Source organism: Carcharodon carcharias, chromosome 1 (genome assembly GCF_017639515.1).
Source record: "Carcharodon carcharias isolate sCarCar2 chromosome 1, sCarCar2.pri, whole genome shotgun sequence".
NCBI lineage: Eukaryota > Metazoa > Chordata > Chondrichthyes > Lamniformes > Lamnidae > Carcharodon > Carcharodon carcharias.
Window position 1 is genome coordinate 78,580,850 of NC_054467.1, and position 1,153,433 is coordinate 79,734,282.

The window sequence follows — 1,153,433 nt, forward strand, 5'->3', positions numbered from 1 at the left end:
TTTGTGGTTATTCTTGTTATCGAGAGGCTAGGGGTTGGCTATCTACGAATGGCTGACTGAGGACACATGGGCAGTATTTTGAGGTCATCGGGCGAGCACGGTGGGCGGGCCTGGGAGCAGCAAGGAAACGTCCGCTGCCTGTGATTGGCCCCCGGCTGCGATGTCACACTGGCCGTGAAGGTCGGGAAGGGCCAAGTTGGGGCAAGGGCCTGTTGGCCGCCTGGTCCGAGGGTGGCCCGGTGGCCAGTTTAAAAATTGCCCAGGCAGCCCCTGGAAGGCTGCCAGGGAAGAACATCCCTTCTGTGTTGTCAATATTGAAGTTATGAAGTCGAGTGACACGGCAGGCAGGAGGGCAGGTCAGGTAGGTACTCGGCCCCTCCGCTTTTTGGTTGAGTGCCTCGCTGTCCTCCTGGTGGAGATGGCTGCCAGGAGGGACTCCCTTGTCCCCAGAGACTGGAGGAGGAAGCCACTGCACCTCACCAAGAGGGCATGGGAGGAGATGGCAGCACTGATGAGCAGCCATGACGTGGTGCGGCGCACATGGGTGCAGTGCCAGAAGCACTTCAATGACCTGCTGTGCTCAGGAAGGGGGAGTGCCGTGTTTACATGGGTCTGTGTGCAAAAGTGTTAAGAAGTGGCCGTCCCCCCCGTGGACCTCAGGGGTACTAGAGTCTGATAGCCAACTGTCAATAATGCCGGAGCTGACCATGGGGTTGAGCCCTGGTTGCTTGGACTTGAGTGCCTTGCACCTCGAGGGTCACAACTCAAATGTGCCCTGTGAGGTGCTCCTCAGCTGTGGTTGGTCCAGCAATGATGCTACAGGTAGAGAGTGAACTAATCAATGCCCCTCTGTCCTTTCAGGAGAAGATGAGCCATAACCAGGCAAAGAAAGCACTTACAAGCAGAGGCCCGCCCAACCTCCTGCGATCTCAAGAGCCAGCACGCTCCCCATGCAACTGGGCATGGAGAGGTTTGGGTGTCAGATGAAGCTAAGAGTGCAGTGCACAGAGGTGCAAACATTCTTGTGCCGTCTCTTCAATAATGTGAGCCTCAAATCTGGAGTCCCCATTGATCATTGGAAGATGAGGGCACTGTGCTATTAATCTCCATTGTCTCACCAGGGTGCCTGGCATGAACAGTGACAGTGTGATAACGTTAACCCTTTTGGGTTCGCCAGCATGTGTTTGCTCTGTGGACCCCGAAGGGCCATCCCTGACGCTGGAGGACCACTGGGCTTCACTTGCAATTGCGTCACACCTGCTCTCTGAACCAGGCACCAACGCAGATAGCAGCACCTCGGTGGGAATTAGATTGGCAGCTAGTGTCCCGGGTCCCAGCAGTGAGGGCACTTCACTCTCGCTTGAGGTGCAGGTGGAGGCACCTGGGTAATAGCAGTCGGAGGACTGCTGGGGACCAGAACGATGCTCAGTCGAAGGCAGATAATGAGTCTCTAGAGTTGTCTATCAGGCGGCAGATGCTGGATGTCCAGCGAGATGTATGGGAGTATCTGGCAGAGATCCATGAGGGTCTGCATGTCATGGTCTCCATAATGGAGGAGTCCATGCGGAAAATGAGCACTGCGTTGACCCTGATGGCCGAGTGCACTGCCTCCAGCATTGAGAGAGAGTGGAAACTCTCATGGACAGGCAGTTCCAGGGACAGGATGAGGGGTTCCTGGGGTTGCACCCGGACCTGCAAGCTCACATACGGGCAATGACCTCAGGTGGGCAGTGTCATGTGGGAGCTGGATGACACACCCAGTAGGTGCCTGTCAATGGTGAGCAGGAAGGTCCAGAGCGACCTTATGTTGGCTCACGGGCTGTTTGTCATCTCTGCAGGCTCCTGTCAGGGCACTCTGGATGATGGCAGCAGCTCCTCCGCTCCTCTGCCAGTGACCATGGCATCTGGGAGGCTGCAGTGACTGGAGAGATGCCACCCATGGTACTGGCTGCTCCCTCCCAGGCAGTGCCAGCACAGGCTCTACTGACCAGAGGTTGACCACCAAGATCATCAAAGTCAAGAAGACAACAGAGTCTGAGATAAAAGCAAAACACTCCAGATGCTGGAAATCTGAAACAGAAACAAAAATTACTGGAAAAACTCAGCAGGTCTGACAGCATCTGTGGGGAGGAAGGCAGAGTTAATGTTTCGAGTCAGTATGACTCTTCATCAGAAGCGCCTGTTCTGATGAAGAGTCATACTGACTCGAAACATTAACTCTGTCTTCCTCCCCACAGATGCTGTCAGACCTGCTGAGTTTTTCCAGCAATTTTTGTGTTTGTTTAAGACAGCAGAGTCAGCAGGCTGTCTCCAATGCCGGTGTCAGCGAAGGGGCGCGGGGTGGACACCAAGACATAGCACTTAGAAACAAAAGTTAAGTGCACCATGAGCACAAGAGAGACAGTTCACGGGTAAAAAATTTTATGTTCATTTATGCTTGCTATATCTATACTAGCCTGGGAAAGAAGACCAGAGAAGTTTATGTAAATTGTTTGTGATTGTCCACATGAGATAAACTTTGTTTTTGTTGTCATGGCCTGAGTAAGCTTCACCTTTTTGTTTTATTGGTGTAGGGTATGTCATTGTGTAACGCTGGGTTTAGGTGGCTCTGAACTTTATTGCACAGGCACTGAGTGTTCCTTGTGTTCAAATGAAAGGGTCCTTTCAGACATCCAGGATGGAGGTGGCAGCCCTGGCATGCGGTTGAGGCTGATATTTGGTAGCTTAGCTGAAGGAGCATTGGATCAAGGTGTCCCTGCCTCCCTGAAGGTTACCAAGGTCTGTCTCCACATTCTCAGCGTTCTCCTCACCGTGCTCTTCTTCTGACTCACTACTGGTTTCATCATCTGTTGCCTGTGCAGCTTCCCCCTCGCCAATGCCAGATTGTGGAGGGTGCAGCATGCAGCCACTATCAGTGACACCTGCTCTGGGGGGTATTGTAGTGTACCCCCTGAATGGTCCTGGCATCGGAAATGCATCTTGAGAAGACCGATGGTTCTCATTACCACCGCCCTTGTAGAGGCATGACTCGTATTGTAACGCTTCTCTGCCTCTGTTTTTGGGTGGCAGAGAGGCGTCATGAGCCACCTCTTCACCAATTAGCCCTTGTCACCCAGCAGCCACCCACCCAGCTGGGCTGGAGCACTGAAGAGCCCCAGCACCTGGGAGTGTCTAAGGATATACGTGTCATTGGGAGCTGCCAGGACACCTTGAAGAGACTTGCAGAATCTGCATCCTGTGGTCACATACTATCTGCACGTTCATGGAGTGGAAGCCCTTTCTGTTGACGAAGGCACCGGACTCACCTGCTGGCGCCTTGATGGCCACATGTGTACAGTCTATAGCACCCTGGACATGGAGGAACTTAACAATTGCTGCAAAGCCTCTGGCTCACTCAGCCTGGCTGGCATCATCCATATGGTAAAGAATAAAGGTCAGTAACCACTTGAACAGAGCTTCTGCCACCAGCTTGATGCAAATGTGGACAGCTGATTGGGAGACTCCACACAGATCCCCCACTGGCCCCTGCAAAAAGCCTCTGCCATAGAAGTCGAGGGCCACCGTGACCTTCAGAGCCACTGGTACGGGGTGTCCACCCACACACTCGGAACTAATCTCAGGCCCAATCATCTGACAAATGGAGGTCACAGTCTCCCATGAGAGATGGAGCCTCCTTCAGCATTACACCATGGACATTTTGAGGTAGCTCCTCAATATGTTGCCTGTAAACTCTGGCAGCAGGATAGTGGCATCTTCTGCGTTCCCTTCCACCTTGGACTACCTGCTGGCCCTGTGCCCCTTGTGCCTGCGTCTCTCCTCCCACAGGTCCCTCCCCTGTAAGCTGCATTGGGACAGCTGGCCTCCTCTCCCTTCTGCCCCTCTCTTCCTCTTCAGAGGAGGTGCCGCCAGTGTAGACCACAACCCCCATTAACAGGGTAACAGAAGGCTGTCTGATACCTGGAAAGGCCCACACAGTCTGAATTTTCCAGGTGCCTTGGAGACACAAGGAGTCCTGAAATGAAGCCCGGAAATGCTAAGAATGAAAGCCGAGCAGAGATGAAGTTGCCAAATACCAATATGTCACAAGCGACAAACTATGTACCAAACTCCCACTACTGACACTGGCAATGTGGCTGACCCCTTTTATCCTGCCCGTGGATAAGATTTTTGAAAATGTTGATTGGCTGCCTCTCCGTTTTGCCCATGTGACAGCTGTGAAACCACATGGGCAACGAAAAATCGCCATCAATTGGCTTGTTAATGGCCTTAAGTGGCCTCTTAATTAATGGCGGGCACGGCTCTGGCACCCACTCATACCTGCCGACCAAAATATCACGCGAGTGCACAATGATGTTGGGACGCTCACCTGACATAATCCATGCTGATTTACAGCCAATCGGGTCAGGCGCGTACCTGCCCGGGGGACATAAAATTCTGCCCATCGAAATATTTTTCACTCACAATGCCAATTTGGGTGAAATAACAGAAAGCACTTGCATTTATATAGCACGATTCACAGCCTCAGATCATCCCACAATGTGCAAGAGCTACTGAAGTGCTTTTGAAATGTTGTCACTGTTGTAAATTGATGGCAGCCAAACACCAGTCAAGGTCTGTGACTGGATGCCTAAAAAGAAATTAGGCCATTTAAGTAAGTAAATTAGTCTAACAGCTGTTGAAGGGCCTCTTGCTGAAATTAGTTAATGATGAGGGGGCAGATGGCAGGCCTCAGGATTCTTTAATGGCTCCCGGAGCCATCAAGGAAAAATTAAAATTCACTTATTCAAACAAAAACAGATTTCTAGGAAACTGGGCAGCACCCCTCTGATTTCATAGTATTTACAATTATTCCCCATTGTTAGCCCGTTCTAATCCTTCCTCTCGAGACTTTCTGGGAGCTGCTATTGATGAGGCAGGCAACCCTGACGTTGATCACTTTGTTTAGGAGAGCTGCTTACGGAGGCATGACTGGTGCTGGTGACTCTGGGTGAACTGTTGACAAGGTCGAAGGACTGAGTTCCATTGATCCTCAAGCATCAGGCACACGTTTGTTGCACAGCATTGACTCTGGGCTGCAAACGTACTCAGGCCAACATTTATCTCATGATATGCAACTTCAAGTGTTAACAGTTAGTTTTATTTTATCATTACTTTACGTTGGTGACACAACAAAATTAAATTGTGGGGGAGGCAGTTGTGTACTGGTAATGTTACTGGACTAGCAATCCAGAGGCCCAGGCTGATGTTCTGGGGTCATGGGTTCAAATCTGACCTTGACAGCTGTTGAAATTTAATTTCAATTAATGAATCTCAAATTAGAAGCTAGTTACAGTTATGGTGACCATGAAACCATTGCCAATTGTTGTAAAAACCCACCTGGTTCACTCATGTCTTTTAGGAAAGGAAATCCACTCTCCTTACCTGGCCTGGCCTACATGTGACTCCAGACCCACAACAATGTGGTTGATCTTAAATGCCCTCTGAAATGGCCTGGCCGAGTCCTAAAGGAGATAACTACTAGATTGGGTCTGCACCAGGTGATAAGGGAACCAACAAGAAGGAAAAACCTATGTGCTCTCATCCCTACCAATCTACCTTTCGCAGAAGGATCTGTCCATGTCAGTATTAGCAGGAGTGACCACCGCACAGTCCTTGTGGAAACAAAGACCCATCTTGACAATAACAATACCCTCCATCATGTTGTGTGGCACTACCACCATGCTACATGAGATAGAATTCAACAAATCTAGCAGCTCAAGACTGGGCATCCATGAGGTGCTATGGGCCATCAGTAGCAACAGAATTGTACACAACCACAATCTGTAACCTCATGGCCTGGCATATTTCCCAATCTACCATTACCACCACACCAGAGGACCAACCCTGGTTCAAAGAAGAGTACAGAGTGGTGTGCAGGAACAGCACCAGGCATATCTAAAAATGAGGTGGTCAACCTGGTGAAGCTACAACACAGGACTACTTGCATGTCAAACGTGCAAGTATGCAATAGACAGAGCAGCATGCAATGGACAGAGCTAAGTAATCCCATAACCAACGGATCAGATCCAAGCTCTGCGGTCCTGCCTCATTCAATCATGAATGGTGGTGGACAATTAAACAAATCACTGGAGGAGAAGACTCCACAAATAGCCCCATCCTCAATGATGGGGGAACCCAGAACATCAGCACAAAAGATAAGGCTTAAGAATTTGCAACAATCTTCAGCTAGAAGTGCCGAATGGATGATCCACCTCGGCCTCCTCCAGAGGTCCCCAGCATCACAGATGCCAGTCTTCAGCCAATTCGATTCACACCACATGATATCAAGAAAAAGCTGAAGGCACTGGATACTGCAAAGGATATGGGCCCTGACAACATTCCTGTAATAGTGCTGAAGGCTTGCGCTCCAGAACTTGCCATGCCCCTTGCCAAGCTGTTCCGGTAGAGCTACAATAGTGGCAACTACCTGGCAATGTAGAAAAGCAGGACACATTCAGCCCTGATAATTACCACTCCATCAGTCTACTATCCATCATCAGTAAAGTAATGGAAAGGATCATCAACAGTGCTATCAAGTGGCACTTACTCAGCAATAGCCTGCTTACTGATGCCCAGTTTGTGTTCCACCAGGGCCACTCAGCTCCTGACCTCTGCAGCCTTGGTCCAAACATGGACAAAAGAGCTGAACTCAAGAGATGAGTTGAGAGTCAATCATCTCAGTTCCAGGACATCACTACAGGAGTTGCTCAGGATAGTGTCCTTGGCCAAATCAAATCCAGCTGTTTCATCAGTGACCTTCCCACCATGATAAGGCCAGAAGTGGGGATGTTCGCTGATTATTGCAAATGTTCAGCACCATTTATGACTCCTCAGATGCTGAAGCAGTCCACGTCCATGTGCACCAAGACCTGGATAACATTCAGACTTGGGCTCATAAGCAGCAATTTACATTTACGCCACGCAAGTGCCAGGCAATGACAATCCCCAACACGAGAGACTCTAACCATCTACCCTTGACATTCAATGTCATTACCATTGCTGAAACCCCCATTATGAACATTCTGGGGGCTTACCATTGATTAGAAACTGAATGGGACCAGCCACATAAATACCATGGCTACAATGGCAGGTCGGAGGTTGCGAATGTTGTGAGCAGTACCTCTCCTCCTGACTCCCCAAAGCCTGTCCACCACCTACAGGGCACAAGTCAGGATTGGGATGGCTTACTCTCCACTTGCCTGGATGAGTTTAGTTCCAACAAAACTCAAGAAGCTCAATAACATCCAGGACAAAGCAGCCTGCTTGATTGGCACTCCATCCACCACCTTCAACATTCACTCCTCCACCAATGCACAACTGCAGTAGTGTGTATTACCCACAAGATGCACTGCATCAACTCACCAAGTCTCCTGCGACAGCATCTTCCGTACCTACGATCTCTACCACATAGAAGGACAAGAGCAGCAGATGCATGGGAACATCACCACCTGCATGTTCCCCTCCAAATCACATACCATCCAGACTTAGAGCTATATCATCGTTCTTTCACTGTCGCTGAGTCAAAATCCTAGAAATCCCTTCCTAAAAGCACTGTCAGTGTACACCACAGCATTTCAAAAAGCTGGCTCACCATCAACTTCTCAAGGGCAATTGCAAATGGGAAATAAATGCAGGCCTTGCCAGCGATGCCTACATCCCATGAAAGAATAAAATAAAACATTTAAAGCCGTTCAATGCTTTGATATTTAGGTCCCAGTTTGGTAAATCTAACTCTACAAACTTTAGGTTAACACAAGAACTCTCCGCGATCCTTGGAGATGAGCAAAAAATAACCAATAAATGGAAGACTGAGCATTATAATTTTATTATCCTCAATCCCACAGCTAGTATTCTTATATTGACTATATTCACGCTGCCTCAAAGCCAAGCTTTTCTTAAAAATATGTCAGAGCAGAATATTAGACAGATATTGATTGTACATCATAAATCTAAGCTCATGTAGGCTGCTGGCAACTGAATGATGCATATTTTATGGTGCTGTGATAGAATTGCTAAAATATAATAAGTATTTTTTTCTTTCAGTTTATTCTCTCAGGGAGGAGAACAATGTATTGCTACATATCACTATGAGGAGACTATGACTGAATTGCAGGTCATTTTATAAGATACAGGAAAGCTGTAAATTCACTGCTTTAGAAAGAAAAATATTTTGGTAGCACTCAAAATGATTTTGCAGAGATTGGGTTAAGCAAGGTGTCAGCTATCATATTGGCACAGGCAATATAGAGAAGTCTGAGGCTGTAACAAGTATGTAATAACGGCAGATTTGAACTATTTAAGGTGAACCGCAATGAAAGAAAAACTTGTGGTGAACTTGCGGAGAGGGTTCTTGGAAGCTATTGATGATAATGTTTGATAAGCAAGGAATACAAGTGCTATGTTTGGTTCTGGGTAACAAAGCATGACAAGTATATGGTCTGAAGAAGGGATTGTTCTTTAAAAATAGCCACCATACTTAATTATGTTCAGATTGAAATTAAAGAAAAAGGGTCAAAGCGTTGGCACTGAAATTTCAGTAGGTTAAAGGGGGGGAATCTAGCCAAGAATGAATGGCTGAAAAAAAAAATGGTAGATCTAACAAATACATCAGCAGTAAAAGATATTTAATCATGAGATGAGTCATGCGTGGGTTAAATACATTCTCATTATGGGTAATGGAAGTACATCAGAATGGATATAGATAAATAGAGAGAAAAAAATTAGGCTTATAAAAGAGGCAAATGCTAATTAAAAAAGAAATAATATAGAAGAAATCAGAAATATTAAATGAAAGGAAAAGAGGAGGTGAGGAAGGATAAAAGGTTGCATCAAAGAATACTGGTAGAAAAGACATAAAGATAAAGATACATAGCTAGGGCTTTGAAAAGCACATAAAAAACAAAAGGATAATCAAAAAAGGGGTGGAATAACTAAAATTCTAGGAGGGGGTGTGTACGTTGGAGTTGCAAATGAGAAAACTGTTTCATACATATTTGTCTTTTATTTTTAGAGAGAAGTAAAAATTGGGTTGTAGTAGCACCTGAGCACTGTGTGGAAAGACCAATTCTAGAAATTAATAATTATAAAGGAACTGGGGCAGATCTTCCTTTATTGGTGTTAAATAATTTATCTTATGATGCTAAGTAATTGCTTGGGTGGCACATCATTGAAAATTTGGAAGGGAGGATCACATAATGCCAATAAAACATAATATTTGGCAGGATGTAAATAACACAGGCTGCAAAATATCTGACTCATATAAACATTTTGGATTTTGGATGGTGTTGCCACCCAAACCATTCAATGAGATTACTATCTCAAAACATGTAATAGCTTATATATTAATTCCTCTGCATCATCCTTTCATAATATATGGAAACTGTGGTACCCAGAAGTATATATCATAAATCCGATGCACGAGATATCCCATTAAAAGAACTTGATGAGATGATATGCCTTGGAATTGTGGCTCAAACAGTTCATAACTGTCACAAGAGCACTCAACTCCGTGTTATTGATGCATGACATTACACACACAGATTACTGATTATGATATAATAAATTGAAGTGTATTGAATAATAATACAGCTAATTATGTAAATAAAACACTGTGGATGTATTATTCAAAATATGATAAATGAAATAATATTCGATTTTGGACCTCTCACTGGTAAGAAGGGGTGTGACTAACATTTCCTAATATTCTGTTGGCAATGTGACAGGATTATTTTTTTTCTTTTGGGAATATTTGAACTGATAACGTTTAGAAAAACTAGCAGAATTTTGACCAGTTATAAAAGTCATAATTATAAAGTGAAAACAAATCATTTTACTTTAGAATTTAACAACTAAGAAATGCTTCATCATCTCGAGAATTCAACAGTCTATTTAGAACTGAACTTTACTCTGCTTACACATTGATATGCAAGTCAAATTCTTCATTTTAAAATTGTTAAAGTGTCATAACATCTGTAATTCTTAGTTACAGATATTAATCGCCAACATTTTTCCCAGTGATCTGCTTCAATTTTGTAGTAATTTATTTATAAGCACTGCACAAATCTAATTTGTGTTGAAATCAATTCACTTGTTTTATTGATATTGTAAAGTCCCATCCATTACCCTAATTAAATTTTGATTAAGGCTAACTTACTTTTTGATGTAGTATTTATTCTTCAAACTCTATTGTAATCATGTCTTGCAGGTATTCTGAAATTCAAAAGGAAGAATCAAGGATAATGCTATTTGTTGCCAGATTTTTGTACAGGATATAGCCTATGTGATTTAGAGGAAATGAAACATTATTTTGTGGGGAGATGGTCCCTTTGAGAATTAGGTTTCTCTGAAAGGGGACTTATGGTAAAACACTTGGCTTCCAGTAAATGATCATGTGACTAAGTTGCCTAAGAAATAAATAATAGAGAAAAAAAGTGCTAACATAAGTAGATTTAGGGTGTGAATCCATGTACCAGCAGGGTTTTAAGTTTGGAGTTTTAGAATAAGCTAGCTAAGAGAAAACATCTCCCTCAAACAAAGTTCAGTTGTAAACTTGAGAGTTGCCTGAGGAAGGGCTACACTGCTAGGAGCACTGTCTTTTGGATGAGATGTTAAATGAGCCCTTGCCAGCCCTGTCAGGTGGATGTAAAAAATTTAGAAGCGCAAAGGAGTTCTTCTGGTGCCTTGGCCAAAATTTATCCCATGTACAGGCATGACTAAAACCAATCATCTGGTTGTTTACATTGTTGCTGTTTGTGGGACCTAGTTGTGTGCAAAATAGACTTGCTGTTTGCCAACATAACATCAGCTTCAAAAACATTTCAATGACAATGAAGTGCTTCGGGCTATTTGAGGTTGTTCATGGTGCGATGTAAATGGAAATTCTTTACATATTTAATGGAAAAATGGACGTTCTTTTCCTATAGTATTAAATAGATGTTCTATGTTCACAAATTTCTATTTGTCATTCTTTTCCTTAAATCATGCAAATTCATATTTATCTCAGTTAAACTTCATTTTGGACATAGCCAGCTACCATTATATGCTGTTCCTACCACCTGGGTTTGGAGGTCTACTCTGTATATCAATGACCCAAAACTCGAGACTTCACCCAACACAACTGCACTTTATTATTTGAATCCTGTTACAGACAGTTCAATAAAAATTATACTAGTGACTACTCACCTGTGCTTTAGTTGCTTGGTTTCCCTGAGAAACAGACAGGATTGGGTGGTTGACCCATCCTTGTCCATTCTCTGTTCAGATAGCTGACCAGGCTATCCCCTTCCTTGGCCAGCTGCAGTGATGGCCTCGAGCTTAATGAACACTGTGCTTAAATAGTTCTCTGCTTCCCATTTTGTCATGTACACACTTGCTGATTGGCTCATTTCTCTGATAGCAACAGTCCAAGATTGGCTCATTTTCACCCCTTGGCAACCCTCCCTAGAGCAGGAAGGCCCTGACAGCAAGTTTGGCCAATCTCCTCCTAGATCTTTGAAGAAGAGTCATATGGACTCGAAATGTTAACTCTGTTCCTGTCTCCACAGATGCTGTCAGACCTGTTGAGTTTTTCCAGAATTTTCTGTTTGTATTTCAGATTTCCAGCATCCACAGTATTTTGCTTTTATCTCTTCCTGGGTCTGCTTGCTTCAGCAGCTCCCCCATCTGTCCCCAGTTCCACCAAGCAACCTTTGCATAAGGGTGATCACAAACTGCCGAGTTTCTACTTATTCTAAACAAACAGCAATCATCAGTTGCATTACATTAAGACATTACCTTTTGACCTCACTTTGAGTTTTGAGCAAACAACTTTACACAATATTTGTAATCAAAAAGGGGGAAACTGGGGGAAAAGATATGTTGCCTGTCCTTTATCCAGTCACCTTCCTAATATTAGCATAAACATGAACACAGCATAAAGATTCTCTGTTAACTCATTTGCAGGAGTTAGCCTATGTTAGCCTTATAAATAATGTTAAACATTAATAATAATGTTAAGCCGTAATTGTAAACTTAGCTTTTCCCTTTATCCATAAAAAGTTTCCACAATGTAATGACCCTTTTATTATACTCGAAATGCAACAGTTGCCCACACATTTTGATTTGTCGGTGCCCTGTCATCACCTGCATTCATTGGCATCGTTTGCCATACCTGCAATTTGTCACGATAAATGTTGTACTCTTCACCTCATTACCTATGTCCAAATCTTTATATACATTGGGGTGCTTTTTGCAAATAAATGATTCATGCATCAAGCTTTGTGCAAAAATTAAGGATGCCTATTCAAGAGGTTGATCACAGAAATCAGAATACTTTGTGTGATTTTCAATCTTTAAATCTTTATGAGTGAAATATCTCACAGGGCTCACTGATCGCTGCAGTTGAACTCTAGTTATGTGAAGCATTGCACAAGGACTGCTAATTTATAAAATCTAGGTAGATAGAAGATATGTCCTCTGGTGGAAGGGTCCAAAACAAGGGGGCATAATTTTAAGATTAGAGCTACGTCATTCACACAAAAGGTAGTGGATATCTGATATTCTTTCCCAGATCAATTGAAAATTTCAAACTGAAATGATAGGCTTTGTTAGGTAAGGGTACGAAGTATTACACCAACAAGGCGGGTAGATGGAGTTAGGATGCAGGTCAGCCAAGATGTAACTGAATGGGCTGAACCAGCTTGAGGAGCTAAATGGCCTACTCTTGTTCCTCTGTTTCTATGAGGATTTTTAGGCCGGTTTGCGGGCGTGATCAGCGGGCCCAGGAGTGGCCAGGGAATGGACTGTCAACCGCGATTTCACGCTGGCTGGACAATTAACGGCCAACCAGCGTGAAGCATGCACTGAAATGCTCAGCACTGCCAGGTAGGGGGCAGGAGGAGGGTGGGCGCTGACGTAAGTGCGGGCGCGGGTGTGGGCGAGCGCTGAATGAAAGCTCCCTGAAGGCAGAGAGCTGCCTCAGGCAGCTGAGGACTTCAAAACAATTAAATAAAGATTTTAAAATCCAGACAAAATGTCCACACATCGGGATCAGTCACCTGAACATACACATTATGAAAATTCTGCCCATACATTTTTTTTTTCTAAATTTAATAATGGAAACCTCATCCTGCCCTTGAATGGGGTTTCATCAAATATGCAAAGTCTGCCTGGCAGATCTGCCAACCGTAAGGTTGGATGGACCACGAAAAATTGGGGACAATTGGAACCTTAACAACTTTAATCGCCTTCTTAATTGTCGGTGGGCGCGCTTCCAACACATGCGCGCGCCAGCAGACCGAAATATCGTGCGAGTGCAGAATGACATCGGGACGCTTGCCCGACATCATCACGTGCGATTTCACATCCGATTGGGTGGGGCACGCACATAAAATCCTGCCCTACATGTCTCAGTGAATGAAAAACCCCATCACAGGTTCCCTAGGGCACACATTTAAGCACATCTTGCCAATCAAAGGATCAGTTATTACATCAGGAGTTTTAATCTGCCAAGTGGGTGAGTTTCTGTGTCAGCAGCAGGTTAAAAACATTTAAAACTCCTGGCCAAAAAGGAAGTCTGCAGAAAGCTGCTGATTTCCACCTTTAACCCCTGTGGGATGGTCTGTACTTTTAATTAAGAATTCTGACTTTAACTCTGAATGCACAAATTTCTCAGGTTTCCTAGGTCACACCAAAATCACAGAATCACCACACATTGTGCGTAAAATAGAACGCGATGACGTTGGGCGAGCATTCCGATGTCATTACGTACTCGTGCGATATTTCAGTCGGTGGGTACAAGCAGATGCCGGAGCCGTGCCCACCATTAATTAAGAGACCATTTTAGGCCAATAAAAGCCAATTGACAGTGCGTTTTTTTGTTGCCAATGTGACTTCGCGCTCGTCGCATGGGCAAAATGGGCAGGCGGCCAGCCAACAATTTCAAAAACCTCATCCACGGGCCAGATAAAGGGGTCAGCAGCATTGCCAGTGTCATAGTGGGAGATTGGTACATAGTTTGCTGCTGGTTGCTTATTGGTACTTGACAGCTTCATCCCTGTTCCAGGCTTCATTGTTAGCCTTCCTGGGCTTCATTTCAAGACTCACTGGTGTCTCCAAAGGCCCTCAAACCCTTCCAGGTATCAGACAGCCTTCTGTAACCCTGGTAATGGGGATTGTGCTCTCTGCTGGTGGCACCTCCTCTGAAGAAGAAGAGAGGGGCAGAAGGAAGAGGAGGCCAGGTGCCCCATTGCAGCTTCCAGGGACAAGAGGCACAGGCACATGGAGCACAGGGCCAGCAGTAAGTCCAAGGTGGAAGGGGCCGAAGAAAATGCCACCATCCTGCTGCCAGGGTTTACAGGTGGCGATGCAGATACCTCAATATGTCTGAGGTGCAATGCCAAAGGAGGATCCACTGCTCAAGGGAGACAGTGACCTCGATTTGCCAGATGATTGGGCCTGAGGTCACCTCTAACTGTGTGAGTGGACACCCCATGCCAGTGGCTCTGAAGGTCACAATGGCCCTCAACTTCTATGCCTCCGGGTCTTTCCAGGAGTCAGTGGGGGATCTTTGTGGAGTCTCCCAATCAGTTGCCCAGTTACGTCAAAATGGTGACAGAAGCTCTGTTCAGGCAGGTACTGACATTTATTCTTTACTGTACAGACGAGGCCAGCCAGGCTGAGTGTGCCAGAGGCTTTGTCGTGATTGCTGGGTTCCCCCGCATCCAGGGTGCAATCGACTGTACGCATGTGGCCATCAAGGCACCAGCAGGTCAGCCTTCATCAACAGGAAGGGCTTCCACTTCCTGAACGTGCAGATACTGTGTCACCAAAGGATGCTGATTCTGCAAGTCTGCGCAAGGTATCCTGGCAGCTCCCACGACGTGTACATCCTCAGACATTCCCGGGTGCCGAAGCGCTTCAGTGCTCCAGCTCAACTGGATGCTGAGTGAAAAGGGCTATCAATTGAAAAGGAAGGTCATGATGCCTCTCCACTACCCTAGAACAGAGGCAGAATGGTGTTACAATACGAGCTATGCCTCCACATGGGCAGTGATAGAGAGGTCTTCTCAAGATGCGCTTCCGATACCTGGACTGTTCAGGGGGAGCACTATAATACCCCAGAGTGGGTATCACTGATAATGGTTGTATGCTGGGCTCTCCACAATCTGGTACTGGCAAGGGGGGACCCACTGGAGGAAGAGGATGTTGACACAGCTGCACAGGCAACAGATAATGAGTCCAGTAGTGAGTCAGCAGAGGAGCACGGTGAGGAGAACGCTGAGGGTGTGGAGCCAGACCTCGGTAACCTCCAGGGAGGCAGGGACACCAGGGAGGCACAAAAATGCAAGATTCTGCCAAGAAGCAGGAAACAACTCCTGTTAGCTGGAAAATTAGAAGAAATGACTTAGCAGCGAAAACAAAATAATTTCAACAGAGGTGGAAACATACAGTCTTACAATGATTGGCAGATTTAAAAAATCAAATGTTATTATTGTCAGAGAAATTGTCAGAGGAATTTCCATACAGTAACTGGGGAACATACTTTCAGTTATCTGAATAATGTGGAACATCAATTAAATTTGGAAGAAACAACTGCCCAATTAAAAACATATACAAGTGAAGAAATTCAAGTCAGAGGCACAATTCGAGTAATTGTCCATTATGGGAGCCAATCGGCACGCTTCATGGTGGTAGCAGGTGAGGGGCCAAGCCTCCTGGGGAGAAACTGGCTAAAGGAGATTAAGTTAGATTTGGTTGAAAATTTCCAGTTGAGAGCAAGTGGGTTACCAGAGCTACTTTGAAAGTGCACCACAGCCTTCAAGGATGAACTGGGGAAGATCCAGGGCAACAGGCAAAAATTCATATGGGTCCAGAGGCAACCTCCGATTCATGAAGGCGAGACCTGTACCTTACGCGCTGTGAGAAAATGTCGACACTGAACCAAACAGACTTGAGAAACTGGGCATTATATAATCTGTTCAGTTCTCAGAATGAGCAGCACCCTTTGTCCCCATCCTTAAACATGACAAAAGTGACCAAATTTGTGGAGACTACAAACTGACAGTTAACAAAGTAGCTAAGCTAGGCAGGCACCCCATTCCAAAAATCGAAGACCTGTATATCAAGCTGGCAGGAGGGACAACGCACAGAAAGCTTGACATGAGTCACGCTTATCAACAACTATAGTTGGATAATGGCTCCCAGGAATTAGAGGGGAAGGTAGAAAGGAGTCAGTGAAGCCAGATAACTAGACACAACTGGCATAGCTGTGAGAGAAAATTTACTTTGGGGGGGGCGGTATACATGAAGAACTTCAGGGAAAGACCAAAGTGGTTACCGGGTGAAGTAAGTGAAGTGATTGGACCTCTATTTTACCACACAGAAGTGGAAAGCCGAGCCATACGGAGACATGTGGATCATCTAAGGAAGAGAGAAATAAATCACCAAGAATTCATTCCACCAGTGATCATGGCCGGCCTGTGTTTCCTGTTGAGAATACTCAGCTCAGGACAATGAGGAGGCAGTGCACTCGGCCATGAGGGTCACTGCACTGCACACACTCGTACGGACTCCTCCATAATCCCTCGTGGATCTCTGCTAGATCATCCCACGCATCTCGCTGGTTATCCAGCATCTGCCACCTAATGGACAACTCCAGAGGCTCATCATCTGCCTTCGACTCAGCATCACCCTGGTCTCCAGCAGTCTTCCGACTGCCGGCGCCCTGGGCACTCTCTGCCTCCACCTGCACCTCAAGCGAGTGTGAAGTGCCCTCACCATTGTGCACCGCCATTCTAGCCAAAGATCTAATGCCCATCAAGGTTTTGGTATCTGTACTGGTGCCTGGCTCAGAAGTGGGTGTGATGCAGGTGCATCTGGAGCCTGGCAGACCTCTGGGGTCAGGTGTTCAGTGTTCAGGGTCCTGTGACTGGGTGTGTGGTGGAAAACGTAAGGGAAAACAATGACATGTCATTAGTTTAAGTCATCACACTGTGCATGCCAGGCACCCTGGTGAGACAATGGAGATCTGCATCATGGTGCCATCACATTTCTGTGATCAATGGGGAACCCAGTTTTGAGCTCCCATCAACGATGAGGCTATACAAGAATGTTTGCGGCATCTGAAACTCTCACCTTTGTGCACTGCACTCTTACCTTCATCTGACAGCCCAGCCTCTCTGCGGCTGGTTGACCGATGTGTGCGGGGCCTTTCCAAGTCCAAGGTGTCCTGCTGTATCTGGAAAGGATTAGAAAGTTAGCTGGGCCTCCGCCGGTCCACAACCTTTCAATGCTGTTATGTGAAGTCTTCTCCTGAAAGGACAGAGGAGCATTGATTAGTCCACTCTCTACCTGCAGCGCCGTTGCAGCCTGGCCAATCCCAGCTGAGGAACGCATTGCAGGGCACATCTGAGTCATGGCCCATGAGGCGCAAGGCACTCAAGTCCAAGCAGCCAGGGCTGACCTCCTTGGGGTCATTGACAGTTGGCACGGACTCAAACACCCCTGAGCTCCACAGTGGTTCAGCCTAACTTTAACACTTCACCACACTGAACCACATCAAAACGGTACTCACCCTTCCTGAGCACAACAGCTCATTAAACCTCTTGCGGCACTGGACTCAGGTGCGCCGCACAACATCATGGCTGCTGACTAATGCTGCCACCTCCTCCCAAGCTCTTTTCGTTAGGTGCGGTGGCCTCCTCCTTCCATCCCTGAGGACAAGGGTGTCCCTCGTGGCAGCCACCTCCTCCAGGAGGACCGCGAGGCACTCATCTGAAAACTGGGGGATCGAGTGCCCACCTGACCTGCCCTCCCACCTGGTGTCTGCAGCCGCATTACTCTCCATAATTTATACTCACCTGCTGTCAACACTAGAGTTCTCCTCGTTGCCAACAGCCTTCCAGGGCCTGACTGTGCTGGTTTTAAACTGGCCGCAGGGTTGCCAAGGAGCCGATGGCCAACAGGACCCCGCCCGCCGTTTGCCAACCATTGGATGGCTGCCGTTTACACTCGGCGTGCTTTAATTGGCCCACCAGCGTGAAATCGCAGTCAGGGGCCAATTGTGGGTGGCGACCCGTGTCCCGGCTGCTCCCAGGCCGGTCGACTACACCAGCCAGCCTACCTCAAAATTCTGCCCACTGAATTTTAATGGCACTGAAGGAGGCCATTTAGCCTATTGTGTCTGCACCAGCTCTCAAAATGAACATTATGACCTTGTGCTATTGCCCTGCCTTTTCCCCACACCATTGCACATTGTTTCTATTCAAATAAACACCTAATGCCCTCTTGAATGCCTTGATTGAATCTGCCTCCACCACATTTCCAGGCAGTGCGTTCCGGACCTGAACCACTTGTGTGAAAAATGTTTTCTCATGTCACATTTGTTTCTTTTGCAAATCACTTTAAATCTGTGCCCTCTCATTCTTGATCCTTTAATGAACGGGAACAGCTTCTCCCTATCTACTCTGTCCAGCCCCCTTATGGTTTTGAACAATGTTAAACACTGGGCAGAATTATCCAGATCCCTGCCGACAGGTTTACAGGCGGGGAGGTGTGAGTCCATAAAATTCCCCGTATGTCCAACCCACCACCCTCCCTCCTGCTCTGACCTGTCCGGGGATGGGCAACGCCGAGGGCCACCCACCCTTGCCCCAACTGATTTTGAATGACCACTTAAGGGTTGTTTCTTGCCTGGAGCAATTTTTAGGAGCAGAAAGGAAGCCCGAAAAATCTCCCTGCTTAGGCCTCAGGTGGGAAGTGGGGTGGGGAAGGATGGGGAGTCACCTCCATCAAAGGCCTCCTTTCATCATCAGGTGCCCCCACACAAGATCTGAGATCCCCGCAGGTATTCCCTCCACCAACACCCCCCTCCCCCTTTTCCAAATGGACCACTTAGACATGCATCCCTAGTGGCCGGCAAGGTCACTACAGCCCAGTGTTAATAAATTTTCAACTTCCTCCATTCCCTATCTCCCGACTCAATTCTTCTCCCTGGCAACAGTCTAAGATTAATCCAGTCTTTACAACCTTGCCCTTCGCAACATTTGATCCTGACATGAGCTTCCAAATTCATATTTGTGCCATCGCTAAGATTGCCTATTTCCATCTCCATAACATCACCTGATTTCACCCTGTCTCGGCTCATCTGCTGCTGAAACCCTCATCCGTGCCTTCATGCCCACCTTACCTCTGGACTAGACTATTCCGATGTACTCCTGGCTAGTCTCCAACGTTCCACCCTCCATAAACTTGGGGCCATCCAAAACATTGTTGCTCATGTCTTAACTCAGTCCAAGTTCCCCTATAGCCCCTGTGCTCATTGTCCTAGATTGGCTCCCAGTCGAGCAATGCTTTGACTTTAAAATCTTCGTCTTTGTCTTTAAATCCCTCCTTGGCCTTGTCCCTCCCTAAATCTGTAATTGCCAGCCCCACAATGCTCTGGGATTTCAGTGGTCCACTAATCCTGGCTCCTGGTGCCTTCCCAATTGCAACATCTCCACCAATGTTGACCATGCTATCAGTTGCCTCAGCCTCAAGCTGAGGAATTTCACCTCTCTGCCTCTCTAGCTTGCCTTCCTTCCTTAGGTTACTCCTTAAAACCCACCTCTTTGATCAAGCTTTGGGTCACTCAGTCTAGCATCTCCTTCTGTGGCTTGGTGTCATACTTTGTTTCATAATTCTCCCATGAAGCATCTTGGGGCATTTCATTATGTTAAAGGCACTTTATAAATATAAGGTGCCTCAATAAGCAGCTGGTGTTGGATCAGGCTGTGTCTGGTCAGCTCCTCAGCTTTGTCAGTCTGCCCTGTGAACCTGGGTGCTGGGTGATGGGGTGTGAGATGAAGGAAGTGATAGCTCGTCTGGATAAAGGTGAGTCTTAATTGAATTGGATGAGCATCAGAGTCACAGAAACCGGATATGTATGAGATTGTCCCAAGTCTCCCTTCCACATCTCTCAATGTCTCTTGCCTTTGGTGCAAAGGATTCCTCATTCTGTGCTGCCTGCTCATCCTCTCTACGTTCTCCTCATCAGATGAGAGTGGTGATCAATGATGTCCTCATTTATTTAGGGCCTCTCCCCACTGTAGTGCGAGGTTGTGCAGAACATAGCAGACTACCGCCATGGTACAAGAAACCATCACTAAGGGATAATGCAGCACTCCACTGGATTGGTTTAGGTACCGGAATCTCATCTTCAGAAGCCCCATGGCCTGTTCCATGCTTGCACAGGTGGACCCATGGCAAGTGCAATGCAATGAACATGGCATTGGTCAACACTTTAATGCATCAATAGGCCACACTCTTGGAGATCCCACACATGTCCCCATTGGATCCCTGGAAACAGCTGGATGATCTTCAGAGTCATGGGTATTGGGCGCCCATCAAATCCCTTGGCACTCAGCTCATCCCAAAGGATGGTGCAGAGATCAGTGGGGCCTCCATACTGAGCCTCAGTCTGCACTGCTACTTCTGCTCCGACATCTGCAGAGGGTTGAAATCCTTGAAAGTTGATAAGTCACCAGGGCCAGATGGATTGTTTCCGAGGCTGCTGAAAGAAGTCAGGGAGGAAATAGCAGATGCTCGGAGGATGATTTTCCAATCTTCACTCGATACGGGGGGAAGGACCGGAGGACTGGAGAAATGCAAACATAGTTCCATTGTTTAAAAAGGGATCAAAGGAAATGCCAAACAATTATAAGCCAGTTAGTCTTACATCAGTGGGGAGCAAATTAGTAGAATCAATCCTGAGAGATAGAATTAACTGTCATGTGGAAAGGCATGGACTAGTCAGGGATGGTCCGCATGGATTTGTTAAAGGAAGGTCTTGCCTCACAAATTTGATTGAATTCTTTGAGGAAATGATAAGAAGGGTTGATGAAGGTAATGCAGTGGATGTTGTGTACATGGATTTTAGCAAGGCATTTGACAAGGTCCCACATGGCAGATTGGTCAGGAAAGTAAAAACCCATGGGATTCAGGGTAATGTGGCAAACTGGATAAAAGGTTGGCTTTGTAACAGGAAACAAAGGGTAATGGTCGATGGATGCCCTTGCGAATGGAAAGTTGTCTCAAGTGGTGTTCCACAGGGCTCGGTGCTGGGACCCTTGCCGTTTGTGTTATATATTAATAATTTGGACGTGAATGTGGGGGGCACGATTGGGAAATTTGCAGATGACACAAAGATTGGCTGAGTAATGGATAGTGTAGGGGATAGTCATGATCTCCAAAATGATATAGATGGGTTGGTGGAGTGGGCGGTAAAGTGGCAGATGGATTTTAACATAGAGAAGTGTGAGGTCATATATTTAGGGAGGTCAAACAGTTACAGGGACTACACAATAAATGGGAATATACTAAGAGGGGTATATGAAGTGAGAGATCTTGGTGTACAAGTACACAGGTCCCTGAAGGCAGCAGTTCAAGTAGACAAGGTTGTAAAGAAGGCATATGGAATGCTCTCCTTCATTGGCAGAGGTATAGAATATAAAAGTAAGGATAGAATGTTGGGATTGTATAAAACACTGGTGAGGCCACAGCTGGAGTATTGTGTGCAGTTCTGGTCACCACATTACAGGAGGACGTAATAGCTCTGGAGAGAGTGCAGAGGAGGTTTACAAGAATGTTGCCAGGGTTAGAAAAGTGTAGCTACAAGGAGAGATTGAATAGGTTGAGGTTATTTTCCTTAGAACAAAGAAAGCTGAGAGGTGACTTGATTGAGGTGTACAAAATAATGAGGGGAATAGATAGAGTGAACAGGATAAAATTGTTTCCCTTGGGGGAAAATTTTAGAACCAGGAGACATAGATTCAAGGTAAGTGGCAGTAGGTATAGGGGGGACGTGAGGAAGAACTTCTTTACAGAGAGGGTAGTGGGTGTCTAGAATCCACTGCCCGAGTTGGTAGTAGAGGCAGAAACTCTAAACTCTTTTAAAAAGTATCTGGATCTGCACCTTGATTGCTGTAAGCTGCAGGGCTATGGGCCAGGTGCAGGAAGGTGGGATTAGAAAGGGCACCTGGGTGCCCTCAGGCTGGCATGGACAAGATGGGCCGAATGGCATCCTTCTATACTGTAACTTTTCTATGGTTCTATGGTTGAACCATATTTAGTAGAATCTGTCCCAGGAATAGGCCCTTCTTTGCAGAGGAGGCTGTTGGCACACTCCTTTGAGCCCTTCTCTGGCTTGCCCACCAGGAAGCTGGCCTTCTTGCTGTTCTTGCTGAGGACCCGTGTTATCTGGTCCTCACTCCCTCTGTGCTACCCCTCCTCCTCCTCCTCAGGGGCATGCCATGAAGATTGGGTGGATCAGTCCCATGCCGGCTAAGTTTTTCCTCCTGCATGTACTCGGCAGCCCATCTCCTCCAAGACCCTTCCCTTGATATTTCCTGGGACCGCTGCTTCTCTGTGAACCTCACAGAATGACCACTGTTTGGTTGAGTGTTCGGGACCTAGATGGGGTTCTTTGGGGTTTGTCTACTTTCCTTAAGCTGCTCAAGACTGTAGTTTGTTAAAATCATTATCATTTATTTACAGCTTTATGTATATTTTAGGAACTCTGCACCTCCCTCCAGATCTGTCATTTTGTCATGAGTCATTACATCATAGTTACATCAGCATTAGATGTTTCTGACATTAAGGAGATATCTACATGCCATTATCCCAACTATATACATTCTCTTACATATCCCCTCAAAGTCTTAGACTTCACAGGGTTAGTCTCTGAGGTACCTTGACCAACCTCCCTGATCTTATTCTGATCTCTTTCTGAAGTCAAGGACATTCTGCACTCTCTCTTCATGCAATATGAGTGTCTTTCTCCTGGGTGGCTGTAGAGCTTTGTCTTGTTTCTTGTTCCTTATCTTCTTCCAGATCTGAATAGTAAGCCCAAGTTTCTATTAGCTTCCTTTCCAAGGATATTAAGGCGCTTTGGTTTCTCCTTATATTTCCCTCAACCTTATCAGATTTCAGTTGTGGAACTCTTTTTATTACTGTGCCTTCTTTTTGTTGATCTAGTCTTCGTGCTCTCTCCCTGGGCTTCAGCACTGATGGGTTTTGTGCTCTGTGCCTGAAGTTGAAGTTATGAACTTGTTTGTGTCTCTGTCCTTCCTCATGCTTTTTAACTCTCTCATGGTCATTCAAGGTGATATTTGGTTCTAGTTTCTGTTGCAGAACTTGAAGTCATGTTTTCAGTCATCTTCCAATTAACAACTCTGATGCCGAAAATCCATTGTCATCTTTTGGAAAAAATAACATCTATGGTTTTGCCAAATACTGTTTCATCAGGGTGAGGGCTCTTTAATTGGATAAGTCAGTCATTATCATCACAGGCCAAGCTTCACCCTCATAACTGACCACCGCAGTAAGATCAGATATCACAATAGGTTTGTAAAGTGGGTAAACTTTAGGAAGAAGGCAGCACAACTAGTTTAAAAAGAAAAAAAAGAAAGCCTTACATTTATATGGTGTCTATTTATATAGAGATATATTACACATGATGTCCCAAAGCACATTACATCCACTAAAGTACTTTTGAATTGTAGTCACTGATGTAGTATAAGAAAAGTAAAGTTTAAGTGAAGGAAATGGAGCAGCACCGACTGTGAATAGCTGACTTATCAATCTTACAGTGAATACAGTCAGGTAGAATTTCTGAACGGCTTTGCTTTGTGAAGGGAACATGAACAATGGAAAAACCTTTAACTAGCTGCTTCCACAGTAGTTTGCAGATATTGAAATGTGTGTCTTGTATCATTATTTGTGAAAGCCACAGTGAGCAAGATGAGCATTTTAACACTGTAATCTCAAAGCACAGTAGAGGGTTGGATTGGTTGAATTTGCTGTCATTAGTGGAGCTTCCATTGGGGTTGCACATAAAGCTGTCTTGCGCCTGAAGCCTGGTTACTGATGGCTAATTAGCCCCACTCTCAGGTTCCTCCCTGCCAAGGTTCTGCCAGACTGTGAGTTTGGTAGTCACTCCTTATTCTGTAAATGTATGCAACTGCTAAACATTATTGCCACAACTCCAAGGCATTGTGCTGAAGAGTTTGGGGGGAGGGCAATCATTATATATCCTTACTGCCTCTGCCCTAAAGACCCAGACAGATATTTACCTCTGCAAGTTGTGGGTACATTACAGAATTTAACTGAACCGCTGTTCTTTCTCTTGTGCAGGCTCCAACAACATGTTTCAAACTTGTAGATTTAAGTTAACTGATAAAAGAAGCAATGGAGACAGGAGGAGAAAGCTTTTCATGCAGTGAGTGGTTAAGAACTGGAGTGCACTGACTGAGAGTGTGATGGAGGCAGGTTCAATCAAGGCTTTCAAAAGTGACTTGGATTATTATCTGAAAAGGAAGAATAAGGCTATGGAGAAAAGGCAAGGGAGTGGCACTAGGTGAATTGCTCATTCAGAGAGTTGGCACAGAAATGACAGGCTGAATGGCCTTGTGTGTGTGACCACTCTGTGATTCTGATGTGGAACTCAGCAGGAACTGAATTCAGCCCCATCTAAGGCCTGATCAACAGGCTCCCTGCCTCACTATCATCATCTCAGTAGTTGGTCTTGACTAATGGTATCCAACTGGGAGAATGCCCTAGAGCACTCAGCTCTACTGTGCTCAAAACCTAAGTAAAATAATCACTATTTCAGAAGGACACTGGAGCATTGAAATCATTTTCCACCAAGAGAAAGGGTCAAGTAAAAGGAAAGCAATCCCATCACTGCCACCATCCACACACCATGTTCTCTATAACCACATGGAAACCTGTTGTTGCATACTAATTCAGCAAACTACTGGGGCCTAAATGAAGTCCTGGATTTGCCAAACACTTTCATTCAGGTAAGACTCCCTTACATGGATGAGTCACACTGTGACACCACTGGACAAGCCTTGCCCTCATAATCCACATCAGTGAGGTTAGACATCAAAATCGTTTATATACTGGATACATTTCAGGCAGGAGGCTACACAACCAGTTTAAGAGACTGAAAGGGAGATTCTCTGGCTGTAACAAACTGGTAGATCTATCTAGGAATGAATGCAGTCAAGAGGAGACCTGAATGGCTTTGCTTTATGAAGGGATTGTGAACAATGGAAATATTTCTAGCCAGCTGGTGCTCGGAAGGTGGTTGTTTTAGTTAATTTATATTGGGAGGGTTTAAGAATTCAGTAAAGGAGGACCACACAATTGCTATGGAAAGAAAGAGAAAAGAGACAGCCTATATGAGAACCTGAATTGAATAAATAATTTTGGATCTAAATGCTGATTAGCATTATCTGAACTTGCTTGGAGGTGCCAAAAGGGCAACCTGCAAAATTAGCACTTAAGTATTCATGGAATAGTATATGTAGGTACTTTGCACTGACGGTTATGGGGAGAAGGCAGGAGAATGGTGTTGAGAAACTTATCAGCCATGATTGAATAGCAGAGCAGACCCGATGGGCCGAATGGCCTAATTTCTGCTCCATGTCTAATGGTCTTACAGTCTTATGATGTGGAGTGAGCGGTCTAACACATAGGTCAGAATTTTGATGTCGGCGGGCGGGTGCAGTTGGCGGGCCCGGGAAAGATGAGCCTCTGGGGTCATCTGTTAGGCAGCAGATGCTGGATGTCCAGTGAGATGTCCAGGAGGATCTGGTGGAGACCCATGAGGGTCTGTGTGCCATGGTCTCTGTTGTGGAGGAGTCCATGCGGAGCGTGAGCACTGTGTTGACCCTCATGGGTGAGCGCACTGCCTCGTCCATTGAAAGACTGGCTACTCTCATGGAGGGGCTGCTCCAGGAACAGAATCAGGGCTTCCTGGTGTTGCGTTTGGACCTGCAAGCCCTCACACAGGTACTGACCTCAGATGATTCTGAAGGAGATAGCTGAAGAGATAGTGGAGGCATTAGTGGTAATATTTCAGGAATCACTGGAGTCAGGGAGGGTCCCAGAGGACTGGAAAATCGCTAATGTAACCCCCCTGTTTAAGAAGGGAGTGAGGCAAAAGATGGAAAATTATAGGTCGATTAGCCTGACGTCGGTCGTTGGTAAGATTTTAGAGTCCATTATTAAGGCTGAGATTTCAGAATACTTGGAAGTGCATGATAAAATAGGGCAAAGTTAGCATGGTTTCATCAAGGGGAGGTCATGCCTGACAAATCTGTTAGAATTCTTTGAGGAGGTAACGAGTAGGTTAGACAAAGGAGAGCCAATGGATGTTATCTACTTGGACTTCCAGAAGGCCTTTGACAAGGTGCCGTACAGGAGGCTGCTCAGTAAGATAAGAGCCCATGGTGTTAGAGGCAAGGTATTATCATGAATAGAAGATTGGCTGTCTGGCAGGAGGCAGAGAGTGGGGATAAGGGGGTCCTTCTCAGGATGGCGGCCGGTGACTAGTGGAGTTCCGCAGGGGTCAGTGTTGGGACCACAACTTTTCACTTTATACATTAATGATCTAGATGAAGGAACTGAGGGCATCCTGGCTAAGTTTGCAGATGATACAAAAATAGGTGGAGGGACAGGCAGTATTGAGGAGGTGGGGAGGCTGCAGAAGGATTTGGACAGGTTAGGAGAATGTGCAACAAAGTGGCAGATGGAATACAACGTGGGGAAGTGTGAGGTCATGCACTCTGGTAGCAAGAATAGAGGCATAGACTATTTTCTAAATGGGGAGAGAATTCAGAAATCTGGAGTGCAAAGGGACTTGGGAGTCCTAGTCCAGGATTCTCTTAAGGTTAACTTGCAGGTTGTGTCGGTAATTAGGAAGGCAAATGCAATGTTGGCATTTATTTCAAAAGGACTAGAATATAAAAGCAGGGATGTGCTGCTGAGGCTTTATAAGGCTCTGATCAGACCACATTTAGAATATTGTGAGCAATTCTGGGCCCCGTATCTCAGGAAGGATGTGTTGGCCCTGGAGAGGATCCAGAAGAGGTTCACGAGAATGATCCCATTGAGCCCAGAAAAGAGCCGGGAGCATAGAAGTTGAGGGCCACTGTGACCTTCAGAGCCCCTGGCATGGGGGTGCCCACTCACACAGTTGGAGCTGATCTCAGGTCCAATCACCTGACAATTGGAGGTCACAGTCTCCCTTGAGAGGCAGAGCCTCATTCCGCATTGTACATCAGACATATTCAGGTAGCTTCTTCACCACCTGTAAACCCTGACAGCAGGATAGTGGCATCTTCTGCGGCCCCTTATGCATTGGACTGCCAACTGGCTCTGCGTCCCCTGTGCCTGTTCCTCACCTCCCACAGGACGCTCCCCTGGAAGCTGCATGGCCTCCTCTCCCTTCTGCCACTCTCTTCCTCCTCAGAGGAGGCACCTCCAGCAGAGACCACAATTCCCATTACAGGAGTAACAGAAAACTGTCTGATACCAGAAAGAGTCCACATGGTCTGAATTCTCCGGGATCCTTGGTGACACCAATGAGTCCTGAAATGGAGCCTGGAAATGCTAAGAATGAAGTCCCAAACAGAGAAGAAGCTGTCATATATCAATAAGTCACCAGCAACAAACTATCTCCCAAACTCCCGACTACTCACACTGGCAGTGCTGTTGACCCTTTTTATCCCGCCCATGGATGAGGTTTCTGAAATTGTCGGCTGACCACCTGCCCGTTCTGCCTATGTGACAACCGCAAAATTGCACGGGCAATGAAAAATTGGCATCAATTGACTTTTTAATTGTCTTAAGTAGCCTCTTAATGGCGGGAGCAGCTCCGGCACTCGCATGCCACCACCAAGCGAAATATCGCGCAAGCGCGCTTATTTTAAGCTTGACACTGTCAGGCGCGTGCCTGTGCACTGAACAAAAATTCTGCCCATAGTTTTGAAATTTTGCGCAGATGAAAAGGCTCTCTGTCTGTGCGGACATTATGACAGAGGCCCAAAGCTGGAAATCCTAACCCTGAACCCAGCCTCCGCCATTTTCACGGGAGCTGCGGGGTATGTGAGTGGGTTACAAATTGCATATCCATGGTTCATGAAGGCAGCTGCCCATATAAATCGGCAACTACCTCCAATGATGCGTGATTTTGGTGAGATAGTTGTGCGAAACCCACAATGTGCAAATTAGATCTGGTAAGATCAGGTCTGAACCATGTTGATTTGTTTGGACGGCCAGGCTGTCCCTTTTGATATGGTCCCAGGACCCCTTTGGGAGAGGTAAGGCTCCATTTTGGATTGTTAAAATTAGACATAATCGTGCCTACCAAGTGCATAAACCCATTGGAACTTTCAAGCTTTCAAAGAACTGTCAAAACTCATTGGAACTGTCAAAATTGCAAGGGATTTAACCCTGCTGGGCTTTAAATTTAAAAAATGTGTGGAGTTTAAAGAAAACGCACTGCCTAATATTTCACTGTCTATTGATCATAGCCTGAGCACCAGCATTATAAGATTTGTGCTACATGACAGATTTTACAACCTAACGTTATCATTGTGGGCTGCCTGTTAAGTGAGCAGTTTGACAACTGCAAGTGATTACAAAATAAAAATGTTTGTTTTTATAAGAGATTAGTTGAAGGAATTTCAATGTATTGAATGGTTGTTATCAATGTGTGCCTTTTTAAATAGTGACATTATCAACAGACACAACTTTTTTTTTTAATGTCGGCATGGGCCCTGAGGTTTGCCCATGGTAGATACTAGGTGAGTTGGCATGGAGGAGGCAAGGGCAAAGGATGGTGGATGTGGTTCAGGAGTTGTCACTAAGTTGGCACAGGGGTTATAAAGGGCCATGGGGATGAGTGGGCATGGATTGACATGGAGGTAGGTTTGAGGGGCCTTGGGGAGATTGGTAGAGGGGCATATGGTGGCACAGGGTGTATGAGGAGCCAATGGGGTGGGTAGAGGGGCATGGGATGGTGTAGGAGCACGAGGGGCATAGGATAGTATAGAGGATATGAGGAGCCATGGGGATTGGATAGAGGGACATGGGGTTAAGATGGGCCATGGGGGTGGGTAGGAGGGCATGGGGTGGCATGGGAGTATGAGGGACCCTGTGGGTGGGTGGATTGGCATGGATGGGTCATGGATAGTGTGTGGGGGGTCACAGGTGAGGCTGGAGGAATTTTGTGGTTTTCATAATTTTAAAAAATAATTTCAACAAAGTGCAGGAGCACAGAGGCAGACCTTCTGCCCAGCCCGCCTCGGCAGCTGGCAGCCTCCCTACTCATTCCGGGGGCACTGCAACACCACCACACACCAGCCCATCTCCCATCCCACTGCAGTAACAGGGATCTGGACCTCTTTTTCCTGATAAAAGCAAAAATCTGTAGATGCTAGAAATCCAAAACAAAAACAAAAGTACCTGGAAAAACTCAGCAGGTCTGGCAGCGTCTGCGGAGAGGAGCACAGTTAACATTTCAAGTCCGAATGACCCTTCAGCGGAACTAAGTAAAAATAGAAGAGAGGTGAAATATAAGCTGGTTTAAGAGGGGGCGGGGGGGGTGGCGGGGGTGGGACAAGTAGCGCTGGATAGAGGGCCAGTGATAGGTGGAGATAACCAAAAGATGTCACAGACAAAAGGACAAAGAGGTGTTGAAGGTGGTGATATTATCTAAGGAATGTGCTAATTAAGGGTAGAAAGTAGGACAAGCAAGATACAGATAGCCCTAGTGGGGGTGGTGTGGAGTGAAGGAATCAAAAAAGGTAGAGATAAAACAATGGATGGGAATACATTTAAAATAATGGAAATAGGTGTGAAAAGAAAAATCTATATAAATTATTGGAAAAAAAGGGGGGTGGAATCGGAAAGGGGGTGGGGATGGAGGAGAGAGTTCATGATCTAAAATTGTTGAATTCAATATTCAGTCCGGAAGGCTGTAAAGTGCCTAGTCGGAAGAAGAGTTGCTGTTCCTCCAGTTTGTGTTGAGCTTCACTGGAACAATGCAGCAGGCCAAGGACGGACATGTGGGCATGAGAGCAAGGTGGAGTGTTGAAATGGCAAACGACAGGGAGGTCTGGGTAATGCTTGCAGACAGACCGAAGCTGTTCTGCAAAGCAGTCACCCAGTCTGCGTTTAGTCTCTCCAATGTAGAGGAAACCGCACTGGGAGCAACAAATGCAGTAGACTAAATTGAGGGAAGTGCAAGTGAAATGCTGCTTCACTTGAAAGGAGTGTTTGGGCCCTTGGACGGTGAGGAGAGAGGAAGAAAAGGGGCAGGTGTTGCACCTTCTTCGGTTGCATGGGAAGGTGCCGTGGGAGGGGGTTGAGGTGTCGGGGGTGATGGAGGAATGGACCAGGGTGTCACGGAGGGAACGATCCCTGCGGAATGCCACCAAGGGTGTGAAGGGAAGATGTGTTTGGTGGTGGCATCATGCTGGAGTTGGCGGAAATGGCAGAGAATGATCCTTTGAATGCGGAGGCTGGCGGAGTGATAAGTGAGGACAAGGGGGACCCTATCATGGTTCTGGGAGGGAGTGGAAGATGTGAGGGCAGATGCGCAGGAAATGGGCTGGACACGGTTGAGGGCCCTGTAAACCACCGTGGGTGGAAAACCTTGGTTAAGGAAGAAGGAAGACATGTCAGAGGAACAGTTTTTGAAGGTAGCATCATCAGAACAGATGCGACAGAGGCGAAGGAACTGAGAGAATGGGATGGAGTCCTTACAGGAAGTGGGGTGTGAGGAGCTGTAGTCGAGGTAACTGTGGGAGTCGGTAGGCCTGTAATGGATATTGGTGGACAGTCTATCACTAGAAATTGAGACAGAGAGGTCAAGGAAGGGAAGGGAAGTGTCAGAGATGGATCATGTGAAAATGATGGAGGGGTGGAAATTGGAAGCAAAATTAATAAATTTTTCCAGGTCCAGATGAGAGCATGAAGCAGCACCAAAGTAATCATTGACGTACCGCAGAAGGAGTTGTGGAGGGGGCCGGAGTAGGACTGGAACAATTAATGTTCCACATACCCTATAAAGAGACAGGCATAGCTGGTGCCCATGCGGGTACCCATAGCCACACGAGTTTAAGGAGAAATTGTTCAGTGTGAGAACAAGTTCAGCCAGACAGAGGAGAGTAGTGGTGGATGGGGATTGTTCGGGCCTCTGTTCAAGGAAGAAGCGGAGAGCCCTCAGATCATCCTGGCGGGGGATGGAGGTGTAGAGGGATTGGACGTCCATGGTGAAGAGGAGGAGGTTGGGGCCAGGGAACTGGAAATTGTTGATATGATGTAGGGTGTCAGAGGAATCATGGATGTAGTTGGGAAGGGACTGGACAAGGGGAGAGAGAATGGAGTCAAGATAGCAAGAAATGAGTTCCGTGGGGCAGGAACAGGCTGACACAATCGGTCTGCCGGGACAGTCCTGTTTGTGGATTTTGGGTAGGAAGTAGAAACGGGCCGTTCGAGGTTGGGAGACTATCAGGTTGGAAGCTGTGGAAGGAAGATCTCCTGAGGAGATGAGGTCAGTAACAGTCCTGGAAACAATGGCTTGATGTTCAGTAGTGGGGTCATGGTCCAGGGGGAGGTAGGAGGAAGTGTCCGCGAGTTGACGCTCAGCCTCTGCGAGGTAGAGGTCAGTGCGCCAGACAACAACAGCACTACCCTTGTCAGCGGGTTTGATGACAATGTCAGGGTTGGACCTGAGAGAACGGAGTGCAGCAAGTTCAGAGAGAGACAGGTTAGAGTGGGTGAGAGGAGCAGAGAAATTGAGACGACTAATGTCACACCGACAGTTCTCAATGAAAAGATCAAGAGAAGGTAATAATCCAGAGGGAGGAGTCCAGGTGGAGGGAGAACATTGGAGGTGGGTAAAAGGATCCGTTGAACGGGGAGAGGACTCCTGCCCAAAGAAGTGAGCATGGAGACAAAGGTGGCAGAAGAAGAGTTCAGCATCATGCCGAGCCAGAAATCCATTGAGATGAGGGCATAAGGGTATGAAACTAAGTCCTTTGCTAAGCACTGAACATTCAGCGTCGGAGAGGGGAAGGTCTTTTTCCTGAGTTGGGTTGGTGTCCCATCTAAATCCGGGCCACAGTGGCACATTGCAGGATGGCTCAGGGACCAAGCGAGAGGGTGCATAAGTTCCCTGATGCAGAACTGAAGTGGAGAAGGTCCAGAAAAGGAGAGGTGTCTTATATCCATATGGGGGGGTGGTGGGGGACCTCAGCATCCTCACCCTCCTGTTCCTCTCTCCTTTTATTTATTCATTCACGGGATGTGGGCTTTGCTGGCTGGGCCAGCATTTATTGCCCATCCCTAGTTGCCCTTGTGAAGGTGGTGGTGAGCTGCCTTCTTGAACCACTGTAGTCCATTTGATGTAGGTACACCCATGGTCCTGTTAGGAAAAGCATTCCAGGATTTTGACCCAGCGACAGTGAAGGAACGACAATATATTTCCAATTCAGGATGGTGAGTGACTTGGAGGGGAACTTCCAGGTGGTGATGTTCCCATCTATGTGTTTCCCTTGTTCTTCTAGATGGTAGTAGTCATGGGCTTGGAAGGTGCTGTTGAAGGTGCCTTGCTGAATTCCTGCAGTACATCTTGTATATGGTGCACACTGCTACCACTGTATGTTGGTGGTGAAGGGAGTGAATGTTTGTGGATGTGGTGCCAATCAAGCAGGCTGCTTTGTCTTGGATGGTGTCAAGCTTCTTGAGTGTTGTGGGAGCTGCACTCATCTAGGCAAGTGGGGAGTATTCCATCACACTCTTGATTTGTGCATTGTAGATGGTGGACAGGCTTTGGGGAGACAGGAGTTGAATTACGATTTCTAGCCTCTGACCTGCTCTTGTTGCCACAGTATTTATATGGCTAGTCCAGCTCAGTTTCTGGTCAATGGTAACCCCCCAGGATGTTGATATTGGGGGTTCAGTGATGATAATGTCATTGAACATCAAGGGGTAGCGGTTGGATTCTCTCTTGGAACTGGTCATTGCCTGGCACTTGTGTGGCACAAATGTTACTTGCCACTTGCCAGCCCAAGCCTGGATATAGTCCAGGTCCTGCTGCATTTGGACATGGACTGCTTCAGTATCTGTGGAGTAGCGAATGGTGCTGAACATTGTGCAATCATCAGCGAACATTCCCACTTCTGACCTTATGATAGAAGGAAGGTCATTGATGAAGCAGCTGAAGATGGTTGGGCCGAGGACACTACCCTGAGGAAGTCCTGCAGTGATGTCCTGGAGCTGAGATGATTGACCTCCAACAACCACAACAATCTTCCTTTGTGCTAGGTATGACTTCCAACCAGTGAGTTGGAGTTTACCCCCGATTCCCATTGGCTCCAATTTCGCTAGAGCTCCTTGATGTCACACTCAGTCAAATGCTGCCTTGATGTCACGGGCAGTCACTGTCACCTCACCTCGGGAGTTCATTTCTTTGTCCACATTTGAACCAAGGCTGTACTGAGGTCAGGAGCTGAGTGGCCCTGGTGGAGGTCAAACTGGGCATCAGTGAGCAGGTTATTGTCAAGCATGCGCAGCTTGATAGCACTATTCAAGACCCCTTCCATTACTTTACTGATGATTGAAAGTAGACTGATGGGGTAGTAATTGGTTGGGTTGTATTTGTCCTGCTTTTTGTGTACAGGACATATCTGGGCAATTTTCCACATAGCCGTGTAGATGCCAGTGTTGTAGTTGTACTGGAACAGCTTGCCTAGGGGCATGACACGTTCTGGAGCACAAGTCATCAGTACAATTGTCGGAATGCTATCAGGGCCCATAGCCTTTGCAGTATCCAGTGCCTTCAGCCGTTTCTTGATATCACGTGGAGTGAATCAAATTGACTGAAGACTGGCATCTGTGATGCTGGGGACCTTCGGAGGAGGCCAAGATGGATCATCGACTCGGCACTTCTGGCTGATGATTGTAGCAAATGCTTCAGCCTTATCTTTTGCACTGATGTGCTGGGCTCCTCCATCACTGAGGATGTGGATATTTGTGGAGCCTCCCCCTCCTATTAGTTGTTTAATTATCCACCACCATTCATGACTGGATGTGGCAGGACTGTAGAGTTTACATCTGATCCGTTGGTTGTAGAATTGCTTGGCTCTGACTTTCATTTGCTGCTTTCACTGTTTGGCATGCAAGTAGTGCCGTGTTGTAGCTTCACCAGGTTGACACCTCATTTTTAGGTATGCCTGGTGCTGCTCCTGGCATATCGTCCTGCTCTCTTCATTGAACCAGGATTGATCCCCTGGCTTGGTGGTAATGGTGAAATGGGGGATATGCCAGGTCATCTGTTGGAATACAATTCTGCTGCCTTATTGATGCCCAGTTTTGAGTTGTGAGATCTGTTCAAAATCTATCCATTTAGCACAGTGGTGTGCCACACAATGGAGGGTATCCTCAATGCGAAGGCAGGACTTCATCTCCACAAGGACTGTGTGGTGCTTACTCCTAACAATACTGTCATGGTCAGATGCATCTGAGACAGGTAGATTGGCAAGGACAAAATCAACAAGTTTTTTCCTTCTTGTTAGTTCCCTCACCACCTGCCACTATGTCCTTTAGGACTGGGTCAGCTCAGTCAGTAGTGGTGCTACCGAGCCACTCTTGGTGATGCACATTGAAGTCCCCCACCCAGAGTACATTCTCTGTCCTTGCCACCTTCAGTTCTTCCTCTAAGTGGTGTTCAACATGGAGGAGCACTGATTCATCAGCTGAGGGGGTTGAGGGGGTGGTGTTGGTAGATGTTAATCAATTACTTATGGGTAAATGGGTCAACAACTTCAGACAAGGAGCAGGACCCAGGAGAGGGATATACAAAACATTGGGCCTCTTAAGGAGGCTGAGCTCCAACAGATAATATCCATGCATCTGATTGATTGCTTCATGACTCTAGCAGCTCCTTAATTCCCTGAGTGCTGGGACAGTGCAGGAACATTGGAAACAAGGCACCTGTCAATAAAATGGGTTTTCAATCACTCTGACCCAATTAGATCAAGGTGGAATTGACTACAAAGCCACGAATTCCACAAGCCTCCAGTCTGATGATAGGTCAATATGGGTGGGGATGGTTCAATGAGATGCAGAAGTCCAGCCAGGACTTCCAATTAGACTCCTACTGTTAGTACAATTTCTCCCTTAGTTCGAGCATCCTGATTTGTAAGGTAAGGCAAATAGCTGTGTATAGAAAAAATAGATTTCAATAGCAGGAAGAGCAAAATAAACATTTGGCTTCTTGCTGATAAATATTATAACGAGGGTCAAGACCTCAATATAATAGTTGTCAAGTAATTAAATTAAGAAGTTTTACATGAACAGCTCTGTCCTGAATTTTCCATCACTCAGCTCATAATGGGAACATTTGAGCTGCACTTCAGAGCATAACTTTCAAAACTGGGGTACATGGATCCTAGGAAGTGAGGAGTCCCAAAGAGTCCAGGCTGGATGTTATCAGGTTTCTGTTTCAATTGAGCTCACTATGCACTGAAAACACAAACGGCTAAATTTTCAACTTGCCGCCTGGGCATAAAACTGGTGATGTGGATTGGCAAATAAAAATTGGTGATTTTCATAATGGCCAGACGATCTAATGGTAGAGTTACACTGGGCGTCCAAGTGAAATTCTAAAATCCCACATCTTGCTCTGTGCTAATAAAAAGCGGGTTTTCTGCAGTGATAGCAATATCGGGTAGCTAATGCTATCAATTAGGAGTGAGGACAGGAGTCCCTGTGAAGATGTCAATATTTGCAGAGTCGGCCCTATACGGGAAGCTTTGAAAGCTGCTGTTTTAAGCTGCTGCAGTTATTCCAGTGTCTGAGCATCCACCCTGCAGCACTTAAATATCTTTTTCTGGGATTGGGTGTCTGAAGGAAAGTATAAGCTTGTTTGAAATCCTAGTGTCAGTCTCCAAAGCTTTTAATGGAGCTGTTCCAGGTACTTTCTGATTAGCAATGCCACAGAAAGTCCTTCCACATTCAACCAGGTGAGGTCTCTATCAGAGGTAGAGATCAGAGTTTTAAAAAGTGTTGCTCATATTTTTGTAACTATCATTTTTTCAACAAATGGGAAAGAACTTTGAATAAAAATTACTTTCTTCAAACGCTCCTTCCTTTTTAAGCAGAATGGATTAATAGCGTGTGGCTGCTAATACTGATTTCTCCTATTTAAGGCTGGGACAGAGAGGTTTTTGGTCTCTCAGGGAATCAAGGGATTTGGGGAGTAGGTGGGAAAGTGGAGCTGAAGCCCAAGATCAGCCACGATTGCATAGAATGGCAGAGCAGGTTTGACAGGCCAAATGGTCTACTCCTGCTCCTATCTCGTGTTCTTGCATTGTGATATTGTGAGGTAATAGTGAAGGAATTAAATATGGATGTTGGGATTATTGTAACCCTGACATGCTGATTTATTGGAAGACTTAGTTAATTTTCACACACATGCTACAATGTTAAATGCAGACATGATAAATGATGAAAAATAATTGTAAAGATGCAGTTGATGATGGGTTTAATGATGATGTCCATCGTATTTTGTTAAGAATGTTAAAAACAAACCATATTCATGGTATTTTAACTAAAACAATGAGTTTAATTTAAAATAAAAACAAACACTGCAGATGCTGGAAATCTGAAGTCAAAACGGAAGGTGCTGGAAAAGCTCAGCAGTTCTGGCAGCATCTATGAGTTAGGTTTCAAGTCCAATATGACTTTTCTTCAAAACTGAAGAAGAGAATGAGTTTAATCTTTTGTATCTGATTTTACACAGATCGGAATGAGGGACTATGCAATTGTTAAATTCAATGCAGAACTCTGCAAATTAAATTAAATGGTTATAAATTAATCGACATCTCTGTATTACAGTCTGTTGGAAATAAAAGGCAGAATCTTCCCAGGTTTGCACTAAGTGCGGTAGCGGGTGGGTCCCGACCCACAAACCAATGTCGGCTTATCACGCCGTACTGTCCCAAACCTGCTGTATTAAGTATGCAGTCCTAGGAAACATGCCGTTTCCAAGGTAGGCGAGCTTATATTCACCTGCCACAACATCACCTCACCGCTTCATCATGCCAAGTGCCACATTTAAAGGGCAGCCATACGCACACCTCTCAGTGCTTTCAGCCCAGGACTGTTGTACCAAAGACATGGCCCCGAAAGGCAAGAAGAATGCAGCCCCCAGGTGGAGGCCTGGCAGGATGTCCTCTAAACCCGCTCTGGCTGCAGGATTGGCAGCAACATCATTAAACCATTTGGGAGGTGGTGGCAGTGATGGTCACTGCCAAGGCCCTACAAAAGAGGACAGCCACCCAGTACTAAAAGAGGATGAATGGTCGCTTCTGTTCCGCCAGGGTAAGTCACTCTCACACTCACAAACCCATCTCACATCCACAGGGTCCTCGCACACTGCCTGTTCAAGGGACATCACCATTCACTCTCTCTCACGTCACCATTTTCCTCACATGCCAGGTATACTTATCATCTGGACTGGCCAGTGTCCTGCTTACACTCTAACCATCTCTATTCATGCAGAACAAGCTGGCCCACAACAACAGAGGTCACAGACTGGCGGAGGAATGCCTGTGAGTGATGTGTCCTGTTTTACAGGCCACTGACATGTACTAATTATCAAGTTTGCTTCTGCAGGCAGACCTGGGAATCTGTCAACAGAGTTCACAACCCAGGGCCTCCACCAAGCCCTGAATAAACCTCTGAAGAAAAATACTTAAAGTCCCTTCACAGCGCTCACCCACACCCTCCACCAGCGCAGAGGCACACGCCTCGATGGGACCTAGTTTTAGAGTAGCCTCAGGACCACAATCTGGTGAGCACATCACACTTTCTGATCTACAGCAGGTGGCGGCAGGGACTTCCCAGGTGTCCAGCACTCGGAAGACTGTTGGAGGCCAGAGATTTGCTGAGTCTGAGTCAGATGAGAAGCTTCTGAACTCGGTCATGTCACAGTTGCTGGAGCTGCAAAGGCAAGCTAGGGAACATCTGGAAGGGATGTCCGCTGCACTTCTCAGATTGCAAGGCATGATGGAGGAATCTGTCCCCCTTCAGATTGAGGTGATAGTGCCAGCATGCCAACGCATCGAAGTCAACACTGGTAGGATGGTGGTTGCTATGGAGACCTTGGTCTAGGACATCGCTCCTGCACTGCTGCAGGGGCTGAGCTCCATCGTTGATGCCATAGTTGGCCTCCAACAGTGTGTATGCAAGAGGGGTGCTGGGTAGCTCCATCTCACTCCAGCTTCCCCTTCTCTTCAAGAAATCAGCTGGGGCCCCCCTGGACACCCAGAGGGTTGAGGATCAGCAGGTGTACCTCCAAAGACCATCCATAAAGATGACTCCGAGAGTGTCCAGCCCATCCAAATCTCCTTTTCCTGCAACCTCAGCAGCTACAGCTCCACAAGCCGAGGAGGGTGCCACTACCACACAGCAGGACCCCGAAAGCAGCCTAGAGACCTCCAGTTCTTGGCCCTCCAGAAGACGCCTTTCAAGGCAATCACAAACAGGGCAAAGCAGCCAGCAGGCTGCCTCCACCACCACTGTGGATGTCTAGGGAGCACCAGGACATAGAGGCAGGGTTAGGAAAGTTAAGAAGATGTAGTTGCACAGCCTGGACACGGGTGTTAATCCCTTGTACATAATGCTCACTACTGTAAATGAACTCCCAAGAATGTCTCCCTGCCTATGGCTCCATGTTCTGATGAGCAGTGTTCTTGTTACTCAGACGTGAAACCTTTTTGTACAAGATAAAGGCAGGTCCTGGGCCTCTTCCCTGTGCTTCATGCAGCCTTCAGACCAAAGTCATGGTCCAACCTCAAACTCCCTGGACATATGCCTGCACCTCAAAGATGCTGGTCATTGCTGGCAGAATGTCGTGGGCAGGCGTCACAGAGTTCCATCATTCTATCTGTGTGCTCTCAGTACCTTTAAGGTGGGGCTGGCCTCCTTCTCTTCAGCACCTGTGACCAGAGACGCTGTGCTCCTGAAGGGGTCAGGTGCTGAAGGCTGACAAAGGATCAGATGCTTTTAAAGTTTCATGGCTGCATCTCTATGATATGACTCTGATCACACAATTCAAGTGAGCTGCCCCAGCCAGACAGGAGTCAAACATTCACAGAGGCTATGTGAAGATCTATGGAATATCCTCACTGCATGTAGTCATCATCCTCCTGCAATGGAGCAACAATTATGGTTCTACTGCATCTCAATGACAGGAGCATTATCACAGAGGGTATTTGCACTGCCATAAGCCAGACTGGAGTCAAGAATTCATAGATCCAATGTGAGGATGCATAGTCTCTCCTCTCTGCATGTCGTCATCATCCCCCACAAATCTAGCAACTGTGAGGGCTTCCTGAGCATGCCTGCCTTGCCTGGCCAGTGCTATGGCTTTATACACTTCATCATTGCCTTCGAGGACCTCCTCACCCTCATCACCATTAACATCCTCCTCATTGGAGGAGACCTCCAGCTCCTGCATCTTCTCTTCAGCCAGCAGCTCTCCCCATTGCAACACCAGTTTGCAGGGCACAGCGGGCAACAACAATGTGTCACACCCTCTGTGGGCTGTATTGCAGGGCTCCACTAGGCTGGTCCGGGCACCAGAATCTCATTTTCAGCATCCCGATGGTTTGCTCCACCAAGTTGCGAATTGCAGCATCAGCCTTGTTATACCTTCGGTCTGCTGCAGCCAGAGGCCACTGCACAGGTGTCATCAGCCATGGCATCTGTGGGCAGTCCTTGTCCCTGAGGAGCCAACACTGCAGCCTCTGTGGACCCTGGAAGACCTGCAGGACGCATTTGTGGTGGTTGCTCACTAGCTGCAATTCAGCGAATGGAAACCCTTGCAGTTGACATAGTTGAACCCTTGTTGTGACGGAGATCTGAGCGCCACATGAGTGCAGTCGATCGCATCCTGCACCTGTGGGAAACCCGAGATCTGGGCAAGAACTCTGAAAGGAACCACTGGCATGGAAATTGAGCGCCGCGGTCACTTTCATGGCCCCTGGCTGTGGATCCCTTCATGCCCCTGTGGCACCAAATCCTGCAGTAGCTGGCAGATGTGACCAACCAATTCCATGGACACTGGTTGTCGGTCATCTGAAGGAATGAAAGGTGACGTCTATAGACCCTGGGTTTAGCTAAGCACCGTCCAGCGACAGCTCACTGTGGCTTTGCGGAGCATGTGCAGGAGCATCCAGGTAGTTTATAACCACAAGACGCAGATCCTGCAAGTCTGCAAGGTAACCTGGCAGCTCCTATGACACTTATTTCTTGAGACAGTCCCAGGTGCTGAGGTTCTTCAGTGCTCCAGCCCGACAGGTGCTGGGTGACAAGGGGTATTCCTTGAAAAGCTAGCTTATGACGCCTCTCCACCATCCAAGAACAGAGGCAGAGCAGTGTTACAATATGAGTCACAGCTCCACAAGGGCAGTGGTAGAGAGGACCATAGTCTTCTCAAGATGTGCTTCCGATGCCTGGACCATGTGGGGAGCACTACATAACCTGCCCCCCCACCCCGAGAATGGCTGTCACTGATTGTGGTTGCAATGCTGTGCTCTCCACAATCTGGTACTGGCAAGGAGAGACCCACTGGAGGAGGTGGATTAAAACGCAGCTCCAAAGGCCACAAAGGATGAATCCAGTGGTGAGTTAGAAGAGGAGCATGGTGAGGAGAATGCTGAGGGCATAGAAGCAGAACTCTGTAACTTCCAGGGAGGCAGGGACACCAGGGATGCCTTGATGCAATGCTCCTTCAGCTAGGCTGCCAAAGATACACTTCCACCTCATGCCAGGGCTGCTGCCTCCATCGTGGATGTCTGAAATGACCCTTTTAATTGAACCCAAAGTTCACTCAGTGCCTGTGTAATAAAGTCTAGAGCCACTCAAGTCCAGCATTACATACTGGTGTAACCCTACACCAAAAAAAAGGCAAAGCATACTCAGGCCAAAAGCGCAACCCCAGGAACTCCTGTTTCTGTTTCTGGAGCTACCTCTCTATGGGAGTTAGTACTCTTTCAATGGAGGAGGCAGTGTGCTCACCCATGAGGGTCAACACAGTGCTTAAGCTCCGCATGGACTCTTCCACAACAGAGACCAAGGCACGCATACCCTCATGAATCTCCACCAGTTTCTCCAGCACATCCTGCTGGACATCCAGCATCTGCTGCCTAATCAGCACCATCCTGGTCTTCAGCAGTCCTCCGACTGCGGGCATCCTGGGCACTCTCTGCCTCTGCCTGCACCTCAAGTGGGTGTGTTGCGCCCTCACTGCTGTGCACCGACATTCTAGCCACCAATCTAACATCCACTGAGGTGTTGGTATTTGTGCTGGTGCCTGGTTCAGAGAGCAGGTGCAGCTGAAGCCCGGCGGTCTCTGGCACCAGGGCTCTTCGGGATCCTGCAAACTAGTACCTGCTGGCAAACCTAAGGGAGAACAACAACATGTCATTAGTTTAAGTTACTGTGCATGCCAGGTGCCCTGGTGAGACAATGGAGATCTGCATCACGGTGCCATCGTCTGTCAATGATCAACGGGGCTCTCATCAGAGGACAGTTCACAAGAATGTTTGCACAATCCAAAACTCTCACCTCTCTATGCACTGCACACTTACCTTCGTCAGAGACCACTGCCTCTCCACAACTGGCTGAACGAGGTAGATGGCAGCTCTCCACTCCAAGGCATCTAGTTCAAATCTTGTCAATATTAGGAGGTTTTGGGGGCCCCTGCCTGTCTGTGACCTCTCTGTTGTTATGGCTCATCTTTTCCTGAAAGGACAGAGGAGCATTGATTAGTCCACCCTCTACCTGCAGCTCCATTGCAGCCTGGCCAACCCCACCTGAGAAACACCGGGAGGGCACATCCGAGTCGTGGCCCTCAAGTTATGAGACACTCAGGCCAAGCAGCCAGGGCCCACCCATTTGGCCAGCCCTGGCATCATTAACAGTTGGCACTCAGATTCTAATACTGCTGAGCTCCACGGGCGCATGGCCAGCCCTTAACACTTCTCCTCTCTGATCCATGCCAACACGGTACTCCCCTTGCTGTGTGCAGCAGGTCATTGAACCTTTAGCGGCACTGCACCCATGTGCGCCTCACAATGCACAATGATGCTGACATCAGCTGCCACCTCCTCCCAAGCCTTTTTTGTCAAGTTCAGTGGCCGCCTCCTCCCGTCCCTAGGATTGAGGGTGTCCTGCCTGACACCCACCTCCTCCATGAGTACCAAGAGGCACTCGTCTGAAATATGGAGGACTGAGTGCCCACCCAACCTGTCCTCCCACCTGATGTCTCCAGCTGCTGTTGAGGCCATAGCTCCAGTTTCCAGACCGCTGGATATGGTTCTGCCCAGCAGCCTTCAGGGAGCTGCCTCTACCATTTTTAAAAAGCCCGCCAGGTTGCCATTCGACCGGGTGCCTGACAGGCCCCTCCCCCTGCCCAGCCTTTCCTAACGATTGGAAAGATGTGTTTCACTCTGGATGGGCCTTAAATTGGCCAGCCAACGTGAAATTGCGGTAGTGGGCCAATTGCAGTCGGGCACCTGTTTCCCAACCGCTCCCAGGCTTGTCGGGCATACAAGCCCACCAAGGGGAAAATTCAGGCCATTGTTTCAATAACCAGCACTTTGCATTTTAATGTTTTTTATTTAAACAGTTATGGATTTTGATGGGTCTTTGAATTATAGGAAATGTCTCTTTCTTCACAATCCTCTGATGGTGGTTTGTTTGCTTTTCACCTTCATCTTAGAAGGTGGCTTTGCATTTTTAAGTAGTTTGCTCTGTCTCATTCAAATTGTAAAATTTCCAGTCAGTTGAAAGTTGAAAAGTTATATTTTCAAAAACAAATGGGCATAGCCTCATGACACTACAAAGGTAGGCAATGTAGATGGCATCACACTTTAAGAAGGATATACTGGCCTTGGAAGCAGTGCAGAGTGACTTTTGCCAGAATGATTCCTGGATTTCAAGAGTTAAATTACAAGGACAGAATACACAAACTAGGGTTGCATCCCTTGGAATTTAGAAAGTTAAGACATGATTTGGTCTAAGTTTCAAGATATTAAGGTGAACTGATAGGGTAGCTGTAGTAGATTTGGTTTTATTTCGTGTGTAATTTAACTTTAAGAATAATACTTGTTAGGCAAGATCACATGATCTGTAGTAACCAATAGAAGGGCTGACAGGCAACCTCAGCAGTCAGTGTAGAGATAGAGTTGGAGTTGAAAGCACACTTGTCATTGCTGCTGAGTATATTGTAAATAAACTTAATGTTTCCATCCAGGAAGTGTTTGCAGATCAACTCTATCACTAATAGCTCAACTCGGCCACCCTACAACAAACTGGCAATAAGGATAAAACAGCATTGAACAGAAGAAACCAAGTTAAAAAAAATCAGTACTGTACCTCACCCAGTGATCATAAGTAGCAATCTCCTTTAGAATTGAATAAATTATCACCTCTCAAAATGCTGCAATTTGGGAGAATTGACCCTTTTCAACCAGCCACAGACAATTGGTCTCAATACATAGAATCCCTCACGCGCTTTTTTCAAGTGAACAAGATTACCAGGAAAGAGAAGAGGCAAGCAATCCTCTTGAGTACTTGTGGGAGCAAAACCTACAGCTTGATTTGAAGTTTGATGGCACTCAGCGCCCCAGATTTGAAAAATTTTGAAGAATTGGTGAACCTCGTGAAGAGTCATTTTCAATCAATACCCCCAGTCACAATACAGAGGTTCAGGTTTAATTAAAGAAGTAGAGACCCAGGTGAGACAATTGCATGCTATGTGGCAAATTTGAAACAGCTAACAGAACATTGTGAGTTCGGTACGACTCTGAACCACATACTCAAAGATTGTTTAGTGTGTGATGTGAAAGAGGACTCTATTCAGAAAAGATTATTGTCCGAAGCAAATCTGAAGTTCAAGAAGGTGCTGGAGATAGCGCTGGCCATGAAAAGCACAGTAAGAGATCCAAAAGCAACACAGGGTGCGCAAAATGGCGCCGTCCTTCACATCATGCAGGAAACCTCATCCGAAAGAGATGTGAAAAAGCAAGACTCCACCGAGAAGCGGGAAACAACTCCTTCTCGCCAAAGAATAAAAAAAAAACATAGCAGCAAAATCAAAGAATAATTTTAATAGAGATGGAAACAATCGGTTTTTTAGCGATTGGCAGTCTAAACAAATTAAGTGCTATTATTGTCACAGAAATGGACATATAATGAGGCAGTGCATGGAAGGATTCAAGCAGGCTTGTAAACAAAAGAAGCCGCCCAATGAAATCTACAGTGTAGAAGAGTCTGAAACAACAAATTCAGACATTTACTCATTGTTTAATCTGAAAGTTGAAAAGGCAGAACCAATATGAGCCACAGTGAATGTAAATGGCAAACCTGTTAAAATGGAAGCGGACACGGGAGCTTCCACTACTGTAATTGGGGAACATACCTTCAGATACCTGAATAATGGTGAACTTCAATTAAGTTTAGAAGAAACAGCCACCAAGCTAAAAACATATAGGGGTGAAGACATTCAAGTAAAAGGCACAAGCAGAGTAAGTGTCCACTATGGAAACCAATTGGCAAAGCCACCCTTGATGGTGATAGCAGGTGAAGGACCAAACCTCCTGGGGTGAAGTGGTTAAAGGAGATTAAGTTAGAATGGTTTGAAATTTTCCAGTTGAGAGCAAGTGAGCTACCAGAGCTACTTAGAGGATGAACTGGGGAAAATCCAGGGCCTGCAGGCCAAGATTCATGTGGATCTGGAAGCAACCCCTAGCTTCATGAAGGCAAGACCGGTGCCATATGCCTTGCGAGAAAAAGTCGGCATTGAACTGAACAGACTAGAGAAACTGGGTGTTATACAATTTGTTCAGTTCTCAAAATAGGCAGCACCCATGGTCCCTGTCCTTAAACATGACTATAGTGTCTGAATTTGTGGAGACTGCAAACTGACAGTTAATGAAGAAGCTAAGCTAGACAGGCACCCCATTCCAAAAGTCGAAGACCTGTATATCAAGCTGGCAGGAGGGACAATGTTCACAAAGCTTGACATGAGTCATGCTTATCAACAACTAGAGTTGGATAATGCCTCCCAGGAATTTGTCACAATTAATACCTTCAGAGGGTTGTACCAATATACACAATTGTCTTTCAGTGTCACTTTCGCTTGTGCTATCTTTCAGAGAACAATGGAAAGCTTACTGCAGGGTTTGCCCCAGGTTGCAGTCTATTTAGACAATGCATTGGTGACAAGATTCACCGAAAAAGAGCATTTGGCAAACTTAGAAGAAGTCTTAAAACTTGCAAGCTGAAGTGCGTCCAAAAAAAAGTGCATGTTCCAAGCGAGGAAGGTAATCTATTTGGGTCGCCGGGTAGATTCACAGGGCCTCCACCTGGTTGAGGAAAAAGAGAGCCATAAGAGAGGCACCTGTGCCAAAGAACACCTCAGAGCTCAAATCATTCCTCAGAATGATCAACTATTATGGGTGGTTCTTACTCAATTTCTCTACATTGCTGGCCCTCCCGCGTTCTCCACTCAAAAAGAACCAATGTCGGCCTTGTGGGGCACCCCAGAAAGAAGCTTGCATAAATGTGAAAAAATTGTTGCACTCGCCCAATTTATTATTGCATTATGACCAGACGAAAGAAATGGTGCTGACATGTGATGCATCTCCCTACGGAGTGGGAGCAGCGCTCTCTCATTGGATTGACGATGGCATGGAATAGCCAATAGGTTATGTATCAGGAATGCTCACCATAGTGGGATACTTGCAGATAGAAAAAAAAGGCCTGTCCATCATCTTTGGTGTCAAGAAGTTTCACTGGGTCGCCATTTCTCAATCGTTTCATACCACAAGCCATTGCTAGGATTCTTTAGTGAGGACAAAGCTATGCCACCCATAGCCTCAGCAAGAATACAACAATGGGTCTTAATTAAAGCAGCATACAAATAGAGTTTTGTACATAGGCTTGGCAATCAAATCACAAACTCCAATGTCCTTAATTGTTTGTCTTCACGCAAAAATGATGAACATGTCCCAGTTCCACAGGAACATGTTTTACTGTTAAATTTCTTAGATTCCTCGCTAGTATGTGCTCGACAGATCAGAGACTGGACAAGCTGGGACCCAGTCCTGTCTCAGAATAAATTCTATATGGTTGATCACAGGAGCCCATATCAGATAAAATGAAACTGTATTTCAATAGAAGAAATGAAATAACCAGCCAGGATGGCATCTTACTGTGGGGAGCATGAGTGATAGTTCCTCCAAAGGCCTAACATATGAGGAATGTTTGAGGACCCTGGGTCTATACTTGATGGAGTTTAGAAGGATGAGGGGGGATCTGATTGAAACTTACAGAATACTGAAAGGCCTGGGTAGAGTGGATGTGGGGAAGATGTTTCCATTAGTAGGAGAGACTAGGACCCGAGGGCACAGCCTCAGAGTAAAGGGAAGACCTTTTAGAACAAAGATGAGGAGAAACTTCTTTAGCCAGAGAGTGGTGAATCTATGGAATTCATTGCCACAGAAGCTGTGGAGGCCAGATCATTGAGTGTATTTAAGACCGAGATAGATAGGTTCTTGATTGGTAAGGGGAATCAAAGGTTACGGGGAGAAGGCTTGAGGATGGGGTTGAGAAACTTATCAGCCATGATTGAATGGCGGAGCAGACTCGATGAGCCGAATGGCCTATTTTCTGCTCCTATGTCTTATTACTTATGGTCTAAGGGGAAGGGACCCACTTTTAATTGAACTACACAGTGCCCATCCAGGAATTTCCCGAATGAAGACCATAGAACACAGTTCTTTATAGTGGCCTGGGATGGATGGCAAAATAGAGAGTTTAGTAAAGCACTGTGTGCTATGTCAGCAACTGCAAAAGTTGCCAGTGACAGCTCTGTTATATGCATGGGATTGGCCAAGTAGACCCTGGGTGCAGTTACACATTCACTACGTTGAACCTTTCCTGGGAACAATTGTTTCTGCTCATTGTTGAAGCCCATTCAAAATGGTTGGACATATAAAAGGTGAAGTCACCAATGTCAGTCGCTATAATTGAGAAACTACGCCAGTGTTTTGCCATTCAGGATTAACAGAAGCAATCATTTCTGATAACAGCACAGCATTTACGAGTGCTGAGTTTCAACAGTTTGTCAGCCTCAATCGTATCATTCATGTGTAAACTGCACCGTACCATCCTCCTTCAAACAGACTGGCCAAAAGGACGGTTCAAATGTTCAAAGAAGGTATGAGAAAGCTAACTAGCAATTCCTTGGCAACCAAACTAGCACGCTTTCTTTTTCATTACAGGACTAGCCCCCAACAACAGGTGTCACACCTGCGGAGTTATTGCTGAAACACCATCTCAGGATGAGATTGAGATTAATAATGCTGAATTTAGAGGGGAAGGTAGAAAGGAGTCAGTGAAGCCAAAAAGCTATACACGACTGGCATAGTCGTGAGAGGAAATTTACTGTGGGAGAAACGTTATACATGAAGAACTTCAGGGAAGGACCAAAGTGGTTACCGGGTGAAATAAGTGCAGTGACTGGACCTCTATGTGGATGAGGAAGGCCGTATCATCTGTAAAGATGTGGACCATTTAAGGAAGAGAGAAATAAATCACCAAGATTTGGTTCCACCAGTGATCATGACCAGGTCTACATTCCTGTTGAGGATGCTCACCTGACATGGCTGACGTTTCAGTAAGTTTGGAGGATGCAGAACTGCAAGTGCCCACCGAAGCATGTGATGTTCAGGCAACTCCGGAAAAGGAGGTTCCTGACAAAGAATCTGGAGTTGTGGAGCTGCAACATTCCACATGGATCAGGAAACCACCTGAAAGACTGAACTTATAAATTGCTTACCCAGTGTAAATATTATGTTGTCTTGTACTTGTAAATATATGTATAGCCAAGTTAAAGGGGTAGGAATGTAGTAATTATGGTTTTATTTAGTATGTGATGTATCTTTAAGAATAATACTTGCAGGCAAGATCACATGATCTATAGTAACCAATAGGAGAGTAGCGCAGGCTGCCTCAGCAGTCAGTGTAGAGGTGGAGTTGGAGTTGAAAGCACACGTGTAGTTGCTGCTGAGTATATTGTAAATAAACTTAATGTTTCCACCCAAGAAGTGTTTGCAAATCAACTCTATTACTAATAGTACAACTCAGCCACCCTATAACAGTAACTACTTCTGTAGGATATATATCCTTCCTAAGGAGTGGTCCCCAGAACTGTTTACAGAGCTCTAGTTATGGTCTAACATGCATTTTGTATGGCTGGAGCATAACTTCTGTCTTCTTGTATACTAATCCTCTAGATATTGTCATGACTCACCGGGGATAGTGTGCTGCATTATCAAGCCCCACTGCTTCCTAAGCTGTGACAAATGTGAAAAGTTTGATCAACCCACCTAATTGTTTAATTTAGGTTAATAGAAAGCAGGCACCAGGTTTGTAAACTTAATAATTAAATAACTGTTTATTAAAAAAATTGTCTTTAACCAGTGGCAAAAGAAATAAATATGAACTGCTAATTTATAACTCTATAACCTAAACTCTACCCCTTCTCAAATCCCTATACACACACATACAAAGCACATAAGACACACACAAACATGAATTTTAAGAGTGCGGACAAAACAGTTCAATGGCTCCAATTCTGGAGTACAGGATTTGATGGGTTGATTTTGATCGATACCTACCAAATTCTTTTCAGTTCCTTTAAGAGGCAGTCTTCCAGCACTTTTGGTCGTTAGCTTGCTGGTTGAGCACTTGCCTTTCAATGTCTCTGACAGCGATTTTCCCCTTTGCCTCTTGACAGGGGTTTTCAGAGAGAGAACTGGTTATAGAGTTTTGAGGAGAAAAAGCTAGCTAGCTATTATTGTGGAATTACTGGGATCTTTCATGCACAGGAGCAAGAGGTTTTAGGTTTTTTTCCTTTCAGACTAGGAGCAATACTGCTGCACTGCTCTCACACAAACCTTGGTCACCTGGTCTGGAGACAAGTAAAACGTTGTTGCCAGCCACTTTCTCTTTAGACCAGACTCCTTCTCAGCACCATCCTGTCTTTCGTGGCACACTCTGTCCCAGGACAGCAACATTGTCCATATCCCACACACTGTTACAGTGGACATGTCCTTCAAGCTGCAGCTTTTGTAATTTTAATCCACATGACGTCGATCGCATCCCGATGTTATTCTACATTTCGCTTGGCAGGCTCACGCAAAAGTTGGAAGCACCCACTGACAATTAAGAGGTGCTTTTGACTCCGATTTTTCATTGCCTGTCCAATCTTACAGCTGGCAGACAGGTCAATCAGCCAGGCGGCCTTTACATTTTTCATCAAACCTCATCCAAGGGCAGGATGAAATTTCCGTGATGAAGTAAAATGAAAATTAATTTCTGCAGACAGCATTTTAATCAGCTCTATTTTCAGGTGATTGATTATGATGCATGGGCACATTTTTTCAGCTTTTAAAACCTTTAGCTTTTTCAAGTCTCCAGCTCCCTGCCTTCAGGAAGCTTTCTCACAGTGCTCACTCACAACAAATGCCATTTTCCCAGCCCCCACCCCAGCAGCGCTGAGCATTTCAGCGCACACTTCAAGCTAGCTGGCTGGGTTTTTTTTGATCATGGGATGTGGGCATCAGTGGGCTAGGCCAGCATTTACTGCACATGTTCAGAGGGCATTTTTTAAGAGGCAACCACATTGCTGTGGGTCTGGCCAGACCAAGTATGGGTGATAGATTTCCTTCCCGAAAGGTGGGCTTTTACAACAGTCAACATGGTTTTGTGGCCATCATTAGACTTTTAATTACTGATTTTTATTTAATTCAAATTCCATCATCTGCTGTGGCGGGATTCAAACCCAGGTCCCCAGAGCAGTACCCTGAGTCCCTGGATAATTAGTCCAGCGACAGTACCACTACGCCATCATGACCCCCAAGCCAACCAGCGTGAAATCATGGTCAGGGGCCAATTGCGGTCAGCGGTCTGTTTCCTGACCGCCCCCGGGCCCACTGATCAGGCGTGCCCACCAAAGGTAAAATTCTGGTCTATCATTGAGAGTGAGAAAACGTGCATCCTGCCATGTGAAGAATCCTTGTAATCTATTGTACTTGTAATATTATCAGCTTGTGTCAACAAAGTGGAAAACACATCAAAGGCACAATCTGTTGTTACAACCTCTCAAAACCGTCATTTTCAGTTGAATGGAATGCCTACTGTGCTGAAACCCATTAGCACTTGGAATTCAGCTAAGCTTTCATAATGGCCACAGCTGTCCAAACAGATTGGTGTCTGGGAAAGAAAGAACAGAAGGTGCTTGTTTTAATTTCAAAGCCTAGCGCCTGTCATCAATGCTCAGGCGTGGATGATTAGTTTTATGCCAAGTGTCATGAGCAGATTTTTTTTTCATGAATCAGTCATTTAAGTCACAGTAAAAAAGATGACATCACAGGCTGACAGGACATTTTATAACATTTTTCACTGCAATATGATGGTCTCTCTCCATTGGACAAGTACTGCAATGCATGTGCAAAATTATACAATGCTGATCAATGTAAGGGTCAACTATTCTTTACAGGTCAGATCCCCATGTTGAATCACTGTATTAAGCACATCTTCATTAAAATACAGCACCTAATAGTGACATTTGAAGGTGTCAAAACATTTTATACTTACTTACCTTTCACAGTGTTACTAACTCCTCAACAGACTTTCCATTTCCTTCACGAATTCTGAAATCTGGGTTTTTAATGGGTTTCCAAAGCTCCGCATCACAAGCCAAAAATGGTAGCTGGAGGGAATCTGATTTTCATCCCCCATTTAAAAAGAAAATCCTTTGTAAACTAGGTGTTCATGACCCACAAAAGACCAAAGGAAAATAACGTGGGGTTGGGAATGCAGAGGAATTTTTAATTTTCTCCAAAAAAATCAAATTGCAGCCATTCATGCACTAAAATACATCTCCGCACCCAGGCAAAAAAATGGCCCCAAAACTCTTTAACCTGGTTATACTTCTGGTTTGTGTTGATGCAAAGTGCTTTTGGATGCATGCTGTTGCAAAATTCGTATAACTTGGACAATGTTGACATTTTGATCTGCATTAAGCCTCCAAACTAGTGACCTCCACCATGTAGAATGACAAGGGAAGGGGCAGTAGATGCAAGGGAACATCACCTCCTAGTTTCAATTCAAGTTACACAGCGTACTGCCTTGAGCATATGTTGCCACATGTACTGCAGCAGTTCAAAAAGAAGGCCCACCAACACCATCTCAGGGGCAACTAGGCATGGGCAATAAATACTGGCCCACCCAGCGAAGGCCACATGCCATCAATGAATGAATGCAATAACAAAATTCTGAGTAGGAGGGGTGGGGGGGGACACCAACCTAACTGCTGTACTAAGTGACCCATGCCAACACGGCACTCACCCTTCCCAATCGCAAGAGGTCATTGAACCGCTTGCTGCACTAAGCCTAAGTGTGTCTCACCACAGTGTGGGAGCTGACCCTTTCTGACACTTCATCCCAGGCAAATTTTAACATGTGTTGGGGGCCCTCCTCCTCCTCTTGTCCCTTGGCACAAGTATGTCGCGGCATATTGCCATCTCCTCAAGGAGTGCAGTGAGGCACTCATCTGAAAATCTCGGGGCACAATGCCCCACCAACCTGCCCTCCTGCTTGGCCTGCTCTTCGAGACCATTGTCTGACATCCTCTTGTGTGACATCTGTGGCACCCTTTGGAAAGCTGCCTGTGCCGTTCTTAAATAGGCCGCCAGGTCGCCATTGGACCCAGCGGTCATTGGACCGCCGCTGCCGCCCACCCCTTCCTGCTATTCTCGGGAGCTGTGATTCACACAGGGCAGGCCTTAATTGGCCTGCCCGCTTAAAATGGCGGTGCGGAACCGATCATGGGCAGCGATCGGCTCCACGTCCGCCCCCACCCGAACAGCCCGCCCACTACAGGAAAAATTCACCCTTGGTCTTGCCAGAGATGCTCACAACAAGAGAAAGAATATTAGTTTTTTTAAGGGATTCAAAGTAATTAATAATAATTAATAGTTCTTAGATAATGGCAAGAGAACCAGGGGAAGTTGAGGAGAAATGGTTTAATGTGGCAAATTTTGATGCATGATTTTACAATTAAAAAGAGATTTTACCCACATCCAGGAAACAGTTTCACACCTCTCAGGGCAGTGAGATAACAGGCTAGTCAGATGTCTCCTAACTGACAGTTTGACCAATATTTCGAAGCCAGTTATTGCTGCCGTGTACATTTATTCAAGCATATACATTGTGGATTTTGTTCCTTAGTCAAATAGCAAACCTGGTGATGTAGTTCAGGTCTGTCAACTCTGCCTATTCCATATCTGCTTTGGCAAAACAAACAAAAAGTAAAGCAAAATGTTTTATATAGCATGTGAGTTTTTCAGATTACTAAAAAAGTTATCAATATTATGTAACAGCAATAAAACCCATCAGTGTAATTGGTTACAGGAGTCCTTTATTATTGCAAACTATACATACAGTTAAAAAAAATGTAGCATAGCTTTTCATTTTATAATGCAAATTCAGTCTATTAGGAAAAATTAATGAAAATGAGTCATATATTTTATGATTTTCCTTTAGTCCAGATTTCAGGAGATACATTTAAGAACTGACAATCATAGGTTCCAAATAAACAGCACACAATGTAATGTTATGTTAGTAACTACAAACAACATTGATTTTAGTTGACAAAGGACTTAAAAGACTCAACTGTAATATGCATCAAGGCGGTGGAATTTTAACATGTCTATACAATCAATTAACATGCTAACATAAATACAGGGCAATTTAGTCTATAGCAAAATTGTTAAGTGCTACTGCTACACGTTACTGGTATATATTTATTTTCCATAGGATGACTGCCATAACTATTGAAAAATTATTTAAAATTATTTTTCTCTTACCCCATGTTTGCAGCTGCAGTACTTATGCCGTGATCAGTGTGCTTAAATATACCTGAACTCCTACATTTCATACACAAAGAAAAAATATGTCTATTTTTAAGTTGAAAGGCACATCGTAATGTGACTTCTATTCATTTTTAAATTGGTAATTAAAATTACATATACCTTTAAAATTGGAAGAAAAAAAGAAAAAAAAACACTCAGGTAGTCAAGGCATCCACATTCTTTAGCATTGTTTACATAGAGATATGGCAAAAATATTTTGTTGCCATAATCTTCTCTGTCTAAAAATTTTAACTGCTGCAAATTCCACCATAATAATGTTCATTTGTAAAAATTAACTAATTATTAACAAATGATTTTTTGTTTATATATTGATGACATAAGTACATTTTAGCCTTTGTCATCTTAATAACCAAGAGTTTTAAAAAAAAAGGCAAACCAAAACTGTGATTAGTGGTTTCAAGGTCAACAACAATGAGCAGTGCACACAAGTTATTTGTGGAGGAGCAGCCTAGATTTACTGCATCACTGAGACAATGTACAATGACAGAACACAATTTAAAGGAAACTATTTTTCAAAACATAATTGAGGTTTTCTCATGTGTTCTAGTATTGTATTTCTCTTAATTGGTTTGGATTATAATTTGTAATTTATGTTTTCAAAATGACAGAGTTAAGATGTACTGCAACAATTTTTAAATGGATGTAGACCTATTTCTGGAGTAACCATGTTTGAGGGTATAATTGTACAAAATATACACGTTGAGTGAATATCTTTTGCCATTTTAATGTGTCTAGTAACTCATGAGATTTCACTATAGAAACGTGCAAAATATTAAAGTTCATGACATTTCCAGACTACCATATGTAGCCACCCACATCATATTCATCATCATCATCTTCATCATCTTCATTGTCAACTTCATCATCTTCTTCCTCGTCATTGGTATCTTCCTCATCGTCTTCATCATCTGACCATTCATGGAAGTCACCACTGCCAAAGTCACCTGAAATCTCTATATCACCACCTAGAAAATAAACCACCAACAAAATATTTACTTGTGAAAACATTTGTCCTAGTCAGACAACAATGTTTCATGTATGAAGTGCAATTCTAATCTAATTCCAAAAAAGGCAGAATTAAAGACATGCATGTAGCATTTGGAACAAGGTAGGTGAACTTGTGGCACAAATATAAGTAAATGGGTATGACCTAACCGCCATCACGGAGATGTGGCTGCAGGGTGACCAAGGCTGGGAACTGAATATTCAAGGATATTTGACATTTAGAAAGAACAGGTAAAAAGGAAAAGGAGGTGAGGTAATGCTGATAATCAGGGATGAGACCAGTACATTAGTGACAGAGGATCTGAGATTGGAAGAACAACATGTCGAATCTGTTTGGGTGGAGCTAAGAATGAACAAGGGGCAGAAAGTATTGGTAGGACTTGTTCATAGGCCACAAAAGAGTAGTGGTGTTGTAGGGCACAGTGTAAATCAGGAAATTAGCTGTGCATGTAACAAGGGTAATATAGTAATCATAGGTAACTTCAATCTACATATAGGCAAGGTAAATCTAAAGAGCACTATTGCTGTCAAGGACAAATTCCTGGAATGTGTACAAGATGGTTTTCTTGTGCAGTATGTTGAGGAACCAATTACAGAACAGGCTATTTTAGATCTAGTATTATGCAATGAGGAAAGACTAATTAGTAACCTTGTAAAAGAATGGGGAAGATTGACCATAATATGATGGAATTTTCCATTAAGTTTGAAAACTACGTAGTTCAATCCGAAACTAGGGTCTTGACTCTAAACAAAGGAAACTACTAAGATATGAGGGGCAAATTGGCTGTGGTGGATTGGGAAAATAGAGTAAAAGGTATGATGGTAGATAGGCAATGGCTAGCATTTAAAGAATTAATACATAGTTTATAACGAATATACATTCTTTTAAGGCACAAAAATCCAACTGGAAATGGGAGTCAATCGTGGCTAATTAAAGTTAAAGGTTGTATTAGATCAAAAGAAGAGGCTTATAAAGTTGACAAAAAAAGTAGTAAGCCTGAGGATTCGGAGCATTTTAGAATTCAGCAAAAGAGGACCATGGAACTAATAAAGAAAGGGAGAATAGAATATGAACGTAATCTAGCAAGAAACTGTAAAAGTTTCTGTAACTATGTAAAAAGGAAAAAAATAGCAAGGAGAAATGTGGGTCCATGTGGGCAGAGACAGGGGAATTTATAATGGGGAATAGGGAAATGGCAGAGAAGCTCAATAATTACTTCGTGTCTGTCTCCAAGGAGCAAGTTACACCAACAGACACTAAGCATAATAGAAAACCAAAGGACAAGTGAGGATGTGGAACTGAAAGAAATTAGTATTAGTAAAAAAGTATTAGGACTGAAAGTTAATAAATCATCAGGACCTGGTGATCTACATCCCAGAGTGTTGAAAGAGGTGGCTATAGAAATAATGGATGCAATGGTGGTCATCTTTCCAAATTATACAAATCCTGGAATGGACCCTGCAGATTGGAAAGTTGAAATTTTAACCCCACTATTTAAGAAAAGAGGGAGAGAGAAAACATGGATTGACAGATCTGTTAGCCTGAAGTCAGTAGTAGGGAAAATGCTAGAATCTAATATAAAGGATGTGATAACTGGACACTTTGAAAATAACGATCCCATTGGGTAGAGTCAACTTGGATTTATGAAAGGAAAATCATGTTTGGCAAACTTGCTGGAGTTTTTTTGAGGATATTATTAGCAGAATGGATAAGGGGAACCGGTATAGGTGGTGCATTTGGATATTCAGAAGGCTTTGGGAAAGGTCCCATATAGGAGATTAGTAAATAAAATTAGAGCAAATGGGATAGAGGGGGTATCATAATGGCATGGATTGAGGATTAGTTAACAGACAGAAAACATACAGCAGGAATAAATGGGTCATTCTCAGGTGGGCAGGCTGTAACTAGTGGGGTACCGCAAGGAATAGTACTTGGGCCCCAGTTGTCACAATCAATATCAATGATTTGGATGTGGAGACCAAATGCAATATTTTTAAGTTTGTGCATTATACAAAACTAGGGAGGAATGTGTGCTATGAGGATGACGCAAAGATGCTTCAATGGGATTTGGACAGGCTTAGTAAGTGGGCATGAAGATGTGGGCAGATGGAATATAATGTGGATAAGTGTGAGGTTATTCACTTTGGTAAGAGGAATCGAGGTGCAAAGTATTTCTTAAATGGTGAGAGAGTGGGAAGTGTCGATGTCCAAAGGGACCTGGGTGTCCTTTTTCATAAGTCACTGAATACTAACATGCGGATGCAGCAGGTAATTAGGAAGGCAAATGGTATGTTGGTCTTTATCACAAGAGGATTTGAGTATAGGAGTGAATATATCTTGCTTCAATTGTATAGAACCTTGGTTAGACAGTACTTGGAGTATTGTGTACACTTGTGTTGGTCCCCTTGCCTATGGAAGGATATACTTGCCATAGAGGGAGTGGAATTTCACCAGATTAATTCCTGGGATGTGGGACTGTCCTATAAGGAGAGTTTGAGGACGCTGGATCTTTATTCTTTAGGGTTTAGAAGACTTAGAAATTATCTCATTGAAACTTACAAATTTCTTACAGGGTTCAACATGGTAGATGAAGGAAGGATGTTTCTCCTGGTGGGGGTGGGGGGGGAGGTCTTGAACCAGGGGACAGAATAAGTCTCAGAGTAAGGGGCAACCATTTGGGACTGAGATGAGGAAGAATTTCTTCACTTAGAAGGTAATGAATCTTTGGAATTCTCTACCCCAGAGGGCTGTGGAAGCTCACTCATTATGTATGTTTAAGGCAAAAATTGATAGATTTCTAGATATTAATGACATCAAGGGATATGGGGATAGCATGGTGAAGTGGTTTTGAAGTAGAGAGTCAGCCATGATCTAGTTAAATGGTGGTGAAGACTCGAGGGGCTGAATGGCTTATTCCTGCTCCTATATTCCTAATCACCTGTCAGGTTCATTATGAATGTAATTGTAGTTTTAAGTAAAAGAATTATCTGTTATACTTTACACATCTTAAAGAGAGACTGGGGAGCGGATCTCTCCCCACTTGCTTAGTGAGTAAATAAATTATATATTGCAGTATTGAACCATTAGGATTCTCTGCTGGTTTCAGGTTGCGGTGAATTAGTTTTTGGCAATAATGTGTGTGCTACAATTGGCTTCCGTGGTCCAGGCAATAGAGGTGAAAACAAAAATGCCACGATTCCCATTTAATTCACTGTTTCTGAAAAGACAATAGATGTTATTTCAAGTGTTTCTATAGCACTACAGGAAAGTGTGAACATAAGAACATAAGAAATGGGAGCAGGAGTAGGCCATGCGGCCCCTCAAGCCTGCCCCACCATTCAATAAGATCCTGGTCGATCTGCCCCAGGCCTCAACTCTTCTTTCGTGCCAGTTCCTCATAGTCCTCAACTCCATGATATTTCAAAAATCTATCAACCTCCTCTTTAAATACTTTCAGTGATCTAGCCTCCACAACTCTCTGGGGTAGAGAATTCAGGCATTCACTACCCTTGGAGAGAAGAAATTCCTTCACATCTCAGTTTTAAATGAGTGTCTCCTTATTCTGTAACTATGCGCCCTAGATTGAGATTCCCCCACCAGTGGAAACATCTTCTCAACATCTCACAAAGTGAAAGCAAGGAGTGTGGAACATGGCTTAAGAATGAATCTGAAGAAGACCAAGACAATGGTGATAAGCAGAGACTAACCCTGGAATTGAAGATTGAAGTAAATGGACAAGCCCTGGAAGAAATGAAAAGGTTCACATACCTTGGGTGGATTATCACAAATGATGGGAGATGTGATTGTGAGATCCAAAGGACAACTGAGATAGCCAAGATTAGCTTTGTCAGAATGAAGGATGTATTATTATCAAAGAAACTGAACTTGAACCTTAGAAAAACAATGCTGAGCTACTACATTTTGTCATCTATCTTATATGCCTCGGAGACTTGGCCAACAAACAAAGAGATTATTTATAAGTTGAATGCATTTGAGATGTGGACACATAGGAGAGTGTTCTGTATATCCTACACAGGCTAATGAAGAAGTTCTAGAAATGGCTAGAGAAAAGAGGAAATTAGAGCATAACATAAAAGAGAGAAAGATACAATGTTTTGGTCACATCATTTGAATAGCAGTAGACAGAGACAAATATTGGAAGTGAAGATTGACAGCAAATGTTGGAGAGGGAAGCAGAGGAGGAAATGGATGATGGATATAATGGACTGAATGCAGTTGACCTATGTGGAATGTGTAAGGGGAGCACAGGACAGGCAGAGGTGGAGATCCATGGCAGTGAACCTTCTGAGAAGAAGATTACATTAACAAACAGCAGATTTAAGCTGTTGTGAATGATGCTCAAGCAATGAGAAGTGAGCACTGGTGAACAGTAAATAACCAAAACTGAGGAAGCCATAGATCACTGACAGTAAGATGCAACAAGTTGAAGAAAATGAATTAGAAGTTATGGCCCACATAACTATTTATTCACTGCGTTATATGTATATTTTAATCAGAGTCTCTGGATAGCGTCTTTCATTCTTCCGGAGTGTAAAATCACTTTGCTTTTGATATTAGTTGCAGGCTCTCTGGTGTATTTTGGTGAATTTACCTTTTTGCAGCAATCTACTGGCTGTAAAGTGCTGTGTTCCTGGAGCCATGCACATTTAATTCTGCTAAAACAGTCAATTAATCTTTTTATTGGCCTTAACGTACAGTATGGTTTGAACAAACTGCACTCCAGATCATATTAATCTACATTTTGGTTTTCATTGTATGTTTTATCTAAGAAGTTTCATATCTGTTTGACATTCTCTAAACTAAATTAAGTAACTAAGATGCAACTTAAAAGAGATTTTGACAAAATCGTACATCAATGAATAAAAATAGAACTTTTTTCGTAATTTGCAATTTCAAAACAATTTCATAAAACTAGGACTGCTAAATTGAGAACTTCTGCATCACCAAAATGGAATAATAGCTCAGTATCAGATAATGGAAATGTTAGTTGATGCTTTAATTAAGTAAACATGTGATTTACAGGCCTTTGGATTTTGCATGTTTTTTAAATATGAGACTAAAAATATGTGACCAGAAGTATTGTTTTGGTTTTAGTGCATACCACAATCTGGTGATCCACTTGATCTAGATCCTCTCATTTCATTCCCATAGCGATCGACGCACCAGCATTGTCCCACACTGCCATGACACTGGGTCGCTTTATAATAACCATCTTCATCACAGGTTGGAAGAAAAATTCCTGAAGTAACCAAATACATGTCATGACGTATGCATGAGAACATTGGAACTAATAGTGCTCTGATTGCAGCAGATGATATATCTTGTGTCCCTTCTACCTGATCCCTGCTCAAAAAAGAAAGTCAGCCGTGGGAGCCTGGAATCATCTTGGATGCTCTCTGGTGAAAAGGTAATTCAATTATAAACCAAATAAATTTCAAGACACCTGCAATAAGAGGTTGCTGCAAACATTCCCTCAGTATTTACTATTGGGAGCACTTTAAAAATCTGTAAGCAGCTTTCTTTTTAATATGATATTTGAGTGTTATTTACTAATATAAAAGATAATAATAACCATTGGACTCAACAATTCTGGCATTAACTCTAGCATTAGTGCCTTGCCATGGAAGGAGTGAGGTAATTGACTAAATGGCTACAAAATTTTCTGGTGGTTCCCAAGTGTCCAATCTTCTAAAATAACCCACAATAAGGTCAACCAAGTCTCTCAGCCTTCATTTAATATTTGCCTTGACATGACTGCCAGCAGAACATTTGAATAGTTAATCTGGTGGTTGCTACTAGTAGTGCAAAGTATGCAAAGTACCCATGGAGCAAATTTATCCCCGTCAGTAACCCATTACGATCTCTTGAAAAGAAAACCCTGAAAATTGCTGTGACTTTAGCACATTCATTTCACATATCTTTCTCTGCTACTTTAATGGATGTGTTAAAATATTTAAACTAAACAGGTTAAATATTTTGTAAAAGAAAAGAAAGGAAATTGATAAAAACATATTGAGAGTTGAGGAAATAATGTTGTTCATCATAATCTCCAGGCTTGTCATCATTTCTGCAATCCAGGTTGTGGGGGCGGGTGGGGTTTTTGGGGGGGGTGTTGTGGTGGTGGGTGGGTAGAGGTTAGAAAATTTGAATCTGACAATATTGAAATTAGAGGACAATGTTGGAACATAAACAGGAAAATATATACTTTTGTGGTACTATTCCACTACTGTTAATTTATTTTTTGCCCTCAGTACCATTACTAGCACCAATAGGTATCCTAATGACAATTGTTCCAACTGACATGTAAGTAATGGATAGCATACATGGTCACAAGGCAGGTTGCATGATCCATATCCTGCGCCTAACCCACACAGCCAGTTTCCTCTAGAGGAGGAACCTTCACATTGCTAATCTGTCAAAACAGAGGGTTGGTTACTTCTGTGTGCGGATGTGGGTGTGTAAGTTTGGTTGTGCACGCATGAATAGTTAGGAACAGAATATTGTTCATGCAGCCTGCCTTGCCTGGCATCTCTCCATATTCCATCCTTTTCTTCCATGCATGCCACCACCACTGGTCCCACCCTCTGGAAACAGCATCTGGGTGCAAAGTGAATTCCCATCAACCACCAGATTATATTGCATCAATCAGTGGTCAACAGTTATTTAACTCAATTTTTAAAAAACATGGCTGAATAAAACGAAGAGTTACCATTGATTCAATACAAGCAATTGAAACATGTTCAAATAAATAAAATCACAGAATCATAGAATTACAGAATTGTTATGGTGCAGAAAGAGGCCATTCAGCCCATTGTGTCTGCACTGGCTCTCCGAATGAGCACTATGACTTAATGCCATTCTCCTTCCTTTTCCCCATACCCCTGCACATTGTTTCTATTCAAATAATCATATATTGCCCTCCTGAATGCCTCAGGTGAAGCTGCACACTTCCACGCAGCGCATTCCAGACTCGACCCACTCACTGTGTGAAAAAGTTTTTTCTCACAATGCATTTGCTTTTTTTGCAAATCACTTTAAATCTGTGCCCTCTCATTCTAGATCTTTTTATGAGCGAGGACAGTTTCTCCCTATCTACTCTATTCAGCTCCCTCATTATTTTGAACACCTCTTAGCCTTCTCCCGTCCAAGGAGAACAGTCCAAACCTCCCCAATCTATCTTCACAGCTGAAGTTTCTCACCCCGGAATCATTTTTGTAAACATCTTCTGCACTGTCTCTAATGTGTTTACATACTCCCTATAGTGCAGCGCCCAGAACTGTACACAATGCTCCAGCTGAGGTCTTATACAAGCTCAGCCTAACCACCTTACTCTTGAACTCCATGCCTCTATTAATAAAGCCCAGGATACTATATTCTTTATTAACTGCTCTCTCCACCTGTCCTGTCACCTTTAATGATCTAAGCACACATACACCCAGGTCCCTCTGCTCCTGCACCCTCTTAAGAGTTATATCCCTTATTTTATATTGTCTCCCCATGTTCTTGCAACCAAATAGCATCATCTCACGCTTCTCCACACTGCACTTCATCTGCCACCTATCTGCCCACTCCACCAATGTGTTTATGTCCTTTTGAAGTTCTATACTGTCCTCCTCACAGTTTACAATGCTTCCAAGTTTTGTGTCATCCACAATGATCATTAATATATATCAGGAAAAGCAAGGGTCCAGCAAATATCTCTTCTAAATGTTAACATAAAAGTACTATTGAAACAAAAATACTAATATGTGTGCCACATAAATATGCACTTAATATTTAAATAAAATGCATAATGCAACCATTTAAAATTCGCAACAAATAACTAATATTTTGTTTTTCTACGTTAGCTTCTCTGACAAGCATAAATACATTATCTGTTCAACATATTAGAAAAGACTAAAATAATTAGTATGATATTAAACATACCCTATCACAATTGGTAAATTATCACAAGAAGGTTTGTTGATTTATTTATTTTCACATTATTTCCACTTTTGAATGAACAGCTTGTTCAAAAGAATAATCTAGAGCTCACCAAGCAGCTTCTTTCCCCGTTGTTGTCTTTGAATATTGCTCAGTTCCATCTGGCAGGGCGGGTCTGAAATGAATTCAACATGTTATCTGAAAAGGTTTCCAGATGATCAAAGATAAAAGTGCTCAGCTGCATCCATCAGATGCATATGATGTAAAAATTCCAAAACATTTACACTTACTGATCATTCTGCACTGCGGTAAAATTAACATATTTGTTTATGAAATGAAAACCTGAGATGATGGTGGTATTTTGTGCAGAACAAGATTTTTCTTTAATTATAGTATTAGCAGGGTATTTGGCTTTAGTGGGAATAATGTAGGAATGCCTTTTTGTGTGAAGCGGCACTATGCAGGCTAGGTTGATTACCTGGGAGCAGACAGCACCGTGGGCCATTACCAATACGCATTCCCCGTTGATATCATTAAGGAAGCCCTCATGGTCCATGTGCATTCCTCATTGATACAACTGAGAAATCAAGCAGAGACTGCACAGATAGTAGACTGTGCAGCACCATTTTACACAAGCAAATTTTTTCAACAACAACCTATATTTACATAGTGCCTTAAATGTAATGAAAAGTCCAAAACCACTTCACAGGAGCATTATAAAACAAAGTGTGACAATTGAGCCATGTAAGGAGAATAGGGGCAGATGACCAAAATCTTGTCTAAGGTTTTAAGGAGTGTCGTACCCCAAGGTAATTTGAATTCCTGCTGATTGTATGAGCTGGACAATCCACCATGATACTGTGATGGCAGTTAGGCTGTTTTTGCATCTACAGAGGAACTAGTTATTTACCTTGTCAAAGTTTGCAGGGTTGGGGGAGTTCCTCTGTGAGTGGATATTTCATGGCACATCCCCCTCAAAAGCCCTGGGAACATTAATGATAACTATCCAGTTTACTGGAGAGATGTATGCTGCCCCTCACCCACTTCTACCAACGAAGAGCAATCTGAAAGCCACCACAGGCACCTCACAAAGGTTGATTAGCTTATTAAAGTCCCTTTACCAAAATTTGGTTGGCCTCTGATTTTTGAGATATTGATCTGGGCTCCCAACTAGGACTGTCCAGGTATGTATTGTGAGATCAGGTGTACATGCACTTAATGTACACCAAGTGCTAACTGGGTACCTAGAAGAGGAAACCACCCCAGCAGAGGGTGTTCCATTCCCTGGACCAGCCCCTTCATGTTGATAGAATGGTAAGCCAAGCAGAAAGGCCCCATTTCACTATGCCAATAGAAAAGGCTTTAAAAGATAAGGACCTGGTTCCCAGTCAGTCTGGAACATCTCCACTGGACATATATCAGGAGATTGCTGAAACACCCATGCAATTTTAGGACCTATCTCTTTCATCAAGCAAGATTATTAAGCACACATTCTAAAGATTGACAGACTTTTCTTTTGCATTGATGGCCTTACCGACTAAGATTATGGGCCTGAACTTCCTCAGAGTGGCAATCTGACACTGATTGTCACTCCACTCCGTTTCTTACCCGAAATCCTGTCTTGCCCGACCTTTCTTCGCAGGCCAGGAGAGATCCAAGCAGGGCAGCGTGTCCCCGGGGCCTAGCATCAAGTGCAGTTCTGTTGAAGGGAAGAAAGCCATGCCTGCTTTTTAATGGCACTAGCTCCCATAAAGCAGGGAATTTAAAGTTCCAGTAAAGTTTAAAGGTACTTGACAGGCCAAGGAGAAGCAAAGTACATAAGGTAATTGGGTAGCATTTGGGGGCTTGGGGTGGGGGAGGGTTGGGCCTCGGGGGATGGTGGGTGGAGAGCTGGGGCCTCAGTTGCGGTGGGGTGTTGTCAGGCCTCGGGGGGTGTTGGGGGGTTGGGGGCTGAACCTCGGGGATGGAGTGGGGGGCTTGGGCCTCGGGGGGTTGGGGGGCAGCGGTGTCAGGCCTCGGGGGAGTATGGGGGTTTGGCAGGGGTATGTGAGTTGGTGGGGGGGAGGGGGGGCAGCGGTTGGTGTGAGTCTGTGCAATTGTTACCCAGAAGTTAGAAGAGGTTTTAATTCTTCTAACTATTTCTGTGTAACTATTCGGAATGTAACCCATTCGGAACCATATGTAGTTTGCAATTTAAGTCGCATCTTTGGATGGTTCCCAGGCAGGGCAATTGCCCAGGAGAAGTTTGCACTTCCAGACAATAGCCATGCAAACCTTACCTGGGAACTTCTAAAGGGAATTGCAGCCCTGAGCTTGGAAGTTAAGACCATAAATTATGATAAAAGAAGGATTATCTAAAGGTTTCAATTTGTTCATGTTGACAGTATTAAATGCTGAGTTCATCCAAAATGGATGGCTCTGAAGAAGAGTCATACGGACTCAAAACGTTAACTCTGTCTTTCTCTCTACAGATGCTGCCAGATTTGCTGAGTTTTTCCAGCACTTTTTGTTTTTGTTTCAGATTTCCAGCATCTGCAGTATTTTGCCTTTATCCAAAATTTACATGTGGCTTTAGGGATAAAAACCCTCCTGATGCTTTTCGATTTTTGTGCTCATCTTTGATAATTCTTTGCACAAATTCACCATATTATGTGCCGGGTTTTTATTTCTTCACATGAAGTACCTGTGAAGACCTGAGAGAATCAAATGAAAATACTGTGAAGCAGCACCACAATGCTTATAAAGTGCTTATAAAGCATTAGCTTCAGTTGGCCAAAACCAATTTGTAAGATAAATACAGATCACATCAAAGAACTTGCAACTTGAAGAGGCAAGTAAGCAACAGATGGTGTTGCTCATTTATAGCTAAAATGTTTTCCAATTTAAAAACTGCACTCAAAAGCTAGATAAGAACAAATAACAGCATCATTAAATTGTTTATTATATCATGGAAAGCAAATTCAAGTCTCTATAAATAGATAGAATATGAGGAATATATTGAAAGAAACTCTATAAATCATATAGGTCTCCACTTTACTTTCTGATCAAATCTCACAGGGAAAATTTCAGTTCAAAAATACATTTAAGATGTCCTTATGCAACCAATAATATTAAAAGAAGGCTTTATGACTTTCTGTGATGCCGGGTGAATTTTTTTAGAGTTTTTTTAACACTGTTTTTGTTGAACATTGAATAAAGTTTCAGAACCTGTAACTTATACTCAGATCCAAACCTAGAACCCAGGTCTGAGCAGGCACCAGCTCTTCTTGATAAACTATCCAACTTACGGGGTGGAATTTTCCTAAATTTGCACAAGTGTGGTAATGGGTGGGTAAAATGGCGTGTTGCCCGCCAACAGTGATGGTGGGTTTTCACGCCACATCGCCCCGAGTCCGCCTCATTATTTATGCACTCCCCGGAAACATGCCGTTTCCATGGTGGGCAGACTCCTCATTCGCCTGCCCGACATCACCCCGCCGCTGCATCACGCCAGGCGCCATGTTTAAAGACCAGCCGCAAGCACAGCGCTCATTGCTTCCAGCTCATCACTGCTGCCCAGGAGACATGGCCCTCAAAGACAAGAGGACTGCAGCCCCCCCGGTTGAATGACGGGTTCCTTGAGCGACTGCTGGATGCCGTGGGGGCCTGCAGGGATGTCCGGTACCCCCACTCTGGTCGCAGGATGGGCAGCAACCTGCCCAATCCGGCTTGGGAGGCGGTGGTAGAGATGGTCAGCACCAACACCCTTCAGAGGAGGACAACTACCCAGTGCTGCAAGAGGATGAATGATCTCTGTTCCACCAGGGCAAGTCATTCTTTTCATCACTCTCAACACGCACACTCACAAACCCAGCACACATCCACAAGGCCGTCACTTTCACAGTCACTTTCATAGCCAGCATCAGTGGATGCCCTCCATGTGCCCGGGGAGCCAAATCCTGCAGTAGCTGGCAGGTGTAACTGACCAGTTCCCTAGACATTCGCAGTCTTCGGCGACACTGGTCCTCAGTCACCTGCAGAAATGAAAAGCGATTACTATAAACCCTGGGTGTCGCTAGGCACCAGCCTGTGATGCTGAGGCTCTTGGGTGGTATGTGCGGGAGCCCCAGCTGCCCCCTCTTCTTGAGGTTGCTGCTCCTTCCTCTGCACAGCCAGGAGCCTCAGTCGCTCACTCTCTTCTCCGTCTTCTTAACACTCTGTACACCATTAAGCATACAGCTAGTTCACCAGGCTCCATGATCCTGATGTACTCCTCCTGCAGGATGAAAGAGAGAGAAACGTGGGTTAGCATGGGTGTCCTAACAACCTGTCCTGGTTAAGTATGATGGCTCCTTAACGCTTCCCGGAGAGTGCTGGCCACCATTTTGATGGCCAGAGATTAGTGCGCTGCATGGCTTCCCTGTTAGCTTGAACCATGGGCGAGACTGGTACAAACTGGGATGCTGACATTGCAAGGGGTTGTGAGCGCCTCCAGCAGTGACTGCTCCATGGCCAGCTTTAGCGAGGGGACTGTACAACACGTGCAATCCACTAAAGCACTCACAAATTTGCAGTCTGTCCCGTGTGGTGGGGGTGGGTGGGCTGGACCGATGGGGAGGAGGGGGGGCTCTGGAAAACTTTTGGCACTTTGATGCCTCTGCATTGCTTGAGTGGGCAGATAAGCTAGGAGCTTGACCCCTATCATATCAATGTGGCTGTGCCTGAACTGTCTCAGTTGCAGAGGAATGCTCACTTTCTACAGGTTTCCCAATTGTGTGGCCACTTCCCTCTCCCACCATCCCCCACAACCTCGTATGCTTGTGCGCTATATTCAATGGCAGTGCTGCCTTTTCCCCCCACCCTGCCACCAGTCATCTCAACGGCATGGCTGCACATGGCCCGCTCCCCCTCGCCCTCAAAAGTCGCCTCCGAGGCCAGGGCGGCACTTAACCCCGACACCCCTGAAGCCTACAAAGCAACAGGCGACCCTGGCGAGCTCTGCAGAACGTTGCTGCGCACTCACCTCCAGTTCACCCAAAGTGCAGGCCACCAAGTGCACATTGCCTTTGTGCTGTTGTGAAACACGTTGGCATGCTTTTCCACTGTAGACAGAAGATCCAGCAGGGGTGCAAGAGCCCGGTGGGATGGCTTGATAATGATATGCTGATGTATTACAATGAGGCTCCTGACGACCGATGGCGGGAAACGTGGCCCGCCGTTGGCGGGCTGAGTGGACAATCGTGATCTGCCTCCCACCGCCATGAAACCGATTGTGCCATATTGCCCACTCACACCACCTTATCACGCCCGCCAGCAGGGGGTACAGAGGATTCCACCCATTCTGTGGAAAAGGTGTCAGTAATAGAGCTCTGTCAACTGGTAAAACTTTATTAAGTTGGAATACAGTGACAGGAACTGGAATAGTGGTTAACTGTCAAACGGTAATAGAGGTGACTTTTTTAAAATTTAAAAATATCATTTAAATTGTGGTGCAATAGGTTAAAACATTGACCTTTCACCTCCAGGGATTTGGTGGAAAGCAGCACTCTGATCCGTTGAAAGTTTTTTTCTCTGTTGGCTTTAAAGTTCTGATCAGAAATTGTGTTATCCAGAATAAGGGAAGAGCTGGTGCTGTGTTCAACAATGCCAGAGCCTACAGTGGGAAGAGTTATAGTAAAGACATCTGAGGGGAGATTTTCCTGGGTCTTTACTCAAGTTGCCGGACCTCATGCTTGCAGTCAGTATGGGGTAGCTGTATGGGTCAGTGTGCACACCTCTAAAGAAATCTGTCTCACTTTCCTTTCAAAAATTTAAATGAAAGGAAAATCAAGTGAGCTCTGAAACAGACGTGCTCCGACCTGATAATGTGCTGCTATTCATTGTGCCCGGGCAATAAGGTGTCCTTGGGAAGCAGCTCAAGAAAGTGCCTTCTTGGAATTGGATTCAATTTAAAATGGAACATTTTTTCCCTGTGTGCAAGATTTGAATGGGATGGCACATTGCAATTCAGATCAATTCAATTACAGCTTCTTCCAAATAAACATTTCCTCTAGTTGCGTGCCTTTTATTTAAAAACCCTAGTATTCTTCTCATTCTTAGCAACTACTAATGGTGGTGGACAATTAAACGACTCACTGGAGGAGTAGGCTTCACAAATATCCCCATCCTCAATGATCCAGGAGCACAGCAAATCAGTGCAAAAGACAAGGCTGAAGCATTTGCAAACATCTTCAGCCAGAAGTGCTACGTGGTTGATTCATCTTGGCCTCCTCCTGAGGTCTCCCACAACAAGGCAGCATTTGACCGAGTATGACATCAAGGAGCCCTAGCAAAACTAGGTCAGTGGGAATCAGGGGGAAAACTCTCTGCTAGTTGGAGTCATAACTAGCACAAAGGAAGATGGTTGTGATTGTTGGAAGTCAATCATCTCAGCTCCAGGGCATCACTGCAGGAGTTCCTCAGGGTAATGTCCTAGGCCCAACCATATTCAGCTGCTTCATCAATGACCTTTCTTCCATCATAAGGTCGGAAGTGGGAATGTTCGCTGATGATTGCACAATGTTCAGCACCATTCGCGACTTAGGTACTGACACAGTTCATTTCCAAATGCAGCAAGACCTGGACAATATCTAGGATTGGGCTGACAAGTGGCAAGTAACATTTGCACCACACAAGTGTCAGGCAATGACAATCTCCAACAAGAGAGAATCCAACCATTGCCCCTTGATGTTCACTGGCATTACCATCACTGAATCCCCCACTGTCAACATCCTGGAGGTTACCATTGACCAGAAACTGAACTGGACTAGCCATATAAATACTGTGGCTACAAGAGCAGGTCAGAGGCTAGGAATCATGTGACAAGTAACTCACCTCCTGACTCCCCAAAGCCTGTCCACTACCTACAAGGCACAAATCAGGAGTGTGATAGAATACCCCCACTTCCTGGATGAGTACAGCTCCCACAACACTGAAGAAGCTGGACACCATCCAGGACAAAGCAGTCCACTTGATTGGCACCACATCCACAAACATTCGCTCCCTCCACCACCAATGCACAGTAGCAGCAGTGTGTACCATCTACAAGGTGCACTGCAGGAATTCTCCAAGGCTCCGCAGACAGCACCTTCGAAACCCTTGAGTACTAACATCTGGAAGGACAAGGGCAGCAGATAGATGGGAACACCACCACCTAAAAGTTCCCCTCCAAGTCACTCACCATCCTGACTTGGAAATATATCGCCGTCCCTTCACTGTTGCTGGGTCAAAGTCCTAGAAATCCCTTCCCAACAGCACTGTGGGTGTACCTACACCACATGGATTGCAGCAATTCAAGAAGGCAGCATGCCACCATCTCCTCAAGGGCAACTAGCGATGGGTAATAAATGCTGGCCTAGCCAGCAAGCCCATGTCCCATGAGGGAATAAAAAAAGCATTTGCAACAATCTTTAGCCACAAGTGCCAGGTGGATGATCCACCTTGGCCTTCTCTGGGGGTCTTCAGCATCACAGATGCCAGTCTTCAGCCAATTCAATTCATTCCACGTGATATCAAGAAATGGCTGATGGCAATGGATACTGCAAAGTTTACGGGCCCTGACAATATTCTGGCAATAGTACTGAAGACTTGTGTTCCAGAACTTGCCGTGCCCCTAGCCAAGCTGTTCCAGTACAGCGACAACACTGGCTTCTACCCAGCAATGTGGAAAATTGCACCAGCATGTCCTGTAAACAAAAAGCAGGACAAATCCAACCCGGCCAATTACCGCCCCATCAGTCTACTCTTGATCATCAGTAAAGTGATGGGAGGGGTCATCAACAGTGCCATTAAGTGCCAATTGCTTAGCATTTATTATTAGCAATAACCTGCTCACTGATGCTCAGTTTGGGTTCTGCCAGGGCCACTCAGTTCTTGACCTTATTACAGCCTTGGTCTAAACATGGACAAAAGAGCTGAACTCCCGAGGTGAAGTGAGAGTGACTGCCCTTGACATCAAGTAAGCATTTGACTGACTGTGGCAAGGAACCCTAGCAAAACTCGAGTCAATGGGAATCAGGGGGGAAACTCTCCGCTGGTTGGAGTCATACCTAACACAAAGGAAGATGGTTGTGGTTGTTGGAGGTCAATCATCTCAGTCCCGGGACATTGCTGCTGGTGTTCCTCAGGGTAGTGTCCTAGGGCCAACCATCTTCAGCTGATTCCTCAACGATCTTCCTTCCATCATAAGGTCAGAAGTGAGGATGTTCACTGATGATTGCACATTGTGGCACAATGTTCAGTGCCATTCCAGACTCCTCCAATACTGAAGCAGTCCGTGCCCATATGTCGCAACATGTGGAAAACATTCAGACTTGGGCTGATAAGTTGCAAGTTACATTTGCACCATATACATGTTAGGCAATGACCACGTCCAACAATAGAAAGAATCTAACCATCTTCCCTTGACCTTCAATGGCAGTATCAATGCTGAATCCCCATACTTTGACCAGAAACTGAACCGGACAGCCATATAAATACTGTGGCTACAAGAGTAAGTCAATGGCTGTGAATTCTGCAGCGAGGAACTCAGCTTCTGACACCACAAATCCTGTCCACCATCTACAAGGCACAAGTCAGGAGTGGGATGGAATACTCTCAACTTGCTTGGATGATTGCAGCTCCAACAACATTCAAGTAGCTTGACACTATGCAGAACAAAGCTTGATTGATACCCCATCCACCACCTTCAACATTTATTCCCTTCACCACTGATGCACTGTGGCAACAGTGTGTACCATCTACAAGATGCCCGGTTGTAACTCACTAAGACTCCTTCAACAGCACCTTCAAACCTGCAACCTCTACCATCTAGAAGGACAAGGAAAGCAGATGCATGGGAACACCACCACAAGTTCTCCTCCAAGTCACAGACCATCCTAACCTAGAACTACATTGCTTTTCCTTCACTGTCGCTGGGTCAAAATATTAGAACTCTCTTCCTAACAGCACTGTGGGTGTATCTACAGTGGTTCAAGAAGGTGCCTCACCACCACTTTCTCATGGACAATTAATCACAGAATCACAGCGCAGAAGAGGTCCTTCGGCCCATCGAGTCTGAACAACACATGAGAAACACATGACCTACCTACCTAATCCCATTTACCAGCACTTGGCCCATAGCCTTGAATGTTATGACATGCCAAGTTCTCATCCAGGTACTTTTAAAGGGTGTGAGGCAATCCACCTCCACCACCCTCCCAGGCAGTGCATTCCAGACTATCACCACCCTCTGGGTAACAAAGTTTTTCCTTACATCCCCACTAAACTTCCTGTCCCTCACCTTGAACTTATGCCACTTTGTGACAGACCCTTCAACTAAAGGGAACAGCTGATTCCTATTCACCCTGTCCACGCCCCTCATAATCTTGTACACCTCGATCAAGTCGCCCCTCAGTCTTCTCTGCTCCAACGAAAACAATCCAAGTCTATCTAACTTCTTTTCATAACTTAAATGTTTCATCCCAGGCAACATCCTGGTGAATCTCCTCTGCACCCCCTCCAGTGCAATCACATCCTTCCTATAATGTGGCGGCCAGAACTGCACACAATACTCCAGCTGTGGCCTCACCAAAGTTCTATACAACTCCAACATGACCTCCCCACTTTTGTAATCTATGTCTGATTGATAAAGGCAAGTGTCCCAAATGCCTTTCTCATCACCCCACTCACCTGCCCCTCTGCCTTCAGAGATCTATGGACACACACGTCAAGGTCCCTTTGTTCCTCAGAACTTCCTAGTGCCATGCCATTCATTGAATACTTCTTTGTCAAATTACTCCTTCCAAAGTGTATCACTTCACACTTTTCAGGGTATAATTCCATCTGGCACTTATCTGCCCATTTGACCATCCTGTCTATACCTTCCTATAACTCTTTCAAATACAAACACGTTTCCATCTGTTCCTATTCGGATGAAGTTACATTGTTTCATAGTTTGCCATTGTGAGATTTGAATTCTTGATCTTGGGGTTACAAGCCCAGTACCATAACCACTTGGCTATCATACCAGAACAGCCCAAGACACTCAACTTCACTGTTAACCACCCGGCCAATCTTTGTGTCATCTGCAAACTTACTAATCCAACCCCCCACATCGTCATTTATGTTGTTTATAAAGGGATTGACAATTAGGGATTGGCAATAAATGCTGGCCTTGCCTGTGAATCTCACATCCATGAAAAGAATAAAAAAATATTATTTTCATCTATCTCTCTTTAACCTTCAATTGTAGCAGTGGGGTCATTCAGTGTCAGTTATCTGTCTCTTGCTAATTCTGTTTGCCCTTTTGGATTTCTCCTTCAAGAATCCAAGGTTTTGGAGTCACTTTCAGGGTCTGAATGCACTCACATGAAATAGACAAAATTTTAGTAGCACACTTGCGTTCACTTAATTATTCAGTGTTTAATTCCTTACTTAAGTGGGAGAATCTTGGGATTAATTTTCTTTTTTGAGTAGTTTGTAACTATTAAAACAAGGATTCCATAATCTCAAAATAGCTTAATTGATAATAGATTGTGGTCTGGTGGTTAAGAAAAAGAATACAAAAGCTGTGTTATTTTTATAAAGCTGCTTTAATGAAATTGGAATTATTAAAAAAACATTAAAATGCTGTACTTAAAAAAAATAGAACGTTGAGGAGCAATTACCCTGACAGATAATATTTTCCCTTGCATGTCTCAGATGTTGTGGTTTCTTTCTTTTAGAATGATTAGCTTAAAAGGTACTCTCGCTTATAAAAGTCCTACATAGAATACTATGTAATGTAGTAAACAACCATTTTGACACTGACTAAAATCCAGACTGATCAAAATGCCATCGGCCATTTCTCCACATAGAATCATTTGAGGCAGTGACTTGTATTATCGCCATTCAGCATTACTATGGCCTAGTGAATGGGAAGTTCAATTTTAAAGGCACCACTAATCAATCACCAGGCAATTGATTGCAATCCCACAGCACTGAATGTTCTCATTTTTAATTTAAACAAAGACACCTATCAGTAGCTGTCCAAAACTAATTTTGCAGTTCTGTTCTCACCCCATATCCCTGCATCTTCCTCATCAAATCTTTATTCATTTGGCTTTAAAATATTTAACTGTATCTGTCTCAACTACTCCTGTTGGCAGAATTTTCCCTGCCTTAATGATTCTCTACATAAACAGATTTCTCCTAGTCTCTATACTGAAAATGTTAAAGTAATGACCCTTTGTTGCCAACTCTTCAACCAGAGTAAACAGATTTTTCCTATTCACCCTATCAAAGTCCTTCATAAATTACCAACAGGCCAAAGTCAGTGAGGTAAATGATTGGAAATCCATTATTTTAAAATAGATGAACTGCCTGTGGAGGTACAGCAAGTACTGACATCCTACACAAGAAATTTTGCAAGGTACACTCATGCATAGTGTGCATTTCAGGCTCGAATATAGGCCTAAAGTAAATTCCACCATGTAGTATTTAAATCTTTTCTTGCAATTGTAGTTTTCCATTCTTAAAATCCCAATGAATCTATGCTCTTTATTCTTAATGGCATTAATGCTTTTCTGAGCGGCCCAAAGCTGCACACAGCACTCTATGATGTCGCCATTGCTGTGCACAAATTTATCATGAACTTTTTGGTGATACAGGCAACTAACTTCAGCTGCTTCATCATTGACCTTCCCTCCATTATAAAGTATGAGGCTGAAATTTGCTTTTGATTTCACAGTGTTGAATTCCATTCACAACTCCTCTGATAATAAAGCAGCCCCTGCCAGCCTCTAGGAGGATCCAGATAATACCCAGGCTAGAGCTGATAGGTGACAGGTAATGATCATCTGCAACATGAGAGTACCTACTATCTCCCTTTGGCACCACCATTGCTGAGTCTCCCATCATTAACACCTTGGGGTTACCTTTGACCAGATGCTTAACCAACACTGAGCTACAAGAGCAGGCCAGAACTGTATATTCTGTTGTATGATTGTTTGGTGTCTCACTAAGACATCTGGAGGCTTGTATGGATTGAACATAAACCATTTATTGGTAATGCATACTATATACATCTCCAAGGTACAGCCCTGCATGGTTGCTGTCACCATGCTGGCTCCTTCCAGGCTCTACTGCTGTACACAGTCTACTATCATGTGACTCTCTACATCATAGCGTGGGCAGTACTGTTCTCCAGTCCCACATTAACACTTGTTCTACCCAAACACTCCTGTACTACACCTCCCCCAATTGCTTACCCAAATATATTTACAAACAATCTTCTTTACTTTCTACGCCTTCTAGCCTACCCCCCCAGTGCCCATACCCAACCTCAAGTCTCTGACTTTATAAATTCAGATGGTCTGGCAGCTTGACAATTCTTCCAGATCTCATTCTGTCAAGTTTGGAGGAATAGTAGTCTCAGTTGCTTTGGGGTGAACTTTCAGTTTGGCATTTCTGGCACTTGGCTACCTCCATTTGATTCGATTTTTGCGCAACTTCGAGTTGTATTTGTCCTTATCGATAGCTCGTCTACTTTGTTTGGATACCCTGGGTTTGTCCCATTTTTGCTCAAGGAAATATTCACTCCATTCATTTCTAGAGTGGACTCTGATTTTTTTTTCCGCAGCATCTGCCAAGTTCTTCCTGGAAGTTGATGTCTCAAAAATGGGACCTTCAGTTCTACTTGTTTCACAATTTCAGACAAATATTTGCTTAGTCTCTTATTTTCTAATCCTCTGTCAAGCTTATGAATCTATTCATTCAGCTCAGCAATTACTCTGGTGAGTTCAATTGCCTTTGTTTCATAATTTTCTGCGGACTCTTTATACAACTTTAACAACTTCACTTGGGAATTCAGACTCTTTCCAGAGTCTTTCTTTCAAGGTCACTGACTGCTCTTTGGACTCTTTCAGTTCATTTGGTACATCCTCAATGTTTTTCTTAGAATTTTCCTGCACTGCTTTTAAAGTCTAGATTTACTCTTCCACACACACATCTCATCCTTCATGTTCTGCTTCAAGTGTTCTACTTCTTGTGACTAACACTCCAGTACTCTCCTCAGTTCCTGTTTTTTATTAGCAAACTCATTTTTCTTTTGTGAAAGTTGGTTCTCTGCACTGAACAGTTTTTCCTTAGCAGAGCCTAATTCCTCTGTGCTATTCTTCAAGATCACATTCTCTAATTTTAATTCTGCTAAGTGATTCTGGGGCTCTTCATGCTGTGTTGTGAGAATTTCTATTTTCTCTTGGAACTGCTCAACTTTTTCTTGATATTCTAGGTTCTTGATTTTCATTTCAGCCATTTCATTTTTCAACAACTCAATGGTTTTCAGTAAGTTTGAGGCATCCAGTGCCTTTTTGTCTAGTTCCTTGAGCTTCAGCATCAAGTATATATTTTTCGATCTTATTTTGTCTTTTCTTTCTCTGTTTGCAGCAGAACTTTGTCCTTCTTCATTTTGGTTTCAGTGTTGGCCAGGTCTGTCTCTGGTGAAGTCTTAACTTGTTTCAGTTCTGTAATCATGATACTCATGGCTTCATTATCTGTTCACAGTTTGGAAAGGTCTAAAGCCTTTGCTTTCAATGCCTCCTCTTTTCCATTCAGCTGGTTCTTCAGCTCTTCATTCTCTTTCTTGACTCTCTTGGCATCCTCTTAGAATCTTGAACATTGCTGAGTCTTCTCTGCCACCTGGTTCTTCAGTTCATTCAGAGTGACATTAAAATAATTTTGCTTCTCTTCGTAATTTTCATGAGGAACAAACTTTGACCTGAGGGATCCTTGTAGTATATGAAGGTCCTTCAACAGGTTTTCATTTCCTTTGTGAAGCTCAATTGCTTCATTTTGAGTTTTTTTGTAATTCAACAGGGTCTCCTTGACTTTTTTATGCTGTTCTTACCTTCTGCTGTTCAAGACGGTCTTTATTTCTTCATGTTGTTGAAGGGTTATGTATGCCTTTTACATTTGATTTTAAAGGACAATCAGTTGTTCTTTCAACTGGTTATTTTCATGTTGACCTCTTGCCAACTCAATCTGCACTTCAGTGCATTGTTTTGTTGTTACTGATAATACCAACAAAGATTTTCTGAAGCAACATTCAACATATTTTATTAACTCCTCATGTTTCTCCAGGGGCATGTATTGATTCTTCAGAGTCTTTCAGGACAGTGACTTATTTGAGTGCCATTTCTGCCTGCTATTGTGCCTGGCTGTACTTCTGGCTGAGTTCTTCCAACTCAGCTTTGATACATTTTCCAGTGGAACAACTTCATTTCCTCTTTGCAGGTTTTTTTTTGTTTTCTTGGATCACCTCAGAAAGCTTTCCTTCATTTACAGCCATCTGCTCATTTCACACTGCCAGTAGCTATTGCAGTTTGGGTAATGTGTCAGCATTTTCAAAAAATATATATTTTTAAGCCTTTCAGCTGTTTCTCAGCCTCTTCTTTCCTTTGCACTGAACTCTTTTGGCTTGAGCAGTTCATTGCACTAATATGGTCTGCAGCCATCTTGTGGTTTGCTTAGGTATTGTCTCCCTCCGCCTGGGGTCTCCTCTCTCCTTGCTCTGGGGTCTTCTTGCTCCTTCGGTGCTTTGTTGGGGATGTTCTAGACCTTTTCTTAAGGTCTGCACCCACCAGAACTTGGAGTTTAAAATTATAATCAAAGCCTTTTAATACCTCACCAAATATGGGTCAAGATTCATCCAAATCCTGTTTTAGGATTACTTCATTGACAAATACACCAAACAAGTGCAAAAACGTATTAATTTAGACTTCTTCTGATCTTTGGCATAATCCTGATGTACTCCTCTAATCTAAAATATTTCTTCTCCAAGACACCCAATTTTGGATCAGGTTTGGCCCCTATCCTTAGCCTAAATTGGCCTGGTAGTTTTAATTTACTATCGATGGCCATTTTTTCATTATAAGTGAGCACCTCTATTTTTTTTCTTCTTTTTCAAGATGGCTCCATAGCTGCCATTTTTTTCTTTTCTATGTTCTTCCTATGCCTATCAGACCTTGGCAGGTCCCCCCCTCCCCCTTCCGCCCCCCCCTCCCTTGCATTTACGGTGCCATCTTCTTAAACTTAATAACTCTGCAGGAAACCTTCAAACAAGAGGCCTGGGCCATCTGGTGGATTTTTAAATCTGAGAAAATATACAGGGAGGTGATATTCAGCTCTGTCTGCCATTTTAAAATCTTTGGTCATTCAATCGAGCTCAGCCGCCATATGTTATAGCATTGACTGTGGACCCGTTGATGCAGCATGGTATGCTAATGCTGACCCTAAGTGTTGCCTTTTTTAAAAGGTAATTTCTGCCTTTTTACTGTGTTTTGCTCACCATTTTTGTGATCTGGCTAGGTCCCTTGACTCTGTTCACTCAAGTTCTTCTTTTCATCTGCACAGTGGATTCTTCTTCTGCCTTTCTGTCATTTTTCCTTTTTTTGAATTTTGCTCATCATTTTGTGATCTGGCTAGGTCCCTCGACTCTGCGTTCAATCAGGTCTGGTTTTTCATCTACAGAGTTGATTCTTCTGTTGCCTTTCAGCTTTTTTTTTCCTTTTTGAATTTTGCTCAGCCTTTTGTGTTCTAGTTAGTTCCCATGACTCTGCATTCGATCAGGTCAAGCAATGGACCTCCACTTGCACTGGTGGAGTCCTTCAGCCTCCATGTCTGCCATGGAGCTTCTTTTTAGGAAATCTCCAACTTTGTCTTCAATTCAGGTGCACTTCTCTCAGATCCGGCTTCAGTTTCTTTACTTGTTCATGCTTGAGATTGTGGATTCCTTCTCCAGCTTCTCTTGGATTTTGGGGTCCATCCCAATGCTACCATAATGTTGTAGGGTTGTTTGGTGTCTCACCAAGAGGCCTGGAGGCTTGTATGGTTGAACATAAACCATTTACTGGTAGCCCATAATAATATACATCTTTGAGGTACAGCCCTGCATGGGTGCTGTCTCCATGCTGGCTCCTTCCAGGCTCTACTACACACTATCTACTATCATGTGACTCTCTACATCATACTGTGGGCGGTACTATTCCCCAGTCCTACAATAACCCTTGCTCTGCCTGAACACCCTTACGCCACATATTATGCGGCGAGGGCTCAATTCTTGATTTGTCAAAGCCTATTCTACAAGGTTCAGGAATGCAATGGACATGCTCACAACATAGCATCAGAGAAAAACTGAGATAGTACCAGTGCACTGAAGCACAGTCCTGAAGCTCAGCAGTTTAACAGTGGCAGGAAGATGGACATGATAGGCTGCAGCTGGATACCTTAAACTTCTTGACACCGAGGGACAGCCAAAGCATACAGTGTCATCCAGCAGAGCAGCACAGTTCTGATGGCACAGGAGATCAAATCTGAGCAGAGTTTGAAATGTTAAAAAGAGCAGAACAAGTAGGGTTGAGCAATGTGCAATGTGCTCTGTAAAGTTGGTTTCAAATTGTAGTTTGAATCTATAGAGCAAGCTGAATGCTACCCACTGGTAGCAGCAAGCGCTCTTATAAGTACTGGAGGGACAAAAAACTGGAGGGGAAGAGGAAAGGATGACAATGAATAGAATTACAGAGAAGAGAAGCATAGTTGGGAACTGCCAGCCTGGGACCCATCTTCTTTCATCATTCGCTATGACCTGCTCTCCACCCTAGTGTTTGCCTGCATACAAAACAGGAACTCATCATTGCCCACGTGCAGTAAATGGCACATATTTGTACTCAAATATGAAATTATACTAATATTTATGACCACCTATATTCTTGTCATGTTTTATTTTACAGATGCCACATTCCCTAAGCTAGAGGCACAGAGCTATATCTAAGGTTCCTAAAAGAGAACATTAAGGAGCTGTGTAGAATGCTCGACATGGATCTAAGGCCTTCCTAAAAGAACCCAAATATCCTCTAAGTCAAAATGAAGGTCACAGTAACCCTTGAATTCTATGCATTTAGATTCTTTCATGTGGCTACACATTTTGGGCACATTATCAACGTATCCAAATGTATGACACTTGTCCCTTTGCATAGCACAAATATGTAGCTGGAATGTTACAGGAACATTATTCAAAAGAACATCAGAATGCATTGGTGCCAAATTGTTTGCCTTAATGGAGGTGTTTGCTTTGATAGGATGGCTGACTTTTTCCAGAGTATGGGGTGCTATAGTGGCAAAGAGGTATCTTCATTGACATGGCATTATACATGAATAGAAAGGGATTCTGTTGCATCAATGGTTAGCTTGTTTGCTATTACCAGCATCACATCATGTATATAAATGGCAATTACTCTGGCAGTTGTCATGATCCTTTTGTTCTATTGCCAGTCATAAGTCAGGGCTCTGCTTATACATCTGGTTGCTTGTTGGACAGACATGAGCACCACTGACTACAACACTGAACATGTGACACCCTCATCTGAATAACTCACTTCTATGCTATTCTACATAAAGACTGATATCCAAGCAGTTGGAAATTATGGATTGTATCAAAAAATACTGCATCATTTATTAGTGCTATTATCCACCACGCTGCTCCTCCTCGTGCCTTCAAATGGCCTATTTTATCTCCTAACCTCACGCTCCTTTCTTGATGCCCGTCTATGTCAAGATGGAGAGAACTGGCTGGCTGCTCCCATCATGACAAGCTTCTCACTGACCACTAGTCCTCATGAGGACTGGCTTCTGGCCAGGTCCTTTGTAAAATTACTCTCTTCATGAAAACTCTGCATAGACATGAAGAAGATCACGCATATCTGAAAGTCCTGAGAGGCATCCGTATCACTTGGCAGCTTGCCCCCTTATCCATAACTAGATTCTTGATAGGTACCCACAATGGTTCAACGGTTTCGTTTGATACCTCATTGATCAAAACAATTAATTGCACATTCCACCTGGTTGCCTGAGGTTACTAGTTTAGAGGCATGGAATGCCAGGCAACCGCTCACATCAGATCCAACACTTTCTCTATCAAGGGCATCCCCCAAGGCCTACCTGCACTGCCATAGCCTGTAAGGTGGCCTGAAGTGATTGGAAGCTATCTCTAACATCGGTGAAAACATCATCCGTAGTTTCTCTGACATGCCCTAAAAATTTTTGTACATCATTTATTATAGGAGGTTGACCACAAAGTTTCTACGTGTGCTTAGTTAACATCTTCCCTTAAAAAAGCAGAGTTAGTACAATCAATGTTCACTGACTCCTCAGTTACAGGTGAAAATTGATGACCCTCTGATCCTCATCCAAGGCCTCCTCCTCTTCCAGAATGTCCCCATGTTGAAATCTAATGCTCTATGATTTTCCCTGCAAAATTCCTTGACTAGAGCTGTCTGGGGCTGTTGTGTGTTCTGATCTATGTCAGGGCCTGTTATGTTGGACTTGTTTCAGAAGGGTGTCAAGTAGTTGATAGTGTTTTAGCCCTACAGTCCGGATTTTCTTCAGCATTCAAGAGTTCTATGGCAAAACAATGTCACACTGAAATTATTGTACTGCATGAGTACAAGGAGTATAAGCAGTCACTAAATAATAATTAATGCTTAGAATTCTGTTGAGGGCTTCTTGGCTTTAGACTTTCTGATGACCAGGTTTATTTAAAATAGGACATCTCGTCCTCCGGTGTCATGGCACACACCTCATTTCTCCTCCATTAATGCCTCCATGACAGGTCTCCACAGGATCTGAATTACTTCCTTTATGTAGGGGAGGAATCTAGATCTCATGAAAACCTGCTTCCCCAGCCTTCTAATCTCTTGCAGTGAGAGTACTCTTCTTCTCACAGGAGAGAGCAAATGTTATTAGAGGCAAAAAAAAGTACAACAGAGCACAGGTCAATAGCGATGGTTATGCTGATACTGTGGTTACAAGAGGTTGTTTCAATCAGTAAAGCAAGAGCATCTGCAATAAGCCTGTAGCTTGTGGTCATTCTAATGAGACTAATGGTACAAATGTTACTGTATTAAGCAAAACGTGTGAGAACAGTGAAGGCTCACTTAAAGTTTTCAGTTGTTCTGTGTTAATATTCCAGCTATATGCATGCAATGGTGCTCAGATGCCTCCTGGCAAAAAAGCAGGTGTGAAACCTACCTTGGGACCTATCTGTCAGTTCATTAAATTTCTTGGAGAAGGTATTACCAACATCCAGTGCAAAAATCATCCACTTTGCTGCTGCCACCAACTAAGCTCCCTGTTCCCACTTACCTCAGGTAAACTTTCCTTTCTTATGAAATCTGGCAGCAATTATGTCTGCAAAATTGGCAGACTTTCTTATTCCTCTCTTTTGACCTTCTCCACCCATGCCTTTGACTGCTCTTGTTCTTCTGCTTGCTATCTTTTAAAGTATTTCTCCGGTGATGAATTCCTGCCTCCCTCAATATTCCTGGCCACTACCTGGATGTCCACCAATGAAGGGGCGGTATAGTGGTATTGTCACCGGACTAGCAATCCAGAGACACTGGGGGCCCAGGTTCAAATCCCATCATGTCAAATGGTGAAATTTGAATTGAATAGAAATCTGGAATTAAAGCCATTGCTAATTGTTATAAAAATCCATCTGGCTCACTAATGGCTCTTACCTGGTCGGGCTGACATGTGACCAGAAATGTGGTTGGCTCTTAAGCACCCTCTGAATGGCTGAACAAGGCACCCAGTTGTATCAAACCTCTAAAAGGAATGAAGCTGGACAGACCACCCAGGATCAACCTAGGCACTGGAAACAAAAATGATAACAGCCCTGTCAACCCTACAAAGTCATCCTTAATAACAGCTGGGGGCTGGTGCCAAGGGAGAGCTATCTAACCGACTAGTCAAGCAACTGCCTGATATAGTCACACTCGCATGACTATACCTTACAAATAATGTCCCAGACACCATCATCATGTCCTGTCCCACCTGCAGGGCAGAACCAACTGAGGTAATGGCACACTGGTAAACACTCAGGATGGAGTTGCCCTGGGAGTCTTCAAGATTGACTCCAGAAGTCTCATGGCATCAGGTCAAACATGGGCAAGGAAACCTCCTGCAGATTACCACGTACTGCACCCCCTCAGCTGATGAATCAGTGCTCCTCCATGTTGAACACCACTTAGAGGTGGCAAGGAGCAGAATGTACCCTGGTTGGGGCACTTCAATGTCCAACACCAAGAGTGGCTCAGCGGTACCACTACAGGCCAAGCTGGCCAAATCCTAAAGGACATAGCTGCTAGATTGGGTCTGAGGTGAGGGAACCAATAAAATGGAAAAACATAAGATAAAAACATAAAATGTTAGAAAAACTCAGCAGGTCTGGCAGCAGCTGTTATTAAGGATGACTTTGCAGGGCTGATATTGTTTTTATTTCCAGTGTCTAGGTCGATCCTGGGTGGTCTGTCCAGCTTCATTTCTTTTAGAGGTTTGGTACAACTGGGTGGCTTGCTCAGCCACTCTGAGGAAGCTTAAGAACCAACCACATTGCTGGTCACATGTCAGCCAGACCAGGTAAGAGCTATTAGTGAGCCAGATGGATTTTTACAACAATTAGCAATGGCTTTAATTCTAGATTTCTATTCAATTCAAATTTCACCATCTGCCGTGATGGGATTCGAACCTGAGCCCCTAGTGTGTCTCAATTGCTGCCAGAGAAACACAGAGTTTGCATTTTGAGTCCATATGCCTCTTCTTCAGAGATTTTTCTTTTATCAGAGGAAAAAACATACTTTTGCCTCATCCTCACCAAGCTGCCTGTCGCAGATGCATCTGTCCATGACAGCATCAGTAGGAACAATCACCTCACAGTCCTTGTGGAGATAAGTCCCGTCTTCATGAAGAGGATATCCTCCATTCTGTTATGTGGAACTACCACCATGCTAAGTGAGATAGATTTCATGACAGATCTAGAAACTCAACAATCATGAGATGTTGTGGGCCATCAGCAGTAGCAGAATTGTACCCAACTACAATCTGTAACTTCACTGCCCGGCAGTTCCCCACTCTACCATTACCACCAAGCCAGGGGATCAACCTTGGTTCAATGAAGTGTGCTGGAGGACGCCAGGAGCAGCAGCAGGCATATCTAAAAATGAGGTGTCAACCTGCTGAAGCTACAACAAAGGAGTACTTACCTGCCAACAGCATAAGTAGCAAGTCATAGACAGAGCTAAGTGATTTCACAACCAATTGATCAGATCTAAGTTCTGCAGTGTTGCCATATGCAGTCTTAAATGATGGTGGACAATTAAACAACTAATTGGAGGAGGATGCTCCACAAATATCCCCATCCTCACTGTTGGGGGAGCCTTGCATATCAATGCAAAAGACAAGGCTGAAGCATTTGCAACAATCTTCAGCCAGAAGTGCCAAGTGGATGACCCATCTTAGCCTCCTCCGTAGGACACCAGCATCACAGATGCCAGTCTTCAGCCAATTCGATTCACTCCACATGATATCAAGAAGTGGCTGAAGGCACTGGACACTGCAAAAGCTATGGGCCCTGACAATATTCTGGCAATAGTACTGAAGACTTATGCTCCAGATCTTGCCGAGTCTCTAGCCAAGCTGTTCCAGCACAGCTACAGCACTGACATCTACACAACGATGTGGAAAATTGCACAGGTATATCCTGTACATAAAAAGCAGGACAAATCCAGCCTGGCCAATTACCACCCCATTATTCTACTCTCAATCATCAGGAAAGTGATGAAAAGTGTCATCAACAGTGCTATCAAGCGGCACTTGCTTAGCAATAAGCTGCTCACTGACAATCAGTTTGGGTTCCGCCAGGACCACTCAGCTCCTAATCTCATTACAGCCTTGGTTCAAGTATGGATAAAAGAGTTGAACTCCAGAGGTGAGGTGAGAGTGATTGCCCTTTACATCAAGGCAGCATTTGACCGTGTGTGGCATCAAGTGGCCCTAGCAATACTGGAGTCAATGGGAATCAGGGAGAAAGCTCTCTGCCAATTGGAGTCATACCTAGCACAAAGGAAGATGGTTGGGCTTGTTGGAGGATCAATCATCTCAGTCCCAGGACATCACTGCAGGAGTTCCTCAAGGTGGTGTCCTTGGCCCAATCATCTTCAGCTACTTCATCAATGACCTTCCTTCCATCATAAGGTCAGAAGTGGGGATATTCGCTGATGATTACACAATGTTCAGCACCATTCGTGACTTCTCAGATACTGAATCAGTCCGTGCACAAATGCAGCAAGGCTTGGACAATATCTAGGCTTGGGATGACGAGTGGGAAGTAACATTCACGCCACACAAATGCGAGGCTATGACCATTTCCAACAAGAGAGAATCTAACCATCTCCCCTTTACATTCAATGGTATTACCATTGCTGAATCCCCCACTATCAACATCCTGGGGGATTACCATTGATCATGAACTGTACTGGACTCGCCATATAAACACTGTGGCTACAACAGCAGGTCAGAGGCTAGGAATCCTGCGTCGAGTAGCTCACCTCCTAACTCTGCAAAGCCTGTCCACCATCTACAAGGCACAAGTCAGGAGTGTGATGGAATACTCCCCACTTGCCTGGATGAGTGCAGCGCAACAGTTGACAGTAGCCAGGACAAACCAGTCCGCTTGATTGGCACCCCATTCACACACATTCACTCCCTCCACCACCGACGCACAGTGGCAGCAATGTGTGCTATCTACAAGATGTACTACAGGAACTCACCAAGCCTCCTTAGACTGTACCTTCCAAACCCACTATCATTACCATCTAGAAGGACAAGGGCATCAGACACATGGGAACACCACCACCTGGAAGTTCTCCTCCAAGCCACTCACCACCCTGATTTGGAAATATATTGCCGTTCCTTCACTGTCACTGGGTCAAAATCCTGGAACTCCCTCCCTGACAGCACTGTGGGTTTACTTATACCACATGGACTGCAGCGTTTCAAGAAAGCAGCTCACCACCACCTTCTCAAGGGAAATTAGGGATAGGCAATAAGTGCTGGCCTAGCCAGCGATGCCCACATCCCATGAATCAGTAAAAAAATATGCTAATCAGCTAAAACACATCATCAGCCACTTTGATTTTTGGCAGGAAAAATTAACTATCCACTTGAGATAAGCCAGTGCATGTCTGGTTTACAGCTACAGTACATCAATTAAAAGGAAAAAGTATTTTAACACATGGATGTATTTCTTGAAAAGTTATTGCATCACAAGAACACATCCTATTAAATGTTCAATTGAAGTAACCAGACTGTACCACATCACCTTTTCAGATTGTTTTGTAAATAATTAATTCACCCATAATCTTATCAGAGGAAGTTGTTTTTATATCAAAGTTGAAACCTGGGCAAGAATATTACAGAACTACACATAATAACTCACTTTGCTTAGTCTTACTAAATGGTATTGGAATGAATTATGTAATTCAAAAGTTAACTGTATTCAGTGTTTGTTGAGAAAACTGATTATTCCCTTCTGAGGAATCAGTGAAAAGGAAAATCTGGTGGGGTACACAATCGGCAGCCATCTGCTGCCACCCATTTTTCATCCCCACAAGTTGAAAGTTCTACCTTTCTAGTACTGAATGTATTATTTAACATTTCTCATATACTGCCTGTTCCCAAAACAGTTTTATGCAAAAATGTACTAAATCTGTATGCAAAGTGCACGAGTGATAGATATTATCCATTGCCCGAAGCACCATCAGATGTACTGGAATCCTATGTTGTACAGAGTGATGATTTATAATAAAATGGAGAATTATTTGAAAATAGAAAGCACTGTAAATGCTCAAAAGGTGTGGCAGATCTGTGGAGAATAAGATGCTAGTCAGCCAGGTTTTCAGAAATATTCCTTAGGGTGCATGTAGGTAAAGATAGACACAGTTCATGTCCAAGCATCTTATGCATCCATGTAAGCAAAATTTCATCTTTAGAGTTTTTTGTGAAAAACAAAAGATTCCCCAGACAATGCTAGGAATGCAAAACGCACTATAGTATAATTGAATTTAATTTCAGTCATGCAATGTTTGCTATTTTCAATTAATTTTAATTTTGTTGTGTAATGGTAAATAGGCATTGGGATTTTAATTTCATGGATGTTTGTCATTCACAATAGGAGCCAATTAAAATACTGATGTAAACAAAGTATTTATAGCAGCTAACACATATTCAAACAGAAGAAAGATAATTAGACCTTAATTTAAGTGCTGAATTTGAAAAATATCACTGGTATCAAGCAGATTTTTCAGGTATAGTCAGTGGCATTTTCCACTGTGGAAAATTATATTCTGCAATAAACTTATAAATAATACAATGTGGGTAACTTTGTGAGGCTCTGCTTGCAGTGAAGCCTTACGAGGCAAAAATATTGTAGGTTCATCTCCGATCTGCAACTCAATCTAGCAAGGCTACACACTGGGACCAAAGCCTTCCAAAGTTGCCACCAATATATTATGAACCTTATGATCCCTCACCTTGATTTCTCTGAAAGCAGAAGCACCACTCATTGTTGGAAATGAGACCATCTCTATACGTATCACATGAGTTGAAAAATGGTTTCATACACTGGTCATGGTTGTCAAAATAAATGCTTCCCAGCTCTGACTGATCAAGAAGCAGGTCATAGTTTGTGTCCAGTCTGTTAAACATCCATCCAAGTGAGTCCTTACAAATGGGTAGAATGCTGGTGTCAAATCCTAAGGAACAGCAGGGAAAATAGCAAGTGACTTTTTAAAAATAGAATAAAACATATTATTTATCAGTTAATGATATAATGTGAATTATTCACATTAGTGACAATTGCATGGAAGTTGACATTGTCCAATTCATACCCAGTAGTATGTTACATAGTAATAATGCAACAATGGGATTCAACCAAGATCAAAAACCATAACAGCTAAAAGAACTGAAAAACAACATAACCTTGGGTATGCCACAGGAGATGCATTGAAATTTTATTCTACATTACTCAAATTGGAGTAATATGGATCCATAATTTGCTTTCAAAATAATGGCATGACTAATTGTGCTCACTATTATTTATGTACAAATGCTATGGTAATTTCAGACAAGGACAGAATAAAAGCTGTTGTCCAGGTTGTGCCGCTGTGCTGTTAGCTTCCTGAAAATAGTTTCTCATTGTCTGGTTCACGGTGAAACGGCATTAATTTCCTATATTTGTGCAACAGATACAAACTAAGCTGGCTGCAGAAAGTTAGGTCTTGTCCATTTTAGTCCAAGTGCGTTTTACCAATTTGATGTGTTAATTGATACCAATCAACCTTAATGGCACTGAAAATTAATTACTACAAGTGTGGAGTCCAAAATTTTAACAATGTAAAATGTATTTGTTTAAAAGCTTTTCTTTCTTGCTCTTCTAATCCAGTCTCTCTTTCCCCCTCTTCATTCTCTTGGTTTGAGATTAAATTCAGCCGCTCTAATTTTTACTTCCTTCTGAGTCTGAGTGCTCTTCATTTCAGAATCCTTCAATCTGATTGGTTAAATTGCTTACCATGTTCACTTAGCTCCCAGATGGCCAGTTTCCTTTGCTGCATTGCTATCAGTTCGTACATGCAGCAACTTGCCATGCAAAAAAGTTAAAAATCAAAAGATGCAAGGGCAAGTTTAACTAACAGCAGATGCCATTAGATGTCCTGTCATGTAAATTATGTCCCATGAAACTTACCTTTAGGAGTGAGTAATAATGGCCCAGAATTTTCTGGCGTCAGGCATCTTGCGACCTTACATCAATTAATGCCAGTCCTAAATTTCTGCAACAAGTTTAACTTGTTTTTACAATGCATATATAGCAATTTCTTGAAACAGACAAACAGGCTGAAAACGAGCTCTGGTTTTTGTAAGGCTAGTGGCATAGCAGTGCAAATCATCCAGCAATTTGAGGTGATTTGGAACTTGCACTGTATTTTTTCCTCACCACGAACTGCTGGGTGATTTACGCATGAGGACATGTGTGCATTTAACCCGCCATTATCTTTCTCACTAAAATTCTGGATCAATATATTTGTGCGTATGTTTGGGAGATCAAGGCCATATAATTACCTTTATTTTAATTTTTTAAAAATAACTTAGTCATTATGTCTCAAAATCTCACAGGAATTCAACAATTTGCTACACCTGGGAGGGTGGAGACTGCTTTGTACTGATTGATTGTTGCACATCCTTATTTTTATCTGTGCCTGTTATTATCCCAGTGTGATTTAAGTAGGTTCCATCAACCTTGTGAAAATGACCTAGATATTGTTCATGATTTTAACTGAATCAATTTGAACTGTGATTTGTAGTCCCACAGCAATACATACCATAAATTGCAGCCTATAAGTTGACCCTCTGTAAAAGACGAGCCCATTTTTCCAGCCCCAAAATCATGTTTCTGCATATGCTTGGTATATAAATTGATCCCCCTTTTCAGCCACAACATGCTATACTCTCATTAATAGTCAGCCTCAATTCTTCTCAAAAATTCATGTTTTACTTACTGGTGCTTTATAATTGGACAAAAGGGTTCAAGCAGGCGATATGGGCTGTTGCAAAGGTACCCAAGAGTTTAAGAAGTGCCCACTCTTTGCGTTGGAAGCAGATGACATTTCAAAATGGTGATTACTCACACCCAAAACAGCGTTTTATGCTTACACTCGGCATATAAGTCAACCTCCCTCTTTGGGGGGATTTTTCAAGGCTTCAGAGGTCATCTTATATGCCAATACCTATGGTAACAGGGTACTTTTGTACCTGTCCATGTGAAAGGAAGCCTATTATCAAATACCTTCCAGCAGAATAGGTTTAATGGGTGATTTTATGATCAGATCTTCCTAGTGGAGAGTGGCATTTGCAGGTAACACCTTGGGAAATTAGAAGCATTAGGAACTTTAATGGATGGAAAATCATGGGCTACATGCTTGCGATTTCCTGTGATGTGCTTACTGGGAGTGCCAGTCATCACTGGGAGTCCTGTATCACAAAATTATCGCTTTAGTAACATCTCAGCTTGCCCCCAATTCATTCTATGTCCTGTGCGGGATGAAACTGACTTCAGTGCAGAATTGTTATTAAATTATAGGATACCGTGCTGTAACAATGAAGTGCCTTACATATACATTAACATGGAAAAGCAGGCAAATATCTTCAAACAAGTTGATACAGCACCAATAAATAAACTCAGAAAAGAACACAACTTAAAAATAGCTGCCCTAGCGGGAATAGTGTGGATGATGGGAGAGGGCATGCATGATGACCGTGAGGTGGAAGGCTTCATTCCTGCACTGCCTCCCTCAAGCCCTATGTCCACCATTTTGTGCAGTCCACTTACCACAGGCAGGTGGAGATCTACTGAAAGTATGAACATCAAGAACCAATGATGTTATTGAATCCAAACAAAATTTGGCTTAAAATTGAGGGAGGCCTGCACGTGGTACCAAACTCACCTGTATCATCTAACAGGAGGCAGCAGAGTGGTGAGAAGAGGTTAAAGTAAGTAGATACTTTTAAAATGTGTGAGGATTCCTTTGGAGCAGGAAGAAGTTGAAGCAGAATCCTTGGGCCTTCTCAAACCCAGCCTTCCATCTCCTTTCCAATGCCGGTAGCTCTTCCCTCCCCACCAAGCTCTAGCCTTATGCCAAGGAATGTTCCCTTAGGCCCCGATGGTCTTAGTCTCCCACTCTCGGTTCCTGCCCACTGACACCTGCTTAATTTTTGCTGGCTTCGGGCTTGAGACAGTGCAAACAAAATTAAATAAGGCCCAGAAGTCAAAACGACCCCCACCCCTGCACTCCACTCAACCCAAAGGCACCCAGAGTTAAAATTGGAGCTTTATAAGTTAAATTCCTTTTTACTGCATTGGCTTTAAGCATTTTTATTTCTGATTTGGAATAATACAAATTTAGTCTGTGAAATGCAGTTTCTTCTTCACCCTACTCTGAGCTATCTCACACTTCTCACAATTAATAGCTAAATCCTTCCTATGGATTTGGATGGATAACGAGTTAAATATGGCAGACACATTTGTCTAGGCAGGAAATATGAAGAAATAGAGAGAGGTAGAAATAAAAAAAAAGGATTTGCATTTATGTAGCTCTTTTCATGACCACTGGATGTCTCAAAGCACTTTACATCCAATGAAGTACTTATTGAAGTGTAATTACTGTTGTTATGTAGGAAACAGAGCAGCCAATATGTGCTCAGCAAGCTCCCACAAACAGCAATGTGACTGTTTTTTGTGATGCTGATTTTGGGATAAATACTTGCCAGGAAAATAGGGATAGCTCCCTGCTCTTCTTTGAAATGGTGCCATAGGATGTTCTGCATCCACCTAAGCAGGCAATTGAGGCCTCGGTTTAAAGTCTCATCCAAAAGAAGCACCACTGACAGTGCAGTACTCCCCAGTACCGCACTGGAGTGTCAGCCCTGACTTTTGTGCTCAAGTACTGGAATAGGTCAGGAGCTGGCGGAGGTGGTCAGCTCCATAAATGCTGTCCATCGAACAGGGACCCAGTGCCGCAAGCGCTTCAATGATTTGTTGCGCTCTGGAAGGGTGAGTACCATGTTGGCCTTGGCCATTTAACCCATCAGGCCTTTGAGGCCCGCACCCCACCCCCCACCCTACGTCAAAGTGTCGTTACTGCATTGGGCATTTGGCACACGTTGGGTGGGCAAACAGATAGTGACCATGCTTACATCAGCCTTAGTGGTTGAGGAGAAGATGGGTTCTCCCCACAGCATATGTTGGTGTTTGTCGCATTTGAGTAGTCTGGGGGCAACCTGCAGGGGAGGCAGCTAGCCACATACTCAGAACTCCAACACATGTATTATTAGTGGTGATGAGATAGTGGAAGGGGAACCTCAAGGTGTCGTGGCCAAGAGCAATCTGCTGGCCTCGGCACCACACCTAGTTACGCCTCCTTGCCATGGGCATTAAGACCCGTGCGTTATTCAAAGTGATGGACGCCAAATGTGTCCAAGGTGGCCGGTTAGGAGCAGTTGTACTATCTTCTGGTGACTGATCACCAGTAGTGCAGACAGGAGCCGCTGGATGCCTCAGATGGGCCACTGTGGTTGGGATGCGGCATGCACGTGGAGAGTGCATGGGTGATCAGCCCCAATAAATGATGTTCTCTATTCTGCAGGTAGAAAATGCGCACAACACCCAAGAGAATTTGCGCACTGGTGGTGGCCAGGCCATGCTACACACACTGACCCACTTCGAAGAATAGGCCACGGAGCTAGAAATGAGGCAAGCAGCCAGGTCGGTAGGTGTCGGAGAGGCTGGGGTGCAGTGGCCAGGTACTTGAGGCCCACAGTTCCATCCACTCTGTCTTCCCACCATCCAAAGCACTGATGGTTGCTGCAATCGTTAATGCAGCAATACTGCTCATTCACAGACTGATACAGTCAGATGTGTGGGTTATACACAAAGGTCCCACGGCCCCTTGAGGATGTGAGTCTCTAGCACCTTCCAAAGTCGCCTTATCCCATTTCTGACCACTATCCCCATGGCCTAACATGCCAGGGTATCGCTGCTGCATATCCAAAGACTTATTGCATCTTAGGAGGGTTTGTACCTCCACCACCCTTTCAGCCAGTGCGTCCCACATTACTCTGTCCAAAAGGTCCTCAGCACCTCACCTGTCAACCTCATGGCACTCAACTTAAATAAATGCCACCATGTTAGTCATCCCTCCGCCAAGGGGAAATGTTGCCTTCTGTCCACCCGGTCTATGTCCCTCATAACGGTATGAAGGTCAATAATGTGACCTGTCAATCTCCTGTGCTACATGGCAAATGTCACAAGTGTTTGCAATGTTTCCTCATCACTCCAACTCTCCAGGCCAGCATGCATCCTGGTCAGGAACCTCTGCACTCTCCCCACTCCAATGCCATCCCTCCCATGAAGCACAGGTCACAACTGAACGCAGAAGTATAGCTGTGGCCTCGACAGCGTTTTCTGCATTTGCAACATGACCTCCCTTTTCCTACATTCTATTCCTTGGCTAATAAAGGCAGATCTGGCTTTTACCTTGTTAAACGCCTTATGTTCCTGTTCTGCTACCTTAACGGGTCTGCTCAGCAAGGTCCCTGTAATCGCCGTGACTTCCCACAGTCCTACCATTACTCATGTATTCCCGTACCTTATTTGTCTTGCACAAGTGTATAACCTCACACTTATCCACATTACATTCCATGTGGCATTCCTTAGGCCATCTGACCAGCCTGTCTGTATGTGCATGTAATGTTTGGGCCTCTTCTTGACTATTTACCACCCCACCAATGTTCGTCTCCTTAGGTTCTTGAAGGTTGAGCGCATTATGAGCCTGGGGAGGAAAGGGTTGAATGGTGTTACTGACTGAACGCTAACTGAACCACTGTCCTTGTTGTTAATTTCAGCATCACCACCGCATGGCCGCCAGGAGGACATCCAGAGACCCCTTCTACACCTGAGGGGCGTCAATTGGCATGAACGTCACATCATTTCAACGAGCCAGGCACCAGTGCAGTGACTACCACATTGGTGGGGAATATAACGTTGGCTACTGTCCCGAGGCACAGCGGAGAGGGCACTTCACAATCGCGGGAGGAGATGGCATGGACAGAGAGTGCCAATGGCACCGGCAGCTGGAGGACTGCAGGCAACCAGGCACATGCTAAGTTGGGCCATGATGATGTGCCTCTGGAGATGTCCACCATGCAGCAGCTGCAGGACAAGCAGCCGGGTGCGCGGGAGCATCTGGCAGTGTTGCATGCGAATGTGCTTCACTTGGTCTCTGTGGTGGAGGAATCCAGGCAGAGTGTCAGTGAAGGCATGAACCTCAGGACAGAGTGTCAGGCTTCCTCCATTGAGAGATTGGCGACTCTCATGGAGAGGGGCTTCCAATGGATTGATCAGCATCTGATGGGGTTACGCTCGGACTTGCAAGCCCTCACAGCGCTAATGGGCACAGGTATTCATTCGCAATGTGGGAGATGTTCTGTGCACCAAGTGTCCCTGCTCAGTACCCATCCATCTGCGGTGAGTAGGGAGGTCCAATGTGACCTCACGTCAGCGCAGCAGCTGCCTGTCATCTCAGTGAGCTCCTCTCAGGGCGCTCTGGATGAGGGCAGCAGCTCCTCCGCCCCTCTGCCAGTGACCATTGTATCTGTTGAGGCTGCAACAACTGGGGAGGTGCCAGCTCTGGAACTGGCCACTCCATCCCAGGAGGGGCCAGCACAGGCTCCACGGGCCAGAGAACGTCCACCAAGGTCATCGAGGCCAACAGGACAGCAGAGTCAGCAGGCTGTCTCACAAGCCACTCTGAGCGATGGGGTGGCACCAAGATGAGGCGCCCGCAAAGGTAAGCATAAGGCACGTTAGGCACTCCATGGGTTTCACACTGGTGTTTTTCTGTTGGCCCTAGATTAGGGAACTTATTTTTGTCAATGTCAGAGCAATGTTTTGTTATGTTTTTGGTGGCACCATCTGATGGATGGGAATAAAGTCCACATTTGTTACCATGGCTGAGGGTGTCTCCTTTGTGCTGCATTTGTCTGTTTCATGAGTTCACAGACATATCATGAGTGTTTGAGTGGACAGATGTTTATGTACTAAGCCCTTAGTTGCAGCTGATGAAGTGGAAGATGGAGCACTTAAGTGCCGCGTATGGAAGCGTCAGGCAATGCTGGTCCTGCAGATCCATGTGTGTGCAGCTAGCTGAAGGTTCATTGGATTAAAGTGTCCCGGATGTCCCTGCCTCCTTGGTGTAGTTGCGGGTCGGCGTGCTGCCCCTCATCATTGCCCTGTGTTTCCTCATCCTCTGAGCCACTGCTGGATTCATCATGTGCAGCCGCATCCACTGCGTCGAGGTCTTCATCGTCAACTGCGTCCCCCCTTTCCAGTGCAAGATTCTGCAGAGTGCAGCATGCAACCACTATCACAGAGATGCAATCTGGGGGGGTACTGGAGTGCGCCCCCTGAGTGGTCCAGGCATCGGAAGCACATCTTGAGAAGACCGATGGCTCTCTCCACCACAGCCCTTTTGGAGCCCTGGCTCCTATTGTACTGCTGCCCAGCCTCTGTTCTTGGATGGCGTAGTGGCGTCATGAGCCACCTTCACAGGGGATAACCCTTGTCACCTTCCAGCTATCATTCTAGCCGAGTCAGAGCACTGAAGAGCCCCAGCACCTGGGAGTGTCTGAGGATGTAGGTGTCATGGGAGCTGCCTGGGTAACTTGCACAAACGTGCAGAATCTGCATCCTGTGATCACACACTATCTGCACGTTCATGGAGTGGAAGCCCTTCCTGTTGACAAAGGCACCGGGCTCACCTGCTGGCGCCTTGATGGCCACATGTTTGCAGTCTATAGCACCCTGGACACGGGGGAAGCCAGCAATGTCTACGAAGCCTCTGGCTCGCTGTGCCTGACTTGCCTGGTCGCAGCTGAAGTGGATGAAGGTCAATGCACATCTGAACAGAGTGTCAGTAACCTGCTTGACACAAGTGTGGACAGCTGATTGGGAGACACCGCAAAGATTACCCACTGAGCCCTGGAAGGAGCCAGGGGCATAGAAGTGGAGGGCAACTTTGACCTTCAGAGCTGCTGGCATGGGGTGTCCACCCACACAGTTAGGGGAGATCTCAGGGCCAACCAATTGACAGATGTGGTTGATTGTTTCCTTTGACAGTCGGAGCCTCCTTCAGCACTGCACCTCAGTCATATTGAGGTAGCTGCTTCGCTGTCCGTATACCCTGGCAGCAGGATAGCGGCGTCTTCTGTGGCCCCTTCCACCTTGGAAAACCTCTTGGCTCTGCACCCCTTGTGCCTGTCCTCCCAAAGTTGGCTGCCCTGAAGGCTGATTGTCCAATCCTGGCCTCCTCCTTATACTAGCCCTCCCTTCGTCCTCAGAGGAGCTGCCTCCAATGGAGATGACAGAACCCACACTCAGGCTAAATGGAGGCCTCTGGAAAGCTGCAGGCCCGATAAAGATTACTGTCTGCAGACTGGTGAGCTGAAGCTTCAAAGTACAGAGAAAACTGCTAGAAATCGATCTGAAGTGCTACTGATCACACAGGCAAGTTTAAAACACTTGCTGCAATAAATACCTCACATAAAACATTGACAGCTCCACTGAGCACACATATCCCTCCCGTGGATGAGTTTTGTTGAAAAGTCACTTACCCATCTGCCCGTTGTGCCCATGCGCCAAGCTGAAGATCGCACAGGCTCAAAATCAGCATCGATTGCCGAGTTAAGGGCTTTAACAAGCCCTTTAATTAATGCCGGGCACGCGTCGCACTTCAGTGCACGCCCACCCAGCTAAATATCGCGATGGCACTCGGTGACGTCGGGACACTCGCCCGATGTCAGCGCGCGACATTTTAAACACTGACGTGCGGGGCCTGCCTCCCACACGTCACCCAGAAATTTCTGCACACAGTGTTTCCTGATGTCAGGATGGGCTGTTGAGAAACCTGTGGAACCTACCTTAGTCACATCTGTCATTAATTGTGCAGTGTGGTGTGTTCAGCCTCAGGTTGCCTGTTAATTCACATGTACCTCATATTAACCCTGAATGTTAGAGTATAAAATAGATATTGTAAATGGTTTTATCTTTCTGACCTTGTGTGGTAAAGTTTATTTTTGTTTGTTCAAACCCCGTGGAATTTTGTGGCTTTATTTTCTTAGCAGGTGTTTTGAATCTCAAACTTTGTCTACTTTAAACAAAACATTATTGGTCCCTAACCGGATCTTACCAAAAACTTAGGGATCTGGTCCAGGATCATAACATTTGTAACAGCAGTTTAATAGCACATGATTACAATTAGGTTAGGGTTGTGAACATCTTAATTATGAGGTTATTAGGAACCCAGAATTAAAACAAGAAATCTAAAAACTGCATATCTTACATTGTTTGTTCCTTCTGAGGAGATTTTTTAGCAAAGGGCGTCTGCGTGAAATGGAACTGAACACGTTTCAACTTAGTTTGAGAGCAGACCAGATTGGAAATAAAAAAATTCTCAAGAATTCCCAGCACAGTTGTAATAGGCTGTGAAGCCAAACAAAAGTTTGAAACTAGTGTCAGCATACAGGAAGCCACTGATTACTGCTCAAAAGTTGCACTATTAGTTTTAAATTAGTAATTGTACTTCAAATCAATTTGCCCTCTCAAACAAGCCTGAATGGGAAGGTGGTGTGCCCAGGTTAGTGTGAAGAGTCGGCACTGTTTAGGGTAAAGGACAAACAGGATTACAAATCAGGCAGATGTCATCTTGCTACAGAATCAGGACTGCACCATGTGGAAATAGAACTCAGCATTTTATAAAATTAAACTGCACAGACATCAACAGTGATGGAGATCTGTAAATACTCCAGTATTTTCAGTAGATATCTCATGGGACAATATTAATTTTATCCTAAATGATTAAGGTGGTGTTCCCTGAAGCAGGAGGTTCAAGCTGCTCTGTAAAAGATGCAGTCTTTGTTTCATGTTGTGTACCTGGCTCAAGCTTTTCATATCCAATTGATTAATATGCTACAGTTAGATAGAAGGAGGGATATCTTCATTAGTTAGAATTTAATGAGAAGTTCTGCTTTCCAGGTATTAGTTTTACTTGTTAACCTTCATTCAGCATAATTTGTGAGCACAATATATCCTGACACCCAGGACTGTTTCGGTAACAGTTAGGTGTACTTGCCTAACAAAGCATGACTGGCTAAAACCTTTGACTGTGCTGAAACACCATGCAGAAGCGACATTAACTGCAATATTTAAGTGGACTATTCACATTATCACAGAATAAGCAGACATTTGGATTCTGCCAGCAGTAGAAGAGGGCCAGAAAATATTATCCAAACACATCAATTACATCCCTAATGCGCACAATCACAGAGTGAAAGCAGGTGAGTTTGCACCTCTTATCTGTACACTACTGATGCCCAATCTAAGGTGTTTTTAAGGAAGCCTATAGGATTAAGGCACCTTCATAAAGTTCAGATAACATCAGTGGATAGAAAGACACTCTCAAAAGTATACACACCAACCCGCCTAATTTTCCTGTATGTGGTCTATTAACCCAGCTGCAAGACCGGGTAAGTCTCCTCCATACTTTGTAAAGAGAAAAACACCAACATCATTCATCCTCCATCTCTACCTTTATTTGATTCCCTTCCACAAACAGCATTCACCTTCCCTCCCATCCCACAGCAGCAAAGGAATCAACAGGTCAATGGGGTATTTGAGTTTTCATATGAATCCTTTCAGCAACCCTATATTTATTCAGCTTTTTTCGAAAGATAGGGAATCTATTCCACTTCAATTGCTTTCTTCAGGAGTTTATTATATTTGTCATAAAAGTTTTTCCTAATCTCATTATTAAAACTTCCAATTTTTAAACTATTGTCCTCCAATTCTGGGTGTGTGGTCTAAGTCTATTTATGTGACTGAGTGACAGTAAAGAAATGACAATAAAGTTCCAAAATCAGGATGATGTGTGATTTGGAGGCAAACTTGCAGATGGTGGTGTTCCCACACATCTGCTGTCCTTGTACTAGGTGGTGGAGATTGTGGTTTTGAAAAATGCTGTCGAAGGAGCCTTGACAAGTCACTGCAGTGCACCTTGTAGATATATTAGAGACAGAGCCCACTGTTACTTATGCAATGCTATATGATGGTGGAGACTTACTAGAAACATGAGTGGTGCCTAACTGTTCATGTGCTTTGCTACACATGGGGGAGAATCTTTGGCTCAGCGAGCAGGAGGCAGGACCTGCTTGCCAAGGCAGAAAATGATGCGGGGTGATGTCAGGTGTGTGTCCCGGCATCACCGCACGTCATTTAGATTTTCAGTTTGGCGGGCGCATAGCCGAGTTGTCTGTGTGCTCGCTGAACTCTCAAAGGTCTATTAAGGCCATTTAACTAACAATTAAAATAGTTAATGGAGCTGCCTGTCCAACCTTAAGGTTGGCGGGCAGGCAGAGTCCAGACATCCTTCGCATTTTTCATGGAACCTCATCCACGGGCAGGTTGAGGTTTCTTGAATGATTTTAAATTTTCTCAAAATTTTTATTGAAATTAATGCACGTGTCCCAGCTCATGTGACAGTTTCACATGAGGGGACATGTCATAAAATTTTTTCAACACTTTATTGAACTGTTAAAGCTTGAAACTAATCTCCTTGAGGCATTTCTGTGCCTCAGGGAGATTTCTGTGTTCTTTCACGCGCATGCACAAAAGAGTGCACTCCTGACTCAGGGAAACCACCACCACCCCCCGACCGCACAGGGAGCGCACGTAAAATGGCAGTGCAGACCCAATCAGTGGCGCCGATCAGGTCCGCGCCCGCCTGCCCCTGCCGCAGCATACCGTGCCCCCCCCACCCCGGCCCCCAGACAGGATGGGGGGGGCGGAATTCTACCCATGCTAATGCTGGAGGGCATGTCCTCACAATGTCCACTAATCTCTCTGAACAGGTAACAATTATAATATCTCTGACCCCTTCCACTATTGCTGTCTATAAATAGTTACCAAGCAAGATGAAGTAGTCCTTGCCTGTTTGGTGCTATCTATTCATAGCATTTACTACTGCTTTCTGTATGGCATATACAGAAGCAACTGACTGCTCAAACGGTCCAAGTATTCTCATTCCTGTTGGAAAGCAAATCTTTACTGTCAGTAAAATAAGGCAACTTAGCAGGGGTATGTAACACACACTCAGCCTCACACTTCCAAAACACTTATCAAAGCCCACCTCCAACATCGGCACCCTGTCCTTCACTGTGTGCTTCCTTATTCATATCACTATACAAATGTTGCAAAGTGTCTATATCTGTCCTGATGCTTGCTTCAAGTTGGCGCGCTGGTGATTGATGCCCTTCAGGTGCATACTTCTGACCAGTTGGTTCTCCTTGTTCTGTGAAGAGGGAAAATGGAATATTTTGAGTACATATTCACATATATCAATTTTGGTATTGCATTAATGCAATACATACAAGTGCATCGTCAACTTGGTCAGGCACAATGCCTAAGACAGTCTGCCCTCCTCTTATTTCCCCAATCCTCCATTCCTACAAAGTTAACTTTCTCTCGTTGTGAATCCCGAGGAACTTGAACAATGGGAGGGTCCTGACGCTGGTCTGGATACATTAAGGGAGGTCACAGATACAGGAAAGTGGACATTTCAAAGCCGATAGAGATGGCTGGCCATTGTTACTTTTTTAGCTAAGGAAGCAAATAGGATTAAGGCACCTTCATGAGGGACATAAAGAGGTGGAATTTTCTGAGACTTCATGACATTGAAGAGGTTTCACACACACACACTGACTGAATTATTGGAAAATCATGAGTGCTATGCCCACAAATGCTTTGAACATGGCCAGAATTTTTCGCTTGGTGTGTGGGCACATGCCCGACATGCTTGAGTGTAAAATAGTGCGTGATGACATCGGGTGAGCGTCCCAACGTCATCGCGCACTCACGCGATATTTCATGTGGTGGGCACGAGCAGGAGTTGGAGCTGCGCCCGCCATCAATTACAAAGCCAGTTAAGGCCATTAAAAAGGCAATTAAGCTGAATTTTATGTTGCCTGTGTGATTTTGCACTCGTCGCACGAGCAAAACAAGCAGGCAGGCAGCCAACAATTTCAAAAACCTCAATCAAGGGTGGGGTAAAAAGAGTCAGCAGCACTGCCAGTGTGAGTAGTGAGGAGTTTTGGAGATAGTTCGCTGCTGGTTGCTTATTGGCACGTGGCAGCTTCATCTCTGCTCGGGGCTTCATTCTTAGCATTTCCAGGCTTCATTTCAGGACTTATTAGTGTCTGCAAGGCCCCCAGAGGATTCAGACTGTGTGGAGCCTTCCAGGTATTAGACAGCCTTCCGCTAACCTGGTAATGGAGATTGTGGTCTCCGCTGGTGGCACCTTCTCTGAGGAGGAAGAGAGGGGCAGAAGGGAGAGGAGGCCACGTGTCCCAATTCAACATCCCGGGGAGGAGAAGCTCTGGCACATGGTGCAGGGCCAGCTGGCAGTCCAAGGCAGAAGGGGCTGCAGAAGGTGCACTATCCTGCTGCCAGGGTTTACAGGCGGCGTTGCAGCTATCTCAATATGTCTGATGTACAATGCCAAAGGAGGCTCCACCTCTGAAGGGGGACCGTGACTTTCATTTGTCAGATGATTGGGCCTGACATCAGCTCCAACTGTGTGGGTGGACATCCCATGCCTGTGGCTCTGAAGGTCAGAGTGGCCCTCAACTTCTATGCCTCCGGCTCTTTCCAGGGGTCAGTGGGGGATCTGTGTGGAGTCTCCCAATCAGCTGTTCACAGTTGGGTCAAGCTGGTGACAGAAGCTCTGTTCAGGCAGGTACTGACCTTTACTGTATGGACAAGGTTGAGCGAGCCACAGGGTTTGCCACGATTGCTGGGTTCCTCCGTGTCCAGGGTGCAATCGGCTGCACACATGTGGCTATCAAGGCGCCAGTGGGTCAGCCAGGTGCCTTCGTCAACAGGAAGGACGTCCACTCCATGAACATGCAGATAGTGTGTGACCACAGGATGCAGATTCTACAAGTCTGTGCAAGGTACCCTGGCAGCTCCCATGACGCTTACATCCTGAGATGCTCCCAGGTGCTAAGGCTCTTCAGTGCTCCAGCCTGACTGGATAGACGGCTGCTGGGTGGCAAGGGCTATCCGTTGAAGAGGTGGCACATGATGCCTCTCCACCACCCAAGAACAGAGTTAGAGCAGCGTTACAATACGAGACATGCCTCCAAAAGGGCGATGGTAGAGAGGACCATAGGTCTTCTCAGATGTGTTTCTAATGCCTGGACTGTTCAGGATGCACACTACAATACCGCCCAGAGCGGGTGTCATTGACAGTGGTTGCATGCTGCACTCTCCAAAATCGGCCCTGGCAAGGGGGGACCCACTGGAGGAAGAGGATCTCGACGCAGCTGCACAGGCCACAGAGGATGAATCCAGCGATGAGTTAGAAGAGGAGCACAATGAGGAGAATGCTGAGGGCATGGAGGCAGACCTCTATAACCTCCAGGGAGGCAGGGACACCAGGGATGCCTTCAGCTAGGCTACTAAAGATATGCTTCTACCTCATGCTAGGGCAACCGCCTGCATCCCAGATATCTGAAGTGACCCTTTCACATGGGACCAAAGTCCACTCAGTGCCTGTGCAATAAAGTACCGAGCCACTCACGTCCAGCATTACATACTGGCCTGCCCTGCACCAGAAAGAAAAAAGACGAACATACTCAGGCCATCAGAACCAAAGCAAATTTAATGTTATTGTCACATTGAAAGCATAATGACATTATCATTGGTATTGAGCGGTGTTGATGTCCACACCAGCAGACATGTAAACCAAAAATAAATTAACAAAAAATTACCCATGAACTGTCCCTCTTGTGCTCATGGTGCCTTTAATTTAAGGTTCATAATGCTATGTCTTGGTGGCCCCCCTCTCCCCCGCCACCCCCCGTCTCTCACTGGCACCGGTAGTGGAGATAGTCTGTTGTCTTGATGGTCTTGATGACTTTAGCGGTTGTCCTCTGGCCTGTGGAGCCTGTGCTAGTCTCACCTGGGAGGAACAGGCCAGTGCCACAGCTGGCATCTCCCCAGTCATTGCAGCCTTATCAGGTGCGACAGTCACGGGCGGAGAGGCGGCGGAGCTGCTGCCTTCATCCAAAGCGCTCTGAGAGGAGGCCACAGAGATGACAAGCAGGTCGTGCGCCAATGTGAGGTTGCTCTGGACCTCTCTGCTCACCACTGATGTACAGGCACCTAGCCTGGTATCTGCACTGGTGCCTGGTTCAGAGAGCAGTGTGACGTAGGCACAAATGAAGCTCAGTGGTCCTCCGGCATGAGAGGTGGCTCTTTGGGGTCCAGAGAGTGAGTGCATGCTGGCGAATCTAAAGGGAGAACAAGGACACGTCATTAGCCAAAGTCATCACTCAGTCACTGTGCATGCCAGGCACCCTGGTGAGCCTGGGTACCTCTTCCATCTCCCACATTGACACTGGCCACCTGAGCTCAGTGCCTGTGTGAGGGCTTGCAGGTCCAAGTGCAACCCCAGGAACCCCTGATTCAGTCCCTGGAGCTGCCTCTCCATGAGAGTTGCCACTCTCTCAATGGCGAAGGCAGTGCACTCGGCTTTGACGGTCAACGCAGTGCTCATGCTCCGCATGGACTCCTCCACAACAGACAACCTGGCACACAGATCCCCATGGATCTCTGCAAGATCCTCCCGCACATCCCACTGGACGTCCAGCATCTGCCGCCTAATGGACGACTCCAGGGATTCATCATCTGCCTTTGGCTGAGTATCGTCCTGTTCCCCAGCAGTCCGCTGACTGCCGGCACCCTGGGCACTCTCTGCCTCTACCTGCACCTCAAGTGAGCATGAAGTGCACCAAATGAGCACCAATGCGCACCGAAATTCTAGCCACCAATCTAATGCCCACTGAAGTGCTGGTGTCTGCGCTGGTGCCTGGTTCAGAGAGCGGGTGTGACGCAGGTGCAAATGAAGCCCAGTGGTCCTCCGGCGTCAGGTGTGGCCCTCCAGGGTCCAGAGAGTGAGTGCGTGCTGGCGAATCTAAAAGGGAGAACAAGGACACGTCATTAGCTAAGTCATCACACTGTCACTGTGCATGCCGGGCACCCTGGTGAGACAATGGAGATCTGCATCATGGTGCCATCATCTTTCAATGATCAACGGGGACTCCAAGTTTGAGGCTCCCATCAATGAAGAGTCTGCACTAGAATGGTGGCACAATCCAAAACTCTCACCTCTGTGCACTGTGCTCTTACCTTCATTTGGCATCCGCCTGTCCATGACCACTCCAATTGGTTATGACTTGTCTTCTCCTGAAAGGACAGAGGAGCATTGATTAGTCCAATCTCTACCTGCAGCGTCATTGCAGCCTGGCCAACCCCAGCTGAAGAAAACATCGCAGGGCACATCCAAGTTGTGGCCCTTGAGCTGCAAGGCACTCAGTCCAAGCAGCCAGGGCACACCCCCTTGGCCAGCTCCAGCATCACTAACAATTGACGCTCAGACTCTAGTGCCCCTGAGGTCCAGGGGAGGACCACTACACCTTAACACTTCCGCACCCATGCCAACATAGTATTCACCCTTCCTGAAGGCAGGAGATCTTTGAACCCCTTTTGGCACTGCATCCTTATGCACCGCAACACGTCATGGTTGCTAACCAGTACTACAACCTCCTCCCATGATGTGTGTGCGAGGTGCGGTGACTTCCTCCTCCCACCTCTGGGGACAGGGGTATCCCTCCTGGCAGCCACCTTCTCCAGGAGGACTGTGAGGCATCTGAAAAGAGGGGGACTGAGTGCCCACCCGACCTACCCTCCCTCTGCCGTGTCCAGCCGCACTCGACTCCATAACTTCAATATTGACAATGCAGAAGGGATGTTTTTCCATGGCAGCCTTCAAGTGGCTGCCTGGGCCATTTTTAAACAGGCCACCAGTTGCCATTGGGCCTGGCGGCCAACAGGCACCCACCCCCGCCCGCCCCTTCCTGGCCAGTGAGGAGCCTGCCAGCATGAAATTGCGGTTGGGGGCCAATCGCAGGCAGCAGGCTGTTTCCCGGCCGCCCACGGGTCCACTGACTGCGTCCTCCCGCCGACCTCAAAATTCAGCTCCATGATTTTCTAATAGGTTGCAAGGGAGGCCTAACCAGCAGTATGAAGCCTTGAAAAGCTTCTTTCATGGATGTTTATGACTGTAAAAGATAAATGTAGTAAATTAAGATAATAAGCACGTACACCACATTCACTTACAGAATGGATACAGAGAGTATGTTTCCTCCTGTGTGGAACAGCATAGCAAGAAGCCATCAATATAAGATAGTCACCAAAAAATCCAATCTGGAATTCAGAAGAAACTTCTTCATCTAAAGAGTGGTAAGAATATGGAACTCGCTACCAAGGGGAGTCATTGAAGCAAATATTATAGTTCCATTTAAGGGGAAATTAGACAAGCATATGAGGTTGTAAGTAAGCCTGGGCTACTAGATTTTAGTGAGACTCAACCATTTTTAGATTAATTTCATGTTACATTCATTGTAACAAGCTAACAAGGTCAAACGCCATTTTGTATTAACATTGAGATAAGAAGCCATTTTGTATTATGTACTTTATTATCACTCATGTGTATTAATTAAGGGTAATTACATAATTAGGACCCAGCCAGAAACAGATGATTGACCAAATAGTGTACCTCAATTAAATTGTAATTGAAGAAATAGTAATTAATCAAGTAGTTATGTTAAAGCTGGATTTAAAAGTTTATGTTTAAACGCTATTTTAATATGTCTGCTTTTGATGAGTATCAATCAGATATGTTGTGCTATGCTCAGCAAAAGCCATGACCAAATGGACAACAGACAACTGCAAAGTCAGATAACAAAAGACACTGCAGACAAAACATTGTCCTTTCAAGAGATGATGTATGTAGGTACTCAAACTCCCATTAAAAAAACATTTAAATTAACCAATTATGAAATTACACAGACATGCTCTAAGATGAAGTATTGATAATTTAGGGGATAAAACTAAAGGCTTTGAACAACATCTTTGCTAGCTACTCACGTACTATGTGTTCCTGAGGCAGAATTTGAAAGGATTACTGTCAACAAAGGAACAGGACGACAACCATACTCTTCAGCGACCTGATTACTCGTTTGAAGCTGTAACTCTATTTGTATTGTTAAGTATACTTTTTTCCTTTTTAAAATAAACATTCTCTTTTAATTTACTGCTCGAGAGTGCATCTTACCTTATGGTTATGTCTTGTTTAAACATAAACATTTAATTGATTTTATCGGGTTATTCTGAAGTCAGATAGTTGCATTATTAAGAATTACGATAAATTAAAATAATCATACATGAAAAAATCCTACAAGGGAGAAGGGAATAGATGGTTATGATGGTTGATTTAGATGAGAAAAGATGAAAGGATGCTTGAGTGGAACAAAAACTTGGCTTGGACTGGTTGAATTGAATGGCCTGTTTCTGTGCTGAATATCCCAAGTAATCCGCTGTAAAAACACAACATAATTACTTCGCAGCTGATGTACCTTGTGTCCTTCATTCATTTGTATTTCTTTTTATTTCTATTTCATTCATTTCTCTAGAAGTGACTATTCCAACACACTCAGAATCACAGAATTGTTACGACGCAGAAGGAGGCAATTCGGCTTATTGTGTCTGCACCTGCTCTCCAAATGAGCATTATGACTTAGTGCCATTCACCTGCCTTTTCCCTCGTACCCTTGCACATTGTTTCTATTCAAAATAATTATCCAATGCCCTCTTGAATGCCTTGATTGAGCTTGTCTCCACCACACTTCCAGGCAGTGCATTCCAGACTCCAACCACTCGCTGAGTTTTCCTCATGCCACATTTGCTTCTTTTGCAAATCACTTTAAATCTGTGCCCTCTCATTCTAGATCCTTTTACGAGCAGGAACTGTTTCTCCCCTCCTACTCTATTCAGCCCTTTCATGATTTTGAACACCTCTATCAAATCTCCTCGTAGCCTTCTCTTCTTGAAGGAGAATAGTCCCAATCTCTCCAATCTACCTTCATCACTGAAGCTTCTCATCCCTGGAACCATTGTTGTAAACCCCTCCTGCACTCTCTCCTATGCATTCACATCCTTCCTATAGTATACTCCAGAACTATACTGAGATCTAACTAGTTTCTTATATAAGTTCAACATAACCTACACTGGGTAAGCTACACTCATTCTACTTTTCACTGACCTTCAGATTAGATATGATAAATATTACTTCATTGTGGAATAAGACAATCTGATTAGACACCTGAGACTTAATTCTCTGTGTGAATACTGTTCTTTTCATGTATATAATAGTGGTGATTTTATGAAAATTGTGAGCGACAAAGTTTGGAAATTTCCCCCAATATCTTTTGTACTCTATGCCCCTATTGATAAAGTCCAGCCCACACTGGGTAAGCTACACTCATTCTACTTTTCACTGACCTTCAGATTAGATATGATAAATATTACTTCATTGTGGAATAAGACAATCTGATTAGACACCTGAGACTTAATTCTCTGCGTGAATACTGTTCTTTTCATGTATATAATAGGGGTGATTTTATGAAAATTGTGAGCGACAAAGTTTGGAAATTTCCCCCAATATCTTTATTTAGATTTAATGTCATCTCTATGTAAGTCCTTCAATTCTATATTACAACAAACTACTTTCATACCTGGAAATTTATTAATTTCTCTGTGTGGATATATAAATACTTGGGAGTAGAGCTTCTGTTCATTTATGCCAGTAATATCAGTGCAACCCAGGTAGAATCAGCTGAACCAGTACAAATGATCGGGAAATTTTAAAAATAAATAAGTTAGGCATCAATACACTTATCTTCATGTTTTCCACTATCTTTTACATTGGTTCAAGATTTAATCAGCCTAAATCAGGTCCCACCCACAAAACTTGCCATGTATCAGGTCAAAAATGTAAGATGCAATGTGTGCTGTTTCAGGAAAGCTCTTCAAATTGTGCTCATTGTTTTGTTTAAACGCAAGGACATTAGTTGGCATATTTTAAAAGATCTTTAATTTCAAAAAGTATCTAATTTGCTAAGATACTGATAGGTTTACATCAACCAAACTATTAAATGGTTCAATATATAATTTTTAAGTCATTTTCTCTGATTTTTAACCAGGTTACCCACATTCTGAAGGACAGTTTTTAATAAAACTGCACCAGATTCCATTCTTAAATACATCAAGGAATACTTGCTAATGAAAAAAAAAAGACTTATATTTGATTATGCTGCCTGATCACTCTAGTTCAGGGCAGATTTTGTATTTCTGTTTATACAAATGAATTTTAGCAGAAACTTGAATTGTAACCTAGCCTTGTATTTTGCCAATTGCCAACAGAAGCTCTACCTTTTGTTGTTAATGATATATTTTTCATCTAGATCTTCTACAACTTGCCCTTAAATTTATCTCCCTAACTAGAAAAAAAGAATAACTTTCATTTACATAGACACTCTCAAGTGCTCAGGGCATTTAAAAATGCTACACAGCCAATGAATTACTTCTTAAATAACAGTCAGTTGTTTGTTGACAGCAAATATTCACATAGCAAGTTCCTTCTCTTAACAGTGAAATAAATTAACATATAAGCCACAGAATTCAGTAATGTCACACTCATATCTTCAGTATTATGGGTTCCCTTTCAGGTCCAAAATGACATCCGCATGATGCACACACACCTCTGGTACTGGCCATGCATGACCCCATATTGATAGGAGCATTAGCCGGAGTGTAGGGAGCATTTGCCAAAATAATGCAGAGTCCAGGGAAGGCTGTGTCATCACACTGATTTGATTTCACTGGTGCCATTTTTGAGCCAAACATCTGAATGCTTCTCTTCACATCGTACAACTGAATATGAAGTCAACAGCAGGAAGGATCCCTCACCAGCTGCACTTAAAGGATCATCAACTACTTTCAGGTTAGTTGCTGAGTTTGTAGAAGTATTTGGTGGTTTGCATTGTTATTTAAAGTGTTGAAGTCTTCAGGAATTTGGAGGGGGTGGGGAACAGTCGGTGGTAGGAAGAAACAGCTTTCAGGAGGAAGCTGTAAGTACCCAGGGAGCAACAGTCTAATCTCAACCTTAGTGAAGAGCAGTGCATTAGATGCTTTTGCTTTACTAGGGAGATGCTCACTGAAATATGTTACATCTAGCAGCCCAAAATGCAGCTTTAAAGCAAGGTGAGGATGGCATTGACAGTGGCTATGAAGGTGACAGTGGCCAGGTATTTGGCTCCTTCCAGACTGGAGCCAACAATATTTACAACATCTCCCAATTTGTCATTCTCTGTTGAGTAAAGGAGGTCACTGATGCTCTGTATACAAAGAGTGCTGAATATATTTTGTTTGTTTTTTGCCAGTGAGAAGCAGGTGGAGAAAGTATGCAGCTTTGTTAGGGTTGCAGTGTGCCATTGATGCACACATGTTGCTTTGTCAGCATTTGTGGAGCGAGAAACAGTGTTATTGAGTCTGTATGACTCCTCCCCCAGTGCTGAACAGAGGTAGAAAAGTGATGGATTCTATACGTTGAAGAAAGGGAGGAGCAGGTGGACCAAAATAGAAGATCAGGGATAGGTGGGAGTTCAAGAGAGATTTGACAAAGATATTATGGACACAAGGCAAAGGGAGTGTTAATGGTAGTGTTAAAGACTAAAGTAGGTGCTAATAGTGACATAAAGGTTGGACAGCAGAATGTGGTAAAAGCAGAGCTCTCTGAAAGCAAAACATAAGAACAAGTTACAAGAGGTCTTGTGGGGGGAGGGGGTAAAAAGATAGAAAATATTATAAAATGGAGGGCATAGTTCATGGTCTGAAGTTGTTGAACTTAATGTTAAGTACCGAAGGCTGTAAAGTGCCTAATCAGACAATGAGGTGCTGTTCCTTCAGTTTGCTTTGGGCTTCACTGGAACATTGGAGCAGGCCAAGGACGGACATGTAGACATGAGACCAAGTTGGTGAATTTAAATGGCAAGCAACAGGAAGGCTTGGGACATGCTTGCGGACAGAACATAGGTGTTCTGCAAAGTGGTCAAACAGTCTGCGTTTAGTCTCCCTGGTATAGAGGAGGCTGCATTATAAGCAGCAAATACAGTAGACTAAATTGAAGGAGGTGCAAGTAAATTGCTGCTTCACCTGAAAGGAATGTTTGGGACCTACGGAATGCTTACAGGAAAAGTGAGGGAAAGGTATGTTTGGTGGTGGCATCACGCTGAAGGAAGTGGAAATGGCGGAGAGTGATCCTTTGAATGCTGAGGCTGGTGGGGTGAAGGGTGAGGACAAGGGGGACCCTATCATGTTTCTGGGGGGGAGGGGAAGTGGTACGGGAGATGGGTCTGACATGGTTGAGGGACCTGTCAACCACCATAGGGGGGAAACCACAGCTCAGGAAAAAGGGAGACGTGTCAGAAGAACTGTTTTGGAAGGTAGCATCATCAGGACAGATGCAACGGAGGCAGAGAAACTGGAAGAATGGGATGGAGTCCTTATAGGAAGCAGGGTGTGAGGAACTATAGTCGAGGTAACTGTGGGAGTCAAGAGACTTGGATTAAATATTTAGACAGTTTATCCCCAGAAATGAAGACAGAGAGATCAAGGAAGGGAAGGGAAGTTTCAGAGATGAACCATGTGAAGGTGAGTGAGGGATGGAAACTGGAAGTAAAATTGATAAAGTTTTCCAGGTCCAGATGAGAGCATGAAGCAGCACCAATACAATCAGCAGTACACCGGAAAAAGAATAAGCAGAGCGGGCTTGAGTAGATCTGGAATGTAGAACATTCCACATACCCCACAAAAGGACAGGCGTAACTGAGGGCCCATGTGGGTACTCATGGCCACATCTTTTATTTGGAGGCAGTGAGACAAGTTCAAGGAGAAATTATTCAATGAGAGAACAAGTTCAGCCAGGCAGGGGAGGGTGGTGTGGATGGGGATTGTTCATGGCTCATGACTCTGATGCACAGCTTATAAAAACATGGGCAGTATGCATATCGCAAAAACCATGCTGCCACACAAAATATCATTGAGCAGACAACAGGCTGGACTACTCTGGGAGAGTCCTGAAGTATTCACTAGAGTGTGTGTCATGATTCCTCGTCCTCTGCTGCATTCTGCACAACCTCACCATCTTGAGGACACAGCCATTGTCACCAGGTGTAAGGCAAGCAGCTGAGCAAGAGCAGGATGAGGAGGATGGTGGAGGAGGCAACCAATACATTCTCTTTCTGGTTGAGTTGTCAATAATCTGCTCATCTGATTGCGGTACCGGTGACTGCAACCCAATTACACATACACCAACAATCCCACACTTTACATTCCCTCTTTTACTGAACAAAACAGTATTCATTTGGCTATAATGTTGAAATAAATGCTACCACAAAATAAACATTTTGAACCTACTTTATCAATCAAAACATCAACACTATATTAGATCAAGTAAACTTTTGCATTCCCTTAGTGCCTGTCTTTTGTTTGTCTTTTCTTGTCTTAGTGTTCCTACAAAGTGTTACCCCAGTGCTGAAGCATAGCTGGTGCAAGGTTGGTGACATTCAGTGGCGGAGACTACAGATGTCCTTGCAAGACAACCTCTAGCGGCTCTGGGCCCTAAGCACCTGGCTTCAGATTGCACCAGCGGCAGCAGTCTAGGCTGGTTGGCTGACAAACAACAGGTGGAATGGCAGTAGTGGGAGAATGAATGCTGTCATCCTGAGGGAGGACAATAGTTTTGTGCTCCACCAAGCCATTCCCAACAGGGCTGCACCTCAGCAGTCCTAGAAATGTGTTGAAGGACAAATTGCTGAGTTGCTGTGAGACTCTGCAAGCTCATCTGAGCACTGAGATTTACAGCTATGATGGCAGGAGTCAGTGCCTGTATGACAGAAGTCTTCCACAGCAGCAGCCATCTGGGATGCCGGCTTATGCTGAAATGAAAGCTGAGAAATCAGGTATCTAATGCTGCTGCATGGTTGGGCCCACATGTAAGCTAATGGAGCAGGCCACCACCTCCATGTTGGAAAAGATGGATGGGAAAAAATAGTTCAGAGCAGTACTCTTATTTCCCAGTTTTTACTGGTGTTCTATTTTAAGGTATACAACACCAGTTCGGACCAGTATCCTTATTTCCCAGTTTTTACTGTTTTTCATTCTGGGAGATGTACAAAGCTCTTTGCCGAGTTAGTGCTGGACTCCTCCATGCTCCTTGACAGTGTACACAGGCTTTCTAATGCATCAAGAATTTCACTGTTCATACCCATCAGCAATTTTTGTAGGTTTTCTCATTGAAGTCTTCATTTGAGTCTTCTGCAGCAGAACTCTTGTGAGGCCTTGCCCCCTGGTAAGCTGGAGAAGGCCACACGTGCCTGTTGTCTCACCAATGTACAGGTCCACCTCTTAAGCTATCCTCTAAAGTATGTACAGTGTCAATATATGAGCTGGTGGCTGTGAGTGTGAGAGTGAGTTTGGCTGTTTTTTCCTCAACAGCGTCTTCCTGCTCTGTCATTTCCTGCTCCTGGCCAGGTTGCAGTTCTTGGGTGCACAAGGGTAGGGTTGTGGTGAGAGGACTGGTGCAGATAAAGGACAAGCAACCACTATTAATAGTTCTAAACTAAAAGAGATTCTGCGATAAGGGCGATGAAAGAGGATTAGGCATAAGCATAATGTTATCTTGGACAGTTTCAGCTCTGTGGCTGGTCACAGCCTCAGTCATGGTGATTCCAGTGATGGTGAGCATTGGCTCTACCATGGGAGTAAGGACACGCAAACACAGCTGTCCATTCCTGGTTAGCTCCTGATGTCTTTAGTTGTGTACCACTTTGTCCTGCAAGAGAAAGGGAAGTGTTCCAGTGAGTGTTGTGCAATGTGTTTGGGTGATGTGGCTATCATAATTGAATAGTTGGCAATGCTTGCAAGCTCTGAGATATGGGTGTGAGGTTTGCAGCATTGTTAAGTGTATGTGGGTGCGGTGAGGCACATGAATGTTCGGTTGAAGTTATGATTGATTGATTGAGATTGGGATGTTGGTAGGAAATGACATTTGAGGATATGTTTACTGACCTTGACCACTTGTGTGAGGTTATTGAACATTTTGCAGTACTGCATCCAGGGGCTACACCCTTCGCATTGACCGCCACAGCTATCTGCCTTCTCAGAGTTTGTCTGGATGGCCCCCTAGTCCATTGTGGATAGGTGACATTTCTCTTCCTCTGGAAATTCCTGACCAAGACCTCCAGGGGAAAATGTTAGAGTTTGCTCTCTGCTATGTTGTGTCATCATTCAGGTATTCTAGCCACATTCTCTTCTGCAACCAGCTCCATCCAAAATGCACCTCTCCTTTCAATATGGCTATATGGCTTAAATTAGTGCAGGCTAGGTTTAAATGCTTCTATCCTCTCGTAAATTTTTTCCCTTGCTTAGGAGTGCAGTCACTTTGCCATGTTTTTACTGTGGGCTTCATGCAAAAATTATGTAAATGAATAGGCAGCACCAAGTTTGCATGCTGCCTGCATCAAATTCAACAGGCAAGGGTTAATTGCATAATGCCATCTCCTTGCTCTTTTTCAGATCTTGAATGTTGCATCTATAATATTTTTTGTGTTAGTTAAGGGATAAATGTTGACAAGAACACAAGAAAAACACTCTTGCTCTTTTAAGTAATAATTGTAGGATGTTTAATGTCCACTGTTCATCATTATTGTGTCAAAATCCTAGAACTCCCTCCTGAACAGCATCCTAACCATGTAGATTACATCAGTTTGCGAAGAAGCTCTAGCACTACTTTCGCAAGGGAAAATAGGGGTAGGCCATAGATGCTGGCCTTGCTAATGATGCCCACAACTCAAAGGACATCCGTTGCAGGTAGGGGCCCTGCACATTTCTGCTGGAAATTGGGCCTGGGACACAATTGCTCAAAAGTTATCATACAGCGCTCATTTCTCATCCAGTGAATGGGTGCAATATGGCCCAATTGTCCCTGCGAGAGATCAAAGGGTACTGATAGAATCATATTTTAAGATAGTTCTGCAAATAGAAAAGGTCAAAAAGGTTAAAAGAAAATTGTGTTTTAAATATGGAAACACAGAATGCAAAAGTAAGGGAGCAACGGTGAATTTGTGAAATACAGTAATTAGATTGCAGATGGGAGTAATGTATGCAGGTTTTGATACTCCATTTTAGGAAAGGTAGAGCTATGGAAAGGGCATTACAAAAATTCACTAGAATTATACAAGAGTGAGGGGTTATCGTTATGAAAAAGGGTTATTTTTTTTCTTTACTGGAACAGAGCACATTGAGGAGGATTTTGCAGAGGTTTTCAAGATTTTTGAAATATTTTGAGTCGGGTATGCACTGAAAGGAAGTTTTAGACATAATGGGCAGTAACCTCTGACTAGCGTCAGGAAGTGCTGACCCACAGAAGTTAGAAGAAATAAATACCTACTTACCTGGTCTTGAAAATAACATTCGCCGGAGCTGTTTGGGACCTGCATTGAAAGGCTCCTCGCAGGCCCCAGGGAAGTCTAGCTCCAGTGTATTCAAGGAGGCCACGCCCCCTTATTTACAGCATGTACTGCTGTAAAGCAGGTATATTTAAAGGGCCAAGGAGGTTGACAGGCCAGGGGAAGGTAAGTGTCTAAGGTAAGTGCATAGGATTTGGGGGTGTCCAGGGGTTTGTGGGGCTGGTCCAATGGGGGGGTCCAGAGTTTGTAGTCTGGGGGAGGGGATCCGAGGTCGGGGGGTGGTAGGGGGGATGGGAGGTCCAAGGTTGGTGGGGGGCGTCCAAGCTCGGGGAGGGTTGCCTGAGATTGGGGAGGGGTCCGAGGTTGGGCTGATGTCTGAGGTTAGGAGGGGGTTAGGGGGGTCCAAGGTGAATGGGTTCTGAGGCTGGGGTGGTTGGGGGGGGGGGGGGTATCCAAGCTTGGAGGGGGCAGGGTCTGAGGTCGGAAGGGGTCCGGAGGGGGGAGGAGGTGTCCCATGGGAGAGGGGGAATCGGGGTGTGGGGTGTTCCTTGGGGTCAGTCTGGGTCTTTACCATAGCTACTCAGAAGTTAAAAGAGGTTTTAATTCTTCCAACTTTTTCTGGGTAACTGTAGGTATAACTCTGGCAGAACCATCCCAAGTTTGCATTTTAAATTGCATTTTCGGATGGTTCCCAGTGCAGTGCAGAGGAAGTGTGCACTTCTGGGAAATTGCTATGCAAACCCTTACCATAGGAATTCCCCAGCGCATCTTTCGGGTAACCCCCCAAATCTGATGTTGGGGAGTGTGGAAGTTACGGGCCAGTGACAAATCAGTACCAAGAGGCAGAGGTAGGATTATCATTGGAATTACAAAGGGAAGTGGATTGTCTTTATACAGAAATGTACAATAATATGGAATTCAACACAAGTGGTTTTTGAGATAGAGACAATTAAAGAATTTAAGAGTGAATTTAATAAGTCTTTGAAAAGACAGAATAAAAATTGATATGAGGAAAGAGTGGGAAATAGGATTAATGCAGATGGCTGTCGCTGAAGAAGTAGCGCCAGCGCAGGTACAATGAAGCAAATGCACTTCAATTTATTGGAGTAGTGTCAAATATAATCAACTGGAAATTGATTTATCGAATGTGGATGATGTCCTAGTCAACGAGTGTGGAGAAAGGCTGGAAGATGCCATTGCAGACCATGATTAGAATCTAGTGAGACTGCTGGAGAATGCTCGACACGTGAACCTGAATCTGAAGAAGAAAAAAATGCAGTTGAAGATGACTGAAGGCAAGTACATAGGTCATGTACTAACAACTAGAGGACTTTGCCCTGATCTTGATAAGGTATGAGCTGTAACAAAGATGCAGCAAGCAACAGATGTGAAGGCAGTGCAATGCTTTTTTGGATTTGTGAACCATCTAGATGGAGTTCTTGCCCAATCTGTTGTCAGTGTATGAACCTCTACACAAGCTCACTGCAAAGGATGTGCAATGGTAATGGGGCACAGGACAAGAAGCAGTTTTTAATCATGTCAAACAACTAGTGATGACAATGCCAGTGCTGGGGTAATGGCGTCAACAATGAAGTCATCCTGCAATGTGATGCTAGTGACTTGAAGCAACCCTCATGCAGTAAGGACAGCCAGTTGCATTTGCACCCAGAGGGTTAATGTAAACTGAACAATGTTATGCACAGGTCAAGAGAGAGTGCCAGGCTATTGTCTTTGCTTGTAAGCACTTCAACCAGTAATTCTTTGTAAGAGAGTAAAATGATGGTAGAGTCTGACCACAAGCTACTTCAAAACATCTTTCTCAAACTAACTCTATCTGCTCCAAAGAGTGTGCAAAGAATGTTACTTTGTTTGCAGAGATATCACTTGGAAGTGAAGTACAGGCAAGGGAACATAGGAATATAGGACTTAGGAGCTGGAGTAGGCCATTCAGCCCTTCCAGCCTGCCCCATCATTCAATTAGATCATGGCTGATCTGGTTATGGTCTCAACTCCCTTTTCCTGTCTGCCCCCATAACACTTGAGTCCCTTGTCTATCAAAAATATATCTAACTCTGCCTTGAATTAATTCAATGACTCAGCCTCCACTGTTTTTTGTGGAAGAGAATTCCACATACTAATGACCCTCTGAGAGAAAAAAATATATTAATATTTCCATCTTAAAAGGAAGACCTCTTTTCTTAAACTGTGTCCCCGATTTCTGGTCTCCTCAACAAGTGGAAATATTCTTCTGGTATCTCCCCAACACTTCCCCTCCGGACCTTACAAGTTTCCATAAGATGACCGCCCATTCTTCTATCCTCCAAGGGTATAGGCAGAACTTGTTCAACCTTTCTTTAATAAGATAAACTCTTCACCCAAGGGAGCAGATGTACATCGCCAACATGCTGTTGACAGCTGTGCTCCCTTTGTTTTAGCATCATCAGCTTCCTTCAAAGTGTGAAATCTCACAGATTTAACAAGAAGCAAAGGCATGACATACTCTGGAAGTCATCAACTCAGCAGAGATATTCAATCTGACAGACAAGCATAACTTCTCAGATCATGCAAAATATGCAATGAGATGCAACTTTTCAAGTGCTACAGGAAGTTGTGATGAAAGCATGGCCTGAAACCATTGAGAACTTACTTGTTGCTGTAAGAGAGTATTGGGTATACAAACATGAAATAACCACCCAAGGTGACATCTTGATCTTATACAAAGGGACTAGAGTCAATATTCCTAAAGAAATGAGAAAAGAGATGCTGAAGCACATCCATGCAAGCTATCATTGAATCAAGTCTAGTCTGAGGAAGGCAAGAGAATTGCTCCACTGGCCAAACATGAGCAATGAGATTAAGAGCCACATGGGGCAGTGCAGTGCTTGCAATGGACATAATGCTGAGCAAGCTAAAGAGCCTCTCGTGACATTCCAGACAGATCAAGGATGAAGCTTGGAGAAGATTTCTTCACTCTCACTGGAAGTGATAATCTTGTCACCATCAACTATTATTCAGATTACTGTGAGTTAGATCAGCTGACATCAACGGCTACAGGGAAATCACGGAACATCTTCAATCGTCACGGCATTTCTGGCATTGAGGATCAATATGCCTCAGTTCATGAGTGAGGAATTCAAATACTTCATGGATGGTTGGGAAATTCAGCACTACAAATCATTTCCACACTATCTGAGGCAGAGGTGAAAATTTCCAAAAGGTTCATCAAAAAATCTACTAGATTTAGCACAAATGTGTACAAAACAATCTTAGATTCCAGAAGCACACCTACTAAAAGCATGGATAGTCACCCAGTCCAGTAATTAATGTTATGCCACACTCAGAATACTCTTCCAACAACTAAAACACTATTGAAGCCAGAAGCAGTAACAACAGTGAGTGACAAGATCAAAGTGAAATGACAGGAAGTCAAATTTCACTTTGATAAAGCTGCCAAATTGCTGCCAAAGCTGAGGGTTGGAGAGCAGAAGCATTCATCACACTCAAGAAAATCAAACTATTTGATAATTTGGGGCTTGTATGGAGAAGTTGTCACCTTGATCATACAATGTGAAAGAGAACGACCAGATCTATTGTTACAATAGCAAACATCCTCTCTCAACCGGAGAAGCTGCTCCTTCTAGCAAACAGCTGATGAAACACATCTGATTTTGCCAACTAAACATGAAACTGAATGACTATCAGTTGCAGAGGTCATTTGTACTTGAACAAGCACAGCAAATCAGAATCAACATCTATCATGACAACAACATTGCCCAGAGAACCAACACCAGCAACATCATCCAAGGAAACAACAGACATTAGATAAGCAACCAACAATAACTTGTAATTGTACCATAAAACAATCAGCATGCTTTAAGGATTGTGTGTGAAAATCTTGGATAGGGACTGACAAAATGGAAAAGACAAGAAAGAAGGATTATTTTTTCACTCATGTGATTATTTTCTTTATGGACTTGTATCTGAGGAAAGGACTGTTATATCTGTGAACAAACTAAATCAGCTCATTTTCAAGCCAGTCAAAATGAAGATACTAAAAACATTTAAAATTGAATTTGAAAAGGAAAATGACTCCGGGACTCTGTAAAAACAATCACAATGAATGGACTCAGTGCCTTTTCATTTCAAATATTTGTTTGTCATTGCATGGGGAAAAAAATCTTGTCAATGTGAAAGTCAAAATGGCAGAGACATACAAACATACGGACGTATGAACAAGGAGCAGGAGTACACCATTCGAGCCTGCTCTGCCACTTAATAATGTTTGACAGAAACCTCAAAGCTGCATCCCACCTACTCCAAATAACCTATCACCCCCTTGTTTACCAAAAATTTATCTACCTCTGCCTTAAAAATATTCAAAGACTCTGCTTTCACCACCTTTTCAGGAAGAGATTTCACTGAGAGAAAAAAATTTGCCTCGTCTCTATTTTAAATGGATGATCCCTTATTTTTAAACAGTGACCTCTAGTTCTAGATTGTCCCACAAGAGGAAACATCTTCTCCACATCTACCCTGTCAAGACTCCTCAGGATCTCATTATGTTTCAGTCAACTCATCTCTTACTCGTCTAAACTCCAGCAGATACAAGCCTACCCTGTCCACCCTTTCCTCCTCAGGCAACACGTCAATTCCAAGTATTAGTCTGGTAAACCTTCTCTGAACTGCTTCCAATGCATTTACATCCTTCCTTAAATAAGGTAATCAATACTGTATACAGTACTCCAGATGTGGTCTCACTAGTGCTCTATATAACTGAAGCATAACCTCCCTACTTATGTATTCAATTCCCCTCGCAATAAATGATAATATTCTATTAGCTTTCCTAATTACTTGCTGTACCTGCGTGCTAGCCTTTTGTGATTTATGCACCAAGACACCCAGATCGCTCTGAATCTTAGAGCTCTGCAATCTCTCACCACTTAGATAATATACTTCTCTTTTATTCTTTCTGCCAAAATGGACAGTTTCACATTTTCCAACATTATACTCCATTTGCCAGATCTTTTCCCACTCACTTAACCTATTTATATCTTTTTGTATCCTCCTTATGTCCTCTTCACAACTTACTTTTCTACCTATCTTTATGTCATCAGCAAAGTTAGCAACCATCCCATCCATCCCTTCACCCAAGTCATTTATATAAATTGTAAACAGTTGAGGTCCCAGCACTGATCCCTGTGGCACACCACTCATTATATCTTGCCAACCTGAAAAAGACCCATTTATGTCTTCTCTGCTTCCTGTTAGTCAGCCAACCTTCTATCCATGCCATTATGTTATCCCCTACACCATGAGCTTTTATTTTCCACAATAACCTTTGATGCGGCACTTTATCAAATGCCTTCTGGAAATCTAAGTATAGTTCATCCACCAGTTCCCCTTTATCCACAGCACATGTTACTTCCTCAAAGAACTTCAATAAGTTGGTTAAACATGATTTCCCTTTCACAAAACCATGTTGACTCTGCCTGATTACCTTGAACTTATCCAAGTGCACTGCTATAGATTCTTTACTAATAGCTTCTAACATTTTCTCTATGACAGACGTTAAGCTAACTGGCCTGTAGTTTCTCGCTTGCTGGGCGAATCACCTGTGCCCACTAGCATCGACCATGCTTGATGGCGTGAACAAACAATATTGCGAGAAGGCCAAAAATCAGTTTCACGTTGCAAACGTCCAGTCAGTCTATTTACAGCAGGCCATGTTTCCTGCCATCGGACGTTGGGAACCTCACTGTAATACATCTGCATATCATTATAAGGCTAGCCTACTGGACTCAACCACCCCCCGCCCCCCCCCACCCAGCCACACTGGATTGTTCACCCCAACCATGCCAATGTGTTTCACAACAGTGTATAAAAGATGTGCATTTGAGGGGAACTTGGAGGTGAGTGCAAAGTAACGTCGTGTAGCGCTCGCAAGGGACGCCTGTTGGACTTCGAGGTTGAGGCGCGTTTGAGGGTGGGGTCAAAGGCTGCCCTGTGGTTGAGATGACTTTGGAGGGGGAGAGCCAAAGGCTGCGCTGCGGTGACTTTGGGGAAGGGGAGCAAAGGCTGCCCTGCGGTTGAATGTAGCTCACAAGTACTTGCGAGGTGGGAGTTGGGGGGTTGGTGGGGGCAGTGGGCGAGGGAAATGGCCACACATTAGTGAAACCTTGCATAAAGTGACCATTCCTCTGTAGCTGAGACAGTTCAAGTGCAGTCACATTGATATGATTGGAATCTGGCCACCGGCTTCTCTGTCCGCTCAAGCAATACAAAGGCATCAAAGTGCCACCAAGTGCTCCAGAGCTTTTCACCCCTTGAACACAGACTGCAAACTAATGTGCATTTTAGTGGATTACAGTTGGATGATTTGGCATGATGTACAATCTCCTTGAAGCTGGCCGTGCAGCAGTCACTGGTGGAGTAACTCACAGCCTCTTGTGATTTCACCATCCCGGTTTGAACCAGTATTTCACATGGTTCAAGCTAACAGTACAGCCTTGAAATATGGGATTTGAGAAAGCCTCTGCCTGAGCTGAGAGCACAGCCTGCAGTCCAATGGGCAAAGCTGCCTCCAATCGGTCAGGTGGAGTGGGGTGGAGAAGGTGGGGCTTCGAGCAGCACACTTTTCTCTGGCCATCTAAGTGGTGGCCCGCACTCTCCAGGATGCGTTAAGGGGTCTTCAGAATTAACTAAGAGAGGTTCTTAGTACACCCAAGCTAACCCAAGCATCTCTCTCTCTTTCATCCTGCTGGAGGAGTACATCAGGATCATGGAACCTGTTGAACTAGCTGTGTGCCTCGTGGTGTACAGAGCGCGAAGATGATGGAGAAGAGAGCAACTGAGGAGCCTGGCTGTGCAGAGGGAAGACCAGCATCCTCTAGAAGAAGGGGCGGCTGGGGCTCCCGCACATGCCGCCGAAGAGCTACAGCGAGTTGTCACTGATCGGTGCCTAGCTAGACCCAGGGTCTATTGGCACCACCTTTCATTCTTACAGGTGACTGAGGCCCAGTGTCGCTGAAGACTGCGCATGTTGAGGGAACTGGTTGGTCACATCTGCCAGCTACTGCAGGATTTGGCACCACATGGAATTGGAGGGCATCCACTGCCAGTGGCTGTGAAAGTGACAGCAGCGCTCAATTTCCATGCCAGTGGCTCCTTTCAGGGCTCCACAGGTGACCATTGTGGAATATCACAAGCCTCAACCCACAAATGCATCCATGTGGTCACAGATGCCATCTTCGCAAAGGCACACAACCTGTGCACTCCGCCTGGGACCAGAAGAGCCAAGATGCAAGTGCAATTGGATTTTCCCAGATACGGGTTTCCCACAGGTGCAGGGTGTCATCAACTGCACTCATATGGTGCTAAGATCTCTGTCGCAACATGTAGTCAACTATGTATAGCTGGTGTGCGACCACCAGAAATGCATCCTGTAGGTCTGCGCATGGTTTCCAGGGAGTGTGTACAGCTCCTACATTCTCAGGTGGTCACAGATCCCTGACATCTTTCAGGGTCCACGGAGGCTGCAGGGATAGGTCCTTGGGGACAAGGGCTACCCGCAGAGGACGTGGCTGATGACACCTGTACAGCAGCCTCAGGCTTGAGCAGAGCGAAGGTATAACGGCGCTCATGCTGCAACTCGCAACTTGGTGAAGCAAACCATCGGGATGCTGAAAATGAGGTTCCAGTGCTGGCAGGTCTGTTGGAGCCCTACAAAACAGTCCACATTGGGGTGTCACACATCGTCATCACCTGTTGTGCCCTTTACAACCTGGCGCTGCAATGGGGATAGGAACTGCTGTGGAGGAGAAGCAGAAGGAGGTATCCTCTGAATAGGACGACTTTAATGGTGATGAGGGTGAGAAGGTCCTTGAAGGCGACAATGATGGCGATGAGGCCCTTGCACTGGCCAGGTGAGGCAGGCGCACTTGGGGGGCCCTTATTGCTGCTAGATTTGTAGAGGATGATGACAACATGCAGTGAGGAGACCCCATAGATCCTCACATTGCATTTATGAATGTTTGACTCCTCATGGCAGCGTGCATATCCTCTGTGATAATGCTCCTGTCATGGAGACACAGTGGAGGCCCTAATAATTGCTTGATTGCAGAAGGATGAGAGTGGCATCCATTGACGACACTCCATACATCTTTCCACAGCCTCTGAGTATGTCTGACTCCTGTCTGGTCAAGGGCCGCTCACTTGTGCTCTGTGATCAGGGTCATATCACAGAGATGCAACCATGAAACTTTAAAAGCATCTTCCTTTGTCCACCTTCAGCACCTGAGCCCTTCAGGACCACAATATCACTGGTCACAGATGCTGAAGAGATAGGGGCCAGCCCCACCAGCTGAGAGCACACAGAGAGAATGATGGAACTATGTGGCGTCTGCCCACGACATTCTGGCAGCAATGACAATCACTGTTGAGGTTCAGGCATCAGTAATGTGTCCAGGGAGTGTGAGCGATGTCTTACCAGTATTGACCTTGTTGCATCGGCATGTCAGCGCTATCACCTCAGCCTGAAGGCGGACGTACTCCTCCATTGTGCTTGAAATCTGAGGACTGAAGCGGACATCCCTTGCTGATGTTCCCGAGCTTGCCTTTGCAGCTCCAGCGACTGTGACATGACCGAATCCAGAGGCTCATCATCTGGCTTGGACTTAACAAATTTCTGGCCTCCAATAGTATCCCAAGTGCCAGACATCTGGGAAGTCCCTGCCGCCGCCTGCTGTGGATCAGAAAGTGCGATTTGCTCACCAGACTGTGATCCCAAGGCTACTCTAAAGCTAGATCCCACCATGGTGCATCTGCGCATACACAGTAAACAGTACTGCCAGGGCAGATGATAAGTATGCCTGGCATGTGTGTGTGATGAGTGGTCCCATGGATGGGATGAGGACAATGAAGGTGTGTGTGAGAGAGTAAATGGTGATGTCCCTTCAACAAGCAGTGATTGAACGCCCTGTGGATGTGAGATGGGTTTATGAGTGTGAGAGTTGCGGCTGATGAGAAGAGTGACTTACCCTGGTGGAATAGAGAAAATCATTCATCCTCTTGAGGCAGTGGCTGGCCACCACTGCTACTACCTCCCAAGCCAGATTGGGATGTTGCTGCCCATCCTGTGGCCAGAATGGGGGTAGAGGACATCACAGCGAGTCTCCATAGCATCCAAAAGGTGTTTGAGGGACGCATCATTGAACCTGGGGGTTGCAGTCCTTTGTCTTTCAGGGCCATGTCTTCTTTGCAGCAGTCGTGGCTGGAAGCACTGAGAGGTGTGCGTGCGGCTGCACTTTAAGTATGGTGCTCGGCGTGATGAAGCAGCAGGATGATGGCATGGTGGGCGGGTGAGAGCCCGCCTGTCATGGAAACGGCGTGTTTCCTGGGAATGCATAATTAATGCGGCATGTTTGAGACGATACAGCATGAAAAGCCACCATTGCAGCTGGCAGGTAAAACGTTTTACCTGCCTACTACTGCACTTAGTGCAAATCTGGGATAATTCCACACTCTGTCTCCCTCCCTTTTTGAATAATGGAGTTACATTTGCTATCTTCCAGCCTAATGGGACCTTCCCCGAATCTAGGCAGTTTTGGAAAATTAAAACCAATGCATCAACTATCTCACCAGACACTTGTTTTAAGACCCTAGAATGAAGTCCATCAGGATCTGGGCACCTGTCAGCCTGCAGCTCCAACAACTTACTCAGTACCACTTCTCTGGTGATTGTAATAATTCCAGAATTCCTCCCTCCCTTCCATTTCCTGATTTGTCGCTGTTTCTGGGATGTAACTTGTATCCTCTATAGTGAAGAATGATGCAAAATAACTGTTCAATTCATCTGCCATTTCCTTGTTTTCCATTATCAATTCTCCAGAATCATTTTCTGTGGACCAGTGCTCACTTTGTTAACTCTTTTCTTTCTTATATATTTATAGAAACTCTTACCCACACCCACCTGTTTTTATATTTCTGGCTAGCTTTCTCTCGTGCTCTATTTTTTCCCTCCTTTTTAATCTTTCCATCATCCTATGCTGTTCCTTATCTTTTGTCCAATCTTCTGGCCTTCCACTTATCGTTGCACAATTATATGCTTTTCTTTAAGTTTGATACTATCTTTAACCTGTGTCTGCCCCTTGGACTTTTTCTTACTCATTGGAATGTACTTATTCTGTGTATTCTGAAATATCCCCTTAAATGTTTGCCATTGCATTTCTCTTGACCTATGTCTTAAGTTAATTTGCCAATTTACTTTAGCCAGCTCTGCTTTCATGCCCTCATAATTGCCCTTATTTAAGTTTAAAAACATAGTCCTCTCTCCCTCAAACTGAATGTAAAATTCAATCATGTTATGGTCAATGCTACCTAGGGGCACCTTCGCTATTAAGTCATTAATTAATTCTATTTTGTTGCACAATACCAGGTCTAGTTTAACCTGCTCTCTGTTTGGCTCCAGAGCATGCTGTTCTAAGAAACTTTCCCAGAAACATTCTATGAACTGCTCATCTAGGCTACCTTTGCCCATCTGAATTTTCCAGCCTACATGTAGATTAAAATCTCCCATGATTATCGCCATGCCTTTCTGACAAGCTCCCATTATTTCTTCCTTTAAGCTTCATCCTACCAGGTGGTTATTATTATGGGGCCTGTACACAACTTCCACAAGTGACTTTTTGCCTTTATCATTCCTCATCTCTACACAAACCATTCTCACATCCTGGTTTCCTGAATGTAGGTAATCGTTCTCTATTCTGCTAATAGCATTAGTTACCGGCAGAGCCACCCCTCCACATTTCCATCACTTCTTGACCTTCCTACGTTTCAGATACCCTTTAATATTCAGGTCCCAATCCATGTCCTCCTACAGCCATGTCTCCGTAATGGCTATCAAACTGTACTTATTTATTTTTATTTGCACTCTCAGTTCATCTCTTTTGTTTTGAATGCTTTGTGCATTCAGATACAGAGTCTTTAGTTTTATCTTTATATTATTTTTATAACCTCTAGTCTCATCTGTTGATTTACTGTTAGAGAGAAGGACTTGTCTAGTTAAAAAATATCAAAACATATTAAATGTTATTATTTTGTGTGTAAAAAATATGGGATTGTATATCACAGAAAGTTACAAAATTTAAATTGCAACCAAAGTAACACTCAACTAAAGTGGATTAGTTTGCAAACAATTTTGCATGCATTTTTGTCTGTCAAAAGGGGGATGTTTGGATGGATACCTCTGCACAATTTGACTTGCAATACACGTGTAGTGAGAGGCTTATATATGGTTTGACCTCTAATGTCAATGTAGGCAAATAAAGGCTCTCGCCAATCATACACACACTGTTATGAAAGAGCACTTTTTGCAGATGGCACTTTTGAGAAAACCTCTTCAGATTATGCACTGCCCGCTTATTAGCATGGAGGTGCTGTGTAGCCGGCACCCTTTCCCCAGCTCAGGGAGGCAAGAGTACAATTTCTAAATATAGGCCTTAAAAATGTGGTTACTGCACCTTAATGCTGCAATGGTACTTTCTGTGGGTCCCAAAGAAGGTCGTCTGGAGAGCAGCTTTGATGGAATAAAAGTACACATTGATGCAGACAGGAATGCTTCCTTTACTGAGAGAGTTCTGGAATTCAGGGTGAAGCAAGTAGAAAAAAGATGTGCCATCTTTTGGCACCCTCCTCAACAAGATGTAGTCAAGGGTCCATGTAAAGTAGTGAGTGCAACTGTTCAGAATCCAATTTCCCAGTTAAGGTAAAACAAAACATTCAAGGTGCACTCAAATATATCAGTGTTCTCTATTTTCAAGGCTATAAAATCCATCTGGTTCAATAATGTCCTTTAGGGAAGGAAATCTGCCATCCTTGGCTGGTCTGGCCTACATGTGACTCCAGACCCAGAGCAATGTGGTTGACTCTTAAATGACAAACACCCCTACTGCCTAAATTGGCCTAGCAAGCCACTCAATTGTATCAAGTCGCTACAAAGTCTAAAAGGAATGAGGAAATAGACCGGGCAGTCTACCCAGCATCAACCTAGGCACCAGAAATGATAATGGCATGTCCAGCCCTGTCGACCCTGCAAAGTCCTCCTAACTAACATCTATGAGCTTGTGCCAAAGGTTGGAGAGCTGTCTCACAGACTAATCACACAACAGTCTGACATAGTCACACTCACAGAATCATACCTTACACACAATGTCCCAGACAACATCATCACAATCCGTAAGTATGGCCTACCAAAAGGACAGACCCACAGAGATGGTGGCACAGTGGTATACAGTTGGGTGGGAGTTGTCCTGTGAGCTGTCCTGGGAGCACTCAACATTGAGTCCCAACCATAGCTGTTGGACTGGGTCTGCAGCAGGAGTGAGGGAACCAACAAGAGGGAAAAACCTACTTGACCTCATTCTCACCAAGCTCCCTGTCACAGGCGCACCTGTTCATGACAGCATTGGTATGAGTGGCACTATCACCATGCTAAATGGGATAGATCTCGAACAGGCCTAGCAACTCAAATATGGGCATCCATGAGCTGCTGTGGGCTATCAGCAGTAGCAGAGTTGTATTCAACCACAATCTGTAACCTCATGGCCCAGCATATCCCCCACACTGCCATTACCATCAAGCCAGGGTGATTAACCCTGGTTCAATGAAGAATGCAGGAGGGCATGCCAGGAGCAGCACCAGGAATACCTAAAAATGAGGTGTCAACCTGGTGAAATACAATACAGGACTACTTGCACGCCAAGCGACAAAAGCAGCATATGATAGACTAAGATAAGCTATTCCACAACTAACAGATTAGACCTAAGCTCTGAAGGCCTGCCACATCCAGTTGTGAATGGTGGTGGAAAATTAAACAACTCATTGGAGGAGGATGCTCCACAAATATCTCCATCCTCAATGGTGGGGGAGCTCAGCACATTAGTGCTAAAGACAAGGCTGAAGCATTTGCAACAACCTTCAGTCAGAAGTGCAGAGTGGATGATCAATCTTGGCCTCCTTCTGAGGTCTCCAGCATCACAGATGTCAGCCTTCAGCCAATTCAATTCACTCCATGTGATATCAAGAAACAGCTGAAGGCACTGGATGCTGCAAATGTTATGGTCCCTGACAATATTCCAGCAATAGTATTGAAGACTTGTGCTCCAGAATTAGCCACAGCCCTACCAAACTGTTCCAGTTACAACATGGTATCTACCCAGCAATGTGGAAAATTGCCTAGATATGTCCCATCCACAAAAAGCAGGACAAAATCCAATCCAGCCTACTCTCGATCATCAGCGAAGTGATGGAAGCTGTCGTCGACAGTGCTATCAAGTAGTGTTTACTCAGCAATAACCTGCTCACTGACATTCAGTTTGGATTCCGCCAGGGCCATTCAGCTCCACACCTCATTACAGCCTTAGCCCTAACATGGACAGAACTGCTGAACTCAAGAGGTGAGGTGACAGTAACTGCCCTTGACATCAAGGCAGCATTTGACTGAGTGTGGCATCAAGGAGCCCTAACAAAACTGAAGTCAATGGGAATCATGTGGAAAATTCTCCGCTAGTTTGAGTCACACATGGAATGAAGGAAGATGGTTGTGGTTGTTGAAGTTCAATCATCTCAGTTCCGGGGCAGTGCTGCAGGAGTTCCTCAGGGTAGTGTCTCAGACCCAACCAGCTTCATCAATACCTTCCTTCCATTAGAGGTCAGAAATGGGGGTGTTCGCTAATAATTGTACAATGTTCATCACCATCCATGACTTCTCAGGTACTGAAGCAGTCTGTGTCCATATTCAGAAAGACCTGGACAATGTTCAGGTTTGGGCCGATAAGAGGCAGGTTATATTCGTGTCACACAAGTGTCAGGCAATAATCATCTCCAACAAGAGAGAATCCAACCATCTCCCCTTGACATTCAAGGGCATTACCATTGCTGAATCCCCCACTATCAACATCCTGGGGGGTTACCATTGATCAGAAGCTGAACTGGAATAGCCATATATATACTGTGGCAACAACAGCAGGTTAGAGGCTGGGAATCCTGTGGAGAGCAACTCACCTCCTGACTCCCCAAAGCTTGTCCATCGTCTACAAGACACAAATCAGGAGTGTGATGAAATACTCTCCATTTCCCTGGATGGGTGCAGCTCCAACAACACTCAAGAAGCTTGACACCATCCAAGACAAAGCAGAGTGCTTGGCTGGCATCCCATCTACCTCCTCAAACATTGACTCCCTCTACAACTGACAAACAGTGGCAGCAGTGTGTACCATCTACAAGATGCACTGCAATAACTCACCAAGGGTCCTTCAACAGCATCTTCCAGACCCACAACCTCTACCAGCTAGAAGGAGAAGAGCAGCCAATCCATGGGTACACCATCACCACCGCGCTATACACCATCCTGACTTGGAACAATATTGTCGTTCCTTCACTGTCACTGGGTCAAATCCTGGAAATCTTTTCCTAACAGCACTGTGGGTGTACCTACACCACATGGAGTGCAGCAGTTCAAGAAGGCAGCTCACCACCACCTTCTCAAGGACAATTAGGGATGGGCAATAAATGCTGGCCTAGCCAGCGACATACACAGCCTATGAAAGAATACATAAAAAAATACAACACATACAAGTTTTACCTTCATCAGCTTCATATGTAACTGAGATGCATTGTTATTTATTTTTGCAAACCCCTTTCATCGAATCCTTTCACTGTCTGGTAGGTTTCATCTTTTGCGCAGTGAAATCTGATCCTGAAATGGTTCTCCAGTCCAATGTTTATAGCTTTGTTTTTGTCCTGCTCCTTGAGGGGTGCTGCTAAATCATGCAATGTCTCTTACACTTATTCATCTTTGGCCCTTCCTGCTTCTCCATTTTAAAAAAGTTGACAAAGTCCCTAAAGGAATGCCCATCATGCAAGTCATGGCTCCTTGGTAAGGAAAGGTGCCTGAAAGTCCAAGAGTGGAGATGTCAAAGTCCTAAACAAACATCTTCAAATGACTACTCCTCTCCATGTTAAAAAATTGCACCCAAAGATTCTAAGAGTTTAGCAAGTGAACAAGAGCTAGCGTAACAAAGAACAAGTAAAATGTCCACCAGAAATAGATATGAAGACAAGGAATAAAGCTAAACATTCAAGTGTAGGTGGTGGTGGATTGCCTGCCATTAACCACCCCACCCAATTATTTTTTTCCACAGAGAAAACTTAGACACCATATATAACAGATGGGTGAAAGTTAAAAACCTACAATTAGTTCACTTTTAAGATGTGTGGAATTATTGGGTGGGCTGCATGACCTGCTGCTCCACCTTTTCCTTGATGCATCAGCTGGCACTGTACCCCATAAAACAAAGTAGTGCAATTGCTGGAGGCCTGGATGCTTCCCTAGAATACAAAACAGTCTCATGATGCTCATGCCATGAGGCAGCAGAAGCCTCTTGTGCCCCTAATACAATATCTGAACTGGGAACCCAGGAGGGATTACATTCTAGACTTTCTGCTCCTTCTGCACAGAGTCTGTGCAGGCAGCATACTGGGTGAAATTTCAGATCCAAAAAGCAAAATGGGATGGTATTGGAAGGCACTTGGTGTGGTGGCACTCATCTTCTTTTGATGTGATGTTTATGTTTAATCCTCCTGTTGGTGGTGAAATATAAATAGGATTGTTTCACCAATAGAAAATAATGGTGAATCACTGCTCATGTAGAGCTTTGAGTAATTGGAACATACATTAGGAATTCAGCTATGGATACTCGTTGCCAGCATATCATTTTCCATCTACAAATAGTCACACCCTTGTTCCAACTTCAGATTTCAGGAAAAGTTAGGGTCTGAAATTCTTGTGGCCAAGAAGAGTGTGTGCATTCTTTGACTGATGAGAAAATTCAGGATGGATCAAATTCTGCTGGGTTTGTGTCCCAATCACATATCATCGTGAATTCTAAACAGGGAGTGGTGAATCATCTGGCTGTTGTGCTTGGGGATGCAGCCAGGCTATCCTAGGATTTGCACCCAATATACCCTTAAAAAGAAAGAAAGAAAGGTAGAACTCATACTTATAATGTGCCTTTAACAGCTCAGGATGTCCCCAATTGCTTTGCAGCCAATTTTGAGTGTTATTGTTCTTGCAGTGTAGGCACACACAACAGGCACTTTTCACACACCAAGATTATACAAACAGCAATAAATTAAATGATCATATAATCTGTTTTAATTGTGTTGTTTGAGGGATAAATATTGTGAAGGACATGAGGTGAACTTGCCTGTTCTTCTTCAAATAGTACGATGGGATCTTGTATATTCACCTGTGAGGACAGACATGGCCTCGGTTTAATGGCTCATCTAGCATTTACAACTATGTTTGATTGGGAGATTGCCTGGCCTCTTGGGATTTTACCTCCCAAGCCTCATAGTGAGGAGGGATAGTTTGATGACCCCCTTAGCCCCAGTCCGCATGACCTCCCCTAAGGAATTCAAGTCTCTGGAATGGGACATGAACCCATGATGTTCTGACTCAGAGATGAGACGACTATGACTGAGCCAAGGATGGCACAACAGGCCACAAATGAGTGCTTTCAACTGAGAGCTGGTATGACTTCCACTGAGGACTTTAGGATGATTCTAAAAGATTCTAAGAGATAAGTAGTCAATCTGGGAATTAATTAACATTATTTTAAAGAAGTTCTGCTATGTTCTACTGCGGGGGGTCCCTTTGCTCATAAACCGGTTGCATGCTTATCTATCAGCGGGTGAGTTGATAACAATATACTGCAGACGCAGGGACCAATATGAAACGAAGCACAAGCTACTTATTTACAGAAAACAGAGCATTAACATGATGTGTGCTTCTCCAACCAGGCCCTACTCAAGACTAACTTAATATTTAGCCCATGCTACACAGCTATTGGGTCATATAGTCACATGGTCAATCTGCTTACATTCATTTAAAAGTGTATTACACCTCAGATTACCACATTCCTCCACCTTTACCTCCTAGTTCAACAATATGAAGGGCAACATGTCAGGCAGGTTCTAAGAATCAGGATGTCAGGCAAGGCTAAATTCAACATGGAATGATCAGCTGCTGGTCTTGTAAGAAAAACTTTTGGGGCCTTGTTAGTAATTCTGCTTTTCTTTCTCTATGTCTTCTTTTGATGGGTTTCCTTCTTGGCAGCGCTGACTTTAATCTCGGCTTCCTTTTCAATTTCCCTATTGGCCAGACTAGGCTCACGTATAAGCTCAATTTGACTGAACTCAGTGGTTGAATCTTCCAGCATTTCCTCATCTGTCATCTCCTTTGAAAACTCAGGGGTCTCTATTTTTGGCTTCCATGTAGCTGATTCTTCAGCTCTTCCATTTCTTTTTGATATTTGTTAGTTGCTTCCTGGAGAATTAAGTATTGTGCTTTCTCGGCTAATTGATCCTTCACCTTAGCCAGAGATATGCCGAATTTTTCCTTTTCTTCTCACACCTTTTTAGTGGTAAAATTGGGATCTGAGGGAATCTTGCAATATGCAAACGTCCTTCAGCGGGTTTTCTTTTTCTTTTTGGAGGATACTGACTTCGACTCGAGCTCTGTCCTGAAGCATCAGATCTACGAGTTCCTTTTGTTGAGTCTTTACATGCTCCTTTTTCCAAACAGCAACATTTCCTGCTTCTGATTGAGATCTCAGTAATCTCTCAAGATTGATGTCTCATTAGGGGTAAATTAACAGATTGGCTTCTATATTGTACTGGAACCTTGCATATACCTCTTCACCAGTATACATCTTTAATTTAGCATCTGAATTTTCCAACTTTAGTGAGTGGCCTCCTCTATTCAGATACTTAAACATGTGTTCCCCTATAACTGTTGTGGATGCACCTACATCCATCTCCATTTGGATGGTTTTTCTGTTGACTTCTACTGTCAAGTAGATTGGCTCTGATATTCCCATTTTTAAGTTATGTAGTGACTAAATATCTGACTCTGTTTCTTCTCGTTCTCCATTATATGAATTTCATGATTTTTACCTTTTTGTTTGAAAATTTTGCCTCAGTCTGTCTTTACAATACCGCATAATGTGCCCATTGCAATGACAGGAGAAACACTTGGTTCTTTTAAATTGTCATTCATTTGCAGGCTGTCTGTTCCAATTTTGCTATTATTAATTTGGTTTTTATCCATTGCTTTTTGCTGGTCTGTTAATGGTGGCTGTTGCCTGCCTTTCCATGGAGCTCTACACTTCCGCGCTATTTCTAGCCAGTGCCTCCCTCTCAACACGAAGAATGGCACCATTCTGTGCTCCCTTGATTTCCTTCTGAGTCTCTGACGGCGCTTCTCATTTCGAGCGCCAACTCCAGCACCATGCTGAAGTCTAAATTTGTCTAACAACAACCTTTTTTGAATGGCGTCTTCGTTAATTCCACACACTAATTGGTCTCTTAACATGTTGTTAATCGACATCCCAAACTCACAGCGCTCTGTCAGTTGTTTTAAGGCTGCTACACAGCAAGCGACTGTCTCTCCAGAGGCGGGACACCTCAAATTGAATTGAAAATGCTGCGTTGTTACCGAGGATTTCGGCAGAAAACGGCTTTTCACAAGATTCACCAACTCATCAGCTCTTGGAATCTGGGATGTTGGGTGCCTTTAGACTACAAATTAGGCCGTATGTTTTGCTGCCACATGTCGATAAGAGGATCATCCGCCTCTTCTCCTTCCCCAATATGTCATTGGCCAAAAAGAAAAACACGAGGCGCTCAATATAATATGACTAGTCAACGATGGTCTGACCAAACGGTTTGATGCGGCCAAATTGTGGCATACCGGAGGGAGATAACTTCGACGACTATGGTGAGGGCTGTACTTACAATCAGTCTGCAAGGCACGGCTGATTCACTTCAGTTGAGTTTTCACGGTTTTCCTTGATGTCGTCGGCTGGTCGTGGTTTTTCCTCGTCGCCATTTGTTATGTTTTGACGAAGGAGTCGCTTTGCTCGTGACCGGTTGTATGTTTATCTGTCGGCAGGAGTGTTGATTATATTGCCGACACAGAGACCAATATGAAACGAAGCACGTGCTATTTATTTACACAGACAACAGAGCACTAACATGATGTGTGCTTCTCCAAATAGACCCTACTCAAGACTAACTTAACATTGTAACCCGGGCTACACAACTATTGGGTCATACAGTCACGTGGTCAATCTGCTCAAATTCTCTTAAAGGTGTATTACACTTCCGATTACCACAAGTACAAGATTTTAAATGCACACATGTGCGACAGCAGGAGACTGGGTAATGGGAGTTCGGGAAAGAAAACGACAACTGGGGAATGGCAGTTTAAGCACTAGATAGATATTGGAAATTGGTTAACAATAGCCTAAAGAATTTATATATGAAATTTTGACTCTGTCAGTGTCACAAACGTACATTCTTGTGATATGAAATCATCTGAGAGAGGAGAACATTTTGAAGAGTTAATTTGTTCAAAAATTAAATGCTCATTTGGCAGGTGGTTAAATGTAGCATTTCTAATTATTGTACAATGTGTTTTGTTTTCCAATTATTAGAAAGGTAGAAAGTTCAATTAAAAAAATGGAGACACTCACTAACTCTGTCCTTGCCTTGTCTCTGAAGCCCATGAGCCTTTTTGTTGTGGTTTCCATTTTCGTGGAGCACTTTGAACCAGTCCTTTAGTCTTGATACAACTTCTCTGAACTCCCTGTCACTGCATTCTGCTAAAGAAACAGGATCAGATATTAAAAATGTGACCAAATAATGATTTACACATATCAAATTATACAGGTTTGCGTTCATTGCACCAAATTCAAAACATCTTGCACTGTTTATCCTCCTAAAAGATGCAACAATTTTGAAAATATACATCAACTCTTCACAAACTGATCAACTGAGGATAAAAAATGGGTTGATTAAAAATGTTGGTTTTCTTCTTGCCCTCCTGATATTGTACTGCTCTCAAGTTTTAGGTTTTAGCTGAGAACTGATAGGCTGAGGCAACCAGGCTTGAGTGTCAAGCAGCTTTGAGAATTAAACACGTGACTCCCTGGGTAGGAGCAAATGAAGTGTAAGACCATCTATTTGTTTTATATATACATACTTTCAAATTGAAATGCACAGCCTCATTCATAAAGAGAGGAGAGGTCATCACCCCCATTAACTATTATAGGTGTGCAAGTACATTTGTAATTTTGGCAATTATCCCCATTACTCACAACACTTGCAACAATAAAGATGTTCACAGTAAAGTAAAGCATTTGATTTTAATGCTAACCCTCTGAGATTCTCTTCTTGCTCTTTAGGTATCATGCCCTGAAAGGGTGTTGGTGACCATGGACTTCTATGATTGGTCCGTGGTTATGCCTGGCAAGTTATTGCAGTGGTTTGCTGTTGCCTTTTGCAAATGGCTTACCAGGGAACTCTCCCACTCTTACCTCCTGCCATAGGCATATCAGAAGGATTTACAGGTTGATAATTAACCCATTTAGTCACGTTTGGAATGCATCTTCTATGGCCAACAAGTCCTGGCAGAGGTTGGGATGCTACCTAGAGGACAGTGTGAGAGAAGGACCCTGGGACAGACAATCAGCAGCACCAAAGGAGAGTGTGAGAGGAGGACCCCGAGCCATGCAGTCAGCAGCACCTAGCACTTAACATCGCAGGAGAAACATAAGTTCATTGGTTGGTGAGAAACTGCTGTTAGGGAGTGTCATCAAGTAGCTGAGAATTAGATAAACACATTCCTTTTAACATAAGGGGCTACTTACGTTTAAGTAAGAGATACAAGCAATAGGAAATAAAGTTAAGTTGAGGCTAGCTAAAATAAAGTTACATAACTAAACAAAAGTAAAATAAAGTTAACGCAAGGGAAGTAAATTGAAGCCATGGCAGGACAGCTTGATCATATGGAATGCATGTTTTGTAATATGCGGGAAGTCACGGATGCTACCGGTGCCCTAGATGACTGCTTGTGCAGGAAGAGTCACCAGCTGCAGAAACTTGAGCTCAGTGCTCAAGCAGCGGCTGCAGTCACTGTGGTGCATCTGTGAGGCTGAGAGCTACATGAATAGCATGTTCAGAAGGGTGGTCACACTGCAGCTTAGGAGCCTGGAAGCAGAAAGGGAATGGGTGAATGCCAGGCAGTCATGAAAATTAGGCAGATGGTGCAGGAATGCCCTGGGATCCCATTCACCAATTGGTTTTCTGTTTTGGATACCGGTGAGGGTGTTGGTTCCTCAGCGGAGTGCAGTTAGAGCCAAGTTTGTGGCACCACAGGCAGCTCTGCTGCACAGGATGGGAGAAAGAAGAGGGGAAGAGCAGTAGTAATAGGCGATTCGTTAGTTAGGAGAACAAACAGGCCTTTCTGCGGCCATAGATGTGACTCCAGGACGGTATGTTGCCTCCCTGATGCCAGGGTCAAGGATGTCATAGAGCAGCTGCAGGACATTCTTCAGCGAGAGGTTGATCAGCCAGAGGTTGTAAACTATGTACCAATAACCTAGGTTGGAAAGGGGATGAGGCCCTAAAAGAATACTTTCGGGAGCTAGGAAGGAGATTGAAAAGCAGGATCTCTAAAGCAGTAATCTCAGGGGCAAAATGTTCCCCCCATTGGGGGAATGCGGGACCGGGTGTGCCTTCAATTGGCATTTTACGTGGGCGTGCCAATTAAGGCTGTGTGCTCCCTGTGCGGGCGGGTGGGGGGGTGGGGGGGCAGATTCCCTCAGCCAGGAGTGCGCTCTTTCATGTATGCGCATGAAAGAGTGTACATATCTCCCTGAGGTTACGTGCTGCCTCAGGGAGATCGGCTCCAATTTAAAACTTTAAATAAAGAGGTTTAAAACATTTCCCTGACACAGTCACATAAGTTGGGACATGTCCATAACTTTTACTGAAAGATGTGATTAAAATTTAAAGACCCTCATGAAACCTCATCCCACCTGTGGATGAGGATTCATGCTTTTTCTAAAGCCTGCCAGGGCTTAAAGTTGGACGGGCAGGTCCATTAGTGACCTTAATTAGTTTTTCAATGGTCTCAATAAGCCGTTGACAGGTCGGCAGGCGCGCAGCTAACTTGGCTGCCCCTCCGTCGACCTGAAAATGGAAATGTCGCAGGGTGATGTTGGGAGTTCCACCTGACATCATCCCACGTCATTTTACGTGTCGGCGAGTGGGCCCCGCCCCCGCTCGCTGACCGGAAGATCCTGCCCCAGGATTATTCCCAGTCCCACATGCATGTGAGTATAGAAATAGGAGAATTGAGTGATTAAACACGTAAAGCTGGTGTAGGAGGGAGGGCTAAAGACTTCTGAAGCTTTGGGACCAGTTTTGGGGAAGGGATGACCTGTACAAGCCAGACAGTCTACACCTGAATAGGACTGGGATGAATATCCTCGCATGGAGATTTGCTAGTGCTGTTGGTGAAAGGGGGTGGCGGTTAAACTAGATTGGCAGGGAAATGGGAACCTGAGGGCAAAGTCAGAGCAGGGATCGGAAGATGGAGAATTTGTGAGTGACTCTGAAAGACAGAAGCAACACCAGTTAAAAAGTGTATAGCAAAGGAATTTGGCAGTGTTAAAAGGTTTATATGTAAACGAAAGGAGCATGGTAAATAAAGCAGATGAGCTGAGAGCACAGATGGACAGCATGATATCATCGCTATAATGGAAACTTGGCTTGGGGGGGCAAAAATGGCAGCTCAGCATCCCTGAATATGGAGTTTTCAGGCACGATAGGGAGGGGGATAAAAAAAGTGGGGATGTAGCATTGTTGGTTAAAGAATCAATTACAGCTGTGAGGAGGAATGAGATACTAAATGAAGCATCAAATAATGCCAAAAGGGTTGAGCTCAGAAATAAAAGAAGAGGCAGCCACACTGCGAAGAGTGTACTATAGACCCCCCAAATAGTGGAAGGGAGTTAGAAGAGCAAATACGTAGACAGATTTCTGAGTGCAAAAACAATAGGGCAGTAATCGTTGGGGACTTCAGCTACCCTAATCGCAATTGGGATACAAACAGTGTGAAGAGCACAGAGGTGCAAAATTCTTGAACTGCATTCAAGAGAACTTTTTTTGGCCAGCACATAACAAGCCCAATGAGAGGGGGCGTAATTCCAGATTTAGTCTTAGGAAATGAAGCTGAGCAAGTGGATGAAGTAGCAGTGGGGGATCATTTTGGAGGCAGTGACCATAACATAGTTAGAGTTAGCATCATTATGGAAAAGGACAAAGATAGAATAGGAGTAAAAGTTCTAAATTGGGGAAGACAAATTTTACAAAGCTGACAGGTGAGCTAGCGAGAGTACTGTGGATACAGCTATTAGAAGGAAAAACTGTGTCAAATCAGTGGGAGGTATTCAAAGGTGAGATTCCACAGACACAGTGTAAACATGTCCCCACAAAGATAAAGGGTGGTACTGCCAAATATAGAGCCCCCTGGTTATCCAGAAGCATACAGGCCAAGGTAAAGCAGAAAAAAAAGCTTTTGACAGTCACGAAAGACTTAAGAAAGACTTAGAAAGCCTAGAGGAGTATAGAAAGTACAGGGGTGAAGTAAAAATGGAAATTAGGAAAGCAAAGAGAGGGTACAAAAAATATTGGTCGGTAAAATCAAAGAAAATCTTAATATGTTTCACCAGTACTTTAAGAGCATGAAAATAACTAACAAAAAGGTAGGGCCTATCAGAGATGTACATGGTAACTTGTGGGTTGCAGAAGATGTTGGCAGGGTTCTCAATGAGTACTTTGTCTCTGTATTCACTAAGGAGAGTGATGATGCAGAAATTCTTGTTAAAGAGGAGGAATGTGAAATATTAGATACAATAATCATAGTGAGAGAGGAAGTATTGGAGAGACTGGCATCCTTGAAGGTAGATAAATCACCAAGACCAGGGCCTGAATCTTCTGGTCGGTGTGCGGGGTTGGATCCCGCACGCCGATGTATAAAATGACATGCGGTGACGTCGGGCATGCATCCCGACATCACCGCCTTCAATCCGATCTTCAGTTCGATGGGCACGCACTGGAGTTAGCTGTGCACCCTCAGAACTGTCAAAGGCCTATTAAGGGCATTAATCAACTAATTGAGGCACCTGTCAGGACTGCCCGTCCAACCTCAAGGCTGGCTGGCAGGCGAAGAGCCCAGGCGGCCTTCGCATTTTTCATGGAACCTCATCCATGGGCGGGATGAGGTTTCATGAAGGCTTTATTAATTAAATAAAATACTTCATGTAAATTGATAAACATGTCCCACCTCATGTCACATGAGGGGACCTATCTGAATAATTTTTAAAATTCTTTTTTTCAATTTTTCACAATTAAGTTAATTTTCCTGAGGCAGCTCTGTGCCTCAGGGAGATTTCTGCGCTCTTTCGCGCACATGTGCGAATGAGCACAGGCCCCGACTCTCCCTCCTCCCCCCACCCACACAGGTAGCACTAAGTGCTTCCGGGTGCACGTCATGCTGGGCAGACCTTAATTGGCCCGCCCACGTAAAATGACTGCACCCGCTTGACGGGGAGAAAATTCTCCCCCAGATGAATCGTTTCTCAGGCTGTTGAAGGAAGCCAGGAAATAGTGGTTGCTCTGAGGGTCATTTTCCAATTCTCACTAGATACAGGTGAAGTCCCAGAGGATTGGAGGTCTGCAAATATTGTACCATTATTGAAAAAAATATGGGAGAGTTAGGCCAGAAAATGATATGCCGGTCAGCCTGACTTCAGTGGTGGGCAAACTATTGGAAATAATTCTGAGAGACAGGATAAACTGTCACTTAGAAAGGCACGGATTGATCAGGGATAGTCAGCATGGTTTCGTTTGGGGAAGATTGTGCCTTATTGATTTAATAGAATTTTTTGAGGAAGTAACAAGGAGGATTGATGAGGGTAGTACAGTGGATGTTGTCTATATGGATTTCAATAAGGTATTTAACAAGGTCCCACATGGTAGGCTAATCAGGAAATTGAGATCTCATGGGATACAGGGGAAGGTGGCAGGTTGGATCCAAAATTGGCTCAGTCACAGTAAACAAAGTGTAATGGTTAATGGATGCATTTGCGAATGAAAAATACTTTCCAGTGGTGTTCCACAGGGCTCAGTGTTGCTGCCCTTGTTGTTTGTTTTATATATTAATGACTTAGACTTAAATAATTGAGATATTTGCAGATGACACAAAAATTGGCTGTGTAGTTGATATTGAAGAAGGTAACTATCAACTCCAGAATGATATCAATGGATTGGTTTAGCGGGTGGAGAAGTGGAAAATGTAATTCAATTCGAAAAAGTATGAGTTAACGCATTTGGGGAGGGCAAACAAAGCAAGGGACTATTCAATAAACAGGAGGTTACTAAGAGGGGTTGAAGTAGTGAGATACCTTGGAGGGTATGTCCACAGGCCCTTGAAGGTGGCAGGACAGGTGGACAAGGTGGTCAAGAAAGCATAAGGAATGCTTTCCTTTATTGGGGGAGGTATTGAATACAAAAGCAGGGATGTAATAATGGAACTGTATAAAATGCTGGTTAGGCCGCTGCCGGAATTTTGTGTACAATCTGGTCACTACATTACAGGAAGGACATAACTGCTCTGGAGAGAGTGCAAAGGAGATTTACAAGAATGTTGCGGCTATGAGGAGAGATCAATTAGGCTAGGGTTGTTCTCCTTAGGACAGAGGAGGATAAGGGGTGACCATGAGGTGTACAAAATTGAGGGGCCTAGATAGGGTTGACAGGAAAGACTTGTTTCCCCTAGCTGAGGGATCAATTACCAGAGGCATAGATTTAAGGGGGGAAGATTTATACAGTCAGCGAGTAGAGGTGGGGATCACTCGCCAACGCGTAAAATGACGCATCTGGCAGGTGTCCTGACCTCACCACGCGTCATTTAGATTTTCAGTTCGGTGGGCACTGTCACAGGAGGGGATATATCTTAAAATATTTTCAATTCTTTATTTAAACGTTTGAACCTGAAACAAATCTCCCTGAAGCACCTCTGCTTCAGGGGGATTTCTGCGCTCTTTCACAAGTGCAGGCCCGGACTCAGGGAATCCCCCCTACCCGCACAGGGAGCACTCAGCGCTTCCGGGTGAGCATCATCCTGGGTGGGTCTTAATTGGCCCGCCCACATAAAATGGCAGCGCACACCTGATTGGGTTCACGCTTGTTCCTGCCCGTCCCTGCACAACCCCACTGATGGGGGGGAAAATTCAGCCCAAGGTGATTGATAGATGGATTAGAGGGGACATGAGGAAAAACTTTTTCAGCCAGAGGGTGGTGGGTGTCTGGAATTCACTGCCTAAATTGGTGGCTGAGGCTGAAACGCTCAACTCATTTAAAAGGTACCTGGATCTGCATCCGGAGTGCTGTAACCTGCAAGGCTACAGGTCAGGTGCTGGAAAATGGGATTAAAACGAGTGGCTAGTTTCTGTTTTCTCATTTTTGGTCGGCAGAGACACAATGGGCTGAATGGCCTCTTTCTGCACCGTAACTTTTCTATGGTTCTACCACTGCGCCATAAGACCTCCCTCCCCCTGAGATCACTTAACTGTTTAATTAAAATACCAATGATCTCAAGTGTTCATTGTGAGCTGGAGTTATGAACAAGGATGTTCTAGAAAAACAGGATTTGTTTTGGTTAGTGCCTTTGTAGCCCATGAATTACTTTTGTAGAGTATTATTTACTGTTATGTAGACAAATTTGGCAGTAAAGTCCCAGAAACTGCAATAAGATCAATGAACAGTGCTGTGGAATATTTCACGTTCACCTTTCTCAACAAATATTTTATGAAGGCTTGAGTTTAACAACTCATCTGAAAGAAGAATCTTCAATAGTGTATCACTCCATCATTATTATATAGAGACGTTAGTCTAGATTATATGTTCAGCCTTCAGTTTAGACAGCATACTGAACAGGGATCCTTGGTTAAGGGATTTTCAGGGGAAATAGAAAAGTTGCCTAATAATTTTTCCCAATACTTCTTACATCTGGAAGCTAATTTCACCATCTTTGAAATGTATTCCCATGCATTCCTCGTCTTTGCTTATGTGTAACCCTGCTTTGCTCAACATATATTTCATCACAAAAGCCCATTAACAATATCCAATAGAAGTCTGAATTTTTTATTTTGGAAATAGTCATCTTCTTCTAGAATTGCTTAATCAATTGCTTAACAGGACAGAAGATTTGGAGATTTAGAATGAACAAGTAGCTTCTTGGGTGATTGTGAAACAGATGGCCAGTCATCTGGGTTCTCCAGCTGTGCTCCATTTGTTTCTATGGAAATAGTTCCCAGATTGCCTCATTATGAATGTTTGGCTGAGCTCCAAGACACTCAGATGCATTAGCTCAGTAGGGGTTATGATTTTACAACTGAGTGGAATTTACTTTGCATGATTGGCATGTACACATGGTTATTTTGTTGTGATCTCTTTTGTCAATGTCAGAATGTTATTTGGACAAGATTAAGAGGTGTGAAGTGATTAAAGCTTCTGTTATTGATACTATAATTGCCCTGTCTGATTGACACTTGTATAGGGTTGTAGGAACAGCAGCTTTTTTCAAAGAAGATATCTGATTGCTGTTTTTGTCCCTCAACATTTGAAACTCTTGCCATTGTTATTATAGGGTTTGCTGATAATGTACATAGTTCATATTTGGTGAATTTGCATTGAAGGGCCATAGGGGCCATGATGGCAGCATGGAGGCATAGGGTGCATGGACAAGACCTGTTGAACTTACCTTGCAAAAAATTCCCAAATATAGAGCATGGAATCAGCCCAACTCCACAAAAATCCAGCCTATTATGATTCTTATCAGTTTTCCAACTACATAACCTACTTTCATATCTATACAGTACAAACGCTACACTTTATACTTCACTGAGGTTTAAAGCTTTAAGCAATATGTTGGTGATGGTGTTGATGTGTTCAATTAGATGAACAGCTGAGTTAATTAGTGAACAATTGAGTTTCAAAAACATCAAGATATTACACTACAGCTTGTGTATGCCCACTCTCAACTCCCTGCTGTCTGGAAGAAGCTGCAAGCTCTACTCGCCATTGTCTTTGAACTAATATAATCCAGCACCCTGGATAACCCTGCATTTTTAACACTGGAAAGTGTTCATAGGGTTCATACAAAGAGTTGTAGCCAGGTTTAAAGATGTGAGCAAGGATCATCGTGTATGAGGAAGAGCAGTCATCCAGTTTCTGTTTTAGCAGTGTAAGTCTTTTAGTAGTAATCCAACTTTTAGCATAATGACTGTCAGTTTGCATTTTCCATGATGAATTAAGCATGGCTTGAATGAATTAGCACACAGCAACTAAAACACTAATTAAAACAATTATTGGGGACTTAACTAAGCTAACCAGCTATTTCCCACATTAAATAACTACATTAAATAAATGATGTGCTATCCACAGAATATAACCACAAATGTATTTGCCAACCTCTCTGGGCTAATCCATGAGAAGCTGAAGCCAACTTTCTCTGCTATAGAAAAGCCACACTATTCCACCTCACAGCATTGATACAAATCTGCAAACCTCAGCAGATCAAAATTCAAGCTACTACATTAATTGTGGAAACTAGATAAATAATATTTGTACTGAACAACAGGGACTGAATTTCCCTGGTCCTACAGAAATGGATATGGAGGTGGTTCCGGCAGCAAAATTGGAGATCATCGGATCAGGTCAGCTTCTTGACATGATCCCATCTGGTAGGGGCTGGTTGCTAATTAGAATCAATTGATTGTCCACTTGGGACAAATTAGTGACAATGCTGGGATCTTCCCGACAGCGGATGGGCCCCCACTGAGGCTGAAGCATGGCAGTTGCCTGGAAGTCGTCACCCACCAGCAGGCCGTGGAGCCTTTGATGTCTCTTTTAAGTTCCTCTTCTTTGGAGCCAGAGGCATTAAAGGGCCATAGGCGTGGCTGCAAGCCATCCAGTGAAGAGTTTCTCCTCCACAATAATAGTCTGGCAGCTGTGGCCATGGTTATTTTTACAATTCTTTTATAATTCTTTTGTAACTCCTCTATCTTGTGTCCTGCCAGTTTCCTTGTCAACTCGTTGTCCTTAAGTAGATGAGGTCCTGGAGCTGGCTTCTTAATTGGGCACCGCTAAGGTGTTCATAAGTGACATCGTGCCTTGACCATTATCAGGTTCCCAACCTAGAATTGAGGTCGACTTTGGGATCATGAATCAACTGGGAAACTGTAGCCCTTGGGGTGGGAGTTTATGTGGTGCCGTGCCCCCCCTCCCCACCTGCTAAAATGTCAGAGCTTACCTACGATGCCAATGGTTGCCCTGCAACAATTAAAAGCTTGGAGTAGCATTAATTGCTGAAAGCCCAGACTTATGCCACTTTCTCAGGAGGAAGTCCTACCGTAGAGATCTGTAGCCAAACAGATGGCCGGCAGCCTCCCGTCCCAACAGCACCAGCTGGGAACAGGCAATCCCAGCATGTTGCAGAGCACAGGAATGTCCAGTGTCAGGGGTCTCAGAGAAGGATTTGGGGGACTGAGTTCAAGAGGCCAGGGGAAGCGCTAAAGTGGGGGAATGATCTTGGTGGTGGTGCCTCTGAAGGGCCTGGGTTTGCACAAAAGAGGCTGTCCCCACTCCTTGACCGATAGCAGCAGATGCAGCTAAAGCTGCCAGGCTTCCCATATGACGTGGACACAACCTTTGTTTCTTTACAATACCGACTCCAATCTTTTTGGCTGTGCATCATGAAATCTTTTGTTATTTAATCTCTCCTGCCCTCTGCCTTATCACACACTTTCTCCTACCTGGGTGCCACTGCCAGGAAGGCAGGTGCCCATCACAGAACACTTCACTTCGGCAAGCTGCCTGTGGATGCACAACCAGCAACTCCAGCTCCCACCAAATATACTTGTCCTTTTAGGTGGTAGACATTGCAGCTTTGGGAGGTGCCATTGAAGAAGCCTTGGCAAGTTCCTGCAGTGTATCTTCCAGAAAGTACAAACTACAACAACGGTTTGCTAGTGGTGAAGGAACTTAATGCTTATGGTAGCGGATGAAATGCCCATTAAGGGTGCCATTAATTGGCCACTGAAGGGCCACAATGGGCCCAATGGTGGGTGAACTGCCTGTCCCTCTCACTTACTGTAAAATTTCAGACAGGCAGACAAGCAGTGGGAAGGCCACCTGCTGGATTTTATGTGCCCCCTTGCTTTCAAAGCCCTTAATGAGGGAAACGTTAAACCCAGCCCTTGCACTCTTGTTTGGTTCAATTGGGCTGAAAACCGATAACTAATATGTGTGCCACAGAACTATCAGACAATGACCATCTCCAACACGAGAAAGTCTAACTGCCTCCCCTTGACATTAAATGTTTTTTCCATTTGTTTAATCACTAATCATTAACATCCTGGTGGTGGTGGTGGGGGTGGTGGTGGTGAGTGGGTGGCACTATTAATCAGAAACTTAACCGGATCAGGCACAAGAATAGAGTGGTTACAAGAGTAGGTCAGAGGCTGGGTTTTCTCTTGCGAGTGACTCACTTCCTGACTCCTAAAGCCTGTTCACTATCTACAAGGAACCAGTCAGGAGTGCAACAGAATACACTCTACTCGTCTAGATGAATACAAGTCCCACAACACTCAAGAAGCTATGTGCATAAATCATTGAAGGAAGCAGGAGAGGTTGAGAGCAGGGTTAATAAAGTATAGAATATCCTAGGTTTTATTAATAGGAGCATAGAGTACAAAAAATAAGGATGTGATGTTAAACTTGCATAGAAAACTGGTTCAGCCTCAAATGGAGCATTGCATCCAGTGCTGGGCAACATGCTTCAGGAAGGATGTGAAGGCATTAGGGGGAGGACAGAAAAGATTCATGAGAAAATAGGTGGGAAAGTAAATTGCAAGGAAGAAATAAGAAATTTACAAATGGATATGGAAAGGTTAAGTGAATGGGCCAAAATTTGGCAGATGGAGTTTAACGTGGATAAGTGTGATGTTTTCCTTTTTGGTCAGAAGAATAAAAAGGCAACTTAATATTTAAATGGAGAGAAACTTGAGAATGCTTCAGTGCAGAGGGATCTGGGTGTCCTCATGCATGAATCGCTGTAAGTTAGTATGCAGGTACAGCAGGTAATAAGGAAGGCAAATGGAATTTTGGCATTTATTGCTAAAAGAAGAGAGTATAAAAATAGGGAAGTGTTGTTGTAACTATACAAGGCATTGGTGAGACTGCACCCAGAATACTGTGCACAGTTTTGGTCCCATACTTGAGGAAGGATGTAGTTGCACTGGAGGCGGTTCAGAGGAGGTTCACTAGATTGATTCCAGAAATACAGGGCTTGTCTTATGAGGAGAGATTGAACAGTTTAGGTCTATACTCGCTAGAGTTTAGAAGGATGAGAGGAGATCTAATTGAGGTATACAATATGCTAAAGGGGGTAGACAAAGTAGATGTGGAGTGGATGTTTCCCCTTCTGGGGCATTCTAGAACGATAGGCCATAGTTTTAGGCTAAAGGGCGGTAGATTTAAATCAGAGATGAGGAGGAATTACTTTTCTCAAAGGATCGTGAATTTGTGGAATTCACTACCTCAGAATGCAATGGATGCCAGGACGCTGAATAAATGTGAGGAGAAGATAGACAGATTTTTAATTAGTAATGGGTTGAAAGGTTATGGGGAGAGTGCGGGAAATTGGAATTGAGGCTAAAATTAGATCAGCCATTATCGTAATGAATGGCGGGGCAGGTTCGGGGAGCTGAATTGCCTACTCCTGCTCCTAGTTCTTATGTTCCTATATTAATGGTTCCCAGAACCATGATAGGGTGAAAAGTGAGGACAAGGGGAACCCTATCAGCCTCCGCATTCAAAGGATCATCCTTCAACATTTCCGCCAACTCTGGCATGATGCTGCCATACCAAACACATCGTCCCCTCACCCCGTCAGCATTCCATAGGGACCGTTCCCTCCGTGACATCCTGGTCCACTCCTCCATCATCCCCAACTCCTTATCACCTTCCCATGGCACCTCCCCATGCAATCGCAGAAGGTGCAACACCTGTCCCTTTATCTCCTCCCTCCTCACTGTCCAATGCCCAAAACAATCCTTTCAGGTGAAGCAGTGCTTCACTTGCACCTCCTTCAATTTGGTCCACTGCATTCGCTGTTCTCGATGTGGTCTGCTCTACGTTGGGGAGACTAAACACAGTCTGGGTGGCCGCTTTACGGAATACCTTCACTCAATCTGCAAGCATGACCCAGACCTTTCTGTCACTTGCCATTTCAACATGCCATTCTGATATCATACCCACATGTCCATCCTTCGCCAGCTGCAATGTTCCAGTGAAGCCCAACGCAAACTGGAGGAACAGCACTTCACCTTCTGATTAGGCACTTTACAGCCTTCTGGAATTAACACTGAGTTCAGCAACTTCAGACCGTGAACTCTCTCCTCTATCTTCACCCCTTTTTTTAATCCAATTTGAAAAAATGTTTTTTTTTTAAGATTTATTTTTTTATCCTTTTTCCTCAGCCATGCTCCTTTCCCCTGCTGCCACACAGAACCATATGTTACTTGTTTTTATACTTTGCTTTTACAGAGTGCTGACCCTTGATCTGCTATTAACAGATTCTGCCATCTTACCTTTATGCCACTATCAGCACCTTCTTTAGTTTTTAGCACCAGTATTAACACTCCTTTTGAACTGTGTCCATGACCAACTTTGTCAAATCTCTCCTGAGCTCCCAACCATCCCTAACCTTCTATTTTGCTCCACCTGCTCCAACTCCAGTAAACAATATAAAATCCATCATATTTCCTCTTTTCTGAAGAAGAGTCATACAGGCTCGAAATGTTAACACTGTTTTTCTCTCCACAGATGCTGCGAGTCCTGTTGAATTTTTCCAGGTTTTTCTGTTATTAACCCTTATCATCTGCCTTGGCGCACTTCTTGCTCACACTCTCTCCATTTGTCTTCATGCAGGCTAAGCTTACCCACAATAAAAGGAAGAGGTCCCAGACCAGTGGCAGGATGCCAGATATCAGGGCCCTCGCTGAGTATGAGGAGCATGCAGTACACCTGGCTGGAAAAGGCTGGGACTGTGCTTGCAGCAATGGTGAGGTTGGCGGTGCATCCCAAGTGAGGACCCTGTGCCAGCTGATCCTTCAGACAGGGAGACTGTGAGTGCAATATTATGTCTTGGCGTCTATTGCCATGCACTAATTATCTCTACTCTCTTTCATAGGAACAGGCGCACCAGGGACACTGGGAGCCAGCCTCTCATATGCAGCCCCGAAGACACCTCAGATGAGAATCTTCAGGAGCCACTTGTGGAAGGCCTGTCATTGCGCTCCCCACACTCTCCACCAGTGCAGAGACAGTGGGAGTTAGATCTAGAGCAGGCTTGATGTCACCATCTGGTGAGCACAGCCCAGATTCTGGTTCACAGCATACAGAGGCAGGGGTATCCAAGGTCACTAACACTCAGGGAACTGCTGGAAGCCAGGATTCTGCTGAGTCCCAGTCAGACGGCATGCCTGTGGACTAGGTTTTAATGCAGATATTGAAGCTGCAGCGGCAGATACAGGAATATCAGGCAGGGTTATCAGCTGCATCCCACAGATTGCAATGTATGATGGAAGAGTCCAATTGCGTTCAGTCTGAGGTAATAGCGCTGGCCTGCCAGCACACCGAAGTCAACACTGGTAAGATGGCGGCCACCACGGAGACCTTAGTCCAGGACATTGTGCTTGTGCTGCTGCAGGAGCTGTATTCCATCATTGTAGGCATTCATGCCATCCAGCAGTGGCTATGCGAGAGGGGGCCAGGACATCTAAATATCATTCCAGATGCCCCTTCTCCTCAAGGAGTCAGCCATGGGCCTTCGCACACCCATATAGATGATGAAAAGCTGGACACCCAGGGTCATCCCCACATGTGACTCCGGGAGTGTCCAGCTGATCCCAATCCCTTCTTCCTGTGACCCCATCACCTCCAGCTCCACAGGCTGAGAAGGGTGCACCCCTCACAGCAGGAGATCCAAAGACGGGGCCCTCCAAGTCTTGGCCTTCCAGAGGAGGCCTGCCAAGGTCATCATGAGACAACAGGGCGTAGCAGTCTGCAGGCTGTCTCCACCTCCATTGGGGATGCACCAAGACGTAGCAGTAGGGTTAGAAAGATCAAGAAATATTAGGAACACAATAGTGGCATGGATGTTGACCACATGTATATACATTCCATCAATCTAAACAGAATTGCTCCCATTCCACATCTCCTCTTATGTATGTCACTATGCCAAGTTATGTTGTGCTTGATCAGATGTCACACCATGTTCCTCCCCCCACCTAGTGCAGATTTCGCATCATGTGCCTCTGGTTGATGTTCTGTGCAGCCAAATCATCACAGTGTGTGTACCTCTTCAGTTCATTACCAACATCAGTGAAGTCTCACCCTCAAATTAAAGCGTGCTTGTGCAAGGCATTGCGTCAACATTCTTTGCAGATTCAAGTGATGTCCATTCTTGGCTGTGTAAGAGGGAGGCTCATGTAATCCCCCAGCTCGTCTTGCATTGTGGAAAGGTGAAGGTGTAGTGTAGAAGGAGAGATGTAGAAGCGCATGAAGAAGGATAATCTTTCCTTGAACACCAGTTCTCAGTCATCCATGAGGACTTCCTATCTATAAGCCCATACTTAGAGGTCGTTTGCGCTCCTGCCAGCTTTGCGTGTTGTTGACCCTATGAGTGTACACATGCTAAGCTGACCAATAAGTGTGTGCACCTTCCCACCTCAATGTGTCGGTGCTCTGTCCCTTACTGGCATAATTTTGTCCTGGCGCTCAAAGCTACAGCTTTAACCGTTTTGCACCTTGGAATTTTCTGCATAGCACACAGGAGGCTATCAACAAAAAGAAAGGATGCAGTGCTGGTGCATTCATTCTGTTTAGCCTCTCCTCCCCTAAATACTCGCTGAGCTCAGTAATGCTACATCCATATAGAGATGTGGTGCAGGCAATGGAAGCATTGAGAATGGTCTCAATGCTCATATAGTAGCTTGATGGGAAGACAATGCTCAAGGCAGAAATGGATTAGGAGCTAGGGTGTAATGCAGCTGATGTGTGCTCTTTATTATCAACAATGTGGCACCTTGAGGGCTCCAGGGCGTGTCTGCAATTTTGGCGTCGCAAGGTCCAAGGCTGACCATTATGAGAAAATGATGGTGTTGAAAGGGAGGCTTTTTCATGTCCGCAGGGCAAATGTGTGAAGATGGGCATCATGAGGTGATCTATATAAAAACAAAAAAACTGCGGATGCTGGAAATCCAAAACAAAAATAGAATTACCTGGAAAAACCCAGCAGGTCTGGCAGCATTGGCGGAGAAGAAAAGAGTTGATGTTTCGAGTCCTCATGACCCTTCAACAGAACTAGGAGTTCTGGAATCAGAATTCAGAACTAGGAGAACTAGGAATCCTAGTTCTGTTGAAGGGTCATGAGGACTCGAAACGTCAACTCTTTTCTTTTTCGCCGATGCTGCCAGATCTGCTGAGTTTTTCCAGGTAATTCTGTTTTTGATGTGGTGATCTATGTCCATTGAAAGGTCAGGCTAGCTGGAGCTTTGCGTCCCTAACTGAGAGTGGAGGATCTCAATGTAATGGTGATTAAGGTAATGCTGAGGACTGCGTGCTTTGAACAAGAGTTAACACCTGGCCCAAGTCTAGACTTGCAGTATCATTATCAAAGTGACACATAAGGCATTTTTCTATTGCTGAGGATGGATCTCCTTGAGGCGCTTTGTCAGGCTGAAGGTACACTGCCATGAGTCCATTGAGGACAACAGTGCAACTCCTGCCTCTTGTAGGCTGCCTTAGCAACTGGGATGTTGGGGAGATGCTTGACGAGGCAGTACCTTCTGTCATATGATGCCAGAATGTCCTCATCTCAGCAAGGACACATGCACCTGAGGCTTCATCACCCTTCAAAGGAAGAGGACATGGTGAAGAGAATGTTTAATTACTCAATCTCAGAGTGAAGAGGATTATTGAGAAGACTAGCCATGCTGGTGGTGATGTGGGCCCATCATAGAGGACACTGGTCCAATAGGGTAAGCACTGCTACTCATCATCATCCTCCTGGAATCTGGAGGCTTATGCTATGGTTTCTTCCCCTGCAGCCTCGGTTTCCTCAACCTCACCACCCTCGTCCCTCTTGATGTCTTCCTCAAAGGAGAATATGTGCTGCTCCTCCATCTTGTCATCTGACAAAACCTCCCCCCTTTGCAGTGCCAGGTTGTGCAGGGTGCAGCAAACCACAATGATCTGTGAGACCCCCTGGGGAGCGTACTTGAGTGCTCTGCCAGATCTGCTGAGGCACTGGAATGGCATCTTCAACATGCCAATTGTCTACTCTACCAATGTTCGTGTGGCGGAATGAGCATCATTGTACTTTCTCTCAGCTGGAGGTTGTGGCCGTGGGAAGGATGTCATTAGCCAAGTCCTTTGTGGTCAGACTTTGTCACCGAGGAGCCAACCCTGGATGTTGTGTGGTCCCTTGAAGATGTCCAGGATCTGCGATCCAATCAGGATGTAGGAGTCGCTGTGGCTTCCCAGGTATCTTGCACAAACTTGCATGGCATGTTTCTGATGGTCGCAGACCAGCTGCATGTTGAGCAAGTGGAAGCCTTTCCTAAACAAAAACAGAATTTCACCCCTTTCTTGGATTCACTCAAGTTCTGTCGAAGGGTCATGAGGACTCGAAACGTCAACTCTTTTCTTCTCCGCCGATGCTGCCAGACCTGCTGAGTTTTTCCAGGTAATTCTGTTTTTGTTTTGGATTTCCAGCATCCACAGTTTTTTTGTTTTTATTTTTATATATATATATATGGAAGCCTTTCCTATTGCTGTATTGCATTGCCTGTGTCAAGGAGCTCTTATAGCCACATGAGTGCAGTCGATGGTACTCTGACCTGTTGAAATCTGGAAATAGCAGCTAAGCCCAGTGCTCTGGCTGCCTGGCTAGTTTGATCTCTAGCGAAGTCCACATAATTGTGGGCTTTGACAAAGAGGGCCTCCGTCACCTCCTGTATGCACTTGTGGGTGGAAGCTTGAGAGATCCCCAGCAGATCCCTGGAAAGAGACACTCGTGTAGAAGTTAAGAGCAGTGGTGACTTTCAGAGCCATTGGCAAAGGATGTCCTCCCAGTCTCTGCGGTGTCAACTCATGAAGAATGTGGCAGGTCAGACCAGCTTCGACTCTCCCTGTGTGACCATGGAAATCCCTCCTATCATCCTGGAGGAGCATAAAGTTCAGGATTCCCTATACCTATTACTCTTAGTTCTCTCTTTGTAATCCTTGATCCCATTGTAATTGCGGTTCATAATCCTGTGTTATCCTTGAGTCATTTGAGGTGGATGTGCCTATGGCCCAAGTAGACATTATCTCTTCCACCTTGAGGCCTACTATACCATTACATATAGACATTCCCCTGCCCGACATGCCCGCTCCCTCTCTGGACTGGGACAAGGACTGTCTTTGGAAGATCAGCAATGTAAGCTGAGACACTTCTTCACTCTGCAATCCTCCCACTCTGGCCCCAACTTGTTTATGTCCTTCTGTAAAAGAGTCTCTCCCAATTCTGGTCCAGAGGATGTTCCTCCACCACCTCACCCCAGTCACATGTCTGGGTACATCATTCCCCTGTGTACCCCATCACCCTCCTAGTCGTGTGTCTGAGTGCAACTTTCTCCAATCTTCCCCCTCCCTCCAGTCAAGCCCTTGCCCTCCAGTCACTTCCCTTGCTTCTGTCTTGTCTTCCCCCACCCCTACAGTTGTGCCCTTTCCTTCCAGCCCCTTCCCTTGCCTCTGTCTTGTCTTCCACCACATCCCACCCCCAAGTTAAGCCCTTGCCATGCAGTGCATGACAACCCACTCCTACCTTGCCGATGTTCTGGTATGTAGAGTCTTGCCTCTGTAAGCACCCCTTGAAAGCAAAGTGGTGCTGCCTATGAAGCTGGTGCGGAGTCCAAGGTGCTATGAGCACTACGTGATGCAACGTAGGTGAACAAACCTCAAAGTCACAAGTGAAGTGGAGGTCATCAGGTGCATGCTGGTTGTGAATCATGCCGGTCTTACTAAATGCCGGTGTGGCCTTTTCATCCAGCATGGGGGCGTGATTCTGGCGAGCTGCCTTGATGATGAGCATTCATGATATTGCAATGTATATTATGGTGTTCCTGGCAGGAAAGTGCACTGCCATTGAGGGCAGGAGTGGCTGATAGCAACCAATTTTTATGCAACAGGAAACATACATTTTGGCTCCCATGATATTTTCCCCTCCCACCTGCCATCGCGCCAGCCATGAGCAGGTCCAGAAAATCCCAGCTACTATCTTTAACTTCCTTAGTTAGCCATGGATGATGCACCCTTCTCACAGAGTCTTTCTTTCTCACTGAAATGTATTTTTGCTGAGTGTTTTAAAATATCTCCTTAAATGTTTGCCACTGTGTCTCTACTGATATATCCCTTAATCTAATTTCCCAGTTCGCTTTAGCCAACTGTCTTCATACCCTTATAATTGCCTTTATTTAAGCTTAAAACATTAGTGGGGAGCCACTCTTCTCTCCCTGAATGCAAAATTCAAACATTTTATGATCACTGCTACCTGGGGCTCCTTTGCTATGTGGTCATTAATTAATCCTGTCTCATTGCACATTAGCCTGCTCTCTGGTTGGCTCTAGAACGTCCCAAAAATGCTCCATGAACTCATCTACCAGGCTACCTTGGCCAATGTGATTCATCCAACTGTATGTAGCTAAAACCACCCATGATTATTGCTGCACCTTTCTTACAAGCCCTTATTATTTCTTCCTGTACACCCTGTCTTGCAGTGCAGTTACTATTAGGGGGCCTATAAACTATTCCCACAAAGGTCTTCTTACCTTTGCTATTTCTTATCACTAACCAAACTGATTATGCATCTTGATCTATAGAACTAAGGTCATCTCTCATTATTGTACTAATGTCATCCTTAATTAACAGAGCTACCCAACCACCTTTTCTGAGCTTCCTGACCTTCTGAGACGTCATGTACCCTTGAATATTCAGGTCCCAGCCTTTGTCATCTTGCAGCTATGTATTTGTAACGGCTATCAGATCATACATGTTATTTCTATTTGAACCGACAATTCATCCATCTTGTTACAAAAGCAATGCACATTCAGGCACAGAGCCTTTAATACTGTCTTCTTACTAATTTTGCAACCTCTAGCCAAATTTGCTATACAGCTTAAGTATGTATGCTCTGTCCCTTCCTGCTATGCTCATTACTCTTATTGCTACCTTGCTCTCCTGTCTTGTCCTTTCCCTGTAACTTGTCACAATTTCCTCACTTGATCCCTCATCCTACTATTTAGTTTAAAACCCTCTTGACTGCCCTAGTTATATGACACACCAAAATACATGTCCCAGCACTATTCAGGTGAAGACTGTCCAAACGGTACAGCTCTCACTTTCCCCAGTAATGGTGCCAGTGCCCCATGATTTGAAAACCATTTCTCCCACACTAATCTTTCAGCTGCGCATTCAACTCTCTAATCTTAATTACTCCATGCCAATTTGCTCATGGTTCAGGTAACCTTTGATGTTCTGTTTTTTTAATTTAACCCCTAGCTGCTCATGCTCCCTAAGCAGAGCCTCGTTCCTAGTCCAATCTATGTCATTGGTGTCTACATGGACCATGACAATTGGATCCTCCCCCTCCCACTGCAAGTTTCTTTTCAGCTCAGAGCAGATGTCCTGAACCCCGGCACTGGACAGGAAACACAGCCTTCTGGACTCTCACTCTTGGCTACAGAGAACTCTGTCTATCCACCTGACTATACTGTTCCCAACTACCAGTACACTCTTATTAAACCCCCCCCCACCCCCGCTTGAATAGCTTCCTGTACCATGGTGCTATGGTCAGTTTGCTCACCCACCCTGCAGCCCCAGCTTTCGTCCATAAATGCTGCAATTGTCGTCCATAAATGCTGCAAGTGCCTTGAACCTCTTGGACAATTGTAAAGGCTGAGTCTCCTCCACCTCTACCTTCTTGATTTCCATGCCTGCCTCACTCACAGTCACACCCTCTTATCCCTGACCATGGAACAAATCAGAAGACCCTAGCCAAAGGATGTGACTGCCTCCTGGAACAAAATGCCCAGGTAACTTTCCTCCTTCCTGATGCATCAGGAAACACAAAACACTTGTTCAATCATAGCAAAAGCCAGAAAAAAATAATTAATCAGAAACTGAATGTAATTGATGATCCCTTTAAATAGTGCTGGTGAGGGGTTCTACCTGCTATTAATGCATGTTCCACTGTTCAAGTTTAAGCAAGAACATCAGCTGGAGCATTGAGCCCCAAAATGACAATGCTTGAATCAAATCAGCATTACATGTGCAGTGTCATCCGCCTGCTCTGTGTATTTCTGGTGGATGCTCACTGTGCACAGCTCTAATGCCCTCACCAAAACATCATCCAGTACAACTCGCACTAGAAGTGTGCACATGCACCTTTTGGATCAGTAATACCACCCAAAGTGCCCCAAAAAACAGGATTGCGCATCTGAATTTTGCAGCATACATCCACAGACTATTTCAAATCTTTCAAAATTGACCATTAAATTTCTATTCTACCTCACGTTCATAAACAAAGTGAGTAGAACTAGCAATATAAGCTGATTTTCACTATGATCAACTTGGCAGTGTTTGTAGTTAAACTAGTGAAGATAGAATGATCTTGTATTCCATGAAAAATCAAATTTCAGTTTGCTTTAATACACCGTTCTCTCACATACACAAGGAAAGTAGGCAAGATTAAAGTAATGCTTCACATTGATCAAACCAGGTTTCCTATTTCCTATTTAAGAGGTAATCTGTCAGTTTGAATTACTAGGAATTGCTATCAAGATGTAACAAAAAGCCTGACCAGCATCAACGTGCACTAGAAAGTAACTCAATTTGAAAATTGTGACAGGGCTGCTGATATTTTTTAAAATTGGGATGCCAAGAAAATTACAGAATGGGAAATGAGTAGGCATATCAGTCTATTCAGTTACTGTGGAGCAGATTCCCAAAATTCTGTCTAAAATGAAGAATACACACTATCCAGAGATTCAATTATCTACCCTACTATGTAAGTGAGGGGTATGCTGTTGTAAAGAATACAATGAATGAAGCTGGATTTAGTTGGGAGGACAGTTGGAGAGCTTCAAGATCAGAGGAACTGCTCGTATTGCTACAACAAATGGAAACCCAGTAACAGTAAAATGTATTCTTTTAGATGCCTGATCTTCTGCCCACACACCGCCCCCCCCCCCCCCCCCCCACCCCCCGCCCGCTGGGCTGGGCATACTGTGTGTGTGGAGAGGGGTGGGAATGACGGCGGTGGGGGGGGGTGGTGGGGTGCGGTGGAATATGACAGGTGGTTAGCCCACCACCTTCCCACCCACCCCGATCCAGTCCCCATAATATGTTTGGGCGGAGGTGGTGGGGAGGGGGAGGGGTTGGCGAGATGGGTTAGATGCCCATTAGGCCAATGAGGTCCTTAAGGGGTCAATTAATGGTCACTTAAGGACGTTAATTGCCTCCATTGCCATAATAGGCACTGGAAGACAGGCAAGAATGGAATGGTCGTTTCTTTCACCGAAATTTGTGAAAAGGCAGGAAGGAAAGGCGAGGGTACATTGTGCATATCGGGAGGTGTCCTGTGCATATCAGAACACCTCCCCTAAGATCATATCCCCCTATTGGTGGCTCCACACGGCCTCCAAAGCCCACCCCCCCACCACCTGTGCCTGATCCCTCCCCTCCTAAACAGATCTGACTTACCAATCTCCGATGCACATGACACTTCTTTGTTGGCCTCCATGCAGTCCAAGCAGTGCTCAATACTCTCTTCTGGCGCTGCTGGTCTGTTAGAGATGCCAACCAATCAGATTCGCTGACAGTCCTCGAGGATGGGACTTGCTACCACTGAGAGGTCAAATTCCAATCCTCAGCTTGTTAAGGCCACCTTCATCATATTATCACTGTAGGGTGGCCTTTTTTAAAGTTGGTCGTTTTGCAGCTGATTTCTCTTCCAGGGGGTCAAGCAATATGCACCTCCCCACCTCCCTCCCCGCCACTCATCACCCCACCCTCTGCACCCCCACAACGCCTGTAAAAGCACAGGTTACTTCACAAATATTTCTTTCTCTCAGTTTCTCACATTCCATGCAAATACACTTCGGAACTGCATGACAATGTTTAGTGCAAGCGCGAAGAATATGTAACACTGATTCTTCGGAAATGCAACCTGATTTTATAGGTACTAGGTTGGCAGAGCTTTTTTGAAGCCCGTGCTTTGCAATGAGCTAGTTAATGGTCTAGATGCAGTTTTTCTGTTTGCTATTTCATAGTCATTAGCTCATTTAAAATAAATTGACTGACAAATAGAAAACAGAATATGCAAACCAATGGGCCGAAAAGCCACTCCCATGCACTGGCTACAGAGATACACATTGGGTGCAGCTGTCTCAAAACACTGGGATGTTTGTCAGTGCATTTGATATTTGGTAGCTATAAATTTTTTGAAGATGTTATATTGTGGGTGCAGAAGACATTGCAGCTGCCTTCTTATATTATTCATTTGGAGCATTCCCTGGAATTACAATGAGTTACATCCTTGGCATTAGACTAGCTCTCTGTACCTTTAAAAGTTGGGACAAACCAAACTCTCAGCAACTGCAAGTGTACCATTAAAACAATTCCACTGATGTTTTGATGGAATTGGTCCTCATTTATTTTTTGGCCATTTTTGCTTTCTTGGCATTACATCATTCCACGTTACATTGGATTGATTGTTTATTTGTTGCTTTCTTCTTAGTTAAACTATGATGCTAGATTCCAAGAATTCAAAGGACTTTGTCTGGCACAGAATTTCTTGCTTTCCATCTGTACATAACATTCCCCTGTCTTATCTTCACACAAAGCACAGCAAAAATTAAGCATTTTCAAACATTGCGCCAACAAGAAGTGTAGCCGTCACTTTCAGAAACTGCATTAGATTTCTGCATTAGATCGGCCGACAGCTCTCGAGGGTGCAACTTCCTTCCACTGAGAGGTGGAAGTCCAATTTTCAGATTGTTAAGGCCACCCACATTTTATTATTGCTGCAGGAAGGCTTTTGCTGCTGCCCAGGAAATCCCAGGATCTGTCCTCATTTAAATGCAGTTGGTGTGCAATCCACACAGCATGTGTCACCGAAATTGTGCTGGGAGCACACAAGCTGCGCTTAAATTGGTGGACTGTAGAAAACTTGGAGAAGTCTCTCTGTGCACCATCAGTGAAAAAGGCATTAGTATTGCCAATATACCAGGAGCAGACTATCAATTTGCCATTTGTTAAAGATGGCATAAATTCCACAATTAAAATTGGCAGAGGGGTGGTGGTATCCAATCCAAGGGGGGTATTGTCACTGGACTAGTATTCCAGAGACCACGGGCAGTGATCTGGGGGCCTGGGTTTGAATCCCGCCATGGCAGATGGTGAAATATGAATCAATAAAAATCTGAAATTAAAAGTCTGATGATGACCACAAAACCATTGCTGATTGTCATATTTTTTAAAAAAACTCATCTGGTTCACTAATGTTATCCCCACCTGGTCTGGCCTAGCTTACATGTGACTCCAGACCCACAGCAATTCTTGTTGACTCTTAAAATGACCTCTGAAAAAGGGCAATTAGGGATGGGCATTTAATTTTGGCCTATCCCATGAACAAATAAAAAAAAATCCCATCATTCATTTGTTATAAAAGGGTGCATAAAAACTGGAGCTGAACTTAGATCTGCAGTGCTTGTGTCTCTTTTCAGCAACAAAACATTGCAAAATGCAATCCACTAGGTGGCCACTCCTTCGGCATATGCACCAAAAAATATGTATCTGAATGGCCTGGCAGACACACGTCAGCTGATTGCAAATTCAGAATCCATTATGGAGCCATAACAGGTCCAAAAACCGGCTAAAAAGGCAAATGACCATCAGTCCCAAGTCAGCAAGTGTGGGTCATTTAAAATTTGGATCATTTTCTTCTTTGGTCTCTTGCTTCCCTCCTCGGTGCCATTGCTTTTATTTCAATGATCCTGTCTCTCAAGTTTTGGGATGAAATCATGATCAGGTGAGAGTAGCAAGTAGAAGTTCTGCCCTGTCACATTTCTAGTGGTGCAATTGCACTGCTAAATTTCTCTCCTATGTAGCACAGGGTAGAATTTTGCATTAATCCAGGTATACTGCATTATTGCTGGGATGGATTGTTCTCTTCAAACTTTATTCACAATATTGGCACAGAAAAGATATTTGGGCCCACCAATTCTACTGCTTTCATAGACTGTATCTTGGACTCTACGTCATTTAATTAGTGTCCTGATGGAAACTATTCGCTTGACTCCTAATGTTAATCAAGTAAAGGTCTAGAGTATCTATGTGCTCCTACATCTCCAGTGAGCAGCTCTTCCTAGTTGCTTTCAAAATATTGCATTTCCCTGGCACAGGAGCAAAGAAGCCCACTATATTCCATGGAGAATTTAATTATCTCCCCAGAATACTTATTTATATAAACATTTGTAACCAGATATTCATTTTTTTCAGGAATGAATTAACAGTCTACTAACTGATTTTACTCTCTTCAGGGAAATAAAATACAGAGCTTTCTTTGAATTATTATTGTCCTTAGCTACTATAGTCATATTAAGTTATTGGCAGCTTTTTTTATCCAAAGGTATTAAGAGAAAAGATAGATATATGGAGTTGGATCATGGCAGATCATCCATGATCTCAGACTCAAGGGGCTAAAAGGTCTACTCCTGTTCCTACGTCCTATAAGTATAACCGTTGACAAAAGCTCAAGGGTTGTCTTTATAGGATTTGTGCTGTATGAGTGATTTCGCAACCTGACAATATCATGCCTGTCACTTCACAGTTTGATTGACAGCTCCAAGTGGTTATAAAGACTCTGAACCAGGGCCATGATTACCAATGCATATTGTTATATGTGATTAAGTACTTGAAGGAAACATTTCTTTTTATAAGGGAATAAGTAGTTGAAGAGAATTAAATGTAGTGAGTGGGCTTTCATTAGTGAGGGTGTTTTCATCAAAGAGCGAAGTCATCAATAGACACTTTAAACTTTATTTTGTCTCAGCATGGGTTTTGGGGTTTGCCCATGGTTGATGCCGGGTGAGTTGGCACAGAATGTATAAAGGGTTGTGGGTGTGGACATGGGTTGGCATGAGTTGGCACTAAGTTGGCATGGAGCAATAAAGGGAAATAGGGGGTGGGTATAGGAGCATGAGTTGGCATGGTCAGTATGAAGAGCTAATGAGGGGTGGGTAGAGGCATGAGGTGGCATGGTGGGCCATGAGTGTGTGGGGTGTGAGGGCTAGAGGGCTGTATTTTGTTTTATTTTTTTCTTACAAATCCTGGAGCACCAAGTCTGGTCTTTCACACAGCCCACCTCCGCACCTTCTGGGGCAGCAGGACTGACTGCAACTCCCCCATCCTTAGAACCAGAACAAAAATTAGATAATTTAGGGCACTTTCTCCGGAGTTGGGTTTGTGGAGTGGGGAATTCTCAAGACCCTTTGGGAGTGAAAATCCAAGCCTGTGTTACAGCAGACCGTTGTATTTGAATGCTCTGCAAATCATAGTGTAGGTAGATCAGTGCTAGTGAATAGATGTTTTTTTTGTCACTCAGATGTACAGGGTATTAACATCAAGCACTTCTAGTTCAGTTATAGTACCATAATTGCAGAGTAAAATCCCCTTTGCTCTACTCCAGCAACATGACTCAGCACAGTGTCAGGAGGGCAGGCTACTGCACCAGCCCTATTTATTGCTATTTCCCTGAGCAATTCTTATGGGTAACTTAATTTAAATTGCCAATTTAGGATCTATTTTGTATTGCGCAGCTTATGCCCAGAAGGACTGGTTTCGGTCTGCAGACAGGCTGGGCTGGATTAATATCCAGATCACAGAGATGAGAAAGGTTAGTATCTGAGGCATTGTACCACCCAATTCTTATAGTTAGTTTTTTTTTAGTTTTTTTGTTCTAGCTGAGTCTATGATTCTGATAAGATACTGATATAAAGTCAAATCATTGTACAAGAATGTGTAATAAAACAATTTAACATAAACTGTAAAGTAAATGGAACTAAAGTAATTCAGAACCAAACCGTTACTGTATCTGATGAACTGATAAATGAAGCTTTAATGGGAAAAGACAAACATGAAAGATTGTTGTGGCTCAGGCCTAATAGAAAATATGCATAACAAATCAAAAGCTTCCCACACAAACTTGACAGGAAGTGCTTAAGATCAGACCTTATGCTAGCTCAAACTATCCTTAATATTACATTTAATTGTTTAGCCATTAGCAGAATTAGGTAACAGCAGAGTGGAGCTGACAGCTTCATGGCTACCTTATCTTTTTTCATCATTGAAAATAAAATGTACTGCAATTTGAAAATGTAATCAAATGTTCCAGATTTCAGTTCTACTTACAAAGTCAGATTTATTTTGTGATTGCCCTTTAGCCTCTGTAGAGATGCTACACTACAAGAATTATAGTACTTTAACTCAGTAGTAAAAAACTTAACATAATAATATTATACATTGTATTTCAGGTAAGTATGTGACTGATTTTCTACAATTACTTGTACGCTTAACAAAAATTAGAAAGATTTACAATTATATAGAATTGTTCATCACCTTAAGATGCACCAAAGTACATTACAGACAGTTAATTACTTTTAAAATGTAGGATCCGACAATATCTCAGACTCTTGGGCACGTTCGGAGAGTGGGGGTTCTTACTTACGAACTTATGAATTAGGAACAGGATTAGGACATTCGGCCCTTCGAGCCTGCTCCACCATTTGATAAGATCATGACTGATCTGATTGTGGCCTCAACTCTACTTTCCTTTCTAACCCTTATACCCTTTGACACCCTTGTCAATCAAGAATCTATCGAACTCACCTTAAAAATATTCAATGGCCTTGCCTCCACTGCTCTCTAGGGAAGCAAATTTCACAGACTAACTACGTTCTGAAAGAAACTCTCATTTCCACCTAAAAAGGAAGACCCATTTTTTAAAACTGTGTCCCCTAGTTCTAGTCTCTCTCATAAGGGGAAACATGATTCGAGCATCCACCTTGTCCAAGTCCCCTCAAGATCTTAGATGTTTCAATAAGATCACCTCTCATTTTTATAAACTCCAATGAATACAGGCCCAGTCTGTCTAACCTTTCCTCATAAGGTAACCACTTCATCCCAGCTTGCATACTTGCACTTTGGTGAGACTCATGCTTACCGTGCACCAGTGCAGACACTCGTACTGCAGTTAATTTTCACCTGGTGACTCACAGTTCAAAAGTGAACAACAGCAAATGGTGAGGGAAGGAACAGCACTGGAGAGTGTGCATTTGAAGGTTCAGCCCTCTTCAAACTCTATTCAATTGGGCACAAATGCTGTACCCCAGGGGGCTAGTGATCAAAAGGATAATTATTGATGGGAAGCAGAAAATGTGATATACTGGCAGGACTTCCATGCACATTTTTCATGATTGCATATGGATTGGAGCAGTCCAGCTGAAGCAAGAGGTATGTTGATGTTGCAGGGCATTGCGAGGGTGTCTTATCCATGAATAGATTAACCAACTTCATGGAACATCATTTGTAGCAATCAAATATGTCCATGCAGGCTTTGAGCACTGGCCATGCACACACTGGATGCCAACATGACTGGTGCCTTAAATAGGATGACAGACATCTTACCCTAGGATTACAATGAGTCACTGATTTGCGACAAGCTACTCTCCAGCACTGTGGTAGGAGTGAAATGCGGCTGGGCCATGAGAGACAAGATGGTGAAAGAAAATTTGGAAGTGGGAATTCCACTCTTAAGTGCGCCGATATCTGTTCCCTCCCCTCTCCCTAGCACTGTTGCCTCATGTCCCAAAGCCTGAGTCGGCCCCTGCACAGGTGCTGATGGAGCAATCTTTGGTGGGGCTCTCCATGGCTCTACAAGCCAGGGAATGTCAGCCAAGAACATGTCAATGTCAGAGCGGTGATCTGAGCAGCCTGAATCTACCTTGCTGAAAGCATAGGGTTTGCACCACTTATGAGCAGTCAGAAAAGGAAAAGGAAAGCTTTGTAGTCGCACAAAATTATGCACATGGGTGTTTGAGAAAATGTTAAGGTTCTGTTGTTTCGCACAAACACAAGGTTTATTACTTTGTACCATTTTCCCTTGTTGACTCTTGAGGCCAAGAAGACATGAATTGATGGAGGTCAATAGGAGGATGATCGGTTACAGGACTGCTAGTGTCAATGGAATTGAGTGGGGTTGGGTGGCGGGGTGCAGTATGTTGAAAAGAAAGAGATTGGTTGTGCTGGAGAAGCTGAGGTTGGGGAGCTGAGTTTGTTCTTTGTCCTTTGGGAAGAGAAGATTCGGGGACATCTTAAAGGGGAGAGAGAGGTAGAAGGGAGGAAATTTGGGGGAGGAATTCCAAAAAGAAAGAGAATTTTAAAATTGAGGTGTTGCCAGATCATGAGCTAGTATAGGTCAGTGAGCACAAGGATGGTAGGTGAAAATGGTTTGATGCACATCAGGATACAGAGAACACCGTTTGGGACAATTTCAAGTTTATGTAGGTTGGAAGATGGAAAGCTGGCCAGGAGAGAATTGCCAAGTCTAGAGGTAACAAAGGCATGGATGAAATTTACAGCAGCAGATGAGCTGAGGCAGGAGCAGATCTGGGCAATGTTAGAGGTTGAAATATGCACTCTTAATGAAGGAGCAGATATGTGCTCAGAAGCTCATCATGTGATCAAATGTGATAAGAAGGTTCTGAACAATCTGGTTCAGCCTCAGACAATTGCTATGGAGAAGGATAGAGTTTGAGGCAGAGACTGAAGGCAATGGGTTTGGTCTTCTCAATATTTAGTTGGAAGAAATCTTTGCTCATCCACTACTGGATATCGGACAAACAGAGTAACAAATCAGACAGTGGAGAGAGAGAATTGGTGGTGAGGTAGAGCTGGGTCTCTTCAGCAACGTCCCACGCAATGCACTGTGATAATGAATAGAAAATCTGTTTTTAGTGATGTTGTTTGAGAGGTAAATATTGGCCAGAGCATCAGTGAGAACACCCTTGCTCTCCTTCGAAATTGTACCACTTGATCTCTTACATCTACCTGCGAGGTTAGATTGGGTCTCAGTTTAGTGTTTCAAATGAAAGACAGCACCTCTGACAATTAAACAGTCCCTCACTACAGCACTAGTGTGTCAGCTTATGTTGTGTGCTCAAATCTCTGGAGTAGTGCTTAAAGCTACAATCTTCTGATTCAGAGACAGAAGTGTTATCATTGAGCCTGTGCTACCTTATGTAAATTTAAGTTTCTTATAAAGAAGATAAATTTAAACAGAATAAGAATGGGGTTCATGACAGTTCTGGTGAAAGGTCATTGGTCAGAAACTTCAGCCTGGGAGTAAGTTTCAAGCCAGGGCGGGTGGCTGTTATCAGGTCAGGAAATCTAGAAGGATGGGTCTCCTGAAGGACATGTAGAATTTAACTGCAGGGCTCCTTTAAGTCAGTTTCCTGTCTATGGGCAACCTGACTGACTGGCAGGAGGCCTTTGGGCAGGAAGTCTACATCACAGGAAAGAAATCTATGTCAGCAGGTAAGTTTGTTGTTAATTAGCAAATTAATGAACCTAATTAACAATCTTTTCTTAATTTTTTATCATAAGGTGTGAATATTTTCAAAATAATGTCTCCAATTGGCATTATGTGGTTGAACATTTTGGTTCAAACTCATTAGAAATATCACTTACATTCTCTGCAGTATAAATACGGAAAAGAGAAATTGCCCAGATGTGTGTCATGAACAAATATTATTTTCTGAACCTAAAGCAGAAGTGATCATAGGGGAGGGGTGCGTGATTGGGAGAATTCTGGTTGCAGGGAAAAGAGGGTTCCTGATGCTGGCCCAGGAGGTCTGATAGTTGTTGGGGTGGAGAGCAGGCAGATTATCGATTAATTGGTTGTGGGGATGGCAGAGGGGGTGTGGAGGGAGAGTTTACTGTGTAGCTTGTTAGGCAGGAGGCAAACATTTCTGCTTCTACTGGCCCACAAACTACTGCAAAGTCTGTCACCTCATGACATCAGCCCCTCTGTCTTCTTTCAAGCTGCCAAGATTCCAGAGCGCCGGGAAATTTGGCTGCTTGTGGTTAACTAGAGAATGACTGCTAAAGATACGCAGCCTCACTATAATATTCACATAAACACACTCCCTGCAAGTGGATTGACTCCTAATACCTATTGTGTTAAAACAGGAAATGACAGGTTTCATTCTTGTTCAAGACTTTTGGCGTTTTCAATTCTGACCACACCCAACCACATTTGGGAGTTAAAATTCAGTCTTTTAACAGTATTTCTCTCTCTACAGATGTTGCTTGATCCATTGAGTGTTCCCAGCAATTTTTGTTTTATTTCAGATCTCCAGCATCCACAATATTTTGCGATTATCATGGAATTCGACTGATCCCATCAGCCTGTGCTACATTTGCAAACAGGTTCAAAGTGAAATGTTAATGGGCTAACCCAATGGACTATCAAGCTCCCATCATAAATATTAATTTCAATATTAAAACTGCATTGCAGATGAACATAGTGATGTCATATGTAAATTGTATTTGTAGTTTAAGCAATTAGCTTGTGCACTGAATGATCATGCAATTAAAATATGGGAACCTTTGTTTGTCAAGTGTATCTTTTAATGAAAGAAAATGTTTACTTTTTGTTGAAATATACAATTTTTCAGTGCATATTCCCAATTTCACTACTGCAAATTATGTTCACTTAATTGTCTCAGCCAGTGTATCATGTCCAGAACCTTTCAGAATCTAACTATATAAGAAATAGGAGATGTAGAAGATCATTTGGCCCTTCAAGCCTGCTCTGCTATTCAATATGATCATGACTGATCATCTACCTTGATTCCACCTTCCTGCACTATCCCCATATCCTTTGATGTCCTTACTATGCAAAAATCTATTGATCCATGTCCAGAATATGTTCAACGACTGAACATCCACAGCTCTCTGAGGTTGAAAATTCCAAAGATCCACAATCCTTTGAGTGAAGAAATTTATCATCTCAGCCCTAAATGGTCAACTCTTTAAGTGTTACCCCTAACTCTAAACTCCCAACCAGAGGAAACAAAATACCAGCAACTACCCTGTCAAATTTTATATGTTTCCATGAGATCATCACTCATTCTCTTAAATTTCATGGAATATAGTTCCATCTAATCAATCTCTCCTAACATAATTCCTTCAACCCAGGATTCAGACTTGTGAGCCTTTGTTGCTCTCCCTCCAAGCCCAGTATATGCTGCCTTAGGTCTGGAAACCAAAACTATACACAGTACTTCATAAAGGCCTTATATGATTGCAGTAAAACTTTTTTACTCTAATACTCTAATTCCTTTCTAATAATGGCTAACATGCCATTTACTTTCCTAGTTGTACCTGAATGTTAACTTTCTGTGACTCAGGTACAAGGACGCCCAGTTCCCACTGAATACCAACATTTCTCAGTTTCTTACCATCTAAAAAAGAACTTTGTTTCTAATTTTTCTTCCAAAGTGTATTACTTCACACTTACCCATATTATACTCCATCTCCCATGTTCTTGCCCACTCAATCTAATGTACTCAATGCCATCCAATGCAGTCTCTTTGTGTCCTCCTCACAGTGACTTTCCCACCTAACTTTGTACCATTAGCGAAAGTGGATATATTAGACTCAGTCTCCTCACTGAAATCATTGATATAGATTGTAAATAGCTGAGGTCCAAGCATTGATCCTTGCAATACTCTACTAGTTACAACCTGTAAACCCAAAAAAGGCCTATTTATTCCTAGCTCTGCTTTCTGTACAAAAACCAATCCTTAAGCCATGTTAATGTATTATCCCAATCCTATAAGACCTAATTCGGTTCAATAACTTCTTTTGTGGTATCTTATTGAATGCTTTTTGAAAATCCAAATACGCTACATCTATTGATTCCTCCTTATCTATCCTACTTGTTACATCTTCAAAAACGCTAAAGATTTGCCAAACACAGTTTTCCCTTTCATAAAAGCATATTGACTCATCCTAACTGTATTATGAATGTTCCTGAACGTTCCATGACCACATATCTATTCCAGCATTTTTACTCCAGTGATGTCAGGCTAATAGGTTATAGTTCTGTTTTACAAACATACGGACTAGGAGCAGAAGTAGGCCATTCGGCTGGAGCCTTCTCCACCAGTCATTAAGTTCATGGTTTGTGTTTGAAATTCCACATTCCCATCCACGCCCAACAAGCTTTGATTCTTTTGCCTAACAAGAATCTATCTATCTCCGCCTTAAACATGTTCAATGACCTCACCTCCACCACCTTTGGAGGCAGAGTTCCAAAGTCACACAATACTTAGAGAAAAGAAATTCTACTTATCTCTGACTTAAAAGAGCAACTCTTAATTTTAAAATAGTGCCCCCTAGTTCTGGACTCACCCACAAGAGAAAACATCTTTTCCATGTCCACCTTATCAACATTCCTCAGGATCTTATATGCTTCAATCAAGTCACCTGTCACTCTTCTAAATTCCAGTGGAAACAAGTCCAGTCTGTCTAACCTTTTCTCGTAAGGCAACCCGCTCATTCTAGATATCAATCTTGTAAATCTCCTATGAACCGCCTCCAATGAATTTATATCCTTCCTGAAATAAGGAGACCAAAACTGCACACAATATTCGAGATGGGGTTTCACCAATGCCCTGTATAACTGAAGCATAGCATCCTTACCTTTACGTTCAATTTCTCTCATAATAAAGGTTTCATTCTATTAGCCTTCTTAATTACTTGCTGTACCTGCATACTAGGTTTTTGTGACTCATGCACTAGAACATCTAGATCTCTCTGCACCTCAGAATTCTGCAGCCATTCTCTGTTTAAGTTATACTCTGCTTTTTATTCTTCCTGCCAAAGTGAGCTTCATATTTTCCCACATTATACTCCATCTGCCATTTTTTGCCTACTCACTCAACCCATCTATATCCATCTGCCCTTTTCACACATACTTTCCTACCTATCTTTGTGTCATCTGCTAATTTAGCTATCATGCCTTCCCTCCCCTCATTTAAGTCATTGAGATAAATAGTAAAACGTTGAGGCCTCAGCACAGACCTCTGTGGTACAACACTTGCCACATCCCGCCAATCAGAAAAGACTCATTTATGCATACTCTCTGTTTTCTGCCAGCCAGCCAATCTCCTATCCATTCTAATATGTTACCCCTATGCCATGAGTTTTTATTTTCTGCAATAACCTTTGATGTGGCACCTTATCAAATGCCTTCTGGAAATCCAAGTGCAGCACATCGACGGGCTCCCCTTTATCCATACCGTATGTTACTCCTTCAAAGAACTCCAATAAATTGGTTAAACATGATTTCCCTTTCACAAAACCACACTGACTCTTCCCAATTGCTTTGAGTTTCTCTAAGTGCCCAGCTATACCCTCCTTAATGATCGATTCTAGCACCTTCTCCATGGCAGATGTTAAGCTAACAGGCCTATAGTTTCCTGTTTTCGCTCTCTCTCCGTAATTGAATACTGAGGTTATATTTGCTCCTTTCCAATCCACGGGGCAGTGGTATAGTGGTATTGTTGCTGAACTTGTAATCCAAAGACCCAGGGTAATACTCTGGGGACCTTGGTTCAAATTCCACTATGGTAGATGGTGATATTTGAATTCAATAAAAATCTGGAATTAAAAGTCTAATGATGACTATGAAATGATTGCTGTGAAAATGCATCTGGTTCACTTAATGTCCTTACCTGGTCTGGCCTACCTGTGACTCCAGAACCTCCAGAATGTGTGGTTGACACTTAAATGCCTCCTAAACAAGGGTAATTAGGGATGGGCAATAAGTGCTGGCTTAGTCAGTGATGCCCACAGATGAATAAAAAATTTGAGGGCATTCTATAATGTGTTTTCTACATTGCACTTCGGAAGTACTCTATTGGAGTGCTGTAAAGCACTTTGGGATTTTTTTTTAGAAGATCAACACAAATGCATCCACTATTTCTGTTTCTATGATGAGGGTTCAGGAGCAGGTGCGTGAGGCTCGCCGCCATTTTACATAGGTGGGCATCTGCCAGGAAGCTCTATGCGCTCCCAGTGCGGGCGGGGTGGGGGGGGGGCTGTGGGGAGCTGGATTCCCTTAGCCAAGACTGTGCTCTTTTGCACATGTGCATGAAAGAGCGCATTCATCTCCCTGAGGCTAAGTACTGCCTCAGGGAGATCGGCGCCAAATTTAAAAATGAGAAATAAAATTTCCCTGACATGACCCCTCATTATCACGTGAGTTGGGGCATGTCCATCACTTTCAATCAAACTCTTATTAAATTTTTAAAAACCTACTTTCCACCTATGGATGAGGCTTCCTGCTTTTTCTGAAGCCTGCCAGGGCTCCCGGCCTGCCCGCCAATCTTAAGGTTGGACAGGCAGGTCCATTAACTAATTAAATTAGTTTTTAAATGGCCTCAGTTGGCCGTTGACAGGTCGGTGGGTGCACAGCGGATTCGGCTGTGCCCCCGCCGACCTGAAAATTGAAATGATGTGGGGTGACATTGGGAGTTCCGCCCGACATCACCCCATGTCATTTTATGCGTCGGCGAGCGGGCCCACCCGGCTTGCCAACCTCAATATCCTGGTCTATGTAAGATACAGCCTATCAGGTCTAGTGGATTTGTCAGTTTGAAATCCATTACTTTCCAGCACTATTTTATTTTACTGGTAATATCCTTACGTTTCTCATCTCTACTGGACCTTTGATTTCCTTCTATTCCCAGAATGTTTTTGTGTCTTCTGTCAAGAAAACAGATACAAAGGCCAGGATTTTTTGCAGTGTTGTGAAGAATCCGCACTTTATCTAAAATGATCTGGGATGGGTCCAGAAGTCCCACCCCCATTTCCAACAGATCCTATTTTTGCCAAGGGTCATGTAAAGGGGGAAAGGATGTGATTCACACATGGGGGAAACTTAAACACAGCAGGGCTATTTGAACTAATGCTGAGTTCAAACAAAACCCACTTTTGCTGGAGCATGGTCCATTTCCCACAGTATGTGACTTACGATTTTTAAGAATAGATGTGAAAGCATGCACAAGGTGGATAAGTTCTGGGGAATTGTCAAGCTGTAAAGTTATTTAAATACCCTGCTCTTTAAATTTTGAGCAAAAAACAGCCTGCTGTCTTTGAGTTGAAAAAAAAAGTGCTTGCAATTTCAATAGCTGTTTGTTGACATACACCTGAGGGCTGTCATTATAGTATTATTACTGCATGACTGCTTTCACAACCTCTTATCACAGTGATGGGCCTGTAATTTCACAGTTTGGTCAATAGCTCCAAGAGGCTATTCAAGAATCAGTTGTCTTTCATGTGGGTCTATCAATATAAATAATTGTTTTTATAAAGCTTTTATAAGTATTTGATGGGATTTAAATGCATTGAATGGACTTTTATCAATGAGAGTGATTTTTTATATAGTGAAGTCTGTAATAGATGTTTAGACCTTCATTTTATTTCATCTCAGCATGGTTCCTGAGGTCTGTCCATCGTGGATACTGGGAGAGTTGACATGGAGGGTGTAAAAAAAAAGGGTAGTGGGTGGAGGGGAGAGGGGGGTGGGGACTCGGATTGGTATGTGTCACCACAGGGGCTGTAGGGGTCATGGGGGTGGGTGGAGGGGCATAGGTTGGCATGGAGGGTTGGATGAGGGCATGAATTGCACAGATAGGGCATGGGGAGTGGGTTGGGGGGGGGGGTGGAGGTGGGGGGTGTGAGGAGTGAGAGCTAGAGGGCCTAACTACTTTATTACAACTGGGACCAAGTCCCAAAGCACCAAGACGAGGCTTTTAAACAGCCTGCCTTGGCACTTGGTAGCCCCTGTGGCTGCCTCTGAACTGTCTCCGGGGGTGGTAGGCATGACTTCAGGATGTATCTGCCCCCCACCACCCCCCCCACCCTGAATGGCAATCAGGCTGTTTCGCCCGAGTCAGGTGTGCCAAGCTGGAATTTTTCCCAACTCTGCGTACGCACTTAGGAAGAGAAAGCCCGGGCCAAAATATTATTTTAGTATTTCTACTATTCCCTTATTCCCCTTATAATTTCTCCTATCTCTGCCTGTAAGGCACCCATGTTTACTTTCTCAAATCTGACCTTTCATTCTGTTCTCTTTATAAAAGAAATTCTCTCTCTTACAATGCTGTACTGTGAAGTCTGCTTTTTCTCATTGTCCTTTTTAAAAATCATATCAGTAGCCAAACAGCAAGACCTCAGTTACTCAGTGATTCTAAAAATAAATCATAAAAATGAAAGGCTGATTAGGATGGGCATTGCTAATATTACTCCACTTCGGTGAGAAACAGAATCATGCTGAACTCTTTCTCCTTATCACAGAATTAAGTTGAGGGATCGAAAGCTATCATTGACCAAATCAACTGCATTATCCTGACAGCAGGAAAATGGTTATCAGAAAAATTGCCTCTGGAGACGGTTGGTATTGATGTTTGATTGTAATGTCTTTCTGTATAAAATGTGTTATTCAGGCTTGTCAAGGAAATTAGGAGGTCAATAACATACAGAGAAGGATCATGCCGATTTGGTGTTAGTGACCCCAGCATTGGACACATCAAAGACACACCCAGCCCAGTCGACCCTGCAAAGTCTTCTTCACTAATATCTGGGACCTTGTGTTATAACTGGGAAAGCTGACCCACAGGCTGGTCAAGTAACAGCCTGATATAACCATATTCACTGAATCACACTTAATATCCCAGACTCCTCCATCAGCATCCCTGGCTATGTCCTTTTCCCTTCGGCAGGACAGGCCCATTAGAGCACGGCAGTATGTAGTTTTGAGGGAGTGGACCTGGGAGCCCTTAACATTGACTCCGGACTCCATGAAGTCCCATGGCATCAGGTCAAACATGGGCATGGAAAAGTCCTGCGGTTATCACCTATTGCTCTCCCTGTGCTGATGAACCATACCCCTCCATGTTGGAAATGACGAGTGTGGTCCTCGATGTCCATCATCAAAAGTGGCTTGGTACCACCACTACTGACTGAATCGGCAGAGGTCTGAAGGGTATTGCTGCCAGTCTTGGCTTGTGGCAGGTGGTGAGGGAATCAACACAAGGGAGAAACCTATTTTATCTCATTCTCACTAATCGACCTGACAGGGATCCATCTGTACATAAGAATACTGGTAGGACCACTACACTTCACCTTCCGTCATGCATGTAGCACTACCACTGTATTAAATGTGATAGATACAGCAGATGTGAATCCAGCAGCTCAAAACTGGGCATTAATGAGGCACTGTGGAGCAACAGCAGATTTGTATTTAACCACAAACTGAAACCTCATGGCCCAGCATATTCCTCACTTTGCCATTGCAAACGAGCCTTGGTTCAACAAGGAATTCAGAACAGCATGCCAGGAACAGCACCTGATGTGAAAATCTGTTAAAGTTATAACCCTGAAGTGCATGGTTGCACTTAAATAGTGGAAGAAGCATGCTACAGGAGAGAGCTAAGAGATCCCAAAACCAACGAATCAGATCAAAGTTCTGTACTCCTACCACATGCAGTTATGGCAATTAAACAATCAATGGAAGGAAGAGGCTCCATGAATATCCCCATCCTCAATGATGGCAGAGCCCAACAATGAGTACGAAACACAAAGCATTAGCAACCATCCTCAGCCGTAAGTGCCGAGTGAATGATTAATCTTTGTCTCCTCCTAGGCCCAACACACATTTAGCTCCTTCATTAATGACTCCCTTCCATAATAATGTCAGAAGTGGAGGTGTTCACTATGAATGCATGCTGCTCAGTTCCATTAACAACTGCTTGCATAATGAAGCAGTTGGTGCTGCATGCAGCAAGAGCTGGACAACATTCAGTCTTGGTGGGATAATTGGCAAGTAACGTTCATGCTAGTCAAGTACCAGGCAACAACTATCTGTAAAAATAAAAGCTCTAACTGCTTCCTCCTAACATTCTACAGAATTATTTTTGTTGAATTCCCCCACTATCAACATTGACTAGAAATTTAACTGGGCGAGCGCATAAAGACTGCAAATACAAGATAAGTTCAGAGGTTGGGTTCTCTGTGGAAAGTGACTTACTTTTTTACTCCCCAAAGCCTTTCCACCATCTACAAGGTATAAACCAGGAGTGTGAGAGAGCACTTGTCTGGATGAATACAGTTCCAACAACATTCAAGAACCTTGACGTAATCCAAGAAAAAACAGCTCACTTGACTGTTACCCTATCCACCAGCTTAAGCACTCTCTCCTTCCACCACTGATAAACCATGGTTGTAGCTTGTAACATCTACAAAATGCATGGCAGCAATTCATCAAGGTGTTTTCAATATTGATAGTACCTCCCAAGAACAAGGTCAGCAGGTGCATGGGAACATCATCGCCTGCAAGTTCTCCGTCAGTCACACATCATCCTGAATTGGAATCTTATCATTGTTTCTGCATCATCATTGGGTCAAAATCCGGGATCCCGCTATATAAGAGCACTGTGGAAGTACCTTCACCGTATAGGCCACATTGCTCAAGATGGCAGATCAGCACCATCCCTTTCTCAAAGTCGATTAGAGATGGGCAATAAATTCTGGCCTTGCCAACAATGCCCATATCCCATGAATCACTAGAAAAAATATTCTACATCATGAGGGGGTTAACTGTCCCAACTCCTCCCTATTCCACTTTGCTTTCATGATTTCCTTGATGTGGAACCACCCCAACTTTGTCTTAATGTTGAAAGATGACAATTACTTAGCTCATTGCCTCCAAATTGGCTTTTACTCCACCTCTTTTAAGAGTTGTCTAACAGTATGAGCAGACCAATTCATCATTCATATGTATGTGAAAGCTATTTCGACAATAAATGTTATTTTGGGGAAACTGGACAATGGTGCTGAATCCTGAGAAGGGATCTCCACATTATTCGAGGAATAGTTCCAGCACAATGTTGGTGTGAGCTTAGCTAGCAGTGACAGGAGGTAGGAGCTATATTACTAATGGACAAAAATGATGCAAATAGTCAAAGGCTATTGGTGTGGCATTAATGATGGATGTGGAATCATACTGGCCCGTATTATATCTCCAAGTAAGGAATTCTAGTCATGAACTTCAAAAGGACATAGACATATTGATGGATTGGGCAGACAAGTGGCAGGTGGAATTCAATGCAGAGAAGTATGTGTTGATCCATTTTGGCAGGAAGAGTATGGTGAGACAATATAAAGGGAGAGACTCTAAAGGAGATGCAGGAACAGACGGACCTCGGTGTATATGTACATAGGTCATTGAAGATGGCAGATAATGTTGCGAGAGCAGTTAATAAAGCATATACTATCTTAAGCTTTATTAATAGGGGCATTGAGTGAAAGAGTAAGGAGGTCATGTTGAACTTGTATAAGACACTAGTTGGGCCTCATCTGAAGTTCTGGGTGCCATACTTGAGGAAAGATGTGAAGGCATTGGAGATAATACAGAGAAGACTCAAAAGAATGATTCCATGGATAAAGAACTGTAGCTATGAGGATAGATTGGAGAAGTTGGGTCCCTTTTTATTGGAGAAAAGAAAGCTGAGAGGAGACTTGATAGAGGTATTCAAGATCCTGAGGGGTACGGACAGGATAAATAGTGAGAAACTGTTCGCACTCAAGAGAGCATCAAGAACTAGAGGGCACATATTCAAAATAATTGGCAAAAGGAGTAAATGTGATGTGAGGGAAAAATTTTTCATCCAGAGGGTGGTTGGAGTCTGGAACGAACTTCCTGAAAGGGTGGTGGAGGAAAGTTTGATTGAGGCATTCAAGAGGGAATTGGATTGTTACCGGAAAATAAATAATGTGCAAGGTTACGAAGATAAGGCAGGGGAGTGGGCCTAGGTGGAATGCTCTTTCTGAGAGCCAGTGCAGACTCACTGGGCTGAATGGCCTCCTTCTGCACTGTGAAGATTCTGAGATTCTGGTTCCCCTGAAGAAAAAATAAAGAGCAGCCATTTAGAACTAAGAGCAGTAATAGTGGCTGGTGAAGAAGTACGGTGATTGTTAACTATACTTGACATTAATTTGGGGTTTTAAGAAGTAAAAATGTTGGGACTATTAAAATTAATGATTTTTTTTCTTATTTCAGTCTGCAATGAAGATTTTACAGGCCAAAAATACCTATAGGGAAGGTAGTTTTTGCAAAGAGGGTGGCAACAAGTAGTTTTTTATTTGTGGAAAATTGACCAGATAGACACAGAATATAAAACATGAAGTTTTGAACTAATATAGCTGGGGCGAAGAGATTTTGACTATCTAATCTGTGTGATGTCACTTTGGTGCAGCAGAGAACTCAGTTTGATTAACACTAAACTTTTTAATGTTCAGCCCTGTATGTGTGTCAATGAATGTGATTCCTACAAGTTGGATTTTTTTTACTGGATACAAATATATGACCTTGCAAGTATACATTTTATTAAAATGTAAATTAACACATGTTGCACCAACATCAACTTGACAGACATTTTAAACCTACGATTGTGAGGCATGCTCTTTGCCTTTTTGTATCTGTGCTTTCTGTAATCTTGCTGACCAAGGGTAAGATCCCTTATTTGTTTTGTTTTGTAGACATTTTTACAGGGAATTGCAGATGACACTATAAAAATACTGAAAAATCCTATAATTTCCTGTATTAAAAATTTATTTGGCCATCATAAACAAGTGGGTTACATTATAAAGGGGCAGAATTGAAAATATGATCCTTAAGACAAGTATAAACATCCCAAAATGCCTTGTGATAAAACAGAATATTAATTATTCTGTCAACATAATACTACGCTAGTGTCAAGACTGGAGATGGGAGGGAGAGGATGAACATACCCGTGCTCTCCTGACATACTAGTTCAGAAATTTTCCGGGGCTTCTCTACCACAGTCTACCGCAAGCCTACCTTCACTGGTCATATATGCGTTGGGATTCTTACAGTTCCAGATGCCGTAAGCTGGTCTTATCAGCAACCTTGTAAATAGGGCCCGAGCCATTTGCTCATCATGCAAGCTTGATGTTGAAATAGGGCGCATCAAAGACATTTTGCAGAATAATGGCTACACTGCTCATATCATTTTGCATTGTATATCATGCAAACTCATGAATGGGCCCAAGGCCGTCACTCTTGGCCCCGAAAAGTGTCCAGTCTATCTCAGATTACCCTGGAAGGGCATGGTATCTCAAAAATTTGAGCAACAGATGAAGCTAGTTGTTTCACACTGCTACTTGCAGTAGCAACACGAGTGATATTCGCCACTAACGGGATGCTGCGGTCAAGCCAAAAAGACGTTCTGCCTATCACATGAATGAGTAATGTGGTATATGAATTTCAGTGCCTGTGTGATGCTAGGTACGTAAGTCGTACATCCCAAAGACTGGCGGATTGTATCCACTGTTTGCAACAAGCAGGTACAGACCATACCCAACCAGCCTGTGTTTGCAAAACTCAAATATGGTGCCCAACATTAGGTCTGATTCTGCGATTGGACAACATTTGCTGAATAATCCTCAGTGTGCAAAGAATTCCACTGAAACCAATTTAAGATTGTCAGTTGGATTTGCAGTGTGGCGCATTTGCGTGTACTGGAAACTACATATATTAATACACAGGACCATGTTTTTTGCAGGCAGGAAGAACATGTACACACATTACGCCTGTTTCAGGTGAACAAAATAAATGACAACCATTTGCTGACTCATTCCTCAGGGCAATGCCTTAACCAATCAGGGTTAAGTTGTCTGGATTAAATTTCAAACAATGCTTGGCAGTTAACTGTCATTCACTATCACTGATGCATTCCCTATGGCAATGCAACTTGTCAACCAATCAGCATTTCCTTCACATACGCTATAAATTGGTTTTTTCCCCTTATGTTGGTATTCTTCTGATGAGTGCAAGATGAAAAGCTTAGACATGTCTCTTTTTTCAGCAATACTCAAGTTCTGTACTACCAAATGACTATTTGAAATTGAAGAGCTGCAGCCATGCCTGGATAAGAGACTGCTGCTTAGAACACTTCTTCTGAGAGTGTGCTCTTACTGTTTGACAGATGATTTGTAATTTCTTGGAAGTCAGTTCATCTGTCCTGGACATTTCACACCTGGATCTGCACTTCCCTGTTGTCAGCCTTCAGTGTGGCATTGGAGCAGCTTATTCAGCTCAGTCATGAAACCCTAATGGGGAACAAGAGAAACAGCACCACCAACTCCAACAATATCAGGAGGAGAAGCCACAGCACCAGCAACATCAACTTGCTTCTCCTCAGTCACATGTCACTCCAGAGGATAGAGGAGATGGGCACAGATATCCAACTCCAAGGAGCCAAGACCCCCAACACAAGATCTAAAGGCAGAGAATCAGCTCTCTCAACATGTGTTGGCACCAGTGCCTCAGGAGGCTTAGGCCTTCATAGCACATCGTATCTGACATCTGCAGCCCCGTCTAACAAAGACCTCCATCCCAATTGACCAGGTGGGTACACATTGCCAATGTTCATCATGGTGGTCATCATCTTCCCCCACTTCCTCCTGCACCCTGTTCTCTGCCTCTCCTTGGGGTTCTGCGCTTTTCCTTCTGTAAAGAAAGAAAGGAGAGTTATGTGTGTGAGAAATTGCTTGTGTGGAGGGGGGGCGGGGAAGGGCAACATTTGAGGAGAGTATGTATGAGGCATGGGTGTGAGATGGCAGAAAGGTGAGGATGAGTATGAACGTTGGCTATTCACATGGGAATATGAGGAGGTGCCTGGAGACATAGGAATGAGTGAAGCTATAAGGTGTGTTGCTCTGAGGAGTATCATGCAGGAGAAGTCAGCGTGTAGGACTTAACACCTGGAAATTATATGCCACTCACCTTTCCTGCCTTCCTGAGGTCCTTGAACCTCTTGGTGCACTATCTGCATGTCTGAGGGACCACAGTCCTACTGCTCATTTTCTCTGTCACTTCCATCCACACCTGCTTGGTTTGAGAAGTCAGTCACTTCCTTACGTGCTTAGCAAACATCACCTCACTTTTGTCTCTCAGATCCTGCAGCACAAACACCAGATCCAAGATCCAATTCGGCCTTCCATTTCTCTTCTATTCCTGTTGTTGCTGCAGCCACAGAAATTGGTGTTTAGTTCATTCTGACTCCCGCTAGGGTCCCTTCAGGAAGCCTTCCTTTGAGAGATCCAGCACGTTAACTGTCCACTGACTGCGATTAGTCAGGAAACCCAGAAGCGGAATGCCAACACCTTGGTGGTTAATGTGCCACTGCATAGCCTGCTGCTGAATCAAATGAGTCCCCAAACCACCACCTGTCACCACACTGTCTGTTAAGATAAAATTCCATCAAAACCTCTGCATTGTGTAATTTGATCTGGTTATTATCAGGCAGGCTCCAAACCTTATGGGGCTAATTCTATTGTTTGCAGAGAACAGATAGGGCTCATGCTCTCTGCACTCAGAGAACACAAAACACTCACATGTCTGAGTTCAGAGAGCATACAGTGCTCATACTGATTTTAGAAAATGCTTAGCAGTCACATTCTTGATTTCAGAGAGTGCGCAGTCCTCATAGTCCCAAGTTCAGGAAGTGTGCAACATTTACACTCTTCAGTTCAGAGAGTACACAGTGCTCACTCTACAGAGATCAGAGAGCAGACAGGGCTAAAATAACACTCCCAGGTTACAACTCACACTACTGAGTCCAGAGAATGCACACTGTTGCACAATACTGATCTATCTTGGCTTCCTCCAGAGGTCCCTAGCATCACTGATACCAGTCTTCAGCTAATTCGATTCACTGCATGTGATATCAGGAGACGGCTGAAGGCACTGGATACTGCAAAGGCTATGGGCCCTAACAATAGTTAGGCAATAGTGCTGAAGATTTGCGCTCCAGAAAAATCCAGACCCCTAGCTAAGCTGTTCCAGTTCAGCTACAACACTGTCATCTACCCAGCAATTTGGAAAATTGCCCAGCTATGTCCTGTCCACAAAAAGGACAAAGCCAATCAGCCAATTCCGCCCCATCAGCCTACCTCTTGATAATCAGCAAAGTAATGGAAGGTATTGTCGACAGTGCTATTAAGTGGTACATATACGGCAAAGACCAACTCACTCACTAATGCTCAGTTTGGGTTCTGCCAGGGCCACTCAGCCTCTGACCACATTACAGCCTTTGTGCGAACATGGACAAAATAGCTGAACTCAAGAGGTGAAGTGAGAGTGACTGCCCTTGACATCAAGGAAGCATTTGACCGAGTGTGGCATGAAGGAGCCCTAGCAAAACTGGAGTCAATGGGAATCGGGGGAAAACTTTCCACTGGTTGGAGTCTTACCTAGCAGAAAGGAAGATGGTTGTGGTTGTTGGAGGTCAATAATCTTAGTCCCATGGCATCGCTGCAGGAGTTCCACAGGGTATCGTCATAGGCCCAACCATCTTCAGCTGCTTCATAAATGAACTTCCTTCCTTCATAAGGTCAGGAGTGGGGATGTTCGGTGATGATTATACAATGTTTAACACTTGTAACTCCCCAGATACAGAAGCAGTCTGTGATCATATACAGAAAGACCTGGACAACATTCAGGCTTGGGCTTACAAGTGGCAAGTAACATTTGTGCCACACAAGTGCAGGGCAATTACCATTTCCAGCAAGAGAGAATCTAACCATCTCCCCTTCACATTCAAAGGCATTATTGTCACTGAATTACCCACTAGCAACATCCTGGGGGTTACCATCGACCAGAAACTGACCTGGACTAGCCATATAAATACTGTGCCTACAAGAGAAGATCAGAGGCTAGGAATTCTGTTGCAAGTAACTCATCTGCTGCCACCCCAAAACTTGTCCACCATCTAAAAGGCACAAGTCAGGAATGTGATGGAATACTCTCCACTCATCATCTGGAAGTGCAGCTCCAACAAAACTCAAAAAGCTTGACACCATCCAGGACAAAGCAGCCTGCTTGATTGGCACCCTATCCGCCACGTTAAACATTCACTCCTTCCACTACTGACCCACAGTGGCAACAGTGTGTACCAACTATAAGATGCACTGCAGTAACTCACCAAAACTCCTTCAACCCGTGGTCTCAACTGCCAAATTGCCACCACCTGTAAGTTCCCGTCCAAACCTCACACAATCCTGACTTGGAATTACATTGCCATTCCTTCACTGTTGCTCGGGTAAAATTATGGAACTCCCTTCCTAACAGAACTGTGGGTGCACCCATACCACATGGACTGCAGAGGCTTAAGAAGGCTGCTCACCATCAGCTCCTTGAGGGCAATTAGGGATGGGCAATAAAAGCTGGCCTACCCAGTGATTTCCACATCCTGTGAACAAATAAAAAAATTACTCTGTTCTTACACTCTATCTTATTACTCAGATGGACTGTTCATATTGAGCTGCAAAAGTACATGACACCATCAGAAATTGTGCCAAAACAAATTTTAAAAGCATTGTTATCTTCTGTTTAAAAAAGTTAATAGATTTCTTATAAGGAACATGCTGGATTCTGAATAATTTGTATTTATTATATAGAACACTCTTTGCACACCTAGCTCTTAGCACTAATTCATCTTTATTATTCTAATTTCACATCAATAACAACTTTAAAGTGACTAGTTTCTACTGACTGAGAACAGCCAATAATGATTGTGGTGGATGATTCATTAGTAGCTCTTTGTCACTGAAATAACATACAATGCTGTTTCAAGTCAAATAAATTTCTTAATTTTTTTTTACTTCACCTCATAAGACTATTCATAAAAAGAGCCAAACAACAGAAAAAACCTGTTTTCACAAAATCTATTATAAAACACAAAAAAATTCCCACGTTCTTGACGTTATTGCACTGGAACTAACAGTATGACAATATGGTCGAGAAACAAAAGGGCAGTGTTTAACTGTCCTTCCTAGAAAAAAATAATTGTTCCACTAGGTAACACACAGGTGGTCTAAAGAAACCAGACCAGCAGGTAAAATTTGATGGAACTGTGGGAGAAGGGGAATTCATGGGCTAAATTATAGCAGTAAATATTACCATTGCTGGCACAGATTCATATTTAGGAATGTATATCAGGAATTGAGGTACAGAGGTCAGAAGGCCAAAGACTCACCCCTGCATGATCTGTTAAAATTACACTGTTTGACAATCTCACTTACCTTAGCGGTAGAATATTTAGTGTGCAAAATGGAAAATTCATACTTGTATCACATGGGTTGTCATGGGTCCTAAGATTATACCCAACTTTACCTCGCCCGTGCCTTTCTTGAACCCTCTACATTGTTTGCCTGATATCCAATAATAGATAAGCAACAAACTCCTTTAAATAGCTATTGGGAAGACTGAAGCTGTTGATTTTGGTCCCAGCAATTTCATTGCTCACCCTGGCTACAGTCTGAGACTGAACCAAACCTTTTGAAACCTTTGCACCTTATTTGGCCTACAGTTGAGAATCCCAACCATGTAATCTCTATCATCAAACCCACCTACTGCCACCTTTGTAGCATTGCATGCCTTCACTCCTGTTCCAGGTCATCTGGGGCTAAAACTCTCATCCAAGCTTTGTTACTGCTAGACTCAACTATTACAAAATTCTTCAGACCAGCTTCCCACATTGCACCACCTGTAAACTTGAGCCCATCCGGAACTCTGGTACCTGTAACCTAATTCACACCAAGCCTCGTGCATCCATCACTCGTGTTCGCTGACCTACATTGGCTCCAGGTCTGGCAATGCCTTGGTTTTAAAATTCTTATTGTTGTAAAAATACCTCTATGACCTCTGCTTACCCAATCTTTGTAACATCCTCCATTCTACAATCCTTTGAGATCTCTGTGCTCATTCTCTTTAGTGCAGTCCTGATTTAATTGCTCCATCATTTGTGGCTGTGTCTTCAATTATCTAGGCCCTATGCTCTAGAATTTTCTCCTTAAGCCTCTCCACCTCTCCATTTCTCTCTCCTGTTTAAGATACGCCTTAAACCTACCACTTTGGCACCTTTCAGCCAATGACCCAGACCCCTCAACTCTCATCCCTGGGTATGTCCAGTCCCACTCACCTGACAGACCCATCAGATGTGGAAGTATAGTGGCTTACAGTCAGAAGGGAGTGGCCTAGTAAATGACTCAGTTCTAGCAAATCACTTTGAAAAAGGCTAATAGAATAAAATTGGATGGACCATCTGGCATCAATCTAGGAACCAGAAACAAACAAAGGGTGGTTGATCCTGCAAAGTTCTCCTTACTAATATCTAGGACTTGTGCTAAAATTTGGAGAGCTGTCCCATAGATGAGTCAAGCATTAGCCTGACACAGTCATCCTCACAGAATTATACCTTACAGCCAATCCCCTGAGTCCTTCACTTACATCCCTAGGTATGCCCTGTCTCATTTGCAGGGCAGGCCTACCAGAGGTAGTGGCAAAGTAGTGCATAGTCAGGAAGGAATGGATCTAGGAGTCCTCAAGATTGACTTTAGACCTGAAGAAGTCTCTTGTCATCAGGTCAAACATGGACAAAGAAAATGCCCATTGATTACCACTCACTGCCCTACTTCAGCTGATGAATCAACATTCCTCCATGTTGAACACCAATTGGAAGAAGCATTGAGGGTATCAAGGTCACAGAATGCCCTCTGGATAGGGGACTTCAATGTCCATCACCAAAAGTGTTCGGTAGCACCACTATTGACTGAGCTGGCTGAGTCCTGAAGGACACACTCAGGTATATGCTCGAGTAATAGTCGATCTCATGTAAAAACTGACCTCTGATGTCGGCCAAAAAAATCCTTAATTTTTCACATACCTTCACATTCTCCTGACGTCATTGTCTTTGATGGTTTTTGCAGACAGACTGACTCCACTCCAATGAATTGGAATGTGGAACATATAGTAATGCAAATTGGGGTTAGTCATTTGGGGTGTGAGTTCAAATCACTTTAAGCTTTGTGTTTTAAAAAGTCTGTTTTCCAGCCAATGCATTAAAAATCATTATTTGGCATAAAGCACACTCTCATGACAGAAGTATGAATGGTAGCATAGACCCTCTAGGCCTAAGGGCCTGTTTCACTGCTGTTGACTCTGTGCAAGGCTTTTCATCACCTGTCTTAATATCTCCTTATGTGCTTTGATGTCACATTTTGTTTGGTGAACTTTTCTTTGAAGTGTCATATGTTATTTTACTATGTTCAAGGTACCATGAAAATGCAGTGTCGCTGTTGACAAAAACATTTTCTCAATTACAAGAGCCTGCTGCTTGCCACAGATTATTGCCTGCCCAACATTCTACCAGTAAATAAGAAAACAGAAACTGATTCAAATAGAAGAATGCTATGTTTTATACATATGGTAGATGCTATGAATTTGCACTTCCAACAGAGAGGCTGGAATTTTTCAGACCTGTTGGCATCAGGTGTCATGGTGGGCAGGGGGGCACAATATGGCAAGAAGGCCAAAAAGCGGTTTCACACCAGCGTGAAAGTACAGCGGGATTATCCTATAGTGTCTGCCATGATGGAACACCACTCCTGCAGCAGGCTGGCACGAATCCGCTCTGCGTATCGCAAATGGGATGCAAAGTAAGGCTAGACTAAGATCATACCCCCACGTCAGACTTATTGTTACACTGGCAGGAAAACATGCCGAACCAGAACAAGTCTGGACAAGTGTGATGTCCAGAAGTTGGGACTTACTGTTAGGGCCTTGCTCAGATCGTGGACATCTGAGGAGCAGAAGATGCTGGAGCCCTAAGCCTACAGGAATCTGGAGGAAAATGTGCATCATATGCTGGGTAGATTCTCATGGAAACAGCTCCACCCTGAAGCAGCTTTTGGAAGGTGAGAGGTCTCCAATGATGGCTCGGGTCTTGGCCATGGGCTGCTACAGATGATCGGTGAGGGGGTGGAGAGAGGAAGGTCCAGCTATGAGTGGGAGAAGATGGTGTACGGTGGCGGGGAGAGGGGGTGTTTTGGGATGGGAGAATGAAGGTGTCAGGAGGGGGTGAAGTTGCGGGTGGTACAAAGGTGTCAGGTGGGATGAGGTTCGGAGGGGGAGGAGGGAGCATGGGGGGAGGAGAGTGTAATGGGGGAGAATGTGGCAACTGGGAAGGTGGTTGTAAAGGGGGGAGGAAGGTGTAAGGCAAGGAGCTCAAAGAGGGCAAGGACTTTAGAGGGAGGAAGGACTTCGGGGGGATGAAGGAATTTAGGGAAAGGAAGGACTTTGGTGAGGAGGAAGGTGTCTGGAGGAGGAAAGAGTTCAGAGGGAGGAAAGAGTAAGAATGGAGGAGAAAGTAAGGGTGGAGGAGGGAGTAGGAGCAGGATGTCCAGGTGAACGTGCAAGGGAACGTCTGTGGAGTCAATGACTGTCTCCTGGGGAGCGAACTGAGGATGTGCTTGGTAGGAGGCAGTGTGAGCCAGAAAAGTGGGAGGGTGAGGGTGAAATGGTATTGGTAGAAGGGACGGAGAAGGAGGTTTTTTTGGGATTCAGAGGCAGGCATGGACCTTGGGGGTGGGAAGGAGGTTGGGGAGGTCAATGCGGATGTAGGTAGGATTCTCAGGAAGTTAGGGAATGCGCACGTTCACCTGGACATCTGGAAAGAAAAGGGTCCTCCTTGACAGTAGGGAGGAATAAGGAGACGCCGGGGGGTCAACAGTGATGGGGGAGAGGACATGGGTGACTGGGGGAGGGAAAAGGAAGGTGGAGTTGAGCAGAAACGTGATGACTACCGTTTTTCTCAAATCGGAAGTGAGTGGAGCCTCGTGTTGGATGGGCACAGGTGCTGCATAGGTGTGTGATCAGTGGGTGGGCAGAGGGGCAGGTCAGCTCAGATGGACAACTGAAAGAGAACCTCAGCAGGCAGCATTGAAAATGCCCAGGCCATTGAGATGAGTCTGATGGAGGAAGGCTCTGCGTGCGTGGGAGAATGCTTGCACCAGGCTCGAAAAGGCCCTGCCACACACATACTTCTCCGTCCAGAAACACTTGTGGTCCGGCTACATGCAGCTGAACTGCTAGTGCTGGGAGGGGGTTTGCAGTGGGAGGACTCGCGAAGCCTGTCAATGAAGCTGAAAGACACCATTACACATTATTCAGTGAAAGTGAATGTATTTTCAGGTTATAAAGTGACAAAATATGTTCTCACATGCAAACATTTGTGATCAGAGATTCTAAACTTTTCTGGGCCTACCACTTCTTCTAGGTGCTGCCCTGACATCTGCAGGAGGGGTAGAGACAGCCTCTGCAATGCTTGGCCCTGTTGCCTCTGATGACTTTGGCGTGTCTCCTTTGGAGAGTTGAGGCCTTGAGGTCTTGGTTTGGCTGTCCTTCTGTAGTCCAGCTGCTCCCTCTGTGGTGCCAGAGGACAAGGTTGAGAGGGGTCACAGACAAAGGGGACGAGGAGGGAAAGGACAGACTCTGAAATTCCTGAGTGGATGGCACAGGGGTGTCCAGCTGCTACTCCTCCTCCTGCCTGGGGCCTGAGGCCCTCAGCCTGACTCCTTGGGAAGGAGGAGCACCTGGAGGGATGTAGAGGTGCCCCCTTTCCCTCTTGCGTTGCTACTGCAGGAACTCACCCACAGCTACTGCAATGGAGTGCAAGATTGCGCGCATCTCTGCATTCTGCTGGACCAGGGTCTCCATGGCGTCCGCCATCTTTCCCATGAAGACTTCCATGCACATACATGCGGGCACCACTTCATCAGAGAGCAGACAGACACACCCCTCTGACTCACATGCCACTCTGTTGAGGACTTCCAACAGCTCTGCGTGATATTTCCCCACTTTCTGCTGATTCTCCAGATCAGTTGGAAGACTGAATCCAGATCTCGTCATATGACTCAGATGTCATAGATGCCTGTTCTCCAGCAGTCCTCCAAGTGCTGGGGAGCTCAGCTGACCCTGTCCCCTACTGCTGTGGACACCTGTCTGTGCGGTGACCACCAGATTGTGAACCCGAGCTTGCTCTAGATCTAGGTCCCACCAAGGTCTGTGTCTCTGCACTGGTGGAAGGTATGGGTAAGCATCGTGACGGATCTTCCAGGCTGCTTATTTCCAGCTCTTCAATGGAGGAACTGTCCTCTTCGCTGGAGGTGAGGACATAGATGGAATTGAGAGACTGGCTGGCTGAGGGTGTCAGTCACTTGGCAGAGCTCCTTGGCAGAGTGAACCAAAGCAGAGATAATTAGTGCATGGCAGCAGAGTCAAAAGCAGGAGAGAGAGCACTGACAGTTGCGTTGAGAGAGGGATGATGTGGTGCAGGATCCTCACATGGTAATTCGCTGCTGACCTCACTGTTGCCACAGGCACAGTCCACGACCTCACCAGTCAGTGCGATGGCACGCTCCTCAAAGTGAGTGAGGGGTCAAATGTGGGCCACTCCATCCCCAGTCTGGGATCCCTCTCTGCTGTTGTGAACCAGCTTCTCCTGCATGAAAACAGATGGAGAGAGTGTGAGCAGAATACACGGCACTGCGTGGAATGTTTGTGTGGTGAGTGGGGCCATGGACGGCATGGGGACATGAGCTCCAGAGGATATGACACTGATGTAGATGTGAGGGTGCGTGTGAGAAATAGTAGTGTTGTCCCTTGAGATGTGAGATCCCTGCGGATGTGTGATGGGTTTGTGAGTGTGTGAGTTGAGAGTGATGAGGTTGTTGACTTGCCCCGGCTGAACGAATGACAGCATTCACCCTCTTCCTGCACTGGATAGCTGACCTCCTCTGTGCTCCACTGCTAGCGCCTCCCAGGCCCAACTGGTGACTCTGATGGACCTCCTGTGGCCAGAGCAGGGGTAGAGGACCTTGTAGCAGACTTCCACTGCACCCAGCAGGCACCCCAGAGAGGCATCACTAAATTTGGGGGCTGCCATTTTCTTTGTTATCGGGGCCATCTGCTGACTGGAGCAGTCCTGGTCTGAGGACATGAAGTAGGCTGCGCCCTGGTGTACTTTAAATATGGCACCTGGAGTGAGCAAGCGCTGAGGCCATGGCGTGGTGGGCTAATCCAAGCCTACTCATCAGCAATCTGGCGTATTCTCCTTGAATGCATAATTCATGAGGCAGGATGTACTGGGAATGGGGTGATACGGCACGAAAAGCCGCCATTACGGCTGGTTGGTAAAACATCCCTTTTCCCACCCACTACTGCACTTTGTGAAAATCTGGGATGATTCTGCCCAGAGTTTTCTGAAGATTTTACTATGGATGGAAAATACTGTAGGATCTGCTGCCCTTTGTGCCAGAATTTCCAGTGTTGTCTCCCAGCATGTGCATCTCCTCAAGACTACAAACTCAAATGCAGTGTAAAACATGCTGGTTTGTGTTCCAAGGGAGGAAGAACAGTCAAATTTTGCTCCTGCAGTTTACGGGCTAATCGTCCAGTTGGTACAAACTGACGCAGAACAGACATATGGGGACCATAAAAGTGGCCTCTGGCCCATTTTTTCCGATTCCTACTTGAACCTTGGGGCAGAAATTTTTAGGTTGGTGTGCGGACGTGTGCCTGATCCGAATGGATGCAAAATTGCACGAGATAACGTCAGGCAAGTGTCCCAATGTCGCCCCGTGCTCGCACAATAAATGAGGCCAATTAGTGTAATTAAAGTTGCAACTGTCTCCAATTTTTCGTGGTCCGTCCAATCTTACAGTTGGTGGACCGGCGAATCAGCCAGGTGGACTTTGCATTTTCCAAGAAATCTCATTCAAGGGCAGGATGAGGTTTCCATTATTAAATAAAATAATAAAAATCTATGGACAGTGCTTCTATCATGTGTATGTTCAGGTGACTGACTGTGATGCGTGGACATTTTTTTCCTGATTTTAAGAACTTTATTTATTGGTTTTAACATCTGCAGCTCCTTGAGGCAGCTCTCTGCCTTCAGGGAGCTTTCATTCCGAGCTCGCCCACGCTCACGTCAGCGCCCACCCTCCTCCTGCCCCCAACCCGGCAGTTCTGAGCATTTCAACATGTGCTTCAAACTGGCTGGCCGTTAATTGGTTAGCCAGCGTGCAATCACGGTCGAGGGCCGATCGTGGTTGGCGGTCTGTTTCCCAGCCGATCCCGCGCACACTGATTGCGCCTGCCCGCTGACCTAAAAACCCTGCCCTTGAAGCTTTTATCAAGCCTTTTAAGTTAATGTAAAATGCACTTGAACAAACATAAATGAGAGAATGATTTCAGTCGGAAATCATACGTGAATTAGATTTAAGTGAATTTCAGGTGCAAATTGTGCACTGTACCATTTTTGCCAGAAGTAACATAATTTAATATTAACCCTGAAATTTGCAATGAAATTAGCGGGGAGGTTATTGGCATGCCCCGTCATGAAGAAGGAAATCTGATAGCAGCTTCTAGAGTATGCACATCCACACAGGAAAATTTAGAAGTTGTTATTCTTCCTCAGGGCTTGCAGATTCAGTCCTTGCCAATAAATTTGGCATGGAATTGACTACAACAGCATAAACATGGGGTACTTGCCCACTATTGCTGCATTAAAATGGCTGAAAAGGTTTAGGCTAATGCATTCAGGACTTGCAAAATTGCTTTTCCAAGTGTGGGGTGTCATTAGCATTGGAAACTTCTTTCTTTCTTTATCCCATCTGTATTTCCCAATCTTTATATCACTTGTTGTGCATCATCGAAATCTAATTTATTTTTCCTGCTTTACAATTCCTGGTTTGGTCTCTGCTTGTCTCAGTGATGATACTTCAATCTGATTGGTTGCAGAGCATTGCTATTGCTTACCATGTTCATAGATGCCACATATCCCCTGTGAACGGTGTAGTGCTAGAAAAGTGCTGGAATAGAGGAAATTTCTGCTAGCAAGCCAGCAAAGTATCTGTGGGCCATTGTCAGTGAGGTGAATAGCAAACGCTATTCCTTCACTACAGAGAGAAAAATCCAAGCCAATATTGTCAGTATGTTACCACATTTTTAAGGATTGTACTTCCTTTCTTAAGGCAGACACAAACACACAAGTGCCTGATTTGTAATACTGCTGGCTTCCAAACTGAAATGAATTCCCAGCTGCATGCCTCACAAAACTACCTAAAAGCTTGAAATAAATTTTGGTACCACTCTGTTAAACTGCAGGGACACTTTCCTATACATGTCTTAAAAAGAAAAAAAAAGTGTTAGGTTTTGACGAAGAGTCCTCACCTGAAACATCAGCTTGTCTATTCTATCCCGAGACACTGACTGACCTGCTGAGTATTTTCAATTTCAATGTTAAATCTTGGTTGGCTATTCAGCAATATGAGTAACTAGGAATCATGGGGGCATTTCATTTTCTAGCTGAGGTAGGCTATAAAGAAGGGTGAGGTCTCAAATAACATCTGAAAAATAATTACATTTGCTGAACATAATGCTGAAAAAATAAATAGGAGTTATTTCATAAGTTTTTATGCTTTAAAATAACACTAAATGACAGCAGTTTGATTCCCTTAGTACTTAGCTAAACGTAATGAATTTTCTACTCCAGTTAACCTGTGGTATGGCATAATTAATATAAAAGCCCTAGATATCATATCAGGAAACTGCAGCTGCTTTTTCATCCTGCCGCAAAATTAATGTTCCATACACCAGACTTCTCCTGATTAATGTCTCAGAAAATATGGAATGATTTCACTTAAACTGCTTTTTTAATAAAATATATCTAATCTGATTTTTCTGTGTAGAAATTTGAAACCAATGGATGCTGATTGATGAACTGTGTATATGAATGTAAACTTCTAATTCTGTAAATTCATGAATACTGCTAACATTTTAGCATCTTCTTTATCCAAATTAAAATATATATCTTGTGCTCATTGAGAACATATATTATGAACATGTAAGCTGCACCTTGTGTTTAACTTTAATGAAATGTGCTTGAACAATGTCAACTGTTCATTGAATTTTAATGGCAGCAATTCCCCCCCAAAAATTGAAAACATTCATGTATTTGTGAGAATTTTTTGTATAATGTTTTGCTATTTATCTGCTTCAATACTTTTATGTGAATACTGACGAACGTTGTGCACAAAATCTATTCATTGCACATCCAAAATATCCATGTATCTTCAACACACATAATGAATCCATGGAAACACTATATGTAGAGAACTGAATGTTTCCAAATGAAGTTGACAACAATGAAGGCCCGAACAAAGAAATCACAATTTTTGTTAGTCCTTTAAGGGCTCAGCAGGAGCTCTGCAATAAAAAAAGATTTCTCACTTTGGGATGAAGTAATCCTCACTTGTCTGAAGAAACATTTTACATCACATAGCACTGTTTTAGTGCCAAACCATTACTTAAAACAGAAGTTATGTACCAGCCTCTTTAAAGATTTTTATGAAGTGTATCTAGGCAGTTCTTTCAATATAGCTGGTGACTGTCTTCAGCTCACTTCACAAACCATGTTCTTTTCTCATGCTACTCAGCTTTGCTGTGTACAAAGTTATACCTCAGTGCTTAATATTTGTACTTCTAACAAATGCATAAACAATACCAAAAGGTAACCTACCTCCCATCCTTTTAGAAACTGGGAGAAATGATTAATCTCTTTATAATCTGAAACCAAATGAAAACTTCAGTAGAACTATAAGATTCTTTTTTTCCCTGATAGCAGTATAAAAATACAAAATAGACAAAATGCCCCTTGGGCTTTGGTTACTATACCAACTATATTAAAAATTCAGTGCAGCCACATGCACTTACTCTATTATCTAATTTCAGATGTGCAGCAGGTCAGAGAGTAGAGGGAAGTAGGATGCCAGTATTTGAAAGTATCCTCGTGAGCAGAATAAATATTATTCTACCAGATGCAACTAAAGTACTTTTCTTCAATTTTCACATAATGGTCCATGTTTACAAAAGCATTATCTTCGTATGAGAGGATCAGGTCTGCAATTTTAATGGATCGCCTAGGATTTAACTGAAGAGAAAAAAGGAGTCTACCAACCTTCGGCTCTCTGATCGAAGACAGGTGAACACATTAATATCTAAATACTGAGTATGGATAACTCTCCATTAAGTGGGCAATCTCTTGGGAGAATAGCTTTTAAGGTAACCTGTAAAGGGGTCATCAATCAGATGGATTATCTCTTGCAAGTCTCAGACAAATTCTTCATCTTAACTAGTAAGAATGGAAAATCAATTTAAGTGGCTACTTTACAATTTGCCCCTTTGAAGGATGACATCTTACTGAGTTTTCTGATGAATATTATCTTGTGTAGATTTGAAACAGTGCAGTTGAACTATCAGCCTACATATCAGCTGGAAGAAAAAATAAAGCTGAAACTCAGGGAGCATCAAGGGTGGGAATTTAGAAAGATGCAGTGTTCCAACTTCATCCCTGAATATCTTGCCTCTAGGCATTACGGGCAGAATCTTGCCCTTGTCAGGTGGCCTCAGTGGGGGTGGTCGGGAAGCCAACCACCGCCTGCAATTGAGGCTGGAAGGCGATTTCACACTGGTGGGCCTATTAAGGCCCGCATAACTGAAACGCGAGCTGCAGCGCTGCCTGTGCGGGTGGGAGGTGGGGCATTGGCGACGGAGTGAGTGGGGACAGCCCGACCTCCACGCATGCGCACGAATGACCGCTTGAAAATCTCTGAGGCACAGAGCTGCCTCAGGGAGATGAAGCATTTTCAAAAAAAAATAAAAGAAATGAATAATGTAATAAAACATGTCTCCTCATGTGACTTTGTCACATAAGCAGGGATGTGTTACTAATTAAATTTTAAAAGTGCTATTTTATTCTTATTTGCTTTAGGAAACCACCACCCGCCCGTGGATGAGGTTTCCCAAAAAGTGCAAAGGCCGCTTGGCCTTTTCACTGCCCTCCAAGCGTAAGGTTGGACGGGCTGGAAAAATATCAGTCAAATGTCTTTTTAATGGCCTTAACAGGCCTTTTAATTGTTGGTGGGCACGCTGCCAATTCCTGTGCATGCCCACCAACCGAAATATCGCACGGCTGCGTGTTGATGGCGGGACGTTCGCCCAACCTCAATGTGCAAGTAGGCCGGGCGCATGCCCACCAGCCGAGCTAAAAATTTTGCCCTAAGTTGACAAGAACTAGGACAAACTATCATTGGTAAACAGTGGCTATTTGAGGAAGTTTCTGCATGTTCTCGGATTCCCATATTTGGGAAATTTATGTCTGAATGCTCAGGCTGAATTTTTGGCTTGGTGGGCGGGCATCCTGGAGCGGCTAAGAAACAGGCCCCTGACCACGATCTGCCGACAACTGCAATTTCACACTAGCTGGCCAATTAAGGCCTGTCCAGCTTGAAACGCGGCTTCCCAATGGTTGGGTGCGAGGGCCTGCCGAATGCCGGGTCCAATAGTGACCTGGTGGCCGGGTTATAAACGGCACAGGCAGCCCCTTGAAGGCTGCCAGTGGAGAAGCATATAGTCTGCATTGTGGAGACGAGTTTTAACGCCTCGGTAGTGGGTGGAGATGCCAGGTGGGAGGGCAAGTCGGCTGGGCACTTGACCCCCTCGAGGTTTTCGGACGAGTGCCTCGTAGTCCGCCTGGAGGAGGTGGCTGCCAGGAGGGTCACCCTTGTATCAAGGGAGGGAAGGAGGAAGCCACTACACCTGACGATTAAAGCGTGGGAGGAGGTAGCAGCTCAGGTCAGTAGCTATGACATTGTGCGACGCACATGTGTGCAGTGCCATAAGAGATTCAATGACCTGCTGCACTCAAGAAGGGTGAGTACCATGTTGGCATGGATCAGTGTGGTGAAAGCGTTAAGGGCTGGCCTTTCCCACCATGGAGCTCAGGGGTGTTAGCGTCTGAGTGCCAACTGTCAATTATGCCGAAGCTGGCCAAGGGGGTGAGCCCTGGTGGCTTGGACTGATTGCTTTGTGGCTCGAGGTCCATGAATCAGGAGTGCCCTGCAAGGTGTTCCTCAGATGGGGTCGGCCAGGCTGCAATGGCACTGCAGGTACAGAGTGGACTAATCAATGTCCCTGTCCTTTCGGGAGAAGACAAGCCATAACCAATTGGAGAGGTTACGGACAGGCGGAAGCCCGCTCAACTTGCTGCTGCGAACCAGGTTCAAGCAGGACGCTCTGGAGCTGGAGAGCCAGCACGCTCCCCATTAAACTGGCTGTGGAGAGACTGTGGTAAGAGTGCAGTGCACAGAGGTGATTGTGCAACCATTCTAGTGCAGTCTCTTAATTGCCTCAAGCCTGGAGTCCCCATTGACCATTGAAAGACAACGGCACCATGATGCAGATCTCCATTGTCTCACCAGGATTCCCTGGCATGCACAGTGACAGTGTGATGACTTTAACTAATGATATCTCCCATTTAGGTTCACCAGTAGGCGTTCGCTCTATGGACTCTGAAGGGCCACCCCAGACACCAGAGGACCACCAGGTACCATTTTCATCTGCGTCACACCCACACTCTGAGCCAGATAGTAGCGCAGACACCAGCACCTAGGTGGGTGTTAGATCATCAGCTACATTGTTGGTGCACATTGGTGAGGGCACTTCACACTCGCTTGAGATGCAGGTGGAAGTAGAGAGTGCCCAGGACACTGGCACTCGGAGGACTGCGGGAGACCAGGATGATGCTGGGTCAAAGGCAGATGATGAGCCTCTGAGCTCATTCATTAGGTGGCAGACGCTAGATGTCCAGCGAGATGTGTGGGAGGATCTGGTGGGGATCCATGAAGGTATGGGTGCCATGGTCTTTGTTGTGGAGGAGTACATGCGGAGCATAAGCATTGCGTTGATCTTCATGGGTGAGCGTACTGCCTCCTCCATTGAGAGAGTGGTGACTCTCATGGAGAGGTAGCTCCAGGGACAGAATCAGGGGTTGCACTTGGACCTGCAAGCCCTCACACAGGCACTGATGTCAGGTGGTCAATGCCAGTGTGGTAGATGGATGAGGCACTCAATATCCCAGCTAGGTGCCCGTCCATCAATGGTAAGCAGGGAAGTCCAAAGCAACCTCATGTTGGCGCACGACCTGCTTGTCTTCTCTGCGAGCTCCTCTCAGGATGTTCTGGATGACAACAGCAACTCTTCCACCCCCCTGCCAGTGACTGTGGCATCTGATGAGGCTGCAATGACTGGGGAGATGCCAGCCATGGCACTGGCCGCTTCCTCCCAGCCGGAGCCAGCACAGGCTCCACTGACCAGAGGATGACCGCCAAGGTCATCAAGACCAACAAGACACCAGAGTGAGCAGGATGTCTCCAATGCCGCTGCCAGTGAGGGGGGAGCACCTAGACATAGCACTTGGAAACGTAAGTAAAGGCACCATAAGCACAAGATGGACAGTTCACTGGTGATCTTCTGTTTAGTTATGTTTGGTTTATATGTCTACTGGTGTGGACTTCAATGCCAGTAATGGTCATGTTAATGTGATTTGAACGTGACAATAATATTCGATTTGTTTTTGTTGTGATGGCCTGGGAATGCTTCACCGTTCATTTTTGGTACAGGGGATGCCATTATGTAATGCTGGATGTGAGTGGCTCTAAACTTTATTGCACAGGCACTGAGTGGACTTTGGGTTCACATGACAGGGACATTTGGACATCCTGGATGGAGGTGGCAGCCCTGGCATTATGTGAGGGCGGATCTTTGGTAGCTTAGCTGAAGGAGCATTGGATCAAGGCAGGTGTCCCTGCCTCCCTGAAGGTTACAGAGGTCTGGCTCCATGCACTCAGCGATCTCCTCATCATACTCCTCTCCTGACTCACGACTGGATTCATCATCAGTGGAGCTGCAGCAAGATCCTCTTCCTCCAGTGGGTCTCCCCTTGCCAGTGCCAGATTGTGGAGAGTGCAGCATGCAACCACGATCAGTGACACCTGCCCTGGGGGCTATTGTAGTGCTCCCTCTGAATGGTCCAGGCATCAGAAGCGCATCTTCCAAAGACCTATGATCCTCTCTACTACCCTTGTGGAGGCATGACTCCTATTATACATTATACCGCTGCTCTGTCTCTGTTCTCAGGTGGCAGAGAGATGTCATTAGCCATCTTTTCAAGGGATAGTCCTTGTCACCCTGCAGCCATCTATCCAGTCGGGCTGGAGCACTGAAAAGCCTTGGCACCTGGGAGTGACTGAGGATGTGGGCATCATGGGAACTACCTGGGTACCTTGCACAGACTTGCTGAATATGAGTCTTGTGGTCACACACTATCTGCATGTTCAGGGAGTGGAATCCCTTCCTATTGACGAAGGCATCCAGCTGACCTGCTGACCCCTTGATGGCCACATGTGTGCAGTCAATGGCACCCTGCATGCGGGGGAACCCAACAATTGCTACGAAGCCTCTGGCTCGCTCAGCCTGGCTGGCCTCGTCTGTACATAAGTGAATAAATGTCATTGCCCATCTGAACAGAATTTCTGTCACCAGCTTGGCGCAACTCTGGACAACTGATTGGAAGACTCCACATGGATCGCCCACTGACCCCTGGAAAGTGCCAGAGCCATAGAAGTTGAGGGCCACTGTGACCTTTAGAGCCTCTGGCATGGGCTGTCCACCCACACAGTTAGTGGTGATCTCAGGCCCAATCACCTCACAAATAGAGGTCACAGTCTACCTGGAGAGGCAGAGCCTCCTTCGGCATTGCAACTCAGACACATTGAGGTAGCTGCATTGTCACCTGTAATGCCTGGCAGCAGGATAGTGGCATCTTCTGTGGCCCCTTCCTCCTTGGATTACCTGCTGGCCCTGCGCCCCTAGTGCCTGTGCCTCTCTTCCCACAGATCACTCCTCTGGAAGCTGCATTGTGACACCTGGCCTCCTTTCCCTTCTGCCCCTCTATTCCTCCTCAGAGGAGGTGCCAGCAGCAGAGACCACAATCCCCATTACCAGGGTAACAGAAGGCTGTCTGATACCTGGAAGGGTCCACATGGTCAAAGTCCTCCGGAATTCTTGGAGACACCAATGCATCCTCACTTGCAGCCTGGAAATGCTAACAATGAAATCCTGAACAGAAATGAAGCTGCCAAGTGCCAGTAAGCAACCAGCAGCTAACTATCTCCAAAACTCCTCACTACTCACAATGGCAAGGCTGTAGACCCTCTTTATCCCACCCTTGGATGAGGTTTTGCAAAATGTTGGCTGCCGGCTTGCCCATTTTGTCCGTGCGACAAGTGCGAGATCGCACAGGTAATGTTATATCTTGGTCAACTGCCTTTTTAATGGCCTTAAATGGCCTTTTAATTGATGGTGAACGCAGCTTCAACAACGCGCTCACTCGGCGGGCATGCACCGATAATTAAAAGGCCTATTAAGCTAACAAGCTAATTAAAATTAAATTTATGCAGCCCATTCAAACTTACGGTTGGTGGGCAGGCGAAAAGGCCAAGCAGCCTTTACGTTTTTTAGGAAACCTCATCCATGAGCGGAATGAGGTATCCTAAAGCAAATAAACATTAAATAAAAATTTTATTTTGGAATTAAAAACATGTCCCATCTTTATTAATTTTTTTAATAAGCACTTCAATCTCCCTGAAATTGAAGCGCTCTTTCGCACACATGTGCGAACTGCCCGCCAAGCCCGCCCGACAAGGGAAAAATTCTGGCCAAAGTAAATCAGACAGGAAAGAATGAGGCTAAAATTAAATATAGCTGAATGTCCAATTTTCCCTCTAACTGAATTCTCAGCTGATGGGAAAATAATTTGGGTCTTGAAAGCCACATGGGCTACAGCGGTTCAAGAAGGCAGCTCACCACCACCTTCTCAAGGGCGTGGGAATGGGCAATAGGGATAGACAATAAATGTTGGCCTAGCCAGTGACACCCACATCCTATGAACAAATAAAAAAAAGGTGTGCCTCCTGGCATAAATATTAACGTATACCAACCAGAAACCTCTGTTTCTAACCCTGGTGGACTTTCTTGGAATGGATCAACATTTCTGCATTCCCCTGGCAAAGATTTCCATATCTAAAGCACTTAATTGCCCACTGGAAAGGCCAGGCAAGAGTGTCAGCTGGAGTAGTGCTGTTGGGTCTCACCCTGGAACTATGCCAGTGGGCCTCTACAGTGAAAAATATATTTTTTAAACTCATTAATTTATTTTGTGGAGGGTGCATATTCCATGTCACAAATCCAGCTTTCTTTGGCTGGTAGGTAAGCATGCTTTTAGCAGCACTGTGCTGGATCTCCCAGAGGAATGGGAAAGTGATAACTCATGATCAAGCAGTCCTTTTACTCACCGGTCTTACATGGGTGGCAATGTTTGGGATGAGCAAAGCCTCCATCTCCAACACATCAATCCAGAATTCTCAATTTAAGGTCAGTGACCAGCTTATTCCTTGGTGTCCTTTCAGCTTACAGGAAATGCCTTAGGACATCTTCCAAAGCTATTGGGAAGCAGTGTGTGTGGAAATCAATGAAACATTTCTGTAATCCACTTTAATATTTTAGTGAAGTATTCAGGGATTTCTAAATTTGTCAATTTTCCATAATTAAATTAGACAATTTCTTCAGAGTTCATTCTGCACCACTGCTCTAACTTCACTGCAAGTGTGGCAGAAACCCCACAGACATGCACTCCCAGCAAAGTTACAGTGGTGAAGTTGAAGCAGTCTGAGGAAATTCCCAGCCCAAGCGTTTTTTAAACCAAGAAAGGCCAACATTATTGTTAGGACTCTTAATATATAATAAAAACAGAAGTCCTGATCTTATGCTACCATTTGTGAAAGCATTAGACACTTTGCAAATTGGAACAAGTTAGGAAAAAACAGAATTTTTATTGGCTGAAACTGTCTGTAAAACTGCAAGTCTATAGTTGTAAGGCCGATGTGGTCACATCTGTCAATCTTTGATATAGTTTTACAAAGCAAGCCAGTAGAAGGCTACTAAAAACTACACTTGTTATTGGCTTTTGGATTAGACGTGACTGAAGATCAAATAATCATGTGCTGCTTAAGAAAAAATTAATTGATTATTTTTTGTTCAGTTAATTAAATAATATGTAATATAATAGTGGTCCTTTGGCTGGAATTATAGCAGCAACATGGTAGACAAGTTGCTGATTATTATCTCCGAGCTCTCTCCAGTTTACCAGTGTAGCAGTTGAGTTCATAACTAATTGAATTTTTTTATATTCACTCACGGGAAGTGGGCTTCGCTGGCTGGGTCAGTATTTATTGCCCCTCCCTAGTTGCCCTTGAGAAGGTGGTGGCGAGCTGCCTTCTTGAACCGCTGCAGTCCCTGTGGTGTAGGCACACCCACAGTGCTGTTAAGGAAGGGAGTCCCATGATTTTGGCCCAGTGACAGTGAAGGAATGGCAATATATTTCCAAGTCAGGATAGTGAGTGACTTGGCCTAAATGGCTGTAGATTGTAGAGACCTTAAACAGAACAAAACAGTGTAACTCCTGCTAACTGGTAAATGAGTGGCCTGAAGATATACTCATAACGTATTTGGTTAAATTTGCAACTGATCCCAAGCCAGAGGATTGTAGACTCGTAGGAGGCAAACAAAATCTTGCATTGCGTTTGCACCTGAGCTGGTAAGCGATAAACTAAGTTCATCATAGACAAATATTTACACAGAGTGATGAAAACAAGGAACATGCTACCACATGGAGTGGTTGAGGCGATTAGCATAAATGCACTTAAGGGGAAGCTAGATAAGTACATGAGAAAGGAATAGAAGGGTGTGTTGTTTGGATGCGATGATGTAAGGTGGGTGGAGCATGAACATCAGCATCGACATGTCTGACTGAATGGCCTATTTCTATGTAATAAATTCTACATAATTCTATATAAAAATGTGAAGTTCTGAATACTGATAGTGAAAGCAGAACTCCATATGTAGGGTAGAATTGCCAAGATTGATGTAGAAAGAAGAATACTAGTTGACTCCATCACTCACCATTAGAATTGTTGGCCGGAATTTTTTGGACTCTCCTGCCGGCAGGATCTTCCGGTCCTGCTGAAGTCAACGGACATTTGACTGGCTCACCACATCTGCTGTGGGTGAACCCAGTGCGGTGGGGCTTGAAAATCCTGGCCATTAAATCTTACAGCACAGGAGTAGGCTGCTCAGCCCAGCCTGCCTGTGCTGGGTCTTTAAAAGAGCTGTCTAATTTAGTCCCATGACCCAGCTCTTTCCCTAGAACCCTACAGATGAGTCTTACTCAAGTACATGTCAAATTGCCTTTTGAAAGTTCCTATGGATTCTGATTTCATCACACTTTAAATGTGTTCCAGGTCTTAACAAGCCTCTGCATGAAGAAGTTTCTCCTCATTTTCCCTTTATTGCTTTAGCCAATGATTTTAAATCTATGAACTTTGGTTATATAATTATATATAATTAAATTATATATAATTTTGTTATATATTTGGTTATAACAAATGGTTATAAATGAACCATTTATTAAAGGAATTGATTTCTCCCTACTTGCTCTGTGAACACCCCTGCAACTGTTAAATGTAGTTCAGTGGCAATAAATGAAGCAAATAGGATGCTGGGTAATATTATCAAACTAATTGAGATGAAACTCTTAGAGTCATGTGAAGTCTTACAGTCTGCTGATTGAATCTATCAGGCTCTAAAGACAGAGAAGAGCAGAACAGCAAGGCTGATTCCTTTCAACGGAAAAGTATGAAGAACTTGATAAACCATAACAAAAACAGAATTATCTGGAAAAACTCAGCAGGTCTGGCAGCATCGGCGGAGAAGAAAAGAGTTGACGTTTCGAGTCCTCATGACCCTTCGACAGAACTTGAGTTCGAGTCCAAGAAAGAGTTGAAATATAAGCTGGTTTAAGGTGTGTGTGTGGGGGGCGGAGAGATAGAGAGAGAGAGAGGTTGGGGGGGGGGGGGTGATGTGTGGTTGTAAGGACAAACAAGCAGTGATAGAAGCAGATCATCAAACGATGTCAACGACAATAGTACAATAGAACACATAGGTGTTAAAGTTAAAGTTGGTGATATTATCTAAACGAATGTGCTAATTAAGAATGGATGGTAGGGCACTCAAGGTATAGCTCTAGTGGGTTTTTTTTTATATAATGGAAATAGGTGGGAAAAGGAAAATCTTTATAATTTATTGGAAAAAAAAGGAAGGGGGAAACAGAAAGGGGGTGGGGATGGGGGAGGGAGCTCACAACCTAAAGTTGTTGAATTCAATATTCAGTCCGGAAGGCTGTAAAGTCCCTAGTCGGAAGATGAGGTGTTGTTCCTCCAGTTTACGTTGGGCTTCACTGGAACAATGCAGCAAGCCAAGGACAGACATGTGGGCAAGAGAGCAGGGTGGAGTGTTAAAATGGCAAGCAACAGGGAGGTTTGGGGCATTCTTGCGGACAGACCGCAGGTGTTCTGCAAAGCGGTCGCCCAGTTTACGTTTGGTCTCTCCAATGTAGAGGAGACCACATTGGGAGCATGATAAACCATGGCTCTTGACCTTTCAAAAGATAATTTCAGAAGAGACCCTAGAGTGGCTTTAAAAGATAGAGAAATTAAATCCAAAATACTACTTTTATATCCACTAGGAAAGCAGGGCTGTAAAGGTTAAACTTATTTACTCAAAGAGTGATCCAAAGCTGGAAATGGTTGCCAGAAAGGATGGTTGAAACCAGGACTTTGTTAAGATTCTGTAAGGATTTGTAACTGGAACAATGGGATCGTATGAACTGAAGGACCTTATGCAACCAAATTTATCTTTCAATCTTGTGGTTAATTGGAATAAATCAGTTTCCATTGATTACTGCATAATAGACAATAAACCTAAAGTGGTTTCAGAGAATATTTTGTAAATGTGTAGATTAGTTGATATCACGGATTGCATTACTTGTTCTAATAACTCTCCCATTAAAAAACAACTACATAAAATGTGAAGTTCTCCTTTGTTTTCTAAATTACCACTCTTTTTATCCATTTCTAAAACATTGGTGAAAATAAGTGAAGCAAAACAATAATCATCTACCTCAGAGAATTACATTAAAACTTAGGATAAAATATATACAAATAAGAATTAAACTATTAGTGTTGCTTCTCAATATGGCGTAGATGAAAACTTAGGAGAGAATTACAGTACTTGCTTAGAATGCAAATCTTTACTGAGAAAAACCTGATAATGATGAAACTAAAAATGATCTTGTTGGCGTGTACTAAAATGTGATTACTCACACACTACTTTCATTCTCCATAGGTTTTGATTTAATATTAATGTCCTGCTACTAAATCAAGATAGTGGAAAAAAGTATTGTCTGTAATTGCTCTGTGATTATTCTGCACAGCTTTAAAAATTCATGGAAGAACAAAGACAGATTAAGCCTTCATTGACTAAATCAACAGTTTGCCGGGTAGCTGACAGCATTTGATGGAAGGCACAATGCAGTAAGAGAACAATAAATATTTCATCCTTTCTATTTTACTTTTTTAGTACTTTTTCCTGAAAGCACTTCTAAAAACACTCAAAACATGCCCCTTTTACAAAATGCTCGTTGTAATTCTCAGAACGCTTCTGCTAAACAAGTACAGGAAGAAAAATGTCCAAATTTGCACATGAAACCAAAACAAGAGAAACAATAAATACTCAGTAACGGAAGAACAATGCCAGCCCTTTCATAACGATTTAAGGGGTGAACTTGCTGTCCTGGTTAAACAGATTACGGAAGTGACTGGCTGCAGGCACAAAGCAGGCCAACTGTGCAATGAACTGACCGCCTGCAATTTTTTCAGGGTCAGCTCATTTACATAATAAATAATAGCCTCCTGTGTAGTTTTGGTCATGCGTGGAGAGCTAGCCTAATGAGGAGAATGCTAAATCAAGCTGCAAGTCAAAGTTAAATGTGTATGTTCACTTAAAGGTACATGGTAATACTGGGATGGGGAGGAAAAATTCCTAAGAGTGTGCAGGAACAGATCAAAATGCAATCAATTCTTTGGTAAGCTTTTTCAAATGGAAAGGGAGGACAGAGGAAAATAGCTCCCAGGTGATAATTAAGTCAAAGAAAATCCAATCTGGCATCATGATATGGAGTCTTCAGAGCAGTAAATGGCTGTTTCAGCATCCAATCCCATTTTCAATGGCTGATGAAGTAGAGATGTGGTTGCTTGTGTTAAGGATTGTTTGACACTCCACAATATCCTCCAAAGCAGAAAGTAATGCACCGTGCCTAACAGGTTGTGGTGGCTAAACTTAATCCTGTTTACATTATCTGGAGGGCTTGGGGACAGACTCAGGAGAAGATGGAACCTTGCAAATCAAAATTAGCCAAGTTACCACTAAATGGGTAAGGGGCCCAAGATTAGATTAACATAACAGGTTGCCTGCCAACCTTATCCACATTTACTGGTCATCGATGTGAAGCCATCCCACCAACACTTTAATTGCATCCATTCTCATACAAAAGTAGGGTGCATAATTAAGAGAGAAGTACAAGATATCACAACCAAACTGTATGGAGCACCATCTGGCACACAGGTTGGGTACATACCTGTGACTCTGCAAGTGTTACTTCAACTTACAAAATTGCAAGGATAATTTTCTGCTTCGGGAATGAGATGGCAAAAATTGAAAGGCACGATCCTGACTTAAAATGGTTCATAAATCATGAACCCTTCACTCACTCAGACAAAGTCAACCATGATGTCCATTTCAGATCTGTCGATATCAACGTGCAGTCGTGCGATAGTTCGGTTGGCGGGGGCGTGCTGGAGCTGGCAGCGTGCCCACCGACAATTAAAAGGCCTGTTAAGGCCATTAAGTAATCAAGTAAGTAAAATTTTTTGCTGCCCATCCAACCTAATGGTTGGTGGGCAGGCAAAAAGGCCAAGTGGCCTTTGCATTTTTTTGGAAACCTCATCCACGGGCAGGATGGGGTTTCTAAAAGCAAACAAAGATAGAATAAAAGTTTTAAAATTGAATTAATAACATGTCCCTGCTCATGTGAGAGAGTTATATGAGGGGACATGTTTTATTACATTTTTATTTTCTTTGTTTTTTTTAACAATGTTTCATCTCTCTGGGGCAGCTCTGTGCCTCAGGGAGATTCTGAAGCACTTGTTTTTGGTATAAAATTAGTCTTTGCTAGTTGCATGAAACGGGGAGATAGAAAATTAATTATTATCTCATTGGAAAAGAGAATTGGGTACGATGTAAAACGGGTCATTCATTATGCCTGTTTCATGTTATTAGCAAAGACCGATTTCACTCACTAAGATAAATGGAAGTGGTACATTTAGCTTAACACTAAAGAAATCAAACAATTTTGAAAAAGTAAATCTTTAGCTGCAATAAAAATGCAAATAACGTACATCGATATGTTTACAGAAGGTTTGAGTACAAATCAATACACGTATGGTTGCTGCAGAGAGCTTTGCTCATACACCATGTAGTATCACAGGACTACTTGTGTGCCAAACAGCATAAGCAGCAAGTAATAGACAGAGCTAAGTAATTCAACAACCAATGGATCAGATCTAAGCTCTTCAGTCCTGCCACATCCAATCATGAATAGTGATGGACAATTAAATAACTCACTGGAGGAAGAGGCTCCGCAAATATCCCCATCCTCAATGATGGTGGAGCCCAGCACATCAGTGCAAAAGATAAGGTTAAAGCATTTGCAACAATCTTCAGCCGGAAGTGTCAAGTGAATGATCCATCACGGCCTGCTTTGGAGGTGCCCAGCATCACAGATGCCAGTCTTCAGTCAATTTGATTCATTCCATGTGATATCAAGAAATGGCTGAAGGCACTAGACACTGCAAATGCTATGGGTTCTGACAATATTCCAGCAATAGTACTGAAGACTTGTGCTGCAGCACTGCTGCACCCTAACCAATCTGTTCCAATACAGGTACTACACTGGCTTCTACCCGGCAATGTGGAAAATTACACCGGTATGTCCTGTACACAAAAAGCTGGGCAAATTTAAACCGGCCAATTATTGCCCCATCAGTTTACTCTTGATCATCAGTAAAGTGATGGAAGAAGTCATCAACAGTGCTATCAAGTAGCACCTGCTTAGAAAAAACCGGCTTGATACTGAGTTTGGATTCTGCCAGGATCACTCAGCTCCTGACCTCATTGCAGCCTTGGTTCAAACATGGACCAAAGAGCTGAACTCCCGAGGTGAGGCGAAAGTGACTGCCCTTGACATCAAGGCAGCATTTGACCGAGTGTGGCATCAGCAAAACTGGAGTCAATGCGAATCAACGGGAAAACTCTCGCTGGTTGGAGTTATACCTAGCACAAAGGAAGATGGTAGTGGTTATTGAAGCTCAGTTCCAGGACATCAGAGCAGGAGTTCCTCAGGGTAGTGCCCACAGCCCAACTATGTTCATTTGCTTCATCAATGACCTTCCTTCCATCATAAGATCAGAAGTGGGGGTGTTCGCTGATGATTGCACAATGCTCAACAACATTCGTGACTCCTCAGATACTGAAGCAGTCCAGGTCCAAATGCAGCAAGACCTGGACAATATCCAGGCTTAGGCTGACAAGTGGCAAGTAACATTCTCTCCATACAAGTGTCAGGCAACGACCATCTTCAACAAGATAGGCAGAATTTTTTCCTTGATGGGTGGGTGGGCCTGACTGACTCAGCGGCAGACGGGCAGTCGATTGCCGCCACCAAAACAGGCTGCATCCAGCGGGTTAGCGACTCCTGTAGAGAACAGGAAAATAGTTGCGGGGGCAGGTGGCTTCAGACCACCGGTTCCAATGGGGAACCGGCAGTCCATATAAAGAGTGCAGGCAGCTTGCTTGAGGCAGTGCACCATGGCCACTAAGGGAGCGAGGGAGGGTGCTGTGGTTCCACAGGAGCATGAGCAAGAGGAGGGAGGCAGGCTGCAGGAGAGGCCAGCGGGCAGCCACTGTGCCCCTCGATTCTCAAATGCATGCCTTGCTGTCCTCCTGCAAGAGGTGTCCAGCTGTCGGGATGTGTTGTATCCGGAGGATGGGAGAAGGAGGGCCCCCTATGTCACCAGCCAGGCGTGGGAGGAGGTTGGTGACGCTGAGAGCGCCCACGATGATGTGCGGTGCACAAGCACCCAGTGCCACAAAAGATTCACTGATATGCTGCGCACTGGAAGGGTGAGTACCATGCCGGCCTTGGCCATTTTACCCAGAAGGTAGCCTTAACATTTGAGCCACCGCCCCCCCCCCCCACCATATTGATGGTGATGATCTTCTTATCGTGTCTACAGACAGTCTATACAAGGCCCAGCCAGAACTGGACACATTTTTGCGCCTTGTTGCTGAATGCGGCAAGATCTGCAACAGTGCAGGGTACCTCTAGTGATAGGCATTGCCGGAGATGTTGTTGCATAGTCTATGGCTCAGTTCCACATTCACAAGGTGCCAGGCAGATTGTATATCCCCATTTGCTTAGTGACACCTTTGAACGACCTACACCAGTCCTAAGACTGTTATGGCACTTCCAGGTTGCCCAGTTGCAAGTAACTCCTGGGGGAAGGCTTTCATCTGGTAGAATTTCCATCGTTGGGGGTTGTTCGAGATTGGCGAGCCAGTCTTTCCACAAGGTGATGTGGGCTTCAGATGGGGTTGATTGTAATGGAACAATGCTGTTCATGAAGCTCTTCCTTGATTTTAGGCGGCTGGGTGGAGGTGTATGACCATGGTGCCTCTCATCTGATGTTTGACGGATTCGCCTTTTCTTGCTGTCTACCGTTCTTCTTATATCAGGAGGAGCAATACCCGCCAGGGATGGTGGAAGGGGAGCCTCAAGGTGTTGTGGCCAAGTGCCATCTGCTGGCATTGGCGCCGCACCTAGTTGCGCCTCCTTGTCATGGGTGCTAAGACTCGTGTGCTTTTCAAAGTGATGGATACCAAATGTGTGCAAAGTGGCCGTTGGGGGAGGGGATTGGGACCAGCCATACTATCTTCTTGGGGCTGATCACCAGTAGTGTGGAGAGGAGCAGCTGGAGGCCTCAGATGGGCCACTGTGGTTGGGATGAGGCGTACGCGTGCAGAGTACATGAGCAATCAGCCCCAATAAATCCTCTTCTCTGGTCTGCAGGCAAAATGTCAACACAATCTGAGGGAGCACCAGAGGACTGGAGGTGGGCATGCCCTGCTCCAGCGCCTCACAACATTTGAGGAGCAGGCCATGGAGCTGGGGAGGAGGCAGGAGGCCAGGGTGGCAGGTGGTGGCGAGGCTGGGTGCAGCAGCCAGGTATTTGAGGTCCACAGTCCCATCCACGCTGTCTGCCCAACATCCAAACCACTGTTCGTTGCTGCAATCGTTAATGCTGTAACACTGCTCATTCACAGACTGAGACATTCTGATGTGTGGGTCACACAGAAGGGACCCTCGTCCCCTTGAGGAATCACGTCTCCACCACCTTCCAAAGTCACCTTATCCCATTTGTGACCACTATCCCCATGGCCTAACATGCCATGGCATCGCTGTGGCACATCCAGAGACTTACTGCATCTTAGGAGGGTTTGTACCTCCACCACCCTTTCAGCCAGTGCGCCCCACATTACTCTGTCCAAAAGGTCCTCAGCACCTCACCTGTCAACCTCATGGCACTCAACTTAAATAAATGCCACCATGTTAGTCATCCCTCCACTAAGGGGAAATGTTGTCTTCTGCCCACCTGCTCTATGCCCCTCCTAACAGAATGAAAGTCAATAATATGACCTGTCAATCTCCTGTGATCCACGGCAAATGTCGCTATTGTTTGTGATGTTTCCTCAGCACCGCAACTCTCCAGGCCAGCATGCATCCAGGTCAGGTACCTCTGCACTCTCCCCACTCCAATGGTACATAACATGCCATGTGGCATTCCTGAAGCCATCTGACCAGCCTGTCTGCATGCGTGTCTAATGGTTAGGGCTGCTCTTGACTCTTTTCCACCCCAGCAATGTTCATCTCCTTAGGGTCTTGAAGGGTGAGCGACTTATGAGGCTGGGGGGGAAAGGGATGAAAGGTTTAATTGACTGTACACTAACTGATTGTCCTTGTTGTTACTTTCAGCATCACCACCACATAGCCACGCCCATAGACACCGCAGCCCCCCTCCCCACCTGAGACCCAACACGTGCAACTTGAGGCACATCATTTCAGCCAACCAGGCACCAACGCAGACACGAACACCTCCGTGGGGAATTTACCATCGGCTAGTGTCCCGGGTCACAGTGGAGAGGGCGCATCACGATTGCTGGAGGAGATGGTAGGGACAGAGAGTGCTGATGGTGCCAGCAGCAGCCGGAGGGCTGCAGGGGGTGAGGCACATGCTGAGTCCGGCACTGATGACGTATCACTGGAGTTGTTACCAACGCAGCAGCTGTAGAACAAGCGGCAGGAGGCGCGTTTGCATCTGGCGGGGTTGCATGAGGGTATGCTTCAGTTGGTCTCTGAGATGGAGGAGTCCAGACAAAGTGCACGTGAAGGCATGAACCTCAGGGCAGAGCTTCACGCTTCCTCCACTAAGAGACTGGCGACTGTCATGGAGAGGAGGTTCAATTGAATGGAAAATCTTCTGATTGGGTTATGGTTTGACCTGCAAGCCCTCATAGCGGTACTGGCCATGGGTGGTCATTCCCTATGCGGGAGATGTGGTGGGCACCAAGCGCATCTGCAGTGAGCAGGTAGGTCGAAAGGGACCTGCCTGTCATCGCTGCAAACTCCTCTCAGGGCTCTCCGGATAAGGGCAGCAGCTCCTCTGCCCCTCTGCCAGTCAATATTGCTTCCACTGAGGCTGCGACAACTGGGGAGGTGCCAGCTCTGGAACTGGCCACTCCCTCACAGGCGGGCCATCACAGGCTCCATGGGCCAGAGGAAGTCTGCCAAGGTCATCAACGCCAACGGGACAGCAGAGTCAGGAGGTTGTTTCACAAGCCACTCTGACCGATGAGGCAGCACCTAGACGTAGCACCCGCAAACGTAAGCATAATCCGCGTTAGGCACGCCACGGGTATTTCACTGGTGATTTTGTGTTGGCCTTAGAATAGGGAACAAAATTCTTATTGCAATGGAAAAGTCTGTGTTAATTTTTTGACATAATAAAGTCCACTTTTCTGACCATGGCTGAGGGTGTTTCCTTTGTGCTGCATTTTTCTTTTTCACAGACATATCATGCGTGTCTGAGTGGACATTGATGTTTCTGTACTAAGCCCTTAGTTGCAGCTGATAAGGTGGAAGATGTAGCACCTAAGTGCCACGTGTGGCAGTGCCAGGCAATGCTGTTCCTGCTGATCCATGTGTGTGGAGCTAGCTGAAGGTTCTTTGGATTAAATTGTCCCAGGTGTCCCTGCCTCCTTGGTGTAATAGCAGGTCAGTGTGCTGCCCCTCATCATTGTTCTGTGCTTCCTCATCCTCTGAACCACTGCTGGATTCATCATGTGCAGCCTCATCTAGGGTGTTAAGATCTTCATCAACTGCATCCCCCCTTTCCAGCGCAAGATTGTCCAGAGTGCAGCAGACTACCACTATTACAGAGATGCAATCTGGAAGGGTACTGGAGTGCGCCCCCCGAGCGGTCCAGGCAACAGAAGCACATCTTGAGAAGACCGATGGCTCTCTCCACCACAGTCCTTGTGGTGCCCTGGCTCCTATTGTATCGATGCTCAGCTTCTGTTCTTGGATGGCAGAGTGGTGTCATGAGCCACCTTCACGGGGGATAGCCCTTGTCACTCAGCAGCCATCCATCCAGCTGAGCCGGAGCACTGAAGAGCCCCGGCTCCTGGGAGTATCTGAGGATGTAGGTGTCGTGGGAGCTGCCTGGGTACCTTGCACAGACTTGCAGAATCTGCATCCTGTGATCACACACTATCTGCACGATCATGGAGTGGAAGCCCTTCCGGTTGACAAAGGCACCGGGCTCACCTGCTGGCGCCTTGATGGCCACATGTGTACAGTCTATTGCACCCTGGACACGGGGGAAGCCAGCAATCACCACGAAGCCTCTGGCTTGCTGTGCCTGACTTGCCTGGTCACAGAGGAAGTGGATGAAGGTCAATACCCCTCTGAACAGAGCATCTATAACGTGCTTGACACAAGTATGTGTAAGCTGTTTGGGAAACATCACAAAGATCACCCACCGAGCCCTGGAAGGAGCCAAAGGCATAGAAGTGGAGGGCAACTGTGAGCTTCAGAGCTGCTGGCATCGGGTGTCCACCCACACAGTTAGGGGATATCTCAGGGCCAATCATCGGACAGATATAGTTGATTGTCTCCATTGAGAGTTGGAGCCTCCTTTGGCACTGCACCTCAGTCATATTAAGGTAGCTGCTTCACTACCTGTATACCCTGGCAGCAGAATAGTGGCGTCTTGTGCGGCCCCTTGCACCTTGGACAACCTCTTGGCCCTGTGCCCCTTGTGCCTGCGCCTGGCCTCCCAAAGGTGGCTCCCCTGGAGGCTGATTGTCCAGTCCCGGCCTCCTCCTTATTCTATCCCTCCCTTCCTCCTCAGAGGAGCTGCCTCCAGTGGAGATGTCAGAAACCGTACCCCCAGGCTAAATGGAGGCCTCCGGAAAGCTGCAGGCCCGAGATAGATTACTGTCTGCAGACTGGTTTCAAAGTATACAAAAAGCTCTTGGAAATCAATGTGAACTGCTATCAAACAGGCAACTTTAAAACACTTTCTGCAATTAAAACTTCATGGAAAACATGAACAACCCTCTGAGTCCACATATCCTGCTCGTGCATGAGTTTTATTAAAAAATCTCCTACTCGCCTGCCCGTTGGGCCCATGTCCCAGCCCGAAGTTCGCACTGGCCCCTCAAACTCCTGGACAATTGGCAAGTTAAGGGCCTTAATGAGGCCTTCAATTAATGGCGGGCAAGTGTCCCGTTGCTGAGAGCACCCGCCGACCAAAATATCGCGATGCCACACGCTAACGTCGGGATGCTCGCGTGACATTTTAAGCACTGACGTGTAGGCTCCGCCACCTGCATGTCAGCCAGAAAATTCTGCCCAATCTAACCATCGCCCCTTGACATTCAATGGCATTACCATCGCTGAATCCTACACTATTAGCATCCTGGGGGTTACCATTGAACAGAATTTAGCATTATATTTACTATTGTAATGATTTAAGTTTAATTAAAAAGGGAATCAAATGTATTTTTTAAATTTTTCTTGGGATTTGACTCAGACTCAGAAGATTTCTGGCCTCTAGCAGTCCTCCAAATGCCAGAAACCTGGGAAGTCCCTGTCTCTTGCTGCTGTGGATCAGACAGTGCTGTGTGCTCACCAGATTGTGACCCTAAGGCTACTCTACAACTAGGTCCCACCAAGGCATGTGTCTCTGCACTGATGGGGGGTGTGGGTGAGCGCTGTGACAGGTCTTCAATTTGGGTGCCATTAGATTCCTCTTCCAAGGTGTCTTTTGGGGGTGGAGGTGACCTGGCTTGTGGACCCCTCAGCTGCTTCCTAGATGTGCCTGTGGAAGCAAGGAGAGATAATTAGTGCATGGCAGGGGATTGCGGAACGGGGGAACTCAGTCACAGCATGGTTGTCTGATGAATGTTGCACTGCTGGATCCTCACTTGGTTAAGTGCTACCCATCTCACCATCAGCACAGGAATGGTCCAGATCATCATTAGCCAGCTGCATGGTTCTATTTTCAAACTCTGTGAGGACCTTGATGTCAGGCATTCTTCCACCAATCTGTGACCCCCTCCCTTTTGTCGTATGCCAGATAACCCTGCTTGAATACAGATGGAGAGAATGCAAGCAGGACACCTGCCAGGCCAGATGAGAAGGATTCAGCAGGTCTAGCAGCATCTAGAGAGAGAAGCAGAGTTAACGTTTCGAGTCCATATGACCCTTCTTCAGAGCTGAAAAGAGAAAGAGCTCTCTGCCTCTCTCCCTGTGTCTCTCTCTTTCTGTGCTGCTAGACCTGCTGAGCTCTTCCAGCATTTTCTGTTTTTATTTCAGGTTTACAGCATACACAGTGCTTTGCTTTTATCAGATGAGAAGGATGCCTAGCATATGTAGGTGGTGAGTGGTGCCATGGACAAGATGAGGGCATGATCCACAGAGCAGATGAAGGTGTGTGTGAGAGAGTGAATGGTGATATCCCTTGAACTGGCAGTGAGTGAGATCCCTGTAATGGGTTGGTGAGTGTGGAGTTAAGAGTGATGAGAAGAGTGACTTATCCTGGTGGAATGGAGATCATTCATCCTCTTTCGGCACTGGGTGGCTGTCCTCATTTGCAGGGCATTGGTGCTGACCACCGTTGCCACCACCTCCCATGTTTGATTGGTAGCCTTGCTTGCTGGTTTTTGCCCAGAGCAGAGGTAAGGGACTTTGTGGTGGGCCTCCACCGCACCCAGTAAGCGCTTGAGGGAGGCGTCACTAAATTGGGGGTAGCATGTCCAAGTAAAATGCCCAAGTAAATAAATCCCTTTGGCAGGCATGACATTCCTGCAGCCTTTGATCCCTCAGAGAGTGTGAGCTCTGTGCAGGGGCACCCTTAAATATGGTGCTCGGATTACTGAAGGCCTGAGGTCACAGCGAAGCGGGTGAATCAGAGGCCGCCTCACCAGCAATCCAATGTGAAACCTGTGCCTCTGCCTTTTTTAAACAAAGTGCCACACGATACAATGGAAAAAGCCGCCATTGCCATCGGTGGGTCCAACGTTGCTTTCCCCACTCGATATCAGACTTTGTCGATTTCTGGAATGATTCCGCCCAAAGTGTCACCTTGATGCCCTGAATGAGGCTGCACATGATGAAGCCAGCAGTGGCTTGGCCTCCTCCTGAGGTGCCCAGCACCACAGGTGCCAATCTTCAGCCAATTTGATTCACACATCAAGAATGGCTGAAGGCACTGGACTCAGCAAGGCTGTGGGCCCTGACAACATTCCGGCAATAGTACTGAAGACTTGTGCTTCAGAACTAGATGCACCCCTAGCCAAGCTGTTCAGTATAGCTACAGTGTATTCATCCAACAATGTGTAAAATTTCCAGGTATGCCCTGACCACAAAAACAGGGCAAATCTAATCCAGCCAATTACCACACCATCAGCCTTCTCTCCATCATCATCAAAGTGATGGATGGTGTCATTGACAGTGCACGGTTATGGGGAAAGGGCAGAAGAATGGAACTAATTGGACAGTTCTTTCAAAAAGCTAGCACAGGCACAAGTCAAATGGTATCTTTCTGTGCTATATCATTCCATAATTCTATAAAACAACTGGAAAGAAAGCGGCCCACTACCACATTCTCAGGGCAACCAGGGATGGCTAATTAATAGTGGCCTTGCCAACGTTGGCTGCTTCTCGAGAATTAATATAAAAAGCGAATGCCCAAGTAAATATACAAATGCTACTGGATCTCTTGTAATGTTGCTCACAGTAAATCAGAATGTATCATTCATCTCACCTGTCGTTCATCTTTGTGTTGCAATTTAGCTTTGTGCCTCACTCCTCTTGTTTATCTCTTTCTTCCTGTTCTCTTATGCTTCTGGCTCACTTTTACTCTTTTGTGGTTTATGTTCAATTAACTTCTGTTTTTGTGTCCTTTTTCTCATTTTATGTTAAGTCAGAGATAATGGGTGATGGGGAAGGGTGCTATCAAATGCTGCAAGCTACATTCTCCACATTTTCTATGGAAAATATGGTCTGGAATCCTTGGTGGCTAATTTAGCACTTCTAGTTCCCTTTCCCTTATTCTTCTTGCTTGCTTCTGGCTCTCTCAATCTCAAACCATCTGCCAACTTATCCCATTCCGAATCCTTAATACGGAGTATTTCCATCCTTCTACAATCAATCATTTCTAGTACCTCTCTATGTATTCCCCATTATACTACATTGTCGTTTGCTGTATGTTGCTTCTGCAATACTTTCTGTTACTTGCCATTTCTGTATTTTCTTTCGTAACTAATTCATTTATCATGAACCATCATAGCTGCAAGTTAGAGGCTTTCTTCCCCTCTCTTATTGCATAACCCTCTTCCTTGTTTTTATCTCACTTGACCCTATCACGTGCTGTAAACACTAGATTTTTTTACCCACTCAGTTTAGCTCCGATTTGATTACTCCTCATCCCTTGTCCTTCTAACACCACCCCTTTTGTGAGAATTCCCACCCCAATAAATCTCATATGGTCCAACACCAATATGGTTTTAACTCACTGCCACTTGTATCCTTTCCTCCTCCTGTCAGCTGCAACTACCTCAATGACACACTCTGCAGCCCTACACCCCCAACACCATAGACACCTTAAATCCATAACCATCCCATTCCCTCCACAGCAAAATGCCTGGTAACGATGTTTCTAAAGATTAACTATAGAAATGGCATTATTTAAAGGGCCACAGTATTATAAATAGAACATTGTAAATTCTTTGGACAAAATTGTTGATTCACAAGTTTATTTCTTGAAAGCTGTGAAGACTGAATCGGTCATGAGGAAAGGTGAACAGTCAGCTAGATATATGAAAGACGAGTAGGCCAAGAGACATGGAGAGGCTTAACCCGAGGCTGGAACAGGCCATCAGGGGCATGCACGCTTGCCTGGTGCTGAAAATAACCATATTTCACAGGGAGTATAGAACCGAGTAGGCACATTCCACAAGGACTTAAATTTAAAGTGCGCTGTGCCAAAAAAAAGAGATTAAATGGCAGGCCAAGTTGAGAGACAGCTGGGAGGATCAGTAAATTCTCACGTAGTGACCAATTAACTCTACATACAGAATTGCCTTTGCAAATATTTACAAAGGTAGTTTTAATTTCACAAGTTTCCACAAAGCATTACAAAAAATATTGGATGCAGGCAATAAAAATGAGTGCACTGACTTACGAGATTTTTAGTGATATATAAATATACATGCTGTGACATTGTGCATGAAAAGTCAGAGGCTATGCTGTTCCAAAGGAAGGAGGGGAGAGCTCATGGGGTGTGAAAGTGGGGGTATATATGCCCATTGAAAACATTTAGAAAGAAACTTGGGGCAGAGTTTTACATCCCGCAAGCGCCCAACCCGATCAGGAGTAAAATAACCTGACTTCATTGCACAATATTTGGGTTGGGTTGTATGAGAGTCGGCAGCACACCTGCTGACAATTAAGAAGCCTATTAAGGCCATTAATCAATTAATTAAATGCTATTTTTTGCTGCCTGTCCAACCTTACGGTTGATAGGTGGGCAAATCGGCCAGGCGGCCTTTGCATTTTTGAAGAAACCTCATCCAAGAGCAGGATGAGCGTTCCGACATTAACTTAAAAATAAATGTTTTGACAGAATTTTTATTATATCTATGTTCATGTGAGTGAATCCTACATGGGGACATTTTTTTCAAATTTTCCACATCTTTATTTAAGTGTTTTATATTCTTCAGCTCCCTGAGGCCGTTAATAGGCAGCCAGTGTGAAATAGCAGTCGGGGGCCAATCGCGGTTGGTAGAAGGATTCCCGGCTGCTCCTGGACCTGCCCGCTGCGCTTACCCGATGACCCGAAAATCCGGCCCCTGGAAGAGATCTACATGTTTGACATTTCAAGTAGCCTTATTGTGTTTCCTTTTTAATGTTCTTTGCTTATAGCAATGGATGACAGCAACAGCTGTAAAACAATACTTACATTTTCAAAAAAAAAAGCATTTTTTGTCGAACCTTTTCGTCTTGCGGTCATCAGCACAATTCGCAAGAATACCAAATGTAAAGGGAACAACAATTTATACTTTATGGGAAGAGAGTGCTGATTGATTGACAAGTGGACTCTGATTGGTAGAGGCATTGCCATGCAGAATGCACCAGTGATGGTGACTGACAGTTAACTGACAAGAATTGTTTGAAAATTTAAACCAGACAGCTTAACACTGATTGGTCAAGGCATTGTCCTGAGGAATGAACCAGCGAATTACTGTCACTTATTTTGTTTAGCTCGAATAGGTGCAATGTGTGTACATGTTCTTTCTGTCTGCAAAGAACAGGACCTGTGTATTAATATCTGTAGCTTCCAGTACACTCAAATGCATCACACTGAAAGCTTGACTGACAATCTTAAATTGGCTGTCAGTGTAACTTTTAGCCCATTGAGGATCACTTAGCAAATGTTGTCCAATTGCAGAATCAGATCTAATGTTGGACACTTGTTTTGAACTTTGCAAGCACAGGCTGATAGGGTATGGTCTGTACCTTGCCCGTTGCAAACATGGGACTTGCTGTTTAATACAATCCACCAATTTTTGCAACATACGGCCTGCATATCTAGCATCACACTGGCACTGAAATTCACATACCACACCACTCATTTGTGTGATAGGCAGAACATCTTTTTGGCTTGACAGCAGCATCCTGTTAGTGGCAAATGTCACTCATGTTATCAGTGCATTTTCTTTTAATATTCATTAATGGGATGTGGGCTTTGCTGGCTGGGCCACCATTTATTGCCCATCCCTAATTGCCCTTGAGAAGATGGTGGTGAGCTGCCTTCTTGAACCGTTGCATTCTATATGGTGTAGGCACACCCACAGTGATGTTAGGGAGGGAGTTCCATGATTTTGATCCAGCAACAGTGAAGAAACGGCAATATATTTCCAAGTCAGGATGGTAAGTGGCTTGGAGGGGAACTTGCAGGTGGTGCTATTCCCATCTATCTTCTGCCCATGTCCTTCTAGATGGTAGTGGAAGTGGGTTTGGAAGATGCTGTCGAAGGATCCTTGGTAAATTCCTGCAGTGCATTTTGTAGATGCTACACGCTGCTGCTACTACGCAGGGAATTAATATTTGTGGATGTGGTGCCAATCAAATGGGCTGTTTTGTCCTGGATGGTGTCAAACTTCTTGAGTGTTTCTGGAGCTGCATTTATCCAGGCAAGTGGGGAGTATTCCATCACACTCCTGACTTGTACCTTGTAGATAGTGGACAGACTTTGAGGAGTCAGGAAGTGAGTTACTTGTTGCACGATTCCTAGACTCTGACCTGCTCTTATAGCCACAGTATTTATTTGGCTAGTCCAGTTCAGGTCAATGGTAACCCCCAGGATGTTGATAGTCGGGGATTCAGTGATGGTAATGCAATTGAACATCTAGGGGCGATGGTGGGATTCTCTCTTGTTGAAGATGGACATTGCCTGGCACTTGTGTGGTGCAAATGTTACTTGCCACTTGGCAGTCCAAGCCAATTTTTGCTAGGGCTCCAGTTTTGCTAGGGCTCCTTGATGCCATACCTGGTCAAATGCTGCCTTGATGTCAAGGGAAGTCACTCTCACCTCACCTTGGGAATTAAGCTCTTTTGCCCATGTTCAAACCAAGGCTGTAATGAGGTCAGGAGCTGGGTGGCCCAGGCGGAACCCAAACTGGGCGTCAGTGAACAGGTTATTGCTAAGCAAGTGTTGCTTGATTAGCACTGTTGATGACTCCTTCCATTACTTTACTTATGATTGAAAGTGACCTGATGGGAGTAATTGGCTGGGTTGGATTTGTCCTGCTTTGTGTGTACAGGACATACCTGAGCAATTTTCCATATAACCGGGTAGATGCCAGTGTTGTACTGAAAGAGCTTGGCTAGGGGTGAGGCAAGTTCTGGAGCACAAGTCTTCAGTTCTATTGCAGGAATGTTGTCAGGTCCCATAGCCTTTGCAGTATCCAGTACCTTCAGCAGTTTCTTGATATCACGTGGAGTGAATTGAATTGGCTAAAGACTGGCATCTGTGATGCTGGGGACCTCCAAAGGGTGTCGAGATGGATCATCCACTCGGCACTTCTGGCTGAAGATTGTAGCAAATGCTTCAGCCTTATCTTTTGCATTGATGTGCTGGGCTCCTCCATCATTGAGGATGGGGATATTTGTGGAGCCTCCTCCTCCAGTGAATTGTTTAATTGTCCACCACCATTCATGACTGGATGTGGCAGGACTGTGGAGCTCAGATCTGATCTGTTGGTTGTGGGATCGCTTAGCCCTGTCTATTACTTGCTGCTTATGCTGTTTGGCACCCAGAGAGTCCTGCGTTATAGCTTTACCAGTTTGACACCTCATCTTTAGGTATGCCCTCCTGCAATCTTCATTGATAATAGAATGCTAGTCAATTGGATTGGCTGGCAGCTCCTGAGGGTGGGACTTCCTCCCCAATGAGGGGCGGAAGTCCCACACTGCCCCAATTTAGCCCACTTGCAGCATGTTATTGCTGTGGGGTGTGCTGGCCAGCAGCTGGTCGGCTCCGAGCTTACTTTGCTTCCGGTGGGGAAGGGGGGGGCGGGGCAATCCGCTTGCGCCCTTCTCCCCTCCCAGCCACCCTCCATCATAATATCCACTGAGAAAAGATTCACCATGTGGATTTGCAGCAAACAGCCATTATTGAGCTAAGTTTATTTACACCTCCCCAGCAGGGAGGGCAGTATAACAAAATGCTCAGCTCTTACAATATACTACACTCTCTCCCCACTTAAGAAAACAACTTATACATTGAAATGTAAAATGTTACATACACATAATTCGCCAGAATATACTATGACAAAACAACTATCAACTATACCTGAAATTTAGCAGGTTGGGTTGCAAACTTATTGCTACTATAATTACAGCTAAAACATATATGACCAATATTACCAGAGTAAGTTAAACATAAAAAATGTCCTTAACACCAGTACATAATTACTTCATGTCAAATAATGATATTTATGTTAATGAAAAGAACAGCTTATTTCTTCTATTTTCCGACATATTTTTAATTAACTTATCTGATTTCTTTCTCTTTTTGTTTGGCTATCTTCTCCAAGTTCTGTTTCCAATAGCATGACCTGCCAATTTACAATATTTAATACCGTACTTTCAAAGTCAACACCCATCTCTGAAACTGTGCTGCTGCTAGGGATGGAACCCCTTATTCAAATCAAGCTTTATGACTGTAAGGGCTCAGTGGTGTGTTAACAGTGTGAATTTCCTGCCATACAGGTAGTTGTGCGAATATATAACACCATATATAATCTCTAATACCTCTTTCTCAACTAGTGAATAATCTTACTCTAACTTCATTAAAATATGTGAAGTATGACACAGGGTTCTCCACACCATCTTCCATTATGTGAAAAAACACCACACCTAACCCGTTTGGTGAGGCACTGAAAACAATTGCTTCTTGAGATCATAGTGGGTCAAAACAGCATCACTAGTCAGTACTTTCTTCACTTCTTCAAATGCTTTCCAACACTCCACGGACCACTTCCAATCTGTTCCATCTTTGAAGCAGTTGATACAGTGGAATGAATGTGTCAGCTAAATTAGTTGCTTTCAAAATCCCCTCAACCTTCTCCTGCATTGGGTGGATACCTTCACCATCTATTTGGTGACTCAGGTAAATTACGCTTGACACCAAGAAGCAACACTTGGACTTTTTAGCTTTGATGCCATACTCTTGAAGTTGATCTAGAACTTCATTCAACCTTACAATGTGCTCTTGCTCTGTCTTACTGCTAATTAGAATGTCACCCATGAAGCACACTCCTCTCATCCCACTTAGTACCTGATCCATGATGCTCTGGAACACTGTGGGAACAGCAAACACCCAAAATGGTAATTTTTCTTTCTGGTACAGCCCTTCATGCATATGAATGACAAACAATTTCTTGCTCTTGTCAGTTAATTCTAGTTGTAAATATGCCTTTGATAAATCTCTTATTGAATACATTACCATTGGCTAAATTAGAAAACAAATTTTCACTGGTAGGCAGTGGGTAAGTATCAATCTTTACCATCTTATTTGCTATTTATTCATAATCTCCACTAATCTGAACAGATCTGTCTGCTTTTTGAACTACCACAATGGATACAGCCCAGTTACTGCTCCTAGCTGTGCATAAGGCACTGGCCTAGCCTTACAAAATATCAGCTGTATATTGTCATTTATCTTGATATGCCTTGTGATGCCTAATTTTAGAATTTCATTCACCTTGCTGAAAGACCATTTTGCGCTCTCTTAGCACTTTCTCTCTTAGCACTTTTCGGATGTAGTCTTACTGATCCCTACTGTAAATAACTTGGCACAGTTTAACCGTTTCTTTTTAATTCAATCCCTTCCCATTAGAGAGACTTTATCCCCTCCTACTACGATCAATGGTAAATAATAGGATGAATCATTATATTCCAACCTAACATTAACTTGACCTAACAATGGGATACTGTTATTGGAATAACTAGTCAGTTTTACACCAGTTTTGCATAGGGGAACGTGACATAGGGACTTTTTGTACTGTCCTTCCAAGATAACAGACATTGCTATAGCTGAATCAACAATGAAAATAAGTTGTGAATCTCTGACTTTCATTTGTATTGTAGGCCTTGGAATGATATCTTCAGCCCAATTACTGTCATCTTCCATGTGCTGTTTTTCTTGCTTTCTGATTGACTACTCCACTTACCTTCCTGCTTGATCACATCAACTTCTGTTTCTATATCAATCATATGCACATTCGAGGACTTCCAGGCTCCTGGACCAGCTTTATATCTACCACAACCTCAACTGGTGCATGGCTGTGACTCCATGCTTGGCTGTGACATGGAGCATTACTGTTTCTTCTACTCCTGCATGCTATCTGCATGTGACCAACTTTCCCACAGGAATAGCACTTTGACCAAAAATGGGAGTATTTAAATGGTTGGTGGCTACCATGGCAATGGTAGCATCTAAATTCCTGACTCAGATTGTGAACTTGGCTGCCTTGGCCTGGATCCTGCTGATATCTCGTGGACCTCCCCTGCCAGCTCAGGAAACAGATTCCCTTGCAATCAGCAACTATCTCTTCCTGCCGTTTCCATGACTGTGGTCTCATTGATGGGCTCCTTCCACATCAGCTTATTTGCCTTTGTTCTAAAGCTTGGCTTGGATTTTATTGTTCTTTTGGCCTTCCAAAAACATGTTTCTTAGATCGATTTCTAAGTTTGCGCCATATCCACAGTGGTGAGAGAGTTTCTTTAAATCAGGAATTTAATCTGCAACAGTCTCACTTGCCAACTGGTTCTTTTGATAGAATGCAACTCTCAGTGCAATTTCATTCCTGGTTGCACCATAATGTTACTCCAGAATCTCATTAATTTCAGAATATTTCATCGTACTGTGATCTCTTGGACAACCTGGTTAGACGCTACATGGAAAGCATCTGGCCCCATCATGGTGAGGGTAACATTTGCTTTATCCGCATCTATTTTATTCGCTTTCAGATAAATGTTAAACCTTTGTTCATAATTACAGCAGTCCTCTCTGTTCGGGTTGTACTCCCCCATTGTCCCTGAATATGCCTTTTTTGCCGTTTTTTTCCAATTCATACCATGCTGATTGCTAAGCTGTACCTGAACATGGTAAGCACATGCAGCAATCTTTTAACTGCTCACACTTCCTCAAACCCAACTTCAGGAGTTCCAGAAAGTGTGTCACAATGTTCTTTAGTCATTAATTTCTCAAATGAAATGTAGAAAAGAATTCCATCCCATGCTCAGGACCATCTTTCTCAAATCCCTTTTTTGTTCATTGGGCCGAGTTATCTTTCTTGAATCCTTTCCTTGTTGCCATCCTTCTGTGTACATTACACTGAGAGAAGATTCATCATGTGGATTCACAGCAAGCAGCCATTATTGAACTAATTTTATTTACACCTCCCCAACACAGAGGGAAAGGGAAGAGGGCAGTAGAATAAAATGTTCAACTCTTACAATATACTGCACATAGGATCTTTAACACTCATTTCAACCATTGCAATGGGTTGACAGGACCTGGGTATATTGTTTGATATAAAAATACAGTACTCCTGCAATCCTGAATTGAATTGAATAAATGTCCATACCTTGGAGTGGGATTTGAACCACATTAGGTATTGGAGAATCCAAGAGGAAGTGTAAGTGGTGGTGCTCTCTGAACAGATTTTACTGGCCTCACATAAGTTAGTTGAAAGGCAGTGCATCATGCAAAAGAAACTCAGAAAAAACGTCCAGGCTGATCTATGGGTGGAATTATCGCAGATTTGCACAAAGAGCAGTAGCAGGCAGGAAAAAAGTCATTTTACCCGACAGCCGCAAAGACGGGTTTGCGTTCCGTATCATCCCATTCCCGCCTCATTAACTATGCAGCCACAGGAAACACGCCATTTCACTGGCAGTTGGCCTCTGATTTGCCTGCCATGCTGTTACCTTGCCATTTCTTCATGCCAGGTGCCATATTTAAACTGTAGCTGCACGTACACTTCTCAACGCTTGCAGCTCAGGACTGCTCTGGTGAAGTCATAGCCCCAAAAACCAAGATGAGTGCAGCCTCCTATTCAGTGATGCATTCTCATGGACGCCTTCTGGACACTGCGGAGGTCCACCGCAATATCTTCTACCCCTGCCCTGGCTGCAGAGGCCCATCAGTCTCACCACTCCAGATTGGGAAGCAGTAGCAGAGATGGTCAGTGTCAATGCTGCACACAACAGGTCAGCCATCTGGTGCAGAAAACGGATGAATGATCTCATTCATGCCACTAGGGTAAAGCCACCATCTTATCACTCTAAATGCACACACTCACAAGGCCATCACACATTCAATAGCATCTCACTCACTGTCAGCTCAAGGGACATTACCACTCATTCTCTCACACATGCCTTTACATCTCCATCTGACCTCATTTCCTCTGGAGACTGCCTCCTCAGCCCTCACCATCTTGAGGCACCTTGCACAGATCAACATGTGGCCGCTGAGATAACCCCCTTCCCCAGTACAGCCCTCGGCCTGCAGCCTCTTCCTTTGCCTGAGGCCACTTCTCCCCCTTCCTCAAGCAAGCCCTAGCCCTGCAGCTGTTGAAAAGCTGCCCCTACCTCAGGGCTGGTCTGGTAGGTAGAGACCTGCCCATGAGTCTCCCCCTAAAAGTGATGCAGTGCTGCCTGCGCAGCCTGTCGCTGATGACCACGAGTACTGTCTGCAGCAACATAGGCAACCAAACCTCAAAGTCCCAAGTGAAGTACAGGTTGCCAGGTGCACATCGTTTATGTACAGTTGTGAAAACATCAACGTGCCAGATAATCCAGCATGGGAGGTTGATTCCGGCGAGCAGAGCTTATAATATGATGCTAAAGTATTGTTGAAATTAGGTTCCTTGGCCTGAATTTTGCTCTCAGGAGTGGAAGGGAAACCTTCCCCTGACCTCAATTTCATACTGGCTGGCCAATTAATCGCCAGCCCGTGTGAAATGTGCCTGGAGAAAGGCCCAGCACTGCCAGAGGGGGACAGGAAGAGGGCAGGAGCCGACGTCACTGTGGGTGCGGGTAAGCACTTCCACTCAACTCCCTGAAAGCATACAGATGCCTCAGAGAGCTGCAGACCCCCAACTAACAAAGGAAAGCACAAAAATGCTGCAAAAAATATCCATGCAACACAATCAAGCACCTGAAAGCATACTTCATGAAGTAAAAGTCCCCAGATATTTCTTTTTATTTTAAATTCCAACGGAGATTTCATCCCACCCTTGGATGAGGTTTCATCGCAAATGTAAAGCCCGCCTGGCCAATTGGCCTGTCTCCCAACTGTAAGTTTGGGTGGGCCACGAAAAATTGCTTACAATTGGGCAATAATGAGCTTCATTGCCCGATTAATTGTCGGCAGATACTCTTCCGACTTTTGTGCATGCGCACCCACCGAGCGAAATATTGTCCAAGTGTTCGGTGATGTCAGGACACTCGTCCAATGTCATCTCACGCAATTTTATGCCCATTCGGGTTGGGTGTGCACCCACTTGCAGGACGTAAAATTCTGGCCCCAATGAGCAGCAGCAGGAAACGTGGCCCGCCATTGACGGGTGGAGCGAATGATTGCAAACTGGTTTCATAACGGCGTGAAAGTGATTTTTGATCTTCTCGCCATATTGTCTCCCTCCGCCTGCCATGAAGCCCCACGCCAACAGGGCCAGAAAATTTCAGTCAGTGTCATGATTTCCAGTGATTGAAAATCATTCTATGATTCCAAATAGGGCTGTGCGCAATTGCCCTTTCTAGGTACGGTTCTACTGTTGACAAATCTTGTGCATTAATGGAGCTTAAAAGGAATTATTTCAACTTCTTCCCTAACAATGGTCAAACAAAAGCAATGAAGACCATTTTCCAGTCTCTGTGGTTGATCTCCAATTGTAAATAATTTCATGGTTTTATAGCTAATTGAACACCAATAAGTTAATCCTGCAATCTATCCAGTTGTCTGGCTTTTTGAAACCACATTAAAAAAAATGAGCAATTTCACCTCAGGCACCATGATATGCTAAAGATATACAGATATGTTTCCTAAATGCAAACACTGATGCTTGACATGATTCTGTACTTTGTAGACACACTAATGTTTCATTGGCTTCTTGTTTATAGAATGATAGACTAATTTTTGAATCAATTAAGAACAATTTCTTTGAATTTAGCTTGGATTCTGAAATTCACAACTAACTGATTCAACCATAATTGGACATAACGTTAGTCTAATGTTCCAATAGAAATATTTAACACCTCCACAATGCAAGGAAAAAGCTCTGCCTATGTATCTTCATTTAAGCGTAACTAGATATAAAACTGCACTGATGTATTATTTTGCCGCAACAAATTCTTGAGTGGAGATCATGCAAAGCTGGACAATATACTTTCAATAATACAAAAGCAAATTATTGTAGAGCTGGAAATCTGAAATAAAAACAGAAAATGCTGGGAATACTCAGCCAGTCTGGCAGCTTCAGTGAAGAGAGAAACAGAGTTAATGTTTCAGGTTGGTGATTTTTCTGGATCCTGTTTTGGTGAAAGCTCATCAACGTCAAATGTTAATACCTACTGAAGGAGCTTGATTGGAATCTTCAGATTGGTTTTCAGATTTCTGGAAGTGGAGGAGGAAAGCTTAGTTGCCAATGTAGGCAGCCTCCCAGCAGCAGATAGGGAGGCCAGCATTCCAGGCAGGCTTAGAGGCTCTCCCATCCAGCCTCAGAATAGCAGCAGCTGCAGCCTGCCCTGTAAAGGGGATCCCCAACAAAGGTTGCAAAGGCCATTTTCAATTTAAAGTTTGAATAAGTCAAAGAGAGGATGCCTCCCTTTTGAAATGCCCGCTCCCTCACTTGCATTAACTAGCATCATGTTGCTGCTTTAAAGTTGGAAAGCTTCTAATTAGTCCACAGCTTCAAGAGCCTGCCCGCCATCCTTAACTGGATGGTGAGTTCACCCTTTGGCCTCTAATTGGCAGCTCTGGGGAAAAAATCACATGATTGCTTCTCACACAGTGGGGGTGATTTTATGGAGCCCACAAGAGCAGAAATTGTGGCATTTGGGGGTGACTTAATTAGGTATCCCAATGGCAGGTTGCGATGCAGAGATAAAATCAGCGGCTTGTCAAGCCTCATGCCGGCCTGTGTTGAGTTCCTTGCAACACATTTGCATGCCAGGGATACTCATTAGCATAATACTTAAAAAATTACCTCCTACCTTCAAGATAAAGTCAGCAGTGCACGAGAATCTTGTGGCATGCACCAGCCGGCTTTGTGCATCTGTATGTAAGATCAGCGCTCTTCCTTATTTAACTCTATGGCACAAGTGACGGAAGCAGGCAAATGGCAGCTTTCATGGAAGGGAGGACCAACTGAGCTTACAAGTTCAGCCATGTTCTACAGAGTGGCAAGTACAACACGGGACATTGACATGAACATTCAATAAAGAGTGAACAAAAAGAAACACCACACTACTTCTTCCACAATAATGGAAATGTCCCTCACTCCCCTAACAATCAAGACATGACAAACATGAAGTGTTTACATTTAGCTGTCTGTGTTTGGTCTCAACAAATAACAATAATGTTCATATGGATAAGATGAAAACAATGTAATATGGGTCAGGATTTTGCATTGGTCAGGCGGGCTTGGTGGGGACAGGCACAGGTGGTGGGGAACCTAACCACCACCCACAATCAGCTCCGCACCACCATTTTAAGCAGGCAGGCCAATTAGGGCCCACCCGCATAATACGCGACTCCGGCATCAGCGTGAAGGGGCGGGAGCTCAATATCCGCCGGGTCCAATGGCAGCCAATTCAAAAGTGGCCGCAGCAGCCATGCGAAGGTGCCAGTGACTCGGAGGACCCTAGTTATGGAGAACATCAGTGCTGAACACGGCAAGTGGCAGGGCAGGTCAGCGGGGCAGTCGGCCCCACGTTTTTCTGACAAGTGTCTCGCTGCCCTCCTGGAGGAGGAGGCGGTACGCAGAGATATACTTGGCCTCAGGGGAGGGAGGAGGAGACCCCCTCCACCTCACCAAAAATGCCTGGGAGGAGGTGGCATCCAGGGTGAGCCCCCATGATGTGGTGAGGTGCACATCGGTGCAGTGCTGTAAGCGGTTCAATGACATCCTGCGATCGGGAAGGGTGAGTACCGTGTTGCAATAGGTCACTTAGCACAGCAGTTAGGAGGGAGCGGTCAGTACCATGGCTGGCATTTCCCTAATCATTGCAGCCTCATCAGATGCCACGGTCACTGGCAGAGGGGCGGAGGAGCTGCTGCCCTCATGTGGAGTGCCCTGAGAGGAGCCCACAGAGACGACAAGCAGCTCGTGCGCCATTGATGGATGGGCACCGAGCTGGGATAATCCAATCCATCTCCCACACTGATAGTGACCACCTGAGGTTATTTCCAGTGTGAGGGCTTGGAGGTCCGAGCGCATCCCCAAGAAGCCCTGATTCAGCTCCTGGAGCAGTCTCTCCATGAGAGTCGCCACTCTCTCCATGAAGGGGGCAGTGTGCTTGGCCATGAGGGTCATTGCATTGTTCATGCTCTGCATGGACTCCTCCACAACGGACAACATGGCACACATTCTCTCATGTATCTTCACCAGATCCATCGCCCCTCCACCCCCCGGACCTCAGAGTTCGTAAAGTGTGAGTGGCAAATGTCAATGAGGCTTCATCTGGGCAAGGGGGTGAGCCCTGGCTGCTTGGAATGAGTGTCTTGCAGCTCCAAGGTCATGAATAGGCTGAGCCCTGCAAGGTATTCCTCAGGCGGGGTTGGCCAGGCTACAATGGTAATGCAGATAGAGGGTGGACTAATCAATGCTCCTCTCTCCTTTCAGGAGAAGACATCCCACAAAACTGCTGAGAGGTTGTGGACTGGCGGAGAGCCGCCCCACCTTCTAATCTTGAACAGGAGGTACTGGAGCTGGAGAGGCGTCATGTTCCTAGGTCAGCTGGCCGTGGTGAGGTTGGTGTGCCCCGGGGAGGTAAGAGTGCAGTGCACTTAGATCAGAATGTCTATAATAGCAACCATTCCACTGTTGTCTCTATATTGATGTGAGCCTCGAACATGGAATCCCCATTGATAATGGAAAGATGGGGGCACCCTGATCCGGGTGCCAGGCATGCACAGTATCAGCGTAACAACTTCAACTAATGACATATCCTTGTTCTTCCTTTCAGACTCACCAAAAGCCCATTGGGGTCAGGAGCCTGAAGACCGGCCCCTCAACCCAGAGGACACAGATGATAGAAACTACCCTCTCAGCCAGGCAGGCACCAGCGCAGATACCAGCACCTTGTTGGGCATTGGATTGTTGGATAGTATCACGGTGCACAATGGTGACATCACTTTACACTTGCTTGAGGTGCAGGTGGAGGCAAAGAGTGCCCAGGGCACCGGCAGTCAAAGGGCTGTTAGGGAACAAGAAAAATGCACAGTCAGTGGCTGATGATGTGCCTCTGGGGTCGTCCCTACAGCAGATGCTGGACATCCAGCAGGGTGTTTAGGTGGATCTGGCGGAGATACAAGAGGGAATGTGTGCCATGTTGTCCGCTGTGGAGGAGTCCATGCGGAGCATGAACAATGCAATGACCCTCATGGCCAAGCACACTGCCCCCTCCATGGAAAGAGTGGTGACTCTCGTGGAGAGACTGCTCCAGGAGCTGAATCAGGGCTTCCTGGGGATGCGCTCGGATCTCCAAGCCCTCACACTGGCAATAACCTCAGGTGGTCACTATCAGTGTGGGAGATGGATTGGATTATCCCAGCTCGGTGCCCACCTATCAATGGCGCATGAGCTGCTTGTTGTCTCTGCGAGCTCCTCTCAAGGCACTCCGGATGAGGGCAGCAGCTCCTCCACCCCTCTGCCAGTGACCGTGTCATCTGATGAAGCTGCAACGACTAGGGAAATGCCAGCCATGGCACTGGCCGCTCCCTCCCATGCGGGGCGAGCACAGGCTCTACGGGCCAGAGGACACCTGCCAAGGTCATCAGAGTGAGCAGGCTGTCTCCAATGCCCGTGCCAGCGAGGGGGAACACCTAGACATAGCACCCACAGATGAAAACTTAAAGCACCTTAAGCATAGCACGGGCTTATCACTGGTGATATTTTTTCCCCCCACTTTTACATTAATTATTATTTGGTGTGATGGATAACACCTTTTAATTTAATTTGTATTATGTATGCCAGGCACCACATCATTAAAAGTGTTTGTGTTAAACAAGCCTCTGGGTGTTTCATTTGTTCTGCCGGTGCAGGGTAATACACGATGTTATGAGTGATTTGTTTGTCATTGAACCTTATTGAAATGGTACATACTGCATGTTGTTCACCAAGCAAATATTCCAACAGATATTGAGTATGGAGCCTGCAGCCCTGGCATATGGTGGTGGTTCATCTTTGGTAGGCTAGCTGATGGATCAAAGCCTCCCGGGTGTCCCTGCCGCCATGGAGGTTTCCCAGGTCAGCGTCTATCCCCTCAGCATTCTCCTGAGCATGCTCGTCCTCGGGTTCACTGCTGGACTCATCATCTGCTGCCAGAGCAGCTACGTCAGCATCTTCTTCCTCCACTGCGTCCCCCCTTTCCAGCGCTAGATTGTGGAGAGCTCAGCATGCAACCCCTATCAGTGACATATGATCTGGGGTGTATTGCAGTGCACCTCCTGAATGGTCCAGGCATCAGAAGCGTATCTAGAGGAGGCCAATGGTTCTCTCTACCACCCTTGTGAAGGCGTGGCTCCTATTGTACCGCTGCTCAGCCTCTGTCCTTGGATGGCGGAGAGGCATCATGAGCCTTTTGAGGGGATAGCTTGTCACCCAGCAGCCATCCATCAAACTGGGCTAGAGCACTGAAAAGCCTCAGCACCTGGGAGTGTCTCAGGATGTAAGTGTCATGGGAGCTGCCTGGGTACCTTGCAGAGACTTGCAGAATCTGCATCCTGTGATCACACACTATCTGCACGTTCATGGAGTGGAAACCCTTTCTGTTGACGAAGGCACCGGGCTCACCTGCTGGCGCCTTGACGGCTACATGTGAGGAGTCTATTGCACCTGGACACGGGGGAACCCAGCAATCGAGCCTCTGGCTCGCTCTGCCTGGCTGGCCTCGTCCGTGCAGTAGTGAATGAAAGTCAATGCATGCCTGAACAGAGCGCTTGTCACCAGCTTGACACAACTGTGGATAGCTGATTGGGAGACTCCACAAACACACCAACCCCTGGAAAGAGCCAGAGGCATAGAAGTTGAAGGCTACTGTGACCTTCAGTGCCACTGGCATGGGGTGTCCACCTACCCTGTTGGAGCTGATCTCAGGGCCGATCATCTGACAGATGGAGGTCACGCTCTCCCTCGAGAGGCAGACCCTCCTTTGGCACTGCACCTCAGACATATTGAGGTAGCTGCATCAGCGCCTGTAAATCTTGGCAGCAGGATAGTGGCATCTTCTGCAGCCCCTTCCGTCTTGCACTTCCTGTTGGCCCTGCGCTCCTTGTGCCTGCGCTTGTCCTCCCACAGGTGGCTCCTCTGGAGGCTGAATATGGACTCCTGGCCTCCTCCCCCTTCTGGCCCTCTCTTCTTCCTCAGCGGAGGTGCCTCCAGCGGAGACCACAATCCTCATTCCCAGGGAAGGCTGTCTGATACCTGGAAAGCTCCAAGTGTTATGACTCCTCTGGAGTCCTAAACTGAAGCCTGTTTTTCTGACAAAGCAGTTCTGAGGTGAATGAAGTTGTCCTGTTCACACAAGCAAGCAGCAGTAAGTTATAAGCTAAAGTACTAACAACTTACATTAGCAAGATCACTCACCCCTCTTATCCCGCCCGTGGATGAGGTTTCTAAAAATGTGGCCTACCCACTTGCCCGTTGCGCCCCTGTGATGCCCTGAAAATCGCACGGGTTGTGTAAAATCAAAGACAATTGGTGCCTCAAGAACCTTAACTGGCCAGTTAATTAATGGCGGGCGCACCTCCGTCATCATTGTGTGCCATCCTACCAAAATATCGCGAGGGTCTGCAGGGACGTCAGGATGCACACCCGACTTCATCGTACGTCATTTTACGTTCCAGTGTGTCAAGCCTGCACACCGAATGTAAAATCCTGCCCATGAAGTATTTATAAGTGAGATTTAACTTTGTGCTCTCAAGTTTTGTGTTAATGGCAATGGAGTTGGGCAAATTTTTGGCACAGCCTCCTTGTTTGATCAGGAGTCTGGCTTATAGCCCACCTTGGCTGCAGCATTGTCAGCTGGCAGTGGGTTTCACCACTGAAAAGCATACCCTACCACCTGATCCCATGGACAGCACTTTACATTTTATTTGTAATCACGTGGTAAATGGGAAAAAGCAAGAGAGTGGAAGTGGTGCACACTTCTGGTTATGCCATCAAGAACGGCACACTATTGACAAAAGCCCTGCCCGCCACCCACCAACCTCCACTGAGCCAAACAGTGGACTTCAGAAGGGAAACTCCTGCCCAATAAAGGTGATATTAGGAGGGTAACTAAAAGCTTTGTCAACAAGATGGGTTTTAAGGAGAAAAGGTGAAGAGGCTTAGGGGAGTGAATTCCAGAGCACAGGGCCAAGACAGGTGAAAACAGGGCCACCAAAGATAGGGCACAAAGACTGGGGCTTGTACAAGAGGCTAGAGGCTAGTTTTCAGGTTGGAGATGATTACAGACATAGGAAGTGATGAGACCAAGGAGGAACTTGATCAAAAAAATTACAATTTTAGGGCAGTATTTTCCCACCCTGCCTGCTGCAAAGGTTGTCCAGTCCTCCTGAAAAACAATGGGCTTTTGGCTGGGCAGCAGCAGGTCTGGCCACAACGGGGCTGGAAAATCCTGGCCTTAGTTGGAGAACTAGGAGTTAACCTAAGTCAGCAAGCAGAGGGATAGTAGATGAGCAGGACCTGGTGCTAGGATAGTATCCAGCCAGCAGTTTTGGATGAGCTGAACTTTAGGAAGTGTGAAGAATTGAAGGCTGGCAAGAGGAGCATTGGAATTGTAGGGTCTGGAGGTGGCAAAGAAGTCGATGGGTAGAGATGGGCAATGTCACAGAGTTGGTAGTAGATGGTTCCTGTAATGGAAAGTATATTGGATCAGAAGTTCACCTTGGGGTAAATCAGATGTCAAGGTTGTAAACAGTCCGCTTCAGCCTGAAACAATGGGAAGTGGAATGGAATTGGTGATCAGGATAGTGTTTGTGGAGAGATTTGAAGCCGTGGGTTTGATCCTCAATGGCTAACTGGAGTAAATTGTAGCTTATTCAGGGTCTGATGTTGGACAAAAAGGCTTTTCTGCGTAGTGGCTCATGCAAAACTCATTAAAGCGCAGTGAGTTGACAGCCTACAATTTTCCATAGTCAGCTCATTTGAATAATTATTCATAGCTGCCTGTGCAGCTTTAGTTTTGTGCAGAGAGCTAGCCTAATGACGGATATATAAAATTTCAACGGATATGGGAATTAAAGGTGAAATGCTGCATGTGGAAGCAAACATTGTTCCAACCTTTATAAAGTTGAAAAATAAATTGAAAATATTTGTCAGACTTAGTTGATGAGGACAGATAATGCTAATCCTAAAATTATTTGAGGATCCTGGAGTAGTGAACATTTTCTGCAGAATGAGGCTTGACAGCGTATTAAATGGTCCAGCTTTATCAGGTGACGATGAATGGACAGGACACTTGTGCACCAGATAGGTTCAAGTCTGCACCCTTTGAAATTGAGGGAGCAACGCTGAGGGAATGAAAAGAGTAGAGGGCTTGCTGGATGCGAAGCATGAGGAATAGCAATGAAGGAATGGTTGTTCAAATGTCAGCTGCAAGTAAGTATCAAAATGAATGGAAGGCCAAAGTTGAGGGGGTTGGAAGAATGGAAGTGCAGTTTAAGTGACCTGAGGGAGAAGTGGTAAACTGTCATAAGATGGCTGAGGAGGACTGCCCCATATAGTACTTCAGAATATCCTTGTGAGCAGTTTACCATTCCTAGAAACAGGTGATGATCAGGAAAGTGCTATACACCTAACATGCACAAGCTGGGAACAGACATAAAAAAAACACACTTTATAGAATCAGGCAGGGTAAAACTAACTGAAATACTGTATGCTTGGATAAAAAGAAGATTGCATTTACAAAGTGCCTTTCATATGCACCAGATATCCCAAAGCACTTAATATCTATTAAATGGTTTTGAAATGTAGTCACTGCAGTAAAATAAATACACAGCAGCTAATTTGTGCACAGCAATTTCCCACAAGTAACAATGTGAAAACAACTAGATCTACTTTTTGTGATGATGATTGAGGGATAAATATTGACCAGGACACCAATGATAGCTCCCTGGCACTTTAAATTAGGGCCACGAGATCTTCTACATCCACCTGAGTTGATAGACGAGGCCTGGATTTAACATCGCATCTGAAAGACAGCACATCTGACAGTGCAGCAATCCCTCTGTATCGCATTGGACTGTCAGCCTTGATTTCTGTGCTTAAGTTATGTAGAAATGGGGGTTGGGGGGGAGGAATCTTCTAGTCCTGCCAGCAGTATCAGTGGGTTCTTGTCTTCCTTCCTCCTTTCTTCTTAATCATTTGGAGGAATGGATATAAAAATAGGGAAGTCTTGCTAAAACTATACAAGACACTAGTCAGACTACACCAAGAACACTGTGAACAGTTCTGGTCCCCTTATCTGAGGGAAGATATACTAGCATTAGAGGCAGCCCAGAGAAGGTTCATTAGGTTGATTCTGGGTAAGGAGGGATTTTCTTTTGAGGAGAAATTGAGTAGGTTGGGCCTGTACTCTTTGGAGTGTAGAAGAATGAGAGGTGACCTTACTGAAACATAAAAGATTCTTAGGGGGCTTGACAGGGTAGATGCTGAGAGGTTGCTTCCCCTTGTGGGAGAGTCTAGGACCAGATGACATAATCTCAGAGTAAGGGGTGGCCCATTTAAAACAGAGATGAGGAAGAATTTCTTCTCTCAGAGGGTAGTGAATCTGTGGAATTCTTTACTGCACAGGGCTGTAGAGGCTGGGTCGTTAAGTATATTCAAGGTGGAGATAGACAGATCTTTTAATCAGTGACGGAATCAAGGGTTATGGGGAAAGACAGGAAAGTGGAGTTGAGGATTATCAGATCAGCCATGATCTCATTGAACGGTGGAGCAGACTCAATGGGCCGAATGACCTACTTCTGCTCTTATGTCTTATGGTCTAAATTCCTGAAACTCTCTGGAGGTGAATTGGGTTCCATTTTCAGGAACACCTTATTCAGCACAGACAACTTGTACTGCGGTGTTGAATGTTATAGCTCTCAAATCTTTCATATTTCCGATCAATGGGAACTTTGAGTAAGAGCTTGCCACTATAAGATAGCATTCTTGGTTGTATGTGAACAAATCAGCTCCCACAGTATGCCATAGTCTAGGTGGTACTTCAGTGGACATCATCTCTTCTTCATATTGTGTATTTCTATGCTTCTGGCATCTCCTCATGCAGACATCATTCTTTCAATGTCTTTGTAGATGCCTATCCAGTTTCAGTTGTGTTATGTTTACTAGGTGATGGATCTTTACACATAAATCTTTTAACTAATGTTTATCATATGGTGACATATGAGGTTGGCCATCTGCTAGCACCATTTCTCTTCCCGGTCTGCATTTCAGAGTGAAATCATAACTAAGAAGCCTCAAGAGTTACCTCTGTAGTCTTGCTGGTTTTTCTTGTAGATCTGCTTTAGTGGACAATGGTCACTCACATCTATGAACTTTCTTCCACAGAGATATAAATGAATTTCTCAAATCCAGACATAACTGCCAACAACTCTCTTTCTATGTTGGCATTTCTGGTCTCAGCTGATGTTAGAACTTTACATGCGAATGCTATTGGTTTTTGTTCTCATACCGGAGTCGCTCCCAGTCCATTTTGAGCAGCATCTACTTGCAAAGTGATAGGTTTCTTTCTGTTGTGGTACAGGGCGAGTAGCTGAAAACTGAACACATCCAAAAGTCGCACTTTTTTTGAACCTCTTTGACCTTTAAAGCAGGAAGTCTGTGACCGGAGCCGACACAACACAAACCGACACAAACCTTACCAACAGCACCTGAACTTTAGTGCGGCAAATCTCTGATCTGACACAAACCTCACTGACCACACCTGACCTTTAACGCCAGAAGTCTAGTTGTTTGTCTGCACTGTTAACCTTGCGAACCCTCTTCTACAAGCAGAATTGTAGATGAACCACAGGTGGGAATTTAACACAGGTACCCTAAATTTATTAGTCAGTTCAGACTCTGGCTAGCTTAAGCTTCGGTCATTGTAATGTAAGTAGGCCTTTGCCTACATGTGGTATCGAAAACAAAAATGATCTGAGATCCGAAAAGCAGTCAGACCTCAGGGTTTCGGATTAAGGTACGTGACCTATACAACAGTTTTGTCTCCTTGCATACTCCATCTTTGAGTTTGCTGAAACTCCTCTCATGTGATACTGGTACACCGCATCTTCTCTCATCAGCTTGTAGGCTTGCTGTGTGTTCTAACATCTGAGGCATGAAAGAACTCATGTACTTGTTCAAGCCAAGGAAACTTCTCAGCTCTTTCTTGTCTCTTGAAGCTTCCAACTAAGAGATAGCTGTGACTTTTTTCATGATTTGGCTTGATTCCATCAGGTGTGTGCACCATTCCACAGAACTGGCATTCTGGCACCATCACAATGCATTTATCTGGATTTAGCCTAATTCCAGCCTTCTCTCCATGACTTTGTACAGATGGTAGTCATGTCTTTTTTATCTGTACCGTAGATCTGGATATCATCAGCTATGCTGACAGCTCCTTTGCGTCCCTTGTATGTCTCATCTATTTTCTGCTGGAACACATCCTGGTTTATTTTAAGGCCAAAAAGTAGATATAGGTATTTGTACGGTCCAAAGGGTATGCTGAATGTTGTCAACAGCAAAGATTCCTCATCAGGCTTCAAGTTCCAGTAGCCACTTCTGGGATCAAGCTTGCTGAAGACTTTTGCCTTTGCCAGTGTCGTGTGATCTCTTTGAGTGTTGGAATAAGGAATGTTCCTTTTTGCTGCTTAAGGTCATTGGGATCCAGGCAAATTCATAGCTGTGAGAGATCAAACAACGGTGAATTTCCCCCAATCTCTAGGATCTGACACTCCGGCAGTCATTTTCTTTTATTCCATATCATGGAGCTCTCTTTCAGACTTTCCTTTTATTTCTATTGCTCCTTGATATGGGGATGGATCATTGGTTTCTTCTCTGGATCAATGGTGATGTGAAACTAAAAATCTTCAAAGCATTCAGCTGTCTCATTAAAACGCGCTGGATACATTTTACCAGATCTTCCTTGCTTATGATTGGAAAACACTTTTTAATGGGTGTACTACCATCAACCTTCAGTGTTGCTTCTTTCTTCTCATGATTTATTGAGATCAGCTGCAGCTCTTCACAACTGCTCAAATCAAGGATAGCAGGACCATCTGATTCAGTGACAGAGAACAGTTGACGTCTTTTCCTTTGTGTGTCACTTTGATTTCTGGCATACCTAGCTGTCGAATCTCAGTAACACCACACACCTTCAGCATGACATTGTTTGATTTCAAAGTATCTTTCATTGGGTGACCATTTTTTTTCATATCTTCAGGAACGAGCTTCTGGTTTGGAATTGTGGGATGATGTTACTCGGTATCAAGTTTCAGCTGCAAATTTATCATTGTGGGCTTATTTCTCACCTTTCTCCTGATCTGAATGATTATGCAAATTCCCTTTCTCTAGAAACGGTCGCATCCTGACAATTTCCTGTAGGTGTATGGTTCCAAGGACTATGCGGATATAGTGGAAGAATGGGACTGAATGGATGGCTCCACACAGAACTGACATTGACTTAATGGGACAAAAAGCCTCCTTTTGTGCAGTGAATAACTCTATGGCCCAGATTTTCCGGTCTTCAGATAGTCAGAGACCGGACATACCTCAAAGATACATGTCAGGACCCCTTGAAAGACCTGACTTGCACACATCTCCGGTATTTAGGAGGGAAGTGTAAACTTCTGATTCCTGATTTTATCCTGCCCAGATTGCTTCTTGACTGGACAGAATGGTGGAGACTTTGGCTATCTGTGCTCTACTTAGCCTGGTTTTTACACAGATTTACTTAGAAATTTTCATAGCAGGTTTAAAGTCAGTGTAACTCAAAGTAAATCAGCTTTCTTTTTATTCATTCATGGGATGTGGGCATTGCTGACTAGGCCAGCATTTATTGCCCATCCTCAATTGCCCTTGAGAAGATGGAGGTGAGCTGCCTTCTCGATCCACTGCAGTCCATATGGTGTAGGTACACCCACAGTGCTGTTATAGAGGAAGTTCCAGGGTTTTGACCCAGTGACAGTGAAGAAACGACAATATATTTCCAAGTCAGGCTTGGAGGGAAACTTCCAGGTGGTGGTGTTCCCACGTGTCTGCTGCCCTTGTCCTTCGAGGTGGTAGTGGTTGTGGGTTTAGAAGGTTCTGTCTCAGCAGCCTTGTTTAGTTCCTGCAGTGCATCTTGTAGATGATACATACTGCTGCCACTGTGCGTCAGTGGTGGAGGGAGTGAATATTTGTGGATAGGATGCCAATCAGGCAGGCTGCTTTGTCCTGGAAGGTGTCAAGCATCTTGAGTGTTGTTGGAGCTGCACTCATCCAGGCAAGTGGAGAGTATTCCATCACACTCTTTACATGTGCTTTGTAGATGGTGGACAGGCTTTGGGGAGTCAGGAGGTAAATTACTCACCTCAGGATTCCTAGCCTCTGACCTGCACTTGTAGCCACGGTATTTATATGGCTAGTCCAGTTCAGTTTCTGGTCAATGGTAACTCCCAGGATATTAATAGTGGGGGATTCAGCAATGGTAATGTCATTCAAGGTCAAGGAGTGATGGTTAGATTCTCTCTTGTTGGAGATGGTCATTGCCTGGCACTTGTGTGGCACAAATGTCACTTGCCACTTGTCAGCTCCAGCCTGGATATTGTCCAAGTTTTGCTGCATTTGGACATGGGCAAGCTTCAGTTTCTGAAGAGTCGCAAATGGTACTGAAAATTGTGCAATCATCAGCGAAATTCCCACTTCTGACCATATGATAGAAGGAAAGTCATTGATTAAGCTGCTGAAGGTGGTTGGGCTGAGGACACTACCCTGAGGAACTCCTGTGGTAATGTCCTGGAACTGAGATGATTGACTCCAACAACCACAACCATCTTCTTTTGTGCTACGTTTGACTCCAACCAGCAGAGAGTTTTCCCCCTGATTAGCATTGACTCCAGTTTTGCTACAGCTCCTTGCTGCCACACGAGGTCAAATGCTGCCTTGATGTCAAGGCCAGTCACTCTCACCTCTTCTCTGGAATTCAGCCCTTTTGCCCATGTTTGAACCTAGGCTGTAATGAGGTCAGGAGCTTGAGTGATCCTGGCGGAACCCAAACTGAGTGTCAGTGAGCAGGTTATTTCTAAGCAAGATGCACTGCAGAAACTCACCAAGCCACCTTAGACAGCACCTTCCAAAACAACAAGCATTACCATCTAAAGGACAGGAGCAACAGACACATGGGGACATCGCCACCTGGAAGATCCCCTTCAAGCCACCCACCATCCTGCCTTGGAAATATATTGCCGTTCCTTCACTGTTGCTTTGTCAAAATCCTGGAACTCCCTCTGTAACAGCACTGTGGGTGTTCTTACACCACATGGACTGCAGCAGTTCAAAAGGAAGCTCACCATCACCTTCTTAAGAGCAATTAGGGATGGGCAATAAATGCTGGCCTAATTAGTGATGTCCACATCCCATGAATGAACAAAACAAAAGTGCCACTTGATAGCACTGTTGATGACCCCACCCATCACTTTACTAATGATCGAAAGTAGACTGCAGGGGCTGTAATTGGCCGGGTTGGATTTCTCCTGCTTTTTGTGTACAGGACATACCTGGGCAATTTTTCACATTTCTGGGTAGATGCCAGTATTGTTGGAACAACATATGTAGGGGTGTGGCAAGTTCTGGAGCACACATCTTCAGTACCATCACTGAAATGTTGTCAGGGCCCATAGCTTTTGCATTATCCATTACCCTCAGCTGTGTACTGATATCACGTGGTTGAATCGAATTGACTGAGGACAAAGAACTCCAGCAGCCACAGCAGTGATCATCATCCCCCACCCCCCAACAACGTTCACCGCCACCAGACAGTGCTCAACCCTACACTGCTGCCAGACAGTGCTCGCCCCCTCCTCGCTGTGGGAAAGTATTCACCCCCTCCCTGCCTCTGGACAGTGCTCACCCCATTCCTGCTCACTGGACAGTGCTCACCTCTCCCTTTCTCTGGACAGTGCTCACCAACTCCTTGTTGCGGGAGAGTGCTTACCGTCTCCCTGCCTCTGGACCGTGCTCACCACCTCCCCGCGCACAGGACAATGCTCACTCTCACCCATGCACTGGATAGTGTTCACCCTTACCCCATGCAGTGGACAGTGCTCACCCCCTCCCTGCTGCTGGACAGTGCTCACCCCGTCCCCGCACACAGGACAGTGCTCACTCTCACCCTGTACGCTGGACAGTGCTCACTCTCACCCCATGTACTGGACAGTGTTCATCTCCTCCCCACTCGCCGGACAGTGGTCACCCCCTCCCCACTCGCCAAACAGTGCTCACCCCCTTCTGACTCGCTGAATAGTACTCACCCCTACCCCATGCATTGGACAGTGCTCGTCACCCCCTCCCCACTCGCTGGATAGTGCTCACCCTTACCCCATGCAGCAGACAGTGCTCACCCCCTCCCTACTCGCTGGACAGTGCTCACCCCCACCCCGTGCACCAGACAGTGCTCAGCCCCACCCTGCACAATGGACAGTGCTCACCCCCTCCCCACTCGTTGGAGAGTGCTCATCCCTACCCCGTGCACCAAACAGTGCTGATCCACTCCCCACGCTCCGGTCAGTGCTCATCCCGTCGCCGCTCAGCAGGCAGTGCTTGTCCCCTTCCCGCGCACTAATGTTATTGCTATAATGGAAACTTGTTTTAATGAGGGGCAAAAATGGGAACTCAACATCCCTGGATATAGAGTTTTCAGGCAGGATAGGGAGATGGGATAAAAAAGGTGGGTGGTAGCATTATTGGTTAAAGAATCAATTACAGTTGTGAGAAAGGATAAGATACCAAATGAAGCACCAAATGAGACCAGGCCATAAGGGTTGAGCTCAGAAATAAAAAGGAGGCAGCCACATTGCTAGGAGTGTACTATAGACCCCCAAATAGTGGAAGAGTGTTAGAAGTGCAAGTACGTAAGCAGATTTCTGAGTGCAAAAACAATTGGGCAGTAATAGTTGGGGTCATCAACTACCCTAACATCAACTGGGATACAAACAGTATGAAGGGCATAGTGAGCGCAAAATTCTTGAACTGCATTTAAGTAAACCTTTTTAGCCAGCACATAACAAGCCCAATGAGACGGTGTTCAATTCTAGATTTAGTCTTAGGAAAAGAAGCTGGACAAGTGGATGAAGTAGCAGTGGGGGCCATTTTGAAGATAGTGACCTTAATATAGTTAGATTTAACATAAATATGGAAAAGGGCAAAGATAGAACAGGAGCGAAAGTTCTAAATTGGGGGAAGCTCAGAGGTGAGCTGGTGAGAGTGGACTGGATACAGCTATTAGAAGGGAAAACAGTGTCAAATCAGTGGGAGGTTTTTAAAAGCGAGATTCTATGGGCAGAGTGTAGACATGTCCCCACAAAAAAAGGGTGGTACTGCCAAATCTAGAGCCCTCAGTTATCCAGAAGCATACAGGCCAAGATAAAGCAGAAAAAGAAACCTTATGCCAGTCACAAAAGACAATACTGTAGAAAGCCTAGAGGAGTATAGAAAGTACAGGGGTGAAGCAAAAATGGAAATAAGGAAAGCAAAGAGAGGATACAAAAAATATTGGCAGGTAAAATCAAAGAAAACCCAAAGGTATTTTACCAGCACATTAAGAGCAAGAGAATAACTAAGGAAAAGGTAGAGCCTATCAGAGATGTACATGGTAAGTTGTGCATTGATGAAGATATGAGCAGGGTTCTCAATGAGTACTTTGTCGCTGTCTTCACTAAGGAGAGGGAGGCTGAAGACAGTCTAGTTAATGGGGAGCAGTGTGAAATATTAGATACAATAAGCATAGTGAGAGAGGAAGTACTGGAGTGACAGACATCCTTGAAGGTGGATAAGTCACCAGGGTCAGAGGGATTATATCCCAGGCTGTTAAAGAAAGCCAGGGTGGAAATAGCGGATGCTCTGAAGATCATTGCCAATCCTCATTTAATATAGGTGAGGTACCAGAGAATTGAAGGTCTAGAAATGTTATACCATTATTTAAAAAGGGTTCAAAGGATAGGCCATAAAATTATAGACGAGTCAGTCTGCCTTCAGTGGTGGGCAAATTATTGGAATCAATTCTGAGGCTGTCACTTAGAAAGGCACGGGCTGATCAGGACAATTAGCATGGTTTTGTTAGGGGAAGATGGTGCCTTGCTAACTTAGTAGAATTTTTTGAGTAAGTAGCAAGGAGGATTGATGGGTAGTGTAGTGGATGTTATCTACATGGGTCTTAGTATAGCATTTGACAAGGTCCCACATGGCAGACTGTCCAGAAAAGTAAGATCCCATGGGATACAGGGGAAGGTGGCAAGTTGGATCCAAGACTGGCTCAGCAACAGGAAACAAAGGGTCATGGTCAATGGATGTTTTTGTGAATTGAAAACGGTTTCTACGTGGTGTTCCACAGGGCTCAGTGTTGGGGTCCTTGCTGTTTGTTGTATACATTAATGATTTGGACATAAATGTGGGAGGTATGTTTGGGAAATTTTCAGATGACACAAACATTGGCTGATAAAAACAAAAAACTGCGGATGCTGGAAATCCAAAACAAAAACAGAATTTCATGGAAAAACTGAGCAGGTCTGGCAGCATCGGCAGAGAAGAAAAGAGTTGATGTTTCGAGTCCTCATGACCCTTCAACAGAACTGAGTGAATATTAGGAGAGGGGTGAAATATAAGCTGGTTTAAGGTCGTGGGGGGGGGGGTGGGAAATGGGGGGGTTGGTGTGGTTGTAGGGACTAGCAAGCAGTGATAGGAGCAGATAATCAAAAGATGTCACAGACAAAAGAACAAAGAGGTGTTGAAGGTGGTGATGTTATCTAAACGAATGTGCTAATTAAGAATGGATGGCAGGGCACTCAAGGTACAGCTCTAGTGGGGGTGGGGTGGAAAGACTAACGGGGCATAAAAGATTTAAAAATAGTGGAAATAGGTGGGAAAAGAAAAATCTAAATAAATTATTGGAAAATTCCGCTTTGCAGAACACCTGCAATCTGTCTGCAAGAAAGACCCAAACCTCCCTGCCGCTTGCCATTTTAACACTCCACCCTGCTCTCTTGCACACATGTCTGTCCTTGGCTTGCTGCATTGTTCCAATGAAGCCCAACGCAAACTGGAAGAACAACACCTCATCTTCCACCTAGGCACTTTATAGCCTTCAGGACTGAATATTGAATTCAACAACTTTAGATCTTGAACTCCCTCCTCCATCCCCACCCCCTTTCCGTTTCTTCCCCCTTCCTTTTGTTTTTTTCTAATAATTTATATAGAATTTTCTTTTCCCATCTATTTCCATTATTTTTAAATCTTTTATGCCCTGTTATTCTTTCCACCCCACCCCCACTAGAGCTGTACCTTGAGTGTCCTGCCATCCATTCTTAATTAGCACATTCGTTTAGATAATATCACCACCTTCAACACCTCTGTGTTCTTTTGTCTGTGACATCTTTTGATTATCTGCTGCTATCACTGCTTGCTTGTCCCTACAACCACACTCGCCCCCCACTTCTCTTCCCCACCTGCCGCCCTCCCACCCCCCCCCCCCAGCTTATATTTCATCCCTCTCCAAAAATTGGCTGTGTAGTTGGTGGTGAAAAGGATAGCTGTTGTTTCCAGAATAACATCAATGGTTTGGTTGAGTGGGCAGAAAAGTGGAAAATGGAATTCAATCTGGAACAGTGTGAGGAAATGCATTTGGGGAGGGCAAACAAAGCAAGGGAATACTCAGTAAAGGGGAGGATAATGAGAGAGGTTGAGGAAGTGAGAAAACTTGGAGTGCATGTCTACAGGTCCCTGAAGATGGCAGGGCAGGTGGATAAGGTGGTAAAGGGAGCATATGGAATGCTTTCCTTTATTAGGCGAGGTATTGAATACAAAATCAGGGATGTAATGATGGAATTGTATAAAACGCTGGTTAGGAATTTTGTGTACAGTTCTGGTCGTCACATTACAGGAAGGACATAATTGCGCTGGAGCAAGTGCAGAGGAGATTTACAAGAATGTTGCCAGGGCATGAAAATTGCAGCTATGAGGAGAAATTGGATAGGCTAGGGTTGTTTTCCTGAGAACTGAGGCAGCCGAGGGGGTGACCTAATTGAGGTGTACAAAATTACGAGGGGGAAAGATAGAGTAGACAGGAAAGACCTGTTTCCCCGAACTGAGGAGGTCAATTACCAGGGGGCATAGATTTAAGGTAATTGGTAGAAGGATTAGAGGGGACATGAGGAAAAATTTCTTCATGCAGAGGGTGGTAGGCGTCTGGAATTCACTGCCTAAATCGGTGGTTGAGGCTGAAACATTCAACTCATTTAAGAGGAACTCGGGTCTGCATCAGGAGCGCTGTAACCTGCAAGGCTACGAACCAGGTGCTGGAAAGTGGGATTAAAATGAGCAGCTACTTTCTTTTTCATCTTTTTCTGGGCAGCATAGACATGATAGGTGAATGGCCTCTTTCTGTACTGTAACTTTTCTATAATTCTAGTGCTCATCCACTCTCCCCACGCCAGACAGTGCTTGCCCGCTTCTTGTCGCCGAACCGTGCTCACCCCCTCCCCACCGCTGGACTGTGCTCACCCACTCCCCACGCTCTGGGCAGTGCTCACCCCCTCCCCATGTGCTAAGCACTGTTGGGAGTGAAGAAGGGGGCTGAACATTGTCGGGGTGAGGGAGGGATTGTGAACACTGTCGTGGGCAAGGGAGATGTTGAACACTGTCTGGGGTGAGAAATGGGTTGAACATTGTCAGAGTGAAGGAGGCGGGTGAACACTGTTATTGGGGTGAGGTATGTAATTTCAGAGGTTGACAGCTCCAGGCAATTTTGAACCCACGAGTTTTTCCCAAGTATTTTAATTTAGAAAAGCCAGCCATGGGATATTTAATCATTGTAAATACTGAAAATCACATTTTCTACTGTAGAACAGAGCTGGAAATTACACAATGAACACAAGCTTTGCAACATTTAAACTTTTACTTGCCACAAAATGGCAGCTAGTGCCATAAAAAGGGGGTGTGGTTCGGCCTCTCTTGTGCTGCACCGAGGCCTGCCTGTTTTTTTACAAGCAGCTAGCGTTGGAAGTCTGGCCTCAAAAAATGCTGGCAGGTTAAGTGTGTTTTTTTTTCTGTGATTCACATTGGTCAAAACTGTTCTGATGCTAATTAGAAGACTTGGGCCATTTTCTATCACGTCCTCAAACTCATTGACACCTTCCAGGGTATAGGTGATTTGGTTTCTTTTCTTTCTCATTTGTCCTGTTTTCCCATCTCTGGTAACTCCTTTACCATCATTTTTCTTTATTCTGCACATCTTTTCCCAGTGATTGGGCCTTTCACAAGCTCTGCAGTTTGCACTGTAGACAGGCGCTTCCTTCTGTCTGCAAACTAATGTGGACATCTACAGCTCTTACACATCCTTCTCTCTGTCTGGTGTGCGTTCTTTTCATTCCGTTTCACTGCATCAACCCTGCTGCCTTTCCTTTGACTGAACTGAAGCTCGCCATTTGGGTAGTCAGCATCTTCATCTATCTACTTGTGACTTCATGTGCTCTGTCAGCATCAGCTGCCTGTGCTATTGTGAACTTGTTATTTTCCAATCAGAACTTTTTGTACAGCAGGGTGTGCAGACCCTCAAATGAGCAGATCTATCAGCCTTTCATCTATTTCCTTGAATTCACACTTGCCAGCTACGTTTCTCAATCTCATTAAGAAATGGTCAACGGGCTCACTTGGCCCCTGCCTCAGGCTCTGAGATTCATTTTGGTGGATTCAACTGTTTGACTTAGCTGATATGTGCTAAGTTTCTCAAAAATGCTGTGGAGGGGTTTTTACTGTCGACCTCACTCATTACCCAGGTATTGAAAAGGCCTAACCATTTCTCACCAACTTCACACAAGGAATAGCTGGCCATTTCCTCTTCACTATTGCATTTTCAAAAACTACTGAATGTTAATTTGTACTTTTGTTTCAATTCTCAAATGCCTCCATACATCATCAGCCTTCCAATCATCCTGGGCTGGAGCTGTGTGTTCATTACTGTGATAGCAGCTGGCTCGCTTTCAGATGATTCAGTCGTTTTTTTTTTCTCTCTCACCAGCATTGATTTGAGTTGATTTTTTTCTCAATCTAATTCAGCGAAGAGATTTTGTTATTTTGTTTATAATGTTTGGGTTTTGATTAAAAACACCTGCTGTTATGTTATGTCTTGTGTATCCCAGAAGTTCGAAATAAACACACCTGAAGATACAAATACAGGAGCTTTTCCAGATCTCTCCATGTGCTGTGGGATGATATAATGTTACTTTGTACACAGGCTGTAGTGCAATTGTGAGTGGTGGCACTCTGACTACATACGTACACATGAACAATATAGTTCCTAAAGCATTTTGGAATGATATAACAAGTAAGTTTCTAAACTACCAGAATATTTCTTGATAATAGATTGAAGGCAATAGCTACAGTCAATTTATATTCTTTATATAAAACTCAAAACAAAAGACAATGGCACTTCTATATAATGAAAAACTATTTGTTAAGTCTACCTTTTTAATTTTATTCCAAAATTAGATTTCACTACATAAACATTTTGAATGAAATGATTTCTTTTTTTAAATTAGTTCTGTTAATTGTGCCTTAATTTGTTAATCTGTACCAGGAGGAAATCAAATTTATTGAATGTACTAAATCAATTTAAGGCTTTCTTCAATAATTTGATATGGAAGAATACTGTGGATCACTGATAAGTTTAATGCGAAAGAATATGGCAGCAGACAAAGAATTTGCCTCATATAGTGGATATTCTATTGGCATTGCACACATTTTGAAAAACAATTCTATTCAAAGCATGTTTGCTTGCTGATTTGTTACTATATAATTTTCAAAATTAAACTTTGCCATCCACCAAATATGTAAGGCATCATTTTAACACCAGCGAGAGGTAAGCAGCACTCAGGTACTGAGGCTGGGATTTTCCAGCACCCACATGGCAGCTCCTGCCACTGTGGATGCAGCAAGCCAACCAAAAGTCCATTGGTTTCAGTGGGACTGCAAGATTCCGCCAGCGGGAGGCGTTGGAAATTCCATCCTGAGTATTTGGGGTGTGGTTTTCTTCATATTCTTTTTTGGGATGTGGACGTCGCTGGCAAGGGCAGCATTTATTGTCTATCCCTAGATTACCAGAGAAGGAGTTGTCAGCTTTCTTCTTGAAGGGTTTGATACAACTGAGTGACTTGCTAGGTTATTTCAAGGGTAGTTGGTGTGAGGAGTCCCAAAAAGACCAAACTGGATAAGGATGGCAGGTTTTATTCTCTAAAGGACATTAGTGAACCTGGTTGAGCTTTTATGGTAATTAAACTAAAATCTTCATAGTCATGTTTATTGGTGTAAGTCATTGCTCAGTGATAACACTCTCATGTAGGGCCAGATGTCATAGGTTTAAGCCCCACTCCGAAGAACTGATCGCTAAACCTAGGCTGACACTTCAGTGGATTACTGAGGGAGTACCATACAGTCCGAGATGCCATTTTTCAGATGAGACCTTGAACTGAATCCCTGCCTGCCCTCTCAGGTGAACATATAATATTCCATGGCACTATTTTGAAGAAGAACATGTGGGGTGTCCCAGTGTCCTGGCCAATATTTATCCCTTAACCAGCATAGTTTTTATTTGTGGGACCTTGTGTGCAGATTGGTGCCACAGTTCTGTACAGTATTAGTGAATGCACTTCAAATGCACTTTACTGTGTATAAAATAATTTTGGGAAGAAATATTTATCATTAAATAAAAACATTAAAACTGATCTGGTCATTGATCTCATTGTTGTTTCGGTGTGTATAAATTGGTTGCCATGTTTCCCTAAACAACAGTGACTGCGCTTTGAAAAAATAAACTTAATTAAGTATAAAGCACTTTGTAATCATTGTGGTTCTGAAAGGTATTGTATAAATGTGAATTCTTCCTTTTGCAGTAAAGTTTACATATAGATAGCGCATTCTTTTGTCAAAAACTTTAGTTGCTTGTCTGATTTAGATAAAGATCAGATTGTGGCCTCGATCCAAAAGTTTTTTACAATTTGGAAATATATATGTTGGACAGTGGTGAAAAATTCATATCACACCATTACATTTCTGTTGTTAATCTTTTTTTTAAACTGTTAATGTCTTTGAAATACTGATGAGTGTGATTGTGGACATTTACATCAAGAAATCGAGGTGGGCCAGGAGCGGCCAGGAAAACAGTCCGCTATCTGCGATTGGCCTCTGGCCATGATTTCACGCTGGCGGGCCAATTAAGGCCCACTCAGCATGAAACACGACTCCACACTGGTCAGGAAGGACAGAGTGGGGTTTGTGGAGGGGGGGGGCCTGTTGGCCGCCAGGTCCAATGGACACCCGGCGGCCGGTTTAAAAGCAACCCACGCAGCTCCTGGAAGGCTGCCGTGGAAGGATGTCTCCTCTACGTTCCCAAACTGAAGTTATGGATTTGAGTGCGGCTGGACATGGCAGGCGGGGTGAGGGGGCAGGTCGGTGCAATGAGTGCCTCACTATTCCTCTTGGAGGAGGTGACTGCCAGGAGAGACATCCTTGTCCTGAGAGATGGGAGGAGGAGGCCACCACACCTCACAAAGAGTGCATGGGAGGGCGTGGCAGCAATGGTGAGCAGCCATGATGTGCAGCGCACATGGGTGCAGTGCCGGAAGTGCTTCAATGACCTGCTGCGCTCAGCAAGGGTGAGTACCATGTTGGCATGGCTCAGTGTGCAGAAGTGTTAAGGTGTGGCCGCCACCCCCGTGGACTTCAGGGGTGCTAGAGTCTGAGTGTCAAATGTCAATGACGCCAGAGCTGGCCGAGAGTCCTGGCTGTTTGGACTGAGTGCCTTGCAGCTTGAGGGCTCCAACTCGGATGTGCCCAGGGAGGTGTTCCTCAGCTAGGGTTGGTTCCAATGGTGCTGTAAATAGAGAGTGGACTAATCAATGCTCCTCTGTCCTTTCAGGAAAATACAAGCCATTACCAGGCAGAGAGGGCATGGACAGGTTGAGGGCAGCCAAAACTCCTGCTGCTCAGCAGATTTGAGCAAGATGCCCTAGAGCTCAAGAGCCAGCACGCTCCCCGTGCAACTGAGTTTGAAGAGGCGGGGGGCCAGAGGAAGATAAGAGCGCAGTACACAGAGGTGAGAGTTTCAGATTGTGCAACCATTCCAGTGTAGTCTCTTCATTGATGGAAGCCTCAAACCTGGAGTCCCCATTGATTATTGGAAGATGATGGCACCGGGATGCAGGTCTCCATTGTCTCCCCAGGGTTACCTGGCATGCACAGTGTGATGACTTTAACTAATGACATGTCTTCATTCTCCCTTTTAGGTTCACCAGCAAGCGTTTGCTCTGATGACCCCAAAGGACCACCTCTGAAATTGGAGGAACACCGAGCTTCTGTTGCACCATTGTCATAGCCGGGCTCTGAAGCAGGCGCCAGTGCAGATACCAGCACCTTGGTGGGCATTAGTTTTGTGGCTAGAATTTTGGTGCACTTTGGTAAGGGCATTTCCCACTTGCTTGAGATGCAGGCTGAGGCAGAGAGTCCCCAGGACGCTGACAGTCAGAAGACTGCTGGGAACCGGGATTACGCTCAGTCAAATGCTGATTATGAGCCCATGGAGTCATCCATTAGGTGGCTGATGCTGGATGTCCAGCGAGATTTGCAGGAGGATCTGGAAGAGATCCATGTGGTCTCCATTGTGGAGGAGTCCATGCAGAACATCAGCACTGCATTGACCCTCATGGTCGAACGCACTGCATCCTCCATTGTGAGAGTGACGATTCTTGTGGAGAGGCAGCTCCAGGAACAGAATCAGGGGTTCCTGGGGTTGTGCTTGGACCTGCAAGCCCTCTCTAAGGCACTGACCTCAGGTGGTCATTGCCAGTGTGGGAGGTGGATGAGGCACCAAAATCTCAACTAGGTGCCCCTCCATCAATGGTGAGCAGGGAAGTCCAGAGCGACCTCCATTGAGCACAAGCTGCCTGCCATCTCTGCAGGTTCCTGTCAGGGCGCTCTGGATCACGGCAGCAGCTCATCTGCCCCTCTGCCAGTGACCATGGCATCTGATGAGGCTGCAATGACTGGGGAGATGCCAGCCATGGCCCTGGGCCCTCACTCCTAGGTGGGGCCAGCACAGGCTGCACTGGCCAAAGGACGACCGCCGAGGTCATCAAGGCCAACAAGATAGAAAAGTCAGCAGGTTGTCTCCAATGCCGGTGCCAACGAGTTGGCAGGAGGGTGGGGGGGGGGTGCTCACCAAGAGGTAGCACTTGCAAGTGTAAGTTGAAGGCACCATGAGCATGAGAGGGACAGGTCACGGGTGATTTTATGTTCATTTATGTTTACTTTATCGATACTGGTCTGGGAGTTAAGACCAGAGAACGTTATGTAAATAGTTTGGAATTGTCAAAATGGGATGAATTTTACTTTTGTTGTCATGACCTGAGTATTTGGTGCATGGTATGCTAGTATGTAATGCTGGACGTAAGTGGCTGTGAACTTTATTGCACAAGCACTGAGTGTTCTTTGTTTTGAAATGAAAGGGTCATTTCAGACATCCGGGATGGAGGAGACAGCTCTGACATGCAGTTGTAGCTGACCTTTGGTAGCCTAAGTAGCCTAACTGAAGGGGCAATGGACCAAGGCGTCCCTGGTGTCCCTGCATCCCTGGAGGTTACCAAAGACTGCCTTCATGCCCTCAGCGTTCTCCTCACTGTGCTCCTCTTCTGACTCACTACTAGACTCATCATCTGTGGCTTGTGCAGCTGTGTCAAAATCCTCTTCCTCCAGTGGGTCCCCCCTTGCTAGTGACAGATAGTGGACAGCACAACATACAACCGCGATCAGTGGCACCTGCTCTGGGGGGTATTGTAGTGCACCCCCTGAATTGTCCAGGCATTGGAAGCACACCTTAAGAAGACCTATGGTCCTCTCTATCACCGCCCTTGTGGAAGCATGACTCGTAACGCTTCATTGCCTCTGTTCTTGGGTAGCAGGGAGGCGTCATGAGCCACCTCTGAAGGTACTCTTCAATGGATAGCCCTAGTCACCCAGCAGCCATCCATCCAATTGGGCTGGAGCACTGAAGAGCCTCGGCACTTGGGAGTCTCTGAGGATGTACACGTTACGAGAGCTGCCAAGGTACTTTGCACAGACTCACAGAATCTGCATCCTGTGGTCACACACTATCTGCAAGTTCATCAAGTGGAAGCCTCTCCTGTTGACAAAAGTACCCGGCTAACCTGCTGGCATCTTTATGGCCACATGTGTGCAGTCGATGGGACCCTGGATATGGGGGAACCCAACAATCACTGCAAAGCCAGGGTGGGCTTGCCGTACAGTAAAGATAAAAGATCAGTACCCACCTGATCAGAGCTTCTTTCACCAGCTTGATGCAACTATGGACAGCTGATCAGAAGACTCCACACAGATTCCCCCTCTGAGCCCTGGAAAGAGCCGGAGGCACAGAAGTTGAGGGCTGCTGTGACCTTCAGAGCCACTGGCATGTGTCCACCCACACAGTTGCAGCTGATCTCAGGCCTAATCAAATGGAGGTCACAGTCTCCCTTGACAGGCCAAACATCCTTCAGCATTGCACCTCAGACATATTGAGGTAGCTGCATCGCTACCTGTAAATCTGGGCAGCAGGAAAGTGTCATCTTCTGCGACCCCTTCTTCCTTGGATTTCCTGCTGGCCCTGTGCCCCTTGTGCCTGCGCCACTCCTCCCACAGGTCCCTCCCCTGGAAGCTGCATTGGGACACTTGGCCTCCTCTCCCTTCTGTTCCTCTCTTCCTCCTCAGAGGAATGCCACCAGCAGAGACCACAATCCTCGTTACCAGGCTAAGGGAAGGCTGTCTGATATGTGGAAGGGGCCACACAGTCTGAATCCTCTGGGGGCCTTGCAGATACCATGGAGTCCTGAAATGAAGCTGGAAATGCAAAGAATGAAGCCCTGAACAGAGATGAAGTACAATAAGTCACCAGCAGTGAACTATCTACCAAATTCCTCACTACTCACACTGGCAATGCTGCTGACCCTTTTTATCCTGCCTTTGGATCAGGTTTCTGAAAACGTTGGCTGGCCACCTGCCCGTTTTGCCCATGCAACGAGCGTGAAATCGCATGGGCAATGAAAAATAGTTGTCAATTGGATGGTTAATGGCCTTAAGTGGCCTGTTGATTATTGACGGGTGTGGCTCTGGCACCCGTGTGTGCCTGCCGAGCGAAATATTGTGCAAGTGCGTGATGACATTGGGATACTCGTCCGATGTCATTGCGTGCTATTTTACTCCCATTCAGGTTGGGAGCATGCCTGCCCATAAGACCATAAGGCCTAGAAGCAGGGGTAGGCCATTCGGCCCATTGAGTCTGCTCTGCCATTCAATGAGATCATGGCTGATCTGATAATCTTCAACTCCACTTTCCTGCCTTTTCCCCATAACTTTTTATTCCCTTACTGATTAAAAATCCGTCTATCTCAGCCTTGAATATACTTAATGACCCAGCCTCTACAGCCCTCTGTAGTTAAGAATTTTACAGATTGGCACCCTCTGAGAGAAGAAATTCCTCCTCATCTCTGCCTTAAATGGGCGACCCCCTACTCTGAGATTATGCCCTCTGGAACTAGACTCCCTACAAGGGAAAACAGCCTCTCAGCATCTACCCTGTCAAGCCCCCTAAGAATCTAAATGTTTCAATGAGGTCGTCTCTCATCCTTCTAAACTCAAATGAGTACAGGCCCAACCAACTCAGCCTCTCACAAAATCCCTCCATACCCGGGGTCAACCTAGTGAACCTTCTCTGGATGGCCTCCAATGCCAGTCCATCTTTCCCTAGATAAGGGGACCAAAACTGTTCACAGTATTCTAGGTGTGGTATAACTAGTGCCTTCTATAGTTTTAGCAAGACTTCCCTATTTTTATACTCCATTCCCTTTGAAATAAAGGCCAACATTCCATTTGCCTTCCCATTTACCTGTTGAACCTGTATGCTAGCTTTTTGGGATTCATGTACGAGAACCCCAAAATCCCCTTGCTGCAGCTTTTTCTCCATTAAATAATATTCAGTTCTTCTATTGTTCTTGCCAAACTGCATAGCCTCACATTTTCCCACACTATTTTCCATCTGCCAAGTTTTTGCCCACTTACTTATCTGTCTATATCCCTCTGTAGACTCTTTGTGTCACCCTCATCACTTGCCTTCCTACCTATTTTTGTGTCATCCGCAAACTTGGTGATAGTACATTCATTTCCCTCATCCAAGTCATTAATATATATTGTAACTAATTGAGGCCCCAGCACTGATCTCTGTGGCGCTCCACTACTTACAGGTTGCCATCTTGAAAATGCCTCCCTTATCCCAAATCTCTGTCTGCTATTAGTTAGCCAATCCTCTATCCATGCAACACCATGGGCTTTTATCTTATTAAGTAGTGTGTGTGGTAACTTACTGAACATCTTTTGGAAATCCAAATATATTACATCTACCGGTTCCCCCTTATCTATCTTGCTTGTTACCTCCTCAAAAAATTCTACTAAATTTGACAGGCATGATTTCCCCTTCATGAAGCCATGCTGACTCTGCTTGATTATATTACGCACGTCTAAATGCTCTGCTATTACATCCTTTATAATAGACTCTAAAATGTTCCCAATGACAGATGTTAAGCTAACTGGCCTATAGTTACTTTTTTTTTTGTCTCCCTCCCTTTTTGAATAAGGGTGTTACTTTGGCAGTTTTCCAATCCTCTGGGATTTTTCAAGAATCTAAGCATTCTTGGAAGATTACCACCCACTATTTCTGCAGCTACTTCCTTTAATATCCTAGGATGCAACTCATCAGGTCCAGGGGACTTATTGGCTTTTAGCCCCATTAGTTTCCCTAGTATTATTTCTCCAGTGGTAGTTACTGAATTTATTTCCTCCCACTCCACCCCCTTTTGCCCCTTGATTATTTAGTATTTTTGGAATGCTATTAGTGCCTCCTACCGTGAAGACAGATTCAAAGTATTTATTCAACTCCTCTGCCATTTCCTGGTTCCCCAGTATTAATTCTGCAGCCTCATTCTCTAATGGGCCTATGTTCACTTTGGCCTCGCTCTTCCTTTTCATATATTTAAAAAGCTCTTACTGCCCGTTTTTATATTGCTTGCTAGTTTACCCTCAAAGTTTATTTTTTCCCTCTTTATTATTTTTGTGGCAATCTTCAGTTGGTTTTTAAAACTTTCCCTATCCTCTGGCTTACCACTAATCTTTGCCATATTGTATGTTTTTTTTCTTTCAATTTGATACACTCCTTAACTTCTTTGGTTAACCATGGTTGGTTTATCCTCGAGGGAAAAATTCTTCCCATAATGTATTAAAAGTCAGCCTTTGAATCAATGCTCTAGTTCTTCTGAAAATTGTTGTTTTTGTCAGAACTGGGGGTTCAGTAGCATTGCATATTAAAACATTAATCTCAAATGAATGGTTTTTCAGAGGACGAAAAGACTGAAATCACCAGCAGAAACAAAAGCTTCTATTATTGTTTTCAAAAATACTCATGAACACAATCAGAATCCTTTTATAGGAAGCAAATTGATGATTAAAGGCCTTTTCACTGAATATATGTCATACATTATGATTTTTGTGTTTGCCAATCATGGTGCTAAACACTAATATCTATTCATAAATAAAGTAATCACTTTGATGAGTAAACTTTTGACCTCTATGGCAATATTTCTCTTTGCAGAGATAAGTAATTGGTAACATAAATTTAAATTTCTCTTTGCAGAGATAAGTAATTGGTAACATAAATTTAATCAAAACAAACAACTTATATTAATCTGGCACCTTTAACATAATAAACATCCCAAGGCGCTCCACAGAAACGTTATAAAACAAAATTACACCAGTTCACATAAGCAGGTCTTAGGTCAGGTGACCAAAAGCTTGCTCAGAGAGTTGCTCTTAAGGCATTGCTTCACAAACTATTTTCCAATGTGACCCCATTTTAACATCTGCAAATTAAAATGACCCCAGATGCCAGCCAAAACAAAACACCAACAAAGGAGGATAATAACATTCAGTATATAATTATTAAAGTTCACAGATTACAGATCATCATGTAATAATAAATGTGAAAATCTGTGTTTTATAGAATGTTGCAAAAAGGTTCACATTTTATGAACTGGTGTAGATTTCAGTCATGTTTGCCATATTCCCTGGTGACAGAAGACTCAGTGAAGCCCCTCTCCCTCCCATCCCTGCAAGACACATTGATGTCAACCCCTCTCCGCCTTCTGACACACACACCAGCCACTCTTCTCAAATTCGCTCCTCATACTCACTCACTCAGCAGCTCCTCATCTTAAACCCACTCCCTCCACTCACTCACTCGGCAGTCCCTCTTGCCAATCCCCCTCGCTCCACTGACTCAGCTGGCAGTCCATCTTGCCAAACACACTCCCCCACTCAGCAGCCCCTCTTCTCAACTCCCCTCCCTCCCACACACACACACACACACACACGCACAACAGCCCCTCTTCCCAATCCCTCTCCCCCAAAAGGTTTGTGACCCACAGTTTGGGAACCCCTGATTTAAGGAGTGCCTTGAAGAAGGAAAGTGAGTTAGATACATGTAGGGAGGAAATTCTAGAGTTTGAGGCCTAGACAACTGAAGGTACAGCCAGTGATTAAAATTAAGGATGCTCAAGAGGCCAGAGTTGGATGAGTGCAGGTATTTTGGAGGGTTGGAGGGCTGGACGAAGTTACAGATATCCAGTAAATGCAGTAAATAGTTGACTACAGCTGAAGATAATTGTCAATACTACAGTATGTACCACTGTGAAGAGAGTGTATACAGAAGGTGCAGCTGCACGGTCATTGCAAGGACTACTTTATAATCAGCCTATGAAAATTGACAGGAAAAGTACATTGTTGAATTATTTCTATTTTAGTGAAATGTTTTAGTTATCGCTTCAATATCAGTCAGAATTTTTTAAAAGCATCATCTGTTCAGTTGCTGTTTGAAAGATATTCAAAGTAACTGCAAGCAGGGCATCTCAACGTTGAAAATATTGTTGCATTTTTAATGATTTCTTGTACAAGATGTTTCCATTCAGATACGTGTTTGCTGAAGTCAGCCGAGGTAATTCTATTTCATTTCTTGACTGTCAATGAGCAGTGAAGAAAGATTCAATTACCTCTAGAGGAAAGACTCTAACATAATTTTTGATGTGTAGATACATCTACTGTCTGGTTATTTAAATTACAATATTGTGTACTGACTATTGAGGTGTTTGTTCACTTGTTTTTACCCCAGATAAAAATTGATATAGTATCAACATGCTTCTAATGATTTTGATTTCAAGTGCAATTAATGATTAGATGCTGTGACTGTACTTCAGAAATGGGCCCCAAAATTAGCTCTGTCATAGGATTCTAACTTACTCCCATCTTCTTATGTTACAATTTATATGATTGTTTGTTCGTACTAGCATATTTCTTGTTATAATGTACAAATACTTAGTTTCGAAAATGTGCTTTAGTGAGGTTAAGCTATCATTTAAAATCTATGCTTAAAGTATACTTGATTTTACTGTAGATTATTTGAATGTTCCATAGTATGATCCAAGCATCATGTTGATGAAAATGTGTTCAAGTACTTTTTTCATTAGCTGTGAGGGCCATCACTGGAATATGCATGATTTATGTGCCTTTGAATTCTGTAAATGAACCATAGTTATACATTGAAGCAATAAAACATGCTCTATTAGTTACGTCCAATTGAACTTACAAATTTTCCACCTGGCTCCATTGTTTAAGCCTGCAGCTGCACTTATCTATCATTGGTAGATAAGAGTCATAAACTTTTCAGTTATGTACAATGGCATTACCATCAAGCATTTGCAACCACCTTCAGCCAGAGGTGCTGTATGAATGATCTGTCTTGACCTCCTCCTAAGGTCCCTGGCATCGCAGGTTCCAATCTTCAGCTAATTCAGTTCACTCCACATGAAATCAAGGGACAACCAAATTCTCTGGATACAGTAAAGGCTATTGGCCTTGAGAACATCCTTGCTGTTAAGTACTGCAGACTTGTGCTCCAGAACTAGCTGTGCCCCTAGGCAAGGTGTTCTAGTACAGTTACAATGCTGGCATCTACCTGACTATATGGAAAATGCAGATTAAGCTCCAAGCATCAAGGGAGGAGCCCAGCCAATTTAAAAAAGAAGTGGCAGTAAGGGAGAAACCCTAGTCAGTGCAGAGCATCAACGGAGGGGTCCAGCCATTTTAAAAAAGGACAGGCAGTACCCAAGTCAGTGCAGAGCATAAAGGAAGGAGCACAGCCAGTAGGAAGAATGAGTGGCAACCAAGAAGAAACCCAAGTCAGTGCAGAGCATAAAGGAAGGAGACCAGCCAGTAGGAAGAATGAGTGGCAACCAAGAAGAAACCCAAGTCAGTGCAGAGCATAAAGGGAGGAGACCAGCTAGTTGAAAAAGGAGCAGCAGTGAGGGAGAAACCCCAGTTAGCGCAAAGCATCAAGGGAGGAGCAAAGCCAGTTTAAGAAGAAGTGACAGCATGGATCACTGAGGAAAGAGCCCTGCCAGTTTAAAAAAAGCAATGTTTAAAATAGTTCCTCATCAAGTCACACACCAATCTGACTTGGACATGTACCGCTGTTCTTTCATCATTTCTGGATTAAAATCCTGGAACTCCTTTACTAGCAATGTTGCAGGAGCACCTTCATCATATAGATTGCAATGGTTCAAGAAGTTGTCTCACCACCACCTTCAGGAGAACAACTAGGAATGGCCAAAAAATGCTGACCTTATTGCTGATTGAATAGAAACAAAATGTTTTCTATAATATGTACAGCAGAGTAACAACTTATCTAGGCAAGTGTTTATATTCCATATGAGCCTCCTCTTACTCGTTTAATTACTGCTTCACATCCTGCTCGTCTATTGCTGTTTCTATTATGCAAGCATCAAGCTTCACCTTACACACCATCTTCTTCAAACACTCCATATGACAGTTTATTGCACATTCTCTCTCCCCTCCTAAATTCTTCATTTGTTCTGTTAATGGCTTTTTTTAAAAAAAAGAACAATTTTCTCCATGTCCAACCTATCAAAACCATTCTTAATTTTAATAGACCTCTACTAAGCTACCTTTTGGTTATGTCTTTTTCAAAAAGAACTCTAGCCTGCTCAATTTTTCCTGATAGTTGCATCTTCTCAATTCTCATAACATATCTGTAACTCTTTTCAGCACTTCTTCCAGAGCTTTAATGCTTTTTTTGTCATTTGAAGATGAGAAATATGCACAGCACTCCAAGTCTAGTCTAGCTAAGGTTCTATATAAATGTCATATTCCTTCCCTTTTTTGATATTTTATCCTTCTAGAATTGAACCCAGTACTTTGCAAAGTTTATGGCCTTATCAACTTGCATTGCTACTTTAACAAATTTGGAGGAATATAATGTTGGAAAATTTTAGGGCTTGAAAAAAGTTCAGAGATAAGGAGGAGACTATGATGGAATTTAAACTTGCAGATGAGAATTTAAGATTTTAGTCTTGGGGGATTGGGAGCCAATATTCATCAGTGAACAAAAATTAGTAGAACATGGAGCAGGCTAGAATACTGGCAGCAGAATTCTGGCTGAAGCTGATGTAAATGTAAAGTGGAAAATGGGAAAGTTGACTAGCAGAGCATTGGAATAGTCTAGTGGCTGAGGGTTTCAGAAAGATGGGTTGAGATGGATGACATTAAGAGGTGCAACGAGTTGATCTTTGGATGGAGAGGATATGGCAGTTTAGTCCAACATGAAAAGGGGGTGGAATTGGTAGCAATTGTAAGGAGTTTGTGGGAGGGGCAGAAGGCAATTGCTTTTTTCTTTTGAATGCTTGACTGGAAGAAATTGTGGTTTATTCAGGACCAGATGTTGGACAAGCCATCTAACAACCCAGAGGCAAGGGAGGTGGTTGAAATATTCTGTGGAAAAAGGCTAGCATTACGCATTGGCTGACACAATGGGAATGATTCTCATGTGGATCCTAAATTTGTGGGTGTGACATGTGTGGTGCCTAATCAGAAGAGTCGGCTGAGGGCCTATAGCATTTTGATCTAAATCTTTGTTAGCAAGTCATAGGTTAGTTGCTTGTGTGAAATGCACTTGCTAGTAGGTAAATTGTTGATCTGAAAGTGGGAAATTGGTTGTGATGATTGGATTTGAAGGCCCTGCAGCAGCACCTTGAAATTGGAATAGTGGAAGCATTGGGACCAAACAGTACAGACAGCAGCAAGTACCTTAAAGACTTTCAGGATCCAGACAACTAATTGAAAGCAACAGATATGAACCATGGCTCAACAATACAAATCGTGGACTCCTTTGGAGGATGCATACCCAATTGTTCGATTCACCAAATACTGCAGGAACGCAGACCACAAAGTGTTGTCAGCAACCTGCTGGACTTTTTTGCTGACACATGACCAAAACAGTTGTGAACTATACATACTAATAGGGCATACAACTCCAACAGCTCCAAACATTCCTGACAACTCTCTGAATTTTAGGTTGACATCCAGCAGGTTACTTGCATTTGATGGGTATGGGTTCCTTTCTCACCTTATGGGTTGTGGAGCCAATTAACTGCTCTACTGTACAGAACTAATCATTCCATTATCTCGTATAAAGATAATTATGGCAAGAATGCCCATGTTTCACACTTTGCCAATGTGCACATAGCCCTTCACCCTTTCAATTTACAACATGTCAAAACTTTTCACTATCTCCATGACAAGATGGCACCTAATAAAATGAAGTAAATGCGAACTGAAGAACAGCTTAGAAATTACAAATTCTCAATTTCCTTGGAAGATGTCACATTAATTAATCTGGTCTGTTAGATCATCAAGGTGATAGGAGTAAGTGAAGCTGGTAGCTTCCCCAAGCTGTGAGGAAGCACCATGCACTTCCATGTCTCACCCATCCTTTTCCCATTATCAGGTAGACATATATACAACCACATAAACAAACATCCTGTTATTATCTTGTGCGTGAATTCAGTTGGCGGGTGTCTGTTGAAGATAACATTGTAACTTAGTCATTTTTTTCTATCCTTGTAGTTATAGAATATCAGGGCACAGGATACAATTCACATTCAAGTCAAATAACACAGTTGAGGATGAGCAATAATGGTGGCAGAGCAAAGGCAAGGTTCTGCAAGTTACCAGGAAGAATGCTTGAATTTTGTGAAATATAACAGTGCTTCTATTGCTAGAGTGTAGGAAAGTAGATTAAATAGTTTGCAAATAGCTGACCAATGGAACAGTCAACTGTTCCACATATCTGTGGGCAAAATACTGGCCAGGATTTTACAGCCCCTCCCGCCCAGCGGGATATTATGGTCCCGCTGAACTCAATGGAGACTTAAATGGCATACTGCATCTGGCAGGGGGAGACACGCTGGGGCGGAGCCATAAAATCTGGGCCAATAACTGAAAATTGAGCTGGGACTTGTTTCAGACTCACAGAAGGTGATGCCCAACACAGACGGTGATGCCCGACACGTTGGGTATACAGGTTCCAAATTTAGGGTTTAAATAAGTTTCCACTGACCTCTTTTCTATTCCTTAATCATCTTGTTTGTCTGTCGAGGCAAAGAGGGATATATTAATCATCTGAGTTGTTTGATTGCCCCAGTAGGTACATAGGTGACTGCTAAGGCTGATCAGAAGACTTTGCCCTGAAGACTTTGCTGGAAATAGGACAAAATCCTGCAGACTTTTGAATTTTGGACAAGTTACTAGCTCAGGATTTTCTCTCCTCCAGCTTCCTCTCTGCCTTTGATATGCAATTGTTTTTGAAGCAGACTACACCAATTTTTATTTGTGCTAGATACAGTGATGTTGGACTAAAAGTCAATATCAAAATACCCATGGGTCAAACCTAGGTTCAAGCTCTCCATAGAAGATTCACTTTGGTAAGTGCATGTCAGGCATTCAGGTTATATGACCAGTCCAACTCAGTTGTGACAATCTCAGTATGCTGTGGATGCTTGGCATGCCAGTTTGGGTGAGACCTCCGTGTCTGGTATTTTATCCTGCCATGTGATCTTCAGAAGTTTCTAGATGCAGTTCAAGTGAAGGTGGTTGAGCTTCTTGGCATGAACCTAGTACACAGTTGAAGTACTGAGTGTGGACAGGACTATTTCCCCATAAACCTTCAGTTTGGCATACAGACTTATTCCTCTTCGTTCCAAAATTAATGTTCGAAGTCTGCTGAAGGCTATATGTTGGCAATTCTTGAATATGTCTCATCATCAATATACACTATCACAAAACTATAATAAGTTTCATAATATTATTGTGCTTTGTTGTAAAATAGGTTTATGGGTGTAGATGCTTCTGTCTGAGTGATTTAATTAAATTAGAATCATATAGCCTGCAAGCTTGAAATTATGAAAAGTTAGGGGTAAAAGGCATTTGAAATGCTAATGAGTATATATGGATGAGATCTGAGCATGTAGGGTGTGAAGGAAATTTGTATTTTTAAATAATTAAAGGAGCTGTTTTGATTTCAAAGAGATGGTAGGATCTTTACAACTGGCAAGATAAGCAAGGCCAAGTGGTGTGTTTATTTTTCCCAAAAGGAAAGAGGTCATATTGGCAATATGAAAGTTTCTTATATTATGGGAAAAGTAAATTTACAAAGACATATGGAACAATGGAATTTACAAATTAAAGAGAGGGAAACATATATGAAGGGGAATGGAAGACCATGTTGGGGGTGTTTCCAGTGAATGTATTATTAATGAGGCGGGACCATGTAAGATCTAACAGGATTGTGTGAAACAGCCTTGGGGAAGTCTCCGAGCATTTTTGCAAAAGTCTTCTGCGTCCATTAACTAAAGTTGGAGAAAAATGATTGCAATTCCACTGTCTAGTGAGTGCTGTGGTAACTTGCTGGCTATTTTTTTTAAATCCAAAATCCATTTTGGATTGTTGCCTTAAAGGGGGTGTGTAGTTGGGAGTTAGATTAATTAAGAATTTTAGGACTTGTTATAGTATTAAGTAACTGTAATCTTATGTATGTGCTTGAAATCTTTTCTTTTGTTAACAAATATTTTAATTTAATTTTTTAAATCTCTAAAGTGGACTCATTACTTCTGAATTCAATGCACACATCTCATAATAAATACAAATTACAAAACCATTGAGATAGCTTGACCAAGTTTCCCTTGTACATTTGGTCCTCCTGGCACACATCACCTGCCACATCATAACTACATAGCTTGGGAGACTGTGCTACCTAGGTAAGTGAACTTGTCGACTGCTGACAGGTCCTGGTCATGGACCTTGGGCTTGACAAAGGGTTTCCTGGAGCAGGCTGATATATTACTTCAGTTTTCTTCATGCTTATCCTAAGGCTGAATGCATTGGAGAACTACTTTGCATTACATTGCATATCCTGGCAGCACAAAGACAAACATCGGCAAACAGGAAATTGCGCAGCATGGCTTTGGAGACCTTGGTCTTTTTCGGGTCCCATCTCAGATTGAGCAGCTTCCTGTTCATGCAATACCTGATCTCGATGCCAGGATCACTATCATAGAAGGCATCAGAAAGCATTGTGGAGAAAAAATGCCGAAGAGGATTAGCGCTGGCCAACACTCGAACAAACAAATAAAAGCCCCACGTTTGCACAAAGTGCGGTAGTGAGCGGGAAAAGGGATGTTTTACCTGCCGGCCGCAATGGTGGGTTTTTATGCTGTATCATCCCATTTCAAGCCTGTCCTGCCTCATTAATATTGCATTCACTGGAAACAGTCTGGATCGCTGGCAGGTGGGCTCGGGCTTACCCGCCACGTGGCCGCGGCGCTTCCTTGCTCCAGAGCACATGCCTGCTTCATGTCTTCAGACCAGGACTGCTCCTGGTGACAGATGGCCCCAAAAGCAAAGAAGATGGTAGCCCCCAAATTTAGTGGTGCCCCTTTGGGGCACCTGATGGATGCAGTGGAAGGCTACTGCGATGTCCTTTATCCTCGCGCTGGCTGCAGGAGGTCTACCAGAAACACTAATCTGGCCTGGGAGGCGGTGGCAGCGGTGGTCAGCACCACTGGATCACAGAGGGGGTCAGCCATCCAGTGCAGGAAGAGGATGAATGTTCTCATCCATTCTACCAGGGTAATTCAACCACCTTATCACTCTCAACTCACACACTCACAAATCCATCACACATCCACAGGTATCTCACACCTCAACACCACTAACTCTCACACAACCTCACATCTCTATCAGGCTCATATCCTCTGGAGCTCGGGTCCTCATCCCGTCTGTGGCTCCACTCACCACACAAACATTCCATGCAGTGCCATGCATCCTGCTCACACTTCCTCCATCTGATATCATGCAGGAGAAGCTGGCTCACAACAGCAAGGAGAGGTCACAGACCAAGGGTGGAGTGGCCCACGTTTTAGGCCCCTCATTCACATTGAGGAGCGTGCCATCGTACTGACTGGTGAGGATGTAGACTGTGCCTGCAGCGATGGCAAGGGTGGTGGCAAACACCCACGTGAGGATCCTACACCCCATCATCTCTCTCTCAACACAACTGTGAGTGCACACTCCCCTGCTTTTGACTCTGCTGCCATGCACTAATTATCACTACTTTGTTTCATAGGGACTTCTGTGAAGTGACCAATGCCCTCAGCCAGCCAGTCCTTTAGCCCATTCACGTGCTTACCTCTAGCCAAGAGGACACCTCCTCCATTGAAGAGCTGGAAATAAGCAGCCTGGAAGACCCGTCACAGCGCTTACCCACACCCTCCGCTAACATGCTCCTCGGTGGGACCTAGCTGTACAGCAGGCTTGGGTTCACAATCTGGTGGATGTCTGCAGGAGAAGGCAGGTTCAACCGAGCTCCCCAGCATTTGGAGAATTAGTGGGGAAGAGGCATCTGTGAGGTCCAAGTCAGATGACTAGCCTCTGGATTCAGCCTTCCAACTCATCCTGGAGAGTTAGCAGAAGCCGGGGGAACATCAGACAAAGCTGTTGGAACCCCACAACAGAGTGGCACATGACTCAGAGGAGTGTGTCAGCCTATTCACTGATGAAGTGCTGCCCACATGTGTGCGCATGGAAGTCTCCATGGGAAGGATGGCGGATGCCATGGAGACCCTGGTAAAGGAGAACCCAGTGATGTGTACAGACCTGCACTCCATCGCGGTAGCCATGGGTGAGTTTCTGCAGTGGCAACATGAGGAGAAAATGACGCACCTCGATGTCCCTCCAGGTGATCTTTCCTCTCAGTGAATCAAGCCGGGGCCCTCGGGCACCCAAAAGGAGAAGCAGCGGCAACTGTTCACTCCTGCATCATCCACTCAGGAATCTCAGATGCTGTATTCTCCCTCTAAGTCCCCTTTGCCCATGACCCCCTAAACATCATCCCCATCACTGCAGGGGGAGCAGCTGGCCCACAGGAGGTCAGCCAAAGCAAGCCAGGAACCTCAAGGCCACGGCTCTCCAGAGGACACATGCCAAAGTCATCAGGTACAACAGAGCCAACCATTGCACAGGCTGTCTCCACCCTCACTGAGGATGTCAGGGCAGCACGTAGTAGTTGTTTTAGACATTGAAAAGTTAAGAAATTCTGATCATAAGGGGTTGCACGGATGAACACATTTTGTGATTTTATAATCTGAAAATACGTTCACTTTCACTGAATAATGTGTAATGGTGTCTTTCAGCTTCATTCAAAGGCAACGCATGTACTCCCACGACTTTGCCCCCCCACCCCCCACCCACCCACCCAACCATCCACCCACTAGCAGTTCAGCTGCACGCAGCTGATGAAGAGTGATTCTGGAGGGACAAGTATGCGTGTGTGGTAGGGCCTTTCAGAGCCTCTTGCAAGCACTCTCCCACGCACATGGATCTTTCATCCATCACACTCATCTCATTGTCCTGAGCATTTTGAGTGCTGCCTGCTGGGGTTCTATTTCAGTTATCCATCTGAACTGACCTGCATCTCCATCCACCCACTGATTGCATTCCCATGATGCACCTGTTCCCATCCAACATAAGGCTCCGCTCACTTCTGATTTCAACAGCTATGGTTGTCGAATTTCTAATCAGTTCACCCATCCTTTCCCCTCCCCCAGTTACCCATCTCTTTTTTCCATCACTGTTGACCCGCTTGCATCACCTACCGCCTCCCCACCATCACCTACCAACCCAAACCCTAGTCTTTCTAGGATATTCAGGTAAACATGCATGTTTCTTGCCTTCCTGAGAATCCCAGCCCCATCCCCAACCTTCTCCTTCCCACTGCAGGATCTGTGTCTGCCTCTGAGTCCTCACCAACCATCCTCACCTTCCCTGCCAACGCTACCATCACACCCTCACCCTCCCACTCTTCAGGCTCCCTCTGTCCCCTCTCATACTCATCATTCCCTCCGACCACACACCCCTCAGTTTGCTCCTCAGAAGACAGTCAATGACTCCACAGACCCCTTCCTTACATATTCACCAGGGCATCCCCCCTTACTCCCTCCTCCACCCTTACTCCCTCCTCTACCCTTACTCCTTCCTCCTCTCAGAACCCTGGGCTCCTTCCCCCCTTCGGACTCCTTCCCCGCTCTGAACTCCTTCCCTTACACCGTCATCCCACCTCACATTTATTTCCCAAACTGCCACATTCTCTCGATGACACCTTCCTTGCCCCCTACACTCCTCCCCCTCCCAACCTCACTCCCCAAGACACCTTCCTCCTCACCTTCCCAAATTCAACCCCCCCTCCCCCAACACCTTAATCCCCCTCCCAACCTCATCCCCCAGTACACCTTCCTTTCCCAGTCAAACCTTCCTCTACCAACCATCACCCTCAGGTGCACCTTCCTCTTCTGTTCACAGCTGGACCTTCCTCTCACCCCCATTGCTGATTATCTGTAGCAGCCCATGGCCAAGACTGCGAAGTTCCGAAGCAGACCCAAGACATCAATGGAAACCTCCCACCTTCCGTGAACTGCTTCGTGACAAACCCATTTCCATGAGAATCCAACCAGCATGTGAAGCACGTGTTCCTCCAGAGTCCAGTAGCTGTAGGGCTCCTGCATCTTCTGCTCTTCTGATGTCTACGATCTGAGCAAGGCCCTGACGGTAAGTCCCGACTTCTGGGTATCACACTTGTGCAGACTTGTTCTGGGCTGACATGTTTTCCCGCCAACGTAACGGTAAATCTGGTGTGGGGGGACGATTCTGGTCAGGCCTTTGTACGCCATTAGCGGGGTGCAAAGCGGGTTCACGCCGCCACCTGCAGGATTGGTGTTCCACCATGGCAGACACCAGATAATCCTGCTGTGCTTTCATGCTGGTGTGAAACTGATTTTTGGCCTCTTTACCATATTGCTCCCCGCCCCCCCCACCATCTGCCCCCATGACACCTGACACCAATGGGGCTGGAAATTTCCAGCCTTTGTCTGTCACAATTTCAGGACATCACAAAGTACTGCGCAGCCAATGAGGTACTTTTTAAATATAAGAACTTCTATATTGTAGGTCACAGCTCAATGGACAGATAAAGGGGGTTAAATTCGACAGCCATTGAAAACGGATGCAGACATCATGATGCACAATTAACCCTCAGCTGTTGATTACAATGCAAGCAACATGCCAACTTTCTGTTGCCTATTGATTGGAATGATCTCTGCAACCAGTCAGTCTAAGCATGCTATTCATTGGCTGAGCACATCAGTAGGGGGCCAATATGGCCAGCATCACTTAAAACTAGTCTGCACAATTTAAAGCTTCAAAATAGCAAATCATGTGCTGGCTCTTCAATAAAGCAATCCAAAACTACTCCCACTGACCTGTTCTCTTGTCATTGCTTCACAGCTTCCTCTGCTTCCAATACTTATCCAACTTCCTCTTGTAATGTGCAATGTTCTCTGCTGCTTTTTGTGATAAAGCATTCCATGCTCTAATAACCCTCTGTGTACTGAAATTTTTCCCCATTCCCTTGGTTATCTTTTTAAACTAATGGCTCAATGCCTGTGTCTTGCCAGCCAAAGGAAATAATTTTTTTTATTCACCCTATTGAAACTTAATAATTTTAAATATCTCTAAATTTCCAGTGGAAAGCCTTCTCTATTCAATTCTCCTTCCATTAATTTAGGAATGGAACAAAATTGGGATTGTTCTGTTAGGAGCATGCGATCTTCTGCACCTAATCAGCCTCTTGGTCCTCTGCCCAGGCAATACTCAGGCATTAAATGATGAAAGCCTATCCCAATGTATTCCCAAGATTAAGCATCAAATAAAAAAGAACGCCTAATCTTACAAAACTGTTCATGTGACAAATTAGCCTCTGAGCGAAGTCTAGGTCCTGTAATATTTTGCAATGTATTTTTGCTGTCAGCAAGTGCCTCTCTGGTATTTTTAAAGCATTCAATCTTACCCAAGTTGACAGTGTAGCATAACTAAACCAGCCAAATAGAGATTAGTTTGAATTTATGGAATGAGTTTTATATCAAACTCCAGTCACAACATTATGTCAGTTATGTCAAAATTCTGTAGGTATACATTAACAAGATACCTTGCTTATCATCCTTCAGTTTGTCAGGGATCTATTCCTTTTATACTTGTGTTTGGTAATGAAATCAAATACTTGTTTCTATATTTATACTTTAGTAAAACCCTGGAGCACTTACCTTTCTTAGTTCATCAGAGATCAGGATTAAATTTCATCCGATTAGAGTTGTTCATTTATGACTAGTTCATTTTCGACAACTTGTTATTTCAACAATACAAAATCTTATTCTGATTTAAACTGACAAATTTTCAAATAAACAGCTAGACAAACTATGTTTTCATTAAAATATGTACAAAATTGACTGCCCAATGTAAACTGTTGTGCCTGACAGCTACAGGGAGATAGACATTATTGTCTGTAATCATCAGTGATTCTCTGCAAAAAAAGCAGTGGAATCCCCAAAGCAGTTTAAATGACTGAAGTCTTCCAGTGACATACTTTCTCTGTGGACTCCTTATAACAAGGATTGGGGGAGCCCCATGGAAATTAAATGCCGATCTATGTAATCACATTGGGTCTGTGCCAAATGTTGTGACAAAATTCCACCCCCTACCCCCAACCCCATGGTAGTTATTTAGGACTACTGTTTCTTTTTACTATAGCGACCTGGAAATTTCCTTGTTGGGTCTAAGCTCCAGGCATCCCTATTCATGCAAGTGCTGCCAGTCCCAATTCAGTGTTAATAAATTCACCATTGCTTCCAGTTGTGCAAACCAGGCATGTCAGTTTCTTTGTCTTTCTGAAGAATAGGACACCTATATCAGTGTTGTCCAACAAAATTCAAAGTCTCGCCAATGTGACATCATTTCGATTTCATACATTAATTTTAGTGTAAAATGCCTTACTTCCAGGCAAATACACCTCATGTGTATATACTTAAACATCTATCACTAAGTGCGAAAAAGCATGAAACCCAACAAATGCAGTTTTTCGGGGTTTTCTTTGTCCAGCCATTGCAAGCGGTACTTTGATTTCATCAGTGATTATTGAAAATATTATACTGCATAATGACATGCATCGAACTTGCCCCTGCTCTCCATCCAGAATGGGGTTGAATGCTGCTGGCCTTTTACCATAATGTGCTCGGTTGGCCTTGCTTTCATCTTCTGCTGTCCTAGGATGGTAATGCCAATTGATTGAGTTGACCATGGTGCCAGCTCCTCTCTCCATACAATTGTGAACTTTCACTCATGTTACACACTAGCTTAGCAGTAACAAAGAGACACTTGCATGCTCTGTTTATTGGCTTACTACTTTATCTAATGCACAAAAACGTTTTATTGATCCATGCACTGTGCAAACGTGAGTATTGAGATCATATACCCAAGGGTGGTGTCTTCCTCTTTTTTATATATTTAGTAATAAAAAAGTTAACTATATACACCTGGATTCCAAATTATCCACATGCAACTAAAAGCTAATGTATTGAATATTTTGTACAAATGTAGTTACCGCTGAAGTGCCAGCGCCAGTAATCTACTCCTAAGGAATATATGACTAGTATTTATCAACAAACATAACATGACAAGAAGAAACTTCTAAGAAGTTACTTTAATGTACAACATTTTTGGTATTCTCCAACCTGTTGCTTGTAATAGGGATCCACTGTCAATGCTGTGTGGAGATTAAAAAGACCAACCAAATAACTAAGTGGAGAGGACAACTTACAAAGTGCAGCAAGATTCAGCAGAAAGATGGACAACACTCAGGACGGAAAGTTCCATTAATGAGACTTAGTGCGGTGATAGATGGTTTCGGTAACGCCCACCCCACTGGCTGGAATGGGGAGAAATCTTGCCCGATTCCACGCTTGGAGGGTCATTAATTATGCAAAGGCACATATCGGTCTGAATCACTTGGCGGCTTGGGAGCTGATTTGTCCGCTAGCCATCAGGTGGCGTGTTTGAAGGTCCGGATCCCATAACTAATGGGCCGGTCCAACACACAATCTCGCTCTCTCCAGCCCACCAGAGATGTCTTGCAGTCAGAAGACGGTGGCCAAGAGCCTCAAGAAGAAGCAGCACCCCGCTTCACCCAGCAGGCACTCCAGGCCTTGATCAGAGGGGTGCAGGTCCACTATCCCAGGAAAGACTGCAGGAAGCACAGCAGCCTTACCTCTCTGGCCTGGGAGGCCGTTGTGGAGAAGGTCAGTGCTTCTGGCAACTGTGCCTCAAATGCTATCCAGTGCAGAAAGAGGATGAATGGTCTCATCTGCTCCGCCAGGGTAAGTCATCCTTCAACACCCTCCAATATAAAACTCTCATCATGGCATCATGCACTCAAATGACTACTCTCTTCAGGAGTTTCACACAACCGTTAGTGGGGGACACACTCATTCTCTTACTGAGTCTTTCACATCCCATCTATCATGTTGCTCACACTCCATCCTCTGGCCCTTCTCGGGAGGGATCACCACACACGGGGGACATGCATCTCACTCAACCTCTGCTCCATCTCTTCTCATCAAATGCCTTTCTTTCTTCTTCATACAGGCCAAGATGGTGCACAACAGGGACAAGAGAGCGCAGACTTGGGGAGGAATGGCCAACATCACTGCCCTCAGTAAGTTTGAGCAGGCTGCATCCGAGCTGACAGGGGAGGACAGGGATCGCTCCTGTGGGGAATGGGAGATCGGCCTCTCCCACCAACCTAGTATGGATCACAGTTCCATCACTTCATCAAATCCTGACATTCACAGTGAGTCACTAGCAATCTTATCAAGCTCATGCTCATTAACAAACTCTATTTTCTATTTTTTAGATACTTGCAGATTTAGGCCCTCAAACCAGTCCAGAACCTCCGCGAGCCCCCAGGCTATATCCAAAGAGGAAGTTCTGGAAGAACTCAAGCACTCAAGCACCATCCACCAGCTCAGAGACACACACATCGGTGGCGAACAGCTGAAGATTAGGTTCTGACTCACTCTCTGGGGAATGCCTCACTGACGCGGCCCCGCAGCTGTCAGAGGCAGAGACAACCCAGGTCTCCAGCACTCAGAGTGCTGCTGGAGACCAGTCACCCGCTCAGTTTGGGTCAGATGATGAGCCTCTGGAAGCGGTCGCCAACTCAATACTGGAGATACAACGACAGGCGGCGGAACATCAGGCAGAGATTCGACATTCGCTCAGCAGACTAGAGAAAACGATTGAGGAGTCCATCCATGTTCTGTCTGATGTTGTGGCTCCGACAGGCAAGTGCCTCAAGGTCACTATGGGAAGGCTGGCAGCCATCATAGAGTTCTTGGTCCAGCAGGTCTTGCTGGATTTGCGCTCGGCCCTGCATTCCATGGCCACACACCCTTGTGAGCACCATCTGGATGTAGGCGACATGGAAACGAAGCACCTTGACCTCCCTCCAGGTGCACCATCTCCTTCAGAAGTCAGGGCGGGGCCATCGGGAATCCACAGGGAGGATTAGCATCAGCCAGATACCCCGGGGGCTTCATCTCAGGACATTCCAAGGGTGTACAGCGGCTCATAGCCCCCTCTCCCTGTGCTTTATCCACTCCAGCTTCTGCCCCTGAGCATTATCAGGCTGGAGCCCTCCAGGCCTTGGGCGAGAAGAGGAAGTCTGCCAAGTTCATCACAGGCATCAGTATGTAGCAGTCAGCAGGCTGCCTCCTCCTCTGCTGTGGGCGTCAGGGCTTCACCCAGGCGTAGCGGTAGAGTTAGGAAGGTTAAGAAGAGAGTCATATTTGGGACATGGGTGTGCTGTACTTATAAATAAATTGCACTTTTGCAAATACATTTGATGGTTATTTGAATGTTCTTGGCAACTGAAGGTGTTGTGATTTTGTACTTTGGAACCATCCTATTTCGAGGTTTAGCCTTCCTCCCACTTAGTGATAGTGGCCCACTGTGAGATTCACATTCCTGTGATGTCAACCTCAGTTGAACTCATCTCCGCACCCTTGTGTGGTGTCAGGGAGATGTGTTTAAATCTTTATTGGAAATGTGCGATGTAAGCGTTTCTAACCCTTCTTCCTCAAGGAACACCATTGGGTGAGGGCAGCTCATCCGCATTGATATTCTAACTGCATTTGTGTCTCCTCAGTGGTAGTGTCAGAAGAAAAGAAATGCACGGGAGGAGGAGAGCCCTAGACATGCCCACATCTCAGTCACAGTGGTGTTTACATCATTAGATGATGGCGAGAACTTCAAGTCTTCTGTTGCATTGCTTTTGTTCCAAAGTGGATTCTCAGTTCCCAGAGTGAGCACACTCACAGAGCCCCACAGGCCAAAGCAAAGATCATGGCCTGGCGATTCACAAGGCCAGAACGTGCAAGTGTGAATGATGGACTCGTTCTCACTGCAAGTGGGTGGACATCTCCTGAAATGAAAGAAGATGTCACTGAGGGCTAAGAGATATGTGGCCATTTTCTCTCACTTAACTTTACTATTCCTGGAAGCTTTCAGCAATTAATGCATCACGGGCACATCTCCTCTCCTCCACAGCGAGATCATGTTCATACTGACCCTCAGCAGCCTCCTGAGGTTCCTGAGCTCCAGAACGCCATACTCCAACGAACTCTCATCCTCCTCCAGCGCATCTTTTGGCAGGGGGGTCACCTCTTTGCATAGCCAGATTGTGAAGGGCACAACACACTGCGATGATGCGGGAAGCCCTGTCGGGAGTGTATTGGAGTGAGTCACCTGAAGGGTCCAAGCATCTGAAACGCATTTCCAGAAGCCCTATGGTCTGCTCTATAAGGGAGCGTGTAGAGCGGTGAGCAGTGTTGTAGCTCTCCTCAAAAGGGCTCTGAAGGCGATGCACCGGTGTCATCAGCCACGTTTTGGTGGGTACCCATTATCCCCGAGCAGCCATTTCTGCACATGTAATGGCCCCTCAAAAATCTCTGGCACCTGGGAGTGACTCAGGATGTAGGTGACATGGCAACTCCCAGGATACAGTGCACAAGTGTGCAGTATGTGCTTCTGGTGATCACACACCAGTTGTACATGGATAGAATGATAGCCTTTGCGATTTATAAACATTAGGGCTTGTTGCCATGGAGCCCATGTGGGTGCAGTCTATTGCACCCTGCTCTCTTGGGAAGCCTGATATGACGGGTGAAACCAGTAAATCTTACAGCCTGGCTATCTTCGTCCAAAGCAAACCTGACATAATGATGGACCTTCCTGAAAAGGGCATCTGTTACCTCCTTTATGCATCAATGTGCTGCTGACTGAGAGATGGCATACAGGTCACCTGTTGATCCTTGGAATGAACCATAGGCCAAGCAACTGAGTCACCTTCAAAGCCACTGGCAGGGGATATCCCCCAACTCGTAGTAACAGGTCTTCATGAAGAATGTGGCATATGTGATGTACCAGAGCTCGGGACATGTGCAGACATGTACAGCATTGCCTCTCACTCATCTATAGATAGGAGACTCTTCTATGATAAACCCTAAGTCTGGCGAGTCGTCCAATGTCTGGGTCTCTCCTTGTGACCTTCTGTTCATGCTCTGGCTCCGCTTGACCATGCCCCTCCTGCTGGAGCTCCACACAGAATTGCCTCTCCCTCCTTGGCCTCTGCCATTGCATTAGGACCCTGACAAAGGCAGCATTGAGCCCTGGATCCATATCTGCTTTGCCTTCTCTCTGAAAGGAAACATTGAAGACATTAATGATTCATGAGACGAGAAAATGAAGCTCAGGAGATGATACGTCTGGAGACTGTAAATGTCCATAGTTTTTCGAGCCCTACTTGCATGGTGGCTGATGCTGCCTCGTCCCTGAGACATTAGCATACACATCGAGGTGACCAAGATGGCATTGCAGATATGTAACATCTTGAGTCTTGCGTGGGATGCTAAAGTTTAATTGAGATAATTGACCCAACCTAGCTCTGTGCTCCAATCTCTGATGTGGCATATTAATGACCAATCAGTTGCTCACGATCAATGAATAGATGCCCTTTGGCCCATTAGTAGTGTCAAGTCTGGTGAACATGTGACAGGCCTTCATTGATGGATTGCCATATATGATACAGTTGTGCCTCCTTCACAATTGCCTGCATTTACAAATTCTACATTCCTATGTGTTATTCTTGAGATGTAGCGGCTGCATCTTTAACAGTGCTAATGGAACCATTGGCTTTCAGTGGCTTTCGTCGTAAGGAGGACTTACTCCTTTCTTTCTAAGTAGACTCCTGCTCACTCCTGCAGCAACAAGAGGTTAGAGAGCGACCCCAGAAAGGCCCCCTCATGTTCACCCTTCCCTCTAACTGCCAATCCACAACCTTTGCTCCCCATTGCTCCCCTCGTGTTTGTCAACCCCACTCTCACCTCACAGCTTACTCCCAGTTGAAGTGTTTCTGAAAGTGGAGGCCTGCATGAGTGCCACAGCACAGTGGTGTTCTTCAGGACAATGTAGGCAAAGAGCAGGAGCGGACCAACCCTACAGCCCCAGCAGTGCGGCCTTCATTGCAAGAAGACCGGTGCAGCACTATGGCAGGCAGGCTATGTATGTTCCACTCACCTTGAAGTTACCAGTGAACTGAGGTCTGACTTGTGCATGCGGCCTCTTTTCAAAGAGGTTTGAGGCCAACGTAATTTCCTGCTGGCGTGATGCAAGATTGGAAGGCCTGATGAGATTCCGGCAAGCAGCTCTTTTAATGAGAGTTCATGAGATGTTACGCCACTAGTCAACGGGATAACCAACCCGCCAATGGGAGAATTGCAAGCTGTTTTTACGCTGACAGATTTCCAACTTTTTACCTGCCATTGGATTTTCTGCACCTGCCCACCACGAAACCCGCAGTGAGCAGGATGAGAAAATTCCACCCTCAGTCTTCAATTTTCTTCTTGCACTACTGAAATATACAGTTATGGGGCCCCAACATGCCTGGGTTGGTAAATTCCAGAGGAGCTTGATGGGTGGGAGGGAAATATAGACTGGATCCCAGCTCCTCTGGGATTCTGTCACATTTTTACTGGACCTCATAATTCCAATTTCACTGGGTGGGAAAAGTTTTGTCCCTGTCCATCAAAATGCCAAGTCTGCATGAGTCCCAATTTTCCCTAGAAAATTCTTCCCTTTCACCCTTAAGATGCCTTTGTGAAGAGTGAATGTCTCCTCTAATTGAGGAGTTGAGAAAAAAAGTTCTGCCCTGTAGAGAACTACAGCTGGGGTGGTCACTACAAATGCATCCTTGCAGGCATCAGGAGGTCATGCCACCCATGTAAATGACCCCATCCTTGGAATTTTGGAATGGGGTCTTCAGGCTTGGTGAAGGGTGGGTAGGGCATGGCCCACGAATTTCCAGATTGGAGTATCCTTCATCTATGCTCAGAGCTACATTCAGAGGCAAGAACCATCAATTTATACTTGTGGACTGTTTAACTTAATGAACAAAAAAAAAACACTGGTGATGCAAACACACAAAGGTGACCATTTACTAACGTTCCATGCTCTTGCTATCACACCGGACATTTGGTGCAAAACTGAATGAGCACCTTGTACTCTGCTCTCCTTGTCACCTCTCAAGAACAGAATAAAAAAAAGTAGAAAACAATGATTTTAAAAAACTGTGCTGCAGACTTGCTGTTTTTCTGCCAAGTGGAGTAACATGCAAAATGGATTCCATTGGAGCCACTTAAAAGGTCAGTAGGACAAAAGCAAGAGGGAAGCTAATATTAAGTTGCTGTTGAAAATTTATGTTGACACTTGTAGCAGGCTGTGTTACTGAGATTTGTACAGATACACAATTTAGGCACAGTGACATTTTCAATTCTGCATATACGTACCATATAATGCTATGACACAGCTGTTAATGTTACTTTAATTCCTAGTTGTTTTCCTATACCAGCCCATCATATGCACAATTTGACAGTACTTTGAATAAAATATTTTTTTTTTTGGCAAGGGACACTTCCACTGCGGTAATATAAAGTTGTAGCCAGGAATTGAAAAGCGTATAAATATTTCATTGCATTTACAGGTTAAAAGTTGCAGCTAATTGTCTCCCATGGGTATACTATACAACATTTTTGTCCTAGAAAAAGATGATTGATGTGTAACAATGCACAATTTTATTGATCTCAAATTATTGCCTTTTACTTACTATAGCAAATAAAAATTTAAAAATGTTTCATAATAGTTACATAATAGGTGAGTTGAGAGTGACTGCCCTTGATATCAAGGCAGCATTTGACCGAGTGCGACATCAAGGAGCCCTAGCAAAATTGGAGTCAATGGGAATCTTGAGGAAAACTCTCATGTCTAGCACAAAGAAAAATTGTTGCTGTTGTTGGAGGTCTATCTTCTCAGTTGCAGGGCATCACTGCAGGAGGTCCTCAGGGTAGTGTCCTAGGCCCAACTATCTTCAGCTGCTTCATCAATGACCTTCCTTCCATCATAAGGTCAGAAGTGGGAATGTTAGCTGAAGATTGCACAATATTCCGCACTATTTGTGACTCCTCAGACACTGAAGCAGTCCATGTCCAAATGCAGCAAGACCGGGACAATATCCAGGTTTGGACTGACAACTGCTAAGTGACATTCATGCCACACAAGTGATAGGCAATGACCATTTCCAACAGGAGAGAATCTAACCTGCACCCCTTGACATTTAATGGCTTTACCATCGCTGAATCCCCCACTAGCAACATCCTGGAGGTTACCATTGACCAGAAACTGAACTGGACTAACCACTTAAATACTGTGGTCAAAAGAGCAGGTCAGAGGCTCGGAATCCTGTGAAGAGTAACTCAACTCCTGACTCCCCAAAGACTGTCCATCTACAAGGCACAAGTCAGGACTGTGATGGAATACTCCCCACTTGCCTGGAGGACAACAACACTCAAGAGGCTTAACACTATCCAAAGCAGTCCACTTGATTGGCACCCCATCTACAAACATTAACTGCCTCTACCACCGACGCACAGTGCAACAGTGTGTACTATCTACAAGATGCACTGCAGGAACCCTCACCAAGGCTCCTTAGACAAGACCACTACCATCTAGAAGGTCAAAGCCAGCAGATACATATGAACACCACCAATTGGAAGTTCCCCTCCAAGCCACTGACTATCTTAACTTGTAAATATATCACCGTTCCTTCACTGTGGCTGGGTCAAAATCCTGGAACTCCCACCCTAACAGCAATGTGGTGTACCTACACCACATGGACTGCAGCGGTTCAAGAAGGCAGCTCACCGCCACCTTCTGAAGGGCAATAAGGGATGGGCAATAAATGCTGGCCCAGCCAGTGACATTCACATTCCATAAATGAATAAAAACAAGTTCACCTTATTTTACAATCCATATAATTTTAGATATTGTTAACACCGCATTTAAAACATGCATTTTATGATAGAAATGTTATTTACCTATCATTGTTTTCAGAGGATGAATGTACAAAAAATAAACTGAAAATTACAAGTCCTGCAGTGTAAAAACTATTGAACACTTGAGGTTCATTTCTGATCAGTTTGCAATTTATCAGGTAGGATTCAAATGCATATCCACTTAATAACTGTAAATCATTTACATTGTTCATTTAAGTGTTGTAAATTGAGTATGCTCAATTTACAAAGCAAAATTACATCAAGTACACACAGCACTGTAACTGTTTTAAATTATAATGAAGATGACAATTTCACAACTATATTGTAAAAATATGTATCAAATTTGCTGAATGTGTACTGAACCTATTGCCAGTCAATATTTCTCTCTAAATGCTGCACTTCATAACATTTGCTCCATGTTTGGGCACACAATACTGTTTGATGTATAACTATCTCAGCCAGAAAAGTTAATTGGAAGTTCTATTGCAGCCTGATCCTGCAGTACCCACCATAGATGCCAGTCTTCCTCCAATTCAATTCACTCCATGTAATATTAAGAAATGGCTGAGTGCACTGGTTATAGCAAAGGTTATGGGCCCTGATAACGTCCTGTACTCCAGAACAAGCAATGCCTCTAACCGAGGTGTATCAGTACAGCTGCACTACTGACATCAACCCAACAAATTGGAAAATTGCCCAGGTACACCCTATCCACAAAAAGCAGGACAAATCCAATCAGTCAATCTACCTTCATTGTCATTAGCCATCTATCATGCTACACTTACTCAGCAATGATCTGCTTATCGATGTTCAGTTTGCGTAACGATAGTATCGTATGGCTACAAGACTTTTGTACATCCTTCTTCCAAGCATGTACAAAAGAGCTGAATTTTAGAGATGAGAACGATTACCTTTGACATCAAAACAACATTTGACTGAGTGTGACATCAAGGAGCCCTAGTAAAATAGTAACCACGGAGAAAAGTTTATTTTGGATGGAGTCATATCCAACACAAAGGAAGATGTGGTTGTGTAGGCTAAACATCTCAGCTTAAGACATTTTAACAGAAGTTCTGCAGGGCTCTGTCCTAGGTTCAACCATCTTTAGCTGTTTTCTCAATTACCTTCATCATAAGATTAGAAGTGTGGATTCTCACTGGTGATTGAACACGGTTCAGTTCTATGTGCAACTCCTCAGATAATGCAGCAATCGGTGCCTGCATGCAGCAAGATCTGGACAAGTGGCAAGTAACATTCAGGGCCTACAACCATCTCCAATAACAGAGAACCTAATCTTCTCTCCTCCAGGTTCAATGGCATTACCATTGCTGAATAGCCCCACCATCCGGGATGCTGCCATTGACCAGAAACTTAACTAGACTAGCCACATAAATATGGTGGCTACAAGAGTAGGTCAGATGCTGGGAGTTCTATGGTAAATGACTCACTTCCAGACTCCTCAAAGTCTGTCCACCATCTATAAGGCACAAGGCAGGAGTCTGATGGAATACACCCCACTTGCCTGGGGAGTGCAACTCCAACAACACTCAAGAAGCTTGGCACCATCCAGGACCTGGCTGCCTATTTGAGAAGCTCCACATCCCCACCTTAAATATTCACTCCCTTCAGCACCAGTATACTATGGCTGCAGTGCGTACTAACTACATGATATACTGCAGCAACTCACAAAGGCTTGTTTAACAGCATTTTCCAAAACCGCAACCTCTACCACTCAGAAAATCAAGGGTAGCAGACTCATAGGAACCCCACCACTTGCAAGTTTCCCTCCAAGTCATGCACTATCCTGTGTTGAAAATATTTCATTCATTGTTTCTTCATTGTTGCTTGGTCAAAATTCTGGATCTCCTTCTCTAGCAGCACTATGGGTGGACTGACACCACACGGATTGCAACGGTTCAAAAAGGCAGCTCACCACCGTGTTCTCAAGACCAATATATGATGGCCTTGCCAGTAAAGCCCATATCCCATGAACAAATGAAGTAATTTTTTTTTAATTTTGCGTTGCAACATTTCTAATCAATTGATTGTTGTTCTCTTTCATCAACTATCAAGTTATCAGTTGCAAACATACTGAGCCAAAGCTGACAAATGACCTAAAAATGCTGACAACCCCAAAACAGACCCAATAATTCGGCTTACAGTACATAAAGAAAGGGGATTAGATTGAAGCTGCAGTATGACATGCTCTTGTGATAGCTGAAGTTGTAGGTAATCCTAACATTAAACAGTTTTACGTAAGGGACAAAAAATGAAAGTATGCAAAAAGAAACACTGTTTGCAGCTGTTGTGATGTTAGATATCGTTGAAGGGTGGGGGGGGTGGTGACAATGCAAGAACTGCAGGCATGAACTTTGTTTCCCAGCAGAACTGAGGGTAAAAATCACTCCTCCTCCTCCCGGCCAATAACTTTTTGGTTTTCCTACATATTTTTGACATTTTGAAAATGTTGTGTCACATTGGCTCAGCTAGTAGCAAGTTTACTCCATGTCAGAAGGATGGAGTTCAAGTCATTTGAGTAGTTAGCTGTGAGCACTTCTTCAACATTGCAGTAAACAATGTGGTTGGAAGTGTTGTCTTTATGATGAGATACTAAACTGAGGCCCATCCACCTCTTCAGGCGGATGCAGTAGATTCCATGAATATTTTCACAAGAAAATCAAGGCATCTGGTGCCGTGGCCAAGATTCCTTCCTGAACCAACTTCAACAAAAACAGATTAACTGGTCATTCATCCCATTTGCTGTTTGTATCATCTTTCTGATAATTGTAAATTAATGGTGTTTAATTGTATGCAGGTGATGGGTATGAACTAGAAATTCTCCTTTAAATAGGAACAGGCTGAAACTGGTTGGTGAACCTCTGCAGCTTCAGACGAAGCTTGGGCATCTCCTGGCAAGCTAGAGTGCCAAATATGAAAGTACACTAGCATGCTTGCTCTCGAGTCAGCATTGACTCAGTTGCCATAAAAATACGTTTTATGGCGAGCTTACTGTCAGCCCGAGACCAACAGGTTGCCCACTTCTGCAATACAAGGACGTCCGTAAGCAAAATCTCAAGTTAACTGGGATCAGAGTATGCATGGGAAATCCATGCTGCTGACCAGGGTGCTTGGAGACAATTGGTCAGGTAGGGCATGGAGAAAGCAAAAGACAAAAGAAATGACCAGGTAACAAAAAAGAGAGCCCGTTGAAAGAAAAGACATTAGTTGACCCAGGGCCAATGCTATTCAGCTGTGCCAGCTAGAGAAGGAACTGCCATTCCCTTATTAACCTCTACAGTCACAATAGACGATGTTCAGTCCAGAAGTGACATATATCTTGGGCACAGTCCATCATCGCCTGAGATGGATAGATGCCATGACATGTTTGCAGTGTGTATCTGTGTAAATAAAAGCTTATAAAAGTTCCAGTTCTGCCCGTCACCACCTAGATTTCTGTAATAGAACATGGTAGCAAAAGATTGGTTGCTTATAGTTGAAGGTTGGAAACTTAACAAAAACAATTGCACACAGAAAACTAAAATCCCAGTGGTCATTGGGTAAACTACAGAAAGTAGGTGTAAATTGCTGGGGTATGATTACCCTCTGACGTTCTGAGTCTGAACCATATAACCAGTGGAAGAATGAAATGGACAGGTGAATATTGGTTACATCCCTGCCAAAGAGAAAAAAAAGTAAGGCCTTGACATTGTCACTTCCCACAAGAAGTGAAATCAGAAGTCTAGTATTTTGTGAGCTGATGCACTGTTTTGTTGAAAAAGTTCTACTACTGAATAATTACAATGTGGAATTTGTGACCAATATTTGCATAATTGAAGCGAATAGCATAGATACATTTGAGGGGAAAGAACATGAAGGAAAAGGAATAAAAGGATACTTGATAGAGTTTGATGAAATAGGGTGGGAGGAGGCTCATATGGAACATAAATACCAGCATTGATCGGTTGGGCTGAGCAGCCTCTTTCTGTGGTGTTAATTCCAAATACTAACAAATCGGACATTCCATGGTGACACAAAGAATAAAAGACTCAATAATTGCCAGATTTTGAAATAGCCTAGATGCTGGATGCAAGTGTCAACACAATGAGAGGATTAAAGACTGGCAGAATGAAAGTGAAATCAGCTTTTATTGCACAAGGCAAAAATAGAGAGAGTAAGCCATTTTGTAAGCAGTGGTGTAGTCTCTAGTTAGACACCTATGCCGTTGACTCAACCTACAATGAAAAAGGCAAAAGTGAAATTTGGGACAGAGCATGATGAGGAAATTATTTTTTGAAAGTCAACGGATCTGCAGTTTATTTAGTCAGAGCATTATTGTCTCCCCTTTACAAAACCTGATATTTCTCATCAGAATGTTAGATAAGTACAGCAGCAGATGATAAGAATTAGAGAAAAAATATTACACAGACAATTTGTTCGCCCTATGTGTCCAAGGTTAAAACTCCTGCTAAAAGGTACAGGTGTAGCTGATGACATGTAAATGAGGCTAATAGAAGAAATTGGTGACAACAATAAAATTTATAAAAAGTATCAAGCCGTCCATTGGTACATGACTTTAATGTGCTAGAAGACAGATAAATATTTTTATTCTGTAGATTTTGTAGATATGACTACCAGACTTAGTCCTTTTACAATATTAGTTAATAAGAACAAAAGGATTATTAGATATAAAGTCATGGAGAAATGAATAGGAATTGGACTTGGGACATCAGCAATGTTTCTGTCAGATATGTGGGGAATTTGCCAATGACAAGTTCAGAGACACGTGTGGAAACATGAACATCAAGGTCATGAATACCACCACTGAAAGTCCTTTCAGCAATCTACTCTGTGAAAGGAATCAGGCTATGGTTGATGAAATGTTGCATAAAATTTCAGCTGATCAACCAGACTGCAAATTGATAACTGCCCTGGCATAGGCTGTTCATTCACAGAATTCACTCTAGGTAATTGGAGGATATTGTCCCTATCAATTAGTCAATGGATGAAATCCCAAACTGTCTTCTGGTTCTGCACGATAGTCTGACAATTAGTTCCAACTTTTCTGCATATTTGAATGCTTTACAAGCAGGGAGATAGGCTTTCATCAAGGCTGAGACCTCTGAGAAAATTCAGATGGAGCACTGAGGCATTGTATAAGGCCATCTGGGATAAGGGATTAATTCAGGAAATTTGACATACTAAAGAATGGAAAGGCCCTAGTAGAGTAATAGGCTTTGATGGTAAGTCAGTGCTTATCAAACTTGGTAATCAAACTGTTAAGGCTCATTGCTGACAATTAATCAGAATTAATTACAACATCTCGAACTCTTTAGCAGCTGATAGAAGTTAGCAGCACATTTTGTACTCTAAAGTTTGTGTGTTTTGTGATGACGGTCCTGAGGAATGGAATACGGTTAATCAAGGACTGGATAGTGGTAATGTGAGTGATCATGACACACATGACAGAGTTATCGCATCCACAGGCCAATTTCCCAGAGTGTATATTCTGGTGGCATAAAATCTGGAAGGGTTCGAATGAATGGAGGTTTGTGACAATTGTGGGATGTGCATGAAAAGCTACTGATAAGCTAAAATGTTGTTGAATATCCAGAATGATGGGCATGAAGCAAGGTACACAGACTGGTAAAAAGGATGGAACATTGGAAAGTAAGAAGGCGCAGTTCAAGTACTGATAGTGATTCTGGAAGTGACTCACATGTCAGAAAATGATCACGAACTAGAGAAAGAACCTCCAATTTTGAAAGAGAGAGATCTCAAAGTAGTAGATCCAACAGACTGAAAAGTGCAGGTAAAGGACATAGCTTAAATAGATAAGCCAATGAAATAAAGGCCACAGAAAAGACTTGGAACAGAACTAGAAGCAAAAATCCCTGTGATTGTGAAGCTTCGTTAGCAAAATAATTAAATAATAAGAGAGACAAAGCAAGAGGAATTAGATAGTTGGAAAGAGTTTGGAGTTTATTCTAAGGTACTAGGTAAGGACCAATGAGCTTTATCACATGTGAATTTGTAATGAAAAAGTCCTTGCAAATAGGAATTGGAGGACTAAAGTGAGGCAAATTGCCAAGGGTTTTGAAGAGTGATAGATGTTACACTGGATTCTTCCACAGCTGGCAAAGTAATCTCAAATATCTTTTTTTAGTTGTTTTGGCCACATATTCATGGGACTGTAGGTCAATTGACATAAAAGCCACTTTTGTAAAGTGATAGTTATATTTCTGAAAATGCCCAAAGGCACACTAAGTGCAGAAGGAATACTATGAAAAGTTAAAAAATGCATCTAAGGCCTATTTTCCGATGAGAACTAAAAATAGATCCTGCAATATTTTATTGGTATCATAGAGGAAAACTTTCAGGCATCTTCATGGTGCATACTGATAATTTCTTATGGGATGGTACTGTGGAATTTGAGAAATGTATGATTAATAAGATTAGAGTAGAATTTAAATTTGGAGTCAGGGTTGTGTGGCTTTCAAATATTTAGGTTTCGATATTAAGCAAGGAGATCTGGAATAACTTTAAATCAACAATTCTATTTAGAGAATGTTACTCCTATCCATATGAATTATATATATTAAGTCATCACAGAAGGTGATAAAATATCCAAAGAGGATAAAGAGCAATTGCAAAGTTTGATTGGTCACTTGAACTGGTTAGGCATTCAAACTAGGCTGAATGGTAGATTTGATGTATTGGAGTTAAGCACTACAATGAAACATCCTAAAGTAGAGGGCTTTGAAGAAGGGTCATAAGGACTCAAAATGTTAACCTTGTTTTTTTTTCTCTCTCCACAAATGCTGACAGACCTGCTGAGTTTTTCCAGCATTTTCTGTTTTTGTTTCAGGTTTCCAGTATCCGTAATATTTTGCATTTACCCTAATGTAGAAAATGGTTTAAGAGCAAATAAACCATTATGAAAGTTAAATATGGAAAAATGCATCCTTGGGTGACCCAAAGAGCATAAAACGAGTCATTTTTAGCAATGCTTTATATGCCAATCTTCCTGTTGGATATACTAATGCAACTGGTTTCAAAATATTTCTGATGGGTGAGAATGGGAAATATTGTCCTTTAGCTTGAAAAGTTAAGGAAATAAAAATGGTGGTTAAAAGTATTCTAGCTGGTGAAACTGGATGTTGTGGAGGTAGTGGGTATGGGATTCTATTTGTAAAACATTTTAAGTAATATTTTGTATGCTGGCCATACTGAAGATAGTACGCCAATTGAATGTTATGTAGACAAATTGTCCCTTGTGTGATAACGTCCACTCTACGTAAAATATGAGTGAGAAAAGGTTGCAGATTGACCTTGCTGGCTTGAAATGAATGCTGGAAAGAAAGGAAATCTCCAAAATTAAATGGCTGGGTGCAAGGCATCAATTGCCTGATTGTTTTACAAAGAAGAAATGCATGTGCAAAGAAATTGTTACGGTTCCTAGAAGAAAGGTGTCTCACAATATAGTGCTTTGTGGTTGTACATATAAACTCTAATTTTTATTTAAAGAGACAAAAGGGAATCTGTTAATTGTATATTAATTGTATTTAAGTGTAGGAAGATGGTGAGCATTATTTGGGGATTCACTTGTGTTCCTATGGATAGGAACAGACTAAAAGTGGTTGAAAAGCAGAACATTGAGGATGCTGGAAATCTGAAACAAAAACAGGAAATGCTGGAAACACGCAGCATCCGCGGGGAGAAAATAGAGCCAATGCTTTAAGATGATGACCCTTTTCCAGAACCAAATCTGAAAATCTGGTGAATGAATGATTTTTTAAAAATAAAATGATAGTCTTTTCAAACATTTTCTGATTTTAAAATCTTAAGACATGAATCTAGATTAATTTTTGATTTGACAAAATAAAATAATTTTACTTCTTTTATTCATTCGTGGGATGTGAGCATTGCTGGCTAGACCAGTATTTATTGCCTATCCCTAAATGACCTCAAGAAGGTAATGGTGAGCTGCCTTCTTGAACGCTGCAGTCCAGATGGTGTAAGAACACCAACAAAGCTCTTAAGGAGGAAGTTCCACAACACTGCCCTAGTGATAATGAAGGAGTAGCAATATAATTCCAAGTCAGCATGGAGTGTGCCTTGGAGGGGAACCTGAGATGGTGGTATTTCAATGCATCTGTTGTCCCAGTTCTTCTAGGTGGTAGGAGTCATGGGTTTAGAAGCTGCTGTTGAAGGAGGCTTGGCGAGGTGCTGCAGTGCATCTTATAGATGGTACACACTGATGCCACCCTGTGCTGGTGATGGAGGGAGTAAATGTTCAAGGTAATAGATGGGGTCCCAATCAAGTGGGTTCTTTTTCCTATATGGTGTCAAGCTTCTTGGATGTTGTTGGAGCTTCACTCATCTATTATTGATGATTGTGGACATATAAAAATATAAAGAACTTGCTTTATGCAGCATCTTTCTTGACCTCAGCAAATTGCAAACTATTTCACAGCCAATGAAGCGCTATTGAAGTGTAGTCACTGTTCACAAACAATGCAGTTAATTTGTGCATAGTAAGGATCTATAAACAGCCTTGACCTTGTCAAAATAGTTGTTTTGGAAATAAAAAAAATAATCATTAAAAAAAGATAGTGAACAACAACATGGCTTGGAGGAGTATGGACAAGGAACTGAATGTTGCATTCTCACGTGAATATACCTTCTGCATAGGGTTTGCAATCATTAATATCAGTTTTCACATATCATTTTGGGTATTTGAGACAAATATTGACTCTCCTGCTGTCAATTGCATGGTAACAAAAGGATTTCCCCAATGGGCGCACTACCAAATAAATAGCTATCAAAGTCATAGAACATAATCAAGAACTGCACTCACATAAAACTGCACAACAGTTTGCAACACACATCACAGTTGTGTACTGTAAGAACATTTTAAATATAGCAACCTCAGCAGAATTAAGCAAAACATATCATTACATCAATCCAACACCCTGTTTTATTTTCAAACTCTAGCAATTTTGCAAGTGTAGTGTCAGCAATAAATAAGACCAGTTAATGGATTCACTCACAGAACGGTCTACTTATCTTAAAGAGTGAGTTCAAGTAGACTTGAAGAAGAAAAAAACCTTAAGTTGGGCTGCCCCAGAATGTTTCTTTAACAAAAGTTATTAAAAGTTACATTTGAGCAACTTGTTTGTTATTTATATATAACTTATTTGGGGAGAAGTGCTATATAACTATTCTTTAACTGCAGCTCAAAAAATTCACCAATTAATCTTAAAACCTTTTCGGACAAGTTCACATGCAACAAAAGCAGGAGAAAAATCTAACTGAATAGTTCTGAGAACCTCTAGCCCCACTCTCCAACTGAACTGAATCATTGATACAGAAAACCTCCAATTGTTTAACACCAACGAACTGACTGCTAGCTGATGTCACTGAGTGGCTGAAGGGCATTCTTCTGGGGGAGGGTGATCAGCTAGAGGTTGAAGTACACATTGGTACCAATGATTTAGGTAGGAAGGGCGATGTGATGCTGCGATCAGAATTTAGGGAGCTAGGTGGAAAATTGGCAAGCAGGGCCTTAAATGTAGTAATTTCGGATTACTCCCAGTCCCACGTAGAGGTGAGTACAGAAATAGGAGGATAAGGCAAATGAATGCATGGTTGGAAAGATGGTGCAGGAAGGAGGGCTTCAGATTCCAACGACACTGGGACTGGCTTTGGGGGAGATGGCACCTGTACAAGCCAGACGGGTTGCACCTGGACAGAACCAGGAGTGAGTTCCTTGCAGGACGTTTTGCTAGTGCTGTTGGGAGGGCTTTAAACTAACTCGGCAGGGGTGTGGAAACCAGGAGATAATGTTAGAGAGGAATAGCAGGGTGCACAAAATACTGGGAAAGACAGAAAGTACTAGTATAGAGAATAGTAAGTTAATAGGTGGAGTTGGACTAAGGGAGTAAGTCATGGAGTCTAAATCACAGTTACCTTGCATGTATGTGAATGCACAGAGTATAGTAAATAATATTGGGCAGTTACAAGTGCAGATTGCCACATGGAAATATGATGTGGTGATAACAGATATCTGGCTCAAGGGCGGGCAGGTCTGAGTGTTAAATGTTCTGGGTACAAAATGTTCAGAAAAATAGGAAAGGAAGAAAAGGAGGGGGGTTGGCAGTATTAGTTAAGGAAAACATTGCAGTGCTGGAGAAAGAGGAAGTCCCAGAGGGTTCAAGGACAGAATCAATTTGGCTACAGCTGTGGAACAAAAAGGGTGCAATTACATCTCTCGGTGTAAGCTATAGACTGCCAACTAGTGGGAAGGATGTAGAGGAATAAATCTGCAGGGGAATTACAAAGAGATGCAGACATTATAGAGGAGTTATAATAGGGGACTTTAATTACTCGAATGTAGACTGGGACAGTGGTAGTGTAACGGGCAGAGAGGGGCATGACTTCCTAGATTGTGTTCAGGAGAATTTTCTACAGCAGTATGTGTTCCATCCAACAAGATGTTGGACCTGGTTCTTGGAAATGAGGTAGGTCAAGTACATCAAGTGCCAGTGGAGGAACACTTAGGACACAGTGAACATTGTATCATAAGGTTTAGGATGATGATAGAAAAGGACAATATGCAATCCAGAGTAAGAATAATTAACTTGGGGAGAGCCCACTTCAATGGGACAAGAACGAAGATAGGCCAGATAGACTGGAACCAAAGATTGGCAGGAAAAACTGTAGCTGAACAATTGGCTACCTTCAAAGAAGAAATGGTTTGGGCACAAAAGGGAAAGGTAGGGCAAACAAATCCAGAGCTCCCTGGATGAAAAAATGAGATAGAAATTAAGATAAAGAATAGAAAGTGTGCTTATGACAGATGTCAGGTGGAAAATACAACTGAGAACCAAGCAGAATACAGAAGGATCAGAGGGGAGGTGAAAAAGCATATAAGAGAAGCAAAGAGGGGTTATGAGAAAAGACTGGCAGCCAACATAAAGGGAAATCCAGAAGTCTTCTTTCGGCACACAAATAGTAAGGGGGTGATAAAGGAGGAGGTGGGCTGATTAGGGACCAAAAAGGGGATTTACACGTGGAGGCAGGGGGCATGGCTGATGTGTTAAATGAATACTTTGCATCTGTCTTTACCAAGAAAACAGATGCTACTAAGGCCACGGTGACAGAGGAGGAAATTCTGTCACTTGAAGGGCTCAAAATTGATAAGTAGCAAGTGTTGGATAAACTGTCGGTACTTAAAGTTAACAAGGCATCAGGACTGGATATCCAAGGATACTGAAGGAAGTAAGAGAGGAAATTGCATGGGCAGTGGCCATAATCTTTCAGTCTTCCCTCGACTCAGGGGAAGTGCCAGAGGGCTGGAGAATTGTAACCATTATGCCCTTGTTCAAAAAAGGTTGTAAGAATAGGCCCAGCAATTACAGACCAGACAGTTTAACTTCAGTGGTGGGGAAGCTTCTTGAAACAATTATTCGGGATAGAATTAATGGTCACATTGAAAAATATGGGTTGATTAAGAAGAGCCAGCATGGATTTCTAAGGGGGAAATTGTGCTTAACTAACTTGCTGGAGTTTTTTGAAAAGGTAACAGAAAGGTTTGATGAGTGTAATGCTGTTGATGTGGTGTACATGGGTTTTCAATAGGCATTTGATACCATGCATCACAGCAGACTTGTGAGGAAAGTTGTAGGTTATGGAATAAAAGGGACAGTAGCAACGTGGATACAAAATTGGCTGAATAATAGGAAACCGAGGGTAATAGTGAATGGATATTTTTTGGGCTGGAGGAAGGTTTGTAGTGGAGTTCCTCAGGGGCGTGTATTGGAACCCTTGCTTTTCCTGATATATATTAATGATCTAGATCTTTGTGCGCAGAGGACAATTTCAAAGTTTGTGGATGATACGAAACTTGGAAGCATTGTAAACTGTAAGGAGGACAGTACAGAACCTCAAAAGGACATAGATAAGTTGGTGGAGTGCGCAAATAGGTGGCATGCGGAGAAGTGTGAGGTGTTGCATTTTGGTAGGAAGAACATGGAGACACAATACAAGATAAGGGGTACAATTCTTAAGGGGATGTAGGAGCAGAGGGACCTGGGTGTGTATGTGCTTAGATCATTGAAGGTGGCAGCACAGGTGGAGAGAGCAGTTAATAAAGCATACAGTGTCCTGGGTATTATTAATAGTGGCATAGAGTACAAGAGCAGGGAGGTTATGCTGAGCTTATATAAGACACTGGTTAGACTTCAGCTGGAGCATTGTGTACAGTTCTGGGTGCCACACTATAGGAAGGATATGAATGCATTGGACAAAGTGCAGAAGAGGTTTACAAGGATGGTTCCAGAGATGAGAAACTTCAGTTATGAAGATAGATTGAAGAGTTTGGGACTGTTTTCCTTGCAAAGGATAAGGCTAAGAGGAGATTTGATGGAGGTGTTCAAAATCATGAGGCAGTTGGATAGGGTAGATAGGGAGAAACTGTTCCCACTTGTAAAAGGATTGAGAATGAGAGGGCACAGATTTAATGTGATTTGCAAAAGAAGCAAATGTGATGTGTGAAAAAACCTTTTCACACAACAAGTGGTTTAGATCTGGAATGCACTGCCTAGAAGTGTGGTGGAGGTAGGTTCAATCAAGACATTCAAAAGGGCATTAGATGGTTATTTGAATAGAAATTATGTGCAAGGGTCTAGGTAAAAAGTAGGAGAATGGCACTAAGTCATTATGCTCATTCGGAGAGCCAGTGCAGACATGATCGGCTGAATGGCCCCCTTCTGCACCATAACATTCTTGATTCTGTGATTAAAGGCAGCTAGGAGAGAAAATCAGTAAACAAGTTGACAAAGACTGAGGGTGGGAGCCTTTGTGGACAGTCCCAACAATCAATGGGGGATTGGGTGGATACTAGAGGTGGAGAGAAGTTGAGAGGAAGAGGATCCATGGTGTAAGGTCAGCAATGAGAACTGGAGGGAAAGATTGCTGATTGCAGCAGAGAAGAAAGTCTGCAATTGGCACAGAGGAAGCCGATGGCTTTCCTGAGGGATGGTGGGGGTACTCCTGCTCCTCCTAGCCAAAATGCAGTGCTAGATATAGCAGTTACCTTGTGGAGCTGGCAATCCCCATCTCCGCTTTGCTGCCAGCTTTCCCGGCCCCTGGGTAGCCCATACAACAGTTGTAAAAGTTAATATAGGCTACCAATTGCATAGTGGGATACTAGTTTAAAACTGTTAATGCTGTCCCACCTCTCCATAGCAAGACATCTGATGTCTCGGCATCCCACTGCCATAAAATAGCTAGTGTGCACATGTGCTGTAAGTTAGGGAGGCATCCTTACATCTAAGTCTATATCACTGCCCTAATGACCCTCTTGTTTTCTGTTCACAGACAAAATCTCCTCCTATTTTTAAAAAAAGTCACCATGATACAGTTAAAATCATATTCATTTAACTTACAGATTATTAGCTAAAATGAAGTCCATTGTTTGGTTGCTGCAAAAAGGGTCTTTAAAATAAATAAAACTTGTGACATATAATTTTAGCTTCCTGGAGAATAACGGCTTGTGAGTCCTTTTTTCCGATTCCTCCACACAGTAAGATTCCATTTATTGTTATCAAACTGAATGCATGGCACTCTCTCATAGTTAAGGTAAAGGAAATAAAACATGAGACAATATTTTCAACATTATTGTTCTAACGTATCTAGTAATGGTTCATGAGTGATTTATTTTTTAATTAACTATGAATGGTTAGACACATCGGGGAGAAATTTGAGTATATCCATTTTAGGGCAAGATACAATCCCTACATCTGGGTCATGAGACCTGTGTCAGCCCAATATTGGCAGTGGGCCTCATTTCCATCAAGCCAGCATATCACATACAGCCAGCTGGTGAAAAGTCATTGAAGATCGGTTAATTTAAAATGTATGGGAAAACAAAGTGCATGGCGTGAGATTAGTGGGGCAAAAGAAGTGATAATTGGGAGAGCGAGTGGCTGCTCACATTCATTAAATGTGGGATTGGGATTCTAAGGCTGGAAAAAGCACACTGAATGTATGAGTGTTCCAGTTCAATGACTATTCCATTGGCACATAATGTGTTGAGTATAAAAAAGTTACCATGAGGAGACAAAAAAATCAAATATGTTGAGAGCTCAACCCTTAAGCCGAACAGTTGAGAGCAGCCTGCCCACAGCACTAGCTTCACCCCTGCAAGCCCACTGAAACCGCTCGCAAAAATCCCAAGGAACCCTGAACACAGTAAAGTCTATTCACTTCATGCTCTCCATCACTACTGCTACCAGCCGGTGGACTGCACCAGATCCAGCTGACAGTCACCACAGCAACCACAGGGCCCACACAGAAGCTGCAGAGACAGCACGACAGCTGGGGCTGGTGCTGGCTGCCTCAGGCCAGCCTTGCAGTTTGGGCCTCAGACAGGTATTAAGCCCCTAATGCTAACAAACTAATGCCTGTTTCTGGGGTAGGCAATGCATGGTTGGAAATGTACATTCACTTCCTATCCACCACTTTGGGGGTTTAGTAAGTCAGTTAGTGCCTGGAAAATGCTGTGCAACTAAATTCATATCCTTTTGAGACATTCTTCTAAGTCACATCTTACAACAATGTAAATTTGAGCACAAATGTTTAGCTATTAATGGTTTTCTAGGATTCCAATTTTGAATGTACATTACATAAATTCTTAATCTCCATTACAGAAATCTGTCAAGAAATCGAGACGCTTATTATGTTGAGGCTTTGGAGACTGCATTTCCAATACGCGTGTAAAATAAATGCTATTTGCAAAGATTAGCAGTGACACTGAGATTATTTCTACCTCTCCACTGACTCATGACTTTTGGTATTCAAACAATATAACATTTTTTCACCTTTTATTCCCAGTAGACTGCAAGGTCACTGATTTTGTTTGACCCGATAATCTGTTAGAGAGAGATTACTTTACATTCTCAGTGCATTCACACTCAACAGAATCTGCATGTTAACGCTCCTTATTTAAAAGCTTCAATTTTTCCTATTACTTCTACACATTTTTTTAAATGAAGATTTTTAATGAAGATGAAGAATCTTGCTTTATCATCAAATTAATAACACCCCTTCCAGCATAGCTTTTAGTTAAAAATTATGAGCTGCATCACCAACAAAAGACACAAACAATTATTTTAACCAAAAATCAATGTGTTGACAGCTAAAACTGAGCTTAAAGTTTGTAGGGATGAAAGAACTGAACAAACAGGGAAATGCTAAATACATAGACTGGGACCAAGCGATCTGAAAATCATATTTATCTGTAACTGCCTAAAATGAAAAACCATTATGTAATTCTGACAAATAAGATTTACCAATGCAGTAGCCCCTTGCAATAACACATAAGGGAGCTCAAATTATTTTCAGCTCTGCAAGCAATTCACCTAATTCACTGTTCAATAAGTGAAAGGTTTCTAAACACCTGACTAAGGCCAGTGCAATTTTTAAAAAATATTGTACTGAAATATTGGACCCAATTTCTGTTGTTGCAGTTTTTTTTATTGTTCCAGCTGAATCTGACTCTGCGTTATGGGAAACTCATTGCTTCTTATCCCCAATCAATTTTTTAAACAAATATGCTCAGATATGTTTGTGTTTAGGTGAAATGAAAGAAACAGAAATGTGCTTCATCACACTCCATCCCCAATCTTTTTCCTTACTCTTTACTTCATCCTATTCCCAAACTCTCTCATCAGCTGAATCATCCAAGTTCCATTTCCAATTTCACTTCTCATTTCCCCACCTCCTTTTCCTGCTTTTCTCCATTCCATCTCTATCAGCTAAATTGTCTGCAACTGCTTAATGATTGGCCTAGTTGCTTCTGCTCCTCTAACCTTAGGAGAGTGCTTGCTTGTCCCTTGTCACAATAAAGATATCATCACATCATTAGTTAATAAACATGAAGAAGCAGGACAAAGAGAAACCACATATACGAAGAAAAGCCTAACAGTATAATAGGAACCAATTCCATAGGTGCCCATTGGTTGGTGTCCATTATTGGGCAGATCTTAGGTCTGCTGATTACCCAAAGTGCAATGCATTTCACAACACAATAGGCTAGTGCCAGAGGAGCACTTTCCAAACTCATACTACATGTCCTACTTTCAAAATGAGGTGGAAACATTGTTTAATTTTAACTTCATTTACCAGAAATGGCAAATTTATTTAAATCACCTATTTTACTCATAACCTGGTCATAATGCCAGGAAAGTACTGCTAGCTGAAAATGCCTATTCAAATGCCCAGTCAGCTATTTTGGGATTCCAATCTTGGGAGAAGTGTTCAATTTTTCTGAGGCAAATTTAATTTGTTGCCAGTGGCACATATTTTGATTTTTTTTACCCTAGCACATTTGTCTGTTTGTTACTGAAATTTTAACTATCAGTTCTGTGTTGTTTGCTCAATGCTATCTAATGCAGTTTTGCTGCAGTTCTAACCATGATATGCGATAGGAATATCATTATACTTGCTGGTTGTAGGGGACAGAAAAGGATCAGAGGAGTCCTGGAAGGGAGCTAAGTTTATACTTTGGCAGACCATGTTACACCTGCTTTTATTCAACTGTATACCTCATAGCCCATGGAGCATCTATCTTGACATATTATTGGCCATGAATATTTGCAATTAAGGAGGCAGTAGCAGAAATATATTTTCTCCTTGAGCTAGATCTTCAGATCAATTTCAGACAAGGATAGATCTGTTAATGGTTGCAAAGTACTTTGAACTTCTATACTACTGGTTCCTTCAAACAACAGCAGGTTGTCAAATATCTGTCAAACCACACAACCAGTATTATACCAATGCATCAAGTAGGTGATAAATTTATTCTTTGCCAAGGAAAACTCCTTTATTACTTTCCCCAGATATCCACCACACCAGAAATAAGATGAATTCCTGCACATTTAACATGTCAGATTTCCTCAAAATGCAGGTGGCATCTACAGTCCATGCCCTTCAATTTTACTATTTACACAAACATTAAGTTTGTCTGTGGCTACTGGTACTGAGTGAAGCATTTGCATATTTGCTACCTTGGTAGCAGCCATGATTCCTTTATTTTAGAATAATTGATGCTGCACCATTATTTTAAAAACCAGGGAGCAGCTCAGAGATTATACTTAACCTCTTCAGGAATCAGCCTCGAATATGGGCAGTACAAAATATTAAAATGAGGCACACCCTACATCTATGGTCATTAGGACAATGAAAAAAATGCTTTGATGGCTTAACAGATCGAAATGTTTTACAGTATGTCCCAGTGAAAACCTTCACAATATTAAGGTCTGTTGCTTTTTTGCATTCCACAGACATTGCCATGAGACAAGTGAAAGAGACGTCCAGCTCTAGCCTATGACACCACCAGGAGCCTGGTATACTAAACCTCATGTTTATAGGACTTGCTAATTGACACAAGCTGAATGAGTGGAGTTCAATTTATGCCCACCTGACATCATGGATCAAATTTTTAAAAGCCTACAAAGGCAGGATTAGAGGTGGACAGATCCGCAATTTTCCATCACTGGTATGCTGGTTTGCTGGTCTGGTCCTGCCTCAGGGCCATTTTTGAAGGATCTGGTTGTGGCAATGGCAGGGAGGGGGAAGTTGGGGGTTAGAACACTTAATTAGTCACCTCCTCACTTTCTGGGTGCTGAAACTGGCACGTGTGGATTCCCAGCCTGCATTTTCTCCCAAGGGCAGGGTCGGAATGCACAATCAAAAAAATCAGCCCTTATCTTTTTGGGGTCAGCCTTAATATAATATTTAAGGCAAGTACTTGTTGTCAGAAATAACCTGTGGCTGGGAACTCACCTACTGGGAGACAGGAAATAGTTTATTCCAGGTTTGAAGCAATTTGAAAAAACAGAATAATCGGAATTATTATTGCTGCAACAAGGTTCAGGGAAGATGTCTGGCAGTCCTGCCATGGAATACAGGGCCTCCAGTTTGCAGATACAAGAAAAGGAGCACTACTCCTATTAGAGTGCAGTGAGTTGCAACTATTCTGCATTTGATGGCTTAGGCCAATTACTAAAAAGATTTAAATTAAATAAATAGATGCATGGACCAATTTCACAATTGATAATGCTACATTTAATTACAACACCATCACAAATTAAAAAAAGTCTTCCAACCGTGGCTAGAGCAATAGATTTTAGGACAGAAATTACTCAGCTATTCCAGCAGCATTTCTTGTATACCAGTATGATTGTAAACATCACTGGGACTTTTACACACCAGATTTTCATGGAGGTTTCCTGTGGCCAAGTTTAGGTGCACAACCTCTGCCTGTTTTGCATTGGGTCAATAAGATCAGAGAGTTGAATGGGTGGCCCACAGATTGGTGTGGGAGAAATAGGTTTCAATTCATGGGGCATGGGCACCAGTGCTGGGGAAAGAGAGAGCTGGGATAGCCTTCACCTGAACCTAGCTGAGACCAGTGTCCTAGCAAATTGTATAACAAGGGCTGTAGAAAGGGCTTTAAGCTAAATAGTCGTGGGAGGGTGGAGGGACTCAGGTGTGAGGAGATTTGAAAAGTTTAAGCAAATAGACAAGGCAATAGTGCAGGATAATCAGGGTAATGATACTGGTAATGATAACCAGAGTGCGACAGTAAAGGACAGAACATACAAACATAAGAGTGCACCAGCAAAGAAGGTCAGAGTAGGGAAACAACAGTAAAAAGACAGAACTAAAGGCTATTTAACTGAGTGCTTGCAGCTTGCATAAAAAAGGTAGCTGAATTGATAGCACAAATAGAAACAAATAAGTATGATATGAAAGTCATTACAGAGACATGGTTGCAAGGTGACCAAGGCTGGGATCTAAATATTCAAGGATATCCGACATTTTTGAAGGACAGGAGGAAAAGGCAAAGTGATGGTGTCGCTATGTTCATGAAGGAAGAGATCAGTACAAAAGTGAGAAATGATCTTTGAGTTCTTTGAGGAAGTAACAAACAACATGGATAATGGGGAACCTGTGGATGTGCTATACTTAGATTTCCAGAAGGCATTTGACAAGGTGCCTCATCAAAGGTTACTGTGCAAAATAAGAGCTTATGGCATGGGGGGTGGGGGTATCATATTAGCATGGATAGGGGATTGGTTAGCTAACAGGAAAAATAGACTAGGCATAAATGTGTCATTTTCAGGTTGGCAAGATGTGACAAGTGGACTGCCGTAGGGATGAGTGCTGGGATCTCAACTTTTCACAATCTATATCAATAACTTGAAGGAAGGAGCCAAATGAATGGGCGCTAATTTGCTGATGACATAAATATAGGTGGGAAAGTAAATTGTGACGAGGAAATAAGGGGTCTACAAAGGGATATAGATAGGTTCAGTGAGTGGGCAAAAATTTGGCAAATGGAATATTATGTGGCAAAATGAGAACTTATCCACATTGGCAGGAAGAATGGAAAAGCAGCATATTATCTAAATGGAAAGAGATTGCCGAACTCTGAGGTACAGAAGGACCTGGGTGTTCTGGAACATGAATCATAAAAGATTGGTATGCAGATGATTAGGAAGGCAAATGGAACATTGCAGTTTATTGCAAGGGGAATAGAATATAAAAAGTAGGGATGTTTTGCTACAGTTGTATAGGGTATTTGTGAGACCACATCTGGAGTAGTGCGTGCAGTTTTGGTTTCCTTATTTAAGAAAGGATATAAATACATTAGGGGCAGTTAGCCAGTTTGCTTTTGGCTGCTCTCCAAATTTCCTGTCCCACTCACGACAATGTCTGCTGCTGGCATGACCGAGTCTTGCTCAAAGAACCTGAGAGGTAAGAAAAATTAAGTGAATGAACAAAAATTTGGCAGATGGAATATAATGTGGGAAAATGTGAGGGTGTCCACTTAGGAAGGAAGAATAGAAAAACAGAGTGTCACTTAAATTGAGAGAGACTGCAGAATGCTACACTACAGAGGGACCTTAGTGTCCTTGTACATGAATCACAAAATGTCAGCATGCAGGTACAGAAAATAATTAAGGAGGCAAATGGAATGTTGGCCTTTATTGCAAGGGGAAGGGGTTATAATAGTGAAGTCTTGCTACAACTGTACCAGAGTGGTGAGACCACACCAAGGGCAGAATTTTACGCCTTACTGGCAGGCGCGCAACCGAAATTATGCAAGGTGACATCGGGCGAGCGTCCTGACATCATCGCTCATTCGCATGATATTTCGCTCAGCAGGTGCACGTAAAAGTTGGAAATGCACTCACTGACAATTAAGAGGGCAATTAAGCCCGTTAACGGCGCAATTGCCTGCAATTTTTCGTGGCCTGATTCAGCCAGGTGGCCTTTGCATTTTTCATCAAAACTCATCCAAGGGTGGGATGAAATCTCCGTTAGGAAATAAAATAAAAATAAATATCTGGGGACAGCATTTTTATGAGGTATACTCTGAGGTGCTTGATTGTGATGCATGGATTTTTTTTTTTGCAGCTTTTTACACCATTACGTAATTATTTGCAGGTCTGCAGCTCCGTGAGGGAGCTGTCTGCCTTCAGGGAACTCTCTCGCAGCACTCACCTGTGCCTGTGGTGACTTCATCACTTGCCCTTTTCCTGCAACCACCCCGGCACCACTGAGCTTTTCAGCGTGCGCTTCACGCCGGCTGGCCGTTAATTGGCCAGCCAGCGTGAAATCATAGTTGGGGGCCGATCGCGGTCGGCAGTCCATTACCCGGCCACTCCTGGGCCCACTGATCGTGCACACCTGGGAAGTATAAAATTCAGGCCCTAGAGTACTATATGCAGTTTTGGTGACCTTACTTAAAGAGGGGCATACTTGTATTGGAGGCAGTTCAGAGAAGATTCATTAGGCTGATTCCTGGGAACAAGTGGCTGCCTTGTGAGGAAATATTGCCCAGTTTGAGCCTATACTCATTGGAGTTTAGAGGGATGAGAGATAATCTTATTGGAACATTTAAGATTCTGAGGGAGCTTGACAGGGTAGATATGGAGATGATGCTTCCCCTCGTGGGGATATCTAGAACTGGGGGCATAGTATCAAAATAAGAGGTCTCCCATTTAAAATGGAGATGAGGAGGAATTTCTTCTCTCAAAGGGTCATTAGTGTTTGGAACTCTCTCCCCCAGAGAGAGGTGGAGGTGGGGTCATTGCATATATTCAAGGCTGAGTTCGAGAGATTTTTGATTGGCAAGGAAGACAAAAGTTATGGGGGAACAGGCAGGAAAGTGGAGTTAAGTCCACATCAGATCAGCTATGATCTTATTGATTGGTGGAGCAGAATTGAGGGGCTGAATGTTCTATTCCTGCTCCCATTTCTTATGTTCTTAAAAGGAGGGGAAATTATGCCTGAGTTGTCAGTCAATTAAAAGATTAAATCATAGTGGCTAATTGACAAAGTCAAATCTGAATACCAATTCTGTTCAATGCAGGAAAACACTTTACCCATTGGATAATGTACTGTAATGCATCTGAATGCTTTTCCACTTTCACAATGCTGGCTAATTTAATGGTCACTTACCTTTTAAGAACAAAGCCCTATTGCTATCACTGTATTAAAAACATATGTAACTTACCATACAGCATTACACTGCGACATGTTAAATTGTCAACACTCTTTGAACTTATCTGTCAAAAGGTTCCTGACTCCTAACTAGGGTTTCCCCATGGTTCACAACAACTCTGAGTTGTCATGGACCATGTCACCTTTAGGAGCCGGCCTGACTCCATAAAAATTGTGGGGTCTAAAATATTCACCCAGCGATGGAGCCGACAAGAGCGGAAATGCTGTGTGCAGTCTTGTGAACCACCTCCTCTCCCGCACTGATCAAAATAGGCAGCTCTGGTTATGGGGTCAAGACCTCCACATGCCTCCATTTCTGCTCACCTGACATCTGTTTGTCCTGCATTGGGATAGGAAACTCCAAACCGAAGTCTACTTCTTTCGTTTTTACATAAGGAACTGTCCTTTGAAGCTCCATTAATACTGAAATCATTCTGAAACAAATTGACTGAAATGGTAGAATCTTGAAAAAACACAACACTTAAATGCATTATAAATAACATGCATATATGTTGTATTTCCAACACAAAGGAAATAAGACATATATGGCATTATCATTCTTCACCCTTATATTCCAACACCTTCACTAAACCAAGGAGTACAAAACTCATTCTGCAAAATGTCAATTTAAAAAGCCAGTAAAATATTAAGACTTACCTTTCTTTTCATCTTTTCCTTCAACTGATGATTTATCTGAGGTACAAGGGCACCGTCCTTCACATTTGACTGAGATCTGCTTGCCTGAAACACATGCCTGATATTCCAGTTTGCACTATGAGAAAGGGAAAGGATTAAACAAACAATCATTTAAACAGAAATGAACTATTCAATAAAATACAGATTACAGATAATCCCCTATTTTTGTAAATTATACTGGGATAAATATGAAAACAAATACAACAGCCACAGATTATTTCAGCAGTATTAAGGTGCTGTGTGCGCCTGCAAACAAGTGAGTTATATCTCAGTAAGCAATACAAGGGCAATTCATTCATATCATCTTCTGACACTTCAGGAATGTCACTTAGGGTTTTTAATTACCCTGCAAATCAGTCACTCTTTGAAGTAGATCTTGATGTGCAATACTGTAAAATTGGTTATTGTGAATCAGTAGCTTTTACTTTTTCTCAGATTTAATTTAAAAATTGGGAGCCGTGTAAAAGAGCTGTCAACCCACTATCACCCATTTCGCCTTGGGTTCGGGGACTAGATGGGGTTTCTTTAGGGTTTTCCTGTAACTTTAAGATTGCCGCCATGAACTGCTATTTGTAAAAAACATTCTTGTTTATTTACAGATCTAAATTCACCTCAACACTTTACATTAGATTGTACTTCTGCTTCCCACCAGATCTCAGTCTCTTAGTCACTTAATCATCTGGCATTGTATCATAGTTACATCATTAGTTACATCCGTGTAGGTGCCCTTGATGTTAACCCTTTAGTCTACATTCCACCCCCCCCCCCCCGCCCCCCCAGCCAAGTCTTTATCCCAGCTAACTACACACTCCTACATCTCCCCCAAAGTCTCAGACTTCACAAAGTTAGTGTCTGTGGTGCCTTGACTAATCTCCCTGATCGGGTCCTGATTTCAGTTCGAGGTTGAACTGCACTCTCTAGTTGTTCGATAGGAGATCCTGTCTTTCAGGTTCCTTGTCACCATCCAGTATGCCCAAGTTTCTATTGGTTTCCTTCCCAATTATATCAAGGGTCTTCGGTTCCTTCTGATATTTCCCTGGTCCATCACAATTCTATAAGATCTTGGTTGTGAAGCTCTTTCCATTACAATGCCTTCTTTCTGTTGATCTTGTATCCACACTCTCTTCCCAGGCTACAGCACTTTCAAGTCTTGTGCTCTGTGCCTGAAATTGAAATTACAAGCTTGACTGTCTCTTTGTTGCTCCTTACGCTTCCTAACTTTCCCATGATCATCTGAGGTAATATTAGGTTGTAGTGTTTGTTGTCGAGCTGGGAGTTGTGTTCACAGCCATCTTCCCATTAATAGTTCTGATGGCAAGAACCTGTTTTTTAAGCAGTGAGGTTCTGTAGTTAAGAAGGGCTAAGTTAATAACTGTTCATTTTTATCAATTCCTTGATTGTTCAAACTCCTCTTTGTGCTCCTCCATTTGACTGAGGATATCTAGGTGAACTAATCAGATGCATTAAACCACACAAGTTGTAGGACGCTCGCTAGCAAATGAGGGCCATTGTCTGACACCACAACATCCAGGCTGCCATGTGCCGCAAAGATTTTTGGAATAGAATCAACGACGATGATGAAAACTTTACCTTTGAACTCAAATAAATCCATTCCCAGGCGCTCCAATGGCCTTGAAGGAAAAGTGGAACGTGACTGTGGTTCGCTCTGCTGTTGACTATTCACTGCACACGTAAGGCAACTTGAGATTAACTCTTCAACAGAGTGACTGATGCTTGACCACCAAACCGACGGTTGGGCTCTTGCTCTGCATTTTGCTATACCCAAGTGACCTTGATGGATTAATTGTAGAATGTCTAGTTGAAGCAATTTTGGGATAACTAGTCTATCGTTAAAAACTAAGAAATCATCAATAATTGTGAGATGTTTCCTCTGTTCGATGTATTGGCAATGTATTGGGTTGTTAGGAGTATACTCTATTTTGATGCAATCGTCATCCCGCTGTTTGCTTGCTTAATTTCTTGTAATCTCTTCTCAGTGGTTGGTAAGTATTTTGTGATCAGCAAAGTATATGTTTTCACTTCCTCAATAAAATTTAAATCTTCCAGCTTGACTCCTTCCAATTGTATTCTTGACAATGCATCCATTGTCATCTGGTACTTCCCTTGAATGTATTTAGTAACTGAATCGTATCTCATGAGTATCAGCCCAAAATGTTGAATTCTAGATAGCAATTTTGAAATTTACTTTAGGTTTAGAAGAGTAACCAAAGGTTTGTGGTCAGTCTCAATTTTGAACCTTAATCCCAAGATCCAATTAAAGAATTTCCCACAGGCCAATGTGGCTGCTAATGTTTCTTTCTCAATGGCTGCACACCTTCTCTATATGTGTCTATGGGAGATCTTGAGATGTAATAAACTGGTCTTCTTTGTCCATCTTTTTGTCCATCTTGAAACAGCACTACGCCCAAGCCTGCAGATGATGTGTCCGCTGCTACAATTGATGGCAACACTGGATCGTAGTGCGCTAGGATTTCTGGTGAAATTGAGTTTTTCAATCTTGTCAAAATGATTTTGTCGGTCCATGTTACAGCACCACTGATGACGTTCTCTCAACAGCTATCATAATGGCTCATTTTTTTCTGCCAAGTTTGGTAGGAACTTGCCTACTTGGTTGACCAGCTGAAGGAATCTTCATAATTCTGTGATGTTTTTAGGCTGTGTAAATTCTCTAATGACCTTGGTTTTCTGCAGGTCAACCATAATTGCTGAAGCTTGCACAACATGCCCTATGACTTTTATATTAGGCCTTGGAAATTCACATTTGTTGTTTAACATCAAACCTGCTTCTTGGAGGACTTTGAGGACTGCTCTAACTTGCCAGTCATGTTCTTCCCTTGATGAACTGGGTTGGGAGGTCAGGGGAGCATCCAAGCTACTGAAACATACCAGACCCTCATATATACAGTCTTTTTATAAATAAAGTTTTGGAAACGTTTGTATTGTTTCCCTTGTATAAGGAGCTGAACAAGGCTTGTAAATGAGGTCTCATGGGGGGAGGGGGATGGTGGTGGGGATCTGATTGGCCATTGCGGTATGGGGTAGATAAATACCCGAGATATAACCATAGTAGCACAAGTGCTGGCAGGCCTATAACAACGGGCTGTCCTGCCACAGATCTTGCAAACTTCAGTGTAGTCAGAAATGCAGAACATAGCCAGGCATGACTGGAATGTAATTGCTGGGTCACAGCTTGCAGGTTTTCAAGTTCATGATTTTTATTCATAGTTTTCTTTAATTACTTTTTCAGTCTTGCACCATTCATTTTGTTATCATGCTCAGATGACACAAAACTAGTTTTTGTGTCCTTATTCTTATGATTGGAGATCCTGCTATATATAAACTATAAAAATTTATCTGGGTCTGCAACTGAAACCTGTCCAATTATAAAAGACAGCTTCTTCTATGAAGAAAAATTGCAGCTATGATAGTTTTAATATGGGCTTCGAACTCAAGAAACTAACGTGAACTCAGATCCCCAGTGTAAAAATGAGGGTCAAGATACTGCTGCCAATCTACTGCTATTACTGCAATTAACATAGTTTTCTATAGAAAATAACCCTGAGGATGTTTAAATCAACTAATGCACTTTACTGCAAACACTGCTACTAAACTATTGTTCAGTTGACCAACATTGTGACAATAAAGCTAAATACAACACTCCGTTCCGATCTTGGAATCAAGAATTTAGAAAAATAGCACATGCTCTTGTCAGTCTGAACAATAAAATCAGTTGTGTGCCAGATAGAGAACTGAAAAAATGTTGTGCAGTGAACTATGATCCAGTGAAAGTCTTACAGAAGCAATGAAAATAGATTTTTACAAATCAAACTCCAAAAATAGGGAAAAATCTTATGTTCTTAGGGTGTGAGTGTTAGTCGAACCATTTCTGTGTCCTGTCCCCGCTCTGAATCTCAGGATGCCTAGCTTGGAAACCTTCCTGAAGACAGTCAATTAAGAGCCATCTCTGGGAGATGGTGGGTGGATCCCGACACCGTGGGTCCAATCAGAGTGCTTGCAGTCTTGGAAAAATGTCAACCGCAATAGCAGAAATGGACGCTGCCAACCTCGGAAGGGTAATGCGAGGACAACCCCATCTTGAGGCACACTCTGAAACAGGTATTGAATAAAATAATCAGTGTTCACAGCTGCCAGGCTACCCCTGTGGAAGACGACAGGATGGCCAATGGCCACAGTTGGAGCCCGCTGATGGCTGCGGCTCTGGTTGGGGGAGTTAAAACAGGAAGCCTCATGGGCTTCCCAGGTCAGCCACTGGCATGTTGCCCCCAGGCACCTGTCACGCATGGCTTTCAGTTGGAGGCCCTTTTGCTACTAGGATGTCCCAGTGGCATCTCCAATCTGCATTTAATTCCACAGATTGGCTACCTGCTACTGCCTGGTGGATAGACATACCTGGGCAATTTTTCACATTGTCAGGTAGATGTTGTAGCTGTACTGGAAAAGTTTGGCAATGGACACAGCTAGTTCTGGATCACAAGTCTTCCACACGACAGCTGGGGAGTTGTCAGGACCCATGGACTTTAGGGATACAGCAAAGGCTATCAAATGGGGACACATCCTAAAGGGGTGTCAGTCAAAATTACTGTTCTAAAGTGAGGCCCTGAGCGGTATTTTATCCATGGTGTGCTGTTCCTGATGGCAGAACCGGAACTGGGTGGCACTTCTGCTCTTTTCCTTTTTGCTGATTCTCATGCAATTCTAATTAAAATCACATGGAGGGGGAAGTTTTTCGTTGGTGAAACCCGCCTTTAGCTCACAATGCAGCAGGTATGGATGGGCTATAAAAGAGCAATGTGGACAAACAATGAGACTCTGCATCACGGCCACAATTTTGCTGCCAGGCGCCAGTGCCTGTCTTCTACGATGCTTTCCCTGGATGGCTGCATCCTGACTAGCCTCCCTCTCTGATGCTGCCTGTTGCTGGCATTGCAACCTCTGTTGTTGATTGGTAAGGCCTCTCCTTTCTCACATCTTCAGCTCCAGCTCCCAAGGTTGCAGGGGGTTTGGGTATATGAGACCCATAGGTACTCCAGCAGCTTAAATGCATGGAGAAGGCAGACAGTATTATGAAAACATATGTGTCCATGCATTTCACCCATAGAACTGATGACAGTGAACTTTTCAGCTCCTTCCATTGTCCATAATTAAAACTCCACCCAGCACACTGAGCTCCTTCCACTTCAATCTCCAATCCTGGTACCGCATGTGCTTCTGGAGAAATTACACAAGTTTTGCGATAGAACCCATCCACCCACCTCTTGTCACTCTCACGCTTGTCCCCATTGCCCTTGACCGTCCCAATCGCTCTGTGAGCCTTCAATCTCCCCCAATTTCCTTGCACCCTGTCACCCTCCAATGTGAAATGCTCTCTCTCCACCGAGCTTACACCCATCCTTGTCAACATTCCCCTTCTGATCTTATACCAGCCCCCGAACATCTTTAGAGCTTTTGTTAGATCCCATGACCTAACCTATGAGACCATCAAGTATCCTAACTTCAGATGGACCTACTCCGCTACCAAATTAACCTCCCCACTGTGACTCTCTGAATGTTTCCTCTGCCAGTAAATGGCCTTAGATGGACCACATGTGTACAGTACTGACACTGCCCTTTAGGCCTCTCATTTTCTAAACATGGCTGACTGTCTGAAACCATTCCACCACCCCTACCACCATATCCAGGACGTCTGGTCCTTCCCACTTCACTCTTCCATGCCCCGACCACACCCTCTGTACTCCCTTTGATTCCTCTTCCAGCCGTCAATGCCCCCAGCCCCACTCCATAGCACCATCCCCCCCAACTCCTCCACTCACACCAACTTACCCTCGTCAGTTCCAAGCCTCCAATCCAAGCTGCTATTCTCCTGTACCCCTACCTTGTGCCACAGGGTTCAACAAAGCAAACTGCGGAACTGCAGATACAACTACACAAAGCCGACTGTTGTACACCACCTTTAAACGAACATGAGCTGTTTGCCATAATATTCCTGGTGCCACTAACTTAATCTTGAAGGAATCACTTAATTACAAAGGGTTTTAATATAAAGAGTATTCATGCAAATGTACTACAAGTAGGAACCTGCCATGGGACAGAATGAGGCCCAACCCACTACCCATGACACACCATTGACTTAATTTCTGCATCTCAGCCTGCCATCAGGAGACCAAAATTTTGGCTCCCACCTAATTAAGTCACACTGTCCATCACATTTCCAACTCTTGCAGACCTGATAAAACTTTCCACAACATCTCTTTACTGTATGAGCATGAGGCTTCCAGTATCCACCTGGCTAAGCTGCCCACTATGCTAATGTAAAAAGATGACATGTTGTATCATCAGGTATCACAAAGAGGTAACCTTTCACAGTAATGTGGTGTTTAATATTGGACCAGACTATCCTACATTTCTGCAGCTAATTATCACTATAATTCACTATTGTGGAGACTAGTTCCATGTAGGGAGCCCGATGCTGCAAATACAATGATACATGCAGCCTTTGGAGCTAACCATTAACAAGGTCAATCTAGAATTCCAGAAATAGTCTGGTATTAAAACGTGCAACAGAGGAAATCCAGACAAATTATAAATTATAAGTAGACCTGTTTGAATTTGAGGTGGAGTACCTGTCTGAACGATATTATTACATAGCTTTTGACTTTGTTAATTCAACTTAGTTCTGGACCATTTTTGTTCATATTTTCAGAATCAGTAGCAAAAAATATTTGACATTGTGAATTTTTTGACTGAGATGGATTCTGCTACTCAGAGAAAACAACTAAGTAAATTGTAAATTTAGTAAAATTTAGTTGATTTGATACTCTAAATAAACATAGTATAAAGCTGGCACAGAGTGCTTTGTCAGATCAAGGGTGATCAGTTTCCCAGTTTTCTTTTTCTTAAGTATGGGTAGCTCTTCAAGCATTTCCATAATTACTGAGGCCTTTCAATAATATTAAAAGCATCATAACTCACTTACTGAGATTATTATACTATTCTCATATAAACTATCAAGTTCTCATAATCCATTATGAAGAGATTGGTGATTTATTGGGACAAACGTTCAATTGCGATGGACCATAGCACTAAAAGAATGTCTGTGACATGGGGGAGAATTTTCTCTTCATCAGGGGGACTGAACTGGAGTGGGTGTGTACCCGATCGCTGCCCGCGATTCGCTGCGAGCCACCATTTTATCAGGGCGGGGCCATTAAGGCCAGCTGAGCCCAGAAGCACTGAGGGCGCCCTGTGCGGGCGGGTTGGGGGCGGGGGTGCAGGCTGAGTCGGGGCCTGCATGGAACTGCCTCAGGGAGATTAGGTTGGTAATGAAAAATTGAAATAGAGAAAAAAAAAATCAGACATGCCCCTTCATGAGACAATGTCACATGAGTTGGGACATGTCAATGAATTTTAATAAAATTTTTTATTACATTTAAAAACCCTCATGAAATCTCATCCCACCTGTGGATGAGGTTCCATGAAAAATGCAAAGGCCGCCTGGGCTTTTCACCTGCCCGTCAACCTTAAGGTTGGACAGGCAGTCCTGCTAATTATTTTAATTGGTATTTAAATGGCCTTAATAGGCCTTTGACAGACCGGCAGCGTGCAGTTGGCTCCAGCGCACGCCTGCCGAACTGAAGATCTGAATGACTCGTGGTGACGTCAGGACGCGACCAGAAGATTTAGGCCATGATGTACAATGTAACCAATTGGTCACTATGTTTATAAAATGTCAAAAGGTTCTAATTATAAAATGACACTTATAAGCTAAACTTAACTACATGATAGAAATATATATATTTTTATAAATGAGAATCAGTTTCCATACTGCAAAATTTGAATTTCTATTCTGTGGGTGTTCCATTTGGCTTGCAGATTATAATGTATATGTTATTTAGAATTTATTAATATTCTTTTCCTTCATGATTGCAGATCTAAAGACTTTAATGAAATAGCCAAGTCCATTATTTCAAATTAGTTTTAACAATTATAAAACAAAATCATGTTTGCTAATTCAAGACTATATGGCTGCTAGCTGACTAATAAGCTACAGGGGGAGAATATCCACTAGTTTGGACTAGTATCATCAGAAAATCTGTAAAAGCAAGCAAAAGGCTTAACATTGAGTTCAACAACTTCAGACCATGAACTCTCTCCTCTAACCTCACCCCTTTTTTAAATATTCATTTTTTATTTTTATCCACTTATTTTTTATTTTTATTTATTTTAATCTTTATTCATTGTTTACCCAATCTTTTATCTTATTTTCAATCTTTTTTCCCCACCACTGTCCCCTCTCTCAGCCCACCCCCAGAAGGGCCATCTGTCACTTGTTCATGTTGTTCTTTTCAAGTTCTTTCCCTTGTCCCGCTATTATCACATTCTGCTTTCTTACCTTAATGCCACTATTAGCACCTCCTTTAGCCTTTACCACTACCATTAACACCCCCTTTGTCCTTTTGTTCATGACATCTTTGTCAATCTCTCCTTTGTCCCCACCTAATTGCAGCCTACCCAGCTTCACCTGCTCCAGCCCCCTTAAACAGTATAACTTTCATCACACTTTTACTTCTCTTTAGCTCTGAAGAGTCATACGGACTCAAAACGTTAACTCTGTTTTTCTCTCCACAGATGCTGTTAGAGCTGCTGAGTTTTTCCAGCATTTTCTGTTTTTGTTGCTGTAATTCTTTAATATGATTGGCAGTTCAGCCTACTAGATTACTTCTCAGTTCCTGGATACCAGGGTTCCCCTTGCTGATGGCGTAGAGAGTGAAGTTAGGGCAATCAAAGCTAAGGAGCTTTGTGGGCAGCTTTCTTTAAAGTCAATGGTAAGCTGACCAATAAATCTGAGCCATTGAGAATGCAGAGTTTCTGCCATTTGTGCCTGTTCAAGGAGTTTCTTCAAACTGACCTCTTTTCTTAGGTATACAAGGTACGAGTAGGCAAGTTTTCAAAGATTTAGACATTAAAAATATTTAATTCACTCAAAAACTGCTCATTGCACATCAATGAAATGATTCAGCATAATCTTTAAGTTATTTTTCAGTGAGTTAAAATCAGATTACCCACAGGTGGTGGAGTAGCCACTTGCTAAAAATGCTTTTTGGTAATAAACTCATTTTCAGCTGAATTAATAAAACTGTATCAGTTACCACTCTCAAATATATCAATGAATATTTTTTAATGTAAAAGAAATGAAATAAATGATTATATTCCATTACACTTAGTGATTGTGTTAATTCATGGAAGATTTTAAGATTGGTGATTATATGCATCAGTTTGGATGGAAACTTGAACTATTGGGCTGGATTTAATGCAATCTGTGGCGGCTTGGCCCACTTAATTACAGGAGAGCCTTCCCACAATGCAAAACCTTCCGTGGTTAAGTTGGAGGTGGGAACAAGCCCATGGAGGAAATTTGCCCACTCGTGGAAGGTTGTCAATTAGGCTCACTATTGAGCCAATTGACACTAATTATCCCTGAGTCCACTGTAAATTAGTGGTGTTTGGCCTAAATATCCAAGTGGTTATGGCACTGGGTTTGTAACCCCAAGATCAAGAGTTCAAATCTCACAATGGCAAACTATGAAACAATGTAACTTTATAGGCTTGGCCTAAATAGCCAAGTGGTTATGGTACTGGGTTTGTAACCCCAAGATCAAGAGTTCAAATCTCACAATGGCAAAACTATGAAACAATGTAACTTCATCTGAAACAGATGGAAACAGGTTTACTCAAAAGAGTATCAAGAGTTCAAATCTCACAATGGCAAACTATGAAACAATGTAACTTCATCTGAAACAGATGGAAAACGGGTTTGTACTCGAAAGAGTGAAAATAAATCAAGAGTTCAAATCTCACAATGGCAAACTATGAAACAATGTAACTTCATCTGAAACAGATGGAAAACGGGTTTGTACTCGAAAGAGTTACTGGGTTTGTAACCCCAAGATCAAGAGTTCAAATCTCACAATGGCAAAACTATGAAACAATGTAACTTCATCTGAAACAGATGGAAACAGGTTTACTCAAAAGAGTATCAAGAGTTCAAATCTCACAATGGCAAACTATGAAACAATGTAACTTCATCTGAAACAGATGGAAAACGGGTTTGTACTCGAAAGAGTTACAATAAATCAAGAGTTCAAATCTCACAATGGCAAACCATGAAACAATGTAACTTCATCTGAAACAGATGGAAATGGGGTTGTACGCGAAAGAGTAGCTTGGTCTAAATAGCCAAGTGGTTATGGTACTGGGCTTGTAACCCCAAGATCAAGAGTTCAAATCTCACAATGGCAAACTATGAAACAATGTAAATTAGTGGTGGCTCTGGGATTACATGTGAGGGACATGACCTTCTCTTGCCACAGGAAGCAGCCCAGCAAACTCTATCAGGTATGCCTGCAGCCATTTGTGGGATGATTCCTTTTGCGCTTGGCCTAAATAGCCAAGTGGTTATGGTACTGGGTTTGTAACCCCAAGATCAAGAGTTCAAATCTCACAATGGCAAACTATGAAACAATGTAACTTCATCTGAAACAGATGGAAACAGGTTTACTCAAAAGAGTATCAAGAGTTCAAATCTCACAATGGCAAACTATGAAACAATGTAACGTCATCTGAAACAGATGGAAATGGGTTTGTACGCGAAAGAGTAGCTTGGTCTAAATAGCCAAGTGGTTATGGTACTGGGCTTGTAACCCCAAGATGAAGAGTTCAAATCTCACAATGGCAAACTATGAAACAATGTAACGTCATCTGAAACAGATGGAAATGGGTTTGTATGCGAAAGAGTTAGCTTGACCTAAATAGCCAAGTGGTTATGGTACTGGGTTTGTAACCCCAAGATCAAGAGTTCAAATCTCACAATGGCAAACTATGAAACAATGTAAATTAGTGGTGGCTCTGGGATTACATGTGAGGGACATGACCTTCTCTTGCCACAGGAAGCAGCCCAGCAAACTCTATCAGGTATGCCTGCAGCCATTTGTGGGATGATTCCTTTTTTCGAAGAGGTTTAGTGCCGATCAAGGCTGGGGAATGGCTACTAAAAGCCCTGCTCTTGCATCTGACCCTCTGCCCCTTCTATCCTACAGCTCCCATCTCCCTCATTCACCTGAGGCCTGGGTCCCTCGACGATCTTAGGCCGCTCCCTGGGTGCATTAGCTGCCTTTGATTGGCCAGTAGCTCTCAGTGGGAGGGAGTCCCACCTCAAGCATCACGAATCTCGGAGAAGACCTGGTCAGTTCAGTGCCAGACAGCCACTTAATCCCACCAGTTCTCCAACTGGTGGACTGAATCAGCATCAATTGCATTAAATTCCACCCATTATTTCACATTGAAAAAGACAACCTAATATTTGCGCACAGTTTTCCGATTCTGCCCAAAATGGAAACTCTACCCCAGAATGAATAAGTATGGCAGTTACCAATCACCCTCACTCCTTAATTATCATTATCTACCTTATGGGTAGAATTTTGGCCTTGTTGGGCAGGCTCGGCAGGGGCAAGCGGCAGCGACTACGAAGTGGACCATCACCCACCAAGCGTGAACGCCGGCTGCAGAATGCTCGAGAAGGGGCGGGTGTGGGCAGGGCCCTGTCGGCCACAGGATCCAATGGTGACCTGGGGGGCTGCCCGTGTTGGAATTGCTGCAAAATCACGGCTACAAACACAGGTGTAGATGGCAGGGGGGAGGTGAGGTTGGCTGGGCGCTCGGTGCACCCCATTTTTCGGATGAGTGCCTTGCTGCGCTCCTGGAGGAGATGGCTGCCAGATAGGACACCCTTGTCCCCAGAAATGGGAGGAGGAGGCCACCGCACTTCACAAAGAGTACATGGGAGGAGGTGGCAGCCCCAGTGCGCAGCCATGACAAGGTGTGGCGCACCTGGGTGCAATGCCAGAAGAGGTTTAATGACCTGCTGTGCTCAGGAAGGGTAAGTACCGTGCTGGCATGGGTCAGTGAGTTGAAGTGTTTTGGGCTGGCCGTCAGGGGAGCTCAGGGGTGTTAGAGTCTGAGTGCCAACTGTCAATGATACAGGAGCTGACCAAGGAAGTGAGCACTGGCTGCTTTGACTGAGTGCTTTCTGCCTCGAGGGTCACGATTTAGATGTGCCCCAAAAGGTGCTCCTCAGGTGGGGTTGGCCAGGTTGCAATGGCGCTGCAGATAGAGATTGGACTAATCAAAGCTCGTCTGTCCTTTCAGGAGAAATCATCACATAACAATGTTGAGATGTCACGGACTGGCGGAGGTCCCCAATACCATTTCATCCTCTCCAGATATGAGTAGAACACCTTGAAGCTCGAGAGGCACCCTGCCATGTAGAGGCTGGGATGTCAGACTAAGGTAAGAGTGTAGTGCACTGAGTTGAGAGTTTGGGATGGTGCAAACAACCTTGTGCAGTCTCATCATTGATGGGAGCATCTAGACTGGATTCACCATTGATCGTTGAAAGATAATGGCACCATGAATTACACCTCCATTGTCTCACCAGGATGCCTGGCATGCACAGTGACAGTGTGATGACTTTATCTAATGACATGTCCTTGTTCTCCCTCAGATCTGTTACCAAGCAGGCAAGCACAGGACCTCCAGGAGCTACCCATGACACCGGAAGACCACCATGGTCCCTAAGTACCTCCGTAACACCCACTCTCTGAAGCAGGCATCAGCGCAGATACCAGCACCTCGGTGGGCGTTAGATTGGTGGCTAGCATCTCGGTACACATTAATGAGGGCACTTCACACCTACTTGAGTTGCAGGCAGAGGCTGAGACTGCCCAGGGAAATGGCAGTCAGAGGACTGCTAGAGACCAGGATGATGCTCAGTCAAAGGCAGATGATGAGCATCTGGAGTCATCCATTAGGCAGAAGATGCTGGATGTCCAGCGGGGTGTGCAGGAGAATCTGGTGGTGATCCATGAGGGTACGTGTGCCATGGTCTCTGTTGTGGTGGAGTGCCTGAAGAGCATGAGCACTGCATTGACCTTCATGGCCAAGTGCACTGCCTCCTCCATCCAGAGGGTGGCAGCTCTCATGAGAGGCTGGTCCAGGAACAAAATCAGCGGTTCCTGGGGTTGCGCTTGGACCTGCAAGCCCTCACACAGGCATTGACCTCAGGTGGTGAGTGTCCATGTGTGAGATGGATGAGGCACCCAGTATCCCAGCTGAGTGCCCGTCCTCAAATGACAAGCAGGGAGGGCCACAACGACCTCACGTTGGCGCATAAGCTGCTTATCATCTCTGTGGGCTCCTCTCAGGGTGCTCTGGATGATGGCAGCAGCTCCTCCACCTCTCTCCCAGTGACCGTGGCATCTGATGACTGAGGAGATGCCACTGGCTGCTCCCACCCAGGCAGGGCCAGCACAGGTCCACAGGCCAGATGATGACTGCCAAGATCATCGAGGCCAACAGGACACCAGAATCAGCAGGCTGTCTCCAATGCCAGTGCCAGTGAGGGGGGAGCACCTAGACGTAGCACCCGTAAACTTAAGTTTAAAGCACCATAACCACAACAGGGACTGGTCAAGTGTGATCTTTTGTTCCATCATTTTTTTTCTCCTTTTTTTAATGGTGTGAACATCAACACTTGATATTGTTCTCTTCATAAGCTGAGAGTGCCAACATTATATTACACTTGCTTTCATGTTATTGGCCTGAGTATGCTTCATTTGTTTTGTAGGTGCAGGGTACGCCAGTATGAAATGCTGGACGTGGGTGGCTCTAAACTTTATTGCACAGGCACTGAGTGTATCTTGGGGGCAAAGGAAAGGGTCATTTCTAAGATCCAAGATGGTGGTGGCAGCCCTGGCATAAGATGGTAGCGCTTATTTGGCAGCCTAGCGGAAGGTGCGTTGGATCAAGGCGCCCTGGTGTCCTTGCCTCCCTGGAGGCTACCGAGGTCTGGCTCCATGCATTCAGCATTCTCCTCACCATGCTCATCTTTGGACTCACTACTAGACCCATCATTTCTGGACTGCGAGCTGCGTCAACATCCTCTTCCTCCAGTGAGTACTCCCTTGCCAGTGCCAGATTGTGGAGAGTGCCACAAGCAACCACTATCAGTGACTCCCGCTCTGGGGTGTATTGCAGTGCATCCCCTGAACGATCCAGGCATTGGAAACACATCTTGAGAAAACCTATGGTTCTCTCTACCACTGCCCTTGTGGAGCCATGGTCCCTGTTGTACTGCTGCTCTGCCTCTGTTCTTGGGTGGTGGAGAGGTGTCATGAGTGACCTTTGCTAGGGACAGCCCTTGTCACCCAGCAGCCATCCATCCAGTCGGGCTGGAGCACTGAAGAGCCTCGGCACCTGGGAATGTCTGAGGATGTCATGGGAGCTGCCAGGGTACCTTGCATGGACTTGCAGAATCCGCACCTTGTGGTCACAGACTATCTGCACATTCATGGAGTGGAATCCCTTCTTGTTAACGAAGGCGCCCGGCTGATCTGCTGGTGCCTTGATGGCCACATGTGTGCAGTCGATGGCACCCTGGACGCGGGGGAACCCAGCAACCACTGCAAAGCCTTTGGCTCACTCAGCCTGGTTGGCCTCATCTGTATGGAAATGAAGGAAAGTCAGTACCCGCCTGAACAGAGCTTCTGTCACCAGCTTGATGCAAATGTGGACAGCTGATTGGGAGACTCCACACAGATCTCCCAGTGACCCCTAGAAAGAGCCATTGGCATAGAAGTTGAAGGCCACTGTGACCTTCAGAGCCACTGGCATGGGGTGTCCACCCACACAATCGAAGCTGATCTCAGGCCCAATCATCTGACAAATGGAGGTTACTGTCTCCCTTAAGAGGTGGAGCCTCCTTCAGCATAGTACCTCGGACTTATTGATGAAGCTGCATCGCCTCCTGTAAACCCTGGTAGCAGGATAGTGGCATCATCTGTGGCACCTTACGCCTTGGGCTACCTTCTGCCCCTCCCTTGATCCAGCACTTCTCCTCCCACAGGTCCCTCCCCTGGAAGTTGCATTGGGACACCTGGCCTCATCTCCCTTCTGCCCCACTTTTCCTCCTCAGAGGAGGTGCCTCCAACAGAGAGCACAATATCCAGTACGAGGATAACAGAAGGTTGTCTGATACCTGGAACGGTCCACACGGTCCAAATTGTCAAGGGGCCTCAGAGACAGCAATGAGTCCTGAAATGAAGTGTGGCAATGCTAAGGATGAAGCCCCGAACAGAGATGAAGCAGCCAAGTGCCGATAAGCCAGCAGCAACAAACTATCTCCAAAAACCCTCATTAGCCTCAATGGCAATACTGCTGACTTTTTTATCCCACCCGTGGATGTGGTTTTGCAAATTTTGGGCTGCCTACTTACCTATTTTGCCTGTGCAATGAGTGAAAAATCACATGGGCAACATTAAATTGGCGTCAATTGGGTTCTTAAGGACCTTAACTGGCCTTTTAATTAATGGCGGGCACAGCTCTGACTCCCGTGTGCACCCGCCAACTGAAATAGCACACAAGTGCGCAATGACATTGGGATGCTTGCCCGACGTCATCACGTGTCATTTTACGCTCATTGAGGTCAGGCACGCCCCCGCCCGACGAGCGGAAAATTCTGCTCTTATGTTGGAGACTGCTTTTCATACTTGAAAGATTATTATTAGAAACGTATTCAAGAGAAACTTCTGTGTGTACACATTTGAAAATGAAGTATGATTCAAACCTTTAATAGTAATTTAATTCTGAAAGCATATCTGCTCCAATTTAAATTTCTTAAAAGACTGGTTATACTGGTAAACCGAGACAGGGTGAAAAAAATAATCACTCTGTGGGGTGGCTCCACTGATGCACCACACCCAGAACTTCAGCTATTTTCCAGGAGGTGTGATGTACGGTGTGTAACACAACTGCCCAAATATTGGCACGTATGTTATAATGCACAGCAAATAATGGCGAGTAAATCATATAATTTGTCTGATTTGCATTTCAGCAAGGCTCAACACAAGGGAGATCTGTGCAGCCAGGTTTCCAGCATGCATGAGGGCTGTGTGAGATTGTCGTGGGGTTACATGATAAAATTTCCTCATGGAATTGATGCTGGGGAAAGTGTCAAATTTCAAAGCTGGTCATTTTTTAAAAAAAAACCTCATAAATCATGGCAAGATGCTGCAGCCATACAGCAACATTACAACTGTTTCTGACATGTGGTGCAAGTATTGAAATAGCCCCAACCCTGTGATATATGCCACAGGAGCAACCATGGAGCAGGCAAATGTTGCATCCCACCTCTGCTCTGTCTCATTATGGCAACATAGGAATTTCTAGACTCCCATTTCCTGTTGATTGCAATCAGGGAGATGAGCTTACAATGTGACTTTCCTGTTGCAGTTCAAACTTGAAAGGTGATTTATCAATCTGTTGAGGCTTTACGGTAGAAAATGGAATGAAAATGGGCAGTGGTGCAAAAAAATCACAGAGAGTAATCTACTGCCCTGATTCATCTGTCATTGTGGCTGTCGAAGGCCTGAAGGTTTGACAAGGCCTTTGAAATAGGTGCCCCCCTGAATCTGACGACTAGGCATTTAAATCAGAGTCCTATGTCACAAAGCCCAAGTGACATTTTAGCTCTCAGTTGGGCATGTTTTGCCTAGTATCATCTGACAGCCCAGCTGCAGTGGGATGCAAAGGTAAACTCTTATCTATTTTCGTAGAGCCAGAATAAAAGTGTGTGCACCTTGGGGTTCAACAAGCATAAACTGGGCTACTGCCAGATCTTGCCCTTGCCTCTCAGGAGCATAGCCCTACACTCAATATTTGCTCTACTTGGTTTGCAGCCCAGAGCAAACCTTCAACATTACTTTGTCATCCATTTGCATGACTTAGTGGCATCATTGGATCTCCTGTTCGAGCTTCTGTTGGGAACATGACCCTTCTCATGCACTAATTATTTGTGGGTAGTGACATGAGAATCCCATCAAGTAGGTTCTTGTGGAGCTTGATTGTCTGGCATCCCTCTGTTGCTCTTCCTCTTCTTGCAAGCAAATAGGTGGGGACTCCCACTTGGAAACCCACTAATGTGAATAATGCTGCTGAGGGAGAAAATAAATGAAAAACTGGCACAACGGTTTACAAGAGTTTAAGTACCTGCAAGAAAAACATGAAAATATTTTAAGAAAAATGGTCAGGAAAAAACTGAAATATTAACATTAGCTATCCGTGTCCTTTAAAACAGCTATTGGTATATCTGACTCTCCAACAAGTATGGATGCTCATTTCAACTGAACAACAGGAGATGGGCATGCAGGAGAGATGCAAATGCGTATGTTAATAAAGGGTCTGCCTACCTATCCGAGATGGGTTTCCAATGATCAGACTGCAGAAACAGAATGCTGACCCTTTTTTAACTACTGGAATGCCAAATAGCACTGTTGCAATGGTTTGTCAGCAGCAAAACATACACGAATAAAAGGATTACTTAGCTTAAGTATCAAGTACAAATGTTTTCTGTTAACTTCAGAGTATTTGACATACGCAACAGAGTAATACACTGACAATGACACATGCTTGCTATATTGTAAAACATTGCAAAGACAGTGATTGTAACTTCCTTGGAGTGGCAGTCAGCGTTGGATTGCCACTCCCTGCCCAATTACTGAAGTCAATTTTTTTCTGATGCTATCTCGCACGACTTTCTGAATCAGGCTGGGTGAGATCTAGACAGTGCAGCGCTTCCTTGGGGCCCAGCGTCCAAGTCCAGCTCTGTTGAAGTGAAGGGGGCCATGACCATTTTTTACGCTACTAGCTGCCGTGAACTAGCTAAGTTAAAGGTCCATTGAAATTTAAAGGTCCTTAACAGGCCAGGGAGAAAGTAAGTGTCTAAGGTAAGTGGATAGAATTTGGGGGGTGGGGGGAATCAGAGGCGGAAGTGGAGGGATCAGAGGTCAAGGGGGTGATCGGGGAGGATTGGAGTTTGGGTGGGTGGTCGGGGATTGCCAGGGGTTGGCTTGGGGACGGGGGTCAGGTCTCAGGCCTTGGTGCAGAGGTTTGTGTCTTGGGCCTGGGGGGATGACAGGGTGGCATCCTGGGCCTCAGGGGTGGGGTTCTTGGGCTTCTGGGGGGTCTAGGGCCTCAGGGGAGACACTGGGTCTTGGGGGGGAGGGTTGGATCTCCCGGGAGGGAATGGGGTCTCGGCCCTCGGCGGGAGGGTCAGGTCTTGGGCCTTGGGGGTGGGTCTTGGGCCTCGGGGGCGGAGGTCAGGTTGCGGGCCTCAGGGGGGTTGGGGGTCGGGTCTCAGGACAGGCCTTGGTGGGGGAGTAGTTCGGGTCTCGAGTTTAATTGGGCCTGTTGGGGTATTGAGGGAGAAGAGTCCCCATGGAGGTGGGAGAGGAATCCCATGGTGGGTGGGTAGTCAGGGGTTGTGGTGAGTCCCCTAGGGGATTGGGAGGAGGTGGACATCCCCTGGGTGGGGGGAGACCCCTGTGGAGTCAGGGGTGATCTCTATTAATGTTTATAGGAGTGAGTCCTATGTGGTGATTTTTCTTCCCCAATCTTCAAAAGCTTTATTTTTGATTTTAAAATTATTCAGCTCCCTGAGGCAGCTCGCTGCCTTTGGGGAGCTTTCAGTACGCACACCCCTGTGCATGTGCAGACTTTTGTACTTGCCCTCCTCCCGCCCCCAGCCCGACGTCATCACGCGCTATCTTAAGCCCGACGGGTCGGGTACTTGCCCATGGGATGTAAAATTCTGCCCTCTGTACTTCAACGTCTCTTCCCCAATTGCAGAAACATTTGCCTTTTGAAAAACTTTAATAAGGCACTTGTGTAAAATATAATCATATTGTACTGTCATAAATTATTTTAATGTGTAAATGACAATAATAGTACTTCTTATTCTGGGGCCTCTGTGGCAGGTTGGTTTCGGACCCTTGTTCTTTCATGTTTGAAAGCTCAATCTGAATTCAGACCAAACTGATAGAGTAAAAAGTTCCTGTTAGCTCTTAAAATTCTGGCATGAAGTGAGTTTAGGCACACTCAAACTGGTTCTTAATGGATATAAGTTCACACAAAACTGCCAATGTTGCTCATTGGACATAAGTATAAGAAATATAAGAAAAGGTAATTTTTTGAGTTGAACTAACATAGGTTGTGAAGGCAAAAAAAACTTTCATCTCTACCTTATTGACAAGTGTTTGATCCTGAAAAGGAATTTTCAATGTGGAAATTATTTGTATATATTTAAATATTTACTGTACGCTTCTGGCTATTAAATTAAGGTGCTATATGATTTTTAATTTTAAAAGAAATCAAATTAGTACTTACCATGGTATAGAATTTCTGTTCTAGGGAACAGAACAGTTGTTTCCCTTTGCTCAGAATACAGAACTTTCTATCAATTAGTTTACCACATAAGTAGGAGCCCTTTACTGATATCCTATTTTTCTTAAGCTGGGACATTGACAGAATACTCAAATATATACATGAATAGACAGGGTAGTACAGCCTCTCTTTTACTTGTGGCATCAGTTTTCGACAGGCCAACGACTTCAGGTAATTTCTGCCTCCCTGCAATGACCAACCCGGCTCTAGAATGCTGTTAGTGTCTCAATTCAGCCACATCTCTTTGCTCTCATTTTACTTTTCTCCTGCAAAGGAAAGCAAAGTATCTGCACTAGAATATATGACCAGCTCAGTGTTCATAGGATTAATAAAGGGGTTGCATTATTACAAAAAAATATGCATGGGGCAGAATTCTACAGCTCCGTTGCAGCGGGCACGGGGACCATTGACTTCAGTGGGACCCAAAAATCCCACTGGTGGGAGGGGTCGTAAAATTCCACTCATGAATATGTTAACAACAAATGTGTTAATATATTCATACAAAACTCCACTGCCCATTAAAGTGGCAGTTCAAGGTTCTTGCAAAGAATGAAATCAAGAAGACTGTGATGTCCTTATTTTGTTATAGGGAAGATGTAGGCAGGATAAATGGCAAGTAGGGATGCATATTTTCAGCTTAGCAGAAAGAAGAAAGGAAAGTTCAGAGAAGTGGTGACCATAGCACTGTCTATAAAGTAGAAAGGGGCAAGGAATTTTGTTTGGAGAGAAGCTTGTCATATCCCCAAGCAACATTGACTGAAGTTATGCTAAACTATTTTTAAATAGTTTAAGGGGTCAAGTATCCCAGCAATGCTTTGTTTTAACATATTAGCCAGAGAGCAAATGTGGAGAAAAGGGGAAGTTGTGCCTTGACTCTGTTTGCAAACAAGGGGAGTTTGGAAGCTAACAGACAGAATGTTGAAATTTCAAAACTATGATAAACACCCAGATCAAGAGATGCATCACAACTGGATAAGGGACCAGTTGCAAGTATCACCAAAATACTTCAGTAACAGATTGCCTTAGTAGTTCCTCAATGTTGTCAGAAATATGGAGGCCAGCAAAATTTTAAGTAAATCGAGACAATTCAACGCATTTGAATGCAATTAAAATATATAGTTGGTCAGAACTGGAGATCACAGTCATAGGGCAGAATCATCCCAGATTTGCAACAAGTGCGGTAGCAGGTGGATAAAATGATGTTTTATCACATGCTGTGATGGCGGCTTTTCATGCCGTATTGCCCCAATCCCGCCACATTATTTATGCATTCCCGGGAAACACGCTGTTTTGATGGCGGGCAGGCTCTCATTCACCCACCTGCTATCACCTTGCCACTTCATCACGCCGGTGCCATAGTTAAACTCCAGCCGTGCACACATATTTCAGTGCTTCCAGCCCGTGATGACTGCAGGGAAGATGATCACGAAAGACGGCAGCCCCCAGGTTTAATGACGCGTCATTGGAACATCTTGTTAACATATTCAGAACGGATGTCTTGGAGTCCTGCTACGATGCCGCAGAATGGGCAGCGGCATTACCAACCAGGCTTGGGGGTCGGTGGTCAACGCCAATGCCCTTCAAAAGAGCACAGCCACCCAGTACCGCTACAGGATGAATGGTTTCATCCATTCCACCTGGTTAATTCACTCTTCTCATCACTTTCAAATCACATACCATCACATATCCACAGGATCTCACACCTTAAGGGACAACACCACTAACTCTCACACACACCCTCACATCTCCATCTGGCTCACACTCTCTTGAGCTCACATCCTCATCCTGTCCATGACTCCGCTCACCACACAAACATTCCACGCAGTGCCATGTGTCCTGCTCACACTCTCTGTCTGTTTTCATGCAGGAGAAGCCTGCTCACATCAGCAGGGAGAGGTCCTAGACTGGGGTGGAGTGGCCTACATTAGGCTCCTCACTCACTTTGAGGAGCGTGCCATTGTGCTGACTGGTGAGGATGTGGACTGTGCCTACACCGACGGTGAGGTCAGTGGCGAACACCACTTGAGGATTCTGCACCATATCATCCCTCTCTCAATGCAACTGAGAGTGCTCTCCCTCTCCTGCTTTTGACTTTGCTGCCACGCACTACTTATCTCTACTTTGGTTCACAGGGAGCTCTGCCAAGGAACCAACACCATCAGCCAGCCAGTTCCTCAGATCCATCCACGTCCTTATCTGCAGCCAAGAGGACACCTCCTCCAGTGAAGAGGTGGAAATAAGCAGCCTGGAAGACCTGTAACTGCAGAGGGAGCAGGTGAATGATTCTGGAGGGAAAGGTGTGGGGGGGTGGTGGTGGTGTGTGTGTGTGTGTGTGTGTGTGTGTGTGTGTCGGAGCCTTGTGCAAGCACTCATGCATGCAGATCATTCACGTTTCACATTCATCTCAATGTCCTGAACATTTGAATTCTGCCAGCTGAGCTTCACTTTCAGTTGCTCATCTGAGTTGATCTGCTTCTCTGTCCACCCACTGATCACATGCCCATGCAGCACCTGATCATGCCCACCATGAATCTCATTTCACCTTCGATTTGGACAGCATGGTGCTAATTTGGTTTACTTTTGCTCCTCTATCCCTTACCCTCCCCCGTCACCCATTTCCTTTTCCCCATCACAGTCGACTCCCCCCACAGTGTCACCTTCCACCTCCCCTCCGTCACCTACCAGCTACACCCTTTTCCTTCTGAGACAGCTGGTGAACGTGCATGTCCCCTTAGTTCCCGAAAATCCTACCCCCATCCACCTCCCCGACCTCCTCCTACCCACCCCCAGGGTCCATGTGCGCGTCCGGGTCCCCATAACCACCCTCGCTGTCCCTTCTATAGCTACCGTTGAACGCTCAACCTCCCACCCTACCGCCTCACTCTGCCCTTGGTCATTCTCATCCTTCCTCCATACCACACTCACCCACAGTTCGCTCCCCATGAGATCCCTCATATGCATATTCACCTCCACATCCCCGCTCCCTCCACACCTCTTCCCCTCCCTCTACATTCCCTCCCCACTCCGCACCCTTCCCCCCACCCCCCCCACCCCCAGAACTCCTTCCCCATCGGAACTTCATTCCCCCCCTCAGTCCTCCCACCCACCCCGGACTTCACCCCTGCTTAGTCCCTCCACCTTCTTGACTCCTTCTTGCACCCTTATGTCTTCAGAAACCATTAGTCCCTGCCCCCTCCCGATTCGTTCCTCCAGCCTTACCTCTTCCTCCAGACTCACTTTTTCCTCCAGCCTCACACCTACCCCCTTCCTGACTTCTTCCTCCACTCCTACCTCTTCCTCAACCCTTACACCCTCCCCTCTCCACATCCCTTCCTCCCCCTGGACACCCTCCTCTCTCCGTACCCTTTCCTCCCTCACTGGACACCCTCCTCTCTGCACTCCTTCCCTTGCACCTTCCACTCCCCTTACTCCTACCTCCCTAGTTGAGGTCTTCTCCCCCATTACACCCTCCTCCCCACCAAACTGCGCCCCCCAATCCTGACACCTTTGTTCTCCTCTCACCATCCTGCCACATTCATTCCCCTCCTCCCAACCTCTTCCTCTCCTAGCCAATCCTGGCCCTTCTTCTCCTACAACTTCGACCATCACCTGTTGTGAGCAACAATGGTGACTATCCAACTTCTGTGAGCTGCTTCACAGCACAGCCATGTCCATGAGGTTCTACCCAGCATGCCATGGACCTTCCTCCAGTGTGCCTTTGCTGTCAGGCTCCAGCATCTTCTGCTCCTTGGATTATCCTCAATGTGAGCAAGGCCCTGGTGGGTAAATCCTGACTTCTGCATGTCACACTTGTCAAGACGTGTTCTATACCAGTGCGCTTTCCCGCTGACATGGGCGGATGATCCAACAGCGGGGAGATGATTCTGGTGGACTGACCTAATAATGATACACTGATGTATTGTAATGAGGTTCCCAATGTCCAATGGCAGACTGAGCAAGCGGTCGCGAACTAGTTTCACGCTATTGTGAAACTGATCATGCCATTTTGTCTGCTCATGCCACTGAACACGTCTGAAGCCAGCGGGCACGGAAAATCCTGGCTATAGAGTCATTACGCACAGAAGGATACCATTTGGCCCATCGAGCTCATGCCCGCATTCATCTTAGTATTCTACATTTATTGTGCATTCCCATCCTTGTTTGCCCTCTCCAAATGAATACCTCATACTTCTCTGGAATGAATGCCATTTGCCACGTTTCTGCCCACCTGACCAGTCCATTGATACTTTGCTATTGCATTACTTCTAAATCATGTCCATTTTTAAGTCTAAATCTCTAAATCATTGATATATACCACAAAAAGCAAGGGTCCCATTTCTGATCCCTGTGGAATCCACACTGGAAACAGCCTTTCAGTAACAACAACACCCAATAATCAGTAGCTTTGCTTCCTGGCAGTGAGCTAATTTCAAATCAAGAAAGGAAGGGGAGAGAAAAGAGCGAACCATAGGCCAGTTAGCCATTGATAGTTGGGAAAATGCTAGAATCTGGCACTTGGTAACAAAGAACTAAGAGAATCGTAATATGATTAGGCAGAGTCAACACAGATTTATGAAAGGGGTATCATGTTTGGCAAAGCTGTCCACAGTTTTTTAATACTGTATCTGGCAGGTTAGATAAGGGGGAACCAGTTGGTGTTGTGTATTTGGATTTTCATAAAGTGTAGGTAAGGTGCCACACAATATTACACCAAACCAAAACTCATGGAACTGGGGGCAACACAACCATAGATTGAGAAATGGTCAATGGACAGAGCAGGAATAATTGGGTCACCTTCTGGCCAGCTGTCTACAAACAGTGGACCGCTACAAGGGCCAGCGCCTGGGCCTCAGCCACCCACAATCCACTACAATGACTCAGAGTAGGAAGTGATGTAAAAAGCTCAAGCATGGCGTCAGCTTGGTGGGATACTGGTTCAGTACAGGCAACACAAGGTAGCCAAACATTAGAGTGCACAGTCAGATGGTAGTCCATGAAGCTACAAGTCTTGTTAGCTTAGACTTCATGGAGGAAATCGACTTTATTAATTTCTCATTATTTACTGTAACAGTGTAGAAACGTTGCAAGAGAACAATGTTATTATTGTTTAAAAGTATTTGGGTTTGAATAACACAGAGGTTTTTGTTGCAGGACTAACAGTCCATTGTTGTGGCCATTCAATGGAAAATCTGGTAACATTGGCATTGTCTGGGTGCGCTTGAATTAAAAGTGAAAAAATAAAAGTTGTAGAGAGATGACAGGTTCTGACTTGAAAATTCAGGGGTTTTTAGTTATGACTAAGTTATAAATAGTAATTGATCCATCAGATGGCCATGTCATGAATGCTCATTAAAAGAGCTGCTTGCCGGAATCTCGTCAGGCCTTCCAATCTTGCATCACCCCAGCGGTAAATTACGTCAGCCTCAAGCCCATTTGAAAAAGAATTGTGTGCACAAGCCTGACCTCAGTTTGCTTGTAACTTCAAGGTGAGTGGAACATACATAGTCTACCTGCTACAGCACTGCTGCCGGTCTCGTTGCGATGAACGCCATACTGCTGGGGCTGCAGAGTTGTTCTACTCCTGCTCTTTGCCTACATTGTTCTGAAGAACAACACTGCTGTGGTACTCATGCAGGTCCCCGCTTTCAGAAACACTTCAACTGGGGGTGGGCAGTGCGGTGAAGATGGAGTTGATGAACATGAGTGGGGCAATCATGCAAGTAGGTCAGGAAAACTATGGACCCTTACAGTTGACGAATGTGTCATCCTCTGAGCTTCACTTTCTTGCCCCTTGAATCATCAATGTCTTCAATGCTTCCTTTCAGAGAGAAGGCAAAATCACATAGGGATTCAGGGCTCCGCCAGGTGATTCAGACTGATACACGCCTTTGCATAATTAATGACACTCCAAGCACGGAATCGGGCATGAGTGCCTGCGGGGCGGGCACTGCTGAAACTACCCGCCACTGCACTTAGTCTCAAAAATGGAAAATTCCACCCTTTGAGTCATGTTTTTGGTCTGGAACTGATTTAAATTGGGTTCATGACCTGGGATTAATATTCCAAAATCTGGCACTTATAACCTATTACATGGATCAATATTTTTAAGGTTCATGAAAGTCTGAATACGGTTGTTGAGAATGTTCATTTTAATTTAAGATCTTGCAGCCAGAATTGTGGAAAATATTGTAATGTGCATTGCAATTTAAAGGCACAGGTGTAGATTTATTTTGACCTGAAGTTAAATTGAGCAACTCTGAAAAGCAGAGGAAGTTTGCTTTAAAAAAGATTCTGCCTTGAAGACTTAAATGTTCCAGCTGTTGAGAGGTCTGGTATTAGATCATTTGAACTTTTCAGGGGCCCTTGTTTTAATTGGATTACAGCAAAAACTGCAATTGCCTTATGTAGTTTAAGTTTAAAATGTGATATCTCATTTTATCGTAATTCAAACGTTTACAAAACACTTTTCTTATTTCGGTTACTGGAAGTCCGAGACCTGCTACTGTCATTTACTCCTCCCCCACTCTTTGACAAGCAAAAGGTTACTTAGAATTAAAGAGGACTTAACTCTGTGGGTGGTAAAACACTGCATTCGGTTGGGCCAATCTAGTAGATTCTGGCATATATTGAGAGGAGGCAACAATCCATAAGGGTGGTCAAAGACCATATGACATAGGACCAGAAGTATGCCATTTGGCCCATTGAGTCTGCTCTGCCATTCAATGAGATCATGGCTGATCTGATAATCCTCAATTCCACTTTCCTGGCTTGCCCCATGACCTTTGATTCCCTTGCTCATTAAAAATCTGTCTATCTCAGCCTTGAATATACTTAACGACCCAGCCTCTACAGTCCCCTGCGGTAAAGAATTAATAGATTCACTACCCTTTGAGAAAAGAAAATCCTCCTCATCCCTGTCTTAAATGGGCGACCCCTTTCTCTGAGATTATGTCCTCTGCTTCTAGATTCTCCCACAAGTGGGAAACAACCTCTCAGCATCTAACACAAAAACAAAAACAGAATTACCTGGAAAAACTCAGCAGGTCTGATAGCATCGGCGGAGAAGAAAAGAGTTGACGTTTCGAGTCCTCATGACCCTTCGACTGAACTTGAGTTCGAGTCCAAGAAAGAGTTGAAATATAAGCTGGTTTAAGGTGTGTGTGTGGGGGGCGGAGAGAGAGAGAGAGAGAGAGGTGGGGTGGGGGTGTGGTTGTAGGGACAAACAAGCAGTGATAGAAGCAGATCATCAAAAGATGTCAACAACAATAATACAAAAGAACACATAGGTGTTAAAGTTAAAGTTGGTGATATTATCTAAACGAATGTGCTAATTAAGAATGGATGGTAGGGCACTCAAGGTATAGCTCTAGCGGGGGTGGGGAGAGCATAAAAGATGTAAAATAAATAAATAAATAAATAAATAAATAAATGTTTTTTTTTCCTTTTTCTCTTTTTATAATGGAAATAGGTGGGAAAAGGAAAATCTATATAATTTATTGGAAAAAAAAAGAAAAGGAAGGGGGAAACAGAAAGGGGGTGGGGATGGGGGAGGGAGCTCACGACCTAAAGTTGTTGAATCCAGTATTCAGTCTGGATGGCTGTAAAGTGCCTAGTCGGAAGAGGAGGTGTTGTTCCTCCAGTTTGCGTTGGGCTTCACTGAAACAATGCAGCAAGTCAAGGACAGACATGTGGGCAAGAGAGCAGGGTGGAGTGTTAAAATGGCAAGCGACAGGGAGGTTTGGGTCATTCTTGCGGACAGACCGCAGGTGTTCTGCAAAGCGGTCGCCCAGTTTATGTTTGGTCTCTCCAATGTAGAGGAGGCCACATTGGGAGCAACGAATGCAGTAGACTAAGTTGGGGGAAATGCAAGTGAAATGCTGCTTCACTTGAAAGGAATGTTTGGGTCCTTGGACAGTGAGGAGAGAGGAAGTGAAGGGGCAGGTATTGCATCTTTTGCGTGGGCATAGGGTGGTGCCATAGGAGGGGGTTGAGGAGTAGGGGGTGATGGAGGAGTGGACCAGGGTGTCCCGGAGGGAGCGATCCCTACGGAATGCCGATAGGGGGGGTGAAGGGAAGATGTGTTTGGTGGTGGCATCATGCTGGAGTTGGCGGAAATGGCGGAGGATGATCCTTTGAATGCGGAGGCTGGTGGGGTGATAAGTGAGGACAAGGGGGACCCTATCATGTTTCTGGGAGGGAGGAGAAGTCGTGAGGGCGGATGCGCGGGAGATGGGCCGGACACGGTTGAGGGCCCTGTCAACGACCGTGGGTGGAAAACCTCGGTTAAGGAAGAAGGAGGACATGTCAGAGGAACTGTTTTTGAAGGTAGCATCATCGGAACAGATGCGACGGAGGCGAAGGAACTGAGAGAATGGGGTGGAGTCCTTACAGGAAGCGGGGTGTGAGGAGCTGTAGTCGAGATAGCTGTGGGAGTCGGTGGGTTTGTAATGGATATTGGTGGACAGTCTATCACCAGAGATTGAGACAGAGAGGTCAAGGAAGGGAAGGGAAGTGTCAGAGATGGACCACGTGAAAATGATGGAGGGGTGGAGATTGGAAGCAAAATTAATAAATTTTTCCAAGTCCCGACGAGAGCATGAAGTGGCACCGAAGTAATCATCGATGTACCGGAGAAAGAGTTGTGGAAGGGGGTCGGAGTAGGACTGGAACAAGGAATGTTCCACATACCCCATAAAGAGACAGGCATAGCTGGGCCCATGCGGGTACCCATAGCCACACCTTTTATTTGGAGGAAGTGAGAGGAGTTTAAGGAGAAATTGTTCAGCGTGAGAACAAGTTCAGTCAGACGGAGGAGAGTAGTGGTGGATGGGGATTGTTCGGGCCTCTGTTCGAGGAAGAAGCTAAGGGCCCTCAGACCATCCTGGTGGGGGATGGAGGTGTAGAGGGATTGGACGTTCATGGTGAAGAGGAAGCGGTTGGGGCCAGGGAACTGGAAATTGTTGATGTGACGTAAGGTGTCAGAGGAATCACGGATGTAGGTGGGAAGGGACTGGACAAGGGGAGAGAGAAGGGAGTCAAGATAACGAGAAGTGAGTTCTGTGGGGCAGGAGCAAGCTGAGACGATCTTTCAAGTGAAGCAGCATTTCGCTTGCATTTCCCCCAACTTAGTCTACTGCATTCGTTGCTCCCAATGTGGTCTCCTCTACATTGGAGAGACCAAACGTAAACTGGGCGACCGCTTTGCAGAACACCTGCGGTCTGTCCGCAAGAATGACCCAAACCTCCATGTCGCTTGCCATTTTAACACTCCACCCTGCTCTCTTGCCCACATGTCTGTCCTTAGCTTGCTGCATTGTTCCAGTGAAGCCCAACGCAAACTGGGGGAACAACACCTCATCTTCCGACTAGGCACTTTACAGCCATCCGGACTGAATATTGAATTCAACAACTTTAGGTCGTGAGCTCCCTCCCCCATCCCCACCCCCTTTCTGTTTCCCCCTTCCTTTTCTTTTTTTTTCCAATAAATTATATAGATTTTCCTTTTCCCACCTATTTCCATTATAAAAAGAGAAAAAGGAAAAAAAAAAATTATTTATTTATTTTTTTTTTACATCTTTTATGCTCTCCCCACCCCCATTAGAGCTACACCTTGAGTGCCCTACCATCCATTCTTAATTAGCACATTCGTTTAGATAATATCACCAACTTTAACTTTAACACCTATGTGTTCTTTTGTATTATTGTTGTTGACATCTTTTGATGATCTGCTTCTATCACTGCTTGTTTGTCCCTACAACCACACCACCACCCCACCGCTCTCTCTCTCTCTCTCTCCGCCCCCCACACACACACCTTAAACCAGCTTATATTTCAACTCTTTCTTGGACTCGAACTCAAGTTCAGTCGAAGGGTCATGAGGACTCGAAACGTCAACTCTTTTCTTCTCCGCCGATGCTGCCAGACCTGCAGAGTTTTTCCAGGTAATTCTGTTTCTGTTTTTGTTTTGGATTTCCAGCATCCGCAGTTTTTTTGTTTTTATCTCTCAGCATCTACCCTGTCAAGCCCCCTAAGAATCTTACATGTTTCAATAAGGTCACCTCTCATTCTTCTAAACTCCAATGAGTAGAGGCTCAATCTGCTCAACCTCTCCTCATGAGAAAATCCCTTCATACCCGGGATCAACCTAGTGAACCTTCTCTGAACTGCTTCCAATGCCAGTATATATTTCCTTAGATAAGGGACTCAAAACTCGTCACAGTACTTTATATGTGGTCTAACTAGTGCCTTGTAAATTTTTAGCAAGACTTCCCTATTTTTATACACCATTCCCTTTGAAATAAAGGCCAACATTCCATTTGCCTTCCCTATTACCTACTGAACTTGTATGCTAGCTTTTTGTGATTCATGCACGAGGGCCCCCAAATCCCTCTGTGCTGCAGCTTTCTGCAGTCTTTCTCCATTTAAATAATATTCAGCTCCTCTATTCTTCCTGTAAAAATGCACAACCTCACACTTTTCCAACATTATATTCCGTCTGCCAAGTTTTTGCCCGCTCACTTAATTTGTCTATATCCCTCTGTAGACTCTTTGAGCAGAATTTTCCATGCAGACTGGCAGCGGATGTGATAGGTGGATTGAGTGGACAATACGGCGTGATCAGTTTCATGATGGCGGGAAGGCAGGTTTGTGATTGTTCGCCCAGCCTGCCAACAGCAGGCCGCATTTCCCACCACTGGTCATTGGGAACCTCATTGTAATACATCAGCATATCATTATCAGGCCATCCTGCCAGACCCTTGCACCCCCACTGGATCGTCCATCCATGTCAACAGGATAGCACACTGACATGTTTCACAACAACGGCCTACACTTATGGTGAACTGGAGTGAGTGCACAGTGATATTCTGCAGAGCTTGTCAGGGTCGCCTGTTGCTTTGCAGGCTTCAGGGGTGCCAGGGGGTCGGGTTCAGTGCCACCCTGTCTGACTGGTGGCGTTGGTTTGGGGGGGGGGCGGTGTGGAATCAGGGCGCAAGTGCATCTCTGCTTCTTTTCAGGGTGAGGGGGAGTGGGGGCAAGTGCAGCCTTGCCGTTGAATATAGCGCACAAGCATTCGGGGTGGAGGGCGTGGGTGAGTGCTGTGACAGGAGTTCAGGGATAGTGCTTCCAGCTTCCTCTTCAGAGGTTTATTTGTGGCTTGATTGGAGGCTCTGGGTCATGGACTCTGTTGCGTGTTTGGCAGATGTGCCTGCGAAAGCAAGGGGAGATAATTAGTGCACGGCAGTGGCTTGTGAAAGAGGACACATCGCTCACAGCATGGTTGTCTGATGGATGTGGCACTGCTGGAACCTCACTTGGTAGAGCAATGCTGACCTCACCGTCAGCACGGGACCAGTCCCAGTCATCGTTGGCCAGCTGGACGGCTCTGTTTTCAAAGTCTGCGAGGACTTGATTTCGGGCATTCCACCACTGGTCTGCGACCTCTCTCTCTTGTTGTGTGCCAGCTTGTCCTGTGTGGGTAGAGATGGAGAAAGTGTAAGCAGGATGCCTGCCAGGCCAGATGACAAGTGTGCCTGGCCTCTGTGGGTGGTGAGTGGTCCCATGGATGGGATGAGGACAATAACGTTGTGTGTGCAAGAGTGAATGGTGATGTCCTTGAACCGGCAGAGATTGCGGGCCCTGTGGATGTGTGATGGATTTATCAGTGTGTGAGTTGAGAGATGAGATGAGTGAATTACCTTGGCGGAAGCGAGGAGAATGTTCATTCTCTTGTGGCACTGGGGGCTGTCCTCTTTTGCAGGGCATTGGCATTGTCCACCACTGCCACAGCCTCTCAAGCCAGGTGAATGCTGTTGCTGCCCATCCTGCGGCCAAAGCAGGGGCAGAGTACATTCCAGGGGGCCTCCATGGCATCCAAACACCGCTAGAGAGACACATCGCTGAACCGGGGGGTTGCAGTCTTCTTCAGTTTCAGGGCCATGTCTTCCATGCGGCAGTGGTGAGCTAGAAGCATTGAATGTGTGCTTCTAGCTGGACTTTAAACATGGCGCCCGGCGTGATGCAGCGGCAGGGTAATGGCAGGCGGGCGAATGAAAGCCCACCCGCCAATGGAAGCGGAGTGTTTCCTGGAAGTGCATAAATAATAAGGCAGGTTCGGGATGATATGGCGTGAAAACTCGCCATCGTGGCCAGCAGGTAAAGCGTTGTTTTACCCTCCGCTACCGTATTTAGTGCAAATTTGGGAAAATTCCGCCCTTTGTGTTATCCTCACCACTTGCCTTGCCACCTATTTTTGTGTCATCTGCAAACTTGCTTCCCTCATCAAGTCATTAATATATATTGGAAATAATTGTGGCCCCAGCACTGATCCCTGTGGCACTCCAATAGTTACAGGTTGCCATCCTGAAAATATCCCCCCTATCCCAACTCTGTCTTCTATTTGTTAGGCAATCCTCTATCCATGTTAATATGCTACCCCCAACAGCATGGGCTCTTATCTTAGTAAGTAGCCTTATGTGTGGTACCTTATTGAATGCCTTTTGGAAATCCAAATATATTATATCTACTGGGTCCCCTTTATCTATCCTGCTTGTTACTTCCTCAAAGAATTCTAATAAATTTGTTGTGCATGACTTCCTCTTAATGAAGCCATGCTGACTCTGCTTGACTAGATTATGTATTTCTAAATGCTCTAAATTACATCCTATATAACAGACTCTAACATTTTCCCAATGACAGATGTTAAGCTAACTGGCTGTCTGGCCCATCTCCCACGCATCCGCCCTCACGCCTTCTCCTCCCTCCCAGAAACATGATAGGGTCCCCCTTGTCCTCACTTATCACCCCACCAGCCTCCACATTCAAAGGATCATCCTCCGCCATTTCCGCCAACTCCAGCATGATGCTACTACCAAACACATCTTCCCTTCACCCCCCTGGCGGCATTCCATAAGGATCGTTCCCTCCAGGACACCCTGGTCCACTCCTCCATCACCCCCTACTCCTCAACACCCTCCCACGGAACCTCCCCATACAAATGCAGAAGATGCAACACCTGCCCCTTCACTTTCTCTCTCCTCCCCGTCCAAGGGCCCAAACACTCCTTTCAAGTGAAACAGCATTTCACTTGCACTTCCCTCAACTTAGTCTACTGCATTCGTTGCTCCCAATGCAGTTTCCTCTACATTGGAGAGACCAAATGCAGACTGGGTGACCGCTTTGCAGAACATCTGCGGTCTGTCCGCAAGCATTACCCAGACCTCCTGGTCGCTTGCCATTTCAACACTCCACCCTGCTCTCTTGCTCACATGTCTGCCCTTGGTTTGCTGCATTGTTTCAGTGAAGCTCAACGCAAACTGGAGGAACAGCACCTCATCTTCCGACTAGGCACTTTACAGCCTTGCGGACTGAATATTGAATTCAACAATTTTAGATCTTGAATTCTCTGCTCCATCCCCACCCCCTTTCTGTTTCTTCCCCCTCCTTTTTGTTTTTTTTCCAATAATTTATATAGATTTTTCTTTTCCCACCTATTTCCATTATTTTAAATGTATTTCCACCCATCGTTTATCTATACCTTTTATGCCCTTTTAGTCTTATTTCACCCCACCCCCACTAGAGCTATCTGTACCTTGCTTGTCCTGCTCTCCACTCTTAATTAGCACATTCCTTTAGATAATATCACCACCTTCAACACCTCTTTGTTCTTTTGTCTGTGACATCTTTTGGTTATCTCCTCCTATCACTGGCTGCTTGTCCCAACAACCACGCCCTTCCCCCACCCCACCCCCACCCCCACCACCTTAAACTAACTTATATTTCACCCCTTTCCTATTTTGCTTAGTTCTGTTGAAGGGTCATGAGGACTCGAAACGTCAGCTGTGCTCTTCTCCGCCAATGCTGCTGAGTTTTTCCAGGTATTTCTGTTTCTGTTTTTGTTATAGTTACCTGTTTATTGTCTCCCTCCCTTTTTGAATACGGGTTTTACATTGACAGTTTTCCAATCACAGAATCACAGAATGCAGAAGAGGCCCTTTGGCCCATTGAGTCTGCACCGACACGTGAGAAACACTTGACCGGCTGACCTAATCCCATTTACCAGCGCTTGGCCCATAGCCTTGAATATTATGATGTGCCAAGTGCTCATCCAGGTACGTTTTAAAGGATGTGAGGCAACCCACCTCCACCACCCTCCCAGGCAACGCATTCCAGACCGTCACCACCCTCTGGGTAAAAAAGATTTTCTTCACATTCCCTCTAATCCTCCTGCCCCTCACCTTGAACTTGTGTCCCCTCGTGACTGACCCTTCAACTAAGGGGAACAGCTGCTCCCTATCCACCCTGTCCATAGTCCTCATAATCTTGTACACCTCAATCAGGTCGCCCCTCAGTCTTCTCTGCTCCAAAGAAAACAACCCAGCTCTATCCAACCTCTCTTCATAGCTTAAGTGGTTCATCCCAGGCAACATCCTGGTGAATCTCCTCTGCACCCCCTCCAGTGCAATCACATTCTTCCTATAATGTGGCAACCTGAACTGCACACAGTGCACCAGCTGTGGCCTCACCAAGGTTCTATACTACTCCAACATGACCTCCCTACTTTCGTAATCTATGCCTTGATTGATAAAGGCAAGTGTTCTATATGCCTTTATCACCACCCCACTAACATATCCTTCCAACTTCAGAGATCTATGGATACACACACCAAGGTCCCTTCATTCCTCAGAACTTGCTAGTGTCATGCCGTTCATTAAATACTTCTTTGTCAAATTACTCCTTCCAAAGTGTATCACCTCATACCTTTCAGGGTTAAATTCCATCTGCCACTTATCTGCCCATTTGACCATCCTGTCTATATCTTCCTGTAGCCCAAGACACTCAACCTCATTGTTAACCACCTGGCCAAGCTTTGTGTCATCCACAAACATACTAATCCTACCCCACACATAGTCATCTATGTCATTTATATAAATGACGAATAATAGGGGACCCAGCACAGATCCCTGTGGTACGCCACTGGACACTGGCTTTCAGTCACTAAAGCAGCCTTCAGTCATCACCTTCTGTCTCCTACAACTAAGCGAATTTTGAATCCACCTTATCAAATTACCCTGTATCTCATGTACATTTGCCGTCTGAATAAGTCTCCCATGTGGGACCTTGTCAAAGGCTTTGCTGAAATCCATATAAACTACATCAACTGCACTACCCTCATCTACACACCTGATCACCTCCTCAAAAACTTCAATCAAATTTGTTTGGCATGACCTCCCTCTGACAAAGCCACGTTGACTATCCCTGATCAAACCTTGCCTCTCCAAGTGGAGGTAGATTCTCTTTTTCGGAAATGTCTCCAACGGTTTCTCTACCGTTGACGTGAGACTCACTGGTCTGTAGTTCCTTGGCTTATCTCTTCAATCCTTCTTAAATAGCGGAACCACATTAGCTGTGCTCCAGTCCTCTGGCACCTCCCCCGTGGCCAGAGAGGAATTAAAAATTTGGGTTAGAGCCCCTGCAATCTCCTCCCTTGCCTCCCTCAGCAGTCTGGGACACAAATCATCCAGACCCGGAGATTTGTCCACTTTTAAGCCTCTGGGACTTATCCAATATCAAAGGATTCGTGGAAGATTACTAGCAGTGCGTCCACTATCTCTAAGCTACTTCCTTTAACATCCTATGATGCAACTCATCAGGTCCAGGGGTCTTCTCGGCCTTTAGTCCCACTAGTTTCCCTAGTACTTTTTCTCTAGTGATAGTTATTGTATTTTATCCCTTCCCCCCACCCCACTTTTACCCCTTGAATATTTAGTATTTTTGGAATGCCATTAGTGTCTCATACCATGAATTCCGATGCAAAGTATTTATTCAACTCCTCTGCCATTTCCTGGTTCACCATTATTATTTCCCCAGCTTCATTCTCTAAGGGGTCTATGTTCACTTTGGCCCTCTCTTCCTTCTTATATATTTAGAGAAGCTCTTACTGTCCATTTTTATAATACTAACTAGTTTACCCTCAAAGTTTACTTTCTCCCACTTTATTATATTTTCATCATCTTTTGTTGGTTTTTAAAACTTTTCCAATCCTCTGACTTACCACTAATCTTTGCCACATTGTATGTTTTCTCACTCAATTTGATACTGTCCTTAACTTCCTTGGTTAACCATGGTTGCTTTATCCCCTTCCTAGAATCCTCTTTCCTCACTGGGGTATATAGTCATGAACTATTTTCTTAAATATCTGCCACTGTTCATCAACCGGCTTTTCTGCTAAACTCCTTTCCCAGCCCACTCCATCCAATTCTGCCCTCACGCCTTTGTAATTACCATTATTTAAGTTTAGCACAGTTGTTTCCGACCCAAGTTTCTCACTCTCAAACTGAATGCTAAATTCTACCATGTTATGGTCAGTTTCCTAGGGAGACTTTAACTCAGGGATCATTCATTAAACCTGCCTCACTACATATTATCAGATCCAAACTAGCCTGATCCCTGGTTGGATCCACAACATATTGTTCTAGGAAACTGTCCCAAATATATTCTATGTATTCTTGCTCATGGCCGCCTCTGTCAATTTGATTTTCCCAATCTACATGAAGATTAAAGTCACCCATGATTAATGTACTGCCTTTAATTTTTGCATGCCCTCATTATCTTCTGATTTATTCTCTGTCCTACAGTATAGCTCCTGTTAGGGAGCCTATAGTCTACTCATACCAGTGTCTTCTTCCCCTTATTATTTCTTATCTCCATCCATATGGATTCTACATCTTCTGATTCAAGATAATTTCTTGCTAACGTACTTATTCCATCTCGTACTAACAAAGCTACCCCACCACCCTTTCCTTCCTGTCTGTCCTTTCAAAAAATTAGACACCCCTGAATATTTACTTCCCAACTTTGATCTCCTTGTAATCATGTCTCTGTAATGGCTATAAGATTATACCCATTAACCTCTATTTTGGCCATTAATTCATTAATTTGTTCCGAATAGTATGTGCATTTAAGTAAAGAGCCATTAATTTGTCTTATAATGATTTTTTTCCTCCATTGACCCTATTTGCTGCTTTTATGTTTGTACACTCTGTCCTTTCCTGTCACACTCTGGGTATCATTACCTAAATAGCTGCCCTGCAATGCTGCCATATCCTTTTGCTTTGTAAGCCTACGCATGCCCTCTCCAGAACTTTCCCCCCACCGCCCTCCCCTATTTAGTTTAATGCCCTCTCTACAGTGCTAGTTATTCAATTCACCAGGACATTGATCCCAACACAATTCAAGTGAAGCCCGTCCAACCAGAATAGTTCCCTTCTACACCAGTACTGGTGTCAGTGGCCCATGAACTGAAACACATTCCTCCCACACCAATCTTTGAGCCACGCGTTTAAATCCTTGACATGATTTACCCTATGCCAGTTTGCCTGTGGTTCAGGTAGTAATCCCAAGATTATTACCTTGAAGGATCTGCTTTTTAATTTAGCTCCTAACTGTTCAAATTCTTTCAGGAGAATCTCCTTTCTAGTCCTATCAATGTCATTGGTACCAACATGGATGATGAGAACTGGATCCCTCCTCTCCCACTCCAAGTTTCTCTCCAGCCCCAAGATTTTGTCCTTCACCCGGGCACCAGGCAGGCAACACAACTTTCGGGGCTCATGCTCATGGCTGCAGAGGACAGTATCTATCACCCTAATTATGCTGTCCCCCACCACTACTATATTTCTATTTCCTCCCCCCACTTGAATGGCTCCCTGTATCATGGTGCCATGTTTAGCTTGCTCATCCTCTCGGCAGTCCCTGCTCTCGTTCACACAGCTTGCAAGAACCTCATAACTATTGGACAATTGCAGGAACCGAGGCTCCTCAAATGCAACCTCCTGGGTCCCCAAACCTGCCTCACCCACAATCATACCCTCCTGTCCGTGATCATAAACTAAATTTGAATGACCTAATCTGAGTGGTGTGACCGCCTCCTGGGGCAAAGTGTCCAGGTAACTTTCCCCCTCCCTGTTGTGGTGCAATGCCTGCAGCTCAGACTCCAGCTCCTTAACTTGGATCCGAAGTTCCTAGAGCTGCAAATACTTATACAGATGTGTTCACTCTGGATCACTCTGATCTAGTTACACCCACATGCTGCAGCAGCAACACATCACCCATCCTGCCATCATTGTTGTATTTTATTTTATTTATTAATTAATTACTCTAGTATCCCTGCTCTTTACACTTGAAGAATCCCCCGCTCTTTACATTTTACTGTAATTATTATTTTTGCACACCAGTATTGATCTTATACTTAACGAGCTATTTTTAAGAAAAAAAGAGAAAAAAAGACTAGAAACCTAAACACAAACTAAATACTTTACTTTTACTTTAAAAAGACTAGAAATACTCACCAATCCTACTCACCAATCAGCTGCCTTTCCTGCACTCAACTGCTGGTCTCACTGCAGGTAGGCCTCTCTATCCACGCCTTTTATCCTCACCTGCTCACCTCTCATTCAAAATATACTATTTTGAGCCTTAGGAATAGAATAAACCTTAATCACTTACCAGATACTCACCAATTAACCAGCTTCTTCTCCTGAAGCAGAGTAAGAATCAATTCTTGGAGGCTGAAAAAGTTTAGGGAAAACCAACCAAACACCTCTTTCTCCTCTTCCGCTTAACTCCCTGAAGCACTCAACTCTGGCGCTCTATTATAAGTCGCACATCAAACGCGGGATTAGAAGCTTCTTATTCAGCTTTGGGGCCTACACACCTCATGCCAGCTACAGCATCAGCACTGCGCATCCTGTAAAGCCCCTTCTAAAATCATCTCCAGGTCAGTGAGAATGGCAAGACAGATCAGTTAGCCAAGAAACTCAGGATTGCCCTAGAATTTTGGGAAGCACTCATAGCCTTGCATAGTCAGACAAAAAAAGCTCATGTAAAAACTTGCAGGAATGCAGGGTGAGAACACTTGGATTCAGTCAGTCCAGGTGGCCATCTTAAATGAGGGCTTATGGCCCAAAGGTGCAGTTAACATTGACGAACAGGATAATGTTCTGTTATTATAGAACCGGAATATTGCTGAGAAGAGAGACATGTTGCTGAAGCCTTCTGTTTTATATTCGTCAGGGCAAACACAAAAATACCAAATTTTAAACGATCACAACAATTTGTACTTCAGGAGAAAAGGCCACAGATTGCTTGACATGTTCACTCTCATTGGCCAAGGCATTGCAATGGGGGAAACATCAGGGAAATATTGGCTTTCCAAGCCCATGGGTAATTCAAAAAAGTTGCAAGGTTTGCACAAATTCCAGGAACAGGTCCCTGCACATGAACGTATGTCTCTTCTAGCCTGTGTAAGTGAGCCACATTATGAGCTTGACTGATTATCTTAAATTGGTTGTTCGTGTAACTATCAGCACACTCAGGATTGTTCAGCAATCCCAGTTAATGAATCACATCTAACAGTAGACATATTGTTTCGGGTTTTGCAAGCGTGGCCTGGTTGAGTACGGTCTGTACTCTGCCTATTACAAACCAGCGAAGGAAGATGATATTTGACTCAATCAGCCAATTGTTGGGACTTACCGCCTACACACCTACATTGCACCGGTACTGAAGTCATACATGATGTTGCTCAATTGTGTGGTAGGCAGAATGTCTTTTTGGACTGACGGCAGCATTCTCGTAGTGGAAAATACCATTTGTGTTGCCACTGCAAAGTAGCAACGTGAAATGACTTCCTTGAACTATTGCTCAAACATTTGAGCTACTTTGCCTTTCCATGGTAATTTGAGGTAGGCCAGGCACTCTTCAGGTTGTCTTTGGCCCATTTGCAAGTTTGCTGCCAAACATGTAGTGAATTGTCTGATCATGTACTCTCTAAAAGCAAAGAGTTTATTTTGGCGCATGGCGTCAACATTAGTGTTCTTACGTTCCATATCAAATGGGAAGAGGTATTTTCTGTGTTTGAACTCATTTATTCTCAGTGATCCTGCCACAAACCAGTGTCCAATGAAGACATTAAGTCCTTGAAAGCATGACTAACTGATCTAGCACACACATATTGTGGAATACCTAATAACTTGTTCACATGCAGAACAAATGTCTGGTGGCATTGCAAGGCCTCAGAGCTAATGTAGATATACAGAGTCGTGAGCCTGACAAAGGGACTGGAGTAGTCTTTCTAAACAAGTACAAATATGTTTGCAAAATGCATGCCGTTCTTAATTATGGTTCCAAACTCGTATCCATTTAATCTGCTTCCATGGCGGCACAGCCTTGCTCAAAAGCAAGCAACGAAAATGTTTAGATAAAAGCAAAATACGGTGGATGCTGGAAATTTGAAATAAAAACAGAAAATACTAGAATGTGTGGAAAGAGAAACAGATTTTTGAGTACTTATGACCTTACTTCAAGCTCTATTTTTCCAGCATTTTCTGTTTTTACTACAAAAACATTTGTTAGACTTGTGTAAGTGTAATTAGCTCCCTTGTGACACATGTGATAGGAGTCATCATTATGGCTCACTACGTTCATGCATATATGGACTGCCAAACAACACAAAAACAATGTCCCATTATGCCTGATTTTCTCAATGACCAGCTCTGCCAGCATGAATTGGCCAAACAGTTGAGTGAATTACTACAGCCAGTTCTTGGTGAATTTTCTACGTACACACTGAAGGATTCCATCACCTTCACAAAGACTATACGTGACCTACATATGGACAGCAATGCCTTATCTATGTACTCGTTCAACATTATGAGCTTATTTACGAAGGGAGATGTATTGCCGGTTTCTGAATCTGTATTCATTGATCTTATAAATGTCACACAGTTGAGTTCAGTTTCAATGACACCATGCATGTCCAAATAGATAGTGTAGCATAAGGATCCACTTCAGGTCTAGGCGTTCATTGGTTTCCACACTAAATGCGTTTTTGATGGAATGAGCCCTAACCTCCCAACCCGATGCATATTTCCGATACATAGATAATACCTTCATGATCTTTGAATCTGCAGCTGTGTGTAAGGATTTCCTTGCGCACCATAAGATGCTTCAACCCACCTTCAAATGCACTTTTGAGATTGAGCAGCCTAACGCATTTCCTTTCCTCAACATGCCAGTTAAGAAAGCCGCTGGTATCTTCTCCAATATTGTCCACCACTTAGCTACCTTCACCAGTCAATATACATGTTGGGATTCCTACAGCTCCCTACTGTAACATTGTCTTTATCAGCAATCTTGTAAATAGGGCCTTAGCCATTCGCTCACCTTGCAAGCTTTACAGAAAAATAGACTAAATCAAAACTATCATGTGGGACATTAGCTATCCTGCAGGATCACTGTTTGCTGTGCATCATGAAAACTCACAAATGGGCCAAAGGCTGCCACGTTTGGACCTGAAAAGTTCCCGGTCTATCTCAAATTATCCTGGAAAAGCAAAGTACCTAAAAAATTTGAACAACAGGTTAAGGAAGCAATTTCACACTGCTACTATGCAGTGGCTACAGGAGTGATATTTTTCACTAACCGGGCGCTGCCATCAGTTCAAAAAGGTGTTCTATCTACCACACAATCGAGCAACATCATGCGACGGTGTAGCGCCAGGTATGTAGGCCATACATCCCAGCGATTGGCTAATCAAATCAAATCAGCGTGTTCCTTCCATTGTTCATAATAGGCAGTTTACAGACTGTGAAATAGATTGGGACCTGCACATTGAAGGATACATGACAATTAGGAAGGACAGGTAGCTAGGAAAAGTTGTAGTGGTGGCTCTGTTAATTATTTATGGTATTAGGACAATAGAGAGGGATGACCTAAGTTCAGGAAACCAAGATGTAGAAGTGGTTTGGGTAGAGATAAGAAATGATAAAGGCAAGAAGTAATTTGTTGGAGTGGTGTACAAGCCCCCTCCTAACAGTATCCACATGGTAGGACAAGTATAAAGGAAGAAGGAATGGGAGCTTGTGAGAAAGGTATGGTGATCATAATTGGGGATTTCAATCCATATATAGACTGGAAAAATAAGTTGGCAAAGGAAGCCTAGATGAGGAATTGCTAGAATGTTTTTGGGATTGTTTTTTAGAAGAGTATGTTCTGGTGCCAAGCAGAGAACAGGCTAGACTAGACCTGGTATTGTGCAATGAGATAGGATTAATTAACGAACACACAATGAAGGAGCCCTTTGGTAGCAGTGCTCATAATACGATTGAATTTTACATTCAGTTTGAGAGAGAAAAGAGGGGGGTCTAAAACTAGTATTTCAAACTCAAATTAATTAGCAATTATGAGGGCATGAAAGTATAGCTAGCTAAAATGAACTGGCAAAGTAGGTCAGGGGATAGGTCAATAGAGGCACGGTGACAGACATCTAAGGGGATATTTCGAAATACACAGAATAGATACATTACGACGAGAAAGAAAAATTCCAGGATTAACTGAAAAATTTAAAGATAGTATCAAACTTAAAGAAAAAGCATATAATTGCACAAAGGTGGGTGGCAGGTCAGAAGATTGGACAGAATGGGCCATAACTTCTGAGCTCCAGGGCAATCTAACTGGGAGCCGCACCCCAAAGATGAACTGGGGAACCACCCCCCACCGCTCCACGCCCGGAAGTTCCAAGATAAGGATTGCATGGCTGTTGCTCAGGAAGTGGAAATTTTCAATGGGCAATTGCCCTGCTCGGGAACCATCCAAAAATGCAATTTAAATTGTGAACTTCAAATTGTTCCAACTATCTTACATCAATAGTTACCCAGAAAAAGTTAGAAGAATTCAAACCACTTCTAGCTTCTGGATAACTGTTGTACCAAAGCCACACTGACCCCGTAACATGGGTCTCCCCATCAACCTCCTCACGGGCCCCCCTCACCCCTAAACTCCAGGGGACTCCAGCCCCCAATCCCTGGCTACCCACCCTACTGTCCCACCCCCACCCACAACTGCTAGATCCTCCCCACCCTCCCACCTCCCCAAATTCTAAGCATCTGACAAATCTACTTTCTCCCTGGCTTGAGAGTGGCTGTACCTATAAGCTTACTTAGCTAATGCTGCAAAAAAGGGGACAGGCTTCTTTCTGTCCGGCTCTTCAGCGCTTGACTGAAGGCCTAAGGAGCACCCAGCCCTGCACAAGTCTTGCGTGGCCTGAGTCCAAAGGTCAGGTGAGACAAGATCGAGAAGATTACCAGGTAAGAAAGTAAGAGTGGGGTGGCGATCCAACTCCACGGAATATCTGGCCCAATATAAAAAACAGCAAAGAGTGACTAAAAGACTAATATGGAGGGAGAAATTAGAGTACAAGAGGAAACTAGCTAGAAATATAAAGGCAGATAGAAAGAGCTCCTATAGATCTTTAAAAAAGAAAATAGTTAACAAAGTGAGCGTTGGTCCCATAGAAAGTGAGTCTGGGGAATTAATAAAGGAAAATAAGCAGTAGGCAAATGAATTGAACAGCTATTTTGCATCAATCTTCACTGTAGAGGATGCAATTAACATCTCAGAAATAGCTGTAAATCAGGAAATGGAAGGGAGGGATGAACTCAAGGAAATTATAATCACCATGGCACTGAGCAAATTGTTGGAGCTGCGGGCTGACAAGTCCCTGGGCCCTAATGGACATCATCCTAGGGTCTTCAAAGAAGTGGCTAGTGAGATGGCTGGTGCGTTGACTTTAAATTTCCAAAATTCCCTAGATTTGGGAAGGTTCCATTAGATTGGAATGTAACTCCTTTATACAAAAAGAGAGAGGCAGAAAGCACAAAACTAGGGGCGAGATAGCTCACCATCTGTCATAGGGAAAATGTTAGAAGCTATTATTAAACATGTTACAGCAGGGCACTTAGAAAAATTCAAGTTAATCAGCAGGCAGAGTCAACATGATTTTGTGAAAGGGAAATTATGTTTAACCAATTTATTGGAGTTCTTTGAAGAAGTATCATAGTCTGTGGATAAAGGAGAACCAGTGGATATACTGTACTTAGATTTCCAGAAGGCATTTGATAAGGTGCCACATCAGAGGTTATTGCGGAAAATAAAAGCTCATAGTGTAGGGGATAACATATTAGCATGGATAGAAGATTGCTAGCTAACAGGAAATAGAGGAGGCGTAAATGAGTCATTTTCTGGTTAGCAAGATGTAACCAGTGGTATGCCACAGGGTTCAGTGCTGGGGCCTCAGCTTTTTACAATTTATATAAATGACTTGGAAGAAGGGACCGAAGGCATGGGAGCTAGTTTTCCCGTTGACTATTTGGGGGCAGGGCCCACTCACCGACGGGAAAATGACGTGGGATGACGTCGGGAGGAACCCCCGACTTCATCCAGGTCCATTTAAATATTGAGGAAGGCGGGCGGACAGCAAAATCCGCTGTCCGCCTGCCGACCTGTCAATGGCCAATTAAGGCCATTGACAGGATAATTAAGATAATCAAAGACCCTGCCCGTCCAACCTTAAGGCTGGCGGGCAGGCCAGGAGCCCCAGCGGGCTTCTGATAATACATGAAACCTCATCCACTGGCGGGTGAGGTTTCATATACGTTTTTAAAAACTTAAATAAGGTTAATGTGCTTCTTATTAACATGTCCCATCTCATGTGACATTGTCACATAAGGGGGACATGTTAATAATTTTTATATTTCTCTATTTTTCAAGTTTTTTTACACAGTCAGTAATCTCCCTGAGACAGATTTTGCATGCTTGAAAGAGCACACTTTGACAGATGGCGAATCCTTCTCCCCCCCTGCACAGGAAGTGCCCGCCCATCAAGGGAAAAAATTTGGCCATGGTTGCTAAATTTGCTGATGGCATAAAGATAGGTAGGACAGTAAGTTCTGAAGAGGACATAAGGAGGCTACAAAGGGATATAGATAGGTTAAGTAGATTAACAAAAACCTGGCAATGTAGGAAAATGTGTAATTGTCCATTTTGGAAGGAAGAATAAAAAAGCAGCATATTATCTAAATGGTGAGCGATTTCAAAGCTTTGAGATGGAAAGGGATCTGGGTGTCCTAATGCATGAATTACAAAATGTTAGTATGCAGGTACAGTAATTAGGGAAGTTAATAGAATGTTATAATTTATTGCAAGGGGAATTGAATACCAAAGTAGGAAGATTATGCTTCAGTTATACAAGGCAATTAATGAGACTGCATCTGGAGTACTGTGTACAGTATTCATCAACTTATTTATGGAAGGACGTAAATGCCTTGGATGCAGTTCAGTGAAGATTTACCGGACTAATACCTGGAATGGGCTTTCCTGTTATAAGGAAAAGTTGGTCTGACTAGGTTTGTATCCACTGGAGTTTAGAAGAGTAAGAGGCAACTTGATTGAAACATATGCTGAAGGGTCTTGACAGGATGGATGTAGGAGGGATGCTTCCTCTTGTGGGAGAATCTAGAACTAGGGGTTACAATTCAAAAATAAGGGGAAACTCATTTAAGACAGGAATGAGGGGAAATGTTTTCTCTCCAAAAGGTCGTGAGTCTTTGGAGCTCCCTTCTTCAAAAGGCATGGAAGCAGAGACTCTAAATACTTTTAAGGCAGAGGTAGATAGATTCTTGATAAGCAAGGGGGTGAATTGTTATCAAGGGTAGGTGGGAATGTGGGGTTGAGGTTACAATCAGATCAGCCATGATCTTGTTGAATGGCAGAGCAGGCTCAAGGGGCCAAATGGCCTACTCCTGCACCAAATTCGCATGTTCATATATATGTTAGTATGTACTCAACCAGCCCACGCAGATAGAATCCAAAACAAGATGTCTCCTGTTGGATGTGATTCTATGATTGGGCAGCACGTGCTGAACAAACTTGTGTGTGCTAATAGCTACACTAACAACTAATTTAATATAATCAGTTGAGCTTGTAACATGGCTCATTTACTCTTGCTAGGAGTGACATGCATTCATATGTAGGGACCCTTTCTCCGTAAACAAAAGGTATTTATTTAAGCCTGGACTTTTTTTGAATTACCAGAGCTTGGGGAGCCCTTAGGTCTCCATTGCTTACTCCAAGGCAATGCCTTGGCCAACCAGAGTCAACTTGCTAACCAATCAGCATGTTTTCTCCTGCAGTATAAATTATTGTGATCGTTTGAAATTTGGAATTCTTACTTTTGTCCAGAGGGCAAGACGAAAAGCTTCGGCACCACACATTTCGGGGGCTAAGAACCACTCTCTGTTCTCAGCAATATAACTTGTTTTATCAATTATCATTAAAACTATCTCACATATGCCCAGTATGATCCTGGACCCAAAGTTAAAACAATCCATGTCCCAGCGTCCATGGAGAAATGTACACATTGATTACATGGACCTGTTTCAAAGAACTCAAGGTTAACCAGTACATCTTGGTTAGAACTGACCTTTTCCAAATGGACCAAATAACAATCATCAGAAATTGTAAATTGATTTGAGAGAAAAATAACAAATTTGGTGAAATAAAGAAGGAGAAAGGGAAAGATTTGGCTCCTTTTCTATGGTCACAGGCTTTTCAGGAGCTATTTTGCTTTCAGTGTACGGCATTGTTATGAACAGAGGAGGAGAGATAAACTGAAACTCGAGTACTTTCCCTTACTGTCCATATTCGGTGTTGCTTTGGAGAAGAAGATATGTGTTGTTCTTAGTCCCTAAAGTGTGTGGTCAATTTATAAATACCAGCAGCAAGCTTTTGTGTGTTTAAATGAAAAGGATTATTATTCACATATTCAACCGTAAAGTCTAAATGCTACATTAATCACTCCCACACAATACCCAGGTCTTTCTGGGTCTACAGATAGAAACTTATTTCAAGCTGGTTTCAGTCACTTGCCCAATATTGGTATTGTCCATCTGGAATGGCTTAGCTAAAAGCTATTGCTGTGTACTGGAGATAATGTATGAGTTCTTTACACTTACTCAGGATGAATTGGTTCCTGCATAGCTCTCATTGTTAGGGTTCCCATTTGGAGACATGGAGTCCAAGCTTATGTTTTGGGAAAATACGGCATGCGAGCAGACTTAAAAGTTGGAACCGTGTTATGTTAATCTCAATTAAAGATGTATTTAAAGTTATTAATGACCACACTGACTGTCATAATATGTTCTGAAGTCAGTTATACATGTCTAGAATCAGGGTCACACCATTGAGGGTTCCATTTTTTCATGGGTAAGCTTGTTAAGGCAGGTATCAAAGCTACAGCTGAGCCCAGAGTCTCAGCTTAGGGGTTAGTACTTCAGTAACTGCAGAGAGTGCTTATTTAAATGAGCAGACTATCCATTCAAAAAGCATATGAAGTAGAGGCCTTTTGTTGGTTGCAGAGTGCTCTGCTGAGTGCTAGAGTTTGTTCCTGCCTATCTTCCAAGGCTATAAAGTTTCTGAGACATATGGGCATTGTAGTCTCAATTGGAGACATAATCTCCAGCAATGAGGAGAGGAGGATGAAGAGGAGGAGGAAGTGAGACAGAAGGGCAGAGCAGGAGGTACAGAATGCACTGCTGTTGCGTAAATGGGACAGAGCTACGCTAGACCCTGAGGGTTAAGAGACACTCAGAGATCCTCAGCAGAGGTGCAGGAGGTCTTATGCAGCCCTTAAGGTCTACAGGCAGAAATTGAGTTATCTGCAATTGTCAGAGACTCAGTGCAGGAGAAGACTCAGGCTATCAAGTGCCACAGTCACATCACTCTGTGATATGCTCGCAAGGGAGATCTCCTCCAACTGCATAGGGGGACACCTAATGCTGCAACTTTGAAGGTTACTGACACGTTCAACTTCTTTGTGACAGGCTCCTTTCTGGCAGCCTGTGGAGACTGAAGTTGCAACATACAGCCTGCTGCACACGACTGCATAATGGTTTTCACTGAAACAATGTTCAGAAGGGCAGGAAATTACATCTACTGCACACAGAGTGTCCAATGTCAATGGGATAGAGCCCGAGGTGATTGCAGATTTCCCGAGTGCAGGGAGCCAATGGTTGCACTCACATTGTCATAAAGGTTGCTGTTGCACAGCCTTGCACCTTCACCAACAGGAAGGGCTTCCACTCATTGAGCGTCCAGCTGATCATCATCGGCGGATCATGCAGGTAAGTGCCAGGTATCTGGGCATCAGCCACAACTCTTTCATCCTGCGCAACTCAGAGGTGAAGGACCTATTTAGTGGCCCTGATTCCTTGGATGGATGGCTTATAGGTGACAAGGGTTATCAACTGAAGAGATGGGTACTGGTGCCTGCGAGGGTGTCCAGAACTGAGGAGGAAGGGGGTTACAAAGAGAGTCATGGAAGCACCAGGGCCATTGTTGAGCAGACCATCAGGGTCCTGAAGTTGAGATTCAGATCCATGGACTGATCTGAAGGGGCATTGCAGTTTTCCCCCTCATGGATGTCCCTAATGGTTGTGGTGTGATGCGCCCCACATAACCTCCCGAGGATGAGGTGAGGGAACACGGCGACGTTCAGACGTTCAGATGGAAGACCCTGGCCACGACTGCATGGATGGCTGTGGCACCAGTGATGCCCTAATAAGGCAGAGGTTTCAATAGTCTCTAATGCCCCTGCATCAGAGATGCGCAATGGCCACCATTTGTTATGATTGAGTCCTGTAACTGTCATATCCACACACCATCCATTTCCCAACATGAACACAAGAGTTCTTCAGCCCTGCATCCACAATATCAAGCCTCCCTCAACCTCTCAGACATAAGTGCGACAGTCATAGCACTTATTTAAAACATCAGCATGAGGGTCTGTGAGATGTGTATTTACAAATGAGAAAGGGTTCTTAAAAGCAAACAAAAGGAGCTCATCCATGTGTTCCTCTTGGTGACTAATGTGGATCTTTTTAGCATGTTGCCAGGTGCTCCGACGCAGTGCTTTTCCCTCACTTGCTGCTGCACTGGAGAGATGAAGGCTGATCTGCTACCTCCCTTGCCCTTGATTAACTCGGTGGGTGTCCTCTGTGTGGCTGCAGCCTGCCACTTTAGAAGGCTCTTGCTGAGACTCATGTAAATCCTCTGTCACCATGGCATTGCACAAGGACTGTGCCAATGGTGGATGGACGAAGGGGATGCTGCCCCCATCAGAAGTGCCCTGAGAGGTGCTTCCAGATGGAGGCAGCAGCTGCTCATCTTCCGGCACAAGGACTGGCTGGTCCACTCTACCAATCAATGAAGCCCTAGGAGCTGGATCTGTGTCCATGCTCCTAGTTGCCCTGTCGCCCTGGCATTTGTGAACACACCCTGCAGCACACTGGCCCAATATTGCACATACTGAGGCCTTACTCACCCTGGCCACCCTCATTAGGACATTCAACCTTTTCTGGCATTGGGACCATGTCCTTCTGACCAGCCCAACATTGATGACCTCCTCACCCACCTCCTCCCATGCTGCATGTATTTAGCTGGGTTTCCTCCTCTTGCCAGGGATGGGCATCAGTTGTTCATGCCTGGCGGAGACTACCTACAGGAGGGGTCTGTGGGAGTTCTCTTTGAACCTAGGGGATAGTTTGACACCACTCCCCCACTTCTCCCCTCGCTCCAATGGCGTTGCCACCTCTGTTGGGAAAGGTAACAACTGTACACTCCTCCAAGCAACAAAGTGGAAAACTTGTTCTGGATTAAAAAGAATACACCCTCTGAGCAGTGCCAAGGTTTGGAGACAGCAGAATTCTGAATATAATGCAATAATCTTAGAAGTCATGTGACACCATCCAGAATAAAGCAGTCCGCTTGATTGGCATCCCACCCACAAATATTCACTCGCTCCACCACTGATGCACCGTGGCAGCAAGGTGTACCATCTACAAGGTGCACTGCAGGAACTCACCAAGGCTCCTTAGACAGCACTTTCCAACCCCACAACTGCTACGATCTAGAAGGACAAGGCCAGCAGGCACATGGGAACACCCTCCAAGTGTCCTTCCAAGTCACCCACCATCCTGATTTGGAAATATATCGCCATTCCTTCACTGTCACTGCATCAAAATGCTGGAACTCCCTCCCTAACAGCACTGTGGGTGTACCGACACTACATGAAACGCAGAGGTTCAAGAACATAAGAACATAAGACATAGGAGCAGAAATTAGGCCATTTGTCCCATCGCGTCTGCTCCGCCATTCAATCATGGCTGATAAGTTTCTCAACCCCATTCTCCCGCCTTCTCCCTGTAACCTTTGATCCCCTTACCAATCAAGAACCTATCTATCTCGGTCTTAAATACACTCAATGATCTGGCCTCCACAGCCTTCCTTGGTGATGAATTCCATAGATTCACCACTCTCTGGCTAAAGAAGTTTCTCCTCATCTCTGTTCTAAAAGGTCTTCCCTTTACTCTGAGGCTGTGCCCTCGGGTCCTAGTCTCTCCTACTAATGGAAACATCTTCCCCATATCCACTCTACCCAGGCCTTTCAGTATTCTGTAAGTTTCAATCAGATCCCCCCTCATCCTTCTAAACTCCAAGAAAGCAGCTCACCACCACCTTCTGAGGGGCAATTAGGAATGGGCAATAAATGCTGACCTAGTTAGCGGCACCCATAATCCCATGAATGAGTAAAAAAAAAGCCTGCAAACTGCTTAATGACAAATTATCTAGAGAGGCTTAACGTGATCCTACGTTTCCTGGGTCCCCTGACACTGTCCCATCCCGTGCCGGGGGCTCTTTAAAGTACTGGCCTGAACCTCATTCTGGGTCACAGCCTACAATCTTGGTGGCTGGGCATCTTACCCTCTAGCATCAATTGGGCGGGATGAAGGCCTTAAAACCCCCTTAGCTTGATTAGCCCTAATCAACGTACTATCGGGCATGTTCCAAAGGCAGGCCCGGAAGTTGAAAAACTGCTGACTTCCTGATACAGATCTCACCCTCAGTGCCCCAGCGTATTATTTCACCCCAAGTATTCGTTTTGATATGTATGTTCCGGGGGAGGGCCCCACTCAGTGTGATGCAATTAGGAAATTTCGGAAGCTTCAGATTGCCTGTATGGAGGTTGGAAAGGTCACCTGACCCATGACGGCCATCAATAGTTCGTCAATGTCAATTTTAAGTAAAAGAAAGATCCAGAAGCTTCTCTGTGGACAAAAAGTCCAAGTTTAAAGCTATTAATATTACATGCCTTTATTGGGAATAACAGGCATCTTTTAAAAAGCTGGTGCTGAATGCCCTCCATTTCAATGCGTAACAATATTACAAAGATTTAGTTTAACTGTGAGGACTATTTCTTTTCTTCAGTTATATTCAGTATTTTGACAGCCATTTGAAAAGGAGTTTAATGAAAGAACAAAAAGAACAATGACGTAATTTGCTGGGTTTTTGCATGTATGTGCCATTTTAATGATTTTCTGTATTGTATTTAATTAAATATTTGTCAGAATATAAATACAAATTAACTAATCTCTTAAATGGTAAAAACTCAAATTTCATGGCAGCCACAGTGAAGGTCTGGTCATTGTAAATTATGTGACAATCTTGTGTCTAGAGCTGGAGCCCATGACATTAAAAACTAGCATTTTCCAATTTCTTAATTAGCATATCAAATTGTTAGATACTGTGATCTCTATGGCAACAATCTTGAAACAACGTGTAATTGGGATTTTAGCTGATGAATTAGTTCCTAAGCTTTAAAGGCATAGAAATAAAGAACAAAACTTGATTTTTTTTTGCATCTTTTAGTACATGAAAGCACACGTTTGGAGTTGATGTTGTAAATATGGACTGAAAATGATAATGGGCCGTTAACTTCCTTGGAATGGCAATCAGTGTTGGAGGTGGGGGAATTGAGGTTCAGAGATCCAGGGGCCTGTCAGTCCTTCTGGGAGTGGTAGACCTTGTGGAGGGGTGTTGGGGTGGTCGGTCCTTGGCGGATGGGGGTCTTGGGGTAAGGTGGGTGGGGCTGGCTGGTCCTTGGGGAGGGGTGGGATGGAGTGGGGTGGGTGGACCTCAAAGTAGGGCAGTGGGGTCGGTCGGACCTCAGGGGAGTGGGGAGTGAGTGAGTCCTCTGCGGTGGGAGGATGTGTGGGACCTTGGGGGACAGGTTAGACCTCAGACAGGGGCTGCAGACCTCAATGGGAGGAGTAGAGTGAGTTGAACCTCAGTGGGGCAGGATACCAGGGTTGGGGGGATTGGGGGGGGGGGGGGGGGGGGGGGGGGGGGGGGGGGTCATGTTGGGTTTTGGGGGGTGGTCGCGTCTGGAGGGGCTTGGATCAGGCCGAGTCATGGGGAGGGGTGCCAGGGCGGGTCTTGGATTGAAAGATGGGCCCTTGCCTCCCCTCCCCCTGGGGAGAGGGGGGTAGAAGAGGGTGGTAGAAACCCCATGCGGGTGGGAGAATCTCATTGGTCACTGTGGCACAGAATACCATGGGGTAGCGGTTAGTTGGGGGGTGGCGCCGTTCCCTGAGGGAATCGGGGGTGTGGGGTGTGTCCCATGGCAGAGGGTGGGGTGTGGGGGGGGGGGGCGGGGTCGGTCTGGATCTTTACAACAGTTACCTAAAAGTTAGAAGAGATTTTAACTCTTCTGAGTATCTGTTGGTGTAACACAGTCAGAACCATCCAAAGTTTGAGATTTAAATTGTATTTTCAGATGGTTCCCAGTGCAGGGCAATTGTCCAGTAGAAGTTTGCACTTCTGGGTAACTGCCATGCAAACCTTACCTGTGAAGTTCCGAGAGCGGTTCCCAGCACATCTTTGAGGTACCCTCCCAATGCAATGCTCGGGAGCTCGCAAGTTACGGCCCATTAATATAACTGATCAATTTCCAACCACTTAATATGACCATAGTTATACTTCCTATGCTGTGAGATTGTCCACAAGGCATGATATATTAAGTCAAATTGGCCACTGTTGAATTCGCCAGCTTGATTTTTGATGGAACACAAGAGTTAAGGGGGTTAAAATTGGAAGGTTTGTGCTGCATTCCTAATGCAGGAAACAGGCAATAAATTGATTAAGAGCCTGTAATTATAAGAAGTCAGGTATGGGGTCTGTTCATATTGCAAACATTCAAAATGTACAAATACCTTTGCTAATCAAAACAGTGGCAGGAAGAACCTCATTAAAGGGATCTTGTAACTTCTTCTGATTTCATGGTTATCATTACATTCAGGAGAGCGAAGTGTTTTGAAACAGTGTGAAGGAGACTCTTAGGTGATGCTTATCAACCATGTGGAATGTTAGGCCTCTTTGGGAGTTTCATAACAGTCAAAACTGGCAATTTGAAACAGTTCATACCGACTTTGACATGAAGGGTGACATCACCTTTGACGCTCACAAAGCTGGCAATGCAGGGAATAACCAATTCCTGATCGCCAGTTTCTGAACACATGTACAGAGGGGCATAATAAGGGCATACTTTCCTTTGTTCCTCACTGTACAGCGGACATTGGCCAATGTTATGACATAGCAGTTGGTGAAAGCTGAGTTGTTTAAACTCTAGATGGAAACTTGAACAACGACCATAACCTATATTTTCAATTGGTATGTTTGAAATGCAGCTCTGAATTCAGGAATAAGACCACTAAGCCTCAAGAGATTTTTTTTATATAAAACTAAATTAAACATTTATTAATATAACAACTAATTAAACACATACACATGTCTACAAATTACTACCTTAATAAATTTTAAACAAGTCCCCAAATTAATCACTCCCAGGAAAATCTCCACCAAGGCAACAGTAGCCCATAGAATTTAAACAGACACCAGGCAAAGCACATTTGACCTTACAAATTCAAAATAAGGTTCCTTGCAATTTGGTTCCTTTGTAGACACAGTTGTAGGCAAATAGGCTGGTTAGATCTTAAATGCCTCTGACTTACACACACAAACTCCTTTCTGTTTATACCTAGCTTTTCCTTTGAAAGTAAATTTTCATGGTATCCTAGGCTTTTAACATCACATCTTCTAACAATAACATTTTCATCCCACTAATTTTATTAGCAATGTAAACACATTGCTTGGTATCTCCCAGCTAGGTGCAATATTTTACTCCCACTCTTGAATGCTTTATTCAACTAAATATAAATTTACACTTCACCTTCTATCCTCCTTACTGTTTACCCAACTAACGTCTAAAACTACTATATCAAAGCACTCAGACTAGCTGTCTTTAATCCAATTAGGAGACACACAGACACATAGATAGACACAAACCCCAATACAATTCCATTTTAAAAATAATTTCCAATAACATTATAGGCATTAACATCTCTTCAAGACAACCAACTTTTCAGAAGTTACCTCTTTTCCCTGGGTGTGTGATTAATGCTTCAGGTATGAAGAGAGTCTAGCGGGGACCAACTGGGCTGGGTAAGAGGAAAGCTTGTGAGTATCATTCAGGGGATGAGTAACCCTTTAGTCTACTGGTTCAGTTAAAACAGTCAGCTGGAGGAAAAGTGCCAGTTTCTACGGTTGAGTTAACGACAGAGTGCCTGGGTGAAAGAGACCAGTCTTTCTTTGGATTAAAGAGACTGAAGGGCAAGGATGGGGCCTGCGTGGGCGATTCAGCTTTGTGGATATCATCCAGACAAGCAGATGCGTAAAACTTTGATCTCACAGTTTAAAGTAAGACAGATGGTTGTCCTGTGGACAGGGTGGATTCAGCTTCTGTGGGGTATTTATAAAATGAGAACATAATTGTAAATTTTGTTTTTCATTGATAGGTTCTGCATAATGTTATGTGCATTTTCATCAGCCATTTGTGTGCTATTCATATCCTTGAAATTTTGAAACATAGTTCAAGAAACTTTAGTTTGAGATTGTTATAATCCTTTGCCTGTGTTATTATTTATTTTGTTCAAGTCTGAATCCTCGTAACAATTCATGTGTTACAATGACTTGCTATAAACATACAAATTGTTACACCTTTCCATTGACAGCTGTTTTAATTCACCACATAGCAGCTTTATATATTGCTCAATGTGAATATATATTGCTCTTCATTAAATAGTAATTTTCTTAATTTGAATGGACATTTCCCCACGGTGAGAGAAGGAAATCATGAATTGATAAACTAATCCCTTTGGCTCTCAAGAAGAGCCATAATGGGTTCAGTGTTTTTCTTTTCTATTAAACAAGAGACCACGGTTATCCAGATCTTATGAATGCTGACCACACAGCAAAAGATCTAGTAGCTTTAGATTTTACCTGTAGACATCAAGAGCTGGATTTTTCCACGGGCTTCAGAAATTGGCTCGACCTTAACCCATTCAGAGTCAAAGTGCTCAAATATGAGGAGGTATAGCAGTTGTCCACAGACGAAACTGCAAGTATGTTTGTTCCTAATGTAGCCACTAGCATCTAGAAGGCAAGGGCATCAGATAGATGGGGATATCACCTCCTGGAAATTCCCCTCCAAGCCACTCACCATCCTGACTTGGAAATATATCACCGTCCCTTCACTGTTGCTGGGTCAAAATCCTGGAACTCCCTTCCTAACAGCACAGTGGGTGCACCTACACCACATGGACTGCAATGGGTCAAGAAGGCATCGCACCACCACCTTCTCAAGGACAACTAGGGATGGGCAATAAATGCCGACCCAGCCAGCAAAGCCCACGTCCCATGAATGAATAAAAAAAACATTTTTTTCCTGAAATTTGAAATGTGTGGCTTTATCAAGCACTCCAATAGGGAAAATTCACCTGATGTTTAAGAGGATAATCAAATTTTTATTGCAAGATAGCAGTGCAGTCATGCCCTCCCAATGCTTTATAATAAAGAAAGTAAGTTTTAGGGCACTAAAATTAGACTGGACAAACCCTGTCAGTTCAACAATACTGCTGTTTGGATTTGGGATAATTTTGATATGATAAAATGGATTCAAGCACAATACAATGGGTTATTTTGGGAAATAAATTAGTCCAAGTAGAAGCTTGATTAAGTGAAATAAACAAAATGTGTCAATAATTTGGACCAAGTGGGTACATTTGATCCATGTTTTAAAGATGATATTTTAGTGGACAGTAAAGTTCCTTCAGGGTTCATGAATGAGATGATAATGGTAAATACAGTGTAAAATTGATTTGATTAATGACACAAGATAGAAGCAGGAAAATGAGATCACCAATTGGGAACATGCATAGGTGAATTGGAATAAATCACCTGGGCACAATTCATCAAAATATATCAATCTGGGAGCAAACTACACACATTCTAGTGAAAGTCAAGAAAGTGTCGGTGAGAGTAGTTAATTGTGAAAGTATTTGTGTATTCGCCTGTAATAGGAAAACTGCATTTGATACCCTGGATAATTGCCAAGATAGCAGGGCTACGCAACAGGAGATGAGCGAAGATCACATGACTACCCACTGCCAGAGTCTGTTGATAGGACAATGTGATGGCCCAAGAATGGTTTGTTTGTGTGTGAATGTATGTGCACTTTCACAAGTCTGAGTTATAGTGTGTGTTAACTAGCACACAGAATAACATTGTTAAAATGCACTGAAGACCAAGCCTCAGGTATCCCTGGTTACTTCAAACAGGACAACGTAAGATGGTTAATATGCAATAAGAGAGTGAGAACACTTTAAAATTAAGGCACTGACACATGCTCCGTTTGGGGAACTGACTAACTAATCAATCAGGACAGAGTTAAACACACTGACACCTGTCAGAGGCATAGGAATCAAAGTAAATCGGGTCATTGAACTTGGATTCACAAAATTCAAGGTTGGATTCTAAGCGTTAACAATGAAATGGGGCAACTGAGGGCTAGGGAGTAGTAATACTTGCCAAGGGTTATCCACATGATGGTTAAGGGTAAAGCGAGAAATGAAACAAGTTCATGACTTGTTGATAATATAGTATACTGTAGCTTTCCGTCCCTCTCAGTCTGCATTTGGTGTGAAGTATTGGTCAAATAAAACTTAGACCAGTTATCATTATGTATTGCTTAGATGAGCCTGTACAAATTAAGGAAGAAAACAAGGAATTATGTCAGAAAAAAGCTCTCTCATATTTGGGGTAAAGGGTTACCAATGGATCATAATCAACAAATGCAAAACGGCTAAAGGAACTGTTAAAGCAATACATTTAAGTGTTCTGATGTAAATATAATATTAACCAACTGCAAACTTCCAGATGATCCAAAAGAAAGCCAGAAAGAAAGTTAATGGGTCAAGTGAAAATTAACCAAAAGTGGTCCAACCAAGTGCAATAAGGAGGTAATGGTAGCATTTTTTAAAGTGGTTAAATGGTTAGGTATCCCAGCATGCTATGTTTTAACATTTTAGCCAGAGAGCAACTGTGGAGAAAATATGAGCACATATAATTTCGAAGCTACAAGACAGGGAATGCTGAAATTTCAAAAACCTCAGGTTAAGAGATGGTGCAAGAGGGGCTAGTTGTTAGAGGACAACAATATACCACAGTAACTGAAAGTACTGAAATACTACTAAGAACTATGGAGGCCTGCAAGGCCACATGCAGATTAAGGCTGGTTTATGCATCGGTGAGTACCTTAAACAAAGGTCAGGGTTGGAAATAAAGAGATTAGTATATTTCTCAAACAGCTCAAGTGTGTCATCAGCTGGGTGGAATACTTTGAGAGTACATGCAGCCCAAGGTAGCCAAATAACATAATGATAGAATATGTTCCTTCTAAAAGTTAAAGTGCCCTTGTGGGCTGTTGTGAGTCTTTTCACGTTAATGGTAGCCCATGAAACTGCAAGTCTTATCAGCTCCAGCTTTATGGAGGAAGCAAGTTGTATTAATTCATCATTTAATGTAATACTGCAGAACATCTGTATAAGAACAATACCGTTATTACTAAATGTATATTAAATATTTTATTTGAAACCACTTGGGCCTGAATTACACAGAGGCTATTGTTGCAGGACTAACAACCCCCAACAACACTCGAGAAGCTTGACACCATCCAGGACAAAGCAACCCACTTGATTGGCACCCCATCCTCAAACATTCACACCCTTCATCAACGATGCACAGTGGCAGCAGTGAGCACCATCTACAAGATGCACTGCAGGAATTCACCAAGGCTCCTTAGACAGCACCTTCCAAACCCACGACCGCCACCATCTAGAAGGATAAGACCAGCAGACATATGGGAATATGATTACCTGGAAGTTCCCCTCCAAGCCACTCACCATCTTGACTAGGAAATAAATTGCCGTTCCTTCACTGTCGCTGAGTCAAAATCCTGGAACTCTCTCCCTAATAGCAACATAGGTGTATCAACACCACAGGGAGTGCAGCAGTTCAAGAAGACAGCTCACCACCACCTTCTCAAGGGAAATTAGGGATGGGCAATAAATGCTGGCCTAGCTAGCAAAGCCCACATCCCATGAATGAATAAAAAAAAACCTTCTTTGCAACCGTAACCATGGAAAATCCACTAACATTGAATTATCTGGTGGGCTTGAGTTAAAGGTTTAAAAATAACAAATGTTGCATTTTTTTTAAATACAATTATCCTATCATTTTTTTTTTACAAATGCATCCTGAATTGAGGTTGACACGTGCACTCCCACATAATTAAAACTTTTTTAATATAAAGATGAAGAAAAAATTCTTTGTTAAAGTAAAATGAGTAAGCATCTGTTTTCCTTGTAAATATATCCTTACCGGAGAAGAGTAGACATGGCCATCCGTTCCACATATAGGATGAGGATGAACTACTGGACATGGTTTGCAGTTTGATCCTTTCCATTGCTTGTGCGCCAGGTCTGTTTCTTTCATGCTACACCAAATATAAGTGTAAAAATTGTTATTTTCTTCTGCTGTCAAAATATTCCAGATGAGTAATATACTATAATGTTGAAGCATAACATAATTTTCATTATACAACAAAAAAAATAAAGCCGTTGAAGCTTGTGACTCTTGTAGCTAACCTCCATTTTAATAAAAAAATGACATTCTGATTATTGCTAATATTCATTATTTTTATTACCATGCCTAGCAGATTATTTTGACCATTTATTACTGTTAGTACAGAACCTTTTCCTAATATTCGTTTCAAATTTAGTTTTCAGCGTTGCTAGGAGCAGACTTCACAGATGGGTGGTTAATTCAAGGACAAGGCTTTGAAAGCAAGGCCTAGTTATTTTGACACAACCTCCCTCCTTCAGTGTGGTTGTCCCACCCCTGGTGAGAAGGGGAAAGAAAACCACTGCAGTAGTAGAATGGCTCCCAGGGATGTAGTACAAAAGGTGATATCTTCAGAACAGCAACTGATAGAGATAGATTAACAAAAGATGTGAGACGTATCCATATAATCAAGGATGCAAGTGGAATAACTTTAGTGAAAGAGGATGAAATCAAAGACAGATGGGGCCATTACTTTAATTGACTTATGAATGAAGAAAACCTAAGAAAAAAGTTAGAAGAGGTTGCTGCAAAGCAAGGAATGACAACTAGCATCAATCAGGAAGAAATCAGAACCGCACTGAAAGGAATGAAAAATAGCAAAGCAGTAGGGCTGGGTGAGGTAGCAGCTGAAGCATGGACCTCCCTAGGTGAATATGGGGTCCAGGTCCTGAACAAGCTACTCACACTGTGTTATGATAAGACAGAAAATCCCAAAGGCATGGAGGCAAAGTGTTTTGGTGCCAGTACTCAAAGGAAAGGGAGACATCCAAGATTGCAAAAAATACCGAGCAATTAAACTCCTCCCAAATATCTTCAAGGTATGGGAGAGAGTAATGAACAAGTGACTGATAAAAATAATGAAAATCCACAAAGGTCAGGTTGGATTCATGCTTGGAAAAAGCATCACATATACCACTTTTATTTTGAGACAAGCGATGAAGAATAATCGGAAAAGCCAGTGCAACGTGAAGATTGTATTCATCGATCTAGAGAAGGCTTAAGACAGATGCCTCAGGGATGAAGTCTGGAGATGTGCTAGAATTCGTAGAATCCCTGAGAAGTACATACACTATTAAAGCACATGCACAGGAAGTGCTAGACAAAAGTAAGAAGCAGTGTGGGGAACAGTGAAAGTTTTGAAGCCAAAGTTGGACTGTGCAAGGATCGGAACTGAGCCCCTTCCTCTTAAAGATTTTCATGGATGTTCTTGAGTGAGCAAATGTGACAAGAAGTGCTATGGTCAAGGATGTTTGCAGATGAATTGAGCTATATGATCGGGCTGATGAGAACATGACTGGTTGTAATTTTCAAAAACCCCTGCATTCTGGAAAAGTCTCAGTGGATTTGAAAGTTGCAAATGTAAGATCACTATTCAAAGTGGAGGGAGATAGAAAGCAGGAAACTATCAGCCAGTTAACATAACATCTATCATTGAGAAAATGCTAGATTCCATTATTAAGGTGGTAGTAGCAGGACATTTAGAAAATCATAATACAATCAGGCAGAGTGAATATGGTTTTGTGAAAGGGGAATTGTATTTGATAAATTTATTAAAGTTCTTTGAGGGATTAACAAGCAGGCTGCATAAAGAGGAACCAATAGACATTGACCCAGTTTTTTGTAAAGTTGGAAGGGCTTTGTGCCCTAGCCAAAATGACAATAGATCTGAGAATCTGGAGGTCCTGCCCCTGAACTTGGTATCCACCATTTTCGTTGAGGGGAAGAACAGGAATGAGAGATACCTCACACATCCACAGTTCACGGAGCCTGCTGCACATTCATAAATGCAACTGCCTTCAAACAGAAGCAATTTTGGTCATCCAGGTTTCTGAAACATGACTCAAGGACTTTAGACATTTGAGCAAAGGATCTAAACATACCGGAGTTATTTGGAGAGGTAAGGTACCCCTTTGGGAGAGGTCCAGTACCCCTTTGGGATTGTTAAAAGCATACATGAATGTCTGCGTAAAATGTGGGTATGGTCTTTGGAACTGTTATACTGTCAAGTCACTTAAATCTCCCACCCTTTAAATGCAGCCAGTCTCCAGCTGAAAAGAAATTAGTGTTTGCAATTTCAATGTATATTTGCTGACATAAGTTTAAGGGCTATTGTTAGTGCTCCTTAAAAACTTTCACAACCTATTGTTATCACAGTAGGGGGGGTGCTGTAAGTTCACAGTTTGATTGGCAGCTCAGTGTAGATACAAAGGGATTAGCTGTCTTTGACTCCTTCCAAGGTTCTGCTGGAGACATATGCAGGATTCCACAATCTTCTACTCACAAGTGTATCACCTAGGTGACTGATACCATGTTGGGGTAGCCACTTACATCTGCTTGGCCACTGATAAGGCAATTCAAACACAAAAGGCTCTCACATTTGCTATAGTGGCTAGATTCCCATGGGTACTGAGAGTCATAGACTGCATACATGTTGTACTCAAGGCTCCATCAGCTCATCCAGTACTATTTATCAATTGGAAGGGATTCCCTCCATTAATGTTCAGCTGGTAGATGACAACTGAAAGATATTCACACACATTCAAGATATCCTGGAAGCTCCAAGCAGAGTCAGTGGGTGGAAACAAAAGCTATCCTCTGAGGACATGGTTGATAACACTTGTGAGGATCCCTGCCATTGATGTAGAAGAATGTTACAACCAGGGTCACATAAGCGGAAGAACACTAGTTAAAAGTACCACTGGCTTTCTGAAACGAGATTTCAGAGATTTGAGGCTGCCATTCAGTTGTACCAGCAAGAGTGTCCTGAATGGTTGTGATCTGCTGTGCCTTACATAACATCACGCTGCAGAGTGAACTGGAGTTGCAGGAAGAGGAAGGTTAAAATCATTCAGCATCCTCAGTGAAGCAAGAGGAGGAACAGCTGATGTGGCCAGGGTGTCTTCAGCTAGTCACTTACCTGCCGGAGATGCTCGTGGTGGACTCATCCAAGCAGAATTCAGGTAACCTGACTGTATGAAGCCATACAACACAATAATGGTGAACCCAATTACCTCCCCTCCCATTTCTGAACAAAACATCATTCCCACACTTGGAAGTTTCTCCATCTCATCCACAACCTTTGCTCCTCTTCTACTTTAGTCATAACATTTTCCTGAAAGCTAATGCCCATTTGGAAGATGGCAGCAAAGAACTGAGATAAATGGACAATGAAAACTTAAAATAAAGTGCACAATTCATTTATATTTTACAATAAATTAACACAATGATATTTTCATAACCACGCATTGAATCCCTGCCTGCAACTAAGAAATCTTTCCTTTCCCGAATAATTCTAAGTGGTGCTACCCCTATGGCTTCAACAGTTAGAGGCAGGCTGCTTGTTCCCCTACTTTGATGACTGAAATGCCTGTGGTGTCCATCTTCCATGTTTGGAGACCTTGAGGACACTACCAAAGACTGGCCCCAAGTTCACCTGTGCAGGGGCAGGCTCGATAATCGGGGAAGGACTAGCTCTATCTGATGGGCAGGGAGCAAGAGATTAATCCCCACTTCCATGTGCCCTTTCTCTCTCGTCTCTGTCATTTTCCACCTGCATTTTCCTGATAGCTAAGAGCTGAAGAGCACTTTGTTGCACTTCAGTGAGGTGCTGAAGAGACAAGGTGAGGCTTTGCTCCATCTGGTTTAAACTGGCAGGCTGAGTGTGCAGGCCAATAATCTGGACCAGTTTATACTTGGTTGCCTGCAGTGATGGGCTCCTCCAATCTCTCGCCAATAATCCACAGTGACTCTGGCTTCCCACAGCCTTCCCATATCTCGTTTCCATCTTGTGGTTGCTGAAGCCTCAAAAACCACCAGAGAATTCAGCCACGCTTACCCCTGCCCAGGTGCCCTTAATTAGAAATGATTCCATTGATAGTTGAAGGTTATCTTCACGCCTGCACCTTGTGATTGCTCAAGAAACCCAGAGGTGAGATGCTAATGACATGGCTAAGATAAAGAGCCATAATAAAGCTCACAGCTACAACAAGCAGGTTCTCAATCCTTTGTGGGACACCGTGCTGCAAGTGGGTCAGCTCCATTATAATACTGAATTAAGGATTTGTATCTATTCTTTATTATCAATTTGTCAAATACTAAGATTGCTAGAATAGTTTTAAAATAATATATAGATTGTTATTAGTGACTTTTTTTAGCGAAAATGTAACTTTGTTAAAAAAAATTTGATTCCCAAAATGGAGAACAGCTCCAAAAAACACTTACAAAAAGTCCATTATGTGCCCTTTTGTGTTGGAGGAACTGGCACCTTTAGCATAACTGCAGTTGATACTTGCAGCTGCAGCAGTTTGAAAGGTCATTCTTTGTTTTTTTTGGTTAAACTAGTGATCATCACTTGAGTTTATGCATATGCTTGGGGCAACCCTGAGATCAGTGGATCTCCTAACTAAAATGTTAATACAGCCAGCCAAAGAATAATTGAAAAGTACTGTTCCATTGCTCATTGAAGAATTGGTGATTTGCATGAGCGGACATTTCTGGGTCTACTTGTCCTTTATACACTGCTAACACTTGACTGTTCAACATGCTTTAGTACACATGTTGCTTTTGCATGGCTAATGCATATTAATATGCCATCCCTTAGAACTTGGTCAGAAAATTGCAATTTCATACTTGAATGTAAGCTGGGCTCACTGACACATGGTATTGCAACCAAGTCCACATGTGCCATAGAAATGAAAGATTGCATCTACTTACCTTTTCAGAGCATGGGATGCTAAAAGAGACAATGGCCTAGGACTGTGGATCTCCAGATGATCATACCCTGGAGGTACCCCCAGGATGTGCTCTGAGACCCCTGAGAAGTCCCGACAACTGACTACGTGGGAATTGTCCAGGATATTTAGATTTCCAATGGGCAATTCCCGTGCATCCGGAAACCTCCAAAAAAGTCTCCAACTCTGAGTTAGAGTCAGAGGCATCAGATGCTTCCAACTTGCTTACCTGAATAGCTACCCAGGAAATTTTAGACAGGAAAAAAAAAGTTCTAACCCCCTGGGTAAGTGTACATAATCACACACACACTGATCCCCCTGACTCCCCACTGATGCTCCAACCCTATTGACCCCCAACTAACCCCTGACTACCCCCCTGAAAACCTAACGTGCCCATGACCCCGACCCCCCCCCCCCCCCAACTCACCCCCGGCAAGCACACCCCAGTTCAGAAACCCGAGTCAGAAATGTGGACCATCAGTGCAAGGTAAGAAAATAGGAGCGGAGTGGCAATCCGACAATGATTGCCATTACTCAGAAGTTTTGGTCCAATAATAGATGGTCGGCAGTTGTGTGTTTTGAGGGATTGAAAAGACAAAGTGAGAAAGAGAAGTTAGAATTATAGAATGGTTACACACAGAATGAGGTCACTTGTCCCATTCTGTCCATGCTGGCTCTCTGCAAGGGCAACTCAGTTAGTTGCGTTTCCTCATCCTTTCACAGTAGCTTTACAGATCTTTTTTCTTCACGTGCTTATCTAATTCCCTTTTGAAAGCCATGATTGAATCTGCTTCCACCATACTTTCAGGCAGTGCACTCCAGATCCTAACCATTAAAAGAAAACTTTCCTCATGTCATCATCAGTTCTTTTGCCATTCACCTTAAACTGGTGTTCTCTGGTGCTCAAACCTTCTACCAATAGGAACAGATTCTATCTATTCTGTCTAGACCCCTCCTGATTTTGAATACTTCTATCAAACCTCCTCTCACCCTTCCCTAAGAACAACCCGTGTCACTCATCTCTCCAGGTAATTGAAATTATTATATATTGCCTTGCCTCATTTTCCCTACAAAATGTACCACTTCACACTCTTTTTTGCGTCAAATTTAATCTGCCATGTGTTTGCCCTTTCTACCTTCCAACTATGTCCTCCTGAAGTCTATCACTAACCTCCTCATAGTTCATAATACTTCCAAGTTTTGTCATCTGCAAATTTTGAAATTGTGGCCTGTACACCTAAGTCTAGGTTATTAATATATATCAACAAAACCAGTGGTCCTAGCACACTAGTAAACCTCACTGTACACCTTCCTCCAGTCCAAAAAACAACCATTCACCTCTACTATAATAAAAGCAAAAAACTGTGGATGCTGGAAATCCAAAACAAAAACAAAAATACCCGGAAAAACTCAGCAGGTCTGACAGCATCTGCAGGGAGGAACACAGTTAATGTTTCGAGTTTGTATGACTCTTCAACAGAACTAAGTAAAAATAGAAAAGGGGTGAAATATAAGCTGGTTTAAGGGTGGGGTGGGGGGGGGTGGGACAAATAGAGCTGGATAGAGGGCCAGTGATAGGTGGAGATAACCAAAAGATGTCATAGACAAAAGGACAAAGAGGTGTTGAAGCTGGTGATATTATCTAAGGAATGTGATAATAAAGGTACAGGTAGCCCTAGTGGGGGTGGGGTGGGGGGGGGGGGTGGGGGGAAGGGATTGAAATAGGCTAAAAGGCAAAGCTAAAACAATGGATGGAAATACATTTAAAAATAATGTAAATAGGTGGGAAAAGGAAAGTGAAGCTCAACGCAAACTGGAGGAACAGCACCTCATCTTCCGACTAAGCACTTTACTTCCAGATTGAATATTGAGTTCAACAATTTTAGATCATGAACTCTCTCCTCCTTCCCCACCCCCTTTCGGATCCCCCTTTTTTTCCAATAATTTATATCGCTTTTTCTTTTCCCACCTATTTCCATTATTTTTAAATGTATTTACATCCATTGTTTGAATTCTCTTATCCGATCAAAAACTCAATCAAACTAGTTAATCACAATTTGCCTTTTACAAATCTGTGCTGGTTTTCCTTCATTGATCCACACTTGCCAAAAGGCTGTTAACTTAGGGCTAGACTTCTCTTTCAAAATGTTTTCCCAGCCGAGGTTAAACTGACTGCCTTGTAGCTACTGGGTTTATCCTTACACTCTTTATATATAAAAAAAACAAGGATGTCACATTTGCAATTCTCCAGTCCTCTGAAGCCATCCTGTACCTAAGGAGATTTGGAAGACTATGGTCAGTTCCTTCACAATTTCCTCTCTTACTTTCCTCCATATCCTATGATGTATCCCATCTAGTTCTGGTGAATTATCAACTTTAAATATAGCCACTTTCTAATACCTCTTCTATTTTATTACTGTTTTAGCCCATCCCGTGTCTCAAGTATCTCCTCTTTCACTATGACTTTTGCAGCATCTTTATCCTTGGTAAAAACAGATGTTATATTATAGTTCTATTGTTACAATATTTTTTCTTGATTCATTGGAAATCCTTCAGGAAGCACAATAGAACATATTGAATATAGGGCAAAACATTGATTGGTGATCTGGGAATAATGAAATTCAGGATCTTCTGATGACAATTTGCAATTTAAAAAATGGCACTAGTGCTTAGCCTAACTCTTGCCCAGAGATCAACATGAACTTTTCTGTCTTTGGACAAGTGGGTAACACATTGCTTTTGCCTGAATGGCTGTCTTATCTTTTCAAATGAGTCATTGTTTTGTACATAGGAACACAGAAGAACAAAAGCAGACTATTCAGTTCCTTAGGCATGTTTTGTCACTGAATAACATCATAGATGATTTGTACCACAACTCCATTTAACCATTTTTTTCCCATTTCCTTTGATAACCTAACAGAATTCCAACAATCTCAAATTTGAATTATTGAACTGAAGTAGCTTCAAAATCATTTTAAAGGAGATCTCCATATTTCCACTATCCTTTCAAAGAGCTTCCTGTCATCAACCCTGGATAGACAAGCTCTAATTTTAAGATTATCCCCCTTGTTCTGGACTCCCCCACCAGAGGAAATTGTGTCCCTCTACCTTATCAAATCCTATAATCATCTTGAAAACCTCAATTAGATCATTCCTTAATCTTCTATACTCGACTGAATAAAAGCCTAGTCTACGCAACCTGTCCTCAAAATTTAACTCTTGTAGTCCCAGTATCATTATCATGAATTCCAACATATCCTTCCATTCTACCTATCCTTCCTGAGGTGCAGTGCCCAGAACAGAACACAGTACTCCAGATGTAGTCTAACCAGAGTTTTATAGAACCTAAACACAATTTCTAATTCTTTGTATTTAATTCCCTTTGAAATAAAGGCTAACATTCCATTAGCATTTTTAATTATTTTGTCGACTAGCGGTTAATAATTTATGTATGTGGACCCCTAGATCTCTCTGCTCTTCCATAGTTCTTAATTTCTTAGCATTTGCAAAATATTCTGATCTATCCATTCGAGATCCAAAATGGACAATTGTACATTTTCCCGTATTGAATTCCATCTGCTACAGTTTTGCCCACTCAACCAATCATTGTACTTTTGCAACTTTCTTCTCCCATCTTCCTATGTCACCTAACTCAGTATTATCAGCAAACTGGATATACAGCTTTCTATTCTTTAATCTAAACCATTGATAAATATAGTGTAAAGCTGAAGTTCCTGTTCCAACCCAATCGCTGAGGGACAACACAAGTCACGTCCTGTTAGTTGAATTACACACCTATTTTCCGCACTCTCTGTCTCTTTCCCCCTAACCAATTCTTTACACATTTCACTAGGTTGCCTCCAATTCATTGCATTTTCATTTTTGCTAACAATCAATTGCACAAAAGCTTAACAAATGCCTCTTGGAAGTCCATTAAATATCATCTATTAACATCACCTTACCTGCCATGGTATTTCAATCTTCAAAAAATTAAACTAGGTTCATTAGTTACAACTTAACTTTTACAAATCCTTGTTGGTTCTTTCTAATCAGTTCATATTTATCCAAGTGTTCAGTCACGCTGCTTCTAATAACAGATTCTAGTAATTGCCCCTCAACAAACATTAAGTCTATAGGTCTGGTAATAGGGTTCCATCATTTTCTGTATTCTCTTTCCCAGCCTTCTTGAATAATCATGTGATGCAACAAAAATGCTCCTTCATTTGTCAAAAAGTTAGGGTCATGTAGCTACCAAACACAGCAACCACTTAAAATTTCAAAAAAGACAGCCAAGGTGACTGGGTCAAAATGCAGCAAATAAACTGACAGCAGAGGTCACAATGGGATAAAAGCACAAGGCATAAAAGGGGGCTGGTGACGGTAAAAAAAAAAGTGAGACAGGGAGACTGAAAGGATAGAAATAGGGAACCAGGAAAGGAAAGAGGGATACACATCCTCAGTCAGAGTTTGCATTGTAATATGGACAGAGAGCAAGCAAGCACAGAGCAACATCAGAAAACCAACTAATTGTCATAGGTTTGTATGTGTTGTTACATTATCGCACAGGTTTGACTACTTAAAATGCATAAAAGAGAATTTTTTTGAAGTATGAGGTAGGTAAAAAGAATTTAAGAACCAGTGAAAAATAAAGTCTGGTAACTAACTAACTGAGATTATTTGGTGGACAAGAGGAAGTAACCACTTCCATTAAGGAAGAGAGGTTTTTAATGATTGACTAAAAATACAAGACCTGGTTAATTATTACAACTATTGTCTGAGGCGAAACATCTAAAAGGTGGCTGGACCCATTTAATTACATTAAGGTAAATATGAAAATGTTACAGTGACATTATGAATTTTTTAATCAGTAGGAGAATTCCTGAATTAGGAAAGTTTTGGAAGTTCTTGCGTAAAACACCTGCAATTTCTTCACATACTTTTAATAGTGTGGTGGAAACCATCAAGTCCTAGATTTTTGCAAGCTTTTACACTCATTACTTTTCCATGGGCAGAATTTCATGTCCCGCGGGTAGGCGGGCGCGTGCCCGACCCGATTGGGCGTAAAATAGCACGCGATATTTTGGTCAGCGGGTGCACGCATAAGTTGGCGGCGTGCCCGCCAACAATTAAGAGGCCTATTAAGGCCATTAATTAATTAATTAAAAGCTTTTTTTCACTGCTCGTCCAACCTAATGGTTGGCGGCTAGGCGAATTGGCCAGCCAAACCTTTGCATTTTTGAGGAAACCTCATCCACGGGCAGGATGAGGTTTCCAACATTAATCTTTTAAAAATTAAAAACGTTTTGACAGAATTTCTACTATGCCTTTGTTCATGTGAGTGAGTCCTATGTGGGGATATGTTTTCCACATTTTCAAAATCTTTATTCTTGACTTAGAAGTTCTTCAGCTCCCTGAGGCAGTTGCCTGCCTTCAGGGAGCTTTCAGTGCACTCCCCTGCGCCTTTGCAGACTTTTGCGCTCATACTCCTTCCACTCCCACCCCAGCAGCGCTGAGCTTCTCAGCACGTCATTCACACTGGCCGTTAACTGACCAGCCAGCGTGAAATCGCGGTTGGGAGCCAATCGTCGGCAGTGGCCTGTTTCCCGGCCGCTCCCGGGCCACCCGCTGCGCCCACCCAATAACCCGAAAATCCTGCCCTATTACTTTACATGACTTGCATTGACCTAACACACTCCTTCCCTTGAATTAGTTTTCCACGTATACCTGGTATTTTATTGTCTTCATGTACTGTTTACTAAGTCTGCTATTTCCTCATTTTCAATTATATCACCTGTGCCAGTCTTTAAGGAGCTCATATTATCTTTAGTTATCCTCTTTCTCCAGGTGCTTTTGAAAACCTTTGGCATTAACATTGACATTCCATTAAGTTTTTCCTCATTCTCCTTTAGTAACTCAAAGGCCAAATTTTACAACACCTCCAAGAAGGGGGCCTGCAGGCAATGGGGGAATAAAATCTGGTGAGATGGTGGTGGGGAGGCAGTCCCAGCAGTGGTCACTGCTCCCAATTGTGCTACTAGGGCTGAAGGGCTGCTGGTGCTCTGATTGGGCAGCAGCTCTTGGAGGTGGGATATTCTGCCTCAATGGGGCAGAAGCCATGAACCTAGGCAACTAATTGCCCGAACCATGTAAATTAGCATTGTGGCTTTCAAGGCCTGCAGAGGCAGGCACATCTCCCCAACTTCCTGGCCTGTGGGCATGGCTATTACCTCCATGTTAAATGCTGGCTATTGTATCCTTTTGCTATTCTTTATATCTCTCTCCATAGGCAGAATCTTCACTACTCTTTAAATTTATATCAGACGATTCTTCTAGTTTTAGACTACCTATCACCGCTTTTGAAGACCAATGTTGTTTAATTACACAAGTAGAGCTCTTCTACTTTAGGAGTTTGTATAGGTCTTGTATTATATCAACTACTACTTTGAACATGTCCATTGTCTATGTGTAACTGTACCGGTCAACAGTTTTGCCCGGTCTACAGTGGTCAATTTCTGTCTTCTTCCTTCAATGTCAGTTTTTCTTAAATCCAATACCTTGGTTTTTAACTCACCCTTCTCCCCCTCAAACCTATCAAATTCGGTCATGTTGTGGTCACTGTTAGCTTGATGTTCCCTTAGATTGTTTACTAATTCCTGCTCATTACTCAACACTAAATCTAGTCTGTCCTGCCCTCTTGTTCTCACCCTAGATTTTTTTGTCAGTATGTAGGAACAGTTCACTTCACTGAAAACTGCTTATGGCTTTTACAGGCTTTTGGGTGGAGACTTGCTGATATTGGGCACAACATTCTCTACAGGGCATCTGTTACCCCTGTAGGCATGGCTCTTCAATTAATCAGTTTGAAGCATCTCACTTGAGACATGCAAACTAGGATGTATAAATTAGATTTAAATCATGTACAGGAAGTGAAATAAAGATTGGAGAACAAAGATAGTATTAAGAGAGATAAAACAGAGAAAAAAGCATAAAAAATTATTCTCTTTTTGAAATCTCCAATACTTGTTAAATTCTGAAGACTCGAATAGAACATAAACATCAGCATGGACTCACTGAGCTGAATGGTCTGTTTCTGTGTAATATCTTCTATGAATGATACTCATAACTTGTAAAATTAAATTTACAGTGCCAGAGAGGTTGTTTGACAATAATGACTTATCACACTGCTAAAAATTCACTTACACTTGCTGTATCATCCTTAACATTTTCTGCCATGTTTTATAGGTGGATTACAAGCTTCACATTCATTGATTTCAATACACAGTCTATCAGCAAGGTATTGTTATTGTGCAGCCTGTGGAGGTGCAGTGCAACTTTAACAGGAACTTGCAGACTTCTGTGTTAAACTGCACAAGTAAGCACCCCGGAGGTGTTGCCAATTTACCGAATAATATGGTGCGTGGAGAGGATTTGGATGAAGGGAGATATAAAAACTCAAAGAGAAAGGTCAGTGCAGTGAGCTGCGTAAAGACAAGCAGAATGGGACAGAGGCAGAATCTTCTGGGCCCACCTGCAGATGGAGGATTGGCAGGAAGGGAAGTTAATTTGGCAGGAGGCCAAAAATCATTTTCCTGACAGCTGGATGAACTTTTGCAATTAAGTTCTCGGGACTTAAAAGGCGGGTTGAGCTTCCTGATGAATAGTGTTGGGAAACTCTTTTGCATGCATTGGCAGGTCATGCAGCTCATTGAAAGGCCAGCTCAGCAGAATTAAGTACTCCCCCAAATTAAATTCTCTGCCAGCGAGAAATTAGAATGTTCACATTTATGACTGCATATAGGTGGGGTACACCTGGCGAGGTAGACCTCTTCCATGATTACCAGTGAGTAGTTGCTCCATTGTCCTCTTTGGGATGTCTGTAAATGCCAGTCTATGCTTGAGAGTGGGTGGTGGCAGTGCAAATTGTGTTGGGGATGACCAAGGGAGGCAGGCTTAGTAAAGAAGGGTGGAGCAGTGGCCTGGCAAGGAAGGCAGTGTCAGTGCAGGCTGTCTGGGGAGGATCAGTGCAGGCTGTCTGGGGAGGGTCAGTGCAGACTGTCTTGGGAGGGTCAGTGCAAGCTAACCTGCTCAAGCGAGCACTGGTCATGCTTTTGGTTGGGAGGGGCTTTCTGGGTAGTGATTGTGGCAGATGAAGTGTCTAAAGGGTGGGGCTGTGGATTTGAATTTCGGTCCTAAGGGTTAAGATTAGGGTACTGGGAGGAAGAGGGTGTAGTGACATTGATGGGGGAATTGGTTCTGGTACGGTGGGAGTAGAAGGGTCATGGTCAGGTACTGTAGGGTTTCATCGGAGCAGTCATGAAAATTCAGGTTAACAGTTGCTTCAAGGATGGGAGGGGCCAGGGTCAGAAAGGGCATGTGCACTTGGATGGTTAAGGGTTCAAGGGGAGTAAGCAGCGATAAAGACATAAAGCAATATAGGATCAAGGGTAACAGAGGGAGGTGCAAGGCGAACAGGTGAAGATAAAGGATATTATGGTGTTGAAGGAAAATAGGGCGAACTTGGTGGGTGACTGGGGTGTGGTAGAAAGTGCAGGATCTTCATTGATATGAGATGCGCAGCATTGTTTTACTCGTAATGTCGCAATGCAGTCCCATGGCGAGAGCCAGGAGTCAAAGTGGGTAGAGGGTCTTCAGCAGTAGGTGAAGATACTGGTGTGCTTAGGGGGCCAACTAAAGGGGAACCTTAATAACTATTAGTCAACTGGATGTAAAACTATGCACAAGTGTGTTCTCATCTCTATGGTCAAACCCCCAAGACTGCAGCATTCCTCCATAACTCGTGGTCTCATTGCAGCATAATTTCAGCAAGGTCTGCAGCAGCAGTGAAGCTTGAGCTGAAGGCTACCTCCTCTTGACCAAGGCAAGACAGCTGGAGTGGGCAAAGGAAGTGGAGCTCCATGGGGCCCAGGTGGGGGGTGGCCCCAATGTGCCAGGTTAGAACCGTGAGACATCCATGTAGATAATAATGGTGCATTATGGGGTGGGTGTTATGATGGCAAGGAAAGTATCTAAAAATGTGTCTCAAGGGTTTTGGAGGGAAGCTCAATAGAGTCTGAGGGAGGGTGCACAGACGTAGCTGGTTCAGACATCCATGCACATGGATGTGTGCACTCAAGGTGCATTCATTAGTGTCCTCCAGTATGGGCTTCACCATGCTGAGTGTGTGTTTGGTTGGGGGCGAGAGGGGGGGTGCGGTGGGGGAATGGGTAGAATGATGCTAGGTACAGGCCTTGCCATTAGCTCAGTTGATCAGGGATGGAGGGAAAGTTTAAAACAATGTGATTACTACATGGGTGTTACAGACAGAGGGGGGGATGGGTTAATTTAAACAGCAATAATTTCTCCTCTCACCCTCCATCCATAAACAGAAAGGTATTTGGATTTGTGTTCCTCTTTATTAGTGGTGTGATCCAATTGTCTATTAATAATCCTATAACAAACTTGAGATAAGTTGAACTGAAAAGGGTTAGTTTATTTCCACAATCTCAAAATGGGCAAGAGGGTTTGCAGCATTCCCCCTTGTATTTAGATGGTAAAGAGAGAGAGAGAGAAAAGAGAGATTTACAGTGCAGGGATGACAGAGAAAAGAAATATTGTTTCATGGCAGGGGGGAGGGGGTTGTGGTTCCACAGTACAGAATCAAAGTCCAATGAGGTATTCCTTCATGGAGGTCGATGGATTGAAAAGCAATGCTGGATAATTCACTTTTCCGGTGATGTTGACTTCATACAATGTGATAGCCATGCAGAGATTAATCAGTCTCATAGGTGATGGTACAGACATCCAGCAGAAGCAGGGTAGATGGGGCCAGGTGTCCAACCTCGGCCATAGCTCCTTTGGTGTAGCCTGCTAGTCAGATGTTAAACAGCAGACTGAAATAAGCAGGACACTAAGGCGCCATTAACTTGTTCAACAAACCAGAGGATTAGGTCATGTGACACTACCTCACCGCAAGGTCTTTAACAAAGGATGTTTATCCAAGGTCTGAAATTTGGCTTGGTCTTCAGGACTGCCATCATGGGTTAAAATGAACGTTTGAGAGGCTATTGTCTTAGTAGATGTTCTGTCTCCGCTGGCAAGCCTGGGTTATCAAATACAAAAGGCTTTCAAAGTTGGGTTGTGCAGTCAGCAGGCGGTCGTTAGTAGCTCCTCAGAGATAACAAGGTGTGAATTTCTCTGAAACTTCATTGTGGCTTCTTTTGTTCAGGTGTCACAGACAGAGACTGTTTCAAGCATCTTAAAAAGTCATTCTTCAGTTTTTAAAATTTTAGAAATAGCGATGAGCATATCTAAATATATTTTATAAAAATGTACAGAGTGAGGTCTTAGTCCCTCACATGGGTCACTGCAATGAGCTCACAGAGCACCTCAGAGATCCCGGATGATGGTTGGAGGCAACCTTTTGTTAGCCATGATGCAACTGAGGAAGAACTGGCATCAGCTGGCCCAGCATCAGGAACAGCAAAGGCCAGAACAACAGGAGTCAGCGGCTGCTGAGGCTGCTCAAAAGGCATTCTCAGAGGGGTCTTAATCAGTTAACCAGTATCTGGTGGGTGGCCAGATTCGTATCAAGGCCATAATTTCAACACTGATGCCCAAGGACGCCACATACACAGTTCAGGATCCTTATACCTTGAACAATGGTTGATGTGAGACAATAAATGGTGATTGAATTGGCCCACATCATCCATGGGTGCTTGGGAATGAAGTGTACACCATCATTTCAGCAACTAGCAGCATAATGACAATACAACAAGAATAGACATGGTGCAATTAAACATATGTTTACAATTGTGATTGACATTTACACTGATTATACACCTGTGCCACCTTTATGTCCTTAATGTTTCCTTATCTTTCTTTTCCTAACACGACACCTAGGTACAGCACCAACATGCACAGCTGAGGTGGAGGCAGCCTGCTGACTGCTATGCTCTGCTGACTGAGATGACTTTGGCGGGCGTCATCTGGTGGCTCGAGACCTAGAATCCCCCGACTGGCTAAACGTCTTCTGCAAAGTGCAGGTGGACCCTCATCAGCCTGACCTGCTGGAGGTGATGGAGTCATTAGCAGAGGGGAGGTGGAGTGCCAGAGCACCCTTGAAGTGTACTGGGATGAACCCCAGGATACCTTGCTGGTGTTTGTCCTCCCTGTCGGTGTGCAATGGCAACTCTCTGATTCCCTGAGGAACAGGGGCACTCTGAGGGAGGTCAAGGTGCACTGTCCCCCTCTCACCTAGCCACTGCTACACTGAAACCATGGCTAGAATGACGGAGTACATCTCTGACAGCCACTGGACAGTTCTGCTGGACCTGCGTCTCCAAGGCGGCCACTACTCTTTCCAGGGCAACAGCCAAGCGCAATCATGCCGGAGCCATGTCAGCAGACAGAATGTAGGCGGACTCCACCAGCCATCTGTCCAGTCTGCTTACTGCATCTGGTACCTCTGCCTGAAGTTCCCCTGTCTGTCTCTGCATCTCTTATGGCCGAGTGCAGAGGCTTGTCATTTGTGTGGGGCGCAGCGGGGACCTAGTCTCCTGCAGTCCTCTTAGTATCAGAAGTCTTGGTTGTCACTTCTTCCGCCAGCTGTGGACCTGTGTCAGTGAAGTGCTCAGCAGATTGTGACCCCCCAGCCTACTCTAGAATGTGCACCACCCCCTCCCTCACCACCCCGAGGTGAATGTCTCTGCACTGGTGGAGGGTGCAGGTGAATGTTGTTATGGTGCATCCTCTGAGGATTGAGAGCCATCATCCTCATTTCTGCTCCGGCCACCCAACTTAGACTCCAGAACAGAAGATATTGCCCAGAGATCAGCAAATAAAGTAATTACAAGGGACAGAAGCAGAAAAATGAAATTTAGGGTGCTTTATTTGGATGCATGAAGCACCTGCAATAAAATAGATGAACAAGTAGCATAACTAGAGGTAAACAGTTTGGGTTTAATCACCATTACAGAGACATGGTTGCAATATGATCAAGGTTGAGAAGTAAATATTCCAAGATGCACAATATGTTAGAAACGTAGACAAAATGGCAAGAGAGAAGGTCTAGCCTTGATAAGAAAGGATAACATAAGGGCAATAGTGAGAAAGGATCTGGCCTCAGAAGATCATGAAGTAGCATCAGTATGGGTGGAAATCAGGAATAACAGGAGTTAGATAATACTGGTAGGAGTAATTTATAGGCCCCTTAACAGTAGTTATCCTATTAGACAGAACTTTAAACAAGTAATTATTGGAACTTGTAACAAAGGTGACGTAATAATTGTGAGGAAATTTAATCTTCATGCAGACTGGGATACTCAAATTGGCAAGACCGGTTTGGAAAATGAGGTTGTGAGTGTTTGTGTGATTGTTTCCTGGAGCAATATATTGTGGAACTGATTTAAGGATAAAGTTGTCTTAGATCGAGTACTGAGGCAGGGTTAATTAGTACAATCATATGAAAATATCCACTGGGAAATACTGATCATAATACCATTGAATTCCATGTTAAGTTTAAAAGTGACATATTCCAACAAACAAGAATCTTAAACTTAAACAAAGCCAATTACATTGGTTTCAGGGGAGAACTGACTGAAGTTGATTAAGTAACTAGACTAAAACGTATGGTAGTAAATGAATAGTGGGAACCATTTAAAGAAAGAATTCAAAATGTTCAACAAAAATACATTCCATTGAAAAAAATAATAACCCAGCAAGAGCGAGCCATCCGTGGCTCATTCAGGAAGTTAAGGAGAGTATTAGATTAAAAGAAGAGGCAAAGAACAATAACGAGTCTGAAGATTGGGAGTGTTTCAGCAACCAGCAAAGGGCCACCAAAAAGTTGATAAAAAGGGGGGAAAAAAGCATAAGAGAGTAAACTAGCCGGAAATATAAAAACAGATTGTATAAGCTTTCATTCATAGATAAAAGGAGAGTAGCTAAAAGAAACTTTGTTAGAAACAGAGACAGGAGAATTTATCAATGAAAATGAGGAAACGGCAGAGGTATTAAACAAATCTTTTGTATTTGTCTTCACAGTAGGAGACACAAGTTGCATACCAGAAATACAGGTTTGCCTTATGGGCTAGAAAGTATGAGGAAATTAAGATAAGTAATATCAGCAAAGAAAAAGTATTGGAGAAATTTAAGGGACCAAAATCCGACAAGTTCCCGGGACCTGATTGCCCACGTACTGGGGTTCTAAAAGAGATAGCTGCAGAGCTAGTGGATGCACTAGCCATGATTTTCCAAAAGTCCTCAGCTTTGCGCATGGACCCATCAGTTTGGAAGTTGGCAAATGTAACACTGCTTTTCAAGAAAGGAGGAAGAGTGAAGTCAGAGAACTATAGACCCGTTAGCCAAGCATCGGTCATTGGGAAGATGCTGGAACCTATTATTACGGAAATCTTAACAATGCAAAAGTATAGTATGATTCGAACAAGTCAACATTGTCTTACTAAAGAGAAATGCTGTTTGACAAATTATTAGGTTTTTGAGGATGTAACTAATAGGGCAGATAAAGAACCAGGTGATGTAGTTTAGATGGATATTATGTATATATGTATTTCCAAAAGGCATTCGATAAAGTACTACACAAAAAGGTTCACAGAGAAGGTAGGGACGCATGGGGGTAATATATTAGCATTGATAGATGATTGCTTAATGGACAAGAGGCAAAGAGTGGAGATAAATAGGGCATTCTCAGGTTGGCAGGCTGTGACTAGTGGAATGCCGTGAAGATCAGTGCTGTGGCCCCAGCTATTTACAATTTATAGTTTGCTGATGCTACAATGCTAGGTCAAAAGGTAAGATGTGGGGAGGACATAGAGTGGCTGCAAAGTTTATATTGACAAATTAAGTGAGTGAGCAACACGATGGCATATAATGGACAATAATGTGGGGAAGTGTGAAGTTATTTAATTAGGGATGGGCAATAAGTGCTGGCCTATCCAGCGATGACCACATCCCATGATTTAATTTTAAAAAAGAATGCCGGCGAGGCAGTGGGCCGTATGGTTTACTTCTGCTCCTATTTCTCATGTTTATGTGTTCTTGTTGGCTTCACCATTATTCTTAATGTAATCAGGGCCAAAGCTCCAAAAATGTTTCTAATTCACTGCGTTTGGAACTGGAGCTGTTCTGCTTTTCCTTGTTGGTGAAAGTTCATGTTACCCATTCTAACCATTATGCTTTTTCAATGGGCTTCGTAGATCTGCATGTTTACTTTGCCTGTCACTTCATCAGGGCTATCAGGAAGCCCATAGATTCTTATGATCTTATGAGATCCCACAAGTTCATTAATTTTGCTGTTAGCAGAAAGTGGACTGTGACAGTAATCAGGCTGAAGTGGAGTGAATGTAAATATCTAAAATGTCAGAGATCACAGTCTTGGATTAGCTTTGAGCAATGCCACAGAAGACTAAGCAATGATTAAGGATTTTATCATACTCCGGTACATGAAATACAGAGGTATGATTTTTCTGTTTGCCTAATATAGAAAGAAATAAAACATCTGTTGAAGGTGCTTAAATATATTACTGATAACTTTATATGTTTGAAATTCACATGCCATTGTAGAATATTTACAGTTACAAAATCTGATGCCCCGAATAGTTCTCAGCAAAATCTGTTTTCAAAAACACCAGTGGGTGATGAAACCATGTTGGCAATTTTATGGAAAACGAAGTGCAGAACTGAATTTTAAAGCAACTAAGCAGAAACTTCAATTTTAAAAATACTTCAACACGATAGTTCCAAGCTGACCTATTTTCAACTCAGTAGTCTGATTCTGATCCTATGTACTTGTCAGACAATGTAAGTGGAGTTTTAAAACAGCAGCCATATACAACATGCTTTGTCCCAAATGCATTTGTACACAGTGCCATTTTAACTCTTGGGAGCATCAAGGCTACCCACCACACATAGCCTAGGTCTTCATTAATAATGAAATGTTGACATCTGCCATCATTCAGACTCTGCACTATTTTAAGTGGGGATTATAGCAGAGTGTCAAGGTCACCAAGGAAAGCTGACAGCAGATACGTCCAGGGTCAGAAGAGCCCTGGATATATTTGTTTTAACCTTTTTTTTAGTAAATCAGGAGTGTTCTTCTCAGGCCTACAATAAAACTTTGGGTCCCTTTCTCAGGGCTTCCCCTCCACTCATGGACTGTCATTCCCATTGTGGCCTAAAAGTTAAAACTGCCTCATGCAGGTGCTGTCATGGGAACTTCCTTCCTGCTCGAGTCCCCACAAATCACAGTTCTACCACAACTGAAACCCAGGATGATACTTGAAATTTAGTTAAAATTTGAAGAAACATTGAAGGTTATTGAAATGGGTGACAAGACAGTTTAAAGACAAAGAGCACCCCATTTTAAATCCCCTGCTTCAAGCACCACTGGTGATTCAAAAGGATAATAAGATCTTTTTTCTCAAAGTCATCTTTCTAAACAAAAAAGTAATAGTGTCTCCATTTCTTAATTTATGTATTAATAATGTCATAACCAAGATAACAATATAAGCTGCAGATTTCTCTTTAAGATTATAGATTTACCTTTCAAGTGGCAATCTCAAGCTTATTTAACTAAATGAAGAACGTCTCCAGTATTAGCATAAATCTCAACTAATTCAGACATCCATGCAGCTGTTCTGAGAACTTAGAGGATTGAAACGTCATTGTTAATTCCTTTCAATGTTTCATTTTAACAAGTTCAAAAGCAGCTACATCAAATGAAGTTAAGTGGATTAGGCCAACAGAATCTTCTAAAGATATGGTGGGGTGGGAGAAAGAGAGAAAACTGAAAAGGTAAAACTTCCTAACTGCAACAGTGTGGAAAGAGTTTGCTGTGAACGTTTGAGTTATTGATGAGCTTTGAGAGGGACTGCTGAGCTTTGCTATGGATTCATTGCTTCCAATAAGCTTCCAATCAGTGGAGGCAAATATCCTGAAGGTATATGAAGGTCAAGTAGAACATCAATCCATTTAGTTACATGACATCAATATATGCTGCTGCAAATGGTAGTGTATGTATAAGCAAGATTTCACAATTTTCTCCTTTCTCCATTTACTTGTGTTATTGGTTTATTAAAAATATGTTATGAATGACATTTAACACAGGAGGGGAACCAGGATGCAGAGGCTGAGGGCAGCAAATCATCTGGTTACTCCAGATTGTAAGGCCCAAGAGATTTTGACTCCTGGGGCAGGATTTTCCCTGTGTGCTTCTAAACCCCCATGAGCTATAACTTTGCCCCCAAACCTGTTGTCTGGCCATTTATCAAATGCCTTTCAAATGTCCATACATACCATGTCAACAGCATTTTTCTCATCAATCTTCTCTGTTACCTCATCAAAAAACTCCAACAAATTAGCTAAACATGATTTGCCCTTAACAAATCCATGATAGCTTTCTTTAATTAACCGGCATTTGCCCAGGTGATTATTAACTCAAGGAATAAAAGGCACAGTGGCAACATGGATACAAAATTGGCTGAGTGACAGGAAACAGAGAGTTAATGGATGTTTTTCAGACTGAAGCAATGTTTGTCGGGGAGTTCCCCAGAAGTCGGTGTTGGGATCCTTGCTCTTCCTAAAACATATTCATGATCCAGGTCTTGGTGTAAATTTCAAAAGGTGACGCTAGACCTGGTATTGTGCAATGAAATGGGATTAATTAATTATCTGATAGTGGAGGTGTCCCCTAGGTAGCAGTGACCATAAAATGCTTGAATTTTACATTCAGTTGAGGGAGAGCGAAGACCGAGACTATGTTTTTAAATTTAAATAAGGTCAATAATGAGGGCATGAAAGTAGAGCTGGCTAAAGTGAATTGGCAAATTAGGTTAAATGATATGTCAACATAGATGCATTTAAGAGGATATTTCAGAGCACACAGAATAGATATATTCCAACGAATAAGCGTGGTTAACTAGAAAGATTAAAGATAGTATCACACTTAAAGAAAAAAATATATAATTGTGCAAAGATAGGTGGAATGCCAGAAAACTGGACAGAATATAAAGAATAGCAAAGGATGACTAAAAGATTAATAAGGAGGGAAAGTTGAAGTACAAGAGAAAGCTAGCCAGAAGTATAAAAACAGATAGTAACAGATTCTAAAAATATTTTAAGAAACGAGTTAACAAAGTGGGTGTTGGTCCTATAGAAATTGAGTCTGGAGAATTAATAATGGAAAACAAGGAAATGGTGAATGAATTAAACAGGTATTTTGCATCAGTCTTCATTATAGAGGATACAAGTAACATCCTAGAAGTAGCTATAAATCAGGAATTGGAATGGAGGGAGGAACTAAGGAAATTTTCAATCACCAAAGAAGTGGTACTGAGTAAATTGTTAGAGCTGCGGGCTTACAAGTGTCCGGGTCTTGAGAAATTCATCCTAGGGTCTTAAAAGTAGCAGCTAGTGAGATAGTTGATGCATTGGTTTTAATTTTCCAGAACTCCTTGGATTTAGGAAAGCTCCCATTAGATTGCAAGATAGCAAATGTAACTCCATTATTCAAAAAGGGAGGGAGACTACAGGCCAGTTAGCTTAACATCTGTCATAGGGAAAATGTTAGCAGCTATCATTAAGGAAGCTATTGCAGGGCACTTGGATAAGTTCAAGGTAATCAGGCAGAGTCAACGTGGTTTTGTGAAAGGGAAATCATGTTTAACCAACTTATTGGAGTTCTTTGAGGGAGTAACATGTGCTGTGAATAAAGGGGAACCAGTGAATGTACGGTACTTAGATTTCCAGAAGGCATTTGATAAAGTGCTACATTAAAGATTATTGCAGAAAATAAAAGCTCATGGCATAGGAGGTAACATATTGGCATGGATAAAAGATTGGCTGGTGAACAGGAAGCAGAGAGTAGGTTGGCAAGATGTAACGGGTGGTGCACCACAGGGCTCAGTGTGGAAACCTCAACTTTTTACAATTTATATAAATGACTTGGATGAAGGGATGGATGGGATGGTTGCCAAATTTGCTTATGACACAACAACAGGTAGGAGAGTAAGTTGTGAAAAGGATATATAAGGAGGCTACAAAAATATATAGATAGGTTCAGTGAGTGGGTAAAGATCTGGCAAATAGAGTATAATGTGGGAAAATGCGAAATTGTCCATTTTGGCACAAAGAATAAGAGAGAGGCATATTATCTAAATGGTGAGAGATTGCAGAGCTCTGAGATACAGGGGGATCTGGGTGTCTTAGTGCATGAATCACAAGAGGCTAGTATGCAGGTACAGCAAGTAATTAGGAAAGCTAATAGAATGTTATCATTTATTGCGAGGGGAATTGAATACAGTAATAGTAGGGAGGTTATGCTTCAATTAAACAGAGTGACCACATCTGGAGTACATTATTGGTCACCTTATTTAAGGAAGGATATAAATGCATTGGAAGCAGTTCAAAGAAGGATTATCAGACTAATACCTAGAATGAGTGGATTTTCTTACGAGGAAAGGGTGGATAAACGAGGCTTGTATCTGCTGGAGTTTAGAAGAGTAAGAGGCAACTTGATTGAAACATATAAAGTCCGGAGGGGACTTGACAGGGTGGATGTGGAGAGGATCTTTCCTCTTGTGGGACAATCTAGAACTAGGGGTCACTGTTTAAAAATAAAGAGTAATCCATTTAAGACGGAGATGAGGCAATTTTTTTTTCTGTCAGATGGTCATAAGTCTTTGGAACTCTCTTTCTAAAAAGGCAATGAAAGCAGAGCCTTTGGCCTGAATTTTATCCTTTGCGGACGCCCGCGATTGGCTGGCCAAAGACCAGTCATGAAATGGGCCCCTACCCACAAATAGCCCCCAACCGCGATTTCACACTGGCTGGCCAATGAAGGACTACCCAGCGTGAAACGCATCTTGCCAATGGTCGGAAAGGGCCGGGTGGGGGCCTGTCAAGCACTGGGTTCAATGGCGATGTGGTTTAAAAATGGCACAGGAAGTTCCTTGAGGGCCTCCAGGGAAGAACATATCTTCAGCATGCCAGGCCTCCCGTCTGGCAGGTTGGGTGGGGACTCGACCCCCCTGCCCGATTTTCGGATGAGTGCTTCGCAGTCCTCCTGGAGAAGGTGGCTGCCAGGAGGAGCACCCTCATCCCCAGAGATAGAAGGTGGAGGCCACCACGCCTGACAAAAAGAGCTTGGGAGGAAGTGGCAGCCCAGGTCAGCAGCCACGACATTGTACGGTGCACATGGGTGCAGTGCCACAAAAGATTTAACCACCTGCTGTGCTTGACAATGGTGAGTACCATGTTGGCATGGATCAGTGTGGTGAATGTCAAAGTCTGGCCATACCCCCATGGAGCTCAGGGATGTTAAGGTCTGAATGCCAACTATCAGTTACACCGGAGCTGGCCAAGGGGGTGAGCCCTAGCTGCTTGGACTGAGTGCCTTGCAGCACATGGGCCACGACTCGGATGTGCACTGCAAAGTGTTCCTCAGGTGGGGCTGGCCAGGCTGCAAAGGCGCTTCAGGTGGAGAGTGGGCTATCAATGCTCCTCTGTCCTTTCAGAAGAAGACAAGCCATAACAACATTGAGAGGTCACGGACAGGCGGAGGCCCCCCAAACCTCCTAATCCTAAGCAGATTTGAGCGGGACACCTTGGAGCTGGAGAGGTACCATGCAACTCATTCAGCCAGCCGTGGAGAGGCTGGGGTATCAGACAAAGGTAGGAGTGCAATGCACAGAGATGAGAGTTTCAGATGGTGAAAACATTCTTGTATAGTCTCTTCATTGGTGAGAGCCTCAAAGCTGAAGTCCCCATTGATCATTGAAATACGATGGCACCATGAAGCAGATCTCCATGGTCTCACCAGGGTGTCTGGCATGTACAGCGACAGTGTGATGAATTAAACTAATAACATGTTGTTATTCTCCCTTAGATTTGTCAGCACACACTCACTTGCTGAAGCACCATGCCTGATGCCAGAGGCCACTGGGCTCCAACTGCACCTGCATCATACCCGATCTCTGAACCAGGCACCGGTGCAGATACCAGCATCTTGGTGGGCGTTAGAGTTTCGGCTAGAATGTTGGAGCACAGCAGTGGGGGCACTTCACACTGACTTAAGGAGCAGGCGAAGGCAGAGAGGGCCCAGGGCAATGGCAGTCCAAGGAGGTCCAGAGCGACCTCACATTGGCACACAAGCTGCCTGTCCTCTCTGCAGGCTCCTCTCAGGGCACTCTGGAAGATGGCAGCAGCTCCTCTGCCCCTCTGCCAGTGACCGTGGCATCTGATGAGGCTGTGATGATTGAGGAAATGCCAGATGTGACACTGGCTGCTCCCTCGCAGGTCGCTCCAGCACAGGCTCCACTGGCCAGAGAACAAATGCCAACGTCACCAAAGACAACAAGACACCAGAGGCTTCTTCCAATGCCAGCTGGAGGGAGGCCAGGCACCAAGACATAGCACTCGCAAACGTAGGCTTAAGGCACCATGAGTATAAGAGACACTGGTCATGAGTGATCTTCTGTTCTGTAATGCTTTGTTTATGTTAACCTTCTCTGGTCTTCATTCCCAGACCAGTAATGTTAATTTGTTTGGGTTGTGAAAATGATATAAATTTTATTTTTGTCATAATGACCCGAGTATGCTTCACCTTTTTCCTTTGGTGCAGGGTACACCAGTATGTAATGTTGGAGTGGCTTTAAACGTTACTGCACAGGAACTGAGTGGACTTTGGGTTCAAATGAAAGGGTCATTCCAGACATCCTGGATGGAGGCAGCAGCCCTGGCATGAGGTAGAAGCAGATCTTTGGCAGCCTAGTTGAAGGAGAGTTGGATCAAGCGACCGTGGTGTCCCTGCCTCCCTGAAGGATACAGAGGTCTGCCTCCATGCCCTCAGTGTTCTCCTCACTGTGCTCCTCTTCTGACTCACTACTAGATTCATCCTCTGTGGCCTGTGGAGCTGCCTCAAGATCCTCTTCCTCCAGTGGGTCCCTCCTTGCCAGTGTCAGATTTCTGAGAGTGCAGCATGCAACCACGATCAGTGACACCCGCTCTGGAGGTTATTGTACTGCTCCTCCTGAATGGTCCAGCCATCGGAAACGCATCTTCAAAAGATCAATGACCCTCCAAAACTGCCCTTGTGGAGGCATGACTCATATTATAACCCTGCTCTGCCTCTGTTCTTGGGTAGCAGAGAGGTGTCATAAGCCACTTTTCCAACGAATAGCCCTTGTCACCCAACAGCCATCCATCCAGTCGGGCTGGAGCACTGAAGAGCCTCGGCACCTGGGAGTGTGTCAGGATATAAGCATCATGATAGCTGCCAGGGTACCTTGCACAGATTTGCAGAATCTGCATCCTGTGGTCACAAACTATCTGGACGGTTATCAAATGGAATCCCTTGCTGTTGATGAAAGCACCCGACGGACCCTCTGGCACCTTGATGGCCACATGTGTGCAGTCAATTGCACCCTGGATGCGGGGGAACCCAGTAATCACTGCAAATCCTCTGGCTCGATCAGCCTGGCTAACCTTGTCCGTATGGAAATGAATAAATGTCATTACCCGCCTGAACAGAGTTTTTGTCACCAGCTTGACGCCACCGTTGGCAGCTGATTGGGACACTCCACACAGATCCCCCACTGACCCCTGGAAAGAGCTGGAGGCATAGAAGTTGAGGCCAATTTGTCACCTTCAGAGCCACTGGCATGGGATATCCACCCACACAGTTTGAGATGATCTCAGGTCCAATCATTTGGCAAATGAATGTCATGGTCTCCCTGCAGAGGCAGAGCCTTCTTTTGGCATTGAACCTTGGACATGTTGAGGTAGCTGCATTGCCGCCTGTAAACCCTGGCAACAGGATAGTGTCGTCTTTTGTGGCCCCTTCTGCCTTGGGCTGCCAGCTGGCCCTGCGCCCCTTGTGCCTGCGCCTCTCCTCCCACAGGTCACTCCCCTCGAAGCTGCATTGGACACCTGGTCTCCTCTCCCTTCTGCCCCTCTCTTCCTCCTCAGAGGAGTTGCCTCCAGCAGAGACCACAATCCGTATTACCAGGGTAACAGAAGGCTGTCTGATACCTGTAGGGGTCCACATGGTCAAAATCCTCCGGCAGCCTTGGAGACACCCATGAATCCTGAAATGAAGCCTAGAAACGCTAAGAATGCAGCTCAGAACTGAGATGAAGCTGTCAAGTTCAAACAAGCAACGTCCTGCAAACTAACTCCTAAACTTCTCACTACTCACACTGTCAATGCTGCTGGCCCTTTTTATCCTGCCCTTGGATGAGGTTTTGCAAAATGTGGGCTGCTCGCCTGCCCGTTTTGCCCACGCGACAAGTGTGAAGTCGTGCGGGCAACATAAATTGGGGTCAGTTGGGTCTTTAATGCCCTAAGTGGCCTTTTAATTGATGGCAGGAGTGGCTCCAAAACCTGCGCACGCCCGCCGAATTGAAGATTGTGCGTGATGACATTGGGATGTTCACCCGACATCTTCTCAAGCTATTTTACACCCGATCTGGTTGGGTGCGCACCCACCCACAAAGCGTAAAATTCTTTGAATAATTTTAAGGGCAAGGTGGATAGATTCTTGGTAAGTGTTATAACACAGCAGTTGGTAAAGGCTGTTATTTGAAATCCTAGAGGGAAACTTTAAGCAACTGTCATAAGCTATATTTTCAAGTGGTATGTTTGAGATGCAGCTCTAAATTCAGGAATGAGACCACCAGTTCTCGAGAGTTTTTTTATATCAAACTACATGAGACATTTATTAATTTACACAAGTTAAACACATGGCTACAAATTATTACTATCATAACTTTTTAACAAATTCCCAAACTAATCTCCATTAAGGCAACAACAACCTATAGGCTTTAAGTAGACACCAGGCAAAGCATTTTCACCTTACAAATTCAAAATGAGGTTCCTTTCACTTTGTTTCCTTTGCGGACAGAGGTAGGCTTACAGCTGCTTTGACGTTACATGCCTCTGCTTGGCACACACAAAACTGCTTTCTGTTATTCCCAGCACATCTCCTTGAATTAAATTTTCATTGTATCACCAGGTCCTTGATCTACATCTCTTCTAACAATAAAACCCCTTTCATAGTACCAATTTTATTAGCAATATAAATATATTGCTTGGTGACCCCTAGCTAGGTGCAAGATTTCACTCTCACTCTTGAATGTTCTATTCAACAAAATACAAATGCACTGTTTACATCTCAAAACTACTATACTTCAAAGCCCCCAGACTAGCTGGCTTTAATCCAATTAAAACACACCCACAGACTAACCTCTATTTAAAAAAATAATTTTCAATAACATTATATACATTAATAGCTTCATGACAGGAAGCAAGGGGGTGATAGGTTATAGGGGGCAGGTGGGATGCAGATTTGAGGTTATTATCAAATCAACCATGATCTTACTAAAAGGCGAGCACGCTTGGGGGGTCGAATGGCCTACTCCTGCTCCTCGTTCATATGCTCGTAAAATTTGTGGATGATACAAAACTTGAGAGGCATGGTGAACTGTGAGGATAATGCAGAACTTCAAAAGGACACAGGTTGATGGAATGGGCAGACAAGTGGCAAATGAAAACTAATGCAGAGAAGTGTGAAATAATTCATTTTGGTAGGATGAACACAGAGAGATGACATATATTAAAGGTTACAATTCTAAAGGGGGTGCAGGAGCAGGGGGACCTGGGTATATATGTACATAAATCATTGCAGGTGGCAGGACAAGTTGAGAGAAAAGTTAATAAAGCATACAGCATCCGAGGCTTTATTGATAGGGGCACAAGGTATAAAAGCAAGTAAATTATGTCAAACTTGTATAGAACTCTGGTTTGGCCTCAACTTGAGCATTAGTCCAGTTATGAGTATCACACTTTAGATATGAAGACAGAAGGTTGAGAGGAGATTTGATAGAGGTATTCAAAATCATGAGGGATCTGGACAGAGTAGATAGGGAAAAAATGTTCCCATTGGTGGAAGGATCAAGAACAAGGGGGCATAGATTTAAGGCATAACTGGCAAAAAAAGCAATGTGACACAAAGAAAAACTTTTTCACACAGCAAGTGGTAAGGGTCTGGAATGCACTGCCTGAGAATGTGCTGGAGGTAGGTTCAATTGAGGCATTAAAGGAGGAATTGGATTGTTATCTGAAAAGGAAGAATGTGAGGGCTCTGGGGAGAATGTGGGAGATGGGGCACTAGGTAAATTGTTCCTACGGAGAGCCAGTGGATTAACAATGGGGGAATTGGCCTTTTCTGTGCAGTAACAATTCTGTGATTCTGTAATTTTGCCTCGATAATAAATTAATACAATTTATATCATAAATTTATATAATTTATTTAACAGAATTCATTAGTTTCATGGAATTTGATTTCAGAATTATTAAGGTATAGAGAAATTTATACTAGATTCTCCCTATTTTTCTTAAAATTTTCACCTATTAACAGGTACAGAAGAAAATTACATAAAACTACAATATTGCCTTGTAAAATGACAATGTAATATTGTTGTCATCCTTCCACCTACGAGAGATGATGGACACATAGCAAACAATCCATTTGGGCCATGGATCTTCATTTGGTGCACCTATGCTGCTGATTATTAGGTCAATCCTTGAGAGGCAGAATCTGCCACAAGTGCAGCCCATGATGCGGCCTCCTGATGTTGTGGATACAAGTTCCACTGCAAGGGTTGACACCTGTTGCCAAGCTGTTGTAGCCACTGAGTCATTGTGGTAGCGCATGCCAGCCCACAGGAGATATCGCCATTTCCCTCTTTTGTCAACCCCCAGGTGCGATAATTGACGTTAGGGTCATCATGTCATAAACAATTGAAAATAAGGCTCTTCATAACCTTAACTGCTGAATATCTTGATTATTCTCTGTACCAGTGAGGATGGTGGGAATTGATGTTCCTGGCTTCCAAAAAAACAATCTTTATTATACTAATAATGGCCACGTGCTTATATGTCCAGTATCTGCATTTCAGACTGATCCGTAGCATTTTAGGGCTGATCCACAAAATAACAGGATAGATCTCCTCTCTCCTTAGCACCATTCCTGTTCATGGCAGCGGTTCCAGTCTGCAAATGCCCTACCTGCAACTTATCAAGAACAGAAATTCCAGCCTGCAGTAAGCAGTGCTTGGGAGCAACAGCACTCAGGTTCTGAGGGATGAAGGGAGGAAATAGAAAATGAATTGCAACACAGAGGAGAAGGAAGAGGAGGAATGTAAGGCGAAGAATCGTGGAGGGTTAACTGAGAGGGACTGGAGATGGAGAGTGTCAGGTTCTAACTTATGCTGAAAGCAGCACGAGTTTGAACAGTGGAGGACAAGCACCAGCTTGCAAACCTGGTCAAGAAAGTAACTTACATTGTCAGGGTCCTATATGCTGGGACAGAATGTGCAAAGGAAGTGCTGAATTAGGAATGCAGACAATGAACCAATTTCTTACTGCCCTACATTCTAACATTTCTATTTTGACTAAGTGCTTCCCTGTATGAGCCTCAAAAGGAACCCAGATTTAATGCAAAACTAAGTAAATACACACTGACAACAATTCAGTTTTATTTGTGCCAGGTTCAGTTCATTTTCCTTTGTCTGCCTATTTGGGTAGGCGTAAAGCCGATCCATGAGAGCAACAGTTCCTAAATAACATACAGTATGTAAGATTTTTTTCTTCAATGTTCTTATGGCTTTGTTAATATGCATAATCATTTTGGGAAAAGAAGTGAACTCTCTATATTTGAGATGATACTAGGTGAAATAAAGCAGGCTCTGGATTATTCTCAGACCTTGGCATAACAATGTGCCAATGATCCAGGATAATATTCTCAGATGGCTCTGTTTTGTGTCTACACATTGCTTTTTTTCTCTTTTTGACCTTGGATGCAACTTCTTTTCTTTGCCCCCGCCCCGTGTCAACCACCATCGCAGCCCTCCACCTCCCACCCCCGCCCCCACCACCCCCCCCACCCCCCCCCCGACCACACAGCCTTTTCAAAGGCTGAAAACAACTGTGACCCTTTCTAAGACTTCAAATAGGATCTAACACTGATCATTAAGTGACCACATGTCTTTAATTCTGAGCTGCAGCCCTTCAAGGGCGGCATGCTCTGTATCAGTGGACCACCCTTCATTGTGTTCCCTTTCTAAGGCTCAAGCTGTACAAGAAACAGTTACGTAACTACTGTGTAACTGAGGCTGAATCATTTTCTCTGGTATTAATTGTTGAACTAACCCTGGAAATTAAAATGGTATGAAACTTAGTTAAATTGGTTAAATTGCACAACTTCTGCCGTTGAGTCAGAAAGTTGTGGATATAATTTCCACTGCAAGGGTTCAGCATGTTTCCAAAGCCAGCACTCCATTCCTGAGCAAGTTGTTGGCATATTGACTAACTAAGATAACCTCTGAAAATAGGTGTGAGGACAGCAATGTGGGATAACCCTGACAATTGTTTCTGATGCAGGAAGCACACCAACTTCATGCTGCCTGCCAATTAACAGGACTGCAGCTTGCAGACAACACTAACCACACTATTCATTCCCAGCTGGGGTCAAAAATAGAGAAGGTAGAATTACTTAAAGCCAGCCTGCACTTCTTAAACAGTAGGTTCATAGTCGCTACAGCAGGTGATGAGTGGAACTTCTTCTGACATGGAAATGGATGTAATAATGGGAGATAGCAGGCTCCAAAATTTTCCAACACTGTACTGGATGCTTTGTTCTAGTGGACGGCCAGGAGGAGAGATGTGCTCTATCCAAATGAAGGCCTCCAAACAAACTCTCTGAAGGTAGTGGGATCAGATAGCTAGGGCAGTCAATACGAGGAACAAGACCCAAGGACCTGGATGCAGTCAGCACAAACCCTACAGCACCTGCCACACAATTCCCTGTAGAGCAACTTTAAACAAGTATAGAAACACCAAATACTTGTACAATGGTAGCAACCAGCAAAAATCAATCAGCAGCTAACTTGAAAGTAATTGATAATCTTTTTTAAATAGCGTTAGTAGGGTTCCTCATTTTGCTGAACATGTGTTCTGCTCTGCGTGGTTGAGAAGGTGTTAGCTTGACTGCTTAGCTCTAAAATAAATGTTCTTACGTGAATTAGTGTTACATGCTTTTTGATGTGATGATCTGCCTACTCCGCATACTTCTGTTGGACGGCTTGGCCTAAATAGCCAAGTGGTTATGGTACTGGGTTTGTAACCCCAAGATCAAGAGTTCCAAATCTCACAATGGCAAACTATGAAACAATGTAACTTCATCTGAAACAGATGGAAACGTGTTTGTACTCGAAAGAGTTACTTCTGTTGGATGTTCACTATTTGCAGATGTGCACTACAACCCTCATCAATGTGGCATTTGGCACAACCTGCACCTGGTGTGCACACACCACAGATGCCATTTTGGACACACAAGGCTATACATTAGCACACAAAAACCAGGCACTATGAATCCAACTTTTGTGCTGGTTAGGTCCCATTCTAACTTAATCTGCCCAGTAGTTGTGACCTGATAATCACACTGCTGCAATTACTGTTCTCACCCCTGTCTGCCAATATTTTTCTTAGGAACTTTATTAAGGTGCCATTGCTCTCACCTGAAGCAGGTGGGAGCCTCACTAAATTATTCAAATTGTATAACACCAACAGGACCCAAGACCATTTTCATAGTAAAAAGCAAAAGTAGCATGCAGTGAGCCATCTTCTGGCTGTCCTTTCCAAATGTCCCTGCTCACATGTGTTCTGTGATCCAACAGGTCAGGTCTCTCTAACTCATTATCTATGGTAGGGTGGAGCATAAAGGATGAAAAGCTGGAGCTTGTCAGAAAGGGACAGTGATAATCAGGGGAGATTTTAATTTACAGATAGACTGGAAAAGTCAGATGGGCAAAGATAGCCTAGATGAGGAGTACATTGAATGTTTTCTGGATAGATTCTCAGAACAGAATGATCTGGAGCCAATCAGAAAGCAGGCTATACTAGACCTGGTATTATGCAATGAGATGGGAGTAGTCAATGATTTCATTGTGAAGCTAGCAGCGACCACAGTATGATTGAACTTTACATTCAGTTTGAGGGAGAGAGGAGTGGGTCCAAGACTATGTTTTTAAACTTAAATAAGGGCAATTACAAGGGCATGAAAGCTGAGCTTGTTAAAATGAATTGGCAAATTAAGTTAAAGTTCTTATTAGGAATGGAATTGGCACTGGTGCTTCTTCTGGAGAGTTGTCCCCTCCATGTCTTGTTTTACTGGTTCCAGGTGATCACATGAAGCTAGATAGAGAGGAAAGGGTAAAGGTCTAGACAGCAGTAGATGATTGTGCCTTTTGTGGGGGCAGTAGCAGTAAGTGAAATGTGAATAGAACAAGGAATGTTGTTAGCATCCCCTTGCAATGAGTGGAGAAAGATGTGGAGTAGAAAAGGGAAGCATTGGAGTATTGGGGGACAGCGGGATGGGTGTGGGGCTCATTCTGTGGCCTAGTGAAATGCAAAGAAAGAGACATCATTCTTACTCTTTCTGTCCAGATGATACTGAAGCACTTGTGACACTGAACCCATATCCTCTGGTGAAACTGCAAATGTTGACATTGCCTGGTGCTTCCCTTCAAGCTTGCTGTAGTGTCTACATTAGCCAATTCCTGCCATCCACAGGAACAATATCTGTTTGCATGCACTCACCTGCACCGCAAACAGCTCCATTTCTGTTCCTGACAGTTTAAATTTTCTTGTCCATGACATCTTTTTTTCCAGAAATGTTTGAGTAGCACCACAGACTTGCATAGAATTGTAGAGTTGAATAAAAGCTTTCAGTAAGATGTGTACTCACTCTTTAAATAGTTGCTTAGCTTGCTGCCCATTGTAGTTGGAAATACATGGTCAATAAAATCTAAATGAAGCACAAATGATGCCACTGGTCAGGCAGCCCAATCATCTCAAAAACTTTCACAGTAAAAATTGACTCTGTCGTCTTTCGGATGAGATGTCAAGCCAAAGCACTGTTTGCCTTCTCAGGAATGTGTAAACCAGTTCATGGCACCATTTGAAGAGTTACATAGGCCTGAATCTTCTGGCTGGCGTGCAGAGGCGGGCCCCACTCACCGACGCATAAAATGATGTGTTGTGATGTTGGGCGTGCGTCCCGACATCACCGTGCGTCATTCCAATCCAGTTGGGCGGAGTTCTTAATGAGATTACCCCCATCCTTTCCTTGTCTGGAGAAAAGAGCCCCTGCCTGTTCAGTCTTTCCTGAAGGCTATAAATCTTCAGCTCTAATTTTTTCTTGCGCCTTCTCCAGTGTCTCTATGTTTTTTTTGTGATTTGGAAACCAGAACTATGCACAATATTATCTGTAGTCTAACAACAGTTCTTTACAAATTTAACACAATCTCTCTTTTTCAATTCCATTCCTCTAGAAATGAATATCACTGCTCTATTTGTATTTTATGGCCTTATTAACCTATGTTACTACTTTAAATGGTCTGTGAATCTTTAACCCCAGGTCCTATCGCTTCTCTACCCCCTTTAGGCTCTTATTTTCCAGGGAATATGTGGCCTTCTTACTCAGACCAAAGTGACCACATCACACACAACTATTCTTAAATGTACTTACTATTTTCAAACCCTTCTTGCATCTGGCCTATATTCTTTTCTCACCCAATACAATCAGGTAAATTTCTGTTTTCACAGCCTAGGTTGTAATCTAGTGGAGCAAACTGTGTGTCTATTGTAAAACCTACTTGATTTGTTTTCCATTGTTTCTACAAAAGATGGACAATACACTCTGCCAGGCGGTGAAGATGAAAATTTACTCCTACCAAAAACAGATTAACTAGCGACATATATACATATACACACAGGGACCCGTTCTCTGCAAACAAAAGGAATATGTTCAAGTCTTGCTGCTTTTTTGAATTACCCACGTGCTTGGGGAGTCCATAGTTCCCTGTTGCTTTCTCCATGAAAACATCTCAGCCAATCAGAGTTGACTTGCCAAACAATCAGCACTTTTTTCTCCTGTAGTATAAATTGTAGTGATTGTTTGAAATTCACTATTCTTGTATTTGTCCTGATGAGTGCAAAACAAAATGTTTTGGCAACATGTTTCTCTTTTCAGCAATATCGAAGTTCTACTGCCAAGTGACAACCAGTTATTAGTTCAAAGGTTCATTTGTTTGTGGCTGGCACATTTGCCTGAAGTGACTACTATATTATTGCACAGTGGGATACCCTGAAGTCAAGAAAGGTGCTATAAAAATTGGGTATTTTTACAAAACAATACCTATATTTTAGAAATAATGAATTGGTTGCAAAATGTTTTTATAACATGGTAAGTAGCTATATAAATATATAAATGCAAGTTCTTGAGAAGTATGTATTTGTGCATGGTCATAGCACTTAAAATAGGGATTTAGTCATACTTAATTTTTCACTGAATACTAAGACTACGCCATTCCTAAGACTTGCAAAACCCCACATACATACCAATCAATCATTACGTCTTTGTTTCTACAGCATTTGCATAATTAGAACTAATTATAGTAATTTCCTGCTCACCATGATCTATTCAAAATTTCAAATGCAAATACCTTGGATGAATGAAGTGTACCCAAAAGTTTACCTGTATGCTCCTATTTTACAAAAAGTTGATTTGAAAGGATAATTGTTAAACATAGCTCATTAATTAATTATCACAATGCTTTCATGTGTAAAATTCCTAGCAGAAAGTTTTATAATTAGAACTGAAAATTATCCTATTATAGGTAAATTGGACAGCTTTGGGAATCATTTAACAAGATTCAGATAACCAAATTATCACTGAAATATAGCTGAAAGTACAATCCTTAGCTACAGATAAAATAAATACACTAGTAAATTTACCAAGGTAATTTTATATATTAAGGTTTCTCTGTTGACGGATGTAAATTTAGCAGTAGTTACCTGCGAAGACGTGGCAGAGAAGTAAGGTTATGAAAAGACTTGCACCTACGTAGCACTTTTCACATCCTCACAACATACTAAAATGCTTCACAGTCAATGAAGTAACCTCGAAATGCAGCAACACAGGCAAAATAGCAGCCAATTTGCAAACAGCAAGGCCCACAGACAGCAATAAGATAAATATCCAGATCACCTGTTTTAGTGATGCTGGCTGAGGGATGAATGCTGGCTAGGACGCTGGGAAAATTTCCCTGCCCCTCTTCAAACAGTGGTGTGGGATATTTTACATGCACCTGAGAGAGCAGATGTAAATAAGTTTTGGTTAAATGTCCCATTAAAAACCTGCATTCCCAACAGTATAACACTCCCTCAGTACTGCCCTGAAATCCCAGTCTGGTTTGTTACTTGAGTGGATACGTGGACACTAGTTCTGACACTGAATTCATTTTATTTTGCAAATGCCAAGCCTTTCCAAATGCAAATTATTTTTCTGAAGAACCTGGAAACTTAGTTTCCAACTTATGCTGGGCTTCTGGTTCCTATTCTTCTATACATTCTCACTCATATTTCCTTTCTCATTCATATTGCTCCCAACAGATTGAAAACATGCTGCTTCTCATTCCCTTACAACATTTGAAGTCCCTCACAATGTAAGAAGTATTTAGATGAGCACCTGAAATGCCATAGCATACAGGGCTACGGGCCAAGTGCTGGGAAATGGGATTAGAATAGATAAGTGCTTGATGGCCGGCATGGACACAATGGGCCGAAGGGCCTGTTTCTGTGCTGTATAACTATATGACTCTATTCAGCTCTTTTGGGGCATAAATCCTGGTCACTTTTCCACTTTTCATTCAATTTAATTTCCCAATCTAATCATGAAGAAAATATTGAAATGCAGCTTGGTGTTTCCAAGTGTAGAGCACAAAAGGAACAAATGAAGAGTGAGACAAAAGTTGGTTTCTGGTAATTTATCCAAACCTATCTATACTGCTCAGACTATAATCCAGATAACTGGGAAAATCTAAAATTCTGTCTCCCTATTACTAATTGCATGCCAGAAATTATACAAGATGTCTACTGTATACTATTTATGCCAAAACCTTTACTGTGTTCTTTGTAAGAATATAGGAACTGAAGAAGTCAATTCAGTTGTTGGAGCCTGCAAAACAGCTTTTGTTCGCCACAACAGCTGTAGCTTTTCAATCTCAATTTCCTGCCCTTATTTACACACTTACAATTCTGTTATAAATAACAAACAATGGAAATCTTCCTTCTCTTGACTTAACAATATAGCCAAAGACTGTAAAACACTTAACAGACTACTATGTTCTGAAAAAGGGTCAACGGACTTGAAATGTCAACTCTGCTTCTCTCTCCATAGATGCTGTCAGATCTGCTGAGTTTTTCCAGCATTTTCTGTTTTTGTAACGGACTACATATTGATTAAAAGCAGACTAGCATGGAAGTTAGCAATCTGAAGATCTACGGCTAATGAAGTCTATTTAAATAATTTGTGAAAAAGGAGGTACAGTGAATCAGAAAACACTAATGACTGAGAAGATAGTTAATTTTATACTGGATATTAGTGGCTTTAATAATATGACTCAAAAATTGTAAAATGCCTGACTTAACCAAATTTATAGCAAAACCTTCACTGAACATAAAGTTGGACACAATTAATTATCTAAAGGCTAATTAAGCAATCATTCATAATTCAATCATGTGTTTATCTTGCTGAATAAATAGGAAATCCAATTTACACATTATGAATGGTTATGTGTCCACTTTCCTTGAACAAGAAAATGGGCTGGATTCCACATCTATTGGTGGATTAGCAGTGGGGTGGGATTGCTCCCTCACCCATGCGTCACTACTGTTAATCCATTGTATTTTCCTGGACTAGTGAATATAATGTAATTTAGGCATGTTTGTGGCAGTAATTTTGCTGCCTATTCATTTACAACCACTAGAAGGAAGGTAAATTCAATGCTGTGCTAACATTTAAAAAGCTGCTACCAAAGAAGCATAAGATTGTTTGCTAGGGAGCAGCAGACATTGCAGCAATAAGTCAGGAAGAACAGCCTCTGGACATCTGGATCATCAGCAGGAAGAGCTCCCAGATTTACAGGTGCTTTGGTGGATATTTTTCCAGCAAAAAAATAAGATCCAGAAGAAAAGTACTCGCAGGAGCTATGGGCAGGAAGCTCCAAGATGTCTAGATTTATACAGGGAAATGGCAGAGGCAGCAAGGTAAACATTTGTCTTAATCCAGGTCTGGACAGTACCTATTGGAGCTGGCCATCCATCCATTATATGAACTGTATCATTTTTATTCCATTGATTTCAAATAATGAAGACTGGGCAGGTTCCATAATGGACAAATGGTCTGTTCTGCCAGATATTGCAGATATCTGAAGATGAAAATGACTGCAACCTTAATTACCCCATGGGTAATGTAGGGCATGGTGTAAATCAGGAAATTAGAGGCGCATGTAACAAGGATGAAACTGTAATCATCGGATACTTCAATCTACATATAGGCCAGGTAAACCTAATTATCACTAACGTTTTGAAGGATGAATTCCTGGAATGTATCTGAGATGGTTTTCTAGAAGAGTATGTTGAGGAACCAACTATTTTTGACTTTGTACTGTACAATGGGAAGGGCTAATTAATAACCTTGTCGTAAAGGGGCCTCTAAGGAAGAGCAACCAGAATATGATAGAATTTTACATTAAGTTCGAAGGTGATGTAGTTCAATCCAAAACTATGGTCTTAAATTTAAACAAAGGAAACTATTAAGGTATGAGGGGCAAATTGTCTGTGGTAGATTGGGAAACCACATTTACCAGTATAACAGTAGACAGGCAATGGCTAGCATTCAAAGAATTAATACATGGCTTACAACAAATTTACATTCCTTCAAGGAGTAAAAACCCAGCAGGAAAGGTGATCCAGCCATGGCTAATAAGAGAAATTAAAGATTGTCTTAAATTGAAGGAAGAGGCTTATAAAGTTGCCAAAAAAAAGTAAGCCTGAGGATTGGGAATATTTTAGAATTCAGTAAAGGAGGACCAAGAAATTGATTTTAAAAAAGGGAAAATAAAGTATGAAAGTAAACTAGCAAAAAACATAAAAAACAGTGTGTAAAAGAGCAACGACAAATGTGGGCCCACTTCAGGCAGAGACAGGAGAATTTATAATGAGGAATAAGGAAACGGCAGAGAAACTATTCAAATACTTTGGGTTGAACTTTCACCTCGGTGTGCAGGTGCATCCCTGACATGCATGAGCATGAAATGGCGCACGATGACGTTGGGCGAGCGTCCCAACGTCATCGCACACTTGCGTGATATTTCGGTCAGCGGGTGCGCACAGGAGTTGGCAATTAAGAGGGCCTTTAAGGACATTAATCGATTAATTAAATATAATTTTTCCCTGCCTGCCCAATCTTACGGTTGGCTTGGGTGAACTAGCCAAGCGGCCTTTTGATTTTTGAGAAACTTCATCCATGGACGGTTTGGGGTTTCTGATGCTAATTAAAAGTAAAATAAAAGTTTTCATAACTCATTTGCAACATGTCCCTGCTCGTGTGTCAGGGTCCTTATTTTTGAAAACTTTATTTTTAATGTGGAAAATCTTCAGTTCCCCGAGGCAGCTCTGTGCCTTCAGGGAGCTTTCTGTGAGCGCATCCATGCACAAGCGCTGACTTCCGCGCTCACCCTCCTCCCCGCCACCCAACATCCCCACCCCCACCAACTTAGGCAGTGCTGAGCGTTTCAGCATGCAATTCACGATGGCTGCCCATTAATTGGACAGCCAACATGAAATTGCGGTCAGGGCCCGATCGAGGGCCGCAGACATTGTGCGGCCACTCCTAGGCCTGCTCACCACACCCGCCCAACGAGAGGGAAATCCTCCCCTTTGTGTCTGCCTTCATGGAATAAGATATAGAAAACCTCCCAGGAATACTAGAGGACCAAGGAACTAGCAAGAATGAGGAACTGAAAGAAATTAGTATTAGTAAAAAACAGTAGTAGTGGAGAAATTAATGGGGCTGAAAGTTGATAAATCCCCGGACCTGATGACATCCCACATTGTTGAGAGAGGTGGCTGTAGAGATAGTGGATGTGTTGGTGGTCATCTTCCAAAATTCTATAGATTTGGGAATGGTTCCTCCAGATTAGAAAGTAGCAAATGTAACCCCACTATTTAAGAAAGGAAGGAGAGAGAAAACGGGGAACTACAGACCTGTTAGCCTAAGATCAGTAATAGAGAAAATGCTAGAATCTATTATAAAGGATGTGGTTACTGGACACTTAGAGCATAATAGCAGGATTGGGCATAGTCAGCATGGCTTTATGGAAGGGAAACCATGTTTGATAAAGCTGGTAAGAGTTTTTTGAGGATGTAGCAGAATAGATAAGGGGAACAAATGGATGTTGTGTATTTAGATTTTCAGAAGGCTTTCAGTAAGGTTGCACACAGGAGGTTAGTAAGCAAAATTAGAGCATATGGGATTGGGGGAAATATACTGGCATGGATTGAGAATTGGTTAACATACAGAAAACAGAGGAGGAATAAACAGGTCATTATCAGGTTGTCAGGCTTTGACTAGTTGGGTATTGCAAGGATCAATGCTTGGGCTCCAGCTATGCACAATGTATATGAATGATTTGGATGTAGACACCAAATGTAATATTTCCAAGCTTGCTGATGACACAAAACTAAGTGGGAATGTGGATTGTGAGGAGGATGCAAAGAGGTTTCAAGGGATTTAGTCAGGCTAAGTGAGTGGGCAAGAACATGGCAGATAGATGAGGGTAAATGTGAAATTATCCACTTTGGTAGCAAAAACAGAAATGCAGATTATTTCTTAAATGGTCAAAGCTTGGGAAGTGTTGATGTCCAAAGAGATCTGGGTGTTCTTGTTCATAAGTCACTGAAAGCTAACATGCAGGTACAGCAAGCAATTAGGTAAGCAAATAGTATGTTGTCCTTTATTGCAAGAGGATTTGAGTACAGCAGTAAAGAAGTCTTGCTGTAATTGAATAGTCTTGGTAAGACCACACCTGGAAAATATGTACAGTTTTGGCCTCCTTAACTAAGGAAGGATACAGTTGACGTAGAGGGAGTGCAACGGAGGTTCAGCAGACTGATCCCTGGGATGGCAGCATTGTTCTATGAGGAGAGATTAAGGAGACTGGGCTTGTATTCTCTAAAGTTTAGAAGAATGAGAGTTGATTTCATTGAATCATACAAAATTCTTACAGGGCTCGACAGGGTAGATACAGGAAGGATGCCACCCCTGGATGGAGGTCTAGAACTAGGGGACAGTCTCAGGATAGGAGGTAGGCCATTTAAGACTGAGATGAGGAGGAATTTCTTCACCCAAAGGTTGGTGAAGCTTTGGAATTCTCTATCCCAGGGGACTGTGGAGGATTAGTCACTGAGTATATTCAAGACAGAAATCAATACATTTCTAGGTATTAAAGATGTCAATGGATATGGGGATAATGCTGGAAAATGGTGTTGAGGTGAAAGATCAGCTATGATCTGATTGAATGATGAGCAGGCTCGAGGGGCCAAATGGCCTACTCCTGGCTCCCAACTCATATGTTCCTAACTGTCTCAGAATACACAAAGTTTAATCAATTAACAAAACTAGCCAAGTGTAGACACTGTTCCCCATTAACATCTATGAACAGTGGCAGATTTAGTTAGCGGGGCCCTGTGCGCAGTTTCATTCTTGCCCTCCGCCCCCTCAGGACTGAACAAAGTAACAAAAAGTATAGCTCCCTCATAAGGACACAGGGCTCTGAGAATGCAGCCATCAGTTTGTCTATTCCGAACAATAATTTGATAGCTTGGAATATGCATCCAACCCAACTTTTAGGTTCAGTTTGTTTTGATGCAAAACCTTTGCCGACTGTCTAGTCTAAGGAGAGAAGAGACCACCAGCATACGCCAGACTCCATATTCATGCGGTATCACTGAAAGTAGACACTGAGAATTCTTCTTAGAGTTAAAAGGCAGGAGAGCAATAGTTCCCTCTCCCACCTAATATCCAGGAGTAGGCTGCATTGCTGCTACTGCAGTCCTAGATTTTACTGCAACGTATAGAGAATTAGGCCTGTCATACTGATCACTCATATTTGGGGACTTTCTTCTGCAATTTCTGTAACCTGTCCAGCTTCCCCTGGCAGCTGGCTTCAACTTCAGTTTCAGACTTGCTATCTGTCCCTCTGCTGTTTGGCTTCTCTGGAATCATGGCTTCAACTGAGCTTTGGTTTGGGACTTGCCATCTGTCCTCCTATGCTGGAACTGCTTCCAACTGAACTCAAACTACTCTATCTCTGTGGGGCCTCCAGTTGCTAGGCAACAGCCCAGTTTTTTTCTACTCTTGTTTTAACTTTCCTAAACCACTAACCCTGACTTGAAAACACAGCTCTCCACTTCAGGAGTCATTAAACTCATTAGAAATGCAGGCATACAAACAGACCTTTAGACCTGCTGTCTCCAATCAAAAATGGAACTAAATCCCAGGTTTCACTGTTTAACCCACAAATTGAAAAAAATATATAAATTGAACTTAAACTTAAAGATATACCTTAGGAAGAGTTTTCCCATCGGCAAGTGGGGGCGAGGCCTGCTCGCTGACACATAAAATGACATGTGGTGACGTCGGGCATGCGTCCAAATGTCACTGTGCATCATTCAGATCCTCAGTTCGGTTGCATGCAGGTTGGCTGCGCACCCACCGAACTGTTAAAGGCCTATTAAGGCCATTTAAAACCTAATTAATTCAATTCAATGAGTTGCCTGTCCAACCTTAAGATTGGCAGGCAGGCGAATAGCCCAGGCAGCCTTCCTATTTTTCATGAAATCTTATCCACGGGCAGGACGAGGTTTCATGAAGTGTTTAAATTTTTATTACATTTTAATACTTTTATTCTTTGACATGTCCCAGCTCATGTGATACTGTAACATGATGAGACATGTTTTAAAAGTGTTATTTCAGTCGGCGGGGCATGCACGGCAATTGGAAGTGGGCCCAATGACAATTAAGCAGGCAATTAAGCCCATTAACGATGCAATTAACGGCAATTTTGCGTGGCCAGTCCACATTTATGGTTAGCGGACGGGCCATTCTCCTAGGCGGCATTCACATTTTTGCTATAAAGCATGTCCATGCAGTACAATCAAGCACCTGAAGGCATATATCATAATCAGATATCTCTTTTTATTTTATTTCCCCACATAGATTTCATCCCGTTTGGTTTGGTTTGAGCAAAAACGTGAATGCCGTCTGGGAGAATGGCCCGTCCGCTAACCGTAAATGTGGACTGGCCACGCAAAATTGCCGTTAATTGCATCGTTAATGGGCTTAATTGCCTGCTTAATTGTCAGTGGGCCCACTTCCAACTGCCGTGCATGCCCCGCCGAGTGAAATATCACACGAGTGAGTGATGACGTCAGGATGCTTGCCTGACATCAGCTCGCGCTGTTTCACGTCCATCCGAGTCGGGCACGCGCCCACCTGTGGGACATAACATTCTGGCTGCAGAATGATAGTTTTAGATTTATACTACTTGCTTTGGGCGCTGAAAACAATCGAGATGGCATTCTGGAGGCGGATGTAGCATTTCAGAATGTTAGAGAGTTCCTAACTTGAACTTGCAATATTTCCTACAATATGACCGTAACCATGCTTCAAATGTGAGTCATGGGCTATTTCGCATTTCTGGAAGGCGTTCAACCATGATCTCAGGAAATAGTGGAACACGTTCGAAAGGTTGAATATCTCATTGCTTCACTATATTTTACAAAGTGTACAAAACGTTGTTCATTTCCAATAGCTTGGTCATGTGATACATGATATACACCAATATTTGCATGTATTGACAGTGGATAATTAACTGGAGTTTCCATACTTGAACTTTGGCCAATGACTTGCACCTGTAGGTCTCAGTTTAGGATAACATTTGTTCACCTGGATGACTTCTCCAGCAAATGCACACACACTTACACATGCAGACACATGCATCTATGAAGGTATGCTCACATATACTCAGATGATCAGCTGACATGTTAGGAATTATCGCTTTGAGATGGTGCAATAATTGGGTAAACAATGGAGGTCCTTAGCTACTCTTTCTGATGTTAATTTCAGTTACTAGAATTGGGTTAAACTATATTTAGTCACGACGATCTATCGAAATTCAATGGCTGTATTTGTCAGTTTCAGTGAAACACACTGCAGGCTTGGTAATTAGACATTAGCTACTTGCGATATGAGGTCACTGCATGGTTCCTTCCTGTGTACATTAGCACCCAACCTCTCACTGCTTGATTTGGACTTCATATTCTCAAACTTCATTTGAAGTTTATAATTAACAGAAATATTTAATATTCAATCTCAAGTTGTACTGAAAATTTGAAATCAGATAGCGAAAGAATTGTAGAAATGCAGATGACTGAATAGATTTTTTAAGGTTAAATTTTGTCCATTGGCTCAGGAAAAATGAGAATTTGTTTTTATATGGCACATTAATCATCTATTCAGAATCATCAGCACATTAATGGACAGTATTGTCAAGAGTGTTATCAAGTGGCACTTGACATCAAGCAGCAATAACCTCCACACTGATGCTCAGATTGGTTCTGCCAGGGTCTCCAACAGCCTAATGGTCCTGCTCATGGTCAAATTGGGTCAACTCCCGTTTTCAGCCCTGGTGGCCGGACTTCACCTTCAGTGAGTAAATTCAACCTTTAGGTTTTAAGGTGTGCTCGAAACAAACACTTTAATGGAACATTTGAAGGACCGCAAGGCTCCAAATTATGCCCATTTGAGGCCTTCATCAGTATAATTGGCTGCCCTCCTTTGTGGAACAGGCAGCTGATCTAATTCCCAGACTGCTCCATGGGAAAAGTTTCCTGGAGGTGAGAATGCATCGTGGAACCGACCTGATGGGCTCCCCAACTATCTTGCCCTTCGCCCACTTCCCCACATCTCCTGCATTTTGGGGCCACCTGTCCTTTGGGGGCCCTGTGCCACTGTACAGTTTGTTTCACAGTAAAGCTGCCACTGTTTATGAATGATACAGGCATGACTCACTGTCTTACATCCCCTGTCCTTTCAGTGTTATCACCTAGTGACAGGAATCTATTACAGGAAGGCCCTGGTACCAGCAATGTGTCATGTTAACTCCAAACCACTGTAAACAGCCATATTGTCTGCCCCAATTGGTTTTTCTATTCTTGAAAGAGAGTTGTTTAACTATGAATGGTAACCAGGAAGACGAGAAGTGTTCATGCCAGTCATATTTAGTTAACTTTGCCCTCTTTCATTGCAATGGAAAAAAATAGAGCATAATGACTGTAACTAAAGGAAAAATAGCAATTTTGAAAATTCAATTGCACAAGAAGTTCTGCAGTCGATGTCAGTTCCCACATTTCACTGCCAACGCCCAGCTCTCTATCTCGCTATCACCTTATTTGACCCCTTCACTGCCTCTGTGGTGTCTGAATGCTTGCCAATACAGGATGAATCTTAATTTCTTCTAATTAAATATTGAAAAGGCCAAAATCATCGTCTTCTGCCCCGACCACAAACTCTGGCCTGGATTTCCGTCATGACGGAGAACTTCTCGTTGTGGCAAAAATCCTGGAAATACCCACAAGTTCTAAGTCCTGCCCCCAAACCAGGCATTTCCTATCTTTGTTGGGGGAGGACTGGCATCAGGCTGGGATTCATGCTCGCACAATTCGTGGAGGCAACTGACCATTTAAATCACCAGCTGCCTCCACTGAAGTGGGATTTTGGAAGACCAGGAGTGTGGAATCTGGAGTGTGCAGATTAGAACAGGAAAGGGGAGGTATGAATTTGTTGGGTTTTTATTTGGATAGCCAGAGTACCCCTTTGGAGAGGTAAGGTGCTCCTTTGGATAAGATCCTGGGATAACTTCGGGAGAGGTAGGGCATCCTTTGGGATTGTTAGAAGTCAACATGATTACACACTTTTTACACAAAAACTCATTGGAGCCGTCAAGCTATTAAAGAACTGTCCAGCTACCACAGATCTGTTAAAAGAGCTGAGTAAAAGTTGAGTATGGTTCCAACAGCACTCAAGAAGATCAACATCATCCAGGATAAAGCAACTCACTTTATTGGCACCCTATCCACCTCCCTAAACATTCACTCCCTTCAAAACTAATGTATTCTGTCTGCAGTACTATCCACCAGCTGCACTACAGCAGCTCACCAAGGCTTTGTCAACAGTATCCCCCAAACCCGCAAACTTAGGACAAGGACAGCTGGTGCATGGGAGCACCATAGCCTTGAAATTTCCCTCCATCTCACACACTACTCTGCCTTAGAATTATATCACTGGGTCAACATATTAGAACTCCCCTACTAACACCACTGCGAGAGTATCTTCACCAGTTCAAAAACCAGATTACCACCACCTTCTCAAGGACAGTTAAGGATGGGCAATAAATGCTGACCTTTCTAATGAAACACACATCCTTTGAATTAATAAGCAAAAAGTCAGAAACAAAATCTTCTGAGATGCCATATGCTTAAAGCCTCTGTCAAAGTCTTGCTTCTTTAATTTCCTCTTCTCTTCATAAATTAGCAAGGAAATTCCATACAAAAATAACTCTCCTGCACTCACTTTAATTGGAAGAGAGGTCTTCAAAGAAGTCCCTGAGCACTAAATAGCAAAAAATGAATGTCCAGGCAAAGTTTCAAATCCAGTTATAGCTTCAAATATATTTACCAAGAAGGCCCAATAACATATCCAGGGATACCTGTGTGCTGCTCACACTGCAATCTTTATAATGGCAGAACTCTCAGAAGCTGGGCTCAGAAAGTAAGTGGCAAAAATCACATGGAGTCCTTTGCCACAGCCACCTGCTACCACTTTGATATGGCAGGGTGGGCTGCAGATGGGTGGTAGTACAGACTGGCAGAGTTTAACTGTTTTGGTGCAAACTATTTTGGACGATTTTGTGACAATGGACCATACCACCTATTTTACTTAGTTTAGCAACCCAAAATCATTAAAAAATCAGTAAGGAGGAAAATCAATCTTGACTCTTAATTAGCCAGTAGCATACAGTTATCACAGCTGCTGCTTACTAGTCCAGCAAAAGTAATGATTATGCTTTGAATGATGACAATATTTATGTATGAGAAGGGAATTTTTCATTATTATTCTATTCTTGTTACCATTATATTAGGGAGGCTCAGAATCTGTACGCAAAATCTGTGGCCACCTTTATAAAATTAGCAGGTTATTGGGCTGAATTCAGAGACCTTCCACCAGGCATAAACAAGGAGGTAACTTCCTGAAAATAGCAGGGAAGAGCATATTGTTCTGTTGCTGCCATTGCTGTGGTCATCTCCATTTTGTTCAGGTGCGTCAGACTGGCAGCCTCGGCAGCCTCATGAAGACAACACATTTGAATATTTAAATTGAGGCCCTTTGATGTCAATAAGATGAAGATGTTATTTTAGGACTAAACTGGGAAGAGCATGTTGAAGCGTAATGGGTGCATTCCATTTTATTTTTGTTGACCCATGAGGAGCCAGAATGTTCTGTTAGGCTCCACAAACTAGCTCTGACTACCCCCGCCCCCCTCCATCTCCAAAATCAGAGGCCCCACGAATGGACTTAGCCTTTTCCAGCTGGATGGCAAGCTGGGCTACCTAACATTGTGACGGCTGAAGCTGTCATAGGGCTCCAGCAGCATTCAATTTCTGCTTACAGTCTGCCGGCCCCAATGTTTGTGAGGCTGGGCCCTCAAAATGGACTGGGCCTCCAACCAGGACAATGCCAGTCTGTTGCACAAAGTCCACTGAAGGTTAAAATCAAACCCAATGTGTCCTTATTCTGGTCATTTAAAAAAACTCTACACATTTTTAGTGCACAAAGAAGCAATTGCTTTCATTAAGCCATAGCATTTTTCAGAAGCCTGCGACTAACCTAATTTTTAAAATTGGTTTACTCTTGCTCTACCAGCATGACAATTCAATATTATATTGTTACATACATTATCTGGTTGATGAGATGAATTTGATTAGCTGGGACCATCAATGGTTGAATTATGGATTGAAACTCTAAAGAATGATTGTTATATGAATTTTTGCTCACGAGCAGGTGGTCATTTTCATCAAAGTACCATCCATTTCTTGGAGTTTATTGGTGCCGGTAGGGAAGACAATGCACAAGCATGTTTCCACTGACATATTAAACAATAAAAATTCAAACTATAAATTTAATAACTTTGAGTTCTTGGTTTTTCAAGGCCAAGAGTGAGAATTATTTGAATAAAGCAGATTGTAAGAGCCTCCACAAGTACGTAAGAAAGGGAGAGATCATCAAAAGTAGAGACCTAGACAGGAAAGATTACAATGGAAAATAAGGAAATGGAAGAAATATTAAACAAATATTTTATATTTGATTTCACAGTAGAAGACTGAAAAATCATACCTGAAATAGTGGGCAACCAAGCATCTAAAGAGAATGGGGAACTTTAAAATAATTAATGCTAACAAAGAAAATGTACCAAAGGACTGGATTTTGCCAGGGGATGGGGCCTGCTTGCTGACTGCAAAATGAAGTGGGATGAAGTTGGGGGGAACCCGCCCCATTTAAATTTTCAGGAAGGCGAGGGCACAGCATGATCAGCTGTCCACCCGCCGACCTGACAATGGCCAAAAATGAATGTCTAGGCAAAGTTTCAAATCCAAGTATAGCTTCAAATATATTTACCAAGAAGACCTGCTCAATAGCATATCCAGGGATATCTGTGTGCTGCTCACACTGCAATCTATATAATGGCAGTGCTCTCAGAAGCTGGGCTCAGAAAGTAAGTGGCAAAAATCACATGGAATCCCTTGCCACACCCACTTGCTACCACTTTGATATGGCAGGGTGGGCTCCAAGTGGGTGGTAGTACAGACTGGCAGAGTTTAACTGCCAACCTTAAGGTTGGTGGGCAGGCCAGGGGCCCCGGTGGGCTTCTGAAAAAACATGAAACCTCATCCACCGGCGGGATGAGATTTCATGTAGGGTTTAAAAAAGTTTATTAAAGTTTCAGTGAAATTTATTGACATGTCTCATCTCGTATGACATTGTCACATGAGGGGGATATGTTAAGGATTTTATTATTTTTCTATTTTTCACGTTTATACATCTGTCAGCGATCTACCTGAGGCAGCACTTAGCCTTGGGGCATGTGCGCTCTTTCGTGCACATGCACGAAAGAGTGCACTCTCGTATTTGGGGAATCCCCCCCGCCCGCACAGGGAGCGCATAGCACTTCCCAGCGGACATCACGCCTTAATTGGTCTGCCCACTTAAAATGGCGGCGGGGCCCACTTCTCCGGCGGGGATCGGCTCCCCTCCCACCAGAGATTGGGTCGGGCCCACCCACCCGACAGGCAGAAAATTCTGCCCAAATAATTCGATGAGATTAAGAACTGATAATTCTTGGACCTGATGGCTTACATCCGGGGTTCTAAAATAGGTGGCTGCAGATATAGTGGATGCATTAGTTGTAAGCCTCCAGAAGACCCCAGATCCTGGACAGACCCTAGTAGATTGAAAATTAACAAATGTAACACTGCTATCCAAGAATGGAGGGAAAGAGGAAACATGGAGCTACAGGCCTGCTAGCCTGTAGTTATTTTCCCTATGGGAAAATTGCAATCCATTATTAAAGAAATAATAACAGGGCACTTAGAAAATCATAATGTGATTAGACAGAATCAACATGGTGTTATGAAAGAAAAGTACATTTGACAAATCTTTTAAAAGCTTTTTGGATATGTAACTAGCAAGATAGAGGGAAAAGATCCAGTGACATATTTGGATTAACAATACATTCAATAGGGTGACACACAAAATCTTGCTAAACAAGATAAGTGCTCATTAAGGTAAAGGGTAATAAATGTTAGCACGGATTGATGATTGGGGACAGAAAAGAGAATGTAGGAATAAACACATCATTTTCAGGTTGCCAGGCTGTTACTGGGTGGCGGGGGTGAGGTGGAGGGGGGGGCACAAAGATCAGTGCAATGGGCCTGATCTATTTACAATCCACGTTAATTATTTAAATGAAAAGATTGAGTATAAAGTATCAAAGTTTGCATTCGATAAAAGAAATAGGTGATGAGGTAAGTAGTAGGGACGATTCAAAAAGTCTGCAAAGAGGTATAGATAGGTTAAGTGAGCAAAAAGGTAGAAGAGGTGTTTATGATGTGGGGAAACTTGATTATTCATTTTGGTCTGAAGCATAGAAAAATAGCATATTTTAAAACAGAAAATTATTTAATCTTGGTGTTGAGAGAGATTTGCATGTCCTTGCACAGGAAGTTAACATATAGGAACAACAAGCAATTTGGAAGGCAAATAGTTTTTGAAAACGGTGTGCTAGCCTTTATTGCAAGGGAGTTGGAATCATTGTTCATTTTTTTGTTTTCACGGTCGCAATCGGGAGTCAGGAATTTTCCCAACTTTGAGATTCTGCCTCTGTCCTGGAAGTTCTCGCCCACCGTATTTTCAATTAAAAGGAGAAGGCACAGTTTGGAACTATTGGTGGTTCTAGCTTTTTTCATCTGATTAACTGAATATAAATTCCCAGAAGGAAAAAATAGTTCAGACCAGTACATTTATTTCCCAGTTTTTACCGGTGTTCCATTTGAAAGTATACAAGATCACTTTGTACCAGTATTCTTATTTCCCAGTTTTTACTGTTTTATCCTTCTGGGTTTCCCAACTGCCTTGGTAGGATTTTAATTTTTGTCTCCAAATCATTAGTCCAGGCCTCTGGATTACTAGTCCAATAGCACAACCAATCTGTTGGGAAACAATGTACTGTCTCTCGGTATGAACACTACCCCTGACACCGAACTCAATCTCCTTGGTCAGGCATTACTGAGCATGTACAGCAGGTTCTCAGCAAGATGAGCTCACTTTGGCAAGGTAATATACCGGTGGCGGTGCCGCTGAAGCATCAGAAAAAACAAAAGTGTGCTGAAGAGAGAGAAGTACCTTTAGTTTCTGACCAGATGTCCCACTAAAAAAATTGTAGTCAAGATTGGGGCCTATTTAAGGCCTCCTCGCAGCAGTTATCACTGCTTCTATGGACCCACCATGACCTACTTGATGATGACCATGGAAAACAGAGGTATTGTGAGTATTCAGGAGGAGAATTCACTCGCGACTTTGTTCCCAGACCCTTGCCATTTACATGCAATAGGATGGAAAAGAGAGACTCACAGTGGTCCTGTAGAGTCATAGAGGTCTACTGCACAGATAAAGGCCCTTCAGCCCTTTGAGTCTGTGCCGGTCAAACAAGTACCTTACTATTCTAATCCCATTTTCCAGCACTACACCCAAAGCCTTGTATGCCATGGCATCGCAAGTGCACATCCAAATACTTCTTAAATGTTATGAGGGTTTCTGCCTCTACCACAATTTCAGGCAGTGAATTCCAGATTCTCACCACCCTCTGGATGAAAAATTTCTTTCTCACATCCCCTCTAAACCTTCTCTCCCTTCCCTTAAATCTATGCCCCCTGGTTATTGATCCCTCCAACATGGGAAAAAGTTCCTCCCTGTCTACCCTATCTAGGGCCCTCATAATCTTATACACCTCAATCATGTCCCCTTCAATCTCCTCTGCTCCAAGGGAAATAACCCCAGTCTATCCAGTCTCTCCACATAACTAAAAGTCTCCAGCCCAGGCAAGTTCCTGGTAGATCTCCTCTGCACTCTCTCCAGTGCAATCACATCCTTCTTATAATGTGGATTCCAGAACTGCACGCAATACGCTAACTGTGGCCTAACCAGCGTTTTATACAGTGTAGGGTGAGAGGGTACAGAGCAGGTTGAATGGTAAGTTGGAAATAGGCCTCACTACTCAAATATCTTCTTATTCCCTGCTGGTATTCTACTTGATATCAGGTTGTGGAGGAAGTATAACTTCAGAACTTTTCCCTCGTCGGACGGGCTCGGCGGGAGCGGTCAGGAAGCTGACCACCGCCTGCGATTTGCTCCACTCTGCAATTTCATGTGGGCGAACCAATTAAGCCCGCCCTGCATGGATCGTGAGCAGCAGCGCTCAGCGCTACTTGTGCAGGCGGGGGGAGAGGAGGGAGAGCGGGCCTGGCGCGCAGTTCTCGCATGTGCGCGAAAGAGCACTTCAATCTCCCTGAGGCATAGAGCTGCCTCAGGGAAATTTAAGCGCTTTTTAAAAAAATTAAAAAATCAGTAAAAATTTTTTAAAAATGACTCCTAATGTAACTCTGTCACATGAACTGGGACATGTTTTTAATTCAAAAATAAAGCTTTTAGTTAATGTTTATTTGCTTTAGGAAACCTCATCCCACTCGTGGATGAGGTTTCCTAAAAAATGTAAAGGCAGCTTGGCCTTTTTGCCTGCCCGCCAACTGTAAGGTTGGATGGGCAGTGTTAATTTGATTTTATTTAGCTTTTTAATGGCCTTAATAGGCCTTTCAATTATCAGCAGGCATGTAGCTGATTCCAGCGCACACCCGCCGAACGAAATATCGCGCATCATATTGCGCTCGGGCGTGTTGGGCACACGCCCACATGCAGAATGTAAAATTCTGCCCCATATGTGTAGCTGATGTGGTGTGCTCAGATGTGAAGGGTCTAAGGCCTACCTGAGCCAGACTAACGTCTGTTACCCCCAAGCTAGGTCCCAAGTTTTGCTTTCCCACCATCCCCCATCGGAATTTAAAGTTAGATGGCAACAGAGCAGCAGAATGTGCTATTAATAAAACATATTTACTAGTTTTTCCGGTTTCATTGTATACCTCATAGGAATATTTTTAACGATGTGAGGATACAGTCATACTTATGAAGGAGTGTATTGTCAGCATTGATTTATAGATCAGTGTTAAGTTTAAAGCCAGAGTAAATATTTTGAAGCTATGAAAAGGGCAGTTAATAGAATTCATTATATCTCTTCACATGAGCAGAAAAAGTACCGAACCAGCTTCAGAATGTTATGTCAATTTGGAATGTGCTGTTAAATGGAATAACAGGGGCAAGGCCTTTGAATGCACAAATCAGATGCACTGAAACGAAGAATGATTTATCTTCGATCCAACTCTAAAAATGGAACAGAATACGAAACATCCCAAAAACAAGTGTGTTTAAAAAAGGCCAATCTGGTTTTCTCAAAGGAATGACAGCGTAAGACAGTCAATAGATCCAATTTATGCTTAGTTGATTAGCACAGCTCAACCCATTCATGAATGCTGTCATCAACATTGCTGATGTGAATAGTAATGTAAGGTTACTAACACAGACAAAGCCAGATCTAACCAATTCAGGTACAGGATTTGCAGTGAATGATAAAAAAATAAAGATATTCTAACTCAAGCAAACATAACGAGGTATATAATGGGCCACTCTGGTGCCAAGACAATGGGATACCTGCTTCCTGGTTGCGCTTCTAGCAAGTTCTTGCCAGGGTCACATTATAATTCCAAATGAACAGATATGTCCATGTTTTACTTCGGCACTGCTATTATAACGGCCCGGATGTTGAGGTCAATAGTGAAAGAAAGATGCACATAGGTCAGGACATCACTGCAGGAAGAACAGAAGAAGAAGAACAGAAGAAATAGGAGCAGGAGTGGGACATTCAGTCCCCCGAGCCTGGCCTGCCATTCAATAAGATCATGGTTGATTTGCCCCAGGCCCCAACTCCTCTTTCGTGCCAGCTCCTTACAACCCTCAACTCCCCGATATTTCAAAAATCTATCTACCTTCTCTTTAAATACCTTCAGTGATCTAGCCTCCACAACTCTTTGGGGTAGAGAATTCGAGGCATTCACTACCCTCAGAGAAGAAATTCCTTCACATCTCAGTTTTAAATGAGTGCCCCCTTATTCTGTAACTATGTTGAGATTCCCCCACTAGTGGAAACATCTTCTCAACATCTATCCTGTCAAGCCATCTCAGAATCTGGTACATTTCAATAAGATCATCCCTCATTCTTCTAAACTCTAATGAATAAAGGCCTAACCTGTTTAGCCATTCTTGATAAGTCAACCCTTTCATCCCAGGAATCAGCCTAGTGAATCTCTTTTGAACTGCCTCCAATGCCAGCACATCCTTTCTTAAATACAAGAACCAAAACTGTACACGGTACTCCAGGTGTGGCCTCACTAACACCCTGTACAGTTGTAACAAGACTTCCCTGTTTTTAAACTCCAACCCCCTAGCAATGCAGACCAAAATTCAGTTTGCCTACTTAATTACTTGCTGCACCTGCAGGTTAACTTTTTGTGTTTCATGCACAAGAACACCCAGATCCCTTTGTACTGCACTCCTTTGGAGTTTGTCTCCATTTAACTAATAGTCTGTCTTCTGATTTTCCTACTAAAGTGCTTGACCTCACACTTTCCTACATTAAACTCCATCTACCAATTTTTTGCCCACTCACCCAACCTGTCTATCTCCCCTTGCAGATTCCTTATGTCCTCATCACAACATGACTTCCTACCCATTTTTGTAGTGTCAGCAAATTTGGATACATTACACTCTGCCCCCTCCTCCAAGTCATTAATATAGATAGTAAATCCTATCCTTGTGGCACTCCACTAGATTTGTCTTTCCAACCTGAAAAAGACCCACTAATCCTGACTCTCTGTCTTCTGTGTGTTAACCAATCCTCAATCCATGCTAATACATTACCCCCAATACCTTGAGCTCTTATCTTGTGCAATAACCTTTTATGTGGCACCTTATTGTGTGCCTTCTGGAATCCAAATACGCTACATCTACCGGTTCCCCTTTATCAACTCTGCTTGTTATATCCTCAAAGAACTCTAGCTAATTTGTCAAACATGATTTCCCTTTCACAAAACCATGTTGACCCTGTTTGACTGTGTTAAGCTTTTCTAAATGTCCTGACATTTCTTCCTTAATAATGGACTCTAGCATTTTGCCAATGACAGATGTTAGGCTGACTGGCCTTTGGTTTCCTGCTTTTTATCCCCCTCCCTTCTTGAACAGGTGAGTCACATTAGCAGTTTTCCAATCCACTTGGACCCTTCCAGAATCCAGTGAGTTCTGGAATATTTCGACCAATGGCTCCACTATCTCTGTAGCCACTTCCTTTAAAACCCTGGATGAAGGCCATCAGGTCCTGGCCACTGTCTGCCTTTAGTCCCATTAATTTATCAGGAGTTCCTCAGGATGGTGTACTAGGCCCAAACATTTTCAGTTCTTCATCAATGACCTTCCTTCCATCATATGGTCAGAAATGAGGATGTTTGCTGATGATTGCACAAAGTTCAACACCATTCACGACTCCACAGATACTGAAGCAGTCCATGTCCAAATGCAGCAAGACCTGGACAATATCCAGGCTTGGACTGATAAGTGCCAGGCAGTGACCATCTCCAACAAGAATCTAACCATTGCCCCTTGACGTTCAATGGCATTACCATTGCTGAATCCCCACTATCAACATCCTTGGGGGGAGGTGGGGGGTGGTTACCATTGACCAGAAACTGAAATGGACTACCATATAAATACGGTGGCTACAAGGACAGGTCAGAAGCTAGGAAATTTGTGGCGAGGAACTCACCTTCTGACTCCCCAAAGCCTGTCCACCATCTACAACGCAAAGTCAGGAGTATAATGGAATACTCTTCACTTGCCTGGATGAGTGCAGCTCTAACAACACGTAAGAAGTTTAACACCATCCAGGATGAAGTAGTCTGCACGATTGACATCTCATCCACAAATAGTGACTCCCTCCACCACCGACGCACAGTAGCAGCAGTGTGTACCATCTACAAGGTGCACTTCAGGAACTCACCAAAGCTCCTTGGATAGCACCTTCCAAACCCATGACAGCTACCACCTAAAAGGACAAGGGCAGCAAATACATGGTAACACCACCACTGGACATTCTCCACCATGCCACTCACCATCTAGACTTGGAAATATATCGCTGTTCCTTCATTATCACTGGGTCAAAATCCTGGAACTCCTTCCCTAACAGCACTGTGGGTGTACCTACACGAAACAGACTGCAGCAGTTCAAGAAGGCAGCTCACCACCACCTTTTCAAGCACAATTAGGGATGGACAATAAATGCTGGCCTAGCCAGTGACACCCACATCCCATGAATGAATTAAAAAATCTTAGAGCTGTCCACAAACTTTTAGTGAGCCTTAGCGCAGATACTTGCAGTTATGAGAGAGCCTTTTCAAGAACACACAAGAGAGGAGTAGAAGGCCATATGGCCCATCAAGCCTGCTTCGCCATTGAATATGATCATGGCTGATCATGAGCCTCAACTCCACTTTCTTACCCATTCCCTGTATCCCTTAATTCCGGGAGAGACCAAAAAATCTGTCTATCCCAGCCTTAAATGTATTCAACAATGGAGCATTGACAACCCGCTGAGGTAGAGAATTCCAAAAATTCAAAATTCTTTCAGTGATGTAATTTCTCCTCATCTCAGTCTTAAATGATCAGCCCATTATCCTGGGACTTTAGCCCCGTGTTTTAGATTCCTTGACCAGTGGAAACAATCTGCCCTATCAAGCCCCTTCAGAATCTAGAATGTTTCAATGTGATCAGCTTTCACCTTTCTAACCTCCAGAGAATGTAGGCCAAATTTACTCAACCTCTCATCATAGGTCAAACCCTTCATCCTAGAGACCAATTTAGCTAACCTTCACTGTACTGCCTCCAATACAAGTATATCCTTAAACATGGGGACCAAAACTGCACACAATATTCCATATGAGGTATCACCAAAGCACTGCACAATTTTAGCAAGACTTCTTTATTCCTGTACTGCAATCCCCTTGCACCAGCAGGCAAAGTATCCTTCAGAGTGCCCAGTCACAGCTGCAGAGAACCATCTATCCCCCCCTGACTATACTGGCTCCTACCACTACCACATTCCTCTTTGCTCCCCCACTTGAATGGTGCCATTGTCAGTCCACTCACCCACCTTCTTCCCCTTATTTGCACAGGTAGCAAGTGCATCATATCTATTAGAGAAAGTCAGGGTAAGGCTCCTTCATCACTACATGTTGCTTCCCCATCCGTGTGAGTCACACTCTCTTGTCCCTGACCATTGACCAACTCAGTTCTACTTAACCTAAAGGGTGTGACTTGCCTTTTGGAACAAAATGTCCAAGGAACTTTCCCTCTCTCTGATGCATTGCAGTGTCTGCAGCTTGGCCGCCAGCTCCATGACTCTGAGCCAAGTTCCTCAAGCCGCAAACACTTACTGCTGACATGTTTGCCCTGGATCACACTGGTGTCCAAGAGCATCCACATTCTACAGTCACAACATATCACCTGCCCTGCCATATTTATTGTGTGCTAATTAATTATTTTTCTTAATAAATTTATAATTAATAAATTCTATTACTTCCAATAAGCTTTACTACTGCTAGTAGATGTTACTACTAATGACAAAACTTTACAATTTCAGATAAAAGCAAAATACTCTTAAGAGTACTGCTCTGAAGAAGAGTCATATGGCCTCGAAACGTACTTCTTTCCAGGTGCTGTTAGACTTGCTGAGTTTTTTCAGCATTTTCTGTTTTTCTTACAATTTCAGGTGTTGTCAAAGAAGCCTTGGTGAGTCGCTGCAGCGCATCTTGTAGATAGTACACACTGCCGCCACTGTGCGCTAGTGCTGGAGGCAGTGAATGTTTAAGGTGGTGTATAGTGTGCCAATCAAGCTGGCTGCTTAGCCCTGAATGGTATTGTGCTTCCTGAGTGTTGCTGAAGCTGCACTCATCCAAGCAAGTGGAGAGTATTCCATCACACTCCTGACTTGTGCCTTTTAAACACAAGAACATAGATGGTGGACAGGCTTTATGGAGTCAGGAGGTGGGTTACTCATCACAGAATTCCCAGCCTCTGACCTATAGCCACAGTATTTGTAGTGGGGGATTCAGCAATGGAATGTTGAAGATGGTTATTGTCTGGCCCTTGTGGGACATGAATCTTACTTGCCACTTATCAGCCCAAGCCTGAATGTTGTCAATTCTGCATATGGACACAGGCTGTTCTCAGTGTCTGAAGAGTTGTAAATGGTGCTGATTATTGTGTAACCATCAGTGAACATCTCTACTTCTGACCTTATAAGGAAGGTCATTGATGAAGCAGCTGAAGATGGTTGGGCCTAGGACACTATCTTGAGAAGCTCCTGCTGTGATGTCCTGGAACTGAGATAATTGACCTCCAACAATCACAGCCATCTTCCTTTGTGCTAAGTATGGTTCCAATTGGTGGAGAGTTTTCCCCCTAATTTTCATAGACTTCAATTTTGCTGTGGATCCTTGATGCCACACTTGTTCAAATGCTGTCTTGATGTCAAGGGCAGTCATACTTACCTCACCTCGAGTTCAGCTCTTTTCCCATGTGTGGGCCGAGGTTGTAATGAGGTCAGGAGTGGAGTGGCCCTGACAGAACCCAAGCTGAATGTCAGTGAGCAGATTATTGTTGAGAACATCGAGGATGATGGTATCTTCCTGCCTTATGCCTCTTCTCAACACGCAGCACATTGTCATCCTGCTTTTTGGCATGATAACCAAGCTGCTGATCGTGTGATCATGGTCCTCTTGCTTTCCCCTCACCCTACTTCCCTCTCAACTACCTTCGCTTTGACTTCCTGCTTTCAGGTACCCAAGAACTGCTGTCTGCCCAGACACAGTATGCAGCCCGAGGGAAAAGAAAGCAACAGCACATCACTGATGAAGAAAGATACAAGGAAGAGAGAGATATAAATGAGACAGAACTAAAACAGTAAAAATAAAATTATTAAAACTCCAGCAGTAACTAAAATCTGAAGGACTGAGACTGCACACATGTCAATGAAATTTTCAGTGGCAGAAAAATTGTTTGGCAATAATTAAGATTGATCACATCTTTAAATATTCACTTGCACCTGAATGCACAAGCCCTAACTTTTCTGGAATGGTTAGTGGGCAATTCAATGTTTTTTAATTTCAAACCTTGTGTCAAAGCTTGTGTCAAAGCTTGTGGAAGAGCAGGGAAAATCACACAGGAACTTCAGATTTTCATATTTAACAGCACATATGCAGATGCTGGAAGCTACTGTATGATTTATTCCACAATAATGGTGAACACTGAGAGTCTCACTGTTATTCTTGGGTGGATGATGACACCCTCTCATAGCCTGTTCATCTCAAAAGACACGGTACTTCCTGTTAAAGCAATTTCCTGGTGAGAGTGATAAATCAAACAAACAAAATTATCCTCTTCAGGAGCAAAAAACAATTAGGTTTAGGCCCAGCCATCTGAATATGCTTTCTTAATGCCTGCTTGCTGCCCCTCACTGAACCCTCGTTGCCTCCAGCTTGCCACCTCTCTCCCTCCTCCTCATCAACCCCTCCTGAGTCCTTGCCACTTCACACTCCACCTCACTTGCCATCCCCTCCTGAGCTCTCACTGCCTCACCCACCACCCCTCTCCTGAACCCTTGCCACCCCTCTCCTGAACTCACTGGCCAGAAATTTCCACCTGTCAGGAGGGTTGTGCAGGGGTGGGTGCGAACCCGATCGGCGTCCCAGATCAGGGACGTGCCGCCATTTTACATGGGCAAGCCAATTAAGGCCCACCCAGCATGACGCTCGCTCGGAAGCACTGAGCACTCCCTGTGCAGGCGCATATGCGCGCAAGAGTACAGAGATCTCCCCGAACCACGGAGGTGCCTCAGGGAGATTTGTTTCAGTGCTAAGGTTTTAAATAAAGGTTTTTAACACTTTTAAAACATGTCTCCTCATGTGACACTATCATAGGAGCTGGGACATGTCAAAGAATAAATGTATAAATTTTTATTAGATTTTAAAACACTTCATGAAACCTCATCCTGCCCATGGATGAGATTACATGAAAAACGCAAAGGCCACCTGGGCTCTTCGCCTGCCCGCCAACCTTAAAGTTGGCCAGGCAGCTCATTACATTGAATTAATTAGGTTTTAAATGGCCTTAATAAGCCTTCGACAGTTCGGCTGCATGCCCGCTCAACTGAAAACCTAAATGACGCACAGTGATGTCAGGACGCCGACCCAACGTCATCGTGCGTCATTTTATGCCTCGGCGAGTGGGCCCTGCCCCCGCTCACCGAGGAGAACATTCTTCCCTCTGTCTCCAGCTCACCAGCCCTCTCCCAAGCCCTTGCCACTCCACTCACTGCCCTGCTCACAATGTTGCTGAAGTTTTCACTATAATAATATATGCAGGAGAGCTAATGACCTCCATTGTTGACAAACTACCACTGATGATCCAGTCGTTGCATCAGCAGTGCAACCAAATGGAATTTGAAAAAAAGACGAGGAAATCTTCCAAAAGTCAATAACGCCAGCATCAAATGGATTCCTTCAAAAATGGTGTCATCAAAAGTTTTTTTTCATTTTTTCCACAGGAAATGGGCATTGCTGGCTAGGCCAGCATTTTTATTGCCCATCTCTAATCTCCCTTAAGAAGGTAGTGCTGAGCCACCTTCTTGAACTGCTGCAGTCCATGTGGTGTAGGTACACCCACAGTGCTGTAAGGAAGTGAGTTCCAGAATGTTATCAAAACTTATTTTTTTCTTTGTTTATGGGATATGAGTGTCACCAGCAAGACCAGCATTTGTTGACCATCCCTAACTGCTTTCAAGAAGGTGATGGTGATCAATTTTTTTGAATCACTACACCCATAATGCTCTTTGGAAGGGAGTTCCAGGTTTTTGTCCCAGCGCTGATGAATGAATGGTAATATTGTTCCAAACATGGATGGTGTGTAACTTAGAGTCAAACTTGCAGGTGCTGGTGTTCCCATGCATCTGATGCCTTTAGCCTTCTAGATCAGGGGTTGGCAACCTATGGCACGCGAGATGATTTTGCATAGCATTCACACTGCTAGTCCAATTAACAGCATGGAAAGTTCTAAAATTAACATTTTGTCATTTACTTATCTCAAGAAAGTATGTTACATTGATAAAAGATGTATCGAATTTAAATAGTAAATGCTTGTGTTCTGTTCATTACTGGTATATTTTAAAATCCCGATTTCCTGCTTACATCAGTATCATATAATGCGGAACAGCACACTGTGTTTGATGCTGTCATGATTTCTGTCATGATGGGTAAATTTGACAAAATGTCAGCTCCTAAGAAATCAAAGTTTGACATCTGTTCATTTTAGCCTTCTTGGACAGACAAACTTGGATTTATTCAAAAGAAGGACCGTGCAGTCTGTGCTTTATGTTATGAAAATGTTGTTTGTCGCACATCAAGTGTTCAATAACGTTTCCAAACAAAGCATGAGAAAAACCTTTCTTGATGAAGTGGAATTATGGACTTCAAAGTTGAGAAATCTGCAGAATGCACCTAAAGATAGCGAGAGAAACCAGGGACCTTTATTCTGGATGTCTCTGCCAGTGAAATTTAACTATTTGAAGAAAATTACATATACAATGCTTTCTGCATTTAGGTCCACATACCTGTATGAACAGGTATTTTCACACATGAAGTCAGTCTTCTGCCTCTCTTGGAGCCAGTTAACTGATCATTCAGACACTTATGTGCAGCTTAAAGTATCCTAGTACACACTGGACATTGGAAAACTCAGCAAGGGCAAGGGTCACACTAAACTGGTAAGATCTGCATTTTTAATTTATTTTTAAATAAAGCTCCTTAAGCATTTTAAAAACCTTATTTACTTCACATACAACAAAGATTAATATGTATAGTGACCTTAAAAATGTTAAACCTTATACTGGCATGCAAAACCTTAAATTAAAATGAATAAAAGAAGATTCAGCACACCACTTCTCAAAGGTTGCCGACCCTGTTCCAGGTGGTTGGAAATGTGAAATCTCAACAGCAGTTGCTTGCCTCCCTGCAACACAGCCATAGTTGAAGCTATTTGTGATGGAAAGTGGTAACACAACCTTTATGTTGGCTAACATGGGAGTTGAAATTTGCCTTCAGCAAAGGCACAAAACAGGCGATAGCAAATCAGCCCTGCACTAAATGCCCTGCCCAATTTTTTCTTTCTATCAAAGTCAATGGAAAAAAAAATTCAAAGTGGGTGAACAAAGAGCTTCAGGCGAGCGCCCAATTGTATGTAAGTCCTCGAAAGTATAATTTTTACTCCAACTCTCTCCATCACGGATATAACAACAGCTTCCATTTATATCTTCCCTTTAACATGGAAGATGTAATTTGAGACTGTCAAGTGGGGTGTATAGCGGATGACCAATTGCTGCAGAAGTTCCTCAGGGCAGTGATTTAGGCCTAACCTTCTTCAGCTGCTTCACCAATGACATTTCCATCATCACAAGATCAGAAGTGGGGATGTTTGCTGATGATTGCTGGGTTCAGTGCCATTCATTACTCCTCAGACACTGAAGCAGTCCATGCCCACATGCAGACCTGTAGAACATTCCGGCTTGGGCGGATAAATAGCAAATAATATTTGGCAACAAAAGCACCAGACAGTCATCTCCAACAAGAAAGATTTCAACGGCATCACCACCATTGAATCCCCTCCCATCAACCTTGTAGTTACAATTGACCTAAGAATTAACTGGACCAACCAAATACCACGGCTACAACAGCAGGTTAGAGACTGGGAATTCTGTGGCAAGTAACTCACCTCTTTACTACCCAAAACCTGTCCACCATCTACAAGGCACAAGTGTGACGGAATAATCCACACTTGCCTTGAAGAGTTCACCTCCAAGAATGCTAAAGAAGCTTGACACCATGCCAGACCATGAAGCCTGCATGATTCACATCTCCCTAAATATTCACTCTCTCCGCCATGGGCATACAGTGAGAGCAGTGCATACCATCCACAAGGTCCACAAGGCACCTTCAGCACATTCAAAACTCACAACCTCTCCTACCTAGAAAAAAAATAGCAGCAGGCACATGAGAATACCACCATCAGAAGGTTCCCTTCCAGGTTACGTACCATCCTGACTTGGAACTACGCCAATGTTCCTTCCTTGTCGCTGGGTCAAAATCGTGGAACACTCTCCCTAGCAACACTGGGTTTATATTCACTATATGGATTGCAGAGGTTCAAGAAGGCAACTCATCACCACCTTCTCAAGAGTAATTAGGGATGAGCAATAAATACTGGCCTAACCACTGACGTTCACATTCTTTGAATAAAAAAAATTCAACAACCAGTTTTGCCACTGGAATCTTACAGTTTAAAAATCCTGTTAAGACTTTGCTCCCTATGATAAAGAGTGAAATTTATTCAATGAACAAAAATCCTGTCTAATTGTTATTTTGCTTTATATATTTAACAACACTAGACAAATTTGGTCATTAAAGAATTGATTATGACTCAGGCATTGGTAATGAAATGCAATGTGACATTAAATCAACAAAGGCAGAATAAGCCTCTGAAGAGTCCACAAGAAAGACTTTGGAAACCTGCCATTTTTCATTATGCACTGAAGGAAGCTGGTAATCCTTGGAATGAATTCAATAGCCATTGAGTTTCAAGTTTTACAGAAACACATACGGATTTGGAGAAACCCATACTGAGATATTAATAAAAATCCTGAAATCCAAATTAGTAAAAGTTAATGTAAATTACTTGGTCATTTTGAAGCTATGCCTTAACTAAGTGATGCTTTCCAGTTGTTTCATTTTTTTGAGCTGTTAGGTTTTTTTTGAGGTTGTGTCAGTTTTCTTGAAGTTGTGAAGGTATGAAGTTGTGTAAGGAACATTGAAAGCTATACAATCAGGGCTATCTCCATGTGGTACTAACTGCTGATTATACTGTGTGGGTTACTTAACCACCAGTTGTAAGTTGAGAAGCAATGAATTGGAAAAGATGTGCTAAGCACTTTGTAACAACCTGTTGGTTAATGTTTGGCTATGACCAAAAAAACCTGTATCTACCAATTTGAAGATAGTGCCTGTAAGGCGTTTTAGAAATCCTGTCAGATTTACAAAACGTTCTGCCAAATTTACAATGGTTTAAAACTCCGTGGAATTTTACAAAACCAATTCTTTGCATAGAATTCTACAGCATGGGAGGTAGCCATTCAGCCCAACATGCTTGTGCTAGAATTCTGAAGGAGCTATCCAATTAGTCCCACTCTTCTGCTCATTCCCCACAGCCGTGCATATTTTTCCCTTTAAGTATTTACCAAATTTCCTTTGGAAAGTCACGATTTAATTTGCTTCCACCATCCTTTCTGACAGTGCATTCCAGATCATCATATATTGGCTACCTCTTGCCCTTTGCCAGTGACCTTCAACTTACTTCCTCTACTTACTCACCCTTCTGCCACTGGAAATAGTTTTTCCTTATTTATTCGAAGAAAATCCTTCATGATTTTGAACCCCTCTATTAAATCTATCCTCAACTTACTCTGCTCTAAGGAGAACAACCTCAGCTCCTTAACTCAATTCACATAACTGAAGTCTTTCATCTTTGCTATCATTCCAGTAAAGCTCTTCTGCGCACTCTCTGAGAATTTAAGATTATTCTTAAAGTGTGGTGCTAGAAATTGAAAGCAATGCTCCAGCGGGACCTAACAAGTATCTTATAAAGATAATAGCACAACTCCCTTGCTTTCGTACTCTATAGGCTGGATTTTTTACTTGGAGGTAAGGAGGCAAGAGTAGTGGGGGTGAGGGGCGCAGTCAATGGACTGAGATCAGGAAACTGGAGAAAGAGATTCCCTCAAACTTTGTGAATTTAATGAAATGACCGGATCAACATCCTTTCTTTCTGTTTGTTGCCTGACATCCAACATAGGAAAGAAATAATTTAATTAATTAATCAAATAAATAAGCAAGATAGACATAGCAAGTCAACTGACGTGCCATAACTACAGCCTGTGCGAGTTTGAGAACAGCATGCGATCCTGGATAACCATAACCATGGAAGTTTCTGCAACTCAAGGAACTTTGGCTCAGAGTTGTTGAGCAAGAGTCAGAGCTGTAGACATTGTAGGGCATCAAGGATGGGGACAGTTACCTGACCACTTTGTTTCAGGAGGCAGTCAGACGTGTCCGTCTATTCAACCAGCCCGTCTATACCTTTATGAAGTCTACCACTATCTTCCTCACAGTTCTCAATACTTCAGAGTTTTGTGTCATCTACAATTTGTGAAACTGTACCCTGTACATCCAAGTCTACATATATGTCAAGGAAAGCAATGATGCTAGTACTGCTGCCTGTGAACCCCACTAAACACCTTCCTCCAATCCAAAAAATAACTGTTCACCACTACTTTGTGGCCAAATTTTACTGGCACACCCTGGGTCCCAGCACTATTTGCTGGCTTATAGTATACATCTGGCAGTGTGATAACTCCTCCACCATTCCATAAGTTCTAATCAAATAGATTTTTATATCATCAAATATCTGTATATCATCCCTTTCTAGTGTTGTAGCATTATATTTCATCAATGCTATTCCTTCATTTTCTTCTCAGGAACATTACGCTCCTATTGTTCCCCTTGTTTAAGCCAAGTTTCTATTATCGCCGCTGAATCATAATTCCTTGTCACTACTTGTGACTGCTGCTCACCAACCATATAAACCACACTCATGTATTTAAGCACATGCACTCTTAACCCATCTAAGTCACCTAGAACTTTCTCTCATCTGATCCCTGAAGTGGTCTTTATTCTAACACTGTTTGTCTCATTCAGTCCTCTGTTCACCTTGTATCTCCTTTTTAATGTATTATGCTAGTGACCCTCCCACCACCAAATTAGTGTAAACACTCCCCACAATTTTGATCCATGTTATTTCCTGAACTATGTTGCATGTACCAGCTGTTTTATGGGCAAGAATCCATTATAAACTATGCTCGTAGTTTAACTAGGACATCTTTTCAAAAGTATTCCCTAGAACTATAATGAATGATTTTTCTGGATAACTTTAATATTAATTGATCTTTGAACAAAAGCTCTGCAAATTGCTAAACTTTTTACATGAGAAAATAATTGGTTGCAATTCAAAGTTCATATATTATTGTCCAAGAAAGGCATTACACCATTCTTCACTGTGAACACTTATTAAGGATGAAGGACAATTATTGCTAGGTTAAAAAAATCTTTGCATCATAATACAAAAAATAAGTTTTAAAAATATCTATTATTGAAAATGTTAGGGCCATTAAATACTGTCTCAGCAATACGAAATATTATACTATGCAGCTCAGCATTCCAGGGGCTGATAGCTGTACTAAATGGTATCCTTGAATTCAGACAGCTATGAAATGTGAGTTAATGACATTTCCCAGGAAGTAATACAAATATTCCCTACTGATTTCCTTTTCGTCCTTCTCTTGTTCTCCTATTCATTCTTCTTTTTCTCTTCCTTCCTCTGTCTTCCTCCTTCTTCCTGCCACCTCACATCCACCTCCTCTTCTCCCCTTCTCTTTATTCCCTTCACTTGTCGACTCTGAAGAGCTTTGCCCGGATAACTTGAAGCACAGAGGGGATGGGCGGGATTATTGGTCAAGATACAGCAGGGAGAGGCAGCATGTGAAGTGTGAGCTTTCTCCATGGATGGGAACAAATAAGTTGTTTCAGGGGCATGTTTTTCTGTTACTTGAGCTGGGTTCCTGCTCTGTGGGATGGCTGCGGGGGAGTGTTTGTTGTGTGAATGGAGAGGTCCAGATAGCATCTTTTCCATTGATAGAATTAGGGGTTTCAATTCCAAGTAAGCAACTGAGTGTTTAGCAGATTAGAAGGATGACAATAAGTGTCCTTGGCTATTCTGGCAAACCTCTGCTGTATCCCCAGTTCAGGATCAGCCTAGAAAATGATTAAAGAAGAAAAAAAAATGTTTTAACCTTTAAATTGAATGGTGACTATAGGTTGAACACTATGGATGAGAAAAGCAACTATTTTATGCGCTGGTTCTCAGTGATCTGAAGTCTGATCAAAATTCGGCCTCAAACTTCATTAGAATTAAACAGGCCCGCTGGCCAGTTTTGTGCAGCCTTCAGGATGCATTTTAAAGGCCACTGGTCAGCCTACTCAAGACCTGGTATAACTGGGTGGAACATGAGCAGCACAAGTTCCAACTGCTAAAAAAATTACAGTTGGGTTCCTACAGCTGGTACTAGGCATTTTGCTGATGCAAATCGGGGTGCTAACACCTATAGAAACAGGAGTAGGTCATCCAACCCTTCGAGCCTTTTCCGCCATTCAATTAGATCATGACTGATCTGCAACTCCATCTACCTACCTTGGTTCCATAACTCTTGTCTAATAAATATCTATCACTTTGAGGAAGAGAGATCCAGATTTCTACTAACTTTAGTGTGTTTCTTGACATCATCACTGAACATCTTAGTTGTAATTCTAAAGCTGCGTCCCTTTACTCTGGACTTCCCCAAAGAAAATAGTTTCTCTCTATCTATGCTACTAAATGCTCACTTTTAAACACTTCAATTTGATCACCTCTTGATATTCTATATTCAAGGGAAAAGAAGCCTAGTCTTTGCCACATGTCCTTATAATTAATTCAACCCTTTTAGCCCTGGTAACATTCTGGTGAATCAGAGCTGCACCCCTCTAAGGCCAAAATATACTTCTTGAGGTGCAGTACCCAGAACTGAATATAGCACTCTAAATGGGGTTTAACCAGAGCTCGGTACCATTCTAACATAAAAGCCATTAGTTTTTTAACCCATTTGAAGCAGGTACTCTAAAAACCAATGGCTTTGAATCTGGCAGCCAATGCACTTCCACAGGAGACTGGGTGAGGAAGGTGACCTGAAATCAGTCTCCCCCAACTGCATTTTACACTCAAAGAAGCAATGGAAGATGTTGAATATCTCCCTAAAGACTGAAAAAAACAACAGGATTTTTTTAAAGGATAAACCTAGATTAGACAAATTTATCTGCAAATTAAGTAAAATGGGAACAGGAAGGTTGGAAATTTTTCATGAGCGGCAAATTGAAAATATCCATGAAGGCAGCTAGGCAGCTAAGCAGCTAGATTGTACAATTACACAAGTTTACATAAGGATTTATATTAGGAGATTAGAATATATAATCAGGAAAAAAATGACATAGAAATGTGAAAACAGGGAGTTAAGCAGACGGGAAGTGCACACAGATACAATATTTTTAATACATTTTTGGATCTACATAAGTGGCACAATCATGAGAAGCTTTAAAGAGAAGCTCTATGCATATTGTGATATGTTGCTAGATTGTTTTTGCTGCCACTGAAATCATATTCTAAGGAAATCACATTCTAAGAAATTGCACATATCAAAGAGGTGGTTTTATTAACAATGTTTCCCAGCTATGAGACATTCCCAGGCAAGATGAAGTGCTTTAAGTCAGTAGCTAGGGAGTCAAAAGAGAGGAAAATACATATTTATGTAGTGTCCTTATTTGGTTCAAAGTGCTACGTGGCCAATAAATTCATTTGGAAAAGTAGTCTCTCTATGTGTGTGGGTTAACACAGTAGCCAATTTGCACACAGGAAGATTCCACAAACAGCAATGAGATACATGGTCAGACAAATGAATCTGGTGTTACTGCTTGCCTGATAAACCTTGGCAAGACACCAAGACATCCTTGCTCTTCTCTGAATCACATCATGGGATCTTTTACAAGCCAGCTAAACAGGTTTGCTTCTCCCAAAAGGTTGCTCTGCCAACAATGCAGAACTCCTCATCATTATATAGATTTCTCATCTTAGATTATGGCCAAAACTTCTCTGAGCTGTTCTCAGGTGTTCTGATTCAGAGTTGAGTATCAAGCTGATAAATGACTTCTCTATTGATTTTTAGCTTCCTGCTTTATGGAAACAACAGGTGGAATTTTCAAACCTGGAAACTAAGTGCAGTGGTGGGTGGGATATTCGGCACATTTCCCACTGAGCAGTGGGTCGGATGAGTCCGTGCGATCTTCTGCTTTGCAGCTCAAAATCATACATCAGCAGGAGCTTGTCAAATCTTATGGTGGGGCAGGGTGGGTAACAGGCACTGTTGCCTCATGGATTCAAAGATCCTAGAGCCATATTTAAACAGCACCCAGACAGACATTCAGTCACTGCAGGCCAGGTGTGTTCTGTCATTCAGGTTCTCCATGGCACCTAAAAGAACCAAACCCTCTGGCTCCATGTTTCAGCAAGGCCTCCCTGGGGCTTCTCCTTCTTGCTGTTCAGAAAAGATAGGAAGTTCTCTTTCCTTAGGATGGGAACAGGAGGATCTCCCACCTGACCACGCCTGACTGGGAGGAGGTCACCGGGGAGGTCGGTCAGCGACCATGGGAAACAAAAAAGGACCACCCTGTACAGCAGAAAAAGGATGAATGATCTGTTCTACTCTTCCAGGGTAAGTGAAATTTCTACTCAGTCCAAACTCACACTCTCATAAGGGCATAAGGCAGTCTAAGGGTTAGATCCCACACAGATGTCAGACACGACCAGCCAGATGGGATATCAGCACTGAAGTCTGCCATGGCTTTTTAATCCCTTACTGAGGAGGGCTCAGCATGCGCAACATACATGCCCGCTTCTGAACTGCTCTTTCATCCATAGTGCTCACAGTAAATCCATCTATCTTTATGCAGGACAAGACCGCCCACAACAAAATGGAGAGAGCATAGACTGGAGGGGTCAGAGTGGGGCGGGGGGGGGGCGCTATCTCTGCCCAAGAGGAAAAGGCCACAGAGCTCGCTGAAGAGGATAGGGATCATTCCTGAGTGGAAGGCAAGATCGGCCTGCCCCAACAAGTCAGTGATGGGTGCATCCATTATACATTGCCCACATACAGACAATGACAGTGAGTGACATGTAATGTTGAAGCCTGTCTAGTCAATCACTAATTATCTCTTCTCTCTATTCCAGTTACCAGCAAGAAAAGGCAAAGGACATCCTTCATCAAGTGCTTCAGCTCCAGACCCCAGACCAGCTCGGGTCAGGATGCAGAACACCCATCTGATGAAGATTCATCACCGTGCTCATCTGCACCCGCATCAGCACAGGTACATGCACTTTGGTGGGACCAAATTAGAACCATAGAAAAGTTACAGCACAGAAGGAGGCCATTCAGCCCATCTTGTCCATGCCAGTCCGAGGACACCCAGGCGCCCTTTCTAATCCCATCTTCCTGCACCTGGCCCATAGATCTGCAGCTTACAGCACTTTAGGTGCAGATCTAAGTACTTTTTAAAAGAGTTTAAAGTTTATGCCTCTACCACCAACTTGGACAGCGAATTCCAGACACCCACTACCCTCTGCGTAAAAAAGTTCTTCCTCATGTCCCCCCTACACCTTCTGCCACGTATCTTGAATCCATGTCCCCTGGTTCTAGAATTCTCCATCAAGGGAAACAATTTTATCCTGTCCACTCTATCTATTCCCCTCATAATTTTGTACACCTCAATCAAGTCACCTCTCAGCCTTCTTTGTTCTAAGGAAAATAACCTCAACCTATCCAATCTCTCCTCGTAGCTACACTTTTCTAACCCTGGCAACATTCTTGTAAACCTCCTCTGCACTCTCTCCAGAGCTATTACGTCCTTCCTGTAATGTGGTGACCAGAACTGCACACAATACTCCAGCTGTGGCCTCACCAGTGTTTTATACAATTCCAACATTATATCCTTACTTTTATGTTCTATGCCTTTGCCAATGAAGGAGAGCATTCCATATGCCTTCTTTACAACCTTGTCTGCCTTCAGGGACCTGTGTACTTGTACGTCAAGACCTCTCACTTCATCTACCCCTCTTAGCATATTCCCATTTGTTTTGTAATCCCTGTAACTGTTTGACATCTCTAAATGTATGACCTCACACTTCTCTATGTTAAAATCCACCTGCCACTTTACCGCCCACTCCACCAACCCATCTATATCGTTTTGGAGATTATGGCTATCCTCAACACTACTCGGCCAATCGTTGTGTCATCTGCAAATTTCCCAATCATGCCCCCCACGTTCACGTCCAAATTGTTAGTATATAACACAAACAGCAAGGGTCCCAACACCGAGCCCTGTGAAACACCACTTGAGACAACTTTCCATTCGCAAGGGCATCCATCGACCATTACCCTTTGTTTCCTGTTACAAAGCCAACCTTTTATCCAGTTTGCCACATTATCCTGAATCCCATGGGCTTTTGCTTTCCTGTCCAATCTGCCATATGGGACCTTGTCAAATGCCTTGCTAAAATCCATGTACACAACATCCACTGCACTACCTTCATCAACCCTTCTTGTCACTTCCTCAAAGAATTGAATCAAATTTGTGAGGCAAGACCTTCCTTTAACAAATCCATGCTGACCATCCCTGACTAGTCCATGACTTTCCATATGACAGTTAATTCAATCTCTCAGGATTGATTCTTCTAATTTGCTCACCACCGATGTAAGACTAACTGGCCTACAATTGTTTGGCATTTCCTTTGATCCCTTTTTAAACAATGGAACTACGTTTGCATTTCCCCAGTCCTCCGGTACCTCCCCTGTATCTAGTGAAGATTGGAAAATCATCCTCAGAGCATCTGCTATCTCCTCCCTGACTTCCTTCAGCAGCCTCGGAAACAATCCATCTGGCCCTGGTGACTTATCAACTTTCAAGGATTTCAACCCTTCGAGTACTTCCTCTCTCTTTGTAACCAACCCATCCAATATCTCGCAGTGTTCCTCCTGGACTACTATATCTACATCCTCCCTTTCCTTTGTAAAAACGGAGACAAAATATTCACTCAAAACCCTTCCCACAGCCCCTGCATCTACACACATTTCCATCTTCATCTCTGATAGGTCCCACTTTTTCCTTAACTAACCTTTTGGCATTCTAGAGTAGGTTCAGGTTCACCTCACAGACAAGTCCATAGCAGGTGGAGGCAGTGACAGCCGAGTTCTCTGACACTGGGAGGACTGCTGGAGACTAGGCCCCTGCTGAGTCTAGGTCTGATAACGAGCCTCTGGAATTGGTCCTGAGAGAAACAGAGATTCAGAGACAGGCAGGGGAATATCTGAGCGAGACATCAGAGGCCGTCACCAGACGACAACCAAAGATGAAGGAGTCTGCCCATGTTCTGTCTGACGTAGTGGCTCTGGCATGCGACTGCATCCAAGTCTCCATGGGAAGGATGACGGCCACCTTGCAGACCCAGGTCCAACAGTTTCTTCTGGATTTGGGCTCAGACGTGTACACCACCGCCTTAGCCATGGGTGCATTCCATCAATGACTAGGCAAGAGGGAAACAGGGCACCTCAACCTCCCTCCAGGTGCCCCTTCTCCTCAAGGAGTCAGGGAGGGACCCTTTGGCACCCAAAAGAAGGAGGAACACCAGCCAGACATCCTGGGAGCCTTCATTCAAGGCACCTCAAGGATGTCACACAGCTCCAAATCCCCTCTGCCAGTGTTCCCATCAATTCCAGAAGGTCAGTCTGAGGAGGGTGCACCTGCCCCAAAGCAGGAGATCCTTAGCAGGACGTGGCCCTCCAGGCCTTGAGCCACCAGAGGATGCCTGCCAAAGTCATCTCAGACAACAGGGCATAGCAATCAGCAGGCTGTCTCTACCTCTGCTGCGGATGCCAGTGCTGCATCTAGATGTAGTGATAGGGTATGAAAAGTTAAGAAGATTTGAATGAAAAATGGTGGCATGGATATTCATGAACTCTTCACTACTGTAAATACATTTTGCATTTATCCCTCTCCAAGTCTCAGGTAGTCAATGGCTAATCAATATGATGTAAGGTCCTGCACTCAATCAAGGGCCAAAAATAGCCCGTAAATAGCTCCCATTTGGATCTCAGTTCCATTAGCTTTCACTCAATTTCAACATTGTGGTTAGCCCTTATTTCCATGTCTGTGACATTAACAAAGGTACTTCATATGTGAGAATGATGGCTGGGCAATACACCTGTGACCCTTGGATCTCAGGCAGACATTATTTGGCCTCAGGGGAATTGCTCATCAAGGTTACTGATTATCCTGATGCAGTCACACTGATGTTATAGTTTGTGGACGTAGTAGTATTTGTTACAAGGGAAATTAGAATCTTTTCTCAAATGTACTTTGCAATAGAATTTATATTATGACAATGAGTTTTTGGGAAAAGTAGTATTCATCATCGAGCACCATAGGCTTTCATGCTTCCCTGCAGCGTGTTTTTATCTCCGCATTTAAGGTCAAGCATTATTAATTTCTTAGTTCCCACTCTCCCCATGCATGACACTGAAAGGTGTAAGTCAGTTCCACTTGGTGGAATATGAAATGTCTGCAAGAGGGGAATGAGTTTGTGATAACAGAGGTGTGCGCTCGGCCTGATGAAGCCAGCTACTTACCTGTGAGGATCGTACATTGCTCCTCAACAGCTGCTTGGTGATGCTTCATGGAATCCTGCTGTAAAGGCACAGAACCAACTCAAGATAAAATTCATTACATGACTGTGCACTCATTGACTTTGGTTATTTAGAAAGGATTGGCGTTTGTGAGATGGACAATGTTGAGAACTGTAATGCTATGAAGGCAATACTTTGGGACATGTCCTGAGTCCTCAGCAGGATTTATGAAGGGAAGAAGTTGTCATTGACTGCTGTGGCAACACTGACTGGGCCACATTTCTCCCAAATGCTAAGGTAATGAAGGGCGTAGAGTTGGCAGGCTTCCGATGAATGCCGGCATGAGTGTTTGTAAATAATCAAATGATGGTCCTGCTGAGCCACTCTCTGTGAGGACAATATGAACATAACTCGCAGCTTCGGATGCATGCTGCAGAGAAACAGGTCACTGAGCCCTGATGTCCGAAGGGAGATTGGGGCTCAGTAGCAAGATGAGGCCTTGGCTTTGTTTACCATGAGAGTTGGATTTTGAAGAGATGTTCAGCCACCTGAAGGCTGCCATGTCCACTGACTTGTTGATGCCATGGTTGAAAGGACTGCATTATGTGTAATTGCTTAAGGAAGTGCACTAATGGAGTTCTAATCACATTCCACAGCAGCCACATGTTCCCAAGGCTACTGTGACTTCCAAGGCTGACCCCATCATTAGGACTGATGGTGACCTATATTAGTTCCGTGATCATTGAGAGATTGATGACCTTTCATGATATGTTGACACTGAGAATGAAAGTTTAGCTGTGCCCCTGTCTCAAAGCCTGAAGACAGCTTTGATTGTGAAAACTTGCCTTCGCCTATTCCTCTTAAAATCTTGTAGCTATGAGGTTGTCATGGGCATATCTGCTGCATTGTGCCTGTACAATGGCATCCTCATGTGGCTCTTCTGAATCCTCGCCCTCTTCAAATTTATCCCCTTTCAATTTCCCCTCATCCAAGGAGATGTCCAACTCCTCACTGTCTCCCTCTGGCAACACTTCCCCCCTTTGCAGCGCCAGGTTATGCAGGACACAGCAAACAATGATGATGTGGGACACTTTCTGTGGTAAGTATTGGAGAGCCCCACCTGACCTGCCCAAACATTGGAAATGCATCTTTAAGAATCCAATTGGTTGCTCTATTAAGAACCTGGCGGAATGTCTTCTCTTCTCAGATGCACTCTGTGGTCGATGAATGGGCATCATTAACTGTGTCTTCAGGAGTATCCTTATCACCAAAGAGCCAATCCTCTAAATGCCAAGGTCCCTCAAATATCTCTGGCACCTGTGAATGACTCAAAATGTAAGAGTTGTGTGACCTCCCTGGTTACCTAGCATAAACATGCTGGATCTACCTTCTGTGATCACAGATTAGCTGGATGTTTAGAGGATGCTGACAGGGAGCTATCAAGGCCAAATGTATGCAGTCGATGGAACCCTGCACTTGCAGGAAGCCTGAGATTGCAGAAAGTCCCACAGCTCTGGCAGCCTAGCTTGCTTCATCCCCATACAACTGCACATAATGGTGAGCTTTACTGAAAAGGGTAGGGCATCTGTCACCTCCCTTATGCATCTGTGTGTTGCCGATTGTGAGATTCCGCAAAGTTTTCCAGTGAAGCCCCAGAAGGATCCATTGGGGAAAAAAGTTCAATGCTACGGTAACCTTCAGAGCAACTGGCATTGGATGCCCTCCAAGTCTGTGTGGCATGAGTTCATCACGAAGAATGTGGCAAATGTAAGCTATCACATCCCTACACAAACAAAGGCACCTGCGGCACTGTCTTTTGCTTAACTCCATGTATGAGCACCATCTTCTGTGGAGCATTGGTCACGTCATACATCGTCATGGCTCCTCCTCGGCAGCACCTGGACTTCTTGGGGCTCCACTGGCTCTTGCTCCTCAAGCCAATGATCTTCCCGGAGCTGTGCCAATCAGTGACGGACCCTTCTTCGCCTCACTCTAATCACAGCTATCAACAAGGTTGCCTGCAACCTGCATTCTCCAATCCTTGTATTTGTGAATGGATACAGCTGAGCAATCAATGGTAGTTCCCCTTGAATGGAATTCCCTCCATATACAAGGCAGGAATCCTGTCTTAAGCCCTTGACTTTCCCTGAGTCTGCACATGGCATACCAAGGCCACCCCTTGCAGGTTGATATCATCCTGGAGGACAACAAATGGCTGAACATTCCCCTCAGACATGACTGCGCATTCAGAATGAGGGTCTTAATTAGGGTCCAAAGACCCGTGTCCTATAACCCACAGTCCTCCAGTGGTCTTGACAATAACTATCGATACCCATCCCTTGCACTTATGTCATGACTGCAAGCATGATGCCTTGAATGCCATGACCAGTACACTTAGGATATTGAGGCTTATAGGGTCCATGCTGCTTCTGAGCAGCAGCTGTGGCCTTTGATTGTTTGACCCTACATCCATTCTCACATGTCTCTATAAAGATCAGATGCCACTTAATACCATATACACTGTAGCGCCTAAACATAATGGATTATCGCCTAAATGTGCAACATTAATGTTGTCTTTGGTGTAATACACCTTTAAGAGAACGTGAGCAGATTGATCACGTGACCGCAAGACTCCATAGCAGTGTAGTGCAGGCGACCATGTTAATGAGAGTCTAGAGTAGGGTCTGCTTGGGGAAGCACAAATTATGTTAGTGCTCTGTTGTCTATGTAAACAAATAGCAAGTGCTTCATTTCATATTGGTCTCTTCACCTGCAATATATTGCAATCGACTCACCTGCTGGCAGATAAGTGTGCAACCAGTTCCCAAGCAAAGCAACCCTGTAGTAGAACATAACAACTGGCGACGAGGCAAAACACGACCAGTCAATCACACCAAGGAAAGCCGTGAAAACTCAACTGAAGTGAATCAGCCGTGCCTGCAGGCCGATTGTAAGTACAGCCCTCACTATGGTCATCAAAGTTATCTCCCTCCAGTATGCCACAATTTGGCCGCATCGAACCATTTGATCAGACCACTGATGACTGTTCACATTATATTGAACGCCTCACGTTTTTTTTTTTGGCCAACGACATATCAGGGGAGGAGAAGACGCAGATGATTCTCTTATTGACACGTGGCAGTAAAACTTATGGTCTAATTCATAGTCTAGTGGCATCCAACACCCCAGATTCCAAGAACTTGATGAGTTGCTGAATCTTGTGAAAAGCCACTTTCAACCGAAACCCTCGGTAACGACACAGTGTTTTAAATTCAATTCGAGGTGTCGTACCCCTGGAGAGACAGTCACTTCCTACCTAGCAGTCTTAAAACAACTGACAGTGCACTGAGAGTTTGGGGCATTAATCAATGACATGTTAAGAGACCTATTAGTGTGTGGGATTAACAAAGACACCTTTCAAAACAAGTTGTTGTCAGAAACAAATTTAGACTTCAGGAAGGCACAGGAATTGGCGTTTTCAATTGAAAGCGCAGTCAGAGACTCAAAAGAAATCAAGGAAGCACAAAATGGCGCCGTTCTTCAGGTCAGGAGGGAGGCACTGGCTATGAATGGTGCAGAAGTGCAAGGCTCCGCAGAAATGTGGGACACAGCCACCATTAACAGACCAGCAAAAAGCATTGGTTTAATGGATAATAATGACATTAATAATAGCAGAATTAAAATCAGACAGCCTTTAAACAAACGACAATTTAAAAGAACCGCGTGTTTCTACTGTCATTGCAATGGGCACATTATGCGATGTTGTAAAGACAGATTGAGGCAATATTTCAAACAAAAAGGCAGAAGTCGTGAATTTATATAATGGAGGAGCCAGAAGAAACAGAGTCAGATAATTACTCACTACACAACTTAAAAATGGGTAAAACAGAGCCAATCGACATGACAGTAGAAGTCAATAGAAAACCCATTCGAATGGAGGTGGTTACAGCCGCATCCACGACAGTTACAGGGGAACATACCTTTAAGTATCTGAATAGAGGAGGCCACTCACTAAAGCTGGAAAACTCAGATGCTAGACTAAAGAGATATACTGGCGAAAACATACGAGTAAAAGGAATATGCAAGGGTCCAGTACAATATAGAAGCCAGTCTGCTAACCTACCCCTGACAGTGGTAACAGGGGAGGGTCCAACTCTACTTGGTCGGAACTGGCTTAAGGAAATAAAGTTGGAGTGGACTGAGATTTTTCAACTCAGAATGAGAAATCTGCAAGAACTATTACAGAAATGTGTCTGTGTTCAGGGAAGAGCTCAGGAAGGTTCAGGCACTGCAAGCTAAAATCCACATGGATGCTGGAGCAACCCCCAGATACTTAAAGGCGAGGCCAGTCCCCTATGCCTTATGAGAAAAAGTACTGGATTGGACAGGCCAGAAAGGTTAGGACTCTTACAACCTGTACAATTTCCCAAATGGGCAGCACCCATAGTTCCAGCACTAAAGCCTGATCAGAGTGTGCGAATATGCGGGGACTACAAGTTGACTGGAGCCAGACTTAATGGGCACCCTGTACCAAAAATTGATGAATTGTACTCCAAGCTGGCCGGGGGAACTGCATATACAAAACTTGACATGAGCCATGCTTATCAGCAAGTCTAGCTAGAAAAGGCCTCTCGGGATTTTGTAACCATCAACATACATAGGGAGTTTATACCAGTATACCAGGTTACCCTTCGGAGTCTCATCAGCTTGTGCCATTTTCCAACGGACCATGGAAAATTTACTCCAAGGTCTACCCCATATGGTGGTTTATCTCGATGATGTCCTAGTAACAGGCCTGATGAAGAACACCTGGCTAACTTGTAAGAGATATTGAAGCATTTTTCACAAGCCGGAGTACACTTGAAAAGGGAAAATTGTATCTTCCAACCAAAAGAAGTGATTTATTTGGCTCATAGGGTTGACTCGCAGTAGAAGACAAGATGAGAACTATTCATAAGGCGCTGGTCCCGAAAAATGCCACAGAACCCAAGTCCTTCTTGGAAATGGTTAATTACTACAGTCATTTTCTCCCAAATTCGTCAACAGTACTGGCTCCATTATACAGGTTACTCAAGAAAAACCACAGGTAGACTTGGCAAGCCCCATAACAACAGCTTTTTATGGTAGTAAAGCAGTTGCTACATTCATCGCCCCTGTAGGTACATTTTGGCCCAAAGAAAGGATTGATTTTAACCTGCGAAGCATCCCCTTACAGAGTAGGGGCAGTACTCTCCCACTGTGGCGGATGGCTCTGAACGGCCCACTGGAACACTCAGTGAGGCAGAACAAAAATATTCACAAATAGAGAAAGCAGGCTTATCCATTGTACTTACATTAAGAAATTCCACCAATACATCCATGGTCACCACTTTGCCATTGTATCCGATCACAAGCCACCAGTAAGCTTGTTTGGGGAAGATAAGGCAATACTCCCAATCACCTCGGCATCCATCCAATGGTGGGCACTGATTCTAGCTGCTTACGAATATATTTTTATCCACCAGCCAGGGAGCCAGGTTGCCAATGCCGACATGCTGAGCTGATTACCTCTAAAGGACAACAATGTGACCGTCCCCGTCCCTCAAGAAATTGTCTTGGGTAACTTTCTGGGTTCATCACCAGTGAATTCCAAGCAGATCAGAGAATGGTCAGACCACGATCCGATATTGTCTCATGTCAGGCAACAAGTCTTGCAGGGATGGTCTAACGAGTCAAAGTCAGATGAAACGGACCCCTATTTTAACAGGAGATACGAGCTCACCTGCTAGGATGGCATCTTACTGTGGGGAGCGAGAGTCATTGTGCCTCCCAGAGGAAGACAACCATTATTGATAGAATTGCATAGCGCACACCCCGGCATTTCCAGAATGAAAATGTTGGTGCGCAGCTACTTATGGTGGTCACTGAAATCGAAAACATGGTCAAAAGCTGCATGCATTGCCAACAGTTGCAGAAACTGTCTCCTTCTGCTCCAGATGTATACGAGGTGAGATCACCCACATCTGCCACCATCATAGACAGATTTCGTCAGAGAGTTTTGCGATACACGGTTTAGCAGAGATAATAGCATCTGATAATGGAATGGCATTTACCAGCGTGGTGTTCCAAAGAGTTACAAATCTCAACACATGTCAAGACCTCACCATACCACCCTGCATCCAATGGGTTGGCCGAGACGGCAGTCCAGACCTTCAAGGCCGGAATGAATAAACTAGCAACAAAGTTATGTTTCCCGCTCAGCTATAGGATGACAGCAATTATGACCACCATATTGCCCCCGCCGGGTTATTAATGGAGAGATGTCTCAGGATACTTTTGAGCCTCATAAGGCTGAATTTAGCGGGGAGGGTAGAGAGAAGTCAGGAGGCCCAGAAAAATGGACACAATTAACACAGTCATGAAAGAAACTTCACTGTAGAAAAGCAGTTTTCTCAAAGAACTTCGGAGATGGGTCTAAATGTCTATCAGGTGAAGTCAGTGCAGTGACAGGACCCCTGTCCTACCATATATAGGTTGAAGGTCGGATAATCAGGAGACATGTAGATCACCTCAAGAAAAGGGAAACAGATCCAAAAGAAAAGGTGCACCAAACATTCACATTGGAGCCTACACCATAGGTAGAAGGAACTCCTCTTGCTTTGGAAGACCTGTAGAACCTGTTTAGCCTGAGAGAGTTGAAGAGGCAAACTTACAGATTCCTACTGGGGAGCCTAATGGACAGATAACTCCTGAGAGGGAGGCCTCTGATTACAACAATTAATAAAGGAGCCAAGTTTGTTCATTGTGCATTAGATCCTCAGCACCAGCTGTGCCAAGACTTGCCGCAGGAAGCAAAACCAGCAAGAGGGGTGGGGGAATGCAGGACAAAGTGGGTGCGGGGGGATGGAACACCAGAGGGGAGGGGTGAGGCACAGGCAGGACGGGGAAGGGCTGGAACATGAGAGTCCAGCACTTAGCTGAGCCATGATCTTCATGGGTTGCGCAGGAAATTTATAGGGTGCCCCGTTATTTGGCCAAAAAAAATTTGGCTGAATTACTCCCACACGCCCAGAGTCCCCTCCCTGGTCGATTTTTCTCTAGCTTGTTTTTCAAACTGCATCATTCTTGGGTGAATGCAAAAATGGTGCTGTTGATTTTCGTGAGTGAGACCAGCTTCCAACCACCCATCACCCACCAAGTTCAAGCCATCTTCCTCCATACTCACCGTCTCGTAATTCCCATTCTTCCTGTCACTATCTAGCCTCCCTGTTCCCCTTGAACCCATCATTGTTCATGTGTTTATTCCTGTCCTCCCTTGTGAACCCTTTACTGTTGACGTGCCCTTGCCATTTATCAACCTGGCCCCTCTCCTTTTCGAGGCCAAATGCACCCTTACCTTCCGGACTTTCCAGCTTGAGACCATCCAATTCCCCACCATGACTTTTCAGCTACCAACTTACAGGGTCCAGATGCCTCCCTTGAAGATTACTGTGTCCTCTGTCTTACAATACCATGACTCGGACTACCAAGGCCAAATGCCTGAGGTGACTGACCATGCTCTACACACCACACTGTGGACAACCATCACAACACAGAGACATCTTCCCCCAGCCAAGACCTGGATCAAGATGACTGCTATGCAGAGCCCTCTAACATGGCCCCTACAGACCTAGGACAGGCTGTCTCTGTCTCCCCCTCCCTCCTCATGATTTCCCCCAGTTGCGCCTCTATCTCACCCCTCCCCTCTCATGTTCCAGCCCTCCCCCATCCTGCCTATGCCTCACCCCTCCCCTCTCGTGTTCCACCCCCAACCCTGCACCCACCTTGTCCTGCCTCCGTCTTGCTCCTCCCTGCTGGTTTTGCCTCCTGTGACAAGTCTTGGCACAGCTTGTACTACAGGCACCTGAAATTTTGCAGTTACGGTCTGAAAAGAAGGTGGAAACAGCGTATACTGGCCTCCAAGTCATGGATGAACTGAAGCTCGCCAGCTGCATACCAATTATAGGCAGTCATAAAACAGACCATTCTAGTTATCCACTGGCAGGGCACTTAATTTGAAGGGAAACATGATTCTGCTGAGTTGGCCTTTTAGAGAGCATTCATGAGACGCAAATAAATGCAAACGTGGTTCCCAACATAGATCAGCGGGAAACTTGGTCCGCCTTTAACCCGCCATCGAAGCCTAGAGGACAAAATTCCAAACTAATTTTCCACTTGCGGGAAACTGACTTTTTCAATCACAGCAAATTTAGTGCTCCAGCCAACCATGGTTCCCGCTGCTGGTGGGAGGGAAAGATTCTGCCAATACCTGGATTGCACTCAGCAGTTCTCCTGAGGTAGATTTGATTGACCATTATGTTGAATATTTAAATGCTGATTTTAAAAATTTTAGTAGAAATCAAACAGGTGGCTAATACAATAATACATCATTTAAGTATATATCCAATAAAGCTAAAACATTGATGTGTACAAGTTACAGTATCTACTAGAACCTAACTAGATGATCTAGCGAACAATACATTAACCAAAAGAGAATGTTAGTAATTGTTTGGAATCTTAGACCCAGATCTTCTGGGTGTCCGAATCATCAGAGGCCAGATGTACCCCTGAAGATATGAGTTAGAGTCGGAGACTTCAGACAGTTCCAATGTACATAATTGGATAGTTACCAGGAAAGGTTAGACAGAAAAATCCTAGTCTAAGTCCTGCTAACTATACAACTGACCCCACTAATCACGCATACTGACCCCTCCAACTCGCCCCTTAACCTTCTGACTCCCACCTTGGCCCCCTAACTACCCCTCTGACGTCTAAGTCCTCCCTGCCTCGACTACCCCAACTCCCTCTCCCCCGACCTCACCACCCAACTCCGACACCCCTCGATTACTCCCAACCTAACTTCACCACCCTACCCATTGCCACCCTATTCAGTTGCCTACCACCTTACCCACCAGTGACTGCACACCCATCAGCAGCCCACCAACTTCCACCCTACCCACCTACCACCCAACTTCCACCCTACCCACCTGCACACTAAATCTCCCAGCTTTTCAGTGTGCTCGTGAACACTTACCAGAATACGGCAGCTAATGCCATAAAAAGGTTCGGTTTATCTTCCCCTGATGATCCAGTGCTATGAAAAAGTAGTTGGATTGAAGGCATGCTCCACATTTCTGAAGAAGCTGGGACTGAAAGTCCCAGCCAGAAATACAGAGCTCTGACATGATGCAGGAAGGTAGAAGTGGTGCGGCAAACCGACAGTGATTGCCGCCCCTCACAGAATTCAGGTCAATATTTTTTCTTAATTATCAATAAAGCCAAATCCTTGTGTTACACTGCAAATAATTTACACAATTCAGAAGCACTCATTATCTGGCGTATTCACTATTAAACACAAAGGACAGAATTTTGCCCTTGGCATGCAGGATTGGCAGGGGCGAGTGGGGGTGGTCAGGAAGCCGACTGCTAGCCAACAATTGACAGCGCTCCGTGATTTTACATGGGCTAGCCAATTAAGGCCTGCCCAGTGTGATATGCAAGTGGCAGCGCTGAGTAGACGAGACCAAGCGTACAATTCGCATATGTGCGAAAAAGAGCACTGAATAATCTCCCTGAGGCAGGCTCTGTGTCTCAGGGTGATGAAGAACATGTTGAAAAAGTTACTAAACAGTACAACAAGTTTGAGTCATATGAGGGGACATGTTTTTAAATTAACGATTAAAGTTTTTATTTCATTTCTAGTTTGATTTTGGAAACCTCATCCCACCCGTGGATGAGCTTTCCAAAAAAATGCAAAGGCTGCTTGGCCTTTTTGCCTGCCTGCCAACCGTTAGGTTGAACGGGCAGTGATAAATTCAGCACAATTGATAACTTAATGGCCTTAACAGGTCTTTTAATTGTTGGCGGGCGCGCTGCTGGCTCCACCGCACACCCACCAACTGAACTATCATGTGACTGTGCGTTGACATCGGCACACTTACCCAACGTCATCGCGCATCATTTCACGCTCAGTCGGGTCGGGCACGCGCCCACCCGCCAAGCTAAAAAATCCTGCCCAAAGTTTTATCGCACAGACCTTCCATGATTATTCTGATAACTGTCCACATACACAAAAAGAATACATACAGCATTGTTCCAAATCATTGTTTCTTTCATCATGTCATTATCTATTTGGAAATTACATCAATTTGATTTAATTTTGACAGGTAATCTAGAAAGTATTATGGTTCTGCAGACAATTACATTTATTCATAGGATTATGGTGATGAAATTTTGTGTCGTTTCTACAGATCTCCCACCATTACTCTGTAGGCAACTTTTGGAACCCATGGAAATAGCAGAAATATGCACAACCCTTATGGAACTTTCATGCCTTCGAATGTATTTAGTAATTTATACAAAATCTTTGAAAATTAAAGAAAGCAGTGCTGAACTCACATAAAATATGCCATTTAAAGAAGCCTCCATTCTATGTTGTATACTATACAAAATTGGAGAGAGTAGATTTTTTGAAAATTGCATAAGATACATAAATGATGCCATATATAAATTTTAATTGCGCAAGATTAACACATCATACAATCCTTTAAATTTTGAAAGGGACTAACAGTAAATAATTCAAGTGAAAGATATAGCAAATGTATCAAATGGAATAGAGTTAAATTAGAACAAAGTGCTTTACCTGTGTGTTAGCCGCCTATGACTAATGCAAACCACTCTATGGTTGTCTTGTGCGATGCACACTTTGTGTCGGCTACATTTCACATTTAGGCAGGGATCTTTGGTAGAATCAAGCCCTAGAGAAAATAATTGGAAAAAAAAACTGAGTACTATGCAAAAGAAATAGAACTGCTGTTACACCTGATCAACAGTTATCATAAATATTAAAACATTAAAACAAGGGAGCATGAAAATCAGTAGTCAGTCCTAGTTCAAAAAATAAAGATAAGGCTAGACATTTATTTCCTTTTTTATACAGAGAGAGGTGGTTACAATGGTGGAATTCTGTACCAGAAATTATTGTTGAAGTGAGTCCATAAATATGTATTAAAATGAATTCAATAATTGCTGGAAAAAAGGAACTCTTGAAACTTTTTTGAAACTATCAAGAAAGTAGGCCTAAATTGGCAACTCGCACAAAGAATAGATGCTCAATATGCCAAATGGCCAGTTTCTGTGCTGTAATGTTTATGACTCCAGATATTTAGGCAAAATAATGTTCGCAAAATGCTCTGCTAACTAAAGATTTGAGCCATTAACAAAGTGGATTGGCTAGCAGAAATACCTTTTATTAAGACTCTATTTTCCCATTTGACCTAGTTTCCCCTTAATGTTTTTTTTGCCCACATGATGCCTAAGTCTGAAATAGTGGACAAATTGCTCTCTGGGGCAGAGAATTCCAAATGTTAATGACCTAAAGAGAGAAAAAGTCCTCCTCATCTATCTTAAATGGAAGACCCGTTATTTTTAAACCGTGACCCTTAGTTTTAGATTCCTCCATGAGGGGAAACACTGTTAGGATCTTGGTAGAGACCAGTAACTGTTTTTTCTTAAATAAATAAGAAATCTGATTCTTTTACTAAAAGAATGAAGCCACAAAATTCCACGATTTAAAAACAAGATATTTTTACTATATAAGAGTTAACAAAGCAAACACTAAATACAATCTATCCTACACTCTAATATCCAGAATTGACATGAGTTAAACATAAATTAAGAGGCAAATTGTGGTCAAATATACACTACAAATTGCATATTAAATGGCAGATACAACTAAAACAGGTCTTACAAATTAGGTCACTAGTCCACCCAGATTTTTGGTGATCACACTTGGTTACAAAGTCCTTCAAAACTCTGTTTTCCTCATGAAGAATTTCAGCTCCAATCCTTCTTGGAGCTAATCTGATCCCTAGCTGACAGCAGTGTACAACCAACCAGAGTTCCATGTGCACAGTCTACACTGCAAATGACACATGTCTGCAGAACCTACTCAGTTTGGTCTGGTTGGGTAGGCCCAACAAGGTTATCTTCAAGAAACAGAAACAACTGTAGCAACATATTCTCAGCTTCTGGATATGGACTCTGCCTTCTTTGGCTTACAAGTTCTGTACCACTGGATTTATCAGCTTCTACTGCTCAGCTTAGACCGATCTGTGTTCTTTAATATCATTTAATGAAATTCAGCTTGCCAGAAGTTTTGATTTCAGAACCTCAATTTGCTTTTGTTTCTTTAGAAACTGGGAGTGTCATTTTCCTTTCTATGTTTGGCTGTTCTATTTCCCCTTCTGTTACCCTTTTCAGTTTAGTTTCCTTTTTAGTTAGGGTCTACCTCAAAAAAGACAAATTAATTTAAAAACACAGATTCCCTCACAACATCCTCTCAGCATCTACCCTGTCAAGCTCCCCCAGAATCTTATGTTTCAATAAGAGCACAAAGAATTAAAGGAAGAAGTAGATAAGTTACAAAAAGAAAGTGATGGCTGGTAGGAGCACTGCTATCCTGCACAATCAGTCATGCTGCAAACAGGAAGTACATAATAGAGTGCATTCTTAGAGGAAAAATATTACAGCAAACATTGGAACAAAGTATTGAGTTACAATCAGAAAATACAAGACTAAGTGGGGAGTTAGAAGATTCAAGGGGGGCTTTGAGGGAATTAGTTCGGCAACAAACTGTTGCCTTCCCTTAAGCAGACCACGCCCCATGTTTAGCTAAAATCTGACAGCTTCAGGCACAAATTGGCCAGCGGCATGTGTTGGTGACTGCTGTATTGAAATCCAGAGCAGGTGACCCCAGCCTTGTTGGGACAACATAGTAGAAAACGCTGCAACCTCTGCTCCACCTCTCCTATGAAACAAGGAAATACCGGTGTGTGTGGTCAACTGAGCCAGGGCCTTAGAGCAGACTAAAGCTAAGACTGAAGAGGAGGTGGATGAATGGTGAAGAAACATCTCCATTCACTACAGTCAGGGAAGAGGAAACCACCAAGACCACCCACAGGTCAATTCCCTGGAGAGGTTAGGGGTCTGAAAGAGGAGTTGGGGGAATAGTATTGGATGGCAAATATGAGGCATGATATTGGGCTACCAGTGTGTGTGCAGTTGTGAAGCATCTAACCTGTGGAAATATATGGTGAACCTCCACTGAAGAACAGGTCACAGACATGCATGAGAGTCCTGGCTGAGAACCCGAACTCTTAAAAAAAATTATGTCACTGAGTTCGTTTATTCAAGTGCAGGGAAGTGTTGACTTTCCTTGATTTCCATCTCTATGAGTTTATACTAAGTTGATTTTTCTGTCCTCTCTTGTCAATGTCTCAATGTTTATCTGCACAAGGTTAAGAGGTGTCAAGTGCTTAAAGCTTCTGTTATTGATACTTCAATTATCTGTTTGACTGACACTTTTATAGGGTGGTAGGAATACCAATTTTTTCAGAAAATTATAAATGACTATTTTTTCTAAGCAGTTTCACACATATCATTGTTACTATAGGGTTCATTCATTCTGTACATTGTGTTTACTGGGTGAATGGGCATGGAGGGTATGAGGGGCTGGGGTGGGTGGGGGCCATGGGGATGAATGGGAGCATAAGTTTGCATTAAGTTAGCATGGAGGGGGCATGGGTAAGAGCTTGGAGTTACATTTCAAAAGATTCTGGAATCCATACTCCTATGAGGGCTGTGACCATAAGTCATGGAGAAGCTGGCCTGGCTCCACAAAAAATTAACAGGGGCTAGGAGATGCCAATCATTGCAATGGAGTAGGTTGGGAGTCCAGGGTGCAGGCTCATGACCCACACCCTTAACTTGCACCAGCAAAAATCAGGGGAGCCTGGAATGGGGTCAGGAATCCTGGAATCAGGTTCTGCCCATTATTTTTAAATGGCTCCAGAGTCCTTCTGACTCCCTGAAAATCTGGCCCTGGGTCTATATAGAATCAAAGAATGGTTACAGCACAGGAGGAGGGCATTAAGTCCTTCAAATTATCTTAGCAGCAATCCGGGTAGTCCCACTGCCCCACCCTTTCCCTGTAGCCTTGCATTTTTTTTCTCATATACTTGCATAATTCCATTTTGAAAGGCTGGATTGAACCTGCCTTGGCCACCTTTTCAGGCAGTGCATTCCAAATCATAATCACATGTTGCACAAGAATTTTTCTCATGTTGTCTTTGGTTCTTTTGCCAATCACCACAGATCTGTGTCCTCTGATTCTCAACCCTTCCGCCAGTGGAAGCAATGTCTTTCTATTTGCTTGGTCTAGAATCCTTATGATGTTAAATACCTTTTTTGATTCTCCTCTCAAGCTTCTCTGCACTAAGGAGAACAACCCTATCTTCTACAATCTAACAGAAGTCCCTCATCCTTGGAACTATTCAAGTAAATCTCTTCCATACCCTTACTAAGACCTTCACATCTTTCCTAAAGGGCAGTGGCCAGAATTGGGCACAATACTCCAGTTGTGGCAAAACAAGCATTTTATACTTGCTTTTATACTCCCAGAGGTGGCCCTATTGTAAAGCCCAGGATCCCATATGTTTTCTAATTACTTTCTCAACTTGCCTTGCCACCTTCAATGATCTCTGTACACATGCCACCACCATTATTCTTTACTCATTCTCTGCTCTTGCACCCCCTTTAGAATTGTACCCATTAATTTATAGTGAATCTCCTTATTCATCCAACCAAAATATATCACTTTGCCTTTTGTTATGACATGGCAGGTGATGTGTGCCGAACAGACCAAATCCAGGAGGGAATCTTGGCCACGCTATCACAATGGTTTTGCAATTTGTATTTATTAGGAGAAGATGTGTGCATTGAATGTAAAGTAATGATTCCACTCCCACTAAGACCTTTAGAAATTTTAAGAATTAAATTAAAATATTTATTAACTAAAGAAAAGATTTCAAACACATACATAAGGGAGAATTTACTCCCCATTGGATGGGATGGGCGGGAGTGGGAGGGGGCGGGCGCGGAGGCAATCCCCGCTATCAATTTTACATGGCTGCGCCAATTAAGGCCCGCCCAGCATGACTAGCGCACAGTGCTACCTGTGCAGGCAGGGGGAGGAGGGAAAGGTGGGGCCTGCGCTCTTTCACGAATGCACGCGAAACAGCACAGAAATCTCCGAGGCATGGAGCTGCCTCAGGGAGATTAAGTTCAATTTGAAAGTTGGAAAAAAAAGTTAAAAATCATTTACACAGGTCCCCTCATGTGACAGCATAACATGAGCTAGGATATGTTTATGAAATGTTTTAAAAATATTTATTAATTAATTATTTAATTAAGCCCTTCATGAAACCTCATCTCACCCGTGGATGAGGTTTCATGAAAAATGTGAAGGCCGCCTGGAATCTCTTCGCCTGTCCGCCAAGGTTGGACAGGCAGCCCTGTCAATTTCGTTAATTGCTGTATTAATGGCCTTAAAAAGCCTTTGACAGTGCGGCGAGCGTGCAGCCGACTCCGGTGTGTGCCCACTGAATGAAAGATCAGAATGACACGCGGTGATGTCGGGACGCACTCCCGACATCATCACGCATCAATTTATGGGTCCTGCGCTCTGACGAGAAAATTCTGCCCATAAGATTATAACTACTTAATCCTATAACAAGTCCTAAAATTCTTAATTAACCTAACTCCATAGTAAACAGCCCCTTTAAGGCAACAGTCCAAAATGGATTTTAAATTTAAAAAGCAAGCCAGCAAGTTACCACAGCACCCACTCAACAATGGATTTCCAAAACCTTTCTCCAACTTTAGTTACTGGACACAGCAGACGTTTGCAAAAATGGCTGGAGGCTTCTTCAAAGCTGTTTCTCACTCCTGGGGCAGAATCTTCTGTTCGGCAAGCGGGGCAGGGCCTGCTCGTCGATGCGTAAAATGACACGGGGTGTTATCGGGCATGCGTCCCAACATCACCCCGTGTCATTTATATTTTCAGGCTGCCGGGCACACAGCCGGCCTATTAAGGCCATTAGAAAACTAACTGAAACTATTTATGGACCTGCCCGTCCAACCTTAAGGTGTGAGTGTAGATGGTTCTGTCTGTGTGATTTAATAGAATTGGATTCAGCTGAAAATGCATGAAACCTCATCCACGGGTGGGATGAGGTTTCATGAGTGATTAAAAATTCTCAGAATATTTCGAAATAAAAGTTATGGACAAGTCCCAACTCATGTGACAATGTTTTGCAATTTGTATTTATTATGTGAAGATGTGTGCATTGAATTCAGTAGTAATGAGTCCACTAAGACCTTTAAAGGTTTTAAAAATTAAAACATTTATTAACAAAATAAAAGATTTCAAGCACATACATAAGATTATAGCTACTTAACATTATATCAAATCCTAAAATTTTTAATTAACCTGACTCTCAACTACACACCCCTTTCAGGCAACAGTCTAAATTTGGTTTTAAATTTAAAAAGCAAGCCAGCAAGTTGTCAAAGCGCCCATTCAACAGTGAAATTCCAAAACATTTCTCCAACGATGCCAAGAGCTCATCAATGTTTACTCATGAGCATTTCAACTACCCTTCAACACTTGACTCCTTTTGATAAATTTCAAGCTTGCAGTCCAGCTGACTCCAGTTCTATTAAATCACACAGACAGAACCATCTACACTCACATCCATAAACCTACTTTACAATAAACCAAATAGTATGAAAATTATTATAGTTTCATGATAATTTCAATGTGTTAACTTTCATTTGCCACACGTCCATCTATTCCACCAACCTGGCCATGCTTTCTTAAAGTTTATCACTATCATTCTCACTGTCTACTACATTTCTAATTTTGCATCATCTGCAAATTTTGAAATATTGCCCTGTACACCCATGTTATTAATGCAAATCACAAAAAGCAATGGCCCTAGTGCCAACCCTTGGTGATCACCATTGCTCCCCAAAAACAAAAATGTAGATAAAAACTGTTTTATAAGTCACAAGTTGTAGGTTTAATGCTATGTTGAATAATTTTTCGAGAATGTTTTTGTGTATTTACTATGTTGCTAAGCTATATATAATTAATATCGGTGACTGAGAAAAAACAACAAGGCTGCCAAAAGCAGTTTGAGCATTGAGTAGTTTAACTGGCTGCCTGTGTAGTGGTTGTTTATTGCTCATTGGTTTTATCGCTAAAACACAGCCAAATAAAGATGGCATGAAAATAATTTTATACAAAATTATCTTTAGGAATGAGAGGCTAGGACCAAGGTATTTTGTGCCCTACAAACAAAAATTACAAAAATTTTCCCAAACTCAGAAATTTTCAATGCCTATGTAAATGTGCCAGATTGTTGGATTTTGCTGCCTCCATTGGGTAGAGATGTCTGTATTAAACACATTTTAGTTTCTCACTATATAATGACGCTTTCACTGTAAAATGTTGGCCTAGATTTTTGCCAGAAATGGGGGGGGAGGGGGGGGGGTGGTGGGCAGAGAGCAATTCCAGTAGACCTCTTCCCACAGGTCACTTCTGGAATTTTTCACCAGAACTGATTGCAACCATTGAATATTTCTGCCCAGCAATGAGTAAACATATTCAAATGATGTGTTAAAAACATGATAATACTACACAATATATTACTTGTTATTTCAACCATAACAATAGTGGACTCTGCCAGCTTGTTCCTGCCATCCAATGTTTCTACGTTAATGGGTTGAAACTCTTCTCTTGCCCCCAATGTCACTATATCAAGCAACTGTGTCATCACCAAATTCATCTTCCCCTCACCGCCCCCATCAGCATTCCATAGGGACCGTTACTCCGTGACATCCTGGTCCACTCCTCTATCACCCCCAACTCCTCATCTGCTTCTCACAGCACCTTCCCATGCAATCGCAGAAAGTGCAATACCTGTCCCTTTACCTCCTCACGGTCCAAGGCCCCAAACACTCCTTTCAGGTGAAGCAAGCATTTCACTTGCACCTCCTTCAATTTGGTCTGCTATATTTGCTGATCGCAATGCGGTCTCCTCTTCATTGCAGAGACTAAATGCAGACTGGGTGACCGCTTTGCAAAACACCTTCCCTCAGTCCACAAGCATGACCCAGACCTTTCTGTCACTTGCCATTTCAACAAACCATCTTGTTCTCATGCCCACATGTCCATCCTTGGCCTGCTGCAATGTTCCAGTGAAGCCCAGCGCAAACGGGAGAAACAGCACCTCATCTTCCAACTAGGCACTTTACAGCCTTCTGGACTGAATATTGAGTTCAACAACTTCAGACCAGGAACTCGCTCCTCCATCTTCACCCCTTTTTAATCCAATTATTTTATTTTTATTTATTATTACTTATTTTTTCTTTCTTTCTTTATTTTTATTTATTTATTCATTTTTTATTTTTTTATCCTTTTTCCTCAACCCCCCACCTCCCCCCACAGGGCCATCTGTCACTTGTTCCTGTATTTTGCTTTCACAGAGCGCTGACCCGTGTGCTGCTATTAACACATTCTGCTCTTACCTTTATGTCGCTCTCAGCGACATAGTCTTTAACACTACCATTAACACTACCTTTGCCCTGTGTCCATGACATCTTTGTCAATCTCTCCTAAACTCCCTGACCTTCTATTTTGCTCCACCTGCTGCACCCACTCTTAAACAGTCTAAAATCCATCACATTTCTACTTCTCTTTAGCTCTGAAGAGGAGTCATATGGACTTGAAACATTAACTTTGTTTCTCTCTCCACGATACTGCCAGACCTGCTGAGCTTTTCTAGCATTTTCTGTTTTCATTGCTTGTCCTTAACATTCTGCTGCAGCATGATTCAATTTACAGCAACGTGTAAATCATTAGAGCTTTTAACAAAAGCGCAAGTTTTCGTGGCACTGAAACTAAATGAGGGTCGAATTGGCTAACTCATGAAGATGGGTGTGGCGATCGCAATACATTAATTTGCTGCTGCCTGCTTTTCAAGTGATGAGTGCAGCTAGCATTCCCCATGCTGTTCAATTGGCTGCACGCATCATAAGGACCCAATATCACAAGCCATTTGTGCTCTTTAATGACAGTCTACACCACTTAAAAGGGAGCTACATTGTGGTTGCAACTGTAAGAAATGGTGTGATCTTTTTGAAAAGTGAATTTGAGCTGTGATACTTTGAGGAATGGCTAGTCATACGAGAGATTAACCACCAAGATCTTCTGACAACACAAATGATAACAGGAAGAAAGGAGAGACATCCTGTATCTGAGGGGTGGGCAAGAAGCCCTCCAGTTAGATATTCACAAAGAAGGCATTGGGAACAAATAGTGGCAGAGGTGGTCAATGCCAAGAGCGTTGCTCCAAGAACATGAATCTAGTACAGGAAAATGGTTAACAATCTGTCACAAATCGTCAAGGTGAGGGAGTTCATCTTCAAGTACCATATCCTACCAAATGCACTATTAGTTTCATCCACCGCTCAATTCTCTACACTCAAATCACCCATCTCTATCAATCAGTACTCAAAATTACCATTCATATGCTTTACCACAACCTCACCTTCATATATTTAGCACTGTTGCCTTGTACCCACAACCCACAACCCACACACTGTGATGTACAGTCAGCAGTACATATCTGGTGCCACTTGTAATTGTACAGGTAGCAACATTAGTTCTTTTCGGCAGATATTGGTACATGTGTTCCAGGTTAAACAGCAACTTTCCTCCACACATACTTCAATCCAAGGTGGTATGTGTAAGTCAAGCAAACTGTTGTCTGCTACTGAACACGTGGCAACACCAATGCCGTCTATGGAGATCACATTAGCAATATTACATCTCTGATGAATATCCCACTATGTCTACAGAAACACTGGGGACTAATCTCATTGGCAACAGTGATGCTCAGTTTCAACTCACCTATAGACCATGACGGGGTGCCCAGTGTTTTGTGCTGTGTGTTCATACAAGTCAATGGAAATTGTGAGGAAATGGCCTCCAGGAGTGGCATGCATGGACTAGCGCAGTCAGTCAGCATTCATATTAGTAGCATTTCTGTGACGTTGTATATCCCCACATAAATAACAGCAGACTGTACCTCTGAAAGCAGAGACTCTACCAAGGAAGACACTTGGCACAGATAAAGGCACATCAGTCTTGATGATAGATTGGGTTTATCTATCTATTGGATCAATGATATTGGGTCTTCTGTATACTTCCAACTAACTAGATAATCAAGTAATCACCCACCAGTGGTAATTCTTCCAACTAGGTGAGCATGTTGTCATGAGCCAAATCTGCAGTCAACATACAGAAACTCGAGTAATTGAACCAAATACTTAAGTAAAAAATTAATTTTCCAAAAGCATTTGGTATGGTCTCACTTAACAGACCTGTTACAAAAATAAAGCTGAACGGTATTTTTGTAGTTGCAGGGATAGAAAGGCGGGACAAAAAACAAAAATAAAAGTAATTGGGATGTTTCTCAGGTTGGCAGGAAATAGATAATGCTGGGTGGCAGATACTGGCATAGGATGCTTTTTGATTTCCATTTATAAAAATAACTTGGATTTAGGCACAAGAGGAATGCCACTGAAGTTTTCTGATGATCCCAATTTAGAGGGATCATCAGACTGAATATTTCAGCAGACCGTAAGTTAACAAAATGAGCAGATATGTGGCAAATGCATTCAATGCAGAGAAATGTGGCAAGTAATTTTAACCTCTTGACTTTCATTATTTGAAATGAATACAGTGGTACAATTTTTGAAAAAGAAACATGTGAGAATGTGTAATTCCAAAAGGCAAGCTTTTTAAAAAGAGTGGCAGAACAGACTGGATGCAGAATGGTGAGGCCTTGAAAATCTCTGGTGGGGGCAAATTCTAGTTTAATTGGCAAGCTATGCCTGTTGCGAACCTTCAAGGTCAGGGAAGTTTGTTTATTTGCCTGCCCTCAGGTCACTAGGGTGCCTGCCTACCAACCTAGAAAAATCTTTCAAGCGTCCCCAGCAGCTACTTTTGCAAGCAAGCCCGTTTTGTGCTTTAGTTAAAAAAAAACAGCTTCTCATCTCCAAGGCTCCAGGCTGGAATCATGACAATATATTTTTTACAGATGCATAAGAAACACTGGGCAAAATTTTTAGCTCGATGGGTGGCCGTGCGCCCTACCCAACTGAGCGTGAAATAACACGCAATGACGTCGGCCAAGCGTGCAAACGTCAACACGCAGTCGTGCGATAGTTTGGTCAGCAGACGTGTGCCAGAGCTGGCAGCACGCTCGCCGACAATTAAAAGGCCTGTTAAGACCATAAAGTTAAAAATTGGCTTTAATTTTTCACTGCCGGTTCAACCTAATGGTTGGCAGGCAGGCGAAAAGGCCAAGCGGTCTTTGCAGTTTTTTGGAAACCTCATCCACAGGTGGGAGGAGATTTCCAAAAGCAAATAAAAATAAAATAAAAACTTTATTTTTTAAATAAAAACATGTCCTGCTGATGTGACATAGTCACATGAGGGGACATCTTTCATTACATTTTCTTGCTCTTAATTATTATTTTTAAAAATTCTTTATCTCCCTGAGGCAGCTCCGTGTCTCAGGGAGATTATTCAGCGCTCTTTCGCGCAAATGCACAAAGTTCACATTAGGCCTGCTCTTCCTCCACCCCCTGCCCGCACAGGCAGTGCTCAGCGCTGCTGCTCGCGTATCACGCATTGTGGGTCTTAATTGGCCCGCCCACATAAAATTGCAGAGCGCTGCCGATCACGGGCAGTGGTCGGCTTCCCGACCGCCCCCGCCCATCCCCGGTGATCCTGCACGCTAAGGGAAAAATTCTGCCCACTCTTCCAGACAGGTTACTTATGTGAATTAAACATGTCACATAATCTCTTTGTGTGCTACATATTCTCTGTAAGTGATTTCATACTTACCTTGCACAGTGTCATTTTCATTGAAGTAAAACTGGTATAAACACCATCAAGAAACAATATCCTGTGAAAAACACGATACCTTTGTACTTTTCCTATGGTGGAAAAATCTGCATCTGAGCCTAAGTATCGTTCCTACATTTTCCACCTTTCTCCCCCACCTCCTCCATCTCGTTTGGGTATGGTACCATGATAATCACGTTACTGGGCAAGTGATCCAAAGGCCTTGATTAATAACGCAGAGAATGTAAATGCAAATCCCACAGACAGTTTTTCAATATAAATTTTAAAATCTGGACATTAAAAATCTGGTGGAATTAAAAGTGCCCATTAAGGACACTTGCCATCTTTTCCCCATTTGGCTTACTTGTTACTTCAGTCCCATTCCAACATGGTAGACTGTTAGTTGCCCTCTGAAGTGCCCTAGCAAGCCACTCATTTGTATCAAAACTGCAACCAATGGTTCGAAGAAGGCCCACCAACACCACCTCAGAACTGGACAATAAATGCTGGCCTTGCCAGTGACACACAAATCCTGAAAATGGATTTGAAAAAACTTATGCTAAACTTGCACAAGTTTTAAATACCTCATGCAAGTATGAATCTGGCCAGAAAGTTATTTGATAGATTATTTGAACAAAAAAATTGAGACCAATTTGTCCATATCTAATGTAGGCAAATGCACATTCCAGCAACTTGACTGGATAGGAATCAGAATTTTTTTTTCTCATTAACACAGGAACACTGATGCCAAATATTTTGTCCAACTGTCAGCATACCATAAATCAACTAACTCAGCACAGGCCAGGAACCATATCTGGGACTTTCCCGGTGGTTCAGTTGTACATTGGAAAGTGTTTTAAATCATTCTATCGCCGTGTTAAAGCTTTAAAGTACAAATCATTCTACTTTATTTAGAAAGAATAAAAATGGCAACGAAATGTAAAAAAAAAGCAGCCAGGGTGAAACTGTTCCATGCCAGCAGTGTAAACCAGTTCAAAGCAAATAGGCTGTCAGCTTTGTACTGCCAAATATTGCCAAGATTTTTAATTTCAAATCAAGGAAAACTGACAGTGAGACCAGGAAATTAGTCTTCAAAAAGAGTGTGAACTATCATTCTGTGAACTTCAGCTGAAAGAAGATCAGGCACGGTGAAATATCACTACTGATTTACTTGAAGCCTGATTTGCGCTGCTGGCATGGACAAGTTTCACCCCGAGTATCTTTCAGACTATTCATTCTAGAATTTAAACAGACCTTAATGTTAATGTCTACTTCCCTTTGAATCCTCTCCATTGAATCAATGGAATGGAAATTGGGCAGATTCTATAATTAGTAGATGATCTGCTCTGCTGGATTACCACCCCTTTAGTGAAGATGAAAGTTGACACCATCAACTTTATAAAATAACCCACAGGATTTCTATTTTTAAAATGTATTGAGGTTCTTGTCTGTCACTTTGTATCAGTAGTGTAAGAGTGAAGTTTAAATCATTGTGCATAGTTTACAAAGTAACAGCTATGACCTTGAGTGTGAAATATTTACGAGCGATGACAACCCTGCAACTTTAGTCAATTAGGTTCTAAATTTTAATTAATATTGTCCATAATTACATACATGGAAATGGCAGATCAAACATTTATTTTGCATATTAAAATTCCTAAGCAAAAAATAAAAAGCAACATAATTTTGTAAAATATAAAATATCATGAGAGGGGTTGTATGCCTCAATTTGGCACTGATGTGAAATAATTATAAAACAATTCTCCCAAAAACACGTTGCCAAATAAATAGAACTTCAAGTTATTTTGTGCTACATTGCGCATCCTAGAAATGTCCCACAGCACATCACATTAGTGAAATTACTTTGAAATGCAATCACAGTTTTGTGGGCAAACAAACAAAAATTATAAGTAAAGGAGAAATGGGCAGTGCTTTTTTTTTATTTTTGTAAACTAATTCCATGACAAAGTGAAAATATATCCCAGAATAAGAAAAGTGGGAAAGAATCGCTCGCCTGCTATGCTCATGGTACAACAATCAGTACAATTCTGAAACTTGGTTTGCACCCAAGTGGACAAAAGAGCTGAACTCTCAAGGTGAGGTGAGAGTGACTGCCCTTGGCATCAAGGCCGCATTTGAACAAGTGTGGCCATCAAGGACCCTAGCAAAACTGGAGTCAATAGGAATCGGGGGAAAACTCTCCGCTGGTTGGAGTCATACCTAGCACAAAGGAAGATGGTTGTGGTTGTTGGAGGTCAATCATCTCAGCTGCAGGGCATCACTGCAGGAGTTCCCCAGGGTAGTGTCCTCGACCCAACCATCTTCAGCTGCTCCATCAATGATCTTCCTTCCATCACAAGGTCAGAAGTGGGGTTGTTCGCTGATGACTGCAAAATGTTCAGCACCATTCTCCACTCCTCAGATGCTGAAGCAATCCATGTCCAAATGCAGCAAGACCTGGACAATATCCAGGCTTGGGCTGACAAGTGGTAAGTAACATTCGCGCTACGCGAGTGTCAGGCAATGTCCAACTTCAACAAGAGAGAATCTAACCATGGCCCCTTGATGTTCAATGGCATTGCCCTCACTGAATCCCCCACTACCAACAGCCTGGGGTTTACCACTGACCAGAAATAGAACAGGGCGAGCCATATAAATACTGTGGCTACAAAAGCAGGTGAGAGGCTAGGAATCCTGCAACAAGTAACCCATCTCCTGACTTGCCAAAGCCTGTCCGCCATCTACAAGGCACAAGTCAGGAGTGTAATGGAATACTCTCCACGTGCCTGGATGAATGTAGCTCCTACAACACTCAAGATGCTTCACAACATCCAGGACAAAGCAGCCCACTTGATTGGTACCACATTCACAAACACTCACTCCTTCCATCACTGACGCACAGTAGCAGCAGTGTGTACCATCTACAAGATGCACTGCAGAAACTCACCAAAGCTCCTTTGACAGCACATTCCAAACTGACGTCCACTACCAGCTAGAAGGACAAGAGCAGCAGATAGATGGGAACACAACCACCTGGAAGTTCCCCTCCAAGTCACTCACCATCCTGGCTTGGAAATATATGTCCGTTCCTGTGTACCTACACCACAGGGACTGCAGTGGTTCAAGAAGGCAGTTCACCACCATCTTCTCAAGGGCAACTAAGATGGGCAATAAATGCTGGCCTAGCCAGTGAAGCCCAGACCCCGTGAATGAATTTTTAAAAAATCCTGCCCAAAATGAAAATCTCCATCTGATAGCTGTATGGATCTATTTAACTCAAGCCATGGGGTTCATATCAGCACTTCAAAATTAACACTAAAATTATGACCAATTGTCAGCCTCACGCAAAGAAGCAATAAATGAGTAAGAATTCCTTAGCGCTAAGCAAAAACATATTTTTAATGTGTTTATGAAGATTTTCTCTATTCATTATTTCCAGAATGCAGTTAAGATTTTACTGGGAATAGCAAGCAAGAAATCTTCACAAATAAATTTACAATTCACTGCATAAAGTAACCAGGGGAATTTTACCAAGGTGGCTTAGAATGAGAAATTAAAACAATTGCACTACTGGAGTGTGAGATGGCCTTCAATAGTTATAATTACAGCATGTTGTTGTAGCAGAAGGAGCTTTATTCTGCATATATGTGACAAAGTTACTTGTGGACACCCAGCCACCAAATGTCAGCTCTGGGGTACTTGGGGGTCTAGGTCTGATCATGGGTTAGTCCATTAAAAATTCAATAACTTATTTTTTTCAATATTTCAGCTCCTTTACAAAAAGGCCCAATGAAGTATACATTCCTGCATCTGGTTTGGGGGAGGGGTGGGCGAAGTGTCTGTTATGATGAGTTTGTCTCAGGATTCATTAGCTTCTTATTCTAGAAGAGATCTTGTTGGAGGTAATAGTCTTTGTTAAAAACATTTATTTACATGTTACTTATTTACAAAGATTAACGCATCGCTAAAGATGCCCTCGGGGATGCTGCTCAGGCACCTTCTCTCAGTGAGTGACATAGCTTCGCAGTGACATAGCTTCTATTGTACATGCTCAGCTGGCAGTGAGTGCGATGCCAGTGAACGTGGGATGGGCTTTTGAGTGTGTGTGTTTAGAGTGATGATATGGTTGCCTTACCCTGGCCACAGAGATTAGATTAATCATCCTCTTTCTGCACTGGATTGCCAACCTCTTCTGTGCAGTGTTGGCACTGGTCACCACTGCCACCACCTCACAAGCTGGAGTGGTGAGATTGCTGGATCTCCTGTGGCCAGAGAGGGGATGGAGGAGATCAGGGTGGGCCTCTGAAAGCCATTTCAGTGACGGGCCAGTGAACCCTTCTTGGCTATCAGCATCATGTCTTCACTGGAGCAGTCCTCAGCTACAAGCATTGAGAAACATGTGGGCAGCTGCAGTTTAGATATGGCACCCAGTGTGAGGAAAGAGAAAGGTAAAAGTGTGATGGGTGATTCAGAGGCAGCCCGCCAGCGAGATGCATGTTTCCTGTGGCTGCATAATTATGAGGCAGGATTGGGACTATACAGCGTGAAAGTCGCCATTACAGCCGATGGGTAAAACGTCCTTTTTCCCGCCCACTACTGCACTTCGTGCAAATCTGGGATGATTATTAGAGTTAACCCGTTACTCTATGGGTGGAATCCTCCCAGATTTGGGAAGCCGACGGAGTCCATGACCCAGACAAGTTCCGACGAAACCTCTGACGAGGAATCTGAAGGCACCCTCCCTGAAGTCCTGTCGCAGTGCTCATACACATCCTCCACCAGCACAGAGACACACATCTCGGTGGGACCTAGCTTTACAGTAGCCTTGGGATCACACTCTGTTGAGCACATTGCACTTTCTGATCCATAGCAGTGGAGGCAGGGCTTCCCAGGTCCCCAGCATTCAGAGGATTGCTGGAAGCCAAAAAGTTGCTGAGTCTGGGTCAGATGACGAGCCTCTAGACTCAATCATGTCACAATTGCTGAAGCTGCAAAGGCAAGCTAGGGAAAAACAGGGAGGAATGTCCACCGAACTCTTCAGATCGCAAAGCACGATGGAGGAGTCCGTCCACCTTCAGGCTGAGGTGATAGCGCTGGCATTGCAACACTGACAAGATGGTGGTTGCCATGGAGACCTTGGTTCAGGACATCACTCTGCACTGCTGCATGGGCTTAACTCCATTGCTGATGCAATAGTTGGCCTCCAACAGTGTGTACGCAAGAGGGGTGCTGGGCAGCTCAATTTCACTCCAGCTACCGCTTCCGCTCATGGACTCAGCCAGGGGCCCTCGGGCACCCATAGGGAGGAGGATCAGCAGGTGCACATCCCAGGGCCATCCACCCAGGTGATTCTGGGAGTGTCCGGCCCATCTGACTCCCCTCTTCCTGTGACCTCCGCACAGGCCAAGGAGGGTGCCACTGCCACACGGCAGGACCCCGAAAGCAGGCCGGGCCCACCAAGTCTCAGCCCTCCAGAGGACACCCGCCAAAGTCATCGCAGACAGGGTATTACAGTCAGCAGGCTGGCTCCACCTCTGTTGTGGATGTCCGGGGAACACCAAGATGTAACGGCAGGGTTAGGAAAGTTAAGGAGAATTAGTTGCACACCCTGGGCATTGGTGTTAATCACTTACACATAATGTTCACAATTGTCAATAAACTCCCAAGAATGTCTCCCTGTCTATGGCTCTTTGTTCTGATGAGCAGTGGTCTTGTCACTTAGTTGTGAAACCTTTCTGCACAAGATAAAAGCAGATGTCTCAATCCAGGGCCTCTCCCTGTGCTCTGTGTCGCCTTCAGACCACAGTGATGGTCCAGCCTCACACTCTCTGGAAACATTACTGATGCCTGCAGCTCGGCAGTGCTGGTCATTGCTGCCAGAATGTAGTGGGCAGGCGCCACAGAGTTCTCTCATATTCTTTGGGTGCTCTCAGCACCTTTAAGGTAGGGGTGGCCCCCATCACAACAGCATCTGCGACCAGTGATTCTATGCACCAGTTCCTGAAGGGCTGAGGTGCTGAAGGTGGACACAGCATTAGATGCATCCAAAGTTTCATGGCTGCATCTCTGAGATGGTCCTGAGCATGGAGCGCAAGCAAGCTGCCCTCGGCCAGACCGGAGTCAGCCATTCTCAGAGGCTATGCGAAAATCTATGGAGTGTCCTCACTGCATGTTGTCACCATCCTCCTGTGATTGAGCAACTATTAGGGCCTCCATTGAATCTCCATGACAGGAGCATTCTCACAGAGGGTATTGGCACTGCGATAAGCCAGACTGGAATCAAACGTTCACAACTGCGATAAGAGGATTTACGAAAACACCTCACTGCATGTCATCATTATCCTCCACAAATCTGGCAGCTATGGGGGCCTCCCAAGTGCGCCTCCCTCGTCTAGCCAGTGTGAGAGCCTCATCCCCATTGTCGTCACCACCGAGGACCCCCTCACCCTCATCCTCGTCAGCGTCCTCCTCATTGGAGGAGACCTCCAGCTCCTCCACCTCCACCTCAGCCAGTTCCTAACCCCATTTCAGTGCCAAGTTATAAAGGGCGCAGCAGGTGATGCTGATGCGTGGCACCCTCTGCGGACTGTATTAAAGGGCTACACCTGGCTGGTCCAGGCACCGGAACCTCATCTTCAGCATCCCGATGGTCTGCTCCACCAAGCTGCAAGCTGTTGCATGAATCTCATTATAGCGTTGCTGTGCTGCAGTCTGAGGCCGCCGTACAGGTGTCATCAGCCACGGCCTCTGCAGGTAGCCCTTGACCCAAGGAGCCAACCCTGCAGCCTCTGTGGACCCTGGAAGACTGCAGGGGTCTGCGAGTGACTCAAAGCGTAGGCATCGTGCACACTCCCTGGAAACTGCGTACACCTGCAGGATGAGTTTCTGGTGGTCACATACCAGTGAGCGGAAGCCCTTGCGGTTAATGAAGTCCACAGAGTGCAGCAATGGAGACCCGAGTGCCACATGAGTCAATCACACTCTGCACCTGTGAGAATCCCAAGATCAGGGTGAATCCAATGGCCCTTGCATCCTGGCTGTCCTGATCCTGGGTGAAATGCACAAAGCTGTGCGCCATAGAGATGGCATCCATGGCCTCATGGATGCATCTGTGGTGGCGGATTGTGAAACCCCACAGAAGTCACCTGTATAGCCCTGAAAGGAGCCACTGGCGTAGAAATTGAGCTACGAACTATGATCCTGACGTATTCCTCTTGCAGCATGAGAGAGATGTGGTTATCATGGCTGTACTTAACACCTTTCTTGTGTGACCGTCCCTTAATAATGCTTCCCAGAGAATGCAGGTCACCCCTCGGATGGCCAGAGATGAGTGCGCTGCATGACTGCCCTGTCAACCTGTGACATGGGGAACACTGGTCCAAATCAAGATGCTGAGATTTCAAGAGACTGTGAGCACCTCTAGTAGTGAATGCTACATGGCCAGCGTTGGCGAGGAGATTGTACAATGTATGCAGTCCAACTGCTCCACAGTCCAATAAATTGGTGGCAGACTTGAAGTGTGTGCCGGGGGTGTGGGGAAGTGGGTGGTGGGGTAAGGTATGGAGTGCTTGGTGCCGCTTTGGTGCCTCTGTGTTGCTTGCATGGGCGGGCAGGCTAGGAGCCTGATACCGATCATATCACTGTGGCTGCACCTGATTTGTCTCAGTTGCAGAGGCATTGTCAGTTTATACAGGTGTCCCTAATGCCTGGCCACTTCCCTCACTTACCCTGCCCCCAACCTGTACATGGGATGCAGCGCCAGGACAGCACTTGACCCCCCCCCCCCTCCCCACTCACCCCTCAGCAGTCGCCTCCGAGGTTGGCGAGCACTTTCCCCTGACACCCCCAGCCCTCAGCAGCCCAGGCATCAGTTTGCACCCCCCCCCACCCCCCAGGCCTGGAAACAACATGCGAGCTGTGGAGAATGCTGTTGTTCACTCACCTAAGTTCCCCCAAAGTAAAGGCCGCCAAGTGCACGTTGCCTGCGCGCTGCTGTGAAACACGTCGGCATGCTTTCCTGCTGACATGGATGGACAACACAGTGAGGTTCCAAGAGCCTGGCGGGATAGCCTTTTAATTATGTGCCAATGTATTACAGTTCATTCCCTGCCGACTGATGGTGGGAAACGCGACCCGCCACTGGCGGGCTGAGCGGACGATCGCAACCTGCCTTCACACTGTCGTGAAGTGGGCCCCACCATGTTTTCCACGCATGCCACCTATCACGCCCACCGCCAGCGGGTTCAGAAACTTCCGCCCTTAGGATTTGCAGCACGTGAATAATGGAGCAGTGCACCATGTTAACTAGATGCCTGCTGCTGAGCTTAGAGTGAAAGGTAACACAGCAGGTTTTCAACGATGAGTTGAGAAGCCTAAATACAATGCGTCAGCTATAGATGTGACAGGAATCACAGAGCAGATGTATGCAGATTTAGAAAGGCAGAGTGCAACTATTGCCACAAGAAATGACACCTGGCTAGGCAGCACAGAACAAAAGATAATCACACAGCAAAGCAGCTTCACCCACATTCCTGATCTCCAGCCTCCCTCTCCAAGCTGCGAAAACTCCAGCCTCCTTCCCCCAGAGGTGAACTCCTGCCTCCCTCCCCCAGTCCTGAACTCCAGCTCCCACCAACTGCTCCAATCTCCAGTCTCCCTCTCCCAGCCCCGATCTCCAGTCTCCCTCTCCCAGCCCCGATCTCCAGTCTCCCTCTCCCAGCCCCGATCTCCAGTCTCCCTCTCCCAGCCCCGATCTCCAGTCTCCCTCTCCCAGCCCCGATCTCCAGTCTCCCTCTCCCAGCCCCGATCTCCAGTCTCCCTCTCCCAGCCCCGATCTCCAGTCTCCCTCTCCCAGCCCCGATCTCCAGTCTCCCTCTCCCAGCCCCGATCTCCAGTCTCCCTCTCCCAGCCCCGATCTCCAGTCTCCCTCTCCCAGCCCCAGACTCCAGCCTCCCTCTCCCAGCCCCGATCTCCAGCCTCCCTCTCCCAGCCCCGATCTCCAGCCTCCCTCTCCCAGCCCCGATCTCCAGCCTCCCTCTCCCAGCCCCGATCTCCAGCCTCCCTCTCCCAGCCCCGATCTCCAGTCTCCCTCGTCGAGTCCCAATCTCCAGCCTCCCTCTCCCAGCCCCAGACTCCAGCCTCCCTCTCCCAGCCCCAGACTCCAGCCTCCCTCTCCCAGCCCCGATCTCCAGTCTCCCTCTCCCAGCCCCGATCTCCAGTCTCCCTCTCCCAGCCCCGATCTCCAGTCTCCCTTTCCCAGCCCCGATCTCCAGCCTCCCTCTCCCAGCCCCAGACTCCAGCCTCCCTCTCCCAGCCCCGATCTCCAGCCTCCCTCTCCCAGCCCCAGACTCCAGCCTCCCTCTCCCAGCCCCGATCTCCAGCCTCCCTCTCCCAGCCCCGATCTCCAGCCTCCCTCTCCCAGCCCCAGACTCCAGCCTCCCTCTCCCAGCCCCGATCTCCAGTCTCCCTCTCCCAGCCCCGATCTCCAGCCTCCCTCTCCCAGCCCCAGACTCCAGCCTCCCTCTCCCAGCCCCGATCTCCAGTCTCCCTCTCCCAGCCCCGATCTCCAGTCTCCCTCTCCCAGCCCCGATCTCCTGTCTCCCTCTCCCAGCCCCGATCTCCAGTCTCCCTCTCCCAGCCCCGATCTCCAGTCTCCCTCTCCCAGCCCCGATCTCCAGCCTCCCTCTCCCAGCCCCAAACTCCAGCCTCCCTCTCCCAGCCCCGATCTCCAGTCTCCCTCTCCCAGCCCCGATCTCCAGTCTCCCTCTCCCAGCCCCGATCTCCAGTCTCCCTCTCCCAGCCCCGATCTCCAGCCTCCCTCTCCCAGCCCCAGACTCCAGCCTCCCTCTCCCAGCCCCGATCTCCAGCCTCCCTCTCCCAGCCCCGATCTCCAGCCTCCCTCGTCGAGTCCCAATCTCCAGCCTCCCTCTCCCAGCCCCAGACTCCAGCCTCCCTCTCCCAGCCCCAGACTCCAGCCTCCCTCTCCCAGCCCCGATCTCCAGTCTCCCTCTCCCAGCCCCAGACTCCAGCCTCCCTCTCCCAGCCCCAGACTCCAGCCTCCCTCTCCCAGCCCCGATCTCCAGTCTCCCTCTCCCAGCCCCGATCTCCAGTCTCCCTCTCCCAGCCCCGATCTCCAGTCTCCCTCTCCCAGCCCCAGACTCCAGCCTCCCTCTCCCAGCCCCAGACTCCAGCCTCCCTCTCCCAGCCCCGATCTCCAGTCTCCCTCTTCAAGACCCGAACTTCAGCTTCCCCACCCAGCCCCAATCTCCAGCTTCCCTCTCCCAGTCCCAAACTCCAGTGTCAACTGACATTGCAGAAGCTGACGCTTGCTGATGCATACTCTCTGTATCATGTGACTGCTGTTAAATCTGAGCCCATTGCAGTGACAGTGCAAGTGAATGGCAAGCAACTACAGATGGCGGTGGACACCAGTGCTTCAGCTACTGTTGTTGGGGAGCACCTGTTCAAGTACCTCAGTGAAGGGAGTCAGTCACTGAAATTGGAGCGCACATCTGCCAAACTGAGAACACACACTGGAGAGCCCATTCATGTCAAAGGTATTGTTGCTGTTCCAGTCTGCTACAAACAGCAGACATCCCAGCTTCCTGTAATTGTCGTTGAGGGGGAAATGCCCAATCTTTTGGGTCGAGATTGGCTGCAAAAAAGTAAAACTAGACTGATCAGAAATATTCTAATTAAAGTCCAATGGAATTCCAGAGATTTTGAAGAAATATGACACTATTTATCAAGATGAATTGTGAAAACTGAAGGGCATGCAAGCTAAAACATACATAGATCCCCAGGCAACACCATGGTACTTCAAGGCCAGGCTAGTGCCTTACTCACTAAAAGAAAAAGTGGAAGCAGGGTTGTATAGGTTGGAAAACTTGGGAATAATTCAGCCTGTCCAGTTTTCTGAGTGGGCTGCACCTATAGTCCCAGTTGTCAAGCTACACCAGACAATATGTCTATGCGATGGCTACAAACTGACAGTCAACAAAGCAGCAAAGTTAGGCAAATACCCCATTCCTAGAATCAATGACCTGTATGCCAAGTTAGCAGAAAGCAAATCATACACAAAGATAGACACCAGTCATGCCTATCAGCAGTTGGAATTGGATAGCATGTCAAGAGAATACGTGACAATTAATATGCACAAAGGCCTCTACCAGTACACCTGATTACCTTTTGCAGTTTCATTTGCCTGTGCCATTTTTCAGTGAACCATGGAGAGTCTCCTGCAGGGACTTCCATGTGTGGTTGTCTACTTAGATGACATCCTCATCAGTGGACTGACCATAGCTGAACATTTAGCCAACCTTGAGGAAGTGCTGAGAAGATTTATGGAAGCAGGTGTGCGTTTGAAGCAAGAAAAACACACATTTCAAGCATTGGAGATAACCTACCTGGGTCACAGAGTGGACACTATGGGGTCACTTCCTGTTGGAGACAAGGTCCAAGCCATTAAAGATGCACCATCATCCTGTAATGTGACCAAGCTTAATTCATTCCTTGGGATGATAAATTATTACAGCCGTTTCTTACCTAATTTGTCCATTGTGCTTGCACCATTCCATCTGTTGCTGAGGAAGAACCACCGCAGGTCATGGGGGGTCACAGCAAGAAAAAGCTTTTGCAGCAGCAAAGAAACTGCTTAATTCATTATGCTTGTTGGTACATTATGACCCAGCTAAAGAGATAGTGCTGACATGTGATGCTTCTCCTATGGCATAGGAGCCATATTGTCACATCAAATGGAGGGTGGGTCAGAAAGGCCCATCAGGTACATTTCAAGAACATTCACCCAAGCTGAAAAGGGCTACTCCCAGCTGGAGGAAGAAGGGCTGACGGTTATGTTTAGTGACAAGAAGTTTCACCAATACCTGTACGGGTGACATTTCGCAACTGTGTCCAACCGTAAGCCACTGACAAGCTTGTTCAGTGAAGGCAAAGCTATTCCACATAAAGCTTCAGCAAGAATCCAGCATTAGGCCCTGATGCTAGCATCTTATGAGTACACGCTCATGTACCACCCTGGCTCGCAAAAGCCAACGCAGACGCACTTAGTCGTCTTCTGTTGCTGGGCAGCCTTGCCAACACACCCATTCCATAAGAGTTAGTGTTGTTGTTAAACCTGTAAACATAAGAGGACAAGTTTTCCATAATTTTCCTTATGTTAAAAATCTTCAGCTCCCTGAAGCAGCTCTGTGCCTTCATGGAGCTTTCAGTGAGCGCACCCCCACGTGTGTGCACACTTCAGGGCTCACGCTCCTCCCCCCGCAGCCCCCCCAACTCTGGCAGTGCTGAGGCTCTGAGCACACACCTTCCATGCCAGCTAGCCGTTAATTGGCCAGGCAGCATGAAATTGCAGTCAGGCCTGATCGCGGGTGGTGGTCGGTTTCGTGGCCACTCCCAGGCCTGTCCGCCATGCTCACCTGACGAGGTAAAAACCCTGCCCCTCCTCCTCCATCAAGTTATTACAGTGATGATATCCTTTGAGCTGGCAGTGAGTGAGATAAATATGTGAGGGCCTTGGTTGTGGGTGAGTTTAGAGTGATGAGATGGTTGCCTTACCCAGGTGTCACGGATGAGATCATTCATCCTCTTTCTGCACTGGATGGCCAACCTCTTCTGTGCAGCGTTGGCACTGACTACCTCTGCCACAGCCTCCCAAGCCAAAGTGGTGACACTGATGGGCCTGCTGTAGCCAGGGCAGGGGTAGAGGACATCATGGCGGGCTTCAATGGTGTCCAGAAGTGGTCCCAGGGATGCATCACTGATTCAGGGGGCTGCAGTCTTCTTGCCTTTCAAAGCCATATCTTCTGTGCAGCAGTCCTGGGCTGGAAGCACTGTGAGGTGTGCAGGCAGCTGTACTTTGCATATGGTGTCTGGCATGAGGAAGTGTCAAGGTGGCGGTGTGACAGGCAAATGAGAGCCCACCTGCCATCAAAATTATGTGTTCCCCGGGAATGCATGATTAATGAGGCAGGGTTGGGACAATACAGTGTGAAAAGTTGCCATTGCAGCCAGCTTGTAAAATGTTCTTTTATCCTCCCGCTTCCGCACTTGGTGCAAATCTGGGATGATTCTGCCTTAGAAGTCTTTATATAGTAGTAAAGTTGACTCATAAGATCAGATTCTTCCCAACTGCACAAGAGCATACCAACATTCGAATACACTGAAGTTAGAGCATAGGACACAGGCCAGCTTGCCCAACCAGTCCATATCACCATTTACCCTACATGTAAGCAAACACATTTATTCACCCTGTTCCAATATCCCTTCAATCCCTTTCCTGCATCCACTTTCCCAATCTAACCTTGACATGGTGTCTGCCTTATTCATTAACTTTGAAAGTAAATTCCACAGCCTTGCAACCCTCATTAATGAAATTTTGTTTTCTTCTCTGTTCTAAAACACTTAGAATTAAACTGTTATCAACAATCCCTCTTTCTAGACCCCTCAACTATTTCTGTCTATCCTGACCCATCCTTTATTAGCAACACTTCTATCATGTGGAGGAGTAGTATCTTGGGGTGGGCCTCTGAGCGGCTCTAATGAGCACAGGGGCCCCAAAGAGATTAAGGTTAACCTGCCAGCTAGATATTTGGCCCTGGACTCCCTCATCACGGGTAAAAATCCCAGCAGCAGTGGGAGGAGAGGGTTTTAATTAGCCCAAGGGTGAGCAGACTGCCCAATGCCTCCCCCACTGCTGGTAAAATTGCAATGGTGCAATGATGTAGGCACAGGTCGGTGGCGGGCACAGTGTCAACCATGGCCCCCAATTTTACAGCCCTCCTGCCTGCCTCCTGCCTCTGGGGAGCTGTAAAATTCTGGCCATGAATATAGTTTACAAACTGAAAAAGTATTTACATTTCAAAGCACTCACGAGAAAAATGCAGGAAGAATGTTTTTGCCTGAACTGATATGCAAATGTTGGCTTTAATTTTAACTCCAAGCCTATTTTCAGCAGGACAAGAAATAAGTTCTAGATATTTCAATTCCAGGGCTGCATGTAAATTCCAGTTGGGAGGTGATGAAACTTGACACCTCTGTGACCAGGTAAGTGATGGGATCAGCTGCTGGGTTGTCCTTCAAGGTCCAATGCAATTCAGGAAGGGAAAGAGCAGACAGGGAAGGCCGGCTTCTCCTGGCCCTACAAGAAAAGTTTAAAAAAAAAGGACAACACGTTTTGGCCAACATTGACTCCTGATTCATTTCCTCATTTGGTTGACAATGGAATATTCACTTTCACTTCCCACATACGCCATCTAGTAAAAATTGCAATCAGGGCCTAATGACATCAAAACCAGACATGCAGATGTTGAAAAGAAGCCCACTGACTTTGTATGGGTAATCTCCTGAGCATGCAGCAAGAATAAGTGAAAATAACAGCGGGTCAGATCCTGGCATTCCAGGACACCTGGGTGATTGTAGCTACCAGATGGTTAGAATTAAAATCACCTCCATCGAAGTACTAACCGCTACATAAATGGAGTTCCTACAATAGTGCAACGTTCCTCAAAAGGGAGATTAAATTATCTGTAAAATAATAATATCGCTCTTCGACTCCTTCTCAGTGGCAACCTAAATTCAGAGAAAAGAAAGCTTTTGTACTGATATTCCCATGGCACTTCTGTATTATATACCATACTAAATTATGTACTATATTTGTGGTAAAGTGGAGTGCAATGTACCTTTAAGAGAATGTAGTTAATTGACCATGTGATTGTATTGACCAATCGCTACACAGCAGGGGTTACTTGGTAACTAAGTCGAGAGCTGGAAGTGATTGAAGATCACACATGGTGTTAGTGCTCTGCTCTTGGTTCCAATAAACTGCCAGTGTTTGTTCAGCTAATCGGTCTCTCTGCCTACATTGTTTCAAGCACCAACTAAAGTGTTAATATCAAGGGCACAGCTAGCGCTCACCGGACAAAGCGAACCAGATAACCAAAAACATAAAAATACAGCACTGTAACAGTTAGGAATTGTCGTCAAATAAAGTGTTAAAATGGCCTAAATGAAGTTAATCCCCACCAAAGACTAGATTAATTTGAAAGTGCAAACCAGTTACATATGGTTCCAGTCGGGTTAAATATATTTAAGGGTCATCAGATGCTTGCTCCAAATGCACCCTGAAGATACAGTCTGAAAATGGCAATTAGCATATAAGTTGATTACAAAGACTTCACTTCATGTCTTCATACATACCAATTAATGGAATTAATCAGGCTTTAGATGTACTAAGCAGATATTAGGAGTCAGTTCAGCCTAGGACATGGTTCTGAAGTATACTATAAAGATATCTTTGTAACATGCTGCTGTGACCTCTGCAATGAAAAAAATCCCAATTGGTTCCAAAGAATTCAGTACCATTGACACAGAGCAGTTTGCAATTTTATTGGAAATTAATCCTTGAAGAAAGCTTTAGTTGAGTTAAAACGGAATTCATTTTGCAGTTGTTGAAAATTTAAAATCACAAGAAGGGACAATTAAGATAATTCCATCCTATTAATAAAGTTACTTGTAAAACAAATGGCAGATATGGAATGATGGTATAAACAGCACTGCCAGAAAAGTAAGGATTAACCATTTTCCTTTGTTATGAGTATCGTGATTAGTTGCTTAAACTGCTACAGGACAAAAGTTGTATCTTCCATTCCAGTACTGTGCACAGAACAACAAAGTTAGTGATTCTGATATTCCTCATCTCTCCTGCATCCAGGCACAACTTGCTGTGGAGTGTATTGGAAAAAGGCAGAATGGAAGCACCTGACCCAATCCATTTTTCCAGATTCAGCTGCTTTACACACTATGGATGTGTTGCTCACCTGTCACTGGGCATGTATCCATTTTTGGGAAAGACAAGGTGCACTATAGCTTATAGGCACACTGACTTAGTGGCTTGCAGCATGACACTTCACATTGTACTGGCTGAATTTCTGTTTGCTCCAATGGATTATACAAAGTTGTCATATAGGTTTCAATCCTTGGCTTTTATGGAGCCTGAAAAGTGATCTTGGAACTTCAAATTTGATCAGCTGAAACTGTTATTGGTCTGTATGGACAGTAGTATTGCAAGTTCCTGGTCTGGTATGCTAGTTGGTACTAATGTACTACTGGAAGAAGCAGGGCTGCTGGAAGGCAGTTTTCCTCCACCCACATGTCCACCAGGTCCCCAGAAGTGTGGCATAAGGAGTCTGGCTGTAGGTGGCAGAAAGACTAAGGGCGGGATTTTGCGGCCCCATCAGCACCGGGCATCATGGCAGGCGGGACTGGAAAATTCAATGTGCAGTCAAACATCACTTTCCTGCTGGCGTGAAAATGGATTGGAATTTTCCACTCTCGAGTTTCATGGCGAGTCGGGTTGCCCACTGTGCCATGTCAGGAACCAAATATGCATGCCTTTGCATCTCATGAATGCTCATTAAAAACCCAGCTCACTGGAATCACGCCCCCACTCCAAAACAGACGGCCACGCCAGCAGCTATTTAGACCGTCATGAATCCCGACCATATATAACAGAAGTGCACCTGGCAACCTGCACTTCACTCACGACTTCAAAGTTTGTGTGCAAAGTGCTTGCCTACTTTTCGTGATGCGTTCGTGGCCACTCCAATTCCATGCCAAGGCTGCACAAGAGCAGTGGGAAAGCAAGGGGGGGGGGGGTGCAGTTTGTAAGGTACATGCTTGACTGGCGGGTGGGGGGTGGGGGTTGACTAGACAGAAGCAAGGAAAGGGTCTGGAAGGCCACATTTGACTGGTTGGAGGGTGAAGGTAAGACAAGACAAAGACAAGGGAAGTGGCTGGAAGGCACACGCTTGACTTTGGGCAGGGAGTGGGCGCTGAGACAAGATAGAGGCAAGTGAAGAGGCACAGGATGGGGGGAGGGGCGATTGCCTGGAGCCTGAAAGGGAAGGGGTGGGCAGAGACACATGACTTGGCGGAAGAAAGGAAGAGGGAGCTTGAATCTGAAGCATCCATGGGATGTGCGAACGATATAATCAGGGCCAGAAAGCAAAGGCAGTCCTGGGGCTATGCACACCATGTTACAAGGCTGTTCCTGGCATGCACGTTCTGGTCCCAGACCTGGGATCGGTAGGGCCTGTCCGTCCTGTGTCAGTCGTGCACAGCATGGGGGTGGAATTTTATCGCCCTGTCATGGCAGGGGTGGGCCATAAAATGTGGTGAGCCATTTAAAAGTCCATTGACTTCGGCGGGACCATAAAATCCCGCCAGTGGGAGGGACCGTAAAATTCCATGCAGGATGTGCATGGAGTGGTCAGACCCTCACACTTAGGTCTGGGGGTTGGTAGCTTAGTATTGGGCCTCTGATGGCACAGTTACAGTCAGGAAAGGCATCTGCAGCCTGCAGCTGGTAACTGAGAGGGGGCCACTTGATGGTCTCTTGGGGAGAGTCTTGGTAGGTCTCTGTGCATAAGGCCTCAAGGTGGGTAGGGGTCAGGTCAATATGGAGTATTGGGATATCAACAGAAAACAGTTCGGAGGGAGGAAAGGGATATATACCACAATTACGATGGGCTCCAGGATTGGGGTGGATGGAGGGCAGGAGAGTAATAGGAGGGAAACTTGCCCATGACGCTCTTCCAGGGCAATAGGTGGGACTTGGATGGTGGCTGGAGGTTGAAAGCTGGTCACATAATAGAACCAGAGCAGCAATATTTTCCCAGATGGTGAAAAATAACCTAGGAAAAGAAATTGCCAGGGGAGGGGTCTGAGGGCTTTTGGGAGAAGTCGACTATTGCACTTTTGGGTCAATCAATGGGGAACCCTAATAATTTCTGCTTCAGGACTTGGAGAGCAAGGCTCAGCTGCAACATGTTAGGAATACTCAAATGCCACCTGAAGTATTTAGGCACCTTAACCCATGGTAAGCATTCGTGTGAGGATCGATAGTGGCTTGGGGTCAAATGTTGATTTGGTTTCAATGGCCATTTGTCCCCCTCATAGGAATGTGCAAAGGTCACAAGGATCCAACTGTAAAGGGGCAACAACTAAAGTTCATATGCAAAAAGCTCCAAAAACCTCCACACATTATATCAGGCTTTATATGCCTAAACGATTACAGTCATTACATTAGTGCAAATTTGGGCTCTTGTCTACTCCAAAGGTGGCAGCCTGACAGTGTCCTGACTGAGGTTCATAGAGCCTCACTGCACTCATATAGATCCAACCCCCTCTGTGAAAGCACTGTCAAGCCTGGGGTTTGTTTGGAGTGGGGAGGAAGGCGGTGGGAGAGAGGGTGGTTAGCTTAAGGCTGGGCGACAGCTGCAAGGGAGGATCTGGGATGAAATGCCTGGAATGAGGCAGCCCAGGGGTTCAAAATGATTCCCTAGCTTGGCTCCTTGGAAGGTGATCAGTGTAGGGTCATGTTCAATCATGTCTCTGTTTAACCTTCCTGCAGAGACAAGGGGGAGTGCACAATGGAAGCAGCAGGCAATGCTGCATTTTCATGGCTCTCATGGAACTGAGGAGAAGAAGAGCCCTTCGCCACCAGGCAGGGCAAAGGGAAGAGCCTCGCCCTGAGGGCCATGGGCCAGCGGGGCACCATGAAGACCCAGAGCTGAGGAGGAGAGACCAATTCCACGGAAGGGTTTGGTGCGACACAGAGTTTACCGATGATGCTTCTCATACTTGTAAATGAATGAGAGATAGTGCCGTAGACTCCTCCACTTGTCAAAGGATATTGTGGCTCATATCTGCCACATTCTTTGGGAGGATCTAATGCCACATGGACTGGGAGGGCTTCAATTGCCAATGGCTCAAAAGGTGACTGCAGCACTCAACATTTTTGTAAGTAGTTCGTTCCAGGGCTCAACTGGGGGCCTCTGCAGAATATCACAATCTTCCACTCCTAAATGCATCCGAGAGGTCACTGATGACCTATTCAATGAGGCACACAATTGCATCCAGTTCTGCCTGGGTGAAGCCAGCCAGGCCACCAGAGCAGTAGATCAGCAGAGGTCTCCGGCTTTCTACAGGTGCAGGGTGCCATCGACTACACATCTGTGGCTTTAAGAGCTCCCTGGTAGCTGTGATTCATCAACAGAAAAGGTTTCCACTCTCTCTCATGCAGCTAATCTGTAACCACCAGAAGCAGATTATCCAAGTCTGTGCGAAAGACCCTGGAAGTTCACGCAACTCTTACATCTTGAGTCACTTGCAGGTGCCATAGACCTTTGAGGGCCTTCAGGACATCCAGGGTTAGCTCCTTCAGAGGAGAGGTACAATATGGCTCATTTTGTGACATGCTCCTTGATTGAGCAGGCCATTGGCATGTTGAAGATGCATTTCTGATGTCTGGACTGGTCTGGCGGCGCGCCCCAGTACTGTCCCCAAAGGGGATCCTGCATCATCGCGGTTTGCTGCACTCTACACATCCTGGCACTCCAAAGTGGGCTGAATTGCCAGATGGAGAGATGGAGGAGCTGCACATCTTCTCCAATGAGACGGATGAGCTCGATAAGGCTGAGCATGTTGAGGCCCCACATGAAGAGTCCATAGCACAGGCTAGACACGGCAGATGTGCCTGTGAAATCATTATCACCACAGTATCCAAGACAATGATGACAAATAACTTCTATGAGCCTCTTTCACCTGTGCAGGCTCGGCATTAACATCGCTTTTGCTATCCTCAGCATCTCAATAAAGATCACCAATCTATGGAGCATGTGGCCTCTCTGCTATGGGGTAAGAACTCCACCAACATGCACTGTGAAAAAATTAGACATGGTGCAGTTTTTCAAGCACTGTGCCAAAATTTCACTGCCTATGGCAGCCCTCAAGAGGCAGGAGCAGCTCTGCAATCCTCAGTGCACTCATGGCAGTATTCTTGGAGCATCGCAAGGTGCCTGAAGGGGAACAATCATCTATCACTGGTTCATGCATGAGCATCTGAGGTCTGCTCTGAATCCGGTCTGTGGCATCTCTCCATAAGCCACCCCTCATGCAGGAATAATGTTCTGGCTTCATCCGCATACTGAGTTCCAGCATGAGATTGTTCTTTAGAATGCAGTGATTTGTCACTCTCAGTCATCGATGTGAGCCTGCAAGTCAGGTCACCTTAGTGTGTACAGACAGAGCTTCAGCAGCACCATTGTCTGATCACTGACAAGCACTCATGACCTTCGTCTGGAGCTTCTCAAGATCATGTCCAGCATTGGCATCTGTGGCCCAGGAAATGTCGACACTGCATTTAGGCATTAATTAGTGACTTTGTAGATAATAAAGAGCACACATCAGATACAATGGAGCTGTGCTCTGATCCCATTTAAGAAATTCACATTTTCACTCCAGCGGTTTCACAGGTAGACACAAGGAAACCTGGCAAGATGTATTGTGCCGATCAGGTAACCATGCCAATTGCCCATTGGAGCCACATCCCCAATTTACTAGTCCAGCATCTGGGGCGTTGACACATACCTCTGATCTAACATAGTTGGTGCTGTGTAGCAGACATTTCAGGAGTCATCAACTGCTAGCTAGATCCGTAGCTCTGCATCATGCAGGTGGAGGATGGAACTACTATAGGAGTGATGTTTAGCTGTGCATGACATGATGCTACAGGCCACGATGAACGCCTAAGATCCCCGACTATAACTTGAAATGTAATCCACTCTCAAGCCTGACAGGCATTACATGGAGGCCATTGAACGATGGACCGAGTTCGATTGACTCCAATGCAGGTCGCCACTGAAACCTCTAAGATCCAAACAGACCAGACTTCATTGCAGCAGCATCAGGAGAAAAAAACAAAACACAAAATTTACTCATGAGGCCACATATTTCTGCTCTGATGCAAATCTAAGAGATGCATTGCCCAACCACTATGTTGATAGAGCAAGAAGCTTTGGTCATATCGTTGCTCTGGACAGCAAAGTGATTCATTGTACTGAGACTGAGTAAGACACCATACACCTGAGGAACACAGTGGGAGATAAGTGAAGTGGAGGGGCAGAGTGGTGAGGGGATGTGGCTGTCACAAGGAAGGCCAGCATTTGCTGCCCATCCCTAATTGATCTTGAGCATTTCAAACTCAATCACATGGCTGTGGGTCTGGAGTCACATGTAGGCCAGACCAGGTAAGTATGGTAGGTTTCCTTCCCTCAAGAACATTAGTGAACCAGATGGGTTTTTATGACAATCAATGGTAGTTTTGTGGTCAACATTACTGACATGAGTTTTCAATCCAAATTAGCTAATTGAATTTAAATTCCACCAGCTATATCATGGTGAGATTTGAAGAGCATTACCCTAGGCCTCTGGGTTATTAGTCTAATGACATTACCACTACACCACCATCTCCCCAAAACACTTGTATGATGTCAGAGCATTAGGTAGAAGGGCTACTCACTAGGTGAGAATTTCAGATATGCAAAATATGTTTAAAGATGTGCAAAGTGTATACAGTGAGTGAACGCCTGTGCCACCTTTGTGCTCTCAATATTTCTTATTTTTTCTTACCCTATACCTATTTCTAGGTGCTTCCCCAACAATCGTAGCAGAGATGGAGGCAGCCGACTGCTATGTCCTGTTGTCTGTGCTAACCTTGGTGGGCATCCTCTGGGGGGCCAAGGCCTGGAGGGCCCAGACCTGCTTTGGGTCCCCTACTGTGGGGCAGATGCACCCTCCTTGGCCTGACCTGCTGGAATTGCTGGGGTCACAGGCTGACGGGACTTGGGGTGACTGGGCAGCCTAGGAGAGTTCTGGGGTGGATTGCCCCTGGTGTCTGGCTGACACTCCTTGTCCCTGCTGGTGCCTGAGGTGCCCTCCCTGACACCTTGAGGAAAAGGGGTTACTGGAGGGAGATCGAGCTGCCCCATCCTCCTCTCTCATAGCCACTGATGGATCCCACTCATAGCTATAGTGATGGGGACAGCAAGTCCTCACGCTTATCTGGCAGAAACTGGGTGTTCTGTTGGACCAAGGCCTGCTTGGCAGACTCCACCTTTCCAATGGTGCCCTTGATACACTAGCATGTGAGCAAAATGACATCAGACCAAATGTGGACGGACTCCTCTTCTGTTCTAGGATGGAATCATCGCAGATTTGCACTATGTGTGGTAGCGGGTGTGAAAAATGTTGTTTTACCCGCCGGCCACAATGGTGGGTTTTCACGCCGTACTGTCCCTTTGCTGATCTGTCCTGCCTCATTAATAATGCATTCATGGGAAATGCTCCGGATCACTGGCGAGTGGGTTAGGATTTGCCTGCCAATGCCAAGCTGTGATCTGAGCACTTCCTTGCTCCAGGCACCATATTTAAAGTGCATTAGAGCGCATACCTACTTCATGCCTTCAAACCAAGGACAGCTCCAGGTGACAGATGGTCGTGAAAACAAAGGGGATGGCAGCCCCCAAATTTAGTAGCACCTCTTTGGGGCACCTGCTGGATGCAGTGGAAGGCCGCCAAGATGTCCGCTACCCCGACTCTGCTGCATGAAGTCCACCAGAGTCATCAATCCAGCTTGGATGCGGCAGTCAGCACCACTGGAGCACAGAGGAGGGCAGCCATCCAGTGAAGGAAGAGGATGAATGCTCTCATCCATTCCGCCAGGGTATGTCAACCACCTCGTTGCTCTCAACTCACACACTCACAATCCCATCACACATCCACAGGGATCTCATACCTCAAGGGACAACACCACTAACTCTCACACACAGCTTCACATCTCATCACATGATGTCATCGGCTGATATCCTCTGGAGCTCGTGTCCTCATCCGTCCATGGCCCATGGCTCCGCTCACCACACAAACATTCCATGCAGTGCCATGGGTCCTGCTCACACTCCCTCTATCTCTATTCATGCAGGAGAAGCTGGCTGACAATAGCAGGGAGAGGTTCCAGACTTGGGATGGAGTGGCACACATTTGGCCCCTCACTCACTTTGAGGAGCATGCCATCGCACTGACTGGCGGGGACCCAAACCGTGCCTGCGGAGATGGTGAGGTTGACGGTGAATACGCATGTGTGGATCCTGCATCACATAATCCCTCTGTCAATGCAACTGTGAGTACTCTCTCTCCTGTATTTGATCCTGCTGCCATGCACTAATTATCTCTACTTTGGTTCATAGTGAGTTCTGCCAAGTGACCGACACCCTCAGTCAGCCAGTCCCTCAGCTACATCCAGGTCCTCACTTACAGCCAAGAGGACACTTCCTCCACTGAAGAGCTGGGAATAAGCAGCCTGGAAGATCCATCACAGTGCTTACCCACACCCTCCACCAGTACAGAGACACACATCTCAGTGGGACCTAGATCTAGAACAGCCTTGGGTTCACAATCTGGTGGTCACCGCATAAACAGAGCAGGTTCAGCCGAGTTTCCTGGCATTCAGAGGACTGATCGGAAAGAGGCATCTGTGAGATCCGAGTCTGATGATGAGCTTCTGGATTCGGCCTTCCAACTTATCGTGGAGAGTCAGCAGAAGTTGGGGGGGTGTGGAACATCACGCAGAGCTGTTGGAAGCCTTCAACAGAGTAGTATGCGAGTCAGAGGAGTGCATCCACCTGCTCTCTGATGAAGTTGTGCCCAAATGTGCAAGTATGGAGGCCTTCATGGGAAGATGACAGACACCATGGAGACCCTGGTCCAGCAGAACTCGGAGATGCACAGAGACCTGCACTCCATCACGGTAGCCATGGGTGAGTTCCTGAAGTGGCAATGCGAGAAGGAAATGGGACACCTCGACATTCTTCCAGGTGCTCCTTCCCCTCAAGGGGTCAGGCCAAGGCCCTTGGGCACCTGGAGGGAAGAGGAGAAGCAGCTGGACACCCCTGGGTCATCCACTCAGGAATCTCAGAGGCTGTCCTGCTCCCTCCGAGTCACTTTTGCCTGTGACTCCCTCAGCCTCATCCTCTGTCGCTGCAGAGGGAGCAGCTGGCTCATAGGAGGACAGTCAAAGCAAGCCGGGGCCCTCAACGCCTCAGCTCTCCAGAGGACGCAAGTTGAAGTCATCAGAGGAAACAGGGCCAATCATTACACAGGCTGTCTCTACACCTGCTACTGACATCAGTGCAGCACCTAGAAGAAGTGGTAGGCCTCGAAAAATTAAGAAATTCTGAACACAAGCGGTTGCACGAGTGAACACATTTTGTCACTTTATTCAGTGAAAGTGGATATATTTTCATATTAAAATATGTAATGTTGCCTTTCATTGACAGGTTTCATGAGTCCTCCGTTGCAGCCCCACACCCCGCATGCAGCTGGACCACGAGTGGTTCTGGGGGGAGAAGTATGTGTGTGTGTGGCAGGTCCTTTCAGAGCCTCGTGCAAGCATTCTCCTACGCACACTGAGCCTTCATCCATCACACTCATCTCATTGTCCCAGCATTTTCAATGCTTCCTGCTGGGGTTCGCTTTCAGTTGCCCATCTGAGCCGACCTGCATCTCCGCCCACCCACTGATCACACTCCCATGCAGCACCTGTGCCCATCCAACACGAGGCTCCGGTCACTTTCAATTTCGACAGCCATGGTAGTCGTTAAGTTTTTGATTAGCTCCCCTGTCCTCTCCCCTTCCCCCATCACCCATGTCCTTTCTCCCATCACTGTCGACTCTCTGGTATCACCTTCCACCTCCCCACCATTACCTATCAACCTGAACCCTTGTCATTCCATGATGTCCAGGTGAACATCCACGTTCCCTGCCTTCCTGAGAATCCCAGCCCGCACCAACACTGACCTCACCGACCTCCTCCTTCCCACCTCCAAGGTCCATGTCTGCCTCCGAGTCCCCACCAACCATCCTCGCCCTCCCTTCTACCGCTACCAACGCACACTCATCCTCCCACCCTTCTGGCTGTTTTTGCACCCTCTCATACTCACCATTCTGTCTTACCATGTCAATCCTCATTTCGCTCAACAAGGGGCAGTCATTGACTCCACAGACCCCTCCCTTCCATGTTCACCTGGACATTCCCCACCCCTTACTCCTTCCTTTACTATTACTCCCTCCTCCACCTGGACACCATCCCCTCTCTGAACACCCTCCTATCCCCCCCGCCCCGACACCATCCCCCCATGACCTCCATCCTCCTGCTGTATACCTTCCTCTCCCTGGCACCTTCCCCGTTCCGAACCCTTTCCCCCTCTGGTCACTTTCCTTCACCCCCTTACATCCACCTTCCCACTTGCCGCATTGTCCCCATTACACCCTTCTCCCCCCTCCCAACCTCACCCCCAACACCTTTGTTGCCCCCCCACCACAACCTTAAATCAACCCCACACTCCCCTCACTACATCTTCTTCTCCCATTCACACCTAGGCCTCCCTTTCCCAACACCCACCCCCACCGGTACACCTTCCTCTCCCACTTGCAGCTGGACCTTCCTCCCCACCCACGTCACCGATCATCTAACAGCCCATGGCCAAGACCGTGATGTTCCGAAGCAGACCCAAAATATCAACGGAGACCTCCCACTTCCCTGAGCTGCTTCATGGCAGAGCCATGTGCATGTGGATCTACCCAGCTTGCAATGCACATATTCCTCCGGGGTCTAGTAGCTTTGGGCTCCAGCATCATCTTCTCCTCGGATGTCCATGATCTGAGCAAGGCCTTAACAGTGAGTCCTGACTTCTGCACATCACACTTGTCCAGATGTGTTCTGGGCCAGATTGCTTTCCCGCTGGAGTAGCGGTAAATCTTGCATGGGGGAGAACGATTCCGGTCAGGCCTTACTTTGCATCCCATTACCGGGACGCAGATTCAGTTCATGCCAGCCTCTAGCGGGATATGTATTCGGCCACAACGGACACCACTGGATGATCCTGCTGTGCTTTACCCCAGCATGAAATCGAATTTTGACTTATTCTCCATATTGTTCCCTCCCCTGCCAGTCAAGACACCGAACGCCAATGGAGCCGGCAAATTCTGGCCAAATCTGCTGATGGCCTCTGACAACCCTACCTACTGTGCCCCTGCCTGTCATTGGAGCTCCACTATCTCTCTGAGGGCCGCTTCCAGAGGCTCATCATTGGTCTCAGACTCAGAAGAAGCCTGGCCTCTAGCTGTCCCCGATTGTCGGTGACCTAGGCTGTCACTGCCTTCGCTTGCTGTGGACCCAAACCTGTTCTGTGCTCACCAATGGTAACTCCAAGCCTGCTCTAAAACTAAGTCACAATGAGTTGTGTGTTCCAGCGCTAGTGGAAGGTGCGTGTGAACACAGTGACAACTTTACATCAAGTGGGTCCTCAGATTTCTCATCTGAGGTGGTATGGGGATGATGAGCTGGCTAGCGATGTGTCTCCTCCCTTTCTTGCTGGTGGGTGTAAGAGAAGAGATAATTAGTGATTGACTGGGTAGTCACATACATTAAAAGACACTCACAGTTTCCATGGGTTGGCAAAGACTAGTGGATGGGCCATCACTGGTTTGTTGGGGGACACCGATCTCGCCTTCGGCAGAGAAACGGTCCCTGCTCTCACCAGCCAGCTCTGCTGACTGCTACTCAAAGGGGCTGAGTGGCCTCAGCTCTAGCATCTCCCCTATGATTCGGTACCTCCCTGTTGTTGCGGGCGATCTTTTCCTGCATAAAGACAGATAGGCAGACTGTGAACAGGAATGATGCCAAAGCAAATGATAAGCTTCCTGCCTTCTGTGGTTTTTTTTATATCTATTCACAGGATGTGGGTGTCACTGGTTAGACCAACATTTATTGCCCATTTCTAATTGCTCTTGATGGTGATGAGCTGTCTTCTTGAATCGCTGCAGTCCATGTGCTGTAGGAATGCTCACAGTGCTGCTAGGAAGGGAGTTCCAGGATTTTGACCTATGCAGCAGTGAAGGAACGGCAATATAGTTCCAAGTCAGGATGGTTTTGAGGCTTGGAGAGGAACATGCAGGTGGTCCTGTTCCCATTTATCTGCTGCCCTTGTCCTTCTAGATGGTGGTGGTCGTGGATTTGGGGTGCTGTCTAAGAAGCCTTAGTGAGTTTCTGCAGTGCATCTTGTAGATGGTGCACACTGCTGCCACTGTGTGTAGTGGAAGGAGTGAACGTTTGTGGATGGGTGCCAATCAAGCAGGCTGCTTTGTTCTGGATGCTATCAAGCTTCTTGAGTGTTTTTGGAGCTGTACTCATCCAGGCAAGTGGGAAGTATTCCAGCACACTCCTGACTTTTGCCTTGTAGAAGGTAGACAGGCTTTGGGGAGTCAGGAGGTGAGTTACTCATCGCAGGATTCCTAGCCTCTGAGTGGACCTGTGTAAGGGCTGAAGACATGGCTTGTGCAGGATGTGACAAAAGATGAAGATGTAAAATTGTATGTGAGAGAAGCAGTGATACTGCCCTTTGTGCTGGTAGTGTGTGAGACCCCTGTGGACTGTACTCTTGCGAACGCCTGATAGCCTTGTGAAAATGAGTTGACTGTGAGAAGGTTAACTGACTGCGGCAAAATAAATGTCATCATTCATCCTCTTCCTGCACTGGATAGTGATCCTCTTGTGAGGAGTGCTGGTACTAACCGCCCTGATGACCTACTCCCAAGCCTTGGTTGAGTTTAGTAGAACTCTGGCTCCCATCACGGGAGTAAAGTATCTCTCGCTGGTCCTTGAATGCCCGGAGGAGTGCCACCACTACATTGTCGCTGAATTGGTCACACAGCATTTGTCTCTTTTCAGAGCCATTACTCACTGTGACAAGTTCTCCGCTGCAGAGAGTGATTGCGTACACAGGTCTTGCAGCATTTGGACATAGAATGCTTCAGTATCTGAGGAGTTGTGAATGGTGCTGAACGTTGTGCAATCATCAGTGAACATCCCTGCTTCTGACCTTACGATGGAAGGGAAGGTCATTGATGAAGCAGCTGAAGATGGCTGGGCCCAGGACGCTACCCTGAGGACCTCCTGCAGTGATATCCTGGAACTGAGATGACTGACCTCCAACAACCACAACCATCTTCCTTTGTATGACTCCAACCAGGGAAAGTTTTCCCCTTGATTCCAATTGACTCCAGTTTTGCTAGGGTTCTTTGATGCCACTCTCTGTCAAATGTGGCCTCGATGTCAAGGGCAGTCACTCTCACCTCAACTTGGGTGTTCAGCTCTTTAGTGCATATTCGAACCAAGGCTGTAATGAGGTCAGGAACTGAGTGGCCCTGGCAGAACCCAAACTGGGCATCAGTGAGCAGATTATTGCTAAGCAAGTGCCACTTGATAGCACTGTTGATGACCCCTTCCATTACTTTACTGATGATGGAGAGTAGACTGATGGGGTGGTAATTGGCCAGGTTGGATTCGTCCTGCTTTTTTGTGTACAGGACAAACCTGGGCAATTTTCCACACAGCCGGGTAGATGCTAGTGTTGTAACTGTACTGGAACAGCTTGGCTAGGGGCTTCAAGTTCGGGAGCACAAATCTTCGGTACTATTGCCAAAATATTGCCAGGGCCCGTAGCCTTTGCCATATCCAGTGCCTTCAGCCATTTCTTGATATCTCATGGAATGAATCGAATTGGCTGAAGACTGGCATCTGTGATGCTGGGGACCTCCGGAGGAGGCCGAGATAGATCATTAACATGGCACTTCTGGCTGAAGATTGTAGCAAATGCTTCAGCCTTATCTTTTGCACTGATGTGCTGATGGTGCTGACAGTACCTGTGTCTCTGTTGTTGAGACAGAGATACTTAGGGGTATTGTACTGTGTGCAGTTTTTGGCTCCAAATTTTCAGAAGGGTCTTAGAATCTTGAAATAAAAGAAATATGGAAAGGACAACACAGGCCATAATCTGCTTCTGAGTACTCGTTTCAGGGACCCATTTTGAAACTTAGACTTAAAGTTTGCATGTTCTAAAAATATTTATTCATGAAAGGCTTTTGTTTAAGCTTAATAAAATCATAATGAAGCTTATAAAGTTTTCAGAAATTAAGCAAAAGGTATTTCTTAAATCGATGTTTAGTTTGATTTTCATTGATAAGAAAGTACTTTTTCATGTTAAATATTAATGAGGAATATATATTTGTAAAGTGGACAGAAATCCTGCAATGCCAGCTGAGCTCACTGGCCAGGTTCCCAATATGCATTCCTGCTGCAAGAAGTTTTATGCAAGAATACAAATTCAAAATGTTTGCAACTATAACACATCAGACACATTAACAGAGAATGTGTTAAACAAATAAAATAAAAGCTGAAGGTGTTCAAAAATTCAGTTTTGCAGCCCTAGTTTCAGAAAACATAACTTTAAACAAAAGTTATTCAATATTCACATTTATTACCTATTAACATAAAAGGGGGATTTTAACACCTAGACAGCAATCTGGCACGACCTGCAGGCTGCGCTCCAGGAAGCGAACCAATCCATTTTAACAACCAGCCTTCATTAATATCTCGCTGTATAGGTATCCAAAGGCAGTGTCCAAAATAAGTGCCCAGGTCACCACCCAAAGCACAAAGTGGCCCCACATATTAAACTTTTTTTCAATGCTTCTAAGCGAGCCCCTTTTGCATGGGAGGAACTTCTACATCCCTCCCACAATTCTTCAAAGGAACTTCCAACTTCTTTGGCAAGCAAGCATTCCTTCAATCCAATGAGGTTACGCAAATTGTGTGATCTTCTCCTGATCCTGTAAACAGCAGTGCTACTCGTATAGTTTGAGGGCTACCGCATCTTGGTACTTATGTCAGAATGAGCTGTTCAATACCCATAGATTTACATGGAATGGGACCAAACTTCAATTTCCAACTGAAAAGTGTATAAACTCATCATAGTCATTAAAAGGCCTGATGCATTTTTAGTTTGGGTACAGTTGAGTGTTGCAGGAGGCCTGTTAGTGTGGGAGGGTGGGAAAGTTCGGTCAGGAGGAAGGAGCTAATCCTATTGGTTGTGGTCAGAACAATTGAAAGTATTTCTGATATTTCACCACATGCTCTCTCACTTTCAACAGCCCCTTCCTTCGACACGTCCCCCACGCTCTCACCCAACACATCCATCCTCACAGCACACTACCTTCCCACATCAACTGGAAAATAACAGACACTTTAGGCTGAATAATATGTTGGGGTGTTGAGGGCGGTTTCGCACCTGGAAGTTGAGGCCTTCCAAGCTCCAGGCCCGTCTTCTAACATGCCCGATAACATGTCAGTTGGTGCTCATTAATTTCCAGGGCAGGTTTGAGGCCTTCATTCTGTCTAATCATGATGGAGGGTGGGATGTAATTTAAAGAGCCCCTAGCACCGGACAGTGTCAACAGACCCAGCAAATGCAGGCTTTGTTCACAGTTTCCAGGTTCATTTAGACTTCAGCTCTTTCCAGGCTTTTAAGGTGAGTATTTATTATTTTGAGTTCTGCTGTCTCCAAATTTTCGTACTGAACAGAGGTGGCATTCTTTTCTAACCTGAACAACTTCTCCAAATCTTTGCATGGAGGAGTTGTCTAGTTGTTGCATTTTCCTCCACAGATGTCTGTGCCATTGCAGCAAGGGAAGAGGCAAAGGAGAAGGGCCAAACCAGCCCCTTGATTCAATGAGGGTTCCCTCAGAGCTCACTTATGCGTAGTCTCCAACCAACATGTGCAGTTAATGTTTAACGGTAGGAAGAGGAGGAGGCTGAGCCAAACATGTGCTGCCTGGGAGGAGGTGGCTGAGGAGGTCAGCAGTGTTGGGTTCATCAGGAGAACATGGTCAAAATGCCAGAAAAGGCTCAATTACCTCATGAGGGTGGCAAAGCTGAGTAAGGCCTCAGTGGATGCAATCTTGTGCCAATGTGCTACAGGGCATGCTCATGAATACAGGAGGAAAATGAGTTTGGCTGGAGCTCCAAGGCAGCATGATGCAACAAGGACATAGCTGTCAGCGATGAAATCATTGTGCTCTTAAAGCTTTGGTCCAGTTGAAAGATGGGGGTTGGCAGAATGCAGATGTGGAATGAGCACAACGTGCAGGCTGCCATGCACTTTGCTAATAAAGGGTTAACAGCATGCCATCAAATAACCTGAAATTGTTAGCGGGTGCACTCTTACACATCTTTTCAACAGAAGCGACCCCATCATGCCTGCAAGTGAGCCCAGACAGGTGGGGTGTTCCAAACATGGTTGCCCTGAGGCCTTTTGCAGAGGAAGTGCTGATGCTGATGGCCACAGAGTCTCCAGGACCATTGGCAGTAATGAGATTGGAGGAAGGCACGGGTCTGGCGAGATGTCAAAAGGCTCAAGCAAATAGAAATAATGATAAGCTATAAGACCTTCGGCACCTCCACTGCGGATATCTGATGCCTTCATGACCCTCACGATCTGGTGCAGCCTCTGGTACCTTCATGCATCACCAATGCACCCTGGTTCTGCCCTTCTTTGTCTCTCTCTTCTCCTCCTCCTCCTCATTGGGGGTTATGTCTCCCATCAAGACTACAATGCCCTTTCCTCTTCGGTACTTAATAGTCCTGGATGACGGCCAAGGACTAAATAGATCACTCAGCAAAGTACTCAGCAGCTGAGAAAAGGCCTCAAATTCATATGATTTTGAAATGGAGGGCAGAATTTTCTGCCTACCAGGCGGGCGGGCTTGACTCAATCTCCAGCAGGCTGGGAGCCGATCCCCGCTGGAGAAGCGGGTTCCCCCCGACATCATCCCATGTCATTTTGCACGTCGGCGAGCGGGCCCCACCCCCTGCTCGCCAACGGCAAAATTCAGCTCGGAAACTCTTCTCCTTGAATTAAGCACTTCCAGCAGTTACAGCTCAGCTAAGCTTACCTGCCCTAACAAGTTTCCCCTTAAAAAAACAGGAGCCACACATGGCGTGAATCTGACCCTATGAGAATATTATTGCTGACACACCATATTATGGCAGTCAATTGGGTTGTTAACGACCTTAAATACTCAGTTAAATGCTCTTAAATAACACAGGCAAGCTCCTGATTTTTAAGGACACCCGCCTGTCATATTATAATAAGCTGGCATGATGACATTGGGAACGCTACTGATGCTGTCACGCCTGATAATACATCTCCAGATGCAGGGAACACTCCTTATTTGGTAGTGTGTTATTCAGCCCTTTTGTTACCTGATTCAATGATTCTTGACTTTCAGTCAAACTGCCTTTCTCCCATCACCATTTTTTAAAATGCCTAAATGATCCTTCTCCTAGGTTGCACACAGCAAGAAGGTTAATCTCCTGGAGATTAATCTTTAACACCTGGAGACTTAAGAATAATTCAGAAGTATTAGCAAGGTACAGAATATCTGCAAAACAGCAATTCTTAAAGGGATGTTACACCCATTTAAATCAAGCTGAATTTCCTTTTGAGTCCCATCTCCTTGCATTAGGAATCCTCTGTGTATATTAACTCCTGTGTTATTAAGTCTGAGAAATCCTAAATTGTGATGCTGTATAATCAAATATTTATTTGTTCCAAGAAGTAGGAATCAAGCAGCATAATAAAAAGAAATAGGGAGCCAAGGGATTACCCTTCTCAAATTTCACAATTCATCATGTTTTTTTTTTAAATGTTTGGCTTCAAATGTATTCAACAGTCTTGTAAAGTAGAGTTTAATATCTCCACAGTCATTCAATAAAATTTAAAGTAGCAAGCCACAAAAACGTATTTGAAGGCAGCACCATGATAACTGTATTAGCCAATCTGCAGAAATAGTATGTGTTCTTGTACAGCCTTTCATCGAAAAGGTGATCACGCAGGTTGATGGTAAAATGACATCCAGTTCCCACTTCCGCAATGAGATGTCAGGTTTCCAAACCTAGAGAGACCTCCTGGAGCTGAAATCCAGCAGCTGCTGCTCCCAGACTGTCAAATTTAACAGCAACAAATCAAGCTGTCAGGAAAAAAACACTGCTAGTTACTCGGTCATAATTAGGATCAGGGCAAGATGCAAAGTAGAATGCCTTGGGAAGCTACCAATATATTTTCTACTGAGCGAAATAGCAAGGGAGTATTTCCAGGAGCTTACATACAAACTATCCAATTTATTGAGTGCTTCCATGCACTAACAGTTTACCTAATGTTATGTGTCGTCTCAAACAGCCGCAGATAAATTTTTTTTAAAAAAACATAGCATGCAACAATTTTACATTGCGTTGGTCAAAGGTGTCAGAATCTTGTGATTAAAATCAGAAAATTAAATTTAAAACTGATGAATATATTCAGGCCAATAATTTTCAAAGTGAATTTCATTAATAATACATCCATAAATAAACCAATGGAGTGGTTCACTTCGAAAGTATACAGACAAGATTTATGGCTTTACGGTAATACAAGTCACAGCATCATAGAATAATGTAGCATACAAAGAGCCCAATTAGCCCATCAGGCCTGCGTCAGTTCTTTAGTAGAGCTACACAATAAATTCCACCCCCTAATCTTTCCCCATTGCCTTTTTTAAAAAAATCAAATTCTCTTTTAAATGTTAGTATTGAATCTGCCCCCATCACCCTTTAGGCAGTGCATTCCAGGTCACAGCGACTCATGTATAAAATGTTTGCTCATGTCATCTCTGGTTCTTTTGCCAATCTAGGCCCTCCAGTTACCAATCTTTCTGCTACTGGGAACAGCTTTGCCATTTTTACTCTATCAAAACCATTCATGATTCTAAACACCTCTATAAACCTGCTCTAAGGAGAGCAATCCAAGCTTCTCCAGTCTCTCCGCATAACCTAAGTCCCTTATGCCTGGTACCAATATAGTGAATCATGAGTATTGCTGAAAAAAGAGACATGCTGTTGAAGCTTCTGTTTTATACTCATCAGGACTGATTCTCAGGCATACCAAATCTCAAAGGGAGCAACAACTTATACTGCATGAGAAGAGAGTGCTATCTCATTGGCAAGTGGACTCTGGTCCTTTGCAAACAGAAAGAATATGTCCACACATTGGACTGTTTTCAAATAAACAAAGCTTGAGGACAGCCACTCCCTGGTTCATTCCACATGGCAATGCCTTGACCAATTACAGTTGACCTGCCTGGTTTGAATTTAAACAAAAGCTTGGCAGTTAACTGTTCCCCGGTGCATTCTCCATGGCAATACCTCTACCAATCAGAGTCCACTTGCCAACTAATTAGCACCCGCTTCTCATGTACTCTAAATTGTTGTTCCCTTTCAGATTTGGTATTCTTGTGAATCTGTCCTGATGAGTGCAAGGCAAAAAGCTCTTTTGTCATCAATACTCTAGTAAGTCTCTTCTACACCCTCTCTTAGGCCTTGACATCCTTCCTAAACCCAGAATTTAACACAATACTCCAGCGGAGGCCTAACTAGTGCTTTGTAAAGTCAGCATAACTTCCATTCCTTTGTACTCTATTATTAAGTCCATGACCCCATATGCTTTAAAACATTCTTCTCAACCTGTTCTGTCACCATTAAATACTTGTGTACATACACTTCTAGGTCTCTGTTCCTGCACATTTTTAACATTGTACCATTTAGTTAATATTGTCTCTCTTCATTCTTCCCAGCAAAATGTATCACTTCACACTTCTCTGCGTTATATTTCAACTGCTATGTATTTCCCTTTTTACCATTCCTCTTAGAGTCTGTTGTAATAAACAATCTCATTGTTTATTACATTTCTGAGTTTCACAGCTTGTACAAACTTTCAACTTATGCCTCAAATACCCAAGTTCAGGCCATTAATATGTAATCGCAGTGCTCCTAATACTGATCCCTGTGGAACATCGCTATATGCTTTCCTCCAGTCTAAAACAACCATTGATCACTACACTCTGTCTGCTATCCTTTAGCCAGGAATCAAGCAACAAAATCAAGGCTGACAGTCCAGAGCACTGTTAGAGGTGCCATATTTTGGATGAGACGTTAAAACCAAGGCCCCACCTCCTCCCTCAGGTGGGAGAAAAAAGACCTCATTGCAACGTTTTGAAGAACAGAGGAGTTCTCCCTAGTATCCTCAATATTTATCCCTCAAACAACCTCAGATCATTATCATGTTGCTCTTTTTGGGAGCTTGCTGTGCACTAACTGGCTGCTGTGTTTCCTACACTGTAACAGCAACTACAGTTAAAAATGTACTTCATTGCCATAAAGCACTTTGAGACATCCGGTGGTCATGAAAGGCACTAAGTAAATCAAAGTTTTTTTCACCAATTTTGCATCTACATTGCCACTGTTGCTTTAATCCCATGGACTTTAATGTGCTAAATCGTCTATTATGTGGTAATTTGTCAATCACCTTTCTAAAATCCATGCACTTCAACTGCAGTACCTTCCATAATACTCTGTTACTTCAAAGAAGTTGGTCAGATTAGTTAAACATAATTTGCCTTTTGCAAATTTTATTTAGTAAGCCATACTTTTCCAAATGCCAATTAATTTTGTCCCCAATTATTATCGTTAAAGTTTGCTCACCACCAACATTAGACTGACTGGCCTGTAGTTGGCAGCTTTATCTTTCCTCCCCTTTTTAAACATGGTGTAACATTCCCAATCTCCCGTCCTCTGGTACTACACCCATTTTCAAGGCAGAACCTCAACAATTTCTACCCTCATTTTCCTCAGTAACCCAGGATGCATGGGGAAGTGGGAAAGAGGAGAAAAAGGGAGAGGGGCATGAGAAAGGGATGAGGATAGAAGGGAAAAGGAGCATGAGGAGACAATGGAGTTGAGAAAAAGAGGTAGGAAAGTGTATGCGGCCAGGAAGAGAGAATGGTGTGGGGAATGTCAAAAGAGTAATCACAGAGAGGGGAGGGGTAAAGGCAGTGGGAAGGGAAAGTGGCAAGAGGAGGTGGGAGTTGAAATAGAGGTTAGGGAAAGATGAAAGGAGGGAAGGGAAAAGGGGGTAGGAGAGTAAGGGAAATGAGGAAAGAGAAAATGTAAGGAGGAAAACTGGAGAAAACATACTTTCACTGAAAAACAAATGCAGACCAATGTATTTTCTCATCATTATCCATTTATATTTTACTTTTTTTATTTTGCATTCTGAGTGCAAACATGCCAACCAAGAAAGCTAGCACTAACTGACCAGCAGTTTCAAAATAGTTGAGCACTCAAAAACCACCTTGAATATCAGTCTTATGACATATGGAGTAGTTACAATGAATTTGGGGATGGGCTTATCACAACATAAACAGCAAATATACCCAAATTCAACTATTATTATTAGTGAGAGAAACAAATAGCTAAATTTTCTACTCACTGACTACAAATGGATGCAAAACCAATTAAGTGCATAACAGCGTAATCTTGAAGCAATGATGAATTTCAAAATCTTAATGGGCATAAAAATCATGCATTTTCCATTCCCTGCTGGGAGCATAAAATTGATCATTCATTTTTTAACAAGCACATTAGATTTTTATCTTTTTATAAGCTGATCAATCTGCTGTGTATTTTAAACTTTTTGTTTTTGAAACATTTAATCAAATCAGACTAGAAATTGTTGCTGGCAAAAACAGCAAACAGACACTCCTCATGTGACATTCTCCTGTCCATTTTTTTTTACATATTCATCTATCTAAAGAAATCATTGATGCCTTGGCAGAGGAATGTTAAGAAAAGCAGTACGTTCAATCCACTAAGATTAACAATAGCAATTTCTAGCCCATTTTGATTTTTTTTAGTCTGTTCTAAAGTTTTACTTTCTTCTTCTGGAAATAAAACTAATACAGGCTGAAATCATTAAAAAATTTAATACATAAAAACATGCTTTGCTGAAACTAAACTTTGCAGGAACTAAATTTTACACTTTCAGGGAACATATCTTGGTTTTGCAAGCTATTATCCTCATATTAACTATTCCTCAGATTTTCCCTTGCAAGTTTGATTACTCTAATATGAACAGTGAAGGCTTTACCTCAATGGCTGCATGGTAACAGATGGATCTCCAACATGCATATATAAGTGAAATGAAATAGTTTTCAAAGTTACAGACCATTATTAGGTGTTACACCTCATCTGTAAACATGTGAATAATCAACACCATGCAGCACAGTAGTACACTGTACTAAAAGTGTTGTTCCACCCATTTGTAGCTTAAATTTCAATCAAGGTCCTAAAACCTGAAGTGCATCTTTAGAAGAAAGAAATTCCATTTGTACAAGCACCCTTTTGACTGTAAAGTTTCCTAAAGTGCCTTACAGCTAGTGATGTACTTTTGAAGTGCAATCACTTTTATAGTTAAATGTAGCAGTCAATTTTTATTCAATGAAACAAATGGCCTCAATTTGTTCTGGTTACATTGGTTTAGGAAGAGATATTGTTCACGATACCAGATGAATTCCTTGCTGTTGTATAAATAGCAACATTAGTTCTTATGCATTCATCTGAAAGGACAAATTGAGCTTTGGTTTAACATCTCAGCTGAAAGACAACACCTCCCACAGTGCAGCACTCCTTCAATACTGCACTGAAGTGTCAGCCTAGATTACATGCTCAAGTCTCTGTAGTGGTAGTTGAAGCCATGACCTTCTGACTCAGATGTGAGAGTGCTACTGTCATGATTCAAGATGGACAGACAGCTCACCCATTTACAGGCCTGTGTGAAGCTGGGTCTCCCAGAACCAGCAAGTTGAAGCAGGGCACCCACAGTTTAGCAGTGGATTTTCCAGGGCCTTGGCCTAAAAATGCCTCGGGACACCTGCCAAGAACAGGCAACTCCACCAGCTCTGCACCAATTTTGGACAGAAGACCATATTCTTTAGCCTTTCATTATAAGCTATGCAAGATGTGCTAATTTCATATAAAATTTGTTCTTTTTTAAGAGCAAACACTAAACAAGCACATCTATAACTGCCATCACACCCTTCTGCCTCACAATCATATGTGGCCAACAGAGGCAGAAAAGAATGTAGAATTAATTGGTACTGATAGCCCCAAACTCCAAACAATTGGATTGTTTCTGACAAGCAGCACTCCTAACCATAAAATGATCAGATTTATTTTGACAGTGTCCAATCCTGTTATCCACTTGATCTGAATGGTTGATTGTGAAAAAATCCAATTCCAGGGCAGAATTTTAACATATGCCTGCTCACAGCAGGGGAGGCTGGCAGCAGGTCAGGAACACGAAAGATCTCGGAGTGGGTTTTGCCAAGTTGCTTTGAACTCAGCCACGGCATTAGCATCCTATTTCCAGATTTCCTGAACAATGCTTACAAGAATTTATTCTTCTATTTAAAAAAAACAGAACAGGACAGCCAGGACTTTTGGAGATTCATGAAACAAGAAGTTGCCAAGTTGGGCTGTGCTGATGGAAGTCGGATCTGGGAGACTCGGGCTGAGGGGGCCAATTTTTGAAGGACACTAGAGTTGCGACCTGGCTTGGAGAGGAGTAACATTGGATTCTTCTTATAATGCTGTATTCTACCAGAAGTGCGGTGCACAGCAAAATGGATTTTAAGACTTTTCTTGATTGTGTTAATTAATGCAAAAGTACCTTTCCTTTAGTTTGATACATTAGTTGTTAAGTAGTGCTTGATTCATTTGATTTTAGTTTGCTTTTTAAAGTAAAAGTCATAAAATATGAAATCTTGTCCTTCGGTTATTTCCATTGGTCACTTGGGAAATTAATCTATTTTTAAAAGTATCAGTCTCTACAGAGATCATAACACCCTCCACAAGTCTTGCCCTTCCAACCTCTTAATATATTCCATTTCTCAATTCTTATAACTCCACTTTTACTACTTGCAGCAGAAGAGAGCACCAAACTCCATGAAGAAGCAGGGTGTTGCGTTTCTATGTTTGCTTTGCACAAACTTACCAACTTACTTTCTCACACACAGGACTGATAAACTAGATGCAGGTTCAACTTATTTGAAGGTATAATACAGGATGGCTCAGCAGACCGATCTATTTTAATGATTCAGCAATTTGCATTCACAAGGATAGCACAGCTGCAATTCCACACACATTACTACTAGCTGTTGGTCACATGCTGATCTACATCCTAGTTACTTGCTTATTTACATATTCCCTTAAAGTGATGTCACAACACCCCATTTTTTCTAAGATAATATTGCACACATTAAGATTAAAAATATATGCACAGTAGGTGGTTGTGAACAATTTACACACAAGATGGAGCTTTGTTTAAGAGTTAAAGAAATAGAGAGTCTGTATTACAGTATGGAAGTCTTGCTATCCTCCCAGATCTCATGATGCTGTACTCCCTGAGATCTAGACTTGCCACTTAAGTGTTCTTGACTTGTCAGTGTGTTGGCACCCTGTGTATTATCGGAGTGTTGACTGTTTTCAAGGTGGTCTTCCACAATTTCACTTTCCAAGTTTACCTCTGAATGTGTTTTAAATGCAACTGGAGTACTGTGTGTTGCACAGTTGTACAATTCCCTTAGCTGGTTTTTGTTTCTCCTTAACATCGCTCCATTCAGTGGTGTGACATCATAGGACCTAGGCTTCTTGCATACCTTGGATATTTCTGCGGGTGATATATCACCCGAACCTTCTGTCCTACACGCAGACTAGGCAGTTTTGCACCTGCATATCGATCAGTGCTGTCTTCATTTTCTCTTGTTTTTTGAGAAGTTTCTCCTGTATCTCTGAGAATTAGGACAGATAACGGCTGGCAAGGTTGTCCTAACCTGCCTTCCGAACATGATTTCCACTGATGGTGGTAAGCCCATGTCTAACGGTGTTGCTCTCAAGTGTAAGTGGCAATATGGAGATCTTGTTTTGTTTCCCTGCACTTCATAATTAATGCATTAACGGTGTGAAACATTTGCTCAGCAAAGACCATTAGATCTGGGATAGTGGGGCGAGGCTGTCACATGGTTTATGTTCCATTTAGCACATATGTGCTTAAAAAGTCTACCAGTGTATTGTGGCCCATTGTCTGGTACGATCTCCTCAGGCGCACTGAACAAACTAAATATCGCACTCATTGTGTCCACCACAGATGCACTTGAGATATCCTTCAATTGTCTGATGATTGGAAACTTTAAAAAGTTGTCACTGACTAGTAGAAAGTTGTCACCACGTATAGTGAATAAACCTGTTGCAATTTTAGACCAAGGGTGTGACGTAACCTTGTGATGGTGTAATAGTTCTTTGTGTTGGTGTGGTTAGTGACTCCAGCAGCTTCGCACATCCTCATTACCTTCTTGATATTGTTGTTCATCCCTGGCCAATACAGTTTCCCTTGCCAGGCACCTTGTTCACTCTATGCCCATATGCCCCTAGTATAACTGTGACAGTATGTCCTGGCAAAGAGCTTCAGGTACAAGCACCTGTTTTCCTTCAAAAATCATGCCACTTGAAATACCTAGTTCATCTTTGTATTGGCCAAAGCTCATCAGGTCGACAGGGTACACTTTCTAAATCGGTGTCTATGGCATTCACCTGTAGGTCTTGCAAAATGTCCACAGTCTTTTTTGGATTTTGTGTGCCTGAAGTAACCATTTTGCCACCAGGTTTCTAACAGGTGTTGAAGTTGTACCCCTGATTTTTATCAGACGTTGTTGTAGTCTCAGTGGTGCACTCATCAGTGGCTTGTGCCAAATCACTTCAATAGTTTGTGTTCACTTTCCACAATTAATCATTTACTGAATAGGTATGTGTGGAATCTTGTGATACCAAATACCAGACCGAATGTCTCATACTCCATATTCAAATAATTGGATTGTGCTTGTGAAAGACTTTTGGAGCCAACTGCAATTGATTTTTTACCTTGTATAATGCATGCTCTTAACCCTTTGTGAGATGCGTCTAAGACTGTCTCTTTTCTTGGGTTGTAGCATTGTAGAACACTTGTCTCTTTTGACTTAAGTGACTCAAACATGTGTTGATGGTCCTCCTGCCATACATATGTGACATCCTTCCCTGAGAGCTCTCTTAGTGATGGTGCTTTATTGGCATAGCTGGGTATATATAGCTCTTAGAAGTCAGAAATCTGACTTTTTCAAATCTACATGTTAAGGTGAGTGAGTCCGCTGCATGGACATTTTTTCCAGAATTTTAAAATCTTTATTCATTGGTTTAAAATACTTCAACTCCATGAAGCAGCTCTCTGCTTTCAGGGAGCTTTCAGTGCCCGCTCCCCTGTGCCTGTGCAGAGTTCAGCGCTGGCCCTCCTCCCACCCGCAGCGCTGAGCTTCTCAGCGTGCCTTTCACACTGGCTGGCTGTTAATTGTCTAGCCAGCGTGAAATCATGGTCAGGCGCCGATTGTGGGTGGCGAGCCATTTCCCGGCTGCTCCTGGGCCTGCCCTTCGAATCCGCCTGATGACCCGAAAATCCTGCCCTTTGTGTGAGGCTTTGATCGCCGTAAAAGCTACAAGCAGCTCTATCCGTTCTGTGGAAGGGTCATGAGGCCTCGAAACGTCAAATCTTTTCTTCTCCACCGATGCTGCCAGACCTGCTGAGCTTTTCCAGGTAATTCTGTTTTTGTTTTGGATTTCCAGCATCCGCAGTTTTTTGTTTTTAAGCAGCACTATTATCCATTCAGGTGGCTCAGCTTCCAAAAAAACATAATCCTTGCCCTTATCAAGGCATCTGCTGACAAACTGATCCATCGATTTTTGAAGCTGCTGTCTGTGGGACACAAGATCCAAACAGTGAATCACTAACCGAAGCTGATCATGGCTTAACAGGGGCCTTCTGATCCTCCTCAGACAGGCCAAAAGTGTTGACTTTATGCAATATCTCATTTGCAATGTCTATCTTTATTTTCAGCAATTTTTTTATCTGGTTTTGTGATGGGTAAATCTAAGAAACATAGTTCCATCCTTTGTTTGAAAAGCCTAAATTTGGTTAGGACATCTGTCACCTTCCAATTCATGCTGAGGAATTTGGTGGTCATTTTCCTGATGTGTAGGGAAATTGTAACCTCTCTCTCCTGTGGAGAGAGTCACTAATGCAGCTGTTGTGTTTTATTTTCTCATCCCTTCTTTTCCGTGGCTGCAGTCCAGGTATTTTCCATTTTACGCGCTTTTGTCTTTTGTGCCAGAATGGTGCCTAAGGATGTCGCAATGGACCTGCAGCTTTTCCCGCCTGATTCAAAACTAACATAAGTTTTTCATAACTAGCATAATACGACTCTAAACTGACTTGTTGCTCCCATCAACCACCAATCCGACTAGTCCACAAATCGGGTACTCACTGTTCTGCAAAGCACTGTCTGCCTTCCAGAGTTTCGATGTACATATAACCTCTATCTTGACTCTGGCTCATCCTGAGGTCTTCAAATTGACATTGCTGCCATCATGTTGTGTTTCTATGTTTGCTGTGCACAAACTTACCAATTCACAAACAGGACTGGTAAACTAGATGTAGGATCAGGTTATTTGAAGATACAGTACAGGATGGCTCAGTAGACACTTCTAATTTATAGATTCAGCAACTATTCTTCATAACAATAGCAATTCTACACATACTGTACATACACTATACTGGCTGCTGGTCACATGCTGCTCTACATCCGGTCTACTTGTTCATTTGTATATTCCTTTAAAATGATATCACCACAGACTCAAAGCCACCTTGACCACTGCACATTGGAAATAACCCAAAATGCAGCATGCCTGTCCATGGGAGATGGAGAGTGGGAGTCTCCCAGATACCTAAGTCAAACCATCTTCAATTGCTCCATCAATGACCTTGCTTCCATCATAAGGTCAGAAGTGGAGCTGTTCACTGGTGATTGTGCAATGTTCAGCACCATTTGCAACTCCTCAGATACTGAAGCAGTCCATGTCCAAATGCAGCAAGACCTGGACAATATCTAGGATTGGGCTGACAAATGGCAAGTAACAGTCATGCCACACAAGTGCCAGGCAATGACCATCTCCAACAAGAGAGAGTCTAACCATCATCCCTTGACATTCAACAGCATTACCGTCATGGAATCCCCTATTATCAAAATCCTAGGGGGCGACCATTAATCTGAAACTAAACTGGGCTAGCCATATAAATACTGTGGCTACAAGAGCATGTCAGAGGCTAGGAATCCTGTGGCAAGTAACCCATCTCCTGACCTCACAAAGCCTGTCCACCATCTACAAGGCACAAGTCAGGAATGTGATGGAATACTCTCCACTTGCCTGGATGAGTACAGCTCCAATGACACTCAAGAAGCTGGACAACATCCAAGACAAAGCAGGCCACTTAATTAGCATCCTCAAATACTCACTCCCTCCACCACTGACGCACTGTGGCAGCAATGTGTACCACATACAAAATGCAGTGCAGAAACTCACCAAGGCTCCTTCAACAGCACCTTCCATGACAATTACCATCTAGAAGGGCAAGGACAGCAGGCACATGGGAACACCACCACCGGCAAGTTCCCCTCCAAGCCACTCACCATCCTGACTTGGAATTATATCACTGTTTCTGCACTGTCAGTAGGTCAAAATCCTGGAACTTTCTCCCTAACAGCACTGTGGGTATATTAACATCGCAATGGACTGCAGCACTTCAAGAAGGCAGCTCACCACCATCTTCTCAAGGGCAATTAGGTATGGGCAATAAATGTTGGCCTAGCTAGCGATGCCCACATCCCATGTTGTCACAGTGAGTTACACAGCACGAGTGAGCAGGAGCAGGTGTTGGAAACAGGAATAGCAGTGGCGAGTTCCTGGCAGAGGGCATAGGATACTCCAAGCTCTGCTCAGTTGGACACAGATGCTGAACCTCAGGGGCATTGACCAGCAACAGAAAATGTGTGGGATTCTTTCAACATTTTTCGAGGCACTCTGCACCACTAGAGAAAGATTGGAAGGGGCAACTAGGTCCATGGAAAGAGTGGCCATATTCCAAGGAGCATCAAGTACAGCAGGCAACTAAGTGCATACTGGCCCTCACCAATGGCCTGCACAGTGATGTGCCAGCTTAAATTAGATGGAGAAAAGCCTTCCCTTGGACATTGTGAACCTCAGTGAAATACAGCAAAGTGCTCTCCAGCTTTTAGCTAGCAGGGAAGTGCAAGCGGGCCATGAGAGGGAAACAGAGAAGGGACACATGGAAGTGGGGGACTTTGCTCATGGAATTCCCACACTTGATCCTTTGCCCTCCCAAACCTTCAGTCACGTGCTAATTTCTGCTCAAATGACCAAAACTGCCCCTGCACAGATGGGGCAGGCTTTGGCCTCAGATGCTACAAAACTCAAGAGGTCACATCAATCACGAGCATTTGAACAGCCAGAGCAGGATACCAAGCAGCCTGTCTCTAGCTCTGCTGAAGACACATGTGTAGCACCATGTAAGAATGGTAGAAAAAGAAAACAAACGATTTGTAGTGGCACAAGAAAATCACTTGGGTATTTTATGTCCGTTAATGTGTTCACTCTATTGTAACAGTTAAGCACCATAAGCTTTGTCTCCATTGTCCAGTCATCTTCATTACTTCCTCTTGGCTACAAAGAGGACATCAACCTTTAGGTAAGTGGTATGATAATATGAAAGAAGTAGAAAACCAGCAGTGGGTGTTAGTGAGGTAGACTGTGGGAAAGCCTTGGGTTGGATTGAGGGAGGTAAAGGGTAGTAGAATCATTATTGATGAGTCACATACTTTCACAGCCTCAGGTTAGCTGTGTCATGCCCATATGTGGCAGTTTGGGGCATCACTAGCAGCTAGGTATGCAACTGGAGAGATACTTTCCACATGAGATTCAGCCTCCTCCTCCTGTTGCCATCCCTTTTCATTCCAAGATGCAGCATAGCCATTGCTTTCATGCGCCTGCAACTCCATTGCACTCTGCTGTGTCATGCTATGCAAGGCACAGCAGACAACTCTCATTCGGGACACTTTTGCTGTTGCATGCTGAAGGCACCCCAAGAACTGTCAAGGCACCTGAACAGCATCTCCAGCAGCCCAATGGCTTATTCAGTGACCACTCTTGTGTTCATGTGGTTTTGTTGTACCTTTCCTGTGCATCATAAGAACATAAGAAATAGGAGCAGGAGTCGGCCATTCCGCTCCTTCAGCCTGCTCAACCATTCAACAACATCATGGCTGATCTGATCATAATCTCAAATCCATTTTAATGCCCTCCAAAATTCTTGACTCCCTTCTATATCAGAAATCTGTCTAATTTAACTTGAATATATTCAATGGCACAGCCTCCACTACTGTCTGGAGTAGAGAATTACAAAGTTTAATGACCCTCTGAGAAAAGAAATTTTTCCTCATCACCATCTTAAATAAGAAATCCCTTATTCTCAAACCCTGGCCCCGGTTCTAGATTCTCCTGAGGAGAAACATCCTCTCAGCATCTAGCTTGTCAAACCCCTAGGACCTTATGTGTTTCAATGAGATCATTTCTCATTCTTCTAAACACCAACTTATATAGACCCAACCTGCTCAATCTTTCCTCACAAAACAACCACTTCCTTCCAGGAAATAACCCGGTGAACCTTCTCTGAACTGCCTACAATGTAAGTGTATCATTCCTTTAATAAGGAGACCAAAACTGTACTCTAGATGTTGTCTCACCAATGCCCTATACAGTTGCAGCAAGACTTCCCTATTTTTATACTCCATCCCCCTTGCAATAAAAGCCAATATTTCATTTGCCTTCCTAATTGCTGGAGCCGCATGCTAACTTTTCGTGGTTCATGTTTGAGGGCACCCAGATATGTCTGTGCACAGCATTCCGCAGTCTCTCTCCAATTACACTACATCTACTGATTCCCCCTTTATCCGTTCAGCTTGTTACATCCTCAAATAACTTTAATAACTCTGTTTGTGCAGCGGCAGGTGGCTGAGAAGGCTGCCACTGCTCCTGCTGGTGTTGATTATCAGAGTTCCAAGGTGGAGCTGCTGTGAAGGTGGGCAGGTGCAAAGTGCAGATCAAAGTGAAAAAAAAGGTCAAAGATAGCAGGAATCACTCCAAAGTGTTAAAAATCACCTCCAAAGTCATGAAAGCACACTCTCAGAAAAATCCTGTGAACAAAAGCCTTAGGCAAAGAAGTAGCTGCCCTGCATAAGTATTTAAACACTTTGTAGCTTGTCAATTTCACAGTTCCATCAATCCCCACTTTGCTCTTGCCTTGTTGACACTGGTGAATTTTACACAGTTCGGGAAACACATGCACTGACAGTTTAAGCCAGAATGCAATGCTAAATCTTCAGGCAATTGTTTCTCAAACATGTTTAAATTGCTGCCCCAGGGGTTTCCCGCATTGTTCCAAAACAAAACTGGTTAAATGCGAAGGTCAACCAATGGGTTCCAACCCACTGGCATTTTGTGTTTTCTTAAATCTCCCCACACAGGCCAAAACCCACCCACCTTTGCAAGATAAAATTTCTTCCCATGGCATCTGCTTAAAACACTAGTATTACCATAAGGAACAGCCAACCTACTATAGCTTAAGACATGCATTTTCCATCCACAAGTCAATACAGAACACAATCAGCATTGATTCCTAAAAAAAGAGTTGAATCTTTCATTTTGAATTAGAAAGCAAGGATAGATTCAAGGAAACCAAACTACAATGTATTATTATGCTATCAGTGCTATTGGGATCAGTGCTATTGGGATCAAATAAAAGATCGACTGTGAAGTAGAAATGGCCACGATAGCAAACATTTATTACAAAATTAAATCAATAATCTGAATTTTGTGTTTACTCAACTTGCTTCAGAAACCAGGGGCAAAATTTTTAGCTTGGCGGGCGCACAACTGACCTGCTGAAGCATAAAATGATGTGCGTTGATGTTGGGTGAGCATCCCATCGTCAACACGCAGTCACGCAATATTTCATTTGGTGATCAGGCGCCAGAGTCAGCAGCGTGCCCACCAACAATTAAAAGGCCTGTTAAGGCCATTAAAGGGTTAAGTGAATAGAATTTTTCGCAGTCCGTGCAACCTAGTGGTTAGCGGGCAGGCGAAAAGGCCAAGAGGCCTTTGAACTTTTTAGGAAATCTCATCCATGGATGAGGTGAGGTTTCCTAAAGCAAATAAAACTAAAATAAAAAATTTAAAATTTTACTAATAACACGTCCCTGCTCATGTGACAGAGTCACATGAGCGGACATGTTTTACTACATTATTTATTTCTTTTTTTATGTAACTTTTCATCTCCCTCAAGACAGTTCTGTGCCTCAGGAAGACTATGAAGCATGCACTCACACGCATACGTGAAGTTCGCACTCACCCCACTCGCCCTCCTCACCCCTGCACACCCCACCTCCCACCCGCCAGCACAGCTGCCACTCACATTTCACATTGGTGGGCCTTAATTGGCCCACCAGCATGAAATTGCCTTCTGACTTTGATCGCCGGTGGTGGTCGGCTTCCCAACTGCCCCTGCCTGCTGGCGCCGAGCCCGCCCGACAAGGGCTATACTCTGCCCCACAGGAAGAAAACATTTATGCGATCTGCTGCAAAAAGCTGCAAAATGCCAAAGTGCTGCTTCATATGCTACCTTCACAAGACATTAAACAACATAAAATCTTGTTTTATGACCTAAATTCTTCTTTATAATGGTCTATTTTTATACAGTACAATATAGAAGCTAAGATATGCTATATGCTTTCAATTAGGCTGGTGACTCAGTGAAGAAGCAATGGAAAACAGGATTTGTAATTGCCCTAGATCACCTCTGGGATTGTTCTGCTGCTCCCTGGCTCAAGCTTTATCAGTACACTTTCAGTGTATCTGTTAGGGCTGTCTTTGATGTCCTCAGAATTCTGAAGCATCGTATCATTGGCACAGCATTATCATTGTGCACTTGTAAAACCTGGAGCACTGCATACTCCTGAAGACACATAGTCAAAGCCTTATTGAAACCATACCTGTCCCTCCAAAAAAATGTAACTGGGAGCTTATTAACTGGGACAGAGATTGCACCATATAGAAGGTAAGTGGCTTTATAGATAATATGGTCCATGTCATGCCCTGGATGGTTTTAATCATCTGGGGAAGAAGGAGAGGAATTTTCTAGCACATTGTTTTTATTGGGCCTGTTTTTCCCTTCATTTTTTTGCCTCCTAGGGTACTACATGTCTGGTAGTGGATAGGGGAGGTGTCAAAGTAGATAGGAAGTGTCTTGTCATGATACTCCAGCAATTGTCACTGTGGGACAAGCTTGGCTGGTCTTTCCATGTCCATTATTTTCATATGTTTTATGAGTTTCACATGAACAAGAAACGATTCAACTTAATAAATGTTCAGGTTACCTGTGACTATCATTATTACACAACACAGGTAGATGTGAACTATCCTGCATAATTCACTGATTAATTCATTTGCAGACACTCAGAAACACATCCTAGTTTCACAAGTGATCCTCTGCAGATGAATGGATCTTAGGAGATCATAGAACCACTTTACATCCTGGCTGATGACACCAGTGTGTAATCACAGAACAGCACTGTAAAGGACATGTAATGAGGCAACTATCTCCAGGAGCTAATTAGAGCACACTATTGAACTGATGAAGCATAAATTCCACTGCTCAACTTGGAATAGTGAGACGCTGTTGTGCAGCTCAGAAAATATGTCTAAAATTATGGTGCAGTGCTAAATCTTTCACAATTTTACCATTTGGAAAATAAGTTACATGCAGCTGGGGCAGAAAAGAGTTCAAGTGGGCGCAACATTGAAGGAAAGTCAGCAGATTTTCTAGCTCCACTTGAACACCATGCATTGAAAATGGCAAAAGGATAATCCAGAAACAATTAACTTGAAATGGATAATTAGGTACAAAGCACAACCAGGTTCATCCTTAACTACTACATTAACCCTACTTAACATCATGACAACATCATCCAGCCACCATCAGTACACATTCAATTGTACACTCAAACGGAGAGATCAAATTTGCATTTAGAAAACCCTAACAAGTACAACAAACAGAAATAGAAAAGCCTGAAAACATTCAACAGTTCAATCAGGAACTACTGAACAACAGGCAAATTAATGTTTCAAGCACTGACCCATTGTTAGAAACTTAGTAGAGACTGTTAAAGCTTTTGGGCGGAACTCTCCGTGCCTGTTAGCGGCAGGCATGATTGGCGGCATGAGCAGACAATATGGTGAGAAGGCCAAAAATCAGTTTCAAAACATTTTGCAACTGTCCACTCTGCCCGTCAATGGCGGGCCACATTTCCCACCGTTGGACATCGGGAACGTCAATGTAATACATCTGCATATCACTATAAGCGCAACTCGCTTATCCACCCCACACTGGATCATCCGAGCATGCTGGTGTAATTGCACGCCAATGTGTTTCATAACAGCATATATAAATTGTGCACCTGCCAAGCTGCACTTTGAGGAGAACTCACAGATGTGTGTACAGTAGTGTTACACAGCGCTCGCGAGGATTGCCTGCTGGACATCAAAGAAGAGTAACCGCACATCAGACGAGGGCAGAAGCAAGTTGCTTTTTCCCAGCTGATTGACAGTGCAGTGCCGGGGCAAGGGCTGCCCAGCTGTTGAGGTGACTTGGAGGCGGGGGCAAGGGCTGAAATGCAGGGAGGGGGCGTTGGTGAAAAAAAAGATCCAAAATAGGATAAAAGGTCGGGATAAAACAAGAATAAAAATGAAAATAAATAAAAATAAGTGGTTAAAAATAAAAAATAAAATACAAAAATTAATATTGACAAAAGGGGATAAGGATGGAGGCAAGTGTTCATGGTTTGAAGCTGTTGAACTCAACGTAAAGTCTGGAAGGTTGTAAAGTGCCTAGTCGGAAAATGAGGTGCTGTTCCTCCAGTTTGCGTTGGGCTTCACTGGGACATTGCAACAGGCCAAGGACAGACATGTGGGCATGAGAGCAGGCTGGTGTGTTGAAATGGGAAGCGACATGGAGGTCTGGGTCATGCTTGCGGATAGACCAAAGGTACCCAGGTACACCCAAGTGTAGAGGAGACCACTTTGGGAGCAGCGAATGCAGTCAACCAAATTGAAGGAGGTGCAAGTTAAGCAGTGCTTCACCTGAAAGGAGCGTTTGGGCCCTTGGATTGTGAGGAGGGAGGAAGTAAAGGGGCAGGTGTTGCACCTTCTGCGATTGCATGAGAAGGTGCTGTAGGAGGGGGATGAGGTGTTGGGGGTAATGGAGGAGTGGACCAGGGTATCCCGGAAAGTACGGTTCCTTATTGGAGTCATGCCTCTAGTTTTTCTGCGCACCCGAGCAACGCAGGGGCATGAAAGTGCCACTAAGTGCTCCAAAGCCTCGGGCACAGTCTGCAAATTAATGTGTGCTTCAGTGGACTGCAGAACAGTTGGACAACTGCATACATTGTGCACCCTCCTTGCAAAAGCTGTCCATGGAGCAGTCACTGGTGGAGGCATCACAGCCCCTTGCGATGCCAGCATCCTGGTTTGGACCAGTCTCCCCCATGGTTCATGCTAATGTGCAGCTTTGCAGAGCGGATCAAGAGAATGTCTGTGCCTGAGCTGAGAGCACAGTGTGCAGTCCAGTGGGTAAAGCTGCCGCCAGTCAGTCAGGTGGAGTGGGGCGGAGGGAGGTGGGGTCTTGGGCAGCCATGCATCACACTAAACTCTGGTCACCCAAGCGATGGCCAGCATTCTCTAGGATGCTTTATGGGGCCTTCAGACTTAACCAAGAGGGGTCCTCAGTACACTCAAGCTAACCCACGCATCTCCCTCTTTCAACCTACCGAAGGAGTACATTGGAGCACGGAGCCTGGTGACCTAGCTGTATGCCTCATGGCTGACAGAGAGCGGAGGTGAAGGAGAAGAGAGCGACAGAGGACCCTGGCTGGGCAGAGAGAGGAGCAGCAGCTTCAGGAAGAAGGGGCTGCTGGGGCTCCAACACACGCCGCTGAAGCGCCACAGCAAGCCATTGCGGGTCAGCGCCTAGCTAGGTCCAGGGTCTATAGATGCCGCCTTCCATTCCTGCAGACGACTGAGAACCACTGTCACCAAAGAATGCACATGTCTAGGAAACTGGTCATTCACATTTGCCAGCTGCTGTAGGGTCTGGCGCCACGGGGACATGGGGGGCATCCACTGCCCATGACAGTGAAAGTGACTGCGGCACTTTACACTCGTGGCTCAATTCAGGGCTCCACAGGTGATCTCTGTGGGATATTGTAAGTATTCATGAGGTCACGGACGCCACCTTCGCAAAGGGGCATAGCTTTGTGCATTTTGCTTGGAACCAAGAAAGCCAGGATGCAAGACCGATGGGGTTTACCCAGATCTCGGTTTTCCAAAGGTGCACGGTGCCATTGACTGCATTCACATGGCTCTCAGATCTCTGTGGCAACAAGTGGTCAGCTATGTCAACCACAAGGGCACATGGTTCCCAGAGAGTGTCCCTGACTCATATATTCTCACTCGGTCTCAGATCCCTGACATCTTCCAGGGTCCAATGAGGCTGCAGGGATGGCTCCTCAGGGACAAGGCCTACCCGCAGAGGATGTGGCTGCTCACACCCGCGCGGCTACCTCAGAGTGCAGCAGAGCGAAGGTACAATAAGGCTCATGTTGCAACTCACAAATTGATAGAGCAAACCATCGAGGTGCTGAAAATGAGGTTCCGGTGCCTGGATCGGTCTGGTGGAGCCCTGCAATATAGTTCACAGAGGGTGTAATGCATCTTCGTCACCTGCTGCGCCCTTCACAACCTGGCAATGCAACAGGGAGAGGAGCTGGCTGAGGAGGAGGTGCAGGAGCTGGATGTCTCCTCTGGTGAGGAGGATGTCGACAGGGCTGAGGGTGAGGAGGTCCTCGAAGGCAAGCATGATGATGATGAGGGCCTCACACTGGCCAAATGAGGCAGGTATGCTTGGGAGGCCCTCATTGCTGCTAAATTTGTGGAGGATGATGACAACATGCAGTGAGGAGACATCATAGATCCTCACATTGCAATTGAAAACGCTTGACTCCAGTCTGGCAGATGGCAGCCCACATACCCTCTGTGATAATGCTCCTGTCATGGAGACGCAGCAGAGAGCCTAATAGTCGCTCAATTCCAAGAGGATGATGGTGACAAGCAGTGAGGACACTCCATAGATCTTCACATTGCCTTTGTGAATGCCTGACTCATGTCTGGCCAAGGGCAGCTCGCTTGCGCTCTATGATCAGGGTCATATCATGGAGGCACAGCCATGTAACTTTAAATGCAGCTGATCCTTTGTCAGTCTTCAGTACCTGACCCCTTCAGGAGCACAACGTCACTGGTCACAGATGCTGACAAGGTGGTGGCCAGCCTGACCTCAAAGATGCTGAGAGCACACAGAGAGAATTACGGAAATCTATGACCCCTGCAGACTACATTCTGGCAGCAATGATCAGCACCATCACTAATGTGTCCAGTTAGTGTGAAGCTGGACCAACACTTTGGTCTGAAGGCTGCACAAATCACGGGGAAGAGGCCCTCAGACTGACACACTTGCCTTTATCTTGTGCACGAACCAAGGTTTCACATCTGTGTGACACAAACATTGTTCATCAGAACAAGGAGCCATGGGCAGGGAGACATTTTTGGGAGTTTATTGACAATAGTGAACTGTGCTGTACGTACAAGTGATTAACACCCATGCCCAAGATGTGCAACTGTATCTTCTTAAACTTCCTAACCCATCCGCTATGTCTTGGTGCTCCACCAATATCCACAGAGGAGGTGGAGGTAGCCTGATGACTGCTACACTCTGCCTGTGGCCACCTTGGCGGGCATCCTCTGGAGGGCCAGAACCTGAAGGGCTCTGGCATGCTTTTGGGGTCCTGCTGTGTGGCAGTGGCACCCTCCACGGCCTGTGGAGGTGGAGCTGCTGGGGTCACAAGAAGTGGGGATTTGAATGAGAAGGGCACTCCCGAAGTCACCTGGGTGGATGGCCCTAGGGTGTGCACAAGTTGATCCTCCTCCCTATGGGTACCCGAGAGCCCCTTGCTGACTCCTTGAAGAGAAGGGGCAGCTAGAGTGACATCTTCAATGAATGTGCCTTCAGATTCTTCTTCAGGGGTTTCTTAGTGGCTTGATTGGAGGCCCTGGGTCTTGGACTCTGTTGGCTGTCTTCCATATGTGCCTTCGAAAACAAGGAGAGATAATTAGTGCCTGACAAAGAGGCTGCGGAACAGGACACATCACTTACAACATCGCTGTCTGATGGATGCTGCACTGCTGGATCCTCACATAGTTGAGCACCACCAACCTCACTGTCAGCACAAGAACGGTCCAGATCCTCGACAGCCAGCTGGATAACTCTCTTTTCAAAGTCTGTAAGGACCTTGGTTTCAGGCATTCCTCCACCAGTCTGTCACCTCTCCCCCTTGCTGTGTACCAGCATGTCTTGCATGAATACAGATGGACAGGGTGTAAGCAGGACGCCTGCCGGGCCAGATGATAAGTATAGCTGGCATATGTGAGTGGTGAGTGGTGCCATGGACGGGATGAGGACAATGAAGTTGTGTGTGAGAGTGTGAATGGTGATGTCCCTTGAACTGGCAGTAAGTGAGATCCCTGCAGATGTGTGATGGGTTTGTGAGTGTGTGAATTGAGAGTGATGAGAAGAGTGACTTACCCTGGCGGAACGGAGATCATCATTCATCCTCTTTCAGCACTAGGTGGCTCTCCTCTTTTGCAGGGTATTGGCACTGACTACTGCTGCCACCACCTTCCATGCTGGATTAGTGATGTTGCTGCCCCTCCTATTGCCATAGCGGGGGTAAAGGACATCACGGTGGGCCTCCACTGCATTCAAAAGGTGCTCGAGGGGGGCATCATTAAACCGGGGGGGCTGCAGTCTTCTTGCCCTTTGAGGCAATGTCTTCTTTGCAGCAGTCCTGGGCTGGAAGCACTGAAGGGTGTGCACACAGCTGCACTTTAAATATTGTGCCCAGCGTAATGAAGAGGCAAGGTGATGGCATGACGGTCAAATGACAGCCCGCCCGCCATTGAAACGGCGTGTTTCCCGGGAATGCATGATTAATGAGGTGGGATTGGGACGATACAGCGTGAAAAGCTGCCATTGTGTCCAACGGGTAAAACGTTCTTTTTCCCGCCCACTTTCACACTTATTGCAAATCTGGGATGATTCCGCCCATTGCTTAAAGATGCTTTTCTTTGAATGATTTACTGTTTCTTCCCTCAGTGATAAAGCATGCTGAACATTTTGTACAATCTAATAAACAACGTTTCTAAATTCATTCATAGGATTAAGAAGAGTTGCGGTTGTTTCCTAAATTTCTCAAGGGCCTAAGATAAGAGGGGTTAGTTATCCCTTCAACAGACTCAGATGAACTCCCTGCAAATGTACAACCCTGCTTAATCTGCTGTGATGGTTACCTTAGCCTGTTTACTTTTAGGGTCAGCAGGAGTTTTTTGAATGAGGCAGCTGAATATCAGGGAAGATGAGCTATTATGAGAAACACTGCTCTCATCTCTATCTCCTCCTTTCATGCCTCTGTTTCTGGGCACTTTCTTGGCACCCTTGGCTATCTGCGTGTGGGAAGACCACAGAGCTTTTGTAAGATTGCTGGAATCACATTATAGTCCTGTCCAGATGACTCACCAGCATTGCAAATGCCCTAAGAAAGGTCTTTCAGAGATTGGAGCCAAAGATGTTCATGCCATCAGGTACAAAACTCCTAAGGGATCCCATCGCCAGATTTGGACCTCTCTCTTAGGAGTAGCTCCTTGTAAGTGCGCTTGGAGGTGGTCTAGAGAAAACTGCAATTCTGTAATCTGATCACAGATCATTACATGGGTGCAGGTAGTGAACTCCTCTATGCTGACTACCATATTGTGCAGGATTTGTTTCACATGCACAATGGACTCTATAATTTGATGGTGATCACCTGACAACCTTCAAATTTCTGGGAGTCCCACTCCTACAATGAAACATCTGTAGAGCAGAACTATTGGTTGCTCATGCTTAAAGGCGTAGACTGCATCCCAAACTCCTTTTAAGAATCTACAGAGATACATTTTGGATCCAATACTTTAACTTGGGAGACAGTTGGAGGCTTTCATAGGTCCCAACGGAACTCTCATCCTCTCAGTGGAATTCTAATAGTAACCTGAAGTTAGAAAGGCACTATTTTGCAGGGGAGCTATCTCCGGTCTGATCATCATCACATGGTTGTTTGCAGGAACTTGCTGTGCACAAATTGGCTGCTGCGTTTCCTACATTACACCAGTGACTTGCACTTAAAGTACTCAACTGGTCATGAAATGAGGTATATAAACGTAAGGCTCAGATTTTTGCCACAGCGGAGAGCCTCTCAGTGCAGAGAGCTGGCCAGTTAGGTCACCAGTTGCCTCCACTGAAGTGGAATTTTAATAGGCCAGGAGTGTGAAACCTGGAGTGTGCAGATTAGACCAGCTAAGAGTTAGTCTGAACTTGGTGGATTTGTTTGGATAGCCAGGAGAGATAAGTCCCAGGACATCTTTGGGGGAGATTAGGCACCCTTTGTGATAGGTAAGACACCGTTTGGGATTGTTAAAAGTAAACAGGATTGTGCATAAAATTCATTGGAATTGTCAAAGAACTGGCAAAGCTGTTAAAGAACTGGCAAAGTATACTGAGTTGGCATGAAGGAGTTAAGGGCAAAAGGTGGTGGGTGGAGCATGGATTGGCATGAGTTGGCATAAGGAGTTATACAGGGAAATAGGAATGTGGGGGGCATAGGGGTATGAAGGGTCATGAGGCAGCATAAACTGGTATTGATGGGACATTTGGAGTGTATGGGGGAGTGAGAGGGGTGAGGGCTGGAGGGCTGCTTTTATTTTTAATCTTCTTAAAATTTAATTCAACAAAGTGTCAGTGCACAGAGGCAGGCCTAGTGCCTAGCCCGCTTCTGCATCCGGCAGTCTCCACACTCATTCCAGGGCGAGGGGGGATGCAGGCCTGACTTCTAATCCAGCTCGCCGCCTCCCCCGGCCCACCCCCCCACCCCACCCCAACAACCCCAGGATAAAAATCAGAACTGTGGGCGGCCATTTAATGGTCAGGTTCACAGAGCCAGGAATTCTGCTGTCTAAATGCACCTGACTCGGGAGTGAAAGTCTGGGCCCACATTTTTCTTTCCAAACATTCAGGAAACAACTGTAAGGCTGTTTATTTAATATCCATTACATTTTATTTACTGAGGAAACACTTATTTCATGCAGCTTTGACAAAATTACTTTGGTAGTGAAGAAACAATTTTTAGTCACATCAGCTGACTCGATATCCAATCAAAATTGGGAGGGGCAGAAAAGCAGACACAGCAAATGGAACAAACACAGAAACACAATGCAGTTCTCTGTTAAAAGTAATCAGATTTAAAGATGAAAATCAAAGTGCCTAATTCGCCGTTACAGTATAACAACTCATTCATTTCCATTCATATAGCACCTTAGGCATAAAAAAGGCTTGAAAACACATTACAGAAGGTGTATGGAAAACTACTTACCGTTTTGGAATATGGTGCACACACAAATGGGAAGGCAAAAATTGTAAGGCTCTGCAGCTGGTGACGAGTTTGTAACTTTGCCCAAGTATGTCAAGAGCAAAGAGACTAAGCTGATTAATCTCTTGTGAATTTTCCTGGTGTAATAGCATTAGCAGACAATTGAAGTTATTAATATTACCACAAATGTACAAACTTTCACAGGAAATGCACTGATTGCCACATGAAGAATCCTAATCCACAATACAAAGAAAGATCTTATATAGCTCTCCCCTCTGCAAAGCAGTAGTTTAGTCAAAAGGTAAAACTAAAGGGGTTGAATGTCCACAGGATTTCTTCCAATCATGTATCATAATCCCAATGACTTGTTACAACCAGTTTAGAAGGGGTGAACTGATTTTTCTCTTTGTCTCACTCCTGGGTTGATTACAACAGTGTTTGAATTTATAAAGGAGGCGATATTGCCAATTCAGTATATATACTTAACTGTGTGTAGCTTGGTTTAAGAATTAAGCTAGCCAGGTTCCTTGAGTAAACAAGTAAAGAGTAAGTTTTATTTTTAAAAATCACTCGCGTAAAGATGCAGAAATTATTAATACAAGATTTAAGATGTACAAATATGGACACTAATACAAAAAGAACACACACATCTCCCCTCCCCCCTTCTATCCCAATGACAGTCTATCTCTGACTATTAGTTCAAATCCAGGATAATTTACACCTAAGAGCTGAGTCACATGACCTCTCTCTGGTTGCAATCTGGGTTTAGTTTAGCCATTGTTTCTGAGAACTCTGTGTCTTCATAAAGCAGCTTGTGTCCTTCGCAAATGCAACACAGTGGTTGCTATAGGCCTTTCCCCTTTGTTTAGCAGAAGTGTTTTCTTTTGTTCACATTCTTTTGTTCCAGCATTAAACAAGAAATTCTGTTAAGATTATTCATATTCAAATTGAACTTTCTCTCTGAAAAATGTATATTTGTCCTGAAAAGTCCTTAGTTAACTATAATATATTGTAATTGCCGAGCATCTTGTTATGCTGTCCCCTCTGTTGGGGATAAAGTTAGTTCATTAATGGCTGCCTGCAGTTGAGCATGTGTTAGTCTTATTCAGTGCAATACACAATAGAAAGATGGTGAAGAGCATAGCATGGAATTCTTTTTTTACATTTTTCCTACATATTTGAGAAATTAAGGAGTTAAAACATTGTGACATGCTTTTTGAAACTTCTAAACTTAATTTTGAGCTGCTTAGGGGTGCACAAAGAAGACTGAAAGAGCAATACTTATAGGAGGTTCAATATCTAGGGTAATAGGTGTTTCTGTGGCTGCAGACGTGAACCTAGGATAGTATTTTGGCTCATGGGGCCAGGGTCAAAGATGTCACTGAGCAGCTGCAGAACACTGAAAGGGGAGGTTGAACAGCCAGAGATTGTTGTCCATATTAGTACCAACAACACAGGCAGAAAGAGGGATGTGGTCCTGCAGTCAGAATTTATGGAGATAGGTAGGAAATTAGCAAGCATGGCCTCAAAAGTAGTAAAATCTGGATTTCTCCCCTTCCACATGCAGCTGAGTATACAAATAGGAGGATAAAACGAAATGAATGCATGGCCAGAAAGATGGTGATGAAAAGGAAGGACTTTATATTTTTGGGACATTAAGATCAGTCCTGGGGGGGATGGGACCTGTATAGGTCAGATGGTCTGCACGACTAGGTGTTAAACATTCCTGGATACAAGGTGTTCAGGAAACATTAGAATGAGAGAAAATGGGGAGAGGTGGCAGCTTATTAAGGAGAACATTGCAATGTTAGAGAGAGGATATCTCAGAGGATTCAAGAACAGAATCTATTTGGTTATGTTATGACCACAACAGATGCTAATTGCTGAGTAAACCAAATCCCAAAGGAAAACTTGGCTTATGGGCCATATCCTTTTTTTTGTATTCCGAAAATGAGAAGAAAACATTCTGATCTCAGCAGCAAGAAGTCCAGTGTCACATTTGGGGTTTTAAAAATCAAAGGTAAAAGTTTCATTAACACGAGGAAAAGAAAACTCAAGCGCACAAGATTACAGTTATAAAGTTAAAATTAGCCCTACAAAACATTCTCCCAAAAGACTCCCTACTTGGGTCAGGTATCACTCCATTATAGATGTTTAACCATAAAAAACCAGTAATATTACCCAAGGCAAACTGCTGAAGCCTTAAAGCATACCACACGACCTCTTAAACTCTCACCCACTCTGCTGTGGAAATCTAAGACTTCAAAACAAGACTGCTTTTCGCAGCCCAAGACTTTTCTGGCTTGACTGGATGGCTAATTGAAACTGCATCTTCTCCCAGTCTAGAGCTATTTCCAGGAGGTCTTCCTCACATAGCCAACAGCCAACCACCAAGCTCTCCACAGTAACTCTAAAGTACCCTTTTCCCCCTTTCATCTCAGGTTCCATTGTTCTCATACCTCTTTGAAACTCAAATCCCTCCAAATATAAAATCTTACATGTTTCTATTTTGTCCCAGCTTTCAGGTCAATAAAATGTAAAATGCCATCTTCTATTTACCAATGGAACTCCTGTAAGATTCAGAAGTGTTTCTTGTCATTTCTGACTTTCCTTCGATATTCAAACAAACTCTCAACTTATCTAAAAATGCAAATGTTAGATCCAACCTATTCACTTGTACCTCAATCCCACTATAATATTTTATTACATACGCAAACCTAACGCCTACACACACACACACACACACACACACACACACACACAAACACACACACACACCCTTCTCTACAGAATAACACAATATTCCCGAAAAATATTTTTAAAAAACATCCATTCTTACAGTTAGAGCTAAGGAACAAAAAAAAGTGTGATTAAATTGCTTGGTTTAGCCTATAGTGGGAAAGCTTGTAGAGGAACAAATTTGCAAAGAAATTACACAGGTGCAAGAATTATAGAATAGTTCTAATAGGGGGCTTTAATTGTTTGAATATAGACTGGGATTGTAGCAACATAAAGGGCAGAGAGGGCAAGCATTCCTAAAATGTATTCAGGAAAATTTTCTACAGCAGTATGTTTCCAGTCCAATGAGAAAAGAGGCACTGCTAGACCTGATTCTTGGGAATAAAGTGGGCCAAGTGGATCAGGTGTCAGTCAGGGAACATTTAGGGACCAATGATCATTGCATCATAAGATTTAGGATGGATATGGGAAAGGACAAGGAGCCTTGCAGAGTAATAATAACTAAGAGGGGGATAGCCAACTTCAATAGGGTAAGATCTGGGCTAGAAAAATTGGAATTAAAGGTTGGCACGCAAAAATGTAATGGAGAAATGGGCTGCCTTTAAAGGGGAGATAGTTCAGGCACAGTCAAGGTATATTCCTACCAAGGGGGAAGGTAGGGCAACAATATCCAGAGCTCCCTGGGTGATGAAAGAGATAGAGATTATGACAAAGAAGAAAAAGTGTACTTATGACAGGTGTCAGGTGGATAATACAACAGAGAACCAGCTGAATACAGAAGGTTCAGAGGGAAAGTGAAAAAGCAAATAAGAAAAGCGAAAAGACAGTATGCAAGAAAGACTGGCAGCTAACATAAAAGAGAATCCAAAAATCTTCTGTAGGCATACAAATAGTAAAAAGATGGTAAAGGAGGAGTGAAGCTGACTAGGGTCCAAAAAGAAGATTTATGCATGGAGGCAGGAGACACAGCTGAGGTATTAAATAAATACTTTGCATGTCTCTGCCAAGGAAGAAGACACTGCACAGATCATGGTGAATGACAAGAAGATTCAGACATTTGAAGAGTTTAAAAATGCTTTGAAGGTGGCATTGGATAGGCTGTCTGTACTTAAAGTTGATAAGGCACCAAAACCGGATGAGGTGTATCCACGGATACTGAGGGAAGTGAGAGTGGAAATTGCAAAGAACACTGGCTATAATTTTTCAGTCTTCCTTAGATTCATTGGTGATCTCAGAGAACTAGGGAATTACAAAGAGCATAAAGATAAGCCCAGCAACTACAGGCCAGGCAGTTTAACCTCAGTGATCAGGAAGCTTCTAAGAATGATAATTAGGGACAAAATGATTCATCACTTGGACAAATGCAGATTAATTAAGGAAAGGCAGCATGGGTTTGTTAAGGAAAAATCATGTTTAACTAATTTACTTGAGCTTTTAAAAAATATACAGAGTGGGTTTATGAGGGTAATGCTGTTGATGTGGTGTACATGGACATTCAAAAGCCATTTGATAAAGAGACACACAACAGGCTTTGTGAGAAAAGTTACAATTTATGGAGTAAAAGGGACCATAATGATGTGGATATGAAATTGGTGGAATGACAGGAAACAGGGTCATGGTTAATGGATGTTTTTCAGATGGAAAAAAGTTTCAGAGTTCGGTATGAGGACCCTTGGTCTACCTGATATATATTAATGACCTAGACCTTGGTGTACAAGGCATAATTTCAAAATCTGCAGATGATATGAAATGTGGAAGCATTGTGAAGATGGGGACATGAGGAAAATCCTATTCAAGCAGTGAGTGGTTGGGATCTGTAATGCACTGACAGAGTGTGGTGGAGGCAGGTTCAATTGAGGTGTTTAAGAGGGAACTGGGTTATTATCTGAAAAGGAAGATTGTACAGGACTACGAGGAGAAGGTTAGGGTGTGACATTAAGTAAATTGCTCATTTGGAAAGCCAGTGCAGATGCTTTGTGCCAAATGGCCTCCTTCTACACTGTAACCACTCTTGTGAATTCTGTGAATCCTGGTGCAGCTGTATGTTATCTCAGGAGAGTACAAATCGCCCCTAAGTCACATTCCCTTATGCAAAACTTGTGTGAAACTGACTAGTTATTCCAATAGCTCTATTCTCGTGTTAGGTGAAGTTAGTGTTAGAGTGGAATACGATGATGCATCCCATTACTTGCAAAGGATAGTAGTAGAAGAAGCAAAAACTCTTATGGGAACAAATTGACTTAGGAAAATACAGTTAAACTGGGCTGAGTTATTTACAGTTGGGATCAATAAATTTGACACTGAAGAAGTGCTAAGAAAGCACAAAATGGCCTTTAAGCAAGGAGGACCATTAGTACAATGTTAAATATCGTTAAGTCAGTGGACCATGCAAATGTGGACATTCTCTCGCAATTTTCTGTGAAGATGGATTAATTCTTAGCCACTGAGTTTCTTGCAATTAACTGTATACACACAAATGACATGCTGGCATCTGTCAGAGAAATTAATGAAGAAACTCACAAGGATGAGATGCTCAATTATGTCCTGAATGGCTGCCCTCAACAGCGTGGTGATAAGAAACTGAAGAAGTATTTCACATGTAGAAATGAACTGAGTGTAGGTCAAGGCTGTCTCCTATGGTGTTTAAGAGTCATTATTCCACCAAGATTATTTGCTGTGTCTCAGAATGAAAAATAGTCCAATCAAGGTTCCTTTCATCCAATGGTCAAACACCAGAAAACCATGAGAATGCGTACATGTCAATTTATTTGAAGTAGAAGTGAAAGAGTGCCTTTTTTATTGATCAACAGCCATAGTAAGTAGATAAATGTTGAGTCTATGTCCAATACCACAAGTGTTAAAATTATTGAGGTTCTGAGAACCTGGCTTGCAAATAATGGGTTGAAATATTTCTAGTCAGGTGCATAGGTTGTGAGATCATCACTGCAGAAGAATTTGCTAGATGACTCTCTAGGCAGTAATATCCATGTTTCTCTTTGACACATGCTATATGATTTTCTATTCTCTTACAGAATAACCCCACAGTCTACACCAGATTGCTTACCTTACGAAATAGTGTTCCAACACACACCTAGGACAAGGTTTAGTTTGCTGAAGACTAGTGTCAATAGCAAAGTAAGAGAAGAGCGAGATAAGTCGAAGATAAGTCATGAAACTTAGAGAGTCAATGCTTGTCAGAAGGCCAAGGTGAAAAAACTGAGGTGATAAGGAGAAGTATGTGATTAGAGTTGTTGTAAAGGGACTAAGTGCATCGACACATCTAGTGAAGATTGGATAGAGACTCCATTAGTGAAATAAGATAATTTGCTTGAAGGAGGAAACCAAACAAAGGGAGATCATGATAAATCTTCTATAGGTAAATACCTCCACGTGAAAGAAAGTAAAAGTTACAAAGAAATTGAACATTTGCTGATATCACAGAATCTACCAGAGTCTTTGTTAACAACATATCAATCAATGTCACAGACTCAGCCATTAAGTTGAGTTGTTAGTTCAAAGTCCAAGTTCAGGCTTGACATAGTCAGGGACATTGAGAGAGCAGAGTCAAGCTAACAGAAATGGAGAGAGATAGCCAGAAAGAAAGAGAAAGAAGCCAGATAGGTTAATGGAAAGAATGTAGGAAGGAAAAAGAAATAAGTTGTTCATTTCAGTACTTCTTGGCATTTTTTTTTTTGTTAAACACATTGGCATTAAGGAAAAATGTTTTTTCTATTATATATAAATTACTCAGTAAGGGACATGTGAAAAGACGGACAGCTATGCCAGAGCGAGACAGAGACCGAATGAGTAGCCAATTAGGTTCACATGGGAATTCGGTACGCAGGGAAAGAGTTGTGGTATACATAGGAATTATTCTAAGTTAACTAAGTGACTAACTAAATTAAGTTAACTAAATAACATAAGTAACAATGGCAGGACAGGTGTTATGTTGCAGCTGTGGAATGTGGGAATTTTGGACGCAAAGGCACTACATGACAAACACATCTGCAGAAAGTGCATGCAGCTAGAGGAATTCCAGGTCAGGATTATTGATTTGCAAGCCGAAATGCAGACACTGTACAACATAAGCTAACATAGGACACTTTGATCTGGAAGACTGTCATGCCTCTTAAAATAAGGTCGTCTGCTTTGGTCAGCAGTGAAGGTCAGGAGGATGTGACTGTCAGAGAGACAGGTAAAGGGACCAAGCAGACAGTATTGGAGGAGCCTCAGACTTTGCAATTGTCAAACAGGTTTGAGGTGCTCACAACCTGTGTGGACAAAAACGAGGCCTACAAGGTGGATGGTCATGGCACCATGATACAGGAAGCCATTCAAGCAGGGAGAGCAAACAGGAATGTAGTGGTAGTAGGGGACAGTATTAAGAGGGGGATTGACATTGTTCTCTGCAGCAAAGAGTGAGAGTCCAGAAAGCTATGTTGCCTGCCCTGTGCCAGGGTTCGGGACATCTGCTCAGGGCTGGAGAGGAACTTGCAGTGGCGGGGGAAGGATACAGTTGTCATGGTCCATGTAGGTACCAATGACATAGGCAGGACAAGGAAAGAGGTTCTGCATAGTCCGTATGTGGAGCTAGGTGGCAAATTAGAAGCAGAACCTCGAAGATAATGATCTCTAGATTATACCCTGAACAACATGCAAATTAGCATAGGGCAAATAGGATTTCAGAGATGAGTGCATGGCTCTAAGACTGGTGTGGGACAAGTGGGTTCCAGTTCATGGGGCACCAGGACTGAGGAAAGTGGGGGCTGTCACACTGGGACAGTCTACATCTGCACTGTGCTGGGACGAGTGTCCTTGCGAGCTGCATGTCTAGGGAAATAAAGAGGGCTTTAAACTAAACAAGGAAGGGTTAGGGATCAAGCTTGGGTAGAGGTAGCAAATCAAGGAATAGATTCAAGGCAGGAGACCATAATGAAATATCGGAAATGAGGGTCATAGAATAGCAGGAAAGGACAGAGATATAAAACCGAAGAATACACCAATATTGAAGACTAGATGTTTCAAAAATAACAAAAAGACAAAACTAAAGAACTAAAGGCTCTGTATCTGAAAGTGTGTAGCATTCATAATAAAGTAAATGAATTGATAGCGCACATTGAAGTAAATAAATATGATCTGACAGCAACTACGGAGACGTGGCTGCAGGCTGACAAGGATTGAGTGCTGAACACTGAGGGGTATCTGACATTCAAGAAAAATTGGAAGCTAGGTAAAGGTGAAGGGGTAGCACTGTTGCTCCAGGATGGCATTGGTGCAATAGATGACCTTGGTACAGGGGATCAGGATGTAGAATCAGTTTGAGTGGAGAGGAGGAAGAGCAGGAGAAAAAAGTCACTCATGGGAGTGATCTACAGGTATCCTAACAGTAACCATGATGCAGGATAAAGTATACAAGAAGAAATAGTGGGTGTGTGTGATAAGGGGGCGGTAATAATCATGCAAGATTTTAATATAAATATAAAATGGAAAAATCAGATTGGCAGTAGTAGCCTGGATAAGGAGTTCATAAAATGGTTTTGAGGCAGTTCTTTTAGAAAAGCACATTCTAAAACCAACCAGAAAGCAGGTGAGGTGAGACTTAGGGGGTGTTTTGTAATATGACTAGATTAATTAATGACCTCAGAGAGAAGGCACAACCACAATATGATTGCATTTTACATCCATTTGAAAGGGAGATGTGTGTATCTAAGACTAGTATTTTAAGCTTAAATAAGAGCAACTACATGGGCATGAAAGCTGAGCTAGCTGAGGAGAACTGGGGTACTAGGCTAGGGGATAGCTCTACAGAGAAATAATGGCAGGCATTTAAGGGGATATTTCAGAATACTAAGAATAAGTATATTCCTATACAAAGAAAAATTCTAAGGGGAGGACCCATCATCCGTGGTTAACTAAAGAGGTTAAGGAAGGCATCAAACTTAAGGAAAAAGAAATAATTGCACAAAGATGAATGGCAGGTCATTTGATTGGTCAGAACATAAAGAACAGCAGAGTATGACTAAAAGGTTAATCAGAAGAAAGAAATTAGAGTATGAGAGAAATCTAGATAGAAATGTAAAAACAGATAGCAAGAGTTTCTACAGGTATTTAAAAAGGAAAAGAGTATGTAAAGTGAATCCTCTAGAGAGTGACAATGGGGAGTTAATAGTAGATAATACGGAAATGGCAGATAAAATTGAAATGAAATTAGGAGAGGCGGTGGTGTAGTGGTATTGTTGCTGGACTAATAATCCAGAGAACAAGGTTAACACTCTGGGGACCTGGGTTTGAATCCCACCACAGATGGTGAAATTTGAATCCAAAAATAAATCTGAAATTAATGAAACCATTATCGATTGTCATAAAGAGGTAAGAGGGAAGGAAATCTGTTGTCCTTGCCAGGTCTGCCCTACATGTGCCTCCACATCCACAGCAATGTGGTTGACTCTTAACTATCCTCTGAAAGGGCCTAGCAAGCCACTCAGTTGTATCAAACCGCTACAAAGTCTCAAAAAAGGAATGAAACCAGATGGACCACTCGGCATCGACCTAGGCACTGGAAATGACAACGGCAAACCCCACCAACCCTTCAAAGTCCTCCTTACTAACATGCCAAAATTGGCAGACCCGTCTCACAGACTAGTCAAGCAATAGCCTGACATAGTCATACTCACGGAATCATACCTTACAGACAATGTCCCAGACCACCATCGCCATCCCATACTGTGGTATGCAGTTGCCCTGGGAGACTCTGGACCTAGTGCTGATAACCATGTATGTCAAGAAGATATAATAATTCTCATAATGTTATTGGACTTTATTGTAAAATAGTGTAATAGTGGGATGTGTCTATGGCCAGGATTTTCTATTCATCAGGCGGGCCAATTAAGGCCTGCCCAGCATAATACCTGAGCAATAGCACTGAGTGCTACCTGTGCGGGCGGGGTGGGGAAGGAGAGTCGGCTCCAGCGCTCTTTCGTGCATGTGCGCAAGGTACGGAGCTGCCTCAGGGAGATTGAAGTGCTTTTAAAAAAAATAAATAAATGCAATAAAAATTTAATGAAACATGTCCCCTCATGTGACTGTGTCATAAGAGATGGGACATGTTTTTATTTTTCAGAAAAAGTTTTTATTTAATTCATAAAAGCTTTAGGAAACCTCATCCTGCTCATTGATGAGGTTTCCTAAAAAACGTAAATGTCGTTTGGCCTTTTCGCTTGCCCGCCAACTGTAAGGTTGGACAGGTAGCGTGAAATTCAGGTCAATTACCTGGTTAATGGCCTTAATAGGCCTATCAATTATTGGTGGGCGCGCAACCAACTCTAGCGCGCGCCCACCGAACGAAATATGGCGCATCATTTAATGTTCCGGCGTGTTGGGCGCACACCGAAACACCGAATGGAAAACTCAGCCCTGTGTGTCTATATGTGTCTGTGTGTATATGAGATTTAACTGAATTTGAGGCAGCCATTCTGGGTGCTTTGATCTAAAAGAGGTAAGTTTGAAATATTAATTAGATAAATATAGGGAAGGTTAGAAACACAGGTGTCAAGGAAACATTTGCATTTTGAAATAAACCAGACCAGATTTTTTTCAAAGGAGGGATGAAGTGTGTTACCTAGCCAGGTGAAGTGTAGAAATGGTGCATTTATTTTTCCCAAATATTACTGGTAACACTTAGAGCTATGAGAGTGATTGATTATCAGTTAGTAAAGTCCAAGGACATAATGAAACAATGGGTATTTACATTTAAAGGGGAAAATATGTATAAAAAAGGAGCAGGGCTGTATGTAAGGGAAGGCATTTTTAAGATCTTACAAGTATGTAAAAATCCTTCAGCATCTATGCCACAAGCTGCTGCCCTCAAAGGAATGAAGTTAAGAAAACTCACTTGGAAGTCGACTTGTTCAGGGTTTCATATTACTTTGCCTGGGTCTGTTAAAATCTATGCGTTTTACTATTGCCTTAATGAACGTATAACTGGGAGTTAGATTGATTAGGTGATTTAGAAATTATCATAGTAGTAATTTGTAGATCTATGTATGTATTTAGAGTCATTTCTTCTATTAATAAATGTTTAATCTAGTTTAGTAAAAACCTATAAGACTTGGTGGTCTTATTACTACTAAATTCAGGACATGCATCTCAAAAGTTATACAAATTGCTAAACAAGTTGTGGCAGTTGTTTCAAGTTTCCCTTTGGGATTTGAACAACTCAACAGTTACCATTGGCTGTGCCATAACAATGTACCATGCCCCCTCAGCTGATGAATCAGTACTCCTCCATGTTAAACATCACTTGCAAGGGTGCCGAACATACTCTGGGGGACTTCAATGTCCATCATCAAGAAAGGCTCGGTAGCACCAGGACAGACTGAGCTGGCCAAGTCCTAAAGGACAAAGCTGCTAGACTGGGTCAGCGGCAGCTGGTGAGGGAACCAACAAGAGGGAAACACATACTGACCACTTCCTCACCAACCTGCCTGCCGAAGATGTATCTGTCCATCATATCATCAGTATGAATGACCACCATACGGTCCTTGTGGAGATGACATCCTGTCTTCACATTGAGGATAACCTCCATCGTGTTGTGTGTCACTACCACCGTGCTAAATGGGAGAGATTTTAAACAGATCTATCAACCCAAGACTGGGTAACCATGCGGCCCAATTGGAATTAAAATCTAATGATAACTATGAAAGCATTATCAATTGTCATAAAGACCCATCTGGTTCATTAATGTCCTTCCTCATTAATGCCCTTTAGGGAAGGAAATCTGCCTCACCAGTCAGCACAATGGCACACACCTCAAAGTGAGTGAGGGGCCTAATGTGCGCCACTCCAACCCATTCTGGGGCCTCTTCCTGCTAATGTGAGCCAGCTCCTCCTGCATTAAAGCAGATGGAGTGAGTGTGTGCAGGGCATATGGTGCTGCGTGGAATGTTTGTGTGGTGAGTGGAGCCATGGACAGGATGAGGACGTGAGCTCAAGAGGATATGAGCCTGATGGAGATATGAGGATCTGTGTGAGAGTTAGTGGCGTTAGCCCTTGAGGTGTGAGATCCCTGTGGATATGTGATGGATTTGTGAGTGTGTGAGTTGAGAGTGATGAGGAGAATGAATTACCCTGGTGGAACAGATGAGACCATTCATCGTGAATTGGAACCAGGTGGCATTCCTCTTTTGCAGGGAATTGGCTCTGACCATCACATGTAGCTGCAGCCCTGCCGCCAGGGCGGGGGTAGAGGACATCACAGCGGGCCTCCATGGCATTCAAAAAGGTGCTCGAGGGACGCACACTGAAGCAGGGAGCTGCAGTCTTTTTGCCTTTCGGGACCATCCTTGTGGCAGTCCTGGCCTGGAAGCACGAAGAGGTATGCGCGCTGCTGCACTTTAAATGTGCTGCCCAATGTGATGAAGTGGCAAGGTAATGGTGTGGCAGGCAAATGAGAGCCCACACACCATGGAAAGAGCGTATTTCCTAGGAAGTCATAATTAATGCGGCGGGTTTAGGATGATACGGCATGAAAAGCAGCCATTGCAGCCAGTGGGTAAAACGTCATTTTACCTTCACACTACTGCACTTGGTGCAAAACATGACGATTCCGCCCTATGAGTTCTGACAAGATTCCAGCAAAAGTATTGCAGACTTATGCTCCAGAACTTGCCACTACTCTGGCCAAGCTGTTCCAGTACAGCTACAACACTGGCATCTACACGGCAATGTGGAAAATTGCCCAGGTATATCCTGTACACAAAAAGCAGGACAAATCCAACACAGCCAATTACCGCCCCGTCAGCATCGGCGGAGAAGAAAAGAGTTGTCGTTTCGGGTCCTCATGACCCTTCAACAGAACTAGGTGAATCCAAGGAAGGGGTGAAATATAAGCTGGTTTAAGGTGTGGGGGGGGCTGTGAGTTGACGCTCAGCCTCCGCGAGGTAGAGGTCAGTGCGCCAGACAATAGCACCACCCTTGTCAGCGGGTTTGATGACATTTAACCCTGACTCCTCCATCACCCCCTACTCCTCAACCCCCTCCTATGGCACCACCCCATGCCCACGCAAAAGATGTAACAACTGCCCCTTCACTTCCTCTCTCCTCACTGTCCAAGGGCCCAAACACTCCTTTCAAGTGAAGCAGCATTTCACTTGCATTTCCCCCAACTTAGTCTACTGTATTCGTTGCTCCCAATGTGGTCTCCTCTACATTGGAGAGACCAAACGTAAACTGGGCGACCGCCTTGCAGAACACCTGCGGTCTGTCCGCAAGAATGACCCAAACTTCCCTGTCGCTTGCCATTTTAACACTCCACCCTGCTCTCTTGACCACTTGTCTGTCCTTGGCTTGCTGCATTGTTCCATTGAAGCCCAACGCAAACTGGAGGAACAGTACCTCATCTTCCGACTAGGCACTTTACAGCCTTCCGGACTGAATATTGAACTGAACAACTTTAGGTCTTGAGCTCCCTCCTCCATCCCCACCCGCTTTCTGTTTCTTTCCCCTTCCTTTTGTTTTTTCCAATAAATTATATAGATTTTTCTTTTCCCACCTATTTCCATTATTTTTAAATATTTTTAAATCCTTTATGCTCCCCCTCACCCCCACTAGAGCTATACCTTGAGTGCCCTACCATCCATTCTTAATTAGCACATTCGTTTAGATATTATCACCAACTTTAACACCTATGTGTTCTTTTGTTTTGTTGTCTGTGACATCTTTTGATGATCTGCTTCTATCACTGCTTGTTTGGCCCTACTACCACACCACCCCCCTCTACTTCTCTCCCCCAACCCAAAACCCCACCCCCCGCCCCACACACACACCTTAAACCAGCTTATATTTCACCACTTCCTTGGATTCACCTAGTTCTATTGAAGGGTCATGAGGACTGGAAACGTCAAGTCTTTTCTTCTCCGCCGATGCTGCCAGACCTGCTGAGTTTTTCCAGGTAATTCTGTTTTTGTTTTGAATTTCCAGCATCCGCAGTTTTTTTGTTTTTACTGCCCCATCAGTCTATTCTCGATCGTCAGTAAAGTGATGGAAGTGGTCATCAATACTACTATCAAGTGGCACTTGCTCGGCAATAATCTGCTCACTGATGCTTAGTTTGGGTTCCGCCAGGGTCACTCAGCTTGTGACATCATTACCACCTTGGTTCAAACTTGGGTGAAAGAGCTGAACTCTAGAGGCGAATTGGGAGTGACTACCCTTGACATTTGACTGAGTATGGCATCAAGGAGCCATCGCAAAACTAGAGCCAATGGAACTCAGGGGAAATCTCTTTGTTGGTTGGAGTCATACCTAGCACAAAGGAAGGTGGTTGTTGGAGGTCAATCATCTCAGTTCCAGGACATCGCTACAAGAGTTCCTCAGGGTAGTGTCCTAGGCCCAACGATCTTTAGTCGCTTCATCAATGATATTCTTTCCATCATAAGGTCAGAAGTTGGGATGTTCGCTGATGATTGCATAATGTTCAACAACATTCATGACTCCTCAGATACTGAAGCAGTCCATGTCCAAATGCAGCAAGACTTGGACAGGTTTGAGCTGCCAAGTGGCAAATAACATTCGCGCCACACAACTGCCAGGCAATGACCATCTCCAACAAGAGAGAATGTAATCATCGCCCTTGATATTCAATGACATTACCATTGCTGAATCCCCCACTATCAATATCCTGAATCTGACTTGGACTAGCCATATATATATACAATATATATATATATACAAATATATATATACTATATATATATATACAAATATATACATCTACTCTGACTACAAGAGCAGGTCAGAGGCTAGGAATACTGCGGCAAGCAACTCACCTCCTGATTCCCCAACTACAAGGCACCAGTCAAAAGCATGATAGATAATCTCCACTTGCCTGGATGAGTGCAGCTCGCACAACACTCAAGAAGCTTGACACTATCCAGGACAAAACAGCCCACTTGATTGCCATCTCATCCACAAACATTCACTCCATCCACCGCCAATGCACAGGGGCAAGCAGTGTGTACCATCTACAAGATGTACTGCAGGAATTCACCAAGAATCCTCAGACAACACCTTCCAAACCCACAACCTCTACCATCTAGAAGGACAAGGGCAGCAGCCACATGGGAACACCACCACCTAGAAGTTCCCCTCCAAGTTACTCACCATCCTGACTTGGAAATATATCGCCGTTCCTTCACTGTCACTAAATCAAAATCCTGGAACTCTTTCCCTAACAGCACTGTGGGTGTACCTACACCACAGGGACTGCAGTGGTTCAAGAAGGCAGCTAACCAGAACATTCTCAAGGGCAACTAGGAATCGGCATTAAATGTTGGCCTAGTAAGCAACACCCACATCCTATGGATGGACTAAAAAAAATGTACATCAAGTAATTAAGAAAGCTAATGGAATGCTATCCTTTAGTATGAAAGGATTTGAACATAAATGTAAGGGTGTTATGCTTCAGTTATACAGTGCACTAGTAAGGCCACATCTCAAATACTGTGGGCACTTTTGGTCTCCTTGTTTATGGAAGAATGAAAATGCATTGGAGGTGGTTCTGAGGAGATTAACTCGATTTTTCTTGGAATGAGCTAGTTATCATATAAGGAAAAGTTAGATAGACTAGGCTTGTTTCTACTGGAGTTTAGGAGAATGAGGGTGACTTGACTGAAGTATATAAGATTGTTAGGAAAGGGAGAGAGTTTAAGTAAGTTATACGTGTATTCGGGTGTGTTAGGAATAAGGTATATCTTTAAGTTTAATTTATATGTTTTCTTTTTGTGAGTTAAAAAGGTGAAACCTGGGGTCTAGTTTCATTTTTAGTGGAGATAGTATGTTTAAGGCTTTGTTTGTGTAGCTGCATTTTAATGAGTTTTATGATTCTTGAAGGGAAATTAAAACAAACACAAGGTAGAAAAAACTGTGCTGTTGCCTAGTCACAGAGGTCCAGCATGAGGAACCCGCAGAGACAGAGAAAAACAGAAAAAGTAGGTTCCTGTTCAGTTGAAGCCATGATTCCAAAGAAGCAGGACAGGAGAGGAAGCCACAAGGAGTAGGTTTCAAAAACCAAGGAGTGCCCCCAAAACTCAGGAGTGGAACAGGAAAGGTCCCAAGAGGACAGTTAAGTCAAAGGACAAGGACAGAAACCTGGGAAAGGTCCTATTAAGTGAAGTTAAGAGTGAAAGAGTAGAGAAAGGCTCCAAGCTTAAAGGGCGAAGCTGCAGGACACAGATTTAAAGCAATATAGGCTTGCGAGAAACTAGAAGATCCAAGGAAGCAGCTGAAAGTCTGTAACTCTTTACTATGTGCATGTGAAGCAGTTGGCATGGCTGAGCATTGAGAGATAGTGCATGAAAGGAAGTTTGTGGCAATCCAGAAGAGCTCGAAACACTGGAGGTGGACCTTTGTGGAAGGTGTCTGACAGAAAGCATCATTTGGGAGAAGACACCAAAGCAAGCTTTTCAAGAGCGGAGATTGGAAACCCTTGTGTGAAAGACGGAGTTCGGTGAGATTGGTTGGTTCACAGTGTGACAAGCATCTGGGGGTAGTTGAGGAGAGATCCATTGTATCTGTTTGTGGTGGCTTCTGTCACTTGGTTTCAGAGCGTGGTGTGTCCGGCTACAGGTCACCTTTGGTTTACATGGACTGTGTACTTACTGTGAACATTAGAGTATACAATAGCTTTTGTAACTTGTGTTATCCTTATGAATCTGTATATATCCGTAAAGTTAAAGTTGTGGGTGAAGGAGTACTGCAATATAGGTCATGTTTTCCTGTTTAATAAATGTTTTAATCATTTGTTAAAAGTTCGTCAGCTGACTCCTGTGATTCTGCTCAGTAGCGACTCTCCATATATCTAAACAAAAAATAAAAGTTAGAATCTAGCAAGTCTTTTGCCACCCTGGGATCTGGTTTGTCCAGTAGTAACATCAGCTGGGATCATAACAAGATCCTGAACAGCACTGACAAGGTGGACCGTGGAAAGGATGCATCCTCTTGTGGGTAAATACAGAACAAGGGGGCACTGTTTTAAAATTATGGGTTACCCTTTTAGGACAGAGATAAGGAGAATTTTTTTCTCTCTCAGAGGGTTGTGTGACTTTGGAACTCCCTGCCTCATAAGGCAGTGGAGGCAGGATCATTGAATATTTTTAAGGCAGAGGTAGATTTTTGTTAGGCAAGGGAGTCAAAGGTTACTGGTGGTAGATAGGAATGTGGAATCCAAATCACAAACAGATCAGCCATGATCTTATCGATTGGAGGAGCAGGCTCGGGGGGGGGGGCCGAGTGACCTACTTCTGCTCCTATTTTGTAAGTCTGCATGTTGTTTGTATGCACTCTGATAATTGTGGTCATATATGTTTTGGTTGTGGGTACAGGAGCAACCAAACCTGTTAAATTTTCAGATATTGATATTGGTTTACTCATTTTATTCTGCAAAATTCTGTACCTGTACCATTTTACATTTTAATGTATGAATTGTTTTTTGAAGTGGGGGTGGAGTGTAATATATTGGAATAGCTGAGCATTTTGTTTTACTGCCCTCTCTGTTGGGGCAGGTGGGGCGTAAAGTTAGTTCTGTTGTTAAGCATGTGTTAGTTTTACTCGATTAGTACAATAGGCTGTGCACTTTACTTATTCAGCAATCAGTAGGTTAATGCATTTAATTTTAGACACAAAGAATTTGAGAAATGTACTCCAACAAGCTGTGCTACCATATATTATGTACACGTGCATGCACGTACAAACACATACACACAAACTGGAATGCTACAAAATGAATTGTCCCAGAGCTACAGCCTACCCTCCTTCATTGTAGCCTCTCCCCCATGCTACTACTATTGCTCATGTTCCGAAAGCAAAAACAATGCTATTATGTTTTTTTTCAATCTTGTGCGTAAAAATCCAATTGATGAAAACATACTTTGTCAACTAAAAAAAAAAGCCTCAGTGGGAAATCTCTTGACCTACATCAGTAAATTGCATGTGTAAGCTGTTCTATGTCAGTCACTGTCAGTCAAATCAATGCATTTAAAAAATAATCTGTGCCTTGTAGCCATGATAGACGCAGCAAGCACGCTTAAATTGACTTTTCAGCCAACTTACAGCAAATGTGAACATCTAAAGAATAACTTTAATGGCTCATTTCTGTTTGAACTTATAAGCTGTCTGCTATATTAAACTATTAATTATAGCAATGTAATGAGTGAGGTTTGATGCATAAATCATAAAGTAAAACATATTAATCTGACATACATTTAAAAATTAGTGGGCCTGAGATTCTTTGGAGTTCTACTAGTCTTGTGCTGTAACTCTGGCTACCACTGATGGAGTAATGCAGGAATTTCCATTGGAATGGGGCAAATGGTTGCAGTAGATACGCCTGAAGTGGTAGTCACACCTTCCTGCCCCTGCAAATGACGAATCTTGACTTTGGCTGGGTCAGTGCTAGACAGCACCATCGAGTGCAATCCCAGCATAAGTGCCAGATCCATGGCCCAAACAAATTCAGGATCAGTGAGTGTACTTCAATGAGGTAACGAATATGACTGCAGGTATTATGATTTATGATATGATTTAATGAAAACAGTAGAAAGTAACTATAATACAGATGTTAATTTAATAAATCAGGATTTATATGAATTACTGATGGCACAATTCTGAGCAAGCCAGTGTAATATTCACAGCATTACAACTGTATATTCCTTTCCTTTCCTCCTCAACATTAAATTGTTAGTTCTTACTGATTCACCATAACTAAAAGAATATTGGCTAACTAATCTGAAACACCTTTTGGTACGACAATACAATTTGCCAATGTGTTAACTCGAAAATAAGTTTCTACTTCAGTTTGTGCAACCAGTTATTTAATGTACATTACATAACACCAACTTTTACAACATCCATGGGGAAACCACAAGTCAAAATAACCAAATTAACTGAATGACCCCCAAATGAAGAAATTACCAACAATAATCCAATTTCTGTAGCTTTTACTTTAACAGAAATCAGAACTAAACAAATTACACATGAATTAACAGACAAATTTTACTTCAAATAAAAAAGGAAATTTCACTTTAAATAGTTGATACAACAAAGACATTTCTTACGCAACCACAAGCACCCACATCACTCATCGCAGACGTGTGGCGCTACATAGCTACATGGTTCCACACATGCTATTTTTTATTCATACAGGGTAACAATTCATTCAGGAATCCAATCCAACAACAGCTTTCACCCCAGAGTTTCACAGGCACAATTATCATCAGCAAGTCACACTTCTATGAACCTTCTCCCCCTCAGCTCATGACGGTCCTGATGGTGTAGCCAGGGATGGCAGGAGGAGGCCACTGCACCTGACCAAAAAAGCGTGGGAGGAGGTGGCAGCAGAGGTCAGTGGCCACGACGCTGTGTGGAGCACATGGGTGCAGTGCTGCAAAAGGTTCAATGATCTGCTGCACTCGGCAAGGGTGAGTACCAAGTTGGCATGGGTCAGTGTGGAGAAGTGTTAAGGGCTGGCCGTCCCGCCTTGGAGCTCAGGGGTGTTAGAGTCTGACTGTTCACGGGTAATCTTCTGTTCTGCCATGTTTTGTTAATGTGTTTACTGGTGCGACCATTAACACCACATATTGTTATGTTCATTTAATGTGAATGCCGTGATGATATAAATTTTGCTTTTGTCTTATTGGCCTGAGTCTGCTTCACTTGTTTTGTAGGTGCAGGACACACCGGTATCTCATGCTGGATGTGAGTGGCTCTAAACTTTATTGCACGGGCACTGAGTGGAGTTTGGGTTCAAAGGAAAGGGTCATTTCAAACATCTGGGAAGGAGGCAGCACCCCTGGCATGTGGTGGAAGCAGATCTTTGGCAGCCTATTTGAAGGAGAATTGGACCAAGGCATCCCTGGTGTCCCTGCCTCCCTGCAGGATCCAGAAGTAATTTCAGATATCCAAAATGGAGGCATGAGGTGGAATCAGATCTTTGGTAGCCTAGCTAAAGCAGCATTGGATCAAGGCATCCCTGGTGTCCCCGCCTCCCAGAAGGATTTAGAGATCTGCCTCCACATCCTTACTGTGCTCCTCAACTGTCTCCTCTTCTGACTCATGACTGGATTCATCATCTGTGGCCTGTGGAGCTGCCTCAAGATCCTCTTCCTCCAATAGGTTTCCCCTATCTAGAGGCAGATCATGCAGAGCGCAGCATGTAACCACTATCAGTGTCAACCGCTCTGGAGGGTATTGTAGTGCCCTCCCTGAATGGTCCAGGCATCAGAAGCTCATCTTCAGAAGAACTATGGTCCTCTCTATCACCGCCCTTGTGAAGGCATGACTCTTTTTATAACACTACGCCTCTGTTCTTGGGTGGCGGAGTGGGTCAGAAGCTACCTTTACAAGGGATAGCTCATCACCCAGAAGCCATCCATCCAGTTGGGCTGGAGCAGTCAACAGCCTTGCCATCTGTGAGTGCCTAATGATGTAAGCAGGGTACCTTGCACAGACTTGTAGAATCTGTGTCATGTGGTCACAAATTATCTGCACGTTTATCGAGCGGAATCCTTTCCTGTTGACAAAGGCACCCGGCTGACCCCCGGCACCTTGATGGCCACATGTGTGCAGTCGATTACACCCTGGATGCAGGGGAACCCAACAATCACTGTAAACCCTCTGGCTCACTCAGTCTGGCTGACCTCATCTATACAGAAATGAATAAATATTATAACCCACTTGAACAGAGCTCCTGTCATGAGCTTGACACAACTGTGGACAGCTGATTGGGAGACTCCACAAAGATCCCCCACTGACCCCTGGAAAGAGCTGGATACATAAAAGTTGAGGGCCATTGACCTTCAGAGCCACTGTCATGGGTTGTCCACCCGAGCAGTTGGAGGTGATCTCAGGCCCAATCATCTGACAAATGGGGGTCACAGTCTCCCTAGAGAGGCGGAACCTCCTTCGGCATTGCACCTTGGATATATTGAGGTAGCTGCTTCGCCACCTGTAAACCCTGGCAGCAGGATAGGGCATCTGCTGTGGCCCCTTCTGCCATGGACTGCCTGCTGTCCCTGCAGTCCTTGTTCCTGTGCTTCTCCTCCCACAGGTCACTCTCCTGCAAGCTGCATAGGGACACCTGGTTTCCTCTCTCTTCTGCCCCTCTCTTCCTCAGAGGAGGAGGTGCTACCAACGGAGAACACAATCATCATTACCAGGTTAACAGAAGGCTATCTGCGGCCTGGGAGGGTGCACACAGTTAAAATCCTCCAGGGCTTTGGAGACATCAATGAGTCCTGAAATGAAGCCTGGAAATGCTAAGACTGAAGCTCAGAACAGAGATGAAGCTGTTCAAATAAGCAACCAGCGGCAAATACCTCCTAAACTCCTCGCCACTCACAATGGCAATGCTGCAGACCCATTCTATTCCACTCTTGGGTGAGGTTTCATTAAAAGTTGGCTGCCCGCCTGCCCGTTTTGCCCGTGTGACGAGCATGAAATCGCACAGGAAACATAAAATCGAGCACAATTGGCTTTTTCATGACCATAAATGGCACTTTAGCTGTGGGCGGGTGCAACTCCAACACCCGTGCACCCGCCGACCTGAAGACTGCTCACATGTAGGATGATGTTGGGACACTCGCTCGACGTCATCTTGCACTATTTCAGATCCATTTGAGTCGGACACGTGCCTGCCCGCAAGACGTAAAATTCTGGCCTTTTAAGTTCTTTTCCACAAGGCAATCCTTTGTTTTCTTTTCCAGAAGATATAGGTTTAACACTATATCCTTTTGTGCAAGCAGTATTTTTTTTTGTTGAGTAAAATCTTCTTCAGCTGCTTTAGGAACACTGTTCAGGTTATGTCACTGTTCAGCTAAGGAAGCTTCATCCTCCTTTTTATTTAGTTCATTAATTTTCTTAATTTATTTTTGCTTTTCGTTTGCCCACTGCATTCAAGCTTTGTCTCATTCCTTTCTAGCAAAAGCCTCTTTGTTTTGAATTTTTCATTTACATTCAAGAACACATATCTTTCCTCACAGTTCTATAGTGTTTGTGGTGTTAGCATGGACTCAGGTTTTCCACTCTTTCAAAGCTTGTTTTGCCTCTGCTGCTGCTTTACCTCATCTTGCTCATACTTTTTCTGCATTTTTAATTCAACCAACTTTATCTCATCTCCAAATACCATTTACTTTTCCTTATCAGCTGGCTGCTCTAATGTCCTTTTAAAATTAATAGGCTACGTGTCCGACTCTTTGGACACACTTTTAGTCAAAGTATTAATTCTTGCAGCAGGTTTACAGAAAGTCATGGGTTATTTTCAATCACACATCTTTTCCTGCACAATTTCAGCTTCAACAGCCTCAAAAGGTTTTTCTGAAACCACTGAAGACATCGATACCTTATTCCCAGCCAAGTTATTTTCTAACAAGAAATCAACACCTTCAACAGGTAAGATATGAATGTCAGCCAGAGTAACAGGAACAGTAACAATGCTATATTTTAAATTAAATTAATAAATGAACAGGTGAACAACTTCCATCAATATATTTTTATTCTGTGAACTTCTTGGACAGAGCTTCACATTACCTGTCAACATCAGTGCCTGTGCTGATTATGTATCTCTAAGGATAATAATTAATTTGCCTGCCTCACCAGATGAACAAGGGGCATCTTACCCTCAAGCAAAAAAGCCTCTATGGGCTGAATTTTTCACTGACTGGACGAGTGTGGCCCGACCCACTCGAGCGTAAAATGACGTGCGATGGCGCCAGGCAAGCGTCTCGACATCATTGCTCAATCTCAGTCGGCGGGCATGTGAGGGAGTTGGCAGCATGTCCATCGACAATTAACAGGCCTACTAAGGCTGCTGACGTATTAATTGAATTCAATTTTTCACTAATTGGCCAGGCAGCCTTTGGATTTATTATGAAACCTCACCCATGGGTGGGATGTTGTTTCCAACAGGAATTTTGAAACAAATGTTGAAATGTCGCTTGTAACATTTACCTGCTCATGTGACAGAGTCACATGAGGGTACATGGTTTTTTTAAATTTGTAAATTTTTTATTTTTGATTTTAAAAATCTTCAGCAGCTTTCAATGTGCGTCCGCACTCGCCCTCCTCCCGCCTCCACCCAGGCAGCACTCAGCGTTGTAGCATGTGTTTCATGCTCGCTGGCCAATTAACGGCCAGCTAGCATGAAATCAATGTTGGGGCCCAATTGCGGGCAGCAGTCAGCTTTGCAACCACTTCCAGGAACCCCCACCGCATCTGTACAACTAGATAAAAATCCTGCCCTATAGCCTTCCATCACCAGTTCCCCCTTCCAGTGAATGTGGGGGAGGCTTATATCACTGAGTATATTCAAGAAAGTAGTTGATACATTTTTGGATATTAGGGGCATCAAGGGGTATGGAGGAAAAGCGGAAATATGGTGTTGAGATAGAGAATCAGCCATGATCATATTGAATGGCAGAGCAGGCTCAAAGGGCGAATGGCCTACTCCTAGTTTCTATGAATCTTCTGGTCAGCATGTGGGGGCGGGCTCTGCTTGCTGACCCGTTAAATGCTGCCACTGATGTCGGGCATGCGTCACAACGTCACCATGCGTGATTCAGATCTTCAGTTTGGCAAACGCATGCTGGAGTCGGCTGCATGCCCACCGAACTGTCAAAGGCCTATTAAGGCCACTTAAATACCAATTAAAAAGATTAACAGAGCTGCTTATCCATCCTTAAGGTTGGCAGGCAGGTGAAGAGCCCAGGCGGCCTGCGCATTTATCGTGAAACCTCATACACGTGTTTATAAATTGAATAAAATTTTTTATTAAAATTCATTGACATGTCCCAGCTCATGTGACACTGTCACATGAGGGGACATGTCTGAATATAATTTTTTTTCCCTTTATTTAAATTTTTCATAATCAAACTAATCTCCCTGAGGCAGCTCTGTGCCCCAGGGAGATTTCTGAACATATGCGTGAAAGAGCGCAGGCCCCAACTCAGCCTCATTCTCCTGTCTGCACAGGAAGCACTCAGCGCTTCCGGCTGCGCGTCACGCTGGGCTGGACTTAACTGGCCAATCCACGTAAAACAGCGGCGCACAGCTGATCACGGGCCCGCACCTGCTCCCACTCAACCCCACCCGACAGAGAGAAAATTCTCCCCTATGTTTCTATGCTTCTTGGACTCATTTTACGTGCTCCGGCCAGATGTGTTTTCAGCAGGGAGCCACATAAAATAGGGCAGGTGGCCACCCCACCACCTTCCCACCCATCCCTGAGCTCAACCCATATTATGGGGGTGTGTGGGCGCCAAAACCAACAGCCCCCCCACCATATTTAAATAAATAATCAAGAGTCAGTTGAGCTTGTTAACAAGTCACTTGACCCCAGTACCACTTGATGCAAGGTTCCAGAATAACCTTGCTCCAGGAACTATGGGCCTTCTTCCTAGGACTGTTTGCAGTCCTGGCAGTGTTCACTAATGTGCGTTTGATGCTGCTGGGACTGCTGGAGCTGTCAATCAGATTGGCCGGAAACTCCCGAGGGCTGGTCTTCCTCACCAGTGAGAGGTTGACGTCCCATTGGCTGCTTACTTAGCCCGCCAATAGCCCATTATGGCTGTAGAGCGGGTTGACGTGGAGCAAGTTGAGTTTGCTTCGGCTGTGCCTTGCCTTGAACTTTGCTGGTCAGGAAAATGTCATCTGGGAAAACATCCCTTGACTGGGCAAACATGGCAGACTTGTTTTTTAACTTCCAGCATTCAGAATTCATGTGTCCTTTCTTATGACAAAAATATCATGTCAGTCTCCTTGAACAGGGGTGAGCTGGCAAGATGGAAACAGAATTGGCTTGGTCATAGAAGACAGAGGGTAGCAGTGGAAGGGTGCTTTTCTGAATGGAGAGCTGTGACTAGTGGAGTTCCGCAGGGATCAGTGCTGGGACCTTTGCTGTTTGTGACGTACATAAATGATTTGGAGGAAAATGTAACTGGGCTAATTAGTAAGTTTGCAGACGACACCAAGATTGGAGGAGTTGCAGATAGTGAAGAGGACTGTCAAAGGATACAACGGGATATAGATCGGTTGGACCACTTGGGCGGAGAAATGGCAGATGGAGTTTAATCCAGACAAATGCGAGGTAATGCATTTTGGAAGGTCTAATACAGGCAGGAATTATACAGTAAATGGCAGAATCCTTAAGTGCATTGACGGGCAGAGGGATCTGGATGTACAGGTCCACAGGTCACTGAAAGTGGCAACGCATGTGGATAAGGTAGTCAGGAAGGCATATGGCATGCTTGCCTTCATTGGCAAGGGCATTAAGTATGAAAGCTGGGAAGTCATGCTGCAGCTACATAGAACCTTGGTTTGGCCACACTTGGAATATTGCGTGCAATTCTGGTCGCCACATTACCAGAAGGATATAGAAGCGTTGGAGAGGGTGCAGAGGAGGTTTACCAGGATGCTGCCTGGTCTGGAGGTTATTAGTTATGAGGAAAGGTTGGAGAAACTCAGATTGTTCTCACCAGAGCGACGGAGATTGAGGGGCGACTTGATAGAAGTTTACAAAATTATGAGTGGCATGGACAGAGTAGATAGTCAGAAGCTTTTTCCCAGGGTGGAAGAGTCAATTACTAGGTGACATAGATTTAAGGTGACAGGAGAAAACTATAGAGGAGATGTGCAGGGCAAGCTTTTTACGCAGAGAGTAGTGAGTGTCTGGAATTCGTTGCCAAAGGAGGTGGTGGAAGCAGGTACAATAGTTGTGTTTAAGAGGCAGCTTGACAAATACATTAATAGGATGGGAATAGAGGGATACGGACCCCGGAAGTGCAAATTGTTTTGGTTGACGGGCAATATGATTGGCGCAGACTTGGAGGGCCGATGGGCCTGTTCCTGTGCTGTACTTTTCTTTGTTCTTTGCTCTTTGAACTAAACCTGCCCTCCGACTTTTCACTTGTCATACGAGTGCTCTGCTGAAAGAGATGAGTACATCTTCAAGGTCTTCCACCCTTATCAAATCACTTCATAGGAGCATAGCTCACTATTCTTTCGGCCAATTCATATTTGTGGCAATTTTCTCGAAGGACACAAAGTACATTTCCACTAAATCCTCATTAAATCTGGGTATGAAGTGAGAATTCTTCACCAAATCAAAATTAAGCAGAATTCTCTCTGAGTCAGCCTCATTTTTCTTCATCAACTCAAGTTTATGTAATCAGAACTCATACTCCAGTTCAAATCTTTTCATTTCTCTCTCTCCCACGCTTTATCCCTTTCCTCTATTGCTAATTTCTTTCTTTCTAAGTCAATCCTTCTTAGTTCTACTTCTTTTCCAATTGTGGCCAGTTGTACTCAATCACTAATGGAACTGGTCCTTTCTTCCTCGAGCCCCAGTTGCCCAAGCAATTCTTCAAGGATCCCATCCCTTGTAGCTCCAAATCTTACATTAATCCCCACATGCTCTGCTATAGCCGGTGTGCTCTTTCTTTGTGACTGCAGCTTTGTCTTCACTCTTCAGCTTCTCTGCTTGTATATCTCCTTGGTGTCTGGCCACATGGCTTCTGGTCTTAACTTCCTTCCTGTTGCTACTGCTTCCAGGTCAAGAGTAGCCAGGTCACATGGACCAGCATTACATATTATCCAAGAAAATTACATCTATCCCTTTACAATTAATGCAAACTCGTAAAAGTCCTGTTCAAACATTCTTAAAACAATTGCAGACTTCACAGAGGTTTTTCAGGCAATTACAAATTGTGCTTACTGTACTGTTCCCAGGTCAAAGATCATCACATCAATAGAATATTATTTTCCTCTTACATGATATTAATATATCTTAAAATGTTTTCTATAAACATTCAATAAGTTGATTAAAGTCAATATTTTTGAAATTTCTAGATTGACATTTGTAGTAGAACCAATCACGATCTACTGTTTAATTCTTTGTAAGTGAGTGTAATCCTGCTTAGGAACATCAACTAACAAAAATGTGTAAGTTATCCTTTGGAGCAGGCACAGAATGAACTTAACAGCTTCGTAAAAATAGTTAGAATACTATATACATGATAGAGTTAAGTAATTACCTGGATCTGAATTTAATTATAATTTCTGATTTTTGTTTTAAATTTGATTAAATCAATTAATTGAAAATGCACAACCTGACTGCCGTGATGTTTTTATTTAGCAACTTTATTTAAGGAGCTGTCTGAATATACAGCTATATGTTGTTTCACATTGCCATGATAATAGCTGATTGTGGTTTTGGACCCCAGTATTACATACTATACGGTACTCTGTACTGTACACGGGGTAACCTGACCTGGGGTGGTTGAAGGTCAGATAGCACATAATGGAGTCTGTCTTGATAGACTACAGACAATGCAGATACGCGTTCATATTAAGAAAATGTGTTATCAATTAAATTAGCTCAGCTACAATATTGATGACCTGTGTGCATCTTTAAAACAAGAAACAAGACCTGGTGCCAGAAGTAAACTAAACGCGACAATGGAAATTCTGAAACCACAGACAGAGCTCAGTTTGGAGGGCAATCTCGCTGAAAACTGGAGGAGGTTCCAGCAGCGATTCGAGCTGTACCTCACAGCGATGGGCAGTAATAAAAATGACCCTCAGTTCACATAGCAGGGGAAGAAGCCCTAGAAGTCTGTAAGACATTCACATTTAAAAGTTATAAGAAACAAAATGACTTGAAAGAAATAATGGAAAAATTTGAAGCCTACTGCAACCCTAAGAAAAACATCAAATATGAAAGATACTGATTTTTTACGTGCACACAAGATAGTGACAACATTAGTTAGTATGTACCTGAGCTGAAAAAGTGAGCTAAATCATATGAATTTGGAGAGCTTGAAGAGCCTCTGATCCGAGATAGAATAATTTGCGGGATCGTAAATGACTCTCTGAGAGAATGGCTTTTGAGAGAAGTTGATCTCACACTGGAGAAAGCAATCAATATCTGCAGAGCAGTAGGAATAATGAAATGCCAGATTAAACAGTTGACAGAAGATGATAAGCCACACACAATCAAGCAGTTAGATGCAGTTAAAATGAAACAGCCCCAGGAAAGAACAAATAGACAGCCTGAAGCTAAAAAGAACAAAACTGCTATTAAAACATTTAAATGCAGCCAATGTGGTACAGAACATTTACCACTTAGTTGTCCAGCATACAGAAAGCTGTGTAAGAAGTGTGATAAATTAAATCACTTCATTAAGATGTTTAAGTCAAAGAAAGCGCCCACGATTGCAGATGAAAACACAGACACTGAAACTAAAATTTTCATTGGTGCAGTAACAACAAATTCCAAAGAAGGCAAATGGAAGGTTGATTTTAAAAATGTCAACATGAATGGTGAATTTCAAACTTGACACAGCTGTACAAGCAAATGTCATTCCCATAAGCCTGTATTGTAAGATAAGCAAAGAAAAACAGCTAACTAAAACAAAAGTGAAGCTGTCTACTTATACAGATGAAAAAGATTGCTGTAGAAAGAAAGTGCACACTTGAAGTGAACTACAAAAAACAGTCTCAAGCACTTCCATTAGTGGTGGTGAAAACACATTCGCTTTTACTATATTTTATTTGAAAATCAACATGGGTGTTTTTTGATGCAAAACCCATTGTTGGAATCAAAGCTTGTGAAAATCTGAAGTTAATCAAGAGAATAATGACTGTCATCACTGATGACATCCTGAACAAGTATAAAGATGTGTTCCAGGGAATTATTTGCCTAAAAGGAGAACACACCATTAAGATTGATGAAACTGTTACACCCGAAATACACCCACCCAGGAAAATACCAGTAATGCTGAAAGACTGACTGAAAGCAGAGTTGCACAGAATGGAGAAACTTCTCATCATCAAGAAAATTGAGGAACTGACAAAGTGGGTTAATCCAATTGTAAGTGTAGAAAAATCGGATGGGAATCTGTGAGTCTGTCTGGATCCCAGAGACCTAAACCAGGCAATACAAAAAGAACATTACCAGCTGCCCACGGTAGGTGAGATCTTGTGTAAGCTAGCTGATGCTAAATACTATTCATTCTTGGATGCAAGTTCAGGCGTCAGGCAGGTCAAGCTGGGTAAACGCAGCTCCTATCTCTGCACCTTCAACACACCGTACAGGCAATACAGGTTTTTACAGTTACCTTTTGGTATTAATTTGCTTCCGGGGGTGTTCCACAGAACAGTGAAGCAGCTGTTTGAAGGGTTAGAGGGATGGAAACCTATATCGACGATGTGTTGGTCTGGGGAACCTCACAGGAAGAACATGACCACAGACTGAGGCAGGTGCTGGCGAGGGCTAAAGAAAGGAACCTCAAGTTGAAGAAGGAAAAGTGCAAAATAGGTCTTCATGAAATCAAGTACTTGGGACTTGCTAACTAGTGAGGGACTGAAGCCGGACCAGAGTAAAATTGAAGCAGTCATGAACATGCCACCCAGAATGTAAGAAAGGCTTGGAGAGGTTTTTGGGAATGGTGACCTATCTTGGGAAATTCATTCTGAACATGTCAGACCTGACATGCACCTCTCAGAGAGCTTCTACAAAATGATGTGGAATGGCACTGGGAACAAAGTCACCATGAAACTCTGACCAGTCTGAAGAGAACACTGACCCAGGCACTAGTGTTAAAGTATAACGATGTCAGTCAGCCTGTCAAGATCTCAATGGATGCTTCAACAGCTGACCTGGGAGATGTCCTCTTGCAAAATGAGGCACCAGTAGCATATGTTTCAAAGGCAATGACTGAAACACAGCAGCGGTATACCCAAATATAGAAAGAAATGCTAGCAATTGTGTTTGGCCTAGAACGCTTCTACCTGTTTGTCTATGGCAAAGACATGGAGGTAGAATGTGATCATAAGCCTTTGGAAGCTATAGTTAAAAAGCCCCTGAACTGCGCACCACATAGAATGCAAAGATTAATAATGTGTCTGCAGAAGTACCAGGTCAGAGTTAAATACGAACTGGGCAAGGGAATGTACATCGCAAATGCTCTGTCATGTGCATACCTACTCATCACAGAGGAACAGGATAAAGAAGTACAGGCTCACATGCTGATAAAGAACTTAACTGTGGTTGTAACCAAACTGGATGAGATCAGGGAAGCGATCAAGAATGATGCCATCCTGAGAAAACTGCAGCAGATTGTGCAAACTGGCTGGCCCACACATTGTCCAGAGCCCCTTCTGCTATACAAGGGTACTGGAACTTTCATGAGTAACTTCATGTAGCAGAAGGAATACTTTTCATGGGTGAAAAGATCATAATTCCTACAACATTGAGGAAAGAAATGCTGCAGCGCATACATCAAAGTCACCTCGACATAGAACCATGCAGGAGAAGAGCTCGAGATGTAATGTACTGGCCTGGAATGGGAACACAAATTGGGGAGATGATGAATGTGTGTGCAGTGTGCCAGAAGTACAGTAAATCACAACAAAAAGAACCATTTCATCCACACAGTGTTCCAAAGAGGCCCTGGCAGAAAATTGGAATGGACTCATTCACATTTGACAACAGTGAATACCTACTAATAGTAGATTATTACTCAAAGTTTTTTGAGTCTGTCCTGTTGAGAAATGATAGTATCACTGTGATAAATTATTTAAAATCAATTTTTGCTCACTACTGCATTCCTGAAATGTTCATTTCAGATAACGGCCCACAATTCTCAGGCACTGAGTTTCGCAAATTTGCACAGAATTTGGAGTTTTGCCGCATTACGTCAAGTCCCAAATATCCACAATCCAATGAAATGGTGGAACATTACCTGCAGAGCTTAAAACACCTGTTGAAGAAGGCAAAGGCAGACGGAAGACACCCCTACCTGGCTCTGCTGGAATTCAGAAATACTTCATTCGAGGGCATTGGATCATCTCCAGCACAGCTCCTAATGGGGAGGAGATTAAGAACTAAGCTTCCAACTGCGCCTCAACTGTTATTTCTATAGCCAGTGAGCGACAGCATGCAGGATCTGCTGAAACTGAGACAGCAGAAGCAGAAACAGTACTGTGATCGAGGCTCCTGAACTCTGCCTGACCTGAACATGGGAGAGACAGTGAGGATTCAGCATGGGGGGATCTGGAATCCTGCTATTGTCATAGGAATCACAGGAGAACCAAGGTCCATAAGACCATAAGACATAGGAGCAGAAATTAGGCCATTCGGCCCATCGAGTCTGCTCCGCCATTCAATCATGGCTGATAAGTTTCTCAACCCCAAGGTCTTGCGTATTGCAGACTCCAACTGTCCACAGTACAGGTGAAACCGGAAATTCTTACAGAAGACAAATAAAACACAACCCTGCTCTGAACCAGAAAGAGTAGCTGAAAATCAAAAACCAGAATGCACCTGTGAAGTAACAGATAACCAGACAAAGCTTGAGAGTCCTTAAAACTATCCAAGGGCTGATAGTGACACAGAGCTAGAGAAGGCCCCTTGTCCTTCAAAATCACCTCTGCTGCCATTCAGAACATCCAGTGTTGGAACTGTGAAGAAACCACAGAGATATAGAGATGAGTAAAGACAAAACAGATGATCAAAACAGAGTGAGAAAGAATAGATAAGAGGCTTTGTGAGTTCGAGTTGTATAGAAGTGTTTTTTTAAAAAAAGGAAATGTCATGATAATAGCTGATTGCGGTTGTGGACTCCATATTAGATACTGTACGGTACTCTGTACTATATGTAGAGTCACCGGACCTGGGAATTGAACGTCAGATAGCACGTGTTGGAGCCTGTCTTGATAGAGTACAAGCACTGCAGAAGTGTGTTCATGCTTGAAAAATGTTATCAATAAAGTAAGCTCAGCTACAATGCCAATGGCCTGTGTGCATCATTAAAACAAGGAACAAGACACACATCAGTGATGTAAAGTTAGTTCTTGATTTACAAATTTACTATATAAAGTATAGCTATTACTACCATTCAGCAGCATTTTAAACTTATAAAACAATACAAAAAAATTGACATTAAGCATTATTGAAAGAAAAACGGGGGGGGGGGGGGGTGGTGTGGCGGGGGGGCAAGTATTGCAAATCAGCAGATTCCTTTACAGCAGTCAAGGTGCACAAGGGACATAAAGGAGGTCATTTTCACCTTCACCATTTGGGCGGCAAACTGGCAGAGCAAATCACTTACCTATTATAGAACCTGCCTGATTTGTCTCGGAACTCAACAGAAAAGTGAAATGACCTTCAAAGAGACGGGATTTTGCCAACCATATGCAAACTGATCATGTGCAAATGTGTGAACACATTTGTTTATAAATATGCACATGTACCTAACCACATTTTTCAGTGCCAGTTGCCCATCTGCAACATGATTAAATTTTTTAATGCAACTGAGTGCACATGTGCAGTACTGACAAATATTCCAATGTCTGCAGCTGCAAAACATGGAAAGAATATGTTGTGTACAATTTTTGTTTTCCCTCTGGCACCTTACAATATGTAAAGATTTCCCCTTAGACACACACTTCAAACCACAACAAATTGACCATTTCAAATTAGTGAGACTATTTTATGTGCACAAATTGCTTAATTAACAATCAAGTTGTCTGATTCCAAAACTGAACCCTTGTACTTCCCCAATCAAACCATTTTGTAAACAATGCAAATCAAATTACACTGATGAAGTCACTGAATGTACAAATCAAATAAATATGTTTACTGCGTCAAAAGATAGATGAGCCCTGTGAATTTTCCAGCCAAATTGAAGGTGGGATTGGTGGGGGTGAGGAGGGAAGAACAGGAGGGAGTGGGGGTGAAGTTGGTGGTATTAATATGGAATAGGTTGTTTGACATTTTGGTGAATTCTGGCCAGAGCTGCTGGATTTTGTGTTGGTTTTTATCTTTTGTTACCTTTCTCCTTTGACAGTACTTCCCATCTCTCTTATTCCCATTCAGTTAAACACAAGAGTTGGTTGGATATGAATATGATCAATTTTTATTTACTGAAGTCAAATAAGCAGAATGATACAAAATAGTAAATTTCTCAACCAAGTTAAAGTAACTGGTATAACATAATGTGCTTTTAAATTCTCTCCATGCCTGTTACATGTTAGTAGGGAAAAAACATAAGCCGTGAGAATTTGCAGCAAGGGGAAAACAAATGCTACATTAGATGCCAAGGTGTGTCCAGCTGGAACTTTTACCAGTGACCCCATCAAAGATCACAGGTTCAGGGAGGTCTCTTATTTATTGCACTATTGTAAACATGTGGCAAAGTTCAGAGGAAATGGTTATGTCTGAGACTATCAAACACTCCCCTGAGAACAGAAGAACCGCAGAACTCTTCCCAGCTGCACCCGTATAAAGAGGCGTGCTTTAACATTTGTGACAAAAGTAAATTTCATCTTTCTTTAGGTGTCCAGGACAAAGTTGCAGCCTGAACCTTAAAGTGAGCATCTGAACTGCCAATTTTTGGGGAAATATGGCCAGTCTGAAGTTACAGTGAAGCACACCTTTAGAGAGAGTAAAGAACTTAATACCCATAAAAAGACAGAGCTATTGCATTTGTTATGGTGTGGCAGATGATGTGCACCGAGCAGACCAAATCCACAAGGGAAACTTGGCCACGCTATCATAATGATTTTGCAATTTATATTTATTACAAGAATATGTGTGCACTGAATTCAGAAGCATGAGTCCACTAAGACCTTTAGAGATTTAAAAAATTAAATTAAAATATTTATTAATAAAAGAAAAGGTTTCAGGTATGTACATAAGATTTCAATTACTTACTACAACAAATCCTAAAATTCCTAATTAACCTGACTCCCAGTTACACACCCCCTTTAAGGTAACAGCCCAAAATAGATTTTAAATTAAAAAAAAACAAGCCAGGAAGTTACCACAGTACCCACAGTGGAATTCCAATAGCTTGTCTCCGACTTTAGTTACTGAACACAGCAGACTTATATACAAATGGCTGGAGGCTTTCTGAAGGCTGTTTCACACACTCCTGTTAAATCTTACATCCCCTCACCGACCAATATAGCCTTTCATCCTCCTTTGTATATGTTTCTCTCCCTTTCATATGTAAATTCCATGGTTCCATATATCTTTGGAACCGTACCTTTCCCATAATATAAAAATCTTTCATGTTGCCAATATTGGCAGTAGCCTTTGGGAAAAATACACACACTGCTTAGCCTTGCTAATCTGACTAGTTGTAAACATCCTAACATCCTTTTGAAATCCAAACAACTCCTCTTATCTAAAAATGTAAATTCTCTTTCACACCTTACATGCTATGACAGCATCCATGTTTACTCATTAGCATTTCAAGTACATTTCTACACCTAACTTCTTTTATAATTTCAATATTGCAGTCTACCTGACTCCAAATATAATTAGATCACACAGACAGAACCATGTACATTCACACCCTAAAACCTACTTTACAATAAACCAGAATAATATTATGAAAATTATTATGCTTTTGTAACACATTCCAGAGCCAGTGCTTATATTGAAAACCAACAACCCAAAATTCTGTTGTCAGGCAAATGCTTTCTGGTGAATTGCAGAGAATAAAATAACTTTCACAAATTAACCCAGAAAATTAATAACAATAATCACTGCTTAACCAAATACAGTGCAACAACCAAAAATTTAGCTTTTGGCTTCTCTGCTTCCCTTTTAAGAATTTTTTCTATTCAATTCATGATGGTCATCTTCATCCTGGCATCAAGGAAGCAACATGCCATTCACAACTACCAGTCAGCAGAAAAAACTTTCAATTTTTCCCATTTAAAATTTCCCACTATTGCCAATTTTTCATTCTTGTAATCTATCTGCCTTTAAATCCTACCAACCCTAGTAGTACCAGGCTTCATGGTGCCACAATAAAGGTTAGAACTACTATCCTCTGAATTATTGCCACTATCCACTTCACACTTGATCAATACAATAAAGTGGATGTTAAATTTTGTTGGTGGTGAAAAATGGGCAGCAGTAAAGACAAGTGAAAAGGAAATTCCAACGGGGTGCTTAAAAGGTGATAACTCTACTAAAATCTATTTCCTGTCTTGGCCAGAACTTAAAATAAATTGGGCGGTTCCCTTAAATTATTGCCTGAATTTTCAGCTTGGCAGGCGGGAGTGATCGGTGGGCCCGGTGGTGGTTCGGAAATAGACCACCAACCACGGTCGGCGCCCGACCGCAATTTAATGCTGGCTGGCCAATTAACGACCAGCCAACTTGAAGCAAGCTCTGAAAAGTTTAGCGCTGTTGGGGTGGTGGCGGAAGGAGGGCAGGCAATGAAGTAGGTGTGGGCGAGCGCTGACAGAAAGCTCCTTGAAGGCAGAGAGCTGCCTCAAGGAGCTGAAGGCCTTAAACTCAGGAAAACATTTTTTAAATCAGGAGAGAAATGTCCAAGTATCACAATCAGGCACTTGAACATATAGATTATAAAAATGCTGTCAATGATTTCTATTTTTAGTTTATCTAATAATGGAAACCACATCCCACCCTTGGATGAGGTTTGCTGAAAAATGTAAAGGCCGCCTGGCTGATTCGCCCATCCACCAGCCGTATGGTTGGATGGGCTACGTAAAATGACAGACAATTGAGCTGTTCATGGGCTTAGTTGCCCTCTTCTTGTCAGTGGGCACGCTTCTGACTTTTGCATGCACCCACCAACCAAAATATCGCACGAGTGCGGGATGACCTCGGGACGCTTGGCCAATGTCATCTCGCATGATTTCACATCTGATCAGGTTGGGTGCGCGCCCGTCCTATCAGTGGAAAATTCAGCTCCATGAGTTCAATATACTGTAAACCTCATTTCCCTGTGCTGCTCATACCACTGGTCACTCACTTCTCTCTTTTTACTGAGCCTGTAACTGTGTCCTGAACTGAATATCAGCAGCCAATTTTCCAAGAACGTGCCTTTGGGCAGAGCTCTCGGAATGGAATAGAATTACCAGAAAACTCCCCTGATCCTCTCTGAGGACTGTTAACTTATTATCAAGGTTAAAATACACAGTTGAAGCGCAATGATTGATTAAGTACCTTGTACACATATAAAGAAAGACTGTTGGGATACTGGGTGTTGGTTAGGGAGGAGGCAGGCATAATGTGATGTTGCATTCTGAAAAATAAATCTAGTATTAAGTTAAAAGATTAGTGTCTGACTTCCTACTTCACCATCTGGCGTTGGAGTGAATTAATAAGGAACAGAAAGAAAGAAAATGCAATTTCCACCTGACAGCAACAATAAACCCAAGACTAGCAAGTGCAAATAGGAGAATAAGTGGCTGCACTTTAATCAAATAAAATATCTGAAGGAAGCTCTTGATTTACAATCAGGAAGCAAACCAAAACAGACCATAGAAGAATGCTACGGTCAGAAATTAAAGTAAGCAATAAAATTAAAAAGTCCAACACTGCACCACCCACAACTCCCAAATCAAGATCATCTTCTGTCCTGAGACAGCCTAACACCCTAGGTAAGGACTATTATCAATACTGAACCCCACCCACATGGAATAAAGTTTCACCTGCTGAGTAGAACTTTGGAGGGCACAATTCCCCTTTCCCCAATGAATGATTGCAACATCCAACAGCATTGCACACCCCCGTCTCCAATTCTCTGAATGAACTTAACACAGGTCCTCTCCTCAATCCTAACTCTCAGAACAGTTTCCAAAATTGAGAAAGAGAGATTTCAGCATAGGAGAATATCATTTGGCTCATTGTGCTTGTACCACTGTTTGCTCTGTATTTATCTATTCCAATCACCTTTGCTATTTCCCTATATTTTTAAAATATTTTTCTTTCCCAAATGTTTATCTACTTCCCTCATAAATGCTGTGATGCATTCCATATTTCAATCACCATTCAAATGAAAATAATCATTCAGCTGCTTTTTTATACTTCTCATGCTAATTCCAAATTTATAGTGGTTCACTGATCAGTTGAAACAATATTTCACCCATACTCTCTTAAATCTATGTAAAAGCTTCAAATTTTCTGTTACACAGCCCTTTATCTCATGTACTGCAATGAATGAAGCCTTCATTTTTCCAGAATTTCATCATTTTAAAAACTTATTTCCCTTGGTATAATCCTAGTTAATCTATGTTTTTCTCTTTTTAAATGTTTATAAAATTTAGGCCCAGAAATCCACAGGAACCACATTTTAGTCTAAGTGCTGGACTGTATCTCTGGCACTGACCCTGCCAAAATTCGTGGGGTCAGAGGAAATGCTTATGAATCTATTTTGCCTACCATATGTATTTTCTCTACGCAGCTTGATTTTCTTTGCATTATTAGCCCTAGATTAATCATCTGCTTCCTTTATCAACTCTCAACTGATTTTTTTCACTCATCAAAACGTCTCCAGCTTTAGATACACCTCGTTACTTCTATTTTAGTATGTCAAGATTGAACCCTAATTATCTTCTGTTTGGAACTTTCCTATTGCTTAGTTGTTTTCTTTCCAAAGTGTTTGCACTAGCTTTGAAGTTTTGTTTCAATCATGTTTCTTTAACGTTAACTGTTCTCTAATTTTTTTTAATTTTATGCTGCACTTGGCTGTTCTCAATCACACAATTTATGCCTCCTCTATGCATCTTTGTTTCCCATATTGCGAAAGCTCTCATTTCTGTATTGCAGTTCTGTGATGACCAGTACCAAAAGTATAATGCATCTGATCAGCAATTGCAAGGAAAAAAGAAATTGCTGAGCATCACAAAATCTCTTCCTCATGAGCGCAAATGGGAAAAATTTAAATACTAGGATCCCCATCAAGCTTGAAATAAAAATTTAATTTCCACAAGTTTTTCATTAGGCATGAGAGATTCAAGTTTCTTTCACATAAAAATGCTTAAGTTTCTTTCATATCAAACTGTTGGAACTTCTTTGTTCCCAATAACATTTTAGCCAATGAAGAGCGATGTTGATATCATAAGGGAACATTTGACAAAATCTCCCTCTTAGTGTGGAGCCTTACCTTCCATACGCACGTATCTTGAGTTCAGGTGCATGTTTTCCAGGGCTATTTTTTGGGGGTATTTAAAGTAATTACACTTTGATCATGTATAAAGGAGATTTGAGGAGTCATTTTATTAAATTATGCTCTCAACATAGAGAAAGCCATGTGGAATACACTCCCGAACTCACAATATGTACTCTCAGCAGGACGAACTATTTCACCTAATTATCCCTCAGGACTCTTGCAAGTTTGGTCAAAAAAGGCCTCCATTGAGAGTTACAACTGATTTTCCTATTCTAATTTGATGCATTTTAGGAAATTTGCTATAACTCAAAAGATAAAGAAAGGATAGATAAAAATAAAATATACAGAATTTAGAAACTGGAAAAAAATACATGGCAGGAACTGCCTCATTTAGAAGTTTCAATGCAATCCGCTTTGAAAAGTCAGCCAAATTGATGTTCTCGGGGATACTAGGAAAAATGTATGTCACAGTAATCATTCAATCCATTGCAATACAAGCTGTAACAAGATAATTTTTATTCAAAGTTTTTATTAATATACATTTCCAAGCAACATTTTTTAGTGGCAGACTTGATCAGTGATTTAAAAAATTAGGTGAACTATAGCAAAAAATCATGTTTAACAATTAGTTTGTAGTCCAGTTATGCATAATGATCAAGTCATTAAAGTATATCAATCAATTAACCTAATATAATATTCTTCTCAATTGCAATCAATGCTGGAAACTTCCCATGTGACTGTGGAGATGTAACTGCATCCTTATGAGGCAAGTGAAATATAGCAGATGGCCTAAGCCTACATGCAAAGCTACGCAAGTATAGTTTAATTGCAGGGTTATTACTGTGAAGTCAGTCAAAATTGAATGGACCAATCTCTGCAGCTGGTAACCACCCTCCTCCACCACCCCCATCCCATAATAACAATTAACTCTTATTACCTTTGCTACCCAGGGCTCAGAGCGGAGTTAATAAGGATCTATTATGAGAGAGAACAGCTGTGAGGTTTCAAGCCCTGAGTTTTGTGCCCTAATTTAGTTTAAACTTTAATATAGTATTAACTTATGCTGACTTATGTCGCCGGGAAGCAGTCTGGGAAGAGTGTCCTCTGCAGTCACCGTCACCGTGAAGCAGTCTTGGAAGACTGCCCTCTGCAGTTACCGTCACCGTGAAGCAGTCTGGGAAGAATGTCCTCTGCAGTCACCGTTGTCATGAAGCAGTCTGGGAAGAGTGTCCTCTGCAGTCATTGTGAAGCAGTCTGGGAAGAGTGTTCTCTGCAGTCACCGTCACCATAAAGCAATCTCGGAAGAGTGTCCTCTGCAGTCATCGTCGCCGTGTAGCAGCCTGGGAAGAGTGTCCTCTGCAGTCACTGTTGCTGGGAAGCAGTCTGGGAAGAGTGTCCTCTGCAGTCACCGTCGCTGTGAAGCAGTCTGGGAAGAGTGTCTTATTGGAGTTCATGGTTGTAGTTAGGGCTTTAAACTAAATGTGGGGGGGGGGTGGTTCAGTTGCATAGAAATATAAAAAATCAAAGTTTAAGGAGAGGGTAAGAGTGAAGGTTAGTGACGAGGCTGATTGTTACCAAAAAGTGAAAGGAAGGGACAGTGTGTGTACACCATATTACACCAAAGAATCATATGAAAGTAGGGAAAATTGACAATGGGGTAAACTTAAAGGCTTTGTATCTGAACGCATGTAGCATTCAGAATAAAACCACTGAGTTAACAGCACAAATAGCGATAAATAGGTATGATTTGGTGGCGATTACTGAGACGTGGTTACAGGAAAACAGGTTTGAGAGTTAAATATCCAAGGGTACTCAGTGTTTTGGTAGGATAGGCAGGAAGGAAAAGGAGGTGGTGTAGCTTTGTTAGGAAAGGAAGAGATCAGTGCTATAGCGAGGAATGAAATATGCACTGAAGAGCAAGACATAGGGTCAGTCTGGGTGGAAATAAGAAATAGTAAGGGTAAGAAGTCCCTGGTGGGAGTAATCCATAGGTCCCCAGACAGTAGTTCAGCAGTAGGGCACAGTATAAACCAGGAAATAATGGGAGCATATAAGAAAGGCACGGCAATAATCATGGGTGATTTTAATATGCATATAGACTGGACTAATCAAATTGGCAAGGGTAGCCTCGAGGGAGAGTTCATCGAGTGTATTAGAGATTGTTTCTTGGAGCAATATGTTGTGGGAGTAGGCTAGTCTGGATTTGGTATTGTGTAATGAGATGGGATTAATTAATGATATCATAGTAAAGGATCATCTAGGGAAGAGTGATCTTTGCATGATAAAATTTCAAGTTCAGTTTGAGAGTGAGAAATTTGAGTCCCATAGTAGTGTTCTGGAGTTAAACAAAGGTAACTACACAGGCATGAGGGCTGATTTGGCCCCAGTGGACTGGGCAGGAAGACTACAAGGTAGGACAGTTGATGAACAGTGGCAGATATTTTAGAAGATATTCAATTCCTCCCAAGTAAAATATATTCCAAAGAGGAAGAAAGATGGTAAGAGGGGGAAAAAGCATCCATGGCTAAGCAAGGAAGTTAAAGATAATATAAAGGCAAAAATTAAGGCATACCAAATTGCAAAGGTCAGTGGCAGGCTGGAAGATTGGGAAACTTTTAAAGATCAACAAAACGTTACCAAAAAAAAAATAAAAAGAGCAAAGGTAAATTATGAAAGAAAACTAGCGCAAAATGTAAAGACTGATAGCAAAAGCTTCTACAAATATATAAAAGGAACTAGAGTAGCTAAAGTGAATTTTGGTCCCTTGGAGGATGACACTGGGGAGTTAATAGTGGGGAATGCAGAAATGGCAGAGACGCTTAACCAATATTTTGCCTCAGTTTTCACAGTGGAGGACACTAGTACCACCCCAATGGTAACAGGTAGTGCAAAGGGTATAGAGAAGGAGGAACTTAGAACAATCACCATCACTCGAGAAAAAGTACTAAGCAAACTATTGGGATTAAAGGATGTCGAATTAGACAGGCTAGAGATGTTGGGTGTCTTGCAGCCTGTACAATTTTCCAAATGGGCAGTGCCCATAGTTCCAGTACTAAAGCCTGACCAGAGTGTGTGAATATGTGTGGACTACAAGCTGACCATGAACAAAGTGGCCAGACTTAACAGGCATCCTATGCTGATAATTGATGAATTGTACTCCAAGCTGGCAGGGGGAGCCGCATATCTGAAGCTTGACATAAGCCACACTAACCAGCAAGTCAAGCTAGAATAGGCTTCTCAGGATTTTGTGACTATCAACACACACGGAGTTATACCAATATACCAGGTTACCCTTTGGGGTCTCATCGGCTTGTACTATTTTCTAATGGATAATGGAAAATTTACTTCAAGGTTTGCCCCATGTTGTGGTTTATCTCAATGATGTCCCAATAACAGAACTAACTGATGATGAGCACCTGGCTAACTTGGAATAGGTATTGAAGCATTTCACTCAAGCTGGAGTATGTTTGATAAGAGAAAAAAAGAGAAAAAAAAGAGAAAATCTTCCAAGAAAAAGAAATGGTCTACCTGGGTCATAGGGTCAAGTTGCAGGGCCTTCACCCAGTAGAAGACAAGGTGAGAGCTATTTGTGAGGCGCCAGCACAGAGCAACGCCATAGAACTCAAGTCCTTCTTGGGAATTATTAACTACTATGGCTGTTTTCTCCCAAACATTTCAACAGTACTGGCTCCATTATATGGGTTGCTCAAGAAAAACCACAGGTGGACTTGGCAAGCCCCACAATAACAGGCTTTTATGACAGTGAAGCAGTTGCTACATTCATGAGCCCTGTTGGTACATTTCGATCCAAAGAAAGAATTAATTTTGACACATCCCCTTACGGAATAGGGGCAGTATTCTCCCACCGGATGGCGGGTGGCTCCGAATGGCCCACTGGTTACGCCTTAGTGTTGCAGAACAAAGATACTCACAAATATCCATCTTATTTGGCGTTAAGAAGTTCCACCAATATATCCATGGTCGCCACTTTACCATTGTATTCGACCACAAGCCAGTACTAGGCTTGTTTGGGGAAGATAAAGCAATTGCCCCAGTTGCCTCAGCATACATCCAAAGGTGGGCACTGATCCTAGCTGCTTACAAATATACTTTTATCCACCGGCCAGAAAGCCAAATTGCAAATGGCAACGCACTGAGCCAATTACCTCTAAAAGACAGCAATGTGTAGGTCCCAATTCCTCAATAACATGTCTTGTCATTAATCATTCTGGATTTGTCACCAGTACATACCAAACAAATAAGAGAATGGACAGACTGCCATCTAGTTTTGTCTCATGTCAGGGAACAAGTCTTACAGGGATGCTCTAAAGAGCCAAAGTCTGATGAAATGAAGCCCTATTTTAATAAGAGATATGAGCTCACCTGCCAGGATGGCATATTTCTGTGGGGAGCGGGAGTCATTGTGCCTCTGAGAGGAAGAAAGCCATTATTGACTGAATTACATTCTGCTCACCCCAGCATCTCTAGAATGAAAATGTTGGCACGGTACTACTTGTGGGGGCCAGTGATGGATACAGAAATTAAAACTTAGTCAAGAGCTGAATACAGTAACAATAGGTACAGAAATTACCCCCTTCTACTCCATTGTATTCCTGGGAGTGGCCAGGAAGGCCATGGGTCAGCCTCCACATTGACCATGTAGGGCCTTTCTTGGGCACAATGTTCCTCTTGATAATAGATGCTCACTCGAGGTGGATGGATGAATACGAGGTGAGCTCACCCACATCTGCCCACCACCATAGACAGATTGCATCAGAGTTTTGGAATACACCGATTGCCAGAGATAACCGTGCCTGATAATGGAATGCCACTCACCAGCGGGTAATTCCAAAGATTTACAAGTCTCAATGGCATAACACACATTAAGACCTGGCCATAACACCCTGCATCCAATGGTTTGGCCGAGAGGGCAGTCCAGACTTTCAAGACCGGAATGAAAAAACTGGAGACTCTATTGCAACTAGATTATCGCATTTCCTACTCAGCTATAGGACTACGCCACACACGACCACCAGTATTACCCCTGCAGAGTTACTGATGAAGAGATGTCTCAGGACACTTTTGAGTCTCATAATGCCGAATTTAGGGGGGAGGGTAGAGAGAAGTCAAGAGGGCCAGAAAAATGGGCTTAATTACCACAGTATTGAGAGAAACTTCACTGTTGGAGACATAGTTCTTGCAAAGAACTTTGGAGATGGGTCCAAATGGCTATTAGGTGAAGTTAGTACAGTGATAGGACCTCTTTCCTATTACATATCAGTCGAAGGTTAGATAATTAGGAGATGTATAAATCATCTCATGAAAAGGGAAGCTGATCTACAAGAAAGGATGCGCCAAGCATTCCCGTTGGAGTCTACATCACATGTGGAAGGAATGCTACTTGGTTTGGAAGTACTTACAGGATCCATTGAGCCTGAGAGAGTCGAAGAAACAAACTCATAGGTTCCTACAGGAGAGTCTAGTGGACAGATGACTCCTGAGAGGGGGGCCTCAGATAAACCATCCGAAGTTGTAGAACTACAACGTTCGATACATTTGAAGAAGCCTCCAGAGAGACTGAATTTGTAAATAGTTTATTTATGTAAATAGCTAATATATTGTGAAGATTGTAAATTCTACTTTTGAGCAAAGGGGGAGGGATGTGGTAATCTGAGGTGCAATACACCTTTAAGAGAACGTGAGCAGATTGACCACATGACTGTATTACCAATTTCTGTATAGCGCGGGCTGCAATGTTAATCAATAGTTTAGAATTGGGTTGGGTTGGAAAAGCAGCCGTGTCAGTGCTCTGTTACTTGTGTTAATAAACAGCACGCACTTCATTTAACATTGGTCTCTGTGTCTGTTGTATCTTGATGACCAGCTCACTCACCATTAGATAGGCATGCAACCGTGTTCAGTGATCAAAGCAACCAGACAGAGAAGGAACATAACCATTTAACAAAAGAACAAAGACATTATAATGAGAGGGGCTGTTCCGCAGGTAACTGACACTTTAGGGAACAGTCAGGAGGTAACAGGAAATGGCATCTGTAGATGACTGCCGCCCTTAAGAAACCAATTAGGGACAGATTATGCACTGCTTAAACCAGAGTCCAGGAATATCATTGATCATGAGCAGTATATCAGAAAGGGTTAAAAAGCACTAGCTTTCAGCAGCAAGGCATGCAGAGATTGAAAACTGAAGACTTACTCAGATAAGGGACTGCATTCTAGCTAGGAACAGAAGACAACAGAAGTGACAGAGAGGGAGGACCACATGTTGCCTCGCACCCTAGACTAAATTGCAATGTAAGAATTGCATTGAACCAGTAAAGTTATTGGGCTGAGTGATAGGGCGGAGCCGACATGATCCACACCGACTCACCCCACAGAACAATGAGGGCAAGTGGCACTTTCCCCCTTACTAGGGAGGAAGCCCCATCCTCTTGAGCTGCCGGCCAATCCATCAGTCCCAGCAGCGCCAGGAAGGCATCAATGGCTGCTGCCTGGGCTGCAGAAGAAGACCAAGTTCCATGGATCCCTGGAGCGAGTAAATCCAGGGTCTTGGACTGGGAGGGTTTGGGTAGGCTAGGGAGCGGGCCAGTTGCGGGGTGGAAGGGGGTGGGTTTAGGGGAGGGAGCAGTTAGGGAGGAAGGGGACTTCACCCTAAGGGGAGGGCCGATCTGCAATCGGCAAAAGGCAGCTCTAGAAGAGCGCCCCTCCCGCCTTCATTCCCACCCTTTAAGTACTTGAGGTATGAAAAAAATCAGACTTCTCACTCCTGCCCTACTGCCCACACCAAATGTTTTATCAGAGTGAGTTGGCTTGATAACAAGCCTAATTGGCCTTTAATTGGTCAGTTAAATTTGGCAGATAGGCTCCCAATTTTGGGACCTGCCTGCCCCACATATTATGGAGGTGAACTCAGCGATGGGTGGGAAGTTGGTGGAATTGGTGCCCACCCCATTTTACATGCCCCCCCACACCCATGGGAAACACGCCCATGGGGGGGTCACATAAAATTTAGCCCCCCCATCTAGCTTATTAAGTATAATGTTTTGTGTTTCTTGATATTATGACACCAGAATATCTATATGGTCAAGGTCTCAAAAGGAGAAATTAACATTAGGTGGGGGAAAACTCATAGAATTACAGTTATATTACCCAAAACTTGTACAATCACATCATTGTAAACACTTCCACAAGCATGTTAAGCCACTATCTTAAATGAGAAAGGATTAAAGCAAATTATCATTTCTCTCATCATGAAGCTCTTTTGTTGGTGCAACCAGTTCATGTGGAGAGGTGCTTATATTTTTAATTGATCATCTTCCTTAGAGCTCAGATTAAATTGTGTCATTCATTTCATCCTCTTTATCCTATTTTAACAAAACATTTATGACAAAATCAGCTAATCTTGGAGACTCCTTTCAAAACATTAGCACTGAAATTCACAGAAAATGATTTTTTTCTCCAAATGTCTCCAAAACTTCCCTCAGAAATTAAGATTTTTTTTGGAACTCTGCCAATAAGAAAAAAATGAGTGGAGGTATGAAGAGTTCCACTACCAGCCTTGTTCAGCAACATTCATGACTGGACTTCCACAAAGACTGTGTAGAGGAATTATTTACTCACAATAACCCACAATTGACTGCATTTGCTGATATTGAAGGTGCTTAACATAAATCATGTTACTATTGTCTATCCAAGAGTAATGTTTTCCTTCTATTGACAAAGAGACAAATGAAATGAAATGAAAAGGAAGACATAATTAAAAGGTAATATCACTAAACAAATTATGTTTCTAAAAGGCTAAATTGCTATAATATATGCAATCATTTACCTTGCCTAATTACAAACAACCAGTGGCACACAAAATAATAAAGTTATAGAAAGAGAAAGATGATTGTTCTGCATATAGCCAGCTTATATATTTTATTTGAATGCATGGAATTCCAGATGTACAAATGGTAAAAAATGGCCATTGCCATTTTCTTGGTGCGAGGGTCTGCTCTCACTCATAGACATTTGAGGCCTGCTCTCACTCATAGACAACATAAAAATTTGGTGCTGCCTCCTCTTTTACCTGATTGTACCTTTGGCCAAGCATAATGCACTGCTGGATGTCTCTGTGCTCAGCATGGAGCTGGGCAACATGTGCTAATAGCATGTAACAGCCTTCTGTTCTTAAAGGCAGTTTGTCCCTCTTAAACAGATATTGCACTGAATTACAAGAGGATGCTGCAAGAATTACAAGAATACTACTGCTGCAAATATAAACAAGCAACATTGAACTCCAGGGCAGAGCGAGGCTCCAAGGTCATGGATGGGGTTCTGGACACTTTAAAGGTGGAAATGGACAAGAGGATAGGTACCATGGTTATGCATCTGGGGTGCTGGGGGCCCTGGAGGACAACCCTCAGAAGGCATTAAAGGCAGGTGGTTATGAAGGTCAACTCCTAATGTCTGGACCTGAAGACCCAGCCGCAGTCCCGCAAGAAGTCTAATGAACTCATGCAAGTGGTCAAGATCAGTGAACACATCTTTACATGACATCTCCTCACCTCCTGCACCACCTGCTGAATGTACCACCATCTCACCGCTCATCCATCAGCAGCCCCGGCACTCAGAACTCACACCCAACATCCAGATACTGTCTAGCACCTCACCCACATTCCGATGATGCCAGCTTCGCACCCAGCTCCCACTGCTTCTACATATCTCCAACTATTCATCAGTAGCAGGTAAATCACCCAAACACAATGCAACAGAACAACTGAAATTCTTCCCTCTTTTGTGCAGGACAAGGTGGCACCCAATAAAAGGGAGCAGAGTAGAGTTGGCAGGGAAAAAGGGCACCTGCATCTCATGAGCCCTATGGAGAAGATGGTCTCCACAACACAGGGTCAGCAAAAAAGCCTGTGGCATTTGGCATCACTACGAACATTGAAAATAACAATATGTTCTTTCCTTATGCCGCTTCTGAACTCTCATCTCATTCTCAACCTGCTATGTGGCATGATAAGCAAGCTGCGGATGGTGTAACTATGAACTTCTTGCTTTATACTACCCCCCACTCCCCACCCACACCCACCTTCCTCTTCTAATTTTCTGCTTTCAGAACCTCAAGAACTGCCAGTTACTCAGCCACAGGAGTCCAGTACAGCATTATTGCAGACTCCCTCCCATCACTTCATTTGACACTCTCAGCCACCAGCACAAATAATGTCACCTCATTAATTTAAGAGGTTAGTCTAAAGTTGGAATTTACATGTGGTGAGCCACAGGGCATGAGTGGGCTGCAGCCACACCAGAGAAAAGAATGGTTCATGTACCAACTCACCGGAGGTTGCAAACAAGTTAACAAGTTCTATTACAAGAGAATCAGACGAGGATAGGACTGCACACAACAGAGTACTGATATGAATGCATAGAGACATTGGATGAATTGACTGGCCTGCCAAACAGCCTCTTGTCACTGTCAAGAAGCATGGAAGAAACCGGCTCCAATTTGGCAGAGTGCATCATGGCGAGCTTACCCTCTCTATGCCCTCTTGCTCTGTCATGCTGCAGATCCAGTGGCACTGTAACTGCAGCTCATGTGTGAATAGGTCACCAAATCCTCTACCCTCCCCATGAGGATGGAGCAACATTCACGTAAAATCCAGGAACTCACTACTATACCTCCAGAAACACTCCAGAGTACTTCCATAGAATTCGCAATAGCAAAAATTATTCAAAATTACCTTAACTGCAAGTTGTCTGCCTGGCCCTTTAAGTGACCCTAGTGTTGAGCAGCTGAGCACTCGTTCTTTGGTGAGTGGTGAGTGACAAGCAATTTCATTGAATGTTCCTGCATGGTCCAAATTTGGAAACCGATTGCCACATGATGCCTGTAAGGCTGAGTGACATTATGATAATACCAGGTCACATAATTCTGGTGTACAAAGGTAATGCTGCATGAGTACCATTCCCAGTATGTGGCGATATGCAGACCACGTTAAAGTGGTTGGAGGCACAGCGTACACCATTAGGAGAGTGGTAGACTTCTACACTGCCATCTGAAGCAGCAATATAAGTGCTGAATTTCGCTCTCATGATACCTAGACTCTGGTTGGTCGAGAAAGCTAGTAAAGCAGCATGCACACAAACTTGATTTTATTGAACAAACTAATAGTTCCCACTGTTAAGGTATGCTAATAAACATAATCCAGAGAAATTATAAACAAATATTGAGCAGTGCTTCCTAGCAGACTGCTAACTTAAGCATTGGCATATGGTTTGAAAGATCTGTAGATGGCTGCAAAGAACAGCGCAATATATTTTCAAGGTGGTGTTTTGAAATGTGATTTTTATAAGGAAAAGCTATTGTATTAGTCCACTGAGCTTTGGAGTTACATTGAAAGGGGATTAACTAGAATTGCTCCAGCCCTGTGCTGAAATTAAAATCTTGTCTAACATGTTGTGCCCTTGACAAATTTCTGTACCAATGGTAGAGGATTCAGGAAGATATATCCCAGATTCTGTGTAGGAGAATATTGATCTGAACCATAATGGTGTAACCATAAATCAATTTTTACAAATTATTTTTCACTTGGTGGTATATATAAATAATAGCAGCATCCAGTTTACACACTACTATCAAATACATCTGCTATCTGCACAACAAGGCCAAAACTCTGAAAAGCGTTTTCACTAAGATCAGTTATCGGTGTTTATTTATTTTTTTGACCAATGTTACATCCAGCTACAACAACAACAACAATAGCTTGTATTTATATAGTATTTAATGTAATAAAATGTTCCAAGGCACTTCATGGAATGCTTCCAGACAAAATTGAAACACTGAACCATGGAAGAAGACACTTGGGCAAATGATCAAAAATATGGTCAAAAAGATAGGTTTTAATTAGTATTTTAAAGGAGGAAAGACAGGAAGAGAGACAAGGAGGTAGGGAGGTATTTCCAGAGCTCAGAACCTTAGCTGTTGAAGACACAATTGCCAATAGGGGATCAATTATATAGGGATGTTCATGAGGCAGAATTGGAGAAGTGCATAGATCTCGAGGGGTTGCAGGGCTAGGAGAGATTATAGAGATAGGGAGAATGAGGCAATGGAGAAACTTGAAGATATGGAGCCAAATTTTAAAATTGACATGTTGCTTAACCAAGAGTCGATTTAAGTCAGCAAGGTCAAAGTCAATAGACAAAATGGACTTAGTGTGAGTTACAACTTGGCCAGCAGAGTACAGAAGACCTCAGGTTTATGCTGGGTAGAACATTGGAGACAGCCAAAGTGCTTTAGAATAGTGAAATCACAAGGTAACAAAAGCATGGATAAGTATTTTAGGAGCAGGTGAGCTGAGATAGGGGCAAAATCTGGCACCGTTACAGAGATTGAATAGGAAGTCTTAGTGACAGTACAGATAAGTGGTCAGAATTTCATCTTGGCGTGACAACAAGGTTGTGAACTGTCTGCTTCCACCTCAGGCAGTTGCCAGGGGAAAGAATGGAGTCAGTGGCTGGGCTAGGCAACCAAGATTGTGCTGGAGACCAAAGTCAATGGCTATGGCAGAAATTTCTGCTCATCCAGTATAGGATGTTGGACAAGCAGTTTGGCAATTTAGAGATGATAAATTGGTTGAAAGGTGGTGGTGAGGTACAGCTGGGTGTTGTCAGCATACATATGAAAATTGGCAGTGTGATTTCAGATCATGTCACCTAGGGCAGCAATAAATCAGAAAAAGAAGAGGGCCAAGAATTGATCCTTGGTGGACACCAGAGGTAACGCTGCTGGAGCAGGAAGAGAAGCCATTGGACGTAAACTCTGGCTATGAGTGAATAGATAAGAATGGAACTAGATAAGCATAGTCTCATCGACCTGGAAGACATATGGTTGAAGAGATATTGGAGAAGGATGGTGTGGTCAACTGTGTCAAAGACTGCAGACAGCTTTAGAAGGAAGAGGAAGGATAATTTAAGTATAGTTTACACTTGTCACAGTCTTGAAGGATGTCATTTATGACTGATAAGAGCTGTTTGGCATTGTGATAGAGTGCAAACCTGACTGGAGGGATTGGGAAGATGGACATGGATTTGGAGAGGTGACAACACATTCAAGGATTTTGGAAAAGAAAGGGAGTTGGAGCTCAGGTGATAGTTTACAAGGGTGGAGGGGTCAAGGGTTGTTTTTTTTTGAGAGGGGTGATGACTGCAGATTTGAAGGAGAGGGAATAGTTAATAATATCAGTTAGCACTGGAGTTCAGGAAGGGAAGTTGGGTGGTGAGAAGTTTAGTTTGAAAAGGTTTGAAGGAGAATGATATTGGTCTCATGAACAGGATGAGCTCAGGGATGGCACAAGAAGAAATAAGAGAGAAACTAGTGAAAGGTGCAAGTTCAGGGCTAGGGCTATTGCAAGGGCAACCTTAGAGTAAGTTTGGCCTGGTAAGTGACCAGAAAGGAGGGAGTGGTTGGATGGTCTCAATCTGAGTGGAAATTAAGTCCCCGAGCTCCTCGCACTTATTGTTGGAGGTGAGGGTGGAAGAGACAGGGAGAGGAGTTTTAGAACACAGTTTACAATCAAGAAGAAGTCTATCTTCGGATTCCAAAGATTGGACCTAATAATGCTCATGTCATCCAGCCAGATGTGATGAATAGCTAAACCAGTTGTCTGCTATAACAGTTCAAGTCTGCAATCTTTAGGCTTATGGGGGCTGAGATGAGAGCCATACTGGGAGAATGGCCGGGTGAGAGAGAGTAATGGTTGTAATGGATCTCAGACACTGAAGGTTAGGGTGTAGTTGAGCATCAGTAGTTGCAGGAATATTGTGGTGAATGGAAGGCCAAAGTCTAGACATTTGAGATTTTGAAAATACAGTTATAAATGAATTGTATATGTTGTTGTATGTTTCAGCTACTGAGTAGTTTTTTTTTTATTACTTGTTAAACTTTTTTTTAAATGATATGAACATTGCAAAATGGTGTTTTTTTAAGATTGACAACTCAAATTTAATAAATGGTATTAATCATGATCTTGAAGAGATTTGTAATATGGTACCTTGGTCCAAGTGTCTGCCAGTGTTCCAGCTCCTGAAATAATCATCCTGAAAAAGTACAAAAAAGAATATAAGAAATATATTTTGTCTGTTATGGATTAGCAATGTTTTATCCTTCCAATGAATAAGTTATTGTAACACATGCAGATTGAAAAATAAATACAAACCTCAACCTCCTGTAAGGGCAAGCATTAGAGACAAAAAAAACAAGTTAAATAACAAATTGGAAAATCAATTTGGTTAAAATATAAATGAAACTCTTGAGTTACATTCTAAGGTGAAATAGCAAAATAATTTTCCAGGCATAGCACTGAGATATCATCTACTGAAAATGTGGGAAATATTCAACAGGTCAGGCAGCATACATGGAGAGAGAAAGGGAGTTAATCATTTCAGGTTGATGATTTTTCATCAAAACTGTTTAAGTTAATCAATCTGAAAAATTAACTTTATTTCGCTCTCCACAGATGCTACCAGACCTGCTGAGTATTTCTAGCATTTTCAGTTTTTAACTTCAGATTTCCAGCAGCTGTAGTATTTTGCTTTTGTATTGAAATATTATCATTTTCTAATTTAAACCTATTTGAAATGCTTCCAACAAGAATCATAAACCTTTCACTGTAATAAGCCGTATTGCTGGAAAACATTGAAAAAGTCAGACAAGTTTATTCTCCAACTCCATAGCCAATCCCTACAGAAAAATTATTGGATATCACTGTAAGATAATTGTTTCCATATTTCCCCCAGTATTTTGATCTTGGATTTTTTTTGTTTGAGTTCATCCCTATCATGTATGAACTTACCTGTGAAATTATATTGAATGGAGGTTTAAATTCTAAACAAAGCTCTGACTTTTTCACTTCTCGAATCCCCTCCATGTATCAAGCATTCCCAAGATTGGATATGAAGCAGCTAACTCCTCCTGCATTCTAGGCTCTTCCAAAATTCCCTAGATTCTGGAAAGTTCCCAGTGGATTAGAAAACCACAAATGTAACACTTCTATTCAAGAAAGGAGGGAGACAGGAAGCAGGAAAATAGAGGTCAGTTAGCTCAACATCTGTCGCTGGGAAATGCTGGAATCCATTATTAAGGAAGTATGAGAGAACATTTAGAAAATCATAATAGCAGAGTCAACACGGTTTTATGAAAGTGAAATCATGTTTGGCAAATTTATTAGAATTCTTTGAGGATGTGACAAACATTTGTGGTGTATTTGGACTTCTAAAAGGCATTCGATAAGATGACTCATAAAAGGTTACAACACAACATAAAAGTTCATGGTATTGGGGGAACATAGTAGCACGGATAGAGGAGTGGCTAACTAACAGGAAAAGGAGTCTCTGGAAAAAATGGGTCATTTTCAGGTTGACAATTTGTAACTCGTAGGGTGCTGCTGAAACCAATGCTGGGGCCTCAACGATTTACAATCTATACTAACGATTGGATGACAGCACTGACTGAATTGTAGCAAAATTTGCTGACAACACAAAGATAGGTAGCAAAGCAAGTTGTGAGGCGGACACAGAGTCTGCAAAGGGCTATAGGGCTAAGTGGGTAGCCAAAATTTGGCAGATGGAGTATAATGTGGGAAAATTTGAAGCTGTCCACTTTGGTGGGAAGAATAGAAAAGGAGAATATTATTTAACTGCTGAGAGACTGCAGAATGCTGTGGTAGAGAGAGGTCTGGGTGTCTTTGTAAATGAAGCTCAAAACGTTAGCATGCAAATACAGAAAGTATTTATAGTGTAAGGATCTGGCACATATAGGGTTAATGTGGGACTGAATAGAGTACCACCCAAACAATGAAGTAAGAGAGCATATGATCGCATCCAGGGTCAGTTGACTGTTGGACAGAGCTGTGTGTACCAACAAGCATGGAGACAGTTCCTAGCTTGGGCCCTTTACTGTACATTTGTGAATAGTTCTAAGTAGTTAACCTAGGTATGACTACAAAGACTTCTTCGGACCTACTGAACTGTAACCAACACTCTACAACATAGTGGCAGCTCATGGGAAAAAAAATGGCTAAAATGCAGAGACAAACAGAAATGCTGGAAAACTGAGGGACAATTCAAAAATGCATTCTGGCCTGAAAAGAAGCTCCAGAAGCAGAGGTGCAAAGGAAAGATCACCAGGAAAAAGCTCAGAAGAAAAGCTTGGAAGCTGAAGGCAGAAATATGAAATTCCTTATTGCAACAGAAGACTCTGTTGAATCTCCTTTGGAAGCCAAGCTTCAGAGTGCAGAGTTGGCAGACCTTGCAAGGGTGAGCTAAATCTTTTAAAATTCCAGGCTGCAGCAAGTCCTAAGAAATCTTTAAAGTAATTCAGAATCAGGAGTGCAATTTGAGAGAAACCCTATCCCCGAGTTGGAACCTGAACATGTCCAAGCTCATCAGAAACGTAAAAATAAGGAAGAGCTAATTAAATATTTTAGGAACATCATGACTGTTCAACTCAGTAAAAGACAAGCAGAAGCTAGAATTCAACCGATTCGCAAGTCAAAAAAGTAAAACGCTGAACAAGAGAAATCTGCAAGGAGCAGATCCAGGCAGCCCTTGTTTAAAGAAGATTTTTCAAGCTGAACATCATCGCCATTGTTGCAGAGCCCGTCAAAACTGGCAAGTGCAGAAAATCCCTTTGTCTCCAAATAAACAGCAATGCCATCTTGAAATTCAGACAGCTCTTAAAGCAAAACACATACTTTAAAATTTTTGAACATGGATCAGAACCCATATTTCCAAATCAATTCGAACTAATCCAACAAGTCAATCACAAAATTGGAAAGTAAGGAGGAAAATATTCTTAGGATAAAGTATCATTTCAGGTCTAAATAAAAAGTCAGAAGAACAGGTGAACACGCTGATTTATTTGGTAGGCCTGAATGCAGACAAAATTACTGCAATACAGGGAATTAATAAATTAGCCTCAAAATTAGAAGAGGTTCTAAAATCATGTGATATTTATTTTAATCTAAAAAGCAATAAAATACTCAAAAGAGCTAAATTCAATAAGAGAGTCTAACAGCCAAGAGAACCTGTTGATTCACACATCAATGGTCTGTGCAGGATGACAGTAGGTTGCGAATAGAAAGATTTAAAATTGGAACTCATCAGGGACAAAATAGTGGTAGGAGTAGATGATGCACACTCTGGCATTCTGCAAGCAAAGGGAGATCTAACCCTGAAAAAGGCAATTGAGATACTTAGAAAGTCAGAACTCCATGAACAGCACAGGACCATTTTAAGGTGAGAGAATAAATCGTGGTGCAGAGGTACATCCACAGTCCAGCTGGTTAAGCAACAAAGACACTGGGACACTCCAAGCCAGGGAAAGCAATACCTGAACCAGCCAGCAGAGCGATCATGCCAACATTGTGGAGCGAAGCACCCCCACAGGCAAGGTCAATTTCCTGCAATTTCACTGCAAGAGGATTGGATACCACAGCAAACTGTGCAAGGTGAAAAAACTCTAAAGTTCACAGAAGGCCTAAAGGTTATCCACAAGGTCAAGACTACAAGCCCAGAAGACACACAACTACGCTTCTTGGGTGAGGTCAAAGATCTTGATTTCTCATTTTGAAATGTAGACATCTCAGTCAATGGGCTATGAACAAACTATAAATTAGACACACAAGCCAGTGTAATAGTCCTATCGAACAAAGAGCCATGGCTGGTGACCCAGAAGTTGATGCCGCCCACGATACCCCAATATGGGGCAGGAGGCTTAAAGCTCCCAGTGAAAGGCACCTTGCAGGTGACACTGAGATACAAGAATAAAACAATCCATGAGACTCTCTTTGTGATCCACAACTAGGACTGATCATTCCTAAGCCGCAAAGCCTGCATTGAACTTAACCTATTATGGAGGATTGATGATGTCAGCCAGCAAAAGCTTGGCTCCAAGTACAAATATGAGCTCCTGAAACTTCACAGGACTGGGATGACTGAAAAACATCTAAAGGGTCACAAAGAGAGGATGTTAAACCTGTGTGCGTATTCACACCATGTAAGATCCCACACCCACTCATGAAACAAGTGCAGCAGAAGCTAGAAACGATGACAAACATGGCAGTCATCTCCCCAGTCATACAAACAATTGAATGGTGGTCCAGGATTGTCCTAGTCCCAAAACCCAAATGTTCCATCCATATCTGTATCGATCTGACACAGATCAATAAAGCCATAGCCAGCGAAGTACATCCCATGTCCTCAGTGGAGGAAAGCCTGCCCAAATTTTTGAAGAACATGGTATTTTCAGAACTGGACGCAAACAGCAGCTTTTGGCAACTTCCTCTTGATGAACAGTCCATGTTAACCACATTTACTATCCCCATCAGCAGTTACTGCTTCAATCGCCTGCCATTTGGAATCACATCAGCACTAGAAATATCCCAATGTATGGTACCAGCCATTTTGCATGGTCTTCAGGGGGTCAATTGACACATGAACGATGTATTGGTTCAGGGTGCAACATTGGAGGAACATGACAAGAGACTCACAGCAGCCTTAGAGTATCTGCAGGAAGCAGGGCTGACGCTGAATGACAAATGTGAATTTTCCAAAAAATGAATTTGATTCCCGGGCCACATCATCGCCAATAAAGGCATCATGGCAGACCCACAAAAAACCAAGGCTATCAGCGAGTTCTCAACCCTATCCTCAATTCCAAACCTTCTGCAGTTCTTGTGGATGCTGAACCAGCTGGCAAACCTTTTACCAAATTTGGCACAGATCACAGAAACCTTGAGGCATCTACTTAAGAAAGACCAAGTATGGTGCTGGGGCTCACATCAAGAGCAAGCTTTCTCTCACATCAAGGTGATGCTGCTCTCCACAGACATCCTGGCCCACTACAACCCAGCTTTGTTCATCACCATAGCAGCAGATACTTCATTCACAGACCTGGGAGTGGTCCTGTTTCAGGAACAACTGTATGGAAGTCGCTGACCTGTGTAGTATGCATCCAGAGAGCTCTGGGACACAGAGACAAGGTATGCCATCATAGAAAAGGGTGCCCTCACTCAAGTGGGTGTGTGAGAAGTTTTCAGACTATATCATTGGCTTCAAACTTACAATCGAATAGACCACAAGCCCGTCTTCCTATTGGAAGAAAAAGACCTGGCAAAGGTGTCTCCAGAATCCAGAGATTTCACCTGTGTCTCATAAGGTTCACCTATGACACAGCATATGTCCAAGGTAAAAACCAGACAGCAGCATGGACGTTTTCAAGAGCCACAATGGGCCTTCCAACAAAACAAGATGTCAATATCATTGAACAATTGGAAGCATGCTCCCAATTGACAAGGAGACAGCTGCCAGCAACCACACATAAACTCCAACAGATCCGCCAGGAAAACATGTGCGATGAGGAGTGTGCCCGCATCCGCAGATACTGCCAACAAGGATGTTCCTAGCCGAAACCAAATGGAGGAACCATGAAAACCTGATCCAAACAATAAAAACACTTCACAATTATAGATGGCCTCCTGGTCTACGATGAGCGGCTGATCATCCCAGTCTGCGGCTAAAGATCCTTCAAAAAATACACCAAGGACACCTGGGCATGACCAAGTGCCAGGTGTGTGCATTGCACAGGCAGGACCAAAGTGAGCCACTCATGCTCACACAATTTCCTATCATGCCATGGGAGGGTCTGTGCATTGACCTGTCCATCTTCAACAGCAAATTATTCCTTATAGTTGTGGACTATTTCTCTTGATAGGTTGAGATAAAGCAATTATTTACGGCTACCACAGAGACAGTAACAAAGGCACTAAAAGAGATGTTCATGAGCCACAGCATCCCAGATGAGATTGTGTCCGATAATGGCCCACAATTTTCAAATGAGTACTTTGCCATCACATCTGGTTTCCATCACCATTCAAGCTCCACAAGATACCCACCATCAAATAGGGAGGCTGAAAGAAGTAAAAACCCTCCTAAAAAAAAAACGAGGATATCCCCACAGTACTGCCGACCTACTGGTCCACCCCTTTAAAATGTGGCCTGTCCCCATCGGAACTCCTGATGAGCAGGAAATTCCACACACAAGTTCCAATCCTGCCGAAAAATCTCATACCAGGGTTGGTAACCAAGGATTAGCAGGACATCCAAGCAAGAGAGCATCGTATAGGCAGAAACAAGCTGCCACCTACAACAGAAAGTGCTGCACTAGGCACTTGCCACAATTACAGAAAGGTGACAAGGTCTGGATTAATGACCTTAACAGAGAAAGTACCATCATTAGAAAGGACAAGGACCAATCACACTCCTATCTGGTCAGCATCACAGGGGGCACAGTCAGGAGAAACAGTAAGAGTCTCCACCTCATCCCTAGACTGTGCAATAGATATATATTGAGGAACGTATCCAGATGCTAGAACAGCCTCCAAAGCTACAGAAAGAACCAGCAGCAACAGGGCCTACCACTCCTCCAACAGTAACATGAGCGAGATATGGAAGGGTTATAACCCTCCAGACCACCTGAAACTTTGAATTCAAGGAATTAAAGGGGAGAGATGGGGTAGTGATAATGTAGGAACGACAATGTAAATTCATGATACTAATAACAATGTAAGACATAAGGTAAATTATAATCAGTTGAAATACATTGGAATAAAGACTTGCGAGGATGTATAGTATAAGGGTCTGGCACATACAGAGTTAATGTGGGAATGAGCTCAGTACCATCCAAGCAGTGATGTAAGACAGCAGATGACCCGCACCCAGGGTCAGTTGAGTGTTGGTCAGAGCCGTGTGTACCAGCGAGCATGGAGACAGCTCCTAGCTTGGATCCTTTAATGTATATTTGTAAATAGTTCTAAGAGCCAATAATGATTTACAGTTAACCTACATATGACTACGAAGACTTCTTCAGACCTATCCAACTGTAACCAACACTCAACATCAGTAATTCGAAAGGCCAATGGATGGTTGGCTTTTATTCCAAGGTGGTGGAGGATGGAGTACAAAAGTAGGGCAGTCTTGTTAAAACTGTAGAATGCATCGGTGAGGCCACATCCGGAGTACTGCATTTGTTTTGGTCTCCTCACTTAACGAATAATATGCTTGTGCACTGGAGGCAGTTCAGAGAAGGTTCACTAGGTTGATTCCTGAGGTGAAGGGGTTGTCTTATGAGGATAAATTGAGCAGGCTGGGCCTGTATTCAATGGAGTTTAGAGGAATGAAAGAGGTCCTTTTTGAAACATGGGCAAGATCTTCCGGTCGGCGAGCAGTGGTGGGGCCCACTTGCTGATGCATAAAATGACCCGAGACGACTATGGGTGGGACTCCCGACATCTCCCTGTTATTTCTATTTTCAGGTTGGCAGGGGCGCAGCCGAGTCAGCTGCACGCCCGCCAACTTGTCAACGGCCTATTAGGCCATTGAAAAACTAATTAAGGTCATTAATGGACCTGCTCGTCCAACCTTCAGGTTGGCGAGAAGGTCGGGAGCACTGATGGGCTTTGGAAAAATAAAAGCTCATCCACGGACAGGATGAAGTTTCATGAGGCTATTTAAATTTTTAAGAAAGGTTTCAAAAAAATTTATGGGCATGTCCCAACTCATGTGACAGTGTCACATAAGGAGACATGGCAGGGAAAATTTTTAAACATATTTATTAAAACTTTTAAATCGGAGCTGATCTCCCTGAGGCAGCGCCTAGCCTCAGGGAGATCTGTGTGTTCTTTCGCGCACATGCGCGAAGGAGTGCACTCTCGGCTGAAGAAATACTCCTTGCCTGCACAGGGAGCACACAGCGCTTCCTGGCGGACGTCACGCTAGGTGGGCCTTAATTGGTCCACCCACGTAAAACGGGGCGCCGATCAGAGGCACACCGGCTCTCGCACTTTCCCACCAACGGGGGGCAAATTTTTCCCATATAATTCTGAGAGTGCTTGACAGGGCAGATGCTGAGAGGACGTTCCCCATTGTGAGGGCATCTAGAACTAAAGGCACAGCTTCAAAATAAGGAGTCTCCCATTTAAAGCAGAAATGAAGAGGAATTTCTGCTCTCAGTGGGTAGTTAATCATTGAAATTCACAGTCCCAGAGCTCAGTGGGGGCTGGGTCATTGAATATATTCAAGGCTAAGATCTTTGATGTACAGGGGAGTCAAAAGTTATGCGGGGCAGGCAGGAAAGTGGACTTAAGGTGACATTCAGGTCAGCCATGATGTTACTGAATGACAGAGTAGACTCAAGGGGCCAAATGGCCTCCTCCTGCACCTTTTTTTTTATGTTATGTTCTGAACTATTGTACAAATTTGACTGTGAGGGAAGTTGAGGAGAGGTGATGGCATAGTGGTAAAGTTGCTGGACTAGTAATCCAGAGACCCAGGGTAATGCTTGGCACATGGTGGAATTTGAATCCAATAAAAATCTGGACTTAAAAGTCTAATGCTGACCATGAAACCATTGCCAATCATTATAAAAAATCCATCTGGTTCACTAATGTCCTTTAGAGAAGGCAATCCACTGTCCTTACCTGGTCTGTGACTATTAAATGCCTCAAAAAAGGAATGACACCAGACGGACCACCCAGCCTCGACCTAGGCACTGGAAATTGCAAACTCAGCCCTGTTGACCCTGAAAAGTCTTCCTTTCCAACATCTGTCTCACTGACTAGTCAAGCAACTGCCTGACATAGTCATCCTCATGGAATCATATCTGACAGGTAATATCCCGGACACCACCATCACCATCTCTGGGTATGGACAAAAGAGCTGAACTCCTAAGGTGATGTGAGAGTGACTGCCCTTCACACCAAGGCAGCATTTCACTGAGTGTGGCATCAAGGAGCCCTAGCAAAACTGGAGTCAATGGGAATCAGGGGGAGAACTCTCCACTGGCTGGAGTCATACCTAGCACAAAGGAAAATGGTTGTGGTTTTGGAGACCAATCATCTCAGCTGCAGGAGTTCCTCAGGTTAGTGTCCTGGGGCCCAACCAGCTTTAGCTGCTTCATCAATGACCTTCCTTTCATCATAAGGTCAGAAGTGGGGATGCTCGCTGATGATTGTACAACAATCAGCACCATTCGTGACTCCTCAGATATTGAAGCAGTCCATGTGCAAATACGGCAAGGCCTGGACAATATCCAGGCTTGGGCTGACAAGTGGCAAGTAACATTCATGCCACACAAGTGCCAGGCAATGAGCATCTCCAACAAGAGAGAATTAACCATCGCCCCTTGATGTCCAATGGCATTACCATCACTGAATCCCTCACTATCAACATTCTGGGGGTTACCATTGACCAGAAACTGAAGTGGACTAGCCATATAAATACTGTGGATACAAGAGCAGGTCAGAGGCTAGGACTCCTGTGATGAGTAACTCACCTCCTCACTCCACAAAGCCTGTACATAATCTACAAAGCACAAGTTAGGAGTGTGATGGAACACTCTCCACTTGCCTGGATGAGTGCAACTCGCACAACATTCAAGAAGCTTGACGCTATGCAGGACAAAGAAGCCCACTTGATTGGCACCACATCCACAAATGTTCACTCCCTCCACCAATGATGCACAGTGGCAGCAGTGTGCACATCTACAAGATGCACTGCGGAAACTCAAAAAGGCTCCTCAGGCAGCACCTTCCAAACCCAAAACCTCTGCCATCTAGAAAGACAAGGGCAGCAGGTAGATGGGACAGTACCACCTGAAAGCTCCCCCCAAGGTCACACACCATCCTGACTTGGAAATAGATTGCCATTCCTTCACTCTCGCTGGGTTAAAGTCCATGAACTCCCTCCCTAACAGCACTGAGGGTGTACCTACACCACAGGGACTGCAGCGGTTCAAGAAGGCAGCTAACCACCACCTTCTCAAGGGCAACTAGGGATGGGAAATAAATGCTGGCCCAGTCAGCTAAGCCCACATCCTGTGAATGAATAAAAAGAAAGCTTATTCTCAACATTAAAGGAGCACACCTTGCTGCAATTTGATTTATTCTCGACATTAAAGGAGTGCTCCTTACATCAATAATAGTTTTTTTATGTGCTCTAACACCACCCATCTTACTTGCATTTCTAAGTGAGAGTGATGCCTGATATTGAGCTTGAGCAATTTTTGGCCGCAGAATTTGAACTTGAACCACCAGGAGCGTGACTGTGACTGCTGAAATATATTTTACAACCCCTAAAGAAAGGAGATTTTTTATCTTCTCTTTTTTGATACTTTAGGATCAAAATAGGTCCCAAAAGTGAATGCAGATTGTTTCAGTGCAGCAAATGACTCTCTCACTCCAAACTCATACACTTGTGTTCTTAAGCTATTTAAAGTTTCATTTAAACTTTCCACTTCAAGATTTGCTTTTCAGCCTTTCTAATTCTTGATTAACAAAATTAGATTTATTGTTCCAAATAGACATTGGGAAATAACCCTCACCACTCTTGTCTAGCGCTGTTTTACACTGAAGTCCAGATGGCGAGAAAAGAAAGAATCAGGTCGTCTCACAAAACAAAGGTTCATTTTTTTCATTGCTCAACCAATAATCTTATTTAACTGATCATTAATGTTAGGTGTTACATGTTAAATGCATTACTAAATATCACTCATGTTGTAAAGATGCTATGAAAACCTAGCTACCCACTAGTTGGATATTAAAAATATACAAATGCTTCAAATGGATATTGGTTCATAACTGGAAACTTATTTCACTCACCCAGATTAAATAGGAATTGATCATGTTAGAAAGTGCTTTACCCTCCCGAGCTATAAGCTGACCCAGTATCCAAACAAACGATAATTGCTCTACAAGTTCCTGAATCAATTTAAATCCCGACTTCATGGTAAATAAATTATTGTTATAAAAGGAGCCAGCTCATTATTTGAAATCTCATTAGAGGTAAAGATAAAAAAACACATGCTTATTCTAAAGCTGGGCCAGCAAAGGTATATAAATCCTACAGAAAGCATTTTGTACATGTTGAATCATACCATCTTATGAAATACAATCTCAAAAGATCACTAAATAATTATAGATGAGAAAGGCTATTTATTTCATCAGTTCAGAATAGTCCTACTAATAAAATACTAATCCACCTGTTAACTAATCTAATTGCTTCTGTAACAAACTCCAAAACTTATCTTGAACTTAGACCAGAAGTTCGGGAACTACAGTTCCCACCGAGCCTCAGGATTTCTGCACATGTGCTGGCTGGGAAAGGGCTGCCCATGCGCACTTCATCCATTTTGATGTCTTCAAGCCAGGAACCGGCACTGCGCACATGTGCAAAAGAAGAAAAGTGAAGCAGGTAAAACTGGAAGTCAGGTGACCTAAAGAGGAGCACCATTCCAGAGAAGGAGTTCCAGGGAGCAGAGCATGGGGAGAAGGTCCCAGCCAAAGAATATCCTAAACCATGGAGTGGGGCAAAAACAGGTCCTAGGAGAAGATCCCAGGTAAAGGACAAGGACAGAGATCAGAAACAGATCCCGTTAAATGAAGTTGAGAAAAATTAAAGAGAGTTGGAAGAGTAGACTTGAAGTGAAATGGACTCAAGAAAAGCCCTGAAGATCCGAGGGGGCAACCAAAGGTTGGTGACTCCGTGCTGCAGGCCGTAAGGACAAAGGTAATCTTTTGGAGCTGTGGTGTTCTGCTTGGCACGGCTGAAGATCTTAAAATGTGCTAGGAAGGTGAAGCTTGAGTATATGCAGAGATCCAGGGGAAAGGAATCTCAGAAGGCGTGATTGAAACCCTGGTGGTGGATCCTTGGTGAAGTCATCAGAGTGGGAGGGATGTGTGTAGAAAATTCCAAGGTGAGTTCTTCAAATGTGAAGATTGGAAGTCCTGGTGAGAAAGACAGTTTCAGTGAGACCAGTTGGCTCACCGTGTGACAAACATTTCAATGGGTTGTTGAGAACTCCATAGAACCTGCTTTGGTCACATCTGTCATTTACTTTCGGAGCGTGGTGTGTCTGACCACAGTTCACCAGTGGTTCACATGTATTGCACACTTATCCTGAATATTGGAGTATAAAACAGGTATGGTAAATTGTTTTATCTTACTGAATATGTATGTATCTGTAAAGTTATAGTTGGGGTGAAGGTATCATGAATATTTGAATCATTTTCTTGTGTTTCTATTGAGATCTTTCCAACCTTTTTGTTTGGTGTAATATAGTTCATTTTCCTTGTTTAATAAATGTTTTATTCTTTTTGTTAAAAGTTCAGCACCAGACTCCTGTGAATTTGTTCAGCAACTTATCTTCACAGCTTTGAAAAAAAAGGTAGGATCAAATCAAACCAGGTTTCAATCTGGGATCTGACTTGTCCAGTAGTAACATCAGCTGGGATTGTAGCAGAGTGGGGCTCATCCAGGATCCAAAAATGCTTGAATTTGGTAGGGATCTGTGAATCCTTACAGAAACAAGTACATGGAGGTACTGAGCATAGGAGCAGAGTTTGCTGCGAAGTATTTTATACAGGTTGGAACTCAAAAATAGCTTTGACTTAGCTTGTTCCTAAGACTTCTCTGGGAGTAGAAGATGGAACAGTATTGAAAATCCTTGATTAAGGCTACACTAAGAGAGTTGGCAGATAAATTGAAGGTAGAAAAAAATGCAGGATCTCACAACAGTGATAAGATTAAAGTAAATGCCCAGCATTTAGAATTAAACTGAGAAATTAGAGTCTCACAACTAGAGTTGGCAAAAATTCAGTTGCAGATTAAACAACTTTAAATTGAAAAAGACAGAGAAAGTAGAAACTTGGATTGGGGGAAAAAAGAACAAAAGAAATGGAAATGAAAAAAGCTTGAACTGGCAAAAGAGAAGATAAAGAAAAAGAAATGGAAATGCAAAAGCATGAGCCTGAGTTTCAAAAAAAGGAAGAAATTTGACAACAGGACTTAGAGAAAAGCTTAATATAAAAGGAGAAAGAAGAGATAGTGGTTTAGAGGATGATTCTGATTCTGAGGAGTTTGATTAAGCTAAAAAATCTTCCTAAATTTACAGAGGATGAAGTTGAAAGATATTTCACCTCATTTGGAAAGATAGCTGTGAAGTTGAAGTGGCCAAAAGATGTATGGACCTTAATGTTACAGAGTGTCCTGATAGGTACAGCTATGGATGTGTGCGCTAGTCTGTCCAAATAGCAACCTACAGACTGTTAATTGGTTAAAAGTGCAATACTCAACATTTATGAGCTTGTCCCTGAGGCTTACCAATTAAAGTTTAGGGCACAAGAAGCCTAATCAGACATTTGTAGAATTTGCTAGGGGAAAAGAAATGCTGTGGGATCAATGGATTTGATCACTGAAGTTAGAGAAAAATGTTGAGAAGGGAATTTGAGGGAAATCATGATTATGGAAAAATTCTGAAATAGCGTTCCAGTAACCATTAACACTTATTTAGATGAGCATCAAGTAACAAAGATTTGAGAAGTGGCAGTTTTGACTGATACCTATGATATCTCACACAGATAATTACATGTGAGAAAATGGTCATATGAGAATCAAGACAGAAACTGGAGGAACAAGAAAGAGCCTAGCTTTTTGGAGAAGGCAGATGTTTTAGCCAAGAAAAATGCTACTGTAAAGATTAAAGGGGGTGAAAATAAATCAGAATGCTCTTATTGCCAAAAGACAGGGTATCTCAAAGCTCATTGTTGGAAGCTGAACGGCAAACCAGTAGCAGTAGTCGGAACACTTAAGGAATCCTTAGAAAAGGCTATACCAGAAAATGAAATGAGTTTTAAAACCAATATAACCAAGTCCTCCAATAAAAAAAGTAAACAAATTAAAATTTTGAGAGATATTTAGGCAGATCAGTCATTGATGGTGGCCGACGATGCAATTTGTGTTCTAGATAGTTTGATGGAGGGAAATGTATTAATATGAGATATTCATGGAATTTATAAACCTGTTTCTTTGTGTAAAGTCAATTTACAAAGCGACTTTGTAAACAGAATTGTTACGGTGGCAATTGTTCCTCATTCGCCTATTGAAATGGTAAATTTTATTCTGGGTAATGATTTGACTAGCGGAGACAGTCACATTGTGAAGCCTCTATTGCAGCAGTCATTTGATCATGTTGATCTTACCAAACTTCAAAACATTATTGTGGCCAAAAACAAGAAGCTTATTGCAGATAACGAGCAATTGAAGGAAAACCTGAACAGTGTAGAGAAGCAACTTTCACACAGGAAAGATAAGTTTGCTAATGAAAAACAAGAATTGATGAGAACAACTGAGCATCAGTCACAGGAAGTTGAACATTTGACTGAGGATTTGAAATGTCTAAATGATAAACTTGTAGAAGCAATGTCAACAAAGGTAGATCTCCAGTTAAAACTTGATGAACTTTAAGCATAAGAAGTCATTATTAAGTATCAAGAAAAAATGTCTTGAACAGGAAAAGGAATTGATAGTGAATCAGAACTGTTGGTTGAATGCAGAATTAAAAACCAAGATGATGAACTGTTTGAACTTCGTCATGAAAAAAGCAATGAGATTCTTGAACTCCATTACGATTTGAAGAACCAAAAGAATGGTATGGAAGAACAGATCCAAAATTTAAGAGTAGATAGGGAAAATTTTAAGAAACAGTTGAGGGTCTAATGAGCGAATTGAAAGAGTTTAAGGAGCAGTCAATGACCGTGGAAGAAAAATTCTGAAATGAACTGAATGACTATGCAAAGTTAACCTTGTTTAAGGGTTCCACAAATGACTCTGAAACAAAAACAACCAAAATCACCAGAGTAGTTGCTGAGGAGAGTAAACAAATATATGGATAAAATTGCAAGGGAAGCGGAAATACAAGTTCTAGTTTTGAAATGTCAACAGGAAGAAAATGAATGTGTGCAGAAGACTGTGGAACATCTCGTGGATAAATTAGAACATGACTGGTAAAGAGGAAATGGGGATAAAGAAACACAGGAGGTGGTGACATAGTGGTGTTATCACTGGATTGGTATTCCAGAGGCCCAGGATAATGCTCTGTGGGTATGAGTTTGAATCCTAACTTCGCAGGTGGTGGAATTTGAATTAGAAGTCTGAGGATGACCATGAAACCATTGTCAATGGTAAAAGGAAACCACCTGATTCACTAATCTCCTTTAGGGATGGAAATTTGTGAGGAAGATAGTTTTGAGGTTGGTTGTCAATCAGACTGACAAGGCACCTGTTGCACATTTAGAGGAAGCAGAGGGAAGGAATCACAAAAATCTCATGCTCTTCCATACTAAAGTTGAGAAACCTAGGTAAAAGACACTCATAACACATAATATGACCAACATACATCCCTATTTGAAGAGGGAAGTCAACCAGAGTATTGACTTGCAGTCACATCAGCAAAGTTGAAATCATTGTACAAAACAGAGATACAGGCTGGTCACTATGGTGCTAGAGAAAACTTTAATGTACTTTCACTACCTTTGGTAGACCTTGAAAAGATTATAGCCAAGAATCATACAATTGTTGGTGTTCTATTCAAAGTTTAAAGAAAAGTTGTAGGAAAAACGCAAGTGTTGAGTTATGATGATTTTTGAGGTTTAAGTTCTGCTAATCATACTTTCAATGTGCATTGATTTGTATTTTAGTTAAACCTTTTTAATTTTAAAATACAGCACTTGTAATGTATAGAATGTAATAAGCTATTTGTTTGAAGTTTATGATGTTAAGTTCTTGTAAAGAAAGTGTAAAGGCATTGTAAAGAAACATTCACCTTAGTGAAGCTTTCTTTCTTCTGAGGGGAAAGGTGTAATGAGCTCTGATACCTTGAATTTAGATCGGGACTTCGGAGCTCAGGAACTACAGTTCTCGACGGGCCTCGGGACTTCCGCTGGCTGGGAAAGGGCCAGACATACGCACTTCATTCATTTTTATGTTCTTTAGGCAGAGAACCGGCCCTGTGTCCAAGCACAGAAGGAAAAGAAGAAAAATGAAACAGCACCAAACTGCAGATCAGGTGACCTGAAGAGAGTGGCATTGCACAGAAGATGCCCCAGGGAGCAGGAACGGGGAAAGGGAGAAGGTCTCAGACAAAGAAGAAGATTGCAAGCCACTGATTGGGGCAGAAACAGGTCACAGAAGAAGGTCCCAGGTAAAGTTGAGAAAAACGGGCAGAGCCACAGGCTCCGAGTTAAAGAGAGAGAGCTGTGAGGAGCAGATTTGAAGCAAAGTGGGCTCGAGAGAAGCCCTGAAGATCTGAGAGGGCAGCCAAAGGTTGGTGACTCTGTGCTGCAGGTCATAAAGACAAATGTACCCTTTTGGTGTTGTGGTGTTCTGCTTGGCATGGTTGAAGATCTGGTGTAATATAGTTCATTTTTCTTATTTAATAAATGTTTTATTCTTTTTGTTAAAAGTTCATCAGCAGACTCCTGTGAGTGTGTGCAATAACTTACCTCCATGTTTAAAAAAAAAATAAATGTTGGGATCTGACATGTCCAGTAGTAACATCAGCTGGGATTGTAAGAGAAAATGTAGCAGCATGAATAGAAAGGTGGATGTATGACAGGAAACAAAGGGGGGAATTTTCACCTTCACCACTTGAGCATTAAATTGGTGGAGCAGATTGTCTGTTTATTATAAAAGTTTCCTTTTTTTCATTTTCAAATGGACAAAGAAGAAACAAGAATGAACCCTTCTATTCTTACCACTACTGTGCGTCTTACTGCCATGTTAAAAAAATTGCTAACTTAAATTAGAAAGTGAAGGTAAAGCAAATTACTTGTTAACGGCTGTCAAATGTTTGTTAAAGAACCAATCTGAGGAATCTATAGAGCATTGTGTAGGGGAAGAGGTTACAAGCAAAAAGTGAATCCAGAATTCATTGCAATTATATAAACCCTATATCAGAAATATAAGCACAGCTCTCACTTATTGTTTAATAAATCTAAATATAGAACTGTTTTGGATCACTACAATGCAATAGATAATATGGATGCATTTGAGAGAACTCTTATGCCATGACTTAGTCGGAAACGCACTACTAATATTAAATTTTGGGATGGGAAAACGGCAGATGCAAACAAGGCAGATAGAAAGCAGTGAGCCTAAGCTCTACCCTGCTACATTTCCAATGATATAACAGCATCATCAGGATTTCTACATTTGTATTTCTGTTCATCTTTTAATACAAGGGAAATCCACAAAAAATAGCAATACATGTAATTTAATATTTGAGTAGTATGGTACACATGACACAACTATGCCTGACTTGTTTTGGAGGATATGCATTTTCCTCAGTTTAAATAGGCATTATCTTGCCATATTGAAGAAATCTTTAGCACAGCAAGCCAGATGGTCATTAGCTGAAACACAAAGCAAAACAGTAATCAAAATAGATGATTTGGTGCTTGATAAAAGATGCAATTATTCTCGCTTCAGATTTGAAAAGAAATAATTAAAATTTGAAGAACAATTAAATTAGTGACTAAGGCTACAAATTCACAGCCTTCTTAGTAAATTGGCATGACTCGCATATTGCTGTATATCAGATCAAGCTAATCAATAAGTTTGGCAATAAACTACAAAGTATATTTTAAATGTATACTTACTTCTCATGACATTTTATGAATTCAAAATACAGTGCAATGCTTTGCACATCGATAAGTTATATTCAGTGTAGAAAAATTTTGAACCATTCTGATGAATTTCAATGCCAATTGGGAATTATACATTACAATTGATATATACAAAAGATACTTCCTATACTGTCTGCGGTACCAAGAATATGTCATATATTGAAAGTCAGCCCTATACATTTGTATAGTCAGTGCTATGTATTTTGATGCAGAGCCATCAATAAATATATTTTTAAAAAAGAATTGTAGTTACAGCAGCATCTTTCATGGTTCCAGGATGCCCAAAACTGCTTTACAGAAATGAAGTACTTTTGAAGTGTAGTCACTATAATACAGGAAACATTCATGTTTTATTAGCTCAATAACACATTAATAACTCATTAGTGAGATAACATGATGAAAATATTGCAGGCTCATAGCTATCTTTCTCTGCTTCTTTGAATATGATCTGACTCCTCTAACATGAGTTCACAAATAATGCTGTGTTCCAAGCATCATTTTGCTGGGGATTGGGTCATCGAGACAGAATCTTCTAAGTAAATCAACATTTTTGCGCAGCTATTACACACAAATACTGTGCACTCCACAGATGGAATTTTAAACTTTCATCAGTTATATGACTGAGGTGGTAATTTAGCTTGTTATGAAGTGTGAAAGTAACAATGATAGCTGCCTTATTGGTCGATTTTGTCTTGTTTCAATAACAAAATGTGTTTCATGAAACCATTCACAGGAACATTATTTTTTGGAAAACATTTTGATGAGTAGTTATTACATTTGACAAAAAGGCAATTTAACCCTTTATTCGCGAAAGGGGAAAATATATTTAAAAATTAATTTATATTTTGCACTAGTGAGGATGCAGGATGCTCACTACACTTTGTCTAGAATAATCAAATGGTTTCTTTTGATGTATAGTGGAGAAATTGATTTTTTTATATTTTTGGGGAATATTGTGTTATTCAATAAAAAGGCTGTATGTGTGTATGATTTAATTAAGCTGGGCAGAAATTAATCAGAGACAGGTTGTCTTGGGGGGTTAAAACATGAAAAGGATAGAGGTGTTAGGTTTGAGGTACAAGTGAATAGATCAGATCTAACATTCGCATTTTTAGATAAGTGGAGAGTTTGTTTGAATATCGAAGGGGAGTCAGGGGTACCAAGAAACATGTTTGCACCTTGCAGGAGTTCCATAGGTAAATAGAAGGGAGGATATTATATTTTATTGACCTGAAAGCAAAGAAAAGGTGGTAACATGAAAGATCTTATATTTGGAAGGATTTGAGTTTCAACGAGTTTGAAAACATCCGAGATGAAAGGAGAAAACTGGTATTTTTGAGTTACCGTGAAGAGCTTAGGATAGCTGTAGCTGTTTGAGCTTTTGGGCTGTAGAGCTGGAGGTGTGAGATGTAGCAGCTGGAACAATAGTTGGAGCTGTGGCCAAGAGAGGATGCAATTTGAATCAACCATCCAGTCAAGCCAGAAATGTCTCGGGCTACAAATAGCCCATTTATTCTGAAGTTTGGACTTTCACAGCAGAGTGGAAGAAAGTTACAGGTCATGTAGTACGTCTTTATTGAAGTTGCAGCAGTTTGCCTTGGGTAATAATGCTGGATTTTTAAAATAGTTAAACATCCATAATAGAGTTTTGCCTGGAACATGTGTACTTGTGGATCTAACCAGGTAGAGTGTCTTTTTGGGGGGATGTCTTTTTGTAAGACTAAGTTTAACTATGTATCTGTAATCTTGTATGCTTAAGATTTCTTTTCTTCTTGTTAATAAAATACTACTTTTATTTTTGTAAATCCCAAAAGTGTTACTGGATCTCTTACTGCTGAGATCAGTATGCCCCTTTCTCTGTTTCTAAAAGAGGAAGACCTGGAAGCCAAGTTTCCATCTGGGATGTGGTTTGCGCAGCAATTGATATCAGCAAAGGTCATAACAAATTTGGGGGCTACTTTGCGGGACTATTAAAATTTACTTGCATAGTATATAATAAGTTATTTGTTAAATGTTTATGATATTAAGTTTGCGTGTGGCGGATGCAAGGCCGTTGTAAAGAAACCTTCACTATTGTGAAGCTTTCTATCCTTCATGGAGATGATGTTAAGGACACCAGAAGAAGAAAAATTTACATTTACGATCAGAGATCGAGTCTTGGAGACTGGGAACTACAAGTCCCAGTGGGCCTCAGCAGACTTCACGCATGCACCAGCCCTGCAAAGGTCACACGTGTGGATTGTTCCTTTTTGCGATCTTTGCTTTCTGTGGATGTGCCAGCCGGGGAATGACCACATATGTGCAGTTGGGGCATATGCTTGTCTTCAGGCCAGGAACCAGCCCTGTGCACATACACAATTTGTTCTTTTTCCTTATTTTTACACTAAAAGGGAGCCCTGAGCCTGCACAAAAGGGAAAGAAGACCCCAATAGTGAAACAGTGTGAAAAGGGGGTCAGATGACTCAGAAGGAAAACACCATTATACAGAGAGGCACAGAAGAAGCTAGACAGAAGAATGGAAGCTGCAGAGAGCCGATTTCCCAGAAGAAAAGCATAAAGTCCCAGAAACCAGGGAGAGGGACAGAAGAAAATCCCAGGAAGACAGTGAAGTCAAGGGAAAAGACCAACAACCTGAACCGGTCCTGTTCAATGAAATTGAAAGTAAGGAGCTGAGGAAAAGACTCTGAATTAAAGAGAGAAAGTTGCAGGGAGCAGAATCAAGGCAAAGGCTTGTGAGAAGTCAGGGGGTGCAAGGAGACAGCCAAAAGTTGGTGACTGCTTACTATGAAGCAGTAGTATCTGTTGGCATGGCTGAGTATCTGAGAGAGTGTGCTAGGAAGGGAAAGCTTGAATGTACGTGGCGAACCAGGGCAGAGGAATATTGTAAGGAGAAATCAACACCCTGGAGTGGATCCTTGTGGAAGGAGTCCAAGAGAAAACATTGTTTGGGAGAAGATTCCAAAAGGAGTTCTTCGAGAGTAGAGATGGGAAGCCTTCATATGAAAGACAGAGTTCAGTGAGACCAGTTGACTAACGGTGTGACAAGCGTCTGCGGGGTGTTGATGAGGGATCCATAGCATCTGTCTTGGGGTGGGGAGGTGGCATCTGTCACTTGGCTTCAGAGTGTGGTGTATCTGCCCACAGGTCACCTACTGATTTACATAGACTCTATACCTACTGTGAAAATTAGAGTATAGTTAGCTTTTGTAGCTTGTGTTACCCTTACAATCTATATATATATATATATCTGTAAAGGTATAGCTGTGGGTGAAGGAGTATTGTAATATAATTCATATTTTCTTGTTTAATAAATGTTATTCTTTTGTCAAATGTTCATCAAACTCTTGAGTCTGTTCAGTAGCCACCCTCCCTGTTTATAAACAAAAAATAAAAGTTAGGATCTATCAAGCTGGGTTCCAACCTGGGATCTGACTTGTTCAGTAGTAACATAACTGGGATCATAACAATAAGGATTTCCTCTTGAACTTACGCTGGAGTGGAGGAAAGGCAGCTCCAAGGAAATAAACAGATAAAAGCATGTACTTCAAAAAAAGATGGTATGGTTATTATTATAATTTTATTTACACACAAGTCTAAAACATCCTATAATGATAGTAATGTAATAATAATTAATGTAATAATAATGATCCTTATATAATAGAAACAGGACTTTGATAACATAATCATAATTTTATTTTATACACAATTCTAAAACACCCTATAATGATAATGATATAATAATGATCATATAATAGAAACAGGACCATGATAATTGCAGATCTACATATAAAAAAACACTTCATCTCTACAGAAACCATTTGTACTGCTCTGAAGGGACATCATATTGATTCTGTGAATAATGCAATTCGATCCTAACTCCTGTGTGAGCCCTTAACTATGATCAGATGCATGTTATAGATTAGTATTGGGTACAAGTTAATGTTTGGTTTCTCATATAAACAAATTGTATTTTTCCATTGATCCGTATGCAAAGCATACATGATAATTGCCATGGGATATCATCAATGCAGCTATCCTTCGTTCAATTATTGATCAGATAATTCACACTTCAATGTATTATTTACTTGTGAGTAAACAATTGATTTATTGAATACAAGAGGAGTTGCTGGTAAGTAAAAATCAAGTGGTTTTGTAATGATTGAATGATTTTGTCAGCTATATTAATGTTGTACAGACCAATGTATTTCATTATAAATCATCTAAAACCTAAACCTAATAAAAGGCTGACACTTAAATCATATGAAAATTTTGGTCTAAGGGCAACAGACCTAAAATGTTAACTTTTTTGTTCATCCATAGGTATTGCCAGACCTGCTAAGTATTTCCAGCATTTTGTTTTTATTTCATATATATATATATTGCAGCACTATTAACAAAGTTATCAAAAATAAATTAATATTTGCTTATTTTCCAATGAAGCTTACATCTGAGAAAATAGGCCATATGGCCAATCGTGTCTGTGCTGGCTCTTTACAAATGGGCCCAAGGGTCAGTTATAGAAGCACATCCTTTTCCCACTGGCTGGCCATTTGGCCTGGGCCTCTCCTGCCTGCTGGTTTAATCCCAGTGATGATGGGATGAGGTGGGCATTAATTGTCCACTTAAGGGTTTAGGTTGTCTCATTTGTGGCCAGCCCACCTGACTTCACCCCCCGGCCCTGGTAAAATTGCAGTGGGGGCAGAGACAGGTGGATAGCTGGAGAACAGGCTGCCTACTGGATTTTACATGCCCTGACAGTTCAAAAAACAACCATCTACCACTCTCTGCTTCCTGTTCTTAAACCAATTTTTAATACAATTGGACATTTATTCTCTTATTCCATAAGCATCGATTTTGTTAACCAGCCTTTTGTGCAGTACCACGTCAAACACGTTCTTAAAATCCATATAGCCAACATCCACCTCATTGCCTTCATCAACCTTCTTTATTACTTCAGCAAAAAATTCAATTAGATTTGTCAAGCATGATCTGCCTTTTACAAATTCATAATTACCTGGAAAAACTCAGCAGGTCTGGCAGCATCGGCGGAGAAGAAAAGAGTTGACGTTTCGAGTCCTCCTGACCCTTCAATATGTTGAAGGGTCATGAGGACTCGAAACGTCAACTCTTTTCTTCTCCGCCGATGCTGCCAGACCTGCTGAGTTTTTCCAGGTAATTCTGTTTTTGTTTTGGATTTCCAGCATCCGCAGTTTTTTGTTTTTACAAATTCATGCTGGATTTCCTTAATTAACTCAAACTTTCCTAAGTGCCTGTGATTTTTTTCCCTGATTACGAGTTTCAAAACCTTACCCACCACTGATATGAAACCAATGGGCTTGTAATTACTACAATTGTCATTGCACCCTTTCTTGAATAAGGATGTCACATTTGCCACTAACCAATTCTCTAGTTCCTCCTGTATTGTTAGGGAAAATTGAAGAATTAGGGAAAGCCCTTCCATTATCTCCACACACGCCACCAACAACCTCCCCCCCCACCACACCCAATCGCCCCCCCCCCCCCCCCCCCCCACCTCCCTTTACCACCCTGGGATGCAAGCTATCTGGACCAGGTGATTTATTTACACTAATCAAAATCAGCCTTTCCAGTGCTCCCTCCCTTTCAATTTTCACACTATCCATTAACCCCACTCTCTCTGCTTAAGAACGGTATTTTATCAGATTTCTATTCCTTAGTAAATACTGATACAAAGTACTCATTGGGAGAAATTTTATGGCAGTGGGATTTTACGCTCCCGCCGAAGCCAAGGAGATTTAGAATGTCTTGCCACATTTTACGGCCCCGTCCCTGCCGAAACGGGGCCATAAAATTCTACCCATTATGTATTCTAGCCTAATCTTGCACTGTAAGCTTCTTTGTCCCTAATAGGGCCCACACCACCTCTTACCACTCACGTACTATTTACATATTGGTAGAAGATCTTTGGATTCCCTTACATGTTGACTGCCATTCTCTCCTCATACTCTCTCTTTTTTGAGTCGAATTTTCCTCTTCACCTGCACTCTCAACCTATAGCATTTGACCTGGCTCTTACTTGAAGAATTCACCTGACGTGCACTATACACTCTCCTCTTTTGTTTCATCCAAACAAAGTGGAAGATGTAGGCCTGTTGCATATACTACTGATGATGGTATGTTGCAACTATTCCTTTGTCCTTCTTCCAGATCTTCCGGTCACCAGATCGTCAGAGGACAGGCATAAGATCCAAGATGCGCATCGGGACCCCGTGGAAGTCTTGACATGCGGACCTCCGTAGGAATTATGTGGGAGGTTTGAAATTCCAAAGAGCAATTCCCCTGGTCCCCGAGATCCACCACAAAAGTCTCCAACTGTGAGAGACACTTACCTGAATAGTTACCCAGGAAATGGTAGGCGATTAAAATCTGGGCAGAATTTTCTCCACGTCCGGGGGTAGGGGGGTGTTGTGTGGAGGTGGGCGCAAACCCGATCGGCACCCCCGATTGGGTGGGTCCACGCTGCCATTTTACGTGGGTGGGCCAATTAAGGGTCACCCAGCATGATGGGTGCCCGGAAGCGGTGAGCATCCCTGTACAGATGGGGGATATTCCAAGTCGGGGCCTGCGCTCTTTCACGCGCATCCTGTTTATTTAAAAATGTAATTAAAGAAAAAATATTTTAAGACATGTCCCCTCATGTGATAGTGTCACATAAGCTGGCACATGTCAAGGAACATTAATGAAAAAATTTATTAAATTTATAAACCCTTCATGAAACCTGCCCATGGATGAGGTTCCATGAAAAATGCGAAGACCACCTGGGCATTTCGCCCGCCCGCCAACCTTAAGGTTGGACAGGCAACTCAGTTTATTACTTTATTTGACATTTAAATAGCCATAATAGGCCTTTGACAGTTCAGCAGGTGCGCAGCTGATTTGGCTGCGCACCTGCCGAACTGAAAATCTAAATGACGTGCAGTGACGTAGTGATGCACGCCTGACGTCACCCCACATCATTTTACACCTCAGCGAGTGGGCCCCGCCCCTGCTTACCGAGCCAAAAATTCTGGCCCTAGTCTAACTCCTCGGTAACAACAGAACTGACCCCACAATCTCTCTCACTGGCACCCCAATCATTCACACTATTCCCTAATGATCCCTGATGACCACGCTAAACCTCGAACACCCAACTACACCCCTCAGCAAGTCTTGACTACCCTCCACCACCTGACTAGCCCCAGCCCACCCCAAGCTGATGAAAACCTGGCCTGACTACCCCTCCCAATCTGACTCAACTAGTCCATGACCCACCTACTCACTCACCTCACCCACCTGCCACCATACCCACTTGCCATCTCACGCACCTACCACCTCACCCACCCATCCAACCTATGCACTTACTTCACCCACCCTACCCTCTCTACCACCCTACCCATCCACTCATTCATTGATTCACCCATTCACTAACATTCATCCATTCATCAACATTCACACCGGACTTTTAAACTTACTATACGGCAGCTGGTGCCATAGAAAGAGGGCATGTCTTGTCCTCCCCCCAACACTACAGCGTTGTGATGGAGTTCTTTGATAGATGCTGTGCTCCATATTTCTGCAGTAGCCAGGCTTGGAAGGCCTGGCAAGAACTGCAGAGCAACGTCAGGAAAAGTTTGAATGATGTGGCAGTATGACAACAATTGCGCTCTGCGGGAGATCCGGGCCACTCATAATTTCACACTAAGTATAATATTCTTGTGTCAGGAACAATAGGAATGCTTTGTGCGTTGAGTTGTCATTACTCTGCTGAGACGTCAGTGCCCTTTACCACATGTTACAAACTTGCGCGAGGTGCTCAGCTTTTAATTAAAGTTATTTTCACAATGTTGTTACACTCATATGTTGAACCTGAACTTCCTTGAGGTTCTGGATGGGCTGTTGGTGTTGGCAGGTGAGTTTATTGGAGGAGAAAATGGGGTGGGATCTGGGATCTCCACCTCAAGTAAATGGACATCAGGATTCACTCTATTGTTGGGGTCAGGTGAGACTTGCACCTGCCCATTGCAACTTGACAGTAAAAGCAGATGGGACTAGGGGGATGGTATTTGAATTCCCACTATTTCTATGCTCCCAATGTATCGTATGCTGGTTGGGTGCAAGTGTACAATGCATCCAGAATCATGACTGAGCAGACGGAGGTCATTCTACCCTTCACCTCTGCCCAGATTTTTTAAGAGCTATCCAGTTAGATCCACAGCTCTTTCTCCAAAGCCCTGCAAATTTCTCCTTTTCAAGTTTACAAGGAAGTGGGGCCCAAAAGAACATTCCAGACAGGGTTCATAAAACACTCTAAGACCAACCTGCTGGTGTCAGTAGAAGTAATTCTCTTACAAGGGAGTTTTTTCAAATCTTTGCAGCTATTTACACTGGATTACTGGCTTCATTAACCAGTGGCTTCCAAGTGCTGCCATATTTTGCTGTCCCTCTCCATCTAGCTCAAGATGCATTAATATTGGCATGGGTGCTTGCCATCACTGCACAAATTGCCTAACCTAGAACTTCAATGGAATCATGCACCTAGGGCTGCTGGAAGGTTGCAATTCCCACTCTGCACTACATACAAACACAAGAATTAGAAGCAGGAGCAAGTCATTCGACCCCTCGAGCCTGCTCCACTATTTGATAAAGTCATGGCTGATCCGAGTGTGGCCTCAACTCTACTTTTCTGTCTATCCCCTATATTCTTTGACTCCCCCGTCAATTAAGTATTTACAGCAATGGGGGAGGACTGAGAGTTTTTAAAAGCCATTTTGTTTTATTGTAGGATAGGAGAGGATGAGCATATATGGAGGTTAAAAAAAATGAAGTTTTCTTACATTTTCGGGACTAGTGTGATTTTGAAATCCTACAGTGATTGCCTATAGTTAGCCTGCAGCATAATGATCCTAACAACATATACAATCTGGCTGTGCTCTAATGATTAAGCTTTACTAAATAACCATCACTGTTCTGTGGAAAGGACTTATCATAGCAATCATTCAGACTTTTTTTTCTAACATTTAATTTAATTGAGACTTCTATAAAATTCAAATTCATTTTTTAAAATCAATACCGCTCCAACGTGGAAAAAAGATTCAAGGCAAAACACAAGATGTGAAAATTTCCTTTGAATTATCTAATGACAAAGCACAGGAGGCAGCAATCTGGCCCATTTGCCTGTATTGACTTTTTGATACTGGTATCCAATTAATCCCACTCTTCTGTTCTTTCCTATATTTTTCCCCCTTTAAGAATTTATCCAATCCTCTTTTGAATGTTACTATTGGATCTGCAGAAATGTCTGACTTTTTCAAGAAAACTCATGGAACTTCAAAGGAATACCTTCTCTCTTCACTGCAATGAAAACTGTTAAACTCACATATCCCCAACTATTCACATAGGCCATATTACAAGTTCCCACATAAGCTTGGTGCTCTACCTGGGAGCTATGATTCATTGCCTGACATTCTTCATAAAGAAGCACAACACAAAATTGAGCTGGTTCATGGCTTCAAAGTTCTTTGAGAAAAAATGTAGAATAAGAATGTAACTTCAGAACAATCAAACATTGAGCTGAGAAAGATTTATCTTCACATTAATCCTTTGAAAAAGATTCAAATATGTATTTTAATAAAACTTGTAAAACATTCATACTACCAATTTGATAATATAACAAAAGGTTTAAGTAAACTGCAAGATTTGTATGATACAGTATTAAACCCTGAATACTAATAGTTTTTGCTAGGAAGATAGACTGTGCTCAAAGACACATGGGTTGGGTGAAGACAGCATGATTAAAATTGTTTCTGCTTATATTATAATAAAGCAAAGTCTATATATTGTAAATATGCAAAACAGCCCATGTCCAGAAGGTTTATTGTCAATCCAAAATGCCTTTATACCAGAACAGTACATCATTCCACCTGTGTTTTTCCCTACATCCAAATATGTACAAAGGCTCAAGTGGTGCATCATCATTGCAGTACATGTGTTCCCTTGGAATATAGTGAGACTTACAGATGCAGAGGAAATAGAGAGTAATTTTATTTATAAACATGGACACATTTTCTTCTAACCGCCCCATTCATCTACCTAACTTTGCCTGGAGAAACCTTCCTTAGGCACATAAGTGGTGCTTCTGCCACACTTCTGATGAAGTAACAGTGGTGAATTGAGGAAATTACCAGCCCTTATCTTCGGAAGGCAGATTGAATATACATTCCAACAGACTGAAGCTCAGTCTATAAACCATAAGGCATTTGTCCCATGATTATGTACAGCTCAATGTGGATCGAGAGAATTAGTATCTAATGGTAAGCACACACATGGGGTTACACTCCTACACAAACCTGCCCTGTGGTTTGAAGTCGTCTCCAAAAATGCTCCAAACTTCAATGGATAAGATTTTGCAAGGGGTGCCGCTTTGCTTGTCCAATTGGGATGATGAGGGCCTTCAAGTTTTGCATGATGTACTAAAAAGGCTCAATGATCACAATGTGAAGTTGAAAAGGAGCAGGTGTGCTTTTGTGCAACCTTAGCCTGAAAAATCAATGAAAAAGTGCACAGCCACTGAAAAAGAAGATAGACGCTATAGTCAATGTTCCGATACCAAAATGCATCTGAGCTTAGATCTTAGCGACATGGTTCAATTTTACCTAAGACATCTGCCTGAGCTTGCAAGTGTTAGCTCCGTTATATGAGTTGTTGGAGAAGGATGTGAAGTGCAAATGGTCAAAAATACAACAAAATACTTATGATAAATGTATGAGAAGCTTGATCTGTTATGTTACAAATAATGGGGCAGTAATCAGTCATGCCATGATGATGGTCAAGAGAAGCCCATAGCATTTGTGTCACATACACTGACCAAAGGCTGAATTTCACCCATGTCAGGCAGGCTCAGCTGGGGCAAGCGGGGCAGTCGGGAAGAGGGAGAGATTGCAGAACAGTGGAGGAATGCCTGAAATCAAGGTCCTCATGGACTTTGAAAACAGAGTGATCCACCTGTGCTGATGGTGAGGTCGGCGCTGCTCTACCAAGCGATTGCAACATCCATCAGACAATCATTCTGTGAGTGATGTGTCCTGTTTCACAGGCCACTGCCATGCACTAATTACCTCTTCTTGCTTCCACAGACACATCTGGGAAACAGTCGATGGAATTCACAATCCAGGACCTCCAATCAAGCCCCGAAGAAACCTCTGAAGAGGAATCTGAAGGTATGCTTCTTGAAGTACCATCATGGTGCTCACCCACACCCTCCACCAGCACAGAGACACACATCTCAGTGGGACCTAGCTTTAGAATAGCCTTGGGATCACAATCTGGTGAGCACATCACACTGTCTGATCCACAGCAGGTGGCAGCAGGGACTTCCCAGGTGTCCGGCGCTCACAGGACTGCTGGAGGCCATAAATTGGCTGAGTCCAAGTCAGATGATGAGCCTCTTGACTTGGGCATGTCACAGTTGCTGGAGCTGCAAAGGCAAGCTCAGGAACATCAGAAAAGGAATGTCCGCTGCACTCCTCAGATTGAAAGGCACAATGGAGGAGTCCGTCCGCCTTCAGGCTGAGGTGATAATGCTGGCATGCCAATGCACCAAGGTAAACACTGGTAGGGTGGCAGCTGCCATGCAGACCTTAGTCCAGGACTTCACTCCTGCAATATGCGCAGGCTCAACTCTAACACTGACGCCATAGTGTATACATGAGAGGGGTGTGAGGCAGCCTGATCTCACTCCAGTTACCCCTTCTCCTCAAGGAATCAGCCTGGGGCCTTGGGCACCCATAGGGAGGAGGATCAGCAGGTGTCCCCCCCAAGGTCATCCATCCAGGTGACTCCAGCCCATCTGAATCCCCTCTTCCTGTGACCTCAGCAGTTCTAACTCCACAGGCTGAGGAGTGTGCCACTGCCATACAGCAGGACCCCAAAAGCAGGCCGGAGCCCTCGAGGTCTCAGACCTCCAGAGGACACCTGCCAAGGTCAGCAGAGAGAGGGTGTAGCAGTCAGCAGGCTGCCTCCACATCGGTAGGGTTAGGAAAGTTAAGATGTAGTTGAACAGCCTGAGTATGGTGTTAATGACTTGTACACACTGTTCACTATTGTCAATAAACACCCAAGCATGTCGCCCTGCCTATGCCTCCGTGTTCTGATGAGCAGTGTTCGTGTCACTCACTTGTGAGGCCTTTCTGCACAGATCAAGGCAGGTGTGTCAGTCCAGGGCCCTTTCCGTGTGCTTTGTGCAGCCTTCAATTGAAAATGATGGTCCATCCTCACACTCCCTGGACACATTACTGATGCCTGCACTTCGACGGTGCTCATCATTACTGCCAGAATGTCGTGGGCAGGCATCACAGAGTTCAGTCATTCTCTCTGAGTGCTCTCAACACCTTTATGGTGGGGCTGGCCCCCATCTCTACGGCATCTGTGACCAGTGATGTTGTGCTCCTGAAGGGGTCAGGTGCTGAAGGTGGACATAGGAACAGGTGCATTTAAAGTTTCATGGCTGCGTCTCTATGATATGACGCTGATCATAGAACACAAGCAAGCTGTCCTCAGCTAGACAGGAATCAGACATTCTCAGAGGCTATGTGAAGATCTATGGAGTGTCATCATCATCCTCCTCCTGCAATCAGCAACTATTAGGTCCTCCACTGCGTCTCCATGACAGGAGCATTCTGACAGAGTGTATGTGCACTGCCATAAGCCAGCCTGAAGTCAATGTGAGGATCTATGGTGTTTCCTCACTGCATGTCGTCATCATCCTCCACAAACCTAGCAGATATGAGGGCCTCCTAAGCACGCCTGCCTTATCTGGCCAGTGCGAGGGCGTCATTCCCATCATTGCGGCCTCCAAGGACCTCCTCACCCTCATCTCCAGTGTCTTCTTCATCTGAGGAGACCTCCAGCTCCTCCATCTCATCCTCAGCCAGCACCCCTCCCCATTCCAGCACCAGGTTGTAAAGAGCATAACTAGTGATGATGAAGCGTGACGCCCTCTGTGGACCATATTACAGGGCTGCACCAGGCTGGTCCAGGCACCAAGTTGCGAGGTGCAGCATAAGCCTCGTTACACCTTCACTCTGCTGCAGTCTGAGGCCTGCGCACAGGTGTCATCAGACACATCCCCTGCGGGTCGCTCTTGTCCCCAAGGAGCCATTCCTGCAGCTTATGTGGACCCTGGAAGATGTCAGGGACCTGTGACTGACTGAGAATGTAGGAAACCATGCGCAGACCTGCACATTCAGTGAATGGAATCCTTTGCGGTTGACATAGTTGACCACATGTTGTGATGATGATCTGAGCGCCACGTGAATACAGTCAATGGCACCCTACACCTGTGGAAAACTCGAGATCTGGGTATATCCAATCGTTCTTGTATCCTGGCTCTCCTGGTCCCAGGCGAAATGCACAAAGTCGTGTGCCTTTGCAAAGATGGTATCCATGACCTCATGGATGCATTTGTGGGTGGAGGCTTGTGAGATTCCACAGAGGTCACCTGTGGAGCACTGAAAGGAGCCATTGGCATAGAAATTGAATGCCGCTGTCACTTTCATGGCCACTGGCAGTGGATGCCCTCCATGTTCCCGCTGCGCCAAATACTGCAGCTGCTGGCAAATGTGACTAACCAGTTCCCTAGGCATGTGCATTTGGCAACACTAGTTCTCAGTCATCTGCAGGAATGAAAGGCGGCATCTATAGGCCCTGGGTGTCGCTAAGTGCCAATCAGCGACAGCTCACTGTGGCTTTTTGGCAGTGTGTGGGAGAGGCCCAGCCACCCCTTCTTCCTGAGGCTGCTGCTCCTCCCTCTGCCAGATACCTCAGTCGCTCTCTACTCCATTGTCTTCACTCTCTGTACACCACAAGGCATACAGCTAGTTCACCAGGCTCCGTGATCCTGATGTACTCCTGCTGCAGAATGAAGGAGAGGCTCAAGTGCGTTAGTATGGGTGTACTAAGAACCTGTCCTGGTTAAGTGTGAAGGCCCCTTAATGCATCACGGAGAGTGCTGGCCATCACTTGGCTGTTTGAAATCCCACCCACTTCCGCCCCATGCCAACTGACCAATTGGCGGCAGATTTGCCTGCTGGACTGGATGCTGTGTGCACAGCTCAGGTGCAGGCATTCTCCTAACCTGTGCTTTAGGGCAGCACTGTTAGCTTGAACCATCGGGGAAAGTGGTCCAAACCGGGATGCTGACATTGCAAGGAGCTATGAGCACCTGCACCAGTGGCTGCTCCACGGTGAGCATTAGCAAGGAGATTATATAATGTGCACAGTCATCCAACTGTTCTGCAGTCCACTAAAACACTTGTTACTTTGCAGTCAGTGGTCGAGCTCTGGAGCACTTGAAGACGCTTTGATGCCTCTACGTTGCTTGAGTGGCAGATAAGCTAGAAACCCAACTCCAATCATATCAATGGCTGTGTCTCAACTGTCTCAGTAGCAATTAAATGGTCACTTTATATAAGGTGTCCCTAATGCACAGCCCCTTCCCTCGCCCACCCTACCCTTCCCACCCCGAATGCTTGTGCGCTACATTCAACCGCAAGGCAGCTCTAGCCACCCCCACACCCAAGTAACCCAGCTGCAGGACTGCTCTTGCCCCCACACCCCACCCCGCAATGAGCTCCAAACTTGAAGTCCAACAGGTAGCTCTGGTGTGCTCAGCACAAAGTTACTGTGGACTCACCTCAGAGTTCCCCTCGAAGTGCAGCCCATCATATCTTTTATATGATGTTGTGAAACACGTCGGCGTGTTTTCCCACCAGCGTGGATGGACAATCCAGCGGGGGGAGGGATGATTCCAGTGGGCAGGCCTAATAATGATATGCAGATGTATTACAATGAGGTTCCTGACGTCTGTTGGTGGGAAACCCCGCCCGCCATCGGCGGGCTGAGATGATCACAAACTGGTTTTGTGCCATCGTGAAACCAATCACGTCGTATTGTCTGCTCATGCCACCAAACACACCCGACATCAGCAGGCACGGAAAATCCCAGCCATTGTCTTTGTTCATTGCATGTAGGAGTGTCTCAAGTTCACTTTTAGTGTGACCATAGATGAAAATGTCACGTTGTCATGTTCAGCATGCCTTCACATCCTTGAAGCACTAAATTAATGAAGTGCTGAAACACCTCAGCTGCTGAAATGATGCCAAAGCTGAGCTTCTTGTATTGGAAAAATTCCAATGTGAGTGGAGAATACTATAAGATACCTTGATTCTTCTGCAAGCTCAAATGATAGTATCCTGCGATGACATCAAGTTTAGCGAAATGTTTAACACCATGCATTTGTCTATAATATTATCAACTGTCAAGTGTTTTTCTTGCTGGACGACCTGGTTTGGTGACTGCATATCAATGCAGATTCTAATCTGGCTCTTGCCCTTGGGTTTCTTGATGATTTGTATTGGTGAGACCCAAGGATAGTCACATTCCCAATAATATCAAAGTCAAGTTGATGCTGAAGTTCCTTCTCAATCTGCTTCCTGACATGAAATATCTGTTGTCGTTGATGCATTACTGATGACACAATCGGGTCTACATGCAATTAGCATGTAACACCTCTCAGTTTACTGATACCAATGAAGCAGTCAGCTTTTAGTTTAATTTAAGGATATTGTTGATATGCCTAGGAATTGTGTATGTGACAGCAATCGTGCAGATTGGTATGGAAACTGATAAACGTCTCACATTCTCCAGATATGACATAAATTGCAGCCTTCATTCTGGTGTCGTTGAATGAAACTGGCATTTTGAAAGAGAATTTCCAGTGGTTGTCACTGTTCTAAAGGAAAAATGTTGTATTCCCTAGTTTTCGGAGAATGGGGCAATCCTGAATTTTCTTGTACATTTTGTCTCTGATAACATTGACTGATGCTCCTGCATCTATGAGAGCATTTACTTCTGAGCACCCAATGGTCACTGTCACACATGGCTGTTTGTTGTGTCTAAAAGAGAGCACAAAGCAATGTTCAGGGTCATCGGCCTCTATTTTGGCTGGACTCCCTCACCCTTTTGCTGTGGTACGCATATGTTGCACCCTGCTGTTGGTACTGGTCTTAGGAATTGATTTGTTGATGAACAACAAATGAGCAAAATGGCTGGATTTTGTACCTTTCACCAGTAGTACAACACTTTGTCCAGTGTGGCTAAGCACCGCCACATTGGAAGCATTGTTTGGACAAGCTGCAATTCTGTTTGCAAGATTGCAATTGCTGCTTTGCAGGTGGTTTCCTGGCACGTGAGTGATTAAGTGTTCACAGGAATTGAACTTGGAGTGTGGGATTTGGCAGCTACAACTTCATACCTCTGATCTTGCTAGCTCCAACATCTTTGACAGCTTTATGTTCTTCTTGAGTGATTTTCGTTGTACTAGGCTGGACAGAAAACCTTTGACGATTTATGTTTTGATTTCCCTTTCAACATGGTCCACATCATCAAAGTCGCATTTGGTTACTCGTTCCCTCAAACATAGGCAATGATGGCCAATTGTCTTGTTGGATTCTTGCTTTGTACATCTGAAGATAATTGCCTCATATATTGTATTTCTCTTGGGTGTGAAATAGGACATTAGGGCCTCTGTAGAGTCATAGTCATTTTGCTCAGCCGTAGTGTTTAAAAAATATCTTCTAATTCTTCACTGCCATGGTGGAGAAGTAATGCCTTTTTCCTTTTGTCCTCTATGATGAAGAAACGTACCATTGCCCCTCCGAAACATGGCAACCACTTTTGCCAATGTGAGAATAGAGATGATGGCTTCAAATGTGCTGCAAAAGATGATAGGTTGGGTGTAGACAATGCCATGTTGTCTGTAAACCTTTCCTGCTTATATGACTCAAGTTTGTGTGCCTTTGAAACAGCCTGGGCATTTCTCTAAATTTTCAGCTTAAAATGCTGTTTTCTCTTCAGAGAGTAGGCAACACCTTCCAAGAAGATGCATCCCTTCTTATTTTGCTTCATCCTCATTGCCTGAGAGAGGTTTTTGGAACTAGAAAAGGCCAGAATTAAAAGTGCACGAGCTCAATGGCTTATTTTATTAAAGCAGTTTCTTTAGACTCTCTGCTTCTGCTTGCAGAGTCTCCCTGCTGGTACAATTCTATATGTATGGTATCAAGTGAAGAAAACATACATTGCAATTTCAAAACATTACCACACTACAGGATGTGTATTATACTGTTCTAGTAGTAATTATAAGTGGAATATGAGCAAAATATGCATATTTTCACTGTGTTACAGTAAGAATTTAATTCAGTTACTTATTTATTTTTTAAACATTATCATTTGCTCCAGGAAGGGAAGATTAACCAGGTTCCTGTTCCTTATTGAGCCGTGCTGAAAAGTATGCATGGTTAAATGCTGGCTGAAAGCTCAGACTCAGTTTTAATATTTTCATGCTTGCCTCCACTCACAGCCCAAGGTCAATTTTTAATTACCTTTCTCATAAAACGACAGATTATCCAACTCTGAGTTTAATGTGACTGCTGTAGGGTGGCCAATTTTTGCTATTAATGATAGAGTTGATCTGCAGACACTTCTTGGGTGGAAATATTAAGTTTATTTACAATATACTCAGCAGCAACTACATGTGTGCTTTCAATTCCAACTCTATCTCTACACTGACTGCTGAGGTAGTCCACACTATTCTCCTATTGGTTACTACAGATCGTGTGATCTTCCTAAACAAGTATTATTCTCAAAGGTACATTATGCTAAATAAAACCATAATTACTATATTCCTCCCCTTTAACTCGACTAAACATATTATATTTACAAGTACATATTTTTAAGACAACATAATATTTACACTGGGTAAGGAATTTATAAGCTCAGTTTTTCAGCTGGTCTCCTATTATGTGTGGAACATCCCAGCTCCACAACTTCAAAATTGTTGTCAGGAACCTCCTTTTCCAGAGTTGTCTGAACATCAGGTGCTTCAGTGGGCACTTGCAGTTCTGTATCCTCAACTCTTACAGGAATATCAGACATGTCAGTCCTGGGTTGAATATCCTCAACAGGAAACACAGACCCGGTCATGGTCATTGGTGGAACCAGATCTCGGTGATTTGTCTCTCTCTTCCATAAATGGTCTACATGTTAATGGATGATCTGGCCTTCCACCTCCATGTGGTAAGATAGAGGTCCAGTCACTGTACTTATTTCACCCAGTAACTACTTTGATCCTTCCCTGAAATTTTTCACGTATGCTGGCTCTCCCATGGTAAATTTCCTCTCACGACTCTGCCATTTGTGTCTAGTTTTCTGGCTTCTGACTCCTTTCCACCTTCCCCTCTAAATTCAGCATCATTAAGCCCAATCTCGTCATGAGATGGCATTTCAACAATAACTCCACAGGTGAGACACCTGTTGTTGTATGAGAGGTAGTCCTGTAATGAAAAAGAAAGTGTGCTAGCTTGGTTGCCAAAGAATCATCAGTTAGCTTTTTCATTCCTGCTTTGAACATTTGAACCGCCCTTTCGGCCAGCTCGTTTGAGGAAGGGTGGTACAGTGCACTTTTCATGAGTGATGCCATTGAGGCTGATAAGCCATTGAAACTCAGCACTCGTAAATGCCGTGCCATTATCGGAAATGACTACATCTGGTAATCCGTGAATGGCAAAACTCTGACGTAGTTTCTTAATTGTAGCGGCTGACGTTGGTGACCTCACCTCATATATGTCTAACCATTTTGAATGGACAATGAGCAGAAACATTGTTCCTAGGAAAGTTCCAACATGGTTAATGTGTAACTGCACCCAGGGTCTACCTAGTCACTCCCATGGGTGTAACAGAGCTGTCACTGGCAACTTTTACAGTTGCTGACATTGCACACAGTGCTTTGCTAAACTCTATTTCTCCATCCATCCCAAGCCACCATAGATAGCTGAGTACTATGGTCTTCATTCAGGAAAGTCCTGGGTGAGCACAGTGTAGTTCAATTAAAAGTGGCTTCCTTCCTTTTCGAGGAACTATCACTCGTGCTCTCCACAATAAGGTGCCATCGTGGCTGGTTATTTCATGTTTTCTGTTGATATAGTTTCATTTCATCAGATACAGGCTCCTGTGACCAACCATGTATAACTTGTTCTCATACCCGAGATAGTACTGGGTTCTGACTTGTCCAGTCTCTGATCTGTCGAGCACATATCAGTGAGGAATCTAAGAAATTTAACAGTAAAAAAAGTTCCTGTGGAACTGGAACGTGGTCATCACTTTTTCTCGTAAAGGCAAATGACTAAGGGTATCAGCATTTGCAATTTTATTGCCAGGCCGACATATAAAAGTGTATTTGTATGCTGCCAGTATTAAAGCCCATTCTAGCAATCTCCTTTAACCAATTTCGCCCCAGGAGGCTTGGCCTTTCATCTGCTACCACCATCAAGGGTAGCTTTGTCAATTGGCTTCCATAGTGGACAGTTACTCTGCTTATGCCTTTTACTTGAATGTCTTTACCCATATATGTTTGTAGCTCAGCGTCTGTGTCTTCTAAACTTAACTGATGTTCACCATTATTCAAATTTCTGAAGATATGTTCCCCAATTACTATAGTGGAAGCTCTCATGTCCACTTCCAGGTTCGCAATCTTTCCTTTGCCTCCACCTATCGTTGACCTTCCATCCAGCTTCACCTGTTCCACCCTCCTTAAACATATATTTCACCACATTTCTACTTCCCTTTAGCTCTAAAGAAGTCATACAGACTCAAAACATTATCTCTGTCTTTCTCTCCACAGATGCTGTCAGATCTGCTAAGTTTTTCCAGTATTTTTTGTTTCTGTTTCAGATTTCCAGCTTCTGCAGTATTTTGCCTTTATCCACTTCCATTCTAACAGGTTTGCCATTTACTTTCACTGTAACAAACTGTGTTTCCAACTTTCAAATTAAACAATAAGTAAACGTCTGAATTTATTGTTTCAGAATCTTCTACATTTCATTGGGCTTTTTCTTTTGGTTTGCTTCTGTTGAAGGGTCATTCAGACTTGAAATGTTAACTGTGTTCCTCTCCGCAGATGCTGCCAGACCTGCTGAGTTTTTCCAGGTATTTTTGTTTTTGTTTTGGATTTCCAGCATCCACAGTTTTTTGCTTTATTTTTGCTTTTTTTTCTTTTGTTTACAAGCTTGCTTGAATCTTTCCTTGCACTGCCTTATTATATGTCCATTTCCATGACAATAGTAGCATTAAATTTGTTTAAACTGCCAATCGCTAAAAGACTGACTGTTTTCACCTCTATTAAAATTATTCTTTGATTTCACTGCTATGTAACTTTTCTTTATTCTTTGGCTAGAGGCTGTTTCCCGCTTCTCGGCAGAGTCTCACTTTTTTGCCTCTTTCAGCTGAGGTTTCCTGCCTGATGTGGGTGACGGCGCCATTTTGTGCACCCTGCATTACTTTTGATCTCTTAGTGTGCTTTCCATGACCAGTGCTATCTCTAATGCCTTCTTGAAATCCAGACTCACTTTGGACAATAACCTTTTCTGAATAGTGTCCTCTTATACACCACACACTAAATGACCTCTGAGCATGTCATTCAGAGTCATACCGACTTCACAATGTTCTGTTAGCTGCTTCAAATTTAAAACATAGCATGTAATTGTCTCAACTGGGGCTCTATTTTGTGAATTAACCCTGAAACTCTGCATCATGACTAAGGGCTTTGGTTGATGGTGACCTTCCACGAGGTCCACCAATTCATCCACATTTTTCGAACCCAGGGCACTGGGTGACATCAAACTTCGAATGAGACTGTAGGCTTTGCTCCCACAAGTACTCCAGAGGATTGCTCGCCTTTTATCTTGCTCCGTAATCTCGTTCGCTCGAAAAAAGAACATGAGGTGTTCTATGTATCGAGACCGATTATCTGTGGCAGGTTCAAAAGGATCAATTCCCCCAAATTGTGGCATTTTGAGAGGGGATAGCTTCTTCAATTTTAACAGCTTGCTACTTGCAATCACTGGTCGAGGTACAGTGTCAATTTCTTTCTAACTTGATTTCTTCTGTTCAACCCTGCTTTATCCTTGTTGCCCGTTTGTTGTAGGGTGACTGAGTTGTGCTATTAATGATTGAGTTGATCTGCAGACACTTCTCGGGTGGAAACTTTAATTTTATTAACAATATACTTAGCAGCAACTACATGTGTGCTTTCAATGCCAACTCTGTCTCTACACTGGCTGCTGAGGTAGCCCGCATTACTCTCCTGTTGGTTACTACAGATCGCGTGATCTTCCTTAACAAGTATTATTCTTAAAGGTACATTACACACTAAATAAAACTATAATTACTACAGTGACTCTCAACACATTTACTTGTTCTCTTTTCTCCACTGCATATGACAGCATCTGTCTAGAGTTTTGACTTGCCTCATCTCCAGCATCCAGAAATGTTAAATCACACATTTAATAATAGCAATTTAAATAAAAGTATTAAAACTAAGCAACCTATAAAATAAAAGCATAGAAGTTTTTGATAAGATTTTGGAATCCTGAAACTTCCTTTAAATTGTCCCACGAAAATGTATATTCATTTGCTTCCCTTAGTTTTCATTTGGATTTGTACAATGAACAAATATTAATTGATGTTCAGTACAGTAGGATGGCAAAAAATAACTGTGCCTTTTCTTTTGCCCTTTCTGTCCAGTTTAAATGTCATCAGAACAACCTATGTTTACTTTTGATTGCTTTGGCTGATCATGTTTATTGATTCTACACGTTCTCCTGGAAAAAGAAACAAGGGATAAAACTCAACAGGTTGCTCTGTCATGAAAAAATTAGTTGTACACTGTGATCAATGTAGTAAAATCTATGCATAGATTAAAACCAATTCTAAATAGTCGAAATTTTATGCGAATTGGTTGGCTAAATGTTGGATGCTAAACTGCAAAAAAAAATTCTGAGAAACCTATCCAGTATAATGGACTATATCATAAAAAAAGAAATCCTCCTACTTAGCAATCAACTGTTTGTGTACCAACATTGAAGGAGATGTACAAGTTACAATCAAAAAAGGATAACTGTTAACAGTTCTCGATGCGTCAAACTCCACTCTGTACTGGAGCAAATGTGAATGATTGACAGCAACTTGCATTAATACAGATTGGACTGCGTCTTCTTTTGCACTGTTTTCTCCTTTTCCTGATATGCTCTGCTGCAGCCACTAAATTATGCAACCACAGACTGGTTAAACTACAAACTTGCAACCAACATGCCAAATGTTTTCATGGAAATTAGACTTTACGTTCCTCTTGGTATAATCATGTATCTATGAATGGATGTGAGATACATGCATTAGAATTTTCTCTTTTAACACTGATTTCTCAACTGCACATGCTGCTGATGAAGCCCCACACTGCACCTTGGTAAATTTACTTAAGTCCACTTTACTCAGTAACAAGACAGATGAGAGATTTTTGATTAATATGTTTCTACAACTTAGACTTGCACATTAACAAAGATGTTATTTTCATCTATATTATAAAACAGTTAATGTAAGAAATTCACAGTCCATTTTGGACTGTTGCTGCTTGATTTGAATGTTTTGCAGAGTAGTTATGTCCCATCTGTCTTTGTTATAATTAGAGATTTCAATGTCATTTAAAATTTGGAATATGAGCGGGAGAATATCTTGAGGCAGTAGCTCCACTTTGGGTTTCAAACCATCTGTAACTGCAGTATAATCTCAATTATTAGAGTGTAGTCTAAAGTTTCCTTTTGTTTTCTGAAATTCTCAGGTTTACTGGATCACTTTTAAAATTTTTAATGCTGGCAAGAATGCAATAGGATCACAAATTTTTACCCTAAGAAATTAGCAAACATTCTATGTAAGGAGTGTCATAGCCAGAGTCATAGTTCATCAGTTCCTCTTTGCTTCGGGATGTACCTAGTGTTTCTGCTAATATTCTGTAAACTCATCTCTTGATTTTGAAACTAAACTTTAAAGAAGTATTAAAAATGTCATTATTTAAATGCTAATATGAATCTAAACTGTTCTGTTTTTCCTGGTTTAAGAAGTGGTACTTAGTTGGGAGTATAATTTAGTGCTGTCAATTCACACTGCTTTACAAGTGGAAGCTATCCTCAAACAGCATAATGCCTGTAATGGCACCACACAATCATTTGGATTCTTTTGACTTGTACCTCAATATGTGTCCAGTATTCATTTGCAAAATGGCATCCTGTGGCATTGGATATAGTAAGGACTTTTATATTGAACAATGTCAATTAAAACTCTCTCGAATATTGAGCTCTCAAAAAATGTTTTCTTTGTACTTAAACTTTAGTTCGTCAAGTAACGCATTGCAGAGTACTCCTTCTGTTTTTTTATTCTGGATATCCTTCCATTTCAGCACAGAATTTTGCTCATCATACAAATTATCCGTTCTGAACTTGTGGGTTTTGCCCTATGTTTAGACAACAACTTATAGTTTAATACAGCAGGAACCCCCAACCCTCTTTTTGTAAATTTAAATTTGATTATTGTTCCCTGAAATTACTGTTCCCTTAATTCCCTTCTAATCAAGGCAGTTGAGCCTACTTTCAATTGTGCTTGAATCATAGAAACAAACAGCACAGAAGTGGCTCTTTGGGCCACTGTGCTGATAGCGGTTCTTTAACCCACTCCCCAAATCTTTCCCCATTGCCATGTAACCTTTTCTCCTTCAAGTATTTATCCATTTCCTACTTGGAAGATACTAATGAATCTGCGCTCACCACGTCTTTAAGCAGTGCATTCCGGATTTGTAGTGTAGGAACATTTTCATCCCATATTTGTTGTTTTTACTAATCATCTTAAAGCTGTGCCTTCATTTTGTTATCCCTTCTTTCACTGGAAACAGTTTCTCTTTATGTACAATCAGAACCTCTCAAAATTTTGAAGATTCATATTAAATCTTCCCTTAGGCCTCCCAGCTTCCAGAAGGAAATTCCAGCTTCTCTAGACTCTCCAATAACTGAAGTCCCTCATCACAGAATCTCTCAGTGCAGAAGAGGCCCTTCTGCCCATTGAGTCTGCACCAACACGTGAGAAACACCTGACCTACCTACCTAATCCCATTTACCAGCACTTGGCCCATAGCCTTGAATGTTATGACGTGCCGGAAGTGTTACTATCCTCCTCATTTTTTACTACTTTTCTGATTTTCATGTCATCTGCAAATGTTGAGGTTATGCCTTGTATACCCAATTCCAGTAATTTATTAATATCCCGGAAACAGCAGTAGTCCTAATACTGATTCCTAGAAAATGCCACTTCATGCTTCCCACTATCCTGAAAAACTACCATTCACTGTGGCCAGAATTTTCAGGTCGGCGTGCAGGGGCGGGCAATGTTCACTGATGCGTAAAATGACGCACGGTGACGCCAGGCATGTGTCCCAACATCACCGCACATCATTCCAATTTTCAGTTCAGCGGGCGCACACCAGAGTCAGCTGCACGCCCGCTGAACTGTCAAAGGCCTATTAAGGCCATTTAAATATCCAAAGAAATACTTGACGGACCTTAAGGTTGGCAGGTAGGCGAAAAGCCCAGGTGGCCTTCGCATTTCCCTTGAAACCTCATCCACAGGTGGGATGAGGTTTCATGAAGTGTTTATAAATTGAATAAAACATTTTATTAAAGTTCGTTGACATAGTCCAGCTCATGTGACACTGTCACATGAGGGGACATGTCTTAATTGTTTTTTCCTTTATTAAAATTTTAAAAAATCAAACCAATCTCCCTGAGGCAGCTCTGTGTGTCAGGGAGATTTCTGCAATCTTTTGTGCACTTGCAAATAAGAGCGCAGGCCCCAACTCAGCCTACTCCCCCCGCCCGCACAGGGAGTACTCAGCGCTTTTGGGTGTGTGTCACACCGGGCAGGTCTTAATTTACCCATCCATGTAAAATGGTGACGCACAGCCGATCGTAGGCGGCGATCAGCTGCGCGCCCGCCTGCGCCCACTCCCGCCCAGCACCTCCCCCCCCCCGACAGGGAGAAAATTCTCCCCTGTGTTTTCTTCTTTCTGTGCCTGAGTCAATTGCTTTAATCACATGGGCTTCAATTTTGCTACCAACTCTATTATGTACTACTTCATCAAATGTCTTTTAAAAGAGAACATCAACAGAATTACTCTCATCAACCCTCTCCACTATTTCATCATTGAACACAATCAAATTAGCTAAACACAATTTACCTCAAATGTCAGTGCTGTCTATTATTGATGTTTATCTTCTTTAAAACTGATTACTCAGGTCTTTAGGTTTTATGGCTTGCACTTACACATAATTTTTATTTTTTTGGGTATGACCATCTGATTACAAAATACTTTTAAAGAAAACCGTGCTGAGAAATATCCTGTCATTGTAATGTATCAGCAATCACTTGATAGTCACACACCTATTCTCAATGGAGGATGACCATACCTCATGCTGTTGTTGACTTTCAGAACTAGTACTCAGTGAAATCCAATTTGATTGGACAATTCTTCCAAATACCAAATCCTGAAATTAATCTCACACACCAGTTAAAATAGCTTTTACAATTCCTCTTTAAAAATACTGCTGTTGGTGCACCAACATTCCTGGATATAATTTTCAATCCTAATTATATTAATTACAAAATAGAATATGACATCGGAAATAAAATGTTAATCAAAATATTGACTGAACAATTTACCTATAGATTAATATTAGTTACATCAATTGGCAAGTGCTTAATACATTTGTATATCAGTCACTGTCTGCTGTTTAACTTACTCGAAATAAATTAGTGAATGTCTATGAAAAAAAGCAAAATCAAAACAATAGAAGTTATGGGTTAAGATTTAGTCTATCAATACTATCTATAATTTCTAGGCCATGAACTTTGTAAAGCAATGAAATGTTTTTTTTAGCTTAACAATGGATGAGCTTATCCCTTTGGTATTTCTCTTTTCCTGTCTTCAACCATCTGATTTTAGCCAAGATCTTTGAGTAAATGGAAAATTGCATTAGGCCTTGCAAAATTAGGGCACTGATTTCAATAGGTAGAAAATTGCACCATTGCACCTGAGATTTTCCACTATGGGCCAGTGCAGAATGCAATTTTTAAAAAAAATCATTAATGTGGATATCACTGGCTTGGCCAGCATTTATTGCCCATCCTGTGGCTTGCTAGGCCATTTCTGAGGGTATTTAAGAGTAGGCCAGACCAAGTAAGTACAGCAAATACCTATTAGCGAACCAGATGGGTTTTTACAACAATTGACAATGGTTTCATGTTCACCATTAGACTTTTAATTCCAGATTTTTTTTATTGAATTCAAATTTCACCATCTGCCATGGTGGGATTCATACCCAGGCCCCCAGAGCATTCCCATGGGTATCTGGATTGCTAGCCCAGTGACAATACCACTATGCCACCATCTCCACATATTAATATTTACACCATTAGGGAACAAAATAAGTCCTACAACCCTACCTCGCTCGCAGCACAGTGTCTTGCTGTAAGAAGCATAGGTTGCAAGATTGGACACAGTAGATAACCGAAAACCCTTGTTTTATCAAGAAGATGAAAGATCCATTGTTACCAAAGTCAAAGAAAAGAAACAGGAGAAGCAGACAGTGAAGGCTCCACTTCAGGAATTACTCCCCCAAGAACTCTCCTGTAAATTTCGATAACTCTGTGAACACAGCTCAAGTTCCACCAAGAGCCATGTCCACGGTAAAAGCAAACTCACTCATATAGCGAAATGCAGCACTCATCCAGAACTACCAAGACTCCGTTCAATACTTCTTCTTGCATGCATTCCTCTGCCTTGCAACATTAGCTGTCAGTCAATACAGCACTTTAATGAAAGCAAGTCTCTGTGCTTTCCTGCCTCTTTTGACTGCATGTTTTCTCTTAGTGCTTACAAGAGTGTAGCCTTTCCATTGGTGTTTCCTCTGTAGCGGTAGGCTCAGAGAAGGCAGATTGATGCTTTCCAGCAGGGGCCTTGGGAGACTGAATGGCAATTTGTTATCTCTGAGTGCGGGCTGATTTCTTCTTTAAAAAGCATATAGGGAATGAAGACAGTATGATTGTCATTATACGGAATAGAACTCAGGTGTCAGATAAAATTCCTGAAAGCATAAGACAAGGCTGAAGTGTCTGCATCCGGCTTCAGCCAGAAGTGTCAAGTGAATGATCCATCTCAACTCCCTTCTGAGGTCCTCAGCATCACTGATGCCAATCTTCAGCCAATTCAATTATTTCCACATAATATTAAGAGACAGCTGAGCACACTGAACACAGATAAAACTACTGGACCCAATAACGTCCTGGCTGTAGTTCTGAAACCTTGTGCTCCAGAACAAGTCATGTCTCTAGCCAAGCTGTTCTAGTATAGCTACAACACTGAAATCAACCTGAGGCTGTGCAAAATTGCCCAGGTATGTCCTGTGAAAAGCAGGACAAATCCAATGTAGCCAATTACCCCATCAGTCTACTCTTAATCATCAGCAAGATGATGTACAATGTAGTTGACAAAGCTATCAAGCGGCACCTATACAGTAATAACCTACTTACCGATGCTCTTCGTGCATTCTGCCAGGCCCACTCCGCTCCTGACCTCATTAGAGCCTTGGTCCAAACATGGAAAAAGGGCTGAAAAACACCAGTGAGATGAGTGACTGCATTTGACAGCATGGCAGCATTTGACCAAGTGTGGCATCAAGGTGCCCTAGCAAAATTGAAGGCAAGGGGAATCAAGGGAAAAATCTCCACTGGAGTCATGGAGTTGTGGTTGTTGGAGGTTAATTATCTCAGGCCAGGACATCACTGCAGGAGTGTTGCAGGGCCAACCATCTTCAGTTGCTTCATCAATGACCTTATTTCCATTGTAAGGTCAGAAGTGGGAATATTCACTGATGATTGCACAATGTTCAGTCCCATTCATAACTCACCAGATAAAGAAGCAGTCTGTGCCCAAATGTTACAAGAACCGGACAACATTCAGGCCTGGGCGAGGTGGCAAGTAACATTCCAGCCACACAAATGCTAGGTAAAGGTCATCTCCAACAATCCACCCATTGTCCCTTGACATTTAATGGTATTAACATTTTTGAATCCTCCGCCGTCAACATCCTGGGGGTTACCATTAATCGGAAACTTAGCTGGACTAACCATATAAATACTGTGGCTACACGAGCAGATCCGAGGTTGTGAATTCTACAGCGTATATTTCACCTCATGACTCCCCCCAGCCTGTCCACTATCTACAAGGCACAAGTCAGGATTGTGATGGAATACTGTCTACTTGCCTAGATGAGGGTAGCTCCAACAATACCCAAGAAACCTATCATCCAGGACAAAGCAGCCCATTTGACTGATACCCCATCTAACTATTTAAACATTCACTCCCTCCACTACCAGTCGCCAGTGTAAGCAATGTGTACCTGCATCAAGTCGTTAACACTCTTTCAGCAGCATGTTCCAAACCTGTGACCTCTACAAGGACAAGGGCAGCAGGTACACAGGAACACCACCACTTACAAGTTCCTCTCCAGTCTCAAAAACCATCCCGACTTGAAAATATATCGCCGTTCCTTCAATATCACTAAATCAAAATCCTGGATCTCCGTCCATAACTGTGGGTGTACCTACACCACATTGACTGCAGCGGTTCAAGGAGGCAGTTCACCACCACTTTCTCAAGGGCAATTAGGGATGTGCCATAAATGCTGACTTGCCAACTATATCCATACCCCATGAATAAGTAAAAAACGGGCGATAACAGATGCAGGAAATATGCAAGCATATATTTAACAGATTTTTCACTACTTCCCTATATGTGAGTGAAGGAACACGTGCAAAGGAAGTATTGGCAGTGCAAAGGTTCTTGTGATCCCATGTGGATATTTCAGAGAAGTGGTTTGTGAATTCAAGACAAGACTGCCAAGGCAAGCAGAAATCCAAAACATACTTTTAGTGCTACATTGGTCAATATAATGATTATTTCCTGTCCTTTGTTTTGGCTATTACTGAAACCTCGGATGGGGCATGATTGACAGCTTAAGATCCTAGTAACAGAGTTCTCAGACAAGATAAAGCAGTAGATAAAAAGGGAAGTGTGTGGCAAAGTCAATTAAAGAAACAATTACAACAATGAGAAGGGATAATATGTTAAGAGGAATCATCAAATGAGGCCAGCTGGGTTGATTACATGGGTATATTCAAGGTTGAGTTAGACTCTCTACAAGGGAGTCAAGGGTTATGGGGGGCAGGGAAGAAAGTGATTTAAGACCACAATCAGATCAGCTATAATCTTATTAAATGGCACAGTAGGCTCATGGAGCTGAATAGCCCACTCCCACTTCTTATGTTCTTAAGGAACAAAAAAAGAGGCCTTCTCACTGCTGGTAGACCTCCAAACATTCTGAGGGAGATAGAAGAGAAAAATTGTCAGCAAACTCCTGACAAATGCAAAAACAATAATGCATTAACAGTGGGAGATCACAATTACTCTGTTATACTGACTGTATACCAGTTAATATAAGGTACAGAGGTGTCATGGTTATGCATATGCTCGTAAAACCTATAAGGAAGATGGAAACTACTTAAAAGGCAGCCTGAAAAATGTGCAATTACCTTCACAAAATGGATTTGAGAGAGTCAGGTGGCTTCTTTTGTGGTTTCCATACAGACAGGGACCAACTTCATGGACATGTCTTTGGAAAATCATTAAAATGTAAATGGCCTTCTCAGGAATTGAAGACCGCCCTCTCCTTTTCAGCTGAAGAAACTTGAAGTAACAATGACTGTTATAGGAGTTACTGGCCTTTGAAATAAAGACATTCAGGAGGTTACAATGGCCAGGATGTTGATAGGACATCATTAATTCTCCACTGTATGTCAATTATATCTGCCACCAACCCACTGTATGGACAATTGTTGCTTTTGTCCCATGATGAAAACTGCCTGGAGGTAGCAAATATCTTATTATTCTGAGAACTGCCCAAAAAGGTCAGCCTGAGACCAACACTGAGAGAAAAAGATGTCACCCAGCAAAAGGAAAGAACTCTGACTTGAAAAAAAAGCAGGTGTTTGTTGCATACATTTTAGGTGTTGTGGAAAATCCTTTCTTTTTATTTAAACTTACCAGAAAGCCATTTTGAATTCCTAAATTGCATTCAGGAAAATGTTTTTAGCCAGTATGTGGCAAGCACAAGAGGGGGACAATTCTAGATTTAGCTTTAGGGAATGAAGCCAGGCAGGTGAAAGTAGTATTGAGAGCACTTTTGTGGTAGTGATCATAATTTAGATTCAAGATAGCTATGGAAAATTACAGAGATAAAATAGGAGTAAATGTTCAAAATTAAGGGGGTGGGGGTGGCCAATTTTACCAGGCTGACAAATGATTTAGCAAGTGGACTGAAACAGCTACTTGAAGATGAACCAGTGATGTAACAATAGGAAGCATTTGAAGAGGAGATTTAAGGGGTTCAGGGTAAACATGTTCCTGCAAAGAAATCTGCCAATGGGTTCTCTATTAATGTCTACCACAAGCCTATCTTCACTGATTAATATACATATTGGCGTTCCTACAGTTCCATGCGCTATAAGATTGGCCTTAATGGTAACTTGTAAATAGGAACAGAGCTATTTGCTTACCGTGCAAGCTTGATGCTGAAATAGGGTGCACAAAAGCCATCCTGTGGGATAACGGCTACCCTGAACAGGTGATCTCTTGCCATATATCGTAAAAACTCATGAATGGGCCGAAGGCCACATTTTTGGTCCTGCAAAATGCCCAGTCTACCTCAGATTACCCTGGAAGGGTAAGGTGTCTCAAGAATTCAAGCAGCCGGTGAAGCTAACCGTTGCACACTGTTACTATGCAGTAGCAACACGAGTGGTATTCTCCACTAACAGGATGCTGCCATCAAGCCAGAAAGATGTTCTGCCTACCACACAAATGAGCACTAAATTCCAGTGCTGGTGTGATGCCAGGTATATAGGCTGTACTTCCCAAAGATTGGCAGATCGTATAAACCAGCATGTCCCTTCGGCTGTCCTTCGGTTGTTCACAACAGGCAAAGTACTGACAGTACCCAAACAGCCTGTGTTTGTAAAACTCAAAACGTAGTGTCCAATATTTGATTCTGCAATTGGATAACACCTGCTAAACAATGCTGATTGTGGTGGGAATTACACTGAAAACCAATTTAAGATTGTTATTGGGGTTCATTTACACGTGCTAGAAGCCACATATATTCACACACAGGGCCCTGTCCTTTGCAGGCAGAAGGAACAGATCTAGACATTGCATGTTTTTCAACTAAACAAAAGCTTAGGAAACAGTCATTCCCTGGTCCATTTCCCAAGGCAACGCCTTGACCAATAAGAGTCGACCTGCCCAGTTTGAATTTGAACAAACCTAGGCAGTTAACAGTCCCATGTTGCATTCTCCATGGCAATGCATCCACCAGAGTCCACTTGCCAACCAATCAGTACTCTTTTCTCTTTCAATATAAATTGTTGTCCCCCCTCGTTACTGTTGGGAATTTCTTGTGAGCCTACCTGATGAGTGCAAGTTGAAAAGCTTTGTTAGAAAAAAGGAACTGCCAAATCTAGAGACTCCTGGATGATAGAGTGCATAGACAGTAAGATTAGACAAAAAAAGGAAAGCTTACATTAAACATCAGATGGTTAATGGGGCAGATAGCCCAGAGGAATACAGGAAGTGTAGAGAAAAAAAGGAAGTTTTCATTTATATACGGCTTTCATGACTACCGGATATCTTAAACATTTTATGGCCAACTAAGTACTTTTCAAGTATAGTCACTGTTGTAATATAGGAAATGTGGCAGCCAAATTGCACACAGCAAACTTCCACAAACAACAATGTGATAATGGCCTAGAAGGACAAGGGCAGCAAATGTATGGGAATGCCACCACCTGCAAGCTCCCCTCAAAGCCACACACCACCCTGACTTGGAACTATATCATTGTTCCTTCACTGTCACTAGGTCAAAATCCTGGAATTCCCTCTCTAACAGCACTGTGGATGTACATGCGCCACATGGACTGCAACACTTCAAGAAAGTGGCTCAGCATCACCTTCTCAAAGGCAATGAGGGGTGGGCAATAAATGCTAGCCTAGCCAGCAATGCTGACATCCCATGAAAGAATAACAAAAAAAACCTGATAATCTGTTTTTGTAATGCTGATCGAGGGATAAATATTGGCCTCAGGACACCATGGATAACTCACCTGCTCTTCAAAATAGTGCTATGGGATTTTTGAAATTATAAGGGGAATTAGGAAAGCAAAGGCAGGTGTGAAAAAATATTGGACAAGGAAAATCAAGGAAAATCTAACCTAAGTACATAAAGAGCGCGAGGATAACTAAGAAAAGCATAACATCTATTAGGGACCAAAAAAGTAATCTGCCTGTTGGGGTGAGGATGAGAGTAAGTTTCTTAATGAATACTTTACAGCTGCCTTTAGAATAGGTGGCAATGACACCATCACAGTTAAGAAGAAGGGTGTGAAATATTGGATGGGATAAACATTGCAAGGGGGCATATTAAAGGTTTGGCATCTTTGAAAGTTAATAAGTTTCCAGGCCTGGAGAAAATATATTTAAGGTTGTTAAAAGAAACCAGGGAGCAAATTGCAGAGGCTCTGACCATTATCTTTCAATCCTCTCTGGCTACAGAAGTGGTACCAGAGGATTGGAGGACTGTCTATGTTGTACCGTTGTTTAAAATGTGAGAAAGGGATAATCCAAGTGATTATAGGCCAGTTAGCTCAACTTCAGTTACGGGAAAATTATTGTAATTAATTTTGAGGGACAGTATAGGCCTTCATTTAGAAAGGCATAGATTAATCAAGGCAATTCAGCGTGGTTTTGTTAAGGGAAGGTCACTTGATTCAATTTTTTGAGGCTGTAACAAATAGGGTTGATGAGGGCACTGCAATGGATGTTGTCTTCGTGGATTTTAGAAAGGCTTTTCACAAGGTCCCACGTGGACAGGCTGGTCAAGAAACTAAAAGTCCTTGGAATCCAAGGGAGAGTTTTGGATCTAAAATGGGCTTATTGGCAGGAAACAATGGTAGGCAGGTATTTTTGTAACTAGCTTGTGTTACCATTGGGGTTCTGCAGGTCTCAGTAAGCATTCCCTTGCTTTTATTGTTTAGGTTAATGATTTACTCTCAAATGTAGGAGCTATGATAAATAAGTTCGCAGATGATACAAAAATTATCCGTGTGATTGATAACTTTAGACTGCAGCAAGATATAGATGGTCAATTGGGCAGAAAAGTGGAAAATGAAATTCAATTCAGGGAAGTATGAGGAAATGCACAATAAACAGAAGGATACTAAGTAGTGTGGAGGAATAGAGGGACTTGGCAGTGCATGTCCACAGATCCTTAAAGGTATCAATGTTTCAATAAGGTCATTAAGAAGGCATATGGCATGCTTTCATTTATTAGCCAAGATATAGAATATAAGAACAGAGAGGTTATGATTTCACTGTATACTGAACGAGTTAGGTTGCTTGCATATTGTGCACATGCAGTTTTCATCACCATATTATAGGAAAGGTGTGATCACACTGGAGAAGGTACAAGGGAGATTTACAAGTTTGCTGCCAGGATTGGAAAAATTTAGCTATGAGGAAAGATTGAATAGGCTGCAATTGTTTTTATTGAAACAGAGGAGGCTGAGGAGTGATGAAATTGGGATGTATAACATTATGAGGGCCCTAGATAGAGTAAATAAGTACAAACTATGTATCTTTGCAGAGGGGTCAAAAATAAGTGGACATAGATTTAAAGCAATTGGTATAAGGATTAGAGAGGCGATGAGGGCAAATCTTTTTCACCCAGAGGGTTATAGGGACCCTCATAACATGGTTGAATTTTGCATTCAGTTTCAAGGAGAGAAGACTGGGTCTAAGACTAGTATCTTAAATAAGGGCAATTATGATCGCAAGAAAGCAGAGCTAGCAAGCAAGTGAACAGGCAATTTAGGTTAAGAGATAGGTCAATAGAGATGCAATGGTAGACATTTAAGGGGATATTTCATAATATGCAAATTAGATGCATTCCAACAAGAAAGAAACATTCAAAGGGGTGGATCCACCATCTATGGCTAACAATAAAGTTAAAGAGAGCATCAAACTTAAGAAAAAGCATATAACTGTGAAAAGATGGGTGGCAGGTCAAAAGAATGGACAGAAAATAAAAAACAACAAAGAATGACTGAAAGATTCATAAGGAGCGAAAAACTAGAATACATGAAAAGCTAGCTTGAAATATAAAAGCAGATAGTAAGAATTGCTATAGTTATTTAAAAATAAAAAGAGTTAACAAAGTGGGCATTGGTCCTATAGAAAGTGAGTCTGCAGAGTTAATAATGGAAAATAAGGGGATGGCAGATGAATTGAATAGGTGTTTTGCATCGGTCTTCACTATAGAGGATACAAGTAACATCCCAAAAATAGCTGTAAATCAGGAATTGGAGGGGAGGGAGGAACTCAAGAAAATTACTATTATCAAGAAAGTGGTACTTAGCAAATTGTTGGAACTGTGGGTTGACAAGACCATGGGTCCTGATGGATTTCATCCTAGGGTCATGAAAGAACGAGCTAGTGAGATGGTTGATGCATTGGTTTTAATTTCCCAAAATTCACTAGATTCAGAGAAGGTTCTTTTAAGGTTGAAAAATAGCAAGTGTAACTCCTTTATTCAGAAAGGAAGGGAGACAGAAAGCAGAAACTGTAAGCCAGTTAGCTTATCAGTCATAGGGAAAATGTTAGAAGCTATTATTAAAGACATTATAACAGGATACTTAAATAAGTTCAAGATAACAGGCAAAGTCAACATGGCTTTGTGCAAGGGAAATCATGTTTATCCAATTTATTGGAGTTCTTTGAAGAAGTAACAGGTGCTGTGGATAAAGGGGAACTAGTGGATGTAATGTATTTAGATTTTCAGAAGGCATTTGATAAGGTTCCTCATCAAAGGTTATTGCAGGAAATAAAAGCTCATTGTGTAAGGGGTAACATATTGGCATGGATAGAAGATTGGCTAGCTAACAGGAAACAGAAAGCAGACATTTTCTGGTTGGCAGGATGTGATGATTGACATGCCACAGGGATCAATGCTGGGGCCTGAGCTCTTTACAATTTATATAAATGATTTGGATGAAGGGACCAATGGTATGGTTGCTAAATTTGCTTCTAACACAAAGATAGGTAGGAAAGTAAGTTGTGAAGAATACACAAGGAAGCTACAAAACAATATAGATAGGTTAGCTGAGTGGGCAAAGATCTGGCAAATGGAGTATAATGTAGAAAAATGTGAGATTGTCCATTCTGGCAGGGCAAGTAAAAAAAGAGGTATATTAACTAAATAGTGAGAGATGCGGAATGATCTGGGTCCTAGTGCATGAATTGCAAAAGGCTAGTTTGCAGGCACAGCAAGTAATTAGGAAAGCTAGTAGAATGTTATCATTTACTGAAAGGGGGATTAATCACAAGAATAGGGAGATCATGCTTCAGTTGTACAGGACATTGCTGAGACAACTGGTGTAGTCTGTACAGTGTTGGTCTCCTTATTTAAGGAAAGATGTAAATGCATTAGAAGCAGTTCAGAAGAGCTTTGCTAGATTAATGCATGCAATGGGCGGGTTGTCTTATGAGGAAAGGCTGAACAGGATAGGCTTGATTTTCAGGAGTTTAGAAGAGTAACTTGCTTGAAACCCATAAGATCTTGAGGGGGCTTTGCAGGGTGAATGTGGAAAGGATGTTTCCTCTTGTGGGAGAATCTAGAACTTGGGGTCATTGATTCAAAACAAGAGGTTACCAATTTATGGCAGAGACAAGGGCCAGAATTTTCGGCTTGGCGAGCAGGAGCGGGGCCCGCTTACCGAGGCATAAAATGACACGGGTTGACGTTGAGCGTGCATCCTGACATCACTGCGCGTCATTTAGATTTTCAGTTTGGCAGGCACACAGCTGAGTCGGCTGCACACCCGTTGAACTGTCAAAGGCCTATTAAGGCCACTAATTAACAAATTAATCCTGTTGAGAAAGCTGCCCATCCAACCTTAAGATTGGAGGGCAGGCAAAGAGCCCAGGCGGCCTTCGCATTTTTCATGGAACCTCATCCACAGGCGAGATGAGGTTTCATGAAGGGTTTATAAATTGAATAAATGTTTTCATTAATGTTCCTTGACATGTTACAGCTCTTGTGACACTGTCACATGAGGGGACATATCTTAAAATATTTTATTTTCTTTATTTAAGTTTTTAAACCTTAAAATAACCTTCCTGAGTCTGTGCCTCAGGAAGGTTTCTGTGCTCTTTTGCACCATGCGTGAAAGAGCGCAGGCCCTGGCTCAGGGACCCTGCCCACACAGGGAGCGCACAGTCTTAATTGACCCGCCCACATAAGATGGCGGCACCGATCGGGTTTGTGCCTGCTCCCGCCCATCCCCCTAATGGGGGGAAAATTCTCCCCAAGGGGAAAAAAATTCTCTCCAAGTGTTGAGAGACTTTGGAATTCTCTTCCTCAAAAGGTGGTTGAGGAAAAGTCCTTGAATGTTTTTAAGGTAGAGTTGGATAGATTTTTGATAAGCAAGGGGATGAAAAGTTATAGGGGGTAGGCAGGAATGTGACTTTAAATTCAGATCAGCTATGATCTTAAACAAAAACAGAATTACCTGGAAAAACTCAGCAGGTCTGGCAGCATCGGCGGAGAAGAAAAGAGTTGACGTTTCGAGTCCTCATGACCCTTCAACAGAACTAGGTGAATCCAAGGAGAGGGGTGAAATATAAGCTGATTTAAGGTGGGGGGGGGGTGTTGGGCGGGGGGGGGGGGGGGGGGGGGGGGGGGGGGGGGGGGGTGTTGGGTGGGGGGAGAGAAGTGGAGGGGGTGGTGTGGTTGTAGGGACAAGCAAGCAGTGATAGGAGCAGATAATCAAAAGATGTCACAGACAAAAGAACAAAAGAACACAGAGGTGTTGAAGTTGGTGATATTATCTAAACGAATGTGCTATTTAAGAATGGATAGTAGGGCACTCAAGGTATAGCTCTAGTGGGGGTGGGGGGCATAAAAGATTTAAAAATAATGGAAATAGGTGGGAAAAGAAAAATCTATATAAATTATTGGAAAAAACAAAAGGAAGGGGGAAGAAACAGAAAGGGGGTGGGGATGGAGGAGGGAGTTCAAGACCTAAAGTTGTGGAATTCAATATTTAGTCTGGAAGGCTGTAAAGTGCCTAGTCGGAAGATGAGGTACTGTTCCTCCAGTTTGCGTTGGGCTTCACTGGAACAATGCAGCAAGCCAAGGACAGACATGTGGGCAAGAGAGCAGGGTGGAGTGTTAAAACGGCAAGCGACAGGGAGGTTTGGGTCATTCTTGCAGACAGACCGCAGGTGTTCTGCAAAGCGGTCGCCCAGTTTACGTTTGGTCTCTCCAATGTAGAGGAGACTGCATTGGGAGCAACGAATACAGTACACTAAGTTGGGGGAAATGCAAGTGAAATGCTGCTTCACTTGAGTGTTTGGGCCCTTGGACAGTGAGGAGAGAGGAAATGAAGGGGCAGGTGTTATATCTTTTGCATGGGCATGGGGAGGTGCCATAGGTGAGGGTTAAGGAGTAGGGGGTGATGGAGGAGTGGACCAGGGTGTCCCGGAGGGAATGATCCCTACGGAATGCTGACGGGGGGGTGAAGGGAAGATGTGTTTGGTGGTGGCATCATGCTGGAGTTGGCGGAAATGGTGGAGGATGATCCTTTGAATGCAGAGGCTGGTGGGGTGATAAGTGAGGACAAGGGGGACCCTATCATGTTTCTGGGAGGGAGGAGAAGGCGTGAGGGCGGATGCGCGAGAGATGGGCCGGACACGGTTGAGGGCCCTGTCAACGACCGTGGGTGGAAAACCTTGGTTAGGGAAGAAGGAGGACATGTCAGAGGAACTGTTTTTGAAGGTAGCATCATCAGAACAGATGCGACAGAGGCGAAGGAACTGAGAGAATGGGATGGAGTCCTTACAGGAAGCGGGGTGTGAGGAGCTGTAGTCGAGGTAGCTGTGCGAGTCGGTAGGTTTGTAATGGATATTGGTGGACAGTCTATCACCAGAGATTGAGACAGAGAGGTCAAGTAAGGGAAGGGAAGTGTCAGAGATGGACCACGTGAAAATGATGGAGGGGTGGAGATTGGAAGCAAAATTAATAAATTTTTCCAAGTCCCAACGAGAGCATGAAGCAGCACCGAAGTAATCATCGATGTACCGGAGAAAGAGTTGTGGAAGGGGGCCGGAATAGGACTGGAACAAGGAATGTTCCACATACCCCATAAAGAGACAGGCATAGCTGGGGCCCATGCAGGTACCCATAGCCACACCTTTTATTTGGAGGAAGTGAGAGGAGTTGAAGGAGAAATTGTTCAGCGTGAGAACAAGTTCAGCCAGACGGAGGAGAGTACTGGTGGATGGGGATTGTTTGGGCCTCTGTTCAAGGAAGAAGCTAAGGGCCTATGATCTTATTGAATGGCGGAGCAGGCTTGAAGGTCCCGAGGGCAATTTTGTAAGGTCGTATGTTTGTATGACCTGGAACTCTCTGCCTGAAGGAGTGGGTGAACTGTGACCTGCAGGGCCATGGACTTAGTGCAGGAAGGTGGGATTAAGCTGGGTAGCTCTTTGAGAACTGGCATATAGACGATGGGCTGAATGGTCTCCTGTGTCATACATTTTCTATAACTTTATGAACCCGATGTGCTGTCCGAAGTTCTTCTGTCATTAAACAGCCATGCGGAATACTTCATTCCTTAACAAGGCAGAGTCTGGATCATACTTTTTGTGGACTTGAAATTAAAGGAAAAGTAAATGAGACAAGGTGTATAAAGTAGTTGTTCCAATATTATCCAGTTTGCAACCCCTGCAAAGTTGAATTTCAACCCCAAAGCCTTTACTGATTGCAAACAAATTTTCAAAGGTTTGGATATTATCTGAACTCCAAAAAATCTGTGCAGCCTCATCAGATGTGAATTAGGCTTTAACATTATAGCCCTTCATTCTGACTCATTCTCCCATCTATTCATTTTCAAAATATAGCTGTTAAAATGTACGTTTGCAAGTCATGCTCTTTGCAGCATCAAATAATGTCTAATCTTTATCTAATCTTCATTGCAAATTATAAAATTTAGATGCCTGGAGATTATAATTTGTGATATTGGTTTAATACATTTGTATGACTGCCTACTTCCATCTGAGTCACAGCATTCCACTCCTACCCTGCTTCAACTCATCTCACTGTTGAAGCTCTCACTCAAGCCTTTGTTACCTCTAAACTTGATTATTCCAATGCTCTCCTGGCAAACCTCTCATCCCACCCCACATAAACCTATGCTCATCAAAAACAATGCCACCATATATAACTTGCTCCAAATCTCATTCATCCATTGCTTGTATGTGCTGATCTTCACTGGCTCTCTGTCTGTCAGTGTCTCAGTTTTTAAATCCTCATATTTGTTTTTAAATCCCTCCAAGGCCTTATCACCCCCTATCTCTGTGACCTCCTCCAGCCCTAAAAGCCTTCAGGGTCTCTGCACTCTCTTACAATTCTGGTATCTTGCGCAACCCCAATTTTGATTACTCCACTGTTTGTGGCCCTGCTTTCAGCTGCTTTGAATCTATGCTCTGGAATTCCCTCTTCACATCCTTTTGAACTCTCTACTTTCTCTCTTCTTTTAATATAATCCTTAAAATGTACCTCTTTGATTAAGCTTTTGATCGTCTGTCCTCATTTATCCTTCTACAGTTAGTTTTTTTTATTGATATGACTCTTGTTAGGCACCTTGGAACATTTTACTTTGTTAAATGCACTGTGGAAATGCATGTTGTTGTCATTTCTTGGTCTGTTTCAATGCAGGCATTAAACTGCTTTATTGAAATGGGTTAATGCCTCTGCTAAAATAGCAAACAGATGAATACAAAAGAAAATGCTTTAGGTATGCATATATTAACAACAACAAAAGTAATTTCTAGGCTGTTTGTGAAATGATACTATGTAATAAAAAAAAGTTCTCAACGATTGTCACCACTTACTTGGTTTTCATTATGCTTAGAAATGAATTTAGCCAGGCACAAATAAATTCATATTCAATTTCATGCCACCTCAGATTGCCAGTAAATTACAATTTCAACGTATTCATCATGCCGATATTATGGATAATTTTCTGATTTCACATTCTGGCAAGGCACGCGGACAGCTAGAATTGTATATCTGAAATTTGGACGCATGCTGCATATGCTTTTCAATCATAATTTTACATGGTCAGAAAATCATGTGCAGTTTTTTGCCCAAACTTCTGTGTGCTGGTGGGATCACCCAAGTAAGAGTACAAAAATGGACAATTATCCTATACAATCAAACTTAGCCTTTGCTCCTTTGGTGAATTAAATTCATTGGAACAACTCAGACTTCAGTCAATGAAAAGCTGCTAATGTGCTTTATTTTATGGACAGCCCAACAAGGTGCAGTAACTAGATATTCTAAAATTAGGAGAACATATAGTATTGCCATTTTTTGTGATTTGCAAATAAAATTTATCTTTGCATTTCTTTTTCCCCCTCTAGAGGACCTGTGTGAGTGAAAGGCTTAATGATGGAACAACTTCAGATAAGATTATCTTCGTTGCAGTTTTAGCAATATGAGTTCACTTTATTTCAACCAAAGGAACTGTCAATAAAATCAGTGATGTAACTAGGAATATATAAGATTTGGTTTAAAGCCATAAAGGAATACACCAGACGTTGAGGCACCTTGTTATAACATTAAGCAGCTAACTACATGTATTGATGAATATTTAATTGCTTCTTTTGATTACACAAAAGCTAATAAGTGAAGATATGCTTCTAATGCAACACCCTCCCCCATTATTGTATGCAACTAATAGCAAGCCTTCAAAATGAAAAGAAAATATATAATTTTACAACAACTCAGACTTTTATGATTATAATGATGGTGAAACTGTCAGTGTTTGTCATCACTACCCTGTAAAACTGACAGCAGCTTTTGGCGCCCACACATGCACAGTTAAGGTGTGAAAATCCAGAAGTTCCTGTTAGTGATTGCTCATGCACAGAATGCATTATTAGGCCCTGCTGACAGCAATCTTTAGAAATCACTGAACCAACAAAAACTTCCCCTTTCACACTGCAATATCACTATTTAAAAATAACATTGAAAGAACCATACTAATGAGATACAACCGACCATTAACAGCATACTAAGTCATAACTACTGCCGAACAACCTCTCTGTTGCTGAAAAGTAATTTTATATCTATATAATGTCATTTCCTTTCATTATGAAAACAATTCCATTTTTTTAATGTCAAAAATGTTAGTTTATTGTATTTCAGCTTCAAATGTGTACATCCCAATCACTCTCCTGGTCTGATGTCTTTCAGAATTCTTCACTGCGATCGCCTGCTTACCCCAATTTGACAATGTTGCTAATCCTGGATGCCTAGACTTGATACCAGATTCAAATGAACATTAGGATAGGTAAAATCTATGCCACAGAGGTCACTTGATCTTTGTGGGCAGCTTTCTTCAAGATCAGCAGCGAGCTGCTAACTACAAAATCTGGGCCAACATTCCTCAAAAACAAGGCATAAATAGTTGTAGGTGCATTAAATAATAGTACTTTGATATGCAGGGACTTTAGTGACATTACCAAACTGGAAAAAAAATATTATTCAGTTCTCAAAATAATTCACTTAACCAAAAATATTGTATGATGATTTTGAAGTATTCGGATTCTGTTCAACACAAACATTAAATCTGTACAAATGCTTCAAAAGACTAGACTGTGTTCTCTTCATGCAAAAATATTGTATAATATTTCATGTTTATAACATATTTATTTAATACCATGAGTTAGTATATGCTTTATATGTATATATCTTGTAGACGTCCAATCAACAACTTTTATATAACTAGTTGGCCTGTCAATTCACAATCAAACTTGTGCAATGGTTGAACCCCAGTTTTACAGAACACAATATTCTATATCCATGTGCAAACTATTAACAAAGTCTTTGATTTGCATAGCTATATTATTCACTTATAAAATTATAAAAAAATGCATTATTCCATTGGCTTTGAACTGTTAAATCAATTTCTCCAGTACAGCTGTGTACCTAAACATGTCTATGTACAATAATGAACCTTTTGCTGTTATTTCAGTTACACAGAGAAAAATCAAATGTCAAATTCCTTGAAATGAACTCCATTGCAGTATATGTAAATTCAGGTTTGTGGCCTGGTCCTTTACATTAAGGGCTACCAATCTCAATAATGTGACTTTGGAAGCATACTGAGCACAGGCCAAATATATTTAAAAGGCAGTTGGCAAAAATCAACAGATCATTTGAATTCAGTTGCCTCGGCATGTTTTTTGAGAATTTGCTTCAGACAACTTGAAATGTTAAATCTGCTTCTCTTTCCACTGATGCTGCCAAACCTGCTGAGTTTTTCAGAACTTCCTATTTTTGTTTCAGATCTCCACAGTATTTTGCTTTTATAATATTGCTGAGTCATTGACCTAGGGAACGGCAGTCATTCTGCAGAGCACAAACTAACTGCTCACTTTCAGAATAACAGCATTCATGCTCCCATAATGCTTGTTCTTGCCCTTGAGCCAGCCACCCCAGACTGCTGCCGTCCAACCAATGTGGCGTAGTCCAAAACCAGTGCTTCTAGGCCCGGAGATGCTTGAGGTATTTCTAATCTGCAATTTCTCCCATTGAATGTCAGCAGTCTTCCATCAGCCACGGTGCAACTACTGGTGTAGCACTGTGTGGAATCACTAGGCCGGACAAAGGACCCCGCAAGACAGACACTAAGGAAATGTACAAGGGAGATTGATTTCTTCCTGCATATTTGATATTTTGTTGGTACGGAATGGTTGTTCTGTGATGGCATTCATTACAGATTGATAGAGAGATGGTAAGGCTGTTGTGCAATGGGGACCTGGGGTTAGAATCATGGGGACTGGAGTTGAATGAGCCTCTCAAGTCCAGGTGGCCCAGAACATGGATGTGAAGGCTGTGTCCTCCTCCTGCTGTTGATCCTCCTCTTGCTTTTCTTAAGATACTCGCTGAATCCCTGGTAGCAAGTAGTTGCACAGCACGATAGAAATGTAAGTTGGTGCAAAATAAATTCTAATCTGCACTTCATAATAATTAACATTTCATTAAAATTATGCATTTCTGTGATTTAAAATACATTTATGTTGAAGCTGGATTCAATCTGCAGTCCCAATGGGGTATCAATGCTGTAAAGGTGCTTAAAAAATGGAATCAATTAGAAGAGTCCTGATACAATTTGCAATCCAGTTTTACAGATAAGAGCAATACAAAAATGGTCTCAATATTGATCTTCACTGACGCAGAATTGGTGATTTTTTTGCATCACGTATGTTAGAATTCATTAGTGAAGATAATCACAAGCCACATAATTATATATTTCATATTATCAACTCATGTTTCAATCAACAAATCCTGAGTATTAGACAACTTTGTTCTTTGCAAACTAGAGGCACTTTTCACTAATAAAAACATCCGTAGGCTTTTAAAAGAAAATTTCCACAAACGTCGGGCAGAATTGTCCCATATTTGCACTAAGTGGGGTAGCGGGTGGGCAAAACAACATGGTGGGTTTTCACACTTTATCATCCCAAACCCGCCACATCAGTTATGTATTCCTGGGAAACATGCTGTTTTGATGGCGGAGGGTGGGGCTCTCTTTCACCAGCCATATCATCACCTCGCCACTTCATCACGCCAGGAACCAAATTTAAAATCCAGCCGTGCACACACATCTTGGTGCTTCCAGCCCATGGCTGCTGCAGGAAAGATGTCCACAAAAGGCAAAAAGGTTTCAGCACCCAGGTTTAATGTCGCATCACAGGAATGACTTTTGGGCATCGTGGAGGCCCGCACAGTGTCCCCTTCCCCCACTTTGGCCGCGGGATGGGCAGCAGCATCGCCAATCCAGCATGGCAGGCAGTGGCAGTGGTGGTCAGTGCCAATGCACTGCAAAAGAGGACAGCCACTCAGTGCCATGACAGGGTGCATAGTCTCATCCGTTCCACCAAGGTAACTCATTCTTCTCGTCACTCTCAACGCTCACAGTCATTGACTCATCACACATAGACAGGGATCTCACACCTTAAGGGACAACCCCACTAACTCTCTCACACACCCTCACATCTCCATCAGGCTCATATCCCCTGGAGCTCACGTCCTCATCCTGTCTATGGCGCCGCTCACCATGCAAACATTCTATGCAGTACCATGCGTTCTGCTCACACTCTCCAACTGTTTCCATACAGGAGAAGCTGGTTCACATCAGCAGGGCGAGATCCCTGACCAGGGTGAAGTGGCTCACATTAAGCCCCTCACTCAAGGACCATGCCATCATGCTGACTAGTGAGGATGTGGATCCTGCCTGTGGCAATGGTGAGGACAGCGGCGAGCACCCACCTGAGGATCCTGCACCACATCATCCCTCCCTCAACGCAATTTCGAGTGCTCTCTCTCCTGCTTTTGGCTCTGCTGCCATGCACTATTATTTCTACTTTAGTCCACAGGGAACACTGCCAACGGACCGACAGCCTCAGCCAGCCAGTCCCTCAGCTCTATCCAGGTCCTCATCTGCAGCCAAAAGGACACCTCCTCCAGTGAAGAGGTGGGAATTAGCAGCCCAGAAGACCCATCACATCGCTTACCCACACCCTCTACCAGCAAAGAGGCACACATCTCGATTAGGCCTCAATATAGATCAGGCTCAGGTTCACAATCTGGCGGTCACCGCACAAACATATATCTGCAGCAGGAGGAGGCAGGTTCAGCCGAGCTCCCAGCACTTGGAGGACTGGTGGGAGGAGGCATCTGTGAGGTCCGAGTTAGATGATGAACCTCAGGATTTGGCCTTCTAACTCTTTCTGGAAAGTCAACAGAAGGCAAGGGAACATCACGCAGAGCTGTTCAAAGCCCTCATAAAGGTGGCACACGAGTCAGAGGAGTGTGTCCACCTGCTCTCTGAGGCAGTGGTGCCCACATGTGCATGTATGGAGGTCTCCATGGGGAGGATGGCGGACGCCATGGGGACCCTGGTCCAGCAGAATGCAAAGATATGTGCAGGCCTGCACTCCATCGCGGGAGCCATGGGTGAGTTCCTGCAGTGGCAACGCGAGGGGGAAACGGGGCACCTCAACATTCCTCCAAGTGCTCCTTCCCCTCAATGAGTCAGGCCAGGGCCCTCGGGCACCTGGAGGATGGAGGAGCGGCAGATGAACACCCCTGGGACATCCACTGAGGAATCTCAGAGATTGTCCTCTCCCTCCAAGGCCCCTTTACCTGTTAGCCCCTCAACCTTGTCCTCTGTCACCGTAGAGGGAGCAGCCAGCGCACGAGTGATTCTGGAGAGAAAAATGTGTGTGTGTGTGTGTTGCAGGGCCTTTCAGAGCCTCATGCAAGTACTCTCAGATGCGCGCAGATCCTTCACATATCACACTCGCCTCAATGTCCTCAGCATTTTCAATGCTGCCTGCTGGGTTCTCTTTCAGTTGTCCACATGAGCTGACCTGCATTTTCCACCCACCCACTGATTACACTCCCATGCAGCACGTTTCACTTTTGATTTGGACAGCATTGTCTGGATTCGCTTTTTTATAAGTTCCCCTGTCTATGTCCAAGACCCCATCAACCACCCTTGCTGTCCCTTCTATCGATACCATTGAACCCTCATATTGTATGCTCATGCCACCGACAGCAGGCACAGAAAATCCTGGCTATCTAAATATTACGAAAATTAGCATAAAGTTAAAATTTATAAAATAGTATAATATTCTTACATTCTTACTTTGCTTACATTGCAAATAATGCCTTTGAATATTAACATTTTTGGAAATAGTTTGAAACATAGTTGTTTAATAATTTTGAACATCACCTTTTTTTTACTTCCAACAATTCTAAGGTTTAAGATAAATTGGTATCTCAAGTCCTTTTAAAATAATTGTTGTGCTCTCTGATAGCTCATTAAATAAGTGCATCACCCAGTGTGGCTAATTAGCTACACAAAAGTCCCAGGTGTAAATATTGATCTGTATGGAGTTAAATGATCTTATTGAGAATGCAGGCTGCAATCACCCTTGGCAAACCTGGGTTTTGGGTTGGGGATGGGGTGGGCGGAAGGATGATTTACAAAAAACACAAGGGTTCCTATCCTGATCTCCATCTAGTGAGTGATCGCTGCTAGTAAATGAAACAAGTATTAGAAGGGAATAAAAATTGGGACTTGGCTCGGTTGTTCTACTTGTATCTTTGAACTGAATGTAGTACTCAGAAGTAATACTGCAACAAAAGTACTTAATTAACTCTGGGAAATTAGTGAGAGAGAGAATTTTAAGGGTTGATCTCTTTCTAAAATCTAGCAAAGTTTGCATTTAGTATTTAATGTAATTTTAACATTAATTTGCAGTTTCTTTCAGTCTTAGTCAGTGGCAGCTGCACAGTTAGTTAATTAGGTGGCTGATTAGAACTGGTTACCCAGTAAGCAGGGCCTCACTCAGGTCTTTGGAATTCCAACTGGCATAAATATAGGAGGTTTTGCTTATGCTACAAAGTAAAGCCCGATGGACTACTGTTGTGAGAGTCCTTACTTAACTAGGGGAATTTGGTAAGGGAATTCAACATAGTGAGGGAAGAGGTGCTCTTCTGGTCTTTTACAGAAAAGGGAGTGGTCCAAGAGAGGAAGCGAGGGACAGTGAGATGTGAGAGCTGAAGTCCAGAGGCATTAATTAGGTAACTAAGCAGGTAATTGGTTGGGGAGTTTTAAGGTTTTTTTTTCTACACCAGGTCAGGTGTTTAAGCTTGGACCAGAAAAGTTTAAGTACTGTATTAAATTTATAACTTAACTACTTGATATAAATACAAATAATCATTTAATAAAGACTTTAATTAATTAAATAAATAAAATAAAGCTAGTCTAATATATGGCAGAGCAGGTTGTTTAACTGATCTGCAGAATATGGGAGTTTGTGGACCATACTGAGCAAACACATTTGCAGGAGATGTCTCCATCTCCAATCTCTCCAGCTGAGTCATTGAATGCGAGTTGGAGAGACTCTGATGTATTAAGGAGGGAGGAGGAATTTCTGAACAGTTTTATCCAGGATATAGTCACACCTCAGGGAAAACACAGATTCAGGAAAAGGAAGGACCCAGTGGCAGGGATTTAGGAGAGGTTGAGGAGGTCATCCCTGGTCCTGTCCAACAGGTATGATGTACTCACTACTTGTGAGGACAAAGAGAAAGACTGCAGGAAGGACAGCTACAATACGAAATAAAGCACCATGGCTCAGAAGGCTGTCCAGAAAGGGCAAGGGAGTGGTGGTTTTGGGAAAGAGAATAGAATTGTGGTAGTAATAAGGGACACTATAACTTTGGGGCTAGATAGCATCGACTGCAGCCAAGAATGGGAATCCCAAAAGGTATGTTGCCTACTTGGTACCAGGATAAGGGATATCTCATGGTCGCTGGAGAGAAACCTGGAAAGGGAAAGGGTAAATCTAGTTGTCATGGTCCATGTTGGAACAAATGACATAGGTAGGTACAAAGAGGAGGCCCTGCTCAAAGAGTATCAGCCATTAAGCTCCAAGTTAAAAAGCAGGGCCTTGAAGGTAATCTTTAAATTATTGGCCAAGCCACGTATAAATGGCACAGGAGCAGACAGATAAGGAGAATTAACATGTGGCTAAAGGGTTGGTGTGGGAAAAAAGGGTTCCTTTTCATGGTACACTTGCATAAATTCTAGGACAGGAAGGAGCTGTACTGATGAGGAAGGGGCTCCATTGGAACAGGGATGGGACCATGTCTTAGCAGAATCGGTAAACAGGGAGGTGGCAAAGGCTTTAACTACTATGTGGGGCGGGGTTGGGGGCAGGGATCTACAAGAAACATAAGCAATCTAAATGTAAACAAAACAGAGCATGAGAACATAAGAAAGAATAAAGGGAGGACATTGATGGCAAGGAAGTAAATACTGTCATAAAACTGGAGTCTAAAGAGATGGTTAAACAAAGTGAGGGTAAATCTTATTAAAAATAAGTTAAAATGTCTGTACAGCAATGCACACAGTGTCCATTATAAAATAGGGGTGCTGGAGGCAATCTTGCATTGTGAGGTACGAGGCACAGCAGGGATTACGGAGACATTGCTACAGGAAAATCAGGACAGGGAAGAAAACATACTGAAATATGATGATGAAATCTGTTTATTTTGTAGTAGTAATTTGGTGCAATAAAATAACAAGTTAAGTTTTCATCTTCAGCGCTTGGATGGCTATCTTGTAGAGTGTATTGTCCCCCACTTTGGAGAAGCTGCCTGATTTTCATTGTTAAGCACAGTTGGATGAAAATCAAATACATCCTGCAAGGAGTGGGTGATCTGTACTGTCAGATTAACGCCCAGGCAGTGAAGATAAGAATCTACCTTAACTTGTTTAGCAGCATCTATTTGTGTTACATAATGTAGTGCCTCTGACCTAATATTTTGGGAAACATCCCAATATCAATAAGTGAGTACCATTTTTTACAAACAATTTAATTTGTACAAAATTTGTAGTGTTATGGGGAAACAGCAAGTATGTGGGGCTAGTTGATAGCTGTTTCAAACAGTTGACATATGCACAATGTCCTTTCATTTGTGCAGCACTGAAGAATCCTGAGCGTTGGGGTGTAGAAAAAGGAGATGGGTGCACATACCTATCAGCCCTGTGCTTGCTGACCTATAGTGACTGCTAATTCAGCAGTGCTTTGATTTTAAAATCCTCATTCCCATGTTCAAATTCCTCCCAACTTTGCATCTTCCTAGCTCTGCAACCTCCTCCAGTTTTACAATCCTCCGCGATCTCTGTGCTCCTTCAATTCTGGTCTCTTGCGTGATATTTTTCCTCTGCCATTGGTGACAATGCCTACAGCTGTAAAGGTTCTAAATTCTGGAATTACCTCCCTAAACTTCTCCACCCTCTCAAAGAGTGTTTAAAAAGTGATTTCAAATTTATAGTGTTTTCAAAGTATTTAACTTTTTGACCTAGCTTTTTTGAAAATGTCCCTTATGTGGCTTGATGTCAAATTTTGCTTGGTAATGTTCTTGTGAATCACCCGAAATGCTCTAAATAAATAGAAGTTTTAGGATGTAAGAAAATGGTTATTATTTATAATGAAAGGATTGGGAAAGACATTTGAGAAGCATCTCCTCAGGCAGTAAAATAAATATGTCTGATCATTCTAGAAAATAAATAGATACAAAAAAAAAACAATGGTGGTGTATATGTGTTTGGTCGAGGAGGGAGTTTGTGGGAGAAAGAAGTGGGAAAGGAGGGTTATAATAAATCACAAATATGAAAGAGATTTTGATTATTTAACAATTAATGATCATAAAATAAAATGATCATGTTACAATGTGTCATGTTTTGTAAATTTAAAGGCAAGTGTTCTATGGAAGTGTGTCAATGTTTACAGCAGACGCAAATAAGTCATCTTATGCTACTGGTATTGCAACTAACTGGCTGCCTCTTCCCTGAAAACATTTTTTCTCGTGCAGCTATATAACTACCCATTAGACTATAATTGGTATTTTTGCAGGGAATTCTGTGTTTCTTCATCTTGAGGATTCATCAAGGAGAGTGATGACACTTCTGGAGAATGTGGCATGATTTTCCTTTACGCCCAGTGTTCCATGATCAAACACAGTCTGTGTGGAATAATTCCTATTAATCCATCATTGGCATGAGACATATCAATTATCTGGGTTAAACTGTGACCCAGGCCCTAGAGACAATATAACATTGTTTTGTGCACTGCTGCTCTTGGTCCTGAACCACAAGGAGAAAAATCCCAAAAGAAATGTGCATTTTTAGGGCCATGGATGGGGATTTTATGGAGCCCGCAAGAGAGAAAGGTGGCTTAATTAGGTGGGATGCAAAATTTTAGTTTCCCAATGGCAGGTTGAAATAGAGAGACACAGTCTGTGGAGTGTTTGCAGCGTGTCAAGCATTACACCAGCCTGTGGTGGGTTCATACTTGTAGTATATTTGCATCAGCATTAGTGTGGAACAGTTTTTTAATAAAGTCCTACCCTCAGGATAAAGTCAGTGGCACACAAGAATCTTGTGGTTCATATTTGTTTAAAGATGGTATGCATCCGTCAGCTTTGTGCAGTTGTGACTAAGGTCAGTGGTTTTCCTTGTTTAACTCTACAGCACAAAGGAGGGGAGCAGGAGAATGGCAGCTTGCATGGAGACTTGGGACTGGCGAGGGTGAGTCAGTGGTGAGGGGGATTGTGGAGTGGGGTTGGAGGCAGGGAGGATTGGATTAGCAAGGGGGTCGCATCCTGAGTGTAGTGGGGGAAGGGTGGTGGAAAGGAGGTAAGAAAATGACAGGCCTAAATGGCAGTGTCAGTACTGCCTAAGTGTGTGTCCACCTCAGGGTGTTGGCTGGCTGAATCTTTACAGGGCATTGAGTTCACGTACAACATTTCAATTATCCCTGCTGCCAGTGATCTTGGCCAATGTCCTTTACAATGCATAGAAGGGAGGACCAGCTGAGCCTGCAAGTTCAGGCATGTCCCATTGAGTGGCGAGTACAACACAGGACACTCACTTGAACATACGATAAAAATTGAATGCAAAAATATCACATTGTTTCTTCCACAATCAAAGAAATATCCCTAACTGCCCTCTAAACATCAATACGTTCCAACCATGAGACGTGCCAACACATTTCAATCTCTGATTAAGCTAGTCTCAAAATAATATGTACACATTAATTAAGTGAAACTATTGTAATGTAGAATATTTTCAAGTGAGCTTTAAATTTCAAAATACACCCACGCCACCTTTGTGCTCTCAAGTCTTATGTTAACAGCAATGGAGTTGGACAGGAAAGTTGTGCTCGTGATGTACAGCCTCCTTGTATCTGCTACATTGTCAGCTGATGCTGGGTTTCACTGCTGCAAAGCTTATTCTGCCACTGAATCACACATTTTCCTTGCACATTGCCTGCACTTCGAATTTTAAATGTAATTGCATGGGAAATGGAAAAAAAGAGCGCAAGTAGTGCACAGTTCTGGTTACGATGGCGGGAATGGCACGCTGTTGACAAACTCCCTGCCATAGTAACACTTATTCTAATTGGTTAAAAGTCTTTCAGTCTAATGCTGGGTGAAAACTCAATTCTGGATCAAGTCGACATATTAAATTGGGTTAAAACTGTTATCCATTGGAACATTGAACAGGAACATCAGTACTTCTTTTGTGGTTACAGGAAGGCACTACTGACAATTCTGCCAGATTATCTGTTGTAATTAAGACTACCCCACCACCAATCCACACAGTACTGACACATTTTTAATGCTCATGACGGATGGACAAGGACAAGGTCTAAATTACAGCCCATTAGTAAATTTTTCCTTATCTTTCATTTGAAGTTCAGTGCCTTTGGTTATCTTCTCAAAACACAAGTGATGGTCACTGCTGTTACGCCCTTGTCTTGTAATTTGATTTTTTAATCCTCAGATGTGTTGATGACTGGCTCCCCCTCTCTTTCCCCCAGAAATGCAAGTAGGCAAGCAGTTTACTCCACCTTATAGGAGCAAGTGAATATTTTCAACCTGGACATCAGTTTCCCTTGATGTCAGATCATTGCAATGGAAGGGTATCCTCCCCACACATGCCTTTTACATCATGAGCTTTGTATGAGTCAGATAGGGTTCACTCACTCCAAGCTCTTGAAATTGGATTCCTTGTTTGGGACCTGCCACATCAAGCCCCCACCCTCCGCCCCAAATTCTCAGCTATTGTACTTGTATTCAACTTATGCTAGCAGTGTGCCTCTGGCCCCAAGGAGGTTTGGAGGCAGAAAAACTCTTACTAATCTTTTCTATGTTTTAATTACCTTTACATTGGGAGTTAATACATCAAAATGTTAGTTTTCTCAGGCCAAGTAGTATAAGACCTCTCTGACTTTTGTAAATAAACCACTCATCAATAGTAAATTCACCTTAGAAATCCCAATGATGCTGTAGCTCTGGATTAACCAAATTGCTTTCTTTACAATTTCTTTATATCTTTACAAAATCTGGGATTTCAAATCTTGTAATAAATGGTATTTCTCAGTCTCGTCTAGTCTTCTTTGCTCTATACTTTTGGCAGACTTTTGTTTAATGTGTTCTTATATATTCCTCTCAACATGTTTATCATAGAAACATCACAGAATGACTGTAGCACAGAAAGAGCCATTCAGCCCGTCGTGCCCATGTTGACCTTTGCAAGAACAACTCAGCTGGTCCTAGTCCCACATCCTTTCTCTGTAGCCATGCATTGTTTTTTTTTCCCTTCAGGTGACTATCCAATTCCCTTTTGAAACCCCCAGTTGTATCTGCCGGTGCCACACTCTCGGGTAGTGTAAAAAAAGTTGTTCATGTCACTGTTGGTTCTTTTGCCATTCACCTTAATCCATGTTCTCAAGTTCTCAACCTTCCACAAATGAGAACAGTTTCTCTCCATCTGTCTTTCTATCCAGACCTCTGATGATTTTTTATCTATCAGATCTCCTCTCAACCTTCTCTGCTCTAAAGAGAATAAACCCAGCTTCTCCAATCTATCCATGTTACTTAAATTACAACCTTAGAACAATTCTCATAAATCGTTTCTGCACTCTTTCTAAAGCCCTCTCTCTCTTTCTAGAGAGCAGTGTCCAAAACTGGACACAATACTAGAGTCAAGACTGAACCAGAGTTTTATATAGGTTCACCACAAGTTCCCACAAAATGTCTATATAGATAGAATTTTTAAACACCCAGAACACTACAACAAGCTCTTTCTCTATCTGAGAATATAAGAATTGAGTTGGTGCAAATTCATGAGGAATAAGCTATTGGTTTTTCATTCAGTAGTACCCATTTCTAAATGGAAAGTATCAGCCCTAATTCTCACCAGCTTTGTCATATTACAGTACTTCAACACTGGGTATTTTCCATCACCAAGGAGCTACAATTTCTCAAAACTCTTTCTATTGAGTAATCCAATGTTATATGTCTTTTGCAAGTAGCTTTCTCGCTATATTGGTCACATTTTTTTTCCCATTTTCTCCCCAAACCACAAAATCCTCTAAAATAACATCCCATCCCCTCCTTCAACGTTAAAGTTGACCTTCACATATGCTAAATAATCAGCAGAAAATGTATGGGATGTGTGTATGCAATTTCCCACAATGAACTGGCCCTTCATTTTCTCCATTCTATCTATCTCAATTATATGTGACTGGCACTTTCCTTGGACGATGCAAAACTGATCAACTGTTTTACTTCAGTAATATGCTCTGCTTTTGTGTTCTGCACACCAAACCTTTAAATGCATCAGCATGTTTGTCTGTCATTAAATTCTGATGAAGGCATAGAAGCAGAAGTTAACTGCTTCTGGAATGGATTAAACTGGCAGCCACAGAGGGCAGACGAAAGAGAAAGCTGACTAAAATGATGGTCTTTTAGAGTATTGGGGAAGAATATCAATGAACAGGCAACTGTAGTTGTTGCAGAGAACATGAATTGGATGGAATCTATGCCCATCTGACCATCCATTTGCCAGGCTATAAGTAGAGATGTGTCAGTTCCTATTTGCAGCTCCCTGTAAGAATCTAAGCGGTCATAAGAAATCCCATAGCCCAACTGAAACCTTTTCTAAAGAGGACATTAAGTTTTTTCTAATGAACAAATGCAGCAGTACACAATTGAAATGATGCTGTTGACACAGCCTTCGAAGACATCTGATTCAAGAATGCTCCTGATTACAATCCTGCCATATTTGAAAGCTAGTGATGGGATTTTAACTTGGAGGTTTCCAACAGAAAAAGGCATGAGCAAGTTAAATTTTCTGCCCGACTTTGGCAGAAAAAGGCTATGGCAATTTTAATCCTTAGGCCTCATTAATACACTGCAAGCTGACTTCCCACCGGAATCAAGTGGAAATTATCATGGGAACTGGCTGCCAGCAAGTGCCCGCTGGCACTTAAGCACATAGAAACATTTTGACGCATCTTGCAGTAAGGGGGGATGTGGAGCCGAATCTGTGGCAGAGGAGGCCTAAGCTTTCTTTGTGGGAACTGGAGGTGCACTCCTGCTTTTTATTTTTTTTTAAAACTACTTTGAATGACCTCTTTTTGCTTCTAATCTTTTTCTGAGTTTTCCAGAGTTGAAACTGTAATTGGGGCCTGATGACATCATTGAATCTGATTCTGAATAATGTAACACTTTACCAGCCTTGGTAAAATTAAAAACAATCAAAGTGGGGTCTGGACAAGTAAGTCACCTGATCTACATTAACCATTAATTTAACCACTTTCCATCAAGCAGCGATGGCTGGAATCCACCCCTAGTTACATGAGCTTTGTTATGTAAGTTTGTGGCATACCCAAAGTTCCTTCATTCATACTTAGAACCATGGAAAGGTTACAGTGCAGAAAGAGGCCATTCAGCCCATCATGTCTGTGCCAGCCAAACAGAGAAAAAAAAACTAGCCGCTCATTTTAATCCCATTTTCCAGCATCTGGTCCATAGCCTTGCAGGTTACAGCACTTCAGTTGAAGATCAAGGTACATTTTAATTGAGTTAAGCATTTCAGCATCAACCACCAATTTAGGCAGTGAATTCCAGATGCCTACCACCCTCTGGATGAAAAGGTTTTTCCTCATGTCCCCTTTAATCCTTCTATCAATCACTTTAAATCTATGCCCCTGGTAATTGATCCCTCAGCTAGGGGAAACAAATCTTTCCTGTCTACACTATCTAGGCTCCTAAATTTTGTCGCCTCATGTTCACCCCTTATCCTCCTCTGTTCTAAGGAAAACAACCCTAGCCTAACCATCTCTCCTCATAGCTACAATTTTCAAGCCCTGTCAACATTCTTGTAGATCTCCTCTGCACTCTCCAGAGCAATTATGTCCTTCCTGTAATGTGGTGATTAGAACTGTACATAAAATTCAAGCTGTGGCCTAACCAGCATTTTATACAGTTTCATCATTACATCCCTGCTCTTGTATTCAATACCTCACCCAATAAAGAAAATCATTCCATAGGCTTTCTTGACCTTGTCCCCTATCCTGCCACCTTCAATGACCTGTGGGCATGCACAAGGTCTCTCGCTTCCTCAACCTCTTTCAATAACTTACCATTTATTGAGTATTCCCTTGCTTTGTTTGCTCTCCCTAAATACATTACCTCATACTTTTCCGAACTGAATTCCATTTGCCACTTCTCTGTCCACTCAACCAAACCATTGATATCATTCTGGAGTCGACAGCTATCTTTTTCACTATCAACTATACGGCCAATTTTTAATAAAAACTTGAAAGGGAACTTCCAATTTTTAAGATCCAATTTTTTTATTTTAGCAGATTTCTCTAGAAAACTTTAATATTTTACATTATTTAATGTATGTTTCAAATGTGAGTTCAGTGGAATCCACAAAGAATAAAACATTCTGAATTGTTCCATTAAAAACAATACATTTAAGAAACAATAAATTGCAATTGGGAGATTAACTAACATGCAGCAAATGGTTCGCCTCATCGTTAATTATAATGTAATCTCATGACCCATTTATATTTATATTAACTAGATTTTTTTTAAGTGTTTGCCCATGATCAGCTTTCTATGTATAAAACTTAACTCCTTGTATTCTCACATTTTGTGTTGTTGTTTAATTCGTCCTGTTTTCAAGCATGTCTGTTGTAAGGTTTGCTGTAGAAAATGCTTTCCACTACAAAATGTCCTCTAGAATTTTTGTGGGAACTTATAATGAATGCTATAAAGTTGGGATCCAATCGAGTTCAGCCATTTCTGCCACATTTATTTCTGTTTTGTCCTGCCTTCCATTACAAATTTTTTGTTTGGCTTCCAATAAGCTACTATAGGTTTTGCTTCACATAGCATGGAAGCAGCGTTTGGCTTATGTTAGCGATTGATAAACAATCACAAAACTATTTAAGCTCATAACACATTTGTACTGTTCATAGTGCTTATACTGTTGTATTGATTCACACAAAGAAGGAAATCCCAGACTTAATTTCTGGTATTTGCTGAGTTAATTGAATGCAGCCAACTTCATAAGTAGATACTTCCACTTCCTATGGTTTAGAAATGCTGTACTGTGGCATTGCCCACCGGCCCAGAATATGGTCCAGTAAATTCCCTCAGTGGCTTTGTGCGAAGCTACACAGTGAGTGTTAACAGTGGCCAAATACAATTCTGTCCTCACCTAGTCATGTCTCTCTCTCTCTCTCACACTCAGAGGCAGCTCACCAGTAACAGGAGTTGAGCAAGATCGGTCAGTCCTTAGGAGAATCCGCGTATCCCATTGGGAGGGGAGCAAGTGTTAGCCAATAGCAGCATGTGGATTTAATGTGCAGTTAGGAGGAGCAAACTTGCTGCCCTTGGCTCCATAATAAGGCAAATTAAATATGATCTGCAGTTTCTGGATCCAAGGGGATGAATTTCCATGAGGTCTCTCCCACTCATCGGTTATAAATTACGTGGTGGTGAGGGGTTGGGAGGGCAATGGTTTCACAGTTCTTCCATCAAAGCTACAGCAGATGAGGAGAATTCCTACACAATTCACCCCTTCTGTCATTTGTGTAAATACGCAATTGCAGTCCGAAAGCCAAGCCCTGTGACTTTACCCTCACTCTAAATTCCCTAATTTACACAAAAGTTTCCACCAAGATTTACCCTTAATTCCCATTGCTTGAGCTTGACTACTAATTTTTCATGAAAGATATTTGGAAATTAGAATGCACGCTATGTTGTCAGGCTTTCCACAGTCCATTTGGGATATTTCTTCAAAGATGTCAAACAGGCTGGTCAGGCTTGATCATCCACTTCTGCAGCTACATAGACTTCTACTTACTAGATTATGTTGCTAGTCCTCAAGTTTATTTCAATTCTCAATTATATTATTTTACATAGAACAATGACAATACAAATTGGCTTGTGATTATTTAAAAAAGCAGGGAGAGGAGGGAAAGACGAAACAGAATTACAGTTAGCCTAACATCAGTAGTGGGGAATATGCTAGAGTCTATTATAAAAGACGTGGTAACAGAACACTTGGAAAGCATTAACAGGATTAGACAAAGTCAACATGGATTTAAGAAAGGGAAATCATGCTTAAGTAATCTATTGGAGTTTTTTGAGGATGTAACTAGTAGAATAGATAAGGGAGAAACAGTGGATGCTGTGTATTTAGATTTCAAGGCGGCTTTTGATAAGGTGCCACACAAGAGGCTAGTGGGCAAAATTTAAGTACATGGGATTGGGGGTAATATACTGGCATGGATTGAGAATCGACTGACAGACTGGAAACAGAGAATGGGAATAAATGGGTCATTTTCAGGTGGCAGGCGATGACTAGTGGTGTACCGCAGGGATCAGAGCGCTTGGGCCCCAGCTATCTATTTCCAACTTTGCTGATGACAAAACTGGGCAGGGTTGAGAGTTGTGAGGAGGATGCAAGGAGGCTTCAGGGCAATTTAGACAAGTTGTATGTGTGGGCAAACACATGGCAGATTCAGTGTAACATGGATAAATGTGAAGTTATATGCTTTGGTGTGAAAGACTGAAAGGCAGGGTATCATTTAAATGATGATATATTTGGAAATGTGGATGTACAAGGGGATTTGGGTATCCTTGTACACCAGCCAATAAGAGTAAATAGGCAGGTGCAGCAGGCAATTAGGAAGGCAAATTGTATGTTGACCTTCATTGCAAGAGGATTTGAGTTTAGAAGTAGGGATGTCTTACTGCAATCTTATAGGGCATTGGTGAGACCACATCTGGAGTATTGTGTGCAGTTTTGGTCTCCCTATCTAAGAAAGTATATACTGGATCTATGCAGTGAAGGTTCACTAGGATAGGACTGTTCTATGAGGAGAGATTGGTTCAACTGGGCCTGTATTCACTAGAGTTTAGAAGAATGAGGGGGGATCAGATTGAAACGTATAAAATTCTAACAGGGCTAGACAGACTGGGTGCAGGGAGGATGTTTCCCCCAGTTGAGGAGTCTAGAACCAGGGACCACAGTCTCAGGATACAGGCAGGCCATTTAGGACTGAGATGAGGAAACATTTCTTCACTCAGAAGGTCGTCAATTCTCTACCACAGAAGGCTATGGAGGCCAGGTGTACTGAGTATATTTAAGAAAGAAATTGATAAATTTTTGGATATTAGGGGCATCAAAGGGTTTGGAGAGAAAGCGGGAATATGGTGCTGAGATAGAGGATCAGCCATAATCATATTGAATGGTGGAGCAGGCTCAAAGGGCCGAGTAGCCTACTCCTGCACCTAGTTTCTATACTTCTATGTGATTACCTGTATCCTTTTTATTCCCCTTCTTGCATTTGGGCACTACAATGATCTGCTTTCAATCTACTGGTGCCTCCCCAGTTCAAATTACTTCGTCTTTATGATTGGCAGTGCCTCATAAATCCCCTCCTCCCTGATTTTTTGACACTTTAGGATAGATACCACATATACACAGGAATTTTTGATTTGAACTAATTTTCTAACCAAGACTTCCATCTCATGCACATAAAAATAATTTATTTTCCTTTTTTAGTAAGTTTCTCTTGACTAAAAACTTACAATAAACAACTTGGCAGTGGGAAACAGAACTCTTTTTTTCGCCCAGAAATAAAATCGAGAAATTATTGGTGGGGAGAGAATGAAGGTCTACAATTGTAACAAGATTACATGCAAACGCTTCTCTAAAAGCACCAGACACAAAGTGCCAGGATAGAAAAAGGTTGCATCAAGATTGCTTCTAGACATAAAGAATGACGAATCAGAATCTGAACCAACAACCCAATGATTATTGTACCAAGTACACACTTGAAGAAAATGGGATACCTGCTCATGTTATAAACTTAAATTGTAGAAGCATAAGACCACATAGTGGAAGAAGAAAAACTACTGACATAGAGGGGAATGGAACAAAATAACCACTTTCAGCCAAGATTACAAATTAAATAATAGAAAAGTTATTTCAAAAGGGGACAGGAGGAACAAACATACTTCAAACAATGATACTGTCAACAAGAAGAAAATAATTGAACACAAACAGTACAATCTTTTTAGTAGTGAAGAGAGATAATCAAAGCTTCTTGTCTTGCACTCATCAGGCAGGACACTTTGCAAGAAGTGCCAGGTACAGACCATCTCCAACCAGCCCGTGTTTGCAAAACTCAGAACAGTGTTCAACATTAGATGTGATTCCACAGTTGGACTACATTTGCTAAACAAGCCTCAGTGTGCTAAGAATTACGCTGACAACCAATTTAAGATTGTCAGTCAGGCTCACAGTGTGGCACATTTGTGTGTACTGGAAGCTGCATATATTAATACACAGGACCCTTTTTTTTGCAGGCAGAAAGAACATGTACACACATTGCACCTGTTTCAGCTAAACACAATAGGTGACAGTCATTCACTGATTCATTCCTCAGGGCAATGCCTTGACCAATTAGGGTCAAGCTGCCTAGTTTAAATTTCAAACTGGTATTTTCAAATTGGTGTTTTTGCAAAGTGTCCTGATGAGTGCAAGACAAAAGATTTGACATGTCTCTTTTTTTCAGCAATACTCAAGTTCAGTACTACCAGGCAAATAACTTTTTATTGAAAAAACAAGCAAGCAAATACTGTGTTCCCAGCAACCAGCTGAGTTAGATTTCTCAGATGCTCAATTTCGTCGATGCTGATTCTAAACCTAAAGGCAACCTGGGACAAATGCCCTGAATAATAATTTCAGAATCTATACAGCAACAAATCTGGGTGGAGTTCCCGTAAACTTACACAATGAACAAGTAAAGATCCCTGCTATGCTATGGAATTATGGCCTAAATTTTTCAGTCGGCGTGCAGGGTCAGGCCTGACATGCCAACGTGTAAAATGACACGCTATGATGTCAGGCGTGCGTCCCAACGTCATCGCACTGTTTTATTTGAAGGACATGCGTCGGAGTCGGCTGTGTGCCCACCAATATTTAAACCACCTATTAAGGCCACCAAGGAAGTAATTAATGTAATTGTTAACGCTGCCCATCCCACCTTAAGGTTGGTGGGCAGGCGAAAAGGCCAAGCGACCTTCACGTTTTTTAGGAAACGTCATCTACGAGTGGGATGCGGTTTTCTAAAGCTTTTATTATTGCACATGGGCGAAAGATTGCTGGCCCCAACTCTCTCTCCTTCCTCTGCCCGCACAGGTAGCACTAAGTGCTACAGTTTGCGTCTTATGCTGGGCAGGCCTTAATTGGCCCACCCACATAAAATAGCGGCATGGAGCCAATCACAGGTGGCGATCACCTCCGCGACTGCCTCTGCCCGCTTATGCCGAGCATGCCAACCGACTGAAAAGTTCAGGCCTATGTCATTCGCTGAAGCATCAATAGAAATGGTAAGCTAGCAGCGGCTATTTGGAGATACACACTAACTCTCACTTCCTTGTTGTTTTGCCTCTTTTCTTCATGACTTATTCAGCCTTGCAGGCACTATGGTGGGAAAAAAAATTATTTGTGTCGTGCCGCTTCAAGTGGTACTATGCAGATTTATGTCGATACCCCAGTGCAAGACAGGTCCACAGGCTGCTCCCTGTGCAAGCCACACAGGTTTCTTCAACGATAATGGTGAATCTGCGCAAGTCATTCAGAATGCAACCTGCATTGTTGTCTGTCCCTGCTCCCCACCAAAGAATCAACATCAGTGTGCATAGTATCCTATAAAAGCTTCATCAGAAAAACTACATTAATTTCCAGAATTACCCACCTCTAAATACTCCTACCTCTACTTCAGCCTTTCCACCCCTGAAACCTTTATACAAGCTTTTGTCACTCTTCTTGCGGGCTTTCACCGTCCATACACTGCAATCTGCATAAAAATCTGCTGCACGTAACCTCTCCTGCACCAAATACCAATTGATTGTGACCCTCGATGAGCTAAGTTAGCTTCCCATAACTGAATTAACTTTAAAAGTAAAAAAATAACTAAACTGGCATATGTTGTGATATCACCAATGGAATTCCTAAGACTCAGGTCATGTTCTGAAAGTGCCCATGTAAACAGCATCTCCAAATCTGAAGTAAACACAGGAGCAAATTGGCTCTAGAATTTCATGATGAAGTACAAAAAGACAGAGACAGTACACTAGTGTAAGCTTTACAGTTGAAAGTCTATTATGATGGAATGCGCTGCCTGGTGAGTGGATGTTACATGGCAGTTGATTGACAGCTTCTGAGTAAGGCAAAATGAGATATGAAAGAATTTACTTCAAGAGAAGTGAGGGAAAGGTTTAAAGACAGACTGTCTGTCCTCCATATCTGATTTACAGCAGAGCAGCAACGTTAGACAACCATTTGAGCAAATGTACTATGAGTAAGCAAAACTAGAGTAAATATGTTTGTATTCATCAGTATTTATTTACCATATTCCCCAGCCTCTCAATTTATACATTCATTGAATACAAAGCTTTTTTTTTCATTTTGATAGATAGACAGACCTCAGCCAGTACCAGACACTAGGTACTCATGCATATGTAATTGTTATCGAATTGACCATTACACCAACATTACCGGCATCAAATGCTTATGTTGATTTTTGCAAAGCTATCAGAGACCATTCAATTGAATACATCACTGATGGGAACAAACACAATTTCCAGTTACTCAGTCTTTGGTATTCAAGGAAAAAGCTGCTGAGTCTCTACTTCGTAGAAGTGAAATTGCTTTTTCTTCAAGGAAATAATGAGGAAATTTAAGAACACTAGTAGTTAATAAAAAAGTGATGGTTATTAATGAAAGGTAATTAGTAGCTGAATGGTTTACTCCTCTTCCTTTCTTCTTTCATTTGAATTTAATTTGAATACCGCTGCCCAAACGGAAAATGTATTCAAGGATCCTATGTCACTTGTAGCACAAAATCCCAGGAATAGTGGTGAAGGCCAGGGACTTGGTCAAATTGTGCCCCACTCTATTTCCCACAATTGTTTATCCAAAAACTGCTTATAAAATAATGGATAAAATCATGGAAGAACAAGCCATCATCTTAAAAAACTCTGGACAAAACTTTTAGCTCAGCAGGCAGGCAAGCACCCAAACTGTTCGAGCATAAAATGACACACACTGACGTCGGGCGAGCATCCCAACGTCAACATGAAGTCGCGCAATATTTCGTTCAACTCCAGCACGTGCCCACCGACAATTAAAAGGCCTATTAAGGCTGTTAAGTTATCAATTAAATAGAATTTTTCACTGCCCAACCAACCTTACGGTTGGCGGGCAGGCAAAAAGGCCAAGCGGCCTTTGCACTTTTTAGGAAACCTCATCCACAGGCGGGTTGAGGTTTCTTAAAGCAAATAAAAACAAAATAAAAATTTTAAACCATAATCAATAACATGTTCCTGTTCATGTGACAGAGTGGCATGACGGAATATGTTTTATGACATTTTTAATGTCTTTATTTTTTTTCTATAACTCTTTATCTCCCTGAAGCAGCTCTGTGCCTCAGGGAGATTATCAAATGCACACTCGCGTGCATGAGTGAAATTCACGCTCGCCCACCTCCCCCCACCTGCACAGCCAGCTCTGAGCGTGGCCACTTGTATTTCACGTGGGGCGGCCTTAATTGGCCTGCCAGCTTGAAATCGCCTTCCGGCCCTGAACACGGTCTGCTTCCCGACCGCCCCCACCGAGCCTGCCTGGCAAGGGCAAGATTCTGCCCATTATGTTAACCATTAACCAGATCATGGATGACTCCAGCATGCCAACAAAAAGATTGCAAGTGAGCTGACACGAGTTTGGTGAGTGGGGAGGAGTTGCTCTTTTTTCTACTTTTCCTTACTTAAGTACAGCAGAAGGAACTTGTTGGTGAGAAACTGGTAAGCGAATTAAGAAATGTATAACTCTTAGTTGAAGGTGGCACTGATATTTAATACGGGATACGGGTAGTATGCATAGGAATTATTCTAAGTCAACTAAGAAAGTGATTAAATTAGCTAAATAACACATGTAAGACAGGTTTTTGTGTTGCAGCTGTGGAATGTGGGATCTCCTGCACGTCAGTGCAATCCAGGACAAACATGCCTGCAGAAAGTAAGCAGCTAGAGGAATTCTGGATCAGGATTATTGGACTGCAGACACTGTGCAACATCAGGGAGGGGGAGAAATACCTGGACACTGTACCAGAAGATGGTCACACATCTTAGAATAGGATCATCTGTTTCGGTCAGCGATGAAGGGCAGGAGGGTACGACCATAAGTGAGGCAGATAAAGGCACTGGGCAGACAGTAGTGGAGGAGACTTAGACTTTGCAATTGTCTAACAGGTTTGAGGTGCTTGCAACCTGTGTGGATAAAACTGAGGTCTGCAGGTTGAATGAGCAGACTGGCCATGGTGCCATGGTACAGGAAGCTGTCCAAGTGGGAGCAAAAAGGTATCTAGTGGCAGTTGGGGACAGTATAGTCAGAGGAACAGACACCATTCTCTGCCACCAAGAGCAAGAATACAGAAGGCTGTGTTGTCGGCCTGGTGCCAGGGTTCAGATAGCTGCTCAGAGCTAGAATGGAACTTGCAGTGGGATGGGGTGGTGGGGGGAATCCAGTCATTGTGCTCCATGTAGGTACTGAAGACATAGGTAAAACTAGGAAAGATGTTCCGCAGTGTCAGTATGAAGAACTAGGAGCTAAATTAAAAAACAGAACCTCAAAGGTAATGATCTTTGGATTATTACCTGAGCCACATGCAAATTGGCATAAGTTAAATAAAATGAGAGAGGTGAATGTGTGGCTTAAAAACTGGTGTGGAAGAAGTGGGTTTTGGTATGTGGGGCACTGGCATCAGTACTGGCTGTACCGTTAGCATGGTCTACACCTGGACCATGCTGAGACCGGTGTTCTAGCAAGTGGCATAACTAGGGAAGTAGAGATGGTTTTAAACCACATAGTGGGGGCAAGGGATCAAATTTGAGAAGATACGGTAAAACAAAGAGTAGAGACAAGGCAAGAAAGGTATTAAGATGAGAGATGACAAACAAAGTATCACAGGAAGGGACAGAGAGTAAAATCTAAATGTAGATAAGGCAGACATTACAAAAATAAAAGGACAAAACTAAAGGCTCTGTATCTGAATGCATGTAGCATTTGAAACAAAATGGATGGACTGGTCGTGCAAATAGAAGTGAATAAGTACGATTTGATGGCCATTACAGAGTCATGGCTGCAAGACGACATGGATTGGAACCTGAATATTGAAGAGTACATGATATTCAGGAAGGACAGGAAGCTAGGAAAAGGTGGAAGGGTGGCTCTGTTAATTAATGATGGTATAAGCACAATAGAGAGGATGACCTAAGTGCAGGAAATCAGGATTTTAGATGCAGTTTGGATAGAGATGAGAAATGATAAAGGCAGGAAGTCTCTTGTGGGAGTTGTGTACAGGCCTCCTAACAGTGACCACAAAGTAGGACAGATTATAAAAGAAGAAGTAATGGGAGCTTGTCAGAAAGTTACGGCAATAATTATAGGGGATTTTAATCCATATATAGACTGGAAAAATCAGATGGACAAAAAGATAACCTAGATGATGAATTCATAGAATGTTTTCAGGATAGCTTCTTCGAACAGCACGTTCAACTAGAGAGCAGGCTATACTAGACCTGCTATTATGCAATAAGATATGATTAATTAATGACCTTATAGTGAAGGCATCCCTAGGGAGCCATGATCATAATATGATTGAATTTTCATTCAGTTTGAGGGAGAAAGGAGTGGGTCTAAGACTAGTAATTTAAATTTAAATAAGGGAAAATTATGAGGGCATGAAAGCAGAACTAGTTGAAGCGAATTGGCAACTCAGGTTAAGGATAAAAGATGCAGAGACTAACTTTTAAGGGGATAATTCCGAATATGCAAAATAGATATAATCCAATGAGAAAGCAATATTCCAAGGGGAGGTCCCACCATCCGTAGTTAACTAAAAAAGTTAAAGACAGTATCAAATTTAAAGAAAAAGAAAATAATTACACAAAGATGGGTGGCAGGTCAGAAGGTTGGACATAATATAAAAAAACAGCAAAGAATGACTAAAAGATTAATAAGGAGGGAAAAATTAGGATACAAGAGAAAGCTAGCTAGAAATACAAAGGCAGACAGTAAGGCCAGAATTTTTCCGTTGGCAAGTTGGGGGTGGGGCCCGCGCGCCGACGCGAAAATGATGTGGGATGACACTGGGAGGAACCCCCGACATCATCCCACCAGTTTAAATATTCAGGAAGGCAGGCGGACAGCAAAATCAGTGTCCGCCCGCCGACCTGTCAATGGCCAATTGAGGCCATTGACAGGATCATTAACCCAATTAAAGGCCCTGCCGATCCAACCTTAAGGCTGGTGGGCAGGCCAGGAGCCCCAGTGGGCTTCTGATAAAAGATGAAACCTCATCTACCAGCAGGATGAGGTTTCATCTCAGGTTTTAAAAGGTATAATAAAGTTTCACTCATATTTATTAACATGTCCCATCTCATTGTCACAAGGTGGGGGGAACATGTTAATAAGTTTTTTATTGTTCTATTTTTCAAGTTTTTCAAACTGTCAGCCCCTGAGGCAGCAGTTAGTCTTAGGGAGCAGTGCACTTTGGCAGTTGACGAATCCCTCCCCCCCAGCACAGGAAGCACATAGTGCTTCCTGTTAAGTGGCCCGCCCACTCAAAATGGCGGCGGGCCCCGTTTTGGCGGCGGCGTTCGGCTGCCTGCCTGCCACCGAGCCAGTGAGGCCTGCGTACCCACCAAGGGCAAAATTCTGCCCTAAGAGTTAACAAAGAGAGCACTGGTTCTTTAGAAAGTGAGTCTGGGGAATTATTAACGGAAAATAAGGAGATGGCAGATGAATTGAACAGGTATTTTGCATCGAACTTCATATAGAGGATACAAATAACATCCCAGAAATAGCTGTAAATCAGGAAATGGAAGGGAGGGAGGAACGAAAGATAATTACAATTACTAGGAAAGCTACAGGCTGACAAGTCCCTTGGTCCTGATGGACTTCATCCTAGGGTCTTCAAAGAAATGGCTAGACAGATAATTGATGTGTTGGTTTTAATTTTCCAAAGTTCCTTAGATTCGGGGAAGGTCCCCATTAGATTGAAAAATAGCAACTCTGACTCTTTTATTCAAAATGGGAGGGAGACAAAGTTCAAAACTACAGGCTAGTTCATTTAACATCTGTCATAGGGAAAATGTTAGAAGCTATTATTAAAGAAGTTATGACAGGACACAGATAAATTCAAGCAATCAGGCAGAGTCAACATGGTTTTGTGAAAGTAAAATTATGTTTAACCAATTTATGGGAGTTCTTTAAAGAAGTAACATGTGCCGTGGTAAAAGGGAACCAGTAGATGTGTACTTAGATTTCCAAAAGGCATTTGATAAGGTGTCACATCAAAGGTTATTGCGGAAAATAAAAGCTCACAGTGTAGGGGGTAACATATTGGCATGGATAGAAGATTGGCTAGCTAACAGGAAACAGTAGGCATAAAGGGGTCATTTCCTGGTTGGCAAGAATTTAACAAGTGGTGTGCCACAGGGATCAGTACTGGAGGCTCAACTTTTAAAATTTATATTAATGATTTGGATAAAGGCACCAAAGATATGGTTGCTAAATTTGCTGATGACACAAAGATAGGCAGGAAAGTAAGTTGTGAAGAGGACATAAGGAGGCTACAAAGGGACATATATACAGGTTAAGTGAGTGGGCAAAGATTTGTCAAATGGAGTATAATATGGGAAAATGTGAAATTGTCCATTTTGGCAGGAAGGATAAAAAAGCATATTATTTAAATAGTGAGAGACTGCAGAACTCTGGGATGTAGAGGAATCTGGGTGTCCTAATGCATGGATCACAAAAGGCTAGTATGTAGGTACGGCAAGTGTTTAGGAAAACTAATAGAATGTTATTGTTTATTGATAGGGGAATTGAATACAAAAGTTATGCTTCAGTCATACAGGGCATTGGTGAGACTGCATCTGATGTACTGTGCACAGTATTAGTGTCCTTATTTAAGGATGGATTTAAATATGTTAGAAACAGTTCAGAGAAGGTTTACTAGATTAATACCTGGAATGGGAGGGTTGTCTTATGATGAAAGGTTGGACAGGCTAAGTTTGTATCCACTGGAGTTTAGAAGAGTAAGAGGTGACTTGACTGAAACATAAGATCCTGAGGGGGCTTGACAGGGTGGATGTGAAGAGGATGTTTCCTCTTGTGGGAGAATCTAGAACTAGGGTTCATTGTTTAAAAATAAGAGTCGCCGATTTAAAACAGATGAGGTGATTTTTTTTCTTTCAGGGGGTCATGAATCTTTGGAACTTTCTCCCTAAAAGATGGTGGAAGCCGAGTCATTTAATATTTTTAAGGCAGAGGTAGATAGATTCTTGATAAGCAAGGGGGTGAAAGATTATTGGCAGTAGTCAGGAGTGTGGAGTTGAGGTTACAATCAGATCAGCCATGATCTTATTAAATGGCAGAGCAGGCTTGAGAGGCCGAGTGATCTACTTCTGCTCCTAATTCGTATGTCCGTATGTTGTTTGTACATAAGCTCCTGCAGTGTCTAGACATATAAATTGAAGGGAAATCTTATAACAAATCCAGTTGAAGTAGCAGCAAAATCTCCCCCTCCAGGCGCCATGCCCTAAAAGGGTGTTGGCAAGCACTGAGTTCCATTGGATTGGTCCATGATTATGCTTATCAAAGCACTGCAATGGTTTACCACTGCCTTCCACAATACAACTGACCAGGAAACTCTCCTGCTCTTACCACCTGCCATCAGCTGAATTGGAAGGATTTACAGGCTGATCATCAACCTGGTTGGTCACATTATGAATATACCTTCGATGGCCATCAAATCCTGATGTGGAGCTTGAACCCAGAGCTTCTGGCCTAGAGGTAGGGATGCTATCACTGCACCACAATACCTCCTAGCAGCAATATCTACCTATGTATAAAAATACTTGGATTTGTATGGTACCTTTCACAACCTCAGGGTGTCCCAGAGCATTTTACAACCAGTGAAGTACTTTTGAAGTATAGTCACTATTGGCATGTAGGAAAAACAGTAACCAATTTGCACACAGCAAGGTCTCACAAACAGCAATGAGATTCTGACCAGATATTCTATTTTAGTGATGTTGGTTGATGCATAAACATTGGTCAGGACACCATGGAGAACTCTCCTACTCTAGAGTTATAACAGCACAGAAGGCAGCTATTCAGCCTATTGAGTCCATGCTGGCTCTCTGTAGAGCAACCCATTCAGTCCCAGTCCCCTGCTCTCATCCCCTTAGCTCTGCAAGTTTATTTCCTTCAAATGCTCATCCAATTTCCTTTTGAAGTCATTGATCATTGTTGTTTCCAAAACCCTTATGGCAGCAAGTTCCAGGTCATTACCACTCACAATGTGAAAAGTTCTTCCTCACATTGCCCCCTGAATCTCTTGCCCAAAACCTTAAATTTCTGTCCCCTAGTCCTTGTACCTTAATGGTAACAGTTTTTCTTTGTCTGCCTCACCTAAATTCATCATAATCTTCTACAACTCTATCAAATGTCCCCTCAATCCCGCTTGCTCCAAGGAGAAAAACGCCAGCTTCTCCAATCTAACCCTGTAGCTAAATGTTACTCATTATCCCTGGAACCATTCTGATAAATCTCCTCTGCACTCTCTCAAGGACACATATCCTTCCGAAATATAGCAACAAGAACTTGATGCAATACTCCATTGTGGCTTAACCAGAACTTTATATATGTTCATCATAACTTCCCTGCTTTTGTACTTAATGGCTTTATTTAGGAAGCCCGCGATCCCATATGCTTTGCTAATTTCTATGTTCTGTGCTCCTCAAAGATCTGTGTACATGATCCCCCAGGTCCCTCTTTACCTGTACATTCTTTAGAATTGCACCATTTAGTCTAAATTGCCTCTCCCTATTCCTTCTGCCAAAATGTTTTATTGTGCCACACTTCTCTTTATTAAATTTTATCTGCCACTTAATGCCATTCTCCTAGCCTATGGCCTGCTGCAGTTGATTGATATGATCCTCAATCTGCCCCCAGAACGAGGGCGGAGGCTGCCGTGTGCAGACACGGGTTGGGCAGAAGGCCTGCCTCTGTGCTCCTGAACTATGTTGTAATAATTTTTTTAAAAACACAAAAAACATGCCAACATCCCTCAACATTCACACCCCCACACACTCCCTATGCCCCATCCATGCCAACTTATGTCACCGCATGTCCCCCCACCAGGCCCCCATGTCCCCTATGCCCCCTACATCCCCATGACCCTTTATAGCCCGTAAACAAGCTTAGTGCCAACACATGCCAATGCATGCCTCCACCCACCCTGTGCCCTTAGCTTAGCCCTCCCCATGCCAACTCACCTAGTATCTTTTGACAGCTCCTTAACAGCTTTGACAGTTCCTTGACAGTTCCAATGAGTCTGTGCGTAAAAATCATGTTCACTTTTAACAATCCCAAAGAGTGCCTTACCTCTTCCAAAAGTGTGCCCTGACTATGTCCAAAGAGGTGCCTTACCTTTCAAAAGGGATACCCTGGCCAACCAACTGAATCCACTAAATTCAGACCTCCTTTTACCTGGTCTAATCTGCACATTCTGGGTTTCACACTCCTGGTATTAAGGAAGCCCACATCACCGGAGGCAGCTGGTGATTTAAAGTGCCTCCGTAAACCACACATGCCTGAATCCCGGACTGACTCCAGTCATGCCCTCGTGAAAACGGAAGGTGCCAAGTTTGGGGATGGAACTTTGAATATTCATCCGATTCTGGGATTTTTGCCACAATGTGAAGCCTCTCTATTGTGGTGAAAATCTGGGCAAAGTTTGGTATCATTAGCAAATTTTGAAATTTTACTCTGAATTCCAATATCTAAGTCATTCATATATAATCAAAAAAGGTAGTAGCCCTAGCACTTAGTGCTAGCACCGCTGTCTACCCTCCACCAGTCTGAAAAACAACCATTTATCACAACTCACTGTTTAATCTTTAAGCTACATTTTATCCAAGTTGACACTCGCCCTTCTATTCCTCAATTTTGTTAATCTGTCTTTTATGTGGTACTTTGTCATGTGGTACCTTTCTTAAAATCAAGTGCATTTCTTTCATCAACATTCTCTATTCCTTCAGGCACAATCTGTCTTTTACAAATTGGTGCCATCTCTTCTTTTCTTCAAAGTACAGCCATGGAATCTTTTATGTCCACTAGAGAGGGCAGATATCTTATCTGAAAGCTGGCACCTCCAAAGGTACAGCACTCCATTAGGATTCTACCGGAGCATCAGCTTACATTAAGTTCCTGGAGTGGAACTTGAACCAACGTCCTACTGACTCAGAGGCAATAGTACCACCATTGAGCCACAGATGATCTAGTCTTTATATCATAAACAGGATTGAGTCATAGAATGTTATAGCACAGAAAGAGGCCATTTGACCGAGTAACATGGAATCGATTTCAACGCTATTCTCCCACTCACTTCTCTATCTTTACCCAAATTAAAGTATCTAAATCCGTATTAAAGAATTTATAGACTCTGCTTCAACAATGGTAGAGAGTTCCACATTATAGACATGCTTTGTATAACTTTTCCTATTGTTTTTTGTGATTATATTGTCTTGAATTTATGTTCTCCCATTACCATCACAAATGGTGGAAACAGCTAATTACTATTTAACTCATCACTGCCCTTCAAAAATTTTAAGGAGTTCTATCTAGTCACACCTTAACCTTCTCCGCTCTCATGGAAAAGTTCTAACTTCAAGACTTTGCTCATAATAAAAAAAACAGCCCTCATCCATGATTACATTTTACTGAATCTGAATTGAATAATTTTACTGCTTTACATCATTCTTTCAATGAGGTACCCCAGACAGTACTTAATGTTCCAAATGTGGCCTAACAAGGAGTTCATTAATATTTCTTTGGTGTTGCCAGAATACAAAAATTGTTTGCATACTGTGGCCTTAAACAGCTGCAGCGACCTTCAACATGTACTACTCTACACCCAAGGTTTCTCTGCCCTTCTTCTCTACTTTAACATCATACAATTAAAGTTGCATTCCCTATTCTGACTTAAGTGCACCACCTGACTCCACATTGAGATAAGTTCTGTTAGATTAAATTTTCCTTTTTGTGGCAGGCTTTAGTGGTCCGTTTAAGGGTGGCTGGCAAGACCATTTGTAGACTACCTTTTTCTAGCACCACTTGTATTCAGGACAGACCAACTTCGTAAATGGAACCACAAACAGGTGTTAGACTTTTAGTTGAATAAATTATTTGAATATTTCAGGGGGGCTATGTAGATATCTCTATTTCTGTCTATACCAAAATGTTGGGTGGCACAGAACTTTTACATGTCTGCCATTACAGACATTTTGGCACCTGTCTTAAACTTATGAAAGGGTGCAGCCATCAATTTAAAAGCAAAATACTGCGGATACTGGAAATCTGAAACAAAAACAAAGAACACTGGAAAAACTCAGCAGATCTGAGAGCATCTGTGGAGAGAGAAACAGAGCTGACATTTTGAGTCCATATGACTCTTCTTCAGAGACTGTTTTGTTGCAACAATCAATTTCTCAGCTTACACGTTTAGATAACCTCTTTAGAAAATGGTGCAGCCTGCAGCCAAGCGATCTCTGGCTTCTGTTCAGAGAACAGCCTCTCTCATGGTCAAATAGCAGTGAGTTACCTCAGTGGCTTGGGCCCTTCTCCTCTGGGTGCTGTATGTTGTGTCCTCATTGTATGATGGAGTTATATAGAGCATAGGAAATAACAATGGTGTGCAAGACTTCAGTCAGGTTCTGCTGTAGAATGTCCCTAAACTGTAAAGGCTTCCAAATTTCACCCTGGTTGCGATGTTCTTAATGTGGTTGGAGTGGATGCCTGCACATTATTTAACATGTGCTTGGCAGCTGAACACAGACATATACAGCCAGAGTATCAACAGTCCCACATGTATCTGCCTAATTTCCCAGAAGCAAACTTACATTTTTTATTTCCAATTAAAATGGGGGAAGAGTAGAGATGGTTAAAATGATCGCCGTTACTAAGGTGACCATGTACCTACATGATTCTGTATAGTTACAGGTGAATTATAACACTGATAGAGTGGTAATCCTTGCAATTGGCAAAGTAAGAACAGGTAATTGAGAATTAAAATAGAAAGCAGCTGGAAACGCAGGTACTCTCTTCTCCCAGAAACACACTTCCACTAAAAGGCTGTGATGGCTAGGCCAATTGAAAATCTCAAAACTAAGATTGTTAGATTTTTGTTAGGCAAGGGTAGTGAGAGTTACTAAATCGAGGCTAGTAAATTGAATTAAATCTATGGATCAGGCATGGTCTAATTAAATGGCAGAAAAGGGCTGGTGTGAATTAATGGCATCCTGAACATTGTGAAATCCTGCCATTTCATAAAATCATGCAGTACTTTGCTTTACGTTTACTTACAAGACACCAGTGAAACACTTTGGAAGTAACTTAGTAGCTATGCAGCATTTTGGGACATCTGAGATTAAAAATTCTGTACAAAAGCAAGGTTTTTTTGCTGTTAATGAGGAACATAGGAAGGGGAATGGACCATTTGATCCCCTGAGCCTTTTATGCCATTTAATTAGACCATGCCTGATCCATAGATTTAATTCAATTTACTAGCCTCGATTTAGTAACTCTCACTACCCTTGCCTAACAAAAATCTAACAATCTTAGTTTTGAGATTTTCAATTGGCCTAGCCATCACAGCCTTTTAGTGGAAGTGTGTTTCTGGGAGAAGAGAGTACCTGCGTTTCCAGCTGCTTTCTATTTTAATTCTCAATTATCTCCCACTCTTTGGCCTCCTAATTGTTCCACTGAAGCTCAAAAGAAGATCAAGGAACAGCACTTAGTCTTTCAGTGATGCACTTTACAATCTTCAACAATGAATTCAGCCATTTCATATCATTATCATGGCTCCAAGTTTTTCAGATGGCATGTGTTAGTAATGCTTCTGCTGTGGCCATTTACACAACCTATAGACCTGTCTTTGGTTTCTTAACTTGTCCCATTACTACCATTTTGTCCTACATCATCATCCATTTAGTCATTTAATTGTCCTGCCTTCAACCCTAACACAATCCTTTATATTTCCTTTATCCTCAACTTTCCGTCTCAGCATTTACTTAAAACTGTTGCATCTCTTTTTCCTGTTCTGACAAAGATAACTGACCTGAAACATTAACTCTATTTCTCTCTCTACAGATGCTACTTGATTTGCCGAGCATTTGTTTCATTTTTTCTTTTTATTCCAGATTTTTGCTTTCCATTGCATGAGAAATGCTTTCTGCCATCAACCTAGAAAGGCCTAAAGCTAATTTTAGATTGTGCTGGACTTCCCCACTGGAGAAAACTGTTTCTTGCTATCCACCCTATCAAATCCATCAAGTGCCCAAGTTATATCACCTCTTAATCTTCTACACCCAAGAGTTTTTATTTCCCAAAAATATACTCTATCCATAACATTTATAAAGGTAAATTACATAACAGTTCAAATTCTGACATTACATAAATTGCAGTACAGATCAGTTGCTTTCAGTGCAATATGTGAGATGCCTCACTATCTTCCCATTGCAGCTTATGTTTATAATGTATATTCACATTTTATGTCAGTCTCTGTTTGCATATAACCCAAAGGGTTTACAATTTCAAGCCTCCTAGTCTATGCAACCTGTCCTTATATTCACCCATTCAGATCCTTTATGATTCTGGCCAAATTCCAAGGTATTCAAATTCCAATATCAGAGTCATTTACGGCACATAGGTCATTGGGCCCATTAAGTCCATGCCGGTTCTCTGTGAAGCAATGCAGCCATTCCTACTCCCCTGCTTGGTCCCCATAACCCTGCAAGTTTATTTCCTTCAAGTACCCGTCCAATTCCCTTTTGAAATCATAGTTTCTACTTCCAACACCCTCGTGGGCAGTGTGTTCCAGGACATTACCACTCACCATGTAAAAAAGCTTTTCCTCACATTTCCCCTGTATCCTTGCCAAAAAAGTTAAATCTGTGTCCCCTTAATCCTTGTATCATCATCTAATAAAACAGTTTTTTCCCTTTTTATCTCATCCAAATCTGTCATAATCTTGTAAGCCTCAGGTGTTAAGAGGGGACCTGATAGAGGTGTATAAGATTATGAGGGGCATAGATAGGGTGGATAAGATTGCATTTTTTTCCATTAGTAGTGGGGTCAATGACCAGTGGGCATAGATTTAAAGTAAGAGATAGGAGGCTAAGAGGGGATTTGAGAAGAATTTTTTTCACCAGAGGGCGGTGGGAGTCTGGAACTCACTGCCTGAAAGGGCGGCTGAGTCAGAAACTCTCGTAACATTTAAGAAGTATTTACATATTCACTTGCATTGCCATAGCCTCCAGGGCTATGGGCCATGCGCTGGAAAATTGGATTAGTGTAGTCAGATCTTTGTTGACCGGCGCAGACACGATGGGCCGAATGGCTTCCTTCTGTGCTGTAAACGTCTATGAGTCTATGAGTCAAGTCTTCCCTGAATCTCCTTTGCTCCAGAAAGAACAACTCCAGCTTCTCCAACCTAACCTTGTAACTAAAATCTACCACTCCCAGAATCACTCTGAAAAGCTCCTCTGTACCCCATCAAGGATGCTCACATCATTTCTAAAGTGTGTTGACAAGATTTAGAAGCAATACTCTAGTTGTGGCCTAACCAGAACTTTATGAAGGTTTAGCATAATGCCCCTGCTTTTGTTCTCAATGTCTCTATTTAAAAGTCCAAGGTCCCATATGCTTTGCTAACCACTCTCTCAGTATGTCCTGTCATCTTCAAAGATCCAATGCCCTGGTCCTCCTATCCCTGTACATACTTTAGAACTGTACCATTGGGCAGAATATAAAGAAGCTCCCAAGAGTGGGATACAGGGCAGACGGGGGCACAATAATTGTGCTGGAGCCAAAATGTCAGCTTCCCGCGACATGATGAAAGTTGGGAAGTAAGTTGGCAGCAGATTAAAGGCAGATCATAGTTCCCGATAGTAAACGGCCAGAACCTATTTTCAATCCATTAGCAGGTCATCCATTTTTATTAAAACAGATGGTCACCATATTAAATTGTTCCTTTGTGATTGTCAGCAGCGAATAAGAAACACAGGCCTTTAAATTCACTATTGGTTAAAAGTGGTGTGCAGCAGGCTTCCTGGTGGATTTCGAATGTGTAGAAGCTGTTTTTTTCTTTTATTGAGAGCTTTGTTGGACTAGGTAAAGGAAGCTGAGCTGTTGCAGTGAGGTTTAGTGGCAAATGTCCAGTAGGTTGAGGTGTGGCTGTCCAAGGGAAGGAAGTTGAGTAGTGGCAGCCCCAACAGAGGGATGGAGCTGGATCACAGGGGGTAGGTCAATCTCTACAGAAGGCAGCTCAAGCATGATGAAGAAGAGCTCAAGGTTGATTCAGGGCAGGTCAATTATGAGAGTGAGAGAGTTGAGAGTAACCAAGGACAGGTCAAGGGTGATTAAGGAAGGATTGAAGACGACAGTTGGTAGGTTGAGGGTGACAGAGGAGGCAGGTCCAGCTTGCCAGAGAGCAGCTCAATGGTGATGGGGCAGCTCTAGATTGACAGAGCTGATCAAGGGTGATGGTGGGTGGTTCTAGGGTCACAGAAGGTAAGTCAGGGTCGATGAGAGAGGGTCAAGGGTGATGAAGGGAGGTTCAAAGGTAAGGGAAGGTACAGGGTGATGGCTTGCAGCTCCAGTATCAAAGTGGGAGTGTCCAGGAACATAGCTAAGACAACTGGTGGCTGGACTCGAGTTCAAGGTGGGAGCTGGCCACGGTGGAGTTCAGGGTCCAGTTGATGCACAGCAGTGGGATCCCCATTGGTCCACTGTCATCAAGTCAGGAAGGAAGGCCAAACAGATGATGCTGAGCAGATCTTTGCTAGTCTTCTACGTGGAGTTCACTTCAGACAGACAAGACAGGTCTAGAGCACCCAGCACTTTTTGATGTTGTGACGAAGGAGAGGAACTGGCAGAGGATGACCCAGGGTCAGGCGCAGCAACGGCCAGAATGACAACAAAGGGTGGCAGCACAGGGTCAGGCAGCTTAGTCTGTTGGCAACCAGGGGCCAGTGTGATGCCAAGTATGGCAAGTAACCAAATATACTGATGCAGAGTAACTACCTGCAAATGTTAGACATGTCAAAGACAGCTGAGGATGTCACAGCAGTTAGTCACAGACCTTAAACGTCACCATCACCCTGAGTTTCTACACCAGTGGACCATTCAAGGGCTCCACAGGAAACATGTGGCACCTCCCACACCACACACAGATACATAAGAGTGCTCAACAATGCCATGTTCAAAAACGCCAATGATTTTGTGAGATTCACCAAAGACCCTGAGAGCCAGAGAGCCAGAGCTCTTGGATTCGGCTCTGTGGTTGCATAGCTGCACCTTCACAAGTACAAGGGGCAACTGATGGCATACCTGGTGCTGAAAGCTCCCTGGGAACAGCCAGCAGCATTCATAAACCAAAAGAGGTTTCATGCCGTCAAAGTGTAGCTTGTTTGTCACCATCAAAAATTAATCCTGTAGGCATGTGTTAGATGCTTCCCTACAGATGTCTTTGCATCACCAGGTTTCTTGCAGCCATAGCCAGAGGCATGGCATCCATATTGGGCTCAGCACTGGGCCTGGTCTCCAGCAGCCCTCTGACTGTCAGGGATCTCGGCTGTCACATTCTCCCTCAGCTGCTACGACATGTGCGCCAAATTGTGACCCTGAGCCTAATCGCGAGTGCATTCTCACCGAGTTGACAGTCACTGTGCTGGTGGAAGGTGCAGGGAAATGATGTGACAGTGCTTTCTGTGTCATCACCCTCAGAGGTGGAGTTCTGACTTGCAGCAGACTGTAGATGCCGTTTCCTGACTGCGAGGATCTGTGGTGGAGAACACAAATAATTAACTTGAGGTAATGCAGTGCAGTGCAGTGCAGTATCAGACGTGCTTCTTGTATGCCCAGTTTTCAACAGCAGGTTGGAGACATCCTCACTCTGTTGTATTAGCACTCCAGCCTTGCTGTCCACAAGTGAACATTCCCCCATGCTCCCCGGCCAGTTCACCTGCCTCCTCCTCTGCAGGGGTCAATATATGCCTGCTCAGCAGGCTTCCAGCCTGTCAGTCAGACAACTTGTGGGTAGAAAGCAACAGAAAAAATATGTAAAGGAACCTTGCAGTTAAAAGCTGCAGGATATTCAGGAAACCCATTCTTCCGGATTCCCAATCTCAAAACAGAACCCACCAGTACACACACAAATATGGAACTTTCCTCCAGACTAAAATCCAAGCCTAATGGATCTTTTCCTTTATACTTGTAAACAAATTAAGTGATAAATGAGAAGTAAAGGAGCATCATTTTTTGAACAATTAGGATGCCATGTACAACTAAATGGATTTCATTCATTGAATATTTTAACTATTTCGCTCATAAATATGCAACATTTTAAAAACGAAACCACATCTTAAAACTAAAATAAATTACAAAGGGTGATTGAAGACTCCAGGATGTTTCCTAATCATTTATGATACTTTTTTGTTCATACATCTGACTTCCAGGGAGCAATTTAAATTAATTTATTTCGTAATTTCTCTTTCAGCTAACTGCTATGGTGATTAGCAAACAATCAAATAATTAACTGACTGTTGGAGGAAGAGAGGGGGGAAATGGGGTGAAAGAGAGAGAAAGTTGCAAACACATCTCACAGAAATAGCATTGACTGCTTTCAGCTATTGTGTTTTTTCAAACAAAAATTGGAAATAAAAATAGATACCCCAGTTATGAACAGTTTCTTCCCAGATTGATATAATAAAACACACCTTAAAATAGTCAAACTCAAAATAGAAATGTTGATTATATTATTCGGGTAATGGATAGCCGTGGAAGATCCACCTTCACAAGACTATTTATTTTTCATTTGATTCAGAAGATAAAATAAAAAAAAGCTGCAATAAAACTTACACTATTGCCATCTGAGAACTTGTTAGTGCAGCAAGCGTACATAAATGTCAAGTGCGTGCACCTGCTTCTTTTAATAGATGGGAAAAAAACATATCACAATAGCAAATGCAAGAATGCATGTTAGATTACATTGTGCTCTTTGATTGCCTAATACAGACTATATTTAACAAATGAAAAATATTCCAACTGTTTGTCTCAAAGGTCAATAGAGTTCACAATTAAACTCCCTGGGTTATGACAAGGAATTGAATTTAGCTACTGAATTTATCAAAACAATGCTGTAGCATAAATTACCTTGAAATACCTTTAAAATCAATATGATTTTTTTCCCAGATGGCAGGAGAAGGTAATAATTCTATCGTTCGTTATATTACTCTGTTTCCTACCCTATCATAGAGCTCCCTTTTATTCTTTCCTCCTCTTTCCTTGCACTGGCTTAAAACTTATTACATCTGTTTTTGAGTTCTGATGTAAGGTCACAGATCTAAAACGTCAATTCAGTTTCTCTCTCCACAGATCCTGCCAGGCCTGCTGAGATTTCTAGCATTTTCTGGTTATAGTTCAAGTTAAAAGTTTCATTGGACAAATTGTATGACTTGATAGTTATAACATGAATGTTCGAAAAATATTTCACTTTTGTCTCTACATGCTGATGCACTTTCAGATCTTCTTTCATGACCTTATTTTGTCCAATTACTTGTGTCTTTCCATCTATACCATGCTCAGTATTCTAACCACAAGTTACAAATGAGCAATAAAGATAAAGAACAGAAACAGTAAACTGTATATGTTACATAAAACAACAGTTATTACAGACACAATTGTGTACTTGACCAGTTAGAAATGTAAAGATGTAAAGAATAATTGATGGCCAAAAATAATTTGCAGATATGTGCCTTTTTCTGAATTAATTTTGGGCTTCAACATTTTAAAAAAAGGTTGTTCTATCTGTAAATTATTTTTGGCTATCTGTTATTCTCTGAGAGAAACAAGAATGTCATAAAATGGCACTATCAGTTTAATAAACATGTCAGAATATAAACAAGAATACAAACTGCATTTCTTTTGCCCTCAGTCTACTGTGGCCTGAAGCAAAGTGAACATGACAATCTCATTACTAAGCCTTATCTAGAGTCAACAAATAGATTTTCAGTGATTTATAACCACAATAAATATAATTTGCTGCTGCTGATCAAAGGTGTCTCTGTGGATGCTTATTTTCCTGAACTTAAGCTCAACAAATGGTCACATGATGCCTTTGACCACCAAGTCGTGGAAGCTGAAAGCAAATGAATAAATAGGGCACATGGAATAATAGTAAATACAATATGTGAAGTATGATATGTAATAAATTATAAAATTATATTGATCCAAACTTTTTATTTTGTCATTTGGTTCTAGCTTGATATTTTTGATATTTGCAAAATAATTTTGAATAGCAATGTTTAGGACTATTAGAGTTGTCTATTAAAACTGAAAGACTACATAACATAATAGCTGTGCTACAGTGCGACTCCTGAAAAAGAAATGCATTAATAGATTAGATGCTCAGGAAGCTAGAAAAAGGTGGTGGGGTAGCTTGGTTAATTAAGGATAGTATTGATAAAATAGTGAGAGATGATCTTAATTCAGAAGTTCAAGATGTAGAATCAGCTTGGGTAGAGATAGGAAACACCAAAAATAAGGAATCACTTGTGGGAGTAGTTTATAGGGCCCTTAACAATAGCTGCACTGTAGGACAAAGTATCCAGGAAGAAGTAAAGGGGGCTTGTTAGAAAGGTACCACTATAATCATGGGCAAGTTTAATCTTCATACAGATTGGACAAATCAGACTGGCAAAGATAGTTTGGAGGAGGGTTCATGGAGTGTATTCAGGACAATTTCGTAGAGCAGTATGTTCTACTGCCAATCATAGAGCAGGCTATTTTAGACTTGGTGACGTGTAATGAAACAGGGTTAACTAATGATCTCATAGTAAAGGAGCCTCTAGGCAACAGTGATCATAACATGATAGAATTTCACATTCAGTTTGAAGGTGAGAGCTATGGGTCAAATACAAGTGTCTTAAACTTAAATAAAGGCAATTACAAGGGTGTGAAGAGTTGGATAAAGTGAACTGAGAAAATGTGTTAAAATGTAGGGCAGCAGAGAAACAATGGCAGACATTTAAGGAGATATTTCATAACTCTCAAAGATATATTCCATTAAGAAAGAAAGAGTCAATGAGAAGAATGCACCATTTGTGGCTAACTAAGTTAAAGGTAGCATTAAATTGAAAGAAGTTTAGTGGTAGGACAGAAGATTGCACAAACTTTAAAAAGCAAGAAAGAATGACTAAAAAAAGAGAGAGAAATCAAAGTTTGAGAGAAAGCTAGTTGAAAATATAAAAAGATAGTAGAGGCAGAATACTGAGCTCAACAGGCGGGCATGTGCCCGACCCGGACAGGTGTAAAATGATGCGCGATGACGTCGGGTGAGCATCCCAACATCATCAAGCAGTCCCACGATATTTAGTTTGGTGGGCGTGCTCCAGAGTCAGCTGCGCAGAGTGAGCTGAAAATTAAAAGGCCTATTAAGGCCATTAAGAAGGTAATTAAATTCAAATTTACATTGCCTTACGGTTGGCGGGCAAGCGGCCTTTGCACTTTTTAGGAAACCTCATCTATGGGCAGGATTAGGTTTCCTAAAGCAAATGTAATTTAGAAAAAAACACATACACACACACACGCGCACGCACACACATATATATATACAGACACACACGCACAAAAACACACACACACGCACATATATACACACACATATATTTATATACACACACATATATATACAAACACACATATATATACAAACACACACACATATATACACACACACATTTACACACATATATCTATATACACACATATATATACACACATATACATATACACACATATACATATACACACATATATATGCACACACACATATATACATACACACATATATACACGCACAATATATACACACATACATATATATACAAACACACACACATATATATATACAAACACACACATATATACACACACACATTTACACACACACACACATATATATATACACACATACACACATACTAACACATATAAATATATACACAAATATATATGCACACACATGTATATATACACACACATACACACACACACACACAAGCATGCACACACATATATACACATGCGCACACATATATACACACACATATATACACACACGTGTGTATATATATACACACACACATATATATATACACACATATGTATACACACACATATATATACACATATATATATATACACACATACATATATACACACACATACACACTCATATATACACACACATATGTACATCCACGCATATATATACACACATATATATATACACATACTTATATATATATATATCCTTATATATACATATATATGCACACATATATACTTATGTATGCACACACACCTACATATACATATACACACACACACACACACACACATATATATATATACACACACACACATAATTACACACATATATAGACATTTATATACACACATATGTACACACACATATATACACACAAACCTATGCACATACACATATATACACACACATATATATATACACACACATACATAATTACATACATATATAGACATATATACACACACATATGTACACACACATATATACACACACAAACCTATGCACATACACATATATACACACACATACACACACATATATACACATACATACACACACATACATATATACACACATATATAAAAATACACACACACATATATATATACACACATACATATATACACACACGCACATATACACACATATATATATATATATATATACATATATTATATATACACACGTATATATACACATGTATATATACATATATACACGCACATATATATACACGCTTGTATATATACACATATATACACTATATACATACACACATATATACATACACACACACACGTATATATATACACACACATATATACATACACACAGATATACACACACATACATATATCCATACACACATATATATACACACATTTACATACATACACACATGCATGCATACACACATATACATACACAAACATATACATACACACACACATATATACACACATATACATACACACACATATACACACACACAGATATATACACACAGAGATATACATACACACAGATATAAATATACACAGATATATACAAATACACACACATATATACATACACATACATATATACATTCGTACACAGATATACATACACACATATTATATATATATATATATTCAACTTAAAAGTTGCTCCCAGCGAGAAGGGATTTTGGTGTCTTGGTACATGAACTTAAACAAATTAGCGTGGAGGTACAGCAAATGATTAGGAAGGCAAATTGATGGTGTTTATGCAACAGGAATCGAATACAAAAGCAGGCAAGTGTTGCAACAGCTGTGCAGGGCTTAGTGAGACTGCATCTGGAGTACTGTGTACAGGTTTGGTCTCCTTACTTAAAGGATATAATTACATTGAATGTTCACTAGGCTGATTCCTGGGATGAAGGGGTTAGCTTATGAGGAAAGGTTGAGCAAGTTGGGCCTATACCCAGAGTTTAGAAAAATGGGAGGGGATTTATTGAAATGAATAAGACATTGAGGGGAATTGACATGGTGGATGCTGAGAAGATGTTTCCCCTAGTGGACGAATCTAGAACTAGGGGATACAATTTAAAAATTAGGAGTCTCTCATTTAAGATTGAGATCAGGAGAATTTAATTCTCCTGTTGTTCATCTGTGGAATTCTCTTCCCCTGAAAGCTGCAGAAGCTGAGTTAGATAGATTTTTGATTGACAAGAAAGTCAAAGCTTAGGGGGAGGACACGCAGGGAAGTGGAGCTGAGGACACAATTAGATCAGCCATGATCTTAGTGAATAGTGGAGCAGGTTCAGGCTACAAAATGGCCTAGTCTAGCTCCTAGTTCTTGCTTTCTTATTTGGCTTAAGTATATTAATTATTAACATGATAGATCCAAGGGTTTCCCGGTCGCCTTCAATCCCATCTTGTTGAAACCCTGAAGGGGGCAGGATGTAGTCCAGATGAGCTACTGCGTGCTATATATATGACAGGGTTTGGCCTCACCATTCGCTACGTCCAAGTATGTATGGGCTACGCAAGGCACATAAAAGCAATGTTCCTTTACACCCTATCTTATCTATGACCGATTCTGCACAACATGAATTGGCCAAATGGTTGGGTAAATTGTTACAACCAGTTCTGACCAAGTTTTCCACATACATGGTGAAGGAGTCCTTCACATTTGCAAAGACAATGCAGGACTTGCACATCGATATCAGTGCAGTGTCCAAGTGCTCATTTGACTAAACTAGTCACCGATGTCCCACTTAAGGGGGTCATAGGTATTTGTGCTACAGCACTATATCATGGCAATCTAGACCTGCCACCATTGCGTGAAATAGTATTCACTGAATTATGAATTCGGCAACTCAGACAGTTGAGTTCAGTTTTAATGACACCATGTGTGCCCAAATAGATGGTGTTGCCACGGGATCCCCTCTAGGTCTAGCTCTCGCAAACATCTTTGTGGGTTCCATGAGAAATGTGTCTTCGATGGAATGACACATAACCTCTTACCCCTCACATATTTCCAATATGTGGATGATGTGTTTGCTATATTTAAATCCCCAGCTGCAATCTGTAATAATTTCCTTACATGTCTTAATGGGCTCCATCCTGCACTCAAATTCACCTTTGAAATGGAGTAGGCAAATTAACTCCCTTTCCTTGACATACTAGTTGAGAAATCTGCCAGGGGATTCTCTACCACGGTCAACCGCAAGCCTACCTTCACTGGTTAATATAGGTGTTGGGATTCTTACAGTTCAACATTCTATAAGGTTGGTCTCATCAGCAACCCCACAAATAGGGCCCGAGCCATCTGCTCACCATGCAAGCTTAATGGTGAAATAGAGCGATTCAAAGACATCCTGCAGGATAATGGTGACCCTGATCAGATCATTTTGCGCTATATATCATTAAAATTCATGAACAGGCCCAGAGCCATCACTTTCAGCCCTGAAAGTGCCCAGTCTACCTCAGATTACCATGGAAGGGCAAGGTATCTCAAAAAATTTGAGCAACAGGTGAAGCTAGCTGTTTCATGCTGCTATTATGCAGTAGCAACATGAGTGGTATTTGCCACTAACAGGATGCTGCCATCAAGCCAAAATGATGTTCTGCCTATGACACAAATGAGTAATGTGGTATATGGATTTCAGTGTCAGTATGATGCTAGGTATGTAGGCCCTATGTTTCAAAGATGTATCAAACAGCATGTCTCAACTGCTGTTCACAATGGGCAAGGTGCAGACCATACCCAACCAGTCCATGCTTGCAAAACACAAAACAGTGCCCAACATTAGATATGATCCCGCAATTGGACAACATTTGATAAATAATCCTCAGTGTGCTAAGAATTACGCTGATGGCCAATCTAAGATGGTCAGTTGGGCTCGCAGTACAGCACATTTGCATGTACTGGAAGCTACATATATTAATACACAGAGCCCTGTTCTTTGCAGACAGAAAGAACATGTACACACATTGCGCCTGTTTCAGCTAAACAAAATAAGTGACAGCCATTTAGTGACTCATTACTCAGGGCAATGCCTTGATCAATCAGGATTAAGCTGCCTGCTTTAAGTTTCAAACAATGCTTGGCGGTTAACTGTCAGTCAGATCACCAGAGTCCACTTGCCAATCAGTCAGCACTCTCTTCACATATAATATAGATTGTTGTTTTCCCCTTATATTGGTATTTGTGCGAAGTGTCCTGACGAGTGCAAGACAAAAAGCTTCAACATGTCTCTTTTTTTCAGCAATACTCAAAAAGACAAAACTAAAGGCTCTGTATCTATGTGTAGCATTCATAACAAAGTAAATGAATTGATAGCGCACATTGAAATAAATAAATATGATCTGATAGCTATTATAGAGACGTAGCTATAGGATGACAGGAATGGGTCCTGAATATTGAGGTGTATGTGACATTCAAAAAAATAGGGAGCTAGGTCAGGATAGAGGGGTAGCACTGTCGATCAAGGATGACATTGGTGCAATAATTAGAGATGACCTTGGTTCAGGAGATCAGGATATAGAATAGGTTTGAGTGGAGATGAGGAATAGTTGGGGAAATAAGTCACTAGCGAGAGTGGTCAACAGGCCCCCGAACAGATATCACAATGTAGTACAAAGTATATAAGAAGAAATATTGAGTGATTGTGACAAATGGGATGGCAATAATCATGGGTGATTTCAATCTATATCTAAATTGGAAAAATCAGAGTGGCAGTAGTAGCCTGGGTGAAGAGTTTCATGGAATGCTTTCGAGATAGTTTCTTAGAGCAGCACGTTCTGGAACCAACCAGACAGGAGGTCGTATTAGACTTGGTATTGTATAATGTGACAAAATTGCTTAATGACCTCACAGTGAAGACATGCCTAGGTAGCAGTGACCACAATGTGATTGCATTTTACATCCAATTTGAAAGGGAGAAAAGTGGATCTAAGATGAGTAAACAAGGACAACTATGTGGGCATGAAAGCTGAGCTAGCTGAAGTAAACTGGATACTAGGCTAGGGGATAGATCAATAGAGAAACAGTGGCAGGCATTTAAGAGGATATTTCAGAATATTCAGAACAAGAACAATTCTAAGGGGAGCACCCGCCATCCATCATTAAAAAAGTTAAGGAAAGCATCAAACTTAAGGAAAAAGCATATAACTTCACAAAGGTGGGTGACAGGTCAGACGATTGGTCAGAATATAAAGAATGGCAGAGAATGACTAAAAGGTTAATCAGGAGAAAGAAATTAGAGTATGAGAGGAAGCTAGCTGGAAATGTAAAAACTGATAGCAAGAGTTTCTACAGGTATTTAAAAACGAAAAGAGTAAGTAAAGTAACTGCTGGGCCTCTAGACAGTGACAATAGGAGTTAATAGTAGATAATAAGGAAATGACGGATGAAATGAACAAATATGTTGCTTCTCTCTTCACTATAGAGGATACAAAAACATTCCAGTAATAGCTGTAAATCTGTGATAGCTGTGAAAGGGAGAGGGAAACGTGGTGAAAGTAAAATCACTAGGGAAGCAGTACTGAGCAAACTGATGGATCTGCAGGCTGACAAACCTCTGGGTCCTTATGGACTTCATCCTAGGGCCTTAAAAGTGATGGCTAACGTGGTAGTAGATGCATTGGTGTTAATTTTCCAAAATTCACTAGATTCTGGAAAGCTATGGGCCAGTTAGTTTGATGTCTGTTAAGGGGAAGGTGTTAGAGTCGATCATAAAGGAGGTTATAACTGGGTACTTAGAGAAGCACAAGGTAATCGGGAAGATTCAGCGTGGATTTGTGAAAGGAAAATCATGTTTAACCAATTTATTGGAGTTCTTTGAAGTAACATGTACTGTGGATAAGGGGAGCCTGTGGACCTGCTGTATTTGGATTTCCACAAGGCATTTGATAAGGTGCCACATCAAAGGTCATTGCAGAAAGTAAAAGTTCATGGTGTAGGAAGTTAACATATTAGCACAATTGGCTGGCAGAAAACAGTTTGGATAAATGGGTCTTTGGCTGATTGTCAGGATGTAACGAGTGGAGTCCCAAAGGTGTCTGTGCTGGGGCCTCAATTTTTTACAATTTACATCAATGACTTAAATGATGGGAGCGAAGGCATGGTAGCTAAATTTTCAGACAACACAAAGACAGGTAGGAAAGTATGTTATGAAGAGGACATAAGGGGATTGCAGACAGATATAGATCAGTTGAGTGAGTGGGCAAAAATCTGACAGATAGAGTATAATGTAGGAAAAGGTGAAGTTGTTCACTCTGTCAGGAAGAATAAAATAGCAGAGAATGGAGAACGGCTCCAGAATTCCAAGTGCAGTGATTGAGGTGTTTTGGTGCATGAGTCACAAAAAGATAGTATGCAGGTACAGCATGTAATTAAGAAGGCTAATAGACTGCTAGCCTTTATGATGAGAGGGATAGAACATAAAAGTGAGGATGTTATGCTTCAGTTATATAGGGCATTGATGAGACCACATCTCAAATACTGTGTGTAGTTTTGGCCTCCTTGTTTAAGGAAAGATGTAAATGCGTTGAAGGTGGCTCCAAGGAGGTTTAGTTAATTGATACATGGAAAGAGTGGGTTGTCATATGAGGAAAGGCTAAACAGACTTGGCTGGAGTTTAAAAGAGTGAGGGGTGACTTGATTGCATATATAAGATCCTGAATGGTATTGACAAGGTGGACATGGAAAACATGTTTCCTTTTGTGAATGAGTCCAGAACTAGCGGGCACTGTTTTAAAATTAGGGGTCGCCTCTCAGAGATGAGCTGAGGATTTTTTTTTCTCTCTCAGAGGGCTATGTGACTTTGGAACTCTGCCTCAGAGGGTGGTGGAAGCAGGGTCATTAAATAATTTTAAGGTGGAGTTAGATTGATTCCCTTGCCTAACAAGAATCTAAGGTTCTTGGGGGTAGATAGGAATTTGGAACTCAAAACACAAACCAATCAGCCATGATCTTATTGAATGGCAGAGCAGGCTTGAGGGGCCAAATGGCCCACTTCTACTCCTATTTCATATGTTTATATATTACTGTTAGCACAAAAACAGCTCTAATCTAAGTCACAGATTACATCTTTTGTGACCTATCTGCAGCCTTTAACACTGTTGACCAAACCATCATCCTCCAATGCCTCTGCACTTCAAACAGTTTGGTAGGATTGCACTTGCCGGGTTCCATTCTTATTGTAGCCACCATATTATGTGCAATGTCTTCTCTTCCCACTCCCTTAGCATTATCTCTGATTTCCCCAAGGGTCTATGCATGCGCCCCCCCCCCCCCCAACTTTTTATTGCTTACCTACATACTTTCCCTTGACAAAGTCATTCAAAACAGCATTAGTTTTCACACAACGCGCTGCTGTACTTAACTACCACTTCATTTGGCTTCTTCAGAGTAGTTAAATAATCAGACTGCTCATCAGACATCCAGTCCTGGATGAGCAGAAATTTCTTCTGAGCAATGGGGAGCCAAAAGCCATTGTCTTTAGTCTTGATCACAAGCTCTGTTCCCTAGCTATCAGCTCCGTCCCTTAGCTTGGCAACTGTCTGAGGCTGAAACAGATTGTTTGCAATCTTGGTATCACATTTGATCCCAAGATGAGCTTCTAACTGCATATTCCCACCACCTCAACACTGCTTATTTCTGTCTCCATAACACCATTTAGCTCTGGTCCTGCCTCAGCTCACCCACTACTGAAACTCTCATCCAGATCTTTATTGCCTCTAGACTTGACCATTCTAATGCACTCCTAGTCAACATCCCACATTCTATCCTCTCTAAATTTGAGGTCATACAAAACCTTACTCGCGCCCAGTCCCATTCAATTATCACCCCTGTCCTCACTGACCTACATTGGCTCCCAATCAAGCAACAGCCCAATTTTAAAATTTTCATCCTTGTTTTCAAGACCATCCATGGCCTCACCCTTCCCCATCTCTATACTCTCCTACAGCCCTAAAACTCTCAAAGATTTTTGTACTCAATTAATTCTGCCCTCATGAGCACCCCAATTTCAAATGCTACATCTTTAATGAGCATGCCATCCATTTACTTGGCTCTAAAGCTCTGGCATTCCTTCCCCAAGCTCCTCTATTTCTGTACTTCTCTTTCCTCTTAAAATGCTCTTGAATATCTACATCTCCGACCAAGCATTTGACCATCTGCCCTAATATTGCCCTATGGGGCGCAGTGTCAAGTTTTACTTTATAACTCTCCTGTGAAGCATCTGAAATCTTTTATTATATTAAAAGCACTATATAAATGCATGTTATTATTGTGTTATACTTTATTGCAAAAGGACTGGAGTATGTAACAGTTTTACTATAATTGCGTAAGACCTTGGCGAGATCACAGGTGGATTAGTATGTGCAGATTTTTGCCTTTTTATACAAGGAAGGATGTACCTGGCTTAGGAGTACAGCAAAGATTCACCACACTGATTCCAGGGATGAATGGATTGTCCTCTGAGGAACGAGTGAGAAGATTAACTCTATATTCCCTCAAATTTAGAAGAATCTGAGAAGAACATAATCTTATTGAATTATATAAAATTCTTCAGAGCTTGATGGGGCAAATGGGGAAGGTTGTTTTCTTTGGCTGGGGAGTCTGGAACTAGAGGTCATAGTCTCAGAATATGGGGGCAGCCATTTAGGACTGAGATGAGGAGAAATTTCTTGAAAGGGTTGTGGATTTTTGGTATTCTCTACCAGAAAGCTGTGGATGCTCAATTGTTGAGTATATTCAAAACAGAGATCAATAGATTATTGGGGTATGAAGGGAATTAAGGGATATGGGGATATTGTGGAAAGGTTAAGTTGACATAGATATGCCATGATTGTACAAGGTGCAGCAGGCTCAAGAGGTGGAATAGTTACTCCTGCTCCTATTTGTTATGTTCGTAAACCTGATTGACACTATTATTTCAGCAAAGAACTCAATGAAGATCGTGCAGTTGATACATATATGGACTTCAAAATGCATTTGATAAACTGCCACATAATAGGCCTATTCGCACAACTGAAATCAAATTATTAAAGGGGCAATAGCAGCATGAATACATAATTGGCTACAGAGAATTTTGATGAATAATTGCTTTGCAAATTGGAGGGAAGTGCACAGTACCACTCTTTAGGGGTTCAGTATGAGTATCACTGCTTTTTTTGACATATGAATGGTTTGGTCTTGGGAATACAATTTCAAAGTTTGCAGATGATGCCCAACTTAGAAATGTAGTAAACAGCTGGGAGGATAGTAACAGACTTTAGTCATAGTCTGATGTCATAGACAATCAAGTGAAATTGGCTAAACACAGATGACATTTAATACAGAAAAGTGTGAAGTGATAAATTTTGGGAGCAATAATGATGAAATGCATTAAAAGTTAACTGGTAAAATGTTAAAGAGGGTGCAAAAACAGAGAGGCCGGGGCTTAACATAAATAAATCTTTGAAGGTGGCAGGCCAAGTTGACAAAGCTGTTTTTTTTTAAAGCACCAATAACCTTTGCTTTATAAATAGAAGAAGTAGAGTACAATAGTAAAACAGTTATGCTAAACATTTTTTAAAAACACTGGTTAGGCCCTAGCTAGGTTACCATGTTCATTTCTGGGTAACACTCTCTAGGAAAGATGACAATGCCTTCAAAAGGGGATTTCCAAGAATGGTACCAAAAATGAGGGACTTCAGTAATGTGGAAACACAAGAGAAGCTAGGATTGAAACTGCTGGAGTTCACCACCAATACAGCTCTGAAACTGACAGCAACTTTTGGGGCTGCATTTTATGGTCCCTCATCAAACATGTTTTCAGCGCAAAGGGGAACATGTCAAATATGACAGGTGGCCAGCCTACATCTGCCTTGGCCACCCCCCGACCCGGCCCCCATAAAACTCTAGGTGGGCGGGTGCTAAAATCAGCAGCCAGTCCACCATTTTTAAACAAATTATTAATGGGCAATTGAGCTTGTTCACAAGCGAATTGACCCAAATATTACACCACCCACCCCACAATTAGGTTGGCATGGGTAGGCCATTTTTTTAACTCAACTGAAGGGGGGCAAATTCATCCTTTGGGGGAGGAGGTGTCCCATGCACATCGGGGTCGGGGGCAGAGGCGACATCCCTTCAGGATGATAAAATTCCCCTCTCCCCACCTGGCTTCCAAAAGCTGCCCCTCACCCACACTTCCCCATCCCTAGGGTGCCCAATCCCTTCCTGCCCTAAAAGGCCGGGACATACCTTAGTCCACAGATCCATTGCTCTTCTTCCTAGGGCCTGCTAGCAGTTCCAGCAGCACCCATTACTGAGTTCTAGCACTGCTAGGACTGCTAGAGCTGCCGGCCAATCAGATTCACTAGCAGCTCTCGAGGACAGGACTTCCTCCCTCCCACTGAGGAGCAGAAATCTCACTCTGGAGCAGAAGTCCCGCTCTGCTCAACCAAGCATCTTATTGCTGCAAGGTGGCATTTTTTAAAAAGTTGGTCAGTTTGTATCCTACCTTTATAACAAGGAGGATGAGCAATACACCATCCAACCCACTCACCAACACCCCCCTTCCACACCCTGCCCCACTCCCCCCCAACCACATAAAATTCAGTCCCTGGTGTTTGCATATACACAGTTAAATGCAGAAATCCAGAAGCTTCTGTCAGTGATTCTAAGCTTCTTCATAATGTGTGCTGCTAAAGTCTCTGCATACTGCAATCAATTAGAAATCACTGAACTGAGGAGGAACTGTCTTTTTACGCCGTCAGTCTCTCTGTAAAAAGCCTTGAACAAGTTGCACTTTGTTGAATGAGGTATTAGTGGGTTCTTAAACGGCATATTGAGTTTATAATTACTGAAAAATCACCCTTCTGGCTTCGAAAAAGATGATTTTATATTTGTGAAATGTCAAATTTTTCAATTTTAAAAAGAAATTCCACTTCCTTTTCAAATAATTTAAAAATTTATATTTCAGCTTCTACCTCAATCCAATATATATGTTCAAATCATTGATTACACCTCACTTTCTACAGATAATGAAGTAAGTGTGTTTTACTACCTGGTTTGCTACCTGTGAGAATACTTCAATGTGATTGGCTATTTATCCTGTCTGATGACATAGCTGCTGTTGGATGCCTGGAGGTCTTCTCGAATTACCATCAAATTCAAAATAATGTTGGGAAAAGGGTAGTTCAGGCCAGAAAAGATTGCCTGATTGCTAGATCTTTGTAGGCAGCTTTCTTTGAGGTCACTGGCAATTGCCATCGCTTCACCAATGAGCACAAAATCCAGACTATTGTCAAAATGTTTATCTAAGCTTTTAATGGGAGTAAAAGAGCTGATACCTGACCATTCAAACGTTGGTTAGCCGAGCTCCAAACATTCATTGAAAAGCATCTGCAGAACTTGAATTTTGTCTGAGCAAAGAATGGTGATATCAAATCCCTGTAGTCTTATGTTGCTCTGTTAATTTATCTTTTAAAAGATGAGCATTTATTTTGACCATCATACAACAATTTTGTAGAAATTACCAAAACAAAAAGCAATCACAAAGACTTACCAGGAACTAAATCTCAAACTAAATTTGTCAAGTTTAATCCCAGTCTCAACAAATGCTTAAACTCAGCAACCTTCCGTGGACAAGGTTGGCCAACAAGGCATCACCTCCTCTCAGCTAATCATGGAACAAAAGTGACAGCGAGCAGGAAAAAGTCAGCGGCCTGGAGAGAAGGTGATTTATGCATCCTGCCAGCTGAAGCAGTGAGAAATGTAAGGTTAAAAAAAAAGTAATGAGAGAATTAAATAGTTTTCTTGCTTTAGATTAACTGGTCCGATTCTGTTGAACTGAACACACAATGGATCGTTAAAAGTACCACCCACAATAGTACTGAATAGTTAAGACTAAACAACTAAAACAAAGAGAATGGGGAATACATGGAAAGGGTTGCTTGGGGAGGCTGCGACAGATAGCAACAAGAAATTCAAGAGGGAACTGAATAGATGCTAGGGGAAGATGAATGATTACAGGAAACAGAAGAGCAGTTAATTTTTTTTTCAAACATTGAAGACCTGGCTGGTCTTCTGGCCTTGTACATTCTGATGTTCCCTAGAAGGTTAAACTGAAATCTGCAATGAAATTAAACTTATACTAATTGTTTTAGAGTTAATATTTCAGATGCTAGAATTAGGTCATTTTTATACAGCAGGTGAAATTGCATATAGTGATTTTTTTCAATCAGCATAGAAGAGATGATAGCCCATGTAGGTAGAAAGTTCTATTACATAAAGCAATTTCCTAGATGGCAACAAAAAATATTGCTGGATATTTCCTGAAGGCGCAGAGCAACAAAATATTATTCACGCTCTACTCAAGTGAAGTATGTGTCAACCCTCACCAAACTCAGGGGAAATAAATAGCCATAATGTGTTGCTATCAAAATACAGATGGCACAATTTACATCACAGTAGTGTATTATGCACTTAGGTCACCACTGTGCAATATCTGTAAGATTTTAAGAGGTATAGAGCTAGAGGTATTATGTAGTGTAGAGGCATTATCACTGGACTGGTAATCCAGAGGCCCAGCGTAGTGTTCTGGGGACCTGGGTTCGAATCCCACCATGGCAGATGGTGAAATTTGAACTTGAAACCATTGTCATAAAAACCCATCTGGTTCACTAATGCCCTTTAGGGAAATCTGCTGTCCTTACCAGGTCTGGGCTACCTGTGACTCCAGGCCCAGGTTGACTCTAAAATGCCAGTTAGCTCCTGAACTTGTTACAGCCCTGGTTCAAACATGGACAAAAGAGCTGACCTCCTGAGTTGAGAGTGACTGTCCTTGATATCAAGACAGCATTTGACCACATGTAGCATTAGGGAGCCTTAGCAAAACTGGAGTCAATGGGAATCGGGGGAAAACCGATTGCATGCATACCTAGTGCAAAGGGTTGTGGTTGTTGGAGGTCAGTCATCTCAGCTCCAGGACATCACAGCAGGTGTTCCTGAGAGTAGTGTCCTAGGCCCAAACATCTTCAGCTGCTTCATAAATGACCTTCCATCCATCATAAGGTCAGAAACAGGGATGTTTGCTGATGATATCAGAATGTTCCATGCCATTCATGACTCTGAATACTGAAGCAGTCCATGTCCAAATGCAGCAGGACCTGGGCAAGATCCAGGTTGGGCTGACAAGTGGCAAGTAATATTTGTTCCAGACAATGACCATTTCCAACAAAGAGAATCTACCCATTGCTTCTTAACATTCAATGGCATTACCATCACTGAATCCCAAACTCTCAACATCCTAGGGGGTTACCATTGACCAGAAACTGAACTGGACTAGCCGTAAAAAATACTGCTGCTACAAGAACAGGTCAGAGGCTAGGAATCCTGTGTCGAGTGACACACCTTCTGATTCCCAAATTCTATCCACCATCTATAAGGTACAAGTCAGGAATGTGATGGAATACTTTCTATTTGCCTGGATGAGTGCAGCTCCAACAAAACTCAAAAAGCCTGACACCACCCAGAACAAAGCAGCCCGCTTGATTGGCAACCCATCCACAAACATTTACTCCCTCCACCACCGACACGCAGTGGCAGTAGTATGTACCATCTACAAGATGCACTACAGGAATTCACCAAGCCTCCTCAGATAGCACCTTCCAAACCTATGACTGCTGCCAACTAGAAGGACAAGGGCAGCAGATACATGGGAACAACTCCACTACCTAGATCCCCTCCAAGCCACACATCATCCTGACTTGGAAATATATTGCCTTTCCTTCACTGTCGCTGGATCAAAATCCTAGAATGCCCTCCCTACCAGTACTGTGGGTGTAGCTACACCCAATGGACTGCAGCGGTTCAAGAAGGCAACTCACCACCACCTTCTCAAGGACAATTAGTGATGGACAATAAATGCTGGCCTAGTTAGCATCGCCACATTCCATGAAAGAATAAAATAAAAAAATTGTATTCCAACATGACTCACCTAACAAAATTTGTGCATAATGTATATTTGAACAATTTCCTTATCCCAAAACGTGATTAGTTTTTAAACTTCAATATCTACAAAACAACCCAGAAAAATACAATGTTTGACCATTCATAAAAAAAATTCAATAACTGTTTAAAACTTCATGCTGCTATATCACATGACAAAGCTGATAAGCAAAATTTGAGCATACAGTAAATAGATTCTCACAAATTCTTACAAGTTTTTTCAATAAGTACATTTTTTTAATCCAATTTAGGAATTGAATTAGGCTAATTAAATTAAGATGTTATTACTACTTATTTCTGCAAGTACTAATTCCTATTAAATTTTCAATCTGCAATTTCTTCCCAACTTTGTAGAAACACTTCAATTTAGGAACAAACCCTAGGCTGAATTATGACATGAAACTGGTAATCGTTTCAAAATTGGATACTGATCAGTATAAAGTACTGAGTTAGAATATAATATCCTTCGATATTATTCAATCAGAAAATTATACAAAAATACTGTAGCCCTGATACTTCATCTGGGGATTTGCAATTTATGTGAAATTTAGATAAATTTGTATCTGGACCATGCATACAATCCAAATTATTACTGTATGCATTATTTATCCAGCTTTATTGATACAGTTTGATATATTCGAAAAATGTTCATAAGCTGAGATAATATCAGTGCTCAATCTCCATAATTCATTATTTTAAAAATATTAAGAATGCGCAGTTTTCCCTTATGTCATGTGGTTTACCAGTTGGAACTTTCCAACAAAGTAAATATTTGGATTTAAGCAAGACATATAATAGGTTAAAACATCTGGTGTTAAAGTTTAGCAATTGTAACACACCCTGCAATATTGTTTTGCCAGCAGCAATGCAAGATATCCCAAATTCTTCATCAGTATTTGCACAGAATCATACAAGGATGCAGCACAGAACAAGGCCAGTCAGCTCATTGTGCCTTCCTGAGCTTTGAAAGAACAATGTCATGCTGAGAAGGGATGAAGAAAAAAATCTTTAAAATTTGGTTCTCTTCCATAGTTTCTTGTTTAAATTTTGTTTTTAAAAATAGATAAAGGCTAACTCAACCACTTCCTGGAATGTGACACCCCTTGTGTTATATGAACATTCTAGCCAATCCAACACAAAGGACTAGTAGACAAGATGTCTGCACCAGCCAGCTCTGGACAAAAACAGAGCCACTGTGGCTCCTCATCTCCAGCATTGTTCCACAGTTATCTGCTCAAAAATACAATGGGTTTTAAGGAGGGTTATGAAATAAATCATTAGCTGAAAGGCTCAAATTAGAACCACTCTGTCACATGACTGAGACATGAACTGTTTGAATTGCTTTAATTATACAGCTTTTGGACCTCTTCTGCCTCTGACCTCCATCTCCAGAAAGAATTCTGTATTTTGTCTACAGTGTGAACTAATTCCAAGAATACAAGAATACCAACTACAACAACCCTTGTGGAACACCATTGTATTTCTTTCCAATATGAAAAGCAACCATTAACCACTACTCTCAACTCTCTTTCCCTCAATTAGTGTCCACACTGCTACCCTCCCTTTAATCCTATGGCCTTCAACTTTGCTAACAAACCCATTATGTCATAATTTATCAAACTCTTTTGAAAATCCATATAAACTATCAACTCCACCCTTGGTTCCCTCAGAAACATAGGATGAATCTCAATCAAACTGGGTGTCTTTTCTACTTTGAGCACTAACAACCTTATTAGTACCTTTATCTATTTCTATCCTATCAAATTGCTCTACTACATCCTCCTTTACTGTGACTTCGACAGCATCCTCTTCTTTGGTGAACACAGAGGCAAAGTACTAATTCAAACTTCAGCCATGCCCTTTGACTTCACAAGAACTGATTTCCTTGAATGACCCTTTTACTATGTATATCTTTATTAAAAAAAAATTGTGTTATGTTTGTGTTACTCATTATTCTATTCTCATCCACTCTTTTTGCTGTTCTTATTTCTTTTTTCAATTCTCCCCTATACTTTCTTCATTCAGCTTGGATGTCTATTATTTTATGAGCCTGAGATGTATCAAAAACCTCCTATTCCTGTCTCATTTCCATGGTCACAAAATTTGGTTGCCGTCTTAGGTCCAAACGTGGCACCTGTGCCTCGCGCACATAATTTTTGTTATTGAGTGCACATTCTTTTCTACCAGGTATGTGGTGAGCACCTGAGGAGAAGAGGAGGATGAGCAAGAGAAGGCAGTGGAGGAGGAAGGAGGCAACAAATAAGCCGCACTGTTTGTGATCAGTGCATCCGACTATGGCATCATCAAACGCAACTCCAATTCCCATACACCAACTTCCTGCTATTACTGAATCAGTGTCTCCTTGGCCACAAAGCTGAAGGAAAAGCCACCAAAGGAAACTTTTCCAAACCAACTTTATCAATCAAACCATGCAATATTCCATGCAAATGTTAACTAATCACTCTAATTTGGTATCTTTGCCTCTCCTAGTTTTCCATTACAGTGATAGTTTTCCATTACAGTTGGTGCCACATGGTTGGTGAAAAGCAACTGACATTCAATGGAAGAGACTGAGGGAGGCCTTTCCAGATGATCTTCTGTAGCCCTGGGCTGAGAGAACCTGGCTTTGAATTGTACCATATCGGCATAAGTGGCAGCAGACAACAATAAGAGCATTGACACATTGGCAAGCAGTGAGAGAGCAAATGCTATCATCCTGTCAGAGGACAGTAGGTTCATGATCCACACAGCCACTGCCAACATTATCATACTTTATCACCTAAATAGAAATGCACTTGTCTTTCACGCCTTCAATGACACACCTCCTCCTGCATAATTACTGAACTGAAATGGATACCCAGAAAAATATCTTTAGCTCCTGTAATGATGGCTCCCTAGAGAAGCAGGTACAGCATAGCTGAGGGAGCAGACTTATCCACTGCTCTCATCAAGTACAGTCTTAGGAAGGCAAAACAATAAATTCACATGAAACAGGGTTGCTACTCACAGTAAGTAAAATAAAATGATGAGTTGATTTTCAGTTAAAGAACCCAATATGGTAGCTATGCTTTCCCTCGCCAGTTTGAATGCACAGCATCTGGAGTTCTGGCTTGATACTCAGACTGCATTATAAGACTATGGCCTCATCTATATTTTTTGATATCTTAATGAGGCTAGTGCATATAAGCTCTCAGCGTGAGCGATGCTTACAAATTGCATTATAAAACACAAAGCACAAAGGATGCTGAGCAGCCCTCAACATTCCATAACATGGAGCCCCATTGGCCCCATTGTAGATATATGGCCACACAGACTCATTTGCTTGTATTCACACCTATCTATATTAGAAACAGAGCCTATATTTTATTAAAGTGACTGGGTTAAATTTAATACCTTGTTTTATAATTGGGTATTTTTATGAAGAAGTTGCATTGATGGTGCACATTGATAAACAATTCATAATGATGTTTACAACATTACAAGGAACTTATACCCCAGCGCCTGTAATGAAATGAAACTCATACACTTACGTAAACCACCTTACTTAAATATTTAAAAAGCAAAATACTGTAGCTTCAGGAAATTTGAAATAAAAATAAGAAATGCTGGAAACCCAACAGGTAATACAGCCTTTGTGGAGAGAGAAACAGTTTCAAGCCAAAATGACTCGTCAGAACTGGATTTTTAGTTTTGCTCTGTTGACTAGGAGGTCCCTAAGGAGCATTTGGTTACCATTTTGCTGACCTTAGTTATGGATTTGAGAGTTCAAGATTTCACTTGAAAGGCTGTCGTCATCCATTCACCAGAGCATGTGGACAAGCTCAGCCGAATATAGTCTGGGCATGGCCGAAGTGGCCACCTGATGTAAAACCTCACCTGGCTGCAGTTCCAGAAACCCTGACCAAACAACGGAGCATATAATAACATCTTGTCCCCTGACTCAAATTCAAAAATGACATTGTGGATTTGCAGGGCATTGAACTGGCTGGGGAACTTGACATTAAAACTGTGATAATGGCTTCTGCTCCTAGAGCATATGAAAGAAGATTATGATCAGCACTGGAAGAAATTACAGATTTAGGAGCTTTATAACAAAGTACAGAGCCAGGGTGGAGGGCAAGGAGTGATTAAACAACAAAAGGGATGATTTTTTTAAGACATAAGGAGAGTGAGGGGGAAATGAAAAAAAAGATGGATCGAGAGGAGGTCTAAACAGTAACAGCAGAAGCTGTTGTTTGGGAAAATGTGAGCAGTGATTGTGATCTAAAATTGTTGAGTTCAACATTGGAGGCCTGAAGGTTGCAAAATGCCTAATCGACAAATGAGGTGCTGTTCCCCGAGCTTTCACTGAGCTTCATTGGAAGAGTTCAGGAGGCCCAGGGCAGAGAGGTCTGAGTGGGAATGCGGCAGAAAATTGACGTGACAAGTGACCAGAAGCTCAGGATCACGCTTACAGACTGAATAGAGGTGTTTAGCAAAATGATCACCCAATCTGAGTTTGGTTTCACCAATGTAGAAGAGACCATATCATGAGCAACAAATATAGTATACTAAGTTGGAGGAGTCAAGACACAGATTTAAGGTGGTTGACAGAGGAACAAAGGTGATACGAGGGAAAAATTTTAACACAATGAGTGGTAACAACCTAGAATGCAGTGCCTGAAAGGGTAGAGGCAGATTCAATTGGGGCTTTCAAAATGGAACCAGCTGAGCACCCAAAATGTAAAAAAAATTTGAAGGGCTCTGAGGATAGGGCAAGGGACTGGAATGACTAAACTGATCTTGCAGAGAGTTGGCACGGGCTTGGCAAGTGAAACGGTTTCCTTCTGTGCTGTAAGCATTCTACAAATAAATCAGTGTTTAAATGTTCGGAGGCCTGGATGGTGACCAATGATGAAGTTAAAGGAAAGGTGTTGCCTCTCTTGCACTTACACTGGTAGGTGCCAGGAGAAGAAGGTTGATGGAGTACACCAGGGTGTCACAAAGGGAATGGTCCCTTCTGAATGCTGAAAGGGAAGTAGACAATATGTTTGGAATCCTACCATAACATTGTTTACATTATTTGCATTCAACAGTATTCAATTGGCATCAAATACATTCATCTGTAATCACCTGCATTTAAACGTGATCGTTTAGTCATCAGTTGACACCCCAAGTAATCAAATAGCGAGACACAGACATCATTGGTGGTCAACTGATATCAAATGAAATCATAAAGGCTCAAACATCATTTGCGATAATTTAGCATCATTTAATTACGTTCAACACGCTTAGTAACATTCAACTGGCATCAAAAGCAATCATAAAGCTTGTTCGTGGGGAAACACTAAGTTATAGCGACCATGACAAGTTTTGACCAAGTTTCAGACATTCATTGACAACAACAATATCGTGCAATGCATTTTTCTAAGTTTCAGCTGATGCAGAATGTTATGCATGCGTGGTATACATTGTTTAACATAAGGTCAGTGCACAAATCACTAGTGATGGTGAAAACACACCTTGACCATTTGTTTGAGGCACAATAAATCTCCCCTTTAAGAGGTGTAGGCTGGCTTTATGCATTGCAAACTAGCTTTAACTGGCATTAGCCTCTTACAACTTTAGTCCCCTGCTGTAATATGTAGCCACTCAACAGCACAGTTATTGTTGGCTGCATACCACAATCATGTTGACTTGGCCTAAATAGCCAAGTGGTTATGGTACTGGGTTTGTAACCCCAAGATCAAGAGTTCAAATCTCACAATAGCAAAGCTATGAAACAATATAACTTCATCTGAAACAGATGGAAACGGGTTTGTACTTGAAAGAGTTACAACTGAACAATTTGGCCTAAATGGCCAAGTGGTTATGGTACTGGGTTTGTAACCCCAAGATCAAGAGTTCAAATCTCACAATGGCAAACTATGGAACAATGTGACTTCATCTGAAACAGATGGAAACAGGTTTGTACTCGAAAGAGTATCAAGAGTTCAAAGCTTGGCCTAAATAGCCAAGTGGTTATGGTACCGGGTTTGTAACCCCAAGATCAAGAGTTCAAATCTCACAATGGCAAACTATGAAACAGATGGAAAACGGGTTTGTACTCGAAAGAGTTTAATAGCACCGGTCTTTCAGGTGAAATGTTAAACAAAGGCTTTGTCTGCTGATGAGGTGGATGTAGAAGGGATCCAGCAGCACTCCTAAAAGGAGCTTCATTTTACAGTCAGCTAGCCAAGTGGTTATGGTACTGGGCTTGTAACCTCAAGATCAAGAGTTCAAATCTCACAATGGCAAACTATGAAACAATGTAACTTCATCTGAATAGGAACAGATGGAAATGGGTTTGTACTTGAAAGAGTTACAGTCAGCTGAGTTTTGAATGAGTTCAGGTTTACAGTGGGATAGCATAGCACCCTATCACATTTAAAGCTTGGCCTAAATAGCCAAGTGGTTATGGTACTGGGTTTGTAAGCCCAAGATCAAGAGTTCAAATCTCACAATGGCAAACTATGAAACAATGTAACTTCATCTGAAACAGATGGAAACAGGTTTACTCAAAAGAGTATCAAGAGTTCAAATCTCACAATGGCAAACTATGAAACAATGTAACTTCATCTGAAACAGATGGAAACAGGTTTACTCAAAAAAAGAGTATCAAGAGTTCAAATCTCACAATGGCAAACTATGAAACAACGTAACTTCATCTGAAACAGATGGAAACGGGTTTGTACTCGAAAGAGTTACATCTTCTTAGGCTTGGCCTAAATAGCCAAGTGGTTATGATACTGGGTTTGTAACCCCGAGATCAAGAGTTCAAATCTCACAGTGGCAAACTTTGAAACAATGTAACTTCATCTGAAACAGATGGATCTCATCAGTCAGTTGGTCACTGTGAGCCAATTATAACCTGATATCAAGAGTTCAAATCTCACAATGATAAACTATGAAACAATGTAACTTCATCTGAAATAGATGGAAACATGTTTGTAAAGCTTGGCCTAAATAGCCAAGTGGTTATGGTACTGGGTTTGTAACCCCAAGACCAAGAGTTCAAATCTCACAATGGCAAACTATGAAACAATATAACTTCATCTGAAACAGATGGAAATGTGTTTGTACTCGAAAGAGTTACCACAATCATGTTAATCAGTAGGCAGCATGGAGTTGACATGCAGCCTACATCACAATGAATGGATGCAGTTTAATCACACATCATGATCCCCATGATTATTTTTGGGAGCTACTGAATTTAGCTCCCTTAAAGTTGCCAACATGTACATCCCAACAGTGTATATTAGCCAACAGCAGTAACAAAAGAGATTCAAATAACTCACCAGGTGTGCCAAGGTAAGGAACATCAATCACAATTGCTCGTTAATTCAACCACATAGCGTATGAATCATATGCTCAATACCCCCCATAACTATCAGTTCATTTGAAATTTCCCATTGGTGCCCCTTAAGCAGCAGGTAAGACTGCGGCACCGCCCCTACTCTTTTCCTTACACAGAGTGACAACTACTCCCATCTACTGTTACAACGTGACAAGCTAGTCATGCATGGTTGAGTATTTTGAATTAGTTTTTAAAAATGTTAAAATTAGCGCAGGAGGTAAATTTATCAAATAATTCTTAGATCAGCTTTCAAAATACAATATCTGAAAATAAATAAATCTCAGGGATTAATCTATTTTCTATTATTCAAAAGTGCCAAATAAGATAAAAAGTTTTTACCAATTATCAACAAGATGTAAGTTGAGAAAGTCACACAATCTTCAACAGTTTCCAGTAGCAGTGACATCCTGCAACTGCTGACAGAAGGCTCAGTCCCCATGGAATACGATAAACAGATTGTTCATACTTCCTTTTGTGAAGCACCTAACATGGCAGCTAGCTGAAACTTTAATGAAACTCATCAAATATGTTGATAGGTGAGTTTCAATTGCAGGTCTTCAAAGGGATTGAAACCTTACCCTGAACTTCACAATTGAGCCATGAGAGTTTGGTGAATAGCATGCTTGCTAAAATCCTCTGAGGCTAATTTTAAAATGTCAAACCTTGTTATGTGAACAAGATTTCACAATTGTTAAATCAGCGCCTTTCTAAAAAAAACACATTAGTAATTTTGTATTACTTCCAATGATGACTTTTTGTCATAAAATAATTCCAAGGAACTTGTAATCTTTTCAATTGGTTCTGTATACTGGGAACAAAATCCAACATGATTATGCAGTGGTACCAATAGAACGTGAAATCACAATAGTGCCAAATACAGTAATATCAAAATTAACATGACCACAATTTTTAGTTTATTTAGAAAGAGCTACATGTTTAAACACATTTTCAAAGTTTTGTACATTTTTCAATTTATACTTTATAGCATAAATCACTGGTGTGTGGTGTCTCACAGGAAATAGGTATGGTTTAGGAAATCAAGCATGCAGCCACATGCCCAATTTCCTGAATGGTATTTTTCAATGCAACTCCACAAGCAGCAGGTACTTGCTCACAATCAAGAGTTTGAATGAAGGACACATTTATATGATTACACAGTGGCATCATGACATCACTGTCATTGAATGATCATCAAAATGTGATCCCTCACTGGTATTCTCCACTGAGTAAGCAAGCTGCCTAAACAGTTTAGTTTAGCACATACCATATAATTGGACCTGACATGATCAAACAGATTTCTTAAGGTAGATACATGAGGTGTGATTTGATCGATAGGCCCAAAAGCAGGAAGGTGGTACAGAAGCATAAACCAATTGGAATTTGGAGCCGGGTGTCTTTTCACGGGCTCTCTGCCACTTTCTCTTCACAGTCACATGTTCCCATTGGATAAACAGAAAATTAATTATTCGTAAAGTTGCAACAGTTTATAAAAACAAAAAACTGCAGATGCTGGAAATCCAAAACAAAAACAGAATTACCTGGAAAAACTCAGCAGGTCTGGCAGCATCGGCGGAGAAGAAAAGAGTTGACGTTTCGAGTCCTCATGACCCTTCAACAGAACTGAGCGAATATAAGGAGAGGGGTGAAATATAAACTGGTTTAAGATGGGGCGGGGGAGAGAAGTTGGGGGGGGGAGTGGTGTGGTTGTAGGGACAAGCAAGCAGTGATAGGAGCAGATAATCAAAAGATGTCACAAACAAAAGAACACAGAGGTGTTGAAGATAGTGATATTATCTAAACAAATGTGCTAATTAAGAATGGATGGTAGGGCACTCAAGGTACAGCTCTAGTGGGGGTGGGGTGGAAAGGCTAGCGGGGCATAAAAGATTGAAAAATAATGGAAATAGGTGGGAAAAGAAAAATCTATATTAATTATTGGAAAAAAAACAAAAGGAAGGGGGAAGAAAAAGAAAGGGGCTGGGGATGGAGGAGGGAGTTCAAGATCTAAAGTTGTTGAATACAATAAACAGTCCGGAAGGCTGTAAAGTGCCTAGTCGGAAGATGAGGTGTTGTTCCTCCAGTTTGCGCTTCACTGGAACAATGCAGCAAGCCAAGGACAGACTTGTGGGCAAGAGAGCAGGGTGCAGTGTTAAAATGGCAAGCGACAGGGAGGTTTGGGTCATTCTTGCGGACAGACTGCAGGTGTTCTGCAAAGCGGTCGCCCAGTTTACGTTTGGTCTCTCCAATGTAGAGGAGACCACATTGGGAGCAACGAATACAGTAGACTAAATTGGGGGAAATGCAAGTGAAATGCTGCTTCACTTGAAAGGAGTGTTTGGGCCCTTGGACGGTGAGGAGAGAGGAAGTGAAGGGGCAGGTGTTGCATCTTTTGCATGGGCATGGGGAGGTGCCATAGGTGGGGGTTGAGGAGTAGGGCTTGAGGGAGGAGTGGACCAGGTGTCCCAGAGGGAACGATCCCTATGGAATGCCACCCTCACGCCTTCTCCTCCCTCCCAGAAACATGATGGGGTCCCGCTTGTCCTCACTTATCACCCCACCAGCCTCTGCATTCAAAGGATCATCCTCCGCCATTTCTGCCAACTCCAGCATGATGCCACCACCAAACACATCTTCCCTTCACCCCCCCACCACCCCCCCACACCCCCGGCGGCATTCCGTAAGGATCGTTCCCTCCGAGACAACCTGGTCCACTACTCCATCACCCCCTACTCCTCAATCCCCACCTATGGCACCTCCCCATGTCCACGCAAAAGATGCAACACCTGCCCCTTCATTTCCTCTTTCCTCACCGTCCAAGGGCCCAAACAATCCTTTCAAGTGAAGCAGCATTTCACTTGCATTTACCCCAACGTAGTCTACTGCATTCGTTGCTCCCAATGTGGTCTCCTCTACATTGGAGAGACCAAACGTAAACTGGGCGACCGCTTTGCAGAACACCTGCGGTCTGTCCGCAAGAATGACCCAAACCTCCCTGTCGCTTGCCATTTTAACTCCACCCTGCTCTCTTGCCCACATGTTGTCCTTGGCTTGCTGCATTGTTCCAGTGAAGCCCAACGCAAACTGGAGGAACAGCACCTCATCTTCCGACTAGGCACTTTACAGCCTTCCGGACTGAATATTGAATTCAACAACTTTAGATCTTGAACTCCCTCCTCCATCCCCACCCGCTTTCTGTTTCTTCCCCCTTCCTTTTGTTTGTTTCCAATAATTTATATAGATTTTTCTTTTCCCACCTATTTCCATTATTTTTAAATCTTTTATGCCCCGCTAGCCTTTCCACCCCACCCCCACTAGAGCTGTACCTTGAGTGCCCTACCATCCATTCTTAATTAGCACATTTGTTTAGATAATATCACTATCTTCAACACCTCTGTGTTCTTTTGTTCTTTTGTCTGTGACATCTTTTGATTATCTGCTCCTATCACTGCTTGCTTGTCCCTACAACCACACCACTCCCCCCCAACTTCTCTCCCCACCCCTCACCCCACCACACCCCCCCACCCGCCTCCCCCCCCACCCCCCGCCACCTTAAACCAGCATATATTTCACCCCTGTCCTTATATTCGCTCAGTTCTGCGGAAGGGTCATGAGGACTCAAAACCTCAACTCTTTTCTTCTCCGCCAATGTTGCCAGATCTGCTGAGTTTTTCCAGGTAATTCTGTTTTTGTTTTACAACAGTTTATCCCTATTCCCCGATGCAGCACTCATAAATAACACTGAGACCTGTGTTTTAATAAATGGCCCACTTTTTATGAATTGGGACAGAATCACACATCAAATCAAACTGGCAGGAAGAGCTGGCCATTTACAGTTCCACCTGTGGAGGGGGGCTCAAAATAATCTCCAGGCTTTCACTTTTTTAAAAAAGGCATATTTACTGTCCCAAATGTTAGACGATTTTGATGGAAGCATGGTCATTTCTGTATTTTATTCTTGCTTTGCTCAGTATTTTTGTTTGGAGTTGACATTTAAATACATTGTACAAAGTGGTGAACGGTTATGCAGTGTTGAGTTCTGAATATGTGAAACGGTACAGATGAAAAAGAGCTCCTGAGGAATCAATTTATGCAGGCCCAATGTCACCCGAGATACTCTTTTAGGGTGTACCATTACCCCAGGGTCTGAATTTATAAATTCCTCCACATAAGCATATTCATGTCAGAAGAGAACTGCCTTTGCACATAAATTCTGTGTTACAATTATGAAGCTTATAAGATAATTATATTTTGGGACTGTAGCTTTAAATTTAGGGTAAATGAATGGGACCATGTGACCTGTTCTGAAGTCTGTCTGACAATAAGCTTGGGTGGTATGATTGTTAGAGATCAAAGGATGGCTTTGATTGATTTACTGAGAAGGTGTAAGGTTTTTACTCTTGGAGACAATGACAGCAATCTCTAAGGTACAATTAGCAGACTGAATCTCCCAAAGTCCCAGAAAGGCATTGTTGATATTGGGTTATAAATAGTTGCGCTGTAAACAGTCCATTTACTTCTAAGATGAAAGGAAACTGGGATCAAGGATAGCTAATTAGCGTATCCACCTGAGTTAATGTGTTTCACGTTACCATGGGGAAGGTGGTAGTATAAGCCATTTCTGAGATCGAGTTACAGGTTCCCTACTAATTAATGAATACCACAGACAGGTCAGCAGAGATTTGGTGTGGTCAGTAGGGAGAACAGGCTGCTTCACTTTATGAGCTCCCACAGCCATATGCAGGAGGGAGGTAATTTCTTGTCGAACAGACTCATCCTGCAGCCCATCTAAAAATTCTAGGCATGACTCGGGGTAGAAGAATCATTGGAACAGACTCTATTGTTGGTGGTGGATTTAAGAAACTCTGAAAACCAAAGAAGGTGCCTGGAGGGAGTCAATTGAAGTTACTACTTGGTGAAACGGGCATACAGGGGCCTATTGGAAGCATGGAACAACTGTAGACTGTTTGCTAAAAGGACTGCAATTCTATGGAAGAACTGATAGGATACAAAGGCAACATAATTTCAAGTATAAGCTGTCTACAAAGAGCAAATATTAAGTCAATAGTGCTTTTTTAAGTCATTTTTTTACAGTGAAACATGAAATCTTGTTGTGTCATTCTTTCAGCTAATAACTGGAAGTTCAAATCTCTTTAAAAGCTATTTCCCTCTATACAGATCTTAACATCTGGAACGGGGCAGCTCTTCCTGCAAAAGCAAAGATAATCTCTATACGAAGCTTTCGTGCTAGTGGACCCTTCAAAGATGATATCTGCCATTTCGGGCAGAGTGTAATTTATTGAAAAGGTGACAAATAACAGAGACTAAATTGGATGGTGCCTGAAATCAGGTATAGGGATCACCATGCACGATTACCCCTCATCCAATAAAATAGTGTAGACAGTATGCAAACTTCAAGATACCTGTTTTCATGAATGATTGTGGTGCACATACAGCTGAGTGGCTACATGCCTCAGCATGGGGCCAAGTACCAGTTAGGCTAACTCTACTTAAAACATACCTGCATTATTTAACTTTAGATTGCACTTCTTAAAAACAAGGTGCATTCTGCCTGCAACAGAGCTAAAACTGTTAAATGATCTGAAGATGAGGAAAAAAGACCAGAAATGGCACAAGGCCAGAGTGTGGTCTCAGGTTTCAGGACAGGAGAAGAGGTTCTCTTTCTCCAGGGGCCCAGGAGGCCCTCCAGACATGTATCAAGAAGGCAGTGGGAACAGGTGGCGATGACAATTAATACCACCTTTCCAGCACTGACTATTTGGATGCAATGTCACAGGAAGTTCAAATGACCTGATATGAGTGGTTATGTTCAGTGAATGGATCTTTATATGCCAAACATTGTCAACCGTACCACCGGCCTCACACACTGCTCCATTCATCACACCCTTTTCTTCGCTTACCAACAATTTATATCAACCACAACTCAAAGTGCACATTCATATGTTCACCTCACCCTAACACACTTAGCACACTACAAGCTACACACTCACATTTCTCAGCTTGCACACAGACAGCTATTCAATTGTGGCAGGCACATCACTGAAATACATGGCACCACACTCACTGACACACTTCCCTCTTTCGCACAGCAAGGTGACCCATTGACAGCAGCAGCTAACCAAAAGGGAGCAGGGTGGATGAGGAGGGTGCAGGCATGAATAAGATGCCCACATCCTTATGAAAAAACTATGCTGGAAATAAGTGGAACAGGCCTCACTGAGATTACGGCCAACAATATCACTGTAGCCATCTTACAGGTCACCTTCACAAATCCCATCTCACCCTCATCCCCCAATTTACTCTGATGTACAAGTTGATCACGGAGACATGCATCTCTTTCTTCCCCCAATCTTACCCTTGTGTATTTTTGCTTTCAGACAAGAACTGCCACCCGGCCAACAAATGATGTCTGAGGTGAATGTCAAAACAGAGAACATATGAAGGAAGAATAAACACAGCTCAATCAGACACTCGCAGACACCAGCTCAAATATCAGCACTGCGTGGACTCAAGGGTAGCTTAGAGGTGGGAATAAATGTGACGAGATATCACGCATGAGTGACTACAGCCAGACCAGTGAAAGAACAGCGCAGATGACAGCACAGATGCCAGGCCTTGGAAGGTAAGGTCACCCACAGATTCTTTCACAGAGAACTCAGATGATGACTTTGATGGGGCGGCATATTGAAAAAGGCAGATGGCATGCACACAGAAAGACTTGCTACATTGACAGGGCCTGTTAGAGAGCCTCTTGTCCCTGCCAAGGAGCATTAAGAGTCTGGTTCCAAAATGGCACAAGTTTTCGTGCAAAACCTAGAGCCCATCTTTTCCAGTCTGAAAGTGGTGGCCAGCGTTTGATGGCCAATGTCTCAGCTTCCATTACTGCAAAAGCCACACAAGTTTCGAGTGCTGAATGGAACTTCAGGCTAAGGTCACAAAATCTCCACTAATTTCCAGGCAGGCCCAGCTTGGCGACACGCAAGCTTAGACTGCTGCCATTCATAGCTGTGGATAACTGCGTCAAAAGGACTTGTGGATTCTAAGTCCAGCAAACTGTCCTCCAGCAGATTACAAGCATGCTGCCTTGGATGAGTGACAATGCTTCCGTGAAACTTAAATCTATTGTCCTCTATCAAGTTGATAGTGTTTTTGCTCCCACCCTGCCACTCTGCCAGTGCTCTTGTTATTGGCCAATAATAAACCATTCCAGACTGTTAACACCCATGCCAAAGAGGTGCTAGGCTTTCAAGGCCCAGAGCTGATTGAAGGCAGCCTGCAAAGCCATCTGCAGTCTTCCCTGTTGAAATAAGCAACCTTCCACCAGCTATGCTGCAACCACTGAGGTAACACTGGAGTAAACCCTGCACCCCAGATCCCACTACCTCACGGGACATCCTGACCCATGTGCCCAAAGATCTGTGGGTAAACAATAGGCCTTTCAATCCAATGAAGATCCTGGCAGAAACTCACGACCCTGAGTATATGTCATCCTCGAACTGAGGGACAACCGCCACTGACGACAAGATAGGAGTACTAGGGCAGACTGTAAGGGAACGCACAAGGGTGATGTGTTGAATATTGTAAAATTTACTGAATGTACTGTTGTATAAAGTTGGTATAGAATGATTCTTCTGTGGTGGCTTTTCTTTCAGTATTGGGGCCAAAAAACACCATGAAGATCTGTCACAGAGGGATAGGAGGGTGAGGAAATGTTGAACAAAGGGGACCTGAGGTTTCATTGAAGAGAATCTGATTTTAATGATGTGTAATGGGCAGATGGTTGCCTCTTCCCTTTCTCATCCTGAGGTGCTTGCCAGACCACTGGCAGCAAGGCTTTGCACCATGATGCTAGGTTGTTGAGGATGCAATACACCACCACCATTAGAACACCTGCTTCAGTGAGTACTGGAGGTATCCTCCAGCAGAACCGCCACTTCAGCAACTTGATGGTCTACTTGGTGACATTCCTCATTGCCATAAGGATCTCACTGTATGAGTGTTGGCCACATGTGATGGGGTTGCAGAGAGAAATCATCAGCCAGGTGTCGAGCTGATAGTCCTTGTCACTGAGCAACCACCCTCTGGTTCACCGTGATGACTAGAAGACTGGCACAATGGACTGCTGCAAGTTGAATGAATTATGGCTGCTGCCAGGAAATGGGGTATTCACCAGCTTTATGTGCTAGTGTGGTCACTCACTAACTACACATTATGTGGTAATTTTTGCAGTTTTGATACATCTCACCATTGAGAGGAGCACCCAAAGTCATGTGCCTGAATTTGAATGCTCCCTGCAACATGCTATCCTGGCAAAGCCATGTGCACACTCCTCCTGCTTCTCTCTATTTTGAGAAGACAATGAAGTCCCCCGCTCCCTGGCATACAGGGACTCTATGACCATCCAGGTGTGGTGATGGATGGGTGAACTGTGAGGTATTTGCTCTGCCACTGGCAAAGTCTGGAAGGATTTGCTGTGAAAAACATTCAGGGCTATGTTCACCTTGACAACCACTGGTAGCACCATTCATGCCCTGTTCCAAGGATGCAGGTCCAGATCCAAGAGGTGGCACAGTTCTGTGACCATCTCCTTAGTGAATCAGCCAGGTATGGTTACTGGTTGAGATGTAGGTAGAAGTGCTTTGTGAAGATCATAGTGGCTAAGGCCCTTGCTGAGAGCCCATCTCCTCCTCTCTCTGCAATTAGCTTGACTTTGTTTCAACTCCTGATGATTCTCCAGGCCAACAATACGAACTACACTATAGCCGCCAAGATTACATAAGAACATAAGGAATAGGAGCACAAGTAGGCCATTCAGCCCCTCAAGCCTGCCCCGCCATTCAATAAGATCATGGCTGATCTGCCCTAGGCCTCAACTCCTCTTTTGTGCCAGCTCCTTATAGCCCTCAACTACCTGATATTTCAAAAATCTACCTACCTCCTCTTTAAATACTTTCAGTGATCTAGCCTCCATATCTCTCTAGGGTAGAGAATTCCAGCCATTCACTCCTCTCTGAGAGAAGAAATTCCTTCACATCTCAGTTTTAAATGATTGTCGAGAGTCCCCCACTAGTGGAAACATCTTCTCAACATCTACCCTGTCAAGCCCCCTAGGAATCTTGTACGTTTCAATAAGATCACCCCTCATTCTTCTAAACTCTAATGAATAAAGACCTAATCTGTTTAGCCGTTCCTGATGAGTCAGCCCCTTCATCCCAGGAATCAGACTAGTGAATCTCTTTTGAACTGCCTCCAATGCTAGTATATCCTTTCTTAAATACGGGGACCAAAACTGTACACAGTATTCCACGTGCGGCCTCACCAACGCCCTGTACAGTTGTAACAAGACTTCCATATTTTTAAACTTCAACCCTTCTAGCAATACCGACCAAAATTCCATTTGCCTTCTTAACTATTTGCTGCACCTGCACGTGAACTTTTTGTATTTTATACACAAGAACACTTAGATCCCTCTGTGCTGCATATTTTTGGAGTGTCTCTCCATTTAAGTAATAGTCTGCCTTTTGATTTTTCCTACCAAAGTATATGACCTCACACTTTCCGACATTAAACTCCATCTGCCAAAATTTTGCCCACTCACTCAACCTGTCTTTATTCCCTTGCAGATTCCTTATGTCCTCATCACAACATGCCCTCCCACCTATTTTTATATCAGCAGCAAATTTGGATATATTACCCTCTGCCCCCTCCTCCAAGTCATTAATATAGTTCATAAATAATTGAGGTCCTAAGACTGACTCTTGTGGCACTCCACTAGTTAAGTCTTTCCAATCTGAAAAAGACGCATTAATCCCAACTCTCTGTCTTCAATGTGTTAACCAATCCTCAATTCATGCTAATACATTATCCCCAATACCATGAGCTCTTATCTTGTGCTATAACCTTTCATATGGCACCTTATCGAATGCCTTCTGAAAATCCAAATACACTACATCTACCAGTTTCCCTTTATCAACTCTGCTTGTTATATCCTCAAAGATCTTTAGCAAATTTGTCAAACATGATTTCCCTTTCACAAAACCATGCTGACTCTGTTTGATTGCATTAAACTTTTCTAAATGTCCTGATATTCCTTCCTTAATAATGGACTCTAGAACTTTCCAAACGACAGATGTTAGGCTTACTGGCCTATAGTTTCCTGCTTTTTGCCTCCCTCCCTTCTTGAACAGAGGCATCACGTTAGCAGTTTTTCAATCTGCTGGGACCCTCCCTGAATCCAGTGAGTTCTGGAATATTTTGACCATTGCCTCCACTATCTCTGCAGCCACTTCCTTTAAAACTCTTGGATGTAGGCCATCAAATCCTCGCGCCTTGTCTGCATTTTGTCCCATTAGTTTGTCAAATGCTATGTCACATGTGATAGAGACTGTTACAAAATCTTTCCTCCCATTAGCTCCTTGCTTATCTGATATCTTTGGGATGTTTAAAGTGTCCTCCACTGTGAAGACCGATGCAAAATATTGATTTAAATTAATCTGTCATTTCCCTGTTCCCCGTTATCAATTCTCCAGTCACATCCTCCAAACATCCCACGCTCGCTTTAGCTACTCTCTTTTTATATAGAAGCTCTTGCTGTTTGTTTTTATATTTCTTGCCGATTTACTTTTATAATCAATTTTCTCACTCTTTATTAGCTTTTTAGTCATCTGCTGCTGGTTCCTAAAAAATCTCCGATCCTCCGGCCTACCACTAGTTCTCGCCGCTTTGTATGCCTTAGTTTTTGATTGGATACTCTTTGCCTATCTTCGTTAACCACGGGTAGTTCATCCTTCTCACCGAGTCCTTCTTTTTGACCGGGATAAATTTTTGCTGAGCAATATGAAATATCTGTTTAAATGTCTGCCGCTGCTGATCCACTGACCTTCCCCTTAGTCTATTTTCCCAGACCGCTTTAGAAAACTCTTTCTTCATACCTCAGTAATTGCCCTTATTTAAGTTGAGGACACAGGTTTGAGATCAGAGTTGTTCGCCCTCAAACTGAATTTGAAATTCTACCATGTTGTGTTCACTACCCCTAGAGGATCCTTAACTACGAGATCTCTTATTAATCCCACTTCATTACACATTACTAGATCTGAAATAGCCTGTTCATGGGTAGGTTCTGCAAGTATTGCTCAAGGAAACAATCCCTGATGCACTCCACAAATTTGTCTTCCATGTTACTTCTGCCAATCTGATTTGTCCAGTCAATATGAAGATTAAAATCACCCATGACAATTTTAGCTCCCTTCTTACACACCTTCATTATTTCCCAATTTATACTTTGACCTACAGTGAGGCAACTCTTCAGGGCTCTTTAGACAACTCCCACCAGTGACTTCTTCCACTTGCTATTCCTTTCCTCCACCCAAACTGATTGGGAGCAAGCGGTGCACTCAGGAGTCACAACGCTTTCCCAACATCCAGTATCACAGCCTGCAGACTAACGATTTTTTTGAATTCCTCCAACAACCCAGTACTTCCACAAACTTGGCAAGAGCAAGTAGAGAGCAAAAAACAATTAAGCTGCAAGTTGAATGATGATACCTTTAAATAGCATTGGTGGGAGTGTCCCTAATGTTGAACACATATTTAGCTGTGCATGTTTAAGAGACCACCTTGAGTAGAGCAATAAGGTCAAAAAGGGCATCACATCAGCATTATACAGAGTGACATGACTATTTACCTACTCTGCACACTTCCAAAGCATCCATGTAACTTGAGTGCTATTACCATCAACAACATGGCATTCAGTGCCAGCCACATCCGAAGTGGGTGCATTTTGACTTAAGCCCGCACCTACAGTACCAGAACTACTGGCACTGCAAAGACAAATTGTGTGGCTACTATTTTTAGGGGCACAGCTTCATTTCTTCCCTTGTAGAAAGGAGGCATCTGGTGGACAGAAGAGAGCTTTTGAAAGACAGAAGAGTTCAGAGTGCAAAATGTTACAGATACTACCCATGTGAGTATCATGATTCCTCATCAACCCCATGGCAAAGAAAAAAATTGCAGTAATGTTTGGTTAGTACCTGCTTGCAAAAATATTGTTCCCGAGATTGTTTTGCACCACAGCATATGGGTTGTCTGTTCACAAGACCCAGCCCTTAAATTGACTGGATCTCCTCTTAGCATTACCGGATGGAGAGACACAGAAAGCCACACCTGGGGAAAATCTACCCCACGATTAGTTCATGCATTTAAAAATTTACAACACTGGTGCCCTAGTAAAACTGGCAACAATCACATTCAGGGGAAACCTCTCCACCTGAAGTCACATCATGTGCAAAGGAAGATGACCGCCGGTGAAAAAGACCAACAATCTCATTGGAACATAGGAATTGGAGCAGAACATCGAATCCCCCAAATATGTTACACCATTTAAATAGATCATCGCTGATCTGTATTTTACTTTCACCTAGCTGCCTTTGATTCTGTAACCATTAATACCCTTGTCTAACAAAAACCCTTCATTCCCAGGCATTCCTCAGGACAGCATCCTCAGCCCAATTATCTTTAGCTGTTTCATCAATGATTCTCCCTCCATCATAAGGTCAGAATTAGGGCTGTCTGCTGATTATTGAAATGTTCAGCTCCATTTGCAATTCCTCCATTTGCACAAAGTAAGACTTGGACACCAAACAGGTTTGGGCTGATATGTGGTAATTAAAATTCACATCACACAAGTGCCAGACAATGACTGTCTCCCACATGAGAGTATAACCACATCCCCATGACATTCAACAACATTACCATTGCTGAATTCCAACCAACATCCTGGTGCCATGTTAATCAGAAATTCAACTGGCCAGCCATAAATTCCTTGGCAACTAGAATAAGTTTGGGGGCTTGGTGTTCTGTGGTGAGTGCCTCCTATTTCCTGACTTCCAAAAGCCTTGCACCACCTTCAGACCTGTTGTGATGAGGTAGATGCTTAAACTGCTGACAATCACATCAGTCCCTTGACTTGTCAGTCTGCAAGGAGGAGCATTAGGAATATATTTAGCCACGTAGCTAACATTATTTGTTTATAGTCTTACATTCACATAACAAACTCACATTATTGTTTCATCAATTCTTGTGTGATTGGTACATATACAAAGAGAAGAGTGTAACATGGAGGCAGCATGTTTTTGATGATTTAACTGAGCAGAATATACAAGCCTCAACCCTTCATACACATTAGAAGAAATGATCTGGTATGAAAGTGAAACAAATTTCAAACCTCACTATGCATAAGTGATTCTGCAGCACTGTACAAATCCTACACACCATACCTCCTTCCTGGGATTGCAACCCCTCCAGCCAACAGACATCTGGTCACAGATAGATTGTACAAATTTGGGAGAACTTAATCAGAATAAGTCTATCTGTTGTGAAGTTTAAGCGGGAACAGAAATTAAATAGCCAACTCTGGAAAGTCAAACTTTAAGCAGGACTAATAGGAAAGACTCCATTATTGCTGTTTACTGAAGTTAAATTACTGCAGATTGGGCTGGGAACAAGATGATGCATCAAGTAACAGCGCTTAACAACTGGAAGGAGACTGTGAAAAAGTTTTTTTTTCTCACTGTTTTATTTATTTTGAAGTCTGCTGTACAAATTTATGCCTAAATCACTGCTTTGTGGGCAGAGCTTCAGCAAACACAGGAAATCAGAAAGAGCTCAACAGCACCACCATTGCAGTCAAGCAGTAACTTATGACAAACGAAGGCAGTGGTAACTTAAGGTACTGCAGCTCATAGCTAAATTAAGCTGTGCAGAGCTATAAAAGAAAGCCGGGACAGCTGTCAAAAGTTCCAGATAGCATTAAAATTCTACAAAAAGCTAAAAGGTGGCCACAAAATTTCCAACACTCAATTGGACAACAGCAGATTTCCTACCTGAGTTTACCTTGTTCTGAGAACACGTAGAGCTGTATTTTCTGGATCTCAATATTTTTGAACCAGATAAACAAGCCATCAAAATTAAAATTGCTATAGGCAATGAAGGCATCCACAGACTGAAAGCCAGGTCTGTCTGACCATCATCTTAAAAATTCAGAAAAAGACTACTGACCAACTCATAAGTGGATGCAGAGACAAGGGGTGCGATTGTGACTTTACTGTAGCTGAGCTCCATTCCAAAAATACCTCTTGGGCTATCAAAAAGGTGACATTGTGGAAGCACTACTACAAAGCAACACAAGTACAAAGCCATACTACTGGGTAGACAGAGTCTATAGGATATGAATAATTTGGCTACCATAGCCAATATAGGCAAGCTTAGTAATCAATGTGGGAGGTGCAATCTCATACATGCAACCACAAAATGCCCAGATTTAAGTGCTATATGCAAGGCATGTGGCAGAGGACACAGGAAGTGCCACTGCAGGAAGAGAAGGCCAAACAAATGGCTCAACATGATGAGAAGCCACAACCAAAAGGCACAGCATTCAAACCATCATGTGCTTATCAAACAGCATCAAGACAAGATCCAGAAAATGGATCCAAGCTACATGGTCCGATGATGAGGTTTAACCAGACTATCAATACACAAAGTGAGCTGACATTCAGCACTATGAACAAAGATTTTATTGCCACAGTGGTGCCAATAGAAGCCTTTGCCACCATCCAGATTATATGGTCACAGATGTAGGGTCAGCATAACTGGATACCGGTGCAGATGCAAACATCCTTCCACTTTGCACACTGAAATTCATGTATGCACAGACATGGCAAGTGACAATTCAACCAACCGCTACTAAACTCGCCATGTACAATAGCTCAGAGATTGTGAACCTGGGATCCAGTACACACAAGTGTTGTTACAAAAACTTACTCTGGGCACCACAGATATTTTATATTGTGGACACCTCAGGCCTATCAGCATGCAGGGACCTGCCCTTGGTCGCCATCCATGGTATCATCAAGACAATGACGAGGACCACACACCACAAGCAGTGCCATTTGAAACCCTATGCTTATGCTGGGAGAGGATAACACCTAGGTCTGCAATGCGGAGCATCAGTCAACAGACAGAGAGGCAAAATTTGAACCAAACATGTATACCCATTTCGAACATTCACATTTCATCGTACTGCGGAACCAATGTGAAATTACTATTTGGCAGATAAGTGCGGACAACATCCACAGTCATCACTTGTCAATACTTTTAGGGTTGCGAGATGCATTAGTCAAAAAGCAGGGGAAGATGAAAGATGCCCACCACCGACACGCAGGTAACGAGTTACCCAACCAGAACATCAGGCAGAAAGTTTGACTACAACATCCAACCAACGGTACATGGAATCCAGCAGAAATCATCAGCATATTCCCAGAACCAAGATTGTATTAAATACCAACATAAAATAGCATGACAGTGTGACAAAACAAATACCAACTCAAAACAATACCACAACCAGACACACCATCTAACCCTATTGTGAACAAAATATGGTCTAAGATGCAACAAAAATATCACACCCCTAACCATCATTCTGAAACTGTACAGCAGCCTCCAGCAAAGATCACTGTAATTAAGTCTGGACAGATAAGCAAACCACTGATACATTTTAAAGACTTGTGAACTTACTGAAATGTGTTAAAGTACATTCATAGCGAATGGGCAGAACTTTATGGCCCCGTCATGGCAGGAGTGGTCCATAAGATGCAGTGGGCCACTCAAAAGTCCATTGACTTTGGTGGGACCATCAACCCCCCAGTAAGGGGGCTGTAAAATTCTGCCCAATGTTATTTTCACTTGCTTTCATGTAAATAGTTTAATTCTTTAAGGGTAAACCTCTAGTTTGGAAAAATAGGGGGATGTTATATGAGGTAACTCTTTCAAGTACAAACACGTTTCCATCTGTTCCTATTTGGATGAAGTTACATTGTTTCATAGTTTGCCATTGTGAGATTTGAACTCTTGATCTTGGGGTTGCAAGCCCAGTACCATAACCACTTGGCTATTTAGGCCAAGCTTAAGTTATATGAGGTACATGTACTTTTGAGGGTGTGTGTCTTATGACTGCTGTCAATCACCGTCACCTTGACAGGATATTAGTCTCATGACTTGTAGGCAGTCTGCAAGCAGAAGCAGGAGTCAGGTGCATACATTTAGCCTCTTAGTTAACATTATTTGTATATAGTCTTATCTTCAAATAAAGAACCCACATTATTGTTTCACCAATCCTTGTTGTGTGATTGCTATGTTTATGCCGAAAAGAAGAACACAACAAAGGCATGTCAAGGGTCAAGGATGAATGCTTTCCTCTTGCCTGGATGGATCCTGCTGCAACAACACTCAAGAAGCTCAATACCAAAGACAAAGCACTGTGCAAGATTGGCATCTCACCCACTGGCTTAAACATCCACACTATTCTGCACTGGCGTATCTTAGTACACCATGGAAACTATCTACAGGATATACTGCATTAACTCACCAAAATTCAAAAATCAGACCAAGACTCAAACTCAAGAATTCCACCACCCAGAAAAACAAGGCCAGTGAGGGCATGAGAATACCCCCTCCAAATCATGCACCATCCGGACTAGGGCGTATATGTAGTCATTTATTCATCATTGCTGAATTAAAATCCTGGAGCTCCCTAGCTAACACTACAATGGGAGTACCTTCATCATATGGACTAGAGCCACTTAAGAAATCCCAATACAACCTTCAAAGAAAAACTAGGTCTCGGGAATAAATGCCAGCCTTACCAACAATACCCACAACCTAATAATTATTTTAGAATTTCAGTATCATGTAAATTGTACATGGTTAACTGGGAGCAGTAGATTTAGCAGACGGAATGGCCTTCTCTCTTCAATGCTTCTTTAGATTAATCCTTCACCAGCAGACTGAACTAGGGCCTTGGTTTAACATCTCATCTGAAACATGACACTTTCAAAAATGCAACACTCTCATCAATATTGTACTGAAGTTTCAACATTGATTATGCACTTAAGTCAATGGTAAATGGCTTAAGCCCCATAACCTTATAATGTGGAGGTGAATGGGCTAGCAATTAAATGAAAACCAATTAAGTGGAAACAGAGAGAGAGAGAGGTGTGCAATGTGACATGGGCCTGCCATTACTTAATTTGCACTTTCACCCAAAATTTCATCATATTCACGACTGGGAAAAAAACTATGAACTTTTAGATTTAGAACTTACTGAAGGGAGCTGGTGGATACAGAAAACACTATTTAATTTCTTAGGGAAAATTTAATCTTTATACTTTATTTGATGCATTTTCTAGGACCTCAGGGCCATTTATATTGCCTTTCAAGCTAAAAAAAGTAGCGACAGGATTTCAATGTACCTTTACAACACCCAGGAAATATAATTCCATATATATCATGTTAATCTTTGAACAGCTACAACATTCCCAAGCAGCAGTAAATTATGTTTTCAAGATAATTAACTTGAGGTGAAATAAAGGTATGTCAGTATTGCTGAAACAAAAATGTATAACCATGGTTTGATAAATATTACATCCAAACATTAGCCTCCCTTTGCCTACTTCAAATGCTAATCAACCTGCTGGGCATTTAAACATTTTCTAGCAGGGGGCCAGAAATTGCTGCTGATAATAAAATCAGTCCTAATAAGGCCTATACAACAGGTTGTCTCCAGTTTCCAAGATGGAAAGAAGGTGGGACCCATGGGAAATTCTATAGTGGAAAGGCTTACCAGACTTAACTTATCTGGGATAATGGACTATCCTCAGGATCAAAGTACTGACCACTGCAATCCCAACAGAAAGTTTTGCTGCTGCTTCCTCTTCCCCTTCCTGGGCAGGGCCCCAGCATTTCCAAATTGTGCCAAATGTCCAATCTCTGCTAGACCTCTTGTACCTGACATATTTCTGACTCCCAATTTCCCCCCACACCTCGCACCCACCTCCTATTAAGCCTCAGGGCAAAAAGAAATTTGGTAGTCATGTTAAAGTCACCTCTAGCAACAAAAGTTACTTAAGAATTGGTTTCATGGGTTCCTGTCATATGCTTAATAAGAATCTGCTTGCTGTAATAGCAATGAAAGGTAGCTGATAACTTCACTAAAGGAAAAAAGCAAAAGGGGGAGGAAACTAAACTAAATGCGATTAACCCAAGCACCCTAATAATAGCAGTGCTATATTCCTTTGCCACTGGACATGCATGAAACAACTATACTCAGAAGCATGGAGCAAACTTCTTTTAGGTCTGACAGCATCGGCGGAGAAGAAGAGTTGATGTTTCGAGTCCTCATGACCCTTCAACAGAACTGGAAGTTCTGTTGAAGGGTCATGAGGACTCAAAACGTCAACTCTTTTCTTCTCCACCGATGCTGCCAGACCTGCTGAGTTTTTCCAGGTAATTCTGTTTTTGTTTTGGATTTCCAGCATCCGCAGTTTTTTGTTTTTGTTTTTATTTTTAAACTTCTTTTAGGTCCAGTTTTTAGGATGAAAACAAGTCTGCTGTGGCACAAACTCTAGTGGGCATTGATATACCAAAGGGATTGTTTCCTCAATTTTTTTTGCTTAGTGTACAGTTAAAAAACAGAATCGCTGGAATGCTCTGCAACATAATGTGCTAATGAATCAATTGTTCAATATTTTTAGTAATTTTGTTCTACCGTGCATCTGGTACATTTTATCTTTATGGCAGTTGAGTAAATTAAGATAATAATGATAAACATGTGTATAGAACAACATGCAGTTGAACACCCTTTTAAATCTACTGATATTTGATGCAATAGCAAAAATCGCCACATTAGTATTAAGTTGTGGACTTTTCTAAGAACCATTAAGTTGTGGACTTTTCTAAGAACCATTAAGGTAATTTTTTGGAGACTCTGCTCCTGGCATAGAAGTTTGCTTGATCAGGGAACAGATGGAAAATTGGTAGCACTGTAAATCAAGCTTGACAGACTGCTTGCCAGTTCTCATGGAGTGAAACTCCACATCAATAGTAGAATCTCTGAAAAATTAACCATGAGAACCTTTGTGAAAGATGAAAGGAATTTATAAAGTGTTCTGAGATGGTGGACGTGATGCACTACACAATTTATACCTGCCTAAATTAGACAAGTTCCTTTGAGTTTAAACTTCTAGATTGGAGCTCACCATCTATCCAAATATTAACTCAGCACTGAAAGTTCACAGTCAAAAGAAGTGGGGTCAATGTAGAGAATTTAAATAACTGCACTAAACTATTAACCATAAACTCATTTACTGCACAAGTAATAGGACTATCAGCTGCAACTTAAAAAAATGAAGCTGTGCTGTAGCAGTGTCAAACGTTTGACATTCCATCACATCCTCTGGAAATAAAAGCTATCCTACAGAATTCCCAACATTAGTTCTTGCCAAAAGCTGCTTTATTTCAGGTGCCCAAATTTGCTAAAAATGGTAGAGGAGTCACTATAAAAAGAAAGAGCTGCAGATTTCATTGTGAAAGAATATTAAGCAATAGAGAAAGGCAATGTTGAAGATGAAAAATAAATGAAAGCCATGGCCAGAATTTTACATCCCGTGGGCTGGCGTGCACCTGACCCGTCTGGCTGAAAAATTGCGTGAGTTAACGTCGGGCGAGCATCCCGATGTCATTGCGTCCTCATGCGGGCGCATACAGCAGTGGGAAGCATACCCACTGACAATTAAGCCCATTAAGGAGGCAATTGAAAGCGACTGTTCATGGCCCATCTACTTTTACAGTTGGGCAGGTGGGCCAATTGGCCAGGCAGCCTTTACATTTTTGCTCAAGCCTCAATCCAGGGCGGAATGAAATTTCCATGGGAGATAAAATAAAACAAGAGATATCTGAGGACTGCTTTTTTTTTAATCAGATATTCTTTCAGGTGCTTGATTGTGCTGCATGGACATATTTTGCAGCATTGTTGTTGTTCTGTTTATTCTGTGGAGGTCTACAGCTCCCTGAGGCAGTTATCTGCTCACTGGAAGCACTCACCAGCACTCACACTCTTCTTGCCCCCACTGGCAGTGCTGAGTCTTTCCCAGCACGTGTTTCACACTGGCTGGCCGTTAATTGGCTAACCGGCATGAAATTGCAGTCGGGGGCCAATGTAGAGAAGAAGAAAGCGGTCGGGGCCTATTTCCCATCTGATCCCGCCCAACGAGCAAAAAATTCAGGCCCATGTTTTCTATTCTTGCGAAGATACAGCAGGGGCCTTAGCAACTGCTTGCCCCCATTTTAAAGCTTTTCCCACTTGCCAGTGTCATGTACAAAAGGCACTTCCTCAAAGTTCCTCAAGACTATACTTGCAGATTGCCTGAACTCTTTTGGTAGAATAGCACTGATTTCTTAATACTTTCTTCTCTGTCCTCTCTTGGCCAAGAAACTTCTCTGATGATGTTTCTCAAAGTTCTTCCTCGGGTTCTACACACAAAATATCTGTTCTCAACCAGACTTCATAGAGTTCCAAAAAACTTTAAATTATTGCTATTCTAAACTGTCAAATCATGCTCCCAGTTAGATATTGGATAAGACCTGGTGTGCGGTGCATACACCCATCCATTGTCTTTTTAGCTGAGATAATTAAACTTTAACTGTCTCAGCCATTAACTTGAATGGTTCCCATTCTCCCATGTTTGAGGAGATAGGAAAGAGCTATTCACACCTCTAGAAAAGTCACAATGAGTTTCTGTTTACTCTTGTGGAAAATGCAAATTGAATTTCAAATGTCTCGATAGGTCTACACTTGGAGCCTTCTAGAGTTTGACCATATTGCAGTTAAAAAAGGTCAGGTGATTTTTGGCAGCCATCTTTAAGGCTTGAGTTCATTTTAAAGGAAGATTAGCTTTTTTATAAATTTATAATAAAAAGCTATAATATCACAACTACACATTTGTGACACTAGTCTGTCCCCAGTAAATTATCCAGGATAGGGCACATTAAAATATTTGTAGCTGTCTGCCTCTGCCTGATCCAGGATAATTTACTGGAGACCGACCATCGAGTGCAAGTTCCACCACTTGTCGCAGGAGTGCTAACTTACCATCATTAAGTTGTGAGGATCCAAGACCTCATACTGTATATTTTTATTATATACTTAGTTATGGCACAGCCGATGGTAAATACCATGCTGCGCAAATCCCAGAGGGAAACTTGAAGCAGCTGCCACAACTATTTTGCAATTTGTACTTATTTCAAGATGCAGGCTTTGAATTCAGTAAAAAGGCAGCCACCAAGCCTTATAAGTTTCTTACAAACCAAATTAAACCTTAATTAATAGAAGAAATGATTTTAAACACATATATAGATTTACAAATTATTATGATAACTTCTAAATCCCCTATTTAATCTAACCCCAGTTATACCTTATTTGTATTCATTCACTGGATGCGGGCTTCGCTGGCTGGGCTAGCATTTATTGTCCATTCCTAGTTGCCTTTGAGAAGGTGATGGTGAGCTGCGTCCTTGAACCGCTGTAGTCCATGTGGTGTAAGTACACCCACAGTGCTGTTAGGAAGGAAGATCCATGATTTTAATCCAGTGACAGGGAAGGAACTGCGTATTATTTCTAAGTCAGGATGGTAAGTGACTTGGAGGGGAATTTCCAGGTGTTGGTGTTACCATGTATGTGCTGCCCTTGTCCTTCTAGATGGTAATCGTCATGGGTTTGGAAGGTGCTGTCGAAGAACCCTTGGTGACTTTAAGGCAACAGCAAAATACACAGATTTAAACAGACCCAGGCAAAGCACGCATCCTGGATAGTTGAATTCAAAGTAAGTTTTCTCAGCTTCAGTTCCTTGTAGACAGCAGCTTGAGGCTTAGATGCTGGGGACTTTTCACACTTGTTAAATATTAAAATGTCTTCCCTTACACACAGCCTTCTCTCCTTTAAACATATTTTTCCCTTTGAATGCAAATTCCCATTGTTTTACTATATCTTTGGACTTTACATCTTCAATAATAAAAAAAATCTATCCACTTGACAGTTGGGTGAACTCCCACCTCAGCGTTTCTAAGGAGCCACTAACGACCTCCTGTGGACTGTAGAGCCCAACTGCAAAAAGAGCTATACAAAGGCTATCTGCATTTAATCACCCAGGCTAGCCAGGAGATGGATTTCCTGCTAAGACAAAGGCCCCACAACATTCCATTGAATTCCTAATGCCTTCAGAACCCAGATGAGAGACACACATCCTTTGTCAAAGGCCGGGTGAGAGGTAGGAGGTCATGTGACATGGGCCTCTGGCTTGTGGAACAGGTAATATTGCCTTGCTGAACTGCTGTTTATTACCTGACTGGCAGCATCAGAAAAAGAGCTCTGCCCAGGTTAAACACCTGGACCCATCTACACTGCTTCTGCTGGAAATTCTATACCATCACCTATAAGACTGATTCATCCCTGTATGCCTATCTCATCGTGTGAAGTCAACACTACTGGAAAAGTGAAATATCAAGCCCGTTTTCAACCCACTGATCTCCATGAAGGAATATCTCATTGGACTTTAATTCTGATCTCTGGAAGCCCATGAAACAATATTTATTTTATTTGTGGTCTCTGTATGGCAAATCTTTCTTTTCTCTATCCCTCTCTTTACTTTCTGAATATGAGGGGGGCGTTGCAAATCCTCTTTCATGTTTTGAGTGTGTGCAAATAAACTGACCCTTTGCATTCATCCTATATTGAGCTTGCTGTGGGATTATTAATAGAAAATTGGATCGCACCAAAGCCAAAGAGTTGGGAAAGTCTCCCCCACTTATAAAGAGGGAAACAAATCAAAAAACCTTTCTGTTCAAGGATGGGTGGTGAGAGGAGAAATTAGTGCTGCTTAAATTAATCCCCCTCCTGTCTGTAACAAAGGAAAATTCAACCGCTATATTTCTACTTACAGGATAAAATGTCTCATAACAGGAACACAAACATAAATGACAGAAGAGCCAAGTTTCTAGCCCCGATCAACATCTGAGGATGCCACTCTAGATATTATGACCAAAAGCTAAGTAGGAGCTGTACAACTTGAAGCCAGACGTCTTCCAAAGCTGTGGCCTAGCACTATCTTTCTCCTGATACTTTTTCTCTCCTACTAATCATTGTCATGAGTCAAACACAATATCTTAAAATATAGAAAATTTCCACACAAGTACAGTCTAAATGGACATATGATCCTTTTTGGTTTATATAGCTGTATATTTGAACCAGCTGAAGCTCCAATGGAAATTCAAGAGGCTAACACCTTGCAAGAGCCCAATTTATGCTCAACTAGTCACAAGCACCAGCAGAGCTCCACCAACTTTGGGAGATCTAAGCTATCAGATTCAGAAAATAGCACCAAATAAATCACAGAAAAGTATGAAAAGTAATATGGGCTACATATAAAAGAATTTTAGTTTAGCATGATGCCTTTGAAGCCATTTGCTATTGCACATACAGCCTGCAAAGTCTGGCAGCAACTGTGGTGAAGTCCACTAGCCATATTGTCACATTCACAACCTACAAACATATGAGCTAAACATGAACTTATCAAGTATAAATCTGAAATTGATACTTCTTTATAAAACAAAATGGAGTTGGGAGGTCAAGTAATCTTTTCTTTCATGCATGGAACTGTAAAAACCCGAATTAATTTTCATGTATGGATAAGCCTTGACAAAGTCATTAAAATGCAAATCACCCTTCCTGTGGTTAATGATTGTATTTGAACTAATTTAAAAGACTTGTTTCACAATACTATTTGCAAACTCTTTGAATCCAAACTGGAATTCCAGAAAATGGGTGTGAAACACTATTTTTGTCAAGATGGTATGCGATTGAGCAATACTTGAACTCCATTTTCTGACAATGGCCCACCCATCAGAAACTAATTTATGGGGACAAAGAGATGCTCTGGTCACATGAAAAAAACTATGTTTTTAATAAGGAGATTTAATAAGGCATATTCTGCTCAGACAGGGGGGCAAAAATCAATACATCTGAAGGAAAAGACCCTGCCTCCTAACAACAGTAGGCAGAGGCTCAGGTTGGTTTTGACCTCTTTACCTGGAGAACTGTACTGGAGTTCACTACAGGGCTTTGCTATTGCACCTTGGCTGGAGTGCACAAAGAGAATTCTGCTTCTGCGAACATAAAACAAGTGAATTCATCCTCCTAAACCTCCAGACCCTTTCCTTCAATGGACCAAAGAATAGCATGCCTCCATCATTTCAAGCCTTCCCCCCAACCAGGGGAAAAGCAAGTATGAAAAGAATTCTTGAACTCTTACAATCTAAATGCATGCTCCTTCTGTAACCGCAATCACTTCTTCAATGAGTGTATGTGTATCTCTAGGAGTGTGAGTGTGCATATTTGGGTGATGAATAATAAACATTTATCTTTCTTTTTAAAACTTATGAGAAAACCTGTCATTTGTCTGTTCCTGAAAGTTAAAGACTTCCTTTTTGAAGCACGCTGTCTTTGGTCAGTCGAGAGGTGGAAAAAGGGGATCTATTTCTACCATCTCTTCCCTGTCTGTAACAATATCTGGGAAATTGTACAAAACTGCTTATTAGGATCATGTAGCATGTGACAACATGGCTGACTCCTGACGATTGTTAAAAAAATGTTCTAACATACCAGATTATAGATTATTGAGAATAGATAGAGCAGACAACAAAGGTGGTATTATTGATGGAATACCCGAGAGATGAAACAAGTTAATCCTGTGGTAGTTGAAAAGTTATGCAGTGAAGTATTCTGATTAGACATCTTTAATATGAAATGGAAAAGATAACATGAAGGTTATGCTACAGGCCACTAGAGAAGGTCTTGTGGTACAGTGGGGTAGTCTCCCTGCCCTGAGCCACAATTATGAGTTTGAGTCCCAAACTTGATGGCCAAGGAAGGTGTGTTCAGAATGCGGACAAACAGTATCAACCTCGAATCCTTCCAACACACACCAATAGCAGGTGGTAAAAGGGGGAGAGATTCCTGGTCAGCCATAAGATGAAAATAAAGTTGGAGTCTCCACCATCACTATCCATAGTTCCAAACTAAAACATACATGTAAAAGTGCATATTACCACAGCAACTCAGACTCCCTGAGTGAATTGTAACACCGCACCACCACAATTTAATAGATTAGCGTAAGAGAGTCAGTTTGCTCAATAAGGACATAAGGAAGGCAAGTGACAGCAAAGTTATTTCAATGGGCAACTTTAATCAACCAAATATATACTAGGAAGACCCAGATGGTACTGAGTCTAATTTGGTGATTGCTTGACAGCTTAATGATAAGTGCTCATGATCAGACCAGGCATCATTCAGGAAATAAGAGTTTTAGCACTCTTAGGGTTCAGCCATCACAGAATGATCAAAATCAATACGATCACAGATTTTGCTAGATAACTTAAAAAATGGAAAATTTCAAAGGAATGGGGGAACTTCTTAAGCAGACTGATGGGGGCGAGGTAATAATTGAGGGGGGGAGAGAAGGGGTGTAAACACAACAACACTCCAGTTGACACACAAACACCGTCAAAAGCATGATGCTGAAGATGCAGGATAAATGCAACTAGTGTTCACTCGGCAAGTGTGACCCTACCTAGCTATAAAAAAAATCAGAAACTAAGAAAAGAAAAAATGTCCAATTTTGGTGGGAAAAAGGTTCATTGGGATAAGTTCAGCAACGCAGATCTATTAAAAGGGTGCTCTTTACTGAACATCGGCACATTGATAGAGTGCACTTATGGCTCACAAATTCCATTACATTGTGTCTATGTGTTCAAGGCATACATGGATGGGTTCCATGCAAACTATGCATAATTGCAAAATGAAAAAAATATAGTGACCACTCATTCTGCTGTTTTTTCATCTGAAAAAGGCTAAAGACATCCGTCCTTATGAACAAAGTATCAGTGATTTGCTTGATGCATCTATATTCCATATATTAACTGGTATTACAGCTATTTCTGTGGCATTTTGGAAGGAGTCATGGACGTAGGAGCTGAGAGCTGCTATGACCTTATTTCGCTTTGGGGGGCTGTCACTGTCGTGGATTTTTTCTTTATTGCAGTTAGATTGCAGCAGGTGCAACTTCATCACTAGCTCCCTACTGAAACTCAGCCTGGGATGACAGTTATCTTCAGATATTCCCAAGCAGGAATAGGTGGATCAGTATATATGGTTACTTGTATTATGGCTAGTGTTGATCTTTGCCTCGAGTATAGCCACACTGATCCAGCATCCTTTCTTTTATCTTTTTCTTTCAACTGCATAAACTGTATCAATTAATTGCAACACCCATTTCAGTGTCTTTAGCTTTAGCAATGAAATCCTAGAAGATACTTCTGGGATCTTTTACATAGGCAATTGAACCCAAGGCATTCCTTTACTGTTCAGGAGTTTCTCACTGATATCTGCAAGGCTGGTTTCATAATGTGTTGCTTCCTTCCTAAAACTGGAACGCAAAAGACTTCCACATAATGAAGTAGTCAAGTTGCTTCTTAGATAATGAACAGCAGCATTCTGTAACAAAGATTCTGTGATCATATTCCACCTTAACATTAATTAAGTGCAAATAAATATTTACTGGTTAAGTAGGTCATGAGGATGATGTGAGAAGCTATGATGCTCTTACTGAAAAGTGCTCTCATCCTGGATTCTTCATGCTGTGGCTCAGTTGGTAGCATTCTCTCCTGAGTCAGAAGGTTGTGTGCTCAAGTACCTCCGTAACTTGAGCACAAAATAAAGACTAACAATCTAATGCAGTACCGAAAAAGTACTACACCATTGGAGGTACCATCTTTCAGATGAGATGTTAAACTGAGGTCCCATCTGTCCTCTCAAGATGTAAAAGATCCCATGGCACTATTTTGAAGGTGAGCATAGAAGTTATCTCTGGTGTCCTGGTCAATATTTATCCCTCATTTAACATCACAAAAAACAAATTATTTGCTCATTATCATATTGCTGATTGTCAGAGCTTGCTGTACACAAATTGATTCCTGCATTATCTACAATTTAACAGTGACTACAGTTAAATGTACCTCATTGGCTGGAAAGTGCTTTGGGGCATCTGGTAGTCATAAAAGAGGCTAGATGAATTCAAGTCTTTATTTTTTTCCTCCTCTGTATCTGGCAGAAGTAACACTGGGTGCTATCCATGGAAACATTTCATGTTTCCTATAGTTCAAAGACTAAAACTAAACTCAAGCAAATGCATTAACTACAATTTTTGTTAGATTCATATGGTAAGAATCTGTGTTCGTAGAAATATTTTTTAAAAACCCAACAGTCATTGCCTTTAAATGCATCCAAACAGCAAGTGATAGAAATGCCTCAAGCACAATCAGCAAAGATATGTTACATTGGAGACTTCCAAATGGGCCCTAGGGGAATGGCGTTTACAAGGTTCTAATCTAGTTTCACCTAGCAGACCTGAGTGCAAACAATTGCCCAACAGAGTTCATGACTATAATTAATAAAACCATTAACATTCAAACTTTTGATTTGGATCTACTTCGCCTGCATTGGATTTACCTTTCTGTCTAGACTTTTCCTTTTTAAAATGTATATATTTCCCAGCTTACAATAACCTATTGTTCTACTGCTGAATGTTATATGGTACAAGTGTGAAATATACTGAACAGTAGAATGATTCTTGTTTCATGAGGTTCATAATTATTAAGACATTTTCATTTGGTATTGTTCAGGGTGATCTCTGTTGTCTTACCTTGCACTCACCATATAAACCGACGCAACTATATTAAATGTGGCAATCAGAGTTTAACTAATGGGTCTCAGTGGGGCAGTTCCATAACTGTTTTCATACCTTAGTCGTTCTTCAGTAGAATTGTTTATATACAAAAGCTTCCCACTTGCTTCCTGTAGCTGTATTGATATTGTTTTCTATTCTCTAATTATTTCTCTTTAAATCAATATATAACCTTGCTGTGATCCAGAGAGAGTTGTCCCAGCAAGAAATGAATATTGCTGTGAAAGATTTAGCAGAGAATATCACACATATTCACAAACAATACTTTACTTGATCTCATTCCTGGATATTTTCTCTACAATCACACTGAGGAGTTTACACTCTTTTGAGCCAAAGGCAGAACTGTGGCAAATTAAATGCTTCAAGGCATATGTGTTCTCTCATATCAACAAGAAAAATAGACTGAACAACATCACCTTTGTCACCTATCAGAGTAATGATGTCCATTCTATGAAAAGTCAGGAACTTAAGAAATTTCTGATTTGATTTGAAATGGAAAATGCAAAACAAATATTTGAAGTATTTCAAATTACTATGCAGATAATTTTCAACTTCACCAACTTGGATGAAAATCAAAAAAGTTTGTAATGGATGGGTGATCCATTCTATCTAATTACTGCTCAAGCAGTTAAAATAAAAATTAATCACTCACAAACAATCTTGTTTTCTCTCACCAACTTCAATCACAGCTTGTTAAGACTGCAACATGCCACACAGCTGATGTAACACATTCCTAGGATGTCATAAAGGAAGAACAACATTGGGAGTGATAACTCTTGGAAAATAATATTCAGAAAGTAGCAGAGATCCGGAAAACATTTGCAGTGAAATTAGTATTTTTATTGCAACACTATTTCTTTAAATCCCCATCTCACGACATCTCTCTCAAGCCATATTCATCCTATTCCTTACATGCCTCTCATGTCTTATCCATCCATACCCCATCCCACCCCTTCTTACTATGCCATCCCAACACCTATCCCATCATCTCCTTGCATTCACCCCATCTCCATGCCATCACCCCCCACGTCACTCCTTCCCATGCTTCTCAATCCCTAATCCCTGCAGCCAGGGTAACACTGTTGTTGGGCTCACCTTACCTTCTGACCCACGACACGTGATAAAATTAGTATCTTTATTGCAACTGTACTTCTTTAAATCCACATCCAAAGCCATTCCATCCTTCCCATGCCATCCCTCTCATGCCACACCATTCTTTACATCCCCCTCATATCCCCATTCCAGCACCTTGTTCCAAAGCTATCCCCATTCCTCACTTCATCCCTGCTCTGCACTGCCCCACAATCCCAAACCTGACATTCATATGCTTCACCATACTCTCACTTTTTTAAAAATTATTTTATGGATTGTGAACATCACTGCAAAGGTCAGAATTTATAGTTCATCCCTAATTGTTTTGAAAAACCGGTGGTGAGCTGTTAGGGAGAGTTCCATGATTTTGACTGAGTGACAGTAAAGGAATGGTAATATATTTCCAAGTCAGGAGGGGAACTTGCATGTAGTGCCCTTCCCATGTCTCTGTTACCCTTGTTTTTTCTAGCTGGCAGAGGTCACAGGTTAGGAAGGTGCTATCAAAGGAGCCTTGGTGAGTTGCTGAAGTGCATCTTGTAGATGGCACAGACTACCACCATTGTGTGCAAGTGAAAGAAGGAGTGAATGTTTAAAGTAATGGATGAGGCGCCAGTCAAGCGGATTGCTTTGCCCTGGGTGGTGTAGGGCTGCTCAAGTGTTGTTGGAGCAGCACTCATCCATGCAAGTGAAGAATATTCAATCACACTCCTGACTTGTGCATGATAGTGGTGGACAGGCTTTGGTAAATCAGGAAGTGAGTTAGTCACCATTTAAATCTAGCCTCTGACCTGCTGTTGAAGCCACAAAATACGTGCTGGTCCATTTTAGTTTCTGCTCAATGGTGACATGCGCTGTGCATGCATAGGCGAATTCTGCACTGGAGTCTTTAACCATGTGGTCAGGAGATAGGCCTTGCTGTCCAGTAGTCATGGTGGTTCAGTGCAGCTGACATAGCTAACTGCTGCAGAATAAAGATATTATCACAGCTGCCAAGATAATAGACACTGACCTACATGATTTGCTGCACATGATCACACACCAGCTGGACGTTGAGGGTGAAATCCCTTTCAGTTCTGGTATAGGGCAGAGTTGACATGTGGTGCCTGCAAAGCAATATATGTGCAATCAATAGTGCCCTGCACACTGGGGAAGTCTGCAATATTAGCAAAGCCACATGCTTGCTCTTGCTATTGCTCTCTGGCAAGAATCGATGAAATAAAGTTAGCCTGTATTGAGTCGTGAGCCTCAATGGCCTTCCTTATACAACAGTGGACAGCAAACTGCAAGATGTTCCAGCCTGGAAGGAACCAAACATATCAAAGTTCATCGCCACAGTCCTTTCCGTGCTCCAAGGTTGTAGCTGTGACTGCAGCAGGCGGCAGATTTCAATGATGACATTCTTACTGAAGCGCAGATGTTTCACATATTGTTCCTCACTCAGGTCCATGCAGCAGCATTGCTCCTTGAGTACTGTAAACAGTCATAGCCTCCTATTAAGAGGTCTTCTCTGCCTCTGTCTTCCAGTAGCTTTTCCTGCTTTTTGTAGCTTCTGTTTATTCTCCAAGTCATGCTGTATTCCATAATTATGCACCCATGTCTCAAAACAACTGTTTTGTACAGAAGCTTTGAAGTTAGCAAAAACTCATTCAGTACCTACCACACCTTTCCCTCTAGGCTTCAGCAACTTTCAGCAAACAGAAAGTACCAGGGACTTGTGGAATCAAAGCCAGTAGAAATTAACCAGCAATTAAATTGTAAGTAGTTAACAATTCCTTTAAATAGCACTGGTGGAGGTTACAGGAATGGGGGAGGGGTAGGTGGGGTTGGAGGGCAGGGCGCTTCCTACTGTTGAATTTGTGTTCAGCTGTGGGAGATTAAAATAAGGTATTAGTTGCAGTGCTGAACTCCAAAATAGCATTGCTGGCATCAAATCAGCATTGTGCACTGCCTGACGTCATGATCTGCCTGCTCTACATATTTCCGGTAACTATTCACAAGTGCGGTAATTCGTTCCATCAATATGGCACCCAGCGCAATTAAGCTCAAAACGTGTGCACATTTGAAGCTTTAAGATCATCCAAAGAAAAACAACAGGTGCAATCAATCTGAATTTCTCTCCCTTTACTTCTAGAAATTGACCAAAAACAGGAATTTATATATGCTGAGTAAATAAGATAACTGCAATGGCATTCTACTGGTTTAATTAGTTTCACATCTATCATTACAGAGTGATATTTGGTGAAAGGCATGCTTCTGCCATGCTTCTCAAAGACAGCTTATTGTTCATCACATGTCACAGATTCATCAGCTAGTTTACTCACGTTGGCATTTAATTTCTCTAATATGTGGATACACACTGGCCTGAATTTTACCTTTGGTGGACACACGCGATCGGCGGGCCCGGGAGTGGCTGGGAAACAGACCACTGACCGCGTTCGGCCCCTGAGCACAATTTCACACTGGCTGGGCAGTTAATGGCCAGCCAGTGTGAAACATGTGCTGAAAAGCTCAGCACACCGAGATGGGAGTGGGAAGAGGGCGGGCGTGGGTGAGCACTGCAAGAGAGCTCCCTGAAGACAGATAGCTGCCTCAGGGAGCTGCAGACATTCAAATGATGAAGTAAAAGTTTAAAAAGCTGCAAAAAAAATGTCCATGCATCATAATCAAACACCTGAAAACATACCTTATTAAAATGCTGTCCACAGATATTACTTTTATTTTATTACGGAGATTTCATCCCACCCTTGGATGAGGTTTGATGAAAAATGTAAAGCCACCTGGCTGATTCTTGCCATCCGCCATGAATGGGTGGACAGGCCATGAAAAATTGAGAAAATTGCAGCATCAATGGGCTTAATTTCCACCTTAATTGTCAGCGGGTACACTTGCAACTTTTGCAAGCGCCAACCGAGCGAAATATTGCACGAGTGCACGATCACGTCAGGATGCTCGTCCAACATCATCTTGTGCAATTATACACCTGACTGGGTTGGGCGTGCGCCTGCCCATGGGGCATAAAATTCTTCCCACTGCATATTTGCAGAGTGGCCAGAATTTACGCTCAAAATAATGGCAAACTTAACAGCGTTCACCATTATTTATATACAAATTGCACATCACATTCAAGTGACCACAATTCCTGGTGAAACTTTGGAATTCATAAATTACTGCCCAAGATGCGCAGTTCTCCCAAAAATGGCCATCCACTGTCTGGCTCTCGCTTCAATTGTGCTAAATGGCATGACGTTCCTATACTTCAATGGTAGGTATGAACTAAACTCACCACAAAGTTAGAGCTTGTTCATTTTAGTCTAAGTACTCTTTTTAAAAGTGTGTTAAGCCTTAATCACTGAAAAACTTATCCGGCACTGAAAATCAGCTATTACAGGTGTGCAGTCTCATTCCTTCAGCTTTTATTTGTTGGAGATTTAAAAAGAATTTAATATTTAAAAAAAAATTCTTTGTCTCTCTTTTTCCTCTCTCTCTCTCAATCTAATCTGCCTTTTGCCTTTCTATTTCACCCTCAGTATCTGATTTGGCATTGAATTCATTATTCAATTTGATTGGTTAACGAGTTCACAGTAACGAGCCTGGTTCACACCGATCCCTTCTGCCCTGTAAAGGATGGTGCACTATTTCAATCTTCTACTTACAACAACTTGCCATATAAAGGCTCATGGAAATTAAAAGGGCAAAAGCAACCTAACAAACAGCAGGCATGATTTGTTTACTGGGTATAGTAAATTCTGGCCCATGCATGAGGGTAAAACTAATCTTGGGTGATAGCAAAAAATAGGAATAACTAACAAATAACCCAATTTTCTCTTCTGCTGGGTTGTGTGTGTCAAGCAGGTTTCCAATTTGATATCACCCATTCGCAATATTACCCACTCGCAATACCACCCAAGGCCATGTATGTTATCTCTTTTCTATTACACAATAAGCAGGTAAAGGGAGCTATTGTCATTGAGGATAGAAAATATATATTTATCAAACCTGGTAATCGTTAGGAGACTGTTCTGCCCCTAAATTGGTATCAATATGAATCCTTATCCAGAGGTGGGTTTATTTGAAATTAGTAAACCCAAGAATCACAGAATTTGTTGCACGTATACATCCAGATAGTGAATCACTTTTTTTAAATTTCAGATTTTCACAACATCTAACTGGAGTACAGGCTAAATTATTTCTATATAACTTAGGATGATAACTGATTCTGAAAAAGGATGCAAGAAATCCAGATCACATTCCTGAATTCAACATACACTCAGAGAGAATATCGTCCCCAACACAAGTTTATTTGGCAGACTACTGTAAACAGAAATTAATCAACAAATACAGTGTAACTAAAACCATAAATACAGTGTAACTAAAACCACAAATACAGTGTAACTAAAACAAGTACACATTTCTTAAATTTCGATTCTTTTTATTGTTTTCTACTTTCTTTTATTCCCTATCAATATTGACGATGCTCTTTAACAACCACATGTGATAAAATGCATACATTCAGAAAAAGAACCGCATTGTGCTCTTTCATTTTGTTTTAAAGGTTGCTACCCGTTAATCATATTAATGCAAAGACTACAAAATACATAAACATTATCACTGATGGTATTTATACAAAATCACACATTTTGGTGACTGTCAAAGTGCAGAAGTTGCACCAATACATAGAGGCATTTCATTGGATACGTGGTTAACAAATAGTCATTTCATACTACCGAAACTTGAGTATTGTTGAAAAAAAAGACATCTTTTCTCAAAGCTTTTTGTCTTGCTCTTATCAGGACAATTCTCAAGAAAGTAGCACATCAAAGTAAACAACATATTTAAACTGTATGAGAAGAGAGTGCTGATTGGTTGGCTAATGGGCTCTGATTGGTAGAGGCGTTGTCATGGGGAATGCAGTTGTTTCCCCTGCCATTGGTATTTTCTTGTGAATGGTCCTAATGAGTGCAAGACAAAAAGCTTTGACAAAAAATGTCTCTTTTTTCAGCAATACTCAAGGATATATGGCTCTTATACCTCTAATACTTTTATTGCAATGTATCCTGTCAATTTATAGCCTGAAGTCAATAGAAAGATTGGGGTTTTTGACTGTATCATTTAATAGAAAACAGTGAACTGTTCAAAATGTCTATGTTTTAAAAGCCTGGATGCATGAGAATAATTTGAAAGGCGCATAAATATAAACTGCAGTTGCAATGTGGTAGGACAAAAAAGCAACTGGCTCTGGAACCATGACCCCAACATTCCACTTGCTTGTCATTTCAATACAGCATCTTGCTCTCATGCTCCACATTTCTGTCCTTGGCTTGCTGCAATGTTCCAGTGAAGTGCAATGTAAGCTGGAAAGAACAGCACCTCATCTCCCAATTAGACATTTTACAGCCTTCTGGACTCAACATTGAATTCAACAACTTTAGTTCATGAAATCTGACTTCAATTTTGACATTTCTTTCCCCCCACCCTCACTAAGTGCCAGCTTGTATCTTGTTGTCATGTTTCTGTTCTCAGATAGAACTGACCTTTATTCTGCTATTAACATCTACTCTAGACCAATGCTTTGTTTCTTTACTGCTGCCATTACCACTCCATTTGCCTATTGTTCCATGACATCTTTGGAATTTAATCTCCCCACCTTCTAACCTATCTCTGACTTTCCCTTTTGTTCCACCTCCCCCTTTTGGAACAGTATAAAATCCATCACATTTCTACCTCTCTTCAGTTCAGAGGATGAGTCATATTGGACTTGAAACCTTAACTGTTTCTTTCACCACAGATGCTGTCAGACCTGTTGACTTTTTCCAGTACCTTGTTTTTATTTCAGATCTCCAGCATTCACAGTATTTTGCTTTTATATTAACTGAAAGCAACAGTTGCTCATTAATATTTCCACTAGAAGTTCTTGGTAAAGTTGGGCAGGGGATGGGGTCAATTTTGAAATGTATCAAATCTAATTATTTATAAAGACCAGTAGAACATATTACAACACAAATTTAGGGCATCAAATAAAAGTGTACAGCTATGCTTGATTAAAAGTTCCACAATATCCTGAGAATTATCAAAAGCCATTCAAAAATGAGCAGGTTTGCAGCTTTGATGCAATTCTTTTTAAATATGCCGACCTAATATACTTGCAAGCTTTATAGCAATTTTTCTTTGTTCTACTTGCTGCTGACATCATCTATGGAGATTGACGGGCAGCTATAAAAACCTATTTTTCACATGACAGTTATTCAGCCAAATACCTTGTTACATTTTTACCCTTCCATTAGTGCTACCTCTCCTGTTACATGTAGCATTTCCAAACGGGGTGGAAGGGTAAGAAATTTCCTTTCAGGCCTCTGTGTTATGCTTGAAACATCTGACTGGAATGGCATTTTGTGACCCATTCTTCAATTTTCCCCTTTGAATTAACTTGTCACAAAATGCTACCTACTGACGAGCAAACTAATATCAGTTATCTCCATGAGGGGACAGAGAAATTTGTTTTGCAATTTATATAAATCGGTGTTAAAACTAAATGTTAGCGAAAACTTAAATTTCATCTGAACCACCAGAACCATTTTTTTAAACCACAAAGGACCTCATTGGCACTTTCACAACACTGAGGGACGAGGGCACAAAATACATTTAAAAAGACATTAATGTCAATTGCATAGCATCACAAGATATTGATTATATACTTAAATGACAAATACTGCAAATGAACACAATATGCAGGTCCTGATTTATCATAGCATTACTGCCCATTTCCAGACATAAAACCAGACAAATGGGCAGAGCCTGTTATGCTGGATTTCAGCCTGAGACATGCTCAATGTTTATTTCCAGTGGAGCAATCTCCACTGAAAACAGCTGATAACTGCGTGAGCATATTGAAATGACATGGGAGTGACACAGCTGTAGTTACTTAAAAAAGAGCAGTTAGCATAACTAGATATTCAGAGTTTTTAGGAGGAGAAAGTTAAATCTAAGGGACCGAAATGAAAACATCTTTGCCTCCTTTTTGAGGCCGTTTCTGGCTCACTTGTAATTTTTCTCCCCTGTGGCAATGAGATTCTCAGAAGTCTTAGTACTAATTGCTTTTTCTTCTTGCTTATTATTCCAAAACACTGCCAGATACCTCAGTGGATGTCTCACTTGGGTATTGCCCATTGTGAGGTGTTGGAGAAGAAGCTCACCATTGAAGGGGTATAAGGTAAACCAGAATGCACAAGATACCTCTCACCTCCACACCTGACAAGTTGCAAAAGGAAACAGTGTGACTTTGGCAAAAATTAATGTATGTGAAAGCTCCAACTAGTAACAGTCACCATGGAACAAGTTTGAGAGAATGCCTATCTAACTGCTTTAAGAACATAACATAAGAAATAGGAACAGGAGTAGACCATTCAACCTCTTGAGTCTGCTCCACCATTCAATAAAATCATGGCTGATCTTGAGTATTGACTTCCACATTCCCATCCAACCCTGATAACCTTGGATCCCCTTGCCTAAAAAGAATCCTTTTACCTCTGCCTTAAAAATATTCAATGCCCCAACTCCACCACCTCCTGAGGCAGAGAATTCCAAAGTCGCACAACCCTCAGAAAAAAATTCTCCTCATCTCTATGCTAAAAGGGCAACCTCCAATTTTAAAACAGTGACCGTTTGCTGGGTGGTTCACCAGAGGCATCCTAATTACAACACACAGTGCTTTACATGATACTGCATGTGAAACAGCATATCAGGGTGATTACCAGAAAACAAATCAGGCTGGCTGTCAAGATGCCACCAACTACTCCTAAAGGTATTGCATCACCTACCTGGCAATTGCCATTAGCGTTCTAATCAGCAAAGCCAAATTCCATCTGCTATAACTACATCTAGCATTAACATTCATCACTGGATGAGCACGCCAGTAACAGAACTCTTAACATACAGCCTAAAGCCTACACATTGGGGTCTCCTTTTCATTATCTTTGCCAGTCCTCTTTTAATCCTTTCCTCTCAGTATTTGAAAATGTCGAGAAGAGCTGATGGCCAGGAACTTAATCAGTGCTGTTCCTACTTTCTGCAATTCCAAAGACTTTCTCGGCTTTTCAAGGTTTAAACCCCATTGTAACAGTTATCTTCATGCTTTATTTTTCAGTTACATTAATTTACCTGTCCTACCAATAGTGTACTTTTGACCTGATCTGCACCTGGATTTATGCCTATTCTTTCAGATGAAACGTTAAACCCAAGCTCCATATTAGGTGTTGGATAAAATTTCATTAGTACTATTTGAGAAGGGGCAAATGAGTTCTGCTATGATGTGGCAGATAATGTGTGCCCGGCAGATCAAATCCACAAGGGAAACATGATCATACGGTCACAACTGTTTTGCAATTTGTATTTTATTTCAAGATGTGTGCCCTGAATTCAGAATTAATAAGACTACCATGACTTCAGAGGTCTTTTAGAAAACTAAATTAAACATTTATTAACAAAAGAAAAGATTCAAAGCACATACATAGGTCTAGAATGTACTTTAATAACTCCTAAAACCCCTAACTAATCTGACTTCTAGTTACACTCCCATTAAGGCAAGAGTAAAAATCAATAGATTTAAACAGACCCAGGCAAAGCAACAGAATATCCTAGATCATGGAATTCAAAGTGAGTTTTCTCAGCTTTGGTTCCTGTCGACAGCAACTTGATGTACAGAGGCTGGGGGCTTTTCACAGTTGTGTTAGATCTTAGAATGCCTTCCCCTCTTATACACAGCCTAATCTCCTGTATACTTATTTCTCGCTTTTAATGCAAATTCCATTGTCCAATGTGTTTTTGAAACTTTACCTTTCTCATAATACAAATCTTTTCATAATACTAATTTTATCAGTAACCTTTGGGAAAAATAAGCACATTGTTTGGCTTTGCTTCTTCTGGTTAGGTGTAACATCTTACCATTTCTTTGAAATTCAAACTACCCTAATTTATCTATAAATGCAAATTTTCCTCACACCTCTCATTCTAAAACTTCAGCCATGTTTACGTATTTAACATGACTCAAACCCTCCAGACCAGCTGTTTCCGAATAAATTAAATCCCACACACACACAAACTAAGCAAACCCCACTATTAACCTATGTTTACAATAAATCTCAATAATGTTATGAAAATTATTATATTTTCATGACAGTTCTTCCTGTTATCCTGACCAAAATTCATCCTCAATCAGCATCATTATAGAACAGGCTTTCTGACCATTTATACCTTTGCTGTTTTTGGGAACTGGCAGTGCACATATTTTACTTTGTTACAACAATGACTACACTTCAAGATCATACTTAGCTGGCTGTGAAGTACTTTAGGATTGCCCTGAGGTCATGAAATGCACTTTCTAAATACATGCTATTTCTTTCTTTAAAGGTGCAGATCAGCTAATCAAAGAAATAGCAGCTGATAAAAGAAATGGCTATACAATTAGCACAGTATGACACCGACAGAATTAGCACCAGCTCTCAAATGTTTTAGACATACTTGAATCAGGAGAAAATTTGCCTCAATTTCCAAACCAATAAAATATTTGTTCTGTTGTTATATCTATTGTATAAATAGAATGCATGTCAGTCACCAATGGATTACAGAAATAAATCACATGTTCCACTGGCATAATTATTTACTTCAACATCATGCAGGAGTAAATTCAATGGCCTCACAAGAGCGCCCAAGGCAAGTCCAGATTCTGGTGCCAAAAGACATTATCTGCCACTCGTGCAACTTCCCTTACTTCTTTAGTTATCACACTCTATCACTCATAGCATCGGGTGTCAAGAGATTTACTTCTGCTAAAGGCAACCTCTCCAGTCAAGCACCTTATTTACTCAAAATCACCCTTACAACTCATTGTGTCTGCCACAACCATTCTACTAGTTTTCAAAGGCAATTCTTTTAAAGGGACTAGGCATCTTTACCACTCATCAACATGGGATGCATGATGTTAGATTAAGATGAGTTGGATTAATCAAGTTATTAGCCTCATTTTCTTTATTCTTTCATGGGATGTAGGTGTCACTGGCAAGTCTAGCATTTATTGCCCATCCCTAATTGCCCTTGAAAAGGTGGTGGTGAGCCACCTACTTCAACCCTTACAATCCATTTGGTGTAGGTACACCCACAGTGCTATTAGGAAGACAGTTTCAGTATTTAACTCCAGCAACAGCAAAGGAATAGAAATATAGTTCCAAATCAAGATTAGATGTAATTTGGAGGGGAACTTGCAGGTGATGGTGTTCCCAAACATTTGCTGCCCTTGTCCTTCTAAGCGTAGAAGTCGTAGGTTTGGAAGGTGCTAACAAAGAAGCCTTGGTGTGTTGCTGCAGTGTATCTTGTGATGGTACACACTTCTGCCACTGAGTGGTGGTGGTGGAAGGAGTGAATTTTTAACTTCATCGATGGGATGGCAATCAAGCGGGCAGTTTTGTCCTAGATGGTATTGAAATTCCTGAGCATTGTTGGAGCTGCACTCGCCCAGTCAAGTGGAGGGTATTTCATCACACTCCTAACTTGTGCCTTGTAAATGGTGGATGTGCTTTGGGAAGTCAAGTGGTGAGTTACTCACCGCAGAATTTCCAGCCTCTGACCTGCTCTTCTGGCCACAGTATTTATATGGCTGTTCCAGTTAAGTTTCTCGTCAATGGTATCCCCCCCAGGATGCTGACAGTGGAGGATTTATCGATGGTTTGCCATTGAATGTCAAGGGGACGTAGTTATTTTCTCTCTTGCTGGAGATTGTCACATGTGTGGTATGTATGTTGCTTGTCACTTATTAGCCCAAGCCTGAATGTGTCCATATGCAGCAAGACCTGGAGACCAAGCTGCTTCAGTCTCTGAGGAGTTGTGAATGGGACTGAACAAGTCATCAGCGAACATCCCCACTTCTGACCTTATAATGGAGGGAATTGATGAAGCAGCTGAAGCCACCACCCTGAGGAACACCTGCAGCGATGCCCTGGGACTGAGGTGATTGGCCTCCAACAGCCAAAACCAAATTCCTTGTGCTCGCTATGACCCCAACCAGTGGAGAGCTTTTCCTCCACAATTCCCATTGACTTTGATTTTCTTAGGGCTTCTTGAATGCCATTGTTAGCTTGATTTTCTGGTGTCCAAAATGCAGGCTCCATCTGACTAATTTTGAAGGCTTACTGTTATCCTTTGGTGGATTTTTTGGTATACGTTCACTCTTGGTATAGCAGTGTTGCACCCTTCCCCTATCATTTTTTGTTCACTGGTAACAACACTCGAGAAGCTTGACAGCATCCAGGACAAAGCAGTCTGCTTGATTGGCAACCCATCCACAAACATTCACTCCCTCCACCACTGATGCACAATGGCAGCAGTGTGTACCATCTACAAGATGCACTCCAGGAACTCACCAAGGCTCCTTTGGCAGCACCTTTCAAACCCACAACCATACCATCTAGAAGGGCAAGGGTAACAGATAGATGGGAACACTATCACCTACAAGTTCCCCTCCAAGCCACTCAACATCCTGACTTGGAAATATATCACCATTCCTTCACTGTTGCTGGGTCAATATCCTGGAATTCCCTCCCTAACAGCAGGTGTACTTACAGCAAATGGACTGCAGCGGCTCAAGAAGGCAGCTCACCACCACCTTCTCAAGGGCAATTAGGAAGGGGCAATAAATGTTGGCCTAGCCAGTGATGCCCACATCCCATCAATAATAATAAATATATAAAATTTGTACTGCAGATGTGAACTTATTCTTCAGTGTAAAGTATTGCAAAGCAATTTTCACAGGGAGCTTAGTTTTTTTTTACAAGAAATATTAAAATCAATTTAAGTAGTGCAATGTTCCAGTTAATCTCATGTTTATAAAATTTTCATTTTATCAGTGTCATAGAGACTGATTAGGAAAGCTGTAGCAAATGTACTCGTGCTGATTTTCAGAAAATCTGCCAAATTCCTCTATTTTGTTTGAATGTTGCTCCTTATTTATTTCTTAATTGTAGCATTTTACACGTGTTTTGTCTATCGCTGCAGACATTGCCAGGGGTGCATTGAGTGAAAAAGATATTATTATTTATCATATTTTTAGTTTCTTCAAATCACTGTATTATACTTGAAGACACAAAACAGAATGTTTTTTCTGGCCTAACACTAGAGTGACACCACAGGATCTTCTGGCGTCAGCCCTGATGAATTATCCATAGTGAGCCTCTAAACCATCTCTACCATAGAGCATCTTTAAACATTAATAAGAGTGGAGGGGGTGTGGTGGTGAGGAGGGCAGGGGTAAAGGTTGCATTATACAGAAGCCTTTAAAGGCTTCCTTTTGAATTTAAAGACAAATGACCAGTTACAGGAACGTAATTGCAGGATGGGTGTTATAAAGTTGTTGCAGTTATCCTAAAGATTGCACGGATAAACAAGTGGTCAGCACCTCGTCAGCCAAAAGAAAAAGTGGATAACAACTTCACCGTAAAATGAATGAACAGCGTGTCAAAATCCTTTGCAAATGGAGCAAAATGAAATAATAGAGTAAAAAGGTGCACAGTGTGTTACAAAGTTATAAACATAGTTAAAGGGTGATGATGTCAAGCTGTGAGCTTGAGTTTTTTTTACATCCTAGTGATGCTGGAGCAGAATTATAGTAACTGACAGGCAGAGCTCTTTATTAAAGCAAAATAATACCATGTTTACACTGGGATAAAAGCTTCTATATTTTACATTAAAATACAATGTAAAATGTGTTATCATAGACATGACACAGCATAGAAGGCAGACATTTGGGCCGTCGTGCTTGTGCCAGGTTTTAGAAGAGCTTTCCAATCCAATTAACTGGACACCTCTATATCTCCCTGTATTTTTTCCAACTTCAAGTTTTTATTCACATCCCTTTTGAATAGATACAGGTACAGTGTCTCAAAACCAGCAACCTCTGGGCCGAGGCCATGCCAGATTATGGATCATGCCGGATTTCACACCAGGCAGTACAAGCCGAGGGTGGTTCGGGCCAAGCCGGGTCAGGTGGGGGTCAAGCGTCACTTGGAACCGGGAAATAGACTGCCATGCAAGCAGCGATGTAAATAATTAGTTTGACAGCGCACCATGCCAATGCAGCACCTAGCCAAATTGTCCAGGTAAGTTAGTTTGTTTTAATCTTACTCAATTAGAATTGATACATGGCATATTCCAAAAATGTCTGGTTTTTGGACAGCCAGATTTGCTCCCATCACCCTTACAGGCATGTGCATTCCAGATCAAAACAACTCGTAAAAAAAAAAAATCCTAATGTTGCCTCTTGTTCTTTTGTCAATCACCTTAAATCTGTATCCTCTGATTAACAACCTTCAGCCACTGGAAATAGTTTCTCCTTAATTACAGTACTTGATCAAAATTCTTCAAAATTTTTAGAGGGGTCTATCAAGTCTCTTAACTTTCACTGATGTACGGAGAATACCCCAGCTTCTCCAATCTTGCCTTGTAACTGAAGTCCCTCACACCTAGAACTATTCTAGCAAATCTCTGCACTGTCTCTAAGGCTTTGACATTGCCCAGAACTGAACAATTCCTTACTTCTATACTCTATGCCTTTATCTAAACTTGTCCTGTCACATTTACACTTGTGTACACACACCACGAGGTTTCTCTGTTCCTGTACCCCCTTTAATATTGTGCTATTTAGTTTATATTGCCTCTCATTTTACTAAAACTAATCACTTCAGTCTTATCTGCATTAACTTTTTTCTGTCATGTGCCTCCCCCTTTCTCCAATCTATGTTTGTTACAAGCCTCCTCACAACTTACTATATTTGAACTTCATGTTGTTGCCTAGCTTTGAAATAATGCCCTGTACAAATAAGTCCAGGTTACTAATAAAAAGCAAGCAATGCTCCTAATGCCAACCCCTGGAAAGCACCATAATTTCCTCCCAGTCTGAAAAACAACTGCTCATCACTGCTCCCTGCTTTGCACTCCCAAGCCAATTTCTTATCCATACAGCCACTGCCCCTTGAATCTTGTGGGCTTCAATTTTGCTAACAATTCTACCTTGTGGTATTTTATCAAGCACCTTTTGAAAGTTCAATAGCTTTATCAAAGAGCCAGCACAGGCACATGGCCTAAATGGCTCTTTCTGTGTTGCATCAGTTGATGGATCCAAGTCCATATACACACCATCAACTACATGACACTACCAACCTCCTTGTCACTTTAAAGAATACAATCAAGTTAGTCAAAGCAAATCCATGCTGGTTCTATCTTATCTTTTAACCCTTTTTTTTAAATAAGTGTACCAATTAAATTTGTACTAAATATTGCCCCATCAGTCAGCGTTAGGCTGACTGTCCTGCAGTTGCTGGGTTAAACGCCCTCCTTTTTTTTGTACCATTTTTCAACTCTCCAGTCTTCTGGCACCACTCCCATATCCAAGGAGAAAGATTGTTACCAGACCATCTACAATTTCCAAGCTCACTTCTCTCAGCAATTTGGATGCAATGCATCTGGGCTGGACAACTTTTCTACTTTGTGCACTGCTAACTTTAAATACCTCCTGTTTATCTACTTCTATCCTATCAAATTTTCCTATATCCTCCCATACTGTATCATTGGCATCATCCTCTTCTTTAGTGAAGGCAGATGGAAAATACTCATTTAGTATCTCAGCTGTGCCTTTTGCCTCTTACAAGATAATTTCATTTTTGGCTCCTAATCAGTACCAAACTTCCCTTTGTCTAACATTCTACTATTTAAAAGATGTTTGAATTGTCTTTTATGGTACTAGTTAATCTCTTATCCTCTCTTTGTTCTACTTGCTTCATTTTCCAGTTCTCTTCTGTAGTTTTTGTATTTAATTTGCTTCTTTACTAAATTATGAACCAGACTTATATCAAAAACTTTCTTTTCCGGTTTCATTTTATTCTCTATATCTTTAATTATCTAGGGAGTTCCATCTTTGGATCCCCTTTCACCTCTGGGAACGTGTCCAGTCTGTTCCAAAATTATCCCTTCTTTGAAGGTCTCCCATTCTTCATTTAATATTTCACCTGCTCAGCTCTTTGGTGCTAGCTTAAGCAGAAAAGACTAGTCAGTTTCCTAACCATGCAAGTCCTTCCATATCCAAATACTTCAGGTGGGATGCCATCAGCTCCAAGCGACTTGTCCATAGAAAGCTGCTAAGGCCTTGTAACTTCAGCTTGAGAAGGATCGAGAGCAAGCTCTTCCAGAGTGTGGTGCTGTGGAAGTGACTCAATGTTATTATTGCACACTATGGGTTGTTGGTTTAGGAGATTGCTGAAGTGCTCTGCCCATTGAGGGAGAATTGTTAGGAGCTGCTTGCCATCTGCCGAGAGGATAAGTGCCACACTCAACAAGGATGTTTCTATAACTACAAACAGAAAGGGAGCAAGTCCATCTGTGACAATCATCGTGGAATATCACTTCTTTCACCAGTAGGAACAATTCTTGCAAGGGTTATTCTTAATCAGGTTGTCACTTACCTCATTGACTCTGTGTACCCAAATCACAGTGTGACTTCCATGCAGATGGAGAACAGTAGACATGATTTTTGCCACATATCAAAGTCAACAGTCCTGCGAACAGAATAAGGACCTCTATATGGTGTTTGTTGACCTGAACAAGGCTTTTGAAATAGTAAACTGGGATGACCTGAGGAAGGTTCTGTACAAATGTGGTTGCCCTGAAAAAATGACAGTGTCATTTGCTCATTTCCTGATGGCATGATGACCAGCATGATTCAAAGTTAGACTCCATCGGATGCCTTTCCTGTCACCAACAGCACCAAGCAGATGTGCATTGGCTCCAGTTCTGTTTGCCATATATTTCTCATCCATGCTCCAGAACACATTCAAAATCATGATACAGGTGGACACATTCAATTGTGGAAAAAATGGAAACTTCTTCAACTTGCAAAGATTCAAGCCTTGCACAAAGGTTACTGAACAACTATCGAGTGAACTCTATTCCGTGAATGACTGCACTCTCATAACACATCATTCAGAGGACATTCAGCTGTTTCATGATTGCTTTGGCCTAACCTCAGAACACTTTGGCCTGACAATAAGTCTGAAAAGGAAAGAGATCTTGTATCAAGGACAGGTACTCCAGGACCTCACAATTACTATCAACAACACACTCTCCATTCAGTACAGAAGTTTTGCTATCTCGGAAGCATCCTCTCCAATAACACTACGCAGGGTGACAAAATCAACCATCGCCTGGCAAAAGCAAGCTCAGTGTTTGACAGGCTCACTCACAAGCTTTGGAAAGAGCATGGAGTTTGGCTCAGACAAAGACCAAATTGACCAGGTATTGGTTCTTCCATCACTTCTTTATAGGTGCCAGACTTGGACAACCTACAGGCATCACATAATGCAACTAGAAGCATTCCTTCTTCGCTGTCTGAGATCTATTTGCAACATCAGATGGCAGGACAAAATTCACAATACCAAGGTTCTTGCAAAGTGCTGCATCGAGAGCATGATGATCAGAGCTCAGCTTTGCAGGGTTGGTCAAGTGATTCTCTTGAACATACCAAAGACAGTACTCTACAGGCAGCTGAGCAGAGGAACCCACATCACAGGATGTTCCAAACCTAGATATAGGGCAGAATTTTGCCCTTGGTGGGCAGGCTTGGCAGGGATGGGCTAGGGCGGTAGCAAAGCTAACCACCACCCGCGATCAGCACCACACCATTTTTCATGTTGATGGGTCAATTAAGGCCCGCAAAGCATGAAACGCGTGCGGCAGTGCTCAGCATTGCCTGTGTGAGCTGGGGGAGGAGGGCGAGCTGGCCAAGCGCAAATGTCCTGCATGCGCGCGAGTGAGCACTTCATAATCTCCCTTGGGGAGGCATGGAGCTGCCTCAGGGAGATGAAGAGATATTAAAAAAATAAAGAAAATAAAAATGTAATAAAACATGCCCCCTCAAGTGACTCTGTCACACGAACAGGAGCGTGTTATTAATTCAATTGTAAATTTTTTATTTTATTTTTATTTGCTTTTGGAAACCTCATCCCGCCCATGGTAAGGTTTCCAAAAAATGTAAAGGTTGCTTGGCCTTTTTGCCTGCCTGCCAACCATTAGGTTGGATGCACAGCAAAAAATGTAGCTTAACAGCTGCCGATTCTGCCAGGTGCCCGCCGGCCGAACCGTCGTGTGACTGCGTGTTGACGTTGGCACACTCAGCCGATGTCAACGTGTGTCATTTCACGCTTGAGCGGGTCAGGCGTGCATCCACCTGCCAAGTGAAAATTTCTGCCCATAAAGGCAATCTGAAAGGAAACCTCAGAGCTTGCAAGGTGGATCATAATACATGGGAAAAAACAAATGGAGAGATCTCTGTCATTAAGCGATTTCGGCATTTGAGGAGAACAGTCACATGCCTTCAGAAGCACAAAGCCAATACCTCCATCCATCCTTCCAAATCTGACTTCATCTGCTGCATTTGTAATGGGTTATACAAATCGAGGCATGGCTTAATGTCACACATGAGACTACATCAACCTACACTGTAAATTGGTCTTCTTTTTACTGAAAACTCATCCATCAAAGCAACAGGAGAATCCATTTTTTTATCATTATTATTTTAATTGCTAATCTTTGGGTGGTATTTAATGGAGGTGACAGCTGTTTTGCCTGATAGCTGGAAAGATAGTGGGAGCCCAATGTCACCTGCTTTAGGGAAGGTCTGCCAAATTAAATGCCTAACAGGCACTTAAGTGGCCAGCAGCAGGCCTTTCCCAGATTATGGATATTGGGGCAGAAATCCTGTCTCCTGAGAACTGCCAGCCCAGGCTGGCAGCTGTCCATTGCAGGCAGTGCCAGGATTAGCAAGGGGCCACAAGCGAGTGAGGGTGGTATGGGGTTGAGTAGAAGAGGTTGCTGGATGCAGGGTCAGAAGTAAGGGCACGGGGTGGCTTTCAACAGGCCTCTCTTGGTACCGGGTCCCTCCCCCTCCCCCACCTCCCCAGGAGCCCGCAAGCAATCCATACAGAGTTCCCACGTGGCAATGCCCTGTCCACCCCTGGATGCCAGGATGACGCTCTCACATGGGCATTACTTGGCTATTTAAGGGCGTCATTTGGCAGTTGGGCAGAAAGGCTGTCCATGACTCTTCCAATTCCAGTCCTAACGGGGCAGAGGTGGGAAGGTGGCAAGGTCCCATCCAGCACCCTCCACCCCAATTAAATGCCCCTCTCCCCACACTACTGGGGAGGGCATTAAATTGTCATTTTTTTCTAATTCACTTGGGCCAGATCCCTTATCTCAAATTAGCCCACCTCTCGTTGAGTATTTTAACATTTAATTTTCCCTTGCCTTTCCTATAACTGTTCTAAATGTAATGATATCTGATCGCTTTTTCTGAAATATTCTTCTCCTGATGAAACAAGCTGCACTTTCATGACTTCATTCCCCAGAACTAGATCCAGCAATGCTTTCTTCCTCATTAGGCTAGCAACACAAAGATAATTGTCCCATACACCTTTCTGCCCTACACTGTTATTTCCCCAATCTTTATCAGGCTAACTAAAGCCCTCCATTATCACTAATCTCAAGTTCTTGCATCTTTCCAATGTGCCTGCAAATTTGCTCCATTATCTCTTTCCCACTATTTGGCTTGTAACAAAGGTACTGCACTAATCATGAGTAATTTTATTCTTCATATCAATGAATGAATCAGATTGGCAAAGGTAGCCTGGAAAATTAGTCCCTATGGTTTATTTGGGACAAGTTCTTAGATCAGTACATTCTATTGCCAATCAGGGAGCAGGCTAGTTTAGACTTGGTAATGTGCGTTGAAACAGGACTAATTAATGACCTCATAGTAAAGGAGCTGCTAGGCTAGTAATCATAACATGATAGAATTTCACATTCAGTTTTGAGGGTCAAACGTGTGGGTCAAAGACTAATGTCTTAAACTTAAATAAAGACAATTACAAGGATATGAAGGCAGAGCCGGCTAAAGTGAACTGGGAAAATAGGTTAAAAGTAGGATAGTAGAGGAATGGCAGATACTTAAGGAGATATTTCACAACTTTCAGCAAAGAATCTTTCTTTCTTAATGGAATGTTTTATTAAGGATGCACCATCCATAGCTAACTAAAAGTTAAGGATGCTATTAAATTGAAAGTAAAAGTGTACAATACTGCAAAGATTAGTGCTAAGTCAGAAGATTGGACAGATTTGGGATACCAGCAAAGCATGACTAAAAAAACTGAGCGAGAACTTAGAGTGTGAGAGAAAACTAGCTAGAAATATAATAACAGATAATAAGAGTTTGCAATTATTCTTTTCATGGGATGTGGGCATCACTCGCTAGGCCAGCATTTACTGCCCATCCCTAAATGACCTTGAAAAGGTGGCGGTGAACCTTTCTACAAATATTCAAAAAGGAAAAGAGTGACTAAAGTGACTGTTGGTCCCTTAGAGGGTTAGATTTAATAATGGGAAATAAGGAAATAGCAGAAGCTTTGAACAGGTATTTTGTGTCTGCCTTCACTGTAGAAAACAAAAAAATCCCCAAAATAGTAGGTACTGGGAAAACTATTAGAACCATAGGCTGAGAAGTCCCCTGGAGCTTATGCCCTGCATACTCAGGTCTTTAAAAAAAGTGGCTACAGAGATAGTAGGTGCATTGGGTGTGATCTTCTAAGATTTCCTGAATTCTGGAACGGTCCCATAAAATCACAAATGTGACACTTCTATTCAAAAAAGGAGGGAGATAAAACACAGAAAGCTATAGGCCAGGTAGCCTAACATTTGTCACAGGGAAAATGGTAGAGTCCATTATTAAGGTAATAGCAGGACATTTAGAAAATCATAATACAATCAGACAGAATCAACGTGGTTTTGTGAAAGGTAAATCACAATAAACTAATTTAATAGAGTTCTTTAAAGAAGTAACAAACAAGGTGGATGAAGAGAAACTTGTAGATGTGGTGTACTTGGATTTCCAAAATACATTTAATATGATGCCACATCAAATGTTACTTCACAAAATAAGAGCTCAAGGTATAAGCAATAACATATTCACATGGATTGAAGATTGGTTAGCTAACAGGAAGCAGAGAATAGGGATAAGTGGGTCATTTTCAGGTTGCCGAACTGTAACTAGTGGATTGCCACAGGGATCAAAACTGAGACTTCAGCTATTTACGATCAATATTAATGACTAAGATGAAGGGACCAAATGTGAGGTAGCTAGATTTGCTGATGGCATAAAGATAGGTAGGAAAGCAAGTAATTAAAAGGACATAAAGAGTCTACCAAGGGACTCATATAGGTTAAATAAGTGGGCAAAAGTTTGGCAAATGGAGAATGATATCAAAAAACGTGAACCTGTCCACTTTGGCAGGAAGAATCAAAAAGCGGTATATAACTTAAATGGACAGAGACTGCAGAACTCTATGGTGCTCAGGGATCTGAGTATCCTGGAAAAGAATCACAAAAAGTTAGTGTTACGACCAGGTGAGGAGGGGTCAAAGCACTTCCCCCTTTTCCCTCTGTTCATTTGACAACAAAAGGGTTTTTATTTACGAGGAAAAAGCTATTCTTGCCAATTCAGTGTGTACGTACATGCTAGAATTACAAAGGACTAGTTAGAGAGGTTTTACTAGATTTAATAAAGTAAGGGGTTAGTTTTATTACAGCAAAACAAAGACCTGGGTAAAATATTTAAAAGATCCTGCAACACACTCATGCACAAACACTCGAAAACCACACAAAAAAATACAGATTAGTGTATTGGTGAATAGATTTGGCCAAATAAGAGCTTGTAGAAAAGAAAATAAGTTCACAGTTCATAACCTGCTGTCTTGTCTGGCTGGAGGTAGGATTCAATGGTCTTGCTTTCAAAGTTCAGGCAGTTTGAAGTTGTAGCTGGTATCTTCTTCTCTGAGATGCTGTTGTGAAATTGAAGTCTTCTTTTAAAACCTCTGCCTACTGCAGCAATGAAGACATTATCAAACTTAGTAGATAGGGCTCAGTTTTTAAATGAATAGAGAGAGAGAACAGGAGGCTTTTCTTCACTCAACTGCTGCTGACCTTCTGCAAATCATGTGCTGAGAACACATACAAAGAGTATGGCTTACCACATTACTTCATTCTCCAACTGTCGGTATTTAAAAAAATAATTGTATATCCATCTATAACTTGATTAGCTCATCTGGAGAGCTATCTTAAAAAAAACAAACTCTTTTGTCCAAGCAATTAACCTCTGAATGGCTCATCTTCTATTGTGGAATACAGTGGATGCCTCATAGATAATTTTGATGAGGCAGGAAGAGGGTGTTTTACAAATCCCCAAGGAAACCATTATCTGTAATGGTATTTGTAGACTTGCTAACTTTGATGTAGCGATGTAAATAGATTCAGCCATCTTGCTATAGATTTGGAATCACTTTAGATTGTCTCAAAGAAAATATGTCTGTTTAAAAATCCAATATTTGACATAAACACGTCTTCATAACGTTAGGAACGCAAATGGAATCTTGGGGCAGGATTCATCGGGGGCTAAGTTAAATTGCGGGCACACACAGACGAGCCTCCCCACCCCCTGCTCGCTGATGGGAAAATCCTGCCCTTGGTGTTTATTGCAAGGGGAATAGAGTACATAAGTAGGAAAGTGTGGCTACAGCAGTACAGGGCTTAGTGAGGCTGCATCTAGAGTACTGCATGCAGTTTTGCTCTCCTTACTTAAGGATATAATTGCATTGGAAGCTGTTCAGTGAAGGTTCATTGGGATGAAGTGGGTTAGCTTATAAGGAAAGGTTGAGCAGGTTGGTTTTATACCCATTAGAGTTTACAACAATGAGGTGTTTTTATTGCAACATAAGATCCCGAAGGGACTTGACAGGGTAGGCACTGAGAAAATGTTTCCCTTTGTTGGGGAAGTCCAGAAACAGCGGACACAGTCTAAAAATTAGGGGTGTCCCAATTAAAACTGAGCAGAAATTATTTCTCCGAGGGTCATTAGTCTGTGAAATTCTCCTCCCCAGAGAGCAGTGGAGGCTGGGTCATTGAATATATACAAGGCTGAGTTACAGTTTTGAACGAAAATGGAGTCAAGGGTTTTGGGGAGCAGGAAATGAAGTGCTGTTGAGCCACAATCAGATCAGCCATGATGTTATCGAATAACAGGGCAGGCGTGAAGGGCCGAATGGCCTACTCCTGCACCTAAATCTTTGTATTCAACGGCCTACAGTATACACCCGACAGCATAATAGCATCTGCATTGTTCCTTAATTCTAACCAAAAAGATTCCATGTTCGAACTCTTTTCTAGTGTGCAATTATCACTTTTTTTCTTTCTCTTTCTTTCCTGAACATAGTGTGGCCAGGAATATTAGGTGCTTATTCTGCCTCTTGTGAGAGACAGGTCTCCATTGTTGTCACTATATCATGATCCCACATGGCCACCTGTGCCTGCAACTCACCAACCTTATTTACCACGCTCTGTATATTTACATACATATACTCCATACTCTTCTTAACTGCCTCTCCCAATTGATCCCCATTTCTGAACCACTCTCTATTCTAATGCTATTTGCCTCTCCAAGTGATCAAGAGGGCAGCTTAGCAGAGGGACACCCTTTGATGGCCAAGGGGGAAGCCAGGGCCCCTCGCAGGGTAAATCTCTGCAGGGGAACCGCCGAGACTGTAGGAGCTGCTTCTCCTGTCCGTGACCCCTCTCTGAGGCACAAGGATCCTCAGGCAGGGGTAGAGAGGGTAGTTTCCTGACATTTGGCAAGATGCTGATGTCCCCATGAAATGGCCTTTAACAGCATTTATATTATGCAAATCAGCTGCCCAACTTCTTGAAGCAGGCTGTCAATGGTGACATAGCTCCCCACTATCTTATGGGCTCCTCAGTCTCTGTTCCCACCCTGGGGACCTCTAAAATTCTGGCTCTTGACCTTAAGTTCAAATAACTGAAGGAAGATGCATGAAGCTTGGTACAAGGATTGTTGGCAATGGGTCTCAGTTGTCCCATTGTTTTGTTTATACATAAAACATGTATCGATATAGATAAACATACATGCACGTTTTAGTTTAGTATCACTTTACTCCTATTTAATATTTGTGTACCAGATTTATATTTCATACAATTTGGATCCCTTTCATATTGATATCTTCTATTTAGTTTTATCCTCTTAGATTTAAATAATTACTGATTAATTTTATTTTTGCTGATTTACTGTTACCCCCTGGTTTAAATTACATAGCACCTTGTTCTCATGCTGCATTTAATTCCCACTCTCACCAGCTTCCTGTCATCTGTTTAACAAACTGCTCCATTTGGCAGATTCACCCAGCTCTCGCCAAGCACTGTGCTTAAAGCTTTGAATGTAAAATCTAGGCTGACGCTCCAGTGCAGTATTGATTGATTGCTGCACTGTTAGAGATGCTGGCTCTCTGATGAGATGTTAAATTGAGGTTCCATCTCTCTTGCATGTGGTCCTATTTGAAAAGAAGTAGGGGAGTTCTTCATCCTCAACCAACAATACAAAAGAAACCTAATAATTTTTCTCTGCTATTTCTGGAACCTTGCAATGCATAAGTTGGCTGCCATGTCTGTTTATGCAACAACAGTGACTACAGTTCAAAATAAATTAGCATAAAGCATTTTAGGAAGTTCCAAGGTCATGAAAGGCTTTATATAAATGCAAATTCTTTCTTTCACATGGGTGTGAAACAATATGACCTAGCAGTACAATATTTCTCTGCTATCTATTTAACCACAATTCACATTTACTATAATACACTGCCATTAAACAACAGATACTGATATTCAAAATGTACTGAACAACTTTATAGTACACTTGAGCTAGTGAGTAGGAAGACACTTGCCAGGGAATACTGAGAGAATTTACAAGGAAAAGAATGCATTAGCAAGATGTATTGTAGGCTTACATTGTACAGTATTGACCTTTTAGGGTGTTAAGCTGAAAATCCAAAAATTGAAATTTAAAATGAAAAAATATACATACTATGGGATACAATTACACAATAGCAACAAAACAATCTGAAAGTTCACAACAAAATATTGAATTATCGAATGAATTATCCAATTCCATATTTAGTAATAGACAATGTGATAACCAGGATACTTTGAAACACTGAAGTCACTATCAGTAGATAATTCTACTGTACCTCAACTTAAGTTATTCACCTGTAATTTCAGGTGAAAATTTCCCAGAAGGGGAAAAAGGGTAACTCAACATTTAATGTTCAAAGAATTACCTTTCTTATTGTTGGTTTCCTATAAAGCATTAACTCTAAAATCTGGTGATTCTGTATACCTGTTACAATTCTTCTACTTCTAAAAGCTTTGTTGCATTTTTTAAAATTGTAATTTGTAGTGCTTAGTAAATTAATTTGTTGGAATTAACCTTAAATATACCATTGGAGCATTGATATGCACTAACACAAAACTGTGATATGGAGATTTACTTTCCATACTAGGTTACTGTTTCAACTGTGGTGTTGTAGCAAGGTACCTAACAGAGGTCAGGCATTCCCTACAGAGAGCATAAACTGGCCAATCTTTAGTACTTCCTAACAGACAGTTTGCGCCCATTGTGCACTCCAAGGAAATCAGTCGTGAGAAAACAAAGGGACTGATTTTTCTTTCTTCCTTACCCCCACTCTTTCTCATATGCAATCAGCATGTTCTGCATCATGCTTTGCATATTCAGATATAAACCTACAGGTTTGCAGATACTAGACATCTCAAGCACAGGTCCTTTCCCCAAAACGGTCTAGCACCTACATATAAGGCAGACATCCAACTGAGGAGACAAAGGAACTGACTGCTGCTGTCCAAATGCAATATCTGGAAAGCATAAATAACCACTACCCCATTCTCACCATAAAGATCAACGAGGAGCATGAAAAAGTAAAGCATGTGTCTTCTCATGTCTTCCCTGTCCATTTGAATTTCTGCAGCCTGCGTGGGAGGAGGGCTTTGGTGTTGGGGGCTGGCAGCAGTGTGGTCAGGGCTAAGGGACCAGGATTGATGTTCAAGGTCCAATACCAGATTCTTCAAAGTACTCAGTCTAATTGGTTTCCCCCCAGTGTTATGGGAGGTACATGTGGCATTAATCCAATTTGAATTTTCATGCCTGCTTCAGGATAAAAAACTCTGCTACCTTCTCAGCCTGAAAGCCTGAAAGCAAACAAAGCAATCAAAGCATTATACATTTGATTCCTTCAACCTCGCACTTGTCTACAATATATCTTGAATGCACTGGAGAGGTACTGTACTGTTCAACTTTTCTGATATTCTAAAATAGTAGGTATAATGCCAACATTTCTCAAGTGCATTGGAAAAATTGTACTGTAAATAGGATACAAAATTCGCAAATTCTATAAAGATATATATAAATATACATACATACTATAAATATATTATGCATATTTTATGCACATTATATATATACATATATATATATATATATATATAATTCCTGTGTCACAACAAATGCATCTATGACACAGGTAATACCCAGGTATTACTTATCTAATGCCTGCCCATTGAAAATAATATGCCTGTATACATATTTTGTCCACAGGTAGCACTGTCCTCTTCCAATCCTCTTGATTAGTCCGGATGTAATTTTGCATCTTCTCCCAGCTTGCTCCAAAACATGTACTTCATCTAACTAACATCAGGCAACATTAACTTGATTAACACATTGGGCTATTTTGCTTTCAGACAGCGCTGACCTTTATTCTGATATTCACACCTACTCTGGATCAATCCGTTGCTTCTTTAATACTATCATGCCACTCACTATGTTGTTCCACAACATATTTGTCATTTAATTTTCCCCACCCTCTAACCTATCCCTGAGCTTCTCTTTTGCTCCACCTGCCCCTCCCCAATGTTCCAACAGCATAAAACCTATCACATTCCTACCTTTCTTCTGTTCCGAAGACGAGTCATATTGGACTCAAAACATTAACTCTGTTTCTCCCTCCACAGATGCTGCCAGACCTGCTGAGTGTTACCAGCACTTGCTGCTTTTATTTGAGATTAACTTGAAATCTTACAATGAATGCTCAACTCCTGTGTCATGCTGACTTCCTATTGCCACACTATTAATTGGATTAATTTTAAATAGAAGCAAATCATCTAAAGAGGTAAAGAATTTACAAATCAAAATCAAGAAAAGCTAAGAAGCTACCATGAAAAGACTGGAGACTTATGAAAACAACCAATCCTGAATGACCATTCAGAATAGCCCACAAATATTTTGTGTATTGAGAAAGCTTTGAATCACTCTACATAGTTAATTTGAAACAAAATCAACTTTTCTATGGTTCAATACACAAGTATTTTTGCAATAACATTATTAAATTTACCCATTGAATTGTGTTTTGTGTCCCTTCTGCCTTCACTGAAGGTTTTATATCAAAGCCTCCGCATGTTTCAAAAAAATTAAATATGTAATTTGCATTAAATAAAGCTATAAGAATTTAAACAATTTAGAAAATATTTTAGGAAAAATAAGGTAATGCACATCAGGAAGGGATTTTCTTCCAATGACAGGTATTTAGTAAGTATGCTGAATGTGTTTCTCCTGAATAGCTAAGATGGGTTACCAACCATATCCAAGGACGTGCAGTTTGGAGAATTTCCCAATAATTCATCAGTAGATTTCACCAAGGTACATCCTGTGAGAAATCTGAGATACCCTCTGCTTCTTCCAAAAGAAGGCCCAATTATAGTCCAAACATGGACAAAAGAGCTGAACTCTCGAGGTGAAGTGAGAGTGACTGCCCATGACATCAAGGCAGCATTTGACCGAGTGTGGCATCAAGGAGCCCTAGCAAAACTGGAGTCAATGGGATTCAGGGGGAAAACTCCCTGTTGGTTGGAGTTATACCTAGCACAAAGTAAGATGGTTGTGATTGTTGGAGGTTAGTCATCTCAGCTCCAGGATGTCACTGCAGGTGTTCCTCAGGGTTGTGTCCTCGGCCCAACCATCTTCAGCTGCTTCATCAATGACTTTCCTTCTATCATAAGGTCAGAAGTGGGGATGTTCGCTGATGATTGTGCAATGTTCAGCACCACTCGCAACTCCTCAGATACTGAAGCAGTCCATGTCCAAACGCAGACAATATCCAGGTTTGGTCTAACAAGTGGCCAGTAACATTCACACTACACAAGTGTCAGGCAATGACCATCTCCAACAAGACAGAATCCAACCATCGACCCTTGATGTTCAATGACATTACCATCACTGAATCCGCCAGTATCAATATCCTGGGGGGTTACCAATATCCAGAAACTGAACTGGACTAGCTATATATATACCGTGGCTACAAGAGCAGGTCAGAGGCTAGGAATAGTGCGACGAGTAATTCACCTCCTGACTCCCCAAAGCCCGCTCACAATCTACAAGGCACAAGTCAGGAGTGTGACGGAATACTCCCCACTTGCCCGGATGAGTGCAGCTCCCACAACACTCAAGAAGCTTGACAGCATCCAGGACAAAGCAGCCCGCTTGATTGGCACCACATCCACAAACATTCACTCCTTCCACCACCGACGCACAGTTGCAGCAGTGTGTACCATCAACAAGATGCATTTCAGGAATTCACCAAGGCCCCTTCGACAGCACCTACCAAACCCACGACTACTACCATCTAGAAGGACAAGGGCAGCAGGTAGTAGGAACACCACCAACTACAAGCTCCCCTTCAAGTCACTCACCATCCTGGCTTGGAAATATATCGCCGTTCCTTCACTGTCGCTGGGTCAAAATCCTGGAATTCCCTTCCTAACAGCACTGTGGATGTACCTACACTACATGGACTGCAGCGGTTCAAGGCGGCAGCTCACCACCCCTTCTCAATGGCAACTAGGGACGGGCAATAAATGCTGGCCCAGCCAGCAAAGCCCATATTCCGTGAACGAATAAAAAGACAACTACTCATTTTTTATTTTGAACTATTTACAAACAGCGAAGGCCAATGATAATTACATACTTGCTTTATTGTTTGAAACAGTTAGAAAATTAGAAGTTAGAAAATGGAAAGATTATTTATCAATAGCTGGTTTCTTTTTACTCCAAGAAAGAATTGAAAGGTTTTATTGTTTGTCCTATATGATTTAAACCTAAATGGACATCATAATGCACAGAATAAGAAAAAAAACGCAAATTAGGAGGAGTAGGCCATTCGACCCCTCATGGCTGCTCTGCATTGTGGTCTATCTGGCATGATTGACATGGAGAGTAATCAATCATGAGAAGCTCCTTGCATCTTTATTTTGACTAAATTCAGTTTAAAAATTCTGCTCAGAAAAATATTTTAAAGAACTTTTAAAGCTGAAAGTTAATCTTTGCTCAACTGTACGAAAAATAAACATATGAGCACTTTATGAGGCTATTTTTGCTTTTTATGACAATCTGTTTATTGAATATTGTAAACATCAGCAAACTCATTAATATTTCAGTGCAGGAATTTTAATATGGAAACAATTTGATAATGGGAATACAATGGGGCAGGCAGAGCAGGTGCCTGATGACCTAAAAGGGACAAGGGGTAGTTTAAGTTTTTCAGATCCCCGACATTGCAAGGATCCAATGATGCCAGTCACTGACTCCCCAATGCCCCCTTCTCCCAATCTCCTGACTTCCAAAATTACGTTCTCAGAATTTTTCCTCTCTTGACCACAAATGTTGTAATCTCACTCACCCCTCCCAATGCCCCTAAAACCCAGGATACTGCTCTCAGCACACTCAGACACTATGATCCACCCACCTTCATCCCAGTATTATCAGACCCTGGGATTTAATGGATTGTGAGCTATTTACTCACCATACAAGCTTGACACTGAAATAGAGTGCATCAAAGCTATCCTGTGAGATTGGGTTACCCCAATCAGATCATTGCTAGCTGTGTATTATGCACACTTAATAATGGGCCTAAAGCCACCACTTTCAGACCTGAAAAGTGTCCAGCCTACCACAAATTACCCTGGAAGGGTAAAGTATTTCATAAATTTGAACAACAGGTGAAACTAGCTATTTTATGCTGCTACTATGCAGTAGCAACACAAGTGGTTTCCTCTGCCAATATGATGCTGCTGTCAAGCCAAAAAGACATTCTGCTTACGACACAAATGAGTAAGTAGCATATGAATTTCAGTGCTGATATGATGCCAGGTCTGTAAACCATGCGTCCCAACGACAGGTGGATTGTATTAAACAGCACAATCCTTCATCTATTTGCAATAGGCAGAGTACTAACCATAATCAATCAATCCATGCTTGCAAAACTCAGAACATAGGGCAGAAACTTACCTGTGTTGGGCAGCCTGGGCAGGAGCAGGGGCCAGTGTGGAGCCGATCGCCATCTGCAATCAGCTGCGTGTCACCATTTAATGTGGGAGGGCCAATTAAGGCCCACCCAGCATGATGCACGGCCGGTAGCGCTCAGCGCTACCTGTGCGGGCGGGGGGAGGAGGGAGAGTTGGGGCCTGTGTTCTTTCGCTTATGTGCACGCAAGAGTGCTAGAATCTCCATGAGACATGGAGCTGTATCAGGGAGATTAAGTTGCTTAAAAAATTTAGTTATAAATAAAGTGCAAAATTATTTAAACATGTCCTCTCATGTGACAGTGTAATTTAATTAATAAAAGCTTTAGGAAACCTCATCCCACTCGTGGATGAGGTTTCCTGAAAAACGCAAAGGCCGCTTGGGCTCTTGGCCGGCCTGCCAACCTTAAGGTTGGACAGGCAGCATTGCAAACAGCTTTAATTGTTTTTTAAATCACCTTCTTAGGGCGTTGACAGTTTGGCAGGTGCGCAGCCGCCTCCGGCGCACGCCCACTTGTCGAAAGATCTAAATAACATGCAATGACGCATGCCCAACATCACCTCGCCTCATTTTGTGCATCGGCATGCCCGGCCCGCCCCCTCACGCCTACGACAATATTCAGGCCATAATATCTAACATTAGATGTGATTCTACAAGTAGGCGGCGCTGGCTGAACTGAGTGTGCTAAGAATTACACTAACAACCAATTTAAGATTATCAGTCAGGCTCGCAATGTAGCTCACTTACTCTTGCTAGAAGCTACATATATTCATATGCAAAGATCTGTCCTCTGCAGGCAAAATGAATATGTCCAAACATTGCATCCTTTTTGAATAAACAAAGACATGGGGGCCAACAGCTCCCTGGTGTATTCACCATGAAAAATCTGTCAACCAATCAGAGCTGACTTTTTTATTTATTTGTTTGTTCATGGGATCTGGGCGTTGCTGGCTAGGCCAGCATTTATCACAGATCCCAAATTGCCCTTGTTCAGAGGGCATTTAAGAGTCAACCACATTGCTGTGGGTCTGGAGTCACGTAGGCTAGGTCAGGTAAGGACAGCAGATTTCCTTCCCTAAAGGGCATTGGTGGACTAGATGGGTTCATTCTGTGGATTACAACAATTGGCAATGGTCATCATTAGACTTTTAATTCCAGATTTTTATTGGATTCAATTTTCACCATCTGACATGGTGGGATTTGAACCTGAGTACCCAGAGCATTACCCTGGGTCTCTGAAATACTAGTCCAGTGACAATACCACTATGCCACCACCTCCCTGAGCTGCCATTTCTCATGCAATATAAACTTATGTTACCTTTGAAATTTAGCATTCTTGCATTTGTCTTGATGAGCATGTCAGGATAGCACACCTCTTTTTAACTCTCTACTCCAAATGGTTTGTTCCAGTTGAAGACAGAGTACCCATTGCAGGAACAATCAAGAAATTCATAATAGAGTTGATTTCCCACTCAGGTACTCCACATCAGATATAGTACACACAGGGAACTTTAGTCTGGAACTCGCTGGCCTGTAGCCCTTGATTTTCCATCCACTAATTTAAATGTACAGTAAATAATTGCATGCTGGTCTGTAATTTTCAAATTACTGCTATCTCAACAAGCACTACCTCTCATTGAAAATAGTTCAGAAATCACTCCTAATGTCTACTCACAGAGAAGTCCCAATTTTATTTTTGTTAAGTCTTCATACAATGTCGTATACAGAGGTGATATTTTCTTTCCACCGCCCCAACCTTGCCAACACTCCAACAATTAGAAGGCATGAAGTTTATACTGATGAATGAATTACATCTTCAGTGTTTGTTAGTTGGGTCTCAATGCCTTAATATATATGTGTGTACACAGGCTGCAGTTATTAATTGTGGTGGTAAACTATTGCCTCAAGGGTTGAAGAAGTGATAGTGTTTGCAATACCCAAAGGTTAATGACACTGGCAACAACTGAACAGCTGAGCTTATTTCTACAATCTGAAATATGCAGTTTATCCCAGAATCCAAAGCTGCCATCTGCATTTGCTTTATTGTCATCTTTACTACATCAATTTTAAAAGGGGGTAGACATTTTTCCAATCTGGTGAGCACTCAAGCAGCATACCACTTCTTTTATTGAGCATTAATGTTCAACACACTGCTGAAATCTATTAATGTGCGTATTTTTATTAAAACATTTTATTTTTGTTAAAATTGAAACAGAACACTGAATGTTGTTTAAACTGCAATCACGGAGTAAAGAATTGTCATTCTAAAAGGCATTTTTGCCCTCTCCAAAGGCTCATATTTTACTTCTGCCTGTTACTACTGCTGTGACTACAAAACTAACCGCAGCTTTCCTACAATGGGTAAAAACATTTATTTTGTTGCAATAAAATAGCTCACTTTAAAGACTAGAAATGACAACTATTGACTACAGTTTCAAATTGTTTCACAAATTACTATCTTAGGGACACTGGAACAGAAATAGGCCTTCCAACCTCTCAAGCCTCTTCTGCCATTCAACTGGACCATAGCTGACCTGTAGCTTACACCAATTTACTCACTTTGGTTCCTTAATATCCTTGTCTAATGAAAACCTATCTATCTCAGCTGTGAAATTTTCAATTACCTAACTCTAATTTTAAGGTTATGCCTCATTGCTCTGGATGCCCCACCAAAAGCTATAGAGAGATAGTACCCTATAATATTCTTAAACATCACAACTAGATCACCCCTTAATCAATCACACACACCAGTGGTATTATACTATCTCCTGTGCAATTAGAGTCCAGGCCTCATATTCAGGAGTTTCCTCGGATTTAGTAGTTAGGAGGAATGCTGGTTTAGTAAAGACTGCAGGGATGGTTTGAAACTTTAACAAGAGTGGCTTTCAGAAATTGAGAATACTAGGCACTGGAGTTCACAAAAGTACAGTAGATTAGTCTAGAAGTTTATAAGGGCAGGGGAAGTCCTGGGGTTTTAAGCACTAGGTACAATTTGTGGGGCTTTTACACCATGAGGAAGTGTCCCGGGTTTGGGCAAAACTGCTACAGTGCCTTGTGATTCTGCAGTATTATGTGTGGCTTAGAGCCAGGTAGAAGAAATTGAAAAACAAATGCTGAAGTAATTCATCAATCAAGGAAGAACTTAAGTAGTATTTCCAGAAGCTGGCAGTAAATAAACACATGGCTACAATAATAAATGACAACCGTATTTACACAACCTCTAGCACATATCAAATAATTCCTGATAAAATATTCAGAAGTACCTATTTTATTTTGTTTCTACATTAGCGGGCAGGGTCTGGAGTGGAGCAAGAGTGCATGTCATTGATGAAGAATTTTGAAAATTTTTAATTAGTGCTTCTGTTAACAACAGCAGCTGTATCTAACAAGATTTAAGTAAATAGTGGCCACTTATATTTAACAATTCCAAAACAAAAAAGAGAACTGGTGTTCAAGGCATGTATTTTGCTTTTTGAGGTGGACTATCTTTTGGAAATAAAAATAAGTTAATAGTTTTTATGTGAAATAAAGTTTCTTAAATGTACTTACTTTTCATGTGCTTTGAAAAAGGAAACAAAAATAGTGCAGAGCCAAGGCACAGTTTGACATTTGTACCCCTGTAAAGGCAGGTACTAAAATTAAAGGAAGTAGGAAACAGTGGAATGTTCTACAATGGATATGTAATTGGTTGACCAATAAACAACAGGCGGTGGCGGCACAGGGATTGGGAGAATGCGAACACTGGAGTCCACAACTAGACTGTTTTGGGACCAGTTTTGTTTAATTTCTTTATAAATGATCTGGAACTAGGAGCTTCAGATTACACAAAACCAACTAAGTGGTTGACTCCAGGTCTGCACAGATAAGTTACAAGAATTCTTCAATATACTTGACAATTGGGCAGACAAGTAGTAGATGAAATTCAACGCAGACCAGTGCAATGGGACAGAAAATCCAGGAAAGGGCTATTACTTCAACAAAAAGAAAATATTAGCATGGAAAGTAAAAGACATTTGCCGCCCTGATTAACAATTAACTAAAGCTTGGTGAAAGTAACGAAATCAAATCCGATATTGTGATGTATTTAAAAGGTCAATATTGAACTGAAGTAGTAAGGTAATCCTGCCAGTTTATAAATCATTGGTATGGCTGCACATAGAATATTGTGCACAAATATGGTTATCACAGTACAGTAAGTACATTGCAGAAATTCTAACAACTCAGAAGAGAGTAAACAGAATCATTAAGGAGATGAAGGGATAAAATTATTGAGACACGTTCTCACTGGAAAAATAGATGGTTGAAACAAGATGTGATTGTTATTTTCAGGATTCTAAAAGGACCAACTAACGTAGATAATGACAAGCTATTTCAACCTTGTCCAGAAGAGTAGAACCAAAGGACACAACCTGTGCTTGAAAGGGTAACAATATTTCTGTCAGCACATCAATCTATGGATCAAGCTCCCTAGGAAGATGGTGAGAGCAGCTAGCACTGATTCATTAAATTACAAATTAGATGGATTTCTTTTTAAAAGAAAAAAAAAACGTTTTAGGATACATCACGAGTAATTTTAAATATGACATTTGGTAAATGCTTGAGAGAAACAGTTCAGTTTGATCTTAGGGTTCCCAAAGCTCTCCACCTATGGGCTTTTCTTCATGCTTGGGTTTGTTGTAGGCTGTTAGAGATTAATTGATATGACTAGTCAATTATCCTGTCTTGTGACTGCCAGAATGTTAGGAGGCAAACCTTGGTCTTTTCTCATCTAACAATTCCTATGTTCCTAAGTTGCCATGTACCAAAAAACAGGAATTCGTTTTCTGATATATATTTATTTCAATTATTCACACTTTTCCACACTGTTCCAAAGAGACAGGCTTAAAAGGAGAGAAGTTTGTGGCATGCATTCTCTCTGTGAAATAAAAATTAAGGCCTTAATAATAGCTTTAATATGAACCTTCTAAAAAAACCGAAATCATGTGAATTTATAGATTACCTCATCACAAAGCACTTTATAAACAATTGATTGCATGAATAAAGCTGTTAAAATGTATTCTCCGATTGGTTTTCATATAGTTCAAAAAAAGAAAATAACTCAAGAAAATCTGTTACAGGATAAAGGAGGACAGATTTGCACAGTACAATGAGAAAATCATCCTGGTGCAAGGTCAAAAATTCTGCTCTCTACACATACTCAAACTGCAGCATCCAGGAAATTTTAAGCACAGAGGGAAAACTGTGATTGAGTGCAAGCCCAGGCTTTTGAGATTGGCTAAGGTATTGAAGGCTGAGACCTTGAAGGAAAATCCTTACTGAAAGTATGAGAATATAATTGCATATAAATGTAATAATCTTATTGTAAAGGTTTATATTTTGTAAAACCTTATTTCAAACATCAGGAATTTTAGATATTGAGAAAATTAATGATGGTGAAAAGACATAGAGCAGAGGTTTAGGCCCCTCCTGCGGGCAGGATATTCCAGTCCCACTGAAGTCGACGGACTTGGGAATGGCTCATTGCATTTTATGGTCCCGCCCCTGGCACGACGAGGCCGTAAAATTCCACCCTTTGATTTTCTTTGAACAATTTGATTCATTCACCTGCTTCTTTTACTTATTCAAGGGCTCTCCTGGATAATCATCCAAGCCTGGGTGGATGAAAGACATTTACTATTCGGTAGCCACTTCCCTCACTTTGGATTTGCACATTCCCTGAATGTTCAGTTCTTTAGTCCGGTTTAATGTTGAGGTAATGTATGACTGAAAAGTGTGATTTTAAAAAGTATGAGAGAAAAAGTGACAGGAAAGTACCACAGGAAGTGTGGGCTATATGCAAGAATTTTAATATACTAACTATACAGAAGTAATATGTTTTATACATAATGCAAAGAAATTGGGTAATTCTTTTACCCCAAATCTAGAACTTTTACATCCATTTCATTCTACATTGTAAATTACAAGCTGGTCAGGAAGCAGTTTATCTGCCCATCCTCCCCCTTACATCAAGAGTATTCACCAGGGTGTGTCTGAGGGCACTGCCAAGTTACCTCATTCTGTCAGAACCGCTCCTGATGGGCTCAGCAGACCCTAAATTTTTGCTGTGGGCCTATACTGAGGCCCATAGTTTAAAAGGCAATCAACAATACAAAGAGAAGTGGCTGCTGTTGCCGCCAGTGCCAAATATCACAGGAGAAGAAAATAGTTTTGTTCAAGTTCCGTCTTCAGACTGAGCAGTCACTGATACTCAGGTTTCTGCTGTCTCCATAGGCCTGGCATTCCTGTTGCACTGTTACAAGTGGAGGCTTTAAATTATTTAAATGAGGTCCCCCATTCTGGGATTGGATCAGAGTCACTGCAAGAGTCTCCCAGTGGGTGGGTATTCTGCCCCCCACAGTTCCAGCATCACTGTTATGACAAACTATAGGGACTATTTAATACATCACTGATTACAGTGATTGAATAAGTCAAATTGTGTTTCTATTTATCAGAATAGATATAGAAATGCAAATGATTATTCACACACAAATGCCATAATTATGTGCGTATTTGTGTGAAAACTAAATCAGCAGGTTTGATTACTGTTCAATGTTCAGTTGAACCATGGTAGTTAATTTTAAATTGGGTGTCAGCCAAGGCTCAGTTGGTAGCACTTGCCCGAGTCATAAAGTTGTGGGTTCAGGTCCCACTTCAGGACACGAGCACGGAAATTAGAACTGACACTCCAATGCAGTACTGAGAGGATGCTGCACTGTCGGAGGTGCCACCTTTTGGATGAAACATTAAACAAGGGGCAGAATTTTCCCGTTGGCGAGCAGGCCTATTAAGGCCACTTAAAACCTAATTAACTCAATTTAATGAGCTGCCCGTCCAACTTTAAGATTGGCGGGCAGGTGAACAGCCCTGAAGGCCTTTGCAACTTTCATGAAACCTCATCCATGGGCGGGATGAAGTTTCATGAACTGTTCTAAAAGCTAATAAAAATTTATACATTTATTCTTTGACATGTCCCAGCTCATGTGATAGTGTCACATGAGGGGACAAGTTTTAACAGTTTAAAAATCCTTTATTTAAAAGTTTTACGCTGAAACACATCTCCTTGAGGCACCTCGGTGCCTCAGGGAGATCTCCGCGCTCTTTCGCGCATGAACCATTCAGGAAATACCCCACTGCCCACACAGGGAGCACTCAGCGCTCCTGGGCACACGTCACGATGGGCGTGACTTAATTGGCCCACCCATGTAAAATGATCGGCGCGTCCCCAATCCGGGGCGCTGATCAGGTTCATGCCCACCCCTGCACAGCCCCCCCAACGGGGGGCCAAGGTCCCATTTGCCTTTTCAGATGGACATAGAGGATCCCAAGGCACTTTTTCAAAAAAGAACAGAGGAGTTATCCCCTGGTGTCCTAGCCAATGTTTATCTCTCAATCAACATCATAAAAAGATCTGATCAATATCACATTATTGTTTGTGGGGCTTGCTGCGCACAAATTGGTTGTTGCGTTCTGTAAATTGCATTAGTGACTGCTCTTCAGAAGTGCTTCATTGACTGTAAAGCACTTTGAGACATTTAGTCTCAAGTCACTAGTTAAATGCAAGCTTTTTTTTATAAAAACACAGGTTACTGTAGTATAAGGGTCTGCCGTACAAATGGTTAACATGGGACTGAATGCAGTACCGCCCACACAGAGATGTAAGAGAACACATGACCCTCACCTAGGCATCAGTGTAGTATTGGACAGAGCCTTATGTAGAAGCAAGAATGGAGACAGCTCCTAGCTTGGACTCTCACTGTAGCTAACAAATACTTACTGTTAAACTACCTAAGACCACAAATACCTTAATAAGACCTACCAAACTACACCCAACACCCTACAATAGTTTCACAGAAAGGAAACAGGAGGCAAGTAATAGTCCTGGAGAGTTAGGGCAGCATGTAGGCTGGGGTAGTGTTTGGAAGATAATCCGGGGATCCAGAAGTGTGGACCACACAATGACAGTGTTATGGCAAAGTTTCAAAATCTGTATTCAGGAACAGAAAGGATGCTGGTATGTATTAGTTTTAGTAATTACAAAGAAAACAATTGGTTATTTGCATTATCTGAATGGATCTTTTCCAAGCAGGTGACCTTACATGGCAGCGCTCCATTATGAGGCCATGTTACTGGCATTTTCCAGTTGGAACTATTTAAAATGTTGTTCTAATTTTTTTTAAATAACCTATTAGGGAAACAGCTTGGATTGAAAATATTTCTCCAGGTAGAATCACTAAAATTCTGATTCTACTATTAAGGATCTGCTAAATAAAATAACTGTAGAAAAAATTTTAGAACAATTTTAAATAATGCAGCCCATCCCCCTTCCAGCTTTGCTAGTCAATAGTTAAATGCAATTTTTTTTACATAAAAACACAGGTTACTGTAGTATAAGGGTCTGCCATACAAAGGGTTAACATGGGACTGAATACAGTTCCACCCACGCAGATGTAAGAGAACACATGACCCACACCTAGGCGTCAGTGTAGTATTCAACAGAGCCTTATGTAGAAGCAAGAATGGAGACATCTCCTAGCTTGGACCCTTACTATAGTTAATAAATACTTACTGTTGAACTACCTAAGACAATGAATACCTTAATAAGACCTACCAAACTACACCCAACACCTTACAACAGTTTCATGGAAAGGAGGCAAGTAATAGTACTGGAGAGTTAGGGCAGCATGTAGGCTGCCTGTAAAGCATTGATAATTTGGACTGACCATGAAGCAACATTCCTCGTTACCTATAATTTAATTAAATAAACACACATAAATGTCCTCAGGTAGGATGAGCTTAATAATTATTTTCATCTATCATTTTTTTCATTCAATACCAATTTCTCATTGAAAAAAAATTCTGGAAAAATTCTATAGACCAGGAAGTGATGAACATAAACTAATCCAAAATCTAAGTTTATTAAACACATAGGTATGGGTTCTCTCATTGAAAACACCTATGTAAATAGTTGCTATGAGCTTTTGCCTTGTTAAGCATGTCCACACCTACCCTGTGTAATTTTTTTTTCTGTGATACCTATAGATGGCACTGTAGTGATTTTGTCACATATTGGGTGTTGCAAAAATTTCTGACTACAGTGCAAGCCATTTCCCACAGCGTTTCTTAAGGTAAGCACTGTGTGAACTTGTGCTCTGGTAAAGGTTGCAGGCTGTTGATTAGCTGTAAGTTCATTTTTATTACTGAAAGTTTGAGACATTAATGTATAATATTAGATTTAGAGAGAGAAATATTCAACTAAATATTGCTGTTTGGGAACTTTGCTCTCCTTGCCTTGCACTATTGCCTGCATTTTTGTGAAGCAAAAGAAATCATCTAAAATTGAAATACTGTCGATCTGTAAAAGAAAATCACTTCCCTGCTTTTACAGTGGGCCCTACTCCCAAGTTGTCCTAATAGCTGCAAAAATTACTGCACCCTCCTCTTCCCAGCATCACAGGACAGTCCCATTAATCTTAAAAACTGATTTCATGACCGAAACATTAAAAAAAAATAAATCTTTGGCCCCACTGCTCCCAAACCCTTACTTCTGCTCCATGCTGAGTAAAAACAGGCTATCCTCCCATCAACAGCACCAAAAGCAAATGTACTAATTATTTAAAGCCATATCAAGCATCATATCAAAACTGTGGATCCAAAAAAAAATAGCTTGGAAAATCTTTGCAAATTTTTAAGAAACCCAATAGAAGAAAAACTTACAAAAAAAACTTGTTATAAGTTGACAGTTTCAGTGAAAGCCTAGAAAACTGACAAGGGGAGCCGCAGCAGACCAAGGTCCAAATATGTGATGGGGCATGGATTTGCTCAAGGCTGTTGGAGAAGGTATAAGAATCAAGGTTCAATCAGTAGTGGAGGAAGAGGGCCATCTGTGTCCAGCACCCAAGGAAGGAAGCTTCAAGGACAGTAATGGGAACAGGAAAGTGGCAACAGAACCAGTCAGCTGTGAGGAACTAGTCATTGCACTCACTCTGGTAGAAGCAAGCAGGAACGTGTTAAAAGTTTATTTTTAAAAGTCAAGTTTAAAACTGCTAAACCTACTTGAGTTCCCCCAGTGATATTAAAGTATAAGACAGACATTGAAGATTTCAAAGGATAAGTAGGGAGTAACAATAAAGATCAAGTAAAGTAAGATTCAAGTGATAACGAATATCAATAGACAAACAAAAGAAGAGTGTGATGGACATTGTAGCAGAAAATATGACAGCAGAAAAAATGACAAAAGCACAAAAGGAGATGTTAATGGAGGTACTTATCAGAAAGTATGCATAGACAAGATTACATATATATTTATACAAGCACGCATGCATGCGCATGCACACACGCACACACACATGCACATGCACACACATGCACACACACACACTAGGGAAAAGATGACAATAGATAGAATATTGGTTTAAAAACAGTAAAGTGAAGATGGCCAAAAACGTGAAATTTTCACACAAGGAAAAGATTTGGAGACACTTGCCTCAGGAATTTTGCTATTTTTAATATATTCTGAGTGATTTCCCAGATATTACAAAATAAAATTAACTGTGTATTTGGTTCACTCACATACTCTTAACTATTTCTGTACTAATCTTTATCTAATTTTTCCCTTTTTTCTCTCCCCCTTAACATGGACACGCTTTCTCTTGTTATCAGATCTGTACCTCAATTGCTTTTACTTTTTCTTACCCTCCCTGCATGTGTGTTCTTTCTTTTGGCTTTATCTCCATCCTGTTTATTCTAATTGTACCTGTATGTCTCTGACATGTATTCCTTTTCAGAGTTACAAATTTTCCACCTTATTATATAGCTCATAAAGCAAGAATAGACATGGCCACTGGCCAGAGGTGGCGATCAGATCTAAAAGAGATGTTACCTGAAACTTGGAAGAGGGAAGGAGGGCAATATGTTCAATGTTGGACTGGGAATGAATTAGAACACAGCCAGTGGTTCTGATGCAGCAGGATAAAGGGAGTATTAAAGGACAATAAGGACAATAGCTGGAAGGGAAATGGGAAAGATGTTGCAATGCCTTTGTGCTTGGAGTATAGCAAAACATTGCTTGAGTCAGAGTCCAGGACAAAGCAAAATACTACTGCAGATGGGCAGCTCAGGTTTTAAGAGAATACATATGTTTAGTTAACATCAAGGATAGCAGATCAGTTGATTTTCTGAGGACTGAACCAGTTGATTCTGTTTTAATTTTCAGTACTACATATAGTACTTGTAAAATCAGCTGCTCTAATAGTGCCAAAGTTGGAAACATGGTGCTCCAGCTTTAAAAAAATATGTATGATCAGCTAAATCAACCCAGTATGTCTCTACTTTGGAAAATGGAGTCAGAATGCAGTGAAAGGGTGCATGGAACATAGGAGAGGAATGGGGATGGGTGAAGCTACTGATGCAACTATTAAAACGGAGCAGAAATGCAGCATTGGAGTTGGCTTGTGAGGCAGCAGTGCAAAGCTGGAGTAATGAGGGTAGGGTTTTTGTGGTAAGGAGGGGGAAGGGATGCTAGAGAGCAGAAAAGCTAGCAAAAGGGGCAAAATGCTTAAGTTAGAGGAATGAGAGGAAGAAAAAAATGGGGAACATTATGGCAACAAAGAACATTGAAATTTCATAGACTGATAGGTAAAAAGGCTGATGAGTTACCCACATGCAAGTAACAGTGAAATCTCTAAGGTTGGGGATGTTACTAAAATACATGGCAAACAATGAGATATAATACAATCGGATTCAGAACAACACTGACCAACAGGTGAGCCTGTACTGGCAGAGACAGTATAATAAAGGACTCAAATTTTATAGTTCCTTCATGAACTTGGGAAATCGCAAAGGACTTTACAACCAATTCGGTATTTTGTTGACGTATAGTCATCGTGGTAATGTAGGAGCCATGGCAGCCAATTTGTTCACAGCAGGTCCCGCAAACAGTAAAGTGATAATGATCAGATAATCTGTTCTAGTTACTTTGTTTGAGGGTTAAATGTTAGCCAGAACACCATGCAGAACTTCCCTGTTCTCCTATGAATAATGCTGCGAGATCTTTTATGTCCATTTGAATGAGCACATGGATCCCTGGTTTCATATCTACTTTGAAACCACAACCTCTGGCAACCCAACACCCCCTGGTACCACACTGAACCATCAGGCTAGATCATGTGCTCAAATCCCTGGAATGGAGTTTGAACACATGACCTGCTGACTCAGAGGTGAGAATGCTACCACTGAGCCATAGCTGATGATGGCTGAATTATAAAAGAATTAATATGGAAGCAGGGTGCTAAAAGAGGAAGTGGAGCCAGATTTCCTCAGTATTTCTGTTGAATTTCCACCATAAGTCCAACTGGAGTCTCATGGGGGAGACTTTTCTCTCCGTCAGGCGGGCCGGTCGGGAGCGGGCGTGGAGCCAATCACCGCCCGCGATCAGCTGCATGCCGCCATCTTACGTCGGCGGGCCTTAAGCGTGACGCACATGCCTATGCAGGCAGGGGGAGGGGGGGAGAGTCAGGGCCTGCGCTCTTTCACGCATGCGTGCGAAAGAGCGCAGAAATCTCCCTGAGGCATGGAGCTGCCTCAGGGAGATTAATTTCATTATGAAACAGTGGAAAACAGAAAAGAAAATTATTCAGACATGTCCCCTAATGTGTTACATGAGCTGGGACATGTTCATATATTTTAATAAAAAATTTTATTGTATTTATAAACCCTTCAAGAAACCTCATCCCGCCCATGGATAAGATTTCATGAGAAATGCGAAGGCCACTTGGGCTTTTTGCCTGCCCGCCAACCTTAAGTTGGACAGGCAGCCCTCACAATGACTTTAATGAGGTAATTAATGGCCTTAACAGGCCTTTGACAGGTCGGTGGGCGCGCAGCCGATTCCGGTGCGTGCCCGCCGAACTGAAGATCAGAATGATGCGCAGTGACATCAGGATGCACACCCGACGTCACCGCGTGTCATTTTATGCCCGCCCCCGCACACCGAACAAAGAATTCTGGCCATGAAACCATTCAGGGAAGGTCCGGAATGCAATATATTAAGTTTCAGCCTTCATTGGGAAATCCCTGTACTCCTGGTAAGGGGCCCTTACAAGGAAGTCATATCAGGATGGATGAGACAAAAGGACGAGATGCCCTTTACTCAGGCCGCACATTTTCCCATCACTTAAGAGGTCGTTAAGCCAAGTGAGCTGAGACATACTAGCCTCTAGTAGGGCAGATGTTGGTCCCTCCGGAGAGGGAAATGAATCCCGATGATAGAAGCAATCTAAGTCCCTGACAATTAGGTAATTAAAAAATAATAATTATCTCCCTTAAACTGGAGCCGAATGCAGTCTTGGGGAATGTGGGTGAAACAGGTACCAAGATGCACCCAAATTGTTGCCCTTACACTACCCCACAGACTCCGACTGGGTCAGTGTTGGAGGGTGCTGTTGAAATCACAGCTCTCAGATTTACAGGGCAATGAATGGGATATTAGATTTTACAGTAGATAAATCTGAAACTGCTGTGCTTAGCTGCTGTATGTAAGACACAGTGTTGCATTTGCAAAAGTTAAAATACAAATCTGAAGAGTTTGTACTGCTATGGTTTAAGACAGTATTCATATTCTGTGCAAAATACTGAGTGAAATTCTGGTCACTGAATCATAGGAAAATATCATTGGTCTTAAGAGGATAGAGTGACAACCAACAAGGCAGAGGCAGCTGGTGATGTTTTTGACCAGCCTGACAAAGTTAGACATGCGTAATGAAATCAGCATGTTGCCATAATAATGGGCCCTTCATGCATGTGCAAAGCATTGTACTTTTTGTCGAAAGCAAACTTTCATTAGGAGAAGAAAATAAGGTCACAAAAGAGGTGAGGGGAACCAGGAAATAGGTGCAAGGAGATGAATCTAATAATTACTTTGGCAAAGTTAACTACTTGCCTTGAACTTATTCTTGTTAATAAGTACATCATAAACCTGCATTGCTCCCTTTACATCTCACAGCTCAGGTCGCCCTTTCCCTCTCCCATTCCACCAGCTCTGGCTGCTGATCTCCTGGAAGCTCTTCTTATAGAATCTCACCATCATGATGCAGTGCACAACCCCACTGCTCAGCTCTGTCATGCTCACCCGAGACTGGAGCTCAGTCAGCAGTAACACTGACTGCCAGGTCGAATGCACACACAAAAATTTAGACAAGGCAGTACCTCTCAGCCGAGGAGGTGCTGTTGCAACAAAGATGGGTCTAGATGTCAAAATATAAATTATGAGATAAGGTAGCTGGGCCTGTTTACTTTGACGATTAGGTATTTGAATGGACATTTTCTAAATTGCAAAGGAATTACAATGGATAAAGATTAAATGTAGGAACAGAAATTAAGAAGTAATGTAAGAAGTCCGAAGAAGGGAAGTCAATCAAAGATTTTTCACTCAGAATAAAAGTGACATAGCAATGTTACTACTATCAATGAGTTTGAAACAATTGGATATGTTTTGAGAGAAAGGATTGAAGGATATCATGAGGAAGCCTATAGATGGCTTTGATCCGTGATAAATAAATGGAGGTCATTTTCAACATTCCCTTATGGGTGTACGTGGTGCAACAGATTGCCCACCCATTGCATAAACCATCCAATTTTCATTCTATTGATTACTCCACTAGATTTCTGTCCATGTGACGGAGGAGAAATCTACCCCACGTGGTCTTGTTTGGATCTAATTACACTTTTCTGTTCCTAAAAAATACTTCATGTATATAAAAATGTGCATCTCCTTAAATGTTAATAATGGACTTCCAGAATAAAAATCAATGGTAATATTGAAAAAAATTACATGAATAGGAGAAATTATATCTTCTGTTACTTTATATATCTCAGTTGCCCTTTGTTGTAAAAATTGCATTATTTCTAATTCCAGTTAGTTTATTTTTTTTTACCATTTTTTAACCAGTTCTGATGACAGAACATTGTCCCAAAATATTATCTATCTTTGCATATGCTGCCTGACCTGAGTTTTCCAGCACTTTCTTGTTTTCATTTCAATTTTCCAGCAGCTGCTGAATTTTGCTTTTATTTTATATTTTGTTCTCACCATAACTTTGTCATTTTTTTCAGCCTTGGTGTAGCTTGATATTTAGCAAATATAACAAATGGACATTTAAAACTGATCAAGAGATTTTTTAAAAATGATTTAACTTAAATAATTTTACCTTTCAGGATAAATATAGCCCTGTAGTATTCTACGGTCTTGAGAAAAAAAACTTTCCTTGGACCAAGAAAAAGTCTATCATGGTATGTCCTGTTTGACAGATCAATATATTTAGTCACAGAATCAAATCATCTACCTCAATAGAGAAAATGTCAAATACAATGTGCACACCTAAATTATCTTTCTGTCGACGTGGGCAATCTCGGATCATGGTTGCACCTCCCTAGTTGGTTTTGGGCTTAATCTGTATATGGGTCATTAAGTGCCCCAATGTAACAGGTACATTATACCTGCAACTGGATGGTCGTGATTTTACACCTACGTTCTAAGAAAATACTGCAGTTTCATCCTTTCCCACCACTGCCCTTCAAAAACAAAACAAGCGCGATTTAACCAAAGGCTGATGCTCATCTTCATCTCATACATCCCGTTTCTAATGTTTTCTAGTTTCCGCTGACTCATTAATCTGCAAAAAGAAATTATATACACCCCTGGTAGAATGCTTTATATATTTAGACAGATTGTCAAAAATGTAGTTTAATTTCTTCGAACGCCCTCTTGCCACCGCACACGAGCGAAAAAAAAATCATGCCAGTAAAATTCAGTTACTTCCGTCCTGATATATTCATCCCAATTTGATGCATTTAACAAGTTCAGTCGGAATATCGAGAGAAAACTGATGACAGACCGCCCAAAGAAGAGAAACAAGCAAATCGATTAAGAGCAACAAAGATGTTAAGGGTCAAGTAGTAGCACTGGGGCTATTAAAAGGTGTGACCAGCTCAAGGAGGGTACCTGCCAGGTCCCAATTTTTCCATCCCTTTTTGAGCACTTCGCGTACCTGTTCAATCCAAGACGGACCGTGCTCCTAACACATGCTACGTTCAAGATACCAGATCCCGGGCTATTAGTGGGCAGATATTCAACTGTCAGTCAGGGATCAGTGTAACTGAACACAATACCAGTTCCTGAGCCCGTCTAATTTCGATGTTTGACAGAATTAGTTGCCAATGTGCAAAGTTGAACGAAGAAACGTCATTGACGCAGCATAAATCAGGTTGGTATTTTATTCTAAATGTTTGGAGTTTGGAGACAGACATGCCAGGTGATGGGAACAGTTAGCGCAGTACACACATTGCCCAGAGTTCAGGAGCTCTGGCTTCAGTAGCAGCGCCAGACACACTCCTGCTGCAAAACACAGGCACAACACTCCCTTACACCCAACAGCACGGAAAACAGGTACATACGTCTCGGAATTTATTCCAGTGTCCGGGCTCCTTGTCATACTGCGAGATAGTCGTCAGCCATTGTTTATCATCCAGAAAATTGCCGCTGTCCGACGTCGCCCGTTGTCTGCCTTCTATTTGCAGGAAGGCTACAGCAACAACGCATATCAGGACCTTTATCATCTGGAACAGGAGAGAGGAAAATAAACACTATAAGTAAAGGAGGGGATGGGGGGGGTGGGGGTGGGTACGACGTGTGGGAACAAGTTGAAAGAATGCTGTTGAAATTGCCAGTCTGGATGTGGTATACCATTGCCCTTGCTTTTCGCTGCAGCTACCCGCTATAGGCAGCCTCCAGCTCCTCTCCCTCCGCACGCGACTGGCTCGAGCGCCGAGAGTTCAGGCAGCGAGTGCGCGCGACAGGCGCGCGAGTGCAAAACTGGCGCGTTCCAAACGTCGGGCGCGTTCCAAACGTCAGGCGCGAGCCCGGGCTGGGCGCGTTCCAAACGTCAGGCACGAGGCCAGCCCAGGATAGCAGTTCCTAGGATTTGGAGGCTTATTTAAATACACTGATAAATATCACTGGGTGCAATGCTAACACTATTTTGACAAACTAATATAAGTGCGTTCAGGAGACGGTGGTTGAAGAACGGGCAAAGTGATAGTCTGGTAACTTATAGTGACCAAGCTCAGGCTTAAATGTCTTCTTCCTACCCCCAACACCTTGCTTAAAATCTACTGCATTTCTATTTTTTTCGGTTCTGATGAAAGGACATCTTGACCGTTTGCTTTGTTTCTCTCCACAGACGCTGCCTGACCTGCTAAGTATTTCCAGCATTTCAAAAATCAGATTTCCAGTGCCCACAGATTTTTTTCTTCTTGGTGTTAAGTTGCGAGGACTTTGCTCAAAAGTTTCCCTATGCAGTTGCTTCAATATGTAATACATGCCAAGGTTTTAACGTCTGCCACGTTTGTGAAGTTTTTCCGCCCCTTGCTAACTCAGGGGAGTCGGATCAGCTTGATGGTTGTCTACTGAGACGAAGTTCATTTGATCCTAAAATGTTACTTATTCCCCCAAAGCAGGCACAATTGTAGTGTGTGACTTTATAAATGCACAAAATAACATCGCGACTTCATTGGCCACTCAGGAAGCTAACATATCAAATGTGAGAAACGTATTGCAGATCAGGCAAGTATGGCATCTTATACCAATATAATTACAGTTTCTCCTCGTATACATTATCAAACTAAATAGTTTTTGCTATAATGCCACTTTTAGAGTTCTGATTGTAAGCATTGCTTTTATTTTCTCCTCAAATACTTTAAAAATCGTGTGTTGTTGAAAATGAGAAGGGCCAATAAAAAGGCGCGGCCGTCGGTTCCCGTCCGAAAGTAGACTCTGATCCAACATTCCGTTTAGGATGTGTCATGAGAACTGGTCAATTTTGCTGTATCGTCACATTCAAAAGCGTTCTCGCAGATAATTGGCCTGCTGTGCATTCCTCGCATTCTCCATACTCATCCTAAATAATAAACATTAACGTTTAACAGTAGGATTTAATTGTCATTGCTGGTGCTGGAATTGCTAATATTGTAATTGCGCCATGAATGATTTGCTAAATAAAACATTTACTTAAATTAATTGCAAGAGGAGAACTCCAGCTACCCCGGCTCACCATTTCGCAAACTCATTCAAATGCAGCTGCACATTTCCGACCACCTGCAGCGTGTGACCCCTTTGCCAGGCCGGCATGTAATGCAGTCACACACAGCAACGTCTCACTTCGGTTATCCCGGAACCTGGGGTTGGCAAAAACCAGAAAAAATAAAGGAGTTTTTTTTTGAAAAGTCCAATTTTCCAAATTTAAGCAAATACTGATTTAAGCCCCTTAAGATTTGATTCAATTTTTTCCATTGATGCAATGGCATTTAAAACATTTTGCCAACTTCGAAAAACAAAATGACTTATTTAATCTGGAAAACGCACACGTTGAGACATTGACGTATTCGTTGACATATTAAAAGTAAATTGAAGCTGTTTTTAAAGCAGCAATGGGCCACTCAGTACTCATGTTCCCTGTTCATGCCTTATCTAAACCCTGGGGAGCGGGTTACCGCTTAACAATAAACCTGCATTTATCCGTCAACAGGTAACACCGGATACAAAATACATGTGAAGACTATAGAGCCAAGGAGGTGGCTAAAATTTTTCCTGGCGTTTCTAACACAAACCAATAACATTGTTACAACAACCCGGTTTCGGCACCACAAAGCCATTACAAGCGCCTACGAATGCGGAGTTCAGTGAAAATAATTAATAATTCAACGGCCTTGCCCCAGAAAGGGATTTAACGTGACCATAAGCATTGTGATGCACGAATGCAGTAGTGTTAATTTCCAGATCGCAAACTAATTATGCTTACTTGAGTTTCAGGGTTGGCAACGTTAAAAATATACACGGGCTATTTTTATTTTAAAAAGCATGTATTATGTAAACAAATTTAGAACTTATAAAAGGTGATGTGTCAGTGAAAATATTTCGAACACGTCAGAAATCTGTATCGGTGACAAGAAATATTAACCCAATTGTTTGCATTGAAGACTCTTCGCCTCAAGAATCGTCAACCAATTATTGGCAGCAGCCCCCCGCCCCGGCTGTTCGGCGCTGCTTCCCGCCACTCATACGTAAAACACCGAGCACATATCAGTCATCTAAAATCGACTTGTGCAACGTTATCCAGTTGCATGAGCTTAACAACCACTCCCAATTTATTTTTGTACACATATTTAGTGCTTACAAGAATAATCCAGCAATTGAAACAATTTAATAATCGCAAAGAATACATTGGTGCTCAAAATGAACAAGTATATCCATATGCTAGTTTTATTTTTAAATTGCTGATTAACAACTATGTCATCTTTTTGACACAGCAAGAGACTATGTAACTGAAGGGTTAGATTTAAAATGACACTCTATAAGGAGTATGCTACCTGGCTTCTCGCATTTCGCTCAAAAATAGAGTCAAGGCCCACGAGCGCCTCCTTGCGGTTTATCTAATTACCAATACTGCGGCTGCGTTTCCAGCTTCAAATCGGTATTTGCTGGGTTTAATTTTCGAATTTAACTGGTGCCTTATTAACTGTTCGCTAAATGTGCGTGGCTATAACAAATATTTTACGTACTGGAACTGGTGCAAGAAATTTTGTTCAGAAATTATGGATAGGAATTTCGAACACTGTTCCAGAGGCTGTGTATAGCATGTGAGGCTATCCAAATAAAGGGTTTAGGATATATACTTAAAGGTGAGACCATCAAGGAAAGGCTTTTCGTAAACATCTTGATCCTTTAATAAAAACATTTGTAATTAATAGCCATCTATTATGTATCTGGGTCCCATTAACACTTGTACAAACACCAGTTTGGGCTCAACTGGTGTATTGTGTCCAGTTCTGGGCATCACAGTTTAAGAAGGATGTGAAGACATTCGAGAAGATGGAGAACAGATTCATAAGGATGGTTCCAGAGACAATTGAAAGAAGTTGTGACTTTTCACTTTGGAGAAGAAAAGATTAAGTGGAGATATGATAGAGGTATTAAAACCATTAGGGTAGAGTAGATAAGAAGAAACTTCTCATTGGCGGAATAATCGAGAACCGGAGGGTTCAAGTTTAAAGTAATTGGCAAAAAAAAAACAATGGCAGCATGAAGAAAACCTTTTTCAGACAGCGAGTGTTTAAGATCTGAAATGCAATGCCTGAGAGTGTGGTGGAGGCAGATTCAATTCAGACTTTCAAAAGGGAATTGGATCATAATCTGAAAATTAAAAAATAATGCTGGGCTATGGGGAAAAAGCAGGAGAGTGACATGAGGAGAATTGCTCCTTCAGGGGGCCAGCACAGACATGACAAGCCAAAGGGCCTCCTTCTGTGCTTTAAACCTATGAATCTATAATTTTACTATTCAGTAACCACTAGGATGAATCCCTAAGAAATATTAACAGCCAATGCCACAATAAAGAGCTTTAAAGGGTGCAATATTTTTGGAGTGCATTCCCTAGGCTCCATGTAAAAAAACATCTGAGAGAAAAGTTGATCTGACATCTGTAACAAAATCATACTTTCTGAATACGTTTCAGATGCCAATATGCATGGCAAAGGTTGGTGAGCTGCAGGCACAGATAGCCACTTGGGAACATAATGTTGTGGTGATAACAGAGACCCAGCTCAAAAAAGGGCAGAACTGAGCATTCTTGGATACAAGATGTTCAGGAAAGATAGGGAAGGTAAGAAAGGAGGAGAGCTGGCACTATAACATAAAGAGAATATTGCAATCCTGAAGAGAGACAACATCCTGGAGGGGTCAAGGGTAAAATCTCTTTGGTTAGACTTAAGAAATAGTAAAGGTTTCTTTACAGTACTGAGTGTGTTCTATAGGCTACCAACTACTGGGAAAGATATAAAAGAACATATCTACAGGGATAGTACAGAGCGGTGCACAAACTATAGAGTTATAATAATGGGGCCTTCAATTATCCTAATATAAACTGGGATAATAACGTAAAGGAAGAGAGGGAGAAGAGTTTCTTAAGTGTGTTCAGCAGAATTTTCTTGAGCAGTAAATTTCCAGCACAATGAGGGAGGAGGCATTGTTGGATCTGGGGAATGAGTTATGTCAAGTATTTAAGGAGCATTGATCATTGTATCATAAGGTTTAGATGTATGGAAAAGGACAAGGAGAAATCTAGAGTAAAATTACTTAATTGGAAGAGACCAATTTTAGTGGGTTGAGAACGGATCTGATTCGGGTTAATTGGAATCAAAGATCGGCAGGCAAAATTGTAATTGAACAGTGGGCTGCCTTTAAAAATGAGATGGATCAGATATGGTTGAGGTACATCCCCTCTGGGCGGGTTGGGTGGGGCAACCAAAGTCATAGCTACCTGAATGATGAAAGAGATAGAGAGCAAGATAAAAGAGAAAAAGAGTGTGCATGACAAATATCAGGCTATTAGCACAAGTGAGGACCAGGCTGAATATAGAAAGTTCAGAAGGGAAGTGAAAAAAGAAATAAGGGCAAAGAGAGAGTATGAGAAGAGACTGGAAGATAACATATAAAAGGGAATCCAAAAACCTATATCCATAAAATAGTAAAAAGGAGGGGCTGGTAGGGTCCAAAAAAGAGAACTATACATGGAAGCACAGAGCATGGCTGAGGTACTAAGCAAAGACTTTGCATTTGTCTTTACCAAGGAAGACAATGCCATCAAACACATAGTGAAAGAGGAGATAGTTGCAAGGAGATAGTTGGGTTAAAAATAGTAAAACTGAGGTACTTGAAAGGCTGACTGTATTTGAAGTTGATAAACCACCAGGACTGCATGGCATGAATCCTAGAATACTGAGGGAAGTAAATGTGGAAATTGTGGAGGTACTAGCCACAATCTTCCAATCCTTCTTAGGTCCTGGGGTGTTGCCAGAGGACTGGGGGATTGCAAATCTTACATCCTCTTTCAAAAAAAGATGTAAGAATACACCCAGCAACTACAAGTCAGTCAGTTGATCTTGGTGAGATAGCTTTCAGAAACAACAACCTTGGATAAAATTAACATTCACTTGGACAAATCTAGATTAATTAAGGAAAGACAGCATACATTTATTAAAGGCAAGGGTTAGGGGTCAGCGGTTAATTTGCTTGAGTTTTTTAATGGTTAACAGAGAGGGCTGATTGATTAATTTGATGTGTTGCATGTATAGACTTCCAAAAGATGTTTGATAAAGTGCTACATAATAGGCATGTCAACACTGGACCTCAGACATGTAGGGAGAACTGATCCTATGCCTTTAGATACTGAGTTAGGGGTGTTGCTTCCTTCCAGCTGGATTTTGGTGTCCATTCCCTCTGCCCCGTCAAGGGACATGTGGTGGAGTAGAAGACAACGGGTGCTGCTTTTTTTTAATCCTTTCAAGGGATGTGGGTCTCACTGGCTAGGCCAATATTTCTAACCCACCCTTAAATGCCCTTGAGAAGGTGGTAGAGAGCCGCCTTCTTGAACTGCTGCAGTCCATATGGTGCAGGTACACCCACAGTGCTGTTAGGAATGAAATTCCAGGATTTTGACACAGTGACAGTGAAGGAATGATGATATAGTTCCAAGTCAGGATGATGTGTTGCTTGGAGGGGAACTTGGTGTTCCCATGCACCTACTGCCTTGTCCTTCCAGGTGGCAGAGATTGTGGGTTTGGAAGGTGCTGTTGAAGGAGGCTTGGTGAATTCCAGCAGTGCATCTTGTAGATAGAACATACTGCTGCCACTTTGTGTCGGTGGTGGAGAGACTGAATGCTGAAGGTGGTGGATGGGGTGCCAATCAAGCGGGCCGCTTTGCCTGGATGCTGTCGAGCTTCTTGAGTGTTGTTGGAGCTGTACTCATCCAGGGCAAGTGGAGAGTATTCCATCAAACACCTGACTTGTACCTTGCAGATGATGGACAGGCTTTGGGGAGTCAGAAGGTGAGTTACCCGCTGTCTCTAACTTGCTCTTGTAGCCACAATATTAATATGGCTGGAACTGTTCAGTTTCTTGTCAGCGGTAACCTCCAGATGTTGATAGTATGTGATTCAGTGATGGTAATGCCATTGAATGTCAAGGGGCAATGGTTGTATTCTCTCTTGTTGGTGATGGTCATTGCCTCTCACTTGTGTGGCACGAATGTTACTTCGCATTTATCATCCAAGCCTGAATGTTGTCCAGGTCTTGCTGCATATGGAAACAGACTGTTTCAGTATCTGAGGAGTCATGAATGATGCTGAACATTGTACAATCAGCAAACATCCCCATTTCTGACCTTAAGATGGAAAGAAGGTCATTGTTGAAGCAGCTGAAGATCGTTGGGCCTAGGACACTACCCTGAGGAACTCCTGTAGTGATGCCCTGGGATTGAGATGATTAACTCCAACAACCATCATCTTCCTTTGTGCTAGGTATGTTTCCAACCAGTGAGGAAATTTCCCCCTTATTCCCATTGACTCCAGATTTGCTAGGGCTCCTTGATGTCATACTCAATCAAATGCTGCCTTGATGTCAAGCCAGTCACTCCCCCCTCACCTCTTGAGTTCCGCTCTTTTGTCCATATTTGCACCAAGGCTATAATGAGGTCAGGAGCTGAATGGCTCTGGTGGAACTCAAACTGAGCATTAGTGAGCAAGTTATTGCTGAGTAAGTGCCACTTGATAGCACTGTTGGCTACACTTTCCATTACTTTCTTGATGATTGAGAGTGAACTAATGGGGCGTTAATTGGCTGGGTTGCATTTGTCCTGCTTTTTGTGGACAGGACATAACAGCGCAATTTTCCACAATATTGGGTAGATGCCAATGTAGCTGCACTGGAACAGCTTGGCTAGAGGCGCAGCTGGTTCTGGAGCACAAGTCTTCAGTACACTTGCTGGAATGTTGTTAGGGCCCATAGCCTTTGCAGTATCCAGTGCCTTCAGTTGTATCTTGATATCAGGTGGAGTGAATTGAATTGGCTGAAGTCTGGCATCTAAGATGCTGGGGCCTGAGGAAGTGGTTGAGATGGATCATCCACTTGGCACTTCTAGCTGAAGATAGTTGCAAAGGCTTCAGCCTTACCTTCTGCACTGATGTGCTGGGCTCCCCCAATATTGAGGACGGGGATATTTGTGGAGACTTGTCCTCCAGTTAGTTGTTTAATTGCCCACCACCCTCCACGACTGGATATGGCAGAGCTGCAGAACTTCTGCAGCGTGTACCATTTACAAGATGCACTTCAGAAACTCACCAAGGCTCCTTAGGCAGCACCTTCCAAACCCATGACCACTACCATCTAGAAGGACAAGGGCAGCAGATACATGGAAACGACACCACCTGTAAGTTCCTCTCCAAGCCATTCACCATTCTTGCTTGGAAATATATTGCCATTCCGTCACTGTCACTGGGTCAAAATTCTGGAACTCCCTCCCTAACAGCATTGTGGGTATACTTACACCACAGGGACTGCAGTGGTTCAGGAAGACAGCTCACCACTGCCTTCTCAAGGGCATTTAGGGATGGGCAATAAATGCTGGCCTAGCCAACAGTGCCCAATCTCGCAACTGAATAACAAAAAAGATCTGACGCATTGGTTATGGGATCACTTAGCTCTGTCTGTTGCATCTGCTTCCGCTATTTGGCATGCAAATAGTCCTGTGTTAAAGCTTAATGAAGTTGACACCTCATTTTTAGATATGCCTGGTGGCTGCTCCTGGCGTGCTCTCCTGCACTTTTCATTACTTCTGGTGTTGTTCCTGCTGCTGCTGGATCTGATGGCAGTGGTGTTGCTTCTGCTGTTGCCCATCATCAGGGGTGCAAAATGGAGCTGCACAAGTTACTCCCATACCATGGTGAAGGATGGCAGGAGGGAAAGGCAGCTGAAGGTGAGTGAAGCGCTAGAAAGGTGATGTGCCTTCCAAGAAGTTGGCAATCACCTGTCAAGAGGTGATAACACTTGCTGTGAGGAGAAGTGATTTGAACAGCTGCTTCTCAATGGTCATGGCTGGAACTCGTCAGTTTCACAGATCACAGCCTTCCCAACCTGTCAGTTTCACTGAAGGAATTCTTCCCACTATGCACTCTCCTTGGTAACCCTAGTGAGGGTGTCCTGGCTAGGAAATCTAGAAATAAAGGTAAAAACAAGTCTTAGTTGGCTTTTTAATTACCTTTAATAGCTTAGCCAACAGATCGAAGGGGCTTTCATGCTCGTCTTCAAACCTGTACCTAGTGTTTGTATAATATATTATTACAATATTGCATTATTTTATTACTGCAGGGGGCCTCTATGGTTGCTGATTGTTCCATGCATGTCACAACACATCATCAGGCAGAAGCACGTGTTGCGATTGTTTCCGAGTCCTGTACCCACCCACAGGGCGAAGAATTCACTCACTATGATTTTCATGGGGTGCCCTCTTAATTGGCATGGAGACAGGCTTGCTGTCCAATGGTGAGCGGGCTCTCAATGTTAGTGGGCTTTTTTAAAACTAAAATTAAAAATGGATCTTGCAGCCAAACCAATGTTGGACCGGGCGGCGGGGAGGTACCTGGTGGCCTGTGGTTGCTCCTGCACCGAGGCAGGCAGAGAAGGCCTCTCAGCCAGCTTGGCACCCCAGCCTCCCAATAGGCTCCTAACACCTGTGGAAACCTGGAAGCCAACTGAAAAAATCCCACTCGGCCTCATTTAATTGGTTTCAATAGAAACATTGAAACTAGGAGCAGGAGTAGGCCATTTAGCCCTTTGGCCTGCTCCACCATTCATTATGATCATGGCTGATCATGCAACTCAATAGCCTGCTCCCGCTTTCTGCCCATACCCTTTGATCCCTTTCTCCCCAAGAGCTATATCTAACTCTTTCTTGAAAACATACAATGTTTTGGCCTCAACTACTTTCTGTGGTAGCGAATTCCACAGGCTCACCACTCTGTGGGTAAAGAAATTTCTCCTCATCTCAGGCCTAAATGGCCCAACCTGTATCCTCAGACTGTGACTTCCTAGTTCTGGACTCCCCCACCATCGGGAACATCCTTCCTCATCCACCCTGTCTAGTCCTGCTAGAATTTTATAGGTTTCTATGAGATTCCCCCCTTATTCTTCTGAACTTCAGTGAATATAATCCTAACCAACTCAATCTCTCCTCATATGTCAGTCCCACTATCCCAGGAAGCCATCTGGTAAACCTTCGCTGCACTCCCTCTTTAGCAAGAACATCCTTCCTCAGATAAGGAGACCAAAACTGCGAACAATATGCCAGGTATGGTCTCACCAAGGCCCTGTATAATTGCAGCAAGATATCCCTGCTCCTGTACTCGAATGCTCTCGCTATGAAGGCCAACATACCATTTGCCTTCTTTACCGTCTGCTACACCTGCGTGCTTACCTTCAGCGACTGGTGTACGAGGACACCCAGGTCTTGTTGCGCAGTCCCCTCTCTCAATTTATAGCCATTCAGATAATAATCTGCTTTTCTGTTTTTGCTACCAAAATAGATAACCTCACATTTATTCACATTATACGGCATTTGCCATGCATTTGCCCACTCACTCAGCTTGTCCAAATCACACTGAAGCATCTCTGCATCCTCCTTACAGCTCACCCTCCCACCCAACTTTGTGTCATCTGCAAATTTGTAGATATTACATTTAGTTCCCTCATCTAAGTCATTAACATATATTGTGAATAGTTGGTGTCCCAGCGCTGATCCCTGTGGTACCCCACTAGTCACTGCCTGCCATTCTGAAAAAGACCCGATTATTCCTACTCTTTGTTTCCTGTCTGCCAACCAGTTTTCTATCCATCTCAATACACTACCCCCAATCCCATGCGCTTTAATTTTACACGCTGATCTCTTATGTGGGACTTTGTCAAAAGCCTTCTGAAAGTCCAAATAAACCACATCCACTGGCTTCCCCTCATCAACTCTACTAGTTACATCCTCAAAAAATTCCAGTAGATTTGTGAAGCGTGATTTACCTTTCGTAAATCCATGTTGACTCTGACTGATTCTGCCACTGTTTTCCAAGTGCTCAGCTATTAAATTTTTTATAAAATGCTCTAGAATTTTCCCCATTACCGATGTCAGGCTGACTGTTCTATAATTCCTTGTTTCTCTCTGCCTCCCTTTTTAAATAGTGGGGTTACATTAGCTACCCTACAATCTGTAGGAACTATTCCAGAGCCTATAGAGTCTCGGAAGATGAATCTGCTATTTCTAGGGCTATTTCCTTAAGTACTCTGGGATGTAGATTATCAGGTCCTGGGGATTTATCGGCCTTCAATCCCATCAATTTACATAACATTTCCCAATCCAGTATTGCCAGCTTGTGCTTCATACCATCATAGTTTCTTTTGTTAAGATTCAGGACCCTAGTCTCAGTATCAACTACATCACTCTCCATCTTGATGAAGAATTCTATCATATTATGGTCGCTCATCCCCAAGGGGCCTTGCACAACTAGATTGCCAATTATTCCTTTTTCATTACACAATACCCAGTCGAGGATGGCCTGTTCTCTAGTTGGTTCCTCAACATATTGGTCCAGAAAACCATCCTGTATACACTCCAGGAATTCCTCCTCTACGGTATTGTTACTAATTTGATTTGCCCAATCTATATGCAGATTAAAGTCACCCCTAATTATAGATGTCCCTTTATTGCATATGTCTTTAATTTCCTTTTTAATGCCATTCCTAACATTACCACTACAGTTTGGGGGTCTATATACAACCACCACTAATGTTTCTTGCCCCTAAGTGTTTCTCAGCTCTACCCATACAGATTCCACATCATCAGAGCTAATATCTTTCCCCACTATTGCGTTAATTTCCTCTTTAACCAGCAATGCAACTCCTCCGCCTTTTCCTTTTTGTCTGTCCTTTCTAAATACTGAATACCCCTGGATGTTCAGTTCCCATCCCTGGTCACTCTGCAGCCATGTCTCCGTAATCCTGACTATATCATACCTGTTTACATCTATTTGCGCGGTTAATTCATCCACTTTACTTTGAATGCTCCTTGCGTTAAGGCACAGAGCCTTAAGGCTTGTCTTCTTAACATTATTTGTCCCACTCCCACTATTTTTCACTAAGGCCCTGTTTGATTCTTGGCCTTGATTTCTTTGCCTATCACTTTTCTTATTCCTCTTTCTGTCTTTGGTTCTTGTCCTTGCTTCTGCCTCCTCTGACTCCTTGTATAGGTTCCCATCCCCCTGCTATTTTAGTTTAAACCTGCCCCAACCACTCTAGCAAATATTCCCCCTAGGACATCAGTCCCGGTCCTGCCCAGGTGTAACCCATCCAGTTTGTATTGGTCCCACCTCCCCCACAACCGGTCCCAATGTCCCAGGAATCTGAACCCTCCCCCTCACACCATCTCTTCAACCACATATTCATCCAATATATCCTGCTAGTTCTACTCTTACTCGCACGTGGCGGTGTTAGTAATCCTGAGGTCACTACCTTTGAGGTCCTACTTTTCAACTTACTTCCTAACTCCCTATATTTTGCTTTTAGGACCTCAACCCTTTTTTTAACCTATGTTGTTTGTGCCAATGTGTACCATGACCACTGGCTGTTCTCCCTCCCCCTTCAGAATGTCCTGTAACAGCTCTGAGACATCCTTGACCCTAGCACCAGGGAGGCAACATACCATCCTGGAGTCTCGTTTGCAGTCACAGAAACACCTATCTATTCCCCTTACAATTGAATCCCCTGTAACTATTGCATTCCCACTTTTCACTCCTTCCCTGTGCAGCAGAGCCAACCGTGGTGCAATGAATTTGGCTGTTGCTGCTTTCCCCTGAGGGGTCATTCCCCCCAACAGTATCCAAAGCGGTATATCTGTTTTGCAGAGGAATAGCCACAGGAAGTTCCAGCACTGCCTGCCTAGCCCTCTTGCTCTGCCTGGTGGTCACCCATTCACTTCCTGCCTGAGGATTCCTAGCCTGCGGTGTGACCACCTCTCTATACGTGCTATCCACAATACTGTCTGCCTTGTGGATGCTCCACAGTGTCCCCAGCCACCGCTCCAGCTCCGAAACCCAGGCTTCCAGGAGCTGCAGCTGGAGACACTTCCTGCGCACATGCTGGCCCCGGGCACTGGAAATGTTCCCAGCTTCCTGCATAGAGCAGGAGGAGCATGCCACGGCTTTGAGCTCTCCTGCCATTACTTACGCCTTTAAATTAAAGTAAACCTTTTAGATGATGCTTAACATCAAGTAATATCAAATACTCTAGGGCCCTTCTTTCCTGCTCCTCATTGTTACAGAATATAGCCCTTTCAAACAATGAACCACAAAATAAGACCTTAAAAACTATAAGCGATAAAAGCAGTAAATATTTACCTGACCATACTCATGGTACTCAAAGGATCTCCTCATTCCCTCCTCACCAAACTCCCTCAGTCACCAAACTCTAACTTAAGCACTCTACTGCAGCCCAAGGCAGCACTCCAATGCAGACAAAGTCAGCACTGTAACATGGCCAGTTTTTATACTCTCTGAATCTAGCCTCTGAAAACCTGTTTAAGCCAGTTATCTATTTAACTAGTCGTAGCTACAAGCAGAGCCTGTGTAAACCCTGTTTTAAAGCTGGCCTAAAACTCACCTTCTTCCAACCCAAACAGCAACTTTTAGTTAATTGCTAAATTAAAGAAAGACTAGACTTTAGATAGAAAATAACCCTTAAATTCCCTCAGTCACCAAACTCCAACTTAAGCACTTACTGAGGCCAAAGCAGCACTCCAGTGCAGACCACTAATAGGCTCTGAATGAGCCTTGTCGACCACCTATTTGCACTGAACCTTATCTGGCCTCTGCAAAAATGGCCTGCTGGTAGGATGGAGTTGGGGAACCAACAAGTTGGCAGACCTATTTTTTTGCTCCTGTCTGACTCAAATCCTGGTCCTAGAAGAGGGCTGCAAATCGAGCCCTCGGTTTCTAATAATATAGATATATTTTTATTTGGTAAGTTATTCATTGTCGAATAATAGTGTGAAATCTTCTGCAATGGGCTGCAATGTGATGCTATCATAGCAGCATAAAATTGCTGGCAAGTGACGTTATTGTTTGGTTCATGTTAACCCTGATCGGTCACTGGGGTTGCATAATTCTATTAATTCTATTAATTAGGGAAACAAAAGCACATTCTTTATCTTTTCATTAATCATTCTTGCCTTTTTTGCCCCTATACCTGACTATTCCAATGCTCTTCTGGCCAACCTCCCACCTTTACCCTTCATAAATTTGAATTCATCCAAACTCTGTTCACCATATCCCAACTCACACCAATGCTCACCCATCATCTTGCTTGCTGACCTACATTGACTTCCATTCCAACAGTACTTTGATTTTAACATTTTCATCACTATTTTCAAACACTTCCTTGGCTTTATCCCTCCCTATCTTTTCAACCCCTTCCGGCCCTACACCCCTCCAAGGTCTCTATACTCCTCCAATTCTGGCCTCTTATGCATCCCCAATTTTCATGGCTGCGCCACTGTTGACTATGCCTTCAGCCTGCATAGACCCTCAGCACTGGAATTCACTCCTTTGTACTTCTGTGCCTTTCTACTTCTCTGTCCTTTAAAATACTCCTTAAAACTGACGTCTTTGAGCAAGTCTTTGGTTACATGTCCTAATATTTCCTTATGTAACTATTACTATGCTATAAAAATGCAAGTTGTTGTTTTACTTGCAATGTATTGACTACAGCATGCTTCCCAGCAGGTTAAGAAAACAAGAATTGTCTTATTGGTAAACCCCCAAGGCATGATTGTAGGAGTTCTGTGCTAAAGTCAGTTTTAACTGAATGAAAAACTGTTTATGACAAATCTGCATAATTTTCTCAAGGTTCAGGAACCTGTCCAGATATTACGATAGCCCCAAGTATAAAAAGCCTTCTGTGGCAAAGTGAGATGCGGCAGCTGATACTAAATTTCTAATGTGAAAGAAACTTGTTGAATGAACATATGGTGCTGATGTGTGGGTAATATTATTTATCCCAAAGACACTGGAGCAAATTTTTGTCACAACAATTTGTAATTGATTGATTTTGAGGCCAGTAGGAGAGAAGCTGTAAAGATGATCCTGAAAAGAAACGTTTTTTTATGGAATTGATGTCATTAATCAGAAAATATAGAACAGAATGTACAAGAAGGGAAGCATGCAGAAAGTTAGATTCTATCCAGTGAAAAATACTTAAAGATGTAAGCTGCAATTGTTTATGGTCCACCTAGAAAATTTCAAATCATAGTTCTTGACATGGTTTGTAAAATAGCTTAAGTAGACATTAAAATCATTAATTCTGTAGGTATGGAAATTAGGTCGTGCTTAATTTGCTAACAAGAACATATGAGCATACGAAATAGGAGCAGAAGTAGGCCATTCGGCCCCTCAAGCTTGCTCTACCATTCATTAACATCATAGCTGATCTGTTTGTGTTTCGAATTCCACGTTCCCATCTAGCTTGGATAACCTTTGATTTCCTTTCCTAACAAGAATCCACATACCTCCACCTTAAAAATATTCAATGACCCACATCCACCTCCTTCTGGGACAGAGTTCCAAAGTTACACAACCCTCTGAGAGATTTTTTTCCTCTCATCTCTGTCCTAAAAGGGCAACCCCTAATTTTAAAACAGTGTTTCCTAGTTCTGGACTCACCCACCAGAGGAAACTTCCTTTCCACGCCCACCTTGTCAATACCTTTCAGGATCTTATATACTTCAATCAATTCACCCCTCACCCTTCTAGACTCCAGTGGAAACAAGCCCAGTCTGCCTAACCTTTCCTCATAAGACAACCCACTCATTTCAGGTATCAATCTAGTAAACTAGTCTGCATGGTACTTGGAAGAAGTCAATAAAACATATTCATTCTGATCGAGGCTGAAAGATAGCAGGCAGTAAAATATAAAAATTATTATGTCAGAAGAACCAGTCATAAAGTAATTTAATAGAGTGTAGTAGATGGACTTCAAGCTGCACCTAGCCTGAGCCTAGAGAAACGTCTAAAAAGACATAATGACTAAATGTCCGAATCATAGAACTAGATATGAAACACAGGAGTGCCTGTGCCGCTGCATGGAAAGAGCTATTCACTTGACCCCAATCCTCTGCTCTTTCCCCATAGTCCTGTAATTTTTTCCCTTTCAAGTATTTATCTTATTCTCTTTCAAATGTCACTAGTCAATCTGCTTCCACCACCTAAGCAGTGCAGTCCAGATCACAATAACTCATTGTGTAAAAAAAAAATGTTTCCTCATGTTGCCTCAACTTCCTTTGCTAATCACCTTAAATCTGTTTCCCCTGTTTACCAATGCTTCATCCACTGGAATCAGTTTCTCTTTATTTATTCTATCAAAAAGGTTCATGACTTTGAATATTTCTATCAAATCTCCTTTTAAACTCCGTCACTCTAAGGAGTACAATCCAACTTCTCTGGTCTCTAAATAACTAAATTCCCTCAGTCCTGGTATAATTCTAGAAAATCTCTTCTACACCCTCTTGAAGGCTTGACATTCTTTCTAAAAAATGTGATGGCCAGAATTGAACACCATCACCTAGATCTTCCGTCTCTGAATGGTCGTACCTCAGAAGTACCCTGGAAAATGTGCTGGAGGACCTCTCAGAAGTATTAATGCAAGGACTCCACGGGAATTGCCCGTGAAGTTTCAACTTCCAGTGGGCAATTACCCTGCACCTGGAGCCCTCTGAAACCCTGAGTTAGAGTCAGAGACGTTGGATGGCTCTGACTCACCAGGATAGTTACCTAGGAAAGAAGGATTAAAACCAGTTCTAACTCCTGGGTAACTATACTCTTGACCCCCCCCACCCCCCACCGACTACCCACTGGACTCCCCGACTAGTTTCCCCCACTCCCCAACCACCTGATGACTTCCATGTCGCCCAGACCCCCTGACCCACCAACTACCCCTACCCTGATCATTCAACTACCACCCAACCCTCTGACCTGCCCAACTACCCTCCCAACACCACCCCCCAACTACTCTCCCACCCTTTCCCCCTTCTAATTATCTGTCTTCCGACCTCCTCACCCACATAGCTGCTACCCTACCACCTCATACACCTGCCATCCTACCCCCTCACCGACCCAGCTCCCATCCTACCCCCTTACCCATTTACCTTACACACTTAACTTTTCTCTGTAGCTTCTCAAAGTGGCTTTGGGACATTTAAACTTAACGCTATATGGCAGCTAGTATCGTAAGCTAGTATTGGAAGCTTGGCTTCCCCCAGCAACCCTGCCATACGAAGGGAGTACTCCAGGAACAGGTACACTCCGCATTTCTGAGGAGACCCGGCTCGGAACTCTGGGCGAGAAATGTCAAGCTCCAATGCAAGGTAAGTAAATAGGAGCAGAGTGGTTATCCGATGATGATTGTCACTCCTTGAAAGATTCGGCCCAATACTCTAGCTGAGGCCGAGCCATAAAGTTTTAGCATAGCTCCCTGGCTTTTTTTTCCTCAGTTCCTCTATTAATAAAGCCAGGCATCCAATATAAACATAAAATGCTGCAGATGCTGGGAATCTGAAATAAAACCAGAAAATGCTGAAAATGCACAGCAGATCTGACAGCCCCTCAGATAGAAAAACTAAGTTAATGTTTAAGGTTGATGGCTTTCTGTTCTGATGATCGATTATTGAACTGAAATATTGGACTAGATTTTTGCTGTGGGTTAGGGAATGAAAGTTGAGGCTGTTTTCTGGTTCCAAAACAGTCCAGAGAGAAAACAGAAATGAACCCTCAGTTTCATGGGACGATTGGTTAATTGAAAAGGAGATGGGTATGGCAGCCAACAAATGAATGTAGGGGTGAGAATGGAGGCAGGCCAACTCAAAGTCGGGTCTGATTTAAAATCACTATGGCAGCAATTACTTTGATTCCCATTTCACTGGTGTGTGTGATCACACAGTGAACATTCACAGAAAACCTCAGGCTGGAATTTCATTTACACAATGTCTCAGGAGAGCTACATCCCTGGAGCCTGGGGAGAACAGCTCCTTGTTTTTCAGACACGGATGAAGAGGTGATGCTGAAGGCCATGCGGGAGAGGAGGGAGGCTCCCTTCTTGGAGGGTGGCATGGGAAGGCCAACCACACAGACCAAGCAGGTGTGGATGGATGGGTATCGCTGTCATTGTCAGCAGCAGAAGCATGGCAAGAATAACTTGGATCTAGTGCAGGAAGAGGTTCAATGTTCTCATACATTCTAGCAAGATGAGTGCGACCTCCAACCGTCAGCATAGACCTCTGGATATTTACCATCCAGTGGGCACACCAGTTGAGGAGCATTGGGGCACATGCTGCTCCTGATCATGGGAAGGGTGTGGGTGCAGGTCACTTACTGAACCCTCAGAATTGCTCTGAGCCACAGTGCTGCTGAGGACCTGCCAGCACTGAAATATGCACCCTATAATGATGTTGGGCAGGCACCATGGGCCATAGAGGACAGCAGTGCCTTGTCATGCTCTCCTTCTTGCCAGAGAAATGGGCATATACTGCCCAGGGAAAGGACCCAAGCAGGTGCAGGGGTACCCAACTTACAGATCAATGGATGATAGAGCAGAGCAATAGAAATAGCCAGGATTGCAGACCATGTGGAAGTTGGCCATGATGCAGTGGTCACTCATAGTCGAGATAGTGATTACAGAGGGCAAAGTGCTCATTAAAGGGGTGCATTGCACTCCACACTCTCCAACAGTGTGCCAAACACTGAGCTGCAATGGAAAGCCTCAACACTGCAGGGTCTTCTGCTCTTTAAGGCCACCTCTCATGATCTATTCTTGTGTCTCCCAAGGTTACAGATGTGAACACCTTGGGTGGACCCAAGGAGACCGACTCCCTCTCCAACACCAGCCCAAGATGACCAACAAAGATCGGAAGAAGCAGCAGTGTACGTACACTCACCTGTCTGGGCCCTCACACACATGTAGCTGGGGTGATGCTGGGTGATGAGTAAAGCACTAGAATGCAGGAGAAAGTGATAGAAGCAGAGACAGCTGTGGTTAGTTCCCCTTGGAGGATTGGGGACAAATATGGCCCTGCTCAGCTGGACAATAATGCAGAGCCTCAGACATCACTGGAAAGGAGGCTTTGCTTATAGCAGCAGCAGATGAGCTCCTACTTATCAGAGCTCCCTAGATGATGCGGGATCATGGGCAGAGAATGAAGGAATACATTCAACTCATGTGTGCCACAGTGGCTCATGGATTTGAACACATGAGTTCCTCCATGGAGAGAGTGGCCTTCAAGGAGACCCAGATGCAGCAGCACTTGGAATGTATGCAAGAACTACGCACTGATATCCACAGGATGCATGGCACTATGTGGCCTGGACCGGTCAATGGTGCTGGTGCCACAGAGATGTATGGAGGGGATGCTAGTTGTGCGCCTGGTGGTGCTACCATCCAACCATCTAAAGTTCCAGCAAGGCTGAGGATATCACTGAGGAGAATGAAGGTGCTAGCCCTCACTGGGCAGCTGCAACACCCTCTGCCTCCTTGGCTCCTCTGACAGTGGGGGAGCATCTGTACAGTAGGGTCAAGTTTTTGAGGCTGCCCCTGAAATTATGCAGTTGAGACAATCTCTGGAGATGCCCCCACAGGCACCACAACGAGGAAGACTGCAATGCTGTTGAAGGATTGGAAGCACTTCCTGTTGATGAATCTGAGTGGGTGGGCACTGGGTATCTTTTTGGCCACATGGGCACAATTGATGGTGCTCTGCACCTGGGGGAATCCAGCGATGGTGGCAAAAACCATTGCCCTCGCTGCCTGCAAGGCCGCATCTATCGTAAACTGAATCTACTGTCCAGCTCAGGCAAAAAGGGCAACCATAATCTAAGAGGTGCAGTCGTGTGCTTCCATTTGTAAGATGCCACCAAGATCCCTGGAAGGAGCCAGAAGCAAAGAAGATAAAAGTTACAGAAACTTTAACAGCTACTGGCAGGACATGGTAACCAATGTTGCAATAAGTGATGAGAGTCTGTAATCATCTAGCTAGAGAATCACAGTTTCCTGTGACACTTGTTCTCAGTCATTTCTAGATAGCTCTGTCTTCACTGGTAGATTCTATATTGAAGGTAGTCCTTCCTCTCTTCTGCCTCCTGATGCCTAAGGCTCTACCCTTCCTGCGGAGGGTGTTGCCTCACATTGGCTCAGGGCCAAAAATCTGAGAGTTGTACCTCCAATGCCAGCTGCAGCCTTCCTAGTATTCAGGTAGCCAGCCAGTTGTCCTTGGTAGCTTTGCCTCCGCTCTTATACTTCCGCCATGCCAAGATGATGATGACCCCCTGCGCTGCCTGTGTGCTTACTGCCCACTCTCCCCGCCACCTGCACTGTGCAATGTCACCTGCTTCCCAATGAATGAGGCCCCGCTCTAGGACTTTCAATCTTTTATGGGGCCATGGTAATTCCTTGGGGCTGCCCATAACTGGTTCCCCACTGTGTAACTGCCTCCCCTTACCTCGCCTGCCCCAGACAATGCCTGCTGCCCATATACTTCCATAAAAAGCACAACATCCCTCATTAATAAGCTCTTTATTAGTTTAATGGAAAAGCTGGTTAACATATTTATTAATGATAAGTTTTAACAAGCAAGAGATGCAAGGTAAGAGCTAGGTGTTAGCCATATCTCAGTAGTAGCAGGGCTGTTTTCTGCATCTGTAGGTCATGGGTTTAAGCCCTACATCAGAGATTTGAGCACACAACCTGGGATAACATTTAGTGTAGTACTGAGGGAGTGTTGCACTTTCAGGGATGCTATCTTTTAGAAAAGACATTAAACTGAGGCTTCACCTGCCCTGTTAATTGAAAGTAAACAATCCCATGGATCTATTTAAAGAAGAGCAGAGTGAGTTCTACCAGTGTCCGGGCTATCATTTATCCCTAAACTAGCATCATTAAAATGTTATCTATGTTTTATTTCAGTGTAATTTGCCAAATCTTGATCTGTGCAAATTGGTTGCTATTTTTGCCTACATGCTAACAGTGATTACATGGCAAAAAAAAAATCTTAATTGGCTGTGGGATATCCAAAAGTCATGACCATGCTACATAAATGCAAGGTCTTTCTTTTAAAATTTTCGTCCTTTAACCTAAGCACTAAATAATGAGTTGCAAAATTGACCCCTGGGGCTACCCTGCTTGTTTGCAGCCAAAAGGCTCCCATTTTATGGCTGTCCACTGTTTTATGTTTCTAATCTAACCTTCTGAATTACATTTTACATCTTATTCTATTTTCCCTTACCTTAGACATTAAACACTGATGTGAAATCCCCTGTTCATGATATTAATGTTTTCAAAAACTTTAGCACATTAAACATGTCACCTTTTCTTGAATTCAAGCTGATTGCCCTTTTTACAAGTTGTGCTTTTCTAAGTGTTTACTCACTAGGAGCTAAAATTTTCTCTTCTACTAAAAAAATGGATAAGTACAATTTCAGTCTCATAATTAATAACCCACTAGTGAAAATTCATGATGCATAAGTTTGAAACATGTAATTTATTTAAACTTAGCTGAAGTCTCAGTTAAAATAATGTAAACAAGTTTTTGACATGGAAGTGTAAATCAAGATTTTGACATGAACGTGTAAACCAGAGATACACAGAAGAAATTATAATAATTAGTGTCATTGCAAAGGAAATGAATGGTAATTGAATGACTTTGCCTCCTTTTGATATGAAAGACACTGTAAAAATGCATGTCGTTCTTTGAAGCGTTGTTAATCAAACCCAAGTTCAATATATTTCATTAAATTATATCTAACTAAAAAAATTCTGTCATAATTAAGATAAAAATAATACATCAATAAATTACTGGCATCGCTACTTTACATTGCTACTATGTTGAGTCCTGCACGGAATCTCATTTCTCCAATGACTTATGTGGTGTTATGAAAGGGAGATTGTGTTTGACTAATTTATTAGAGGCCTTTGAAGACATAACAAGCAGGGCGGATAAAGGGGAACCAGTAGATGTAGTGTATTTGGATTTTCAAAAGGCATTCAATAATGTGCCACATAAAAGGCTACTACACAAGGTAAGAGTTCCTGGTGTTGAGGGTACTATGTTAGCATGGATAGAAGATTGACTAACAGGAAATGGAGGGTCAGGATAAATGTATCTAGGGTGCCACAGGGAGCAATGCTGGAGCCTCAACTACTTACAATCTATATTAATGAATTGAATTAAGGAATCAAGTGTATTATAGCCAAATTTACTGACAATACAAAGCTAAGTAGGAAAGCAAATTGTAAGGAGGACACCAAGAGACTGTAAAGGAATATAGATAGGTTAAATGAGTGGGCAAAAAAGTCATCAGATGTAATAAAATGTGGGAAAATGTGAGATTGTTCGCTTTGCAAGGAAGAATAGGAAAATGGAATGTTATTTACATGGAGAAAGACTGCAGAATCCTGCGGTACAAAAAGATCTGGGTGTCCTCATACATGATTCAAAGGTAACATGCAGGCGCAGTAAATTATAAGGAAAGCAAATGAAATGTTGGCCTTCATTGCGAGGGGGTTGTGGTATAGAAGTAGGGAAGTCTTGCTACAACTGTGCAGGGCATTTGTGAGACTGCACCTAGAGTACTGTGTACACTTAGGAACATAGGAACATTATTTTGGTCTCCTTACTTAAGGAGGGATGTGCTTGCATTGGAAGCAGTTCAGTGAATGTTCACTAGGTTGATTCTGGGCTGAAGGAGTTGTCTTTTACAAAAAGGTTGGGCAGTTTGGGCTAAGACTCATTTGAAATTAGAAGAATGAGAGGTGATCTTATTGAAACATACAAGATTCTGAGGGGGGCTTGACAGGGTAAATGCTGAGAGGCTGTTTCCCCTTGTGGAGGGATCTAGAACTGGGGCACAGTTGCAAAATAAGGGGTCTCCCATTCAAGACAGAGATGATGAAGAATTTTTTCTCTGAGTGACATTAATCTTTGGAATTTTCTATCTCAGAGAGCAGTTGAATCTGGTTCATTGAAGATATCCAAGGCTGAGTGAGACAAAGTTTTGAACCACAAGGGAGTCAAGGGTTATGGGGGCAGGCAGGAAAGTAGAGTTAAGGCCACAATGGGATCAGCCATGATCTTATTGAATGGCAGAGCAGGCTCAATGGGAAAAACGTCCTGTTCCTATTTCTTCTATTCTTAAGTTCTGGGCTTCACTGTGACCTTTCAGTCCCATTTTCTACAGAGACTATGGGCAGAATTTTTCATCCCGCAGGCGGGAGTGTGCCCGACCCAAATGGGAGTGAAATAGTGCATGATGGCGTCGGGTGATCATCCCGATGTCATTGCACACTCTCGTGATCTTTTAGTCGGCGGGCACGTGCGAGAGGCAGCAACATGCCCACCAACAGTTAAGAAGCCGATTAAGGCCCTTAAGTAAATAAGTTGCATTTCGCGCTGGCCGCTGAACTGTTTGGTTGGTGGGCAGGCGAATAGGCCAGGCAGCCTTTGCATTTTTAACTAAATCTCATCCATGGGCAGGATGAGGTTTCCAGCGTTTACTAAAAAAACAGTAAAAGGTTTTTAACATCCTTTATTACATGTCCCTCTTCATGTGACTGCGACACATGTGGGGACATGTTTATATCATATGTAAACAGTTTATTTTTCATTTTAAAATTCTTCAACTTCCTGAGCATCTCTGTGCCTTCAGGGAGCTGTAGTGCATGCTCCCCCGCATATGCGCACACTTCAACGCTTGCTGTCCTCTTGTCCCCACCCCAGCAGCTCTTAGCACGCCTTTCATGCTTTAGCCAGTCAGCGTGAAGTTACGGTCGGAGCCTGATCGCGGGTGGCGATCGGTTTCGTGACCATTCCCCAGCCTGCCCGCTATGCCTGCCAACAAGGGGAAAATCCTCCCTATATTTGAGTATTGCTGTCAAAGCTTTTTGTCTTGCACTTATCAGTACAATTCGCAGGAATACCAATGTATAAGGAATAACAATTTATGCTTATTGAAAAAAAGTGCTGATTGGTTGGCAAATGGAGTCTGATGTTAGAAGGGTTGCTGTGGAGAATGCATCAGTTAACTGATGACTGACAGTTAACTGCCAAGCCTTTTTTAAATTCAAATCAGGCAGGTTGACACTGGTCAAGGCTTTGATCTGGGGAATGAAACAGAATGACTGTCACCTATTTTGTTTAGCTGAAACAGGCACAATGTATGTACATTTTTTTTTGCTTGCAAAGAATTGGGCCTTGTGTATTAATATATGCAGCTTCCAGCATGTGTAAGTGAGCCACACTGTGGGCCCAACTGATAATCTTAAATTAGTTGTTAGTGTAATTCTTAGAACACTCAAGATTGTTCAATCATGGAATCGCATCTAATGTTGGACAGTGTGTGGCTATGTTCTCTACTGAACTATTCCACTATGTGGCCTCCCTTCTGCTGACTCAGTTTCTGCTCCTCGAATGAGACTTTACACCCTATGTTGGAATAAGGCTGATCTGCTTCTGCATCGGAATTAGTTTCAAAAATGGAAAATTCCGGTGTGTGTGTGTGCGTGTCACACTAGGGGAGGAGTCCTCTTTCCTGTGTCGTCTGGGACCTAACACCATGGTCACAGGACAGAGAGACAGTTTTTGTGAATTTAAAGAACACTATGTAACTGACATTCTATAATTGACATGTTTTAAAACATTCTATAATTGGCATTTTTGTTTTGAATATCCAGAAGTCAGTTAATCAAAGAAAAGAAGAAGACCTTGAGGGAAGATATCCCAGTCCAGAAAAAAGATGAACCATGTTTAGAAGTCACCTCAGGCATTGAAAGGGACTAACACATTTCTTCACTACAGAGGCTCAACCACACTTTAGACTAAAAGCCAGAAATTTCCAACCTCCATTTGTCTTCATGAAATGAGGAGAGAATCCTCAGGCCTGCAACATTATCAACACACCATATTAAGGACTGTAAAGTAGTGATCTGTCTCTGTTCTATACTTCTAATAATCTAAGTGCATGTTAAATTTCTGGAAATCATCTTTTATACTGAGTGTGTCAAGTGTTTGAGTAGTATGTCTTTGTTACATTTTGCATTTTGGGTTTTATAATAAATAAATATCCTTTCATTCGATTTTTAAGTTCACAAGAAAGCCTGTTTTGAGACTGTTCTTAAAAGGTACAACACTGGAGGAGCTAAACATTCCTTTTCAGAGATACACCTTGTTGCAGTCAGCAGCTAAGTGGGGAAAAGGAGAAATTATCTCACATCTCTCCTCTGACCTGGTTGCTTCCGTACTGCTGAATGATCTTTGCTATTCTGTTATGTGTTTGCTTCCTGTGACCATAACTGTCTCTGTTGTTTGAGTCTCATGAATTTCTTTGTCACTCTCTGCTGCACTGAGTTTAACTAGCTATTCATGTTTCAATTGTTGTTTCCAATCTTGTATTCTCTTTCTGCCCTGCAGCTGTTCCTTACACCATCTCCCTAATCTGCACTGATCAACAATTTCAATAGATTTGCCACCACAGTGAGAGGGTGCCAGAAGCAGTGTGGCCTTTAACAGTGAGAGAGTGCAAGAAGCAGCGGGGCCTTTAACAGTGAGAATGTGAGAGGCGCAGCGGAGCCATTAAAAGTGAGCGAGCGTGAGATTTAGTGGGGCTATTAACAGTGAGAAAGCGAGAAGAGCAGTGGAACCTTTACAGTGAGAGTGTGAGAGGAGCAGTGTGGCCATAAACAGTGAGAGAGCGAGAGATGCAGCGCGGTCTTTAACAGTCAGAGAGTGAGAGGAGCAGTGTGGCCATTAACAGTGAGAGAGCGAGAAGTGCATCGGGGTCTTTAATAGTGAGGGAGCAAGAGGAGCAGTGGGGTCTGTGACAGTGAGAGAATGATAGGAATATCGGGGTCTTTAAAAGCGAGAAGGCGAGATCAGCAGCGGGGTCCTGAACAGCCAGAGAGTGAGAGGAGCAGCTGGGCCACTAACAGTGAGAGAGGGCGAGAAACAACAGGGCCTTTAACAGTGAGAGAGCGACAGGAGCAGTGCAGTCTTGAACAGTGAGAGAGCAAGAGGAGCAATGCAGTCTTTAACAGTGAGAGAGCGAGAGGAGCAGCGGGGCCATTAACAGTGAGAGAGGGCGAGAAACAGCAGGGCCTTTAACAGTGAGAGAGCGACAGGAGCAGTGCAGTCTTTAACAGTGAGAGAGCGAGAGGAGCAGCGGGGCCATTAACAGCAAGAAAGTGCAAGGAGCTGTGTGGCCATTAACAGTGAGAGAGTGAAAGGCGCAGTGTGGCCATTAACATTGAGAAAGAGTGAGAGGAGCAGTGGGGTGATTAAAAATGAGAGAATGAGAGGAGCAGAGGGGCCATCAACTGTGAGAGAGTGAGAGGAGCAGTGGGGTCTGTAACAGTGAGAGAACGAGAGGAATAGCGGGGTCTTTAAAAGCGAGAGAGCGAGATGAGCATTGTGGTCCTTAACAGCCAGAGAGCGAGAAGAGCAATGGGGCCACTTACAGTGACAGTGCGAGAAGCATTTCCGCCTATAACTGTGGGAGACCGAGAGGAACAGTGGAGTCTTTAACAGTGAGGGAGCGAGCGGAGCAGTGCGCTCTGTGACAGAGAACGAGAGGAGTAGCGGGGTCTTTAAAAGTGAGAGAGCAATATCAGCAGCGGGGTCCTTAACGGCCAGAGTGCCAGGAGCAGCATGGTCATTAACAATGAGAGAATGAGAGGAGCAGCGGGGCCATTAACAGTGAGAGAGCAAGAGGAGCAGTGGGGACATTGACATTGAGAGAGCGAGAGGAGCAGTGGGGCCTTTAACAGTAAGAGAGCAAGAGGAGCAGTGTGGCAATTGATAGAGAGATAATGAGAGGAGCAGCGGAGCCATTAACAGAGAGCAAGATGAGCAGTGTGGCCATTGACAGTGAGAGAGGGAGAGGAGCAACAGGGCCATTAACAACGAGAGAGCGAGAGGAGCAGTGTGGCCATTAACAGTGAGAGAGCGAGAGGTGCAGCGGGGACTTTAACTGTGAGGGAGCGAGAGGAGCAGTGCGGTCTGTGACAGTGAGAGAACGAGAGGAGTAGCGGGGTCTTTAAAAGCGAGAGAGTGAGATGAGCAGCGGCGTCCTTAACAGCCAGAGAGCGGGAGTAGCAACGGGGCCAGTAACAGTGACAGAGTGCAAGAAGCTGTTCCGCCTGTAACAGTGGGAGAGTGAGAGGAACAGTGGGGTCTTTAACAGTGAGAGAGCGAGAGGAGCATTGTGGCCATTGACAGTGAGAGAGGGGGAGGAGCAACAGGGCCATTAACAGCGAGAGAGCGAGAGGAGCAGTGGGGCCATTAACAGCGAGAGAGCGAGAGGAGCAGTGTGGCCATTAACAGTGAGAGAGAGTGAGGAAGCAGCGGGGCCATTAACAGTGAGAGAGCGAGAGGAGCAACGGGGCCACTAACAGTGACAGAGTGCAAGAAGCTGTTCCGCCTATAACAGTGAGTGAGAGGAACAGTGGGGTCTTTAACAGTGAGAGAGCGAGAGGAGCTGTGTGGCCATTAACAGTGAGAGAGTGAGAGGAACAGTGGGGTCTTTAACAGTGAGAGAGCGAGAGGAGCTGTGTGGCCATTAACAGTGAGAGAGTGAGAGGAGCAGCAGGGACTTTAACTGTGAGGGAGCGAGAGGAGCAGTGCGGTCTGTGAGAGTGAGAGAACAAGAGGGGTAGCGGGGTCATTAAAAGCGAGAGAGCGAGATGAGAGCGAGAACAGTGGGGTCTTTAACAGCCAGAGTGTGAGAGGAGCAGCAGGGCCATTAACAGTCAGAGAGTGAGAGGATCAGCATGGCCATTAACAGTGAGAGAGCGAGAGGAATAGTGGGGCCATTAACAGCGAGAGAGAGTGAGAGGAGCAGCGGAGCCATTAACAGTGAGAGAGCGCGAGGAGCATTGGGTTATTAACAGTGAGAAAATGCAAGAATCAACAGGGCCATTAATAGTGAGAGACCGTGTGGAGTAGCGGCGCCATTAATAGAGAGTGAGAGGAGCATTGTGGCCATTAAGAGTGAGGGAGCGAGAGGCACAGTGGGGCCACTAACAGCGAGAGAGTGCGAGAAGCAGCAGTGTCTTTAACAGTGAGAGAGCGAGAGGAGCAGTATGGCCATTAAAAATGAAAGAATGAGAGGAGCAGTGGGGCCATTAACATGAGAGAGCTAGAGGAGCTGTGTTGAAATTAACAGAGAGTGAGAGGAGCAGCAGGGCCTTTAACAGTGAGACAGCGAGAGGAGGCGTGGGGCCATTAACAGTGAGAGAGTGAGGAGCAGTGTGCGCATTAACAGTGAGAGAGTGAGAGGAGCAGTGTGGCCATTAACAGTGTGGGAGCAAGAGGTGCAGTGGGGTCTTCAACAGTGAGAGAGCGAGAGGAACAGTGTGGCCAGTAACAGTGAGAGAGTGAGAAAAGCCGTGGAGCTTTTAACAGTGAGAGAGCGAGAGGAGCTGTGTGGCAATTAACAGTGAGACAGCGAGAGGAGCAGTGGGGTCATTAACAGTGAGAGTGTGTGAGGAGCATTGTGGCCATTAACAGTGAGGGAGCAAGAGGTGCAGCGGGGTCTTCAACAGTGAGGGAGCGAGAGGAGCAGTGGGGTCTGTGCCAGTGAGAGAACGAGAGGAGTAGCGGGGTCTTGAAAAGTGAGAGAGCGAGATGAGCAGCGGTGTGCTTAAGAGCCAGAGAGCAAAAGGAGAAGCAGGGCCATTAACAGCGAGACCGTGTGAGGAACAGCAGGTTTTTTAACAGCAAGAGAGCGAGAGGCGCAGCGGGGCCATTAACAGTGAGAGAGCAAGAGGAGCAGTGGGGACATTGACAGTGAGAGAGCAAGAGGAGCAGTGGGGCGTTTAACAGTAAGAGAGCAAGAGGAGCAGTGTGGCAATTGACAGAGAGATAATGAGAGGAGCAGCTGAGCCATTAATAGTGAGAGAGCAAGATATGCAGTGTGGCCATTGACAGTGAGAGAGGGAGAGGTGCAGTGGGGTGTTTAGCAGTGAGGGAGCAAGAGGAGCAGTGGGTTTTGTGACAGTGAGAGAACGAGACCAATAGTGGGGTCTTTAAAAGCAAGAGAGCGAGATGAGCAGCGGAGTGCTTAACAGCCAGAGAGCGGGAGTAGCAACGGGGCCATTAACAGTGACAGAGTGCAAGAAGCTGTGCCGCCTGTAACAGTGGGAGAGTGAGAGGAACAGTGGGGTCTTTAACAATGAGAGAGCGAGAGGAGCATTGTGGCCATTAACAGTGAGAGAGCGAGAGGACCAGTGTGGTCTGTGACAGTGAGAGAACGAGAGGAGTAGCAGGCTCTTTAAAAGCGAGAGAGCGAGATGAGCAGCGGGGTCCTTAACAGCCAGAGAGTGAGAGGAGCAGCGGGGCCATTAACAGTGAGAGTGAGAGGATCAGCATGGCCATTAACAGTGAGAGAGCGAGATGAGCAGCGGATTCCTTAACTGCCAGAGATCAAAAGGCGCAGCGGGGCCATTAATGCTGAGAGAATGAGATAAGCAGTGGGGCCATTAACAGTGAGAGAGTGAGAGGAGCTTTGGGTTAATAACAGTGAGAAAATGCAAGAATCATCAGGGCCATTAATAGTGAGAGACCGTGTGGAGTAGCGGGGCCATTAATAGTAAGAGAGAGACGAGCAGTGTGGCCTTTAACAGTGAGAGAGTGAGAGGAGCAGTGTGGCCATTAACAGTGTAGGAGCATGAGGTACAGCGGGGTCTTCAACAGTGAGGGAGAGTGTGGAGCAGTGGGGTCTATGCCAGTGAGGGAACGAGAGGAGTAGCGGGGTCTTTAAAAGCGGTGGAGCGAGATAAGCAGCGGTGTTCTTTAGAGCCAGAGAGCGAAAGGAGAAGCGGGGCCATTAACAGCGAGACCGTGTGAGGAGCAGCGGGTTTCTTAACAGGAAGAGAGGGAGAGGCGCAGCGGGGCCATTAACAGTGAGAAAATGAGATGAGCAGCGGGGCCATTAACCGTGACACAGTGCGAGAAGCATCAGGTTCTTTAACTGTGAGAGAGTGAGTGGAGCAGCGTAGCCATTAACAGTGAGAGAATGAGAGGAGCAGGGTGGCCATTAACAGTGAGAGAGCGAGAGGAGCTGTGTGGCCATTAACAGTGAGAGAAAGCGAGGAGCCGTGAGGCCATTTACAGTGCGAGAGTATGAGGAGCAGAGGGGCCATTTACAGCAAGAGAAAGCGAGAATTAGCGTGGCCTTTACCAGTGAGAGAGCGAGAGAAGCAGTGTGGCCATTAACAGTGAGAGAAAGCGAGGAGCAGTGTGGTCATTAATAGTGAGAAAGCGAGAGCTGCAGCGGGTTCTTAACAGTGAGGGAGGGTGTGCAGCAGTAGGGTCTGTGACAGTGACAGAACGAGAGGAATAGCGAGTCTTTAAAAGCGAGAGAGCAAGATGAGCAGCGGGGCCAATAACAGTGACAGCGTGCGAGAAGCAGTTGGGCCTATAACTGTGAGAGAGCGAGAGGAGCAGTGTAGCCTTTAACAGTGAGAGAGTGAGAGGATCAGCGTGGTTATTAACAGTGAGAGAATGAAAGGAGCAGTGTGGCCATTAACAATGAGAGAGTGAGATTAGCAGTGGGGCTATTAACAGTGAGAGAGCGAGAGGAGCAGCAGGGCCATTAACAGTGAGAGAGTGCGAGAAGCAGCGCGTTCCTTAACTGTGAGAGAGTGAGAGGAGCAGTGTGGTCATTAATAGTGAGAAAGCGAGAGCTGCAGCGGGTTCGTAACAGTGAGGGAGGGTGTGCAGCAGTAGGGTCTGTGACAGTGACAGAACGAGAGGAATAACGAGTCTTTAAAAGCGAGAGAGCAAGATGAGCAGCGGGGTCCTTAACAGCCAGAGAGCGAGATGAGCAGCGGGGCCAATAACAGTGACAGCGTGCGAGAAGCAGTTGGGCCTATAACTGTGAGATAGCGAGAGGAGCAGTGTAGCCTTTAACACTGAGAGAGTTAGAGGATCAGTGTGGTTATTAACAGTGAGAGAATGAAAGGAGCAGTGTGGCCATTGACAATGAGAGAGTGAGATGAGCAGTGGGGCTATTAGCAGTGAGAGAGCGAGAGGAGCAGCGTGTTCTTTAACTGTGAGAGAGTGAGAGGAGCAGTGCGACCATTAACTGTGAGAGAGCGAGAGGAGCATTTTGGCCATTAACAGTGAGAGAGTGAGATGAGCAGTGTGGCTATTATCAGTGAGAGGTTGTGAGGAGCAGTGGGGCCATTACTAGTGAGAGAACGCCACAATCAGTGGAGCCGTTAGCAGTGAGAGAGCAACAGGAGCAATGAGGTCATTAACAGTGAGAGAGTGAGAGGAGCAGTGGGCCATTAAAAGTGAGAGAACGAGAGGAGAAGTGGGGCCATTAACAGTGTGAGAGTGCGTGAAGCAGCAGTGTCTTTAACAGTGAGAGAGCGAGAGGATCAGTATGGCCAATAACTGTGAGAGAATGAGAGGAGCAATGGGTCCATTAACAGTGGGAGAGCAAGAGGAGCAGTGTGGCCATTAACAGTGAGAGAGTGAGAGGAGCAGTGTGGCCATTAACACTGAGAGAGCGAGAGGAGCTGCGGCGCCATTTACAGTGAGAGAGTGCAAGAAGCAGCAGTGTCTTTAACAGTGAGTGAGCGAGAGGAACAGTATGGCCATTAAAAATGAGATAATGAGAGGAGCAGTGGGGCCATTAACATGAGAGAGCGAGAAGAACAACAGGGCCATTAACAGTGAGAGAGTGAGTGGAACAGTGTGGCCATTAACAGTAAGAATTAGAGATTCAGCATGGCCATTAACAGTGAGAGAGCGAGAGGAACACTGTGGCCATTAACAGTGAGAGAGCAAGAGGAATAGCGGGTCTTTAACAGCGAGAGAGCGAGATGAGCAGCGGGGTCCTTAACAGCCAGAGAGCGAGATGAGCAGCGGGGCCAATAACAGTGACAGCGTGCGAGAAGCAGTTGGGCCTAGAACAGTGAGAGAGCAAGAGGAGCAGTGTGGCCTTTAACAGTGAGAGAGTGAGAGGATCAGCGTGGTTATTAACAGTGAGAGAGTGAGAGGAGCAGTGTGGCCATTAACAATGAGAGAGTGAGATGAGCAGTGGGGCTATTAGCAGTGAGAGAGCGAGAGGAGCAGTGTGGCCATTAACAGTGAGGGAGCGAGAGGAGCATTTTGGCCATTAACAGTGAGAGAGCGAGAGGAGCAGTGGGGCCATTAACAGTGAGAGAATGAAAGGAGCAATGGGTCCATTAACAGTGGGAGAGCAAGAGGAGCTGTGGGACCATTAACAGGGAGAGAGTGAGAGGAGCTGCAGGGCCATTTAACAGTGAGAGAGCGAGAGGATCTGCGGGACCATTAACAGGGAGAGAGGCAGAGGAGCTGCAGGGCCATTAACAGTGAGACTAAGAGAGCAGCAATTGGGCCATTAACACTAAGAGATTGTGTGGAGCAGTCTCGCCATTAACAGTGAGAGAATGAGATGAACATTGGGGCCATTAACAGTGAGAGAGCAAGAGAAGCAGCGGGATCATTAACAGTGAGAAAATGCAAGAATCAGCAGGGCCATTAATAGTGAGGCAACGAGAGTTGCAGTGGGGTCTATAACAGTCAGGGAGCGAGAGGAGCAGTAGGGTCTTTGACAGTGAGAGAATGACAGGAGTAGCAGTGTCTTTAAAAGCGAGAGAGCGAGATGAGCAGCAGGGTCCTTAACAGCAAGAGAGCAAGAGGAGCAGCGGGGCCATTAACAGCGCTAGAGCGAGAGAAGCCGTGGGGCCATTAACAGTGAGAGAGCGAGAGGAGCAGCGGAGCCATTAACAGTGAGAGATTGCGAGAAGCAGCAGTGTCTTTAACAGTGAAAGAGCGAGAGGGGCAGTGTGGCCATTAAGAATGAGAGAATGAGAGGAGCTGCGGGGCCATTAACAGTGAGAGAGTGAGAGGAGCAATGGGGCTATTAACAGTGAGAGAGCGAGAGGTGCAGTGTGGTCATTAACAGTGAGAGAGAGTGAGAGGAGCAGTGGAGCCATTAACTATGAGTTAGCGAGAGGAGCAGTGTGGCCATTAACAGTAAGAATTAGAGGTTCAGCATGGCCATTAACAATGAGAGAGTGAGAAAAGCCGTGGGGCTTTTAACAGTGAGAGAGCGAGAAGAGCTGTGTGGCAATTAACAGTGAGAGAGCGAGAGGAGCAGCGGGGTCATTAACAGTGAGAGTGTGCGAGGTGCAATGTGGCCATTAACAGTGAGGGAGCAAGAGGTGCAGTGGGGTCTTCAACAGTGAGGGAGCAAGAGGAGCAGTGGGGCCTGTGCCAGTGAGAGAACGAGAGGAGTAGCGGGGTCTTGAAAAGCGAGAGAGTGAGATGAGCAGCGGTGTGCTTAAGAGCCAGAGAGTGAAAGGAGAAGCGGGGCCATTAACAGCGAGACCGTGTAAGGAACAGTGGGTTTCCTAACAGCAAGAGAGCTAGAGGCGCAGCGGGGCCATTAACAGTGAGAGAATGAGATGAGCAGCGGGGCCATTAACCGAGACAGAGTGCGAGAAGCATGAGGTTCTTTAACAGTGAGAGAGCGAGAGGAGCAGTGTGGCCATTAACACTGAGAGAAAGCGAGGAGCAGTGAGGCCATTTACAGTGCGAGAGTGTGAGGAGCAAATGGGCCATTTACAGTGACAGAAGGTGAGAATCAGCGTGGCCTTTAACAATGAGAGAGCGAGAGGAGAAGTTTGGTCATTAACAGTGAGAGAGTGAGAGAAGCAGTGTGGTCATTAACAGTAAGAAAGCGAGAGGTGCAGTTGGGTCTTTAACAGTAAGGGAGGGTGTGCAGCAGTGGGGTCTGTGACAGTGACAGAACGAGAGGAATAGCGGGTCTTTAACAGCGAGAGAGCGAGATGAGCAGCAGGGTCCTTAACAGCCAGAGAGCGAGATGAGCAGCGGGGCCAATAACAGTAACAGCGTGCGAGAAGCAGTTCGGCCTAGAACAGTGAGAGCGAGAGGAGCAGTGTGGCCTTTAACAGTGAGAGAGTGAGAGGATCAGTGTGGTTATTAACAGTGAGAGAATGAGAGGAGCAGTGTGGCCATTAACAATGAGAGAGTGAGATGAGCAATGGGGCTATTAGCAGTGAGAGAGCGAGAGGAGCAGCAGGGCCATTAACAGTAAGAGGTTGTGAGGATCTGTGGGGCCATTAACAGTGAGAGAGGAAAAGGAGCAGTGAGGTCATTAACAATGAGAGTGTGCGAGGAGCAGGCCATTAACAGTGAGGGAGCAAGAAGTGCAGCGGGGTATTCAACAGTGAGGGAGCGAAAGGAGCAGTGGGGTCTGTGACAGTGAGAGAACGAGAGGAGTAGCGGGGTCTTGAAAAGCGAGAGAGCGAGATGAGCAGCGGTGTGCTTAAGAGCCAGAGAGCGAAAGGAGAAGCGGGGCCATTAACAGCGAGACCATGTGAGGAACAGCGGGTTTCTTAACAGCAAGAAAGCGAGAGGCACAGCGGGGCCATTAACAGTGAGAGATTGCGAGAAGCAGCGGGTTCTTTAACTGTGAGAGAGTGCGAGGAGCAGCGTTGCCATTAACAGTGAGAGAATAAGAGGTGGAGTGGGGCCATTAACAGAGAGCAAGAGGAGCAGTGGGGCCATTACCTGTGTGAGGAACAGTGTGGCCATTAACAGTGAGAGAGTGAGAGGAGCATTGGGGAAATTAAAAGTGAGAGAGTGAGAGGAGCAGTGTGGCCAATAAAAGTAAGAGAGCGAGAGGAGCAGTGTGGCCATTAACAGTGAGAGAGTGAAAGGAGCAGTGTGGTCATTAAAAGTGAGAGAGTGAGAGGAGCAGTGTGGCCAATAAAAGTAAGAGAGCAAGAGGAGCAGTGTGGCCATTAACAGTAAGTGAGCGAGAGGAGCAGCGGGGCCATTAACAGTGAGAGAGTTTGAGGAGCAGAGTGGTCGTTACTAGTGAGAGAGCAAGAGGAGCAGTGTGGCAATTAACAGTGAGAGAGTGCAAAGAGCAGTGGGGCCATTAACAGTGAGAAAATGAGAGATTCAGCAGGGCCATTAATAGTGAGAGAATGAGAGGAGCAGTGTGGCCATTAACAGTGAGAGAGTGAGAGGAGCAGTGTGGCCATTAACGGTGAGAGAGTTTGAGGAGCAGAGTGGTCATTACTAGTGAGAGAGCAAGAGGAGCAGTGTGGCAATTAACAGTGAGAAAATGAGAGAATCAGCAGGGCCATTAATAGTGAGAGAGTGAGAGGAGCTGTGTGGCCATTAACAATGAGAGAACAAGAGATGCAGCGGGGACTTTAACTGTGAGGGAGTGAGAGGAGCAGTGCGGTCTGTGACAGTGAGAGAACGAGAAGAGTAGCGGGGTCTTTAAAAGTGAGAGAGCGAGATGAACAGCGGGGTCCTTAACAGCCAGAGAGTGAGAGGCGTAGCGGGGGCACTAACAGCAGGAGAGGGTGAGAAGCAGTTGGGCCTTTAACAGTGAGAGAGCGAGTGGAGCAGTGGGGCCATTAACAGCGAATGAGTTTGAGGAGCAGTGTGGCCATTAACAGTGAGAGAGCGAGATAAGCAGTGGGTTCCTTAACAGTCAGAGAGCGATTGAAGCAGCTGTGCAACTAACAGTGACAGAGTGCGAGAAGCAGCAGGTTCTTTAACTGTGAGACAGTGAGAGGTGCAGCGTTGCCATTAACAATGAGAGAATGAGAATAGCAGTGCGGCCATTAACAGTGAGAGGTCAAGAAGAGCTTCGGGGCCATTAATGGTGAAAGAGTGAGAGAAGCAGCGGGGCCATTAACAGTGAGAGTATGAGAGGAGTAGTGGGGCCATTAACAGTGAGAGAGCGAGATATGCAGCGCGTTCCTTAACAGCCAGAGAGCGACAGGAGCAGCTGTGCAACTAACAGTGACAGAGTGCGAGAAGCAGCAGGTTCTTTAACTGTGAGAGAGTGAGAGGTGCAGCGTTGCCATTAACAATGAGAGAATGAGAATAGCAGTGCGGCCATTAACAGTGAGAGGTCAAGAAGAGCTTCGGGGTCATTAATGGTGTGAGAGTGAGAGAAGCAGCGGGCCATTAACAGTGAGAGTATGAGAGGAGTAGTGGGGCCATTAACAGTGAGAGAACGAGAGAAGCAGCGGGGTCATTAACAGTGAGAGTATGAGAGATTCAGCAGGCACATTAACAGTGAGAGAGCGAGAGGAGCAGTGTGGCCATTAACCGTGAGAGAGCGAGAGGAGCAGTGTGGCCATTGACGGTGAGAGAGTGAGAGAAGCAGTGTTGCCATTGACGGTGAGAGAGCGAGAGGAGCAGTGTGGTCATTAACGGTCAGAGAGCGAGAGAAGCCGTGCTGCGATTAATAGTATGAGAGCGAGAGGAGTTGTGTGGCCATTAACAGTGAGAGACTGAGAGGAGCAGTGGGGCCATTCACAATGAGAGAGTTTGAGGAGCAGAGTGGTCGTTACTAGTGAGAGAGCAAGAGGAGCAGTGTGGCAATTAACAGTGAAAGAGTGAGAGGAGCAGCGGGGCCATTAACAGTGAGAAGATGTGAGAATCAGCAGGGCCATTAATAGTAAGAGAGCGAGAGGAGCTGTGAGGTAATTAACAGTGAGAGACTGAGAGGAGCAGTGTGGCCATTAACAGTGAGAGAGTGAGAGGGGCAGTGTGGCCATTAACAGTGAGAGAGCAAGAGATGCAGCGGGGACTTTAACTGTGACGGAGCGATAGGAGCAGTGCAGTTTATGACAGTGAGAGAACGAGAGGAGTAGCGGGCTCTTTAAAAGCGAGAGAATGAGAGGAGTAGCGGGGTCTTTAAAAGCGAGAGAGCGAGATGAGCAGCGGGGTCCTTAACAGCCAGAGAGCGAGAGGAACAGCGGGGCCATTAACAGCGATAGAGTGCGAGGAGCAGTGTGACCATTAACAATGAGATAGTGAGAGGAGCAGTGGGGCCAGTAACAGTGAGAGAGCGAGATGAGCAGCGGATTCCTTAACAGCAAGAGAGCGAGAGGTGCAGTGGGGCCATTAACACAGAGAATGTGATAAGCAGTGGGGCTATTAACAGTGAGAGAGCAAGAGTTGCAGCAGGGCCATTAACAGTGAGAGATTGCGAGAAGCAGTGGGTTCTTTAACTGTAAGAGAGTGCGAGGAGCAGCATTGCCATTAACAATGAGGGAATGAGAGGTGGAGTGGGGCCATTAACAGTGAGAGATCAAGAGGAGCTGCAGGGCCGTTAACAATGAGATAGAGAGAGGAGCAGTGTGGCCCTTAACAGTGAGAGTATGAGAGGGGTAGTGGGACCATTAATAGCGAGAGAGCGAGAGGAGCAGTGGGGCCATTAACAGTGAGAGTATGAGAGGAGTAGTGGGGCCATTAACAGTGAGAGAACAAGAGGAGCAGTGTGGCCATTAAGAGTGAGAGAGTGAGAGGCCGAGTGGGGTCTGTGACAGTGAGAGAACGAGAGGAATAGCGGGGTCTTTAAAAGCGAGAGAGCGACATTAGCAGCGGGGTCCTTAACAGCCAGAGAGCAAGAGGAGCAGTGGGGCTACTAACAGTGAGAGAGCGAGAGGAGCTGCGGGGCCATTAACAGCGAGAGATTGCAAGAGGAGCAGTGTGGCCATTAACAGTGACAGAGTGAGCGGATCAGTGTGGCCATTAACAGTGAGAGAGAGTGGAGCAGCGTGGTCATTAACAGTGTGAGAGGAGCAATGGAACCATTAACAGTGGGAGAACGAGAGGATCTGCGGGGTTATTAACAATGAGCGAATGAGATGAGCAGTGGGGCCATTAACAGTGAGAGTACGAGAAGCAGCACTGTCTTCAACAGTGAGAGAGCGAGAGGAGTAGCGGGGCCATTAACAGCGAGAGAGCGCGAGGAGCAGTGTGGCCATTAACAGTGAGAGAGAGAGTGGAGCAGTGTGGTCATTAACAGCGAGAGGGTGCGAGAGGAGCAGTGGGGCCATTAACAATGAGCGAATGAGATGAGCAGTGGGGCCATTAACAGTGAGTGCGAGAAGCAGCACTGTCTTTAACAGTGAGAGAGCGAGAGGAGCAGTATTGTCATTAACATTGAGAAAATGAGAGTTGCAGTGGGACCACTAACAGTGAGACTATGAGAGTAGCAGTGTGGCCATTAACAGTGAGAGAGTGCTAGGAGTAGCAGGACCATTAACAGTGAAAAAATGCAAGAATCAGCAGGGCCATTAACAATGAGAGAGCAAGAAGCAGCAGTGTCTTTAACATTGAGACAGTGAGAGATGCAGCGTGGTCTTTAACAGTGAGGGATCAAGAGGAGCAGTGGGGTCTGTGACAGTGAGAGAACGAGAGGAAAAGCGGGGTCTTTAAAAGCGAGGGAGCGAGATGAGCAGCGGGGTCCTTAACAGCCAGAGAGCGAGAGGCGTACCGGGGCCACTAAAAGTGAGAAAGGGTGAGAAGCAGTTGGGCCTTTAACAGTGAGAGAGCGAGAGGAGCAGCGGGGCCATTAACAGTGAGAGTGCAAGATAAGCAGCGGGGTGCTTAGTAGCCAAAGAGAAGAGGAGCAGCGGGGCCATGAACAGTGAGTGAGTGAGAGGAGTAGTGGGGCCATTAACAGTGAGAGTGAGAGGAGCAGCATGGCTATTAACAGTGAGAGAGCGAGATAAGCAACGGGTTCCTTAACAGCCAGAGAGCGATAGGAGCAGCTGTGCAACTAACAGTGACAGAGTACGAGAAGCAGCAGGTTCTTTAACTGTGAGAGATTGAGAGGTGCAGCATTGCCATTAACAATGAGAGAATGAAAATAGCAGTGCGGCCATTAACAGTGAGAGAGTAAGAGGAGCAGTGTGGCCATTAACAGTGAGGGAGCAAGAGATGCAGTGAGGACTTTAACTGTGAGGGACCGAGAGGAGCAGTGCTGTCTGTGACAGTGAGAGAATGAGAGGAGTAGCGGGGTCTTTAAAAGTGAGAGAGCGAGATGAGCAGTAGGGTCCTTAACAGCCAGAGAGTGAGAGGAGTAGCGGGGCCATTAACAGTGAGATTATGAGAGGAGTAGTGGGACCATTAATAGTGAGAGAGCGAGAGGAGTGGGGCCGTTCACAGTGAGAGTATGAGAGGAGTAGTGGGGCCATTAACAGTGAGAGCAAGAGGAGCTACGGGGCCATTAACAGTGAGATAGAGAGGGAGGAGCAGTGTGGCCATTAACAGTGAGAGTATGAGAGGAGTAGTGGGACCATTAACAGTGAGAGAGCGAGAGGAGCAGTGCAGCCATTAACAGTGAGAGAGTGACAGGAGCAATGTGACCATTAAGAGTGAGAGAGCGAGAGGAGCAGTGTGACCATTAAGAGTGAGAGAGTGAGAGGTGCAGCGGGGACTTTAACAGTGAGTGAGCGAGAGGCACAGTTAGGGCCTGTGACAGTGAGAGAACGAGAGGATTGGGGGTCTTTAAAAGCGAGAAAACTACATGAGCAGTGCGGTCCTTAACAGCCAGAGAGCGAGAGGAGCAGCGGGGCCACTAACAATGAGAGAGCGAAAGGAGCAGCAGAGCCATTAACAGCGAGAGATTGCGAGAGGAGCATTGTGGCCATTAACAGTTGGAGAGTGAACGGATCAGTGTGGCCATTAACAGTGAGAGAGAGAGTGGAGCAGTGTGGTCATTAACAGTGAGAGAGAGAGTGGAGCAGTTTGGTCATTAACAGCGAGAGGGTGCGAGAGGTGCAGTGGGGCCATTAACAATGAGCGAATGAGATGAGCAGTGGGGACATTAACAGTGAGTGCGAGAAGCAGCACTGTCTTTAACAGTGAGACAGTGAGAAATGCAGCGTGGTCTTTAACAGTGAGGGATCAAGAGGAGCAGTGGGGTCTGTGACAGTGAGAGAACGAAAGGAAAAGTGGGGTCTTCAAAAGTGAGAGAGCGAGATGAGCAGTGGGGTCCTTAACAGCCAGAGACCGAGAGGTGTAGCGGGCCACTAAAAGTGAGAAAGGGTGAGAAGCAGTTGGGCCTTTAACAGTGAGAGAGCGAGAGGAGCAGCAGGGCCATTAACAGTGAGAGTGCAAGATAAGCAGCGGGGTGCTTAGTAGCCAGAGAGGAGAGGAGCAGTGGGGCCATTAACAGTGAGTGAGTGAGAGGAGTAGTGGGGCCATTAACAGTGAGAGTGAGAGGAGCAGCATAGCTATTAACAGTGAGAGAGCGAGATAAGCAGCGGGTTCCTTAACAGCCATAGAGCGATAGGAGCAGCTGTGCAACTAACAGTGACAGAGTGCAAGAAGCAGCAGGTTCTTTAATTGTGAGAGAGTGAGAGGTGCAGCGTTGCCATTAACAATGAGAGATCAACAGGAGCAGTGGGGCCATTAACAGTGAGAGAGTGAGAGGAGCAGCGCAGCCATTAACAGTGAGAGAGCGAGAGGAGCACCTGGGTCTTTAATAGTTAGAGATCGAGAGGAACAATGGGGTCTTTAACTGTGAGAGAGCGAGAGGAGCAGTGGGGCCAATAAACGTAAGAGAGCGAGATGAGCAGTGTGGCCATTAACAGTGAGAGAGTGAGAGGTGCAGCAGGGCCATTAACAGTGAGAAAATGAGAGAATGTGCAGGCACATTAATAGTGAAAGAATGAGAGGAGCAGTGTGGCCAATAAAAGTAAGAGAGTGAGCGGAGCAGTGTGGCCATTAACAGTGAGAAAGCAAGTGGAGCAGTGTAGTCATTAACGGTGAGAGAGCGAGAGATGCAGCGGGGACTTTAACTGTGAGGGAGCGAGAGGAGCAGTGCGGTCTGTGACAATGAGAGAATGAGAGGAGCAGCATGGCCATTAACAGTGAGAGAGCGAGATGAGCAGCGGATTCCTTAACAGCAAGAGAGCGAGAGGTGCAGCAGGGCCATTAACACTGAGAGAATGTGATAAGCAGTGGGGCCATTAACAGTGAGAGAGCAAGAATAGCAGCGGGGCCATTAATAGTAAGAGAGCCCGAGGAGCAATGCGGCCATTAAGAGTGAGAGAGTGACAGGAGCAATGTGACCATTAAGAGTGAGAGAGTGAGAGGTGCAGCGGGGTCTTTAACAGTGAGTGAGCGAGAGGCGCAGTTAGGGCCTGTGACAGTGAGAGAACGAGAGGAATAGCGGGGTCTTTAAAAGCGAGAGAGCGACATGAGCAGCGCAGTCCTTAACAGCCAGAGAGCGAGAGGAGCAGCGGGGCAGCTAACAGCGAGAGATTGCAAGAGGAGCATTGTGGCCATTAACAGTGAGAGACTGAGCGGATCAGTGTGGCTATTAACTGTGAGAGAGGGAGTGGAGCAGTGTGTTCATTAACAGCGAGAGAGTGCAAGAGGAGCAGTGGGGCCATTAACAATGAGCGAATGAGATGAGCAGTGGGGCCATTAACAGTGAGAGTGCGAGAGGAGCAGTATGGTCATTAACATTGAGAAAATAAGAGTTGCACTGGGGCCGCTAACAGTGAGACTATGAGAGGAGCAGTGTGGCCATTAACAGTAAGAGGGCAAGAGGAGTAGTGGGGCCATTAACAGTGAGAGAGCAAGAGGAGCAGTGGGGCCATTAACAGTGAGAGAGTGAGAGGTGCAGCGGGGCCATTAACAGTGAGAGAGTGAGACGAGCAGTGTGGCCATTAACAGTGAGAGAGTGAGAGGAGCAGTGTGGCCATTAACAGTGAGAGAGCGAGACGAGCAGTGTGGCCATTAACAGTGAGAGACTGAGAGGAGCAGTGGGGCCATTAACAGTGAGGGAGTGAGAGGTGCAGCAGGGCCATTAACAGTGAGATAGTGCAAGGAGCAGTGGGTCCATTAACAGTGAGAAAATGAAAGAATGAGCAGGCACGTTAATAGTGAGAGAGCGGGAGGAGCAGTGTGGCCAATAAAAGTAAGAGAGCAAGAGGAGCAGTGTGGTCATTAACGGTAAGAGAGCGAGAGAAGCAGTGTGGCAATTAACAGTGAGAGACTGAGAAGAGCAGTGGGGCCATTAACAGTGAGAGAGTTTGAGGAGCAGAGTGGTCATTACTAGTGAGAGAGTAAGAGGAGCAGTGTGACCATTAACAGTGAGAGATCAAGAGATGCAGCGGGGACTTTAATTGTGAGGGAGCAAGTGGAGCAGTGCAGTCTGTGACAGTGAGAGAATGAGAGGAGTAGCGGGGTCTTTAAAAGCGAGAGAGCGAGATGAGCAGCGGGGTCCTTAACAGCCAGAGAGCGAGAGGAACAGTGGGGCCATTAACAGCGAGAGAGTGTGAGGAGTAGTGTGGCCATTAACAATGAGATAGTGAGAGGAGCAGTGGGGCCAATAACAGTGAAAGTGAGAGGATCAGCATGGCCATTAACAGTGAGAGAGCGAGATGAGCAGCGGATTCCTTAACAGCAAGAGAGCGAGAATTGCAGAGGGGCCATTAACACTGAGAGAATGTGATAAGCAGTGGGGCCATTAACAGTGAGAGAGCAAGAGGAGCAGCGGGGCCATTAACAGTGAGATAGAGAGAGGAACAGTGTGGCGATTAACAGCGAGAGAACGAGAGGAGCAGCAGGGCTGTTAACAGTGAGAGTATGAGAGGAGTAGTGGGGCCATTAACAGTGAGAGAGCAAGAGGAGCTGCGGGGCCATTAACAGTGAGATCGAGAGAGAGGAGCAGTGTGGCCATTAACAGTGAGAGTATGAGAGGAGTAGTGGGACCATTAACAGTGAGAGAGCGAGAGGAGCAGCAGGGCGTTAACAGTGAGAGAATGAGAGGAGTAGTGGGGCCATTAACAGTGAGAGAGCAAAAGGAGCAGTGTGGCCTTTAACAATGAGAGAGAGTGGAGCATTGTGGCCATTAAGAGGGAGAGAGCACGAGGAGCATTGGGTTATTAACAGTGAGAAAATGCAAGAATCAACAGTGCCATTAATAGTGAAAGAGCACGAGGAGCAGCGGGGCCATTAACAGTGAGACAGTGAGAGGAGCAGTGTGACCATTAAGAGTGAGAGAGCGGGAGGAGCAGTGGGGTCTGTGACAGTGAGAGAACGAGACGAATAGCGGGATCTTTAAAAGTGAGAGAGCGACATGAGCAGCGCGGTCCTTAACAGCCAGAGAGCGAGAGGAGCAGCGGGGCCACTAACAGTGAGAGAGTGAGAGGAGCAGCAGAGCCATTAACAGCAAGAGATTGCGAGAGGAGCATTGTGGCCATTAACAGTGACAGAGTGAGCGGATCAGTGTGGCCATTAACAGTGAGAGAGAGAGTGGAGCAGTGTGGTCATTAACAGTGAGAGAGTGTGAGAGGAGCAACGGAACCATTAACAGTGGTAGAGCGAGGAGCAGCGGGGTCATTAACAGCGTGAGAATGCGAGAGGAGCAGTGGGGCCATTAACAATGAGCGAATGAGATGAGCAGTGGGGCCATTAACAGTGAGAGTGCGAGAAGCAGCGGGGACATTAACAGTGAGAGAGCGAGAGGAGCAGTATGGTCATTAACATTGAGAAAATGAGAGTTGCAGTGGGGCCACTAACAGTGAGAGAGCGAGAGCAGCAGCGGGGCCATTAACAGTGAGACTATGAAAGTAGCAGTGGGGCCATTAACAATAAGGGGGCAAGAGGAGCAGTGTGGCCATTAACAGTGAGAGAGTGCTAGGAGTAGCAGGTCCATTAACAGTGAAAAAATGCGAGAATCAGCAGGGCCATTAACAGTGAGATAGCGAGAAGCAGCAGTGTCTTTAACAGTGAGACAGCGAGAGATGCAGTGTGGTCTTTAACAGTGAGGGATCAAGAGGAGCAATGGGGTCTGTGACAGTGAGAGAACGAGAGGAACAGCGGGGTCCTTAAAAGCGAGTGAGCGAGATGAGCAGTGGGGTCCTTAACAGCCAGAGAGCGAGAGGCGTAGCGGGGCCACTAAAAGTGAAAAAGGGTGAGAAGCAGTTGGGCCTTTAACACTGAGAGACTGAGTGGAGCAGTGGGGCCATTAACAGTGAGAATGAGAGATTCAGCATGGCCATTAACAGTGAGAGAGCAAGAGGAGCAGCGGGGCTATTATTAGTGAGAGCGCGAGATAAGCAACGGGGTGTTTAGTAGCCAGAGAGGAGAGGAGTAGTGGGGCCATTAACAATGAGAGTGAGAGGAGCAGCATGGCTATTAACAGTGAGAGAATGAGATAAGCAGCGGGTTCCTTAACAGCCAGAGAGCGATAGAAGCAGCTGTGCAACTAACAGTGACAGAGTGCGAGAAGCAGCAGGTTCTTTAACTGTGAGACAGTGAGAGGTACAGCGTTGCCATTAACAATCAGAGAATGAGAATAGCAGTGCGGCCATTAACAATGAGAGGTCAAGAAGAGCTTCGGGGCCATTAAAGTGAGAGAGTGAGAGGAGCAGCGGGGCCATTAACAGTGAGAGAGCGAGGGGAGCAGTGTGGCCATTAACAGTGAGAAAATGAGAGAATGTGCAGGCACGTTAATAGTGAGAGAGCGAGAGGAGCAGTGTGGCCAATAAAAGTAAGAGAGCAAGAGGAGCAGTGTGGCCATTAACAGTGAGAGAGCGAGAGAAGCGGTGTTGCCATTAATAGTAAGAGAGCGAGAGGAGCTGTGTGGCAATTAACAGTGAGAGACTGAGAGGAGCAGTGGGGCCATTAACAGCGAGAGAGTTTGAGGAGCAGAGTGGTCATTACTAGTGAGAGAGCGAGAGGAGCAGTGGGGCAATTAACAGTGAGAGAGTGCAAGGAGCAACGGGGCCATTAACAGTGAGAGAGTGCAAGGAGCAGTGGGGCCACTAACAGTGAGAAAATGAGAGAATGAGCAGGCACATTAATAGTGAGAGAGTGAGAGGAGCAGTGTGGCCATTAACAGTGAGAGAGCAAGAGGAGCAGCATTGCCATTAACAATGAGAGAATGAGAGGTGGATTGGGGTCATTAACAGTGAGAGAGCGAGAGGACCAGTGTGGTCATTGACAGTGAGTGAGCGAGAGAAACAGCGGGATCATTAAATGTGAGAGAGCGAGAGTAGCATTGGGTTATTAACAGTGAGAAAATGCAAGAATCAACAGGGCCATTAACAGTGAGAGATTGCGAGAAGCAGCGGGTTCTTTAACTGTGAGATTGAGAGGAGCAGCATTGCCATTAACAATGAGAGAATGAGAGGAACAGTGTGGCCATTAACAGTGAGAGAGCGAGAGGAGCAGTGTGGCCATTAACAGTGAGAGAGTGTGAGAGGAGCATGGGAGCCATTAACAGTGAGAGTGCGCTAGGAGCATTGGGTTATTAACAGTGAGAAAATGCAAGAATCAACAGGGCCACTAATAGTGAGAGAGCATGAGGACCAGCAGGGCCATTAATAGTGAGAGAGTGAGAGGAGCAGTGTGAGCATTAAGTGTGAGATAGCGAGAGGTGCAGCGGGGTCTTTAACAGTGAGTGAGCAAGAGGTGCAGTGGGGTCTGTGACAGTGAGAGAACGAGAGGAATAGCGGGTTCTTTAAAAGCGAGAGAGCGACATGAGCAGTGGGGTCCTTAATAGCCAAAGAGTGAGAGGAGCAACGGGGCCATTAACAGCGAGAGGTTGCGAGAGGAGCAGTATGGCCATTAACAGTGAGAGAGTGAGCGGATCAGTGTGGCCATTAGCAGTGAGAGAGAGAGTGGAGCAGCGTGGCCATTAACAGTGAGAGAGTGAGAGGAGCAACGGAACCATTAACAGTGAGAGAGCAAGGGGAGCAGCAGGGCCAATAACAGTGAAAGTGTGCGAGAAGCAGCAGTGTCTTTAACAGTGAGAGAGTGAGAGACTGGTAGGGCCATTAACAATGAGAGAATGAGAGGAGCTGCAGGGCCATTAACACTGAGAGATCGAGAGGAGCAGCGGGGCCATTGACAGTGAGAGAGTGAGATGACCAGTGAGGCCATTAAGAGCGAGACTATGAGAGCAGCAGTTGGGCCATTAACCGTAAGAGAGCAAGAGGAGCTGTGTGGCAATTAACAATGAGAGCGTGCGAGAAGCAGTTGGGTCTTTAACAGTGAGAGATCGAGAGGAGCAGCGGGGCCAATAACAGCGAGAGAGTGTGAGGAGTGCTGTGGCCATTAACAGTGAGAGTGCGAGAGGAACAGTGGGGTCTTTAACTGTGAGAGTGCGAGAGGCACAGCGGGGCCATTAACAGTGAGAGAATGTGCGGAGCAGCTGGGCCATTAACATTGAGAGTCCGAGGGGAGCAGTGGGGCTATTAACTGTGAGAGAGCGAGAGGAGCAGTGGGGCCATAAACTGTGAGTGTATGCGAGGTGCGGTGTGGCCATTAATAATGAGAGAGCGAGAGGAACAGCGGGGCCATTAACAGTAACAGAGTGCGAGAAGCAGCTCCGTCTTTAATTGTTTGAGAGGAAGAGGAGCAGCAGGGCCATTAACAGTGACAGCGTGCGAGAAGTAGCGGTGTCATTAACAGCAAGAGAGTGAGAGGAGCAGCGGGACCATTAACAGCGAGAGAGCGAGAGGAGCAGCGGGACCATTAACAGTGAGAGCGAGAGCAGCAGTTGGGCCATTAACCGTAAGAGAGCAAGAGGAGCTGTGTGGCAATTAACAATGAGAGCGTGCGAGAAGCAGTTGGGTCTTTAGCAGTGAGAGACCGAGAGGAGCAGCGGGGCCAATAACAGCGAGAGAGTGTGAGGAGTGCTGTGGCCATTAACAGTGAGAGTGCGAGAGGAGCAGCGGGGTCTTTAATAATGAGAGAGCGAGAGGAACAGTGGGGTCTTTAACTGTGAGAGTGCGAGAGGCACAGCGGGGCCATTAACAGTGAGAGAATGTGCAGAGCAACTGGGCCATTAACATTGAGAGTCCGAGGGGAGCAGTGGGGCTATTAACTGTGAGAGGATGATGAGGATGATGAGGTCCAGGGTTCGCTTCTGAGGTAATGATGACAGAGATAAAAACAAAAAACTGTGAATGCTGGAAATCCAAACCAAAAATAGGAATACCTGGAAAAACTCAGCAGGTCTGGCAGCATCGGCGGAGAAGAACAAAGTTGACATTTCGAGTCCTCATGACCCTTCAACAGAACTAAGTAAAAATAGGAGAGGGGTGAAATATAAGCTGGTTTAAGGTGGGGGGTGGGGGAGGGTGGTGGGGGGAGAAGTGGGGGGGGGGGCTGGTTGTAGGGACAAGCAAGCAGTGAATAGGAGCAGATAACCAAAAGATGTCACAGACAAAAGAACAAAGAGGTGTTGAAGGTGGTGATATTATCTAAAAGAATGTGCTAATTAAGAATGGAAAGCAGGACAAGCAAAGTACAGATAGCTCCAGTGGGGATGGGGTGAAATAAGACTAAAAGGGCATAAAAGGTATAGATTTAAAAATAATTGAAATAGGTGGGAAAAGAAAAAATCTATGTAGATTATTGGAAAAAACAAAAGGGAGGGGGAAGAAATGGAAAGGGGGTGGGGATGGAGGAGGCAGTTCAAGATCTAAAGTTGTTGAACTCAATATTCAGTCCGAAAGGCTGTAAAGTGCCTAATTGGAAGATGCGGTGATGTTCCTCCAGCTTGCGTTGAGCTTCACTGTAGAGACCAAATGCAGACTGGGCGACCGCTTTGCAGAACACCTTCAGTCTGTCCGCAAGAATGAGTCAGACCTCCCTGTCGCTTGTCATTTTAACACTCCGCCCTGCTCTCTTGCCTACATGTGTGTCCTTGGCTTGCTGCATTGTTCCAGTGAAGCTCAGCGCAAACTGGAGGAACAGCACCTCATCTTCCAACTAGGCACTTTACAGCCTTCCGAACTGAATATTGAGTTCAACAACTTTAGATCTTGAACTCCCTCCTCCATCCCCAGCCCCTTTCCGTTTCTTCCCCCTCCCTTTTGTTTTTTCCAATAATCTATATAGATTTTTCTTTTCCCACCTATTTCCATTATTTTTAAATCTATATGCCCTTTTATGCCCTTTTAGTCTTATTTCACCCCACCCCCACTAGAGCTATCTGTACCTTGATTGTCCTGCTATCCATTCTTAATTAGCACATTCTTTTAGATAATATCACCACCTTCAACACCTCTTTGTTCTTTTGTCTGTGACATCTTTTGGTTATCTGCTCCTATCACTGCTTGCTTGTCCCTACAACCACCACCAACCACCACCCCCCCCCCACCCCCCCACCACTTCTCTCCCCACCCCACCCCCAACTTAAACCAGCTTTTTTTCACCCCTCTCCTATTTTTACTTAGTTCTGTTGAAGGGTCATGAGGACTCGAAACATCAACTTTGTTCTTCTCCGCCGATTGCTGCCAGACCTGCTGAGTTTTTCCAGGTATTTCTATTTTTGTAATGATGCCAGATTTCAAGGAGAGAGGGACGGCACCTGAAGAGAGAGAATTAGTTAGCAGCTTAGTGGGAATAGGGCCAATGGAGCAGGAGGTGAGTCTGATGGACAAGATGGCTTGGAGAGACCATGAGGGGAGATATGTGAGAAGTAGAAGAAGATGCTATGGCAGGGGAATCTGACGGACAACTGGTTTAGTCATTCACTTCCAGATCTGGCTAAACCATATAAAGCACTCTTGGGTCCTGCTTTCATCTGCTAAAGCTGCTTAACACTTAGCATGGTGAACCAGTGGAAGGGAGGGACGCAGTGGAGGCAGATGATTGGATGGTCTCAATCTTAATGACAAGAAGTCCATGAGCTCCTAGCACTTATTGTTGGAAGTGAGGGTGTCGGAGACACAGGAAAAGGATTTAAGAAAACTGTTTGCAGTTGCAAAAAGAAGCCAAAGATTATCTTTGCATTCTAGGATAATCCTGGAACAATGAACAGTTTTAGCAGATGAAGGCAGGATCCAATAGTGCTTTATGTGGTTCAGCCAGATCTGACAGTGAATGACTAAACCAGTTGTCCGCCATATTCTTTAAAGTCAGTCTATGTTGGATTTAAGGAAGCAGAGATGAGGGCTGTACCAGGGGACAAAGCCAGGGTAAAAGTGTAATTGTTTAATGGGGTCCATGGAATCAAAGGTGGAGGTGAGAGTGTGGTTGAGCAAATCAGTAATTGTGAAATGTTACTATTTCTGTGAAATCTGTACCTAAAGTGTCTAAAGTGCTTTATATTCAAAGAAGCATTTGATTGAAGTGCAGTCACACTGATAATGTGGGCAACAATAGTACCAGCAAAAGATCTGTTCATTCATATTCAACTTGGGTTGTAACGTTATAGAGGATCAATGACACTCAGTGAAGCATGTGCACCAAGGCAAGAAACAAATTGAAGTATTGCCTTGAAGGCTTCAAAAGTAGTAAGTATCACTACAGACAGATCAGTCACTAAAGAGTAATTTACTGTTTGTGTAAGCTTTTGCCCATTGTAGCTTGCAGCGGTTGAAAGCAGCCACTGACTCAACAGAATTCAAAATGAATAGAATTTCTCACCTCTGATCATAAAGCTGACAGCAATCTCCTTTCTAGATCTGCAAGCCCTTCTCTCAGACTTTCTCAGAAAGATGATCCATATCAAATGCTGCCACTGTCTGGAGGCTTAGTTACTGAATTTCAGTTGCTGAATGGGGTGGGGAGGTGTTCTGAGCCAGTGACAGTTCAAACCAGCCTAACCTCCAGGACAGACACAGACTCCTGGCATTACCTGAGCCTGAAGGAAGTCACATGTGATTAAAGTTTCCATTTTATTTCGACTATTATCAATTTATTGAATTGTACTCCAGATATTAAATTATTTTTATAGTGGACTTCTATTGCAGCCAATTTAGACCCTAGCATCTCATGAATCCAATGATAGAACCTTTATTATTCCCTAAATGATCAACAGAATGTTATAATTGCCAAATAAAGGTGTACATATTATATTGTTCAACCGATACTATTTCTATTTAGGTATATCAACAAAATCAGTACTCATTTGCTTCTTGTCAGGTGTCTGAAAGCTGCAACCTAAAATTTTCTTTCCTCCACTAGTTTTCACTCTCACTTGTGTCATGTTAGAATTGATGTAATGGTGCTATTTTAATTGCGTTGGAATGCATGGTTCTATTTCTGGGATGTTGTTTGCAGAAGTGATGTTTTATGGTTCAAACAGATAACATGAAATTTCAGATAATCCAACATTATTGGAGTGATAAGAAAATATTCAATTAGAACTGAATCCACAGAAATGAGAAAAGTATTAATATAGGACCATATCACACCAGTTTCACGACCAAAAATGTGAAGTAATCTATTTTTGATCCAAAAAGAATAAATCTGAATATTTTCTAAATGGTGAGGGATTAGGAGCTGTGGAGAAGTAAATGAATAAGACTATAAGGCGTAGGAGCAGAAGTAAGTAATTCGGCCCATCCAGTCTGCTCCACCATTCAATGAGATCATGGCTGATCTGATAATCCTCAACTCCATTTTCCCTTACTGATTAAAAATCTGTCCATGTCAGCCTCGAATATACTTAATGACCCAGCCTCTACAGTCATCTGAGGTAAAGAATTCCACAGGTTCACTATCCTCTGAGAGAAGAAATTCCTCCTCATCGCTGTTTTAAATGGGCGACCCCTTACACTGAGATTATGCCCTCTGGCCCTAGACTCTCCCACAAGGGGAAACAGCCTGTCAGCATCTACCCTGTCAAGCCCCCTAAGAATCGTATATGTTTCAATAAGGTTGTCTGTCATTCTTCTAAACTCCAATGAGTACAGGCCCAACCTACTTAACCTCTCCTCATAAGAAAATCCCTCCATACTCAGGATCAACCTAGTGAATCTTCTCTGGACTGCCTCCAATGCCAGTGTATTTTTCCTTAGATAAGGAGACCAAAACTGTTCACCGTATTCAAGGTGTGGCCTAACTAAGTGCCTTGTATAGTTTTAGCAAGACTTCTCTATTTTTATAATCCATTCCCTATGAAAGAAGGTCAACATTCCATTTGCCTCCCCTATTACCTGCTGGACTTGTACGCTAGCACTTTGTGATTCATGCACGAGGACCCCCAAATCTGTCTTTGCTGTGGCTTTCTGCGGTCTTCCTCCATTTAAATAATATTCAACTCCTCTATTCTTCCTGCCAAAGTGCATAACCTCACATTTTCCCACATTATATTCCATCTGCCAAGTTTTTGCCAACTCATTTAACCACTATATCCATCTGTAGACTTTTCATGTTGTCCACACCATTTGCCTTCCCACCTACTTTTGCGTTATCTGCAAACTTGGTAATAGTACATTTACTTCCATCAGATTTCAGTGTCCATATCACTAAAAGGTAGTGCACAAATACAAGGTGTAATTTAAAACCCTAATGGAATGTTGGCTTTTATCTCAAGTGGGTTAGAATACAGAGAGGTGGAAGGTATTCTTCAGTTGTCAGAGCCTTGGTTAGACCCCATTGTGGAGCACTGTGTTCTGTTTTGGGCATAGCACCTAACGATGGATATATTGACCTTAGAAGAGGTATAACACTGACTCACCAGAATTATAACAGAGATTGAAGGATTAAATTATGAAGGTAAGCTACATAAACCTGGCTTGTCTTCCCTTAGTATAGGAAATTCACAGGTGATCCAATGGCAGTGCTTAAAATGGCAGGACAGAGAAGCCATTACTCTGCTGAGGGAATTTAGAACAAGAATGCACAATATTAAAGTTAGAGTAGCCTTTTGTGAATGAACACTTTCAGAGAAAGGCACCTGGAATAAGGTAGAGGCCGTAATGTTGAGAGAGGAGATGTCCATAACTTACACAGGCAGACAAAAATAGCACCATTGGATCTTGTCAGTTATATGCTCAACTGTTAATAAAGATGCTTTTAAAAGATTCCAGGAGTGAAACAGGTACCTGGTGGTCCAAGTGAGAAATTGTGCTGGTAGAGATTATGAGGAAAATTTATCAAAGTCTATTTTTGTGCATGGGTGTTCTGTTTCACGATCTGCTCATGCCCATTCCTGTTGAGACAGGCAGCATACAAACTTTGTGTTGTCTCCTCATTTCCATGATTTCTGCCGTTTGGCTGTATGCAGAGCAGGTACCTAACAGTGTAAGAGGTTGGTGCATGTTCCTATAGTTATTATAAGCAATCTGCCCTCTTAAAGGAGGTTGCTGGTGGCTGTCACTGCTACAAATGGAGAAGATGAAAATGAAGCACAAGGGCAGAGGATTTCCTGATGGAGCACCAGTGGCCTTAGTCATGGAGTTGAGCAAGAGGTGAGACATCATGGACAAAATTTGAATAGAAAAGACTTGTGTGCAGTGGGGAGGCCAGTGGTGGGTGAGAAGCCTATTTGTTCTGTCAACAAGCTTTGCCTTGGCTCTTTAACTCAGCCTCAGCATTAACATCCCACTTGAAGATTGACTGACCAATCACTGAGTGCAGGTGTGATTTAGCCAACTAAAGTTTGCTATCTAAAGGGATAGAGCCGTTAGCTCTGTTGGTTAGATAGTTAGCGTGTGTTTCAAAATAACGCCAACAGCGTGGATTCGATTCCCATTCCAACTGAGGTAGAACCTGCCTCCTCACCCTACTCCTGAGATGGAAGGCAATGGCAAACCACCGCTGAAAAACTGCAAAGGAAAGTGGCTCACCTGAGGCAGCAACAGTCAACAAGCCAAGAACCTGCCTTTGGGCAGAGCATACATGGAATGGAATGGAATTTAAAGGGGCCCCAGCAGGGGTCAGAATGGCAACAGGAAAGCATTCTTCTGAAGAGAACAGAGACAAGAAGATGGAAGGAAGACATGGGAAGGCTATCCACCACCCCAAACCCACCCACCCCCAGTTATCTGACTCTTCACCGGAAGTCGTACTAGTGTGGTGGGGTCCAGAAGGGAGGTCTTTTTTCTCAGTGATCAAACAGAAGAGACCCCATATGAAGCAGGTATGGCTGGATGTAATGGAGTCTATGACCAGCAGAAGGGTGGTGTCAAGGACTTGAATTCGGTACTGAAAAAGGGTTAATGACTTAATTAAGTCAAGAAAGATGGGTGTAATACCACTTATAAGTGGCATCCATCACTTTCTTACCTCCCTAGCATTCTCCTGCACAGCGCTCCTCTGACTGACCTGCCGTGCCATTCCACACATTCATTTCTCACGAGGCGCATGTTCAAAATCTCCATCTGAACAGCCTACAATCACGCTCACCCTCAATCTATTTCCATCTCATATGCATCCCTCATAGTCAGCCTGCGCAAAGGTTCTCAATCCATCCTCTCCATACTTTACACTTCTTGCACTCAACTTTCTGTTTTCTCTTATTCTGGGGGAAGAGAACCCACAAATCCAGGGAGAGGCAGAGAATCAGAGGTGGATCTGCAACCATTGCTACCCTGAAGGCAATGGAGGAGGATGCTTTGGAGATCACCAGGGTGGAACAGACACTAAGCTTCACTGATGGAGAGATGGAGGTGGCCCAGAGACCTGGTGACAGTATTTGACATCACACTGCCAATTGGCACTTATAAGTCATTTATGTTGAATTCACGCCATTGCCTACTGAAATGTAACTATATGCTCCACATTGAGTTTGTATTGTTTCCATATGTCAGCAGAAACTCATATCTTTGATGTTCCACAGGTCCTTCAAGGCTGACCACAAAGCTCGAGCAGGAGGAGGTCAAGGAGGTCTCAAAGGAGGCAAGTAATCTGAGAATGCACCTTTGCATGGCTCATGTGCACCCTCTACCAACGCAGTACACACACCTCGGTGGGACTGGAGTAGAGGAAGCTGGATTGACACTTTGTGAGGCACTTATCAATGTGAGTAGGAGATAGAGATAGTGGTGGAGAGCCCCCATCAGAGGGTGCTCTTAAGCTCTGTTCCGCTGGTCATAGAAGCTGAGTCTCTGAGCGAATCATCCATAAAAAGATAATTTGTGGGGCAGCAATGGTCACTCTGGCTCCTCCTTCCTCTTCCTTCACTCTTACCCTTCCTCCAACTCAGAGCATGCCAGTTTTTCTGCATCTTCTTCTTCCTGTACTTCACCTCTCTTTGCAGTGCAATGTTGTGAAAGATACAACAGACCACAACTATTTTGGAGACCCTTGTTGGGGTATATTGAAGGGCACCTCGAAATGTATCAAAGCACCAGAATTGCACCATGTGCAACCCAATGGCTTGTTCTATTAATGCCCTTGTAGTCATGTGGCTCCTGTTGTATCTCTCTTGATTCACTGATTGGCTTCATTACAGGAGTCATCAGCAGGAGCTTCAGAGGATAGCTCTTGTCTCTGAGGAGACAGTTGCTGACGCTGTGTGGAGGTGCAAGAACCTGTGTGACATGTGATTGTCACCGAACGAATGAATCATGGCAGCTTTGTGGACATCTAATGCAGGCATGCATGATCATCTTCCAGTAGTCATAAACTAGTAAGATATTGATGGAATGAAATCCTTGTGATTGATGAAAACTCCAGGCTGATCTGAGAGTGCCTTTATTGCCAAATGTGCAATCAATGGCTCCCTGAACATGTGGGAAGCCACTACAGCAAAGCCGGTGACCCTCTGTCTGACTGGCCTCATCCATGGCAAAGTGGATCTAAGTGACGACGTTGGTGAACAAGGTGTATCACTGACCTCAATGATGCAGTTGTGGGCATCAGATTGTGAGATCCTGGAAATGTCACCAGCAGATCCCTGGAAGAACCAAAAGGCAAAGAACTTCAGGGTGGTGGTGACCTTGACAACTGCTGACATTGTGTGCCCACCTGGCTTTCTTGGAAGGAAGTCTTGTTCCAGGAGCCTGCAGATCTCAGCAATGACCTGCCACAGTGCCACCTGAGGCACTGTTTCTCTGTCATTTTAGAAAGTTTACCATCTGCTTGTAAACCAAATGCGGGTGTTGCCTCCTTTGAGCTGCAGCTTTCTGTCTGTGATAATCTGAGGTGGAAAACACCATTAAGAGAGTGTGAGCAGATTGACCACGTGACTATATGACCCAATAACTGTGTAGCGTGAGCTACCATGTTAATGTTAGTCTTGAGTAGGGTCTGGTTGGAGAAGCACACATCAGGTTAGAGCTCTGTTGTCTATGTAAATAAATAGCATGTGCTTCACCTAATATTGGTCTCTGCATCTGCTGTATATTATAATCGACTCACCGCCTACAGATAAGCATGCAACCAGTTCGCAAGGAAAGTGACCCCATAGTAAAATATAACAACTGGCGACGAGGCAAATCACGACCAGTTGACAACAGCAAGGAAAGCTGTGAAAACTCAACTGAAGTGAATCAGCCATGCCTTGTAGGTTGTTTGTAAGTAAGTCCTCAGCATAGTCATTGAAGTTATCTCCCTCCAGGATGCCGCAATTTGGCCACATCGAATCGTTTGATCAGACCACCAATGACTGGTCACATTATATTGAATGCCTCGTGTTTTTCTTTTTGGCCAGTGACTTATCAGGGGAGGAGAAGTGATGGGCAATCCTCTTATCGACATGTGGCAGTAAAACATACAGCCCAATTCATAGTCTAACTTCACCCAATGCCCCAGATTCCAAGGGATTTGATGAGTTGGTGAATCTTGTGAAAAGCCACATTCAGGCGAAACCCTCAGTAACAAAGCAGCGTTTTAAGTTCAATTCAAGGTGTCGTGCACCTGGAGAGATAGTCACTTCCTATATAGCAGCCTTAAAACATTGACAGAGCACTGTGAGTTTGGGACATCAATTATTGACATGTTAAGAGACCGATTAGTGTGTGGGATTAACGAAGACGCCATTCAAGAAAGGTTGTTGTCAGAAGCAAATTTAGACTTCAGCAAGATGCTGGAGTTGGCACTCGAAATGGAAAGCGCAGTCAAAGATTCAGAAGAAATCAAGGGAGCACAAAATGGCGCCGTCCTTTGTATTGGGAGGGAGGCACCGGTTAGAAATGGCGTGGGAGTGCAGGGCTCCATGGAAAGGCAGGACACAGCCACCATTAACAGACCATCAAAAAACAATGGTTTAACTGATAAAACCACATTCATAATAGCAGAAATAGAACCAGACAGCCTGCAAATGAACGACAATTTAAAAGAACCGAGTGTTTCTACTGTCATCGCAATGGGCACATTATGCGATATTGTAAAGACAGATTGAGGCAAAATTTCAAACAAAAAGGCAGAAGTTGTGAAATTCATACAATGGAGAAGCCAACAGAAACCGAGTCAGATATTTACTCGGTACACAACTTAAAAATGGGTAAAACAGAGACAATCTATGTGACAGTGGAAGCCAACGGAAAACTCATCCAAATGGAGGTGGATACAGGGACATTCATGACAGTTACAGGGGAACACACATTTAAGTATCATGAATGGAGGAGGCCACTCACTAAAGCTGGAGAATTCAGATGCTAAATTAAAAATGTATACTGGCGAAGATATACGACTATGAGGCATATGCAAGGTTCCAGTACAACATGTAAGCCAGTCTGCTAATCTACCCCTGATAGTGGTAGCAGGGGAGGATCCAATTTGGTTGGAACTGACTTACGGAAATAAAGTTGGAGCGGACTGAGATTTTTCAACTCAATGAAAGATCTGCAAAAACTATAACAGAAATATGCCTCTGTGTTCAGGGAAGAGCTCAGAAAGATTCAGGCAATGCAAACTAAAATCCACATGGATCCTGGGGCAATCCCCAGATATTTGAAGGTGAGGCCAGTCTCCTGTGCATTATGAGAAAAAGTGGATATTGAATTAGACAGGCTGGAAAGGTTTGGAGTCTTACAACCGGTACAATTTTCGGAATAGGCAGCGCCCATAGTTCCAGTACTAAAGCTTGACCAGAGTGTGTGAATATGCAGGGACTACAAGTTGACCGTTAACAAAGTGGCCAGACTTGATAGGCATCCTAGACCAAAAATTGATAAATTGTACTCCAAACTGGCAGGGGGTAATCGCATATACAAAAATAGACTGATGACACTTACCAGCAAGTCGAGCTAGAAAAGGCCATTCGGGATTTTGTGACTATCAACATACATAGGGAGTTATACTAGTATACCAGGTTACCCTTCGGAGTCTCATTGACTTATGCAATTTTCCAACGGACCATGAAAATTTATTCCAAGGTTTACTCCATGTGATGGTTTATCTTGATGTTGTCCTAGTAACAGGACTAACTGATGAAGAACGACTGGCTAACTTGGAAGAGGTATTGAAGTGTTTTTCACAAGCCGGAGTAACTTGAAAAGGGAAAAATATTTCTTCCAAGCAAAATAAGTTATTTAACTGGACCATAGGATTGACTTGCAGGGCTTTTACTCAGTAGAAGACAAGGTGACAGCTGCTCGTGAGGCACCAGCCCTGAAAGATACCACAGAACTCAAGTCCTTCTTGGGAATGGTTAACTACTACAGTAATTTTCTCCCAAATTTGTCAACAGTACTGGCTCCATTATACAGATTACTCAAGAAGGTGGACTTGGCAAACTCCACAACATCAGGTTGTTATGGCAGTAAAGCAGTTAATACATTAATTGGCCCTGTTGGTACATTTCGACCGAAAGAAAGAATTGATTTTAACCTGCGATGCATCCCCTTACAGAATAGGGGCAGTGTTCTCCCACCAGATGGCCGAAGGCTCCAAAAGGCTTATTGGCTATGTCTCAAGAACACTTAGTGTGGCAGAACGAAGATACTCACAAATAAAGAAAGCAGGCTTATCCATTGTATTTGGCTTTAAAAAATTCCATCAAGATATCCATGGTCGCCACCTCACCATCGTATGTGATCACAAGCCACCACTAGGCTTCTTTGGGGAAGATAAGGCAGTACCCCCAATTGCTTTGGCATGCATCCAAAGGTGGGCACTGATTCTAGCTGCTTATGAATATCCACCGGCAGGAAAGCCAGGTTGCCAGTGCCGACGCACTGAGCCGATTACCCCTGAAGGACAGCAATATGAACGTCCCCATCCCTCAAGAATTTGTCTTGTTGTTAAACTTTTGGATTCATCACCAGCGAATGCCAAACAGATCATAGAATGGATAGGCCGTGATCCAGTTTTGTCTCACATCAGGGGATATGTCTTACAAGGATGGTCTAACGAGTCAGTCATACGAAATGGAACCCTAGTTTAACAGGAGATATGAGCTCACCTGCCAGGATGGCAATAGAGGTGGTGACTGGGGGTCACTGTGCCTCCCAGAGGAAGACAACCATTATTGACAGAATTGCATAGTGCTCACCCTGACATCTCTAGAATGAAAATGTCAGTGTGCAGCTACTTAAGGTGGCCAGGGATGGACACTGAAATCGAAAATATGGTCAAGAGCTGCATGCAGTGCCAACAGCTGCAGAAGTGGCCTCCTTCTGCTCTACTTAATACCTGGAAATGGCTAGGAAGGCCATGGGTCCACCTCTACGTTGACTAATGGGGCATTTTTGTGCACAATGTTCCTCTCACTTATTGATGCTCATTCCAAGTGGATGGGTGTATACGAGGTGAGATCACCCATACCTGCTGCCACCATAGACAGATTGCGTCAGAGTTTTGCGATACACGGTTTACCAGAGATAATAGCAACTGATAATGGAATGGCATTCACTCGGGAATTCCAAAGATTTACAAGTCTCAACGGCATAACACATGTCAAGACCTGCATCCAATGGGTTGGCCAAGAGGCCAGTCCAGACCTTCAAGGCCGGAACGAAAAAACTAGATGGAAACTCTATAGCAGCAAAATTACCATGTTTCCTGCTCAGCTATAGGACTATGCCATATATGACCACCGGTATTGCCCCCACAGAGTTATTAATGAAGAGAAATCTCAGGACATGTTTGAGTCTCATATGGCTGAAATGGTGGGAGGGTAGAGAGAAGTCAGGAGGCCCAGAAAAATGGATATGATTACCACAGTCGTGAAAGAAACGCTGCTGTAGGAGAAGCAGTTTTTGCAAAGAATTTTGGAGATGAGCCCAAATGGCTATCATGTGAAGTCAGTGCAGTGACAGGACCCCCGTCCTACCATATATCAGTTGAAGGTTGGATAATCAGGAGACATGTAGATCACTTCAGGAAAAGGGAAATAGATCCACAAGAAAAGATGTGCTAAACATTCCCATTGGAGTCTACACCACTGGCAGGAAGAACTCCTCTTGCTTTGGAGGTACCTGTGCGACCAGTTGACCCTGAGAGAGTCGAAGAGGCAAACTTACAGGTTCCTACTGGAGAGCCTAGTGGACAGATAACTCCTGAGAGGGATGCCATCCGAAGTTGTAGAAATACGATGGTCGACACGTTTGAAAAAGTCTCCTGAGAGACTGAATTTGTGAATAGTTTATTGATGTAAATAGCTAATATATTGTAAATTGTACTTTCAAGTAAATGGGGAGGGATGTGGTAATCTGAGGTGCAATGCACCTTCAAGGGAATGTGAGCAGATTGACCATGTGCATGTATGATCCAATAGCTGTGCAGCGTGGGCTGCAATGTTAATGTTAGTCCTGAGTACTTGAGAAGCACACATCATGTTAATGCTCTGTTGTCTGTGTAAATAAATAACATGTACTTCACCTCATATTGGTCTCTGTGTCTGCATTATATTGCTATCAACTCACCTGCTGACAGACAAGCGTGCAACCAGTTTGCAAGCAAAGTGATCCCACAGTAGAACATAACACTGCCCATCACCTCTTTGATGTGGAGCAGCATGTAGCTGCAGAGAAGGCAGGCTAATCCAACTGCTCCTCATCAGGCTGCTGCATAAATTGCACCACAACCCCAGTTGTTCCCGGTACTGAGGACTCGGCCTAATATCCAGATACTCCACTTCACTGTCACTGACCTTTCATTTATGCCAGCCTCAAACCAACCTCTCACTGCCTCCAAATACCTCCAGCTATTCAGCTATGATAGGCACATCACCCAAGAACATTACAACATAGTCACTGACATTCCACCCTCTCTCCTGCAGGACAATTTGGTGCAAGAAATAAGGGAGTAGTAGAGAACCAGAGGGATTCAGGCACATCTTCATCACCACAGAGGGGATGGTGCACCACCTCATGGCACTGGCTGTGACAGATCTTGCAGCATCTGGCACCACTGACAACACTCAGGGTAATAGTATGTTCCTGTCTTATGCTCCTTCTCAACTTCCACTTCACCCTTATCCTGCTGAATGGCATGAAGTGTAAGATACTGATGATATGACTTTGGTCCTCTTTCTTCACATCCCACCCCACTTCTCACAGCCCAAACCTCCTCTTATGACTTTATGCTTTCAGATGCCCAAGAATTGTTGCCTGGCCAACCACAGCAGCCTAAGGAGGAAGAGAGGGAGCTGCACCAGACCAGATCCCCTGTTTTGACACTTGCAACCACCAGCTCAGAGACCCTCATAAAGTTGGGATCTGTACATGGTGAATCACTGGGCATGAGTGGACTACAGCCAGTCCAGAGGGGAAAAGGATAATTCATGTGCCAGTGCTGCTGCAGGGGACACACTCGAGGGTTTCAATGGGACAACGTACAGGGGAATACTGATCAACATGCACACTAAGATATTTGGTGCATTGGCAGATCTGCTGACTGCCTCCTTTCACTGTCCAGAAGGATGGAGGTTTCTGGCTCCAATTTGGCATAGCGCATCACACAGGATGTGGAGCCCATACTTTCCACCATGGAAGTGGCAGCCAAACTCCATGGCACCAGGAACAGCTGTCTCTATGACCACTGTCTCAGTTTCCGCTGCAGCACAGGTAGAAGCCATCCAACATCTCATCACTGTAGAAGCTCAGGCAGGGGTCATGAAATTCAAACCTGCTGCCGTGTAGGCTTAAGCTACTGCCGTCATGCATGCAGATCTCACTGCTCAAAGGGATATGCAGACTTTCACAAAAATCCAGCAGTCTGTCCCCCAACAGATTACTAGGATTGCTGAGGTGACAGCCTGTGGGAATGGCAGTGGCTCTCAGGATGCTGCTGGGTCAGGTGGAGGTAAGAGAATAAAAAACCCCATGGTGGACAGGGCCTTCTCTGAGGAACCCTCCTCCTCCTCTCTCTTCGCAGAACATTCCATCTGTGTAGCCTTTGCTCAATTTGCTAGCCATATTGCAGACCCATTGGCACTGCAGGGACAACCTTTATACCTCATGCAGAGTTGGGTGACCAAATCCTGTTGCCTTTCTCAGCATATGCAACGCTCTCCAAATCACCAGTAAATACAAACTACAGCACGTCCGCTAACCAACAGACATTGGTGAATAACACCTCATGTGCAAGTAGGTGACTGAGACTTAAAATAATGCCAGTGGGGAGTTCCTTGAGCTGTTGAATGCATGTTCAACTTTAAGTGTTTAGCACAGGAGTTCAGTGGATATCACGCAGACCATATTAGTGAAACAAATGTCAAGCCAGCCCAAGCGGCTGTTTGACATCATGATAGAACCTTTTCTGATGCTTCCAGCATGCACACAACACACCCTTCAGAGGATGGAGCACCACTCTGGCCATGCTGGAAGTGTTCAGAAATGTGGCTGGTGCCTTTTTAAGCCTTCAAGACTTCATAGAGACCCCACCAGCAATGCTCGGGAGCCCAATTTCATGGGAATTATCTTGGGAAGCTGAAGAAGTGTAGGTGGAAGTGACGAATTCTGGGATGATCCCTCTTATTTCAAACTATAGATAGAAACAGGGAGAGTCTAGCCAAAATACATGAACAATTTCCATGAATTTCTAATATCTTCCAAATCAAATGAAAATTCATAAAACTGAAATGTTGGCCTGAAATATTTACTCCCAGAAGTGAATAGATTGGAGTCCTGTCAGGAGTTAAATTGCAAAAATTCTGAAACAGTAATTTTATGTCCCTTGAATCTGCCTACCTCCGGTTTGAGCAGCTGTGAGACATGGAGCAAGTGACCAATCTGCTCGAAGGATGCAGGAAACCCATAGCTGCAAGGAGTCAAGAAGGGCTGATTTGATCAAGTGAGTGCCTTTACAGCACTTCTTGTGGGCCTGAAGGAACAGGAGTTCTTCCTCAAATCAAACATGATACCCAATAAAACTCCCCTTCCGCCCAACATGATCTGGCTTCTCCACCAGACTCCATCCCCCCATCGCCCCCTCCTGCCCCACAGTCTTGGAGCAACATCCATCCCCTGACCACATTGAACATGCAAGTGATTGGGAGAACACGTCCCTCCATCTACCACCCCCCTACGCCACTGGGACACCTCCCACACCCTCATGATCAAGCCACTATCACAATCGCCCTCGCTTCAACAGTGCATCTATGTGCTGTCACCAATTCCGGCCTTGTAAAGTAGGCTTTCTGCTCAAAAGGCTCCAGCCTGTCAATCAGGCTGCCTATGGATACAAACTTGATAGAAAATAAAATTAAAGGACGCCTGGAGTTAAAAACTGCAGGACCTTTGGGAAATACATTCTTTTCAGTTTCCCTACTGTACAAACAGACCCCCCAGCCCCAACAAAAACCATCACACCACTTCCATAACCCCCACTCCACCCCACTACACACATACACACACAGACACAGACAGATAAACACACACACACAGGCTAAAATGCAGGCCATTATTTCTGTCTGCACAGATGCTGCCTGTCCTTCCGAGCATTTTCCAGCATTTGCTGTTTTAATTGCAAAACATCTATTCATTATTTTTCCACTCTAAATAACGCTGTTGCATAATTCTCAGTATTTGCTGCATTATGCCTTCGCAATAAAGCAACCAGCACCTTTCCTCATATCAGTTTTTAAACCAGTCATGCTCCAGATGACTATAGCAATCAACTTATTAAAATTTATCAGCTATACACAGCTGAAACTTGTTTTGCAGATGTGCAAGTTATCACGCGAATGGTAACTTAGTCATATCAATTATCACTACTAAAGATAGATTGATATAAGATCAACATGATTTAATTTTTTCTGATAAAAAGATTATAAAATATCTTACCAAAAAAAAAGCAGCACAGTAATTTTGTACGTTTTTTCAGGCAAAAATCACTTCATCGTTGGAATAAGAAAGTTAAAGGCAGAAAAACAGAACAGAAATGCTCCAGAAATATATTAATAGTACATCTGCTATTTGAAAATGTTCATTTCATTGTTAGCAATTATGAATGAATCTCCTATAGTTTTGTTCATAAATTTAAGGCATTGATTGTGCCAAATTTCCTTAGGTTTTTGTCACATTGGTGTCATTATCAGGGAAGATGGGAGTTAGCAGGGATATAATTTGTACAAACCTGCTTGCGCCAGCTCTCTGCTCTGTTGCAAGTGAAAGGATTAGTGTAGTTTCTTCTCCAGTTGAAGTGGTAATTGATTCTGACCTCATAAGGTCTTAATATATGATTAAAAGCAAAATACTGCGGATGCTGGAAATCTGAAACAAAAACAAAAATAGCTGGAAAAACTGAGCAGGTCTGACTGCATCTGTGGAGAGGAATACAGTTAACGTTTTAAGTCCGTATGACTCTTCATCAGAACTAAGAAATATAGAAATGAGGTGGAATATAAACTGGCTGAGGGGGGTGGGACAGGTAAAGCTGGATAGAGGGCCAGTGTTAGGTGGAAGCAAAGAAGAGATTACCAAAGATGTCATAGACAAAAGGACAACATTATTAGCACATTCCTCAGCTAATATCACCACTGTCAACGCCCTTTTGTCCTTTTGTCTATGACATCTTCTTTGCCTCCACCTATCACTGGCCCTCTGTCCAGCTCTACCTGTCCCACCCTCCTCAACCAGCTTATATTCCACCTCATTTCTATATTTCTTAGTTCTGATGAAGAGTCATACGGACTCGAAACGTTAACTGTATTCCTCTCTGCAGATGCTGTCAGACCTGCTCAGTTTTTCCAGCTATTTTTGTTTTTGCTTAATATATGATTGTTGTCTGATTAGGTTCATCTATCAGTCATTTAGATCTATGCAAGATATCCTGCAATCCCTCGCTACCTGTGTGAAAGAATCTACTATCCAAAACTATGCAATGGTGGAAGAATGGTTATGTGTACTACAGCTTACTACATGAACATTTCCAAACCACAAGCAGAATATTTCATTTGATCGCTCAGACTGCTGCAAACCTGAGTTTGGGCTCCATTCTACAATGGATGTCCTAGCCCATTTCAGCATGCTGGGAATGTTTGAATGAACCTTGAGGAAGGACAAAAATTGACTTTATTGCTGCCCATAGGTCAACTCACCATGCCTGCTGCCCCAAATCAGTGACATATGGAGCAAGTTCCCGGCAGCAGGGGCATGGCTAAAGTCAATATTAACGTGATATCACTTTAGACATACCCAACATTCCTTTGAAAGTCACAGAAGATTTTCCAGAAACCAGTAGCAAAGGCAGCCACAGCAGAAGCTGATATGGTGTAGTCAGTTATAGGGCCATCTCGAGCACCAGCACAAGGAGTGCCTATATCTCCTGAGCCCTACAGAGGAAATAGATCTCAGCATCATGGGGTTGGCAGCAATGGAGCCTATGGTATCTGGCATTGCTGAGAGCATTCAAGATGATAGTATGTTCCTGTCTTTTGCCCGATCTCAACTCTCAGCTCACCCTCATTCTGCTATCTGCCATGATGTGCAAGTTTGTCATGGTGTGACAATGGACCTCTTGTTTCTCACTCCATCTCCTTCCTTCAACACAGCCACTCCCTTCTGATTTCCTGCTTTCAGATACCCAAGGACAGCTGCCAACCCAGCCACAGCAACCCCAGGAGGAAGGGGGAGAGGAAAAGCCCAGCAGGTGAAAAGGCCCTGTCACTTCATCTCACACCTGCACAGATACTTGCACTTCATGTACCTTGGAGGCAAGTATAGAATTGGGATCACTATGTGGTGAGTAACTTGGCATGAGTGGGCTGCAGCCAGGCTAGGAGGAAAGAAGAGTCTGTTTGCTAGCTTACTGAAGGGTGAAATTGCAGTTGAGTTCTGTTGCAGAGAACTCAGCTGAGGACCTTGTTGGAGCAGCTTCCAGGACAGCGCTGATGGACATACACACCAAAATACTGGGTGTAGTGGCTGGCCTGCCAGACCCCCTCCTGTCACTGCCAAGGAACATGGAGTAGTCTGGCTCCAACTTGGCAGAGGACATATGTAGAGCTTGCCCTCTGTACGGCCTCAGCTCCAAGTCACTGCACTGCAACTGCAGCTGCAGCCTCCATACCTGTTGCAGCCTTTGTGGGCAGGTCAGCAAATTTGCTATCCTCCCTGGGAGGGTGTAGCAATGCTCTGTGGCAAATCCAGGAGCTCATCACATGTTCAAAACATGTCAGAGTATTTACAGCCAATTTGCAATAGCTGAAGTACTTAAAAATGATCTTACCTGTAATATTGATGGCCACTGTTTTAAGAAATTCTAATGCAGGGGCCCATCTTGCAGCTTCACGCTTGTTGGTTGAAGATTTACATGCAAATGAATTGCCCAAATCTGCATGGTCCAGATCAGGCTTTTAACACCTAGAAGGCAGCAGAAGGCATCCATAGCACCACTTCAAATGGTGCTACTCAACCCAAATTTGTGCTTATTGGCCGGAATTTTCCACTTACATTGGTGGTGGGGGGGTTTGGCGGTGTGAGTAGACAGTATGGTGAGAGGGCCAAAAATTGGGTTTATGCTGTTGTGAAACCCGTTTGTGATCGTCCGCTCTGCCTGTAATTGGCTGGCCACAATACTTACCATCCAACATTGGGAACTTCATTTTATTGCATTTGCATCTTATCATTATGCCTGCATGCCGGAGTCATCGCTCAACGTCAAATTTACTGCCCACATTGGTGTAACTTCAGAGTGGCGTGATTTATGGCTGCCTTTAAAAGGTGTACACCTGGCGGGCTGAATTTTGAGAGGAACTTGGAGGTGAGTGCACACAACCTTGCACAGTGCTTGCAAGGATTAACTGTAGGACATCAAGGAAGAGGCTGCACCTGGGGGTGAGGGTGCACAGGGAAGTCGCTTTTTCCCGACTGGGTTTCAGTGTGGCACTAGAGCAAGGACTGCAGTGTAGCTGGGACCTGGGTGGGGGCAAGGTAGCACAGACATATGGAAGAACACAAGCACATGTCAGGGGTGGGGTGGGGGCTTAGGGGGGTGGGTGGGTGAGGGTGACAGAAGTGGCCACGCACTTGAAAAAGCTTGTCAAAAGTGAGCATTCTTCCGCAGCTGAGACTATTCAGCAGCAGCTCCATTGACATGCTTGGAGTCAGGCCTCTGAAGCTTTTCTGCTTGCTCAAGCAACCCAAAAGCTTGAAAGTGCCACCAAATGCTCCAGAACTTTTCACCCCTCGGGCACAGTCTGCAAATTAATGTGCATTTTAGGGGGCTGCAGAACAATTCGATAACTGGGCAAGTTGTAGAATCCCTTTGCGAAAGGTGGCATTGGGTGGAATTTTCAATGCTCGCTGGCATCGGATATTATGGCAGGCCTGAGTGGACAATATGGTGGAAAGCCAAAAATCGGTTACATGATGTCTTGAAACCAGTTTGCAATCGTCCACTCTGCCCGTCAGTGGTTAGCCGCGTTTCCCACCACAGCACATCGGGAACTTCATTGCAATACATCTGCATATCATTATAAGCCCAGCTTGCCAGAATCATTCCCCCAACGCTGGATCACTCGATCACATCAGCGACAAGTTGTGCACCTTGTGAGCTACACTTCGAGCGGTATTGCGCAGTGCCTGTGTGGGTCGCCTATTGGACTTCAAGATTGAGGCACCGCGCATTCAGGTGAGGGCACAAGCAAGTTGCATTTTCCCAGCTGGCTAGCAGTGTGCTGTCGGGGCAAGAGCTGACTGCAGGTGAGGTGAGCTGTGGGTGGCAAGGGCTGCACTGTAGCTGATGATGGGGCCGGTGGTGGTGGAGCAACCACTCATTTGGGAAACCTTGCATAATGTGACCATTCCTCCACAGTTGAGACATTCAGGCGCAACCACATTGACATGCTTGGAGTTGGGCCTCTAGCTTATTTGCCCACTCAAGCAACACCTGCAAGTGCCACCAAGTGCTCCAGAGCTCTTCATCTCTTAGGGGCAGATTGCAAACTAATGAGCATTTTAGTGGATGACAGGGCACTTTGTACAATCTCCTTGCGAAAGCTGGCTGTGTAGCTGTCACTGGTGAAGGCGCTCACAGCCCCTTGCAATGTCTTTATTCAGGTTTGGACAAGTCTCCCCCCTTGGTTCAAGCTAACAGTGCAGCATTGCAGTGCGGGTTAGGAGAATGCCTGCATCTGAGCTGAAAGCACAGCATGCAATCCAATGGCCAAAGTTGCTGCCAATTGGCCAAGTGGAGTGAGGTGGAGGTGGGTGGGGTTTCGGTCAGCCATGATGCGCACTACATACTGCCCACCCAAGTAGTGGTTAGCACTCTCCAGCATGTGTGAAGGGGCCTTGAGACGGAGCTGGAGACTGAGGCTTAACCAAGAGAGTTTCATAGGACACATGTGCTAACCCACATGTCTCGCCTTTGATCCTGATGGAGGAGAACTGGTCAGTCAAAATTGCTACCAGCGGTTGGCTCCACAGGGACCTGGAGGTATTTTATTTTGTTCATGGGATGTGGGTGTCCTTGGCTAGGTCAACATTTATTCTCCATCCCTAACTGCCCCTCTGCAGAGGGCATTTAAGAGTCTATCACACATTGTTGTGGGTCTAGAGTTACATGTAGGCCAGGTAAAGATGGCAGATTTCCTTCCTAAAGGGCATTAGTGAACCAAGTGGTTTTTATTACAATTGGCAATTGTTTCATGGTCATCATCAGACTTTCTTTTTATTTCAAATTTCACCACCCACGTCCCCAGAGCATTACGCTGGGCCTCTGGAATACTACCCAGTGACAATACCACCATGCCACCACCTCCCCAAGTGACTGCGGCACTCAATTTTTAAGTCAGTGGAGTAGCTCCTTCCAGAGCTCCACAGGTGACCTGTGTGGGATTTCGCAAGCCTTCACACACAAGTGTATCCAGGAGGCCATGGATACCATCCTTATGAAGGCAGAAAACTTTGTACATTTCGTCTGGGATCAGGCAAGCCGGGAAGCAAGAGTGCTGGGATTTGCGCAGGCCTCAGGTTTCCATGAAATGGTACGGGTGCCATCGATGGTACTCGTGTGGCGTTTAGATCTCTGTGGCAACAAGCAGTCAATGTCAGCAGCAAGGCCTTCCACTTGCTGATTGGTCAACTGGTCGGCGACCACCACAAACACATCCTGCACGTCTGTGCGTGGTTCCAGGGAGTGTCCACGACTCCTACATTCTCAGCAGGTTTCAGATCCCTGACATTTTTCAGGGTCCACAGAGGCTACAGGGTTGGCTTCTCAGGGACAAGGGCTACCCACAGAGGACTTGGCTGATGTCGCCTGTGCAGTGGCCTCAAACTGGAGTAGAGAGACAGTAAAATGAGGCTTATGCAGCAACTCAGACTTTAGTGGAGCAAACGATTGGCATATTGAAAATGAGGTTCCAGAGCCTCGACATGTCCGGTGGAGCCCTGCAATACAGTCTCCAGAGGGTGTTGTGCATCATCGTAGCCTGCTGTGTGCTACAAAAACCTGGTACTGCCAAGGGAGGAGGACCTGCCTGAGGAGAAGATGGAAGAGCTGCATATCTCCTCCAATGAGGAGGATGTTGGAGGGGATGAGGATGATGAAGTCCTTGAAGCATGCCAGCGATGAGCCATCGCACTGGCTAGATGAGGTAAGCACACTCGTGAGACCCTAATAGCTGCAGGATTCTTGGAGGATGATGACAAGATACAGTGGGGACAGTCCTGACATTCTCATATTGCATCTGTGAATGTTTGACTCCTGTGAGGCCGATGGCAGTGCACAAATGCTCAGTGACCAGGCTCATGTCATGGACACGCAATGGAAACCCTTATAGTCGCAGGAGGATGATGACGACATACAGTGAGGACACTCCATAGATCTTCACATAGCCTCTGTGAATGTCTGACAGGCGTCTGGTTGAGGGGAGTTGCTTGTGCTCTGTGATCAGGATCATATCCTAGAGACGCAGCCGTGAAACTTTAAATGCACCTGATCCTTTGGCTGCCTTCATCACCTGTACCCTTCAGGGCCACGCCATCACCGGACACAGGTGCTGAAGAAATGGGGGCCTGCCCCACCTCAAAGGTGCTGAGAGCACACAGAGAGAATGAGGGAACTCTATGACAGCTGCCCAAGACATTCTGGCAGCAATGACAAGCACCATCAAGGTGTGGGTATCAGTAATGTGTCCAGCGAGTGTGAAGCCAGACCATCACTTTGGTTTGAAGGTTCCACACTGCACAGGGAAGAGGCCGTGACTGAGACACCTGCCTTGATCTTGTGCAGCAAACAAGGTTTCAAATCTGTGTGACGTGAACACTGTTCATCATAACAAGGAGCCATAGATAAGGTCTGTCTGCAAGAATGACCCAAACCTCCCTGTCGCTTGCCATTTTAACACTCCACCCTGCTCTCTTGCCCATATGTCTGTCCTTGGCTTGCTGCATTGTTCCAGTGAAGTTCAACGAAAACTGGAGGAACAGCACCTCATCTTCCGACTTTACAGCCTTCTGGACTGAATATTGAATTCAACAACTTTAGGGTTGACGTTTCTGTTGAAGGGTCATGAGGACTTGAAACGTTAACTCTTTTCTTCTCCGCCGATGCTGCCAGACCTGCTGAGTTTTTCCAGGTAATTCTGTTTTTGTTTTGGATTTCTAGCATCCACAGTTTTTTGTTTTTATCAACAACTTTAGGTCTTGAGCTCCCTCCTCCATCCCCACCCCCTTTCTGTTTCTTCCCCCTTCCTTTTGTTTTTTCCAATAATTTATATAGATTTTTCTTTTCCCACCTATTTCCATTGTTTTTAAATCTTTTATGCTCCCCCCACCCCCACTAGAGCTATACCTTGAGTGCCCTGCCATCCATTCTTAATTAGCACATTCGTTTAGATAATATCACCAACTTCAACACCTCTGTGTTCTTTTGTCTGTGACATCTTTTAATGATCTGCTCCTATCACTGCTTGCTTGTCCCTACAACCACACCACCCCCCTGCACTTCTCTCCCCCCAACCAAACACCCCCAGCACCGCCCGCCACCCCCCCCCCCCCCCCCACTCACCAACCCACCTTAAACCAGCTTATATTTCACCCCTCTCCTTGGATTCACCTAGTTCTGTTGAAGGGTCATGAGGACTCGAAACGTCAACTCTTTTCTTCACCGCCGATGCTGCCAGACCTGCTGAGTTTTTCCATGTAATTCTGTTTTTGTTGAGGGCTTCCAACAGTTCTGCGTGATGTTCCCCCGCCTTCTGTTGACTCCTCACGATGAGTTGGAAGGCCGAATCCAGAGGCTCATCATCAGACTTGGACCTCACAGATGCCTCTTCCCCAGCAATCCTCTGAGTGCCAGGGAGCTCAGCTGAACCTGCCTCCTCCTGCTGTGGACACTTGTCTGTGCGGTAACTACCAGATTGTGAACCCGAGCATGCTCTAGATCTAGGTCCTACCAAGGTGTGTGTCTCTGCACTGGTGGAGGGTGTGGGTAAGCACTGTGATGGGTCTTCCAGGCTGCTTATTTCCAGCTCTTCAATGAAGGAGGTGTTCTCTTGGCTGGAGGTGAGGACGTGAATGGAGATGAGGGTCTGGCTGGCTGAGGGTGTCAGTCACTTTGCAGAGCTCCCAGTGAACCAAAGTAGAGATAATTAGTGCAGAGTCAAAAGCAGGAGGGAAAGCACTCACAGTTGCGTTGAGAGAGGGATAATGTGGCGCAGGATTCTCATGTGGGTGTTTGCTGCTGACCTTACATCGCCACAGGCATGGTCCACGTCAGTGTGATGGCACGCTCCTCAAAGTGAATGAGTGGTCTAAGGTGGGCCACTCCACCCCAGTCTGGGATCTCTCTCTGCTGTTGTCTGCCAGCTTCTCCTACATGAAAACAGATGGAGGGATTGTGAGCAGGACACATGGCACTGCATGGAATGTTTGTGTGGTGAGCAGAGATATGGATGGGATGAGGACACGAGCTCCAGAGGGTATGAGCTTGATGGAGATCTGAGGGTTTTTGTAGAGTTAGTGGTGTTGTCCCTTAAAGTGTGAGATAACTGGATGTGTGATGGGTTTGTGAGTGTGTGAGTTGAGAGTGATGAGAAGAGTTGATTTGCCCTGGCGGAATGGAGGTGATGGTTCATCCTCTTTCAGCACTGGGTGGCAGTCCTCTGTTGCAGGGCATTGGTGCTGACCATGGCCTCCCATGCTGGATTTGTCACCTTGCTTGCTGGCGTCACTGAATAGGGGGTGCTGCAGTCTTCCTGCCTTTTGACACCATGTCTTCTGTGCAGTGGTCCTGGGCTGAAAGCATTGAGAGGTGTGTGCATGGCTTCACTTAAAATATGGAGCCCGTCATGAGGAAGCAGCGAGGTGATGGCATTGCGGGTGAATTTGAGGCTGCCCACCAGTGAAATGGCATGTTCCCTGGGAATGCATGAATTAATGAGAGGGATTGGGATGATATGGTGTGAAAAACCACCATTGCAGCTGGTGGGTAAAATGTTCTTTTCCCTGCCCGCTACCGCACTTAGTGCAAATCTGGGATTATTCTGCCTTACGTCTTCTTAACATTCCTAACCCTGTCACTACATCTTGGTGACCTACCAACATCTACAGTGGAGGTAGAGGCAGTCTGCTGACTGCTACACCCTGTCTGTGATGACCTTGCTGGACATTCTCATGAGGCCGAGATCTGGAGGGCCCTGGCCTGCTTTGAGTGTCAAGCTTTGGGCCAGGTGCACCCTCCTCAGCTTGTGGAGCTGGAGATGATGGGGTCACATGAAGAGGGGATTTGGATTGGCCGGACATTCCTGGAGTCACCTAGGTGGATGGCCCGAGGATGTCAAGATGCTGGTCCTCCTCCCTATGGTTGCCCCTGGGCCCCTGGTTGACTCCTTAAGGAGACGCCAAAGCTAGGTCCCACCAAGGTGCATGTCACAACACTGTGGAGGGTGCTGATTAGTGCCATGATGGATCTTCAGTGGTGCTGCCCACAGGGTCCTCATCCAAGGTGCTTTTGGCGCTGGAGTTGGGGTCAAGGTTGCCTGAGGGCTGCGTGGCAGATGTATCTAGGAGACAAAGTGCAGATTATTAGTGCTTGGCAACCACGTTACACACAGAACAGTGGGCTCAAGGTAGTATTGACAGAGGGATGATCTGGTGCAGGATCCTCATGTGGATGTTTGCTGATGACCTCACCATCACCACAGGTATGGTCCATGTCCCCTCTGGCCAGTTCCAGTACACGATTCTTGAATGGAGTGAAGCCCTTGATGTTGGGCACTTCACCCCTAGTCTGGGACCTCTCCAGTTGATTGTGCATGATCTTGTCCTGCATAAAGACAGATGGAGAGAATGTGAGCAAGGCTTATGCCAGGTCAAATGAGAAGGATGTCAGGCATGCATGTATACTACGTGGAGCCATGGATGGGATGAGGAGACAGTCTCCAGAGGAGATGAGGCCAGTTGGAGGTGTGAGGGGGAGTGTGAGAGAGTGGGTGGTGATGTTCCTTGAGCTGGCAGCAAGTGAGATGCCAGTGAATATGTGATGGCCTTATGAGTGGGTGAGTTGAGAGTGATGAAATGGTTTGTTTACCCTGGCAGCATGGACGAGATCATTCATCCTTTCTCTGTAGTGGATGGCTGACATCTTGTGTGCAGCAATGGCCTGACCACCTCTGCCACCACTTCCCAAGCCGGAGTGGTGAGACTGATAGGCCTCCTGCGGCCAGAGTGGTGGTAGAAGACATAGCAGCGGGCTTCCACAGCATCCAAAAGCTGTCCCAGGGATGCGTCACTGAATTGGGGGCTGCATTCCTCTTGGCTTTTGGGGCCATGTCTTCACCAGAGCAGTCCTGGGTTACAAGCATTGAGAACTGAGTGCTTGGCTGCAGTTTAAATATGGTGTCCAGAGTAAGGAAGCGATGAAGTAATGTCGTGGCTGGCAAATCGGAGGCCACCCGTCAGCAAGACGGTGTGTGTGCTTCCCATGACTGCATAATTTATAAGGCGGCAAGGGGATGCTATGCTGTGAAAATCGGCCAAAAAATGTTGTTTTTCACTCCCGCTAGAACACTTAGTGTAATTCTGGGATGTTTCTGCTCATTATCTCTGAATTATTACCCAAGGCACGTGCAAATTGGTATAGGTATAAGCAGATTAGAGAAATGAACATATGACTGAAGGATTGATGTAGGAAAGAGGGATTCTATTTCATGGGACACTGGCACCAGTATTGGGTCATGAAGGAACTGTACCATTGGGATGGGCTCCACCTCAGCCAGGTTGAGTCCAGGGTGTTACCAGAAAGGATAAATAAAGCAACCCAAAGGACTTTAAACTAATAAATGATGGGAAAGGGCTCAGGCAGTAAAGGTAGTGTAAATAATAATTCTAAAACAAATGAAAAAGAAGAAAATAGAGTAACAGTCAGAAATTGTGCTAAGCATTTACAGGTAAAGAGAAAACTAAAAGATGTAAAATGATTAAATCAGATGAGCAAAGTAAAGGTGTGAGGAAAAACTACACTTGAACAGAGGGACAGGTTAGGGTGTATGACCCAAATAAACAGAAAATCACGAGAGTCTATAATTAAGGCTCGAGTGATTGAAAATTGATCAGAGAGAGACAGAATGGATTTGTAAAAGGTTGGTCATGCCTGTTGAACCTGATTGAATTTTTTTTGAAGTGGGGATCAAATCAGTGAGGAATGTCTATGGCTGTTATTTATATGGGCTTTTAGAAAGGTCTTCAACATAATCATTCATAAGGTATTTAGCTGAAGTTGAAGCTCATGGAATTGAGAGCAAATTATTGACCTAGTTAAAAAATAGAATGAGTGATAGGTAAAGATAATGTTCAGGTACTCTAAGCAGCAGGTTGTGACTGTCGGTGTCCCAACTATTCTACAGAGAATGCAGTGTAATGTATAAATATGCCATCGGGTTTTCATTGGGATTTGCCAGAGTTTATATGCACAAGATTTCACAGTTGTTTTTGCTGTTTTCAATAAAAAGTTTACATGGCTTTGTTCAATGCTCAAACATTTCTGGAAAGAGGCAATCTATCTGTCAAAGCCTTGCAGCAGTTTGCAAAGGTTAATTTGAAGACTGTGGCAGATAAAGTAGCAGTCGACTTAAGAGTCGGGGCTGAAAAGGAAGAGACTGTTGAAATACTGGCTCAACACCTGAACCTTGAGGAAGAAAAAGGTAATCCTGATAGCACACAGGTTGAGTTAGCTACCATTCAATTATAAATATATCAGCTTGAACTTTAAAGTGTTAGAGAAAGCCAAAATCTTGAAAAAGAAAGAGAAATGAAACAACTTGAATTAGAAGGAGAGGAAAAAGAGAAAAGTACGATGCTACAAAAATTGTAAAAGCTTGAACTTGAATTCCAAAAAGCAAAGGGAAAGAGAACAAAAGTAGAAACTAGAACAAGACAAATTAGACAGAGAAAGGCTTCAATTGATGTGAACAGGGATGGTAGGAAAACTTGATGATGACTCAGATTGAACTCTTGGTTTTGGTGTGGCAAGGAATGTTTGCATATGTGCCTAAATTTAGTGTAGAAGGAGTAGAGATTTTGTGTCATGTGGGTATCAGTGACATAGGTAGGACTAAGAAAGCAGTTCCGTTGAAGGAGCATGAGCAGCTAAGGGTTAAATTATAAAGCAGAGCCACAGACGTAATAACCCCTGAGTTCTGAGCAAATTGGCATAGGGTAAATAAGATCAGAGAGTTGAATGCGTGGCTGAAAGATTGGTGTGGGAGAAATGAGTTTCAGTTCATGAGGCGCTGAAATCAACTCTGGGGAAAGATGAAGCAGCAGCATTGGGACAGCCTTCACCAGTGGGATCAGTGTCATGGTGAATTGTATAATTAGGGATGTAGGGGGAGTTTTAAACTAAATAGTGGGGCAAGGGCTCATGTGAGTGGAGGTTTAGAAGATTAAAAAGAAAGGACAAGGCAATAACCCACGGTAACGATATAGGTAATGATAACCAGAGTGCAACGAGAAAGGACAGAGCATAGAAACATAGGAATGCATCAGGAAATAAGGTCAGAGTCAGAAAAAATGGTAAAAAATGCAGAAGTAAAGGCTTTTTATCTGAATGAACAAAGCAGTCATAATAATAGCACAAATAGAAATAAATGAATATGATATGATAGCCATTACAGAGACATGGTTGCAAAGTGATGACATCTGGACCTGAATATTCAAGGATATTTAACATTTCATAAGGACAGGAAGAAAAGAAAAGTAGATGGGGTAGCTTTGTTAATAAAGGGTGAGATCAGTGCAGTTGTGAGAAATTACCTTGTTTCGGAGGATCAATATGTAGAATCGGTTTGGTTGGAAACAAGGATTAGCAATGCAAAGAAGTCACTGGTAGGAGTAATTTATAGGTTCCCTGACAGTAGCCACACAAAGACAAAGTATAAATCAAGAAATAATGGGGGCCTGTAAAAAAGATACTGCAATAATCATAGGCAATTTTAACCTTCATATAGATTGGACAAATAAAATGAGCAAAGGTAACCTGGAGGGTGAGTTCATAGAGTGTATTGAGATCAGTTTCTGAGAACAATATGCTCTAGAACCAACCAGGGAACAGGCTATTTTAGGTCCAGTAGTGTGCAATGGGACAGGATTAATTAATGACCTCATGGTAAAGGATCGTCTTGGTAAGAGTGGTCATAACATGATACAAATTCACAGACAGTTTCATAGTGTGAAATGTGAGACCAAAACTAGGGGCGGAACTTTACGGCCCAGTCGTGGTAGGGGTGGGGTTGTAAAATGCACTGAGCAGTTCAAAAGTCCATTGACTTTGACGGGATTGTAAAATCCCATTGGCGTAAAATTCCGCCCTACAGTCTGAAACTTTAAATGAAGGCAATTATAAGGGTGTGAAGACAGAGTTGGCTAAAGTGGAATGGGAAAAATGGTTAAAAGACAAGATGGCACAGGAGCAGTGGCTGACATTCAAGGAGATACTTCATAACTCTCAACAAAGATATATTCCATTGACAAAGAAAGACTCTACCAGAAAGATGCACCATCTGTGCCTAACTAAGCAAGTTAAGGATGGTAGCAAATTAAAAGAAAAGACATATGATGCTGCAAAGATTAGGGGAAGGCCAGAAGTTTAGAAAAATTGAAACTAGCAATGGATGACTAAAAGAATTTTAAAAAGTAGAGAAATTTGAGTATGAGAGGAAACTAGCAAGAAATATAAAAAGAGACAGCTAAAGCGCCTACAAGTATATTAATAGGAAAAGAATAGCTAAAGTGAGCATTGATCCCTTCGAGCATGAGACTGAGGAATTGAAAATGGGAGCAAGGAAATGGGAGAGACTTCAAACAAGTATTTTGTATTTGCGTTCACAGTAGAGGACACCAAAAATACCCCAAGAATAATAGAAAAGCAGAGGGCAGATGTGAGAGAGGAATTTAAAGCTATCACAATCACCTGAGAAAAAGTATTAAGAAAACAAATGGAACTAAAGGCTGACAAGTCCCTTGGACCTGATGGCCTGTCTCCTTAAAATAAGTGACTGCAACGATGGCAGATGCTCCAATCTTCCAAAGTTTCTTTAATTCTGGAAAGATCCCAGCAGATTGGAAAACTGAAAATGTAATGCCTCTATTTAAGGATGGAGGGAGACAGAAAGGAGGAAACTATAGCTAATTGGTCAATTAGCCTAATATCTGTCATTGGGAAAATGCTAGAATCCATTTTTAAGAAAGTAATAGCAGGGCATATAGAAAATCATAATACAATCAGGCAGAGTCAACAAGGTTTTGTGAAAGGGAAGTCATGGAGAGAATTTTCTACCCATTGGGGGGGTTGTACGGGGGCGCTGCTATTTTTTGTGGGCGGTCCAATTAAGCCCCGCCCAGCATGATGCGTGCCTAGGAGCACTGTGCTTTCCCTGTGCGGGCAGTGGGGGGTTGCTTGAATTGGGAATGTGCGCAAAAGAGCGCAGAAATCTCCCTGAGGCACAAAGGTACCTCAGGGGAATTAGTTTTATGTTTAAACAGTTTAATAAGGTGTTGAAAATTTTTTTATGACTTGTCCCCTCATGTGAAATTGCCACATGAGCTGAGACATGTGCATTAACTTTAAGAAAAATTTTTCTGAACATTTTAAATCATTCATGAAACCTCATCCTGCCTGTGGATGAGGTTCCATGAAAAATGCGAAGGCCGCCTGGGCTCTTCATTGGACAGGCAGCTCAGCTAATTACCTTAATTGCCTTTTAATAGGCCTTAATAGGCCTTTGACAGATCGGCCAGCTGTGCGCCCGCCGAACTGAAAATCTAAATGACGCGTGGTGACATCGGGATGCATGCCCGACATCACCCTGCGCCATTTTACGCCTCGGTGAGTGGGCCCGGCCCCGTTCACCGAGCCGGAGATTCTGCCCCATGTTTAACAAATGTATTAAAGTTCTTTGTGGATGTAACAAGCAGGACGGATAAAGGGGCACCAATTGGTGTAGTGTGTTTGGATTTCCAAAAGGCATTTGACAAGGTGCTACATAAAAGGTTATTGCACAATGTAAGAGTTCATGGCATTGGGGTTGACATATTAGCATGGATAGCAAATTGGCTAACTAACAGGAAACAGAGTCAGGATAAATGAATCATTTTCAGGATGGCAAACTGTAATGCCTGGGATTAGTGCCAGGGCCTCAATTATTTACAATCTATATTAATAATTTTGAATAATGTACCGAGTATATTGTAACCAAATTTGCTGATGATGCAATGCTAGGTAGAAAAACATATTATGAGAAGGATACAAAGAGTCTGCAAAGGGATATAAATAGGCTAAGTGAGTGGCAAAATAACTGGCAGATGGATTTTAATGTGGGAAAATGTGAAATTGCCCACTTTGTCAGGAAGAATAGAAAAGCTGAATAATATTTAAATGGAGAGAGACTGCAGAATGCTGTGGTACAGAGGGATCTGGATGTCCTTCTTCATGAATCACAGAAGTTAATTTGCAAATACAGCAAGTAATTAGGAAAGCAAATGGAATGTTGACCTTTATTGCAAGGCGAATGGGGTATAAAAGTAGGCAAGACTGGCTACAACAGGGCATTGGTGAGACCACACCTAGAGCACTCTGTACAGTTTTGCTCTCCTTATTTAAGGAGGGATATATTTGCATTGGATACAGTTCAAAGCAGGTTCACTAGGCTAATTCCTGAGATGATGGGGTTGAGGTTGAGCATGTTGAGGCTATGCTCATTTGAAGAATAAGAGGTGAACTTATAGAAAGGTATAAGATTCTGAGGGACATTGACTGGGTAGATGCTGAGAGGATGTTTCTACTTGTGGGAGAACCTAGAACTGGGGAGCACAGTTTCAAAATAAGGGATCCCCCATTTAAGATGAAGATGAGGGAATATTTCTTCCCTCAGAGGATAATTAGTCTTTGAAATTCACTTTCACAGAGAGCAGTGAAGGCTGGGTCATTGACTATATTTAAGGCTGAGTTAAACAGATTTTTGATCTACAAGAGAGTCAAGAGTAATGGGGGGGTGGGGGGGGGGAAGGGGGTGAAGGTCGGGGGGCAGGCAGGAAAGTGGAGTTCTGGCCACAATTAGATAAGCCATGATCTTACAGAATGGTGGAACACACTCGCTGGGCTGAATGGCCTGTTCCTGCTCCGATTTCTTGTGATCTTATAATCTTACGTTAAAATTGGTATGAAACTGCAATGGTCAAGGGAAAGTTGAATGATGTTATTGCAGTGTGTGTTCATTGGGAAGGCATTAGAAGTGTATTCATCTCTGTCATACAGTTGTCTCCTAAGTAATAACAAAAACAGAATTACCTGGAAAAACTTGGCAGGTCTGGCAGCATCGGCGGAGAAGAAAAGAGTTGACGTTTCGAGTCCTCATGACCCTTCAATAGAACTAGGTGAATCCAAGGAAGGGGTGAAATATTTTTTGCCTCCTAAGTAATGTTCAGTCAATATAGCGTTTAGTTAGTTTGTGACCATAAAAATCTTAAAAGATAAAATCTTATGGCGTTAGCCTTTGTGTTGGTCACCAGGAAATTCATGTCTCTTTTTAAAGGTTACCAGTCTCTACTGGGACTGTAACAGAGGTATTAGGACAGGTGAGAAAGAGATAGGTTTTAAGGAGTGTCTTAAAGGAATTCAGAGAGACAGAAAGGTAGAGAGGTTTAGAGAGGGTATTCCAGAACTTTGGACCTAGGCAACTGAAGGCAGACCTGCCAATGGTGGAATGATTAAAATCCACAATGCGAAAGAGGCCAGCATTAGAAGAGCATAGAGATCTTGGGCTATTGTAGGGCTGAGGAGGTCACATAAATAGTGTAACAGACAGATTGTGTTGGCTGTTTTACTGGCTATAATCAATATGTTTTGTATGGAAAGAGATGTGATTTTCTTACCTCTGGAGTGTGTATTCTGATTAAATTATTCAGCAGCAAGCTTTTGTCCGTTTAAAATAAAGAAGCTTACTTATTCCCACACACTACATGAATTAGCACAATGTCACACTCAGTCTCATGTATACATACACACACATATATACACACACACACACACACACACACACACACACACAGACACACACACACATAAAGGTTGAATACAAATAAAGATAGGGCACTTTTACAGATAACAGTTAATTCAGTCTTTGATTTATGATTTCTGGTCTCCAACCGGCAAGCCTGTGGTTTCTTGAATTGATTCCATAGTTTAAAGTTGAAGTGAGGGTCTTGTAAATTGAAGGGTTCACAGCAGGTTGCGAGGTTTCTTGCAGTCAAATATCTAAGATGTTGGTTCTCAGGTGAACTTTGAAACTAGAACAGGTAAAGTACTTTGGTGACTTGCAGATAGTTTCAGAATCAGGCTGGCTGACAACTGATGGTTCTTAAAAGGCAAAGGTAGCACCACCTTTCTCTGAATCTGTTGCCTGCTGGTGTTCTTCTGCAGTCTGGTCTCTCAGCATTTTGATAAAACTCATTATCTCAAGCCAGTTTTGATCACATGACCAATACTGGCAATCATTCAACCAGAATAGTTTAGGAATCCAAAGCCATCACTATGCAATAGGAGACAGATGGTTGTCTTTCACACTTAACTTGTGGATAACTGGTCTCATCAGCTTTCTTCTGTTAAATTGCAAACCTGTAGACAACATTCTCAGATCTTCAGTTCTCTGGATTGTCATTCCCTGGAGATATGCCAGAAGATGCACGGGGGGACCCCTTCAAAGTCCTAATGCAAGGACTCTGTGGGAATTACTCTGGATGTTTCAATTTCCAATGGGAAATTCCCCTGCCTCTGGAACCCTCCTAAACTCTGAGGTCACTCTAAATAACTGAATTCCCTCAACTCTGGTACAATTCTAGTGGGGGTGGGGGGGGTGGTGCTTCTCCTGGAATGGACATATCCAGACAGCAGCCCTTTGTGGAATTCATACCCACCATTGTTCAAAGCTTACACAAAATTGATTGATAGATTTTTGTTAGGCTTTGTGGTTATGAAAACAAGATAGGTAGATGGAGTTTAGACAGAGATCAACCATGATCAAATTGAATGGCAGAGTAGGCACAAAAGGCTAAATTATTCACTTCTGTCCCTAAATTCCCAATTTCCACTCTAAATAGACTTTGGGTGGCCCTCCAGTAATTGAGCAGAGGAAATGTGTGAGATGCCCGTTTGTGACGCAATCAAGTGTGAAATGAATTAATTATACTGAAATAAGGCCAAGGAATTAAAGTTGTCTGTGCCTCAGGATAGGCATGTCAAGGGGATGCATACTGTCGTGTGCCCTGTTCTCAATTCCTTCTCTGAACTAAAATCAGGGTTGAGACTCAGACATGGAGCAGCGAGCTTCAGAAAAAAGTTACAAAGAAAACCAGTATTTTTTTAAATGGTGTAGTGCAAGGTAGGGAGCAAAAGATACAAAATGGTTGGCATGCAGGAGAGAACTGTAAAAAACCTTCTTGTTTAAGTGAAGTGAGGTGCCTCACTTAGGTGGATAAGCATGTAGTATTTTTTATCTTATATTATTACCTGAATATACAAAATGCAGGACAAATCCCACTCAGCAAATTACCACCCTATTAGCCTACTCTCAATCATCAGTAAAGTAATGAAAGTGCTATCAAGCGGCACTTGCTTAGCAATAACCTGCTCACTGATGCCCAGTTTGGGTTCCGGCAGGGCCACTCAGCTCCTGACCTCATTTCAGCCTTGGTCCAAACATGGACAAAAGAGCTGAACTCCCGAGGTAAGGTGAGAGTGACTGCCCTTGACATCTAGGCTGCATTTGACCGACTGTGGCATCAAGAAGCCCTAGCAAAACTGGAATCAATGGGAATCAGGTGGAAAACTCTCCGCTGGATGGATTCATACCTAGCACAAGGGAAGGTGGTTGTGGTTGTTGGAGGTCAGTCATCTCAGCTCCAGGACATCACAGCAGGAGTTTTCCAAGACACAACCATTTCAGCTGCTTCATCAATGACCTTCCTTCCTTCCTTCAGAAGTGGGGATGTTCGCTGATGATTGTACAATGTTCAGCACTGTTTGCAACATCTCAGATACTGAAGCAGTCTGTGCCAAAATGCAGCAAGACCTGGACAATATTCAGGCTTGGGCTGACAAGTGGCAAGTAACATTTGCGCTACACAAGTGCCAGGCAAGACATCTCCAGCAAGAGAGAATCTAACCATTATACCTTGATGTTCAATGGCATTACCATCACTGAATCCTGCACTATCAACATCCTGGAGGTTACCATTGATTAGTAACTGAACTGGACTAGCCAGATAAATACTGTGGCAGGTTAAAGGCTAGGAATCCTGCGACGAGTAACTTGCCTCCTGATCTACAAAGCCTGTCTACAATCTACAAGGCACAAGACAGGAGTGTGATGGAATACTCCCCAATTGCCTGGATGAGTGCAACTCCTACAACACTCAAGAAGCTTGACAGCGTCCAGGATAAAACAGCCAGCTTGATTGGCACCACATCCACAAACATTCACTCCCTCCACCACCAATGCACAGTAGCAGCAGTGTGTACCATCTACAAGATGCACTGCAGGAATTCACCAAGGCTCCTTTGACAGCACCTTCCAAACCCACGACCACTACCACCTAGAAGAACAAGCTGGATGGGAACACCACCAGCTGGGACTTCCCCTCCATGTCACTCACCATCCTGACTTGGAAATATATCACCGTTCCTTCACTGTCACTGGGTCAAAATGCTGGAACTCACTCCCTAACAGCACTGTGGGTGTACCTACACCACATAGACTGCAGCGGTTCAAGATGGCAGCTCACCACCACCTTCTCAAGGGCAACTAGCAAAGGGCAATAAATGCTGGCCCAATCAATGAAGCCCACATCCCATGAATGAATAAAAAAAAAGGTCTATGGCTTCAATTTAAGCAAATTTGATCATGACTGCTGTGCTGTCATTTCATTTTAAATAATGCAGCCTCAGCTCACAAAATGTTTACCTGGTTCTGACTTCAAAGATATTGAAGGATATACACAAAATACACAAATGGTTCAGGTCACAAGATTATATTATTGTAGTGCCCCAGGGGTATGCTATTATTCAATAACTACAGAGATGATTGTGTCTAATTCCATAATTATAAAAAAGCCAAAAAATGCCAGAAAGGAAGACAATTTAAATATGCTGTTAAAGGACTTTACCACAGTTTTTGATGCACTTAAGCCTTTGAATTTGATGTTGCTTTGAGTGAGATTCTGGACTGAAATATTAATGCAGTTACAGTACCCCATTTCTCCACTTGTGTGGTGCAAATCTTGCTTGTCACTTATCAGTCAATGTTGTCTGCTAGTTTGTCCATGTGGGCACAGACAATTATTATCCTAGGAATCATGAATGGTGCTGAACATCATGCAATCATCAATGAACATTACCACTTCTGACCTTATAATGGAGGGAAGGCCATTGAAAAAGCAGCTGATGATGGTTGGGCCCAGGACACTAGCCTGAGGAAATCCTGCAGTTATATCCAGGGGCTGAGATGATTGACTTCCAACAACCACAACCATCTTCCTTTGTGGCTCCAGCCATTGGGGAATTTTCCCCTTATGCCCACTGTGTTCAGTGTTACTATGGTTCCTTAATGCCACACTTGGTCACATGCTGCCTTGATGTCAAATGCAGTCACTCACACCTGGAATTCAGATTTTTTTTATCTTGTCATGAGGCCTGGAGCTGAGTGGTCCTGTCGGAACTCAATCTGAGCATTGCTGAATATGTTAATAGTGAGAAAGTGCCACTTGATTAAACTACTGACTGCACCTTCCATCAATTTGCTGGTGATTGAGTGTATTCTGATGGGGTGGCATTTGGTTGGATTGGATTTATTCTGGTTTTATTGAAAGGACATCATGGGCAATTTTCCACATTGACAAGTAAATGCTAGTGTAGTGGCTGTACTGAAACAGCTTGGCTAGGGGTGCAGCTAATTCTTGAACAAATGTCTTCAGAACTACATCCAGGATGTTGCTGGAGCCCACATTGTTTGCTGTATCCAGTGCCTCAAATTGGCTGAAGACTGTCATCTGTGATGATGGGGATGAGGCCGAGATAGATCATCCACCCAGCACTTTTGGCTCAAAATGACTGTAAGTGCGTCAGCCTTGTCTCTTTCACCCAGCTGCTGGGCTTCAGGAAAGGAAATCTACCAACCTTACCCAGCCTGTCTTACATGTGACTCCAGACCCACAGCAATGTGGCTGAATCTTAACTATTCTCTGAAATGGCCCAGCAAGTCACTCAGTTGTATCAAACTGCTACAGAACAGTTGACTAAGGTAAAACTGAACAGACCACCCAGTAACAATCTAAGTAGAAAGGTACACCCCACCCAGTCAAATCTGCAAAGTCATCCTCACTAACGGGATATATCTTACCTTTAAAGTATTGAAACATTCCATTATAAAACAAAGTATGACACTGAGCTACATAAGGAGATATGAGGTCAGATGGTCAAAAGCTCGGTCAAAGAGGTAATGTCTTAAAGGAGGAAAGCGAGGTAGCGAGGTGGAGAGGCGTAGGGAGGGAATTTCAGGCCTTGTAACCTAATCAACTAAAGATACAGCCACAAATGTTGGAGAAATTATGTTTGGGAATGTACAAGCAGCCAGAATGAGAGGAGTGCAGATATCTCGGAGGGTTGAGGCTTTGGAGAAAATTACAGAAATGGGGACGGGCAAGACTATGAAGAGATTTGAAAAGAAAGATGAGATTTTTAAAATCAAGATGTTGCTTGAATGAGAGCCAATGCCAATCAGCGAGCACAGGAGTGATAGGGGAATGGGCCTTGGTCCGAGTTAAGACATGGGCAGTAGAGTTGTGGATGACCTCAAGGTTACAGAAGGTAGAATGTGGTAGAACAGCCAAGAATGTGTTGGAATGGTCATGTCTAGTGGGTACAAAGGCATTTAAGAGGGTTTGAGCATCAGATGAGCAGACACGGGAAAATTCGAGCAAAGTTACAAGGGTGGAAATGGCCAGTCACAGAGATGGCATGAATATGAAATTGGAAGCTCAATCTTAGGATCAAATGTGACAACAAGATTGCGAATGGATGTAACCTCAGGCTGTTGCCAGGTAGAGGATGGAGGTGGTAGTTGGGGAACGGAGGTGGGAATGGGGACTGAAAACAATGGCTTCAGTTTTCCCAATATTTAATTGAAAGACATTTCTCCTCATTCAGTACTGGATGTCAGATAAACAAACTGATAATTTAGCATGGATGAGTTCTGAGAGATGGCGGTGAGATGGAGCTGAGTGTTGTCAGCATACACGTGAAAACTAATGTCATGTCTTCTGAAGATGCTGCCAAGGCGCAGCATGTAGATGAAAAATAGGAGAGGGGCCAAGGATAGATCCTTGGGGACACCAGAGGTAATGGTGCGAGAGCTGAAAGAGAAGCCATTGGAATGATTCTCTAGCTACAATTAGATAAAAATGGAACCACGTGAGAGCTAGATGACATTGTGTGTTAAAGGCTGCAGACAGGTCAAGAAGGATGAAGAGGGAAAGTTTACCATTGTCACAGGCATATAGGGTGTCATTTGTGACTTTGTTTTGATACTGTGGCAGGGGCAGAAACATAATTGGAGGGATTCAAATATAGAGTTCCCGAAAAGATGGCAATGGATTTGGGAGGCAACAGTGTGTCCAAGGACTTTGGAGAGGAAAAGGAATTTGGAGATGGGATGGTAATTTGCAATGGCAGAAAGGTCATGGGTTGATTGAGGAGCGGGGTGATGACAACAATTTTAAGGACAGACAACATCTGAAGAGAGAGAATCATTTACAATATCAGCTAACATGGGGCTGGGGCGGGAAATTGGGTGATCAGTAATTTAGTGGCAATAGGATTGAGGGAATGGGAAATGGGTCTCATGGGCAAGTTGAGCTCAGAGAGGGCATGAGGGGAGATCGGAGAGAAGTTAGAGAAAGAATCAGCAGGCTGACATAGTTATACCAACTGAATCACACCTTCCAGCCAACATCACAGACTCCACATCACCTCTTGTGTATGTTTTGTATCATCACCAGGACTGACCAAGAAGGGATGAAAAGACAATGGTATACAGTCAGGAGGGATTTGCCCTGGGAGTCCTGAACATTGATTCGAGTCCAGGAAATGGTTCGGACAAAGCTAAGGGTCCTGTCAAACACAGTATGGTGGGGGGTGTTGGGCTGGGGGGGGGGGTGGGCGGGGAGGGTGGGAGAAGTGGGAACCCTCAGTTCAAGAAAAACGCAAGATGTGTTTGAAGCACCATTGTGGAAGGCAGCATCATCAGAACAGATGCAACGGAAACAGACAAACTGGGAGAATGGAATGAAGTCCTTACAGGAAGCAAAGTGTGAGGAAGTGTAGTCAAGGTAGCAGTTGGAGTCAGTGGGCTTGGAATGAATATTAGTAGACAGTTTATCCGCAGAAGTGGAGGCAGTAAAGTCAAGGAAGTCAAAGAAGGGAAGAGAAGTGTTGGAGATGAACCATATGAAGGTGAGAGAAGGGTGGAAATTGGAAGCAAAATTGATGATTTTTTCCAGTCCTGGACAAGAGCAGGAAGCAGCACCGGTACAGTCCTCGAAGAATTGGAAAAAGAGTTGTAGGAGGGAGCCTGAGTAGGACTGGAACAAGGAATGTTCCACATAACGCACGAAAAGGCAGGCATATTTAGGGGCCATGCGGGTACCAAAGCCAGACCTTTAATGGAGCAAGTGAACCAAGTTAAAGGAGAAATTGTTCAATTGCTCAGTAAGAGAATAAATTCAGCCAGGTGGCGAAAGGTGATGGTGGATGCAGACTGTTCGGGCCTCCATTCAAGGAAGAAGCAGAGAAACCTCAGACTGTTCTGGTGAGGAGTGGAAGTGTAGGGGTATTGGACATTTATACTGAAGAGGAGGTGGTTAGAGCCAGGAACCTGGAAGTGGTCAAAAGTAGGGGGCCAGAAGAATCACAAATGTAGATGGGAAGAGGCTGACAAGGGAAGGAAAAATAGTCAATATATGAAGAAATAAGCTCAGTGGGGCAGGAACTAGCTGAAAAGAGGGGTTAAACCGGACAGAGCGGAACAACTCCACTCAGCCTGCAAACATGATTCTAACCTTCCAGTTGCTTGCCATTTCAATTCACCATCTTGCTCTCATGCTCACCTTTCTGCCCGAGGCCTGCTGCAGTGTCCCAGTGAAGCCCAATGCAAGCTGGAAAGAATAGCACTTTATCTTCTGATTAGGCACTTTAAAGCCGTCTGGACTCAACATTGAGTTTAACGATTTCAGACCATGAAATCTATCCTCAGTTTTGATTTTTTTTCTCCAAATGCAAGTTTGCATCTTATTTTACTCTGGACCAATGCTTTGTTTCTTTACTGCTACTATTACCACTCCCTTTGCCTTTTGTTCCATGACATGGTTGGTATTTAATCTCACCGCCACCCACCCCCAACCTATCCCTGACCTTGCCTATTGTTCCACCTGACTCCAGCTTTATCACCAGCATAAAACCCTTCACATTTCTACCTCTCTTCAGTTCCGAAGAAGATTCATATTGAATTGAAACATTAACTCTGTTACTTTCTCCACAGGTGCTGTCGGACCTGCTGAGGCTTTCTAGAACTTTCTGTTTTCATTTAAGGTACAGAAAGCACTCTGAATGGGGGGATTTCAATGTCAATTACCAAGACTGTCTCGGCAGCACCACGACTGACTGAGCTGGCCAGGTCCTGAAGGATATATCTGCCAGACTAGAACTGCAGCAGGTGTTAAGAGAACCAACATGAGGGAAAAACCTAATTAAAGAGGACAGATGACTCCATGGAGAGATAAGGTAGATAAGGGAACGATCATGTTAATGGGAACTTGAGTTCACATATGGAAATTACGAATGCCCACTCATTCTAGAACTGAGATAAAAGCTCTGAAGAAGTCATAAGGACTTGAAACGTTAACTTTTTTTTTTTCTCTCTACAGATGCTGTTAGACCTGCTGAGTTTTTCCAGCATTTTCTGTTTTTATTTATTCTAGAACGGACCTAGTAAATGAAATCCATGATTGATTTCTATTCCAGTATGCCAAGGATGCCGCAAAAATAGCCTGCTCCATGACCTGAAAATAACCATCGACCCAGATAGTACACTGGGAATCAAAGTAGTACCATCCCTGGTGACAGCAACCATAAGTTCTACATGATTGGGGATAAACCAATAACACAAACCATTACTCAGTTACATAACTTTAAGAAAAACCAACTTAGAGATAATAATGTGGAAATTGGCATTTTGGGTGTGAAACAGGAGCAAAGAGCAGTTGTCAAATCTGCACACCTACTTCTAGGTTTTTTAGCTGGTTGTCCAAATAAGCGTTAAGCCCCCTGCATTTGTAAATTAGGGCCTAATGCTTGTGGATGCCTTTTTCAAAACTTATTGCTGATTAACGGAACAGGCTTTGGAAGAGAGGGAGGAGGAGGAGGTGGCCAGGAGGATGAAGAAGAACAGGAGGGAGAAGAAGGGTAAGAGGAAGGCAGGTTTAGAAAAGGTTTATAAAAACCAAAAAGGTCTCCTACAAATGTAAAAAAAGAAGTGGTCGGGTGAGGAAGGGAGCAATTAGAAATGACCACATCTTTAGAAGCTAGATGTGATGGGATTCTAACACCAATAGGGTTAATAATAACGAATTCTGTTCCCTTAAGGATGCAGATGAAACAGAGAATACATTAAAAATAATTAAACTAGTGACTAATTACCTCCTGTAAGTATTCAGTGGAGAGGATTGTAGTAGTAGTACTCCATCATAAGAATAATAATTTGATATCACTTGAATGCAAATTCTATTAAATTAACATAAAAACTTTTGCCTATAAAAATGCTCTGTTTTCGCAGTTGGTGAAAAGGGAATTGAGGCTGAGGTTATTGATATCATACTCTTGAGGAGTTTTTCATGCATAAGCCTTACAGGAAAGGACCATTTAGGTTGCAGCCTGCCTTCCTCTTCCTCCTGTTCTGCTTCCTGCTCTTCTTTGTCCCCCTGGTCACTTCCTCCACCTTCTCTTCCTTGTGGTCCTGCTCTTCAGCATCTCACCCGATGGGCAGTGACACATACTGTTCCTTTATGAGCGCAAGATTATGCCACATTCAGCATAAGCCACAAATCTTAAGACCCCCTTAGCTGAGAACTGTAGGGCTCATTCAGCGGGGTTGAGGCCATGGAATTGTTCCTCTAGGATGCCAATGATGGCCTTCTTAGTGAAGCGCAGATGTCCCAAACATTGGTTCTTACTGAAGGTCAGGTCAAAGAATTGTTCCCTGAACACTTGGGACAGATATGGCCTATGCTGAGAACCCTACACTCTTTCCTCTCCTCCCCCTTCACGCAACTTATCATGTTTTGTGTGGCCTCTGCTCATTCTCTCAATCATATTGGAGTGAACCCATGCCTAGGAGAATCTGTATTTTCTGAATCCTTGAGGTAAGCAAAAAGTACTTCAGCTCCTGCCACACCGCACCCTGTAAACCTCTGGAACTTGAACCAATAGTGGAAAGCACCAAAAAGCGTAGATTTGTAGCAATAACCAGAATAAATAAACTAGCAACTAACATGTAAGTATTTGATGCTCCCTTTAAATAGCGCTGGTGGGGTCTTTCATGCTGCTTAACATTGTGTTCAGCTGTGTGAAGTTAAGAGAAAGTACGAAGCTGGAGCATGGAGCTCCAAAATGTCATTGCTGGTATCAAATCAACGTTGCATGCCAATTGTTGGCATGATCTGCCTGCCCCACATACTTCCAGCAGACATTAGTTATGCACATTCTAATTCGTTTATCAATAAGGCATCCAGTGTACTTTGCATCAGCATTTCAGACACCATTTGGAACCTTAAGGAGCCTTGAAGGACCCCAGAAATGGTCACAATTGAGTCCAATTTCACCCATCACACCAATTCCACTATATTTCAATCTCTTTAAGTATAGCTCTATAAAGCATCATGACTTGAAAATCACAAATTTCCTTAAAGAACCAGCCAGATGTTTTCCATTGAATCCTCCCTGCCAGATTCTCCTCTCTACCCAGGCAGGTAAAGTGAGTTGTCATTCATGGTCAGTTTAACCAAAATATAGAAAGAACACTCTCTCCTTATAAATGGTTTATGTTACTGTTTTTTAAAGGATAATTTAAATAATTCTCTTGCGATAGTGTATTACTTTTTAAATACTGTTCCATCATACATATGAGTTGCTGATTTATCACTCATTATTATAAATTTAAGACAGAAAATATTATAACTTGTACATTATTTATGTCTCATCAAATCCCTGGTGCACCTGATAATATTTTAAAGTTAAATAGAGTAAAAATAAATCAAAAACCTCACAAAAATATCTATTTAATATTCTAGTCTTATCTCTACTAGTTCTTCTTGGAACTAAATTAATATGTAAAGGTAATATAGTTGATATTGATTCACCTTTCAAATCGGTCCCTTTATAGTCTGGAAGTTGCTCTTGGCTTAATTTCCTGCACCATTGGCAAACATGCAGGTAGGGACAATTATTTTATAAGTTCCTGACCTCACACTTGCCGCCCGGTGAGTGCATTGATGAAGTTTCTGATAAGGGATTGCATGTTGGTTGGTGGTGCATTTTTTCACACAGGCTCATAATGAATTCAAATATGTTCAAGAATATTAGTGAATGGAAATCTGCAATTTTCCTGTTTGCATCACCACACTTGCAGTGCACTAATCTGACATTTCAAATGAGTAGTGAAAGCCAGTCAAATTCTTGCCTACCATGTGAACTAAAGCCTAAACGTAACAATTTTAAATTGATTCATTTGTTAGAAATGAAGATTATTGTTAGTATTTCCCATTCACTTGAAAAAGGGCAAATAAGGAATGCCAAACAGAACATTTTTTTACAAACCTCATTTTGAAGTTGTAAGGTGAAAACGTTTTGTCTGATGTCTGGTTAAGACTATGGGGCAGAATCCTCTGGCTGGCATGCAGGTGGTGGAGTCCGCACGCCAGCGCTTAAAATGTCGCGCTCTGACATCGCGCGAGCATCCCGGCGTCAGCGCACGGCATCGTGATATTTTGGTCAGCGGGCACGCTATGCAGTGGGACACGTGTCCGCCATTAATTAAAGGCCTTGTTAAGGCCGTTAACTCTCCAATCGACCAGGATTTTGAGGGACCCGTGTGAACTTCAGCGCACAGGCCCAACGGGCAGGCGGGTAAGTGATTTTTTTACAAACCTCATCCAGTGGCGGGATGAGGTTTGATATCGGGTTTAAAAACTTTTAATAAAGTGTTTGTGTTCTTTACTAACATGTCCCATCTCGTGTGACATTTTTACATGAGGGGGACATGTTAATGATTTTTTATTTTTCTATTTTTAGAGTTTCACAGAGCTTCAGTGATCTCCCTAAGGCAGCACTTTGCCTCAGGGATATGTGCACTCTTTCGTGCACATGTGTGAAAGAGCGCACTCTGACAGTTGGAGAATCCCCCCCACCCCCGCACAGGAAGCACTTAGCGCTTCCCGTTGGGCGGCCCACTGGGAGGGCCTTAATTGGCCCACCCACTTAAAATGGTGGAGGGGTCCGTTTTGGCGGCGGCGATCAGCTGCCCGCCCGCCGCTGAGTCAGTCAGGCCCACCCGCCCATCAAGGGCAAAATTCTGCCCTATGGGTTATTGCTGCCTTAATGGAGATTAGTTTGGGAATTTGTTAAAAGTTATGATAGTAGTAATTTGAAGCCATGCATATCTATATATATTTTAACCTGTGTAAATTAATAAAATGTTTCATTTAGTTTAATGTAAAGCCCCAAGAACTGGTGGTCTGATTCCTAAATTTAGAGTCATATCTCAAACACAACTTTTAAAATGATAGGTTATGACATGTTTAAAGTTTCCCTCTGGGATTTTTAAATAACTCTGCTTTACCAACTGCATTGCTCATAACATTTACATAAGCTCGGCTTTTTATTTTATCACTATCACCCACTATCACACAAAGTCAAAAGTAGACCTTCGAGTATAAATCAATGCATCCAGAAATTGATGAGTGATAGTCCGTGCCTCCTTCTTCAAGAGAACCTTCAACCTGTTCTTTCTATAGCTAACTATGCTGCACCATCTGCCATATTTGCTGTCAGTTCCATGAACTGCTGGATGGCCAAATTGTTTGTGTTTTTAGGATGTGCATGATTCAGATAAAATTGCATTTATTTGCCACCCCTAGGCACCCTGAGAAATTGGTGCAGGTCTTTCTATTTGAACTATTGCACTCCTTATTCTTACGATGCTCCCACAATGTTGACTCTTATGCTTTATTTATAGTTCATAGGTTTATATACTTCCACTCCTACTGTTTCTGAATGTATCTTCTTTTTAAAATCCTGCTTATTAGAGGTTATTATTTTCCTTCTAAGATAAAAGCAAACTGTGCTCCTCTCCACAGATGCTGCCAGACCTGCTGAGTTTTTCCAGGTATTTTTGTTATTATTTTCCTTCTGCTGTTTATGTTGTTCCTTAACTCTGCTTGTCTTTTAAAAAAAAATTTCCTTCTTTTATTGTGTCCTTTTTGCCACTACTTTCTTTGTGCAAGACCTTTGTCATGCATCATTTAACATATTATATTTGCATTTGATCCCCTCACAGACTTGTAATATAGAACACTGGAAAATGTTCAGAGGGGGACCACTGACCCCTAGTTGAAGGAACATTAGTTATCAAGATAGCCTGAGAGCAATGCTACGCAAATATATTTCTATTCACCAGGGCACTTGTTACCCGCAATGCATTCTTGAATGACATCAAGGTCATACTGGCCCAACAGATAAAGGCCAACAATGCTGCTTGCCCTTAATGAAAGAAGGTAAATCTAGTGGCACTATATAAATGAATTTTCCCCCATAGATTTTGGGAAGATTTGATTGCCACTTTTAAATGAAAGAAGGAAGGCCTTCAGTTATGAAGATAGAATGGAGAAACTGGGACTGTTCTTCTTAGAGGAGATTGAGAAGAGATTTGATAGAGGTGTTCCTAACCATGAGTGGGTGGACAGAATAGATAGGGAGAAATTGTTCCCATGTGGCTGGGCCGAGAACCAGAGGAGACCGATTTAAGGTGAATGGAAGAAGTACCAACGGCAACATGACGGAAAATTTCCTCATGCAGTGAGTGATTAGCACCTGGAATGCACTGCCTGAGGGTGTGGTGGAGACAGAGTCAATCGTGGCTTTCAAAAGAGTACTAGATAATTATTTGAAAAAAACGTTGCAGAGCTATGGAGAAAAGGCAGGGGAGTGGGACCAGCTGAGTTGCTTTTGCAGACTGCTGGTATAGATACAATGGACCCAATGGCCTCCTTCTGTGCTGTAACAATTCTAGGTCCTACAATCAAGAATTAATTTGTGAGTACAGAAGTCATTATTATGTCAGTGAATACCGTAGCCATTCTGCACCAAAACTCACATGAGATTAATGACCAGTTTTTGGTCTTATTGGTTGAGGGATGACTGTTAACCATTGCAGTGGGAGAATTCCCCTTTCTTATTTTATTCATGGAATTGGATCTTTTACATCCACTTGAGCTAATAGATAGGAGCTCAGTTTAATAGCTCATCAGGAGAATGGCATCTCAGACAGTAAAATGTTTATTCAATGCTGTGCTGGAATGTCAATTGGATTATACACTCAGTCTTGATGTGGACCATGAGTCCCAGGCCTTCTGACCCAAAGGCTAATATTACCAACTGAACAAAGCTGACAGGCAGTTTAATCTAATTTTGGGGCAGAAATATAATAAAGCTTCAAAATGACCGAATTCTGGGGTCTTCCCCAACCTGTAAAGCTTGAAACGTTGTCATATCTTTTCCAAGGAAAGTTTAAAGTTAGTAAATTGTCAGGTTCGCTGTTGGCAAATCATTAATGATGTAGTTTGAGCAGCTTGAGAAAGGTTAATTTAATTATGAACAGCGGGGATTAATATTCTGATATGCAGCTGTGATCTTTTTTGGTCAAAATTCATTACTTAATTAAGGAAGAAAAATATCAGTTGTGTTGTAACCTAAAGTAAAATAGTCACTTCCATCACGTACTCATGGACATGTTGTGCTAATTATTAAGTAGATCAGCAGTTGTTATTTGTATTTTGTAATTTCCTAATTGGTTTTCAAGTCACTTGTCGCAGCTACAGTGCAAATCTTTCTTCATTCCATACAGGTGTGTTCCAATTTAATGTAAATTAGCTCTTCTGGCTGCTGTGTATTTGGAGAAAATATCAAAATGTGCTGCAATGCTCCTTAGCACTTTGTCTAAGTTAACATTTGTTTTGTAAAGTTATACTTTATAGGTTACCAGGTCAGTTTAAACCAGAAAAAACTACTGAATTTCTACAGATGGGTAACTTGAATTACTGTTGTCTGTAACTTGTGACTATTCCTTGCTGCAAATGACAAATTGGGATAAGAAAGGTGTGCTTCATGACATTTAAGGCAATTATTTAACCCAAATCTATTCCCTGTTGTAATCGTACAAGGGGCTGAATTTTCCCTTTGGCGTGCGGGGGCGGGCCCCACATGTCCACGTGTAAAATGACACGCGGTGACGTCGGGCAGGCATCTCGATGTCACAGCGCGCCATCGTGATATTTTGCTGGGCGGGCACGTGATGATTTCTGACGCCATTAATTAATAGGCCAGTTAAAGCCCTTGAGGCGCCAGTCGACACTGATTTTTCGGCACCCATGTGATCTTAGACTCAGTGCACAGGCGCAATGGGCAGGCAGGTAGGACACATTTGTATTTATCTCATCAACAGGTGGGATAAGAGTGCTCACTGGGATCACGAGTGTGCACAGTCAAGCATTTATTTCTGAAAGTTTTGGAAATTTGCCTGTGTGATCTGCAATACTTCAAGAGGCATCCCAGCTGCTTTTTCTGGACTCTTAACCTTCAGGTCAGCACACTGCAGTGAATAATCTTTTCTGGGACTGCAGGTTTCAGGAAGCCTTCCCTTAGGCCGGGAATGGGAGCTGAACTGTCGACTGGAGGCAGCTCCTCTGAGTAGGAAGGGAGTGCTAGAAGGGGGAAGAGGCCAGGAGTGCACATTCAGACTCCAGGTGAGCCACCTTTGGGAGGACAGGCACAGGCACAAGGGGCGCAGGGCCAAGAGGTAGTCCAAAGAGGAAGGGGCCACCAGTATCCTGCTGCCAGGGTATACAGGTGGCGAAACAGCTACCTCAATATGTCTGAAGTGCAGTGTTGAAGGGGGTTCTGTCTCTCAAAGGAGGCAGCCAACTATATCTGTCAGATGATAGGGTGTGAGATCTCCGTTAACTGTGTGGGTGGACATCCCATGCTCATGGCTCTAAAGGTCACAGCTGCCCTCAACTTCTATGCCTCTGGCTCCTTCCAGGGGTTGGTGAGTGATCTTTGGGGTATCTTCCAATCAGCTGTCCATACTTGTGTCAAGCAGGTCACAGACGATCTGTTCAGGCGGCATTGACTTTCATCCACTACCGTTGGGACCAGGCAAGCCAGGCAGAGCAAGCCAGAGGCGTCATGGCGATTGCTGGCTTTCCCTGCATCCAGGGTGCAATATACACATGTGGCCATCAAGGCGCCAGCAGGTGAGCCCGGTGCCTTCGTCAACAGGAAGGGCTTCCACTCCATGAACGTGCAGATAGTGTGTGACCACAGGATGCTGATTCTGCAAGTCTGTGCAAGGTACCTAGGCAGCTCCCACGACGTCTACATCCTCAGACACTCCCAGGTGCTGGGGCTCTTCAGTGCTCCAGCCCAGCTGGATGGATGGCTGCTGGGTGACAAGGGCTATCCCCTCAGAAGGTGGCTCATGACGCCCCTCCACCATGCAAGAACAGAAGCTGAGGAGCGCTACAATAGGAGCCACCGCTCCACAAGGGCTGTGGTGGACAGAACCATCGGTCTTCTCAAGATGCGCTTTCGATGCCTGGACAACTGAGGGGGCGCACTCCAGTAACCCAACAGATTGTGTCTCGGTGATAGTGGTAGCATGCTGTGCTCCACACAATCTTGCGCTGGAAAAGGAGGGCGCAGTGGACGATGAAGACATTGACGCAGTGGCTGCAGCTGCACAAGATGAGTCCAGCAGTGAGTCCGAGGATGAGCACGCACAGGGAAATGCTGAGGGGGTAGACACTGACCTGGGCATACTCCAGGGAGACAGGGACAATCGGGAGGCTTTAATCCAATGAACCTCCAGCTAGCACACCACAGATGGACCACCAGGACAAGCCTGGGCTGTAGGCTCCATACTCGATACCTAAGTGCAAAATCTGCCAGGTCAGGAACAGTCACTAAGGGCCTTGTTAATAAAGCTGAATATCCAACCAAGCACTCATTACAGTTTTGGAATCCATCCACCTGCAGAGGCATCCTCAGCCCTGGTGACACATCTAAATTTATTCTGTCAAGCAAACCAACTTATTCCAAAAAAAAGAGAATACTGTCACCAAAGAAAACAAATCATAAGGACCTCATCTCGGGCCAATACAAATGCACCAGTGAAAACCTGTAGTGTGCTTAAAGTTGCCTTATGTTTTCGTTTCCGGGTGCTATGTCTTGGTGCTGCCCCATCGCTTGAAGTAGCATCTAAGACAGCCTGCTGACTCTGCTGTCCTGTTGGCCTCGATGATCTTGGCGGACGTCCTCTGGCCCGTGGAGTCAGTGCTGCCCCCGCCTGGGAGGGAGCTGCTAGTTCAACAGCTGGCATCTCCCCAGTCGTCACAGCCTCACCAGATGCTACGGTCACAGGGAGAGGGGCGGAGGAGCTGCTGCCCTCACCTAGAGTACCCGGAGTGGTGCCCGCAGAGGTGCTAGGCAGCTGCTGCACTGATGTGAGGTCACTTCGGACCTCCCTGCTCATCATGGATGGATGGACACCGAGCTGGGAAACTTGGTGCCCAGACCATCTCCCACACTGGCACCCACCAGCTGAGGTCAATGCCGATGTGAGGGCTTGCTGGTCAGAGGGAATCGCCAGGAAGTCCTGACGGGTCTCTTGGAGGAGGCTGTCCACGAGAGTCGCCAGTCTTTCCATGGAGAACACATGGTGCTTGGCCATGAGGCTCATTTCATCAGCGATAGTGCGCGTAGACTCCTCCACCACGGACACCAAGCCAAGCATAGCCTCATGTATCTCCCCCAGATGCTCCCGCACACCCAGCCGCATTTCCTGCACGTGCTGTGTCACGGATGACTCCAAAGGCACATCATCAGGCATCGACTGAGCATGTGCCTGATCCTCTGTAGTCCTCCGACTGCTTGCGCCATGGGCACTCTCTGTCTCTGCCAGCTCCTCCAGCAACTGTGAAGTGCCCTCACCTATGTGCTCTGGGACACTAACCGATGTGCGAATTCCCACCGAGGTGCTAGTATCTGCGCTGATGCCTGCCTGACAGAGATGGTGTGATACTGGTGAGACTTCAGGGCCCTCAGGTGTTAGAGGGGGGCCTCTCCTGCTCCTCCTCCTGGCACTACTCCGCTGATGCTGAAAGGAAGGAGAAGCACAGTGGATCAGTTAACGTGGAGACAATGGCAAAGGGTATTCCTGTCTCCCAGATCATTATACGTTCATCCTTCCATAACCAATGGTCAAGCCATGTTGCAAAATTAAATCAATCAACATTCAGCACTGCTATGGCTGTTGGGAGAGCAATGCTGACCTCACTGGTGGGCATAAATATCTGGCCGTGGCACCCTAGCCTCACCGACACCAGGGGAACTTGGCTCACGGCGCATCTCCAGATCCAGGGCCTCCTGCTCAAAGCGGCTAAGAATGGCGATCTGCGCCTGGCCACCACCAGTGCTCACATGCTCGGCCGTGTTATGAACATTCTTCTCGTGAAAATGAGAGACGAGCATTGATTATTGAAAATCGCACATGGATTCTCTTCGTGCACGGCCCACCCCAACCAGAGTGGGACATTGCAGGGCTCCAGTGCCTCCTCACCCTGCTGCTTCCGAACACTCACACAAAGATGCTAGGCCGGCTCCTTGCCCCCTCACCACCCACCCCACCCTTGGACACATGCTGCCTACATCACATTGGGCATCACACGGTATATCCTTCCATAGAAAGGAGGTGCAAGCACGTGGAGCGTAGAGGGCAGCAGATGGTTCATTGCCATGCAGCCTTGAAGCTCCCCTCCCAGCATGTCATCACCCTGACTTGGACATGTCCTCATACACAGTGCCTAGGTGTAGCTCCTCCCAAACCCGTCATGTGGTACTCAGTGTAACACATTTTGCGGGGGCAAAACACATCACTTCACCACCCTCTCAGGCTGACCTCAGCATGGGCAATGTCTGCTGGCCCACCCACCTAAGGACAAATGCTGTCAATGATTCGATGCAGTCCCTACACAGGCTTGGGGGGTGTGGGCAGGGGAAGAGGGCAACAGGGGGTTAAGCCGACCTGCTGGGTTACATGACCAATGTCAACATGGTACTCACCCTGCCAGAGAGTAACAAGTCATTGAAGCACTTGTGACACTGGATCCAGGTGCGCTGCACCATGTTGTAAGAGCTCACCACCTCCACCTCTTCATCCCAGGCACGTTTCGTAATATGTTGGGGGTCTCCTCCTCCCATCCTAGGGAACCAGCAGCTCCCATTGTGCTGCCATCTCTTCGAGGAGGGCAACAAGGCAGTCATCTGAGAAACAAGGGGCACACTGGCCCCCCGTCCTACCCTCCTGTCTGGTCTGTCCTGTTGCCCTACTATCCTGTCTCGCCTGTTCTGCTGGCCTACCCTCCGGATTGGCCTGCTCACCAGATGCCCTCTGGTGAGCCCTTCCACTTGACATTGTGAGCAGCGTTGCAAAGACTGCCAGTGTTTCAGATAAACAGGCCGCAGGGTCGCCACTGGACCCGGTAGACAATGCACTCCGGACGCCGCCCACCCACTCTCGCTATCCTCGGGAGTCAGGTATTACGATGGGTGGGCCTTGATTGGCTTGCCCACGTAAAATGGCAGTGCGGACCTGATAGCGGGTGTCGATCAGGTCCGCGCCCGCCCACCCTCACTCCCACTCCGTCCCCCCTGAAAATTCAACCTAAGGTGTTTGTTATGCTCTTATCTCTCAATCACAGGACTTTGGCTTTAAACTCTGAAGAACTTGATGCTGACATCCTAAGAACAGTATTACAAGGCTTACATTGCTAAAGTTGTCTGCCTAAATGGATGCCTAAGCCTCCAATGTGACGGACAGGTAGCGCATGAGCTGCTAGTGCATCAGCCATGTTGGGGCAGGTCACAAAAAGAAGTACCTAGTCCCCATGCCTGAAATAGATGTTAGGTTGCTTCCATATTCAAAAAAGGTGCTTATTGCCTGGTTTGAGACCCACTCTACAATGTTGGGCTGTCCTGAATTTAGCAGGAACCAGGCCAACTGCATTTAGAAAATACATACTACGGCTCACAACTAACAAGGTGCCATGCCCAGTACAGACAAGAAGATATTACCGATATTAAAGTTTTTTTTAAAGTGTTTAAGGTAGCCGTAACATATCATATTAGTTGGCAGCATTCAGCTTCAGTCAGTCCAGAAACTCAAGAAAATACCTAATTAAAATATAGACACAGCCACTTGTGAAATTCACACATCCCTTTGTGAAGGATGCACCATCAACAGAAAGGACAGTAACTTTCCAGTCAACTCACCTTGTCTGCTTCACCATGGACAATAGAGAAATCAAAACTCAATGGCTATTAGATGAATATGAAATGGCCCTCATCAATATTTCATTCTGTTGTGATGTCTCCTCATTCCAAACACAAAGACCTTGGCTGTCTGAAACTCTCAGGGTGTGAAAACCGGGACAACCTAAGGTAATGCTCACTCAGAACATGAACAGATTTTCACTTGCAGCTCCGCAGGTGCAGCATCTTCTCCATTTTTATCATCGTACTATCAAAAACATGTGAAGTGGCCATAAATCAATGCTTTTTCTTCCTTTCCAAGTTGATTCCCAGCCATGTCCCGAGGAAACCATGCTCTGTGGATGCAAACAACTAGGAAAAGTGCCTCCTGCCTACCTGCCACCCAATTTTTGCCCGCCTCACCTGGAAGTGCTTTCTATGTGTTATCTGGAAATGTAACGTTGTGCTGCAGGGTGAAGTGGCACACAAACTGCACTGACTGTGGGGTAAAATGGTAGATCGAGGGTGGATGTATAAACCTAAATTCAATTTGAGCCTGTTCCACTCCTGCAGGAAAGCTGAAAACCAGGACATTTGAAACATTTTCAGAAAATTGCTGGGACACGAGGACATTTCACTGAAAAATTGGGACATCTATTTACCCAAACAACACAGGATTTTTACTGAGTCAACATGCTACCTTATTTGGAAAAATAATTTTGGACTTGTAATAGGTCACATGGGTAAGGCAGCCATGTTTGTTATCTGATTTAAAAAAAAAACAGCAGAAGCTGTCCTGGAACAGATACCATCAGAAATACCATCTAAGCCATGAGACCAGTAGCAAGTCAACCATGCGGCTAAGGTAATATACAGGTATACGTTAAAAGAAGGAAAAGAACCTCCCTCTGAAAGCTGTTCCAAATTCAAGTTCACCAATAGCTGCCCTCCTGGCAATTCAACTAGAAGAAGCCTTGCACCTTGTTGAGAATTCTCTGCGTTTCAAGATCTCTACTCCACCTAAAGCATCAATTCATCTAAGGAACTACAGTCCTGCCATGAAAGAGACTGGAATAATTCCAGATTGTAATGGTATTCTTTTCCTTCATCTGTATCTAATCTTTGTGTGTGAGATAGCATGTGTGAGATGTCACATTTAAACCTTCAGGGCAAGCATGTAATAAGAAATGTGTGATAATAAATAAACTTCTTTATTTTTAAATTCATTAAAAGCTTGCTGCTTGTAGGAGTTAAACTGGGACACACCACTCTGAGGATAAGGAAACATACTAACCTCACACTTGAAAACATTTTAGTCACAGACAACAACAAAACACTCAAATTCTGTCCATGACAAAGGGGGAAAAGGTTCCACATTCAAACCACTTGGGCCATTACCAGCCACTGCTCTCCCTCCCCAAATTTGCTACCTCAACTCCTCCAACTTACTACTGCTACCTTTCTGAATTCTGGCACCACGATCCTGATCCTGACCACTACCCTCCCAAACCAAGCCACTATCGTCTCCAAGCAAACCAACTTCAAGAGTGAGTGTTGGTCCCTTATAGGGCGAGACTGGGGGATTAATAGTGGGAAACAAAGAAATGGCAGAGACTTTGAACAATACTTGTATCCGTTTTTACAGTAGAAGACACAAAAAGCTTCTCAAGAATAGTAAAAAAGCAATTCGCAAAATAGAGGGAAGAACTTAAAACAAGCACAATTACTAGAAAAAAATACTAGGCAAAATAATTGGACTAAATGCTGACAAGTCCCCTTGACCTGATGGCCTGCATCCTAGGATCTTAAAGGAATTCTTTATGGAGAGATGGATCTTAATGCAGAGATAGTGGATGCATTGGTTCTAATCTACCAAAATCAGCTAGATTGGAAAACTGCAAATATAAAACCTCTATTCAAGAAAGGAAGAATACAGAAATCAGAAAAATATAGGCCAGTTAATCTAACACCTATCATTGGGAAAAACTAAAATCCATTATTAAGGATGTTGTAATGGGACATTTCGAAAATCATAATACAATCAGGCAGAGTCAACAAAGTTTTGTGAAAGGGAAATTATGTTTGACAAATTTATTAGAGTACTTTAAGGATGCAACAAGCAAGGTGGACCATATTTTTGATATAGTGTATTTGGATTTCCAAAAGGCATTTGATAAGGTGCCAAATAAAAGGTTATTGCATAAGATAAGAGCTCATGGTGCTGGGGTGATAAATTATCATGGATAGAGAATTAGCTAATGAACAGGAAACATAGAGTTGGGATAAATTAGTTATTTTCAGGTTGGCAAACTGCTACTAGTGGAGTGCTAGAAGGATCAGTACTGGGGTCTCAACTATTTATGATCTATATTAATGACTTGGATGAAGGACCGGCTGTTTGTAGTCAAATTTGCTGATGATACTTGCTTGAAAGCAAATTATCAGGAGGATACAATGAGCCTGCAAAGGGATATAGATAGGTTAAGTGACTGGGCAAAAATTTGACAGATGGAGTATAATGTGGGGAAATGCAAACTTCTCCACTTTGGCAGGAAGAAGAGAAAAGCAAAATATTATTTGCACAGGAGCTGGGTGCCCTTGTACATGAATCACAAAAGGCTAATGAGCAGATACAGCAATTACTTAGGATGGCAAATGAAATGTTAGTCTTATTGCAAGGGGGATAGAGTACAAAAGTAGGGAAGTCTTACTACAACTGTACAAGGCATTAGTGAAACTGCACCTTGAGTACTGTGTACAGTTCTGGCCTCCTTACTTAAGAAGGGATAGACTTAGATTGGAAGCAAAGAAGATTCTCTAGGCTGATTCCTAGGATGAAGGGGCTGTCTTATAAGGAAAGCTTGATATACTCATTAGAGTTTGGAAGAATGAGACATGATCTTATTGAAACAGATAGGGCTGAATTTTGCCCTTGACGGGTGGGTGCGCCTGACGACTCGGCGGCGGGCGGGCAGCTGATTACCATCTCCGAAAAGGGCCCCACTGCCATTTTGCGCAGGTGGGCCAATTAAGGCCTGCTCAGCAGGCTTGCGGGAGAATTGAATCGGCAGCGGGAATGTTCAGACCGCCGATTCCAATGGGGAAGTAGCAGTCTGTTTAAAGAGTGGCCAGGCAGTCTCCTTGAGGCAGATCACCATGGCCACTTATAGAGAAGGACATGCTGGTTTGAGGGCAGAGGAGGAGGAGGGGTGCAGGCTGCAGGGTAGGCCAGCGGGGGCCACTGTGCCCCTCGCTTTTCAGATGCATGCCTTGCTGTCCTCCTCTAAGAGGTGTCAAACCGGTGGGATATTTTGTATCCAGATGATGGGAAGAGGAGGGCCCCCAACATCACTAGGTAGGCGTGGCAGAAGGTGGCTGTAAGCGCCCATGACGATGTGCCGCGCACCGGGACGCAGGGCCGCAAGCGCTTCAATGATTTGCTGCGCTCTGGAAGGGTGAGTACCATGTCAGCCTTGGCCATTTGACCCAGCAGGTAGCCTTAGCCTTTGAGGCCCCCCACCCCCCACCATGTGTTAATGTCATTACTGCATTGAGCATTTGGCACACGCTGGGTGGGCAAACAGATAGTGACCATGCTTACATCAGCCTTAGTGGTTGAGAAGAAGATGGGTTCTCCCCGCAGCATATGTTGGTGTTTGTCGCATTTGAGTAGTCTGGGGGCAACCTGCAGGGGAGGCAGCTAGCCACATACTCAGAACTCCAACACATGTCTTATTGATGGTGATGAGATGGTGGAAGGGGAGCCTCAAGGTGTCGTGGCCAAGAGCCATCTGCTGGTCTCGGCGCTGCACCTAGTTGCACCTCCTTGCCATGGATGCTAAGACCTGTGTGATATTCAAAGTGATGAACGCCGAATGTGTCCAAGGTGTATGTTGGGGGAGGGGGTTGGGATCAGCCGTACTATCTTCTGAGGACTGATCACCAGTAGTGTGGACAGGAGCCGCTGGAGGCCTCAGGTGGTTGGGGTACGGCGTGCGCATGCAGAGTACATGAGTGATCAGCCCCAATAAATCCTCTTTTCTGTTCTGCAGGCAAAAGCAGAGCTCAATCTGAGGGAGTGCCAGCGGACTGGTGGTGGGCACGCCGTGCTGCAGCGCCTCACCACCTATGAGGAGCAGGCCGTGGAGCTGGGGAGGAGGCAGGCGGCCAGGTCAGCAGGTGTTGACGAGGTTGGGGTGCAGCAGCCAGGTATTTGAGGTCCACAGTCTCATCCACTCTGTCTCCCCACCATCCAAACCACTGATGGTTGCTGCAATCGTTGATGCTGCAACACCTCTCATTCACAGACTGATACAGTCAGACATGTGGGTCATACACAAAGGTCCCTCAGCCCCTTGAGGATGCATGTCTCTAGCACCTCCCAAAGTCGCCTTATCCCATTTCTGACCACTATCCCCACTAACATGCCATGGCATCACTGCTGCATATCCAAAGACGTTTTGCATCTTAGGAGAGTTTGTACCTCCACCATCCTTTCAGTCAGTGCATCCCACATTACTCTGTCCAAAAGGTGCTCAACACCTCACCTGTCAACCTCATGACGCTCAACTTAAATAAATGCCACCATGTTAGTCATCCCCGTGCCAAGGGGAAATGTTGCCTTCTGTCCACCCAGTCGATGCCCCTCATAACGGTATGAAGGTCAATAACATGACCTGTCAATCTCCTGTACTCCACGGAAAGTGTCACAAGTGTATGCAATGTTTCCTCATAACTTCAACTCTCCAGGTCAGCATGCTTCCAGGTCAGGACCCTCTGCACTCTCTCCACTCCAATGCCATCCCTCCCATGAAGCACAGGTCACAACTGAACGCAGATGTGGCCTCGACAGCATTTTCTGCACTTGCAACATGACCTCCCTTTTCCTACATTCTATTCCTTGTCTAATGAAGGCAAGTCTGGCTTCGACCTTGATAAATGCCTTATGTTCCTGTTCTGCTAGCTTAACGGGTCTGCCCAGTAAGGTCCCTGTAATCGCCGTGACTTCCCACGGTCCTACCATTACTCATGTATTCCCATACCTTGTTTGTCTTGCCCAAGTGCTTAACCAAACACTTATCCACATAACATTCCATGTGGCATTCCTTAGGCCGTCTGACCAACCTGTCTGTACGTGCGTGTAATGATTGGGTCTTCTCTCGACTATTTACCGCCCCACCAATATTCGTCTCCTTAGGTTCTTGAAGGGTGAGCGACTTATGAAGGGAAAGGGATGAAAGGTGTTACTGATTGAATGCTAACTGATGCACTGTCCTTGTTGTTAATTTCAGCATCACCACCTCATGGCCACCCCCAACACATCCGGAGCCCCCCCTCCACACCTGAGGGCCAAGACTTGCAACTTGCGGCACATCATTTCAGTGATCCAGGCACCAGTACAGCAACAAACACTTTGGTGGGGAATATAACATTGGCTAGTGTCCCGGGCCACAGTGGAAAGGGCACTTCACAATCGCTGGAGGAGATGGCAGGTACAGAGAGTGCCAATGGTGCCAGCAGTCAGAGGACTGCAGGGGACCAGGCACATGCTGAGTCAGGCAGTGATGATGGGCCTCTAGAGATTTCAACCATGCAGCAGCTGCAGGACAAGCGGCCAGGTGCGCGGGAGCATCTGGCAGGGTTGCATGATGGTGTGCTTCAGTTGGTCTCTACGATGGAGGAGTCCAGGCAGAGTGTCAGCGAAGGCATGAACCTCAGGACAGTGCTTCAGGCTTCCTCCATTGAGAGATTGGTGACTCTCATGGAGAGGGGCTTCGATCAGATTGAGACTCTTCTGATTGGGTTACGCTCTGACCTGCAAGCCCTCACAATGGTAATGGCCATGGGTGCTTATTCCCAATGTGGGAGATGTTCTGGGCACCAAGTATCACTGCTCGGTGCCCATCCATCTGCGGTGAGCAGGGAGGTCCAATGTGACCTCACGTCGGTGCAGCAGCTTCATGTCGTCGCTGCGAGCTCCTCTCAGGGCGCTCCGGATGAGGGCAGCATGTCCTCTGTCTCTCTGCCAGTGATCATTGCATCAGTTGAGGCTGCGACAACTGGGGAGGTGCCAGCTCTGGAACTGGCCACTCCCTCCCAGGCGGGGCCATCACAAGCTCCACGGGCCAGAGGACACCCGCCAAGGTCATCGAGGCCAACAGGACAGCAGAGCCAGCAGACTGTCTCACAAGCCACTCCGAGCAATGGGGCAGCAGCAAGACATAGCATCCGCAAAGAAAGCATAAGGCACATTAGGCATGCCACGGGTATGTCACTGGTGATCTTGTATTGGCCCTAGATTAGGGAAAATATAGTTATGTACATCTGAGTGACGTTTGTGTTTTATTTTGAACTGAATAAGGTCCACTTTTCTGACCATGGTTGAGGGTGTTTCCTTTGTGCTGCATTTGTCTGTTTCACAGACATATCGTGAGTGTTTGAGCAGACATTGATGTTTCTGTACTAAGCCCTTAGTTGCAGCTGATGAGGTGGAAGATGTGGCACCTAAGTGCCACGTGTGGAAGTGCCGGGCAATGCTGGTCCTGCAGATCCATGTGTGTGGAGCTAGCTGAAGGTTCGTTGGATTAAATTGTCCTGGGTGTCCCTGCCTCCTTGGTGTAATAGCGGGTCGGGATGTTGCCCCTCATCATCGCCCTGTGCTTCCTCATCCTCTGAGCCACTGCTGGATTCATCATGTGCAGCCTCATCCAGTGCATCAAGGTCTTCATCATCAACTGCGTCCCCCATTTCCAGCGCAAGATTGTGCAGAGCACAGCATGCTACCACTATCAGAGAGACGTGATCTGGGGGGTACTGGAGTGCGCCCCCTGAGCGTCCAGGCAATGGAAGCACATCTTGAGAAGACCGATGGCTCTCTCCACCACAGGCCTTGTGGTGCCCTGGCTCCTATTGTAGCGCTGTTCAGCTTCTGTTCTTGGACGGCGGAGAGGCATCATGAGCCACCTTCTGAGGGGATAGCCCTTGTCACCCAGCAGCCATCGATCCAGACGAGCCAGAGCACTGAAGAGCCCCGGCACCTGGGAGTGTCTGAGGATGTAGGTGTCATGGGAGCTGCCTGGGTACCTTGCACAAATTTGCAGAATCTGCATCCTGTGATCACACACTATCTGCATGGTCTTGGGGTGGAAGCCCTTTCTGTGAACGAAGGCATTGGGCTCACCTGCTGGCGCCTTGATGGCCACATGTGTACAGTCTATTGCACCCTGGACGCGGGTGAAGCCAGCAATGGCAGCAAAGCCTCTGGCTCGCTGTGCCTGACTAGCAGTGGAAGTGGATGAAGGTCAATGCCCATCTGAACAGAGCGTCTGTAACCTCCTTGTCAGAAGTGTGAACAGCTGATTGGGAGACACCGCAAAGATCACCCACTGAGCCCTGGAAGGAGCCAGATGCATAGAAGTGGAGGGCAACTGTGACCTTGAGAGCTGCTGGCATGGGGTGTCCACCCACACAGTTAGGGGAGATCTCAGGACCAATCATCTGACAGATATAGTGGACTGCTTCTCTTGACAGACGGAGCCTCCTTCAGCACTGCACCTCAGTCATATTGAGGTAGCTGCTTTGCCGCCTGTATACCCTGGCAGCAGGATAGTGGCATCTTCTGCGGCCCCTCCACCTTGGACAACCTCTTGGCCCTGTGCCCCTTGTGCCTCTGCCTGGCCTCCCAAAGGTGGCTCCTCTGGAGGTTGATTGTCCACTCCTGGCCTCCTCCTTATACTAGCCCTCCCTTCCTCCTCAGAGGAGCTGCCTCCAGCAGAGATGTCACAACCCATACCCAGGCTAAATGGAGGCCTCCGGAAAGCTGCAGGCCCGATAAACATTACTATCTGCAGACTGGTGAGCTGAAGCTTCAAAGTACAGAGAAAGCTGTTGGAAATTGATCTGTACTGGTAACAACCACACAGGCAAGTTTAAAACACTTTCTGCATTAAATACTTCTGAAAAAACATGAACAATGCCTGTGAGCCCACGTATCCCGGCCGTGGATGAGGTTTATTAAAAAATCACTTACACTCCTGCCCATTGGGCCCGTGCACCAACGTGAAGTTCACATGGGCTCCTCAAAATCGGCGTCAATTGCCGAGTTCAGGGCCTTAAAAAGGCTTTTAATTAATGGTGGGCAGGCGTCCTGCATAGCGCGCCCACCCAGCTAAATATCGTGATGCTGCGCGCTGACGTTGGGACGCTCGTGCGATGTCAGCCATGACATTTTAAACGCTGATGTGTGGGCTCTGCCACCCGCACGTCAGCCATAAAATTCAGCCCATAAGGTTCTGAGGGCACTTGACAGGGTAGGCGAATGTTTTCTCTTATGGGGGAGTCTAGAACTAGGGTCTCTTTAAAAATAAGAGTTCTCCCATTTAAGACAGAGATGAGGAGGAATTTCTTGCTGCTCCTATCTTTCATGATCTTATGATTTCTGAATGCCACTGCATCCCCTCCTCACCACCCGACCTCCCGGCCTCATATAGTCATCCATCTCTCCTGATTTCCTTTAATGACTTACCTTAGGGCCCCTGCAAGCAAAGCAATGGCCCAATGTTCAAGCCCTCTTCTCTGGTAAACTGTTTGGAGAAGCTTGTTAAATGTTTGCAGCTCGACAGTCCAATGATAACGGAACATGAGGCCAAATATTACATTTGTCTCGGCCCTGTCCATTCAGGTGCAGGGATTGTCTTTGGGTTCATTCAAATTTCCAGGCCATCATCTTTCAGATGACACATTAATCTAAAATCCATTTACTTACGTATATCCACAGAAAAGATCCTGAACTAAAAATTGGAAAGTGCTGCTGGATAATCCCAAATGTTTTTCTCATATTTTGTAACAAATCTATCCAATATTCTGTTTCATCCAAAGTCTCAATATAAGTGAAATACTTATTAATATCGCATTGGGATACATTGGACAAGCATCTGCAAGTAAATACCGGTAGCAATAAAGTAAGAAGCTATTTATAACAACTGTTAAAATTGTTCCTCTGTGTACCTGTGACAATATGCTATTACAAATTTCTAAATCTGACTTTGCCAATTTTTTGTTTATTTTAATTTGATAGAGTTTTTTATTTAAATTAAAAGTGTACTGTCATTGGAGTCTTGAATTTACAAATCCAGCAGTATATTTTCCTAAACAAAAACAGAATTACCTGGAAAAACTCAGCAGGTCTGGCAGCATCGGCGGAGAAGAAAAGAGTTGACGTTTCGAGTCCTCATGACTCTTCGACAGAACTTCTGTCGAAGAGTCATGAGGACTCGAAACGTCAACTCTTTTCTTCTCCGCCGATGCTGCCAGACCTGCTGAGTTTTTCCAGGTAATTCTGTTTTTGTTTTGGATTTCCAGCATCCGCAGTTTTTTTGTTTTTATCTCTGTATATTTTCCTCCTCTTTTAAAGAAAAGCTAAATACTCTCTTCTATCCCCTAATCACAAAGTAGACAAATGTAATTTTGTTACAGGACACTGTTGCTCATGAAATTGATGACTGTAGTGATGTTCACTCAATGTGGATGGTTGACTGTCTACAGGTCTTTGTGAGCCAGTTGGGTGTCATTCAGTCACAAATTCCCTGCTGTCCCTGAGCCCATTTATCCATTGCTGACTCTCATGTGCTGAAAAAACTGTCTGGAGTAGTTTGTTCTGAAAAATGATGTGCCTCATATGACCTCCATGTTTCTGGGCTGCCCTCCCCATTTGCTGCAATAGCCAACAATGACTATTATGCTCATACTATGTGTTGAAATCTCTGTACATTCGCTTCTGTCAGTGTTGTGACATTTTAAAATATTGCCCTTTATTCATCTGATTAATGCCAGTTCTGAGTTCAGGAATCAATTTTTGTTTCTATCCTCCTTTGTAATATTGCACACATTTCTCATGACTGGCCTTTAACAAGACCATAATAGCCCTTAACAAATCTTTTTTTTCTTTTTTGCTAATCTCTATTAACAGATTTTAAGAGGCAGCAGGGCTCAGAGGAGAATTACAAAGGGAACAAATTCTGCTGTCACTTTCTATCAGTTTTGCTTCCCTGCTTATGCACCTGCACCTTTCGCCTAAATTAATATTCTGAGGAAAACAAAAACATTCCCACCAGAGTCTGGGTGCTTACTGCATTACAGCTATTTTCCAAATGACTCTATGTGTTCTGTTTTCAATTTGTTTGTACAAAAGGAATAAATACAGAAATGAAACATGCTGAAGTCACCAGACAACATCACCCGGTATAAGATTATGCCCCCAATTGCTAATAAGGCTTGTTGAGCAGTCAGTTACAATACAAAATGGTTTGCAACTATAATGTGATTGCTGAGATTTCCTGGGGAACTATATGCAGAAGGAATATTTCAGGTTGCTTTTTGATGCGGTTTTCTAATATTGGTCCTTTTTATGTAAGCATTAAGCTCTTTGTCAGCTAATGATAAAAAAAATGCAATCCGACACTTCTCAAAGAGAGGGAATCTCTCTGTGCTAAGTGTAATGAAATCATAAACTCTTTTATAATGAATGAACATGGCACAGAGGAAATCATCCCCCTAGGTTGCTAGAAGAGCTAATAGAGCAAGATTTTTCCTATAACTAATGAAATTAAAACTCTAAACAGCATTTCATTAATCATTTTACATATATTTATGCATGTAATAGTAAATTATGCATGCATAAACTTTAAATCATGGGTTCCATTGTGTAAATTGTAATCAGCTTAACCGTACTGTAGTTACGAGAAAAATGCTAATTTGAATTGTGATTCTGCTTGCATGTCATTGGCTGGCTACCTCATGCAAAGAAAGACTAAAATAAGATTATGCACAAGAGAATTTAGATTCAATTGGTTGACTCATACCTCAGATGCCAAGACTGTCATTTAAAATGTATATCCACAGCAATATGAAGTGTCGGCTTACACAGCTGCAAAGTAGCTGAAGAACATAATATTTGGCAAGGATAGCCTTGCTTCTATGATGGAAATGTAAACCGTGCACAGCAAGTAAACCTAATACTGTCTGGGGAGAATTTTGGCAGGGCTTCAGTGCTAAAGCAATGTTTCATCCTCTGTGATTTTTTTTGTTACCCTATGTGTTTTAAATAATATTGGCAATTCATTTTATCATGTCTTATTAGCTAATTATAAATGCATGCACTAAAAAATAATTGACAGAGGTCCAATATTTCTCCAATCACTTTGCCGTGTGTCCTTCACTCAGGCTGTTCTGGTGAATCTCCTTTGTTATTCATTGGTGAGTTTACTAATAATGGAGCAAAATGAACTTTTCTTTAATGGACTGCTACATAGAAACTTATAGTTCCCAATCAGAAATAATTGTTTGCAATTACCACAGCTTTTTAGGAAGTAAATGAAATCTAACTGCAAAATATCAACACATTCCATAGTTCCATGTGCATAAAGTTGAAGAAAGAACTTGCATTTATATAGCATTCTTTCCATTCTTAGGGTGTGCCAAGCACTTTAGAAGCAATAAAGATGTGTTTAAATACTGTCACTGTTTTATTCAGGCAAATGTGGCAGTCGATTTGTGCATAGAACTGTCCCACAAACAGCAAACCAATAAATGACCAGACAATCTATTTTGTTGATATTGGTTAAAAGAAGTATTGTTCTTCAAATAATGCCAAGTGATATTTTACACCCGCCTGACCAAATTAAAATAACTCAATTTAACATTTCACCTGAAAGGCAGAACTCCAATGATGCAGTAATACCCCAATAGTGTAGTAAAAAGCAGCTCATATTATATACTCAAAGCCAAGGTGGGATTTGAATCCTCAATCTTGTGACTTAGAGATGAGAACACAACCAACTCAGTCAAGGTAACACTAAGATCGATTTTGACATTGGCTTCCCTGTTCATGTAGCAGTCAAATGATTTGTTCCCATTCTAAAGATATTGACAATTAAAACAAATAAATAAGATTAGCAGACATGTCAGAGTAGGTGGTGTGCCACGACTGCAACATGTGGAATTTTGGAATTCATTGCAATCCCAGACAATCATATCTGCAGTATTAGTCTGCAGTTTGAGCAACTTCAGCCTAGAGTTGTTGATTTGGAGCCTGAGTTGCAAATATTGAAGGGCAGCAGGAAGGAGGAGAGTACCTGGACACTTTGGTCCAGCAGGCAGTCACAGCCCTTAGCTTTCGTGGAACTTTAGAGGTGGTCGATGGTCAGGGACAGGAGAGTGTGACTGAACATCAGGCAGGTATGGGAATTCAGCATTTAGTGATGGAGGAGCCTCAGTCCTTGACTTTGACCAACAGGTTCAAGGTACCACCTGTGTTGAAGCGAACAAAGACTGCAGGGTGGATGAATAAACTGACCATGGTACCATGGTGCCCATTCAAGTGTGGGAAGTGAAAAGGAATGTGGTAGTAATAAGAGACAGTATACTCAGGGGCTAGTTAATATTTTCTGCAACCATGACTGGGAGTTTGCAAGGTTGTGTTTCTTGCCTGGTGCCAGGATTAAGGACTTCTTTGTCTGGGGATGAACTTGAATTAGGAGGGTAGGGATTCATTTGTTGTGGTCCACATAGGAACTGACAACATAGGTAGAATGATGTTCTGCTGATAGAGTTTGAAAAGTTAGGATTCAAATTAAAATGCAAAGCATCAAATGTAATAACCTCTAGAGTTTACCTGAACCACATGCCAAATGGTACAGGGTCAAGCAGATTAGAGAATTAAATATGTGGCTAAAAGAGCGGTGAAGTGGGGAGGGGTTATGGTCCATGGGGCACTGGAACCAGTACTGGGGAAAGAGGGATCAGTTCAGTTGGGATAGGCTCAGTTTAAACTGTACTGGGATCAGTATCCTGGTGAATCATATAACTAGGGCTGTGGCTAGATCTTTAAACTAATAGATGGATGGGAGGATTCGGATGAAGGTAACACTGGATAAGATCACTTGGATTCGGATGGAGGTAACACTGGATAAGATCACTTGGCGAGGCAAAGATTCTTGCAAGACAAGGGCAAAAGGGTTGCACAAGATTGAGTAGTTCAGTTGGATGTATTTTTGGATAAAGTTGTTAAGAAAACATTTCTCTTGGTGGCTTGTATTTTAGGATTTGGGACAAGAGGATGCTGTTGTGAGACAAAGCAGATGGATTAAAAGGCAGGGAATCACAGAGTGGTAGGATGAGGTCCTCAGGGAATTAAGTTTCTATTGGTGCTCAAGGACAGCATCCAGAATGTTGAAGCCCCAGATGCCTCCTTTCTGTTCCTCCTCCTCTACCTTGGCTGCATTGCTGCCCCTCTCCCACCCCGCCTTCCCCAAGATAGCCTCCGTAGGTGGGTGGCAAGTGTTACACTTTCACAATAACAAAGCTGTGGAGCAACAGAACACACCATGAATTTGGAGACAAGCTTTGGCTTGGACTAATAAATGGCAAAATATATTTGCGACACAAAGTGCAAGGCAATGATAATCTCCTATAAGACAGAATCTAACCACATCTATTTGGCATTCAGTAGCATTACCTTCATTGAACCTTCCATCATCAATATTATGGGGATCACCTTTAACCAGAAACTTAACTGAACGAGCCATGTAAGTAACTGTGGCTACAAGAGCAGGTCAAGGCTTGGAATTCTGCCACAAGTAAGTCACCTCCTGAGTCCTGAAAGCCTTTCCATGTTTACAAGGCATGAGTCAGGACTGCAGTGGAAGACTTCCCACTTGCCTGGATAAGTGCAGCTCCAACAAAGCTGAAAATACTTGACAACATCCAGAACAAAGCAGCTTGCTTTTGTGCTACCTCATCCACCATCTTAAACATTCACTCAGTCAACCACCAGCACTCTGTAGCTGCAGTTTGTACTATGCACAAGGTTCTGTAGCAACTCGCCAAGGGTTCTTCAACAACACTTTCGATTCCTATGAACTGTCCCAGTTAGGAGTACATGGGCACTAGGTACAAGGGAACACCACTCTGCAAGTTCCCCTCCAAGTTACGCATCATCCTAACTTGGAATTATATTGCTATTCCTTCACTGTCGCTGGGTCAAAATCCTGGAACTCCCTATAAAACAGCACTGTGGGTGTGCCTGCACCAAATCAACTGCAGTGGTCCAATAAGCCGGATCACTGCCATTTTCTCAAGGGATGGGAACTTTATGCTGGCCTTGCAGCAACACCCTCATCCCTTGAATGAATAAATATAAAAAGTGCACAGCCTGCTCCTCTTTCACATACAAGAGATGCATACTGCAACATGCCACAACATGCTCTAATCTGAGGCATAAGAGGAAGCTGGGTTTAGATTACTTTCAATACACAGAGTAACAATATGAGATGAATCCTTTTACTGCTACTTTAAGTTCCCTTTAAAAATGAACAAAGGAAAGAAAGAAAAAACTATTAGTATATTTCACCTCATAGATTTTCATGTCACCCAATGTTCTGGCATCATTCAAATTACTTTTGACAGTCTTCAGTCATGCAATTTATTTATTAGTGCAGCACCATTTACTCGCTGCACTCTATCGGTACATTGTTAAAGGAAAGTAATTTTGGTAACAATGTTTTGTACTTTGTGGATATCTTGTTCCACTTGTTACCCAAACCATTTAATTGTGATGATTCTAAAGCTCTCTGCAATGCCTCTTATTGATAATGAAGACAAGTTATACAGTTATTATTTCCATTACTGCGGCAGCAAATTGTGAGATTTCCTTCTGCGCGGATCCCACCCCCCCCCCACCTCCTCCTCAATATCGCCAAGTTCAAGTTGTTCATGTCATCATTGTAGAAGCTGAATGATGACGAAATTCATACCTGAAAGCATTGCTAGGTTTACAAGAAAATACTCTTAGGGGAGAATTCCCCCCCCACCCCCCATTGGGGGGGTTGTGCGAGGGTGGGTACGAGCCCGATTGGGGCCATGCTGCCATTATACATGGGTGTGCCAGTTAAGGCCCGCCCAGTGTGATGCATGCCTGGAAGCACTGAGCGCTCCCTGTGCGGGCAGGGGTGGCGGGGGGGGGTGTTTCCCTGGGTCGGGGCCTGCGCATGCGCGTGAAAGAGTGCAGAAATCTCCCTGAGTGCCTTAGGGAGATTAGTTTAAGGTTTAAAAATTTAAATCAAGAAAATATTTTAAGACATGTCCCCTCATGTGACAGTGTCACATGAGCTGGGACATGTCAAGGAACATTAATGAGAAAATGTATTTAATTTATAAAGCCTTCATGAAACCTGCCTGTGGATGAGGTTCCATGAAAAATGCGAAGGCCGCCTGGGCTCTTCGCCTGCCCGCCAACCTTAAGTTCAGACGGGCAGCTCAGTTAATCACTTTAATTGATATTTAAATGGCCTTAATAGGCCTTTGACAGTTCGGCGGGCACGCATTCGACTCTGGTGCGCACCCGCTGAACTGAATGTCTGAATGATGTTCAGTGGGCACGCAGTTACCGAACTGAAAATCTAAATGATGCACGGTGACGTCGGGACTGCCCGTCGTTTTACACATTGGCGAGCAGGACCCGCCTCCACTCGCCGACCCAAAAATTCTGCCCATAATGTTTTGTGTTCACTTTAATTTCTATGTATTTTTCAAAATTAAAGCAACCTTCAAAAAAAATACAGAGAAATAAAGGGAAATCATGAGACCTTTAATATGTGGCTAAATTCATAATTTGAACAATATTTGTTCAATATTTTCAACATTGATCCAAGAGAACACGTATTTAAATAAGATTAAAAATGAAAACTTATTTTCTTTTTGCATATTTGCCCAGCTTTTTTTTCAGTATCAGGAAACCTTAACCATTGTGTTTTTTTCAAGAACACATCAAATTTTAAACACAGGCTTTGGCTAAAAAATGTTTTCATTGTAGCAGAAGGAAAAAAACCTGTCACATGCAACTGATCAAAAATAAATTGTTACTCATCATTCTAGACCCTTGTGCAATATGAAATAGTTTATTGAAAATGTGACCAAAACTGATATAAATAGAAGCCCCTGGATTATTATCATGTGCTGTTCAATATAAGAATGGTGAACAAACTGGAGAAAAAATATTGCCAGCAGCAGATTTCTATTAATGTTTTGAATGTAACACAAGCTGCAATTTCTCTTCTTAAATGAGATAGTTATACTTATATCAATCCAACTCATCTGATCATTGTGCTCATTAATCAATGTTCTCCAACTATTAGTTCTATGATAAACATGAAGTGAAAACTAAAAGAAAGGACACATTAATGAAAGTGTGTGGGTAGGCATTTCTGTAAAAGGAAGTCCTAATAGATCTAAGCAGGGTGATGAAAAGAATGTGCTGATCAATTATCTTACTGTCAAGCTGTTCATTGAAAAACAATTTTGTATCTAGCAGCAGTGTGGAATGCACTGAAGTGCCAATAAACTGCAATGGAATTGTGGGAAGCAAATTGCCATGATTCCTCATATATTGAATTGCTAATGTTTTTAATGTATCATCTTGGTGAAGTAGCAAGCAGAGACCAAGGTCCCGATAATAATCTGAAGGTTGGTTCCAAGTGGAGCTGTGGAATTGGATCGGTGAAACCAGAAATCAATTGAGCAAGTTGAAATCTGTGGTCTTAACTCAATGCAGCAATTAATTTTGAATTTTGGGTTTCAAATCTCCAAGATAAGCATGGCTGTAATGCACTCTTGCATGACATGATCTTGCCTACATTTAAAGGGACAGTGCACAAAGGGAATTTGGAGGAGTTCAGGATAGTTGGCAGACATAGAACAAAGACAGCACACAGATTCAATGACACATCACTAAAATTCCTGCTAGATTGCAGTCAAGAGGAGGATGAATACTTTTCCCCAGCAATGAGAGGAATAAACATGCTGTTCTCAACACAAAGGTGTGATTGGATTTAGCTGAGGTGGCAAAGTGCAGAGTGTTATGCCCAGGTCATGAATGCAACACAGGAAGCAGTTTAATGACTAAACCAGGTCAGGAAAAGTGAGTACATTTGCTGACTCAACTAATTTCTGTTCTTTAATTCCCCCTGACCCCTTTCACTTTGCCTTGTTACACATTCTCCATCACATCACTCCTCATACCCATTCATCTTTCAGCAGAACCCAGCCTTCAATTCCTAAGCACTTTATCAACTCCCTATTTATACATCCATCATTGCCACTCACCCTAATTGTTATGCAATGTCTTGCTTCTGTTGTGTAGTCACCCTCACTGAATGTACTGCATCCATCAGTTGAAGAGCAGACCTTCATTCTTCGACAGGTATATTTTTTCATCCTTTGTAGGAGAGGAAAGCATAAAGGGAAGAGGGCTAGAGGTAGACCATCACAAATTGTCAAGCTCACTGATACTGATGAGACCCTGGAGATATGTGGCCAAACTATACCCCCCACAGTTGTGGTGGAGAGACCAGGAGCTCAAAGATAGCTGATGATGGAATTACAAATATCTGTGACAAACATATGGGGCAGAATACTGCTGTCGGAGGGCAGGGCCTGGTGTGGCATGCCGACGCATAAAATGACATGCGATGATGCCGGGCGTAGGTCCCGATGTCATCGCGCATCATTTCAAAATTGCGTTTGGCTGGTGTGCGCCAGAGGCGGCTGTGTGCCCACTGAACCGTCAATGGCCTATTAAGACCATTAAGAAAGCAATTTACCCTAAGGTTGGTGGGCAGGCAAAGAGCCCAAGCGGCCTTTGCATTTTCCAGGAAACCTTATCCATAGGTGGGATGAGGTTTCCTGAAAGTTTTATAAAATGAATAAATAAATTTTGTCAACTTCACAAACATGTCCCAGCTCAGTCACATGAGGGGACATCTTTAAATAATTTTTTACTTTATTTTTCAAAACTTTTATTATCTACTTAATCTCCCTGAGGCAGCTCCGCGCCTCATGGAGATTGCTGTACTCTTTTGCTTGCATGCGCGAAAGAGCGCAGGCCTTGACTCTCCCTCCTCCCCCTGCCCACACACTGAGCTAATTGGCCTGTCTGCATAAAATGGTGGCGTCCACTCCCACCCAGCCCACCGGCCATAGGTAAGATTCTACCCATGCTGACTTTATTTCATCAATGACTGAAACATGAGAAGACTGAGTATGGTGACTGCCATGATTGTGACTTCCCAATGACTAAATCATGTCCCTCTCTTTAGTCTTCCAGGGCGTCATGTGTAAAAATCCCTTCCCTCAGCAAGTGTTGCTCACAGGGAAGGCAGAAAAATTCAAATAGAGTCACTCACACAATTCTGAGACCTCTCCCAGGGTTGCAGAGCAGTGTTGCAAGGGATGCCAAAGGTATGGAATCCAACAGAAACAATAAAGAGAAAATAAAGACAATTATAAAGCAATGTGAATCCCAGCTCAAGTCTGTGTGTGTGTGTGTTTGTGTGTGTGTGTTTGTGTGTGTGTAAGGAGACTCATGTTTGATGTAGTGCCACGCTATCATTATTAATTGTCTGGTAATTTGAGACAAGACAACTTTTTCTCAGCAAAATTCTGGAGATTAGTTGTGATGAAGGAAAGAAGTTGATTGAAACTATTTAAAATGTTAGTAGGATTTTTTTTTTAAATTTTACACATAAGACAACCATGAATTGCAGGTAAATTTCAGCAGATAGTTCCTGAAGCTTTTTTCTTGAGGCATATTTAAGCTCAGCAATCAAACAGTACCTTGAGGATAATGAATTAAACATGCTGGTCCCTGACATTCCCTGCAGACTGCATAAAACATAATTCTGTGTGATCAAAACATAGTGAGAAATTAAGCAGATGTGCACACTTGCTTGTCTTTGCATAGATTTGTTGTCTAAACATGGAAAATGGCCATGGGGAGAATGCAGCATTTTACTTTCCTTGAAGTTGAAAAGTAATAATTGAAAAGATTCTCATGGAATTTTTGAAATTCTTTCTCGATATAATCAAAAAGGCTAATGGTGTGTTAGCCTTCATCTTAAGGAGCTGGGAATACAAATATGGGGAAGTGATATTAGAGTTGTTCAGAGCCTTGGTCAGACCTCAACTGGGGAGAATTGTATTCAGTTTTCGGCACTGAGCCTCAGAATGGCTTTGGATGGAATACATTGTGTTTTGGGTTCATTTGATTTCTCAATGATGAGATTTTGAGACATGTATGTTTAAACATGAACCATTTATTGTTAATCTTTAACTATGTCGATCCCTGTTAATGTCAAGCATAGTGCTGCTGCCATGCAGTAGGCTACTTCTGGAGTGTTCTCTCTGACTCTATTACCACATGACTCTTTGCATCGTACCATGGGCGGCATTATTCTCCAGTAACAAGTTAACCCTTTGCTCTGCTGAGCACCTTTATATTACACTGGCATGTAGGCACACACATCTTACAATAGAATACAGCACAGACTCAGCAGATGACTTCAGGGCTTAGAGGGTTCCACCATGAGGACAGATTGCATAAATTTGGTATATACAGCCTTGAGTTTAGAACAGTGAGGAGTGATCTAATCAATGTTTTTAAAAGGATAAAGGAATGTGATAGGATAATAAAGCAGTGTGAACCCCAGCTAAATTTGTATGTTTATGTGTGTTGTGTATGGCAGGCATGTGCGCGTGTGCATGCTGGGAATAGTGTAAAATACTCATGTTTAATGTAGCACCACGTTGTCATTATTAATTGTGTGGTAATTTGTCACAAAGAACTTGCTACAGCAAAATTCTTGAGATTAGTTGTGACGAAAACCTACTTCCCCTGGTGAGGAAATCCAGAATAAGGGGGCACAATCTTATTATTAGAGCTATGCCTTATAGGGGTGAAATCAGGAAGCAGTTTGCACACAAAGTATAGTAGAAATCTGGATAATCTCTTCACCAAAAGGCTATGATTACTTGGTCAATTGACATTTTCAAGACTGAGATCGATAGACTTTGTTCAGTAAGGAAAAAAGATGAGGAAATGGAATTGAGGTATATATCAACCTTGATCTAATTAATATTGGAACAGGCTCAGGGGGCTGAATGGTCGACTCCTATTTGTACCTGTCAATGTTCCAAAGACATGGTAACTTATGTCCCTTTATAGTTCACTTTGGGCTCACTATGACTTAAATTATGATCTCAAAAGGCAACTAGAGATGGGCAATAAATGCTGGCCTTGCCAGAAACATTCACATCCTGTAAATAAATAAAAATAAAAATGTGTCTCAGTAAAGTTTGTATAATGTTATTAGAGTTTCTTGGATGTGCTAATGCTTGTTACTTCAAATAATGATAGGCCTAAACTGTTGAGGATTTTTTTAATGAAATGGTGTGTGCAGCACTGATGATTAGTACTGATCATTATCATTCCATTTATTCCTCACAAGTGATTAATTTTTCTTTATGAATATCTATTTATTTATCACAACACAGGTCAAGCCCTGAACCTTAGCCTTGTGGTGAGTTCTGCAAGGGTGTTGGAGCTCAAGCAAGGTTAGCAAACCCAGATGATGATTGTGGGGACTAAAGGTGGAAGGGGGAGTAGTTGGTGGTCATGGGATCTAATTGTGGTCATGGGGTTCAATTTTCATGTTCCAGATTGAGCCACATGGAGGCAGGACTAGAAAAAAAGTAACTACTGAGCAGGACAGCTGGAATTCCCACCTTCATTTCTGCCCTTATGCAAAGGCAGGTAATGGAATAGGCCCTAGAATCTATTAAAGAGGCAAGCTCATTGAGAGGCTGCTCAGATATGTTTTAATTTTCACAGAGACTGCTTAGCTTCAGCAGCTGTCAGGTTTTATATTAGTTACATGGAGGCTTGAACCATGGGTTGGAAACAGGAAGAGTTTAAAAGGTAAGTAAACTGGTTTTGCATCCTATATAGTTCACTATGAAATGCTCTAGCATGAGTTGATCTGTGTTCATTAACGTGAGTTATGGAAAGATTGTTATGATTGGAAAATGTAACTATCCCTTGAGCAATGTATTTGCCACATTGTTACTTCTGAGAATTGACAAGCTGCCAAGTAAAAAAATCAACATTCAAATTCGTGGAAACGTCTTCATATGAGTTAAAAATGTTCATCTAACGGATTAAAAAGTAGAGCCCATTTCACACATTTGAAAGTCTAGCCTAGGGTGCTCACCAAGTGTTAAAATTTAATCTTTTTCCATTGACTTTATGTATTCAGACTAGACACCCATTGAGATGGCAGTTCTGACGTCTTTTTATTTATGCAGGGAGTTTTATGGGCTATTCAATGGTTTCCAACAGTTGTAATAGGGCTCATTATGTTTGGTTCATTAAGTGGATAGTGGGTGAGGGGGGTGTGGATGTGGGGGGTGAGCTGGGCGAAGGAGTAAAGGGGAAGGGATGAGGGGAGAGGGGGTGAGGGTGAGGGGATAGGTGGAGCAACGGAGGTTGGCCTTTTAACCTGCCCACTTTGGGCTCAGCCTCCATTGGCAGACCCATCTCTATGTCAGGTAGTGCCTGCACCCCCCCAGAAAATCCGACCTACCTGCAGTCTCAGGATGGAGGCAGAACAGGATGGTGGGATTAGTCCTGTCTCCCAATTCCTGCCTTTGACATGAAAATGAGGCCCATGGAGTCTGATGGCATTTGGGAGGAAAGAGACAAATTACAGTTGTAAATAGATTATTTTCTGGCTAGTTTTTCTTTAGAAAATGTATTCATGGGGTGTGGGCATCAATGGCAAGGCCAGCATTTTTTGCCCATTTCTTGAGAACAGCTAAGAGTCAACCACATTGCAATGAGTCAGGAGGCACATGTAAGCCAGACCAGGTAAGTACAGAAGATTTCCTTCCCTGAAGGACATTAGTGAAACAGATGGGTTTTTACAAGATTCAATGATAGTTGTCATGGTCACCACTACTGAGACTAGCTTTCAATTCTAGATTTATTAATTGAATTTAAATTGCACCAGCTACTGTAGTGGGATTTGAACCCCTGTCCCCAGAGCATTAGCCTGGTCATCTGGATTACTAGTCCAGCAATATTAGCACTACACCACCATCTCCCCTATTCTTACTCCTCCTGGCTCACAAGCAGGACTTTAAAGGCACTCACCTTATGGACTCAGCTCTTCTTGTTTCCTTGCACCTGTCATATTTCTCAAGGCCTAAGAAGCATGGCTAACATGAGTTAAAAATAGAGTAAGTGTTAAAATCAAGACAGGCAGCTTTACTATAATATTTAAATAACCAACCTGTTTCACCACGGAGATTGGTCGCCCTCCCCTTCTCTATCTCCATTCACATTGGAAATGAATATGTTCAAGGTGAACTGGATTTCTGTTTCAGATTTCTTTGCAGTTTAACTTCCAACACGACTCCAACCAACTCATTTTATGGAATTAAAGTTCAGCCACAAGTGTCCTTATCTTGATGTAGCTCACAAACTTGTTAAATTGTGCAACATTCAGCTTGCAAAATACCATGTTACATCTATCTTGATCTTTCCAAAAGAACCTCAAAGATTGTTCGACTAAACTTACATTTCGGAATAGAAACCGAGCATCAATCACCTCAGTTGCTGCAGTTTGTGCTGCAGAAAAGTAACAGTAAAAACATTGGGCAGAACTTTTAGCTTGGTGGGCGGGTGCACGCCAGACCCAATCGGATGCAAAATCATGTGAGATGATGTTGGGCGAGCATCCCGATGTCATCCTGCGCTCCCACAATATTTCAGTTGGTGGAAGCACGCAAAAGTCGGAAGCGCGCATGCTGAAAATGAAGAGGCCAATTAATGTAATTAAAGGTGCAATTGCCTCCGATTTTTCATCGTATGTTCACCCTTATGGTTGGCTGCCTTGCGAATTGGCCAGGCGGACTTTGCATTTTTCATGAAACCTCATCAACTGAAAGGTGGGGTTTCTGTTATTAAATGAAAGATAAAGAAAAATCTATGGACAGCATTTTTATAATGTATATATTCAGGTGACTGATTGTGAGGCTTGCAGATTTTTTTTCCTGATTTTAAAAACTTAATTTAATGCTTTTCAAGTCTTCAGCTCCCTGGGGTAGCTCTCTGCCTTCAGGGAGCTTTCTGTCAGCACTTGCCTATGTCCACGGTGATGTCAGCGCCCGCCCTCTTCCCGCCCCCACCCTGGCAGCGCTGAGAGTCTCAGTGCCCATTTCATTCTGGCTAGCCATAAATTATCCAGCCAGCATGAAATCGAGGTCAGGGCCAATCATGGTCAGCGGTCTGTTTCCCGGCCGCTCCTGGGCCTGCCAATCGCGCCCACGCATCAACCTAAAAATTCAGTCCTTTATGTACTCATCCTGCCAATAAATTATGCTCTCAGAATCGTAGCGCTGGATTGTACATCTGCAAATCAGGCAAGCCACACCCCCACGCAAATGTAAAATAGGGCATGATGACATTAGCTTGGCATTACAACATCATCACTCCAGTCTCCCAAATTGAGGAAGACAAGCAGATGTGGAAATTGGCAGCCCACTTGCCAATTTGAAATCACTAGTTACCAAGCTCTAAACCTTGGTAATAACCCAATCATCTGAAATTTTTCATTGCCTGCTTCATTTTTCTGACATTGGACGTGAAAAGGTTTGAGTGTTTTACGGCAGCTATGATGAGGCAGCACAAGGGCAGAGAAAAGGCCTGCCACTGGGACCATGGTTGAAGGTAGCAGCAGGCTCTGCTGGGGAATGGGCATAGGAGCTTGGGGATTAGGAGCAGAGATAGGCCACTTGGCTCCTCGAGCCTGCTCATCCATTTGATAAGATCATGGCTGATCTAAATGTAACCTAAACCTCACATTTCTTCCTACCGTCGACAAACTTTCACTCCCTTGTTAATCAAGAATCTATCTAGCTCTGCCTTAAAAATATTCAAGGGGTCTGCTCCCACCGCCTTTTGAGGGAGAGAGTGCCAAAGACTCTCAACCCCCTGAGAGAAAAAAATTCTCTTCATCTCTGTCTTAAAAGAGCAACCCCTTATTTTTAAACAGTGACCCCTAGTTCTAATTCTCCCACAAGAAGAAGCATCCTCTCCACAGCATCTGTATGTTTTATTTCAAACTGATCTTTTAATCTTTTTGAGCTGTTAATTAAAAATGAAAATTGATTCTGAGAACCGGGGTCTTTTAAAGTTGTAGCCGTGACTGACTTCCTGTTTGGGCCAATACCCCTCTGCCACGTTGGCCATAATTTTGACGACGGCATACAGGGGTGGGCCTGACATGCTGACATGCAAAATGATGCCATCGTCATTGTGCATCATTTAGATATTTCGTTCGCAGATGGCTGCACACCTGCCAATCTGTGAAAGGCCTATTAAGGCCATTAGGAAACTAACTAAGCTGATTAACAGTGCTGCCTGTCCAACCTTAAGATTGGCAAGCAGGCAAAGAGCCCAAGCAGCCTTTACATTTTTCAGGAATCCTCATCCACGGGCGGGATGTGGTTTCCTGAAAGTTTAATAAAATAATTAAACAAAATTTGTGAGATGCACAAACATGTCCCACCTCATGTGATACTGTCATATGAGGGGACATGTTTAAATAATTTTTCAGCTCATTTATTAAAAATTTGACCTGTCAACTTAATCTCCCTGAAGCAGCTCCGTGCCTTAGTGAGGTCCCTGCACTCTTTCGTGCGTATGCAGTGCTCAGCAGATTGCAGATGGCGATTGTCTCCGATACCGCCCCTGCCCGCTCCCGCCCAGCCTGCCCAACACAGGTAAGTTCTTGGCCATGATGTCTTGGCCTACAGTGCTGATTAGGTGTGGAGCCCCTCTTCACACCTTTAATTGGCCTACTTCCCACTGGCCACTAAGTGGCCATCCAATGCCTAATGGGATGAGCTGAGATGGTGGGGGCGAGAGCAAGCAGACCATTCTGTTTCCATTCCGCCTCCTGCAGCTCACTAAGAAATGTAAAATCTAGCCCATAGAATCATAGTGGTTACAGCACCAGAGGAGGCCATTTGGCATGTTGTGTCCTTGCCAGCTCTCTGCAAGAACAAGTCAGCTAAATCCCAGACCCCTACCTTTTCCCTATAGACCTGCAAATTCTATTTCCTTCAGATAATTATGCGATATCCCAAATTTGCCTGCACCACACTTTCAGCGATTACATTCTAGATCATGGTCACACGCTCAGTAAAAATATTTTTTTCTCATGTTGTCAATGGTTCTTTTGCCACACCTTTAATCGGTGTTCCCTGGTCTTTGACTCTTCTGCCAACATGAACAGTTTCTCCCTATACACACTGTATAGACCCCTTATGATTTTAAACACTTCTACCTCAGCTCGTCTCAATCTCTTCTTCTCTATGGAGAACAGTCAGCTTTTCCAATCTATCCTTGTAACTGAAGTCCCTCATTCCTGGCATCATTCTTGTAAATCTTTTATTTGCCCTCTCTAATGCCTTCACATTCTTTAGTGTCATGCCCAAAGTAGCTACTATACTCCTGCTGAGGCTGAACAATTATTTTATTAAAGTTCACCATAAACTCCTTGCTTTTGTGCTCAGCCCTGGATTCCAAGGTCTTATGAACCTCTTTTTCAACCTGCCCTGCCACCTTTAATGACTTGATCACATGAACCCTCAAGTCCCTCCGCTCCTGCAACCCCTTTAGGATTGCATTTGTTCTTTCTCCCAAGTTGTATCACCTCAAACTTTTCTGCATTAAATTTTATCTGTCACTTTCTGCCTCTCTCATCAAAATGTCCTGTTGATGTCCATCTCCATCCTCCTCATAGTTCACAATACTTCCAAATGTTGGGTCATCTGGAAATTTTGAAATTGTAACCTGTACACTCAAGTCTAGGTCATTAACATAGATCAAGAAAGGTAGCATTGCTTCCCTGAGGAACCCCACAGTACATCTTCCTCCAGCCCGAAAAACAACCGTTCAGTTTCCTTCCTATGTTTCCCCCTTCTGTTTTTCCTCTTTTCAGTTTCTGTTTTCAGTTAGGGTTTGCCTCAAAAAATACGAATTTTAAAAGTACAGATTCCATCTCATTGTCATTCAGCCATCTTTGCACCATGCTGCTACTGTCCCTTTTATTCTGCACACTTTAACTTCGCTGACAGCCTGTTATATGGCACTTGATCAAATGCCTTTTGGAAGCCCATGTATAAAACAGCGACGGCATCACCTTCAACAACCCCTGCTGTTACTTCATCGAAACAGGAAATCAAATTAGTCAAGCATTATTTGCCAGTGACAAATCCATGCTGGTTTCCCTCAATTAACCCTCATTTGTTCAAGTGACTGTTAATTTTATCCCAAATGATCCGCCACCAAGTTTAAACTGACTGGCCTGCAGTTTCTGGGCTTATCCTTACACCTTTTTTTGAACAAGTGTGTAACATTTGCATTTCTCCAGTCCCTGATACCATCCCTCTTTCGAAGGAGAATTGGAAGATTACTGAAATTGTATCCCCATTTTCCACCTTGACTTCCCTTAAGCATTCTTGAATGGATTTCTTGTTCTCATTTCTTAACAAACTTAAGTACAGGCAGCTTTTATAATGAGTCATCTCTGTCAATTTTTAGTCCATCTAGCGTCTCAATTGCCTCCTTTTTTATTACGACTTTGGCAGCATCTTCTTCTCTGGTGAAGACAGGAATAACCAATTAAAAAGCTATTGAGCTTATTAAAGAGCCAATTGTATGGAATCTTTTGTTGCTCACTGCATTTTCTGGGCATCAGATGGGAAAATGTTTGAGAGTGTTTTATGGTAGATATGCGAAGGTAGCACAAGGGCATAAGAAAGCACCTACCATTGGTAGCATGGCGGCATGTAGCAGCAGATTCTGCTAGTGAAGGTGGCAATGTCTATCTTTTTTGACTTTATTTATTAACTTTTTTGAGCCTGCCATATGAAGTAAAGAGAGGCTGATAGAGGAGGGGGCCTTTAAATTTGTTGACGTGACCGACTTCCTGTTCACAGTATAACTCCTCTGCCACATGGTGTGCCAGCCTAGATTCCCCATTGGGCACAGAGCCCCCCTTTGCACCACTAATTTGTTGCCGTCCTGCTGGTCAGCCGCTAATTGGTGCCTTCAGCGCTTGACCTGATGATCTGAGAAAGTGGGTTTTTTGGGGCAATATTAAGGCTTTTCAGTTCCTTCTTATATTTCCCAGGTGCATTTCAATTCTATAAGATCTTGGCTGTGAAGCTCTTTCTGTTAGTACACCTTATTTCTCTTGGTCTCATATCCATCCTCACTCCCCTGGCTGTAGCAATTTTATGTCCTGTTCTCTGTGCCTGAATTTGAAGTTACAAGCTTGTTTGTGTCTTTGTTGCTCTTAACACTTTTTAACTCTCTCATAATCACCTGAGGCAATGTTTGTATTATTGCTGTAGAGCTGGAAGTTGCATTTTCAGCCATCTTCAATTCAACAATTCTGATGGTGAGAACTGTTTTGTAGCAGTGGATTTCCGTAACTAAGAAGGGCTAAGTTAATATTTTCATCCTTTTTCACTAATTCCTTGATTGTTCAAACTCTTCTTTCTGCTTCTCCATTTGACTGAGGATACCCAGGTGAGCTAGTCACATGAATGCAACTATGTTCCTGCACAAAGTTATTGAATAATTTATTAGCAAACTATGGACTATTGTCTAACACTACAATGTCTGGGATGCCTTGTGTCATGAAGATTCTCTTCACTGATTGAATGACTACCTCCAGCATGATGGTGTGCAATCGGTTCATTTCAATCCATCTGGTGTAGTAATCAGTGATGGTGATGAATACTTTGCCTTTAAACTCAAATAAATCCATCTGAGGCACTGCCATGGCCTTGAAGGAAAAGTGAAGGGTGCTTGCTTAATCTCTTATAGTCTTTTCTCAGTGGCTGGTAAGTGTTTGGTAGTGAATGCAGTATTTGCTTCCACTTCCTCAATAAAATTCAAATCTTCCAGGTTGACTCCTTCCACTTCTTGATCATGCATCTCCTGTTGCCTACTATTTCCCTTGAACATACTCAGTCACTGCATCATATCTCATTAACCTGAGTCTAAATCATTGAATTCTCAGCAGCATTATTTTGCAATCCCCTTTAGGTTAATAAGAACAACCAAAGGTTTGTGGGGTCAGTTTCAATTTTAAATCTTAATCCTATCACATAAACAGAGAACCTCTCGCATATCCAGGTAGATGCCAGTACTTCTTTCTCAATGGTCACATACCTCTTCTCTGTGAGTGATCATGAGGTGTAAGAAACTGTTCTTCTTTTTCTAGTTTTTTGAACTTGCCCAATCCTGTCGAAGATGCAACCACCGTTACAATTGTTGGAAATTCTGGATTGTTGTATACAAAACTTTTTGGTGAAATTTGAAGATTTATGATCTTCTCAAAAGCATTTTGCTGGCCCACATTCCAGCACCATTATTGACAATGTTTCAATAGCTGTCTCAGTGGCTCATTGGTTTCTGCCCAATTTGGTAGGAACTTGTCCACTTCATTGACCATTCCTAGGAATCTTTTTAGTCCTGTGATGTTCCTGGATTGCAGGAGCTTTCTAATCACCTTGGTTTTCTATGGGTTGGCAGTTGTTCCTGAAGCTTGCACAATATGCCGTAAAATTGTTATCATAGGTTTTGGAAATTCACACTTCTTGTTCAATGTCAAACTGCAGCCTGTAGAAATGTCAGGACTGCTGTCATTCTATGCTCATGCTCTTCCCTCATGGAGCCATGATATTATATACAATATATGAGTATATTGTCCATATGGCATAGTACTTTCTCCATGCCTTCCAGAGTCTGAGGCATTGTTCCTTGGAATATCTCAGATGTAGAAGCAATTCCGAATAGTAACCTGTTAAAACAATAATGACCAAATGGTGTTATGAAAGTAGCCAGCAGTTTGGATCCTTTATCCAGAGACAACTGCCAAAAGCTGCTGTTTGCACCTAATTTGGTGAAGTGGGTACTTTTTGCTAATTATCAAGACTTTCATCTGCCATCAGACAGATCTTACACTCTACTGGTTTGTTTAATTGAGTCAAGTCCACACATATTGTAGGTGAACTATTAGGCTTTGGAACTGTGACCATCTCTGAACACCACTTCATTGGTCTGGTTGCTGTGACATGTGCTCAATCCCACTCTTGACCTTCTCTAAGAGTGGATGAGGGACTTTGCTCAGTATAAAGAGGCAAATTGATTTATCATCAGCTCTCAGCCTGTCTTCAGCTTTCCTAAGCCTGAAAATAATGTAGGGAATTCATTCCTGAATACATTGTTGAACTGCTAATTTAATCAATTTCATCAACCTTGTAAATCAGCCTCAATTGTAAGCATGCTTTCCTGCTTAATAATGATGACTCTTCATTCTGTATGACATGCAAAGTTTCAATAATTTGTCTATCCTTGAATGTTACTGTTGCCAAGTGTTGCCCCATGGCTTTCAGTGTAGTCACTTCTGGACCTTGCAACTGGATGGATGGTGGCTGTAGTGTGATATACTTAAGCCACTTTACTTCATCAGTTAAGAATGAAACAGCTTGTGTAACATGTTATGGTACAGCTGATGGTAAAGGCTGAGTTGTTCAAACCCCAAAGGGAAACATGAAACAACTCCCACAACTTGTTTTGCGGTTTGTATAAATTTCGAAATGTATGCCATGAATTCAGTTGTAATAAGACCACTAAGTATTATAGGTTTTACAAAACTAGATTAAACATTTATTATTAAGAGAAACAATTTTTGAATACATACATAGATCTACACATTACTACTATAACTTCTAAATTCCCCAAGTCAATCTAACTCCCAGTGACACTTTCATTAATGCAACAGTAAAACACAGATTTTAAAAGACCCAGGCAAAGAAACATGATACCCTGAAAAGTTTGGAAAATATGAACCATTGTCTAAACAGTGTATTATATTCGTAATAATCTGCATACAATATACTTCAATATAAGGGAGCCTGTCAGCTAATCAGATAAGCAACAAAGCAAGATCAGATGTTAGCTGAATAGCAAAAATAATTGCTGAGTGCTGTCAGAATTTGCATGCTTTGACTATTTGGCAGCTGACATAAAAAGCAGAATATGAATCTGTTTCTTATAGCTAATAAATGTTATGAAAGTGACAGTCAGTGATACTGTAGGCACTTTCAAATATAATTGCCTGCAAATATGCAAATGAAGCACTGCAGTGCATTAGTTTCAATTGAACTCTTACAAAGGTGACACAGGATCTCAAAGAATATGAGGGCTTATTATAAGGTCTCAGCGAAATGTCAGTGGAATTGGTCGGCATTGTTCATATGGCATAATAGCTGCCTTCATGTTATTGCTATATATAGAATATGTTTACTGTGCACATTGGTCTAAGTACAGAGAGCACACGTTACTTGGATAGCATATATGTTGTGACGTAGCAGGTTTGGGAAAAATTAAAGTGATGAAGCCACTTGAAGATCCATCTGATGTTCCATCTGCATTTTTTTTTACCATTAAATCTGCAGCTGTAAGGGGTCTTACACATAGTAGATGCAGAGGCCTACTGAAGTTGCAATTAAAGGGCTTGTGCTCATATTCTCTTGTGCTGTATCTATCAAATAACCGATTACGCCTCAGAAATCAAGAATAATCAATGTTTGAAATGTCATTATTCTTCAAGTGGAAATATTGCACTATCATTCCCTATATAAATGTGCCACCTTTATGATCTTTCCCTGCATTTATTTCTCAGTCACTGCTCAAAGACAGAGAAAAAAATTAATTTTCACTATTGTGCAGAAAGCTGGTGGTCACAGATCAGCTGCCTGTTTTACAACCTATCCAATTTTTCCTTTCCAACGATGCCTGAAAGGAGCCTGAGGGAGAGAAATGAGGACCACTTTGACATGGACAGCCATTGGCTGAGCTGTCCTCACCCTGCTCAGCTCAGTGACCAAATTTTGGTGAAGTGTAGCCACCTCAGACCCTGTTTCTGGCTGAGATAGGGGGAGAAGAAGTGCCCTCTGAACATGCTCAGTGGGTATGGCTTTTCAGCAAGATCCCTTCCTTCTTCTCCTCAGTCTGCAAACATCTTTCCCTCTCTGCTGCCCCTGCTCCTTTCCCCTGTCATGTTACAGCCAAGGAAGGACTGCAGCTATGCCCCTATGACTGAGAGCAAGCTTTTTGCTCAGAGGATTTGAAAATCCACTTAAATTCTTGAAAAACCCTAGAAACACCCTCCTTCTGACTCAAATAAATTGTGTCACCTCCTCTGGCAATACCAAACACAATACTTTTACTAATTCCACAGCAGCAAAAGCAGTGAAAAGCACCTCACCTGAAAGATCCATTGTGATGGCTTTCAGTGTGACTAATGAGGATCCTTCATGCAGTTGAATGCATATTCAGTTGCATGTGTTTAATTGGGGGCATTAACAGGGTCTGCGAGATCCAAAATGGCAGGTCGCGTGACAAATCGATGTTCGACGCTGAATGATGTCATGATGTCATGATCTGCCCATTTTGCTTGCTTCCAGCACACAGACAGCACATCGATGCCAATCACTTTGCCGAATGTGGTGATCAACGTGGCCCCAGAGGAAATTTTTGTTAGTGGATCCCTTGCCAGTTTTATCACCTCCAGACGCCAATGGCCTTGAAACTATGGATGCTACATAGCGCAATGTTGTGGTCATTATGGTGCGATATATAGAAAAGTATTTGAGCTGTCACATGAGTCACGGCAACATTTTCATTAACTAAGGGCGGGGTTTTCCTCTCAGTGCACTAAGTGGGGTGGCAGGCTTGAAAAACGATGTTTTATCCGCTGGCCTCAATGGCAGACTTTTGCACTGTATTGTCCGCTTCCTACCGCATTAATTATACATGCATGGGAAACATGCCGGATCGCGGGGAGGTGGCTTCTGATTCTCCCGCCCCACCGTGAGCTCCGCCGCTCCTCATTCTGGGCACCATACTTAAACAGCACCCATGCACAGCTTTTTTGTCGTCTGCAGCCCATGACCGTTCTATGAAAGACATGGCTCCCAAACGGAAGAAGGATGCTGCTCTGAAACTAGTGATACCTCACTGGAATTCCTGCTGGACACAGTCGAGGTCCACTGTGATGTCCTCTACCCCCGTGATGGCCAAAGGAGGTCCACCAACCTTACCATTCCAATTTGGCAAGTGCTGGCGACCTTGGTCAGTGTTAGTGCAGCAGGGAAGAGGTCAGGCACCCAGTGCTGAAAGAGAATGAATGATCCACCAAGGTACTCAGCTCAAATGCCAATCACACATTCACTGGCATCTCTCACACTGCTAGTTGAAGGGACATCATGCTCACTCTCTCACATATACCTTCACATCTGGCCTCACCTTCTCTGGAGCTTTTGTCCTCCTCCCATCCATGGCTCCACTTACCACACACAAATGCCAGGCACCCTTATCTGTCCAGCTCACACACTCCACCTGTCTTTATGCAGGACAAGCTCACACACAGTTGCAGGGAGACGTCCCAGACTGGGGGTGGAATGCTGGAGCTCAAGGTCCTCATTGACTTTGAGGAACAGAGCCATTGAGCTGGCTGGAGAGGACCCATGTAATGTTCCTGCACTGGCTCAGCCCTCAGGCAACAATTCTGTGAGTGCACTGTCCTGTTTTAGAGTTGTCTGCCATGCAATTATTTTTTTTTTATGTGTTCATGGGACGTGGGCATCACTGCCTAGGCCAGCATTTATTGCCCATCCCTAATTTCCCTTGTTCAGGAGGCATTTAAGAGTCAACTACATTGCTGCAGTTCTGGAGTCACATGTAGGTCAAACCAGTTGAAGAAGGTAGATTTCCTTCCATAAAGGGCATTAGTGAACCAGCTTTTACATCAATCAACAATGGCTTCCTTTTTAATTCCAGATTTTTATTGAAATCAAATTCCACCATCTGCTGTGGCGAGATTCAAACCCAGGCCCCCAGAGCATTTCCCTTGGTCTCTGGATTACTAGTCCAGCAACAATACCACTGTCCCATTGCCTCCCCGCACTAATCATCTCTACTTTCTTTCATAAGTACCTCTGCCAAGTGCCTGAGGACCCCAAACAGCCAGGCCCTTAGCTTGAGCGCCGATGACACCTCAGATAAGAAAACTGAGGACAGTACTGTTGAACACCTGGCACAGCGCTCATCCACACCCTCCAGCAGCGCAGAGACACACACCTCTGTGGGGCCTAGTTCTAGATCAGCCTCGAGATCACAATCTGGTGAGGCACTGCACACAATCCGGTCCGCAGCAGGTGGAGGCAGGGACATCCGAGGTCGCTGGCGCTCAGTGGACAGTTAGAAGCCAGGAATCTGTGGAGTCCGAGTCAGATGACGAGCCTTCGGACTCGGTCCTCAATCAGTTGCGGGAGCTGCAGTGACAATCACGGGAACATCAGGAAGGGATATCAGCTGCATTCCTCAGATTGCAACAGAAGATGGAGGAATCCATCCGCCTTCAGTCCGAGGTGATAGCACTGGCTTGACAATGGACAGAGGTCAACGCTGGTAGGATGGCAACCGTCATGGAGACATTGCTCCAGAACATCAGTCCTGCACTCCATTGCTGTAGCCATTAGTGACATCCATCAGTGGCTATGCAAGAGAGGGGGCGGTTACCTAGACCTCACACCAGCTGCCCCTTCTTCTGAAGGAGTCAGCCAGGGGCCCTCGGCCATCACCCAGGTGTTTCAGGGACTATCCAGCTGATCCCAATCCCCTCTTCCTGTGACCCCATTGCCTCCAACTCCACAGGCCAAGGAGGGTTCACTTGCCCCACAGCCGGACACCCAAAGCTGACCGGGTCCCTACAGGTCTCGGCTCTCCAGAGAAAACCTGCCAAAGTCATCACAGATAATAGGGTAGCAGTCAGGAGGCTGTCTCTACCTCCGCTGTGGATGCCGGGAATGCACTTCGATGTAGTGGTAGGGTTTGGAAAGGTAAAATAATTTAGGAGCACAACGGTGGCACAGGTGTTCACAACATGTATATAATGTTCAAAGATGTAAATAGAATTGGACCTATTTCACATCTCCTCTTGTGTGTGCCTCCTTTTTATGACGATCTGTATTGCTGTCAATCCATTGTGATATCAGGGACCCTCCCCCAACTTAGTACAGATGTCACTATCATGGGCCTCTTGTCTTTGCAGTGTGCTTCCATATCACCACCGATCTTTTTCAGATCACTCTCGACATTAGTGATGCCTTGATCTTAACATTATGTAAGCTTGTGGAAGGAACCTCACTCACATGCTTTCCAGCGATGTCATGTTTATTCTTGGCTGTGTAAGATTGAGGCAGATGTGTTCTCCAATCTCATCTGCATTCTTGAAAGGCGAAGGCATCGTGTACGAGGAGAGATGTGTTTATGCATGGAGAAGAGACATATATTGCGCAACTCCATGTGCTCTCTGTCATCCGGCAGGGTTTTCATGCTATGAGCCCATACTCAGAGCTCATGTGTACTCTTGTCGGCCAAGCACATTTCTGACTTTCTGAATGTACATCTGCTAAGCTCACCAATAAGTGGGAGGACCTTACCACATCAAGGTGCCAAAGCTCTGCCCCTCTCAGCCATATTATTGCTCTGCCCCTCTCAGCCATATTATTGCCCTGACTCTCAAACCCACAATCTTGAGTGTTTCTCAACCTGTAATTGTCTGGATCGTAGCCACAAGGCTCTTGGCACAATGTTAGGATGCAGCACTGTGTATCCCATCACCGAAACACTTGCCAAGGTGTGTTTTGCAAATTGAAAATTGTGATTTTTGGTGGTCAATAGAGCCTTTGATCATGCTGTGGAAGTGCACTTTGTAGCTCTTGACAATGTTGAGGGCAGCAATGGGGTAGGAGCGAGGAAGTACTAAAGCTGAAGTCTGCTCTTTATTCACAATGAGTCGTCACCTTCATGATGTGCGAGAATTTTGGAGTTCGCAAGGGCCAGGGCTGGCCTTGAGGGCACAATCTCTGTCTTAAGGAGGAGGCATTTTCATGTTTGTTATGCAAGTGTTTGAATGCTGTCATCCTCAGGTGGTCCACATGCATAGTAAAGTGATGATAAAAGCAGGCCAGCATCCCTAGCTGAGAGTGCCACGTGGTTAATGTGATACAGAAAAAGGTGACACAGAGGATTGAGTCATCACTGATTAAGTGCATGCCTGCGGAACATCCTCAGCTGCCTTGGCCCAAGTGTCACCTATCAGCTTCACCATCGAGGTTACACAGAATGCGTTGTCCTGTTGCGGCAGATGGATCTCCTTGAAGAGATTTGTCAGATTGAAGGCATTAAGCTACTCGCCCATTGAGGATAGTGGAACAGTTCCTGGCTCTTCTAAGCTGCCGTTATGGCTTGAAGAGGCAGCATCTTCTGATGTCTGATGCCAGGACTCTCTCCTCCAGTTAACACCTCATCTCAGCAAGGGCACATGCTCTCATAGCTTCACCATACTTCAAAGGATCAAGAAAATGTGTGCCTGATGTGTAACTATTCACTCTTTTAGGAGCCAGATATAGTTAAAGTAAGTATTTGTATTTGTGGGTGTTAGGAATAAGCTATAGCATTAAGTTTAACTTTTAGATTTAAGTTTACGTAAGTTTTACGTTTTATTTTTGAGTGAACCATGGATCAAGTTTCACTTTAAAGAATGTTGCCTGCAATTTTGTGGGTTTGTTTGTATACCTGCACTTTTAATGAGGTTTTATGACTCTTGAAGTGGTTTAGATAAGTAAAAACCAAATAGAAAAACTGGGCTGTTGCCGAGCAATGGTAGCCCACAGACATGGAGAAACTGAAAGCAGTTTGAGTTCAGTTGGTAATTATGCTTTAAGGTGGAGGAAGCAGTATTAAGTTTCTCTCTCGAGCAGGACATACTAGCAGATTGCTGAGAAAAATAAGCCTAAAAATCTTAGATGAGTTGCTCTAAAGTTAAAGTAACAGTGAATGTTGAGTGAGCTCTGGATCTCAAGGGAGATGCTAAGTTGTCAGCAGTCTACTGGGAGAGGGAGCAGGTCCTAACAGAAAAAGAGAAAAGTACCAAGAAGACCTTTAAGTTACATCAAAGGAATCTGGAACAAGATTCTGTTCAGTGAAAGTGAAAGCAAAGAACAGAGGGAAAGGCGCCAAATTAAAGAGAGAAAGATGCACGAAGCAGACTCGAGGCAAAGTGAGCTTGTGAGAAGCCAGAAGATCTGAGGAAACAGCCAGTTTGGTGAGTCCTTACTATGCGCATGTGAAGCAGTAGTGTTCTGTTGGCAAGGCTGAGTATCTGAGAATGTGTGCAAGGTGCAGCTTGAACACTCGTGGCAATCCAGGGGAATGGAACGTCAGAAGGAGAGTTTGGAACCCTGGAGTTGGATCCCTGTGGAAGGTGTCTGAGAGAAAGTGTCATTTGGGAGAAGATTCAAAAGTGGGTTCTTTAAGACTGGAGATTGGAAACCCTCATGTGAAAGATGGAGTTCCGTGAGGCTGGTTGGCTCACGGTGTGACAAGTGTCTGGAGGGAGTTGATGAGCAATTAAAGCCATCTACTTGGGAGGCATCTGTCACTTGGTTTCAGAGTGTGGTGTGCTTGACCACAGGTTGCCTATTGGTTTACAAGGACTGTGTACTTACTGTGAACATTAGAGTATAAGACAGCTTTTGTAATTCTTATTATTCTCACAAATCTGTATGTATCTGTATAGATATAGTTGTGGGTGAAGGAGTATTGCAATACAGTCCATATTTTCTTGTTTAATAAATGTTTTATTTTTTTGTCAAAAGCTCATCAGCTGACTCCTGTGGCTCTGTTCAGTAGTCACTTTCCACGTTTCTAAACAAAAAATAAAAGTTAGGATTTATCAAGCCGAGTTACACCCTGAGATTTGATATCCCCGCAGTAATATCAGCTATGATCATAACAAATCTTATATTCTAATGCATGGTTGAAATGATAGGAATAGCAATGCTGATGTTCATGTTGGTCCATGGTGAAGGACACTTGCCCAAGAAGGCTCTCACTGCAACTTACCATCCTCATCATGGAATTGGGGCATGTAGCTCTCACCTGCCTTATCTGGCCGGTGCTATGGACTCTTCCCCTGTAGCCTCAGCTTCCTCAAACTTAACACCCTCATCCTCTTTGATGTCCTCCTCATCAGAGGAGACATGCAGCCCCTCCATATCAGCATCTCCCCTCTTTGCAGTACCAGGTTGTGCAGTGAACTGCAAGCCACAATGATCCGTAAGACCAGATCTGTCCAGGTATTGGAATCACATCTTTAAGATTCCTATGGTGTGCTCCACCAATGCTGGGTATCAGCATAAGCTTCGTTATATCTTCTCTCTGCAGGATTCTGTGGCCACCGCACAGAAGTCATCAGCCACGTGTTTTGTGAGCACCGTTTGTCACCAATGAGCCAGCCCTGCATCCTGTGTGGCTCCTCGAAGATATCCGGAATCTGTGATCTACTCAGGGTGTATGAGTCATGGATGCTTCCTTGGAATCTGGAGCAAACCTGCATGATAATTTTTGGTGGTCACAGACCAACTATACATTGAGCGAGTATTGGAGTGTCTGTTGCCAGGGAGCTTTTATAGCCACATGAAAACAGTCAAGGCACCCTGTACCTGTGGGAATCTGGAAATTTCAGCAAAGCCCAGTGCCCTAGTGTCCTGGTTTGCTTTATCTCTTTTGAAGTTGACGTAGTTGTGGGCCTTGGCAAAAAGTGTGTCTGTAATCTCAGAATGAATTTGTGTGTTGATGCTCCAGAGATCCCATGGGGGTCCCCAGTGGACCCCTGGAAGGACCCTCTGGTGTAGAAGTTCAGAGCGCCGTAACTTTCAGATTCCCAGACTCCGTGGTGTCAATCCCAGGACAATATGGCAAATGTGCGTCACCGGATCCCTGGACATGCGGAGGCATTGGTGACACTGTCTCTTGCTCACCTGCAAATAAGACATGTGAGTTCTGTACACCCTCAGCCTTGCCAGCCACCTATGCATGATGTTTCTGTGAGCCTCATCCTCTGCATCCAGAGGGGGCCCTGCTGCCCCTTGAGCTTGAGGGTTTTTCTCCTCCCCGTGGTGATCCAGGCGCCTCAGTTGCAACCCTCTCCTTTTCCACTCTTACCGATATGTGATGATTCAGGCAGCAATAAACTCAGACTCCATCTTCCTGTTGGTCTTCTCTCTGCGGTATCAGTGAGAAACAGACAAGAGTCAGCATTAGCCTCCAAAGGCCCACTTTTTGTCAATGGCTTGTCAGTGAATGTGGGTTCAAGGATTTTGTTCCAGTGTCGTCAACTACACGCCCCTGAAATGTTGGCCAGCCCGGGGTGTATTTCAAGGTGTTCCTTCCTCCCCCACCACCCCTTTACATGACTGCTATAAGGTTGCACTAGCCAAGCGCTTGGATGTGCTGTTTTCAGCTCAAGCATTGGGTCCTCATTCACTGCACTCAATACTACAATCTTTGGAATAAACATGAAGGAAAATGTTTAGTCATGAAATAAGATTATTTGATGGGGGCCTGAGGCTTCTCTTTTGTGAACTTGCCAGTGCCATGATTCTAATACACATCTGATGCTTGTCCAGTTGCCCAATTGCTCTGGAGTTCATTGTCGCTCTGGGGAATTTGCACGCTGTGGACAAGGGGTTAATACAAGGAAATTGATTAGTGTCACTTTGCTGAATTAGTCTTGCATGAATGTGTATCATTACTTCACTTTCCTGATCCCTACGTTGTCAATGAAAGGCTCCTAACATGGCTCAGCTGTGCACCTCTCCTCATTTGGAAATGCACAGTTAAGTTGGATTCCCCTTTAATCACCACCCAACCCATTATGATTGTGGTGGATATCTGTTTTTTAGCCCCTGAACATTTTGAAGTGAATGTGCCTATGCCCCATATGGACCTCACACCTCCCCATCTTCAGGCCACTTGCACAGTTAAAGATATACCTCCACTCCCCCAGCTTTGGACACCCCGACAATGCCTTTTCCCCATCTGAAGGCTTCAGATGCCTCCCCTGACTGAGCGTGCCATCTGCGGCGCAGAATGATGCAGAAACCCCTGGAGCGAGGCGGATGATGTCACAACAATGCCCTGCACACAACATGCTGGGTACTACTGACATTGGACTGACACGTCCTCCCCCTCCCTGGACTGGGGCAAGGACAGTCTTTGCAAGCTTAACAATATAAAATGAGGTGCTTCTTCATTCAGGGATCCTCCCAAACTGGCCCCAGGTGGTTTATGTCATTCTGTAACATACTCTCTCTCCATCCTGGTGCTGAGGACAATAACCCCCGCAACCTCCCCCCAATCAGGTACAACCTTCCCCACTCTTACCCACCAGTGGACCCCTTGCCCTACAGCCCCTTCCCAAGCCTCAGGCCAGTTTACCCCCCTCCCCAGTGCAGCCTTAATCCTGCCTCCCATTAAAAGCCACTCCACCTTACCACTGGCCTGGTAAGTAGAGACTTGCCTGTGACAACCACCTGAAAGCTAAGTGGTGCTGCCTGCGAATGTTGGTGCTGATTACTGCAAGCACCGCGCGATGCAAGGTAGGCGAACGAACCTCGAAGTCATGAGCGAACTGCAGGTTGCCAAGTGCACGTTGTTGAAACCCCATTGTGAAACACGTTGTTCTAAATGCACACTGACGTGCCCTGATGATCCAACATGGGGGGATGATTCCCGCAAGGAGTCATTTTAATGAAACACAAGTTTATTGAAATGACGTTCCCGACGTTTCCATGGAAGGAAAAGCGGCCCATCATTGAAGGCTGCAGTGCACAATCGCAAACTTGTTCCATGATGTCGTGAAATTGATTTCTGGCCTTCTCACAATACTTTTCACTCTGAGCTGCCGTAGGTGGAAACAGAAAATCCCAGCCGAAATGTTTTAAAGAGTCTTCAAAATTTAAGATTTTATCTTCTGAAACTAAGGCTATGATCTTAACCTCACAAGCCCAGCAACAACTGGGCAGGTGAGGAGTTAACATTTTCCAGGTTACTTACCCTTCTTCCAATTGTCAGGTCCTACTGTATGTAGTTTTGACTTCTAGATGTGTGGTTAAGCCATCCACCCTACATTGGTAGCATCTCATTGACAGATGCAGATCAAAGACTGATTATGCTATGAGGTTCCTATAGTTATTTTAATACTGACCTGAGTGGGACATCCTGTTTGAAAAAATTAAACTGGAAATTATGCCACTCATGAGAGCTTTTTTTGACATGACCATTTTTAAAAGTGTTGAGAATGAGCAGTGGAAAAGAAAATATCAACGGAATTTGACTGAACACTCATCAATCTATGGCAATTCCTGCTTTCATGTTCTCTAAATCTTGCGATACCCTCAAGGTGACATGCTTATCCATAACTTATTTATGTAAATGATTTAATTGTGGGATTGATGGTCACTCCTAAAAGCTTTTTGTCTTCTATATAATTCCTTGAGTTTAGAAGTGATTAAGATGTGCATAGAAGAACCTAATAGCAACTCCCTAGGACCATGGGATATTTTAGTACCATATCTAAATTTTTAGCGACAGCTAGCACACAATTTTCACCAGTATTAGCTGATATCTTAATAATTTATTTACCCTATCCCTGTAGTCCTGATATCTATAACATGTTTTTCTTGCTGAAGTTGTGTATTACGTTTGTCACAATTAATTGCTCTAACTATGTTATCATTCCATAACTTCCTGTTTTTACCATTATCCTTGCTGCCACTCACCTCAGTTAAAAACATGTCTGAAAGCATTTTAAGTGATTTGTGGCAACCAGCTTGTCAGATTGTTCAGACATACTGTGACAAGCTTACATAGAAAACTCATTAAAAATATGGACCATTTACCAGGGTTTCTGCCAATCTACTGTTAAAATTATAAGGAAGAACATATACAGAAATTCTTTGCCAATGTGTCTACCCTTACCTCTAAATGTTTTGCCATATGCTGATATTTTTTAATGACCAGTGGATTGTTAATATCCTGGCTCATGGGCTTGGCTGTTCTACTTGTGTGTATATTAAGACTTTCATTACAATAGCTGATGACTTTAAGGCATATGCTAAGGATGTGCTGATTTTAGGGTCTGTGATAATTTGTTCTGTGGTAAATAGTTTACGGTAACAGATTAAAATAACTATTCCTCTATTATTCCACGTGAAAGAATAAAAGATCATCTAGTCTTTTCAATCTTTGTATAATTTCTTAATATATCTTTATTTAATGAATTCCAAATTATATGAATGTATCAGGGTTTGTCTGCAAGACCATTATTTACCATTATTATCCATATTTGGTGCATTTTGCATGAATCTACATTTCTGTATTCAAAATAGTTGAAATCTAAGCTTTCTTAAGGTTTCACAAAATGATCATTCTAGGGTCTATTGGGGTTATAGTTGGTATCTTTATTAAGTATTTGTACTGAGAATAAATATGCAACACCAGAATCAAGTCAAAGGTTTTGGTGCTTTTTCTCCCTATTCCTTCAACTTTAATATTTTGTTAAAACCTGGACAGTTATATGAATATTATATAGTCTTAAACCTAGAGAAGCTATGGGCTGGATGTTATGGTTTCCAGTGGGGTGAATGAGGTAGAACAAGAAGGAAGTTGTCCGCTTGCTTCCACCCTCACTATCTCAACGCAGCAAATCAAGCAGCAGATGGCCTATTAGTGGCTGCACTGTGGGAAACCCACCGATTAGCATTGTGAAGGGGGGACACTGACCCAATTGAGCATCTAGGGTGGGGTCTCAAGTGGAAGTGGGTTTCAGCCATAAACCGGAAGTCAGTCATGGCCACCAATTTAAAGGTCCTCTGCCCTTTCACTTTCTCCTTATTTGTAAAGTCAGCTTAATAAAACTTAAGAAATAAAGTTTACTACCAGCCAAATGCTGCCACCTTCAGTAGCAGACTCTGTTGCTACATGCAGCAATGGTCCCATTTGTAGTCCTTTTCATAAAATTGCAATCAATTACCTCCTTAATAAACTCAATAGCTTGTTAATTGTTTTTTCAAAATGTCAGATGGCTTCCGATTTCAGCACCCACTCACCTTCTGTCATACTAGAAACTGGCTGAATAACGTTGGATTGCCACCATGATGTCATCACGATGTATTTTTTGTAAGTGTGGGGCACAGCCTGCCCAATTTACAGCTGTAAAAGCAAGTCCTGTACTTGTCTGACATCAACAATCCCTTCTGGGAGAACCTAAAAATGGCGACATAAAAATAAGAGGTCTCCCATTCTGGATTAGTATTTTTCTCCAAATGACTGTATGTTCCTTCAGGTGTAAAGAACACAAACACAAAAATAGATTTGACTCTTGCATTGATGGATAAAGATGGTCATTTTTTGTATTAACAATCTCTTACCATTTCTTATAAAAGAAATCTAGTCACAGATGCTTCCACCATTCAGCTGAACTCTGGCACCATTCAGTAGAACACTTGACCAAAGAATTATGCCACTTTTGTAAATGATATCATCTGAGAAAATGAAATGACTTCACAAGATAATGCTAATCATTTAAACACACCGAGAGCCTCGAACTGTAAGCACTCTAATGATGCATTAAAATGATGGGCAGAAGTGGCAGGGTGCTAATTAGCCCAGTGATGTGTTCCATTTTCTAAATGGCAAGATCATCAATATTTCATCAGATGTGACTGCTGAAAAAAATTAACATTTGACAGTTTGAGTTTAGCAAATTAGCAGATAATCATGAGTGTCTGCTGGCTGACATCAATATCCTTCAATTTATAACAGAAAATGTAATAATGTTATTCACCTTTTTATGTCTGCAAAGTTATAAAAGTTAGCAATGCCCTGTGGGAGCTTATCTGTATTCCTATTCTCCTTGAATCATGTTTGTAGGTGATTTGTTGCATAATTTCTATCACACAAGTGTTTTTTTTATTGCTGAAAAATAGAGACTTGCTATCAAAGCTTTTCATATTTCACTCATATGGACATAGGAACATACAAAATAGGAGCCGAAGTAGGTCATTTGGCCCCTCAAGCCTGCTCTGCCATTCAATAAGATCATGGCTGATCTGTTTTGTTTCGAATTCCATTTTCCCATCTACCCCGATAACCTTTGATTCCTTTGCCTAACAAGAATCCATCTAGCTCTGCCTTAAAAATATTCAATGACCCTGCCTCCACCGCCTTCTGAGGCAGACAGTTCAATTCACAATCCATTCCATTCACTCACCAGGATAGCTTGCACAAGTTTTCCAACTCTAATGGGGGGAACAACAATTTATGCGGCATGAGGAGAGAGTGCTGATTGGTTGGCAAGTGGGCTCTGATTGGTTGAGGCATTGCTATGGAGAGTGCAGCATGGGACAGTTAACTGCACAACTTTGTTCAAATTCAAAATGGGCAAGTCAACTCTGATTGGTCAAGGCATTGCCCGGGGAAATAAACCAGGGAATGACTCTACCCTAAGCTTTGGTTTAGTTGAAAAAGACATTCCTTTTGTCTGCGAAGGGCAGGGGTCCTGCGTATGAATATATGTTGCTTCTAGCATGCATAAATGAGCCACACCGTAAGCCTGACTGACATCTTGAATTGGTTTTCAGTGTAATTCTTAGCACAATCAGGATTGTTTGGCAGATGTTGTCCAATTGCAGATACACATTGTATGTTGGACATTATGACCAAGCCAAAGGGTATCCAGCCAGTCTGTCCTTGAAAAACTCAAGCTTTGATAGCATGTCTCTTTATTCTGCAATACTCAAACTCAAGTCCTGTACTACCAAATGGCTATATTTTTATTATTCTTGTATAATATCAAATACAGTCTATTGACCATGAATATACAGTTTAATTTTTAAAATATGTTTGTGCAGACCTGTTATGAAAATATAAGCTCTTAAGAGTACTGCACACAGTTCTGGTCTCAAGTTGCAAAAAGAATGTAAGAACAGTCGAAAAAGTTCCAGATAGATTTTAAAAAATGATGCCTGAACTGAGAGGGTACAACTATCAGAAAAGACTAAACATTCAGGGACTCTTTTCTCTATAAGATAAAAGAAAGAGAGTTGATCATGGAACTACCTATAATTGTTAATCCCTGGAAATTTTTTTTGGAAAAATATACTTTATTCATAAAATATCTAAAGGAACTTTACAAAACATTTCAAGCTGGCCATCACAAAAAGTGCAATCATATTCAAGTTTTCCACATAGATCATGAGGTGCTACCATACAATAAATGAACATTACAGTCATTTGAACACGGTCATTACAGACAGTCAGACAGTGCAATGGTATTTAAGTTTACATTGATCATGTTGTGCCCTGAGGTTCTTCAATACAATTGTAATATATGTAGTATTCACTGCATACATTCAACTTGAGCCTTACAGCCCAAGGGATCTATACAATTCCCAATCCCTTGGTGCACTATGGCTGAAAATCCTTAGGCAGCAACCTTTTCCCATTGCGCCTTTGCGGCAGCTTTGGTACATCCCTCAGCACGTAGTCCTGGACCTTGGAATGTGCCAGTCTGCAACACTACGGGTCGGGGACAACTCTTTGCACTGGAAGACCAACAAGTTTCGGGCAGACCAAAAAGCGTTTTTCACTGAGTTGATGATCCTCCAGCTGCAGTTGATATTTGTCTCGGTGTGTGTTCCTGGGAACAACCCGTTAAACACAGAGTCCTGTGTCACAGGACTGCTTGGAATGAAGCTTGACAAAAACCATTGCATCTCTCTCCGGACCTTCTTTGAATTTTCTCTTGGAAAGACCTAACCCTACGTCAATTTGGCATACTTGGCTGCAGCTTGAATTATTGCACTGCTTTGCTGGCTGTCTCTTTTAGTCAATGTGCTGAATTCCGTTAATTGGCTGGAATCTACGTTGAGTCTATCTCCTCTTTACCTTTGCTTGAGTGAAGGTTATACTTATCTGGAAAGGTGGAACAAGCTAGGGCTCTTTTCTTTAGAAAAGAAAGGGTTGAGTGGTGACCTTATAGACATAATTAAAATTAGGAAACAACTTGATAGGATAAATGTAGAGACGTAGAGTAATCCAAAACTAGTGGTCATAAATATAAGATTGTCACTAATAAATTCAATAAGAATTCAGGAGAAACTTCTTTATTCAGAGAGAGGTGAGAATGTGGAACTTGTCATTGCATGGAGTGGTTGAGACAAATAGCATGGTTACATTTAATGGAAATCTTGAAAATTACATGAAGTGGAAAGTATAGAAGGATCTGCTGATAGAGTGAGATAAGTGGTAGGAAGCATGTTTGACTCATAAAAAAACATAGACCAGTTGGATGGGATCGCTTGTTGCTGTGCTGCAAATTCTGTGTAAAGGAATGGTCCATATGCATGTCATGCATATATTAGTACCACTCTACAGCAGAGCTCTCAGCCTACTTTGCTTGCTTTACCCCAATATCTTGTAACAGTATTCTTCAAGTTTGTATCTAATTTTTCTTTAAATGTTGTGATCAACCGTTTCAAAACTGCTATGGTAATTCATTCTATATCTAATAATTCTCTAAATGGAAAGCAAATATTCAGTCCTTCCATTAACACTTCCATTTATTTATGAATTTATTTCTAAGTTTATGCAATACTGTCACTGATTTACCAACCAATGGAAATAATGGCCTCAATATTAATCTGAAGATAGGCTCTGAGCAGGGGTGTGGAATTGTGTGGGTGAAACCTGGAAGTCAACTGAATGGGTCAGAATCTCTGATCACATCTCAGTTAAGGCAATACATTTTGACTTTCAAGTTTTGCATCTCCACTCTGTGGGTGTGATGCACACTCACGTGATGAAATATTAGCTGCACTTAAAGGGACAGTGAACCAATGGAGATTGGAGGAGCCAGGAGGTGTTCATGATGGATGTGGCAGGTAGATCAAAGACAGTCCCCAGATTCAAAGATGAATCCCTGGAATTACTGCTGATTGCAGTCAGGAGCAGATGGACTTTTTTTTCCACAAAAACCTGGCGAAAGGAACCTGCTGCCCTCACCAATGTGTGGTTGGAGGAAGCTGAGGAGGTGAACAGCAGAAGTGCTGGCCCCTGACCTAGAATTCAGGAAGCATTTTACTGACAAGACCAGATCAAGAAAAGTGAGTACATTTGCTGATTCACCTGCATCCTGTGATTTAGCACCCACCCTCCCCTCCCAACTTTTACTCTATCTTGCCAAGATTGATCCATCACATCACTCTTCACTCCCACTTAACTTTTAGTAGCACCCATTCTGCACTTCCAATGTATAGCGAATGTGACTCCTCTGTTCAAGAAAGGAGGAAGACAGGAAGCAGGAAACTACAGGCCAGATAGTTTAACATCTGTTGTAGGGAAATTGCTGAAATCTATTATTAAGGAAGTTATAGTGGAGCACTTAGAAAATCTCAATGCAATCAGAGTCAATATTGTTTTATGAAAGGGAAATCATGTTTGACTAATTTATTGGTGTCTTTTGAGGAAGTAACAAGTAATGTGGATAAAAGGGAACCTGCGGTATACTTAGATTTCCAGAGGCATTTGACAAAGTGCCATATCAAAGGTGCATAATAAGAGCTCAAGGGGCAGGATATTGCCGTTGGCGTGTGAGGTCGAGACCAACATGCCGATGCGGAAAATGATGTGCAATGATGTCAGGTATGCATTCTGACATCGTTGCGCATAATTTCGATATTTTGTTCAGCGGGCGTGATACCTGTGCTGGGTGCCCACCAATAATTGAAAGGCCTATTAAGACCATTAACGTACTAATTAACTCCAAACCTAACAGTTCGTGGGCAGACAAAAAGCACAGGTGGCTTTTGTGTTTTTCAGGAAACCTCAACCCATGGGCAGAATGAGGTTTCCTGAAGGTTTTAAAATGTTAAATAAATTTTCAAAACTTCACAAACATGTCCAGCTCATGTGACACTGTCACATGATGGGATATGTTTAAATAAATTTTGACTTTATTTATTAAAAGCTTTTATAATCCTTTCAATCTCCATGCCTCAGGGAGATTGCTGTGCTCTTTCGCGCGCATATGTGGAAGAGCGCAGGCCCCAACTCTCCCTCCTCTCCCCACCCACACAGGTAGCTCTACGCTACTGGCTGCATATTATGCTGGGCAGGCCTTAATTGGCCCGCCTGTGTAAAATGGCGGCACACAGCCGATTGTGGGCAGTGATTGGCTCTGCGCCCGCTCCTGCCCAGCCTGCCTGCCCTCCATAGGAAAAATTCTCCCCATGGTATAGGGGGTAACATATTAGCATGGATTGAGGATTGTGTAGTTAACAGGAGACAGAATAAGCATAAATGGGCCATTTTCTTGTTAGCAAGATGTGATGAGTGGAGTGCCGTAGATTAAGTTCTGGAGCCTCAACTATTTAAAATTTATATCAAATTCTTGGATGAGGGACCAAATGTAAGGTTGCTATATTAGCTGATGACACAAAGATAGATCGGAAAGTAAGTTGTGAAGAGAACATAAAGGCCGGAACTTTCCAGCACACCTGCAGTGTTTCCCTGCAGCAGGGCTGGTGAGCCATTGAAATGTCCATTCACATAGGCAGGACTGGAAGATCCCGTTGGCATGAGGGTCTGGAAATCTTCAGCCAAGGAGTCTGAAAAGGGACTTTTCGGTTAAATGAGTGGGCAAAAATTTGGTAGATTGTGCATAATGTTGGAAAATGTGAACTTGTCCACTTTGGCAGGAAGAGTAGAAGAGCATCAGATTATTTAAATGAAGAGAGATTGCAGAACTTTGATATACAGAGAGATCTGGTGTCCTGGTACATGAATGGCAAGAAGATGGATGAAGATACAGCAAGTGATCAGGAAGGAAAATGGAATGCTGTCATTTATTACAATGGGAATGTAATATGAAAATAGGGCTGTTTTACTACAGCTGTACAGGCATTCGTGAGGCCACACCTGAAGTACTGTGTACAGCTTTAGTCTCCTTATTTAAGAAAGGATATAAATGCATTTTAAGAAGTTCAGAGAAGGTTTACTCAACTGATACCTGTGCTGGGGGTGGGGTAATTTTATGAGGAAAGTTTGGACAGGTTGTGCCTGTATGCATTAGAGTTTTGAAGAATGAGAGGCGATCTTATTGAAACTTGGAAGATCCTGAGGGGAGTTGACAGGGTAGATGTTCTAAAAGAATATTTCTGCTTGTGGGATAGTCTAAAAATGGGGACACAAAAATAAAGGGTCTCCTACTTAAGATGGAGATGAGGAGAATTTTTTTCTCTGAGGGTTGTGTGTCTTTGAAACTCTCTTCCTCAGAGAGCAGTGGAGGCAGGATCATTGAATAGTTTTAAGGTGGATGTAGTTAGATTCTTGATTAGCAAGTGAGTCAAAGGTTATCAGGGGTAGGCGGGAGGAATGTGGAGTTGAGGCCACAATCAAATCATCCATGATCTTATTGAATGGCAGAGCAGGCTCGAGGGGCCAAAGGAGGCCTACTCCTACATCTAATTTGTATGTTCGTATGAATGTTTGCATGTTTATTTCCCCATTTATTTATCTACACTTAACCCAATTCTTATGCATTTTGATGCATCTGAACTTATAAGAGGTAATCTTAACCCATAAAAATGGGTTGGGGGTTGGGTAAAATGTTTACATTTCACAAATCTCAAAGTGGACTCCCCTGTACCTCTCTCCTCAACACCACTTATCCCACCATAGCACATTTTTACTGCTGTGCATGGTGATGGCCTTCCAGTTCTGATGAACGGTCAAACACAGCCAACACACCGTGCATCCTGATCTTGTCAGTTTGAAAGCCTCCCAAACTTAGGAAAAACAACAGCAACATAAGAACTCACTGCCAGAGGTAACTGAGACAACAGCTATATTAAGTCAGCTTTTATTCAAATGGAACAACCACAATACCCACCTGAACTGCTGTTAAAACTCATTTCCATTTCCCTGCTCCTGAGCTCTGAGAAACCTGTGCTGGACATGCTAAATTTAAAGCTAAGTAGAATTCTATTGAAAAGAGCTCATTAATGTCTCCTGAGGATACTAATTGCTGCAGTAACCACTCACCCACCTGCACTAATTCAAACCCCAGCTTTGAGGAGTAAGTTTTTTGTTGGCCGCCTAACTTGCCTTCGTTAAACCCAAAGTGGCAATGCTGGAGCCAGGTAACTTTGCAATCTCAAATTCATTGATTAAAACTACCCACCTATCCCAATTCAAAAGCTCTTGGAATTAAAATTACCCAATTATTCACTATTTACCTTCTTCAGCCATTTCAAAATTTTGAACGCTTCTTTCAGACCCTCCCTTATTCTTTTCAGTTCTGGTGCTCTCTTAACATTTCGAGTCTTTCACCATGAACAATTTCGGCAGGGGTACATTCCTGGGGTGAAAAGGAGCATGAGTTGCAGAACATGCTTGAACACAATGGATTTTAGCCTGGAGACACGTTTTGTATGTGTATGTGTTTTGAAGTCAGGAAACCTGGAAGAATGGGTTTCCTGAATGTCCTGCAGTTTTTAACAGCATAGCTTCTTTAATTTTTTTCCCTGTCATTTTCCAGCCTACAGGTAGTCAGCATATTGGGGACATATGAAATTGCTGTATAATAACCTCATAATATCTTAAGAAATTTATTTGATATTATAGAAATACCTCACTCTCTTTTATGAAGGAAGCTTCCATAGCAGGCTGCTGGGTTAACAAACACAGGAACCCATTGGCCTGTTATCTCTGCCAAGGATATGTTTCAAGCACAGGCTCCGAACGAAGATATTCCTAAACCTGACAAGGTTTGATCTCACCACCATATGTAAATCAAGGGCTGGATTTTTCCACACTCAATTTGGGACTGCACAGAGTTGAGTGGGAGAAAAAATGGTGGCTGTAGTGTGGATCCACAAGGCCTGTCCTCACTTCTGTCTCCTCTATTATCAGCAATGTGGGAAAGGGATCTGGGCAGGAACCCAAACGCTGCTGTTTAGAAGTTACCAACATCATTCTAGAAGTGGGAATTTCAGAACTCCTGCAATTTTCAGCAAGGCAGCTGCATTTTGGAAGCCTTTCTTCATCACATCTGGTGAGTGGAGGCACGTGGAGACATGAACCATGGATTGGAGATAGGAAGAATATAAAAGGTGAATAAAAATAGTGTTGCCTCCTTTACATTTCATCATGAACTGCTGTATCCTGTGTTATATTTATGTTTATTAAAATGAGTTATGGCAGTGCTATGATTTGGAGAGGTAAGTGACCATTTAATAATCTGGTTGCCAGGTTGTAACTTCTGACAACTGCAAGCTGTCATGTGAAAGAACAGAATTGTAAAAGTTTTAATATGCATTGGAAGAGATCATCAACTGCATAAAATGCTATTCTGCATTGTACAATATGGAAGGCTTAGCCTAATGTCAGATTCAGATTCAATTGCTTATACTATCCACAAGGTTTTCATTAAATATTTAACAAACAGCTCAACCATCAAGGTGGCTGTTTCAAAGCTTTGACAGATGCCTCAGCTTTTGGCTGTCTTCAAAGACTCTAATGGATTCTGCTCTGCAGGGTTTGTTTACACAGTTGTTCAAGGGAATGTCAACTTGAAGGCTTGGCTGTCTTCCAAACCATTAATGGATTCTGCACAACATGGTTTGTTTATACGGGTATTCAGGGGGAAGTAAGCATATTAATTTTGACAAATCTATGGCCTTCTAAAGAGGAGAATAGTTTTTACCAATGTAATCATTTTAAATGCATAGTCAAGGAATGTTTGTTTATTTTGTTTATGAGTTTATAAATAGGGTAATTATTTTTAAGTGCCATTCTAATAACTATTTATTTTAAGATTTTTGAGCTTTTCAAAGACTTCCAAATGTTATTATATGGCTTGTGAGTTCTGTTTATAGTGGATTTGGGTGAGTGAGTAGGGAGGTTTAGGGAGCAGTGTTTGGGGAATGAGAGGGAAAAGGGGTAATGGTGGTGCGGAGAAAGTGGGTGAGGGGGTAGAGGGGTGATAGAGGGTAAAGTGGTAAGGGGTATGGGGGTGAGGAATGTTGGGGTGAAAGGGGTGAGGGGTAATTAAAGGGTGTGGATGAAAGGGGTGATGGAGGGTAAAGGTATAAGGGGGACAAGGATGAGGATGGTGAGGGGGTAAGGGGGTGCAAGAGTGTGGGTGTTGAAGAGGGTATTTGGTGTTAAGGGTGAGAGTTAGGGTGCATTACACTGACCTGAAGACAAAGGATGATGTTTCCTCAGTGAATAGAGGTGGGCCGTTTAACCTGGCCACCTGGCATTGGCTCTCCCCCATCTCTGCATGGGCTTGCTCTTGCCTCTACCTGTTGAAAATCCCGTTGACCGACACTGCTGGGATGGATGATTATGACATCAGGAAAATTCCCAACTCCAGATTCCTGCCTCCATGATGAAAATTGTTTTTTTATTCATTCATGGGATGTGGGCTAGCCAGCATTTATTACTTGTCCCTAATTGCCCTTGAGGAGATGATGGTGAGCTGTCTTCTTAAACCGCTGCAGTCCATGTGGCATAGGTACACTCACAGTGCTGTTAGAGGGGGAGTTCCAGGGTCTTGACCCAGGGACAGTGAAGGAACGGTGATATATTTCCCAGTCAGGGTGCTAAGTGGCTTGGAGGGGAACTTCCAGGTGGTGGTGTTCCCATCTATCTGCTGCCCTTGATCTTCTAGATGGTAGCAGTCTTGAGTTTGGAAGGTGCTGGCTAAGGAGGCTTGGTGCAATGCATCTCGTAGATGGTACTCACTGCTGCCACTATGTGTTAGTGGCAGGGGGAATGAATGTTTGTGGATGGGGTGCCAATCAAGTGGGCTGCTTTGTCCTGGATAGTGTCAAGCTTCATGGATGTTGTTGGACTTTGTTGTTGCACTCATCCAGGCAAGTGGAGAGTATTCCATCATACATCTCACTTGAGCCTTGCAGATTCTGGACAAGCTTTGTTACTTGCCGCAGGATTCAGATCCTCTGATCTCCTCTTGTAGCCACAGTATTTATATGGCTAGTCCAGTTCAGTTTCTGGTCAATGGTAACCCCCAGAATGTTGATAGTGGGGAATTCAGTGACGGTAATGCCATTGAATCTCATGGGGCAATGGTTAGATCCTCTCTTGTTGGAGATGCTCATTGCCTGGCACTTATGTGGCACAAATGTTACTTTTACTTGTCAGCCCATGCTTGGATATTGTCCAGGTCTTGTTGTGTATGGACATGGACTATGTCAGTATCTGAGAAACTGCAACTGGTGTTGAACATTGTACCATCATCAGTGAACATCCCCACTTCTGACCTTATGATGGAAAAAAGGTAATTGATGAAGCAGCTGAAGATGGTTAGGTCTAGGACACTACCCTGGAGGAACTCCTGCAGTGATGTTCTGGAACTGAAATGATTGACTTCCAACAACCACAACCATATTCCTATGTGCTAGGTATGACGCCAGTCAGTAGAGAGATTTCCCCATAATTCCCATTGACTCCAGTTTTGCTAGGGCTCCTTGACGGCACATTTAGTCAAATGCTGCCTTAATGTCAAGGGTATCCACTCTCACATCACCTCAGATATGGCCCCAACTATCTGAACAAAGCCTAAGTAGGATGTCCGAGTAAGTGATAAGCCACCAGATGACTTCATGGGTTTCCAATGGAAGTAGGATGGTTTACTTTGAGTACCTGTCTTAAGGTGATTGGGTAAATTGGATTGAACAAGTGATTAATAATGGGGCACCCACCAGCCTCTAGAAAATAGGTATAAAAACTTCAGCTGGGGAGCGATGTTTTCAGCCTTCTTCAAATGGAGAAAGACCAGAGCAGAGCTTCCCAACACTTTGGTTAGCCCAAGAAGGCTGAGAGCAGAAGGGAAGGCCATCACCAGCTATGGAGATCAGTAGCACTCTGCACTATCTGTTCATTAGTCCTCCGGGGCTGATAAATCATTCTCACCTGTAACCGATGTTATGTTTTCTTTGCTATTTAGCTCATGCATCATATTTAAACTGTTTCTTCTGAATAATCTGCTTTCAAATCAATTTTGAGCTCAACCACATTTTCTGGGTAATCAGTGGCTCCCAGATCAAATCTTACAGGGAGGGTATTATACATCGGAGGTGCAGAAGTTCTGATGATGAGAAGCAGGTCACAATTGTGGGACAGTGATTCTGATCATGGGGGTAATCCCAATCACAGGTGGGTACGGGGCTACGGTTGGATCCAATGGTGTTGGAAGAAGCAACTGGTAGTTATGGGAGTAGATGGTGATCGGTGGAGTAGATAGTGGTCAGGGATGCAGTAGTGGTTGAGTGGGAGTTCTAATGCTATTGGGGAGCAGGCGGCTTTGGGAGGAGTCTGATGGTCATCAGGTGGGGTCATTGATGGTGGCAGGGGAACAGATAGTGGTCATTGGGGTTGTATGCTGTTGTGGTGGGGGAGGAGCAGGCAGATTGCTGGGGAGGTTTACTAGGTAGTTTTCTTGGAGCCGAAAGAAAAACTCTTGCCTTTCCTGGTCCACAAACTGGCTTGTAAAGACACGTACTTTATGAATTCAGCCCTTCTCATCTCTTTCACCTGCCAAGTTCCTTGAAGCATATGAAACCCAGTTGATTTATAATATCATGGCAGCCTCAGTGTAACCTTTAAACGATCAACACACCCCTACAAACAGCATGGTCAGGACCACTCCTCATCCCATCTCTGTTAAAACTGGAAGAGGATGGTTTCAAGGCGTTTTGAGTTCCTGTTCAGATCTTCTGAATTTTAACTCTGATATTACCCAGTAAAATTACTCCCGCAGACTTGTTCACCTCAGAAATAGGCCATTCAGTCTAACGTACCAGTGCCAGCTCTTGGAAAGAGCTGTCGAATTTAGTCTCAAATCCCAGCTTTTTCATCATTACCATGCAAATGAATCTTCTTCAAGTGCATGTCCAATTGCCTCTTGAAAATTTCTATTGAATGTAATTCCATCACTCTTTCATCTAGTAAATTCCAGATCTTAATGTTTGCTGACTTACTTGTCAGGGGAAAGAGGCTTTCCCTTCTTGCTTCATCAATTAAAGCCTTCAGAATTTTCAATACCTCTGCAAGTCTCTCCTTAATCATCTCTGCTGTTAGGAGAACCATCCCACTTCTCCAATCTCTCCACCAGATATCCCTGGTATCAGCCTGGTAAACCTCCTCTGTACCCTCTCCAAGATATTGGCTTCCTTCCGAAAGTGTGGTGCCCAGAATTGTACACAATACTCCAGCTGAGACCTAACCAGTGAATTGTAACATTTTAGCATTACTTCCTTGTTTTTGTATTCAATGCCCCTATAGAAGAAACCTGTACCTCAAATGTTTTTCTTAACCACCTTATCATCTTGCCCTATTATCTTCCAAAATTTATGCACCTACACTCCCCTGCCCCTCTGCTCCCGCACACACTTCAATATGGTACCATTTTGATTATACTCTTTTTCCATATTGTTTCTCCCCAAGTATATCCCTATACTAGTAACAACATTAAACTACATCTGTTGTGACTCGACCTATTTCACCAGCCTGCTGCTGAATGCCGCTACTATTCTGCATTGCCAAAGTAGAATCTGTGGATGTGAAAAGTCTGACATAAAACTAAGGGGAGAATTTTTGGCTCGCCGAGCGGGAGCGTGACATCGAGCATGCGTTCCGACATCGCCGTGTGTCACTTAGATTTTCAGTCGGCTGCACACCTGCCGAACTGTCAAAGGCCTGTTAAGGCCATTAATTAACTAATTAACCCTATGGAGAAAGCTGCCTTAAGGTTGGAGGGCATAGTTCAGTTGTATCTAATAAACCAGTTAGTTATTGTTTAGACATAAATATCTCTCACCATTCATTTCTCAGTTAGACCAACCATCACGCAACAACCACCATTGCATTAATGTCATGTGCTTTTAATTCTGAATGAATTTGTTATGTGGCACTTTTTGAAATGCTTTTTGGAAATCTATACATACACAACATCTATTGCACGACCTTTATAAACCTTCTCTTTTACTTCATCAAATGAGACTCAGAAATTAAAATGGCCGAGGCCTCATGGCCTCAAAGCCAACCAGCATGACACTCATGCCCTTAAATTAGAGGCTTTTAATCTTCACTTTTTTTTATATTCATTTATGGGATGTGGGTGTCACTGGCTGGGCCAGCACTTATTGCCCACCCCTAACTGCCCTCGATAAGGTGGTGGCGAGCTGCCTTCTTGAACCGCTGCAGTCCATGTGGTCTAGGTATACCCACAGTGCTGTTAGGGAGGGAGCTTCAGAATTTTGACCCAAATACAGTGAAGGAATGGTGATATATTTCCAAGTCAGGATGGTGAGTGGCCTGGAGGGGAGCTTCCAGGTGGTGGAACTGAGTCAGATGAATTGTATTCTATCAAATTTCCACTGTAATGTTCTTACCTTAAGGAAACCTTTAATATAAAATAAAATTCTCCATTACTTATCACAAGTCACCCACTTACTGACAATTCATGCAAAAATCATCTTTTTATACATGCTTATATTTTAGGGGCAGTCAGTCAATGGATTGCTAGCGAGCAATTCCTGATGATTTTGCCTTTAGCAATAATCAATCCTTAATTCTGAAATGAATGCTGCAATAATGCTTTTACAGTTCATAGATATATTAAGGTAATATACTAATGAAACTGAAATGCTAAATTATTATTATTGCAAATTGAGAAGAACAAATCAATAGGTAATGAGCTGTGAATATACTAATTAAAAATAGTGCCTTAATTATGGAAATATAAACTGGGTATATGTTTTCAATGTAGGAGGTGACTAGAAATTATATAGACAGGTCCCTATTCCAATTTCTTTCCATGATGTAATTCAGATTTCAGACCAGTCAAATGGGGACTTTGCTTTCTGTATAGTAATAAAAGTTAACTGTGAACTGTCATTGGATACGCCGTCTCACCACAGACATAACAAACCAAAGGCAATGAAGACAATAATGTGGAAAATAGTGATTCAGCTCAAGACACACGTACAGATGTGACAGGCTTAGCATGGCATGTAGATCATTTGTAATAAATAACATTGTGATTCAGGGAAATTATTTTAATGTCATATGGTACAAGTATTTTGTTTTTAGTAAGCTTAAAAAACAATGCCTTTTTCTAACTGCTCCAAAGCTTCATCTGCATTGGGAAAAATAGTCAATTTTATTTAAATATTGCATGGTTAGCTCAATGATAAAGCAAAATAAATGGCAAACATAATTTGTGGGCATTTATGTTGTTCTTGAGGCATGGAAGCAACTTGGACCTGGTCATGTTTGCAACTTTTGGGTAATATGAATATGTACATGTATGAGGGAGCAGGGGACAAGATTACATGTGATGCTTGAAACTCGCCAGTGGTCAAAAAAAATTGATAGCGCTTGTTACTCTTACGGGTACTGACAGAGCTGTGGTGGCTTAGGGCATGGTTTCAGGTTGTGTACTAAACCCCTGCTTTACTAGACCATCCTTAAGCACAGCTCCGGGACTAAGGGCCAATAATGTCCATCTTGTATTTTAAGCCTGCTCATTGGGGTATCTCCAAGTCAGCACCCTCCCCCTCCACTGCTACCCATCCTTACAAATAGCAGTTCTCCCTCTTCATCCTCCTCTTTCATATAGAACTTGTAATGAGGGATCACAAAAAGTGCCTCCAAGGTGCACCTTGCACTAGAGTTCTCCCAGCAGCCATAAATAATAGGGCAAACTAACATGAGTGGATGCTTCTTAGAATAGTGATGCAAAGATTTTTATACCAGATTACTGGTTCACTTTAGCAAATTTGTTGAATCAGGTCTCCCGGTGCTCAAACAGCTCTTTAACTTTTCTCAACACTCTTTAATAATGAGGGCAACTTATCTATGACTTGCAACTTATGCTGCTTCCACAAATTGGGATGCCACTTGTCTTACACACTTAGCTTCTCTTCTGTCAAAATGGCTGCAGCTTCTAAACTTACCGGTTTACGGCAGCTAGTGCCGTTAAAAGGAAGCGTGTCTTCATTTTCCCTGACACTGCTGCACTGCACAGAAGGGACTCCAGGAGCAGCTATGATTTCTCAGCAGGCCCGGGTCAGAAATGAGAAGCTCCAGTTTAGGGTAAGTAAAAAGGAATGGAGTGGCAATCTGACAGTGATTGCCACTCCATGGAAGTTCTGGGCCGATAAGTGCGACAAACACTTCCAGGGATAGATTTTCACTATGTCTGTAGTGGATAAAGTGCCTGGATATACTCACTCTCCTATCTTTCCAGAAAAGGAAAATTGTGTGGGATGCCTAATAGGTGACTGAGTACTATCGTCTTTTGATGAATTTTCATTTCGATTCCAGTGGAAATTTGGAGCAGATTCTACAACAGGCAGGTGACCCACACTGTCAGATTGTCACCCAAGCAGTGAAGACAAATGCTTACTCATGGTGTTATACCTCATATTATGTCTGGAGACAATGAGTGATTAGGAGGAAAAGAAAGGGAATAACAAGGATGATTCTGGCTTTTGGCTTCACCATTACTCATTTTCCTTATGTTCCCTGTGGCAACAATATCCAGCTCAATCTCCTAAAATGCAGTCAGTTGTTTAAGGTTGTGCCATATGGTAAGAAAGAACTCAATTTTATTTAATGTTTTTCACAACCTCTGAACTTCCCAAAGTGCCTTACACTCAATTGATTGGGTAATGGGTGTGTGATTATTGCCGACGGTTTGACATGATAAACCTTATTGTTGTAATAAAGGAAAACACAGAAGCCAATTTGTGCATGGCAAGGTCTAACAAACTAGAATGAAATAAACATCCATGCATTTCTTTTCTCATTGTTGGTTGAGGGATAAATATTGGCAAGGACACTGAGTGTGGTAAAGTGAGGTACCCTGTCCCTTTTAAGAGGATGTAAGTGCACTGATCATGTGACAGAACGGATGAATCACTGTACAGAACAGGCAACTGGGAACTGTAAGTATAGTTCTGGAGGTTTCTGGGTGAGCACGTATGATCTGGTACTCTGCCCTTTGTTCAATAAACCATCACTGTTTATTCTTACATCAGTCCCTCCCTGTTATTGATTGCATGCAGCTATTAAGGAGAACATAGGAAGGTGTGCAGTTAAAGTTTGGTTGGCCAACAAACTCATTTACCCAAGATATAAAACTGAGAGAACTCACCTACACCTTCCTAATTGACTATGGGACATTTTACATCCACTTGAGAGAGCAGATGGGGCTTCATTTAACATCTCTTCTGAAAAATGGCACCGCCCTCAGTATTGCACTGAATGGTCAGCCTAGATTATGTTCTCAAGTAACTGGAGTGGTCCTCACATCTTTCTGATTCAGTGGTGAGAGTGCTACCACTCAGCTGAGGCTAACACATTTCTGTTACGTGCTGCCTTCTCTAAAAAACAGAAAAGCGGTGTTAAATGTTGAATGTGTCAAGAGAACATAAAGGGATACCTCTGGCAATTTCAACAGCATTTTGGGATTGAAAATGATCTTAATTTCACCTGTTTTCCAGTCAGCAAATGGGGGCATAGGTGTCCAATTTAGGGTTCAAACAGCCTTGAAAAAACAGCATTGGAAACACATTTGATGCTATATTGGTTTGGGTATAGGTACCACTGCTGGAAGCCACCCAAATCAAGCATGTGACACTTGGATATGCTACTGAGGGATTTAGTGAATGTTTTATGACCTATTCCCGAAATTTGTTTATGCCTGAGAGAAGTTTAGGTGTTAGGTCTGTTCTGCTCAGCCTAATCAGTGGTCCCTAATAGGACAGCTGGAAGCACCAAATATGAACAGAGTATGCAAATTTCAAGGTTTTAATTGAAAGAAAATAAAATTGGAATGGTAATAAATTTAAATTTTGTTACAGGATAGAATGTATTTTTTTTAAAACATTGCTGTTGCGGTCTGAATGATGAATAATGTGTCAGTGTGGGCAAATTAACTTCACATCTTAGTTCTTATGTCATCTTGCAATGATTAATTGTTCAAAATATTTTTCAGCTTTTCCCCAAGATTTATTCCATTTTGCTCTATCTTATTGGCAATCAATAGAATTAATGTGCAATAATTGGATTATTGTGTACATTTTGGAGATTGCACACTCTAAATCATCAGCTGTGAATAAAGTGCATTGATTCATTAATTTTACACTGGCCTGATTCCAGCTTTATATTTTAATTAACTCTCTGTGGTTGAAATTCCTCTTGGCAATGGCTTTGCAAACAAAGTCCTTGTGAATATTATAAGATGTAACCTCCTTCCACCTCTGGCCTACAATAATGGAGGTGGTAAGGTTGGCAAAATGATGTCGGGAAGATTTTAGGTGGCCTGCTCAATGCCTTCCTGCCGCCATGCTATTTTGCCAGCCGTGGGAAATTTGGTAGACAGTCCATCCAAATGGCTTGTTAAGGGCTCTTCCCACCTCTGCTGGAAATCCTGGCTGCCTCCCAGAAGGCTCTGGTGGGGAAGGACTGTCCTTTTTTGGCATTCTTTGGTCCATGGAGGAGAACGCTGGTGTTAATGGTTGCCCTTTTGGCATTAATGCTGCCTGCACGTAGCGAGCCCACCACCCCCAGAACCAAGGTCTGCTTAACTAGTCCTGGCATGCTAAGACCCCATTTACCTTACTTTGTGGGCGCACGTCCAACACTTATGTCCTCTTCCTCCAGATGTGCAGCCCCATCAGTAGCCCCTCTGAGCAGGCTGGCAGATCTGAGGGATGGAATACCATCTTTAATAGGACAGCAACTGTGGATGCCACTTAATTGGCTGCTGTAGGTAAGGTGCTGCCCCAGGGCCCCCCGCTCACCAAAGTTGGGTTGTCCTCAGTTTTTGGCCCTGGCAGCAGGACCCTGCCGTCTTTGAAAAATCCCTGTCTTTAAGTAAGTATGAGGCACTTGATGGTAGAATGTGTGAGACACATTTTAATGATGCCTAGTATATGTGTTCAGCCTAACCCGAAACAGAGGATTGAATTTCTGGGGACCCCTGAAAGTGGGAACAAAGGTGGGGGGGGGGCCTTTAAAATACTGGTGTCAGGTGATGTGTGAATTTCAAGGCACCAATACTGGAGATAGCAATAATGACCAGGATGGGGCAGACAGGGATCCAGCTCTCTTCTTAGTGGAGGCCAATTAAACAAGTTGAAAAGCTCATTATTGTTGGAGGGGGAGGGTGGAATATTTAAAAGGGTGCATGGGTTTCAGGAGCTGTCAATTCCTGAACAGCTGAGGGGAGGTGGGTTCACATTGCGGAGCCATTCATGTCTACCACAGGGCCATCTCCCCAGCCCTATAAGAGGGTCAGCTGGGCAAAGAGGGACTCAGCATTTGTAAGGAGATGCCTCTCATTTTGCTCAGATCCCAGCAATTGGGCATTGAATGGGGCTGTTACTCCGCTAGCATCATGGGAGATCAAGTGTGGGGGCAAGACTGCAAAATCACAATTCCTATTTAAAAGGAAGGCTGCAACTGGAATTGGGAGCACGACTCTCAGGGCGGAATTTTCCATCCCTGTCGGCATTGGGCATTCTGGCAGATGTGAGCGAACAACATGGCGGGAAGGCCAAAGATCGGTTTCACGCCTCTGTGAAACCAGTTTGCGATCATCTGCTCCACCCGTCAATGACGGGCAGCGTTTCCTGCCACTGCATGTTGGGAATGTCGTTTTAACGCCTCTGCATCTCACTACAGGCCCAGCTCGCAGGTATCATCCCCCCACGCTGGATCATCTGGGCATGGTCACACCGACGTGTTTCACAACTGTACAAAAAGAACGTGCACCTGGCGAGCTGCACTTCGCTCAGGACTTTGAGGTTTGTTTGCCTACCTTGCTTCAGTCATACCTAGCACAAAGGAAGATGGTTGTAGTTGTTGGTGGTCAGGCATCTCAGTTCTAGGACATCACTACAGGAGTTCCTCAGAGTAATGTCCTAGGCCCCACCATCTTCTGCTCCACTTGACCTTCCTTCCACCATAAGTTCAGAAGTGGGGATGTTCACTGATGATTGCACAATTTCAACATCATTAGCGACTCCTCAGATATTGAAGCAATCCATATCCAAATGCAACAAAACCTGGACAATACCAAGGCTTGGGCTGACAAGTGGCAAGTAACATTCACACCATACAAGTGCCAGGCAATGACCACCTCCACCAAGAGAGATATAACCATTGTCCCATGACATTCAATGACATTACCATCACTAAATCCCCTACTATAAACTTCCTGGGGTTGACTGTTACAGAGATGATTTTCCAGACAACCTTTCTTGGTAGAATCATTGAATTTAATTTACAAGACAGCAGCAGCAGCTACATGTGTGCATCTAACACTATGACTAAAGAAGGACTCCCTTCTAGAGGTCCCCCATGCTACAAATTGATTGGGTTACACAGATCATGTGATCTTACAACATCTGATTTTTCTTAAAGCTATGGTCCTACGTTTATCAAAACTATAATTACTATATTCCTCCCACTTTAACTTTTCTGCACCTTTTGTATTTACAAGGATATTTATCTCATGATATTACAATATTTACAGAGGTCATGAAATTATGAGTTCAGTCTTTCAGGTGGTTTTCTGATCCGTGTAGAACGTCATAGCTTCACGACTTCCGAATCTTTGGCAGGAACCACAGTCTCTGGAACCGCATTAACATCAGGTACCTCATTAGACAGAGGCAGTTCAGTGTCTTCCACTCTGATAGAGACATCGGGCATGTCTGTTTTTGGTTGAACAACTTCAACAAGAACCACAGGTTCAGCAATGGTTACAGGTGGAACATCATTTTGTTGGGGTATTTCCCTTCTTAAATGATCCATGTGCTTACGGGTGATCCGGCCCTCCACTTCTACATGGTACGACAATGGTCCAGTTACAGAACTTACTTTACCAGGTAACCAGTTCAGTCCTCCATCAAAATTCCTTACATATACTGTTTCATCAACAGTAAATTCTTGCTCATGATTATACAAATCATGAGTTCATTGTTGGTTCCCTTGACTTTTCTCCACCTTCCCCCCCAAAATGGTAAGTATCAGGCTTAGTCTTGGTCGAAGACAGTGTCTCATCAGTAACTCTGTAGGTGTTGCTCCTGTCGTAGTGTCGGAAGGGTTGCTCTGTAGTGAAATAGGAAACAAGCAAGTTTAGTTTCCAATGATTCACCTGTTAACTTTTTCATTCAACCTTAAAAGTTTGTATGCTCTTTCTGCCAGTCCGTTAGATGACGGATGGTACAGTGCAGTCTTCATGTGGTTGATACAATTTAGGCTGACAAATCTTTGAAATTCAGCACTAGTAAATGCAGTATCATTATCAGAGATGATTACTTCTGGCAATCTATAGGTAAAAAAGCTTTGGCTTAATTTTTCTATAGTAGCATCTGACGTTGGTGACTTAACCTCATAAATGACTAACCGCTTGGAATGAGCATCTATAATCAGCAGAAACATGGTTCCAAGGGAAGGACCGACATAATCTATGTGCACGGCCTACCAGGCCACTCCCATGGGTGTAATGGGGCTGACACTGGCAACTTCTGTAGCTGTTGGCATTGCACAGTGTTTAATTACCTTCTCAATATTGCCATCCATCCCTGGCCACCAAAGATAATTTCACGATTTTTGAGGTTCCTGGATGGGCACTGTGTAATTCTACTAAGAGCAGTTTCCTTCCTTGTGAAGGAACTACTACTCTCGCACTCCATAACAGGGTACCATCTTGAATGCTCATTTCGTGTCTTTGGTTGAAAAGTGGCTTCAATTCATCAGGGGCTGGTTTCTGGGACCATCCATTTAACACTTGGTCTCTCACTTGAGACATGACTGGATCACGATTCGTCCGGTTTCTTATCTGCCTGGTACAGACTGGTGAGGAATCCAGGAAATTCATCACTAACACGGGCTCTTGGGGAATTGGGACATGGGGGTTATTGTTCTCTTGCAAAGGAAGGTGATTAAGGGCATCAGCATTGGCTATATGAATCCCTGGTCAATGCACAAAGATGTATTTATATGCTGCTAAAATTAGGGACAATCTTTGTATTCGTACAGAAGCTATGGGAGGGATAGCCTTTTCCTCGCTAAACAGACCCAAAAGCAGCTTGTGGCCTGATACTATTGTGAAGTGTCACCTATGCACATATTGGAGGAATTTTTGTACACCCAAAATAATCAACAGACCTTCCTTTTCTATTTGTGAATATCCTTTTTCAGCTGTGGCTAAGCATCCTGGATACATAGCCTATTGGCCTCTCTGTACCGTCATCCATCCTGTGAGACAGCACCGCTCCCACTCCATAGTTGGGCACATCACAGGTTAGCACCAATTCCTTAGTCGGGTCGTAGTGCACTAACAAATTTGAAGAGTGCAAGAACTGGTTGACTTTCATGAAGGCTTCTTCTTGGGATGACTTCCAAACCTGATGCTGGCTTTTCCTCAGCAGTGAACATAGAGGGGCTAGGACCATTGATAAGTTGGGCAGGAATCAACCATAATAATTTACCATCCCTAAAAATGATTTAAGTTCAGAGATGTTCTTAGGTGCAGGCGCCTCTCTGATAGCTTTAACCTTCTCTTCAACAGGGTGTAACCCTTGAGCATCTACCCGGTGGCCCAAATAAATAACTTTGTTTGCCTGAAAAGTACATTTTTCCTTCTTTAGGTGCATTCCTACTTCTAAAAATCATTTCAGGACTTCCTCCAGATTAGCCAACTTCTGTTTCTGTGAATCTAGTTATTGATACACCATCCAGGTAGACCACGACTTGAGGTAGTCCTTGTAGCAAGCTCTCCATCATCCTCTGGAAAATGGCACGGGCCAAAGAAACACCGAAGGGCAGGTGTGTGTACTGATATAACCCTTTGTGGATGTTTACGGTCACAAATTCTTGGGAGGTATCATCCAGTTCCAGTTGCTGATATGTGTGTCTTGTATCAAGCCCTGTTTACGTTGTCCCTCCCTGCTAGTTTGGCATAGAGGTCTTCAACCTTGGGAATAGGGTAACTGTCTGGTTTGGCTGCTTTGTTGACCATTAGTTTATAGTCCCCACAGATCCAGACGGTCTGGTCTGGTTTAAAGACAGGGACTATGGGTGCTGCCCACTCTGAGAACTGAATCACTTCTATGACACCCAGCTTCTCTAGACAGTTCAACTCAGTGTCAACTATCTCTCTCAGGACATATGGCACTGGTCTTGCTTTCAAGAAGCAAGGAGTTGCTTCTGGGTCCAAGTAAATCTTGGTTTGTAGGCCTTGGATTTTTCATCTTTGAAGAAGGTGTCATTTTTTTTAACAGCTCTGAAACTCCTACTTGCAACAGAAAGCTTTCTGACCAGTTTAATTTAATCTCTTTCAACCAATCACAACCTAGAAGGCTTGGCCCTTCACCTTCTACCACCATCACAGGTAGTTGTGCTGTTTGGTGTCTATAATAAACAGGTACACTGGTAATACCTTCTACTTAGATTTCTTCGCCTGTATACATTTTCAGCTTGGCAGAAGTCTGCTCCAAATTTAATTGTTAAGCACCTTTATTTAAATATCTGAAGGTGTGCTCTCCTACTACAGTGGTAGAAGCACCAATGTCTACTTCAATTTTTAAGGGTTTCCCATTCACCTGTAAAGTGACAATGATTGGCTCTGTCTTCCCTACTTTCATGTTGAATAAGGAATAAATGTCAGAATTGGTTGTTTCTAGTTCTTCCACATTATATATTTCATTTGACTTTGTTGCCTGGAAGCAAGTTTTAACCTTGCTTTGCAATGTATCAATGTGTGCCCTCTTTTGTGACAAAAATAGCACTCCACGGCTTTAAATCGGCAATCATTGGGAGTATGATTGTTTCCATTTCAATCACAATTAGTTTTCGAATTTGATGCTGAGCTATTTCCTCTAAATTTTTGGGTAGCAGGGGCTGTTTCCCACTTTGCGGCAGAGTCCTGGCTTTTTGCGCCACTTTAGGCTGATTGTTCCTGCCCAACTAGGAAAACGGTGTCATTTTGTGCACCTTGAATTGCTTGTGAATTCCTTATAGTGCTTTCCATTGCAGGCACTATTTTTAAAGCTTTCTTAAAATCAAGATCCACTTCAGCCAACAATCGTCTGTCATGAAGAGATTAATGTCTATAATATCATTGGAAATTACTTTTTAAAACAGAGCTTAGTGGTGTCTGTATATGTGTGTGTGTATGTGTATAGGTCTTAATTAGTTTAAAGTTAGCTAGTCTGGGTGTTTTGATGTAGGTTTGAAATGGTAATTAGATAACCTTGGGGAAGTTTAGAAACACACGTGCATTTGTTGAATAAAGCATTCAAGAGTGGGAATAAAATCTTGCGCCTAGCTGGGAGAAGCCAAGCAATGTGTATATATTACTAATAAAATTATTGGGATGAAAATGTTATTGTTATTTTGGAAGATGTGACATTAAAAACCTAGTAATACAATGGGAAATTTACATTCAAAGGAGGATAAACAGGAAGGAAGGAATTTATGTGTGTAAGGCAGAGGCATTTAAGCTCTAAGCAGCCTGTACACCTACAACTGTGTCTGCAAGGAACCTCATTTTGAATTCGTAATATCAAATTTGCTTTGCCTGGGTTCTTTATAAATCTGAGTTTTATTTAGTTACCTTAACAGGGGTGTAGGTGAGAGTCAGATTAATTGCGGGATTTTTGTAGTAATTTTGTAAACATATGTATGTGCTTACAATTTTTCTTGTATTAATAAATGTTTAATGTAGTTTTATTAAAAAACCCTTGAGACTCGGTGGTCTTATTACTACTGAATTCAAAGCCTGCATATCAAAACATACAAGTTGCAAAAATGGATTATAACAGTTGTTTCAAGTTTCCCTCTGGGAATTGAACAACTCAGCCCTTACCATTGGTTGTGTCATAATACGTTGCTGAATAGCATCAGCTTGTACACCACAGACCAAGTGATCCCCAAGGATATTATTCAAGGTTTTACCAAAATCACAATATTCTGTTAGCTGCTTTAATTTCATCACATATTTAGCAACCGTCTCCCCCGGGTTCTATTCCATGAATTGAACCTGAGCCTCTTCATTGTGACTGAGGACTTGAGTTGAAAATGTCCTCTAACGAGGCCTATTAATTCACTGAACGTCTTCGAATCAGGGACACTGGGGGCCATCAATCTTCGAATTAAACTGTAGGTCTTGCTCCCACAAATACTTAGGAGAATTGCTGTCCTCTTTTCCAGCCCTATGATTTCGTTGGCTTGAAAGTGGAATGCAATACATTCTATATTGAGACCAGTCACCTGTGGCTAGCTCAAAGAGATCGATTCTGTCAAATTGTGGCATCTTGGATCAGTATACCTTCCTTTCCTTTTTAATTTTCTTAGATACTCACAATCAGTGGATGAGGGACAATGCTGGATCTGATTTATCCTCGTCACCAGTTTGTTAGAGAGTTGATTTTCCAGGCAACTTTTCTTGGTGGAAACATTGAATTTTATTTACAAGACAGCAACAGCAGCTACACCTAACTCTATAACTAAAGAAGGACTCTCTCTTCGAGGTTCCCTGTGCTGCAGATTGATTGGTTTATACAGATCATATGATCTTACAACACAGGGTTATTCTTAAAGCTACAGTTCTATGTTTATCAAAACTATAATTACTACAGTTACCATTGACCAGAAACTGAACTGGACTAGCCATATAAATACTATGGCTACAAAAACGGGTCAGAATCTAGGAATCCTGCAGTGAGTAACTCACCTCCTAACCCCCCAAAGACTGTCCACCATTTACAAGGCACAAGTCAGGAGTGTGATGGAATACTCTCCACTTGCCTGGATGAGCTCTGCTCCAACAACACTCAAGAATCTTCACACCATCCAGGACAAAGCTACCCCTCTTGACTGGTACCACATCCACAAGCATTCACTCCCTCCACCACTGATGAACAGTGGCAGCAGTGTGTACCATTTGCAAGATGCACTGCAGAAACTCACCAAGGCTTCTTAGGCAGCACCTTCCAAACCCACAACTTCTACCATCTAGAAGAACAAGGGCAGCAGACACATGGGAACACCACCACCTGCAAGTTCCCCTCCAAGCCATTCACCATCCTGACTTGGAAATGTATCACTGTTCCTTCATTGTCACTGGGTCAAAATCCTGGAACTCCCTCCCTAACTGCACTGTGGGTGTACCTAAAGCACATGGGCTGCAGCAGTTCAAGAAGGCAGCCCACCATTGTCTTCTCAAGGGCACTTAGGGGTGGACAATAAATGCTAGCTTATCCAGCGAACCCCACATCCCATTAAAAATGAATAATAAAAAAAATCTCATAGTATTCAGCACTAGCCTTCACAGACAGCACCACATCACTTTTAGAGGAGCTCACGGGCAGCAACCTACCAGACCAGCAATACGGTTGGGGGAGGGGGGTGGCTTTTCAATGGCTGCAGGACTAGGACTTACTTGAGGAAGGGGGAGAAGTAGCCTCATGGGTAAAACATCTTTTCTCCCACCTGTACCACCCTTACCTGGGATGATTCTGCCCTCAGATTTTGAGCCCAGTAGCGATGAAGGGCAGCACCCTTGGAAGCCCAGGAGGGCTTGGGAAATATGGACAAAAAGGACATGGATGCCAAATCTTTAAAATAGGATCATGCACCAAAGGTGGAACTACCTGGAGGTGACTTAAATCCAGTGTAGCAGGAGACTGCAACTCTCCTTGCAGCTGGTCACTGACATCTATGCCCCATTACTGAAGACCTCACACCTTGCACCACTGGTCACCATGTCCTGCCAGTAACTGTTAAACTCTCTGTGGCCTTCAACTTCTTCACTTTTGTCTCCTTTAAGGATCAGCTACAGGCCTTGGTGGTATCTTACAAATGGCAGCAAACCACTGCATCTTTCTGGTTAATGATGCCTTCTTAACCAGTGCTGGAAAGCACATTCATTTGAAGATGGACATAGCCTCACAGGACAGTAGGCATTAGGTTCTGCCTCTGTTGCTGGACTCCCCCAGGTTCAGGGCATCATCAACTGCACCCATGTGGCCAACAGGGCACCCAGTGACCAGCCTGTCTGATTCATCAACAGGAAGGGCTTCCACTTCCTCAACATCTAACTGAAGTGCAATCATGAGGGCTTCCTGTATGTGTGCATAGGATTTCCTGGCAGCTATCATAACTCCTTTATCATCTGCTTGTCCAGGCTGCCTCAGATCTTCACTCCAAACCCCAATGTCCCAGGGGACAAGGGATGCCCCTTCCTACTGATACCTCTACAGGTACCCCAGACAGAGATACAGATGCAATACAAAAAATGGTGCTCAGTCAGTAGGCCAACCATTGAGTAGGCCATCAGGTTCCAGAAGATGAGAGTTCAGTGACTAGACTGGTCTGGTGGCACCCTGCAACACCCTCCTGCAAGGGTCTGTTATTTGTGGTGGCCTGCTGTGCTCTCCACTACATGGTCCTCCAGAGACGTATGGTCCCTGAAGTCAATGGGAATCTAGAAAGAGACAGCTCATTGAGGGAGGAGCAGAAGCAGAAGTTGAGGGAGGAGGAGGAAGAGGAGGTGGAGGGAGATGATGTTGAATAATGAGGTGTTCTTGCTAAAACAAAGAGACCTCTGCTCCCCCTCCAGATAGAGGATCTCTGTCCGTTGCCTTTCGGCCTCCAGAATTATATCTGTTACAGCATTCATGAAGCAAGGGCTGCCCTGCCCCAAGTGCCAGGCCTCCAGCCCGCATGTGACATCTCACTTCCCCCTGGTGGAATGGAAGGTTTTGGCACACACCATAGATCTCGCGCTCGAGACAACCAGCAGCCTCAACGATGGCTGCTGTCGGATGTCTAAATGAGTTCCACACCTGATCTGACCCATCTGTTCATGGCCCCACTTCACCTAAGTGGATGAGAAACTCACCTCCTTTCCAATTAAGGACCTCTCCAGTGCGAAAATCCAAACTTCAATTAGTTTCCCACCCAAGGTGGGTTTCTGAACTGAAAAAGGACTTGGCTCCTTCCTCCTGCCCTTGTGGCAAAAGATTCAGCCCAGAGAGTGAATTTTCAGTTACTAGTTTTACCTTTCAAACCCCCTGAAGACCTAGAGAAAATCATGCTTCTTTATACATCAAATTTTGCCTACATTAAAGATATGTCATATATAAGACCTCATGATGTATCTGTTCCAAATTCTTTTGTAACAGCCTGTGTACAAATTGTAGTTGTTTACTCCAAAGTTGTTTCTCTCAAACAAGCTCTCCTAACTTAATTGTTCTTAAACCCTTTTAAGAAGAAGCATTATTAATCATTATCTTTCTATACTGTAGTTAATGCCTCCTTTCACCTATGTTTACCAAACTAACCACCAACATTATTCTTCAATCACAATGCTTGATGTCAATACTGTCACTTGGTCATTTCAAGGATGACAATTTTTACAGCTAAATTTACACTAAGGAATTTGATTATAATGGAGGAAGGATGTGTGCTGCTGCCCTCACTTTCTTGGCTGCTTTCACTTGATCCCAGGGCAAGGAGGCTCCATGATATCTGGGTAGCTTGGCAGCTGCAGTTGATGATCAGTACAAAGTGTTTCTCTGCTTTTGCCCTTTTCTGCATTCCACTGACGTTTACTTACCATGCTTTATGCCATGATATCACTATGGAGCAAGGAGAGGAGGTAGGCCCCAAAAACTACCTCAGCCGTTCGGGGAATTGAACCCATGTGTTGACATTCTTTTTAATCACACTCTTAGCCAACTGAGCCAACTGCCCCATATTTCCTTGTGCAAGAATTTCTTGTATATAACACTTGGGCACTCAAGCAGAAAACAAGCCCAGTTTTTCTCTCATATTTCAAAGTCATCATGTTTGTTTTGGAAAGCCTGTTGCTCCAGTACACAGAAGTGTGACTATTAACCTTTAAGGTGTCTACATCTCTTCATGATGTGCAACAAATGTTAAATAATAAAGAATGAATTTCATGCTCTCAGTCCCTTACATTGGAACAGAGCCCAGTCCTGATTTTTTGGGGAACTGGGAAGGGAGCAGTGGTCAGGTGGTGGGAGGAGTAGCGAGGGGGTGCAGTTTTGCGGTCAATATCCTGCAGAATTTTACAGCCGGACCTGATTACCATTTTCCTTGCTCCATAGTGATATCATGGCATAAAGCATGGTAAGTAAACCTCAGTGGAATGCAGAAAAGGGCAAAAGCAGAGAAACACTTTGTACTGATCATCAACTGCAGCTGCCAAGCTACCCAGATATCATTTTCTAAAACTCTTTCCTGGTCACAGCTAACCAGATTGAGTGGCCAGCTGGCTGTTGGCTGGGTAGGTTTGCGGCTCCAGAACTCAGCCATGTAACTTGGAGGAGGGCTGGAGAGATCAAAGTAAGTGGGGAGAAGATCATAGTACTAGAGAGATTGGGGGAGAAAAAGGATCACGGTGAGATCAGAGGGAAGGAAAGAAGATTGTGGAATTGGCTGGAAGGATCACAGAGTAGTGGAGAAAATTGCAGGAAGCATCAGAGAGGTTTAAGGAAAAGATTGTGGAGGGTCCATGGGGAACATGGTGGAGGATGGAACTGGGAGGAGATTGCAAGCTGTGAAGGGTATCAAAAGAATATCAGATTCCAAATGCAGGGGAGGTTGGGTGGTCAAGTAGAAGCAGTGCTGTAAATACAATTACCTGTTCCATGCAGCATTCCTTGCCTACGTTCAGTTTCCAGGTTTCCCAAGGCACAGGGCATCTGAAACATAGAAATAATATCTGAGGTACGCAGCCTCATTCAAGTATTTAAATGGGTGACCTGCCTCCTGAGAGCTTGTTGGTCGTCCATCCCCAGTCCTGCCTCAGGTAGGTGTGGTATTCTGAGACAGGGTGAGTCTGGCTTGAAACTTTTTAACATTGTTACTTCCCACCCGAGCCAATTCCCACTTATATTTGGGTGTTAAACTCTCCCAACCCCCCATGCTATCACGTGCAGCAGCCACATTATATTTGTCTTATAGGAAACAGGTACAGACTGAATACACTTAATATTGCATCAATTTACATTTCTGGTGCCTTATTTAAATTAACATGACTGCAATAAAACTCATATAAGACTAAATAAGAATCACCCATGGAGCTCTATAGGGAAGAACAGTTTCTAAATTCAACAGAGATCTGTGCCATTTCTTTCCCTTGTGTGTCTTTGTGACTACAGAAAAGTAATTAAAAGGCAATGAAACTAATGCTATTTTTATTGTGCCAACAATAGTGTACTAATATAGTGTGAGTGGGCAGCCCTGATCAACAGCCTACTAACAACACTAGAAAGTTGAGGAAGGCAGACGTCTACCAGTGCACACTCAAATAGATATATTTATCAGCCTCTGATGCAGACCACTTTCTTCTGGTTGAGTAGCTCTTAGTTCTACTTGAATGGAAAATTGGAAGTGCATCCTGCTACATTGCTTTAGAAATTTGGGCTCACACATTTTTGAAAGAAGGAAAAGAAACAGTCATATAGCACTTTACACCCAATGAACTACTTTTAAAGTGTGGTCACTTTAATGTGGGAAGCACGGTAACCAATTTGAATACGGTAAGGCCCCACAAGCGGCAATGTTATAATGACCAGGGCTGCTTTAGCGACATTGGTTGATGATTTTTTGCTTAACAGTGTGACTCCTGACAATGGACTGGTACCACCTTTTGCACATGTACAACTCTGCCAAGATAAAAGCAAAACACTGCGGATGCTGGAAATCTGTAATAAAAGCAGAAAATGCTAGGAAAACTCAGCAGGTCTAACAGCATCTGTGGAGAGAAAAAACAGAGTTAACGTTTTGAGTCCGTACCATACAGACTTGAAACACTAACTCTGTTTCTCTCTTTACAGATGCTATTAGACCTGATGAGTTTTCTTAGCATTTTCTGTTTTTGTTGCAACTCTGCCAAGTTTGACCATGCACACGTACGGGCAAATTTTGCATGTGTATGCATTCCCAGGTTCAGGCAGTGATGATATCAGGTGTACATTCTCTTCCATTGGGTGCTACCAAGCTAAGTTCACGTATGTGTAAATTAGCCAAATTTCTCATGCATGCGGAGTTCCAATATCACATAGTGACATCTTCAGACTTGCAAACACATATCTTCATTTGGTGTGATCTTCAAACATTTTGGGTCTCAGATTACACCAGCAGAATCTAGACATTTGAAGGGTGAACAGAACAAAGCAACAGCAACAACAACTTCATTTATATTTGTACAGCACTTTTAACAAAAGAATCTGTCCTAAGGTGCTTCACAAGAGCAATCAAAGAATGACACTGAACCACATTAGGAGATATTAGGTCAGATGACCAAAAGTTTGGTAAAGAGGTAGGTTTTAAGCAGTGACTTAAAGGAGGAAAGCGATGTAGAGGTGTAGGGAGAGAATTCCGGAGCTTGGGGCATAGACAACTGAAGGTTCAGCCACCAGTCGTGGAGCAATTATAATTGGGAATGCACAAGAGACAGAATTAGAGGAGTGTAAATATTTCAGAGGCTTGTGGGGTTGGGAAACTTATAGAGATAGGGGAGGGTGGGGCCATGGAGTGATTTGAAAACAAAGATGAGTATTTTAAACTCAATACATTGCTTGACTAGGATTGAGTGTAGGTAAGCAAGCACAGGGGTGGTAGGTGAATGGGACTAGGTGTGAGCAAGGATGTGGACGGCAGAATTTTGGTGCCTCTAGTTTACAAAGGATAGACTGCAGGAGAGCAACCAGGAATTTGTTGGAATAGCCATGTCTAGTGGTAACTAAAGCATGAATGAAGGCTTCAGCAGCAGACAGGCTGACATGGGGCAAAGTCAAGCAATGTTATTGAGATGGAAGTAGGTCTTTATAGTGATCAGAAGCTTATTACATGGCCAAATATGACACCAAGGTTGAGAACAGTCTAGTTAATCTCAGACAGGTGGTGCAGTGGTATTGTCATTGAGCTAGTAATCCAGAAACCCAGAGTAATGCTCTGGGGATCCAGATTCGAATCTCACCATCAGATAGTGGAATTTGAATTCAATAAAAATCTGGAATTATAAGTCTACCGATGACTATGAAACCATTGTTGATTGTCGTAAACACTCATTTGGTTCACTGTTGCCCTTTACGGAAGGAAATCTGCTGCCCTTACCTGGTCTGGCCTACACATGACTCCAGATCCACAGCAATGCGGTTGACTCTTAAATACCTTCAGAAATGGCCTAGCAAGCCACTCAGTTGTATCAAACTGCTAGAAAGCCAATAAGGAATGAAACCCGCCGGATGGACCATTGGGCATCAACTTAGGCACTGGAAACGACAACAACAAACTCAACTGTGTAAACCCTGCAAAGTCCTCTTCCCTAACATCTGGGGGCTTGTGCCAAAACTGGGACAGCTGTCTCACAGACTAATCAAGCAGCAGCCTGACATGGTCATCCTCACGGAACCATAACTTACAGGTCATGTCCCAGATGTCTGAGTATGTCCTGTCCTACCAGCAGGGCAGAGATGATGACACAGTGACATACAATCAGGAGGGAGTTGCTCTGGGAGTCCACAATATCAGCTCTGGACTCCATGAGGTCTCATGGCATCAAGTCAAACATGGGAAAGGAAACCTCCTGCTGATTACCATGTACCACCACCCCCTACCCCTGCATCCGGCCCCCACCTCAGCTGATGAATCAGTACTCCTCCATGTTGAACACCACTTGGAGGAAGCACTGAGTGTGGAAAGGATGTAGACTAGGTGGGGGACTTCAATGTCCATCACCAAGAGTGACTCAGTCGCACCACAACAGGCCAAGCTGGCTGAATCCTAAATGACATAGCTGCAGGTGGTGAGGGAACTAACCAGAGGGAAAAAACATGCTTGACTTCATCCTCACCAACCTGCCTGCTGCAGATGCATCTGCCCATGACAGAATTGGTAGGAGTGACCACATTAGTCCAACGGAGACACAGTCCCTTCTTCATACTGAGGGTGTCTTCCATCATGTTATGTGGCACTACCACTGTACTAAATGGGATAGATTTCAAACAGATCTAGCAATTCAAGACTGGACAGCCATGGGATGCTGTGGGCCATCAGCAGCAGCAGAATTGTACTAAATCACAATCTGTAACCTTATGGCCCAGCATATCCCCCAGCATTACGATCAAGACAGGAGATCAATCCTGGTTCAATGAAGAGAACAGATGGGGATACCAGGAGCAGTACTAGGCATACCTAAAAATGAGGCGTCAACCTGGTGAAGCTACAAGACAGGACTACTTGTATACCAAACAGCATAAGCAGCAAGTGATAGACAGAGCGAAGCGATCCCAGAACCAACAGATCAGATCTGAGCTCTGCAGTCCTGTCACAACCAGTCATGAATGGTCGTGGACAATTAAACAGCTCACTGGAGGAGGACGCTCCACAAATATCCCCATCCTCAATGATGTGGGAGCCCAGAACATCAGTGCAAAAGATAAGTTTGAAGCATTTGTAACAATCTGGAGCCATAAGTGCCAAGTGGACAAAGCCAGCAAATACTTGGAAACACTACCACCTGGCAGTTTCCCTCCAAGTCACCCTGACTCGGAAACATATCACCATTCCTTCACTGTCGCTGGATCAAAATCCTGGAACTCCCTCCCTAACAGCACCGTGGGTGTAGCACCACCACATGGAATGCAGTGGTTTAAAAAGGCAGCTCACCACCACCTTCTCAAGGGCAATTAGGGATGGGCAATTAATGCTGGCCTGGCCAGCGATGCCCATATCCCATTAATGAATAAACAAAAGTTGCCAGGGAGAAGAATAGAGTCAGCCATTCGGGAACGGAATTTGTGGTGGGGGCCGAAAACAATGACTTCGGTTTTACCAATATTTAATTGGAGGGAATTTCTGCTCATCCAGTACTGGGCATTGGATAAGCAGACTTATAATTTAGCAACATTAGAGGGGTCAAGAGAGGTGGTGTTGAGGTAGAGCTGCATGTCATCAGCACACATGTGAAAACTGATTGTTGGTGATGGTGGTTGTCCCTCAATTCAGGGCTGACATGTACTCAGGTTGCGAGTTCCTGCCATTTGTCTTCACTTGACTGAACAGGCCGTTCATTGATTCACAGATCTTTGGACAGATGGGACAGGATGTCCCATAAGGTAGTGGGATCCAGAGTGCAGGATTTGTTTCCTTTTGTTTCCTTCTCTCCCACCACTTTGCCTCATCATTAAGGCATTGGGACTCAAAGCGTAATGCAGCTTGATAGACAAGTTGTTACTTTTCAGACTGATTGGCAGCAAGCTCCTTCCAGTCATGAAGGTCAATGCCACTGTGCTACAAAAGGAGCTTCAGAGTATCTTTCAAGCATTCTATTTGTTCTTCTCTGGAACATTAGCCATTTGAGAGTTGAGAAAACAGGACCTGGCAGGGCTTGCAGAATTTGGTAATCTGGATGCAGTGTCCAGTCACTAAAATGATTTTGTAGGAGTTTTGCCTGAATGCTTCTGGACCTCACTCCAAGAAGGACACTAGTGTTTGTTCCATAGACCATCCATTAAATCCAGAGGATGTGGCAGGAGCACTGCTGATGGAATTTCTCTAGTGGTCTTATGTGTCACAGTCCATATCTCACTTCAGTACAGGAGTGTGGTGACGAGAACTGCTGTGTACACTAGGACTTTTGTTGACTTGCGGAGGTCTTTGTTGTCCAACAACTGCTGCTGTAGTTTGTAGAAGGCTGATTGGTATTGAATCTCTTTGTGGCCTTTTGAGAGAAATGGCTGCCAAGGTATGGGAAATGCTCAACATATTCCAGGCTCTCTCCTTTAACAGATATGGGAGGTGGAATATTGGGCTGACTAAGCATGAGGTATGAGTTATGTTTTGGCAACAGTCAAGGACAGGCCGATTTCTTGTATACGAAATTGAAGCGATTGAGAGTGGCTTAAAAATCTGGTATAGAGTTGGTAACAACACTGCAGTCATCCACAAGTTGTAGATCATGAATTTCTATGGTGGTCAGTTTAGTTCTGGCATGGAGTCAACTGATGTTGAAGAGTTTTCCATTCAGATGGTATTTAATAATAGTGTCAGAGGGCAGTTAACGTTTGATAAGGTGAACAGCCACTGTCAGGTAGATAGTAAATAGTATGGAGGCTATCACACCGTCTTGTTTAACCCCAGATTTTGAAGGCATCTGTTTCAGATCTCTTTAGAGCACCAGAGAGCCTTAAAATTTACTGAGTCAGATGCTGGTCAGGTCGATGAGTGCAGTGAAGTATTCCTGGTGTTGTTCTTGACATTTTTCTTGGATTTGTCTGAGAACAAAAACCGTGTTGGAGGTTCCTCTGGAACCTTTAAAGCCATTTTGTGTCTCTGGAGTCTCTGTGCCTTTGGATAATATCACCAAGGGGGAACATGTAGATGAGAAATAGGAGGGGACCAAGGATAGAACCTTAGTGACACCAGCAGGAATATGAAGAGAAGCTGAACAAGTGGTACTCTGGCTAAGATTAGATAGTTAAGAATGGAACGTCCTTTCCACTCCTGACTCAGATTTGTGAAGAAGCAGACCAAAGTAAAAATTGGTGGAATAACTTTATAAAATACTAATGGGCTATTCATCAGTGCTGTCCACAGAGAATTAATGATTAGGAAAAAGCGATTTTTTTTTATATGTTAAGGTAGATTGTGTTCATTTGTGATATCTGCACAGTAGGGCAAGGATTGACTGGAGCCTGCACAATCAAATAGAAAAGATTATCTTTGGAATAATAAGTTTACGAACAATATTTTGTCTAGTTGGTTTTTGAACATTTGAGCCTTGATGTCCCAAAAATAACAAAACTTGTCTTAAGCTGGCCAATGGAGCAAGCTCTGTTATGCTGGCTGTTCAGAAGACAGCCATTGGGAGCCCCTTCCCTAAATTGTTAAAGCTGTTTCAAAATTAAATGCTTTCTCAAACAGTTTAGCCTGTTGCACTCTTGACTAGGGAGTATAGAATTTCAGGATGCAACTGTTCTTGAAGCTTAGCATTAAAGGGTAATTTGTGATGGGGATGGAAAAAGCTGACTGACTGTTCAAGATGGTACAGTTGAGATATGGGAAAAGAGCTGTTACTTTTGGTATTAATAAATTCAGACATTTTGGTGCAATAGTGCACCAAAGGGTGAAAGTGTTAGCATTGTAAATAATATTGTCCAATACTTAATACTGGAATTTTATACAAGCATTTTATACAGAAGGCCTGATGTGACAGTGGATTGGAAGGGGTCAGTAACAGGAAAGCCTCATGCCGTGTTTAGCTTCTCTTCTGTGTTAAGAGTTGTCTTTGTTCCAGATCTTGTCCTTAGGGTGCCAGTCAATCTTCTGACGAGTGACTGGCTGAACCCCTAGATAAAGTGTAATTATAAATGTCTGTTTTTAGCCAGCTAGGTTGTTTTCTGGGGAGTAGGTGGATGTGAAGGTGCTCTGCTAACCTGTAACAAAAGTTAGCTGGAAATCAGGACAACATCCACAGAGACTCAGGGTTGATTATCTGCAGGTTATCCTCCATTAAAAAAAATCTGGGATAATTTTAAAGCAATTAGACGTTCAAGTGGGGGAGATGCAGTTTCTTTCTGAATGAATGCACCAACACGGGCTGAATGGCTTTTCTCGTCCATGATTAGCTTGTGAGATGAGGAAGGCCATTCAGCCCATCTTGATACATTCATTCAGAAAGAAATTACAACTCCCTCCACTTGAACATCTAATTGCTTTTAAATTATCCCAGTTTTTCTTAATGGAGGATAACCTGCAGAAAATCAACCCTGAGTCTCTGTGAATATTGTCCTGATTTCCAGCTATAAGTTTAGTTGCAGATCAGCAGAGCACCTCCACCTCCCATGTGAAAGGAGGTGTGTTGGATGATATGCTCAGACCTGTAATGTTCATCTTGGTGCGCCATGTGTTGGTGAATCTAGATCTCTCGGCCCATCAAATTAATCTTCCTTATCTGAACCATCCAGCAGTATCAGAACACCTAAAAGAATTCCCACTTTCACTTTGTATGTTATGATTTGAAAAGCAGTAGCAACCATAAAGAATGGATATTGGCAGAAAAGCACAACCTGTTAAAATGGTGCGTGACCCAGCAAAACCAGCCATTATATACAGCAAAAATTAAATACAAGTGAAGAAAAATACTCTTCATAATAATTATGTAACAGTATTATATCTTTGGGAGGCCATACTTGACCAGACCTGGTCCCATGTTCCCTGATGAATTCAATTTATATGAGTGAGATACGCACATTGCTGGAGGTGCAAGACTTCTGTGGGGCCTAATTGAAATGAAAGCCACTTTTCAATAATGCTTGTAATAGTTTGTGGTGCAACCTCATTTTCTCCACACAAATTATATCTTGGAAAATTGGGCGAAGAATGACTTATGTTGACTCCCCTTGCTCCAAATCCCCAATGCAGCTCTATCCCTAGTCATAGCCACTCTTTTCAGCTGTTTCACTCAGTAAAGAATGTGTGATTTTTAAAAATTCGGTTGCAGCATTTTAAACACTACAGCAGAAAGCCCCTTGTCTCCTTCGCAGCAGCAGTAAACCAATAATCAATAGGTTTACAATTGTCTTCTCATCCTGCATAATTAACATGGTCATAAGGAAATTTGAGCAAGCTATTGGCAGGTGGAGGTCTGCTCCACTGCAAAACTACATTGATATTGTTCTGTATATCCTGACTTCTCATCAAATTATACCACTGTTACTCATTAATCATAAGTATTCAGTGCCTCATGTTGTTTATCTATAGGACAGCAATTAGTGAACTTCAAAGTAATGCATTTTATGTAAAGCACTTGGGACATTTTTGATGGGATAAGGAACCATAAATATGTAATTCATTCTTCTTTCCTTCCTCTCACTCTTGGATGTAACTAAGATTGATAAATCAATAACATCTAAGGAAGCACAATTTCAAGATTTGCAGGCAGTACCAAATTGGGGGTAAAGTTAATTCTGAGGAAGACTGTGACAAGATACAAGAAGACAATCATAAACTTGCAGATTGGTTGTGGAATTACTGAATGAATTTCAATATAGATGTGTTACTTTTTGGTAGGAAGTATAATGAGGCCACATACTCTTTAAAATAAGAGTCTAAATGGGATAGAGAGTAAAAAGGATGGAAGGTATATACACAAATCACAAAACTTTGCAACACAGGTTATAAGGCCATTTTTTAAAAAAAACAATCGGGCACTGAGGTTCATTTCTCAAGGGACAGAATTAAAAAGCAGTGATGTTATCTAAAATTTGTTCAGACCTTAGGCTGGAGTTTTCCAGCCCTGTTGGCGTCAGGTGTAATGGTGGGCATGAGCGGGCAATATGGCGAGAAGGCCAAAAATCGGTTTGATGTGTCGTGAAACCAGTTTGTGATCATTCGCTGCACCTGTCAATGGTGGGCCACGTTTTCCGGTGCACTTCGGGAATATTATGTCAATACATTTGCATCTAATTATAAGCACCTGCTCACTGGAATCATCTCCACACACTGGATCATCTGGGCACATGCCAACGTGTTCACCTAGGGAGCTGAACTTCAAGGGGAACTCAGAAGAGAGTGCACACTAACATTGCGCAGCACTTACAAGAGTCACTCTGTTCGAACTCAAGAAAAAGGCACCAGCATTTAGTTGATGGCATAGGCCAGTCACTATTTCCTGGCTGGCTAACAGTGTGGTGCCGGGGCAATGTCTGCATTGTGGTTGGGGTCAGTTGGTGGGGGCAAGGCAGCATAGTTTGTAGGTAGTGCACAAGCACATGTCAGGGGGGAGGGAAGCAGCCATGCATTAGGGAAACCTTGTCTAAAGTGAGCATTCTTCTGCAGCTGAGACAGTTCAGGCACAGTACATTGACATGCTTGGAGTCAGGCCTCTAGCTTATCTGTCAAATAATGCAGAGGCATGAAAGTGCCACCAAATGCTCCTGAACTTTACATCCCTTGGGCACAGACTGCAAATTAATCCTTTCAGTGGACTGCAGAAAAATTGCACAACTGGGCATGTTGTACAATCTGCTTGCAAAAGCTGGTCATGGAGCCGTCACTGGTGGAGGCACTCAGAGTCCCTTGCAATGTTCTTAGTAAATTTTGGACCAGTCTCCCCCATGGTTCAAGCTAACAGTGAAACATTGCAGTGCAAGTTAGGAGTGGTGGGGGGAGTGGGCGGGGGTGTGAGCGGGTGGGGGGTGGGGTGGTTGGGTTGGGGGTGTGTTGGGGGGGGTATGTAGGAGGCAGTGGCCAGCTGCACCTAAAAGGTGCTGGGAGCACACAGAGAGAAGGACAGAGCTCTGTGCCTCTGTCCAGGACATTCTGGCAGCAATGATAAGTCCCATCGAGGTGCAGGCATGACTGATGTGACCACTGACAATGAAGGTGTACTGTCAGTGTGCTGGAAAGGTTGCACAGAGCACAGGGAAGAGGCCCTGGATTGAGACACCTGCCTTTATCATGTGCAGGAACCAAGGTTTCACATCTAAGCAACATGAACAGTGATCATCATAACAAGGAGCCATAGGCAAGGAGACCTTGTGAGAGTTTCAGCATCAACTGGGCACAGGGTTTTGCACCAAGCTTGGAGTCCACCGCTGACTCTGATGCTCCGTCGACCTTGTTGTCCGTCCCCTGGTCGCCAGGGCCTGCCTAGGCCCTGTCTGGGTGGGAGAGTCCAGCGCCATGGCTGGGCAATCCTCAGTCATTGTGGTCTCCTCAGATGTGACATTCACTGGCAGAGGTGTGGAGGAGCTGCTTCCGCCATCAAGACCACACAGAGAGGAGCCCCCAGATGCATGAAGCTGCAGGTCATCCACAACATGAGATTGGATTTAACCTCCGTGCTCACCTTAGATGGATGGGTAGCTAGCACAGTCACCATCATCCACCTTTCACATTGACAGTGACCTGCTGAGGTCAGTGCCCGTATTTGAGCTTGCAGGTCTGAACGCAACCCCAGAAAGCCGTGATTGAGTTCCTGCAGCTGCTCCTCCCTGAGAGTCGCCACTCTTTCTATGGAGGAAGCTGTGTGTTCTTAGCTCTGGGCCATGCAGGGCTCATACTCCACATAGACTTGTCCAATACAGAGACCATGGCATGCAGACCCTCAGGGATCTCTGCCTGATCTACACGTGCATGCTGCTGGACATCCAGCATCTGCCGTCTGATGGGCATCTCCAGAGGCCCATCATCTGTCTCAGGCTCAGCAATGTCCTGGTCTCCAGCAGTCCTCCAGCTGCTGGCACCCTTGGGGGTTTCTGCCCCCACCACTGTTTCTGGCGAGTGCAACATGCCTTCACCAGCATGCACTACCATCTGCTCCGATACGCATATGCTCACTGATGTGCCTTTATCTGCACTGGTGCATGGTGCAGAGGGAGGATGTGATACGAGTGCATTTGGAAACTGGTCATCCTTGGAGGTCAAGGGAGGGCTGTTGGGCCCTTCTGGGATCATGATGATGTTCCATCTGAAGGAGGAAGAAAAAAATGTCAGTCTCGAACAGCGTTACGAACTCAGAGTGCATGTGGTCTGGTTGTTTCTCAGAATGGACATCTGGCTGAGCAAAGATTTCTGAATGGATGAGCAACTTGTGGATTTCACCTGTCAGTCTTACAGCCGCTGTCCTACATCTCTCATACTCTCCCCCAATCTCTTCCTTGTCCACTGGACTCTTACCCTCCAAGACCTCTGCCTCTCTGCAACCAGTGGATGTGGTTCCACATTCACAGGTCATCTCCAGTGCTTGTTCCTCCGCCTGATCTAAGGGACAAAGGTTTGGGACCTCACCACCCATCTGCCCTCACTCCTGCACTTTGTGACTCCTCTTCTCCTGTAAGGACAAAAATTCTTTCATTAGACCCCCCTCTACATGCCAGAAAACCCTAGACTCCCACTCAAAGATGCAGATTCAGGTGCCCTTCACATTACAGCAGCTCACCTGGATGTACATGCCAACCATAGTCTATCAAGGCACAGGATTATGTACCACTTTACACTTTGCATTTCATACCCATGAGCACCAACAAGAGCTGCCACCCACAACGACGTCTATCCAAGGCTCCAACTGGAATCAGTATTCACCCTGGCAGAGCGCAGAAGGTCACTGAACCTCTCCCTGCACTGGATCCAGGTCCTATGTATGACATCATGCTCCGCTGGCCAAGCCTGCTGCCTCCATCCAGACCTCCTTTGTCACATGAGGTGGCCTCCTCTTACTGTCTCAATGCAGCAAAATGTTGCATCAGGCACTGACTGCCTCCAGAAACCCGTAGACACTCATTAGATAAACGGGGTGGGGGCACTCTGGCTCTGGGCATTTCCATCCTACTGGCATGGGCTGTGTCTGTGGGTGACATACTGCAGACAGTAACAGCACAATAAGTGAAATGATGCGTCAAATAATTTGATTTTCAAAGCTGCTCCCTGAGACCCTTAAATACAGACTTCCAGCCTTCTGGGAACTTCATTTAAACCTCCTGTCGACACCATCACTGGTTGCGGTGTCTGTCCTCTTCCCGACTGCAGTGGCAGCGCTGAGCCTGACTCAGCATGTGTTTCACACTGGCCAGCAATTCATTGGCCAGCCAGCATGAAATTGACGTTGGGAGCAGATCGCAGTGGGAGCAGATTTCACATCTGCTCCCAGTCCTACCGATTGCACTCGCCCGACAAGCTAAAAATTGAGGCCATTCTGGTGAATCTGCAATATTTCCTTTTTAAAGCCTTAACATTCTTCCTATAGGACTCCAACTGAGGACTTATTAAAGATGTATATAACCTTCTTATTGCATCTTGCCTCCATATTCTATGAGGGCTAAATTGGAGAGCCTGCAAAATCTCAATTACCCAAGTTTGTTTAAGTTGATGCATTCAGTGCACCAACTTCATGCCACTTGCTCAGTACCATGATCTCAGCAGGTAGCCCATGCTGTGATGTTGTGTGGCTGCAAACCCTCAGCATGAGGGCCAAAATCATGAGAGGTTAGCACAAACTAACACTAGCTGCAATGGACACCTTTTAAAGAGATGTACATTGTGACTGGAACATTGCCCATGGCACTTTGACATGAGAAAAGACTGAATAATGAATAACATGAAAGATAGCATACTCCATGGTTTTTCGATGCTGCATTGGAGACTTTGGTGTGGGAGGTGGAAAGTAGGAGAGAAATATTGCATTCATAGGCGTCCAGTAGACCCTCCAGACAAACACTCAGAAGGCAGTAAGAGCAGAAATTTGTAGCGGTCAATGCCAGAAGTCAAGCTCTGAGCACCTGGATGGAATGCTGCGAAAAGTTCAATGACCTCATTTGAGTGGTCCAGGTCAGTGAATTCATCTCCAAATGCGATATCCCACCAATCGCAACATTAGCCCCAGAAAGTGTTAAATGCATCACATACCAATCACTCACCTACAAACAACTTCTATCAATTTCGTGAAAGTCTCCAAAATATGGCAAACTAATGCTGCCTGCTTCACACAATGATTGAGATGTGGATCCCAGCCCTAAATACACTGCTGAGTGGCTGGATACCTCAAGCTGGTTTGTGCAAGGTTAGCGCCGCACGGCCTGCACTGGTTAAAGCTGGACTGAACTGCTTAAAGGGAAGGTGCATCTCACATGCAGTCTGGGCTGAAATTGCGACACAACTGGTCTTTGAGCATTGCCCAAGGTTTTCTAATGCTGGGGAGAGAGAGGCTCATCTGCTTGCCTTGGCGCAGGAGGTGAACAGGAGAAGAGAGATTCAGCGTGTTCAGCTATGAAAAGAGCACATTTAAAATATGGCATTAAATAGAACAGTGAGTTCTAAAATGAAAGCTTGGACATCAAATCAGCATTAGATGCTGACTGATTTCAGACCTGGATATGCAAAAGAGTTCAGCATCAACCTGGCACAGGGTTTTGCGCCAAGCTTGGAGTCCACCCTTTTCAGCTTGGAAGAGGTGGCCAACTCCATTAACATACTTGCAGACCTATTCATCATGCAGTGCCTGATGGATGACATCTCAGATTCCATTGCAGCAGAAACCACTCAGCACACCAACTTTGTGCTATTTGCTCGGTACTATGATCGCAGTAGGCAGCCAGTGCCGTGCTTTTGAGTGGCTGCAGATCCTCAGTATGAGGTCCAAAATCATGAGAGGTTAGCACAATCTAACACCAGCTGCAGTGGGCATTCTCACCTTTTAAAGAGATGTACATTGTGACTGGAACATTGCCCGGCGCACACAGATAATGCCCATGTGGCTTCCCTTAACAACATGGCATTCAGCACAGGTTACATCGAAGTTTGGCAGGAGCAGCACTGAGGCCATTTTTCATCCATGTCTGCGCCTATAGTGCTAAACTACTACTACAGAGCTGAATTTTGTGGTCCAGGATTCTTACCTAATATTCATAGCTGCATCTCACCCTCACTGCTGCAAGCATCACATCCAGCATGTAGACACTGCCAGCTATTCAACCATGACAGTCACTGCACCCTAATTCACCCACACTCATTGACACACTTCCATCTCTCTAGTTGGACAAGAAGGTGCACAACTGGAGGCAGCACGAGCTAATGGGGAGAGAGAGGCTCATCTGCTTGCCTTACTCAGAAGGAGGAAAACAATGCACACTATCATTGGAGCAATTAATGGTGTGGCTGTGGCCTCAGTGATGTGGCTGAAACCGTTGAAAATGACAGTATCCTTATAGCTAATTCTCTTCCACACATCCTGCTTCCCTGCAGTTCACACTTTCTTCTCATTTACAAGCTGCAAATGGTGCAACAATGCATCTCTTAATTTCTCCGCACTCCCCTGAACATAGGCCTACCATTGTGCCTTTCTGCTTTCAGACACACAAGAACTGCCAGATAGGCAGCCAATAGTAGAAGAGCAATAGGTGGAGAGCAACAAGGTACTGATGGTGATGCCACACCTTCACTTGCCCCCAGCTCAGATATTGCCACTGCATGAGCTGAGCATAGAGGCGGGATCTGCACATGGTGAGGCACCGTGCAGAAGTGATCTTCAGCCAGGGCAGAGGGCAAGGTTCATGCAAGTCTCAACCTGCTGGAGGGTGAGGCTGCACTGCAGTTCTGCTGCAGAAGACTGATGAGCACTTTGATTGGATAGGCTACAAAAATAGGCTGACAGGTATGTGCAATCAAAAGCTTGGTGCATCGGGAAGTCAACCAGAAAGCGTGCATTGTCAAGGAGCGCAAAGGAGTTCAGCATCAACTTGGCACAGGGTTTTGCGCCAAGCTTGGAGTCCACCCTTTTCAGCTTGGAAGAGGTGGCCAACTCCATTAGCATACTTGCAGACCTATTCATCATGCAGTGTCTGATGGATGACGTCTCAGCTTCCATTGCAGCAGAAGCCGTCCAATTCTGGGTGCTGCAGCCGGAAGTTAGAATTCTATCATGCTGCATTCTAAGTTCGGTCTGTTCTCTTGGAAGATCTGCTTGTTAGGGGGGAGGTGGTGGCATAGTGGTATTGTCGCTGGACTGGTATTCTAGAGACCCAGGGTAATGCTCTAGGGGCCCTGGTTTGAATCTCATCATGGCAAATAGTAAAATTTGAATTCAATAAAAATCTGTAATTAAAAGTCTGATGATGATCATGAAACAATTATTGTAAAAACCAATCTGGTTCACTAATGTCCTTTTAGGGAAGGAAATCTGCTGCCTCTACCTGGTCTGGCCTACATGTGATTCCAGACCCACAGCAATGTGGTAGACCCTTAAAAAGCCCTCTGAACGAGAGGCAGTCAAGGATGGGAAATAAATGCTGGTCTAGACCGTGACACCCGCATCCCATGAACGAATAAAAAAAGCTCAGACTGCTGCCATTTGACTGCAGATGACATTGTTCAAAGAGGCTTGCAGAGTGTTACAACTCTGTTGTCCAACAATTTGCCCTCCAACAAATTACTCTGAGATGCTGTTCTAGGGTGGAGATGGTGACTGTGTGCGGCCCCAATGCTGTCAGGGAGCAGAAAACAGCCCTGGTTGTGCATTAGCCATCGCTAAAATCATTCAGCTGAGTTGGGTACACAAATTGGGCAGAATTTACATCCTGTGGGTGGGCTCGTGCCTGAACTGACCCACGCTCATGATATTTCGGTAGGCGGGCATGCCCGAGAGTTGGCACTGCGCCCGCTGACAATTAGGAGGCATGTTAAGGCCCTTAAGCAGGCAATTAATTTGTATGTTTCGCTGCTGGTCTAAACTTATGGTTGCTGGGCGGACAAAAAGGCCAGACGGCCTTTGCATTTTTTACGAAACCTCATCCACAGGAAGGATGAGGTCTCCAACAGTAATAAAAAAAATTAAAATGTAATTTTTAACATGTTTCTCTTCATGTGACTGAGCCACATGTGAGGACATACTTACCTTATTTTTAAACTCTTTACTTTTGATTTTAAAATTCTTCAGGCTCCCTGAGGCAGCGCTGTGCCTTCAGGGAGCTCTCAGTGCGCACACACCCACACAAGTGCAGACTTCAGTGCTCGCGCTCCTCCTGTCCCCAGCCTGGCAGTGCTGAGGCTCTCAGTGCGTGTTCCACACTAGTTGGCCATTAATGGGCCAGCCAGCGTGAAATCACAGTCAGGGTCCGATCGCGGGCGGCGGTCTGTTTCACAGCCGCTCCCAGGCCCACCCGTTGTGTCCGCCCAATGAAGGGAAAACCTTGTCCATTTTGTGTGATGTCTATCTCATTCTAAGTGGGCAAGAGCACATCATGAATTCTAGGCCCTGCATATAAAAATTGGAGCTTATGAATTTCTAGCCCTCTAAGAGGGCTACAGATCTTAAAATAAATTAAAACCACAGATGTTAAAATAACTGACCTGAAATTTCCCTGATTAACTCTCTTTCCCTTTTTTAAATGACCTGCAGTACACGTCCAACATTCTCTGCTTTTATTACAGAGTCCCAACATTTGCTGCTTTTTAAAAAAATTATTTGTATGAGTGGGTTGATGTAATAAATTGTACGGATAGAATACAGATCCCGCCATTGTGTTGCTGACTGGTAGTCTGGAACTACTGGTAGTCAGGTTATGCTGGGAATCCTCCGGGTTTTCTCTCAAATTTTTATGACTTCCTTGCCAAATTGCTGCTAAAGTTACGGGAGCGTTGTTGGAGAACTTTCTGAAAAGTTCCTGCTGTTGCTGTATTAGAATGTTAACTTGGCTGGTTTTCCTTCACTGCTCTAAATAGACAATTCCAAGTAATTGTAACTTGCTGTAAATTGCTGTCTACAGCCATTAGCAAGTGTAATTGTATGTAAATTTGAGCTCAGGTTAATGACTAGATTTTTTTTTGAAGATTGTTTTGCACCTGTCAGATAAACAGCTCTTAGGTCACTAGGTTGATAGTTTTGTGAGAGCTGTGCAGACTGGAAAACATGATTGAGGCTCCAGGTTAGAAGCACCAGGCATTAAGTAACTTTTTTATTATTATTTGGTTCTGCCCCTATAACCAAGAGCTGAATTTTTCAGCATGCAGAATGTGTACCATTAAAGCAATATGGATGGTCAGGCAGCCAACAGCAAAGGTGATATGTGTGGCTTTGTTGGGCACTAAAAGTTGTCATCTGTGTGCTTGCAGGAAAAAATCCCACTCAGGATAGGGTGAAGACCGGTGGTGGTGTTCAGTGCCTAAGCTCAACAGACCATAAAATGTAGGAGCAGAAGTAGGCCATTCAGCCCATTGAGTGGGTTCCACCATTCAATAAAATCATGGCTGATCTGATAATCCTCAACTCCACTTTCCTGCCTTTCCCCCATAGCCCTTTATTCCCTTACACATTAAAAATCTGTCTATCGCAACCTTGAATATATTTAATGAGCCAGCCTCTACAGCCCCCTGTGATGAAGAATTCCACAGATTCACTACCCTCTGAGAAAAGAAATTCCTTCTCATCTCTGTCTTAAATGGGTGACCACTTAATCTGAGATTATGCCCTCTGGTCCTAGGCTCTCCCACAAGAGGAAACAACCTCTCTGCATCTACCCTATCAAGCCCCCTAAGAATCTTATAAGTTTCAATAAGGTCACCTCTCATTCTTCTAAACTCCAATGAGTACAGGCCCAACCTACTCAACCTCTCCTCAAAAGAAAATCCCTCTACCTAGGATCAACCTCATGAACCTTCTCTGGACTGCCTCCAATGCCAGTGTATTTTTCCTTAGATAAGGGGACCAAAACTGTTCACAGTATTCTAGGTGCGATCTAACTAGTGCCTTGTATTGTTTTAGCAAGACTTCCCAATTTTATACTCCATTTCCTTTGAAATAAAGGCCAACATTCCATTTGCCTTCCCTATTATCTGCTGAACCTGTATACTTGCTTTTTGTGATACATGCATGAGGACCCCTAAATCCCTCTGTGCTGCAACTTTCTGCAGTCTTTCTCCATTTAAATAATATTCAGCTCCTCTATTCTTCCTGCCAAAATGCATAACCTCACATTTTCCCACATTACATTCCATCTGCCAAGTTTTTGCCCACTCACTTAACCTGCCTTTGTCCTTCTGTAGATTCTTTTGTGTCATCCTCACCATTTGCCTTCCCACCTATTTTTGTGTCATTCGCAACTTGGCAATAATACATTCACTTCCCTCATCCAAGTCATAAATATATATTGTTAATAATTGTGGCCCCAGCACCGGTCCCTATAGCACTCAACTAGTTACAAGTTGCCATCTTGAAAATGCCCCTGTCATGAAGCTATTAATGTATATAATATTATTGGAAAATATTTTTCTTTTAAAATAAAGTTTTACTTTGAGGGTGTGTCTTAATTGGATTAAAACCAACTAGTCTGGATGCTTTGATGTGGATTAATTTTAATATGTAAGACAGATAACATTGCATTTTTTGAATAGAGCATTCAAGAAGTGGGGTGAAACCTACCACCTAGCTAGCAGTTACCAAGCAATATGTTTATATTACTAAATAAAACCCCTTTCATAGTACCAATTTTATATTAAAAGGTGGAGTTCAAAGGCTGGTGATACAATGAGAATTTACATTCAATAAGCGGTGCTAGGTATAACTTCTGCAGCTTTGTGTGTGCAGGGCAGAGGCAATGTGAGGTCCAAAGCAACTGAAAGCCTCCAACTGTCTTCACAGGAGCAAAAATGAAAAGAACCTCATTTTGAATTTGTAAGGTAATTTGCTTTGTCTGGTGTCTGGTTACGTCTAAGGGTTGCTGTTGCCTTAATGGAGATTAATTTGGGAATTTATTAAAAGTTATGATCATAGTAATGTATAGCCATGTGTTTTTATGTATATATTTTAACCTGTGTAAATTAATAAAATGTTTCATTTAGTTTAATGTAAAACCTTGAGAACTAGTGGTCTGATTCCTGCATTTAGAGTTGTTTCTCAAACATAATACTTAAAATGATAGTTATGACATCTGAACCAGAGCGGGACTAACATCCTTGCGGGCGAGTTTGCTAGTGCTGTTGGGAGGAGTTTCAACTAATTCAGCAGGGGGAGGGGACACAGAATGTTAGCAGAATAGAGACACATGATAATACAGTAAAACAATCAAGTCAGAGGGAGTACAGCTGCATTAAGTTTCAAGGGGGTAAGGAATGGCTGGATGGCCTCTACTTTAATGCCAGGAGTAATAGAGGTAAAACAGATGAGTTAAGGGTGAGGATTGACATGTGGAATTGTGATATAGTAGCCATCACTGAGATGTGGTTGAGGGAGGGGCAGGATTGGCAGCTCAACATTCCGGGATATAGAATATTCAGGCGAGACAGGGGAGGGGGTAAAAGAGGAGGAGGCATTGCATTATTAGTTAAGGAGTCAGTTATTGCAGTAAGGAGAGATGATATCTTGGAGGTGGCAGCAAATGAAGCTTTGTGCGTAGAGCTTAGGAATAAAAAGGGGCAGCCACATTGTTAGGTGTTTATTATAGACCCCTAGATAGTTAACGGGAAATTGAGGTGCAACTATGTGCACAATTTGCAGAGGTGTCTAAAAACAATAACAATAGGGTAATAATATTAGGTGATTTCAACTTTCCCAACATTAATTGGGATAGTCATAAGGGCTTGGATGGAGAAGATTTCTTGAAACGTGTACAGGAGAACATTTTAGGTCAGTATGTAGAGGGTCCAATAATGGGCGGTGCAGTGCTGGACCTAATTCTGGGGAATGAAGCCGGACAGGTGGCTAGGATGGTGGTAGGGGAGCATTTTAGTGATAGCGACCACAACACAGTACAGTTTAAGTTTGTTATAGACAAAGAAATCGACAAGTTGCAAAAAATTGTTTTGGATTGGGGGAGAGTGGATTTTAGTAAAATAAGGCAGGATCTGGCCAAGGTAGACGGGAACACATACTTGTGGGGAAATCTACAGAGGAGCAGTGGGGAGCGTTCAAAAAGGAAATGGAGAGGGTACAGGTTCAACATGTTCCCTCTGGGTGATAGGAAGGAGTATCAAGCCCAGAGAATCATGGATGACCAGAGATATTCAGGTTAATTTGAGAAGGAAGAGAGGCTTTTAGCAGGTACAAGGGAAACAAATCAGCAGAGGCATTAGTGGAGCACAGACAGTGCAGGGTGGAGCTTAAGAAAGCAATTAGGAGAGCAAAAAGGGGATATGAGAAAGCTCTGGCTGGTAAAAGTAGGGGAAATCCCATGATATTCTATAAGTATATCAATGGGATGAGGATAACCAGGAAAAGAGTAGGGCCCATTAGGGACCAAGGGGGCAATCTATGGCTGGAACCAGAGGACATTGCTAGAGTATTGAATGGATACTTCACATCCCTCTTTACCCAAGAGAATGAGGATGAAGATATCGAACTCGGGGAGAGAGACAACAAGGTTCTTAAGTAAATTGATATCGGGAATGACAAGGTATTGGAGGCGTTGGCAGGCTTAAAAGTGGACAAATCTCCTGGTCTGGATGATTTGTGCCCCAGACTGCTGAGGGAGGCAAGGGAGGAGATCGCAGGGGCTCTGACCCAAATTTTTAATTGCTCTCTGACCACGGGGTGAGGGGGTGGTGTGTGCCAGAGGACTGGAGAAGAGATAATGTGGTTCCGCTTTTTAAGAAGTGTTGTAGAGATAAGTCAGGGAACTACAGGCCAGTGAGTCTCACGTCAGTAGTAGGGAAACTATAGGAGAAAATTCTGAAGGAGAGAATCTATCTTCACTTGGAGAGGCAATGTTTGATCAGGGATAGTTAGCATGGCTTTGTCAGAGGGAGGTCATGCCTAACAAATTTGATTGAATTTTTTGAGGAGGTGACCAGGTGTGTAGATGAGGGTCGTGCAGTTGATGTAGTTTATATGGATTTCAGCAAAGCCTTTGACAAGGTCCCATATGGGAGACTTATAAAGAAGGCAAATGCACATGGGATACAGGGTAATTTGATAAGGTGGATTCAAAATTGGCTTAGTTGTAGGAGACAGAGGGTGATGATGGAAGGCTGCTTTAGTGACTGGAAGCCAGTGTCCAGTGGCGTACCACAGGAATCTGTGCTGGGTCCCCTATTATTCGTCATTTATATAAACAACATAAATGACTGTGTGGGGATAGGATCAGTAAGTTTGCGGGTGACACAAAGATTGGCCAGGTGGTTAACAGTGAGGTTGAGTGTCTTGGGCTACAGGAAGATATAGACAGGGTGGTCAAATGGGCAGATAAATGGCAGATGGAATTTAACCCTGAAAAGTGTGAGGTTTTACACTTTGGAAGGAGTAATTTGACAAGGAAGTATTCAATGAACGGCATGACACTAGGAAGTTCTGAGGAACAAAGGGACCTTGGCATGTGTGTCTATAGATCTTTGAAGGCGGAGGGGCATGTTAGTGGGGTGGTGAAAAAGTTCTTGCTATAGAGGGAGTACAGCAAAGGTTTACCAGTCTGATTCCTGGGATGGCGGGACTGACATATGAGGAGAGATTGAGTTGGTTAGGATTATATTTGATGGAGTTCAGAAGAATGAAGGGGGATCTCATAGAAACCTATAAAATTCTAACAGGACTAGACAGCGTAGATGCAGGAAGGATGTTCCTGATGGTGAGGCATAAATTACAAAAGTAGGGAGATCATGTTGGAGTATAGAACCTTGGTGAAGTCACAGCTGGAATACTGTGTGCAGTTCTGGTCGCCACATTATACGAAGGATGTGATTGCACTGGAGAGGGTGCAGATGAGATTCACCAAGATGTTAAAAGCAAAATACTGTGGATGCTGGAAATCTAGAATAAAAACAAAAATACCTGCAAAAACTCAGCAGGTCTGACAGCATCTGCGGAGAGTGATACAGTTGACATTTCAAGTCCATATGACCCTTCATTAGAACTACATATGGACTTGAAATGTCAACTGTATCCCTCTCCTCAGATGCTGTCACACCTGCTGAGTTTCACCAGGATGTTGCCTGGGATGAAACATTTAAGTTATGAAGAGAGGTTGGATAGACTTGGGCTGTTTTCGTTGGAGTAGAGAAGACAGAGCAGCGACCTAATCGAGCTGTACAAGCTTATGAGGGGCATGGACAGGGTGGTTAGGGAACAGCTGTTCCCCTTAGTTGAACGGTCAGTCACAAGGGGGCACAAGTTGAAGGTGAGGGGCAGGAGGTTTAGGGGGGATGTGAGGAAAAACCTTTTTACCCACAGGGTGCTGACAGTCTGGAATGTGCTGCCTGGGTGGGTGGTAGAGGCGGGTTGCCTCACATCCTTTTAAAAGTACCTGGATGAGCACTTGGCATGTCATAACATTCAAGGCTATGGGTAAAGTGCTGGTAAATGGGATTAGGTAGATAGGTCAGGTGTTTCTCACGTGTCAGTGCAGAATCGATGGGCCAAAGGGCCTCTTCTGCATTCTTTGATTTTGTGATTCTGAGGGGATTCAAGTTCAGGAGCAGGGATGCCTTGCTGCAATTGTACAGAGCCTTGGTAAGACCATGCCTGGAATATTGTGTGCAGTTTTAGTCTCCTTATCTGAGGAAGGATGTTCTTGCTATAGAGGGAGTACAGCAAAGGTTTACCAGTCTGATTCCTGGGATGGTGGGACTGACATATGAGGAGAGATTGAGTTGGTTAGGATTATATTTGATGGAGTTCAGAAGAATGAAGGGGGATCTCATAGAAACCTATAAAATTCTAACAGGACTAGACAGCGTAGATGCAGGAAGGATGTTCCTGATGGTGAGGGAGTCCCGAGCCAGGGGTCACAGCCTGAGGATACGGGGTAGAACATTTAGGACTGAGATGAGGAGAAATTTCTTCACCCAGAGAGTGGTGAGCCTGTAGAATTTGCTACCACAGAAAGTAGTTGAGGCCAAATCATTGTATGTTTTCAAGAAGGAGTTAGATATAGCTCTTGGGGTGAAAGGCATCAAAAGATATGGGGAGAAAGCGGGAGCAGGCTATTGAGTTGGATAATAGGCCATGATCATAATCAATGGTGGAGCAGGCTCAAAGGGCCGAATGGCCTACACTTGCTCCTATTTTCTATGTTTCTATGACAGCTGTTTAAAGCTTCCCTCTGGGACTTTTAAATAGTTCAGCCTTACCAACTGCATGGTCATTACGCCCCCTTATCCCAACTCTGTCTTCTATTAGTTAGCCAATCCTCTATACATGCTAATATATTACCCCCTAACACAATGGGCTCCATTCTTATTAAGTAGCCTTATGTGCGGTACCTTACAGAACACCTTTTGGAAATGCAAATATATGATATCTACTGGTTCCCCTTTATCTATCCTGCTTGTTACCTCCTCAAAGAATTCAAATAAATTTGTCAAGCATAATATCCTCTTCATGAAGCTATGCTGACTCTGCTTGACTATATTATGTATTTCCAAATGCTCTGCTATTAAATTCTTTATAATAAACTCTAACATTTTCCCATTGACAGATGGTAAGCTAATTGGCCTATAGTTACATTTTTTTTTGTCTCCCTCCCTTTTTGAATAAGGGTGTTACATTAGCAGGCTTCTAATACTCTGGGACTTTTTCAGAATCTAAGGATTCTTGTTAGATTACTACCAGTGCATCCACTATTTGCATGGCCATATCCTTCAATATTCTAGAATGCAACCCATCAGGTCCAGGGGACTGATTGACATTTAGCCCTGTTGGGTTCCCTAGTGATTGTTATATATTTATTCCTTTTTGCCCCTTGATTATTTAGTATTTTTGGAATACTCTTCATGTCTTCTAACGTGAAGACTGATGTAAAGTATTTATTCAATTCCTCTGCCATTTCCTGGTTTCCCATTATTATTTCCTCAGCCTCATTCTCTAAGGGGCCTATGTTCACTTTGACCTCTGTCTTCCATTTTATATATTTAAAGAAGCTCTTACTGTCTATTTTTATATTATTAGCTAGTTTACCCTCAAAGTTTATTTTCTCCCTCTATTTTTTTTTGGTCATCTCCTATTGGTTTTTAAAACTTCCCCAATCCTCTGGCTTATCACTAATCTATACCGCATTTGTGTTTTTTCTTTCAATTTGATACTATCCTTAACTTACTTGGTTAACCATGGTTGGTTTATGCCCTTCCTAGAGTCCTTCTTCCTCACTAGGATATATTTTTGCTTTGAGTCTTGAAACATTTTCTTAAAAGTCTGCCATTGTTCATCATCTGACTTTTCTGCTAAACCTTTTTCCCAGTCCATTCCAGCCAACTCTGCCCTCATCACTTTGTAATTACCCTTATTTAAGTCTAGCACATTTGTTTCTGATTATGCTTCTGACATGGTCACTGTTTCTAGGGGATCTTTTACTCTGAGATCATTTATTAAACCTGCCTCATTACACATTACCAGATCCAACATTGACTGATCCCTAGTTGGATCCATAACATATTGTTCTAGGAAACTGCCCCAATTACATTCTGTGAATTCTTGCTCATAGCTCTCTCTACCAATTTGATTTTCCCAATCTACATGAAGATTAAAGTCACCCATGACTAATGTATTATCTTTTTTACATGCCCTCATTATCCCCCATTTTATTCCCTGTCCTACGTTATAGCTACTGTTAAGACCCCTATAGACTACTCCCACCAGTGTCTTCTTCCCCTTGAAATTTCTTACCACCACTCATATGGATTCTACATCTCCCAATCCAAGATCTTTTCTTGCTATCATACTTATTCCATCTGGTACTAACAAAGCTACCCCACCGCCCTTTCCTTCCTGCCTGTCCTTTTGAAAAGTCACATACCCTTGAATATTTAGTTCACAACTTTGATCTCCTTGTAACCATGTCTCAGTAATGGCTATAAGCTCATATCCATTCACTTCTATTTATGCTGTTAATTCATTTATCTTGTCCCGAATACTGCATTTAAGTAAGGAGCCATTAATTTTCCCTTTTAGCCATTTTTTCATGTGGTAAAGTGGAGTACCATTAACCTCTTGGAGAGAATGCAAGGGACTAACCAGTTACTGTACAGCGCAGGCTACTGGTTACCCCAAGTCTAGAGCTGAAGGTAGGTTGTGGGAGCGTGCAAGGATTTATTGCTCTGCCTTCTGTTGTAATAAACAATCACAGTTTGTTCTTATGTCAGTGTCTTTCCATTATTGATAGCAAGCATCAACTAACAAGTTTATATGAACGCGTGCAATTCGAATTTATTTGCCTAGTGAACTCAAAACATAAAACTGGCGACAAGGATTAAAATAGCAAAATTGCAAGACCCGAGTGAGAATCCATAAGATGAGCGAGTAAAACATTAGAGAGAGAATCCGTACTTAAGTTATCAAATAGGCAGCAATCAGAGCAGAAAGCAGTGCTGCAGTTTTAAATTAAAAAAAAAACCCTTAGAATCGCAATCGCAGCAACGCCACCAAAACTCGAAAAGAGCGTGAAACACAGTACAGAAAAGCCGACAGCTAAAGAGACGGAGTTGAAAGAAAAACGGTGACTGCTCTTAAAGCGGCAATACATTTAAAGAGGTACATGCAAGATAAATGGCTACGGACAGAAAATTATATGAGACTCCAGACAGAGGGCAACTCTGCGGAAGACAGAACATGAACCAATCAACAGCAATCAAGAAAGCTGCGGTAAGCCAGTCACCCTTTTTAATCTTTAACTGATAAGCCATTGGAAGTGCAGTCCCCTTGCAGTCGTTCGTGATGCTGCAGTTTGGGCACGTCGATTCATTCGACCTCATTTCAGGTGACTGGTTTCAGTATGTTGAATGCCTAGAAATTTTTTAACGCTAACAACATCACAAGGGAGGAAAAGACGAGGGCGATTCTTTTGTCCACGTGCAGGGGCAAAACATATGGGCTGATCCACAGCCTCATGTCACCTAACACCCCCAACTCCAAGACTTTCGACAAGTTAATAACAATTGTACAAATCCACAAAGCCCTCAGTTACTATGCAATGCTTCAAGTTCAATTCAAGGAATAGGATTCCAGGGAAGGTAATTGTTGACTATGTTGCCATTTTAAAGACATTAACTGAACAATTCGGAATGTCCATTAGAGAAATGTTGAGAGACTGACTGATATGCAGGATTGGAGATGATACTATTAAAAGGGGTTTGCTTACCGAAGTTAATCTAGACTTCAATAAGGCATTAGAATTAGCCTTGGAAAGTGCTGTTAGAAATTTGTAAGCTATAAGAGATGCATTAAATAGCGTTGTGCATCTGGTAGGGCTGGACAGACCAGCAACAAAACACACCAAAATATCAAATCCCACAGAAAGGTGGGAAACACCCGCTATGCGCAGATCAGTACAAAACAGCAGCACCACAGTGAAAACCCACAAAATGAATGAAAGAGATACAACCAGTGGGTGATCGACAGTTCAAACAAGTCAAATGCTTTTTCTGCCACCGTCATGGTCACATAAGGTGGCACTGCAGAGATAGGCTGAGACAGCATTTCAAAGACAAAGGGAGAAGTCGTGATATATATCTCATGGAAGAACCAGAAGAAATAGAACCAGACATCCATCCACTGTATAACCTGAAAGCGGGTAAAACCGAACCAATCCAAGTAGTCATTATAGTCAATGGACAATCCATTAAGATGGAAGTTGATACTGAAGCATCGATGTCTGTCATTGGAGAACATACATTCAAATACTTGAATAAAGGAATCTATCCTTTAAGATTGGAAGCTTTGAACACTGAAAACATACGCAGGTGAAGAAATAAGACCAAAAGGGATATGCCAAGTCAAGGTGCAGTATGAGAAACAGTCTGCAAAATTACCCCTATTTGTAATGTCAGGCAGGGAACTGAGTCTCCTCGGAAGGAACTGGCAAGGAGAGATAAGCCTTGAGCGCCCACTAAGTTCCCAATTGGAAACCAGAAGCATAACTGTAGGAAAAAATGAGTGCATAAAGACTCAACGGGAGAATCCCGTAGAAGTGTTACATTGGGACAGAGTTCAAGCTGAAGTCAGCAGCCTTCGAAAAGAAAAGGAAAACCTCTTAAAGGACTTTCATGCGCTACAAAATTCAATCAGCTCTCAAATTGTGTCTCTGAAGAAGATAAGGAATGTCTAAACCTGTAGCAGGCTGAGTTAAGGAACAAATTAACTGAGGAGGGGAAATAATATGAAGTTCTCCAGGAAGCTATTAATGAGAATAGGAAAGAATTGAAAGAGCTGAAGGACTTGGAGGAAACAAAAGGGGAATTATTGATAATCCTTGGAAAGAATAACAAATGTTTCTCTCCATGTTGTTTTGTGCTTGTTGCCTTTTATCTGTTTCAGATTTGGGGGCGGTGGGGGGAGGGATTGCAGGAGTGAATGTGACCACACCCGGAAGATGGTGAAATCATCCACTAAGGAACCTAGCGGACAACTGTTCTCTGAAAAGAAGGTCTCGGAAAAACCAGCCAAGATTGTTGAACTGCAACGCTCAAAACATCTGAGAAAACCTTCCGAGAGACTTGATTTGTGAATAGTTATTAGTGAAAAGAGTTCACATGCTATTAGGTTTGTCGACTGTATTTTTTAAGTAAAGAGGGAGGGATGTGGTAAAGTGGAGTACCATGTGACTTTAAGAGAATGCAAGTGGACTAACCATGTGACAGTACTGAGCAATCAACGTACAGTGCGGGCTACTGGTTAACTGCAAGTCTAGAGCTAGAGGTGGTTGTAAGAGCACGCAAGGATTTATTGCTTTGCCTTCTGTTGCAATAAACAATCACATGTTGTTCCTATGTCAGGCTCTCTCCATTATTGATAGCGAACATCAACTAACAAGTGTATATGAAGGTATGCAATTTGAGTTTACTCAACTAGTGATCTCACAGACTCAAGACATAAAAGTCATGAACTACTTTCTTAAACACTTGCAATTGTTCATTATCCGTCTTTTCTGCTGAACTCCTTTCCCAGTCCACTCCAGCCAACTCTGCCCTCATTCCTTTGTAATTACCCTTATTTAAGTTTAGCACATTTGTTTCCAAACTGAATGCTAAATTCTACCATGCTAAGGTCACTATGGTATCTTTTACTCTGAGATCATTTATTAAACCTGCCTTATTACACATTACCAGTACCTAAATAGCCTGATCCCTGATTGAATCCATAACATATTGTTCTAGGAATCTGTCCCAAATATACTCTATGAATTCTTGCTTGTGGCTCTCTTTCAATTTAATTTTCCCAATCTACATGAAGATTAAAGTCACCCATGATGAATGTACTCCCTATACATGCACTCGTTATCTTCTGATTTATTCTCTGTTCTACAGTATAGCTACTGTTAAGGGGTCTTTAGACTACTCCCACCATTGTCTTCTTTCCCTTAATACTTCTTATTCCATCCATATGGATTCTACGTCTTCAGATCCACGATCATTTCTTGCTATCATACTTACTCCATCTCGTACTAAAAAAGCTAGCCCACCACCCTTTCCTTCCTGCCTGTACTTTCAAAAGGTCACATACCCCTGAATATATAGTTCCCAACTTTGATATCCTTGTAACCATGTCTCTGTAGTGACTATAAGAGCATATCCATTGACCTCTATTTGTGCTGTTAATTTATTTTGCTTGTTCCGAATACTATGTGTATTTAAGTAAAGAGCCATTACTTTTTGCCTTTTTATCATTTTTCCCCTTTGACCATATTTGCTGCTAGTACATTCTGTCCCTTCCTGTCACACTCTGTAAATCATTACCTAAATAGCTGCCCTGCAAAGCTGCCATATCCTTTTGCTTTGTAAGCACACGTATCCCCTCTCCAGAACCCTCTTTTCCCACTCCCCCCCCCCCCCATTTAGTTTGAAGCCCTCTCTATAGCTCTAGTTATTCCATTCACCAGGACGTTTGTCCAAGCATGGTTCAAGTGATGCCTGTCCCACCGTAACAGCTCCCTTCTACCCCAGTACTAATGCCATACAAATGTTGGTTGCCTTGGAGGAGGAGACACTGGAACTCAGGGGCCAGAATAGGGTCAGTTCTGTTGCTGATGGTGAGGTGGGAGTGGACAGATGAGAAAGTGAGTGGCCTAATGGATGAGAAAGCCTCTTGCGAACACATGGCATGGTGCTCATGTCTCCACCACTGATCTCTATACTAGGAGTGAACTGAAGAGTGTGATGGAATGTGCATAATCCTCTAATTACTCTTCTCTCTCATGCAGAGAGAGCAAGAAAACCAAGAGCAGCCAACTGCAGAGATGAAAGGACAACTGTCCAACTTTGAGGAGGAGGAGGGATGTTCAGAGGACACAGTGTAAGATTGTTTCCTCACACTGTCCACCAGCACCGACACTCTCGTATTGGTGGCTGCGTATTCATGAATAAATCTGGGATCACAGGCTGGTGAGGACATCACAAACTCAGCTGAGCAGCTGACAGAGGCCCTGACAGTCCAGGTCACTGGCAGTCTGGAAGACTGCTGGAGAGCCCGGCAATGCTGAGCTTCAGGCTGATAATGGGTCTCAGGACCTTCAGAAGCTGTTGTCTTCTTTAGCCAGGCAATTGATCCTCTTTGTTTCCTCCAAAGCAAAACAGCCCTAGTGGCTTTTAAACACAGTTTTCAAGGCATGGTTTTTTCCAAAGTCATAAACTACCATGTGACCCTCGTGTGACCAGTCCTCCAGAGTCAAGTGGATTCCAGCTTCTTTAAAACTGCTTATTTACCTTTTCTTGTAAAATACTGTCTTTTCCAGAAACAGCAGCAACCAGAGACCTTATATTAACACTTTAAGGGACAGTGGGTGGAATCGTCCCAGATTTGCACGAAGTGCGGTAGGTGGGCAGGAAAAAGAACGTTTTTCTCCTTCGGCCTCAGTGGCAGCATTTCATGCTGTATCGTTCCTAACCCCACCTCATTAATCATGCATTCCTGGGAAACACACCATTCCAATGGCGGGCGGACTCTCATTCACTTACCACACCACCATCTCGCTGTTTCCTCACACCAGGCACCGTATTTAAAGTGCAGACAAGCGCACACCTCTCGGTGCTTCCAGCCCAGGGCTGCTGCACAGAAGACATGGCCCCGAAAAGCAAGAAGACTGCAGACCCCTGGTTTAATGACGCACCCTTTGAGCACTTTTTGGATGCCGTGGAGGCCCATCATGATGTCCTCAACCCTTGCTCTGTTGAAGACCAGCAAGCAAAAACACCAATCCAGCATGGGAGACGGTGGCAGCGGTGGTCAGCGCCAATGCCCTGCAAAAGAGTACTGCAAGAGGTTGAATGACCTCTTCCATTCCACCAGGGTAGGTCACTCTTTTCATCACTCTCAACTCACAAACCTGTCACACATCCACAGGGATCTCACACTAAGGCACAACACCACTAACTCTCACAAACACCCTCATCTCCATCAGGCTCATATCCTCCTGAGCTCCCCTCCTCATCCCCACCATGGTGCTGCTCCCCACATAAACATTCCATATAGTGCCATGTGTCCAGCTCACACTCTCTCCATCTCTTTTCATGCAGGAGAAGCTGGCTCAAAGCAGCAGAGCGAGGTCCCAGCCTGGGGGTAAAGGGGCCCATATTTGGCCCTTCGCTCACTTTGAGGAGTGTGCCATCATGCTAACTGGTGAGGACGTGAACCATGCCTGCAGCGACAGTGAGGTTGGCAGCAAACACCCACCTGAGGATCCTGCACCACATCATCCCTCTCTCAATGCAAATGAGTGTTCTGTCCCCCGCTTTTGATTCTGCTGCCATGCATTCATGATCTCTAATTAGTTTTACAGGGAGCTCTGCTAAGCAACTGACATCCTCAGCCAGCCAGTCCCTCAGCTCCATCCAGGTCCTCACCTCTAGCCAAGTGGACTGCATCGCCACGGAAGAGCTGGTCACCGCACGGCCACATGTCCGCAGGAGGAGGCAGCTTCAGCTGAGCTCCCCAGAACTCGGAGGACTGCTGGGGAAAAGGCACCTGTGAATCCGAGTCACATGGCAAGCCGCTGGATTCGGCCTTCCACCTCATCATGGAGACTCAGCAGGAGGCAGGGGAACATCACGCAGAGCTATTGGAAGCTCTCAACAGACTGGCACGCAAGTCAGAGGAGTGTGTCTGCCTGCTCCATGATGAAGTGGTGCCCACGTGCACATATGGAGGTCTCAGTGGGACCGATGGCACAGGCCATGGAGACCCTGGCTCAGCGGAACGCAGAGATGCGCACATACCTGCACTCCATTGTGGCAGCCAAGGTGAGTTCCTACAGTGACAACACCAGAGGGAAACGGAGCACCTCCATGTCCCCCCAGGTGCTCTTTCCCTTCAAAGGGTCAGGCCTCAGGCTCCTGAAGGGAGGAGGAATGGTGATTGGACACCACTGGGTCATCCAGTCAGGAATCTTAGAGACTCTCCTGTCCCTTTGAGTCCCCTTTGCCTGTGACCCCCTCAACCTCGTCCTCTGTCACCGTAGAGGGAGTAGCTGGGCCACACGAGTGCAGCCAAACAAGCTGGGGCCCTCAAGACCTCGGCTGTCCAGAGGACCCATGCTAAAGTCATCAGAGGCAGCAGGGCCAGCCATTGCACAGGCTGTCTCCACCCCTGCTGCGGTTGTCAGGGCAGCACTTAAAGTCTAAGGCATAGAAATTTAAGAAATTCTGATCACAGTTGGTTGCATGGGAGAACACATTTTGTCATTTTGCAATCTTAATAATGTGCAACTATGTTTCAGCTTCATTTACAGGCTTAGTGAGTCAACCCCTTGCAATATACTCATCCCCCTCTCTTAGCAATTCAGCAGCATGCAGCTGACCCATGAATGATTCTGGAGAGAGAAGCGTGTGTGTGGCAGGGCCTTTCAGAGGCTCGTGCAAGCACTCTCCCAAGCTCGTGGATCCTTCCCCCATCACACTTATTTCAATGTCCCGAGCATTTTCAATGTTGTCTGCTGGAGTTCACTTTCAGTTGTCCATCTGAGCTGACCTGCATCTCCGTCCACCCACTGATCACACTCCCATGCAGCACCTGTTCTCACCCACCCCGTGTATCATTTCACTTTTGATTTAATAAGCGTGGTAGTGGCACAATGTTTCTTGAGGTCCTCGTCCTTTCCCCTCCCCCAGTCACCCCTTTCCTTTCCTCCATCACTGTCGACCCCGCTAGCATCATTGTCCACTTCCCCACCGTCACCTACCAGCCAGAACCCTTTCTCATTGGGGACATGCGGATGAACATGTATGTTTCCTACCTTCCTGAAAATCCCACCCTCATCCACACTAACCTCCCTGACCTCCTCATCCCCAACCACAGGGTCTGTGCTTGCCTCCAAGTCACAAACCAACCCCACTGCCCCTTCCACTGATAACATTGCACTTTCACTCTCCCACTCTATCCCCTCACTCAGACCTCAGTCATTCTCACCATCCCCTCCTACCACACCCACTCTCAGTTAACTTCCCAAGAGACACAGTCATTGACTCCACAGACTCCTCGCATGGACATTCACCTGGCCATGTTCATCAGAATCCACCAAGCATGCGATGGATGTTCCTCCAGGTTCCTGTTGCTGTTGGGCTCCAGCATGTTCTTCTCCTCGAATGTCTGCGATAGGAGCAAGGCCCAACTTCTGCATGTCACACTTGTCAAGACGTGTTCTGCACCAGCATCTTTTACGGCCCATGTGTTCGGATAATCCAATGTGAGGGGATAATTTTAGCGAGCTGGGTTTATAGTGACATGCAGATGTATTACAATGAAGTTCCTGGCATCCAACGGCAGAAAACTCAGCCCGCCATTGACGGGCAGAGTGGACGATTTCCAACTAGTTTCACGGCACCATGAAACAGACCTTTGGCCTTCTCACCATATTGTCCGCTCATACCACCAAACAGACCAGATGCCAGAGGGCAAGGAAAATTCTGCCCAATATCTTTTAAAAAAACACAAATCCTACCAGAATGTTCTTAGTCCTTGAAGATGAACCATTTTCCATAATTAAAACATTTATAACACCCCCCCATCTGGTACATACGTTCAATGCAGCTGTTCCTGACTCACCCACAAGGTGAGTCACAGTGCTATTCATCTGCCAGTTTTGATACTCAATACATTTGTCCACTGGTTTGTAGGCTGGGTCATTGTCTGACAGAATGTATATCCATCTTTCTAATGAGATTGAGGAGTCAACATGACACTTATTTTTACTTTAATTAGCTGAAGTGCAATGACAAGGCCTTCAACGCTTGAAGATAAAGACACTCTAGTTCATGAGAGATACATGGCTGGATTTTAATTCTGCAATGTGCTGGGAGCAGAGCAGGCCTCATGGTACAAGAGAAACTCAGACACAAGTGCAATGAGTTTGTCAGTGATTTTTAAACCAGCTGCTGCATTAGCATGTTATTTCTGGGCTTGCTAATCATTTAAGTTCAGTGGGCAGGGTGACAACAATTTCGATCAGCAAAGTGATGGAAGATGTCATTGACGGTGCTATCAAGCAGCGCTTACTCAACAATAACCTGCAGATCAATGCTCAGTTTTCCCAGCACCACTCAGCTCCAGCCCTCAACATGGGCAAAAGCGATCAGGAAAGATTGACAGCCCTTGACATCAAAGCAAGATTAGACCATGTGTGGCATCAAGGAGCCCTAATAAAATTGAAGAAGGAAAACTCTCCTCTAGCTGGAGTTATGCTTAATACAAAGGATGATGGCTGTAACTGTTGGATGTCAGTCATCTCAAACCAGGATATTGCTGCAGGAGTTACAAAAGGCAGTGCCTTAGGTCTAACTATTTTCAGCTACTTCTTCAATTACCCTTCCTCCAGCATAAAGTCAGAAGTGGGGGTATTCACTGACAATTGCAAAGTGATCGAGCTTTTCGCATCTCCCTAGACGATAGCCGAGATTTTCCGTGGTGGGTTTTCCCATGGCGGAAATGGCAAGCCATTCAAATCTTCATTGACTTCAGCAAGACCGGAAGATCCCGGTGGTGGAAGGGGCCAGAAAATCCTACCCAATGAAGCAGCCTATGTCCATAGTCAGCAAGTTCTGGACAACATTCAGGCATAGGCTGATAAGGGTCAAGTAACATTTAGGAGTCAAAGGGTGGAATTTTCCCATCCTGCCCATGGCGGGTTTCGTGACAGGCGGGAGCAGAGAAACCACTGGGAGCCAAAAAAGCGGAAACCCACCATTGTAAAAACAGGTCGCAATTCTCCTGATGATGTGTTCTTGGTGACTAGTTGCACAAACCTCATTTGCATTCATTAGCATGTTATAATGCTCATTGAAACAGCTGCTCACTGGAATCTTGCCATACCTTCTAGTCTTCCAGCTTGAAATTATGTTGGTGTCAAACCCTTTTGAAAAGCGGTGACATGCACAAGTTAGACCTCAGTTTGCTGGTAACTTCGAGGTGAGTGGAACGTACTTGCCATAGCGCTTTGCTGGTTTTGTTGCGATGAACACAACTCTGCTGGGGATGTAGCGTTGGACTGCTCCTTCTATTTGCATTCATTGACCTGAGGAACACCACTGTGCTGTGGTACTCATGCAGGCCTCCACTTTTAGATACTAGCACTTCAACCAGGGGTGGGCTGAGGGGAGCAATGGGGAGGGAAGGCTGTGAAATTGCAGAGGGAAGGGCGAATATGAAGGGGTGCTTTCTGGGGTCGCTCTCTAGCCTCTTGTTATTGACAGATTGAGGAGTCTGCTTAGAAAGAAAGGAAGATTTTTTTTGAAAAATATACCTTACTGATAAAATATCTGAAAGAACATTACAAAACATTTCTAAATCGCCATCACAAAAAGTGCAATCAGATTCAACTTTTACACATGGATCACGAGTGCTTCAATACAATCAATTAATATTACAATCATTTCAATATGGTCATTACAGACAGTCAGACAGTGCAATGGTATTGGAGTTATCAACATACATCATGTTGCACTCTGAGGTGCTTCAATACAATTATAATACAATTAGTATTCAATGCATACATTTATTGTGCTTAGAAAGAAAGGAAGATGGCCTTCTTATAGTGAAAGCCACTAAAAGCTTATGGCTTCATTAGTACTATTAAAGGGCTACTCAGAACTCAGTGGCTACACATCACGGTCGCTGCATCTCAAGAGTAACACACAGGAATGCAGGCAATAGTGAAGGATGCACAGCTATATCATATATGGCATTCCATCAATGAAGGCCTGTCACATGTTCACCAGATGTGACTCTCCTAATGGGCCAAAGGGCATGAGCAACTGATTGGCCATTAATATGCCACAACAGAGATTGGAGAACAGGGCTAGGTTGGATCACTCATCTCATTTAAAGTTTAGCATCCCACGCAGAGCTCAAAATGTTACATCAGCCATCATGCAAATAGGTCAGGAAAAACTGTGGACCCCTACATTTTCCAAACATGTCATCTTCTGAGCTTCACTTTTTTGGCCCTTGAATCATTAATGTCTTCAATGTTTCCTTTCAGGGAGAAGGCAAAAGCAGATTTGGATCCAGGGCTCAATGCTGCCATTGTCAGGGTCCTAATGCAATGGAGGGACCAATGAAGCAGTGAAAGAGGGAGAGGCGACTCCACACTCAGCTCCAGCAGGTGGGACATGGTCAAGTGGAGCCACAGTATGAACAGGAGGGTCAGGAGGAGAGACCCAGACAAGAGGGTTTATTGTCCAAGTTACAAATGCATGAGAAGCAATGCCATGCACATCAGTTCTTGTCACGAGCTCTGGTACACCACATATGCCACATTCTCCATGAAGACCTGATGCTACATGGAGTTGGAGGGTATCCCCTGCCAGTGGCTTTGAAGTGACTGCAGCATTCAATTTCTTGGCCTCTGGTTCTTTCCAAGGATCAATGGGGAACCTGTGCGGCATCTCAGTCTGCAACACATCGATGCATAAAGATGGTCACAGATGCCCTTTACAAAAAGGCCCATCATTATGTCAGGTTTTCTCTGGATAAAGGTAGCCAGGCTGTGAGATTCACCGACTTCTCTGCCATCTCAGGCTTCCCAAGAGTGCATGGTGCAATAGACTGCACCCATGGGTCTATACGGGCTCCATGGCAGCAGCCCCTAATGTTTATAAACTGCAAGGGCTATCATTCTATCAACATGCAACTGGTGTGTGATCACCGGAAGCACATACTACCCTAGGAATTGTCATGACTCCTATATCCTAGTCACTCCCAGGTGCCTGAGATTTTGGGAGGGCTATTATGTCTGCAGGGATGGCTGCTTGGGGATAAGAGGTACCCACTGAAGCACTGGCAGATGACACCAGTGCGTTGTACCTCAGTCGTTCCGAGGAGAGGTACAATATTGCTCACAGGTCCGCATGCTCCCTTATAGAGAAGGCCATAGGGCTTCTGAAGATGTGTTTCAGACACTTGCACCGCTCAGGTGGCTCACTCCAATACACTTCTGATAGGGTTTCCTGCATCATTGCAGTGTGTTGCGCCCCTCACAACCTGGCAATACAAAAAGGTGAACTCCTGCCAGAGAATGACCTGGAGGTGGATGAGATCTTATCAGAGGATGAAGATCGAGAGGCCCAGGAACCTCAGGAGGCTGCTGGGGGTCAGTATGAGCGTGATCACGCCATGGAGGGGAAGAGAGATGTGGGACATTTGCCTGTGATACGTTAATCGCTGACAGGCTCCAGGAAGAGTAAAGTTAAGTGAGGGAATATGGCCACATGTCTCCCAGCCCTCAATGCCATTTTCTTTCAACTCAGGGGATGTCCACCCACTTACAACGAGAACAAGTCCTGCATTCACATTTGCCTCATGAATCACCAGGCCATGATCTTTGTTTTGGTCCGTGGGACCCTGTGGGTGAGCTCACTCTGGGAATTGAGAGCCCACTTAGGAACAAAATTGATACAAGAGAAGATTTGAAGCCTTCGCCGCCATCTAATGATGCAAACGCTGCTGTGACTGAGATGCGAACATGTCTAGGGATCTCCTCCTCCTGTGTGTGTCTTTTCTTTTGACACTACCACTGAGGAGACACATGTGCCTTTAATTATCAATGCGGATGATCTGCCCTCACTCAATGGTGTTCCTTGAGGAAGAAGAGTTAGAAACACTTACATCACACATTTTCAATAAAGGTTTAAACATATCTTCCTGACATTACACAAGGGTGCAGAGACTAGTTCAACTGAGGTTGACATCACAGGAATGTGAATCTCACAGTGGGGCACTATCACTGAGTGGGAGGAAGGCTAAACCGCGAAATAAGAGGTTTCCAAAGTACAAAATCACAACATTTTCAGTTGACAGGATCATTCACATAACCATCAAATGTATTAACAAAAGTGCAATTTAGTTACATGTCGAGCACACCCATGACCCAAAAGTGACATCAATTTTTTTTTAACTTTCCTAACTCTAGCGCTAAGCCAGCATGCAGCCCCAACATCTGCCGCAGAGGTGGAGCCAGCCTGTTGGCTGCTGTGTCCTGATGTTTATGATGACCTTGGTGGACATTCTGTGGTGGTCCGCGGCCTGGAGGTCCCCGGCCTGATAATGGTCCCCTGCTCAGGGGCAGAAGCGCCCTCAATGGCCCGAGAAGCTGGAATGAATGGGATCACAGGCAGAGGTGGCTGTGAGCGGCTGTACACCCTTGGAGTACCCTGAGAGGAGGCCCCCAGGATGTTTGGCTGATGGTCATCATCCCTGAGGGTGCTGAGGGCCCTGCCTTGACTCCTGCAGGAGATGGTGCACCCAGAGGAAGGTCAAGTTATCTTGTCCCCAAGTTGCCTACATCCTGTTGGTGCTCACCAGGATGTGTGGTCATGGAGTACAGGGCCAAGCACAAATCTGGCATGACCTACTGGACCATGGTCTCCATGGTGGTTGCCAGCCTTCCCATGGTGACTGAGGCGCTTGCATGTCGGAGCCACAACATCAGACAGAGCGCAGATGGACTCCTCTATTGTTCTCTCTAGTCTGCTGAGTGACTGCTGAATCACTGCTTGGTGTTCAGCTGTCGTTGTTGCGTCTCTGGAATAAATTTGGCGGCCGCTTCCAGAGGCTCATCATCTGACTCGGACAGATCATGTTGCTGGTTTCTAGCAGCACTCCAAGTGCCAGAGACCTGTGCTATCCCTGCCTCCGACTGCTGCAGGGATGTGTCAGTGAGGCATTCCCCAGAAAGTTAACCAGAGCCTAATCTACATCAGTGCCCACTGACGTATGTGTCACTGAGCTGGAGGAGGGTGCGTGTGAGTGCCGTGATGGTACTTCTGGAGCTTCCTCCTCGGAAGAAGTGTGGGGGCTCGCACTGGTGGTGCTGGACTGGCTTGGGGGCCTCAATCTGCTTGTGCTTTGAAAATAGAAAATAAAAGCTTCAGTTAATGAGCATAAGCTAGATAAGACTGCACGTGATTCACTGTGAATGTCAGGATTTGATGAGGTGATGGAGCTGTGATCCGTACTAGGTTGGTTGGAGAGACCAATCTCCCCTTCCCCACAGGAGTGATCCCTGTCCTCCCCAACCAGCTCGGCTGCAGCCTCCTAGAATTCACTGAGGGCGATGATGTGGGTTGTCCATCCCCCGGTCTGTGATCTCTCGCGCCTATTGTGCACCAGCCTGGCCTGCATGAAGAAGAGAGAAAGGCATGTGATGAGAGGGGATGGAGCAGAGGTTGGGTGAGATGCATGTCCCCTGTGTTTGGTGAGCCCTACCCAGAAGGGCCAGAGGATGGAGTGTAAGCAACATGACAACTGGGATGGTGGTGATGTGAAAGTCTCAGTGAGAGAATGAGTGTTGGTATGTGGGACACGCTAATGGTTGCGTGAAACAACTGAAGAGAGTAGCCTTTTGAGTGCAAGATGCCACAATGAGAGTTTGAGCATCGGACATCAAGTTTGGGTTCTACATCTGATAGAGGGACCTGATTTCCAGCTGAAATAACTAATGTTTGTCAAGAGCTGAGATCATATGAAATAGTGACTTCAAATAGAGTGACATTTTGCAGAATTGATGTCAACTCAGGGAAATGACCAGTTAAGCAACTTACAGCAATCCTATCACAAATAGAACACATTTAAATGTAAAATATGAACATAGCACTGTGGAAGATCATGATGAAGATAGCCAGCTCAATATCATTGACCAGGAAAGTAACACGCCTTTCAATCAAGATCACTGTGATAACAGTCAGAGATCTCAAAGAAATTTCACTGCAATCAGATGAGGTCATATTAATAAACCATCTTTACATTGCGGAGACTTGTAAACTCATAAAGTTGTAAACTCACAACGCATAAAAGTTTTGCTGTAATGTAGATAGTGTTATAACATCCTTGTTGTAATCTATTCATTTATTATAAGTGTGTAGTATGTGTGTACATCAAAGGCTCACTAGATGTGGGATTGGGATGAGAGGGGTGTCCTATGATGAGAGGTTGTTTAAAATGAGCCTGTACTCTTTGGAGTTGAGAAGAATGAGAGGTGATCTCCTTGAAGCAAGAAAGATTCTGAAAGGGCTTGACAGGGTAGACACTGAAAGATTGTTTCCCCTGGTTGGGGAATGTAGAAGATGGGGGCACAGTCTCAGGATAAGAGGCCGAACAGGTAGGACTTAGATGAGGAGAAATTCCTTCATTCAGAGTGTTGCGAATCTTTGGACTTGTCTATCCAAGAGGATCGCATATGTTCCATTTTTGAATATACTCAAGGCGGAGATAGGCAGATTTTTGATTTCTCTGGGAATTAAGGGGCATGCCGAGCGGGCAGGAAAGCAAAGTCGAGGTAGAAGATCAGAAATAATCAGATTGAATGGTGGAATAGGCTTGAGGGGTTATATGGTCAACTGCTGGTCCTATTTCTTAAATTCTTATGCTCTTGTGTTATTATTCCTGGTCTTCATTGCTTGGTTCTTCATGAATGTTATCAGGCAAGTTTAATGGATATCTCTCTTCACTAAGCAGATAGTCAGTAAGTCTACTTCAGGTGTGAAGTGATTAGGGAGGTGAATAGCTGCAAGATGAAAGCATCATCACATCTGCATAAAGATTTTTTTACGGTTGCACATCAGCTGCACATTGATGAGTTGGAAGCTCTTGTGGTTAGTAAACAATCCTGGGTGATTTGAGACTTCCATAATGCAGTACATGTACAGTCAATGATAGCCTGCACCCATGGGAAGCCAGATGAAGCTGCAAACCCAAGTGGCCAATCATTCTGACTGGCATCATCAGTGGCAAAGTTGACATAATTGCTAGCCCTCGATAACAAGCCATCAGTTTTATGCATTTATGATCCACTGACTGTGAGATCCTGCATATTTCTCCAGAAGATCACTGGAAGGGTCCAGAGGCAAAGAAGTTGAAGGTGACAGTGTATTTGACAGCCACTGGTAAAGAAAGGCCACCAGGTACACATCTGGAGTGCTGTGTACAGTTTTGTCTCCTTATTTAAGAAAGGATATAAATGCTTTAGAAGCAGTTCAGAGAAGGTTCACTTGACTGATACCTGGAATGGGGGGCTATTATCTTATGAAGAATGATTGGATAGGCTGGGCCATATCCATTGGAGTTTAGAAGAATGAGAGATGATCTTATTGAAACATATAAGATCCTGAGGGTACTTGACAGGGTGGATGATGAAAGGATATTTTCCCTTGTGGGAGAGACTAGAACTAGGGGACATAATTTAAAAATAAGGTGTTTCCCATTTAAGATGGAGATGAGAAGAAACTTGTCCTCTTTCTCAGGGAGCGGTGGAGGCAGAGTCATTGAATATTTTTAAGGCAGAGGTAGATAGATTCTTGACTAGCAAGGGAGTCAAAGGTTATCAGGAGCACACGGAACATAGGGTTGAGGCCACAATCAAATCAGCCACGATCATTTTGAATGGCAGAACAGGCTTGGAGTGGGGGTGTTGGTGTGGGGGGAGGTGGCTGCGAATGGTCTACTCCCGCTCCTAGTTCCTAGGTTCATATGCATGTAGATACATTTGGCAGCATGTCTTCGTCTATCAGGCTGCAAATGTCCTCCATCACCTAGTGAAAGGCCTTGAGCCTCCTGAGACATTGGAGTTCCAACATGTCAGGGAAACTTTCTCTGCCCGTACACCCTGTATCACCGCCTGTGAACTACACCTCTCTGCTCATCCCCTGTCTCCTGCAGAGCAGCAGGTTTGTGACCAGCAGGCTGTTACTGCTCATGCTCCTGATGCTGTTATTCCTGCTGCTGGTGGCAATGGTGATTGGTCACCTTAGTCCTCATCTAAAATTCAAAGTATAATTGCATAAATGGCATCCATGCTGATCTGATAGATCAGAATGTCATAGTAGAAATCACACGTATAAACCTTTAAAGTGGTAAAAGTAACCTCTCAGCACAAGTATTGTGAACAAAGCCTTTCACACAATCAGGCAAGAAAGCAGCTGTGAGGTTTCAGTACTTATTGGCATATTACCTTATCATGTTTTCGACCCACTTAATTGCTGCTATGTTCTCACCTAGCTTTCATAAGCAAATTCCAAGAAGCCTGGGAAACCCATGCACCTGCGGATAAATTCCTAATAACATGATACTGTTATGGCTGGGTGAGGAGGAATGAACTGGCTCCCCCTTTTTACAGCCCCCTCGGCTGGTCCAACAAAGGTTTTTAAATTTTTCTTTCTTCCACAGATGCCTTTTCAATCCAAATATATTTACTTATTACTAAGCCAATCAAACCAAGTTTTCTTGAGTCAAAGAGAGAGTAGTTTATTAATTACTATACCCGAGAAAAATAATAGAAGTTGCAATGAAACACATGAACACACAGATATCAGAAGTAAGGAAGTTAAGAGTCCAAAAATATAAGTTAAAAGAATATACGAGTATATTCTTGTCTGTGAGGCATAGATTGTGGAACGTTGCAGCTGTTTGAGGTTAACCAGTTTTGGGTAGGAGTCTAGAGTTGCCTTTGTTCTAGTCTTCACACTGATAAAGACATTGTGGCTTCAGAGAGAGAGACAGAGAGATTGTCCCTGCTCTTTTCCAGTGGGGCTTCGGATGACTGTTATGTTTCTTTTCTTCCTGCTTGTCCCTTCTCTGCTTAGCAGAGCCAGTTTTTAAACTCTTTTCTGTATATTCCCAAAGGGGATTCAATTATCATGTCTCTCATCCATTGCTGTAGCAATCCCAGATTTTTGATCTTTTATCTCAGAAACCTTTTGACATATTTTTGAGATATAAATTAACAGGCGATGTGGTTGTTTCATCTCCCACCGGGGGGTTTTAAGTGCCTGGTGGGGTGTAACTGACTGGAGAGCATTGTCTTCACAGAGTTAAAGTCCAGCACTTTGCATTTTTAGTGCCTTCATTTCAAGTGTCTTTGTGTGAAGTGGACCTTGACACCCCACTCCCCGCAACCCCACAGGGGGAAATTTAATGTTAAATACCTGCAGTGCATTTCATATAGACTTTCCAGAGAAGTGGTCAACTTTATGGTATCAGCCATCAGGTTTCTTGTGGCAGCCATTTTTTATCAGTGCCTTCACTTGTATTTTTTAAAAGAAAAAGGTTTTCTTTAAACAGTTCAATATGTCAGTGGTTAGCTGCTGAAGTTGTAGGTAGCTCTCACTCAGTCAGTTTCCTGTCGTCGTGACAATAATGTTGCTCTAATTGAGTGATTAGCATAGTGAAATTGACAATCCACCTCCCCCGCTTGATTTGCTTGCATGCAGCTTAACACTTTGCAGTTAAATGCAGATGTTGCCAGGTTTTCTTTTTTTTTAATTCATTCACTGAATGTTGGCTTCGCTGGCTGGGCCAACATTTATTGCCCATCCCTAACTGCCCTTGAGAAGGAGATGGTGAGCTGCCTTCTTGAACCGCTGCAGTCCATGTGGTGTGGGTACACCCACAGTACTGTTAGGAAGGGAGTTCTGGGATTTTGACCCTGTGACAGTGTAGGAACAGTAATATATTTCCAAGTCAGGATGGTGAGTGACTTGGAGGAATCTTCCAGGTGGTGATGTTCTCATTTATCTGCTGCCCTTGTCCTTCTAGGTGGTAGTGGTCATGGATTTGGAAGGTGCTGTCAAAGGAGCCTTGGTGAATTCCTGCAGTGCATCTTGTAGGTGGTACACACTGCTGCTTCTGTGTGATGGTGTTGGAGGGAGTGATTGTTTGTGGATGTGGTGCCAATCAAGTGGGCTGCTTTGTCCTGTCAAGCTTCTTGAGTGTTAAGGGAGCTGCATTCATCAAGGCAAGTGGGGAGTATTCCATCACACTCCTGACTTGTGCCTTGCAGATGGTGGACAGACTATGGAGAGTCAGGAGATAAGTTACATGTCACACGTTTAATAGGGCAGAATTTTCCCGTTGGCATGCAGGGGTGGGCCCCGCACATGCACGCATAAAATGACGCGTGGTGACGAAGGATGGGCATCTTGACGTCATCGCGTGCCATCGTGATATTTCGTTGGGTGGGTGTGCGATGATATCTGCTGCGCACCCGCCATTAATTAATGGGCCACTTAAGGCCCTTGACTCATCAATCAATGCTGATTTTTTGGGGCTCATGCGGTCTTCGGATCGGCGAATGGGTGCAACGGGCATGCGGGTAGGACACATCCATGGGCGCGATAAGAAGGCTCACTGTGGTCAAGAGTGTGCTGTCTCAAGTATTGATTTTTCAAAGTTTGATCTGCAATACTTCAAAATGCATAACAGTTGCTTTGTCTGGGCTCTTAACCCTCAGGTCAGCACTCTGCAGTGAGGGATCTTTTTTGGGCCTGCAAGTTTCTGGAAGACTTCCCATAGCCTGGGAATGGGAGCTGAACTCTCCACTGGAAGCACCTCCTCTGAGGAGGAAAGGAGGGCTAGAAGGGGGAGGAGGCCAGGATTGTGCATTCAACCTCTAGAGATGACACTTTTGGGAGGACAGGCGCAGGTACAAGGGGTGCAGGGCCAAGAGGTAGACCAAGGCGGAAGGGGCCGCAAAAGACGCCACTAACCTGCTGCCAGGGTATACAGGCGGCAATGCAGCTACCTCAATATGTTTGAGTTGCAGTGCCAAAGGAGGCTCCGTCTCTCAAGGGAGACAGTCAACTATATCTGTCAGATGATTGGGCCTGAGATCGCTGCTAACTGTGTGGGTGGACAACCCATGCCAGTGGCTCTAAAGGTCACAGCTGCCCTCAACTTCTATGCCTCTGGCTCCTTTCAGGGTGATCTTTGCGGTGTCTCCCAATCAGCTGTCCACACTTGTGTCAAGCAGGTTACAGATGCTCTGTTCAAGCATGCATTGGCCTTCATCCACTTCCTCCCCCGGTCCAGGGTGCAATAAACTGTACACATGTGACCATCAAGGCTCCAGCAGGTAAGCTCGGTGCCTTCGTCAACAGGAAAGGATTCCACTCCATGAACGTGCAGATAGTGTGTGATTACAGGATGCAGATTCTGCAAGTCTGTGCAAGGTACACAGGCAGCTCCCATGATGCCTACATCCTCAGACACTCCCAGGTGCCGGGGCTCTTCAGTGCTCCAGCCCGGCTGGATGGATGGCTGCTGGGTGACAAGGGCTAGCCCCTCAGAAGGTGGCTCATAACGCCTCTCCGCCATCCAAGAACAGAAGCTGAGCAGTGGTACAATTGGAGCCACACCTCCATTAGGGCTCTGGTGGAGAAAGCTATCGGTCTTTCCAAGATGCGCTTCAAGTGCTTGGACAGCTCAGGGGGTGCACTCCAATACCCCCCAGATCGTGTGTCTCAGTGTCTCGTGTGGTTGCCTGCTGCGCTCTCCACAATCTTGTGCTGGGAAAGGGAGGCTTCAGTGGACAATTAAGGCATCGACACAGTGGTTGTGGCTGCACACGATGGGCCCAGCAGTGATTCTGAGGATGAGCATGCACAGGGAAATGCTGAGGGGATAGACACTGACCCGGGCATACTGCAAGGAGGCAGGGACACCTGGGAGGCTTTAATCCAACAGACCTTCAGCTAGCACACTACAGATGGACCTCCAGGACAAGCCTCCATATTCGATACCTAAGTGCCAAATCTTCCAGGTTAGGAAAATAACTAACGACCTTGTTAACAAAGCTGAATGTCGCACAAAGCACTCCTAACATTTTTGGAAACCATAAATATGCAGAAGAAAATGGTCACAAGTCTGAATTTAATATCCACAGGCAAAGAAACGTATTGAAACAAAATGACAAAGGTGTTAAAAATCACACCGACTCAGAAAGACCTCATTGCGGGCCAACACAAAAGCACCAGTGATAAAGCTGTGATGTGCCTTAGATGCCTTATGTTTACGTTTTCGGGTGCTACTTCTTGGTGCTGGCCCCTTGCTGGGAGTGGCACCTGAGACAGCCTGATGACCCTGCTGTCCTGGTGGCCTCGGTGACCTTGGCAGTTGTCCTCTGCCCATGGTGCATGTGCTGGCCCCGCCTGGGAGGGAGTTGTCTGTTCCACAGCTGGCATCTCCCCAGTCATCTCAGACTCACCGGATAATACTGTCACTGGGAGAGGGGCGGAGGAGCAGCCATCCTCATCCAGAGCGTCCTGAGAGGAGCCCGCAGCGATGACAGGCAGCTGCTGCACCGACGTAAGGTCGCCTCGGACCTCTCTGCTCACCGTGGATGGATGGGCACTGAGCTGGGAAACTTGGTGTCCTGACCATCTCCTACACTGGCACTGACCAGCTGAGGTCAATGCCAATGTGAGGGCTTGCTGGTCCGTGCGCATCCGCAAGAAGCCCTGATTGGTTTCCTGGAGCAGGATCTCCACAAGAGTCGCCATTCTCTCCATGGAGGATGTATAGAGCTCGGCCATGTGGCTCATTGCTTCGGTGATAGTCCGCGTAGACTCCTCCATCATGGACACCAAGCCTAACATAGCCTCATGTACCTCCCCCAGATGCTCCCGCACACCCAGCTGCATTTCCTGCACCTGATGCTTTGCGATGATTCCAGAGGCACATCATCAGGCTGAGCATGTGCCTGGAACCCTACAATCCTCTGACTGTTGGCACCATGGGTACTCTCTGTCTCTGCCAGTTCCTCCAGCGACTGTGAAGCGCCCTCACCTCTGTGCCCTGGGACACTAACCGATGCTCTAATTCTGACCAAGGTGCTAATATGTGCGCTGGTGCCTGCCTGGGAGAGATAGTGTGATGCTGATGAGTCCGAGACTTCAGGGCCCTTGGGTGTGAGAGGGAGCCTCTGCTGCTCCTCCTCCCGGCCCTGCTCTGCTGTTGCTGAAAGGAAGAACAAGGACATTGGATCAGTTAATGTGGAGATAATGTCAATGTACATCCCTGTTCCCTGGATCATTATGCGCTCATAATTCCATAAGCAATGGTCAATCCATGTTGCAAACTTCAGTCACTGAACATTCAGCACTGCCATGGCTGTAGGGGGAACAATGGTGACCTCAGTGCTGGGCAAACATGCCTGCCCGTGGCACCCCAGCCTCACCAACACCGGTGGACCTGGGCGTATGACATCTCTTCAAATCCAGGGCCTCCTGCTCGAAGCGGCTAAGAATCACTAACTGTGCCGGCCCTCAGCCAGTCTTCACCCGCTTGGCTGCATTATGTGCATTCTTCACCTGAAAAGGAGAGAGGAGCATTGATTAGTGTTAATTGTACCTGGACTCATTCCGCGGACAGCCCACCCCAACCAGAGTAGGACATTGCAGGGCTCCAGTGCCTCATCACCCCGCTGCTGCCGAACACTCATACAAAGATACCAGGCCTGTCCCTAACCCCCACCCCCTTGGCCAAATGCTGCCTACATGACATTTGGCTCCACATAGTCTAACCTTCCATAGCAACGAGGCACAAGCACGTGGAGCACAGAGGGCAGCAAATGGTCCGTTGCCACGCCATCTTGAAGCTCCCCTCCCAGCATGTCATCACCCTGACTTTGACATGTCCTGGAGTACCAGCACTCCGCCTAGGTGCAGCTCCTCCAGGTTGCCCCCAAAACAGTCATGTGGATCTCAGTGTACCACATGCTGCGGGGGCAGAACACGTCTCTTCACCGCCCTCTCAGGGTGATCTCGGCATGGGCAATATCTGCTGGTCCACCCAGCGAAGGACACATGCCGTCAATGATTCAATGCAGTCACTGCACTCAGAATTGGAGGGGAGTGCGGGCACCAGAGGGGAAAGCCTCCCTGTTGGATTAAGTGATCAATGCCAACATGGTACTCACCCTTCCCAAGCGCAACAGCTCATTGAAGTGTTTGTGACACCGGATCCAGGTGCGTCGCACCATGCCATGGTAGCTCACGATCTCCGCCACTCCTCCCAGGATTGTTTTGTCACGTGGGGGGGGAGAGGCACCTCCTCCTGTCCTGGGTACAAGCACCTCCTGCTGTGCTGCCACCTCCTCGAGGAGGGCAGCAAGGCTAACATCAGGAAAATAAGTGGCAGCGTGCCCCCTGCCATACACTCCTGCCTGGGCTGCTCACCAACAGCGCTCTGAGGAGCACTTCCACTGGCCATGATTCAGAGCCTTTGAAAGGTTGCAGCAGCTTTTTAAAGTAGGTGGCTGGGTCACCATTGGACCCGGTGGTCATTGCAGTCCTGCCGCCGCCCACCTACTCCCGCTGACCTTGGGAGTCATGATTCACGCTGGGCGGGCCTTAATTGGCCTGCCTGTGTAAAATGGTAGCGTGGTCCTGATCGCGGGTGGCGATCGGGTCTGCGCTCACCCGCACCCACTCCTGCAGTGCCCGCCCGACAGGCAGAAAATTCTGCTCTTCGAGTTTGTTTGTGATGGATTTGAAGCAATAGCCTTTAAGAATGCATTTTACATTTCTAACAAGCCTAAATCCCTAACATACAGTTGCTTCTTCAGAGCAGAATGCAGGCCAAGAAGTCCAATTTGCATACCACCCAGTGATGATAGAAGAATTATAAATGAAACAGGTAATTGACATTTTTGCATTGGAATTTCCAAATGGAATGTTTACATGGCAGCTTTCAATGGATTGCATGGTCTACATAAGAATTTTCATAATTAAACGTCCTAAATACATATTAATATCTCTTATATTTACACCCTTGCTATTATTTATAGCTATATTCCTTCGTGGTCTTTTTCAATTTGTTCAACTTCCCCTGTGCCTTCTGTTTAGTCTCAAACTCAACATCATGATTTTTGCTTCCTTGGTATACTTGTAGGCCCTCTTCTAGATGAGGCATTATATCTAGGCCTTGCCTCTGTCTCTCACGTGAATGTAAAAGATTCCATGGCACTATTTCGCCGAAGAGCAGTGGTGCCCTGGTGTCCTGGCCAATAGTTACTCCTCAATCAACATCACTAAAAAACAGATTATCTGTTCACTATCATATTGCTGCTTGTGGGAGCTTGCCATGCACAAATTGGCTGCCATGTTTCCTACATTACAACAGTGACTATACTTAGAACTTCATTATCAGCGGTGATTTGACATGCCTGCAGTCATTAAAGGCGAGTTGCAAAAGGAAGTCTCTCTTTCTTTCTATCTTTCTCTTTTTCTTTCATTTTCTTTTGCTTTATCTCTTTCTTTCTTTCCCTCTCTCTCTTTCTTTCTCTACCAAAAAAATTAACATTCTATTGTAGATGTTATTAACTTGTGTGGAGATGAATGGTAAACTGAGCATTTCTCATTTTTTTGCTGAAGAGTTGTCCATGAAAATTGCACATTCTGTAGCCCAATTAACACATTTCTTGAAGTTATATTTTTTGACTTTCGAAGTAACTGGGACTCTGTTTGAAAAGCAATAATCATTATTCCAAATGCATAATTTTCAGAGTGTACATTCCTGCAATCTTATTTGTTAACCATAAATTACAATAGAAATACATTTTCCCACTTTTTTTAAAAAGAACGGAACTATAACCCTTACAATCTTCTCTTGCAGGAAAATGTATTGGAGAGAAATACCCTTTCAAAAGTCAGCTATTGATTCTAAGTGGAAGATTCATTTTCTGATGTTTTTGCTACATTTAGTGTTCTAGTTAACTCATGAGATGTCAGTCAGAGACATTATTTCATTAGCTAAAGTCCATGCAAACTGACTTTGAAACCACATTAATAGACAGTGAACAAGAGCCTATAAGATCTGTTCTATGTAAGCTGTAATAAATAATTGACTAAAGACCCGACATGTTAGTGACATTTGGCTGGGTTTGAATGTTGTCCCCAGTTCTTTTGAAGTGGCAAAAAGTAAGTCTACATTTCGATCCTTCATAGGCATTTCATTTCTCATAAAAGTAAATTAACTTTTGAAAATCCATCATGTCATTTAGGTCATCAAGTTTTAGCTTGTGACCCTTAGGCCACTGAGTTTAACTTCTTCCCTTAGCTTGTAAGCTTTAGTTCCATTAGATTGCTGAACACACACAACCATAGGGGCCATATTCATTACAGATTCTGTCCTTTGTCTAAAATTCTTATCTTTTTTAGAGAGCAGTCAACCATGTGCCATTTCATGTGCCTCTACTGAAATGACTTCCTGCATAGCTTGTTAAATAAGCAATTCAAAATGCTGAACTTCTACGAAGGCAAGCAACTTCTGAAAGCTCCATGCAAAAGCTCAAACTACTTTCTTAGGCTAACTATGATTACCTATGTAGTTAATCTTTATTGAATGGGGCTGGAGTAACAGAGTAAGGACGTTTTGCTGCAATTGTTCAGGTTTTTGGTGAGACCACACCTGGAGTACTGTTCATACTTTAGGCCTTCACGAAGCCTTCACATACTTGCTTTAGAGGAACTGCAATGCAGGTTCACTAGATTGATTCCTGGGATGAAAGACGTATCCTATGAGAACAGATTGAGTAGATGGGCCTATACTCTCTGCAGTTTAGAAGAATGAAAGGTGATCTCATTGAGACCTACAGGATTCTTATGGGATTTAACAAGGTAAATGCTGAGAGTCTGTTTCCCCTGGCTGGAGCTTAGTCTAGGAGCATAGTAACAGGATAAGGGGTCAGTCTTTTAGGACTGAATCAAAGGGAAGTTTCTTGTCTCAAAGAGTTGTGAATCTTTGGAATTCTCTAACCCAGTGGATTGTGGATGCTCTTTCTTTGAGTATATTTAAAGCTGGGATGGATAGATCTTTTTGGACTCAAAGGAATTGACAGGGATATGGGGAATGGTTGGGAAAATTAAGGTGGGGTTGAAAATTGTATTGAATGGCAAAGCAGGTTTGACATGTTCAGTGGCCTACTACTCCTATTCTGTATGTTCTTATGTTCTTCCAAAAATGCTTGAATTAGCTTTCTGGCTTGGCTTCATAGATAAAAATATCTACAAAAACAAGTGTATATATATCTGAACAGTTTCAATTTAGAGGTGCACAGATCTGAATTGTACCAGATTCGCGATACCCATCATCTTTATTCTGTCAGTAACCATCCCCACAATACCTCTTGCACATACTTAACAATGACTGAGAGCAACTACCAATGCAGGGTCCAATCAAAAAGGAAGAATTTCAGGAGAGGTTTCATCTGCTTTAAGGGGAAATGCATCCAAGATTCACATTTTACTATGTTAAAGATGCAAATTTTTTTGTTGTTTAAGGATGACCTGTGTCATCTGCCTCCCTTAAATCTTTGGGGCTAGAAATGTGTCTTCTGCAGCGGCACAAACCAGACTGGCCACCAGTTATACGCAGAACTTCATTTGCAGTCAATAGAATTGAATATCAGGCCCAATGTACAACGGACACCTAATCTGATATCATCCAATTTACGCCAATGCACAAGACAAATATCTATTCCTTGGTTTCTACCTTTTTCCAGTCAAGCATAGGGTCAACTGCAATATCAGTCAACAATGCCCACTGATGAATTAAAGTTCAGAATAAGTGGTAACTCTTTTGAATACAAACACGTTTCCATCTGTTCCTATTCAGATGAAGTTACATTGTTTGCCATTGTGAGATTTGAACTCTTGATCTTGGGGTTACAAGCCCAGTACCATAACCACTTGGCTTTTTAGGCCAAGCAGAATAAGTGGTAAGTTGTTCAGCATTGACAACACTTTCAAACTCTTTCAAATATACTAACAGGAGAACGATATATCTGTCCAATTCCACTAAACTGATTTTACTCCTCATCACCTGTGCATTGTGATTGGTCAGGTGCAAATCCTCAAGGTTCCCAATGGTGTTCATGTGTGCGTGTGTGTATAACTGTTCTGGTGCTTGCAGATGTCAGTGAATGGGAAGCACAGTGGATCCTGGCAATGCTGGACATTCTCACACCTGCAATAACAGAAAAGGAATTTCAGTTGAATGCTGACCTCAGCTACACCTTCAAAGAAAGCTTGCAGGGAAACGTTGCAGGGAAAATTTTGATTTGTAGTTGCTTCAATTTTCATGTGTAATTTGGGTAGGCAAGGCTAGAGAACTGGGTGGCAATATGTCCCTCCAGATCCCCACTCATCCACTGGCATGTATTCATTTTACAGTATCATGTCCAACAAAGATGACCTAAACTCATGAGGTGTTGATGACAGATCTCATACTAGCACAATAGCAATGCTGAAAGTAAGGGACACCTTCCAGAACACACATTCAGTATTTCAAGGGCTAGCAAGGCCTTATAAAGTCTTAAAGGTCAATGGGGGGGTGGCATTGATCATGAGCCAATCAATTCCTAGTACTTCAGTGGGAACTGCCAGAGGTCAGGCACTTTCTTTGACTAGGAGGATAACTCTTTAAATTAAACTGACTCCAGACAATTTGCAGAGGTCAGCAGTGCACCAGTCAGATGGGTGGAAAGCCTGCCTTATCACATTTATGGTGGCATTGTCATCATAAGGAAAATTTAGGCGTGAATTTGTACGTGAAGGTTTTTTGTTCTATGTATAGTTACTTGTGAGTGACTGAGGAAGAGGAGGGAAAGACAGGAAAAGAGAACTGAACTAACCTAAGCTTAAGTCAGGAAAAGATCATTGGGCAGGCTGTAAAACAGGCTTGCTGGTTTACTATCACTGTTTTGCAACACTGCCCAAAATCAGTTTCATGCGCCATTTCTGACTTCTGAGCAAAAGCACGTGTGTATAAGGTGAAGAACAGTGGTCCAAGCAGAACTGTGGGACAGCATTTTCCATTTTAACCAATCCAAAAAACTTCCCATTACTTCTACATTCTGTTTTCTGTGCTGTAGCCACCTTTCAATCCATTCTGGTACCTGGTACCTGGTACCTGACTCCACAAGTCATACCCTTTGTCATGAGCCTCCCTATGTGGCAGCAAGGTTTATTCAACGTATGAATACATTTTTAAAAATTAAAGTTTTATGTTTCTTTTCTTTCCTTGGAGATCTGTCACCTGTACCTTGGTCTATTTCCTTGATATGAAGCAGAAACACAATGACTGGCAGCCTCTGTCAATACTACTCCTGAGTGGGAGATGGATGATTGCAGTCTGAATTGATTCACCTTCCAATTTTCACCTTCATTCATTTGTAGAAATCCCCGAGTTTCTCTTTGGATCATGCTGGAAGCTTGCTCAAAGCAATCCGTGGCCTACCCAAACCTTCAGAAAAGAAATACACTTTTTAAAATATATTTTTGCAGCTTTAAAATGTATCAGCTAGCCACACATTTCTTGAATGATTGAGTGGCTGAATTATCATTGCACTCTAAATTGTTCAAAGCTAATCCCCGATGTTGTATATTGCTCCACAGAAATGCTTGGCTCTTAAAGATTCCTGCAATTAGAAACCCCTACAGGAAATCCATCTCCTGTCTGTTCATGGCATCCAAGAAATCATGGCAGTTCATGCAACACTCCTTACACCTTTCTCCTGGGATTTCCATCACTCTTCTGCCGAAGATACAGCTGAACAGCAGGAGAATTCGTCCCATCCAATTTTATTTATTGTAACTAGAAGGGTCAAATTTCATTGTCTCATTTTAAATCTAGTGTTGTGTGAAAGTGTGATACATTTATAGCAACATCATCCAATTTCCATAAATCATTAATGAGTAACATTCAAATGTAAGATCAATTATAGAAATTGCACTTTGCTGTTCACTAATACTGGTATTTAATATTCCAAGGATGTCTTTCGAGCTATCCTGTAATGATGAATCTTCTTGGCTATTTCAACCAATTAACCATGACAATGATCTATAACAAAAATAAAATCATTTGATGTTGGATTCAATTATGGTCTCATGTGTCTAAATTAAGCATAATTAAAATCATCACTGTACAAAAAAAGACTTATCACTGCAAATTAAAGAAGAGTTTAAATAACATTGATTCATTGTAATTTGAATACTTATACACTAATTGAAATATCATTTTGCGAAATTTACTTTCTGCTATGTAGAAAGTTTTGAATTAAGATCTCATGCAGAACTACATTATAGCTAATATATTAAAATTGCAAATGACATGTTTTAGCAAACATTTGTATTAGTACAGACAAGTTGAACTCTGCTAATGAGCCAGAATGTCCTAGGGGTACAGAATGAACTGCCAGCATCAATCAGGCAAGTTGAAGGACAGGAAAACTGAGCAGATAGAAAAGGCTTGAGTTTCCAACCTGAACAGAACCCATTACTAGTTTTGGTGAGCCTTTGGTGGGCAGTCACTTTGTCTGCCTCATAGAGAGGCCTAAATATTGTGAAGATGTGGGGTCAATAGCTCACCTACCAACATTTCAAGAGTTCCCACTTCTTTTTTGTCTCATGATCTGGACATTGGGAAGAAACTGGCCTTTAGGTTGTTGTTGAAATGGAAATGGGGCCCAAATGGGCATTCCAGGCTGGGTTCATTGCCTTCAAGATCCTGGAAATGTTTTTGATTGACCCTCTTACAAAGGAGAGTTGATCACCAATTACAGCTTCACATTTTGAGTGGGTGGGCATTTGGGCTGGCAGTCATAGAGAGGGAGCAAGTAGATCTCTCAGTGGCCATCTGATATAACAACTTCCACCCTACTCCTTCTCCAGTGGGTGCTCATTGTATATCCGCACTGCCACAGACATGTATAACGTTCTACTTAGGCAGTCCCTTGGCATTAAAGATGACTTGCTTCTAGTCCAGTTCAATGGGTTCTGAGAAGCCTGATAAGTCCAGTGTGGGATCTGCAGACTCTGCCAAGTGCGAGGCAATAGGTGCTCGGAGGGTCAGGTAGATGAGGTGTTGGGAGGTTTCTGTGATGTTTCTAACACCTCGACTTTGCCTCTGTGTGTTCCCAGCAAAGGGCAGAATTGTTCCAAATTTGCACTCAGTGCGGTTGTGGGCAGGTAAAGTGACATTTTGCCTGCCAGCCGTGATGGCGGGTTTTCACGCCGTATTGTCCACAAACCCACCGCATTACTTATGCATTCTCAGGAAACACACCGTTTCCATGGCTCTCATTCACATACCACGTCATCACCTCACTGTTTTGTCACACCGGGCATCATATTTAAAGTCCAGCCACGCTTAGCACTTCCAGCCCAGGACTACAGCAAAGAAGACATGGTCCCAAAAGGCAAGAAGACAGCAGCCCTTGAGCACCTTTTGGATGCCATGGAGGCCCCATGTGATGTCCTCTACCCCCGCACTGGCCACAGGAGGGGCAACAACATTACCACTACGGCTTGGTAGGCGATGGCAGTGATGATCGGTGCCAATGCTACACAGAAGATGTCAGCCATCCGATGCAGATAGAGGATGAATGATCTCATCCCTGCTGCCAGGATATCGCAACCATCTCATCACTCTAAACTCACACACTCAAGCCCATCACACAGTTGCTGGCAACTCACTCGCTGCCAGCTCAAGGGACATCAACACCCATTCTGACACACATATCCTCACATGTCTATCTGGCCTCATCTTCTCTGGAGACTGCCTCCTCAGCCCTCACCACCTTGAGGCCACTTGCACAGGTCAACATATATCCCCACAAACACTCTGAGTTACCCTCCTTCCCCAGTACAGTCCCCGCCCTGCAGCCTCTTCCTTTGCCTGAGGCCACTTCCCCCTTCACCAAGCAAGCCCAGGCCTGCAACTGTTAAAAAGTCGCCCACATATGGCTGACCGGGCAGGTGGAGACCTACCCATGAGTCCCTCTAAAAGTGATGTGGTGCTGTCTGTGAAGTCTGGCGCTGATGTCTGTCAGTGTTGACCAATGCAAGGTAGGCAAACAAACCTTGAAGTCCTGAGCAAAGTGCAGCCTGCCAACTGCATGTTGCTTATGTGGCGTTGTGAAACACGTCAGCGTGCATTTCTGCCAAGGTGGGCGGATGATCCGGGGGGTGGGGGAGAAATGATTCTGGTGGGCTGGCCCAATAATGATATGCTGATGTATTACAATGAGGTTCCCGACGTCTGAGAGTGGGGAACATGGCCCACCATGGCGGGCTGAGCAAACAATTGCAAACTGGTTTCATTGAGTCGTGAAGCAAATCACACATGGAAAATCACAGCCCAAGTCTCAATTTGTTTTGGTGCCTACCTGAATGAACCATCTCCAATTTGGTCAATTATCAGCCAGGGACTCCCATGAATTGGTAGGGATGTTGACTTCTTCAGGGATGCTTTGAGGACATCCCCAAAGTGTTTCTGCTATCTTCCTGGGAGTCTCCTGCATTGACGAAGTTCCACAAAGAGCAGTTGTTTCTGGGGTCTGGTGTCAGGCATACAAACAAAATGCCCTGCCCAGCAGAGCTGGTTTTGTGTGATTAGTGCCTCAATGGGCATGTTGGCTTTGGAGAAGATGCTGCTGTTGGACCTGTTTTGTCTTGGGTTCAGGGTCCAGATAGAGCCTCTTTAGGATTTGCCTAAGAATTCTACCATGGACCGTTATTCATAAAAATTATTCTTGTTTAAATACAGATCTATATATACATCTCAATACTCTGCACTAGGTTGTACTTCTGCTTTCCACCAGATTGCAGTCACTTAGTCATGTGACATTGCATCACAGTTACATCAGCAGTTACATCAGTATCAGGTGTTCCTGATGTTAACCCTGCAGTACCGCCTTTTGCCACCGGATTTGGAGGATCTTGCGAAGGCACCACTGGTGATATTTCTCCAATGCTTTGCAGTGCCAGTTCTAGGCTTTCCAAGTCTCCGAAGCATATAGGAACATGGAGATCACCACTGCCCAGTAAACTATGACTTTAGTCTCAGGTTTGAGATCATAGTCCTCATCCTTTCCAGGCAAAATGGAGGAGTCCGTCTGCCTTCAGTCTGAGGTGATAGTGTAGGTATGCCAAGACACCAACGTCAACACTGGTAGGATGCTGGCTGCTATGGAGACCTTGGTCCAGTACATTGCTTCTGCACAGGCTGAGCTCCATTGTTGACACTGGCATCCAACAGTGTCAATGCAAGATGGGTGTGGGGCAGATCGATCTCACTCCAGCTTCCCCTTTCCCTCAAGGAGTAAGCCAGGGGACATTGAGTACCCATAGGGAGGATGATCAGCAGGTCCACACCCTAGGGCCATCCACCCAGGTGACTCCAAGAGTGCCTGGTCCATCTGAATCCCCTTTTCCTGAGATCCCAGCATCTCCAGCTCCACAAGCCGAGGAGGGTGCCACTGCCACACAGCAGGACCCTGAAAGCAAGCCTCGGCCCTCCAGATCTCGACACTAACCAAGATCATTACAGACAGGGTTAGCAGGCTGCCTCCACCTCTGCTGTGGATGTGAGGGGATCACCTAGATGTAGTGGCAGGGTTAGGAAAGTTAAGAAGATGGAGTTGCACAGCTTGGGCATAGGTGTTAATCACTTGTACGTAATGTTTACTATTGTAAACAAACTTTGCAGTGCCAGCCCTAGGCTTTCCAAGTCTCTGAAGCATATAGGAACATGGGGATCACCACTGCCCAGTAAACCATGACCTTAGTCTCAGGTTTGAGATCCTAGTCCTGATTCTTTCCAGGTCCTTTCCAGGCAAAATAGAGGAGTCCGTCTGCCTTCAGTCTGAGGTGATAGTTCAGGCATGCCAAGACACCGACGTCAACACTGGTAGGATGCTGGCTTCTATGGAGACCTTGGTCCAGTACATTGCTTCTGCACAGGCTGAGCTCCATTGTTGACACTGGCATCCAACAGTGTCAATGCAAGATGGGTGTGGGGCAGATCGATCTCACTCCAGCTTCCCTTTTCCCTCAAGGAGTCAGCTAGGGGACCTTGAGTACCCATAGGGAGGATGATCAGCAGGTGCACACCCTGGGGCCATCCACCCAGGTGACTCCAGGAGTGTCTGGTCCCTCTGAGAGACAAGAATGTCTCCCTGCCCATGGCTCCTTGTTATGATGAGCATTGTTCGTGTCACTCAGATGTGAAACCTTGATTTCTGCACAAGATAAAGGCAGGTGTTTCAGTCCAGGGTCTTCCCCGTGCAGTATGTAACCTTCAGACCAAAGTGATGGTCCAGCTTCACACTCACTGGACACATCGGTGATGCCTGCACCTCGATGGTGCTTGTCATTGCTGCCAGAATGTCATGGGTAGGTGTTACAGAGTTCTCTCATTCTCTCTGTGTGCTCTCAGCACCTTTGAAGTAGGGCTGGCCCCCATCTCTTCATATCTGTGACCGGTGACGCTGTAGTCCTGAAGGGCTCAGGTGCTGAAGGCTGATACCAGGTCAGGTGTTTTTAAAGTTTCACGGCTGTGTCTCCATGATATGACACTGATCACAGAACGCAAGTGAGCTGCGCTCAGCCAAGCAGGAGTCAGATATTCACAGAGGCAATGTGAAGATTTATGATGAGTCCTCACCGTCTGTTGTCATCATCTTCTACAAATCGAGAGACTATTCGGTTCTCTGCTGCATCTCCATGACATGAACCTGAGCAACTGAGGATATGTGTACTGCCACCAGCCACACAGAAGTCAAACATTCACAGATGCAAGGTGATGAAGCCAGGACTGTCCTCAGTGTATCTCATCATCATCATCCTTGAATCTTGTGGCTACTAGGGCCGCCCGAGCACACCTGCCTTGCCTGGCCAGTGTGATACCCTCTGGGGACTGTACTGCAGTGCTCCACTGGACTTGTCAAGGCACCAGAACATCATTTTCAATATGCCTATCATTTACTATGCCAAAGTCCCCAAAGGGTCACAGCATGAGCCTCATTGTACTGTCGCTCTGCTGCAGTCTGAGGCTGCCACACGGGTGTCATCAACCACTTCCTCTATGGGTATCCCTTGTCCCCAAGGAGTCAACCCTACAGCCCCTGTGGACCCTGGAAGATGCCAGGGATCTGAGACCTGCTAAGGATGTATAAGTCATGGACGCCTCCTGGGAATCGTGCATAGACTGTAGGATGCATTTGTGGTGGTTGTACACCAGCTGAACGTTCAGCAAGTGGAAGTCCTTGTGGTTGACATAATTGACTGCTTGTTGCTATGGAGATCTAAGCGCCATGTGAGTGCAGTCAATGGCACCCTGCACCAGTGGAAAATCAGAGATCTGTGGAAATCCCAGCGGTCTTGTTTCCTGGCTTTCCTGATTCCGGCTGAAATGCACAAAGTTCTGTGCCTTCATGAAGACGGTGTCCGTGACCTCCTGAATACACTTGTGTGTGCAGGTTTCGAGATCCCACACAGGTCACCTATAGAGCCCTGGAAAGAGCCACTGTAGTCACTTTCACAGCCAAAGGCATGTCCCTCCATGTTCCCCTGGCACCAAATCCTGCAGGAGGTGGTTTATGTGACGGACCTGTTCCCTAGACATGCGCAGTTTCTGCACCTGCCTTGCCTGGCCAGTGCGATGGCCAAATCGCTGACATCCTTGCCTTCGAGGATTCATCATTTTCATCTCCTCTGACATCCTCCTCATCGGAGGAGATGTGCAGCTTTTCCATCTCCTTCTCAGCCAGGTCGTCCTCCCTTTGCAGGTTGTGGAGTGTGCAGCAAGCGACGATGATATGTAACACCCTCTGGGGACTGTATTGCAGTGCTCCACTGGACCTGTCAAGGCACCAGAACCTCATTTTCAATTTGCCTATCATTTACTCCACCAAAGTCCCCAAAGGGTCATGGCATGAGCCTTGTTGTAGGCCCTGGGTCTAGAGAAGTGCCTCCGAGCGACAACTCTTTTTGCACCTTCAGCTGCATGCACCACAGGAGTTGCTGCCCATTCATCTTGAGTGAGGTGCTCCTCCCTTTGCCAAGCCAGGTGCCTCTGCTGCTCTCTTCTTCTTCTTCTCTGGTCCCTGTATGTCATGAGGCAGATCGCTAAATCACCAGGCTCCATGATCCTGATGCTCTCCTCCTGCAGGATCAAAAACAGAGACACTTGTGTTAGCATATGTGTCCTAAGAACCTCTTCTGGTTACGGCTGAAGGCCCCTTCACGCATGCAGAAGAGTGCTGGCCAACACTTGGATGGTCAGTGTGTAGTGCGCTTCATGGCCACCAGAAACCCCAACCACCTCTGCCCCACTCCACTTGACTGATTGGTGGCAACTTTAGCCACTGGACTGCATGCTGTGCTCTCAGCTCAGGCGCAGACACTCCCCTAACCTGCACTGAATCATGATGGATACTGGTCCAAACCTTAATAAAGACATTGAAAGGGGCTGTGGGCACCTCCTGGAATAACTGCTCAATGGCCATCTTTCGCAAGGGGTTTCTACAACTTGCCTATTCAGCCAATCGCTGTGCTGACACCTAAAACACACATTAGTTTGCAGTTTGCGACCGAGGGGTGAAAAGTTCTGAAGCATTTGGTGGCACATTTATGCTCTTGTGTTGCTTGAATGGGCAGAAAATCTTCAAGCACGCTCATGGAGCTGCTGCTGAACAGTCTCAGCTGCGGAAGAATGCTCACCTTTGACAAGTTTTTCCAAATGTGTGGCTACTTCGCTCACCCCTCTTCCCCCCACTGTCCCCGGCATGCGCTTGTGTACTTCCTTCAGTCTGTGCTGCTTTGCTCCCCCCCACCTCAACCCCAACCTGACCCACACTGGAGCCCTTGCTCTGGCACTGAACTGAAAGCCAGCTGGGAAAAAGTGACTTGGCTGTCCCCTCCCCTACCCCCCAAATGTGTCTTCCTTGATGTCGCCCAGGTGATACTCGTGAGTGCTGCACAAGGTTGTGTGCAATCACCTCCAAGGTCCCCTCTAAGTTCAGGTTGCCAGATGCCCGACTTTTAAAGGCAGTCATGAAGCACATAAATGACTTGGATCAAGGGACTAAAGGAATGGTTGCTAAATTTGCTGATGATAGGTAGTAAAGTAAAATGTGACAAGGACACAAGGAGGCTGCAAAGGACCTGGATAGGTTAGGGGAGTGGACAATGATCTCACAAATGGAGGATAATGTGGGCAATTGTGAAATCGTTCATTCTGGCAGAAAAAATAAAAAAGAAGCTTATTATCCAAATGGTGAGAGATTGCAGAACTCTGAGATTCAGAGGGACCTGGGTGTCCTAGTGCATGAATCACAAAAGGTTAGTATGTACGTACAGCAGGTAATTAGGAAACCAAATAGAACATTATAATTTATTGTCAGGGAAATTGATTACAAAGTAGGGAGGTTATGCTTTGTCGTACAGAGCATTAGGTGAGACCATATCTGGAGTATTATGTACAGTACTGGTCTCCTTATTTAAAGAAAGATGTAAATGCATTAGAAGCAGTTCAGAGAAGGTTTACTAGGCTAATACCAGGAATAGACAGGTTGTCTTATGAGGAAAGGTTGGGCAGGTTAGGCTTGTACCTACTGGAATTTAGAAGAGTAAGAGGCGACTTGATTGAAACCTTTAAGATCCTGAGGAGTTTTGACAGGCTGGATGTGGAGCAGATGTTTCCTCTTGTGGGAGAACTTAGAACTAGGGGTCACTGTTAAAAATAAAGGGTCATTCATTTAAAACAGAGATGAGGAGAAATTTTTCCTTTCAGAGGGCTGTGAGTCTTTGGAACTCTCTTCCTCAAAAGGCGGTGGAAGCAGAGGGCAGAATTTTCCCAAATTTGCACGAAATGCAGTAGTGGGTGGGTAAAACAACATTCTACCCATCGGCTGCAATGGTGGCTTTTCATGCCGTATCGTCCCGATCCCACCTCGCTATTTATGCACTTCCGGGAAACATGCAGTTTCCATGGCAGGCGGGCTCTTTTTTGCCCACCCTCCATCACCCCACTGCTGTCAGTGCCAAAGCCCTGAAAAAGAGGACAGACACCCAGTGCTGCAAGGGGATGAATGATCTCCCCTGTTCCACCAGCGTAAGTCACTGTTCTCATTACTCTCAACTCACACACTCACAAACCCATCACACATCCACAGGGCCCTCACTCACTGCCAGTTCAAGGGACATCATCATTCACTCTTTCACACACACTGTCATTGTCCTCATCCTGTCCATGGGACCACTCAACACCCACACAGGCCAGGCATATTTGCCAACTGGCTTGGCAGGTGTCCTGCTTACACTTTCTCCATCTCTATCCACGCAGGACAAGCTGGCACACAACAAGAGAGAGAGGTCACAGACCAGTGGCGGAATACCCGAAATCAAGGTCCTCACGGGCTTGGAAAACAGAGCCATCCAGCTGGCCGGTGATGACCGGGACCGGTCCTGTTTTGATGGTGAGGTTCGCGGTGCTCTACCAAGTGAGGATCCAGCAGTGCAACATCCATCAGACAATCATGTCGTGAGTGATGTGTCCTGTTTCACAGGCCACTGCCTTGGCACTAATTATCTCCCCTTGCTTTGGCAGGCACATCTGCCAAACAGCTGACAGAGACCGTGACCCAGGGCCTCCAATCAAGCCCCAAAGAAACCTCTGAAGAGGAATCTGGAGATGGCCTCCCTGAAGTCCCGTCACAGCGCTCACCCACACCCTCAAAAGTCGCTTCAACGGCAAGGCTGCACTTGGTCCCTGATCCTCCCCCAAGCCACCAGTTGGGTAGGGCGGCCCCAACCCCCTGGCACCCCTGAAGCCTGCAAAGCAACAGGTGAACCTGGTGAGCTCTGCAGAACATTGCTGCGCACTTACCTCCAGTTCACCCAAAGTGCAGGCCAAGTGCACATTAGCTCTGTACTGTTGTGAAACCTGTTGGCATGCTTTCCCACTGACATGGATGGATAGTCCAGCAGGGGTGCAAGAGCCTGGTTGGGTGGCCTGCTAATGATATGCTGGTGTGTTACAACAAGGTTCCCGATGACCGATGGCGGGAAACATGACCTGCCGTTAGCGGGCTGAGCGGACAATCATGACCTGCCTTCCCGCTGTCGTGAAACCGATCACGCCATATTGTCCGTTCATGCCAGCTATCATGCCCACCACCAGTGGGCACAGAAAATTCCGCCCAGAGTCTTTGAATATTTTTAAGACAGAGTTAGATAGATTCTTGATTAACAACAGGGTGAAAGGCTATCAGGGGTAGGCAGGAGTGTAGGGTTGAGGTTACATACAGATCAGCCATGACCTTATTGAATGGCAGAGCAGGCTCTAGTGGCCTACTCCTGCTCCTAATTAGTAAGTTCGTATGTACATATTCTGAAGTCATGCCAACATGGGCAGTAAATTTGACGTGGGGGGGTGATTCTGGCAAGCAGGGCTTATAATGAGATGCTAAAGTATTGAAATTAGGTTCCCGACATGTGGCGGTAGAAACTGCAGCCTGCCATTGGCAGGTGGAGCGCCGATCACAAACTGGTTTGTCGACGGTGTGAAACATACTTTTGGCCTTCTCGCCATTTTGTTCACCTCTCCCTGCCATGACGCCTGATGCCAATGGGACTGGACGATTCCGCTCATTGCTTCTGTTGCCTCCATTGTTTGGGTGCCAGACTGATGGAGATGGTAGAATGGAGAAGGTAGTGATCTGTTCAACAGTCGTCAGCATCTGTCATGGCATGGATGATATGGACATCTCTACAGTCCCTTGCTCGAACAATGATAAAAGAGTCGAGCAGCTGCCTGTGTTCTGACCATTTGTGCTCCCATGTGGTCTAATAATTGTCTCACTGGAGGAACAGGATGTTGGTTATGACAAGGTTATGTTTTAGAAATTTTGTTAAGAGGAGGACTCCTTTGTTTTCCCTAATCTTTCCTTGTCAATCCTACCATTCCAGAGATTCCTGTCCTTCCCAACTTGGCTGCTGTGATCTCCGAGGAGGATTGGTTGTTGCCTGCTGGGGCTTGAAGGGATTTCTCAAGACTGGTGCACAATCCTTCCTTGGCTTTGTCTGTTGCCTCAAGTATAGGAGCCTATGCGTAGATAACAGTGGTATGCTGGTTCCTCATTTGGGTGAGCCAGGCAGTCATGAGGTGCTTGCCTATGCCTCGGGGAAGTCCCTGAGGCACCAGCAAGTTCATTTTTGATGGCGAAGCCCACCCTTTGGAGGAGCACTCCTCTTCTGGAAGGCCCTTCCATAAAAAGGTGTACCTGCCACCTTGCTCCTTCAGTTGGTCCTTTCCTGCATGTTGTGTCTTACGTAGGGTGGTAATGTTAATGTCAAGATGCATGAGTTCCTGAGCTTTGTTGGTGGTGCTCAGGTCTGTCACTGTTTGGATTGTCCATGAGGGTCCTGACATTCCAGGTTCCAGACTTTATTTTGATGAGTGGAAGATGCCTGTGTGTGATTTTTTTTTAATGCGGGGTGGTCATTGCATGCCAACCACCACACAATCTCAACAGAGTTAGGCCAATGTCAAGGGGATTCCAAAACAATTGGAGGCTAAGTCTATTGTGAAATATAACAGGGTCTGTGCATTGTTGAACACAGGTGATTGTCCGTCCAATGCAAAGATGGCCTGCCATAGCCCAGTTCTCCACACACACACCCCACATCAGGTCCCACATCAAGCCTGGGGCCATGGATTACTGGACTCCGGCCCCTGACCCTCATTGTTATCTGGTCCCCCTCTACTTTACCTGCTCCTCCAACTGAAGCTGAAAAACCAGTTGAACTAGTTTAGACACAGACTCAGCAGGAGATTGAAGTCTCTCAGTCACAGCAGCAGTAAAATAATTTAAATATCGTGAAAGACAGAAGTGATAGCAACAGAAGTTGGGTCTTATAGGATAACCAGTGTTCTTCTGAGCCTGTGTTTGAAGCATCTTCTGGCTTCCTGTGGATACAGGACAGCTTTGTTCTCTTGTTCAAACACAAAAATAGCTGGAAAAACTCAGCAGGTCTGACAGCATCTGCGGAGAGAAATACAGTCAACGTTTCGAGTCCGTATGACTCTTCATCAGAACTAAGGAATATAGAAATGAGGTGAAATATAAGCTGGTTGAGGGGGTGGGACAGATAGAGATGGATAGAGGGCCAGTGATGGGTGGAGACAAAGAAGAGGTTGCCAAAGATGTCATAGACACAATGAATGTGCTAATGATGACATTAAGGGTAGAAAGCAGGACGAGCAAGGTACAGATAGCCCTAGTGGGGGTGTGATGGGTGGAAGGGATCAAAATAAGCTAAAAGGTAGAGATAAAACAATCGATAGAAATACATTTAAAAATAGTGAAAATAGGTGGGAAAAGAAAAATATATATTAAAAAAATTATAAATTATTGAAAAAGGGGGGGATCGGAAAGTGGGTGGGGATGGAGGAGAGAGTTCAAGACCTAAAGTTCTTGAATTCAATATTCAGTCCGGAAGGCTGTAAAGTGCCTAGTCAGAAGATGAGGTGCTGTTCCTCCAGTTTGCATTGAGCTTCACTGGAACATTGCAGCAGGCCAAGGACAGACATGAGAGCAGGATGGTGTGTTGAGATGGCAAGCGGCAGGGAGGTCTGGGTCATGCTTGTGGACAGGCCGAAGGTGTTTCGCAAAGCGCTCACCGAGTCTGCGTTTGGTCTCTCCAATGTAGGGGAGACCGCATTGGGAGCAACGAATTTTGTTCTTTGTTGTGCAACGCTCTTTGGAATGATGCCAGCAGCCACAATGCAACTTTTCTTTAAAGGTGTAGGCTGGCTTTACGTAGTACTAGCAAGTAATAATATTGGATCTCTGCTGATGTGTGAAGCCAGTGGACCACACAGCTAGCAAAGGCTGCAAGCATCAATCATTAAAATGAGCAGGCAACAGGAAGATGCCATGCTGTCTGCAGTGAATGGGAATGGGGCAATCCCACATGCCATTGCTTATTTTCAAGAGCAACCCAATTTAGCACATCTTCCCAACGCCACCCACACCACACCCCCCCACCCCTCCCCACCCCCCCCCCCAACCCCACCCCCCACCCCTCCACCGACTGCCAGTTGCCTGTTTAACATCTTCATGTAAATTCAGATTATGGCAACCAGCAGTTAGGACCAAACCAGTGTGCTAAACCCAAACTTTCAAACAGGGCATTAGCAATGGTGAGTCCACTCTCTACCTGCAGTGCCACTGCAGCCTGGTTATGCCCACCTGAGGAACACCTCGCACAGCATATCTGATTCGTGGCCCTTCACCCGTAAGGCACTCAGTCCAAGCAGCCAGGGCTCACCCCCTTGGCCAACTCTGGTGTCATTGACAGATGCCACTCAGACTCTAACATCTCTGAGCTCCACAGGAGGATGGCCAGCCCATAACACTTCTCCACACTGACCCATGCCAATACAGTGCTCACCCTTCCTGAGTGCAGCAGGTCATTGAAGCGCTTCCGGCACTGGAGCCAGGTGCACTGCACTGTGTCGTGGTGTGTGTGCAGGATGCCACCTCTTCCCATGCCTTCTTGGTGAGGTGAAGTGGCCTCCTCCTCCCCCCGTCTCTGGGGACAAGGATGCCACTTCTGGCAGCCACCTCCTCCAGGAGGGCAGTAAGGCACTCGTCGGAGAAACACAGGGCAAAGTGCCCTGCCAACCTCATTTCTGGCATGGATTCTCCTTCCTGGGTCGTAGCCATGTCGGAGCTGCAACTCTGACGCAGGCAGCCTCCATGGCGGACAACAGGCCCAGCCCCCGTCTGCCCCTTCTTGGAGGTTCTCCAGCCAGCTTTCACACTGGTTGGGCTTTAATTGGCCCCCCAGCATGAAATCGCCTCCCAGCATCGATCACGAAGAGCGGCCGCCACTGCCCACCAAGGTCAAAATTCTACCCCTGATGCTTTATTGACAATAATTTTTCATGTTTTCATGTTCTCTGTTTGCTTTTCTAATTTCTCTTTTAATTACACCCTGCACTTTCTATATTCCTCTGCAGTATCGTGCTTTCAGCATCTGATATTATCCTCCTTCTTCCTTAACCGAGGTTTTCCACCCACGGTAGTTGACAGGGCCCTCAACCGTGACAGGCCCATCTCCCGCGCATCTGCCCTCACACCTTCCTCTCCCTCCCAGAAACATGATTGGGTTCCCCTTGTCCTCACTTATCACCCCACCAGCCTCCGCATTCAAAGGATCATCCTCCGCCATTTCCGCCAACTCCAGCATGATGCCACCACCAAACACATCTTGTCTTCACCTCCCCGGCAGCATTCCATAGGGATCGTTCCCTCCGTGACACCCTGGTCCACTCCTCCATCACCCCCTACACCTCAACGCCCTCCCACGGCACATCCACATGCAAATGCAGAATATGCAACACCTGCCCCTTCACTTCCTCTCTCCTCACTGTCCAATAGCCCAAGCACTCCTTTCAAGTGAAGCAGCATTTCACTTGCATTTCCTCCAACTTAGTCTACTGCATTAATTGCTTCCAATGCGGTTTCCTCTACATTGGAGAGACCAAACGCAGTCTGGGTGACCGCTTTGCAGAACACTTTCGGTCTGTCCGCAAGTATTACCCAGACGTCCCTGTCGCTTGCCATTTTAACACTCCACCCTGCTCTTTTGCCCACATGGCTGTCCTTGGCCTGCTGCAATGTTCCAGTGAAGCCCAACGCAAACTGGAGGAACAATACCTCATCTTCCGACTAGGCACTTTATAGCCTTCTGGACTGAATATTGAGTTCAACAACTTTAGATATCGAACTCCCTCCTCCATCCCCACCCCCTTTCCATTTCTTCCCCCTCTTTTTTGTTTTTTTTCCAATAATTTATATAGATTTTTCTTTTCCCACTTATTTACATTATTTTTAAATGTATTCCACCCATTGCTTATTTCACCCCACCCCACTAGAGCTACCTTGCTTGTCTTGCTCTCCACTCTTAATTATCACATTCTTTTAGATAATATCACCACCTTCAACACCTCTTTGTTCTTATGTCTGTGACATCTTTTGGTTATCTCATCCTATCACTGCTTGCTTGTCCCAACAACATCCCCCACCCTTCTTCCCCCCTGCCCCCTTAAACCAACTTATATTTCACCCCTTTCCTGTTTCTACTTAGTTCTGTTGAAGGGTCATGAGGTCTCGAAACGTCAACTTTACTCTTCTCCGCCGATGCTGCCAGACCTGCTGAGTTTTTCCAGGTATTTCTGTTTTTGATCTCATATTAAGGTCCCCTTTTTTGCTTTGTTCTCCCGTGTATGCTCTTTGAGATCCAGGGATGGGTGGGGGATAGTCTAGATTTGGGAGTCTAAGCCTCTCTCTTTGTGGGAACATATTTTCTGGCCAACCCATCTTTCTCCTTCTCCAATGCCTCTCACTGCTTTGACACAGATTTACCTTCAAGTACAAAACAAAAACAGAATTACCTGGAAAAACTCAGCAGGTCTGGCAGCTTCGGCGGAGAAGAAAAGAGTTGACGTTTCGAGTCCTCATGACCCTTCAACAGAACTGAGTGAATATTAAGAGAGGGGTGAAATATAAGCTGGTTTAAGGGGTGGGGGTGGGGGGAGAGAGGTTTGGGGGGGGGTAGGGACAAGCAAGCAGTGATAGGAGCAGATAATCAAAAGATGTCACAGACAAAAGAACAAAAGAACACAGAGGATTTGAAGGTGGTGATATTATCTAAACGAATGTGCTAATTAAGAATGGATGGTAAGGCACTCAAGGTACAGCCCTAACGGGGGTGGGGTGCAAAGACTAGCAGGGCATAAAAGATTTAAAAATAATGGAAATAGGTGGGAAAAGAAAAATCTATATAATTTATTGGAAAAAACAAAAGGAAGGGGGAAGAAAAGGAAAGGGGGTGGGGATAGAGGAGGGAGTTCAAGATCTAAAGTTGTTGAATTCAATATTCAGTCCGGAAGGCTGTAAAGTGCCTAGTCGGAAGATGAGGTGCTGTTCCTCCAGTTTGCATTGGGCTTCACTGGAACAATACAGCAAGCCAAGGACAGCCATGTGGGCAAGAGAACAGGGTGGAGTGTTAAAATGGCAAGCGAAAGGGAGGTTTAGGTCATTCTTGCAGACAGACCGCAGGTGTTCTGCAAAGCGGTCGCCCAGTTTACATTTGGTCTCTCCAATGTAGAGGAGACCACATTGGGAGCAATGACTACAGTAGACTAAGTTGGGGGAAATGCAAATGAAATGCTGCTTCACTTGAAAGGAGTGTTTGGGCCCTTGGACGGTGAGGAGAGAGGAAGTGAAGGGGCAGGTGTTGCATCTTTTGTGTGGGCATGTGGAGGTGCCATAGGAGGGGGTTGAGGAGTAGGGCTTGATGGAGGAGTGGACCAGGATGTCCCAGAGGGAATGATCCCTATGGAATGCCGCCATGGGGGGTGAAGGGAAGATGTGTTTGGTGGTGCCATCATGCTGGAGTTGGCAGAAATGGCAGAGGATGATCCTTTGAATGCGGAGGCTGGTGGGGTGATAAATGACGACAAGGGGGACCCTATCATGTTTCTGGGAAGGAGGAGAAGGCATGAGGGCGGATGCGCGGGAGATAGGCCGGACATGGTTGAGGGTCCTGTCAACGACCGTGGGTGGAAAACCCGGTTAAGGAAGAAGGAGGACATGTCAGGGGAACTGTTTTTGAAAGTAGCATCATCAGAACAGATGTGACGGAGGCGAAGGAACTGAGAGAATGGGATGGAGTCCTTACAGGAAGCGAGGTGTGAGGAGCTGTAGTTGAGGTAGCTGTGGTAGTCGGTAGGCTTGTAATGGATCTTGGTGGACAGTCTATCACCAGAAATTGAGGCAGAGAGGTCAAGGAAGGGAAGGGAAGTGTCAGACCACGTGAAAATGATGGAGGGGTGGAGATTGGAAGCAAAATTGATACATTTTTCCAAGTCCCGACGGGAGCATGAAGCAGCACCGAAGTAATCATCGATTTACCGGACAAAGAGTTGTGTAAGGGGGCTGGAGGAGGACTGGAACAAGGAATGTTCCACATACCCCATAAAGAAACAGGCATAGCTGGGGCCCATGCGGATACCCATAGCTACACCTTTTATTTGGAGGAAGTGAGAGGAGTTAAAGGAGAAATTGTTCAGTGTGAGAACAAGTTCAGCCAGATGGAGGAGAGTAGTGGTGGATGGGAATTGTTCGGGCCTCTGTTCGAGGAGGAAGCTGAGGGCCCTCAGACCATCCTGGTGGGGGATGGAGGTGTAGAGGGATTGGACGTCCATGGTGAAGAGGAAGCGGTTGGGGCCAGGGAACTGGAAATTGTTGATGTGACGTAAGGTGTCCGAGGAATCACGGATGTAGGTGGGAAGGGACTGGACAAGGGGAGAGAGAAGGGAGTCAAGATATCGTGAAATGAGTTCTGTGGGGCAGGCACAGGCTGACATGATCAGTCTATCGGGACAGTTTTTTTTGTGGATTTTGGGTAGAAGATAGAAGCGGGCCATCCGAGGTTGGGTGAGTATCTGGTTGGAAGCTGTGGGAGGAAGATCTCCAGAGGAGATGAGGTCAGTGAGAGTCCTGGAATTCCGTTTTGGATTTCCAGCATCCGCAGTTTTTTGTTTTTACCTTCAAGTAGCTGTTTCCAGTTCACTTTTGCTAAGTCACATCTCAGCTTATTTAAACTGGCCTTTCCTAATTGAGAATTTTTAATTCTGATCCATCTCTGTCCTATTCCATACTTACTCTAAACCTAACTGAATTATGGTCATGATCACAAGCATACTTTCCCACTGATAGGAGACAGAGGGTGATGACAGAAGGATGCTTCAGTGACTGGAAGCCAGTGTCCAGTGGGCTACCACAGGGATCGGTGCTGGTTCCCTTATTATTCATTATTTATATAACCGACATAGATGACTATGTGGGGTATAGGATTAGTAAGTTTGCAGATGACACAAAGATTGGCTGGGTGGTTAACAGTGAGGCTGAGTGTCTTGGGCTACAGGAAGATATAGACAGGATGGTCAAATGGGCAGATAAGTGGCAGATGGAAGTTAACCCTAAAAAGTGTGAGGTGATACTCTTTGGAAGGAGTAATTTGACAAGGAAATATTCAATGAACGGCATGACACTAGGAAGTTCTGAGGAACAAAGGGACCTTGGCGTGCGTGTCCATAGATCTCTGAAGGCAGAGGGGCATGTTAGTGGGGTGGTGAAAAAGGCATATGGGACACTTGCCTTTATCAATCGAGGCATAGATTACAAAAGTAGGGAGGTCATGTTGGAGTAGTATAGAACTTTGGTGAGGCCACAGCTGGAGTATTGTGTGCAGTTCTGGTCACCACATTATAGGAAGGACGTGATTGCACTGGAGGGGGTGCAGAGGAGATTCAACAGGATGCTGCCTGGGATGAAACATTTAAGTTATGAAGAGAGGTTAGATAGACTTGGGTTGTTTTCGTTGGAGCAGAGAAGACTGAGGGGTGACCTGATCGAGGTGTACAATATTATGAGGGGCATGGACAGGGTGGATATGGAGCAGCTGTTCCCCTTAGTTGAAGGATCAGTCACAAGGGGATATAAGTTCAAGGTGAGGGGCAGGAGGTTTAGGGGGGATGTGAGGAAAAACCATTTTACCCAGAGGGTAATGACAGTCTGGAATGCACTGCCTGGGAGGGTGGTGGATGCGGGTTGCCTCACATCCTTTAAAAGTACCTGGATGAGCACTTGGCATGTCATAACATTCAAGGCTATGGGCCAAGGGCCGGTAAATGGGATTAGGTAGGTAGGTAAGGTGTTTCTCACATGTCGGTGCATACTCGATGGGCCAAAGGGCCTCTTCTGCACTGTGATTCTGTGATTCTGTGATACCCTTTCCGCATGTTTCATTCTCTAGTTGGACTTAGTGCTTGAATAAAATTCTCCTGAATGCATTAGAAGAATTCTGTGCCTTATGTACTTTTAACACTGATTCTATCCAAACTAATGTTAATGTAGTTGAAATCCCTCACTATTACTGCCCTGTTGTTCTCAAGAATTTGCTGAAAGATTTACTCCTCTCCTTGCCTAACTGCTTGGTGGTCTATACACCCACAGCAGTATGATTGCCTCTTTTTTTTCATCAGTTCATACCACATAGTTTCATTTTTTAATTAATTCATGGGATGTGGGCGTCGCTGGCTAGGCCAGCATTTATTGCCCATTCCTAGAAGCTGGTGGTGAGTTGCCTTCTCGAGCCACTGCAGTCCATATGTTGTGGCAGAGGGGAAATTCCTCTTGAGGAATCATGTGGGTCGTGGGTGCAACTTTTCCTGTCCACATCACTATACTTAGGGCTTAAAGCCTCTGGGTCCAATGACGCTCTTGGCCTGCTGCAAAGAAGCTACCTCCATTGAGCCGTCGGCCTCCACACATAATGGTGGTCACTTCACTGGTGGCAAAATACTGGTGAGGTTTTTTTATTCATTCATGGGATGTGGGCATTGCTAGCTAGGCCAGCCTTCATTGCCAAACCTTAATGGCTCTTGAGAAGGTGGTGATGTGCTGCCTTCTTTAAAGCTGCAGTCCATGTGGTGTAGGTACACCCACAGTGCTGTTTGGGAGGGAGTTCCATGGTGTTGACCCGCGACAGTGAAGGAACAGCAATGTATTTCCAAGTCAGGATGGCGAGTGTCTTAGAGGAGAACTTCCAGATGGTGGTGTTCTCATCTATCTGCGCATTATCTTTCCAGATGGTAGCAGTCATGAGTTTGGAAGTTGCTGTCTAAGGAGACTTGGGGAGTTTCTGCAATGCATCTTGTAGACGGTAAATACTGCTGCCTCTATGCGTCGGTGGTGAATGGTGTGAATGTTTGTGGATAAGGTGCCAATCAAGTGGGCTACCTTGTCCTTGATGTTGTCGAGCTCCTTGAGTGTTGCTGGAGCTGCACTCATCCAGGCAAGTGGGGAGTATTCCATCACAATCCTGACTTGTGCCTTGTAGCTGCTGCACAGGCTTTAGAGAGTCAGGAGGTGAGTTACTTGCCACAGGATTCCTAGCCTCTGGCTTGGTCTTGTAACCATGGTATATTTATGGCTAGTCCAGTTCAGCTCCTGGTCAATGGTAACCCCCAGGATGTTGATAGTGGAGGATCCAGCGATGGTAATGCCATTGAACATCAAGGGGCGATGATTACATTCTCCTTTGTTGGAAATGGTCATTGCCTTGCACTTGTGTGGCACAAATATTACTTTCCACCAGTCAGCCCAAGCCTGGATATTGTCCAAGTCTTGCTGCATTTGAACATGGACTGCTTCAGTATCTGAGGAGTCGTGAACGGTGTTGCACATTGTGTAATCATCAGCGAACATCCCCGCTTCTGAACTTATGACAGAAAGAAAGCCATTGATGAAGCAGCTGAAAATGGTTGGGCCAGGACACTACCCTGAGGAACTCCTGCAGTGTTGTCCTGGGACTGAGATGATTGACCTCCAACAACCACAACCATCTTCCTTTGTGCTAGGTAATACTCCAACCAGCAGAGAGTTTCCCCCTTATTCCAATTCCAGTTTTGCTAGGGCTCCTTGATGCCACACTTGGTCAAATGCTGTCTTAATGTTAAGGGCAGACACCCTCACCTCACCGCGGGAGTTCACCTCTTTTGTCCACGTTTGAACCAAGGCTATAATGAGGTCAGGAGCTGAGTGATCCTAGCAGAACCCAAATTGAACTTCAATGAACAGGTTATTTCTAAGCTGGTGCCACTTGATAGCACTGCTGATGACCCATTCCATTACTTTACTGATGATCAAGAGTAGACTGATGGGGCGGTAGTTGGCCAGAATGGGTTTGTCCTGCTTTTTGTAGACGAGACATACCTGCGCAATTTTCCACATTCCAGGTAAATGCCAGTGTTGTAGCTGTACTGGAACAGTTTGGCTAGGGGTGCAGCACGTTCTGGAGCACAAGTCTTCAGTACTATTGCTTGAATATTGTCAGGGCCCATAGCTTTTGCAATATCCTGTACCTTCAGCCATTTCTTGATATCAAGTGGAAATAATTGAATTGGCTGAAGACTGGCATCTGTGGTTTCAGGAGGGGGCCGAGATGGATCATCCATTTGGCATGTTTGGCTGAAGATTGTTGCAAATGCTCCAACCTTATCTTTTAAACTAATGCGCTGGTCTCTCCCATCATTGAGGATGGGGATATTTGTGGAGGCTCCTCCTCCACTGAGTTGTTTAATTTTCTGCCACCATTCACGACTGGATGTGGTACGACTGCAGAGCATAGATCTGATCCATAGGTCGTGGAATTGCTTAGCTCTGTCTATCACTTGCTGCTAATACTGTTTGGCATATATGTAGTCCTGTGTTGTAGCTTCCCCAGGTTGACACCTCATTTTTAGGTATGCCTGGTGCTGCTTCTGGCATGCCCTCCTGCTTTCTTCATTGTACGGGGTTGATCGCCTGGCATGATGGTAATAGGAGAATGAGGATATGCCAGGCCATAAGGTTACAGATTGTGGGTAAGTACAATTCTGCTGCTGCTGATGGCCCACAGCACCTCATGGATGCCCAGTCTTGAGTTGCTTGATCTGTTTGAAATCTATCCTACTTAGCACAGTGGTAGTGCCACACAACGCGATGGAGGCTATCTCCTATGCGAAGATGGGACCTTGTCTCTATAAAGACTGTGCGGTGGTCACTCCTGCTGATGCTGTCGTGGACAGATACATCTGTGGCAGGCAAATTGGTGAGGATGAGGTCAAGTATGCTTTCCGCTCTTGTTGGTTCCCTGACCACCTGCCACAGCCCCAGTCTAACAGTTTGTCCTTTAGGGCTTGACCAGCTCGGTCAGTAGTAGCGCTACCGAGCCACTCTTGGTGATGGACATTGAAGTCTCCCACCTAGAGTACATTCTGCGCCCTTGCCATCCTCAGTGCTTCCTTCAAGCAGTGTTCAGCATGGAGGAGCACTGATTCATCCGCTTGGGGGGGTGAGGGGGGTGGTCAACGGTGTGGTGCAGGAGGTTTCCTTGCCCATGTTTGATCTGATGTCATGAGACTTCATGGGGTCTGGAGTGAATGATAATGAGCTTGATGGTCCTTCAGGCATATTATCCCACTCATAGCTGTGATTGTTTTTCCCTGTTAACATGCAACCCATTTTACTTGTGTAGGTCCAACCTCCCCCAGAACCAGTCTGATGTCTCAGGAATCTGAAGCTCTCCCTCTTACATAATCTGTCCAGCCACACATTCATCTGCATTATGATTCTATTTCTGTGCTTTCTAGCAGATCAGGATTAACTCAACGATTACTACATTTGAGATCCTGCCTATTCATTTCTTTCCTAGAATTTCCTAAAATCTGCCTGCAGGAGCTCATCCCTCTTTGTATCAATATCATTGATACTGTTATGGACTTAAACTCTGGTGGTTCATCTTTCCCCTCAGAATGTTTGGCGGCCGTTCTGTAACATGTTTGATCCTGGCACCACGGAAACAACAGACTATCCTGGAATCACGTTTTTTTATTCATTCACGGGATGTGGGCTTCGCTGACTGGGCCATCCCTAGTTGCCCTTGAGAAGTTGGTGGTGAGCTGTCTTCTTGAACAGCTGCAGTGCATGTGGTGTAGGTACACCTACAGTGCTGTTAGGGAGGGAGTTCCGGGATTTTGACCCAACGACAGTGAAGGAACGGTGGTATACAACCTGCGGCCACAGAAATACCTGTGTGCTCCCCTAACAATTGAATTCCCAATTACTGTTACTTTTCTAGCCTTCCGCCTACCCCTGAACAGCAGAACCACCCTTGGTGCCGTGGACTAGGCTCTGGATGTACTCCCCAGATGAACTATTGCTCTCGCCAGTATTTAAAAATGAAAGCAGTTAGAGAGGAAGATGCACTCAGGGGAATCTTGCACTACCTGCCTGGCTCTCCTTGTCTGTCTAATGATTACCCATTCCCACTCTGCCTGCACAGCCTTAAACTGCAGGGTGACCACCTCCTGAGACATGCTATCCACATACATCTCAGCCTCATGGGTGCACTGCAGTGACACCAGCTGCTGCTCAAAGTCCAAAACTCGGAGCTCAAGATGCTCCAGCTGAAGGCACTTGCTGTACATGTGGTTGTCCAAAAAAAAAATTCCCGCATAGCAGGGCATGTAGATTCAATGGGTCTGAGGAACCTTGCCGCATCTCTATTTACTAGACTAATATCTAAACTTACCAGAAATAAATTTAAGACTTGTCCCTGATCCAGAAAAAAAAACACTCATCAGCTACTCAACAATCATGTTCCACTCTCTTACCTTCAATTGAAGACTGCTTTTGTTAAAGAAAGAATTTACTTGCTGTTTACTCACCTTGATTTGCTCATCCTCTGAGCTCCTTCTGTGCAATCACTGCATCACCATTGTTGATGTCACTTCATCAGAATTCTGAAAAATCTATGGTCTTTGTGCCTTGATCCCTCAGTGCTCCTCACTGACTGATGTTTCTCTCTCACTGCAGCTCATTGTTAAACACAGATGCCTCCTATGCCATTACTTCATGCTGACTGCAGATCCTCTTGCTGCCATTCCTTTTTAAAGCTAGCAGAGGCAGCTTCTTAGTTCAAAACTAATTTGCTGGAGTCAAAACCAGCTTTCTTATTGAGAAGGTTACTTCTTCGAAACTCATGGAGCCCTCAGTTCAACGTAGGTTATATATTTAGGGACATGTTTTGGCCATCAATTTGAGATGCTCTGTCCTTTCAGGAAACAACATCCCATAAAAATATTGAGAGGTCATGGACTGGCGGGGGACCACCACACCTCCTCATCCTCTCCGGCTATGAGCAGGAGGCCTTGGAGCTTGAGAGGCAGCATGTACCTCAATCAACAGGCCATGGTAAGGTTGGGGTGTCAAACGAAGGCAGAGTGCAGTGCACTGAGGTGAGGATTTTGGCTTGTGCCACCATTCCAGTGTAGTCTCTTCATTGATGTGAGTCTCAAACCTGGGGTCCGCATTGATTATTGAAATACGATGGCACTGCGATTCAGATCTCCATTGTCTCATCAGGGTGCCTGGCATGCACAGTGACAGTGTGATGACTTTAACTAGTGACATGTTCTTCTTCTCCCTTTTAGGTTCACCAGCAAGTGTTCACAGTGAGGACTCTGAAGGCCCACCCCTGACCCCAGAGGACCACCTTTCTCCCTACACACCTGCATCACACCCACTCTGTCAAGCAGGCACCAGCGCAGATACCAGCACCTTGGTGGACATTAGATCACCATCTAGTCTCTCAGTCATGTTGGTGAGCTTGAGGTGCAGGCGGGGGAAGAGAGTGCCCATGGTGCCAACAGTTGGAGGACTACTGATGACCAGGACGATACTCAATTGAAGACTGATGATGAGCCCCTGGAGATGTCCATTAGGTAACAGATGCTGGATGTCTAGAAGGGTGTGCGAGAGGATCTGGCGAAGGTTCATGAGGGTATGCGTGCCATGGTCTCCATTTTGGAGGAGTCCTTGTGGAGTATGATCATTGCGTTGACCTTCAAAGCCAAGCACAGTGCCTCTTCCATGGAAAGAGTGGCCACTCTCATGGAGAGGCTGCTCAAGGGACAGAATCAGGGGTCCCTGGGGATGCGCTCAGACCTGCACGCCCTTACACAGGCAATGACCTCATCTGTTCAATGTCCGTGTGTGAGATGGATAGGGCACCAGTATCCCAGATAGGTACCCATCCATCAATGGTGAGCAGGGAGGTCCAGTGCTACCTGACGTTGGCGCACGAGCTGCTTGTCGTCTCTGCAGGCTCCTCTCAGGGTGCTCTGGGTGATGGCAGTATCTCCTCCGCTCTTCTGCCAGTGACCATGGCACCTGATGAGGCTGCAGCAACTGGAGAGATGCCAGCCATGGCACTGGCCACTCCCTCCCAGGCAGGGCCAGCGCAGGCTCCGCTGGCCAGAGGATGACCACCAAGGACATCAAGGCCAACAAGACAGCAGAGTTAGCAGGCTGTCTACAATGCCAGTGCCGATGACGGGGGGAGCACCTAGACGTAGCACCTGTAAACGTAAATTTAAAGCACCTTAAGCACAACACAGTTGGTCATAGTTGATATTTTGTTCCCTGATTTTGCTTTTAGTTTTTTAATGGTGTGGCTGTCAACAGCAGTTAATGTTCAGTTCAGGAATCTGTCACTTCCAACATTAAATGACATTTGATTTTGTGTTATTGGCCTAGCTATGCTTCATTTGTTCTGTAGGTGCACGCAGGCCAATATTTAATGATGGACATGTGTCTCTTGATACTTTATTGCACATGCACTGAGTGTACCTTGGTGGCCAAGGAAATGTTCCTCTCTGGGATTGAGGATGGAGGCAACAGACCTGGCATGAGTTGGTGGTTATTATTTGGTGGCCCAGCTGAAGGAGCATTGGATCAAAGTGTCCCGGGTGTCCTTGCCTCCCTGGAGGTTATCCAGGTCTGTCTCCACACCCTCAGCGTTCTCCTCACTGTGCTTGTCCTCGGGCTCACTACTAGACTCATCATCTGTTGCCTGTGCAGCTGTGTCAACATCTTCTTCCTCCAATGGGTCCCTGCCTTGCCAGTGCCAGATTGTGGAGAGCGCAGCATGTAACCATGATCAGTGACTCCTGCTCTGGGGGGTATTGCAGTGCGCACCCTGACTGGTCCAGGCATCAGAAGTGCATCTTGACAAGACCGGTGGTTCCCTCTACCATGGTCGTTGTGGAGGCATGGCTCTTGTTGTACTGCTGCTCGACCTCTGTTCTTGGGTGACGGAGAGGCATCACGAGCCATCTTTTCAGGGGATAGCCCTTATCACCCAGCAGCCACCCTTCCAATCGAGCCGGAGCACTGAAGAGCCCCGGCACCTGGGAGTGTCTGAGGATGTAGGCGTCATGGGAGCTGCCTGGGTACCTTGCACAGACTTGCAGAATCTGAATCCTATAATCACACACTATCTGCACATTCATGGAGTGGAAGCCCTTCCTGTTGACAAAGGCATCGGGCTCACCTGCTGGCACCTTGATGGCCACATGTGTGCAGTCTATTGTACCCTGGACACGGGGGAACCAGCAATCACTGCGAAGCCTCTGGCTCGCTCAGCCTGGCTGGCCTCGTCCGTATGGTAAAGAATGAAAGTTAATGCCCACCTGAACAGAGCTTCTGTCACCAGCTTGATTCAACTGTGGACAGGTGATTGAGAGACTCCACGCAGATCAGATCCCCCAGTGAGCCCAGAAAAGAGCCGGAAGCATAGAAGTTGAGGGCCGCTGTGACCTTCAGAGCCACTGGCATGGGGGTGTCTACCCACAAAGTCGGAGCTGATCTCAGGGCCGATCTCTGACAAATGAAGTTAACTGTCTCCCTGGAGAGGCAGAGCCTCCTTTGGCAAAACACCTCAGACATATTGAGGTAGCTGCATCGCCACCTCTCAACCCTAACGGCAGGATAGTGCTGTCTTCTGCTGCCCCTTCCGCCTTGGACTTCCTGCTGGTCCTGCACCCCTTGTGCTTGCGCCTGTCTTCCCACAGGTCTCTCCCCCCCACCGCCCCAGAAGTTGCACTAGGAACCTGTCCTCCTCTCCCTTCTGGCCATCTCTTCCTCCTCAGGGGACGTGCCTCCAGCGGAAGCCACAATCCCCACTACCAGGGTTATGGAAGATTGTCTGATACCTGGAAGGGCCCACACGGTCTGAATCCTCCGGGGGCCTGGAAGACAACAGTGAGCCCTGAAATGAAGCCTAGAAATGCTCAGAATGAAGCTCTGAAGTGAGATGAAGCTGTCCAGTTCAAATAAGCAACCAGCAGCACACGATCTCCAAAATCCCTCATTACTCACATTGACAATGCTGCTAACCCTTCTTATCCTGTCCGTGGAAGAGGTTTTGCAAATTGTGGCCTGTCCGCCTACCCATTTTGTCCATGTGACAGCTGAGAAATTGTACGGGCAACATAAAATCACCGACAATGAAGGCATCACCTCATCATCTGTAGCCTGTGCAGCTACGTCAACATCCTCTTCCTCCACTGGGTACCCCATCCCAGTACCAGATTGTGGAGAGTGCAGCATGCAACCATTATCAGTGATATCTGCTCTGGGGGATATTGCAGTGTGCTCCCTGAATGGCCCAGGCTTTAAAAGCATGTCTTGAGAAGACAAATGTTCCTCTCGAATGCTGCCCTTGTGGAGGCATGGCTCCTGTTGTACTGCTGCTCAGCCTCCATTCTTGGGTGGCACCTTAATTAATGGCAGGCGCGGCTCCATCTCCCATGTGCACACGCCGACTGAAAGATCGTGAGAGTGCACGTTGACATCGGGCCGCTATCCCGACGTCAACACATGTCATTTCATGCTCGAGAGGGCCAGGAGTGCACACGCCCGCCGAGGTGCAAATTCTACCTTAAGGAAAACTCAAAGATATTTTCTAAATACATAAATAGCAAGAAAATAACTAAGGGAAAATCAGGACCTATCAGAGACTAAGAAGGTAAGTTGCGTTTGAAGGCAGAAGACATGGGCATATTTTTTTAATGAATACTTTGGCCAGGGTTTTGCCCTTGTTGGCTGGACTTGGCGGGTCTGGGGGTGGGGGGGCGGAGATGTAGGGACCGCACCGCAATTTCACGTTGGCAGGCCTTCGTAAGACACGTGCTGCAGCACTCAGCGCTGCGATGTTGGTGGGGGAGGGGGGGGGGGCGGTGGTGGTGCAGGGGCGAGGAGGGTGAGTGGGGAACTTTGTGCATGAGTGCGAGTGTGCGCAGGAAAATCTCCCTGAGGCACAGAGAAGTGAAGATATAAAAAATCAAAAATAAAGAGTTTAAAAATGTTACAAAACATGTTCACTCATATGACCTTGTCAGATGAGCAGGGACATGTTATTAATGAAAAGTTAACATTTTTATTTTATACTTACTTGCTGTTAGAAACCTCATCCTGCCCATGGGTGAGGTTTCCTAAAAAATGCAAAGGCCTCTTGGCCTTTTCACCTAACTGCCAAGCATAAGGTGGGACATGCGGTGAAAAATTAAGAATAATTGGTATTTTAATGGCCTTCAATAGGTCTGTTCATTGTCGGCGGGAGGAAGTAATAGTTACAATAACAAAAATAGCTGGAAAAACTCAGCAGGTCTGACAGCATCTGCGGAGAGGAACACAGCCGATGTTTCGAGCCCGTATGACTCTTCATCAGAACTAAGGAAATATAGAAATGAGGTGAAATATAAGCTGGTAGAGGGGGGGTGGGACAGGTAGAGCTGGATAGAGGGCCAGTGGTAGGTGGAGGCAAAGAAGATGTTGCCAAAGATGTCATAGACAAAATGACAAAGGGGTGTTGATGGTGGGTGATTTTATCTAAGGAATGTGCTAATGGGGACATTAAGGGTAGCAAGCAGGACAAGCAAGTGGCAGATGGCCCTAGTGGTGGTGGGTTGGGGGGAAGGGATCCAAATGGGCTAAGAGGTGGAGAGAAAACAATAGATCGAAATAAATTTTAAAATAGGTGGGAAAAGAAAAAATTAATTTTTAAAAATTACAAATTATTGGAAAAAGGGGGATCAGAAAGGGGGTGGGGATGGAGGAGAGACTTCATGATCTGAAGTTGTTGAACTCATTATTAAGTCTGGAAGGCTGTAAAGTGCCTAGTTGGAAGATGAGGTGCTGTTCCTCCAGTTTGTGTTGAGCTTCACTGGAACATTGCAGCAGGCCAAGAATGGACATGTGGACATGAGAGCAGGGTGGTTTGTTGAAATGGTGGTGAGCCACAGGGAGGTCTGGGTCATGTTTGCGGATAGACCAAAGGTGTTCCGCAAAGCGGTCACACAGTCTGCGTTTGGTTTCTCCAATGGAGAGGAGACTGCTACAAGTAATAGTTACTCTGACCACCATTTCCCAACTCTCTCTGGCTACAGGAATGGTGATGGAGGGCTGGAGGACTAACCTTGTATTGTTGTTTAAAAAGGGAGGTAAGGATATACCAAGTAATCACAGGCCTGCCCGTCTAATCTCAGAAGTGGGCAAATTATTGGAATAAATTCTGAGGGGCATTATTATTTGTCACTTAGAAAGGCATGATTTAATCAAGTACAGGAAGCGTGGGCTGATGACGTTTATGTGTTTCCTGGGGGGGTTGCGATTGGGGGTTGGTGGGGGGGGGTCAACCGCATGTAACATAGGGTGGGTGCCCATCCCATAACCTTCCCGCCCACTCCCGAGGTCTCTCCACTAGTACAGGGAGTGGGCAGGCACTGAAATTGGCAGCCTACCCACCATATTTAAATGAATAATCAAGGGTCAATTAGGCTTGTTGCCATCTGCCACCCTCCCCCGCCACCCAGCCATTATTATTCAGCCCCATCAATTTGTTAAGGGCAGGTCATGTCTGACTAACTTGATTGAATTTTTTGTGGAGGTAACAAGGAGGGCTGATGAGGGTAGCAAGTTTGAGGCAGTCCACATTGATGTTAGCAAGGGTTTTGACAAGGTCCTACATGCCAGTCTGGTCAGGCTCAGAGAAGAAGTAATAGCTCGTGGGATTCGACGTGGCAAGTTGGAACCAAAATTGACCCAGTGGCAGGGGGCAAAGTGTTATTTTCAATTGGTGTTTTTGTGACTAGAAAGCTGTTTCTGGTAGAGTGCTCAGTCCTGGGTCCCTTGCTTTTTGTGGTAATTATCAGTGATTCAGACTTAAATACAGGGCGCATGATTAAGAAGTTAACAGATCGCCCACTGCAGACTGAGGCATGGAGCATATTCTAGGACAGCAGCTAGCAGGAAGAATGTGATCACAAAAGGGTAGAGAGGATAATTAGAAGAACGTTGTCAGCAATAGAGAATTCTGGCTATGAGGAAAGATTGGAAAAATTGGGAGCATCATGTGGGAAGAAATGAGTTAACATTTCAGGTTGATGATCTTTCATCACAACGTTCTTAATGAAAGATCATTGACCTGAAAAGTTAACTCTTTCTCTCCACAGATGCTGTTGGACCTGCTGATAATTTGAAGCATTTTTGTTTAGATTTCAGATTTCCAACCCCTGGAGTATTTTTCAGTGGTTAGGTAGGAACTATTTGCACTAGAGATGTCAATAATCAGGGGCATAAGTTTAAAATAATCGATGGAAGAAGTAGAGGGGAGTTGAGGAATAATTTCTACACTCAGAGAAAGTGTGATCATGTGGTGAGAAGAAGGTTTAGTGGTACCCTCGCCTCTGCTTTTTGTTGTTGGCCATGGATGGCTGCTACCAGTTCCAGCATCTCTTGTGGCTTTGGCAGGCTGGCTGGGAGTTGCAGTGTATGCACAGTGGTTGCAGTGTTGGCCTGCTGTACTGACACTTGGGGCCTGAAGTAGAGGCTTCTCGGACGCCTCATCACTCTCTTTCACCTCTTCCACTGGAGGCGTCGTGGTTACTTTCTTGGTGGTTAGCTGGTCTGACTATTGAGGGTTTTTTGGGACCTGTAATGAGAATGGGCAAACCTGCTCCACAATTAGAAAACACAGTCCAGAGCTGAAGTCCCAGTCAGGATATTCTGTTTTGTTTGTGTACTTGGGATCAAAAGTATTAAAAATAGAAAAGAAAAGTATTCAAAGGGGCCCTCCTAATTGGCCAACCAATGGCAATGGTAACCTTACTAATACCACCTACTCCTTGCCAGGGCTTGTCTGACTGGCCCATATGGCTCCACACCACACTTCCCTGTGTGGGTAGGCAGCTTGCTCCCATGGCATCATCTCTGTTAGGCACAGTCCAAGCAATAGGCACATCTCCAGGTAGTGCTGCTGAGACAACTGAGCTGTTAGCCCTCCAACTGACTGGCTCTTGTCTTTTAAAGGGACGGTGTCAATATTGAATTTACGTTGCAATGAAATGCCCACTTTAAATTGGTAATTCAATATTTGGGAAGGATTAGGGAATCATTGTAAGGGTAGATAAACCAGTTCACTCTGAGTGTCTGGTAGGAACTCGGAGAATCTTTGATTTTGCTTTGCTGTCTTGGAAATAAACCTGTTTTAAAGACAGGCTAGCTTCAAATCTTAAACAAAAACAGAATTACCTGGAAAAACTCAGCAGGTCTGGCAGCATCGGCGGAGAAGAAAAGAGTTGACGTTTCGAGTCCTCATGACCCTTCGACAGAACTAAGTAGAAATAGGAAAGGGGTGAAATATAAGCTGGTTTAAGGTGTGTGTGTGTTGGGGGGGGCGGGGTGGGGGGGGGGCAATGGGTTGGGTGGGGGGAGAGAAGTGGAGGGTGGGGTGTGGTTGTAGGGACAAGCAAGCAGTGATAGAAGCAGATCATCAAAAGATGTCACAGACAACAGAACAAAAGAACACAGAGGTGTTGAAGTTGGTGATATTATCTAAACGAATGAGCTAATTAAGAATGGATAGTAGGGCACTCAAGGTATAGCTCTAGTGGGGGTGGGGGGAGCATAAAAGATTTAAAAATATTTAAAAATAATGGAAATAGGTGGGAAAAGAAAAATCTATATAAATTATTGGAAAAAAACAAAAGGAAGGGGGAAGAAACAGAAAGGGGGTGGGGATGGAGGAGCGAGGTCAAGACCTAAAGTTGTTGAATTCAATATTCAGTCCGGAAGGCTAAAAAATGCCTAGTCGGAAGATGAGGTGTTGTTCCTCCAGTTTGCGTTGGGCTTCACTGGAACAATGCAGCAAGCCAAGGACAGACATGTGGACAAGAGAGCAGGGTGGAGTGTTAAAATGGCAAGTGACAGGGAGGTTTGGGTCATTCTTGCGGACGGACCGCAGGTGTTCTGCAAAGCGGTCGCCCAGTTTACGTTTGGTCTCTCCAATGTAGAGGAGACCGCATTGGGAGCAACGAATGCAGTAGACTAAATCTTCCTCAACATATAATTATTGGAATTAACAGATGGGAGCCCTAATGGCAACTAATTTGATGGCCAAATAATATGGCCAGCAGTCCCACAAATAGCCAATGCAGGGTGTCCCCACCCCCACACCCTGGCTTTCAGGCCCATTGTTGGGCTCTTGCTCTTCCAAAAAAAATTGAAGCACTGGGGCTGAAGTGTGCTATTGTTAGGCTTCATTATGAATGAAAGATAGATAAAGAAATCATTCTCACCTTTGTAAGGTCGTTGAACTTTTTGGTTATGAACTTTGGAATTATGCTGCCAGCATTCACATATTCATCTATTACCTCCTGAGTTCTTTTTAGGAATAACCATCTACCATCCAAATCACACAGGGCATCTGTCCTGGCCCTGACCTGTCCCATTTACAGCTCCACAGCAGCATCACAAAAATGAACTGAAAACATGAAAAGCTGTGCCTCATAACCACAATTAATGAAAAGGTATTACTGCTTTAGGAGGTACAAGTTCACTTTACATGTGCATCAGATATCCTGCCCTCTACAACTGTGAGCTGTCCATCAGTACTGGAAATAGCTACTATCCAACATGCATCACAACTGCCCAACACGCACTGCTCAATACCCACTGTCTACTGCACGTCCCACAGTGCTCACTCTGCACTGTCTATTCCACAATGTCCATTATCCATTACCCCACTGCCCACCTTACATTGCTCACTGCCCACTGCCCAGCACCACCACCCACTGTCCACCACTCACTATCCACCACACACTGACCATCATTCAATGCCTACCACTCACTGCCCACCCCTCACCTACCACTGCCCACCACCATCACTCACTGCCCACCATTTGTCACCCATCACTCACTGTCCACCACTTACTGACCATCATCTGTTGCCCACCAATATCATTGCCCACTACTCACAAACGACTGGTCATCATCCACCACCCGCCACTCTTTATCCACCACTCACCATAGTCCAATGCCTGCCCACCACTTTCCACCCACCATTCACTGCCCACTGCCAACAGGCCATCACTCTCTCTTCACTGTCTACCACTTACTGCCTGCTACCCACTTTCCATCACTCACTGCCCACTGCCCATCACTTACCAATCACTGCCCAACAGTTGCTGCCCACTGCTCGCTGCCCAAGGCCCAACACTTACTGCCCACCATTCATCAACTAAAGTCCACTGCCCACCACTCACTGCCCACCACTTACCACCCACCACTCACTGCCCACTACCCACCATCCATGACTCAACATTCACTGCCCTCCACTCACTGTCCACCACTCACTGACCACCGCTCACCAGCTATAGTCCACTGCCCACCACTCACTGCCCAAGGCCCGACACTCGCCGCCCCCACACACCGCCCACCACTAACCGCCCATTGCCCACCACATATTATGAACCACTCATCGCCATCCTACATCACCAATCACCCACTGCCTACCACGCAATGCCCACTGCCAACTGCACGTGAAACTGTACTGAAAGTTAATGTGCTTTCTTAATTGTGCCTGTAATTCTTCAACACTGAACTGCATCTTGTGCTAGTGTTTATGCTTACACCTTTAAGTGGAATTATCAATGTTACAGTTAGTTTATGTTCTATCATTGAAGTGTGAAACCACTAGAGAAGGTGACTTGCTGACAGCTAACAAGAGACCCTCAAGGCACAGATTGCTGTGATTCTAGCCAGATTTGCCTCCATCTGACAGTGCATAAGCAGTCAGACAAATAAATGGAGTGCGAAATTCAGTTGCATAACGTTGCTTCTGGTGGCACTGTGAAGGCCTACCTTTCATGCATGCAATATGCTGCTGGGCACTTCCCACATGGCATGTGATGTTAGTGAATTTGGGTTGCATAAGCAGGTGCTTCCTTTGGGTGCACCTGAAGACATTGGAAGTGCAATGACACAAACGGGCTGATGCATAGCCATGAGACTAAATTTGGTCAACATGTTTGCAGGCTGTGTACTCATTATCCTTTATGGAAACAATAAATGTTATGAAGCTAGAAAGGCCCTGTTTTAGGGCAATTTATGTATTCATTTTTAATTTGTTCATGGGGCGTGAGCATCGCTGCCAAAGTCAGCATTTATTTCTTATTCCTGATTGCCCCTGAGAAGGTAATGATGGGCCGCCTTCTTGAACCAATGTAGCCTGTATGGTGTAGGTACACCTCCAGTACTGTTAGAGAGGATGCCGACCCAGTGACAGTGGAGGAACAGCAATATAGTTCCAAGTCAGGATGGTGTATGGCTTAGAGGGGAACTTGGATGTGGTGGTGGTCCCATGTGTCTGCTTCCCCTTTTCCTCGGTTCTAGGAGGAGGTGGTGGCACAGCGGTAATGTCACTGGACTAGTAATCAAGTTCAAATCCTACCACGGCAGCTAGTGGATTTTAAATTCAATTAGTTAATAAATCTGGAATTAAAAGCTAGTCCCAGTATTGGTGACCATGTAGCTCTTCATAAAAACCCACCTGGTTCACTAATGTCCTTTAGGAAAGGAAATCTGCCGTCATTACCAGACCCACAGCAATGTGGTTGACTCTTAAATGCCCCCTGAAATAGCCTAGCAAGCCGCTCAGTTGCACCAGAACCACAACAAGGTCAAAAAGGAATGAGACCGAACAACCACCCGACACCAACTTAGATATCGAAAGCAAAAGCCCAGCCCTTCAATCTGAAGTATAATCATAAACAGGCACAGGGTGTGTTTAATATAGACTGCTGGAAGTGAAGCCTCTAGGAACTTTCAAATATTTATTAAATTTATACAACTATGTACAGGGATAGGTAAGCATGAAGCTCCTTCCAGAACCATCTCTCTCTGAGCTCTGGTCAAACATGATCTGACATCACTGATGATGATGCATAATAGCTATTAACCATTTATACTACATCTCCCCCAACCAAGTCTTTCATCCTACTCATTAGATGTTAACACCTCCTACTCAGCCACCACCACCCCCAACAGCCCCCACTGTCATCATCCATGAGTCATAGGGCAAGACACTGGTGGGTTGACCAGTCTGCCGGATTGTGTCCTTATTTCATTTGGAGGGGGCTAGGATCAGTCTTCCTGTGAAGGAGCATGTGTGTTGGTCAGTAAGTCAACCCAGTCCAGTAAAAGCCGTCTGCTGGCGGATAGAATTGCAGATCTGTTTTGTCTGAGGATGCCATGGTAAGTGTGCATAAGATAGGAGGGTGGATAAATGGACTGACTCAAAATCTGGCTGAACTTGTTCTGGTCCCAGACCAAGGCCCACTCCCCAAGCGAGAGTGTGGGTGGGTAGATTATGTGCTTTGGCAGTCTGGGAAGAGTGTCCTCTGCAGTCACCATCGCCATGAAGCAGTCTGGGAAGAATGTCCTCTGCAGTCACCATCACCGTGAAGCAGTCTGGGAAGAGTGTCCTCTGCAGTCACCGTCGCCATGAAGCAGTCTGGGAAGAGTCCTCTGCAGTCACCGTCACCATGAAGCTGTCTGGGAAGGATCCTCTCCAGTCACCATCGCCGTGAAGCAATCTGGGAAGAGTCCTCTGCAGTCATTGTCGCAGTGAAGCAGTCTGGGAAGAGTGTCCTCTGCAGTCACTGTCGCCGTGAAACAGTCTGGGAAGAGCGTTCTCTGCAGTCACCGTCACCATGATGCAGTCTGGGAAGAGCGTCCTCTCAAATCACCGTCGCCGTAAGCAGTCTGGGAAGAGCGTCCTCTGCAGTCATCTTCGCCAAGTGAAAGAAACAAAGAGTGACGTCACAGAAAAACTGTAAGTTCATTGATTAGTAAGTAACTGTTAGTTTGAACTACCTATTCTAAGTTGATTTCAGATTAAAGGTGACTACTGGGGCCCAGGATCAGAGGCCTAACACTTCAGCTTCAACTCAGCAGAGAGAGCGAGTTCCAGTGATTTTAAAAGGTGTATTTTGAACCTCAATTCTAACTTACTTTCAGATTAAAGGCAAATAGGAGAAATATTTTACAGATTGATAAACTAAAGACCAGTAGGAAACAAATTGAAAAACTAATTAAATAAAATAGAGATGCAGGGCCAGGCGATGTGTTGTAGCTGCATGATGTGGGAGCTGCTGGACACCATTGTGGTTCCTAGTGACCACATCTGTAGAAAATGTTGGTCACTCGAGGAACTCTGGCTCAGAGTTGATGAGCTGGATTCTGAGCTTCGGACACTGAGACACATCAGGGAGGGGGAGAATTACCTGGGCGCTGTGTTTCAGGAGACAGTCACACCCTTTAGATTAACTAGCTTAAATTCAGCTAGTGGTCAGGGACAGGAGAGTGTGACTATGATTGAGGCAGGTAGTTGGAACCCAGGAAGTAGCACTGCAGGAGCCTCAGCCCTTGCCCTGATCCAACAGGTTTGAGATTCTTGCTCCCTGTGTGGACGAGAACGGGGACTGTAGGGAGGTTGAATAAACTGACCATAGAACCATGGTACAGGGGGCCATTCAAGTCGGGGGAGAAAAGAGAAATGTAGTTGTAATTGGGGATAGTATAGTTAGGGGAATAGATAGTGTTCTCTGTAGCCAGGATCAAGAGTCCCGAAGGCTGTATTGACTACCTGTGCCAGGGTAAGGATATCTTTGGGTGGGGGGAGAGAGAGAGAAATGGAGGGGGTTGGTGTGGTTGTAGGGACAAACAAGCAGTGATAGAAGCAGATCATCAAAAGATGTCACAAACAGCAGAACAAAAGAACACAAACGTGTTAAAGTTGGTGATATTATCTAAACGAAATTGCTAATTAAGAATGGATGGTAGGGCACACAAGGTATAGCTCTAGTGGGGTGGGCGGAGCATAAAAGATTTAAAATATTTAAAAATAATGGAAATAGGTTGGAAAAGAAAAATCTATATAATTTATTGGAAAAAACAAAAGGGAGAAACAGAAAGGGGGTGGGGATGGAGGAGGGAGCTCAAGACCTAAAGTTGTTGAATTCAATATTCAGTCCGGAAGGCTATAAAGTGCCTAGGCGGAAGATGAGGTGTTGTTCCTCTAGTTTGCGTTGGGCTTCACTGGAAAAATGCAGCAAGCCAAGGACAGACATGTGGGCAAGAGAGCAGGGTGGAGTGTTAAAATGGCAAGCGACAGGGAGGTTTGGGTCATTCTGGCGGACAGGCCGCAGGTGTTCTGCAAAGTGGTCACCAAGTTTACTTTTGGTCTCTACAGTGTAGAGGAAACCACATTGGGAGCAACGAATACAGTAGACTAAGTTGGGGGAAATGCAAGTGAAATGCTGCTTCACTTGAAAGGAGTGTTTGGGCCCTTGGAGTGAGGAGAGAGGAAGTGAGGAGAGAGCTTGTTTGTCCCTACAACCACACCAACCCCCTCCACTTCTCTCTCTCTCCCCCCACCCAATCCCCCCCAACCACACACCTTAAACCAGCTTATATTTCACCCCTTTCTTGGCTCACTCAAGATCTGTCGAAGGGTCATGAGGACTCGAAATGTCAACTCTTTTCTTCTCCGCCGATGCTGCCAGACCTGCTGAGTTTTTCCAGGTAATTCTGTTTTTGTTTTGGATTTCCAGCATTCGCAGTTTTTTTGTTTTTATCTCTGTGTTTAATTGACTGCCACTGCTCTTCAAGAAATGCCTACCTCCTTGAAGAAGTTCTGTTCGTCTCTGCGACAAGATTTCCGTATTTCTCTTTTGCCTTGCTCACCTTCATTGCTTTCCATTTCTCTCCTGGTGTTTGACAAGGTGTTTACTAAAACCCGCTTTCACAGCCATATCTCCTTTCTCAGTGACTGTCTCCGTCTCCGACTTACCCCACGTGGATTTCAACTGAAATTCCACCCCTCATGTTTCGAACCCACCCAGGATTACAGGTATCTCCGGGACATAAAACGTTTCTCGGATTGCTGTTCCCGTCACATTCTGAAATCCACACTCAGTGCCATACGCCACCATATGAACACACTCAACCTCTCCCTCCAGCAGCACCGCCGTACCCTTTTTCAAAGCTGCGCGTGCCCCCAGTTTCATTTTATTCTTCGGCTATATCTGACGCCTCAACAAGAAACTTTTTCTCTTTCTCTCAAGTGCTAAGGAACGCAAGCTCCAACAACTCATCGACACCAACACCCATCTAGGACCCTCCACCCCTGCCTGTCCCTCCGTCCCCACCCTTTCTTCCAGTCCCAACCCCAGCCATGTATTCACTATACCCCCTGACCTTCCCCTCTCCGATGCTGAACGTTCAGTGCTCAGCAAAGGATTTAGTTTCATACCCTTACGCCGTCACCTCAATGAATTTCGGGCTCGGCATGATGCTGAACTCTTCTTCCGCCGTCTTCGTCTCCGGGCTCACTTCTTTGGGCAGGAATCCTCTCCCCATTCAACGGATCCTTTCACCTACCTCCAATATTCTCCCTCCACCTGGACCCCTCCCTCTGGATTCTTACCTTCTCTTGATCTTTTCATTGAGAACTGTCGGCGCGACATTAGTCGTCTCAATTTCTCTGCTCCTCTCACCCATTCTAATCTCTCTCTCTCTGAAGTTACTGAACTCCATTCTCTCAGGTCCAACCCTGACATTGTCATCAAACCCACTGACAAGGGTGGTGCTGTTGTTGTCTGGCGCACTGACCTCTACCTCGCGGAGGCTGAGCGTCAACTCGCAGACACTTCCTCCTACCGCTCCCTGGACCATGACCCCACCACTGAACATCAAGCCATTGTTTCCAGGACTGTCACTGATCTCATCTCCTCTGGGGATCTTCCTCCCACAGCTTCCAACCTGAAAGTCGCCCAACCTCGGACGGCCCGCTTCTATCTCCTACCCAAAATCCACAAACAGAACTGCCCCGGTAGACCGATCGTCTCAGCTTGCTCCTGCCCCACGGAACTCATTTCTCGTTATCTTGACTCCCTTCTCTCTCCCCTTGTCCAGTCCCTTCCCACCTACATCCGTGATTCCTCGGACACCTTACGTCACATCAACAATTTCCAGTTTCCTGGCCCCAACCGCTTCCTCTTCACCATGGACGTCCAATCCCTCTATACCTCCATCTCCCACCAGGATGGTCTGAGGGCCCTCAGCTTCTTCCTCGAACAGAGGCCCGAACAATCCCCATCCACCACTACTCTCCTCCGTCTGGCTGAACTCGTTCTCACACTGAACAATTTCTCCTTCAACTCCTCTCACTTCCTGCAAATAAAAGGTGTGGCTATGGGTACCCGCATGGGCCCAGCTATGCCTGTCTCTTTATGGGGTATGTGGAACATTCCTTGTTCCAGTCCTACTCCAGCTCCCCTCCACAACTCCTTCTGCGGTACATCGATGATTACTTCGGTGCTGCTTCATGCTCTCGTCGGGACTTGGAAAAATTTATTAATGTTGCTTCCAATCTCCACCCCTCCATCATTTTCACGTGGTCCATCTCTGACACTTCCCTTCCCTTCCTTGACCCCTCTGTCTCAATCTCTGGTGATAGACTGTCCACCAATATCCATTACAAACCTACCGACTCCCACAGTTACCTCGACTACAGCTCCTCACACCCCGCTTCCTGTAAGGACTCCATCCCATTCTCTCAGTTCCTTCGCCTGCGTTGCATCTGTTCCGATGATGCTACCTTCAAAAACAGTTCCTCTGACATGTCCTCCTTCTTCCTTAACCGAGGTTTTCAACCCACGGTCGTTGACAGAGCCCTCAACCGTGTCCGGCCCATCTCCCGCGCATCCGCCCTCACGCCTTCTCCTCCCTCCCAGAAACATGATAGGGTTCCCCTTGTCCTCACTTATCACCCCACCAGCCTCCGCATTCAAAGGATCATCCTCCGCCATTTCCGCCAACTCCAGCATGATGCCACCACCAAACACATCTTCCCTTCACCCCCCCTATCGGCATTCCATAGGGATCGTTCCCTCCGGGACACCCTGGTCCACTCCTCCATCACCTCCTACTCCTCAACCCCCTCCTATGGCACCACCCCATGCCCACGCAAAAGATGCAACACCTGCCCCTTCACTTCCTCTCTCCTCACCGTCCAAGGGCCCAAACACTCCTTTCAAGTGAAGCAGCATTTCACTTGCATTTCCCTCAACTTAGTCTACTATATTCGTTGCTCCCAATGTGGTCTCCTCTACATTGGAGAGACCAAACGTAAACTGGGTGACCGATTTGCAGAACATCTGCAGTCTGTCCGCAAGAATTACCCAAACCTCCCTGTCGCTTGCCATTTTAACACTCCACCCTGCTCTCTTGCCCACATGTCTGTCCTTGGCTTGCTGCATTGTTCCAGTGAAGCCCAACGCAAACTGGAGGAACAACACCTCATCTTCCGACTAGGCACTTTACAGCCTTCCGGACTGAATATTGAATTCAACAACTTTAGGTCTTGAGCTCCCTCCTCCATCCCCACCCCCTTTCTGTTTCTCCCTTCCTTTTGTTTTTTCCAATAAATTACATAGATTTTTCTTTTCCATCCTATTTCCATTATTTTTAAATATTTTTAAATCTTTTATGCTCCCCCCACCCCCACTAGAGCTATACCTTGTGTGCCCTACCATCCATTCTTAATTAGCAATTTTGTTTAGATAATATCACCAACTTTAATACCTATGTGTTCTTTTGTTCTGTTGTTTGTGACATCTTTTGATGATCTGCTTCTATCACTGCTTGTTTGTCCCTACAACCACACAACCCCCTCCACTTCTGTCTCTCTCCCCCCACCCAAACCCCTCCCCCCCAACACACCTTAAACCAGCTTATATTTCACCCCTTTCTTGGACTCACTCAAGTTCTGTCGAAGGATCATGAGGACTCGAAACGTCAATTCTTTTCTTCTGCGCCGATGCTGCCAGACCTGCTGAGTTTTTCCAGGTAATTCTGTTTTTGTTTTGGATTTCCAGCATCCGCAGTTTTTTTGTTGTTATTATTATTGTTAATGATATCTCGACTGGGCTGCAGAGGAACTTGGAGTGGGAGGGAAAAGATCTAGTTGTCATGATCCGTGTAGGTACCAATGCTATAGTTGGAATGCGGAAAGAGGTTCTGCTGAGGGACTACAAGCAGCTAGTGGCTAAATTAGAAAGCAGAACCAAAAAGGTAATAATCTCTGGATTACTACCTGAGCTACGAGCTAATTGGCACAGGGTCAATAAGATTAAAGAGGTAAATGTGTGCCTCAAAGATTGGTGTGGGAGAAATGAATTTGAATTTATGAGACATTGACACCAATACTGGGGAAAGAGGGAACTATTCTGTTCGGACAGGCCCAATTGAATCATGCTGGGACCAGTGTCCTGGCGAATTGCATAACTAGGGTTATAGATAGGGCTTTAAACTAAATAGTGGGGTGGAGGGTTCAGTTACATGGAAATATAAAAAATCAAAGCTTAAGGAGAGGGCAACAGTACAGTTTAGTGGCAAGGCTGATTGTTACCAAAAAGTGAAAGGAAGAGACAGTGTGTGTGAGTGCAATATTGCACCAAAGAATCATATAAAAGTAGGGAAAATTGACAATAGGGCAAACTTAAAGGCTTTGTATCTGAATGTGCATAGCATTTGGAAAAAAACTAATAAGTTAACGGTGCAAATAGAGATAAATAGGTATGATTTGGTGGCGATTACTGAGATGTGGCTGCAGGGAGAACAGGTTTGGGAGTTGAATATCCAAGGGTACTCAGTGTTTCGGAAGGATAGGCAGTAAGGAAAAGGAGGTGGTGTAGCTTTGTTAGGAAAGGAAGAGATCAGTGCTACAGTGAGGAATGATATAGGCACTGGTGAGCAAGACGTAGGGTCAGTCTGGGTAGAAATAAAAAATAGCAAGGGAAAAAAGTCCCTGGTGGGAGTAATCTATAGGTCCCCAAAGAGTAGTTTAGCAATAGGACACAGTATAGACCAGGAAGTACTGGGAGCATGTAAGAAAGGCATGGCAATAATCATGGGTGATTTTAATATGTATATAGACTGGACTAATCAAATTGGCAAGGGTCACCTCGAGGGAGAGTTCATCGAGTGTATTAGAGATTGTTTCTTGGAACAATATGTTGTGGGAGCAGGCTATCCTGGATTTGGTTTTGTGTAATGAGATGGGATTAATTAATGATCTTGTAGTAAAGGATCCTCTAGGGAAGAGTGATCATAGCACGCTAGAATTTTAAGTTCAGTTTGAGAGCGAGAAACCTGAGTCTCATACAAATGTTCTAGAGTTAAACAAAGGTAACTATATAGGCATGAGGGCAGATTTGGCCCTTGTGGACTGGGCAGGAAGACTACAAGTTAGGACAGTTGATGAACAGTGGCAGATATTTACGGAGATATTCAAGTCCTCCCAAGTAAAATATATTCCAAAGAGGAAGAAAGACGGTAAGAGGGGAAAAAAACACCCATGGCTAAGCAAGGAAGTTAAAGATAACTTAAAGGCAAGGACTAAGGCATACCAAATCACAAAGGTCAGTGGCAGGCTGGAAGATTGAGAAACTTTTAAAGATCAACAAAAGGTTACTAAAAAAAAAATAAAAAGAGCAAAGGTAATTTATGAAAGAAAACTAGCGCAAAATGTAAAAACTGATAGCAAAAGCTTTTACAAGTAGGTAAGAGGAAAGAGAGTAGCTAAAGTGAATATTGGGGAGTTAATGGTGAGGAATGCAGAAATGGCAAAGACGCTTAATCAAGTTTTCACGGTGGAGGACACTAGTACAACCCCAATAGTAACAGGTAGTGCAGAGGGTAAAGAGAAGGAGGAACTTAGAACAATCACCATCACTAGAGAAAAAGTACTGAACAAACTATTGGGATTAATGGATGACAGGTCCCCAGGACCTGATGGCCTATATCCCAGGGTCTTAAAGGAAGTGGCAGCGGGAATGGTGGATGCATTGGCTATAATATTCCAAAATTCCCTGAATTCTGGAAAGGTTCCAGTGGATTGGAAAAATGCTAATATAACGCCCTTATTCAAAAAAAGGGTATCGCAGAAAGTGGGAAACAATAGACCAGTTAGTTTAACGTCTGTCATTGGGAAATTGTTGGAATCCATTATTAAGGAAATAGAAATGGGGCATTTGGAAAGTCAAAATGCAACCCATCATACTCAGCATGATTTTATGAAGAGTAAATCATGTTTGATTAATTTGCTAGAGTTCTTTGAAGGTGTGACAAGCAAAGTGGATAATGGGGATCCTGTAGATGTAGTATATCTGGACTTCCAGAAGGCCTTTGATAAGGTGCCGCACAAAAGAGTAATACACAAAATAAGATCACACAGAGTTAGGGGTAATATATTAGCTTGGATAGAGGATTGGGTAACCAACAGAAAGCAGACAGTCAGGATAAATGCATCTTTTTCGGATGGCAAGCTGTAACTAGTGGGGTGCCACAGTGTTTGGTCCTTGGGCCCCAACTATTTACAATCTATATTAATGACTTGGATTCAGAGATAGAAGGTACTGAAACTAAATTTGCAGATGACACCAAAATAAGTGGGGAAGTAAGTTGCAATGAAGAAAAAAGACATTTATAAATGGATATAGACAGATTAGGTGAATGGGCCAAAATTTGGCCGATGGAGTTTAATGTGAATAAGTGTGAGGTTATTCATTCTGGTTGGAAGAATAAAAAGGTGACTTATTATTTATTTGGAGAGAAACTTCAGAATGCTTCAGTGCAGAGGGATCTGGGTGTCGCGTGTATGAATCGCTAATAGCTAGTATGCAGGTCCAGCAGTTAATAAGGAAGGCAAATGGAAATTTGGCATTTAGTGCTAAAGGAACAGAGTATAAAAATAGGGAAGTGTTGTTGCAACTGTACAAGGCATTGGTGAGACCGCACCTGGCATACGGTGCACAGTTTTGGTCCCCTTACTTGAGGAAGGATGTAGTTGCATTGGAGGCAGTTCAGAGGACGTTCACTAGATTGATTCCAGAGATGCGGGGCTTGACTTATGAGGAGAGATTGAGCAGTTTAGGCCTATACTCGCTGGAGTTTAGAAGGATGAGAGGAGATTTAATTGAGGTGCATAGGATACTAAAGGGGATAGACAAAGTAGACGTGGAGTGGATGTTTCCCCTTGTGGGGCATTCTAGAATGACAGGCCATAGTTTTAGGCTAAGGGGTGGTAGATTTAAATCAGAGGAGGAATTACTTTTCTCAAAGGGTTGTGAAACTGTGGAATTCACTACTTCAGAGTGCAGTGGATGCCTGGACGCTGAATAAATTTAATGAGGAGATAGACAGATTTTAAAATAGTAACAGGTTGAAAGGTTATGGGAAGAGGATGGGAAATTGGAGTTGAGGCCGAAATAAGATCAGCCATGATCGAATTGAATGGCAGGGCAGGCTCGAGGGGCTGAATTGCCTACTCCTGCTCCTAGTTCTAAAGTTCTTTGTGGTGACATTTGTATGTCATGAAACAAAAACAAAAATTGCTGGAAAAACTCAGCAGGTCTGACAGCATCTGTGGAGAGAAAGGTAGAGTTAACGTTTCGAGTCTGTTTGCCCACGCATTCAAAGGATCATCCTCCACTCCTCCATCACTCCCAATACCTCAACCCCCTCCCACAGCACCTTCCCATGCAACCACAGAAGGTGCAACACCTGGCCCTTAACTTCTCCCCTCTTCACTGTCCGAGAGCCCAAACACTCCTTTCAAGTGAAGCAGCATTAACTTGCACTTCCCTCAATTTAGTCTACTGCATTCGCTGCTCCCAATGCGGTCTCCTCTACATTGGAGAGACCAAACGCAGACTGGGTGACAGCTTTGCAGAACACCTTCGGCCTGTCTGCAAGCATGACAGAAAGGTCTGTCACTTGCCATTTCAACACACCACCCCGCTCTCATGCCCACATGTGCGTCCTTGGCCTGCTGCAATGTTACAGTGAAGCTCAATACAAACTGGAGGAACAGCACCTCATCTTCCGACTAGGCACTTTACAATTTTCTGGACTTAACATTGAGTTCAACAACTTCAGATCATGAACTCTCTCTTCTATCCTCACCCCTTCATAAGCCACTTTTTCAAATATTTATTTTAAAATTTTTATTCAGATATATTTTTTCCCCACCTATTTCTATTATTATTACTTTTTAAAATGTATTTCTGTTCATTGCTTTATCCACATCTTTTAGCCTATTTTGATCTTTTTTCCCACACCGTCCCCTCCCCCAACCCCACTCCCACTTGGGCCATCTGTCACTTGCTCATTCTGCTTTCTACTCTTAATGTCACCATTAGCACCTCCCTTAGCCAGTATCAACATCATCCACACCCCTTTGACCTTTTGTTTATGACATCTTTTGCAATCTCTCCTTTGCCTCCTCCTATCACTGGCCTTCTATCCAGTTTCACCTGTCCCACCCCCTTAAACAGTATATATTTCACTATATTTTTACTTTTCCTTAGTTCCGCAGAAGAGTCATATGGACTTGAAATGTTAACTCTCTTTCTCTCCACAGATGCTGTCAGACCTGCTGAGTTTTTCCAGCAATTTTTGTTTTTGTTACAGTTTCCAGCATCCACAGTATTTTGCTTTTATCTGTTTGTATGTCATGGTCTGGTTCACACAGAAGTGGTCCTCTTTTACCCATACCTTTTCTATCTCTTTCGTATTTATACATAGTCGAAGTGAGAGTATGTTAGACACATAGTGCCTGTGTGCATAAGCTCCTGCCCATTAAGAGGTCCAATGGAGCCAAACCATTCTGCAATGGCATAGACCAGTAACTAGTAAAGTTAAATCAACATCATTATTTTTCTTCAACAACGATTTGGAAGTACGGACCCTTCTTTCAGTCTCTGTTGGCCAATGTGTACATTGGCAAACTGGTGATGTGGACGAAGCTATAAGTCTCAGTGAAGCATTTGAAGTAGTCATTGGTAACTGTGGGCCATTGTCAGAGATACAGCTTCGTTCACATCACCAATTCACCAAAGTACACATCGCCCAACAGAGAGTCAGAAAGAAGGGTTTGTACTTCCAAATCCTTGTTGAAGAAAAATAATTCCGTTGACTTAACCTTACTAGTTACTGGTATACAAGTCATCCATAAGACTAAGGTGACAACACTGTTCAAAATGCTGCTTCAGAATACAATTGCTAAGAACATATACAAACCACCCAGTAACACACTGCTCCCATATCTGTGCATACTCAGCATCAGCTTTCTGGACCGCTAAAATTTCTTTTAGTTTCTGGGTCACCAGGAGAAACTTGGCAGACAAGGAGACATAGGACTCCATGTCCTTAACAAAGTGTACATCATTCTGTGCAAGCTTCCCCACAGGAATGAGGGACAAAGCTTCAGCTGTGGTTTGGTGTTTACCTTGGATATATCCCTAGTAGAGTCATACCACATAAGCTGTAATTGATTCCTTTGAATTTGTGGTGGCATCTTTGCTAATTCTTTGGTGTTAAGAGGGGTGGCTAATGGCTTATGATTCTTTTGGACAGTAAATGTGAGTCCCAGGATGCAATCCAAAAACTTTTATCATGCCCAGGTGTTTGCCAGGGCCTCTTTCTATGACAGCATACTGCTGCTCTTTATCTGTCAGTGCCATGGAGGTATGATATACCAGTCTGCGAGAGTTGTCACACTGAATTTGGAACAATACGGCCCCTAGGACAATGAATGATGTGTCAAACACAACAATGGTGGTGAGGCCTGAGTCATAATGGGACAGTGCTTCCATGGACCTGAGCACATCTTTGATTGTGTCAAATGCCCTATGTTGGTGCTCATTCCAGTACCAGGCCTGGTCCTGCTTCAAGAGTTGTTATGGTGGTTTGTTGATGGGTGCAAGATTGGACAGGAACTTACCCAACTGATTTACCATGCCCATGAAACATTGAAGCTCTGCAACGTTAAGGGGCGGTGAGAAAGCCTTGATGGCTGGGGTTTACTGTGGGTCCACCTTAATGCCAAATGTGTCAACAATATGGCTTAAGAAGTTGACAGTGGGTTTAGAGAATTCACATTTATGATTAAGTGTAAGACCTGCAGCCTGTTAGCATTATAGTACTGTTCCCACCCTGGCTTCATGCTCCAAAGCGGTGGGTCCATGAATAAGAATATCATCCATATGACAGATGACTCCTTCCAACCCTTCCAAAATGCCAGTCATGGTGCTTTGAAAGGTCTTGGGCACTGATGTGATTCTAAATGGTAGGTGATTGAAACAATGCCTCCCAAAGGGTGTGATGAATGCCGTTAGTAATTCTGACTCCTACCAGAAGCCACTGTTTACACCCAGTTTAGTAAAAACTGAGCTTCTCACGAGCCTCGCCAAGATTGCGTCAGCAGATGCCTCAGGTGGATTTCCATTTCAACTGCCTTGTTCAACTGTGTGAGGTATACACAAATATGGAGTGAGCCATTAGGCTTGAGTACAGGCACCGTGCCTGAGCACTGACAAGTGGTTTATACTACTGGCGATGTCATCCCTTAGCATATCATGGAATCAATCTCTTGTCTCACCTTTTCCAAGAGTGCATTTGGGACCGCTCTTTGAAAAACAAACACACTGGCTTGGCATTTGGCTTTAAGGTAATATGGTAAGCCATTTTCAGCTTCCCCAGACCTGCGAATAGTTTTGGAAATTCCCTCTTGAATTTTTCCATAAGGTCCAGGCTGTTCAGCTCCTCCACCTTGTAATTAAGTTATAAATCTGAGCAGGCTGTCCAGCTTAGTAATGAGCACTCCTGATTTTGGATAACATAAAGAATTTGTGTAATTTCTCTTTCCTTATAATGAAGTATGGCCCTAGCATTCAATGGACCATCTCCTCAAGGGTGCTGAGAGATGCAGGCATGCTGGTCCTCCACCAGTCCTGTCAGTCACATGCCTGTGATGTGCCACCTTCTGCAACAGAAAGAACAAAACATCAGTGGCTGTGTATGGAAGTTCTTGGTTGCCATAGCTCAACAGCTGCATGTTTGCAGGGGTGGGTAAAGGTATGTGTGCGACCGGCATGATTGGAGCATGTGTGTGGGTGAGGTGCAATATAAGGATCCTAGGGGTGAGCTCAGAGTGTCAGAGAGTGGTTCTGGTGAATGATGGGAGTGTGGCATATTGAGCAGTGTGAGAGTTGGTCTAAGATGTGACGTGCAGAAGCATTCACTGACATTGACCATGGAGGCAAGGGTATGAGATTCAGGACCTGGAGGTTTTCACTGCTGTCCACTCCACTTATTGCTGTTTCCCAGTGCCACCATATGGATGTCGGCAGCAGACCCTGCAGTCCCCAGTACAGAGGACATTGTAGCCTCTCCCTCCCCTTCAGATCCAGCACTTAGCTGCTGAAGGCTACAGTTTCATCCAAAACCTGCAGTGGGAATACTTATGACATATTTGGTGTGCTGCTGATCCTTAGAGATCCTTTGCTAACACTTCTGGTGCTGCACTCCCACGATATTTGCAGCTTAATGCTGGTGGGTTCCCTCTGGATATTGCGAATCCTGTTGTATGCATCCCTGATGAGCCCAGACCCAAGGAAAAGGGTTAGCATTGAGATGGAAGCAGACATTCGAGTTTATATTTGAACAACTTAACTTGAAAATGACTATCATCAATGATTGCTTAATACATTTGTAGCAAATTTCTTACCAGTTTTTAACTGAGGCATTAGCTTATTTTATTTTAAGGTCAGTAACCTGCATACACAGATTTAACAGAAGAAAAGAATTGATATTTTGAGTCATCATGACCCTTCAACTAGTTCTATTGAAGGGTCATGAGGACTCGAAACGTCAACTCTTTTCTTCTCCGCCGATGCTGCCAGACCTGCTGAGTTTTTCCAGGTAATTCTGTTTTTGTTTTGGATTTCCAGCATCCACAGTTTTTTGTTTTTACACAGATTTAAAATAACTGGTGAAAGAACGAGACGCAAGATGAGGAGAGATTTATTTTATAAAGTGAATTGTTATGGTCTTGAATGTATTGCTTGAAAGGTTAGTGGAAGCTGATTCAATTATAACTTTCAACAAGAAATTAGATTAATACCTGAAGGAGAAAATGTGCAGAAGTATGGGGGAAAAGACATAGAAATGAGAATGCCTGGATAAATATTTCAGAGAGGGGCACAGGTGAGATGGATCAAATGGCCACTGTAACCTACTAAAATAATGCATTTTGTAAGTTAATATCTGCTTTTCTGGTTCGGACGTTTACTCTGGGTATCAACAACTCAAGACTCCCAAATTATTGTTTGCGCACAACATGTTTATTAGGCTCTCAAAAAAACCCTTCTTACACTCAGTAAAACTTATACTCATGTGTCCAAGTGTGCAACGTTGCCTGGGCTTGTCCGAGAACCAGAACGGAGGGAGTGATCAGTTCTCTCTTTCTGGGCCCCAAGTAGTTGATCAGACTACTTTGCCCTGAGCTAGCTGGCTATCATCTCAGGGTACAGTTTCTTATACCCCGCTCAGCACTTTCTACCTGCATGATTGGCTTCGGACATGCTGAACCTGCCTTCTCAAGGCTCAGAGATTGGCCAGTTGTCTATTGCAGCCTCATCAAGTTTTTGATCATCTTACATAGCTAGTTTTCTGTTTTCCAGCCCTCACACGATTAACAAGACAGTAATCTCATCTCTGCCAACTTCTCTGTTTCCAAACAACCAGCCCATATGGCATGAGTATTACAAATTTAACAATAACCTTAACCTTATCAATTTAATATTTAATCTTATCTGGAGCATCATCTTGCAGATTTTTATCCATTCACTTCCTTTAACAATAGCACAGTTACACCATATTAATCACGTCACACGCTTGGAATCAAGATAGCCAGACCTTAGGAGTTAAAGTTCACTTAAACTTTGATTACTACAAACAAAATTCATACCAGTCCTTAGAAGTTAATAGGATCAGCTGAACTCCACGTTACGGATTCAGCATGTTCCACTCTCTCCTCCCCTCTTCTTCAGACACTTGTTCCTTTGCCTCAGTTATCTGTTATTTACCAGGTGTCATACCCTTCATGGGGGCAATGAGAGAAATGGGGGTGGGGGGGAGGGGAGAGTCACTTACACCACCTTTTATGGTGTATCATGCTAGAATTTTAAACAGACAAAAAACTCTATTAACCTTTAACTTACACATTAGTTTCTACCAATGACTCAAATAGTCATCAAATATTGCAGCGTTTGGCAATTACCTTTTAATTTTTGCCTTAAGCAGTGGAACTAAAAAAAATGTATTAGCAACAAATAATGTCATTATGACTTCCTGAAGATCTATGTAGACCACTAAACAAGCATTCTCAAATTTTAGGTGTGAGCAATGAAATGTAGTCATTGTTTGGGGTTCCAGTAAGAGCTTGTGTGATGGTACAAACCAAAGTATAAGTAGCTGAGGCAGAGTGAAAGTAAATATTCAATATGTGTTCTTGTACTGGAAATACATTGCTCCAGGGATCATCTTTCTTTGCTATGTTTCATTTGTCCAAAATAATTCACACAGGAGACTTAGCTTAAATTCTTGCTTTATCTATTCACACTCAATTGAATGTGGATGTCTGTGATGATTAAAGGCTACTGACATTTTCATGGAAGAGATCCAACATTCTTGTGTGAATTAATTTTATATTCCTTGCTAGAGACTGGTTTAATGCAAAAGGGTGACCTTTCCCTCAGCCTTGAGAGGGTGATATCTCTGCCCACAAATCAGCTCCAGAGCTACGTCTGAGAGACTAAGAGAATATAATCAGTTGTGATGTCGAGGTCAAAGTAAAGAAAAGATCATTCACAAGAAACAAACAATCTTTTGAAATAAAATCTGCATGAGGACTTGATTAGGTAAGATAAAACACATTGGAGAATTGGGCTTTACTTTGATTTTCAGTCGGCAGTTTTTCATACTATTTTGAGAAAAGAAATATGCAACAAAGAAACAAAGATTGTTAAATTGTGAGATTTAGGGCCATATTTTCCACTTTCATTAAATTTAGTAAAAAAGTATATGTGAAAACTGAAGATACTCCCATTCCAAAATATGTTTCTGGAAGTTAACCCATCAAGAAAATAAAGCTTTTCTTGCTAAAACTGTTAAATCCTATATTAAAGAGATATTCAGGAAAATAAAACATGCAAAAACAAAAATAAAAATACCTGGAAAAACTCAGCAGGTCTGACAGCATCCGCAGAGAGGAACACAGTTAACGCTTTGAGTCCATTTGACTCTTCAACAGAACTAAGGAAAAATAGAAGAGAGGTGAAATATAAGCTGGTGGGGTGAGGGGAAGGGATCGAAATAAAACATGCAGTTGTGTGTGGGAAGAGGAAAGATAAAAAGAAAATAATTATAATCAGGCCCATTGAGTTGGTTGAATAAAGAAAGAGCAAGCTTTCTCGGTTTCAGCAGAGCACTATTGGTGTCAGTGTGGATTGGTTCGGAGGTGGAGAGCAGGGGAAGGAATGAGAGAGGAAGGTAAATAGATCACATTTATCAATCCAACTCTCACTAGCAGCTACTTCCTGACCTGGCCCAACTCAAGCTGAATTCCACTGAATCTGAAGTGCATCAGGCATGTACTTACCTGTTACTCCAAATGCACAATTGACACTCCATTGTGTCTGCTGCAATTGTATAATTGAACAATTAATAGTAGTCTCTTTAAATATTACAGGTTGCAACTCAGATATGTTTGTATTGGAAATAGGAGTTTCTAGAAAATATATAAAACTGTTAGCTCTTCAAAACAATTGAAAGATTGTACCTCAGATGATAACTGCTTGAAAGTTCTTACTATACATTTGGTAAGAGATTGGCATTGAAATTATTTTCAGCTATCAAAATGATAATCATTCCAGCTGAAGTTTCCTTAGCATAGAAAGACTTATAATTTGGACAGTGACGTTACACAAGTCTGACTGGCTTTTCACCATTGTTTTTTCTGCATCAACTCAGTGCAGTACCATTCAATTAATATTGACCAAAACCACAGAATCACAGAATTGTTACAGTGCAAAAGGAGGCCATTCAGCTCATCATGCCTGCAACAGCTCTCTGAACATTTTAACTTAATGCCAATCTCCTGCCTTTCCCCCATCACCCTGCACTCTGCACAATCATCTAATGCCCTCTTGAATGCCTCAATTGAACATGCCATCACCACACTTTCAGGCAGTGCATTCCAAATCCTAACTACTAGCTGTGAGAAAATGTCTTTTCTCCCTGCGCAATTGCTGCTTTTGCAAAACACTTTAAAACTGTGTATTTTGGTTCTTGATCAATGTAAGAGTGGGAACATTTTCTCCCTATCTACTCTGTCCAGGTCCTTAATAATTTTGAAAACTCCTATCAAGTCTCCTCTTAGCCTTCTCCAAGGAAAACAATCCCAACTTCTCCAATCTTTCTTCATAACAGAAGTGTCTCATCCCTGGAATCATTCTCATAAATCTCTTCTGCACTCTCTCCAATGTGTTCAGATCCTTCCTATAGTGTGGCATCCAGAACTGTAAACAATGCTCCAGCTGAGGTCTAACCAATGTCTTATATTCATCATAACCTCCCTGCTCCTGTACTCTATGCCCCTATTAATGAAGCCTAGAATACTGTGTGCTTTAGAAACAGCTCTCTCTATCTGTCCTGCCACCTTTACTGATTAATGTACATATACACCCAGGTCTCTCTGCTCCTGCATACCCTTTAGAAAAGTATATTTTCTTTTATACTGTCTCTCCATGTTCTTTGTACCAAAGTGTATCACCTCACAATTCTCCGCACTGAAATTCATCTGCCACCTATCTGTCCACTCCGCCGATGTGTCAATGTCCTTTTGAAGTTCTACACTGTCCTCCTCATGATTTATAATTCTCCCAAGTTTTATGTTGTCAGCAAACTTTGAAATTGTCCCCTGCACACCAAGATCTAGATCAATTATATATATATCAGGAAAAGCAAGGGTGCTAATACCGAGCCCTGGGAACTCCACTACAAACATTTCTCCAGCCCAAAAAATGCCCATTAACCATTACTCTCTGTTTCCTATCCCTCAGCCAATTTTGTATCCAGGTTACTACTATCCCTTTCATTCCATGACCTATAACTTTCCTCACAGGTCTGTTGTGTGGCACTGTATCGAATGCCTTTTGGAAGTCCAAATACACCACATCAACGGCCTTGTCCTCATCAATCAAATCTGTTACCCCCTTCAAAAAGCTCCAGCAAGTTAGTTCGACACAATTTTCCTTTAACAAATCCATGCTGACTCTTCCGAATCAATCCACATTTTACCAGGTGACTATAAATTCTATCCCGAATAATTGTTTCTTGAAGTTGCCCCACCACCAAAGTTAAACTGACTGGTCTATAATTGCAGGGGAGATCTTTACAAACTTTTTTGAACAAGGGCATAATTTTTGCAATTCTCCAGTCCTCCAGCACCTCCTCCGAACCCAGGGGAACATTGAAAGATTATTGCTAGTGCCTCTGCAATTTCCACTCTCACTTGCTTCAATATTCTTGGATGCATGTCATCAGGTCCCAGTGCCTTACCAACTTTAAGTACCGACAGCTTATCCAATACTTCCTCCTTATCAATTTTAAACCCATGTAGTGACTGAGTTTCCTCCTCTGTCACCATGTTCCTTCCGACGTCATCCTGCGTCATTTTCGCCCCGGCCAGCGGGCCCCGCCCCCAAATCACCAACGGAAAAATCCTGGCCTTAGTCTCCAAAATGAAAAATTCTGCCCTTATTGTTTAAGTGCATCTGACATGAAATTACAGTCTGTTTTTCTAAAGTATTTTAAATGATCCCTTGTGATGAATTCACTTCTATATATTACTTGTGGAAGTGTCCTGCTCTTAATTGTTCTCTTAGCTGAAGTGATATTGGTAGGCATCAACTGATGAACCAGCAGGCAAGCTGCATGTTATAAAGAAGGCCTGCAGCCTACACCTGTGATCCTGATGTGCACCGCCAGGAACTCCCTGTGCTGTAACCACTGGGGGTTCATTGAATTTGGAGGCAGTGTTGATGGCCACTGTTGCAGAGATAGGTAGTATTAGTGACCCAGAAGTGGTACTGAAATTTCTGTGCACAAACTACTGAATTTGATAGATTTGGTAATACTTATCTTCATGAGAAACAGCTGCATGAATGACTTGTGCGAGGGGGAGCTTAGAAATCCAAAAACAAATGTCAGGAATTCTTCCTGATTTCACTCCTGAATGGTCTAGCTCTAATTTTAAGATTGTGAGCTCTTGTTCTGGATTTCCCTGCCAGAGGTTTCTCTGTATCAACCCCGTCAAATCTCTCAATCACTTTAACTACTTCAATTAGCTTCCCTTTCAGCTTTTTAAACTCAAGGAAATACAGCCAAATTTATGCAACCTGTCTTCATAATTTATCCCTTTAAGGCACCATTCCAGTGAATCCATGGTTCATTGTCTAATAATGAATAAAGTACTTCGGATATGATCTGACTGAGGTTCTGTACAAATGAAGCATCAATTTCTCACTCGTGAAGTCCAACTCCCTTGAAAAAAAGGACAACACTCCATAAGTCATTTTGTATCTGTGCACTTGTTTTTGTGACATGTGCATATAGATTCTTAAATCCTTTTTGCTCTCCCACAGCTCCTGGTCTCTCATTATGTAACCAGCATTTCTCATGAGTCTTTGAGGAAATATAATTTGCATTATTTTATCTATTTTTTATAGTGTTCCCTATTTTGTACCAATCTTTTGGGGTGTATTTTGTGAAGAAACATTTACACAGAGCTATTATACCCAATGTGCTCTGGTTTTGTGCTGCCCTGTGCTTTTGTTTCAGCAATTGCACAGTCAATGAGCCAGATGTTTCTATTTGAATTAGATTGAAAAAGCCTTTGATGACATCATCAGCAGCTGCTTCTAGTATTCCTCTGTGAACAGCCCATGTGTGCGTCAGGTGCAGAGTGCTTTTGTAACAGTTAGAGGCAAAAGCAAGAAGGACACATACCTGTGGTTGTATTTTAAGTTGAATTTGACTGCAGTGCTGTTGAGATCAAATGCTAAGTTAATAAATTTGGGCTTTTATAAACTTTCTGCATTGTATCCTAGGAATGTTGATGTGCTCAGTCTCTCAGATCAGAATGGTGTGCCATTATGTTTGGTCCATGGAGACGAAAATGATGGAGACATGTGGGAAGTTTGTCTTGATAACAGGACATGCAACACAACAAGCAGAGGAGGGCATCTTCTTGTCCCTATCTTGTCTGCGGTTCCCATTAGTGTGGGAATTTTGTCCAGTAACAGTGAAGCTAAGCTTCAACACAAAGTTTGTACCATTCTACATGCTGATTTGGAACTGTGGTACAAGTCTGGTCCAGCTTTGTTTATCAAGATGAAGGTAAGCACTGATTTCACAGAATCTTTACAGTGCAGAAGGAAGCATTCGACCCATTGAGTCTGCATTGGCTCTCTGAAACAGCATTACATCAAGTCACGCTCCCCTGCTTTATCCTCTTAACCTTGCATATTCTTTCTTTTCAGGTAGCAATCCCATTCCCTTTTGAAAACCTTGATCAAACCTGCCTCCACCACCCTTTCAGGAAGTTTGTTCCAGACTCCGACCACCCTCTGGGTGAAAAAAAATTCCTCATATCACATTTACTTCTTTTATCAATTATTTTGAATCTGTGCCCTCTCATTCAAGATGCTCTCTTGAGTGGGAACAGTTTCTCACTACTTATTCTGATGATGCCCCTCAGAATCCTGAATACCTCTATCAAGTCTCTTCTTAGTCTTCTTTTCTCCAGGGAAGAGAGTTCTAACCTCTCCAACCTATCCTGAAAGCCACAGTTCTTTATCCTTGGAATCATTATTATGATTCTCCTCTGTACTCTTTCCAATGCCTTCATATCCTTCCTCAAGTATGGCATCCAGAACTGGATACAGTACTCCAAATGAGGCCTAACTGGTATCTTATACAAGTTCAACATGATCTCCTTACTCTTGTACTCAATGCCCCTATTAATAAATCCTAAGATACTACATGCTTTATTAACTGCTCTCTCAACATGCCCTGCCATCTTCAATGACTTATTTACATAGACACTGAAGTCCTCTGTTCCTGCACCTCGTTTAGCGTCTCTCCCTTTAGTTTATATTATCTCACCATATTCTTCCTGCCAAAATGGATCACCTCACACTTCTCTGCACTGAACTTCATCTGTCACTTGTCTGCCCAATCTACCAACATGCCTATGTCCTTTTGAAGGTCAAGACTATCTTCATCAAGTTGACAACATTTCCAATCTTCGTGTCATCTGCAAATTTTGAAGTCATGCCCTGCACAGGTCATTAACATATATCAAGAAGAACAATGGCCCTCACATTGACCCTTGGGGAACTCCACTACAAACCTTCCTCCAATCTGAAAAGCAACCTTTTGCCACTACACTCTGTTTGCTGTCACTCAGCCAATTTCTTATCCAAGTGCCTACTTTTCCTTTTATTCCATGAGTTAGAATTTGGCCTACAAGTCTGTTGAGTGGCACTGTATCAAATACCTCTTGAAAATCCATAAACACCACATCATGAGTGTTTCCCTTATCAACATTCTTTTACCTACTTAAAAAACTCCAGCATGTTAGATAAATATGATTTTCCCTTAATGAATCCATGCTGACTTTACTTAATTATCCTGTGCTTATATAAGTGACTATTGATTTTATCCCGAAATATAGTTTCCAGAAGTTCCCCTGCCACTGAGGTCAAACAGACTAAGGATGTAACATTTACAATTCTCCAGTACTCTGGCACCTCCCCTGCTCTAAGGAAGACTAGAAGATTAGCACTAGTGTCTCTGCAATTTCCACTCTCACTTCCCTCAGTACTCTTGGATGTATCTTATCCAGTCCTGGTACCTTATCTATTTTAATCAAAAATAGACTTTCTAACACCTCTCCCTCCTCAGTTGTAAATTCTTCTAGTGCACCAGTTGCCTCCTCTTTCACCTTGGCCTGGGTAGCATCTTATTCCTTTGTAAGGACAGATTATTATCCAAATATAGGCTGGGATAGGAATTGTACAAAGGGATAAGAGGGCCAAGAATTCCTGGAATGAGTTCAAGATAATTTTCTTCAGCAGTATGTTTCCTGTCCAATCGTTCAATACCTCTGCTATTTCTCCAACCTTCACATGCAAGTCCCTTTTTTTTTATCCCTAATCAGCCCTTCTCTTTCTTTTACCACCCTTTTACTAATTGCATACTTATAGACGACCTTGTGATCCCCTTTTATGTTAGCTGCTAGCCTCTTTTCATGCCCTCTACTTGCTTTCCTTATTAGTTTCTTCACTTCCCCTCTCATCCTTATATATTCAGTCTGATTCTCCATTGTATTTTCTATCTGACATCTGTCATAGCACACTTCTTCCTTTTCATCTTCACCTCTATCTCTCTCAGCATTCAGGGCACTCTGGATTTATTTGCCTACTTTTCCCCTTCAAGGGTATATACCTTGACATTGCCCTCAATATGTTTCCTTTGAAGGTGGCCCACTGTACTTTCCACCAACATTTGATTCCAACTCACTTGACTCAGATACATTCTCATCCCATTGAAGTTGGCATTCCCCCAATTAATTATCCTGCTCTGGATTGTGCCCTGTCCTTTTCCATAACCAACTTAAACCTTATGATACAATAATCACTGTCCCCTAGAGGATCTCCCACTGATATTTGATCCACTTGGTTCTGGGGAATGAGTTGGTCCAGGTCCAAAAGTGCATGTCCTCTCATTGGACTGGAAACATACTGCTGCAGAAAATTATCTTGAACACAGTCCAGGAATTCCCTCCCCTTTTATCCCTTTGTACTATTCCTAATCCAGTCTATATTTAGATAATCAAAGTCCCCCCATTATGATTACTCTGTAATTCTTGAACCTCTCTGTAATTTGTTATGACACAGCAGTTGGTAAAGGCTGTTTTTTTTTTGAAATCTCGGAGGGAAACTTTAAATAACAGTCATAACCTAAATTTTCAAGTGGTATATTTGAGATGTAGATTCAGGAATAAGAACATCAGTTCTTGAGAGGTTTTTATATCAAACTACATGAGACATTTATTAATTTACAACAAATTAAACATATACACATGGCTACAAATTACTACTATCATAACTTTTTAACAAATTCCTAAATTAATTTCAACTAAGGCATCAACAGCCTATTCATTTTAAGCAGACACCAGGCAAAACACTTTCACATAATGAATTCAAAATGAGGTTCCTTTCAGTTTGGTCCCCTTGCAGTTGTAGGCTTACAGCTGCTTTGATGTTACATGCCTCTGTCCTGCATACACAAAACTGCTTTCTGTCATACCCAGCACTTATCTTTGAATGTAAGTTCTCATTGTATCATCAGGCTCTTTGAATTCCTTTCAAAGTACCGATTTTATTAGTTAATATAAACATTGCTTGGTCTCTCCTAGCTAGGTGCAAGATTTCAGTCCTATTATTGAATGCTTTATTCAACAAAATGAAAATGTACCTCTACCTCTGTTTACATCTCAAAACTCAAAGCACCCAGACTAGCTGGTTTTAATCCAATTAAGACACACCAACAGACTAAACTTCTATTTAAAAAAAAAATTCTAATAACATCATATACATTAATATTTCATGACATCCCCCTTCCTATCAAAAAATGAACTGTCATGATTCTAAAAGACGACTTCATTTTTTAATAACCCATTTCACATTATCTCCTATACATATTACACTATTACATTATCAGATGCATGTATTAACATAACAATTTATATATATATACACAAGTTATTGGTATCAACAGAAATCACCCCAGTTCAGTGTCCAGGGGTTTAAAAATGTCCAATTTTCCTATAAGCTTCAAACTCTTGCTAACACATCTATGAACAGATTTTCTCTTTAGCAATATGTATTATCTGTAGATTAAATGGTTGTAATAATAGACTCCATCTGAAAAGCCTTGCACTTCTGTCTTGAAATTTGTCCAAAAACCTCAAAGGAACATGGTCCGTATAAACAATTTTTTCTGATGAATTGTTTGCCACATAAATTTCAAAATGTTGCAATGCTAATGCCAAATTGAAAGTCTCTTTTTCAACCATTAAATATCTTCTCTGTTGTACATTCAGCTTCCATGAAAAGTACCCGATAGGTTTTTCAATGCCAATGTCATCTTCTTGTAACAGTACAGCCACAATACCTATATTGCTTGCATCAACGGCTAACTTAAATTGCTTGGCGTAATTGGATACTGCCAAAACTGGTGTCATAGTTAATACAGTTTTCAAACTATTGAATGACTTCTGACACTCCAGTGACCATTGAAACTTCTTGTTCGTTTTGAATAGTTCTGTCAGTGGAGCAACCACTTGGCTAAAATTTGGTACAAATTTCTGGTAAAACCCATTCATGCCCAGGAATCTCAAAACTTCTCATTTTGTTGTAGGCACTGGGAAATCCATGATAGCATTGACTTTCGCATCTCTCGGAGCCACCTTACCATGTCCAATGGTATGGCCTAGATTTGTGACTTGCACTTTTGCAAATTCACTTTTGGCCAAGTGCATCACCAAACTAGCTTCATGTAGTCGAGTAAATAATTTTTCCAGATGCTGTAAATTCTCCTCCCTCATGACTGAAAACTATTAGATCATCAATATAAACAGCACAATTGCTTAGACCTGAATTTTTTTTTGTCAGTATTTGAAATTTCACAGGTGCATTCTTCATACCGGATGGCATGACTTTAAACTCCACTTGGCATTGCAAAAGCTGATATCTCCTTTGCTCTCTCCGACAATGGTACCTGCCAATATCCTGTTAGCAAGTCAATCTTTGTGATAAATTTCAATTGTCCCATTTTCTCAATGCAATCTTCCAACCGTGGTATGGGATATGAATCCACTTTTGTCACAGCATTCACCTTTCAATAGTCCACACACATTTTTTCTGTTCCATCTGGTTTTGGTACCAGTACAATAGCTGAGCTCCAGTTACTGTAACTAGACTCAATGATATCATTTTGAAGCATGAAATCAATATCTTTTTGTACTTGTGATAACTTTGCCGGATTTAATCTGCAAGGATATTGCCTTATTGAAGATAAAACTTGTACCGAAGCAACATGTAAAGCTAAATGGATCTTTCCCAACTTATTTCCACAAATAGGTTTGTGTGAAAACAATAGCTTTACCAAATCACTTTGACAGTTGCTTGAAAAGTAACTCAAGATTTCATTTAAATTTTCAAGCACCCCTTCATTATCCAATTTGATCAGAGGAAAATCAATTTCAGAATCCTGCACATCTACCTCTTTCCTATCATCCACTATTACTAATACTTCTTTCTGTCCCTCTTCCCTGTCAAAGTACAGTTTAATCATATTTACGTGACACACCCATGCTTCTTTCTTCTATCTGGAGCACTTATTAAATAATTTACTTCACTCGATTTCTTTTCAATCCTGTAAGGCCCACTAAATCTTACATTTAATGAATCACCTAGTACTGGTAACAAAACTAATACTTCCTCTCCAGAAACAAAGCTGCGAGTTTTAGCTTTCTTAACTACTTTCACTTTCATCACTTGCTTTGATATCTTCAAATGTTCCCTAGTCAACTCACATGCACTGTTCAATCTTTCCCTGAAATTTGATACGTAATCCAGGAGAATAGTTTCTGAATTTTGACCCAGCAATTTCTCATGAATCAATTTCAGTGGTCTCCTTATCTCATGGCAATAAACTAGTTTAAAAGGGCTAAAACCAGTCGATGCATTAGGAATATCTCTAATAACAAATAACAAAAATGGAATTCCTGTATCCTAATCCTGTGGATAATCCTGACAGTATGCTCCCATCATAGTTTTTAAAGTTTGGTACCATCTTTCCAAAGCTCCTTGTGACTCCGGATGATAAGCTGTTGACTTAAACTGTTTTATCCCCAAACTGTTCATTACTTCTTTAAACAGCTATGACATGAAATTTGACCCCTGACCTGATTCCATAGCTAAACTGTATCTTGCAAAACATTTAATTAACTCCTTCACAATCTTCTTTGTTGTAATATTTCTTAAAGGTATTGCTCCAGGAAACTTGGTAGACACATGCATTATTGTCAGCAAATACTAATTTCCACTTTTAGTCTCAGGGAGGTGTCCTACACAATTAATCATGACCCTGGTAAAAGGTTCTTCAAATGCCGGTATTGGGATTAGAGGCACTGGCTTAATCACTGCTTATGATTTTCCTGTTCCTTAATAAGTATGACAGGTTCTACAGAATTTAACTCCATCCCTATGCAATCCTGGCCAAAAAAAAACCTCTATCTTTTCCTGTGTTTTCCTAATTTCTAAATGTCCCCCCATTGGAATTTCATCTATACCCTAATGGGATAACAATCTGATGCACCTTCCTTCAGCTTTCATTTGCTGAGACATGATCCAACTTCCACTTTATCTTTAAAATATCTCCCCAAAGGTAATAACATACTGATATATGTTTTGCTTCTGTTTCTGAATAAGCTTTCTCATATAACTGTTTTAATTGCAAATCATTTTTCTGTAACTCCACTAACCTCCTTAAGTTAAACATTTCAGCTGAATTGTCCTGTATTCATCCCCCCTGAACAATGTTATCAAACACAGTGCCAGCTAATTGGATTTTGACATCTTCTTCTTGCCTTTGAACTGCCTGCCTTCCTCATTTTTCTTGTTCTTCCCTATGAGCTTTTGATCTTCTTACAACTCAATCAGGAAACAATCCAGAGTGTTCCTTCTGTAACACTTCTGTTGAAAATGCTTCTACAGGCTGCTCATCTACCATAGGCATCATCCACATTTGTGATCCAGCTATATCATTACCCAGGATAAATTGAACCCCTGCTTGGGCAATTTTTCCACTAATCCAACTATAACTTCACCTGTGTTCCATTTGCCCTTTAAATTTATCTTCCAAAATGGAATAGATTTAGCATCTCTATGAACCTCACTTATTATTATCTGGTCCTGCAATACTCCCTTTGAACAACAAATATCACTATCCCACAACATTAAGGATTGACTAACCCCTGTGTCCCTTAAAATTTTAACATCTTTACCTACTCCACCCTGTACACATGGAAAGACTTTCCCTTCACACACAAAATCCTTAAACGTTTCTGCAACCTGCTCCTTAGAATTCTCTTAAGTAAACTGTGAACACATTCCCACTTCTTCACCTATCACTGATTCTCCCTGTTTCACCTGTACACAAACCATTGGTTTCTCCTGTGCCTGAACTTCAGAACCCACAGTACTTTTACTTCCAGAGTGTTCTTGCACCCCAACAATTCCGGCAGATTTTTCTTCCAATTGCCAACACACTTACTTTGTGTGCCTCACTTTATTACAATGAAAACACCTCAATTTTCGAATGCCACTTCTACCTTCAGCATCTTCCTTCTTATTCCGAGGAAAAACTTCCTGGGAACTTCCAGCTACTCCACCTATTCCCTGACTACCTATCTTCCTTTCACCTTCCCATTTTTTTTATCCTTTTCCAATTTCAAAGGCTGACAAAAAAAAGGTTTAAGCTCTATGAACTAATTCATAATCATTAGCTATCTCTGCTGCTTGTCTTACAGAATCAACCCTCTGTTCCTCCACATAAGTTCTCACTGCCGAAGGGATTTAATCTTTAAATTCATCCAAAAGAATGACTTCCCTAAGAGCTGATAGAGTTGTCTCTATTTTTAACGCCCGGTCAAAATTACTTTGTTTTACTCTTTCAATCTCAATATAAGTTTGCCCAGGCTGTTTTCTCATATTCCTAAATTTCTTCTTGTATGCTTCAGGAACCCACTCATATGCACTCAAGATAGCCTTTTTTACCACATCATAATTCACCAACATTTCTTCGGATACCTCATGCGTCCTACCTACTAACTTAGACTGTAATGATAATGTCCAGTTTTCCTGTGACCATTTCATCTGTTTAGTTAGCTTTTCAAATTAAATAAAGAATGCTTCAATATCTTTTTCCTTAAACTTTGGAGGAGCTTGTACAAATTTAAGCATCTCCCCACTGGGTTCTACTCTGGAGATAAATCCTTCTCCGCCTCCTGGAATCTCTTTTTTCACTGCCAACATTTTCAGTTGGAATTCTCTCTCTCTCTCTCTCTCTCTTTTTCTCTTTCTTCCTTCTCTATCTTCACAATTTCTAATTCCCTTTCCTGTTTTCTTTCTCGCTCCTGCCTTTCAAACTATTCCCTTTAAAAAAAACATTTCTCTGTCCTTTGCTTCTAATTCAGGTTTTTCAGTTCTTTTGCTTATTCAAATTCAAGTGTCTTCATTTGTAACTGAAGTCTCACTACCTCCAGCTGTCGCTCACTAGTGTCAGGTTTCACTTCCAACTGTAGATGATGTGCTATACTTGTAATTATATCTGATTTCCTAGCACCCAATTTTAACTTATTTGCCAACTCTGTTAATTTACTTTTGTTTATTTTTCCCAACCCAATCAGAGTTATATCTTCAACTCCCAGGCAAGTCTTAGCAATTTCCAAAACCATCTTGCAGTCTCACCACTTCTAAAATACCTCACCACTCCTGAATTCAATACGCTCCTTATGCTCATTACTTTACAATTCACCAATTCCAAATCAATCAAGGAATTATAAATATAATCCTGCAAAAGCCCCCAATTGGTATGACACACCAATTGGTAACGGCTGTTATTTAAAATCCCAGAGGGAAACTTTAAACTGTCAGAACCTATATTTTTAAGTGGTATGTTTGAGATGCAGCTCTATATTCAGGAATAGGACCACCGGTTCTCAAGAAGTTTTTATATCAAACTACATGAGACATTTATTAATTTACAACAAATTAAACATATACACATGGCTACAAATTACTATCATAACATTTTAAGAAATTCCCAAATTAATCTCCAACAAGGCAACAACAGCCCATTGACTTTAAGCAGACATCAGGCAAAGCACTTTCATCTTACAGATTCAAAATGAGGTTCCTTTCAGTTTGGTTCCCTTGCAGACATTTGTAGGCTTACAGCTGCTTTGATCTTACATGCCTCTGCCCTGTGCACACTAAACTGCTTTCTGTTATACCCAGTACATTTCTTTGAATGTAAATTCTCATTGTATCACCAGGCCCTTTGAACTCCTTTCATAGTACTAATTTTATTAGTTAATATAAACACTGCTTGATCTCTCCCAGCTAGGTGCAAGATTTCAATCCTACTCTTGAATGCTCCATTCAACAAAATGAAAATGTTCCTCTACTTCTGTTTACATCTCAAAACTAGTTTACATCTCAAAACTTGTATACATCAAAGAACCAGACTAGCTGGCTTTAATCCAGTTAAGACACACCCCCCAGACTATTAAAAAAATAATTTCCAATAACATTATATTCATTAATAGCTTCATAATAAATTTCTTTGCAAATCTGTTTCCCCACATCTCTTCCACTAGTTGGTGGTCTATATACTACATAAATGAATGTTATTGCACCTTTTTCATTCCTTCCCTCTAGCCAGAGAGATTCTGTCCTTGACCTCTCTGGAACATCCTCTCACTCGAATGCTGTAATGCCATCTTTAATTGACACTTCCCCCACCCCTTTACTTCCTTTCCTGTCTCTCCTAAACCCTTTGTAACGAGAAATATATAACACCCTTCTTTGAGCCAGGTCTCTGTTATAGCAACAATATCATAATTCCATTTGTCAACCTATGCCTGCAATTCACCAATCTCATTAACCAGACTCTGTGCATTTACATACATGCGCATTAGGCCTGATTTAGGCTTTTTTACTTTCCACATTATTCTGATCCCATCTAATGAATTACTACTGCCTACTCTAATTATGTAAAACTCTCCAAGTATTCCAATTACCTTGATACTACTCTCCGATATATCCTCGTTATCAGTTGATACTTCTCTACTTCCCAATGCCAGTTTTTCTCCTCACCACTCTGAATCTCCCCTCAGGTTCCCATTGCCTATCAATCTAGGTTAAGCCCTCCCCAGCAGCACTAGCAAACCTCCCCATGTTAAGATATAACCTGTCCTTCTTATACAGGTCCCACCTGCCCTAGAACTGATCCCAATGCCTCAGAAATCCAAAGTCCTCCCTCCTACTCTATTTCTCCAGCAACGTGTTGAACTGTTCAATCTTTTTGTTCTGCTCACGAGCACTGGGGGTAATCCTGAGATTACTGCTCTTGAGGTCCTGCATTTGAATTCTCGTCCTAATTCCCTAAAATCTGCTTTCAGGACCTCTTCCTTTTCCTACCTATTTCATTAGTCCCAAAGTGGACAATGACCTCTGGCTGCTCAACTTCCCCCAAAAGAACATCCTGCAGCAGCTCTGTGATATCCTTGACCCTGGCAATAGGGAGGCAACATACTATCCTGGAGTCATGTCTTTGGCCACAGTAACACCTGTCTGCTCCCTGAACTATGGAATCCCTGACTACTATAGCACTTCCACTTTTCCTCTTCCCCTCCTGTGTAGCTGAGCCACCTGTGGTACCACAAACTTGGCTCTAGCTACAATCCTCTGAGGAAGCATCTCGCTCATCAGTATCCAAAATGGAAAAGCAGTTAGACAGAACAATAGCCTCGGGGGATTCCTGCACTATCTGCCTGTTTCTCTTAGATACTCTGGTTGTCACCCTTTCACTGTCTTAGCTGCGGTGTAACTATCTCCCTAAATGTGTTATCCATGTAATCCTCAGTCTTGCGGATATACCACAGTGACTCCAGCCACCATTTGAGCTCCGCAACTCAAGTTTCTAAAGTTGGAGACACTTCCTGCAGGTGTACTCATTGAGGGCACTTTGTGCCTGCATGACTTCCCACATCCTGCAGAATGCACATTCCACATAGCTAAGCTGCACTGACATACCTTATACTTTATATGAAGCGTTTAATATGGTATTTATGTACTAATTTATTTTAAATATTTTTTTAATTAGCTTAGAATAATTCCTATGTATACTACAATTTACTGTGCTTATTAAATGCTGGTACTACGCACAAATACAACTAAAAGTTATTTGTTTCTTAATAACACATGGATATGTTTCAGGACTCACGCTGTTTTCAATCTCCTGATTGCCTCTCGACTCGTGTTGTTTCAGACTGCCAATTGCTTGTCCACTTGCGTTGTTTTCAATCTCCCTACTCCATTTAAATTACTTTGTCACAGCGATTGGGAAGAAGGGCTAGAATTCAAGCAAGTGATTTTTCTCCTCATTGTACATCTGGCTCTGTGTTACCAAGACAGATACATTGTATGGGGCGAGGACAACTATAGTACTTACCCCTCCATGTATGAATATGCATTCATTGGTGATTTTGAGGAAAGAAAGATGCAGGCAGAGGTCAGATAAGAAGTTCTGTGAGGGCTAAGATGGAAGTGACAATTTCATGGTGTAGCTGGCTGAGCAGTCATTGATAGGTGAAGAGAAAGAAAGGATGAGTAGGAGGACTGAGATAACTTCAGTAGCAATTGTTGTACAGTGGGGAGAGCTGATACAGTGTTGCCCACCTAATTGCTCCTTTTGAGGTAGTGAAATTTCTTCCAGTGCTGACTCCTGGTCCTCTGAATTATGCTTGAGGCCTTCATGCTGTCACATTATCCATACCATAGGGTCTTAACTCCCTCATTGCTTACTGGCGTTCTGGCAGTGTAGCCTGGAAGTTGCGTGTCGGGACCCTGCAGAAGTCCCGATGCAAGCACGTGCATGCTTAAAGCGCGCTGAATTCGAGCTTCTAACTTGGGAGTCTTAACTGCACAGCTGAGTACGCTACACAGAAGGGCTTTTAGTTAAATTGATGTGACAGCACTAACATTGCTTAGATGCCCCGTTGATAGACAAGTATTTACGTGGGTTACTTCACACACTTTTCATGCTTGGTCTAACTGCAGCGAAGAGAGACAGCAGACATCTCAGAGATTCTTTAGGTGAGAGATTTTTAAAAATATATGTTTAAAAGATGTTAAAGGTATATGTAACGTGCAGAAAGTGTAAGAAAGATAAAACTTTTTATCTTCTTAAAATGTTGTCATGCAGTTCTGCTATTTATTCCAATAAAAACTGCTTTCATATGTAACAATGTGGGTTTGACTCATAGAAGTGTTTGTAATAAGTTTTATCTAAAGTTATTTTGTAAAACATCCGTTTATGATGTATTTTAATGCAGTGTGTTGTATTACAGTTTTGAAAGTCCCTTTAATGCAATGTTGATCCTTGGAAGCCTCTTAAATAGTAAATTTGATGTATGTGAATGTGAGTTCTGCATTTACTTTTACAAGTGTGCAATTTTGTTGTTTTAAATGCTTTAGAAAAGTTAGTTTAAAAGGGCGTATGTAAGCCTCCTGTAAGAATGTGAACTATCTCTCCAACAGGTATTCCAGAATCCAGTGCAGATTACAAACTTGACCTGGAGTCATGTTGAATCTTTGATAGTCTCAAAGATTGTTGTAGTATGTTGTGCATTGCACCAATTTGCCCTCCAGCAAGGACTGAACCTTCATATCGAAGATGACTTGACACCAGAAATGGAGGAGCTGGAGGAGGGCAATGCAGAGCCTGATGCAGACATGCCTCCTGGAGCACATGAGGAGGCCCAGGCTCCAGCTGTGGCCAGGCAACTCCAGGTCGCCTGGCCGTTACTGCTTTTGGACATTGAACTTCAAAAATTCATGATGTGTCCCTCCCTTCCCCTCCTTCCCCCTTCAAAATAAGACAAGAGAACTGTTGTGGCAAAGTTAAACAAATCTTCTGTTTTAGTTCCAAAAATGTGAAAAACCTGAGGTAGTTATTATTCAAAATGTCATAGTGCAGCTGCTTAAGTTAAAGGTTACTGTGTTGTAAAATATTTAAGATTTTTTTATCTCTTACATTATTTTTGTGAATAAATGTTTTTCATAAAACTTGACAAACTGCTGCTAATGTGTGATTACAACTGAACACTTAAATAGAAGATAACCGCACCTGAATAATATAATTAATAAACAACAAATCTGAATTGGAACAGTGCATTTTTAAATGAAGGCACGAATATGCTAATAAACAACACAAACCAAAAATAAGTCAAATATAACAAAATACTGTTTACAATCGTCAGTGATCAAAAGCATAATACATAAGGAACACAAAGCAATGAAAAAACAAAGAAAATGTCCATCATCAAAAGATGGGGGTGAATGAGGCAGAGGAGGCAGTGTTGGAGGGAGAGAGGGGGAACCCTAATTCCTTCTGTATTGCTCCCAGCCCCTTGCTCGTCCACATAATGTAACCTCCTGTCTCCCAGATGCATGCCCAGCAGTAGGTTTTTCGAAACTGGGAGGCTGCTGGACAGAAGGTGCAGGTGCTGTAACATAACCAGCAGCAACTGTCTCTGAACTGGGTGGCTCCTAGCCAGAAGGTGCAGCTGCAGGTGTTACCATTTAGCAAGAATCCAATAATCTCACAAAGGGACTCATTATGCTGTCCCACAAACTCATTCTGCTCAGTAATGACCTCTGTTAATCTTTAGCAGATGCTGGGAAACATCTGTTAAGGCTTGGTATTGCAACTGTGAATTGGCCTCACAACTTTCACTTCTCTGTGACAGATCCTGATACAGGTGGTCAAGGATAATGTCAGCATCTTCATCATCATCTACAAGGGCTGAAATTTGCCTGTCTGATTGTGGAGCTGGGGGAGCTTCTGCTGTCAATGCCACAGGCTTGTCACCTCCCGAAGGTTCTGAGTGTCCTCCCTCCCACACAGCAGCCATAGCATCACAGGCCTCCCCTCCCCAAGCAGCATTAAATTTAATGTTACCACAGGATTTTCCTCAGCATCACCTTCAAAGTCTGAGCTCTCATCCTCCTGAAAGGCCTCTGCCTCCTCCGCTGTAGCCACGGTGCTGCATTGCTGTGATGTATGTGCTTCTGTTGCATCCTGACCTCTTTCAAGTATCCCTGCTGCTGCACCTAACTCATCTACATTGGCATCTGATGTGGCTGTGAGAGCAAAAACACCACAATTTTTTGTAACAAATTAACTGTCATCTTGATGCTGTGATTACTCAGTTTTTTTCTTATCTTCGCCCATCTCCATATCTGATAGACCACTATTTATCATGGGGTTGGAGAGATCCATCAGTCTCCATAACTGCTCCTCCTGTTTGGTTAGGTCCTTAATGTACACCGGTCCCCCTCCAATCAGTGAGTGCTCCCGAGCATTATGGGCCAGCTTTGTCCAAAGAAAGAAGTGGAACGTTTAACAAAAGGGTAAAACATTTATTAAACAAGAAAAAATGAATTATATTACAATACTCCTTCACCCACAACTATACCTTTACAAATATATACAGATTTGTACGGATAACACAAGTTTCAAAAACTATCTTATACTCTAATGTCCACAGTAACTACACAGTCTATGTACCAATAGGCACCCTATGGTAAGACACACCACATTCTGAAACCAAGTGGCAGATGCCACCTCGACCAGATGCTGTGGATCGCTCCTCAACTGCCCCCAGATGCTTGTCACACCGTGAGCCAACCAGTCTTATTGAACTCCGTCTTGCACACCAGGGTTTCCAATTTCCAATCTGCAAGATCTCGCCTTGGAATCTTCTCCCAAACCGACGCTGTCTCTCAGACGCCTTCTGCAAGAGTTCACCTCCAGGACTTTGAATGCTCCTTCTGATGTTCCTCTTCCCTGGGTCACCACATGCATTCAGGCTGTCTTCCACGCTCTCTCTCTCTCACTGACTGAGCTGTCAACAGTATATCACTGCTTCACGTGCCCATAGCAAACAGTTACTGACCTTCAGTTGTCTCTTTGGACCTTCTTACCTCTTGCAAACTGTTCTCGCTTTAAGTCTGCTCTCTGCAGCTTTAAACTTGAAACTTGAAACTTGAAGCTTTTTTCTGTCCCTTACTCTTAAATCCACTTAACAGGACCTTTTCCACATTCCTGTCCTTCCTTTGACTGGAAGGTCTAGCTTGGAACTTTCTCTTGTTCTACGCCCCTAGATTTTGGGGTATTTTCTTTAGCTTGGGACTGGCCACTTGTCCCCTTTGCTCCAGTCTCTCCAACTGCACTCAAACAGCATCCAAAAACAAACTGCTGTTTCTAGTTTTTCTGTGTGTATCTGTGGGAGGGACTTGCCTTTCTGGACCCCTGTTGCTTGGCAACAGCCCAATTCTTCTATTCTTGTGTTTGCTTAACTCCTTAAGTTGTAAACTCTCATTAGAAATGCAAGCACCTTTTAAAACTGAAACTAAAACTCCATTTGACCTTCCTTAACACACAAATACAGAAATAAAAATCAAACTTAAACTCTAAAGCTAAAACTCATTCCCAACACCTACAAATACCAATGTAACTTATTTAAACTGTATCTATTTCCTAATACATTCTCCTTTGGAGGAAAGGAATCTTCACAACAGTGAAGGTTTCTTTACAATGGACTTACATCCACCTCTCATTAACTTAACATCATAAACCTGTAACAATAGCTTATTACACAGTATAGAAATAAATTTTCCATCATGTTTCACGATTAGACATGTTATCATACAATTGCACAGGTTTAAGCAAAACAACGTCAATCAATGTAATAAGATTAGTAGAATTTGCACGTCATAGTGTTATCATAACACAAATCTTACGTTTCTTTTTCTTCTTATTCCCAGTCTTTAATTCAACAAATAAATGTTTCATTTAAGTCCACAGCCCAGACATCCTTTTCCTTTGCTGTAGGCCTAATTACATCTTCAAGCTCATTTTCCAAACTCAGATGTGGTGAATTCTTATTTTGATTTAGCAAAGTCAAACTGGAATTTTCATGCATTAACATTTCATTTCTTCTCTGGTCAAAATCTCTTCTTGCCTTTTTAAGCATGTTATTGAGATGCTTTATATGTTCACACAAAAGGGTTTCATATTCCTGCTTGCTTTGACCTTTAAACTTTTTATGATATTGTTGTTTCTCTCAATCCCATTTTGAACAGAGATTTTCCACTTCTCTTTGAGCAGTGTCAATTATATTCTCCCTGTGGAGTTCTATAGTTCGTTCCAACCTTTCAATTCTTTTGCATAATCCACAAACTATATAATTCCACTCCTCTACAGATTTAGAATGGTCTTTTGCAAACTATCCACTCGCCTCGATTCAAACTGCTGTATTTTGTATATAAGTACTGGCAAGCACTTGCAAATCAGTGTCCCTGGTCCATTGACTTTTCCAGACCATTTTGCGCTTTCAGGCCTTTTTGTTGGCATTTCCTGATTTCCAATTCTGCAGGCACTTTAGTTGCTTTCACATTGTCTATTACTGAGGTTAATATCCCAGTAATTTTACTTGGACCACAATCAACAAAGAGCTTTTATTCATAGGAATAACTTTGAAACTGTGACACTCCATATCACAGATCTTCCCTTTCATCTTCTCCAGTTTGCATTGAAGTTTGAGAATCTCATTACTCTTTTCACTACAAAGTTCTAACAGTTTGTTAGTTTTCTTTTTAAATTCTGCAGCCAACCAATTATTCTGATTTACTAACAGTTCCTTTTCTTGTTCAAGTCATTTTCCCTGATACTTCATAGCAACTATTAATGCTTGAAGTTCATCAAGTTTTAACTCAAGATTAACCTTTATTAAGTTTGTGCCAACAAGTTTATCATTTAGACATTTCAAGCCCTCAATCAAGTATTCTATTTTCTGTGACTGATTCTTAATTGTTCTCACCAATTCTCTTCTTTCATTAGCAAACTCCTCTTTCATACATGAAAATTGGCTCTCTACGTCCTTCAAGTGCTTGTGACCATTTTTTTGGTTACCACAGTTTCTTGAAATTGGTTAAGATCAACATGATCAACTGCCTGCTGCAATACAGTCGATGCAACATTATGTCACCCCTAGCCAAATCATTACCCAGAATAAAATCCATGCCTTCAATAGGTGCTTTAGGAATAATTCCCACCATAATAATTCCATTTACAAAGTGACTTTGTAAGTTAACTTGACAAAGAAACATGTTTATAAATTGCATTAATATCCCTTATTAACACTTCTTCTTTCATAAAACTACTTGGAACATAAATTGTAACATCAGCCACAATCAATGATTGATCTGACCCTGTAACTCTCAAAATTTTAATCTGTTTATTTATTTTGTTGGAGGAGTGAAGGAACACTTCTCCCTTTGAGACATAACATACAGACCTTCTAATAGCCTGACTGCCTTCACCAGTAATCAAAGAAGCATTCTTTGGACTATCGTGAACCATATTCCCCTTTCCTGTATGTTCTGAGGGAACATGTTTCACCTATACTACTGCCACAGTTTTAACAACCATTTCCTTTTCTAAGGATTCCTTTCCTGAGGATTCCTTTGGCATTCCTACTACTGCAATAGGTCTACCATTTAATCTTCAGCAATCTGCCCTAACATGTCTCACCTTGTTACAATGAAAACACTTAGGATTTTGAATCTCACTTCCACACTCAGTACCTTCCTTTCTGGTCTGAAGAGAAATTTCCTGAGAATCCCCACCTATCCCTCCTCTTCCCTGGCTAGTCGCCTTCCTTTCTCCAGCCCATCTTCTATCTTTCTTCAGTTTATGGGGATAACAGAAAAGGGTTTAGATTTATGGACTAGTTTGTAATTGTCAGCCACCTCCGCTGCCTATCTCGCTGTCTTAACTTTTTGGTCTTCAACATGAGTTCTAATTACAAGAAGAAGTGAATCTTCAAATTTTTCCAAGAGAATTGTTTCCCTAAGAGCTTCATACATCATGTCTAACTTTAATAACCTTACCCACTGGTCAAAATTACTTTGCTTTACCCTCTCAAACTCAATATAGGTCTGCCCAGGCTGTTGCCTTATATTCCAAAAGTTCCACCTGTATGCCTCAGACACTAACTCATTTGCACTCAGGATAGCCTTTTTCACTGCATCATAATGCACCAATATCTCTTCTGAAAGCAAAGCATAAACATAATGAGCTCTACCTACCAACCTAGGCTGCAACAGTAATGTCCATATTTCTTTTGGCCACATCATTTGCTTAGCTACCTTTTCAAATGAAATAAAGAATGTCTCTATATCCCTTTCCTCAAACTTTGGGAGAGCTTGCACAAACTTAAACATCTCTCCACTAGGTATTAGGCTGAAGGTTTTTTCAACATCAGATCTTTCTCCAGCATCTGCAATCTCTTTTTTAAGGTCCAGCTTTTTTAATTTGGTATTCCCATTCTCTCTTTCCTCCATTGCTAACTTCTCCCTCTGGAGGTTGAGGTTTCACATTTCCATTTCCCTTTGAAATACTCTCCCTTTTTCCTTTTCTGCCCTTTCTTTTCCTTTTTCTTTTGCCTCTAATTCAAGTTTTTTCAGTTCCCTTTCATGTTCATGTTGCTTCATTTGCAACTGGATCTTAGCTAACTCAATTGACTAAGCCCCTGGAGAATGTGGTCTTTCTAGTATCCCTTCCAGTTTTAAATGCTGTGCTATTATCTCAACTATGGGCAGAAATTTTCGCTCAGTGGGTGGGTGCACGCTCAACCCGCTTGAGCATGAAATGATGCACATTGAAGTCGGCCGAGCATGCCGATGTCAGTGCGCAGTTGCGCAATAGCAGAGCTGGCAACATGGCTGTCGACAATTAAAAGGCCTGTTAAGGCCATTAAGTAATTAAATAAATTAAAATTTTCACTGCCTGTCCAACCTAAAGATTGACAGGCAGGCAAAAAGGCCAAGTGGCCTTTGCATTTTTTTGGAAAAAACCATGGGTGAGATGAAGCTTTCAAAAGCAAATAAAAATAAAATAAAAACTTTAATTTTTCATTAATAACATGTCCCTATACACGTGGCAGAGTCACACGAGGGAACATGTTTCATTACATTTTTATTTTATTTATTTATTTTTTCATATCTCTTCATCTCCCTGAGGCAGTTCTGTGCCCCTCACACAGGCAGTGCTCAGTGCTGCCGCTCGCATTTCATGCTGGGTGGGCATTAATTGGCCCACCCAGCATGAAATCATGGTCAGGTGCTGATTGCAGTGGCTGTCGGCTTCCCCCACCCGGACCCGCCGCGCAACCCCACCAAGGGCAAAATTCTGCCCTATACCTATTTTCCTCACCTTTAAGGTAATTCTAACTCCAACTTATCTGCCAATTCTATTAGCTTACTCTTGGTTCATTTCTGTAAACCAGTCAAGATTACATTTTCCATCTGTAAAAAAGTTTTAACAACATCCAAAGCCATTTCGAATCCCAACCCATATAATACCTCACAGCAATTCCAATTCCTATGTTTCCATACCTCTTTACCTCCATGTACCTTTTAAAAAGATGCACAGATCCCACCAATGTTCAAGGATTTCCAATTCCACCTTGTAGCAATGAATCCTGAACCAATTATTCTGTGCCCAATCACCCGCTGTCCATGTTTCAAATCCTGGACAAGCCCCCACTTTGCTATGATACCAGCTGAGGTTACCCCTGGACAAGCCTGATCCCAGAGTGGAACTGAGCTTGATAGATCCTAACTTTTATTTGTTTAGTTAGATAAGTGGAGAGTGGCTACTGAACAGAATCACAGGAGGTGGCTTATGAACTTTAAACAAAAGGGTAAAACATATATTAAACAAAAACAAATGAACTATATTACAACACTCCTTCACTCACAACTGTACCTTTAAAGATATATGTATATATATATATATATTTGTATGGATAACACAAGGTACAAATGCTATCTTACACTCTAATGCCCACAGTAAGTACACAGTCCATGTACCAATAGGCAGCCTGTGGTCGAACACAACACAATCTGAAACCAAGTGGTAGATGCCACCTCAGCCAGGTGCTATGGATCACTCTTCAACTACCCCCAAATGCTTGTCACACCATGATCCAAACAGTCTCACTGAACTTTGTCTTTCACACGAAGGTTTCCAATCTCCACTCTGCAAGACCTCACCTTGGATTCTTCTCCCAAACTGTTGCTTTCTCTCAGATGCCTTCTGCAAGTGTTCACCTCCAGGATTTTGAACTTTCCTTCCGATGTTCCTCTTGCCTGGGTCACCACATGCATTCAAGCTTTCTTCCACGCAGTCTCTCTCACCAACTCAGCTGTCAATAGTACACCACTGTTTCACATGCCCATAGCAAGCAGTTACTGTCCTTCAGTTGTCCCTTTGGACCTTCTTGCCTCTTGCAAGCTGTTCTCGCTTTAAATTTGCTTTCTGCAGCTTCAAGTTTTAAACTTGAAGCTTGGAGCTTTCCTCTTCCCCTCACTCTTTTCAATGAACAGGGCCTTTTTCAGGTTCCTGTCCTTCCTTTGACTGGAAGATCTGCTTGGGACATTCTCTTTTTCTGCCCCGCTGGATTTTGGGATCCTTTCTTTAGCTTGGGACTGGCCATCTGTCCCCTTTGCTCTAATCTCTCCTAGCAGCTGCTTTCAAAGCCGACTGTGCTCAAACAGCTTTGAAAATCAAACTGCTGTTTCTAGATTTTCTGTCTGTGTCTGTGGGAGGGACATGCCTCTCTGGACCCTGTTGCCAGGCAATGGCCCAATTCTTCTCCTCTTGTTTGCTTAACTTCTTAAAACATAAATTCTCATTAGAAATACAAGCATCTTTTTAAACTGAAACTAAAACTTTATTTGACCTGCCTTAACACACAGATACAGAAATACAAATCAAACTTAAACATTAAAGCTAAAACTCATTCCTAACACCTACAAATACCAATATAACTTACCTAAACTCTTTTTCTCTTTCCTAACAATCTTCAAGCACCTGCGTCTTTAAACACCTTAGAAAGTTAGAAAAGAAACTGCATTGCTTTATCAAATTTGGATGAAGCTACTTCAGGTCATCGCAAAGGCAGCTGCATTTTTGACACCTCAGAAACTTGGTAAACAAAACAAACATTTCTTATCTTTCCTAATTTTTAAGGTCACAAATTAGGGTCTTAAATTTCAGAAATTTCTTTATGTATTCAGATATGCACATACCCTGGCTGAATGCATTAAATAATTCAGTTTCTTATGGCACTGATCCACCATCCTAGACACAATGCTGTTTGCATTTAAAACTGTTGCAAGCTGTTTGCAAGCCATACTCTGAAGTTTCCTTGGAGGTTTAGATTTTCCATTCAATTCCTCACCTGTGAACTTTTGACGCCTTTTTATCACCACATTATTCTGCGTTGCCATTTTCTAAATGCAAAACTATGAATACCTTCAAGCACGCTACACTTAAGGTCATTTAATCACAGTGCAAATGAAAAACAAATAAGAAAAATTGATCACTTAAAAATATTGACTAACAATTATATTCAATCATTAAAAGAACTTAAATAATTACACTTAGGATGAGTCAATTACAGCAGCTTTAACTGTTTCAAAGAAATAACAAAAAAAAGATAAAAATGGGAAGTACCTTTAAAGTGAGGGAAAATCCTTAGGTCTTCACCTTGCCTCTTTAGCTGTGTTCCTTCAAAAGCTGCCCTAAGAAGTTCCCTGGTCCGGTAGGATCAATGGGGCGTGTGGCTTTGACAGAGCTGCACTTCGCTGGGGTCTGCGAGGGGCTGTTCGATGCAGGCTCCAAGCAGCTACGCCGATCAGAAGGGTAGGCGGAGATTTTCAAGGAGGGTATATAGTTTTGCTAATTTCGGTAGGCCATCTCTTTCCAACGCTGGTCAGAAGTTACGGCCCATTGTCTTTTTGTGTCTGAGGCCAGGCTAAGTGGAGAGCCTCCAACCCATGCCAGCATACAAGATCATCAGTACTATTTTCCCCATCAAACCAGAGTGCCTTACTCCTTCCAACTGTCCTTCCAAACATTGAAGAACTTGGTTGACTTTCCTGTGAGTTGTCACAAAGCCTAGAGTAGGTTTAAGGAAAGCCCTTGCCAGTTAGAAAAAATGGTGATCATTCCATGTGATGGCCAGAGGTTTTTTTTATTAATTCTTCTCTTCTTCTCAGTTTATTTTGGGCCTTGAGCATTCTCTTTTGAGGTTGCAGGATGCCACTCTGACTTCTATCTCTTAAACAAAACTGATACCTTTGTACCAAATATTCCCTGACATTTGAGACAGGATAGCCAGCAAAGAATGGCAGTGGGTGGAAACCTTGGGTCATTGCACTTGTGACTCCTCAGAAACGTTTGTGGCACTTCAAGACATATCAGGTGCACAAGTTTTCTACTGTAACTCTGATAAAAAGAAAAGAAAATTGACCAGTGACAAAAACCCTCCCATGCATTCAGTGTCATTTCTGCTGGATGCCAAAAACACCTGCCCAGAACAGGATAGGTGTAACTTAGTGAGGCAGTAATGACAGAGTGACATTATACATGTCACCATAAGAATGCTGCGTGTAAAGGAGATATGTATGCAACTGAGAGTGGTAATGCAGGCCTTTTAAGAATTTAAAGGCCCGCCACAAACAATGCAGTCCATCACGCTGGGTCCGTCAGAGACCAAGCATGTTTCCTGACCAAGAGAAGAATGGCCCCATTAAACTGCTGCAGGCGGTTGAGTTATGCCACTGTAGGAATTGTTTTTTGCTCTTCTGCCAGTCTCCTGGTGCAGGTGGAAACCCTGCCGCAAAAATGTTATTAAACAGATTGTTACATTAAAAATGTAATTATTAAATTATTAAACTGATCCCTGAATATTCACCAGGGTCACTGGCACATTTGTTGGATAAACATAAGACCAAGGGCAGGATTTTTACCTTCATTCGGCAGGCACGGTGGGCGGGCCCGAGGACGGCCGCGACATGGACCACTGCCCACGAGTGGGCTCTGACCGCGTTTTCACATTGGCTGGTCAATTAACAGCCAGCCAGCGTGAAATGCACGCTGAGAGCCTCAGCGCTGCCAGGGTGGGGGCAGGAGGATCGTGAGCTCTGAAGTCTGCGCATGCGCGGGGGTGTGCTCACTGATAGCTTCGTGAAGGCGGAGAGCTGCCTCAGGCAGCTGAAGAATTCTTAAAATGAAAAGTAAAGATTTTACAAATAGTATAAATCTGTCCCTACATGTGATTCAGCCACATGAAGAGGGACATATTTTTAAAAAATGTTGTTTTTTTATTTACTGTTGGAAACCTCATCTCGCCTGTGGATGAGGTTTCACAAAAACTGCATAGGCCGCCTGGCCTATTCGCCTGCCTGGCCTATTCACCCACCAGCCAGAGGTTGGACGGGCAGCGGAAGTTTTATTTAATTGTTTGCTTAAGGGCTTTAATAAGCCTCTTAATTGTCAGCAGGCGCGCTGCCAACTCTTGCATGCACCCACCGGCCAAAATATTGCATGATTGCGCGATGACGTCGAGATGCTCGCCCAACGTCATTGTGCACTATTTAACTCCTGATCAAGTCGGATGTGCGCCCGCATGCAGGATGAAAAATTCTGCCCCAAGTCTCCAGATTTTTAGGAACATAACAGCCACAGAGAAAAATCCAAACTGTAATGTTTAACTACAGATGTTAGTTGCTCAGAATTAAATATGAGTTTTATATTTTCTTGTTTTAGTGGCCTAAAACCTATGGGCTACAGTGCTGGCAGTCATGTCAGAATTGTGTCTACCAGTGCTCTCCAACATGGACCCTGTCAGTGTTGGCAGGGTCAACATAGAGATTACTCATTGATGAGGTGGGTGCATCTATCTGCCACATGTTGGCAGAAACACTGACATCTGTCAAACTATCTGAAAAGGGGGCCATCTCCAGAAAGCTTCAGCATCCCCTGTCCCTGCCCAACAAATATCTCATTCTATACAGACTCCAGTATAAAATGCCCAAAGACTTCTCTGGTCTGGACTGCTTTCAGTCAAGCCCCCTTCTACTCTTCTAGAGGTTAATATGTTTATTTGACTCAATGTATTAACCATCTGTTTTATTCTGAGTCCTTTATGGACCATGGAAGTGGAAACATCTACCATTCTGACCCTAGCACCTCCTTTAATAGATAGCCATGTAAAAAGCTGGTGGGTATTCTGCCCTGTACAAGCATGAGTGAGCTTTCCTCACTGAGGTCAGGGTGTAAACTGTTCTGGCCCCTTGTTGAATTATGGTATGAGTCACCTTGAAAGGTAATGAAATTCACCTAAAGACAGACTTGGATTATGTTTTTACAGGTAAAATGTATTTTATTTTGAACAAATATCAATATAATTTTGAAATCACTTACTTTATGGGGGTAAATCTCCTTGGGTGGATAAGAGGGAGAAACTAAATGGGAATTCATCCCTATATTTAATATTTTGACAATAACAAGTTGAAAGGAAAAAATGGGTTGGATTTTGCTGTAAGCATAATGGTAAGGCTAACATGCTCACCGGTATTTATGTAGAAATCAGCCAGCAACATCAGCATATGCACATTTAACTTCTAAGATCCAGAAGTTTCTATTCAAGTTGCAATACTTCTCCAAAATCTTCCTGAAAATTACATTTTATTGTCTGGCTTCCCATTCAAATACATTGAACAAAGGAAAGATCCTGTGAACTAAACCAGGAAAAAAATTAAGACTTGTCCATTTTATGTGTGCTAAGTCTTAGTTACTGCCAAACAACTACTATGGCACTGAAAATTAACCTTTACAAGCCTGGATTCTCAGTCCATCAGATTTTAATTATTGCCAGAGATATAATTTAAAAAAAGAAACATTATATGTTTTTACTTCCATTGTTGATTCACACTTAGCACTGCTCAGTAACAATTATTCAACGTGATTCATTAAGGAGAGGCGCAGTTTTTTGCCCTATTCACATAGGGCAGAAATCTTTGCTTGGTGGGTGGGAGCTCACCAGATCCACTCAAGTGTGAAGTGACGCACATTGAGGTCAGCCGAGTGTGCCGATGTCAACACGCAGTTGCGCGATAGTTCGGTCGGCAGGTGAGCGCCGGAATCGGCAGCATGACCACTGACAAATAAAAGGCCTGTTAAAGCCATTAAATAATCAGTTAAGCTACATTTTTCGCTGCCCATCTAACCTAATGGTTGGCGGGCAGGCAAAAAGGCCAAACGGCCTTTGCATTCTTTTGGAAAACTCATCCATGGGTAGGATGAGGTTTCCAAAAGCAAATAAAAATAATAAAAGTTTTACATTTGAATTAATAACATGTCCCTGCTCATGTGACAGAGTCACATGTGGGGACATGCTTTATTACATTTTATTCTCTTTTTTAGATATCTCTTCACCTGCCTGAGGCAGCTCTGTGCCTCAGGGAGATTATGAAGTGCTCAATCGTGCACATACGTGAAGTTCGCGCTTGGCCTATTCGCCCCCCTATTCTGCACCCTGCCCCCCACCCCACCTATGCCCTATTCCCCCCCCCATCCACCACCCCCGCACAGTCAGTGCTGAGTGCTGCCGCTCGCATTTCACGCTGGTCGGGTCTTAATTGGCCGGTCAGTATGAAATCACAGTGTGGTACCAATCACGTGCAGTGGTCGGCTTCTCGTCCGCCCCCACCTGCTCCCACCAAGCGAAGGGCAAAATTCTGCCCACAGATCCCAGAACCCCTGTTGAGAATGCTGTGATTTTGGCTCTTTAATTTACAGTACATCCCAATACAAAAACCCCATAGAAAATCTAAAGTGAGTGCAAGTTTAATTAAAAGCTGTTGCTGAGAGCAAAATCTGGCCTGTTGCTTGTCCGAAATTTGCAGCAAAATAACCAACTGAAATGATAGTGTGTTTGCAAAGTATTACAGAAGTATTATTTTCCAACATTAACAATATGTGATCTAATCTCTGCCTCACTGAACACAGTTATTTCATGCTCATTGATGTTGCTTTCATGGTATTTGGGTCATTCAGATAAGGGGACCAGAAATGCTGCTGCAATTTCATTTGTGCTGAAGGAATTCAAATTCATCTGTTATCTAGTACCTTTTGAATTACTTTGACAGAAGTCAGATGCAGGTCATCTGCCTGTCCTATTGGCTGGGAAATAACATGTAGCACATTGTCAGCTACTTCATAGTAATGCTGAATTATCTTTCAGCTCTCTTGAGGAAAGTCACAGGTTGCCAGAATGAGGATTGTCATCATATGGTATAAAAATAAAACAGAAAATGCTGGAAATATTCATCAGGCCAGGCAGCACTTGTGAAGCAAGAAACCAAGGCAATAGGCTGAACTTTCCCATGGGCATTGGGAACCCGATGACAGGGCCATGTGCAGGTCCCAAGTCCACCCTTGTTGTTAAGGACCCCACTGGTGCAACTTTACATTGGGCTACAAATTGGCCACCTCTGCATTTGCCGTCCAATTGAGGATGTGGGTAGTTCCTCGATGTGAGGGGCCCACTGAGAGAGCTTGCAGTGTTGACCAGCCAGCAGGTTCATCCACTGTTGTTAGGGACAACAGTGTAGAAGGAAAACTCTTCCACAGGAATGGTTTTGTCCAGGGATGCAAAGTTCTCACTCTTGCAACTCATTCATTGTGCTAATGAGAGGAAGCACTGATGGCCTTTGGCCTGCTGCCAGGAAGCCACCTCCTAGCTGTTGCCAGGATCAGCCACGGGTCAGTCTGACATTGGAGAGACCAAACGTAAACTGGGCGACCGCTTTGCAGAACACCCGCGGTCTGTCCGCAAGAATGACCCAAACCTCCCTGTCGCTTGCCATTTTAACACTCCACCATGCTCTCTTGCCCACATGTCTGTCCTTGGCTTGCTGCATTGTTCCAGTGAAGCACAATGCAAACTGGAGGAACAACACCTCATCTTCCGACTAGGCACTTTACAACCTTCCGGACTGAATATTGAATTCAACAACTTTAGGTCTTGAGTTCCCTCCTCCATCCCCACCCCCTTTCTGTTTCCCCCTTCCTTTTGATTTTTTCCGATAAATTATATAGATTTTTCTTTTCCCACCTATTTCCATTATTTTTAAATATTTTTAAATCTTTTATGCTCTCCCCACCCCACTAGAGCTATACCTTGAGTGCCCTACCATCCATTCTTAATTAGCACATTCGTTTAGATAATATCACCAACTTTAACACCTATGTGTTCTTTTGTTCTGTTGTTGGTGACATCTTTTGATGATCTGCTTCTATCACTGCTTGTTTGTCTCTACAACCACACCAACGCCCTCCACTTCTCTCTCTCTCTCTCTCCGCCCCGCCCCACACACCTTAAACCAGCTTATATTTCAACACTTTCTTGGTCTCGAACTCAAGTTCTGTCGAAGGGTCATGAGGACTCGAAACGTCAACTCTTTTCTTCTCCGCCGAGGCTGCCAGACCTGCTGAGATTTTCCAGGTAATTCTGTTTTTGTTTTGGATTTCCAGCATCCGCAGTTTTTTTGTTTTTATTTTATGACATTGAGAAAATGCCAGTGGATTTCGAAAATGACCCCTAAATGGGGCCTTAAGCTGCCTGCTTCCACAAGTTGCCATTTCCCATAGCAACCCAGCCCTACTCATCTGGAGACAAGGCAGCATCAGAGAGCCATCCTATCTCACAACCATCTGAATTTCCCCATTCTCCCCACCTTCACTCTGGGGAAAAATTCAGCACAATCTTTCAGATCTTTGACCTTTTGTCATAACTGGAAAACGTTAGAGATGTAGAGATGTAACAGACTTTAAACAAATACAGAGGCAGGTGAGGAGGTGGCGGGGAAGAGAGTAAGTGCAGAGGAGGAAAAGACAAAGGAAAGCTTTTGATAGAGTTTAAGACAGGGGATATTAAATAACAAAATACATGATGGTACAAGATGATAATGGGACAAGTAAAGAAAGAAAAGATCGGTCTAGATGAGTTGGAAATAGCAACAGCAATATCATTACCAATAGCTGCTGCCCAAAAAATGGGAGCAATGGTTATGATCTGAAATTATTGCACTTAATGTTGAGACTGGAAGGCTATAAAATGTCTTATCAAAATACGAGATATTGTTACTTGAGATAATGTTGAACATTTTTGGAACAGTATAGGTGGCCACAAAGAAAGACCAACTTGCACTTACATAGCTCTTTTCATGCCCCAGGACATCCCAAATTACTTTACAACTAATGAAAGTACGTTTGAAGTGTCGACACTGTTAAAATGTAGAAAATCCAGCAGCCAATTTATGTACAGCAAGGGCCCATAAACATCAATTTGTTAATGAGCAGATAATTTGTTTTTTGCAATGTTGATTGAGGATAAATATTGGTCAGGATGCCAGACATAACTCTCCTGTTCTTCTTCAAAATAGTCTCATGGGAACTTTTATATTGCCTTGAAAGAACAGGTTTATATAATGAAGGTGGATTGATTGCTGTAGCAATGACTATGAGGAAATTGTCAAGTTGGGGAGCCCAAGTGCAAACAACTGCCATTCAAGCTGGTCCTGGTGGGGGATGGATGTCCATGATGAAAAGGAAATGGTTAGGACCGGCAAACCGTTGAAGTGGTGGAGTATGCAAGAGTCACGGACGTAGGTTGGAAGATATTGGACATGAGGATAAAAAAAATCTGGTTGAGGTAGGAAGGAATCAATTCCATGGGGAGAATTTTCCCCCATTGCAGGGGTTGTGCGGGGGCAGCCGCAAAACCGATCGGCGCCCCCAATCGGGTCCGCATTGCCATTTTATGGGGGTGGGCCAATTAAGGCCTGCCCGGTGTGACATGCGCCTGGAAGTGCTGAGCACTCCCTGAATGGGTGGGGGGTGGGATTCCATGAGTCGAGGTCTGCACTCTTTCACGCATGCGCGAGAAACAGTGCAGAAATCTCCTTGAGGCACAGAGGTGTCTCAGGAAATTAGTTTTAAGTTTTAAACATGTAAATAAAGAAATTAAAGAATTTTAAAACATATCCCCTCATGTGACAGCGTCACATGAGCTGGGACATACATAGAAAATAGGAACAGAAGTAGGCCATTCGGCCCTTCGAACCTGCTCCGCCATTCATTTTGATCATGGCTGATCATCCAGCTCAATAACCTGCTCCCACTTTCTCCCCATACCCTTTGATCCCTTTGGCCCCAAGAGCTATATCTAATTCCTTCTTGAAAACATAAAATGTTTTGGTGTCAACTATTTTCTGTGGTAGCGAATTCCACGGGCTCACCACTCTCTGGGTGAAGAAATTTCTCCTCATCTCAGTCCTCAATGGCCTACCCCTATCCTCAGACTGTGATCCTGGATCTGGATGCTCCCACTATTGGGAACATCCTTCCTGCAACTACCCTGTCTAGTCCTGTTAGAATTTTATAGGTTTCTATGAGATCCCCCCTCATTCTTCTGAACTCTAGCGAATATAATCCTAACCGACTCAATCTCTCCTGAAATGTCAGTCCCGGCATCCCAGGGATCAGTCTGGTAAACCTTTGCTGCACTCCCTCTATAGCTAGACCATCCTTACTCAGATAAGGAGACCAAAACCGCACACAATATTCCAGGTGTGGCCTCACTAAGGCCCTGTATAATTGCAGCAAGACATCCCTGTTCCTGTACTCGAATTATTTCGCTATGAAGGCCAACATAGCATTTGCCTTCTTTACCGCCTGCTGCACTTGCATGTTCACCTTCAGCGACTGGTGTACGAGGACAGCCAGGTCTCGTAGCACATTCCCCTCTCTCAATTTATAGCCATTCAGATAATAATCTGCCTTCCTGGTTTTGCTACCAAAGTAGATAACCTCACAGTTATCCACATTATATTGCATCTGCCAAGCATTTGCCCACCCACTCAGCTTGTCCAAATCACTCTGAAGCGTCTCTGCTCCTCCTCACAGCTCACCCTCCCATCCAGCTTTGTGTCATCTGCAAATTTGGAGATATTACATTTAGTTCCCTCATCTAAATCATTAATATATATTGTGAATAACTGGGGTCCCAGCACCGATCCCTGCGGTACCCCACTAGTTACTGTCAATGAATTTATTCAACTTTTAAACACTTCATGAAACCTCATCCTGCCCGTGGATGAGGTTCCATGAAAAATACAAAGGCCGCCTGGGCTCCTCACCTACCCGCCAACCTTAAGGTTAGACGGGCAGCATTCTTAACTGTTTTACTTGATTTCTTAATGGCCTTTATTGGGCGTTGACATTTTAGTGGATGCGCAGCCAATTCTGGCTTGTGCCCGCTGAACAGAATATCGCCATGACATCAGGATTCATGCTTGATGTCATCACGTGTCACTTTACGCGACGGTGAGCAGGTCCCGCCCCTGCTCGCAGTCCTGAAAATTATGCTACATGGGACAAAACCAGGCTTAAACCAAGAGTCTACTGGGGCAGTCCTGCTTGCGGATCATGGGAAGGATGTTGAAGCAGGCTCTGCAGTATTGCAGGGCTATGAGTATGGAGAATATGGAAGGAAGACCTTCAGAAGAGATGAGGTCAGTGAGAGAATTGAAAATAATGGTTTGATGTTCATTGAAAGGGTCGTGGTCAAAGGGAGGTAGGAGGAGATGTCGGAGAGTTAGGGCAGATTTGTCCCAGATTTACACTAAGTGCAGTAGTGGTCTGGTAAAACCATAATGGTGGGTTTTCACATTGTATCGTCCCAAACCCGCCACATTACTTATGCATTCCTTGGAAACATGTTGTTTCCGTAGTGGGTGGGCTCTCATTTGCCCTCCCGCCATCACCGCCTTGCTTCATCACACTGCATGCCATATTTCAAGTCCAGCCACGTGGACACACCTCAGTGCTTCCAGCCCACAACTGCTACAAGGGAGATTCCCACGAAAGGCAAAAAGGCTGCAGCCCCCAGGTTTTGTGACATTTCACTGGAACACCTTTTGGATGCCGCGGAGTCCCACTGGGATGTGCTCTGCCCCCTTCCGGCCGCTGGATGGACTGAGATGTGACCAACCAGGCTTGGGAGGTGGTGGTCAGTGCCAATGCCCTTCAAAAGGGGACAGCCACCCATTGCCACAGGAGGATGAATGATCTCTTCCATTCCACTAGGGTAAGTCACTCTTCTCATCAGTTTCAGTTCACACACTCACAAACCCATCATACAGGATCCTCACTCACTGCCAGTTCAAGGGACATCACCATTCATTCTCTCACACTCACTGTTATCGTCCACTTCCCATCCATGGGACCACTCAACACCCACACATGCCAGGCATACTTATCATCTGGCTGGCAGGCATCCTGTTTACACTTTCTCCATCTTTATTAATGCCGGACAAGCTGGCCTACAACAACAGGGAGAGGTCGCAGACCAGTGGAGGAATTGCCTGAAATCAAGGTCCTCATGGACTTTGAAAACAAAGCCATCCAGCTGGTCAGCAATGATCTGGGCCAGTCCTGTGCTGACGGTGAGGGTGGCAGTGCCCTATCAAGTGAGGATCCAGCAGTGGCTCTGTTTCATAGGCCACTGCCATGCACTAATTGCCTCCCCTTGCTTCCACAGGCACATCTGGGAAACAGCCGACGAAGTCCATGACCCAGCGCCCCAATCAAGCCCCGAAGAAACCTCTGAAGAGGAATCTGGAGGCAGTCTCCTTGAGGTCCCGTCATAGCGCTCATCCACACCCTCCACCAGCGCAGGGACACAGACCTCAGTGGGACCTAGCTTTAGAATAGCCTCAGAATCACAATCTGGTGAGCACATCACACTATCTAATCCACAGCAGCTAGAGACAGGGATTTCCCTAGTGTCCGGCATTTGGAGAATTGCTAGAGCTCCAGAAAGTTGCTGAGTCTGAGTCACATGACAAGCCTCTGGACTCGGTCATGTCACAGTTGCTGGAGCTGCAAAGGCAAGCTAGGGAACATCTGGAAGGGATGTCTGCTGCACTGTTCAGATTGCACGGCATGATGGAGGAGTCCATCTGCCTTCACTCTGAAGTGATAGCGTCGGCATGCCAATGCATTGAGGTCAACACTGGCAGCCGCCATGGAGGCCTTGGTCCAGGATGTCACTCCTGAAGTGCTGCGATGGCTGAACTCCATTGCTGATGCCATAGTTGGCCTCCAACAGTGTGTATGCGAGAGGGATGTGGGCAGCTCAATCTCAGTCCAGCTACCACTTCCCTTCAAGGAGTCAGCCGGGGCCCTCGGTCACCCCTAGGGAAGAGGTTCAGCAGGTATACACCCAGGGGCCATCAATACAGGTGACTTTAGGAGCATCTGGCCCATCCAATCGCCCTCTTCCTGTGACCTCAGCCGCTCCAGCTCCACAGACTGAGAAGGGTGCCACTGCCGCACAGCAAGACCCCGAAAGCAGGCTGGGGCCCTCCAAGTCTCGGCCCTCCAGAGGACGCCTGCCAAGGTCATCACAGACAGGATGTTGCAATGAGTAGGCTGCCTCCACCTCTGTTGTAGATGTCCAGGGAGCACCAACGCAAAGCAGCAGAGTTAGGAAAGTTAAGAAGAATTAGTTGCATAGCCTGTGCACAGGTGTTAATCACTTGTACATAATATTCACTATTGTCAATAAACTCCCAAGAATGTTTCCCTGCCTGGAGCTCCTTGTTCTGATGAGCAGTGTTCGTGTTACTCAGATGTGAAACCTTTCTGCACAAGATAAAGCAGGTGTCTCAGTCCAGGGCCTCTTCCCTGTGCTTTGTGCAGCCTTCAGGCCAAAGTGATGGTCCGGCCTCACAGTCCCTGGACACATTACTGATGTCTGCATATTAGGAGCATTCTCACAGAGGATAATCGTGTTGCCATAAGCCAGACTGGAGTCAAACGTTCACAGATGCAATGTGAAGATCTATGGTGTCTCCTCACTGCACCTATGGAGCCCTGGCGTAGAAATTAAGTGCCATGGTCATTTTCATGGCCACTGACAGTGGATGCCCTCCATGTCCCCGTGGCACCAAATCCTCTAGTAGATGGCAGGTATGACTAACTAGTTCCTAGACATGCGCAGTCTTCCATGACACTGGTTCTCGGTCACCTGCAAGAATGAAAGACAGTGTCTATAGACCCCGGGTGACGCTAGGCTTGCTGTGGCTCTATGGCGGCGTGTGCAGGAGCCCCAGTCACCCCTTCTTCCAGAGGTTGCTGCTCCTCCCTCTGTCCAGCCAGGAGCCTCAGTCATTCTTTCCTCCATCATCTTTGCTCTCTATAGGACATCAGCTAGTTCACCAGGCTCCTTGCTCATGAAGTACTCCTCCTGCAGGATGAAAGAAAGAGATGCATGGTTAGCATGGATGCACTAAGAACCTGTCCTGGTTAAGTGTGAAGACTCTTAACTCTTCCCGGAGAGTGCTGGCCACCACTTGGATGGCCAGAGATTAATGCGCTGCATGGCTGCCCGAAGCCCCACTCACCTCTGCCCCACTCCACCTGATCGATTGACAGCAACTTTGCCCACTGGACTGCAAGCTGTGCTCTCAGCTCAGGTGCAGACATTCTCTTAACCTGCACTGCAAGGCTGCACTCTTAGCTTGAACCATGGGGCAGACAGGTCCAAACCGCAATGCTAACATTGCAAGGGGCTGTGAGCACCTCCAACTGTGACATCTCCATGGCCAACTTTAGCAAAGAAATTGTACAACGTTTGCAGTCATCCAACTGTTCTGCAGTTCACTAAAATGCTCCTTATTTTGCAGTGTGTGCACAAGTGGTTAAAAAGCTTTGTAGCACTTGATGGCATTTTGAAGCCTCTGCATTGCTTGAGTGGGCAGATAAGCTAGAGGCCCGACTCCAATCATATCAATGTGGCTGCACCTGAACTATCTCAGCTGCAGAGGAATAGTCACTTTATACAGCTTTCCCTAACACGTGGCTGCTTCCCTCGCCTACTCTAGCCCCCACCCCGAATGCTTGTGCGCTACATTCAATGGCAGGGCTGCCCTTGCCCTCCCTCCCCAACAAGTTGCTTCCGTGGCAGGGCTGCCCTTCACAAGTCACCTCAACCACAAGGCAGCCCTTCCCCCACCCGCCCCAACAAGTCACCTTAACAGCAGGGCTGCTCTTGACCCCCACCACCCCCCCACAACACTCCTCAAGCTTGAAGGCCAACAAGTGGCCCTAGTGAGCACTGCACACCGTCACTGTGTATTGACCTCCGAGTTCCCTTCAAAGTGCTGCCTGCCAAGTGCCCAGCTTTTATATGCGATTGTGAAACACCCGCTGACATGGACGGACGATCCAGTAGGGTGGGTTGGCGGGGGGGAGGCGGAGCAGAGGGACGATTCTGGCGGGCTGTCCTAATAATGATATGCAGATGTATTACATGAGGTTCCCAATGCATGATGGTGGGAAATGTGGCCTGCCGTTGGTGGGCTGAGCGCACGATTGCAAATTGGTTTCACGCCATCATGAAAACGATCGTGCCATATTGTCCGCTCACACAACCAAACACATCCAACACTGGCGGGCATGGCGGGCCTTAGTATTCAGCCTGTGCAAGGTGGTGCCAGTCTTGTCACTGTTAGGTTTGGACCTGTGGTAATGGAGTGCCGTAAATTCAGAGGAGATAGGGTAGAGCGAATGTGGGGAACAGAGCAATTAAAACAGCAGACATCATGCTGGCTATTCTCAATTAAAAGATCTGCAGAAGGTAAGTGGCCAGATGGAGGGTTCAAGGTGGAGGGAGAATGCTGGGAAAAGGATACATGTCAGCTGTGGGGGGAAATCTCCTGGACAAATTAGTGGGAATGGAGGCTACAGTGATGAAAGAGCACGGGGTTGTATTCTGCAGAGCTTGAAATTTGTTGAGCATTAGGGGATGAAGTTGAGGCTTTTGCTGAGGAGTGATTGGTGAGCGGAAGGTCAATGGGATTAGTGAAAACATGGCAAAGGAAAAGGTTGGAAGAAGCAACAGATTAAGAGAAAGGAGGAGGAACTGGAGAGGTGTTAGTCCAGCCCAGGACTTTCTATCCTTGGCCTCCTACACTGTTCCAATGAAACTTAACATAAGCTTTAGTACTGGAGCTGCACCTTCACCTTTCAATTTGTCACCTCTACAGCCTTCAGGTGTCAAACAGAGTTCACCAATTTCAGATCATAATCACTGCCACCGTTTTTCTTTTTCAGAAAGCAGCTGTTAGTGATGATTCTGTTATTGTCATTTACACCTTCACTGGACCAATCTTTTGTTTCTTTACCATCTCTTTTTGTCTTGCACATCATCCTTTGGTCATTTAATTTCTCCTGACTTCTACCCTATCACAGACTTTTTCCCCCATTCCCCCCTTTACCTGCCTCTGTACTTGCTTAAAACCTGTTACATCTTTACCTTTTCCAGTTCTGACTTGAAATGCTAACTCTGTTTCTCTCCACTGATTTTGCATAACCTGTTGAATATTTCCAGCATGTTCTGCTTTTATTTTCGATTTCCAGCATTTTGCCTCTATTATATATTTCTGCTACCTTGCATTTTTTCTTTTCCCGTTCTCTCTTGTTTTCCTATATCTTTATTGTCATTTTCACAATAGTGAAACTATTCAAGATAGCTTGTGAAATTAACATGGAAATATTTTTACTTTACACAGCTTTACATCAGCTGTACAATGCAGAAACAGGCCTTTTGACCCAACTAGTCCATGCCGGTGTTTATGTTGCACTCAAGCCTCCTCCAATCTTTTCTCATCCAAATTTACCATTATAACTACAGATTCCCTTCACCCTCATATGTTTGTCTTGTTTCCCTTCAAATGCATCCATACCATTCACTAACCAACTGCCAGTGGTAATGAGTTCCACATTCTTACCACTCTTTGGGTGAAGAAGTTTCTTCTAAATGCTCTATTGGATTTCTTGATGACCATCTAATATTGATGGTCTCCAATTATGCTCTTCCCCACAAGAGGAAGCATTCTCTCTGTATGCACTCTCTCAAAATCTTTCATTATTTTTAAGACTTCTATTAAGTCACCCCTCAACCATTTTTCAAGGAAATGAGATTCAGCCTGTCAATCATTTCCTGATATATAAATCCGCTCATTTCTGATATCATTCTTATAGATCTTCTCTGCACCCTCTCCAGTGCCTCAATATCTTTCTTTTATAATATTGCAGCAGAATTGCATGCACCACTCTTAAATGTGGTCTACCCAAGATTTGTACAGAGTTAGCACAACTTCCCTACTTTTCAATGTTATCCCTCTAGAAATAAGGCCTAGAGCTTTTTTGGGTTTTTTTTTTAGTGCTCTTATTAACCTGTAGCACAACCTTTAATGATTAATGTATTTGTCCTCCAAGATCCCTTTGTTCTGCTACCCACCTAGACTTGCAACTTCTAAGTAATAAGTGATCTCCCTACTCTTCCTACCAAAATGTACTACCTACATTTATCTGTTTTTAATTTAATTTGAAAGTTATTTGCTCAATCTGCAAGTTTATAAATGTCCTCCTATAACTTGTTGCAGCCCTCAGTATCAACTATTCTCCCCACCATAATTTGTTGTCATCTGCAAATTTAGAAATTGTGTTTTTGATTCTCAGGTCCAAATTGTTGATGTAAATTGTGGACAGCAGTGATCCCTACACTGATCCTTGTGGAACACCACCTTCTACCTACTGCCACACTGGATAACTAATCCTTTATCCCAACTCTCTGCTTTCTGTCTTGAAACCAGCTGGCAATCCATTCTGTCACTTGTCCCTTGATTATATATTTTCTGACCATATTCATTCCTCTATTAAGGGGCACCTTTTGAAAATCCATTAACCTACAACTTCTGCATTATCATTGTCTACTCTCTCAATAAGATTGGTCAAGCAAGATTTTTCCTTTTGAAATCCATGGTGACTATTCATTGTTATATTTATCACTTCTAGATTTTCTCCTATTCTTTTCCTTATTTTTCCTTCACTGATTTTGAGCTGAATGGTCTATAATTCCCTGGACGTGTTCGGACCCCTTCTTAAATAAAGGAATTAAATTAGCCATCTGCCTGTCCACTAACACTACACCTTTTTCTAAGAACTAGTAGTAATGCCTCCGCTAACTCTTCCCTAGATTCTTTTGAAATACGTTATTATAATCCATCTGGACAGGGGCTATATATTATACTATTTCAATATGATTTAGGAACTATATTGCAATGCATATGTACACATGTATATCCAGAGTGTCAAATCACTCACTGCTGTACTGGTTAGGTATTGGGCAGCAATGTATCAGTCCACAGCACATGGTGAAATCTGAGAAATACAATGGAAGAAATCTCCAGCATTTTGTCTGGATTTTATGGGGCGATGTGGTCCCTACCTTTCTGGGTAAAAGGTTGTGAAGGAGCCTTTCCGTGATCCCAATGGCTGCTCTCAGCATTAACTGTTTTAAGGCGAGACTTCTACTCCTTTCTCAGTAGGAAGTCCCACCTTAGAGAACTGCTGGCTAATTGATTGGCTGGCAGCTCTGTAGTTGCAGCAGCACCAGCCAGGAGTAGTGGCCATTGCTGGGACTACAGGAAGCCCTATCACGCTGAGGCGCCCACGTAAATCTGGGATCGGGGGTCTCGATGAGGGGGTTTGTGGGGGTGGGGGGGCTAGGTTCAAGGGGCCAGGGGCTAGGGGGAGGGGTGACCTGGAGGGCTATCTCCTATGGACCTGCAAAGGATGTTCTCTTGCCCCCACACCCACCATCGCCACCCCCCACCATTTCCCCCCCACCCCGCCAGCCCACCCACCACTTTCCAGACACCAACCCATACAGCTAAAGCTATTTGGCTTCCCACATGGCGTGAGCTAACACTGCTACAGATAAAATACCATCAAGAGTGGGATGAGGTCCTAAATTGGTCAATTAATATTTATTTAAGGGCCTCAATAAGCCCAAGGATGGGCAGGCTGCCTGGCCCTCCCGCCCCTCGAAAAATTTCAGACAGATCAGAGGTGGGTGGGTAGGCAGCAGGAAGCCACCCATTGGAACTTACGTGCCCTCCTGCCTTCAAACATGCTCATGTGGAACGTAAAAAGCAGCCTTTTGTGTCTACAAGTGGTTATTTCAAACTGCTGGGAACCAAAAGGCATAAGACTCTATCCTCTTTTGAGTTTGTTTAATTTATCTAATACATCCCCTCTTTTTATTTTTAAAGGCAGATATCTCATTACTCATCTCATCATTCAATGTCATGCCTACCTGTTCTATCTCACTACTAAGTATCAAAGCAAAATAATAGTCCAATATTTCTGCCATCTCTCAATCATTACCTATGATATTATCCTGTCTGCTACTTAATAGCCTTATTCCTGTTGCAGCCTTCCTTTTTTATTAATGTGCCTGTAAAATACTTTACTATTTTGTTTTATGTTCCTTGATAATTTAACTTCATAGCTCCTCTTTGCCTTCATAATTGTCTTTTGACTTTTCTCTTATTCTCTTTGTAATTTCTCTTTTCCTAAACTCCTCTGCTGTCTGTGTATAAATGTGTACCTCTTTCCTAACCTGCAATTGTTACACCTTTAAGTCTTTATTCATCCATGGAATCCCACTTGCGTTGTTATTTTTTTTTCCTTTTAGCTTTCATTTTATCGCACATTGATCTTTGATGTGAGAGACAACCCCCAACTTTGATACTCGTCTACTATATTTGTCATGTTATCTGGACCAACTTTAAGTGGGTATTAATGGTTATCTAGCACACTGCTTGTCCGTAGCTGGCCTGTCTCTCCCTAAGTGGATTAGATCGTGCAGCACAGCAGAGAAGGATTTCCTCCATTTCCCCAGAACTCTATCAGTATTATAGGCTGTGTCTCCCAGTGATTCTGGTGGTTGAGTTTGGTTGTTAAATTATGCCCTTCAATCTCAATGGCACTTGTGCTACCTCTGCAGCCTCTCATGTGGGAATGTTTAACGGCTGGAATCAAGATTGAAAAAGATGCAGCAGGCAGGAAGGAAGAAAGAAAGAATACAGATAGAACACAAATAATAAATGGGACACAAAATTACACCAGAATGCTTTGGGAGAAAGAAAAGGAGAAATAATGTCACACTCTTTAAGCACATAGTGAAATCATTAGTCAATAGCTGTAACTCTACAGCAGTGGAATGCATTGACTTTAAGACACTGCAACAGGACTGTTTTAAACAGATATCTTGATTATGAATTACTTCTGTGGAATTTGCAGGAGCTTGGCCTGGCAGCAGGTAGGCAGAAATTTCAGTGATTCTCTCCCCTTAGCTTCAGAAGTACTTCACATCCTGATGTTATGAAAACTATTACATAAATGTAAGTCTTTTTGTTCTATTATGCTCTCCCACTGGAACTCACTGCTAGTTCCATTTTTATTGCTACTTTCTCTCCTGCTTCAAAATAACTCTCCTGAAAACCCTTTTTCTCAAAATCCCTTTCCTTGTAAAATGTTTTTCTTTATCCCTGCTGAATCCAGCCATTTCTCTTTTCCTCCTTTCCTTCCTGTTTAGCATCCGCTGCACTTCCTTCCTTAATGTTAATTATTTAAGATATGTTCCTTCACATGAGGAGTGCTATTGAAATACTACAAAATGTTTCATTGGCTGAGGTATGTGGGTCTCGCCAACTGGTGGCAAAACCGGCAGGGAACCCCCACAATGGGGGAAGCCCGATGGAATCAAGCACCATTCAGGCACTTAAGTGGCCATTGTCAGGCCTTCCTCGCGATTAAGGTCCCCAGTGCGGAAGTCCTGCCTGCCGGGAGCTGCCCATCAATCAGAGGCTGACAGCCATCCATTGCCGCCAGCGGGAGTGATGGCAGCTAGCATCTATGCACTAACCCGAGGTCCAAGATCATTGTGGGACCCCGGACCATAGGTGATTGAGGACAAGATGGGGGTTGCGGGAGGGGAGTCATGGATGAAGCGAATTGGGATGTAGGAGGCAAGGGCAAGGTGATAGCTTTCAGTGCCCCACACCCTTTCCTGATGCTGGGTCCTTCCATCTTTGGGGGTTTGCAGCAGGCCTCCTGTAGGGGGAGAAAGCCATGTGGCCCCATTTAATTTCTGAGCCAATACTAAATTGCAGTGGTTCAGGGATAATGGGTATCAATTGGCTGATTAATGAGGCTTTTTGACATCCTGCCAGCAGCAGCCACAAACCCCATTCCAACCCCCTCCCTCACCACTGACTTCATCAGGGGATGTTTTGCCAGCACCGGAAGGCTGACATGGGGCCTCTCCCACCATTAAGTGGGCCACTTTATTTCACATCTCCAGCATCTGCAGCATTCTGCTTTTAGTTTAGTGTCCCAGTCCTACTCAGGCCCTTTCCACAACTCTTTTTCTGGTACAGCAATAACTGTATTGATGCCGCTTCCTGCTCTTGTTAGGAACTGGAAAAAAATAATACATTTTGATTTTAATTTCCACCTCTCTCTCATCTTCACATGATCTATCTCTGACACTTCCCTTCCCTTCCTTGATTTCTTTGTCTCCATATCTGGAAATAGACTGTCTAGTAATATTCATTACAAGCCCACTGACTTCCACAGCTACCTCAACTACACTTCCTCACACCCTGCTTCCTAAGGACCCCATTCTTCCAGTTTCTCCATCTCTGTCGCATTTGTTCTGATGATGCTACCTACCATGACATGCTTTCAACACATCATCCTTTTTCTTGAACTGAGGATATCCCCCTTACTGCTTCCGCCAGGGCGCCTCTACTGTGCCCAAGCCATTTCCTACACTTCTGCCCTCACCCCTTCCCCTACCTCCCAGAACCACAATAGGAGTCCCTTTGTCCTCACATTCCACCCCTTCAATGTCTGTATTCAAAGGATCATCCTCCGCCAGGTCTACCACCTCCAGCATGATGCCACCACCAAACACATCCTTCCCCTCTCCTCCCCATCAGCATTCTGGAGGGACCATTTCTTCTGCAATACCCCAGTCCACTCATCTATCACCCCAACACTTCATCCCCTTCCCACAGCACCTTTCCATGGAACCACAAGAGGTGTAATACCTGCCCCTTTACCCCCTCTCTCTTCACAGTCCAAGGCCCCAAGCACTCCTTTCAGGTGAAGCAGCAGTTTACTTGTACTTATTTCAATTTAGTCAACTGTATTCGCGGCTCACAATGTGGTCTCCTCTACACTGCGGAGACAAACGCAGACGTGGTGACCGCTTGGCAGAACATCTCTGCTCTGTCTGCAAGCATGATCCCAACCTGCCAGTTGCTTGCCATTTCAATTCATCACCTTGCTTTCATGCTCACCTTTCTGTCCTATGATCGTATCACCTTCAGCTCCACAGGTCAAGGAGCCTGCACCTGGCCTACAACAGGAGACCCAAAGCAGGCTGAGGCCCTCCAAGTTTTGGCCCTCCAGAGAATGCCTGGCAAAGTCATCACAGACAACAGGGTGTAGCAGTCATCAGGCTGCCTCCACCTCTGCTTTGGATGTCAAGGATGCACCAAGACATAGCAGTAGGGTTACGAAGATCAAGAAATATTTGGAACACGACGGTGGCATGGGTCATAACCAAATGTTGTATACTGCACTAATGTAAATAGAATACCATCCTGCGCTCCTGCCAGCCTCGCGCGTTGTCAACTCTACAAGTGTACAACTGCTAAGTTGACTAATAAATGCGCACTTTCCCACCCCAGTGTGCTCGTGCTCTGTCCCTCACTGGCAGAATTTTGCTCTGGTAATCAAAGCTACAGCTTTAACCAAAAGAAAGCTCTTTCACGTCTGTCAGGCAAATGTGTGAAGATGATCATTGTGAGGTGATCTATGTCCGTTGAAAGGTCAGGCTTACTGGAGTCCCTAACTGAGCGTGGAGGATCTCAATGTAATGGTGATTAAGGTATTGCTGAGGACTGGGTGCTTTGAACAAGCATTAACACTTGCTGAATGTCCTTGCCTGTGTCGGCCCAAGTCTAGCCTTGCAGTATCATCATCAACGTGACACATAAAGTGTCTTTATATTTCTTGAGATGGATGTGAGCGGGCGGGATGAGGTTTCCTGAAAGTTTTATTAAATAAATTTTTTAAATTCCCAAAATATAAACACGTGTTCCATTTCATGTGACACTGTCACATGAGGGGACATGTTTAGATGACTTTTTCAATGCTTTATTTAATTATTTTAATATCAACTTAATCTTCCTGAGGCAGCTCCATGCCTCAGGGAGATTGCTATGCCCTTTCATGCGCATGCGTGAAACAGCGCAGGCCCCGACTCTCCCTCTTCCCCCCGCCCGCCCGCACAGGTAGCGTAGCACCACTAGCCATGCATCACACTGCGCGGACCTTAATTGGCCCACCCACATAAAATGGCAGCGCGCAGCCAATTGCGGGTGGCGATCGGCTCTGCACCTGTCCCCGCCTGCTCCCGCCCAGCCCGCCCGGCATAGGTAAGCTTCCGGCCCATGATTCAAGTTCCAAGACACCAGTTCTTTTTCATAGTATGTCTTGATTGAACTGATGTAAAATGTCTGCTTACATAAAGATTGCCTCATGGTAGAGGTCACATGACTATGGCAAGCCAGATTGCACATGTAGGACTGTTGAATTTCAAAACTCAAACACCTCTTCTCTTCTTTGTATAAGAATTAAGCAATAATAGGAGCATTTCAACTGATGACCAATTGTGAGTGTGTTCTGATAGCAATCAAGTTTTGGCTTTGATCATAGTAAAAGGACAGGCTGCCTGAAGGGAACCATTTTGGAATAAAATAGTGAAATGCAATTGATTTCAAAATGGCTGTGTGTTTTATTTTGAAACGAAAAGCTGGAACGCACTTGTCCTTGGCAACAATTCATTTGCATGTAGAGTCCTGATACATGTGGCTATTCTTAGAGAGCCATGAGTTATAATCATTATATTACAAATAACTACTACAGTATTTTATTTCTGGCTCTTGGTTTGGTGGAGTGTTTGAATTGAATTCCGATCTTGGAATTAAAGCCAAATCAGTGTTTTCATACTTTTTTTCCTATTAAAGAAGCAATGCTATTCTGAAGAAATGGTTGGTGAACTTTTTATATTTGAGGCTGGAAAATTAGCAGTAAAGCTTTAGCCTAGAGCAAGATAAAAATTTGTTTATTACAAATCTACTGCTGTAAGTTACTTAGGAAAAGTAATAAAGTTACTAATTGAATAGATACAGAGATTAAATGCACATAAGGATAAGAGTTACTTATAAAGATGAAATTCAGTTTGGTTTCTTTAGGATGTTGTTGCAGGTCTGTAGCTTGCATTTGAAGTGTTGGTTGTCTGGAGTGAAAGGTTGAAGTTGGAGTTATGTTCAGTATCTGTGATGGCTTCTATAATCAATTAGTCAGTGTTTGCCTTTTCAGGTGGATTCAGCAGGAAAGCATGTTTTTTGGAGAGAGAAAAGTTTTCTTATTCCTCACTAGTTATGTGGTTATGGCACCTGCAGATTGCCTGGACTCTTTCGACAGAACAATAGTTGATTTCTGAATACCTTTGGCCAAGAACCTTCTTGGATGATGCCTCTCTGAGATCTTCCTGGGGTTCTGCACAAAGCGGCTGTTCTCAGTCAGACTTTATACAGTTCAAAACGCAAAATGGCTGCCACCCCAAACTGTCAAATCATGCTTCCATATTAGATATTGGATTAGCCCAGGTCTGGGGCATATTCCCTTCCATTGCCTTTTAGCTGAGGTAATTAACCCTTTAAACATCTCAGCCATTAACTTGAATGCCTCCCATTCTTTCAGGTTTGGAAGGAACTTCACACCTCCAGGGAAGCCATTGTCAATGTGTTTCTGTTTACCCTTGTAAAAATGCACATTGAATTTCAAATGTCTTCACATATCTGGGTGTGTCTATTTGCAATCCATTTGGAGCCTTCTAGAAGCTTGACAAACATTGCCGTTGTAATCAAAAGGTCAGGTGACTGTTGGCAGCCATCTTTAAAGCTCCTTGTATCTTTTTAAAAGAAATATTAGCTTTTTTTACAAAATCTCTAATATCACAACTACACGTTTTTGACAATGCACAACTTATATACAATTATACTGAGGGCAGCAGGAGTTATGTTGCTGGTAAAGGAGCTAGAACTTCTCTGCCATTTTAACAGGGATCAACAATGATAAATGGCATACATTTTCAGTTTAAACAGTCTATAGAGCCCAGATTATACTTTTATCAGTATCGTTGTTTGTGCTGTGTCAGAATGTAAGTGGTCCTATTGCACACAAAATACAACTCTGGGTTATAACAATGGTGCCTGATAGCATCAAAGTATAACTGGCAGGCAGAACTGTATTCTTTAAATTCAAACTGTAGTGGATTGCTTGCTATTCTAATATTCTCCACAAACTAGCTGGATAAAAGCTAATGACAGGTTGTATTGTTTTCGTTCTTTTATCATTTGATGAGTTTGCCAACTGCAAGAACTGTTTCCCAACCTAATTAATGAAACTGCAGTCCTCACTATTGCTTTTAAAATGGCATCAGCCCACAATAGCAGTCACGAAATAATAACTCCAGTACTAACACACTTTCAATTTCTGCTCTTACAGCCACCTCCAATGCCATTCAATGCACTGCACAGGTAGATAATAAGAACTCCTCGTACATGTTTGCATTAAAAAATGTTCCTCTTTATTATTCAGTCACTTGGCACCTTGAAGAGGAAATGGAACCATGGCAATAAGTTTCCATTCCTGCAACAGTGCCAAAGGATTTTCAGGGATCCCTCTATTAGGCAGGATGGGGGCCTACATTTACACGCGGAAACAAGGGGATGCAGATGATGTAAGAGTGGACGTTCATAGCCATCTCACTTTCCTCTAAGTACTCCTGTGAATCACTCAAACAGAGGAAATTGTTTAAGGAATGTCATCATGGATTTCTTAAGGGAAAATCATGTTTAACTAACTTACTGGAGTTTTATGAAGAGCTAACAAAGAGGGTTGTTGAGGGCAATGTTGCTGATGTGGTGTATGTGGACATCCAAAGGGCGTTTGATACAGGCTGGAATTTTCTGTGCCCACTGGCATTGGGCATGCTTGGCAGCATGAGTAGACAATATAGCAAGAAGGCCAAAAATCAGTTTCACAACATCGTGAAACCAGTTTGCGATCGTCTGCTCAGCCCATCTTTGATGGGTCACATTCCCCACCATTGGACGTCAGGAACCTCATTGTAATACATCTGCATAAAGCCAACCTGCTGGAATTATTTGTCCCTGCTGGATCATCCGCCCACGACGGCGTAATTGCACGCCAGTGCAGCATACGCCTTGACAGGTGTGACATGCTTAAGTCGGGATTTATCGCCAGGGCCCTGGTCACATCTAAGGAGCTGAAGATGCTGGAGCCTGACAGCAACATCACACTGGAGGAATATCCATGGCATGTTGGGTAGATTCTCATGGACATGGCTCTGCTGCGAAGCAGCTCACGGAAGTTGGCAAGTCACCGTTGAGGGTTTGCTCACAATGGATGATGGTCGAGGGGGTGGGAAAGGAAGGTCTATGATCGACTGGGAGAGGAAGAGGTGTCAGGATGGGGTGAGGTTGAGGGTGGGGAATGAAGGTGTCAGGATGGGAGGTGGGGAATGAAGGTGTCAGGATGGGAGGTGGGGAATGAAGGTGTCAGGATGGGAGGTGGGGAATGAAGGTGTCAGGATGGGAGGTGGGGAATGAAGGTATGGGAGGGGTAGGGAGTATGGGTGGAGGAGGGGGCAGCAGGGGAGAAGATGGCATCTTGGGAGGTAGGTTTAAGGGGAGTGGAAGGTGTAAAGAAAGTAGCTTGGTGGGGGGAAGGAATGCAGAGAGGGGAGGGAGTCCGGGGGGAGGAAGGAGTGCGGTGATGGGAGGGAGTAAGGCTGGAGGAAGAGATAAGCGTGGAGGAAGGAGTTGGGAAGGGGGAAGGATTAAGGGTGGAGGAAGAAGTAAAAATATCTGAAGGAGGTCGGAAGGGGGAAGGATCAGGTGGAGGTAGAGTCCTGGGGAAGGGGGGGATGGTAGGACCAAGGGAGGGTGGAGTCCTGGGGTGAAGGGGTTCCAAGGGGTGAATGGTGTCCAAGGAGGGAAGGGGTCTAAAGGTGGGGTGGTGTCTGGAAGGGGGCATGTCCAGGTTAACGTGCAAGGGAGGACTCTGATGAGTCCATGGTTGCCTCCTGGGGAGCGAACTGAGGGTGGGCATTGAATGAGGGAATGGTGAGAAAGACCGAGGGCAAAGTGAGGCGATAGGGCGGGCGGGTGAAGGTTCGACGGTAGTGGTAGAAGGGATGGCGCGGGTGGTTGGTGGGGACTCAGAGGCAGACATGGACTCCGGGATTGGTAGGGAGGAGGTCAGGGAGGTGGATGTGGTTGGGAGGATGGGATTTTCGGGAAGGAAGGGAATGTGCACATTCACTTAGACATCCCTGAAGGAAAAATGTTGTGGCTGGTAGGTTACAGAGGGGAGGTGGAAGGTGATGCCGGGGGGGCCACAGTGATGGGCGAAAGGCAATGGGTGACTGAGGGAGGAGAAAAGATGGGGGAGCTTACGAAAAACCGAATCAAGACCGTGCTGTCGAAATCGAAAGTGAAATGACAGTCCTAGTGGGCAAGATCAGGTGCTGCATGGGAGTGTGATCAATATGTGGGTGGAGATGCAGGTCAGCTCAGATGGTCAACTGAAAGCAAACCCCAGCAGGCAGCAATAAAAATGTGGGTGGGTATGATATGTGAAGGATCCGAGTGCCTGGGAGAGTGCTTGCACGAGTTCCAAAAGGCCCTGCTACACACACACTTCTCCCTCCAGAGTCACTCATTGGCCAGAGGGATCTGTGGTGACAGAAGATGAGGTTGAAGGGCTCACAGGAAAAGAGGACAGTCTCTGAGGTTCCTGAGTGGATGACTCAGGTCTGTCCAGCTGCAGCTCCTCTTCCCTTCGGGTAATCGGGGGTTCCAGCCTGACTCCTTGAGGGAAAGGGGCAACTGGAGGGATGTCGAAGTGCCCCACTTCTATCTCGCATTGCTACTGCAGGAACTCACCCATGGCTCCCGCGATGGAGTGCTGGCCAGCACACATCTTCATGTTCTGCTGGACCGGGGTACCCATTGTGTTAGCCATCCTCCCAATGAGACCTCCATGTGTGCATATGTGGGCACCACTTCTTCAGAGAGCAGGCAGACGTACTCCTCTGACTCACGTGCCACTCTATTGAGGGCTTCCAACAGCTCTGCGTGATGTTCCCTTGCCTTCTGCTGATTCTCCAGGATGAGTTGGAAGTCCAAATCTAGAGGCTTTTCATCTGACTTGCACCTCACAGACGCCTCTTCCCTAGCTGTCCTCCAAGTCCTGAGGAGCTCAGCCGAACTTGCCTCCTCCTGCTGCAGACACATGTCTGTACGGTGACCACCAGATCATGAACCCGAGCTGCTGTAGATCTAGGTCTCTCCGAGGTGTGTGTCTCTGCACTGGTGGAGAGTGTGGGTAAGCATTGTAATGGGTCTTCCAGGCTGCTTATTTCCAGCTCTTCAATGGAGAAGGAATCCTCTTGGCTGGAGGTGCGGACCTGGATGGAGCTGAGGGACTGGCTGGCTGATGGTGTTGGTCACTTGGCAGAGCTCCCTGTGAACCAAAGTAGAGATAATTAGTGCATGACAGCAGATTCAAAAGCAGGAGAGAGAGCACTCACAGTTGGGTTGAGAGAGGGATGAGGTGGTGCAGGATCCTCATGAGGGTGTTTGCTGCCAACCTCACTATCACCGCAGTTACAATCCATGCTCCCGCCAGTCAGCATGATGGCACACTCCTCAAAGTCAGTGAGGGGCCTAATTTGGGCCACTCCACCCACCACCCCCACCCCTGGTCTGGGATCTCTCCCTGCTGATGTGAGCCAGCTTCTCCTGCATGAAAACAGATGGAGAGAGTGTGAGCAGGACACATGACACTGCAAGGAATGTTTCTGTGGTGAGCAAAGCCATGGACAGGATGAGGACGCGATCCCAAGAGGATATGAGCCGGATGGAGATGTGAGGGTGTGTGTGAGAGTTAGTGGTGTTGGCCCTTGTGGCGTGAGATCCCTGTGGATGTGTGATGGGTTTGTGAGTGTGAGCTGAGAGTGATGAGAGGAGTGGCTTACCCTGGTGGAATGGAAAAAGCCATTCATCCTCTTCCTGCACTGGGTGGCTATTCTCTTTTACAGGGCATTGGCGTTTACTACCGCAGCCACTGCCTGCACTGGTGGTGCAGCTGGCCATCCTGGGGCCAGAGCAGGTATAGAGGACATCACAGTGGGCCTCCACATCATTCAAAAGGCGCTGGAGGGACGCATCACTGAAGTGGGGTTGTAGTAACTGAGGGTATAGGCTCTCCTGCTGTCTATCAGAGGTCACATAATGTCCTGGGAACCGCTGACCAATGAGCCTTAAGCGCGGGCAAACCGGTAAGGGGGGGTGGGGCTTCCTGGCGAGAGTCCTGATTGAGCATGTAGCACCTGAAAAGCTCTCTTTAATAAATCTTATCTATTTCTTGCTGAAACCTGTCCACTCCTGAGTCATTACATTTGATGATGAAGGTAAAATAGCTCCGACGCTGTACCTCGCCCAGTTATCATGAGCACATTGAATCTTAAGGAAAAGAAAAGACTACTCACCAGTCATGCCTACCTTCAGTAGAATTGGCCCTTATGATGCGACCATGGCAGACATGGAGCTAGTATGTAGGTTATATTTTACAGCAAGCAAAATTACAGAATTGGAAAAGCAATTCTTTTGCGTGTATGTGGCAGTAAAACATACAATCTCATTCGCAACCTGATGGCCCCGAGTGGACCCAATTCTAAGTCCTATAATGAATTAGTGGACCTTATGAAAACACACTTCCAGCAGAAGCCATCCATAATAATGCAGAGTTTTAAATTTAATTCCAGAGTTAGGGCCCCAGGAGAGACCATCACAACCTATGTACTGAACCTTAAGCATTCACAGAACACTGCGAATTCGGGGATGCATTAAATAATATGCTGTGGGACCAATAAGTTTGTGGAGTTCAGGGCGATGCTGTACAGATCTGTATACTCACAAATGTCAACATTGACTTTAAGTGCGGCCTGTAAATCTCTCGCCATGGAAAGTGTTACAAGGTGCAAGGTGCAGATGGTGCGACGATGGATCTCTTGTTTTCCACCACTACCCCTCCCCTTCTGGATTTATGCTTTCAGACGCCCTAGCCAGCCAGTGCTGCTTCATAAGGAAGGCTGCAACTGGGGCAGAATTTTCACCTCAACGGGCGGGCAAACTGCTCGAGTGTGAAATGACACGTGTTGACATCGGGCGAGCGTCACGACATCAACGCGCAGTCATGCGATAGTTTGGTCAGCAGGCGCGCACGGCAATTGCTGACAATAAAAGGCCTATTAAGGCCATTAAAGTATCAATACGGTTGGCGGGCAGGCGAAAAGGCCAAGCAGCCTTTGCATTTTTTTGGAAACCTGATCCATGGGCAGGATGAGGTTTCCAACAGCAAATAAAAATAAAATGAATTTTTTTAAATTGCATTTATAACATGTTCCTACTTATGTGACAGAGTCACATGTGGGGACACGTTTTACAACATTTTAAAAATCTTAATTTGTAAGTTTTAAAACTCTTCATCTCCTTGAGGCAGCTCTGTGTCTCAGGGACATTTGCAAGTGCTCACTTGTGCGCATGCACGAAGTTTGCACTTGCCCTGCTTGCCCTGCTTCCCTGCACCGCCCCCCCCCCTCCACACCGCACCACCACCCACCCACCCACCCCCCCCCCACCCCCACCACCACCCCCACCCGCACCAGGCAGTGCTGAGCGCTACCACTAGCCTTTCATGGTGGGTGGGCCTTAATAGGCCCACCAGCATGAAATTGCGGTCCGTCCCTAATCATGGGCAGCAGGCAGCTTCCCCACCGCCCCCACCGAGTCCGCCTGACAAGGGAAAACTTTTGCCCTGATTTCTGAGGAAGAAAAATCATCATTTGATTTGCCAATCACAGCCAGCTCAGATACTGACACAGCCTGTATCTTAGAGGGGAGTATGGATTTAGGATTTGCATGTGCTGAGTCACTGGGCATGATTGGACTGCAGCCAGACTAGAGGAAAAGGATACTGCCAATGCCAGCTCACCAAAAGGAAAGGTTACAGAGAAATTCTGCTGCAGGGAACTCAGATGAGAACTTCAGTGGGGTATTGTAGAGGTGAACGTTGATGACTGTGCACCCAGGATGTTTGTAGCATTGACAGGCCTGTAAGACAGACTCCTGTCACTGTCGAAGACCATGGTGGTGTCCGACTCCAACTTGGCAGAGGATCTTGTGCAGAGTTTGGAGCCCATGCTGTCCAGTGTGAAAGTGGTAGCCAATTCCATGACAGAATTTGCGCACCCACTGTGATCCAGAGGCGGGTGACCGATATCTCAGTTTGCAATGCAGCACAGCCAGAAGCCACTCAATGCCTCTGTGCTGCAATAGAAGGTCAGATTGAGATCATGAGATCCATGTGCTATGCCATGAAAGCCCAGACTGCTATCACCTTGGCTAAGAAATTCAACACACAAAGAAGCATGCAGGCTCTCAATGCCAATCCAGCAATCTGTCCTTGATTAACGAGGCGTCATCATGGAGAAGTGGCAGTGGCTCTGTGGAGCATGAAGCTACTTTTTTTTTCTTTATTCTTCCATGGGATGTGGGCGTTGGTGTCAAGACCAGCATTTGTTGTCCATCCCTATTTGCCCTTTAGCTAAATGGTTTGCTAGGCCATTTCAGAAGGCAGTTAAGAGTCAAGCATATTGCTGTGGGTCTGGAGTCACATGTAGGCCAGACTCGGTAAGGATGACAGATTTCCATCCTAAAGGACATGAGTGAAAATTATGGTTTTTACAACAATTGATGATAGTTGTCATGGTCACCATTTCTGAGACTAGATTTATGTTCCAGATTTAATAATTGAATTTAAAAGCCCCCTCCGCTGTTGTGGTGGAATTTGAGCCCCCGTTCGCCGATCATTAGCCTGGGCCTCTTGATTATGAGTCCAATTACATTATCAGTACATCACCATCTCCCCTAAATAAATATGGAGCCCCGAACACTCATCTAAAAGCATCAAGGGAGTGCCAAGTGACAGGGGCTGGAACAGTCAGTAGCTCGCTTTATGGTGGATCGCCAGCTGCCCTCTCTCAGAATGACAGTGTTTGTGCTCCCACCACTGAGACTCTGCCAGTGCCATTGCTGTTGCCCCTGAATGAACTAACCCAAACTGCTGCCTCCCATGCTGAAATGGTCCATTCTGCATTAGGGCCCTCAAGATAGAGCCATGAAATTTCATAATTTTCCTTATAATACAGTTATTCAAGTCTACTTGATCCTTCATGACCGACAGGGAGATCTGGGTCGTTTGCCATTTCAACACTCCACCCTAGTCTTATGCCCACATGTCTGTCCTTGGCTTGCTGCATTGTTCCAGTGAAGCTCGACGCAAACTGGAGGAACAGCACATCATCTTCCGATTAGGCACTTTACAGCCTTCTGGACTGAATATTGAGTTCAACAACTTTAGATCTTGAACTCACTCCTCCATCCCCACCCCCTTTCCATTTCTTCCCCCTCCCTTTTGTTTTTTCCAATAATTTATATAGATTTTTCTTTTCCCACCTATTTCCATTATTTTTAAATCTATACCTTTTATGCCCTTTTAGTCTTATTTCATCTCACCCCGACTAGAGCTATCTATATACCTTGCTTGTCCTGCCACCCATTCTTAAATAGCACATTCTTTTAGATAATATCACCACCTTCAACACCTCTTCTTTTGTCTGTGACATCTTTTGATTATCTGCTCCTATCACTGCTTGCTTGCAACAACACTTCCCCCCCAACTTCTCTCCCCCCACACCCAACCCCACCTTACACCAGCTTATATTTCACCCCTCTCCTATTTTTACTTAGTTCTGTTGAAGGGTCATGAGGACTCAAAACGTCAACTTTATTCTTCTCCGCCGATGCTGCCAGACCTGCTGAGTTTTTCCAGGTATTTCTGTTTTTGTTCTGCTAAGTAGTGGGTTGTAGTTATAAGATAACTATAACCTAAATATATAAATATAAGATAGTCACAAATAAATTCAACAGTGAATCCAGGAGAATTTTATTTACTAAGAGACTAGTTAGAATTTAGAACGTCTACAAGGAGTAATTGAGGTGGGTAGTGCATATGGATTTAAGGAGAAGCTCAATCAATACATGAGGAGAAAAGAATCAAATGTTCTGCTGATGGGGTTAGAAAAGGGGTAGTGGGATAAAGTTCTATGGAGCATAAGCATACATAAGCCAATTGGTGTCTCTATGCTGTAAATCCTTAGTATGCAACAGGTAAGGAACGTTGACTCTATTGTGTAAGACAAACTGAAATGAAATAGAATCGTTCAGAGACCGAGTTGAATTCTGATAAAACAAAGCATTCAAAATATAGTTGGCAAGTTGGTCTATCAGATATGCTCAAGACTCAATCTTCTGAAGATGTAAAACAAATACTTCAATCCTTATGATTTAAAAATTATAAAACAAATACCATAAACCTTTCTGCTCATAAATCAGGAGTTGCATTGCTAACACTTGGCTTTTCATGTGCAAATGCTTTTGCATCTTGGGGTTGACATCAATCACTGGGAAAAAAATGTCACTTTCCACAATTTCTTTTATTTGCCTCTCTCTTGTTGTCCTTGTGCTACATTCCATGTGAAACTTAGAGAACAAATAGGTTTTGTGCTCTTCGGCCTATGCTAATGCTGCTATAGTTTGTCATCCAAAATTGCTCTTTCTCCCTTTCTGTGGAAAAGCTGCTATCATTATGCTTCTTTGAAAACTTATCACATGGACCTGATCTCACAACCTGAAGAATTGTGTCACAGTGCATTACTCTTCCAAAATGGGCCATAGTCCCATTCTAGATGTTCCCGTACAAGTATTATCCAAAAGATGCAAGATGGGGGGCATTGATTTGGTCAAAACTATGCCTGCCACCTCAACAAAGTTAAGCCTGAGAATTTGTGGAAAAATTAAAATTTTACTTTTTAAAAGACAACGTGGAAAATGGGCAATCTGCATTATTAGAAAATGGAATCAAAGGGCATCAAGTTATGCACCCCTTTGTCCAAAAATACACATGAAACTGCCCCAAGGCTAGAAGTAGCCTGCTTGTCTGGGCAGGACATTAGAATGTAAATGTAATGACCTTATGGAACACTCCTGAGAAGACATTAAAAATGCAACAAATCTCTCCTGTGGATTTAACAGTTACTGCTATCTAGATGCCTACAGAGATAGATGCTCAATGACCACATAAATTTCATGCCTGCAGAATAAAAGTCCACAAAATGGGTGTGGAGAAAAAACAGTCTATCCCAAGGAGCTGGAATTGGCCAACATTCAAGCCCAATTATGTGTCAATGCTCATATCATCAGGGACCATCTGTGCGGACAATGGGAACACCAATACTATGATCACCAGACAAAGACAAGCTTTTGATAAGAAACACTTTATTAACATACATCTTGAGAGCACCCAGAAGTCTATCATTCTGGAGGGCAAAGTTACCACAAAGGGAAGAGATCCCACAAATAGCAAAGAAATAATCCTGCCTAAAATTCATCAGAAGGCAGTGATGTGGGCTACGCTTTCATCTACGGATTTGCAGAACCTAGCCAGATCCTCACTACAGGGGCTCAACTTCATCTCAATTGAAGCAACACCAGAAACCTTTTGGTGCAAGGAGGTGCACTGTGAATTCATCACCTGAAACTTCCAACCTCCATTTTCTTCAGTGGAACAAAAGAAATCACCAGGCTTATAATGGTTGCAGCTTCCCTCTTGAAAGACCAGTGTAAGAAGGACAGCTTGACCTTATTCTAAAAACATCTAAGTGCATGCTACTTCTTTTGTGATCACCTTTTCTTGTATGCGTGTATTTTGTGTGAACGTGTGCTGTTGCAATTACATTTAGGTGTTGAGAAATAAACATTTATACTTGTTTAAAACTTACAAGACTTGTCCCATGTCTGTTCTTGAGAGTGACGGCATAAAAGGGGTTAAAACACTTCTTTATAACCGTTCTTGTCGCAATTAGTTAGGAGTGGAAATAAAAAAAGAACCATCCTACCATCTCTCCCCTATCCATAACATGCCTTCTTCTCTTAAAAGAGGAAACTTACACACGAACGTATGATTTAGGAGCAGGAGTAGGCCACTCAGCCCTTTGAGGTTGCTCCGCCATTCAAAGAGATCATGGCTGATCTGATTGTAACCCCAACTCCACATTGCCGCCTAACTCGATAACAATTCACCACCGTGCTAATCAAGAATCTATCTACCCCGCCTTAAAAATATTCAAAGGTTCTGTTTCCACTGCTTTTTGAGGAAGAGAGTTCCAAAGACTCACAAGCCTTGGAGAGAAAAAAAATTCTCCTAATCTATGTCTTAAATGAGCAAACCCTTATTTTTCAAGAGTGACACCTAGCTCTAGATTCTCCCACAAGATGGAGCATCCTCTCCACATCCACCCTGTCAAAACCCCTCAGGATCTGTAAGGTTTCAACCAAGTCACCTCTTACTCTTCTAAACTCCAGTGGATACAAGCCTAGTCTGTCCAAACTTTCCTCATAAGACAACCTGCCCATTCCTGGTATTAGTCTAGTAAACCTTCTCTGAACTGCTTCTAACACATTTACATCCTTCCTTAAATAAGGAGACCAATACTGTACATAGTGCGCCAGATGTGGTCTCAGGAATACCCTGCGTAACTGAAACATAACCTCCCTACTTTTGTATTCAATTCCCCTCGCTATAAATGATAACATTCTATGAGCTTTCCTAATTACCTGCTGTACCTGCATACTAGCCTTTTGTGATTCATGCACTAGGGCACCCAGATCCCTCTGCACCTCAGAGCTCTGCAATCTCTCACCATATGCTTCTTTTTTATGTTTCCTACCAAGATAGACAATTTCACACTTTCCCACATCATATTCCATTTGCCAGATCTTTGCCCACTGACTGAGACTACATTATATATCTATATATCTCTTTGTAGCCTCCTTGTGTCCTCTCCACATCTCACTATCCTACCTATCCAAATTCTAAAAATGCACACTTGCAGATCTTTGTGTGCAAGGAGTGCTAGATTCAGACATGGGGGTCAGTGCACCTCACAGGATCTTTAATTTTACTCTGTTTACTACCCTCCTGTCTAATATCAATGTTACACTCTGAACTGCAGAAATATAAATCTGTTCTCTGCACAATTAGAACTGTCCATTCTGTCCTTTATTACAGTCAGGCTACAAAACATAAATATTCACAATACTTCATTGTTGCAAATAATGGCCTGGTAAGTACTTGGGGCTTCTTCCAATACCTTGCCATAATCTGCAATGGGGCACTAGCGGTGCTGTAGGGTAGCCGAATTGCACTATTAGCGATTGAGTTAATCAGCAGGCTCTTCTTGGGTGGGAACTTTTTTATTTACAATATACTCAGCAGCAACTACACATATGCTTTCAACTCCAACTCTAACTCTACACTGCCTGCTGAGGTAGACCACACTACTCTCCTATTGGTTACTGCAGATCATGTGATCTTGCCTAACAAGTATTGTTAATGCTACATTACACACTAAATAAAACCATAATTACTACATTCCTCCCCTTTAACTCAGTTATACATATTATATTTACAAGTACATGTATTTCAAGACAACATAATATTTACACTGGGTAAGGAATTTATAAGTTCAGCTTTTCAGATTGTTTCCTGGTATGTGTGGAACATCACAGCTCCACAGCTTCAGAAACTTTGTCAGGAACCTCCTTTTCTGGAATTGCCTGAACACCAGGTGCTTCAGTGGGCACTTGCAGTTCTGCATCCTCAACTCTTAGATGAACATAAGACATGTCAAGCGTAGGTTGAGTATCTTCAACAGGAAACAGAGACTTGGCCATGGTCACTGGTTTAACAAAATCTTGGTGATTTGTCTCTTTCTCTCCCTTAAATGGTTTCATGTTTCTGGATGCTCTGGCCTTACACCTCCACATGGTAAGACAGAGGTTCAGTCACCGCACTTATTTCACCCGATAACCACTTTGGTCTTTCCCTGAAGTTTTTCACGTATACCAGCTCTCCCACGGTAAATTTCCTCTTACGGCTATGCCAGTCGTGTATGGTTTTCTGGCTTCCCTGACTCCTTTCCACCTTCCCCTCTAAATTTGGCATTATTGAGCTCAACCTTGTCCTGAGGCAGCGTTTCAACAATAACTCTGCAGGTGTGGCACCTATTGTTGTCTGAGAGGTAGTCCAGTAATGAAAAAGAAAGCATGATAGCCCGGTTGCTAAGGAATTGCCAGTTAGCTTTTCCATACTTGTCTTGAATGTTTCAACCACCCTTTCGGCCAGTCTGTTTGAGGAAGGGTGGTAAGGTGCAGTTTTTACACAAGTGATACCGATGAGGCTGATAAACTGTTGAAACTCAGCATTCATAAATGCCGTGCCACTATCGGAAATGATTATTTCTGGTAGCCATGAATGGCAAAACTCTGACGTAGTTTCTCAATTGTAACGGCTGAAATTGGTGACTTCACCTCATAAACATCCAACCATTTTGAATGGGCATTGACAATGAGCAGAAACATTGTTCGCAGGAAAGGGCCAGCGTAGTCAATGTGTAACCACACCCAGGGTCTATCTGGCCACTCCCATGTGTGTAACAGAGTTGTCACTGGCAACTTTTGCAGTTGCTGACATTGCACACAGTGCTTTACTAAACTCTGTATTTTGGCATCCATCTCTTGCATGGTCTAGTCTTCATTCAGAATATTCCTGGATATGCACTGTGTAGTTCAATTAAAAGTGGTTCCCTTCCCTTTGGAGGAACTATCACTCGTGCTCCCCACAATAAGATGCCATCCTGGCTGATTATTTCATGTCTTCTGTTCAAGTATAATTTCATTTCATCAGACCACAGGGGAAGTGGTGACATAGTGGTATCGTCACTGGACTAGTATTCCAGAGACCTAGCGTAATGTTCTGGGGGACAAAAACAAAAATTGCTGGAAAAATTCAGCAGGTCTGACAGCATCTGTGGAGAGAAAGGTAGGGTTAACGTTTCGAGTCCATATGACTCTTCATCAAAACTGCTCTGGGGACTCAGGTTTCACCAGGGCAGATGGTGAAATTTGAGCTCAATAAAAATCTGGAATTAAAAGTCTGATGATGACCACGAAACCATTGCTAATTGTTGCAAAAAATCATCTGGTTCACTAATGGGAAGGAAATCTGCCACACTTACCTGGTTTGGCCTACATGTGACTCCAGAGCCACAGCAATATAGTTAATTCTTAAATTAGGGTTGGGCGATAAATGCTGGCCTAGGCAGCTATGCCCACATCCCATGAATGAATAAAAACAAAAAAAAAATATAGGGGCTCTTGTACTTGAGATAGGACTGGGTCCCGACTTGTCCAGTCTCTGGTCTGTCAAGCCCATACTGGTGAGGTATCTAAGAAATTTAATAGTAAAGCAAGTTCCTGTGGAACTGGGACGTGCTCATTATTTCCTTGTAAAGGCAAACTGCTAAGGTCATCGGTGTTTGTGATTTGTTTGCCAGGCTTCTGTACAATGGTGTGTTTGTATGCTGCCAGAATTAAAGCCCACTATTAGGTGGTATAACCTTGTCCTCATTAAGCAGCCCTGGCAATGGTTTGTGGTCAAAAACAATTGTAAAATGGTGGCTTTTTATGTACTGGTGAAATTTTTTGATGCCAAAGATAATGGACAGGCCTTTTTCTATCCCTTTCCCTCTGTGGTGAGCATTCTTGATACATAACCTATTGGCCATTCCGTGCCATCGTCCATCCGATGAGGGAGCACTGCTCCCACTCCGTAGGGTGATGTGTCCCATGTCAGCACCAATTCTTTCATCTGGTTGTAATGTACTAATGGATTGGGTGAGTGCAACAATTGTTTCACCTTTATAAATGTTACTTTCTGTGTCACCTCCCAAGACCAACTTGGTTCTTTTTGAGTAGAGCATGCAGGGGGGCCAGCACTGTAGACAATTTGGGTAAGAACCAAACATAATAGTTGATCGTTCCTGGGAATGATTTGAGCTCTGAGGTGTTCTTTGGTGCAGGTGCCTCTCTTATGGCTCTCACTTTCTCATCAATCAGGTGGAGGCCCTGTGAATCTACCCGGTGACCCAAATAGATTAACTCCCTCGCTTGGAATGTGCACTTTCCTTTTTTTAAACGCACTTCAGCTTGCAAGAAATGTTTTAAGACTCCTTCCAAGTTTGCCAAATGTTCTTTTTCAGTGAATCCTGTCACCAATCCATTGTCTAAATAGACTACAACCTGGGGCAGTCCCTGCAGTAAGCTTTCCATTGCATCCTGAAAGATGACACAAGCGGAGGAGACACCAAAAGGCAATCATGTACATTGGTACAACCCTTTGTGAATTTTAATTGTGACAAATTCCCAGGAAGCATTATCCAACTCTAATTGTTGATAAGCGTGACTCATATCAAATTTTGTGAATGTTGTCCCTCCTGCCAACTTGATATACAGGTCTTCGATTTATGGAATGGTGTGCCTGCCTAGCTTAGCTACTTTATTAACCATCTGTTTGTAGTCTCCACAAATTTGGATGCTTTGGTTGGGTTTAGAGACGGGTATCAGGAAGATATAATAATTCTCACAATGTTATTAGAATTTACAGAGTGGGGTGGGGGAGGTGTGGTCGTGTGTGTGTATGTGTGTGCATGTGTGTGTGTGACTTAATTGGATTAAAGGCAGCTGGTCTTTGTTTTGATGTAAACATGAGGGAGGTTTAGAATGTAAGGTGTAAAAGGACATTTGCATTTTAAAATAAACCAGACTAGATTATTTTCAAAAGGGGGGTGAAATGTGTCACCAAGACAGGTTAAGTTTAGAGACAGTTTATTTTTCCCAAAGATTACTGGTAAAACTTAAAGTGCTATGAGAGATTTTTATTATCAAGAAGGTAAGGTCCAAGGACCTAGTGAAACAATGGGTATTTGCATTCAAAGGAGAAAATATGTCTAAAGGAGTGAAGGCTGTTTGTAAGGGTGGGCAGTCTGAAATTCAACAAGGGTGAAATGCCTTTGGCGTGTATGTACCAAACTGCTGTCTCCAGGAACTGAAGTTAGGAGAACTCACTTTGAATTCAACTGTTCAGGGTATCATTTACTTTGCCTGGGTCTTTTAAAATCTATGGGCAGAATTTTACGCTTGGCAAGTGGGTGGGTGCCATCACGCCCGAGTGTAAAATGACGCGTGATATTTTGTTCAGGGGGTGCATGTTGGATTCGGCTGCACACCCATCGATAATTAAAAGACCTATTAAGGCCATTAACAAGTTAATTAAATTCAATTCTACTCTGTCCATCCAACCTTATGGTTGGCAGGCAGACGAAAAAGGCCAAGCGGCCTTTACATTTTTTAGGAAACCATATCCATGGGCGGGATGACATTGCCTTAAGCAAATAAATATTAAATAAAAACTTTATTTTGGAATTAAAAACAAGTCATATGACAGATTCATATGAGCGGACATGTTTTATTAAATTTTTACTGTCTTTATTAATTTTTTATAAAAGCGCTCCCATTTCCCTGAGAAACGGAACTACCTCAGGGCGATTGAAGCTTTCTTTTGCATGCATGAGTGAACTGTGTACTAGGCCCAGCTCTACCTCCTACCCCCACCTGCATGGGCAGCACTCAGTATTGCTGCTTGCAATCCACGCAGGGCCCCTGCCAGTCCCCGCTGAACACCCCCTCCAAGGGCAAAGATCTGCCCTATGTGTTTTACTGTTGCCTTAATGAAGGTATAACTGGGAATCAGGTTAACTAGGGGATTTAAAAGTTATTGTAGCAGTAATTTGTAGACATATGTATGTGCTTACAATCTTTTCTTTCATTAATAAATATTTAATTTAGTTTTATAAAAACCTCTTAAGACTCAGTGGTCTTATTATTACTGAATTCAAAGCCCGCATCTAGAAACATATAAATTGAAAATTACTGTGACAGTTGTTTCAAGTTTCTCTCTGGGATTTGAACAGCTCAACATTTACCAACTGCTGTGCCATAACAATGGGTGCTGCCCAATGTAAGAACTGAACAGGTTTATAACACTGAGTTTCTCTAGTCAGTTCAATTCAATGTCATCTTTTCTTCACAGGGCATACGGCATCAGTTTTGCCTTCATGAAGCGAGGGATTGCTTTCGGATCCACATGAATCTTGGCCTGCAGGCCTGGATTTTCCCCAGTTCGTCCTTAAAGAGGGTGGTGTAATTCGTAACTAACTCTGGTAGCCCACTTGCTCTCAAATGGAAAATTTCAGCCCATTCTAGCTTAATTTCCTTGAACAATTTCGCCCCAGGAGGCTTGACTCTTCACATACTACCACCATCTAGGGAAGCTTTGCCAATTGGCTCTCATAATAGGCAATTACTCTGCTTATGCCTTTTACTTGAATATCTTCACCCCTATATGTTTTTAGCTTGGCGACTGTTTCTTCTAAACTTGATTGATGTTCACCATTATCCAATTATTTTAAGATATGTTCCCCATTTACTGTAGCGGAAGCTCCCGTGTCCACTTCCATTCTAACAGGTTTGCCATTTACTTTCACTGTGACATATACTGGTTCTGTCTTTCCAACTTTCTGATTACACAACAAGTAAATATCTAAATTTGTTGGTTCAGGCTCTTCTACATTGTAGATTTCATTGGGCATCTTTAGTTTACAAGCCTGCTTGAATCTTTCCCTGCATTACCTCATCATATGTCCTTTTCTTTGCCAATAGTAGCATTCAATTTTTTTAAACTGCTAATCGTTAAAAGATTGATTGTTTCCACCTCTATTAAAATTATTCTTCAATTTCACTGTTATTTTTCTTTATTCTTCAGCTAGTGGGAGCTGTTTCCTGCTTCTCAATGGAGTTTCACAATTTTGCGCCTCTTTCGGCTGAGGTTTCCTGCCCGATGTGGAGGATGTCACCATTTTGTGCACCCTGTAATGCTTTTGAATCTCTTACTGTGCTTTTCATGGCCAACGCTATCTCCAGTGCCTTCTTGAAATCCAGATTCATTTTGGACAATAATCTTTACTGAATAGAGTCCTCTTTCACACCATACACTAAACGATCTCTGAGCATGTGGTTCAGAATTGTACCTACAGAGCTCTGAAGAAGAGTCATACAGGCTCAAAATGTTAACTGTGTTTCACTCTCCATAGATGCTGTCAGACCTGCTGAATTTTTCCAGCATTTTCTGTTTTTATTTCATATTTCCAGCATCTGCAGTATTTTACTTTTATCTTATTAGAGTAATCCAGAGAGCCAGCGTAATGCTCTGGGGACCCAAGTTCGAACCCTACTATGGCAGATTGTGGAATTTGAATCCAATAACATTCGGGAATTAAAAGTTGAATGATGACCATGAAACCATTGTCAATTGTCGTAGGAGCCCATCTGGGTTAATAATACCCTTTTGGGCAGGAAATCTACTGGCTTCACCTGCTCTGGCCTATATGTGACTTCAGATCCACATCAATGCGATTGAGTTTAAAATGCCCTCTGCAATGGCCTAGTAAGACATTCAGTTGTATCAAGCTGCTAGAAAGTCAATAAGGAGTGAAACCGGACGGACCACGCGGCATTGAGCTCAGCACTGGAAACGACAATGGCAAACAGAACCTTGCTATTTGTGGTGTACATAAATGATTTGTACTTAAATGTAGGGGTTATGATCAAGAAGTTCACGGTTGACACGAAAATTGGTAGGGTGGTAAACAGTGAGCAGAATAGCCGTAAACTTCAGGAGGATATCAATGGGCTAGTCAGGTGGGCAGAGCAATGACAAATGGAATTCAATCCGGAAAAGTGTGAGGTAATGCACTTGCAAGGGATTACACTATGAATGGTAGAACCCTGGAAAGTACTGAAGAGGGATCTTGGTGTGCACGTCCACAAATCCCTGAAGGCAGCAGGGCAGGTAGATATGTTGGTTAAGAAGGCATATGGGATACTTGCCTTTATTAGCTGAGGCATAGAATTTAAGAGCAGGGAGGTTATGCTGGAACTGTAAAAAACATTAGACCACAACTAGAGTGCTGATGCAGTTCTGAGGAGGTGATTGCACTAGAGAGGGTGCAGAGGAGATTTACCAGGATTCTGCCTAGGATGGAAGGTTTGAGCTATGAGAAAAGATTAGACAGGCTGGGGTTGTTTTCCTCGGAGCAGCGAAGGTTGAGAGGGGACCTGATGGAGATGTATAAGATTATGAGGGACATGGGGTGGATAGGAAGGCACATTTTCCATTAGTAGAGGGTCAATAACCAGGGAACACAGATTTAAGGTAAGAGGTAGAAGGCTAAGAGGGGAGTTAAGAGGGGGTGGGTATCTGGAACTCACTGCCTGAAAAGGTGGTTGAGTCAGTAAGAACTTTCGTAACATTTAAAAGTATTTAGATATTCACTGCATTGCCATGGTCTCCAGGGCTATGGGCCAAGTGCTGGAAAATGGAATTAGTGTAGTAAAATTTTGTTGACTGGCTTGGACATGATGGGCCGAATGGCCTCCTTCTGTGCTGTAAACCTTTATGAGTCTATGAGAACCCTATCGACCCTGCAAAGTCCTCCTTACTAAAATCTGATGGCTTGTGCCAAAATTGGGAGAGCTGCCTCACAGACTAGTCAAGCAACAGCCTGACATAGCCATCCTCACGGAATCATATCTTACAGATAATGTCCCAGACACCACCATCACCATCCCTTGGTATGTTTTGTCCACCAGCAGGACAGACCTAGCAGAGGTGGCGGCACAGTTGGGACGGAGTTCTCAACATTGACTCCGGACCCCATGAAGTTTTATGGCATTAGTTCAAACATGGGCAAGGAAACCTGCCGATTACTCCATACCACAGCCGAACTACCACCACCCCCCCATCCCTCCATGCTACTGCACATCAGCTGATGAATCAGTGCTCCTCCATGTTGAACACCACTTGGAGGAAGCATTGAGGGTGACAAGGGTGCAGAATATATTTTAGGTAGTGGGTTTCAATGTCCAATGTCCATCACCAAAAGTGGCTGAGCTGGCCGAGTCTTAAATAACTTATCTGCTAGACTGGGTCTGCGGCAGGTGGTGAGCGAACCAATAAGAAGGAAAAACCTACTTGATCTCATGCTCACCAACCAGCCTGCTGCAGATGCATCTGCCCATGACAGTATTGGTAGGAATGACCAGTTGTTGTGGAGACCAAGTCCCGCCTTCACATTGAGGATACCCTCCATCGTGTTGTGTGGCACTACCACCATGCTAAATGGGATAGATATTGAACAGATCTAGCAACTCAAGACTGGGCATCCATGAGGCACTGTGAGCCATCAGCAGCAGCAGCAGCAGAATTGCATTCAACCACGATCTGTAACCTCATGGCTTGGCATATTCCCCATTATACCATTACCACCAAATCAGGGGATGAATACTGGTTCAATGAAAAGTGTAGGAGGGCATGCCAGGAGCAGCACGAGGCATACCTAACAATGAGTTGCCAACCTGCTGAAGCTACAATACAGGACTACTTGTATGCCAAACAACATAAGCAGCAAGCAATGGACAGAGCTAAGTAATTCCACAACCAATGAATCATATCCAAGATCTGCAATCTTGCTGCATCCAGCCATGAAGGTTGGTGAACAATTAAACAACTCACTGGAGGAGGACGCGCCACAAATATTCTCATCCTCAACAATGGATGAGCCCAACACCTTAGTGCAAAAGATAAGTCTGAAGCATTTGCAACAGTAATCAGCAGGAAGTGTCGAGCGAATGATTCACCTCGTCCACCTCTGGAAATCCCCAGCATCACAGATGCCAGTCTTCAGCCAATTTGCTTTGCTCCATGCAATATCAAGAAATAACTGAAGGCACTGGATACTGCAAAAACTATGGGCCCGGGCAATATTCCGGCAATAGTGCTGAAGGCTTGTGATCCAGAACTTGCCACACCCCTAGCCAAGCTGCTCCAGTGCAGTCACAACACTGGCATCTACCCAGTGATATGGAAAATTGCTCAACTATGTCCCACATACAAAAAGTAGGACAAATCCAGCCCAGTCAATTATTGCACCATCAGTCTACTCTTGATCATCAGTGAAGAAATGGAAGGAGTCATCAACAATACTATCATGTGACACTTGCTTAGCAATAACCTGCTCTCTGATACACAGCTTAGGGTCTGCCAGGATCACTAGGCTCTTGATCTTATTACAGCCTTGGTTCAAAAATGGACAAAGGAGCTGAACTCCAGAGGTGAGGTGAGAATGGCTGCCCTTGACATCAAGGCAGCATTTGACCAATTACAGCATCAAGGGGCCCTAGCTAAACTGGAATTAGTGGGAATCAGGGATAAACTGGTTAGAGTCATATCTATCACAAAGGAAGATGGTTGTGGCTGTTGGAAGATAATCATCTCAGCTCCAGGACATCACTGCAGGAGTTCCTCAGGATAATGTCCTTGGCTCAACTATCTTCAGCTGCTTCATCAATGGCTTTCCTTCCATCATAAGATCAAAAGTGGGGATGTTCGCTGATGATTGCACAATGTTCAGCCCCATTCGTGGCTCCACAGATACTGAAGCAGTCCATTTTCAAATGCAGCAAGAACGGGACAATATTCATGTTTCAGCTGACAAGTGGCAAATAACATTCATGCCACACAAGTGCCAGGCAATGACCAGCTCCAACAAGAGAGAATCTAACCATCGCCCCTTAACATTCAATGGTATTATCATCGCTAAATCCTCCACTATCCTGGGGCATGCCACTGACCAGAAACTGAACTGGACTAGCCATATAAATACTGTGGCTACAGGTCAGAGGAATCCTGTGGTGAGTAACTCACCTCCTAACTCACCAAAGCCTATCCACCGCCTACAAGACACAAGTCAGGTGCCTGATGGAATACTCGCCATTTGTCTGGATGAGTGCAGCCCCAACAACACTCATGAAGCTCAATACCATCCAAGACAAAGCAACCTACTTGACTGGCACTCCATCTACAAATATTTACTCCCTCCTCCACTGGTGCACAGTGGCAGCAGTGTGTACCATCTACAAGATGTACTGCAAGAACTCACAAAGGCTCCTTAAACAGCACCTTACAAACCCATGATCACTACCACCTAGAAGGACAAGGGCAGCAGACACATGAGAACACACCATCCTGACTTGGAAATGTACCTCTGTTCTTTCACTGTCACTGCGTTAAAATCCTGGACATCCTTCCTAACAGGACTGTGGGTGTACTTAAACCACATGGACTGCAGCAGTTCAAGAAGGCATCTCACCACCACCTTCCCAATGACAATTAGGAATGTACAATAAATACTGGCCTAGCCAGTGATGCCCACATGCCATGAATGAATTAAAAAACCAAACCTCCAACCCAATTCCTTTATTTCACTTTCGAAAATCTGTATGGATGATTCTAACCTTAAAAAGAAAGATTTGCATTTATATAACATTCTTCACAACTTTCGGATAACTCACAGCAGTTTAAAGCTAATGAAGTAATTTTGAAGTAAAGTCACTGTTTGATGTAGGAATTGCAGCAACCAATTTGCACACAGAAAGCTCCCACAAACAACAATCCAATAATAACCAGATAAACTGTTTTAGTAATGCTGGGAGATGGATAAATATTGGTCAAGATACTGGGAAGAATCTACCCCTTTGAATTGTGCCATGGGAGCTTTCACATCCACCTGAACAATCAGGTCCCCAGTTTTATACCATATCCAAAAGCCAGCACCTCCATTAATGCAGCACATCCCCATTGTTTCGCTTGAAGTATCAACTTGGATTACATGCTTAGGTCCATGGAGTGGGACTTGAGCTCTAAAAGCCATGGCTGACATCTAAAAACAATGTATATTTTTTCTGCTGAGAGCTCTAAGCCCATACTGACTCTGATGACATTTACATGTATATTTCCATTAGTATAGTAGCAGATGTGTGCTTTTATTTGAGGACCATGTGTTTACCCTCTAGCTCTATTACAATGTCTATGGCTTACATATCATTATGACCACATAAATGTGCACCTCAGCAAGTGGCAACATCATTAATGGGTTGAAATGTGACATTCACAGTATGCAGATTAATGTGTTTGCATGAAATTTCTCTGTTATGTTAATGAAAATGTTAATCCATAATCGAGAGAATTTGATATCTTTATGTGGATTATTTCTGCGATAACATCAAGATCAGTAATTTCTATCCTAAAGTAACTTGAGACTGAGGCGAGTTTTCACTGTAGACCTTTGATAATGCTGCCTTTGGCTTTAGAATGTTAATGTTTTAGTTACGGGTTTGAGTTTGAGTTAGCTTAAGTGAAACATATTCCAAAATCTGGGCTAAGGCTTTGTCAGCCATCCGCAGTTGTCGCTTTAGAAATTAGGTCTCAGAAATGATGTATCATTTTATCATGTATTCCAGATGGCACTTCCTAGCCCTCTGGCTGTAACAGTACATAATATTGCCAGGACTGTTAGATATCCTATGTGTGTGTGGTTGGTTCTTAGTTTGACTTTTAGATGCTGTCTGCATAGAGCTTGCAACAGGAGATTGAATTCTGAGTGCACAAATTAACTATCTCTCCCAGGGGCATAGAACTGTTATTCATTATCTAACTTCAGTTCCCACTCCTGCAGCAATGTATACAATTTCAATCCCAGCCTTGATGTAGGGCCGAAAAACTTTATTCATTATCTAAATGAAGCTACCGCCATCACTGTTATGGACATGATCTCAGTATCAAATCTGACGGTAAAATTGCAGACACGATTGCTCACCTAGTTTTCGGGGGTAAAGGTTAACACAAGCGCAGATGAAAACTACAATGCAAACTTACTGTAAGATCCAATACTTTTATGAAGGCAACATTGAGATACAATAGCTTAAACATCTCATAAATGTTCTCCTATGTTAGCTAAACACAGAATTTGCCAAATCTCTTTGTATTAAGCTATTCAGGTTTATATATTGAGATAACTGCTGTACAAAATAAACAGGCCTAAAAGTTGTTCACTTAACAGAGGTAATTTTTATATGCTCTTTGGAATTTGTGTGTGATTTTCCCATCACGAGTGTGTGTAGCTGAAAAATTACTCCAATAAGCTGTGTGCCTAAGTCAACTAATAAAATAGTTACTAACATTTGATGATATTAAGGCTTAACCATGTGTCACTGGGCCATTTCAAAATATATCACTGGGTCTCCCCCAATAATTTAGTTCATAAAGTGTTTAGCAGAATTATATGGACCAGAAAAAATTGAGATTTAAGAATTGGACTGTGTCACTTTTTTGGCTCAGGGTCACAATCTCCTCATGCCCGTTGATGTGAAGGTATGTGGTATGCAAATGTTGCTGTTGTTTCCTCATTGTTCTGATTGTAGTTTTGGTCCAAGGAGGGCCTATGCTGCCATGCTGCTAGCCTGAGCACTCAGTAGGCGACCAAGCAGCATGTACTAATAGTATGTGGTGCAGCCAATGTTTTCTTCTTAAAGGGAGCTGCAATGGATTATAGGAAGCTGCTCTGGATGCTATTGCTGCAATTCTAAACAAAGAAAATGGAACACCATGGCAAAGAGAGAGTTCCAGATTCATAGATGCAGCACTGGAGGCTTTAGAAGCAGAGTTGGGCAGCAAGAGAAATGGAGAGAGGACGGTGCCAACAAGCCCCTGAGAGCAATCCTCAGAAAGGATTGGGAGCAGATGGCCAGGAAGTTCAATTCCAGGTGCCTGGCGCTGAAGACCTAGCAGCATTGTTCATAGAACCATTGAACCATAGAAAAGTTACAGCACAGAAGGAGGCCATTTGGCACATTTTATCCATGCCAGTCCGAGGACACCCCAGTGCCCTTTCTAATCCCACCTTCCTGCACCCAGCCCATAGCCCTGCAGCTTACAGCACTTTAGGTGCAGATCCAGGTACTTTTTAAAAGAGTTTAAAGTTTCTGCCTCTACCACCAACTTGGACAGCAAATTCCAGACACCCACTACCCTCTGCGTAAAAAAGTTCTTCCTCATGTCCCCCCTACACCTTCTGCCACGTATCTTGAATCTATGCTCCCGGTTCTAGAATTCTCCATCAAGGGAAACAATTTTATTCTGTCCACTCTATCTATTCCCCTCATATTTTTGTACACCTCAATCAAGTCACCTCTCAGCTTTCTTTGTTCCAAGGAAAATAACCCCAACCTATCAAATCTCTCCTCGTAGCTACTCTTTTCTAACCCTGGCAACATTCTTGTAAACCTCCTCTGCACTCTCTCCAGAGCTATTACATCCTTCCTGTAATGTGGTGGCCAGAACTGCACAAAATACTCCAGTTGTGGCCTCACCAGTGTTTTATACAATTCCAATATTATATTCTTTACTTTTATATTCTATATCTCTGCCAATGAAGGAGAGCATTCCATATGCCTTCTTTACAACCTTGTCTATTTGAACTGCTGCCTTCAGGGACCTGTGTACTTGTACTCCAAGATCTCTCACTTCATCTACCCCCCTTAGCATATTCCCATTTATTTTGTAATCCCTGTAATTGTTTGACCTCCTTAAATGTATGACCTCACACTTCTCTATGTTAAAATCCATCTGCCACTTTACCGCCCACTCCGCAAACCCATCTATATCGTTTTGGTGGTTATGTCTATCCTCTACACTATCCACTACTCGGCCAATCTTTGTGTCATCTGCAAATTTCCCAATCGTGCCCCCCACATTCACGTCCAAATCGTTAATATATAACACAAACAGCAAGGGTCCCAACACCGAGCCCTGTGGAACACCACTTGAGACAACTTCCCATTCGCAAGGGCATCCTTCAACCATTACCCTTTGTTTCTTGTTACAAAGCCAACCTTTTATCCAGTTTGCCACATTTCCCTGAATCCCATGGGCTTTTATTTTCTTGACCAATCTGCCATGTGGGACCTTGTCAAAGGCTTTGCCAACATCCATGTACACAACATCCACTGCACTACCTTCATCAACCCCTCTTGTCACTTCCTCAAAGAATTCAATCAAATTTTTGAGGCAAGACCTTCCTTTAACAAATCCTTGCTGACCATCCCTGTCATACGAAGTCTGATGATTTCATATGTCTAGTCAAAGTCATGACTGCATCTTTACCTGCCATCAATCCACCAGCCTCTCAGATGATTCAATGCACCACATCCCCATCTCTCAGCAATAGCAGACTCTAGCTCTTGTGACTAACATCCAGATACTCCACTTTGCTGTCACATACCTTTCAACGCCGGCAGCCTCACACCCAAGTCCCACTGCTTCTATGCACATCCAGCTCTTCAGCTGCAGCAGGTAGATCACCCAAACAGTGCAACACAGTCACTGACATTCTGCCCTCTAACTTGGAGCCAAGGTGGGGCACAATAGAAGGGAGCAGAGCAGAACCAGTGGAAGGCAATGATGCCCTACAGAGGAGATGGTTCTCAGGGTTGTGGAGCTGGCTGTGACAGAGCCTGTGGCATCCAGCATTGCTGTGAACATTGAACATGTTTGTTCCTGGCTTATGCATCTTCTCAACTCCCAGCTCACTCTCATCATGCTATTTGCCTTGAAATGCTGCTGAGGCTGTGACTATAGACCTCTTGCTTTCCAACCCATCCGCTTTTCCTCACCTCAGCCTTCCGCTTCAGATTTCCTGCTTTCAGACATCCAAGAACATCTACCTGCTCGGTCTCAGGAGAAAGAGAAAAAGCAACAGCATAGCACTGATGAAGAGGCCCGGCCACTTGATCTGAAACTCCCAGCTACCAACTCAGATATTGGCACTGCATGTACTTTAGAGGCTAGTATAGAATTGGGATCAGTACATGGTGAGTCAGCTGACATATGTGGATTGCAGCCAGGCTGGAGGAAGAGGATGGTTTGCATGCCAGCTCACTGGAGGGCAAGCTGCAGATGAGTTCTGATGCAAGAGAGTCAGATGAGGACCTCAGTGGGGTGGCATACAAGGGTATGCTGATGGGCATGCACAACGAGATATTGGATGCAGTGGCTGAAATGCCACTGTCAGGGAACATGGAGGAGTCAGACTCCAAGCTGGCGGAGGACATGGTTCAGGGCTTGTCTTCTCCATGTCCTCTGCTTAATCTCCCTGCCATCCTGCAGACTTGAGGCACTGCAATTACAGCCCCCATACCTGTTGCAGCCTGTGCCTGGACAGGTCTCCAGGTCCTTTGCCCTCCCTGTGAAATGCAGCAATACTCCCTGCCAAATTTTGCAACTTATCACAACACCTCCAAAAACACTCCAGGGTATTTGTATATCAGAAGATATTCTAAATTATCTTTCAGTTGGGTGCCTACCCTTTAAATAATACTGATGGTGGGCCATTCTTGCACTAAATGTTTGTTCTTTATTCATATCCACCTCTCTCTCACCAATGGACCCGCATGGTCCAAGCTTACAGTTGATAGGACTGAATAACATCATGACAGCATTAGTTCAGATGCATCCAGCTCATTCAGGTGACATCAGCAAAAGTCACTTTCTCAGTACGTGGGCCATAGAGGGATCAGCTGGCTGTACAGCAAGCCCCTCTGAGAAGGGCCTTCAGTTTCCGTAGCAACATCTGGGCACCATTACAGATAAAGATTTTGCACCCCTTGAGTTGGATGCTCTATGCTGAATCCTGTGAAGTCAAAATTGGGGCATTGCATTGGGACTTATATTTAGCGTTGTGAAAACCGCCCAAGGTTCCTGCTCTTAATTTCTATCCAATCAGTCATGGTAGAAATGTGCATATGCTGAGTATAGGACCAGGATTTCCATAGACGCCCTCATAATTGAATTTCCTGCTGATACTCATTTGCAACGCTCACACATTGGGGGCAGAAATCTGCCCATTGGATGGGCTTAGCGGGGGCAAATGGGAACGGTTGGGAAGCTGACCGCCGCTTGCATTTGGGGCCAGGCTGTAATTTCACCTGGTGAGACAATTAAGGCCCACCCAGTGTGAACGCCGGCTACTGAGCACCTGAGAAGAGGCGGGCGGGGGTGGGGGCCTGTTGGCCACCGGGTCCAAAGGCAACCCGGCAGCTGGTTCAAACACGGCTCAGGGAGCCCCAGGGAGGCTGCCCGTGTCAGAGTTGCAGCAGAGACATGGCTGCAAACGAGGATGTAGAGAGCAGGTGGGATGTGAGGGCAGCAAGGCACTCGGTGCCCTGTTTCTCTGACGAGTGTCTCGCTGCCCTCTTGGAGATGGTGGCTGCCAGAAGGGACACCCTTGTCCTCAGAGCTGGGAAGAGGAGGCCACCACACCTCACAAAGAGGGCATGAGACGAGGTGGCAGCATGGGTGAGAAGTCATGATGTGATGTGGCGCATGTGTTAGAAGAGCTTCATTGACCTGCTGTGCTCAGGAAGGGCGAGTACCATGTTGGCGTGGGTCAGTGTGTTGAATTATTTTGGGCAGGCCATGCCCCCACTGTGCAGCTCAGGGGTGTTAGAGTCTGAGTGCCAACCATCAATCATGCCAGAGCTCACCAAAGGGCTGTGCCCTGGCTGCTTTGACTGAATGCCTTCTGCCTCGAGGGCCACAACTCGGGTGTGTCCTGCAAGGTGCTTTTCAGGTGGGGTTGGCCAGGCTGCAATGGCACTGCATGTAGAGTGTGGAATTATCAATGCTACTCTGTCCTCTCAGGAGAAGACATCCCATAACAATATTGAGAGGTCAGGGACTGGCGAAGGACCACCACACTTCCTTATTCTCTCCCAGTATGAACAGGAGACCTTGGAGCTCGAGAGGTGCCATGCACCTCGATCAACTGACCACGGTGAGGCTGGGGTATCAGGGGAAGGTAAGAGTGCAGTACACTGAGGTGAGAGTTTCAGATGCTGCAAACAACCTTGTGCAGTCTCATCACTGATGGGAGTCTCCAGACTGGTTTCCTCTTTGATCATTGAAAGACGATGGCACCATTGTCTCAAAAGGATGCCTGACATGCACATTGACAATGTGATAACTTAAACCAATGCCATGTCCTTCTTGTCCCTTAGATCGGCCACCAAGCAGGCAAGCACAGGAGCTCCAGGAGCTACCCCTGACACGGGAGGACCACCGTGCTCCCGAAGCACCTGCGTCACACCCACTGTCTGAAGCAGGCACCAGCACAGATACCAGCACCTCGGTGAGCATGGGTTCAGTGGCTAGTATCTTGGTGCACATTGGTGAGGGCACTTTACTTTTGTTTGAGGTGCAGGCAGATGCAGAGAGTGCTCAGGACACCAGCAGTCGGAGGACAGCTGGAGACCAAGACGATGCTCAGTCGAAGGCTGATGATGGGCCTCTGGAGTCACCTATTAGGCAGCAGATGCTGGATGTTCAGCAGGGTATGCAGGAGGGTCTGGCAGAGATACAAGAGGGTATGTGTGCCATGGTCTCTGTTGTGGAGGAGTCCCTGCCGAGTGTGATCACTATGTTGACCCTCTTGGATGAGCACAATGACTCCTCCATGGAGAGAGTGGTGACCATCATGGAGAGGCAGCTCCAGGGGCAGAATCAGGGGTTCCTCACTAAATCTGGTCAGTGTCCTTGTGTAAGACGGATGGGGCACCCAGTTTCCCAGCTAGGTATCAATCGATCAATGGTGAACAGGGAGGTCCATAATGACCTCATGTTAGCGCACGAGCTGCTTGTTGCCTTTGTGGGCTCCTCTCAGCATCTCAGGGCGCTCTGGATGATGGCAGTAGCTCATCCATTCCTCTGCCAGTGACCGTGGCACCTGATGTGATGACTGGGGAGATGCCAGCCATAGCATTGGCTGCTCCTTCCTAGGCAGGACCAGCATAGGCTCCACTAGCCACAGGACGATCACCAAGGTCACCATGGCCAACAGGACAGCAGAGTCAGCAGGCTGTCTCCAATGCCGGTGCCAGCAAGGGGGGAGCACCTAGACATAGCACCTATAAACGTAAGTATGAAGCACCTTAAGCACAAAAGGGACTGCTCAAGGGTGATCTTTTGTTCCCCCAATATGTTTTACTTTTTTTTAATGGTGTGACCAACAACACAGGATATTGTTCTGTTCAATAATCTGTGAGTTCCAAAACTAAATTACATTAGTTTTTGTTTTATTAGCTTGAATATGCTTCATTGGTTTTATAGGTGTGGATAGGCCAATTTGTAATGCTGGGCATGGGTAGCTGGAAACTTTATTGCACAGGCACTGAGTGAATCTTGGGCAAAGGAAAGGGTAATTTCTGTGAACCAGGATGGAGGTGGTAGACCTGGCATGAGGCGGTAGCTCTTATTTGGCAGCCTAACTGAAGGAGGGTTAGATCAAGGCACCTTGGTGTCCCTGCCTCCCTGGAGGCTACCGAGGATTGGCTCCACACCATGAGTATTTTCCTTACCATGCTCCTCTTCAGATTGACTGCTGGATTCATGCTCTGTCCTGTGCAGCTGCATCAACATCCTTCTCCTCCAGTGGATCCCCCCTTTGCCAGATTGTGCCTGATTGTGCAGAGTGCAGCATGCAACCACTATCAGTGACACACACTCTGGGGGGTATCGTAGTGCACCCCCTGAACGGTCCAGGCATCGGAAACGCATTTTGAGAAGACCTATGGTTCTCTCTACCACCGCCCTTGTGGAGGTGTGGCTCATGTTGTACTGCTCGGCCTCTGTGCTTGGATGGTGGAGAGGTGTCATGAGCCACCTTTTCAAGGGATAGCCCTTGTCACCCAGCAGCAATCCATCCAGCCAAGCTGGAGCATTGAAGAGCCTCGGCACCTGGGAGTGTCTGAGGATGTAGGCGTTGTGGGAGTTGCCGGGGTAACGTGCACAGACTTGCAGAATCTGGATCCTGTGGTCTCACATTATCTACACATTCATGGAGTGGAATTCGTCCCTGTTAACAAAGAGACCCAACTGTCTCGCTGGCACCTTGATGGCCACATGTGTGCAGTCAATTGCATCCTGGACGCAGGAGAACCCAGCAATTGTTGCAAAACCTCTGGCTTGCTCAGCCTGGCTGGCCTCGTCCATACAGAAATAAAAGAAGTCAATACCCGCCTGAACAGAGCTTCTGTCACCAGCTTGACTCAACTGTGGACAGCTGATTGGGAGACTCCACACAGATTCCCCACTGACCCCTGGAAAGGGCCAGAGGCATAGAAGCTGAGGGCCACTGTGACCTTCAGAACAACTGGCATGGGGTGTCCATCCATGCAGTCGGGGCTGACCTCAGGCCCGATCATCTCACAAACGTAGCTCACGGTCTCTCTAGAGAGCCGAAGCCTCCATCGACATTGCACGTCAGACATATTGAGCTAGCTGCTTCGCAGCCTGTAATCCCTGGCAGCAGGATAGTGGCCCCTTCCACCTTGCACTTCCTGCGCCCCTTGTGCCTGCGCCTCTCCTCCCATAGTTCTCTCCGTTGGAAGCTGCATTAGGACACGTGGCCTCCTCGCCCTTCTGCCCTCTCTTTCTCCTCAGAGGAGTTGCCACCAGTGGAGACCGCAATCCCCATACCAGGGTAAGGGAAGGCTGTCTGATACCTGGAAGGGTCCACATGGTCCAAATCCTCAGGGGAACTTGAAGACATCAATGAGTCCTGAAATGAAGCCTGGAAATGCTAAGAATGAAGCCCCGATCAGCGATTAAGCTGCTAAGTATCAATAAGCAACCAGCAGCAAGTTATCTCCGAAACTCCTCACTACTCACATTGACAATGCTGCTGACCCTTCTTATCCCGCCCATGGGTGATGTTTTGCACATTGTAGGCTGCCCATCTGCCCGTTTTGCCCATGCACTAAGCGAAAAATCACACGAGCAATGTTAAATCACCATCAATTGGGTTGTCAAGAGCCTTATCTGGCCTCTTAATTAAAGACAGATGCAGCTATGACTCCCGCTCAAACCCGCTGACCAAAATAGCATGTGAGTGCACGATGACATTGGGGTGCTCGCCCGACATCATCGCATGTCATTTTACACTCGTTTGGGCCGGGTGCGCGGCCGCCCGATGAGCAGAAAATTCTGCCCGTTATTACTGGCGTCTTAGTCAAGGTCACAACACCTTATGTGGCTAGGGGTTGAAGATACGGAGTGGAAATTGCTAAGCAAGACTGAACAGGTATAAGAACACAAGGGGCAGAAATTTGCCCTCGTCAGGTGGGCCTGGGAACGCCTGCTAAAGTGACTGCTGCCTGTGAATGGGGCCCGCCTGGCAGGCCAATTAAGGCCTGTCCAACGTGAAACACATGTTGCAGCACTGCCTGTGTAGTGGGGGCAGGGGGGTGCGGAGAGGAGGGTGAGAATGGAAGTTCAGGCATGCACGCAGGTGTGCACAGGAAAAGCTCTGTGAGGCACAGGGCTGCCTCAGGGAGATGAAAATTTTTGATAATATAATTTTTTAAAAAATGTTAATAATGTCCCTTCATGTGACTCTTTCACATGATCATGGACGTGTTAAAAATTAGTTTGAAAAATTTTTCGTTTTTTTTTAATGACTAATCGAAACCTCATCCTGCCCATGGATGAGGTTTCACAAAAAGTCCAAAAGCTGTTTGGCCTTTTCGCCTGCCCGCCAACTGTAGGGTTGGATGGGCAGTGAAAAATTTCATTTCATTAGATCTTTAACAGCCTTAATAAGCCTGTTAATTGTCGGCAGACACCCTGTCAACTCCCACGTGTGCCTGCCAACCGAAATATCACATGAGTGTGCGATGACGTTGGGATGCTCACCTGACATCATTGCACGTCATTTTTCGCTTGCTCGGATTGGGCACATGCCTGCCCAATGAGTGCAATATTCTGCCTGAGGTTCTAAGAATTACAGAATGGTTATATCACAGAAGGGGGCCATGTGGCCCATTAAGTCCATGCTGGCTCTCTGAAAGAGAAACCCAGCTAGTTCCACTCCACTGCCCTTTCCCCGTAACGCTGCATCCATTTTTATATTTTCAGGTGGTTATCCAATTCCTTTTTCAAAAGACACAATCAAATCTGCTTCCATCACCCTCTCCCACAGTTCATTCCAGGCTTCATTCACTTGCTGTGCAAAAAAAATGTTTTCATATGTCGCCTTTGGCTTTTTTTGACAATCACCTTAAATCAGTGTCCTCTGGTTCGCAATGCCCCTTCCAAATGGAACAGTTTCTCTCAGTCAACTCTATCTGGATCTCAAAGTAGAACAACTCCAGCTTCACCAATTTATTCTCGTAATAGAAGTCTCTCATTCTTGTAAATCTTTCCTGCACCCACTATGCAGCCTTCACATCCTTCCTAAAGTGCAAAGCACAGATTTGGACACAATAATCCAGTTGAGGCTGAACAGTTTTTTATAAGAGTTCATCATAACTTAATAACCAAAGTACTGTACTTGCATTTGAGTTCCCATTCATTTCTTTCAATTTTGTCTACTGTATTCGTTGCTCACAATGTGGTGTCTTTACATTGGGGAGCCTAAACGCAGACTGGGTGACCACTTTGCATAACATCTTCACTCAGTCCACAAACATGACCCCGACCTTTCTGTCACTTGCCACTTCAATTCACCATCTTGCTCTCATGCTCACATTCCTGTCCTTGGCCTGCTACAATGTTCCAGTTAAGCTCAAACTGGAGGAACAACACCTCATCTTCTGATTAGACACTTTATAGCCTTCGGACTCAACATTGAGTTTGACATCTTCAGACCATGAACTCTGTCCTCCACTTTGATATTTTTTCCACCACCTCACCACTTTCCCTATGCTGACCACCCCCATCCCCACCCCTGACCAACTCAAGGGCCAGTCTGTAACTTGATCAAAACAAAAAACTGCGGATGCTGGAAATCCAAAACAAAAACATAATTACCTGGAAAAACTCAGCAGGTCTGGCAGCATCGGCGGAGAAGAAAAGAGTTGACGTTTCGAGTCCTCATGACCCTTCGACAGAACTAACAGAAATAGGAAAGGAGTGAAATATAAGCTGGTTTAAGGTGTGTGTGTATGGGGTGGGGGGGGGGGCTGCGGTGGTGGGTTGGGAGGGGGGAGAGAAGTGGAGGGGGGGTTGTGGTTGTAGGGACAAGCAAGCAGTGATAGAAGCAGATGTTGTTTTGTTCTTTTGTTCTTGTGTTCTTTTGTTCTGTTGTCTGTGACATCTTTTGATGATCTGCTTCTATCACTGCTTGCTTGTCCCTACAACCACACCCCCCCTCCACTTCTCTCCCCCCACCCAACCCACACCCCCACCCCCCCCCCCCCCCCCCCCCACAAACACACGCACACACACCTTAAACCAGCTTATATTTCAATCCTTTCCTATTTCTACTTAGTTCTGTCGAAGGGTCATGAGGACTCGAAACCTCAAATCTTTTCTTCTCCGCCGATGCTGCCAGACCTGCTGAGTTTTTCCAGGCAATTCTGTTTTTGTTCTGTAACTTGATCTCATGTTTTGCTTCACAGAAAGTGCTGACTCTTGTTCTGCTATTAACACATTCTGCTATCTGACCTTAATGCTGCAATTAACCTTAGCCTTTAACATAGGAACATAGGAGCTGGAGTAGACCATTCAGCCCATCAAACCTCCTCCACCATTCAATACGACCATGGCTGATCAGCCAATTCAATGCCTTTTTCCCCACACCATCATCATACTTCCCTCAGCATCCTTGGATGCATCCCATCCGGTCCTGGTGACTCATAAACTTTACGTATAGTCAGCTTTTCTAATAACTCCTCTTTTAGCCCATCCAGTATCTCAAATAACTCCTCGTTCAACATGAATTTGGCAGCATCTCCTGTTAATTTTACATTGATTGGATTTAATAGTGCACAGGCAGTGGGCATTAATTGGGGTTTTATATGAGCATATATAAGAAAACATTTATTAATACTGTGGGGAGGTTGTGTTAGATGTATGCTTATACCATTTTGCTCTGTAAATAAATGTAAGTGTTAGTAAAAATTGGCTCCAGTGCCATCCTTCACCAACTGGCTTTGCAGAATAAAACATTTTCTTCCCTGGTAAAGGCAGGTGAAAAGCATTTTGTGCCTCAGTTATGCCCTCTGCCTCAATGCATAGATTTTCTTTTTAGTCCTTAAACAGCCCATTCCATCCTCTTACTACCCTTTTACTGTTTATATGCCTATGGAAGACTTTTGGATTCCCCTTTATGTGGTTGCCAGTCTCTTCTGATACTCTCACTTTACTTCTCATTTTCTTTTTCACCACCCTCTTTAGTCAGCCTGGTCCTCATCTGTATTATCAACCAGGCATCTATCATGTGCACTCTTTTTCTACTTCACCTTACTCTCTTTCTCTGTCTACCTTAAGGTTAGAAATAATTACAATTTTTATTTGCTGCATTGATATTCTAAATAATTATACATTGGTCCCTAATTTTTGAGCTCACACAGCTGAGAGGAACTTCATTCTCTGATGGCAAGAGTTTAAAAAAATTGACCCTATTGTGCGTTGCAGGCAAGCCTTTGACATTGGCTAAAGAATGACCATTGCATGGAACCAAACATGTATTTGTTAAGTGGTGAAAAATAAAGAAGTATAGAAAAAAATTTATATAAAAGCTGCAATGTAATTTGGATGATGCAGTGACATCAGAGAGGGGAAAATGCATCAGTTTTTGGGTGCAGAGGGAGGACAAATAGATCCAGTTTCACAGGGCTATGATATTTTAGCTTGGGTAATATTTAGGGTTCCCTGGCATCCAGCTTATATCGGTGATTAAATAATGGTCCAACTCCCATTTAAGGGCCTTGCTTGGAATTGGTTAACAGTGAGAGGAGCATGCGGTGGGACTGCTCTGCCCAGGTTTTCCTGTTTTCCTTATGGTCTAACCAATCATCCTTAAAGGGACAGCTGGAGGCCACAGCATGATCAATAAGCTTCTTCTTTTTAACTAGCCTTTTTATGTGGAATCAGAAAAAGCAGGCATGCTACAAAGTAACTCTGAGAGCTGTTGCTAGCCCACAATTGCCCCCACTTCTTGTTCTCATCAATCTCCACCTAAGAACTTCCTGGGGCTGCTGACGGGGCTATACCTACCCCAAATTGGTAGGGAGCCATCCAACAACAGTAAGCAAACCCATAAAAGCTTCATGATAGGGAATCTCCTTTAGAATTCCTCCACATTTATGCTATCAAGAGAAAAGGAAGGAAAAAGAGGAGATTAATGAACAAGAAGCTTTTCAAAGATAAAAACAAAAAAACTGCGGATGCTGGAAATCCAAAACAAAAACAGAATTACCTGGAAAAACTCAGCAGGTCTGGCAGCATCGGCGGAGAAGAAAAGAGTTGATGTTTCGAGTCCTCATGACCCTTTGACAGAACTTGAGTTCGAGTCCAAGAAAGAGTTGAAATATAAGCTGGTTTAAAGTGTGTGGGGGGGGCCGGAGATCCTCTCTCTCCGCCTCCCCAAACACCTTAAACCAGCTTATATTTCAACTCTTTCTTGGACTCGAACTCAAGTTCTGTCGAAGGGTCATGAGGACTCGAAACGTCAACTCTTTTCTTCTCCGCCAATGCTGCCAGACCTGCTGAGTTTTTCCAGGTAATTCTGTTTTTGTTTAAGAAGCTTTTCAATGCAAGTGCAGTAAGGAAGACCAAGAAGAGGAGTGCACCAATTTGGAGGTACCCAGCTGAATTGCTTTATAGGTCAAGATGGACATTCCTCAACTTTAACAAGTAGCAAAAAGCACGTTTCACTACCTCAGGAAGGGAGATTTGCATTTATATAGCAATTTTGATGACCACTGGATATATCAAAGTGCTTTACAGGCAATTGACAACTTTTGAAGTGTAGTAAGCAGGGGCAGGGAGAGTAATCATGGTCTCTGGTGCTTCTCCTGTTTCTGGGCCCCTTATTCTTCTCCCCTCCCCCCACCCCCACTTTAACCATTCCCCTCAAACATGCTTGCTATCTTTTCCTCTTTTCATGATCCATCAATCAATTCACCAAACAATAACAGAAAGGTCCTAATAAAATGATAAAGCCCATTGTTGGCACCTGGTTACAAATATCATCCGATATATATTCTCTTTTAATAAAACCAAAACTCAATAAGAAAGACTAATAAACGGGGGTGACAGCCCCTGGTGGGGCACTGTAACTAAAACAAAAACATCAAAGGAAATTCAACTAACTAAACCAAAATATAATTCCAGGAATGATGATGCACCTTGGCTCCCGCAGTGCCCACCAGTTGCGGAAGTCCTCAAGCATACCAATAGGCACTTATGCTCCCTCTCCAGGGCTATCCGGCCACGAATATAGCTGGATGAGTCATTAATATTAAGAGCAACAAAGATGTAATGCAGTGTCTGACTGTGTGCGCCCTATAGGTGATTCCACCGCAACTATTAAATGAACAAGAGAGCACAAATTTTCCTTTAAAAGCATTGTACATTGTTGTTAATTTGACAGGAAAATTTCCTTTTAGTTACTTATAACACTGTGCAGACAATGACACTGATTTTGGTGACTGCCTCAGCCCTCATTAACATGTTCTGCACATTGCACCTTGTGGACAAGATGATAGTAAATTCATATTTGGGGAAAGATACAATAATTGCAACCCAGATAAACTGTACAAAATCGTTTCCATTCTGTAGGAGTAGAAGAAGACTTTCTTCCACCTGTGTGCATGATAGTATTCAATATAATTATTTTATACAAGGGGTGTAATTGGATTCTATTTTACAGTAATCTCACAGGGCAGAAAGATCAAATGACTCCTGAGAAACAAAGTGGAATAATCGAACAACATAGGTCTTCAATGTCAGTGAAAAGCATTGGAGGCCTCAGGCGTCTCTGTGCAGCACAACTTTTAAGGGGCCAGAGAACAAAGACTGGATAGTTCAGAATTGTATCTGTGTTTTCTTGATCAGCAAGTTTGAAGACTCTGCTGATTGCTGCTTCTCACTACCTACAATGCAACACAACTTTATCATCATTTTCAATACTTTAGAAAACTCATAAAAAGCACCAAGATGGTGTGGGATAATAAGTAAACAGACAAAAGGACAAGACTAAAGGCTAGAAAGAACAAGATAGATAGAGTGCAGAGGAGATTTATGAGGATGTTGCCAGGACTAGAAAATTGTAGCTATCAGGAAAGCTTGAGATCGGCTGGGGTTGATGTTCTTGGAATAGAGGAGGCTGAGGGGAAATTTGATTAAGATGTACAAAATTGTGAGAGGCTTGGATAGGGTGGATGGGAAGGATCTACTTACTTTAGCAGAGAGGTCAGTGACTAGGGGACATAGGTTTAAAGTGATTGGTAGAAAGGTTAGAAGGGAGATGAGGAAAGACATTTTCACCCAGAGAGTTGCGGGGGGTCTGGAACTCAATGCCTGAAAGGATAGTAGGGGCAGAACCCCTCAACTCATTTAAAATGTCCGGATATGCATCTCAAACGCTATAATTTGCAGCACTATGGGCCAAATGCTGGAAAGTGGAATTAGGCCAGTTGCCTCGTTTTTTGACTGGTGCAGACACCTTGGGCTAAGTGGCCTCTTTCTGCACCATAAACTTTCTAGGATTCTATGATCCTATTCTAGGAGGTCAATGGAAAAGACCATTGAGAATCATGTGCAGTATAAAACAGGTTACTGATTCACCATGAGCTCATTATGCATACCTGTTCTGGCAATTTCCCCCCACAAGGCCTGCTCATAGTAAACATTCATGAGCAACAAAATAAACAGAACAATAGCCATGATTCCATCCTATGTTCACAAAATAATTATGGATGGCACAAACCATCTAGCCCAGTTTATCTCATCCATCCGGAATTACATATAAATATACATGTTAGGAGCCATCATTTGGCTCGTGAGCCCACACCACCATTTGATAACAATGTCCACATTATAGCAGTTGCTCCAACTTAAAAGCACTTACTTGGCTGTAAACTGATTTGGGACATTGAGAAAGGTGCTGTATAAAGCACCGGTCTAAGGGTAATTAATCATGGAATAATCAACTTGTGTTAGGAAAGTGGCTCCCAACCCCTCCCCACCCCATCAAACTCCCCTCCAAAAAAAAACTATACAGCATCCAATTGGTTTTTAAAATTACAGCTATTTTATTTACCAACTTTCAGCCAAGAGCATTCTCTTGACAGTTGCTATTGCTTCCAACTTTCGGGAAGCTTTGTGGTTTTCTGTCATGCTTTAAATGAAAAATCGGAACCATGAAGCTGCCCGAAGGTCAGAAGCAGCAGTGCAACAACCTGACAGACTGGCTTTAAAAAGACCGGAAATCAGCCTGGCAGATCCGATATTTTAAAGTAGGCCTTTCAAGTCTGAAGCTCTGATTGCTCAGTGTGGATGAACTGAGAAGCCCATTAAAATCACTGAGACCAGGCCCCCTCCTGGCCCTGGTAGTCTGTATTGTAATATAGGAAACACATCAACCAATTCGCGCACAGCAAACTCTCACAAACAGCAATGTGATAATGACCATATAATCTGATTTTGTGATGTTGACTGAGCGCTAAACATTGGCCAAGACATTGGATGTCATTCTCCTGCTTCAAACTGGTGCCATGGGATTGTTTCCACCCACTTGAGCAAGCAGATGGGGCCTCAGTTTACAATCTCATCCAAAAGACGGCACCTCTGACAGTGTTGTACTTCCCCATAACTAGTGGAGTGCCACAAGGATCAGTCCTAGAGCCTCAGTTATTTACTATCAATATTCATGATTTGGAGGAGGGGACAGAGTATAATGTATCCAAATTTGCTGTTGATACAAAAATAGGTGGGAGGGCATGTTGTGATGAGGACATAAGGAATTTGCAAGGGGATATAGATAGCTTGAATGAATGGGCAAAAACTTGGAAGATGGTGTTTAATGTAGGCAAGTGTGAGGTCATGCACTTTGGTGGGAAGAATCAAAAGGCAGACTATTATTTAATAGGAGAGAGATTCCAAAAAAGTACAGCACAGAGGGATCTTGGTGTTCTTGTGCATCAAACACAAAATGTTAGCATGCAGGTGCAGCAAGTAATTAAGAAGGCAAATGGAATTTTGGGCTGTATTGCTAGGGGGTTGGAGTTTAAAAATAAGGAAGTCTTATTACAACTCTACAGGGTGTTGGTGAGGCTGCACCTGGAGTGCTGTGTACAGTTTTGGTCCACATATTTAAGAAAGGATATACTGGCATTGGAGGCAGTTCAAAAGAGATTCATTAGGCTGATTCCTGAGATGAAATTGTTGACTTATCAAGGATGGCTAAACAGGCCTTTATTCATTTGAGTTTAGAAGAATGAGGGGTGATCTTATTGAAACGTACAAGATTCTGAGGGGGCTTGACAGGGTAGATGTTGAGAAGATATTTCCACTAGTAGGGGAATTTCGAACTAAGGGACAACGTTACAGAATAAGGGGACACTCACTTAAGACTAAGATGCGAAAGAATTTCTTCTCTCAGGGTGTAGTGAATGTCTGGAATTCTCTGTCCCAGAGAGTTGTGGAGGCTAGATCACTGAAAGTATTTAAAGACAAGGTAGATTATTGAAATATCAGGAAGTTGAGGGCTATAAGGAGCTGGCACGAAAGAGGAGTTGAGGCCTGGGGCAGATCAGCCATGATCTTATTGAATGACAGGGCAGGTTTGAGGGGCCAAATGGCCTACTCCTGCATCCCCATTCAAAGTATAGCTATTCGCTTTTGTTTCCCAAAACTATAGTTATTAAACTTACTGGCAATGAATTACATTTGTTACCTCTTTATCCATTATACCATCTTATTAATACCCCCTTATAGTTTTCTTTGGTCTCAGAACTGTTTACCATGTTTCTTATTTTAGTATTTTTTGCAAATTTTGATGCAACTCCCTTTATATAGCCCCATATCTAAATCAATGATGTATACCATAAACAGGGAAAGTAAAAAATATATATTTATATTGCACTTTTCATAACCTCAGGCCATCTCAAAACACTTTACAACCAACTAATTACTTTTTGAAATGCAGCCATTGCTGTAAAGCAGGAAGTATGGGAGCCAATTTATGCCATCAAGCTCTCACAAACAGCAATGTGATAATGATCATATAATCTATTTTTTAGTAATGTTTATTGGGGGATGAATATTAGCAAGGACACCAGGGAGTGCTGTGGGATCTTTTGTGCTCACCTTGAAGAGCAAACAGGGATTTTGATTTAACACTTCATCCAAAAGACAGAAAAAACTGACAGTTCTGCAGTAGAACGTCTACATCAATTTTATGCGCAAATATCTGGAGTGGGACTGAAACCCACAAGCTTCTGATTCAGAAATAAGATTGCTATCAACTAAACCATAGCTGACAAGCAAACCAGAGCAGAACTTCATGGAACAACACTGCCCAACATGAGAAACATAACTCTTACTCTGTATCCTTCCTTCTAGTCAAATTCTGTTCTTATTTGTTGTCTTTCACCTAATTCTATACTCGTTAATCATTTCCAATAGTCTCCCGTATGGTACTATGTAAATGAATTTCTAAATATTAATTACATCTCCCCCATCTGCTATATATATCTCCTCAAAGAACTGTCTCAGGTCAAGATTTGATTTTTTTTCTTTTCAAAGTCCGTGTTGCCTGCTTCTATTTATTTTATCTCCATCTAAATATTTATTTCGCATGTAATTAATAATAACAAAATTTTCCAGACCACAGTTTACAAACTAACAAGCCTGTAATTATGCAGATTGTCTCAGGCTTCCTTTTGAAAATGGGCCACTTTCCAATCCTTCAGGACACATCCACCCTCAAACAAACTCTAAATATAATTTCCAGAGCCTCTGCTACTGCTTCCCCAATTCTCTTCTGATCATTTGATGTATTCCATCAGATTCCAGGACCTTGACAATATTTTCTAAGTTCCCTGTCAGCTCATATAGTACTTTTTTTCTCAGACAGTCCACCATTCAACCCTTTGTTTAAAATAGGAGAAGGATTGAGGTTTGTTAGTTAGAGGACCTTGGCTATCTTCTTGCTGTGGTTAATTACAACACTGCAGGATCAATTGAATGATATGGAGATAGCACAAAGCTCGTGCTTCCACTAGAATAGCTACTGAGGACACTGGTGGCATTCCAAAGAATGGATTCCAATGCCTGAATTATGCCAGGATGTCCTCAATGTCATCTGTGGAAGGTATCCAGAATTATAATGGCATCCGGCACACTCCAGAAGCTAGCAATTGACAGGGGTACCCACCTGGAGTTTTATAAAGTGAAATAGCTTGAGGAGGATCGGGGGATTGGAATGAGGCAGACTAGGCTCCAGATGGACCACAGGCCAGTCAGGCTGCCATTGGCTGGAGCATCTGGAGAAGTCGCACTTTGGAAACCTTCTGCTGAACATGTCACCTCATGCAACCTTACATTCCATTGCTGCCTCTTGCCCATTCTCCACAGTAATGCATCTCCAAGAAACCCTCCTTAGATTTTTTTCAGTTTCCCTCACCAACCTTCAGTCTGCTACAAAATTCTCAACTCCCTGTAATACAAAAGCCAGATTGCACAAGGTAGCATCTGCAGACAACATATGCATTGTGCAGACATTTATCACTGTCATTGTGCAATGGTCAAAAAGTTGGCCATGAAGCGACTTACAGCAAAAAAGTTGGCCCATTATCTCGGATTTAGCTCTTTACTGAGGCAACCTAAAACAAATCCATTGACCTGCTATGTACTCATATCTTCCTCTGCTTCAAATATTTATCAGCTCTTCCTTCACACCTTAAGAAGGATGTCAAGGCCTTCAAGAGAGTGTATTATTTACCTCACTGCCACTTCTCTTCCAGGAATGCCTACCTTAAAGAAGCTCTGCTGTTCTCTCTCTCAAGATTACCTTGTTCATCTTTTTGCTTTCTATTTCCCTTCTTGTGTTTGATCTCTGCCCCCTGCCCCCTTCCGCTGCCTTAAAAACTTTTACATTTCTACCCTTCTTCAGTTCTGATGAAAGGCCATCTCGATCTGAGACGTTAACTGTTTGTCTCCATAGATGCTGTCTGACATGCTGAGTATTTCCAGCAGTTTTTGTTTTTATTTCACTATGTATTTCGTTCACTTGTCTATTGCGTACATTATGTGCATTTGTTGGGGCGTCCTCCTTTGGAAGGCATATATTGCACTGTCATGCTTCATGTTTGGCAGAAGTTACTGAATGAATGGGACTGAGAAACGAACTCTTACTTGTGCAGGCAACAATGTGGTGGAGCGTTAGAGGTCAGTCTTTACAGGATGGTAATGTATGTGCTGTGATTCGTATTCTCGAGGCAATGAAACATGGTTGCACATGTAGCATCTACTGGTCTCCTCATAAATGACTTGCCAAGGAGATTGGCTGAGGTCACCGATTAGTGCATGAAATGACCATATGCTGTATGTACAATCATGGCCTTGACAATATGGGCAAAGAACAGAGAGATGGCTTCATTCACTTGAGTGTCACTGAAAGCCGATATCTTTGGGGACGTCATTCTTTCCATCCCGTGTGAGAATGGTCCATTCCTCTCAGTCATCTAGGGCATAGAGAGTGTGTATAGTGAGTTTTCTCCAGATGGAGGCTGGCAGATGTGGGCTCACAATTGGAACAGGCAAAGGTGGTTTTCAGGTGAGGAAATGATGGTGCATTATTCGTGGTCAAAATGATTGAAGATGAGGTTGTTCCTAACAACCCTGGTGTCATGAAAATATAATAATTTTCATAACATTATTGTGATTTATTGTAAACGTAGGTTAAAAGCGGGGTTTGAATTAGTTTATCTGAGCCTAGGTGTGTGTGTGTGGATTTTAATTGAATTACTGACAACTGGTCTAGGTGCCTTGATGTGTCAGAAGGGAAACTAGGTTTGAAACGCTAAATATGTAAACATGGCTGAAGTTTTAGAATGTGAAGTGTGAAGAACATTTGCATTTTTAGATAAACCAGAGTCATGAATTCCAAAGAGGTTGTAAGGTGTTACACCTAACCAACAGAGGCGAAGCCAAATAGTGTATTTATTTTTCCCAAAGATTACTGATAATATGTGTCCTATTGAAAGATTTATATGATGGAAAAAGTAAAATTGCAAAGACTTATTTGGACAATGGAATTTACATTAAAAAAGGAGAAACCTATATAAAGGAGAAGTGGTTATGTGTAAGAATAAGGCATTTTAAGATCTAACAAGTGTGAAAGGCCTCCAGCCTCTACGTACCAAGCTGCTGTCTCCAGCGACTGAAACTAAGAGAATTCATTTTAAATATCACTGTCCAGGGTATTGTGTGTTATGCCTGGGTCTGTTGAAATCTATGTTATTTTACTGTTGCCTTACAGACATGTAATTGAGAACCAGATTAATTAGGGAAGCTAGGAGTTATCATAGTGGTAGTCTGTAAAACTATATATGTGTTTAAAATCATTTCTTTTATTAATAAATGCTTAATTTAGTTTTGTTAAAAAAAACCTAAGGCTTGGTGGTCTTATTACTACTGAAATCAAGGCGCATTTCTCAAAATAAAAATATATATTGCAAAATAGTTGTGGCAACTGTTTCAAGTTTCCCTCTGGGGTTTAAGCTGCTCAGCATTTACCATCCACTGTGCCATAACATCCTGACAGCCCTGGCATGTCTCTGCATGGCCCTGGCATCTAGGAGATCTGTGCAAGATCTCTGTCCTCACATTCTGCCCTGTCATCATCATCTAAGGAGGTTAGCGGTTTGTCCATTTCCTCAGCTGGCAATGCTTCTCCCCTTTGCAATGCCACATTGTGCAAGGCACAGCACATGATGACAACTCTGAACACCCTCTGTGACGGGTATTGTAAAGCTCTTCTGGACTGGTCAAGGCATCGGAAGTGCATTTTGAGCAATTCTGTGATTGCTCCATGATTGCCCTTGTCGAGCAGTGTGCAGTGTTATAACACTGCTCCGCAGGGCTTCGGGGATGGCACACTGGCATCATGGGCCTTGTTCTGATGGGATAGCCCTTGTCACCCAACATCCTATCCTGCACTTGGACAAGGGCCTCAAAGAAAGTAACCTGCAGCCCTGTGGTTTTAGAGGAAACCCCATACCAGTCACCCCAAGGTAACTGCGGTCCTAAATGTCTAGGACAGAGCTCCATGGGGGAAACATGTGGGATTTCTCAGGCTGCCATACATAGGTGCATAAGGGAGATGACAAATGCCTTGTCCAGAAGGGCCAACAAATTCATCTACAAATGCTGATAGCCAGGCCATTAGACCAGTTGGCCTTGGGGCGGGAGTTTCTTAATATGTATGAATCATGAGAGCTCACTGGGAAATGAGCACACACCTGCTTAATCCTCCCTGGTGGTCACGGACAATTTGAACGTTAAGGAAGTGAAACACCTTCCGATTTACAAATGAAGCTGGCAAATGGAGCTCTAATGGTCACTTGAGAGCACTTAATTAAACACTGTATCTGTGAGAACCACACGATCACCTAGAAGCCAACTGGTCTAGAGGCCTGGCTATCAGCATCTGTAGATGAATTTGTTGGCCCTTCTGAACAGGGCATTGGTCACCTCCCTTATGCACCTATGTGTGGCAGCCTGGGAAATCCCACATGTTTCCCCCATGGAACTCTGTCCTAGACATTTAGGGCCGCAGTTACTTTGGGGACAACTGATTTGGGGTTTCCTCCAAAACCACAGGACTGCAGGGTTTTTTTTGTAGAAATACACACAGGTCAGTAACCATCCTCCAAGAAAGCTTTAGCTGTCTCTGACATTGCTTCTCAGACACCTAGAGGTAGGTATTGCACATTCTGAACAAGCGCTGACACACCAATGCTCTTTAATGATGAAGACAGTCCTGATTGGGTTCCTCCTGACCTCCCTCCCTATTGTTGTCAGCTGTTGGCCTTGTGACCTGTGTTGTTGTGTAATTGAGGCCCTCCTCTGGTGAATCTTTCTACTTCTACCAACTACTGATGCAACAAGATTGGGTGTAAGAGCCCCATTGCAGATCCACAAAATTAAGAAGGCAGGCAAAAGACATGAACACTTCTGTTGACATGGCTTTCATTCTTAGAGCAGCTGCAGTTGACCAATGGGAATGCATGTCCCTCCCATGGGTCATAGCCAGAACTCCTCCCATCCCACAGTGGCCTTCTCCCACAACAGCCTAATCTCACTTGAGGTAAGAGTTTCCTAGCAGCATCTGATCTCTAGCCAGGTAACGGTTTCTTAGCAGCCATGTCAATGGACACTAACAATATGATCCTGCAGCTGGTGAATTGGTTCCCGCCACCTGGAGGTGTGATGGTCACTTCATCACTATATCTCACAAGCTCAACACAACATCAGGATACTAAGAATTCAGCTCCCCCTAATTAAGTCCCCTGCCCACCACTTTTCCCTCTCTTACAGGCCCCATTAACAACTGCCCAGAATTTCTGCAACCCCAGACTCTGGCCCCAAAGCCATCTGAACACTGGGATAAACACATCCAGCAGGTCATTTGAGCAGCAAAGCCTGTCTTTTTCTAGGATAAGTGGAATATTCTTTGTTCCAGCACTACCTGGCCCCCTCTCTCACATCATTTTCCAATATATTGACGACTGTATTGTGCCATTTCCTACTCTTGACCTGAACTAGAAAATTTAATCAACTTTGTTTCCAATTTCCATCTTTTTCTCACCTTCACAAGGTTCATCTCCTCCTCTTCCTAGACTTCTCTATCTCCATTTTTGGAGATTGCTATTAACCAATATTCACCAGAAACCCACTGAATACCACAGCTCCCTCGACTGTATTTCCTTACATCCTGCTTCCTGTAGCGATTCCAATGCATTCTCCCGTTTTTTCTGTTTCTATTACATCTACTCCGATGATACAACCTTCCATACCAGTGCTTATGATATGTCTTTCTTTCTCCTTAACTGAGGATCAGCCGCCACCTTAGTGTGGTTGTCAGGGCCCTCGACCATTTCTATCACTTTTCCCACATGTCTATTCTCACTCTTTCTCCTATCTCTGAGAACCATGATGGGGTTCCCCTTGTCCTCCCCTTCCACCCACAAACGTCCATATTCAATGGATCATCCTCTGCCATTTCTTCCATCTCCAGTGCGTTGTTACCACCAAAAATATTTCCCCATCCACTTTAACCATTCCAAAGGGACTATTTCGTCCTTAAAACCCTGGTCTACTCTTCACTCACCGTCTTCTCTTCCAACAGCACCTTTTATGTAAGCACAGGAATTGCAATGCCTGCCCTCCACAATGACATGCAAGCCATGATCCTCATCAATGGAACCACCACAGACCTGATCTCAATGAAGACTGGGCTCAACAAGGCTGTGTCATTGCACCAACTCTCTTCTCCATTTTCCTCACGGCAATACTGCATCTCCAGCGAATTATTCACAGGTTTGGAGATAATCTTCAGAATAGACGAGAAACTGTTCAACCTATGCTGCTTTCAAACTCAAAACCAAAATCACTTCAACCTCAGTTAATAAGCTTCAGTAAGCAGGTGATGCTTGCATGTGCGCTCACTCAGAAACTAAGCTACAGGTTATTATCGACTCCTTCTCCAAAGCATATAAGAAAATGGGATTTTCAATAAACACCCAGAAAACTAAAGTTCTCTTCCAGCCAACTCCTATAGCACCATACTTCCCCCTGTTGACTGAGATCAGTGGCGAGATCCTGGAAAGTTTGGACCAACAGATTATCTCCAAACCTGTAGGTAATTTGCTGGAGATACAGGAGGCCATCAGTGTCATTACTCCAGCTTAGGAGAGAGTGGTAGAGATGGTCAGTGCCGATGCTGCACATGAGAGGTTGGCCATCCAGTGCAGGTAAAGGATGGTTGATCTCATTCGTGCTGCCAGGGTAAGTGAACCATCTCACCAAACTTGATTCACCCACTTACAAGCCCATCACGCATCTATTGGGAGCTCATTCACTGCCAGATCAAGAGACATCACCAGTCACTCTCTCACACACACCCTCACATCTCCATCTGGGCTCATCTCCTCTGGAGACTGCCTCCTCATGCCATCCATGGCTCCACTCAGTATACACGCATGCTTGACATCCTTCTCAATTGACCTGGCATGTGCCTTTCCCACACTCTCTCCATTTGCCTTTATGCAGGACATGATTGCGCACAATCAACGGGAGAGGTCCCAGGTACAGACGATGAAGGCTACCAAAAGATCAGGACAGCTTAAAGTTTCACAGCTGCATCTCCATGATATGACCCTGCTCACAGAGTGCAAGCGAGCTGCCATCAGCCACACAAGTCAGACATTCACGGAGGCAAGATGAGGATGTCAGGACTATCCTCACTGCATCTCGGCATCATCCTCCACAAATCCTGCGGCTATTAGGGCCTCAGGAGTGTGCCTGCCTCTACTTGCCATGCAATGGCCTCTTGCCTGCATCCTTGCCTCCGAGGACCTCGCCACTGTCATCCCTTTTAAAGTCCCCTCATCGGAGGAGACGTGCATCTCTTCCATCTCCTCCTCAGGCAGGTCCTCCCCCTGTTGCAGTGCCTGGTCGTGCAGCACGCAGCAAGCTACGATGATGCACAACACCTTCTGGGGACTGTAGTGCAGTGCTCCATGGACCTGTTGAGGTACTGGAGCCTCATTTTCAATATGCCAATCATTTGCTCCACCAAAGGCCAGATTGCAGCATGAGCCTTGTTATATCCTTTCTCTGCTGCAGTCTGAGGCTGCAGCATAATCGTCATCAGCCACATCCTCTGTGGGTAGCCCTTGTCCCTGAGAAGCCAAACCTGCAGCCTCTTTGAACGCTGAAAGCTGTCAGGGATCTGAGACCTGCTAAGGATGTAGGAGCCGTGGATGTGCCCTGGGAATTGTGCGCAAAACTGTAAGAAGTGTTTATGTTGGTTGCAAGCCAGTTGGACATTCAACGACTGGAAGTCCTACAGTACAGATACTGGACTGCTTGTTACCATGGAGATCTAAGCGCCGCATGAGTATAGCTGGTGGGACCCTGCATCTATGAAAAGCCAGCAATCTGCACAAATCCCAGTGCTTTCGCTCCCTGGCTTGCCTCATTCCCGCCTTCAAAGTTGTGTGCCTTCATAAAGATGGTGTCTGTGACCTCATGGATGCACTTGTGTGTGGAGGCTTGCAAGATCCTGTACAGGTCACCTGTGGAACTCTGGAATGAGCCACTGGCATAAAAATTGAGTGCTGTGTTCACATTCATGGCCACTGGTAGTGGATGCCCTCCAAATCCCCATGGTGCTAAATCCTGCAGTAAGTGGCATATGTGACCAACCAGTTCCCTAGAGATACACAGTCTTCAGTGGCACTGGTTCACGGTCATCTGCAGGAATGACAAGTGCCTTCTATAGACCCTGGGTCTAGCAAGGCACCCATTAGATCTTCAGCTGCGTGTGCAGGAGGCCCTGTCACTCCTTCATCTTGAAAGAAGTGCTCCTCCCTTTGGAAAGCCAGGCGCTTCTTCTTCTTCTCTGCTCCCAATAAGCTATGCGGCACACTGTTAATTCACCAGGATTATGATCTTGATGTTTTGCTCCTGCAGGATCAAAGAGAGAGACTCATGTATTAGTATATGTCTCCTAAGGGCCTCTCTTGGTAAAGTCTCCCTCTGCAGCTGCTTCTCAAGGCCCCTTCATTCATGCCAGAGAGCGCTGGCCACTAGTTGGATGGCCAGTGTGTAGTGCATTTCATGGCTGCCCGAAACTCCATCCACCTCTGTCCCACTCCACTTAACCGATTCGTGGCAACTTTGGCCATTGAACTGTATGCTGTGCTCTCAGCTCAGGCGCAGGCCTTCTCCTAACCCGCACTGCAAGACTGCACTGTTAGCTTGAACCATGATGGATACTGGTCCAAACCTGAATAAAGACATTGCAAGTGGCTTTGAGTGCCTCCATCAGTGTCTGCTCCATGGCCACCTTTTGCAAGGGGATTATAATTTGCCCAGTTGGCCACTTGTTCCGCAGCTCCCTAAAACACACATTAGTTTGCAGTCTGTGCATAAGGGGTGAAAATTTATGGGGAATTTGGTGGCACTTTCATGCTTTTGCATTTCTTGAGTGAGCAGCAACGCTTCAGAGGCCCAACTCCAAACATGTCAATGAAGCTGCAGCTGAGAGGCCTCAGTTGCGGAAGAATGCTCATTTTTGACAAGCTTTTCCAAATGTGTGGCTGCTTCTTTCATCCTCCTGGCCGCCACTAGTGGGAATGGAAAATTCTTGCCAATGTCAAAGGGCTGTCCATCTGTCAATGAACTGTTAAAGAGCTGTCCAATGCTCAAGGAACTGTTCAGCTCTTAAGAAACTGTCCAACTGTCAAGGAAATGTTAAAGAGCTGTCCAGCTGTCAAGGAACTGTCCAGCTGTCAAGGAACTATCCAGCTGTCATGGAACATTAAAGAACTGCCCAGCTGGCAAGGAACTTTTAAAGAGCTACCCGGTTATTAAAACTGTCCAGGAAGCGTCAAACTTGTTGAGAAACTGTCCAAGGCTACAAGGTGAGTTGGCATGGGGTAAGGGAAAAGAGTGGTGGGTGGGGGCATGGGTTGTCATAAGTTAGCACTAAGTTGGGATAGTGTGTTTGGGAGAAACGTGGGGTGGGTAGAGGGGTACTAAGTAGGCATAAGAATGTTAGGGCATAGGTTGGAATAGGTTTGCATAGATGGGGCATAGGGAGCATGTGTGGGGGGGTGCTGAGGGGGGTTGAGAGGAATGAGGGCTGGAGGAATGTTTTTTGTTTATTAATATTTTTTATTTATTGAAACACATTGCCAGAGAACAGAGACAGTCTTTGTGCCCAGTCCACCTCTGCATCCAGCAGCCTCCGCGTTTGTCCCAGGGTCGTCCACCCTGACTCCTTTATCAGCCCCTACCCAGTCCCTGGCTGACTGAAAATCAAACTTGTGGCCGGACATTTTTAAACTTCGGTTTCACCGAGCCAGGCACTCTCATGACTTGGCAAATTCGACACAGGGATGAAAATCTGGGCCACCGTCTATCTGCTCATGTGGACATAAGATGTTCAATTATACAGGTTCTAGTGTTCTGCTTAATATTTCTCTGTCAACCAGCACTACCAAAAGTAGATCTTCTAATCCATCACTCATCTCCTATTTCTGCAATTTATAATTGTCAGGCATTGGTTCACCTGCCTAACCACAGGGACCACTTCAGAAAGAGTTCACTGGTTATAAAGCATTTTGGGATATTGTGAGGACTTGCTTAACTTCTATGGATGGAATCATCCCAGATTTGCACTAAGTGCGGTAGCGGGCGGGTAAGATGACAGTTTACATGCTGGCCGCTTCTAACGCCCTATCTTTCCAAACCTGCTGCATTAATTATGCATTCCCGGGAAACACGTCATTTCCTTGGTGGGCAGGACCTCATTTGCCCACCACGCCATCACCTCATCGTTTCAACACGCCGGGCGCCATATTTAAAGTGCAGCTGCGTGCACACCTCTCAGTTCTTCCAGGCTGCAACTGCTGCTGGAAGATATGGCCCTGAAAGGCGAGAAGACCACCGCCCCCAGGATCAATGACTCGTCCTTCGAATGCATTTTGGATGGATTGGAGGCCCACCATGATATCCTCTACCCCCACTCTGGCTGCAGGATAGGAAGCAACATCACCAATCTGGCTAGGGAGGCAGTGGCAGTGGCAGTGGTAGTCAGCACCAACACCCTACAATAGAGGATAGCCAGTGCCACAAGAGGTTGAATGATCTCTTCTATTTCACCAGGGTAAGTCACTCTTCTCATCGCTCAGCTAATACACTCACAAACCCATCACACATCCACAGGGTCCTCACTTGCTGCCAATTGAAGGGACATCACCATTCACTCTCTTTCACACACCTTCATTGTCCTCATCCTGTCCATGGGATCACTCATCACCCACACATGTTCGGCATACTTATCATCTGGCCTGGCAGGCATCCAACTTACAAGCTCTTTATCTGTATTCATGCAGGACAAGCTGGCACACAACAAGAGGGAGAAGTTGCAGACTGGTGGAGGAATGCCTGAAATCAAGGTCCTCACAGGCTTTGAAAACAGAACCATCCAACTGACCGGCAAGGATCGCAACCATTCTTGTGCTGACGGTGAGGTCGGCACTGCTCTACCAAATGAGGATCCAGCAGTGCAACATCCATCTGACAACCACCCTGTGAGTGATGTGTCCTGTTTCACACACCACTGCCATGCACTAATTATCTCTCCTTGTTTTCACGGACACATCTGGGAAACAGTCAAGGAAGTCCATGACCCAGGGCCTCCAAACAAGCCCAGAGGGAAGTTCAGAGGAGGAATCCACTGGAATCCTCCATGAAGAACCATCGAAGTGCTCACCCACACCCTCTACCAGTGCAGAGACACACAGCTCATTAGGACCTAACTTTACAGTAGCCTCAGGATCATAATCTGGTGAGCACATCACACTGTCTGATCCACAGAAGGCGGAGGCAGGGATTTCCCAGGTATCCGGCAATCGGAGGACTGTTGGAGGCCAGAAATCTGCTGAGTTGACAAGCATCTAGACTTGGCCATGTCACAGTTGCTGGAGCTGCAAAGGAAAGCTCGGGAACATCAGGAAGAGATGTCCGCAGCACTCCTCAGATTGTAATGCACAATGTAGGAGTCTGCCCACCTTCAGGCCGAGGTACTGGTGCCAGCATGCCAAAGCACTGAGGTCAACACTGGAAGGATAGTGGCTGCCATGGAGACCTTGGTCCAGGATATTGCTCCTGCACTGCTGTGCAGGCTGAAATCCATTACTGAGTGTAGGCAAGAGGCGTGCGGGGCAGCCCGATCTCACTCCAGCTAGCTCTTCTCGTCAATGAGTTAGCCAGGGTGCCCTTGGGCACCCATAGAGATGAGGATCAGCAGGTGTACCCGCTGGGGCCATCCATCAAGGTGACTCCGGGAGTGTCCAGCCCATTTGAATCCTCTCCTCCTGTGACCTCAGCAGCTCCAGCTCCACAGGCCAAGGAGGCTGCCACTGCAGGACCCTGAAAGCAGGCCGGGCCCCTCCAAGGTCTCAGCCCACCAGGGGACATCTGCCAAGGTCATCACAGACAGGATGTAGCAGTTTGCAGGCTGCCGCCATTTCCACTGTGGCTGTCAAGGGAGCACCTATACGTAGCAGCTGGATTATGAAGATTAAGAAGATGTAGTTAATCACTTGTACATAATGCTCACAACTGTAAATAAACTCCCAAGAATGTCTCCCTGCCTATGGGTCTTTGTTCTGATGAGCTGTGTTCATGTCACTCAGATGTGAAATCTTTCTGCGCAACATAAAGGCAGGGATCTCAGTCCAAGGCCTCTTCCCTGTGCTTTGTGCAGCCTTCAGACCAAAATGAAAGCTCAGCCTCACAGTCCCTAGAAAAATTATTGAAGCCTGCACTTTGACAGTTCTTGTCATTATTGCCAGTATGTAAGGGGCAGGCCCGCTGTTAGGAAAGAGAGACAGCTTAAGTAAGTTATATTAGTATTGTGGGTGTTAGGAATGGGATTTAAACGTAAAGTTTAAGTTTGATTTGTATTTCTGTATCTGTATGTTAAGAAATGTCAAATTAAGCTTTAGTTTCACTTTCAAAAGGTGCTTGCATGTCTAATGAGAGTTTACAACTTAAGAAGCTAAGCAAACACATGTAGAAGAATTGAGCTGTTGCCTAGCAACAGGGGGCCAGAGATACGGATCCCTCCCACAGGCACACACAGGAAAGCTAAGGAAACAGCAGTTTTAAGTTCAGTTTGATTCCAGAACTCCAGAGAGACTGGACACTGGGAGAGGGAGTTGTAGATTTCCAAAAAGAGCCCAAAAGGCCTCAAGGTCAAAGGAGTGAGATGGAAAAAGGGGAAAGCCTCAAGCAGTGCTTCTAGTCAAAGGAAGGTCAGGAGCCTGTAAAAGGTCCTGTTAAGTGAAGTTAAGAGTGAGGGGAAGAGAAAGGCTCCAAGCTTTAACTTTAAAGCTTCAGGCTACAGAAAACAGGTTTAAAGACAGAACAATTTGCAAGAGGCAAAAAGGTCCAAAAAGATGGCTGAAAACCTGGAACTCTTTGCTATGGGCATGTGAAGCAGTGGTACTATCGATGGCTGAGCCTGTAAGAGAGAGCGTGTGGAAGACAGCTTGAATGCATGTGGTGACCCAGGGAAGAGGAGCATCAGTAGGAGAGTTCGAAACCCTGGAGGTGAACCCTTCTGGAAGGCATCTGACAGAAAGCATTGGTTTGGGAGAAGATTCCAAAGCAAAAACTTGTAGAGTGGAGATTAGAAACCCTCGTGTGAAAGACGGAGTTCCGTGAGACCATTTGGCTCATGGTGAGACAAGCTTGGGGTAGTTGTGGAGAGATCCATAGCATCTGGTTGAGGAGCCATCTATCACTTGGTTTCAGAGTATAGTGTGTCTGACCACAGGGTGCCATAGGTTTACATGGTCTGTGTACTTTCTGTGGACATTAGAGTGTAAGATAGCTTTTGTAATGTATGTTATCCCTACAAATCTGTACATATCTGTAAAGGTATAGTTGTGGGTGAAGGAGTATTGTAATATAGTTAACCTTTTCTTGTTAAATAAGTGTTTTATTCTTTTTTTAAAAGTTCATCAGCTGACTCCTGTGACTCTATGGAAGATGAGCAAAGAGTTCCAGGTTTTCAGCCATCTTTTTGGACCTTTTTGCCTCTTGCAAATTGTTCTGTCTTTAAACCTGTTTTCTGTAGCCTGAAGCTTTAAAGTTAAAGCTTGGAGCCTTTCTCTTCCCCTCACTCTTAACTTCACTTAACAGGACCTTTTACAGGCTCCTGACCTTCCTTTGACTAGAAGCACTGCTTGAGGCTTTCCCCTTTTTCCATCTTCAGTAGCTACTCTCCACGTATCTAAACAAAAATAAAAGTTAGGATCTATCAATTGGGTCCCACCCTGGGATCAGGCTTGTCCAGAGTTAACCTCAGCTGGGGATCATAACAGTCACAGAATTCCATTATTCTGTCTGTGTGCTTTGAGCATCTTTAAGGAGAGGCTGGCCCCCATTTCTTCAGCATCTGTGACCGGTGGCATTGTGCTCCTGAAGTGCTCAGTTGCTGAAGGTGGACAAAGGGCCAGGTGCTTTTAATGGTTCATTGCTGCGTCTCTATGATATGAATCTGATCACAAAGCTCAAGCGAGCTGCACTCGAACAGACAGGACTCAGAGTTTCTCAGAGGCTATGTGAAGTTCGATAGAGTGTCCTCACTGCATGTTGTCATCATCCTCCTGCAATCAAGCGACTATTAGGGCCTCTATTGCCTCTCAATGACCAGGAGCATTCTCACAGAGGGTATGTACACTGCAATAAGCCAGACAGGAGTCAAATATTCATAGATGCAACGTGAGGAGACATGGTATCTCCTCACTGCATGTCGTCATCATTATCCACAAATCTAGCTACTATGAGGGCCTCCCAAGTGTACTTGCCTTGTTTGGCCAGTGCGAGGGCTTCATCACCTTCATTGTTGCCTTCGATGATCTCCTCATTCTCATCGCCATCAACGTCCTCCTTATCAAAGGAGACCGCCAGCTCCTGCATCTCATCCTCAGCCAGCTCCTCTCCCCGTTGCAATGCCAGGATGTAAAGAGTGCAGCAGGCGAGGATGATGCATGACACCCTCTGTCCTCTGTATTGCAGGTCTTCACCAGACCAGTCCAGGCACTGGAACCTCATTTTCAGCCTCCCGATGGTTTGCTCCACCATTTTGTAAGTTGCAGCATGAGCCTCTCTATACCTTTGCTCTGCTGTAGTCTGAGGCCACCACATGGGTGTCCCAGTCACGTACTCTGCGGGTAGCCCTTGCTCCCTAAGAACCAGCCCTGCAGCCACTGTGGGCCCTGGAATACGTCAATGATCTGTGACTGACTGTGAATGTAGGAGTCGTAAACATTCCCTAGACATTCTGTACGCAGACCTACAGGATGTGTTTCTGCTAGTCACACACCAGCTGCACATTCAGCAATTGGAAGCGTTTGAGGTTGACATATTTGACCTGAGCGCCACATGGGTGCAGTCGATGGTACCCTGCTCCTGTGGAAAACCCAAGATCTGGGCAAATCCAATCACTCTTGCATCCTGGCTTTCTTGGTCACGTGCAAAATGCACAAAGCTTTGTGCCCTCGCAAAGATGGCATCTTTGACCTCATGATTGCATTTGTGGGTGGAGGCTTGTGAGATCTCACAGAGGTCACCTGTGGAGCCCTGAAAGGAGCCACTGGTGTAAAAATTGAGTGTCGTGTTCATTTTCACAGCCGTGGAATTGGATGCCCTCCATACCTCTGTGGCACCAAATCCTGCAGTAGTTGGCAGATGCGACCAACCAGTTCCCTAGACATGAGCAGTCTTCAGCAACACAGGTTGTCAGTCATCTGCAAGAATGAAAGGTGGCACCTATAGACCTTGGGTCTCGCTGTGTGCCAACCAGCGACGACTCACTGTGGCTCTTTAGCATCGAGTGCGGGAGCTTCTACTTCCTGAGGGTGCAGCTCCTCCCTCTGCCCAGCCAGGCACCCCCATCACTCTCTTCTCCTTTGTCTCTTCTCTCTGTAGGCCATGAGGCACACAGCAAGTTCACCAGGCTCCATGCTCCTGATGTACTCTGCCTGCAGGATGAAAGAGAGATGCATGAGTTAACTTGCGTTTGCTAAGTACCCCTCTTGGTTAAGTCAGAAGGCCCCTTAACGCATCTCGGAGAGTGCTGGCCACCACTTAGATGGGCAGAGTTTAGTGCGCTGCATGGCTGCACAAAACCCCAATTACTTCTGCCCCACTCCACCTGAACGATTGGCAGCAGCTTCCCCCATTGGACTGTGCTCTCAGCTCAGGTGCAGGCAATCTCCTAACCCGCACTGCAAGACTGCACTGTTAGCTTGAACCATGGGGGATACTGGTCCAAACTGGGATGATGACATTGCAAGGAGCTGTGAGAGCCTCCACCAGTGACTGCTCCATGGCCAGCTTTCGCAAGGGGATTGTACAACGTGCCCAATCGTCCATTTGTTCTGCAGTCCACTAAAATGCTCATTAGTTTGCAGTCTATGCCCAAGGATCGAAAAGCTCTGGAGCACTTGATAGCACTTTGATGCCTTTGCGTTGCTTGAGTGGACCGATAAGCTACAGGCCCAACTCCAAACATATTAATGTGGCTGCATCTGAATTGTCTTAGTTGGAGAGGTATGGTCACTTTATACAAGGTTTCCCTAACGTGTGGCCACTTTCCTCCCCCACCAACAACACCCACGCCCCCACAACCCGCATGTGATTGTGCACCATCTTCAACCACAGGGAAGCCCTTGTCCCCACCCCCAAGCCATCTCAACCACAGAACAGCCCCTGCCCCCACATCTCCAAAGCACCTCAGCCTTGAAGTCCAACAGGCGACCCAGGCGAGTGCTGCGCAACGTTTCTGAGTGCTCACTTCCGACTTGCCCTCAAAGGGCAGCCTGCAAGTGCACACCTATTATACGCTGTTGTGAAACACATTGGTGTGGGTGGACAATCCAGCGGGATGAGGGTGCGGGGGGATGATTCCAGCGGGCTGGCCTTACAATGATATGCAAATATATTATGATGAGGTTCCCGATGTTCAATGGCGGGAAACGTGGCCCGCCATTGACGCGCTGAGCAGATGATCACAAACTGGTTTCATGATGCCATGGAACCAATTCCTGGGCTTCTCGCCACATTGTCACTCACGTCACCAAGCATGACCAACACCCGAGGGCACAGATGATTCCGCCCTATGCAAATGAAAATTATCTTTATTTTTTTCTGTTACTCTTTGCCTGACGGCCTTAGTCTTGCCCAAAGCCCTGGACATAACATGGTAATTTTCACCTAGAGCTATAATTCTGTTAGCTGAAGGCAGATTCGACAGTCTGAGCCGCCGTGCTTGTAATTACCCAGGATGGGTCAACAGGACTTAATGAGCTCAACAGATGCTTCTCTTCAGTTTCTTGACATCTTTTTGATTATTTTTCAAATTATTTGAAGAAAGTATGGACTGTAATTTACAAAACTTTTATTCAGGTAACATTTGTATTAAGTATCCATTAAAAAGAAACAGGCTGCTTGTGTGAGTGGATGAAATCCATTTCAGACATGACAGCCTATACATACCATTTTCAGTTTTTGTTTCTGTTTGAATTATAGACAATCTATAAATTTTCAAGTAAGAGGAATAGAGGACCCAATTTTATCCTAACTCACCTAATAGGGATAAGCTTTGGTTGGGTGTTTGTTTTACACCTCTGATGAATTTACTCTCTAATGATGTTACTTACCTCTGAAATCAGCCCTCATGATGTCCAGGATCACCTCTGAACATTTATAAGGTATTATTTTAGGCTACTACTAACCTCCGGGTAGCTTTGTAGTTTTCTGGAGGGCTTTTTTTAAAAATTGGAACCACGAAGCTGCCCAAAGTTTTGAAGCAGCAGTGCAGCAACTGTCAGTGAAACTGACCAGACAATTCTGATTTTTTTTAAAAGCCAGTCTTTTGGGTCTGAAGGTCTGGCTACTTAGACTGGACAATAACAAGAGCTCTATTTGTGACACTGAGCCCTGGCATTTTGCATCCTGTGCACATCCCTCTTCCAGTCCCTGCTTCAAGGCCTACCTGCCTTGCATGTGGCAAAATCTGGAGATCGTGCATTGGACTTATCAGTCTTTGCAGAACTCATTGAACCAGAGTGGAGGCAAATCATCCCCGAGCCTGAGGGAATGTCTAAAAAGAAGAGGACCAATCCAAAACTGCAGTAATCAGTAGAACTAAAGCAAAATACTGCAGATGTTGGCAATCTGAAATCAAAACAGAAATTGCTGGAAATACCAGGTAGGTCAGGCATCTGTGGAGAGAGAACAGATTGAATGAATCAAGTCAACAATGTAAAAAAGTTAGAGATATAACATAAAGCAAGTATTGAGGCAGGAAAAGTAGGGTATGGGGGGAAAGAACAAAGGGGAAGATATGTAATAGGATGGAAGATAATAGTTGTTATTATCCCAGCTGAGGTTACCACTGGACAAGCCTGATCCCAGGTGGCACCCAGCTTGATGAATCCTAAGTTTTATTTTTGTTTGTTCAGATACGTCGAGAGGGGCCACTGAACAGAATCACCGGAGTCAGCAAATGAACTTTTAACAAACCATAAAACTTTTATTAAACAAGATGAATTATATTATAATACTCCTTCATCCACAACTATATCTTTACAGATATATACAGATTTGTAAGGAAACTACAAGTTACAAAGCTATCTTATACTTTGATCTTCACAGTAAGTACACAATCTATGTAAATCAATAGGAAACCTGTGGGCAGACGCACCACACACTGAGTCCAAGTGACAGAGCCACCTCAACTAGATGCCATGGTTAACTCCTCAACTCCCCTCCAGAAGCTTGTCACACCATGAGCCAACCAGTCTCACTGAACTCCAGCTTTCACATGAGGGTTTCCAATCTCTGCTCTCCATAGACTCACTTTTCAATCTTCTCTCAAACCAATGCTTTCTCTCAGACACATTCTGCAAAGGTTCACCTCCAGGATTTTGAACTTTCTTTCCGATGTTCCTCTACCCTGGGTCACAACATTATTCAAGCTGTCTTCCGTGCACTCTCTCTCACCCACTCAACTGTCAACAGTACACCACAACTTCAAAGAGCTATAGACCTACAGTTGCCTCTTTGGACTTTTTGGCCTCTTGCAAGCTGTTCTCACTTTAAATCTGCTTTCTGCAAGTTTTGTCTCTTTAAATCTGAAGTTTTGAGACTTTCTCTCTGCCCCTCATTCTTAACTTCACTTAACAGGAAGATTTCCAGGTTCCTGTACTTCCTTTGACTAGAAGGTCTTCTTGGGACTTTCTCCTATTCCACTCCCCTGGACTATTGGGGTCTTTTCTCTCGTTTGAGACTTGCTTTCTGTCCCTTTTGCTCCAGTGCTACTTTGAATGGATTTTAGCTTGGGACTGGCTATCTGTCCCTTCTAGGTGGCTTCTGTTTGGCAGCTGTTTCAAACACAACTCAAAACTGCTGTTTCTTTAGTTTTTTGTGTGCCAATGGGAGGGACCTGCCTCTCTAGATGCCTGTTGCTAGGCAACAGACCAGTTTCTCTACTCTTGTTTGGTTTACTTAGCTGCCACATTTGTAAAACTCTCATTAGAAATGCAGGCATCTTTTAAAGTGAAACTAAAACTCAATTTGAGGAGGTTGTCGGGATTGGTTCTGCGCGGGCCGGGCATCGGGGTGGTCCTTTTGGCTTACACCGATGACGTGCTCCTCATGTTTAGTGACGCAGCTGACCTGCGGAGGATGCGCAAGTGCCAGGCGGTCTGCACTGCCGCATCTTCTGCCAAACGCAACTGGGGTAAATGTTCTGGACTCCTGGTCGGTCCGTGGCAGATGGGTCCCCTACCCGAGGAGCTCAGGCCTTTCACATGGAGCAGGACCAGCCTCCTCTACCTGGGGGTCCATCTCTGCCCTGCTGAGGAATCCTGGCCAGCGAATTGGCAGGAACTGGAGACCAAAGTCACTGCTCGCCTGCGGCGCTGGACAGGACTGCTCCGAGTGCTGTCTTACTGGGGTCGAGCTCTGGTCATAAACCAGCTGATTGCCGCCATGTTGTGGTACCGGCTGGTCACTTTGACCCCTCCCCCAGACTTTGTCACAAAAATCCAGAAAATGCTAGTCGACTTCCACTGGGACAAAAGGCTGCACTGGGTCGCTGCTGAGGTTCTGAGTCTCCTGCTTAGGGAGGGTGGTCAGGTGCTAGTGTGCCTACGCACCCAGGTGGTGACTTTCCAAGTTCAGGCCCTGCAGTGATACCTTTACGTTGAGCCTCCTCCGAGATGGTGTGCCTTGACGACGTATTTCTTCCGCCAGGTGCACGGCCTGAATGATGACATGCAGCTCCTGTTTATAGAGCTGAGGGGCCTTCGTGGATCCTTGCAGGTCATTGCCTGTCTTTTACCAGGACCTGATCAAAGACTGTAATATGGTCGCCTCGCGACACAGCTCTCCCTCAGCAAGAATAGTGGCTATTGTCAGAGAGCCGCTGCTTAGGAATCTGCCCCTCCGTCTGTTTCAGTGGCTGGCAGAGATGAGGGCTGCCGGGGTGACCAGGATAGTGGACGTGCTGGGTGGCGGAGGAGTGGGCTGGATGATTCCACAGGAGTTAGCGCGTCGCCATCCAATGCCATCCAAGACCTTAGGATGGTCATGCTCGGCCCTGACATTATGCTGGGCCTCGAGGTGGCGTAAGTGCATGGTGGTCTTCCATCTGAGTGTACCCCTGTTTGGACGAAATTCCACATTGGCCCCAAGCCCTGAACCCTCCCTCGGGAGCCAGTGCCCCACAACATGAGCTGCCTCGCGGAAATGCCCTCCATGTCTTTTAGCACAGCACAGAGGGGTTTCCTATCCGGGCTGCTGCTGCACACCCTTAACTTCCTTGCCCTCGCCCGCTGCCCGGACACGCCCTGGCGTGCCTTGTTGCTGTCCGGCGGCGGAGATCCCCATTGGGAGGCACTCTACAAAGGTGTCCTTCCGCTTTCCACCTGGGGTGGAGGGTGTTGCATGCAGCAGTCCCATATAATCATAGAATGTGTTGGTTCACGGACTCCCAAAGCACCTACTCTTTTTGCGGTCTTGTGGAGTCCATGGACCATGTTTATATAGGGTGTTGTAGGCTGCACTCCCTTTTCAGTTATCTAAATAACCTTTTATTACTGCTTTGTTTGTGCTTCAGCCCCATGCTCCTGATCTATAGGCACCCGGTGGAGAGGGGGGCTGGGAGGGCGGAGGACCTCCTCGTGAAACTGCTCCTGGGCCTGGCCAAGTTGGCCATTAACAGGTCCAGGCAGTGGGCTATCGAGGGGGCCGTCCGACCTGACTGTCTGCCACTCTTCCGCGGCTACATTCGCAGCCGCGTGTCCCTGGAGAGGGAACACGCAGTGTCTGCCGGCACCGTCGAGGCCTTCTGTGTCCGGTGGGCACCGCAGGGACTGGGGTGCTTTATCGACCCTCTGAACCACACTTTGGTTTGATGTTTGTAAGTTTTCTTTAAACTTTGTCTTTGGTTTTGCAGTGACCCTAACTGGGAGGCTGCATTTATTTTATCCCTAATTTTGTTGATTTAGTTTATTTGGTTGACTCTAAAAGAGTTAAAACTCAATTTGACCTTCTGTAACACACAGACACAGAAATACAAATCCAATTAAAATATTAATGCTAAAACCCATTCCTAACACCCGAAATATAAATATAACTTACTTAAACTGTCTCTATTTCCTAACACAGTAATTAAATGACAAAAGGGCTGATGGTGCAAGGCAAAAGGAAATGGTAATGGCGTAAGTGAAGAAACAAATGATGGATCTAGTGGAGGTTTAAAAGCATGAAAATCACCAACAGCTGCTGTCTGAAAACATGGGAGCAGTGGTTATGACTTGAAATTGTTTTTTTAAATTCATCTACGGGATGTGGGCATTGCTGGCTGGGCCAGCATTTATTGCCTATCCTTAATTGCTGTTGAGAAGGTGGTGGTGAGCTACCTTCTTGAACTGCTACAGTCCACGTGGTGTAGGTACCTGTTTGGGAGGGAGTTCCAGGATTTTCACCCAGTGACAGTGAAGGAACAGCGATATATTTCCAAGGCAGGATGGTGAGTGACTTGGAGGGGAACTTGCAAATGGTGGTGTTCGCATGCATCTGATGCTCTTGCCCTTCTAAATGGTAGTGGTTGTGGATTTGGAACCATGGAGCCTTGTCTAAGGAGCCTTGGTGAGTTCCTGCAGTGCATCCTGTAGGTGGTACACACTGCTGCCACTGTGCGTCGGTGGTGGAGAGAGTGAATGATTGTGGATGTGGTGCCAGTCAAGCGGGCTGCTTTGCCGTGCAAGGTGTCAAGCTTCATGAGTGTTGATGCAGCTGCACTCATCCAGGCAAGTGGGGAGTATTCCATCACACTCCTGAATTGTGCCTTGTAGATGGTGGACAGGCTCTGGGGAGTCAGGAGGTGAGTTGCTCACTGCAGGATTCCTAGCCTCTGACTGCTCTTGTAGCCACAGTATTTATATGGTAAGTCCAGTTCAGTTTTTAGTCAATGGTAACCCTCAGGATGTTGATAGTGGGGGATTCAGTGATGGTACTGCCATTTGATTGTCAAGGGACGATGTTTGGATTATCTCTTGTTGGAGATGGTCATTACCAGGCACTTGTGTAGCGCAAATGTTACTTGCCACTTGTTAGCCCAAGTCTGGATATTGTCCAGGTCTTGCTGCATTTGGACATGGACTGCTTCAGTATCTGAGGAATCGCGAATGGTGCTGAACATTGTGCAATCATCAGCAAACATCTCCACTTCTGACTTTATGATGGAAGGAAAGACATTGGTGAAGCAGCTAAGATGTTTGAGTCTAGGGCATTGCCCTGAGGAACTCCTGAAGTGATGTCCTAGAACTGAGATAATTGACTTCCAAAAACCACATCTATCTTCATTTGTGTCAGGTATGACTCCAACCAGTGGACAGTTTCCCCCCTGATTTCCATTGACTCCTGTTTTGGTAACGCTCTTTGACACCACTCAGTCAAATGCTGTTTTGATGTCAAAGGCAGTCACCCTCTGGAGATCATCTTTTCTGTCCATGCTTGAACCAAGGCTGTAATGAGGTCAGGTGCTGAGTGACCCTGGCGGAACCAAAACTGAGTGCCAGTGAGCAGGTTATTGCTAAGCAACTGTCGCTTGATGGCACTGTTGATGACCCCTTCCATTACTTTAATGATAATCGAGAGTTGACTGATGGGATGGTAATTGGCCGGGTTGCATTTGTCCTGCATTGATTCATCAGCTGATGCACAGTGGGATGACGGGATGGGGGTGTGGTGGTTTGGCTGCCTTATGGAATAATCAGCATGAAGGTTTCCTTGCCCATGTTTGACCTGATGCCATGAGACTTCATGAGGTCCAGAGTCAATGTTGAGGACTCCTAGGGCAATTCTCTGCCAACTGTACACCACTGTGTCACTATCTCTGCTGGATCTATACTGTCGATGGAACAGGACATACCCAAGGATGGTGATGGTGGTGTCTGGGACATTGCCTGTAAGGTATGATTCCATGAGAATGATTTTGTCCAGCTGTTGCTTTACTAGTCTGTGAGATCGCTCTCCCAATTTTGGCACAAGCCCCCATTTTACCTTGCCTACGTCGATGCGCAGTTGACCATCCGGTTTCATTCTCTGTGGACTTTCTAGTGGTTTGATACAACGGAATGTCTTGCCAGGCTATTTCAGAGGGCATTTAAGAGTCAACCACATTGCTGTGTGTCTGGAGTCACATGTAGGCCAGACCAGGTAAGGTCGGCGGATTTCGTCCCCTAAAGGCCATTAATGAACCAGATGGGTTTTTCTGGCAATCGGCAATGGTTTCTTGGTCATCATTAGACTTTTAATTCCTGATTTTTATTGAATTCCACCATTTACCTTGGTGAGATTTGAACCTGGGTCCCCAGGGCATTGCTCTGCGTCCTGGATTAGTTGTCTGGTGACAATAACACTATGCGAATGAAGTCAATGTTGAATCTGGAGGAATGTAAAGTGCTTAATTGAAAGATGAGGCCTTGTTCCCTGAGATTCCATTGAGTTTCAATTTTACAGGCAGGTGAGCTCATGAACAAAACTGGAATGTGAAACAATCACCAAACATGCTGCACCCCATTGTTGCCAATTCTAGATTCTAGTTAAACATGTGTCCAGATGGTGATTATTATGTTGGATTGAATTTCAGAAATATTCAGCGTGGTTATATCATCTCACCATTAAAACTTTAGTTAATTGCAAACAGGAGCTAAGTTTCTTATGAAATGAAAATAAGGGTGAAATTTTCCATGCCCGTTGGTGTATTTTACGACGTGAGCAGATAATATGGCAAGAAGATCAAAAATCAGTTTCATGACATTGTGAAACCAGTTTGCAATTGTCCACCCTGTCCATTAATGGCGGGCTGTATTTCCTGCTGTCAGACATCAGGAACTTCATTGTAACATATCTGCATATCATTATATGCCCAGCTTGCTGGAATCATCTCCCCACGCTGGGTCATCCAAGTACGTTGGTGTGTGTTTCACAACTGTACATAAACAATGTGCACTTGGTGAGCAGCACTTTGCCCTGAACTTTGTGGCTTGTTTGCCTACCTTGCTTCATGTTCATCAGCGCCAAGCTTTGCAGATAACACCACATCACTTTAAGGGACTCACAGGCAGGTCTCCAACACAACAGCCATAAGGCAGCGGTGGCTTTTTTAATGAGTGTAGGGCTCGGCTTGCTTGGAGAAGAGGGAAAAGTGGCCTCAGTTAAGAAAAGAGGCTGCAGGGCGAGGGCTGCACTGGGAAAGGAGGGTAGCTCAGGGTGTGTGTGGGTCATATGTTGATCTGTGCAAGTAGCCTCAATTTGGTGAGGGCTGAGGAGGCAGTCTCCAGAGGAGATGAGGCCAGATGGACATGTGAGGGTGTGTGTGAGAGAGTGAGTGGTGTTGTCCCTGGAGCTGGCAGTTACGGGGATCCCAGTGAATGTGTGATAGACTTGTGAGTGTGTGAGTTTAGAGTGACGAGATGGTTGCCTTACCCTGGTGGCATGGATGAGACCATTGATCTTCTTTCTGCATTGGATGGCCAACCTCTCCTGTGCAGCATTGGCACTGATCGCCACTGCCATCATCTACTAAGTCGGAGCGGTGAGATTGCTGCCCTTCCTGTGGCCAGAGCGGGAGTGGAGGACATCACAGTGGGCCCCCATGGGGTCCAAAAGGCACTCCAGAGACACATCACTGAATCAGGGGACTGCAGTCTTCTTGCCTTTTGGGGCCAAGTCTTCTGTGCAGCAGTCCTGGACTGGAAGCACTGAGAGGTATGTGCGCAACCACACTTTAAATATGGCTCCTGGCATGAGGAAGCAGCAAGGTGATGGCGTGGCGGGCAAATGAGAGTCCGCCCGTCCACCAATGAAACAGCATGTTTCCTGAGAATGCATGATTAATGAGGCAGGATTGGGACAATGCAGCATGAAAAGCTGCCACTGCAGCCAACGGGTAAAATGTTCTTTTCCCCACCTGCTACCTCACTTAGTGCAAATCTGGGGCGATTCTGCCCTGACAGTTTATATGGCAGGCATTGTGATCAGTTCATTGTACTTAATTCCTGTAAGCACACTGGTTGCTGGCTGCAAGGATTCTGATTCCCCCCATGCTGTCTGCAAAATATTCAAATTACAAATCTGGCCAATATTGAAAGAAGTTCACAACAGAATGATACGCAAGATGACAACATTTACAGTGCATGTCACAAATCACACCATTACAGGAAATTCTGGGCCATCATAACAATGCTTTAAACATGTCTTAATTCACAAGAAGCTACTCTAGCTACAAGATAATACAGCCATGTGCAGAATATACTTTGGATCTATATGGGATTATTAGTATTAAAGGAAGATGTATATAGTTTACAGAAAAGATCTTGCAACTGGCCCAAATTCTTTATTGTGCCAGTATGAATCATCTTGCACTTTGTAGGCGCATACTTATTATCTGTATTATGCAATTGTCAGAGTTATACTAAGTAAGATGAGCTGTGAAGTGAATAAATAATATACAGCCTAAGGGAGATTATTAGAAGACATCAGGCAGAATTCACTTTAACCAGATGTGACATTTTCAGTTCTGTTTCACTAGTAAAAGCAAAGCACAAGAATGCTCTCCTAACTGACAAAGATGCCATGATGATTTTCATGACATCATAATGTTCCAATTATATGTCCATTATGTAGGAGACTTCCATTAAAGCTATTACAGCTGCAAATTGCACAGATATTTTAAAACGCTTTCAGAAAGATTTCCTCTTGTCAGTGCTTCTAATGAAAAACGAAAAGTGTTCACATAGCATGTGCAATTTTATTAGAAATCGCAGCTGGAGCTAATCTTTTCCAATGATTTGTGGTTTTCGAAGAAGAGGTTCAGAGGGGAATGCTATATGTGCACCTTGGGAGTCAGTTATAGCTGCTCTTTGGCCTTTTCCTATCCTTACTTATACTTCGTATGTGGACAGTACACCAATTTTTAAAGTTTACTCCCCATCAGCAGCTTGAATTTGGGAATATCATGCCATTTGAGTTCTAAAAATAACCATCACAAAGCAGAACAATCCTGAAACCAGACCTAGAAAATAATTGCAGGACAGTGATATCCCTACACTGGCTTTCAAGGTAGCGGTTGTTATGGACTTGTACACGGGTCCTTCATAGAACAACTATCTGCTGAATCTCCCAGTGAGGGGTGAACAATTCGCTTGCAAGTCTCAGATGGTATGTTTGCCCACGTTAGTCAATTAATTTATTTCCCCAAGGGAAGCCCTTGCAGGAGAAGAGAATCATACTTCAGATTCTACGACTATTGTTGAGATGGTTGCCTTAACCTGTGTTTTGTCTGACATACCTGAGAGGTAATTTTCAACTTAACTGCCTGGATGGTAATGAGAGAACAGATTGTCCACCCTTTACCCAATTTTCATTCCATTGATTTCAAACACAGATTCTATAAAGGACAAATAATCTGCCCTAACACATTACCACCCAAGTGACAATGTTGATAATATCTCCTCTATAGTCACCTGCGTGGAATCATACTGAGGGACATCTTTATCATCTGTGCCAATTTCTCCTTTTCTTAACTGCTGCATGTTCCATCAGCAAGGCCATACATCTGCTTGTGGTTAGACTCCAGGACAGCAATACGATTGTGAAAATGTCAACTCCTGACTGTGAATCAGCAAGGAATTCCCAATGGAGAGAAGCCTCAAACTTGGCACATTGTTTGTCTTGAAAGGCTGGGCATAAATTATGCAACAAAAGTCAATTGACTTTTGGCTACTCCAAATTTGCCTGCCGCACTGCAATAATGCCCCGCCAGTAGCGGGGTTGGAAAATCCCACCCACAGTGGTAATGACAGTGACTGTTAGAGTTCTCTTTCACTACTCCACTGAAACTGGCAGCAACACCTGGAGTTCGCAAATGTGTGAAATAACCTATAAATCCATAAGTAGTCGGTGATTCTATGCTTGTCCAAAGAATGCATGATTGAAGCACTCCTAAAAACAATGGAAACCAATTGAATTAACATGAGCTTTCTCACTTGCTCTGTCAGTGTTACTGTACTTTCCCTTGAATAAGTTACACCTTGGTGAGTGAGGTGCAACTGGTTTTTAATTGTGTGCTTAGCTTTAAGTGCATATGGGAGCTTTCTGTGATGGGATTAATATCTCTGAGTCAATGCCAGCCACAATGCTTTTGAATGTGGGAAATGCTCATTGATATCCCACAGTGCCCTCAGCTCACACTTATGCACACCAGGAAACATACCCTGATACCTGAAGAGGCAGATGATCCTACTAAGAGGGCAATGGCTCTGAAGGTGCTCAACAGCAAGATGTGTGGCATATCCAGGGCACTCTGCTGACAAAGTAGACTTGTGGCCAGTCACCTTGGAAAAGATTGGGACCTTACAAGTATCATCCCATAGTTAACAATGAAGCCTAATTGCAAAGATACTGTTGCTTTCAGTAGAAGACACTGGAGCCACATTTCATCCAACCCTCAGCAAAAGGGAGGAACCTGAAGAAGAACTTCATAATTACTAACAAACACTCTCACTGGCCCTGAAAAATAAATTTTATATTTGTGGAAAGTCAAGTTTTTTTATAATAAAAAAATTCAAGTATGTTTTTAAAAATAATAATACTTATTAGAAGCTTGTTTATCTTTATTTCAGCTTCTATTGTAATCCAATCATAATCATTTAATTTTCTGTCTGAAAATCTAAATTAAAAGTGAAGAACATTTCCAACTTCCTTGTTTGCTGTGAATTAATACTTCAGTGTGATTGGCTGCTTACCTGCAATTTAACAAATTATGTGTTTTCAAGTTTATACTATTTGTTGCCAAAGCATTAATTCCTGTTTGCCATTGAATGTTACTTTTAACTACTGATTAGATTCTTCATGTTTTTGATATTTGGTTCATAAATAGTCTGAGCTCTAGGCTATTTGACTGGATAAGTCAGAAGCATTTCTGAGTGACTTGACAACATTGTTTGAGCTTCTAAGAATTGATTTAAATTAGTTACTTGGAAGTGTTGCTGAAAGCCTCATCCATGTCTTTGCTACCTCCAGACTTGACTATTCCAATGCATTCTTGGTCAGCCTTCATCTTCCACCTTACATAAACCTGAGCTCATGCAAAACTCTTCATCCCATATCCTAATTCGTACCAAGTCCCATTCACTGATGTTGACCTACATTGGCTCCTGATTAAGCAATGTGCAATTTTAAAATTCTTACCATTATTTTCAAACCTCTCCTTCTGAAGAAAAAGAGTCATATTTGACTCAAAACATTAGTTCTGCGTCTCTTTCCACAGATGCTGCCAGACCAGCTGAGCATTTCTAGCACTTTATGTTTTATTTCAAATTTCCAGCATCTGCAATATTTTGCTTTTATTGCAGGTGACGTAGTTGCTTGGAACGTGTTCTGTTGCAAAGTGTCTGGAAGTACTCTGGAGTATTTGTAGATGTGTTTGGTGAGTTCTTGGATTTGCTAGAGTGTTGCCATATCCTATGGCGGTCTAGGGAAGGAGGTGACCTATCCACACAAAGGCTGCAGCAGGTGTTGCAGTGGACATGCCTCGAAGTCCACAGGATGACAGGGAGATGGAGCAGAGAGTATAGAGAGGGCAAGCTCTGCACCATTCCCTCTGCCAAATTAGAACTAAGCTTCTGTCTTTAAGAAGCGTAGGCTGGCTATATCATGTAACCTACAATCATTGTTTTTGGATGCCTCTAATTCCACTTACTGATGAGATCACAGGCAGCTTGGAGTTGCAGACATCAGTGCAACATCTCTTACTCCTATGTCCACAGTCATGCAGATGAAATAGATACAACAAATATGTGTCCTGCCCAACTTAATTTTCATGGGCACAGGTAAGTCACGAATTGTGACACTTGCACCAAATTACAGGGCGATCCATTTTTTAGCCTGTTACATGTTAAAAATTCCTGTGGAATCTAATTCCACCACTCTTTCAGTTCATGCATTTCTCCTAATTTCCTCTTTTGTCCTTTTGCCCATTATTTTAAATATATAAGCTCTGGTTACCAATGACTTGCCAGAGGAAACAGTACCTCTCCCCTTGCACTAACAAAATGTTCATAAGACCATAAGACCATCAGACATAGGAGCAGAAGTAGGCCATTCAACCCATCGAGTCTGCTCCGCTATTCAATGAGATCATGGTTGATCTGATAATCCTCAACTCCACTTTCCTGCCTTTTCCCCATGACCCTTCATTTCTTTACTAATTAAAAATCTGTCTATCCCTGTCTTGAATATGCTTAATGACCCAGCTTCTACTCTGCAGTAAAGAATTCCACAGGTTGCCTACCCTCTGAGAGAAGAAATTCCTCCTCATCTCTGTTTTAAATGGGCGACCACTTAGTCTGAGATTGTGCTCCCTGATCTAGACTCTCCCACAAGGGGAAACAACCTCTCAGCATCTACCCTGTCAAGCCCTCTAGGAATCTTATATGTTTCAATAAGGCCACCTCTCATTCTTCTAAACTCCAATGAGTACAGGCCCAATCTACTCAACCTTTCCTCATACGAAAATCCCTCCATCCCCGGATTTGACCTAGTGAACCTGCTGTGTACTGCCTCCGATGTCACTGTATCTTTCCTTAAATAAGGGGACCAAAACTGTTCACACTATCCTAGGCATGGTCTAACTGGAGCCTTGTATAGTTCTAGCAAGACTTCCCTATTTTTTTACTCAATTCCCTATGAAATAAAGGCCAACATTCCATTTGCCTTAACTATTACCTGCTGAACTTGTACGCTAGCTTTTTGGGATTCATGCATGAGTGGTTGTTTCCCCTTGTGGGAGAGTCTAGATCAGGGAGCACAATCTCAGACTAAGTGGTCACCCATTTAAAACAGAGATGAGGAATTTCTTCTCTCAGAGGGTAGGCAACCTGTGGAATTCTTTACTGCAGAGTAGAAGCTGGGTCATTAAGCATATTCAAGACGGAGATAGACAGATTTTTAATCAGTAAGGAAATCAAGGGTCATGGGGAAAAGGCAGGAAAGTGGATGATCTCATTGAATGGCGGAGCAGACTCAATGGGTTGAATGGCCTACTTCTGCTCCTACGTCTGACGGTCTTATGGTCTTATGAACATTTTGATAATGCAAGGGGAGAGGTACTGTTTCCTCTGGCAAGTCATTCCCAAATCACTCTGTGCTGCAGCTTTCTTCAGTTTTTCTCAATTTAAATAATATTCAGCTCCTCTATTCTTCCTGCCAAAGTGCATAACCTCACACTTTCCCACATTATATTCTATCTGCCACATTTTTGCCCACTCACTTATCCTGTCTATATCCCTTTGTGGACTCTGTGTCATCCTCACCACTTGCCTTCCCACTTATGTCTGTGTCATCTGCAAACTTGATGATAGTACATTCACTTCCCTCATCCAAGTCATTAATATATATGGTAAATAATTGAGGCCCCAGCACTGATCACTGTGGCATTCTACTAGTTACGGGTCGCCATCCTGAAAATGCCTTCCATATCCGAACTCTCTGTCGTCTATTAGTTAGCCAGTCCCCTACCCATGTTAATATACTACCCTCAACACCATGGGCTCTTATCTTATTAAGTAGTTTTATGTGTGGTACGTTATCATAATCTTGAATACCTCTATTCTGTCTTCCCTTACCCTTCTCTGCTCAAAGGAGCACAGTCACAGCTTCGTCAACCTCACCACATAGCTTAAGCCCCACTTCCCTGGTATTATCTTGGTAAATAATCCTCTGTATTGTCTTCAGGGTCCTGACATCCTTCCACACATGCGGTGCCCAGAATTGTACACAATACTCCAGCCGAGGCTTTACCATAGATTTGTCAAAGTTTAGCATGATTTCCTTGTTTTTATATTTAATGCCCTATTTAAAATTCAAGTATCACATATATTTTCTTAACCACCTTCAGGAATTGCCCTGTCACCTTCAAAGATTTGCAAATATTCACCGAAGTTACAACTGCTGTTGCACTTCCCTCAAAATAATACCATTTAGATTACACATCCTTATCGTGTTGATTTGCCCAAAGACCATCAATTTGTACTTACCTGCATTAACTTGTACCTACTGTGTGTCTGTCCATTTCACCAGCCTCTCCATGTTCTCCTGAAGAATTCTAATATCATGCTCACTACTCCGTGGCTAACTTCTGCATCATCGAAATCTAACAAAAAATGCAATGGTCCTATCACCCCTGGGGGGAGGGGGTGGGTGGGGTGGTGTTATCCCACTGCATACTCCCATTCAATCAGAAAAAATATTTGTTCCATTTTTTTGCCTCCTCTCCCTTAGCTAATTTCATAAACAAATTAGCACTTTAATAACATGTATTTTTATCTTCCAAGTAAATCTCTTACATGGTACTTTATCAAATACCTTTTGAAAGTTCATATATACAATGTCTACTGCACTCCCTTCATCAATCTGTCCTGTTACTTCATCAAAAGAATCAATCAGGTTAATCAGACATGATTTGTCTTTAACAAATCAATGCTACCTGTCCCTTATTGTCCCATGTTTCTCTGAGTGGGAATTAATTTTGTTTCTGACAAATAGAAATCAGAATCTGCCTCCATTCATGTTTGATTTTAGTGTGAAAGGTGTCAGAAATCCGATTTACATAATTCAGAACTGCTGGAGCAGGTCTGAACTTTGTGGATTTGTTTGAATAGCCAGGGTACCATTTTGGAGAGGCAAGGTAACTCTTTGGATATGGGGCCCAGTCAGGTGCCCTTTGGGATTTCTAAAAGTAAGCATGGACGTGCATAAAAAGTGCATAAACTCATTGGAACTGTGAAGCTCATTGGAGCAGTCAAAAACAATTGCCAAAAGTGTCAGAATGAACTGTCAAAGGGAGTTGTCAAAAGCAACTGTCAAATGTGCCAAGATGAACTGTGAAACGAGCTGTCAAGGCATTTAAAACTCTTGCCTTTCAGTTCTTTGAAAAAAACTGTATGGAGCATAAAAAAATGATTGCTTGCTATTTCACTCTGTTGACATAGCCTGAGGGAGGGCTACCATTACTGGATTAGTGCTGCAAGATTGATTTCACAATGACCCATTATCACAGCAGGGTGTTGTTCTTTATAGGCAATTATGCAATTGAACGAAATATTTATTGTCATACGGGATAATGTAGTTGAAGGAATGTAAATGTATTAAATGGGTTTTTATGAAGGCAAGTGTATTTTTTTCAAAAAAATTAAGGGGAGTATTTTTAGCTCGGCAGACGGGCACACACTCAACCTGACTGAGCATAAAATGACGTGCGATGACGTTAAGTGAATGTCCCGATGTCATCGCGCATTCAAGCAATAATTTGGTCGGTGGACGCGCGCCGGAGTTGACAGTGCACTCAACAACAATTAAATTGCCCATTAAGGCCATTAAAGTCATAATTGAAATAAAGTTTTCGCTGCCCGTCCAACCTTACAGTTGGCGGGCAGGCGAAAAGACCAAGCGGCTTTTGCATTTTTTTAGGAAACCTCATACATGGGTGGGATGAGGTTTCCAACAGTAAATAAATATAAAATAAAAACTTACTTTATAACATGTCCCTTCTCATATCACATGAGGGGACATGTTTTATAATGTTCATCCCCCTGAGGCATCCCTGTGCCTCAGGGAGCTTTTCCAGCGGGCACCCTCATGCACACACAAAGTTCACACTTATCCTCCTTTCGACCCACCCCGCTCCCCCCACACCACCCGCCTTCCCCGCCCCCCTTCCACACAGGCAGCGCTGAGCGTTTCACACTGGGTGGGCCTTAATTGGCCCGCCAGCATGAAATCACGATCTGGCCCTGACCGCCCAGCCCGCCTGATGAGGGAAAAATCCTCCCCTAAGTCTGTAATAGACACAGCTTTATTTTAATCTCAGCACAGTTCCTGAGGTCTGCCCTTGGTGAGTTGGCATAGTAGGTGTAAGGGCAAAGGGTGGTGGGTGGAGACATAAGTTGGCATGAGTTGGGACATAGTTTGGCATGGAGGGGGCATGTGGAGTGTGTGGGGGGGTGTGAGGGGTGAGGGCTGGAAGGCTGTTTTATGTTTTGCTGTATTTATTTCTTACTTCAGTGCCAGTGCACCGAGGCGGGCCTTCTGCCCAGCCCACCTCCTTACCTGGCATCTCCTGTACTCATTCCAGGGTCACCCGCCCCGAATCCCAGGGAACACTGCCACCCCAGAACAAAAATCTGACCTTCAGGCCTACTGTCTCCTGGGTCTGGCTTGCCCAATTCTGTACTCCCAAACCCGGAGTGAAAAACCAGGCCTGGAAGTCCACATAAATAATATCCATAGATATTCCGCTGTCTTGACAAAAACAAAATATCCACACTGCGGAGGCAAGACAGTGCTTCACTTGTAAGTTTCAAACTTCTCACACGGAGGAGGACACCACAATCTGATTTAAATACACTTAAAGTCACCTCTTCAAACAATTCAGTCAATTTGTCAGGCATGACCTACCTTTAGAAATTCGTGCTGGCTCTCTGATCAGCTGAAATTTTTTAAAGATTTTCAGTCATTCCATCCTTTATTATAGACTGTAGCAATTTCCTGACAAGTTATATGAGAAACTGATACTCCTGTATTAAAAAACTACCTGACATTTCTTGTATATTCAGCAGGCCCATTAATGAAATCTCAAAGTGAAGTGTATTTAAATCAGATTGTGGTGTCCTCCTCCGTGTGAGAAATTTGAAACTTATAAGTGAAGCACTGTCTTGCCTCCGCAGAGCGGATGTTTTGTTTTTGTCAAGATCCCTTCCTGGTTATTAGGCTCATTAATAGGCTTGGCTTCCAGTTGGCAGGGAGCACACCAGAGAAGGCCAGAGCCTCAGGCAGAGAGGAGAGTGTGCAGCTGGAGACCATGGGAGGCAGCGGGTGTGCGGAGGGGGTCCTGATCCTCAACTTCAGGAAGCAGCCTGATCCTCTAAGTGTCTGAATCTTGACCCCAGGGAGGGAAGTCCAATCCCTGGCTCTGGAGATGGGGTTGGAGACGGGGTTTAGCTGATGGCAGAGTTCTGATCTAAGAAAAATGGTTAAATGTGTGGGGGCTGAGAGGAAGCATTTGAATGCCTCTTGGACTGCTAGTCGTATTGTGAAAGCACTGGCCTTTTCCCCGAAGCTGTCCTCACTTTGCTCCAACTAGCCAGCGTTAAACTTACAAACCAGGTTAAACTTGAGGCTGCCAGTCTCAGTGTAATATTGGAATGGCTAACTGGTCTCCTGGGAGTGAGTTGGCTCCCCAACCCTTGCCCTGCCTTTGCAAAACCAAAAAATGGGAGATTAGAGGTGGATTGGGGTCAGGTTTGAGATGTTAGGTTTTGACAGCTCAGTCAAAACCAGCCCACTTGTACTTGTGAGTTAAAGTTCACCCCAGTGTTAAGACGAGAAGATATAAGGTGTAACAAAGTGACCAGATCTATTTTCTCCTGAGATCACAGTGTTCATATTACTTTGTGATTTCTAAATCTTCTTGATATCTACAATTTACTTCAAATAAATCCAGCATCGGTTAGCCTCCCGTTTCAGGAAAGACCAAAAACAGTGTCTGAACAATGTTTGAAATAATGATGAACACAGTTGGAAAGGCAGCATGTACTTTTAAAGGTGTCTGTAAAATGGCAAGTCTGTGTTCTCCCAGAACGCATCCTCTTACTCAATAATTCCTGACTCTCCAAAGAGGAAGATCAAAGATTTTGCCAATTACTTTGAATGAGATGTTCCTCTCGATTGTAATAACTTATGTAGTCATTGCACAAGAGCACATGGTCTCAGTTGCCCACTTAATGATGTCCCTTGGGTATCTTGCAGTATTTTGCATTCTCTGATGGTATCTAATATTTTTTCTATACAGAGAACCTAGCAGGACAAATTAAAAAGCAGAAAAGGCTGAGCAAGTGGGATTCTAACTTACTCCACAAGACTGACATAAGGTAGTAACACAAAAATGTTACTTCTCTTTTTAGCATTATTACTGGAAACTATAAGGTGGATGATGTAATCTGGTGCCACAATCTAGAGGTCTAATGAACTGACCTTGCACAATAATGTAAAGTCAAGTCAGTTAAATAATGGTGTGTCATCTCTGGCACTTGTGTTGGTTGGGGTCATTTTATTTGACTGCCTATGGGTGATTTATTACTGCTACAGCTTTCTCCTCCTAAAATGTCATAGGGGTGTTTTTTTGTTGTCGTGAAAGAAATTTCAAGACCACTTTTTTGTCTCAATTTCTGAGCAGAAAGTTCATTCATTTGGATTGAGATATGTCTAACAGATGCTTTTTTTGTTAGTGGTGGGGGGGGGGGGGTGGTGCTGAACTCGAATACAGGTGTAATGTGTCTTATAGCAGCTAATAGGGGGAGGTTAGCTCATCTTTATTAATGCTCTCCTTCTAATGAATAGGTCAAGCAGGAACTAGGCTGGAACTTTTGGGAGAGTAAAACCTGTCATGGTCCTTGAGGGACCAAAAATAAAATGTGTGTGGATGTGTTCCCTTTTTGCCATAGCCCCTAAAACAGTCATTCAATAAGGTGACATTTGTGAAGCTTGTGTGAGGTATGGTGTGCATGAGCAGAGTGTACAGGGTAGTGATAAGCTTACAGGGAAGGGAATGTTCCAAAGGATTTGGATCAGGCCAGAGTCTATAGCATTTGACTGGGCCCCTGAGGAAATGTCAAAATAGGAGTTGGGCATGTTAGCTGTGTTGGATGCAGTATATTTTGTTAGTAAGCTGATGGAAGATTGTAAGTTGGCACTGGTGGAAGACTAGATCCAGTCTGGTGGTCCCCTTTGCATGCCATCCTCTGAATCCAATGGAGAGAAATGTTTTTGGGATCTTCTCATTGCATCAGATTAGAAAAAAAATGGCTCACATATAAGATTCTGAGGGGGCTTGACAGGGTAGATGCTGAGAGGTTGCTTTTCCTGACTTGAGAGTCAAGAATTAGCAGGCATAGTCTCAGGATAAGGGGTTGACTACTTGTGACTGAGATAAGGAGGAATCCTTTACTCAGGGCACTGTGAATCTTTGGAATTTCCTACTCTAGAGGACTATGGATGCCCAGCTAGGGGATTTTTGGACTCTTGGGGAATCAAGGAATATGGGCATGTGGAATTAAGGTCTGAGATCAACCATGATCTTATTGAATGGCAGAGCAGGCTCCAGGAACCATACGGCCTACTCCTGCTCCAAATTCTTATAACCTTATATCCTGACATAAAACTTTTCATACCTTCAGAACATCAGCAAGAGTTCTATATACAATGAAATACATTTAAAGTGCTGTCACTATTGTACAGTAGGAAAAGGGACTAGCCAATTTGTGCACAGCAAGATCTCATAAACAGCAATGGAATAAACAATCAGATTATCTATCTCTGTGGTGTTGGTTGAGGGATAGATGTTGACCAGAATACTGGGAGTAGTCCTTTGCTCTTCTTCAAGTAGTATTATGGAATTTTTTATGCCCACTTGAAAGGAAAGGCATCCCAAATAGCAGAATGACCTAGTAGAAATGGAACTCCAGGATCAAACATCTTAGCCTGAGCCTGGGGGCATTCCTATTCCCTCATAGAGGACCTAAGTGCCAAATGCTAGACTATACAGTTGGAGAAATATGGGCTGAATCTTCTGCTGAGCAGCGAGCACTGTCAGATTGTCACTCCACTTGTTTTTACTTACCCTAGATTGGAGCTGCACATTCCTTGCCCAGGCTTCTGATGCTGAGAAATGTGCAGCCAGCTGCTCCTGGAGTCTCTTCTGCACAAGCAGCAGCATTGGGGGAAGTGAAGTCATGGCTCTAGCTGCCATTAACTGGTGAAGAGGAGAAGTTACACTCTCCGATCCCGCAATGACCACAGAGACTCAGGCTTTCTTTTAACCGGTTTTATTCAAGCATATGCAAGGGAGCTTCAATCATTCCTAAGAATAAAGGCCCAGCTCCCTGACTGATTACATTTCACTACTTTTTCTTATCATAACACACTTGAGTACATTTGAATACATCCAATCGGTAACCAACACACCAGTTCCATACTAACTCTATCCTACTGAGTACATAAACATGTGATTTTGCTAACCAATTATTTTAAAGGATGTATACGTAATTATATTATCCAATCAAAATTAAAACATGGACACAAAAACCTTGGTTGTTACAACTCAAGACTGTGTTTCATCAAAGTCCCCTCTTTGTCCATTGTTCATCTTCCCATATCTAAGCTAAAACAATCTGCCCCATCCCTATCTGAGAGAGGAGTGAGTACACTTAAAGTAATTTATGTCACACTTTTGTCTCCAGTCTGACTCTCAAGGCTGTGCAATGTTTAACTGGTAATCTTCAACTCTTAATATGTTTAGCAGCCATGTCTGCCTGGAGATTTTGAGGGTTTTTCAGGAAATTCTTACTGTAATCTCTTTTAGCATTTTTAATTTCCCTCTAATAATGATAAGTTTAAAGGTCCCTGCTGCTTTGACAGAAGAGAAGCTAAGTGTGTAAGGTAAGTGGGTAGGACAAGACAGGTGGTTGAGGGGGGTTCAGGACGTTGGGGGAATAGGGTACCTGAGGGGTGGGGAGGTAGTTTGGGGCTTGGGGGTGGTTGGGTGGTTGGGTGGTCAAGGGGCATGGAGTTAGTCGGGTGGTGGGGGTGGGATTTAAAAATAGCAAGTGGGACCTGTCCTATGATGTTGTATGTGTCTGCATCCCATTGTAATGTCAAGGTGCTCGGCAGAGCAAGGGTTAACCTGGGACTGGAGAATAGCATCACCCACAGTATGATTTATAGAGTTGCACAGTAATAGAGTGAGAGAACAGTCTAGAGAGAAGAGCATAGAAGCAGTTTACCTGCATGGCAACAGCACCATGTGTGACATTAACTGGGATCTGTACACAGCTAATGATTAACAATAAGTGGTTTATGTTCAAACATACAAGTGTCAAAATCTCATCATTAAGACATCAAACGAACCTATAACACAACAGGACCCAATTCCAGATTCCTGTCCCCATTCCCATTGTGTGGGATTTTTTATGGCCCCGGGCAAAGGGTGTGGGTACTGAGCCCGTATTCAGTAATCCTGCCCTTGCCTACTCCATTGTGGGAGTGGGCATTTCAGACCCCCTGCTATTTACATAGACTCGGGGCCATTTTGGTAAGAGGCCTAGTCCACAGCACCTCAGAGGAGCAATGGACCATGGGAGAGCACCATTCCCAAGTGAGGAACACAAAATACACATTGGCCAGAATTTTCCAACTGACGTGCTGGTGTCATAGCCCATATGTCAGCGCGTAAAATGTCGCGCACTGACATCGCACGAGCATGCCGACGTCAGCGTGCACCATTGTGATATCTCAGTGGGTGGGCATGCTCAGTTTGCCCACCATTAATTGAAGGGCTCGTTAAGGCCTTTAACTTGCCAACTGTGTACGATTTTGAGGGGCCCGTGCGAACTTTGGGTCGACGCACGGGCCCAATGGGAAGGCGGGTAGGAGATTATTTAACAAAAGTTTTGCGATGTCAGGATATGTGGACTCAGAGGGTTGTTCATGTTTTTCACAAAGTTATAATTGCTGAAAGTGTTTAAAAGTTGCCTGTATGATTGTTAGTAGTTCTCATCGATTTCCAAGAGCTTCTTGTGTACTTTGAAACCAGTCTGCAGACATTAATCTTTCTCAGGCCTGCAGCTTTCCGGAGGCCTCCATTTAGCCTGCGGGTATGGGTTCTGACCTCTCCATTGGAGGCAGCTCCCATGAGGAGGAAAGGAAGGAAAGAATAAGGAGGATGCCAGGACTGGACAATTAGCCTCCAAGGTGCAAGGGGTCACAGAAGAAGCCACTATCCTGCTGCTAGGTACCCAGGCAGCTCCCACGTTGCCTACATCCTCAGACACTCCCAGGTGCTGGGGCTCTTCAGTGCTCTGACTCGGCTGGATGGATGGCTGCTGGGTGACAAGGGCTATCCCCTCAGAAGGTGGTTCATGATGTCTCTCTGCCATCCAAGAACAGAAGCTGAGCAGCGGTACAATAGGAGCCATGGCACCACAAGGGCTGTGATGGAGAGAGCCATCGGTCTTCTCAAGATGCTCTTCCGTTGCCTGGACTGCTCAGGGGGCGCACTCCAGTACTCCCCAGATCACGTCTCTGTGATAGTGGTAGCATGCTGCGCTCTGCACAATCTTGCGCTGGAAAGGGAGGATGCAGTTGACCATGAAGACCTTGACACCCTGGATGAGGCTGCACATGATGAGTGCCTCAGAGGATGAGGAAGCACAGGGAGATGATGAGGGGCAGCACACCAACCCACTATTACACCAAGGAGGCAGGGACACCCGGGACAATTTAATCCAAAGAACCTTCTGCTAGCTCCACACACATGGATCAGCAGGAGCAGCATTGCCTGGAACTTCCACACGTGGTGCCACATCTTCCACCTCATCAGCTGCAAATAAGAGCTTAGTACAGAAGCATCATTGTCCACTCAAACACTCATGATAAATATGTCAAAAAGAAAAATGCATCACAAACAAAAGACACTCAGCCATGGTAACAAAGGTGGACTTTATTGTGTCCAAAACAAAAACACACACCACTTGTTAGCGATCACAAAAATATGGGTCCCTATTCTAAGGCCAACACAAAGTCACCATGGAGTGCCTAACGTGCCTTATGCTTACGTTTTCGGGTACTACGTCTAGGTGCCGCCCCATCGCTCGGAGTGGCTTGTGAGACAGCCTGCTGACTCTGCTGTCCTGTTGGCCTAGATGACCTTGGCGGGCGAACTCTGCCCCGTGGAGCGTGTGTTGGCCTGCCTGGGAGGGAGTGGCCAGTTCCTGAATTGGCACCTCCCCAGTTGTCGCAGCATCAACGGAAGAAACATTGACTGGCAGAGGGGCAGAGGAGCTGCTGCCCTCATCCGGAGCGTCCTGAGAGGAGCTCGCAGTGACGACAGGCAGCTGCTGCTCCGAAGTGAGGTCCAAATCTACCTCCCTGCTCACTGCAGATGCATGGGCACCAAGTGCCGGTGTTTGGCGTCCACAACATCTCCCACAATGGAAAACACCACCTGCGGCCAGAACTGCTGTGAGGGCTTTCAGGTCAGAGCGTAACCCAATCATATTTTGATCCATTTGGTGGAAGCCCCTCTCTAAGAGAGTCGCCAATCTCTCATTGAAGGAATCCTGATGCTCTGCCCTGAGGGCAGATTCTTCACGTGCACTCTGCCTAGACTCCTCCGTTGCAGAGAGCAACTGAACCATTCCCTCATGCAACCCTGCCAGATGCAAACACACTTCCTGCCGCCTTTCCTGCAGCTGCTGCAGTGGAGACAACTCCAGTGGCATGTCATCAGTGCTGGACTCAGCATGTGCCTCGTACCCTGCAGCCCTCCAGCTGCTGGAGCCATCGGCACTCTCTGCCCCTACCATCTCCTCCAGTGATCATGATGTGCCCTCTCCACTGTGACCCGGGACACTAGCCGACGGTAAAGTGCCCACCGAGGTGTGTGTGTCTGCGCTGGTGCCTGGCTGGCTGAAATGATGTGCCACAAGTTGCACATGTTGGCCCTCAGGTGTGAAGGGGTGCCGCGGGGTCGAGGTGCAGGTTGCTCTGGTGGTGATGCTGAAATTAACAACAAGGACAGTGCATCAGTCAGCATACATTCAGTTCAACATTTCATCCCTTTCCTCCCCAGCCTCATAAATTGCTCACCCTTCAAGACCCTAAGGAGAAGAAGATTGGTGAGTTGAAAAAGAGTCAAGACAAGACCCAAACATTAAACGCACAGTCAGACAGGCTGGTCAGATGGTCTCAGGAATGCCACATGGAATGTTATGAACCATAGGAGTGGGGAGAGTACAGAGGTATCTGACCTGGATGCATGCTGGCCTGGATAGTTGCAGGGCTGAGGAAACATTGCAAATAGCGACATTTGCCGTCAATCCCAGGAGATTGAGAGGTCACATTATTGGCCTTCGTTCTGTAAGGAGGGACATAGACCAGATGGGCAGAAGGCAACATTTCCCCTTGGTGCAGGGATAAGTAACGTGGTGGCATTCATCTAATTTGAATGCAATGATGTTCACAGCTGATGTGCTGAGGACCTTTTGGACAGAGTAATGTGGGGCGCACTGATTGAAAGGGTGGTGGAGGTCCCAAACCCCCTCAGGTGAAATAAGTCTTTGGTTGTGCAGCAGGGACCCAATGGCATGTGAGACCATGGTGATAGTGGTGACAAATGGGATAAGATGACTTTGGAAGGTGGTGGAGATGTGATTCCTCAAGGGGACGAGGGACCTTTGTGTATGACCCACACATCAGAATGTCTCAGTCTGTTAATTTAGCATTGTTTCAGCATTAACGATTGCAGCAACCATCAATGGTTTGAATGGTGGGCAGGCAGCGTGGATGGGATTGTGGACCTCAAATACCTGCCCAACAGACCCCAACCTCACCACCCCCCGGCCGCCCTGGCCTCCTGCCTCCTCCCCAGCTCCATGGCCTGCTCCTCAAAAGACGTGAGGCGCTGCAGGAGGGCGCGCCCACCTCCAGTCCTCTGGCGCTCCAGGGCATTGTGGTGAGTTTTTGTCTGCAAAACAGAGAAGAGGATTTATTGGGGCTGATCGCTCATGTACTCTGCACGTGCACGCCTCACCCCAACCACAGTGGCCCATCTGAGGCCTCTAGCGGCTCCTGTCCACACTACTGGTGATCAGTTACCAGAAGATAGCATGGAAGGTCCCAAACCCCTCCCCCAATGTCCACCTTGGACACATTCGGCGTCCATCACTTTGAACATCACATGGATCTTAGCGCCCATAGTAAGGAGGCGCAACTAGGTGCAGCGCCAATGCCAACAGATGGCACTTGCCCAAAACACCTTGAGGCACCCCTTGCACCATCTCATTACCATCAATATGTCATGTGTTGGAGTTCTGAGTATGTGTCTAGCGGCCTCCCCTGCAGGTTGCCCCCAAACTACTCAAATGCCACAAACACCAACATATGCTGTGGGAAGAACCCTTTTTCTCCTCAGCCACTAAGGCTGGGGTAAGCATGGTCAGTACCCATTTGCCCACCCAGTGTGTGACAGATGCCCTCTGCAGTAACGACAGCAAGACATGGTGGGGGAGGGTGGGGGGCGCAAAGGCTAAGGCTGCCTTCTGGGTCAAATGGCCAAGACAGACATGGTACTGACTCGAACTCAAGTTCTGTCGAAGGGTCATGAGGACTCGAAACGTCAACTTTTTTCTTCTCCGCCGATGCTGCCAGACCTGCTGAGTTTTTCCAGGTAATTCTGTTTTTGTTATGGTACTCACCCTTTCAGGTTGCAGCAAATCATTGAAACATTTCCTGCACTGGGTGCCAGTGTGCTGCACATCATTATGGGCACTTACAGCGTCACCCACCTCCTCCCATGCCTGGCTGGTGACATGGGGGCCCTCCTCCTCCCATCCTCCAGATACAGAAGTTGCCGACAGATGCCCATCTCTTGCAGGAGGACAGCAAGGCATGCATCGGAAAATCGGGGGGCACAGTGGCCCCCACGCTGGCCTCTCCTGCATCCTGCCCCCCTCCCACTCCTCCTGCTCCTGCTCATGCTCATGCTGCGCTGTTCTGCACTTGCTCTGCACTTGCACTGCACTCGCACCTCCCTCTCTCCCTCTCTCCCTCTCTCCACGAGTGGCCATGGTGCACTGCCTCAAGCAGGTTGCCTGGTCACTCTTTATTCAGGCTGCTGGCTCCCCATTGGAACGGGCAGTCTAAGGCCGCCCGCCCCCGCGACTATTTTCCCATTCTCTACGGGAGTCGCTTACCCGCTGCGCGGGCCTTAATTAGCCCACCCACGGAAAATGGTGGCGCAGCCCATTTCTTCAGCGGCAATCGGCCACCCGCCCGCCGCTGAGTCGGTCGGGCCTGCCCGCCCAAAAAACGGAAAATTCTGCCCTTACCTGCTCCTGAAATTCTCTCATGGACAGACTTTGAAATACAAAAAAAAAACCTATCATTTCAGTTTCAATAGTTAGGTGCTGTACTGTAAGTTAAAAGTGTTTTTACTGCAGTGATTGATTACAGGGATGTGTCCTGCAAAGGTAAGTTGTTCAGCATTTAGTAAGTGTTCAGAAACATTAAAGTATGTTTCCTAGTTGTAAAACTGAATAAAGCATTGCTTGTATCAATGATCTTGAGTGATTTAAAAACCCAGAGCCCCTTTAAATTGGGGAAAAATATCCTTCAGTGTCTTTCACTTAGAGAAATAAAGCCCACCGGCTCCTGGACTGCATTGATTGACTAGACATCTGGTGTTGCTTAGAAAATAAAGAAGCCACCTGCTTTTAGTTATCAATGGACTCCATTGTTTACATTGCTATTACAATTGAGTCCATCATGAATGCTTGACTGAATTTCAAAAGCTCCAGAATCGCTTATCTCAGCAGGAGTATGTGTTCACAGTTGTAAGAAGTTATTAAAGGATTATCTGTCTTTGATATATCTGGTGAAATAGATATTTATTTTTACAGCAGATCGACTACTTGTGGGGATTTACATTTTTAAATGGGTTTCATCAAGGACTCCATCCCGCTCCCACCTCCCTGGAATGCAACTATTAAAGGGTTGGGAAGTTTTCTGATTCAACTTTCCCACCTCCTCCATAGTAGCCAGGCTACGTAGAGTGTCCAGGGCAAGCAGAGATCTGAAAATGTTTTAGTTGAAAAGCTCCTTTTTCACCAGGTCATTAAGCAACCAGAAACACCATAATACGGTATTAAATTAAATACGCTATTGTACTTTTTCCAGATGTATAGCATTATCTCTCATCTCCTTTAGCAGATGGCTTATCTGAGCTTGCAATGTTCTTATCTCAGCCACATTGTCATACACATTGGTTTCCAACTTGCTCAGCAGTGTTCCATTTGGGATTTCACTCTTGACGTTTTCGATCTACAACTTCATGTTCTGAATGATTACTCAAAAGGTCTCCAAAATCCAAATACTGCGGATGCTAGAAATATGAAAGAGAAACAGAAAATGTGGGAAATACTCAGCAAGTCTGGCAGCATCTATGGAGAGGAAAGCATACCTCATAAAAACTGTATGCCCAGCTATCTCTTTTTATTTTAGATCCTGCCCTGGATCGAGGTTTGAGCAAAAATGTGAATGCCGCCTGGGAGAATGGCCTGTCCACCAACTGAAAATGAGGGCTGGCCACCTAAAACTGGTGTTGATCGCATTGTTAATGGGTTGAATTGCTCACTTAATTGCCACCGGGTGT

General features: G+C 43.7%; 1 protein-coding gene across 8 annotated transcripts; it reads right to left on the reverse strand.

The window, feature by feature from the left end:
• Positions 1–52,397: 52,397 nt before the first annotated feature.
• Positions 52,398–749,499, reverse strand: LOC121281782 (testican-3-like). 8 transcript variants are annotated; one of them, XM_041194776.1, is made up of 13 exons: positions 749,410–749,499; positions 749,121–749,282; positions 554,842–554,850; positions 554,677–554,722; positions 436,485–436,599; positions 352,567–352,681; positions 294,652–294,766; positions 132,429–132,554; positions 98,535–98,696; positions 86,277–86,498; positions 61,991–62,053; positions 59,057–59,194; positions 52,398–53,893 (listed from the first exon to the last, which is right to left on the reverse strand). In XM_041194776.1, the coding sequence occupies exons 1-13, from the start codon at positions 749,410–749,412 to the stop codon at positions 53,724–53,726; spliced, it is 1,446 nt and encodes a 481-aa protein (XP_041050710.1). In that variant the 5' UTR covers positions 749,413–749,499; the 3' UTR covers positions 52,398–53,723. The 8 variants fall into 8 exon arrangements, with proteins under 8 accessions (XP_041050710.1, XP_041050722.1, XP_041050701.1 ...); XM_041194788.1 differs by having other exon boundaries at positions 132,444–132,557; XM_041194767.1 differs by having other exon boundaries at positions 132,429–132,557.
• Positions 749,500–1,153,433: the final 403,934 nt, after the last annotated feature.

Excerpts from the sequence above, each read along its gene's own strand:
- LOC121281782 (XM_041194767.1), bottom strand. Across the intron at positions 132,558-294,651 it reads AGGAAAAGATGAAAAGAAAG|CAGAATGCAGTGACAGGGAG; the intron begins GTAAGTCTTAAT and ends CTGTTTCTTTAG. Across the intron at positions 62,054-86,276 it reads CTGCTTTCAGAGAAATCAAG|ACCCGCCCTGCCAGATGGAA; the intron begins GTGAGGGATCAT and ends AATTCATTTCAG.